General features: G+C 36.8%; 58 protein-coding genes, 3 long non-coding RNA genes and 5 other non-coding genes across 105 annotated transcripts; 33 read left to right on the forward strand and 33 right to left on the reverse strand.

The window, feature by feature from the left end:
• Nucleotides 1-522: 522 nt before the first annotated feature.
• Nucleotides 523-49898, reverse strand: LOC132196830 (5-hydroxytryptamine receptor-like). Its single transcript, XM_059619739.1, has 3 exons — nucleotides 49528-49898; nucleotides 6290-6533; nucleotides 523-3184 (listed from the first exon to the last, which is right to left on the reverse strand). Exons 1-3 carry the CDS (start codon nucleotides 49709-49711, stop codon nucleotides 2344-2346), a joined length of 1269 nt encoding a protein of 422 aa, XP_059475722.1. The 5' UTR covers nucleotides 49712-49898; the 3' UTR covers nucleotides 523-2343.
• A 2719-nt stretch (nucleotides 49899-52617) lies between these two features.
• On the forward strand, nucleotides 52618-53823 carry LOC132197007 (methyltransferase-like 26). 2 transcript variants are annotated; one of them, XM_059620014.1, is made up of 3 exons: nucleotides 52618-52699; nucleotides 52804-53001; nucleotides 53063-53823. In XM_059620014.1, exons 2-3 carry the CDS (start codon nucleotides 52967-52969, stop codon nucleotides 53685-53687), a joined length of 660 nt encoding a protein of 219 aa, XP_059475997.1. In that variant the 5' UTR covers nucleotides 52618-52699; nucleotides 52804-52966; the 3' UTR covers nucleotides 53688-53823. The 2 variants fall into 2 exon arrangements, with proteins under 2 accessions (XP_059475997.1, XP_059475999.1); XM_059620016.1 differs by having other exon boundaries at nucleotides 52647-52680.
• On the reverse strand, nucleotides 53822-56754 carry LOC132196327 (uncharacterized). The gene is made up of 10 exons (XM_059618890.1): nucleotides 56651-56754; nucleotides 56393-56595; nucleotides 56102-56279; nucleotides 55855-56045; nucleotides 55625-55805; nucleotides 55187-55511; nucleotides 54970-55130; nucleotides 54770-54915; nucleotides 54558-54706; nucleotides 53822-54314 (listed from the first exon to the last, which is right to left on the reverse strand). Exons 1-10 carry the CDS (start codon nucleotides 56697-56699, stop codon nucleotides 53822-53824), a joined length of 2076 nt encoding a protein of 691 aa, XP_059474873.1. The 5' UTR covers nucleotides 56700-56754.
• Nucleotides 56755-57194: 440 nt separating this feature from the next.
• On the forward strand, nucleotides 57195-63482 carry LOC132198181 (claspin-like). Its single transcript, XM_059622042.1, has 15 exons — nucleotides 57195-57823; nucleotides 57879-58031; nucleotides 58087-58292; nucleotides 58600-59696; nucleotides 59763-60137; nucleotides 60192-60256; nucleotides 60315-60468; nucleotides 60523-61111; nucleotides 61167-61297; nucleotides 61348-61645; nucleotides 61701-61822; nucleotides 61875-62002; nucleotides 62057-62245; nucleotides 62304-62513; nucleotides 62575-63482. Exons 1-15 carry the CDS (start codon nucleotides 57356-57358, stop codon nucleotides 62662-62664), a joined length of 4275 nt encoding a protein of 1424 aa, XP_059478025.1. The 5' UTR covers nucleotides 57195-57355; the 3' UTR covers nucleotides 62665-63482.
• A 251-nt stretch (nucleotides 63483-63733) lies between these two features.
• On the reverse strand, nucleotides 63734-268589 carry LOC132198179 (rho GTPase-activating protein 20-like). 5 transcript variants are annotated; one of them, XM_059622038.1, is made up of 16 exons: nucleotides 268136-268589; nucleotides 254781-255036; nucleotides 253794-253987; nucleotides 249978-250023; nucleotides 241111-241180; nucleotides 229324-229426; nucleotides 84155-84265; nucleotides 79942-80040; nucleotides 76471-76638; nucleotides 75549-75763; nucleotides 70509-70635; nucleotides 67578-67858; nucleotides 67271-67493; nucleotides 66893-67176; nucleotides 66466-66779; nucleotides 63734-66234 (listed from the first exon to the last, which is right to left on the reverse strand). In XM_059622038.1, the coding sequence occupies exons 1-16, from the start codon at nucleotides 268373-268375 to the stop codon at nucleotides 64406-64408; spliced, it is 4560 nt and encodes a 1519-aa protein (XP_059478021.1). In that variant the 5' UTR covers nucleotides 268376-268589; the 3' UTR covers nucleotides 63734-64405. The 5 variants fall into 5 exon arrangements, with proteins under 5 accessions (XP_059478021.1, XP_059478020.1, XP_059478022.1 ...); XM_059622037.1 differs by having other exon boundaries at nucleotides 63734-66237; nucleotides 268136-268588; XM_059622039.1 differs by lacking the exons at nucleotides 229324-229426; nucleotides 241111-241180; nucleotides 249978-250023; ... (1 more) ...; nucleotides 254781-255036; nucleotides 268136-268589 and adding an exon at nucleotides 196454-197253 and having other exon boundaries at nucleotides 63734-66237.
• A 399-nt stretch (nucleotides 268590-268988) lies between these two features.
• LOC132196570 (CCAAT/enhancer-binding protein zeta) lies at nucleotides 268989-272087 on the reverse strand. Its single transcript, XM_059619321.1, has 7 exons — nucleotides 271986-272087; nucleotides 271709-271896; nucleotides 271154-271571; nucleotides 270773-271096; nucleotides 270251-270719; nucleotides 269712-270183; nucleotides 268989-269657 (listed from the first exon to the last, which is right to left on the reverse strand). The coding sequence occupies exons 2-7, from the start codon at nucleotides 271876-271878 to the stop codon at nucleotides 269084-269086; spliced, it is 2427 nt and encodes an 808-aa protein (XP_059475304.1). The 5' UTR covers nucleotides 271879-271896; nucleotides 271986-272087; the 3' UTR covers nucleotides 268989-269083.
• A 188-nt stretch (nucleotides 272088-272275) lies between these two features.
• On the forward strand, nucleotides 272276-274059 carry LOC132196285 (uncharacterized). Its single transcript, XM_059618825.1, has 6 exons — nucleotides 272276-272413; nucleotides 272674-273029; nucleotides 273091-273304; nucleotides 273372-273644; nucleotides 273693-273768; nucleotides 273820-274059. The coding sequence occupies exons 2-6, from the start codon at nucleotides 272680-272682 to the stop codon at nucleotides 273978-273980; spliced, it is 1074 nt and encodes a 357-aa protein (XP_059474808.1). The 5' UTR covers nucleotides 272276-272413; nucleotides 272674-272679; the 3' UTR covers nucleotides 273981-274059.
• A 1064-nt stretch (nucleotides 274060-275123) lies between these two features.
• LOC132196284 (serine/threonine-protein kinase VRK1-like) lies at nucleotides 275124-278847 on the reverse strand. The gene is made up of 12 exons (XM_059618824.1): nucleotides 278688-278847; nucleotides 278325-278498; nucleotides 278077-278126; nucleotides 277945-278014; nucleotides 277699-277892; nucleotides 277362-277581; nucleotides 277113-277307; nucleotides 276794-277054; nucleotides 276478-276573; nucleotides 276317-276424; nucleotides 276120-276263; nucleotides 275124-276065 (listed from the first exon to the last, which is right to left on the reverse strand). The coding sequence occupies exons 2-12, from the start codon at nucleotides 278491-278493 to the stop codon at nucleotides 275941-275943; spliced, it is 1632 nt and encodes a 543-aa protein (XP_059474807.1). The 5' UTR covers nucleotides 278494-278498; nucleotides 278688-278847; the 3' UTR covers nucleotides 275124-275940.
• Nucleotides 278848-280120: 1273 nt separating this feature from the next.
• LOC132196287 (protein canopy homolog 3) lies at nucleotides 280121-281425 on the forward strand. Its single transcript, XM_059618830.1, has 5 exons — nucleotides 280121-280336; nucleotides 280411-280531; nucleotides 280597-280731; nucleotides 280838-280922; nucleotides 280983-281425. Exons 1-5 carry the CDS (start codon nucleotides 280237-280239, stop codon nucleotides 281169-281171), a joined length of 630 nt encoding a protein of 209 aa, XP_059474813.1. The 5' UTR covers nucleotides 280121-280236; the 3' UTR covers nucleotides 281172-281425.
• A 295-nt stretch (nucleotides 281426-281720) lies between these two features.
• On the reverse strand, nucleotides 281721-311322 carry LOC132196286 (uncharacterized). 3 transcript variants are annotated; one of them, XM_059618827.1, is made up of 9 exons: nucleotides 310762-311321; nucleotides 308330-308438; nucleotides 286966-287106; nucleotides 285484-285558; nucleotides 285295-285411; nucleotides 284946-285062; nucleotides 284668-284825; nucleotides 284344-284593; nucleotides 281721-283908 (listed from the first exon to the last, which is right to left on the reverse strand). In XM_059618827.1, exons 1-9 carry the CDS (start codon nucleotides 311166-311168, stop codon nucleotides 283639-283641), a joined length of 1644 nt encoding a protein of 547 aa, XP_059474810.1. In that variant the 5' UTR covers nucleotides 311169-311321; the 3' UTR covers nucleotides 281721-283638. The 3 variants fall into 3 exon arrangements, with proteins under 3 accessions (XP_059474810.1, XP_059474809.1, XP_059474812.1); XM_059618826.1 differs by having other exon boundaries at nucleotides 285295-285558; nucleotides 310762-311320; XM_059618829.1 differs by having other exon boundaries at nucleotides 283677-283908; nucleotides 284315-284593; nucleotides 285295-285558; nucleotides 310762-311322.
• A 3668-nt stretch (nucleotides 311323-314990) lies between these two features.
• On the forward strand, nucleotides 314991-326330 carry LOC132198351 (uncharacterized). Its single transcript, XR_009441975.1, has 5 exons — nucleotides 314991-315293; nucleotides 315372-315537; nucleotides 316295-316367; nucleotides 323013-323733; nucleotides 323794-326330. It is a non-coding gene; the product is annotated as an uncharacterized LOC132198351 (long non-coding RNA).
• LOC132198347 (uncharacterized) lies at nucleotides 317466-320415 on the reverse strand. The gene is made up of 11 exons (XM_059622338.1): nucleotides 320196-320415; nucleotides 319926-320133; nucleotides 319688-319873; nucleotides 319494-319629; nucleotides 319274-319439; nucleotides 318766-318936; nucleotides 318618-318705; nucleotides 318505-318554; nucleotides 318343-318447; nucleotides 318161-318286; nucleotides 317466-318020 (listed from the first exon to the last, which is right to left on the reverse strand). The coding sequence occupies exons 1-11, from the start codon at nucleotides 320319-320321 to the stop codon at nucleotides 317739-317741; spliced, it is 1644 nt and encodes a 547-aa protein (XP_059478321.1). The 5' UTR covers nucleotides 320322-320415; the 3' UTR covers nucleotides 317466-317738.
• Nucleotides 321261-324277, reverse strand: LOC132198350 (uncharacterized). Its single transcript, XM_059622341.1, has 11 exons — nucleotides 324046-324277; nucleotides 323774-323981; nucleotides 323537-323722; nucleotides 323343-323475; nucleotides 323123-323288; nucleotides 322594-322764; nucleotides 322446-322533; nucleotides 322333-322382; nucleotides 322174-322278; nucleotides 321990-322115; nucleotides 321261-321821 (listed from the first exon to the last, which is right to left on the reverse strand). The coding sequence occupies exons 1-11, from the start codon at nucleotides 324169-324171 to the stop codon at nucleotides 321540-321542; spliced, it is 1641 nt and encodes a 546-aa protein (XP_059478324.1). The 5' UTR covers nucleotides 324172-324277; the 3' UTR covers nucleotides 321261-321539.
• LOC132198348 (uncharacterized) lies at nucleotides 324440-327847 on the reverse strand. The gene is made up of 11 exons (XM_059622339.1): nucleotides 327325-327847; nucleotides 327056-327263; nucleotides 326817-326999; nucleotides 326627-326759; nucleotides 326403-326568; nucleotides 326142-326312; nucleotides 325996-326083; nucleotides 325892-325941; nucleotides 325730-325834; nucleotides 325529-325654; nucleotides 324440-325383 (listed from the first exon to the last, which is right to left on the reverse strand). Exons 1-11 carry the CDS (start codon nucleotides 327448-327450, stop codon nucleotides 325096-325098), a joined length of 1644 nt encoding a protein of 547 aa, XP_059478322.1. The 5' UTR covers nucleotides 327451-327847; the 3' UTR covers nucleotides 324440-325095.
• Nucleotides 327848-327981: 134 nt separating this feature from the next.
• On the reverse strand, nucleotides 327982-331143 carry LOC132198349 (uncharacterized). Its single transcript, XM_059622340.1, has 11 exons — nucleotides 330982-331143; nucleotides 330668-330875; nucleotides 330425-330607; nucleotides 330237-330369; nucleotides 330003-330168; nucleotides 329667-329837; nucleotides 329532-329613; nucleotides 329423-329472; nucleotides 329265-329369; nucleotides 329088-329213; nucleotides 327982-328576 (listed from the first exon to the last, which is right to left on the reverse strand). The coding sequence occupies exons 1-11, from the start codon at nucleotides 331108-331110 to the stop codon at nucleotides 328289-328291; spliced, it is 1641 nt and encodes a 546-aa protein (XP_059478323.1). The 5' UTR covers nucleotides 331111-331143; the 3' UTR covers nucleotides 327982-328288.
• Nucleotides 331144-332827: 1684 nt separating this feature from the next.
• On the reverse strand, nucleotides 332828-428561 carry LOC132198346 (low-density lipoprotein receptor-like). 7 transcript variants are annotated; one of them, XM_059622330.1, is made up of 14 exons: nucleotides 428217-428561; nucleotides 406797-406916; nucleotides 356636-356758; nucleotides 353199-353321; nucleotides 347367-347593; nucleotides 343671-343944; nucleotides 343133-343402; nucleotides 342423-342723; nucleotides 338230-338803; nucleotides 337799-337997; nucleotides 337539-337607; nucleotides 336062-336192; nucleotides 335134-335292; nucleotides 332828-333705 (listed from the first exon to the last, which is right to left on the reverse strand). In XM_059622330.1, exons 1-14 carry the CDS (start codon nucleotides 428401-428403, stop codon nucleotides 333649-333651), a joined length of 2814 nt encoding a protein of 937 aa, XP_059478313.1. In that variant the 5' UTR covers nucleotides 428404-428561; the 3' UTR covers nucleotides 332828-333648. The 7 variants fall into 7 exon arrangements, with proteins under 7 accessions (XP_059478313.1, XP_059478314.1, XP_059478315.1 ...); XM_059622331.1 differs by lacking the exon at nucleotides 353199-353321 and adding an exon at nucleotides 353423-353539; XM_059622332.1 differs by having other exon boundaries at nucleotides 332828-333693; nucleotides 428217-428560.
• Nucleotides 428562-456048: 27487 nt separating this feature from the next.
• On the reverse strand, nucleotides 456049-457856 carry LOC132196329 (centrosomal protein of 63 kDa-like). The gene is made up of 6 exons (XM_059618891.1): nucleotides 457620-457856; nucleotides 457271-457563; nucleotides 457012-457215; nucleotides 456616-456901; nucleotides 456379-456554; nucleotides 456049-456319 (listed from the first exon to the last, which is right to left on the reverse strand). Exons 1-6 carry the CDS (start codon nucleotides 457854-457856, stop codon nucleotides 456049-456051), a joined length of 1467 nt encoding a protein of 488 aa, XP_059474874.1.
• Nucleotides 457857-461230: 3374 nt separating this feature from the next.
• On the reverse strand, nucleotides 461231-512754 carry LOC132197235 (uncharacterized). Of its 3 annotated transcripts, none has more exons than XM_059620382.1 (11): nucleotides 512597-512754; nucleotides 494165-494223; nucleotides 470507-470881; nucleotides 467897-468197; nucleotides 466851-467238; nucleotides 466543-466798; nucleotides 465320-465949; nucleotides 463833-464929; nucleotides 462896-463020; nucleotides 462595-462824; nucleotides 461231-462216 (listed from the first exon to the last, which is right to left on the reverse strand). In XM_059620382.1, the coding sequence occupies exons 3-11, from the start codon at nucleotides 470822-470824 to the stop codon at nucleotides 462034-462036; spliced, it is 3528 nt and encodes a 1175-aa protein (XP_059476365.1). In that variant the 5' UTR covers nucleotides 470825-470881; nucleotides 494165-494223; nucleotides 512597-512754; the 3' UTR covers nucleotides 461231-462033. The 3 variants fall into 3 exon arrangements, with proteins under 3 accessions (XP_059476365.1, XP_059476366.1, XP_059476364.1); XM_059620383.1 differs by having other exon boundaries at nucleotides 462604-462824; nucleotides 462896-463023; XM_059620381.1 differs by having other exon boundaries at nucleotides 462896-463023.
• On the reverse strand, nucleotides 470025-470096 carry Trnam-cau (transfer RNA methionine (anticodon CAU)). The gene has a single exon. It is a non-coding gene; the product is annotated as a tRNA-Met (tRNA).
• On the forward strand, nucleotides 482779-484956 carry LOC132197663 (macrophage mannose receptor 1-like). The gene is made up of 12 exons (XM_059621078.1): nucleotides 482779-482840; nucleotides 482900-483095; nucleotides 483146-483255; nucleotides 483358-483690; nucleotides 483748-483779; nucleotides 483841-483949; nucleotides 484000-484144; nucleotides 484207-484310; nucleotides 484365-484396; nucleotides 484447-484555; nucleotides 484609-484756; nucleotides 484810-484956. Exons 4-12 carry the CDS (start codon nucleotides 483360-483362, stop codon nucleotides 484877-484879), a joined length of 1080 nt encoding a protein of 359 aa, XP_059477061.1. The 5' UTR covers nucleotides 482779-482840; nucleotides 482900-483095; nucleotides 483146-483255; nucleotides 483358-483359; the 3' UTR covers nucleotides 484880-484956.
• On the forward strand, nucleotides 506124-507301 carry LOC132197512 (uncharacterized). 2 transcript variants are annotated; one of them, XM_059620849.1, is made up of 4 exons: nucleotides 506124-506318; nucleotides 506489-506831; nucleotides 506917-507102; nucleotides 507156-507299. In XM_059620849.1, exons 1-4 carry the CDS (start codon nucleotides 506262-506264, stop codon nucleotides 507194-507196), a joined length of 627 nt encoding a protein of 208 aa, XP_059476832.1. In that variant the 5' UTR covers nucleotides 506124-506261; the 3' UTR covers nucleotides 507197-507299. The 2 variants fall into 2 exon arrangements, with proteins under 2 accessions (XP_059476832.1, XP_059476831.1); XM_059620848.1 differs by having other exon boundaries at nucleotides 506125-506318; nucleotides 507153-507301.
• A 2530-nt stretch (nucleotides 512755-515284) lies between the features above and the next one.
• Nucleotides 515285-517135, forward strand: LOC132197540 (uncharacterized). Of its 2 annotated transcripts, XM_059620883.1 has the most exons (7): nucleotides 515285-515687; nucleotides 515750-515902; nucleotides 515980-516030; nucleotides 516084-516114; nucleotides 516209-516270; nucleotides 516325-516439; nucleotides 516502-517135. In XM_059620883.1, exons 1-7 carry the CDS (start codon nucleotides 515634-515636, stop codon nucleotides 516813-516815), a joined length of 780 nt encoding a protein of 259 aa, XP_059476866.1. In that variant the 5' UTR covers nucleotides 515285-515633; the 3' UTR covers nucleotides 516816-517135. The 2 variants fall into 2 exon arrangements, with proteins under 2 accessions (XP_059476866.1, XP_059476867.1); XM_059620884.1 differs by lacking the exon at nucleotides 515980-516030 and having other exon boundaries at nucleotides 515750-515896.
• A 595-nt stretch (nucleotides 517136-517730) lies between these two features.
• Nucleotides 517731-519147, forward strand: LOC132196330 (uncharacterized). Its single transcript, XM_059618892.1, has 6 exons — nucleotides 517731-517917; nucleotides 517994-518044; nucleotides 518338-518368; nucleotides 518536-518594; nucleotides 518664-518778; nucleotides 518837-519147. Exons 1-6 carry the CDS (start codon nucleotides 517813-517815, stop codon nucleotides 519145-519147), a joined length of 672 nt encoding a protein of 223 aa, XP_059474875.1. The 5' UTR covers nucleotides 517731-517812.
• A 13423-nt stretch (nucleotides 519148-532570) lies between these two features.
• Nucleotides 532571-543514, reverse strand: LOC132197248 (ADP-ribosylation factor 6). The gene is made up of 5 exons (XM_059620401.1): nucleotides 543423-543514; nucleotides 535499-535625; nucleotides 534932-535035; nucleotides 534668-534866; nucleotides 532571-534119 (listed from the first exon to the last, which is right to left on the reverse strand). Exons 2-5 carry the CDS (start codon nucleotides 535578-535580, stop codon nucleotides 533977-533979), a joined length of 528 nt encoding a protein of 175 aa, XP_059476384.1. The 5' UTR covers nucleotides 535581-535625; nucleotides 543423-543514; the 3' UTR covers nucleotides 532571-533976.
• Nucleotides 543515-544329: 815 nt separating this feature from the next.
• LOC132197247 (uncharacterized) lies at nucleotides 544330-547277 on the forward strand. The gene is made up of 6 exons (XM_059620399.1): nucleotides 544330-544704; nucleotides 544779-544987; nucleotides 545047-545157; nucleotides 546283-546386; nucleotides 546446-546592; nucleotides 546809-547277. The coding sequence occupies exons 1-6, from the start codon at nucleotides 544590-544592 to the stop codon at nucleotides 547107-547109; spliced, it is 987 nt and encodes a 328-aa protein (XP_059476382.1). The 5' UTR covers nucleotides 544330-544589; the 3' UTR covers nucleotides 547110-547277.
• Nucleotides 547278-553781: 6504 nt separating this feature from the next.
• On the forward strand, nucleotides 553782-564011 carry LOC132198211 (mucin-2-like). The gene is made up of 4 exons (XM_059622095.1): nucleotides 553782-553919; nucleotides 556205-556603; nucleotides 560611-563003; nucleotides 563157-564011. The coding sequence occupies exons 1-4, from the start codon at nucleotides 553889-553891 to the stop codon at nucleotides 563382-563384; spliced, it is 3051 nt and encodes a 1016-aa protein (XP_059478078.1). The 5' UTR covers nucleotides 553782-553888; the 3' UTR covers nucleotides 563385-564011.
• LOC132198212 (cullin-3) lies at nucleotides 563837-568248 on the reverse strand. Its single transcript, XM_059622096.1, has 14 exons — nucleotides 568038-568248; nucleotides 567411-567515; nucleotides 567157-567354; nucleotides 566919-567104; nucleotides 566548-566751; nucleotides 566318-566497; nucleotides 565855-566262; nucleotides 565629-565799; nucleotides 565469-565576; nucleotides 565287-565414; nucleotides 564925-565201; nucleotides 564701-564870; nucleotides 564319-564585; nucleotides 563837-564253 (listed from the first exon to the last, which is right to left on the reverse strand). Exons 2-14 carry the CDS (start codon nucleotides 567468-567470, stop codon nucleotides 564229-564231), a joined length of 2382 nt encoding a protein of 793 aa, XP_059478079.1. The 5' UTR covers nucleotides 567471-567515; nucleotides 568038-568248; the 3' UTR covers nucleotides 563837-564228.
• Nucleotides 568249-568512: 264 nt separating this feature from the next.
• On the forward strand, nucleotides 568513-569898 carry LOC132198214 (translationally-controlled tumor protein homolog). The gene is made up of 4 exons (XM_059622099.1): nucleotides 568513-568667; nucleotides 568817-568887; nucleotides 568950-569137; nucleotides 569353-569898. The coding sequence occupies exons 1-4, from the start codon at nucleotides 568640-568642 to the stop codon at nucleotides 569585-569587; spliced, it is 522 nt and encodes a 173-aa protein (XP_059478082.1). The 5' UTR covers nucleotides 568513-568639; the 3' UTR covers nucleotides 569588-569898.
• Nucleotides 569576-578372, reverse strand: LOC132198213 (thyroid receptor-interacting protein 11-like). Of its 2 annotated transcripts, XM_059622097.1 has the most exons (14): nucleotides 578259-578372; nucleotides 577711-577833; nucleotides 577262-577338; nucleotides 576641-576727; nucleotides 573807-573909; nucleotides 573241-573588; nucleotides 572655-573142; nucleotides 572383-572576; nucleotides 572150-572313; nucleotides 571897-572100; nucleotides 570522-570603; nucleotides 570313-570466; nucleotides 570158-570253; nucleotides 569576-570106 (listed from the first exon to the last, which is right to left on the reverse strand). In XM_059622097.1, the coding sequence occupies exons 2-14, from the start codon at nucleotides 577826-577828 to the stop codon at nucleotides 570017-570019; spliced, it is 2205 nt and encodes a 734-aa protein (XP_059478080.1). In that variant the 5' UTR covers nucleotides 577829-577833; nucleotides 578259-578372; the 3' UTR covers nucleotides 569576-570016. The 2 variants fall into 2 exon arrangements, with proteins under 2 accessions (XP_059478080.1, XP_059478081.1); XM_059622098.1 differs by lacking the exon at nucleotides 577262-577338.
• Nucleotides 578373-578450: 78 nt separating this feature from the next.
• LOC132198428 (structural maintenance of chromosomes protein 1A) lies at nucleotides 578451-583799 on the forward strand. The gene is made up of 21 exons (XM_059622476.1): nucleotides 578451-578614; nucleotides 578768-578912; nucleotides 578974-579194; nucleotides 579257-579405; nucleotides 579462-579630; nucleotides 579682-579894; nucleotides 579952-580174; nucleotides 580239-580696; nucleotides 580749-580960; nucleotides 581014-581146; nucleotides 581209-581499; nucleotides 581556-581621; nucleotides 581677-581834; nucleotides 581914-582011; nucleotides 582065-582369; nucleotides 582423-582556; nucleotides 582659-582803; nucleotides 582865-583044; nucleotides 583100-583278; nucleotides 583334-583511; nucleotides 583562-583799. Exons 2-21 carry the CDS (start codon nucleotides 578801-578803, stop codon nucleotides 583634-583636), a joined length of 3699 nt encoding a protein of 1232 aa, XP_059478459.1. The 5' UTR covers nucleotides 578451-578614; nucleotides 578768-578800; the 3' UTR covers nucleotides 583637-583799.
• A 209-nt stretch (nucleotides 583800-584008) lies between these two features.
• LOC132198429 (putative polypeptide N-acetylgalactosaminyltransferase 9) lies at nucleotides 584009-589693 on the reverse strand. Its single transcript, XM_059622477.1, has 12 exons — nucleotides 589313-589693; nucleotides 587513-587823; nucleotides 586808-587054; nucleotides 586581-586750; nucleotides 586357-586521; nucleotides 586152-586300; nucleotides 585914-586096; nucleotides 585675-585860; nucleotides 585412-585540; nucleotides 585248-585352; nucleotides 585059-585187; nucleotides 584009-584994 (listed from the first exon to the last, which is right to left on the reverse strand). Exons 2-12 carry the CDS (start codon nucleotides 587775-587777, stop codon nucleotides 584833-584835), a joined length of 1890 nt encoding a protein of 629 aa, XP_059478460.1. The 5' UTR covers nucleotides 587778-587823; nucleotides 589313-589693; the 3' UTR covers nucleotides 584009-584832.
• A 2343-nt stretch (nucleotides 589694-592036) lies between these two features.
• On the forward strand, nucleotides 592037-596463 carry LOC132198430 (carboxypeptidase B-like). The gene is made up of 6 exons (XM_059622478.1): nucleotides 592037-592234; nucleotides 593853-594056; nucleotides 594838-595041; nucleotides 595434-595795; nucleotides 595859-596042; nucleotides 596161-596463. The coding sequence occupies exons 1-6, from the start codon at nucleotides 592051-592053 to the stop codon at nucleotides 596334-596336; spliced, it is 1314 nt and encodes a 437-aa protein (XP_059478461.1). The 5' UTR covers nucleotides 592037-592050; the 3' UTR covers nucleotides 596337-596463.
• Nucleotides 596464-596892: 429 nt separating this feature from the next.
• LOC132196987 (F-box only protein 9) lies at nucleotides 596893-598596 on the forward strand. Its single transcript, XM_059619982.1, has 6 exons — nucleotides 596893-597084; nucleotides 597194-597329; nucleotides 597394-597539; nucleotides 597600-597886; nucleotides 597939-598230; nucleotides 598285-598596. Exons 1-6 carry the CDS (start codon nucleotides 597040-597042, stop codon nucleotides 598456-598458), a joined length of 1080 nt encoding a protein of 359 aa, XP_059475965.1. The 5' UTR covers nucleotides 596893-597039; the 3' UTR covers nucleotides 598459-598596.
• Nucleotides 598597-598733: 137 nt separating this feature from the next.
• LOC132197241 (PI-PLC X domain-containing protein 3) lies at nucleotides 598734-602582 on the forward strand. The gene is made up of 3 exons (XM_059620392.1): nucleotides 598734-598874; nucleotides 599654-600117; nucleotides 600787-602582. Exons 1-3 carry the CDS (start codon nucleotides 598802-598804, stop codon nucleotides 601198-601200), a joined length of 951 nt encoding a protein of 316 aa, XP_059476375.1. The 5' UTR covers nucleotides 598734-598801; the 3' UTR covers nucleotides 601201-602582.
• An 854-nt stretch (nucleotides 602583-603436) lies between these two features.
• On the forward strand, nucleotides 603437-607549 carry LOC132196687 (uncharacterized). 6 transcript variants are annotated; one of them, XM_059619493.1, is made up of 8 exons: nucleotides 603437-603586; nucleotides 604422-604583; nucleotides 604705-604798; nucleotides 604947-604998; nucleotides 605065-605270; nucleotides 605578-605629; nucleotides 605706-606180; nucleotides 606244-607549. In XM_059619493.1, exons 1-8 carry the CDS (start codon nucleotides 603579-603581, stop codon nucleotides 606716-606718), a joined length of 1524 nt encoding a protein of 507 aa, XP_059475476.1. In that variant the 5' UTR covers nucleotides 603437-603578; the 3' UTR covers nucleotides 606719-607549. The 6 variants fall into 6 exon arrangements, with proteins under 6 accessions (XP_059475476.1, XP_059475478.1, XP_059475479.1 ...); XM_059619495.1 differs by having other exon boundaries at nucleotides 603541-603684; XM_059619496.1 differs by lacking the exon at nucleotides 603437-603586 and adding an exon at nucleotides 603591-603705.
• A 324-nt stretch (nucleotides 607550-607873) lies between these two features.
• On the forward strand, nucleotides 607874-609857 carry LOC132196507 (protein YIPF6). Its single transcript, XM_059619212.1, has 8 exons — nucleotides 607874-607991; nucleotides 608073-608210; nucleotides 608284-608412; nucleotides 608470-608551; nucleotides 608608-608650; nucleotides 608938-609066; nucleotides 609126-609283; nucleotides 609345-609857. The coding sequence occupies exons 2-8, from the start codon at nucleotides 608190-608192 to the stop codon at nucleotides 609458-609460; spliced, it is 678 nt and encodes a 225-aa protein (XP_059475195.1). The 5' UTR covers nucleotides 607874-607991; nucleotides 608073-608189; the 3' UTR covers nucleotides 609461-609857.
• LOC132196505 (extracellular tyrosine-protein kinase PKDCC-like) lies at nucleotides 609801-627165 on the reverse strand. The gene is made up of 6 exons (XM_059619211.1): nucleotides 626640-627165; nucleotides 611045-611158; nucleotides 610851-610986; nucleotides 610392-610742; nucleotides 610154-610330; nucleotides 609801-610067 (listed from the first exon to the last, which is right to left on the reverse strand). Exons 1-6 carry the CDS (start codon nucleotides 627060-627062, stop codon nucleotides 609976-609978), a joined length of 1293 nt encoding a protein of 430 aa, XP_059475194.1. The 5' UTR covers nucleotides 627063-627165; the 3' UTR covers nucleotides 609801-609975.
• Nucleotides 627166-628610: 1445 nt separating this feature from the next.
• LOC132197090 (uncharacterized) lies at nucleotides 628611-634904 on the reverse strand. Of its 4 annotated transcripts, none has more exons than XR_009441820.1 (6): nucleotides 632811-634904; nucleotides 632526-632752; nucleotides 632212-632463; nucleotides 631946-632149; nucleotides 631720-631875; nucleotides 628611-631504 (listed from the first exon to the last, which is right to left on the reverse strand). It is a non-coding gene; the product is annotated as an uncharacterized LOC132197090 (long non-coding RNA). The 4 variants fall into 4 exon arrangements; XR_009441818.1 differs by having other exon boundaries at nucleotides 631942-632152; XR_009441819.1 differs by having other exon boundaries at nucleotides 628613-631504; nucleotides 631942-632149; nucleotides 632530-632752.
• Nucleotides 634905-635066: 162 nt separating this feature from the next.
• LOC132196731 (tRNA N(3)-methylcytidine methyltransferase METTL6) lies at nucleotides 635067-638387 on the forward strand. Its single transcript, XM_059619564.1, has 11 exons — nucleotides 635067-635209; nucleotides 635454-635870; nucleotides 635929-636179; nucleotides 636234-636432; nucleotides 636626-636680; nucleotides 636869-636951; nucleotides 637126-637212; nucleotides 637320-637446; nucleotides 637623-637719; nucleotides 637888-637940; nucleotides 638127-638387. Exons 2-4 carry the CDS (start codon nucleotides 635475-635477, stop codon nucleotides 636412-636414), a joined length of 828 nt encoding a protein of 275 aa, XP_059475547.1. The 5' UTR covers nucleotides 635067-635209; nucleotides 635454-635474; the 3' UTR covers nucleotides 636415-636432; nucleotides 636626-636680; nucleotides 636869-636951; nucleotides 637126-637212; nucleotides 637320-637446; nucleotides 637623-637719; nucleotides 637888-637940; nucleotides 638127-638387.
• LOC132198488 (small nucleolar RNA snR60/Z15/Z230/Z193/J17) lies at nucleotides 636467-636552 on the forward strand. The gene has a single exon (XR_009441985.1). It is a non-coding gene; the product is annotated as a small nucleolar RNA snR60/Z15/Z230/Z193/J17 (small nucleolar RNA).
• LOC132198489 (small nucleolar RNA snR60/Z15/Z230/Z193/J17) lies at nucleotides 636722-636806 on the forward strand. The gene has a single exon (XR_009441986.1). It is a non-coding gene; the product is annotated as a small nucleolar RNA snR60/Z15/Z230/Z193/J17 (small nucleolar RNA).
• LOC132198487 (small nucleolar RNA snR60/Z15/Z230/Z193/J17) lies at nucleotides 636981-637069 on the forward strand. Its single transcript, XR_009441984.1, has one exon. It is a non-coding gene; the product is annotated as a small nucleolar RNA snR60/Z15/Z230/Z193/J17 (small nucleolar RNA).
• A 16796-nt stretch (nucleotides 638388-655183) lies between the features above and the next one.
• On the reverse strand, nucleotides 655184-827534 carry LOC132196997 (uncharacterized). 2 transcript variants are annotated; one of them, XM_059620002.1, is made up of 6 exons: nucleotides 827364-827534; nucleotides 682398-682603; nucleotides 681566-681701; nucleotides 667032-667165; nucleotides 660764-661100; nucleotides 655184-656957 (listed from the first exon to the last, which is right to left on the reverse strand). In XM_059620002.1, exons 1-6 carry the CDS (start codon nucleotides 827392-827394, stop codon nucleotides 656881-656883), a joined length of 921 nt encoding a protein of 306 aa, XP_059475985.1. In that variant the 5' UTR covers nucleotides 827395-827534; the 3' UTR covers nucleotides 655184-656880. The 2 variants fall into 2 exon arrangements, with proteins under 2 accessions (XP_059475985.1, XP_059475984.1); XM_059620001.1 differs by lacking the exon at nucleotides 827364-827534 and adding an exon at nucleotides 797700-797833.
• LOC132197554 (uncharacterized) lies at nucleotides 790770-792204 on the forward strand. The gene is made up of 3 exons (XR_009441869.1): nucleotides 790770-790987; nucleotides 791057-791737; nucleotides 791802-792204. It is a non-coding gene; the product is annotated as an uncharacterized LOC132197554 (long non-coding RNA).
• Nucleotides 822938-825076, forward strand: LOC132198273 (CD209 antigen-like). Its single transcript, XM_059622209.1, has 12 exons — nucleotides 822938-823020; nucleotides 823075-823163; nucleotides 823219-823312; nucleotides 823373-823567; nucleotides 823628-823747; nucleotides 823795-823935; nucleotides 823991-824110; nucleotides 824170-824313; nucleotides 824440-824476; nucleotides 824533-824588; nucleotides 824644-824755; nucleotides 824817-825076. The coding sequence occupies exons 1-12, from the start codon at nucleotides 822952-822954 to the stop codon at nucleotides 825074-825076; spliced, it is 1437 nt and encodes a 478-aa protein (XP_059478192.1). The 5' UTR covers nucleotides 822938-822951.
• A 2702-nt stretch (nucleotides 827535-830236) lies between the features above and the next one.
• On the forward strand, nucleotides 830237-834624 carry LOC132196501 (cullin-3-B-like). The gene is made up of 14 exons (XM_059619206.1): nucleotides 830237-830432; nucleotides 831305-831509; nucleotides 831571-831756; nucleotides 831829-832032; nucleotides 832126-832305; nucleotides 832369-832608; nucleotides 832716-832892; nucleotides 832946-833116; nucleotides 833172-833288; nucleotides 833349-833467; nucleotides 833523-833706; nucleotides 833866-834035; nucleotides 834088-834354; nucleotides 834406-834624. The coding sequence occupies exons 2-14, from the start codon at nucleotides 831312-831314 to the stop codon at nucleotides 834428-834430; spliced, it is 2238 nt and encodes a 745-aa protein (XP_059475189.1). The 5' UTR covers nucleotides 830237-830432; nucleotides 831305-831311; the 3' UTR covers nucleotides 834431-834624.
• Nucleotides 834625-835049: 425 nt separating this feature from the next.
• Nucleotides 835050-839428, forward strand: LOC132196502 (proton-coupled amino acid transporter-like protein CG1139). The gene is made up of 9 exons (XM_059619207.1): nucleotides 835050-835225; nucleotides 836071-836174; nucleotides 836237-836386; nucleotides 836578-836728; nucleotides 836804-836925; nucleotides 836987-837344; nucleotides 837448-837629; nucleotides 837679-837851; nucleotides 837907-839428. Exons 2-9 carry the CDS (start codon nucleotides 836107-836109, stop codon nucleotides 838146-838148), a joined length of 1446 nt encoding a protein of 481 aa, XP_059475190.1. The 5' UTR covers nucleotides 835050-835225; nucleotides 836071-836106; the 3' UTR covers nucleotides 838149-839428.
• On the reverse strand, nucleotides 839418-844104 carry LOC132196500 (WD repeat-containing and planar cell polarity effector protein fritz homolog). The gene is made up of 14 exons (XM_059619205.1): nucleotides 843714-844104; nucleotides 843305-843437; nucleotides 843064-843244; nucleotides 842717-843008; nucleotides 842547-842661; nucleotides 842289-842492; nucleotides 842072-842235; nucleotides 841911-842012; nucleotides 841630-841859; nucleotides 841455-841578; nucleotides 841229-841398; nucleotides 841042-841178; nucleotides 840492-840911; nucleotides 839418-840431 (listed from the first exon to the last, which is right to left on the reverse strand). The coding sequence occupies exons 1-14, from the start codon at nucleotides 843791-843793 to the stop codon at nucleotides 840015-840017; spliced, it is 2769 nt and encodes a 922-aa protein (XP_059475188.1). The 5' UTR covers nucleotides 843794-844104; the 3' UTR covers nucleotides 839418-840014.
• Nucleotides 844105-844440: 336 nt separating this feature from the next.
• On the forward strand, nucleotides 844441-847211 carry LOC132197224 (COP9 signalosome complex subunit 1). Of its 2 annotated transcripts, XM_059620370.1 has the most exons (11): nucleotides 844441-844683; nucleotides 844749-844844; nucleotides 844919-845100; nucleotides 845152-845257; nucleotides 845308-845505; nucleotides 845692-845769; nucleotides 845818-846047; nucleotides 846108-846213; nucleotides 846268-846486; nucleotides 846539-846673; nucleotides 847019-847210. In XM_059620370.1, the coding sequence occupies exons 1-11, from the start codon at nucleotides 844675-844677 to the stop codon at nucleotides 847121-847123; spliced, it is 1464 nt and encodes a 487-aa protein (XP_059476353.1). In that variant the 5' UTR covers nucleotides 844441-844674; the 3' UTR covers nucleotides 847124-847210. The 2 variants fall into 2 exon arrangements, with proteins under 2 accessions (XP_059476353.1, XP_059476352.1); XM_059620369.1 differs by having other exon boundaries at nucleotides 845692-846047; nucleotides 847019-847211.
• LOC132197225 (syntaxin-8) lies at nucleotides 847202-848800 on the reverse strand. The gene is made up of 7 exons (XM_059620371.1): nucleotides 848617-848800; nucleotides 848224-848409; nucleotides 848077-848163; nucleotides 847896-848011; nucleotides 847747-847839; nucleotides 847585-847686; nucleotides 847202-847535 (listed from the first exon to the last, which is right to left on the reverse strand). Exons 1-7 carry the CDS (start codon nucleotides 848646-848648, stop codon nucleotides 847477-847479), a joined length of 675 nt encoding a protein of 224 aa, XP_059476354.1. The 5' UTR covers nucleotides 848649-848800; the 3' UTR covers nucleotides 847202-847476.
• A 190-nt stretch (nucleotides 848801-848990) lies between these two features.
• LOC132197222 (trafficking protein particle complex subunit 8) lies at nucleotides 848991-855023 on the forward strand. 2 transcript variants are annotated; one of them, XM_059620360.1, is made up of 25 exons: nucleotides 848991-849150; nucleotides 849348-849534; nucleotides 849593-849760; nucleotides 849819-850113; nucleotides 850238-850391; nucleotides 850453-850563; nucleotides 850620-850924; nucleotides 850978-851238; nucleotides 851297-851438; nucleotides 851492-851632; nucleotides 851689-851874; nucleotides 851936-852111; nucleotides 852175-852302; nucleotides 852362-852670; nucleotides 852738-852847; nucleotides 852902-853107; nucleotides 853162-853335; nucleotides 853389-853545; nucleotides 853601-853706; nucleotides 853851-853916; nucleotides 854020-854183; nucleotides 854238-854340; nucleotides 854401-854509; nucleotides 854562-854648; nucleotides 854706-855022. In XM_059620360.1, the coding sequence occupies exons 2-25, from the start codon at nucleotides 849378-849380 to the stop codon at nucleotides 854962-854964; spliced, it is 4074 nt and encodes a 1357-aa protein (XP_059476343.1). In that variant the 5' UTR covers nucleotides 848991-849150; nucleotides 849348-849377; the 3' UTR covers nucleotides 854965-855022. The 2 variants fall into 2 exon arrangements, with proteins under 2 accessions (XP_059476343.1, XP_059476344.1); XM_059620361.1 differs by having other exon boundaries at nucleotides 849083-849228; nucleotides 854706-855023.
• A 168-nt stretch (nucleotides 855024-855191) lies between these two features.
• LOC132197220 (chromodomain-helicase-DNA-binding protein Mi-2 homolog) lies at nucleotides 855192-882154 on the reverse strand. Of its 4 annotated transcripts, none has more exons than XM_059620358.1 (15): nucleotides 882040-882154; nucleotides 864092-864445; nucleotides 863888-864036; nucleotides 862467-863822; nucleotides 861431-862348; nucleotides 860900-861210; nucleotides 860238-860847; nucleotides 859761-860183; nucleotides 859300-859391; nucleotides 858587-859253; nucleotides 858201-858400; nucleotides 857983-858148; nucleotides 857732-857926; nucleotides 857112-857469; nucleotides 855192-856615 (listed from the first exon to the last, which is right to left on the reverse strand). In XM_059620358.1, the coding sequence occupies exons 1-15, from the start codon at nucleotides 882053-882055 to the stop codon at nucleotides 856536-856538; spliced, it is 5895 nt and encodes a 1964-aa protein (XP_059476341.1). In that variant the 5' UTR covers nucleotides 882056-882154; the 3' UTR covers nucleotides 855192-856535. The 4 variants fall into 4 exon arrangements, with proteins under 4 accessions (XP_059476341.1, XP_059476340.1, XP_059476339.1 ...); XM_059620357.1 differs by lacking the exon at nucleotides 882040-882154 and adding an exon at nucleotides 866214-866407 and having other exon boundaries at nucleotides 858587-859244; XM_059620356.1 differs by lacking the exon at nucleotides 882040-882154 and adding an exon at nucleotides 866214-866407.
• LOC132196628 (neprilysin-1-like) lies at nucleotides 868868-877044 on the forward strand. The gene is made up of 12 exons (XM_059619412.1): nucleotides 868868-869538; nucleotides 870399-870440; nucleotides 871427-871588; nucleotides 872226-872309; nucleotides 872372-872577; nucleotides 872906-873085; nucleotides 873406-873834; nucleotides 874166-874348; nucleotides 874488-874650; nucleotides 875148-875267; nucleotides 875317-875513; nucleotides 875575-877044. The coding sequence occupies exons 1-12, from the start codon at nucleotides 869241-869243 to the stop codon at nucleotides 875845-875847; spliced, it is 2337 nt and encodes a 778-aa protein (XP_059475395.1). The 5' UTR covers nucleotides 868868-869240; the 3' UTR covers nucleotides 875848-877044.
• LOC132197223 (heme transporter FLVCR1) lies at nucleotides 877498-887967 on the forward strand. Of its 6 annotated transcripts, none has more exons than XM_059620362.1 (10): nucleotides 882400-882767; nucleotides 882847-882994; nucleotides 883062-883188; nucleotides 883798-884122; nucleotides 884189-884413; nucleotides 884469-884610; nucleotides 884664-884878; nucleotides 884984-885087; nucleotides 885140-885250; nucleotides 885531-887967. In XM_059620362.1, exons 2-10 carry the CDS (start codon nucleotides 882943-882945, stop codon nucleotides 885811-885813), a joined length of 1584 nt encoding a protein of 527 aa, XP_059476345.1. In that variant the 5' UTR covers nucleotides 882400-882767; nucleotides 882847-882942; the 3' UTR covers nucleotides 885814-887967. The 6 variants fall into 6 exon arrangements, with proteins under 6 accessions (XP_059476349.1, XP_059476350.1, XP_059476345.1 ...); XM_059620365.1 differs by having other exon boundaries at nucleotides 883062-883183; XM_059620364.1 differs by lacking the exon at nucleotides 882400-882767 and having other exon boundaries at nucleotides 882789-882994.
• Nucleotides 887968-888385: 418 nt separating this feature from the next.
• Nucleotides 888386-946181, reverse strand: LOC132197348 (netrin-3). Its single transcript, XM_059620594.1, has 9 exons — nucleotides 945877-946181; nucleotides 940687-941191; nucleotides 938855-939215; nucleotides 907570-907758; nucleotides 896687-896836; nucleotides 895895-895975; nucleotides 893187-893255; nucleotides 891079-891268; nucleotides 888386-890664 (listed from the first exon to the last, which is right to left on the reverse strand). The coding sequence occupies exons 1-9, from the start codon at nucleotides 946092-946094 to the stop codon at nucleotides 890517-890519; spliced, it is 1911 nt and encodes a 636-aa protein (XP_059476577.1). The 5' UTR covers nucleotides 946095-946181; the 3' UTR covers nucleotides 888386-890516.
• Nucleotides 946182-954103: 7922 nt separating this feature from the next.
• On the forward strand, nucleotides 954104-956334 carry LOC132196455 (cytochrome b-c1 complex subunit 2, mitochondrial). Its single transcript, XM_059619124.1, has 8 exons — nucleotides 954104-954231; nucleotides 954432-954580; nucleotides 954727-954918; nucleotides 954973-955087; nucleotides 955142-955458; nucleotides 955513-955738; nucleotides 955808-956029; nucleotides 956088-956334. Exons 1-8 carry the CDS (start codon nucleotides 954196-954198, stop codon nucleotides 956172-956174), a joined length of 1344 nt encoding a protein of 447 aa, XP_059475107.1. The 5' UTR covers nucleotides 954104-954195; the 3' UTR covers nucleotides 956175-956334.
• A 17-nt stretch (nucleotides 956335-956351) lies between these two features.
• Nucleotides 956352-962905, reverse strand: LOC132196453 (DNA-directed RNA polymerase III subunit RPC1). The gene is made up of 24 exons (XM_059619121.1): nucleotides 962723-962905; nucleotides 961711-961843; nucleotides 961507-961656; nucleotides 961194-961449; nucleotides 960724-961142; nucleotides 960529-960666; nucleotides 960273-960467; nucleotides 960054-960178; nucleotides 959888-959999; nucleotides 959635-959832; nucleotides 959436-959574; nucleotides 959137-959386; nucleotides 958882-959081; nucleotides 958709-958822; nucleotides 958497-958654; nucleotides 958336-958444; nucleotides 957928-958278; nucleotides 957754-957871; nucleotides 957443-957697; nucleotides 957237-957390; nucleotides 957053-957183; nucleotides 956781-957000; nucleotides 956591-956726; nucleotides 956352-956502 (listed from the first exon to the last, which is right to left on the reverse strand). Exons 1-24 carry the CDS (start codon nucleotides 962779-962781, stop codon nucleotides 956435-956437), a joined length of 4188 nt encoding a protein of 1395 aa, XP_059475104.1. The 5' UTR covers nucleotides 962782-962905; the 3' UTR covers nucleotides 956352-956434.
• Nucleotides 962906-963253: 348 nt separating this feature from the next.
• On the reverse strand, nucleotides 963254-967365 carry LOC132196454 (integrator complex subunit 7). Of its 2 annotated transcripts, none has more exons than XM_059619123.1 (19): nucleotides 967281-967365; nucleotides 967104-967225; nucleotides 966923-967052; nucleotides 966739-966862; nucleotides 966519-966679; nucleotides 966327-966456; nucleotides 966153-966269; nucleotides 965839-966088; nucleotides 965684-965783; nucleotides 965409-965626; nucleotides 965227-965348; nucleotides 965026-965174; nucleotides 964723-964969; nucleotides 964380-964675; nucleotides 964204-964290; nucleotides 964030-964141; nucleotides 963874-963972; nucleotides 963636-963821; nucleotides 963254-963584 (listed from the first exon to the last, which is right to left on the reverse strand). In XM_059619123.1, exons 2-19 carry the CDS (start codon nucleotides 967192-967194, stop codon nucleotides 963303-963305), a joined length of 2901 nt encoding a protein of 966 aa, XP_059475106.1. In that variant the 5' UTR covers nucleotides 967195-967225; nucleotides 967281-967365; the 3' UTR covers nucleotides 963254-963302. The 2 variants fall into 2 exon arrangements, with proteins under 2 accessions (XP_059475106.1, XP_059475105.1); XM_059619122.1 differs by having other exon boundaries at nucleotides 967323-967364.
• A 215-nt stretch (nucleotides 967366-967580) lies between these two features.
• On the reverse strand, nucleotides 967581-971470 carry LOC132196549 (inner nuclear membrane protein Man1-like). Of its 2 annotated transcripts, none has more exons than XM_059619288.1 (12): nucleotides 971301-971470; nucleotides 970674-970968; nucleotides 970229-970590; nucleotides 970012-970177; nucleotides 969911-969951; nucleotides 969594-969779; nucleotides 969359-969536; nucleotides 969112-969306; nucleotides 968876-969060; nucleotides 968675-968820; nucleotides 968439-968614; nucleotides 967581-968384 (listed from the first exon to the last, which is right to left on the reverse strand). In XM_059619288.1, the coding sequence occupies exons 2-12, from the start codon at nucleotides 970960-970962 to the stop codon at nucleotides 968239-968241; spliced, it is 2070 nt and encodes a 689-aa protein (XP_059475271.1). In that variant the 5' UTR covers nucleotides 970963-970968; nucleotides 971301-971470; the 3' UTR covers nucleotides 967581-968238. The 2 variants fall into 2 exon arrangements, with proteins under 2 accessions (XP_059475271.1, XP_059475270.1); XM_059619287.1 differs by having other exon boundaries at nucleotides 969588-969779.
• Nucleotides 971471-972195: 725 nt separating this feature from the next.
• On the reverse strand, nucleotides 972196-973967 carry LOC132196901 (peflin). The gene is made up of 5 exons (XM_059619839.1): nucleotides 973719-973967; nucleotides 972956-973340; nucleotides 972717-972860; nucleotides 972529-972663; nucleotides 972196-972457 (listed from the first exon to the last, which is right to left on the reverse strand). Exons 1-5 carry the CDS (start codon nucleotides 973740-973742, stop codon nucleotides 972366-972368), a joined length of 780 nt encoding a protein of 259 aa, XP_059475822.1. The 5' UTR covers nucleotides 973743-973967; the 3' UTR covers nucleotides 972196-972365.
• A 669-nt stretch (nucleotides 973968-974636) lies between these two features.
• Nucleotides 974637-995785, reverse strand: LOC132197413 (juvenile hormone acid O-methyltransferase). The gene is made up of 7 exons (XM_059620693.1): nucleotides 995694-995785; nucleotides 987561-987631; nucleotides 976629-977111; nucleotides 975705-976084; nucleotides 975470-975602; nucleotides 975190-975337; nucleotides 974637-974897 (listed from the first exon to the last, which is right to left on the reverse strand). Exons 4-7 carry the CDS (start codon nucleotides 976067-976069, stop codon nucleotides 974728-974730), a joined length of 816 nt encoding a protein of 271 aa, XP_059476676.1. The 5' UTR covers nucleotides 976070-976084; nucleotides 976629-977111; nucleotides 987561-987631; nucleotides 995694-995785; the 3' UTR covers nucleotides 974637-974727.
• Trnaa-cgc (transfer RNA alanine (anticodon CGC)) lies at nucleotides 975039-975110 on the forward strand. Its single transcript has one exon. It is a non-coding gene; the product is annotated as a tRNA-Ala (tRNA).
• A 3095-nt stretch (nucleotides 995786-998880) lies between the features above and the next one.
• On the forward strand, nucleotides 998881-1000871 carry LOC132196335 (lactosylceramide 4-alpha-galactosyltransferase-like). Its single transcript, XM_059618899.1, has 2 exons — nucleotides 998881-999279; nucleotides 1000278-1000871. Exons 1-2 carry the CDS (start codon nucleotides 998881-998883, stop codon nucleotides 1000869-1000871), a joined length of 993 nt encoding a protein of 330 aa, XP_059474882.1.
• Nucleotides 1000872-1017276: 16405 nt separating this feature from the next.
• Nucleotides 1017277-1019010, reverse strand: LOC132197735 (macrophage mannose receptor 1-like). The gene is made up of 9 exons (XM_059621244.1): nucleotides 1018536-1019010; nucleotides 1018466-1018488; nucleotides 1018295-1018403; nucleotides 1018098-1018242; nucleotides 1017946-1018043; nucleotides 1017859-1017890; nucleotides 1017694-1017808; nucleotides 1017488-1017635; nucleotides 1017277-1017394 (listed from the first exon to the last, which is right to left on the reverse strand). The coding sequence occupies exons 1-7, from the start codon at nucleotides 1018948-1018950 to the stop codon at nucleotides 1017803-1017805; spliced, it is 828 nt and encodes a 275-aa protein (XP_059477227.1). The 5' UTR covers nucleotides 1018951-1019010; the 3' UTR covers nucleotides 1017277-1017394; nucleotides 1017488-1017635; nucleotides 1017694-1017802.
• Nucleotides 1019011-1020593: 1583 nt separating this feature from the next.
• Nucleotides 1020594-1023128, reverse strand: LOC132197524 (macrophage mannose receptor 1-like). Its single transcript, XM_059620866.1, has 13 exons — nucleotides 1023085-1023128; nucleotides 1022934-1023000; nucleotides 1022632-1022872; nucleotides 1022404-1022582; nucleotides 1022072-1022191; nucleotides 1021995-1022017; nucleotides 1021827-1021935; nucleotides 1021635-1021779; nucleotides 1021480-1021577; nucleotides 1021393-1021424; nucleotides 1021221-1021330; nucleotides 1021016-1021162; nucleotides 1020594-1020951 (listed from the first exon to the last, which is right to left on the reverse strand). The coding sequence occupies exons 1-13, from the start codon at nucleotides 1023109-1023111 to the stop codon at nucleotides 1020882-1020884; spliced, it is 1368 nt and encodes a 455-aa protein (XP_059476849.1). The 5' UTR covers nucleotides 1023112-1023128; the 3' UTR covers nucleotides 1020594-1020881.
• Nucleotides 1023129-1035484: 12356 nt separating this feature from the next.
• Nucleotides 1035485-1038317, reverse strand: LOC132197541 (serine-rich adhesin for platelets-like). Its single transcript, XM_059620885.1, has 14 exons — nucleotides 1038279-1038317; nucleotides 1037647-1037698; nucleotides 1037292-1037577; nucleotides 1037201-1037229; nucleotides 1037070-1037144; nucleotides 1036670-1037011; nucleotides 1036591-1036613; nucleotides 1036428-1036536; nucleotides 1036234-1036378; nucleotides 1036083-1036180; nucleotides 1036002-1036033; nucleotides 1035845-1035953; nucleotides 1035631-1035778; nucleotides 1035485-1035580 (listed from the first exon to the last, which is right to left on the reverse strand). Exons 1-14 carry the CDS (start codon nucleotides 1038300-1038302, stop codon nucleotides 1035508-1035510), a joined length of 1545 nt encoding a protein of 514 aa, XP_059476868.1. The 5' UTR covers nucleotides 1038303-1038317; the 3' UTR covers nucleotides 1035485-1035507.
• Nucleotides 1038318-1056664: the final 18347 nt, after the last annotated feature.

Consider the following 1056664-nt stretch of genomic DNA (forward strand, 5'->3'; position numbering starts at 1 on the left):
TGAGAATAATTTTAAGAATTAAAACTCAAGAATATCAGAGAATATTTAAAAAATCAATTTAAAAAACCCAATTAATATTAATGCTGAATTCAAGTAGTATGTTTTATATTAATGCATTCTTAATAAAGTTTAACGGATCCAATGAGATGAAAATAATTTGGTACTATAATTTAGGCAGTTGAAATTTATCATGATAAATAATAATTAAATATCTACCTTCAGCAAATTAAACCCTTTGAGAACTACTTAAAGGAGACTGAAAAAATTTGGCATAATTCAAAAATATATCTTAATAATATTTCATCCGTGTGTTAAACAAACCTATTTCAGATTTCAGATAAATTCTTCATGCACCTATACTAGTGCATGAGAAGCAACACTTGCAACATGATCACGGCGAATCCAATATGTCATAGTTGGCATGCGTATCGGGTTCCATCTGCACGCTGAAATTCCTTGTTCAGAAAACTAATTTTGCTGCTGCGGGTGTGTGTTTTGCATGAAAACGAGAACATGAGCAATAATCTTATGAGACATTTATTAAACACGACAGCTCTCATTTCCGCCTCCATCTTCATTTATAATGCTTTGCGACACGTTTCAACATTGATATATAATTTAATAGTTTAGTTTTCATTGGCCTGCAATTTGGAATTTTAAAATACACATTTTATTCAATCATTTGTGATCAACACCTGAGATAAATTTTGCTTTATATTTGCTATTTTTAATATTATAGAATTATGTACATTACACGGTATGTATGCGTTTTTTTTTTTGGCATTCAGGCTCAGTTCAACATTGAATTAGATGCATTTATTTATTATACGTACAACACGCAACAGTCAGGGTTTTATGTATGTATATTTTTCCCTAAAATCTAGTTTGGTTTTCCACAGGGAAGTCCATTCTCACTAATATCACCAGATCTCCAGCTGATAAAAATATAACACACTGGTTTCTCTTTTTCTCGCCTTCTTCATTATTAATTAATACCGGTGATTAATTTTTTGCCCGTATCTGCACTGCCTTGGGGCTCAAAACAAAGCGTTGCAGATCGGCCAAAAACTCTTTCTCAAAAGTCGCCGTAATTGCATATTCGTGTGCGGGGGTGGAAAACAGAGTGCCAGGCGTAACGACGTCGTTATTCTCAGGTCGGTGCTGAGTTGATACTTTTTTTTATAAAAATATAATATACTCTAGTATATAAAAATGCAAGGGAAATTAATGATACATGGTGAAGAGCAGCCCTGCGCGTGGCGTGAGAGAAGGGCTGAGTGTTCCTCTGCGATAGACGACATTGATGAGTTTACAATGGGCTGCAGAGAGGGCTGCAGAGAGTGCTGGAGAAGTTCTTGATTTACATAACTACACACATTTTCTCGAAGCGAGAGAGTCGCAAAAAGCCCTGGGGAAGCCGCGAGGGCGCTTAACTGCCTTTTGTTCTTGAAAGCGGATCAAGTTTTCGCATTTGGAATGCTTCATGTCCTCATCGATTTGCATAAACTGGACCTAATTATATAGAGAGAGGTAACGATTTATATGAAATTTTGTTAATTAAATATTCATTTTTTTAAATATTATGAAAGAATGGTTATATAGAAAATAACTGAACAATAACTGAATTTTTATTTAAACTTTTGATTAAATTGACAAAAACTTTCCACGTAAAAGTAAATTTTACTAATAATTGAATGTCAAATTTAAAAATTTATTTAATATTAATAATATTATATAGTTTATTTGTAATTTTAATACATTATCAAAGAAAATTAGATTGTTTTATTTAAATGTAAATATTTAAAAATCTTATTTGTTGATAAATGTTCACTTGCAGAGCACTCTTAAATCATTTGATTGTCAAATTGTTGCAATAAATGATTATTGAGAGTGATTTGAGTTTCAATTTGATTTATATCAGGAAATCAGAGTATGTTGCAACCAAAAAAAATTAATTAAAAAAAAATATAAACATATAAATTTTTGAAACATTTAGCAATTTTACCTGACCAATTTTACGCATTGATATTTTATTAAGGGGAAATGGAATCTATTTTTATCCAGACAAGATTTGATTTTGAAATTTTCAATTTTTATAAAAATAATTTAATAATTTGAAGTCCAGTTGCTGCTTGTAGACATGAGCCTATAGTAAAAACGTTTAAAAATGGTTGACCCTCTTTCGCAAGACGGCTTTCCTTTCTCATTCCACTCTTTCCACAACACTACTTATCAAGTTTACAGTTGACACAACAAACGTGCATTGTTAGAAAACTGCTAAAATTCAGTTTCGGCGGCGGGTCGGCTGCCAGCAGCACTTTCACCGCCCATCTGCTCACGCTATCATTGCATGTATCTGACGTGGTGGCGGCTGCGGTGATAACGTTTGCCGCACAGCAGTCTTTTGAACGCCTGACGGAACTCGGGGCTGAAAATGGTGTAGATGATGGGGTTGAGGGTGGAGTTGAAGTAGCCGAGCCACAGGAAGAAGGACACCATGTACTTGTTGAACTCGCAGTACTCGGGCGGACACAGCGGCATCAGCAGCGCCATGATGAAGAAGGGCAGCCAGCAGACCACGAAGGCCCCGGTGATGATGGCCAGCGTCTTGGCCGCCTTTCGCTCCCGCTTCGAGTCGGCCGCGGCCGCCTTGGCCTTGCGTTTCGCGTTGTTGTGGTGCGGCTGCGGCGAAACGCCGCTCAGCCCGTCCATGGTGGGTGGGTCCGGCGCCAAACCGTTGGTTGCCGACGTCTTTTCGGGACTGGTGTTGGTCGACGACACCGTCGTGAAGGCCGTCGTCTCCGACACGGTCGGCGGCGGCCGACACATGACGCCGGCGCCCATGCCGGCGCTCATGGCGGCCGCGGCCGCCGCCGTTTTCATGCCCACGTTTCGGCGCCGGATTCGCTTTCGGGCCGTCTGGAAGATGCGCCAGTAGAGGATGAGGATGACCAGCAGCGGCACGTAGAACGACGACATGGTCGCGAAGATCTGGTAACTCACGTCCTGCGACACCATGCACATGCTGTCGTGCGTCACCCGGTCATGCCAGCCGGGGTCCTTCCAGCCCAGCAGCGGCGCCACCGACACCAGGCACGCCATCGTCCACACAATCAGGATCATGCAGCCGATGCGGCTAGGGTTGCGGTGATGGATGTAGTCGATGTCCGTCACAGCCCAATACCTGGAATCACAACCGGCAAATTGCGTTAGCCTCTTGGTTAATAGCTTTGAGGTGGGGTCTGGTCCTCCAGTCAGGGGTAATTTGCACGCGGGAGATGGATGACGAGTCCCAAATTAGTTTATATACCTCTTTTATGAATTAGATTATGAGTTATGGAGGGAGATGTATAATATAATTTACAAAGTGATTAATCACCAACGCTAATGCATATTTAGGGTTCCAGCACAAAACTTTTGAGCATCAGATTAAAATATTCCCAAAATAAAAAATATTTAATTTTATAACGAGTGGTTTTCCATCCATGTAAATAAATATGAAATATTAAAAATGTTTTGTACTCAATACAAAAGGAATGAATTGTTACGTTTGAACAATACCGGAACATACATTTTATTTAACTGAGGCTTAAACATTATTTAAAAATAAACCTATTTTAATAATTTTGTATAAAATTTAAATATTATTTGTTATAAATCTTTTTATTTATTTTATTATTTTATTTTATTGTGAATTTTTTTTATATAATTAAAGAATAATTCTTTTTATTACAAATAAAAGTTACTTTAATAAAATTAAATATTTTACAAAAATATAATATTTTTAAAATATTTATATGTTATACATTTTTGTATACTAAGGCAATATTTGTTAAGTTGGAAAACTATTGAAGATGGATTGGTGATGGATGGTTTATATTTTAAATATAAGTTATAATGCAATTGCAGTTCATTTAATGTAGAACAGGCATAATTATTTAAAATGCTAAATTATCAAAGCATTAATATTTAAATCATAATATATATTAATGATCAACTTCATGATTAATGAATAATGAATCTTTTAATTTATTAAAAACTGCGCCATAGGAATCTTTTCTCATTAAAATGGAACAGGTCAGATGATGGAAGTCTCACAGTAGAATTTGTTGAACGTGCTTCTAAAATTTTCCATTACAATTATCTCCAAGTTTTCTGCAGTTCTCGTCATTAAAATTCTTATTTCATCCAAACGCGGTGCCAATTAGAGGGAATATGCATTAACACTCCAATCTTTCCCACATCATAAAGCTATAGCCGTGTACGCACACCACATTTTATCATCTTTCCTTCGTATCTGATCGCATCACCAAACGCCCCAATCTGGCCCCAATGCAACTAAATATTTTCCGGTTTGGCTCTTGAATACAAGGCAATTTTTAAAACGATCAAGACGCGCTTGTTCTACTGTAAAATATAAAATGGTTCCTAAATTCGCGAGCAATTTTCTGAAAGTAACAAGATCACTTCTAGCTATATTTTTTTTTCCAAAGGCAGAGCACGTATGTATGCTTACTTTTAGCAGGAAAAAAGTAAGTGACTATAAAAAATTCATCTCTTATCAAAAATGCAATTTCGAACCATTGTGTAAACATCTCTTGTACTAATATTAACATTGTGAGATGACGGAAATAGTAACTTCCTTACGAATGTGATCTGCGTCACGAAAAAAAAATCATATTTAGATTTATGTGAAAACAAAAGGATTGTTTATCATTCATAATTTCTTTTAAATATTTTTAATTAAGGATTTAAAAAAGCAGCTATTTATATTTAGAGTACAAATAATGATCAATAGCTTTTTCTTCTTCTTTTGTTATTTTTAACTCCTAAATGTTACCTTTAGTGATTTGTTCAACCTCAAAAAGCCTTTGAACAAATCACCGCAAGCAACAGCACCACTCCGAGTGAACAAGCAAAATTATTATCGACCATTCTCCGCTCGAGTTGGCTGATTTGCAGACCCATTTCTTTTTTGCGAACGAGATGCTGTCTCTAATGAGCGGGTCGTTTCTGATTTTTATACTGATATGAAATCGTTCCATTCCTCTTTGGCCAAGTTTTTGGACGCCGTCCAAACATCTGGCCGGCGCTTCGTTCCCAGTCAATGGAGCCAAATTTTGGTCGGATTGGCAGACGTGCGGAAAGAGCAGCCCCGAGTCGCAGGCAGTCAGCCGAAAAATTCGATTTCCCCTTTATTGGCGCAGCGAATTTTCCAGTCCAGAATTTGGCACTAATTTAAATAGCGATGCTCAGCACGCGCTGCCGGCAATCGGATTAAACCCTCGCGGAACAGTGTGTTTGTGTCATTTAGTCTAATCGCTTGGTTGCTTGCGAGGCAATTTTTTGCCAAAATAATCTCGTTTGCTGGGTTTTCTGAAATGAGCCCCTCCGGGAATGGGAAGACGAAGGAAACGGTGCATGAATTATTGGTGGAATAAAATGTTGAATTTGATTGCAGATGATAATAAATATGGATTCATGATGAACAGAAAATAAGCCTGGAAATTTTTTAGAAAAGTATTATTCTGGGTGCTCTTTTTGTAAATCAACTTTCCACTCACTTCCATTGATTTAAAAAAACCTATAAAATTTTGAAACCAAAGTTAAACTTATTAGTCCATTTCGATAAACAAAAATACAATTGAAATATTTAAAAAAAATTACAGAATCTATATAAAAAATAAATAATTGTTAAATTCTCACACTTTGAAAAGAATAGAATCAATTAAATTTTAAAGCAAGGCACAATTTAAAATAGAAAATATCAGTCTTAAATTTTAAAACGAAGTCTCTAGAGATTTGTATGACTTTACAAACCCTTTAATTTATTAACTTGATTAATTAAGCCACAGCAAAGTTCGTAAAAAAAGAAAAAAATAAACCACCCGCGTGACGAGCCTCAAACTTTTCCATCCATCGATGTCTAAGTATATTTAAAGCCCCCAACGTCTGCTGCTGATCGTCTCTTGGTGAAACGTGTATCGCCAAGTGGAAAGTTGGCGAATTGAGTAGATGAGACTGATCAAAGGGAAATAATACAAAATTGAATTATAAACCAGCAGCGCACCAACGGCAACCGTCTGAGCAAGCGACGACGAGATCAATTTACACTGTTAATGGACAAGTTATGTCCGCTCTGTTGAGTCGAACAATCCCGAGTTTGCCAACACACTGCAGAACGTTTGTATAATTTTTGCACTAGAAAAGCTCAAAATTTGCGAGGTTGGATTGCTTTGGGCATTTTTCCCTTTGATTATCAATCATGTGTAAAAAAGGGGTGCGTCACCTGTCAACCGCAATTGCGACCAAATGGAGGATGGACGCGGTGCAGCAAAGCACGTCGCTCGAGGTCCACATGTCGCAGAGCTCAGGGCCGAGCGTCCACTGCTGCGAGACCTCGTATACGGCACCCAAGGGCATGACCAGGCAAGCGACCAGCAGGTCGGCCACCGCCAATGACAAAATCAAGTAGTTGGCCACGTTCTGAAGGTGTCGCTCCAGCAGGATGGCCGCTATCACGAAAACGTTGCCTGTGAACAAAAAGTGAATATTTCTTATCAGTTATGAAACCTTTTTAAGTTTATTATTTTCATATTCTCTAATCGAGTAAAAAAAAACTTATAGTAATTTCTATGTTTGAAGATACGGCTTGGGAAATTTAGAAAAAGAATGTTTACAAATGCAAACTCACAACGGGGGCAGAAATTAGGTAAAAAGTGTAGTATAAATCAGTATATCTATAATTTTAATATGAAATCATCAAATATTTTTCACCACAATTTTAATAATGGTATGTAATGTAAGATTTAAGCGCCGTAGGTAAAACATTCAATTATTGTATAGAACTGGACTGCCTGGCTTTTAAGTCTTGCTCTCCAGTCACAAAAGCCCCGATCGATAGATAACTCCGCTCGAAGTTGGGTGGACTTGTAATTTATGTATAACAAAAATACTTTATTTAAAAAAAAGTGAAATATATAATATAATTAGATAAGAGATTATTTTTATTTTTATTTTTTATTTTTGACAATATTTTTATATTTAATATTTTATTTTAAATTTGAATTATATAAAAATTAGCTTAATTTTTATTAAAATATGTCAACATTACATAAATATAATGAAAATCATTATAACAAAGTTTACCTAATAATTTATATTTAAAAGCAATAGTCACAATGCTAACAATGTTTGACTAACAATGTAAAATTATTCCTTCTCTCTCTCGCTTTGTAGGTGCAGTTGTATATTTAATAATTATTCTATATTATTTAAATTACTCCAGTGCAATTCAAATTCATTAATCCGATCATCCATGACTCTTATGTATAACTAAAAAATGTAACTTTTTTAAGGCTCGAATTTGTAAACTTGAATTATAAATCCTGAAACTGTCTGAATTCATAAATTTAAAAACAATATAAAATGGGAATTCCTCTTTGCAGTTTTATACACCTATAATATTTTCCAATAAAGATGCAACTCTCAGCATTCACTGAAATCAGTTTTTATTCTATTTAGGTGCAAATTGTGTTTATTGATCTATCACAAAGGCAATTGCTGCCCATAATGGGATACATCTTTATTCGATTAAATTTATACATTCAAAATTATACGCGCATAATTTTGAATGTATGAATTTGTAAATTCAATACAATTGAGAGAAAAGATGAGAATTTTGCAAACAAAATTTTGCAAATAAATTTTCAAATTATGAAACATCTAGAAAGTTTTGTTGTAGCATTTCACGGTAGAGGATTTATTAAATAAATTACTCGGAAATCCCATCAAGGAGATGCCGACTTCAAATTCAACTCACGATAATCACCATCCACAAAGTTATTGCTTTAGGAGTAGTTTTGTTCAATAAATTCACCTGCTAATTACTTCATTTTTATTTTATCATTTTCAATCTTTAAATACTAATAAAAAAATTCTCCTTTAAGGAGCAATGTAATATCATCTCATCGAGTCAAAGCGAGGGTTCTCTATGAAAATAAAATAATACGATCTAATTTAAAAAAACTTTATCTCCTACTATAGCGAGTGCCTTTCTTTCAATCACTAATTCCCCTTTTCTTGTTTTCCCCCCAGAGAAATAAAGTGGATGTCTTTTCACCCGCAGGAAAAAAGATGCATGCAATTTCTTTGAAAGCCTCTAGATCTTTCCATCAATTTTCGCCAACTGTCACATTGTTTCAAAAATATTCACATTTTTTCCACGTATGGCCATCGTTGGAATTTATATACATCCCAACCACAAACAAAATTCAAATTCGAGTGTATAATCAGGTTTTTCATCCTCTCTGTATATTGTAGTGAATAAATCCACAAACAGCGGTCCCGCGGGTACGACTGCACTCTCCGAGCTGGAATGGAAATTATTTATGGTAATCTATTTCCAACAGCTCTGGGCTCCATAATTTTCGCATATCGACTGGGACACACGCGCGAACTAAACAACACCGAAACAAGGACGGACAGTTAATTAAGGCGCATTTATGCTCACGAGTGAACGAACGGCTCTGATTGATAGATGACGCAATAGGTTGTGTCTCTAGGTTTTGTCAGGTGATAAGCGCTAATCCCGGTCATTTAATAATGAACACATTTCCATGCGACGCGGGCCGAGTTTAATGAAGCCCGCGGGGAGTGTCCCGAGTATCGCAAACACAACTAGCTCGGCTAACTCTGTGCAGCGAGGGAGTTTTCAGTCGCAATAAAATGTTTTAAATGGTACGCAAAGATTACGCTGTGCGAGGCAACCAGATTTAGAATGCAATTTTACGGCCCGAAAGCCAATTTTCATTTGCATAAATCAGAACTAATGATCAAACATTTGAGACCAACAAGAGCGAAATTAAGATTTTATTCGACCCGAGGGTTTTTCCCAGTTTCAAGTTCAATCCCACATTCAGCCAGTTTTATGAGGGGCTTCACGGTGGTTGTGTGTATTGAAAATTGACATTTGCAAAGTGTTTTTTTTTTTTTTATTGTGAGATTTTATTCTATGCCAATTATTTATATTATAAAGAGGATCAAAAAATGAGATATTTTCCCAAACAAACATATTATCTGTCTCATGCAGCAGGGAAAGTTCAAATTGGAAGCTTTTTCTTCAGGCATTAAATGATAAACATATTTCCGAAATTCCAAGTAATTGCCCCTTGAAACAACTTTTTTTTTAGTACTTTGAATTCAAATTAAATGGGAATAATTCCCAAATGAGAAGCATAAAATAATTTAAAATTTTATTACTAAATCAAGTTCCTTCGTTCCCACAACTCCCTAAACAATGGCCCACTGTTGAAATGAGGCGCAGGTTATTATCAAATTTCGAACGTATTTCCAAGTGAGTCAATAGCGAGCGTCAATGCTTGCAGTAATCAACGCGTCGAAACAATCGGGCGCCTAACTAGGCAAGGCTTAATTAGTGCAGCAGATGCGGTATGTGTGTATGTAATTTATGCGAGTGACAGCTGCTTCTTGTTTATCTGGTCCATGAATGGGCGACGATACAAATTGCTGCCGCTAGTAAATTGCAGAAGCGTCCTTTCGAAGTGAAATTTAGTTATAGACCACAAAAGTAAGTGCAATGGATTCAATCTTGAATGTTTTGTCGAGAAAACTGTGCGTGGCACATGTTAAAAATTTAAAAAGGAAAAATTTCATTTTAATGAAATTAAAACTCAAAATAAACCATGATGCGAACGATGAAAATTACATTACATTTAATTGAAGAGAAGAGAAAGGAAAAAATGTAAACAACTTCTATTGCGATTAAAAATTGTTTTATTAATATTCTACATAACCAACTTTTCAAATCTAAACAACGTTATTTTTTGTTATACGAGTTGCTGGAATTCGCATTTTTTCACCTACCGCAGTGAATACTTTATTACTGCAAAATCTCATTAATGAAACTCGCGTTGAGTTTCATCGCCGTAAAAGTACATGATGTATATTTCCGTTGGCATCATTACAAGAATGCAACTCTGGAGTGCATAATTATCTCGCGAGCGGTTGGTGCAAGCGTGATTAAAATTGCATCCTGCGCCAGTGGGAAAGAAAGCAGTTTTACCGCTCACCTCAAACCTCGCGCCAGATCGTGCCCACAATGCAAATTTCCATGCAGAGACGTGTGTCAACGCGAAAGCACTTAGGATGATTATTTAGTCTGCTCGCGCGACAAACAAGGGGTTGGAGGGCGAAGAGGGATGCTTCTTAAGGAGCAAATCTGTCGTTGGTGCAGCCCCGAGTGTTACGGGGCGGACTGGTTAATTTAATTCGGGGCCGATCCACCTTGTCTGAGCTTATTCCCTGCGGTGCGGGCACAATAAGATGATTAAAGGCCGCCGCCGGGCGTTGCAAATTAAAAAGATCCGAGACTAATCTGGCGCGGGCTCCGCTCCAGCCAGGGCAGTGAAATGACACAAAGGTGTGCTCGCTAAACTCGCAGGCTTAATGAAAGATGTTTGGCATTTTTTCGCGTTGGAAAATTATTCCTCGCCGCCGGGCAACAATTTTCTCTCTCCGGGGAAATTAAAAAACAGCAACTCTCTAATCTCTGGATTTGGTAAAGCCGCCGCCGCTTGAAATTACGCCAGCCCGTCGCTGATGTTTCGAGAGCTTTTTAATGAAGGCAGGATGGTAAAAAAGTTATTTTAAAATGCCCTGCCATTTGGACGAAAGTTTTTGTCAGCGAGGGATTTGGAAATTTTTTAATATAGAAAGCTGATGTTTGATAAAAAAAAAAGATATAGAACACTCTAATGACTGGATATTTAAAATGATCTAGATTAATGAAATGACATCTAACAATCAATTCAATTAGCATGCAAGTTAAATATCAATTCAGGCTATATTTTATTACAAATGAATCAAATGATCATGATTACAACTGTGGAAAACCGCTTAAAAATGGTTTATGAACAATTTAATACTAAAAATTTTTCTTTTGGTAAAATTATATAAATTATTTTAAATTTATTTCATTTCTATTTTATTAAAAACAGAAAACATTTAAATAAAAAATCTTAAAATCATATCAAATTATCAAAAAGTTAAATAAAATAAAATAAATAAATATTTTGCATGCAAGAGATAAAAGACAAACGAAATAAAATTACATAAATTTATTTTTTAATTTATTGCACAATTTGCTTTTAAAGCTGCACCCTTAAATTGTCAAGCATATAAAGCTCTGCGATGACTGTGGCAGTGGCCGCGCGCGACTCGGAGAGTCATAATAGTCCCAAGGTCTCCGAAGGGTTGCGAGAGAGCAGCGCAAACCGTCACTCATTTTGCACACTCACTAATTTAATTAGCTGGAAATGATCCGGCACATTTTACGCCCGCACTCTGCGCGCCCCCGAGATTTCTCCCCTGGAGTGGCGCAGCTGGAATTACCAGCACAGGTGTAAAAGCCAGGGCGCGGCGACCGAACATAATTTGCATTTTATTTCACGCAGCTTTTAATAGCACTTTCAAAAGGGGTAGTCGTGAGTAATGCGTATAGTTCATACAGAGCTGCGAATCTTTGCGTGCTAACCTACATTTTGCTTGATGTGCTTAGGCTTTTTTTCTTTTTTTTCCTGCTCTTTGTTGTGCATTCACTCTATAACTTCTCGCATGAGTTTTGCGGTAAATTAGATTCAGCGTTTGCCGCATGGTTATCTACCAACAAGAGCCACTTCTATTTGCATGTTTATTTCTATGAAATTTACAACTCAACTTTTCATTTTATTTGACAGCTTCTTCAGGATCGTTTCCATGCTTTTTCACTCTTGTTTAAGGGCTCCTTATTGATATACAAGGAGGCTCTAGCAATTTTTCCATAAGAGTAATGTTAGGATATGATTATTTTTTATGTCCATGAACACCCAAATTTTATCTTGTAGTTTTGTTCAGCAGTATTTAAAATGTAAATTGTAAAATTTTGAGCAAACAATTTCGGGCCGATTTTTTTTAAATTGGGAAAACGTAAAAATTCCCATAAGACGCAATGTTACATTTCAAAAAATCAAATCTTCTGATTAATCCCATGGACCCTATATTTTCTATCATATGGAATCACTTTCTTTTGTGGCCATGCATCCATAAAAAAATCGCGGTTGAAAAATTTCGGGCCGAAATTTATCAATAAGGAGTCGTTAAAAATATCTGAAAATAAGGCCAAAACACGCAAGAAAACGTGTGAACCAAAAATCTTTTTGCAATAAACATATGATAATATTTTTTTTAGATTCTCTGCAGAAAGTTATTTTATTCCTACTTGGAAATGATAATTTTTTTAAGTCAATTTTTTTCTGTTGTTATGAATAAGAGCTGGGGAGGAGAAATAATGAAAATATAGAGATCGCATCTTCTCTTTTGATTCTAGGTAAAGGAAAGCTCTACCAGCGCTGCACCGACAGTACATTTTTATTTTATACTTTTATATTGCCAAGCTTTACTTAATCTCATACCATGCAGGCTCTAGAAAATATCGCGGTGCAGTAGAATAAATCAATTGGGGTATAAATATAACTTGAGAACGTCGGCAAATAGAGCGAGTCAGCTGCATAAATTACACTCAGAATTTAATCAAGCTCTTATTCAAATAGTTCTGAAAAAAATTCGCTTCTCAGAATTCCACTTTTATCAACTCCGCGTGGACAAAAGCAGCCCTTTTAGAATAATTAAAACTTGTGTCTCGTCTGGCAAGCAATTAACGTCAACAGCAGACGCATAATAATTTCCATTCTTTCCAGAGAAAGAAACTTTTCCTAGAGCAACACATTAAATCCCATTCCGTATTCATATTTCCCCTCGGCACCGGATGCTTTTTATTTGAATAAAAAAATTATACACGCGACCTGCACACATTTAAATATGAAAAAAAATTCACCTCGGATAAACATTCGCATCACGGAACGCACCCGTGGCCGCACCCTTGACCTTAGGGCGGGAAAAATGGACGAGCAGTGTTGAGTTTGCGTTTATTTTGCCAAGGGCAAACACACTAGCTTTTAATGTCAGGCCGGAAGGACGAAAGCGGCGTCGCTTGCGTGACTGAAATTAAGGGCCTGAGATGAACCGACCAGTCAGCCTTAGCATGCAATGTGTCCCCTAATATCCGGCAAACTTTTGCCTCGCCGGTCAATGATGCTACTTGATCCTTTCTCCGAGTCGCACTTCATGAGCTTCCGGTCCATCGCCATGTCTGGCCGTTTAAAGAAACTTAAAGCCGGCCACTTTTGTGTTCAATGCGCTTCAAGTAAAAGGCAAACTTGACCGTTAAGAAGCTTAAGAAATTTCTTGTTGGGTAAAATTTTAATTTAGAAGTTAGCTAAGAGAAAGAAAAAATCAATTTGTAATACAATTTTGCGTTTTACTATGTATTACCTACTTCTATTTTTAACAGACTTTTAATAGAGAAAGCAAATTTTGTTTCTCCATTAAATTTTTTATTAAAATCTTCTAGTTGTCTTTTCATATTTTCATTTTGTATGCCAGATTAAATTTTTTTGACAAAATCTTTCTTAACTGTCTACAATATAAGCTTTGAGAGTAAACTAATTGTTTTAATAAATTAGTGTTCAACTAATTTTTTGTAATCAATTGATAATGTAAGTTTCTCTCTCCAAGCTAATGGTTATTGTAAAACTTTCTTGATATGTCAAAGAATGGGGTATAGTTACCCTACTGAGACATCAATAAACACCTTTTTTGCAACTAAATTCTGTTTCATTAGCTATTTTGTTTTTAGTATGGAAAAATTAATCATTTTAATAGCAATATGTATCTGGACCACTATTAATTATAGATTTTTCGTCAGCGGACACAATGTCCGATATAACAATTAAAATTAGACTGTATAAACTAATCTAAACAACGTACATTCAGACTTGTAATCAGGTGCTGACAGAGTCATGGTATTCGAGTAAGGGGCATTAATTAATTAGCGTCGAGGAGAGTTGCAGGCAACTATAGCTGCACCACTGTGCATATTGGATTTCATTTCAAGTAACACGCAATTAGCGCTGCCTCCAGGGAGCGTCTGCGGTGTGTCAATTAGAAGCAACAGATCAGAGAAGAGGCTCCACTGCTACTGGAACAACGTGTTGCACTTGAAAAAGGGATTAGACTCATGCCCTTGGAGCAGCGCAGATGCAATTTAACACCAGCAAGCAACGCAAAAGGGCTGCGGGGACATCCTGTCACCGCGAAATTGGAGGGAAATTCTCAGGGGAGGACAAAGGAAGGACGGCGGACGGCGAGGAAATTTTCACCGCCACTGACATTGCATGGTTGGTCTACAAATGGCGAGACCGTTCAGTGTTTTGAATGAATTGCTAAATGAAACTTTTCCTCTTCAATATTGTGTATAGCCAGCTGTGGGAGAGAGTTGGTGACTCCACCAAATTGAAATTAAAATATTTGGAATCTTAAATAAAATTAATATTTCATCTTCTTTTGATTACACAGACAGTGAGGAAATTTTACCTTTTAAATAATGCTGATAATTTAAGTTATACACACATATATTTATCTTGAAATTATCTACCTGCATTGAAAATTATAAATTCCGAAAATCAAGTAGCTCATAGCAAAAGTGTAAAGGAAATGAAAAAAATTTAATATAATAAGTGAAAAATGCTGACTTGCGGTGCGGTATTTTTGAATTACATCTGTTTTCATTTCTACTTGATATTGGAAAAATCAGGAAAAAATAGCATACGTGAAGTAAATATGTTGATATGATTTGATCAATATTCCAAAACTAAAGATCACTAAAGATATCTGTTTCGCAGAAAGTTTTCGAGTTTGGTTCACAAAAAAAGCACATTTTATTGCTGTACTTCAACGTTGCGATCACGTAAGTTTGCGTAACTTCAAACATTATCAATGGAGAATCTCCGCTGCAAGCGATTTCTACATCTCGATGGACGTGTTAGGGGGCTAAAGAATTATTTCCCTCTAGAGCACCTTTGCGCGTTGGAGTGTAGATTCGGGGAGATATTGAAGGCAAAGAGCAGTAACATTTCTTTTTAAAGCCGAAACTTTGACTCGGAGCGAAACGAAATATCTCAAGAGCAGGATCATTTGTATGCAATCGCATTTGGCTGGGAAATGAAACTTCCGGAAGATCTCGTTTCGCATGTGCAGCACTTTGAATAAATCACGGCGTTCATTTCTGCCAATCATAAGTTAGTGTGCACAACGGGCATAAACAACGACATATTTGTTTTGCACCGGCAGCAAATAAATTGGAGCGCGTCTCCAAAGCTGACTCGTCAATAAATGTACGCCAGCACCGCATGCATTAATGTGTCTCCATCCTTTTCTCTCTCTCTGGAGCGAGTATCGCACCCCTTTCGCGTCACTGCACCCTTACACTCCTTGTTTGCTGTCTTTCGCTCGACGCCGAGGCCCTTCTGTGAGACACTTGGAGTAGCATTAAGATTGGAAGTGCGATCTCCAAGGCGGGCGGGCGAGCGACTTTCCATCAGCGCCTTTTCATCCGACGCCTTGCACTTTAATGGCGTCGCAACGAATGTGTTTTACACGCAGTTATTCACCAACTCATTTCAAGCGGAAAAGTGTAAAAACTCGGTGAGGAAAATTCGATAAGCTTTCGCGCCGCTTTCAAAAGGGTTTTGAATAATTCATGGCCTGCTTGTATTTTTGGCAAATGAAATTTGCATGACGCTCTGGCTAGTCTCTTTTTATGCATTAATAAAAGGCCTAAAGTTGGAGCCGCTAAAAGATTGTCTTTTTGTCTTATGTTAAAAATAACAATCATTCTTGAGTGCATCACCAAGTTAAGTTCCAATACGTCTCATAAAAATGCATTTTTTTACTATTTCCTTCCAACAAATTTTTCTTCTGCCACTTTTTTTTGTTACCATAGGCAATGGGCATATTTTTAATGTAAATTGATTTTTAAGCAGAAAAAAATATTTTTAAATTTATTAAAAAAAAATAGTAACAAAATTACAATTTTAATTTATTTGTGTTTATAATTATGTTAACAGTTTTTATAAATATAATATTTCTTGCAAATTAATTTATATTTATTTATTAAAAATTTTTATTCTTATGCTTCTTGGAAAATTGTTAAAATTTTAAAATTGCGTTTTTTTTAACTTAATAACAAAAATACTTAAAATTATAATAACATAAGTCAAATGGAAAATGAATAAATAAAAGCACTACTGTACCTCTCTTGAGAAAATTAAGGCGATATATACATATATGCAATAAATTCATTAAGTTAAGTACAAGATGCAGAAAACAGTACAATGATCCAACAAATTAAACTTCATTAACCTAATTTAACATTATAACCCATTCATTAAGCGGTGCGCAACAGCCATGATAATAAAATATCTGATCAACGGCAGGCTCTTTGTCTTTTCAATATATTCCCATTTTAATAATACTATAACTTCCCTGGCATAAAAAAAAATGGGAGTTTTTTTATATTAATTTTTTTGCACCTCATTCAAACACTCTTCTTTCACTATAGCAAAAATCGATCGCTATAATTGCAAGTTCTTGTTTCGCAATTGATCAGACTCCATCGTTTGCCGTGGCAGCTTTCCACGAGAAAAGCTTTGATCGGCCCTCCGCAACTTTTCTCCCCAGGCCGCCTTCATTGTCGGGATTTATTATTGTTTGCGTGGAGTTTGATTGGTTGTAATCCAGAAATGAGTCTGCCTCCTGCAAATACTGCTTTCCGGACGGCGGTGATTTATCGTCAGCCAACTTTGGCCCTGCAGATCCTGGGGACATGGAATTCCAGGCAGCCTTGCAAGCGGCAACGATTGATTTCACACGCCAGGCACAATTGCTCACCAGACGCATGTGATGCATTGCTTGATGAAAAATGAAAACAACTTTGAGTGCTAATTTTTTATTAAATCGATGCGTCTCTACTAAAAGCCTTGGTAGTTCTTTTAATTTCACTCTCGTTACTTATGTTAGATTTTTGTTAATCTTCATAATTATATAAAATTATTTGCTCAGATTAGTTATTATTTTTTGAATTGGAAAATTTGTATCAATTTCAGGCTTAATTTAATTGTCTCTGCCACTTCCAAACTTTTATATGCTGCAGTTGCATTCTATGATGGCGAGCTGTGAAAAGCCACCAATGTTCAACGCACACTTTCCTATTTCCTCATCTCACGAACAGCTCCAGTTGAAGTGAGAGCCCAAATGAATTGCGGTTCTCCCTCATGGGTGGTAAGTGAAATTCAATGGAAAAGCCGACCGAGTTATTCACGAGCCAGTGGACACTGGATGCGAGTGAGCACCACGCAGCAACTAAGCCAATCGTCACACGAGCTGAACGGAACACTCTAGCGAGACGGCGAGGAGAGAATGAAATTTACACTAGCCATTGGATTTATTTCTGCGCCTCAATAGTATTGCTAATCTATGTCCTTGGTTGAAATGATGCGATTAATATTACAAAGCTGCACACATTTGGAATTTTTTGAAGAATATACTATAAATATGTCTCGCGTGTTACTGAAAAGGTCTCTACAGTTCTCAGAACTCCAGTTTTTATGCAGAGTGACATTTATATATTAAATTAAAATAGTTATCCCTGATCTTCCACAGAATTATGCAATTTTATAATAAGCATAATAAGCATCGCGGCTCTCAAGCGAATTAAATTTTGAGCGACTGAAACTTTGCTCTTGCCGGTTAAAGGTCTGGGATTTCTATTGGGTGGTATTTTCAAAGGTGAGTTTGTTAACAAAGGAATTCTTCCGTGCAAAGGGAGGAAAGCGCGTTGCAGAGGAATAAATTCCAGTTTGAATTCTTTTCCAAATTGTATTGAGTAATGGCTGAAACTTTGGCAAGAGCACATTTCTTTGGTTTAACTGAGAGTATTAAATTGATTATTCTTTACAGAAATATGCCATGTACCCGGGGGAGTGCGAATTTGAATGCCTCTTTTCTTGAGTTGAATTCAGTACAAGGATAGTAACATGCAAAATGATCCAAAAATTCGTTTTGTCTTTGACAAAGATTAATAAAAATTACTTAAAAAACCGAATTAATGTAATGAATAAAATTAAAATTTCCTGTGGATGGTGAGAAATTTATATAACATTAAAGGACCACTCTACGAAAACAAAGTATATGACTTTTCAACTATATGACTGTAATCTAATTTCTAATAACAATTCTTTGTGTTAATTCAACTACTTATTAATCACAATTTTAAAAATTATTAGGAATTTCAAAAAAATCTTGTCTTATATTGTTTATTTTTGTTGTAAAGATAATATTTGTGGTAAAAGTTTAAAATAAAAAATAAAACCAAAAATTTATTTCTTTTATATATTGATAAAATAGTGTTTTTAAATTGTTGAATAAAAATTATATTTATTTGTTCTTAAAGTTAAAAAATAAATTAATTATATGAATCGAATCATCGTGCTGAAGTTGTTGACAGCCCATTTAACAAGAAATGTTAATATTTAATAGAAATATGATAGACATATATGGAAAATTATGGAAAGCAATCATGTACTCTAAACTTCATGCTTGCGTCCAGATAAACATATTTCATAAGCCGAAATTACTTCTTTGCCACCATTAAATTAATCACTACATTGGTTGCTTTCAGGTATTTCTGAAGGCCAAAAATCTTCACCATTATTACCGATATAGTGCACACTCAAAGTGGTGCATTTATTAAGAGAGAAAGTGGGTCAGTGGCCATTCAGCCCAAGCCCAGTGCTAGGCTCTCATTAAAGCAGCAGCTTAGCAAAAAGCATCAGGTAGAGAGAGTAATCTAGTTACAACACACCTACTGTTCTCTCCCTTGGTTTTATCTGTGCAATTCTGCCTCATGCATAATATAAAAGAAGGCTCAAGTGCAACGCACCAATTATTATACATCTGAGCAAAACAAACTACATAATTTGCATGGCACTCCACAATCGAGGCAGCAGCCTGAACAAGTGCTCAAGGCTGCATTCGTGCAGAGTAGCAGACGAGTGCAGTGGGATAATTCATGACGACGATTTCAACGAGCAATAGCAATTCAAAATTTCTGTTGGTGCCTTCATGTGAGAATTTCGAAATTTAATTTTCATTTTATTTTATAAATTTTATAAACATAAAAAGTCGATTTTCAAATTGAGACTCAATTTATGTTTATTTCATTGAGAATATAAGTTGAAAGAAGCTTTAAAATCTTAAATAGATTTATCATTTATCTCCAAAAATAATGCGTTTAGTATTTTTACACCGTTCAAAATTGATAAATAAATATATAATATCATACTATAGATAGTTGTTAAAAAAGAAAACACAATGAGGGTGATCCAAAAGGTTAACTTGGCCCAGGCTAAATAAACCTGGCCCGAGCTAATTTAACCCACCATTCAATTTTGCTGGTGGACCAAGTTAGCCCGGGGCTAAGTCAAGTTAGCTTTGGCCAGGTTAGGCTTTTGGATCGCCCTCAATATGTAAAATGATATGCAACACAAACAACTCGGCAACCACGCAAATCGTGTAAAAGTGAAATAAAACAAAAATTTAAGAGTGGAAAACATGAAAATGGCTGTATAATAGTTGCAAGCGATTAGGATATGTGAAGCGCAAAATCCAAAAGAAGAAGCAAGAACATGAAGTTCCAACCGTTATTTGCATTGCGTCAAAAATACTCATATTGAAAATTCATCCGGGCTCCAATACATGAAGATTCCGCTTCAGACTACCAATATCAGCACAGGTATGCAATGCCGAGTGATATGCCACTTCACCTTTGACGCAAAACTGCGTTTCATCAAACACCCAAAATACACGCACGGATGGAACTAAAAAGGGAGATAAATAAAATAAATACTCTCGTTGGTAAATATTGAAATTGAGCCTATAAATAATATTGACCCGAGTGACGCGTTGAGTAGCAAAAAAAAAAAAAAAATAACATTCAGCAAAATTTATCACGTTTTGTTTACAAAATCTCATTTTGGAGAAAAACGTTTTTGTGTCGTAAAAGGAATAAATTGCCGCACGTCAAAAGTAGTCGTCTGGCAGATAAAAATTCGCAACACACGTGTACGTTTTTACGATTACGTCGGTACGCGGCTGCGAGGGAGACCATTTAATCTCGCTGCTCTCGTACGGAAAATGTCAAAAGCCAAGACAAAATAAAAAACTTAAAGATGACTTATTTTTCGGCTGAAAGCTGCTCTCTGGCCGATATGTGGATAATCCATCCTAATGATCTTATTAATGGTGGGCTCGACCGGCGAGTTATTAGTTTGAAGACGCGGCTGGTCGGTCGGCCCTTCCGTCCAATCTCGGAGAGCATTAAGGAGATTGAGTAGAGCTTTTAGGTCTCTACTTTGAATGATGCACTTTTACGACAGGCATAAAAATGACTGCGCAGGAAATTAGATTGAAATTCAATAGACTCGTTTGGTCGGGCGAACCACATCCACCTGCACCACCCCTTTCCCCACCCTTGACCCGAGGGCGCCTCCTGCTTGGGAATTGCCTTTTACGCATACCATATTAACGATTCGATCCTCAGGCCAGAATACTTTGCTGCCTCCCGCATTTTCCTGCCGCTCGCAAAAAAGTATCAAAGGGGACGTGCGTCCGTTTTATTGGTGCGTTGCGCCCGCACAAATATTTTTACCGTGAAATTGGCCACTGCCGCTTCTACATGGCATTTAATTTGCTATGGTCTATACACATATTACAAAGAATGCCAAACGATGACCGGAATTTCTGAGCTTCGGCCATGGCCCCTGTAAGCTTTGCAAGAGGGAAGTCAGGAATTTATAATTTTTTCTACCTAGAAAATAATAAGTAGGGTATTAATTACATTTTATTTTTCTTCAGGTTTTTTAATTGCAGACACACTTACAAATTTATTTATTTGATAAGATGCTATAGATATTAAATATAAAAAAATATGGCAACTAGCATTATTGAAAATTAAATCTAAAAACTTATTATTAAATTGAAATCAATCTACGGCTTGCTATTATTTTAGCTCTCAAGCAGTTTATTTGAGCCCATGTAACTAGAAAAAAATTTAATGCGTTGAAAAATGTGCCCTGAACGGAGCTTTAAACATAAATAGCGAGAGTAACTTTTGATTGGCCCTGTCAAAGTGCGTGAAGAGCTGACTGGTGAGAGTAAACTCCATTTGCAAGTCACTAATCATAACACTCCATGGCAGAGTTTGTCACGATCCGCATCGATGGATCTGGAGGGCCAGATTAGTGTCGGTGGACGCAAATATTTGACAAAGCTGCAAGTACGCCAATCAATATGCAAATATTTCGATTCGCGAGTCCTCGAGAAGCGATGACGCGAAAGGAGCGGCCGCTTGAAGGGCTGCGAGAGTCACAAGTGTTGCAGGGGCGTCGATAGGCCACCGGTGCGACACAGCAAACAGACCGGTTGCATACTCGAGAAAGTTGGACTTTGATAGACTGCCCGTAGTTGCGAGTTGAGTGCCGGCGATTGCCTTTTGAACGATTCAATTACATCAATGAAGAAAAGTTTTCATTTTCTTTTGAATCTCTTGAGTCGAGAGCCACCAGAGGAGAAGTAGTGGAGTAAAAACTAAGCATCTCGCAGTTCCCGATGTATTTAGTATGTTTCCGTTGTACTTATTTTGATGGCCACGGTAAAAGAAAAAAGTTTCTACAAGTAATAAAATTGAAGAAACGTCTGAGATGAAATCTGTTCCTGTAAATTAAAAACAAATACAGGCGGTATAAAAAAGGTAAAATAAATTAATTTTTTTTTTTTTTAATAAACACATTTTAAAGTGCAACCAAATTACTTACTATTATTATCATATTTTTTTGGTAACTTTGAATGAAATTAATTTGCAACTACTTATTATTACATGAAATATTGCCAAATATTCTCTCGGAAACAAAAATTGTAGATTGACATCCATAAACATTTGGTGTGCTTTTATGGAGGTTCTCTGTTCTATACTCATTTATTTCTATTTTGGTTCCATTCTGGAGGCAGGGAGGAGCTCAAATGAAAAATTTACTGGCAACAGCAAAAAATGTTCCCCAGGCTAATAGAAAAGAATGGTGCTGCGCCATATGTGTGACGCAAAAGATGGCACCCTGGCGCTGAGGTAAGATAAATGATTAAGATTTTTCCAGCAATAGCGTCACACGTCGTGACGTCTGGAAAAACCACGTCCATCTTGTGGCAAGTAGGTCCGCGTGTGAAAAATTGACTTTGGGGTTTCTCTTTTTCTTTTTTGACTTTTCTTTTGGCACACGCGAGCAGCCTCTTGCACGCAGGCAAATATTAAGTTAATAATTCACCGCCGCCGGGAACGGTGGCAAGCGAGGCAGTAAATTTTCATCAGTCTCTCGTGCATGATTAAACGGCCACGAAAAGAAGTACTTCCATCTTGCGCGAAATAAATTCACTCACTGATTCTTTTCGTTGAAAGCAGCACGAAATCGGTTCAAGGCCGTGCAATTTGCTTATCGGGGCGTGCGTAACGGGAAAGAAAATTCCATCGAGATAGGACTAATCATGCATGCAGAAAGCGGTGAAATGAAATGGGGTGGTCGCCGAGAGCAGCATTAATTAGCGCCGACTTTCTCGCGTCGTAAGCACTTTACGAGTTATCCCTCGCTTGATGCGAGTTTGCCTTTCAAATAATCTCGTCTCGTTTCACAATTCAATTTTCGGTCCTCGCATTAGCCAGAGGATTGGAATTTGCTGCTGAGGCGTGTGCAATTTAATCACGAAACCGCACTCTGATATACACACTCTGCCTGTTTGTGGAACTAAGTTCTTGATTCTCGTAGGCTGGTATTAACAAATTCAAGACCTCGGTTTCTCTCGTCGTTCACAAACTGCCGAATTGCAAACGAGTCTCATTTCACACTCCAGTGACTCAGGGGCTTCTACAAATGGCAAAATTAATTGATTACGAGTGCAAATTTTGTCAGGGGATATAAAATTTGAAGTATCAAACATCAAATTGACGCAAACATGCTTAATTTTGAAATTAATTGAAATATAATTAATCACATTTTTAATCAATTTAAATTTATTATATTATAATAATTTTTAATATTGAATTTATGTTGCAAAATATATTTGTCATTTTATCATTTTCTTTTCTTATTTATTTTGTTTGAACTTATAGCTTGAGCCTAAAATAGCACAATTTAATAAAATAAAAAGAATAATAACTTTTTAAATAAATTTATAGCTAACTCTATCACAACTTTAAATTCTTTCACAATTTAAAATATAGGCAGAAGAAGATTTTTTGCTATTAAACTTAAAATTTGATCTTTTAACGACATGTTACTATTTTTAGATTAGGGATATTGAGCGCGCCTTTTTCGGCCCAATCTTATGGAAGTTCCAAAAGCTCCATATTTTATACTTTGCTGAGCATAGTTTACTAACTCCACTTATCATATCATATGTATAACTGAATCGACGTATAATTAGATAAAACAATTTAACTAAGTTTTGAAATATTCATGTTAATATAAGACCAACGGCAATACTGTGAATATGAGCAAAAGGGCCGCTTCCAGAGGACACGACTAGCAAACATAAGCAGTTTTATATGCGTCGTTCAGCACGCAAATGCTGCACTAAAAGCTTCTCTCTTTCTGCCCTGCGTAAACCAAAATTGTTCGTGACGAGGGCAAAACATTAGTCGTCCCACGGCGGCAACATTAGGTGAGCAATAAGTTATTGTGTAAAAAGTAAAAACGTCTAACTGGAACAAATGACGCGTTCGTTTGCACAAAAAGGCATTCATACCAGCACAAACAAACACAGCGAATGAATGGACGACTCGCATGTGTTTTGTCGTGTACGCTTCGTGAATAATTGGCTCAATTGGCTGCGCACCGTTCGCTTAAAAGCCTCGCAACACCAAATTCACCGTGTGTGCCAATTTCAACAAAGCCGAAGGCTCTCAGCAAAACCACATGTGGAATATTAAATTTTCAGGCTGAATATCCATTAAAAATAATAGGCGCTCTTCTAGAATTCTGATTTTAACTCTACATCAGAATACAGAAAATGAATCTATTTTTCTAATGTTAGTAATGTTGCTTCTGCCATGAAAAGTAGGAAAAGTATAAATTATGAGCTAACGCTTGGCGTGGCTTTATATTATTATCAGTGTCCATTCTAATGTTTAAGATTGCTTGTTTTTAGATCAATTGTAATTGAAAAAATTTTTTGCTTTAATTATTTTATAAGGTAAGAGAGCATTACTTTTTGATGTTTAAAGTTTAAATAAAAAAAAGCAACAAAAAAATTAATTTCGTAACTTTCGGTTTCATATTTAAAAATGGTTTCAATATATGAAATATGAATTACTAGGTGCAAGATGATGCATGACCCCTAACTTTTTTCATTCCCTTCCGTGTAAAACTTTTACTTTATATAGAACCGCGTCTTGCGAATTCCAGCTGGCAATAAATCTTCGCCTTGCGTCTCAAAAATTCATTAAGGCGCGAAATTACTCTTGATCTGACGTCTCCACAGCGAAATATCATCCCTGCGGCACTTGGCCTAAGCTCTTTTTTTAACACTTTGTCTTTGTATGAGAGATAAGAGGGATCGTGGTGTCGCTCCCTTTTTTACTACGGCACGTGTGTGACACAACAATTTTTCCACCGCGCTCAATTACTTAGACTTTATATCTCTTCAAAGAAGAAGTGCCACGCTAGAGGAAAAAATAAAAATCAAATAAAAACAAGTTAATAGAGCACACGGAGCGTGATTGAAAAAGAAAAACAAAACGTGCACTGATAATAAACCAAAGTTGCACAACAAGTGAGACTTCCAAACTCTTGTCCTTCTCAAAATTACAGCAGTTTTTGGAAATTTAGATTATTTGAGGAAATTTGTCGTTTTGTTTTTGGATATGTTATTATTCTTGCAAAGAGCAAGTTGATCCTTTTTTGGGGGATCAGATAATGAAATGTAGCCGGGATTCTTCTTGCGGCAGTCAATAAGGAATCGTCCTACGGCTCTTTTGTGTGTGTGACGTCAATTGGCCCTCTCGTCGTCGTTCCTGCGCCAGATAATATCGCGTAATATCATTGCTTTTTACAGTCGGCGAGCCGTCGCTGCAACTGGTGAACGCCATTACGTACGCCGGTCTTTTTACCAGGTCGCTGTTTAAATAAAATCAAATGTACGCCCGCCGAACAAGATTATAGGAAAATATATTTGTGGCCTCTGGCTAGGGGCCCTTTTTTCGTCTGGGCGCGGAAAGTTTGCTCGACCGAAAGTTGGCCTGGGAGAAGAAGTTTCTTGAATGAAATTGCTATTTGTCTTCGCAGACTTTTCTTTTAATGCTCGGTCTCATATGAATGGCCTCTCTCCCAGTAAACACTAACGCATTATTCATCCAGAAGGTCAAACCCATGATACGTCTTATGAAACTTGAAACTGTTTTAGCTTGGCAATCTCCCTTTATATGGAAGACTGTTCAGAATCGCATTGCTTTGACTTTATGCAATAATTTATTGCAGTTGGTTCATTCTGTGATGTGGGAGATTTTTTATTTTACAGTACATTTTTGAGGAAAAAAAGAGGTTTGACATTTTGTATACATGCCTAATTATTTCTGCTATAGCATTTAATTTAAATTTTCAAATCCACACCGAAAAATATAAATCTACTTGTTAACAAAGAAAAACTTTAAAACCTAGCTTCTAATTAATAGCAGGAACTGGAAAACACTAAAGCCAATATTAAAATATATTCCATTAATAGTGTGATATAAGAATTCAGTTTTCATCAATATTTCTCCAATTAATTATAGCACACTTAATACATATAGACCGAGTGATTTAAAAATTTATCTTTGAACATAAGGCACAAGCTATTATGCATTGTTTAAATTTTTTTTTTTTAAATAAATATTTTAAAAAAAATTGAATAATCTGTCAGATAAGATTAACAGGGTTTGTTATCAAAATATTTCCATAATAATAATTAAATATCATAAATATTAAATTATGTTAAAAAAATTATAAATTATATTTTTATGTTGCTAACTAGTTCAAAATATTTTTTATAACATTTTTTAATAAAATTGTTAAATTTATTTCTGATAAGAAGAAAAAGAAAATTTACTGTAGCAATTCATCACTAAAGAAGCAAAGAAAGCTACAAAAATATCAAAGTCAATCTGGTATAACAAAATAAGAACATTTTTGCTATCCCCTTTGAAAGAAAGATTTAGTGAAGGAGCAAAGCCCGCAAGCATTAAAAGTCACTTCATTGCAGCTGCAGTGATTTCTTTAGCGATTGAAGACGTGTCTGTCTGACACGTGCAAGAATGTCCGGGCACCTTCTTATTGTTAGCTCTTTATTTTGCATGGCGAGCAGAAAGAAGGGCCACGTCGTAAAATCGGATTCGCCTCTCACTCAGAGCAGCGAGCGAGAATGGGTCCCATATGGCCCACCCTTGCAGAGCCTAAGAAGATTTGTTCGCCAAAGTAGATTTCTCTCTCTCTCTCATGGCGAAAACATCACCCGGCATCACCGTATGCCCGAGGTTGGGTGGAGTGCGAATTCGCAGATAACAAGGGATTTAAATTCGTACAACCTGCCACAAGAGTGGAGCGCCAGGAATGCGACCAAGTCGGCGTTTGTTGGTTCACTGTGAGCTCTTTATATTTCGTCTGAGCGCTTCTCCCACTGTGCATCATTTATATCGTTTGCGCCTCAAACAGATTAAATTTCCAATTTCGCGCCCCGATAGCGACCAAGTTAGTGGATGTGCTAATAGGTGTACACGCCGGTGAACAAGCTGCTTTGACAAGATTCTGAGAAGCTTGTGCCGCTGAATGCCAGGAGTTTATCATTAATGGATTTCTCCGACAGTCTGACACTCAATAGACGGATTGAAACGCGTCTACATTGTTGCTATTTTTGGCTTGCCGTGAGTAAATTTTCCTCGAAATGGCAGATTTAGTAAATACTTTCATTTTCCCGGAACAGCAAACTTTAGCTCAAATGAATACCACTGAAATTAATAAAATAGGAAGACGTTCTCAAAAATAAACCTTATTTTCCTGCACAAAGGTGTATCTTAGAATTTTCTTTATTTTGATGGACTAGAATTCAAAATAATTGCTTGTTTCATTTTGAAGCATCAGTAACCTTAAAAATTTTGTAGCTTTTTTTAGCTCAAATTCTAGAATTAAAATATGGGATTTAATTAAAAGCCCAAAATAAAGAAGGACCAATTAATTTTATTTTTATACTTTTATAATTAATAAATACATATTGTTGAGTTTCAAATTTTGCATGGCTACTATGTGGAATAAAATTGAATGAACAAAATTATTTATTGTATCTATTATACTGTACAAAGACTAATAAAATGCAGAAAGTGGAAATAACTTTTCTAAAAAATATTGCTGAAAAATAATAATTTGTACCACTTGTTTGAATGTAGTAAAAATAAAATAAGCCTCTTAGAAGTTGCTCGGAAAAATTATAAAAAGTAAACATTGTAAATTGTAATACCATTTTTGTATGTTGTACACACATGTGTTTAGTAAATATTTTGATTTTGATGATTTAAAAAAATAATTTTTTAAATAAATATTAATTTTGATAAGTCCTAAATTAATTAGCTATTTCGATACAACATTTTGAAAGCCTCTATTTTATACTTCATTTTCGAACCTACTGAAACCCAGCTGGAACCTTTGTAAAATGTATTTCATCACTCAATTCAAAAACCAATTACCATGACCACACATACACACAAATTTTGTTGCTCTTCCAGTATTCAAATGCTGGCACCTTTCCAACAATTTCAATATCAATTTTACACTGCTTTAATAATAATTTGTAGCTAAATAATTTTACTCTGGCCACTCTTGACATTTTATTAATTGCATACACCATTACATGCTCTCTATGTATATTTGTGGTGCTTTCCAATTGGATTTAAATTGAGTTTTTTTCGCAACCTTCGTGGCAAGTGGCGTTCCAGAAAAGAATATTATGAAATTTTAGCACATATGTGAGTGACGTTGCACCAAAATACACGGCCCGTTGCGATAAAAAACAGGAAAAGGTGGATCAACGGACAAATTTATAGATATTTTACAGCGCATTATGGCCAGGCCGGCAGCTTTCGGCCGGCGGGAAGTCTTCCAAAAAATGGAGCTCGTAAATTTTATGAGAAAAGGCAGCCACGCGGCTCACAAAAACAACTCGTCCTCTCGGCGCGCGTAAACGACACTGCGTTATATATTTTTGGAAAAATTACTTCAAAGCTCAATGGCACGGTCATAAATTCCGGGGGAACAACACACCGTCATGGGACACAAGACGTTGGCCCACCGCCTTGTGGTGTGTGATAAATGGCTGAAGATTTCGCAATTTCCACCCAGTTGATACGTGTTATTAAACTGCGCCGGCATGTTTAATCATTCTGAGGGAAATTAACTACCACTTGGAGCTGAATAAATAATCGTGTTCGTGGAACTGCGAGGAGAAAAGAGAAGCGAAGGAAACGAAGATGTGGTTTTTTTTACCCTTTTTGGCTCGGCCAGATGTGTGCGTTTTTGTCATAAATCTTTGAGAATCATATTCATAAAATCCATTAATAAGCGCAACGTCATCCAAAGCTTTTCCTCTGAAGCTTCCTGTGAACCACTTTATAAGGAAGATTAATAATTGTCAACCAGAATATTAAAAATTTAAAACTCTTTTTAAATACTCTGAAATATAATATGAAATTAGCCCAGTTGATCAAGAAATACATTAACATTTTGATATTTAACTTATTATTGACAAGTTTAAAATAATTATCATATCTGCAAGCTGTCCCCCTCATGTTGAATTTTATACAATATATTATTTTCCAATTCATACTGTAAATTTACAAAAATTACTAAATACGATATAACAAATTTCCAAATAAAAAATAATTAAGAATTTATGAAACATAAAATATGATATTATTTCAATTATTCTAACGTGTAAAAATTTAACAATTCAAAATAAATAAATAATAAACTGTATTTGGTGCCTATTCTTATTTATTTTTAAAAATATCCAATAGTTCAGAAACCTACATCCGTCAGCATTCCAAAATGAAACATGAAAAATATCTGCTTCTCTTTTCTCTTTAGAAAACGATATCCTTAGCTTTTCAAGAAAAAAAAAATGCCACAAGCTTTTCGGATTCAGCCCTATCGCACAATTTTCTCTCCCACACTGAAAAAGCTGAATGTCTGTTCAAATTTTCTGTACACTTCACATCCAAGCAGCTGCGTTTTTTCATCCAATTTGGCCCTTTGTATTTTCCGTTGCTGGTGCAGGTGAGCAGCGGGCGAAAAGCTCTGCACTTCTTTCCTCTCGCCTTTCTTGAGCAACCGACTGAAAGTTTCTTTTCGGGCGCAAATGGCGCTGCCTTTTAGACTCTGCGAAGTCAGAGCGGGTAAGATTGAGCCCTTTAATTTCACACCCCGGCTGCCCTTTGACGTCACATAACAATTTTCCATTCTTCAACCCCAGCAAGTGGTCCACTGGTGTCAATTAAGGGTGACGCGCGCACCGTGGATATTATATATGTCAAAGTCCATTCGCCCGACCGCCCGCCGCGGCAAATGCGCGTTTCTCCGAATTAATTTCTGTCGTCGCGGGCGACGTGTCATTGTCTCTGCGTCGAAACGCAGTGCAGCCTTATGGCTAATTTCAATTTGGCCGAGCCCAACTTGATTATTAAAACGTGCATGGTGACGCAAACTGTGCGCGCCTAATTGACTTTGATCCGGTCTAGCTCCAGCTCTATGTCGCCCGGATCAATTACTTGCACTTTGGCACATTGCACGATCCAGTGTCATTAATAGGATTTTATTTTTTTCTAAATTCAACACACGCTACTTAATTTGTAGGGCGGTGAAACTTATTATACTTTTCTAATGATACTTAATTTAAAAAAAAAAAAATATTCCAACTGTCAGTATTAAAAAGAAATACTATGAAAATATATTTAAAAAAAAAAAAAACATTTTATCTTTAAAAGAGTTAAAGTTTTAAAATTTATTGAAATTACATGTACAATTATGATAATTTTTAACTGATCAACTTAACATCCTAGGTTTATTTGATAAGTGATTTGCATTTGCTGGTGGTAACTTATTGTTAGCATGACTAAAAAAATGCTTTTAAAAAAAAAAAAAAATCTTAAATTAACCCAGGCTAATTTCAAAGAAAATACCATTATTTTTACTTCACTATCAACCTTGTTCTGTAGATCAACAATTAATCTTATTATTAAAATAAGTGATTTAAATTTGAATTTTTGATTCACCAACAAAAAAATATTAATTCAAAATCCCTGGATGCTTTATAGTTAATTAATTAGCAAAAGTCCATGTTAACTGACTGCTCAAGTTCACATCTATAACCAGAAGAAACTTTTCCATGGAAGACCCAACAAGTTCTGAAACTTAGAGCCCAAGTAATTTCGCTGCGCTTGATTCGGTGCGGCCTGAATTAATCATCACGTCAATCAAAGAAGCACGCGATTCTTCTGGCAGCGGCTTTTCTGAGAAACAAATTAGCGCCCGACTAAACAAATGGTTAAGCGTGAATATATGAACGATACATTTTGCGCGTTGTTAACAAGTCATAATGAATTGCCGTCTCTTGTAAATTATAACATAACGTGGTGTGATTAGCGGAGACAAATTTTCTAGACCTCTCGGCGAACAAGGTCCGCTTTATTCTGACGCCAATTAAGCTCCCTTCGAAGCGTGCAGATTTTGTCGGCAGAACTTGAAGAGTTGCCAAATTTCGCAGACGCTTCTGTGAGGGCATGAAATGAATCGATCATCAGAACGTGCGAGTTCTCTTTTTTTCATGTGCACAAAAAGAGGGTCTTGTTGGTATTTGACGCAAATCGCAGCTACAAATCGTGCACTTTTTCTCGCCGCGGATGTGCGTGTGTCAGCTCTTCAGTGAAGCACTAGTGTGGCTTTGATAAAGCCGAGAGTAACTTTTTTCGAGGGTTAATGTACCGACAGAGCCTAAAATTTTATCTGTTGCTTCAGAGAGTAGTGAGTCGGAGGCGGTTTTGTATTTTTTGCTGTCGCATTAGCTGCAAGAGCCTTTTAGATTATTTACCAAGTTAACTGCTGCAAAATAAAATTTGCCCACAACTCTCTCCAAATGACCCAAACTCATCGCATAAAAAAGCTTTTAGCCAGGAATTAATATGTGTTCCAATATGCCTTTGCTCACTAATGGATTGTGTATGGAGTTGCGAAAGCATGATCAATCAACTGGAATTAGCAGCCAATTTAATGTTGTGGGGGTTATTAATACATAAAATTGCAATTTCTAGAATTTGTTTTCCTACTCCTACTATCGTGAAGACGTTCAATAAATAAATTAGCAAAAAAATCAATATTTTTTTTTTTTTCAAATAAAAAAACGCCCATCAAACATCAAGCACATTACGTCTTTGTGATCTGTATGTACTTATTAGGCTGTGTTGTGCAATTGATCATTTTATGAATTTTAATTCAATAATATAGCATTTACATGAAAATGAATTACAAAACAGGAACCATTGCTACGTTTTTGTATTAATAAATTTTCGCTAACGAAACGCAAATACTGATTTGAAAGAATAATTAGTTCAAACTATTATTGCTTTTGTAACTCTTTTATAATAATGTTAATTAATTCTTATTCTATAATAGTAGCTTATTATTTTAAGGGTCATTTTTATTATAATATAATATATTATCATAAATCAATACTATTTATTTTTATTTTTTTAATGTCATTGAATATCTAGAAATTTAATAATTTATGTATATATTTTTTTAACAAATAATTTTATTACATAGCTATATATTTTTGTTTAAAAATATATTTAATGAGTGCAATAGCAATATTTATTACACTTTTAAGTCTTCAAAGATTCTGAAGAGTATTTGAGTAATTTCTCGGGTTGAGGTTGAAGTATATCATCCTTTATAAATATACAAATCATCAGGAAAATAAAACATTGCAAAATTTGCCATATGTATAAACATAGTTGTAAAGAATAAACAATAATAATAAAGTTTTAGATAAAAAATTTCATCTTTTACTTCAAGTACTTATTTAATTTATCATCAGATTCATCAGTTGTTTTTTCGACTGATAAAATGCGTGTCATACAAAATATTTTGTTTGATGATCAAGTGAACAAAAATATTAACGAGGTTTTCTGTCACTCTTCATAAGGCAATTTAATTTGTTTATGCTAATTGTAAAGAAACCCGAAAAATAAAACTCAATTAACTTACTTCAATTTATTCTTCCTTGTACCGCGGAAGCCATAGCAACGTGCAATTATCTACTCTTAAAAACTTTTAACGAAGCGCATTTCTTGTGCAGCCACTAATTGCGTCTTACCACATTTTGCTCACCCAATCTGTGTCTTCGCGATGCAATTAATGACCGCCATTACGCAAATTACGCTTCCCTGCTTCAATCAAATTCTTGGTTTGCAAAACAGCAATTTCCCACTCTCTTTTGCTGACAATGAGACGAGGCTTCATTAGAGCTACACATAAAATCCTCCCCAGCGAGAAACTCAAATGTTTTTTCGCAAACAAACTTGGCTTTTTGCAAATTCGTTTTTGCATCATCCCATGCGTGCAACTTTCAACGATCCCTTTTAACACACTCGGCGCACTCGGTGCCAGCACAAGAACGAGGAAAAACGTCTAATTAAAACAACCCGCGTGTATAAAAGTTTAAAAGGCTTTTTATTCAGATTCATGCGCTCGCTCGCGTTTCCTTGTTACCTCACCTCGTTGCAGTTGCGAGAGTGAAGGCTTTTCAAAGCTGCGGATAATTAACGAGAGCTGCTGTGGCGAAGATGAACGCAAAATTTCGCATCAGAATGACGGCTGCTGGTTGGATAAATGGCACGTTGAATATTCATCAGCTGCACACATTATGGATTTTTCAGCAGGGTTCAGCACCCGTGTAATTGCTCGTCGACCGCTCTTACAAAAAAGCTCAGCCCATTAAAATCAATCACCCCATCTTCCTTCCGTACATATTATTTGGTAAAAATGCCTTTCCTTTCTACATTTTTACGCTTGGACAATATCGAATTCTGATACATTCATTGGATGTGAAGTGCATTCATCGAAAATCGTTAGTAGCTTTGTGAAACAGGAAAAAATGGCACACGGAAATGATTCAGAAATAATTCAGGAGTATCTTCCGTCAAAAAATAATATAAGGACAGGGAGTTGACAATTAAAATATAATATATTTTATATTTTTATTATCAAGATTTTTTATCTTATGATCTACAAAGAATTTTGGCCATCAAATATTTATCAAACTTTCATAAGACCTCTAGATTTATATAAAATTTTGTGATTTTTTGTGTTGAATAGGAAGGAATAGCCAACAAAACCCTACAATTTTTTATTAATTAAAATTCACCCTTTATCAATATAAAATTTAATTTTAAGGCCCCTTCATTCACATAATTATTCTGTAGTGTAAAAAATTTACAACTGATTGCAAATAACGGAAATTTAAATTTTAAGTTTTTCTAATTTTTATTGAAACACTTTTTAGAGGAATTGTATATTTTGCTCATTATTTCTCCATGTATTTTTAGCAAGTTGATTGTTTTTATTGACTGACTCTTGACTCATAACATACAAAATAACTCAATAAATTGCTCACAAAACTCTTTCGGGAAAACTGCTTTTCATTTCTAAAAAAATCTCTTTTACGTCAATTCGTCATTAATGTATACGGAATTCAGCAACAATTTTTTTTAATCCGCTTTTCGTTTTTCTATCTCCTAAATGTAGGTTTTATCACATAATAACTCACGCACTTTCATAACTTTATACAGGCTAACAGGAGTATGCCAATTAAAAATATGAAAATAACACAGCGTGCGTGTAAAATGAAAAAAAAAAACACAGAACAAAGCCTGGGCCAATCAATCGATCGGTAAACAAAATCCGATAATTTTATGTCCACATTCCTCAGCCTGTTAAATCCCTCGTTGCCTGAGGCGAGCAATTTATTTTGGCCTGGTCCTGTGGAAAATTCGCTCATCCAGAGAGAGGTTTTGCAAAAGCGGATCACGCACGCCGCAGTGCGAAACACAATCGCATTACGTGTTGTGTTGTGACGCGAAAAATGCAGCTTAATTGGAGACGATGGATGCTGTGCCTGTGGCGTGCGACAAAGACTAAAAGCTTTGCCATTTCGCGAACGCTGCATAATTAACTCAATAACGACGAGACATTGGCGCAGCCGGCGCCCTATTAAAATTTTCCGCAGATGCGAAGCGCGTCGTCATTAACAGGCCACTGGCGTTTTTGTTTGTTTTCCTTGGCCGCGCGTGGTGACAAGCCCGAAATAAAGTGTTTGCTTGGGAAAGCACGTGCGGGCAGGTGAGGCGAGACTGCGTGATTGCAGACTATTTACTTAAGCTTTCAAATCGACTAAGTGCTGACGGGTTTGATTTATAGGTTTATTATACAAGACATGGGTTATAAATCCGTCAATTACTGCGTTTTGAGTGCTCGAAGCTTATCCGAAGAAAGAAACCTCTGGATTCTGTTAAGTCAAACGTCTTAATTCATAAAATAAAAATATCACAAATATTCTTATTTGCAAAAAGTTCGTTAAAAATTAGGAGGATAACCTGCAGAAAAATCCCTTAATCAATGAATTTTGTCGCAAATAACTTTTTAGTTTGGTATAAAATTAAATATTAATAATAATTTAATAATAATAATAATAATAACAACAACAATAATTATAATTATAATTATAATAATTTAAGCTGGAATCACTAAATTAAATAAAAATTTGACAACTCACAATATATTTTGCATGGAAGTCTCCTTAGTTTATTCATATTATAAAATTATTTTTATATGCATTTAAGTAAATTTTTTGGAAATAGTTATTTTGCTTGACAACAAAAAGTCAAAGTAATAAATTTTATTCCCAACCACATAAATAAACGATTCAACGTTCCCGTGCGCAAATCAGAGGGACAGACTTTCAGACCAAACACGCTGCAAACTCGTTTGAAAAGATTTACACCCGCGTCGTTATCATTACCCTTGCCCGAGCAGAGCAAGCTCTCGAACGCACACATTTACATTCCCGGCCATTCCCAGAATCCTACTCGCGTCGTGCGCGTTGCCTAACGTCACAGGCGCTCATTCCGAATTGTAAAATCTTTTACTGCCGCTCGCAAGCACAATAACTCACCGGGCTACAAAACTATATAGAAAGATCCAGAGAGCGTCCCTTGCTTGTTTGTTGGCAATTAATTTATTTCAAGAAGACTAAATTAGGGCCCACGACCGCAGTCACGTGTTTTTTTTTTTCACTCTTCACCCAGGGCAGATCAACAAAGTTGGTGGAGATTAAACCCACAAAGTGATCCATCTTTTCCGCTTTTTGCGCCGCTGGCAACCGCCAATTTCCGAACGAGGTGGAAAGTTTTAAGCAAAAACAAACCGCAGGCGTGTGTGCAGTGCTGCGGCATAATACAGATGATCGAGTTTCCAGACTAATTACAGACTGCAAGCAAGACGACGTGCGTGCATGCAAATTAAACGAAACAGTCTGCAGACGATGCTAAATCCATCTTCCCCCGCCACCACTAACTTTACAAAGGTTAACGGTTTGCGGTGCTCCTGAAATTGTATTAAAACTCTCGCAGTAAGCTGCGGTGGAGCAATAAAGGATCTGTTATTAAAGAAGTTCCAGGAGTTGAATTTCATTTTAATCGCTCCCTACGCCAAGCCTTAATTACTCCTATGAGAGCAGAAAGAGCAGCTTTTTGATTTAATTGATTAATATTTAAATTTTAATACCTGATATAATTTAATTTATCTATCATTATCTTTTAGGTTTTTAAAAGGTAAACTATGCTGATAAAAATGAACTTTTCTGTTTTTTAACCAAATTTAATAAATAAAAAATGTTTAATATTACTATACACTATATATATATATATATATATTAATTTTTAAAACAAAAGTGTTATTTATTTATTTCTTAAAATATAATTTATGCTATATTATTATAAATAATTTATTTGTTTATTTATTATTTTTAATTTTATTTCTTTAACTAAATAAATTTGTACTTGCTCTCTTATACGTTGTCAACTTTTTTACTTAAGGTAGTTTAAATTTATATATTATTTTGCGTAATTCAAATTAAATAATGGGTTCAAACCAAATTCATTATGGGCATACATTTGGGTCGTATCTTAAAAAAATCAACCTACTATATTTATGATTATTACTAAGATTGTTAAGAAAAATATTTCCTACAGTAGTATTTTCCAATCCATGTCGCGTGTAGGTTGGTTGAATTAACTTGCGAGATTCTGAAATGTAGCATCCGCAATTAAAGCACTTAGAACGCGATAGATAACCTCGCTCTTCTCAGTTTGATCCCGGGTCATTGACGTTGTTTCCATTATCGAAAAAAGAGGCGACAGGTGCGTGCATGTCACTGAGCACCTGACAGCACAGGCGACAGGCACCGTGTCACTGCCGCGTGTTTCACATACTTGACAAGGGTCCAATAAGTTTTGGAAGAAAATAAATGAAGAATGCGTGTTTGCCTCCGCACGTTAATATATTACAAGTGAAAATTCGCCGCCTTAGTGCAAAGTGGAAGAACAAAATGCGTCTGTAAAACTTTACAACTCTTTTGAAGGAATATTCGCGTGAGACCATAAAATTTCCGCCTAAACTTTTTGCATTCCATTTAACACACTCTAGAGATTCACTTTAGGCACTATGATAATAAAAATGAAAAAATAAATTAGTCATGTTCCTGGGCGGTACGATAGAGCTCTGAAAATTTACGTCATTTAAAATGACCTCTCTATTATTTATACTCGAGATCAATTTCATTTCAAAGAATAGAGAAAAATGTCTCTATGTTTCAAATTGAAAGTGTATTTTCTTGTTAATTTCCACTGCTTTAATTTTTCTGCTATAAATTATATGGCATACTTATACGTAAATAAAAATCTTATTCTTACAAACCATTGCTGCAATTTTTAATCATTATCCATTTGTGTAGTTTTAAAAAAATCTCTGCCGGGAAGTGCGTGGCTGAGCCAAAAATAAATTGTCCGCAATTTTGCGTGCTCTGAAAATACACAAGTCCAATCTTCTTGGTACCCCCACTTTCTCATCAACGGCATCTCGCCTTTCATCTCCAGAAATCTATTTCCAGAACTCATCCATGTACTTTAAATACGGAACAATCCTCGCTCTCGCACTCTCTATGAGCAGCCGAGCTCCGTGATTACGGTTTGTTTTTACATGTCAAACAATGACTGCCTCTCCGACTCTTAATCGTCTCATCCTGTTGATTAAAAGGCGCGTACGGATTCGCACTGCGTCTGCCAGAAGCTACGGGAGTTTGCATCTAGACTGTGTAACTTTACATTTTGCGCAAATTATTCTCCGGAGGAGATAAAAAATTCCAATTTTTAAGAACAGAAATGAGATACCAGACCACGGCTGCTCCACGCAGTGGCCTGAAAAGTTCTCTATGCTGTTTAAGTAAAATTCTGAAATGAAATGCCGAGTAAGAGTAAGACTTAAAATGTGAGAAATTTTTTTTTCCAAAATGGTTTTCCTCAAGCAGGATAATTTGCCTAAAAATTTTCAGATTCTTTTTTTCTAATAAATATAAGGATTTTTAAATGCTTAATATTAAAATTTATTTTCATTCACCAATTTCAACCAACTTTGCAATCTCCATTTATCAGCAGATTTTTAATGTACCGTGACAATTCTCAAACTAAGAATATTCTTCTTTTGTTAAAGTCCTTTATCGTTTTTTAAAACTGGAGCTTTATTTAAACTTTTAGTTATTCTTCAAGAAGCTTATTTTCGGCAACAAATCGACTCATGCAGGGGATAAAATTTTGCTGCAGTTAAAGTTAATTAATTTACAAACAGCGATTTCAAAGCTCTTGATATGGCTTCATTGCTTGGTGAAAAATTTCAAGTAATAACATAATTCACAAATTCTTTCACATGACAAAGTCATCAACTTTCGACTGCTAAATTTGGGGGAGTCGGCGCACGAGGAATTTAATTTTGATGTCGGTGACAGATGTGCAACTGTGACTGCCGCTGCTGGGAATTGTTAGCTAACTTTTTAGGGTCCTGCTCGTCGGTAAACAGCGAGCAACAAAGGGAGCAGCCTTAAAGAGCGCACATGCCACCAAGTCTATGAAGACGCGACACACCCGATGGCTGTAAAAATTGGCGTAAAAGCGAGCGAGAGTGGCAATTTATTGAGCACCAGACACGCGCCCGCCGACATATAAAACAAATTCGGCTGCCGACTTCACCCTTTGAGGGCCATGAAAATATTTATTTCGCGAGATCGTGTGTTATTGCGACTGTGCTTTTAGCACACAGTGCTGGGAGGAGTGAAATACGACTTTTCATAATTTACTCCTCACTCGTCCTGCAGCTGGAACGAAATGAGAGCCAGAATACATTTATTTCAAACTTTTCTTGAGACCGATTTTTCAAAATATACTCTGTGTAAAGAGACCCAATTTAGAACAACTTATGTCAAGAATTTGTTCATTTCTTCCTTCGTGCTTGTATGAGACAAACTATTCCACCTTTGACAGAGGCACTTGAACATAAATATCAATTTCCGCAACAAAAGCAATTTCAATAAAGAATTCAAATAGAACTTTTCCTGAAGAATTTTCTGGAATAAACAATCTACCTTGAATGCTTCTGCGTTTGCCATTATATAAAATCTATACACACTGCACAATCATTTAAAGACCTTCTCAAGCGTGGCACAACTTTGCCCATTATACTTTGAGTTTGAAAGCTAACAAAGTTTGTCTTTAGTCTCGGTGCATGCAAAAGTAATGAAAGCAGATGGACTACTTAAAGAAAAAAATGTATCTGATCAACTAAAGTAGTTGAAAGCTTACTTCATTTTAAATCATAAAACAAAGATTTTTAAATTTTTTTTAAATAATAATTGATGGGATGGAGTTGAATAAATTTCTTACAATTAGCAAAATAACATACAAAATAGAATGAAAAATAAAAAAAAATTAAAATAATTATATATATTTAAATATCAGAATCTAGTTAAGATATTTTTTTAAACATACATAAAAAATATGTCTCATATGCGCTGGCCAATAACGCTGCTTGAAGTGTTTACTAGACATGTATTTTTAAATTTTTTAGTGATGATCATAAAAAATATATTTTTAAAACCTTATAAATTGTATCTATGATATTTTTATTCAAAAAGCAAGTAGCAAGAAAATTGGTATTTGAGCAAGTTTGTAATTTTTGTAGGATTATTTAATTCAAATTTTTTTTTTAATCAAATACTCATTAAGGGTCAAAGCTGTTCAAAATTCAGATGGAGTTTAAAAAAGATCATTTACTTCTGTTTCTTCTAAAACATCTCTATGTGGAAACGTTCCTGTGCACTCTCATCAATCAACAAAGGCGAGCACTTTTTTTCCAAACAAGCGCACGGTTGAACGCATTGAAATAAAAGGCGCTTGGAAATGACCGTTTTGAAAGGCATCCGGAGCAAGGAGCGGATACAGTGGAAATGAGCACTGTCATTGGGAAAAAAGTCGAAAAGCTTTTCTGCGAACCCTTAGGGCGGCGGTCGGCGCGCCCGCGAGAGGCATCGGGAATGGATTGCTCCGCTCGTCGGCTGGCGAACGAACAAAACATGTGCACATACAACACATGAACGAGGAAAGCGGCCGAGCCGTATGTACACTCGCCAAAAGTACAATCAAGCCCGTGACGTCATTCCCATTTCTTTGCCTGGTGATAGCATCTTGGCAAGGGCAGGAAGCTGGAGAGAGCCGCTCGACGCCCGGCAGGCAACGCTTTTGAGAAAAAAGGTCAGACGCAAAAAGCGGCAGGGCGGTAATGACGGCGAAAAATTTTAACGAAGTGAGGGAAACGCCGTTCGGCGTGCTGATGTTTTTGTCGGGAGATATTGAAGGGAGATACGAGCTACAGCCCACACAATGCTCTAAAAAGATACGTGATCTGCATGGTCAAGTTATAAAAAAAAAAAAAATTTGTTTAAATAATGTCCATCATTGTGCATCTCATTAACTGAAGTTAGCTACCAATTTCTTCTTATAATAGTTTTTAGCTCTATTAAATATACATCAATTGATATAAATAATCCTCCAAAATTCAGTCGGTTGGATTTTAAACTGTTTTTGACATGAATTGCACAGCTTTAAATTATATTTAAAACAAGCTATTTACATGACGAAATTATCAAATTTCATTTGATGTCAGAAATTCAAATTAATGTATAAATCCAATTTTATAACAAGTCCAAAGTTTGTATTATATATTTAGTTGGCTTTCAGCGGATGAGCGAAAATTTTCAGATTCATTTCCAATTTCCAATTTTGCAGGTTTTGCTAATACAATTTTAACGCATCCAAATAGTTAACACAAATTGGTAAAAAAATGAAATGGTTTATTTATCATTAGTTGAGATTAAAATTGGGCTTTCTGATTGCAAATGAAATTGCTTACATGGTTCTTTTTTTGCTTTTAGTCTTCTAAATTTTTAATAAATGATTTTATTGATTGGAAAATTCAGATATACCTTCTGTCAGCCTTCTTTATTCAATTTTTTAAATAAAATAGTGCCTTGCGCATCTCCTTTAAAAATTTCTAGTTTTTTTTTTATATACTGGCATACGGCGGCGGCGCTCCAATTACCGGAGTCAATATTGGCGCACGCATAGTTATTGAGATGCTGCTGCGTGTGTCGCGCTGCTTTCGAAATTGGTTTGAGCGGTGGCCCTCTCTCGACGAAGGGCTGTAAGTGGAGCGGCACTTAATCTCCGACCCACCAGACTATTTACTGTTTGCACAATTTCTCAATAAATTCAGGCCCAGGCATTGTATTCTATCCTTGGTAATGCCTCGCTAGTCACGTAAAACGACTCGGGGCGCATCCACCCTCACGCGGCTCACGCTGCTTGTCAATATTTTTGTGCGCCGGCTTACGCTGTCCGTCCATCCCTTCGGCCGTCTGTCCGTAGGGGATCACTCGACGCCACCACCTTTTGCGAAATTGCGCCCGGGGGATTAATATTTGTAATTAACGTCGCGCTTCGACACGCAATTATTTACGCCTACCCAAGCACCATTGCCATTATGCGAGTGACGTCAAGATGAAAATATAGTATTGCCGCAAAACAAAAGGGTTTCCGGGAGCTTTGACACGAAGATACAATCATTGTTTATAAAAATCCATATCAAGGAGATTTGAATGGTTAAGCAATTTAATTATAAGTGGTTTTATCACATAGGCATAATTAATTATGGCAATAATAATACAATTGAGAGTAAAGATGAGAATTGTACAAAGTTTTGCATTTACTCAATTAATTTTAATCAAATTTTTGTGCAGTAAAAATAGTTCATTTGTCAGTATTGGTTGAGATTTTTCTGAATACTGGAATTAAATTCCAAACTTCTTAATATAAAGAAAATTACAATATAAAAAAATAAATATAAAATGTAGAATTAAGATGATAATCGTTAAATATGATGATTTTTATTGTTGTTTATTTGTCCACATCTGCCATTGTTTAAAAAATTACCTTAAATTTTGTAAAATAAAAAACTAATAGCATAATGCTCTAATTAAATTTCAAAATTTCTGTTCTTGAATAGATATCGTTGAACAGTTGAACTTTATTTATTAATTACTTCAAACTTCCAGTCTAGTAGTGTTAAACTTTCCGCATAATAATACTCTCCTTGAGCAAAAAGTAGTGCACACAGAACTTAAGCTGTGCCATTTTCCATTGTGAATTATTGCTCGGGAAGCGTGAAATTGATTAATTGGTGCGGAAGGCAAGTTGTGTGCCTCTCATCCACTCCGCATACTATACTGTGTATTACTTGGAGCAGCGATGTGATCGTTAGAAAAGTTGAAGAGGCGACCTCGGAGAATTTATTTCCGCTCCATCTTCTACGGCAAAATTACTCGCAAGATGGAGAAAGAGAAAAGAATCTGCGGCACTCGGCCTCCATCAACATGCTCGCCATTGTCACTTACTGCGAAAATACTTGCGCTCATCGCACACGAGCGTCGCCGGCTGCATGAATAAATAAAGGCATCCCCGCAGAAAAGTCACCAACAAAAGGCACCATCTTGCCGCTCGCAGGCTTCAGGGCCGGTTATATGCATATCATTTTTTTTAGCTCAACAAAAGTGTCTCGGGTTGAGCGGCGAGAGTGAGCTACCGAGAGCAATACACGGGAAACGACGATGATGATGGTGCTGCGACTCAGTCGGGTCTCTTTTTTTATTATTTTACATGTGTAACACGCGCGCTCGCATGACGCCACTTTTTGTTCCTGTCACTGAATGGGTGAACAAATGGGGAAGGTGGAATTCGGAGAGGAGCAATTTGTAACACCTTAACTTGCCTTCATTCTGCAAAAGTGTTGGTTAAATATGAAAAGGGGTGAAAGAGTTTTTATGCTGGCAGAATTTTAAACGACCAAAATATGCGTATTCATGTCTTCCGTTAATTTTTCAGTGACGACAAAACGTATCTAAAAAATTTGGTTTTCAACGTCTACATATAAAAAAAAAATTAAAATAAAAATGTTGGAAGTAAGTAATTGTTAGGTTAGCAAAAACAATTTTGATTCTTATTGATTTCCAACTGTTATAACTCGAAACTTTGAAGATTTGTCAAAGTAATGAAATATGACAATAAATTCCCTTCAACGTCAAATAGTGACATAAATCTTCTCTGCATAAGGGATGAAAGCGCTCAAAAGTTGGCACCTTCTGCCGTCACCATAGCTCTCCCAGTATCACTTGCCTGGCAATCCAGAATGAGAAAGAGATGCCTGCCGAGCATTACAATAACTTTGGGCCGCGCATCCGAAATTTATACATTCACCACCGCATTTCCAATAGAGACCAACTTCGTTGGTTGGCATGTTTTCTGCCGAGGGGTCTGTTGGGAAATGATTTTGCAACACATGTGACGTCGACGACGCCCAAATCTCTGTCCGGGCTGTTGGACACGGAATGGGAAAAAGTGCTTGCAAAACATCAGTCCCGGAAACATGCATGCACACGTGAAATATCCGCACAAACAGACTTTCTGAATAAAAGCTGCATATATGGTAATGCGTAGCCTTCGGTGAGGCAACTCTATCTTGCCCACGTCACATTTTGTGATAAGGGTTGCGAATTTGTATTTTTCCCAAAGAGGTCGCGTACGTGCACAGCATAAAATTTTATGGCGTTGCCACTCGATTAGAATTAAAAATTCTATTAACTTTAGAACAGTTTGCTAGGATGTCACCATTACGCGCGAAGTTAAGAGCTTGCCGTGTGATAGCCTTGCTATTGTAGCACCACCACCAAGGCACAACCTTAATTAAAAGCTCTGTTGTTTTCCTCTTGCTGGAGTTCTCGGAATTGCTCACTGGCTCGCTAATCTTGGCAATTAACGGCGTGCGGGCTTCCAGGCACAGTATCGATGGCGGAATAAAAACTTTTGATGATATCGTTTCTGAGAAAGTGCACGGTGCTTGCGGCATCTTCTTGATTGAAAGAGAAATTAGTTTTCTTTTATCCAAAGCAAGGTTATCTTTTCCAATGATAATTGAATATTCCATTATTGAGCTAACTATGATACACAAATTTTTTATTTCCTTATGAACTACGCTTTATGCATGAATCAATATGCAACTTGCTTGACACGTATGTCAAGCAGGTTGCATTGCCTGCAAAGTTATGACGGAAGCATTCGTAAAAATAAACGAAATTGTCTGGGTGGTTAAATAACTTATTTGCTTTTTTGAAAAAGACGCCAAAAGTGGCGTACGCTCCTATGTCGTGAGAAACGTGGCAAACTTTGAGCTAATTATGCCCCGAAACTACGATGCGATGCAAAAATAATTGGCATTTAGCTTCTCCTTTTGTAACCCCTCTAGCAATGAGCTTTCACAAAGGATATATCAGCTTGCAGAGAGCACAGCTCTTTGTGCTGCTAAAACTATAATATAGTTGAATGAAAACGCTCAACTAAACCCACGGTAATTCTCACAGGTGTTTACTTTTACGAACGAAAGCAACAGAGTGAGCCTGGAATTTAGCACAACAAAGTGAATGTGGTTTAATTAATTATTCATAGCAGAGTTTCAGCGTAATTCAAGGAAAATCCAAAGCTTCTGAAAGAGCACATTCCACACTTTTGTCTGTACTCCTAGAAACTAGTAAAAGTGTATTTTAACGTAATTCCCTTTAATTTCTGTAACAAAAAAAAACGCAATTTACCTGCAATTTATTTTGACTTTATTATGGTGAGACCCTGAAAAAAACAGGGAGCTCATTTGCTGCATAGGTTACCCAGTCTTTACGCTACAAATTTCACACATGCCAGTCCATTGTGATTTTTTTATGTGGCAGGAAAGAGTTTTAAAACAGCACGACGTGGCGCTCATATTGTTAGCGGGGAGTAACACAAGAGCGCGAACAAACATTTTTTCAGCCACAAAGCAAACCTAAAGCACGAAATATCATCTGCTCCTCTTTCAAAGGCGCTAACACATTATGCACGCCGCTGGAGCAACATTTTTTGGACCACCTCAAACAACCCCGCATTTGTTTTCATTCAAAAAGCTGCAGGAGCCGTTCTTTGTTCAGGCGCTTATCTGGCGCAAGCAGGAAAAATTAAGGCCGTTTTCTTCTCGCCACCAGACAAATTTGGTGCGTCGAGTGAAAAAGAAGCGCGAGTGTAAACGGCGTGGGCTATATTGGCGGAACTTTTTATCTTCGCCATGCAGACACCCAACAAGCATCATCAAGATTTCCTCGCCACTTTATTAAATATGAATGGGAGCCAAATTCTATTTATAGGAAGAGCGAGTGGTCGGCGTGCATTCGGCCAGCAGTGCTGTTTGTGTTCCGAGTGAAATGCTCGTGAAAGACATTTCCAGCGTGTTTATTCAGCTCCGAGGCGTACAGTGGTAGTGAACGGGAAGACGCACTTACACACCAGCAGAGTGATGGAAATTCGCCCGCCGCCGCCGCCGACTCGCTCCACAGCCGCGCTTCAAATGACAAGCTTTTTATTTTAGCCAGGCCCACTTCGCTCTGTTTCTGCCTCTCCAATGACTCTGATACTCCCGACATGTACAAAAGCAGAACACGTTCCCTTATCGCGACGGCTGAGCTGCGTATGATTGATGGCATTTTGATTGCAAATCAGCCAAACGGCCCAGGCAAGTGGAAGAAGCAATTAATTTTGTTATGAGATAACGATGAACATTTGGAGAGCGTGTTATGAAATTTTTCGAAAAAGCCACTCAACTCAATTGCTCCAAATAGAGAAAACATTTTATCAAAATTTTATTTTTGGTTCGTTAATTTGAAAACAAACCAATCGCTAAAATTAGAAAGTTTAACTTAACGTCTTTGGTCGCTGCGGATTAACATAATTTCATATTACCATCAATTACCATATGTCGAGTATATTTTAGCGAACAAGTATTATAGATCATGAATAAAGTAAAAACTATTTTAATTATTTATTTCTTTTAAAAAAAAAATCATGTAATAAACTTATAAAAAATTTGAAATAAATTAAATTTGTTAAAAAAAATTTAATATAATAAAATTTGAAATTTAACATTTACTTTTAAATTTTTTAATTGATTGTAATTTGTTTTGTAAAATATTATAAAACATCTTTCTTACGCATATTATGCTACATCTATAGAAGCAAAAAAAAACTTAGTGTTTCATTCCATCCCATCAGTGGCAAAACAAACACGTCGGCGCTGTAATAATTCCAGGCTTTTGCGTCCGACTAGACCAGTGCGGACTCACACACAAACTCATCGTTCGTTCGCTATCTGTAAAAATAAAGAAGTTTATCCCCCGTAGGACAGCTTATTGGCCTGGGCCGAGGAGGACGACCGTCAAGCTTCTTTTTCGCAACTTAGAAATCCACGGTCTAACTTTGGAAATTGCGACTTGCACGTTCCTTCCGATTGTCACACTGAACTTTTATGTATTTAACCCAACAACTTCCCTATACGCACGAGCAAGGTGTTTTTTTCAATTCAAACTAAATCGCTGTTTCCCACCAACTTTTCGCTAGATAAAGCAGCTCGCGTTCCCAAGAATTTGTTTTCGTCTGCAGGGCTTTACTTTGAGCGTGAAAACCGCCGAAATGTTTGCACGAATTGCCTTCCTCCCCACTAAACCGTTACTCCGGCAAAGCAATAAACGCGTTATTAATGCTCCATTGAGCCAAATTATATAACGCACAACAGCCACACACGTCGGAATTCAATAGGAAATCGACACGCGCGTTTTGCATATTATTTTTCATCGCAGGCAATAGACTGCGTGCTAATTACAATTAATCTGTTTGCTACGGGTGTGCGTCGCGTAATTGCAATGAATTATTCAGGCTGCGGTCGGCTCGATGTCGATTATTTGTGTTATGTGTATAGTACAGCTAAATTTAACACATAGCCGCGAAAGTGCTATACCGCGGCGATTACATGCGGAGAAACAGACGCACACCTGCCGTCAGCCTTCAAATATTAAAGTGAAAGGGGGTGCGTGAAAGGACTCTTGCTGAATAATGAACGCAGTGGCTGCTTCTTTTAAATAATTTGGTCATTGTTTGCCGTGTTTTATGTTTCCCTGCTGGTGAGAACTGAGAGGAATTTCATTAAAATGTAATTTAATCGATTAGACGGTAATCAATGAGATGAATAGAGCTTTTCATTTTGATTATCGGGATGTCTCATCCCATTGAGTGGAATAATTTTGTTTTAATTAAATTCCAATAAGGGCAATAAGATAAATGAATATCTCAAAATCATATTATACGAAATTAATTTTAATGTTCAATAAATTTGAGATTTCTCAATTTCAAGCTTAAATGGGCCAACTTTGTAAATTTCAACTTACAAAGGAAAAACCTACAATTATATTTTCAGAACTTCAGTAGATTTGAATCAATATTAAGTCGCTAATTTCTAAATTTGATCTCCATTTTATCATTTGATTTTCTAAGTAAAAACCCTCATTGCTTTAAATATATAAATAAATCACGCTTGCCTCCATACAATGGAAAGTAAATAATTTATATTTAAAATTATTTGTAACATTTTCCTATCATTTTAAAGTGATTTTGTCTTTTTTATGCAAATACTGCGGACTCCAGTGAGATATTGCCAAGGGATATAGATATAATGGTACGCAAAACACGCTCGGATGATTCTTTTTCTGGACCATACAGAAAACTAAGTAGATGTATCAATATTTGAGCCAACTCGGATACGCTTTTTCTGCCCGCCTAGAAAAAGGCAACCGCAAGAAGAAAGTAAACAAAAGTGGAGCTTCACATCCTTGCAAGTTGATAAAACTGGTGCGCTGCAGGCCATGTGTATCCACAGTGGCCTTGCACTGTTACATGATGTGCATGCAAGTGTGCATGCAGATGCCAACTTGGTATCTATCTATCAGCGTCGTCCTTTCTTAGTGGCTAAACGCGGCGCACAGGAACCTCCGACCAACAATAGAGCCGCGGTGTATGGAACTAGGAGTGCTCCGGATAAGAATCGCGAATTTGAGGCTTGATGGCCATTCACGTCGGCCTGAAATGAAGACTGACGATGCAACCGCACAATGCCAACAACACCGAGCTCTGTGTTGTGTGCTGCAATAATGGAGCACTACTGCAGCGAACGGTCCAATAGAGATGCATTTGTGTATGGCACGGCGTAATCCGACGCGTCTTTCTATATTATGCAATAATAACCCAGCTCGGCTTTTGTTTGCCTGGCGTGCATAGTCCTGCCTGTAATTAATTGTGCCCAGCGTAAATCGCGTGCATTGCCCCAGAGTGGAGAGCAGCCCTAGAAAGGCTGGGAAAATATTAATTGTATAAATTTCAGCAAAGGTCGCATGTTGCGCTCATTACCGTGCTGCTCATTACAGGCAATTTGAGCCCTCCTTGGCTTCTTGTTCATCAACATAGAAACTAGCTTAATTTGAAATTCATGGTAGCTTATTACAGTTTGTTATACACAATTAATGGATCTACAACCGAAAAACCTAAACCCATTATTTACGAAAAATACACATTAAAAAATGAAATTCTGCTTTCTAGAGCTACGACAAAATATAACAAATAAAGATACTGGCAATGACTCATACATGATTAGCTGATAATTAGTATGCACATTTATAAGATGCATAAAAAGTTTAATTTGCTATGTACTTAAAATAATCTACTCCAATTTTTTTAATTAAAATTTTTAGTTGCTTATGAAAATGCTAATTAATGAATGATTATTATCATACTCAAATTAATGCAAATGTAAAATGTCATTATTTGCTAGGTACATTTATAATAAAAAGCCTTTGCAGCCCCCGAAGCTTCTATATCAACGTGTAGTCATATATCTTTCACCACATTTTGTATTTTGACAGCGCATGAAGTAAATGCCATTAATCAAAACAGCTCCTCATGATCTGCTGCGTTACAGTTTTTATTCCGCGGTCGAGAGCACGCTTAATATCTTTCAATACACAATAATAATGCACGGCTCACTAATGTGGACATCTATTCCAATCTACTTAGCAAAATTGTGTTATACTCTTTTTTCTAGAATGCAATATTGTATTTTCTTGCTGGGAAAGAAATAAGAAAAAATTGCTTTTGCTGTGCTTATTTGCTGCTTCTCGGGTCCGTAAATTCGCAATTTCAAGAAATGAAATAAAAGAATAACACACTATTTTAGGATGTAATTTTGGCCCCCAACCCCCACTTTTAACAATAAATGAATTCTCTTATGAATTCAAGATGAATATCCAAAACAATTCTGATAAACACAATTTTCCTCAAAGTGCATAAATCGACTTAATCTTATTAACTTTAATTCAGATCATTCAAGACAGCATCAAATGATAATTAATCAAAGTAAATCACAATACTTAAAAGTGAAACAATTAATTTATCTTTAACAAAACACTTAGTGGTATTCTGAAATTATTGTATGACAAAAGACATCCATTTATAACCCCATATCAACCGGATAGAAAAATCTATTAATTTCTTATATTCTTATAAAAGAATCATAAATGGCAAAATTGTAAAATAAATTGATTTGTTTTACCTTAATTTTTTGGTAAAACCACAAAAAATGCTGTAATATTTTTGAATGCACGCAAAATGAAGAATTTGTAACCTTAAAAACACTTAAAAATATACAAAATTTAGCTCTAATTAATTTTATAAAATAAACTGAACAATAAAAAAAACTAAAAAAAAATTAGCACACATGACCTTAATCCAAAACATAACAAAAAAATTCACATTTTCAAAAAATAAGATTTCAGACTCACCAATAATAGTGGCAAGGATGACAAGGCCAAGAACGACGGCCGTAGACACCATGGTGATGATCTGCACCTCATGGGGCGACAGAAAGTGTCCATCGCGCGTGCCATTGTCAGCACCTGCACTGCTGCCATTGTCCCACGCACCTCCAGTTGAAAAGTTGGTCACAAAGAACGAGCCGTTTTCCATGTCACTTGGCCTGGTCCATGACAAACAAATCTCTCAAATCGCCCGCAACAAAACTGATCAATCTGCCAGCACTTCAGTTGACCCCGCGTGCAGGTCAAGTGATAAAACCCGGGGCATGACCGGCTGTGAAAGTAGCTGCTGATTTGGTTGTTGTCGGCGCCGGCCAGAGACCAACCTGCTGCTCGGCGGCGAGTGGTCTGTTGACTGCCGCTCGGGCAGCTTTGGCTTCGCGGGCCACTTTTTACTACGACGAGCCGCGCACTCGCCCGCCCGCCCGCTCGCTACCCTTGCAGCAGAGCATGCGTCCCCCGTTACACTGCGCTTGGTGGCCTTGGTGCGCCGAGGGTGCACACTAAAAGCCTTTCTCTTCCCTGATATCCCCCAAAAAAAACTCATTCCTCAGGGAGTTTTCTATCATTTGCTGGCGAAAGTTTTTATATTGCGACAGGAGACCCTTGCTTTAGCGCAATTTGAATAATTAATTAAAATGGACATTAAGATTTAATTGCTTTATTCCATCAGTGAAAGTTCTACAAAAAAGAAAAAAAAATGATAATCTGGAGACTAGAATTTATTTTTTAATAGATTATTTACCGAAAAATCAAATTTTTGCTATGATATAACAAAAAGTAAAATTATTTGAATGAATTACCCATTTAAACTTTTTTATGTTTAGACAACTTTATTTAACCATTCATTTAATATTAATATTTTTTTTTACTAAATATCAAGATATGGTTAGAAAGACAGAACACTGGGTGACAATTCTGATTCGTGGTCTTTATTTTGACATTGACGTCGTTTTTAAATTTCAAGATTTCGCTTTTTTCCGCGACTTGTGATGGCGAGGTTAAAGCTTAGCGCTCGCATCAAGTCGGCAGCGGGTGCGGATTTTCAGAGCAGAAACTTTGACTTCTACAAAGTCTCCAATAATATTCTCGCATCGTGAAAGGATCAGAAGGAATTCTCATATTCTTTTTTCTCCTGTTTCCACGGGATGAAACAGATGGAAAGAAACATGCACTTTCCTTTCTTCTGCTTATCCAAAAGAGATCAAGGAAAATGCTTCTTTCTGTTCTAGCAGAGGTGATACCTCCAAAAAACACGGTTGCTCCTGTTGTTTACAAGGAAAAGATTTGTAGAATCTTATGGATAAGTTGCTCAGTTGGTTAGTCCCAGGTTAGTCCAAAATTTAAATAAAAAATGCTTTGTTTTTCATTTTTCTGTTTACCTATTCTCATTTAATTTTGGGCTATTAACAACTAAAAAAATTTCAAGTTTGTTTTTTAACACCTATAAACATGCGCATAAACAATAAATTTAACATTTTTTAATTGTAGTTTCTTGTGTTACATATTTTCTATAATAACAAATATAATAATTAAATTTTGATTATAAAAAAACAAATTAAATAAATAAATAAAGCGTAATTTTTTTTTGACCTACGAATTTTTAATCTACAATAAAAAACAACACAATTTTAAATTTCCTAATGACCAATAGCATGGACTTATATAATTTACTGGATAATGGATCATAAACAAATATTCATGTATATATATTTTATATTTTCACTGCAAAATTTTACAAAATGGCGTTATACCAAAAGCGGGTCCGTTGTGCAAACGAAACTGAATGATGGATGATCATATTCTGGTAATTGACAATGGCGTGTGTGTACCATAAATACACACTACTCTATACGATCTGATATCCTCCCACTGAAATTGATTAATATGCACGCTATTGCAATAATAACTAATTAATATTCAAATCATTTATACATGAGAAGATAGTTTGTGTCATCGTCGTCATTCAAATATTGAATGCATGATGATGCGGCATTGACGAGTTTATAGGTATTTAGTTAATTGAATAAATTAGAAAAATCCTTGTAGAAAAATAAATGAACAAAAAAATATCCACTTTGTGAATAACTTAACATCCTGTAAATTATTTTCTTATCAAAATTTCAAACCAGGTGTACCTTTAGTTGCATAAAGTATAAATATATACCTTTTCGTTTATTTTGGTAGAAAAAACTATGTTGTTATTCAATTTTCATAAAAATATTGTATAACATTATCGTAATGCACGGGGTAAAATTGATAAAAATGTAGTAAACCCCTTTGTACCATCTCATTCTCTTCAACAGGTGAGAAAAAAATTGAAAAAAGTGCAATTTTGTGGAGGATCATCCGGAGTGAAATGGGACCAAAAAGTAAAAAAAAAATACATATACAATATGATATTATGCTATCATGCAATACGCGATCGTTGAATTTGAAATCATGCGTTTTATTTTCCTCGTCTTTCACTGTCTGTGGTCTGTGTTGTTTCGCCGGATGCGCTCGAGGAATTGCTTTTCTGTCAGCATTTCGCGAAATCTGCCAAGAGGATAAAGGAAAAGTGATGGATTGCTTACTGCCTCTCAATTTGGATTTTTATTATTTTTCTTTGTCTGCACCCGTTGCATAAAATGCGAACCTGATGCGAAAAAATCGATCGCCGAGTATAAAGAAATGTAGGTGATGTCGGTTGTATTTAAAACTAATCAGAATTCATAATGCACATAACATAAAAATCGATAAAAATATTTTTAATAATTATTTTTTTCTAGTGAATAAATTAATTAAAATTATTTTAAATTGTATGTTATATTGCAAAAATTTAAACCGCTTTATTTGAGTATTAAAGCTTAAAGCTATACTATTTTTTACTTTTTAGAATATCATCATAAAAATTAAGGTGGAAAAAGCATCTTATAAACGTTATAAACATAGAGAGAGGTACAATTTATAATATAATTATGTATGTAGATTGTAGACCCTCATGCTCTCCGAGCATTGCACGGCACTAATACATAGAAGTCGCAGGCGAAGAATGAAACCACCTTGCGGCAGAAAGCGGAATCAGTGTTCAAAACTTCAAAACAAAACACAAAACTTTTCTCTCAACTCTGTTCAGCTGTATGTGGTTTCAGAAAATGTAAAATTCAATTTTACAACAAATTTTATTATGTTTTTATGTTTATAATAATTTTACTTTATTACTTTATCAGAAGTTTATATTTACATGCTTTTAACTTTCAGAGATAGAAGCCGGCAGAAGAGGCTGTGATAACATTCGTCTTGTTATCAACATCAACACAGGATTTTTAGCCCTGTGTAGCTTTGTAGAGGTCTCACGTCTCACGTTGAACCAAAAATTAAACTGAAGAGAATTCGATTTCATTTGGAGAACATCTTTAGCAAAATGAAAGGAATTTACAACTATGAGAGACGAGATAGGTAAATAAAGCAAATGATCTCATAATTGTTTACATTTTTTTAATTAAAATTTGTAATTTAGTGTGCCGCAAAAATTATGTGCTCCAGCAGCCGAAAGAAACAAGCAGGCCATTCTAGAAGTGCTGCAGCAGTACGTCCCTCAGATGGTAGCTAAAAAGACGCCTATTCAGTGCTTAGAGGTGGCCTCTGGTACTGGACAACATGTGGCTCACTTTGCCCATAACCTGCCAGGTACGCAGTGGCAGCCGGCCGAGTTTGACACCAACGATTTTCCCTCGATTCAAGCCTATGCATCAGAACTGCCCAATATCTCCGAACCAGTTTTCATCGACGCCTCCCAGAGTCCTGACCAGTGGCCTCTGCAGGGAAGAGCCTTTGATTTGGTCTACTGTGCCAACATGATTCACATCTCACCAAAGGCCTGCACCCCCGGACTGTTCACCGGAGCTGCAGCTTTTCTTATTAAAGGAGGAATTCTGGTCACCTATGGACCTTATGCTTATGGAGGAACCATTACTCCCGAGAGCAACCAGCGATTCGACGAGTCGCTCAGGTCTCGGGACAGTGAATGGGGGCTCCGAGACATTGACGATTTGCAGAAAATTGCTGGAAACGTTGGTCTGGCCCTTGAGAAAATCGTTGACATGCCTGCCAATAACAAGACTTTGATTTGGAGGAAGGTCTGAAAATTTTCATTTTATTTACACAACTAAGAAAAAGTCATATTGTTTACCAGCATTTAGTTTATTCTGAGGGTTTGTGGTAATGTTAATTAGATTAAAAACACAGATTTTAATATTCTTATACCAAGTTTTTTTTCTCAGTTTATCAAAAACTCATCCCTCAAATCGGCTAGATGCGGCTCGAAGCTACGCTGCGCAGTGTCCTGCGGACTCTGTTTGCTCTTCCTAGTTGTTTCAACCTGCTGGGGACACTGCCAGTAGAAAATAGAGCCATCAGAGCTGACTGACAGAATGTAGCTGTTGTCGTTGCTCATTGCAATGCCAGTCACTTCGGCTCCGTGTCCTATTCCGCAATAGATGTCTTCACCCTTGAGCAGACTCCAGACCTTAATGGTCCCGTCCTCGAATCCGGTGACAAAGAGGTCACCTTTGCGAGGCACAAAGAGCCTCGTTATGGCGCAGTGGGTTTCCAAATCTCGGACGGCCGTACCAGTGGCCGTGTCCCAACAGGTCACCTTTCGGTCCATCCCTGTTGTCAGCAAAAGGGTACCCTCTCCTGGGAAGAAGGAGACACCAGTCAGTTTCGAGCTGGTTTGCAGGGTGATTTTGCAACTAGGGTCTTCTCCTGGCCTGAAATTTATAATCTACTCGTTAATTATTTTGTAATCATATTCAACTTGGATTAAGAAATTTCAATATCCTAATGCATCAAGAATATTATTTATGTTTAACGACATTAATAATTATTATATTACTTACTTAGTTTATTCCAATATTGAAAAAATGGCAAAAGTTTCCCCGAGTTTACATTTAAATTTTTAAGCAGCATTTTAAGACATGATGTTTAATTTTATAGTGATACTCTATACTCACGGTATTTTCCACACATAGCAACTTCCATCCTCGCACACTGACGCTGCTTCATTGTTGTTCTCCTTGATTGCCACCTCTTTGATCACTCCTCTTTGTTCTCCGAACACTTTGGTCAGACACCATGATTTGGTCTTGTCCCAAACCCTCACCTGTTTTAAGTTCAAATTTTGCTTTACAAAAATTTTTTACCTTGACTAAATAATTAAGCGTGCCTGTCCACTTTGACCTCCACTAATGATCCTGAGGCTGTTTATCGTAATTGCCAGTGCTGACACTTTTGAGTGGTGGGCTCCTTGAATTTCGTGGATCAACTTTCCACTTTGAGGAGCATGAAACCTGATGCACCCATCATCCCATGCTAAAATATTTTTCACTTTTTATCTTTCCAACTAATCAAACTTGCTAATTTAACCTGAAATCAAACAGGAGCCATCTTGACTCACAACCACGCAATGGCAAGTTAAGCCAGGTTGGAGAATGCGACTCGCCTCTTGGATTTTGTTGCCCTTCTTTTTTATTGTCCACAGTCTTATGTCTCCATAGCCGCAAGTCACAAAAACCTCATTGGTCACTCTATAATTATTATTATTATTTTAAATTAAAAATTGACAACTTAATTGCTGATTTACTTTGGAACAGCAATGCTTGTGATGCAGCTTGGATGGCTGGTGGAGTTGAGAACAAGGTCTTTGAAATTGGCTAGGGACAAGGTGTAAATGTCGCCACCCTTTGTGCCCAGGAGCAGTGTGTTTTTTCGAAACTTTGTCAAAGATGTAACTCGAGATTTGAGCAGGCAAGATTTGAGTTTCCTCAATGCGTGGGAAGTAGGACATTTCTGTCCAGCCTCAACTTTTTTTGTCTTGTCTATCGGAAGTTCTTCAACTAGGTCGACAGTGCCGTCGCCAGCAGCAATTATCATATCCTTCGGGCCTACCCTGACAATAGCTCGCACACCTAAAAATTTACCAAAAAAATTACTTATTTTAACTTAATTTAATTTGGTATTATTTTTGATATTTTTATTATCAGCGTTTAATTTTCATGCCAAAACTAATAAATTTTATTACCATGGGCATAGTTGCCGTTTGTAAGGCTCGGCATCATGCCGTCCCTTTTTATTTTTGGAGGTGGCTTTGACAGACAAGACATCATTACTGGATGGGGTGGCGCAGGGACCAGATTCAGACGAACTTTCACTATATCCCCTGTAGTCGAGCCGCAGTATGCGCAAGAGTCGTCGTCATCCACCTGTTGATTTTTTTTTAAATTTTTTTTTCAAAATGCTAAAATTAATTACCATAATAAAGTTGATCATGCGTTTCAGCTTGCCCAAATTAACTGTTGTAAAGGAGAGCTGGAACTTCTTCAAATCCATCTCCCAAACTTTAATTCCCTCCTCCGAGCTAGTGATGATAAAATTAGGGCAAACTTTGGCTGTGGCTATCGCCATGCCCTCGGAAGTCTGGAGGGCTTTGGGCAGCCTCTTACCTAAAACAATTAGCAAATTGTTAATCTCCTTTGGCAAGCTAATTTAAGCCTCTCACAGCTAATAACTAAATCTTGCTCAAAACTCCAAACTACGAGACAGTGATCTTCGAGTCCGCCTATGGAGTAAAGGAATTTTGAGTCGCACGAGAACGCCAAGCCGCAAACTGTGCTTCTGTGAACTTCGTATTTGTTTGAGGCAACTCGGCCTTTGAAGTCCCACAAGATTACACTAGCCTGTATAGAATTAATTATTATTAGAAAATTTTTTAATTACAATTTTTTTTCTTAAATGGATCCAGTTTATTTTTATTTTATAATATTGTTTTTTTTTTTTTTTAATTTTTAACCTTATGGTAAGGAGGTCGCAGCCGCTGCCCTGAAGCAATGAACTTTCCACAAGAGGAAATCGCGACCGACGAAATGCTGCTTGTGTGCCCTTCGAGAAGCGCCTGCTCTCCTGTATCCCAATTCTGTAGAACGAGTTTGGCTCCCATCGGATAAATTATGTGAACTCCATCAGGATGAGCCACCAAACCTCCAGCAACAGCACCTGCATTAAGTGTAAATTTTAAAAAATTTCAAATTAAAGTTATTAGTTTTTTTACCTTCAAATCCTACCACTGCGTTGGCAGTAAGATGCGCAATTTCAGCCATTTCCTGATGGCACGTTACCAGATAGTTTAAACGCGGGTAGATCGATCTAGATGAGTTTGCTAAATTATGCTTGAAATTATAGAGAATTTTCTCAGAGAGAATTTGAATTTCTTTTCTTCAACAATTGAAATTTTCAATTCAAAAATTCTGAATGAAAATGATTTAATCGTATTGTTTTGGATCTGATTTGTTTATAAATAAAAGTTGATATCCGTGTGGTCACCATGACAACAAAAATAATTTAATATATTGATCAAATTATCATACAAGTAATTACATTGGCTACGTAATTGAGAAAAATTATGAATATTCAGTGGCAGTGCAGACATATATGCATTTTTATATTCCATTAATTATGCGATACTAAAAAACGTAAAAATAATCGAATTTATCTTTTCCATGGATGCATGCATACCCAATAGACAGAATGCTATTCTCGCGCTCAAATCATTCAAATAATGCTGCCTCCTGGCGGACAGCTCGAATTGCTCGAAAGAAATCTTCAGCTGTGAGGGAAAATTTGGCGGGCACCGAGAGTTAGAAGACAGAAGTCGGAGATTTTCAGCGCTTCCAATTTCGGAAACCTGAAAGGAACCAGCCTGGAAAGATCACGAACTAGGCGTATGACCTTGTGAGGTAAAATTTTGATAAGTACCATGGCCACGGAATTGGCCTCTGGGCTCGAGAGCGGCATCTCGCTAACAACAGTGCCGATGGCCGACAGTTCCGAGGACGACGACATTCTCACACCAAAGGCAAAGAAAAATTCCCTGAAGAAGAAGCGAATTTTTAGCGACGACGACGATAGCAAGTCGGAAAAGTCTGAAACCGAGGGAAATGCCGCGTCCGAGAGTGACAAGGAGGAAGAGGAGGAGCAAGTTGGACAAAAACAAAGGCGCAGTCGACTCGTCAGGGCCGATTCGTCAAGCGAAGACGATGACGTGCTGCCTGCTCAAAAACCCGATTCAAAGAAGGACTTTGGATTGAGGAAATTGGAGAAGAAAAGTTTTGACAAGCTCAAGAAGAAAAATAAAGTTTCACTTAACAGTTCTGACGATGACTCGGGAAAAGAGGAAAAGTCTGATCATGATCAAGAAGTTGATGAGCAACACCAAAAGAAAATAGTATTTTTTAATTAAAATTTGTTTAAACTGATGATTTAATTAATTCAAATTTTAGCTTGATAAATTAAGAGCAGACTTTGGAAACGATAGCTCTGAGGAAGAGGATAGAAATGGCCGGGCCTCTGGCATGTCCAACAAATCAAGCAAGTCTGCCGACAGTGATGGAGATCGCAAATCAAAAAAGAAGCAATCGGCACCTAAAAGAAAGGTACTGTTTTGAAGTCAATAAGTAAAATGATTGTTTATGAAAAATCAAATTTTAGTCTGCAGTGGCGTGCAGAGCAGCCATGGAGAAAGAGAAGCTGAAGATGATCAGTGAGAAACAAAGGATGGATCGAGAGTCGATGGTCTCCCTGCCATACCACAAGCCAAAGCAGAGGTCCTTGAAGGAATTTCTGTCTGCTCGTCCTTCTGTTAGTCTTGAGTTGAGGGGAGCCAAACCATCCAACGTTGACATCACTCTGATTGGGTAATTTATTTATATTGAATAATTCTATACACGGCTCTGGTAGAAAAATAATTCTACACTCGGCTCTGTAGAAATATTTTTATATTTTGGAAATATGCAGATTTATTAAAAGATTAAAACTAAAAGAAGTAGCCAAATTCCGCAGTATTGGTCCTCCCACTTAATTTGAAAGAAGTTTTTAAAGATATTTATTTTTAGAAAAACAAGCTTCATCATTTAAGTAATTATAATTATTATGTATAAATTTATTAAAAGCACTTTTTATAAAATTACTAGAAATGATAATGTTTGTTAATCTTTATTATAGAAAAGAGTTGGAAGACACGGAGAAATTGGCTGAGGAATTTTACAAGTCTGAAGAAGAGGAAGAAGAGCGTTTCACTCCAACACCACCTCCTAATAATGAAGTGAATGAGAAAAACATTCATGACAAAGTTTGTTCAGTGGATAATGAAGAACCAATTAGAGCAGTTGACAGTGTCAAAAAGGCAATTGATTTTGAAGAGTTGCAAGAAAAAATTGAAGAAATGAAAGAAACAGAAGAAATTTCCAGCAACCCTCGAGAAACTCCAGTTGACACAGAAGTTGCTACTGTGGAAAAAGCAGTCCAACCCATGGAGACTGAAAACATCAATCAAGAAAACTCTGAGATAACTTTGGCAGAAGCAGAAAAAGAGGAGAAATTATTGGAGGTACCTATGCAGAAAGAAGATATTGCTGCTGAAGTATTTGGAATCGCCTGCTTGACTCCCAGTGAAGCCATTGAAGAAAAAATATTTGCTGTTCCTGAACCGCCAAAAGAAAAGTGTGAAACAGTTGAAGATTCACTGGAAGATGAAATGCATCTCTATCTCGAGGACAGTGAGGAAATTCTGGACGATAGAGAAAGTCAGGCAGCAGAAAATCAAGTAGACCAAGCGTTTGACCTGCAAAAATTGTATGAAAATCAAATTAGCAGTGACGAAGAGGATTCAAAAATTAAGTCACCCATCAAGGTGAAGAAATCTCCATTGAAAGGCATTCTTAGTCGAGCCCAGCTGATTGAAAGACTAAAAAATTCAAAGCCTGTAAAGCTGTCTGGCAGCTCTAGTGATTACATTGACCTTACGCCCGAGACGTCAAGACAAATTGGGGTGAGCGAACTGAAGGAGCGATTCCTTAGGCATGCAAGTGCTGGAAAGAAGAAGAGTTTGGACCCAAAGCAGGATGGGTTTTTGACACTTATTAAGTCTGGGGAGAATATCGACGAAGTTGTCGACCTGAACTCTAAGCCTGGGGCCAAGATGTGTCAGCTCAAGTCGGAACTGCAGGAGTCGATTGCTAAGCAGCGTGTTGCGGATTTCAAGCAACGGCAAAATGAGTACAAGATGTATGAGGATGAAACTGACGAGCTTCTAGGAAATGGTAATTGTGAAAATTTTGCTAAAATCTAATTGTAAATTTTTTATTTTTTTAATTCATTTTGTTTAGATTTTGAAGACAATGAAAAGGAAGAGAAAAATTTTGATGATTTTGACCCTCATCTTGCAAACGAAACAGAATCTGAGCCTGAAACAGAACCTGAAATGGACGAGGAGACAGAGGAGGCAAGGAAACCTCGTGTCAAGTCTGCCTTTGTAGACGAAGAAGCCGAAGAGGAAGGAGACGAAGATGTTCCTTTGAAAGAGAACGAAGAAGAGGAGGAGCAGGAAGACTGCGATGGTGATGACGAGGAAGACTGTGATGAGGAAAGTGATGAAGAATATGATGAAGTTGATCTCAAAGCTTCAACTCCAGCTTGCAAAAAGCCCTTTTCAAGGATCATAAGGGTTGAGGATTCCGATGATGAAGCTGAAACAAATTGTGGTAAGAGATGCAGTTTTGATCTGCAGTTCAAAATTTAGTTTCTTCACTTTTAAGGCAAAGGAGTTAAACCTGAAGAAGGTGCAGATGACAGCAAACTATTGGATGAAAATGACAAAACGGTTTGCCTTAATTTTACTTTCAACTTATATCTATTAAATTAATTTTGATCATCTGCAGGACTCTTCATTTTTATCAAATATGAACACCTCTGTCAACATATCTTTTTTAAATTCCCCTCAGTCAACTGGAATTACAAATCCCCTCTATAGTAATTCAAATTACATAAAAAGGAGGGGAGACTTAAATGCAACACAACCAGATAAAAAGAAAGGTAAATAATAAACCCTCATATTTCAGTTTTTAAACCATCTATGTATGTATTCAGGGTCAGTCTCCAATGGAATAACTCAAATGTTAGAGGAGCTGCATGGTGAAGCAATGTCCACAAGTTTCACGGAAGCCATGAACGAGAGTTTGCTAGAAGCCAATATTTCGGAGCCAAAAGACCTGGATAAATTGAACTTTGACAAAGACACTCAATGCACCAGTTTGATGGATCTGTGCTCGGGCCAGTTTTTAACTGTACCTGACACCCTGCCTGAAGCTCAACCGGCCGTGTCAGGCTTGAAAGACTTGGTCTCTGGAGACACATCACAACCCACGGACTTGGCGGATTTGTGCTCAGGACAGTTTGTTACGCAAGCAAAGCCGAAAACTGGGGCAATCAACAAGTTATTTGGAACTGCTGTTGATGAGACACAAAATCTTGAGGAGCTTTGTTCTGGACAGTTTGTCACTCAAGCAAAGACCAGCGAGGAGCAAACTGACTTCAATAAGCTTTTGGGACAAAAATGGGAAACACAAACGCAAGACTTAGCAGCCCTTTGCTCAGGAAACTTTGTCACCCAATCGGATTTAAAAGGAGGACGTGAACCAAGTCCCACAAAGGCTGATCGGTTGCTTGAAGTGCCAATGTAATTTAAAAATTAATGCATTGTAACATAGAAATAATTTATTTATTTTTTAAAGGTCTCCTACAGTTAATGATAAACCACTTAAACTAGTAATTTCTTCTGATGAGGACGAAAATACCATAGATGTTCCAAAAAGCACGGAGAAGAAAAAGAGAAAGAAGAAGAAAAGGAAACTTGACTTTTCTGGTACTGAACATCTTTAGAATGAAATAATTCAGCTCATTTAATTGTTTCAGATGATGAGGACGAAGAAAATGAGGATCAAGAAGAAGAGGCTGAGGAGAGTGGGGCAGAAGAGGGGGCTGACTACAGTCTAGTAGACTATGACTCAGAAGAGAATGAGGTTGTGGTCAAGACAGGAGAAGCAAGAAGCAAGGCGGCTCGGTTCTTTGAGGCGGAAGCTGAACTTAGTGGCTCCGACTGGGAAAGTGCAGATGAAGATGAACGAGGTCTTGATTACATGGATGAAGAGCTCGGAGACAAAGAGCAGATTGATGAGGACGACATGAAGGAACAACTAGGAAAAATTCATGCGTATGTTAAATTGATATTTGTGTCATAAAAAAGTGATTTTATATTTAAAATACAGCCGCCGACTCCTTGATGAGGACAAGCGTGACATCCGACTCTTCCAAGAGGCCTTCCTTGAGGATGGAGATTTGCATGCTGAAGGGGGAGGACGGCAAAGACTGTTTCGCTGGAAAAATACAGGTGAGTTATTTCCTTTTTGTGTTTAGATTTTTTCTATTAGTTTTCATTCCAGATGATGGAGATTGGCAGGGAGGCTGCAATCCAAATTTATCTGGCGATGAGGGATTGGAGGATGATGATGAAGATGATGCATCTTGGAGAACACTACGGCTGGAAAGAGAAAACTGGCTAAAAGAGAAAGTAAAATTTCTGATTTATGTTAAGCTAATCTTTCTAATTCAATTTTTTTTTTAGAGCACTAATGAAACGCCTTTGGATGCAAATGATGAAAACAGTCAGTTTCTTAGACACGGAAAAAATTTGCTAGCTAAAATCAATGGTGCAAAACTAAAGCCTCAAGCAGAACCAAAGGATGTGGCAAAGAAACGGATTCAGCCCATGTTGGTCAAGTCGCCTGGCAAAGCCATTTTGCAGAGACTTCAGGTATTTATTGCAAGCTGTATTTTTTTAACAACGTTAAACTTAAATATCCTTCTTGCAGGGAAAGAGTGGTTCTTTCTTCTCCAGAACCAAGATGTCTCTGACCAAAGTTGTCCAGATTGCAGGAAATGACAACGACGGAATTGTGTCCAATACCAGTAAAGGAAATTTTGTTTTCTCTACCATTAGTCCATCGAGTATCAAGGGACCTGCTGCTGAGCTGGCTAACAATTCATTTGAAGAGGATTCTCCACAGCCAGTAAAAGCAAAGGTTTGAATAACAGTTTTTGGCTTAAAGGCATTATTTTTCATTATTATTATTATTTTTTCAGAAAAGACAGGCTGCTGCCAGCACAACTTCCAAAGCCAAAGCCCAGGCAAAAAAACACAAAGTATCAAACAGCATCTTCAAGCTAATGTAATTATTTGGGAATTAATGCTGGTGGGATAAAACTTTCCATATTCTTTTGTAACATATAATTTTAAATTTTGACAAAAGCATATTTATTCGAATAAAAGTATTTAAATAAAGAAAAGTTTATAATAAAACCAAATTGCTTGAAATTTTCCTACGACTAAACTTCTCAATTTTATGAAATACGACGAACATATAATGTTAATAATAAAAAATATTTAAAATTTTTTTAATTGTTTGCATAAAAATAATTACAGAAAATGGAATTAGATGAATGAGAGTTCGCACAAGTATTTTTAACACATGCGGGCCTAATCAAGAATCACTTTATTTTATCTTATGAGTAACTTCTTTTCACACGGCCTAAGAGTTAGTAGCCCTTAAAATAATTGGCCTTTGTTTCTAGAAGTTGATCAAACAACCTTGGTTTTAATTTGTCAGGAAGCAATGATGGTAAAATGTTTAACTATTTATTATGTATAAGTTATTTATTTTGATATGGAGTTTAGAATACAGTCAGCTTGGTTCTCTATGAAAAAAATATTTTTTGCTTTACAATATCGGCTTTTAAGATAAAATATTTTTGTTTGAAAACTGGATTTGTGGATTTTTTTTAAATTTAGAATTTTTTTCCTCCTCGATATACTGCATCTAAAATTATTGGAGGAATAAATCCTGTTGCCTTTCTCTCAGCCCAACAAAATTGATTGTATTTTTCTTTTTGCTATTTTTCTTTTAATAAAGATTGCATCTATTAAAATTAGCCAAACTTCTTTGCTGAGTGGGTGCAGATGAGCAAAATTAAGTTTGTTAAATTATGTTTTATCTCTTGAGGCGTCATCCTTGAAATGAAATCTCATATCTTATTAGCAAGTATAGTGATCGGTGTTTGTCTTGCTTGCTTAAATTAAGAAAATTTGTAAAATCTTATTTCCTTCATAATTGCCCAATAATGATTATAGTGTAAAATGTATTTTAGTTTAGTAAATAATTTATAAGAACATATCAAAAAGCAAAAAATTATGTGTCATGATTATTCATAGATAAATAATGCAATAAGTTTATTTTATAGATGATAATTATTTTTATTGTACATAAAGATATAAAAAGTATAGCGCACTTGTTCATATCAATTGCAACAAATTTACATCCAAGTTGGTGGTTCAATCGCTTGATTACACTTTGTTCAATAACAATAAAAACAATCTAACCAGTCGCAAACCTTCATTGTCTGCCTTACGCTGCTATATGCTACACTCTGCAATGACAGGTTTCTTGTTAGTAGACTGAAACAATTTTTAACCCTAAATTGCTGATGGTAACTGGACGTCAACGATGGGAGATAAAATGGTTAATTGCTCAAAAACTAAATGTACAATACAGCGCTTAGTAATATTATGGCCCTGAGATAAATGCATTATTACTGATGCAGCAATGCGTGTGTGTATCAATCAACTCTGCACACAGACGGCGTTGATTCTCTAAATTAATAAATTGTATGCATAAATAATTCATTTCGCAATTCATGTACAATGAATGAAAAACTGTCTCGGTCGGTCGACTCCAGAGGCGAACAGCACGAGTTTGGCAAATAAATGCACGTGGGATTATTTTAAAGAGGATAAATTTTGATGAAACATCACTTTTGCTCTCTCTCTCTCTCTCTTTCAGAATATGGCAGTTGTACTTGATGACTCACTTTCTTCACATACGACAGTTACTCTTAACAGTTCCTCACAAGAATTTAATCAGACGTACGACTCCTCCTCAGACGTGCTGTCCGCAGAGTTCGCCCTGACCACCTTCTTCTGCAGCTGTTGGCTCTGTTGCTGCTGCTGCTGTCTTCTCCTGTCCAGCAGCCGCGCCACCTGGAACTCGGACTTGCTGTTGCCCAAGTGGAAGGCCGTGATGGGTGCTCGGTGACTGGGAATGGGGGCGGCCACACGCGGGGGCGGCCTGTATGGAGGCGGCCTGGTGTCTCCAAAGAGCGACCGCAACTGGGAAACGCTCCAACTGATCTCGCCATTGTGGATCGGGGAAGAGTCTCGCCTGAAGTCACCGTTGGTCTTGTTGAGTCTGGATGGCTCGTCCTCCTCTGTCTTTTCAGCTGGAGGCAGAGACTTAGACCTTTGACACGCACCAACGTCTCTCCTCCTCAGTCTACCTCTTCTCTCAGGGCTTTTCTGTACCGGCTGCTCCTCCTCTTCGTGGGCAGCCTCGAGGACAGACGGGCGTCTGGTCCGCGGCGACTGGTACAGAGGCTCGTCCCCCGGATGGTAAGAGGCGGGCCTCGTCTTCTTTCCAGCAGCCTCCACCTTCACATGTACGGGCGGCAGGTGACGCAGTTTGGTATCTGTAGGGGAGCGTCTCTGCTTTGGAGGCAGCGGGGGCACGCCCTCGTGGTCGCTGTCTGTGGCCATCACTGGAGCAGCTCGGACGACCATGTCCGATGGCCTTCGGATGCTACCGTTGGACGAGGTGGACATGCTCAGACCAATGTCATACCCAGAGGGGATGGTGAAGCTATTTTCCCAGGCAGAGGGACAGTCTTTGCCGCGCGAGTTGGACCTGGACACGTGAGGAGTAGAGTCGTCGTCCGAGAGTGTGCTCGAGTCGTACGACCGCTCCATTTCGTCCATGGTTGCCGCAATGTGGGGTGTCGACTGCGACCTTGTCCAGTCTACGACGGCCTCGGGCTGAGGCTGACTGGTTTTTCTGGCCGCGGTCTTTGGGGTGGAGGTGCAGTGGGTGACGTTGGTGGGGAAAGACTGACTCATTGGGTCCATCTGCTGCTCCTCGGGAGAGCACAGGTGGTGGGCTGACTTAGATCTGGAGAGTGCGTAGTGTGGGTTGAACCTCTGCTGCTGCTGTTGGATCTTCCTTCTGCTCGGTGGGGTGCTTGTGGGTGGAGGGGGTGCGCGACCTTTGCTGTGCAGCGCCGGACGCTTGCTGGTGCCTCCGTTGGCGTACGAGTTGAGCAACGACTCCTCAGAGGCGCTCCTGCGCAGCTCTTGGCCGCAGCCGCCGCCGCCACTCGAGCTGGACGACGAGCTGCTTGAACTAGAAGAATTCTGACTACCCTGCTTGGAGCCGCTGTTGAGCCTCTTGAGGTGCGACCGCTGCCTGAACCAGTCCTGCCGCTGGAAGTTGGGGTTGTTGGGCTGCTTGGTGCGACCGTAGATGCTCTGGTCATCGGCGGTCATGCGAATTCGGTCCTCGTAACCTTCGTAGACGCGCACGTAGTTGACAGGAGCCACCTGCTGCTGGGGGTGTGAGAAGGTGGCGGTCAGCTTGGCGTGTTCGTAGCGGGTCTGACTGGTGTTGGGGGTGGCGTTCTGCGGCTGGGGCGGACGGTAGATTCCACCGCGAGGAACGGGCACTCCCTTGGTCTCGCCGCTCATGCCTGAGCTGGTAGAGCCGGACTCTTCCTCGTCAGGTGTGTACAACTGCGAGTCGGACATGGTGAGACCAGAGTCCCTGCTGAGGGACATCTTGTCCTTGCGAGGAGGAGGGCAGGGGCCAAGAAGCTCTTCGCGCTCCAGACTGTCGATTGACGAGTCATCCCTCCGCATTCCACCTGCTGGGAAGAATAAATATAAATTACAATCATAACTGATAATGAATTCAAAGCTATTTATTTTATTTGCTTCTGTTTATATTTATTTTGTGTATTTCAACAGTGGAACACCTAATGGTAGCTCTCCATCCATCGAAATTTAAATTTAATGCAATTTAAATCCTCTTTTAGAATGGAAAATATTTTTAAGAGTTAAAAAGTAAAATTATAGAAATCATCGTCTCAACTTACAGTGCAAACTGTCGGACTCTTCAGCACCACTGTCCTGCCTTGTAGGGTCCCTTTCTGGGGCCTCGCCCATCAGCTTGGTTACCCCAACGCCCATTAGGGTGTCGCATCTTGAAATCAACATCTCGACGAGAGCTGGTATGGCACGGGATGCAGCAGGGGTTGGCGAAGGACCCCACAGCAAACTTGGTCCGACGCACACGGCCAGGTTGGTGGGGTTCATCAGGTTCTGACTGGAGCGGCGGGCTATGTGGTGCAGCACACAAATGAAGTGGGCCAATAAGCACTGGCTGACGGGCGCAAGTCGTTCCAAAACACTGAAAGAAAAAAAAATTATTTATTAATTAAATGATAAATCAATGAAATGAATTAAATAGGATAATTAACATTTATTCCTTTTAAATGTACGGTTAAAATTAACAGAGCCTACCTCTTGACCCTGACTAATTTGTCAGCCTCAGGTTCATCCGGATGTCCGTCGACGGCGTCAAGCCAGTCCTTGTAGAGCGAAGCGGCCAACAGGGGCTCTGGCAGAGAACGGAAGAAATCCTTGAGCAGACCTGCTGTCGCGAGGACTGGCAGGTGCTCGAGAACCGCTGGTGACGTTCCAGCGTCCAACTGCTCCCTCGTTTCCCTCACTATCCTAGCATTGGCCGACTTGCGGAAGATGCCCTGCGTGAAGGGTCCCTTGAGGAAAACCTGTTGCAGCATGGCCTGCGGACACAAGGAAATAAAAACACATCAAAAATTTTATTCAATTTGCTTAATCATTCAATAGAATCCTTAAAAGGCAGAAAAGAAAACTCACCATGACTGCCATGGGCGGGCTTCCGTCAGCGGTGCACACTCTGGACAGGGGAAGACCAAAAAGTGCTCCAGGCGCTGGGGAACAGCTGTCAGTGCTGTCCTCGCCGCCCTTGGAGCGGCGGAAGACCTGGCGAATCTTCATGGGAGACTTTCTGTTTTTCTTTGACTTATTCTTGTTATCACAAGCGTTGTTTGAAGCAAAGTCCATTGGCTTTCGAATATTTCTGGAATTAAAAATAAATTATTATTTTTCGGCCTTTAAATTTATTCATTTTTAAAGAAATCGTTAAATCTGCTTTCTAACTCACCTAAGGATGAACTGGCACTTGGTAAGGGGGTCAGTTCCGTAAATGTTGTTGCAGTGGTCCAGGTCAAATCCTTCCTCGGTGCTCAGTCCGTCCCTGAGGCAGCTGAGCTTGATGGCGAACGGCCGCTCGTGGCCAATCAGGGGGTAGGGGGCCTCGTCGCGGCCCGTGCGGGCCCACAGCTGAAACTGCGTGGGGTCCAGGCCGCGCATCTCCAGGTGCTCGAGGGCCAGTCTGATGCAGCAGCGCGCCGTTTCGTTAGGCGTCACGCTGAACGTCTTGCACTGCAACAAATAGCACAATAATTTGTCAGTGTAATCCTTTTTTCCTGGTAAAAGCTCAATTTAGAGGGAAAATATTCATTCAAAAGACGCACGCACCCGCAACAGGTGTTTTACTACGCGCGCGAATGAATGCAAGTTAATCCAAGGGCAGGCACACCGCGGCACGAAATGCTGACTTTTGAGACGCGGCCCGGATTTAATTTCCCCGGTTGTAAAAACACGTCCCATTCACGACTTCAGGTGAAATTTTTACAAGTCTCATTCAAATTACGAATAATTGATGGACAGGCGATGTTCGGTTTACTTCTTTCAGGCTTTTGAAAATGGAAAAAAAATTGTAAATGGATGTTCGGTTTTCGCTGATCTTTTTTAAAGCAGCAATGTTAATGAGAGGCATTTTTTTCTTTTGAAAAATATTTAAGGAAAATGGAAATAAATCCATTTTAAAATAAAATTATTATTGTGTTCTAGCAGTAATTAATTAAAATTTAATGCAAATAATAATGATTCCGTTCTGGGCTTCCAAAGTCACCTTGTGAGCGAAAATAATACAAATTCTGAGGAACAGTTCGACCGTTTGCACGCTCCGTTAATTTATTTGAATTAGACTCCACTGCTTGGAAATGATTTTGAAAAGTCTTTTTCACTTCTGATTATAATTGAAATCTGAAGTAGAGGTTGTTAAAGAAACTCGATCGCGTCCAACATCAATCGATTTTTAATGGCTCCAAGGGTCTGTCGGTTTACCCAAAAGTGAAATCTACTTTTAACCAAATATTGAATTTCCATGTAAAACGGACACAATGGTTAATGGACTTCTAAAGGTGGCGCGACGAATTGCTGGCACCGCCGCACCCGTCAATTCATTCCAGCCGCGACTAAAATTTCATATATTTCCTGCCCGTGCCTTTTTCTGCAGAACAATGCGTCTCTCTTCTGAAGAAATGGGAAAACGATCGGCCGCGCACTTTCGGCTGACCCAAGCATGTTTCACGCTGGGCAGGAAGTGAAGTGAGTGATTCTCGCTTGGAGAAAGAATACTGAAGAGTTTTGAGATCCTTCAAATTTTTTCCCGCGGCACTTCAAAAATGGCACCACAGGGCGGATTAGTCTATAGAGACTGCGTTTTTATTTTTTCCCACGTGTCTCGAATTTCACGGATTTTTGCCTATTTGAATAGATAGAATAAAAGTGTAACGAACTTTCCAGGATTTGAATCGGCGCGAGTCGAGGTGCAAATGCAAGGATTATCGGGTGGGCGTGCGGAAGGTCATTTACATAGAGAGGACGAAACGAGTCGTTGCTCCAAGAGGACAGTGTTCTATAATAGCCGCGTAGAGATAATTTCTATATAGGTGCGCGGGTTCTCTTTCTGCCACTCACCGTTCGTGGAAAATGGGCATTGAAAACGGTGGCGCTTTATTTCTGGCCGCGAACGAGAATTTCGATTATTTAATCACCGCGGCCTGCTTAATTAATTCCCTTAAGTGAATTCGTCGCGTATAAGGCTGCTGTCGCGCCACTCTGATGACTCATCCAACCATTCAGGCGCCGCTGAAAGTAAAGTGCGCCTATGCATTCGCAACGGTTCACTTTAATTGCAATTCAATTACCGAAGTAATTATGTAGTTGAGACAGAACTAATTGAGAGGAAAATAGATTTGGCTTAACGATTTAGAATTTCAGAATTATTCAAACTGGAAAAAAGGCGCAGGTTGATTTCGCGCGTCTGACCCACTTGCGAATCGGCAGTGGGCGCCGAAATTAGCCTCATTGTTCGCATGCAACGATCGAGGATTCAATTAGGCGCGAGAGGCCGCGACCCGTGATCTGCGCGTCGGGATTTATGACACCCACGCTAGTTAGTTGTCAATCATCAAATTTGCATTCTGGAAATTAACGGCGTTGCTCATTCATCTCACGTGTGCCGCCAGAGAAACTCCCTTTGATGTTGCATGCAAATATTTTGGCATTAATGGCCGCGACTTATGAGTCAGTGAACTCGTATAGACTCGCGGTCAGTTGAAAAGAGTAATGAAAATTAGCTGTAATTAATAGCTAGATAAATATGAAATATTTGACGTTGGGAGATGATTTGTAAAAAAAAAAATAGCTATTTTAATCTGTGATATCGTTTTTAGAAATTAAAATTGTTTTTTTTTTTTAAAGTAAATCAGCGAATAAAGCCGAGATTGACAGATCCATCATTCTTCTACTATGTATTAATGTTTCAATTTTTTTATTTGACTAAAGAGAAAAGGTGAAAACTATGAATCTTGTTTTTTTTATGCAATGATATCAACATGATTTTAATTTAATAATAATTAAACGAATGTAGGAATAAGGCAGATCCAAAAACATACTGCGAAAATGGAAAGAAGAAAGAGTAATGTTTACTTAAGTACTGATTGCAGATCAAGACATCACGTCATATAATATACAAATTAAATTACGTATTTTTAAAATTATCGAAATAATGTTTTTTTATAAAAGTGTTAAATTCAATAAAATTTTACAAGATCAAATATTAAATTAATAAATTTTATAATAATATTAGATATTAAATTTTTAAATTAAAAATAAAAAAAATAAACTCAGCTAGTTAAATAAAAAATTAAAAATAATAATATACAAATTAATGATTACTTACGTATTCAATATTGGTTGCGTTGTCATAGAAGACGACCTGAATGTTGGTGGTGCGCGGCTCCTTGTCCCTCTCGGCGGCGATGACCTCGCTCAACTTGCTGAGCCAAAGGTCGCGGGCCGCCTGGGTTCTGTGGACATCGAGATCGGCAGGCTTGTTAGAGAAGCAGCCCAAGTACGAGTTGCGATTCGGCGGCGAGTCGAAACCGAGTCGGGCCCACTTGGAGAGGCGGCACGCGTCGGCGGCGCCGCCGTCCAGTTTGGGCAGCACACTCGTGCTCGAGAGTCCCAGGCGCCGCATCAGACTTTTGCCGAAAAAACCGGCGGCCGATTCCGCTGGCGAATCGTCCAGCACGGTCATTGAAAATAAAAACTAACTAAATGTCAATTCCAGAAATCACTATACACGGCACACACGTTCGAAGGGACGACTGGCTTGCGACTGGAGGAGGGAGAAAAATAACGCAGCAGACCCGCGATTGCTGAGAAGAAGAAGGAAGAAAGGGAAGGAGGGGAAGCGACGCACAAAGGGAGGATTGCGTGCACCTGAGGCGGACCGGCAGACCTGGGAGCCCCTATTTGCGCCTAAAAACAGTTCCCTTAAATGTTTCAGAATTTATTATTTCCCCTAAAATACTTGCTGTAAAATCTTATTCCCATTTCACTTAAAATTCCTTTATTCTAAATTAAGAGCAGATGTCTGTCAATCCAAGTGAACTTTGGCAGGGTCAACCGATCATTACCAAATTTTACAGGGTGATAGACCATATTAAGAGGTTTCCAAACATATATAGGTTTACCCCAATATCTCAAAATTTCCGGGTTTTACGGGCCATTCAAATTTGGATTTTGAAAATTTTTAAACGTCTGTATCTCGGCTTCCCGTGGTCGTAGAACAAAAAACTTGGGTGATTTGGAATCCTCTTATTGCCCTCTACAACTTTGCTTTGAAGTGCAAAATAGTAGGTCACAGGTCAAGGTCACTTCCGGTGACCTCGTGACCTTTGACCTCAAATTTAAGGTTGAGCCGTCACTTTTTTCAAAATTCTGAGATAGCCATTTTGTAGATCGCTAAATTTTACGTTGTATAAGAGAATAAAAAAAATGGGACCCCTCTTAGTTTTTTTAATTAAAAAATAAAACCAATAAAAAACGTGGTTTTCCGAGCTCTGAACTTGGAAAAATAACTTTGAAGCTCTGTAACTTTTTATGTGTTAGAGATAGGTAAATTGTTCCAATGACAAAAAGTGTTTATTTTTAGACGGGCAATCCAACCATGTAACACACATACTGATCAGGTCACAAAAGGTCATTGACCCTGGTGACCTGTGACCTTGAAATTATTTTTTATGCCAGTATGATACATCGTTAGAAAGAGGACATTAAGAGGATCATTTTGGTACCCGGAATTATGTAGTAGCTCAAATAGGAACGGAGTTATTGCAGTTTTTTTAAATTAAAAACTAAAAATATTAATTATGGATAGCATTTAAACGTTAATAACTTCGTTCCTCTTTGAGCTACTACATAATTCCGGGTACCAAAATGATCCTCTTAATGTCCTCGTTCCAACGATGTATCATACTGGCATAAAAAATAATTTCAAGGTCACAGGTCACCAGGGTCAATGACCTTTTGTGACCTGATCAGTATGTGTGTTACATGGTTGGATTGCCCGTCTAAAAATAAACACTTTTTGTCATTGGAACAATTTACCTATCTCTAACACATAAAAAGTTACAGAGCTTCAAAGTTATTTTTCCAAGTTCAGAGCTCGGAAAACCACGTTTTTTATTGGTTTTATTTTTTAATTAAAAAAACTAAGAGGGGTCCCATTTTTTTTATTCTCTTATACAACGTAAAATTTAGCGATCTACAAAATGGCTATCTCAGAATTTTGAAAAAAGTGACGGCTCAACCTTAAATTTGAGGTCAAAGGTCACGAGGTCACCGGAAGTGACCTTGACCTGTGACCTACTATTTTGCACTTCAAAGCAAAGTTGTAGAGGGCAATAAGAGGATTCCAAATCACCCAAGTTTTTTGTTCTACGACCACGGGAAGCCGAGATACAGACGTTTAAAAATTTTCAAAATCCAAATTTGAATGGCCCGTAAAACCCGGAAATTTTGAGATATTGGGGTAAACCTATATATGTTTGGAAACCTCTTAATATGGTCTATCACCCTGTAAAATTTGGTAATGATCGGTTGACCCTGCCAAAGTTCACTTGGATTGACAGACATCTGCTCTAAAATTTTCTCTAAAAATTTTGCATTCAAATTATGCTGTTCCAAAAAGCAAGCAAAGTTGACTCTTTGATCTCGAAATTAGCAAATTGGATCAAAAAACGTCCCACCCAACACTATTTTTAGGGGAATAAAAAAAACTTACAGAAAATCATTCATGATTTTCATGAACTGACAATTAGAGGAAATAATGAAGAAAATGGTCTTAGCGGAAATAAATTTAGGGATAAAAACGGCGGCTCGCCGACCTACCTAAGAACTCATTATTCTCGACTACCTCCCTAAAAAGCTCCTCTTCCACCCCCCTATCCTAATTGAGGATCCATGCCGTAGTCACCTGCCGCCGGCCGTGTGGGAATTTTTTCATTTTCGGTTTTCCCTGACCTGGCCACTTCAATCCCACACATTATAGCCGGCTGGCTCCAGCCTCCAGCAGCGAGAGATGAGCCGCTTTTCACAAAAATTCCTTGTGTGCGGCTCTCCTTTGTGCGTAAAAAAAAAATCATCAAGGCCCACTGACAGGGTGTTGCGCGAAATTGAAAGAAAAACATCACCACGTGGCCGGCAGGCGCAGAGGGATCTTCCCTTTCGTTATTTATGGCCTCGTTTGCTATCATTAAAAAACCTGAGATGCAATTTTATTTGATGGAAATGCTGACTGACGATATTTTGACTTGGTTGGGTTTGCTTTCAGAAATCATATTATTTATTTCGAGGAAAAAATCCAAATAATTATGGTTTTTAAATTATATTAATTACTTCGATTTATTTGAAAGAGGGGTGCTTTATAACTTTTAAGTCACAATTTAGGCAGAGAAAAGAATAAATTAACGGTATTTAAATTTATTATATTAAAATTTAGCACTGATGCAAAAAAATTGGAATTGAATTTAAGTTTATATATTTAAAAAAAATCTTGGTGGAAGTACCGGATGAAATCTTTTTTCTAGTTGAAAGAACTGGAACAAAAATACACGTTTTTAGAATCACAACGGCAAAATCAACACAGTAGCACTTCCATGCTTGATGAATTTGCGATCTACTCAAGTGCAAAATTTCGCAACTCCAAGAAGAGGAAAATTTCCCAAGCCTACATGTGATTCGAGATGGTCATTTAAAATTTCACACCTGCGTGCATAAAATGTGATACAATAACATGAACAGGGAGTGCAGGGGAGTGTTGGGCAAACAATGCTTGTCGTTGCCTGACATGAGACGTACGACGGGGCAGCGCGGATTACAAAACTGGCAAGTGCAGCGAAAGAAAATATTTTTGAGAGAAAAAGGGGTGCGAGCAGCAAATGTGCGAGACAATATCTCGCTGACTTATCTCGGGGTGAAGAATCTGGAAGAATTGAAGACGCAAATAATCCGTTTAAAGAGATATGAAGAGACGACTTAAATATAATATAAAAGGGAGCTGTCAAAAATACAGGGAAAAATAAACGCACCGTCTTTTATTCGACAGAAAACAATTATGTCTATAGTGAGGATGCACGTGCTTAATCAAAGCAAATTCTCTGGAGCGAAAAAAACAAAAATTTCACTCCCGGGTTTCTTGATCATGTAATATTAATTAAAAATTTACTCAAATGAAAAAAATTAAAAAATTTGAATAAAAAAATAAAACTGAAACATTTTTATGGCCAGCAAAAATTATTAAAATTGTGCGCATTCCTTTTGGCAACGGTTTGGAATGCAGACACTATACCTGATGGATGCACTTTGCACTCGCATTCATTAGTCTGGCTGTCAGTGGCCTTGAGGGTGGACACATGATTGATATGAGAAGAGAATGCTTTCCTTACAAATTTTAAAAACAATTCCCAATCCAATGTGCGTCGGTTTGAAAGAAGTTTTGATAAAAAAAAAATATAAATTGCATATATTATTTTCATACTTGGAGTTTGCACTTGAACTTGAAGAACTGAACATCCTGGAGGAAAGGCAACCAGACAACTCGCGTCAGAGACAAAATGACTAAATCACGATTTTTCAGCCACGGTGCATTTTATTCCACGTGTGGGCGGTTGAATGTAGGTGAGCAGACGTGAGCGAGCCCGACTACTAAAGCTCACACAGAACAAAATCAAGTGTAACAAGTGAATCACGAGAGTGACTCTCGGGATGATTGCATAGAGGCGAGATAGAGAGAGAGAGACGCTTTTGTGAGATGCTCACTCTCGTTTTCAGTGTGTTTTGGCTTTTTTACGACGTGATAATAAAAAAGCCCGTCGCACCGCCGACGTCGGGAAGAAGAAGACTTGGAGTTCCGCGCGGCTGATTGCCATAATTGTGCGTGTCTACCACGTTTTTGTGGGTGGATTGACGCGGTCGGATGCTGCACGCGGGTGTGAGAATCGTCCGCGGCCACAGAGAAAAGGGTGTTCTCATTACCGCAGGGCTCGTTAGTCGTTGCCATCATTACTATTTGTTTCATAGACTCGTGTGAGAGCATGAAAATGCGTTTTCACCAAAAGAAGGGCAGCTGCCCTCAGAAACATGCCTTCATCACATTTTCATTAAGTGCGTCCAGCGAAGAAAAAAAAAACAGCCGGGAACAGAGGATGGACCTTTGGGTGCCTTGAAATGGATTCTTCCCCTTTACCCAACTGACGACAATTCACTTCCTCTAAAAAGTCTGATGCATTAAACTGAGCTGATGGACATTTGATGTTGGTTTCGACTCACTGCGGAATTGCAACTAAAAATAGTTATCAAAATCAACCCTTAAATAAAATTTAGGGTTCAGTACAATTGAAAATAGAAAAAATATTTATCATAAATTCAGACTTACCCAAATGTGGCGACAACATTGGTGGTGGGCCACCCTAGCACGAGGGAGGTCTCCTGCGACCTCTGCACCTCGATGACGTCGTCAATGCAGCGAGCGAGCCACATTTCGGAAACGCGCACCTTTTCCTTCAGCTTGAAGTTGCCTCCAGACCGGGCTTTGGCCACCAGAAGCATGTCGTTGAATAAAAACAAGTGCCTCTCTTGACTTTGCATCCCCTGTTGGACAAATATTTAGCTATCATATTGTAAATTATATTTAATAAAATAAAAATTGATTGAAAATTATAATTAATTGCAATATTTTGAGATTGATTTTCTTGATTTTCTTTTATTATTTTATGAATTTTTGATTATTTTATTTTCTATTTCATTTAAAAATTGAACTCTTGGAAAAGAGTTTTGTTTTGCCTGTTGTGAAATCCTTCGGTTTGAGCGCAATTTTCTAACAGAGTTTTGTCACCATTGGCAGGTTCAATTGCGCGCTATGGTCACTGTCAACGTTTCTCAACACATTATTTGTGTGAGCTGCCCGGTACGTGCCATCAGGCGAGATCCTGATGGTCGGTCGGACGCACGTATGTGCAGCTCGCGCGTCTAAATATGGGTCCGGACGGCCATAAAAAGTGCTATGCGTGTCGCCAAGGCACCGTATACGCAACATTAACGCATGCAAAACGAGCAGTGACGCACTCTCAGCTTTTTCAAGAGGCGTAATGTAATCTTTGGATGGCATACGAGCCGTAGTGTATAAACACAGGGGCGTATTTCACGCCGGGTATGCTTCAAAGTAAAACAAATAAATGACAAATCCTCGCGGCCAAGTGTTGTAGTGCGATTCGAGCTAGAAAAGTGCTGAGAGGCGCGTCTCCTTTCTTTTGGCTTTAATTTTTTATTTTAGCGCTGACGAGGGAAAATTCACTTACGGTCGTAAACTGGACGGCCGTTTCCATGAGGAACTGCCGCTTTTCGGGCCTCGAGTTGGCCTCCTCTCTGGCAGTCGACTCATCCTTGTTGTTGCCGTTCTTGGTGGAGAGCGCTCGCTGGAGACGGGCAGCAGTCGTTGACCGCTTTCGAATCAGCCCCTTCATCTTCTGCAAAAATAAAATTAGATCAAATAAGCATATAATGCAATTATACACAGTTAACAGCATAAAATATAAAAATCTAAATTAATTGGAGAAAATTAAAGAAATCGGGGAAATATTTTATGTAAATTAATAAATGTTTAAATATGTCAAGAGCGGAAATTCATCTTTGATTCATGTTGATTAAAATTTATTTATGGATGATTTTTTGTCACGGTATAGGTTTTTAAATAAAATTTTATTAATTAAAATATATAACAACAACAACAAAATTACAATGAAGGTCAGTGTGCTTCATTTTCCTTCTAGCATTTTGTATATTTTAGTACTGTGGGCATAAATAAATTGAGATTTTTCAGCTAAGCAAGTGCCGTTTATATTTTTCCTTGAGTTTGATGAGCACGTCAGACTTGACCTTTTAGCACACATTCTTCTAAAATCCACAAAGAACGGCCAAAATTAATTTTCAACAACATTTATCAGAGGCAGGAACCTTTCAATTGGTCCAATTCAGCCTTCAAATCTCTCTGAAACATAAACGAGCACCTTGCGGCCACATCTCTCTTCATCTGCGTTGCCAGTGTAATAAAATTGAATTTGGAAATAAACCCCCTAGTTTATTCCCCAATCCCCGCGAGTTATTTATATCAGGCAATAAAATCATAACAAAAAAACGCCGCCAAAATTCGCACCACGTGTGTTTATTATAATCATCAGAACGAGAGCATTTCGCGCTGAGCGGCAAAAACAACGCCATATACGGAAAATGCAAAGCACCAAGAGAGTTAATTTGCTCATTTTATAACCCCAATTACGCTTGCCGGAGCATCAGCATGCATGGCAATTTGCGCCAGGAATGAGATCATACTCGAGGCGCACCACACACGTCCGAAATTTCGCGCGGATAACGGGACCAACCCACTAGGCGCCACTTTCCTCCTCCCAAAACAGTTTCCATGCCTCTCAAAAATTGTTTCACCGTCGTATGCATTTTTGCAGATTTTTTCCCAAGCTACGGCGATTATCATTCATAATATTTAATTTTTTCCCGTCGCCGAGTTAAAGGTCCCGAAATTTTTATTATTCTCTTGCGTAATAATACAAAAACGATGAAGAGCGAAACAGAGGTGTTTATAATTTGATTACAATGCAGCTTTGGCGAGTTATTTTCGAGCCGCTGGGTATACTGTTATAATTTCACAAAATGTTTTGCTCCCATCATTCGCCGCATGCTCGCCGCTGACGGACAGGTACGTGTTATTATTAAAAATTTTCAGCCTTTTTACTCATTCAGCTTTTGCTCTCGTGTGTATAATAATATTAACAACAGGTTACAGCACGCGGAAGTCTTTCTTAATGCGGCCGCTTTTTTCTTTTCTCGGCGAGCAGCGACTCTCTTTAAGCCCTCGATTATATGGCGGCGTGTGTAAAACTATTGCGAGTTTTTTCCAGCAACAGCAGAAACGATTGAATAATACGCTCCTTCAAGCACCGCAGTCCGCAATCTAATGACTTTTGCCGCCCTAAAAGGATTTGCAGAGCGGCTTTTTCTGCCGCTCGCGAATTTATTAGCAAGTCTGCACGAGCGTGTCTCTTTGAATGCATGCAGTAATTTATTTGCGAAAAGAAAAAAAAGCGCAAAAACGTGCTCCTCTGTAAATGTGCATTGTGTCTGAAGAAGCTTTTCAGTGCAAAAAATACAGACTGCTTGTTTGGTTTGTTTGATCTTTCGCTAGTGGAATTAGATTTTTTTTGTGAATTCTTTTAAAAAAGCTTTTTTTTTTTTAAATATTTTCAAAAACTTTTCATGCATTAAAGAAGTTTGATTATTATGTAAATTAAAATTTTGACTCTAAATTACAAAATTAATTTATTTATTACTTTTGCAGCAGCCATCCTACGCGTCTCACATTCATGTGGAAATTTATGTTTATGAAGAAAAACTTATTATTTGTTGGGAAACGTTTAATATTAAACTATATGAATACCATTACGTTTATTACATCTTTGTTTAGCAAGTCGATTTTACAGTTGAGTTAACAATTCATGCCTTTTAACTCGCATATTATTCCTCACGTCAGTGTGTCAGCTTAGTTTTAACCCCATTTATTTTCAATTTTTTATTTTGTTTCCTTAGCAGAGATAAAATCTCCCTGTCCAGACTTCTTCCTACGCCGTTGGAAATCTGATTGGCGGCTCGAAATTACTCATTGCGTAAAAATACATTACTTTAATTAATCGAGCTTTATTATGAGTTGCTCCATTGGCGAGCAGCTCCTATCGATTCATGGGGCACCATCAAGAAAAGTGAAACTCTTTTATTACCGAACAGAGACAATCTCTCACATTTCAATGAGCCAATGACATAATACCTGCATCAGATAATTGCATTCACACGTATATATCGAGGTCATTGATTCAAATTATTATATCATTTGATTGCCCTCTGCTTGCTCTGCCGAAGACGAATCGAACTCTGCGCACTTTCTCATCTCAATTATTGCTTTTCGTCAATCTTTTTTTACTGCGCAACGGCACGGCACGCTCATCTGGTAAAATTATGGAAATTCGATCGACCCCACCTGTATCATTATCTCTCAGCGCTTATTTACTATTTTTTATTATATAACTCTCGCGCATTTAATTAAGGCCCGGCTCGCATTCCCGAGAGAAAGTTGCCAGCAAGATGCAGCTTTTTTGTTTTTCTATATTTATTTATTCACTGGGAAGTTGCCGGTTTCAAAATTCTCGCGTTTTTTCATGACGTAAAATTTTTCATTTAATTTTCGAAACGAAACGTGATCGGAATGCATGCAGCGGCTTGATTGAGGCGCATCTCATTTTCCTCTCCGTAATAAAAAAAAATAAACACAAGCGGATGAAAATTCATCACACTCCTCGACGGTGATTAGATTTGCATCAGCGTAGCAGTCAATATCCTTTTGGCTATTCATATTCGGCGATGGCGTGAGGGAGAAAAAAATTGAGCTGCAACCTGTTAGTAATTTTTACGCGTCAAATTTGACAGCACTAAAGAGCAAAGTCGTGCTGCTGCTGCGAGATGCAGGAAAGGAAATGTGAGATCTTCGTGCACGGTTTGTGTGTGAAAAAAAAATTAAAAAGAAAAACAACGAAGGCACCTTTTGCACTCGGATTTATTTTTTATGTCAGACCAAGATGTTTTTCTAGAGTGCTTAAAAATATAAAAATGTACAGTGGGGTTATAGATAGGGGAACGTATAACTTATAACAGGAAGCTCTAAAATGTTTGGCTGTAAATAAAGTGCTGCAGGAAATAATCTTTCTTACCATTGTGATGGCATCTTTTTCGTATAGGCACAGGGAATCATTGGGGAAAAGGTCCTGAATCCTTTCCAAATCGCTTTCCTCCTGCGTCCGTTTGACAGCCTGGAATCACAAAAGATAAAAAAAATCAGTGACATAAACGGTAAAATTTAAAGTGTCATATTTCATGTGTCTAACTAATTTGATTTCAAAATGAAATTTTTTAAATAACAATCTCAAGTCGAGGGTCCCACGTGGATTTATTTTGCTAACTTGGCATCACTTTGCATGGGGCGATAAAGGGATATTTTGAACCAGTACATCTTGATCAATTATTTAAAATTTTTCTTTTAATTGCATCTGCTCATTTCAGTTCTGCTTCATCTTTCAAAAAACAGCAAATAAAAAAATACATCATTGCCAATTTTTTTTTTTTTTAAACAGAGGTTGCGAGATGAAAAAAGTTCGATCACAATTCTTTTTTCTAATCGGATTATCTGCGACTTGGTTGAATGTTGAATGTCACGGGCAGATTCAAGGCTTCTGATGGAATTCAATTTCGTTGGTGTGGCCACGCACCAAAATCCGCACTGCTACCCTATATTTTGCGGCTGCCCATTATGATAAAAAACTTTTGTCTATTTCCAATTTCGCAGCAGCCAATCGATTCTATATTAAAAATGTAATGGGGCAAAAAATGAGACACTCAATTTTCTCTGTCAAGGCCGCGGCGGTGTGCTCAGGGAGCATCTTCGAGACATAGTTGTGCGCGCTTCTTCTGTTGCCGTGTGTTCGCTGCCATAACCTGAGGAGATGCATATTATACACGGGCTGGCCTTGGAATTATGATGGGGCTCATCTTTTACTCTCGGCGAGAAAACAAAACACGCGCTCACAGGGGCAGCTCGCCAAAATATCCCGCAGCCGCGCGCTGAGGAAAATAAATTCCGTTGGCGAAAAAAAAGAGAGAGGATTTGGTGAGAGAGACGCTCCTTCAACGGCCACATCCGTTTTTGTTTGTCTGCTAATTTTTAATTAATGGACCTTTTGACTAAGTATGAGGCTTGCAATTAGAAACAACTCATTTTTTTTTTTCAAATGGATTCGTTGCGCCTTTTGAATGAACCATAATTTTGCACTCGGATTGATTTACTCTGGCCCCTTAGTGACCTTTAGTAATTTAGGCCAAATTAATAAATTTTCTGACTGACAAGATCCGAGAGGAAACATTTTAATTAAATTTGTTAAAAGGCAAATCCAAGAGGTGAAAATAAATGGTTTACGAATAGCAATAGTACTTCCGACCATGAAAAAATTTACTTCATTTCTGGAATTTTCAAATTAAAATATCCCTTCGTTACAAAATTGTTTAAAAAAAATATCAGGAATTAATCTGGCTTTTTAATTCTCCGGACTATATACTTATTATGTTATTTTGTAATATCTTTCAGTCTGCCAAAAATAATTTTAACTTGATGGTCAGACCAGTTTATGAAATTTCAGGTCTAATCAAAGAGAAAAAAGTCGCGTTTTTCTCGTTCAAACAAAAATTACAGGTAATTTGCTAATTTAATTATACCTAGTAGTACCATAAAGACAAGCGCCATGCATCCCAAAATTGGGCTGGTGCGGTTTCCTCCAAAGGTGTTTCGCCGAAAAAGGTACGACTGTGACCCAATCATCATCTGCAAGTTTAAGAGCTGCGTCACTTCTCGACAGTTTTAACAGACTTGATGCTCCCGAGCGCCTTGAACTGACTGACAGACTTTGCGACACACCAGGGCAAAGTTGAAAAATTATGCTAGTCGCCGACTTAACGCAGGCAGGTATGGAATTCTGAGAATGTGAACTCTGCGATTCGTGGAAAGTGGATGTCTCACCGAAGCCGACACGCAGAAAAGTAATACGAATAATGAAACTCGATGCAAAAAATAAATATATACATGAGGGAGAAAATAATTTTATTAGCGTGCGTCGCGTATATGGAGATTTCTCTCTCAACAGGAATTTAAATTGAATCAGAGAGATGAACACAATGGTGAAACACAATTGGATAAAGGCAATAAATATTAGCAATAAATCTGCCCACTAGATTATCTTCTACGCAGCTTTTCTTATCGGTAGGATGACGCAACTTTTGGGCGTTTTCCTTTTGTCATATATTCGTAGTTGAAATTAATATCTATTTCGTTTTTCGCGACACGATGTAAATGTTTTTAACTTCGGTAAAAAAATAAATAAAAACACTTTAATTATAAATTTTTTACCAGTCGACCTCTTTGCATCATAATAAAAAGCGCGGCTAATTTGAACAGGATGTTAATTAAAGTATACCTTCATCAAGGTGTAATATTTTACTTGCACTAAAATAAACATCAAATTCAAGGGCAAGATGCAGGTCGTAAAAATTAAAAAAAAAATCTCCTTTCTATATTAAAGTTCTGGTCGTGAATTAGCTTGGTCAAGGGATGATGTCATAATAAAAAGTGCGCTCATTAAGCTTGAATTTGGCATTAAAGAAGTTTTAATTTATATAATTATGGCCGTGGGTGTTCGTCTGATTTTTTTACTTCTCGTTTTTAATTTATGGGTGCTCGCTTAATTGACATGCAATTGAATCAAAGTCATTGCAGACACACTTTAACGAGCGGTTGAAGGTGCTTCCCTGCACTAAAACTTTATCTCTCTCTTTGTACGCAAAGCATATTATTGAAGGAGATTTAATTATAGTGTGAAGGAGCCTTCATCGTTCTAAGTTCGCGTGGATAGGTTTCAATGACGGAGTTAATTTTTATTCCCATTGTGTGCGAAAGTAGAAGCGTTTGAATGCCGCTGGAAATAGCATAAACGTTTCCCATACAAAATTACCCTCTTCATAGAGGAATGCAACAAGCATGATTGGGCAATTGCTGCTGCCAACAGGTGTTTGAAGCTTCTAAGCTGTAATATAGTAAATTTTTGGAATTTACTGTGTGGGATAAGTTACTAATTTGTAATAATTCGTAAAATTATCGATTTTTCATAAAAAAAAAATGCATTAAATATTTAATTTTTTCTTTAAATTTTGACTTGATCTTTAAGTTTAATTATATTAAATTCTCTTAAATCTAAATTTAAAATAAAATATCTTAGTTACACACTTTTAAGCTTTTAGTTTGATTGCCTTTTGAAAAGGAATTTTGCTACCAAAAATTATGAAACTCTTCAAAGAATTTCTCCTATTCGTTTCAATAACATTTTATGACCAAACTGTGATATAACTTGCACGAGATAAATCTCAGCTGATGATAAGAACCTTTTTTGCGATAATAGCGCCCAATCAGGAGCAATAAAGCGCGCAGGGCGTTCTCCTCCTAGTTTTATGCCACCAAGCAATGGCTGTCAGCAACGCACTTAACTCTCTTTATCCGGTCTCCGTGTGCTATAGTTTTGTGCGGCGCAGTTCCATTGTTCACATTTGCGAATTAGTTAATGCGCGTATCCCTTTCCTGGCGAAAAATTTCCACGCCGGACAAACACGAATGCGACGCACAGGGCAGTGACATCTTGGTTAATTTTATAACCAAGGGAAAATTTGCAAAGGGACGTTTGCGAAATTGCAGCGCACGCGAAGGAATCTCTGGCGTCTTCCTTTTCCACGTGCACAATCTGATAAGCTTGCAAATTGCATGTCCATGTATGCTAATTAAAGTGCTTTGTTGCATTTATAGCGCAGAGTGGGGAAGGAAGCAAAAAACAAATACGTAAATTTTGCGTAATTTTCAGCGCGCGCGTCACCTTCAGAGAACTTTCATGGTCATGAGAGATGTTTCTTTTGCGCCTCAACAATCATGGGAATATTTCGTTGGCCCAACAAAACGAAATAATATTTCTCCTGTCCGCGCGCGGCCTGTGCGGTTACTCAATTTCGACCGTTTTCCTCTATGAAATTTTCTCAAGTCCCTGCTCTTTCTTGCTCAATTGGAATGTTATACATTTGGCATTTATAATAACACAACAACTCACTTCATTTTTTACCTCCAAGCCTAAACGGATTTCTCTATCTAATTATTACAAATAAGTCAGTAATTTTTTTTTTTTTAGAAATGAGTAATCTTTTAAATTAGACTTTTCTGTCAAAAATTAGTTTACATGCTTGAAAGGAAAGTGTACGAGAATTTCCCGTGTGCTAATTAACTCTCCGCACATCTATACGATTAAATTTTGCGACGGGTCAACAGGTCAATGGGTAATTTACCTGCTTGGCCTTGGCCGAAGCTCGATTCAGGTCCTCGAAGTCCGGGTGCTCATGGCGAGTGGCTCCCAGGGCTGCCTCAAAGTAGCTCTCGTACTGGGCTAATCGTTGAACCTGCAACACAAATCAAAATACATTAGAATTTCAGAATTAAAAAAAAGTAATTTATCTGCAAATAAAAAAAAAAATATGGAATAAATAACAGTGCTTATTTTGTAACTAGCATTTATTTTCGCTCTTGACAAAGAAAAAGCAGCATTGCCAATTTGAAACTCAGGCCGGGCAATAATAATTGCAGGTATTGGAAGATTAATAAGAGCAGCCAGAAGGTGTATATGCAAATTTGGTAGCCCGAGCGAGTTTCTCAATTTGCTCCCACACGCGCTCGTTAATTCTCTGCGTGGAATTCCTTTCGGCCCAGCCTGCGTTTTTCTCTCGTTTTGTCATTGTGCCGGACGATAATTACGAATGTGGCCAATTAATAACCACCCACCGGGTTGCGTTTCGTAATTAGAAAAGGGGGCACCCTTGGATTTTTAAATATTTATCTTCGGCCGCGGATCTGCCTGGCAACGAGAATGAAGTCGCTTGATCTCATTGTGTCGTCTGAAATCCGTGTTGGCCGCCGCATAAATATATTTTATCGCAGCTCGATCGCCGATCGGAATTGCTATATTTTTTTTTATTCAAAAGCATTGTTACACGTTCACCGAGAGAGACGCACAAAGGCGAAACACATCGCGATAAGCATCTGTCGCGCGCCATAAATATGCCTAATGAGAAATTACGGTTCGATATTCGCGACGGCTAATTGCCTAATAAATTGCACCGAATTAGCATAGGAGCGAGCAACGCCCTGTTGGAACGAAACGCATCTGGCCGCGGTGATTTCAACGGGTGCAATTAAGCCGATTTTAATTACAGAGTTTAATTGATTTCGACTCGAGTGGGCTTTGAGGCTACTGCATGGCGGAGGATGTTTTATCGAATCATGTATATGCGATTGATTAAATGACGGCTGGCCTTTTGCAAGGAGATTTTTTTAAAAATATTTCTAAGAAAATTAGACAACTAACTATATTTATTTAACAATGTGTGCCAGTGAGGATAAAAAGAAATCCATTAAGTGTGTTTATTAATATTAATTGTCGCTCATCAATCATCAATATTTCAGAACTACATGGTTCAATCACAGACCAAGCTACGTTAAAGCAACATCCATATTTCATTTTCATCTATTCAAATTGACCAATTCTAACCGTTTTACAAATTATTAATTAGAAAAATTAAAATCAATTATAACAAATTTTTTTTTAAACGTGTAAAGCAAAAATTTCATTAAAAAAAAAAATCAAAAATATTGAATAAAAATACAATATTAAAATTATAAATAATAAAATAATTCTTTAAATTAAAAAAAAATTTATATTAGGACCCTTTTATTAAGAAACATTTAATATATTAAATTAAATAAAGCTATTGTTATTTACATATCTTTAACTTTAACCAATAATATATAAATGCAGGTTGAATTAACATCTAAATACATAGTTTCTACTGATAGTGAGTTGCTAAATTACAAATTACTGCACTCCCATCACTGCCAAGGTTGATTTCATCGCCGCCGCCGCCACATCCGCGTACGGTTCCACCGATCGATTGCATTACTGGCCGCTGAATTATTTATGCCCCCGTTGCATTTTGATGCTGTGAAAATTCACACTTGACCGTGTCGTAAAAAAATACGGAATTTTCGCAACTCACGCCGGCGAATCGACGGCCAAAACCATAAAAACCGTTCGTCGCCGCTCGATTTCGCCAATGTCTCTCAACTTTTTAAAAAGCGTTTTGCCTCCGGCGCCCATCGCCATTTGACTTTTTCTCATATATAACGAATCGTGTTGGGACGATAGACCATGAAAATTTATCCATCGGATTTGAGAGGCGGATATTCATCTTTATTTTTTTTTTCAAACGTCCCGAAGATATTATACAGACGCGAATATTGCGAAATGGAATTCCGCCCACGCCACTTCATATGCAGTCGACGGCCGTTTTCGATATTTATAATATTGGCACGTCATAATATTATTAATGAACGATCCTCCTGTCTCGAGAGACGGTTACAAAAGAGCGTGTATGGAAAAAATATGCATGAATACAAAACGATTCAACATCTCTCTGCACCGATGTTATATTGTAAAAATATTAATAAAAATAAATGTATGCATAAATGTGTACGTGTGGCATCCAACAGGCGCAGCAACTTTATGTGGTGTTTGCAGTTGGCGAGTCGCTGCGTGAATATTGATGGCGACGTTTTGAAATTTGAAATGAGACAATAATGTAAATTACAATATATATATACATTAATAAAAGATGAAAAAAAGATCTTAATTTCCACGAGCTTGAATGATTGATTGCAAATTTTGGTATAAAAAACTTTTGGTATAAATTTTTTGATACATTATAATAATAATTAAAAAATTTTGTTGTAAATATTGTTGTTTATTGAGATAATTTCAAATAATAATAGTAACAGTCTTGATTGTCACTTGAGGCCAGTAAAAGTGTGCACCATACGTGCATTGCACCTAAAGGGCGTGCTGAATGTCTTGGCTGCACTTTCCGATTCAACGCCCGCGTCAATTCTCTCCGTTGCATCACACGCGAGATAAATTTATTCTGCAGATATGTGTGTGTATATAAAATTATGTCCTCACGATTCCATCCTGCTGCAGGTGGTATTTTAAAGTGACATCACTGTAGCTGCGATGAGCATCACCTTCAACTGCGCCGTAATCACAGCATCATTATCACGGAGGAGCGCGCAACGCTTCAAGTGTTGAGCAACAATAATCAGGCGCCCATCTCAGCCCGACGGTTTTCGCGATATTAAAAAATCTTTGTCCCGGTTGAGCAGCAGTAAAGCGAGAAGCGTCTAATTAAATTCACTCTCTCGACAATAATAAAACGGTGGTTTGATGACAGCAAAAAATCATCGGTTTATTTATTTACATGTTGTGTTGCGTTATTTAATAAAAGATTCCTAAGTGTGACTGACTGGGAGTTAGGTGTGGTCGAAAAATGAGCAGCACTTGATGTTTTATGGTCCAGTGGAACCTGTTGCACCGCATATGAAGGTAAAGAAAATAAAAACCGTGCACTTGTAGCCTTTAGATATTTCTTTTCAGTTCGATTAATTAAAACAAACTTGACGTTTATTAAAATAATAAGAATAATGATAATGACATTGCTTCAATATGTAAAAATAAAATTATTATTGATAATGATTGCTAATGGAAACAAACGATTGCAAAAAATTATAATAATTGTAAATTACCATTTTTTTTTATATAATTTAATTTTATGTTTTTTGTTAATGTTGATTGAAGGAAATATGTGTGTGAATTTAATTATTGATCAAGAAAAGAAAATAATTTACATCAAAACTTTCATGTTTTATGGGAGAATTAAATTGAATTTGCAATTGAGCTCATGTAAATTTCTAAATTTAATTATTCAAGCTTTTCAATCAACAATGTAATTTAATTTTGATGCGTTGCTCCACGGTTACATGTGCATGGCTTTATAATAAATTGATGCAAAACACTAATACAGCAGGCAAGATTGCATGTGTGCTGCACGCCAGAGTTGAGTGTGCCTCCAGATAATTATTATGTTGGAATTTTTAAGTGAATAATATTAACAATAAGCAGCGGCTCGTTCATGCAAGGTCATTGAATTTACATGCAAATGCGCTATTCTTACACAGCACTTTTATATAAATACTAACTCCGGTCATAAATCTTGAGACTGAAAGTCGAGGAGCTGCCGAGTCTTCTAGGAATTAACCTGCGCGCGGGCAATTAAGGACGGAGATAAATGTTGTCCAGCAAATTTGAGAAGAAGAATTTCGCGAGCACCACTCTCGGCGTGGGGGGCCATAAAAGAGCGAAAAATCCACTTTCGGCGCGTGTAATTACATCGGGCAATATAAAGAGCGTGCCTTTTAATTTTAATAATCTCGTCTGTTACTTATCACTGTGCAAATGTAATTTGCAGACTGAAAGAGAGACCACCTATGCGTCTCGCGAGCGCAAACACCGTGGTAATTTTCTCCGCCTGCTGCTCCTGCTTTATTGCCCCCCGCGCACAATAGAGTTGTACATTCCCTATACACATTGCATGATCGAGAGCGGATTGCACGATTTTCGCTCCATTCAATTTGGCTAAGTCTCCGGGAATCGGCGTGAGCAGCCAACTAACGAAAGCAACAGACACAACAATGCCACACATGTGTTTTGGGAGATGCAAGTCATCTGACTTGATCTGCACTCTGGCTGCACTGATGCGAACCGTGCAGAAATCGCCGTCTGACACCAGTCGAGAGTAAAAGTAACGTTTCCAGACACGCCTGTCTGTAAAATTCAAGGCTGGAGGTGTGTCATTTCTCTCAGCAATTCAATTCGTTTTTTTTCAAGCAAAAAAAGTTGGACAAAAAGTAATTGATTCTACGGAGAACCTACTTCAATGTTTGGGTTGATGACTTTTCAAGAGAGGGCAATTCAAACAGAAACTCACAAATTTTTCAATTTTTTTTTATAGTAATAATCTTGCTATAAAACTCATAAAGTCTTGATTAAATAATATATTAAAATAGTTATTGAAAAAAAATTGGGAATCATGAATAATCTTAATTTTTTTTTTTTTTTAAATAAATATTATGACTATTATGAGCTTGTGATGTGAGCCAAACTTTTACAATTGCAAATGATGTCGTTGAAGAGCTGCCGCTGGGCCTTGCCAATCCTACTGCAAATTTAAACAATCATCACCTCAGATCTGAATTCGGCGACTGCCGTGTCAAATTCCAACGGTGTCATTAAACGCGTTGACGACTCCATCAATTCGGGCTGTCCATCTCCCAATTAGGCTCCTCGCGCGCATATGTTAAGTCTCAAGTTTCGTGGGCAGCGCATGCGAGTTTTAAAATAAAAGAATGGAGCAGCAGATGCTCTGCTTATTTTTATTAGAGAGCGAAATCGCCTTCTCGCTGTACCCACACGACGAGGCCATTCAACTCCTAATGTAATAACATATACACGCTATTCTCGTTGGTTAAATTATCATTTCTGCCTCCTCACCGCTCAGAGAACAAAAACCGCGCCACTCGGTTTTGCAATTTAATGCGATGATTTATGGCAATGCTCAAAGCTGGTTTTTTGTACGTACCGCCGCCGCCGCCTCTTTAATTATTTTAATTTAGCCATCAGTCGTTGGCGACGACAACGGTGAGGCGCGGATCAATCACATGTTTTATTTCAACCGCAGTAAATAGTGGAGAAGAGACGCTTTTTGCCTCAAGACTGCAGGTAATTAATTTGCCGGCTACAGAATGGCATGTTTTATTAGTGCAATCATTAAACACGGCCATCGCAATAATGATGTGCGATGCATTGAACTTGGCTTCTACAAGCATGTTCTTCAGCTTCATAATCAATATGAAAATATAACAACTTTTTATTTATGTATCTTCGCGGGAGGAATAAATTTTTTTAATGATTTTAATTGCCTTCTAATTATCTTCATGTTTTAGTTATTTAGGAATTATGTTACTTGTGCGTGAAAGTCAATAAAATAATTTTTCTTAAAGAAACTTTCTCTGTTTCAAATTGGAGTTATTGGAGACATACATTGGATCACAAGTAAGAACAAATATTTTTTATAAACAGAAAAATATCATAACTTTTCAGCTAGATTTTGTATATTCTGAAATATCTTTCTTTAACGGCTTTGATTTTTTTTTATCAATTGAAGTTCTTTAAATTTTGAATTATTTCTTTAGTAAGAAATGAAACGCCGAGTTATTTGAATTGAGTTCTACAATTAAAGAATGAGATCCGCTTGTGTTCCTTTTCACAATAGGCTGCACGTCAATCAGTTTTCACCTTGCCACACAAAACAAAAACAGACCTTTTAACCCGTTCGATCTTTGTCCCGGCGCGTGAAATACCTCTTCAGCCTGACAGCCGCAAACAAAACAAATTCCCCGAGCGGCAGACCGACCGACCGACACTTTGAATAATCGGACTAATTGAGCAAAAATTATTGCAGGCACCGATCGGTTGCAGCTCGACTGGTTTGGCAATCAGCTCGCAGAGATCGGCGCATTCCGCGAGCGTCCGAGCGCAAAATTATCGATGTGCCGCAGTAATAACACTCCTGCAGCTTTTGCGGTCGGCCGGTCTCTCTCTCTTTATATTCTCGGGCATAAATCATATGCAAAAGACACGCGGAGGGCGTCAATTTGCCAGCCAGCATTATTTTAATAGCACACGTGGATTCTGAGGCGCTGATAATTCGCGCACGTACCGAGATCGGTACAGTGTAATGATCTTCTCTTCTTGCTTGCCGACGGAGCGAGTTGAGGAAGGTCAGCGAGGATAAATGAGTTGCAAGTCACGTGACCGTGGATTCGGATTTTTGCTGCAATTTGGGACGAAAAAACGTTTTCCAGCGAGAACAAAAAGCGCATTCGGCCCTGAGAGAGGAATTTCCCCTTGTATAAAATTGCGACATAGATGGGAAGTGAATTGAAATAATATATGGACGCGGATATATGGTTGTCCGAGACTGATTGGCCGGCGGGGTGCATCTCGGGTTGCACACCGCAGTGACCTTTGGTGCAAGCGGCGTTCTCCGCTTTGATGTTGCTACGACGAAGGGCAACGCATAATTTGTGCTGCTACATCTTTTTACTTTAATTAAAAAATTAATAATCAACATTTAATTTAAATAAAATTTAAATATTACAGATTGTAAGCTTATAATTTAAGCTTCAAATATTTCAGTATAAAAGTAATGTAATATTTTTTTTTAAATAATTTATAAATAAATAAATTTAAATTCTGAAGTATTTAAAAAAAATTAAACCACTAAGTTCAGAATTTTTTATTTTATGGTACCCTGAATATTAACGCTAACTTTCAAATTTCTAAATTTAGAAGGTCTCAAAAATGAAAAGTGCACAGCACAGTCTGAAATTTTTGCACCAAGGTTGATGTAAATCAAAAGTGACGCTAATTAATTGAGCAGGATCATTAATTTCACAGCCGGCTGAACCTTTTGTGCAACAATTAGTACAACTTTTTGCGTCCCCAAGCGTACTCGCAGCAAATCACACAAAGTGTGTCACACGTTGCTTTTTGTAATATCAAATAAATAAATAATGTTCCTACATACATTCGAGTTCACATTCCTGCCAGCCCTAGAGCGGCGCTCGGCAGCTCTATCTATCGCGCACATTAAAAAAAACATTCTTTCTTTTTTAATTCTTGTGCCAGAGCTGGCACACAGCACTCTCCTTGTTTCATATTATTACATCATGACCGCGACACAATATCACCTGCGATCGCGGTGCGTGCGCGAGCATGTCATAATTAATTGTCTTTGTGTGTATAAATAAATCGACTGTGTGTTCTTTTTTAACCCACGAAGCTTGAAAAATAAATATATCGAGAGAAGTAGCATTTTATATAACAGGTACACATACATATATGTAAAAATTTCCTTGTATTTTCTTGGCATGCTTTCACAAGGTCAGCCAGTTTGTTTCAATATTTAACTTGCGCATTTATTTACATCGCGCGGCATCTGCGCGACGATTGGAATTCCATCTCGCCGCTCTTTTGGTAGGGACTTTTATAATTACCAGCATTGTATTGGCTGTGGCGGAACAACGCCTCTCGCTGGACGCTTGAAAACAGCATAAATCAAAAAGCAAAAGCGTGCGGCTATTTTTTTCCCATGCGAATTTTCCCTCCAATGTAATTAAAAAATTTCTGCATATCAAATTAATTTTATATGGCAAATAATAATCGACAGATTTATGACATTTTGTCTTCAGGGCAAACGTGCTACGCTTTATAATATTATTGTTGTTTATATGTCCGGAGGTGATTACAATTTTTTTCCTCCGTGCCATACATGGTTGGAGATAAGAAAAAGATATGCCGATGTATAACAGGAAAACAGATTTGCCGAGGAAGTGAATTATATCCAAGGTCACCTTATTACCGGTTTTCTCGCGATCAGCTGCAATTAAATTAATTGGGTTAAAAATGAACTAAAAATAAGGCGAGATAATATTTTTGTGGTATTTTTTTTACATCGACTTAGATTTGTTCCACTTCAGTAAGCGACTGAGAACTATCTCAGATTTCATACCAACTTTGGAGTCAAAAACTCACAGAGGAGGACCGATTGTGGATAATGTATGTAGTTTTCCCACCGGTGTCGATTTCCTCCACGTATTTTATCAAAGCACTTCCATCTCGGCGTGTATTAGGACGTCAGAGATGAGTGAATTAAAACTGACCGCACGGATAATCTGAATCAACTCTTGATCAAAACCAGCTTCCTCTCCTCCTCCTTTTTTTTTGCCAGCAGCTTGTCCGACACCGTATGAAATTTATTCAAAATAAAACACACGCGCAGCAGCTTTAATATTTTAACACACATTGTGAGTGTTTTTGCCCATCTCAACGCCGTGACATCCGAGAAGCTTGCCGGCGATCGAGTGTCACTCATTCGATGTTGTAGTAGTAAAATATTGAACAATTGCTCGGCGTACACAAGCCGCAATACACACACTTTTTTTCGTCATGAGCTCGTTATGTGTTTGATGAATGGATGAATCAAATGGAAAAGAAATTAAGGAGCGGCCTCCGGAGAGAAATTTTAATACCGCTCGTTGAATATTAATCCTATTGTTTTTGCATTACGGCGCCGGGAAAGGTTGCGAAAATTCGCTGACGCATGCAAGTCTCGAGGCTCTCGGTATAATTTTTGACGACGAGAAATAATGTATGGAGGCGAGAGAGAGGAGACGAGGAAATATTTCTGTGTCAAGACCTGACTGACTGAATGAAGTTTGCAAACTGCGAGTTATATAGTGAATGAGTCACAGGTAGATCCGTTACTGATATCACGAGGATCATCAAATTATGATTTTACTGCTCGCAAATTGTTTCTCGGAAAATGTGCGGTTTCACCTTCTATGAGAGTGTGAATATTGGCATGAGATTTGAAAGTATCTTTGCAATATAATTTAACTGCTTCCAAATAATTAACCTTTTACTTGAAAAATTGAATATTTTTATATTGCAGAAAAAATTGTGCAGAAAAGAAAATATATATTATTGAAACATAATTTTTATTTTATTTAGCTTCATTTAAAGAATCAAGTTAAATCTGCAACAAAATTTCATCCAGCCATGGATTTCAAATCAATGGAATCAAAATTAGGAAGTTATTTATTTTGGTTTTCTGAATTATTAAATATTTTGGAAATCTTAATTTGTTGTATAATTCCATCATCATGTTCCACCAATGTGTGCATTTAGCGTCAGAGAATATCAAGTTGTAAAACAACCCAAGTTCGTGTCGTGATCTTGGCGCAGATTTTCACAACTCGCTGCGGCGCGCGGCTGGCGGGTTGCATAATAATAACAGGTGGGTTGTTTATTTAGCAGACAGCGCGAGCAGCGCCGCTCCTTTGCCGAGTGAGTTTGTAACAATAGCACTTGTTAAGTCGTGTCATACTCGCCTGCCTGCGTGCAACAATCTCTTACTCGTGAATAGCCGCCGTTTAATTCTATTTACCATTAAACGTTATCATAACAATACCTGGCATTTTATTTTATTGTTGAATGAAATTAAATCCGCACGAGAATCTGTTTTTTCCGCACCGTCTGCTGCGAGCTGTAAATTTCGGAATTAAAGAGCGTGCCGGTCAAGAACCCGGCTCATTACTATTCACCGGCAATAAATCGGAAAATTATATTCCTCAATGAATTTCCCGCCGTTGTTGCAAATGGGTGTGTCGGCCGTAAAAAGCAAGAGTTATGGGCAAACGCCCGTGGGGAGAGATGCGCGGAGTGTTTTGAATGAAAAAAAAATGTATATAAATTTACGCCATCAAGTCCCGCAAATGCTCAACTTTCGGACACAGCAGTGAGCGGAGTAGAAAAATTTATATTTCAGCAGCACCGGGTTTTATCTTTATTAATCAAACGGTCGGGTTTCATCACCGTCTCGCTTCGAGGAATCATTTAATTCTGAATGCAACGGCTTCATTTTTTTTTTAAATTATATATATCATTCGTGTCAATCTGATTGGTCCTCTTTGATATTAATGAAGAAGGATATTATTAAATTATCCAATTTTTTTGGCTGGCCTGGCGTTTAGTTGATTTATTTCCAATTATTTCCAAATCTATTAGTGTCATTTTCCGTGTCATTTCCAATTAAGATTCTCACCTACGGAATTAGGGAATTACAACACTGATTTCAAGCGAAAGCAAATTACGTCACATTTTCTATAGCACGCGATCTACCGGGATTAATAAAAACTCATAACAAGTTTAGGTAAATTAATTGATCAACCGACGACTTATGTCAACTTTCGAGATCATTTCCGAAATTCCACCTGTGGTGCTAATCGTTCAAGTTTTATACAACCGGTCGGGATTTTCTAACGTTTGAAGCGAAATGGAAAGTGGTATTTTGCCCAGAGGTCGAAATTTTTTGATCTAGGGCGAGAAAGTTTGTTTGTTGCAAAGTTTTTTATGCGAGGAATTTGTGCAGCGGCCGCTATATTTTAGATACTAAAGTGTCGAGACGCTCGCGGGGCCGTTGATCTCCGCTCTGCTGCTTATTGCTTCACAGACATGATATTTGAAAGGTTGAATAATATTATGGCCGTTCTTTGCACACCAGCCGAGGATATAAAAATATAAAGTGCATGAGCGCGAGTGAGACTCTCATCGTCAGCCGGGTTTTATATATTCACTCGGCGTGATTGAGATCATCTTTTTCTCATTACTTTCGATTGCAAGTTCACGGTCGAAATCCTCATCCAATAAAAATTACTCTCTCGTGATCCTTTTAAACACAGCAAAACGAGGCCAGGATTGGAAAGACGGCCAATAAAATTCATGTCTCTCGTTCTCTGTTTCTTTGGTTTTTATGGACATTTTTTCGGTTTCAATTTCTACAAATAAAAATGATTTCGGCTCTATACTATATCATTTTTTTATTAATGTAATGTTACTACATTGAGCACAATTGAATGGCATTTACAGTATTATCTTATTTAAAGACGCAATATAATTTCAGAACGTGCAAAACAATGTCATCACTGTCATCAGTATCCTTTAGGAAACACAAAATTGATTCGTGTAACCATCAGAGCACCATAAGTATATATCCTATATATAATACTTTTTTTCTACACATTTTTTTTAAAATTTGTTAAATTAATAAAATGCATAAAATAATCACAAATATTAACGGAAATAAATACATTAAATAAAATTTTTTGATTAAAATTAAAAAATATAATTCTAATTTTTACTTATTTTTTATAAAAAAATCAACAATGATTTATTTTTTAAACAAAATGGTAATAATTATAATAAAAAAAAATAAACAAATTATAGAGACGGCAGAGCGCGTCGAAATTTCAATAAATAATGGACCAATTTTATTGCACAGTTACGTTCGAAGCCCTCTTTACGACTTCCTCTTTCGAGAAGAAAAGAGACATGACAATAACGAATTTCACTCTCGTGTGGGCATCACCGGTGAATCATTAATATTCAATTTCACAGGATGAGCTGCTCCTCTCGCGCGCAGTGAAAGCATCCCATTTTGTCAGCAGCCAACAATAATGCTGCGTTTTAATTCATTTGCATCGCCTCGGGTCACCTTTTGAGATTCCGAACGACCTTTTCACGATGATCAGCCTTTCGTCAGAATAAATTGATGCTACTCACTCCAATACAAAAACGTACAATGCAAATGAATGCAGATTTTTCGTGCGGGGGTCATTCAACCGAATACAGGTGCAATTTATTTATCTTCTTTTTTATATAGATGGGGCCGAGCATGTGTGTGGTTTGGAAACAGTACACAATGCACGTTCGCAAATATCAGAGGCAATAAAAAAGTACGATTTCACTTTTTTCCGGTCACGATTTTTACATAACGCAAAAAAATCGCACGTAGTCACACACGTGGAGCCCAAATAAATCGCCGGACTTGGACGATTTACTTTAATATTTATGCGATTTAAACTGGTGACGTCAACTGCGAATACGCCTTTTAAAACGAGGAGAATTTCCTTGAGCCGTTGGCATGAATGGAAATGCCCCGGGATTAATTTTATCGCAAAGTTTTCCTCGGTCGAGCAAGGTGATTCAGTGAGCGCGAATTATTTTCCAAGAAGGGTTAGCCTTTTAAAAATGGCCGATAACGAGAGACGCGCAATTATTTTCCAGAGCGTGTGCTGTAATTTCGGCCGAAATCAATCGAACCAGCCGCGTAATTACACAGCTCGACGCGCGAATTTCGCGTTTTCAATCTAGCGCAATTTTTGCCACCGAGCTGCCGCCGCCGTCCTTGAAACGTGACGACCCGAGTGAAAATCGAAGAGGAGCAAACAAAAATCCGAGTGAGGCACGTACGCCTATCCAGAAGGAAAAGAAAACCTTAGAAGAATGGTCATTACTCGCCGTAATCGAAATCGTGCGTGGGTTGAAGGAGCTCTTCAGCACCACTTGCTAATTTCCCCAGCAGGTGAAAGAAAATTGCCAAAATTTACTTTATAATTTCTGCGTTTATTGGCGTGGGAACTTTCAATAAAAAAAAGATAGATAAACATCCGGCTGAATTCCGAAAATCTCTTCCGTCATTTTCTTCGCTCTCTCATTATATAAAAAAAAAATTGGCCGGCGGTCAATTTGTAGCGATGAGACGGCGCGGCAGCTCCCAAATTTGGTCCTTGTCGGAATTGAAAAATGAAAGTTGATGTATGCATAATTCGGCGTGATGACTTTTTCGGCGCGTGGTGTCGGATTGAAAAGCAGCATCTCATCTTTTCATAGGAGGGGATCAGTGACCGGCCGGCCGGTCGCGGCTGCTGCCGAGAGGAAAAAATCGCCCGAGGGGCACGCCCATGCTGCTGCTTTTTCGGCGTCGCGGAATGTTAATCTCACTTTTATAAAATGTGTACTAATGACGAGCGAGTGGCGAGAGCTCATTGCTTTCGCACATGATCATCATTTTCTGCGAGCCTTTTCAAAGCGGCCACTTTTGCGCCGACTTAATCTCCAGTGGTTATATTATCTGATTTTTTTTACTCGCAATTTTTTTATTGCCGCCGTCTGCGATCTGACAAAGTGATGACGGCTATAATAAAAACGGCTGCTTTTCAAATATTTTATACGTTTTCAAATCGCAGTACATACAAAGTGTATTGACACGTGACGTGCTCGGAAGCCGCAGCTTTTTTGAACGGGTTGAAACACACAGAGTGCAATTGGCGTGCGGTTTCTTGGCCTGCAATTTGGCCAATTTTCCCATACCAAATGATTCACTCACACCGCTCCGAAAGCACACCACTTTCGGCCAAATTGAATTTTTGCTGTGCGGTTTCGAAATGGCTTACGCAAGTTGAGAGACTTGCATATATGTTTGCAAAGAATTAACAGCATTCTATACTTGTATTGAAGAAGAAAAAAAGCAGAATTTGCGAAACGTTTGTGTTTACTCTTTTAATTTTTCTTAAAAGCTTTTCGCGCTCGTCTTTGTTTGTCCTTCCCGGCGCCTCATCAATCGACTCGAGAAAAACGCCAAGTACAAATATAAAGAAAAAAATATATTTCCCAAGCATTGCGTCTCAGAAAGGAACAACCTTGACGAAGAGCTGCAAACAAATTAAGTTTCCTGTCCGAAATGCACGTCGTCGATGAATTAAATTAATCGAAAATTCCCGCAACCGGTTATTAAAATGCACACGGAGTTAATTACCTGTGGAAAATCAACAACAGTGTATTTTCATTATATTATAAAATATCGCACCGGCTGCATTTTATTTCGAAAACTCACGATTCTCGCGAATAAATTATTCGGAGGCATATCAAAATGAGGAGGCTCTTCCTGTTACAATTACTATCGGAGGCCATGCTCCGTCGAATCTGGACCAAGGAAATCTTTGTATCCTTGCTGAGGAGAACAGCTCGGGGCGCTTCACGTTCCAACATATGGGTAATAAAAGGGGCGATGACAAATATTCGTAGGAGGTCGATTCACTCACGGAGAAACAATTGACTTTCGCGATGACAAATAATAAAATGCGGGATTTAATAAGAGAAAGCATCCGATAATTATATATTCGAGTCGCTCATTATAAGTACGGGCGGAACCGAATGAACATTTTATACTATTTTTTTGTCGCATCTCTCAAGAGTCGATGACACACGTGCAGGGCAAGCAAGTTGAAAGCAAGAGTGAGCTTTTGATCAAGTACAAAAAGAAAGAATGAATGAATTAGAAAATTTTATAATGATCACACAGCTGCGCTCATTCTGGGAACGGACACGCCTTATTTCTGACACAAAAAGTGCGCATACACGAGGAAAAATTCCTGGAAAATTACTACCTTTGAATTAAAATAAAATTATATGATAATTTTTTAATATGTAAATCGTTACATCAACGCCAATTCCGCGAAGGAAAAATTTTTATTAGTTGCAGTGTGCCATATTTTTTGTTTCAGCGTCCCATTGTTCGGAAAGAGGCGCAGGAGCAGATTCTCATCGGCCGTCTGTATGTAATTAGAGAACTGCCGCGACTATAATTATGTAATTTCGGGCGCGCTAATCTTTTTTCTAGCCTCGAAGATGCTGGAACGAAAAATTCCAGAGCTTCGCTGCAGAAAAAAATTTGTAAAACAAGCAAATTGGCGAATTGAGGCCAATTTTCAGTAGTCAGTTTTTCTCAAACTGTTTTGTTTATTATTGTTTGGCAGTTAAATTTAATCAGCAAAAGACCTTAGGAAGGTCGCTCTCGATCAATCTATTAATGGGCTGCGGCTGCCAATGCGTGTTATTGTGACAACACCTCAGGGATATTTCCAGCACCTGCACCGCCGTGACGCCACATAATGTTTTTGCGCAACACTTGGTTGTGCGTCGACCATATTACAATGCTGGCTGTGTGAGAGTGCATTTGATTTTATTGAATTTTTATGTTCGCGGAACGTTGAGAGGAAAACGTTCGCGTACAATTTGACAAATGTGAAATGACGATCAGATAAGGAAAGGACATTTTTGCATGCTTTTGTAATTCTTGAGAAACACATACTTGCACCTGCTGGTTTGGTTTTTCGCCAAGAGCAGAGAAAGAATTCACGGGCTGGAGGGTTTTTGCATCACACTCGACGCCGAATTCAAGAGGAATTATTATGGCCGCGCGGCATTTTCAAAACCGCATACATTCGCGATTGTTACAGCACCTGATTATGATAATCTTTCTTTACAAGTGGGAAAGAAAGTGAGAGCGCCCCGCGGGTCGTCGCGTTTGATAAGATTGTTGCATCACGGATATGAATACGTCGCTTTTTATGAACCAAAAAAAAAATCCAATCCAATTTTGATTAAAGAAATTTATAAAAATTGAATGTCATATAAATTTATTAAGTTATTAAATATGATATCATAAATCAACACTGAAAGTTATAACTAGAGGAAAATAATGAAACTCATAAAAGATTTAAAATTCCTTTCAAATTACGTTGATTTTTTTTTCTTCGAACTCAAATGAGCAATTTGGTATGTGTGTAAATCCAGGACAGAAAAATAAAATTTAATCATCATGGTCACTTTTTGCCAAACATTTATAAATAGTTTATTAAGGAAATTTTCCAGGAATTACCTGAAGGCCGAAGCTAGAGCCTTGTTTATACATGAGTTGTTTGAAAGGGAATTGGAACAAGCGGAGATGATGAGGAGTCTATTAGATAATCGCGATTAAATGCTCCAGTGGCTCAAAACAACGCACCGTTTGAGTGGCGCGAAAATCGTGCACGTGACGCTATAGCAGAAATAAGTATAAGCCCATAAAATTGTGGGACGTTTCGTTAGAGGACGCGTAGGGGACGAAATGCGCGAAATTTCAAGAATTTTCTGACACCCATAGGCGGCCCGAGTCAAGGCGAGCCACTCTTGATTATAATAATAAACAACATCTCTTTCTTGCTAATAAACGAAAAGCAAAGCTGACCCATCCGCGTTTCATTCCGCACAATTTTTCTTCGCCAATACGCGGTTTGAAGTAAAAGGAAACCTGTTCCCTGCATACATTTGATTAATTAAAAAATTCTCTTCGGACGAGCAGCTTTCTCAAAATTACGCTAGTTTTGTGAAAAAATCTTACTGTTTGATGCCAAGGACGAAATTTGCAGCTTACCTAAAACAGAGAGAGAAAAAAATTCGGGTTACTAAGGTGTGTTGGATCGAATGGCTAGGCATAAATTTGACCTCTGACAAAGTCACGTAAAAAAAAATAATAATTCGCCTAGTCCATAGCTAAGGAATCTCATCTGCTAAGCGTCTCGTCATCATCGCCATAAAAGCAATTATACCTATTGGCTGTGGCCAAACACACAAAAAGGTCCGCGCCTGGTGACCTTGCAGGCTGAAGGAGATTGCGTCACTGATCAAACCACTCGGCTCGCTTGATCTCCTCCGCACCAGTAAAAATTAAAAGAAAAAAAATATGAAATAAAATGCACTCCAGCATTTAAATAAAGAGAAAAATTTATACTTGTCGATTGAATTAAATTTTGTGGCGCAAAAAGTGCGCACGTGCGACTCGATTTTCGCAGCGATCTTATTCAAAGAGAACAACTCCCATTCACGGGCGCACCTTTCGCCCAAATAATATTTGTCCAGCGTGAGCGGTGGAGTAAAAGAAAGAGGAGGAAAATGCGGAGAAAGAAACTGCGCAGTTTCCAAAAGGACATAATTTTTACTTCACTCTCGGCTTGTTTGTGTAAAATATTGTATTATTGTCAAGAAAGACAAGGTACAAGGTATTGTTTTTTTTTCCGAACAAGATGACAAGAAAATCGATTGCTCAAGATTTGCACTAGCGGTTAATACAGGTCGCGCATAAAAGAGTGGACGCGTGCGAGTTACACGCACCGCTTATATGGTCATAGTTCCTCTCGCACACTTCGTTATCGCGAGAGTACGCGAGTGTAAATAAATAATACAAGCACGTGTGGGCTCCGCTTATCACTGGGAGGCGAGGATGCGTTTCCTTGTGTAATTCATTGCGATGGTGAATTCGAATTAGGAAGTTGCTGCATTTTTCTGGCCGCCTAATAATGGACAGGTGACTCAGAGTGGCTCTAATTTTGGAGCACATTTCTTTCCGGCAAACAATTGAAGAAATCGTCTTTTTTTACTGTGACAATAGTTGTATTAAAGTTGCTATTTGAATAGTTATTAGTTTTAGCTAAATGTCATTTTTCAACTGAAGAACACATCTTTAAGAAAATAAAATGAAAACTGTATTACTATACATTTATAATATACAAATAATGTTTAATAGTTTTATCATTCATTTAATTACAATTTTAAATTTTATTTTATTTAAATTTTATTAATTAATTGTTTTAATTAAATATTATATTTTAAATATGAGCACATCAATAACTAATTCATTAAAGTTTTATATTTTACAGAAAATAACTAATAAATTAGTATGCTACCCCATATAAATTATTAATTTAACACCAATAGATAATATTTATGGTTAGCTTGCTCATTCTCTTTTTATAATTTTCAAATTGATTTTGTAGATATTAAGATCATATCTAAGAAAGTAGAGAAAAATATATTTCATGTACAGCATTGAGCAAAATTATTATGCAACAAAATATTCATTTATAATATTTTGGAATCAAATATATTCTTTATTCAAAATATAATTAAAGATTTCAGAAGAGCGTCTCTTTAATTTTAAGTTATTGGCAACGTTTGCAGCTTGCAATAATCAAGGCCACCTGTCCCAGTAAGGCAAGGATTTATTAATTATTCCTATTGATGCCCTGCGTGCCAAGACCTAGAGACCAGCTACCATAAGGTCGCAAGTCGTCACTTGTGAGCTATTTTAAATTCAATCAGAGTTCTAATTGCTTTGCAAAACCAAAACAAGGCAGTTTCATTGTCAGTGCATTGAATTTCTAAAGACCACGGCCGTATTTAGGACGCTACGGTGCATTGCATTGCATATGTGATAATCACGCATATGATTTAAATTCCTCCATTTTTTATAAATCAAATTAAAAAGATTTTTAGATATATTATGCTGTTAAATAAAATTGATTTTCCTGAATGAATGACCCAAATCAATGCGTGAATGTTTTAATTAAAAAATTTCCTTGTACCTGTTCGGGCATGTGCGGGCTCCTGGTGGCCAGGACGAGTCTCTGCTCGAGTCCAGGGTAGGGAATGGCCGACGTATCCCTGAAGCCCTTTTCCTCAGCCCCTCCGTACTTGGTCGGCGGCATGTTTTTTTGGCACCCAAATCACAACACAGCGTAATCCAGCATTTCAGAGAAAATCCACGGCCAACTTAATGCAGGTTAAGGACGCGTGCACTGATTTTGATATGCAAAATTAACCAAAGCACACACGGCGGGCACTCGCGGCACGATTATTGCGAGCGGCGACTGCGGACTGACGCGATTCGCACGAGCAATCTCTCGGCAATGATTCAACACACAAGTGAGTGAGTGTGTCTTTCTCGCGAGGCCTACACACGCTCTCAACCTACTCCAGTGTGCATAAATGCCGCCTTCACCATCACTCCGCGCGGAGCGTACGCGGGAGGTGGAACCGCGGCGGCGGATTATGGCGTCATCACCCACACACTCATCCTGCGCAAGAATCCGACAAGTGCCTAGTTCTCTTTCCCGGCAATTCTTTTATTTTTATCTCGGGCGAATTATTTTTGCAAACACGGGCGACGCTTTTATGGCGGCGATTTTTTTGCCACACGGTTTTATGGCCGCCCAGCTAGAGATAGATAGACTAGCGCGGCCGCGGTAATTTATTCATGCGCGGCTTAGGTGTGGCCCGCGAGTTGGTCCAGCGCGAAACGACCAGTGTTTGGCGAAACTGCGCGCCTCCCTATCTTTTTAATTTGCTGGAATGTGTGGCTTGTGTAATTGATACACACGCACTTTTGAGATTTGGCCAGAGATTTTCTCTTCCCGCATAGGTGTGAAAATAAAACGCAGAAATATAATTCCTTTCTACATAATTTTACGAAAGGAGTCTAAAGCGGTTTTTCCTCTCCATATTAAATGATTTCTATATAAAATTGCATCTAAAAATAATTTAAAATTCCAAACTTTTGTTATGATAACTTTGATATTTTTTACAGATCAGTGAATTTCACGATAAATAAAATTCTAATTTATTTACATTTTTTCAGTAAAATTCTTGTGGAAATTTTTTTATTAATAATTTGTGCGCATTGACTTGATTTAATTTTAAGAGGCTGTGAATTTCTTTTTATTTGAATAGATAAATAAATAAATATTTTAATGTTGTTAATACTTAAAAAGTTTAATAATTTTAAAATAAAATCTATTGATCCAAAAGTATCTTCAAGGTCGAATCGAATATAATCTAGGAACTCCTCAACTTAATTTATAAATTATTTATGCTAATTCCCTGATATTTTTAACGTTATATTATTATTCTTCTTCCTATAGCGCTAGATTATACAGAACCTTGTGTCATATTGTAAAAGGCATCATCAGATTTCAAAACCACAACATGGCAGACTGATTGAAAATTCTAATCCAATTACGGGCAGCATTCATTCATCAAAAGTTCCGATTATTCATTTGACGCTCGCCGACCAAAGCCATCACGAATAAATAAATAATCTTTTTTTCCGATCTCGCGCAGGGCAGCTTGTTATTTTTTTTTTCGATCATGCAGCTGAGAGACCTTGGTGCTCGCGCATTAGGCAAATTGCGCTCGATGCTGGAAATAATTTGTCACGATATCGCGGTGATGAGCATCATGCCTTTTTTTTTTAAATAAAAATGCACTTCCAAGCAAATATATAATTTTCCAATTTCCAATTCGATGCGTATCAACGGTGCAAGATTCGCAGGTTGGCACCTGAGAACTCTCAAGATTATTATTTGTTATTTCATCCGACTTATTGGTAATGACAGAGTATAGTGTGCGGAAAGGTCAGGGCTTTTCCTCACCAGCAGGCAACCTGATCTGCCAAGGTTTTATTCTCTTCTGCGGCAATTTGCCACCGAAGCAGTGTCCTTTGTTTTGACTATTTCTGCTGCTGGACAAAGGAGCAGCACACGTTTGTGGAGAGGAGCCTTGAAAAGAGCCATTTATAAAAAAAATACAGCATAATGTGCCATTTATAGTTTATAGGAAGCAGAGTGCATAGTAAAAAATGATTTCCTTCCTTTTCTGCCAGCTTTTGTCAGAACGTAAATAATCAAATAAAGAAATGTTCACACATAGCTGAGTAGCGTCAGCTGAAAACAAAAGTGCCTTGTGGAATATAATTGAGATAGCAAAGGAAGTGCATAAAGGATGAGCAGCAATAAAACGTATTTTTTTTTAGTATCGCGTTGACACGCCAGCTATTTTGAGGTAATTAACTCGCTCTTTGTTTACGCCCACGGAATTTTTTTATTTCTCTTTTAATGGACAAATCCACTTTCATTTTAATCTCGACGAGTTATTTTTTGATAAAACAAATTCAGTCGTTTATATTCCTGAGTATACATACGGAGGAATGCGTTTTGAATTTCAAAAGGCTGCTGACAAAAAGCTCTTCTCTCGATACAATACAAACTGGTTTCGTCCTTAGAGAGAGGCGAATTTTACAAAGAAGAAGGAGTTTGAAGAGGAAAAAAATTATCGCGTATATTATACGCCGCAGGAGAGAAATATAAATGCAAATTTCGTGCGGCTTGTGAATGAGAAATATATGTTCTTTGGATTTTGCGAATACTATCAGGGAATAAAGGCTTGGTCCTTTTTAATTCCTCTTCGCTGCGGAGATAAAAACACTCGCATCCGCCCCTTTATCCCTTGTTAGTCCGTTGTGCGAAACATATTCGCGAGAGAGTCTTGTCCGCTTTTGACCATTTTATATCGCTGCCCAGCTGGGGTTTCGTGTAAAAACATAAATTTTGCCTTTCGCAGAGAGAGTGAAAAATAAACAGCATCTTCAAAAATGTATAAATAAACGACGGTGCTTTTGGACTGATGAATATTTAAACATAAGAGATGCACGCACGCATTCTCTGAAAAAGGTGTATTTTGTAGCCGTCGTAATTTTACTGCCCGTTTTATACCTTTGGAACGAAATTCCTAATTAGTGCTGAGAAAAAGCGCAGGGGGCAGCGAATCGGCTATTTTATATGATCCGAGCAGCTTCTGTTTGAAAATAAAAATCGACAACTCTTTTTACAACCGCGGCACATTGAACCCCTGAAGAAGAAAATAAAATATTTTATTAGAATAAAGAAATGAATAATTACATGACCAATGAATTCTGACCAAGACGAATTGCTCAAATGCACATTTTTACTGTACAATCAGGGAGATGTGTAATTAATCTGACCTCTAATTGCAATTAAGTGCTATTCGATAATGAAACTTGGTTTTGTTCGATACGAATAATTACCCTTGATTTATCGCTCTTCAATTCTCTCCGCATGTGCAATACCCCGTCGGCTGATTGCACCGGCAGAGTACGTACCCGTATATAACAATTGCAGGAATGAATGAAGAAATAAAATTTTCCCGACACGGCCGTTACATTCAATTAACCACTGTAATGAGCGGCGAATAAATATATAAAATATACCGTGAGGAAACCTTCTTTGCACGGCGCAGGGACCTTTTTACAACCCACAAAGGTTAGGCCACCTTCGTAATTAGCGCCGGGTATAAATCAGGCCAAAAATGCAGTTAATTACGAATTTAACAAGTCACTTGCGGTTTCGCGCGCGGACAATCAAGGTTGAGCGCGACGATTTCTGCGGCTAATAACTCATTCGGCATTGGCCGGTCATAAACAATTTATATCATAGCAGGGGACACGACCTCATTTTACTTATAAAAAAATTGAGCCGAAACGAAAACGAAATCCATTCGGCCAGCAGGAATGTGTCTTGGGTCTTGGCTCGCACAAGAATTAATTTTCTCCGTCTGCAAGCGAGGTTAACGATCCTTTGCTTCTTCAGCAGCCTCTCTTTAAATTGAACCAATTTATTTTGTACGTGTATGTACATAGACCGATACAAATCCACGCACACCGTGTCGCTCTCTCGCATTCATGTGGTTTGTTTTAAGCTGCGAGAAAGATGCTGCTTGTTTTTTTCTCTCTCTCTCGTTTCGTGCCTCGGCCGGCACAAATAATAAAATAAGGAAGTTATGCGCGGCGATAAAAGTTGACAACGCCGAGTGCCGAAAAGATTTCAATCGCCAGTTGTAAATTCTGCGTGTGAATGTATAAAATAAAAGCAGTGCGTATCGCAATGAACTTCAATAACTTTCGCTTGCTGACGAGGAATTGAAAAAAAAACTCTTTCTTGACCACAATTTTCGCTTGGTTAGCTTCCAAAGTGTAATTAATTAGGAAATAATTGCGGTTTTCGGTAATTTCAGAATAAAATATCCCAACGAGCCGTATAAGACAATTTAGAAGTTTTGAAAGAAAGCGTTTGATGAGCTTGAAACGCACTCGCCCTTGAAATGAAGTTCTAGAAATAGAAATAATGCAGCCACTTTTATTACTTCTCCAGACCAAAAGTTTTTCCACTCGAGTCCAACTGAAGTATTTGAAACTGTTAACAAGGAATAGAGCCAGGACCAAATGCTCCCAAACGGTTCATGTTTAAAAAAGCTCTTCAGAAAATATAAATAATTTATTTTACATAATGTAAGCACTAAGGCCGTCTCTTAATTCTGTCGGGCTTGCTTTTGGTTTTATGAAAATAAATTATTTCGAGATAAAAACGAAGCGCCGCGTGTCTATCTGGCGTGCACTCTCCTTAGGAAAATCGACCGGACACTTTATTTTTTTAATCCGAGTTCGGGCGCGAGGTGTGCTTTTAATGTATAATAACAGCATCGGTGAAGATGAGAGAGAATAAGGCGACACATCGAGCACCTGTGTGACCTTTTCTCACTTAAACTTGGGCAGAGAAGTACGCGTTGCTGGAGGTCACTTGGTGGACAAACATGGGCGTGCATCTTTTTCCTTTGATGGGAAATATGGAATTAAAACTGGACGTGAGTGACTTTGAGCAGCGTGCTAGGAAAATTCCTTATTCAAAGAGCAATCTGTGTATTTGTGATTGAACGGCACGATATTTCCAACCAAGGATTCCCAGCGAGATCGCGAGTGTTGATTTACAGGAAACTGAAATTCGTTCCATTTATTGTGGAAAATCGTATAAAAATGATTCAAAGAACAAATTTTGTACTTTATTTGTCTGCCCTCCATTGTCAGGCGAATCCTTGACTTTTTATGTTCCGAGCATGTCACTCAAAAATAAGTTGTTGACTTTATGCATTTTCCTCCCGAAATCGTAGCCAGACTGCCGCAAAAATGAATGGGTGTCTGGGAACCTCTGGCAACAATGCGCATTCTGAGGTGACAGGGAATAAAATATAATAGTTTCATATTATAGGATATATTTGCCATCGCTTTAGTGACTGGTCTATTATTCACCTAAATAGAAGAAATTAGTCACGGAATCCGCTTCACCTGCCTGACAGTCAAGGTGACTCAGGCGCGAGAGAGGAAGATGAGCGGCGGCGGCGGAATTTCGTTTAAAGAGCTCCAGCGTGAGTCAAGCAAGCCGGGTACAAAAATAATTTCGTTGTTGTCGCGGCTATTTTTGGTTAATCAACATTCCTTAATTGAAAACGAAATTAAAATGCTCTGGTGAGAATAGAAAGAGCTATTTTCTAGTCAGGGTGGAGTCTAAATTTTTTAAGACTTTTTTTCCTTAGTGAAATGTTTTAAACAAGATTGAGTTCTGAATGTTGGTAAGTTCTTATTTTATTTTAAGAAATTAATATTTTTATCCAAGGCTGAGACCCTGATTTTCAGATTTGTGTATCAAATGCCACTGTCGTGACTCTGAAATAAAAATTTGAGTCACTTTACTGGGGATTTTGAGCAAAATTTTAATTTCCTCATTGCTTTAGTTCACAGTGCGATTCAAATCTGTGAACTGGCTGCTAAAATGTGTATCCAATTTAAGTGGGAAGTGATACATGCGCCGCACTTCATAAATTCCGGCGCAAATTATCGTTTACAAGCGGCGAAGAGCAAGTGCTGCAGCCAATATAGATAAATTCCAATATTTCCAAGAAAGCCAACAATCGTGCCTCTCTCTTATTTCACGTGCTGTTTTTATTGGCGAGTTTTCTTTCCACAACCGGCAGCATCAAGATCTGCATGCGCGAGTAATTAGAATTACACTTGTTTCGTATTATGCATATTATTGCGCGCTGCCGGGTCATTCCTCCGTGCCGCAGCCAGGAAGAAGAAGAAGTCTTGAGCTGGCGAACGATACTTTTATTTATGTTGAAGAAATGCAAAGTCTTTGCAAAGAGAGCAAGTTGCTGCGCTGCTCTGATGCGATTATCGGAGCGTGCGAATGGAAAAATAAACTGAAAATATCAAAAGCCTTCAAGCTCATTGACACGCAAATTTGAACTATAATCGAGTGTTGGCTAAGGTTGAATGCATAAAATCCTCCATATTTGGACGTCAATAGTTAGTTAAAATAATTACACGCTGCAACAGTTTATCATTTTTATAAATTTCATGGACACATATCAAGGCATTTTATAGTTTATTTAAACTTTGTTTATTAATTTTTTAAAGAATTTGAAAGAATTAAGATAAAAATTTAAAATATAGAGAGAGCATGTTCTGGAAAATTAATTGTTACAGTCAAGAATGCGTTCTTAATGAAACATTGTGTTTAAATTTTCCCTGCCCGAGGTGAGCTCTATATTTTAATTATTGCTCTCTTGCCAAAGAGATTAATTGCACATACAAAGAGACCTTCGCGTGTGGATTTTGCTCATAGGCAGAGACAAATGAATTAAAAAATCTGCTGTGAAATCTCGCCTTTAATTAATTAGTGTCATTACCCCTGGTGTTGCTTTTGCTATATAACTTGCCTGTGGAATCACGCGATTCGAGTTTGTATGTGTGTGTGTGAGTCTGCGACACGAATTTCCCAGCGGAAACCTCGCTCTCGGAGGAAACTCGAGCTCGTTCTTGAGAGGCGTGTATTACGCCTCATATGTGTTTTTTAAGTAAATAAAACGCACGGCGGCAGATACGACGACGAGAGGCAGTGTGTGTATTTTTTCCATTATTTGAACGCAGCTTTTTCTCTCTCATCTGCTCTCGTTCTTTCTTATCTTGGTTCCCTTATTCTTTACAAAAATATACACACCAGCGCGGCACTTTTTTGTATACGAGAGCCGGCCGGCGTCTCTGTCTCTTGGAACTGCGCCGACGAGATGCTTCAATTCTTTTTATCCACGGCCGCCGCTGGTGGTCTCGGATTATTTCAATTTTTTGCCCCGTTCATTACTCATTCTAATTACTCTCTATTGCTTAATCTTGTTTGTGATATTAAATTTCGTGCACATTAAAAAGGTGATTAAGATTGAATCTCGAGCATATTAAGAGTCTGAAGATTAATGCACGCTCTTTGTGCCTGGGCATTAGCATAATTTTCAAATTAAAATGTCGATTAATTGCCATTGATTAAGGCAATGTGGTTCAGTTTGAAACAAATTTTATTTGTTTTAAAGAAAAAAAATCTGCACTGGGAGCGGTGATGGTTGATAATGCAGGAGCAGATCAGCAGAGAGTCCCTTTCTGATTTTTACTGTTTTCTTTTTTACTCCAGGGATTTTTTTAATTTATTTTTTTTTAATATCAATAATATTAAAGCATTTTTTTCTGAAAACATACACATAAAATAGAACAAGCTGATTGATATTTATGAAATTGGTATCGAAAAAGTATATCAATCAAATTTAAATATTAAAAGTTTCTTCTGGAAGAATAACAAAAATATCAAATTACCTTGTCACCAGCAGTGCAAACCCAAACGAACTGTGCCAACGGTGCCGAAAAACTGCTGACAAAATCCACGGCAAACTGGGCTGTCCGCTTTTTTTTTGTTGTTGCGTAAACTGTACTTTGTTCTCCGCAAGCAAATTAAATTTCTAAATAATCACTGCTGCCTCTTCTGAATGCAAATGACGACGCGAAGAAGAAGAAGTGTCACTGCGAGCACAATAAAACAAAACAGAAATCCTGCACGTTTCTGGGCCGAGTTAATTGAAAGGATTGTCTCTTTCCTCGCGTAAAGATTATCCCGATGCTGCAACCGGCGACGCACAAACACACTTGTTCTCCGGCGAGAGTTGATACCGAAACTGAATTGTTCAGGCGCGCCGTTGGATTTCAAACGCGCATCACACTCTCCTCTCTCGAAATATGCCGGCTCGCCGCGTAGTGGCCGCGCCGCGAACTTCTTTTCACTCTCTCTGCCCGCCGAAAGATGTATGATTTTGGGCTCGGAGCTCCGAAAGCCATCATATTTTATATCCGTGGTGGTATGGGCGCTTTTTAGTTGGAATCTATTCGAGATAAAATGTCTATAAAAACGACACCGGGAGCGAAAAGCATTAAAACGTGCGTGCTGATTTATATTATGCAGGAAACGAGTCGATGGAGTTTTTCGGTAGTTTTTATCTGCGAAAGGTTTTTGCACTTCTTGATGTCAGTCAGTCTGTCTTTCGGCAGTGAAAGTTAATCAATATTCATTAACAAGACGTTGACCCGCGAGGATCATTTTTGAACTTTCAGTAAAAAGGATTTATTAAATAAAATGAAAAATTTTGAGTGTTCATTTAGTTTCTGAATAAAATTTACCAAAAGCTGTGTTCGTGTTGCCAAATAAGAATTTAAGAGCTTCTTTTTATATTCCCATTGGATGACTTAAATACTATAAAATTAACAAAAATTTATTTAATAATAGTTTTTTACATCTTAAAATTAAGGATTTGAAAATAAAAATTTATTAATAAATTTAAAAAATTCCAATTGACATGTTAAATTGACTTTTTACAAAGAATTTGAGGAATTTCATTTGTTAAAAAGTTTATAGCCACGACATTTCGTCCCTATCTAATGCATTAAATGGAGCATTTTACTGCTTTGGAGGAAGAATGCACGTCACTGAGTTTCGGCTCGTTGGGTTTTTGAATAGTAAAATTCCTTTTATCAGGCTGAATTTTTCCCTCTCCTATATGCGACGTGAAGGGGGCGAATAGGCAAGGAGATCACAAGTAGGAAAGGTTATTTCTATTTGTAGTCGAACGGCCTCAACTTTTATAGCCGCAGCTGCGATATCAAAATAAAGTGCAAAGCTCCTTTAAACCGGGCCATTAAGTCTCTAACAAAGTGAGAGCTGAGAGAAAAAAAAATGCAGAACAGGAAGAATTCGTTTTTTTTTTTAATCATGCCGGTAGATGAAATTTGACCCCAGGATAAAGTCTGTAAAAGATTTTTCATCTTTGAGCTTCATTTCCTGACGGCATTCCGCTCTCGTTTGAAACAAAAGAGCCGCTTGTTCGCTGCTTTTTTGGTGCTCGGAGGAATCTGCTGGTCTTTTTGCGTGCGAGCACATTAGACAAAAGCGGCGGGTAATAAAGGAGATACACTTTCTCGTGCAAATTACACGTTTGCCCGCAGCGGCTAGTTCGTTTAACTAGCCAAAAAATGACGAAGCATGATTTTATTTGGGATATATAACTGGATCAATTTAACGAGAGTGGCAAACTGGACTCTCAATTATTAAAAAAAAAATATCTGCTTAAGATAATAATGTGATGTAAAAAAAAAAAATAATAAGCAATAAAACCACCGTTTTCACTGTAACTTCCGCAATTTGCAATTTTTTTCTTCTTTGCTTTTCACACTTCACATTTTATTTTTAAATTTTGTTCTTTTTGGCCTCAAGACATGATTCTTTAAGTTAAAATTTAAGGGAAAAAATCGAAAAAATTATTGTCAAAACGTTGATGTTATTTTTTCAAGAAGAAAATAATAAAAATACAATTGACAATATATTTTTGACACACAAATAAGAGCAGATTAGTTGAAATTTCCGCGTGCTTGCTCTGCTCACGTCGCCAGAAACATCCTCGGGTGATGTAGTGAGACATGTACTCACCCCTTAACGCAGGGTGATGTAGTGAGACATGTACTCACCCCTTAACGCACCTTACTATGTTCGAGACACTTGTCATGTTCGTCTGGCAGACGGTGGCGTCGACATTATTATTGGGGCCAGACGCCTGGCGTGCATCATATCAGCGAAAAGCAGCGTGTTGCACCACTCGAGGGACGAAAAAAAAATACGCTCGGGGTGCACAGACCCAAAACAAGCGGGCGCCTCTAAGCTGCAGCCACGCTTTCCACTTAAATTTATAACACCCCTGCTGGCCCCGGCTGGGAAAGGTCAAAATAATAGAAAAATTCTCTAGATTTATGAGGATGGCCACGGTTTCTGATTTCCATACCAAGCTGGAATCCCGCCGGTTCCTTATTGAATTTTTTTTCTTCCATTTATATTTAATTTAACTCGGCGTGTAATTGAATTTCCAGATCGTGTGTGGGAGTCGACAGAGGAAGTGAGATGTTTCTCTCGTTTTCTGCTTTCTGTGGACCCGAAATTAGAATGCTCGTTTTTTTATTTATTTACATAAAAGGAGTCAGCACCCCATACGAGCTGCTCGTTTGTTTGTGAGGAGTGTTAATTTGGGCAACAAACCATACACAAAACTCTCGCTCGGCAACTGCCATTCTAAAAGCCACTTATTTTTATGGCATCCCCCTGGGAAGTCTTTTTCAGATAAAAACGCTCCTTCCCGACTGTGCTGGATGCAAAGTTTATGACCGTATTTGGGCAGCAAATATTTAGATTGATAAACCTTTTTAACCCTTCCCGAGAGACAAAAGAGATGGGGTCCCTCACATATAAGAAGAAAAAGAACAGGTCTAAAATTGTAATGCCTCTCCAGCAAGAGAGTATTATGGAAATTTCAATTTTGGTTAAATGACCAAACAGGTTTTGGAGAAAATGCAAATTTATTTCCTCTAGAAAATGAAAGGAATATATTTTTTTTAATACTAGCCCCCGTCATCGGCACCTTGAACCTCTTGATGAATTTATGTCCGCGATGATCGCGATCTTAAATTTTAATAATAATTCGTCTTTCTAGGAACGATATAAATCACTTCACCAGCTGCGTAATCTCTGCACGTTTGCGAATTCAAAAGAGTCAATTACCTCTCTTTGTGAGAGCGACCCGTCTCCTCCCTGCGTGCAGCGTTGCATCACCGCGGCATCAAAATAATACAATAATAATTCTGTGTATAGTGAATCGAAATTCGTTAATTTTTGCTCGCAGCGTCAGCCGAGAGAGCAGGGACCGATCTGATTCTCACTCGCGCAGCTTTACGGGTGATTTATTAGCGGTGACCTTGCGCCTCCCATTTGTCACCGTGACAGGGTGGAGTCTGCATAGCATTTTTTGTTCGCTGATCTGTGGCGATGCGCAGGCATTGTTAACCTTACGATTCGCCATTAGCCATCAAAGGGGTGTAACAAAGGGAAACGCCCCCGGCTCGTTCGAATTATAATTTCGCATGCAAACAATAATGACGGCTTAACTTTGTCCTCCTTTGAGCAAATTATTATTTTTATTATTATTACATGTTCACAACCGAAACAAAAATAAGGATGCCAGACGAATTGCATAACTGTTTATTATTTATTTGACCTTTCAAGTGCAGCACGTTTCAATGTATACTTTGCGAAAATCACGAATTTTTTTTATTATTTTTATTTTTGTCTTGCCGTGTGACACTTTGAACCCTCGTCGGTATGATGCTGATTTACATAAAATGGAAATAAGATTTAATCTGTCGAAACAATGGGCCGCATGCAGCTATGGCGCGGATAAAAAATTCGACGAGTGTGATTCGAGTGACAGCGGCTGCTCGTCCCTAAAATTTATAATACGTGTTGTAGGTGTGCTGTGTCGGTGTTTCTGGTATAAATGCATTCCGCGTGATGGTTCCTGGCCGACGGCGTGTTTATTTTAAACATTTGTGTGCGGTGGAAAAGCATTATTTCCAGTCTCGTAATGGAGGGGTCACATTACGGTTTCCTGATCAACGTGAGCCGGCATTTGACAACTTGTCATCGATTCTTCCAACGCATAATTTGAAGAATTTATTGACACTGTGACATTCACTTTTTTAACCAAAATCCTTCATTTATATAAACATATAGCCGAAAAGTCTTTAGATCATTTCCCACCAGACAAAATTATTTTTTATAGTTAATTTTTATTTTTAACTAAAAATAATTTTCAGAATCAACCATATAATTTTAAACAATCATTTCAAATTTTAAGATTTATTATAAATTTATTTTTTATCTCCAAAATTACAAATTTCGAGTGCTAAAATTAATTTATTTTGAAATAAAAAATTTGAATATTAATAAAATATTTATAAATTTTGATAAGCAATCTGCTTGCTTTATCAGTAGATTCTGACTCTGCTTTGGTCTCTTTTGCTCAAATTCACTCGCATCAAATCAACAAGAAAGCACAAATTAGGCAAGATAAGAAAAGAAACACCCCAAATCTTGAAATGCTAATTCTCCGTCTGATATCCTTTTCCCAGCACGCAGCACCAAAAGACCAAAAAACACATTTCGGCGCCTTCAGGTCGTGTGAGAGAGCATTTTTTTATTTTTCGATTTCCAGCAGCGTCTCTTTCTCACACTGGTGCTGCAAAGAAGCAGAGCACAAAAGAATCTCAACTCGTAAGGTCAAGGCGGCGAACGCATATGTGCACTTGACGCCGAAAGTTTTTTACTCCATTGACGGGCGCCAGTCTTTTATTCTTTTAACCCTTTTGTGATCGCGAAATCCCTTTGTCTTTGGCGGGCCGCTGCGGAGCCGTATTGTCCTGCCTGGCAAAAAATCTGGAGCATGGTCAACATTCCAAAAGGGAAACGCTTATAAATATTAATCAGGCTTCGATTTCGAGAGAGGTGTTTTATTTTATTAATATTTGTTTGTGATTGCGGCCGGTGGATTTAATTTATCATCATTGGGCGCGAGTGTACAGTCGCCACAGCAGATCGGAGAGAATTATTAATGGACGCACAAGGTGTGACCATGTCGAATTGGTAAATTAATTAAGTGGGCCTGCGCGCTGTTTTGAAGTACACGGGACGCTTTTTGTTTTTCTTGAACTGCTAAGCTGGCTCGGCCAAACAGGTGAATGGCCCTCGGTGAGACGAGCGTTGCCTAATGACTATCGCGCGGTACAAGTCAATAAATTAAGGCGGCGATTCAACCCTGCCCAAAATTAGAGCTGCTGACGATGATTATCGTCTGCTAGAGAGTGAGAGAGTGGGTTATAATGTTTGGCGTCTCTTTTATGGTCATTTGAATCGGATCGCGAATAAATCAAATGGGACAATCAAGGATTCCAATCGAAATTCACATGACTTTCCTAATTGCTCATTCTCAGCATCAAAACCTTAGAAATGGAAACCGTTATTTGAGATTTTTAAATAGAATACTTTTGCCTTTAATATAATGGCTTAATTAATAAAAATTACAAAAAAAATTATAATTAGTTCTGCTTCATTTAATTATTCATTTGACAATATTAGCCTATGAATATTAAAATAAAAGAGCAATAGTTAGTTTTCTTTCCAATACTAACCAAATTTTTCAAAGTAAAAATTAGTTTTAATTTTAAAGTTAAATTTTGCAAATTGGGCAAATATCAATTTTGTTATATAAAACTCATTTGACAAGTTTTGTTTTATTCAAGATATATTTTTTCTTTTTGGTTTTTGTGCACTTTGATAAATTCTTTTTACGAATCCTGAAGCTCCATATCAATTTGGGACGTGACATCATCTTTTGCCAGAGCAAATAAATAATCCTGGGCGTGCGAAATTGATTCATCATTCCGCAGCACACCGCCGGCAGCGCAGTAATATAATAATGCGATTTCCCGCGCTTGCTTTTGTCGACCGGAGAAAGAGATAAAAATGCAGAGACACGCGAGATGCAGCCCAGCAAACAACGCGACAATAACGAGAAAAATCATAATTCGGATTATAATGGTGCGTGGAATTTCTGGCTGCATATTTATTATTTACGCCCGAACGAAACGTGTTCCAGGAATCGCAGCATCGCTCTCGCTCGTATTATTTATTTTTAAGCAGCTTTTCATAGCCGTCGCATGTCAACCTTCGTCATTAGCGCGATGAGAGCTGCGGAGGCATTCGTGAAATTACAATAATAATGCATCTGGGCTGCAGTGTTAAAAGGATTACACAAGCGCAGCGTGATTCCGGCCGGGATCAACCATTGTTTCAGATTGCTGCGGATCGTGTTAAAAGTCTACACGGCGCGGTTGACATTGCACCGAGAGCGTGCATGTCACTTTCAATTTTCACGCTTGCGTGTTCGCCAATGAGCACCGGGTTCTCTAATTGCTTGCATGTCGCAGATCGTGTCTCCCTCACCGAATCCTGTTAAATTGTGACCGATTTTTATTATATGGAATAATCTCGATTGCAGAAATTCAGTTAAAAATTTTATTTCAAGAAATCAATATTATTTTTAATCTTTGAATGTAATATTTTTAAATCAAAGATATTTTCAACTTTCGGTATTGATTGCTCTTTTTTCTGGTTCTTTGCAATTCTAAAATTAAAATATCTTAAAAATCTTTGGTTTTTGATGGAAAAACGTTTTGGTTTATTATAACAAATAGAAATGCACTGCACATTTTATTCTCATTTTAAAAACTTTCTTTCTGAGATGATCTTATACCCTGGTTGTGCGTGGAACCTTGAACTTGTCCAGCGCTTGTATAGAAACCGTTTTTGTTTGTGCTCGCATCGTGTGTTTGTAATGTAATTTATGACGTAATTGAGACCAAAGAGGTAATTTGTGTCACACAAACACACATCCACCAATTGTTCTCTCGGAGCTAGGAAAATTTCTCCGAATCCAAGCGCAATAACACGTACGACGAGAGCTGATATTTATTATCGATCATCGAAGCGGCGGCATCGAGCGCGACAGAGAAAGAAAAACACAAGGAGAGAAAAAGGGCAACAGCGGGTGTGGTTTGGCTCTTTCTCATTTTCCTCTGCGTGCTGTGTTATTTCTTCATCGGACAAATAAGAGATCGAGTTTCATATTCTATTCTTATGCTAGAGAACCCTTGCAGCAGATCGATTATGATTCCCCGTAGGTGTCAAAGCGACGTGCCAAGTCTTAAAGACAGAATATTAAATTTTCATTCTATTTCTGCACTTTAATATTATGCATGGATTATTTGTTCAGTGCAAACGTGTCTGGAAAACCGGAAAACTGCAAAAGACTATTAATCATTGATCAAAATGGTCCTCAATATGGGAGTCATGAGAGGGTGCAGTGGCTTTTTAGCAAGTATAGAGTAAGGAATAATTTCAATGACCTGGCTATTGATGTTACTCTTGAACTAGATATATCTTTGAAGTTTGAAACTATCTTTTGTTATTACTGAATAATTACAATCAAAATTGATAATTCTGAATTTTTGGCGAATTTGCTACCTTCAATTCCAGCCATCATATTGTGTTAACATGAATATTAAACATCTGTGATGACCACACTTGTTAATTTAAAGGAATTTAAAGTTTCATTTTTTTTTTTTATAAAACTATTAAACTCAATTTAACAGAAACATAACACGATATTTTACCAAAAATTTAATAATAAAAAATTGTTAAAAATAATTAATAAAATAATAAATAATATAATAGTCAAATATAAATAATATAAAAACTTATCAAGAAAATCTTGATAATTATTAATATAATAATTAATTAATTGTTATAACAACTTCAAAATTGCTATATTTTTTAAAAGTGAGCGCTTTATTATATATAACTCAATAAATAGCATAGGCCGGCCATTCGTTCTGACGCACGAAAAAACTTCATTCTATGTTTGTACTTAAGTTAGACATCGTGAATCAACGTCAGCTATGGAAGACAAGTAATTTTCCCTCGGCCCCGCGCGGTCAGAAGTTTTGTAGATGATACGATGTGCAAGTTCATTCCACTTACCTGAAACAATAGAAAGGGAACAATTAAATCACAAGGTCGAATCTCAGCGACTATAACATTTTTATGTAACGCGCAGAGACACCGCGAGAGAGTGATAAATTTCAGTGATTGCAGGATAAGAAAGGAAGAAAATTAAAAATTATTCGAAGAGGATCGCAGCAGGCAGCGATCATAAATTTTTCGGATCACTTTCTCCGCGGCATCCAAAACTGACCAGGCACTTTTCAGCCTTTTCGTGCGACGACACTTGAAGTAACCTGATCTTCAAGCTCGTCGTCTTCATCAGTTGGAGAAGGACAAGATAAAAAAATTAACGGGTTCGAGAAATAAATATATAAATCGAGTCACTTTCTCTGGCGGTTCTTATTCGAGAGCGAATCTGCTCGCGAATTAAGCAGCACGCGTCTCATTATAATTTTAAAGTGCCTTCCTTTCCCTTCACTTATTATCGGCCGGGCAAAAAAAATCGGCGGATGAATGAAGGAAGGAGGTTTGCTTGTTGAAACCGAGAGTGAGGATTTTTTCCTCAGCCGGACCCGCATGCTGCGGAGTTAGATGTAGGAGTGCCGCGCTCTGGCGAACGACGCGATTATAAAAATAAATCTCCTTTCATGGTTAAAACAACAAAACTCACTTATGGAAATTACGGCAGTTTCAGGCAAATTATTTGCTCTGTCAAGGCCAGGCTGCCGTTTCCAGCTCGTAAATATTTTGACATCTTAATTGCTTTCCTTCTCGCGAGCCGCCGAAGCACGAAACGCGGCGAAAGAACACGTGTTCCCGTTTCGCGACTTTTCAATTATTATTTATATACGGCCGCGGAATGTATTTTTTAACTTTATTTTTCCAGCTTCTGGGAGCGGCTCGCTTCTCGAAGCATCTCCCGAGTGTTATAATAATTTAATGATCGGTCGCACGGGATGCAGCATCTGGTGCTGTGGCCAATTTCCATGATACCTGCTGCTGCCAAAAGATAAATTTCTTCGCGAACCTGCCCGCTTTCAGAGGCAAACTCTGACACGATAATTTATGTTTCCCTGCTGCCAACGTGATGGGTTAATGATATCTTGTTTAAATTAATTTCGAAATAAAAAAAAATAGGAGCAGAGAGAGAGGAATAATATACACTTTTGGGAATAGATTAGCAGAGCACTCTATAGCTCAGCTTCTCCCAGCTTTTATAATTTTTTTTCTCTCTGGTGCTGGATATTCTTAAAGGGCCCAGCAGCAGGTTGTGAAAGATTTTCGGTCGTGCCTACAAGTCACCAACTGATTATTCCAGAGCAGATGCTGCAACGCATACAGACTCTGCTGCCGGATCATTTCTATGCTACGTGATTTACCAAATTTGGCGATAACTACACTCGTGCGGCGTGCCAGAGCGCAAAAGTCGGTGCTCCAAATTTTAAAAGTCTATACGTGCACCGAATAATAATAATAAACATACTTTACAAAAAAAAAAAAAATGCTTTTTAGTTGACAGAGCGTTTGAAAGAAATTGGCTGAATTAAAAATTTTGGGAAAATTTTAAATTTATTAATTTAATTCAAAACTCGTGTTATAAAATTTATTGAAGGAATTTGTATTCAGAACTTTTATATCTGTCCATTTAAGGATTATCCTAGACCTAAATCAGTAAGCTATTTTATTTAACGACCTCGGCATTAATTAGGAAAATTAGCCATTTGATAATAATATGGATTTTCAACAGATCAATCGAAAAGGCTATTTTATATCTGTTTTGATGCGGAGGTTGATCAAAGCTATAAAATTTAAGCTGAATTTTATGCAAACTGCATTTCGTTGGCGAAAATCAATCAGCTCAGGCCATTTTGCTAATATCCACCTTTTAAACTGTGAATTATATGAAAATCCCACTCAAGAATTTTGACTTTATTTGCATAATGAACAACTCCAGTGGCACCTCCAAACCGGAACGGGACCTCTGGTTTTTTTATAACCCGCTTCAAAATAAAGTCAATTTACGATCGCCTCTCAAACAATAAAACTGGTCAAAATCAACAGAAAAGTGAAATTTCAAAGCACGTGAGGACAAATTTCGCCCCGAGAGTGCAGCGTAATAAAATTTCAATACCAACACTGCTTGACTTTTATATACGACGTTTGAATTTACGATTCGAGCTGAAAGGAAAAATAAGAAATTTCTGGGCAATAAAAGCGCATTTGAATACACACCGAAATTTTATTGCTTGATAAAAATAAGAATTAAAGCAACGCGGAGACGAAATCACTTTTGCTTTCTCACCATAATTAAGTTGGGTGTGTTCGGTACGGGCCCTTCCTTTGGGAGCAAAGGTGCAAAAGATCAGCCCTTGGGGTGCTTTAATTCTCATCGTCAGATCAATCAGCAGCAGCGGGAGAGATGTGAATAATAATGAATCGCTCTCTCAACGCATGCTCCTTTTTAATGAGCACTTTTATCTCCGAAGAGCAGCCAGACCGTTGACCTCGTGCGTCGAAATCTCTCATATACAAGTTTTGTGTTTGGCGTTGACTTTTGATTTCACTTTCGTCGAAGTGTTGCGTGGAAAGGCGAGATTGCGAGCCGATTATTTCAGCACTGCTAAGAAAAAGACATACAAGGCGTTGCTAATGCACCTGCGATTGAGCCGATTGATAAATTCGACTCTTGAGATCCACGTGTTGCCCAACTTCTATACAACAAGTGTGTGTACAAAGTATTGCACGTTTTTCTCAAGCACATTGTCGGTCGGTCGGTAGACGGCTTGTGTTATCGCCGAGGCTTTTAAAATACGCCACGTAGACGTGAGAATTTTTCGCGAATAATGAGGTGATTGTGCTCCAGTATGTACACGACAGAGAGGGATGTGAATTAAACACGTGTCTGCTGTTCTCGTGTGACAAAACTGGTAGTTGCAACATTAAATTTATATTTAATATTTTTAACAAAATTTTTTTTTGCAACTTTAAGAAATACAAAATTAATATCTTAAACGTTGTTGTCAAGTTGTGGAATTTAAGTAAATAAATTAGCTGCAAATTTATAATTGTCTTTTCCTTGATGAGTTTTGTGAGTTGTTTGTTGTTTAAGAAAAAAAAATCCTAATCACAAAACCCATTGAGGTAAAGCTGATTTAAAATTAAAATTACTTTGAATCAATCCTCTAACGTAAAATTTTTTAATAAAAATACAAAATTATAGTTTACAATTTACATATTATTACTAAGAAATTAAACTTACTATTATTTATTATATTGTTTTAAATTATTTAAAATTTATTATTAAAAATAAATATTTTTAAATTTTTATTTTAGTTAAGCTTATTAATATTTTTATTCTTTCAAGCAAATCCAAATTCATTTGTGTATATACAAATTATTTTGTTATATTAATTTGAATAGAGCACTAAAATATTAATATATTGTATAATCTAAATATGAATTAGTAATGGCCTGCATTGTTTAATGATTTCATAAATTTCATTAATCATATAATAAATCGAGAAATTAAACCAAACAAATATTAATGATTCCGATGGGCTTCAATTAACAACTATCATTTATAGTTATAAAGGTTTCATTGGAGTTCAAAGTTACAACAAAATTGCTTTTTACGTTTATGTTACACATACACTTCTTCTCTTAAAAAAACCATAGGGGAAACAAATTATATTACGCGGTAGCAAAAAGCATCAGAGAGCAGCTAGCACATTAAAACGCATTTATTCGAATAAAACAAAGCAGTTCATTGTGAATATTAGAGCAACAGCCAATTGTCCCGACACAGCAGCGCACTCACTCAGGTGGTTTGCTATGCTATTTTTTGCTGCGCGTCCTGCGAGCACATTTACGATTGCTGGCCTTTGGATGCTAATATTTCATCATCACCACCTGTTTTTTGCGAGAGAGGCCCCGGCGAGTATGTATTTTATTGTTTGACCCGCCCAAATTCCATTATGTGCCGCCGAATATAATAATTCATTCCCCCCTCACCATATAATAACCAACGAAGCATCTTTCTCTCTCTCTCTCTCGCACTGCAGCACGCTGAATAAATTACTAACCTATATTACCCGACGTAATGAGCAAGACCCGAGAGTGCAATAACTGCCGAGATTTATTAACAACGGACACATTCAGAGTGTAATCGTTGCCCAACCGCGGCGAGCGAGAAAAAATATCATCAGTGGACTCCTTTAATGTTTCCCGCGCCGAGACTTGTAATTTGGAAAAAAAAAATCAAAAATCAAATGGAACAGAGGAAAATTTTTCTGATTTTACGAGCGTATCGAAAATTATTAAGATGCCTGATGTTAAAAGGTGCCAAACGCTTTTAAAGTTTCCTTCTTCCCTAAATGGCGCGATAGCAAAGGTCCTTGAAAACGATCGTAAAACTTTAGATCCTGGATTCTTCTTAAATTTTCTGCAATTGAAATGTTATAAAATTCCTCGGGCCAATATTTATTTTTTATTGCACAACGTTGTCTCAAAAGTGAGACAATTTTTCAATTACTCGCCTCCATTGTTTGCCTTTGTTTCGCAATTCACCTCACACGGATGTGGTTAAAATAAGGCACGCTTTTACACCTGTGCAGGACCTATCTGCAGGTAATGTTACGACTTTTCACGCCCGCTGGAGCACGGCGCCGAAAAATGGCACACATGTAATCAGCGGGCACTTGTCTTGCTTGCACTCTCGCTGCGATTTGGCCCGATCCAGTCGAATCAAATCATTTGCCTCGCACGTTCGCGTCCGGCATTCCTGCACGGCGGCGGAGGAGGATGAAGAAATATATACGAGGCCCCTGGCTACTTAGGCAGACTGGCAACGCGTGGGCGTGAAACGTGTTGCACAGGTGGAGTGCTGAAATGCATTGTCGGCATTCAAATTAGCCAGACAGACTTGAGAAAAGAGCAGCCGCGCACATATAATCAACAGATCAACACCATACAGTCAGAGATTCCCGATTGCGATTGGTTATTTAGTTATTTTATAGTTAAATTAATTTTAATGTTTCAAATTTTTATGTAGCTTTATTTAAATTTTTTAAGTATTTCTTTTACAAGTAAAAGATAGCTTAAAATTCCACTGTTTGTAATTTATGTATTCATTGTTAATATTATATGACATTATTTTTATTTCAATTGATTCAAATGAAATAAAAGTATATTTTTTTTATTATATTTAAAAAAAAAAAAAATTCTGTAATACGGTCATTTAAAAGTTAGAAAGACAGTTGGGAAAGTGAAATAATGCTTAGACTATCAAGATGAAGTCGTTTTCTACGTGCTAATTACAACTTTGGATTTTCAAATGGATTTATTACACACAAAAATATGAATAAATTTTATCACACCACAAAAGGCACGAAATTCACAAGTTCTTTGCTAGTCTGGCTACTATTTTTTTTTTTTTTTTAATCAAAAGCTGAAGTTTGCATTGGAAAAGTTGATTATTTTTTTTAATGTCTGCCAATGAAATATTCAAAATTAATTCCAAACTCCAAACAATATAACAAAATTGCACTTTGTATAATTCTCCGTCAAGATTCAAGGACACTGGTTGGGGCGTTCTTTCGCTAATCAGATCAGCCGGCACTCAATGTGAAAATTATAAAAGCGTATTGATTATTGATTCCCAACAAGCGAGCGAGCGAGTGGCAAGGCCGGATTTGCATAAAGCGCGGTGCACCAAGGCGACGATCAAAGGAGAACGTCCATTTGGAAAAAAAGGAAAATAATAAGAGCAGTTGGTTGCCACAGGTGTGAATTCACATAACGAATATTATTAGGTGTCATGTCAGTCATAACAATGTTCAGTGAACTTGAATTTATTCCGCAGACAAAAGCTTCAAAGGTGTGGCCCCTCTTACGGAGAGCGAGAGAGAAAAAGGTGCCAAACACTCACGCACACACACTGCACGTAATATATAATCGCATTTTATTATTTACATAAATAGGTATAGTGCCAATGTAGTACTTAACACAGAGGCAATATTGGCACGGACAAGAGGCGCGAGGGGAGCACACAAAAAATGTTAAGACCACACATCGAACCTGACGTGTATAGAAAAAAAAAACAGCACGCAATCGGTTGTGTTACATTAATGGGATAATATGTGCCAGTAGATCGAGTTACCTGATTAAACGCGCGGCGTGATTTCATTCGGTAACTTGATTTTTATTTTGTGGCCACAGCGGATTATTGTGTCAAGAGCGAGAAGGACGCTCATTCGTTTTGTGCAACGGATTTGTATGGATTGTGATGCGTCATTTCGAATTTGCATCGCATTGTGTCTCCTCTCTTCAGCAGGTTTTGTTATTCCGACGTCTTGATTTTTCTTTCTTTTTTCTCATTCGCCGTCTCTTTCATTCCATTTCGGAATCGCATGCATGCGGATGAAAAGGAAAATCAGTCACCGAGAGAATGGGAATTGGCCAATTTTAATTATGGTCAAGGTTGGCGCTGACAATTAGCCAATCAAAGGATCTTTTGTGTCGCGATCAGTGATTTGACTCAAATTGTTTGATGAAACTGCAAATGCATTATTTTATTAAAGAGCCACATAGTTGCGGATGCATGCGTAAAACTTGCTTTCAAATTCGAATTATTTTGCGTACATAATTTAAGAGAAACTTAAGCGTTTTTATATTATTGAATATATGTAAAAATACCACTTTATTTGTTTAATCCCCCTGAAAGTAGCTTTGAAAAATCTAATGTTAATTTAATGCAATATTGCACTAAATGAAATGATGAAATAATAAAAATGTGTTAAATATTTCACGTCATATAACCAATTGTTTTCAGTATTATATAAAATAAAGGTAACAGATAAAAACTTATCGAAGAATGTTTTAAGTGCTGTATTAACTTAATAGTCATCGTTATTCAATTCTGCTGGTAAGGACATTTTTATATAATATTAAAAAAAACATTAAATATTTACCACAATATAAGTGAAATCTAATTCATGTTTTAAGATTGTAAAATTATTTAAATTAAATAATAAAAACTTTAAATTGATAAAATACTTGATATACATACATAAAACGCTTTGATAAAATTAAAATTTAATATTTATTAAATTTAAAAGAAAAGTTGAAGATAAAATTTTAAGTTTTGTTTTAGCAGTACAAAATTATTAGCAAATAAAATATTGATTGATATGTTCGGAAAAAAATTCTTAGCTTCTATTCATTTGGGCGAAGACCGTCAAGGCAGACAAGAGCGCATTAATTGAGCCCAAATTAGTAAAATCCAATCAAAGGCTTCAACATCCATTGATTTCGCAGTCAAAGACTCATCATCAAAATAAATATAATAAACCGATTCATCATCTCTCACACCGCTGCAATAAATATTATCAGACTGTAATTAGCGCGTCAACTCTTTGATTGCGAATCACGTAACGCAATCAGCCAGCCAAATCAAAAGGGAATAAATCACGGAGAGAAGCTGCAGTTCATTTGATGCTGCAACTTTCACAACTCATCTCTCGTCCCGCATAGTCAGCCGGCCATTGTGTTCGAATTATACAACTCTCATCATCCCAGCAGCAATTAACCTGCTGTTGGTTTATTGTTGTTGGTTTTGTATGAAGAGGGGTCACCGCTAATGACGGACCTGATTAAATTTTCAGCTTATTTCTTATACATCCAGTGCTCTTTGAACTCTTCATGAATGAGGCAATAAAATTTTTACATCCAAATTAACAAAATACATATCTAATTAACCTATTTTATTATTGAGTGCCCCTTTTATCTAATTAGGTTAATTAATTATTTCCAGATATTTATTTTTTATAATAATTATACATAATAATTGATAAATAAATAATATATTTTATTTTCAAAATATTTAAACTGCGAAGGACTACAAGTTTTCATTGCATGCTAATGCAAAATTTATTTCCAGCTCTGTCGACAATTACATTAATGCCTGGAGATTACGCAAATCAAAACGTATTATATACCCCGACATCAAGGCTCTTTTGCTCTTTGCCTGCTTTGTTTGAATTTGCAATGCTTCGATTCAAAAGCAGACGTGCCTGTGGATGAGTGGGAAAATCTGCTCGCGGCGGCGGAAAGCCAGCTGCGGAGGAAAAGCATTGACGGGGTTTCGGCTTTGCATGACTGCCGCACTCCACTGTGCCGTCGACGGTGCTTTTTTAGCGCACTTGCATTGCATATGGGGGTACAGCACGCTTACTTGCGCGCAGGGGCTTCTTCACTTACTCTCAGCAGCCCAGCCGCTCCTAAAATACGACGGGGTTTTCACACTTGGTTTAGCAAATGTACAGAATAAGTATGCCCCACAGTAGGCATTATATTAAGCCTCTTTCGCTTTCTCCATTGGTTTGCAGACTTGAAATTTGGAGCTCAAAATTTTCTTTTTCAATCAAATAATAATTAAATTTAAAAATAAAATCACTCATTGAATTTTGGATCTCACATTCTTTTTTTTCAGTCTAAAATATTAATTCAATTTAAAAATAAAATCACCCTCAAATTTTAATTTTTTAAACATTAAATTAAATTTTTTTTAATATAATTTATTCAGTATTTAATTTTTCATCTCAAAATAATATTTTGCCAATATAGACCTAAGGGCGTCTTAATCAAGCTGCCTTTTTTTTTCTATCATTTTTCTGCGTCTGCAAGTGGGCTGGTCTGCAACCCACTTGCAAAGGGCATTATATGTTTTTTCAGTGCTGTAAAAATACTCATGATTTGTGCCGAGCCTTTGTTTTATTGTTTGCCGAATGCTTTCAGCACTGCGCAATCTCATTAGCATAGCCACATTTGTTAATTGTGCTCGCATCGTCCAGAGGATTCTCATTTTGACAAATTTACGGCGGTTTTTTAAATTCAAGGCTGTGTCAATTCCATCTCGAGAGGTGCGTTCAAAAATAAATAGAATCCTCTTCATTCATTCAATCCCACACACATACACTCTCTATCGACATTTTCCTTGTAAACCTCTGCGTGCAGCCACGAACTCGAATTTCACCACTAAATTCGAGAAAACTCACGCTTATCGCGACACGTGCTCTGAATGAGGCATCGATTCGCTCTTCGGCGGCGATTCGAATCTCGTATGAAAATATCACTGCCAGGGCACGATTTGCGTTTTAAATTATTCATGGGCAGAAGCCCATTCCTGTGTGTGCGCTGAATGCATCAGAGGCGACCTGTCTCTGATCCGAGAAAGAAAAAGAAACACAGAATGACACTGAGATCCGGCCAAATTAAAATTTTATATAAATTTCAATTTCTGCTGACAGCCACTGCTGGTATATCCAAAACTGGTCTGCAACAAATTGCCGGTCAACAGCACTTGGGCTTGAAGGGCAATTAAGTCGTCTCGCAATTTATGCGGAGGATGAATCTGTTTTTCGCCGAATTCCACTCCTGTACCAGTGTGTAAAAATTTCTTTAAGCCTTTCGCTTTCAACTCCAGCAATCGACCTCCCGCGGTCAAATTTGAATAATTTCACGCGTCCAAAGCACGTGATATATTTTGGCCAATTAATCCAACGAGGAATTTCCACGGTCCACTCTGGTGTTTTATATGGAAATTTCCCCACCAGTTGAAAGATAAAATATTAAATATTTTGCCTGCTGTGATATCAGACTTCACTTTTAGTTTCATCTCGCCGACGTATATAATTTATAGGGTATAATATTTTATGCACGAACGAGAGTGTTAACATTTTTCTACGGCCAGATATATTAGAACGGCCATCATTAATTTTGAATTTTGCGCATTGGTTATTTCCAAACGAACGTGCGTGATCAAAATCGATCGATCAAAATCGCCTGGAACTAAAGTGGACGTGTTTATTTACACGTCTCTTGGTAGACAGATCTAGACAGACAACAGTTTTTGAGGGATAAAAATATAAAAATATATGTACCTGCCCTTATTGCCCGTCTCGAGACGGGTTGTAAAAAGGTCATGCAACCTGAGGGGCTTCGAAGGTTGGACCTATCTCGGCGATCTGCTTGGCGTCAACAACTATTATAAACACCCGATCTGTTTACGTGAAGAGGGAAAATTTAGTTGTGACATTTCGCGATCTGAGCCACTCACGGTAGTAAAAAAGTCACGACAAGGTTTCCAAATCCGAGCAACAAAAAGAGATGGACCTGTCAGGTAGATGGATATGTTGGGTAAGGTCGAGGCGCCACCACCTTTTGTTAGGAAAATGTGCACGGCTGGCTGATTTTTTCGACCTCACTGCTCAAATTTCTTGCTGATGCATCTCTCCGTGGCTTTGGGAGATTATTTGAGAAGCTCCTACCTGAACTGATCTGATTGCGATCAGACCGTTAAAAGCGTCAAATGGAACACAAGAACGGGGCTTGGGTCGGATTTATTTTCAAAGTGGTGTTATAAAAAGGATATGTTATTTGTTTTGTTTCTCATATCAAATTCGCTGGAAAAATGAAAATGATGTATTTTATGAATAATTAAGATAAAATAATATGTATTTCTACAAGAAGAAAAAAGTAATAAAAAATAGTGAAAACTTGCAAAGTTAAAAAATACTTAACAGTTTTGCAAAAAATATAAGGAAACCCTTACAGTATTTTAATAATAAACGTTTTAAATATAACTAAAAAGTAAACACGCTTTTTATAATAACTAGTAATTTATAGTACAAGATAAAAAATATTAAATTACAATTATATTAAATAATTAATTTATTTTGTGTATTATAGTTAATTTTTTAATAAAAAAAATCACTTTACAGCTCTTTGTTCTTAATTTGCACAGTTAGTTAATGTTGTGACATGATGTATAGATCCAAAATATTATAAAATTTTATATTATATTTTTACCTAGTCCAATATTGACATAACCATTAATCTATTAACAAAAACTGTTACGACGGCTAAATCTGTTTCAAACTTACCATTATAATTTCATGCATAAACATAATTAATAACAATTAAATGAGGCTAATATACGTTAAGTTTTAATAATGTAATTTAAGTCTTCTTCCCCTTTGCAGTCTAATAAATATATTTCTACTCCATGTTACCTTTTCTATCGCGAATTGTCAGATCAAAAGCCTCAACCTTATACAAGCCTTTCATTATTTGCTCCCCTAAGCCCGTTCTATATTGAAGTGAGTACTTTTTTGCAGCATACAAAAATGTTCCTCGCATATGTATAATATATAACAAAAGGCAAGCCATTTTCGATAGCAACGCACCTTAATTTGGGTGGATGCTGTACTTGCTCAAGTTGCTGCAGGTGTGCTGCTGCCATAATGTAATCAAGCCCGGCATGTGTATAAAATCACGACCTACACTTGAGCCAGCGAGGAATGTTTCGAATAGAGATCTCTCCGCTTTGATCATCCCTTTGTGCGTTGACTGATGCTGCGCCCCATTTATGATAATGTTATATAAAAGAAGGGGGCCTATTTTCACTTTCTATACGGCTCCCGCGGAACGAACACGGTTTGACGGAACAATCGAGTTGGGCCCGGAATTTTATCAGCGGCGATCGCTCGGTGGAACTCGAGTCACTTTTTGGCGGGACTCTTGATATAGGGCACGAGTTTTTAGAAAGAATTTGAATTATTCTTGGTAGACCTTTCAAAACTTTATTGTGCGCATTATAATTTTTAATAGGAGATTTTGATTATTAAACTGTAATTTCCTGAGCTTAATTCACATAAAAGCTTCAAGTTTTATTAGAAGTTGAATTAAAGGATATAAAATTACATGTTAGAGCAACAGAGACATTAAATTCTTTATTGCAGCAGTGCGTGTGTTTGGAGCCAAAAGACACGCGAGTCGCCATAAAAAAAAATTATTTTTACACCGCGCGCGAGAGGTGCGGACCCGCGTCGCCATTAAACGGAGTACTTCAGCAAGTGCGCATATCAAAGGAATCTAAGCCTTTAAGAGTTATATTTTATTATATTATACACCTTTACAAAAGAGGCCTGCGTTTTCGACTTCACGTTGAGGTGAGGCTTGGCTTGTGTCCGAGCACATTATTTAATATTCAGATTCGAGCCGCGCGAATGGGTTGGCCTTCGGGAAAATTCTTGAGAACCTTTGAAAGATTCACGTTATTTATTTTGCAATTTAAAGAGTGTGCGGCCAGCATGGGTGGGCAGTAATTTGTCACCTGTTCTTGAACAAAAATTAGCATGGAGCTCTTTTTGCGCAGGAGAAAATGTTTGAAATTAGCGAAAGAGAAACTGTAGACGGAAAGTTGCTAGAAATTTTGATTCGCAAAGAGAGATTAAAAAACAGGCGAAACTAGTTGACAATGTCGTGGGTTTCGCGTGCCAAAAATTATTGGTTTGGCAAAGCTGGCGCGCGTTATTTCCTAATAGAAATTAACCAGAGGCGCGAATTAAATCGCCCAACATTTAATAATAATACACAAACCGGTCGCACACATAATTACTACAACAAATAACACATTCAAGGTTTTTGACACCCAGCAGCAGCAGGTTGATCGGCGACTGACTTTCCCTCGTCGCCAGATAGTCCATTCATGATGCGTAATTGTATGAATATTTGCGTGAGCGCGCGATACGCTCCATTCAGTAAATGGATGCGTGTGCATTTTCCTTTACTACTTCCTCGTTCTCAATGCATGCATCAAGTAAAAATAATGCAGCTGCCGCGGATGAAACAGCAGCTCCATTGACGAGGAAACTTTCCAATGCTTGATTTTGTAAAATAAATGAGCAGTGAAAGTGGTGCCGCCTCGAGAAAAATTACGCGTCGTCTGCGCGCGCTCAAGTGCGTTGCTCTTTGCGAATGAATGAAACACACTTGCGCTTGTGTTTTGCAACCGGTAAAGGTCATATCTTGGGTGGATAAAGGCAACTCTCAATAAGAGAGGTTAAATCTTGGTGTTCAAACTGTGTGCTTGTGATGCAAAGTGACTTGGCTGCTGTTAAAAGTGTTTTTTGTGATACTGCTTGCTATAGAGAGGTGCTAAAATAAGTGAAATCGTTTAACAAGCTTTTTACCGTTCCCAGAATTTGAAACTTAATGAATTGGTTAAATTTGTATTTAAAAAATATTAAAAAGTTTCAACCAATACACCGTTGTAAAATGTTAAACTTTAATACATTTAAAAAAAAGTATCAAAAAATAAATTTGTGAAAATAATTGAAAATTTTCAGAATGTACTAATTTGAGAATTAGATTTATAAGTATTTGATTTTTTATAAAGAAGTTTTATTATAAAATTTCATAAAATTATTTTAATTGTAAGCACAATTAATTTGTAAAAATTTGTTTCACAAAATTTAAGAATTTCTAATTTAGGAATTTATTTAATTATTTACTAAGTATTCAGCATGCTGGAAAAATTCCCATTATTTAATGTGCAAAAATTAATGTGAGAAGTTATAAATTTATCTAAAATTTTAGACATTTATAAGTAGTTCTTTGAGTTAAGGACTGGAATATTTTTTTGCGCCTCTCTTCTTGGCTTCAATTTAAACTGGCAGCTCACTTCTCAGATCAAAGAACAATCGACAGTGCTCTTGCTCAAGTAGTGCTCTTTGTGTCTAGTGTATAACTCGACAAAATAAATAACTCTAAAAGCCCGCCGAGACACTCAAATTTAACCTAAATTGCGTTCGGCGGGGAATAAAACGTGGCGGCGAGACACCTGTTCACTCTTGGAAAACTTTTAAAGTGTCCATCGGCGGCAGAAAGCTGCGGCGGCTTATAAAACCAATAACTATCAAGGTCTACTGGTACGGCATTCCTTATATACAAAATATGATAAACAAGAATTTATTATTTTACAGTGTTATGATGATGATGATCATCAACAACACCGACCAAAGCTGCATGCGTTCCCGAGACGCACTTCTGTTTAGCCAAAGGAGCTCCCGATGCTCCGTTTTATAACTGCGAGACGCGGTGTCAAATAATCAGACTTTTAGATTGATCACGCCAAGCGGCGATGGAGAGAATCATTAGTCACACCGCGCATCCAATCGTCTGGAAAATTATTTATATTGCGCGAGAGACCCCGACAGCTTTTGATGCATTTTCAATCACACGTCGTTATTTATATATCTGCGGCCATTAGGTGATACCTCGAATATAACATGCCGCCTCTTGATTTCCTTGATGGGAATGATATTATCGAAGCTGTAGGCCCATCAGGAAGTTATTTGTTTCCATTGGAGTCGGACAAGAATATAATGGAATTGTCGTAAATCAACGGAATTAATTTTTGATGGGGTTCCCGTGAAAAAAATTACCGAAAATAATTTTATAAAAAAAATTACTGCGTATATGTATGTATAGATCGCACGTTTTCAGATCACCCATACAAATGCACTTTTCTTTTACAAGTTCATTGCCCCCTTTTCGTTTCTGTCTCATTGCTCATTGTGGTTGCAAGTGCACACATGCACACATAATGAATAAGGAGAGAGTAAATACGTAAGTCCTGAAACCTTACATACATGATTCTCGCTTACGGCCATGCTCATTTATCGCAAACGACTAATTTTTCAAGAAATTTATGGCAAGTTTGCTCAACATTGAATCACAATGTATATACGTGTTTGCAGCCAAGGGACAGCAAATCAATTATTATTATTATTACTTATATATTTCCCTTGGTATGGCGGCTCTCGATTTGCATATAATGAGAGAGGCTGATAACACACACGGCTGATTTGTTAGGCAATGAATTCGAATTTATGCAGCAGCCAGCCAGAGAGTCGCGTTATTGAACACAAAAGAAGCAGACGGTGATTTATTTCTGAATTGTTAATGGACAATTTTATTACGAGAAACGCCGGCAAAGTCCAATGCCAAGCAGGTTTTCAAACTGAAAATTCAAACGCGAGTTATACCACATGACAGCCAAAAACAAGAGGCAATCTGAGATTAGAATGAAATGCTTAATGTATATGTTTTTTTGAAATAAATAAAAGCTAGTAAAACAATTCTCATTATTATATTTTATAGGAAAAGTGTAAAATTTATATTACGTTTTATTTGTCTCTTCATTTAAATTTATTTTTATTTCATTGCTGTTTAATTAATTTTTAAACTTTGAAATTATGGCTGGTTTCCAATTCGCCATTACGTTATTCGTTTACGCATTACGTTGTTCGTTTTGCCAAGGAAATCGTATAAGCCGTTTCCAATTCACCAAAACGATACACGTAAACGGAATCCGAGTACAGCAAAACGTATAAGCGGTTTCCGATTCGCCAAAACGTACTCCGTAAACGTATTATGAGTGCCGACAGTGGTTTCCAATTCGCCAAAACGGACTCCGTAAACGTATTACGAGTGCCGACAGTGGTTTCCAATTCTCCAAAACGTAGTACGTTTACGTGCAACTCATTACGAGCACCAAACGTGCTTCATACGTGATACGTACGTCGTTTTAATAAAAGTGCAATTCTGAATAATTATAATTGGTGCTTGTAATGAATTCTTAATTATATCAATCATTTGAGCATTAAGTCCTTCAATTAGAGTTAATTTTCCACCAATTAAGTTAATTCGGTTATGGGGGTGAGCAGGGGTGAGTTGAAGGAAATTAGTTTTATGTCAAGTGCGTAACATGATTATAGGCTAAAATTTTGTGAGAAAATCAATGGTGTATATGATTTTAATGAGAAATGTTAATTTCAACCCTTAATTAGCAATTAACTCGAATACAAACAAATTGAAGTGCAATACATGACTTTAGGGTGAAATTTGAAGCCCAAGCGATTGCCAGCATAAATTTTGCGCTATCAATTTAATTTCATCCCCTAAATTGAAATATAATGATGTCCACACAAATTTTAGAGCGAGACATGTTTAAATGGTAAAATTTGACGCCAGATCGTTTGCCAGAAGTGATTTTGCTCTACAAATTTAATTTCAACCCCTAATTTGAAATTAAGTGAAATTAACAACAATTTCAGAGCGAGATATGTTTGAGTGGTTAAATTTGACGCCAGATCGTTTGCTAGAAGTGATTTTGCTCTAAAAATTTAATTTCAACCCCTAATTTGAAATTACTCAAAATTAACAACAATTTCAGAGAGAGACATGTTAAAGTGGTAAAATTTGACGCCATATTGTTTGCGAGAAGTGATTTTGCTCTAAAAATTTAATTTCAACCCCTAATTTGAAATTACTCAAAATTAACAACAATTTCAGAGAGAGACATGTTAAAGTGGTAAAATTTGACGCCATATTGTTTGCGAGAAGTTATTTTGCTCTAAAAATTTAATATCAACCCCTATTTGAAATTATATGAAATTAACAACAATTTAAGAGCGAGACTTGATGATATGAGTATTATGAGTTGAATTTAGCGAATTTAGAATTTAGAGCCACATTGATTGCCATACTTAACTAAAAAATTCAAACATTAGTTAATAAATAAGGAAATCAGGGGTTGAAATTGAAATTAAGCAAATTAAGTGCAAAATAACATTTGAAAATCAATCTAGCATTAAAATTACATACATAAAACAACTATCGCTCTTAAATTGTTGTTAATTCCATAAAATTACGAATTAGGGGTTGAAAATTAATTAAATAAATAGTATTTTCCAAATTTTCCCTGGCAATCGGCCTGGCTTTGAAATCTACCAATAAAAAATGTCTCGCTCTCAAATTGTTGTTAATTTCACGTAATTTCAAATTAGGGGTTGAAATTAAATTTTAAGAGCAAAATCACTTCTGGTAAACGATCTGGCGTCAAATTTTACCATTTAAACATGTCTCGCTCTGAAATTGTTGTTAATTTTGAGTAATTTCAAATTAGGGGTTGAAATTAAATTTTTAGTGCAAAATCACTTCTTGCAAACGATCTGGCGTCAAATTTAACCACTCAAACATATCTCGCTCTGAAATTGTTGTTAATTTCACTTAATTTCAAATTAGGGGTTGAAATTAAATTTGTAGAGCAAAATCACTTCTGGCAAACGATCTGGCGTCAAATTTTACCATTTAAACATGTCTCGCTCTAAAATTTGTGTGGACATCATTATATTTCAATTTAGGGGATGAAATTAAATTGATAGCGCAAAATTTATGCTGGCAATCGCTTGGGCTTCAAATTTCACCCTAAAGTCATGTATTGCACTTCAATTTGTTTGTATTCGAGTTAATTGCTAATTAAGGGTTGAAATTAACATTTCTCATTAAAATCATATACACCATTGATTTCCTCACAAAATTTTAGCCTATAATCATGTTACGCACTTGACATAAAACTAATTTCCTTCAACTCACCCCTGCTCACCCCCATAACCGAATTAACTTAATTGGTGGAAAATTAACTCTAATTGAAGGACTTAATGCTCAAATGGATGATATAATTAAGAATTCATTACAAGCACCAATTATAATTATTCAGAATTGCACTTTTATTAAAACGACGTACGTATCACGTATGAAGCACGTTTGGTGCTCGTAATGAGTTGCACGTAAACGTACTACGTTTTGGAGAATTGGAAACCACTGTCGGCACTCGTAATACGTTTACGGAGTCCGTTTTGGCGAATTGGAAACCACTGTCGGCACTCGTAATACGTTTACGGAGTACGTTTTGGCGAATCGGAAACCGCTTATACGTTTTGCTGTACTCGGATTCCGTTTACGTGTATCGTTTTGGTGAATTGGAAACGGCTTATACGATTTCCTTGGCAAAACGAACAACGTAATGCGTAAACGAATAACGTAATGGCGAATTGGAAACCAGCCTATTTTGCTTGTCTTTTGGGGCAAAATTAATTTAACTCACAAAGGTCAGAAATTATTTTTTATAAATATTTATTCCAAAGCCACATAGTCAAGATTGAGGCTAATCTTATCTTAATACGGAAGTTCCAACTGGGGTCATATTCTGTTTTAATTGGTCAGAAAAAAGAAATAAATAAGCATAGCAAGTGCATTTGGAATAAAATCTAACAGTACCGGACACTTTTTGTAAATGCTTCCTTTGGAACTCCGAAGCGACCGCTGCTGTGTACAAGCCTGGATACAGTTTCCACAGGAAAATAAAATCGGGGATTTACGCGTCATATATTAAGATAATGATAATGTATCATCAACACTCTTGTTGTGCGCCTCTTTTTGTGGATCACATGCACGCCTTTGATCCTCTTCTTTATCGCACCTCAATTCAAACGCCCAACCAACTAACGAACCAAAAAAAGCTGAAGAAAAAATTTATTTATATACACGGGTAAAAATGCATCCACTGAAGCAGCAGAAATTATTATGGTTTTAGCCGCGAGATTTTTTTATATTTATAATCTCTTTTCAAGAGGGTTTAGATTTCGAGACTGACAACGGGGAAATAATGCAAGAGACACACCAGCTCCTTTTTTATGTATGCCATCGCACATAATGCAGCTCCCCCTTTTTATGAACGTGCATCAAACTTTTTTCTTTTGTGCTATTACGGCGATCTTTCTTTATATGTTACGGCGAAGGTGGAATTCCTGTGCAGAGAGACCTACTGCTGCTTTTTCGGTGTCACCTGTTCTGAATTAATATCAAAACTCGCAGCAGGTATATTTATTTTCAGCCCCCAGAGCTGCCTGGCGTTTTGACAACGAGGGTGCAGCTAAATTAAGGATAAACTGACGGCGAACCCCCATGTGGAAGTTGATAAATTGAATTTGCAAATGAATATCTCTAAAAAACATACTAAGACAGTAAATTATCATCGTTGTTTATTAATTATATTAATTAAAAAAAAACTAAAATTTTTTTCATTATTTTGTAAGAAAAATCAACATTATTATTATTATTATTTTAATTTCTATTTGGTAACAAGTGACATAAAAAGTCAATTGATATTTTGAATAAGCTAAAACTGCGTCATTTTTGTCAACTTCCTCCGTTTGATAAATCAAGTTCGCCTAACCAAATCAGAGTTTTTTTTTTAATAGATCCTAGATCCACATTTAATCAATAGACTGTGATCCCTGCTGAGGATATCAACGCTGGAGAAACTAAATTGTATGTTATTCTTTCCCAAGATCCTTGATGAAGCTGCGAATGAGATCATTTGGCAACAGCTCGGAATTCACCAGTGATATTTCGAAACCAAATTTATTTATAAGATGCTGCGAAAAACGCCTCAGCGGGCGCCAATATTCCAAGAACTTGTAAAACCTCCAGCGTCGTTTCTCGCACGCATAATCTGACTTTTAAAGTTTTATTTCAATCACCAGAAAGGAATTCAAAAGAAGATCCACTGCTTTTGTATCATTTTATCTCTCTCGTTCTCATAATGCATGACTCCATTTTCATTCGTTTTATTTCCAGTAACCCGAATTTTATTAAAGAAATAAGAATAAAACTCAATGCCAACTATTCAGCCCCATGGGAATTTTATCTGCGGAATTGATAAGGCGGTTTCGTGATTCGCTTAAGAACGCGCGCGGTGTGGTACACATTTTAATTCAGCAGCCGTACACATTTTCAGGCATTCCTTCGCTCGTTTTTCGAATGGGCGAGATAGCGAGTGAGCACCAAGAGCAGCAGCTCATCTTCCTCGTGCACACGCGGGAATTCTACTCACGAATTTCCTTGTGCGTCTCTTAACGTTTTTACATTTCAAGGTTAAGCGGGGCTCATTTGTTTCAGCAGCAGCATTATTTCTCAGGAGAGGAAAGAGTTGACGTTTGTCAATTCGAAATAATATTTATTTATTTGACACAATTGCCGCTTTTTTTTTAAATTTTGGCCTAAGCAGAGAATTGAAGTAAATACTTGAAAAATTTTCCTTTAAGATATGTATAAATATGTTCTGGGTTCTTTCTTTAAAAGTTTAGAATATTCTGGAGCGATTATTTTTATTAAATTTATCATAGTAAAATGGATGCAGATGAAATTTTAATTTTAAAGTAAAATAATAAAAGCACTGCAAAATTTAAGCATTGATTTGTATTTTTTGCTCGTTTAAACTGAGCTGTAGTTAAGAGTAAAAAATTATTTCAATAAGTATCAATGAAAAATGTCAATATCAGGTCAATATATTACAATTTCACGTCAATTTTGTGCACATTTGTGAAAACAAAATTTTTCTTCGGCGAGAAATCAGCAACGAGTAATTTTATTCAACCAATTTTTTTTTAAACATTGCAAAATTATTTTCTAATTTTGTAAATAACAGCAGGCTTACATTTCTTGCATCCTAATTTTCAATTTCCATCTTCTGAGAAGCCCCCAATTTTCTTTGATACAAAAAGCAAAAGTTCCCACACAGCCTCTTATTACAGCTGCAATTATCGTTTAATATAAATGAAATACGACACACACGCAGTCGCACAAGGTCTCTCATGTGAGTTAAATAATCCATTATCTCTGATGCACACACAATATGTAATTTTTTTCATGGAGATAAATACAAAATGCTCTTACGCTGCGGCAGAGAAAGCGTTTTGAGTTTGCTCTCTGAGGGGGGTAATGTTCTAACATTTGTATAAGCGCCCGGCTCATTATGCGGCCGGATTACTCTCCTATGCCCCTTGTTGGGCCCAAGACGAATTACACGCTGTAAAATTGTAATTTCCAGCAAGAGCCGCCGCCGGATAATGCCAACTAACGAGTGTGTGACCAACTTTCTTCCAGCAAGAAAAAATAAAGGACTCACTGCACACTTTCTTTCTTTTCTTTCTTTCTATCAGGAGATCCGATAATTTCGTGTGTGCATGTTACGTGATCATGAAAATCCATTCATCACTGCGTGGAGTATTTCGTCCAAGGTCTCACTTTGGTATATATTTACTTACTCGCTTCGAAGAGAAATTCTATATTATCACTTCCAATATTTTTTTTCGGAACTCACCTGAAACAAAAGAGAAAAGAGAACGGTTAGAATAATGTGCAATCGAGAGTGAGCTTTTTTCGGAATAAATCATTCAAAAGTGGAGGAATGAATAAATCAGTGTGTGGTGCACGTCAGCACTTATATTACGAACGAGCCTTTTATTTATGATCTGCTGGCGCGAGTGAAGAATCGCTTTTTGTTATTTGCGGCCGGCGTGGAAGAGGAAAACGAGAATCCTCTCTATAAACTCCTGGAACGAGAAACAAAGAGCAGCGAGAAAAACGGCAGCTTTTGTTGGAGAGCGCGTGCATAAATTTCGATTTGAGTAATGGCCTGTGGAATAACAGGTGTGAAATTATGTGTTTTCTCGTTCCGTGAATTGTGTCCAAGCCGCAAAGTGTATAGAACACAAGCAATTTGTCAAATCCACGCAGACGGGATTCTTCGAAGTGCATATTTTCAAATATCGTTTCTCCCTTGAGAGAAGCAATTATTTTTCATTTCATTTTAGGTGACGGCAATAATGTTCTAAGAGATGAACTTATCTTTATCGAGAAAATGTTTGCATTTAAATTCTTTCCAACTATCTTTCCCAGTGTACTTGTCTATGGAATTAAAATAAATATTTGCGGCTAAATATGAATCCTTCTGTAAATATCATTTATTTTGACACAGACTTTACTTTTATTTATAAAAATCAGATTCCCTATTGGAACCAATGGGAGTTAAAGATTTTAATTTAGTTTTTTTTTTTCAATTCAGTTCAATTCCCTTGACAGATAAGAAGTCTCGGAGTATTAATTTTTTTATTAACATTTCTATTTAATTTAAAATTTAAAAGACTTATGACAAGCAGTCATGAGCGAAGTATTAATAACTTACATCTTGAATATAAGCACCTTTGTGGATTACAGGTTGTATTTATTAAATAAATAATTGATTTAAACTAAACTAAAATATTTTTAAACGCTTTTAATGCAAATAGAGTTTTAAAACAAGTAAAAATGTAACAAAATTAGCATAATAAATTATATTAAAATGAAATATTAAAGATAATGCGCAGTTAATAATAATAAACAAGATTATATAAATGAAGATATTTAAAACGAAAATTTTATAAATTGTTAATTAACACAAGTTTACATTAAAAGCGCCAACAATCATTTCAGCAGCGAGAAGTTGAGTTTTTAGTTCACATTTAAAATCAAAGTATAAGAGGCGAATATTTAAAAACATCAATTTTATTTGCACTTGATGCTAATATTAAAGTGCTAACCAGACCAGTTGAGTTTGACTTCACTTAACGATGCAATTACACGCCGACGAGAAAACCGAGCATATAATCAATTTAATAGCAGTGGAAAAATAATATAAAGTGTCCCAAGAAAAAAAGACCATCTGGCTCTCTGCTCGACTGCGCGACCAACGCTCAAACAATGGACGGGAGCGCTAATTAATTCTCTGGCCGAAGCCTCCACTCTGCGCTCGCAAATTATGACACCTGTTGTGCATCTCTTTCTTTTTCCAGCAATTTCTGGACCGCGGCCAACAGGCTTTTTACGTATGCATCTGCGTCGCATGCAAGTTGCGGAGAAAAAAAATTAACCCTGCGTGAGGAACGGAGAAGAGCAAAAGGAATGCGCTCGGCACCTGATTTGTGAGTGATATGTCTTACAAATGACCTTGCTCTTGCTACATTATGTCCATTTCCAGATGCCACCATCGTGCCCTTGATGTCACAACTCGCCGAGATTCAAATGTGGATCGAGCTGCCACGAGTTTGAACAATTTATAAGGGAAATTAATATGTATGCTTGGGCTGGTGCCAAAAATATTTGCGGACCTTTCCTTTGTTTCATATTATGCTGATTTCTTGGTTGTCAAAAATTAAAAGCCATACTTCTGCATTAATTATAAAGTCCCAAGGCCAATTTTGCTTGTCTTTATAGGTGTGGACATTTATTAGCAACAAAAATATCTTGCAAGGTATTTTTAAAAGCTGCACCCTGTAATTTTGTTATGAGAAATTTATTTTGGGAAAGACTCGAAAGACCCAAATATTTTGGCACTTTTGTCGGACTTTCATTTAAAAACATTAAAGACACAATATAAAATTAATCCATATTTAATTTGTTGGATGAGTTTCAAGCAGGCAAAATCAAGTCGAGCTTGTGTTTGCGAACTTTTGCATGATTTTTTTTTATTAATTATATTTTAATGTATTTGTTTTAAATAAATCAATAATCTGATCAAGTTGAAATAATGTTTAAATTCCTTAACAATTAAAGACGGCTAATTTAATAATGGGTACTGTGAACCGCTACTCAAAAGTTCCAAAAGTGCTCTTGAGCGATTAGAGTCGGCGTCTCTTTCCCCGTGATTAAATAGGCGGCTCTTCATTTTCAATTCAAACGCCGGCACCTCTTACGAAAGAAACGCTGACCGCTTGAGGAACAATTAAAACACCTTGTTAGGCTCGATTATTGACGCGGAGTTGCCTTCCTTGTGATTATACACCGAAGAGGAGAAAAAGTCGGCCATTAAAAATGTGTTAAAAAAAAGAGAACAAAACGCGCGTGCGGAGAGATGCGTTGCACAAGAGGATGAGGAATGCATTTCATTAAATGAACATCACTCCGAGAGTGATGTTTTGTTTTTCAGACTTTTTTCTCTCGGTCGTTGAAGGTGAGAGAAAAAAATTCAAAAAGTGAACCAAAGCAGAAAAGCCGCTCAGACGAAAAGGTAAATCGGGTAATGAATAAATAAGGATTAAAACCTCTTTACACTAATTGCGCCGCCTTTATTTATTACCATTCATTAGCGGCTAATACCAATAAGTGGCTGTTATTAATAAAGCGACGGCTTGTTTATTGATGGGCGCGAAGCGGCTCTCGATTGCCAGGCGGGTCTAAAAGTGTTCACTCTGGAAAACTGTTATTCTAATGAACAGGAACAAGAGGCGCGGGGAGGGAGATTTTGAAATCGATTTGAGACGCATTAGAAAGGCACGACAACAATTCATCAGCAGCGGAGAGTGAATTATTATATGCAAATATATGCGATGATTACAAACTAGAATGGAATTTTATTTTTATTTCAATTAACAAGAAATGAGTGTTTATCAATGGGAAAACTGCTCGTTACATCAATAAGGATGCAATACTCATCACACTGGTATTCATCAGTTAATTGATTTTTTTTCCTAGATTTTACTACTTCTAGCTAATTGTTAATTTGCTCTCAAAATTTCCATTCAAATATCCGTATAAATTATATTTTAACTAAAATAATCACTGCCATATCTAATTATTTATTTATTAATTTGTGACTTTAATAAAAACTTTTTGGAGATATTATTAAATGTATAAAATATGAAAATTATCTATTTTGAAAAAAATTTGTATAAATAAAAAACATATCAGTTCAAACAAGACTATTTTTGTTGCAAGAACCATAGTAAAATTTTTTGCCTCCAAATAAATGTAATTTTTTTTCTAGCGTACAACCTATGAGGTCAGCCAATCGATGATGAAAAATTAGACTAATGGCGTTTCTAATCAATAACCTGGATCGATTCATTCGTCCCTGGCTGCTTTCAATTTATCAATTTGCATTCGTGTGGTGCACAACCGGTCAGTCTGCGCGCCACATTCCCGCGTGTCCCGAGTGACAAGTGCGGCAGCAAAGTGAAACACGCCGTTTGTTGCTGCAAATAAATATTTTGGGTCCGACTCCTTGTGATTCTCGATTGAACGAGATTGTGAGTAATGGACGTCGAAGGTATCGATCAACTTTAATATACTTTAAAGAGAGGATGATTAATCGTCTGGACGGTTTACATGGAATAATTAAATATGAACGTACATTATATAGTACACATCGCTCTCGTTATTTATCGCAGCCTTCACTTTTAATATGTGGCACAAAAGTAGCTGTTCATATCACATTTATTCGTTCGGGTTTGCTACACGCATTTTCAATTAGAGTGGCCAACCGCGTCGTGACACCGCCAGGGAACCCGCTCGCTCCAAGAAGCTTCCTTTGATCTCTGTCAACTTATATATCCTTTTTGATACAAAGCGACGACCAGCAAAATAAACGAGAAAGTAAGAGTCTACGTTGATGCTTCGTGAAAATTTAAAACCGAGAATCCAGCTGATTTAGTACAAATAAATAAATATAAAGAAGTAAAATTCTGTTGTTACTCGTTTTGTCACTGCCAGAGGGAAACTTTTTAAGTTGTATAAGTTGAAGTGGAAACCACATTCCAGACACTTCGGTGAAATTAGTGTTCACCAAATTGTTATCTTTTCGCACTCTACTTGAAAGTGTATAAAAAAATTTTTTAAATAAAGTAGGCTTGCTAAAATCTAAAAATAAAACTTGGTAATAAAAAAATTCTGCCTCTGATAGAAATTTTAAATTTAACTAGCACCGTGGGAAAAGAAAATACCCTCGGCAAGACCCTCTCATTTTTAACACAAGTGTCATTTCTGGGATTAAAGTGGACCGAAAAAAGGAATTTCCATTTTATCTTGCCGGGCGTAACAAAATTACCTCTGAAAATTCCGTGTATGGGAGAAGCTTATGCAAATAAAGTATCGCTGAATTTACTCACCAGCTTGAAACGATTTTTCATAGACGGCCAAGCTATTTATTAGCAAGTCGCAAGAGATAATGTACAACGTGAAGGCTTAATAACTTACAAGAGTATGAATTCTAATTAATCAACACGCAGACATGCTGTAAAAAGTTTTTTGAATCCTCTTTTTACTTCTCACGTGCAGACCTTTTTTATTTGCAAAACTTTCTTGCTCGACGGCTTGTAATGAGATTTAATGCTCTGGTCTTTGCAAGATCATTAAAAGCCATCACGCGGGAGAGAGAGAAGAGTGTGAAAAATTTTATTTAGATCGCGAGCGAGCGTCATTAGCATTTAGATTGCGCGTAATTCATTCATATTGCGCATTAAAGCAGGGAGGAGCGCAATTTCGCATTCCTACACCTCGGCCGGGAAATTAATTCGCCATAGAAAATTCGTAATTACAAAGTGTGTAAGCATTGTGCCCACCGCGAGAGGCACCCAAGCTCTTTTAATTAAAATACACATTTTCCTCGTCACTAGCTATTGATTTATTTAATTACATGTGCCGCACAACACGCTGCTTTGCGAAATGAATTTCGCAATTTTTTTGTACCTTCGGTTTATATATAAATTATAATGTACTACGTGTTTCGTCACCTATTCTCCAAGTGTTGCATTATTTTAAATACTCTCTGCCCTTTAATTGCATAATGACGCGTGTAAATTATTGCGAATTAATTTTCACGCTGCTTATTCTTTGCGACGGTTTCTAAATAACGTTTCTTCTGCAAGATGAGCAGAGATTGGAAAGGATTATTTTGCCTTAATGATACATAAAATCCTCCCACGTTCATAAATCTTGACGGGTTTACGAATCAATCATTTACGCAATTTTCATTCTGCCATTTATCCCAAGGTGGTCTCGCTTCTTTCGGCCGTCAATTTAATGATGTACTGGAGAATTTATTTCTTTTTTTCAGGGAATTTTATTTCTGTGAGAGGTTGTTATACAAAAAGCATCCTCAGAAGAAGAGAGTAGGCATTGCAAAATGAAATTTATATTGCTGATCGAATTCAGTTAATAATGTCAGGCCTAGTAATTGAAACCTTATGTACTACTCGCTTCGAATGGCCTTAGTTTTTTTTTTCTTATTTTTACAGAAAGAAGCTCCAGCAGTAAAGGGCGAGTTCTCGATACTTCAATAAATTGCGACGAGTGTCTATCAATATAAATCCACTATTTAACTTTCTAGAAATCGTTTTAAGCAGTTTTAAGCAGCTTTAAGCAGGTGCTTTAGGAATACGAAAGTTCTTTTCCTTCTTTTATTTATAAATCTTTCTAGTTAAAATTGTTTGTATTTAAATAACAAGTTTAATAGTTTAAAATAACAAACTATTTATGGCTTTATCATCAATCAAATATATTGTACTCTTCAAATTAATTGGAAATAATAAATAATTTCCCACCAATTTGTGAAATATTGGTTTACTGTTAAAATTAAAAAAAAAAAATCAAATGGGTTGATTAATTGCAACATTTTAATGTCACTTTTGCGAACCTTAGTTTCTCCGTTGTTCAAGTGGAGCACCATGAGGGGCAGACTGGAGGCACTCCTGGCCCTGTGCATGCCCGGCTCCTTCTTCTCGCGCACCAGTCGGGTGCACCTGGTGGGCGACATGAGGGCGTGGGTGGTGCCCTGGTGCGGCAGGGCCACCGTGCTCGTCGAGAAGCGACGCATTTGCCCTCCGAAGTCACTGGGCGCCCGCACCCTGAGGGGGGTGGCCCCTCTCAGGTCATAATGGTTCTTATGACGGGGGTAGTCGGCGGCGGCGCCGGGGTAGAACTGCGCCGGCGAGCCCACCGAGAAGGTCACTGACGACGCTCGCATGGTTTTGCGATTCACTCAAAGAACCATTCCATTATTTGCACTGATGCGTTCGCCACTGATTGTCAAAAAAACAGAAGAACCACGTGTTTATGCGGAGAGTGCGGCTGCCACTGTGGCAATGTGTGTTGTGCCGCGCGAGAGACGGCGCCGAGTCACGCTATTCGGGAAGCCGAATAAGCGTTTTCCGTTACATGCACCCCACCTTTAATGTGTCGCTCAAGTTGCTAAACTTTGCTATTAATGGTGGGTGACTTACTCGCCGTGCGGTAGTATTAATTCTAGCGCAGGGCACGCGGATTGATTAGTTTTTAAAGAGTAATGAAAGGTTGGGATTGAAAATTTGTTCTTTCTAGATGTTTTTTTTTTTTAATGATTTTTATATTCCAGTTGCGTCGCAAAAAAATGTATCCTGATTTTGAAGGATAGATTTTCTTTTGTAACCTTACTAAGCCTGCGATGGAAAATATGACAATATGAAATTTTTGCTTTTACGTCAACCCATACGTTATCAGTTTCCTATCCCCGCTTATTTTAATTTATTTTGTTTCATTATTTTTTAAAGAAAAGCTTATTGCATGTTTAATATTTCAATCAAACGAACGATGTATTAATGCGTATGTTACACAATTGAAATAATTATATTATATTTCCCTTGTAAAAATATATTTATATATTTAAATAATTAAAATTTATAATAATTTGTTTAAATAGCTTTAACACACAAAAAACGAGCATAAAGGTCTGATAACATTTTATTAAATATCACAAAAATTAAAAAATAGCAAAAAAATTAATATAATAACAAATTAATAACATATAAAACAAAACACAAAGAAAAACACATTTTATTTGTTTTTTTACTACTGTTAATAATTTATAAAAAGATTTAATTTATTCCTGTAGTAAAGTACAGCAAAGTATTTAAAATGGAACCAAACTGAAAATAGAGAGCACTAATTTTTTTTTTTTTTTTTTTTTTTGCGTCTCGTGGCACCCACATGTATTATTTACGCCCTTACAGCAACCCAGTATGTATTTATAAGTACGCAGTTATAGTCTTTTGCACGTGAACGTGTCTCGTGCTTCGTCGACCCCTTCTTTTTGCCGTTCCTCCTTCAAGCACAGCGAGCAAAACTAGCTAACAGGATTAGAAATAAACCAAACGCAGACAGATTCGGGCGTCACTCACTCACTCACCACAACAAACAAATAATAATAATAAAAAATGCAGCCAAGGAGAAAAGGCACAAAGCAGACGTTATTAGCCAAGAGAGAGAAAAAATTCTATTTAGCGGTGGAAATTGCGTTTCGTCGGCGAACAAGCACCTCATTTGTATGCAGAGAGGAAATCGCCACACCTCGAGAGAGTTACGAAATTCGGCTGTCAAAGGCGCTAACTCATCTCCAGACCGCGGCTGTTTTATCACCTGGAGTGCTAATCGGGTCAGAGGGCACCGCCGGGGTCACGCCTCGCGCGTTGTGCGTTGCGTCAGGCGTTTTTTAATCTTTTTTTCCACAAAGAGTTGCGCTATGCAAAAGTCAAGGCCGCTCAGATTGGACAACGGCGATGAGCTCGCAGGTGTCCCGGCCGGGGCGGGCCCTACTTTTGAAAAATCGGTTCTCGTGGCTCGGATTTTTGGTGTCGGTGATAAACGGTAATGGCCCGTGCGCCGAAGAGCAGCAAAGGGCCGCTCGCGGGACAATCCCATTTGCGTGATAAATTCGCAGTCGTTTAAACTCATGCGACGCACGAGGCTTTTGAACTCGAATGGGAAAGATTTTTACCTCGCGATTGCTATAATGGGACCTTTTGCGGAGATCATGGGATCGCACGCAAAGAGATTGCCCACTATCGTCAATGACAATCTGGGGGTAATTTGAATAATGTTTTAATACATAATTAAGTATTTTAATAAAATATTTTTTAAATATTATTTTAATTATATGTTTATTAATTTAAGTGCAATTAATTTTCATTAAATTAATATAACTTATTTTACATTATTAAATAATATTAAAAATTGTCAACATTTAAGATTTCTTTTCTTTATGATTGAGCTATAATTTTAATCATATCTTGCACATTAAAAAATTATTAAAATAAAAATTTTTATGTGCCAGTAAATTAAAACAGTTAAGCAACTTATATTTCCTGGAGGCAGTGGAGGCATTTAGTTATTCTTATGCATTAATAGAAGTTATCATTATCAAATGAGATGTACATCAACAAATTTATAATTCTTAAAAAAAAACATACCCTCTTAATTTCAATGTTGCTTCTAAAAAATATTTAAATGTTCCCCACCATATGATACTTGTCTGTTTTCTAACAAATCTCTTGCATTAGAAATTCAGATAATTTATATATTTTTCAAAATTCTGTGCTAACTCTTTACAACTTTTAATTATTTTATTCACCGGAAAGGATGCCACGTTTAAAGTCGGCACTTAATTAGTCCTCAACGGCTCATTAAAAAGCCTCGAGCACAATTTCTCATTGTTCCCCTTTGCCGGCAGAAATATCTGATTGACTAATCATTAATCAATTAGTATTCCGGTGCGAAATCAGCGGAATGTCTGTCCGTGTCGCTTAAATGGCAACCGCGCGCGTCCTTTGCTTTTCTTCCATCAATTTGCATTCAGACAAACGCTCGGCTCATTACATCAGGCGGCCGAATTATTCGAATGGGCCCTCGAGACGGCGAAATAATGTTTATGGGCCCAGCGGGAGTTGTTTCTGCACCTCGGCCGGCAAACCGACAATTAAGTCATTAGCCGAATGTTTGTGCTGAGAGATAGCAATCGGTATTTCGGACGAGTTTTTTTATTCTTCTCCTCAAGACCTCAAACAAAAAAGTAATTATGCTGGAGCTTATATTTGCCAATTATTGTTCTCGAGCCGTATGGGAAATTGCTGAAGGTGCGGCGCACTGTTTGCAGATAAAATACCTCTCTTTTATTGCAAGAGATTGATAATTTTCAGATGTGTCAAGAGTTTATCGAAATTAAAGGTGGGGCGCTAGTGGACGTTTGGCCCAGTTCTTAAAACAACAATTTATTCTAGATAAGAACAGGATGGATGAGTTGAAATTTTGAAAGCAAGACGACAAGAAAAGTCTGTTTGTAAATAGACTTGGCAAGCAAAATCTTCACTGTTAAATTGAATGGTAACACTCGAGGTGGATTTCATGAAAAATTGAAACCGGGCGAACCTCGTTGCAAAGAAAAAATGAAAAAATTAAAGGACAACTGACCCCAAAGGCGACCTGCGGTCTGCTGGTACTTTAAACATTGCCCTGGAAATTTCTGCCAAAATCACAGTATGAAGCTGTTGACTGACTCCTTTGCTTAATTCATTTCTGCAATTTTTGTTTATTAAAATTAAATTCTCCCAATTTTATTTTTAAATTTTTTATTAATTCCTCCCACTTAGTTTTAGTTGGACACAAGAAACCCTAGGTTTTAAAGTACCAGCAGACCGCAGGTCGCCTTTGGGGTCAGTTGTCCTTTAATTTTTTCATTTTTTCTTTGCAACGAGGTTCGCCCGGTTTCAATTTTTCATGAAATCCACCTCGAGTGTTACCATTCAATTTAAATCTGCGGGACGGGCCCGCAAATTAACGCACACTTTGTGCTTTTTAATTTAAAACGCAGAAAATTCTAGAGCAATCGAGTCAGCCAATCAGCGCGCCAGGGGGCGGTGCGAGCGGCCTCGCTCGGGTATAAAACCCCGCAGCAGCCACCGTTCAGCATCAGTCTCTCGGACTTCTCCGAAAGGAGAGGACCGGCACTCAGGTTAGCTGATGAGGCCTGGATTGGCCGAAACAGCTGTCCTAACCAGTAGTGCGGAAGATTACTGTGATTTCGCCAGAAAAGTCTTTGGGTTCATTGCCCTGGAAATTTCTGCCAAAATCACAGTATGAAGCTGTTGACTGACTCCTTTGCTTAATTCATTTCTGCAATTTTTGTTTATTAAAATTAAATTCTCCCAATTTTATTTTTAAATTTTTTATTAATTCCTCCCACTTAGTTTTAGTTGGACACAAGAAACCCTAGTACCAGCAGACCGCAGGTCGCCTTTGGGGTAAGTTGTCCTTTAATTTTTTCATTTTTTCTTTGCAACGAGGTTCGCCCGGTTTCAATTCTTCACTGTTAGTTATGCAAACTGCTCCGTCGCGTCGTCGAGCGGGTTGCCTACTCTTGAAACGCATTTTCAACCGCATTTCTTTGGGCACAGCGCAAGGAAATTAATAAATGTTAGAATTGAATTTTGCATATTCATAAAATATCCCACTTCTTCTTTGCTACTCTGAAAATTTAGTTAGAATAATTATTTCGTCTCCGAAGCCCTGATTTCAGCCGTGTAATCGAACAGGTGTTTTTAACACTTGCAGCTCCGAGATTGCTGCGCCCACTGGAGGCCGCCGCGCGACCCAAGTGTCCCCTTTTAGTGCTGGGCTGACCGCACAGGTGTCACGCTTGCTAAATGCACGTGCCGATGATAGGCCCTTCCTTGTGCTTAATAATTCGCCTAGCAGAATTTACTAACAAACGATCTCGCGGCCTGGCTCGCCCCGCATACATGCACACAGCAATAATCTTATTTATCATTTCTGATCTGCTTAACAACATTCAAAGCCAAGGTTCTTTGGATCACGACCGACGCCTGCTGCTGGAATGAGTGGTGCAAAAACCGTCTCAACATTCCACACTCGCTCTCTTTTGCGCACGCAGCATAATTAATAATTTATTTTGGAATGATTTATTATTTTTGGAATAAGAGGAATCACGAAACTGACAGCCCTAAATATAAAACCTGATTGATTGTGACTTTTTCACTGCAGGTTTTAATGTTATGCTATGCAATATCCACGATTGAAATTATATTCAGTGTGATTTTTTTTTAGCAAATAGGATTTACTATTAGATTTTAAAATGATTTTTTTTTATTAAACGGAACAGCAAATTCATTTAAAAAAAAAAAATGACAAGACTTCTGTTAAAAATCTTGTTTTTTTTAAGGTACATAGGCACACGTGCTGAAATTCTCGAGGCATGCAAATTTGAAGGCCACTATCTTCATAATTTTCTCTAATGAGGCGCAGCTGGAGAACAATGGCCCCGTGAACACCTGATTTGAGCTCAAAGCGAGCCGATTTTGATCAAAATTCGGTGCAAGAGGAAAAAAGAATTCAAGAGTGAGTCATGAGTGACCGTGACCCTGCCCGTGCCGACCAGACTGGGCAACTTTTCTTCTTCTTCTTCCCCCGAGAGCAATTTCGGGCCGGCGGCTTTTGCGCGACTCGTTTTCTCTCTCGTCGGAGAGAAGATGCGATTGTTGGATGCTCACTCATTAAATAATTGCGACCGGAATCTGCGGAATGCCAAGAAAGCACAAGTGCGTTTTTTGTCCCCGAGAGAGCGGCCTGATGGCACACAGCGAAAGAATCAGATTTCTCCCGACGCAATGCGAAATATTTTTTATTCCTGGTACTTAGGCCGTTAGCTTTTGCCACCGTTTATCTCGTAATTTTGCTTATTTCACCAGATTTAAGAGGAAATATTGTTCGCGTCTCTTTGTGGAAAAGTGCTCGTCACTCTCGCGCGTCTCCTGCCACTACTGACCCTTTTATAATCTCATGAGAAAATTCCTCTCTCGTCCTTTTCTGACCGCCGTCGTATTTCTTTCTCTCTCTCTCTCTTTCTCGCAAGTAATTATTTTTTACGTCCTCCCTGGCCTGCCTGTGTGGTGGAAACACGTTTCGCGGCGGGGCCATTAAATTGGTATAATGCGCCGCGGCTGCCGCGCGCCTCGCTGATTGCGAAACGAGCGCATTTTATTGCAATAATAAAGCGTCTGGATTTGCGGCATTAAAAAAAGGCCGGCGAAATGAATGTGTGCATGTCGAGCGGAGAACACGACGCGACGCTCTTGTTGCTCGCAAATAATGTCTCCAATGTCAAATGTGGTGCGCCAACAAGGATCCCAGATGGTCGAAATTATGATGGCAAAACACTGCGAGATTGTTTCCAAGATCTTAAATGTTTCCTGAAATTGATACAATCTTCTGGCCATGGTAAATTACAAGGATATTGTTCAATGTCTTAATTAATATGTTCAATTATATATTCATTCACATACAACACTCTAATACCATCAGAATTGTAATAACACATCAACAATGATATAGATGCACATCGAGATTATATTTGTTTTCTATCGTTATATTGCTAAAAAAAATGAAAGAATCCTCTGAGAAACATTTAATTGCAGTCAACAAATCAAATTAATAAAAAATGTCATAAATTTATATTTTATTCTAATAATTTTAATTTACGCTTATTATTAATAATAGGGAAAATTAAAATAAGAATTACTTAATTATATAATTTTTTTTAATTGTAAGTTAGACAATTACTAAATGAACTATAAATAATTTAAACTTAAAACATTTTTTTTATTTATTATGGCCATGCAATTCATGCTCGGCGGCTAACTGTTAAAGAGATTAAGAATGTTCAGGAAACAATAAAAAGAAGTATTTTGCGCGCATAATTGCCTCCTACGTGCAACACACAACACATTTACGGCGTGTGCATTAATTAAAGCGGCGTGACATCGTAATACACTTATTCAAATGAAGACGAGCCACAAATTTCATCTCTCGTCAGCGTGTAAAATCAAAACAAAGCGCTGTTGTAATTTCATAAAATAAAGAGGCGTGGGAATTGCGTCACGAACGAGAAAGAAAAGAACCAACTACCTGCTCGCTGATCAAGCTCGTCCTTTTACAACCTCGGTGTGGCAAGACAAAATAATCTGGACCACGCAGGAGTATAAAAAGAACCCGCGCCCAGTGAAAATTTTCTGAAGAATTATCTATTTTTTGAAAAGATAAATGGGTGTTAATTTGCTCTAGTTTCACAATTTCCTGCCCGATTTTCACACTCGAACGTCAAATACTGGGTCAACGACTTGTGACTAGAGAGAAAAAGAACAAACCTTTCGACAGAGACGTATTATACGAATCAATGGAAAGTGAACCTGCTGCCTGTCAAACACAACGAGTGGCGCCGCGGCATTAAAATAATAATAGGGGCACATTGCATTAAGTAATTAAAAAATCCTTTCGTTATCTGCTGGCGGTAATCTACATTCTATTTCTCTTAAGGTCGTCCTTTGAGAAGAATTAACGTTCACGTTTTTATTGTCTGGCCGACAGGTTTTGTTCGTAATCGATGCAAAAACTCACCTGCTGCAATCGGCATTTAGGTCAGACGCGGCGCTTTGAATTAATGTTTAAAAAACACACAAAACCCGCCGATGGAAATCGGAATGATCGCGCACAAATCGGTGAGAAAACGCGCGTAACCGGCTTCGCGCCGCGTCTCATCCGATTCAACTTTCTCGGCGCGCTCTTTTCGTTGGAAATTTAAATATTAAATAAGTCGCCCGGAGCACTCATGCTTTAAGTGTGACCATTTTCTCGAGCACGCCGGATAAATAAATGAAAGTTGCCGCTGATATATGCCTGCGATTTTTTTTCTGTAGTTATTTGTGAATATTCAAGAGCCGACGCATTTTTCGAGCGTGAAAGTGTATTTATTCGTAACTGCCGGTTTCAAAAAGGTGATCGGCGCGTCTAATTTGGCGTTTTCTTTCCAATAGGCGGTGCAGTTATTTTACACCGCAATGTTTTGGTGAATGCTGTTTTGCGCCACGATTGAAAGAAAAACGCTTTCTCACCTCACAGACCAACAGGAGAGGCGGAAAGCACACAAACGCAAAAACTGTATTTGAGATCTCTTTTACAATTTCAATACATCTTAGGCGTCTGAAAACTATAAGCATTAGAAATAAATATTAAATAACCTTGACCACTAGTTTTATATCGAATACATCGAGTAGCATAAATAATAATAATTATGTTATCATTCCATGGTTCCACGGTTCCCGATGCAGAGAAGAATTACTTCTAATTAATCAAGGTAACTTGTATTGCTTTCCCATGTAATAAGTATTTTATAAATTTATTACAAAGCCGTTTATAAATCATGCATGTATAAGTTCTTATTATCTATTTATTTCATAGAAATTAAAATATATAAAATATAAATAATAAATTAAAAATTTAAAAACATCTTCTAAATTGTAATTTTGAGGCAAAATAAAAATAACTAAATATTAATTAACATTAAATTTCTAACAGTATAATTATTATCGTATTTTTGCACATACATAAAAGGAGCGTGCTTTGGTCGTGGCATTAATTATTCAAATGCTGCCTGAGGACTGCCTCAAAGGAGGATGACTTTATTTATTTATGATTCAACTTTGTTGCGGCGTCGTGATTGCATTATGTGCGTGACCTTTGCCTCCAGAGTAGTCACAGCGGCCGGATCACAATGAACACGAGAAACAATGTTGCCTCAGCCGGGAATGAGAAAAAACGGGATTCAAGCCAAATATTTTGCATGTCTATGAAAATCTGGCGCGGCCCAAAATATTCGCGCCGCTTTCCGGGTGGCTCTCCTACAGATTTATGGCAGCTCTCGCGGCCAACGGGGCTTTGTTCACCTCAGGTCGGAAAAGGCCAACATTGTATTCGGGCACAGACGACCCAAACAAAAGAGATGGAAACATGCAACATCTGATGATAACAATCAAAAGAATCTGAATTTAAATTTAAAGGATAAACAAAAATTGATTCGACGTTACATACAAAAATGTTAGATCATATACTTTAGTTTCTCATCTGAAAACTGGGAAAAATAGGATCATTTAAGGAATTTTCATTGATTTTTGTTAATTTTAAGCTTTTTCTTCAAATAATAACTCAAAAAAGCATATTTTTACATCTATTTAGTCCAATTAAAATCAATACCGTAGGAGGAAGAAGAAAGAAAATTTGACAAGTTGTCTGAATTTTTTTTAACTTAATGATACAATCTGTATCGCTTATAAATACATTTGTCTTCTTTTTTTGCTTTTAATAGATGGGATGAGTAATTAGTGCCTTAAAAATTATCTCCACTTGCAAATTTAAAAAAAAACCAAACATGTTTGCTTTTAAGTTCAACGTCCCAGACACTCAGCAGATTCATTCTAGGCAAAGTGAAGTCGTGATTTGAAGTGACTGCCAGACAGAATGCGCTCATCTCCCCGGAGCAAAAAGCGACGCGCGATAAAAGGAAAAAAAATATCTCACCAGGCAGAGCAGAGCGAGTGCGCACCCTTTGATGGTTTCCATTCAGGCAGTATCATGGTCAACAAGTGTGAATAATTGATCCACCCGGCGGGACCGACGGCGGCTCTCACTCGGCCAGAGAGCAAGACCTCGAGTGAGCCGAGTGTCAACACCAGCACTTTCCGAGAGGTTAGGTCAAAAATACATCACCGAGCTGCATATCCGAGAGACAGAAATGGAGGTGCTTGAACTTTCAACTTAATGGCGCGCACTTAGCTGCAGTTAATAGATAACGCACCGTCCGTCTCGTTCTAATGGAAGAAACACCCCGAGAATAATTTCACATTTCATATCTTCCCGTCTGCGTGTTTGTCGAAAAATATTATTTTCAGGATGTGACTAGACAAAATAGGTCACGTCTTTCCAAACACGCGGTTGTTGCCCTATGACGACCCTTAAGCAAACACGACCCCAATTAGGTTGTTGCTTCACTCATTACCAGACGCGTTACCGCAAGGCGGGCCGCCGAATTTCACGTACCACGCCTGCGGGAACCAGTTTGCAATAGAAATAAATAAATAAATATTCCAATTAAAACAGTTTGTGCGAATCCATCATGCCCGTCGGTCCCACTCGCAGTGTCGCCGCCGCCGCAGAAATGTTGGAATTGTGAAATTGAAGGTCGAACGGGTGGAATGGACTGGAGGAAAGAAAAGAACAGCTCTTTGCATTCCGATTGTCAGACAGCCTGGAGGTAGGCAATGTGCTCGACGCGCCTTACCGACGGGATTGCATACCTTGCAGGAAAGTCTCAGCTTGATTTTCAAGGATAAAATTTATCATTTTTCATAATTTTTATTCAGTTTTACTTATTTTTCTATTGTAAATTTCTTTGCAAAACTGCAATTTTAGCAAGTCATGACTTTTTACAATTTTTGTTAACGCAAAACTTTAATTTTGTAATAAATGAATGCAAAAAGTTAAAAGGATTGTTTTTTCAACAAAACTATTTTTTAAAGTATTAATGGTACTCCTATAATATTAGAGTGAAAATGATGGATATTTTCTACAATTACTTAAAAATGAGCTAATAAAAGGCTCAATTAGGTCTTCAGGTCAAATTGTGTCTATCAAAATCCTCCCTTTACAAACAATTCAAAGTGTTAATTTTCAAATCAAAATTGAGTTGAAGATTAAAATATTTTTATCTCACATTCTGATGAATCAAATAATCTTTTTTTTTATTTTATCAAAAAATAAATTAATTTTAAGTTGAAAAATCTGCAATCCAATCTGTTAGTCGCTTTGGCTGCATTTTCTCATACCTTTGGCGGTGCCTCAATTGAGGCATCAAATCACGCAGACATTGGATATCATTTGCAGAGCGCCGGAAAACAAAAGTGAATACACACAACAAGCATCGAATGCACCCAGCCGCGCGTGGTCACGACCAAACAAGCCGTGCACATTGTTCGCGTCTCGTCTCGCGATTATTCCGAGCAGATTCGAGGAACTCTCATTTTCGACATCATCACCGCACGTCAACGACAAACCGCACACAGAGAAAGAGACGCGGAATGGAGTTTCAACGCAGCGCAGACGGCGTTTGCATTTTGTTTCATCCGAGATGCCCCCGCAAATGTAAAGTTATCCTCGTTTCATTCCGCGCCACTGGCATTTCCTCTGATGAGCGACGTCACTTTTATTCAGATCTCGTTGTGTGTGTGGCGAGGAAAGGAATTTAAAATTTTACTTGGTCGCGATCCCGCAGGCCGGCGAGCTTCGGAGAAAAATCGTGAATGCGTCGACGAGAAATAGGCGAACGCAGCTATAAAATTATATTTTATAGGGCCCTCATAGATTCTAGAGTTAAGAAGCCTCTAAAACTCTTAATTAACTTAGCACTTCTTTTAAGCCTCCTTTCGGGAGCGAACATTTTTGCTCAAAAAAGGTCCCGAGCCTAATTAATGGAGTGCTGTTTATTAAGAGAATACCGCTAATTGGTGAACACGATTTTCAAATTTTCCGTGGCGGCAGATCGATACGTGATGGGCATTTACAGTTGCTTTGCAGTTTAATCGCTGGTAATCCGATTAAATTAACGAACCGGACCTATTATTCTTGGTTCTACCGTGCAGCTCGGGTATTTTGAGACAAATTTGAAACTTGACCTGACCGCCAGTTTACGCAATTCCTTCCAAAATTTCCATGCAATCTGATATTTTTGTTTGCCCTGAAACTGAGCTCTTCGTATATAAAATTCGTTTCTCTCTCGCTCCGTGGCAATATTAAATCACAAATATCACAAGATATTTAGCGAAAAATCCAGAGCTGATCCCGTTTCGACACTTTCTCGGGCTGGAAATTGTTCCGCCTCCGACCGACTACTGCGTCGCGCGGATGGCCTCTGACTCTTTTAGCAGGTGATTTATCCGCGCACCTTTATAGTCAACGACCTTTCAACAATGGACCCGCCGTGGAAATAAAAAACGAAAATACACACCGGCGATCGAAATAAAGGGGGAATTATATACAATGTTTGTATGTGAACGTTGTAGGCGGACGAGCGTTTGCATCGAGAGCTCCATCTCGCTTGATGCATTCAATTTGGTTTCCTCGCTAATAAGGGCAACGCGGCTACATGGTTTTAGCTCCTCGTCTTCGTATCTGATCGCTCCTTTGTGCTCACTTTGCCTTTGGGGGTTCACAATATTGTAATGTCTTAAAAAATTAAATATTTCATTTTAATAAAGAAATGAAACTGTGATATTGTTATGCAGTAAAGAGTAGCAAATAGTTTAGAGTATATAAAATTTAATTGTAATATTTATAGTATGTTAAAATCAGTTTTTAAATCAAATTATAAAAATCCACACTTTAAATCAACACAATTCTTTGTCAGAGGAATTAATTCTACATATAAAGAGCATGCCGCTGTATCTATTTAAAAATTAAATGATAGTATGTACATGATGTAAACAAAATTAAATTTATTTTATTTGAAAATTAAAATTTATATAAAAAAAAAACAATATGAATAAAAATAATTTAAAATACATTTATAAATAACAAAATCAAATTGTTAAAATATTGTTGTTATTTTTAAATGAAAACAAATTATGCATTAAACAAATAATTTAAAAATTACAACAGTCTATATACAGCAAAATAATTATTAAATTATATTTTGCTAAAGAATTGCGTAGAGAACTGATCAATTTTAATGGAAAAAAATTACTTGGCAATGTAAAATAGGATTAATTTTTTTAAGGTGGGCCCCCAAAATTTTTGCTTCCCAGGCGGAGCACTCTCTTTTCTCCATTTTCTGATGCCTTATTATGATTATAATGTATTCACTAATACAAGCATAATAACATGTAAATTAATTGGAGAATCGTGAGTTGGTCGTCATTTGAACATGCAATAATAACGCAACTTCGGTCTCTCTCAAGTCCCATTTGAACAGCGTCCAAAAACGCCACGTTGTGTTACAACGGTCGAGATGAACTATCTCTCGAGAGAGCACTGCTGCCTGCGCTTTATATTATGTTTACATTAAAAAACGATGCACTTCTTGTGAGTGTGTGTGTGTGAGTGAGTGCGCCTCCAATAAAAACACAATCATGCCCTCACACAGGAGAGCACAAAATAATAATATAACACAACAACAATAATAGCGCGCGGCGAGAGAGCGCGATGAGGAGCGGTGATAAAAATTATTAGAGAATAACTCGGAAATTGCTGTTGTGCATGCATGAATTCTTAATATACACAATCTTTCTTTCGTTCAGCTTTTCCCTTTGTGTATAATTTTATGGCTTCCTAATGGACCGTAAGCTACGTGTAGGTGCAGCCGCTCTCGGTGCACAAAATGGAAATAATTCAGCCTGCCTTCGGTATGCACTCGTTATTTTTCAATTGCACAACGGCTCTGAATAATTTATTAATGGTAAATAATTCAGCAGTAAAAGAGTTTGGTGGAATGAAGTGGCACTAAACTTGCGTTACGCGGCCTGCCGGGGTCAACGAATTGAGATGCGATTCGACGCACGATTTATTTGGAAATCGCGCACCTGCATCTCAATTATTAAACAACTACAGTTGCTTTCTAATCAACCAAGAGAAGGAGCAGCAATTCATTTCAAAATGCTAAATTTATGCAATAAATTTGCATTTAATACAAATCATTTCGCGATGAAATTGTTCATTCATGCGACTGAAATTGCATAAATATTTGGAGATTTCAGATTGATTTTTTTATTTTTCATTCCTTTTATTTTCCCATTGTATGATTAATTTATTTTTCCTATAAAATGAAGAAAGTTAAAAAATATTCAATAATTTTCAATCTGATTTTGATCTCCCCAAATGAAAAATTGATGGAATGTGTAAAATGTAGCATAATTAACTAAACTTACTTTGGATTCCTTTCTTTAGCTCGTCTCGCCATTTTTTAATGATAAGTTTCCCTAAGTTTCCCAATCGCTCAATGAGTTGTACAATTGCTTACCTGCAACAAAAAAGAAGTACAAAGATCAGTGAAAATAATTTCCGTTGCCTAATCAACCGCGGCTAAGTGCTTAGGCGGGCAAAGGCTCATGTTGCAAATATTCAATAATTCACGCGGTGTGCGATTTCCAGCGGCTATCAATCATTTTCCGTCAGACGCCTGCATTATTATTACTGATTGCATCACCCAAAAATTATTTTAACCTGGCTGCTTAAGCACGGGAAGAATTATATTCTTAAGGATCGAATCACTCTCTCCACGGCGTGGCTGATAATTTCGCGAGGTGTGCTGCGGCGAATTCAGCGCAATAAATCGAATGATCCAACTACATCCTTGGCCTCTCACCTTTCCGAATTAACATTATTTTATGTACGGGAGATTTAGAGAAAGAATCTGGCGCCTGATTTTTGCGCCTGGCCGTTTTTCACGTCTTTTAAGTTGGCCAGTTGATATGCCTTTTTAATTTATTTCTAATAACCCGGCTTGGCTTTGGAAAATTTATCGTCGGTCCGACTCTAAAAGCAAAAGGTCATCTGGCAAGCGCGTGATTTGTTGCTTTGGTAAACTCGGTACCCTGTTTGCCAGCCCATTGGTCTCAATAAGATTTCTCGGCCGCGGCGTAATTGCTTTATTGTTAGGAAAATTAACTAATTTCAAAAGGGAGCGGCCTCCTTGTGCACGCAATACATTGTAATTGTTCTTCGAGCGGCGGCTCAGCAAGGGGCTGGACCAGAATTTGCATATTTCGATCACGCCAAGCAGCCAATATAAAATTTGATTGCCTAGTTTACTTGCAGGCCATTTGCATTTCCGTGACAATCAAAGGAAAAAATATCAAAGATTGTTTTAAATAAACTTTCATTTTGTTACAAAATTTGCGACTTAAAAAATATTGAAAAATATATACAAATAATACAAATACCAGTTATAACTGACTTTAGAGTTAAATAAAATTAATATTTAAAAATAATTGTTTTAGTGAAATTGTTTATAAAATATTCTAACATTTTCTAAAAATTAGATTTGTATTACTGTTTAAAAATATTAATAGTATTTAAAATGCTATTTAAAATTTTGCTAAAAACCAATTTGAAATGAAGCTTGTCTTTTAATAAAATACATATTCAAATTTATAATAAATACCTGATTTTATAAAAGCTCACGCCAATGTGAAAGAAATAAAAGGACTGATTAATACAGGTCAAATGTAAAATAATTCAACCAGCTATTCACCAAGCAGTGATGCAATTTCACTTAAAAATTTCATTAAAAATGGGCGTGGTGGAATAAAAGGGTAAAGTTGCCATACTTTTGCAGCTAGGATGAATTAATAAATGGTGCAGTCGTGACGGCGGTCTGTTTATTTTTTAAAACGAAAATCATGTGCCCATGTCATAACAACTTTGAATCTAAAAATTTAATTGCCTACACGGATCCGGAATGAAATGGGAAAAGTGAGGGCAATTATTTTGATCTAGTAATCTCGGCCAAATCCCACATTTATCCTGGCCCTTGGCACTTGGTCCTCATCAATCAAGCCGCAGAAAAAATCTATCTGGTCGCCACATCGCAAAATTATTATTTTTCTGGGCGCTACCTTATTTTTTTTTTTACCTCTCTCCTTTTCTAATTGCAATCGCATCCTCGATCAAAACTGCGGCCGTCGGTTCGAAATGCGATAGAAACGAGATTAAGAGAAGAAAATTGTTACAAGACGTGGAGGGATCTGCGGCTGTGCAGGTGGCCCGAGGGCGCTGCGTATTTCATAATGACAAAAGAAAAGAAGCAGCAGTGCCGGTCCACCTTTGGTGCTGATGATGATTAGCCAAGGCTTACGGTATCTGCGGAGCAACTCTCCAAACCGAGTGACACATGGGTCAAATGAATAAATGTGTGCCTTTTTTACGCTGGACCGTTTCTTGCGTAACCAAATTCAGGTCCTTCTATTTTTTACCACGCTCGAAAACGCCAACGGATTAATTAAAACTGATTGATTCCTATCATTAAAGTTCCTGAATATTCAAATCGGCTTGTGTTTTCCTAATTTTTTTCTCTCTCTGGCGCCAAGAGAGCAGCGTGATCATCGCTTCGAAAATTATATTCTTCTCTCTTTCGCCACGCAACGCCGCGAGAGTCAGTTTTTTTCCTCCACAAGGTAGCTCCTTGTTATCTTTCATTAAAATATTTATGCAAAGCTCACGTAGTCTTGTGAAAATGACATCATTTGGTGCTGTTTAAACACACAGCTCTCCTCCTTACAGAGAATGCCATTTGACTGACAAAGCGATGCACATGCGAGAATGTGCGTGACTTTTCTCCTGAGTCACCTTCTTCTGTTGAGCGCCTTTACCGCGCTTGTTTGCCATCTTCGGTGAAAATTGTCGAGAGAGAAAATTTTAGAAAATTTTGTGCACAATGCTGCTGCTTGTAAATGTACGATTTGGTTAACCGTTTCCAGGACATGGCCACTTATCCGGTGAAAATTTGTCACTACGAAGAAAATTGGTGTCCCAAGGGCAAAAAAATTAGTTTAATTTTTTTGTTATGAGGTCTTATTTAGGACCTTTTGTATTTCAAATGTGCATTAGATGTTTAAAATTGTTTGTTCGAGCACTTTTACATTACAAATTTCAAGTACAAAAGATAAAAGTAGTAATTGATAAATTTATTGAAAACAAATTTTTGGCAAATTAAAAACTTAAAGAGCAATGGTCTATATCAATAAGAAAAAATTAACTTGTTATATACATTTCTATGATTAAATTACTTAGCGTCTCAACTGCCTTTATAATTTTAAAAAGCACCTTCAATTTAAAGAATTTTTGACAAAAAAATTGTCAGTGTGGGCTGTTTGAAAAGAGAACGACGCACAAGTTGGCCATTATTAAAATGGCAGCCGCGTTTTGCCGACCAATTCGTATTTCAATCATATAATTTTTGCCTTATTAGTCATTTTCTTCAGGTGGCAATCACAATTGCTAATAGGCACGGGCGCGGCCGATTGATATTCGTGAAGGGCAGCAACCAACTCCTCCGCACTGGCACGGGCAGCAGCTCCTGAATGCCTGCATGAGCTGTGCTTATTTTACGACTGTTTGCAGACATGCCTGCAGGAAACCAACCGCGGCACAGTCGAGGTTTAGAAATGCGTTGGAATGAAAATCAGACGCGGTGGCCGCAATTACAATAATATTTTCCTTGTCCCCACTGGAAGTGTTCCAAAGCAAGCATACTAAAGCCATTTATTTAGTGTGATTGTGGCTGAAAATTTTGTTAATTCTCAATCTCAATAATGTATACAATTGTCATTAATATTATTATTTTTATTAATATTTTTATATCATAATTTATAGTTCATTTATGCACACCTGATATGATTCAAGATCCACACCAACCTATGTACTTGACTTGCTTTGTACCAGATAATAATTGTTAGAATGTAATATTTGTAAAGTACTTGCAAAGTAAAATTATATATACTTTTTTTCTGTATAAATTATTGTGAAAAAATTAATCATTAAATTAAAAATATTATTATAAAAATCAAATAAATACTTAAAATTTAATTATTTAAAAAATCTATTAATGAAAAAGTTTTTGTAATTAATTGCTCTTTTGTATTTTAAAAAAAAATTAAAAATATAATAATTAAATTTTTATTTATTTAACTTTACTTAAAATTAAAGTATACAATTTAATTCCCGACAAAAGCTTTCCAATTTTTCTGTAGATTGAATATACTGGAGCAAATTTAAGAGGATCCCCTAAGCTGGGCGCCAAATTACCAAGGCCTTGAGAATATTTTACTGCCAACAGGGCAAGGGGTTTCTTTATTTTGCCGAGGACGAGTCATAAATGATGCTGTTTAATGATAATGACGGTCTAGACGCTCGGCAGAATTTCCTGCTGCTGCTCTCCAACAGCCAGCCGAGAATACACAATATTCGTATAAGATGTAATGTGTGCTTTGCGTGTACCGAGCTAACAAATATCGCAATAAAACTGAATGGACCCTTTTCATCCGCCAGCAGAGAAAGAGAGGATGGGATCTTTCTTTTCGGCTCATGAATGGACGCTCTCAATAAAACACATTATGCACGACGGAGACCCTTCAGGTGTGTGTTATGCAGATCGTTTGTAGCGTTTTATTGCTGTTGGGCGTTGGATTAATTCAATTGAAGTACCACCGGGAGCTCACTCGACGAGCAGGGTGGGTCTTTGAATTATTAATTCACTGGCCACTCCACGCGATACAATATTATAATATAAAAGAGGTGCAACAACAATGGCCACGTCTATTCGCACGGCTTTTTCACTCTCCGTTTGGACGTGTAAATAAATAACAAATTTGTCGAAATTATGCATATAATTAAGAATTTTTTCCAATACACGAACAAAAATTAGAAATCATAATTAATTCATCAGTGTTTTCTTACCAACTATCTTGATTTCAATATTTTTATAAGTACATACATAATATATAATGTATTTATGTACACATCTCATTAAAAGTTTTATATTTTTTTTTTAATGAAAGATAAATATTTGTTAATTCATTTAAATTTAACATCAACACAAAGCAACTTTACCAATGAAGGATATTCATACATTAACAATTTAAAATTTAATGCTGCATTTTTACAGTCAATTTATAATCGTAGAACAATTATTTATTTATCAATATATTTAGTAAAATTTTACACAAATCATTAACATAATTATATAAACAAAAAAAAAACATTTCTAAATACATAAAATTGAAATTAATTATTTTTATAATATTATAATACATGAATAAATTGACAAAACTGCTAAAATGTATTTTTTTTAAATAAGTTTTATTAAACTTTATTTAATTAGGCAAACAAAAATTTAAAAATATTTTTTCCGCAGCTCCTAAGACATAAAAATAAAAACTACTTTTATGCCAGGAAAAAATTAATCATCATTAATTTCATATTGTGGTGGCCGGGTGTTTATAAAGGTGATGCAGCACACAATATAATAAAGAGGCACAGAATCCAGCGCACAGGTGTGGCCAGGCTTGAGCGAAAATCTTCGAGGGCGTGCCTGCGTGGCCTGCCTGCCTAACTAACTCGCGAGATGATCACCTTTTCTCCAAGGTCTCGCTGCGGTTCGGCCAAATTATGTATATATTATACATACTCATTCGTTTTCGCGTGCGGCGGAAACGCACATATCGCGCCCAGGAATGAAAATGATACACACACTCATGACTAGCAGACGCTCGAGGGAATTTCATTCCGGACAGGCCCGCCGGCGTTGTGTGATCACGTCACTCTCCACAGTTTCTGATTACCACTTGGATCAGATTAAAATTAAGATATTCTCATAAATGGCATGGGAAAAAAATTAAAAAAATAAATCCTGAAAAGGAGAGTATTTTGATGAAATGTTTTTCAAATATTATTCAGCTAAAAAATATGAAATAATTGGTTACATTTGGTTTTCGTTTTTCTAAAACCATTAGAAAAATTAATTTTTTATCTTTTTGTTTTCAGCAGTAAGAGTATATTAATATGAATATCTGTTTGTTTATTTTGAGCACTTTCAACATTGTCCCAGCTCATTAATTCTCATTATAAAAAAATAATAAATAAAAAAAGTCGATTTGATAAGCTCGTTCCGTCTGAATGGTCCCCTTGGCGATCAAATAAGTGACAAAAAGAACCATAACTTGACAGCCACCAAGGCCAACACATAATTTTGACCTGTGGAAGAGAGTTTGAGCCCGGAATGTGTTGAGTAAACGCTGCACCAATTTTCCAAATTGATAAATTCCACCGGCGGCCGCGTTATTAATTTAAATGCATCAGCTCCCACCGCGATAATCATCTTTCCCGATAAATGCATGAATAATCAAAGCAGCAGCGAGTGTTGCTTAGGCCATAGAATAATAGTCAGCTTTAGAACAAGATTCCGTCAAAAAGGATCTCCTTTGAATAAATGAAGTGTTTATCAGATGGGGTGGGCCGATTTTTTCAACGTACCCTTTGGCAAGGTCTGCCCAAGGTGCTGCTAGTTTGGGCCAGGTATTCATATTTTTCTTCAATATAGAGCAGAATAAAAATATTTAATAACAAAAAGTCCTTAAAAATCGTTTTGAATTATTGTCTGAAGCATGTCTTGCTTGAAAGTATCATTTGACTAAAACATATTGTTATTTCATTTTTTTAAATTATTTATTATCTTTTTCTTTAACAAATAACTTTAAAAAGGTAACCAAGACATTTTTAATTATTAATATTGTCGCAATAATAATGGAAAGACGTTTTAGTAACAAAAACTTAAATTTTTAATGACTATTGATTTCAGCAAGTCAGTTTTCTGTTTGTTGTGATTGTTGAGGAACCACTTAATATTTAATTCCTATTAGTATATTAAAATTAATTATGAAAGGTGGATCATTCGGTCAAGGTTACACCTCATTTGCAAAATGGCAGGCTTCTGGATCACACTGTGGCCTCAGTTGCTGGTTTTCAAACTGTGCGGTGTCTTGCCAGTTAAATACAACCATCACAGAAGAGAATTTGCGGTCTCGAAAATCGCTCAGCGCGCAAGTTTGGCAGTAATTTTCGCGCTTGTGATCCTTAACTTTTGGCCCTCAATTCAGTATATATTCATGCGCAGAATAAGACCCACCGATATTATTCAGATCGTCGGATTTATTTTTAACACTTTTAATCAAATTTTGACAATATACAAACTTTTCTTTGAAACAGAAACAATCGTTCGCATCCTTAATCATCTGGAATTAATAAGCATAAATTTAAAATACGATTGTATGACCTCGGTGAAGATGAAGTTGCGGATCATGTTCATCATTGCTTACATTGTGCCAATAGGAACTCGATTGTATTCCAATCTGAAAGATGTATTGATTATAATCTCTGGAGATTGCAAGTATAGCTCTGAAAATTGGAACTGTATTCACAATTTATTTCTTGATATTGTATTTGCGATCAGCACCATCATTTTAAACTATCCAATTAATTTATTCTATGCAATTTCAATGGTGGGTGCAAATTATCTACATGCGATGAGCTTGGAGATCAATGAAATGACAAACAACAAAAGAGGGGCAAAAAAATCGGGAAAAAATAGAAATGATACTAGACTAACACTTTTGCACCAAAGATATTTAAAATTTCTCTCTGTTTCTGCTGACATTAGCAAATACTTTGGAACTTTCTTACTCTTTGGCATGCTTGTTTCCAACTTGTATCTTCAGTGGGCCACGATCGAATTGATTAGAGAAGAACTTGTGTCTGGATCTCTATTCAGGGTCGTGCAAAGACTTTCCAGAATGTTAGTCTATCTAGGTTCAGATATCTTGAAACTTCTGATGTGTTTCACAGCTAGCTATTCGATTACGCAACAGGTGGGTTTAAAAAATATCCCTATTTGTTTATAAGGTCAGTAAATTTCAGTATGATAAGCTCCGAGCGTCCATTAATAAATTATTGAATTCTGAAGCTCAAGACTCGGTATTCAGAGATAAGGTAAATATTATTAAGAGGAATTATTACCAATTTTCAAGAATTTAAACTTGCTTTGCAGGTTCATGAATTTCTTAAAGATCTAGCAAGTGAGAGGATAGTTTTAACTGCAACTGGAGTTTTTAAAATTGACAGGGAGTTGCTCTTAGCGGTAAATTTAATTTATTTATTTGTTACTGAGAGTCAAAACTTATTTTTAATTCTTTCAGTCAATTTCATCAGCCACAATTAACTTTGCCATTTTTGTGCAGTCTCACATCAACTACATGAAGGCAGAATAAAAAAATCAAACTATCATATTAATTTTTTCAGGACTAATTGAATTATATTCAAATAAAATTTAATAAAATCGATACGAGTTAACTTGTTTTTGACAACACCTTGTAGTAAGAAATTAACTATCATTATTATTATTTATTTTAATAGTTGAAAGAAAAATCAATAAAAAAATGCTTAATATTATGCTTCATTATTCATAATATTTTTGGACATCGCTTTCAAAATAGTTCAGCATTTATCTGATTAGAAAAGCATTAAACTAATTTGATGAGAAATTTTTAATGCAATATTGAACTATGTTGTTGCTGATAAATGAAAGCGTTCAAGCAAGCCACATCAAATTCCAACGTGAAAAACAGTTATCAGTAATATTAATATTGATCTTTTGCAGTTGAACATGTCAACGGTTAGGAAGGTGCTGGCTCCGTCAATTTTCTTAACCATAATATTTGGCACATTTCCATATAATCTGAAGCTGACTAAAAGTTATCTTGCTTTGATTTTTGGTGTTGTGATAAATGTGGCCACAACAGGGTGTCGGCTGAATGAACTGATGCCAAAAATGCACCTTTTATCGATCATGACCGGAGAAGATGTGCTATATCAAGCAGTTCGCTTTTTGTGCGTGCTTTCCAGTTTAACAAATATATTTTTCATTATAAAACGTGCTCAAGTTTTCATTGAAGTTCTATTGAAGCTGGAAGATATGCACGAAAAACTTGCTGCAAACTCGGAAATAATGCAAGTGGGATTAATTTTATCTTTTTTGAATCTATCAATGTTTGGAATTTCTTGGTTAAATCTCATTCTATATTTCATGTGGATTGTTAAAGAGTTAAGCATTTACGAATTGATTTCAAAAACGCTGGCAAAATTTTCCATCACTTCAATGCATATGATCGGGATTCAGTTTTTGTCCTTCTGCATCATTATAAAATGTTTTTTATTTAAAATAAGGAGACAATTAAGGCATTTGATGAGTGACTCCTCAGCTAGTGATTTTGAACATCATGCTATTGAAATAGAGAAATTACGAATGTGCCATTACGACCTCTGTGAAATTGCAACGCTAGTGAATAGATCTTATGGCATCTACTTGTTCATTCCACTTTTGTTCAATGGCCTATATCTTCAAAAAGACGTGTTTGTTCTGACCAAGAAAATTTTCGACTACGCTTTGGGATTGAATAATTCAAATTTCAATGAAGATGATTCATATTACTACTCCTACGCAATGGCTGATGCTATCAAAATTAGCGCATATTTCATAATTACATTGCAAATCTACAAAGAGGTAATTAAACTTAAAAAAAAAAAATGACATTCGTTAATTTTAGTTTTGTACAACAAATGGTTTAGTACACATGTGACCAGTACAAGCATAAAATTTTATCAAAATTAAGGCGATCTTGAGAATATACTATAAATAAATGAGAGTTGTTTATATTTTTTCAGCAAGCAAAGCTGGGACCTGTAATAGTTAAATTCATCAACATTTTGCCTGAATGTAAACTTCGCGAAACAGTTGGTTATTTTTATTATTATATCGGCACCATTAAAAAATTTGTTTTTTAGCTTCATTTTTTCTGCATCGACTTGGCCACCAAGAAAATAAAGTTCAGTGTTGCTGGGCTTTTTTATTTGGATCTGCGGCTAATTTTTACGGTATGAATAGTTTGTAATTTATATCCACGTTTAAACCTAACAAAATTTTATTTTAGACTTTTGCCTCAATGATCATCAACATATCAATATTGATGCAGACGCACATAAATTCTATTAGCACACTGGGTGCTTAGTCAAATCGTTTAAAAAAACTACCTTATCTGGCATTCATTGGAATTTTTTTCTAAAACATCAGAGGATCGCCAATTTGAAAGCAGGACGAAAGAAATAATGATTTTTTTTAAATATTCAATTTTTTCTAGCAATTCATATTAATTATAAATACTTTCGATTTAAGAAAAAAATGTTTGAGTTTCCAATTTTCATTTTAATAAAATATTGGTAAGCTTTATGAAAACATATTATTATTAATTAAATATATTGATTTCTTCCGCTCAATAATCACCAATAACGCTTTGTACGGATGTCAACGGCAATTCAAAAAAGAAAAAAAAAATCAATAAATTGCATTGGCTTTTGTGAAATATATCAAACTCTGTCACAAGCAGCATGAAAACTTTGTGGGATACACTTTGGCCTCAGTTGTTAATTTTCAAGCTCGTTGGTGTCTTGCCAGTTAAATACAATTCTAGAAGTAGAGTTTTTTCTGTCTCACGAATTGCCCAGTGTGCAAGTTTGGGAGTGATTATGCTGGTTGTAACAGCATATTCTTGGCACTGCTTTCAAATCGCAATGGAAAAGCCCCGATTGATCCCTGCGGATTTCATTCAAATAATTGGTTTTTTATTTATAATATCCATTGAAATTTTAACATTGTACAAAAACAGTTGTGAAACAGACAAGTTAATTCGGATTCTTACTGATATAGAATTCATAAACAGGCATTTAAGGTCAGACCCTTCGCGACTGAAGTTGTTGTTTTTCTTCTTAATTGGGTTTGTTTTGCCTGTACTTCCTCAAATTATAAGCAACTTGAATTGCATTTGGGAAATAATTTTCGGACCATGTCAGAGTAATCAGAATTGCTTTTATAATTTATTTGTAGATTTTCTTTTCACTGTACGTGTCATAGTAGGAAACTATCCGATTAATTTCTTCTTTGCGCTTTCAACGGTGGGTGGAAGCTTTTTAGAAGCAATACGCATTGAGATAGATCAAATGGAATTTAACAAATGTGATGCAAATAAAGAACGACTTAGAGTAAAGGAAATTAGGCTTGAGCGTTTGTACCAGTGCTACACAAAATTTGTTTCTGTAACATCTGACATGACCAGTTACTTTGGAACCTTCATTCTGCTTGTCATGCTTGTTTCAAACCTGTACTTGCAATCGAGTGCAATTCTATTAGTTAAAGAACAATTTGAATCTGGGTCTATATTGTCGGTCCTTCAAAAATTCTCTCAAATTAGTATCTTCCTCGGAGCCGAAACAATTAAAATTTTGACATGCTTCACTTCAAGCCACTTGATAACAACGCAGGTTCAATAAAAAAAAATGAAAAATGACAATAAAAAATTTATTTTAATATTAAATTTACAGCACCTAAAACTAAGAGCTTCAGTGAATAAATTAATGAATTCTGAAGCTGAAGACTCAAAATTCAGAGATAAGGTAATATGGTTGAATAATTTGAGTAATTCCGAAGAATTAAATTAAATTTTCCGTAGGTTCACAAATTCCTCAAAGATATTGCAAGTGAAAAGATGGTTGTAACTGCGCATGAGATTTTTAAAATTGATAGAGAGTTAATGCTGATGGTAAATCTTTTTCATTGATCAATATAAGGCTGTAAAATTACCTTTTATTGTTTCAGTCCATTTCATCAGCAATTACAAATCTAGCGATTGTAATTCAATCTTTCACAAGTGAATTAAAAGCAGCATCTTAATTATTCTCTGCAATTGATTTTAAAATTTTGTTAGAAAATTAACATTTCCTCAATATCAAATTGATTAAAAAAGTTTTGTATTATTTTGCAATCATCATAACAATATTCATAGCGAAACAACATTGATCAACATCATTTATTTATAATTCTGTATAATTTAAAAATCAATAATTTTCTCTTTCAAATGATGATTAGTTTTTAAATAAATTAAGAAGCAATTTGCCTTTATGTAGATGAAGTTAAGTGCGACAAGTATTGTAAATTACGTTATGTGGCAATCAGGAAATCAAATAAATGTAAAATTGCTAAGACAATATTCTTGAGTGATATATATTATAAATTGATTGAGAGGCAACAATGTTCATTGAACATGGCCACGGTTAGGAAGTTGCTGATGCCTACAATTTTCTTGTCAATTATTCTAGGTACATTGCCGTACAATTCAAGACTCGCTAAAAGTTATCTTGTTGTGATTTTTGCTGTTACGATAACTGGGGTCACAGCTTTATGTCGCGCATATGAACTGATACTTTACACACAATATCTGGGATTCATGAGAGGTGAAGATGTGATTTATCAAGCGATCCGTGTTGTGTGCGTGTTTTCAAGCATATGCAACATTTTTTTCATCACAAATCGTGCCAAGATATTTGTGCAAGTACTGCTGAAGTTGGAAGAATTAAATACAAGACTGTCAGCTCAACCAGCCCTGAAAAAAGCGGAAAGAACACTGTTGGTTTTGTTTCTTGTTATGTATGGAATTTCTTGGATCAATCTAATTTTGGAAATCTGGTCAGGGAAATGGAAATTTGTTGAATTTTTATTCATTACACTGAAACAAGTAGGAAACACCTCAATACACATGATTGGAGCGCAGTTTTTGTCCTTTTGCATCGTTATTAAATTTTTATTGTTACAAATGAGGACAAAAATCGAAAAAATAATGACCAAGTTCACAAAGGGCGAGTATCAGCAAAGAATTGAATTTGAAATAGAGAATTTACGTAGGATACATAGCAATATTTGTGAACTTGCAACTGTATTAAATAGCGCCTACGGAATCTATTTGGCTTTTCCACTTATGTTCAGCGGTCTGTTTCTTCAGAGAGACGTTTTTACGCAGATCAAGAAAATTTTGGACATTTATTTTAGAAACAATAGTTCTAATTTTGATATAGGAGATTTTTCCGACTTTCTCTGGGCAGCTGTTGATGTTTCTAAGCTCAGCGTGTATTTCATAATTACACTTCAAATCTATCAGGAGGTAATTGGTTCATTTTATTAAATTTACCCTGTTCACCTTATTTCAGCTGCGGTTGCCACAAGAGTACGATAATAAATGAGTGAAAGGCGGCGGAGATAATTAAAATTTATAAATATATTAATACACAAATTTATCTATATATGTGTTTGTAGCAATCCAAGCTGGGTTTAATATTAGTGAAGTTCATCAATATTTTGCCCCAGAATACACTTAGGGAATCGGTGAGTACTGAACTATTCAATTTTTTTTATTCACGAGTAAATTTTTTCAGCTCCATTTTCTCTCCATCGACGTAGCCACGAGGAAAATTAAATTTAGTGTTGCTGACATATTTAATTTGGATCTAAAAATGATATTTGCGGTATTAATTTTAATATTTGAGTTCCTGACAAGGTTCTAAATAAAAATCTTTATTTTAAAGACACTTGGCACAATGACAATCAACATATCAATTTTGATGCAGTCACATATAAATTTGATACCAACATTGGACACCTAAAATTCAATCTGCATAAAAATTATCCATAAAAAAATTAAAAAGCAAATATTTTATCCTCTTCTGTGCTGATTAATGATTATGAGTGTGCAGCTGGTGCAAAATCTTATAATCTCAAAATATATTTTTTTAACTGTAAACTGAAAAATTAGTAAGCAAATTAATGTTTTAATAAATCTTCTAATTTAAAAAACTTCAATTTTATCAATTTACTGATTTTTAGAAATTAATTCCTTTTTAAAAGACATTGCATCGAGTATGATCAGCTGAATTCTTTAAACTTCTTTATTTTTTTTTTTGTAGAGCCTAAAGTTTTATATGCAAATGCTGAACATTTTTCCCCAAAAGAAATAATGCGAAGTAATCTTCAGAGCCTGGCCATAAACCAACAAATTCATTGGAGCTTAGGAATATTTATTTTATTGATTTCAATTCCATACTCTTGCAATTAGAGTAGCCAGTCAGTTGCAGTACAACATGGCCACGGTTAGGAGGGTGGTTTTACCGGCAATTATTCTATGTAATTTGTTGGGGACGCTACCGTACAATTCAAAATTGCATAAATCTTATGTATTACTGGTTTTTGGTGTTGTAATCAACATTGCAACGGCTTCAAGTCGGTTGATAGAGCTGATGAATCGCATACAGTTTTTACCGATTATGAGTGGTGAAGAAATAATATATCAAGTAGTGTGTGTTTTATGTGTTTTGTCAAGTCTTTCCAATATAATTTTTATCATCAAGAAGGCTAAATACTTTGTAACAGTATTGCAACGTTTTGAAGACGTGAATCAAAAACTTTCAGCACACACAGAATTGCAAAGAGCTAACAAATCTTTGAAAATTTTATGTATTCTGATTTATGGCGTTTCTTGGGCCGCCCACGTTTTGCATAACTGGCTTGATGGAAGGTTTAGCTATTATGACATTTTTTATCACACCCTGATTCAAATTGGAAGCACGATAATGCACATGATTGGAACCCAGTTTTTGTCATTCTGCATTTTAATAAAGTGCTTTTTGTTAAAAATAAGAAGGAAAATTGAGCAAATAATGAAAGAATGCTCCACAGGCAATTCCTGTCCAAACATTGTTATTGAAATCGAAAATTTGAGAAATTGTCACAATGATATATGCGACATTGCGACGCAAGTGAACAGCTTGTATGGTCTTTTTTTGTGTATTCCTCTTTTGTACAGCAGTCTTTATCTTCAAGCAGACGTTTTTACGGTGATTAGGAAAATTTTCAACGATGCTCTGGGATTAGAAAACTCAAGTTTTGAAAATGGAGAGTTATTTTTTGTTGTTTGGGCGATTGTCGATGCAATGAAAGTCAGCACCTATTTTGTTATAACGTTGCTCGTCTATCAAGAGGTATAATTTAATACTTTTTTTCTTATTGAAGTGTAGCTTTATTTTCAGCAATCCAAGTTGGGACCAATATTAGTGAAATTTATTAACATCTTACCCAAATGCACAATTCGAGAATCGGTGGGAGAAAATTCGCTAATTGATTATTTCATTCCATTCAATAAATTCCTGTTGCAGCTCCACTTTTTCTCGATCGACGTAGCCAACAAGAAAATTAAGTTTAGCGTCGCTGGCTTCTTTAATTTGGAACCCCAACTCATTTTCACGGTATAAATATTGTATATAAAGGTCAATAACTTCTAATGCGTCTCAAAATACAGACTCTTGCGTCATTGGCCATCAACATATCAATATTGATGCAGTCACACATCATTCATTCAATAAGCATAATGGACACCTCTAAAATTCGATAAAAGAAGAATTCACTATCACTGCATTCTCTCTTGAAAGAGAAAAATTATAATTTTTGTTTTTTCATGAAAGTTCATAGAAATATAAATTAGGCATTATTTCATTTTTATTTAAAACATTTGGACTTTGATGTACTAATATTTTATACTGTAAACTTTAACGTAGAGTAACTGATTGTGAGTCGATAACAAATAATTGTTACATAAAATAGAATTGAATCATGATATTATTATCCATTTAGAATTTTCCATTTTTATTTATGATATTTTCAGGGAGTGCAAAAAAACTTTAATTTAATTTTCATACCTATAATAATCTTCCAATTGATTTCTCATTCATCAAAGCGCTTCGTTGGTATTTTTTAACGATAAGGTCAATTTGATCAGCTTTTAATAGTCAATATTGAGCCTGAGTGGATCGAATATATGGCTTGTATGCGTCACAACAACTTCAGAAGTAAACAAATTAATTTAATTTGTCCATGTTTATTAGATTTAAAGGCAGCTGAGTTGCATTTGAGAATGGCCTCGGTCAGGAGAGTTTTGTTTCCAACAATTCTCTTGTCTGCATTACTGGGGATTTTTCCATTCAATTTAAGATTATCCAAAAGTTATCTCGCTCTGTTTTTTGGTGTTTTCCTCAACGTAGCTACGGCATGTTGCCGAATAAGAGAACTGGTACCTAATTTGCAGAATCTGCCAATTATGACGGGCGATGAAGTGATTTACGAAGCAGTGTGTTTTTTATGCATCTTTTCAAGTGCATCCAATATATTTTTTATTGTCAAACGTGCAACAGTTTTCTTGGAAGTATTGCAAAAATTTGATGGTGTGAATCAGAAACTTTCCGTGCACTCGGAACTGGAAAAAGCTGGAAAAATGTTGAGAATTTTGTGTCTTGCAATTTACGGCATTTCTTGGCTCAATCATTTTTTTCACAATTGGTTTCATCAAAAATTGACCATATATCAAATTTTCTCCAACACAATGTCTCAAATCGGGAGCACCTCAATGCACATGATTGGAACCCAGTTTTTGTCATTTTGCATTTTGATAGAAATCTTTTTATTGAAAATAAGAAAAAATATTGCACTCAAGATGAATGAACATTTGACTGGAAAATTCAATCCCAAAACGGTTACTGAAATAGAAAAATTGCGAAACTGCCACAGTGATATTTGTGACATTGCAACGCAAGTGAACAACGCATATGGTTTTTTCTTGTTTGTTCCACTTTTATACAGCAGTTTATTCCTTCAAACAGACGTGTTTACGGTGATAAAGAAAATTTTTAACAGCACTATGGGAAAATACCAATCAAATTTTGAAAACGAAGATTTACATTTCTTAGTCTGGGCTTTAGTAGACGCAATCAAAATCAGCGTGTATTTTGTTGTCACGTTTCAGGTCTATCGAGAGGTAATGCTAATATTGTATTTTATCATATTTCTCACTAACTTTTTTGCAGCAATACAAGTTAGGTCCATTGTTGATCAAGTTTATTAACAACTTACCAAAATGTACTCTTCGAGAATCAGTAAGTAAAGTATTCATGAAATATTTTATTTAATTAATCAAATCCTCTGTTTCAGCTTCATATTTTCTCCGTTGACGTGGCTAACAAGAAAATCATGTTCAGTGTTGGTGGTCTATTTAATTTGGATCTTCAACTAATTTTTACGGTAAAAAATTCAAATTGTCAATGTCAAAATTTCTTACGCCTCCAAATTTAGACTCTTGCGTCAATGACCATCAACATATCAATACTGATGCAATCACACGTAAATTCAATTGGCATGTCGGATAATGTAAATAAAAAATAAAAGTTAAAAATGTTCATTTTAGTTTAACCCTTTATGTTGGTAAAAAAAAGTAAAAAAAATTAAATTATTCTATTGAAATTTTATGAATGTGTGAAACGAAGTTTTACAAATCCCGCACCTGCAGCAGGTATGAAATCCGCTGCAAACTAGATCATCTCGGCGAGCGATCTTGTGAGAAAATCACATCGGAGATGAAAACAGAATTACGTGCCTCGGCTGATGGTTCCCATTTCGCTGTGTATATTTATTTTGAGATGTGTTCATGCGATGCAGTGTGCGACTCACGCGATTCGAGCTGAGCACACACACAAGATAGAATAAGAGGAAAAATTGCCACAGGCCAAACACGTCCATCCAACCAACAGAAGGAGCAGCACATACCACAGGGTAATTATATTGACTCCGAGCAGCAGCAACGCCAATGACACTAAAATACGCAATTATAGAACGACCTGGGCGCTGTAATTTTGGACTGTGCTTTAATTTCGGTCGTTAAAGTGGAGCGAAATTAATTTTACTGCTGATTGCATTGCTTTGTTTCCTAGTGAGCTAAATTTTTGCCGGATTTCTTGCTCGCTTCCTTTTCTATCAACCTTGGAAAGTGTTTGGTATATTTAGCGGTTTCGGTCCAGTTTTTTTTCTTTACGTTTACTTATTTAAAAAGCAAAATAGCATAAAGCTTTCGAAGATCGCAATTTATAAATTTTATTTTTCTATCAGTATTTTCAACTTTAATTTATTTTTCCCATTTTTCTGCATCCACCAATATTTTTCCAACTTATTAGTTGAGAATTTGAGCATATTTAAGCAAACACATAACTAATTTCATCCTGAAAAAATTACTCAATTTACTCTAATTATTAGCGTAGGCTAATTATGTCTAATTATCACTAACAGTTTAAATTTTGAGAACGCATAATTATGAAAATAAGTCTCTTGCGAAGATGTCGTGGGACGGGTGCGAGGCCCAAGGTCCTCTTTAATTTTGCACCATTAACCTTGATTCGGCTTCTGGACGGCGTATTCAGATGGGCTGTGACTAACGCGCCGTTTAATAATCAGCCAAGTGTTTTCCGCGCCGGGCACAATGCAGCTCGCGAGGGACAGCAGCCGCTTCTGCTTGGCAAATAATTTCATCACAGCCTGCCTCTTTTTTCCACACATCACATTGCGCCCAATCTGGACCACCATTGACGTTTTTCTGCTTGTTCATGCTTTACAATGATTAATTCCGAGCGCGGCAACCTTGAGTCGCGCAGGCAAATTAATTTAATTTTGAACCTTGAGTGCCGCGGCTGCTGCTGGATATATTTCGGCCAAAGACGAAAAAATAAAAATCTCATTACGCTTCTTCTTACTCTTTGGCAAGCAAACAACCAGGATTGCTTAATTCACTTAATTGTGGCAAAAAAGAGGTAAATTACTCCGATTGGCATTCTGTGTTATTATTTCTCTCTCTCCTCAAAACACGTGCAAAAAGCTTCCGAGAATGCGTTCCTAAGTGTGATAAAAAAGAAATTTTTCATCGGCGAAAATTACATCACACTCAAGCAATTACAATGAAAGCCAAGTGGTTTTTGTTCGTGCAAGAATTAAGGAAATTCGCTGCAGAAAAAATTAATTGTGGAAACCGTTTTTACCATTTTATGGAAAATTCATATATGTTGTTAACTAACTTCAGGTTCACAGCAAAGTTCAGCCAAAAGGGGGGAGATGTGCTCTCGGTGCGGCGAGCAGGAAGTGCGTTTCTATAATGGCGTATGTAAATATACGGCCTTTTCAAACAAGGGAAATTTATTCCGGAGGTGACATTTTTCTCCTGCGAGAGCCGAAGATATTCCCGTTAACGAAAATCAACAACAAGTGGTGAGCGAGTGCATTGCATTGTTTGCAGGAGAATCACTTGCACTGTGCCGAGAAAGAGACTTGCTTGCATCCAACGAATGTGGTGTGTGCCCTCATAAATAAACAGGCAGGGCAAACAAGTGCCGCAGAGCGGTTTATTTGGCTTGAGACAGTGTTAAGAAAGTGTAAATGCACCATCGAGCATGCATACAAAGACTTGCACCAGACACTTGCTATTTATCACAAGCTCGGTTTCTTCCTCATTTGAAATTTAAGACATCCTATTAATCAGAACTGAATAATTACAAGAAATTTGGTAATAATCCGTGAAAATGCCAACGCAAAATACATAATTGCACTTCTAATTTACTCTTACTACATTTTACTTTTCCAAAATGCACTATCGTTTATTTTTTTTCTTTTCATGGAAATAGTTCATAATTTTCTGTTTGAGTGTCAAAAAATGTTCTATTTTAAACTGTAATTGAGTGGGAAACTTGGCCTCGCTAGAGGAAATGAGAGTTGCAATAAGAATTTAATTTTAAATTGAGAATTTTTTGATAATAATTTGTTTTAATACAATAAAAATTATTATAATTGGAATTATTATTGCCATTTTGATGTTGCTATATTTATGTACATTTAAAGATATTTTTCAAATCGATAGAATCAAACTTTTCTTAAAATGTATATCATTTAATTATTTTTGAAGGTGTTCCTTAAAACATTTACTGCCGAAAATTTCTACAAAATTTTTCCTTCTCATTTAAGGGCGTAGCCATCAAACAGAATCGTTGAATTAATGGCTAGGGTAATTGCAAAACCACGCGTTGGGCAACCGCCGATTCAAATCTCGCTCTTCGTACGCCTCATTTTCCTCATTTCAATTAAAATTCCTGGAAGAGCGCCTCCGTCGTCGGTCCAAGTCGACCAAACTCGCAGCTTTGACGAGGCGCGCAACAAGCAATAAATATAAACTTTCGTGTCAAGTGTGCCACGACCCGGCCAGCCGAGAGTAGAAAAAAATAATAATCCCCGCAGAAGGCACGAAATTTGGCACCTAATTACAAGAGAGTGTGCCACCGCCGCCGCTGCTGCGAACAGGGCAGAGAATTTGCGGCACGATTTCCAGATTAAAAAAGGTCGGGAGGTTAGACAAATCACAAACGGCAACGCACAAAAGCCAACCCGAACGAAAAAAAAATGCTGTTATTTTCTTTCTTTCAATTATTATATGGGCGCCGTGTTGCAATTTCGCTTCTCGGCGCACGCGATTTACTTGGGAAATTCGCTGCTTTGTGTTTTATGGGCACACTCACGTACGTACTCGGTCAATCAGCGTGCGTCCCAAAATTACACTCACCCATATAGGCAGGCATTCCCTGGCGCACGGAAACTCAATTCGTGATGAAAGTGAGTATGTTTGAGGAGGACACGTAGAAATGATCAAGCAAGTGAACCAAGCCAAATCTGACTTACCTGAAACAGAGAGAGACAAAGATTTTATTAAAACAAAATTAATACATAAACATGCTTTTCAGAATTATATAATGGTCTTAATTGAAAACTCAATCGAGTATAACTTTCAACTTACATCTTAAAAGGGTTAAATTAAGATTTAAATATTATTTTTCAGTTTTCCTGACGGTGTTTTTATAGTTTTTCACTCATTTTTAGAATAGTCATTACATTAATGCTAAGCACTCGGTTTTTAAATCGGCAAAATGAAATTGAGTGCATTTCTTTCCGCGCAGCAAACTCTCAAACCATTAATTCAGATTTAATTTATAAGATTAACATTATCTCGTAGGACCATTCAATCCATCATTTAATTTCTAATCAGTAATGAAAAAGTTTGTCCAATAAATATTTTATTTATTTTATATTAATAATTTTGTAGGTAATTATATTTTAGGATTTATTTGGTAAGCTAACTTATTTGCAACAAGCAACATAAAAATTAATGTATTTTTTTTAAACATTAAAATTTATAATAATCTAATTTAACCAAAAAATTAAATTATTAATAAATATTGAAAATAATTTGTAAAATAAAAAATAAATTATAATTAATTTTGTTATAATTTTTTCAATTTAACAATTTATTGCATTGCTTTATGTACTTTTTTAACAAGCAATGAAAGCAGCTTTAATGTTCTATTTATAATCACAAGTCCTTCTCGCTCGTTCTGAGAGAGCAGGGCGAGAAAGTGTCAATTCCTCGTATCTGCTGTCACAAGAGCGCAGCTTCCAAGCAAATGCAACTCACAACTTCCCTAGCTCTTTATCTGGGCGCGCGTGAATGTGAATGATTTATGCCCACGAGGAGCACCGTTAGTCGCGCACAATCTGGCAGCGGCAGTCATCACCTCTGTCACCACGACTAGATACACAAAGCCCACACGTGACGTCACTCGGCGCAGGATTCATTATTATGCACACACATAATAATCAGACAGGCGCATTATATTTTGTGAGCGAGTGCAGCGCAGGGAAATAGACAGCCGAGGCAGACACTCCCGCACCCACGCCTTGATCAAAAAGAATGAACCTTGATAAGGCACAATAAATGACATAACTGCAGTTGGATTTGTGGCAGCAACACCTTTGTGCGGAATAGATCTTTGTGCATTTTTGGGTCACACATTTAGTAAATCACCAAGCCTATTTGTGTAGCGAAAATTAAGGTCAATTATTGAATTGAAGCCCTTTTAAATTGTACAAATAGCGTTGAACCCAAATGATCCGATCTAGATTTTATTGTGAGCTACAAAGAAATTCCAAAAGATAAGGAATAGGCCACAAAAATAATGAGAGCCAAATTTAAAATTTTCTTATCATAAAAATAAAAATTATAAATATTTTTAAGGAGACAAAATATAGAAATATTCAATCTGTATAATTTTTCTGCCACATTTTGACCTTTTAGTGGTTTTAAATGAGACACGTGGAAGATGACAACATATCCAAACGGTATCGATTTTCTTCTATAGTTTTTTCCCCTTTTTTTTAGCTAAAAAGATAAAATAGAGAGGCCTTCCAAAACCAACAAGCCAGTGGTCCGTTCTCGCTTGCTTGTCTTACGAATACGCCGTTTGGAAACTTCTCAAAATGAAGCAGAAGTGTTGTATTACAATCCTGTTCCAAAATTTGGCAGTCAAGCCTGTGATAATGACTAAATTGGCTGCACGTAATGTATAATGATGAGAGCATAAATACGCGCGGCGCAAAAAGTTGCAAGAGGGACGAGACAGCTATATGGCTACTTGCGTGTTGTTTTCGCCATTATTTGCTGCCAAACCGCAAAACCAAGGGCCGCAAGCGGAGCAGCACAAGAGTTTGGTGACGTGCATGCACTTGTGTACACCAAGACAGCACGCAATCGATGAAAAAGAAAATTATTTTAAATATTGATTAAATAAAAAAAAATTGATAACCTTCACAGGCGGGATACTTTTTGGAAAATTAAATTTTACATTGTTAGTTGATCTAATTTATTTCATTATTCATTTCCAGTTTGAATATTTTTAATAATATCCCAAATATGCAGATGTAGGTGCAATATTAAAAAAAAAATTAAAAACAAAATAATTATATACTATTTTTCAGCTAACTTAATCACCAAATTAAAGAAAAAAAAATTTCCCCCTATTAGATCGTAACGCACAAAAATAAATTTATTTTTCAAAATCTTTGCAACAACGTTAAATAAGCGCAATAAAAGCATTGAGGTCATTTAGCGAAATAATTATAACATTTCCGCAAACTTTGCTCTTATTATAATTTTTTTGTAATTTTCTAGTTCTGGCTAGAGTGCCGTTTGAAAAATCGCCGAGCCGCCGAGCCGTGAAAGAGAGCAATTAAGCGCCTTTTAAGCGTTTCCTTATGACCCCAAATTTCGGGTGGAGCTCATTTTAGAGCAATTAATTTTGGAGCAAAACCTCACAGGACGCAGGTAAATAAATCATTGCCAAAAAATTTCACCCACGCGAAAACCAAAGGACTATTTTTGGGTACGCTGCGGAGATTTATAATTTATCTACGATTCCAACATCTCAAGTGAAACCCTAGCCGAATTTATTCAATACAAAAATCCGTCCGAAAAATGAGCAGACAAGTTTTCATTTTGGATATGGTGTGTGTTTTTGGAATGATGTACGGACTTGTTGAAACTCGATACCAGGCCCCATTAATAATAATCTCCTCGGCCGTATTATATATAAAATAATGCAACGCAGAAGCAGCAGCAGGTCGGCTGCTCGTCTCATTACGACCGGCGCATTCTGGTTTGTTTGTAAACCACCTTGTTTGGGACTCCCACACACGCAGAATATCAACCACGTCAACTTTGTATATTGCTGCTGTGTCGCGCGCGAGCGAGAAAGAGAGAAAGATGCATTATCTCATTAATTATTCGCACCGCCTCATCTCGTTTGCGCTAACGGGTTCCCAGACAAATTTGACTTTGAAATGTGGAATCTGCTTTGAATTTCAATTTAGCAATTATTTTAAATCTTAAATGATTTCTGTCATTTAAATAAAAAAATTTAAAACTATGGTAAGATTTTTTTACTAATTTTTTAAGTGCTATTTATGCGTTAAAAAGGTTTTTTAACTTCTTTAATTTATCTCAAAACATTCATGAGCGTTTTAATAAAATAAAATTTTTTGAATAAAATTTATTGAGATTGTTATCTAAACTATTTCCAGGGAAATATTTGAAGTTTAAGAGGGAGGATAAGTCAATATTAATTTTTAATGATTGTATACTTAGGTTCAGCTTAAAAAAATAATTTTTAGAGCTAAATGCTTCAAATGGAACAAGCATTTCTCTTAATTACATGGATACGTAAGAGTTGAAAATGTAATTAATTCTACGTATAATTTTAATTAGCTACTTCCATGTCACCATCAGATGTTTGCATGAATGTTTGTTGTTTGCGTGGTGCAGAACAATTCATTCAGCGGCGAGCAGCAAATTGGCCAGCGACGGAAACTAGGGTGGCTGGTCAGTGGTGCGTACATAAGCGGAAACAAAGGGTCACAAGCCTTGCCCTTTCCACCGCCCACATCAAAGGGTGCGGTGGACCAGAGTGCGTCGATTGCGATGCGACCGGAAACTCAGCGAGGGCCACACGCTTTTTCGAATCAAAGTCTGTATCATATTTTATTCATAAAACGAAAAATTAGGTGAGTGCCGACAGTGGAAATTATTGGAGCGAAAATTGAAAAAGGTTCGAGAGGAGATTTAGTTGTGGATGTGCCATTTTCTCGCTCGCGTTGTTATCACTGCAAGAGTGCATCGGCGGGATTTAATCTACTGGACACCGTTAGCTCCGTCGGATAGAAGTGAAATTGTGGAATAATATATAATGCAACCGCAAAACGCTGGAAACACAGAGATGGGGAATGTCCGACTGCGTGTGGCGGCGGATGGAGTTCGGATGCTGCTGCACTGCCAGAAAACAATAAACGTGGCACTGCCCAGCAGAGCTCAGAATTGATTTTGTTAAAAAAAAAATCAAGGATGTAGCTGTCAAAATAAAACCTGGTCGCTGGTAATGGTTCCTGCTCTTTAAAAACTATTTTTTTTTTTTTGGAAAAAAGGAGACCATAAAACGTTTTCACAATGCATTTAACAACGTTTTAAGCACAGTTCTCAAGTGTGCTTGATTTGTTAAAAACCGTTTGTAGTTTCCTTTTCTTAAAACGAATTAAATAACACAAATATATCAAAAAAGCCTAAAAATTGTAAGCATTAATTTTTTTAAATTGCAATCGAAGAAATATTTTGTAAACAATCAATTTTAAAATTATGATTAAAATTAATAATAAAAAGAAGAGATTAAAAATGTATTCGGAAAATTCTTTCTCTTTTTAACTAACCATATTTTTTTAAACAGTAAAAAGTTGAACAAATTGAAATTGATTAAGACATGCAATTAACTGCCAAATTTTTAGGTCGGTGCAGAGAAAAGTGCTCCTCCCAGCCAATTTCGTATATTGCAACTGGTGTGTTGCGCAACACGTGACAGCAGGGGAGCAATTATGATTCCATTGGTACGAGAGAGAAGCCGTCAGAATCGACTAATCACTCGGCGCATTAGGCACCATTATCCGCCCCAGATAATATGCAGCAGCGCGGAATTAAAGCAGCGCGAGGGGTCACACGCGGTGAGGCAATGTTGCCGGAAAGATACACAACCGCCTTTCATTCAAACCGAATTCCTCGGCGAAAATCTCCCACGCGCCGCGGCGCAACGAGAAGAAAAATCCCACTCGGGCGTGTCTGTGCTTTATTATATTTGTGAATAAAAAAATTCTGGTCCATACTCTTTTAGAAATCTTTCGTGCTCTATGATGCAAAATAAAATAATGGCAGTGCCGAGCACTTTTTGGGAATGGCGTGCGGTGTCAAAATAATTTGATATACACATCGATGAAAAGAGCATAAGAGAAAGTCCTCGCAAATTTCTTCGGCGTGCAAAAATCAGATCAGTCGTCAGGAAATGAGCGACTGTTGCAATAACCTTCAAGTGGATAATCGTTCGAATTAAGTAAAACCTTGGAACCAATATTTTGAAAATCAGATAAATGTGCAAATTATTTTTGTTTTGATATAATAATATATTAAATATTATTACTACATTTTATTTTTGATTAACTTAAAATTACTCGTTTTTTTTTTGTTTTATTATTTTTCATTTATTTTTTTGTAATATTTATTATTTTAATTTTAAAAATTTCTTGCCCAAAGTTTCAAATTTTAATTACGGAAAATTCTAGTTTGCAAATATACAATTAAATTTTTAAAAACGGTGCCAACCTTAATTAAGTAGATAATTTTATTCTGAAAAATAATTACAAAATCTTGTTATGTAGTCTTTATGAAAGACTGCATGTAGTATCATTTTAAACAAATTTTAATGTGTATTGAAATATAGTAAAAAATTTAAAATTATTGAAAGTTTCAATCAAACATTGCAGCAATTACAATCAATGAAACCAGAAAAAGTATAGTTCCAGTTATAATACCAAACGACTGGTTGCATTATATGCCATACCTTCATTTTTTGCCAATGAAATTTTCAACATTTTTATCTGCAAATAGCCGGAGCTTGTTTTTTTTTTTAGAGGTGCAAACGTTTTCCACAAACTATCAGCCGTCACTTGCCAGCAAGAAAGAATTTCACACGCAAATATTGGCACAGAGGACGAAAAACCCTTTCTTATCTCTCGCGGCGAAAACTTTTAGCACGCATACATTTGGATATTTTTTCAACACCGACACTGGGCGCTGCAAATGGGAAAGGCAAATCCTGACAAGTCGTAATCCGCAAATTAGCGAGTTGCGCCGCGATTTCGCAACACACTCGCGTGTAACGGCGATTATTCCCTGGCGCGCACAAAAGCTCTCGGCGGCTTATCTTTGGCCCGTAGCTGACCAACCGGCCAACAACAACAAAACTCCGCCGCTTCTTTAATAACCGCTGAGAGCAAATTCATCCAAAACCGTAAACTGTATAATTATTATCACAAGGACACGATGAATTTTTTGTATCCATTTTCGGAGATATTTTTATTTTTTATGCTCCAGTCGTAATAATTACTGTCGTCAAATTCACCATGTACTCTTTTGGTACATGATGCTGGTGCGTCCGAGATGATGCAATGAGATATGAGCAGGTCAGTAAGCGGTAAAGCCACCAGGCCGGCAATATTATTATGATTATTATCCGCAGCCAGGCCGTCGGCGCCGGAGGCGACTGCGAATTTAATCGGAACCCTCTCGCGGGGATTATTCCAGTGAAAATAGTATCATTTCAAAAGAATTGCATTATTATTATAAATAAAGGGGTGTGTTCGCTAACGGGCCAAAATTCTAGCTCTATTATAATTTAGGGCGGTGGCGAGAACGAGATTTGAAACAAACTTGGCGTGACAGAGAGAGACGCGAATTCCGTCGACACATTCATGCATAATCTGATTCTTTCATCTGCAGATCGAGTGCCGCGTCACGCAGAGAGCATCTTGTTATTATGATGTTGTTTGCGGCACATTGCCTCACTTTTTTCCGCCGCGTTACATCATCTCAAAATTGTTGTATCAATTCGAAGGTAGGTGAACCTGAACGCAACGCCGGCTTTGAAATTTTGTTAATTTGGACGGCTGAAAGGTTATTGTTGCAAAATGATATAAAAAAAAAAAAATGAAGAAGTTTTGGATAAACTATAGGATTTGATTATTCAACATCTTGAGAATTTTCCAGTGTAATCAATCAATGATGTAATTACAGTTATTAATTTCTTAGATGCCAGTTAATTCAAACAAAAATTAATTTTCCAAGATATATTTCTACATTGCACTCCGCTATCTAATATGATTTGATTGAGACATATTTAATTTTCAAAAAATACCCCATTTTTTCAATTACTCAACCTGTTGCATATAATAATTAATTTTTGAGTATTGTATTTAACAAATTATTTCAAAACAATTTAAAGCAAAAATAAATCAATAAATATAAAAATATAAACAAATATAATTAAAAAGTATACACAAATCATTTACTATAATTTAAAAATATTCAAATTTAATTAACACTTAATTAATTAATACGGTTTTTCAAAATATTTATATTTAAATGTTTTTAAAAATTTACTATTTAAACAAAAACATTACTCTACGTACGGCTTTTTGCCCATCAAAACGTCAACAATGATTTAGTTCCAAACTGACTGAGCAGCGGAACGGAGCAGTAATTAAACGGCTTAAAAATGGGTCAATTACTCAAGAGGCAGCAGTAAAAAAGTCACAGGTCGAGTGACCGAAATTGAGAATTTTTCACTAAAAAAATTCTGATTGTGCAGGAAATAATCCAAGCGATTTGATTAACAAGGAAAATGCTCCAGCGTGATTATCCTCTATCTCGGATATAATTCTTCCTCAATTATGTAATTAGGAAGGTTGAAAATTGACTCAAAATAAATGATCGGAAGGGCTAGCCAGACGGGCTGGTCGCCGCCGCCGCCGCCGCTGACTGATCGAACGGTGCACTAGCCTATAGCCATGGGCGCATTTGGCAGTGGCGGCTTTGGTGTCCCAGCGGAGGCCTTGCAGCCTCAAACTCGGCGTCCTTCGGATCATTTGTTGAGGCGAAGCTGCTCTACGCCGAAATAATAATGTGTCGCTGCTGATGAGGCCCGCCTTAAATATCAGGTGCTCCGAGAAGAAAATTACGTCATTCATTTGCATGCGCCCAGCAAATGTACCAAGAAATGTTTTATTTAAATCCGAGATGCTATCGTCCGTACTGCTCATTTTAATTTAACTCTAATTTCGCGTAATGGCGCTTGGGGTTCGCCTAATTAAATGGCAAAGCTCTGCTCACCTTCGCGGTCCCAGGACATGAAATGCAAATTTTATTAGAGCCGGTGCTGAAGGTTTCGCACCTGTTTTACTAAACACTTTTAATCCTCAGATATTTATTTACAAAGTTGTTTCTCAAAACACAAAAGAAAAACCATGATAAATATAAATAACTTAGAAGAATTCAAACAAGATTTATTGTATCAGTGCATTTTTTTAAACATATTGCCGTACGACTGCAAATCCAATGAATTTTAATTAAATCACTCAACTTGTTTGAAATGAAAGAGATAAATATTGAATATTAAATGACTACATCGTTAATAATTTACGTCCGATGTTCTGATAAAAACAATAAAATGTGGGATCGACGAGTCATTGTTTCACGCGGTGCTCAAACTCGTCGCATATCATCGCCATATTTATTATTGTCACCTGCCAGATCACCTTGATACAAATGTACATACACGTATGGTTATGGTATGTAAACGGCTAAACCATCCGTCCATATGCAGAGTTGAATGCATTGTTTGCCGAACAGAAGTCAAAGAGGAATGATCTGAAAATATCCATCATCACACGCGACCACATTCTACCGCTCTCCGCATCGAGATGTCACCGCGTGCAGAGCTCAATAATAATCTTGGACATGCGATCGTGCATGAACTACACAGAGTATAGTTTTCCATGTCCACAGAGAGCTTAATTAGCCGGCCGAGTGCAAATCCGATGACATATCATTCTTCTGCAGCGAACGAGCAGCACGATTTACAGCAGTTTATTTGTCAGTGGAATATATAAAAATGAAAGAAAAGTTTAGTTTAATTTATTATATTTTAATATAAAATTCAAGAGCAGCTCCAATTAATTTTGTAATTCTTTTCTGAGGCAAGTTTAAATAAATATAATTTGATTTTATGCAACCCGTCCAGCATCGATCATTTTCCATAATTTGCCCAGAGTTTTCTTGATCATTAATTATGGCTAAAATATTGATGAGCCTAAATAATTCAGCCGTATCTAATTCCAGGAATAAAAGAGTTGTAACAATCAGTATTATTACTATTATTAATACATCATTATTTATACAATTTGGAATAAAATTAGATCCTCGTTAATTTTTTTAAATTTTTAAAATGCCTAAGTTCTAGACACCTCCTGTGATCATAGATTATATCTCATGGGGCAAAAAAAAATCCGCGAAAATAAATAAATAAATACAATAACAGAGATATTATAGTATTTTTTTTTTAAATTTAATATAAATTTATACCATCAGCATGACAATGATTGTCCTTATTTCTTTCTCACTCTGGCAACTTTATCACCATAACATTGACAACAACAGAGAGTTCAACGTATGCACAATGCAGCGAAACCATCGCGAGTTGGAATCAGTTCCGAGTTGGCTTTGCGTCTTATTTATTTGATGTGTTTCCCTAGCTTGGCTCTCGATTTAATTGGCAACGGTCTCAGCTGAAATAAATTTATTTTCTTCCATCGGCGGCCCTAATAACTTTTTTTTCAACTCGCTGCCAATTACAGTACATTGCAGGATGCATCGTGAATTTCACACAATTACCTATGCAGTGCACGATTTGGGAGCATCGCAGAGAGAGAAAAGTACATTTTCTCCGGCTGATCACCGATCTTTTCCAATTGTTTCTCTCTCACACATAATTTCTTTCTTTCATCAGCCAAAAGCGTCGAGCGGTCATGCACGCGGGAGAAAAGGAGAGAAAGAAAAAGAAAGAGAGATGCCTTTGGTTTGCAGCTCACGTCTGAACTCTCTCATAATATGGTCAAGAAGTGGACCACACATACCTGCGAAAGGCAAAAAGTAGCTTTATATATATTCGTCTCTCTCTCTTTACCGTATGCCGGGGACGGGCACTTTTTTGGCCCCGAAATGACATACAGCACCGCGTGCAAAACCGCAGCCAGCAGAGGTTGTTGTGACCAAAAATTGCTTCATTTCGTGTGAGAATCGCCTGGCCGGCGACGCCAATTGCACTCGGAATTACGCTCCAGCGTTTTGTGGGAACTTTTTAAATTGTCCAAACTGCAGTTAGATTATATCACAAAAATTTGTGTTCTGGAAATTTCAGAAAAGTCTTTGACCTCTGTGTGTACCGAGATAAATGAGCCTGAAAGGGAAAAAGTAATGAGGTGCTGCTGGGCCAATCTATTTTCGAGTTTCCTTTCATATTAATTAAATTTAATTGGTCAATCTCTAGTGGAGTGGTACGCGGACTGGTATATTATAATAATCTCCCTTTCGATCAAATTAAATGCATATTATGAGAGTCTGAATGAGATTTATTTTTTGAATTGGCTGATTTGCCGCCGCCGCCGAAGCTGCTGCTGGGCCACGAATTTAAAAGAGAAAGTCACGCGTGCTTTGTGCCGAGTGCGATATAAAATAATCACGTATTAGTTGTTGAGGATACTATCCGCGTCTGGTGCGGTCGCCGGGGAAAATAGAACACACCTTTTTATATGTGTGTATCATTACCAGATCTCATTAACCAAAACTATGCAGCTCTCCCATTTTTATTCCGAGGAAAGCAATTAACGAGGAGCGGAGGAAAAAATTCCTTTCTCCCGCATGCCGGCACATACAAAGCTCACACACACTTCTTTTCACCTGAGAGATGTTTTTTTATATAAAGTGTTGTGCTGGGCGAGTGTTGGTGACAGAAATAATGTAACACGGCGACCCGAGGAGCAGGCTATGCACGCTAATAAGAGGGTTGCTCACAGCGGACAGAAACACGAGAAACAAGATTCTTTTGTCTCTGCGCATTGAGAATACAACGCCCAAAATTTCTAGCTTTTTTTTCTTTTGAGAAGAAACAGGCTCCAAAATTTTTACTGTTTCCAATTTGATAACTCCTAAAAGACAGTCAAGATTACTAATTCCATTTTGCTTGTGAATTAAGAATTTATTGAAAATTCATGTAGGCACTTCATTGAAAGTTGAATAAAAACCGAAATTTAATTTTATTTTCGACATTATTTTTTTTAACTATTAATAATAAACTTCACTCTCCAAATTAAAGAAGCCAAAAAAATAAGCTAATTATTTGACTTACAAAGTTGCATTAATTTTAATGGAATTGAAAATGAGAATAAATAAATAAATATATAATAATTTTTATACTAAAAAAAACGGTAGGCTAAATTCAAAACATTATATGCCATAAAACGATCCGCGCTTATGGGAGTACGAGAGACTTGAAATGTGCATAAGTTATTATTATTTATATTTTGTAAAAAATTTAAATGTAACGGAGCAATATAATTTAAAGTTTTTGAATAATCTGTTTTGAATAGTGAAATAAGGAACAAAAATCCACACAACCCTATTCACATCACGGCCGTCGGCATCTGATAACAATGAAAAACAAACTCAAAAGGGCACAAAAATGTAAAAATAGGCCTTGGAGGAAGGATCGTTCTTTTCATAAAAAGATCCACTTTCCACCCTGTTGCTGCCGCTGGACGTCACCTTTATTCCCTTCCCCTCGGCTAGATTGATGGAGAGGGAAGAGCAGCAGGTGAGATGCTCCATCACGTGCAGCCCAGGGTAACGTGGGGCCAGAGAGCTTATTTTTATACCACGCAACGGCAGGTTGTTGGAAATTAAGGAAAAAAATCATCGGACGCATATCAGCTGCGTATAGAAAGAAAGAAAGAGAGAAAGATCGTCCAACTGGCGCGGGCTTTTATACGCACATATAAATATGAGATGGATGCCGTGACCTGAGCGAGAGAGCGAAGTAGCGACCGCAAGGAGACTCATCTCGCAACACAGAGGCGGCATTGGCAGGCGAACGGTTCTTTTTTTCTTCTCGCGCATTTATTTACAAGCACACATTCCGCGCGATAATAATGAGCAGCCGAAATCCACTCGGCGCACAATTCAATCAAGACATTAGCAAACAAAATCGCGCAGCCGCCGAGGAGAATTTTTTTCGTTCGACTCGTTTTTGCTGCACTACGCCATCGCGCACAATTATCCGCATTATGCCCCCGCCGCGTTTGATTAAATGCTAATTACGGCGCCGGCCGAGAAATTAGATCCGCCGCCGGTAATTTGATTCAATTTGTTGAGCGGCCGAGCAGTTTCTTTAGCCAGCGGGTTTGCACAAAAGTGAGATGCACGGCGAGAGATGCTTTTTAGCGCCGCGTGTCTTTGTCCGCGCCAATTGTTGAGGATGAGAGAGCAAAAGGTTTATTTTTAAAAAATAGTTTGTGGAATACTGAATGAGAAATGATATCTTTTGTTTGTTGATCTTTATTTGTTGGAATAAGAAAAGAAAATTAAACTTTCATCTCTAGCAGCTTATCAACAATTTGGAATTATTAATCAAAATATGAAAATAATGATTGATTCACATTAAAATTAAGAATATTTATAAGTTGCCCGAACAGAATTAATTATTATTGTGATACATCTTGTACGGAACATTTGGTTCTATATTAAGTATAAAATTTAATTTAATACAGAAATTTCAATTTGGAATTCAAACTCAAAAATTTCATGTTCTTCTTTGGGCAGTTTTAATGCAACATCTGATTTTGAGCATTAATTAAAATTTCTTTAAATATTAATATTTTAATTTCAATTTCATACATTTTTCACTCTGCAGTTAACATGATGAATAAATAAATAAAAATTTTATTAAGAAGTGCTCATTCCCTGCTTTCCACGCCCCATTGGCATTGGATTAACGCATTGAAACCAATTTAATACTCATAGTGAGACTATAAATCCACAACAAATGAAGTAACTCTACCGTGTGCTCCCTGATTTTGTGCAAATTCCCATTATGAAATACGATCTGTCAAGCGGCCCACCAGCCGCATCGCGCAGTCCATAAAACATTCCCCATTTTTCGGGCGGACGCACAACATAGCAAAGCAGCAGGTGCCTGTGGCGGATAAAAATGTGCCATTAAATAACGACCATTATAAAAAAATCGGCCCCGCGCGCGATATTTTATTCTTTTTTACCCTGACTCGGCGCTCCGGAGAGGTCTATAAATAATTTTGAAGAAGCATGAAATTTTCGGTGTGAGCTGCAGCAGCCGGAAAACGCCGGCTAGAGGTGGTCTCGAGGTGCCGCACCATCTCATCAGGCTGTGTTGTTTTGACGATGATAATAGGGGCGAGTGTGGTGCATCCATATCCACACTGCTGGGCATTAAAAACTCATAAAGCCGCTTGCTCTGTATACTGGAATGCGATAAACGTTTTCCACGTATATCATTATTTGAACAACGCTCTGCGTTTCCTTGCTTTTTGATATCACGCGGGATTAGACGAAAAACCACTTCGTCGTGCCCGGGATAATCACATCACGTACTTTTGTACATTAAACTCCCAAGGAAGGATTTTTCTTCGTGTATATCAAAGAGAGTTCAATACACACAGATTTTTATATGGCGGCCGCGGTTGCCGTCACTGCCAGGGAAATTTGCTCTCTGTGGGAGATTTAGTTTTTTTCGGCTCCAATGTTTGACAATAAAATCGAGCGGCTGCGGAGATATGGGAAAAAGCGAGGAGTTGACCGCGTCGGTTGTTGGTTTTCACTTTTTTTTATTCATAGATTTTATTTTCTGTCAAAAAATTATAAGCGGACGTTGACTTTAAAATAAAAAATATGAATTATATAACAGAATATAATTTTGTGGTGAAAAAAGTCTCTCAAAAAATCTATAGGGTTAATTCTAAATATTTCAGTGAAGAATAAATTTTTTAAGTATTATTAAAAATTAAAATTAATAATGGCAGTTAATTTACTGATTTAGAGATTCCTGTTTTTAATTGAAAAATTAACGCATCAAAGGCTCTGTTTAGCCTCATTCATAATCAATAATTTACAATATTTGCAATGAATAAAAAACAGTGCTCTAAAAATTAGTTGTTTGTTTAAAATCCGCGTAATTTTCAAATAATTGTGAAAAATGTATGCATAAAATTACCGTCGAAATCATTGTTCATTTTATTTATTAATAACATATATTTTTAAACATTAAATCAAAATTTTCATCAATTTTCTGGGGAGTAAATTCCAGCTCTTTTTTAATTATTTGAAAAACCTTCGAGTGCGGTCAATTGTTCCTTTTTTCCCTTTGCTATCTCCAACATAAAACTGGGTGACAAATCGGCCGTAAAATGTCCTTTTCTGGTGTACACACAACTCCACTCAAGCGGTGGCACTAAAATGCAAATGACCAAAAACGGTGAAAGTGCAGTCGACCTTGCACTTTTCCACCGCATTGGGTTGCTTTTTTTTATTTATCTCTTGGTGTCGTCGAGGCACCTGCGCGAAATTTCATTGCCAAGTTGTGACCGCGTCGATTGCGCGATTTGAAAAAAAATATCAGCGATGGAATTTCATACACATTCGAGATAAATCGCGCGTTGCAGAATAGCTTTTCAGTGTCCCTCACATACTTTCCGAACTGCGCGCGATAAAACCCGCGACACCAGCAGCGGCAGCAGCGACGCGCGCAATTTCCACGCCGGACGAGCGTGCATGACCTTAATACGCGCCATTTGCGCGCGCACACATCACGTATGTACCTGTACAGAGCGAGTGTATTTATGTTTATGAACCTGCTGCCCCGCGGATGAGTGACACAGTCTTGGCGAGCACAACTTGTTGCCCAGCATCTCTCCTTATTATTATTCAGTATATAGAAAAAAATTACACGAGGGTCTTATTTAATACAAAAGTTAAAATCCAGCTCTGATTTTTGTTTGCTAATTTTACAAAACAATGATAACATAGAGTGTGCTACATTTTTTCCCCAGTTTTATTGACATGGACCAATAAAAGTAATAAAAATAGTTTCTAATTGATTCTCAGCAAAGTGTGTCAGTTTCAAGTATTTGTTTTCTGAAATATTATAATTTTGTATGCGTGTAAAAATATCGTCTTGTACTTGTATTGTAAATTTTCCCTTGAGTTACTTAAAACTCAATAGATTTTATCTTCAAATCTAAGATGATTGAATAAATATAATTAAAAAAAAAAAATGTAGATTATTCGCTCAATGATTTTATGTTTCAACAAAGACAGAATGTGTATGGTGGACATCCCTTTTGGGGCTTCTTTATATTGGAATGATGTATGTATGAATACCTCATTAATAATTAATATAATTTAAAAAAATTACATTGAATTTATGACTGCTGTATTATAAAACCAAATCTTTTAATAGTACATTTAAATTTAAAAAACTTAATTAAAAAAAATTGCAAAATAATATAAATTAAGAAATACACTCAAAAAATAATAAATGTCAAACCATAAAAAATAAATTAAAATATATTTATTAATTTATTTTTATAAAAGTATTGTGTTTACTTTGAAATATTAATCAATGCACCGCGTTGTGGGCAAGTGATGGTCTATGTGATATCTATTATTTACATAATTATAAATTTTTTTTCTGAAAAAGAAGCAAGCCTGATCAAATGTAATAATTAGCACACGCTCCGCAAACAAACTCACGGCAAGGTCGCTTTCAAAAATTAGAGCCTCCTTTTGGCTTTCTATTGGATATAATTTTTAATTTTCAAAAAGCTCCTTGTGAAAGAAGCGGCCTACGGATGAAAAATAATAATTTGCCTTGGCGCATTCATGCCCGCGGGTCTCGTATTTCTTTTTGATATGCGACCGAATTGATTATATATGCACACAAAGGCAACGCTTGATTGATTGATTTGATTACGCAAGAAAAACTGAAAGGCTGCTGCTGGACGAATAAACAAAAAAGAGATGCTGCGTGGGACTTTGATTTTTCCACAACTCTTCGAGCATGAATTTGTCGGTTGGTTGATAAGTTAATAGGAGTTTTCAAATTAATCCCTTAAATATTTTATAACTGAGCTACCTGCGCCTTTTATCAGCCGTGGGAGCAAATTGAATAGTCAGCAACACGCAGCATTCCACACACTCGCGGTTGCTCTTTCGCAATGCGGACCAATAATGCCGAAAACAAAAAGCTCACAATCAGACTGCTTTCTCACACAGACACACATTGGAGTGATAAATTTAATTTCGTTTCGCGGCTGCTGGATTAATTTTGCCGCTCACCGTTTGGCAATCAGCGCGAAATTGATCCGGGCACCAACAAACGCACCTCATTAATCTCCAACGACTGCATTGTGTGTGCGGCTCGTATTTTTTTTTTTTTATTTATTTATTTACAAATCAATTTGTTCTCACCAGTTGCGCAACGCTCGTTTCGTGATTTTTCTCATTCTCCGACCGGTGCTCGTTAGCGGTGCATTCTCGAGCTATAGTCAAATTACTGCGCGCTCCGAAAATTCATTATTATGCGCCTGTTTAACCTACATTCGCCAAAGCTTTGTCCATTTGGGTGCACGGTGGCTGCCTTTTGATTTGCCGAATTTTCCGCTTCGTCTGGGCAATGTGATTAGAATTTATTATTTGTGTGCAGCACGACCACGTGACTTCAATTTGATGTATTTGCGGAAGACAAATAATGCAATGAAATATATCTTGAAATTTCTTCCTGTTTATGAATTAAATTAAGGAAATAGCAAAAAACCCACAAAGGATAAATATAATACTTGTATCCATTAATAACAATAAAACAGTTGTGATCAGTATAAAATTTGTAAAATAGATAAGAAGTACCAAAAAAGATGATTTAAGCCTTCTACAAGATTATTAAGGAGAAAATGTCAAATAAAATTATATTAAAAAAGAAATAATATTGTTTAAAGTATAAATTGTTAAAAATTATAAGAAATCTTGAAAATTATAAATTTACGCTTCTTAAATAAACACAAATTATATTTTTATAAAATAATTTGATAATTGCATACTTCAATATTTTGTAAATCTGATGTTAAAAATATCAAATGAAATTATGTATTACTTTTTCTACGCGTCTTTGTAACATTAGTATAACATTGACAGTACAAATAATTCCTTGGCTGCAAAATTTGTATGTTGACATAGCAAAACTTTATTGAGGAACATTGGATAATATTTTTTATTTTAAGGTCTAATTTTAATGTTAAATTATTCGCTATTGAATTAAAAAAACAAATGAGTACGAGATTGGTTATAATGCAGACTCTTAAAATCTTGCTTTCTTTTAAAAAAATATTTCTTCACTTTCGTGTTCCAGTTCTAGCTTTAATGCAATTAATGAATGAATTATTTTAAAAGCGTATAGAAATTTCATAAATTTCAACTGACCTCTTTCATTCCATCCAGCCTGCCGAGGGACTTGGATCCATGCAGGGGTGCGAATCCCGGCGCATTCTGTTGCTGAGGTTGCTGAGGCGCGTTGTGCTGTTGCGGGGCCCTTTGCGGCTGCACCCTGACCGCCTGGTAAATGGGCTGCTGCTTAGCGTTGGGCAGCCCCACAGGCTGGCCGTGCTGATGGGGTCGGGGCTGCGTGACCCCGTAAGGGTTGAAAACGACCTGCACGTTATTGTTCTGCCGTCCTTGCATGGTGTAGTGCGAAATGTCCCTGGAGGAGCTGACCAGGGTGGGCGGGCCGATGGACATGCGGTGGTTGTTCCTCTTCTTGGACTTCTCCTTGCCCTTGGGCGTCTCGTCGAACTCGGGCTCGGACTGCACCTCGCGGTACTCCTCGCGGGCCTGCTGGCGGCGCCATCGCGGCCCGCCGAATTTTCGACGCGCTTTTGGCGAACTCACTGGGCTCTGGACGGGCGAGCCGATCGGACTGAGGGTCTGCAGTTTTTGCACCAGGCTGCCGAACATGTTGTCAAGCGTTCAAGTCTCCGGGCTAGGCACGTAAACATTGGCACATGGCCGCGCGGTCCTGCTTCTTCTTCTTCTCCTCGTTCGAATTTGGCACTTTAACTTGGTCTGTCGACGCCACTGAACAATTAATATTTTTTTCCGTCGGTCGAATTGCACAAAACTGACTCGGCGAAAGAATAAAATCCGAACGCTGCGTTGAAGAGCAACAAAGGGGCACCCACACTGCACCGCTGTGTATCCTCAGCCGGCTGCTTGGCCACTGACGGCTGCAGCAAAACCTGTTGTTGTGCTGGTCCCTGCCATTAGCCTACCACGCCGCCTCGCGCACGCCGCTTTCGTTCGCTCACTCTCCAAAGCGGGCGCTCCGAACCGCGCGAGCATCCTCTCCAGAGTGGCCGCTGGCGGTCCTTTGTCAGAAATGTCCAAGTGTAAAAGGCGCAGCGTGAGTTTTCACCTGTGTACAATTCAGAAAGCCAACTTTGGCTCCGGCTGCTGGGTGAAATCGGCAAGTGCATACCAAGACAAGCAGCAAAAAATAAGCCCCGGTCAAAAATTTAAATTTAATTTAATAATATTTAAATTAATATTGATTGAATTGTTATGGAAATTGTGGGAAATTGGTGCTTATTACTAAATACGAGTTTGCGGGTCTTCTGGAATGCAAATTTTTTACAGTTTTTCTTATCAAAATAATAATTAAGTTCATCATGCTGTCCCCCAGTTTTGGGTTTAAATTATTGCATTTTTGCTGTTTATTTCCGAAGACATTTAGCAAGTAAGAAGTATATCGCATAATTATAATTAATTAACTCGCTGGAATAGATGAGATATCTGAAGCAGTCTCTAAACTTTGCCAAATATACTTTGAAAGCACTTACAATTTTTTAAGTAAAAATACTAATCTACGAAACTAACAACAAAAGTTGCGATGCGTTCACAAGTTAAGATTGAATGTTGCATGGTTTTACTTTAAATTATATAGAAATATTTATAATTTATTTTATTACTTAATATTGATTAAAAAGGTTGTTAAAACAATAAAATAAGAAAATTTAACTGTTTATTTAGAATAAATAAACTTCAAAAATGTTTTACTATCATATACAACAAAGTAACCTATTGAAAATGTTTGAAACGAGATCTTTGGCTTTACCAAGGAAACTGGGCCGTCCACTTTGATTAGCCCAAACCACTTATTAGAAATGCTGCTGAGGAAGCCGAATAACTTCACACTAATTAACGCCAACCCCGACAGACAGGTCGACACACAAGCACGTAATAGTCGCCCCTCGATCGTGAATAAATCCATAAAATCAACTGCAACGATGATGGAAAATGATTTTGTTAGTCTCGGCGGCGCGAGGGACTTCTCGTCTATACCTGCTCCCAGATTTATATTTCATCGGCTTGGCCACTTGCTTTCCGAAGCAGCGGGGGGCAAGGGTTGATCTCCATTCACGCGTCGCTCTATTGTTAATGGTTTTCCACGGGCAGCAGCTGTTTGCCCTACTGTGTTGCAGAGCGGCCGACAAAAAAAAAATCAAACTATAAAAAATAAAAGAAGCCACACGAAAAGTCTTTCGATAACGACGCCAACCACTTTCATCCATTACGACGCATTTAGACAATCGTGTTTTGCTTTCTGGAGTGGAAAAAATGCTTTTATAAGGGTGGATAATAAAAATTTTGAGGGTTATTATTGAAAATCGAGACTCACGGAGCAGCTTTCAGAGCGGTGGAATTTCAAAGAAAAATCCTTTTAATCGTTCCATTATTTTTAATTCTCAATTTCACGCACAGTCTGCTGGTGCTATTTAATTTCAAATCAGTCCAACTTCCTGCAGCCGTCAAATGAAAGTATGTACGCGATTGTCATTTTACTACACACCGGTCTTTTGTAGACAGAAAATTCAATGAAAGCAATCTATTTTCCCTTTCTTTCCGAGATAGCATTGGAATTTCTCGAATCCGACTGCACGTGAATTTAAAATATGACATCAAAAGGTTTCTCCGAGCGGATAAAAGCGACCGCTCACACAAATTACAAGGTAGCAGTTTTCAACAATGCATGCGGAGAAAAAAATTAGAAGCTACAGAGGAAATCCCACGCAGAAAATTAGAGCACCACAGTAGCCGGAGCAGCTTTTCGTAGAGCTATTTAACAAATATAAATTAACTTTTGGTAGCGGACGTTTTTTGTATTTTTTTGTTTATGCATGTGAAACAGAAACCAGGTTAGCGAGCCGCGGGTCTGCTGCTCTTATTCTTTGCTAAGACAATGCAGTGTGGGCCAAAAACGCGGTTTACAATGTGAAATTTCATCGCGTTCCGAATTGTGTGTCCTGGAGCGAGTGCACTTTTGGAGACGCCACGTGCATTCAAATGCACAATTAGCCTCTCTTTTGAATTTTTGTGAAAAAGAAAAAAAATGTGTCGCCGAAACAAAGGAGGCTTATTATATTACAGCGACCAAAACATTCGTCTCTCTCTTTTAGAGGCATAGGCAAATTTAGACAAAATAGACATGCCCAGCTCGGGTTGAGAAATCTTTTGAAATTGGTCCGACATAAAAGATTCTGCTGAGGCATGCATAAAAAAGCCGCCGCCAGACAAAGAGATATAAAAAAGCGACGACGACAACTTTTATTTTTGTATATATATTTTTTTTTCGTTCTGATGACAAAAGCGTATTTTGTATCGATTCTCCGAATGCAAATGGGTGAGTCATCAAGAATCGCTGCTTTTTTCCCAGTTGGAGAATTTTCGTTTATCGCAAAGAGGAGCGTTGCACGCTGTTTTCACTTTCTTTCAATTTTTGCGGCAACGTGACGCAAAAGAATATTTATGTTTACTCGTGCGAGGAGTTGAAAAATGCAGTTGCCTAACATTTTGAAGATTGGCATATCGACATCGAGAGTTATTTCAAACGAACATATATAATAACACATGCAACGTGTAAAATTTTTTGAAGTAAAAAATTTGAGACCGGTGCACAGCTGTTTACTTTTGCCACCTAAATAAATTTGGTGTTCACCGAGCGTGTAAAAGAGGTTCCACTACGTTGAACGAAAATTAGCCAAGAATTATGATGGAAGTTTAAGAACCTTTGTTGATAAATTACTGTTAAATTACTCTAAAGCTATATTGTGCTTTTTATATTAATTATTGAAACTGACTATTAGTTTCTAATCTGCTGTATAACTTTCTCTCATTGTTTTCATTTTCAATATTTTTTTTTGTTGATTTCATAATTATACCATCAGATTGAAGAAAATAATGTGATTTGCTAAATAGAAATATCTGTAGAATAATAATATAATTTTAAATAAATTGAAATTAAAAAAAAAACGTTTTAGTATGATTAATTATTTTGCAGAAAAATAATTAATTTTGATTTCTCTAATTTGAATATTCTATAATTCCCTCAACTATTTTAAGAAAAAAATTAAAATTAATATGCTGATCTCTCGAATAAAGAATATATTTTGCATTCGCAATTTTCCTTTCTTAACAGAGAAGATAATCAATGAAGAGGCGTGGTATGATGTGTGCGGCAAGTTGGCATATAATTCAAAGAGACGCGCTCGTACTGTTATGTTGAATGCACGCGATTATAATAATTTATGCACGTACAAACATTTCTCTGCTCGAAAGAAAGCTCGGCTTGGCGAATAAATACATTATTTCTCGTTGCCCATTTGAGATTTATCGAGTGCAACTATAGCTAGGGAGCGCTCTCGGCATGCCTTCCTTAAAAACAGCGTTTATTTAAATTTGCATATGAAAATACATACACATGACGTCCGGCGTCCTTACGCTTATTCTCACGATGGAGAACAGGAAGACTAATCCCTTTTTAATTCGACGAGAGTCTACCGCTGATCTCGTTTACGTGAAATGGACGAGAAATATAAAGAGCAGCCGGTCCTCATTCATCGCAAGCTCATTGACACACATTTTATTTCCTTTGCAGGAAAAAAGAAGCCACCGACTGAGTGTCACATTAAATTGCAGAGCTTTTTTGCTATAGGAGAGTATATGAGAAAAATAATCGATCACTGAACTAGTTCACCTATAAAATGTAATTATTCAAGAATTAGATCTGAAAAAAATAGCAACAATATAATGTGTTACTATTAAATCACAAAATATTTATTTGCTGATTTTTGTGAATTTAATTCTGCACTATTTCATTTAAGTTATGTTGCAAAAGTTTGAGAAACAAAATAGAAATATTAAATTATGTGGAATAATTTTTCATATTTAAATGAAAAAAATAATCTATAGCCCCGCTACTTTCAAATCTGCATTATTTTGTCTCTCTCTTTATAAAATTTTTTGAATAATATTTACATACATAATAACATTTATTTCCACCTATAAAATTAAGAAGAAAAACTGATCCACAAGAGCCGTCGCTTTACAAAGAAAAAAAAATGAATTTACCATTATATCCATTTCAGAAGAGTATTTACTTTTAACAGCCTCAAAATTCGTAAGGATAGTAATCAATTTGGGAATATAGAACTCCTATAAGCATATACAATATTGCTTTAAAAATAGCCAAAAAAGAATGCTTGACCAGAGAAACATTTTAATAAAGCGAAATCTCATGTTCTCAGCATCTCATCTCAATAATAAACACAGGGTTCATCATTTTTAACTCTAAGCTTTCCATTCCCTTTTTCGCCAATAATTTATTTTGCCCCGCAGTCATCATTCTGTTTTCTCTTTCACGTTCGCTAACGATATATTAAAGAACGCAGCGCATCAGCTTGTTCCTCTTTCAAATTATTATATATATTCCCTCTCCATCTCTCACCTATGCTGGGCAGGAAAACGAAAGCAGACGCCGAAACTTTTACTTCCACACAGAGTGAGGAGCATCTGCTTTGACCGCATACAATTTAACTGGGACCAGCATGTGCTGATTCTGGATTATTATAAAATATATGAAGCGACTACACAACTGCCGGCTGAACAGTTTCCTTTCTGAAAAGCAACGCGTGAAACATAAGAGAGAAATGGCTGTCTTATTTTATGTGAAACAGGTGCAAAATTTATTTGCGAAAGGTGCTCCTTAAAAGGAAGCTTCACTTTTTAAGGCTCAATAATATATTAACAAATTATCTTTGTGAATGTTTCATTTTAGCCATTATTGCTTTGTTGGTATTGAATTTCTCCAATTAAAAGATACAAACAGTCCAATTATTGGATTTGTAAAAATAGATTTCTGTCGGTAATTAAAACAAGTTGAAATAATTGTGAAAGTTAATGGAAAATTTGCAAAAAATCACAACTCTGAAAGTATGGGAATTCGTGAAATTACACCATCAGCAGAAATTATCGATCATATAAATAATTAGAAAAGGTCATTTGCAGCAATTCAATCCGAGATAAAATCTGCACACTTTTTCTGGAAATATAATCCTGCAGTTGATTGCAACTTAATGGTTAATGGTGTTGTGTACAAGCAATTAAAAATTGCCATAAACGGAGCCTGACTCTGCTTCAATCTAGTGTGTGATGAGGTCGCTCTCCTCCAACTATACAGCTAGAATTTTAATTTTCCACCTGAACGCCCATTCCGTAATGGCTATACTCTATAATACGTATGTACGTATACCGCATCCACGTGTAATGCTCGATCGAAATCTGCCGCTTCCAAGCATCAGGTATTTAATTTCGAGCGGCCGATTTTTTTTTCCGCGCGTGCAAACAACAAATGCAGCTCTGCCGTATACTTGCACCATAACGGGTCGTGTACAGAGTTATTTTAGGTGAAAATATTAAACAGGCAATAAAGTAACAGGTATTTGTATAAAATGCTTGGTATGGAGCGGCACTTTTCTTTTACAGAGAAAGGGCGGTGAAAAGGTCCTGTTAAATTGCCGTCCAGCGGTTTAGCTTTTTGCAAGCATTCCGCAAATAATTTGGTGCTTACTCATATTTCAGCTGTCACGCGTTTTGCGGGGTTCACAAATTTCTTCCAAGCAAAATTCGTGGCCTTGTGTTAAATAAGGTATCAAAAAATATGAATCGGAATTTATTTATTTGGTTAAACCGTTTGTTCAAGTGTGGGCAAGCTACGAATTTAGAAAATAAATTTTAAATAAATTAAATCACCATGTGAACAAAAATTAGTTCCTCAAAACGTTAATTCTTGTTGAAACTGCCTTGTGCGCTTATAAAAATAATTCATTTCAATAATTAAAAGTATCAATAAATAACTGTTATATAAAAATTAAAATTATTTTCAAAGCACGTTTACAGTATATTCATTTTCTTTCTTAAAATATTTTTATAACATATACAATTTGTTTTATTTGATAATTATGAGTGTTTTTGTTCTGTTCGTATCTACTTTCAAAATCTTTAAAATTATTTTTCACATAATTATCATTGATTAAAATATTAAAAAATTAAACAGTGTTTCTTCTTAGAAAAGAATATAATACAAATATTTGTTCGTTTTGGGAGGTTTTACTTACAATATCAATTCATTTAAAATTCACAATTAATTTGGGAACTTATTCATACAGAAGTGCAAAAATATTGAAGACTGTTTCATGATGATGGACCATAATGCAAAAATCAACAAAAAAGCTCGTTTAAAACAATAAACGCCTACCATCTGCTTTCTTTTTTTAATTGTTTTTTGCTCCTTCCGTATCGCACTAAAATTTGGAACCAAAAGGAATTTTTAACTTATTGTTTAAAGTTGTGGTTTAAAATTCACAATTTTCACTGAATTTGCAAATTTAACTCCCGACTGGCCTAGTGCCCAGCATGACTATTTCTTCATGTAACTGAATTTTCAGAGACGCAGCCAACAAACAAAGTACCTCTATATTTGCGAGGCAAAACGCAAAAAGAGCCAACTCCTGGCTGATTTCGTAGAAGAGATCTGATCGCACCGAGAAAAGACACCCACACGACATAGAGTGCTCATCCGCAAATCGCGGAGGGAAAACGGTAAATCGGCACGGGTTGAGATGTTTAAACACACACTTATTATTCGCGGGCATAAAAAGCGAGGAGACCCGTCATGTAGCATTCCTGCTGCAGACAGCCAGGATGTACTCGAAGAGGAACTCGCGTCTGCCACATGCGGCATGAATTTTCAGGCATGCACGATCGTTATTGGCCAGCTCACTTAATTTAATTGGCAACACCCATGCCAACAACCTATTTTATCCAAAATAACGCATACGAGTCAAAGTACCAATTTATCAAGCGAGCGATTGAAGCTCTTTGTCGTGAGAACAAATGTTTTTTGCACTCATGCATGGTCCGAACTAGACGCGGAGTACATTTATTCGAAGAATGGAATGTGTTTAAAACCTATGTCTTTTGGTACTCGGTGGGATTTCGTTTCGTTTTGACGGGCGTACATAATGCCCACAAAGTTATGTGCACCTGTAAATGTGTTTTTAATAACTCGAGGCGGGGCACCGACCAGCAGAGATGAAAAATTACACTTTGAGAGAGACGACGGACTTTTTGTTCCGGAGGCATTTTCTACCAGAGCAATTGTTTCCATATTAAGCGACCAAAACGCCAAATAAATAACAGTGCGCGGCTCTTTCTTTAGATTTTATTTTCTTTCTCCTCGCGGTGAAAATGATCCGGCGCGGGAAGAAAGAGAGGCGCATCTTTCTCAAACCCGCGCCGTCTCGCTGAACGAGCGGTACATTCGAAAAAGAAGTGATGTTTCCTGGACCTGCCCAATGTAATTTGATTTTGGCCGCCTGCATGCGTCAATTATTCCGTCTGGAGAAAGGCGGACGAATATAACGTGCATGCAACCTCTTTGGTGCCCGGCGCGTAAATACACCTGCCCTTTTTTTTCGCAAACTCGTAGATCGAGAGATAAAATCACGAGGATTTGAGAGAGAAAGACTGACGTGAAAGACGAAGCAACGTGAAATACCCTTCCAAATCGGCTTTATTAATAATCCACGTGGAGCAGAGACGCGCCGGGCTTTTGTTCTAGCATGTAAAATTCCGGGAAGTAACTGTTTGCGGTCTCCCTTTGCCGATGAGAAGAAAAACGCCAATTAGAGAGGACTATGGACGGAAAAATTTTAAAGCACACCACACATACTTATTATTATTATTTCTTTTTCAATTTGATCCAAGTTCAATTAGAGCTAGTGCGACGAAGAGATTCTTCCACTGAAAAATTAATGGAACATGACTCCTTTATATGCGAGAGCCTAATTAATCGAATGTCACTCAAGCTGGCCAGGATGTGCATGAATGCAAGTGAGCATCCAGCTCATTCCATCGCGCATATCCTGTTACTTTGACGTTATACCAGCTTGCTCCTCATTTAATGATAAATTATCAGCTCACACCCGCGATGACTTTGGACTTTGGCTTGCTTGCATGGCATTTAAATTTTTACTTATTAAGTGCGTTCACACAAGTAGCTGCGGCGGTCAGGTCAAAGAGAATTAGGTCAAGATGTCATTATTAAAACTTAAAAGCTAAATTATAATTATTATAATGATCCTGTAAAAGTCACAATGTAAATAAATTCTCTAATTTAAAGTTCATATCTAAATTTTGAATTGGTATAAATTATTTTCATGACAACCTAAAAAATTTCTTCAGTCTCTGCTGTTTAATTTTTTTCTGATGTTAATAGAAAACTCCATTTGAAAATTTTCTTCCCTTTCTAATTAATTATATTTATTTTCACTGTCCACCAAAGCCTAATTCAATGCATTTGGTATTAACTCTTTGAAAAGAAATTCCTGAGAAATTTCATTAGTCTGGTGACTAAGAAGATTTCAAGGATAATAAATTACACACACAGGAAGGATGAGTAGTGCTGCTATAGGACGCGTCTCAATTCAAAACGTCCACCCTTCCTGAATACAAATTACCACCATTATCATAGTGACCCATTTATGAATCCGAAACACTCAGCTCGAGCATTTCTCTATATATTATTAATTCAATGCCAGGGATAGAGAAATGTGTTTTAATTCAATACACACAAGCAATTTGAAAAACAACCGGCCGTGCATTGTCTTGCCTCTCTTCGAAGAAATGACCATCAAGAGAAACTCGATTTACATTTAATCTAAAGGAGATTTAATTGGATTAGAAAACCTTTGGCGCATCCTCTCATGGCGGATTGACTTGTCAAAAATCTGCGATAGACCGAGGCAGATTTTTATACAATAAGATGCACATTCATTTTTCACGCGAAAAACACAATGCATTGCGGGCCGTGTTATTGTGCATGCCTGGCCAGGTAAAAACGTAATACTCTGGATATAATGCACCTTTTGGTCGGAGGAAAACCGTTACCGCAGCAAATCGGGCGAATTTTAGAAAAGCTGGCTGCTGGCGAACGAATTTTCATAATTAAACTCGCGCGCCGACCTGTTTGCCAAAATGCAGAACTGGTTCCGTTACCGCCAGCAAATTAACTTTGGGTGGTTTGAAAAAAAAAAATATATATAAACATACGTGCAAAAAGATCGAGCCGAGATCAAAATTTATTTCAATGAAATGTGAAAAATTGCGAGTGCCTTTTATGCATCCTACATTTTTTCAGGTGCACTCTCAAAAACCTTTCAAATTAGGCCTTGAAATTGAAATGAAATGTAGCAGATCACTTTTTGCAACTTCATAAAGTCGTGCTTCTCTGTACGTTATGACATTATTTATTGAATGTAACCAAGGCGCTGCAGCTCTTCGAAATATGGAAAAATAACACGCCCGCCGTCGCCGTGCGTTATTTATCCTCGCGTTGGTTTCGCAACTCGGAGCTTTTTGTTCCTGGGCAGACTCCCTTCGCACACCACACCACTCACTCACATTAACTTTGTATACGTATTCCAACAGGTGTGCCGCACCAAGAATGCACACGGCATGTACAGATCGTCGAGAGTGCGCGGCATTTAATAATGGCAATGTACAATCTCTTTTGAATGGCTCTCTCTCATCATTGTATAATTATACATATATGATCCCCGGCAAAAAGCAGCGAGAGAGACGCGATTCCGAACCGCAAGACAGAATTGCGCAATAAATTTTAATACTGCTAGTAAACATTTTTATGGACCCCTATGAACTCTATGACGCGCCGCAGTTCATAACCACTTGCCTTGTACAAAGCAGTCTTGATAGATGAGGAGGTATTCGAATTTTTTTATTATTCAAGGCAGTTAGCTCCAAAGAACGGATTAAAAAAAATATATCTGAACAAGCCGTTTCAAAATAGCAAAAATGTTTGGAGAAGAGATATTGAAGGGAGATACGCATTCAAGCCAGTATAATTTTCATCGATTATTTTTTTTTTGTCTGGAATAATAAAAAGATCTGTTTCAATTCCATCTTTTTGGTAAAAATAAATAAATAAATAGTGAAGAGATCTTTCAAATTACATTTGGGAAGTTTAAAGATAAAAAATTTATTCGTTTTGAGTTTTGATCCACTGAATTGATTCCATGGGTAAAAGTGAACTCAGATTCATCGTTGGCCGCCCCTGTAAGCAACACAATAAAATTGTTTGGTGCATAATATCCGTGCTTTTAGATTCAAAAACAGCTTTAAAGTCAGCGTCAACACATGATAGCATAATCAATAAACAATAAATTATGATTATCTCAGGTCAGTAAGGCCCACAAATTAATTCCAATAATGAATTTCGTTAATTTCAATTTGTTATCTGTTCTTAAAATTTAATATAACAAATCACTAAATTCTGAAAAAAAGGGAAATTTTATTTATAATTTGGACTTAAGATTAAAAACCTTTTTTTTTAGTTTTTATAAATTAAAACAATAATTTAGAATTTTATCTGCAATAGTCAAGTTTTCCAAATGGAATAGTTTTTAAATATTAGAGTAAATATTCCAGTCTCTACAGCTTTGAGTCTTTACTAAAATGTGCAGATCTCCCTTAAAGATCTCTGTTGTACTGAGTCGCGCAGGGGTTACGCAGAAGAGTTATTATTGCGTATTCACGAGCGAGAGAAAAATGTAATTCAGCGTCAGTCGGCAGCATGTATTATGGGCTAATCGCTTAACTGTATTGCTGAAGAACACATTAGCCTTTTTCGGGGCGTGGTGCCTGTTTTATGCAAAGAGCGCCCCTCGCTGGCTGCCGCTGCGTTGTGCTCTGCCAATACACCTCGCACACATTGTAATAAATTATATCTCGTGCCACACACAGAAACGCTTTTCACGCAAGGAATACCAGTGGCCACCGAGACGTAATCTGTGCTCTGTGCTGCACAATAATCGCAACGCCTGCTCGCCTGATAAGATCGGCGCGCGCGGCAATGAGCTGCGGAGGATTAGCGCTGAATTTATTAGGTCTGCTGGCGGAAACTCGCGTCTTGTTCGTGAACTTTGCTATGTGAAAGGTGCACACGAGAATTTAGTGCCGTGTTCCAAGTTGAAACTCTGAATCTATTTGCTAATCAGCAGTTACTTATAAATCCTATAACAGAGAACGGTTATTTTCCTCAAATGGAATCATGAATTGAGCCTCTCTTCGGTTAAATAGAATTGCATTTTATGATTTTATAAATGTAATTTTACTGAAATTTAAATTTTACATTATGCTTCAAGGGATAAATGAAAACAGATAAATAAAATCTTGCAGATGATGTAAAATAAATAGCTATTATATTATCCAGTGTTTTCTTTAAGTTGTTTTTTATTCATTTTTTCTTCATTGACATGCAAATTCACTTGGAAAAAATAAAATTTAAGATAATTCGCAAATTCCGTTTGTAAATTTGAATTATTCCTTAATTCATACTAAGAGTTGTAATTAATTTTTTTTACTGCAGTTTTTATAACGATTTATTTATGTCTTTCACAGTCTCACTTTAACAATTATTTTTAAATTTAATTTTATAAGAGATGTATAGGCATGTAAGTCCTGAATATTGAACATAAATCAAATTAAAGGAGACATCATACAATTTGAAAGTTGAATTATCGGTCTTTTAATTACGATTGCAGCAGCACCGCTATACATTACATTTTAAATAGTATTCTATGCAAAAGCCGCGTGACGAAACACCTGCCGCTTTATCAAAGAATTTGCAGGCAATTCAATTTAACAAAGTGTACTTTTGCCAGGCATCAAAGGTCAAGAGTCGCCCAGTGGAAACAAGGCTAAATGAAATTACCCGACACATATTTGACTTTCTACAAAAACCTATATCTTGCTGTGCGAGAGTTATTTGCCTCGCAAATAGCGTTTCGTAAATAAATTATTATCCTCCGTCCATGCACATACCCGCATTGTGTGATTGATAAAGATAAATCTCGCGCGAAATCCCATTTGTATAGTGCATTCGTTCTCCTCTCTCTCTATCTCTCCTTTGGTGGATTAAACACTTACGTTTGACCCAAATTCCTGTGTGTCCACTTATTATTTTGTAAAATCTGCTGAACCCATAAATATAAATTTAAGATTTGACCTTTTGAAATATAATTGCAAACACCGGCGGGCATTGCTCTTTTGTGTGTGCGCATAGAAAGTTAAATCAAATCGCTAATTACCATAAAGAATGCAAAAGCGAGCGAAAACAAATACTTTCATTATTCAGAAGCCGCTTTGTTGTTGCAAGGGTCTGCTTAAATATTTATGCGATGCAATGCGCGCTTTCGATAAACAATAACGCGCGCGCGCATAAAATTAATGTGAAAGGGCACATTGAAGAGCGGTGTGATCATGATGAATGGTGAATCGAAGGCGTTGAGGCCGCGAAGGAGCACGCAGACAGATTTATAAAATGAATGCACGGCAAAACAAAACGGAGAGCACAGGATTTTTACGCGCCACTGCACCTGCTTCACATCAGCAGCCACTCTCGAAAGATTCATAACTTAGGTCAGAGCTCTATTCTTGATTCTGACAATGAGAGAGATCAGAAATGTTTGTTTTGAAAGGAAGGAAAGTCCAAATATATTGAGATTGCTTGTTTTTATATTATCGTTTCAACTGAGAATTGTGTTTATAGTGTAAAAATCAAATTTATCCCATCATTTTCTGCTCCTAACATTGAATAATAATAAATAAATAAATGATGTATCATTTGAATATTTGATCTTGTTCCAATTTATAAGACAAAAAGTGACCAGTTTTTAATTTTTAAATTGGGATTTAAAGGTTAAAATAAATATTTTAATTTATTGAATTTTTTTAAGATCAACTTTATGGAAAATCTGCTTGATACAAAAACAATGTCATCATTTTTCATCTCTTCTTTTTAAATTAATCAACAAAATAGTTTAAATTTATGTAAAATAATATAATAATATAGATTTAGTTGCAAATTTAATTAGAAAATTATAAATCAGAAAAAAATGAATTTTTAGCTTTTTAATTTTAAACCCACCAATATATACAAAAAATTTAATAGACTTCAATGACACTGCCCTGTTATTTAAAAAAAAAAGCATATCAATGTTGGTAAAATTATTATATAAGAGATTATAATTAGCGCTGACGTTGATTTAAATCTGATTTAAATAAGCTCCACTATAAAGTTGGGCGTGCGAGATCTCTCTTTGGCATGCTCAGGATATACGACCGAGCATTCCGCCAAGATTTATGTGCGTCTTTTTGCTATCCCATTCCGGTAGCACGAAAGCAGTTTGAAAAATCTGGAAGTGAATTCAACGACTGCAATAAGAAGTGCTTCCTTATTTCTCACACATACGCTGCAATGAATGAATTACTTCATCTCGCTCATTATCTAACCCCGGCGGCGGCGGCTTTTCGATTTGACTCTGTATAGGTTCTTATGCCGGCGTTTTCATACTTTCATTTTCCCATGCATGGATGCAGTGCGAGATATTAATCAGCTCATTGAGTCTTCGATGCAGAAATAACCTCTGAGAGAGATCGATTTATTTATTTATTGATTCAAAATTCTTTCTGCTCTTTGCCTCGAGTGCACTGCGGCGTGAAAAGTCCATTCTCGGCGGCGGCCAAACAATGAATGTCTATTAACGTATGCAAATTGAAAGCGCTGGTGGAAGTGATGTGGCACAATGTGATGTCTATTTGATCAAAAGCAAAGTTCAAAATCTGCGCTTTGACCTGTAGGTGCGCATGAAGCAATATCGCGCGGCGGGATATATTGATTTTCCCTTCAAATTATGCCAGATCTAAAAGTTCTATTGTGTGATGTGCCGGGCTTCAAAAGCTAAACTTTTTTACCCTCCGCTAATTGACCTATGCATTTGGTTGATTGCAAAAATATAAAAACATGTGAAAATTTTTTAAGAAATACTTCAACAAAAATTAAAATTCATAATACAAAACATTTTGAAAATAATTAATCAAAAATTAAAATAAGATTACAAGAAAAATATGTCAGTGGTTTGACAGTGTTTAGATTCAAATTTTGCTTCCCTAGATAGGTTGTTTTTGAGTCTCTATTTGGGCTATGTGAGCAGAATTTCAATTCAGACGCCATAATAAATATATTCAGTATTCTCAATCGCCGCGAAAATCTTCTACAAATTTCCAGTTGTTATATATTATGTATAAGTGAACATGATAAAATATAATAATTCTTTACATCATATCATATAAGGAGAATAGGCAGATTTAATCATCATCAATAAAAGCTAAGTTTAAAATTAATAATTGAAAATTTTGGCATGATAGCTAAGCACTGATGTGGATCGAATCAGATTGGAGTCGGATAATATATTGTAAAATAGGAATAATGTTCTTAGATGACACTTGTAAGTATTTGTAAATTTCGAGTTAAAAAGTAAATCGATTACTCAATAATAACATTACAAAAGATATCACGTCTTTTGCAAGTTATAAAAAAATTCTTTAAATTAGAATAAATATTTAAAACGATTTAAATGTATATAATAACAAAATTAGAAACCAAATTTTTGAAGCATAATATATTTTTTAACTTACTAAAACATAGTTAATCATATTTAAATGTATTATCTAAAATTTTTTAGTAAAATTCCGTCTTCGTAGGAACTTTGAAAAAAATGCTAACCGCTGCGAGTCACGGCGGTGTAATAAGTGCGTGTTATTTTTCTCTGCATCATCAACGCGCGCGGCACCGGCCATCCCTCAAGGGTTAACGCGTCGGAATAAAAAAGGCACAACTTTGTGCGCCAGCAGCAGCATCGCATGCAGCTTGAGAGATGGACCGTCGCTGCCGTGATTATTATTATGATTGGCCCAAGGTACAAGTGAGAACAAGAATTCGAGCCAGCTCTTGTTTCTCCCGCGCACTTTTCTTGCCACCGAGCGCGAGCTCCAAGTTTTATGAATTATATCCGAGAAAATAAATAAAGCGAAAGGCAGATGCGCGCTTCAATACCGATAAATCATCTCAAAACTCACCGTCGGAGCTTAATGAGAAAAGTCAGCAAAAGTTGATGGTCTTATCCTTACCTGCAACAAAGAAATGAAAATGGTTAGTTCAGTTTTGATTCAATAGATTTGCAATAAATAAAAATTTGTGAAAATATATTCTGTATAAAATATTATTTGTGCTGAATGTGAAAATTCTAGGTCCCTAAATATTTAGCAAATCAAAAAATAAATTTATAGTCCGAATTCCAATTATGTGATGTGCATCAAAAATATTTTTATCATTTCTTTCAGAAAGAATCTTTCTTTAATATTGATTTTCATTTTTTGAGGTTTTTATTGAAATTGACACAAGCCTGCTGTGAAAACACAATTTATTCCCCATATTTTTGTTGACTCAACGGCACACTATAACTTTTAGGGGGTTCTGTTTGTCCGTAAAGGTATAACGACGTTTCATTCCTTCAGGTTGGATAATAAAATGACGTGGTGTGATGCAGGTGCGCTACCCTCTGGAATAATAATGCCAAGGTGGATGATGTATGGAGTAAAAAATTCGTGCGCAGCGCAACAATAATCAACTCGGTGGTGCATGGGCGTCTTTGTTGTATGTGTTCGAAGGCTGTGGTATACAATTTACACAGATAGTTAGCTCCCACAGTCGAATTCGTGGGAAGAGAGACAGCTTGAGAGGAGTTGACAGATCAAAATCACCACAAGTGTACCGGAAATCTTGATGGGAAGCTTACCCGTGGTAATCTTCACGCATTATTGATGCGGGAAATTGTGACGAAAATATTTATTTTGGGGCGTGCTTTGGTTTATAAAAACCGTAACAAAAAATAGTACCATAAATGTGAGAAAAAATATTTATGAGCAGCGGTCACTCATTTTAATTTTTGCAATATTGAAGATTACGAATTTTTAAAATTCAACTTTAGAATTAAATTTGAATTTTGCTGCAGAAAAATATAATATCAAGTTCTTTGAGAAAACCTTAATAATAAAGCAATTTTTGTAGCTCAAATTCCAGACTCTTATATTAAGTGACTGCGGCCAAGAAAAAATGTGAAAATGAAAATACAACGATCCTCTCTCTTGAAAATAAGAAAAATTGAAGCAATGACAAGTCAAGATGGCACACAAGAGCAATTTAAATCTCGTTAGCAGCTACCCGGTGATTTTTCTCCCAAAAAGGCAATAACGCAGAGGCTACTTTTGTTCACCGTAGGGGTCGAATAACAAACACCGCTCAAAAATAGTATCCATCCAAGTGCCCCGTGCGAGAGTGTCTGGCAGACGCCGCTGTCAGCCCGCGAGGTGCGCAACAAAAACTGAGGAATGCTCGTCTCTCTCTCTCGCTCGTTGAGGGCGGACGCCGGGGCTAATTTGGTACTCAAAAAAGCAAAGGGCCTCCAGAAATAATTGGTCTCAAAAAGTCAATACAAGAAATGGGCAAAAAACTCCAAGGCCAAGTTCACCATGCAGTGAGAAAAGACAGTGGAAAGAAAAAAAAAAGAACGAGATTGTTGCTCTCTCGGACAATTTCCATCTTTTTGCCGCTGCTGGCTAGCGTGCGGAGAGCGCCATAAATTTTACAGCAATGCAATTTTCCCATCGCTGCACAGCCGCCGATGATATGTCCGTAATTACATTGAGGTTGGTCAGGTATGGAAGTACAAAAGGTGCATTTTTCCGCCTCGTTTTTGTATTTTTATGGAGTGTGCAGCGCTGCTTTCGGGTGAATTATTGCGGTTGGTGCGTTTGTTGCGCGCCGTTAATTATTTGGCCGCCTCATCTATATAGATTTTTTTTTCACTCCTCGCAGGTAAAGAAGAGGCGGCAGGGTTTTCTGTTTGGGTGGAAACACGTGTTGCTCGCTGCCGCGTCTGCAATTCAACAAATGAGCCTCGGAAAAGAAACAAGGTTGTAAAAATTATATGAAGATGGAGGTGCGACGACGTAATTCCAAGGCCGGCCTAGACGAGGCGCGATAAAAAGTTTAACTTCTTTTTCTACACACGTATGTATAAATTCACACAACCATGCCCAACGAGAGGCCGAGTGGAGACGCGTTAAATGGGAAACAATGAACAGGCGAAAGGGTTCAGATTCTTCGAAACGCGTGCAGTGCTTTTGAGAAAGAGAAAAAACTTCACTTTTTCCCATCTGTGTGTGGAGAAGTCGCTAGACTAGATACTGAAAATTCATGTAAAATTCTGGATGCATAAAGATATGAAACTCCGTTAAGTGTGAGAAGCAAAGTCCTTTGCGACTAATGAGTATGTTTTAAAAGACTCAAATTTTTTAAAATTTAATTCAGTACATTCAAACAATAAACTAATATTTACGGTTAATTTTTTTCTAATTAATACCAAAAATAAAATTAGTTCAACCTTGTTGTTTAAAAAATAATTAGCTGAAGAGTTTTAAAGTAAAGTAAGAACATTTTTGCTTTCAAATTTTTGTAATAATTATATTATCTTACAATACTATCATTAACACAATCTTGTTCTGAAAATTTCCACAGTTTCAGTTTTTGTTACACTATTTGTAAAAATAAGGAAGTTTCAAGTTATCCACATTATTTTACAGCACATTTTTTTCCTTCGAGAATGTTCAATTTAAATATAAATTTAATCCATCTTCTCAGGAGAGTGATGATAATGCCCTTTCGTAATCCACCTCTCGTTAGCGATTCTTTATAATGTAAAATCCGTATAATAAATTTTGGCGTCTTTTAATTATAAAAAGGCGCAGGTGACTGTTGAACATGTCATTGCAATTAAAGCCATATTGATAAGACAGGGCGCCTGTAATAAAATCAGTTGAATTCACCTGGCGAAAAATAAGCCCACATGCATGCAAATGAGCGAGACGTGCGCGATTCTGGCAGCAGCTCTCCGTGGCCAGTCGCAAAAAAAAAATATAAGTGAGTCCGCTTTAATTACCGCGGCACACATAACGGTGAATAAAAATTCGCGACGTCAAAGTGTCGCGTTAAGCGCGAGAATTATTGCCCAATCATCGCTTAATTACCTTCTCGGAAAATCAGTGCAAAATTAATTAGTCGCGGCGAAATATTCCGCCAAATTCGACCCCGAGGTCAGCCGGGCGAAAGGTCGGCGTTCCTTCTCTCCACAGACATAGAGCGCAGAATTCCAGCCAGACACATAAAGAGTTTTCCTTTTGCATATATATAGACTTTTCTTATTTTATTTATCCTCCCTAGCGGCCGTGAATAATGTAGAGGTGTAAATTATCGCTGACCTTGAACCTGATGTTGTATTCTCGGCGGCGAGATGCAGATCTTTTTATTTTTTACACAAATAAAAAGATGCAACTTACTTTAAGTGCATCAGGTTATTCCAGTCCTTCTTCGCTCGCTCTCTCGCGCTCGGCAGTGAAAACGTGCGCTGGTCAGAAAAGCACATACATAGCGTCTCTCTTTCTCTCTTCGCGTTGTTATTCGTTTTGCACGGCATATTACTCTCATTATTTATTGACCAGAGCAGCCTATTTATTTTGCCGCGCGCTGCAAGGACTGCACAGCGCCGGATAATTGTTCTGCGCCGCGCGATGCTGTGCCCAAGATTAATTATTCAGTGGAATGTGGACGCTTATTGAAAGCAACAAAGCCGAGTGCTTGACAAAATGCAAATTTTTGTGCAGTTCTCATTTGAAAATAATATACACCTCTATCACAAACATTTAATTTTGCATGACAACAAAAGTGGTTGCATAATGAATGAGAATTTTAGCTCCACTTCAAAAGCAATAAATATGATTTTAAATAAATTCAAAAAAAAAACTTTCATTTTTGGAGGGAGAGAAAACGTAATAAGCAATCAGTTAAATTTGTAATATTTGATTTAAAAAAATTTAAAAATAAAAATATTAACCATATAAATACAAAAATGAATGATGCAACCGAACAAAACCAAACAAAAGAAAGTAAAATATATGAACTTAATTTTTATGATAAATATTTTTTAAATATACTGTATAAAAATAAATTATCATGGATTTCAATTCCTATGTGTGTATTCTAAAAACTAAAATATAAATTTTAGAGGCGATTTTAAATTAATTTATTTTATTCATCAGGACAAAAAATAATATAATTCATATACAAAAATTATTTTCTTTCAAGCTTTTTAGTTTAAATAAAACTAATTTAAATTGATGGAAGTGATATATAATGATGTTATGGTGCATTCAAATCTTAAATTGTGTTTAGAGCTTCTATCTCTTGCACACATTCAAGGTGCTCGATCAGTATGTCGCACGCAGCGACTGATGCAGCTGAAAAAATGGAGTTTGCATATTAACGAGCTGCGAGAAAAGGAACAACAAGGCTTATGCTGAAGAAGAGAAGAGCTGTCTGTAGTTTTTCTTTCTTTATGTTGACAGTTTCTCTCTCAATGAGTCACGTCACGTCGTTGTTCATACATTGTTCGCTCATTTCCTGCGCTCGGATACACCCTTAAATCCAACAGCTCGAGGAATTTTAAACAGCCTAAGAAGAACAATCAGAGCCGAATAATGCCAAGCGAGCGACGGAAGATTAAAATTATCCTCAGAGCAATATGTCACTCTCATTTTCCTCGAAGCAACGAGTGTGAAATCTATCAACCTCTCGTCAGTCAGCGCAAAGGTCGACGAACCTGCAGCTGTCTAATTAAAACTCCATTCAGCGCCGAAAGCCTAATTATTTACAGATTTTCCATGCTTTTAGCCTGGAGAATCAACTAATTTATGTGCGGCGGTAATTTGTTATTCTGACAACTCGGAAAACGTTGAGCATCAATTTGGACCTTGAATAAAATAAATTTCTTTTTCTCCAGCAAAGTGCAGCAATGCACTTCACCTTATAGCCTTTGAGAAATAATGGCCAGTAAATTTCAGGTACACGTTGGATTAGGAACAGACAAAAAAAAACACGAATGGGTCCCTGGAAGAAAATAGTGCCGTTAACCGTCATCCGATTATGATCAAACGCTGCGTGTCGATTGTTGTCATTTATTATTTCGAGTGCGCGCGCTCACGACGGGGCGTCAGAAATGAATTTCCGACCTTGACCCGCAGCCGATAAGTAATTTGTCACAAAACCAATGGCCAGTCGAAACATTTGAATCAAGCCCCGGTATATAATTGAGGTTGATCCCTCGTCAGGATTATTCTCCTGAAGTATGTAACATTTGAACTATCAGGAATTTTTATTCACAAAAGCAGCAGTTGTTTCGATTAAATTTTTTGTGATTACCGGCTGCGCACACTGATGGGGGATTAACATTTTTTTCTTTTGAAATCGACAGCAAGTTTTGATGGAATAATATACAAGCCAGATGTAAAGAAATAAAGGTGGATTACAATTGTGGATAAAGAATAAAATTTATGCTTACATTGTTTCCTCGATTGACCATATCGGTGACGCAGTGTTACTTTTAACAAATTCAAACTATAAAGAACTTAAATAATGAAAACTTTTATCAAAACTAAATTTAGATAGAAAAAACCATAATTCATTTTACATAGAATTTGTCGCAACAGTTTTGTAAAAAAGATGTGAACCATAAAACTTTTGAAGGATCTAGTAAAGCTATTTAAAAATACACATACGTGCAGAAGATTAAAATATTATGAAAAGAAAAAATATTACATAATATTATCAAATCTGATTAATCGTTTTGAATTCTTCCAAAAATTTACTTTGCTAAATGAATTAATTTTTTATTTAAATATTTTTCAAAATAACTAGAAATTTAACTTCAATAATTGATAACATTTTTTTATAATAATGATAAATAAAGTAAAATTGTGAGCGTAAAATTGCCTGCAAAATTATGAAACTCGGGAGTGCTTGACTGCAAGACAGGTTGCCTAACCTTCTCTTTTGAAGAAGATTTATGACGCCCTCTCGTGTATGAGTACATTCGTTTGCCAACTTGGTTTTTTCTACTTCTGCAGCCGCTGTTGGCGTGTAGCATTTAAAAAAGCGGCACATGTTTAAATTATCCATCGCGGCGTGCGCAACACCCTTTGATATATAAAGTTTGTAATGTACTCGCCGGCCCAATTTCCGAATCGCCCATTATCAGTGGGAAGAGCTGCTGTCGTAACGCGTCCCACGTCGCTGCTTATCCCGCGCCAACTTCAGCCCCGGGAAAGAAAACAAGAAAGACAAAGACATCGCCTCGCATTGTTATCGACAGGCCCTGCAATAATATAATAATTTTTGTATACGCGGAGGCGCACGACGTTTTCATTATTTGCTCGCCGTGGCTTTTCCCCGCGCAAATTATTAATTATCCTCTCATGCTCTTTTTTTCCTTCACCGAGAGAGATGCCATTGTGTTGTGCAATTATTTTTTTCCGTACCCGGCAGGGTGACTCAATAACATCGCAATTATTATTATATTGTGTTGTTGTAATGTACCTGCAGCAAGAGAGATGTGTGCCCTCTGTGTTGGATCCGGCACACATATAGGCGGAGCACCACACGAGTATGTAAAAGCAGTTTTATTGTGCCGCTGCCAGAGATAAATAAATTCGCGTTTCGAAGAGGAGCAATTATGCTTGTTTTGAATACACGTTATTTATGGCACCCACGAATTTTTATATAGAAAGTCCCCGCGAGAGCAGGGCAATTAAGCTCTGCATCGCAGCACAGGTCCTTTGTACTTTTTAACATGCACAGAGGCGTTTACACTTTTTCTCGCCCGGCGCATTTTGTTCCATCTCTCGTTGCGAAAGTTTCGTGGGATCCCAGTGCATTAAGATTATTATCTAAATTAGTGGCGAATTGGAGGTCCCTAAAACATGAAAATTAATTTGGATTGCATCATTTGAATGGAGTTTTATAAATTTGCATTGAAATCTACTAAATGAAGAAAAAATAAATAAAAATTGAGTAGTTTTTACAAAAAATAATATAAAATTAAATTTCGCATCTCAAAGTCAAGTCATTTGTCATCTTTTCAGTATTAATGCAATGAGAGAAAGTTTTGTTTTAGATATCTTAAATAATGGAACCTTAAAATTTTATCCACGTGTAAATGTAGTAAATGTCAAACTATTCCAATGCGTTTTTTCTGCAATTTTTTATGGTCTTCAAAACTTTCACGCCAGTGAATATTCAAAAATAATTCAATAGCAAGAAAAAAATCAGGGGAAATCATTCCATTTTATATAAAAAAAAAATACTAAACAAATAATTTAACTATTACTTACATTACTTAAAAAAATCTTGTTTGCATTGAGGGTCAATTTTTTTGCAGGTCTGTTGGCCTATTCTGAGAAGCCCAAATGTGTATTTGAAAAAATAAATAAGAGCTTCCTTTTGTGATCTACTTCTTCATTTTTTAATAGAGCTCACCATTGCACCTCTTTGATTTTCTTTTGCTGCTGGTATACCCGGCCGAGAAGTGATTGATTTGATATGGGGGCATCAGAGATTATGGCAGCAATTCTTACTCAAGTTGAAATATGCATGGCTTAATTCTTCGTTAGTAATCCTGTTAAAAATATATCCCATTAACATTTGGCTGCTCATTTTTTAACTCTCCCTGGTTTGTAAGTTGAAACGGACCGCGAATTTCAGTCACAATTAATCGATGTAGAGTGAAGTTGATACCCTTCAGCCGTGTCCAACATACAAGAGAGAAAGAGACCCAGTGCGAGTATTTTTATATTTATGGGGGCCACAAAAAATAATGGAGTGTGTGTTTTTTTTATATTTAATGTGTCTCGTCCGATATAATGCGAGGGGATCATGCTGGTACCGATATGCTAATTTGCATGACGAATGGCTGCAGTTTCGGTGCGCGGCCCGATGATCATTAGTCATTGATCTTGCAACCGGACCGCAATTTATCACATAATTCAGTCTGTAGAAAGCCTTTCAGGTGGTCCGTAAAGCAAGCAAAGGGGTTTTATATCATTTTTGCCATTTTAGCAATGAAAAATGTGTTTTGGAGCATAAATATGGGCAAAGTTTATAATGGGCATGAATATTATTTCTTGAAAAAAAAATAAAAAATATATTTTAAGAAAGTTTCATGATAATTTATAATCACATTTTTAAATAATTTTTCTTTATAATTCTAATAAAAACAAAAAAAATAATGATAATTCAAATTGTAATTTTCAAACTAATTAAATGAAACAGGTTTGGTCCATCGCAATTCAACTGCAATTTCCATAATTAATTCAATTACTCCTGTAGGAGGCGTGATAGAATCGTTAATGAAGACGAGATTTATTACCAAATCATATAATAAAGTAACAAGCCCCGTTAGGAATGCGCCTTGGTCGCGCCACCAGAGTGTGATCTTTGCTCGCCCAGTCTCTTTGTTCCTTATTTAACTCGCAATTAAATAAGACCTTCGCTATATTTACAATAAAAATGCACAAACTTCATCGCGCGACTCTGCATATAAAGCGAATAAATATACATGAACGCGGAAACTTCTCAAGGATAATTATATTTCAAAATGATAATAGTGCCTTGGTCTTCTGCTCGGCTTGTTCTGTATCATTTCAGAGCTAGAGAAAGAAGAAACGCGCGCGCATATCTCGGAGAAAAGCCGCGCATCACTTGCTTTACAATGCAAGGAGAGATGTTTAGTATAAAGTACGAGCCAAACTGCGCTCTGGGAATTTATATTATAGAAATAAGACGACCGGAGCTATATAATTGTACACCGCGTGTGCTCTCTGTGGACGGATACCAAGAAAGAAACCCCAGTCATAAAGTGCTCATTAATTCTGGAAAAATACAAACAAGAACATGCTTCAATGAAATTCAATTCACATAAATGTGTTGCGCCTTGGAATTTATTAGCAGGTTATTTGAATAAAAATATCTGTATGAAAAAAACCCAACTTGGACAGAATTAAATTAAATTACGGGCATAGTAATTTAATTGTAACGCACTGCAGCCATAAATTTCAATTTTATTGGTATGCTTTTATCTAACAAAATCCAATAAAAATTTATAACATTTCTTCCGTAGAAACAATTAATATCATTATGAGATTGGTTATAAAATTATTAAGAAAAAATAATTGTTGATAAATAACTAACCAAAAATTTATATCGATTTCTGAACTCCTGAGGTAAAAATATAAATAATAAAAAAATAACATCAAGTATATTGTTGACTAGAATCCCAAAAGACGAGCTAGAAATTTCGATCTGCACCTTATGCAACCAGCTTTTTTAACCCCACAAATCAGAGAACGTTTATCTGCCCGAATCGAAACCGACGAAGTGTAATTGTGATAAATTTGATAAATGGAGCTCGTTGCAGTGCAAGTCATTACCATTACGTAATCTATAATTAGACAAAGGAATAAATAGCTCGCAGCACACAATCAAACCGAAAATAAACGCTCCAATCCGGGCAGCCTATTATAAATTAGATAAATTACAAAGCTTGTGTAGTTTTCACGTCGACAATGAAGGAAGAACGAAGAGGGAATCAGTTTGTGGGGCACGAGTATAATTATAAATAGACGTGGTGAAAAAAAAAAAAAAATTTTGACCGGAGCAGCAGTGCGTGGTTAGCGCCCTGTAATTATACGTAAACAGACGTCCGACGAAGCAGCAACCTGTTGCCTCTCACAAAAGCAAAAAAGTGGCTGAAAAGGGAAGGCGGGAAAGGGTTGGGCCCTTGACTTTTGATTTTTTTTCTTGCACTTGTGCTGTACAATGCGTGTGCAACCGGTAGCAGGTATCGTGGCGGACAACCCTAGAGGATCATTTCGAGGATGCTAATTATTCTGATTTGATCTTGGAGGGAAATTTTGGTGTTGAAGGGGGAAGGAGACGAGGAGAGGAACCACTGTTTGCTTTTTTAAATTGAAAAAAATGTAATAATTTATTTTATCACTGATGTTTAATCTATGATGAAATTTTTTGAAAGACAACTTTTTTTAAACTGACCAGTCTACTTTCATTTTTGTAATTAATTACAATTGTTTATTACGCACCATAATAAGAAAATTATAAAAATCAGAAAATGAAGCTTTTTTATGCAGCAACTTTTGTGATGTGAAAATTATATTATAGGAAATAAAGATCAAAATTATTGCGATCGGTTGCGGCAACGTGCGCGGTGGTGTTTCTTGCGAAATGCATTATCAGCACGAAGCAATTTCGAGCGGTCGTGTTCAGACAGACTCTGCAATAACGATAACAAGCACAATTGCTCTTCTCGTCCGGCGGTTGTGCGCGCGTAATTAAATTAATAATGCGCTCCCGACCTAGGTTCACTTCTCTTTTACACTGCACGTCGGGAAAGAAGTGGAAGAGGAAAAGCATAGTCGCGGCGGGCGGTGAACAGGGTGTTACATGTGCATTTCATCACAAAACATGCCTGGATACACACGAGTGGGCTCTGCAATGCGTGCGGCCGTCTAGTGCAATCTGTACCACAGGAACTTGTTTAATTAATTTTACAAAACTGTTTTAATTTTTAGTAAATAATGTAATATTGTTAGCTTTTATATATTTTGATGTTTTAATTATAAAATATAAATAATTATTTTTTAATTTTGAAATAAATTAGAATATTTTCAGTGCTTTGTTTAATCTTTTAAGTGAGGGAGTTTTAATTTCTTTTTAAAATTAAGAATATAAATTAAAATTTACTGTCAATGATGACACTCGTCTTAACGTCTAAACTAAATTTTAAATTAAAAATTAGAAGTGCATTTAATTCATGTTATAATGCTTAAAGTGATTAAAAATTTTAGACAAGTCGACAATTATTGAAAGTTAGACCCGATTAACTATAATATTCAAGCCACATGAAAGGTTTTAATTTAATGTATAAAACATTTGAAAGTTAACACTCAAAACGACCCTTTATGGTCAACTGCCTTTTTTCAACAAGGTTAAAGCCTGGTCAAATATGTTATCTTAATTTTTTATTGAAATCGGAGAATACACACTAATAATAATCTACTTTATAGAATTCAATTTGAGTGTTCAAGGAGGAATATCTTTAACGCATTATGTCACTCTTTTGCTCTTTGATTAAACTCACGCATCAATCGTGGGTGCATTTGCAATTTAATAATATTAAACATCGCAATCGCTGGCTACATCCAAGACCTTTTACTTTCAGTTTGCACGCAATTATGGTCAATCAAGCACCGCTCTCTAGACAAGTGTCCGAGACCAGCGACATGATGGTGGAAAAAATGTACGTATGTTATCTAGGCAGCAAGAAACGCTATACAATGTATTTGTAACAATGTGGACAAATAAACAACAATAATAATAATAATAATAATTTCCCTGCTCATATCCATTCCCATAGTAAATAAAATTGCGACACCGTAAATAACTGGGCAGTGAGGGACCGATTTAATTGATTGCACATGCAGACACCGTGATGCAGATCGTCGCGCGTTTTTATTGTAAAAAAAAGCGAGCAGTTTTGCAACGAGAGGTTGATTTGTGATTTCTTTCAGCTCACATTTCCATAAGGCAAGAGATAACACTGGACGTGTGGCATAAATTAATAAATAATACTATTTATTTATGCGTTCTGCACCATGTGAGCGGTATGCATGTGTTTATGAGTTTCTTATGTGAATGACAAACTATATAGTTTTTTTTTCTTGTCGTTTCATGCAATCAATTTGTCTTTCTCGCCTTTATCTGATTCAGAAAACCGCAGCGCACACATCAAGGCGCCAGGTAAATACAAAAAAATGCAACAAGAGTTTCAGTAAATAGAAATAAAGTTGATATCAATGAAGGATATCCATTTTTTTACTTCATTTGCAACTATGCAATAAGGAAAAATAGATTTTATTGAATAAAAAATTTAAATATTTTATTTTCCTAAAATCATCTGTGAGTTTATTTCCTCTAATAGTCTAGAAAATTTATGTTCATAAAAAGAGAATTTCCAAATGGGGGTTGCCGTTTATTTAAAACGGTTAAATTTAATGTTAGAGTATTAAATAATCATTATTATGGAAAAAATTTAATGTTATATCTATAAATTAATTTAAAAATATAAACTATTTCATTAAAACTTTAGACACTGATTCAGTACAGTTTATTTTATATTGCAAGGAAAAGTGTTGCAAAATCGAGGTTGGAAGTCGGCTGAAGCAGCATCAGACGCTTGAGAGAGGAAAACAGCATTCTCTGCTCTCATCATTGACAAGACGCAATTGAAACAATAGGTCACTGCTTCCACGACGCGTCGAACTCAATTGTCTGGCAGCTAAAAGGTATGCAATTAGCAGTCTCGCAACATCAGCTGACGCAAACGAAATGAAAATCGCTGCTTGCTTCGATTGAAAAACAGGTAAAAATAAAACGAGAGCGCATCTTCGTTTGTCAAGAAGTGGTTATTCTGACCGAGCTTTCACTTATGTGGAACAATAATTAATTTGCCGCGAAGCCGCAGCGGTCACTCGAGATCGCACCTTTCCTCCTTGATTATTCTCGACTGACAAGTAGAGGAGGCGGTCATGCAGCAGCGCGACAGTTATTGACCGGCAAAAAGTTTTAACGACGACGGGAAATTATCCCGTGCCTTTATTGTGCCAACTTCACGCCGCTCGAGTACTGTGAAATGACTCTTCTCGGACGTGACATTAGACGGCGCGAGCAGGACAATCCCTCCGTTTCTCGGTGCACCTTTTGTTTCCTCACAGACAAATTTCGAGAGCGATACATTGTTGCGGCCGGAATGCGACCTGCGACTCGCAAAAAGTGGTCAAAGCGGTCCTTTTTTCTCTGTGCTTGGGTTCTCTCGGTTTTAATTAGAAAAAGTTCGCCACATACACGGCTGCGTTGACGCTGGACTTTCTAAAAAGGCTCTTCTAATGAAACTAGGCAAAAAAAGTTTTGCCGCAATTAATGACTAGCTTTTCCCAGAAATATATATATTTTTTTCAAACCGCTGAGATTATAATATTTTTATTTTTGCACACATGAGTGCACCAATCTGGGCTGACAACAATCTATAATTAAAATAAAAGGCGCCATTCAAAATTATCCATAGAACGCTCACACCAATTAAGCCTTCACTTTTAAAAAAAATCAATCGCCCGGATCGCTGCGCTCGGCGGCGAACGAGGTGTTTGCATTTGTTTCGCAATAGGCAGTCATTATTTCCGCTGCAATTTGACGAATCAATCGCTTATGACCGCTGCAAATATGTACTTATACTCCAAAAAAAATCTTTGCGGTTCAGAGGAAAAGCCTCAGACTTCATGCACTGATAAAATGCGACGAAGAGGAAAACATCATTATGAAGCAGGTGACTCACCTTTCAATATACGTTTTGGTGTCAAAAAGAAGAATCAACGCTGATAAGTTGAATGAAAATTTGCACAAAGGGAAGAGCGTGGGCAACTTCCTGCATTTTTGCTTCTTCAGTTTCTTCCTTAAATTTGTAATTTAATTTTTTACCGGTGGGCTTGTACTATTAGGAAAAAAAGTTATTTAATTCATTCATCATATTTGCTGAACCTCCACAAGAAATGAAAAGGCTTATAATATTATCTAACATTAAACGCTTCTATGTTCATAGATTAGTTATTTAATTTTAATCATAATGTTACTGAATAATAGCAATTTAAATTTATAGGTATAATCAAAGTTAAGTCAAATGTAAATAACAAACTGAATTCTTCATCTATAATTAATAAATCAAAACCTCCCAACAATGATTCAGCAATTTAGGACATATTAATGATATATCAAAATATAAAATTAGCTAATATACAAGAATAAATACAATCTCTCGTTCATAAATTTTTAAAATATCATCTGATGGTCTTCTATCATTGTTCGTAATTAATTATATTATTTTATGTAGATTTAATAGAATAATTTTTAAATTTGAGTATGTATGTGAATAAAAATATTGTTAAAATCACCAAAATTATAATTTGAAATATAGAAAAATAATTGTTTAATAATGTTTAAAAAAAAATTACTCTTTACCTAAATACATTTCATAATTTTGTACTCTAAAGGAAAAATACACTTGATAATGAAAATTATTAAAAGTACATTTTTATTAAGAATTGTAACGATTATATATCAAACAATGCTTCAATGCCTTTATCAGAATAAATAATTAATCAGATATGTATCGTTTTCAATTTTTCCATCATAATTATTGGACCTGGCAGGTGCACTACCTTCGCGCTCCATCTCTCGGAGTTCCTATCAACCTTACACTGGCTGAATACGACTTCGAGCAGAAAAACTGCAATGATTTTTTTTTTTATAAATTGTTTTGTTTATCCACGCAGCTTTTTAAAATATGAAACGCTTTTCATATTTATCTCCGTGGCTCTTTTAATATGACGCAGGACGCAGGTAGCTGCTGAGTATCTTTGCGTGTGAATATCACTTAAATAAATTGTTCGCTGCCACTTTTATGAATTGATAAAATATGTGGATTTATGGTTCTGAAAGGCAGACAAACTACTTTCTTTGCACCTCACTTTGAGGAGAAGAAGATGAAATACGACGAGTCTGCTGAACAAGCAGCTCATCAGTTCGAGTTTCATTGCTGCGAGGCAAATTTCTTGCAAGATGATTTGCATGAACGCCAATAAAATTCTATGAATTCTTTAATTTCCATTAAACGATAAAAATATAATAACAAACAATAGGGTTTAAATGCAAAAATTTGATCTCTAAACCCTCTAAACCAATTTTATTATAAGATTTTTATAAAATATAAAAATAATATAAAGGCCGGGGGCAAATATTAAAAATCTAAAATCTGGCTGTCAATTTCTCTCTCATTTTGTTTTCAGTTGTGAATAATGATTTGATGAAACTATTTAGGTCAGAGCGCAATTCTTAAATTCTTTTTTTCTATTACTACCAAATCGATGTACTTGTGTGTGGTTTCTAAATGCAGTGACCGCAACGCATGGGACTGCTAACAATGTTGAATGGCGAACACGATCGAGATGCATCAGGGACATTAATAATAGCAACAGCAGAAAGTGCATCTCAGGTGCGCGCCTACGTCTGCTGAGGGAACTTGATAAGAATCAAATATCCACAACTGCTGCATCCGCGCGCCTTTCATAATGACCATAATAACGAAAATGCAACTTGCTACTGTGCGCCGCCTAAGAGGGCAACAAATTGGCAGGGCAGTGCAAGAATGGCTTCTGTAATGTGCGTTGCAAAATCATCTGGGAATTTCTCCAAGTGATGTTAATTTTTGCCACGAATGATTGCTTCTGATCAGAATGTTTTATTGATATTATAATAATTGTGCCCTGAACCCTTTGATTTACAGCATGTAACTCCTTTTTTTTAATTCAACGCAATCAAGATAAAATTTATTATCTATTAAGAGATTGATTAAATATTTTAAAAATACCGGTTTTTTAATACTAAAATTATATACAGTATGTTTTGAATTTATGTTGAATATTATTTATATTATTAATGCAAAAAATTTTGCACTTCCCTCCCATTTTAAGCCTAGGGCGCGTCACGAATGCATGCAAACAGGAGTAAAACGTCAGCTAAAGCAGATTTTCAAGCAATGTCGGTGTTTTGCGTGCAACAAAGAAAGAAAACGCAAAGAGATGCACTTTTCCTTGGGCACGATATACGAGTCGATTTGCTTGTTGCGAGGGAGAAAGAGAAACCGGTAAAAATAAAATGAAAAAAGTATACAAAAAGATGCGATTTTCACGTTTCGCATAAGAGAAGCAGCTCGGCAATATCGTGTCTCGATCAGAGTGTGTTTTAAAAATAACATCTACGTGCAAGTACACTCTTGAGTGATTGCTTGTCATGGAAAATGCTTTGAGCCTAAAATATACCTCGCTTGAACAGCGTCGAGATCGAACATCAAAAGGACGGTCGAGAAAGAGAGGAAGATTGCAATCAGCACGGGCAGAAAAGATGAGCGGCGAACGCATCCCGTGTGTGCAATTTGGAGTCAATTTATTTTGCACCTCCTGATTTCGATCAGAGGTTGATAAAAATGACTTACGTAATGATCGAATGATGGTGAAATTGCAGGTTATAAAAAAGCAAGCTTTTTACTGCAACATGTTTTGGACAACTTGCAAAGAATGATTTGGTGCTTTGCACTACAATTAACAAATTTAAGGGGCAAAATATTCATTTGCTATGGTGCATTTTCTATCGTTACCCGAAGTATTTATATTGGGGGGAGGGGGTGTACATGAACTATATAATTAAATTTAAGACACACATTTCATGCTGCATTTAGAACGACTATAATATATTTCTGGTTGAGAGATAAAGGACAACTTAAGTGTTAAAATTTATAAATTTGGGAAAATTAAAAACATGAAGGGGAAAAATAAAAATAAAAGTAGGGATTTTAACGGAATAAATAGAAAAGTTGGCAAATATAGGGTCAAAAACATAAACATAAATAAACAATAAAAAGTTACTAAAATATTAAAAAAATATTAATATTAAGTTTTTTGAAATGGATTTTTTATATAATTCTTGTTATAAAATACTTTACCAATTTTTCTGGAAACAATTTTCAATATTTTTTATGGGGTTAACACATCATTATAGTCAATTATAGTCAAATTAAGCTACGCAGTTTTTTTTAAATATCATTTAATATTAAAATTTTAAAAGCAATTATTTGTTTTTGGTAATCCTCTTTATAAATTATTAATAAAAATAAAATGCTTGATACTAATATATAATAAAATATTAATCACTGCTAGACTTACTCAATATACCATCATCATTAAATTTAACATCTATCAAGTAAATAAATCTAATAAAATAAGTTTTTTATAATTAAATTAACCATTAGCCAAGATCACTGAGTTCTGCCACTTTTTTTAAAGTGGCTTTTCTGAACGTGGCCCCAATCGCAACTCAGCGTTGGCTGCTTTCATTTTCAGTTTGGGAGTTTAATGCACGAAAGTTGTCAGGACGAGGAAGAAAGGCTGCGAAGAGAACAAACACCGCCACTTACCGGTAAATCGAGAAGCGCCTGCAGCGAGTGGAGAGCAGCCCCCTGCCGAAGCTTGCAGAACTCGACGAACTCCTCGTCGTTGCTCTTCTTGTCCCTGATGACTCTGCAATCACAAAAATTTTGCATATCATCATTTGTCAGGCCGGTCATTAGCGATTTGTTTTAATAATCGCGTTCGGGTCGGTGACCGAATGCGGATGGATTTAATTTTTTATGATTCGCGCAGACCGCTGCCAGACTCTTGGCGTTGCGCCCAAATATTTTCGCCTCGGCAATAAAGCACGTCTCTCTGCGCGTATATAATAAAAAGCACACCTCGTCGGTCTCAATTATTGACCCCTCGGGACACGAGCGCGCCTCGTTTGTTCGCAATTTCCAGCACCATCAATATGGGCGTCATAAAAGTAAATTCATTTTTGCCCTAACAAGGTGGCTCAAAACGGTGATGTATTATTTATTATTCACGCGGCCGGCGAGACGTAATTATCGAGGTTTTCACTTTCGCGGCTGTTTTCGGTGCCACGGGCAGACAATATTGTGTTAAAAGTGAGGCGAGGTAATTTAAGCACGCAGCCGTGTGCTAAAAACGTCAATTCTCGCAGCTTCCAAATTAAAAAATATACAAGTCTCTTTATGCGCGCGGAAGGCGTTTTCGTGTTTGAATTTAATTTTCGAGTTAGTGTGTTCGTTAGAGAGAGAGAGAAAGAAAACGGCTTCGGGGTGGGCTGAAGCTTTCGGTTTTATGTAGAAATGGAAAGGACAGTCAAATTACACACCAGAGTTATATTTTCGTTTTCATCTCCATGTTTCTCGTGAATATAATTTTTCATGGTCAGCGTGTATAGAGAAAGAAAGGTACGCACGCTTTTTACTCCTCTCTCATTCACAGTGTATATCTTTTGGTGCATGCCGTGCTGGCGTGGAAGTAGGTTATTAAAACCCTTCTATTTATGAGAAGGTATATACGTGCATGAAAATTTGAATAGACCTTTTTAACCTCTTTTACAAGAAAACAGATTAAATGATGGTCTATTATTAGTGGAGAGCATCAATGTAATTGCATATTGCTTCGAATTAAATTTATTTGAGCATATACACACCCCATACCACTGTAATTGTTTACTGAAGTATACATAGAGATTAAAAAAAAAAAAATCTTAAAAAACCGAAAATTATTGAAATTCTTCCCCTTTTCAACTTCCATATCAAATGTATAAGTTAATTTTGTGAATAAACACAAGTCAAAACTGCGATACAATATATTACTCTCAAGAATCTCTACAAATGCATGCACTAATCAGTATATATATTATAAACAAAGCGTAAAAACTTTATAAAAATTTATATCAACATTTAGCGTGATGACAAATTTTTCTTCATGGTTATCTCTCAAGTGCTAATATAAAATTAATTTGATAAAATGCAATTAATGTTTTATTACAGTTATGTTTTACTAAATTTTTATCAATTAATTAACTTTTAACATTCATTAAATAAAATACGTTTAAAAATTTAAACTTAATTTTCCAAAGTTTGAGGAAATAGTTTTCGTATGATTCTTAATTTTATTCACTTGTTACTGCTACATCATAAAGTTATAGAAACGATGCATAGGAAAAAGTGGTTGGCTATGATTCAGCTTTGCTTCCAGCAAGATAAAAATTAACACAATATATAGAGTTTTGAACAAATGTATTGTTAAATTTGTAACATAAATTTATAAAAATTTTCATTTTTACTTAACCTTCAATAGGTTAGAGTGTGAATGTTCAAGTCCTTAACCTAGAGGCACAATTCACGACTCAAGAGGTAAATTAAATAAAAAAAAATCCCATTGAAATTTGACGTTGGCCGAACAAGCAATAAAATAAAAACGAGAAGGATGATGCGCGCTTTGTCGGCTCCATAAACTCGTCTGCTGGTGCGTCAGATATGGATTTGGAGAAATCGGACCATTTGGGTCAGCACGGCATTAGCACTTCTTCTCTTATTCTTCTTCCAAAAGAGATGCACCAACATTTATTTGGATAGCACATGAGGAGGCTTCATTGTTCGCCGCACGAGACTAAGGCATTATGCTCGAAGGTAAAAAAGGAGCTGAGAAAATAATAAAACACGCCTCGGCAGTAAGTTATTCTCAGTATTTTCCTTGCATGGATAGATAAAAAAAAATTAAGACAAATTACCCGAAACTGAATGGGAAATTATCCCGGCGGGACCCAACAAGTTGAAAATTCCTTTTAATTTCATGCTTTTTTAATTAAAAGGAAAATTGTTTTCTGAAAGTGCCGCCACTATAGGCGAGGTGTATGATTGAAGATTACGAGCGTGACCCAGGGCGTGAAGGGTTATCAATGGAAAATAACTCTCTCTCCGTTCTCTCTTTGCTGACTTTGTCTTCGGAATGCATCTTGCCATATGTGTGTATTACTCCCGTGCGTGTTGGAGCACCCAGATCTTGGCGAGAGATAAGGAAGCTCTCTTTGGTGCGAATTTTGTGTCATTTGCGTTGACATTCAAACATAGGTCACCATCTAATAGAACACTCAAAATCTCTTGCCCATTTTTTTAACTGCTTCTACACCTTCATGGAGAGTCCTTTTTTCTCGCTCTTTTGGGGCGAGAAAATCTCAGAGGGAGAAAATATGACCTGTGACAATTAATGCTAAAATCTCACCCTTGCCGCCCGCCACCTCCGAGGCCCTGGTCCAGTGAATCCAGTTTCCGCGGTTTTACCGTCGATTTCCGCGATTTCCGCCGACTTTTTATGGTACGTAATCATTCCACAACACTTTTGATACACGTGAAAATCCACCTTTACAAATGTTAATGGGAAGAAAATTGCGTTAAATTGGCATGAGACAAAACGAACACGTGTTTTCACGATTTGGCTTGATGAAGGCCATTGGTTGACCAATCACGTGACTTTTACCACTTCAATCACCTGTTAATTTCTGGTGGGAAAAATCATGTGGCGGCGGGAAGGGTGCATGTTTTTGTCAACAAACGTAAAAAAAAATATTTCGTTTTGGGAAAAATTTAAACAGACACAAAAATTTATATTTTGGATTTTTTTTAAATGTTTTTAAAAGTAAAGCAAAGATTAATTTTTCTATTGAAATATTTACTCTAAAGAATTTTAACCAACAAAGTCGACACTAACAATGAGGGAAAGTTTGCTTGCGATTTATTCCAAAAAAGTCAATTGAAGGATTCTAGGTTAGTTTTGTAATGAGAAAGTGCATTTTTATCCCGCCACAACTTCCTCTCGGCAGAGATCCATCATTCAATCGCTGATATGCTTCTCTCGGCCAAACCGCGATCGCGAAAACACAATGGGCCAAACATCAATTTCCCGCGTCCGTTTTCAATGGCAAAATAAATTGTGAATCGATACGCCGCTCGCAACAATAACAACAAACCGGCGGCGGTACTTAAAAGTGGCACGCAAGCAAGTCTTTTTCTCTCTTCCTCTCTTTCAAGCATCTATTACATTCGTGTCTCTGAGATCTCGTTGTATGTCACAGTTTGCAAAGTGATAATAAATTTACTGCCACATTAGAGAAACTCTCAAGAGCGAATGCGTGTTTTTATTTTTTAACAACAGGTTGCTGCCATATTTCATTGACGAGCCAAATAAATTCCTTTATGGCCATTCAAGGTGCGAGAGTTGGCACGACGATAACGCAGCAAAAGTGTTTTCCTGCATCTCTGCCACTTAGAATTCTTCCTTTTTATTTATCATTTCCAGCGTGAGAAACAATCCCATCACAGTGTCAATGGGATCAAACTTTCGGCCAAATCATTGCTGCTAATGAAACACGGATTTCACTTTTATTTTTCTAAATTAGCGTTGTCACTTTTACAGAAAAATTTAATGATATAATTTTCTTTTGTGTTTACAAAAATTCGCTCGGGTGCATTTTCGAGAAGGGAAAAACGCTGATTACATTTTTTTATCCCGATGCATTCTTTCGTTGCTGACCCAATTCTCAAAACTCGGTGAGCCTTAATAGGATTAGGGGAGATTACGCTTTGTTAGTAGCAATAAAATGCCTCTAGAATTATGTACTTTTGGAATCTGATGCTATAGTATAGTCATTAAACTAAAACCACAAGTGAGCGATGACAATATCTCTAATGGAACTTCTGGCCTAGTTTGGAACTCTCCAGCTCTTTTGGTACTTTGCGAGAGAGCTTAAAAAATTTCGTTCAACCGCACTGGCCGGCCAGTCGGTGACTTTCGCTCTCCGGAGAGGAAATTAATGAAGTATGAAATGAGAGAATGATACTCCCAACGCAGCAGCAGGCCATTTTAATTACGGCACAAGATAATATAACGAGTTCGTTCGCCGCTGCGCTGATCGGACAATGCGCCACTTTCGTTTCGACTCCATTAATTTTGTACATATACACGCGGGAAGTGTGTGTAATTGCATTTCGCCGCTTGGCGTGTGAACGTGTTTATTTGAATGTAATTTAGCTTGTACTTACAAATGATATTTCAGTTGCCGCCGGACTGTACTAATTAGGTTGCAGGCGTGATTCTGGACCGTAAAGGTAAAAGTTAAAAGATTGCAACACGGCACGCAAATTTTATTTAAAATGTGCAATTTGAAAGAAGTTCCAATATAATGACTAAACAAGATTAATCTAAGTGTTATAATTCTCTTTCAATGTGTGTTTCACTGTTAAGATTGATGGATAAGGCAAAAAAATATTGGTTTTATATTACTGTATAATATAAAAAATTTTCAAAGTAGTTTTAAGAACAAAATTGACAAGCATAACAAAACATTTAAAAAATAATTTAAAAATGTAAAAAAAATAAATTTGTGTATGTCACAATAATTTTCTTAGAGTCAAAATATCATAAAAAATGGCAATTATAGTTATTTGTTATTTTTTTTTTTTTTAAATAAAAATAAAATGTAAATAGTGCTGAAAAATACGACAAATATATTGCTATCGTAACTACCACATATAATATATTAGTAAAATAAAAATAATAATAAATCACATATTATAGTGAAATAAAAAAAGAATACATAAATAAATCCCTAAAATACCATATTAGTAAGCATAAAAGTTGGATGCGCGTGAGATAAATATGCTTGTACAAGCATCAAAGAGTACAAAGAGCTGCGCGCGCTGTACAACAATGATTATGTACAATAATTTCACATTTCCATTCCGCGCTCCGGGCGAGTTCACGACATAAAAAAGTGAAATTGGTTCTAAAAATGAGAATGCACAGACGTCTCTCGTCTTGATAATTACACTGGCCGGCATTGTCTTGCCGCGCGCGGATATCTCTTTCAAGTCGAGCGTCCAATTCCTCGCTCAAGCGAGAGATTTATAGCCTCTTATTCTCCTCTTCACAATATATATGAAAATTAGCCGCCTCGCTCGCCGTCTAATTCGATAATCTTTTTATTGCCTCCGAGAGATGCACTTCGATTATTGTAGCACAACGTGCGTCTTCTATATACATCGCTGGCGCAGAAACGTAACGTGAAAGTTTTGACCACAAAGGTTAAATGCGTTTTAATGAGATGCGAATCAGATCCATCAGATTGATAGACCGTATAAGCGTTATAATTTTGTCGTTCATTATTCATTCATTCGTATTTTAATATGGCCGCCGCGAGTTTTCTCGATTCTCTCCGGTCAAACTACTTTCGCTTCTGCTACATTTCGGCGTCACCGGATATTTATAATTAAATTATACACCCGAGGTATGGCAGGGCGAATTTGTAGCAATAAATGCATAAAATATCGAAAAGTGGAACGTGTGCACTTTTTGGCAAGGTGCCCTGGGCGCTGGCCAATAAGGAGCGGACGAACGTAATTACTGATTGGAAATGCCCCGGCAGTAAAGTGATTTGGAAGATATATTTTCACAATGAGGGGCGCGCACATTCTTGACCTCGCGGCCCCGCGACGTGCTGCGGAGCATGTAGATCGTTTGCGCATAATTTTACGTCTTACTATTACTTTCCGATCCGTGAATTTCTTACGGCTGTAAATTTTATGGTCCACTTGTTTTTCTCCTTATATGGAAATTCGCCTGATTTGCAAGTGACGTAGAACCCGCGAGAGCGTCAAAAAGCAAGACTTTATTTCTGCTGTGAAATACAATTAAAATTCCTTACAACTCGGATTAAATTCTTCTGCTCTGTACCAGAATCTCTCACCACGAGCAATCGAGCAATTATTTTTTCACGTTGCTTATAAAGGCGCTTAATAATAATGCATCGAGGCAAGTAAGGGGAATGCAACCCGCAAGACGTATATGACGAGAATTTGCCTAAATACATGTAACCTCTCACTCACAATCAGAAATATTATGTGTTTATAACATTCTCATTGAAAAAACGAACAATGAAAATTGACTTTTCCTTATTATTTTTATATAAAAATCAATTCATGTGGAGCTTTCATTAAAATATTTCAGTTGTTCAGATATTCTCGGATATTTTTAAAGGGTTTGAAACTTTGACCTGTTCCCATTAGCAACCATTTTCACTGACGGAATTTGTACGTCTGGCACCGCCCAACAGCAATGCAACCGTTTTCCAATGATGAATTTGTTCCGAATTTGTTTGTAAGTGGGACGACAGACAGTCCAATGCATGACTATTAAGCAGAACATGTTCATTTCGATGCATCTGCCGCGATTGATTGACAGGCAACATCATTCCGCAGCATCCGACGACAATGGTTCAATGACAAGCCAAACAAAACACCACTATGTCTTCTTCTCGCCGCGTTCTCCTTTTCCAACTCCGAATTTCCCATTTGCAAAGTGAGTAAAAAACACACTTCTGTCTTACAAGAAGAAGCGCGCGCTTTCACGCTGCAGCCAAAGGAAGTTAGAAAGATTTTTGATCGGCGCTCTTGTGCCAAATAAGGAGAGAGAATCGTAAACAATATGGAGCTATTTGTATGCAAGTTCAATGTCAGTCAGCGTCGTTGTGTACAAACACACATAAAGCAAGCGGCGGCGGCTCCTTTGTCTGCGGCTGAGCGGCGATTCTCCTCTCAAGATCGTAGGAGTCGATGAGATTATAACATGCTGGACTGGAACAGAAAAATTTTCACCCAAGATGCCAAGTCCGTTAAGAAAACAGGCTAAACAGATAAAGCATGAAAATTGCAGTTAAAATTTTTAAGAACGTAATTTTAATAAATTTAATAATTAAAATTAAGTCTATTTCACTTATTTATTTTTTATTTATTTTTCTTTATTTGTAAATATTAATTTTTTTAATTTTACGCCCACTTGCTTATAATTACTTAAATTTGTAATATTACTTCAAAAATATTAATAATATATCAAATTAACTCTGAATTTTGTTTTTTCCCCAATTTTTAATATTTCTACTTGGCATTGATGGAAAATTATAGAATTCTAAATTCAACAGGATCTATTTCCACGCTGCTAGGGAGCACAATATTATTTAGCAATGATTGATTAAGTTGAGTATATTATAATGAAATTACTGATCACCAATTAAATTAATGTAGTTGCTTTGAATCACGGGATTCTTAAAACAATCTGATATAATTCGCTGCCAAATTATGCAACTCTTTTTTTTAATTATTTTGGTATAGCGCCGAAAGTGCAACGGCCGCGCCCAGAGACGACGACGGAATGCCATCGCGGGCATTCATTTAACTACACCCACACTGCATAAATTGTAAACGTCATCGTGTCCAAATACGTTGGAATCGGGTGCGGCTATTTGGGCTTGCACTACGAAGCGAGAAATAAAGAAGACTTTCTTCGCAGCCTCCGGCGGCGTCTGTGTTAAACGAAACAAGGTGATTAAATTTTAATGCCACGCAGAGAGATGCACCTCTGCAACTTTCTTCTCGATGCACAATGCACAAAATTATTTGGTTTGCTATTTGAATATCTTCGCTTTTGTGAAGGGAATAAGTTTTAATTAAAAAATATAAAAAAGAGTGAAAATCGCCAGCTGGACTTTTGAGTGACTTGCTCCTCCTTTGCAATTATTTTTCCTGCGGCGCTAAATGAATTGAGGTTTCCTTTTGTTGTAATGTAGTGCATTTGCAGAGAGGAAGTGGCGAACACTTATTGATCTTAAACGGTTGCTCTACTCTCGCTTCGAATTAATAGGCAATGCCTCATTTTATTACAAACGCGGGCATACCGAAAACGCTCCTTTTCCTTTGCCATCGTAAATTTTATTGGGAGTGCGAGCAAGTTTCACTTTGATTTATGATTTGTTGGTACTACTGAGCGCACGACGGCTCAAATAAACGGAGATCACTTGGGAACGAGCTATTAAATTCACGGAAAAATTAGTTTGGCAAAGGTCAAGTAGAAACTTGTCCAATCAACCGATTTATGACAGCGCGAGAGGTAGCAGCATTCAGAACGTGATCGCAGCGACCCCAAAATTGCCTGAGCTTGCAAATTGGGTTTGTATTTCAGCACATTTCAAAGCGAAAGAGTGGATTAAAAATATACAGTGAATGTTTAAATTTTGAAAAGAAATACTGTAGAAAGATAAAATTATTTAATAGTAATTTCAGAAAAAAAAATCTTACCGCAAGATATATGAAGTTGATTTAGTATAGCCAATTTAGTTTTTAATCATGAAAAATAGCGTAATTAGTGGAAAATTATTCATTTCTTTATTTGTATGAGTTGCAATTCAAATAGATTTATATTTTCAATACAAATGCAATTTTTAGCAAATTATAGAAATGATCATTATAATTATTTTTATTATGATTACCATCAGTTTAACTAAATATCAATCTTTCTAAAAATTGAATTGTGTTTTGGCTTTTATAATTATACAAATTGAACTGTGCTAGAAATGAAACTGGCTGAAATTTAAGATAAAAAAAACTACAATTATGTATTATATGATTGTGCATGACTTACTTATCTTGCATCAAAATTAATTTCGCATGGAATGACTAAAAAAATTAATAAGGTCGAGGATGACATCGTAAATGGCACAACGATTATAAATTTAAGCTGTTTACATGCACAAAGCTGTACTTTCATCCATTATCATGATCAAGTTTGTAGGACTTTCCTCAAGAACACACAAAAGCTCGGAAAGACTGAAAAGAGTCAAAAGCTCGCGATTCTTCTCACGTCTCTCGTTGGCAAAATGATGAAGCACCGGCAACACAATTAAATTTTTATTTATTGCCTCTCTCCGTGTGGAAAGGCGGACAAAACACGCGCAATTTCCGAGGATAATTCACCGCACGGCGGATAGTCGTCTGTCATCGCGCGCCGCTTTGTCCACACGCATTTATCTCTTTCGCCCACGAAAACAAATTTATCACACGTCCTGGAAATAAAATGCCGATGCACATGCCGGCGGGAGGAAAGAAAGTGCTTTTGTGTGTTTGTGTGACTGATGTAGGCTACTAGGGCCTTTTTGTTGGCGGCCAAAGTGAATTCGCTCTCTTCTTTTACCACACCGCGAGAGAGGTTGTAATTTAACAAGCGGGCTCTTTTTCACTCAACGGATCACCTGCTCGCCAAATTGGCTTGGCCGCCGAACTTTTTGCTCGGCCAATTTTCTTTGTCCCGCGAGTCAAGAGCGCAGAACTGGATTAAAGAGCGGAAATTACGGTGCACCTTGTCAATTGTCTCTCCTCTCTCTTCTTGTAAGTGGATTTTATGTAAAAAATTGTACAACAGTAAAAAATATTTTTAAGTAGGAAATCTAGAAGTTGCAAAAAAATTAAGATTTTTTTTAAAGGGTTTGGATTGAATTAGTTCAGATAGGGATTAATCAATAGATATTAATGATGAAGTTGCCCACTAGCATGCATCGTCGACTTGCCTTTTAAGTTCATTTTTAATTGGGAATATTACAAAGTTTCAAAATGAAGAAATAAAAATATATTTTAAGGAAACAAATTATGGTTTAGTATGATTTTTTTTTTTAATTTTTCGTTATATTTAAAAAAAAAACGGTATTTCCTCTATTGGTTTTGTTTTAAACAGGAAAGGATTTATGTGTTTTGGTTCATTTGAACAATTTCATACAGAGAGGTCAAACCACGCATGCAATCTCTTGTACGCCTGACCCACGTTTTGTGGATTTTTATGCACTCTAAAAAGCACCTGTGAATAAAACTGTACATGGAATGAACCTGTGCTGCTTCAATTCACCCCCATGATAGTTTATTGTTTGAAATAAAAATTAAGTCCTTGAGACAATTTTTGGACTGCAAATTGAAAAAAAAAAATTTTATAAGTTTGAATGTACGTACATTTTTTTTAATGTGTACACCAGCATGGGAAAGTTTATGTATTATTATATTCCTTTTTTATGGTGATCAAGCGCCAGGTGAGCGTAAAAAATTATTCTCAGCGGTGCTCACTTATTAAGCACTTCATTACCGGCCGAGGTTATTATTATCAGGAATTCTCATTAGCTTTGGTGTGTGTAGTGTTTGGGTGCTGAGCTTGTGCGCAAAGCACAAGAAAATCATATTTATATCGCTGTGCGCTTTCATGCCACAGCACGCTTGTAATTATTATACGCGCCTTGCTACTCGACAAGAGTAATGTCTTCTGGAGAACACCGTGATCATCAAATATTTATTTATTTTGCTCGCGCCCGCTTTCTGCTCAATCATTAACTCGTCAACTTGCGCAAATGTGTTCAATATTAAAAGCCTTGATTTATTGTTTGTTTTCAGCGTTTTTAAAAAGTTTTTCAATAAAAAAACATTTTGATTTATTTTGTTGTGTATAAAATTTAGTTTTATACTTTATTTAATCAAATATTTTAAATAAAAATATTTTTTCTTATTTCGTTTATTTAATAAACATTATTTAGATAGGCTTGTTATATTCAAATTTTTAAAACCTCCAGATAAAGCTATTATGTAAAACATAAGAAATTTAAAATTATATTAATATATACTAGCCACTACAATTGAAGTATTTTAAATCTTAAAGAAATTTAAATGGGTCCTCCGTTTTCGAACTTGAGAGTAAAAAAATTAATTTTAAATGAGAGTGATGTTAAGTGATAAATACAAAATTTACTGGAATGGAATAATTAGTATATTATAAATATTAATTTAAAGTATGTCAAAACAGACTTTAGACACAATATGCTTGCATTAACACAAGAGATGAAAATACTTTAAATGTTTTGAATGAAGAATACTTTACTTTCGGATTTTGATATACTGCTTTTTTACATATTAGAATGTAAAAAATTGTTTCCAAGAATTTGCAAAATGAAAGCAAACAATGCACACTCTCACTGACTTTTAATAAATGAAAAAGCTCAATCTCAAAAACTAAATCCCACATTTATCTATCAGCTGCGATTACTCAGCACTAAATAATTGGCGGGCGACTTCAGAGCTGTGTGTCTATTGTTTTTAAAGCAGTCGCTGCGCGATGAAATGAAAAAAGTGCCACAATGCGTAATTAACAAGAAGGTTTTTTGTTTTGTTTATTTGCCGTCGAGAAATAAAGGTTATAGCTGTGCTGGCTAAATGTCAACGTGCTGGATGAGTGAATTAAGAAATAATAATCAGCGAAGGTGAAAGCCCTCGGAAAAGAAAAATAAGCGCAGACTTTCCACGAGAGGGAGACAAAATACCACACAACAGTAAAGTTTTTGTGCGGCATAGGAACAATGACTTGATACATTGCGCTTGCTGTAATTAATTGAATTACATCGAGCGCATCGGTGAGAACGAATAACGAGAGGAAATTAATTAGTTAATTAACTGGTTGTTTGCTCTCTCGGTACTCACTCTTTCATCTTGCGGTAGACATCCTGGTATTCGTCCTGCTGCAGCCAGAACTGTTTCGAAAACAAGTGACCTGTAAACAAAGAGATTTCTTGCTTAAGTAAGGGCATTGCACACATCAGGAACTAAATATGAAAAAATTGACGTGCGGGAATCCCTCGACGAACCATGAATAATTAAATTTTTCACTGAATTTCTCAACAGATCTTAAGAAGAAAACATAAATGCGATGCAATCATGTTTAAAGCTACATCTCTAGACCGTTTTTTGGATTACCTAAATAACTAAAATGTAGAAAAATTCATTTTTTATTATTCACTAAAATATTGAGCAGCGCAAATAGCGTTCCATGGATAATAATAAATATAATTTTCAAAAATATTTGTGTATAAAAATTATTTTTATTTAAAATTTAAAACAACATCTTCGCAAAATTAAGTTACTTCCCATATTTTCCGATATTGTCATACAGTAGTCTTTAAAAAAATTATCCTTCACTAAATTCCTCTGAAATTAAATGTGTGCAACCTGCAACACTAGTCACATAAAAAGTCTTGCTTAAAAGTATTTATCTAATTAAATTTTGAGCCAACACAAAATAAGATACATTGCTTATGTAAATAAAATCGTCAAAATCAAAGGAACGCACTCAATGTATCAATTTTAATTGAATTTTTACTAAAAAAAGTGATGTTAAATTTAATCAAAATTTTAGTTTGAAAATAGTGTTTATTAAGTTACACCAGGCATTCTCTGCTCAAATACATCATACATAAATTCACTTTAAAAAGTCTGAAAAAGTCAACATCAATTTTAAGATCACCAATCTGCAAAGTTATAAAGCTAAAATCTCCGTTTTTTTTAATCCTCCCTATTACAATTTTACTGAAATAACATATTTATTTGCTTTTATCTTAACAATTAAATTAATGTAAGGTTTTAATGCAATTCAAGATTGCTCTCGCGGATTTTACCGCCTTGGTGTGCTAGACTCACCAATTGGCATGCACGCCATGTTCAAAGCTCAATCAGCAGTCTCATCAAAGCGCGCGATCGGCAGACGCGATATTCGCGCGTTCAGATCACCGCTCGCAGCGAGTGGCTCTTATCAATCAATCGCCGGCCAGCACGAACCGAAGCACACGCACAAGCACAACACCGAGTGTCAATCAAGCGGCAATCGTCCGGACGAGTTAATTATCAGCACACGTGCGGCAGAGAAGTAAAGAGAGAGATAGTGAAATGACGGCGGCCGCGTCATGAATGGTGCGAAGCGTTTTTCGTCCAGGCCACAGCCTCCCTAATCCTTTCCTTCTCTTTTCCTTTCTCCAATCAGCTGGGTGCTCCATGAAGAGCCCCGCGGTCTTCTTCACTTTTGTTCTCCTTATCCTTCCTCTCGCCTACTTCCATCTGCGATCGATTTTCATTTCTGCCGCTTGATTCGCGAATCACGACGATTTTCGAACAATGCTCCGAGCCGAAATTTTGCACGCTTACTTTTGCACGGCTGGTAGCTGAATGTGTGTCAGACTGCGCCTTGTGGGTGGCTCGTTTTATTAGGTTAATCACTTTTGATTTTGGCGCCGCTCGTGCGTGTGACGTATCGATTTTGAGTCTCCGGGCGAAACCACTTGTTGAGTTTTTATGGGCTTCCTTTTGCTCTAATTCTGGGCAGAGAAATTATTCATTGGTGTATGTGCAAACGATCTCCAATGCAGATTTCATATACAAATTGCTTGTTATTTTTTTAGTTTTTTTCGTTTCAGCGATATATTAAAAAAATTATAAATAAAAAGATAATAAAACATAACAAATAGAGAACCGTTACATGTAATCAGAAATTGTTCAGACATTTTTTCATTAAAAAATTTTGAAAATAAATAATTTAAATTTATTATCATTATCAGCATAAATTGTTTTAATATTGAGCGTTTATGAACTCTAGAAAATTAAAATAAATTAACTCTATTCAACTTATTTTTTCATTATATTAAAAAGAAACACTTTTTGCTTACTGGCTATGTAAGTATGAAGGATGAAATAATAATAATAATATTTTTGCAGTTCAATAAACTCTAAAATATTGGACGACAGTGCAAACTTTAAATCCGATTACAAGTCGTTGTTCATATTTTGTAAGTAAAAATTTGACTGTTGACTACTCTGTTGAGAGTGAGAATCGCAATTCATAAAGGGAATTCCGCTGAATTAAATGAACAAATTTTGGCATGCTCACACTTAACATCAGAGCATCTGTGATATAATCTGAAACTTAAATTCTGGCAATAATCATAAACCAATTTATATTCAACTCCAAAATCTTATTTCATATTCACTGATATGGAGCGAAATTCTTATAAAGCGAAAAAAATTTGCTCGGGAGAGAGCGAAATTATGAGAAAACGAGAGACTCCCTCTTGAGCGTTGATCGTTTTGCATTACAAAAATTTAAGTGGTCCGACTGGTTTTGCATGCGAAAATATTTGTTGGTAGGTGTATTTAAGTACGCTGAAGTGAACTTATTCCTGAGAATCCAGGGGCCAATGTCACTCGACGGAGCACAAAATGTTCGTGTCCGCGTGGGCAACTCAGCAGAAGGGCTCTTTCCAATCTCGAGCACGTAATTTTTGCACACTCGTATGTACAAACACAAACACACACTCCTCTTACCACCTGCGATTCAAGCAGTTCATTGTAATTCACGCCAGTTCCGCTTACACGAAATCGTACAACGTGAGAAGTGCGAATTTTACTTGTCTCCTCCACTGCGGTACACATGGAAAATTAAAGGCTGAGCTCTTATATAAACGTTGTTTTCATTTTATTTTAAGTGTCATGCGAAATCCAAGGGGTAATTATTTTTAAAGAATAAAAATAATTGTTGCTTTATGGAAAATTTAATCTAATTTTAAAATTCAAAGTAAATGTTCTTCTTATATTTCCGTCAAAATTTAGCTGAACGTAGAGTTAGAATTATGAGATCTATTGCAATCATACTATTCAATATTGTTGAATATTTAAATAAGTTGTGACAATTAAAATCTTTTGATTGAATATAATTTACGAAAATACAATAAAATTTAAGTTCAGCTCCCAATTTAAAATACTTCAAGTCTAACCCTAGCATTTCAAAGATGACATATTTTGATTCATTCAACTATTATAAATATAATTAAGCTAATTTAACAACGGAAATATATCCAGGTCACTAAATTATAGGAAGCTAAAAGTATTGGCTAACATAACTATAATAATATAAAATAAAAAAATTAATTTAAAAATAATCAATTAATAATCAATTAATATAAATAAATCGTTAAAAATTGTGAACAAATTATTTTTTTTATATTATTTGCTTGTATTTTTAAATAAATTTAAATGTACTTTTGTGGCATGCAAAAACTTGGATCAAATTTCTGTCAGACAGAGATGGATGCTGGCAATTTAGCAGCGCATACTCTATTGAAAAGACCGACCGATTGCTAATTAATAGCCTTCTGTCTGGCAAATTAATTGCCGCCGCGGTTCACTTCATGTATATCTAACTGGATGCAATTGCTTTTATTCAGTGGAAGAGAAACGTCTCGTTGCGAATGGTGTGTAATTATTAAAATGGACGCGCTCTGCAGCCGCTGGTCAAGTGAGGCAAAAAGTCGCCTACTTGCACAGTGATCTTATTTTAACCCATCTCCAGTAAAGAGCTAATCTTTTCGCCAGGTTTACCCCGGATTGTTGCAAAAATATAAAGCTGGGGGTATTCGGGAATGACGTTTACAAAAAATACGAGATCAACGTCCGCTGAAATTGACATGAAATGCCAAATTTATTTTTAACCTCTTGAAAAATATGTAAATTAATGATTTACTGATATTTTTTCATTACTCACAGCAAATGAAGGAAATTAATTTCTGAAACAAATGTACACATCAATTAAAAATAAAATTAATTTTTGAAAGTATTTTCCAACGTCATATAAGTCATGTATGAGGTTGAATAAATTCTAGGCAGATCTAATTTTTGCAGTTATTATGTTTTTCTTATAATTTAGTTCAAAAAGATAACAGAATAATATATCAAGAAAATATTACTAAAAAATTGATTTGCCCAATCTATGAAAAAGCAGTTTTTAAACTGATTTATGAAAATGAAATTATGGAAGGGAAAAATATTGAGAAACATTAGGGATCGAGAAGACTTCACAGCGCGTTTCAGAGTGAAAATATCGTTAAAAAAGATGAAAAAGCAGCACGCAGTGGAGAATGATGGCAATTTCCACCAGAACGAATTCCCTGCGTGCCAACTCCATTCAGTGTCCCAGTATGGCGCCGCGGCGAGCACAAAACGGGCAGATTTCGCTCGCTCATGTGGTTTATGCAAATGCCCATCTCCGTGCCGCAATCTGCTGGAAAAGGAAGCAGTCGCGGTTTTTCATCTCACGGAAAGAAATTGAGAGAATGCGCGCGGCGGCGGGTTAATGATCGAAAGGTCAAGATTCGATTTGCCACGGCGTTTACACGCGGTAATTGATGCAGCCTCATGCTAGGAGTTGGTGCAGAGCAGAAAAAACACTTCCAAACTGCGCTCGACAGCATGATAAGCAATAGTTGATAATTAATTTCAAAGAGAGGTGCCCGAAATGAGATCAGAGATTTTAATTCGGCGTGGCGAGAAAGTGAACGCATAAAGAATGATTTGTCTATGAAAGCAGTATGGGCGTTTAGTTTAGGCGTCCAGAACGTCAAAAGAACGATTTACCAAAATGCAGACGCCCAATGTTTCTGACAGTGATTGTGGTCAAATCTTAGAACTTCAGATAAACTTTTACACGTTGTCAATCAAATGCAGGTTTAGAATCAATTTAATAATTCAAGCTAAGAAATTATTAAAAATCACTGACATATTTCTTATTTCAACTTGCACAAATTTAATATAAAGAGTGAGGGTAAATTGAACAAAAAATGTGCAGTTTTACAAAATTCGAGTAAATTCCCTTTTTGTCAATTTTTGTATAAAAGAAAAAATCCTTTGCTTTATTTTATCCTTGCTCTATTTTAATAACAGCAAATTAATTATGCAAGTTTAAATATTTCAGCGGACTCTTAACCGTGGCATTGAATCATTAATTTTTTAATTCAATTTCACTGTAGATCAATGTAAAAAATAAGAGGCTGAATCTGCTTAAAAAAAAATATCTTCAGGCTAAAAAAAGTAAATGCTTTTTGGAGCAACTAAGTTGTTTAGTCAAAATATAATTTCGCCGCACGTTCGAAAAGCAGAACTCGCATTATAGTTTATGGCGGTGAAAACACGAAGTATTTTTGCAAAGATACAGATCTAAAAGAACATGCGGCTTTTTTGATAATTAATAACGCGCGCGGTTCACTTGGTGGTCCATTGCAGCCACCAGCAAAACGGGACCAAAGGGGAATGTTGAGAGCTACACGAAGGCGATGTTTTTGTTTTCAAGGCGAGAAAGTGGTCTGGAATGCGCAGATTTAGTGATTTACAGCCGTGTTGTGTTCGCATTGTTGGATGGGCTGTAATTAAAGACAGAACTTGCGAGCTAAGGGCAGTGATAGAAAATGGTCCAGATAGATCTTTCTGATCTGATAATAAACATTGTGCCATGTCCCGTTCATCTATGCTCAAAGTATTGATTTTCCTTGTAATTAATTATCTCCAATTAAGATGATGATGATAAGATAATCGGTCCAGAGCTACTGACCGAGGGTAAATTTATCTGTTCCGATTCCAACGATTCCCTATTGTCAATTAAGTTTTCTCCTATTCGCGGATAAGGTTAGGAATGATCAATGCACAGCTCTAATTAAAGTAATATTTGCATTGAATTGAATTATTGAAAAATAAATAATCAAGAGTAAAAGCCAGATGATTTGTAAACTGTAGGAAGTCAATTTTTGCAATTTTATTTTGTTACGTATAATATATGAACTTAGTTACTGAAGTTAAAAGGTTTGAGGATAATGACGAGTAAAAAATGTAGTCTTTTCACTCCATTTAAATGCTTAAAAACATAAAAGAAAAAATTATAATAAATAAAAAATAAACAATTAAGTAGATAAAAATGTGAATCTCTCATTTATTGGGAGAGAAACATTTTTTAAATTCCGATTTGTATGTTTTTCCTCGCACTGCCCTGTAACACAAAAATCGCAAAACGATCTTGAAAAATCGGACGCGTTCCTGCGCACAGGTAATAAACGTCAAAACGGTATGTACCGCGAGTGACCCCTGCGGATAGTAGGTCGAGCGACTCCTTGAATGTGTAGTACACAACATGCAACTCTGCAGGTACACGCTGGCTCAAGAGTGAATGACTACCGCTCGCTAGATGGACTCTTGGACTATGTTGCGCTTCAACAGATCTCGCTTTCATCGCCCTCAGCAAGCGCACGATTTTGCCCGCGGACACTTGGCCAGAGGTCACGGGGTCGATTTAATATGGAAATAACTCGCACGCAGCCTTTTAATATTTTAATCAATGCCAAATGATAAGTTAATTCTTTGTTTCGGGGCTCATCTCTCTCCTGCTGCTGACTCACCTTTGGCTCATTAAACTTGTGGAAGAGTGTATAATTTTGTAGCCTTTTCGGAGAGAATTAATCTTGTTTTTTCATCGCACTTTCATTTTATATTTTTCTCGCGCGACTTTCTTCGTAAGACATTGCAGAAATTTAAGATATCAATTAAATATAAATAAAAATATTGCTGGATTTGTGCTTTTTATTAATTTATTCTTTCTTAATTCCTCTTGAATATCAACTATGAAAAGAAAATTTGGTTATTTTGACATGTTTATTTTTAATAATTATACAGCTCTCATCTTCAATAATATGAAGTATTTTAATAAAAAAAAATTGCCTAAACAATAACCATGCAAAATTGAAAGTTGAAGGATAAGTCTTTTTCAAACGTAACGTTATTTTGATTCGTTAATACGGTGCTGAAGAGAAATTAAAGTTAATTAAGAGTAATGCTCAGAGGGTCATTAGCTAAACAAAGGCTCTCTCTTGGATAAAAAATAATCTAGGCCAAAGGGACTCGACACAAAACCTAGGGAGCACCAGAGGTCGCGTCACTTTCATCGCAAGAAGCCGTGCGCGCAATTAAGCGCCGGTCACGTGATGCACTTCAAGAAGGAAGAAAAAGACAAGGAAATTTCATTTGTCCGCAGACACCCTGGATAATCGTAAAGCACGAGTTCTGGGTCTCGACGCAGAGAAATGAGGACCTCTCTCTGGACGTGTGACCCCTCGCGATGTGCAGGGAGTCGTGGATCCATCAAAAGCGCGTGACTTCTGATATTGAAAAGACTTGAGTGCGCAAACGTGCAAATCAATCGCCTAATGGATTTTGCGTTAATGGACCAACGGCGAGAGAGAGAGAACAGCAGAGTAAAAAATAATTATTTAATTGGTGCTCTTCTGAAAACCGAATCCGTTGACATCTAATAGGAGGATCAGTAAATTAAATTTAAAAGAAAATATTGAAAAAATAATTTAATTGCTTTTTATGATTGATAATCTTACTCACTTTTTACTTCACACTAATTACTGTGTGAAGTGCTTCTGAGGCATCAAGTTATAATTTAAATCCAATAACTTGATGAAAAAATACAATATTTTCATACGACAAGAAAATTCCTCTCTACAATTATTGTACTTAAATTTTGCAACTTCCTACAGATCCATTGCAGAGATGAATGGAAATGGTCCTGCAGATTCCCAATTTGCGCATGCAATTTTAACTTTCCCTCTGTCACTGCAAACTTGCTGAGTGAGAGTGCATTGCGCAGTGTAATCGTGGTGGTCCTCAAGCTGGTCGCTTCCTGGCCACTCATAACAGTTGTTACAACAAGAAGGCGTGTTAAATTACAGAGTAAAAGGGAAACGTCTCGGAAATAAGTGCCGCGTGAGACATGAAAATTTGAACCGAAATTCGCTCAACAATCAAATGACTAAAAACTAATTATTTTATGCTTTCTAAAAACAATTTAATAACATGCAAACAAAAATTAAATAAAAACATAATTTAAGAAGTTGTTGATTAATATAAACAAAATTCTTTGCCATATATGTCTCGTAATTTTAAGTAAATATGGCCCTTTTCCGATTAATATGCATTTTAACTTATGCACAGCCCTTTTTAATGTCTACTCTGATGCTTAAATTCTAAATTCATAATAAAAAATTATGATTAATTGAAACTTGCATTTTAATTGTGTTTGTTTTCTGCACAATTTTCAAACAAAAATCAAGTATTTTTTTTATTATTGTTTACTATTATTTCCTAAAATCTAAAATAAATCATCACTTATAGCATTTCATAAATTATTTCTTCATTTGAATATTAAAATTGACAATTGATCTTTTTTTCTAATTTTCAATCTGAAATATCTATGGTACCACTTCATTCGAGGACACTTCGTCTTATTCGGCTAAAAAAAACAAATTCCAATGTCTCAATCGATCATGTGGACGGCGTACGATACCAATCGAGGGACCATTGTCGTCTCCCTCACATCAGAAGCGGCGTGACTGGTCTCGAAAGTGGATCGTTCCAGATCGCTTTCGATGGAGCGGGGGCGGTCCTTTAAACATCTTGAAAAGTTACCCTGAGGTCGTTTTTGCCAGGATGAGACGGCGGCGGCTGCAAAGCGATGGACCAACCGACCGACCACTTTCACGTTCAAGGCCACGGTCAAAATATTATTTTGTGCCCGTCGGTCGCTCCGACGGAGCGCTACAATCTGCGCGATCGATCGCATAAATTTATCCTGATGGCCCATATGCCGAAATTCGACACCGCTATAGAAGTGAAAAAACGAACTAAGAAATTTTTGAACTCACCAAAGGTAGTTTTGTCTGGATTCCAGGACTTGAGGCACTGCTCCAGCTGAAACAAGGTGGCAATTTGTTATTGGAACAAATCACGAGGTTTCATCAGAAAGAGAAATTGGGACTTGGTGCAAAATTATATGATGCGTAAAAAAGAAAATGCTAATTTTGGGTTGACTCTGGCGCACGCTGCGTTTATAGCCCGATAGGCAAAAGAGTTTCTATACCGCTGCTGGAACAGTATAAAATGGTATGACAAGCATTTTTGAAAGTTGTCCGCTGATTTACTGCATGTACAATGAATAAAAAAAATTACTCAAACATGGTGGCGGAAAAAGAAGGATGCAAAACTGAGTGATTTTAATTTACACTAAATGTTTCCTCTAAACACTTTAGGTACTATAGGCTACACACTAATTAAATATTAACTTGAAGCAGAATTAAAAATGCAGATCGGAAAAGACATTCGTTTGAAAAAAAATGTGCAAGAAATTTTATGCAATCACATTTCTCTGTTCTTTTTGGATGTTAAATTGCATCAAACGTGCAGAACTGCAGGGAGATTATATTTTACTCGTAAAATGAAACTAATGCCTTATTAAAGAAAAAATTTCAATAGCAAAAGATAATCACAGAGATAATCAGATCAATTGGATAAGTGTATCTTTTAACAAATCAAATTTTTTGTTTCTCACAGGTTCTTGGAAAATCCGCCAAAAAATTTTGATCACCATTTTCAACGATCTGACATCTTGTAAAGAATTAATTTTTTGCATGCCATTAAAAAAAATATTGTTTTTATTTTCTTTCTCTTATGAAAGGATGTTCCAAAACAAGAATGTCATTCAATTAAACACAACCCAAATTGCGAGACGGGCGTTGAGAATCGGCAAGCGTGAAAAGGCGAAAAACAGGAATGTCACTTTGGCGCCCAGCCGCCGCACACAATGAGAAATTCGGAAAAAAGAGGTGCGAAATTAAGTGGAATTATCAGGTTGTTAAATGCAGCGTGTCCGAACGAATTCGGTGCAATTGCCGGCGTTTTATTTTATTACCGAGTTGTGTTGGCCGCCGTTAATGACATTGCGGGAGTTGGCGTGCTCTGCTTTTTCAGAGCGTGACCATCACGATCTCCCATCTCAGCAGTGGACCTTTTTGCTCTGCCCATTATACTATGCGCTGACCAGCCGCACACATTCTGACAGCCAGTTTTCATTCTTGTTTTTTCGCGCAGGGATGCTCTTTCACATTATTGCAGCCGTGTTTCCCGTTCTTTTCCCGCGAAACTATGTAGCATGTATAGATATAGCAGTGTGACTCATTTGCTAGTGCAGCAGATGGACCAAAAGTTAATATTTTGCTCTTTCGTTCTTGCAGCTGGAGAAAGCCATTATTAATTAACTACATTATATTTAAATTAACTGAATTTTATTTTTGCCTGCAATATAAGCTGAACTTGACCTGTTTTCTGCTTTTTTTTAATAGTCATATTGTTCTTAATTCAATAAATTTTAACCTTTTATAGTGAAAGTACAACGAAATGAAAAAGTGAACGCGAACGATATCAAAATACCAATTTTCTTTAGCTATGGAGTTAATTTGAAATTTATCAAAACATATAAAAAAAATTAGTTAATATATATTGCTATATTTCTTTTTGTATTATTTTTAAGGCCATTCTCAAATTCTCATACAAATTTATACTTCTGTATAAACTTTTCAATAATATACTTTTTCTTGAGCTATGCCTGCTTGTGCAGCAACGGTTCTATCATTTCGTTCAATCAACTGTCTATAGGAAGCAATCACTCACATTGATAAGTTTTAGTGAACCAGAAAAAGGTCTACCGCCGGGCGTCTGTCAACAGATATAAATCACCCGTTCTCCAAATATGGGATGCATAGGTCGTGTTTAAAAGAAATGAAAGATTTCAATCTTAGAAACTAAGGAATGCTCCTATGGTCTCCACTTTGCTAATGGTGCACATAAGAAATAAAAACAGGCAATTTGCGAATGTTTTCATTCGGAATGGGGAGGCGCGAAAATTCATAACTGTTTTATTAGAGTTATTTATTGTTGACCGTGATGGGAATGCCACACAATGCGATTATTTATTTGCGCTGCGCCTTTATTTAATTAACAGTCCATTTAGTTCAAGACATGCCTGTTATTAATTTAAACAGCTAGCTACGCCTCGACGATCTCTGCACTCGCGCGCGCAAAACAATCGAAGAAAAAAGAATCTCAAACGCTTTGTGCTCGGAAATGAAATATCAAAAATGATTTAACGGTGGTGCCAGCGTGAACAAGAAAAATTCCTTCTTTTATTTTCTCTCCGTCCTTTTCTACAATAGCAAAACGCGTAAAATCTCCCTCATTCTCTTGCATGGTAATTGCGTCAAAATTCGTTTCATTGCAGGGAGTTGTTATTTTTGCAAACGGACTGACTGAATCAATAAATTTAAGAAAACAACCGTCCTAATGTGCCCTGTGCGCATGTAGCAATTTGCACGACGAAAAAAGCCAAGTCATCCATCTGCTGCTTCTGGGATGTCCCATGCTGCGATGGAATTACTCTGCTCATGTCGAGACGTTTTAACTCAAAGCGTTTTTCCCGTGCTTGAATGTGAAGAAGCTGTAAATTTAATTGTTGCGCAAAATGATTTATGTTGCTTCAGACTGCACATATTTTTGCAACTTGCTCCGCACCGCAATTATAATTCTCTTGCGAGACTTTTTGTTGAGTGCAACACTGTGTTTATTGAAAAAGCACTCAAATTTGTACAGGAAGGTTCAGCGACTCGAGTAAATAGCGTTCAAATAATAAAAAGTGTGTAAATTACGGTAATCATTTGTCGTCTCACCAAACACGACTAGCAAATCCAAAGCTTAAATGCAAAATTTGCATGTAAAAAATAATCTGAGTGAAGAACTTGATGAAACGTTCATAAAAGTGAAAAAAAAACGAAATCGATCTTTTTTTTACTACAGATACTTTTTTACAAAAAAATTAAAAAAAAGTTATATAAGAGAAAAATCCCTATGTTTTCACTTCAATTTTATATGTAACTGATTTTGCATGAAATTTTTTGTTTCATTAAATTTTATTCCAATGATGATAACTATTCAATCTTTTTGGAATCAAATTTGAGAAATTAATTTAAACAACAAAATTTCATATGACTTTCAATGGAAAGACTAACATAATTGAGATCTTAATGTTAAACAGATAGCCGTGAACTCACTCTAAACAAAAATAATAGGCAATGGTTTTTCCTGTTATAAATTGCGATTAAACTTTTTTTCATAGTTATTCACCATTTAAACAATTTGAACAATATTTAAAATATAAATACGCATCATTATTAAAAAACGTACTTTAAAATGTACTTATTTTCCACGTAGGGGGCAGCACCGCAAAGGTAAAAATTATCGCTTCAGCCTGCTTGATATGCAACCTGCGTGACAGCAACACCTGCTGCTCGTATACCGTGTGTGTAAATTTAAAATAACGACGCTCGACGTTTAGAGGCCTTTGCTAATTATCGAGCAGATCAAGTGTCCGCCGCATTTTGAGCAGGGTAACTATGCTTATAGTGACAAAATGCGGGCCGCGTGTAATAAATCTGGTCGTGTGTTAGTATAGATCGCAATCTGCGGGCTGATTGTGCTACAGAGACGAAGGAGATTTTGTGTCACCAGCAGCATGCTCACGCAAGGTGAATAACAATGAGCATGCTGGTGGCCTCGATGCGCGATTAAGAAAAGAAAGATATATATGCACAGTATCTGTATGGGTAGGGGGCAAGGTGGAAATGGTTGCCTACCTCCAGGCACCTCTGCCAGGTTTCCCTCTGGAAATCGACAAGGGTGCCGAAAATCATGTCCTGCTCAAAAGCGTTCAGGCACCCCAGACGCTGCAAGGGCTTGCCGTAAAGTTCGTTCGCAGATGCCAGGGCTTCGCAGTGCTCTTTTTCACTCCAGTACAGCTCCTCCGCCAAATATAGCCGTGGGTCAAGTCCTACAATTATTCAAGTTATTTGAATTTGTTATACTTTTTCTTTTTAATCATAATAATATTTTTAAGTAATTTTACTATTGCAAATTATTTTTATTATTATATAAATAGTTTTTAAACTGTATTTAAAATATTTTCTGATTATTTTTTTTTTAAATATCTAGTTGTTCAGATTGTTGAGCAGCTTTCTCTGTTAGCTCTCTGTCAAAGTTGATTGTTTTGTATAAAAATCTTTTAAACAAACAAGAAAATTATATTTAAAAAGACAAACACCTGTTTATCTTATGGAACACATTATATCTAATCCTCTATCGGCAAGTTGAGATGGCCTATATGCATAGTGATTTTAATTTCAACTCATTTGAGTATATCTTTCAACATAGATAAAAATTTTCACAGAAACAATTAATATACTTTGCGACAAGGTTTTCAAAGTCTTTTCACTTATTTTTAGAATGGTCATTAATACATAGAACTCGGTTTTTGCACCTGGCCAGATGATATTGGGTGCATTTTTCACCACATAGCAAACACAGCATGAATCACTGTTGTCGCTCCTAATTATTGCTACAGATTTGGTTGTGGAAACTGTGCATGGCATATCAACAAAATATAAGGCTCAGCTTATAGTGGCTTACATCAAATCACAAAACTTTTTTATGTTGAAGTGAAATCAGTAGAAAATTTTGAATAATTATAGCTTTTAACTGTCAAGATCTAATATAATAAATGTGCTTGACTATAAAATAGAACAATTGCAAAATAGATTAATTGCATAATATGAAAATTAAATTACCTGCTTTCGTAGAATGGCCCTGTTTTGTTTCAACCAGCAGAATGTCACCCTCGAGCGAGGCAACGTCAGCCTTCTCGTCGACCAACGCTCTCGACCCTGCCAGCAAAAGGACGTACCCGGTGCCCACAGGGACACCGTTCGGGTGGTCAGGACTTCTCTCATAGGGCGCTGGACCATTCAGGTCCGCCACAAGTTGAAACTCGTCGAGGATCGGCGAGACCAAGTTGTGTATCGTGTCGCCGCTACGGGCCGCCACCTGAAAGAAAGAGCAAACGGAGAACGCTTTAGTGTGCTGATTTAGCCAAGCGTGACTTTTAAGGTAAAACTTGTGGCAATAAAATATGTGGCTATTTTAAGCTTATAGTATTTACTGCGTCGTATGATGTAACTTTTCCTTGGCAAATAAAATTGTCTATGTTAAAAAAATTAAAGTAATTGGGTGTGTATTTTTGGTACTTTCGCAAGACAGCTACATGAGTTAAAAAAAAAAACTATTTTTATCATTTGTTGAATGAAATTATATTAATTAAATTCATTTTAATATCAAAATTTATCCGCCTTGGTTCAAATCAAAGCAAATCTCCAATAATAAAAAAAGGGCAGTACATGAGTGCACTCAGGATAAACAATTTTCAGAGGTGAGTACATAACGAGGTCAATTGTATATTTTGTTAGCAATTGACTTTAATTGTTCTTTCTGATGGGCGGGCCAGTTTAATGCAATTATGCACCCGACGGAAGTCGCATGTCACGGGCTTGAGATCATAAACCAACTTTTTGGTACCCGGCTTAAGGGTGTGCCTGTGATTCGCCATCACACACGTCTTGTAATTATGCACAACGATTTTTTTTTACAAAACAAATTCAAGCATGGGTGCGAAAGAGGAGAAAACGCCTCGTCTGAAGAGGAAGGAGTTTTGCGGAAAGGGCGCTGTTTGGTTTCAGATGGAAACTTGCATACTCTAATTAAGTGTGATATTATTATTCAGGAAAAAGAATTTTAATTTTTTAAGGTAAATTTTTTAAATAAATTGTTTTCAACAATTGACAGATGAATAAAGAGACTCTAGCAAAGGCTGAATAATTTGCAATAACATTCTAAGGTCAAGGAGTGGAAATTTTTAACTTTTATTCTACTTTAATTTGTACGGTTAAACATGTTTGCTTATAATAAATACGATAAATACCTTTTGGCCAGTAGAAAAAAATTCTACCAAAAAATTTATGGGACACTTCAGAGAAATTATTTGCAATAGAAGGTTTGATGTGTGTTTGTAATTTATTTTTAACTTCTGTTAATATATTGCAAAAAAAAATAAAATAAAGCCATTCATAATTATATTGTCATTTTTTTTTTAATAAACCAATTATGATAGTTTAAATTTTAACTTAACATCTGGCGATCCACAAAAATGAAATTTCAAATTATTTCTTGTCTGTAGAGACATTGGCTCAACGTCCCTCCATAACTTTTCAAGAACAAAGGACACTGGTTTATGCATTTAGAATGAGTAAAAAGAGGCAACACATCATAAAATACTTGAGTGTCTATTTTCCATCGACACATAATATTTTACATCTCGTCGGCAGCCTCTTGAGTACCCCGCGCGCGAGGAAACTTGTATAAAAAAGTATCAGGTTTCGCTGCATAGTTTTAAATAGGATTCGTTCCGAGTAATCTTTCATATTTGTGGCGGCTTTGTCGGACGGTTCCGTTGGCTGCGGAGAGAAATTCGCGTGCTGAGCCAGTGGAAGAAACAAAAGCGAGTGAGAGAAGAAATTAGAGTGTACAAAATAAATATCATCAAGCAGCCGGTTTTCGGCTTCTCTATTTTTCGTTAGCGCGACGAGGGTCAGTGAGCAATATGAGCGCGTTTCGGTGTGGGTGCCATGCAAGCGTGAGCACCGCCGACAAGCAAACCGGCCCGTTATTCCCTTCTCTCACTTCTTCGCATTTCGCACCTCATCAAAATATCATTGCTTCGCATGCAGATTGTAGCAACTCGAGAAGGTGTACATGCGGCAAGCTGCACTCGTTACACTCCAACACTTTATACTCTTGGCGATTTTCTCACAGCTCGTTTCTGGATGCTGGAGGGGACAAATATATCATTATTCGCCACTTCAGTAATTAAATTTTCCTGTATCAGGGCAATTTTTGTGACAGCTAAACTATTTGTAAAGAAAGAAATATTTTAATAAAGTTTGAAGAGAAAATCTTAATTGCCAGTATCTAAATTACTTTATTTTTCTTCTTGTGTCTTCAGCAAGGAATTTCAAGGTGTGTGGTTTACCAATGATTGAATGCACTTGTTTGTAACCAATTGTGTAAGCAATGTGACGAAAAAGTACAAGGAAGCTACCACTATACCATTATCAAGAACCATTCAACTCTGAAATTGAACTTGGAGGCGATCATGGTGACGAGAGAGTGCCAAGCATAAATTGTGACCAGCAATTTAATCATACGTGTTTTGAACCGTGTGCAAGTGAAATCGCGCAAATGAGAGACAGAATTGTCTTCCTATAATTTTATGTGTACACAAAATTAAAACCTTTTTGAATTTTCAAGTTGCATTAATTTATCACCACGAGTTATAAAAAATACGAAACCTATTTATCATATTTAATTAAATTTCAATAATATCATTAAGTGCAATAATATTTGTTGTGAATTCAATTTTTTTAGAACTACTTAATTTGTTTCAGTTAATTTTTCTTTAGATACCAAGATTTCTGAAATTTAATTTTTTTGACAGGAAACAATAGCTGCTTTTTAATTAAAGGATTTTAACTCTGCCTTTGCCTGGAGACAGCAAAAGATGAATGGAATTTTATCAGCTGGCCCAAGAATCACAATGTAAAGCTCGGCACCCTCGATGTTGCCCTTCCTGCTTAAAGCGGAGAGATAAACTTTTATGACAACACATTATACATCCCAGCAGTTTATTATTTTTTTTTTAAACGAAGAAACAAGTGTGAGGAGGACCAACAAAGCCCTTTATTCTTGCGCAATTTCATTTCCTCTCCGCGCTCACTTCACTTGGTACAAAGTTGACGCCAGATCGAACGTCGGAACAAGAACAAATAATTACAAGGGGCAGTTCTTTTTTTTTGTCATTGTTTTGTTTCTTTCCTTTCTTCTTGCCGGTGCACAGATACAGTTAGACACTTCACCATTATCAGGGTGGGTCATAAGTCACGCTACACTACCTGCTCATTACGCGTGTTTCACTTTATTGCAGCTCGCCACTAAACGCCCTGATGAACATGCAGCTCACAAACAAAAAATAATGCACTTATGCTCCGCTTCTTTTCGCACCCGAGCTGCAGCTGGCAGCTCTCTATTTCCTTCTGAAAGAAAAGAACCCATGGCTCACCGCAAAAATGTAAGAAAAGCTGGACAAAGACCGGTACATCAATTCACACCGAAACGTAATCTCTTAAAAAATATTTGCCGAAGAAGATACAATATATATAATTGTTTTTTCATTTTGCGGCTAATAGATTCGGTCAACCAAACTACCATGGTTTTTAGGTACTGTGAGAAAAATGCGTGGTTTTCTGTTTGAATGTGTGTGGACAGCTATGAATTAAAAAAATGCATGCGGTGCAACACATTATTAACCAGTAAACTGCATGGCTCATAAATCAGCGTAATGTAACTGTCTGCATGCAGGTGTTTTTATTCCACACTCAATAAAAACGTGGGATGAGAGATTACCCTGTAATTTATAGCACAAAATAAAAAAATCTAAAGGATAGTTTCAAGGTGATTAAAAGAAAATTTTTATTTTTTAAAAATATAAATAAACCCTTGATACTTTAACTAATTAAAATACCAAATTCTATGAAAAAGGGGGATTTTGATTTAAAAAACAATACTTTGCATTTTTATTCATGCAAATTGCCATTGCCAAAATTACTCAAGCGCTCAAACAAAAGAAATAAAACAATATATTACATCCAGCATTTCCTCCTGTGAGAGATGAAAAGTTCCGATGCAGTCTAGCGATCCTTGAGAGACCATCGAAATGCACCCGAGTTGAGATTTTTTTTTAATTATTATTGTTGTGCAGCACAATAAAGTTTTGTGTAATTAAACCATTCATGAAGAGAATCGCCCTTGAGTGAAGGCCAAAATCCTGAACAATATCTCCCTCACATCGCTACTGCACCGGAAACTGTCGCCGGCAAAAGAGCTTTAGGCCTCTAATATGTGAGAACTGGCTGTGCAAAAATAAAAACTGCAGTCGGCCGGCAACGCAATTTAGTTTGGAAATTTTCACATAGGTACGCATTCACTCTCATATATTATTATGATTGTTTGGAAATGACGTAAGAAAGTGGCGCCGGTTCATGCGCGCATAATTTTCAGCCTGTGTTAACGCGAACAAGTGCATACGAGTGCGCCACAGAGATGAATGAAAACACAATGAACTTTTATGTGTGCCGCGCGCATTCTCTTTCACTCGCCGCTTTAATTTAAGAAGCAATGAATTAATTGCATAACGTGGTGCTTGTTATTGGAGAGAAGAATCTCGCAGTGAACGATGACGGCAGCTGGTTAGCCGAACGATTATTTGTTACGAAAGGGTTAATTAATTTTAAAAGCTCTGGCTGGTCTTTGGAAATCTGATTTACATGTTCAACATCCATTGTCAGATTAAGATCACTTAAATAAATAAAATTTATTAACTTAAATTAAATTTGATAAACAAAATGGAAAATAAAAGTGTTTGTCAGCTGACAATTTTTTAATTAAAAATATAATAATAATAATAATCAAATCTATGACCTGAACTTGTGTTTCAGAAAATTATAAATTATAATGCATGAATTTTTGCAACTTAGAACTATTATTGAGGGTTTATATCAAACAAAAGTTCAAATAAAATTATGGAATTAAAATTAACAAATTTAAAAGAGCATCATAGTGAAAGTTTTTTAATAATTCAATAACTGCCACAATTATGCAGTGAAAATATCTGCTTCTCATAAACAATGTAAAGGTAAAATGGTTTCCCCCTTCAAATTGCTACTTATATTGTCGCCAAATTACTGATTATGTTAATTTTCTGATCAAATTTAATTTTAAATAAACCAAATATTACTAGCATGAAAAAATATGATTAAAAATCTGACTTTCATGTGATACAGATCAAACTGAGAGAGTAGAAGGAACCAATTATTTATAAATTCAGAAGAAAAAACCGTTCCAGCAAGGCCAGAAAGAAAATCCTCTTCGCGGTTCCTAGATATAAAGAATGGACTAATTCTCTATGATACTAATTTGAATACAGTTTGACTGAGATGCGTGCAGTGTTACAGTTTCTCAATAGAACTGCTTTGTGCCTACGCATACGTGTTGATGGACCTGGCGATAAACAGTCCAATTAACATGCTGCTAATTACAATAATGGGAGCGAATTAATCACAGCAGTAGTGACTGGCAGCAACGAAAGTCGAAAGCGACGCGGCCAATCAAAGAAAAAGCAAAACACAATTGGCGTGGAGTGCGTGCGCACTAACTCACGATGTAAATACTCTCATGCATCTTCTAGGTAACTGTAACGTTTTGCCGAAAGAGCGATTATTACTAATTAGCTTATACGATTAGAACTTCCAAATTTGCTTACAGTGTTTGAAAAGTAGATCAACTTCATCTCAAAAATTTTTTTAATAAAATTACCCATTTTACTGTTGAAATAACTAATTGTTGTATAATTCAGGTGTACGCAAATCACCAATGATTAATAAAATAATTATCAAAGTTACAAATATTAGAAATCTCTTGGAAGAATTTGTTTTTAAAATTTTATATCAATATCAATCACGAGTCCTTTTAATTCTTTTCTTACTTTCAAAATTCTCCTTTGAAACTTTTATGTTTATCTTACATATACAGAATGAAATTAAAATTTAGACTTTGCACAGGGGTTATGTAACGCAAACAAAAAATTGCGTAGTGTGTGGGCGGTTCTCAGCAACAACGCCTGATTGATTTTCTATACTCTTAACAAGGAAACTGTTTTTACCATAAAGCAGCTTCGGCCGACAAAACGAAAAGGCAGTGAAAGTGTTGACAATCGGCGGCCTAGTTGTATGCAAAGTGCACTTAATTGCTGCAAAAACGAGAGTTTACATGTATCGAGCCCAAAACAAAAAGTGGCATCCGATTGCAATCTGTGGGAATATAATGTTTATACTAATGCGCGGATTTCAAGTCGTGAGCAGAGTAGCCAGATTTCACTCCACCCTTTTGCTTCCGGCGAAAAGATTATATATGACAACGGTAATCATTCCAGATGGAACGTCAATAAATATACACAGTACTTCATTTGATATCAGACCACAGTTTCATCTTTCCGATCGAACGAAAAGAAAGCTGTCAGGTTTCGTTTTCAGTACAAGACGTTTCGCGACTTCTGCACAAGAGAAAATGCAAACACCAACAACTATCTTTTGACAGCTCTTATTTAGTTAAAGCTTACTTCGTAGTTTAAATCAATGAGAACAGAGCACGTTCTTTGTGTTTAAAAATAGTATGGAGGAGACGATAATTATGTCTGACGCAGTCAAGTTCGTATTAAATTCCAGCAATTCAATCGCCACTACGCCACGGGTCACAAGATTAATTTTGAATTGTCTGCGTTGCCTCTCATATCACTTTCATCGTAACTTGATTTAGACTTTAGTTTCCGATTCCGAATGCTGTTGATGGTTTACTCCCACAAAGCGAGCTTTTTATTTGGTTTATTTTTAATTATTGCCTTCAAGCAAAAATTGGAAAAAAAATACTCAATGTATCATTTGGAAAAGAAGAATGCACAATGAGCTACACTTAAAGCACTTAAAGTGCAGCATATATTTTTTTTTATGTGAATACGAAAATAATAAACTTTTTCAAAATATTATAATGTATTACAATCAAAATGAGAATTTTTATTTAAATATTGATAATTTAGGCCATTAATGTCTTTATTATTTTTGAGTAATGTCTACTGATAAATTATAAATAAAATAAAATATTTGCTAATATTTGTCATAAACTATTGTAACTGGTGCAGAAAGCACGGAAAGCAGGCGTCAAGCAATTTCAATGCCGCTCAATTGTAATGATTATAATTTTAAAATTATCTATCTATTAATACAAAATTTTGATCTACCGCTATAGGAATGAGTGGAAATGAGCGTGCAACGAAAATACAGAAAGTGTGAATTAGATTTAATTATTTAAAAAACACAAGATCATTGTTTGAGAGCAAATAATATATATCATCAGCAGAACAAATAAATTTTAGTCGTAGACATGTCCTTCTTACCAAGAGTTTGGACTTTGTTTATATTCAGCGATGCGCTTTATCTATTTGAGTACATATTATGCTTGTACAATTGGAGCGAAAAAGAGTTTCTGCCACGCCGGCGTGTGAGAAAGTCGCGGCTGACAAAGTTGAAAAACGTTGCTATTACATAATGCGAATGGGCAACAAACCCATTAAATTAAAATAATATTTCAACTTTTCACACCGCACTGCTCCATTTGTGTTAATAAACACGTCAAGTGCATGCGGCACTCGCGCGCGCCACTTTCACTGTGCCACGCTGTGCAAAGTGTGTGTTTTAACATCTGGCTCTCGTCTGTCGTGCGCCAGTTCATTGAGTCATTTGGCATGTTCTGTCAATGACTCCCAACGCGTTGGACACTTTCTTTCGACAAACTTGGCCAATTGTTTAAAAGGAAATCAATCGCGTTGAAAATCCAACAGATTTCCATCGATGCTATTTGCGGTTTCCGCGGCACGAATTTATTTTTCACTTGCCGAAAGCGCGGTGCAATCATCTGCGAACAATTAGCCGGTAGAAAACTAGCAAACATTATTGCCCTGATAAAGCAGGAAGGAGTCTTAAACACTTTGCAATTAATTTCTTTGAGCGAAGTATGAAAAGATTTTCTCCTCAAAATGAGGATTGCACTAAAAGTTTCACAACAAAATTGATGCTGCCAAATATAGACTTTTGCGACTTGTACAAGTTTGGCGCGACATGGCATTTTGTCAGGGCCTGAATACTTCGCTAATGACTGACTGCACACCATATGCGCGCTGTTTCATATCAGTGCCTTCCGAAAATGCTGCGTATTGTGTGAAAAAATATAATTTTTGTCCTCGAACCGCAGTGTCAAAAAGCAGAGCATAAAGGGCGATCATTCGTCCGAGAGATCAAATATAATAAATCGAACTAGTTTTCTTATTTCTTTCACTCCTGACTGACAAATCAGAAATCTATAAATGTTGGCTCACAACAATGGGTGAACAAATTGTTATACCAAGAGAAAACCTCAATAATTCTTTCAACACTTGTTTTACAGAGACTGATTGATTGTTTCCGTTGTGGTAGATGGAGGTGTAATAAATAATTCTGAAATGCGCTCAATAACTCGTGGTTATTTTGGCGCGTGCAAGAGTTTATTGCGATAAGTTTGTTGAGAAATCAAATTATATTGCTTGAAAGATGATTGCGCAGAATTAACTTGGAAGAATGCATTACAATTAAATCGATTGCATACGGTAATTAACACTGATGGCAACATTTTGTTATTAATTACGTGGTGTAACTTTAGTTCAATATTAGACGTTAAATTTTTAATTACTTTTTTTTTGACATTAATATTAAAAAGTTCTGGCCAAACATGGTTCCACCTAATTATGCCATAACTTTTACTCTATTTTTGTCTATGGACTTTATTCGCATCGCTTTACAGATAAAAACTAAATTATTGAACCTGCAAATCGATTCTCAGAAAAGAATCGTCAATTAGATTAAGCAAAATTTCTCAAATTTCTCTTGATTTGTGTGAACAATTACCAATCCAAGATCCAAGTGCTGATTTTGAGATTTTTAGTTTCTTATGCAAAACTAACAAACAATTAAGTAAAAATAAATCACTTTTGCACTAAATACTCTGAAATAGAACGCGAAGCTTGAATGAAAAATTCATGAGTATAACTTAATTAATTTACGGCATGAGTCACAAATAATCAATAAGAATTAAATTGAAAAGTTGGCCGCCTTGGGTCCGGCTGCCGACGATTAGGCCGCGAGCAGGGACCTTGCCATGTGGCCAAATGATCTCCTGGTTAACGGTCAAAAGTTGCTGGCGGCAGTTGCATCACTTCTTAGGTACGATATTTGGACTAGTCTGCCTGCGCCGAGAACGAAGCTTTATTGACCCATCTAATTTATAATAACCAACCGACGATGTGCCACCTTTATTCAGGTGGAATGATAATAATTTGCCGCGCGGCTAAACTGGATCACCAGTCTGGCCGTTCCACTCCGCTCTGCAATTATCAAGCGGCTGTTATATCAAAAGGCGTCTACTCGGAATATCCAAAAATTTGGAACAATTTGATACAAACATACAATTAGTTTATATAATTGACTAAACTACTCGTACGTGATTAAGTTGCTAATTTTTTGTTTGTAAAAATTAAAAATTATTAATTTTAATTAATCAAAAGTGTGCTAACAAAAAGTAGTCCACTTCAAATTTTTTACAAGACTTGAGTTGAATATTTATAAAAAAAATAAATATACACAGAAGAAAGAAAATCCTTAACAAATTATTTTTCTACAAGATGAAGAATTATTTCTTTGTGTCATAAGTCAAAACAGCCAAAACTTCGGTGTGTATGTATATTATTGGTAGACCTATAACGGTAAAATATTTATTTTTGAACTTTTCCTGCTAACCCAGCCTTAAACTTGAGGACCGTGGTGTATCCTGTTTGTTTTGCGGATGAGGGTCGCGTGTAAGGAGCTTCTCATTAATTTGTATTGTTTTCCTTCCAGGGCAAAGATCAGCTAACAGGAGCACACAAATTGTAACGCAGTAATTACGCCACCGCTGCCACTTTATTGCTCGTTAACTTGGAACGAAATCACCGCCCAATAAAAATATTTGTGGCACCGCAAAGAGCACACAAAAGGAAGCGCACTTTTCCTCATCACATAAGTTCAATCAAACTTTCTAAACTTGTGGGTTGACACAAAATTCGTTCAAGAATTTTCGATTTGAAGAGAAAAGAAGAGGAAGGTAATAAAGTAATCAAGTAAAAGAGGAACAGACACTAATTTTATTAAGTAAAAAGTAAACGTTAAGTATTATATTATCTATCGAAGAATTCGAAGGAAATAAAAATGTTGGTTTTGTTCAGGCAAAAAAATTTATTATGATGGATTTTTGTTATCGAACATAGTTAAGAAAAAAACTTATGAAACATTTCTTCACCATAATTATTTTAAATTAAATTTAAACATTTTATTCTAAAGACTTTTGAAACAAGTGTTTTTTTTTAATTTTAGAATTCAAAAATAGTTTTGATGTTGAAATTAATTTTTGTATTTTAAAATGATTAGATATCAGATTTTTTGCTAAAAAATTGTCGTCGTTTCATCTCGCAGACCACATGGCAGACCCTGGAGCTCTTGCAAGTATGGTATGACTTTGACATTCAGCACGCAAGAAGGCTCGGCACTGGACGATTTTTTTATTTTTAATTTGCTTCATGTTTCGTCAGTGGCTGGTCGGTTCGCTAGAAACGGCACCCGAGGCTTGTGTCCAGCCGTTTGAGAGGCCTTTGCATGACCATGTGCGAGCAAAAAGATTCTAGGTCAGTGACTGACTGGCTGCTGTGTCTCCTTTGCCTGCTGTATTTAGCGCCGTGAATTAGCGAGAACGTGTGCATAAATCAAAACGCACCGCACACGCCAACTAGGACTGCCGGAGAAAAATTCCAAGAAGTTTACTGTTACGGAGAGACGCAATCATTTGCCTAATTATTTCGGCGGTCCCTCGCAATTAGGCTCATCTGCTGTGTGTTTCTCCTCCTAATCCATACATGGAAGCAATCTACGGATGTGAAGTGTCACAGTTTCGAGTCACAACGTGATTAGTTCGTTCTTTTTCGGTCGCGGGAAATCAATCCAAACGACAAGTGACACTTTATACCCACATTATTTTCTCTTCTGGAACAATGACAACGAACGCATTAATATATCCATGAAAATAAAAAGTGGACTCGAAAACATGAAATTGATACGTCCACCAGTTCTGAATATTATGTAATAGACAGTCTCTGTTATTCTGCGCCTTTTGCACAGTTATTGAGAACTTTTATGACACAGCAGTAAAATTGGCGTTGTCCTCAACCAATAGATTGATTGGTTGTCAGCTTTGACTTTGTTTTCCTTCAACTTACTTTGACATGCAAGCTGCAAATTAGATCCAAGGGTGAAATAAAAACTTATTTGATTTGGCTCATTTTTATGAATAATTAGAATTCTTTTCTTGGTAAATAAAATAAAATATTAAATACAATTATTAAATAATAAAAGGGTTTAACTAATTAGTATTACAATCTATATTCATTGATATTTAGCCAGAAAATATGTGTTTGTCAATATTTGAATTATTTTATAAAAATGTTAGTAATTCTTTTAAATACATTATTAAATTCAAACAAATTAACCTCTGTTATTGAAATTATTCGTCCATTTTATTGAATTATTTATTGGCTTAATGAGCATTGAACATTAATTAAATAATTATTAATATTAAATAAAAATATCTTTCAAAATTATTTATTAACTTTGTCTTTCTATCACTTTTCTAATTAAAAAAAAAGTGTTATAAGTTTGGCGAGTATTAGAGTTTAAAAAATTATTGATCCTCAATAGATAAACCGGATTATTTGACTTACAATTAGAATTGTGTTCACATCAAGCTTGAGAATTTGCAAAATTCAAGTGCAGAGTTGCGTGTAAGCATTCAAGGCATGGCGATCTGGTCAAATCAATTTACTACAATACAATCAAATTTCCCAAAGTCAGTCAGTCCAGCGTACACTAATTCAGCTGGAAAAATTGATTTCGCCTCAGCGGACGGTCGGTTGTCTCTCAATCAGTTATGGTAACTTGAAGTACGGCAAGTGCATCTCTCTCTCGAAATGCACTCTAGAGAACTAATACAGTAAGTCGCGCGGACGTGCAGTGAATTAGGAATCTTGGCTGCTCGCTGCATATCCGCCCGCGGCCGGCCGCGAATGAATGGCAAAAAAAAGTACATAGCTGGTAAATAAACGTGTTGTTGTTGGACAAGAACGATCGATCGACGATAGTCTGGTGATGAGAGAAAGAGAGACGCGGAATCCCAAATGAGATCGCAAAGAGCACGTGAATCAGCGCGCTCTTTGTTGACAATCGGCTAATATGGCCATTGAAAAGTTCAACTTTCTGAACACAAATTAGTCCGACTTCGGCGCGATCAGAGAGACAATGCTGACGATTTCTTGCGAGTACAAAGGGGAAATTTTGTTTAACTCTGCCCTCAGGCTTCTATTCTCCAGACAAATAATGTGTTGTTGACTTTTTAGAATTCATCACTTTGCAATTTGCATCAATTGCGTTGAAGGAAACACATAAAATCATTTTTGCTCAAACGGTCTGCGCAGATTCATATTGTTCGAATGACATCCCGAATGAAAGTAATAGTAAGTGGCAGATAAATAGTAATTTTTTTGGGAAAAGAGATGAAACGTTTTTACCTATGGAATATTAAATAATTGTTTTTATGCGTTTAAATTAAACAGTATAATTTTCCTCATGTACCTCCGATATATTAAATTTTAAGGTTTTTAAAGTTCTTCGTCTTGTTGAAATTTTTCTTTTCATTCAAATATTTTTAATTTTTAGCTCATTCTCATAGCATAGTATTTTGGAATTATCTAAAGATAATTATTCTTATGAAAAAAATTATAAAAAGAAATCTGTGGTTTTTTCAAATTTTCTAACTCTAGAAATATGAGCGTGATAAAAACTGGTTATTTTTATAATTGAGTGTGTTTATACAAAATATAATGTGAAAAAGACACCAAAGTTTCATCACACAAATAAGTCAATATTTGTTCTTCATCATAAAAAAATTTCAAAATAAGACAATTTTGTTTTGTTCAAATTTATGTGAATGAATCAACGCTTCAGAGTAATTTTATGCATATTTATAGGAATTAGGAGTGTTTGATTGGCCGCCCTCTTGACTTTTAAAACGGAGCCCCCCAAAAATTCTTCATTTTTCAATAAATCATTTCTTACTTTTTCGTTTAATTGACTCATTCAAGCATTGCCCGCTTATTTTTGTTTTTTGAAATCAATTAATTAAAAATAATATAAATAATTTGATATTATTATTTTTAATAAAAATTATATTTTTCAGTCAATAAATTAAAAAGCATGATTTCTCTAAAAAAAAGCCACGTGATTAAAAATATTTTCTAGTCTTCATGGAAACTCACCAATCTCTGCGTCTTGTCTGGAGCAATAATGGTAATCTCAAAATTGCGTGGCACGTGCCGCACACTGTGGCTCCTCGACGACCTGCTGCCATGTTGCTGCGGACTGTCACTGGTGCGGAATTTTGTCTGTATCAAAGACGGCACCTTAGCCACCATGGACAGCCGTCGGGACAACTTTCGTCCGATTTTGGAGCGCTTGGACGCCCTGCCGACGGCGACGATTGCGCTCCCCAAATCCATTGTTTTGAGTCCTGTTTTGTCCGAATATCGTCGGTCACTTAAATATCACTGAGTGTCTGATTGCACTGAATAATGCATGGCCAGATTCTGACTGGACAGCACCACTTGTGTACGTAAAGAAACAGATCGAAACACAAAAAATCACACCGGCGAGAAGAGCACACTGAAAAACGCGCACCAATATACTGCTACTTCAACAGCGCACTGAATGAGCCGCCGAGGTTTCATCTCTCATGCTGCCTGCCAAGTGCCAGTCATAATAAATAGCATGGTGGGGATGAGCGGCGCGGCTGAAGCTGCTCGACCAAAACCCGTGCTCAAAATTAGCATTGAAAATTACTCAAAATTCATGTGTCTTATTCTCATTACATTATCATTTCTTTTAAATCCATAGAAAAGAAATGATATGTTAAATATTAAATTTTGTTTTTCTTGAATTAATTATTGAACAATTACATTTTCAGAGTGCAGCTTTATTTAAATTTAAGTAAAATATGAATTGATTTCCAGTCAGGGCTGTGGTGTATTAGTCTCAGAGTTTTATATAAACAATCACGAAATAAAGATTATTTATATTTATAATCAATCTCCTCACTTCACTTTGGGTTAAAAATCTTATACCAAAATTTTTTGAGTTAATTGTTAATTAAAATTTTATTTTCTTTCGAGTGAGTAAACCTAAAAATTACATTGCATCAAAAATCATTTTCATTTTGTTCTCTTTTTCTTTCCTTTGATAATGTTGGGCCGGCCTTTTTGTTTCCACTTTTGACCAGCGCCTCTAAAACGTTTCTCTCTGTCTTGCTCCCATCGAAGTTGCTTCACATGTGAATTATCAGCATTTCTGACAGCAGAGGAACCCGCCATGTCCACGTCCTCAATACCCGCATTCTGCAGCATTTCAGCAAACTGGTCAGCTGTGGCAAAGTCACTGGGCAATCCGCCCTCGTCACTCATATCATCATCCATGTCGTCTTCGGTCAGCTGCCTCTTTTTCTTCTTCTTAGTGCCCTTGTTCTTTTTCTCAGCCTCTTCTACTTCCTGTTCAAAATCAATCAATCCAGCGTCTTGCTCCTCGTCCTCCTCATCTTCATCCGAATCATCATCCTTTCTATTGCCGAAGAGCATTTTTTCAAACTCTTCACTGTTCACACTCTCATTGTCACTTTCTTCTTCTCCTTCCGCTTCCTTTTTCTCAGAGAGTGACTGCATTTTCTTCTGCATGTACTGGTATAAGAACAGATCTTCCTTCGGAATTTGGTCCTCTGCCATGTTCAGATATCTAAAAATGGGAGAGATTTAGTAGCGAATTAAAAAAAAGTAAATAATAATTCACCTTGTACTGTTAACTCTCAAAGACCTTATACCCTTAGGCTGGTATTGGCTAGTTCGGGAGAAAATGTGTTCTTTCAACGACTCCTTCTTGGGGTTCTTGAAACAGAATCTGTCAAGAAACCTTGTAGCAGAAAAATCAACAAGCATGTCTCCAGAGTAACGAATATTTTCCCCGTTGAGAATATTTTGTGCAAACAAAGCAACCGTTGGGTGGTGGTGATTGGCCAAAAGGGACAATTCTCGCAGGCCAACTTTCTCTGCGCGGGCAAACGTTGGGTTTCTGGTGAACGGCTGGTAATCTGTCTGATCACTTTTTGACTTCTGCCCCTTGTTTTCTGCAACCCATGACCATGATCCTGAAGGTTTTGGCAAAGGATTTTCTGATTGTTTTTCCTCGTCATCTAATTTAACGTCCACGTATTTTTCTTCGTCATCTTCATCATCATCATCAAACTTGGCTCTCTCTTCTCCAGCTACAAATAATAAAATTTTAATTATTTTCTTCTTAAGTTTATAAATATATATAATTATGAATCACACTTTTGGTTTCCAAGGTGATCAAGTCCTTCCTCTTGCTAACCAGCTGCGATATCAGGTAGAGCAGTGAGCTGGCCAAATTGCATGGGGCTGAAAGTGCCAACTGGAGAAGCCTCTTGATGAATGCTTGGGCCCTCGGAATTTGGGTGTCTTTATTGACGGATTTATACACAATATTGAGGAAAAGAGCGTGGTGCTTTGTCTTGATGACCTCAGGGTCGAGCAACTTCTTGTACAGGGAACTATAGAATCTGTCCTCAATCAAGCTGGAGGCCTGTGCCACTTGGTAAAGAAGACAAAGAGCGTGCAGGGCAATGCCAAAAGATGACACATGAATCAATTTGTGCAGGGTGTCCAAGTGGTCAGCAAGTGTGCCGACGAATGAGTCTTTTGCATATGGGAACGCTCGTTTTACACCGTTCAAAAGGATTTGTAACAATTTTGACTCAAGTTCCCCTTTATTTATACAGACCTGTTGATAAAATCCATGTTAGAGAAAATGTTGCAATTAAAAAAGTTACTCACTTTGAAGAGGCAGAAGTACAAATTGATCATGGCCGTTGCCAATTTCTTATCCTCGTGACTCAAGTGGAATTGTACCAAGAAACAAACTGCATAGTACTGGGCTTTGCTTTGAATGTTCGGCCTGAAAATCATTCTCTCGACCTCCTCGAGCACCACTGGCTGCATATTTGGGTGTTTCCGCAGAACTTGTTGTAAGTCATGCATTGTTTTACTGGCAATGGCCTGTTGAGGGTCTCCCAATTTGTTCACAAGCTGGGACAGGATCAGCTGTTCCTGCTCAGGGTTGGCTGTGAGCAACTGACTCAGACAGCTTATTGCTTTGCTCTGCAATAGAATTTAGTTAGAAACAATTTGCTCCTTAATTAATTAATGCAATATTACTTTAATGCTATCGACGGAATCTTTAGAAATCTGGTCCAATGCCTTTACAAAGTTGGTGTACTGATCCTTCAACTTTCCCTCAAACCACCAGTACAATAAGCACTTGGCACTCTGGGTTTGGTCAAGTTTCTCTAAGGCAGCCAAAGGCCTTGCATTAAATGGAATCAGTTTAGTGTCCGGCCTTAGTAAGTCATTCAGCCAGAGCTCGACTAAATTTTCCATCACTTGCAGGCTCTCCTTTTTCTTGCCAACTTTAACCATTCCAATAAGGCTACTAAGTGCAGACAAAGAATGCAGAGGAGAGTTCTGAACTTGGACGATTTGGGCAGCAACTTTATCCCCAAGTGTGCCTTTGCTCATGATAGTTTGCATCCAGTTGTTTTGGTACCGGTTTTTGCCTAGCTGTTTGTTGTTAAACCTAGAATCAGTTAAAGTTTTGAGACCACACACAGTGTTAGTGAACTTTTCGTCAGAATATGTAGCTATTTAGGTTATTAAATGATAATATTGTGTATGTAACATACATAATGTAATCTGTATGTTTTTAAGTCATACCTTAAGACTTCCTCAGCAAATAGATTTTCTGCCAGCTTCGTGTATTTAAAAATTAGATTTTGATCGTCTTCAGTTTTAGCTTCTTTACAATCAATCTTCGGCTCGTTTTGGTACCATTTCGGAGGCGCTTCTCCAGCGAGATCGCCCTCCAAGAAATGGTTCGACTTCATTTTGGAGTAAAACACGGTCTGGATAGTAATTGAAAACATTGAAATTATGTAATGTGTATGTTAAGAAATAAAAAATTATTTATCTGCAAAACTTTTTTAAGACATACCAGCTCGCTGTGCAATGTATTTTCAGTCTCAGAGGAAAAATAAAAACAAGATCCCGAACACACGTGGATTTTAATTCAGCGTGTGCCACTGTGCCGTGTTTGTTGACAAAAAGAATTCAATACTCAAGGCAGCCACTATAATGAGAACCCTGGAAATATGACTTTATGCACTATGCACGTACAAAAAATTATGTAGTGTCAGTCAATTTTTTTTAAATTGCAAGCTTTAGTGACAGTATGTATCATATTTAAAAACTTCATCACCATGCATTTTATAAATTCAAAAGTATTGTCAATTTTGATAAGTTTTGCATACTTCATTGTTTGCGTGGGCGTGGCATCTGGCGTCAGTCAAAAAACATTCAAAATTCATTCAAAACTCAAATCAAAACAGCAACAGTTGAAGGAACTGAATTATACATAATTATGTAAGTAAAAAGCAATACAAATTGCGCTCGCAATTTTTTTTCTTATATAATATATACATGTCATACAATATATTTTTTCATAGTACATAAATCAAGCAACCTATGTATTACATAGGTTGTTTCAATCAAGGTATGCACATAACTAATATGTATGGATCCTCCAGTATTTTTGCTGCATTAATTAATGCATTATAATGAACAATAAACATAAATAATTATTCTTGTCATTAACTAAAGAAGTTCCAAAATCAACTTTACAGAGCAATATGCCGCCAAAGAAGAAACAAGCTGGACTTGGACGTGCCAAAAAAGCAGTTTCAAGCAAAGCAGGCTCTTCTGTTAAAAAACAAAAGAAGAAAGTAGCTGTTGCTCAACCTGCTCCTACTCGACCTGCTCCTTCTTCTTCAGATGATGAGCGTGAGCGTGCTAGAAATGCAGAACAGAAAAGGAATGAAGAAAAGGAAAGGAATGCGCTTCTGGATAACATTAGAGAGGAGGAGCAGATGATCCAGAGTTTGAAAGAAATGATCGAGAGCAAAAGATTTGAAATGCTCCAAGCCAGCGAAACTCCTGCTGCGCCATATACTCTCAGGGATGCCCAAAATAGTGTTCGCAGGTTTGTTAACTTGTCATTTTGAATTGTCTTACAATATTTTTACTTTTGCATTTTTACCTAGACCTATCTATGCCCACATCAAATCTTTGAAATCTGATGGTAACAAATACGAAGAAATGCTAAAAGAGACTGAATTCTCCAGTATGGTGCTTGGTGCAAAAATTATAAAGGCAAAGAGCTCATACGAGGAGAAAGAAAGGAGAACCAATTATGATCTGACAATGAGACTACTACATGAAGAGAACGCTCCTGATTTTACCATTTCATTTTCTGAGGTATAGGTTTTGTCTTTCATTAATTAAAATTTGATTATTTTACTAACATAATGATTTCTCTCAAAAGAGGGATAAAATTTCTAAGTTGAACTGCCAACTCTTAAATGAAGACAAGTCTCAGGCCCTCAAAGACTGCTTTGCACTGTGTTCAAAGCGGAAGAATCTTGCCCTGGTAGTACAGCTCATGAAGACGTACCAAAATGTTTGCAACAATCGATTTGACGTTTGCTTCACACTGCAAAAGAAATTTGGAAACGAATTTGTGGGTGTCAAACTGAAGAAAGAGTCTAACAAGATAGTTTTCAAAGTTGCAGCTACATCTAAGATTGTACCTATTTTGGTAGGAACCACTAATTAAAGGCTTAAAAAATACTAATGATTGTTTTAGATTACCTGGGAATTTGAGTTTATAGAGGTTACTTTCACAAATGCTATTGTTGTCGAGATTCTTTCCCCAGAATTGAGTAAGGAACACCATGATTTATATTGTATTAGTTGATAAATTCTTTTTTCAGGCGAACTAGATTTCATCAAAAATGAATGTGGTCCTCTGATCAAAGTTTTGACAAAATCAAAAGTGACAACAGAAGATATGGTTGCATCATTTACAGAGCTCTTAAAGTGCCTGAAGAAAAATGAAAAGAGATTGAAAAGAAGGGTGTCTTCCGATATCTAAATTTAAATGTCTAAGTGTAAATTACTTTCCATTGTTTCTCAGTTGGTAATTTTTTTTTAATTATAAAGCATGATTTCAAACATAACGTTCTTCATTTATTTATGAGCAATCACCATACTCAACCTCAAAAGTCTTTTCCCAAGGGTACACGGCGTTGATGAAGTCTGCGTACTTCCAAGTCTCATGTTCAACTTCCTCAGCAGGCAAGCCTATAGCTACGTTGTCCAGTCTCTTATCAATCAAGCCCTCCTGCTCCAAAATCCAATGATATGTGAGCTTTTTCCCTTGGATGACATCTTGGTCTTCGTCCTGGTGATTGGACTGGAAAATCTCCCTCAGCTTGCTTGCATTCCATCTGGAGGTGCCAATGCTAGGTATCAAGCTGCCCTTCTTGAGTTCCTTGACCTTCAGTTGGGCCTCTGAGATGGCTGTCTTGTGCGTCTGGAACCAACGCTCGTACAAACTCTTTTTGGACCTTATTTCTTCCAGGCAATCCTCTTTCACAGCTGGCTCTTGAGCCTTTCCACCAATCCTTCTATGGGTCACCTCAAACGAGTTGGATGAAAAGTGTGAGGGCCACGAGCCTCCCTCTGCCCATTTTCCTTGGTTTGAATAGATGGTACTTGTATCAGAATATTTCAAAAATTTGTTTTGCTCTTGAGCCTCTTGCACGTCACCACCAACCATCCAGTTCTGGACATCTCTTGTAGTCTTGTTGTGAAACATCTTTTGCTTCTGCAATTGGTTGTACTGAGTTTTTGCTCGTGGGAGGTTTTTATGATCTTCAGGATCAGCTCCTCCTTTCTGAGTAATGTTTTGGTCTTTCTCATGTTTGAACGACTTTTTGGCATTTTTCAGTCCACTCAAAAACAGGTCCCAATTCTTCGACTTTTTGCCAACTCCCGTTGACTCAGTTGGGGGCTTCAGCTTGAGTTTCTGCATTCTCTCGTTCTTGATTTTCTGGGCCTCCGCAACTTTAGCCTTTCCTCTCTTCTGGTACCACCGCTCATAAATGTTTGCCTTTGCCAAACTCGTGTGGGAATCCATTTCTGCGGAATCAACTAACAAGACAAAAATGTTTGTGTGCAACAATGCTCAACTTCAACAATAGGAAAGTTGAATAATATACACCTGTACAACATATGGATATTTTTGGTTGGAAATTTATTTATATTCTAGAGAATCTTCATGAAAATAACAGTTTAAATTAAATACACGGCATGTAAAACTTCTAATTACCTGGGAAATTAGCAACTGAGTGTGTGTTATAATTATACTTAATTCTCAATATTCATAAAATAAGCAATTCAAAGAAAATTAGTCAGGGAAATGCAATGGATAATTAATGAAAAAATTGCAATGAAGTTAAATCATTACACAATTCACGATATCTCCAAACTGGTAAGCGCTCACTTCCATTAGCTGCACCAATGGCATACCGCCTAGTATACTAATACTGGACTCAATCCATTCCGCTCTTTTTTATACAAGAAAACAATATCATATGCTTTTATGCGATGGGAAAATGATTAACAAGTGAAATGCACTGACCACCAATAATTTCACCTCTAAACCAGCTGTTTGCATTGCTATGTACTTGATTATATTATGCTACTGCTTTCAAGCTATGGGACAGTTTTAAATGTAAAATTGTGATGTTTCTATAAGGGATTCATTGCAACTATTGTAGATAACAATATAATATTATTTTCAAAGTGAAGCATGTGCGATTTAAGGGCAAATAATTGTCCCAAGTAGAGTATGTGGGGATCAGAAAAATTAATTAAATGAAGAATTAATGGCAGATGGGTTTGCAGCTAATTTTTCACATGCTTTCCAGTGTTAATATTTATATTTCAGTCCGTTTAAAGTCACTTGTTTTAGGATAAATTTTGAGTCTTTTGGAATGACAGTGGGGAGACCCCAAACTGTTGAAATTCAATATCACTCATCATAATCTTCACTTCTTCTTATTCCTACTCGGGGCGTTGGCTGGAGGGCTGTAAGTTCCAGGCGTCTCCACATTGCTGTTCATAACTGTTGGGCAGAGTTTCCAGATCCCTGTTCCTTTATTTTTTTCGGCACCTAGGTTAAAATTTTTGTTGAATAAGCTAATAGATTAACCCTCCATAGGTTTACCCTTCTTTTTCTTGGTTTTCTTCTCAGGGGTGGTATCACTGTCCTTGCTTGAGGATGACGAATTTCCATTCAGATGTGCAGTTCCGTTTTTCTGTGCTGCAGCAGCTGCCTTCTCAGCCTCCATCTTAGCAAGCACAGACCTCCCTGTGTGACAAGCCAATATTAAGTTGGTCTCTTTGCTGCTTTCATTATTATACCCAATCTCCTAGGCCTAGGATTCTCCGGCTTGACGCCTTCTACAAGGTTTTCTTCTTCCGAACTCATGCTCTGCCTAGCTTTCCTGCCCTTTGGAGTTTTCTCAGACTCTGAAATTTGTCTCACATGGTTAAGATGCCAACAATCAATTCAGCTTGCACACTTTTTAACAACTTGGCTAAATCATTGCTGTCACTCTCTTTAGCTTGGCTCGCCAAACCACGACTGCGGCCTCTGGGTGCTTTTTCAGGAGTGACTTCTAAAATAATAGGTTTGGTAAAAAATTAAAATAATATGTAACAAGTTGGCATCTTATGTGACAAAAGTAATAATTAAAATCTAATGATGAGTGTTGATGGATAATGAAAAAGGTTAGTGACAATTTTATTGCCAAATGAATGGAAGCGGAATGCACACTTTATTACAAAAGCAAAACCAGAATAAATGCAAAATGTTAAAAAGCTACTTTTTACGCTTACTTTCAGCTGTTTTGCCCTTCTTCTTGGGAGGAACTAATTCTTCTTCAACCTCGTCTTCAGACTCTTGCACTGCCCTCTTAGCCGAGCGAGCTTTTGATACACCTCGAGGAGATGTTTTCGTAGCAGAGAAATTCAGAGGTCCGGTCTCTTTGAACCCAGTAACGTGCAAGGCGTCGGAAATCATCTTGTTCAGCGTCTTGTAATCAGGCTTATCCAAGTGGCCCATGCTTTTTACTTTCTCCAAAAACTTCTTCAAGAATGCTGCAGTGAAGATAATTGAAGTAGATTTAAATTTTGAACAATTTGAAGGAAAAAATACCTTTCTCTGCCTGAGCTATTTTCAGCTCACTCAAGCTCTCCGAGATATTTTCCATGAACTTAATTTTCATCTCCTCAACAGTCTTTTCCTTTCCTTTCTTATCCATAGCAATCACTTGTTCCCAAGGCAAGGTGGAACACAGCCAGTGAATCATGTTAAAGGCCAAAACCTCCAAGTCACCTCTCTTCGTCACAACTGCAGAGAATGGGAGTAAATATTTATTAAAACGGAACAAAATTCTGCAAGTACCTCCTCTATGGGCATCTCTGCTTAGATATTCGATTGTTCCATTATTTGATTTTCTAGCGTCCTCGGTGTAAACAGCATCAGAAGTGCATCGTGATGCAAGGCCAAAATCAACCAAGTAAACCCTGTTTTTAGTGCTGGATGTGTTCCCAATTAGCAAGTTGGCACCCTTAACATCACAATGGGCATAGTCTTTGCTGTGTATGTACTCAAGAACTTGCAACTGCAACAGAGAAGCAAAAAAAATTAATTACGAATGTAATTTTTTTTTAAACTGCTTTTGTAATTATGTTCTTTAAATTATTTCAAATTAAAAAATGGATAATACTGGGAAACTTACGGTTTGCTGAGCTATACGCAAGATGGTGCCAAACGGGAACTTCTTGTGAAGTTTGAAAATGGACCACAGGTCTTCTCCAAACTTGTTGGTCACTACAAATCTGTGCTTCATGCCCTTGATTTCATGAGATCCAGATCCAAGATACTGGGGGAGATTCAAGTGTGGCAGTTTCTTCTGCTTCAAGTACTCTTCGACTGAAAATAAAAAAATATAATTTTCTTCCCAACAAAAAACCACTTTGTTTACTTTGTTCTGGTTTGCCGCATTTCATGTAAAAATGCATCTCAACAAACAACGGTCCATTTTCATGTGGCTCCTGGAATTTACGAAAGTGCCGAGCATAAATTTATACCTCACTTTTGTTTAGAGAAAACTTACAATCTTCACTACAAAAGGATAATCCTTTGGATTGCCACACTCCTCTCGAGCTGAAAATTCAAGGCCAAATGAGACTTTCTTAGATGAGGCATTTAAATTCGCTTGACTTCCGGCGAATAAACCAGGAAGACAATTTGTAAACACGGCAAGGTCACGCACTTGCCAAAGTGAAAGGACTGACGCCGATGTCGCCGACCTCATTACATTATCAAGAAAAATTTGTAGAATTTTTGTAAAATTGGTCTAACCTGAGTAGATGGTGCCGAAACCACCCTGACCGATGGGTGGGCCGACGACCCACTTCTTCTTAGCGACGTCCGTGAGCACTTCTCCCAGGGGCACTTTCAATGCCATCACAAAACCATTGGCAGCTCGTTTCAACTTCGGCTTTGCCTTGTTATCGTCTTTTTTCGGCATTTTGGCTGAAATTTGTAACTCAACTTTAGTTGATAAATCGCTTACGGAGGCTTCCAGGGGATTAAAATCCAAATAACTTGAACGCAAAAGTATGAACATGTCATTAACACGAAAGCCATTCGGCCGAACTTTGAGTGACATTTTGAACGAAATCCCGAACTATTCGCCATTGGCTCGCGTAAATTGACGCTTACCGTTTTCCAGAGATGTCCCTGAGAAAGATCAAAACGCCCTGGAACGGGATATGAAAGTCTAATAAGATGGAAAGTCTTCAGTTGACGTGCATCGATGTCAACTTTGTGTTTTCACTTTAACGGCTTACGAATTGGCGCCTGCAATTCGAACCCTGCAGACGGCAGCCATATTGTTAAATACCTCGATGCGACTTTGTTTATTTTTTAGTCGAAAAGCGCGGCGTGTCTAGCGCGCACCGCCTGCAAGCTTTCAGCTTTCGTAAAAAACAAAACAACACACAGCTCAAGCAATATCATAAAACTAATTTGGTGATGGTGATACGAATAAAAGGTAATAATATCGCAAATATATCTAAAAGCTTAATTTGTTAAAAAATTGAATACTTAATTTTATCTTACTTCATTACCATGGGTCCATGATCTGCATATTACTGCATTTGTAGGAATTGTAGTTATTTTGATTCCATTGGATTTTTTTCTTCAAATAATCAACTCCTGGAAAGTGCAAGTGATATATTTATTGATAACAGCTTACAATTTACCTAAAATTTTTTAATCAAATAACCATAATGAATAGAAAATAGAAAATAAACTAGATCTATTTTAGCAAAATAAAATAAGCTAAAATTAACTACATACTTCTTGCGCAGGAAAGGAGTGTGGTTCTTTCTTCTCCAGAACCAAGCAAGATATTCGCTGACCAAAGTTGCCCAGATTTTCTTTTGTACCCCCCATCGTGGATTTACTGAAACTGTGCGAGAAACACTTGGCTTTAAATAATGGCATACAAACCAAAATTTTGGCGTTTAATTGATAAATTAATATTTAAAATGGCTCAAAAATTTACATTTTCAGTAAATCCACGTAAAACCTCTTAAAAATTGACCCCTGAAACTGCTTTACACTATACAACACAAACAAAACACTCTACTCTACATTAATAAGAACAAAAAAAAATCACACACACGTACACTAAAAATTATCTGAGAATAAAAAATAAATAATTATGGTGATTTGAATTTAAAATCGGCTTTTCCTCGATGGGTTTTTGTGAGTTGTTTATTGTTTCAGAAAAAACAATATCCTGCTCTACAGCATGTTTCGGCTGCGGGCTGCAGCCATAATTCATGAGCTGCGAAAACATTTTGACAAAAATTAGTACAAAAATAAATCTTTTTTCAAAAAAATTTTTTTTTCTCAAACAATAAACAACTCACAAAAACCCATCGAGGAAAAGCCGATTTTAAATTCAAATCACCATGAATCAACCCTCGATCGTGAAATTCTACCACAAAAATAAATAATTATGTTGTTTTTTACCACGTTTTTGACCGAAAGTGCAATTTATTGGCGCCAATTGCAGCAAATTCTCAAAAACCTGGGCTGCACAGCCAATCCGCAGCCTGCTCGTGGTATCCGTGGTGGGGTGGACTCGATCAGCTGGATATGTATTGTTGTTTTTTGTTGGTATGGCAAATTTGTTGCCGTTGTATTTGACTTTGTGATATTTTAATGAACGAGTGATTTAAGATTTTTCCGTAAAATAAACATGGATTTCTTAACCATTGCAACCCTTTTTTATTCGGTATCTTTGGCAATTAGTGGCCAAGAGGAGAGCGAGGGCGTTAAATATGCAAGCAAATGCGAAGGTTTGATCATACGTTCTCTGAACTATCTATATGTACAACAGTTTAATGGTTTTTAATATCTGAAAATTTTCCAGTGTGCAAAATTCTATCGACTGAGCTTGAAGGGCGTCTGGAGGAGACAAGCAAAACCAGCGAAGTTATTGAGACTGGCTATTCAATAGAGAAGTCCAAAAAGAAGACGCAATACACAAAATCGTAATAGAAAAAATTTACCTTATTAATAATCAATGAACTCATTATTAAACGTTGATCGTTTTCAGGGAGCTCAGACTAGTTGAGTCTTTGGAGGGTCTGTGCGAACGGGTGCTGGATTACAATCTGCACAAGGAAAGGGAGGACAGCACCAGGTTTGCCAAAGGGATGAGCCAAACCTTCAAAACTCTGCATGGGCTTGTGTGAGCTATTTTTTAGTCTTATTTATTTTTTATCTGTGGGGAAATAAACAAAAACTTAAAATAAGTTAGATTTATAATCAATTGATTTAACCATTTTTTTTTTTAGTGACAAGGGAGTCAAAGTCGAGCTTGGTATACCGTACGAACTTTGGGACAAACCTCCAGCAGAAGTTACTAACATGAAAACCCAGGTGAATATATCTGATGCTTCTTTTCAAAAAATAGATTTTTATATTTAATCTTTCTTTTAGTGCGAGACGCTGCTGGAGCAAAACGAAGAAGCAATTGAGGAGTGGTACTTCAACCATCAAGGCGAAGTGCCGCTGCAAACCTACCTCTGTTCGGAGAGAGCCCTGAAAGGAGATGACGACTCTTGCCTGCTGGAGCAGCCCTCCGATGACTCAGTGGTCAAAGAGAAAAGTGATAAAACAGAGCTCTGATTTGGCTGGTGATTTCTCTTCATTCCATTCATTTTCAAGCAGCATAGAGATCTCCACCAGATTTTATTGATTGAGATCAATAAAACTTGATAAAAATTCACCACATTCTTGATACATTTGTAATTTATAACTTAAAATTTCTACCAAATTTTGTTACAATGCTTATTGTCACAAAGAACTTTTTTCGTTTAAATAATGATTAATATGTTTATATGTAGCACTTGTTTTTGCATTAAATTTGGCTAATTAATCATGAAAAATTTTGATGGAGCAAGTTTTATTTCAGATAATTCTGACTTCTGACATTCGAAAATTTAAAAAAGTCCCTTTTGAAAATAGTCAAGGTCCGCTCGTCAGAAAATTTTGATTGTTGTCGAGCTCTCTGATTGGGTACAATTTTACTTGTACCCAATCAGAGAGCTCAAACAACAATCAAATCATTTTTCATTGTTGCTGACGCGCGGACCTTGAAAATAGTAAAAAAAAAAACAGTCAACACTTACAAGTGTGGGGTGTCAATAGAATAACTGAAAACTCTTGTTATTGCAATGTTATTATACTTGCAGTTTTTATTTCTTTCAATATTTACAAAAGGTTTCAAATCCAGACATTGAACAGGCAATTTAAACTATGCATTAAAATCCAAATTTTCAAGTTTACCCTGTCCAATGGGAACCCACTAAATATTTCTTTTCATTATATTGCACCACTCTACAAAATATTTTCAAGTTTAATATCATCTCTTTTAAATTTTCTCATTTATCTTGATACCCTAACAAACTGAACTACATGGTGTGTTATTGCCATTATCAAGAAAAAAATCAAATCACAATTAACTGTGTAAAAAAACAAAAGTTAGATTGGATCAGCATTTTGGGGATGTTTGGCTCAAAAGAAAAAGACGCTATTGGTTCGCAGATTTGATCAAAATGAAATAATGAGACATGACAAAAGTTTTTCCCTTCTGGATTCACAGTCAGCTTTGCAAGTATTAAATAGTGTTTGATTTCAATGGGGAATTCAAAACTATTTGTTGCCTCAAAGAATGCTCCCACTTCGTTTTTTAAATTAAAACTGTTCTCTGAAAATTCTCAACCAGTTGAGAATCTCCGAGGGTTAAAAATCATTTTATTCAGACTAAAATTTCGGCAACCTTCCGAATCGTGCCAATCGAAAAACAACCAACCCCATTCTCCAAAGCAGTTGGAGACCAAACAGTTTTGAGTCCAGAAAAACTATTGGAATGTGTGGCATGAATGAGAATAATACTTGAAAGCTTTCAATAAAACATTTTTACAATTATAGCAGCAGAAAAATCAGGCAGAACTTGAGTCTCGTGATCAGAATTCACGTTGCATTTGATTACTTTTGCTCTCAGCCTTTTGAAAAGGCGAGAACTAAAAATTGCAACAAAAAGAGGTAATCATAGATCAATCATGTCTTTTTTTTAATTTGCAAAGGCGTGACGACGTTGACATCTGAAAGCAAAATCAAACATCAATCAACAGAACGCGCGCCACTTAATTAATTGGCAGAAGCAGCATAACCATGGACACAAAGCCTGCTCACAGTTTGTCAAGAAAAGTATCGGTCCGAAACCAGGCGCTTTTAATTTATCATAGCAAAGGCACCCGCAAGCCTCTTGATCGTAGAGCGATAGTCGCAACAGAGGAAAGACGATCAGCTTGCGCCATCACTTACTAGGAATATTTCCACCATGTCTGGATAAAGAACTCTTCGTTAAAACTCATCCTCCCTCTCCTTAATGGCACCACATTATTCAATAGCTTAAGTACATTCTAAGTAAGTGCATAACATTTGATCCGATGATGCAACAACAGCGTGACAGCATTTTTCTTTTTAAACTCTTGTCTCTGTTTTCTAAATGCATTTGTACAGTGGTCACTTAAAAGACTGCTGACAGTTAAGTATGTAATGGAGAATGTGCAGTTCAATGAGAGTAAAAGGGTAACAGCAGTCCATGGCAAGACAACAGAGAAAGAGAGCTTGAATACAATTTTGCGGCTTCTTCATAGATTAAAAATACCAGGGCCAAGTAGCTTTGGGAGCAAAATGCAAATGTGGCTAATCTAAGAGAGAAAGATGACAGCGCCTGCCAAAATTTCATTTACTGTTATTAAATTATTTAAGTACGTGAAACTGAGTAGTGAATAATACTGAGGTTATAAAAAGTAAGTTGAACTAATTTTGCAGCGTTAAAAAATATTTTACAATAAAAGCTAATGCTAAACAAACTTTTGAGCCCTGGTTCTATTTGTTTTCTGTTGCTGTACCAAAATACTGAACAGAAGTTGCAACAAGTGCCGAGTCTCAAGAGGATGAAACACAGGCCCAGAGAAGATGAAATCATTCAAAATTCTAAACAGCAAGTCAAGGTTTGAGCCCCGTATTCCGCATTGAATAACCGCAGTCAAAGTATATTTACATCCGTGTTCTAGGCTCTTTTTTACCTCTTGGAGACTCTGTGGATCAACTTCCTGAACGAAGCTGTCCACTTGGACCTGTTGAGGGCTGTTTTGGGAGGGGGAGACGGAGTGGCTTCGCCCATTCCCGCTGTCTTTGAGTCACACAGCTCAGACGAGAAGCCAGAGTCGGAGGAAAAGGCCCGTGCGGCAGTCGAGTTGGAGGTCAATGAGACGTCGGTGGGCAAAGATGAGACAGCCAACTCTTGCTCCTCTTCATCTTCTTCTTCTTCGTCGTAGCTTGTTGTACTAACCTAAAACCAAAAGTCAACGTTAGTCACCTGGGTTTATCACTTTTTTCCTATTAAGAGAAGGGTTAACAACAAAAGCAAATAATGGCAAAACTGTTTACATCAGGCTGTACTTTTTGATAGTGCAGGATGGTTAGAAATTAAATTGAATAAGTGATCTGAAGATTTGTACAAATCGCAAGCTACATTCTAGCGAGCTTTATACTCAGTCAGGGATAAGTTAATAACTTTTGATTACTGCAAAAGCCTAGCTTGTTACTTGGTCAGCATTACATGGAAGAAAAATAATAGTAAATCATTTCAACTCTCATGTTATCGGACGGACAAAGTGTGTGAGGTTTGCAGTAGAATGCAAAGTTCCAAAAAGGGTTACACACTGAATAGTGAGCGTAACGAAAAAGTTATTTGCCATTTTCTGCTTGCACTTGTGTCGAGTACCTCTTCGTCTTCTGCTTCGCTGCTCTCACTACTCTCGTCACTGTCAATGTAGGACAGACCAGAGGGTCCGGACACTGCGGGTGCCCTGGTTGGCGACGAGTGCAGCAAGTCTTCATGATCCAAAGAACAGCCTGCCTCCTCGGACTCGTTTTGGCTGCCAGACAAAGAGTGCTTGTCCATGGAGGACGACGGCCGGATCCACTGCCGCAAATCCTCCAGAGGTGCTTGAATGCAGGAAAAGAGTTTTCGCCTGGGCACAAAATTAAGCGATTTAGATTCAAAAATTACTAAAATAAAAGTGAGGCTGCGGAGTATAAAACTCACTGGTGCCTGAAGCGGTCAGCATAATCTCCGAATGTGGCCTTGGTGTAGCTGCAAACAGAGCACTTTTTCCTCTTGCAAGTGGCCAGGTGCTTCATTGCCTTTTTAAACTGACTATTGAGCATGGCAGTTTGTTGTGAAGAAACTTGAAGTTCAGAGAGCTGCAAAATTAGATTTATATATTATAATTTGGAAAGTTTTAAAAAATTTATTAAAAAATACTAATTTATCTTTGATTCAAATTTAAGTGATTTTAAATTATGTGTTGTGTGTTTTTATACCTCTTTTTCGAGGACAGCAACACTTTGGCTGGCCCGGCTTTTCTGCTCGGACAAATCTTCCAGGAAATTTCCAATGCCCTGTCTTTCCTCCTCCAACTCTCGCCGGAGACGTTCATTCTGGAATGAAGAATCAAAGTATCAATATCACACTCTCGAATTGCACTTGATCAGAAATATGCGAACAGCGGTGACATTAATACTGTGTGTGTTACCTGATATCCATGTGCAAGTGAAAAACAAGACACATATAAAATTTGCATTGTGTGTTAGGTTAGTAAATAACAAGAGTGTCCGGTGAAGGGTGTGATTTCAAGTGAATCGTCCGAACGTGAGAATGAAAAACGCTCACCTCTTTTTCGAGCATGTTCTTCTCGGCAGAGATCAGGGTGGCCTGGTGAATTGCGTCAAAACGAGCCCGCTCCAGGTTTCTCCGCTGGAACTCGGACTGGCCAGCCTGAGCTCTCATCTGCCATAAAAGGGCCGGGTCAGGAAGGGGCGGTCTTTCTATGGGGGGCTCTTGAATTTCGCATGACTGTACCTGTCGCAGGGCGGCATCCCTTTCCGCCTGTAGCTTCTGTTGCAAATCCAAAAACCGTTCCTTCTCGGCGCGCAGCTGAAACCAAATTTCATTAAGAAAAAAGTCAAAAATTCAGATCATTCAAAGGAAACGAGGTGATTTAAATTGTAAGCGGAAGGTCTCCCTCTCACTAAATTCGCAAGAAAGTAAAAGTATGTGTTCATGACGATGTGGATTATTCAACTATGACGTTCATTTTAAAAGTCTGTTGCCAAAAGTAAGCCCCGGAAGAAATCATCTGTCATATAACCATCTATAAATCAAAGCTTTCTTTACTTTTCTTTCTCTTAAAAGTTTAATTAATAAACTTCTTGACACTAACGGTGCTCCGATTTTTAGTCGGGATATTTTCCACTACTTGCACAGCTTGATTTCTTAACATGGAACTAATTGCTAATTTGGAATTTGGAAGCCATAATCATATTCGTAAAATTTTACAGCCTAAGCAATAAAACGGTGAGCATAATTTTCTGGAGCCCACGTAGAAATAAATCAAACATATTCCGTAAATCACCTGCCGCCCATGTTAAAAAGTACCGGCGGCTTCTGTTTGCATTTCTTAACAAGCTAGATGGGCAAAGAAAGGTCTTCATTAAAACGGCCTCCAATAAAACACGTCCCGCCTCCGTGCAATTAAACAATAATTTTAATTTCTCGGCGCGTCTCTGCAGCTGCAAACGTCAGATGAAAAAAAAAGAAAACATTTCCTTTTCACGTTAAAAAATATGACGCCAATTATAGTCTTATCAACCCAAAGAAGGTCAGTCCCATCAACAATGGGATAGAGTTCTCGCGCCGTTTGAGACCTTGGCTTTGAGAAAGGGGGAATAATTTCGTCCTGGAGGCGCTGAATTATTTAAACCACTCCATCCCGTGCAAGTTATTATGAATTTAATGCGAAGAAGACTCGACCCGTGATGCATTGTGCTAATTAAATCTCCACGCCGGCTCTAATTAGAGGACCAAACTAAATGTGGTGCGCAGCGGGAATCGCGGAAATTAATTTTATAACCGTGCTTGCGCTGAAGAGGAATTCGAATATGTGTGAAAATTAGCGTGAAGGCTGGATTTTAGCGGAGGAACCAGAAAACGTCAAGATTGGTTGAAATATTATGATTGCGAACCGAGCGAGTGTCATTTATTTCTGAGGCGCATATTCAGATCGCGTGACTTCGAGCAACTAGCAAAAGCTCTTGTATGGCATTAAACGTCAAATTATATGCCTCGCAAATTTTCAAGAGAAAAAAAACTAGAAAATCAAAATTTTAGACTTACTAAACAAATATCTCACAAAATAAAATAGTTGATTAAATAAACTAGAATAAATAATTTTAGGATTCCTATTCAGAATATTTTCCGTTTTCATTTATTATATTTCCATACTGTGTGGTTGAAAAATTTAGGAATTGATCAAACTCATGTGTAGATATTTAAATTACATACCTTGTCACACTCCTCTTCCAAACGCACGACTTTCTCAAGCTGCAGAAAGAGCTCCTCGTCCTTGTCCAGCAGCTGGGCATCCCTCTGTTCGACCCTCCGTTCCAGCTCCTCTCGCGCCTTGGCCAACTCGTCGCGTTCACCCTGCAACACACCATCACCCCTGAGGTCAGCACATATTCCACTAATTCAATCAAGATAATCTAATCTACAGAAACTACCCAAGCGAAGGGTTGAATTGGAATGAGAAAAAAAGGAAAGGGAAGAAGTGCTGGTTGCCTACTTTCTGGAGAGCCCGGCTAATACGCACGTGGGTCTCCTTTTCTTGCAGGTACGAGTAGACAAGTTCGCACTTGTACTCCCCCATGGACTGTTAATGTGCGAATGAATACGCGCAGTGTGAAGAGCAAAAGAATTGGATTAATCTGCGTGAGAGAGCAGCCGTGCCTGGGAAAAGGCTCGCGACCGACTGGCGAACAAGTCGAGCCAAAGGCGAGAAGCAGCAGCATAAAAAGATGCTCGTCGCGCGTTTATGTTGCTCTTGGTCTGTTATTGAGACAAGTGGTTGGTGCCGAGCAGGGCACGCCCTATTCTCTTTGACACTTTCAACGAGGTGGACTTGCTCGCCGCGGGCGTTATGAATTTTAATTGTTGCTCTGCTCTTTGATTATGCAAATTTCTAATTTTGCAAACGCCGTTTGTTCTCCTCTATGATGAATCCTTTTTTGACAAGAAAAGTAATACGGCAAAATATAAACTTAATGAAAACTTAGTTAAAATGCATAATCATGCTTTTCAAGATAAAATCTGGTTAATTCTATATTAGTAGATCTTAGATTGAATTATTTTTCTTGGAGTCTCTATTCGTCTTGAGATGTTTGAAATTGAGAAAGTTAATTTAGATTTTACGAGGCAGCCTCTTCCGCATCCCCTCGTTTTCGAACAAAAATTCATTATTATGGGTAAGAGGCGCTTCACAAACAAACCGCCTGCCATCCGCGTGTACGCTGAAAAGAGCCACGTTGTTATGTTAACAACTCTCATCAACAACTCCATTATCCACCAAGGCAAACATTCAGCCAAAAGAAGAAGGAATGAACTTCCTCCCGAAACAGAATTTCCATTCAAGAGTTATCAAAACAAACCGTGGCCACCACGACGTCGGAATAGCAAAAAGGCTGCACGAAAGTAGAAAATGCAGACAAACCCAGTTCAATGACTTTTTTATAAATGGCAAAATTTTTATTTTAATATTGCTTTGCAAATGTAAAAGCAATCAATAATAATTTTCTATCAAATAACCATTTAAGAAGAGTTTGCAGAAGAAATTTTTCTAATCTTAATTTTCTTTAATTACCACTTATTAAATTAAAATGATAAATGTAATCTTATCGTCTGAAGGGACTTTGGCCACCGATTGTCGGGAACTGAGCAAAAATAAGTTTCCATTCACAAAAAATCGTCTGATTTTTTTGCACATGGGGGCGAGATGCAGGCCCGGTGCCAAAGTGGGTGGCAGGATGAGAAATTGGGAGGAAGGAACGGGAGCTAGACGGTCGTAGAGACGCGGCGGTGCCATTCGTAATACTTCGCATGTCGGCAATTGAAAAGTAGCGACGGCCTGAACTACTTTCGTTTCGAACGTCGCTGCTGTTATGATTATTCAACGAGTCGATTTATGTAACCAGTGTGCCGTGGCGCGTAGGGCACACAAAGATCATTCTAGGAAGCCCTTTCTACGAGAAAATAATCGCTAGTTAGCACGATCAATGCCAAATTGATAGCCAAAGGACAAAATAATGTTTATTATAATTTGTTTTCAACAATATGCAAAAAAATATGTTTGTTTTGTTTGCAACGTTCCTAATTTGACCTTGGCAATTAAAATTTAATCCGATAGATTATTTTTCCACAAATAAAAACGGCAGAACTTACAACACGAATTAATTGGTGAAAACTTAAGCTCATTAATTATTGATTCGAGCTGCACGATTTGGCACGATTCTCTACCACAGAGTTGCTAAACAGCAAAACCGTAATTTCACACAGAGTTCAACTATTGTGATCCCAATTGAGTTTCTCCAAACTTCCGTCTGCCCGTGGGTGAAATATATATTTCATCCAGAGTGAGAGCCATCTCGATTGAAACCGCAATAATTGATAATTGTACCAATTCGCATCGCCTCTCAAAAAGCGACTCCCACCGAATTATTAATTGAGTTGCGTAACGTGACGAACGATGGAATTCATCCTTCTTCATTAGAGCCGCCACCAGCTACCAGCATCTTTACAACTGCAGCAGCTGTTGTTGGTTTTCGCATTGTTGAAGAGGCCAGTGGGCGATTTGGTGCAAAGTGACGACGACGACAGGAGGAAATAATGTGCCGTAAGAAAGTGGCCAGAGGCCGTGGCGGAGAAAGTGCTTCCTGCTAGGCGGATTACCGCGCGCATGACGCTCAATAAGAAACAAACAGCGTAACAGTGCTCTTGATTTTGAATTAAATGAGTCGTGAACTAAATTATTTTACGGTGTACTTGCATTTGAACGGGCCAGTAATGAATAATGAAATTACACCTTACTGCGGTTTAAAGAAAGTTACTTTTGCCATTACGTTGCTGCCTTGATAAATTTTATATATCTTAATAAAAGGCTTGAGATATAAACTGTTAGAATTCGATTTTTAAAAAATCTCTGCTCTCACAAAATTAATTCCTTTGTCTCAAGAAACTTGCAAGTCAAGTTTTTGCATTCGCTACGAGTTGAAACTTTTGTCCGCAAAGTTTGCAGACAAGAGAATTTTTCCAGAAGCATCAAAATACCAAGAAGTCGCCGGCGGCACTCGTCATTTTCTTTTCAGAGCGAATAAACAAAGCCCACATTTTTCTCCGCTCTGCTCGAGAAAATAAAAAGTCAGATGGACGTATCCTTTAATTAAATATTAATCGTCACACGCATCGTGTCACCCTGTAGAATGCAAGGTGGGCGGCTGGCAATCATAAGTAGATTTATTTTTTCCCCGGCTGTTGAAATTCCACAATTATTTATAATTATAGCTTGGCGTGCATCTCTTCACGACCTGATTTATTAATATTATTATTTTTTACCTCCAGCGACTAGACAAGTTAATTTTATTCACCGATTTGCATTTCAGCAGAAATTCTACGTAACTTGAATTAGCGGCATTAGAATTGCAAATGGTGCGCGACGACGGCGGGGAGCTTTGGTTTTTGCGCAACGGAATTTGAAGAGTTTGCGGAGATCACGCTCGGTGCACGGGAACAAACGATTCCGGGAAACAAAGGCCAATTATTATGATTATTTGTACGTGCCGAGACTGCTGCTGAGCAAGGGTTGATAAATGATTTGCATGTCGGTAGCAGCGCAGACGGGCAGGTGGGTACATAAATAAAAAGGGCGCGGTGCTCGTTTCGGTACACACTACACGCGGACAAAACGGCGGGTCGCTTTTGTTCTGCTCCGAGAGACAGGAATAAATGATAGGGGGCAGTTGTAATTTCAGAGTTATTGCAGATTACGTTTGCTCCCCTCTGTAATGTGCATTTTACAGGATGTATTCTATTCTAATCTTTTTTTAATTCCAGGATTAAACCATGGTTATATTTACATTAATTTGGATTGATATTTTAGCATTTAATTTTTGATCTAAATATTTGAAGCTTCCCTTGCGTTATACATTTCAAATCCTTGCATAATATAAAATGATGAAATCACAAAAAAAATTATCTTTTTCATCGCAAATTTCACTGCTTTAAATCTTGATGGCAGTTCAGGAAATTTGCATCGATGCATCTTGCTAGAAAAGAAAGTAAACTTTTGGTTTGATCTGTGCGGGGTGAGCGAATCTTGAAAGTAAAAAGGCGTTTTCACGGTCACTGGTTGCGATCAAGGAAGTTTGGGCGCCAGAAGATCGCAGGGTGCTCATTGCCACGGACGGCAGATGGGGAAAATTTTAACACGCTATATTCATCGGCAGTCCCATGCTAGGCGCAAAATGGTACCGCGAGACTTGGCTCGGATTTGGCTTTGGAAACAAAAAGCAACAATGAAAAAATATGGCGAACGCTCATTTCAGCTGTAGGCAGTGTGGCCGAGTTCCAACCCAAGCAAATTTAGCATATGAAAAAAAGCACCAGACTGTCTCTTTTAAAATAAGTGAAAAGGAATAAATTTGTCCAGCAAGAAATAATAATTTGACACGAACGAATTGAATAAAATTATTTACTGTAGATTTTTGTTAAGTATGAAAAATACAATTTCTGCTCAATTACGCAAGTGTTTCATAAAAAGTTGGACGGATTCTGTAGCGGTTAAATTTGCAAAATTCTTTACGTTAGGCTAATGACTTCCTGACGACCGCTTGAGCAATCAATGTTCCCTCTAACCCAGAACGCCAAAATGACATAATGGATTTTAAATTTATTTTCTAAAGACCAGCGTATCTTCTAAACGAGAGGTTCTAAGAAAGAGTTTTGTAATTCATAATTTTGTTTTGTTTATTTTTTTCTTCATCGTACTTTAGAAATAACAATGAGTGTGTAATTATTCTCCTGAAGGATTGTGACAAAAAAATTGTCGCAAGTGCAGGTGATTCCGAGAAAGAAAACCTACGGAAACGACTCACGTTTTGAGGGAATCTATACGGATCTGCCATTGTTCTTTTTATCTGGCGAGGCTCAAACTCACCGTAGCCAAGATCCTGAACACAAACACTGAAGGCAGCGGACCATGAGGTGCACCCACGGGACGGCATATTTATTTCATTTAATCCACTCTTCCAGAGCCCTGTTTTTAATTACGCAGTCGGCTTTCTACTCGTGAATTCCACCGGCGACTTGCTTGCTGACCTCTCGCGTTTCCCATGACGATTGTAATTACAGGCACAAGTATCGCGGCTCCGGTAACATTGGTGGCTGAAATTCAACTTGTTCAAAGGGGCTTGTGTGGTGAAAGGCTGCTGCAAATGTAGCCGATCAGAGATTCGCTCCCTCTGGGAATGAAACCCGGCGCAATGAAATCCAAACGAATTTCGCACCGGTATCATTGATTGCACGCGCCGGGTTCACTGCCTGTTCATGCTTTGGTGCTTCGTGCTGGGCGCAAAAAGAGCAGTATACGTCGTCGAGTGCATTTATTTGCAAAATCCGTCGCTTGTTTGCAAAGTAAGGCTTCTTGTGAATTATATTATTACTTACTTTCAAAGTGTTGAAGCTGTGAAACCGTGAAAGTTCAGTTTTAAATAGTTTTCGCGTTTTTCGTATGCAAGCGCAATAATAAACGTCAGAATATTTTTTTTCATAGAAAATATCAGCAGCAAAAAGAAAAATATCAGTAATAGTAAAAACATTCATTTTTTGTTGTTGTAAAAAAATTAGGAAAATAATATGTTAGTATTTTTTCTTACAATATTTTTTAGAAATTTCAGAGTTGCAAATCCGACTTCCGGCAATTGACACAGTTTGCAACAGTTGTTAACATTTAATTTTAAATTTATTTTGAAATTAAAAATTTAGAAAACTTCCAAGTTTTTCCTAAATTTATTTTAAATTTCAATAAATTACAGAATTTTTCCTGTCCCTTGTGCCTGAAACCAAAATTTTTTTATTTTGATGGCAACTTATCTCCCTACTTTAAATAAATAAATTCGTGTTGAATGAGATACAGGCTCAAAATTAATAAGGACTCTCTATTCACAAAAGTAATAGTAAATGTGAAGGCGATAAATTATAAAATGCGAGTTTTATCTTTTGACAAACAAACTGTGAAGATAAAAAGCATTATCAACTTTGCGGGTTTGAATACTAATAGTTAATAGTGTGCTCGTGGCTAGTACGTTTCTTATGTCTGACGCTATTTCGTTCGTTTTCGTTCACTTTCTAATTCTAAATTTGCGATAAAACACTAGTTTAACATATGAGAAAACATAGAAATCGGAAAAGTAGAACTCCATATTTCCGATTTGACGTCAGAGCGCGAGACTGTTCGCGTTGCCAATCGATAAACCGGGAGCAATAATAGCTTCTCTATGATAATAAAACTGCTGCATCTCTCAATCGCGAGACTATAAAATAAAATTATGCAATAAAAAGAGCAAAACAATAATCCAAAAAGTTAATTCGCTCGCTGTCTACGTGTTAAAATCTTTCCAAGGGCGTTCGAAAAAAAAATACTGCGAGTAATTCCGGCGGTGCTTGGCGGTATCGCCATTCGCAGTGGCCAATTGAATTATCTCTCGGCGGGCTTATCTTGCTTGAATTCTCGCACCGGCGGCTCGTTTTGTTTCACTGATAAACACACACGAGAGCGAGAGATCAATACAGTGCCGGTCTCCAGCTGGCACGCGCCCCTTAATTTCCACCCACCACCCCTCGGATGCGGTGCAGAGGCGCAACCTACCCCTCTGACCCTGGCGTTGGCAAGGGTTGGCCTAATTAAACCGATGAGAACGGGCCGTGTGCGCCGAGAGCGATTAGAAAGAGGGAAAAAATGAAACTTGCCAACTTCGCACACATCATCGAAAAACTGGGTTGCCCATGAACCAGTCCATTCAATTTGACGGCTGTGCGACACAAAAGCTCAACAAATGAGCAATTTGCTCCCACTGCGCCAACTGCTCGATTGAATTACGCCGCCTTTGTGTACACAAGTGCATTTTTTCATTTCATTTTGCATTGTCTGATTGACAGCGAGAACAAAAGAAAGAATTTTTAGCATTCAAAGAATTCAATCGACCTTCACTTTTTTAATTCACATTATCTTAATTTCTCCTTGTAATTACATGAAAACACACCATTTTTGCAGTACTTAGAGCTAATTACCAAGGTCCATAAAATGATTAATTTTATTTCTCGCAGATGTTGTTTTTATCTCAAAGAAAACCGTTTTTACTTCTATAATACAGATGCAAAATAGATTTAGATTGGAAACTCTTTATAAATTGAGCTTTAGACTTCAAGATCAACAAAAATGTAAACTTCAAATTTTAATAACAAAAAAGTACAGCACAGTCAAAATTTGCAATTTCACTTTTTTTTTAAGCACGATGCAAATTGCTTTTAGTTGATTAAATCACAAATTCTGAAGCATCAAGCAGTGAGAATAAATTGGCAAAGTTTCTTGTTTCCAATTGAAAGACTTCATATAAACATTTAAGAGTCAATCTTAAGTCCCATTCCCGCTCATTTAAATAAAACGCAGCCCAAATGAAACAACCTTACGGAGTGGCATATATTACGAGATGAATAGCAGTTTTCCCTTCAATCAGATAATTTCTCGCCTAAATCCTGAATCGCTTGCACGAAACGCCAAGAACAGGGGGCGATAAAGTCTCAAATTGCTCCGCGCGCCCCAACTGTTCCGGAATGGTTTCGCGTGACCTCAGGACATTCCGAGGCGGCGTTTGTGAAGGGGAAATTTGCATCACATGGCAATGGCCTCTGGCAAATGCTTATAACTTATAAACAGCAGCCAGCAGCATTTCCAGCCAAACTCGGCAAATTGTTTCATGAATTTTTTCGCACTCGGCAGAATTATTGATCAGAGCTGGGAATTGCACACGTGCCGCCGTGCCGCGAGATTCGAGGTTTAATTAGTTGTCAGCAGCAGCATGAATTCAAATGAAAAACTTCTTTCCAAGGCTGCCTTTTTGCTATTCATCACCGGTGCACTAAACCATGATGGAACGTTTAAAGTTGAATGAGTTGCACATGCACGGAGCGAGGCGAAATTACAGCAAGTTGAGACGGTCCCTCTGGGGGTTGTGCGAGTGACGTTGAGTGTCTCGCCGGTGCATCATTTCATGCGGCAAATTTTAATGAGACGAAAATTTTACATCAGAAGAAACTGACATGGCACAGCGACAGGTGTGCTTGCAGCGGCTAAGGGACAAAATTTACTCACAAAATCAGAATCTTTTTTTGAATTTAGAAAATAATTGAGGTGGTTTCGATTAATATTTTTTAGTCTCAAAGAAAAACTTTCTAATTTAGGAGGTCTTTCATTGAATGTTACATTATTTTAATTTTGTTATTTTAATTCCACGCGAAATTTTCAAGACAATTATTTGTAAAAGATTAAAACCGGCATTACACTTGACAAAGCAAACACAAGCACGTCTTAATTTCTTTGCCATTATTCAATTTGTCCTTTCAAATGGCAAATATTGTGATTCATTGAAATATCTAGGACGCGGTCGATGGACTCGTCCAAATGATTGTCTGTCCTTGAAACGTGACAGCGAAAGAAGAAAACAATAACAATAATATGCCGAACCGCACTAAAGGTAATGCGCTGAGTTATAAATAATATCGACTAAGCGAAAGCTGAATTTCCAAGGGTCTTGAAGTTCTGCTTCGCCTTGCAAGAACACAATTTCGGCCGGATATTTTATAAACAACCAACGGACACGCCCAAGATGTGCCTGTGGGTTTTTCGGGTAATGCACTCGCCATGATACATGGGTGGATGAAAAATTGCTGGCGTATAAAACTCCATGTCAAGTAAAAATCCATCTCCCCTCCTTACAAAAACTCTATAAATATCAACAACGGAGAGAGAGGTAATTGATATTAATTATCGACGCGACTTCGATCCAGTGCGGGAACAGCATACCGTCTACTATATATTATAATGCGGAGCTGAAAATGGCCTAGACCTGCTTATCTAACACAACCTGATGTAAACGTAAACGCAATCACGTAATTGAAATCACCGAGCGATCACGCCAGAAAAATTTAGTTCTGATTAATTGCAGCCATTGCAGGGAAATATCAGAAGCAGAAATCAACAGTAAACTAGCTGAATAGCAAAAATTGCAATAATGCTCCCTTTAGTTTTTCATTGGCAAAACAACCAAAAGCACCAGGGCTATCAATGTTTATATTTGTTTAAAATTATTTAAAAATTCTTGAAATAATTTGATGTTAATATAATTATTTAATATAAAAATAGATAACTCACTTTCTGATATATCATATTATTTTTTTCATCATTATAAGTAGAGAAGAAATTCATAAAATTTATTGTGAAATTATATCCAGGAAACTTTGAATCATTGCAAAAATACTAGGATACAATTTAATATTATAATTTATAATTAAGACGAACTTTTAAACTAGATTCTAATTTTCACTGTTACTTCTTTCCTAACTTGATTCACGGTCAATTGAGCATAGCGAATGGCCCTAATTATTTGCACAAACTCTATCGGCTGAGCAATAAAAGCGATCGTTGAGCCGTTGAAGAACAACAAAAGCGGCCTGCTTTAAAAATTGCGCTCGAGGCGAGTGAGATCATAGTTGTTGGATAACATTCAGCGTGCCCTGTGTACAAATATTGGGCGCAATGAACGCAGCGACTTTCACTTGATGCAGGTCGAATCTTTTTTTTTTGCGGCGACGAGAATAATTATTTATTATAATGGGGGAGCGAACGCAGTCGATGCACTGCTGTGCAGCACAAATACGAGTCTGGTTACAGAATAAACATGAGATGCGACCAACATGAATTAATGTGGTTGGCAGGTGACACGAAGAGGATTGAATTATCGAACTGAACACATAAAATGAGACCTGTAAAGTATTAAATTTGAAAAAAAAAATCAATATTATTTTCAGAAAAAATTTAGATTGCTTTAAATAAACCGGTTACTAATTTTTTCTCATACGACATCATAATTCAAAATTAATTTTGTGTTCTAATTGGACAACTAAGTAAACAACAATAAAAATGATTAAAAAAAATAGACCAGGTAAAATAGATTGTGTTACTTTAAATTTCTGCAAAATTTAATTTTTAACTACTATGCAATAATATTAAAAATCAAATTTAAAAAAGCAATTAAATTTTATAATTTGGCTTGCATTTGTTCAGACCTCAAGGGCAGGTGCTTATAGAGACACCCTTGGGAGCAGGTGTGCTTAATATCTGTTTGATCTAAGTCTTATAGGGAAATGAGGTTTGGACGTATGGGAAATTTTAATATCCGGTGGCGAAAATCCGTCTCTCGGGATTCCGACATCGATTTGCGTGCCGGCATGCGATTTAACAACCTGTGAGAAACGCTCTCCCACCGTTCCAAAAATGATTTGCATTACAAATTAGCACGGCAGTAATTTCCAAATTTGTTTTCACCATCACGGGTTGTCAGTCAAAGAGAGGCTCTGTATAGTTTTATGGCAAAACGAGCGGGGATAACAAAAAGAAAATTGAGACATAAAACAGATGAGCAACGAAGAGGAAAGTCTCTGAAGTGTTGGCTAATTGTTTTGTTGCCCAAGCACGAGGAAAACTTCGCGACGCATACAGGCCAAGAAGTGCTGTTGATTAAGAACAGCTATGTGAATTGTGTGAAAAAGAAATGATAATTTTAAACTGACAAATTGCTTCCTCGTGGGATAATTTGTCAGAAATTAAGATAATTTTCTGTACACTAAACAAAAACTGTTTTCAACTAGCAGCACAAGAAATTGCTGCAAATAATAATTTACAGGATAAAAATAAAATTTAAAGTGATGTGAAAAATTTTCCTTTTGAAATAATAGATTATATTGAGTAATTCTTGAAGGATTTTCAATTTTCATTGTCCTTCAGTAAATGAAACTGACCAAAAACCTAGTATGTTTTAATAAATAAATTGAAATTAAATTAGTATCATTATGGCAATATTTAAATAATTATACATTTCTGTTCTTTGTAAACTTCAATTTTTTACCTTTTGAGCTACTTTTTCCAATAAAAATTCGTGAAAATATATTATTTGGATCAGTGAAAATCGTGAAAATGTTGGGTGGTTAAAATGATGGTTCAATGACCTCCATTAGCAGGAACCCTTCCCAAAATAAATTTATGGAATAGGAAATTCCGGACCACGAAATGTGCTTCAAATCCCGAAAAGCCATTCCTGGGGATTCCCTCGACCATAATTCTCACGATCGCAGACCATATCTCTGGCAATTTTCAGGCTCTGGCCCTTTATTATGGAATATATGTGCATTATTCAAGGGGCGCGTGCAAGAGCTGCGTCTGGTGCACATCGCAGGGCGTATACAAACAGGGCGCGCAATGCAAGCACTCGGCAGCGGCAGCTCGCGCTGGGAATCAATAACGTTATCAACCGCCATGCAGCCCAGCCTCCGAGCTGGAGAACGCGCCCTCGGTGCTCTCGTCGCTCCACGCAGGCAGCGCTCGTAAAAAATTTATCGCCGCTGAAATTACGTGACTTTATTTTTCACCAGGGAGTTGTTTAAAATTCAAATATCAGCCGAACTTGAACCACTTTTTTGTTGTTGTCCATTCCGCATCAAAATTCAGAATCGACCGGCGGCGATGGAATTACATGCTGTAAATCAGAACAATCTCGTTTTATTTGATGAGGGTCGCCCACGTCAAGTTTGGCCAATTAGGCTGTTTGTATCCGAGATCTATGGCTTTATTATAATTTCGAAAGGATTCGCGCGCTGGGTGCTTGTAGGGACTTTTATTGGCACCCTGATTCTTTCAGACCCTAAATATAAATATTCATTAATTTAGTTTTACGACGTCCTTTTTTAGAAGTTCCAACACTGAATTAATCCCCTGAACATAAATTTACATGTTGCTCAATGTAAATAACGTAGAATAAAAAATATATTATTATATTAATATTTTTCCGAAAAATTAATTAGAAATTTCCAACTTTGATAGCGAATTGCTTTGAAATTGGAATCATCTATAGATTCCCAAATAAATTGATACTAATTCTATCAAATTAATTTGAAATTCAAACAAAACAGTCAGGCTCAAAAACACAATTAGCTTACTAAGTTTAATTAGTTTAAGACTGTTGATATAATTTAAATCCATATGATTGGCTTATCATCAGGAAAATTAATTATCTAAAATTCATAAACAAAGAAAATTTAAGCAAAAAAATATTGCCTTGTGTTGGCTGATACTGAAGGGAATTAAATGACCCGAGAGCTAATAAAGCATCCGTCGTTTCGTCTGGCTATGCAACTAGCACTGTTTAGAGTGCCGAATGGAGGAATTAATAATGAATGCTAATGCCGGCTGAATAAATCGAGCTTCATTAATGCAATGCAGTCAGTTGCGTTTATACAGTTTGTATTATGTACATTCTCGTTGCGAGCGGTTTCTCTCGGTGTCAATCAGCCGATCGCTCGGACGGAACCGAAAAGTGCAGCGCCGACAAAAAGCTTCTCTCTTGAACGCAGCCAGCCGATTTTTCAACCATACATAAAAGATGCACCGCGCTTTTTTTTATCACTGAACTCGGTGACCTACAAAAACCAAAGCGGCGTTTGCCATGATAAAATGCCATGAAATCAACGGCCGAAGCGTGCATCACGAATTTAAATTATAAAAATGCGAGTTATATTGTGTTCAGGGGAAGGAAAAAAGAGGTTTTGTTCAAATTTATTTATTGCACGTCTTGCCTGTTGGAAGAAGTTATAGAGAGAGTTTCCCTCAACGTGCTTTCACACACGTTGCAATTACGTTGATGGGCATGAGTAATGAGGGAAATGAGCGTTGCTCATTGCGTGCAGCTAAAATTTTGCATGAACTTGCCTTAGATTATGAATTTTATTGTAGCAGAATAAAATCAATTTCTTTTTTAATAATTTTGACTGATAATTTGCTCAGCCTTTAAAAAATTAATCTCTCTAATGACGAGCTGGGACTGCTCCAAACTGTCTGAGTATCAAAGAAATTGCGCTATAAATAAATCCTAGCTGCCAGCGTAATTAAAGGCAAAGCGGTCCAACATGAAAAGTCGTGCACTGTAGTGATGAAAGCTGTGCCGCCGCTTGATTTTCAGATTCAACTCAAAATCACACAGCAAATTACACTCTCAGGATCAAGCAACCCGAGATGATTCGTGTAATTTTACGCCAAGAAATAAATAATCCGAAATGATCAAACACCGGTGAAAATTTTCGGCATCAATTCAGTTGGAAAGCCAGAGTTGGTTGAACGCAAAATGAAAAAATAAAAAATGCGGTTCCGTGGAAGATGGTCGGCAGAGCGTGCAACTCGCGACGGGGCCACACCTACAGAGCATTTTCCTGCCACGGGAGGACCTACCTACACCCTAGCTAAAACATCAGCCGCTCGGGACAATAAACACTTAATGTATGCATGCCGTGCGGAAGTTCGCTGCTAATTAACAAATCCAGGGCCTCATTTGGCTCGATGCTTAATTGGGACGGAAATTTTGCGCCTACAACCCCATTTGAAACGCATAACAGTTATTGATTAGTAAAGACTTGAGGAATTTATAAATGATTGAGATCAACTTGGGAGTTCTTAAATTAAATAAAACGAATGAACTGAGAAATGCTTAATTAAGAAATCTAACAAATTTAAAATAATAAAGAATCAATACAAAAGTTCTTTATGATAAATTGAGCCATATTTTTTTTACAGAAGTGTTTCTTTTTGTATTTTTGCAAAAATTATGCAAAGGATTAAATTAAATTTTTATACTGCTAAGCAAGATATATTTATTAATAAGCTTTAGTACATAATAATCCCACGAATGAATTGTCTTTATTACGGCGCAGAATGTATTTTCACCTCACAGTTTGTTTACAGTTATAGATTAACACACGGCGAAACGATCCACTCTGCTCTTCAAAGAGCAATAAAATGATCCATCTGCCCGCGTGTAATATGTAATATGCACGGTATACTATTATTATCATTATTCGCGATGTTTTTATTCAGTGTACTGGGTTGGTCATGCAACCCTCATCAGGGACACGCGAAGGATGAGCTGGACGCTTCTGTGTAAATATAATGTGAGGCCTGCTTTTGAATTTTATTGCGCTCCATTAACGCGTTAATTTTCATTGTTGCGTCAAGAGACGTGGGGAAAAAACTATACTAGTCGTAAAAGAAAATCTTCTCAGCGAGACCAGATTACATTAAATGCTTCACAAGATTATAGAATAAGGACTTGCTGGAATTTGTTTGGCTGTAAAAGCTGTTTTGATTTTTTAGAAGAAGGCGAATTGTAAAACTGTGGCAATAAAAGGATTCGAGATAGCACGCATGTTTGCCTTCCTCTCTAGTTTTGGCGTGTTGCGCGAAAGGATTATGATTTGGCGCTTTTTATGGCACCACCGCGTCTGCAAGTGTCGGCAGCGACCTGAGGTGGCATAGCTTGTCGGTTCGTTTATGGCCCTCTTGTGTTTATAAAGTAATTAAAGGGCTCAAAATGAGCGACGCCCATTTGAATACCTTGGATTGTATTCAAATTTGGACCAGAAGCACAACCTCGCTCTAAATTATAGAAAAAAAATTGTAAAAAATTCAACAAGGGTTTTTTTTCTATTACATATAAATTGATTGAAGTTGACCTGCAGTAAAATAATTAATATCAAGCATAACCGGATCGAGTTATTTTTCTAATATTGAGCGGAAAAATAAATACTGCAGTTGTTGCAACGTTGCGGCAAATTAATGGGATAATTGCAGGGGAATTATCAGAATATTTGCAGTGAAACTCTCATGCAGCAAAAGGTTTATTTCATATGAAGGACGAGAGTGCTCTGCCACTCTGTCCGATGGGAAATGAAATACACAAACGAAAATTGTGCCTCATCATTTCGCTGCATGCAGTAATGAATGTGAGCTGCAGCGCCGCGGCAGCACAATGGAGCATTTAAAGAGTGCTCTTGCGGCAGGAAATGCATTAAACGTCGCGTTCTTCGGAAATAATCAAAAGGCAGCTCGCGCAATCGGCGTCATTTTCTTGGTTCGGCTGAGCCGGTTTCTAGAGGCAGTGCTACTACTATTGTCACTGGGAAATAGGTCGACGTGTTTGAAGAAGGCAGGGAATTATTTACGCCTCGAAGAAAGGAAGAAAAAGGCACACAAACGACAGATAACAAAAGAGGTGAATGATTTTTTGATCAACTTCTTGATCTTTAAAGACAATTTTCTTCGGCAAAAGATCAGAGGTTATGCTTTATGACGAGACGTGACTTTAAAAATTCTGACACACCACGATGTTTATCACAATGTATTTTTCCTAAATAAATTTATATTATGAAGAAAAATGAGCGCATTGAATTATAACATTAATTTGAACTACTTTTCATTTTTTTTATTCAATATTTCAGTAACTATAATTTCGCAATTTTTAAATTTTTCCTCATTTATTCGTTCATTCCACATATAAACGTTTGCCATTACAGGATTTTGTTGCATGGAGTTCCGACTGGACATTTACAACCATATTGCAATAATAGAGATAACCACGCCAGTAATGAAATTTCTTTGTATTTGTATTGGACTTCCCATATAAATTATCTCCGCCGGCAATGATGGATTACATTCTTGGAGCAAGCTGAGCACCAATTCTGCAGTGCGAGCACAAGAACGAAACTTTAGCAATCGGTGAAGTTTCCTAACCAAGTTTGCTCGCATCTTGCAGCGATTAATTGCTGGAAAGGGCATCAACTTGGGCCATAAAAAGGTATGAGCTAATCAGCTTTATCTCTGCGGCCGATCCACCGAGCGAACGAATGCATTGAATAATTTATCAAGCAAGTGCTTTTATTGCACGGGGGCGGCTTAGATACTCAAGATGCTCTCTCTGTATACGTCCGCAGCACAATGAGTCAAAAGTCGAGGGTGCCATTAAGTCCTCGAGAGATCTCCTCCCGGTGTGAGGCACCCCTGCGCGAGCCACGCATATGTTGGGTAATAAATGCGCCCCCAGACTTCTTTATTTCTTCCAATTCAATTTCTCTGACAGCAGGCAGGCTCCTCGACAGACACATCACAAAAAGTTTCAGTTTTGCCGCTCCATTAATCAAATTAATTGCACCGAAAAAGATAAATCAAGAAGGCGTTTCCTCGTGACAACGGTTGGTGCGTTATTCTAATTTTAATCCAGCTCTTGGAGTTTGTAGGAAACGTGCACGCGATGCGTTGTATTTTTGAAAAGGCAGAAAACTCATTAACCTGCATTTTTATTCTCGGAGCCTAAGTGGCTGGTAATTAAAGAGAATAATGTCCGCTCGTTTCATGGAGACAAAAGCGCATTCCCGGCGAGAAGAGCAGCTGTCGAAAAATCCCTCTGGACCGATCGCATCGGTTTGACACCCGAGAATTCTCCAACTACAAATTTGTTTTGTTCTACACCAGATTTTTGGACTTTGGCCACAGAAACTAACTTAAAGACGCGTCTGTTTTTATTTTCGTTTTCACGGCAAGAGCGACGCTTTTACACTAATGGTCAGCGACGGCAATGCCAAATCAATCTGCTAATTGCTTTTCTTGGTTAATTAGAAAAAGTGTTTGTCTCTGTTCGAACTGATTAGGCAGCTGTGGTTTGGAAAACGCGACGAATGCGTGTAAATAATTAGAAAGACTTTGGTTGACCAACTCGAGATTAAGTAAAAAAAAGAGCAGCTTCACAATACAATGCACTTTTTCAAACACCGCCCACGTGTGTTGAAAGCTGCGCCTTTTCTTCTCTCATTTTTTCGCTCTGCTCTGGAGCAACCCTCTCTTTTGCTTCTTAGCACACAGCGAAGAATTTTTTTCTGCTCTATAAATCTGAATGCTTGTTTGCCAGTCATGCCCAATGAATTCCCACGAAGGTTTCATTTCACCCCTTCGCCCGGCTGAAAGAAAATATCTCGCAATGAGATACATTTGATAATCATGACATTAAGAAATATTAAATGTACACGAGAGGCCAAAAGGGAGCGCATTTTGGTTTTTCCTGCTCAAGGGCACAATGCAATTCAACACCGCAAATTTTGTTTTTTGTTTCCCTAGCATATGCGACCAAATAATCCTTTGCTTTGGTTTCAGCTTCTTTTTGTATAAAAAAGACAATACGGAGGTTTTTACTGAAAGTTTATTTTACTAAAGAACGGAATGCCATGCTAAAATTTAGGATTATAAATAATTATGTAAGCAATCACAATTAAATGTAAAAATTTAGGTATTTAGTTTATTTTCAAATATTTTATACAAAAGTTTCAATGAAAAAATATTTCCCTTTTCAAATAGATTGTGTTCATAACAGCACATTAAATTAAATGATTTTAATATTTCTTGTACACATTCTATTCAGCTTTGTTGTGAGGGGCACAGAACTCGAGAACAGCCAGGAGAGCAATTTCAAAAAGACATTAGAGCCGATTGTTGGTTTTAGCCCAAGAAGCGTCGCTTTTGATGAGCCAGAACGGTGAGAACACCGTAATGGGGGTTGAACTTGAACCCCCACATCCTGCCCGTCTTAAGGGAGGCTCGAGTGTGAGTTTATTTATACGCCGAGTGCTCTCACAAATCCGCCTTTGCTTTCGAGTTAATGCACTTTTAACCGCTGCTCACCATGGCTTCAATTATATCGCGTGTTTTTTTTTCTGCACCGGAGTCAAGAAGTTTGTTTGTCGCAAGCAAACACGGCGTGCATTTAAATGACAGGGCAAAGGAGCACAAACCGCCGCGAAAAGTCATCCGTGTGAGCGAGCAAACATGCAGAGATGAAAAGCAAAAGAAAATCCACGCATATACAAAACACGTGCACATTTCCATACACACACGGCGGCCATTTATACCGAGCGAAGCCACAAACGCGAAAATTGTTTTGTATACTTGAAAAGGCCCTTTGTGCTTCGTCGTGGCCGCGTGAAATTCTATTCTCGCGACAGATCATCCGCGTCGACCTCATTGAGCAAATTTGTGACCATGTTGAAAAAAATCGGCCGCCGAGACTTGCTCGCTGGCGTTCAAAGGCTTCCTCGCCTCAAGCCAGAAAATCAATTTTGCCGTGAGTCTCCGATCACGGGGTCTGTCTAATTATTGGGGGAAACGTCTCGTCTCAAGTCGTCTGCCCTCTTTGAGCTCGGCCGCCGTCTCGCAAGTTATGCAGATCAACCTCATTTGCGGCCTCTTGGGCTTGTCATCGTGGGCAAGTCAGTTCTGCGGTGAATGTGCGGATTGACGACGTCAGCAATTAATTCTAACACGCTCTGTTCCTGAATCGTACCACAGATATGATTTTCTATGAGCAGATTTCTACTTTCAAATAGGAAAAAAATACACGCATGACTCATGCTTAAACTTCAATTTTTTTCCAATTATCTCAAGAAACCGAAAATAAATTGTATTATCAGCGAGTTATAATTTAAATTCGAAATGAGAGCCAAACAAATACAAGCTAACCGGGGTGCGGCTTTAAACCTAAGGTTTGTATAAATATAAGTTAAATAAAGGGTTCTTTTGCAACTGGAAAGTGCCGTTTTTGGCCCCAGTTTTAATTTCAGTTGGAAATACCAAATTTTAAAACCCGTTTTGAGTTTTGTGGTCATGAAATTGTCTCATGTTCCCTTTTACCGTATGATTCATTTGATCCCATGGTATTCAAATATATACAATATGAGACGGTAAAAAATTTAGCACTTGAACTTTTACTGTCACGCTTTGTTTTAAAACACAAAATGAACGGAGTGTTTAATTAAAGTTTTTGTGCAACGCCAAAGTGATTTGTTTCAATATCAGTTCAAGAGCTGTCTCGTTTTGGAGTGAGTAATTGTTGTTTTACACAAAAAGGCTTTTTACAAGAGGCTGCCAAGTGGGGCGACAAAGTACTGCCAAATGGTTTCGTAATTCGCCAACTCGGAGGCTAACGACGTTTTCCTTTGCGTTGACAATCGGCGGCATTGCTCCGCTTGCGTCACGTTCGCCTTTCCGCTTTTTCGCCAGTACTGACTGCATTTTCGCGGCGGTACAAATTTACACTCGGCCGCCGGTGAAATCCTCAAGGTCGTCCAGGTAGAGCCGATCTGCGCATCGCGCGAAAGGGAACATCACACCATCAACTGGCGCTCGCCTACTTTGCTTCATCATCGACTGAAATGAGGCTTAGCCAGGGCTTTGCTTGTGTTTACTTTTCTTCGCTTAACAATACGCCTAATTGCAAATAAATTTGTTAGAATTTGCGAGCAAAAAAATTCACATTTGATTTGAAAATGATGATTGAGTGAGGAAAAATTAATGTGAATTTAATATATATATTTTTTTTTTATTAAAAATTTGATGGTGAATATTTAAATCTCATGAAATGCTTCTTTGTGGATTTAACCATGGTGCAGAGAGATTGATGGATATTCTCAAAATCACCAAAAATTCACGCGCCGGAAACGGAAGTAAACACATTTTTAGTAAAACAGTCCACTCCAGAACTTTTGATAACATTTACAATATAATAAATTATTTTAAACAATTGCCCTTCCAATATGGATTATCAGACTTTCTCAAATCTGATCCTTATTCTAAGCAAAAGATTAACGCATGAAACCAAATCAGGGTTTAATTTCTTTTGTCTGTTCCGGTGGGGGCCAAACTTCTACTTTTAGTTGGGTGGTAACTTTATCCACGCAGGTGTGTGTATTAAATTTGAGACGCGATTTGAAAAAAGTTTCAAAAGTCGTCACACAGGACTATAGTAATTCCCAGCAGCAGCATTTAAAGTCACGAAGCGTGAATTTCTTCTCACCGCAGCTGCACGACAGATTCGTTTTTTTTTCATGTGATTTGTTCCTTCACCGACGGATGCGCGCACAAGTCTCGGATATTCAACTTATTCCGGTGCCACGTTAATAATTAAGCGCTTTGGGAGTTATTTTTCAATAAATTAATTATGTGCGGCACGAGTGGGTAGAGGTTGTATTTTGAGATCGTGAGAAGTTGATACTGAAATCGGAGGCGTCTCGCATTTTAATGAGAGGCGAGCAGCAAAATTCGCTACTTCACGGAGAAAGTCTCGATCTTCACAAATTTTCTCCGAAAACGTGCAAACTTTGCGGTCGCGAAGAGCAAATAATTACACGCCTTTCGGGTCAAAACGGCCGCATCCTCGGCAGATATCGACGGAGATAATGACGGGCTGCAGACGAATGTACCGTTTCGCCTTCAGACAAGTTGAACTTGAGACGTACGTGACAATTATTATTTCTATGATTCCGACGTTGAATTGAAGCGCATTTATTAACGCAAGTGTTACGCAGAACGGTAATAAAACCTGTCCATTGTTTTGTTTGAATAAAAATGCAGAGCACAAGTGCGGCAATGTGTCACTGGATCGATCGGTGCCAAATGCTGAGCGATCTGGCACCGACTTTTCTTTCCGTTTTAACCGTAATGAAATTTTATAAATTTTATTAACTCAGTCTGCAAATGGACCCGATCTGAAGCTGTTTAGAAACTATTGTACTTTATATTATTGAACGCACAGTTTAGAGACAATTGAGAGATGAGGCAATAATACGCCTTGCGGGAATCGCAGTTTGCGGCAAGAGAAAATTGGATGGTGATGTCAGCCACCGACTGATTTGCATGGGCGGCAACAACAGCTACAGTCCGAGAGGTCCATTATGCATCCAGGTCGGTTGGCGCGCGCGTTGGTGTGGCCCTTCCTCTCTGTTTACAATGGCCATTTAAAGCACCATTACACTCAGACCGGCCCAATGGAAATTTCGTTCAATTGGTCCGGGTTCGAATGCATTCTTGTTTTATAAGGCACATAATTATAAATCGTGGTTCGGTGCCGAGTGCAAGTAATATTTCCAGACAAATAATTAATGCACTTTCGCAGTTTTCAGTTTCTCGGTTGGTTTGCTTGGCATCTTCTCAACAAGTAAAAGTAATTGAAAGGTTAAGTAATTTTTTAAACCACATTCAAAATTATCTTTGTACTTTTTGCATTTTTCAATAGAGCTTAGGATCAGTTTATGTAAAATTTCAACATTTTAAAAATTGAATTTTCTTATTTTTTCTTTTGAAGCATTGTTTCATTGACATTTTTAGTGATGAATCTGGTATTCCTTAAAAATTTAGAAATATTAAGCCGAGATTAATATTTTATTTTTCTTTACTTCGCTGTGGAAATTTTCTTCACCTTTATTTCCTCTTTCCTACCACGAAATTATTGTATAACTGTTACGCCTGAGCATTCACTTTTTGCCGCATCACATACGTCTTCATAAGAACAAGTTGCACCGGCTGATGGAACAATTTCCTCCTCTCTTTCCAATAAAACCATCAAAGCGATCGAGTCGGCGGACCACCGCACCGAGAAGATTTTTTGTGCACCAATGATGAGATTAATCTTATCTGGCTGCCGCACTGCCGGAATGGATCCTTGGCAGGTGAGGGGAATGACCTTGTCATCGTCCTTGGTTCGAGTGATTCCCTTGCTCGACAAAAACCCCGAAGCGGCATGAATAGCAGCAGCCGGTGTCCGCCGTGCGTGATGTAAAAAAGCGAAAAAAGAAAGGGATAGATGGAAGAGGAAGAAGAAGAGAACATGCTATGCGGTCCTACCTTTATCTCGTGGTATTTCTCCTCGAGGTAGTAGGCGATGTTTCGGGCCTCCTCGTATTTCTGCGACAGCCGCAGATACTTGTCGTAGTGCCTCTTGAAGAGCACAAACCTGAAAAAGATGCAAATTAGAATAAAAATAATAATTAAATACGTTATTCATTAAAAACAATTTTTTTTATTTGAAAGTAATTTTGGGAATTTTTTTTATATAGTTTGGCCAATAAATTTTACTTTTTCATATAATAGACCCTAATTATTAACTTTTACGATTTCTTATACAGCATAAACTGAGTATTAAATAACTTTTAAATATATAATAATTATTTTATATTATGCCAAAAGTTTTGTTACTGTCCCTAGATTTTGCAATTTTAATTTATTAATTATTACATTATATCTCAGTTTTATGTGAGACTGCGGAATCAATTGTTTTTAATTTTTTTTTTTTATTAAATTAATTTGCACTTCATTAATATATCATCTGTTTGGAGTTGGCGGGCGTAACTGAATATATACTTAATTACTTAAGAAATAAATCAATAGCATTTTCTTAGAGTTAAAAATTTAAATTACTAAGTAATCAAAATTGTTGGAACTTCATATTTTATCAATTGTAATTATGTTATGTAGAAATTTTCAGATAATTATTTTATCTCCATCTCAACTCATATAATTATGATCAAAATGTAAGAAGTCGCTTTTTTTAATCTTACTTTTCAAATCCGCTCCTGCCGAGCACTTCCGGCAGGTCGTCCGAATGTTTCCCCTCGGCCAACATCCCTTGAAAATCACTTCGCGCCTACATTCCTAGACCCTTTGCGAGAGCCACCCTTGAGCAGCGCATCCGTCGGCCGAGCCGGTGCATGTGTGCCTCGGAGCAAGACCGCGACAGTCGTAGGGAAATGTGAGCGGTATTGTTTTTGCCCAGCAACGCCGACTTGCTCAATCCCAAGAGATGGTTTTTCTTTTTATTTTAGTGCGTAACCGACACCCAAGACGCACCGATGAGAACAATCGAATAACGCACGCATTGTCTTTCTCTTTCCCAGATCCAAAGATATAAACTACAAGAGCATTATTTTATTCTCAGAAAAGCTAGCAAAATAATTTATGCATCAAAAGGAATAAGCAAAGTATTAACACAAGAAAAAATTAATTAAAAGATTATGATTATTTTATTTTCTTTTTTTCTTCGCAATGAGTTTTGCCCGGTTTCATTTTTTTTACTAACGAAGAGTTAAACATTTAATCATGAATGTATTAAATTATTGGATTTTGAATTAAATTTATCTTACAATTTATCAAAAGAAGGAGACTACGTTATTTTTTTATATCCATGGTCCATAAAAAATTTTGAGCTCACGTTAAAATTGACTTTCAATGCGAGGCGATGGAAAATTTCCCGGAAATTCGAAATAAAAATAATTGAATGAATTAAATAATATTGTCACAATTCTCGTCTCGTCTTGTTTCTTTTCTTTGAACTTTCAATAAAGTTACTGATGAAAGGTCAATCTGCAAAGATCTACTTCGTTTGACGTTCTGTGACTTGTGCTTGTGCTGAATTGTTGACTTGGCGTTGCAAACAATAGAATAAAAAACAGAATCATCTGATCGCTTGTTTTCGTGTCAGACGAAATTTGCGTGTGGCACGTGTTTGCAAACGCGCTACGAGTGCAGCATCGATTTTTTCATTGAATTTATGACGCCACACACATGAGCAGTTCAGGAATTAATAAGTGTTCAATTTCTGGTCACTTTTCCCTTTAGTGACTTTAATAACATAATCATGAAAACGATTTTCGTTTTAAAATCTCTTTAGTATTATTTTTTGAACAATTCAAGACAGTCAGGAGTAAATACGTTTGTCGATGCCATTGCTGAAGATGTGGATCTTGAATTTTATGTTATGGCTGTTATCTGCGAAGATAACTCTAACGTAAGCCTGATTCTTTTTGATTGATAGATGTGGGTGAAAATAGTGTTGTAGTAGATAAACCCGGATAGTATTGCGTTGTAATTAATTCAACATGATAAAGAATGCAAAATACTATTGTACATAGAGTGAAGTAACAAAACAAGAAGTTAATAAAATTAATAAAAATGAAAGTCAATTCGTTTAAAATAAAAAATTCAATTTAAATAATTTTTAAATGTAGTAAAATTAAATTGATGCATACATAGGAAATTACAAATAATAATAAACAATTCAGAATTAAATAAAGTCGTCAATATTTTTGATATTCATCAATTTCTTATTTTCTTTTAGAATCACTTTCTAAATAAAAGATCAAATTATCACAATATTTATTAATTTAAATACTGTAAATTTAATAAGAGAACAACATACAAAAAATGTATTGAGAAGCAAACTAATTTCAAGTAAAAATAATCACAAAAACATAACTGCAATTTTTGAAAGTTAAACTTGCCTGTAAAAGTCATTCTCAGAGACCATGTCCCTGATGCTGTCCTCAGGGTCGACCCTGTCGCAGAGCAGCCGTGACGGGCCCTGGTGATGGTTTTGCTGGGCGACGCACTGCTCGAATTTGTGCGGCGTGTTGGCCTGTTTGTCGGCGCCGACGTTCAGGTACTGCGTGACGAGGGCGGGCGACGTCAGGCCCAGGATGTTGTCCTCGCTCTTGCGGGCGGCCGCGGCGCCGGCCTGGTAGAACTTGGCCGCCGGCTGGTTGGTGGTGGCCGCCGGTGCGTCGACGGTCGTGTCCAGCGAGTCGAGCGACTTGTTGTACCTGGGCCGGTAGCCGTCGGCCATCAGCAGGGCGCTGCCGCGAGGGAACGACTCGTGCGTCGGCGACGGCATCAGCAGCTCGGACGCCATCCTGCTGCAAAATCCAAAGGGTTCCTTCTCACAGCATCGGCCGCTCTTCCAAAATTAAGTCTTCGAACGCGGAGGCGAGGAACAACCACTCGCGCTCGCTCAGCTCAACTCTTTGACAGCAATTTCTTGGCGGCGAATTTTTCTCTCACCTTTGTTTACAAATGAGACGCCTCACACCCCATCTGGCGGACTCGACACCAAACACGGTTTTTGCACAACGCAGGATGACGTGACTGTCATCTGCCCCCTAGCCGCAAGTCTTGGTACTAAACTTTGTATGGAAATGGAAAGGGAAAACCACAGAGTTGTATATACAGAGAGAGCATCCCTGTTAAATCCCCTATACCCGAGTGTCTCTTGCCTCTTCTACACTGCACTTAAGATAGCTATCTTAAGACAAAAATTGGCTTGAGACACCTGTGGAGAGTGAAGTATGGTTTGCTGAGACAGCAAACTCCCTCAGCGAGCTCGCGAGCTGTCTTGGCAGCACTTTTTGCTTAGCACATGCGCACTTGGAGGGACGAGTTGTAAACAAATCCAAGTTTTTCTTACGGGTGGTGTCCAAAAATTAGTGTTTTTCTGACAAATTACTGACCTTTTGCACAAAAAAATTAAGAAGATAAACATCTCAAACTAAAGAGATATTAGATTAACATGGAGGCCATCACTACAACCTATTTCAAGCAGTGAAAATAATTTTTTACTTCACCAACATGGAATTTTTAAATTTTTTTTTTAAAATTAATAAATCTTTTGTTAATTATTAAAAATTAAATAAAAAATTATATTCCAAACGCAACAAATATATTCTAAATGAATTTTCCCCCTAAAATCATTTTGTCTTTTAAAATTAAAATTTTTTCAATTATTTAATTCCATTCATTTAAAACTTGGAAAATAAAAATTAAAATTACAATAAAACTCTTTGACAGGTGATGTTGTGGATCATTAAAATAAGTTTATAATACAGATCGTGATCCTGAAATAATTTTATTATTAGATTTTATCAGATTTTATAATGTAACTTACATATTATATGGTGAAGTGAAATTATTGCTATTTATAAATTGATTACACTGTTTTTAATTTTCAAGATTTTTTCATCAAATGTGCAATTAGCAAATTTAAATTGGAAATTAATATTTAAAAAAGAATGACAGAGCAGAAATAAGAAAGCGCTAGATATTTTAATTGTTTTGCGTCAAAAAATTAATCTATACGTTAGTCAATTATAATTATATTTTAATTTAAGTCTTAATAAAAATTTTTCATAGTAAATATTGCAAAATATGAAAATTTTATATTTTTAATAAAGTTTTCTGGTCGAGTGATTGGCTGGTCTGACCGCAAAAATAATTGGCGCTTCGATCGATTTAAGTGCAGTGTAAAATGCAGTAATTTTGGCTTAGCATGCCCTAAGACAGCAATTGCTCAGCACTATCTTAAGTGAGCGTTTGATGTAGAGCCAGCATCTGCCTCTGGTAACTGACGGTAACTGACTATGGGGGAGGTAGAGCAGGAGCTGCAACTGAGCAACCGAGGGGCTGCTATTGTTAACAGATTATTCCACTCTGATGATTTTTTTTCTTTCCTCTTCAAGACCTTTTTCTCCTTTTCTAATATTGGAGATATATTTCCTTCTCGGCCGCTTCTTCAGGTTCTCAGCTTCATGCGCCGCGCCCGGCCCAGTAAAATATCAATTTCTCAGTTTCTAATGTTTCTAAAGGACAATTTTTGAAATTAAAAAAAAAAATATTTCTATAATGTGCTACATAATTTAAAGATAAGTGAAGTGTGTTTTATTATGTTAATTTTGAAAAAGCATAAATTGTGCAAATTTTAGAAAATCATACATTTTTTCTTTTTTAATACAATTTTAATTTATCAATTAAATTTTCTCTTGTTTTCGCGATTTTTCATTTTACACCTTTTTTTAGTTCAAAATCTGATCAGCCACCGTTTTGAAGATTTTTGCCTTTGAAATTAAATTTTTGCCATTTACTCCTTGAAACAGCTAACTGACAGAATTGAAAAAGTTAAATTGTTGACTATGCAATTTATAATGACAGTGAATAATATAAATTTGGTTAGCCCCTAGCCTGGAAGCTGGAAGCAGAAAATAAATTTAATTAATAGAATTACGAAAACGGAAAATCAATAAAAAATAATGAGGGCGATCCAAAAGGCTAACTTGACCCAGGCTAAATTAACCTGTCCTGGGCTAATTTAACCCGCCATTCAATTTTGCTGGTGGGCTTAGTTAGCCCAGGGTTAAGTCAAGTTAGCCTGGGCCAGGTTAGGCTTTTGGATCGCCCTCAATATATGTAGTTATTTAGATATGTCAGTCGCCGCGAGCCGCGCAAGTTTGTACGCGCGGCTGCGATATTGTTGCTGAGAAATAAAAAAATCACAATAAAAATTTTACTTTCATAAGCAAAATTATGTGCGCAGTATCCAGTTGTGCACCCTATAGACAATTCTTTACATATCAAAAACGTCTCTTTTCTCGTTTAATTGATAAAAGGGCAGTTAAGGCAGTTTCTTGATGATACCGAATGAGACTATGCGCGAGTCTTGATTTAAGAAAAATCGTTCTACATGTTTCAAATCACGCGTTTCACTATATCATACACGGTGAAAGTGGTGAAACCAACTCGTTTTTAAATTGGTTAGAAAAGGGATAACAAATATTAAGCAATTAGCAATTTTATTTTCGCACTGGAAAATTTAAAAGACAATAGGCAAAATTGAAAAAATTATTATATCATGTTTTTTTTTTCATGAAAAAAAAAAAACAATATTCCGCAATATTCTGCTCTACGTGTTTCAGCTGTGGGTTGCAGTCATATAATTCATGAGCTGTGAAATCATTTCAACAAGAATTATTAGCAAAAAAATTGAACTTTTACAATAAACAACTCACAAACCCCATTGAGGAAAAGTTGACGTTAAATTCGTTAAATACAAAAATATTTATTTGGGAAAAAGGAATATACATTGTGCATTAATTGTTCTTTTCTTTATTTCGCTATTTAGTAATATGTTGTGGCCATGAGCGTTGAAAATTGTAAATTTTTGACTACGAAAAATGTAGGATCTGATTTATCTACATCAACAAATTTTCTATTTTACTCTTTTCATCAATTTTGCAGCGAGTATTTTGATAAACTTAATTATTAATTGTTAATCTAATTTAATCTTAATTTGTGAACACAACCCGCAATATAAAAGACAAAGCGTATACAGTATTTAAACTATTTAAAGTGAAAGCCAGTAAAAGCAAGGGCATTAAATTTTTTAACAAGGATGGACAAAATCGCAAAAGCGATCTGCGATCCGCGATTGCGATCGCGATCTGATCGCAATCGCACCAATTTTTGAAAAGATGATCACGATCGCAATCGCAATAGGTGGTTGATCGCAGGCGATCATTTGCGATCTTTTTGCGATCGAGGAAAGCAATTTTTATGTTTAATTTGGGCGAATTTAATGCTAAATCTGGAAGAAAAAATGTCAATTTCAGGTAATTTGACAGAAAAATTTCTTAAACTAAGGCTTTTTATTTATGGAGTTCATTTTTTTTTCGGACTCCTCGTTCTGAAACCAGAATTGATAAGAAACCGTTCGGAAATGTGTTTTTCAAAAATATATTTGATCGCAAATGATCGTAACGTTTTTGATCGCGATCGCAATCGCACGATTTTTCAATTTCAAGATCGCTTTTATTTTTTACCAGTTTGAAAATATTTGTATGAACTTTAATTTAAAAGACATTTAATTTAATCATACGGAATTTGCAATAGGAAGAAAAATAAAAAATTTAAATCGTCGAGAAAATTCCTGCATAATTTATTTGGCTGCATGGCTTAAAGGGTTCATTCTGCTCGCCACAACAATGCTCGCAGCCCTCGCAGGTACATTTCCTTTAATCCTTACCGCCTCGACGTCCCCGACCCCCGATTACTCACGAAAGAGCCATGTGACATCACGATTTTACCCGATCGTACCCGATCGTACCCAGCGCCTCTACTGGCAAAACGCTGAACTCTGATTTTTCGCTCTCCCATAAGAGACAAAATTTAACCAAGGATGCTCTCTCTGTTTATTCAACTCTGTGGGGAAAACGTATGTAATACAGTCATGTATTTTTAGAAGGAAGTGCGAATGCGAACAAGAAAAGTCTAAGTACAACAGAAAAATTAGTCTTAGGGCAAGAAGTCTATGAATACTTGGGAATATAAGTCAACCCTTTTGAGCTCAGATGCGTAGATATAACCCGCAGTCTGTCATCAGTTGGTCAGCGAAATTACCGGCCTCAAATCTCAAATAGTTGCTTCAAAAATAGGAGGTTCATCAAAAGGGACTAAAGGTATGTATTTGCAAAGAGTCTTTATTGGTTTATCAGAAGGCAATTACTGCCCAGGTACATCGTACAAACATTCAAAAAATTATCAATTTAAAAGAGAGGAAAATGATCTTAAAATCACATTAATCAAAATTATTACATATATCAATTGCATAATATTTAAAAATGAAAATAAAAGGTGTTTTGAAGAAATGGAATTAGGTAATGTAGTATATTATATTGTAATAAAAATCAATCTATTGCATGTGGTGCATTATTATATATTTGATAGTTGGAAATAATAGGTTTTTATTAACTATTGTTAGAGCCTTCAAACCATGATGTGTATTGTGTTCTTAAAAACGTACACATAAGTTTTATTATTGTAATTTAGTTTTTATAGTAATTTATTATAATATAATATGCATTTTTGTAATTAATAAATTTTGTTTATTTCACATTTAAATTAATATTTTACTTCCAATATTAAAAACAAAATTATAATTTTTTTTTTAATATATATATATGTGAATTTATTGTACTTATTCGAGTTAAATACAAATTATTATACTACAAATCAAATACGTCGGACATTATAATAATACAACAATTATCCAATCAATGCTGTCATTTGGTAAATCTCTTTTATAATATATCAGTTATGAATTTAATTGTTCTCTCAAAAATTATTGTATTAAATCTTGATGTTGTATTGAAAATTATCTTATTGATTTGATTCTCTTGTGCATTTTAAATAATGAGATGTCCGATTCTGTTTTAGATTTTGCTATGAATTCCAACAAAATGCAAGAAATTGATTCCACAGCGCCTTTTATCTTCCGTATGGAATCAAGGTAGGAAAAATTATTTGATATTAAATTATGATTTGTTCTTCAAAACTTTCTATAATTATGTATTTAAATTTAATTAACGTATTTTGCCACAGATATTTTAATGAAATCCCTTCATCCTAATTAAAACGGTTCAGAATTAAAAGATAAATATTTTGTAGTTGCAGCACATTTTTGATATTGTATTTATTTTGTTACATATTTACTATTGACGAATTACATAAATCAAAACCACGTCTTTGAGTGTTACAATTTTTTATTAATGTTATTTTTATTTATTTTGTTACATATATTTTTCAGCGCTTACAATCAGAGATTTAATATTATTAGTATTATACTTCTTAGAATAATCAAAATCTACATCTAAAATATCTCCCTCTAAACAAACTTTTGCAAAGCAGGAACGTGTATTTTCCGTGATAAAATCTAATTCAGTCTAACCTTATAATCTTGAAAATTAATTCCTTGATCAGTTACTGCTTCGCCATCGTGTAAAAAGCAAAGCTGTCATCAGGCTGATAACAATTTTTCCTTCTTGGTTAATACGAAAATTTTGAATTTTAAAAAGAGAGAAGTGAGGGTTTACTAGCAGAAACGCCCAACATCGATAGAGACTCAGTCGCCGCGGTAAGGCTGTGAATTCGTTATATCTGGGTTGTTTCGGCGAAATCACATTATATTAATTTAACTAATAAACAATTAAATTAATTACAGTGAATGATTTTACATGCAGAACAATTGATGAAATGCCAAACGTCCTCGGGATTCTCAATCGTTGAACATTTTCTTTATAACAGCTCGAGGCAATATGTACTAAAGTTACTTAACTGTGTTTTCTCGAAGTAGGCTTGACTGCATGAGAGCAGTCCAGTACCGCAAACGTTTTTAAATTTTTAGCTCGGTGGTCTCAAGTCTCAAAAGTGTAACCAATTTTAATCTCTCTACCATGTTGCGTTAAGATTAACCATTTCCTGGGTCAAATCTCCCATGCTATTTCCTTGTGTATATTTTATTATTTGATAGCTACGATAATAAAGTTTTTCTACCTCGATAGGATTTTTGAACGTACGGGGTATTTTATTAAAAAAAGACCATTATGTATTGAACTTAATGTATATAGTTGAGATTTAATTTAAATTTACAACTGGATGTTACTATTATTCTCTTTTATTATGTTATTATTTTTATGACCTGAAATTAAACATGCAAACACAAATATATTTGAAATTAAAATTTTTGAAGCAATTAAAATGTTTCCAAAACCATTTGTGCAAAATAAAAATCAATATTGGAACAATTAATCTAGATTTATTTTTTTAATGCATGTTTCGAACGTAAAAAAAATGAAATCTTAAAAATCAATCATTTCACTTCTTACGTGGAGTACATTTTCATGATCGCCGTGCGATCCAATTTTCTGCCTTTGTTTTCTGGCAGCGACTCGACAAATTGCAGACCACCGTGCAGATGTTTATAGAATGGTAACTTGCTGGAAACGAGTGCAAGTAATTCATGCTCTGTGGTAGCTTCTCCACTTTTCAAAACGACCAAGCCCTTTGCAAGATTTGTTGTTTCCTTGTTTGGCACACCAATCACACAGGCCATTTGGACGGCCTGATGTTCGCGGAGGACTGCTTCTATTTCTGATGGGTTCACCTCAAAATTTAAATTCAAATTTAATAATTTCTTACAGTATAGAAATATAACTGGCAAAAAAAATTGAATCTAATTAATTAAAATGTGAATAAGCTTCTTATTATGATCAAAGTTAAACGTTCTTTAGTGAGAAAACTTACAAAGTGCATGTAATATTTGAACATGAATGAAATTCTCTCCCTCACAAAGAGCTGCCCTGTGGCATCAAAAAATGCAGCGTCGCCTGTATCAAACCATCCTTCTTCGTCAAAGCAAGACCTGTCAGGCTGGTTGATTTTATTAAGCGTGTCTTGCAATAAAAATTTATTAAATCTTCCCTCACCTCCTTGCCCTTTCTCAAGTAGCCTTTTGTAAGTTGTATGCTGCGTACCCAAAGCCTCCCTGATTGATTTTGTCGCAGTAATTCTCCTGTTTGCAAATCAATGATCTTTTTTTTTTACAAATAATTAAAATTAGGTTTGCCATTTTTATTTTTATTTCAGACCTTAGCCTCCATCAAAGGAAATAAAACGCCTGAAGAAACCATTCTTTCACCTATGGAAGATTAAAAAAGTTAAAGTTAGAGCCTTTATATATTTTTTTTTTGTATTTTCATACCATCTGGTGATGTTCCATAAAGAGGTAGTTTGAACTTGCTACTGTTTAGAGTTATTGAAACCCCTAAAGTTTCGGTGGACGCATACACCTGTAAAATAAAAATTGCTTTTATCTTTATAATATTAATTTTCTAACATCAATTTCAAACTATATTGCAATCTGCATGTGGGAATTTCTTCTCCAACAAATCCAGTGTTGTTGGGTCCACAACAGATCCACCAAGACTGATGCCCTTCAAAAAACTGAAATCGTGTTTGTCCAATTCTGGTGATTTTGCAAGCCAGCTCATAACATAAGGGTAGAGGAATACTTTCCTTGGCTATAATATCAATAATTAATATTATTAAATAGCATCAAAGGGTTAAAATTATTAAAAAATTAATCAAGAATTATGCTTCTAAACAGATATGTAAATAAAATTCATAATATTAAAATTAAGTTAATATACAATTAATAACTGGATTTGAATACAATTTTCTTTTTAGGTTATTTTAAAGGATCATTTATACACTTTTTATTGATAAAATTATAATACATGTAATTTTTCAATAAAATTATTTGCTTTGCAATGTAATGCATTAAATTTTTATATTCTATTAAGGCTATTAAGCACAACTGAAGATAAAACGTATAATATATAAATTTAATATTTTCACCTTAAATTTCAAGAGATGACCTAGAAACTCTTCATTCCGGTACCTGCTGATGCAATACATGGTGTTGCCAGTGGCAAGGTTAACACATGTGGTCCACGTGCTGGAAACGGCAAAGTTGCTCGCCGTTATCATGATGCTGTCCTCAAAGCTCTCGGCCAAAATTCCCCTAATTAAAATTTACTTTAAACAAAAAAAATTTCAAGTAACAATCACAACGGACTCAAAACATGCCAAGACACTGACGGTATTTTTGTGGGTGTGAATCACACCTTTTGGAACACCCGTACTGCCACTTGTATTGCAGATCAACAATATGTCCTTATCCGGGTCTATTTTTTGCGTTTCAGCGACGTATGCTTAAAATTTGAAATCAAGTTTTTAAAACTGGATATTTTAGGTGTGTTCAATTTTTACCTGTTCTGTCGTCTTGAGCCAATTCCGAAAAACTGACGACACCTTCAATGGATGTGTCACCAACATTTATAATATTGCAATTGTCCAATTTAGCAATGATGATGGCTTGTTTGATTGAATCAAACGTGAGTGAATCAACCGCTACAAATTTGCAGTCAATTTCTTGCATCTGCCTTGCAAATTCCTCTATTAAAATAGGTAAAAATTATGCAATTAAAATATATTTGTTAAAAATTGCCTGGTTCCTCGATTTGAAAGCTGCCTCTGGTCGCTCCTCCCAAAAGCCAAACGGCCAACTGCAGGACGCTCAAGTCCACTATATCGTAGGACACGAAGTACAAAATGTCGCCCTTTGAGAAGCCCCTCTTGGCCAAAGCGCTCGCCACTTTCTTCGACCGCTCCTCCACTTGGCCGAATAAAACTTCCTTTCCCGTACACACATCGAGCTTGACAAAGAGAAAATAATGATACAAAAAATGATCTTAACAAACCTCTAAAACTTTTTCACCAGCCAAGGCTTCTCAGCAACGGCGTGCAGATTTTTTCTCGCGTGCTTAAACAGATAATCTGTGAAGGAGCAATTGGGAATCTTGCTCGTATCATATGGCATAGGTGATTTGAAAATCTCTCCCATCGTGAGGGAGCTGACGTGTGCACTCTCTCAGGTGCGCCGCTATCGAATGTGCTCTTTCTGTATATGGCGTAGATTAGTTTGATGTGACGAGATGTCTGGCGTGGGGCGTCTGTGTTTGGAGTTAATTAATCATCCAAGGTCACCATGAGTTGAATATTTCCATACACTTATAGAGGAGGGGGACGAGTATAAAAACTTATTTCAACAATTCAAGCCATGAATATTGGCCGCAACTCTGCACCAGGAGAGAGTGGCGAAATATTTCGTTTATTCTTTTAAACACAATTAATGAAAAATTAGTAACATTTATTTTTCTTATCACAATTTTTTCTGAAACTATATAAATGCAATTTTTCAAGGGTGTTACGTAATGTTTTTATTGCATGCAGCTTTCTGATCAACGGGGTGAGACACCTGAGACGCTAAGAAATTCGCCACAAAATGGAAACCACAATTTCTTACCTGTTGCTAAACACAATTCAAAAAGTTTAATTAATTATTTTCGTTATTTTCACAGCCGAAGTTTAGGTGCCATAGTTTTTTCTAAAATAAGTAGGTGTTTGAATAATTATAGATAATGTTTGTTGCGTTATATTTAATTGCATAATTTTCTAACAATGATAATTCAAAATAAAAAGTAAATAAAAATTGCAAGAAATTATTAACTTGGCAAGGAACATAAAAATGAGTAAATAATATATAGCTGACACACGGGGCAAAAGGGTGTATGTACACACTGCACTTCATACCAGCGTCATACAAATAATCATATCAAAACAATAATATGCACTCTTATCAGTTGCCGATTCATTCCATCTCGACCATGCATATCACGATAATTTATTAATCACATGACTATATAGCCAACCACCACTGATGTATACTAAAAAATAAGCCAACTATTGCACTCTGGCCGGTTATAAAATCATCTACATGATGCGAGTTTAATTGGTTTAATTTATTAAAAAATTATTTCCATTGTTGATCTGCTTTTTCCATAATTCTAAATATTAATACTTGATATTACTTTTTACTTTGCCCTGAATGTCCGAAATTCTTAAAATTTTGCTCCGTTAAGTTTCATAATCTGTTTTTGCTAAATGAAATCAAAAGTAATCTAGATTTATTTTTTTTATACGTGTTTTCATTGCTATTTATTCCCATTGGGGAATTTCCCAACATAAAAAAATGAAACCATAAAAAAGTTTATGCCACTTCTCACGTGGAATACATTTTCATGATCGCCGTGCGATCATATTTTCTGCCTTTGTTTTCTGGTAGTGACTCTACAAATTGCAGACCACCGTGCAGATGCTTATAGAATGGTAACTTGCTGGAAACAAGTGCAAGTAATTCATCCTCTGTGGTAGCTTCTCCACTTTTCAAAACGACCAAGCCCTTTGCAAGATTTGTTGTTTCCTTGTTTGGCACACCAATCACACAGGCCATTTGGACGGTCTGATGTTCGCGGAGGACTGCTTCTATTTCTGATGGGTTCACCTCAAAATTTAAATTCAAATTTAAACAATATATAACAGAAAAAAGGCAAATTAATGGCATCTAAATAATAAATATTATATGTGGATTTCCATATTTTTCGGAACCAAAATTAGTTAGTCCTATTAATTATATGATCCAGATTGAATGTTATTTAGTAAAAATACTTACGAAGTGCATGTAATATTTGAACATGAATGAAATTCTCTCCCTCACAAAAAGCTGCCCTGTGGCATCAAAAAATGCTGCGTCGCCTGTATCAAACCATCCTTCTTCATCAAAGCAAGACCTGTCAGGCTGGTTGATTTTATAATAAGCGTCTTTTGCAGTAAAATTTTATTACATTTTTCTTTACCTCGTTTCCTTTTCTCAAGTAGCCTTTTGTGAGTTGTGAGCTGCGTATCAAAAGCCTCCCTGATTGATTTTTTCGTAGTACTTCTCCTGTTTGCAAATCTATGATCTATTTTAAAAATAATTTATATTAGGTGTTGCAATTTTTATTTTCATTTTGGACCTTAGCCTCGATCAAGGGTAATAAAACGCCCGAAGAAACCATTCTTTCGCCTATGGAAGATTAAAAAAGTTATAGTTCCAGCTTATATATAATTTTATTTTGTATTTTTATACCATCTGGTGATTTTCCATAAAGAGGTAGTTTGAATTTGCTACTGTTCAGAGTAATTGAAACCCCTAAAGTTTCAGTGGACGCATAGACCTTTAAAATAAAAATTTGTTTTAATATTTTGATTTTAGTTTTTGAGAATCAATTTCAAACTATATTGCAATATGCATTTGGGAATTTCTTCTCCAACAACTCCAATGTTGTTGGGTCCACAACAGATCCACCAAGACTGATGCCCTTCAAAAAACTGAAATCGTGTTTGTCCAATTCTGGTGATTTTGCAAGCCAGCTCATAACATAAGGGTAGAGTAACACTTGCCTTGGCTAAAAGTTAATCGAATGTTAAAAGATGTGCAAAATAATAAATCCTATGAAAGAGCGTGTCAAAGGGCTTGAGTAAAAAATATCAAGTTATTCCTTTGAAATATTGTGAACAAAATCCATAATGTGTATTAAACTAAAAATGATTATAATACATAAATGAATTTGGAACACAATTTTTTTTATTAACAGTTGTAAGGAATTATTAAATCGCGCATTCTTTGATAAATTTTTAATGAAATTACTTATAGGTAAATTTATTGTTTCCCGCTATAATGCCTTAAATTGATGTAAAAGCATAATGGAAAAGTTAAAGTATATTTAATAATATACAAAAATTGATTGGTTATTAATATTATACCTTAAATTTCAAGAGATGACCAAGAAACTCTTCATTCCGGAATCTGCTCATGCAATACATGGTGCTGCCGGTGGCAAGGTTAGTACACGTGGTCCATATGCTGGAAACGGCATAGTTATTCGACGTTACCATGATGCTGTCCTCAAAACTCTCCACCAACATTCCTCTATTAAAAAATTACTTTTAACAAAAATATTTTTAATCAACAGACACAACAGACTCAAAAGATGCAAAGACACTGACGACATTTTTGTGGGTGTGAATCACACCTTTTGGTATACCCGTACTACCACTTGTATTGCAGATAAACAAGACGTCCTTATCCGGGTCAATGTGCGTTTCAGCCACGTATGCTTAAAATTTTAGATCATTTTTTTTTTAATTGGATTTTTTTGAGGCGAGTCATATTTTTACCCATCCCATCGTCTAGAGCCAATTCCGAAAAACTGACAACACCTTCAATGGATGTGTCACCAACATTTATAATATTGCAATTGTCCAATTTAGCAATGATGATGGCTTGTTTGATTGAATCAAACGTGAGTGAATCAACCGCTACAAATTTGCAGTCAATTTCTTGCATCAGCCTTGCAAATTCCTCTATTAAAAAGGTAAAAATTATGCAATTAAAATATATTTGATAAAAATTGCCTGGTTCCTCGATTTGAAAGCTGCCTCTGGTCGCTCCTCCCAAAAGCCAAACGGCCAACTGCAGGACGCTCAAGTCCACTATATCGTAGGACACGAAGTACAAAACGTCGCCCTTTGAGAAGCCCCTCTTGGCCAAAGCGCTCGCCACTTTCTTCGACCGCTCCTCCACTTCACCAAATAAAACTTCCTTTCCCGTACACACATCGAGCTTCATAAAAAGAGAAAATAAAATTTTAAAAAATGATCTCAACAAACCTTTAAAACTTTTTCACCAGCCAAGGCTTCTCAGCAACGGCGTGCAGATTTTTTCTCGCGCGCTTAAACAGATAATCTGTTAAGGAGCAATTGGGAATCTTGCTCGCATCATATGACACAGGTGATTTGAAAATCTCTCCCATCGCGAAGGAGCTGACGTGTGCACTCTCAGGTGCGCCGCTATCAAATATCGAATGTGCTCCTTCTGTGTATGTCGCAGATTAATTTGATGTAATGAGATGTCTTGCGTCTTATTTTGCAGTTAAATAATTAACCAAGGTCACCATGAGTTTAATCTTTTAAGGCACTGATATAGGGGGTCGAAATATTTCTTTTATTCTTTTAAACTTGGAATAATTGAAAATTGGTAAAATTTAATTTTTCTTTCTGGAATTGATACTGAAACTAAATAAAAATTTCAAGGGTGTTACGTAAAAGTTTTGATTGCATAGCAGCTTTCTGATAAACGGGGTGAGACCTGAGACGCTAAGAAAATTGCAACAAAATACAAACCACAATTTCTTACTTGTTGCTAAGCAAGCACAATTCAAAAAGTTTTATTCATTATTTTTTTAGAGAAAGTTTGGGTGCCATTTTTTTTCTAAAATAAGTAGGTGTTGAAATATAGAATAATATTTGATATTTATTTGCATAATTTTCTAACAATATAAAATAAAAAGTAAATAAAAATTGCGTGAAATTCTTAACTTGGCAAGGGACATAAATATGAGTACATATCAATAGCTCCATTAGCTGTGAAGGGGCACAATGGCGTACTCGTCTGCACTTCATACAAATAATCATATCACCTCAAAACAATAATATTCTCTCTTATCAGTTGCTGACTCATTCCATCACAATAATTTATTAATCACATGACTATTGCCAACCACCACTGATAAATACTAACTAATAAGCCAACTATTGCACTCTGGCCAGTTATAAAACCATCTACGCTGCGTGTTTAATTGATTTAAAAAAAATCATTTCTATTGTTGATCTGCTTTTTCCACTTGATTCATAATACTGCTCTTACTATTATAGTTTGCGCTGAATGTCCAAAATTCTTACAATTTTGCTCCGTAAAGTTTCATAATCGCCAATCGGTCCAATTTTCTGGTCTTGTTTTCTGGAAATGAATCGACAAATTGTAGACCTCCATGCAAATGCTTATAGAATGGCATCTTGCTGGACACAAGCGTGAGCAATTCTTCCTCTGTTGCAGTTTTTCCTTCTTTCAAAACAACCAAACCTTTGGCCAGATTAGTAGTTTCGTTGTTCGGCACCCCAATCACGCAGGCCATTTCAACAGCAGGGTGCTCTTGGAGCACTGCTTCAATTTCTGTTGGATTTACCTTTAAATTTAAAATGAAAATTATTCAAAATAATCATTAAAATTAAAAAAAAAAAATCGTATTGATCATAAAAGTTGGAAAATTCAGTCGATTTAATGTCTAACATAATGCGAATGCGACATTATAAAATAATTGAAAAACTTACAAAATGCATGTAATATTTAAAAGTGAAGGAGACTCTCTCCCTGACAAAGAGTTGGCCTAAAGCGTCAAAAAATACTACGTCTCCTGTATTGTACCATCCTTCTTCATCAAAGCAAGACACGTCTGGCTGTGTGTATTATTTTATTTTTACATAATATTATAAATTTAAAGCGTCGATCTCATTAATTATTTTTTGTATCACCTCTTTATCTTTTCTCAAGTAGCCTTTTGCCATATGCTTGCTGCGCACCCATAGTCTCCCTACTTGATTTCGTCCAAGTAGCTCTCCATTTTTCAAGTCGGTGACCTTTGAATGTAATTTTGCTCACTTTATAAACAGATATTTTTTTTTAATTATCTATACCTTAGCTTCGACAAAGGGAATTAAAACGCCTGAAGACACCATTCTCTCACCTTGTTGCAAAAATCAAATAGATACTTTCATAAGATTAAATCTTTTTATTTTACCGTCTGGCGATGTTCCGTACAGTGGCAATTTCATTTTTTCACTGTTCACAGTTGCTGACAACGTCAAAGTTTCGGTGGAACCGTATGACTATAAATCGATTTATGATTTCATTATTTAATAATTTTCTTGTGTAATATTTACAAACATTATTGCAACACGCGCTGGGGAATTTTTTCTCCAGCAATTCCAACGTCGTGGGGTCCACGACGGAGCCACCAAGATAAACGCGTTTCAGAAAACTGAAATCGTGTTTTTCCAATTCATCACATTTTGCAAGCCAGCTCATGATGTACGGGTAGAGAAAAAGTTTCATCGGCTAATAACCATTTTTATGTTAAACAAAAATCATATATTCTCATATTTTCCATCATAATTTTTTACTTAAAAAAAGTAAATCAAACCTCACCTTATATTTCAATAGGTGACCAAGGAACTCTTCTTTCTGGTACCTGCTAATGAAGTATATAGTAGTGCCAGAAGCAAAACTGGTTGTCATCATCATCACGGTGGAAATGAGGAAGTTGCTCACCGATACCATAGTGCTTTCCTCAAAGCTCTCAACCAACTTGCCCCTTTTCATTGATATTTTATTGTTAATAGCAGTTTTTTTCAAACAAAGAAATAACAAACTCAAAGAAAGCCAGCAGATTGACAAAATTTTTGTGGGTGTGAATGACACCTTTCGGCACACCGGTGCTTCCACTGGTGTTGCAAAACAGCAAAATGTCTTTATCCGGATCGATTTTGACATCAGAGGGGCAAGCTTTGTTCCGGAATATTTTTACTAAAATGAACGGATAATTTTTATTTCTCTATCTACCTGCCCCGTCATCCCGAGCCAATTCCGAAAAACTGATGATATCCTCCAAGTCTTCGTCACCAACATTGATAATTTGGCAATCAATTTTAGCAAAGTTTATAGCCTTTTTGATCGCTTCCACCGTGTGCGAATCGACTGCCACAAATTTGCATTTCACTTCTTGCATCTGCCTCGCAAATTCCTCTATAACATGAAATATAATTTAAATTGCAAAAATTAAGTTTGCGGTATAAAGTTGCCTGGGTCTTCTATTTGAAAGCTGCCTCTGGTCGCTCCACCCAGAAGCCAAACGGCCAACTGCAAAACGCCGATGTCGACTATGTCGTACGACACAAAGTACAAAACGTCGCCCTTTGCGAAACCTCTCCTGGTCAATGCGCTCGCCACTTTTCTCGACCGCTCCTCCACTTCACCAAATAAAACCTTCTTCCCAGTACAGGCATCAAGCTTTTTTCAAAAAGATGAAATATTTGTAAAAAAATCACGCGTTAAAAGAAATTTTTCTCACCAGCCAAGGTTTTTCAGCGACATATGGCAAATTTTGCTTCAGGTGCTTGAAAAGGTAGTCAGGAATAGAGCAATTGGGAAGTTTGCTCTCATCATACGGAATATGTGATTTGAAAATCTCGCCCATTGCAATAGAATGTGCACTCAGAACTGGGACGCGTGCCAAATTCTAATGTGCTCCACATGTCGCAAGGAAGTGATATAAAATACCGAGATAAGAGATGTGACGTGTGATGTTAGGAAATGGTCTTGAAAATTCAAGGTCCAATGTCTAATTCTTAATTGCATTTTTTTGTATACGCTCCTTCAGAAGGAGAATCTCTAAATCAATCAAAACTTTGTAATCAGTTTTTTATGTGTTCCCTTGTCTTTTAAAATTATTCTGACAGAAAGTAAAAATCAAAATTATTCATTTGTGAACGCAGTACTAAAAAAAAAATTAAAATGATTTTAAATGCTTTTTTTCGACCTGTGTTTTTCTCACAATCAGTACACAATATTTTCATGTATATTATTTTGACTCCCCTTTGTTAATAATTATCGCCTTGAATCTAAATTTGTCAGGAAATTTAAATTAGATTAGATTTTAACGTTATTTTATTCTTTGTTTACTAAGTAAGAATCAAAATTAATAAGGGAAAAAATAAAATGCATAGAGTTGGGAAAACTTATTACCATATTAAATTGTTGTTTTATTATTCAATTTAAACATTTTTTTCTATCTAATTAAATTTCATTGTAAGGAGGGTAAAAAATAATTTTTCGAATGATATTATGCCAATTTAATTTCATACACTAAAAATTATAAAAATTAAATACTTTAAAAGAAGATCTTATTCAGAATAAATTAATAAGTTTTCTGATTTAAACATTTTAGTAAATACCCCATAGGACATACTTTAGATTAACTGTCAAAACCATTGATTGCCTGCAGACGCTTTAAAATCATAGTGAAATTATTACATCTATAAATGTGAGATGTATTGTTTGATGATCGCCATGCGATCCAATTTTCTACCTTTGTTTTCTGGCAGCGACTCGACAAACTGCAGACCACCGTGCAAATGCTTGTGGAGAGGCAGCTTCCTGGCCACAAGCGCAAGCAATTCTTCTTCTGTTGTATTTTCTCCGTTTTTCAAAACGACCAGTCCCCTTGCAAGATTTGTTGTTTCCATGTTTGGCACTGCAATCACACAAGCCAGCTGAACGGCCGAATGTTCCTGAAGCACTGCTTCTATTTCAGATGGGATCACCTTAAAGGTTTTATTTTATTATTAAAAAACATATGTTTTTTAATTATATATAATTCGAAATGTATTATTTTTTCCATTTCCTTTTATAAATAGCTTTCAAGCCAAGCTATTGCGTATTTATTATGGATAGTAAAATTACTGTTGTACACCTACGGTGTTTATTATAAACAGTCCATTTCCATTGTGTTAAACATTAAATTTTTTCAGACAAACTTTCAAAGATCAAAACTCCTAGCTCCAGGGAAATTAATCAATTAATTAATTTTATTATTATCGTCACGGGGGTTTATCATTGCAAGTAATCAGTGTGATAAAAAATATTCTAATTTCACTTAAGGTTTCAATTTTTATTTGATATTCAAGGTTCCTCGTGTTCCTCGGATCATAGCAGTTTTTTAACGTCTAACAATGTGTCACGCAAATTGGCTTCAAAATTGGGGAATAATATTTTTTACTTTCTTATATTTAGCCTTTTATCTATGGGAAAGAATTAAATTTTGTATGAACTTACAAAATGCATGTAATATTTGAACATGAAGGAAACTCTCTCCCTCACAAATAATTGTCCAGTGGTGTCAAAAAATGCAATGTCACCTGTATCAAACCACCCTTCGCAGTCAAAGCAAGACCGGTCTGGCTGTAATATTGAGATTAGATAAGCAAAATTATTTTACATAATTCAACAAACCTCGCTGTCTTTCACCAAATACCCTTTTGTGAGCTGCAAACTGCGCACGAATAGAAGTCCCAACTTATTTTTTCCAAGCAAATCCCCTGTTTCCAAATCAATGATCTATTAAAAAAAATTATACTTGTTGTGTCTAAATTTTGTTTAAAATTTTTGACCTTGGCTTCCACTAAGGGAAATAAAAACCCTGAAGTAACCATTCTCTCACCTATTATGTGGTATATTATTATTAATGCCTTTTCCTAATTAAGTTAATTAAATAATTACCATCTGGTGAAGTTCCAAAGAGTGACAGATTGATATTGTTTGGAGTGGTTGCAACTCCCAAACATTCAGTGGTTGCATACGTCTTTCAAAATCGCGGATTTTATTGACTGAGATTGTGATTAATTATTTCGATACCAAATTGAAATTAGCTTTGGGGAATTTTTTCTGCAACAACTCCAATGTTGTTGGGTCCACAACGGAGCCACCTAGACTGATATTCTTTAAAAAACCGAAATCGTGTTTATCCAGTTCAGGTCTTCTTGCAAACCAGCTCATGATGTACGGGTACAAAAATATTTTCCATGGCTTTAAACAAAGGAAGAAAAATTATGACAAAACTGGAAAACATAATATCAAAAATATTATTCTAATTTTATTATTTACTTTTAAATCATGATTATTAATATTTAAAATTTGTCTCAAAATTTTCAAAAAAATGGAGCGAATAATATTAACTAAAAAATTTCAAACCTTGTATTTCAATACATGGCCAAGGAACTCTTCCTTCCTATATCTGCTCATGCAGAACATTGTGTTGCCTGTGGCGAGAGTGAGTGTCATTGTCCACGCGTTGAAAATAGAAAAATTACTAGCAGTTAGCATGATACTTTCGTCAAAGTTCTCGGCCATCAATTCCCTATTCAACACGCATTGTTTTTTTTATTAAATATTAAAGGACGCTTCTCGTGAATTATTATAACAAACTTGAAGCATGACAAGACACTGAGGAAGTTTTTGTGGGTGTGAATGACACCTTTGGGCTCGCCGGTGCTGCCGCTTGTGTTACAAATCAAGAAAACGTCCTTATCAGAGTCGATTTGCACTTTAGGCAATAATGCTTTGATAATAAAAATAATCATGATTTGAAAAATTAAAAGTATGATCGTTTTTACTTGCGTTATCGTCTTGAGTCAATTCCATAAAACTGAGGACACCGTTAATGGCCTCATCACCAACATTAATAATATCGCAATCCATATTCCCAATTTTGATAGCCTGTTTGATCGTCTCCACGGTGTGTGAATCAACCGCCACAAATTTGCATTTCGCTTCTTGCATTTGCCGTGCATATTCCTCTATAATTAATATTTTTTAAGCTAATTTTATGGCTGATGTAATTTGAATAAAAAAATTGCCTGGCTTTGAAATTTGATAACTGCCTCTGGTCGCTCCTCCTAAAAGCCAAACGGCCAACTGCAGAACGCCGATGTCCACTATATCGTAGGACACGAAGTACAAAACGTCGCCCTTTGCAAAACCTCTCCTGGCCAAAGCTTTCGCCACATTCCGCGATCGCTCCTCCACTTGGCCAAACAAAATTTTCTTTTCCGTGCAAACATCAATCTTTGCAAAATATCCAAAAAATGATAATTAAAAAATATGAAAAAAAAAATATAATGAAAACATTAAATTATAAATATATTGGGACTAAACTTAAAAATTTTCTCACCAGCCAAGGCTTCTGAGCAACAATATGCAGATTTTGCCTCAGGTACTTAAAAAGGCAGTTGGTCAAGGAGCAATTGGGAATGTTGCTCACGTTGATTGGCACAGAAGATCTGAAAATCTCGCCCATCATGAAACGATTGATGCGCACTCGGAGCGGACCCTGTTTATATCTCAAACGAGCTTCACATGGTAACAACGGATAAATATATTTATCACTTTCAGATCTGACGTTAAAAATTCGTGTAGGTATAGTTTAATTATAAAGTATGTCGTAAGTTAATTCAGTTCTGTTTAAGAAGGGTAGGAATTCTAATTAAGGGATTAATACAAAAAAATACGCCTTATATAAAAATATATCAAAATTATCTCTGTATTTTTAGTAATATAATTTTTCTTCCATTTATCACGCAATGGCTTTCCTTTCCTACACAACAATTATTGCAAAATTCAGTATATAAATACAATTTTAGTGAAAAATATTACGCGAGTAAAAAAAATTTCCTTTGTAAGTTTATCTAGTTAAAAAAATAACTTGCTGTATAAAAAAAGCACTGCCTTCAATTATCAAAGCACAAATATTAATTTTGACTTAGTTGTGTTTATTCCAATTAAAACTATTTTGGTTTAATGGCAGCCGTTATTAGTCATAGATATAAATATAAAACAGGCATTTAAATTTAAAATATATAATGTATTTTACATTAAAATTAATGCAATTATAAAAAATTTAAAATATTTTTTTTAACACAAAACAGTAATCTAATTTTGCATTATTACTCAAATTTAAAGATTTTTTAAATTATACTGTATGATAAACAATGAAAAATTAAATTAATAAAACAGGTATTATTATTATAAATTAATATAAGGGCCTAATTTAATATTATTTCACCTGGCAACCGCCGCGGATATCATAAAGCGTTCAATGATCTATTTTTAGAGCTTATCATTAAGTGACCTCGATCTGATAAATTGCATTCTCTGCGCAAATATTATTTATTTTTTTTTTTGAGGAGCTTATCAGCATGATAAAAATCAAGAATTGAAATCAAGATGTCGATGTTAGAAGCAAGAAGCGTTGTAGCCAGAAGCGAGTAGATTCACTTTTTGCCAAATAAAAACTAGAGAAGAAGAAAAGCGTTGAAGGTTGCTGTAATAGAAAAAACTTGTGCATGATCATGGAAATCCAAAAGAGGAGGAAACATCCCACAGTGCTACTTATTATATGTTTACAAAAGAAAATAAGGATCCAGCCGTATACAGCACTCTTGCTTGTGACATTTAATTGCACCTCTAAGTAGACTGATGCTAATTAATACTACCGGACCCAATTACCCTATTTATTCATTGGGAAAAATTGATATTTGTGTTATTTCATGCAGTATAACTTTTTAAGGAGTTATAGATGCTTTGCATAGGGCATAAATATGACAATTATCCTTTTCTTATTGTTATGTTGAAATCATCAGTGCATATGACATGAGAGAGTAGTTTTTGCATTTCAGTATAAGATAACCAATTTGCAAAATACAACTGATTTATTTTATCATCAATTTAAAAAAAAAAAAATAATATCTGTTTTAAAGATGAAGTAAATTGCTTGCTATTCTTATGCAGCATATTTAATGCTATTTTATATAGTGAAATAAAATAATTCAGTGAAGCTTACATATATGTACATAATATTTTTGCTCACTGCAATGCTTTGCGCTGGTTTGTTTTTTGAATATTTGTATAGCTTTTACAAGAAATTAAGCAAAGGTGTTTTACATAAATTTAACCCAATATTATTATTATGCAGATAAAAGAAGTTGATGAAGGAATTATTGATTGAAAATACCATTGGCTATTCTTAATAACAGCATCCACTCTTTTATTGCTTGCACTCGCGAGTTGTTGGCATAAACATTTTGCAGCATTGTAACATTTAAAACAAAAAAATTCATTCAGTGGTTTGTTTAATTGATGTTTTGAGAGTCACATCGAGTAAAGACAAATCAAAGTTACCTAATATTACTCTATTTAGCGAAAAATCATAATTTCTCACTTTACAAACTCCTGTAGACATTTATGATGAAATGTTTTTCTATGAATCTTGAGCAACCATAAAGCTCTCTTGAGTAGGAATGTACATTGATCAAAATACTTCAATTACAAAAAGTTCTCCAATCAACTTCAAGAAGACTTTGGTTCTTGACTTCATTATTAAAATTTTGAGATTTGTTTAATTTTATTTTTTTTTTCAAACAAACATCCAGACTACCTGCACTTTTACACTCGCACATAAATAGTCTTACATACTTATGGCCTCTTGACAACGATCGTTTGACATCATTTGACAAAAATAATTATTCCGCTTAAAATATTTACAACATACACTTTTTGGTTTATCTTGAAGGCTAGCTAAAATGTATAGTAATATACCTTTTTAAAAATTAAACAAATATTCGACTTAAAAACTAGCGCTCATTTTAAAACTGACATTATTATCATCCACGGTGTGAAATATTTTAAAACATATGTTGATCTCCAGCTTCCCGTCCGAAATTTTGGTTTGTGAAAAATTACCTCAGACATCAAACTTATTCAGAGAATGAAAAAGTCCTGCTCTCTAAACAAGAAAAAATATCACATTTTTGTCTTCTTCTCTCCTCTTAGAGATTCTCTTCTACACAAACTCGTTGGTGCCAGGGGTGGTCAGAGGTTCCTCGGCCTGAAATGCAGACTGAAATTACTCAAATTGCACTTACAACACAACAACTAAAATACAAGTTAGGGGAGTTTTGTAGCTTTGTCTGTACTCACCACCAATCCAGATTAATTAAGTGTGCGTTAATAGTGGGAGACATTGATTGTTAGTGAAATAGCAGGTGAGTTACAAGTAAAAAGCTGTCGTTTTATTTGAACTTTGTCATAGAAAGCAATCGTTACATCTTTTGGTTGAAATGAGCAAAATCAAATCATTTTCCTACAACTCCATTCACAAAATACAAAGTTTGCCGAACATTAATTGAAACATCAAATTATCACGATGCTCAATTGACGACAAGAACAATTTTTACCAATATAATGGGAATGGCTGCAAATCAAGGGAGCACCGAGAAATCAGTGGTTAAAAAATTTGGCACAACAGATTGACTGATCAACAGTCTTTTGGTTGTAAATTGGAAATATATTTTTTAAGAGCTGAATGGAAAGCTGTGACGAAAGCTACCAGGAAACTAATTAGATCTATGAGATGACAAGTAATGATGTGTGTGTTTTGTGTGTTTTAGTTGTAATTATTCAAACCTAAAATTACATGCGTTTTGTATTTTTATCATCACATTTCTTTCGTACATATCCACGAAGATTCTTTCCTCTCACTCGTCACATGGCACGGTTACTGAATATGGCCTTTTTAAATTCCCTCTTTTTTTTTTAAAACAACAATTTCTCTCCGGTTAGTGCTAAGTACAAATATGACTAGATTTATACAATTTGCTGTACACGAATCGGTCTTAACATTTTTAATTTTTTACAAGCATCTCACAAGCCAACAACTTCACTTTTTAAACTGGAATTTACTTTCAATTAACTTTGCAAATTTCCTTAATTGGCTTGTGATGTTTTGCGTGCTGAGAAAAGAATGCACCAGCAAATCTTCTTTACTTATTAGATAATAAAATATAATTATTACATTATTATGACACATGTATGTCCCTCACAAATGTACACTTGCACTCATGCACTCAAAATGAAAATTTTCATTCTAATCAAACCGTAGTATACGTAGAAGCCCTCCATTTAGCTCAAAATTCGAAAACGCCGCTCGCACAAGGAAATAAAACCCACCGGTCATTCAATTATTCTTCTCCACACACGCGAATGATAAAGAGCTTTGATAAAGTCTGTGTTGGATTAATTTTCTCTCATAGCCAACCACTTCACCTTGAGCTTTACATGCTATGGATGGATCGAGCCTCTGCTGCGCCCGTATATGCGACAGACACACACGTTATTTTTTTAAACAAGAATGGTTCTGGCCAAATAAGGATTAGTTTCGGAAGGAGGGTGTGTGTGTTAGTAGGGCTGGTTTGTGTGAGTGTGTGTGTGTGCGAGTGCCGCCACCGCCTTATCTCAGCGGGCACGTCTCCATGGCCAGGGCTCTTACCTCTTCGCCCACCGTCGACGGGTATATTCTGCCGTTCGGGTGGTACTGGTTCTTCTCCAACGAGAACGAGTCTTCGGTAGTCTTGCGGTACACGGGGTTGTCGAAGTTCATGCTGGTGACGTTGCGGTGCAAATAGTGTCTGTACACCACAAATGCAACCTGAAAGTTGGAAAATGGTCAGATTCATGTTGGAAACTTTGAACTTGGGATTTTAATTAATTAGAATTAAAATATTTACATTGGTAGCTGCAAATATAAACTTGAATTAATTTATTTCATCTGTATTGTGACAAAAGGACATTACTATTGCTTCGATAATTTTCTTTTGAAAAACCTAATTTTATATTTTTAAACTGATGTGCAATGCTTCAAAATATATATATATTAGAAATTAATTATTTTTATGGTGCATTAATTGAACTATAGTTTATTTAAGTTTAAAATAAATTAATAAATATGTTTTATTACAAATAAAAAGCAAAATAACTTTTATTAAATTTTAATTGAAAATATTTTAAAGCATAAAAGTATTGTTTATCTATGAAAAAATAATTAACCAAACAAAAAATTGTATTGATTTTTGATTGTTTGCAAATTTACTACTATGATTTTTTAAATCTTTTTCCCCTAAATAGCCCTGAATATTTTTTTTTATGATCTACATACGGCTAAAAAATTTATATTAAAATTAAATTCAAAAGAATTTTTTTTTCATAATGCTTTTATAATTTTATATACCAAATTGCGAGTCTAAAAATAAATATTTTGTGTGGCAAAGAAATACAATAAAGAAGGGTAAGTTGGTTTTCAAATAAGTGACGGAATGTTTCAAGTTTCAATGTAGTATTATTAAAAAAAGATAATATGCGTGTTGGTCATTAAGCTACTGCGCAAAATGTGGCGCCAAGATGGCCAAATTGGTATTTACCAGAGCGGCGACAATGAGGACGATGGTGACAACCGCGATCACGATTCCAGCAACCATTCCTGAGTCGGTCAACTCGTCGCTCTGTCCCGACGAGGCCTTGTCTGAGCTGGAGCCGTTGTGTTTTGGTATACCTGCGAGCAGCACAAACACACACACAAGGCGATTAGCAAACGGCGCTTGCGAAAATAGGTGTCACGTGTGCGGGGGATTGCGGACGCTGCCAAAAGTATATATAGTGGAAACGTGCACGTTCACATATATACGCACGCACCAAACACAGACACACGGCAGAATATAGACAAAGAGACAGATTGAGAGAGGAGTTGGAAACGACGACAGACCCAAGTGAATATTTATATAAATGGACACACACACCACACATAGGTGTGTGTTGAGTGCACGTCAAAGTTAGCCAACCTTGGCCGCCGACCAAAAATTCTGGCGGAGGTCTGTTGGGTTTGGCGCGAATCGAAACGGGGCTCTTAGGGGCTTAGCACATGCATGCATGCAAACTAACGAAGCAGTAATTTGTTGCGAAACGCGATATCAAAGGCAGACAAAGGGATGCGAGAACTAATGAAGCAGCGTCTCTCAGCCCATCGAAAATAAATAAAGCTTTCTGTGGATGCGAATTTGATCACTCCGGGGAGTAATGAGCGCAGCTCCGGCGGCGGCGCCTTATCAAAGCGAGTCAACAGTTCCCGGCCGTGTTGCCGAGGATTGGATCCGTGATGGATGGGAAGTAAATAGCCTATTACGTTCGCCCGGCGAAAGAGAAAGAGAGAGAGATCGGAAAATTGGCTCTTGCCGGAAGGAAAAGAGGCGTTTTTGTTTCGCGGAGGAAAATGAGTTTCACTGCTCAGAGTGTTAGAAACTCGTTTTCGGCTCTCACCGGGGGTGAAAATTACGCATCCAACGAATTTGTGAATTTGTTTACAAATATAAATATCTACACTTTGAAACAGGAAAAAGGGTGGTGCACGGTGAGAACAAAAATAATACACAGCTTTCAGAAGGAGCCTCCACCATCAGCAATCAAGAGCTGGTTGTCTGGAATGCAGAGTGTGAACAATCTAGCCAGCAGCAAGCCTCTCATGAAATATTCACAATTGCATCTTCATTAACAGCCTTCTTTTTGAAGTGCAAAAAGGAGGAAGCGTGGTGCATCATCAGCGAGAACAAAAGGGCAGAAATCTTTGTGAGGGTGCGGAAATATCTTGCGCCCGTCGTGAAACAAAATTACTGAGTTGACGAGGCCGTTTACCTGTTGCAATAAAAAAAGAAAAGCACGCTATGCAAATTGCGTGGTTAAATATTTAAGCTTTTACAGCGTGAAACCCCGGAGGCGGGAAAAAAGTACGTTTTTACTTTGGTGGAAAAAGAAATTACAAGTTGCGAGTTGTGACAAACGAAAGTTTTGCTGCTGGCTCGGACTGTTATGTCCACTCTTTTTGTGTAACTTTTTACGTCTACTCACTGGGATGCAAAGAATGAGTTGAGCCGCCGGAAGGTGATCCAGACGTAGCAGGAGAATCAGTGCTGTTTGCTAAAATTGGACGAGAACACAAAGACATTAAATTCATGCAACACAAAAATGAGAACATCGTTAAAAATCAAAATGAAAATCATGAGAGAGCACATAAAACATACTCATGCTCTAAACGGTCTATTGCGCATCCGAAAACATTTATCTAAAAATGAACTGAGAATGTGGTTGATTCGCAAAAAGGGACTCACTCATTTCGACACACATCAGTCTGTCCTCGATGAGGGTGAGGCCATCGGGACAGGCACAGGAGATCTTTGGTGAGTTAGCGTTGATAATAGGAGCTGGCAGGCAGAGGTGGGAGCAATGTCCGTTCACTGCCTGGCAGTGGTTGGGGCCATCAGGCTGGCGGTAAGGATGGTACACATGCACCACCATAGGAAACTGAACCTGTTTAGAAAAATCAAAAACACTATTAAGAAAGGAAAATACTTAGCATAATCATTATTTTGTTGTGCAATTTTGTTTTAAAATTGATTCAAATTGAATCAAGAAATAAAAATCAGATCTATTTACTTGATATGTGTTGGTTTTTCAGGCAATTTTAGCAGTTAATTAAGGGGAAATATTGAAATTCTTAACTAATTCATTCACTTTTTCAAACCAAATTCATCTCACTCACCATGTGGGTAGCAGTGACAGGAGTAACATCCTTTCCATTGAACTTGTTGGCCTTGAAGAGGGCCTGCTTGTCCCAGTCGGACCAGTACACCCAGTCCTCGAAGGTGGTGATGGAGAACGGGTGCTGCAGCACGTCCGGTGAGTACAGGATGACCCGTCTGTTCTTGCCGTCGTAGTCGCAAGATGAAATGGTGTTCAGCTTGGCGTCCACCCAGTACACCTGACGCTTGACCAGGTCCAGGGTCAGCCCGTTGGGCCACTTGACCTCGTAGTTGACGATGGTCTGGCGGTGGGAGCCGTCCATGCCGGCGCGCTCGATCTTGGGCTCGGTGCCCCAGTCGGTCCAGTACATCCAGCCTTCCACAGGGTTCAGGGCGATGGCGCGAGGCTCCTCCAGGTCGTCCTTGATCAGCGTTTTGCGCATGCTGCCGTCAAAGTTGGCCAACTCAATTGTGTTCTTGCCAGTGTCCGTCCAGTAGATGTGGTTGTAAATCCAGTCCACAGCCAGGCCGTCCGAAGTTGTGATCTCGTTCCTAATCACCACCACTTTGTCCTTGCCCTCGTCAATGGGTGCCCTAAATTGATAAAAAAAAAAAAATTAATCGAAATTGCAACAAATGTTAATATTAATAAACAAGTTCATCTAATTAAAAAAAATTAAAATACTAACATTTTTTAAATGAGCTGAGCGTAAAAATACCAGAAAATTAAATTTTATAAACTTGGTTTTCTTAACAAGCAAATTATTATATAAAATCCAGGTTTAGGCTTCTCCTTCTTAAGCCCGAAAACAAAGCAGTTTAGGACTAAATCCGTAAAGATAATTATTTTATGCAATTTCAAGTTTATAAAATGGCGTTTCCACTTTTTATCACTCCAGAACTGAGGCCGTCAGCAAGCTAGGCAATTTTGAACGACCCAAATTTTAATTTTTGCGGATCGCGTCGCCGCGGCTCGCGACGAGGATAAAATATTCATGAGCCTCGCCGCCAAGACTGTAAGCCTTTTATTCAGAGAGGCGTGAAATCCTCCTCTCTCGCGCGCATATAGGAAGTGCAATATTTCCCTCGCTCTCGTCAGGAATGATGAGGGATGACTGAAAAACGCCTGTGTGAATAATGATAGATGGATCCTCGATACGGCACGCCTGCTGCCGCTATGCACGCATTTGAACTTTTTGTCTGTGTATATATTAAAAATTCCCTTTTCCTCTTTGTCTCCGGTTTTTCTTCGCGTTCCCTGCGGGCATTATTATTGGTTCGCCGAATACGGCGACGTGTTTGCCTCGGAAAAACCGCCGGAACATTTGCAAGTCAAACTAGAATCAAGATAGATAGATCTCTCTTTGGCGAATTTTTCCGACGCACGTCTTCAACCAAATTCGACCGCCTGCTGTACTCTGCACTGCGGAGAATTCATTGAAATTGTAGCAAAAAAATTGAAGGAATTTTGAGATGGGGAAAGGTTTGCAGAGAAAAGGATGCGTATCATTTGAATGTACCATTTTTTGCTCGTACAAAGGGTTTGTATTTATTTAAACAGTCAACTCACAATCAGAGCATATTTAAATTGGTAAAGATTTTTTAGAGATTGATTTTTAGAAAGAAGAAAAATGAAGAAATTCTTGTTGTTCATTTTTAAAATTTCTGCATAATTTAAAAGAATTCTTAAAAATTACATTCTACTTATTTAATAAATTTATTCAAATTCCGGATCTCGGCTCTTTGAAGAAGTTCCCTTTGTCGTGAAAAAAGTAAAAAAGCTGACGCCGGGAGTTTTTCACTGAATAATGAATTCACAGGTTGCTCGCGCCGGCCCAGTGCCAGAGATATGAAAATTTTCATGAGCCAACCGACCGACGAACACGCGCGCGTGGCCTCCACGGAGTTGTACATTATCAGTCAAAACGGAATAAATTTCGCAGTAAAAGAGCGGCGGTGGAAGCTGCACAGAGCAGAGAAATGAGAACGGCGAATAAAATACTCGGGGCTTCTCTCTCTGTTATTTCGCGATGTCGTATATTTTCCATTTGGCGCGCGCTCTTTTAACACGCCCGCCGCACCACGGGGCATCGTAATTTTTCAGAGCTGTGGTGCAAAAATAAAAAAAATCCGCCCAGAATTTTCATCACGCTTCAGCAGGGAACGTTGAGTCGACGCGTACGGCGTGGGAAATGGGTTGAATAATAACTCGGCCTGAATATTATGCACACTTAACCTGATTAAAGTTGCCCAACCTTGACGAAGAAAACGGAATTCGAGCTGGTGTGGCAAACATAAAAATTACAAAATTTCCAACTGGAGAAATTAAATTATTTAAAGCAAAGGGTTGAAATATTTAACTACTATCTTGACTGAAACCTGACTTCTTTCATCGCGAATTTCCAGGTAGTCACTTTTCTGCTCTCGGAAACCGCAAAACGCGCATGGCGCCCGGAAGATCAAAGCAGCAGAAATTTTGAACAACGACCGCGCCTTCGTGCTTTGCTCGGTTCCCAAGGGAAGCAAGTTGTCTCCCTCTCGAAAATACGAAAACATCAAGAGGGCTGCTCCGTCAGATATATACGTGAGCAGATAGGCAGGAAACATTAATTGGGCTAATTGATAAATTTCCAAGAACATGTAACGCTAAAAATCTGAGCTTTCACTATCAGAGATCGGAGACGTATTTTTTTTCAAACAAAAACAGAGAAAATATATCTAGAGATATTTTCAGGGTGATTTGAATTCTAACACACAAGATATTTTTAACCCCATTCTAGCAGCCGAACTTACTAGTTGCAGAAATTTGATAGTGGTTGAAAGAATAATAATTCAAGGCATCTAATAAATAAGTTTTTGTAAATTTAAAGTTGATATGAGACATGTTTATTTGCCATAAGACATAAGATCTACAAAATCGCCGAATATTTAATTAATTTTATCATTTTAATATTTTATAATGATAAATTAATTATTATTATTTATTTCCTTTGAAAAAATTACAATTCATATTTTCACTTCCTTTGGTATTATGAACAAAAATATTTTCACAAATGAAGATTTAACACATATTATGAGGTATCTTCCCTCATCTTACGCACGTGTCGTCTTTAATGAGACAAGTTAGTTGTTCCCCTGCTTGTTGAAATTCTTCTCCGACGGCCCCTTGTGATTTATGCACTGGCAGTGCAGACGCGGAATTGAGCCATTATCGTTGCTGGAGCACACACGGCGGGGGCAGATGCTGAATAATTAGTGCGTGATGTTGTGTGCCTGCCCCGACTAAATATGCGGCGTGCCGATTCATTATTCAAACAATGCCGGGGCGGCCGTAATGAATAAACGAGACGGGACTGCGCCTAACCTTCCCACCGACCCCCGCCCCGGAGACCAAGTAACAGCCCTCGAGCCGATTTGGCCATTTTTTCTCAAGTTAACTTGAGCGACCCCTCTATGCAGGGTTTAAGTGGTGGCGCGGTCGGGTTTCGTCCCAAGTTTGTTTTACGATGGTAAAACGGCACGCCTCTGTGTGATTAAAAAGCTTGGCCTCTCAAAAGTTAATTTGACCCCGATGAAAACGAAAGAAGAGTGCTATATGCCAGAAATTGGCGATCGCCGACAAGTTTGCTATAAAAAAGAGAGCGTCCCGGTGGAGTCTTGCTTGGCTATTAAGCCGCGGCAATTTCAGCTGCTGCGGAAATGTCCCCAAAAGTTTGAGAGTGCGGGCGGAAAATGGCTCTTTCCCGGAGTTTCCTATCAACTTTTCTGCTGGGAGCGAAACCGGGCCGTCTCACTTGGGAAAATTAAAGGTTAGGCTCTTGGGGAAAAAAACAATCGACATTTCAACATCTAGATAAAAGCTTCTGCACAGAGTCAGGGTTTTGAATTTAAATGAAGTTAATGAGAATAAAATTTCTTGGATTCATCCTATTTAATTTTAGGCACTCAATAGCTAAATGAATAATTATTATATTCAAAATTGGTAATATTCAGAAAAATAGGACGTTAGAAATTTATGCAAACAATTGTTTTAGATTGTATTTTTTTTTTTTCTTCTTTTTTTGCTGCCATGTTTGAGTATTTTTTTTTAAATTCCTTAATACAATAATTTTCACCACCCTGTTAAAACATTTAAGTCCCTATTATTTGCAAAATTAAAATTTGGTTGTCTGTTAATAATACAAAATATTAAATAATTCAAAATTGCACTTACTTGTAGATCTTCTGGTCGCTGACGTCACTCCAGAAAATCATGCCAGTTCTGAAAACAAAGTCCAGCGCGGTGGCACTCTTGGTCTCGTTGACAATGGCCGTCATCTCGTGATGGTCTAGCGAGATTTTCCTGATGTCGTGTCTCCTGGCGAACAGCAGAGAGGCGTGACCCTCGGTGGCCTTGCACCTGGTGTGGTCGCGCGGCTCTTTCTGGTACTCTTCCAGACATTGGCACTTGAAAGAACCTTTTTCGTTGATGCACACTTGCGAACAGGTACCAGGTGTGTCACACTCGTTGATATCTGAAGCACAAATACGCCCCGACTGCTTAGTATGACAAATAAATTTGGGGATTGTTTTCGGTTGTTGGGGGGATTATTCTTGGGATTTTGAGAGGCGGCCATGTTTGCGACAGATAAGCGCAGATTTATTTTATTTGTTTCAGAGGCAAGATAACCCCAACATTTGCAAATGTCAAATTTGTTAAATCCTCTACAAAAAAAGCTTAAAAAATTATGGCTGGAATAAGCACAAATTTTAGTTTCTAAATTGAAACTCGGGAAATATTTTGTTATTAAACAAATAAAATGCCACTTGAATAGGCATTTTATCACTTAAAACAGCAAATTTTGTGTAATTAGATCAATTGGGAATAATTATTCAATTAATATAAGAGTCCATAATAAAATTTTGAAGCATTTTCACGCGTACCTTCACAGGTTCTATTGTCCACCAGCTGGAAACCAGGCAAGCAATCGCAGTAATATCCCGCAGGAGTGTCAACGCACTTTTGCGAGCAGCCGCCGTTGTTGTCGAGACACTCATTCCTGCCGCACTTCTCACCAGGCTCGTCCTCCCAGTTGGGGCAGTCGGGCTTCTTGTCGCAAACTTTGCTCAGAGGAATGCAAATGCCTGACGCCGCACCGGTCGCCAAACCACAGTCGAACTCCGTGTGTGGGTCGCACTTGGGCGCAGGCGACGCTGTGAACGTCAAAGTTGGAAATGAGAAAAGGTAGCTTAATTGAAAAGTTGTGATGGAAATGACAGAAAACTCCATTAAAGTTCTTCTTTATATGGCTCCAAATAATAGAGAAATATGTATGAAATTTAAAGTTTTTTGTTCAGAATAAATAAATGTTATGTTTTAAATTTGAAATAAAATTTATATTGATTAATTTTTCTAATTTGAATCCGAAACATAATAAACACAAACAAAAAATTTTCTTAAAAGCATTGAAATGAAACTCACTGCAGTTGAGTTCGTCACTGTTGTCGGAGCACTCCGGAGTGCCGCTGCAGTGCAAGTGTCCAGGAATGCAGTGGCCAGAGTTGCAGCGGAATTGGTCAGGTCTGCAAGTGCCGACGACGCAGTTGGGTGCCTCTTCGTCCGAGCCGTCAGGACAATCGCGGTCGCCGTCGCACAGCCAAGCCTGGTGGATGCAACTCATGCGGTCCATGCACTCAAACTCCCGAGCGCTGCAGTGCGAGTGGTGCGGCTTTGGTGTGGGGAAACCAGTGCAGTTCTGTGCAGAATAGAAATTTTAATTAGGATTATTCTGATTTAATTTCAAAATATAGTATTTTATTTCAATAAGTCTTTTTAAATAATTAGGAATGATCTTTGTGGAAAATAAAAGAAAGTTAACTCTGAAAATGTGTAGACGCCGAATTTTTCGCTAATTATTTCACGCAGGATTTGATTTTCTAAAAGGAAGATTCATTTTTGCATAAAAAGCTTTTAGCTCCGCGTGATTTTATTACGCACAAGAGACTTTCAACAAAAGGTCTTTAATTTTTACGCGCTTGGAAGGGCTTTTTGCCGCGAAATTCTTACTGCTCGATCTCTCGTCATCGCGCAGTCAGCGGGAAGAAGATAAAAGTAGTGTAATTACGCGTTTGCACAAAGAGGCTGGTTGCACACCCACGCGACCGCATGAAATGCAGAAAATGCTTCGCGAATTTTGTTGGCGAAAGGAGAAAGCGCGTTTGCCGGAGGTGCTCATCAAGAGTTGCCCACCCACCCCTTTGAAGTGCCGCGAGTGAGCACGAATGGGCCAAATAGCGAACGTGTACCGGCTTTATTTCGAGGCCATTTTGCTTTGGCTGTAAAACACGGCTCGTGTCCTGTCTTTATGTGAGGCTCTCTCTTGCTGGTCTAGAGAGAGAATTCGCAGTTCTAGTTAGCATGTTTTGCGAAGTCGACGCCGTGGGCTGCACCGAGCTCACGTCTCTGCATTATTTTACGGCAGCGGAATTATTAGGAGCCCCGAGCCTCACTTCATGACAGACACGTTGCTCGCTTCAAGAAGCTGCAGTGCTAATTCGCCCAGCCCGCGTTCGCCCCCGTGGCGAGAAATTCTGCTCCGATGCACGATCAAAAATCTCGTTGCGGAAACAAGGCGAACCGCCGCCGCGGCTTTTTATTGCACGACGCGCCCGTAAATCTTAATTAATGGGGCGCCGGTGTCTGACGGAGATAAAGCTGCCGTCATTTGACCAATTGGAGAAATAAGTTAGTGTAGAGGATGAACGATTGAACAAGAAAATTTAAGATTATTTAGAGATGTGGATCTAATATTGAATATTAGGAATATTAATAAAATTGAATTTTATTCTTAAAGAGAAAGATCTAACCCAGAGGGAAGTAAGTTTTCCTTGTAGAAATTTAAAATTTTACATGACTCGGAATTATTTATATCTTTGATAATCCGAATATTGTTTAACATAAAGACACCATCTGGATACCCCAAGATTATTTAAATCCAAATTGTAATGAAAATAAAATGAAATTTATTATTATAATATGTAATAAAAGAACAATATATTATAATAAACTAGACCTTTAAAAACTACAAATAATATGTTTTAAATGTAAATTCAATTAAATTTTACTTTATATTTATAAATATATGCGACAGAACTAATTTAAAGCAATTATTTTCCCTCACCAGATTTAACAAATTTTACATGTAATGAAATATTTTAACTGTTTCCTCTTTTCTCCTTTCTAGATTAATTCAGGGCCATGAAGGTCGGCTGGATTTTATTAAGGAAAACCGAGACAATTGGTGTTTGTTGGAAGAGATGCAAAAGTGAAATATCCTCTCTTCCTCCCTAGAGAGTGCAGGGAGACGCAAGTGGTTGACGACCCTGAAAATACAAAGGACCAAATTGGATTTACTTCGCAGAACCGCCGACGCTGTAAATAGACTCTGACGGGCACTGGGAGAAAAATGCGCCATCATTTCCACCCAGCCTTTCCGCCTCTCTCCTCTTGGTAATATTAGCGAGCGACGGTGGAGCGACCGTTCCGCTGCGACTGACTGACTCGGAGTGAGCACAGAAAGACCGACGCACACAAAAGAGCGAGATTAAAAAAGTTGCCCGCAAAAGCAGTGACATAATAATTTTTCCGCGCCTTCCTCTTTCAAAATTGCGACGAGTGCCACTATCTCTTCTCATATCCGTGCCAACTTTTCAATTAAAAAACTTGCACCACCAAATCCACCGGCTGAGGGAGATAGAAGATGAAAGGGGTGCTCTAGCAATGCTAGTTCCGCCTCCGCGGTCGCGAGAGTAATTTACAAATGTGTCAAGACGCACAATGGCGGCGATAGCTCTTCATACGCTCGGCTGGGGTTGCAATGTGATTATCCCGGACGCGGCGGCGACAGTTGTTGTTCTGGGTGGGGATCTTTAAGGGAGATGTGTGTGCTAAATTTTCAAAGCAATTTTCTTTCACTTTCAGCGGAATTGGGGGGAATTTAAAAATTCAGCGAATTTACTTAAGTTAAAAATAAATAAAACAAATTTATATGGTGGTGTATAAAATTTTCCTGCTATCAACAATTGCTTTTCTTTCATTGTGAAATTTTTTAAAAGAGAGGACAAATGAACTACAGTTACAAGAAAACGATGTATCTAGAAATTTAAATTAGACGGAAAAAATACAATTTTACTTGGCTCGGTCTCTTTGGCTGCTGTTTACATTGAAGAACTAATGAGATTCAAACTTTCTTGTAATTTCTTGATTTTCACCTCTCATATATTTAAATTTTAATTTCACATTCACAGACAAAAAAAAATATGAAAATTAAATAAATTATTCAAAATTAGTTTTTGCTCTTTTGCTTGAGATCAATGGTCATCGTTTTGTTTCAAAATTTGTTTAATTCTGAGTGTAATTATCTTTCATTTGAATTTCAGACAAAAAGACTATTAATTTTGCGCATCTCCCTTTAACACCTCCAGTTCTAAACTGAAAACAACCGTACATACGTTCAGCGTCAACCCACAATGCTTGCTAATTTTCCAAGGCCGGAGGCGCGCGAAATTGCGCTCTGCATTGTGTCAAGTTAGCACTGCGTCTGAATGTGTCTGTCGAGTCATCAAATTTAGCGTCGCAGGAATTTGAGCATGCGACGCCGAGGCTCAGCCAATTGAGACCCGCCGTCGTGTGCTGATTGCCAAACGAAAACGCTCCGTTGGTTCAATTAGAGTTTCACTCCAATTAAACTGTCATACATGAAGAGCGCACAATATGCTAAATTTATGTAGAAATATTGATTCTGGAATGAAGCCCGTGACGGTTCTCAAATTCTCAGTATCGGCTGAAGTTTGTACACATAAGCCGAGGATGTAATGATTTTGCCAACGGGCTTATTTACAGACGAAAAAGCTGTCAAGTGGATTTATAAGTTTGATTAAATTTCCACGTACGCTTAGAAACTCTTGTACGAGATCTAAATTTTGTATACAAAACATCAAATGCAGAGTTTACAACGTTTCATAACTAAATGAAAGTTGATTTTGGACTTTTGTAGGGATGTATTGTAAGATTAAAGCCAATTTAGAGATTAGAGATAAAACTCTAGAATAAAATTAATTTAAAAGTTAGAATTTCAGTTTCAAATTGAAATTTTTTACTATAATTGAAAATAATTACCTGCTCATCAATGCCGTCCGGGCAGTCTGGGTCTCCGTCGCAACGCCATCGGAGGGTGATGCAGTGGTTGATGCCGCACGCAAACTCGGTGTCTTCGGAGCACTTGGTTTTGGGGCAGTTGTGCTCGTCAGAGCCGTCACCGCAGTCGTCGTCGCGATCGCACACCCAGCGCTGCTGAATGCACTTTCCGTTGCCGCAAGTGAACTCGTCGGAGCGACACGTTTCATCTGGGGAAATCAAACAAGGCAACAATGCATCGGATCCTTTCGCTTCCGAATCAAAATCAACCCCCCGATTCGACTGACTGACTGTGATCTCTTTCATGTGACGTTTGTTTGAACAAAGGGGAGCGCCTGCGATCGGCGGCGTATGCAACCCGCGCGAGTGGAAAGACGTGCGGGCTGCATACACCTGATGTTGAGATTTTGCTGGCGAAAAAGAACAGGTTTAACTCAAAGTTCTTTTGACGCGGAATCCAATATTTAATAGTCGGCGGGCCTCAAAGGCGGCAGACGTTGTGAAAAGTCAAAATTCTGCTGCACCAGCATAAAAGAAACATGAAAGAGATGCCAGCCACTACAGAGAAATGCAGAGAGAGAGAGGAGAAAAGAGATCTCGACTCTATCTAAAATTAACATACTAGCACAATAAAAAATACATAACAAAGGGTGGTATTATGGCAGAGGAATTTGCACAAGAGGAAAGAAAGAGAGTTATAAAGAGGTGCTGGATGGAGAAGGGAGCAGAGAAAGAAAATGCACAACGAAATCAACGCTGCAGCGGGGCTCTACTTTCTACTTAGGAGCGGAGCAAGAAGTTTCTTTCACACTGCAAAAGAAGAACAGAAAAGTGGTGTGTTAATTTATGGAGCCGTGGCTGCACCGGGAAAGATACGAAGAGGGACGAGCTCTGCGAGTGAAGCGTCGTCTTTCATAAGCCGATTTGCAATTTTTTTTTTTTTTTTTTTTTTAAATAAGATGAGCCACGGCCCCCGTACCTTTTTCCTCGTTGGACGGAAACTCTTCCATCGGTCCGCATCAACCTTCCCAACGACCTCTCTTTCAAAAGCAGAAATAATCCTTTTTATAAAAAATTGTTTATAATATTTTCGTCACCGTCATAGTGAGCGAAGGAAGCGAGCGGATGTTTGACGGCATTTCCTGCGCGACCAAAACTGAATTACAAGCGGCTGATGTGTAAAGCTATCTCAAAAATGCAGCAGTCGCTTTTTAATAAAACACAAGGACGCTCCACATTTTATGACTAGCACACTGGAAATTTCCAGTCGAGCGTTTCCCTCCTGTTTTTCAGGATGCAAATTTTATTTGCTCTCATTCTTCTTCGTCAGGGAATGCAATTAAAATGCAAATGATTCCAATTTTCCTTGAATGCTCGGCAGTGAGCACGATTCTACAAATCCAACATTACTCTCATCCAATCAGAGAGAGAATGTTATGAAATCAAATACTCCGGTTAAATACTGTATTAAATTCAAGATTGCCTTGTGGTACAAAAATAAACTTCATTTGCAACTAAATTCAATCATTTTATTTTCAACTGAGCCAAAGTTTTCCTCAAAATTTCAAAGGCTGTGGTAAAAATGAATATAAAAAAATTGCATAAAAAGTAATAGAGAAATATAAAATTATACTTTTTTTTAAATTAGATTTCCTCAATGTGGTTGCCAACAAAAAATGTGCTGCAGTTTATTTTTATATTTATTTTTTTGCACTCGGGGAAACTTTTGCCGGCTTATGAGCCTCAATTTCCTCTCGCGCGCCCTAATTTGTATTCCCCCCGAGTAATTACGCCGGGAGCAAGCAAAACACCTGGCCGAGCGAAAATAGGTTCAACATCGAGCCGGCCAGAAATTTTATGCGCCCTGCGAGCGCCATCAATAGCCGAGCGGCAGCTTTTTTTGCGAGATGACCTGGCAGCAGTACTTTTATTATCACGACTCAAGCGCCTGTGTGCCGAACGGACGCGGATATCCTTTTAAGATTATCTGAGCGCCTTTTAAAAACGTCCGCCCGTCCGAGGGGGAGAACCAACCACCGAGGGGCAGGCAATATGGAAATGGTGGAAAAACTCGCTCGAGAATTGCTTGCCCACCATTTTAGAAGAAGTTTATCGCCCAGTTCCAAGGGGAGTTTTATTTTCGGGCCGAATTGCTATTGCCACGGTTTACGATCATGCTAGCTGTGCTGACAATGAGGTTGATCAGTTGATGCGCCTGGGGAAGTTTGTTCACGACAAAACGACTTCACTGTCTCTTGATAGTTGAAAGGCAACGGTATGAATAACTACAGGCTCTATAAAAATAACGATCTGAGGAGAGGAGATAAATTTCATCTCAAATTTAAAAATTTAAAAAAAAATGTGAGGGCTGATGTAGAAAGATTTGAGACTGAATTTTTTAACTTAAAAAAATAGAAGATAAAATACTTCTTTATAATGATATTTTAAATGCCACTATAGATTTTCAGCACGCAATCTCTGTTTTTTAATTGAAATTTAAATAAGCAAAATGTTTTTACAAATTAGTTATGCTATTTGTTACATTGCAAAAGTCTATAAATTATTCAGAAAAAAAAAATAATAATTAAGCTTGTTGTTAAATTATGTTCACATTTACGTATCAATAATTTTTCACGGCTGTTGACAATAAAATGATTGATTTTGCAGCTTTAATAATTTAAACTTTCCAATTAAGTTTTTAAACCTTGTAATCTAACATGTGAGCCGTTTCAATGCGGCCAGGGACAATCGTAAAATTGAATCAATTACACGAAAATCCAATCTGCAGCAGTCTCAATCTGCATGTGGCTCATTCCAATCTGCCTCGGCATTTAATTTAATTGGAGCGGCAACATCAGCTAATCCCACTCGATCGCGCAGTAATACCGACACTATAATGGCCGACTTGAAGTACCATTGGCTTGGATTAAACGTCCTGTATCGTTTCATGGAGCTCTGACCTCTCAACGGGTGTTATGGAACCATCGACTCTTGGCAACACTCGAGATGATTCTCTGAAATAACCCCTGATGAGCGTTTGTCTGATTAAGCTTAGAGTGGGACTAATGAGATGTGGAATATCAGTATATGGAGTTTCTCTAGTCTTGTTGAAATTACATGGCATCAATAAAAAAAAAATACAAATATTTTTATATTTTACTGTTGGAACAAAACGCGATATGAATCACCCTAAATTTATTTAAATTTAAAAATTTAGCACAAGCACTTGATCCTTTTGAGGAATTAAAATCATTAAAATCATTTTTGCCTTATTTTTGTAGTCATTTTTTTTTTTATAATTTAATCATCACTGCAACACTAAAAATGGATGTGAAATGCTCAAACCTGGTATTCAAGGAATTTTGAACTTTGGGATATAAATTCAAGATAACAGGTTTGTCTATTTTCCTTAATGTGTGGGTCAAATTTTATCTCCGCCCATAAACGTTGTATTTAGGAGAAAACACAAATTATGTTCCAAACTGTTGGCATTCGCTACATTTTCCGCGCGGGAAAGTTAAGGGTCTCCGTCAAGTGCTGTCAGCAAAGCGCTGAACTTGTTTTGCGCATTCGACTTACTTAGCAACAACGTCAGTCCGACTTAGATAGCCATTAAAAAGCTGTCTGCGCTCGGCGTGTTGTGATAGCGGCTTAAGAGGTCACGCGGCGTTGTTTGAGCTGGTCAGTCTGCACTCTGTACCATCAAGATTTAATGCAAAAGTTTATGCTTGCCGCAAGTATGCCGACCATTGTGTACGATAATCATACAAACTCGTCGCTCGCTGCCTTCGCTTTTCAGAGACGTTGTCTTGTTTTGATTGTCGACGCAAAAGTTAAGGAGGGACGATTATTGGCTGTTTTAATCAAAGACTTTTCAAAACTTTATAGTATATTTCATACATTTTTGTCTGGCACAAGATATATTTTAGCGTTCCAAATTTGGACACTAATTAAATTTATTTTCCTCCTCATGCAAATAATGAAATAAAATAAAATGATTGATATTTTTGAATAGAGGTGGAAAATCAATTGAAAATTTTGAACAGTCAAATATTCAAATTCACCCGCCCTGGGAATAAAAAATCTGATTTTAAATTTCCAGTCGATTAATTTTAGACATGGAAAATAATCAAATAATATGAAAACATCATTGCAAATAATCATCGTCTCTTTTAGAGCGTGTTTGTACGACCCAAGTATTCAATTTAGAGGGATTCATAAATTAAGAACATGGTCACAAGCACTTAATTTATGTAATTTAAAGGGAATAATAATTATAAAGCTTGAGAGCCTTTTTTATCAGCCATCCCTCCTTATCGTGTACTTTTCAGCTTCCCAAGCGACTCCAACCGAAGCATAAATATTCCCAAAAATTACCCAAGAGGCACTTACCTTTTGATAAACATTTGGCCGAGGCTAACATCGTTTTTATCAGAACGCACAGCACAAAAAGGAACTCATTTGCATAATTTAATTTTTGCGTGACACCCACGCATGTCGGGAATAAATTAAGTCTAAAATGGATAATAAAGTCTGCTTTTTATATTAAAAAAAGGCAAAACCAAAGCTCTTGGCACTGTTTACTTGAATTTTGACAGAGACTTGCACGAAACGCCACTCGCGTGTTGAAATGATATTCAGGTAAAGTGTCATATTTTTTTCCTACATTGAGCAAACTTTCGAAATTTCTGCTTGAAACGGAATAAAAGCAATATTCGCAGACGGCAACTGAAAGTGTTCTCCGGCAGTAAATCACTTTAAAACTTGGAGGCAGACGTGGATCAGAACAGTGAGTTTTGGTGATTTGCATAAAACGCTGATAATATGCAAACAAGGCCGGCATCACTTTCGCTCTCGTGTACACATAGGAATCGAGTCGGAAAAGCGTCGCGTTCTGATAAAACAATATTTTGCCTCCAGTGTAATCCAGGTGGATCATTGTCATGCAAATATATGTGCACCGGCAGCTGTGTGTGAAGCTCTTTTCCGATATTGAAACAAGTGACACTGGTGAATAAAATTTATGGATGAGCTCGCGTCTGTCGCTTGAATTATGAGCTAAAGTTATATCTCTAAAGAGAGGATGAGATGTTTAAGTTGAGAATAGTTTTCCCTGCAGCAATAAAAGAAGAGCGGATATAGAGTTCCATAGTAGATTGAGCACGAAAGGGCGTTAAACTGGATGATTTATTGTAAAATTGCCATAAATTTTGGTTTTACAACTCAATTTAAAATCAGTGCTGTAAACTTTATTGGAGGAAATTTAGATTTGGGGTCATATCACATAAATAATAAAATAAATTCGAGGAGAAGAAAAAAATATTAAAGCTATTAAAATCGTAAAAATAATATAATTCAATGTCTTTGACTATTTTTTGAATTTATTTTTGTAAGTAATTTTGGTTCTTGTGAATCGCGATTTCTTTTAAATTATTCATTGCGTTGAAAATAAGATTTCATTCAAAAATTGTAGAAGTAAATTATATTTTATTAAAAATAACCTGCTTGAAGGGAAAATTAAAATGGAACTTATTTCAAAATTATGTAATTTTTTTTAAAAATGAGAAACAGTCGGAAATATATTCATCAGTCAACTTTTCATCATTTTTTTCAGTTAGACAGTTATGAAAAATGCTCTTAAGTAAAAAATAAAAACAACTATTGGAAAAGAGCTTCAATAAAACTGCTTAGTTGAACTCGTGACTGAGATTTGCATAGAGGGTGCAAAACAAATAAATTAGTGCAAGCATAAAAATAGGTTATTGAAAATCATTTCAAAGCAAACAAGAAAACATGCAGGTTTTGTAATCTTACTGCAAGACTTCTCGTCGGAGCCGTCGGTGCAGTCTGCGTTGTCGTCGCACATCCAGGACAGGGGGATGCACTCGCCGGGGCGGCTGCGACACGTGAACTCCTCGCTGGTGCATTTCTTTACATCTGTTTTGGGTCGGGATAAGGTGAGGGAAAGGTCGGGTGAGGGAGAACAGAGAGAGAAAAGAGCCGCATGAGAACCAGCGAAATGACAGAAGGACACTTACGACAGTCGCGCTCATCGGCGCCATCAATGCAATCCATTTGGCCGTCACAGTGCCACGCTTGGGAGATGCAAATCCCATGGGAGCACTCGAACTGGCCGCGGGCACACTTTCCCGTGCCTGAATTCGGACAATGCGCCAAGTGACGCGCTTAATTTTTGCACGGGAGAATAGGGTCTTGTGGAGGGCGCAAATTGGTCTCGCTTGTTGCTTGAGTAGAAAATTTTGACTCATTTTGAGGACTTTGGAATTTTAATCATATTTTTTTATTTTAATACAGTTGAAATTTTGAATTTTTCTAGGCTAGAATTTACTTATAAAAAAATATTTAAATTTGGAATTATTAAGAACGAAACCTCAGATGTTTGCACATATTTTTGTTTAAATTGAAATGAATAATATATATATATTTGAACCCGACCTCCGGAAATTTTATGTTATTAATATAAAAGCAAGTAATCATAATTATTTTTTTAACGATTAATTTATTTTTATTTTTGCGCCTTTTAAATTAGTTTAGCAGTTCTATGTAGCAGTATTTTCAATTTGTATTAGTCCGCAATTTTAAGTTTAAATTATAATTACATGTACCAATAATAAACCAATCTAGTGGCTGACGTTGTCAAAACATCAATTTTCGGCGAATTCTATTGAGGTTTAGCGTTCTGTACAGAGCAATTATTTGCATCATTCATCACCGCCAGGTTAATTAAAATCAAAACCAACACACAGAGAGACGAACCGCCCATGTAACTCGCGCATATTTGATGATACGCAGCAATCGAATCAAACTAATCCAGGGATGCATAATCAAACCACCGTTATTAACAATTTGGTCGAATCAATCGCAAATCAAATAATTAGACGCTGCTCGCCCAGGCAACCAATTAAAATAATTGCATCGCCGAGGCAGGTTGCGCGACCACATCAATTTCAAATATTGAACAGACAAACCCACCCTTCCACGTAACTAAATAGAGTAGGGCGCACACGCTGCGACAATTGTGTGTCAATTCCATTAATTTAGGCAGGCAAGGCCCACCCCGGGCGCAAACAATGAGCTGCCCGAAATTCTGTGCACTGACCAAACAGGGGGCTTTCAAATGTCGGGAACAATTGCGTCCAAACAATGCGTTGTCAAATGAAAGGTAAACAAATTGCTGAATTTTTAATTTGGTATTATTAAATAACATTTTCCTGAGATTTACAGAGAAGACTTTGAGAACTATGTTTGCATATTTATTTGGTTAAAATTGAAACAATTTATATTTTGTTCCGGTTAATTTTTCTTTAAAAGCAATTAATCATATTTTTTTTTAATTAATTTTTCAACGCTTCAATTTATTTTTATATTAAAAAGATGAATTAAATTTTATTTTCAAAGGATATAAATTGCTATTTAAGTACAGGACATCAGAATCTGTCGATAGCAAATTTTAGCTTGGGGTCGAATTGAGAGATATATAGATGGTAGAAATTCGCCTAACCATAAGAGAGCTCGCGTGGTGAGATAAATTCCGTCCTAGTCGCGTGATTCGTGATCGTGTCTTCGTCGGGCGCCCACAAACGTAAATCTTCGCGACTTTGTCTATTTATTGCTCGGCCGGAATGATAAACGAGACGTGACTTTAGAATTCGTCGACCGAAATAGTGAGGCACCCCGCTTGTTAGATCCCATCTTCATCCGCTCATAAAACGTGTGATTTACGGCGCTTTCCTTCATCCGAATTAAAATAGGAACCTTAAAGCATAAAAACCAAAAAAATACAGCTTTTGATATTGTAAAAGTCGTTGAATTTTGCGGAGATTTTTGTGAGCAAATTTTTCCATTTCACTTAGAAGCACCGCTTCCATCCTGATAGCTTTGAGGGAGAAAAAAGTTCACAACTTCCAGGTTTACTTTTTAACAAAGTTTGATTCGACCGAGGCTTCGGAGGACATTTTATTTGGAAAAGTAAATTGCTTAAAAGTCTCTGGGGCCTGGCAAAATCTACCGACCCCAAGGCAAAGCTTTCGGATGCGTGTGTGCGTCAGTCAGATGCACGTGCTGGCGTCTCGTCTGCTGCCGATAAAAAGAAAAGAGCAACAGCAACCGAGGCACCAAAACCTTTTAAAGATTTGCATAATTTAGTTTGGACTTTTCCGATACAAAAGACGGTCGGGCGGGCGACCGTATTAAGCTGAACCGACGGCGAAGTCTGCGAAAATCTCATAAATAATGTATCAAGTCGCTTGGTCGAAGTTGAACGCAAATACATATATAAAAAGTCAAGGAAATTTCTTAAAGTCGAAGTTGTCATGACAACGAAATTATTCTGCAATGTTAATTTGTATGTAAAACGAATCAATTGAAATTTTGATTAACCTAAACCTGTTTTTTACTTTTAATTGTTGATATGAATTATTTTTTCATGAATTTTAAAACATAAAAACCTATCAGGATTTTTATAAAAAAAAATTGCAGCCATTTTAGCTATTTAATTTTTTCTCCAAGATTTGATCTAGTGAAATACAAATGTCCACGAATTAACACATGAATTAAATTTAACGGTTTTGCAGAGCAAGTTCGCAGATTGGCGAAGACAGTCATCAGGGACGTGAAGCGCTTTCGTGCGTACTCAAGTCGAGACGCGGTCATTAATCCAATTAAAGTGCGACGCAGAAGAGAAATAACATTTGCCCGACGCTCTATTATTATTACTGCTTGCCCTGCAGTACTCGCGAGCATTGGCTAATGATCGAGTGCGTTCAATTTTGCTGATTGCCACGGACTCTTAATAAGTGGGTGCCACTCGAGACTGGAAAATAATAATAATTGCCCGCTTGTGCATTTTCGCGCGCACTTGAAACAACCTCGATTGTCGCAATTTTCTACCAACAAGCAACGCATTTTCATAACGAGGCCAAAACACGTTTACAGGGTTGTTAAAAATTTTAATTGGGATGTTGAAAAATCTGTTGTAATATTGAATTTAATGGGATTTTAATTTTAAAAGTATGACTTGGGATTGTGCGGAAGAAGTCTTAATGAAATCCAGATTCAAAATTTAATAAAAACTTTACAAAATTTTACAGGTCTGTTTTGCAATGCCTGTAGGAATGAATGAAATTCATAAAAAAATCTTTTAAATTTATCTTCTACTAATTTCTACATCCAGATTTCATTAAGACAATTTGGAGCAAAATAATTATATCAAATTAGAAATTTTGTCTTACGGCATTCTTCGGCGTCTTCGTCGCTGTTGTCCTGACAGTCGTTTTCACTGTCGCACTGCCAGTGGTCGGGGATGCAGCGGCCGTTTTTGCATCGGAATTCGGTGCTCGAGCAGGTCTTGTTGTCTGTAGAGAGAAATCACAAAACACGCCATATTTAAACAAAGTCCGAATCTCGCGCTAAAATAGGCATCAAAGGCCGCCAAGATGAAAACCAGTTCCGACTAAAACTTCCATATTATAAAAAGAAGAAAAAAAAACGAGGAAAGCTCACACATGTGTTACATTGTAGCACTTTCTCTATGTAAGTACACGCGTCGCCTTTGCACTCGCCGTGATTACATTTACAATGCATCTGGAGCGGACAAAGAAACTCCATTAGGGCATAATTTCATAAGGTCGTAGCGCAAGGGCGGTTTAATTACCGTTGGCAACTTGGGGACGTCAAGGCACGTGCCGAAATTCGCCTTATAAACGACTCAGTTTAAATTTGGAAGTCAAAGGGCGCTGACAAGATTGATTTCGCGCGCGCATTAATAAAGAAACGCATTATGTTGCTACCATTAATTGGGTCAGAGAATCAGAGAGATAAAAGTTCAATTAAGATAAAGATTGACATGCGTTTAAAATTATTTAATTATATATATCAATGCTCATGAAAAAGGAGCGCAAAGGTCAAAGTAAAGAAAAAATTATGGTGTGGTTATTAAAAACTGTAAAAATAGTTTCATCTCAAAACAAAAAAATCATGAACCGGTGAAAAATGAATTAAATTTTAAAAGGCGGAAACTATTTTACTGAATTATTAATCATAAAATAATTTTAATTTCAATTGAATCAATAAAATTTTATCCTCAGTCATAAATACGAAATTGATTGATTCAGTGTTTTTAATTGATCAATTAAACATACATAAACTCACGTGTAAAGATTTTTATGGGTTTGTAACTGCTTTGCAGAATTATGGGCAGTTTGTTATGTCGCGGGAATTACAAAATAAACACGTCATGAATTGAGCTGATCAAAAATAACATTGGAGTAAACGATGTTGCGAAATGACCAGCGTTTAGTCTCCAAGTGCAAATTGTGCGACTCTGATTAAGTCGTCAGGGCAGAAATAATTGATCTCGGCAATTACGTAAATCAAGAGCATGGAAGTTTCGTCGCAACAAGCAATCATCGCGGCAACCTTACTTCTAATTTCGGACTTTGTTTCCTCGAAAAGTAAACATATGCATGGCTTCAATGATGTTTTTAATTGCACAGAGCAAATCAACCAGGTTACTTTCCTTGAGCGAAGGCAATTTTGCATTTTCGCCTCAAGCCGCGTATTTTCTCTGCGAAAAGTGCAATAAAAATTCGAAATGGTGACCTAGTTGCTGCGTACGGAGCGCGTCGGCCGCGGAAACTCGTTTTGAATTAAAAATTCCGCAAAAAAAAGCGGTCGTGGCAGACTGTGTTTGACCACTTGTTTACAACGACGGCGGCAAAAAGAAAAAACATATAACGACCTCGATAAATTACACGAAATCTGTCTGGAAAAGTGTCATTAGAGGTCAGTAATAATATAGTTGGTGGAACCGGCGAGCGAAATTAACAACAGGACGAGAGCTGAAAAGCAAAACCTACCCCCTGGGGGTGGGAGGAGACCACAATTTTATATCATCCCTGCTGAGATTATTTTTGATGTTGGCAATAAATACCGTTTGATTGGACAATGGTGACTTTCGGAGTGGTTGAAGTGACCGCCACCAGGGTGGTGTTCGGTGTCACAACAATTCTCGCAGGGGTGGTCGTGGTAGTGGGGGTTGTGGCTGTGGTGGCCGCGGGGGTGGTCGTGTTTTCGGCGGCGACCAGCCCGGCAAGGATCGCCAGGAAGAGGAACGCGTGTCGCATTTTGTGCACCAGATATTCCTTTAGTTCTTCAACACTTGCGCGCAAATGAAAAATAAATCAAAGTCGCAGTATTTGCTGGATCAAAGGTTCACGCCAGAGAGGAGAGAGGAGGCTGCTTCTGATACAACGGACGTCAAGCGGCTATCTGACCAGTTTGTGTGTCAGAAACCGAGGCAAAACATTCAAGCGTGTGTGTGTAGTGTATGTTTGTAAACTAATTCGCGTGTTGCGTCAGAAAACGCGATCTGATTGGTCGTGGAGGGGAAATCTCGCGTGTACCTTGAGTACCAAACAAGTGGATAATTCATAAATTGCGACGGATCTTTTTCGGAGAGTGTTATTGCCGGCATAAAAGTTATTATAAGTAAGAGTAAATTTTCTCGGAAGTGTTTACGATCGTTTAATTAGCAGCTTCCTCTTTAAAAGTGTTAGGTAAAAATTTAGATTTATTTAAGGATTTTTTATTTTATTTTAGAAATTAAAATTTCTTCGTTTACGATTATTCAATTTGTAAATAATTAGTTAAGGCGATGGAGTTGGAAAAACTCTGAATTCAAAATCAGAATTTGTATTATTAAAGTATTGGTTTGGTTTTATGAAAGTTTATTTATTTCAAAAACTAATACATTTACATTTATTTTATAGAAAATTCAAATCACGTATAAGAATAATTATAAAAACATGCATTATTTATTATTCATCACTATAATTTGCAATTTTTTTTCTCTTGTTAATTATTATAAGTAAGATGTACTATTTTTGCACAAATTTCCATAATTAAATTTTGACAACTTTCATAATAAATAATATTTTGCTTTAAATTTCCAAATATTTAATTGATTAGACTATTTAAAAAAAAATAACTGCACTTAATATTTTTTTCTTCTTCATTAAAAGTAAATCATATGATTGAGATCAATTAATCGTAAAAGCACTTTCAATGCCAAAGGTTGTTTCCAAGTTCTTGGAATGAAGAAATCGAACACACCCAGGTTATGAAAAAGGAAAGACACTTGCTAATTATCGCCTCCCAACAGCTCCATGTTTGTTGAGCCCGCGAGAAAAATGCGTAGTTAAATTCCTTACTTTGTAACATTTGGCGTTGAATACCGCAATTATCCGCTTGTAAAGAAATGAAGCGATCGTTTAAAAAGTTTACAACGGTTCTCGCCGGCCGTTCAGTGTTTAGCCGCTTTGACGGTTGTTTTAATAAAACTTTCGGGTCCTCCTTCATTTTTCTGCTCCACCTCTTGTTCGACAGCCACTAATAAAAAAGCCACGAAAAAAGTTTTAATCATCCTTTGGTGAGAAACTTCGCCACCAGAGAAAATGGGCGAGATCATTATTGGCGCCGTCATCAAACCATATTACGCCCGGGCCGCCGATGAAAACTTGCAGACCTTCGATTATTTTCAGCGCGGCTTGTAATATAACGTTGAGAAAACACAGCAGCGGCTTCTTTTCGCTTTCGACGATGGGAACTTTTGGACCTGCAGACTGAAAAAGCAATTGCTTTCTTTCAGGCGGAATTATTTTTCTTCCGGGCGAAACTACGGGCAATTAATTTGCCTCAAAAGCGTGTGAATTGAGTTTTGGACGACTGGTTTTAGGCGCGTACATGAAGTCCCGCCGGCAATGTGTTAGAGTGAGGGACGCTTTTATTATTAATTCAGGCAGCGCACTAAAGCCTTTCACTTAAATTGTCATCAATTGGGTCTTTTGCAACTAGTAATTACACCTGCTCCGCACAGGTGAGCACTGGCGCCTGCTGCTGACCCAAGCGACAATTTGTTACTATTAGAGTCAAAATGGCAAGGCAGGCACACCCTATTTGTTCATTTTAGAAGGTAGTTGAACAAGCTAATGAAACTACTAAAGTTTAACTTAAAAAGTTAACAGTTTGAAACAGAAATTAGCTTCGAGAAAAAAATTTTATAAATGGAATAATTTTGACCTTAGCACACCCAAAATAAAGAAAGAAAAGGAACGAAATAGAAAAAAAAGTTGAATTATCAACGAAGTGTCTTTTTTTTAATTAAAACGTAAAATGATTTATATGATTTACACTTTTAAACTTTGAGATTTTTTGATATTTTTTTATGATTGCAGATTAAAATAAATAAAATAGAATGGACTTGCCTTTTCCATTGCATTATATTTTTTATTATGACTTTTTATGTCATTCTTGAGCAAACAAGAAAGTCCTTCGTCCGTGGACCTTGAGTTGAACGCAAAAAACCGAAGCAGGCTGGGTTGATTACGTGAGTTCAAGGCGGGGCGCAGAGGAGCACGTGGCCGGCAATGTTTTGACTGCCGAGGACACAAATCTCTGCTGCGAGACGAAAAGAGGGCAACAGAGTCACGTGGCTGCTCTTTGGTCCATGAATGATAATTGCACGTCTCCGTGCACCGGCAGCGAGTGAGCAACCTTTAGCGCATAATTATCGGTCGCTGACGGGCGCAATTTGCTTCAAAACCTCAAAGATTCCGGCTCGGCAAAGATGATAATATCGAGTTTGCTGCGCATTTCGCGGTGCGAAAGTTTAGTCGTTGGTCTCGGCAACGACTGAGAGAACCGAGAAGCCTCGCGGCTGCAGAGGCCGACATTTAATGAAAGGGTTTGTTGCGGCAAAAGATGGAGTGGGATGGAAAAGAGCAGAGCCAAATCAAATAATTTTAAATATAAACGCAATCTCTGCTTGAGGTTTACACCGAGTACATACTAATTCTTTCAAGTTACTTCCTCAATTAAAATTTCAATTAAGTATTTAAATTTTAAATTCTTATTATTTTTAGGTTTGTGTCAAGGAAGATAGATTTGTAAATAAATAAAATTTAGAAATAGATTGAGAATTTTATTTCATTTTGGACATTTTAAAACAAAAAATTTTATATCTCATTTTAATTTTACAGTACATAAGATATTTTTTTTTTCATTTTTTTTTTCATCAAAACATTTTAAATTTGAAGTAGCGATTTTTCCATCAATTTAGCTGATTGTTGTTAATTTGGTAAAGAGCTGGGAATTTTGTGTTGTTTAACAGAAAACGAATTGTGAGAGTGGGTTGATGTAAAAAGATGCGAATCTGGGTCACTTGGGTCCAAATGGTTGATGGATGTTCTGTGTGCGCGATACACAATGGAGAGCGGGTTGTCCCCACGGAGAAGCGTTAGTCGCACAGATAAGCGAGGCATTCTCTCTCTCTCATCCTTGACCTAAACACCAATAAATCAATTCAATGGAGAAAAAGAGACCCTGCGCACCGAAATAAAGTCTGCAATTTGCAGCACAGTGAGCAGAGAAAAAAAATGGAATTTTCAAATTAATTTGCACTCAAGACCAGGCAACGGCTGCACTCTCGTCTCAGCAAGAGCTTAATAAAGTTCAAAGCCTCAGCGTAATTATTTCAACGGGGGAAGCAACTTCAAACGATAATCTACCCACTTCCCACGCAGTTCCGCCGACATGCGCCTCACCCTATATTCGAAGGATGTGGTGTTTTCCGAACGGCAAACCGGAGAGAGTTTGGTACAGTTTAATGAGAGTTTTAGGCAGACGCTATTGTGCGTGGAAGACAAAGGGGCAATCGGCAAAATGCACCCTTCTCATTGTTTTCAATTGTGCGGAGAGAATTGAATCGTGCAAATCCCATCATTTGAATATTCTGCTTAAAATGACAAAAAAAAATAATATCTGTTAAAAATCAATAAAAAATGTTAATTATTTTTTTTATAATAAACTTAAAATACGGAAAATAAAGATTTAAAACTGACTTTTTATATTTTTTTCAAGAAAATTCTGTCTCCTCCTCCTCCTTTTTGGTAAACTATTTGAGAGTTAACTGCGATTTTAAGAGGCTAAAAAGGGAGCATTTATTTTGTGACTGTCGTTTCCAGAGTTTAGAGCACCACTGCCTTTTAATTAATTGCACTGAAACGTACTCTGGGCAAACAATAAAACGGATGATTTAGTCCATTTGGGCGCAGAGGGTTAAGCTGGCGCCGGAATTTAAAGTCAATTTCACTGCGAGCAGAGAAAGGGTGGCCGCGATTGGCCAAATAAATAAATCACTTAGCAAATCCATGCTCCTTTATTGCGCACATTTATTTATTATCCAGCGTGGAAGCAATAAACCGGCGGTGGCCGGGGCTATAAATAAATTCGCGGACGAGCCCGAGCGGCGGCAGCTTTTCCAATACGCGAGCGCACCGGAAACCCTCTTTTCATCCTGGCGGACGGGATTTCGCAGATATGAATTTGTTTTAAAGAATAATTGCAGCTCGTCGTCCCCGAGGGTCGTTCCAACGCCGATTGCGAAAGTTGGGCGAGAAGATGAGAGACATGCTTTGTGTCACTTTGTTTGTATGGAAGAGAAAAGCCTACTTTTTGTTTTATGTTTGCTGCAGGAAAATTACTTGCAGGTCTGTTGGGAAATACATATAATCTAGGCTTGACTCAAAAGAGCCGTTGGAAATACATATTTAAAAAATGCAAAAAGGTGGCAGCTTTTGTGACAATTATTGACAAAGCCGTCCTATTTTTGTGATGAAAAATTCTCATTTTCCTCTCTAAATTTTGCAAAAGGTCAAGGATTTTGCAAGCCTTCTTGAGAACGACAATGGAACTTCAAGAGTTCATCGATGGGAATAAATATTGTTGAATTACAAACAGATTCAAATGTAGATCTGAATAATTATTAATTAATCTCATGTAACTCTAAGATTTAAAAAAAGAAATGAAAAATTAATAATAGTTTCATCTTCCAAAAAAAAGAGAGTGTAAAAGACACAAGAATTTATCAATTTTAATTTTGTAAAAGCTCAATCGATGAAGAAAGACAAAGATTTTTTTGTATCTTTTGCATTACTTTTGTGTCGACGAGAAAGCACATCAACAAAGTCAAATAACTCTTTATATTCACAAAATGCGACTCTGCACTTTTCCATGTCCCGCAGCAAAATCTTAATCTTTAATCCGCAGCACAAACCAAAACGCGAGCAGGTCAACCACCCACGTTATCGACTGCAATAGACAAAAAGTTCCAAATCCCATCGCAATCAGCGAGGTGAGCCCATCCAATTCTGCCAAATCTCTGGATTTGCTGTTGAAATAGAAACGTAGAAACGAGAGTGATCTTTTTGTTCGTGCCGCGAAAAAGAAAGGGCCCTCGACAGACCCATTCAAAAGGTGGCGCCGCTTTTCTTGTTCGGAAACGAAAAAGATAAGGCGAAGGTGCTATACTGGTGAGAGCACTCGCCGGCTCGAGTAACGACAACACCATACTCTTTCAGAGTAATGGAGTCTGACCCTCGCCATCAGAAAGCACACAGAAAGGGCGAAATCCAAACCGAGTTTATATCTCACCTCGCTCTCTCTCAAACGCACCAATTTTAATGCATCTCCCTTTCCATTTATTCAGATCGATTTGCACTTATATTGGGGCTGCAGCCTTTTGTTGCTTTTCACTCGCTGTTTTTCCTGCCGCAGCGGCGAACATGCAAATTCACTTCTTCTTTTTTTTGTTTCCTCACGCAGTTCAGAGACGCGGCGGCAGTTGAGTGGCGCGTTGGAATTGTTCCCGCCGCCTCTAAATAAACACGTTATATTTTCGCAGCCGAAACATGGCAGGTGTCTTGTTTACATACATTTTATATTCTGCGTGCGTCTAGTTTTCCCCAATGATATATACCACGCATGCACGTGAATATTTATTTGTGTCTGGAACCACCGAGATCTGTATTTTCAATTTGGAATTTACACCCTTTTGTTCTGGTTTCCCGTATTTTGGGCTAACTGAAAAATTGTCAGCTTGTGTTTAGTTCCATTGAGTATTTAATTACCTCTGACCCAAATATTTGTGTTATCTCTCGACTAAAATTTAATTTTTTTGCCAGAATTTTATTTTCATTTCCTTGTTTTATCCAAATTGCCTTCAGTAAAAATGAAGCTGCTTTTAAAAATATTATTATTTGGAATTTTCATAATTAAATTAATATCTAAAAAGGATTTCACGCTCGCACTGCGCTTTTTTGTTGGCAAAAATATTGAAAGTCCAACAAAATGTACAGTATGCGGTGCTGGGCCTAATTTGATGATGGATGACGTGTCATCAGTCATGATATTTCTAAAGAGCAGCCCGCCTGCCTGCAAACACATAGCACAGCACGTCCACCAAATGATATTTTAATATTTTCGCAAGCAAAAATGAGGCGAGATGCTGCATCGACTTGCCAAAATAAAAAACGTATACAGTAAAAAGAGCAACAAAAATGCAAGTATAAAAATACCGGTAGGGTGGTGTATTTCGAGGCCGAAAATGATTGAGGTCGTACTAGCTTCCTGGCCGAGAACATGCAATTTTCATAATAAAATAGTATGGTGCGCCACTGTAATTACTAGAGCACATTTAATTATTTTAAATTCAAACTGGTTTGAGGGCCTATCTGTTAAGATCCATATTTAGGCCGCGGTTTAATTACATTTCTAATAATCAAATTAAATGTTGAAAAATTGATAGAATAAATATTTTTTCTTACTAATTTAAAAAAAATCAGTATGTATGAACTTATTTACAATAGTATTTTATAAAAATAAATTTAAATATTATTAAAATTGAAATAAAAAATTAATTTTCTCTCAATATTTTCAATTACTTTTTCCCAATAGGAAATGATGTTACAATTTTTCCATTATATTTTGCTGAATATTTTTTTCACAAAGGCTGCTCTGCTACTTATAAGGGTAGCCAATATCCACAACCCTGTCGGGCACCGGCTGCGTGTGCCTTGCTTTGTGAAAGAGCTTCGATATGAAATACTCCTGTCCGCCACCACCGTAAAAGGGAAAGAAATTCATGAGGAAAATAATTGATGGCGTTTCATCAGCCTGCCAGCTGAGCGAGCGAGTGTTCGTTCCATAAATGAAACTGGCCGTTCAAAGGCCGTCTGCGGACTGCACCAACCGCAAGGAGTCAATGGCTCTCTGCGATCTGGCAAGGTGAGTTGGACCAGTTTTTGCCGGTCGCGCCAGACAACAATGAGAAAAAGACCGACTATAGATTGCTGCGCAGTTCAAAACGAGGTTATTCCTCCTCTCGAATTCCGTCAATAAAGCGGCGCGGTATAAACACACTTGAAATTACACACCTTGCAGATCTCTGTGTAGGTAAAGTGAGCATGCCAGACACTCCTGATGCACGTGATCGCTCGCTCGAGACACCGGCGGCTGTTTTCAAATTATTGGCAGAAGCAGGAGAACGGAAATGCCTTTGGGGCGTTTCTCATTCTTGGAAAAAGCAAGTATTAAAATGCGAAATTGATGGTTAGGCCTCAAAGCAAGGTGTTCTTGTCTTTTCCTATTAAAATTCGTATAAATAAAATTATCATGAATTAAATATTGCTTTAATTGATAATACAATATCCGTATGAACCACGGAGAAATTGTTGGTTACAACTAAATATGAGAACATAGTTGACATGATGAAACTTATAATATTTATTGATTTTAAATAAAAAATTTTTGTGAAACTATTTACAAAAAATTAATAATAAATAGGGAAATAATCATAATATGTTTAATATTTATAATGAAAATTAAAATAAATATTATAATATATATTTATAATATAAAATATTATATAATTATAATAATATTATAAATATTATAATATACAAATTATTGTTTTCTAAAATAAGAAAAGATTTAATCAAAGTGAACAAAATTGAATTTTGAGCCGCATTGCTTAAACGTTAACGATCGATGCATCAAACCCGTGGGACTAGAAAAATTCTCGGCAACAAAATAATTCTCCAGTGCATAAATTATGCAGATCAGGCGCATTTCACTTTTAAATTGTCAGCGGGGACGCGCTATTGTTCAGATGTATGAATTTCAATGAGCGGAAAAGTGATATGTGGAGCTGCGCATTGTCACGGCGGGCAAAAGTTATTTTTCACTCATTAGCGTTTGATTGTGCGGCCGGCCAGTTTCCAATTACCATTTGGCGAGTGATCAATACTCATCAGTGGACTGGACGAAAATATATTTTAATTCGAAAATTGTTTCTCTGATTGGTACGCATTTAAATTGGAAAATCTGGCCTGGAGAAGAATTTTGCACTAATTGATTTCTGCGGCTGTGATCGAAATCCAGACCCGATCGCTGAAACAACACGGCCGCCCGAGGACGAACTTTATAATAAATGCAATTATATGTGTACCCGAGAGAGGAGGAGGAGTGTTCTGGCAATTTGCTCTGCTTTCTCGGCCGACGAGAGTATAATTACGACGCAGGAGAGGCGCCCTTTCCTTCCATTCGAGCCGCCCCGGTCGTGCGCAATTTGAATAAGTACAGAGAGTAATGAGTCCGGCTTGGAGAGATAAATTGGCTCTGGCGAATAACAGCAATTAATTCGTTGCTCACTAAACGACACTTGACGCGAAAAATCGCCTGGCTTTGTGTGGCGACGAGCAAAAACTCCTAGCGGGCTTTCAAAAGCGCGTGCATAGAAAGAAAGTTAAGTCGGTTGGGCACACTCTGTACCAGCTCTGTACGTATATTTAATTCAACGATTAAACTTGTTATGTTAATGAGAACTAAAAATAGCTTTTTAATCGCATTGGATCTGCTCGGCTGTAAAACTGTTGTGACGTAAATGTGTATGACCAGCTTTGCTTGACACTCATAAATAATCAAAATGGGCGATTCTTTAACTATAAAATTAATTTTATGATATAGACTATCTACAAAAATAGTTTTACAGAGATTGCAAGTTGCAAACTGTCGTAAATTATATTATTAAAGTATTCTGAATTCAATTTACAATAATTTAAATTTATATTTCTTTTTATTTTTTATTTTTGGATATACAGAGATGAAGTGCCTGAAAGTATACTTTGTAATGGTTGGTTTTTAATAATAAAGTATCACAATCATAATAATTTACTTGAAAATGAAAAACTGCGCGTTTTTAAATATCCACTATATAATTTCAATTATTTTGTTACCCCAACACATTTTTCAAATATTTTACCTTATCCAGAGCATAAATTATATTCCAATTAATTTAAAAAAAAAGGAAAATGTGAAATAACTCTGGCAAAACTGTACAAATTAAACAACCTTTGCTGAAATTCCCATATTACATTTTTTCCTCCTCCGCCTATGCCAAACCAAACAAATCGGTCAGGCGTAAAAATCTTTCCGATTCATTATAAAAGCAGAGAGGCACGTACGGCTCCATCCGAACTTTCTGATTTGCCAGAGAGCTTGACGACATATCCGTAGGTAAGCAAGCAGGGCACACACGAGGTTTTCCTGCCGCTGATGTTCATTTTCAATACTCGAGGCAAACGCGCCGATTCGATTCGCGCTCAGGAAAAGCTCCGCCGTGTAGTTACTCATGCAAAAAGTTCCGCACACCGGCAGCAGCGGCACTCGCATTGATAATGTTTATTTATTTATTCAAAAAGAGGAAAGAGAGAAAGAGGAAAAAGATTTTCCGTCGGCCGGGCGAAGTTTGCTGCCGCGATTTGGCTCCCGGGCGGGTGAGACGTGTTCATATTTTTTTACGAGAAGCAACTCAAAAAGGCACCAGAGAGAGAAAGAAAATTTGCACAAATAATCAATGGTGTATAGGCGCATGAAAAATTCATGAGTTTCTTCTTTGGCGACCGAATTCTGCGAAATGGTGATAAATAATTTTTATATTTTAGAGTGCAAACTCTTTGGCTTCAACGGAAGCAAAAATTGTAAAAATTAATGAAACATAATTAGCATCGTTGTGCTCAGATTAAAAATCGTAATTATGAAAATGGAAAAAAATGTTAGATGGAAATTTTTTATTTCAAAATTCCTTTATAAAACTCTGGAGTGAAAAATGAGGATTGAAAACCTGAAAATTTTATCACAAAATTCATTTATTATGCTTTGTAACAAAGTGAAGTGTCAGAATAATCAATTTGGCCTTATTGTGAGAGGAAAGGATGAAAAATACGGCACGGCAATCGCTCGGAGAAAGAGGAAAACGACGGTACTGCTGACGGGGCAGATGTTAATGGGCGAGAAAAAGAGAGAAATGGATCGACGGATGCTTTCTCCAAGATGCGCTCGCACGTCCAAAGCGAATAACAAATGGTTTGTGTGTTGCAGTCGAATACCAAACGACACGACACACAGACGAGAGCTTGTTTTCCCAGCCATGTACAGTGCAATGTATGTACATACATGATTGTAGCTACGTGAGCATTGTTAAAAATGACAAATGTCCCTGCAGAGCGACTCAATTTCCCTGCGAGTGAGGATAAAAAAAAATTCATTTCTGCGGACGGTGGCAATTTCTAGAAGTTGTTGACGAAAACATGCGTCTCTTTCCTGTAATATCCGGCAGGCTTTTATTTGCAACGTCAAAAATTATTATTTTATTATTTTAATTATTAAACACCACGGTGGAAAAGGTTTTTATTATGAAGCAATAGTTTGAAGGGAAGTAAATAATTTTTTTTAAAGATAATTTAAAAAATATTGATTTCAATACAAATTGACACGGAATAAAATCAATGATTTATCTAATTGTCTTTGAAATATTTCTTTTTTAATATTTCTATGAAAAAGGTTATTATCAAAATCTGTCATAAATAAAGTATAATAAAATAAAATCAATTAAATACTATTATTTATATAACTTGATATTGTGAGAATCAAGTTTCAGCCAAATTTTTAAGAAATTCATACTTTCTCTTCTGTTGACGCTCAACATCTCATGATTTATTTTACTTTTTTCCTTGCTTGAATTTATATTCCGAACCATGAAAGTGCGACGAAAGTAATTGGCACCCCTTTCCCTTGACAAAGTGTCTCGCGTTTGACATGACCGAGCCCATTTCGCAGGCACGTGCAGCGCCGTCGAAAGAAATTTTCACCGAGTTTGAGTTATCACCAAAACGCCTGGCTCGAGGAGTCACTCGGCGGGCGAAGAAAAATCGGTTATGCTGCGAAATTACCCTCGTGCGTCTTTTCAGGGATGAAATTACGCGTGAACTTAAAGAGCAACTTCCTCCCGCTTCTTTTCGAATGACAGAGCGACGGCCATGCATCTCTGCCATGAGAGCAACAAGAAAAAAAATTCGGCGTATTTTCGGGATTTGCATGTCGCGGCGGAACAGAAACGCTCCGCATCCACCACACGCCATTAACTTGAATAAACGACCCTTTGCGAAATTCAATATTTATCTTTCCGCGGCTGCCAAAGACGAATAATAGAGCGTATATTGCGAATCAATAAACGACCGGTTGCAGCATCTTCTCTTCTCTCTCTCCATTCATTTTTGCTGTGCATCGGAATGAAAGAGGACGCAGACGCTCGTTTCTCAGCGAGTCAGATTTGTAAACAAAATAGGTCACAGCGGAGCAAATAATGCAATAACATAAAAAAAAAAAAAAACCACCGCAGATACTAAATTGCGGTGCGTTGGTTGACACTGCCCTCGCAAGCGATAAGCAAATATTTGTGCGATGTATCGAATGGATCAAAGATTACGAAACGGATTTTTTGCAATCTTTTATTTAACTGCGTCTTTAACCGATGTTTGCGTAGCATTCTATAAGATGTTATGCAAAGTGTGTATCAATAATACTAATGAATGGGTAGTTAAAAAAATTATATAAACAAACATTACATTTGAATCTACAAAATAAATACAGCAAGTTTCAATTTTTAAAAATTGTCTTCAATTACTTTTACGATTTTTTTTTCTTTTCAAATTTTATTAATGATGACTTTAAAATTTTCTAATTTATTATAATAAGAAAAATTTAGCGCTTTTTAGAGTAACATTAATTTGCCAAAAGCAGTTTATGGAGGGTAAATTTTTATTCGGCTTATTTAACAATAATCTCAAAAGCAAACATTAAAAAATTACTCAAAATATTTTGCAGCAAAAATTAATTTGTAATCGACAATATCAGCATTTGGCAATTTGAATGAGTGTGAATGTGAGAGTGGAGAGCAAATTTGTTTGAACTCATCCAAATCAATCAAAAATTTAATCATCCAGCCAAAATTGTGGAAGCGAAAGCAGCAAATTTACGCCTTTGTAAATACGGGAAACGCAAAATTTAAATTTGAAAGGCCCGCGGAGCAGAAAGGCGCGTCAAGAGCAGACGAACTTGGTGGAACAGTTATTATTCAGTCATCTGAGCCGACGTCGCAAATCCAATAATTCGAATTACAAGAGCAGCAGCAGCAGCGTACAAAATAAACGCGCAAAGCAAAACAGCCCGAGGGCGTTTTGCCGAGGCACCGTTTTAATGCGCAATAAATAGCGAGAGCATAAATTTCCGCCGGGGCTCCATGAAGATATTCCGGCAGTGAAAATTATGAATTATCATCTCTCGGTGTGAAAAGAGAGGCGCGTGCTCGCCGCGATAAGGCAGGAGGACTTTCATTGTATCGAATTTCGGCGATGATAAATCTGCGCGCGAGGGCTTTGTTTCTTTTTCGACTTCATCAGAGGGCGGCGTGACGTCAGCCCAGGTTTAAGTGTTGACTAACCGCCGGCAGAGTAATATGTATACGGGGGATAAATTTATCGCGTGTGCAGCCCCGACCGCACTGGGTGTTAACGTTTCGCCGGCTCTTGAATTATGAGCCGAGCTGCAACGAAGAGCGGAATGAAATTCGCCTTAAATGTGATGTACGGAGGGAGCGTGCGGAATCGGGTGGCAGGTGCTGCGCCAAGGTGAGAGACTACTTTTCATCTTTCCCAGCATCCGTTCAGATCCCATTCTCCGAGTAAGTCTGCAGCAGCCGAGTGACGGTCTATCAAAACGAGTTGCGCGCTCGGCGTAATGCATTCAGACGCCCTTTCTCCCCGGGGTTGAACGTGCTGACTGGATTATTAGGTGCGATTTGACTTCAATTTCCACACAGCAATTTTCACTTTCTATTCAATACGAATGAATTTTCACGAGAAGTGACCCCATCTGAAAACGTCAAATTTTATTCAATGCGGCATTAAAAGATAAATTTTGCAACTTCTCATCTCCAAAAATAAAGCAATAAAATATATCAAATTATTTATATTATGCAATGAATTTGCTTAACAAATTTGAGGAGTTATAAATTAATATTCTGTGCATTATTGAAATAAAATAAATTAATGATATTTAGTAACAAAAAATGACCTAGTCAATTTTTGCGACTGAATGGTTGAACTTTGTCCTTCAGATCATTAGAACGCAGCATGTTGGCACATTTAAAAATATCTAAAAGTTTCATCAGCTTTCCTTGTTGTAATTAAAGTTACAAAACTTTCTATTTTTCCAACTCTCAAATTTTCCATGCGTATAATTCTTCTGCCTTTTATTTTAGGTCATCGTTAAAATTTGTGATAGGAGAGCATCGCTCACGGCATTTTATTTCACCGATCTGCTGGATTAAAAACAACTCGGAGAAATTTACTCCTACCTTGTAAAAACACTCGACTTGCAAAAGCAAACACCGAGCAAAAACGGTAATAACACGCACAAAAAAAAATACACTTCCAGCTTTTCCAGTTTTGTACTCGTAGGCGTGAGTGAACATCAGGGCAGTGTTGAGTGCAGCAAAGCAAACAACACTTGACACTTGCCGGTGGAAAACTGATAGCCTAGAGGGAATGGTCATAGTAATAATGATCGAACTGGACGGTGACAAAGTGGAATGCACCGTCGAAACACGGTAACATTACCGACTGGCAGCTGCTGTAATTAATGGCCCGAGACTGTGGCGGAACGCCGGGCATTATCTTTCTGCTGCATTACGCGACGGGCCCATTGTAAAATTTCATCTTCCCGAATGAATACCGGGTGGTTGTTGGCGTCGCAAATGCGGAATTCAACATGGTAACTTTGTTGCTTTTTGCGACGTGGCGGTGCAAGGGATTGTGGCTGAGAAGACGTGCGCTTGACAAATGCGTTTCTGCGATGCAGATTTCTGAGAATGGTGCTGAGTGACGCAGACCATTAGCCGCCTTAGATAATGATTGATGTTTGTTTGGTCCGTTACACAGCTTTATACACGTATTTAAATAAAAATGACGAAATATTACTAAAAAAGAAAAACTGATTGGTTTATATGACACAGATTCATTTATATTGCATTTTTTTTTTTTAAATTTGATTTAAGATATCGACAATGTGTATTTGTAATTTCAATTAAAAACTGATTATATTTTTAACAATAAAATATTCTGAAATTAAAAAAATGTGTCTTTTTAGCAAATGCCTGACTAATTAATTTTAAATCAATGCTGTCGGATGCATACAATTGTATACTATTTATTTTCATTGTCTATTATGAGGTTTTCTACGGTGATTATATTTGCTTTTGCCATAAAAAATTTGTATGAATATAGGAAAAACACAAGAGTTCCAGTTCAATACATTGCAGCTGAAAACGATAAATGCAAATTTAATCTAGCTATTGGTTTTCCCGGGGAAAAACTCTTGCCTCTCTCTTCAATAGAAAAAAGGCAAATGCACGTTTTCATTTCGCCCCGTCGCGAAAATAGCTGCAGGTGCTTTACAAGTTTAATATATGAAACGGCGGCGGGACCGCAATATTGAATTGGCCAATGTTCACGGCAAGCGAATTCACATTATTTGCTTTGCTCCTCGGCCGGCCATATTGAACCGCGCGTTTCACGCCCGCCGGCAATTCAAAAATCAATCGATGGAAATGTGACCGAGTTTAACGGAGTGTTTAAGGAGCGCTGGAAAAACGGCGTGTGCCAAAATTTCGACGCTTCCCTCGTGCATACGTCAGCGGTTAATTGGACGCGTGCTGCGCGTATATGTATATTTATTCTGCACAAAGTTGACTGCCTGTGGCGGTGAGTTCCGCGCACAAAGGACATACACGCTGCAGGGAATCGACAGTCAAAGCAAGAGAGTCTCTCTTTTCTCTCTCTCCCCGTTTGAAATTATAATATCCAACATACGCCAGCGGCGATTTTTATTTTTGCCTTTCGGTGAAATTTTTCTACAGTAAAAATGTATGAAAATATCAAAAGCGCCCAAGTGAAGCACGAAACATTTAAAAGCACCTAGGTTTTATTGTCATGCAGGAAAGGTAAAAAAATATGATCAATTTAATGCAAAGTAAAAAAAATTCAGTTTTTAACTCTCCAAAAAGGAAAATTTCCAAAACCTCTTATATAATACAATATTTGAGGAGAAAATGTCCTAAAACTTCCTTGTTAAGCATGAAATGTTCCTACTGACAATCAGTTTGAATTTGACTTTGCTTCCGCCTTTACAACAAAGGACAAAACATTAATCTTTGAGGCCGTATCAAAAGTTGTGCAGCGTTTTCATTTGCATTTGAAGCGGCCGGAATCAGCATGCGCGCGGGCCATTATAGTAATCACGGCGCCGCTCGCAAGCTGGCAGAAATTGTCATTTGCACTTGGTCCTCTCTTATTCTCTTTCTTTTGTGCGGCTGCCGCGCTGCTGAATTCTGGGGCGCAAATTAATTCGCGTCACAGAAGCGACGCTTTTCCCGTAAATGGAACCCGTTTCGTCGATTGTCTCTGCTCCGCAAGAGAGAGAAGGAAGGAGCGAGTTTTGTTTGTTATTCACTATTTGTGAAGACATCACTCTTGGTCGGTGGCTAATGATGACGTCAAGTGCCAGTGGAAATAAGACCGGAGATTCGAGCACTGCACTTGCCACTGATTAATGGTGCGCTGTCTGGTCCAGTGAAGAAGAGTTAAATAATGCCCCGCTGCTTCCGTTCGTCCCTCGTTTCGCGTCCCTTGATGTCTTCGGGAATGAGCGTTAATGACAATATTTAGGACCCCAAAGGATCGATCAGTTGCAGAGTATTTCATGTGGCAAAAACCTAAAGACTAATTATTTCTCTTCATACAAAAGAATCCCAATAAAAATGAAATTTTATTAATTTTTCCTCAATAAATCTTTATATTGAACTAATCAATATTTATTCTAAATAAAATTTCTTTATTTTGATTCGTACTAAACTATTATAAAAATTTCTCTCACAACTCAATTGTTTCGTATTTATTACTACAAAATGTAAATTTATTTAATTCTAATCCTTTATTAAATTTTTATCTAAATCAAGCCTCACCATTTTGAGCTCGCCTTTTTATTTAGCTCAAAGATATAAATTACCAGCGAGAAAAAAGTAGCAATTGGTTCAAAACTTTTTGTTAGTGCGCCAATTTGCGCGGCTTGTGGTCGCAATTGCTGTTGTAAGTGTGACACTAATGTGCGTTTAAAACTCGTTTTTCAGCGGAACGACAGGCGCACGTTTGGTGCTTTTTAATCTTCTAAATGTGTTTGAAACTTTGAGCCACGGAAATCAAAACTGCGCTCCGAGATGTGACTAACGATAGAATAACAGTTTTACATTGTAACAAAACGCCACTCGCTTTTTCTACACCCGCTGCAGAGAGAAAAGTTTTTGTGCCATTCGTGAAACCGGAGCCAAATTTTGAGCACCAGCAGTGGTGCCCATAAATTTCCGCCTTGTTTCTGATGTGTGCGTGCGGTGCTTCTTCATATTTCTCGAGCGCAAAAAAAGGAACGGCGTATTGCTCGATGAAAAGTCACACGAGCCGACGGAGCGATTTTGATTTGTCATTTTGCTGCAGCTGGAAATCTCATTTCGCCGACACAAAGCGCGTCTCCGCCGCGAATATTGGAGCTTGGCGTCGCCTGCTCGATTCAGTGATAAAAAAGAACGAGGCGGCCAACTTTTTTGTTATTTCATTTTGACGGAAGGCGCCTTTATTTCCAAACACCAAGAGAGAAAATTGATACACGCGTCCCTCCAGTGCCTCGCGAAAAGTAATAATTTATCAGACGATTTTCCAATTATTGGTTTCAAACCGGTTTTTGCTTAAAATCAAACGAAACCTTGTTATTATTGCAACATGATCATTATTGGCCCTCTGGAGGTAAAAAAAACCCAGAATTTCGCGCGCCATTAATTTGATTATTGATAACGGGGTGATTTACGGCCGCGAACTGGAAGGGTTAAGGGTGATACCGCGTGTATCTGGAAATGACTGCCGCCGCCTGCCGAGCGATAAATTTCTGCCACGCCCGCACATAATGGAAAAGCAGGCAGCGTTTTTGCCTTTCATTGTGTGTCTTGCTGCTCCCCCGGATTCGCACCTTTTCTTGCCGCGACCACCCTTTCTTTCAGGGGCGAAAGAGCGGCGGTTGGGGTTGACTAAGTAAACACTCACTGAAAATGGAAAAGGAAGCAAACGGTGCATATTTGACGCCTGGATGAGAGAATGGCCCGCGACAGTGGAGTTGAGCAAAAGAAGATGAAGAAGAAGAGTGCTTTATTTAATTATCAAGTAATTACTTTCAGACGGGTGGGCGAAGCGAGGGGGAGAGAGAGTATTAAAATGACAATGCGGCGAAAGGGAGCTCGACAATAAATGAAGTTGAGCTTTGATTCTATACCGAGTTGTGTTCCGCGAAGTCAGTTTAAAGGATGGAGCTTTCGAGTGTAGGCGAAAATTGGTTCTGCTCTTTGTTGCATAATGAAAGGCGAAACTGTGAGACGCTCCTCTGTATTAATTAACGTTTGAAAGGTGTGTATTGTATCGTCCTTTGAGATGCTTCCTCAAAAGATTTCAAAGAATCATTAAAATTTCATTGCTTCTCTTGAGGAAAAAAATGTTTTGAGTGGTTATCTTGTTCAATATTATTTTTTGAAGCACCGCAACTTGCTTTATCCACACGAACGGTTATCAATTTTATGTAAAAAAATTTAAAATAATTGCAACCATTGAAGCAGGAAAGATCAGAAAAATAAAATTATTGCAAATCACTCGAATAATGATTTAACATGTAATTAAATTTATTCTTAGAATTTTCTTCTCTAAAATTGTCATTTGAATTGATAAATTGAAATCCAAAATTGATATAAAAATACTAATAGAAAGTTTAATACATTATGTAAAAACTTTTAAATTGTAGTTTTAATTATTAATAATTGTTTGACTCTTGATGAGTGTTGGGGCTGGGGAAGAAACTTTTCTCTTCAACTTCATTTGTTTTTCGATTGACTCATTGTAAGTCAAATTAATTAAGTTTTGCTTGTTCTCTCGTTTGTACTTGCAGACTAATTTAAATTCAGTGAAGCCCGACAAAGAAATAAACAGTGCACGCAACCGGCAGAGCAGCGGCGAAGAGCGAGTTGCATACGCGAGGACCCGCAGGCGTTTGGTTTCGCTGCAGGAATGTTGGCTGGATAATTACACGCCAAAATGGGTCATCCGCAGGAAGCAGCGCCTCGGGGGCGGAATTCTAAAGAGCTGAATTCGCCCCCGACCGTCCGGCAATTGAAAGCCAGCGCACAATTAGGCCAAAGTTGCCAGCCGAGCCAAAGTTTCGCGGCGAACAACAACAACTCAATTAGCGTGCAGCTACTCGAGCCGGCACAATTGCCTTTAATAATTCGCGAGAACGGCGGCGGCGGCGGAAAGTGGCGAATCGTCGGCGAACTAATTCGCCTCCGGTTGCACATGTGTTTGCGGTTTCAATTTATCCGGCAGCCGGCGGCGGAGTGCGAGCTTCGTCTTTTGAATTAAAAAAGGTCTGCCGACCGAGGAGCTGCACAGACGACGGGCGGGTGGCATTTTTCATGGCTCGTCCGTCCGTCGCCATGGAAACTGGCTCTGGGACGGTGGGCCTGCTGATCACAATCAGCTCCGTTTGGGGTGCACTTGCGACACCGAAACGCGGCCAACTTGGTTTTCGCCCTAATTTCCTGAATGGTATATTGTAAATTTTTGATAAATATATTTAATATCCTTGCTCTTATAGTCTACAGCAGCTCCAAAAATTATTGTTAATGAATGCAATTAGAATCATTTAGCAATAAATTCAGATTAATATAATTTAAACTGTGGATAATTTATTATGACATGCAACAAAGCCGCTCGTATGTTTTTAATAGCAGCTATGCAACATACACTGCATAAATATGAAGTCCTTGATTCATTATAATTATATTCACTTATTTCTTCTTTTCTTTAGTTAATGAAAATAATGCATTTAATTTGATAAACTTTTAGATGATTTTAAAACAAAGAATTAAAATTTAATTGCATAATTTTTCATTTAATATGTGAAATATAATTTTTTTTACTTAATTCATGCTTCAGTTTAGTAGTAAATAAAATATTTAATATTTATTTAATTAAAAAAATATTTAACTCTTTACGTTTTAATTTATTGTCTGTAGCATATTGTTGAACAATTAGTTCAATATTTTAAATTCATAATGAAATTTTGAAATTATAAGATCAAGCACTTATATAGTATTGAGAAAAAATTAGATTTTCTGGCGCATGTATAAAGAACTAGGACGACGTACATAATAATTAACATTATAATTTTGTATATCTGCTGAGCAAAGTTTATGGCAGAGTAGAACTTCATCATATTGTCATTGTAATAATCGGTAATGCAACGCTCTAAATTTAGAATTTGAATTATTTCATCGCAATTTTTGGCGATTGAAAATGCATAAAATTAATTACAAAAAATAAAAAGTTCGCAGAGAAATTAAATACACGTTTTCCAACCAACTAATCTCATCGAACCGCAGCGCAAACGCGACACGGGCTAATTAATTAAGAATCAGCGTTGCCTAGAGTGATTATTTCCTCATCAATTATGAAGGGTTGTTTCCGAGATCGACGTGCACGGGGCGCGCATTAGCCGTCAAACGATCGGTGCATGCTGGATCAGCAGCCAGTTGAGCGCATTTCAATGGAGCACTCAAGCGCTCGTGGTTTATGCAAGTGGGTCGAGTGCACCGGCGCAGCTCAACTGGAAAAATGGCAAATTTGAGCTGAAAAAAAAAACTGAAGTATTTTGAATATATTTCAATTGAATGCTAATTAATTAAAACGTGTGCACGCGTGGATGCGAATTGAAAAGCTTTCTCTAGAGGTTGTCACAAGTGCAATTTCCTGCAATGCACACGATAAAAAAAGAGAAGCATCCTGAATTCAATACCTGCGTCGCTCGTAAACGGGAAAAGCTGCAATGCTGGTTCAGCTCCATTTTACGTCCAGAGCACATAAAAACGCAATAAATCCGTTTTCTCGCAATTCCAGCCATTTAATATTATTTGTTTTTGTACAAATGGCGAGTTTTGTGTTTTTCCCCCCGTATGGATTATTCGTTGTGGCAGAGGCGGCTCTCGCCAGAGGCATTATTTTCAACCACATGCAAAACAAACGCAATTTAGAGAGGGAAAAAGATTTTCCATTTGCGCGCCCGAGCAAAAGAGACGTCAGTCAATCAATCAAGCTGCGCCCCCAACTCTCCTCGGCGACCGGTCTATAAATCCACTAATCGCTTTTCCGCATCTACCTCCCTCAAAAATGTTTTCATGATGTATCCACCGCCGATCGTTCACTCCAGATGATACCACTCTCGTTTTTATATGTTTTCCTCTCCAAACGCTCATCCGTTTTCGTATCAAAATGACTCATTTCTTTGACAGAAGATTATGGCGAGGGGGCAATCAACCTGAACCTGCTTTGGCATATTTCATTTCTTCTAATCACAATCCTAAAAAGAATTTCCATTTATGATGACATGATGCTTTTCCATCAAATGATATGAATTTTGAGAGGTTTCATTTGAAATTTTGTATTACGCAATTGGGGTCGCGATTGAAGGAGCTGGCATTTTTTCTCTGATTTGGGAAATTTAATAAGTCGGCTATTAAATTTAAATACAAAATGACATTTTTAATAACATTCGCAGAACTCATTAATTGATCACAATTTAAGAATCTAAATGAAGAAATTTTAAATCATCAAAGAACCTAAAAAAATAATAATCTGTTTACATACATATTTTTTCCTTTTTATTAAAATTGCATCTGCGCACTAAAATTTGGAGGGGAAATTTAGAAATTTTTATCTAGACATTAAGTTATAAGTTCTGCATCCCAAGAGTGCTTGGAAGTCAACCGAGTGAGAGAAGAAATGAAGCCTGCAAGCAGAAGCAAAGCTCTTATCAAAATAGTGCAGCTCCACCGGAGTGAACAACGAAGGGCGCAAAATGATAAACGCACGCCGAGCCAGCCAGATTTTATTTCTCGTGCAATCTTTCCACTCATCTGCACTCGCGAGAGCACATAAACCAAAATGATGATATCTCCGCGCTCCAGGCTAATACTTTTTTGCCTCTATGCGTGAGATTTTTAATTTCCGTCCGGATTAATTTTGTTTGATCTTTGGTGTGTAAACAACAAAAATTTCCGCTGGCAACAAACACCGGGGCGTAATTAATTTTAGGACCAAGTGAGGCGGAAAACAAAAGGAACGAAAAATCGCGCTCTTCGTTTTGTCCCCAGAATCCGCCGGGCTCAGCCAATTCCATCTCTGAGCACTGATTGAAAATTCAATTAGTGCCGTGTATAGAAAGGAGAGAGGCGATCCCCTGGAAATTTGGGAAAAACGTGGGAAATGGACTGGTGGGGCAGCAGCGGCACAAAGGCGATCAACACCGCTGCCGTCGACCGGTTTATTTTAAGCCGGCATTTGTTTATGCGCTCCATAAAAAAAGAGCGAGAGAGGAATAGAATGGGTTTGTGCAGAATTGATCTGCGGAGAGAACGGCAGGAGCAATCGGCTCGCTATCAATGGCCAGCGCTTAATCCGTTTATTCAACTGCGCCAGAACCTCAACGCTTGGCAACATCTGCTCGATTTTTCTCGGAAAATGGCAGCGCGTGACGATATGAACTTTTTCTCCACCTGCTATGAAAAAGGAAATAAAGGTTTCTCTATGAAGAAAGAATCTATCTTTTCGCCATACCGAGAGTCTCTCGTGTCACTTGATTTTTGCAGGTGATATCTGATGACAGCCGTTCAACAGAAGCGATCGTTTGGAGAAAAATATTATTACTTTGTGTTGATGATGAAACTTCTTGCCTTTTCTGTGCGGTATTTTGACAGGCTCAGGTTGCAACTTTTCTAGACTGTGGAAAATTCCTAAAAGAGTTGTAACGAAATAAATATCACGTTTCTTTAAAACATCTTTTCATACATTCCTCTAATTTGGAAGTGATTTATTATTAATTTTGAGGTTCGTTATATCACTTAGATTTACTTTATATTTAATTATTACTCAAGTTTTATCAATAAATTATTGTATATGTAATTGTGAATTTTAAAGCTGAGCTTGCTACATGAGATGTAGTTTTAAATACAAAGACAAAGATAAAAGAGATTTTTATGCATCTTATTGCAGCCTTTCATCCCCTAGAACTTTAATTTGTTACAAAATATATCCAGTTGCTTTTTTCTTCCAAGAATGTCCCTTGAAGAAGTTTGCAACGAGTTTTAACAAACTCATCTGAAATAAATTCACCCTCGGCACTGAGGCACTTTCGAACGCTGTAAAGAACTTTTTACGCTCACCCTTGCCATGTTGGTGGTTTATGTCTAATTAAAACCGTTCGCCTTTTACGGTTTCGGCTGGTGAACGATATAGACCAGCAACTTTTTAATGTCCTTTCCTTCGCCTAATAAAAGCGGCAGTTTTTCGCCTGCGCGGTTAATTTTCCGGCCGTTTCCCTCGTCCACAAAGGGGTGCGAGTGAGAGACAGTCATTGTACGACTGTGCCTTTGCGCCAGGCACAAAAGGTGCCGCCTTCACTTTCTCAGTCAGACGCCTTTGCAGTGTAGCTGCAGACAAACAACTCAAAAATAAGAACCGACGCTCGAAATCCCTGCTCTCTGTGCAGACTGCTCTTCAGACTGGTGCTGCCGAGATATGATTCTCAACTCGGAATGTCACTCAGGCCCAAAGTGAGCTCTTATTTTCAATATCATTGCAGCGCACGCCAAATTCTGCCTCTTTATGGAGGCACAAGTGCCGACTGACTGACTCAGTTAGCTCGCTCAAAATTGCTTCCTCCTCCAACTGAGATTATTATTGTGGAAATCATATACACGTTTTCGCCAAACATTTCTTGTGAAATTGAAATGGGAATTCTAACACGCGCAGAATTGAATGGAAATCGATCGGTTCGTACTTCAAATTTGCGCCGCATTAACAGTAAGATCAAAGTTTTTCAGCTTCCTGAAATAGCCTCCAAGGAGAGCGCCAAAATTAAAATTCTAAAAGAAATTCCACAGGTAGTTTTTTATTATTTAATTTTAACTGTTTAAAAATAATTTTCACAACAAAATGTCAAGGGAATCTGCTAAATCGCAATTTTGTATAAATATAATTTAAGTTATTCTCTATTTATTAATTTTATTTCTGACTAATCAGTTATTATTTTTCTTAAGTGGATTTAAGATCATCAACACCAACGAGCACATCTAAAAATAAAACCTTGATGATGAGCTCGAATGGCAACACCCACTCTCGTCTTTTAACGCCAGCCAGTATCTTTTTTGCTTTGACTCGCCCACGCTGCACCAGCAGGCTTTCTTCATTCTCGGTTTGCAAAAAGTTTTTGCACGTGAAGGAAATTTCATGTAATTTGGCCTAATGGAATGATGCATGAAGACAGATCAAGAAAGAGCGAAACAATCACACAATGAAACTACGGCTCATGTCGCGCCAGGTTTCGCAGCGATGGCCCAGAAAAGTTTTGACAGCGTCGCGTGTGCTGCTATCCGGGGTGTCAAGACAAGGTGCCGCACGAAATAATGCCGAGGGGGCGAGAAAAGGGCCATGTGTTGAAAAAGAAAGACGGCGGCGGCGGTACATGCTTCATTGTACGGGCGAATCAATGAGAAAGACCCATTTTCATGCGAGAAAATGAGCGGCCAAATTGACAATTAGTCGTAATGACCGACGAGCACCGACTAAGCCCGTAATAATTTTCAATAGGCGCTCCCCGCAAAGGACTGCCAAATTGTAATCCCTTAAAACGCATTCCGGGCCGAAATCGTTAATAGCGGCAGCGCTCGTTATAACAACAGCGAATGGACCGCCCGCTGTTAAGGCTGCCCATTAGTCCTGTTCGCATAGGAAGGCAACCTGCAAAGCACGCGTGACCGCCGGTGTGCCTACCCCGAACACTCCTCTTCGGATAATGTGCACATTCCTTTGGTTCACGTCTGACCAGCAGGCATTTCGGGGCTTTACAACGGCGATTGCGGTCCCCTTTGGATTTTGAGTTATAGTCGAAACGGTATCTGAATTTTGCTATTAAATCAATGGCGATCGGGTCTGGTCTCGAAACACAGAGGAATGCTTGCTCAAAGTTTTAGCTTCAAACAACAGTTTTGTATCTAAATTTGTGTTGTAAATGAATTGAAAAGTTTTTTGTGTGGTAACAATTTTTAAATTAAGAATCGTTAATTACATATGGTATATTCATCAAAATTGAGATAAATTCAAAGAAATTATTCTCATTATTATTATAATTTAAAATCTATTTTTTTTTTAAACTTTAACTAGAATTTAAAATTTAATTTATTTATTTATTCTCCCATTTGATACAGTCATGAATTATTAAATTATCAAATCATATTAAAAATAGCACGGTAATTAACTAAATCTATTTCAAGTTCCCATTCTTGCCAAGTAATAAAGTGTTATGGCGCATGTTATGATGCAGGGCGAAAATTAGCATCGCTATCAAAGCCGCAGGAATTTTCAGGGCAATGAAACCAAAAGCCGTTTTAAATGCATTATAAAGAGCAGCCGTTAAAAGTTGAAAATTACGAGTTTGCCAGAATAATAATTGCACACCATTTGGCGAACTGCACTTGGTCCGGCACGCCTCATAATCGCCGTTTTTCACGCGGACAAAATCACGTGCCAACTTTCCAACTTTTACTGGTGGTGGCAAACAATAAAGTACGCCGAGTGATTAAAAAGTTGAGCCGCACACATATATACGTAATTAACGCCAACGACACAAACACACGGTCAAACTTTGGCCAAAAAAGCGACACTGCGCGCAGACGGAATGAACCCGGGGGAGCAAAAATTTACGATGATGAAGAGAAAGGGGGTGCGTCGGCGGCGCGGACCAACTTTATCCACGGTATTCATCAGACAGTCAATATTAGCTGAAGTAATAAAAGAACATCAACGCCGGTGCACCTGTTACCACCACCGAGTGCGTAATTTCGCTCCCCTTTGAAATTTTACTCCGAAAACAAGCGCAGCCTTTCATTGTGCTTGCGTTTAATTAGTTAGTTGTTTGCCCGTTTATAATTATATATATTTTGTCCCATTGTTTGTCACCGTACACACCTTTCCCATTTAATATTAATTGCCGTTTGTCCGACAGCGTTGATTTTGAATGCATTGTGGCGACAGTGTGTGTTTGGATGAAACTGTTATTTTTGCGAAGTTGCTTTTGTTATGCAAATCACTCCCAAGCTCAAATGGTTGGTTTGTAAATATATCTGAAAATTTAGTATGCTTTAATTTCAGACAACAGTGGCGGAAACAAACAAACTTCCCTTTCCATTGATTGGAGCTAATTTTGAACAGGAAAATTGTTCGTTTATGTTTTAAAGCTCATTTTCAAAAACAAAACATCAAAGGAAAAAAATCGTTGCTTTAAATTGTGGGTTCCGTGGGAGAAATTAAATATTTACTTATCAGCAAAAGTAGGTTCCCTTTATAAAAAAATTTAATAAAAATAATTTTCATCAATAAATTTTTTCAAACTTAAATGCAAACTAAAATTTAATTTCAGTCTAAATTTTCCTCTTACAATGCTACTTTTTATAATCGTTTTCTATTTAGTAGGGTAAAATAATTATTGTTAAAATTTTCTAAAATTCCTTTAGCTTTTTTTAAAAATTTTGCTGAAAATTAAATTAACGGTGCTTGTTTATTAGTTTTGTGCTCGTGCTTTCATGTCAGCTTCTCACCATTTTTGCCATTGCGTGGGAAACGACACAACAACGGCTGCAGGGTGCTGCTAATCTAATCACCGATTCATTGTGAGCCGTTTCGCCTGCCAGAGCGCGCGCCGTGAGGAAAAATAATCTTATTCTGACTCGCTCTCGGAATGCGAAATTAAATTTGCCTCTCTGCAATAAAAAGCAAGCGGGCGGCGGAGCAAAATACGCACGCATGCACAAGTCCCTGTGCCGTCTGTCCGTTGTTGGCGAAAAATTGCGAATTACGCCGACAAAAACACCCGCACACTCACTCTCCTCCTCGCGGTGCGTTAAAGTCGTGCGCAATATATAACTTGACGTTGATTGTTCTCCGGCTGACTGCCTGGCTGACTGAGAGGAAATTTAATTCGCGTTTCAAAACGAACGGAACGAGTGGCAAAATAAAAATGTTATTACCAGTTGGTGCGTGATGAATGCGGCGGAGAGGGCTTGTGAAATGTTATTCAGTAATTCTCTTGATGAGACGCAAACAGGAAAAGTTGCGATGCACAAAGGCAAATCAGCAGGGAGATATTTTTGCTACAATTTGATACTGTTACGAGGCAAAAATTCAGTATTGATCTGTCTCGTTCAAGGAAAAGAGCTGCGCAAGTGGGCGATTACCATTTGTTAAAAACGTAAAAGGGCCATTACGAACAGAGGATGGAATCAGACACAAAGTTAAATAGTTTTAATTATTTAGAATTGCATTTGTTATCTTGATTAGAAAAATGCTCAAATTTTATTTTGAAATGTTTTCATTATTTACTATTTTCAATATTTTCATTACAACTGAAAAATAATGCTAATGAAATATCATTGTATATCCTTCTTTACTATTGAAATGCATTATTAAATTTATTTTATTATTAAAAAAAAAATATTTATTACAAAGTTTAGAAAAAAAGTAGTTTTCATTACAGTAAACTTTTAACTTCCTTTAATTTTATTGAGGGCATTTAAATATTTATAATTATTAGCTTCTGTTGTTGAAGTTAAATGTTTAATTAAAAATAGTTACACATCTTTAGAATATTGTAATTATATGATGACTGATGTGTTTTTATTTTCATTAATTATGTAACATAATTTTTTTCACAAAATATCCATATTTTCGTCAGCTTTACTAGAATGAACTCTTTAGTTATAACATGCTATAATAATCAGGTCGGTACAAATGAAGTCGCAAGTGGTGCCGTCGAGGCAATTTGCCAAAAGATCAGATAACCACATTAAATATGGCGATCGCCGGGCCGACGGCGCAATTCCGGCTGAACTAATTGAGTTAGAAAAGCGCCTTTGTTGCGAGCCCCGGAGAGAACTTTGATCGGCGTCACAGGTCCTTAGCTCGGCATCTCATCAGGAATGCCAGTCTCATCAGCCGCAGACCCTTGCTTAATAACGAGATTTCAACTTTGACGCTGCCGGCCAGCAGCAGCCGTACTGAATCCTGGGCCGCTCCGATTCGACCATTTCGCCTTTTCTTCGCGCGGCACGTTCAGTCCATTTTCCGCCGCTTTTCAGAGGCCTTATCTTATCAGCAGCAGTGACTGCACTGCCACCGTCCCTTATCTTAATTTAGAGCCCACAATAAACTGCTCCTCCTCCTCCTCGCACTGCACACTCGGTCTGGCCCTTGATGGAAATTAAAGCTCGGCCATTAGTTCCGAATTGCCTGTTTCGCCGGCGGCGGTGCCGAATTCAATTTCGCATCGAGGCAAACCGGCCGGTGGGCTGGCGACTGCTGCGCCGCTTAAGAGCCACTCACTGCTCGGCACTTTTATGCCGTCGATGGATAATGTGGCTCGAGACGCGACCGGTCCAAGTGGAGGGTGTCTCAAGATATATTTTCAGACCAAGAAATAAACAGATATTGACCGAGGAAGATTTCCTTTTTTTTCTGCCAAACCCTCTTTTTGAAGTAACCGATGTGCATCGGAAATGTAAAAACTTCATGAGGTTTTTAGCCAATATAATTTATTCTTTTAAGTTTGAAAGAAATATTTAGGAAAAAAAAACTCACTGCGGCGGTTGGGGTCTTTTTTATCTCGGAAGTTTTAGCAAAATTCCTGCCATTTTGTTCAAAAATAAATTGTTGTAAACAATATATTTGCAACACTGTGGAAAAATAAACAACGATAACGCTTAAGTAAAAGCAAAAAAAAAATTAATTATTCTTATACTAAAAGTTGCTAAAATATAATAAAAATATTTAAAAAAAAATTGTACTACTTAAAAATTAAAAGTGGTAAGTCCTTCTTAAGACACTTAAATATTAATAAACTAGAAGTAAAATTTGCACAAGAATCACTTTGTTTTAATTATTTTCACTTAAAAAATAATCACATAATAATAAAAATAAATAAATGCATCAGATTTTTATGTAATTGAACTTCTTGGAAATAGGTCAAAGAAAAATATCAATGTGAAATTCAAGAAAATAAAACTTTATATTTCTTGTAGTTTCAAGAGCAATTTCTCTGTCTCAGCTAGATGTAATATGGCGATTGCATTCAACCGCTCGTCGCATTTTTTCCAATTTTCCCTCTGACACAAAACACCATCTCGAGTCAATTAGAGCAAACGAGGTCAGCCGCACAAAACATGTCAATCGCATTCCAATGGCCGTTGGATTTCGCTGTTGCTGCACCAGCACTGAGAATGCGAGAAAAGCCCTCTCAATTTATCGAGGCGGCTTTTCCTGCTCGAATTGCTCGCAAAATCGGCCGATTTTAAAACAAACTTCGCGTATATGCGTACGGGTGTGCAAAAAGTAGAAAGGAAAGTTAAGGAGCTTTTCGGTGGCGTTGTAATGTATAATACAAGGCGGGCAGGATCTTTGGTGCTCTCTGGTGCTCGCTGGCTGCCGCTAGCATGGCGTTATTCCAAGCACGTGAGACCTTTAAACGGATCGATATGACATCTCTGCGCAAAGTCCGTATGAATAGAGCTGCCGGTCCAGATCTCGACGCCACGCGAGGGCGCAGCGCAGACCGACACACTTTTCAACAGCGAAAATAGTCATTGAGTTTTATTATCGCCTCCGTCCTTGTTCTCTCTCCACTCTCATTTTCCGCCAGCCAGAGAGACAACGACGACCAAGTGACGGCCAAAACCAATGGCCTGCGGAGAAGGTCAAGCTAGGCGCGATTCAAAGCGCGTGCAGCAACAAACAACTTCACTGCTACAGTTAAATTTTAATCAGCAGTCGCAAAAGGAAATGTTTGTGCGCCTTTGTTGCCATTGAGCTTTTGTGCCAGCGAATTTATCGGCACCGGGGGAATGGAAAGTAATTCCATTGAATTGGAAATTTCCAGGCTCGCAGAAAAGAAATTTAGTGGAAGAAGTTGCCAATTTGATCTAATTTTTTCTTTCATCTGAAAGTTTTCACCAGATAAAATGCTTGTGGGTTTAGTAAGTGCTAAAGATGGATATTTCAAATTTACAGCAATTTTAAAAGGAAAAAATTAAAGATTTTTTAAAATATTTTGAAAAATTCAGCACGTTTCAGTCTTATAATGTTGATCAGTACTTGATTGATAATTTTTAGGCTGCATAAATAAAATTCAGCCATGCAATTTTTGAATTTTTAATAAAGATTGTTTATAATTTTTCAGTATGATTAATAGTTCAGATTTCATTCATTTTTTATTTTGACACCCTATCATAAGTAGTGTTAAGTAATGACGTCTCTTAATTTATTTTTAAGGAAAAAGAGTTATGAAATTTGATCGATTGATGTAAGAGATTGAGAAGGAAAGAACCTTTTACACTATCCGGTGATTAATGAAAGTTGAAAGGAGCGTTGATGTTGTTAGCCTCTTTTACGACTTGTTTTAGCCACTCAAGCGTTGAAACCAACGATGAGCTCCAAAGAGGGGTTAATTAATAATATAATTGCTCGAATGCAATCGACTCACTGCCGCCCCATTGCGGTTAATTAAGCGCCAAATCACGTGAGCCATGAAATATGCGCTCAATAACGTTTAGTATAGACACCGTCTGAATCCATTAATTTCAACCGCTGCGTTAAAAATGGATGGAGCGTCAATCGACTCGTTGTTGACGATAAATCAAAAGCACACAGCCCTACAAAGAGCAAAAGAGCATCGAGGAGGGAGGAATGAAAGAAAGGAATAAGGCCCGAGTGTGTTTGAGGGAGAAGAGAAGCAAAGTAGTGCCACTCGAGGAGTCGGGCAAAAAGCTTCTATTTATAAGCCGGAGAACCGCAAGCGTGCATCAGCGTTTTGTAGCAAAATGAAAGATGGAGAAACTCCATTTCGGATACGCAAGGAGAGAGAGAGAGAAATGGCTCTTTTTAAAACCCGATGGAGCTAAAATAATGGCCCGAGTGGTAAAAACCACAGTCTCGGCACGCAGTTAACTCAATTTGGCGCGACAGGCGGATGGATGCTGACGATGACAACACGCTAAAAGCTTTTTACCGCAATTCGGTTGTATGCAAATTGGCGTCTGCGAGAAAAAATACGCCGAGAAATTATTCAAAGGAGGCACTCACGCAGTCTGCTTCGTTTTGTGCGCTAATTGGAGATCGGCAGCCCGGTGAACGCTCGCGTCGTGCCAGTTGCCTAGCGTGCGAATCGACAGGCGTTCTCTTCTTTTCTACTCTCAGCGCCGAGGGAGAATGAAATTTTCATCTCTCTCTTTGTCTTGACAGGCTCTTATTCTCAAATGTGTTGTTCCTCTCGCTGCGTATGCTTTGAAAAGGCAGGCAGCTCGCGGATGTTTGACTTGACACGCCAGACGAGATACATTTTTATTAACAGCAACGTGTGTATAGTGTAGAGTGAGGTGCGCACTTTGCTTATCAAACGTCAACTTTGCCTGAATCTTCTCTAGCCTGCTGTCACTCTTCATTTGCTAGTTTTTAAGACGCAAAGTTGTAGGAAAAATTAAAAATTATTTTAAATATATTACAACATTTGATAAGGTATACAAGATTTTATTTAATATTTAGAATAAGGTTTATTTATGGTTAATAATTTATGAAATTTTGAGCTTTTTGCAATTTTAGAAAATTTTTAATGCTGCTCAAAATTAAATTTGGCTGCATTTTTTTTAAATTTCTTTTATTTTTAATTTATATTTCCTCTCTTTCCATTATTAGAAGTTTTTATATCAAATAAAATTATAATTATAATTTTTTTTTAAGAATATTTGGGAGATTTATTTTGACTTTAAGTACACCTGTAAATTAAAATTGCAGCCATGGTGGAAGAATCTCAAAATTGTTTAATACTTTATGCTCTAATGGAATTAATTCGTATTTTGGGCTAGTTAAATTTTATTTTTTGGATATTTTTGTGAGTCTTACGAAATGTAAATTGAACAGAAACCCCATTGTTGTTGTTGTTGCTTTTTTGTTGAAGAGAAATTTTGGCATTCTCGTAATTTCTTTAACTGGAAGGCAGCCCGCATGCTTCCTCTGGCAGCCTATAAACTTTTTGTATTGATCAATAAACGCGGCGCTTGCTAGGTCTCCACTGGCATCGGTCCCGCGCCGCAAAATCCAATTTCAAAACAAATATCTTTGCTCCTGCGTGCGTTCACGTACACCACGTATCGTAGGGCGCGAAAGGGGTGATAAATTTTTTTACCTGTCATTGGCACAAAACTACTTTCGGCTGCCGTTTGCAACCGGCAGTGAAGCTGAAGGTGCGTGCTGATATAATAACTGTTGAACGACTGTTTGACTTGCAGCGGCAAAAATCCACTTAATAACTCTCTTTCATCCTTTCTTTGCCTCCCTCTTTAGCTTCGATTGCGAGAGAAAAGGACCCCTTCTTGCACTCGAAGCAAAACTTCTTAAAAGCTGTGATTATTGTTTTATTAGATTGCCACTCGTAAAACACGCGCGCCGCCAGCCGAGGGAATTCATTCATGAATTTTAATTATCTTCTTGCTCAGCCGGCGCAAAAACGGCTGTTGAACGCCGAGCCGAGGCCGCCCCGTTAAATTGGCCCAAGTGTTATTTTATGTGTGTTGCGCATTATGGGCAGAAAGAAGCGCCGAGGAGCTGCAAAGAGAAGCGGCTAATTTGTTTGGGAACAGTTTGAGCTTGAAATTGGATCGGTTTTGTTATTTGCTGAACGCTCCGCCTGCGAGCTATTGTGCTTTTAGTTGCGTAAACAGGACCAAGTTTTGCGGATTGGAATTGCAAAATTTTGGTGTTTACGCCGTGTAGCCTGTTATTTTAGGTGGGCAGTAATTAATTTTAATTGTGACGTCAACTGTGTAATATACTGATTATCAAACTGTTATAATTTGAATCATATGTGGTAGAAAAGGATTCCCATTAAATAAAAAATAAACTGATTGAAAACGTCAAAATAATATACAGTTAATTCATCATTAAAATATTTTTTTAAGAAAATAATCATTAAATTGCGGGATTTTTTTTACCAAGATTAAATTATTTTAATTTATAAATAAATGTTCATTACTAGAATTCAGCCCAAACATTTTACTTTATAGCCTCATTATAAATTCCACTGTAAACAGGACTCAAAATCTGTGTGGGCTTTAGAATTAATCCTCTCCTTGTTTACTTGTTTGCCATGTCTTGTCACTTTTCAATGACGGTGGCTCAATTCCGTGTCGCGTGAATGTAATCAGGAAAAGGCAGGAATTTTTAATAAAGTGGCAAATCCATTGAACAAAGGCAAGTTTAATTAAGTCGCGTGCTCTCGCTCCGGTTCTCCTTTCTTGGGCCGCTCCTATTCACACTCTCGCGGCCGCACGCCTTCTCTTATTCTTCTCCATCTTCCTCCGTCGTCATCTCGGGTGCTAGCGTTTTAATTAAAAATGATGGATCATTATCATAGCAGACGCAGGGGGAGACACGCAGCGTTCCCTGCCTACCGAGAGGGCACGGCCGCCTCTTGACCTCAGCCAGCCAGCCGGACGGGTCAACCACTTGAGGCCGAACTTGACCCCGCATATAAAAGCGATGAATTTTATTCTGTGATTTCGGGCCCGCCTTTAACCCTTATGCAAATTCCATCCTTGGAACAAAAAGCATCGAACTGCCGATCTGCTGACTCAATCAATTAGAAACTTATTCAGGACAATCAATTAGTGCCTCAATTGTGGTCAGGCAAACGCAGACGAGAATCTGACTAGAGAGAGTACCATCAAATTGACCCTTTTGATTTTCAGAGTGAAAATTAGGAATGATCTACTAATTTTAAGACGTAGATAAATTCTGCAACATTGTTAATTCCAATAGAAATTGATTGAAATTAAAATCAATTTTTGAAGCGGCAATATTTTTAAAGTTATTTGCTGTTGTCGCAGTTGAATTACAAAAAGCTGAATAAAATTCCGATTATTCGAATAAAAATGAACGCCAGTTTTATTCATTTAATTTTTCTGATTTAAAATTTAAAAAATACGGAAAATCCCATCTCCCTTTAGTGTATAAATTCGTTATTTTTACTATAAAATTTTGGCAATGAAACGCATTTTGTCCTTTTAAATGCTCAATTATAATCAAATTACATGGAGCTTTCAAATAAAAAATTCTTACCAAAGTAATGGAGCATAAATCCAGAAATAAATTTAATTTTACATCACTCCAAATTCTCCTTTTGATGTCCAATTTGTTTATTTTTTGGTCGGTCTGTGATGCAAAATTTATGCATGAATGACATGGTCGATATTAATGGCTCTCAAACGATTATATACCAGCGTCTGCTTGTAAAAAAATATCAGCCATAAAACATGATGAGCCGATAAAAAATGTGATTTGCACACTCAATCTAGCAGCCGCACTCGAGTGCGATAATTTACATACCGGATGTTACACAGCCGACCGAACAGAAGTAAAAAAAGGACTATTCCATGGCGGCTGGCGAAGCTCGACGCTATTTTGCGTCTGCGAATTACATTTTGATGGCACAACAGAGCCCCTCTATACTCCCTGATATCATCTCGCTCTATCTCTCCTCGGTGCCGGTAATTAGACCTGCAATTATTGTCCTCACGCTTCATTGAGCCAAAATGAAAGAGCCGGTGCAAAACCGTCAGCGGCCATAAAGTTCGACACCCACCGCCGCTGAAAAAGTTCTCTGGCAGAGTTCGATTGAGTTTCTTCTATAAAAATGGGAGAGAGAGAGAAACGGAGATAAAAAGTTGAAGTAGCTGCCAGAGGTGTAATTAAAGTGGCCACGCGGCAACTTTTGCAGTGCGTTTCGAAATTAACGCCCAGAGCGAGAGAAACACGCGCGGTTTTGATTCGCAGAAACGCGATCTCCGGCGGAAGAAACTAAACGCCGTGACCAGATGGAATTGTATGAACTCGCGTGTTTCAGTTTCGAAATCGCCCGGAGGATCTTATGAACAGTACAAAGGGAAATGGTTGTGCTTCCCTTTTGATTTTACTTTCCACATTATTACTTACAACTTTTTAAGTGAAATCAAATTTATTATTTTATTAAAAAAAGCACCAATTGTTAAAATAATTAACAAAAAGTTGTTTTTAACACTTTTCAAATCTCTTTCAAAATCCACTTTCATCGTGGATTTTTAAATTCAAGGAGTATAAAATTAACGATTTTTCATGGTAATTTAAAATGAAAAATAATTTGACCGTCAATAATTTAACAGTTTAATCAAAACAATTTCCAATACAAATGTTTACGCTTGGTTTTAATTGGAAAATTTGGGTGCATCTTATTTTGTAACTTTCTTCATATTAAAAATTATGTTTATGAAAAATTTTTATAATTTTTTTTCACTCTAATTGTAATTACTTAAATGTCGAAGCCATGAGTTTGAACATCAATAAAATTTTGAAACTTTTTACTTTTGTACAATGACTGCTTCATTTTGTTACTCGAACTTAAATGCACAGTGACCAAAGTAAACTCCACAACTTGCTCGGGCATCAAGGATATAATGCACTACTTGCTTAACTTGCACTTCCACTCTCAACACGAGAGATGCATTACCAAGTTTTCCATGCAACTGCACTCCAAACTTTTACTTCTTCCAGTGCGGAGCGATTTTGCGGCATTATTTGTTTCGATCTGCTAGGAAAAAAGCTGCTCAGCTCTTGAATGTGTAACGTATAATACGGGGCGGCTTAAAACCCGGCGCTCGCTACTCCGACTGCCACACTGCTGAATATTGCATTGCATTTTAATACGGCCGGCTCAAAATATATACAGCTCGGCTCGGAGCGCGCGCTCTATAAAAAGCTACGAGCTTAGCTCTCCAGCAGCTCTCTAATGCAAAATTAATCGCGCTTACACACAAAAGTTTGCGGCGTCAATGCTAACAGTGCACGAGCCGCGGCAGAAGCCATCAATATGCACCACACTAGGATTTTGCTCCAACGCTCCTCGTTATTCACAGCCTTTCTATGAATATCCAATTGCAAACTTTGCCATTCATCACGTTGTCAGCAGTTGCACGGATTGACTCTTTGTGTACAATAGTTTTTACTTTGTTTCTACACTATTAAATAAAAGGACATAAAAGGATAACGAGCATTCAAATCGTGGAGATTATGAGGGATAAAAAAAATGTGTGGAAAGTAAGGGAGTCTCAAATTAAAATATAATTTTTTTTACTGTTTCATTTTTGAAGAACAATATCTTATTTGGTTTATCCATTTTTCGCCAAGATGATCACAGCAATATTTTCCATATTATTTGTTAATTTTGAAATACCTTTGTTCAGATAGTGTTTCATTTTAATAATGTTTTTTTTTTACTTTTTGACAGTTTAATTAGTGTTAAGTGTTTTTGTGTTCTTTTAATTAATCCCTTGCAAATTTTTTTCTGTTCGAAGGTAAAAAGGCAGGTCGTAACATGTGGGATAAAAGCCAGCAGAGGTCTAGCATGGCTGCGGCAATTTTGGAAAGAGAGCGGAAAGCCTCGTTTTTGCCAATGAGACGTCAGACAGGGTGTTCGAGGATGAGTGGCTCATGTGCGGTGGCGACAGGCAGCAATCATTGTCGTGCTCGGCGTGGTTTTTCGCACAGCCAACACAACACACACCGCACTTTGGGGATCACGTTTCCTCATTAGGCCGTGCGAAAAAGGCCAAAAAGGCGGCGAACAACTTTTTTCCGGCAGAGCCTCTGGGTAAATCAAGCCGAGCTCTCTTTAAAGAGATCGATTGAGCCTCGCACGCTGCCGTTTGCTGCGAAAAAAAATTATCGCGCCTCCGGCGATCTAATTAATGCCTCCGTGTCAATCTGACGCCGCGCCGGAGGAGGGAAGCCCTCTTGATAATGATGTCACTTTTTATCTTTGGATGATGCAACGCCCGTCTCCAGACGATTATCCCCCTAACAAAATTTAATTACTGCTCCACTTGATCGTCTCTGCTGCTGGCGTCGGCGGTTCTTGGAATCTTTTTCCAAGTTGTATTGTTTGTCATCAGGGAGACGATGATCGATTATTGACACTTTTTTACGTTCTGCGTCATTCTGTTCGCCTAAAATTTGCATTAATCATTTTGAAACATGTTAAAGAAAAAAATTGCTTACACATAAGCACAAATTATTAAAAAAAAAAAAAAAAATGTTGCACTTGATGAAAATAATGAAAAGTAATTTTGTGGTAGAATTTCACAATCGAGGGTTGATTCATGGTGATTTGAATTTAAAATCGGCTTTTCCTCGATGGGTTTTTGTGAGTAGTTTATTGTTTAAGAAAAAACAATATCCTGCTCTACATGTTTCGGCTGCGGGCTGCAGCCATAATTCATGAGCTGCGAAAACATTTTGACAAAAATTAGTACAAAATTAAATCTTTTCAAAAATTATTTTTCTTTCAAAAATTACTATAAGAAAATTCATGTTTAAAAAAATATTTTTAATTAAATGTCAAATTTTATGTTAAAAATTATTTTGTGAAGAAAAATGTTAATTTAAATAATTTTTCATGAAAATTTTCAATTTGAAAGAAAAATAATTTTTGAAAAGATTTAATTTTGTACTAATTTTTGTCAAAATGTTTTCGCAGCTCATGAATTATGGCTGCAGCCCGCAGCCGAAACATGTAGAGCAGGATATTGTTTTTTCTTAAACAATAAACAACTCACAAAAACCCATTGAGGAAAAGCCGATTTTAAATTCAAATCACCATGAAAAGTAATTTGTTCAAACACGCCTGAATAAGGTTCTCAATGGACAATAATTATAATTTAGAACCATTCGACACGCATAAATAATTATGTTATAAATTAAACTATCCATAAAAAAAATAAAAACAAAATAAATTTAAGGATAGAATTAAAATAAAAATATATCAAATAATATTTTAAATTAGTAATTTAATATACTACTTTTGTAATACGTATTAATTTAATATTGAACGCTAGCACCAGAGGTGGATTTCATGTACTTAATACTTGTCAACTTCTTGCACCTTTAACTTTACATTACACCTTCCAACTTTGCTCCCGATAAATCCGTCATAAAGTTTTACATTCGATTTAATGGTCACCTTTGCAGTTGGCATTCGTTTACTATATATTATCAAACGGGTGCAAGAAATGGGCAGCGCGGGAAATAGGGCACCATACTTTCTTTCTTGGTGTGATAAATATTCATATACACGCTTGCCTGGTGTCGGTGCTCAGTATTATCATTCATAATTATTATGCAAGCTACACCAATGCACTTGAAAACCCACGTAGTGCATGCAAATTGCATTAAGCATGAGCAAGTTTTGTGAATGAATCACCTTTGATTAGTAAAATAAAGTGTTCTTTTTATTATTCTTTTTGAAGTTTTATATGACAAATGAATAATTTTTAAAAGTTTTTAACTCGAAATAGCAGAGTGCCAAGTCCTTTTTAACTTTCAGAAATTACCCAGACATGCACTGCGGCAATTAATTTCAAACACACAAGCGAGTTCTTCACTTGTTCTCAACTAATTCAAGTTGCTTGGCAAAATTCTCGCGTCTTCTGCTGTGGCGAATAACATCTCTACTTTCTAGCGTCTCGCGCAAATTGTACAAATATAACTCGGCAATTTAAATTTAACACGACTGCGCAAAAGTTGACGGCGAACGAACGTTGATGTAAGCGGGCTTTGTTTGACAATATATAAATGCGCAAACGCCTGCGGAGCAGAAGCTTCTCGGTGGGGAGAGAACTAAATTTCGAATTGTAATTATCCCCGGGTGTACTAATGCACTTCTGCACTGCCGGGAGCTTATATGAATTGTCTTTGAGAGGGATTCCATGGGGAATTACAAAGAGCTCGCATAAAACCGTGCGAAAGTCTGGATTAAAATTCAAAGTTCTCAAATTACTGCTGAGAGCGTTCAAAGGGGCACATATCAACAATTGTATTGTTTTATTTTTTATTCGGTATATAGACGCTAAAAGTCGAGGGGATATTTTTTGTTTTAAATTGAAACTGACTAAATAAATAAGCATCATTATTGAATTATTTTTTTCTGCTAGAGTTGAGAGTGAAAGCAAAAGATATTGCCAATGCGGCTGCTGATATAATTATTGAACCCTCCTTTTTGATCTCATTATAATTTTAAATTTTTGCCTGAAAAAATATATTATTTATTATTATTAAAATATCAAAGTTATATAACCTGGCTGATAAAATTTAATTAATTTTTCTTTTTCATCATGAGGTTATTAAGTACGTCAACGATATCGTTTAACAGTAGTAAAATGCTAATCATTGAGACATATAAGTAGGGAGATTAAAAATAATACTGCCAAAATGTGACCTCCATATTAAAAAATACAAACAACGCATTTTTTGTTTTTATCCGCAAGTGGTGTGGCACGGCGACGGTGCTATTAAATTTTAATCTATAGCTGCCGGCGCCAACGTTAAAACCCAAATATCGCAACGCATGCTGTGTTTGCAAACTGATACGGAGTGACGCGCCAAGCATGCAATCACGGTGTCATTGTTGAGGCTCGTCGTCGGAGTCGCGGATCCGCATTCGCCTGCTGCACCACGTGGTAGTGGTGTGAGTGCAGCGGCCAATCGGCGTGCACGGCCAGGCAGGTGAGTTTGTACGTGCGTGCGGATGCACCTAGGCCTTCTCCGCGCTAATAGAGACGCGCGAGAGGGGGTCGAGGGGCGCGATTTGGAGTCAAAAAATTATTTCAAGGAGAGCCTCAGCGATTTTGTTGCATGACTAACTTCCGTTCTGATTTGCTGCCAGTTGGGACGCATGGTTGGGTTGGCGCCAGTTTTTGAAACGCTTGAATAATTTGGCAGTCGAATGAGCCTTGTGTTTGATTTTGTTTTGAATAATTACTGTTGGCCGAGTATATTTTTATTTTTAAAATTAAATGATTAATTACAATAAAGATTGCAAGTTATAATGAAATTCATGTTCACTAATTAAAACTGAGAATAGATGTGTTGTTTATTGTTATTGTTAAATTCTTTTTAAATTTCTCCCTATATCTGAGATCGCATTATAATGCATTTTGCATGATGCTTGTATTTTCAATAAATTAATTTCAAGATTTGTGGAGAGTGCAATTAATACCATTACTTTATTATTATCCGTGTTATTATTTGCTAGCTATGAATCCGGACTCCTTCTTCCAGCTAGTGCACTTGGCGTGGAATGCATAGCACAAGCACAAATAATAGGAAGGAGAGCCTCGCTCACGCAGTGTGTTCTTCGAGAGGGGAAATAATTATGGCGCAGCAAAAAACTACATTTTTTATAACAAAAGAAGCCTCGTCGTCACCGTCTCTGGCCTGGGATCTTGGGAAGCCTACTTATGATTTTGATTGGGAAAATATAGATAATTAGGTTCATTTTCCTTTGAATGCTGCGAGGAGCTTGCGGCAAGAAATGCAAATTTGATAGATGATTGACAAACTGCGTTGGAGGAGTATCATGTTTATGAATTCAAAGGAGCTTCTTCTTTGCAGTCGTAGTAATCATACTAATTGAATATTTCAACCTTCACAAAGTTCAATTACTGGCAGATCAAACCCTGCTCATCAGCTCTGTTATGTTGGCCAAAAAAAAGATGTCTACCTCCCAGAGCCATAAGGCCCCATGGCTCTGACGGCAGCAGTGTACCAACATAATTTCGGGACGAGCAGGGTTTGTGGCAGATGACAATTGATCATTTTATAATGTTCTGTGATAGGCCGTAAAAAGCACGTCTATAGGCATTGCAGTTTTTTCTCATCGTCAATTGAAAGGATGCTCTTTCCAGTCCCACCACAACACGCTTCTTTTTGCATCGTTGGAAATTTCCAATTCCTGTTCGATATCATTACCCTTGACGCGCACCAGCATCGGATCCGACGCGCAACTTTTCTTCTCTATTTGCCCACATCCAAGAGAGTTAGCCTCGGTTTTTTGCTCTTATTCCTTCGTTTGGCTTCGCAAAAAGAGAGGCTGCTGGCTGTCTTAATACCACTTTCCTTTTTCTATCTATCTCTCCCTGCTCGTTTTAGCCCGCTGCTGGAAAAGTCACTTCAATCAGGCGAAAACGTCAGGCTCTGAGAAGAGCAGAGAAAGAGGTGGGTCTGCAATAGGCTGCAGTGCATCCCCTAAAAGCGTTAGCGCTGACCCTGTTTTACAAGCGGCAGAAATCCGAGTCGAGAATCGTGGCCAATTTGAGTGGCATGCAAATAAACTCGAAACTTTCGGCTTGCCTCAGCAGCAAAAATGCCAGAGGCGAGAGGGCAATGTGAAACATGCAAATGCGATTTTCATGCGTGCCAACTTTTTGAAACAAATTTACATTTTTATCCTCAATTTAAATGCGACTAAAAATGCTTTATTTTCGTGTTAATTACTTTTTTTCAAATTTATTTTGGTTCGTTAAAGAGCGTGTGCGTCACGACGCAAAACATGACTGTATGATTTTTGCAGTTGTCAGAAGAAGCCGTCAAGCATTTTTTGCATTACCAAAACTCCAGACAATGCAGCACAACTTGCGCGGCCGCAAGGCTTAAGCGACAAAGGAGCTCAGCCGCAAAACGACTTTGTAGCAGTTTGCACAAAAAATTCAGACGTCACGCGGCCATGTGCTGCAATGTGTTGTCTTTGATGTGCAACAAAAAAGCGTTAGCGGCTTTGTTGCGTTTTGTGAGAGAGGTGATGATGCGCACGCAAACATATGTATTTTGAGAAGGCCAAGTTCATTACAAAATTATTCGAATGCAAATATTTGTTCAGGTATGTGTTTGCGGTTTGAGCTTCGAACAGAACGATACGCGTGTCCCCCTGGCTGTTTCACTTTCGTTCAAGATAAGAAACTTTTAATTGCCCATTTCGTCCTGCGCGCCAGGACCGTTTAATTGTATAATGGTCGCGGAACGTGATATTCCATTTGCACTTATCTCGGAATGGAAATGTACACGGCATACCTAAAATGTTGTGTCGTTTTACGAGCGAAACTCCAGAGCAATTAAGCAAAAAGTCCCTCTAAATGAGTAAGAAAGAAAAATCTCGCAGCAAAAATTAGAAGAAAAGAAGCACATTACATTTAATTTATTGTATCATTCCGTAAATAAATTGTTCACAGGGCAGGCTTTGCTATCAGGCGAGACTTATACTTTTGATGAAGTTATTCCATTAATGCCCTCTCTGGACAAAACGGCAATAAAGCACCATGCACGCGTGGCGTGTTCCACAGCAATCATTGATGCGTATAATATGCTCTCTTTATTGAATGGCCGGCAATTGCGCGCATGATAATCTATATAAATACATTCACCTACGTGTATACGTTATTACTACAATGAAATGACCGTTGCGTGCAAGCAATTGTGTCTGCCGATCTCTCGGCGGACGATAAATTTAGCGCCTGTTCGTTTTAAATTACAACACTTGCAGTGCAGCTTATGGGTCGTCGTTATCGACAAAGGATAGCACGCCCGACAAACCCTTTCAATTGGCACGCAGATCAACAAATGGGCAGCAATTTGTAAATTAACTCCAATTACTTAGGGTTAATGGCGCAAATAAAAGTTCGTAACAAGCAGTACAATTCCATGAATGTAATCCGCAATACTGCGTCGTAAAAATTTATTTCAATTTGTTAACTCTGGGTTGGAAATTTCATTCAATCAAGCATAGCAAAATAATATTAAATAATGCCACTTGAATAAATGAATTAAAATAATCTCATTGGGTGTTATATAATTTTAATTACAATAAAAAAACTTTTTATCTTTATTAACAATAGTGAAAAAATAAGATTACAGAGTAAATCCTTTGTGTGTCTTTTAGGTGAAAACTTTTGCTTGTGGAGACTAATGAGCCTCTGGGAAATAGCACTACATGCAGCGATTATTTTTTTCCACCTGCAGGCAGCGCAACCAATTGGCCGGCTCGTCGTTTTGCAGTCTGTGCACCATCTGGCTTTTACGTGACCCGCTCGCTGGTCACAATTCATGCCCCGGGGAGCGCCGGCCGGCAAATGGCATTAGCGTGACCAGGCCGAGTTTGCCCTCTTGTTAGTCGGGGAGGTGCACCGGTGCGATTTTTCTGGGATGTGCTCTCGGCAACTCGCACGTTATTAAAATGCAGCGATGCTCGCCGATTTGCAGCAGTTTTCTGATCAAGTGCAGCTCTGGAGAGTGAACTTTAATAAGGAAAAAGTGCTGAGGACATCAGAGTAAAAATGCATGTGTAACGTATTTTTTATTCCCTGACCAATCAGAGTGACTGTCACGCTCTGATGGAAAAATAATATAAAGTGTGTCACATCATGCGAGTCAGCAGAAATGGGTATTGAAATTTAATCATCCGTTTGCAATTTGCGTTTTTTTCTCTTGAAATCGTAAACCAATTAAATTTTATGAACGATTGACGGATTTAATGTGAAATATAATATTATTTGTATTCCTTTTTTATTTGAAAAGCTCAGCAGTAGATATTCCGCAGCACGCTGTTCTGTCAGATCACTGAAAGGAAACTTATTCTCCAACCATCATTTTTTTTCTTCTACAAGTCATACAAATACAGTAAAAAGCTCTCCGTGAGCTGGGCGCCCTCAAAAGAAAAAATAAATTACAATCTTGGCTGCAGATTTATCGAAGTGGCGCGGCAGGCAGGGCCTGTTCGAGGGAAGCGGCGTCGAGTGGCTATTGCGCTGCTTTTTGTGTAAAAATCAACAAGCTCTGCGGTGATAGATGCGATACACGGTCTCTTGAACTCGTTCGCGTCACCACCACCTTGGTCGGTGGGCGCTCACCCTCGCCGGGGTCGCACACTCGCCGCTGTGTATATAAAATAAAAAGCGATAAATTATTCTGTCTGTGCCAGGAAAAGCTCTAATGCATAGCTCTTTAATATTTTATTGCGCCGCCACGTCCTGTATCAGAAAAGTTTTGATTTGGGCATCACCGGCCACTATTGAGTTATGCATGGGTGCGATCAGTAGCAAGGATTTCTGCTTGTTATTTGAAATTAACAGCTTCTTTTTCTGATTTTTGATAACTCAGTGTTGAGAAATATTTTATCTTCATATTTATAAAAATAAGTGAAAAGACTTTTACAGCCCCGTCGCAATTTAATCAAAATTGAAAGTAGCACCAATTTGAGTTTTCAATAAAACAATAAATATGTATGTAAACCGTTAATGAAAAAGGCACAAAGATGTATGCTATTTTTATTGATCTCACAAAAGCATTTGACTTGTCAAATAGAAAAATACTGCTGCAAAAAATTATAAATCAAAAGAAATTGTCCAAAACGGAATTGAGTTTACTGGCCGAATTTTTAGACTTAGATTTTATTAGTATTAATGATGGAATATCTCAATCTGAGCCTTTTGTTGAGTCAAATGGATTCAAGCAAGGAATGAATTCGAGTCCCCTCCTCTTTAACATATATATCTATGATATTGTGAAAATATTTCAAGCAATCGAAGGAGTAGACTTTTATTTCTATGCAGATGACATGGTGTTTATTAGTAACGATGTTAAGAAAATTGAAGCAGTCATGAACAAATTTGTAGAATATGCTAAAGAAAACTATTTGAAACCTAACTATTCAAAAACAAAAATGATGAAATTCACAACAGGAGGAAAGGGGAAATATGCAAAGGACGATAAAATAGTGATTGACGGCCATGAAATAGAATATGTAAAAAACTTCCCATACTTAGGAATTTACTTCCAAAGATCAGGTAGAGATTTCACTGAACATATTGCACGGAGAAAGGAAAATGCGCTAACTGCGATGAATATGTATGGAGATTTGAGAAAATTGTCTATTGATTGTGCGAAAAAATTGTTTAATTTGAAATTTGCCCCGATGGCCTCTTACGGTATTGAAATTATTTGGCGACATCTCAGTGAAAAAGATTTTGAAGAACTAGAAAAAGTGAAATCTCGATATTTTAAGATAGTAATGGGAGTTTCAAAATACAACAAAAACACCTATGTGTACAAATTAGTCGATGAGAAATTGTTTGTTACCGATTTGAAAGAAAAATACGATCTCCCGGAGACGGGTAATTATGTCAAGTTCCTTGAGAGCTATAATTCTGAACATGAAAATAGGTTTAATGTGAAATTCAATGACACGCCGGCAATGAGAAATGATGTATGGAAACAACCCTTGTTTGATAAAAGACATGTGTTTTGTCGCTTTGCCATGCACGGCTTTCATAATCAAATCTGTAGCAATAGTTCCGAGCGCCAACAGTGTTTCGAGGAAAGTGATTCATGCGTGTGTTTGCTATGCGGTGAGAAATGCACCCAATATCATCTGGCCGAGTGTAAACACCGAGTGCTTAGCATTAATGACTATTCTAAAAATAAGTGAAAAACTTTGGAAACCCTGTCGCGCAAACTGATAAAATAAATTGTGAATCTTAATTTTAACCTTCTAAGATGTAAGTTGAAAGTTGTACTCAATTGAGTTTTCAATAAAGACCATACATATGTATGTATTTTCATGTTCTTTTAAATCATACGGAGAAAATGTTGCTGGGCTCCAAGTTTCACTGAATTAAATATCATCTCATTTCGCTTCATCTGATAAAAGAGGTCCACGTATTTTTTTCTCCAAACCAATCTCCGGAGATAGGAAAGGAAGGACCTGAATTAATTTTTTTCCCTCTGCCTTCAACCCAATAGCAGAAACGATACCTTTTGAGGAGGAGATCCGCAGTGACCACTTTTTATTAAGTTACTGATAAATGTATCTCAAGACGCGAGGCACGTTTTAGAGGTTTTTTGGGTGGCAGCGAGAACGTCAAAAGGAGTCGAGGGCTGCGGTTTCAATATATAAAATCAGCGAGACACGGAGCTACGGTGTTTCATCTGTGTTGAGAAGAAGCTCCTTCACCACAAGGAAGAGAGGCAGCAGCTAAGACGACGGATGGATGGGAGTTTGACTGAGGCATGTAATTTGCCTTCGGGATCGGAAACTTTGGGGGTTGGTTGGAAATCGAGCCGGGCGCGCGCAGCATATCGAACGCGAACATTAATTACTCACAGCCTGATTTACTCTCTCTCGACGAAGCTGTGTGTCTTCTTCCTCCACGACCAAACTTGTTTAGCGGCAGTCTTTATGCTCTCAACGCCGGCAGACTTAATAATGCGCCCCGAGTTAATATAAAACGCACTCACTCGCTCTCCCTCGCTCACTGTATATTTATAGGCGTTTATTCATATTTCCTCCCTGGCACATTGTGATATCGGCCTCCGTCACACTCGCTGATCCGGCTTTTGAATTAGCTGCGGAGAAAATCTGATACCGAGGAAAGTCGAGGAGGGAAATTGTTTTTGAGATTGTTGCCAAACAGGGAGGATTCAAAGTTTTGCTTCGAAATAATTGATTTTCCATGTCATTTGGGACCGAAAGTTTTTGACACAGCAGGTGGAGGAATCTCTTGTCTCAAATTGGCTATGGTTGGTGAAAAAGACTGAAGTGGCCCAGAAACGGGTTATGCGGGGCTTGGCTTTGGAGAATACGACGGAATTAAATTTTCGGTACAAAACCAGAGAGAGAATAAACGGTGAAGGGGGAAAAGAAAGGGAAGAAAGAAAGAGTTTTTGCTTGCTTATGCTTCGCTCTCGGTTTCATTCCCTCTATTTATACACATTTAATATCTCGGGGGAAATGAATACGCCGGAAAAAGCGGCAACGCGAGCGTTGCAGAGAAAGAAAGAAAAACAACACGCAAAATACAGATCTGAGGGAGGCGAACTTCATGGAAAATCTGCAACATGGACAAAGCCCACGCTCTCCGTCAGAGTCTGCGCAGTGATCCGTCATTAAACACATATTAACCCAATTATGATTTCTGTAAGAGGATTACAGCGCCGGCGGAGGAGTGATTCCAAAAGGTAATTCCATCGCCATTGTGCTCGAGGCGCAATTCTTCACTCTGGCAAAAGAGGTTCTTTTGAATGCTGCTGCTGGTGCAAACGTCTTTGCCGTACTTTATTTTTCATCCTCTTTGAACTGATTTGTCAATAGAATTTGAAACAAAAGGCGAAATGTGAAAGGTTTTTAAGCACCGAAATGGATTTTAATATTCTTATAAAGATTCACATCATCCGGTTTTACTTTTTGGATGTGAAAAACTGTTTTTCTTGGATTCTGCCATTTAGCTTTCTCAAATTTCTTTCTTGATAGAGATAATTAAGTACTGAAATTTTAGTACGACTTGATGGTTGTGAGCTTCAGTTTGCGGGGCAAATTAAATATTATCAACATTCACTGACGTCAAAAAATTCCAGTCGGGGATATAATGTTGCAAAATCAATACGGAACGCAAATGCCAATACGCTGACAAATTGGTGGCTGTCTGTGTTTATTTGGACGATGGTGCTCGCAGAGTGGCGACATGTGCAGTCGACGGCGGCAAACAAAATTGGACTCCGCGGAGAGACGAAATTTAATTACTTCCTGAAAAAATACACACACAAAAAACTGCACTGTGTTGATGTTCAGCTCTCGTTACGTTTCAGACCGCTCGCGTGTTGCTGTTCATTTGTCCTCCCGTCATCATCAGCACCTTTGGTGAAAAAATATTCGAGGGCCGCTGAAGGGCGGAGTGTTGTTTTTGGAAATTTACACCCGGGATTAAAATTAACGCTCGGCTGATAAGTGTTTCAAAACAATCCGCAGTGTCCGGTTCACCCCATTTTTTTTAACCGCCGCATCTTTTCCAGCAGCGAGACTTTTATCTATCAATCGTGGAGCTCTGCGAGTGACACTCAACAACGAGAACGGCGAGCAGGGCGGACTAATTGGATTGCGGCCCCTTCGACATCATAAAACTGGTGTGCGACCGCTCTCATCTATATTGTGCGGTTTCGCCGGCGCCGTCGGTTTGGTGAGTTTAACTTTTGAATCGTGCGTGGTCGCAAATAACTGGCGACGTAAGGTAGGCCAACGGGGGGTTTACTTTACCGAAATTTGCAAATGAACTGGCACTTTGCAGTTTTATTGTTTAATTAGCCTAAATCCATGCAATGAAACTAATTGGTTGCGGTCGAATATTCATGTGCTAACTTAAACAGTTAAAATAAGCAGATAAATTCAAATATCAATATAATTTTGGGATTGATAACATTTTGACACTTGTGTGAATGTTTAAAACATACAAAATTAATTAAATTTAATCATTCATTGATGTAATAATATGCTAAATCGAACAAAATATCGGCTGAATTAACCAAATAAAAAATTTTATTCGTATTGCATCATGAAAATAAATTGCAACATCAGATATTATGAAAGACTTCTCAGCTGTCTCATTAATACAGGAGATGTATGTCGGGTTAAAATTTATTTCAACAAGCAAAAATAGTGTCCCAGCTTGATTATTTGCATCCCACTCAAGTGTCATTCCAACGAAGAGCACAAAAGAATCGCATTCAAAAGCGGCCCTTCAGTGTGCTCCAATAATTACACCGGTGTTATCATGTGCAAAGGAAAAACATACATTCACAATGAGTGATGAGCCAGCCTCCCGTTCCATTGGAATGAAACTGTTGGCTGCTCTCGTCAGTCAAAGGGAAAAATATTTGACTTTCTATACTTCGCTATACATACATGAAAAGGCCGACTATGAATATGCAGCTTCCATTTAATAATTTACAAAATTGAAAAAAAGTATATCGCAATGGTTATCAGGTCGATTGAATAAAAATTTAAATTTCCGCGTATTACATTCGACAGAGTGTATTATTTTTATATATGTTTCAATAAACCGCAAGAATATTATCGTTTAAATATGCGTAATTTCACGTAAATCTATTTTCATTTAATCAAACGAGTTTTAGTTCCAGATGAAACAAGAAATTCATTGAAGCCATTTTTATTTTTCGAGGAAACAAAAGTCCGATTTAAAATTTTAATTAAATTTCAGAGTAATAAGGTACTCACCAGGGCACTGCTCTGGAGACTCATCAGACCCATCGCCGCAATCATCCTCACCCTCGCAGGTCCAGGAAAAGGGGATGCAGCGACCGTTGTTGCATCGAAATTGACGTAGAGAGCATGCGCCTGGAAAACAAAAAGAACAATTGTTAGTAAAAATTTCAAATTTTATATAGACATTAAAAATCTATGAACCGAGCCTCACTGCGGCGGATGGGGTCTTTTTTATCTAGGAAGTAGCAAAATTCTTTCTAGTGGTGGTGCAATTTTTTCCAACAATCCATTTTTCTCAAACAAATTGCTTTCAAAAATTGAATGTATTACAATGTATTTGTAACAATGTGGACTTAACAACAACAATTATGAAATCTTCTATCAGATAAATATTTTAAAGTTAAGAAAAGTCTCTGATTTATAAGGCAATTTAACTCTTGATTTGATGAAATTTAAAAAAAAAATACCTAACTATTTATTGCAATTATTAAGTGCTGATGTTGCCATTTTCAATTATTGTTACTTTTCAAGCCTGCACTGTTAAAAGTAAAAATCAACAATTTTATGCGTTAAAATTACGAAACACCCCTACAATTGCATAAACAAAGTTTTATTAATATTTAATTTTGACATGCAAGACATAAAACAATTTAAATAAAAAAGACTTAATAGTTTGAAAACCCACCTTTGGTGAAAAAAACTTCTTTGTAGGAGAAAAATAATCAATTAAATAATTAAATAATATAATTTAATGCGAGATGAGCACTTCATGTTTTTGTCAATTTATGCGACCGGTTCCATTGCGATTCCCCTGGTCAATCAATTATTCCCAGCGGCCCCTACGAGAGTCGCTCTTTGATTCCCTGTTTGTGCAAATGCGTGAGTGTGCCAAAGAAGATAAGCGTTAATGCGATTGATCATAGCTCTGCGTTTTTGCTCTATTTCCAATCAGGCCCCCGCAGCGAGCGAGCGGACGCAGCGAATTCCTTTCCGCCCCGCAGCATCGATGAGTCCATCAGTCACAAATGGAGAGATAACTCCTCTCTCACACCCCCTCGAGCTCGCTAACTAACTTGGAGAGCAGCACAATTCTGGCTGCGATTTAATATAATAAATCTCCGAGCTGCGCACTTTCGCAGAGATAAACGTTAAAAATGGCACGCGTCGACGAGGGCGAATTTTTTCAGCGCCACCTCCCAATCGATAAAATAACTTTTTCATTGGGGATATAAATTTTTTTATTCATCTGTATGCCTTTGCTGTGTTTTATACGTCTGGCGGCCGGAGCAAATTGGGAACATGTCAAAGCCAAATATTTGTCCTGCCACATTGTTCAGTGCTACACCATATATGTGCGCAGTGCACACACGAATTCTTTTTACAGCAGCAAATTCATCAAATTGACTCCGCGGTTCTAATACCAGAACGTCACCGGGCGAGCTCTTCAGTTCGCTTTTTCTGCCCGGGGCAGGGCAATTTGCCACGAAAAAACTTCAAAGGCAAAATTCTACGCCAGCGTGTTTGTCGTTTGTGTAGAAAAAATTATTTTCCGGCACCGCAGGCGCGGCTTAAAAATGAAACCGCTCGGAAAAATTATCGCCTCCGCAATGGGAAATTGCAAGTTTTTTTTTATATCATATAAGAATTTATTTTTATTTTGTCGCGTGCGTTAGATTAAATACAAAGCAAGCATTGAAAATGGCAAATCCACTCGGCGGTCTCTCCGCAAAACAGTAAATTTAAAAAGCGGCCTCTGAACAAAATATAAAAAAGGGACGTGAAACCACTCTGCGGCTCTTCTTTTAGTTCCTTCTGTTTGTTTGTTCCGCGAGTAACTCTGCCGCCACTGCGACGACCATTTTTTATTCCTTTTCCAATTAGTTTCTTTTTCCCTTCTAATGCGAAAGTTGGATGAGGTGTTGCCCCTCGCGAGAGAAATAAATGCAAATGAAGCCAGTCGGAGGGCAATTCCCTGCCTGACAGGCAGGGCAGCGCCGCCGCAGACAGGTCGCAAATTTTCCAAGGAAAGTAATCTACTTGGATTTTATAGAAGAGCCGGAGGAAATGGGAAAACTCGGCTCGTTTTCTGCTGCACTTTTCTTTTAGTCTTTCCCTGCGGCACGCAGCAATCAATACGAGCGACAATCGCGACCGCCAGCCTTTGGCGCGCAGCATTGTTTTTCCATCTGCACGGCGGCCGGAAAATCCTATACAGGGGTCGGGGTAAAAGAACGGAGCAACACCCCAGCAGCCCATGCGACAATTTATTGTGCCGTAACATCTTGGAGGGTTTTATTTATACCAAATGCGTTTTCGGCCGCGAGCAGTAAAAATGACAAAAGTTGTTATTGCTCCCTAGTTTATTATTACATATCGCGATGTTTGAATTTTCTGTCTGGGCTTTTTAATTCAATTGCACCACTTTAAAAATTTAAACAAAGATCCAGGCAATACTTATTGGAAAGGATTTTTTTTTTAAATTTGCAAATTAAAAAAAAAAGTTTTTCAATTAAAATTTGGAATTTTAATTTGTTTTCTCGGTATTAATTTTCTCGCTCACTTTCTGATTCCACTTGAAATATTTCTTTTGCTACATTTTTTTTTTTAATTTTTGTTGTAAATTGACGAGTGAGTCCAGTTCATTTCAATGAGACTTGAAATTCTGTACAATTTTTCCTTTATTAAGTAAGCTTCAAAAGGGTATTATAATATTATTTTGCGGCCGTATACGAGAAATCTTTTGGATAAAGGACGTGGCGAGCGGCAAACGTGAAGGGTCTGCACAGTGGAATTTCCACGCTGGGGCTATTTCATACTTCATCATAAAATGGTCACTTTTCTCCCGTCTCGAAAGGGCGGCCGGCTGACTTCCCTACATTGTCGAGACTCACCCTCGCATGAAAAAGAATATATAGAGGCGGTCGAGGGTTGGAGAAGAATTATTTGCGCTATCTTATGACCTCAGAGAATAAATCTCTCGGCCATTGGACGAGCAGCAGGAAATGCACTAATGCGAAAAGAAACAAAATCCGCCGCTATTCCAGTCCCTCTCCAGCACCGGGAAAAGCCTCAGTAAATTACATTAAAACGGCGAGTCTTATGCGCAGGATTCGAATTTCTCTGTCGCTGACTGATCGTGAGTGGGAATTAATTAGATTCCTGCATTTAAGCTTAATGGCTCAAAATCGAATGCGTTTAAACAACCCTCTATACGCGAGGAGCAAATTGCTTTCTGATGCGCGAAAAGCAACACGCAAAGCGCCTCGCTCGAAATTAATGGCAGATTGTTTGCGAATCGGAATTTCATTAAAATTCTTCCCGGCTAAGGTATTCGGACAAAAGTTTCACAGAGAGCAGCAGATTAGAGAGGAGCCTTCGGAATTGATGTCAGCAGAGCCCGACGAGAAGCATCTCCAATTGATCTCGTCTGGGCACAGACCGTGTAAATAGTACACCAAACACAATATACATCCATTGTCCTTGGCAGCACTGATTGATTATTTTCCATCGGCACCTCTGCTGATTCTGGTGATACAAATGGCCAGATGCACTCTCCAGGAAGAATCGAATCCGTTTTCCCCGGCAGCACCACTTTATATAAGAAAAGAAACGGCATTTTCTCTCGGGTGCCGATATTTGTTTGCCGGTGCTGTCTATCGATTCGGATGAAAAAGAAGTTTAATTGGCTCTTGAGAGGCGCCGGGATTTATCTCACGTGTCCTGCAGCAACGTGCGCTCAGCCTATTTATCATCAGGCAGCATCTCTTTAATAAGGTTGCCGCCCTCGAGGCGCACGAAAGGGTAGTTTCGTCATTAACTTTTATGATGGAGCGAGGCTCCTCGGCAGAGAATGGAAAAATTCGTCCATTCTTAAAATGAACGATTATTATGCACGGAATGAGGGCCCTAATTTGCAATTACTACAAAGAGGAGTTGGACTTTTATTCCTTCAATTCTGACAGAGTGCCCAATTAAAAGTTGGAAAAACGACCTTTGTCTCAAACTTATGGTGATATTTGCCTGTGGGAGTGTAAACAAAATCTAAAAGAATGAACACAACCTTTAGCCAGCTTATAAAAGCTTACAGATTTTTTAAAAATCTATTTCTGTTGATCGAGAACTTAAAGCAAAATCAATAAAAAGTAACGGTAGTTTTTTTATGATTTATAAAAAAAAAAATGAAAACGTGAGAATTAATTTGGCCTAAAACGCAATTCAGGTTGAATCCCACGCCTAACTAATGTTTGCATGTTAGTCCTGGGCGGTTAAAATAACAAACTGAACCATTTAACATACCTCTGCACAAACAAATTAAATTATTACTCAGTCATCCATTCGGAGCTCACCAAAAGATTTATACATATTAAGCAGCCTCACTCAGACACAAAACTTTGAGCTAAGCAAGATAAAGCAGCTTTGCACCTTGGAGCGCCGGGCACAAAAAGAGAAGAACGCTTTGTACACGCCGAGCCAGCGGCGGATAATTTATTCCAGGAGGATGCAGGGCAGGAGAAAAAGGATGCGCGCACGCCTCAAGTTGCACGCCGGCGGAACTCGGTCGGGTGAGTTGGGAAAGAAAAATAATAAAGCGCCGGTGCGAGGAAATTCATTTCAAATGCACCAGCCGACAATGGTAGAGAACGCAGGGACAAGGCTCTGAGAAGAAAGCGCGCGAGTTATTTGCATGCCCACTCTCACCCTTCCTCCCTCGCTAGTTGCAGAGAGATATTATTTTTGAACGCTTCGGGGGTTGCATGCAAAAAAGGTTCTTTCTCTCGCAAAGGGATTGTGAAAAGCGATGAGGAAATAACAATCGAAATAAATTTCGCAACGCAACGATTGTACGAGCAAAAAGAGCCTCTCTGCCTAATACAATTTGTCAAATAAATATTCCCTGGTGCAGCCGCGCCGCGTTATTATGCCGGCAGCGTGAATGTGTTTTCCACTTTCCGTCCATATATACACAGTGTGGAATTGCACTCGCAATTGCTGCGAAAGAGAAGGAACGGCGGGCGAACGTCCCTTGTGTTTTCACTCTTTTAGCCTTAACTAAATTTCGCGCGACGCTCTTCTGGGAGACAAAACTTCTTGTAAAACTGTTTCCGCTGCTTGCGAAACTTGTTAAGAGAACCTCTCAAGAGTGCACCAGGCCCTATCGTTCCCAAGTGCGGCGATTAATTTGAATATCGAGCAATCAATTGTGTACCAAGTGGCTGTAAATTAGCATTTTGCATCGAAATGCTGCTACTTATTGATAGAAAATTGATTTGTATAGTATTATATTTTATTTCACTCTTCCTTTGAGCACATATTATAATAGTGTCAACTTTTAACAATTAAATTAAATAAAATAAAATTATAATTCGCTACCATAGTATTATTTTATTTATTTCTTATTTTTTTTAATAATCTATTTAATAATAATATTTGTTTTACAGTTGTCTCATTTTTCTGTGTTATTACTTTTTTATCAGAAAATATTAATTAAAAACGGCAGCAGGAAAATTTCCTTAAAATAATTTCTAGTTCACAGCCTTTGATTTATAGAATTTAGATTATTGAAAACCAATTATATCAATCCCCCCCTTATTAAATTGCTTACCATGGTTTCATTGCTGTTAACAAAAATATTATGATCATTTAATCTGATATAATGTGCAAATATAATTTAAAAAATTTTATCTTTAATATCAAACATCTGTACTATATATGACCTAATTAGGTATTGAGGAACAACCAGAATATCAAAGAATAAATGTGATATATTGTAAAATGATGTATCTGAATATGGGCAGGGAATGCCTTGTGGTACACCAATGAACTAAATTTTCAAATAAAAATTCAGAGCTAATGGCAAGGTTAAGTCAATCCAATATTTAATCAGCAACGAAAGCGCCGGCAGTGCAGTATAATGGAAAAGCGGAATATTGTTCCAATGAAGTAAACGGCTGCTCTCTCATCACACACACGAACATCATCGCTTGGGCAAACACATTACTCAGCAGATGAGCACCATATTTGCCGTGCCCTTATTAAAATTTGTCGGCAGCCGTTGATCCACTCCATTGGCCCTCGATGGGCGGCAGGGCAAACAATCAACTCCGAACACGTGCCTTTAATTTTATTTCAACACATTTCCATCTTGCGCTTCAATTTCTGCACTGGCTATATCATCGACAAACTGAGCGCCGAGGTGAAAGAAATTGAGCTAATATTTAATTAAGTTCGTCCGACGACAAGATGCAGCTGGAGAGTGAGTTGCGGTCTTGTCGTAGATAATGTATTGGGGTTGTCGGCGGCGTGACATGCAAGTTAGGGTGTTCGACATGAGACAAGAAAAGGGCGGGCCGACGAAAAAAGTGAGCGTAGTTGTAAGGGACACTCTCGGCGCCCTATCTGATGATGATGATGGCGTTTCGATGGATACAAAAAAAAAATATCAAGGCATGGCTCTGATATCAGGCAGCATTGTATCGGTCTTGAGTATATCGGCCGAGGGAGCAGTAAAAGCAGCCGGGGGACATTAAGAGCGAACTTGATTTCTTGCGAGGCTCCAAAAATCTTGCCAAAAAAAGAATTGCGATCTGGAGAGCATAAAAATTTTGCAGAGACTTCCTTAAAAATACGACTGAGTTCTCATTCAGCCAACAAGTTTTTGCTTTTTCCTAGTAAGGATCAATTCTTTGCATCAAACTAGCAATTAAATAAACTGTAACTTTTTAAAATTTATATAAAAAAAATCTCTTTTTAAATTTATGTACAAAAATTTAATCAAATAATTAATAATAAAAAATGTCAAAATTATTTAAACTGAATTAAACTTTTGCTCATAAAATGAAGCACCGCTCTAAAAAAAAATTGAGAAGTAATTCTAGATTTTCGTAAATTGATTATTTAAACAACAATTAAAACGCACAGTGGACTATTCTATTTGATTTACACTGCATGTAATCGATATTTTGTGGTTAATATACGCTTGAACAAATAAATAAAATAATATAAATTTTTTTTATTTTTTTTTTTAATAAAATAAATTAGTAATATTAATTTATTATTTATATGGTTCTTCTAAAATTTTAATAAAAACTAATTTATTAAAAATACTAAAAATGTTTTTTTTATCGCTATGTTAAAATAACTATTTATCAATAAATTCAATATAAATAACTAGAATTTTTATACATTTTTAATATATTAAACAACAATTCACCTTAAAATAAAGAATCTATAAATGAGAAAAATAGTGTTTTTAAAATTAAACAAAATAAGCAATTTTATTACGCTGGACTTCAATGCACTCGGAAAAGTTTAAAATAAAACAACATTACAAAAGATAATTTTTTCCTCCTCTTCGGGGCAATCAAGTTCTGGCTGTGATATGGTGCAGAGCACAGGGCAATTTGTTGCAGGCAGGTGATTAAAACAATAACTCAATATTGCCTGGATGCGGGTGGGACGGTACGATGCATGTATTAATAACGCGCGCGCGCGGCCTGATTGCTTGCTAATTCGCAACAACACGCGCTCCGACGTTAATTGCACGTAAATTCTCATCACTTATTTACACGCTCCAAGAGTATAAGCAAGGCAGGCTGCAGAATTAAAGCCGCGCACCGAACACCAGTTCCGTTCCATTAGAATTCAGCCGGGGCTGCTCGGGACGCAAATTTATGCACAAGCTACGTACACTACATGCAGCAACGACGAGTGCTGTCGCTGTGTGTGTTTTAGGGTTGCTTTGTAGTTTCAGTTTGCGAGAGCGAGACGCGTGTGGACTTTGCTGTCGAGGCGTATTATTCAAAAGCTCAGCGGCAATCTGCTGGCTGCGAGTGGCGCGGAAAGGATTAACTCCGGGGAACGGTTGTGAGAACAGGGCACCTTTTCGTTTTCACTTCAATCGGTCAAAAGTTGCAAAAAAGAAAAAGAAATATGCTACCTTTTGATCCCCCATTTTATCCAGGATTTCAAACTTAAGTATGAATTTTATAGTTTTTTGTGAGTATTAAAGTTTTTTGTTAATTTAATTTGCTTTTTAAGTTTGTACGTTTTTTAGAATATTTTTTATAATAACTTGTTTTTATCCGAATGATAAATATACAAAATTTTGAGATCAGAATTGCAGATTCATTAAATTTTGTGTTATTTGAGTAAGATTTGTAGCGGAGAAATTTGTGTTAAAAATCATTATTTGATTGAATAATCGTTAACTACCATTAAAATTAATTACACATCTATATATAGAAACATCACATTTATTAGGATTTGAATCTGATTAATGTGCCCAGCAACAAAAGACAAGTCAATAAAAGAAGCCGATCAAATTTCATGGTGTTATTTCTTCCTCTCTAAAATTTCTCCATCCAAGTTGCGTCCTGGATATGCCAGTCCGTCACTCTGATCAAACGGAAACTTTATATTCTCACAAACGGTATTTAAACGCTTGCTTTATTTGGACCTCCCAGCTCATTCTTCCGATGACCAACATTCTTCCTCTTTTTTTTTTAGGCGTGGTCGCCGCACAAGTTTGGTTAAGATAAAAATCTTGCCCAATCGAGACGAAATGTGTGCGCGATTGAAGGCACGATGAGCTCACTCACGCGCGAGGAAAGCGCCTCACGTGACTCTTTAGCCGTGAATGGATGACATAAATTGTGAGGAAGTCGGAATATTACGCGGTGCGGTTTGACGTCTGGTGCGAGTCACCACTCGCAATCAGCGCGGTGTGCACCAAGTGGTGGCGTGATTTCGCAGCAAACTTGTTGTTTCTTTCCCCATTGACTTGCCATTCTTATTAATAGACTCGAGCACGGAGACACTTAATATGCTTCTTGTCGTTTTGCATTGCCTCGGTGGTGTTGCGCTTTTGTGGGGATTCGATGATTTAATTAATACAGTGAACGAGATCTTACGTTTTTCAAGCTTCACACTTCTTAGAAATTGTAGCACGCAATTAGTACGACAATGCCATAGAAATTTTACATTTTAATTTATTCAATTTTTTTATTTCTACGCTAAGAATAATTAATTGTCAAAGTGGCAAACTGAATTGAAAGCAACTTAATAATTTAATTTTCAAATTTATAAAGGCCATAATTTCCCACTTTTAAAAATTTATCAGATCATGCTTTGTCTTGATTATTAAACAAACAAAAATTTAAGACATTCTAAAACAAATATATTTTTTATTTATACCATTTATCGTCTTAAAAGCTCTGGTGCTTTTGCTCCATCGCAGTATAATTATTTTATAAAAAAATTTAACATTCTACTGCATTGTACTAATACATAATATAATCTCTATAATTAATACATTTAAAATATTGTGCATATTCATCAGATAAAACATGAAAATTGAGTTGAGAAGATTCTTCATGAGATACCATCAGGCAATTACTGCCCGAATACATCTTACGTTGAATAAAAAATATTACCAATTTTAATATTTTCAATCATAAAAAATAAAATGTAAAAATTTTCAGAATAAAGCATAAATATTAATTAATTTATTAATGATTCATTTTTATCAACTCTTAAAATATGACATCAACTATTTAAAATAACATTATGATTCAATTGTGAATCATGTTGTTTTCAAATTCATGTTTTATGCAAAACACTGCGTGCTGCTGGCACCCCGTTTGAGTTTAAATTTAAAAGCACGCAGCTTTAATTGCTCGACGTAACACAGACGCACACAGTCACGTTTTCGAATTCGTGCCACGTCTCTGTCGAGTGACTTTTTCAACAATGCACATATACTCGCAGGTATACATAATGAGCAGAAGAGGGGACACTCTGACGTTGGCCGAGGATTTTAGCGCACCAACGCTGATTACCTGAAGGCACCATTCCGGCACGTGCTTATATCATTGACGGACACTGGTATTTTACAATCGGCCCCAGAAAATATACACTTCCTTTGACCGACAAAGGCAGCCTAAAATTGAAATGGAATCGCGTCGTTTTCAATTTGGGTCACGACCAGCGAGACCGAAATAGGTCGCTCGCGCATTAGCAAACGCGAGAGGGAAGAGACAAAGCCGCGGAGCGAGAGAAATAATTCAATCGGTTTTCAACTTTTTAATTAACTGCTGTTGGATATTCTCCGGGGACAAAAGGACAACTTTTTTAATAATGGCACGCCTCGAATGATTGCATTTTTAATTGCAAAAAGGGTTTTTTGAAAAAGCCCTTTATGGTTCAACGCAGCTGAAAATTATTTACGGCGAAGGCTCAGTACGTTGTTCCGCGCAAAGCTCCGCGCACATAAAATGCAACTTTTGAATAAACGGAATTTATTGCTGCTCTCGCGCAGAACGACTTTTTATTTCGCGCCGTTGCTGGTAAAGTGTCTAAAAAGTTTACGCCACGTTATTATTATGCGGAGAAATTCAAAAGACCTGCTGTTGTCGGGGTCTAATTTCGTGGGACGCCTTTTCCGTGCGGCAAAATTACGTTGCACATTAAAAATGGAGCCAGACAAAAGTATAAGCGCTTAAGCACCTGCCCAAACAGCGAAAGCCGCAGAACTTTCCAACTCCCTTTTTTGAGGTTGTAATAAAAAATTGTAAATTATTTATGCAAACAAAGACGTAGGAAAAGGGCAGGACAAGCTGGCGCGCCTGCTGTTCTCAGAAGAAGGGAAATCTTCGCACAATTGGCTGGCGTAAAAAAATAAAATATTAATTGAAAGTCAGCAGCTCGGATTGCATTACTGAGCAGCCTAGGCCTGAATATTAAATGACTGACTTGATCTCAGATCTGGTGAGTCAGACGATGGACGTGTCAGGTGGGCAATAAATTAAATTTGCTGAGTGCAAGTGCAGACGAGAGGGTGTCAAGGAACTCAAGCGTTGAGATAAATTGAAGAAGTGGTATAGTAGTTTTCTTGCAGTGACGTAAATAGAAAAGTTGTGAGCCGCATTCAATAATTATGGGAGTTTTTTTAACTTCTTGATAAAGTGAACCATATAAAATTTTCAATTAAAAATAATTTAAATGCACCTTAAACACACAAATTTAGGCGCAGTCAGTTTGGCTTCTATTATTATTTGATGTTTTTTTTAAACTAATTTAGTGTCTTTTAGTACTTTGCAACTTAATGTGTAAATCTAAAATTTAAATTAATTATAATATATTTTAAACTTAAGAAAAGAAACGAAGTTGATTTTCAAATAAATGTCTCGTCTCAAGCAATTTTACCCATTATATTAGAAAAAAAATATTTAAAAACCAGGCTATACTAAAAACAGGATTTTGAACATTTTGGCTGCTTTCAATTCATTTCCTTTTGTTTTATGCAATGATAATTTTATTATCTGATACTGTAGAAAAATTAGGAAGGTGTAAGTTTTTGAGCATCAAATAACAAAAGCATTTGTTATAGCAGCATTCTAGGCACATTTCAATAAAAAATATTAAATTACTTTCACTCCCTCTCACTAACAAATGAACGAGACAAGACAGGAGGCAAACAAGTTGGTGCAAGTAAGACGCGCCAATAAACGCGACCCCTCCTACGATATCAAATTATTGTATCCGAAATGCGAGACAAAACACAATGTACGTTTGTCAAAGCCCCACACCAGCTCAAATTGCCTCAGCAGGTCCTGACACCGAGGAGGCACAAAAGATGATTACATACGCGTCTCAGAACAGAAGCAAAACACCGTTCATTACAGACGACGGGATCCCTGGCACGGCAACAAACATTTGTCACTTTGCGTTAATAGCATTAATTCTGGAGCGACAGCAGAGCAAATTTCGGCATGATTAAAAGCTGCCTTGACACTATCGGCCCGTTCTGCTCCTGGCAAGCCGTCCGAAGGTTAATGTGTTTCCGCAGCAGCATCTCGGCGCGGGTATTGATCCCTCGCTCGCGAAAAATATATACAGAAGTTCATTCTAGGCGATTGTTTTGCACTGGCGACTGTCGGCTGCCTTTTTTCAACCCATATCTGCAGCACACCCATTTCGATGTCGGACGAAAATTTCGCAAAATAAATTGGTGGGCTCGTAAATTAGAGCTTGGTATAGGAATGTGCAAGTGTCTGCCGGCTTATCTTTTCTTCAGTTCCGTGGCAATGCAGTACTTTCGTCAGGGAAGTGATACAATCAATTTAATAACGTTATTGTTAAGTACTCATTAAATTTTATGATTTGAATAAAATATATAAAAAGTGTATTTGTAAGCAATTATTTTAAAGTCATTTATAAACAGAACATTATATATATAATAAAGAATTATATTGTGTTATTAATTAAAATTTTTTTAATTAAATATTATTTTGGACATTATTGCAGTTCATGCTGCATTTTGATAAACATTAAGTTTTTACTTGCCTTTTTTTAATCTTCATTTTTTTATTCCCATGGCGTTTTAAATATATTGAAGTGAATCGCTCCACCAAAAAATAATAAAATTAAAATCAACTTTCATCATGTAGTCTTTCCGTCACTCTTTTACGTAAATCTGATTTAGAAATTGAATGGTATACTTATTTTCAATTAATGAATCTTGGATATTGTTTACAATCTCCAGACCCAGCCATCTGTTTGCCTCTTGAATGTTCACTCGCATTCATTCCATTTCTGTCAAAAATGTGAAATTGAAAAGTATGGCTGGCTGTCACAGTAAATCATTGCCGAGTGCGCTGGATAATTTCAAAACTCCATATCAAAAGAGTCCTTTGTGTGAAAGTTTTTAGATCTCCAAACTCAGTCATTTCTCATTTCACTCACTGCCCCTTTTTATCCAAACAGATTACGATTCAGCGCAAAAAGGCTGCGAGTGTATATCCTCGGCTATGCTGGAACACACACACAATGTTTGTGTTCTGAATGGAACTCCCTTATGTAATATTGCTGCTGCTGGTGCTCTCGCGATCTCATAAATTTTGTTCACCAGCAGCGAGTTATCAAGAGCCAAGTGAGTAAGTCTAATAGCACTAAGCACGCCTTTTGCAGAGCGCTTGTAAATAAATACACGTGCACTTTGTTAGTCCCCTCTGCACTATACAGGAGTTGGAAGGCGGCTCAGCTCTCTACTCTTCTTGATGTAAACACGCCGAGTATGTAAATTTTCAGTCGCGAATTCTTTGCACCCCCGCGGGAGAGCGTTTCAAATTAAAATAAAACGCATTTCACGTCCGAATCCCCGTTAAACCTCAGCTGAATGGCGAGTAATCTCTCTTGCTGCTCCCCCACATTCAAAGTTGCCGAAAACGAGAGGGTGCAGCGGGGAAAATTGTCTCTCTCGAAAAATGCATTCAAATCACACAACAAGCAGCGGCCCGAGGGGCCGCAATAAAAGAATCATCCCATGCTAAATTAAACCTAAATCCATTTATTTCAAGTAACCAAAAAAACGGGGTTCCTTTTCTTTTTTTTTTCTCCAAAAAAGAAGCGGGCAACAAGGCAAGAAAACACGGTTCAATGGATTATCTATCGACACACATGCCGAAAATCTCTTCTTCCGGCCCGACGAGAAACGAGATAAATTTCCCAATATGGTGCACATCAATTTTATCGCCTTTTTTGCGTGGAAAAATGACGATATTCCCGACGTTTATTACGGGCGGTTTTCGATTTTTCCATTCAGAGAGGCGGCGAGAGCGAGGCGCGGGATTTCCTCAGATCGCCGCGCGCCCAGCATGCATATGGGGGCTTTCAAAGAGTGATGGAGCAAAACGCTGCTCGGAAAAAAATACGCGAGGGCGACACGAAGGAAAAATGGAAAAGTCGCGCAAAATGATGGAGCAAACCAAAGATGAAAAAAGCATAGCACAGGGAACGTGTTGAAAAAGAACATTTCACGAGCAGTGCGTTGTGATGATTATGAAAAAACGTGCTTCAGTATCAAAAAGCTCAATGTCAATGCTTTTCAATGAAAAAAAAATTTTTTTCTATACCAAAGGGCTTTCGAAATTTAAATGGGAAGGATTGCATATGCAAAACAAAATGATTAGAAGAATTTATACCGATTTTCAGTAAAATATGTCCAAAACATTGTTCTTATTTTAGAAGACTGCCTTTCAAAAATTATGACGGATTCATTAAATAAATTTGTTGAATTTCCTTTTATTATGAGCAGAGAATTAAAATTTAGTGCTTTCGTCTTGTTTCGTATTACAACCGCCTAGGAAAAATTGAAAAAATTATGTTTTCTCATGTTATTTATTTATAATTATTTTCCCTTTTATCTCAAATATTTATCATTAGTGTTATTCCTTTTTTTCTTACTAATTTAACCAACAATCTCGCTGCAATGACCCCATGAGTGACGGAAAACTTTCACATCACGCCTGAGCCTTTTTATCGCAGGGATTACGCGTCAATTCCAAAAAATAAAATCGGGTTTACGCATCCGAAACGCGTTTACGAGCGTTGCATTAAAAGGGCGGCCGCGTGAGAAAAGTAAAAAGGTCCGTAAAAAAGAAAAAGCTGCACCTTGTTTTATGCGTTTAATTATTGCTTCGGAGTGGAAATAATAAAAAAAGGCCCCGGAGGAGCCAAGGTGAGGAGATTGGTGCTGAGGAAAAAGTAGCTTTCCGGACGACGTCCAAGTATACACTTTTGGGCACCCATCCCTAGAGAGCAGTAACCCGGTGCTCCATTGTGAGAGAGAGTGACGCAATCTCGCACCGCCGAGGGAAGGTAACCCTAAACCAACCCTCAGGAGCGGCGAGCGCCCTTCAAGTGCGTTATTTAGCGCGAAAACTTTTAAAGGATCCGCCTTTGATGAGATCGAGCGGGTTTGTGTGCACAAATGGCACCTCCGAGTAAGCAAAACTCTGATTGCCCTTTCCTAAACAAACCGGCTGGAAAGGGAGGAAAAAAATTCAGGGGTGCGTCGGCAATTTCAAAAACGAGGCCTCATTCTTGGTCGGTGTGATCTTTGGCGCAAAATGCAGCGAGCGGCACCTGCCTATGCCCGGCCGCCTTTTTCACGGGAAGTTTTTATCCCTCCACCCTCTCGGCCTCAATTTGCTAAAAAGTACAAGCGGGCCCTGCTCGTCCAAATCAGCTTAGGCCGGTGGTGCACGATCTGATAGCAGAAAATGGATTGGTGCGCTCTTCTTTGGCCAATTTTGGGCCACGTCAAAGTTTCGCTCGCGGCCGAAAGCGGCAGAACTTTGTTTAAAAGCTTTTATTTCGCTCTCTTCTCTGCAAAACGGATTAATTTCTGTATCACTTTGAGCGTGCATCATTTCTATAATATTCCGTAATATTCATTTTCAGCCATTGTATTAATCGCTTTGAAAAAGCAATTATTTTTAATTAGCTTCAATTTTATCCGTTGTTATGTTACTCTAATTAATAATTATGTTGAATTAAGTATATGCTGTACAAGAATTACTCGACCGAGGGTTGATTCATTGGTGAAACGACTGGAAAAAAGCCGAAATTAAATTATAATGCAAAATTTTTGTATTGACCGAGAAGAATAAATAATAATAAAAATTGATTATTTGCAACATCGCTTCGCATCAACTTGCAATCAGACCAGCTTCATGTTAGGCAGATTTTTTAATGCTAATGAGATGAAAAATTTGCTTGAGACATTGATATCTGAAATTATTTGCATTTTGATTTTTGACTGAAGAAATATTTTTGAAAATGACTATTTATGAATTTATTATTACACTGGTTTCTCTGCATCTTAAAATTGATAATTGTTTTATTAGCAAATTACTAGTACATCACTTATTGCCTTTGAAGTATTAAGTTAATTACATCAGTTGTTTCTAAAAAAATTAATACTTATTTGATATATTTTAATATCTATCCTTGATAAAAAAAAATATACTTCTTTGCTAAATTATAAAAATAATCAAATAAACTAAATCAATAAAAATTCGATAAAATTAAAAATAACAGAAAAATAAATGTAAATTATATAAATCAATTATATTTTTAATATTAATAATTGGAATATTTGATTTTTATTTATGATATTCAATGATATTTTGTTTAGCTCATTCGCCTGAAAAATATTTCCTGACCAGAAACCAAAAGACCATCATCACCCTGCGCAGCGAATGTCATAAAAGCAGATGGATAAAGATCGGAACAAATTTTTACGTTCAGCAGCGGTGTGGCCGTAAATCTGCGCCCGCTTCTCTTTGGTGATAATAAATTATGCGTGCCAGCATGAAAGGGCATTTGGTGTGTCCGGAGCGGTGATAAGCGCGGCGGCTCTCGGCAGGGTTCCTGCATTGTCCCTTATCTCGGGGGTAGCGGCTCGTCGTCGTGGGTGGAGGCAAATTCAATTTATTGGCCACTTTCCGCGTCTTTCCTCTCGCCCGAGTCGCCGATAGCAAGTCCGTGGCCCGCATTTTATGCAAATCACGGCGACGCTCGACGCAAAATATTTTCTCATAATGCATAGTCAATTAGGGTTAGAGAGAGAGAGCTTCGGAGCTGCACACCTACATTAGTGTAACTCGGTTTAATATGTATTTATGTGCGCACGTAATAGAGGATGACGTGCAGCCAGGCCGAGGGCAAAAAGCTATGCAGCTTTTTCGCTCCGCAGTCGGTTGATTATAGCTAGGAGGTGCGGATCTGCTCAGTCAGACAGACATGACGCGCTAATGAAATTCTGCATGTACATCGTACGCAATTACTTTTTTTGTCGGTGCTATCTGATATGATGAATTTTGCAGTGTTATGTTTATTGAAGGCTGCAAAAATTATCCTGAGACGTAGACTGAGATGATTTGACTTTTAAATCCTGAGTTTATTAAAGGAATTATGGCACGTACAATAGGTCTGTACACGGAACAATAGTTTTTGTGCCTTTCTTCTTGAAGGTAGCTTGCAAATACGATGTTCATTGCAAGGCCAAGCTACCTCAACAAAAATTTAATAATAATAATAATAAAATTGAATAATCTGATAAAATTATGACAAATGATAATGTTTAAAGTTTTTATCTTAATTAATAAATAGATCTATTTAAATTTGAACTATACATATAAGTTTAACTATCGTATTATGAATGACTCATCATCCAGTTAAATTTTAGGTTGGAACTTTTTTAATTTTTTTGATCATAAAAAGTATGAATGATTTCACTCGTGTCTCTGCTTACAGAGCACATGTATTACGTCAGGGCTCATTGTGGTTCAATTTTTTTATGCTTTGCATTTTATACAAGCATGCAAAGAATGTGCGTGGCGAGGCGTTTTTCTTCTTTCATAACATGCAGAGGAGCCCATTGTTTCGTGTTTTTACGCTCCAAGGCGACTTTTGTGAATGAATTTTGTGCGCAACAAAGGGTGATGATGCTTGACCCAAAATAATGAATTTAACAGCAGCCGCCTGATGCGCATTTTGTATTCAGCAGTCAAATGGCCATGAACACTCCTCGCTCGAGAATGAAGGCGCGAGTGCAGTGAAATTTCACACCTTCCTTATGGGGTGGAACAAATCAGGGCACTAATTAATGCATGCGCGAATGATTGGCTCGACTTTGTCAGTAGATCAGCTTAAGCTGGCGACATTCGAAAACAAAACAAAAAAGAGGAGAAATAATACAATTATAATATTATAAACTTCCATTGTAATGCCAGCAATTACAATCAATAATTGGAAGAAACAAAAATACATTTTAAATGAAGCATTTTTTTCAATTATTTGTGTCCAAAAATAAATTTTTCTCAACATTTTTTGTGAAGTAATGATTAATACTAGTAATCTGTGCTTTTATAAACATTAAAAATACCCCAATCAAAAATGGTATATATTGAATTTTTTTACACTACGGTTCATTAGGTAAAAATAAATGGTGTGTCACACTGACAAAAATCCCCGTTTTTATATTAATTTTCCTCGTATGCATTGATACCATAGCAATGCCCGCCTCTACACTTCACACAATATACTCCAGCACACAAATCACACCTCGATTTTCCTCTATTTTTTTTTAAAGCAGCTGCAGATTTTTTTCCACTTGCATTCATTTATTTGACCACACAAGTATTTCCGTTTCCGCAAGTCGCAATTTAGCAGCGTTTGCTGTTCTCCGTTGAACGCGAGTCAAGGAACTCGCGGTGCCAGAGCGACACATTATAATTTATGCACACGTATGTGTGTGTGTGTTTAAGTACATAGTATGTCAGCTGCACACAGGTGCTTGTGTGTGTGTGTGTGTTTGCTGAGCGCAGGCGGTTCGAGAGTGTGCTTAAATTAGCACACTGCAGCTATCAATGAAAGCAAAATCAGCGAGTCGACGACTTCAACAATGTGCGACGGAGAAGCGATGCGTCATTTAAATCTCGTTCCGGAAATTTCTACAGTACCACTTTGAACCTCAGAGTGAAGGGCAACTGATGACTAATACAGGGCAATCAACCGTGCTCCACAGGGATTTTCCATCTTGCACCATTTTTCTATTAAACTTGATTTTATTGATCCTTGGGCATCTCCCTGAGGTCAGAATAAGAGAATCGGAGAAAGGAACTAAAGTAACTTTATATAATACACGGCGAATGATTATAATTATATTATGTAAAATGTAAATTCTTAAAAAAAAAATAGATTTTCATTAATAGTAAATTTTAGCACCATTCCATAAATAATAATTTCAGACGTGAAGTGAAGAATAAGATCATTTTTTAGCGTTAACATCAATGTGAGTATTGCTATGGAGCATAGTTTCACAATGTTAATGTAATAATCATATTATTGCAAAAAAAAAAAATTACTGAAAAGTTATAATTTTTTTTAATTGCTTTTACAAATAATTTATTCCAAATCGTGTAAGTGGCAAAATTAATTATGACATTTAAATTTTTTTATTTTATTGATCAAAACAAAACAAAAATAATTAATATCCAAATCTGAAATTTTTAAATGCATCAAATTATTACCATTCCTTTAAAAACACCGTTGAGTTTAAAAAACTTAATAAGAAAAACTTGGCACGTCCTCCTAGTAAATATAAATTCTAGGAAATTCCATTGAACTTTCACATAAAGAGTCAAAGCAGACAGAATCTTCGCGAATTATCTCGATTTGATCTGGGTCAAGCCTGGTTAACTTTCTTATCTCTCCTCACCCGCTTCTTTTTGGCAAGATCAATAATTTCAAAAAGTGTAACACCCCGTTTCGAAAAGAGAGATAACAGATAATATTATAATGTTACGCGTATAGAGTGCGCGCGCCATAAAATGATTAATGAAGAGGCTCGGCTGCTCGATTTTCAGCATACGCGAGAGGCGCGGTGCGCGCGGAGAAAGTGCATAATCAGAGGCCTTCTCGTGTTTACAAACACGCCGAGCTTTCTTTCAATCGAACGCCGGGCTAAACTTCATCGTCAAGAGCGAGCTGTCAATGCGCAAAATAATAAATCCTTACGAGGAGAAAAGTTGCGCAAGAAGTGGAACAAAAGATGTGATGATGCGAAATGATCAACCTTGCGTCGGCCGAGAGCTAAATGCATTTTTATTTGCGTGTTGTGACTGTGCAGTGCAATTAACGCCGCGACTTAGACCAGTCAACTCGCAGCATCCGACGAAATGACCTTTGCAGAGAGAGACGTGGAGTGGAAACTGATCGCTTTAACTGTCGTCTAGCGCAAACTCAAATGAGCAAGGTTGTGGCCACAAGAATGTCTTGCAATTCTTCAAGGAGGAAGTTTCAGTAACAACTGCATTCGCGATTTTGTCATTTTAATTATTACATATTATCTTTAATTAATTGCAAAGTATTTATTTTCTTAAATTCATGTCATTAAATAACTGCTTTTGATTACGTCACTCATTACTGTAAGAAGTAATAATTAATTTTTAAATGGATGCTTAGTAAGAATTATTATTTTAATTAGAAGATTAATTGAATGTTACTAACGTTGAATCATGAAAATTATTGGTAATTATTTTATTGCTGATAATGCGCCATTTTTTAGTTGACTGCGGTGGTTATCTTTGTAATTGCTTAAAATTTGCAGAGTGGCGGCAAAAAGAAAAGGTTTATCCAAGCACCATATTTTTTTTACCAACAAATTATCAAAATCGTCTATTGTCAATTTAAAGAAAGTTTGCATTCAAAGTTGAATAATGAAATATATTAGCAAAATTTATAATTATGTTTTACGGCTTAAAATTTAAATAAGAATTGAAGCCATAAAATACCACATGATATCATTAAAAATATAAAAATACATGATTATATTCCATTCTAATTTTTTTTTAATTATGTCAATAACCTATTTTCGTGGATTCATATTTCTAGCTATTATGAGGAACTGGAACTTTACTGATGTAATAAACTGCTTTTATAATTGTATTGATGATCGCAATATTTTTCAAGGGCAGATTCAAGCGAGCAATTTTTTTTCTTGCGCAGTAAATTTTTAATTCGACATCCGCAAGTTAAATAAAATTATTCAGGTATTCATCAAGCCCATACGCATTCCGCGCATGATCGGTTTATTTAATTTGCTCATTCCTGGTGTTTCGAACTGAATAGGCAAGCAAGCGACTGCTTGAATAAGCAGCGCTCGGAATGGAAGCAGAAGAAATCCAGCCTATCTTTATAGTTATGTAACAAACTCGTTCAAGCAAAAAGCACGCAGATCCGCACCATGGCAAATAATACGAATTGTGGGATTTTTCGCGATCTCACAGGTAGGCCGCTGGCAGGGAGGGGGAAAAACAACAATTCTAGGGAGAAAAGTGAAGGTCGCGAATGAGAAAAATGCGCAAAGGCGGCGGCCGGCCGGACGAGATCGAGCAGCCAACGGGACTCAAATCATGGAGGATGCACAAGCACGTGGTCGCGAGAGAGCAACAACGCACCTCGCCGACGTCGCGTTCTCGAGCCACCTGGAATGCGAGTGAGTTCGCGGCCACGACTTCCGATAACGTGTTAAAATGGGGGTGCCGCGACCCTCTATCGCCTGTATCGGCGCCCAGGCCGGCGCCTCGCTTGTTTTTCGCACGAGAACAGCAAACTTTGAAGTAAATTTTAATTAATGGGAAAACCTAGAAAGACTCTACTGTAAAAAAATTATAAAACTCTTTAATGAATGAAAAAAAAATTAAATTAAAAAAATCAATGGAGTGTTATTTTGAAGAAAAGAAAAATGTAATTTTAGACAACAACAAAATTAATGAAATACTTGCAATGTACAATTTTGATATTAAGCATTGCATCTTATTTAAAAAATGTCAACTAAATATTATTTTTAATCATAACTATAAATAAAATTTGTCACTTTGAAGAGTTAATTATTTACAATTTATATTTTTGTATTAAATCAAATTAGTTTATAAGATTATAAACTAAAATATTATCACAATTATGTTAATAATAAGGGTTATTTTTGCTATGGAGGATTCATTATTTTGTCACAACCCCTTTTTCGGCAGTGAAGGGTTGTTTGTTTGTGCTAGAAATAGAGGAAAATTAAAAAATTATACTCACTACTTTCGACGGCAATTTCAACGGTGTGCGAGGGTGTCGGGGTCGTCTGCGGGACTGCGGTGGTGGTGACGGCGACCGGGGTGGTCGGGCTGTCGGTGCACGACACAGGGTGGACTCGCGAGAGACAAAGGACGAGGGCTGCACAGCAAGTGACGATTGTTTGCATCCTCAGCGCACCATTTGCCATATCGGGCTTTCGGGCGCCCTCACTGCACGCGGGGTTGGGCCGGCGAACAAGGGTGGTTTTCGGCACTGTGAACTTTGGCGGGGGTTTGTTTGTGTCTGTCTCGACCGACACGGCAGCTGCGAGCGTTTGCTTGCGTGCCTGGCTGCGACTGAGGAGAGCGCCGAGAACAGGTAAAAACCCGGTTGTTTCGCTCGCTCGGCAGGCCAGTGAGCGCGCGCCGCGTGAGAGGGGCGCCAGGGGAAGGCCTTGCCTTGCTTTGGGCCCGGGGTGGGGGTACATCGTACGATGTGGCCCGCAGGAGCGGTGGGGCTACGTCTGCGCGCCTTTTCGCTCGCTTTGATCCTGCCGAGAGTGCTGCTGCACAACAATGCAAAAAAGCAGCGACCCCGTCTTTCTCTCCGAAGGGAGGGTTGTGCTCGGCCCATTGTTGGCCACAGCTGTAAAAATAATTATTCATCTTTACTTTTCTTCCGACTAAAGCTGACAGAAAAAAATAGTTTTATAAAGACCGGAATGAATTGGAAATTTTAGGGCAGATTTAAAATATTGGAAAAAACAAATCGTCTTAAATTAAAAAAAAAAAACAATTTTGTCAACGAGGAAAAGAGCCCGATGTAATGTAAATGTAACTTCAATGTGATTACACAATATTATAATTTTGATTGCTTAAGAATTTATTGAATATCGTTTAATGAATGAGCACACGTTGAGAAGTATATTCTGTATTTTTAATCTCGGCAAAATTTGCGTACAACATAAATATGAAGATTCCTTCCTTTTTTTATGGTCTCTGCAGATAAGCTTATTGTTTTTTTTTTATAAAGTTCACAGATCAAAGTAAATTACAAAAAGTTTCAAACAAATTTAAAAAAAAAAAATTATAGAAATGGTGCACACTAAAACAAATCTTATCCCACATTCAGAGTCCTTAGATGCGCTTGAATTAAATACACAAGCAAATTATATAATGTCTCGCAGAGAAATTGTGGCCGTGCGTCCTTTTGCAAAGCATGTCTTTTTTATTGAACTGATTGCGCGCTACAACTGCAAGTAAAATCTAGACGTTTTTGCGTGGCAGCCTCTCCCGAGTACAAATTAATTTGCAAGCGGCAGAGATTTGCGCGACCGAACGCAGAAAAACTAAATTAATTTCTCCAGGGAAATTCACAATCAAGAAGAATTTCCTTTCCAGGCTCATTTTCCTGTAGAAAATTATTCTCTTTGAACTCCGCGCACGCAGCGACTACTGTCTGCGATTTCAATTTTAGTTGATTTCAATCTGAGCCTTACATAAATCTCATTTTAAAAATAAAACAAAATTGGAAAAAAATTATGAACAAGTAGGGTTTGTTCTGAAAATTATTACATTTTTTTATTCTAGAATAAATGATCATTAGTATTCAACTCTCATTAGTAACATTTTACATTATAATTTTAACCATAATAAAAATAATTTTAGTCACACTTTATATATTATGCTCATCTGCTCAAATTTGTTTTTATTTAGTGTACTTACAGAAATATTAAGTATTCTGAAAACTCCACTAATCTTGTACATTTTTTCTAAATATTTTACAATTTAGTACAATTGCACATTTAAAAACATCTAGATGTTTTCTATATATGTTGCTATAAAAACAATTTTTTAATGCATTTCTTTCTATAAAATAAAAGTATGTATTTTAATATGAAGAATAATTGGCGCTTGAGGAGAAGATTATGGAAGTGAGGCTCGTCCTTCTAATATGTATATTTAGTGATTTTTATTTAATTTATTTTTAAGATTGAGACAAACCAAGAAAGTTGAATTGCTTAGAGATTCTTTCAAAGGAATAGATTAATATTGATTCATTGACGTAAAATTTTTGAGCCAATAAAATTTATTTTTAATACTCGAGGAAATTTTTTGTTACTTTTTTTTACTACAAAATTTTTTTGCATGCGAGACAAACAAAATAAATATTATTGGGGCGCAATGATCGTATGAGGATAGCAAATTTTCATGCAGTGAAAACATTTAACACAACGTGGCAAGGGCAATTCCACGTCCGCAGTTATTGAAAACTGCTGGTGCCTATTTGACGCGTTTGATCGGAGATGTCCACGCTGCCATTATAGGCAATATTCAAATGAGATCGGAATTGGCTTTGCAGTGAGGTCAAGAAAAGGGTTAACGCGGAGTATATTTTACAATAGCCGCTCCCAACTCGAATCCCACGACCTCGCTAAAATAAAGTCACTATGGTGCGGCCACATGCGTTTCACGATCAGCCTCACTACTTGCCACCGCACCGACAGACACATTTTCCAGCAATGTATATTTATTGCTTATTCGTGTACGCCATCGGAATACAAATAAAGCTCGCCCCTATTCTCTTTTGAAGAGAACATCTTCTTTTCTAGACGAAAACAAATTTATTTAATTTTCTGTATCAAATTAAATATTGCGAAAGGGGACTTGTAAATACATATTAATTGAATACTGAGCAATACAAATAAAAATTAATCAATTTTCAATTAAATTTACAACTAACTTCAAAGAAATAAAAGTTTCTCATTTATTAATGTAAATAAATTATTTTTAAATTGACAATCACCAAAGAAAAGGGATTGTCTCATCGTCCATCTGCCGTTGACCAATGATCATCCTGTCTTGGCAAATGTACATAACAGACGATTTGTTTGTTATAGACTGGGTTATGTAGTGACGCCGTTCTCGCTTTAATTGCTTCTCCGGTCCCATGCCAAATCAGCTGCTCGCGAATTGGCGTGAATAATGCGTCGGGCCCTCTTTGTTTGAGTTTATTTTCGGCGCGCGTGTCAAGGAGCTTCGGTCGAATCTCTTACTCCCAATAAATCACGTGTCTCATATTGGCAAAGCCAAATATTTGTTTCTGCAATGACAAATATGGTATGAGAAAAGACTAGAGAGCTTATTGGGTCTTTGACCAAAATACACAGAAAAAAATGCAAGCCAGCAATGGAAATTATAAGGAACAAGTACAGGTACAAAATGGACCAAATCTAAGAATAAAAATTTCAGAAATTGTTTCTACATAAAAAAGCTATTATCTGGATTTAAACTTGTAAAATTAATTACTTTCACAATTCATTAGAATAGCTGCGGATAGTTTTATCTGATTTCAATTTTAATTAATGCTAATATGATTAAAAATCAAATCACATATTCTACTTTAGCTTAAATTCTTCAATCTTAAAACTTAAATTATAGCCTATCATTTTAATTGTCTGACACATATGAAAGTGGAATTCAAATATTGAAAGATTGCCAATTATTTTAATTTTTGATTTCATTACACTGCAGACTTTATTTAACTTTAATATATATTGTATTTATCAAGACAATTTGCTGTGTATCAGACTTAATTTTTTTTTCATTTTGTCTTTCAAAAACTTTTTTACTGCTCCAAAAATTGAGTGCAATTAAAACTGGCTGAAGTGTGTGACGATTGAAGCTCAACTATTAATCCCTGCAATAAGAGAACATCTTTCCCTCCGCAAAGAGCAAGATTGGCTGCGAAAGGCAGCTCAGGGAAAATTGGAAGCAATCTCGCGTGACTGTCGGGAATACGAGTCCTGGCTGGTATCTCGGCTTGGCATTAATTGCAAGTAATGGTAATTAGAACTGCTGACGCAGGTCTTGGTCCGCAGGAGACGCGCGGCCAGCAGATGATTTTGAAGCCCCTAACACGGCGGCAAGCGCGAGACCAGCAGTCGTGTAACACCAACTTGGCACAGCACCAATCTAATACTTTGAGAGCGTCCGTATTATACATGGTGTATGCATTGAAATGGTAGTCGCCGGCATCGCACTGCATAAAATAATACCGCGTCAAATTGAGCTCAGCCTGTGATGCAGCTCCAACACATCCATCGGTCGCTCCACAGCTTCTGTACTGTCGCCACCAAGATCATTTGCATCTATATAGAAGAGAGAAGGGCGTATAAATAAAAATGTTTACTGTTAACAGTGCTGTGAATTTGAATTAAAATAATACTCTCAAGAGAGCGTTCATTTCGCAAAACTAATAAGAAATAAAATTATCTGGCAGCCGGAAGGATCTTCAACATACTTTTTATTGCTGGTGTTTCAGATTTTTTGATAAAAATGAAAAGCTAAATAATTTTTATTATTGGGCTTATATTTTATCAAGGTGCGAACAAGTAAAATATCTTTTTGTTTTAGCCTGTAAAAATCAAAGAATTGAAAGTGAACAAATGGTATCAAGTTGAAATTTTTACCTTATTGTAAGTAAATAAAATGTAAAAACTCTTGATCTTAATTAAACTTGAAGCTTCTTAAAAGTTTTGCAATTTTCCCTATTCGAGTTTATTCTTTCATTTTCCTTTTTTCTATTTAGTACCATTTCACATCTGCTGCAAATATTGATTTCGATTTCAATCCCGTCGTGTTTACAAAGCCGGCGCTAAACAAAAACTTTCTTGCTTTTTATGACCAACAAAGCAGAAATCAAACATTCAGATTAAGCCGAGTGTGAGAGCGCAGACCAAGCGAAGGGCTAAATGTGTCGCAGTATAATAGAGGCGGCAGGAAACAGCTGATGCACCAGCAGTGTTAAATTTAGCAACCAGTGTGCCAGAAGAGAAGCAAGAGCGATTCTCTCTCTCACTCACAACAAAGGACACGGAGCGCTTTTCAAATGCACGTACAGTGCAGCAGGCCGGTCGTCAGCACTGCGATTACGTCGCTCTTGAATTGCAGCTCTATGGTCGAAAATAATTTAATGGATGGGGCGACTCTCGGACGGTCCAATCAATGAGGCGTCAGGTGACCTCGTGTGATCCGGCTCGATCGTTTGCCAAGTGCATACTCGTTGTTTTCAATGGTTCGCTCAAATCTCAGTCACAAGGGGTACCAAATTTAACTGCCCCTCCGTTGCGGATAAGGGAGTTGCTTCTAGAGAGAATTGCACGTCAAGTTTTCGCCGTTTTCGGCAGGGCAGTCAAGCGCAGTCACGCGTGAAATTGATTCGCAAATTTTTTGCCTCCGAAAAATAAAAATTTAGTCTTTTTTACTCTGACGAAAAGAGGAACCTTTATACAGTATCCAAAATAGTTGATAATTACACTTGAAATTCTCCGGAACACATTTTAAGATATATTTTTTGCCCTCATTAAATTTGAAAAAAAAAGTATTTTCCTTGTTTTTAAGAAAATTGTGTCTTGTGTGCCTTAATTTTTGAGTGAAGTATTTTAGTGTATCAGGAAATTAGGCAAATATATTGTGTTAAGTTAGCCAGTAGTCATTACTCAAACTTTTGCAATTTGAAACCACATCCGAGAAATGACACTCCCCCAAGCGGATTTTGCGGTTCTTCCATGTACTGCGCTGTGTCAGGTCTCAGAAATTTCACACCCTTTAGCTGACACACGTCTCTTGCAATAAACAACAGGGAACGCAATGCATTGGGGTGTGCATCTTGATTGCATAATCAAAGGGTTAGGTGCTGAAACAGAACCGTCTAATTTTGGAGCCTGATCTACAAAGATCATTAAATTTCACAAGGATTTTCTTCACTCAATATTTGCGTACGATTGCCTGTAATATTATTTATCTGGCAAAATCTGATGGTGCCAAAATAAATTGTATGCAGAAATATGCAAAAATATTGCCATGTATTTGTTTTAATTATTTAGAGAGATTCAAAGCATTGTTTATCAGAATATACCAATGCTTTTTCTTTACAAAATATCTTTTTTATTTTTTATAATTGAAATTAAATTTAACTATAAATATAACAATAAATGTACAAAAATTAGTAAATTTTATTGTTTTTACTGTGTTAATTCTAGTTTAATTATAATTATATTATTTTATTAAATTTTATAATATTAAATTTTTAAAGTATTTTTGAATTTGTAAAATTCTAACAGCTGCAACATGTCACAATATCCACTTTTGATTAAAACTTTTAAAAAGAAATTATTAATAATTTAGCATGATCATTAAAAATGTGTGTCATATATAATTATGTTTAACTACTAGAAATTTTTAGGACATTTATAAAAGTTTTCAAGTGAACTTGAAAAAAAATAAAACGTTAATTAATGATATTTACTTGGTTAAACTAAAAAATATTTCCGCATTAGTCTGCATATCAAATCATGCAGTTTAAAATATATTAATTTTTTCGCCATAAAATAAAATCTTTGCAGCACTATAAACTAGACGGTCCAGGCCACACCTCTGAACGACCATAATATCCATATACCTGCTGCTCGAAACTCATTTGCAGAGGGTTGCGCTGACAAAGTGCAGAGGTATGTTTCCACTTTGACGCCACAGGAAATGCAATATTCGCCACCACCACACAAAGCGGCCGCGGCACCCCTTGCTTCCCCCTGCAACATACTCTGGCACTCCCTGTTGAAAAAGAGCTGCAGATTACAAAACCCAGCGGTCGGCGGGTGATGGAGAGAGAGGCGCCTCTGATTTGGTCTTTTCGGAAAGTCAGTCAGGACGAATAATGTTATGTGAGCGAGCGAGAGAGAGAGAGATGGCTTCTTCATTCCATCTGGTGCTCGGCGCCAGACAAGGCAGTGCATAAATTTATTCCGAGCAAAGTGCACAAGAGGCGAGTTATGCTATCCGCTGCCTTTCGTCATAATCAGCATCATCCTCGCTCCCCAAGTCGGCCGATCAAGAATTCAGCGCACGCCACCCCAGCCAGCTCTTCTTGCGGCCTCCCTGCGGATGCTGCAAACTAGTCTTGGCCCCAGCGAGCGACCGTGTTGCCGAAACTGCGTCGCGCCCCGATGACAGCACCGACGGACAATAAAAACTTTCTGCCCAGAGAAAGACGGAAGATGGCAAATAAATTAATTTTTCATGGGACGTACAATGCTTTGAATTATGACACCCTAAGTGTCGCCACCCCCCTTGTCTGTGAGATGCATATGGAATTAAGACCGTGCCTAATAATTTAAAAATGAAATTTTTAATATTTTTGTGGAAACCAACATCTTTTTTTCAAATTCAGTTCTACAGGTGAAGTATCATAAATTATCAATTATAGAACTGGAATAATAATGACTCATTGGAGAAAAAGCAACTTGATATTAGGTATTCTTGCCCACTGTTGAAATGCGAATATCAAAATTTCATCTTAAAAGATTTTTAATGACGATTATAAATTAGGACACAAATGTAAATGGCAAAAGATTCCTGATTTTACGAATTATGACAATTGTGTACTAGAAATAGTTTCATATCAAGTCGTTATCAGCCCTTCCACTTTAATTTGACATTATATTATGTAAATTATTTCAGAATTACTCATGTTACTCAATGATTAATCTTATAATCATGATCATACACCAGAATTTTCATTTTCAATTTACAAATCAATGAAACAAATTATGGATGCTTAAATTTGTTTGTAAACTATCTTTACATTAAAATTATTTTCCTTAACATAAAAAAAATTTCAAACGTGTGATCAACTTAAAATTCGTTTCCCATTTTTAAGGAAAAGATTTTGATTTTTATGTCAATTTATGGTAATATTGATTTGTTTTATCTTTTCTTTGGAGGTTTCCTTCATCCAGGCAGTGAGCAACAGTCTCATTCTCTTCCTTCTCAAGTGACTCACGTCTTCGCCATAATGTGAGGGCATTGAAGAGCACATCAGACAAAGGCTGTCTCATTTCTTCTGGTTCGCGCCATTGGTCAGCTGCAGGCTAAGATGAGGGTGCGAGAGTCCGGTCATGCATGCCAATGATCCATCATCGTATCAAGGAGAAATTGGTCTTGCAATCTGGATGCGATCGCCCTTAGGAGGAGCGCAGGTACTTCAGCCGGGGTGCAACAGAGGAAATATATGTGTGTTCCTCGCGCGATAATCGCTCACGTGTGAATTGCGCTGCTGAGGAGATTTATTGCTCACAAAGCCATCGATGTGTGCAGAAAATGTATAAGAAAAATGTATGTGAGCGCCACAAATAATATACCTGCTGCTGCTGTGGGCGGCGCTTCCATTTCCGAGGCTCTTGGTAATAAAATGCCATTTTTCATATCGTCTTTTCAGCGAATGTCGTGGGCAGAATAAGAAAGACGCACCGAATTCAGAAAAGCTGCTGCGTAATTTTCTTCGGCGACAAAAAAATTAAATTCCGTGAATCACAAAAGCGTCTGTTAAAAATAATTAATGCGGTGAAAATGTTTGTAATAATCTTCAATTTAAATTCACCCTCAATATTGAGGCTATTCCAAGAAATTCCCTTTTGTTTTGTCTCCAGAAACCGTAAAGGAATTTTTAATATATTCCAGTCTTCGCAACGCAGACTCGCCAAATACCTGCGGGATGAAATTCCTTGAATGTAACTGCACGGAAGGAGGTCGATGTGATCTTGCTCTGCGGCAACTGGCGCGATGTGCGAGTCGAGCAGGTTGCCTATCGACTCTTTCCACAGGCTGAAAGAACACGAATGTAATATTTTTTGTCTTTTAGATGGAGCCCACATAACTTCGTTGCGAATTTTTCCTCTCTCTTTTACATTAAAAAAAAAAAAAAAAAATACGTCTACAGGCTGAACGTTGAATGTTAGCCAAATTTAAGGAAATTAGATTTCTTAATGGAAGAGCGGCGGCCTGACTTGCGGTCGCGGCGGAATGTATCTTTCTTCTTTTCTTATCTCCAGCCCAGCTGGTGCAGCGAGTCGCAAATTTAATTTGCGCCGGAACAAGGAAGGCTAACAAGGCAGGGGCTGCGCCAGAAACTAATTAGCGCAACTCTTTATTCAGTAATTAAGGCAAATTTAGTAATTGCTTTCGCGTGCCCCACTTCTGCTCAGAATAAGAATACATAATATAAAATGCATTGTGCACAAGAGAATTTTACAAAGCGCGCCTCGGCGAGGGCAATTAGTCATGAAATGCGGCCGACCAGCAGCGTTGTGTTTTACACTCGTTTTCGCTCCATCCTTCAAATGAGTGAGTGGAACATCGGCTCTTGCCAGTTGTGAAGCGCACACGCTTCATTGTTTGCTTTTGAATAAATTTATCAGAACATTCTACGGTTGGAGCAATTAAAAGTTTATATTTGCCAATAGGATTGAAAAAAAATCATAGTTTTGAGCTAAAATATTATTATTCAATAATTGCCAAGACGGTTTCAAATGAGCGAAATCAGGTAGGCTCAGAATATTTGATGCAACAACACCCCAGCTTGTGTGACGAACGATGAAAATTTATGGAACAGAGGAAGCGGAAATATGAGGGGGGCAAAAAAGAAAATATAAGAAAATAGAGAGAAGGCAAACTTTTGTGTATCACGACCTTCTCGCCAACTTTTCCGGTTTCTCACACCACCTGAAATTTTTCTCTTTTATTATGCATGGATGTTCGCGTCGGTGTATGATGGGGGCGCGGTCTCGCTTCATTTGTCTAATTCATTTTGTCGCACCCGCCGTTGCTGAGCGTTGAAATTCGCTCCAAGGGCAGCCACCGGCAGACAGAGCCTGTGTGTTATTTTAATATTTTACAAGAGTTAGAACCGTGACTTCTCATTACAAGTCTGCTCGGTACTCACGGTCCTCGAGACACTCCTGCTCTTTCGCTTCCTCGTTATATTGTTATTCCCTCTCAGCATTGAAGAGGAAAATAACAAAACTAGCTAACGTTTATGAAGCAACTTTGTGAAGGACAATTTGCTTTTATAAAGATGATGTTGAAAATACAAAATATTTCACAAGAGAATGTGAAAGATTTTTATAAAAAAGTAATAAATTATGTTTTACTATTTCATTTCTTTATAAAAGCTCCGACTTCATTTCATTGAAGTTGGAGACCAATTACTAAAAATTGTGGAATGAAATCATAAGCGAGTGGCTTGAGTTTTTCTCATTTGTATGATTATATTAAAAAAGTGTTATTGCTGAACATTTTCCAATAATAATTTCCTTCCGCCTTCATCCCTTCTTAATTCTTGTTCCGCCTTCAAGTCTCTCATTTTTATGGGTGGAATGGAGCGACTCGCTGGGGGTGGGCGGAATTTTTCATCACATTTTTATGCAGTAGATAAAATTGTCGTAAAGCACATTTTCCTTGTGGAACTGGATGGAATGCATAAAGCAAAAAGCAATGGCTGCTAGGCAGAGAGCGCAGGAGATTTTCTCGCGTTTTATGCTCTGAAATATGGTTGCTTGTAAAAAAAACTCCTTTTTTACATTTGTCCCAAAAGTTTCTCTCGCTCAGTCGTGTTTGATGAGGGGAACGGTCTTAAATCTGCGAACCAAGATGAGAATCTCTCATATCTTTAGGAAGGATAGAAATATATTATATAAAAAAAATATGCGCGTTATGATTATAATTGTTGATTTTAAAAAATGATGCATTTAATTTATTTGCAGTGAGACAAAAATTTTAGTTTTATTTTAATTATATTTTGATGTTTTAAATTGATGTAAGATGTGGTTATTTCAATATTTGAGTTAACGCTAAATAATTAAAAAGAGAAACGAGTACGTTTAATTTCATTCCCTCCATTAATCACAATAGTCAGGCAGCCGGTAGCACCTGAAGCTCAACACGACGTCTTTCACTATGCTCTTTTTCTCAATTTTGCAGCAAACAGAATCGTAAAGAAATGCCTTTGCATATCATTTAATCTTCTTCTTTCTCTTTGTCTCCAGGGTGAAGTGGAAAAATAAGCAAGGAAGACGATCTGGACGAGTATGGGGAGTAGAAACAAAGAACGAGAGATTCTCCTTTGCAATATTAAAAAGGTATCCAAAGCTGACGGATTATTGTTCATTCTATTGTGATCCTCCGAAAGAGAGAGAAGGATGTAATTTCAAAACAGAGAGAAAAGAAAATTGGAAATGGATGCGGAGATGCGAGGGAGATTATTATTCAAGAGGAGAGAGAAAGAGAGAGACGCATTAGTGCGCACTGCTGACATAATCATCCCCACGTTTCTTTTTCAATCTCAAAACGAGGAGATTAAAGTGTGTGAGCGAGAAACGAATGTTTGGCCAAGGCAGGAGTGAAAAGTTTCCGAGTCGACGCGACACACAAAGCATAGGGGACGGAAAGAAGAGCGGCGCCGTAGAATTCATTGCAAATTAATAACTGCCACGAGCTAGGGTTGCGTCTCATCAGCAAGAAAGTCATTAATTAGTGCGCCATTACGCAAATAAGCTGTACACTCTTGAGCGTTAATTACTCAACATTAAAACGGGAGTGCCTCGTCGGTTCAGCTCTCAATAGGTAGCGCACGAGGCAGTGACCTGGGAAAACGCGAGGCGGAACAAAAGAGGAATGCGAAACGCGACCTCAGGGAAAATGGGGAAATCATGCAGCGGATGACAATGCTCGTGCCTGCTTGCTTTTCCGGAATGGGAATTGACATTTTACAGGGAAGAGGAGCAGCTCGTTAAATTACAGTACGTGAGAATTTATGATTCAAAAGGAGTTTTCAAAGAATGTTTTAAATTTTTTTTATAATATATAGTAATAATTAAAAAAAAATTTAGTATCATTAATAATTTTAACACAACTGTTTTTTCTTTCTTTTTTATTTTATAATTTTTGTTATATTAAAACTAGCATTTTATTATCGAAGTCTATTGAATCTTAAAGCAAAGTTTTTCATTTCAAATTTTAATCAGTCAAAGTATAATTGTATTACATTGTACACATTGAATTTAAATTTTATTATAAGTAGTGTGGTACTTTTACATAATTAAGAATTTGATTTTCTTTATAACAAAAAAAACTCTTAATCTCTATTCGGAAATGTTTTACTGACACAAATCACAATGAAGATTTAAGATGATTACATAAAGTCGTGATCAACCAGATTCATGTAACTATTATTCAATTATATTAATTCCAAAACCAAAGTTATTGCGAGCCCCTGTGAGTTATGGCTGTTAACTTTGGCGCGCATGCACACACGTATTGGTGGTTTTCCCCTGTTAATTTTGGCCCGAAATGGATGGTGGTCGGTTTCGGCTGATGCTGCTTTATATTCACGCACACCTGCAAACAAGACAGCGCGGTGCAGAGTAGAATGGTAACAAGCAACAGCGAGCGAGCAGGCAGGGTATTCACTCGAGTGTCCGGGGCTATTCTCCCGGGATGTGCGCCAAGGCACACATACACACTTGCCGGCCTGTTTGCAAACTTCAGGATGAGGCGGAAAAAGCTGACAGCTGAGCGCGAGCTTGGAAACGAGATAAAATTCCTTTGGAAAGGAAGGGTTAGGTGCCACTTCGTTCTGCAAAAGAATTTGGCCATTTGCCAAATTAATTCGCTGGTGAAATGTAAGGAAGCAGGGGATTCGTTTCATCAGGCTATTTTTCAAACAATTTTTTTTTAAATTTTCTAGTCAAATGCAGTCATTGGGTTCAAACTAGACTTGTTAGATACATACAAGGTTCTAAGAAGTTCAAATTAGTCTAAGTAAAATTGGCAACCTATAGGAATTTTCTTAAAAAAATCACACTCAGTTTATACTTTAACAATTTGTCACTTTTCATACATTCTTTACTATAATATGTAGTTAGGCTGCTTATTAGAGAAAATAGTTTTATATTTTTCAATATTCTTCTGTTATTCTCTGAATTCAATTAGATAAAATTTAATATTAATTAACATTTAAGTATAGCCAACGATAAACAACAAATCGTTTTGTTTTTAGTAAATTTGCAATCAAAAAAATTGAAAAAAAATGACGTATTTAAGTTTAAATATCATTAAGTAACTTGAAATTCGAAAGTCTTTTGCTTTATATATCTGTAAATATTCATAGGGCCTAAAATGTGAATAAATGAAATGAGATAATTAAAAAAAATATTTATCAACTTCTTCCTCTCAAGTAAGTCTGAAAAGAGCTCCTTTTATTTCTCTTTATTGTTCTCAAAGTAGCTAAAAAGCGAGCGAGCGAGGGTTTGTTTTTGTTGTTTTACGGCAAAAATGAGCCTTGCGGCTCAAGTCAAGGGTGCACGAGTTGCGCTGCCGATTTCGCTTCACGGCGGCAGCAACAAGCCGGGATAAGTGTAGCGCAAACACGGCTAGAGGAAGAAGAAAAAACGCCACAACGCCCAACGCAGACTTATTCTAAATAGTCCTGCTGCCTGCGCTGGAGCACTTTGCTCCATTTTGCTTGGAGTGCGTTTTGCAAGAAATAGGACAAATCCGCAACTCCCGCTTTACATACGTATGACGTTGTGCGACGGCCTTTACTCCGCAGAGGAAGGAAAGTATGGAGGCCGGAAAAGCCGATGACACACTTGTGTGTGTCAGAGCGTTGCGCCATGAGTGGTGAAGTCAACCACTGAACTTTTTATTTACGCTTTATAGGGTTATCTTGAGTGGAAAATATAATTGAAAATGTGACCTACTTTTGTGGAAAGTTTCACTTTATTGCATGGTATAAAATGTTAAATCAAATATACCTCTTGCATATGAAAAAATTTACATTTTTATTATTGTGATCTGGTTTTTTTTATTGTCTACATAAATGATTAACTCCGCGTATTTTCTGGCTTTTTTATGATGATACTTTCTTAATAAATACCAATGCTTAATTTCCGATTTTTTGTTTTTACAGTTTACTTTTTACTGCCAAATGGATGGTGAATTAAAAAGAATCATTTATTTTGATCGAAATAATAATTATATATGATTATATAATTAACAAATTAAGTACTGATTGTTCATTTTAATTAGAAACAACCCTGCACTCTGTATCAAATTACACTATAAATTGATTAAGAAATGTAGACTAACAAATGAGTGTAAGAAATATTTTTGATGAATTTATAACTTCGGAATTGTAAACTATGAGCTGAGTGAAACGCTGCATTAAATTTCATTGCTTTAAAGGAAATAAATTTCCTGCAATTTATTTATTCATTTATTCTTCATTCATGGTAAATATTACTTCGCAAAAAAAGTACTTAATAAAACAGCGGAATCATGCATAAAATAGAACAAACATAAAAAAATCGGGAAAATAAAAGAGTCGATAGTTTATGTAAAATTATGAAAAAAATACATAAAAAATAATGAATATAATGATTAATACTCAAGAATAAAAAAAGGAAAAATAGCAGAAAAACTAAACTAAAAAAACGTCAAATTTTTAAAATATATCAAATGATTGTTGCCTATTATATTAGGGAAAAGAAATATTTGGGGGAAAGCAGGGGAAAGGAAAGAATTTTGTTGGTGTAAGCACAAGAAAAAAAAATTATATTTATATGTGTACACAAAAGACACCTTTTTTATGTAATGAAGTTTTTTTTTAAATAAAAATTTTGAGAGAACGAAAAAATTCTGGCTGCCTTTTGCAGGTTAAAAAGGTTTTTGCACAGCCCTTAAATCGCCCAAATCCATTTAGAGCGACACGCGCGCGCTACGGTGTGGTTTGACGCGAGCAGGAAAAAAGATTAGAAAGAACGTGTGTGTGCATGACGGAACTGCCGTCACTCGCATATCAAAATAAAAAAAAGCTGATATAGTTCACGGCGAGATCAGCGCCAGGCTTCTGGGAACACGAGGGAAATTCACCTACTCTTTCAAGTGCGATTCACATTTTATGCAAAGGCGGGCATTGAAGAGCTCATTAGCATTCAGGGCGTGTTTGCACCAGCCTTCATCTCCCAAAATAAAAAACGCTTTGAATTACAAAATTTTACTGAAGGATTTAAAAAAATATATAATATTGGACCACATACAATTTAAAATGCAAGTCCGATGATTTCTATGAACTTGAGGCGGCAGGTGGGTAAAATATTCGCAATTTGAAATTTACAAAATAAAGTCATACTAATATAGTAGCTCTTGTGATTTTGACTTGGTTTTAAAAATTTCATGGTTTGTAAGAAAGTTATATTTCCGTATAATTTAGGAATCAGGAGTCAGGTTCTAAATTAAATATTTTCTAGAGGTAATAATATCGTTATGATCGTGGAAAGCAAATCTATCAAGAAGAATAAAGTTACACTACTGTCTATTCAATTTTATCACACTACTACTTCAATCATCAATTTTATATAAAACAAAATGAATTTTAAAATTGCATCACATTTTGTGTTACTAGAAATAAATTTTGAAATTTAAGGCGTAAAAGGGTTTTAATAATTAAAAAATAATAATTATAATAAGTAATAAAAAATAAAACTTCATGTTCATACAATTAAATTTTTTCATTAAAAAAATAATTACATTTACAAATTTTAACTTTATTTATAACTGTATATTTTTTTTTTTTTACATGAGTTGAAAAAAACTTTTCTGGATCTGTAAGACACGTGGATGGAAAAAGCTCAAATGCAAAAAATTATTGAGGGGATCCGCCATGAAATGCAAACTCATGTTATTTTTGCGAAATGCTCTACTATGGTATACCTGCTCTGCTCTCTGTCTTGCTCTCATGCACACAGACAATGCATTTGAATATATTATTTCCACCTCTGAGTGCCTCCGCATAGAAATTGACGGTAGAGCGAGGGATAAATTAAATTAAAACCCGCGACTCTCTTTTCTTTGGAGGTGAAATAAAAAGCAGGAAAAATTCCCCGGCGAGCGAGAACAATGATAAGAATTCCTCTCAAGTAGCTGATGCTTGCGAAAGGAGGCACCTTCTGCTTTTTGATGGCCGTAATCAAGTCTCTGGTGAAACTAATTAAAAAAGCCAGAGTCGTAATTCTCCCTCGTCGCCACCGCGCGCCGACTTACGACAGTGTGTCTCTCATTCCCCGAGCAAATTCTCGACAAGTCAGCACCCCCGCCGAAATGAGCATCATCATCACAAATCAACCCTGCTCGTCTCGCAATACGAATTGTCTACACTTTATCTAGAAAGAAAGGGGAATAATTGCAGCGGTTTTGCCAGTGCTATCATTTTGCGGCCGGGAAGGAATTTCCGAACGGGATCGCAATTGAGCAAGCGATGGCTGCCGAGCTTCTTGGAAATTGGAACTATGCCGTAGTTGATTGGAATGGGAGCCGCCGCACAAAAAACGTCTGCAGCATTTGCATGTTATTTGCATCCCACATGCAGCATCCAATTCCCATTGTCAGTTCGAGGAAAATATATTGTTTGCCTTTAAATGGAAGCTGTGGAATCAAATCAATGTAATTCAGAAAATAGCACATTTTGATCAAAAATGAGATCTATTTGAATAATGGTATGTTTTACATTATATTCAATATGCATGAGCTTCATAAAGTTTTGAAATAGTTATTCATGCTAAGCACAATTGTTTGCTAGTTGCGTGCGCACATTTAAATCATTCTTTGTCATTAATTTTAGCACTATAAAAATAGTATTTTCCAAAATGAATAGCAGAAAATTTATAAAAATTCAGACGCCCGTTTAATTGTAATATATGCAACCTGCCAGAAACTTGTAAGGTGTTTGCTTAGCTCGCAGGAATTTTTATTTTTTTATTTTTTATTTTTGTGAAAATTTCAACATCTTGCTACATTTGCTACTGCTTTTTACACTTCTGAGAAAATTTATGGTTGAAAGTCAGCAGTCTAAAGTAATAAAAATTATTAACGTCAAATGATGATACTAAATTTTTTTATTAACAGATATTTTTGAATTCCCAAAAGCTCAATTACGAACAAAATTCCACCAAGAAGGAAAGATGATTATATAAAAAAAAAAATTAAGTAAACATCGGAATAGCATTTCCTAGAGTACCTTTATCGCTATTGATAGGCGAGCCAAAAAGAGAAGTCGTGCATTGATTGCGATAGGGAGAATAACGTCCGCTAAGCAAATTGAACAGACTCGGATTAGCCGGCAAATTTAGCGAGAGCACCACATTCGACGTCCAGGTGCATTAAGCGAGCTCGTCCGGTCTCTCTCACTCTCTGGGCTATCGATTCGCACCGCCAGCCTGTTTATTTAAGTGTGTGTGTTGGTCACAAACATTGTGCCCACCGTGCCATATGCGGCGAGCAAATGCAGCGTGTGTGCGATGGAAACATCAGTTGGTGGCAAATAGCGCTCAAAAAGCGTCGAGAGTGACCTTTAGCACAACAGCAAACAGCATGCGCCAGGCAAAATGATTAATTTCGCATGGCACGGATGAATTTTTAATTAACCGCCATGCGCGAAGCTAATCTCTTTTTAATTATGGAGGAAAACATAATGACGAAAAGGCACTTTGTTTTAAAAGCCAAGCGGTGAAATCGTTTTTCCAGTTGCCGCTGTTTCATAGTTCGTGTTTTTAATTTTAACCCTATTTTAATTATTTTTGCAAGCCTTATTAGGTATAAAACAATAAAAAAATTTATTTACAGTCAACACATTTTATAACTCCACAAAGGTTCAAGAGAGAAAATAAATTAGAAAATTTAAAATATTAACTATTGATGATAACCTAGAAGTTTTCAACATTAAAAAAAAATTAAAACATTTGGCCAAATAAAAATCAGAATTGCCTCACTCAGTAATAGGAAAAAACAAATATAAAAAACCTAATTATGTTAGTTAAATTAATTAATTTTATCTTCTTTGGTTATATACAATTTTAAATTTTGAGTGGTTAAATTAGATGAAATAGTTTAGAATTTTTGTTTAAAATCCGCCGTAATAAAATTTAATTAGATTTAACTAAACAGATTACTACTAACGGCAAGTGCAAATAGTAGCTTAAATATTAAAAATCTAAACGCGGTAACTTTCTACTTTTTTTTTTCGTAATATTTCATATAAAAGAAGAAAGTCAAAATCGGTACTTCTAAATTTTTTTGTCCCTAATTGCAAAAAATAGTATTCATTTTCAATTAAATACACTCACTTTAAAAATGCTGCGTTTATCACTCGATATTATTCAATTGTTATAAAATGATATTTTCTATATTTTTTAATTTGTATTTATACTTTTTATATGCTTGAACTACTTGCTAAAAATACAAAAAAAGGAACATGCCCTGACCGTTAAATCCATTAAAAAACTTAAGTTTTCTAATATATAAATTTTGGGGACAAGCTAATATTCAAAATTTGGGCTTTGCTCCCTTTGTTTCATCTCTGGTGAACTCTATTATTTATGTTTCATAATCCATTCATCTCGCACAAAGGAATTTAGCAGTTCAGAGCAAAAGTTTAGTGCTCGCCCTTCTGCCGCTCGTCAACCCCCAAGAATCAGCCCCCACGCTGCACTGGAAGCGCTTCTCGGCGGCGGCGGGCGAGAGACGATGTCGTTATAATTAATTAATTCAGTCCCGTGACGCAAATATATTTCAAGGCGCGCAGCAACAGCACGTGTATGTATATGTAAATGCAAAGAACAAACTTTCCATCACGCTCGAGAGGAGCTTGGCAGAGAAATTCGCTCTCTCTTGGGCGACGCATAAAACCCGTCAAAGGATTATCCGGCGGCGTGCAAGTGGCTCCAAGAGGGTGAAAATACGCACGGCCGTCGACCGCATCTTGATTATTATTTTGGCCTCGAGTGCTTTGCCATCGCCAATCACAAAGCTGGCTGGCTCGTTGTCTCTCTGTTATTGCGCCCTGTCCCAATATAGTTGACGTCATGCAGCGCACCCACCCTGTTTTAATGTCGACTCCAAAAGTGGGCGCTTCTGCTTTCCAAGTGGGTTGGTTCCGATTTCACTTCAGTTGGAATTACTAAATAAGTTCAACGAGGCAAAATTAGCAGCTTTTGGCGGAGTGCAAATATTTGCTTTTTATCAATGATTTCTTCAATAAAAATTGAAATTCGTGGAAAAAATAAGATGCTTAATTATTCAGGCAAAATTAAATTAGTTGCAATGCAAATATTAAAAATAAAATGGACAATTGAATTGACCTCCTTGGAAGTTGATATTTATTAAATCAGAAAACTTAGAAAAAAAACATGCCACTTAATAAAATGCAATACTTGAGAACAAGAATGGGAGGTTTTTCATTTTAAAACTAGAAAAAAATTAATTTCAGCCCCTAAATAATTATTCTTGAAGTATCGATAAATGTGTTTTTTCCCCTTCAGAAATACAGTTTTTCTAATACATGATTTTTTTTTCCAGAATATAGAAAGCTTTTTCAAATAATGTGTGTAATTGTACGTTTTTTTTTATTCTAAAATTTCATAGATTTTTCGTCTATCATTTTAGAATATTTTGCTTTGTATCACAATTTGGCCAGAAATTGCCATACGGAATATGGTACATCAATAAACTTAAATTGCGACTAACTTATATATTTTCTTGAGGTTAATCTCAAAGGATATTTTTTTTTGTATTACATATTATTATTTTTGAAATTAATATAGATAATAGAGAGCTTTTGACAAGATAATTTAATAGAATTTTACGATAACACCAAAATTAAGCGTAGAGGGATTTTAATTTTTTTTTTTACTGCTATTATTGTGCTGCAGGTTGCCATTGGCCATTGTCTATAGTTCAATTGTTGTGAATCTGCATAAACAAGTTTTTTATTATCAGCTTCTTTGTTTGCCCTAAATTGACGAATAAATATTATTTTAATATCCAGGAGAACGCAGTGTAAAAAATTAAAATATTTCATGAATTAAATCTCATCTCTTTCTTGTGAGCACATTTTGATACATTTTTGAAGAGACAGTTTCCGAGTTGTTTCTGTGATGTCATTTATTTTAGATGGGCCCAAATTCAGAGGACATAGATGGAATATTGCGGTTGGGAGCAGTGAGCGATAACCCGCCAGATTCCTATACACATGCTTATGCGCGGTGCTGTGGGGGTTATTCTAATGCTGTGCGGCCACACGGCCTGTTTGTTGATGTCTCTCGGCCCCAGCTAGCTCCACTTCAGAGCCCACACAAATATTTTCCTTCGGCTGCATGACAAATTCCGACCTTATGTGTTGGCATATTATATCAAGGGATTATGCGGAAAAGTGGATCACATGCAAATGCGACGTGGGCGGTTGCCGAGATTAATTCTGCGGACGTGCGCCATCAATGGAACGGCAAGTTGAAATTTATTTTGCTCGCAGATTACAGCTATTTTCGTAAATTAACGGGTATTTTCGTTTCTCACTGAAACTTTTGGAATTACTGGAAATAGATGTTGGATCTGATAATAGGCTGTTTTCCAAGAGGGTCGGAATTTACGAGAGGACCCAGCAGTGTAGGGAACAAAGAGATTGCCGTGGCTAAAAACAGCGCGAGTCATTAATAAAAAGAAGCCTCGCCGCCAGCTGGATAAGAGTTTTCTTTTGACTAAGGGAAAACGCTGGAAAAATATAAGGGTGGGTCGACCTTTCGCTTTGATGTTTAAATAAAAACGCCACCGCTGCCGCCGAGCCCTGCAAGCAACGCACACAAGTGCACTCTTGTGCGTCTTTTTGATTTATTTCGAAAGCCGCAGCAAGAAAGGGTTATGACTTTTCCTCCTCGCTCTTTCCTCTCAACGGAGAGCGAATTCAAAGTGCAATTTTTGGGATGCCATGATTAATTTGCCATGAGATGAAATTTAAATGAAAACATGGACGTATAAATTTTTAGATGGTAAATATCAAAGAATTTAATCTCTTTAGTCATTATTTTTATCTTCATTAGTTTTGAGAATATAATATCAAAAAGTTTCAACTTTCAACATAATTTATGGCAATATGCTTCCATTTCTCTAGTACACAAATTGGAATTTTGGATTTTTCAATCCTTCACGCAGGATTGCTACTGTGCATAATATTCCCTCCCCAGTCGCCACGAACAATCTCATTACCGAGGCTTTTCCACGAGTCACACGGTGTGCATTATAATAGCAATAATTACTTCTCGGAACGGATTCATCTGTTGGATTTGCGCTGAAGCTTTCCTCTCACTAATGGTAGTTTCCTCGGCTCTTTGTAAAAGCGGACTGAGATATTGCGCCGCATTGTGAAGGATCATCCAGTGAGGCAACGCCAGCCGTAATTATTCTCACGCGCCGCTGCGAAACTAGGCGACTCTCATTAGAATAATTGCAATTAAATTGCCTTATTTCTCGCGAGGCATGCACGGTTAAGCTTATATGCAACCGGTGCAGCGTCCGAGTCGTGCCGGGTGCCTGACTTTCAAAAATAAGCAGCTCGAAAATCGGGAATAAAATTGTTATGTTGTCACGTAAAATATTAAGATTCGCCACAGCTGTGAGTTCTTTCCGGGGGGCTTTTGCACTGCTCGCGAGTACAGAGAGTGTCTTTAATGCGTTTGTTTGTTTGCTTTGGTGCTGGCAGCCGGTGGCCGGGAAATGGAGAGCAAAGGCCGGGCTCAGCTGGGAGCCTCGAACGCACGGCGTGAAATGTAATCTTAATGGCAGCGCTCTGCTTTTTGCTTTTTACGCTGGGTCTGTTGTGTTTTGTGCGCCGGCTGCCTGCCTAAAAGTGGATTAAAATTCCACTGTCGGGTCCGAACGGTCTTTGATGTGTCCTGCAGGCAGATTAGCACGTGACCAGCACCAGGATTTTGTTTCCAGCCAAATGTTTGTAATCCGCTTCGTGCGGTGAAATTATTTCAGTATCCTTAAATTATTTGGATGTTTCCGACTAATGCTTCGTTTGCCGTTTGGCCAAGGATAGATTGACAAACCACGGCAGTCCCTATCTAATGTATTAATTGAATAGATGAACAAAGGTAAATGTTGAGAAAACTTCAAATTCAGAATTAGTCACTAGTGCACATTGTTTGAATTTATTGATACAAAATATTGCTCAATATTTGAAATGAAGAATGAAAATATAATATTTAATACTACATTATAAGATAAATTACATATAAATACTAATTAAAATACATTTTATAAATTGGAATAAATTTTTAATGATAAAATATTTAGAATAAATGCTTGTAAAAACAAAAATACTTCCTGCAAACTGTATATTTAAATAAAAAAATTATTTTTTTTAAATTTTTTTAAAAAGCTTACCAACACATGTAAGCAATTTCTTCTTTCCAATTAATGTAGTTTTCTTTCTATATTTGATAACATTGATAAAAATTTTTTTTTATCTATCTTGCAGTTGGATTGCATGTAAATTAATCAATAAGAATAGAATCAACCCTCATCTGAAATATATAACAATATTACATTTATTTTTATTCTGCAAAATTAAATTAAATTTTGCATCAATAATTTTTAACTCAACAGTATGATTACGATACAAGCACCTGGTTGTTTTTAATTATTTTTAATTTACGATTTACTCCCAAAATAAGAGGAAATCATCAATAGAGATTTAAAATCTGATACCAACAGATTCAATTTCAATTTACAGTTAAATTTTGAAATTTGATCAATATTTGCACCCTCCTTTCCTCCGTTGTTTTGCGGTAAACAATGGATGTTTCCTTTTCGCCAAAATATAATTTGAAACCATTAATTAGGTTGGCGCAGCTCGTTGCTCATCCAGAATCCACACAATGGTGTGGAATTGCCGGCTGCTGGCAACGTCGCCGCCGGCAGACAGAATGCGGTGAAATTTTAACAAGTAATTATTCAGGCTAACCCTCGTAGTCGCGACATAACGCGCTCGCGTGATGGGTGCTGTAAATCACACGTGAGGTGTACGTGTCGCGCTACCCATTCATCTTTTGTCACGCAGCGTAAAAAACGCAAAACACGACGACGATTATCTCTTGTGTACTTGCAGGGTAATTTATGATGCGGCGAAATTGTGTCTAAGCTTTTTATGAGTTACGATCATTTGTCAAAATGGAAATTTGAAAAAAAAAAAATTAAATTGCCATCTAAACCTTCCAAATGCCAAAGTTTAGTTTAATTAAAATATGCGAAATTATTGAACTCTCATTAATTAGATTTTAATCCTTTTCATGTAAAATCAAAGAGATGTCATACAACAAAAAATCATAAAAAGTTGCCGAGCAGTCCCAAATATTTATGTCATTACTTTAACTTTAAATGTTTTATTTATAAAAAAAAATCAGATTCAATTTTCATGAGCTTTTTTCGTTTGATTGTAAAAATGTTGCTTTATTTAGGGAATCAAATTCTAATCTGGTTTCACCTTCCGACAAAATTTTGGGTAGTCCGGACCGGGACTTAATTATAGCAACACATCAAACGACATTTAAAATTAAGGGTGGGAGGTAAATATACTACTTTAGTTCTCATGGGAGCATCCGGATGATAAATAATATACATGACAAGAGGTTTTTTTTGCATACACAGAGTGAAAGAGAAATCGCGGCAATAATAAAATGACAAAGGGCACCATGAGCACAAGCTCAAAAATTTTGAATTACTTTATAACGCTCTGCGACAAAAAACAAATTGTAAATTATGATGTTGAATAAAATATAATGACATGTTAAGAATTAAGTTTGAAAACAAATGAAAATTTTGTTTAATTGAAAAGTTGTTTAATAAGATGAGTTGCAAAAAGTTCAATATGAATCTGTCAAACTGAGATTAATTTTTGTCCACGAAAATGATTTAAAGAAAAAGTGCAACGAGATTTTAATTGAAATGAAAATTAAATTTAAGATAATTAGGAAATTTGCAGCCACAACAATATAATAATCAACTTTCCTGCCCTAGGTTGCAGAAAAATATTAAAATATTGGTAAGTATGTAAATTATGTTAATTATTTCGCTTGAAATGCTTACAATTTTTCTCTCTCAATTTTAGCTCTAAAAATGTATTGCACTGGAATCGTGAAATCAAATTGTTTGTGAAAGAAAAATAATTTGCGAATAGAAAAAAAAAAATGCAAAATCCAAACAACATTAAATCAGCATTAAAATGATATATGTGAAAATGATTTTGGCATGCATTATATTTACATAAATGTACTTACACCAGAACTTTTAAATTTTGTAGTCATACTTCCAGTTTAAGGCAAAATTCACTGTTTCAATGTTTTATGCATTATTCTTTTAGTTACAGGGTAGCGACCGAAAATTTGTGGTACTCGCCAAGGTTTATTTGCCTCACGCAAGGCACGGGCAGAAATAAAGCCCGGCTGATAAATTTAATTTTGCAAAATTCACGTGTGGCAAATAGTGCAACATCACCCCAGCGGCCTCCGCATAATGCCAACGTAAAATAGTAAATTAGCAGAAAATACACACATGCACGTGGCATTCATTTCGCAGCAAAGCCGACCTCATATGCCCGACAGTTTTGTTAAATTCTCCTGTGCACAGCAGCAGTGCAATATATGGTACTTTTATTATTTACACTCGGACGGTGCCGCTTCGATCCCTCGGATGAAAGGCGGTTTGCTCGAGAGAGAGAGAGAGAGTTTTGCACTCGCCCGACAAAAAGGGCACACACGGAATGGAATACACAGCAGTGCCGCGCTGCGTTTCTTGCACAATTTATCGTTATTGTTGCTCAGCTGCCCTGCCATGGAAAACGACAAAATGTGGAATGGAAAATAAACAGCAGAGCGATGAGAATTAATGAAATTTGGCACGGAAGTGTAATTTGATGTCTTTTTTTATTAACGTATTAAAATATTTTATGTCTTCAATTATTGTAAATATATAGAAAAAATTAATTAAGCATGAAATTTTTACTTAATACTTGTTCTGAAATAATCAACTTGCTGATTATTTTCTAAACTTTTCACTCTTTTCAGCACATAAGTTATTTAGAATAACAATCATGAATGCTATAATTTTTTTAATTGGTTCCTTATAGATTATACAAAAAGTTAAATTCTCAACATATATATCATACATAGCTAAATTAATTACAAAATTAAAAAAATATTTAAAATGTATTTCAAATATTAAATGGAACGGAAGGCTAGTTATAAGTAGGAAGTATAAATATGAACCTAACGCAAAATTCATTTCTTTCCTTCACATTTCCTATCTAAATTATTCATAATTATAGTTCGGCCTAGACACTTTTAATGGATCAATTGCAATTTTCGGTAAGTGATATTTTAGATATTTTTTGCAAAAAATTTATCTAATACTTAGCACAGCCTACTCCGTCTGTTCTTAAAAAAATTTACCTAAGGAATCTTGAAACAAAACTCTTCATTTTTTTTCATACTTGTATTGATTTCTGCAATAAAGATGGGGTGCATTTGATCTCGCAGTTTCTATGAATCAAACGACTGGAGCTATAGGAAATAAAGCATCAAGGCATCCTTTGAGTTTTTGTCTTCGGCACTTTTGTGATTTATGTCGAAGTGCGCTCCCCCTCTGCGAATTAATTAAAAAGCTGGAGCTCAACGCCAAAAATCGAGAATCCTTGCGTTCCTTCCCGTCAATCTGCTGATTGAAAAGCAGTATTTTTTTACTCTTCGATCTCCGCTCCGCGCCAAAGTAACGAATTAATTTCATTCGCGCTCCCTCACCGTCAAGATGAATTTCGGAGGCTAATTCTAGCAGCGCAGTGGGAAAAATCGGCTTCTTTCACGTCGTCAGCGTTTCGCCCATTCATTTCTGTCTCTTTTCAAAAAGCTCAGTGCGCGAGAGCAACATTAGAGTGTCGTTGAAAGGGAAATTCATCGCGCGCCGCAGAGAGAAAAAGGGCGGCTGGCACATCAAGGCCTTATCTTGCCAGATAATCAGTCGACACAGAAGATCATTAAAATTTGCTGGCGTGTGTCAATTCGCCTCTCTATCCACTGGGGGCGTGAATAAATTTGCATTTCTCTCGACCGTTGGCAGTGCGAAATTCAACTTTTTAACGCGGCGATAAAGGACTGCGGGAGGAAAATTTTGGCATGAAAGTGCAAAATGATGAAGAGGACATGCCTCCTGTTCCAGCCCTAAATGAATTTTCTGTGTCATAAATTCTAGCCTCTGAAGTTGAGATGTCAAAATTTATGAAATTAAATTATGTTAACTTCGAAGGAAAAAACCACTGTGTTTTATTATTTTGTTTTTCCAACTGCAAGAATTATTTACTCGGAATTTGAAAATTTTGAATATACGCAACTTAAAAATTTAAAAATTGGTAATTAGATATAAAATACGAATTTTTGAAATTTTTTAAGATTTACAAAATATTTGAAGGGAACATCAACATGGAAGATGAAAAGACTAGCAAACCGAGGTAAAAATACTGAAAATCAATTGAAAAAAAAAAAACACGAAGATCAGTTTGAAATTATTCAAACGGAGAAATTAAGAATTAAAATTATTAATTATTTTGCAAATTCCAATTATAATAGCACCAAATGGGCTTTCTGAGAAGTCAAAATATAATTGAAATATTTATAGACCAGAGAGGGTTCAATTCTTCTTCAATACTCGTCATTTGCTGAAGCTTTTAAAATAATATCGATGAAGCTAGGCAAGTAAAAAGATTTTTACTGCTTATTAAAAAAAAATCTTTATCGTCGTTTTATTTGGCGTATTAATTTTTTTAATGATATAAAAAATGCAGGAAAAATTGGCTGCTTCCATTTTTCTCACCATGCATATTATTTCGTCAGGTATTTTCACAATGAATCATTACAATACGTTATAGCCAGAAAACTCGTACAGAAAGTAGAAAATTATAGTAAATGCTAATATTCAAAAGGATTTTATTACAGCTGGACTGGGGTTGGCACAGCATTAAGAATCACTTCTTTTTTCCATATTTCAGTCCTTTCCCAATTTTTAAACTCCATAGCGCTTTATAGTGAAATGAAGCAGATGTGGAAATGCAATTACCCGCTTTAGCATAAGCACTGCAAGCGAGTGAATTTAATACGTCGACGGGACTGAACTAACAACGTGCTGACTTTTGATAAAGAAACAACAGCAAGAAGTGCAAACAAGTAAAGGCGAACAAACACGTGCGAGCTACTACATATGCATCCGCCGCACTCGCCGGCACTTTGTCTCGGCCCGGCTTTGAACCCAACACACACATTCACGTTGGTATAGCCCTGGTCATTACTTCAACGGCAAACACGGGCGGATTTGCAGATAACCGCAGCAGCTAGGCCTTGCCAAGATAAAGACTCCTTGAATGCAAATTTATGTCGTCGTGCCCACAAGCACACAGAGTTATCGCACTCGGCGTTAATTAAACGCTTTTTCTCTGCGGGCAATAGAAGCGGGCCCTTTTCACGCGGCAGCACGCGTGGTTTTGTGCTGGCGCCGAATGAATGGCGCGTTATTTCTGCGCTCTTTGCGAAATTCTCCCTTTGTTGCTCAATGGCCTCGATTTTCCGCCTCCGTGTCGACGGTTTCACAAAAAAGGCGGAGACACTTGAAAATTCAACGAAACTGCTAACAATAAGGTGGAATATAAAATAAGTTTTTTAATCAAATAATGTAAGCTAGGGCAATTGAGAAGTTTTTTTATATAATAGGTATTTTAGATTAATTAGAAGCATTCGATTAAATGAGGAAATATACTATTTTCTATTATAAATACTATTGATTTAAGTTACAGATTCCAGAATGTTTAGTTTAAACACAAATTTACTGCAATATCTTCTTATTGTATTTTTTTTTAAAGGAACAAATATTATGCCAAGACAGAAGAGCATTAAAAACTGAATTGTAAAATAAATTGATTGCAGTAATACAAAAAAATTACCCTTTGCTTCATCTTAATTTGAGCAATTTGATAAATTGGAATTATATCAAATGGCGCTGTACTCCTCAATCATTGACTAATTAATAATATTTAATTTTCCATTACAGCAACAATATTTTTTCATTTTAAAACTCAGTATTAAATTCTATTGGTCCAGCGTCCTTCGGAGATGTAAAGTTTCAGCAGCCCTTTCTTTGCGGGCAGCCACCAACTGATAACATGTAGAATCCAAACTCTCTAATTCTCCCTGCATCTGATAAATTTTGGATGATTCATTATGGGCTGCTCCGAGTTCCTCATCCTTTTTCTCCTCCAATTTCTCGAGTTCCTCGTCCAATATTCGGACTTCGCTTAGGAGATGCTTGTGCTCGGCAGCTCGGCTTTCCAATCTTTGCAGCACACTCAAGACTTGTGCGCTGAAATTTGAAATTTCCAATTAAATTTTTGTAGCCATTTAAAAATAAAAAAATGAAACCTTAAAACTTCAAAATCTCTGGATTTTTGCTTGGTCTGCACCGAGATCTCCTTCTCGGTGTTGCTTAGTGAATGCAACTCTTGCTGCAGATCCTTCTTGGCGGATCGCAAAGTCTGCAAAACATCTGCAGTGGACTGTGCAGTTGCTTCCAGCTCCTTCTTCTGGGCGATCAAATCCTGGAGTATAAAGAGTTTGGGAAGAAAAAAAATTATTAACAAAATTATTAAATAGACATACCATCAGCTTATTCTTTTCCGTCATAAGCCTCATTTTGCACTCTTCGATGTCGGCCAGTCTCTCTGTGCCCCTGCCCAGCTCCCGCTCCAAATCGGCCAGTTCTCTTTTGCATAGCTCCATGCGTGTGGCGAGAGCTGGGGAGCCCTTGTCACTAAGAGTTTGCAGCATCAGCTTCAATTTTTCCAAAATTTCAGCCTGCTCGAAATCAATTTCAATCATTTTCTGCATTCTCTGCTGCAACTCCTCCGAGTCCAGCTCCATCTCTTGCAGTATAATATTGTCATCGCTGAAAATTTATTTAACAATTTTTCAAGCGTATTCTTAAAATTAAAATTTAAATACTTGAGGTCGCAAATCAAATTTTCCATTTTCACTATTTCCTCGTGTGCCTCAAACTTCACCGAGTCAATTTCAAAAAGGTCAACGTCCCTCTCTTCGCTTTCCTTGGCTCGTTTCTTCAGTTTTTTCTTCAAGTCCCGTATGTTGCTCGCCAAATATTCAGTTTCCTCAGACACGTCGTCCATTTCTTTTTCTGCTGGTTCCGTTTCGCTTAAGTCCTGGGTCAGGCTGCGAGCTTCCTCAAAATTCACATTCTTGTACCTAAAAAAGAAATTGATTATAAAAATTATAACTCCATCTTGATCTTCATTTATACTTCATCAAGAGATGCTCCAATTTGAGCAGTTCCATTCTTTCCAATCGCAGTCTCTCTTTTGCGTACTTTGGGAACATCTCAGGTCGCGTAAAGAGGAACTGCGTTTCGGCGAGTTTCAGACACAACTGTCTTCGACTCAGCCGAATGATTTGCTTGCGCAAACTTTCTTTGTGCTCTTGTTCAATCCTGGCCTGTCCTTTGAGGAATTTGAGCTTCAATTTGTCCAGCATCTTTCCTTCCACAGTTGCCGCTTCTGCTTCGAAGTTTGCTTCTGCAGCACGCAATTGCTGCTCCTGAAATTTTCAAAAATATAAAAATTGTCTAATTCTAGAAAAACAAAAATTATTACTTTGATGCAGGTCTCCTTTTGAGCCAAACTCTGTTCCAGTTCTCGTATTCTGGTTCTGACGTTTTCCAATTGCAGCACAGTCTCGTCGACAGGGTCAGTGTTAGATTTCAAGATAGAGATCTGCTTGCACTCTAGCTTGGTGATGTCCGAAAGCAAATCTCTAATATGCCGCAACTCCAGGAGGTTCATGCTCTGAAGGGCCTCAGGTTCCGCTGCATGTTGCCCTTTTGGTTTCATTTTCACCAGCAAAAACTTTACGAGAACTTTTCAAAACCTCTAAAAATCCCCTCAACAATCAAATAACGAATCAAAACGATACAATCTTCCATTATTGAGGTAAGGATGACAAATTTCTAGATCCAACAATAGATCTTTCAAGCGCCATTGTAACAATGTATTTTACTTACAAAGAATTAATTTTAAACAATTAATTTTTTCTTTTATCGCTGCTTGAATAAATAAATAATTAGATTAAAAAATCAGATATTTTATAAAAATTGTACGTAATAAAAATTTTCCAAAATTTCTTAAAACTTTGATAAAAAAAAATTAGAACAAATTATTACTCATGATATTTTATGAAACTAATTAATTGATGTTCATGTATTAATTAATTTTAAAAAAAACAATCAAGCCAGTTTTTTTCCAATTTTAAAACTGTTGGAATATGATAGAATAATAGGATTAGAACAGAACTTGCAATTTGATGTTGAAAATTTAATATAATTAAAAATATAAATTTCTTCTTGGTAATTCATAATCTTCATTGTATTAATTTTGCCAAAATATAGTAGTGGGAGCAAGAAATTCTCAGCATTGTCTGCTGCACGTCGTCATGAAAGGCCTCCTGTCACCATTAATCCGGCAGCAAAATCAATTTAATTAAAATGGGAAAATTCATCTTGAGCCCGACGGCGACGAAGACGCCAGCTGCGCTTGTTTGCTCTTGTACTTGCTTGGCAGCACCGCCGACGTAGGCAAACAAACTCTAAGTACCGCTCACAAATTTATTTCGCGGGCTATATGGCTACACTCTGAAAAAACTTTCCACCTTGGTGCCCGCACGCGCGAGAAATTAATAAGAGCAAGCAAGGGTCTGCAAAATTTCCGCGGCATTGAGTTTTAAAAGCGGCCCAAGAGAGGAAGTGTGAGAGGTGAAACGCATTGAAACCAACGCGGTGCTATTTATTTTCGGAGCGAAAAAATATAATAAAAATTCCAAACACACCGTTCCGGTGGAGAGAAAATTTACGAGCAACATTTTCCTCCTCCGGTGACAGCGCAATTCTCAAAAGTTTGCCCTGCACGCGCTGTCGTTGGCGGGAAAAAATAAAGCTCATTAACGCAAACTAATTATTTTATACTCGCTTGTATTTAGGTCCAAGTTGCGCAAGAGTGCCTTGAATCGGCCCTTTTTGTTTACTCTCGGCAGCGTTAATTGCGAAAAAGCTGCTCTCTTCATTTCGCTTGCCTTTGAGCTCTGGTGCTTGGCAAACGGAATGTGAAATAATTTTTGTAATTCAACAAATTTGTTTTGCGTAAATTTTGCCTGGCAACATACAAACGAGCAAATTTCTTCTCTAAAAGAATAATTTATAGTTTAATTTATAGTTTTGAAGATAGAAAAATTTGCTTTTTAATAAGTTTTCGTGATTAATTTTACTGGATATTTTTCCTCTAAAAATTAAAAATTTTCTTACATAGGGAGTTCATGAAATACAACCTTTAAATTATAAAAGTTAGGAATAGAGAACTGCACAAATATAATTTTACTAGAAGTATCAAACTATGCAACCCGCTCTATTGTTGAGTTGCATTTTTTTACAAAATTAACTTTGTATACAAAATTAAAAGTAAATGCCAGAATTTTTAGCTTTGCTCTTGCCCGCGCCGATCCTTTATTTAAGGAAAAATTGTGAAAATATTCAAGGCAACTGCTTAAATATCTGAAAAAATGAGGAAAATTAGATGAAAGAGCTGCCTTAACACTTTAATTTTTGAAACGCAAGGTGAGTAATATTACTCATTGTCAGCTTTTAATTAAATAAATAATTCGTATTATTTTTTAATAATTTATAAAAAAATTGTTTTTTTTTACAATAGTTGCGCTTTTCTTTGAAAATATAAAAAACAAAATTGTAGCTTATGTTGATCATGATATATTTTAATTGCCCAATGATTCAAAGAAGAACTAGGCATCCTTTGTTTTTTCTACGACTCGCATTTTTTTGCTGTAAGACTTTACTGAAACTTAAGTGTAAATTAAGTATTTCAATCTAAAATAACACGAAAATTTACATTCCTTGGAAAAAATCTTACAACTTCAACTCATACGCGATGCCTGAAAATTCCCAGAGTTGAGATTCAAAATGATTAGAAATTCACACCGCGACGCCAGAGGATCATTTCCATGCTCGCCGCGGCCGCCGATGGATGTGGGCCAAAGTAGGTAAAGCACGCATGATATAAAATTCAATTTCAAGAATCATTAGAGCCAGATAAGCCGACGGCGGGCGCACGTTGGTAATTTCCTGCAGCAGCCGCACTTGGGCCTGGAAGAAACTAAACGACGTCGAGGCAGCCGCCGCTCTCTCGGGCCATTCTGGCATCATTACCAGATGAAATGAGACGTGAATCATGCCGTGCTAGATCTTTCTTAAGTCGTTGGACCGTCGGGTGGTGCTCACCCTTTCCAAATGGACGACGCGACACCATGAAAGGGAAATGAAATCGAGCTGGGCCGTCGCAGGAGCAAGAGAGTAATTACCACTGCAGAAGGACCAAAGTCGTGTGTCACCTCGGCCCTGCTTGCAACACGGTCTCGTCCGTTGGGAGCACAGATTCGCACTTTTTTGCTCCAGGAGTGACAGCTTAAACAGAAAGTCGGCTCAAATCTTTCGCGAAAGTCACAGAAGACTGGCAACTTGATTACGCTCAGGCCAATGCATGCGTTTCGTACCAAATCTACTTTAATTTGTTTTAAAAATAATATTTAAAATTAATTTTTATAAAAAAGTACAAACAAAAAATAGTTAATGTTGCTTAGGGGAATCTAAGGAATCGTAAATATCAAAACGGAGCTCATGATAATAATAATTGTTTTCCTATTTATAAAAAAAATACATTAAATTTTTTTAATTGCAGACATGAATTTAATTATGTACATATTTTAAGTGCGAATTAATCTGTGAAATATTAGATTTACCTAATGGACGAATCTGCATAAAAAAATTCCTTATGGTTAGATTTCTTTGAAAATATTTTTTTTAAGTACAATTGTCTTCCTTCATAATTGAAATTTATCGGAATATTAATGAAATAACATATTATTTTTCATTTTTCTTTAAAATTCATTTTATTTATTACCACTTGTAACTTCCAGTATAGCAAAATTTTAGAGCACAAATCACATTTCCACTTGGTTAGTATTGGACTTCCTTGCCGACATAGTAAAATACATTAATTCGACTATCTGCAACGCATCCAATAATAAAATATAATAAAAATTTGTAACTCTCGTTGCCATTCCAACAAATCAATACGGAGCGCCTCTCCCGTGCGTAACAGTAAAATCGTCGTAAATAAAATATAAAAATTGTTGTCATAAAATATTATAAGCGAAGACATATTGTTTCTTGACTATTATCACGAGGTTTGGGGGTTATTATTTATTTATTTCTTATGCATTAAATTATATCTTCATATATATGCTGTAGCGATTATTCATCATTTGATTGAAAAGTAAAACGATCGATGTTGTAATGTTGGGCGGACTGCTGTAAAATCTATATTTTACTAGTAGGTGTGTTGAGCAAATCGCGTTTCAAGTCCATTAATAGGGTGATGATTATTGCTACAATGGAGGCCTGGTATATTTATATAAATGTATGTTAAAGTAAATGAGAGACGATATTTGCATATAATACAGGGTAAATATAAGGGATGATTACACACTCGAATAATATTACATTGCACTGGAAATCCCGTTTACTGAATGTGTTTGTTCCACACACATCTCACTCTCTCGCCAAACGATAAATTAATTTCGCCATTCCGGCGCCTGATAATGCCAAGTTAAATTGAATTAGCCGCTCCACGGCGGCTTCTGCATCGATAACAATGTGCATACAAAGTGTACATTCGAACAGATGAGCAAATTAACAGGCCTGTGTGTATGGTACACAGAGTAATTAAACATTCAAGAGATGCAGCAGAGAAATGAGGATATATATGTACAAAAGCTCATTGTTTGGTTGGCGGCGGTGCATAATTTCACAGCAGGATTTAGCACATTTTGATGATATTAACCGGAGGCGTTAATCAAAACTTTGCAACACATGCAATCAAGCATATCATTAAGTGGAATCTGATCTCGTCGACAAACAAACTAACATGCACTCCGTGGTGTGTCCGCTCAGCTGACTGCCTGAATGACTTTGGCTTTGGCGCCCGCCGCCGGCGACGCGCCACTCGAGGGTGCTTTGAATCCGATTGGACGGTAGCCTTTCGACTTGGCGGCATTGAAGGGTTGCAGCGCTGGCACTTTGCTAGCAGTCGATTTGGATGCACCACTCGACGAAGAGCTACTGCTCGCCAACTGCAAAACAAAATCAATATTCATAGAGATTCTGTTGTCAGCAGTTTTGAATTTTATATTTAACCACCTCTTTGAAAAGAAACAAAAAATAATGGACGTTCTCTATCTAACAAAGTTCAATAAATTGAAAATTAAAAAATTCAAATAAATAATAAAATAAATATTATATTTTTTTCTTTTATAAAGAAGAAATTTCCGTAAACAAAAGAAAAATTAATTTTGCAACTTAGATAAAAAAAAAAAATTAGAGGTAATAAATAATAATGAAACTGATATTGCGAGGATATAATTTTTGAAACTTTTTCCCAGACTTTTTTTGTTTTTGTTTTTTTATTTCTTTACTTTAATTTATAACAGAATTAAATATATTTATATTACATATCTGACCTGTTGAGGCGGAAGGGAGGCAAATCCGTTGTACTGCGAGTGTCCGCGAGAGGCGCCACCATCCTGCTGCTCCTTTGGGGATGGTGAGGGTGACAGTCTGGCTCGGGGCACCCTCGACGCTGCCGAGGTGCCGCCGCCGTTTACCGCTCCCTTGGCGAATTCGCGCCGGTAATTGTGTGACTCGGGAACAATTTTCAAGTCACTCTCCGCAAAAATTGGACCTGTTTGTGTAAATTTCCGCATTTTTAATTGTTTTTATGAAATGCAAGGAGTGCAAAAAATTTTAAATTACCTAAGTAAGCCTGGGAGGTTTTAGGAATATCACATACGATGGCTGGGTGGGTCACGTTTCTGCGGGTGTTGCTGCTGGCACTACTGCTGGACGGCGATGGGGAGGCGCGTTCGCCACTCGGGTACCTGCTAATGGTGTGATAAATCATTCAAAAAATGCTTAAATTCACTTTTATATTAGGCTTAGAAAAATCTCATTGTTTAGCGCTACTTTAAATAGTCATAATTTAGTAATTCCTTAATTTGAGAATATGAATACAAAATGAATTTTTGAATGTTGTTTTAAAAATTTCCAAGATCAAATGTTTTAATTTCTAAAAAATAATTTAAAAATTTCTAATTTAAAATTCATTATTAGGTCTTAGAAAAATAGCTATAAATTAAAAAGAAATAAATAAAAATATGTATTACATAATTTCTTTTTATGACTGTTTATTGTACTTACAATTAAATCATTACGCATTGCAAGGTTGTTCTCACAGTTTTGTTAGTAATTATTTTTGATAATATTTTAATCGAAAGAGATAATATTTTTTCCAAGCCTAATAAAACTGTTAAGTGATAATATAAGATTGAAAATGCAGAGCTTTTATTACTCACAGTTTAACAGGCGTTGAAGTGACTGTTAAAATTGGCAAATGAGAGTGGGTGCAAAATGAGTGTTAGAATAGCACATACATACATATATAGAAAGGTAAAGCGAATTACACAAGTCTGTGGGCCAAAAGTAATGCTGCACGGAATGCAAACATTGTCCCGCAGCAGCTCTCGAATACATAGAAATTTAATTAAAGCAAAGGGTACATAGCAAGAGAGAAAGACCGCCTCGGGTCGTCCGTGTAGCCAAGGAAATTCGCTGCGAATGCAAATAACAAAAACCATCAAGCCCCACATCCAAATGTGCTGACAAGAGAGAAGCGAAGAGCAAACATACAAACCTATTAATTTTGGCCGGATTCGCGATGTAGTCTTTGTATTCTCTCGGCTCGGCCGATTTCGCCTGCCTGATCGACGCCGACTCGTCCTCCTGGATGCTTTGCGCGATCTGCTTGTAGATGGACTTCTTCGGCGCCACCCTGGTGGCCGCCTGGCCTTCAGGTTCGGCCCTGACGGGCTTTGACCTCTGCACCACCCTCTCGTCGAGGGAGATGGCGGGCAGAGACTGCGGCCCGTCGCTGTCCTGCAGACTGAAGAGGCGCAGCTGCTCCTTCAGGGTGGCCTTTTCCCTGGCCCGCTTGCGCTGAAACTCCTCCTCCACCTTCTTCATGGCCTCCGCCTCCTGCCTCCGCTGCTTTTCGCGCATTTCCGCCTCTTTCGACAGCCGGTCCGCCACTCGCCGCCTTTCGATCTGCCTGATCGTTGACTGGAAAGTGAATTTCTTGCCCGGTTTGTTGGTCAACTTCGACCTGATGGCCTTGACCGCCTGCTCGTCCTCGCTGTGCACCTGCGGCACCTCCCACGGCGACTCAGGTCGCAGCTCGCGCATCTCTTCGGGCCGCTCGTTCAGGTGGTTGTTCCTGACGATGAGCAGACTATTGTTGTTTCGCGCTCCCTGCTCCTCCCTTTCTTTGTTGTGCAGTTGCGTCAAAACGTCCACACTCAGTGACCTCTGACCTGCGTGCAGGTTTCGCGACTTGACCCTGGGGACGATGCACCTTCGAGAGTCGTACTCGGGCAGGTACATGATGTGGCTGCCGGAGGCGATGTGGGACAGAGGCTTTTTGCCGGTGATTTGTATTATTTCCTCCACCTCCTCCTCTTCATACTGGTCGGGACTGCTCGATTCGTTGGGCGAACGCCAGCAGACGCCCTCGTCAGACTGGATCGGCGTCCGCTGCCAGTTGGGGCCTTCGCCGGTGCTGTCCAGGGAGTTGGGGGCGCTGCGACTCAAGTACCAGTTTTCGTCAAGGGAAAGTTGCTGCTGCGAATGGTACTTGTTTTGAAAAGCTGACCCAAGAGCACCGGACACAGATTTTTTGAACTTTTTCAGGCTGTGGAATGTGGTGATGTTTTCATCGGGACTTTCCAGCGGCGACTGAGAAATTAACAAAAGTAAATAATAAAAATGCAATGGACCTTAAATTTAAAGTAGAAAATAGGATGGAAATTAAATTAAATTATTAAAAGTTTCAATTTTTCAGGATAATATTAGCTTGTATTACAAATTCATATTTAGTAAGAAAATAAAAATGTTACTCTTAAAGCTGTAAATTTAAGCTTGAATCCGTCAGGAATAAAATTTTATAAATAAATAATATACAAATCCAGGTAAAGTTTAAAAAATATTTTAAAAAAAACTTCATATGATCTGCTGTTTTTATTCTTTGAACAAAAATTGCAATAGTTAAATTCTAAATATTTCAATGCTCAATAGATATAATATTTACAATAAAAAATTTATATTTTATTAAAAAATAATACTCACATCTATTTCTTCTGGGCCTTTGTTAGCCGCCAACTGTAGCTGGTCTGGTCTTGGCAGCGACAAGGAGAACATGTGCGACCTTCTCGTAAATTTCGGTGGCGTGACCCTTCCACTTGACCTGCCCCTTTCTCCTTTCAAAACCTCGGGCGGGCGTTCTTCTGAAACGGCCCTTCTCGACGGCGGGCTTCTCGCCGCCTTGACGGGGTCCTCGTCTGAACTCGAGTCGTCCAAATCCTGTTCGGGCGTCCATTGTCTCGCGACCGGCGAGTGGTTTTTGCGGAGTCGGATGGGAGCTGCGGGCGCTGGGTCAGGCGAATCTAGCATGTTTTGTCCCGGTCCCGGACTGGCGTCCCCGGAAATTCCCGAGTCACCGGACTTTTCCTGCGTGGCCACGCTCCCGCGCACCAGCAGAGGGGCTCGCTGCGAATAGCACTGGACGATTCGCTCCTCCAACAAGGCGGCGGTGCCACTGGTTTCTCTTAAAATTGGTGAAATAGACCGATTCCTCCGCCTCCCTCTTGGGTCGTCTTCAGGTTCGTCAGGGAGGTCACCAACCAGGAGCTGCCGCCAAGCAGCGGTGGGTGAAAAACGGGGGATGTCGGGGGTCTTTTTTGGCAGCACTGGTCGCAGCTATAAAACAAATAATAAGCAATTATTTAGATTTCTTATTTATTAAAATCGAAAATGTCATTATTTGGAATCTCATCGGTTGAAACCACACAAAAAACTATTGCAACTAAATTTTCAACAAGAATAACTGAAGATTTTGCAAATTTATATTCTAGAATGAACAGAAATTTATTCATTTAGAACAATCCAACAGATGTATTTAGAAAAAAAAAAAACTGCAAAAAAACTGTTATTAGTCAATTAGTGTAATTTTACAACTTTTGCTTACATTAAACGTATTTAAATAAATATATTTTTTATAATTAAACATTAAATTGAGTTATTTTCCTTTTAATTTTTGGCAAAAATATAATGAACAACTTTTAATTTCAAATTTTAGCAGGCTTTCTGGATAAATTATTTTTATTCTCTGCCTGAGAACTATGCATATAGGATCAAAATTAATTCGTTTTTCTCAGCATAAATGGTTGTACATTTCTTTAATTTCCCGTGGATTAAAAACAAATTTCATATGCCATAAATTAAAACTGTTTCACAATTATTCAAAAATATTGTTAAAATCAATATTTTGTAAGGTTTATCTGTTTTGTTACCTGCAAATTGATGTCGCCGTTGTTCAGTGGCATTTCATCTTCTGTGTAACTTTCGCCCGAGCCGGACGACGACCTCTTCCTCCGCAGGACGGGATTCCTCATGCGGGCTGCAAACCTATCAACCTCGTCTTCGTCAGCGGCGGCCACTCCGCCACCCACGTCCATTCCGAAGTAGAAGGTTTTCGGCGGCTGTGAATTCACGAGAGGTTGTTTTTTGGCACTTTGTTCGACCGCCGGGGACCTCGCTCTGGTCGGCCTGCAAAAAGTTTTGTTACAATTTACTTGAGAATAATAATTCCACCTCCTACCTGTGGTTTTCTTTGACTTCGCGATGGTCGTTGGACGACTCGCGGCCAACTGGTGCGTGTCGCGGGCCCGAAGGTGTGGGCGACCCTTTGTTTTGCGGTTGTGCGGTGGCCGCCACTTTTTGAGCTTCTGGCGCCACATGCTTTTTGGCCAGTCGCTCTTTGTGCTTCTGCTGGGCCGCCTTGACCAGCTCCTGTTGGAATTCAGGCGAGGAAACGCTTCGCTTGGCCAAGAACGCGGACGCAGCCGCGTTGATTGGCGCCCGTGATTGTTTGTTATTTTCCTCGCTTTTCCGCGCCTCGCTCGACGGCGCCGGACTGTTTGACGTTTGTGCTCTGGTTTTGAACAGCCGCGTCTTCTTTGGCGCCGCTGAACCCGTATCCTCCCAACCTGAAAATCAATGCCACCGCGATTAAAAAAAAATATTCACATAATATGAGGATTTTTCAATCTGATTATTTGATTTCAAAATAATACATTTTTTAAATCTGCAAATCTTTTCTGTGTTCAAAAGAATTTTTATTAACTTATGTAATGAAACTAAGTATTTTGCTATTTTTTATTTTAAAGCTTTAACTTTTCTTTTAAATTCTCGTTTGATCCAGTGCCATATTTGTTTTGTTTTCTGCATAATAACTTTCAAAAAATGGAAAACATTAAATAAAAAGTATCCAAATTTCACTGCAAAAAAGTCTCAATTTCTAATGCATTAAATAATAAATTCAAGAGAAACATGTATTTTATTTTATTGAATTAAAATTTGTGATATTATATAATATAACTAATTCCAGACAATTTTGAATAGAAAAAAATGTAAATTTCAAAATCTGTTTCTAGAGGAAATAAATTTGGTTAATGTCCAGCATCATTATGCATGAATATTTATGAGTCCAAAATTTGTTCTTTTTATTTTATTTTTTTGTAACTTTCTCAAGATTTTTTTTCTCCAGTCTTTCAAATTATTGGCAAGACAGTTAATATTTCGAATTGATTCAATATTGATTGATCCTGAAGGCAAACACAATTAAAGCGAAAATTGAAAACTGACCGCTGGTGTCGCTTGGCGACTCCGACTCCTGCTTCTGCGGGGGTGGCGGCGCTTTATACTTCTTTTTGTTCGCTGCGGCGGCGGCGGCGGCGGCAGCCGCCGCTGAAGCTGCGTTGGCGTTGGTCCGGACGACCATTGGCTTTTGCTGATTGACCATCATTAAAGGCGCCGGGGCGGCTCTGAAATTAGAGGGAGCCCGCAGATCTGGCTCGCTGCCTCCAAATCTGTTTGCGCTCAATCTGCCGCCGGGCGACCCTCTGCTCACTTTCGCCTTGTAAGCTTTCACGGGCGCCACGTTTTGCTGAAACAAACAATTTCAAATTAGTTTAGCAGCGTTTGTAACCAAATTAATCGTACAAGTTGACTATTTCAATTTTATCGCAGCGAATCAATATGCATTTCTGGGCTTATTGTTTATTGTTTGCCCCGGGAAAGTGCAGTTGTGAATGCAATCTCCTGGGAAGACTTTGAAGGAAGCACGTAGTGCCACGGAGGTGCTTAATTAACTAATCAATTATGCCGGCACAGCGGCTCTGGAGGTGAGCGAACCACGGAGGAATTGTGCTGCTTTGGCTGCGTGCTAATGTTTATTTATGCCTTGCACGGTTCGCGGCGTATGCAACCAGCAACGCTAGCAGTAAATTGCAATTATATGTACCTGACGCGCATCCTTCTGAGCATTGAGCTTTTTTAATTTAAAGTTGCTCATTTCATTACAATCACCAAGTTAACTTTCATAGAGGGTATACAGTAAACTCCATAGAAAATATTCAAAAAATTTTGACAGCCTAAGCATTACTTTTAAAAATAAAAAAATAAATAATATAAAATTTTTCGAGATTCAAGTTAATTTGCGTATAATAATCATAATTATTGACACCTTCATGAAATTACAATCCAAAATGGGATGATTTATAATATTTATATTCAGTATTTAATGATTCCACGGTTCCCAAGTTTAATTTTATAAATATAATATATTTCATTTATATTTAAACAATTATATTAAATGTACCAAAAAATGTTCATTAGGGCAAAACTTAAATATAATTAAAAAATGAAATAAAAAATAATATTTTATCATAATAATAATTCGAATTAGTTTGATTTATTTATACAAAATCAAGTTTTATTTGTTTTATAAATAATTTAAACTAGTATGTTGGTTTTTTATTTGTGGATTGTGCTATTTACAAAATCTGGCAATGCTTTCCAACCAGTTCGTTTTATTTGAAAGTGACACCTGTAAATTCATGAATGGTCAGTAGTTTGCGGCACTGCGGAACCACAGATCGCTTCCCTGAAGCGGAACTTTCTCACAATATACCGCAAATTTTGATGCGTTTACGCGAAATGAAATTATTATTGACCCAAATTATCGGCGTGGTTCTCACACGAAATTGGGCAACACCGTTACTTCTGTAAGGCTGCACTGCGACGAATTGCGTGCAATACAAAAAGGTGAAGACGTGAATATTTTGTTTGTCTCTTCCGTCACTTTTGTCAAGGAAAAACCGAGCTACAATTTTGCCGCCGCTAATGTTCATTACGCTCACGTGAATTCCATTTTATTTTCGCATTTGATTTAATCCTAGATTTGCGCCGCCAGACATATATTAATCCCATTGAAATCTGACGCTTCCGATTGATTGATGAGATGATTTTCAAACGCAGAGTGACATTACGTGGCCGCAAAATAGGTGCTGCTGCTATTTACTAGGTGAATTCAAGCTCTCTGTGAGTTGATTGACAGTTTAATTACATTGCCTAGCATTGGTTGCTTTCAAATCAGGTCCAGAGAATAATATTGACGAACAGTAAAAACTTGATTATTTAAAAATTAAAATAAAATTAATTGAACGCAGAAAAAATTTAGCGAATTAAAATTATTGAATTTAAATTTTACGTTCAGACGAAGTAAATAAATGAAAAGAGTGTTAAAAATTATTAATTTTAAACTAAACGTCATAAATTTTTCGTGATTCAATTTTAATTTTTGTTTTGAAACGTGTGAAATAAATTGAATTTGAGTGATAAAAATTTCTAGAAAGAAATAATTTTTTAGAAAAAATCATACCTTCCACAAAACCACTTTGCAAAGATATTAATTATTATTATTAAAAGAATATAGCAGAGCGTGGTTTCGATCCACGGACCTCTGGGTTATGGGCCCAGCACGCTTCCACTGCGCCACTCTGCTTCATACGAACTCTAGTCACGGCTAAATTATTTTCATAGAACCAGCAGCTTAAGAAAATCAATAATTGAAAATACCTTCAAAAATTAACATTTAATTGTAAGTAAGGAAAGAAACAAGTCCCTGTTTTTAATATATCCTAATGCTAATATTTTATAAATTTTTTTTGCACAAAAATATAAAAATTACAATTTTCGATGCAAAACGAGGCCATTATGTATATATTATTTTCCTGGTATCTATCATTATTTTTTCTCTAATTAACTTGGAGACAAACCAAAAGAGAAAATAATTGCGTCTTATCGATCTTTCTATTTCTAGACAATTTTCAGTTTCACAGAAGTGCAAAAGAGCGTAACCTAGAGTGTCACGTCACATAATCAAACAAGCCAGCACAAAACAAGATCTCTCACCTGCGCTATTTTCCTTCCGCTGATGGTGCCACCCTGGTGCAGGATGGCGCCGTTGTTGGTGGCGCGCAGTTTGGGCGGCGGCCCCAGTACCTTGGGCAGCACCTTGTTCTCAGGAACCAGTTCGGGGTTGCGGCCCGGCGGACCTCGGCGGTGCATGTCCCGCGGGAAGGAGTGGACGTTCCATCGGGGGTCATCTGGAGGGTAGGCGATCTCGCCAGGATGCTGGTGGTGGTGGAAGGGCCGCGGGTAGCCGCGGTGGTGCGGGTCGTGCGGGTGGCCATGGTGGAAACTGTGCTGCGCCGAATGTGAGTTGCCCATTTTGCCTCAGTCCGTGCTCAGCAGGTCACCATTTCCATGCAATTCTCATCAACCGAGCTGTAATCAGAGAAAAATGCAATTTTATAGAGGATTGCTGTTGATGAGAGACAAACAAGTCAGGGTGATCTCAATTTCATAATAAGTCATGGAAACAAAATTAGATAAACTTTTTTTAACAACAATATGTAAAAAAAACGTAATGTATAAAAAACAAAAAAATCTATAAATTTATTAACTAACTAAACAATATTTTTGTTTTAATTTTTATTATTTCATTAAATATTTATAATTTATAATAGTAAAATATATTTATACCTATGTTTTTTTAATTTTATCAAAATGACGTTCACATTTTTAAATCTATTGCAAAATATTAATTTTATTTATTTAATAATTAAATAATATATAATAAATTATAGTTCAGTATGCAATAATAATGAATTTATAAAAATTATCACTGGAGTGTATCAAAGGGTTTTATTTTATATAATTATTAATTGTATTAATTTTATTGATCACAAATACCTTATATCATTTGCACTGTCCCTCCCCACATATTATTAAATATTGAAAGAAAATATTAAACAAATTTTAAAAACGCACATCTTTTGATATCTCTTCATTATAATTAAAATAGCGCATCCATGTTTGAAAACCTCTCGAGTTTGTTGGAAAATCGAGTTTTGAATCCAATTTTAATATAATTGCATCATTGCACACTGCGATATGTGTGTAATGTTATACCTGGCGAGATGTAGGTGTGCCTGTTTCGCCGCGGCGTGACCAGTAATTGATATTTTTCAATTACTCTTATTATCGAAGCACACAGCCATTCGATACAGTAATCCAATCGAACGGATCTGTATAAAATGCTATCGCCTTTCATGAGCAGCTTGATTTTCTTTTTTAAAGAAAAATAAAGGTCCTTTCTTTCTTTCTTTCCAACGAGCGGTGCCAATTCTCACGTTCCGCTATGTTGGCGCCGCCTTTTGTTTCGTCATGTTTTAATTTGGACGAAAATATGTGTCTGCATTTTGTCCAGCCAAGGACAAGAAGGTGTAATTTGAGCTGCTCGGCGCGCGATTCTCACACGAATTTTTGTGTTGTTGAAGAGACCGTGCAAATACAAGTTTTCTTTTTTCAACTCTGCACGTTTATTTTTCTTGTCCAGTGTTTCGGGTTACATATCGATGTTAGTGAAATTAAATAAACCCGGCCGCGAGCATACATTGCAAAAAAAAAAAAAAAATGACTGTTCGCAAATGGAGAGCCTGGGAAAAAAAGTAAAATTCTGCGGTTGATACTTTTAGTATTTGAAATCGACAGATCATATTCTTCCCTTGCGAAATAAGAAAAGAGTTTCTTATAGAAAGTTGGCCACCGCCTACAACGAAATGACCGCTTTTAGGCAAATATAGAAATTTGCAAAGCAACCCAAAATTGGCTCATTAAGCATCCTAATTGCGGCTCCTCCCCCGTGCGGTCGGCCGGTCCGAGCCAAAAACAAATCTCCTAATTAGTTCCAGCCTGAATATGCACCATAATGACGATTATTAAACCTCCCGTTTCCTCTTTCTCGGAAGATGCGCCACAATCTAATGTACTTCTCGCAACAAAAGCAAAAAATATAGGTTGCTTTGCGAAGGAAACGCTCGTTTGACAGAATCGTTACGGCGTGGACAGTAAATTAATTGTGTAAAGAAGGTGCAACAAGTAAAGCAAGTAGTATAGTTAGAAGTATGTAGGGTAAAGCGGAACAATCCCCTGGCATTGGTGCGATCGGACAAGAGATGCATTCAATTTATCTCAATGCGCATACAATGGCGTCATTGGGCGGAGAACAAATTGCACCGACCTGAATCGTGAGTTTTTATCCCACGCATCTCAACATTTAATCAAGCAACAATAATTGGAAATTAAGAATACTTATGTAATTGAAGATTTAATGTTGATTTACCCAATTTACCAATGCAGGATAAGCATCTCACGCAATTATATTTCTATAAATTGTAATTATTTGCCTTAAAGGATTGAATAATGCTCCTTAATATAAAATATTTTAGATATACTTTTGTGTCAAATATGTATCTTAAACTTGTTTAAAAAAAATAGTTTAAAATTTTTGGTAACGGTTTTTTATTTATAATAATTATATCAAAAATTAACAAATTATTAATTTATTAACAATATCAATAAAAAAAAGCATATATAATTAAAATAAAGTTTATTAAAATATATTTTTTTGTTTAGACATTGTTTGTATTTTAATTCCATTGCTAAAATAAACCCATCTTTAGACAGCAAGTTCCTATTTCTGCCAATATCCAATCTTTTTGCACATTTTCAAGGCACAAAACAATTTAATGTTTTCCAACTAACGTGATACACATGGGAGAAAAGAGAATAATTGCCGTTTATTTTCCTGCTATTTATGCTGCTATAATGGAACTATTTTATTACCCTAATAAAAGCCAGTGAGGCAATAAAGTGTGCGAGAAATCATTGTTATTTGACTCTAATTGTTAGAGGAAAATTTATCAAAACTTAATGAATTGGATTATATAGAGCAACCTCGTAAAATAGTATTAACAATTTATAAACAAGCGCAACTCCAAATTAAGCTGTAAACCTATCTGATAACCTATAAAATTCGCATTTAACAAAATCTAGAAATTAAATTCTAGAAAGCTTTTTATACATACAATCCGGTTCAAATACAAATCAAAGCCTTGCTTGTACTATCAGCGCCTGAAAATCTGCAAACATTTTTTATAACATCCGATGTGGGTTGATTGATGAGGCGCTAATCTTCCTAGCAGAATTATTTCGCCGCTTAGGTTTCTCAGGATGAACCAGTTCCTTTCTGCCTACGACACTGTAACCTCTTGGACAGCCATTCAAATTAAAATCACAAGTAGTCTAAATTTTCGCAGGCACATCAAAAACCCACGTTCCCAGAACACGCGTGTACAGTTACAGTGCGTGCTTGGGAAACCGCGTAACTAAAATTCTACTAAAATTATTTCGTAAATTCCAAGGATTTTTACGACTAAGACGTAAAAATTACTTTCAATTGGCTGTGTAATGTATTCGGTAAGATTTTAATAACGATTCCGCACCCAGGTACTAAAATGACACACCTGGTCGCTCGTACCAGGTTCGTACATAAAACTTTTACCCGGCGCAGCAGGCCTATAAAATAATCGTAAATTAACCGGCAATGAAAGTCCACAATGCGTTTTACTTAATGGTATGCAAGCGGAGCGTCGATAGATTCGAAGCAGAAAGTGAAAAAGAATCGTTCCCACCTTTTTACCGAACTCTCCCTTGACCCTGAGGAGCGCACTGCGTGACCTCATTTTATCTTGCGTTTTAAAAGTTGCAAAGGAAGTTGTTGAACTCGCGCAGGACATTAATTAACCAGCCTTTTGGTTTCTCTTCATGCTGAATTGATATAAAATAATTTCGTTCTCGCCAATTGACCCGCGGCGGTGACCACTCTGATATACCCGCTTGCCTGCGTGCGATATAAAAACGGCTTTTATTCGCGCACGCCGGCCGGACTATCTCAACTTTCGCCAGACTACTTTCGTTTGCTTCCTTTGTGTAGTTTATCTCGCGGCAGAAAGATCATTTATTTCCAAGCGTGTGTGTGTTTCTTTCTTTCTTTTGATGACAGGTTTGCGAAAACAAAAGTAGTTTTTGAGAGCGAGTCACGAGTCTGTGCGTTTATTTGGTTGCAGGCTAAACGGTGATAATTCCGGCGATAAACTGATGGGAAATCGATTGTGCTCGAACTTGATGGCATAATTACATACACACAACTCTTGTGTGAGATTTCGTTCGGGAATCACAGAGATAGCAATCCAGATTTCCTTTTTTAGAATGGTGCGGTTTGGCTCTAGGTCAGAAATAAAAATGATTCGCGACCCTGAACACGAAATCGCTTCCTTTTGTGTTTTTCTGCAGTCCCTTTCATTTCGTTTCTTTGTCCCCCTAATCAGACATAACTAGAATTGAGACACAAAATCTTTTCCTGCTTATAAGTGTTAATTTCGTTAGAGTGAGAGTTTGGAAAAGTTAAAAGAATTGAAAAAAAAAACAATATTTGAATAATTTTACTTTTAATCTTTTATTATAAATGAATAATGATGAAGAACTTCATTTCTTCCACAAACGTTATGTAATTTTATGAATGAAAATAACAATTTTTAAATCATCAAGGCTATTCTATCAAAATATGTATTTTGCAACGTATTAAACCATACACCGACTCATTAACACCTTGATAATTTATTTTTTATATAATATGATATAGTTAATAAAATTTGTATATATATATTCATAACATTGCTAAAAGGAAGTTTAAAAAAAAAATATGGTTTAATTGAGGAATTAAATAGAAAATATATTAATTGTTATCCATACCAGAATTTAAAAATTATCAATTAAAAAAAATAATCAAGTTACGTAGAAATAATAATGTTTTTTACAATAGATTGTTCAAATTTAACATAATTTAATATTATATTTAAATATTTATGCGAAGAAATTAATTATTTCTACCTTTTCCAACTTTGATCAGCTCCTTTTCCCTATATTGACATTTTTTATTTTATATTTGTGTGTGTCTTTTTGGTGCCAGGACCAACAGGGACAAATTTACAATTTACATTTTCTTATCAAACACTTTTTAACGAGCACTTAAAGAAATACTTTCACTTTAGGGAATCGTTTCACACGCCATTTGCATTTATCATTGAAAAACGAGCGTGTTTACGTGGAACGATTTGACAAACCGGTTCCACTCCAGATTTCGCCTCTCCGTACGTACGAATGCGAACGAACATCCGGCCAGTCTCGAAATGATTGTGATCCACGCGCATACAGCTGAGCGATAATTGACAATGATCGGCGGAGAAATTCGTGTGCGCTAATTTGCGTGTCTCCCAAGCTTATTTGTGTCAAAGACCAGAGACGCAAAAAAAAGTGCACGCAAAGGTTAAATTGAGCGAGAAATGTTCGGCAACACCTACGAATCTTCTGTTCCCACTTGCTAGGTAGAAGCGTTTGTGTTTTATTTTTTTTCGCCAAGGTTGGCAAGGGTATGTAGGCTAATTAAAAATGACACTAATGATGGGAAAAATATTAATAGATGCGATGAATGCGAAGAAAGTAGTGCGGCGTGTGAGTTTTTTGCTTGCGCTCTCTTTTGTGCCGAAGCGCCGAATACACTTTTTCTTCTCTCTCCGTGGATTTAATTTGAAATTCTATCTGCCTGTAATTATTATTTACATACCAAACGCCTCTTTTGTGTATCGGTTTTGTAGAAAGCCAATCTCTTTTGTCCATGATTAATTTTTTGTCGGCTCGTTTGGCCAAAGAAAACGCGATTGGAAATCGATAAGGCTGCGTTGTTTTGAATGAAATTCGCTGTTGTACATAGGAAAGGAGGGAATTTCGAATGCACGCAAATCGCGCAAAGTCATCTCTCGCTTTTTCAACGCCATTGATACACTTGCACTGCCTGGGAGTAGTACAATGACTCACTATGTGCTGTGCACCGAGGAAATTCCTACGTTTTATCAGACGAAATCTGAAACTTTCTAACTTGTAAATAATGAAGGCCTTGCTCGCTTGCAATTAAAATTGTGCCGTCGACCTTTAAGTGCCTGCGGATGCACAAACTCCATGCACTCGATTTAATTTTAAATAATTGATGATTTATAATAAAGCTGCGGGAGAATGTCTTTCTCTTATCTGTTGCTTATGTTATAAACCAATGCTTTATTTATATTCTCATTGTCAGAGATAGATAGTGTCTTTTAAGTAAACGGTAAAATTAGCCACAACTAATGGCAACGTTTTTGAGCTAAATTTTATTATACACAAAAAAATTAAAGGCAAATTGAAAATTCTCAAAAGATGAATTTTTTTACTGTTCTGAAGCAGTTTTTGTCTCCAAGAAGTTCATTTTTGAAAAATAATATTTAGATTTTTGGTGAAAATCTGTGTGACACAACTAACTTTTCAGAATAACTAGTAAAGCATTTATATCAGCGTTACTACAATATTTAAAATTAAACTTACATGGAGGCGTCAGTGGAGGGAATTAATGGTTAATTGGTAATTTTAATGTATATTCTATTTTCTATTTACTGAAACCTTTAGTTAAAGTTTATAATAGAATAGCATAATCGTGAAATATTTATCTTTTTGTTGCTATCTTGCATAATTGATTTTTTTAACTCCATCCAATATTTCTCGCAAGAAGCATTCCAAACAGGTTTTACGCCCACTCGCGATTTTCCACAAAGTTTTTCCTCCCCGAAGAAGCGTAAAGGGAGTTTGGAAAACTCTTCATGCTCTTGTATGCAAAACCACCAACGACCTTTCCCTGTTTCGACAGGTGCCACTCATGAGAAGCGCCGAGGGTGTTGCCGTAGAAAATGTTTGCACAGCCATTAAAGTATGAAAGAAAAAGACCGCTCTTGCGCAAAAAAAAAAAATGCCCCGCGGCTTCATCGCCACGCACCGGGCTGCAAACGCGTCTTGCACACGAACCCATTTCCATTCCGTTTACTTTGGCACCTTGAGAAAACACTGCGTGCGTGAGCATTTCCAATTTCTTTACTTTCGTCCGACGACGGATGCAGCTGTGGAATCTCTAAGGTCTTTCGTCATCTCTCTTGTGACCCGATTTCAGAAAAATGCATCGGACAGAAATGGTCGGTTCGTGTTAATTACGACCAGAGATGCGCATAGAGAAGCTCTCGAAATAAATTTATTCCAGTCAGGAACTGCCGAAGTACAAAAAATTCCATCAAATTTTATTGGCAAGAGGTTTTGCCATTCGTCTTCATTAAAACATCGTAAAATTCCTGTCCATCTCTTAATGGAATTTTTCAAAAGAAAAAACCTGGTTCGAGGCAAATTCACTTATGAGGTAGATGTTGTAACTCTTTCTCTCTCTCTGATCTCTGGAAATATTGCTTGCTCTCTCGCTAAAAGCATTTAATTTAAACGACGGCGGAGCGCAGCTGCGCCTCAACATGAATGGAAATAAGTGCTGCGCGTCTCTTTAAACCCGGTGCACTTTATCAATTAATTAGATGCAGAGTTGGTAAGCGGCAATAATTCAACATTGGCTGCAGAGCTGGAATTCAATTTCTTCTCTGTCGATCTCGGAACACGGAATGCAGTTAGCGCATTTCGTAATGCTAATTACGCTCTTCTCCGAGCATCAAAAGGGAGGAATTTCTTCTGGAAATCTCTGGTCTGGTATGTTTTTCATTTTAATGTAATGTTTTATTCAACGAGAAACGGTTGTCATAACAAAAATGCAAGGATTGATCTACAGGTGAAAAATTTCTTTTAAAATAGATGCAACAGGGAAGAGAAATATTGAATTTTAAAGAATTACTATTAGATTTTATTATTTCTTATTCCATTATTTAAATGACTTGATTGTTCTTTATAAATTTTACTCCCGAATAATTAAATATTAAATTATATGATCAGGTGTTCAAAAAATTAATTATTGTTCTTCAATTTTTTTCTTTTACCCAAAGAATTTATTTTATGCAAGGTGATTATTTTAAATTTTATAAGACAAAAGTGTTTTTCTAAATTTTGTTAAGAACATGAAAAAATTAGAGATTTTTTTTAAACCTTTAATTTTTAAATTTCTTTATTCGGGTTGGAACTTTTTCTTTTTTGAACTTTCAACCTTTGCTAACATTAATTCTGCCATTTATATTTCATGTTAATTATTTTCATTTATAAAAGTAAAATAGAGTTCAAAGAACAGACAACAAAGGGAAAAAATTGTAATTTCAAATCAAACTGATGTATATCGTCAGCGCAATTTTGTTCAATTTAGAACACGCCCTTTTTGAATGACAGAAAAAGTGAAACATGGCCTGTTCTTTTCTGGATCGCGACACGTACGCGCTTTTGTACAGAGCACTTGTGTCACTTTGCGCTACACGATATCTCTGCTCCTATAAATAACCCCTTTTCTTTTGTTGTCGCATCAATTTCCAATTTTCTCCACAATGTAACAATCACTCGTCACTTGCTAGCACATCGCGCAATATTGTCTCACAGTCTGGCGAGTACATTCGCTTTTCTCTTTGTACTCTCTCGCGAACGGCGACACTTCAAACGCCGAGTGACTTTTCAATAGGGAGGCTCGCGGAGAGAGTGCGTGTGTGCTGTGCAGAGTCGAGTTTCATTATTTATCGCGCGCACGTGTTGCAAGTTTTACAACTTGTCATCTGCATCCAAATCATTCGCACCTGCGATATTTAACAAAAAGCACACAGAAATATAGTATTAAATTGTGTGTAGCAACCATAAATCGCCAGGATTAAATTGAATTCCCAGTTGCGAAGCTCTTTGTGTTGAGCAGGTTGCATAACTCTCCGCCTTTTCATTTGCAGAATTGAATCATGAGCAAAAATGTTGATTGGATTGAATGATTTGTTGATTTTGAAAATACTGTATTTTTATTATTTTAGAAACTTCAAATTTTAGTAAATCCAGTTCAATAGTGAAGTTAAGGGGGGGAAAAATAAAGAAAAATTTATAATGCAATTGACTCCGTGAAATTTTTTATCAAAAATATTCCAAATCAATTGAATCACATCATATTATTTTGAGATTATGTTTACTTAAAATATAAAAAATTCTGATAAATAATTTCGTTAAGTAATTAATGCAAAAAAAATTCTTAGCAATCCTAAAAATTTCCATGTTTATATTATAGCTTCTCCGTTTTACCTCTTTGCTCTGCGTCCAGTTCGCAGAACCTGCATCCCGTTTTGCACAAGTGCTCGGCGGGCAGGCATTGAACCAAACTACCTACCGGAGAATATATTTTCATTAGTGCATTCATTATTTGCTCAAGTGTGGGTGTTTTGCTCTCCTGGCGTTGCTCTGCGCGAGCCGAACTAGCCGCGGAGTGATGCGGGTTCTTGCACTCGGCGTTTTTTCTTCTTTCTTTTGTGTACCTCGACCGCGGTTTGCAAAGTGAGCAGAGAAAGAGGAAGGGAAAAAAGAGTTGCTTGGCCTGGACGCGTCTGAAAGCATCGATCCAGCAATTTAACAAAAGCTAGGGACGCAATCATATTTTTCGATGCATGCGCAAACACATAAATCATTCACGGCTACTGAACCCTGGCAGACTCTTCGAGCGCCGTGGATTCTCAACGCTCTCTGGACGGCCAGGGCAGTGTTCTGACATCCAACCGTAGTCAAAATAAAAGGAAAAATATTAGCCTTTACTACAATATTAATATAAAAAAATTAATAATAATCATTAATTTTTTCAGCATTTTATTCAATCTTTTATAAATGGTCACAGCATTACCATAAAAATATAAAATCGCAACAGAAGAAATTTCGGAACTCATCTATTTGGATGGTTGTAGTTATGAGTAATAATAGATTATGCATTTAAAATACTTTTTGGACTAAAAAAAAAAAAAAATAATATATTATTGTTCAGAGGAAATTCTTTAATTAAATGTTAGTTTTATGCGATATTCTGAAACAATTATAGTTGGATTTTAAGAATTTATTAACATTTTATTGTTTTATAATTTAAAAACCGCGAAAAGTTTTAATATATCAATGCCAAATTACTTTGAAAAGTAAAATAAGAAGTAGTCATTTATTATCTCTTTAATATGTTCTAACAATGAATAAAATTAATTTTCTAATTTCATGCTCTTTTTACCTTTACAATGTTTTAAATCTTGCTTTCTTTGGTGTTTCACTGCCCGTCTGAATCGTGCCGGACGCTTCCAAACAAACGTTCCTCGCGCAGTCGTGATGTGAGCGAATTTGTTTTCGCCGATTTTAAGCACTGCGCGATTTACCAGCGTCTCGGCCAAGTAATGAGTGACGCGGAGGTGCAATTATTATTCAAATTGCCGGGGCTAAACGCGCAGAATTTCTCACACGTGCATTTTTAATATACTGAAGTCATTCAGACGTCTCCCTACAGGGGTCTGATTCCTTTGCATGCCAAACTACGGTGATGACCTTTCACTGGTATGTGCCCGGAGAGATGATTGTGAAAAAGGGAGAGCGAGCAGCGCATCTTCATTCTTTCCTTGTCATTTTGCAAGCCGGCTCTAAAATCGAATAAGCAATTAGCCTATTTTTTGGCTGATTTGAAAAGCGCTTCTTCCATAATGAGCGTGGCTTGCACTATGAGCTAATAAAATTCGCTTTCGTGCGATGATAGCATCTGACGTAATGGAACTCAGAAGCTATTAAAATTTGCTCACTTAAAATTAAAAGATTTCACTGTTTAACTTCGATCTGCGGGAGCCCCAAAAATTTAGCAATGAGAATAAAGGGAGTTTTGAAGGAAAGGAATTGGGATAAGGTATAACTGGTGACCAATTTTTGACTGACACTAGTGCCCCAAGCATGCTTGATTATAGTGATTTTAATCTTTATCAAGTTCTTTGACGCTTTTTCTTTAAGAGCGCATCTAATAATGTCAATCATTTGTTTAGGACTTGGTCTCCGCAATCCTCTGTTCTTTGTTTTTTTTTATTCCATTTATATTTGATTATTATTATTATTATTATTTTTTATTCTTTTTAATATGTACTCAACTCAAAATATATTAAGAGCATTTGTACAGCTTTTAATTATGCATTAATTAATCACACCAAAAAGAGTTATGGAAGTTTATTTTTCTACATATTCTGAAAACATTCAGAGATAATAAAAAAAACCTTCTCTAGCAAAAACGAGAATATGAATAAACAGTTATACCGGTTTTAACAAAATCATCAATGTTGACAAATTAACAAAAATAATAATTTCACGTCAAAATGCTCAAAGCCACGCTTAATCCATCCATCTATATCTGCTTCTGCACGGTGAACAAGCAATACAAGCAAATTTATCGTGATTAAATTAGTGTGTGTAATAATAATCACAGACTGTACAGATGCTCTCTCACTTGGTGCACATCAAACAAACAGCGTCATCGGCAATCAGCCCGGCAACCATAATGAGTGTCACATGCAGTCGCCGCAGCCATCAGATGATTAAAGCGAGTGGTCGCATCTCAGCGGCGGCGAATCCGAATCATTGTTGCCGCAAAGCCTTTGAGCCGACAACTGATGCACAGGCCGTGTTCTAATTGGAACATAATTTCCAGATATCGAGCCGTAATGGCACTGCTTAAACTGCTGCCCGTCCATTATTATTAGAGAGAGCGAGAACACTCGAATCCGGCAGCAGCGCCAGAGAAATATGGCACGCTAATTGTGCTCCGGCGCCGCACTCATTGCGGTTGATCCGCCTATTGGTAATTGCGCGGCGCAGTTAAGGATTACAGTGCGTAATTTTAACCTGCTGTGCCACTGAGAATTTGGAGAACAGACATAAATTTCTTAATTCAATATTATGAAATAATGCTGTAGTAAATGTCAATTTGTACTTCTTTGATTACGCAAAGTTCAAAATATTTTACAACATTGTTAAAATGGAAAGGTTTCATGAGCTTATTTCTTTTAATTTAGATAAATTATAATATTTATGTTATTATTTTTGAACACTTTTAGTAAGTTCGATTTGATAAAATCAAATAAATTATTCTTCCCTGATTCTTCCCAGACACTTCATTTGTACATTTTTGTGATTACATAACAAAATATTTGACATCCAATTTTTGTGCAATAGAGAAAAATTTATGGAGATTTCCACAACTGACTCGTCCTGTTAATTTGTGCGAGGTATATGTTGCTTCCGGATGTGAATCTGTGATAGCTGATGCGCATCAAAAATCGCTAAATTTCACAAAACAGTAAAGTTGTAAACTAGTGTGATGGCAGTATGGCACGAATAGCACTCACTAATTTGGTGTGTTGTGTTTTCGAATTTTGCAAATTAAACCACTGCATTTATTTTTTGTTGCAGGTCACTTTCATAACACTCTTTATACTGTCCGATTTATCAGCTAATTCTGACACACTCAACCATAGTAGTAAAATTTCAAATTGGATTGATTCTCTTCAATTTTTGTAAATATTCATTTCCGAACAGAAGGAATCCAAACTAGAGTGCTGTCTTCAGTTGGGCGAAAATCAAAAGTTGTTGTAAAATTTTCAAATACAAGAAAATTAACTCGATTGAGGATTATAAAATGCTGTGGCCACCGAAACTGCAGCACTTCTACACTATTAAAAACTACTGAAAGTCTAAAAACGGTTGAAGAAAAATCTACAGATCAACCAACAACGTAATATTATAATCAATGAAATCCACATAATATTAATTCAATGTACAAAGAAATACACCTGCTACTTCAGAAGGAACCACACACTTTGAAGAGTCGACCACACTTGAAGATGTAACAACTTTTATTATTTCGACAGAATTGACTACACCTCTAACAAATGGTAGAAAATATAATTATTGAATTATAGAAAAAGTTATAATTATCTCTTCCAAATCAATTAAATAAAAATTATTTGAAGTTTTGTCTAAAATATTATAACTAGATATGATAGTGGATGAGAGCACAAGCACATCTTCATCTGCCACGACTACCCTGACAACTTTAACCACGACAGATACTACCCCAATATCTTCAATCGCGACAGAAATTATCTCAATCACTTCAACCACGACCACAACTACCCCAATAACGTCAACCACGACTTCAACTATCCCAACAACTTCAACTACCCCAACAACTTCAACTACCCCAACAACTTCTACTACCCCAACAACTTCTACTACCCCAACAACTTCAACGACTACAACCACAAGCACTACTTCAACAACGACGAGTACAACAACTACCACTATAACGACCACAACGCCTTGTCCAAGTAAAAAATAATTTATTTTTCCTTATTTTTTACGGATATGTACTTGAAAATTTTTAGATTTTAATATATTTAATATTTCAATGGTTTATGTAAGAGAATCGTTTTAATGCTAATTCAGTTAATTGCATCGATTTATCATTTTTTGATCAGACTACTTGGGAAAGTGCCCGATTGGATTGTAACAGAATTGGAATGGACCTGGCCGTTATTGATTCTCAGTCAAAAGAAAATTGTTTTTCTGCTTACTTGAAAAATCAAAGTAATTGCATTTGTTTTTATTTAACGCGCTGTTAAAATTATAAAGTGTAGGTCGATTTCAGGACACGTTTTGGATTGGCCTTAGTTCCATTGGGCAGAGTTCATTTAAGTGGGTGAATAAAAACAATCTGTCATATGTGCAGTGGGAAAATGGATATCCGACCTCCTTAGCAAAGCAGTTCTGCGTCTCGTCGTCGTAATTTTCAATATTAATTTTGATCTTTCTATCATGTAAACCACTGCATTTCATAATTAAAGGGGTGGCAAGTGGAAAAATCAATTGTGCACCGACATCAACTTTTTTGCTTGCGAACCGTCAAAAAATATATCCAGCCCAGCAGCCTCAATAGGCTGTCCAGCAAGTGATTTTTTTTAATTAATTGTTTTTTCACATTTATTTAATTAATTTCTTCAAGCTTCTTCGCGTTATTCGCTTACTCAAGACAAAGTAAATAAATAGCTATTTATTTATTTATTATTGCTGATGACTGGTTATAGAAATCTTGGGCTGCAGCACGATTGGAGTGTGGAAAAAGTGGAATGGATCTTGCAACTGCGGAAACACCAGAGGAAGACAAGTGCATTCGCTCATTCATATATAATACAGGTAACTCATATGAAAAATATTAAAAAAAAAATTCTAACACAATGAATTGTTAGGCCTGGAACCGCAGTATGTGTGGATGTCTTTGAATTGCATAAATGAGACGTATTACGACCATTGGGCCAACGGAGCAAATGTAACTTATCGGACGTGGGGTCCAGGGGAACCCGCACAACTTCCACTAGAAAGATGTCTAATTTACTTGTAAATATTAAATTTTGGCATTTAAAAAAACATAATATTTGCATAAATGACAGCAAAAACGCATGGTATGACTTGATTTGTACGTATGCAACCTACTATGTGTGCGAAGGGTCCACAATCTGAAGAATCTTAAAGAAGAGTAACGATTTAAAAAAATAGATTCGAGGGCAAAGGATAAATTTAAATCAAGTAATAATGAAACTTGCAAGGCTTTCTATATTATGCGAAAGTGTTCTACAAAAAATGTGTATAGCATTAAAAATAAATTTTGATAAATCTGGAAGTATTGCAGTCGGTGTATCATTTGTGTAATTATATAGTGTGGACAAAATATTGAAAATTTTTTCAAATATCTTTATTATTTTTTATTGTTGCCACGGAAGAAAGTGTGAATTTTAAGCGGTTGAATTTTTCTCGTGAGAGTAAGTGCTCGTTACTTTTGTTTAATTGTTCGCCAACTCGGCGATTTTCAGGTTCACGGGCAAATTGTAACTCGACGAAAGTCTCTCCACCACGTTTTCTCGCGGTGATCAAGATTTTCGCGTCGAATTAGCAGGCATCGCGGCGGAACATCTGCACGAGTCGCGCGAATAACCTACGACACGGCAGACGGCACCGACGATTTCCAACAATAGTTGAGCACCGAAAATGGGAATGACCTGCGCGTGACGTCACAGTGTGGCACCCGCGGCCGCGCGGTGCCACATGACAAAACACGCCGAAAACGTAGAGGCGAAAATTACACACTGAAGGCAGAGCGCCCAGGTGGAAAAGGCATAACGGCGTCTCACATGCAGCACAATGGGAATGCACGCCGCGAGAGAGCATCTTTATAAAATATTTAAAATAAAAAAAAAGGAGCTCGGTAATATAGCTGTCAGGAGGAAAGTGAATTTTACACGCTCGTCCGCCGCCGCCGCCGCATTCGGAATGTACAAACATGCACAAATGTGAAAATAAACAACGTTGATTGTCAGACGAGCTGCTGATATTTTATTTATTCGAAATTCAATTTTTCCATTCTCGTTCGTGACTTGCGTATGCCTCCTGTGGATTTCGTTTATTGCCGCTCTTCCAGCCGCAGACCATCTCCTCGCGCTACCCTTTGTTTCCTGAAAAAAAAGAGGAGCTGCGCTGGCTGCGGCTTAATTTCATGCGCGAATTTTTGGTGAGAAAATTTCCATCGCGGAGAAAATTGAATTTATGGAGCAGCCGAGCGTGCGTTGCCGCAAAATGTGTGTGATTTATTTTGGAGAGAACTTTAAACGTAAATCACGCAAAAGTCAAATCTAAAGTTTTCCACCAAGAGAGTTGTTTGTACAACAATTAATTTAAAGCAGTTTGAAATAACTGTACATATTATCTCGAGCTATGGACTTATGAGTTCTGCTATAATGATACATATTTGAACAATAATCTTATCACTTTATTTTGTTTTTAATAATAATATAATTTTGGATTCCAGTACATATTATGCATTAATTATCACCATTTGCAACTATCAGCGTGCCTTTTCATTAAAAAGATAGAGATATTTTTAAAATAAAATTGCTATTAAGCAACAAAATATTTTCAATTAATATATTAACATTATTAAATTTGCAATTTTTTCATTCATTTATCAAGTAATTTTTAACATTTAATTATAAAATTTTATTATTTATAATTAGATATTTTTAAAATTTTTTATTCTTTAATTCCTTGCAAACTTTTCTCTGTGATGTAATAAATATCAATTAGTAATTCTTTACCTAATAATAATTAAAGATCATAACCAGCATAAATTTATCTCAACTAGATAGAAATGTATCAATTTGTCACATGCGAGGAAGTATTTTTAATCAGTATTTTTAATCATTTTAATGTAATTAATTCATCGTAAATATTACATCTTACAAACTTAAATTGCAAAAAACACGGAAACCATGAATTGAGTTGAATTTTCAGGAAATTTATGATATCTACCCTTGAATCTTCTGCTTTAAATAATATTTATTTAATTATAATTATTATAACTAAAAAGTTTTATAAAAAAAATCCCAGAAGGGTAGAAGGTGTCTTTGGCTCCCTCCCGTAAATGGTCCCTGTCATCACCAAAGATAGAGCACCTTTCAATCCTCCTCTCTTTGGACTTCTCTGCGAGTTCGTCAGAAAGCAAGAAAGCGCGCGCCATACTCGAGCAAATCCGATAAGAATCGCGTTTTAATAAGCATCAGGCAGCGGGACGAGAAAGAAAACTGATCCCGTTAACTTCCTAAAACAAAATTTTGCGTCTAAAATGCTTTGTTTAATTGCCATTGTCAAAGAGTGCTGCTGGTTCTTTGCACCCGCGCGCGCGCCTCTGAGCTGCGAGGCGTGAATTTTTTCATCGCCCATTGTTCCCCACGAGCTGCACCAGATCCATATGCAACCGACATAAACAGTCTCTGGCGTGCACTTTATTTACGGATATAATATGGGTACGCTGCTCAACAATGTGTGCGGTTTTAATTTGCAGCGCAATGAATTTTCATTTCGGCCTGTGCAGCGCGCAGTTAGGTCGGAGCAGCACCGACGAGCAAACAGGCCACTAACAGAACTGATCTGCCCCGCCGATAATTAGCTCTTTAATTAATGACTCGCGCGCCCGTCGTTAGATATTATACACAGCGCGTCAACACTTCATGCTGCAGTATCGATCCTGCATTTTGATTACGAAGGACCACTAGGGGACGCTGAAATTTTTAGCCACTTAGCAATTCCATCATGGCACGTGAAAATCATGGGAAGTGTCCACGTTTTGAATTAAGTATAAATTTAATTTCAGAATCAAAAATTTGTGATTTTTTTTTATTTAATTATATTTCAATTTTCATTATGTGATTTTAGGCAAATAAAGCAAAATAGAAGTGGAAATTGATAAATATACAGTATTTTTTTTTTACTTAAAATATATTTAAATTTTTTAAATAGAAAATTTTTGTGAAAAATTAAATGGCTTATTTTTTTTCAAATAGGTAATTCTTGGCGATTCTAAATAGTTGACTTTTGACATAAAAATTAGATAATTGGTCTTTTAATATTAATTAAGTTTATTTCCAACAAATTAGCGGATCACTTAATTTTCTCATCCCTTATGTACATTGTACAGTTATGAAATTTTAACAATGAAATTCTTTTACATCCAAGACAAAAATAATCTTATTTAGCTCCATTTACTATTTAAAAATAAAATTTTCCATCTTTTTCAAGCCAGTAGTTTGATTTATTTTTAGAGTTACTCTTTCTATATCCGTAGTATCCGTACCATGTTATAACAAATAATAAAAACACCGTGTGTAAATGAATAATTGCATTTGAAAAGTAGGGTGAGTATGACAGCATGAAAAGTCATTACTCATTACGATCGCTGCTTTCTTTCATTTGCAGTGCACTCATTCATGATTATCGTAATGAGCATAAAACTTTATTATCCTCATCTCTGAGCTCCGCACTCAAGGATCGTAATTTCAATATTATATTGTGTGTTGCTTTATTGCAGTGCCAGTTAGTCTCCTTGTTATAAGAAGTATTCGTTCGCACTCTCGTAATATAATAAAGCGGCGGCGCGGTCTATTTACGCAGCCACTCTGATGCAAATCACCTTTGTTAATTAAGCTGCTCTCCTAATTCTAAATTTGAATGCAACTCCTTTCCAGGTTTACAACTTTGGCCCAATTCGTTTAATTAGACAATCAAAACGGAATTAAAAACTTTTCCCGGTTGTTTTCTCTCCTTTCAAAAGGCCTCCCCGTTCGAGCAGGCTGGTCACTCGCTGTGAATGAGAGAAGTCACCGCCGTTGCAGCTTTTTGTTTTTCAAATAATAATGGATCACGTTGAACGTGCAGCATCAGGAAGAGGAGCGTTTTCTGATATTATTATGACGAGCCGAAGATTTCTTTCGCTGGCCAAGAGCAATAGGCGCTTATCTCCCATTATAAAGAGAGACTCCTTTGGTGCGCACTTCCTCCGTGTCACGCCGAACACTCTCACTGCTCCTCTAATATGATTAGCGGTCGCTGAGTGCTTTGTTTTGTCCACCGACGCGACGACTTTTTCCTTCGCCGCCTCTGTGCAGTTGTGTACGGGTGCGCACTTGTTTTTCATGTGGCGCCCTGCGGTTCTATACTCTTGCGAAAAACTTGCAAATTTCAAGGTCTGCTGATTTTAAATATAAATTAACATACAATCGTCTCTTTTTTACTTCACAAAAAAAATTTAATTGTTATTATTGGCATTAAAAATGTATCATTAATTTTTTTAAAGTTTTTATAATAAGTTTTTCTATCAAATAAATTAAGCAGTAACTGGGATATTTCTGGTATAAATAAAATTATTTGCATATTTTATAACTATCAACTTTCAGGATAATATTTAGCCCAGTACAATTAAAAATAATTACAAGGTAGATTAGAAGCACAATTTGAGTTTTTGTTAGAACTTTCGATAATTATAAACCTGTAGAAATCGTATTTATTTTATTACTTCTTTATCATGCAGCGAATAGTTATAAATATTAAGAATGAAAATTTTTAATATTTTATAATTTATTGTGTTTTAAATCTCCAAAATTCAATAAACTTTTTTTTAAATTTAAATAATATAAAATTTTATATAAAAAATTATTAAATATTCAAATTTAGAAAATTATTATGGGAATAATTAATTTGTGGTATTGTAGGTCTTGAGCAAATTTTTTATTTTGAGTAATATTGACATTAAGGAAATATAAAGTTAACCGCACTATTAGCCAGTTGGACAAAATTTATAATTCAGGATTAAAATTTTGTTACTTAGCTATATTATTTGTGTGCAGTCAACTGAATTTGCGTTTTGTTACAGCGTGATTAAAAGTTATGCGCTGAATGTTGAAAAATGAACGCCAGCACGTGCCATTGAATTTTGCAACAATCCATGTGAATTGGCGCATAAAGTAATTGGCCGGTATCATAAAAACCTCTTTCAGGCTTTTAAAAAAAAATATATAATGTTTTACGTTCAATCGCCTATTAACAATACACAAGGCTCCGAATTCACTTCCTCTTGCTCTCTCCTCGCTCTGAAAATTTGTGAGAGGGGCCTTCGATTCTACGCACTTTTTAACTTGGACACTTAGGCAAATTAAGAGGCCATTAGCATCCTGCCAAGTGGTTTGTCCCTCGGTTTTCAGTTGAGTAACAGTTGCTCAAGCACGCAGATATTTGTATTCTCTCTCAGTCGGCTCTTGTTTGGCAGAACAATTAGCGGCTTCGCCAATCAGCGGAATTGCACAATCGGAGCTGCACACCACCAGCTGCGAACCTCTCCATCCCGTTTTTAGCGCGATCGAACAAAGGCCGGCTGCGCGACAGTTTGGTTCTTTTGTCCCAAAGGTGGCTGCTGTGCTTTATCGGCGATTTTTTGCCTCAATTCCAAAATCCCACAGCCTTTGAACCGTGAAGCGAGCGATTGACGAACAGTAAAATCCGAGCTTCCTCATTGCCCGAGAAAATTTAAAAAGGAATTTTTATCTCTTTTATTGCAGTCATTAAACTTCGCACTTTCGATTTCCACTCTAACAACGTGCTTTTTTCCTCTCAGGAGAGGATTTACGTTGAAAAAAAAGGTTCATTAATTATTCATTAGAGCACTCCGTCGTAAAAGTTGCCAGCCGCGGTTGTTTGTACACTCGCTCGCTTCCTCTCGGCTTGATTTGAATAAACGCTCTTTTCGAATTAATATTCGCGGCGCAGCAGCCGCGTCGGCCAAACCACCCACACCTTTCTCTTTTTTTTGTCCTGCGGGCTGCGGAATCGAGCGAGAGGGCAATAAAACCATTGTTGCAACGAAAGGAGCGAAAGAAAATTCCATTGATTCTTTTTTTCGGATGAAAGGAGAAAAGCACTCTAAAGAGGAGGACAAATTGGGACATGTTGTTTTACAAGCAAACATACACCAGTGAAAATAAGCATGACTTGACCGTTTTGTACGGCGGCGAAAAGAGGAAAAATTGTTTATGCACACACGGGGAGAGAAAGCAGCGATGATACGCTCAATAAAGGGCCTGAGGCCGGCAAGATGAGCCGTGCACGCAGTAGTGTGTGTCGCAAATAATGAATCGGTTCTCAAGAGATGCTCCTTGTGACCTGCCAACAACTGATCGTGACTTTACGCGCGTCAATAATAGAAAAGTGCGCGCACAACAACAACAACAGTGTACAAAAATAGAGGACGACCAGAGAGATGTGTTTTATTTTTCGAAAGGGACGCGAAACAATACCCTGGAAAGTAGCGAAAGAGAAACAGGTGTTTGCCATATTTGGGGGAAAAGTGGCCACGATGGCTTTCAAACTGATCTCTATGAAAGAAAGAGAGAGGTCACAAACCTCGAGGTTTGTTTACAAGCTTAATTAGGAAGTGCAAAATTAATGGTAGAGCATTAATTCTGGACCGGCTGAGAGGAAAATATTTTTTGAAAGGATTAGCTTTTCTTCTTCTGTCATAAAAAGTCACTCTCCTCGAATGATTTGGGGCCAACGAGTTTCAAAATTTGTTTGCTTGTTAAATTAAGTTGCTGACTATTAGTGCAGCAAACACCTTATATAGAATAGGTCAGCTTGCTCATTACATTAGCAACCCATCCTTTCCTTGAATTTCAATTATAACATTATAAGCAAAAATGATATTCAAAGAAATTCAAAAGAAATTTAGTTCATAGAACTAGACAATCCTGTAATTTACGAGACCTGAGTCAGAAATTTCAACTTTATTTCCTAATTTGGATTTAATGGTGCATTATGGAAAAATATCTCAAATTTATATCCATCACTTAAAAATAAGTTAGGGATTGGTGTTCAAATCAAGAATTATAAATTTATTATTTTAAACTTCTTGGTTGAAGTGCATTTTCATAAATATTAAATTAAATTTTAAAAGATTTGCTTTTTAACCTTTTTTTTTTTAATAATTTAATATTTTATTTTTCTAAAGATGTATTTCATTGCGGTTCTTCCTCTAATCCTATCCTACTTTTTAGCACGGCACGAATAAATGACAAAGAATTTCCCACTTTCCGCGAATTACTCATGCACCTATATGATCATAATAGCGAGGCACGGTGAATTAGTCAGCTAGTTTGTCGCAGCTTCAGCAGCAGACGGTGACGAAACTCGAATCCAAAGCCGACTTGACGCGATGCACTGCTCGCTGCTATTGTTGCAAAGAGAAATGCGTCTAGCTTCTTTCTCTCTCTCTCTCTCGGACGGCTGACCTGGTTACTCTGGCAGCCATGTGGTTCCCACACTTATATCGCCGCTTGCCTGTGTATGTAATGTCTCTTATTATCACATGCCATAGCGACTGATTATTGCTTTGTGTATGTATCTCTCTCTCTCTCTCTCCGTACGGCCAAACAGACACTGTAATTATTCAGCATCCTACCACAACACACCGAGTTGCTCCACCAGTGAAATTTCATCTGCCCGCTCGTGAGCGCAGTTTAATAGGAAAAGTCAATAATCGTATAATAATAACGATTATTGTTATATGGTTCGATCGCAGCCTAACAATTTTACGATTGGAAAGGAAGAGCTCTTTTCACAGAATTTCTCCATTTTATTTCCCACTTGTTAAAATGGTTCATTCAAATCACTTTTTTCAAAAGGGAAACGATTGTGGAAGATTTCCGGCTTTTTTCACTATTTATTTCCATTTGAAAGAAATGTAGCAAGTTAAGGAGTTAAAAAAATCTGAACGTGCCATCAAACTTCATTTACATGCAATCTTGCCTCCCTGCATTCAATCTGCCTTACAGGCCGCGTCTAAAAAAATAATAACAACAAAGGATCGTATTATATCAACGTGGACCGCCTGAGATCGCATGCATGGCCACCGGCGGGCGAGCGTATCCATCTCGTGCATGTCCACTCTACGCAAAACACAATGCGAACAAAACCGCAAGTCGTTCACGTGTGCATGCTTTCCAAAGCAATTATGTTATTTATGTTCGAAAAGCGAAAAGCGAAGGCGTCTTCTCATTGGTTTTGAGCTCGGAAAAAAATGAGGTGATATCTGATGGTGATGGCCTTCAGCAGTCACTTTTTTAATGAAAACATAATCGAAAACACAAAATTTCAAATGATTGAAAAAAAAATGTGCGGGAAACGTCAGAAGTATTTATTATTTGCAATTAAAATAGCAATTAACAAGGATTTAATCTCTTTTAGATAATTTATTGTTAGAATCACATGAATTTTCAGTAATTATTTATTTAGTCTTCTTAAAGTTTTTTTTTTTTTTTAAATTTTAGAGATATTTCACATTTTAAGCTTTGCTAAAGGTAGGGTATTTTGGTTGCGAATATAGAATTTTGTTTTCTCATAAATCTAAAAGTTTTATTTTTCTACATCAGTTTGAAGAGTATATGAGCTTGCTTACTTCATAAATGGAAAAAAGTTAGAAAAATTTTCATCATATTTCATACGCTTGAAATCTGAATGCGAAATTGGTTCCTCCTTTGAGCGATAACAAGCTAATTATTTTTGGCAACACTTCTTCGCCTCCTCCTTTGTGCCTCTCTTTTGTATATTTCGCTCGTTTGGCCCAAGATAACTGGCTGAATTCAACGTCGTGCCCTGCTGCGCCTTTTGTAGAATCGGAAAACGATGCCTTGCCACAATTTTGAACACACAAGAAGCTAGCGGCGCTGTTATAATTTTATTCTGCACGCCAATATCGAAATTCGCAGCTTAGCGAGAACAAGCGTTTTTCCTTCACGGCCGTGTGCGTTCTTTCTTTCTGTCGGCTGATGGGTAATAACAGTGCCTGTTTTAATTGCCGGTGCAAAAGCCATTCGAGCAAATGAAATGTGTGGCATAATCGATCGCTTGCTCAGCGAATAGGAAGAAAAAAAAAGAATCCGACACACAATAATATAACGGCGGCTAGAAAATGCGCGCCACATCTGGCGCATACCGGTGAAGGAGAGAGACGATGAGAAAATCTCAGGCCGGTAATTAAATCGGGCGAAAAACTATCTTTAATTGGAAGCGTCTGATTAATATCTGTGTGAATTCCAACGCCAGCCAAACGAGCAGCAAAAGAACAGAATTCACGTGCAATTAATTTCGCTGAAAAAAACCTAACGCACTGTTTTTAACAGTAAAGAGTCTCCAAGGCTTTTACGAATTTTATGAGATAATGAAAAATATAAAATTTTATGTTTATGGTTTTCATCCCGGCGCGAAAAATCTTCATCATTAATTATTTTACATTGTGACCTCCACACATTGATTTCCGATTTCCGCTTGTTTTAATGGAATTTAACTTCTAACCTTGGCATTTTATCACCAGAATGTTGTGTTGAGATATTTCGCAGATTTTTACAAAGTGCACAAGTAAATTTGACTTACCTAAAATCTCCACGAAGCTTAATTAGAAATGCTCATTCCTGGGAAGGTCAATCTCCAATCTAAAACAAATGATAAATAATTTTTAGTCAAATATAAAATATTAAAAGAAAGGAAAAATAATAATTTAATTTGTGTGTTTTCCTGGAGTATGAATAAATAAATAAATATTAAATTGGCACAAGGCTGATGTTTTTAAAGTGCAGAGAAAACAATTCGTTTTAGTTCTCATTCATCTTGCAGAGGAATTTTCGCCCGAAAGACCCCCAAAGTCAACAAGCGGAGCAGAAAGGTCGACCGCAGACGCCGGTCGTTGTTTTTAAAGGGTCTTGTGAGGCTTCAGATGTTTGTGTTGCATTCTCGCTTCTCTGTCAAGTGTGTCGTCATTGCGATTATGATAATGACGGGAGAGGCGGATTGAGGCGCGAAACCTCTGAAAGGAGCACATTCTCCATCCCAAAATGACTCACAATCAACACACAAAGTCACAGCCGTGCACTCTGAACGCGTGCACACACCTCTCAACGGGCCTTCTGCAATACTGTTATCCCAACACACACGAATAAATGTGCCGTCGTCACCGCTGGAAACCTAAAAATTCATTATGAGCCCGTGTTGGTATTTGCATAATAACGCAGAATTGCGAAAAATTGTACACAACGGTAAATTAGAGGGTGCGCCGGAAATATTATTTATGTTAACATGATGATGATGCTAATTATTTTATTTTTCACAGAAGTTTAAACAACAGTTTCGCTTTTGCGTAGAATTGGAAAATTCAGTTTTGTGAAAAAGAAATATTAAAATTAGTATTAATTAACATGTAAAAAAGTTGGTCAAAATTCTTAACTAACTTTTAGGCTCACTGTAGTGGATGGGATCTTTTTTATCTCAAAAGTTTTAGCAAAATTATTTCTAGTGGTGGTGCCGATTTGTACAACGATTCCTTTTCTTTAAAAATAAAAAATATTTTTAAACAATGTGATATAACAATTTGGACACATAAACAACAATAATAAGTATAATAACTAATTATAATTCGAATAATTTATTACTTTTTTGGCAAATGCCAGCAATTTTTCAGCTTTACGATTTTTTTTATTATCTCGCCAAAATTTTGGTCTTTTTTAAGTTTCATTTAATATGTTTTCCTCTCTCACTTTGTGTGATGGTGCGGATTAGAATAGAAGTATTTTTTTTTTCGGAACAATGGCTGGGGCGATGTTGGCTGCAGGTCGCGAGTGTTTCGGCATTGTGTTTTAATTTAGAAACAATAAAACACTGCACGCACAATGAACGTACGGGATGCTTCTGCTGGTAAAACACGATCTAGGTGTTCCTTTTGTGCGCGGCAATCGCGCCGTTTTTCTTTCTCTCTCCCGCTTATCTTCCCATCGCCGGACAATGGTGCATTCAAATTAGCAGTTCCATAATGTTCTCTTTCTCTGCGCGTTATATTGTGTTCTGCTCTTGTTCTGAAGTGAGGGAAAGAGGAAGAGTGATGATGAAATGCGTGGCTCAACTACTATGGGCTCACAATATAAAGAGCAAAAAGGACAATGAGTTAAAAAAATCCATTAATTTAACAATTCAGTTAAAATAATTTTGAATTTTAAGGTACAACTCAAAAGGTTTAAGCAAAATTAAAATTTTGTAGCCAAGCATATTTAGCTCAAGAATGATTTAAAATTTAAAAAAAAAAACTCAATTCAAGGTAAAATATTTTAAATATTTACTGAAGAATTTTGATAATTTTGTGAATTTTAGGGAATGACGATGATTTAGTTGATGATTTAAGGTGACGATGAAAAAATTTTCTTCCATTCCTTGTGTAATGTTGAACAGAGATGAACAAATAAAAACAATTATAAAAGAATGCAAAGGATTCTGCAAAAATATTTCTTCTTTCGCAAAAGGATAAAAACTGCTCGTAGATGAGGTTGCGCAGAATTCCAGAGAAATTTTTGCTGTTAATTAAAAAAAAAGAGCAGAAGGCCGCTTGCATGCAAGCTGGATGCGCCGTTGTTTCTTAACAGCGGAAAAAACACAGGAACGACACGTCATTATCTCTTGTAATCACGCCGGTCCCGTAAGTCGCGAATTATGAGACCTGCCTGCACTGGTGGGCGCAAAATAAAATGTGGCGGCTGCGTCTCGTGTCAAATAAAATTATACGAGCGTCACTTTACGAGAAGGTGCAGCAGCGTCATAAAAGCAATGAGGCATGTCAGGTGTATAACTCGGAGCGCAATTTACGCTACAGGTATAGCCGCCGCATATACATAAAACACGACAAGCGACGAAGCGCTCATTTCCCTTTCCATGCCCGCGCGATAAGCAACATACACACAAAGTATTCCATTTCGCTGCAGCGCAACCGGCCGATCTTGTTTCATGGAATAATTGGCTCGCGAGAAGAGACTCGATGTTCCAGATAAATAAAACACACACTCCACACACCGTTCTAATTAAACAGAGAGTCTTCGACTTTGAGGAGTTGAGAACAGACTTGATTGAATCTACTCGCCTCTCAGGGTTAATGTATGGAAACAGATTTTTTTAACGTTTATTCCTCAATTTTTTTTACAGGGGCAAAATAATAAAAGCATTAAATTGATTTTGCATGTATTCTGTGTCATTTTATAATTTTTAGACAAGATAGATCTTTCTGATTTTTAATTGGGAATGATATAATTTTCACAATAAAACCACACTAAAATATTTTTCCCCTCTGACAAAATTTCAACACTGATTATTGTAAAATCAATTATCAACATCAAAAATTTATAACAATGTTTTTTTTTTCAAAAATTTGAGCGTTTCAATAATTTATTTATTGTATTGACTGTATTTCAATGAAGAATAAATAAATAAATAAACAAATAAATAATTAAATTTTAAGTAAATAAATAAAATAAGGTTAGATTCTGCAAATATCCATTTCAACATTAAATTAAATAAAAGTTCAAAGCTATTTAAAAGTACTTTAAACTTTAAATCTAAATTTCCAATTTTTCATTTATAATCAAGAATACAATATTTGAAGACTTCTTCATCATGTAAATTTATGGTACCATGCATAAGGTCATAACTCGTGAATGATTTACACACCGCATCAAAAGAAAGCGATTCTCTCCGCTTTTACTGATGCATGCGTGATATGCAAATATTTATATTTCTCTTATTTCATATTATATGTGCGCGAACAAGTGTCTGTGACCCCTTGACTCCAATTACGCGAGTCAGCTCATGAAATATTGTGTACTTCTCTCCTAACCTTTGCGATGATGAATCTCGACTTTTCAGAAGTGGCGGCCAGTTTGGAAAGTGAAATTGTGAAGAGGAGAAAAGGATGAGCTGAGATCGTTTGTTTGTTTGACAGGGAAATTTTTCATGCACGCCTTTTTTATAATTGTTGTATTTCTAAAACGGCCACTTTTGTTTTAGCTACGAGCGATAATAGTGAAATCAAAAGTTTTGAGAGTGTGCATGTTTTCTTGATTGCCGGGCCGGTGAGACGTGGAGAGTTTCTTTTATTGATCCGCGTGTGATTACGACAACATCTGCCGGGCAGACAGCAAGAAGGTTTATTGATTAATAACAATTATTTTAAATGCCGCATTTAAAGATTTTCGCAAGTGAAAGTGATGTTTGGATCTTCTATCTCCGGAATTTTTACTGTCATCTAAATTTTCTTTTGCCCCGTCGATTGACATTAATAAACTCATTGATTGATTAAATTTTTCTTGTTATTGGATTGTGCAGGGAGGAATAGACAAAATTAAATTACACTGCACGTTTTATTGCGCTAATACAATTATTTTTGGAAAATTATGGTTGTTTGTAAAGAAAAATTAAAACAATTACTTATAATTGAAATTTCACTTTGCAGCTAGTAAAAAACTAGTCTAGTAAAAAAATGCTGTTAATTTCCAATCTTTATCTATATGACTAGCTAAGCAAAAAGTAGATTTTGGTGCTTTTCAAATAATCAAATGCTTTAATTACACGGCGACTGGTATACTCCACTTTCATTAATGATAAGCCATAAATATCGCACATTTTAGCAGTGATACATAATTTAAAAGCGGAGAGAGAGTAAGTTTGATTTTCATCCACGGCTGCACGCGCGAATTTGACGGCGGACGTCGCCTTTTTCTTTCGCGCACAAGTAGGATAAGAGGAAACGCAACGCTCTATTAACTCGTCATATAAGCGGCCAGTATCCTTATCATCTTTGCAAAAAAGTAATTACATCGCGCACTGCTTTTAATTCGCGTGGAGAGGAACAAAAGCGCAAAGAAGAAGGAAAAGGAATGCAACCTTGGCTCCGATGATCTTCAAGGTCCATCAGCACCTATACATTTATAATGAGTCGATGATTTTCACAAAGGGACCATATAATATGTAATAGAGTAATGATTTATCATGCGGACGGGCGCGATCATCGCATTTAATTACGAAATCGCTGCGCGCGAATAATTGCCGTGCCCGATGGAATTTCGCAGCACCTCCCCATCAGAGAGATTGTAAACGTTCACCTGCTGCGCCCGGTGTCAAACGGTCAAGGATTTTAGCTCTTTTCGTCTCTCACTTCGTCCGTCCGTGTGTATGTTTATTATTATAATGTTCCGCGTGCTAAAGGATTAATGCCTGTTTAAACCCGGATCCAGCAGCAATTTGTTTTATGGAAGTCCGTGTGGGGGTTGGTTGGTCTTTGCGTGAGCCGCAATGATAATTTGCACAGGGCATATGCGAATGGATTTATTGCAAGCAATTTCAAAATTGGCTCTCATGTACGAAATTGCTAAATAACATGGGAGCAGGAAGATCATAAGGATGTTCCTACAAAGCAAACTATGCAAATAAGTATAAATATCTACTATTACATATTTTATTAGTATGTAACCCTTGGGCTGTTTTTATTGCCTGGGAAATACCTTAAAAAGATTATTTTTTTAACAATAAAAATGGAAATTGTTAAATAAAATTATTTTATATGATAACTTTAAAAGTGATAATCAAATTTAGTTTATTTATTAGATTTTTGTAATTGTAAATAAAAAAAAACGGTATCACTTGGAATAATTAAATAAATGTATAATTGTACAAAATATTAATATAAATAACTATACATGTTAAATCAAAACATAATGTGGTATGCAAGAGCATAAATAAGATATATTCCTGACACTTCATTACATAGACAATTAATTAACATTATAATACAAAATGCAAAAAAGAAATTATGTGGAATGAATCATAGGTTGGAATATCAATTGAGATAAAATATACCAATTTCTTAGTGCGTTTTGTCTTCCCTTTTAATAAATCAAGGACGTGGTTGGCAAGTGGCTAATTAAATTTGTGCAACCAATGCAAATGGCTTATGAATTTTAGCAAGAGATTTTATATATTATTTGGCCAACCATGTGAATTTCTCACACCAGCGTCCAAATCCTGACCTTCAGCGGCACTAGGCGACGATATTAAGCAAACAGAAAATTTCATATTTATACACAAAAATACAAACTCGCCAAAATTGTTGAGACAACTGATTGTGTCTCTCATGTTAGTTAGCTTTTCACAATTTGCTATTCGTCTGCTTTATGGAAAATTCACATTTATTTGTCGTGAAGGCAGTCTGAAGACCTTGTTTTGTTCGTGTGTGTGTATTTGAACGAGCCGCTCCTCTCTTGAAACAAAAAACAAACAGCGGAGAGATGAAAATGCAAAGCCATTGTCGTATTTACAAACTGCATCGAAGCAAAAGTAGGCCTGGAGCTCAATGCACAGAGATCTGTGTAATGCAGCAATGCATGCACTTCTCCGCACTCGGTACACTTCAAATACGAGCAATTGTAAATAACTGCGGCTTTTGCTAAACCACCACGCTCGGCAAAATACTTTCAAATCCTCTCCAGAGTCAACTGTGTTAAACATTAAACATCCGGCTAGAGTTATAAAAGTAAACAAAGATTTTTTTATTTTTTTTTTTTTTTTTTTTTTGAAATTCTGGAGTGTTAAAAATCAAAAAGTTTTTAGTTTTTTGTTAATTTGATTTAATAAAATTCAATTAGAATTAGGTAATTGCATTTTATATGAAAAAATGTGATAACATAAATAATTTTTTTTAATTATATTATTTCATAAATTGTTTACTTTTTTCATTAATTAAAATTTAAAGATACCTGTTTTACTCAACAATAAAAAAATTTGGCTAATGCCAATAACGAGAATTATCTCTCCTTTTCCAAATTGATTAATTTAGCCAAAGATTGAGAGCAAAAATGATGAGTGAAAGATTTATCTCCGGCGCATTTATATTTTTAAGTAACGCAGGCAAACAATCGCCGGTCTGGTTAACTGCGAGCAATTCGAGCGGGAAATGCGCTCTCATACTTCACGCTGGAGCCCGCATGAGGATAGGATAAGTGGCCTTCATCATCAGAGAAACTGGAGCACTGAGAGATGCATGCATCTCTCGACGTTGACATCTCTCGGCGTGCAAAACGGATCGCAATTATTGGCGTCAACCAACTCGACACGTCACGCGCACCGCGATGTGTACTTTTTTCCACAACAGCAATGCGGCCGCGGCCGGCGCGAATCGATTTTGCTCTGCCGAGCTATTTTCCTTTTCGTCGTGTGTGTATTTCAAGCCTCTGCACATACTTTGTTGCGGTGAGGATAACAGCCGGAAACCCAATCAACCTGGTGATCCATATTTTGCTCAGTGCGTTTACGCAATCAACGCGCGATAATTGCACAACCGCTTGCCCGAGTAATAAGGGAACTAATGACTGCGTGTTGCAAACAACGCACATATGGGCTGCCGGCGAGTGATTCGGATTTTTAATTAGACGGGCGAATTAATGGCGCAGTGAATCGCACGTCATAACAACTCAACGCACGTGCAATGCTCGGCAAATTTTGTTGGCCAATATGCCCACACCTTTGAAGCAGAAGTACAAAAATTAATTGTAAAAGTTTTAAATGTTTCATTTTTAAGCAGCAGAAAAGTCTATGATTTTCTTTATAATGTTTATATTATGCTCAAAATTTTAAATTGTGAGCTTTTTTAAATTAAGGCTAGCACGGAAATAATTTAGGATAATCACATTACTTACCAAAATAAAAATTCAAATTTTTACATGTAAATATTTTGCATTTACTTAGACGAAAGGCCATTTGCTTTTATTTTATCAAAAATCTGATGGTTTTGAATTATGGAATGGACGTAAAGGATTTCACAGCTCTCGACCACACCTTAATTTTTGTTTTCCTTTCAACAATTTCTGGTCTGGCACAAAACGTAGATGAAGATAGGCGAAAAGCATTTGGTTTGCTCTCTGCCAACAGCTTCCAATTTCGTGTCTCTATCAAAACCGCATCAAACGACCAACTAACGAGCAATAGCGAAGGTGAAAAGACCATCATCTCCCATGAGAGAGGAAAACGTCGGCGGTTTACGTTTTTATCTCTGGTCGATCGGCAGCCAAAATGAGCGCCCAATAAACTAATCGTTCTGTCCCAATTGGGTGGCGCGGCCAAATTACACTTGTTCTCTCTCATTGCTGGAAATATTTTCTCTCTCTCTCTCTCTCTTGTCGATTCGCCGACCGTATCGATTCCCACTCGCATAAGCTCGCTGCCAGCGCATAAAATTAGAAAGTGATAAAAACCTGACACTCTCCTCACATATCCACGTGCGGCCAAGCACTTCATAATAAATGCAATCAGTGATTAATTTTATATGTATTTTATTGTTCCACTTTTATCTGCCGGCAGCAACGGGAGCAACGGTCTGCGTTTGTTGCCAAACATTCGGCGCAAAAATTTATTCAAGCAGCAGCAGCAGGTGTTACTTGGCCGCGTGTGTGCTATAATTATCGGTTGCATGCGTGCTGATTGAAAATCAGATCGCCCTTGAGGCTTTCCTTTTAGCGAGAAACGCGAGTGGAATTTTGTCAATGGGCAGAGTGAGTGAGAAGAATCAGACCAGTGATTTTTTTTCGCACGCTTCGGAATTTGATTGGGTTGCTTGCTGAATTAGACGGACAGGTTGATTGGGCGGAAATTTTAGAGAGAGAGAAAAGTCTTCTTCAAAGTTAAAAGAACCAAATTGATTTAAAAAATTTAACCATCTTTGAGGTAATTTTTCGATTCATAATTAATTAAATTCAGGAATAAATATGTGATTATATAAATGACTTGATTAAAGCGTTATAGCAATGTTTTAAATATTTGCATTTTGCAACAATTATGACAAAAGAGAGAGGGAGCGTAAGTAATGCACTTTTTTCTTAGAGATTACAATATTTAAGAATACAAAATAATGTTCACATTTATTTTGCACAAACAGAAATAATTATAATTTGTTTTTGCAAAACTTTGAATAAATTGGTTTTTTTTAAATATTATTTTTATGTCATTATAATAACTGCATTAAATTTTGTGCCATGTAAAAGTTTTATTCAATTAAAAACAATATTTTATTAAATGCATAATTTAGTATTATTTTTTAATTCTTTAAAATTCTTTAATTTCAAGATCTGAAATTTATTGATTCCAAATCCATTTAAGAAATATTATTGCACTTTCTTAAATTTTTATTTCCAGCTCCATTGCAGCACAAACTGCACAGCAACAATATAAACATCTGCTGATAATTGCTGCAAGATTTTTAATTATTTATTCTGTTGATAATATTGCTTATATTATGATGATAATCATTAAATTTGTAAATGGTAAAACGTGGTAATAGCTTTATAAATAATACTTAAAGCATTCCCATCCAAACTCCAAATAATTAATATTCTTAAATAATACTTGAAATTTTGCAACTCAATTTAAATTCTGGCTCACAATCGAAGGAAGTGAAATTTAAATTTATTGGATTCAGTCAAAATCGAGATAATTGAGCGCCAGGTTGATTATAGCCAGTTATGGCAAGAGTTAATTTTTTCACTTGGTGACAACTTGTGTGGTGTGACAGAGCCGTGAGCAGGCAAGATCATCTCGTGCATTATTTCTTGTCACGACCGAAAGACAGGTGAAGCGTGTAAGAAGTGATCAGGGCGAATGATTTTGTGCACAGATGCATGCAGAGAGGCAAATTGCCTGCAACACCCGAGACTGCAAACTCGGCAACGAGATTCACACTTCGCAAGACCCAGACGACGCGTACGTGTCGTCAATTTTTTGTTCTAAAAGAGATATGGAAATAAATTTATATATAATTCTCCTTGCGAAAATGTTTTGCTCCAGACTGTCAATTTTTTGAAAGACACCTTTTGGCTTTCGGCCATCTGGACTGGATTGACACCGAAAGTAGAATTAAAATTCAATCAACGCGCTCGCTGCACTCTGAGAAATTGATTTAATTGGCTCGAAATCGAGCTTTTTCTAGCCAGCCAAAGAAAGGCAGACACACTCACACGCGGATAATTAAGGGCACCCGACCAGAGTAATAAAGCTGAAAACTCGCACACGCTTGATAATTAGAGGGCTTTTATGGCGAGGCCGAATAGCAAGATCGACGCATAAAAATGAATTTCTCGTCACCGACTTTTGACTTGTTAATATTGGAAACACGAAAGTGCCCTTTTAATTGCCCGTCAAATCCTGTTCAGATTCGAATCGGGGCACAACAAGGATTTATTAACTCATGGTTTTATTTAATTTCTGCATGAGACAAAAATCATCATTTTATTTAAATTATAAGTTTTAATAAATTTGGCATTTTAAAATTTTATCCCATTTTTCTTTAATTTCATATTTCGCACTTGGCAGTCACATTTCATAGCTTTGTAATTATAATTAATTTGAAATTGCGAGAGAAAGAACTACATCCTTGCATCTTTTGATGCATCGTCGAGTAGTCTTTTCCTTTTCTCACTCTCCTGCTGCTGTGTGCAACACAGTTTCTTTCAGCAAACAATTATGAGAGGCGTGCGAGTGCATCAAGCTCGTCAAGAAGATGCACGCGTGATGGTCACAGCGGAGATTCAAATTGTCTCGAGTGTCTTGTTTCTCCGGCAGACGCTCGAGAGAGGATGTGAATCGGTGACCTGCTTTCTCAAGAGCATCTCTTCCTTCCTTTCTTGTTGTCGAGTGCGCCGAGCTGCACGCGCTTTGGGATGCTGTGCAGATTGATGAAACCCAGCAACAGTTTATTGCTTTGTTTTTTCTGTGTGATTTATTGCGAGAGACGCCTTTACGCACTTGTGAGCACCACAGCTGGAGGCAGAGAGCGCAGGGGAGACCGCGAGAGCTCTTTCTCAATTATTGTCGGTCGGCGATTGTTATTGATACTTTGCTCTACGAACACAATCCGAGCTAGGAGGAAGTCTCTTTCGCGGCGTGCCTGGTATCTGATAAAGAAAGAGCCTCTGCTGGAGAGGAACTCACTCTGAGCCACTTGTGAGCACTCTAATTGCGCCTTTCCTGCTGACTGACTTTGTAATTAGACCCTTTTGTTTCCCCAAATAATTCGACATTTTGTGAAAGTGGACTTAACTGATTTGTATTTAAAAAATTTCTAGATACTAATAAGAAATTTTTGTGGCCAATTTTTCAAGATACAGCAAAAAAATCAGATTTTTTATATAAATATACATAAAAACTTATTATGGCAGAACTTGTCAGCAAATTATACATTTTAACGAAAGGCTTTATTTTTATTGTCATTTTCTCTAAATTAGCATTAGTTTATATTTATTTAATTTCAAAGGAGACGTTAGAAGAAAACTAGAATTCATTGTGAGAATTGAATGTTTGAAAATTTACATTATTTTATTAGAATTTTCTGAAATAACAAATTTTCTCAAAATTGGTCCGATTAAAATAAAATTTTCGCAAAAACACGTCCATATCACCACCAATTAGGTCATAAATATCTAAATTTTAAAATTTACATTATTTATCTTATGACAACTTGCTCAGTGTTCCAACATAATTTTTTTCTACTTTTTGTTTAAAAATAAATATTCAATCTTTGCCACTTATTTAATTTTTCTATGAACAAATCTTACATATTAATTTATTGAACACGATTTCCAGAAATATTGAATTAATTCAATCTGCAATTTTACATATTATGAAAAAAAAAAAACAAAAAAAAACCAAAAAAAGCAAGTTGATCAAGATCGGCAATTTGCCACTATCAACGCAACAGTTGCAAAAACCAACCAACGCGGTCTCTGATTGATCGTAGGCTCTCTTAATTTTCGCCGAAACATTCATCATCATCAAGCTGCAGCCTAAGATCAATCATTCAAGTCTCCGCAAACATTAAAAGCAACAATCGCACACTTTTTATAGTTTATAGATGCAGAGATATGGAGAGGGCAGCAACCTGCCGTTTCGGAATTTCAAAACCATTTTGCCGGCGGCGATACATTGATCTGGAGCTCAACTACTATGTACGTATTTCCTTAATGGAGACCGCGCACCAGACCAACAAATTGTGTTTTTATCGAAAATGCCGATCGGAAATTGAATTGCAACACACGGCACGCTGAAAAGTATCTAAAATCCACGCGTTCTCGTCTAGATTGATTGATTGTTGCGAGCTCCCATCGGGAACAAAGGCGATCACGATCATAACGTGAAAACCCAATGAAGAAAGTTAAAAGATCATTACCATTCGCATGCTCCTCAGAAATTGCGTGTTGCAAACAAACGGAGGCTGTACAAGCCGCCGTATAAGTAAAGATTTCGCTTCCTCTCAGACGTTTATTACTTGTTCTTTTAACTGATTGCGATTGAAATAGTTTACTTCATATTGAAATTTAATTATCTCATATTTAATTATTTAATTTAAGTCACTTTATTTCAATTTCAGCTGAAAAACACGCTGGAAAGTATTCATCATAGGCCTGTCAAATGAGATTCAACCGTTTTCACAGGAAATACGTCACGGAAATGTCCGAGGTTGAAACGTCGCCATTTCTAGGGACGGGAAACGCGAACCTTGCACGCAAAAGCAGGAAAAATGGAAAAGCATTTCCAGCCATGACATCGTTTTGAGCAGCGCCCATTAATTCTGGTTACCAAATCGAAGCATCGTCATTTCTGTGCAAAAATTCAATCGGGGATGAAGCTCCTCGCCTTTATTTACATCTTGTGTTTCTTGATTCAACTCTGCTTTACGGTAATATATAATGGAATTTATTTTACAAAGAATTTATATTTTGCTATAAATTATTGAATTACTACCTGAAAGGAAAGACACCAAATAATAATTCATAATTTTTTTGCAATAAAAATAAAAAATATTTTTTCAAAAACGGATAGTATAATTTTCATTCTATCGAATTTTAGCAAGATTATCCGGAAGAACCTGCAGTGGGTGATGATCCACCAGCACCATTAGCTGATGCCCCAGTGGATTCTCCCACACCTGAAGGTGAAGGACCCCCTCTTCCTGCAGATGACGGGGGTAGTGAAGCAGGGGGTGAAGCCCCTATCGCTGATGGCCCTGGGGGTGAAGTCCCTGGCGGAGGCGATCAGCCTGAGAGTGACGATGGAGTAAAAACAAGGGACGGTGTGCCTGTTGCATCCCCTATTGCCGCGTTAGGAAATGCTGCCCCGAGTGGTGCATCAAGTGAGCCACCGCAAAAAAGCATGGAAATTTTAAAACAACCGAGAAAAACCTTTTTCAAAGGTCAGACAAGTAAATAGATAATTATTAGTATAATTTTAATTTTATCTTAACAAATGCCATTCTCTCAAAACTTTATAAATTTCAGATTATTGGAAACAGAAGTCGACGGCGAAGCCAAAAGCCAACAAAAGCAGGCAAAAAGCTAACATAAAGAACAATAAAATCAACCCCTTTTCTGGCCTGAAGAACAACAAGCAAATTCAGGTGAAACACAACCAGCCAAAATCAAAGGGTGGGAAGCCTAAAAACGGACAGAGGAAGAAAACAAGCAGTAATGAATTCATTTCACAAATTAAATAAAAGTACTTATTTATTCTATAGCAGCAGATGACTCCAATAGCCGTAAAAACTCAACCATGGTCTGATTTTTTTTAAAGAATAAATTTTGTACGATTGATTCTAACCTAAGTAATAATTATAAATTGGCTTTTCATTTTGGCTTTTATTCGGAAATTGGCGTGAGTTTTAGTCTCTCCTTTTCTATCCACTTTCCATGCTGGCTGATTTTCTGCATCCAAAGCATAATTACAGGCCGAGTGAGTGAGTGTGAGGATAATATCAGGGCACAGGCATCTTTCTTAATGGACCAGCGCAGGAGAATCCAAGGCTCGCGCGCATTACAACCGCAGAGAGTGAAGCTCTCTGGAAACGGTACTCACTCTCGGTTCTCATAGCTGCGCTGCAGTAACGACTTTTTGATATTGCTGCTGTGTAGCTGCTCGTAAAAATCTTTCTGGAGCGCTGACTAATCTTAAAAACGCTGCAGACGCTAATTTACACTTATACATTTTTCGATCGCGCTCTGCTTGAGCGCAATTCCATTTCTCACGCTTGAAATTCGCTCGGGTGCTTTTTGAAAGCTTTTCGGCCTCGTGTGTGTGTGCCTAAGAAATAATTGAACATAATATTATGTGCGTTGGTCTGACTGAGTGGCTGCATTTATTGTTAGCCGCACACTCGTTGCCTAACTTTTGTTCGAAGGCCGCGCCGGATCAAATATGCGGTTGTAAAATTGGACTGGAATGTATATGAAAATCGTGTGTTCGGCATAAAAATAAAGCACACACACGCGCATTCAGAGATCAAGCGCCAGTGAAAGTAAAATTCGTTTGGAATTGCTGCGAGCGGAGATAAGACATATGGAACTGGCTCACATACGAGAGCCGTGCGAGAGCAGTAGAAGGTGAACAACCTTTTTGTTTTTATGCTATGGCCCCCGGTGTTTGGGGAAAATCGCTACTTTTAATTGAATTGCTTTCCAGGAATTGTGAATATTTGGTGAAATTCCAGCTCAATTAATGGTTTATGCTCTAATAATTTTCAAAAACGGGGATTAAAAGTTCCAAAATATAGTTTTTTTGGTCAACTATAATTTGCATTTTCTACAGCTTGATCAGACATAATTTAAATGGACTTATTGATCAATTTTTAATGCAAATAAATTAGTTAACATATAGTTATTTTTATCCTTTTAACCTGATTAATTTAGAATATTTCAAAAAGCTTATGTTCCTTTAAAAGGGGAGAATTTCTTTCTAGATATTTATTAAAAATTAAAAATTTTATATCCTATAAATGGTTGAAACCAGAGAAGAAATGTCAAATTGCAAGGATTGAAATCTCCACTATTAAGACAGTATAAAATGTATGGGAAAATTATTGTAAAAGTAAAAAATGCCTTCCCATATTTGAAACTTTTTTAGGAATGTTTAATTCTTCAAAGAATATCAAATTTCTCTCGAAGACATTTTTATGGTCACTTTTGTACATCAAGCATAAAAATGTATAATTCCCCATATAAAAAATCCGAGCGTTGAAATTCCTCATGACGAAGCACATCCCCCGAAATACCAAAGCAAATCTCTTTATTCTCTGGCCGAATGCATTAGCAGGATTATCTCCTTTTTATTGCCCCAGCTCTGTCTGGAAATGAATTGACACGACCGTGTGGTGCTCCTTTGACTTGAACTGGACCCGACTTATGTATGTATGCGGCGTATCAAATTTAAATGTCCGCGCTTCATATCCACACACCTGTTTTAAATTCCTCCAACCTTGGTGTCCTCGACTCCGTTTCTCTCCTTCCATATATTTATGTTCATGTTCTTTTGTCGCAGGTGGGTTTGCCTTGTCGTAGGTTGGTAAGAAATAAACATATATGGACGTGCACCTCTAACAGGCCTATTTGAAATTTTCTGACGGGCGGAACAATTTGGGTGTAATTAAGAGGTGGAATTTTTATTCGAATGAATTCGTCCGCTCGTTAAGTCATATACACGTATGAGAATTAAGCAGGCAGGAAACACGATGATTTTTTCTTTTGTGATTCGACGATGGATGGATGGCCCACAGGAAAATGCTCCGGAGTCATTTGGCTCTGCTTTTTTGTGTGTATTTATAAAAGACGTCCGGCGGACAAAAGCATCCCGTGCGTGTAATAAATATATCCGCCCCCAGCCACACAATTTTTTTAGATATAGAAATGAGTTGAGAAGCCAAAGGGAGGCCGCGCATTATTTTCTTTCCTCTCCAGTGATAATCAGGCGAGTTATGCGTCACAGGTGTTGATTAATGCTGGTCATCCATTTATTTTTCTTTACATATAATACAGCAAGGAAAGTCTAGGATAATTTTAAGATTATTTCTCAGGAAATACAATATCCATTCCGTCTGCTCTCTTTTTTGCCGATGGAAAGAATCCGAAGGCAAAAAGCCGCGTAATAACTTGGCTAGGCTTTTGGCAGAAACGAATTCCTGAGGCGCCAAAAAGCCTGTAAATATGCTTTGGATATAGAATTCCATCTAGACAGCGGCGGCGGCTTCTCTTTGAGTCCGAAATAACCTTGCTCGAAAGTATATCGTCAAAAGGTGTGCAGTCAAAGTCATTACAGGTGGTCCCTCTCATCATCAACGGCAGCAGCTCGTGCTCACCCCAAGCGCGTCGCAGCAGGGTTTTGATATTAAAAGTACAGCCGCGGCCACGACTAAAGCAGCCGACCCTCGATACATGTATTCCTTTGAAATAAACAAAACGCACCAATTTGCCCAGCAGCGCACAGAGGCGAGAGAATAACTCTTTTTTATCCAAGTCATAATTTTACAAAACCTTTTCACCAATTTTTTTACAGGGCCGTCATCAATCACCGAGTTTAACCGGGGTGTTATTTTGTTGTAATTAATGGAGGGACCGTTTTAGAATCGGAATGTAAATAAAATTAATGAATAATGGGTTCAATGAAAGCCCAGCGTGTGAAAAGGGCTTGGCACCTTCGTGCTCCGGAATGCTTGAGAGTTAATGCACCTGATTTTCTTTCTTTCTTTCTTTCTTTCTCCCGAGTGACTCTCGAGTTACCGGCAAGTGCACTCTCGGCAGCATTTTTAATTAGCAAATAAATAGTCTCACGTCCAGCTGGAAATAAATCTCATTCTCCGCTTTTTGCCTATTGCTTATGCAACGCCGGCCATGCACGGACAGAGCCGAGAAAAGTCAGTTGCCTTTTTGCTCATTGCGCCGAGTGAGATTAGTGCACCAGCAGCTGTCGTTTTGAAACGGGTTATTTACTTTTTTTTCTTCGTCCACCAGCATGAAGGAGTGTAATATTTAATGCTAAATAGTTTCTGCATGTAAATCCAGCGAATCCAATATTAAATTTATTTGAAAGCGTGTGTTGCAATAGACGTGCACGCTGCTGAAAAATGAGCTGTCAGGAGAGAAAGGAAGCCTTTAAAGTTCTGTCCGAGGCTGCTTCTTCCCTGCCGTTTGCAAATGAGAGAGGCGGAAATTTTGTCAGATTTGATGGAGATGATTCAAGGCTCATATCATTTTATTATGATGAGCTCGCAAATTATCATAAATTAAGACTGAAAATTAATGCATAATAAAATAACAAATTTTCATTCCTAGTCTAACTGTGAAGGGTATTTTATTTCATTTCAAGCTCAATGCTAAATTTAAAATGTTCAAAAAATCTACAGAATTATTATGATTTTTTTTAATCAAGAAATCAGCTCAAAAGTTAATGCGAAAAATGTCACTTTTCTTAATTGAATCACAGCACAAAGTATAATTTTTTTTAGCTTAAACATTGTTTCCGCGTGTTTCACAAGCTTTAATTTTGCCGTTTAATCCTCTCAATGAATTAAAATTCCATGGGAAAAGTTTAAAGTAGGCAAATCTCTACAAAGATGACAAATTTTTGGATACCAAAAATCCATTATTGAAATTGGCAGACCCTTGAAAAATCATTGTTTGTTTTCTTGAATAGTAATTTAACACATATTTTTTGAATAATTAGACCTTCAAGTTGAAATTAAAATTATACAAAAATAAGAAAAAATTCCAAAACAATGACAACTTCCCTGTGGCATTCATATTAATTTCTCATTAATTCACAACTTCTCAGCAACACAATGCAAAAAACCTCAACCCAATTGGCGGCAAAAGTAAATACACAAAGCTTGCAAAACACTCGCCATTCACTGTGCACGCATGTAATTGCCATTCAAGAGCCTTTGTCTGCCCTCGCATGCATTTTAATTTCTGCCGGCCGCTTTCGTGTCGGGAAAACAGGTGCATATATAAACATTTTTGAAATTGATATACTCGCCAGGTGACACAAATTCATAAAGAGAGAGACGAGTTTCACGCGACACATTAAAAATGAAAACAAATAATGCACCGTCCCATTTAAATTAACGTGCATCCCGCTTGCTCGCGATACGAAGAGAAAAAGGAAATTTATTTTTTGGTCGCCCGCGTATTTTTCGTGCGCCCGGCGGTCGGGCCCGTAGTCGCATCACACAACAGCTGGTGCAATGAACCAAAAATATAAAAAAGCAGCGTGAAAGAGAAAAGCCGTTGAGAGGCTTCGGAGTGCGGCTGCATATCATTTTTGAACGCTGCCGGTGTCACTCGCCTCTAGCTCGATCCGCTATATAAACTTAATCAGCTCTTAAGTCGTTTGCATAATGCCTCGTTAATATAAATGTCACTGCACGATTACGACTAATTCACACGTACTGTGATGGATTGTTATGAGAGTGAAGAACACGCACGTGTGAGCCTTATGTGTGATCTGTAGATTTATAATATACTGAAAATTTTGTTCTTCTTTTCAAAAACTGATCACAAAATAAATCATAGCATTATTGTCCTTACTAAAGAAGAATACAATAAATATTTTTAATATTTAAATATCACTAACCCTTGGGTCATTTAAAGAAAATTTCTATTTTTATACCTTGTAAACATGTGAACGACAATCTATATATTTTCTGTGAAAAAGATTTGTTTCTAAATTATAATGGACGAGGCTTTATATAAATTTATAAAACAAATTCTAAAAAATTTATAAATAAATAAATTTAAATTACAATAATAAATAATGCTGAATTATTTTCAATTATTGAAAGAAAAATTATATTTTTTTTTTTAATTTTGTTAAGCATAATTTTTAAAATTAAGCTTTGTTTACGTATTTTTTCTGAAGTTTTAAATCATTAATTGTAGTTTGTTTAGTAAATTCAGTGTTTGAGTTAGCTTAGAACGTATTGAAATACTGCATTCTACCCAAACTTGATCGGTTACATCCTAAACACACGTCAATGACAAAGGTGACGCCTACTGCGTGCTCTTTTCAAAATTCAGGCCGTCAACCGAGGACGTCCGGTGGTGCCGAAGTCACCAGACGTTGCGAGAAACAACAAAAAACATTTTGATTTTACGTCGGCCGTGGTCTTTCACAGGTAAATGAAACTGCACTCACCAGGGTTGTGGTGGCGAAATCCCAGTGCCGGACACAGAAGGAAAAAGTCCCACTGACAGAAGCACCTGTCCAAACACAAACAACACAAGGAACACTGAGTCAGTAAGTGCACTCTGCTCGGAGGCGAGCTCGTGAATAAAAACAGCGCGGTCTCTCTCCGCAGCAGGCTGGCGGTACCTTCTCAAGGTGGAGAAGAAATCGCAGGTACACACCTGCGCGTGGCGCTTCTGCGCAGCCGGCAGACCTTTGACGTGCCTCCGATCGAGCCATAATGAAAGTGTATTATAAAATGTATAATACATATCGCGACTGCTTTGTTGCGTTTAGCCTTTCCCCGTGTATAAACTTATGTGTTTTTTACAGACTTTTTTCGAGTTGCATGCTGCACACCATGCACACCTTTTATTATAATTGAACGTTTATGGGAGGAATGCAACAAACCACTGTCGTTTTTTGTTCACGATTTTTTTATATATAAAAAAAAATGTGTTTTCCGACAAAGGTGCTGCTGCTGGACATTATTTCCAGCTTCCATCCATCTCGAGTGTACCCGCGAGCACTTCTAGGAAATTTCATGGTTTTATAATAAATTTTTATTCTTTATATAGAGATGAGAGCCATTAAGGAAGATTTTTGGCTGCAGGTGCAAGGGACACTTCACTTTGAAGGTTTTGTTTACGCAGAAATCCCAAGTTAAGAGCCGGTATTTTTTAATTCACTCTTTCGGACCAACATGACTTGGGAGCAGAGAGAAGAGTAAACAAGAGATTTTTCACATTTTTCTCTCCTTGCAATTAGACGATAAGTCTATTTATCAATATAAATTCTCCAGCAAACCATACGTTCTTCGTCAGCTCAAATAATTATCTTACGGCTGTTTATAAATAATTTTTTAGCGTATCTGAGCCACCTGCATTTAATATTTTTATTTCTTATCACTTCAAATGGCGATTTATAAGAAATGCTTTCTTTTTTAAATAACATAATAATATAAAAATAAACAACAAAAAAACAATTATTCAAGTTAAATAAGTTTAAATTCCATTGCCGCCGAGAACTTTAATTCAACCAACTAACAAAGAAGCATCTCTTCTACTCTTCATTAAAACGTCAATATCCTAAGAATAGCATTAAATTTTTTCACCACTCGTATTTTCCTGTGCAAAATCAACAACACGATTGCACTTTTCCGCTTGTGCAAAAGTGTTTTTGTAGTCATTTCTGCGCGCCTCTCTTTTGTGTTCTTGCGTGCGCCACGTTTGACATTGAGCGCGTTGCGTCATTTTAACAGCACACAATCATTACGAGCATACAAAGGAGCCTTTTGTGCGTTTTGCAGATGAATAGGACTAATTTTGCCACCGGTGTGTTTGTTTGGGCGGCAGTGCTGACTCAAAAAAGGTGATAATTCAATTCGGCTCGGAGTTCTCGCGCGGCCATTATTGCTGCTTGATGGGTGATTGGCTCGATCTTTTTTTGTCCACATCAGCTTTGGTAAATAACTCAAATTTATATTTTTATTAATCTTGCGGCCTTTTTCAAAGTGCAGACAAAAACAACAAGACCGTCCATAAAATAGTTTTGAAAAGCCCTTAACCATAAAACATATTAGTTTACGACTCGCTGAAAAGTACCTCTCAACTAGAAGGGTAAATAAACATTTATTTTTTTCTGACTGACTGCGTATGAGCATGGAGAAAAATAAATATACCTGCCAACCCTCTCATTAAACCGAGTAAATTAATTACAAAGGTAAAGATGATGTATAATTAGTTTTCAATTTTGAGCAAAGTTTTCTATAAACTAGAGTTAATATTTCCAACGTTGAGTCTGCATGGGAAGGACCGAAGCTGGATTTTTTTGTGCTTTGAGTGCAAGGATGATGAATGGGTGACAAGCAAGAAATGATATCACACGGCCGGCCGGTGCATGATGGAGCAGCAAAACAAATTACAGACAGCCCCGCCGGACCTCCCTGATCGTTCGAATTCTCAACGTGTTAACGCATGAGAGTTGAAGCTGCAGCTCCAGTGCACAAATGATCATTTTCTCAGAGACCGCGCTCTCTAATTATCCCGGATTCCGAGATGCACTTTTCAAAAGCGAGGAGATTTATTCCTTCTCTCTCGGCTGGGAGGAGATGAAAATAAAAAATGCAGTGCCGCACACAGATGCGTGCACCTCTCGATCTTGCATATAGGGGAGGAGAGAAAGGCAATAAATAATTTGCCCTAGAAATAATTGGACAGAAAATGATATAGGCGGCAATAAAGTCCCGGCCCGAAGAGGTACAACACACAGACACTTGTTAAGATATTGCCGCCGCTGCAGAAGCTTATTGTATAGTCTTCTTGTTAGATGCTAAATCACCCGCCAGCAACACACCAAGAATAAATTTTACCAGAATTAATTATTGAGCGAGCCACGGGAAGTTTTGTATAAATGCTGCAAGTCTCTCTCTCGTGTTTTCTCTCTTACGTAAAATGAAATCAAATGTTTAGTTTTGAAATGACACATTGCCGCTCACAATCCAATTAAAAATCTAAAATAATGCGTACTTCGTGACAATGCTTTTTGTTTTTAAAGTTCAAAGGAATCGATGCAAAGTCCGATACATAAAACTTTTGTTCTGAAAGCATTTAATTCATTTATTCGTGATTATGATAAAAATTCTTGCCGTGGGAAAATTACAAAATTAGAAAATTTTAATTAAAACTTTAGTTTAAAAAAAATTTCATTTTTATTCAATGAAACTTTTCAATTTATTTTATTTAAAAAAAAATGACGTTTGAACCACATACTGTGGTTTGAACAATGAATTTTTCAAATCATCCAGCATACTTTGAAACTTACTTGCGTCAGCATATCAGCATCCGTTGTGTCTGGCCATACAATTTATAATAATTGTGGAAAAATCATCTCTCTTGCGCATGTTTTGGCATATAGAGTGTATTCCCGCTATGTAAAATTTTATTTTCAATCTACCTGACTAGTGCACTCGCAAACAGTGGCACGCAAATAATTTTAAAATGCTATCATGAATTCCAGCTTTGGCATGACACTAGTACTGGCTCTTGCCATCAGCATGGCTGTAAGTGATATTTTGTATTATTTTATTTCCGTAAACATAATATATGTGTTTATTCTGAGCAGGAGAGGACAATTTCAATTGTTACAAAGTGTAATGCTAATAGTTCGCCATTCATCCATGCATACACATCTACCTGCATATCCAAGTGTTTGGGCTTGGTGGATGAAATCAACCTAATTAAATGCCAGTTCAATCGCAATGACGGCCAGGTAGTGGTGCGTTATTCATTGTAGATTAAAACAGGAAGATAATTATTTTAAATAACACATGGGCCGTTTGGAATCACATTTAGGCAAAAAACTGCTCCAAATGTCCTCGATTCCCAGAAGTTGAAACACCCAGGGTTCAATCAAACAATATTTAACTTAGATTTTTTTTTAATATTTTTGCAAATAGTTGAAACTCATAAGGACATTTTGCACAAGCTGTAAGTTCTCTTCAGGATATACATGAAAGCACATTAAAATCAAAGGAGAGGATAATGTAAAATAAATTATGCTTAATTTGCAATTAACGAACAGCGCTGCCGAAAATCGTTTTAATATGTGGCAAGAGAATGACAATAGGATTAACTGCAGAAGGAGTAATATTTTCATATTTAATTTTGATATTTATTATTAAATCTAAATTTAATAAGGATGAGTCAGATTTCTTCTTCTTCCCATCTCTCGTCCTTTACAAACCGGATGTTCGCATGTGGGAGCCAAAAGGTATTGATGAGATCAAGTGTATCCTTGAGGAAGGACTGACACGTAAAAAATATACTTTTCACTGCATATACAGTAAACCTCAATGAGCCAATTTATATTTGAAGCCAAACAATTAACTGCAGGGCGTGTGTGGATCGCTGGCTATAAACCTGCGTGCAGAAATGCACCCAACATGACTTATGAGCTAAACTTTTGCTCTCAAAAATTCTCAAAGCCATTCGTCAACAACTTACTGCCGTGGGCACCACCGACCACCAACCTGACCGACAAAAACGTCTGCGTAAATTTGGTGTTCAGATACAACATTACTACTAAGTCTACCTCAGAATACGCTTACCGCGAGGTGGACTGTGACAATTTAAAGGCAACCATTGTGCATGAATATCTAAGGGCTGTATACAGACCACCATTGCAATGATATTCTCTTGATGAAAAAGATTGTATCTTAATTATTTATTTGTACATAATTTTTTTTTCTTTTTTTAATTATTGAGTGCAATCCATCAGCATAACCTCTGGCTCAATCTGGCTAAAGTTTTAGGAACGCTCTCATCATACTTCTGGTTGTCGCAGGGTTGTCAGTTTTTCTAGGTTTTAAGCATTATAAATTTTCTCTTCGTTCATATTTAATGTAAATAAACTCTCTTAGTATAGCAAATTGATGTTTTAGTTATTGAACAAAGTACAATTAATTCAATTTTGCATTATTATTTTGTTATTCACAATTAACATATTGTCAATGATGAAATATGTGCTCAACATTTTCAATTTAATAGATAAAATTGAACCCAACAGTGGACTTGTAATAAAGTATTTCGCTTGAAATAAAATGTTTAATTTTTACTATTATTGTAAACACTACGTACTGAAAACGTTAAATTTGTTTATCTCTTTGATATAAATTTTGCACGAAGTCCCTTAAAGAAAAGCTAAATACAGACATTATATTTCTAAATGTTAATATCAAATAATTTTATTTCAACTGACGTTCTTCAAAGTCAAAATCAAGTAAATAAAATTTTTTAAATAATTTTAAACACTTTTTTAACAACTAGTCCACGTCAGCAACTAACGTGGACATGCACATCCTTTTCATGAATACTCGGATTTTTCATGGAAACATAAACTTCCTTGTTGTTATAAACATTTGATGGAAATAACGTTTCCTGCAATATTTGACTGCGCAGCTCAATCTGCCAACGCAATTTCTAGGACTCGAATCATATATATGTTTGGCTTTATTAATGTATTCCAGTGTAACTCCCCAATTGATCTTCTTGTCAACTATACTAGCTGCAAGTGAAATTTGGGTGTACGTGTTCCATAGAAAATTATATTTTTTTTCTCATCAGTTTGGGACTGGTGCGTTTTTTTCTGGAAAAATATCGGACGAATGCAGTGCTGATGTCAATTCAATGCTAAAGATATACACCTCTGCCTGCATATCCGAGTGTTTGGACTTGATGGATGAAATCAACCCCTTGAAGTGCCATTACAATCGTATTGACGGACAGGTTGTGGTGAGTTTTATTTAAAATAAATCTTTTTTGGAAGAAAAAATATATATTCCTATACATTGCTAATCATGTCACAAAGGCAAAAAACTGTTCCAAGTGTCCTATGTTTCCAGCTACTGAAACTCGAAGGGTATGAAATATTTGTTTGAAGAAGTTGACACTCGAGGAGATGATCATGGAAATGAAGAGATCGGGCTTTTCCTCGTTGCAGAAAAATTGTTTTTATTCAAAAACAAATGGCTCTACCAGTTTCGGTCACGGTCTGCGACCCTATTTCATGTGACCAAAACTGGTAGAGCCATTTGTTTTTGAATAAAAACAATTTTTCTGCAACGAGGAAAAGCCCGATCTCTTCATTTCCACGGTATGAAATATAATCCAATATTATCACACAACAAATTATAATATTTTAAATGTTCATAGCTTAGGTATGTAAGAGCAGTTTGCGCAAGCAGTAAGTACTTAAATAATAAATCAATTATAAATAAAACTATTAATTCACAACTCAAATGATGGCAACTCTTTTGAGGTGTCTTTTTCAATTATGAAATTATTCATTTTATTTTCAAATGAATTAAGGATTCCTTTTTAATTTTTTTTTTATTTTTTTTCTCACGACAGTTATTCCGACTCTCGTGTCAATATGTGGGAAACGGATGATAATTGGAGTAGGAGATAATGTATTATTTAAAAAAAAAATATCTTTATGTATTATTTAACTTCCTTCAAATATTCTTTTAATAACCTAGGATGAATCAGACTTTTTCTTCTACCCAGCCCTTGTCCTTAATAAAGGTGATTTACGCATGTGGGAGCCGAAAGACGTCGAGGAGATCAAGTGTGTCCTAGAGCAAGGACTGACAAGTCTAATTGATACTTTTGTTCCAAAACAAAATCTCACGAAACACATGAAAATTTGCAGCCAAACAATTAATATCAAAGCGCGTGTGGATTTCAGCTTACAAACCTGCATGCAGAAATGCACCTAAAATGACGTACGACCTTACCTTTTGCTCACAAAAATTCTCGAAACCTTTCGACAGCGATTTACTTCCGTGGGCCCCAGCAACCACCGACCTGACTGGCAAGAACGCCTGCGTGGTCTTGCAGTTCAAATTCAACACCACCAACAAATCCACATCGGAATACGCTTATCGCGAGGTAGATTGTGATACCGAAACTGCTGTCATAGTTCAAGAATATCTTAGAATGAATTACAGACCTTTTCAGTGAAAAGGTTTAGAGAAAAAATAAATAAAAACCATGATATGAGATCAATGATCAATCTGATTATAATCCACTTAATTATTTTATTTATTATCTAAAAAATAACTGCGAATTTTTTATTATTGCAATTTATTATTTTAAAATCGAAAGTAACTTGATTAGAGTGCAATCAAATTTCACCGCTCCCATCGGGCGTCAGAATTTAATTCTTTCGCTCGTCGTCATTTCACCAAAGGGCGATCAGCAGTGCAGGCAATCAAGTGAAACCCGTTCACACACAATGCTTAAATGGAGACGAGACAAACACTCGCGGGGTTACACACAAAGTTTGATGCGCTCTCGGCGGCGCTGCGGCAATTAATCATTTCGCATTCACTGATTTCCTCTGCGGCTCTGATGATGGGTGGCGCGATCAAATGATTCTCCGCTCTCAACAATCGGACCAAGACATTAGCCCATAGGTTTGTTGAACCCTCTGCTCGCAGCCGCTAATCAAGACGCGACGGCGAGAGTGAAAGAAAATTAAAAAGTAAATTGTCATCGCGGCGCTGCGTGCGAAAGAACACAGAATTATATTCTTTGTCAATTTTCCGCGTTCAAGGCTGCGTCTGGTGAGTGAGGGAGAACATTCACATGTGAATTGAATTGTGTATATTATTGAAATTGTTTGTGCGAGTGCAATTTAATGCCACATTATTGCCTCGGGAGGTGGACTATAAGCACGAAACCGTGGCGAAAATTAAATAATTAACAATCGTAAAGTTTTCAAGATGGTTTTGATTAAATTTGAGCAAAAACCAATTGATTTATTAGATTGTGCATGCTGTACTTAAAATAAGTAAATGGAAAAATTTTATAAGCATAAAAAAGCTCTATGTTGGTAACAATGAAAAATTAAAGAATGAAATAATTCTTTTATTTAAATATTTAATATTTTAATTTTTTTTTTCAAATTTTTCAATTTCTTGTAATAGTGGACTAAAATCATTAATTTTATCAATTGAGGATGGATGGGGAATCTGTTTAAATATTTATTTAGAAAAAAATATGAATCATCACATTGGAGAATCTTTTGTATAATAATTGATTTTTAATACGTGTTTCTAAATTTTAATTCAAGCTTATAATTTATAACCTTCTTCCCTCAATAACATTGTTATTGTTACACTTGAATAACGTTTGGAAATTAAGTTTCTACATTTTAACACCAGAAAAGACTAATGCCGAGCTGGTCAAACGAAGTGAATGCAGGAATTCAAATTTCCTGCACGATTTTTCCAAGGTCTTATATGTTTTTAGTAGACAAATAAACAGAGCGCTCGTGAAATTTAATGCGTGTTTAGAAGGTTGAGGTCCCGGATAGGGTGTCCTGCTGGATATAGATATAAATTTTTGCTTCAAATCGTTTACCCCGGCGGGCTTTGTAAAATTGGAATTGCAGTCCGGCCGAGAGAGAACACAAAAGGTCGTCGCCGAAATTAAAATCCAGCACGGACTCATTTTTCTCACATTTAGCGGACATTTAGTGTTGCAACAATGAGTGAGTTAGTGACTGACTTAACCTTGGTGCATACCGAGCCCATTCTTTCAGCCCAGCGTGAGGTTCATCTCCGCTCTCGCGTTTACACGCCAAGTTCGCCGGCGGGCAACGAAAATTTGAATATGGGCACCACTCCTAACAGGGGGCACCGTCGGTGTCAGGTGAATGCAAATTAAATGCTATCTCGCAGCGCAATCTCAATGGGTGTGCGAAATTTGAATGTTGTTTTTTTTTCTAGAGAGAATTCAAGAGATGTTTTGTTTCTTCTTCAAACGTATCTCATAAACAAAACGCGGTGAGCTGGAATTTTGAATTGAGAAAGACTTCCTCTCAACACGAAAATGCCCTTTGTTTTTGCTCTGAATCAGTGGTTTTCGCCCCCCAAATCATGCAGAAGTGTTGAAAGGTGCCATACGGAAAGTGGCTTAGTGGAATAAATTACAAAGAAACAAAGGAAACCATTTGCAGGATTATAAAATAAAATTGTAATATTAAATTAAGAGCAATGAACGCAAACTTATAATTTGCTTTGATTTAATTTGAAACTAAATTAATGAAATAATAATAAATAATTTGAACTGTCATTATCTCTAATTTGAACAACGCACTAATTAGTGTATTAAGGCATGTTCATGACTATTATTTAATTAAAACAAATTTAATCTAAATCCTTGAATTAGTAAGATTATTAAATTTCATAAACTGATCTTTCAAAGAAAAGTAAGTAATTATGTAATTCATTTTCAAATATCATATTTCCTGTTACAGAAGCCAAAGATACATTTTTAATTTACATATATCTAATTTTTAAAATACATTTGTTGGAAAAACAGTTAAATATATAAAAATAATTATTTATAGCTAATAGTACAAAATATTATTTACTTACCTATTAATTACTTATTTTTAAAATTAAAAAGAATTGTTTTTCAAGTATGCATAATTAAAAATCTTAAAATAAAATTATATTATCATCTCTAATATCAGTTTTAAAGTTGGAAATTCTAATTTAATAAAAAGGAACACTTAAATAATTGATTTTAATGTCATATTTGTTTTTACTCACTAACTTATTGATCATAATCTAAAATTTTGCGTTATTCAGTTTCCGTTTTAAACAAGAATAGATGACGGGAGATGCACATCAGCAGTTGTATTTCTCAATTTGCCCTGAAAACAACAAGCTTCGCTTTGAAACCCTTTGCACAAAAGAAGAGAACAATGAAAAGAAGCCGTGGAATCCATTAAATCTCGTGTGTGCTTTTCCTTCTTATTTATATCCGCGCCTTGCGTCCAGAACTCATTATCAAAAGCAAACAACGAGAGAGGAATTTGTGTGTGTAAAAGACGCGCGGCGGTGAGCATCTGCGCTCTGCTGAGATTGCTCTCACGCAACAATTAAAACTCGCGCGGCGAGCACCACAGATTTACAAAATCAAGGTGCCCTTCATTCCCACGGCAATATGAAGGGAGAAGCGCCGATTACGATCTGCGGTGTGCGGAAAAGAGGAAAATTATCTCACCAGTTTGTGACAAAAATAAAACAATCTCAAGGGATTGCGTGAGAGGCACTAATGATTTTGCGGCTTGACTTTTAAATTGACATATTGTTTCTTAAAAAAGACTGCGGTTTGTCAATAATTGTTCTGCCAAAAGAATAAACATTTAATTATTAAATTATTTATAAATTTTTAATTTTCATAGTGAAAATTTCATTTTTTGCTGAATAAAGTAAACGGCTCAGGTTGGAAACGTTTTTGAACAATATGGGTTTGCTTCAACCTAATTTTAACTGAATTTCATATGGTTATTTTTAATCATTTTTAAAGTTTCAGCCATCTCAATTTTAACCAAACTATTTAATGTTCTGGATCCTAATTACAAAACATCAATTTTAATCGAACTTAATAAATCTCTCTTTTTCAATTTATGTAAAATAAAATTTGAAAAAAAAAACAGCAATTTTTTTAGTCAAAACCGAGCAAAATATGATAATATAAGAAAAGAGGAGAAAGATAATTGTTTATCTTTTTTATGCAGATTTTCCCTAGTTTTAATTAAATTTAAAACCTTTCATTCACTGTAAGACTATCCTAAAATTTTGTTGGGTTATCAAATTTCCTCATTATTTCAGCTTTCTTTCAGGCAAAGTCGGTAAACCCAGACAGTAATCACCGAGGGCGATAATTAGTCGGAGAGGAATTAATCGGTTTTTTAATGATATAAAAAAATTAGCCCTGCGGATTTCTCTGAACTGCAAATGAAGGAGCAGCAGAGAAATTCAGAGTTCGCTGGCCTCAGCCGCTGGAATGAAAGAAAAAGTTGATAATTAAATTTCGTTTTCGTTCTACGAGACACTGCAGGGGTATACAGGTGTGCGTTAGCATAGTAAATGAAGGTCAACACCTGTCCACGCCCCGCGCAACTAAATAACTTTCTTTCTTTCTTTTGCAGATGCTGCTAAGCTGCTGGACGCGAAAGATGAACCCCCTGCGGCCGTTTTACTCTCGCCGGTGCTTTTTCGGTCTGAATGACTGATTATCAAAAAGGGAAAGGAGCAGCAAAAAAAATGAGCCGCTTTTACGAGGCGATTTATTCCAACTGCGTGCTTGGCTTTTAGACAGTGGCACGTAGAGGTCGATTTTTTTAAGTTGTTTGCCTGTTCAACTACACATACGTATAACAGAGAAAGAGATGGCCATCTTCTCTTGTTCTTCTGCAACTTTTACTTTTGATCGGAGACAGCACTGACACGGCTTTAAACGCATTCACAGAAGTCAATCTGGCTTATTAATAACTTCGTGTATGGCCGCTGGAAAATTATCTTTCACGACGATTGTTTACATATTAAGCAGAAAGATGTTATTATAAAACGTGAGCTGGATTTTGAATATTTAAGCAGCTTGTTCTCCGAATGCGGCGCGCTATTGTAGAAAGTTTTATTCTCGAAATGCTTCTTTCCAGATTGACATCTGCATTGTATGGCAAACGTGTGCGCGCTCTTTTTCCTTTTGAGGAATCCAACAGATTACGTAATAATCTCTGTGTAAACGTAAATTACAAGGTGTGTGTAACTTTGGCAGCTAAATTCTAAGATTTCTGGAATTAAAGATAAGGCCTGGTCACTAATTTTTTACAGTAAAATGCTGTTTTTTTTTTATTTTAATTTATTTATTTTATGATTTAATTTAAAAGTTTTTTCTACTATTTTATTTTTCCAGTATAGTCTAATTTTTTATTAAAACAATTTTTTTACATAAAAATTATTACGAATTTATAATGTAGGAAACAAAACAGATTAATTGCACTTTATAAAAAGTAATAAAATATTATTGTACATTGAAAAGATAATACAAAAAATTTATTTTTGGTGTGTAGGCTATGTTTGAGTAAAATATTTTAACAGAATATAACACAAATTGTATTGACGGAAAGTGATTACATGATGATGAAACTAAGTAAGATAATTCTTATGCATTACGAAAAGTAATTACAAGTAATTATTTAAGTTAACATTCATTCTTCCTTATTCAGAATGAGGATTTTACGCTCTTTATTTTCCATGTTATTTTTGCAGTGAAGGTTTAATTATAGCAAAGCACTAACGATAGCTCCCTAATTTTTAGCAACCGCAACACGGCAACTTTAATTCCATAAATACTAATTTCCCAATTAAGATAATGCGCGTGCTTTTCCTCAACAGGAAAGTCAACCAAAGTCAACAAGCAGTAAAATCATTTTCGATCTGGTGCACGTTGGACCAATTTGAAAATATCGCCACTCTCTGTTTCAGGGATTTTTTCTGGAGGCTTTTGTTTTTTGTGTATTTGCGCTCCTAGAGTTTGCGTGCGGCCACAGGATGCTTCCACTTATGTAGGTGGAGTTTTTGTCGCTGAAAGCGAGATGTGCAAGGTGGAAAAAAACACATATCGCGAGAGAAGCTGATGAGAGGGAACGACGCGCGGTGTCTGATAATTTGTCATTCAACCGCAAATGCCCAATTGCCTGTCATTAGCCGCACCAACCGCTGCTGGTTATTCCAGTTTCGCCATCAAAACAAAGAAATAGAATTGGGAGGAGGAAAGAAATTGTGAAAAACGAAACAATATAGTATACTATATTTTTCAACAAATTCATCATTTACGTAATCTTTGTAATTAATTTTAATAAACACAATTAAGGCAAGCAAATGCAGACTGGGCGCGTATGGATTGCAGGCTATAAGCCTAGTTGCCGAAATGCGGCCAAGATGAAGTTCAACATGACTTTCTGCTCGCAAAAATTTCCCAAACCGTTTGTCAGCGACCCTCTGCCGTGGGCACCGCCGACCACCAACCTGGCGGGCAAAAACGTCTGCGTAATCTTGCAGTTTCAGTACAATAATGCAAACAAGACAACCTCGGAGTACGCTTACCGCAAAATGGACTGTGAGACTACGACGGCCGTAATTCTAAACGAATTTCTAAAAGTGTCATGGCGACCTGCAAATTAAAGATAGATTATACTTTAAATATGAAGAATTTTTAAATTAATGTTTAGAAAAATGCGTTTTAATTATTAAACCAAAAAGAAGTGAATCGAAAAATATGAAATAATTTAATTTCAGTTATAATTTTTTTTAGATTAAAGAAGATAAATATTTAATAAATTAATATTGCATTAAAATATTCCATTCTTTCCCGATATAACAATATCTAATGAAAAATGAAATGTGTTTTTTTTTACACAAATGAAAAACAAAAACTACAAAAAAGGCTATTTAAATATTAATACCCAAAAATATCGATGAAATATGCTTTTGCCTTAATATAATTATGTATAAGTAACTTTATATAAAATTTCTTTCTTTTTATATCAATATTAAGAAAGAAATTAGGATTAGATTAACAATTAATTTTTTTTGTTATTCGTTATGGACTAATTAATTTTAATTGGATGTGTTGTTTTGTGCTACAATCGCAGTTGATTGTACTGCATAATTAACTCTCAATTATGTTTATGCCTTGGCCGTAATATTATCTATTGACATGCGTAATTTTCTCCTGTTGATTCACTGCAGCTCTTTCGCATTTTACGTACACATGGTGAGTGAGATGCATACTGATGCTGCATGGCGCGTCTGTGTGAAAGATGCATTCGCGCACAAATGAACAGACAAGCATGGCGGTCGCATTATCATTCGCAGCAGGTCTTGCGATGCAGCTAGGGGCATTGCAGATATGATAATTGCAACTCGTGCATGCGCAAGACACAAGGAATGCCGTCAGAAAGATGATGGGACTGGGTAACACCCAGGGCAGTGTAAAAGTTTATTATCTTTGGGAGAAAACGCAGTTTTAATTTGTTTGCATTTTTAAAAACTTTTTTAATCTTGATATTTTCCATAAAAATTATACTTGGATTATTTTATAAAATTTTCTAATAATATGTACTTGAAATATGTTAAATGTAAACTCGGATCATAGTGTGATTATGATTAGAAATAAATTTCTGAGCCTGCTCATAGTAAAGAGATTTTTTTGTAAATAATATGATTTTAGGTTTTTGAGCATTATAATACAAAATTACATCTTTAATTAATTATTTCTTAGACAATATAAATGAATTGCAATTTTTTTATTAGATAAAAAAAGCCTAAAAGACGAAAATAAAAAAAGAAAAGAAACTTGATGAAAATTTCTTTCAAAACTACATTATTTCATTCGGAACATAATGTCAGTAAAACGTAAGTGACATTGTGCTCTGCCCTTAGTAAGGCTGTCTGCAATGAGATCAAGATTACCATCGCCTTTTGATGACCCAGCATCATCAATAAGCACCTGCGATGGCCACACACTTGTATGGAATGTGCCTCACTATTAGCTATATTTGCAGCTTCGCGTGCGTCGAGAGATGTTTTTTTCTCTTTCGTAGAACAACTCGTCGCTTTGTTCATTGACATTTTATTGCATCTAGTTGCACTTGAGATCGCGGACTCACGGTCCATTGAGCTGCGGTGCTTATAGTGTCTTTGTTACATTTTCCAACGACCATCACATTCGCGCCCTCGGAGAATGGCACGCCATTTATTGTAAAATAATTTAATTCTGAATAAATTAAATTTTACTTTTTTTAAACATTAAAGTCACGTAAATGCATCATCATCAAGCCGCGTAACCCAACATTTGATTTTCATGGCTGTTTGATTGAATTTTTAACTATAGAAACAATAATTATAAAGTTAAGTGATAATAATAATTATATTTTATTTATTTATTTCTATTCCTTCAAAATCTTTAAAGGTCTTATCAACTTAAAATCCAATCACTTATTATGACAAAACATTGTTCCACACCACAAGTGATTTTAAAAGCGTGAAAGACAGATCGAATGAGAAAAAAGAAATAACATTCATTTTTTTCCTGAAGGAACAAAAATAAATCTAGCAATAGAAAAGTTACTCAAAGGATTAAGATTTTTGTGGGAAATTTTTATTAAAAAAAAAAAAAAAAAAAAAAAAAAAAATCATAAATTGTTTGACATTATTTGGATGAGTTCATGTATGTATATAGTTGCCCTCATTTGAGCCCAATAAACATTCATTTGAAACTAAAATGTTATTCCTATATTTCCTTATATTTCCTGCACACGTGCCAAGTTGCCATCGTCTGATCTTACACCAGATTTTTTGCAGTTTGCATTCAGTGATTCTTCATCATTTTGTTCATTTTGCTCGCACGGCGAATACAAAAGTCGCTGCAAAAAATCGTCTGCTGTGCTCTCTGCCGTCACTGCAGAATTTCGATTTTTCATTTCGCAAACCGGGCCTCACAATCGTCCACGCACAATTGACCAAGTGTAACAATATTTTGTCAGAGTGTTGACAAAAAAGAAAAAATATACCAAAATTTAATATGTCTTCTCAAGGACGTGCCAAATCGCGAAACAAGAAGAAAGACGAGAGCTGGAAATTGAGATAGGAACGAATCACCCACGTATATCTTGGGAAAATAATGCGTGTTGTTTGCTGATTCGCTTCGCACCTCTAACGCATATTTTTTGAACAGTTTTAGAGGTTCAGAGATCAGTTGCATGGATACCTTTGTTAAAGACCTGTGGGTAAACTGTGAACTGGCTGGAGTAACTGGACCATAAACATGGAATGGAAGAAATGTTGTATTTTTATAATTATGGAATTTTAACAGTATTAGATATGAATAAAAATATTCTCAAATTTTTTATGATAAGTCTTTTTTCGTTGTAAAACAGAGAATTCATTTATGAAAATCAGAAAATTGTCTAAGAATCGAACAAAATTTAATTTATTAAAAATAAAAGTAAATAGCTGTATAAATTTTAAGAATATAATATTTTAAAGTAATTTGAAAATAATTATATTTAATAACATAGTAAAAACTCTTAGCAGGGCAAAATAAAAATTTTTGCTTTTATTTATTCATTTTTTTCAACGCACATGCCAACAAGTGAGAGTTTTACAACGTTGCGATTCTTGAAAGACAAACCGTTTGTTAGGTCTGCCTGCGTCGTGCATTCCCATGCGATCTGCGAGATTATTGGCATTAATCGGCGGGGCGGCGAGGCAAAAAATAATTTGCATACCGCGTTCACAGGAAAAAGAGCGTTTATACTTTTATCGTCTCTGCCGACGAGGATTGAAAAGTCCCATGATTTCTCCTCTGCTTTTTTTCTTTCTCTCGATACAGCATTTTTCAATCAACTGCTTTGCATAATACGCCGCGCGCGTTCAAGAGTGAGAGTTGTCGCGAAACAGAACACCTTTTGCTACTTCTACTTTTTTGCGAAAAGATGACAGTTTTGGGCCATCCATCTCTCTTCGGTTTTTAATTAGTTTGCAAGAAAGAGGGCTGACAAATGTTCTTGTATTTTAGAGAGTGGTCAAGTCTGCAAAAAATGATATATTCTTTTCTCTTTTACCGTTCGATAAAATAAATACTAATACAAATAGGCGGAGAAAATAAATAAATTTTTTGCTTTTCTTTATTTCATATTAAGATTGTATTAACAACGCGTTTTCTTAATATGTTTTGTGATGTTTTGAAATGGTTTGGTTTAATTTCAATAATAACATCAAATTTATGATCAAATTGATCAATACGATACTAACGTTAATTTCATTTCCGCTGAAATTTTACACGGCACAATCCTCTTTGATGTAAGTGAAGTTTCAGAAGTAAGATTTTAAAAATAATCATAACTGTACTTTAAATTAGCTCGTTACATTCCTGTATGAGTTTTTGGATTTCTTCTTCTTTAACAGTAAGCAGGTCATAAGTCAAGTGAAGCAATTTCCGAGCAAATCGCCGCCGCCAATTAACGAGCACTTAAGCAGCAATAAAAGCGCAACTTCGATGGTTCAAAAATAAAATACAGGCAGACAAAGTAGCCGCGCGCGGTGTGAGAAGAAATTAAAGGCACCGGCTTAAAAAAATTCACAGATCCATCCAGACGGCCCGCAGCTTGGAAACCGACTGCGAGTGAACTTGGCAGTGAAAGTCGTCGAATGAAAGTGGGCGTCTCGAATGAATAAAATTTATGTGCTAATGAGAGTGAGTGATCCAGCTGCGAGCGAGAAGAAAAAACTGCGTGGCCCTAGGTTGCGAGAGTGACCTTCGATCAAACAGTCTCTCTCGATCGCGAGAAACGTGTAAGCGATAAATTATAATTATTGCGGGAGGCAGGTCTCAAATTTATTGCGCTGTTCATCTGTAACTTCAAATGCAGTGGTGCCCGGATGCCCCTGTAAATTAGGCTTCAACATTGTGCCAGAGTTAAGAAATTTATTTTTTTAATCACTTATGCTATCGTCCAACTAGCCAAATCGAAAATCCGTATATTGCCAAATAATTTAAAGCAACTTATACTGGATCTCAATTTTTGGTGCTACTTTATATTCATGGTATTGATAAAGAGTAAGAACTCTCATGACAGCAGGGCCAGAGCAGGACAAGGAAAATCACAGACTTATTATCCCTGTTGAAAAAGGGCGAACACAAGTTATATAGCTTTCTGGAAGATACATCCCTCTAATGTGCATATTTTCACTTTAATTTATTTGCGTAAGGTTTCTTTCTGCGTGTGGGAGTTTTTGCAGCTGTAGAGAGGAATTTCGTTTGCACTGCAAACGCGTGAATTGGTTAGTGCAGGAGGACGTTGCCCTTGATGTAGTTATTTTGCAAACGTGTTTGTTTTGACGCGCGGCGCTGAGATTTTGCACTTGTTTGACAGCTGAAAAAATGATATTATTTTAACTAAAATACATAAATACAACATTTTAATAGCAATAAAATTTCCTATCGTTATTATTATTTAGAATATAAAAACATTTTATGCTTTATTATTCATAATCATTTTTTTTTTTGTTACTATCGCTTATATTTTTTATTGAATTTATTAAACAGCACCATACATATACAAGAGCGACGTTACATATATTGATAAGGAGATCATTTCTTGACGCGCTTTTTTATTGTAACAATTATTTATTCTAATTTTAATTAAATATCTCTACTGTTATTGTATTTTTTCTTAAATCTTTCAAGTTGTTTCAAGTTTTAAAATTTTTCACATTATATAAATGTATAAATAATAAATTAATGAGTTTTGTACTGTTACACGCTATACAAATATAAAAATTATAATAGTACTATGAAGACTATGTCTGTCTGTTTTATTAGTACCTAATTGGTCCTATCAATTAATATATTTTATTATTAATTAGAACTTTTTTATCTTCCAATAAAAAAAACTACCAACCATAAATAAAAAGAAATTTAAATTCCCTATTCGTATATAAAAGTTATTTATTTTGTGTTGGTTCGGTTCAGTTCGGTTCGATTGTAAAAATATGAAAACGTGAAAAATCATCTGTCCGCAATAAGGTTAATAATTTGGAAGAGAGATTTAAGTTTTGTGTTTATATTCATGAAGTTCTGTTTTATATCCTATTATTCACTACTATTGTGATTCGAAGAATTACTTTTTGAAGGTGTTTGATGATGCAGACTGAGAAAATATTTTAGAACTGAAAAAATCTAGTCAAAAAATAAAGCAAAGCAATCTCTCTTTTACTCCCATTTTCGTGTTGCTGGTCAAGCAAGATCCCCTTGGACATAAAAAACCCTTCAACGAATCCCACTCTCATCCGCCAACATTTTTTACCGCTCATTAGCCGCTGCTAAATAATGGAATGACTTTCGCGTCATGCTGATTAATTGAGTGACCCCAAAATTGAGCTGGAGCGCCAAAAGATGAGAAAGAAAATCGACAGAGCGCGCGCGTGAAAAGGAGGAAACTTGCCGCAGGACGAGATCAACACTTCTTTTGACTTTTGAAAAGCCAAATAACGTGCGATGGTTCGCGCAGTCAAATTAGGTAATCGAATTTCACGCGAGTCAATTTGTGCGTTGCATCTGCGGCGCGATTAGTGGAAGAACACTGCACGCTTGAGCGCTTGATTTGCGTGAGACCGTCGAGCAGCTTTTTTATTGCATTGATCGTTGCATTTAACCGAACATTTTTCTGCACAAGAAAACCAGCAGATTTTTAGGTGCTGCGGCCAACAAACGTGACCCCGCGCCGTTAATTTGTTCTCTCTCTCTGAATTTCCACACCTGCGATGACTGCGAATATCCTTGCAAAGAGCGATTTCGCAATTTCTACTGTTGTGTGCCGGTTCGCCTGTTAAGGGTCACCGGGATTAAGTGGTTGATTGAAAATCGAAACCCGCGAGTTGGTGATTTTTAATCAGCGACCAACCAATCTTCTCACGCCAATGATTCATGACATAAAAACGTTTGCGAAAAAATACAGAGCTAAATAGCTAATAATTAAAGGGTGAGAGATACAAAAAAATTTTTTGGTACATTATTTTTATCAGTTTTTTTAAGCAATATCTGACGTAAAACGCTTCATTATTTTTCCTTATTAAAAGAACTTTTTTAATCTAAAGTATGATAAATCATTATATATATATAAAAAAAAATTAATTTGAACTATTTTATTTATTTATTTAAATATTGCATGCATCATTTTGTTTTATGCAATCTATTTCTTCACTTCTAAATTATTTAATAAATTTGATACTTTTCGCATTTTTTAAAATTCTGTGTTGTTAAAAATGGCCTATATTGGCTTTTAAAAGCGAATAAAAAAAAAATAAAAATAATTTAAACTAACAATTATAAATATTGAAAATTTACTTATTCTGCCAATATCGAAATTACTTGGAAGCACACAGGTGCTTTGCAAATCGCTTTCTAATCTATTGCTGGCTGACTCATCTCCTCACCCATCTCTTTCATTCCGTGTATTTTGGTGCCATTCGCCCATTGAGAAAGCTCCCAAGTGAGTGCGAGAGATGCGCTGCGTCAGAATCAAAAGAGAGCGAGCGATGGTCCATCGAACAACAGATTTTATTCAATTCTTCCGTGCCTGTTGCCACAGGGCGTTTGCGAAAATAAATCTCACTTGTGCGCAGCCAACAATGCAGTCGCTGGTGCCAAATATTTGCCTCGCAACTTTTACTTTGCATCTGATTGAGAAAGCACACACACGGGAGATTTTATTATTCTCAGTTTGATTCGATTCAGAAAATAAAAGTGGAGGCCCCCCAGCAAGTGATCCCAATTTCTCAACTCGCTCTTCGCACGCACAGATTATCCAATTAATTACCGGCGGCGCTAAAAGTGACAGTGGAAATCTCCATAGCTTGTTTTGAGGCTAATTGGCTTTTGGGAACTTTCATTGGGGAAATGGAGAAACAAACATGAACGAAATTATTGAAATTAAGAACCTCGAGGAACAATTAAATTGCCATAAACAAATTGAGGATGAATGGATTTTTTAATGAAATCACTACAAACATTCGAATTCATTAAAAAATGAAATATTGTTTATTGTTATGTTTCTTTTTTTATAAATATGTCAATTGGAATAGCGAACCCTTGAAGGTTGTTTGAGTTCGAAACCTTTCAACAACAATGTTTAACCAAACAAGTATAATAATTTCAATAGGCCAAGAAAAAACTACCATAGAGACACTCATTTACTCGTCCACTGCAGTGCCCAAATGAGAGCTGTGCAAATAAAAATGATAGCCAGAGAGACTGGAAACAATGTGAAGAGAATTCTCATACACTTGAGTAAGCTTGCTTAGCAGAAATTTTGCACTATTTCCAAAATTTATCTATTTTTGTCATATTGCCACAATTTACTTTTTTTAAATTCTTTGCAGCTTAAGTTAAATCATTGCTTTAGGCAATCACATATTTTATTCTTTTTGTCCCCGTGCACAATTTGCATCAATTAGTTAATTAGTATGAAGCATTTAATTAGTTACACCATGGCGTACGAGTTTCTTTTTTCCAAAGCTACTGCTCTTTCTTTCTTTCTTATTTCGGTCACATTAATTATATTTTAGCTATCACATCATTAGCAATGGAAAGTAACAAGTTTCTTTCAATAGGCTTTTCTCAACAATACAGGTGACACAATCATTTCAAAAAATTATGTTTCATTTTTCATACTTTGGAATTAGAGCAATAATCAGGGCTGAGGATCTGCGGGCTGTAATTCAATTATTAAATTTCCTATGTCAAAAAGGAAGTTATGAGACGGAAAAATCTTTGCAGTCTATTGACACTTTTAACAACACGGCCAGTTTCAAAATGCGAGGTACAAGCTGAACTGGCCCAGACACAATGAGTAATTTCCGCAGCCCGTCGATATCAGCTTTTGGCAATGTCACTAAAGCTGCATAATTATTTCTAATTTTGCATTCTCTTTTTTTCTCTCACAACTCTAGAATGTGAAATCTATAGTTATGTTTGCTAATGCATTTTTTTAGCAGAATTTGTTAACTAAGAAGCTAACAAAAGTGTCGCGCTTGCTGTTGTGTAATAATAATAATGTACAGCACATTATCCAGAGTAAAACTAGTAATTAAACTGTACAATTTTATGCATCCATCTAATTATAATATGTAGTAGTTACATGATTCATTAAAATCTCACTGAAAGCATCCACACAATTTTTTACACGCTACCACGCACACAGAGTACAAGTTCTGGACATCTCGCACAGGAGTCTCTCTCTTTCAATTTTGCAGACTTTTCGGACTGGAGCCTCTTAATCCCCACTTGCAGGTGTCATCACGGTCTCTCGACAGCTTGTCAATGCTGGAAGAGAGCTGGCTGGCAGGCAGACCAAGGCCGAGAGGCGACGACAACACCCAGTGCGTGTGTGTCTCCTTACTCAAGTGGGGATTAGGTCCCTTCTCATAATTTGTGGTTCGACGTAAGCCACGTGAGGCCCTCGTAAAGTCCATCACCAGTGGTGGCACACGATGGCTGCACATACCAATTTCGGTCACGTATCCTCGTCAAACCAAGTTTCTCCTGGATTTCATACGGTTTCATGGCTGCAAAACAATACATTTGTAAAAAAATAAAACACAAAAAAAAAATACAAAAAAAATATCACCAATATTCAAATTGAATAGCAATTTAAAAAAGCCCTCAAAGGATACACAGCAGATAGAAAAGTGAGAAGAAAAATTGAGTTGAAAGAGCTGCAGTTATTTAATTATTAAGAAGATAAAATTTCTCTTCAATGCTCTTTAGCTTGAAAGCTTTTTGTTTTTTGTAGCTTCGAGTGGAGGAAAATTGGATTCTTATCAAACTGGAGGTCAAGGATTTTATTAGGAAATTCTTATTTGCTCTTTACAAACTCAATGTCATTTTGTGATATTAGATAAAAAAAAACATTAAAGAAGGAAAAAACTTAGTGATGAGCAATCACTTTCAATCGTGTGAAATTTAAAAAAAAAACTTGTTTATATTTCATTTACAGACACAAGGATTTCTTTTATATGAAATAAAATGGGGGAATTTTTTTTAACGTGAGGCAGCAAATTTCTAAAGATTGATGTTTTAATCCCAAGAAATGCAACTGGACTAGATAACGCACCATCTGGTAGGTCTTGTTTGTTGGCAAATATTAGAATGATGGCATCTCTCATTTCCCTGTCATTGATGATCCTGTGCAGCTCTTGCCTGGCTTCGTCGATGCGATCTCTGTCCGCACAGTCGACTACGAAAATGAGCCCCTGCGTTCCCGTGTAGTAGTGGCGCCACAGAGGTCGGATTTTATCTTGCCCACCCACGTCCTGCAATAAAAGAAATGTTACACAAAAAAGTCTTGTTAAGTTTAGCCAAGTGAATGAATTCTCACCCAAACATTGAATTTGACGTTTTTATAAGTGACTGTCTCAACGTTGAACCCAACAGTGGGTATCGTCGTCACGGACTGGCCCAGCTTCAATTTGTACAAAATAGCTGATTTGCAGGTCAAGGAAGATAATTACAAAAAACTAGTGACATTTTATCAGTAAATCAAATAAGGGTGTTGGCCAATCGAAAATTGCAGCGGTTGATTAATGGACAGACTGTCAGTCAGGAAATTAGAACTTATTGAGGTCACATGAAATTTCATTATCATTATGCACTTCATGAGTTAATCACCAGGGGGTCAATCAACTCGAATGTAGCACCAACTGGCTGATATAGCTCAGCACTAGAAAGTAAAAATACAAAATCAGAAAAATTATAGGCAGAGAAAAAATAAAAGTGACAAGGAGAATGTAAATTTCAGCCTTAAAAGAAAAAAATAGTTTTAATGTGTTGAAATAGAAAAATTTAAGCTTTAACTGTCCATCCTTGGAATGCAAAAGCAAATATCTGTGATAACATTTAGGTGCACTGATGGTTTCGACGAAAGCGTTGTTTTGGAAAAGGATACTGGTTTTGCCGGCAGCGTCGAGGCCGAGCATGAGAATTCGCATCTCTTTGTTGCCGAAGATCTTGGAAAGCAGCTTGCCCATAGCTGCGGAGTGTTAGTGGCAGCCCAGTGATACCAACAACAGCCCCTGCGAACAACAATCAAGACATCATCAGTATGGCGTCACACACTCTGCTATTTTACTATTTATTTGGCCCGTTATCTTATCACGCCTGCCCGCCGCGTCGCTCGATTCCGGCTCGCTGGCAAAATTCAAAAGACCGCAGAAGGGAGCCGGCTTAATTCGCGATCGCCCATCGAGTACTAAATGCCACTTAAACCGAGAGTCACGCAACTCCTCCTGACTAACTAAGCCTTTGATCAACATTGAACGAGCAGCAGACTTGAATTAGCCTCGCCACAAAAGGAAAGAAAATAAGGCCGAATGAATGAAACCGGACTTGTCAAGATCAACTTGCACAAGCTAAAGCTGATTTTCATTTAATTACATTTGAATAAAACCTTAATCAATTAATTAATATTATTAATTAGAAGATTCTTGGCACGTTATTCAAAAAAACTAAAACCATTTTAAGTTTTCATTAAGTTAAACCTCTAAACATTCTAAATAGAAATCAAGCAGAAAGCCAATCATATTTTTATGCTTATTTTTTATTTTTGAAATCAATCTTTAGAGTTAGTACATTCAATATAATTGTTTAATTTGAAATAAAAAAAATTTTTTACACCAAATTTGATACCAACGCCCAACTTAAGTTTTCCTCGACATTAAACGAAATAAATTAAAAGAATTTTCCTGTATTTTTCTACAAAACGAGTTACTTCGCAGGTTAAAATCAAACCTCCCAAGCGGAACAAGGCAAATAACATGCGATTTACCACCTTGAAGGTTCAGAGCAAAGGGTTTATTTTGTTAGCGTAATGAGGTTGAGTGCAGAAGAGTTTCGACACCGTAAATCAAACATCCGAGGTTAAATGTCAAACATTTCATCTCGTCGCGTTTAACCCCTGCTCAGTGTTGCCGCCGACACGGCGACGGGTAAATAGACTCTGACGTCACTTCACTCGGAAGTTCCAATTCCGGCGACTTGAGCATAAATTTCAAATTAAGGCGTCGCAGTGAAAAAAGCAATTTGGCTGATTTGGTTGTTTGAGTCGAGCCAACAAATTATTCAGAACGCAGGTCAGTTCCTCTCACCATCGCCCTTGAGATGAACACGGCTGGCCGACAATGGAAACATTCAAGTCTTGCCCACCGAGGTGGAAATAAAACTGTATTTCACGTTCTTTTGGAATGAGGTATGCATGCTAAATAAGAAACTTTCACGCTTATTGATCAATAATTGTTCTAGATGTGATTATTTTTGCTTCTTATGAAAAAATTTATAAAATTCTCTATACTTAATTGAAAATTAAAAAAAAAATGTACATGATAAAGGTTTGCCCCTTTTTTAAATTTATGGTTTGGGCAGATTTGGGATTGAATAAAAAATAATTTGTAAAAGCTTGTGAAAAAAATTGCGCTAAAATTCAATTATTATTTTTTAACAATTGTTTTTTTACAAAGGATCTTGGTTTTAAATATTATAGAAGTAAAGATGGTAAAATACTTTCCAAACTCGTCAATAACATTTGAAATTCATTAAAAATATGCCCAAAAATTCATTGCAAAAGATGATACCAATTATTCATTTGTAAAAATTTTAAGTTATGAACAAATTTGTAAGTAAAATTCAGATTTTTTCCTTTTTTCCAGTGTTCTTTGTTTGGAATTTAAAGCCAGGCAATTCAAATTCCCTCTGGTCAATGACACCGTTTGCTGAAATTGCACCTGACCGGCGCATCGTAATTACGTTGAATGGTGGTGGCACTGAGTGGCCTCGGGGCCAAAGTCCGAAATACCGTAATGGCAATTTCTTTGCTCTGCTACTGGCTGTCGGGCTCAAAACTGTTTCAACTTTAGAAAAGAAATTCTTGCGGCGAGGAAATTCAATTGCAAAGCCGGCTCGGTTCTCTCTTGAAAAGCCCAAGAAAATGTAAAAATAAAAAATAAAAACGAGTGCGTGAGCGGAGCAGGTGAAGAGCTCTTGGAATTTTTAACAAAAAGGGCTGTGTTGAGTTTGCGTGTAATAATTAATGCAGCGTGTATGTTGTAATGTTGGCGTGCGACAAGACGTTTTACGTATGCACACCCACATCCATCCGCCACGCTGACGAGCCCGAGTGAGTCATCGACCGGCGGATAAAATTGATACCAGCATCCAAGGACTGCGAAAAAAACTCTGTTCAGCAGTGCTGGAAATAATTAGACGCGACGGAGACGACGGGCTTATCGCGAATCAAGAAGTGTCGAATGACGGCAACGAAAATACGCAAATCTCTACAGAGAAAAAGATGACTTGTATTCTTTGGAAAAATGTAAATCATGAACGAAAATAGTGATATCAGAATGACGTAAGAAAAAATAAACCTAGATTTAAAAAAAAACAATCTGATTTTTATATAAACTCTGTTCTAATATTATTCGAATATTTTTCCCATATCTACATTTTATTTTTTTTTAATTATAATTTTATTTAATAGGAATAACCAGTAAAATTAATACTAACAATAATTGGGAATGGAGTGATTCTATCAATTTAAATTAATAAATGATAATAAAAAATTGTGCTAGAGGTTTCAATCTAAACTCAGTTTCTTTAGATCTCGCTTTCAAGGGAAAAACAAATCAGAGTTTCTACTGGAACAAAAGAGAGAAGCAAAGTTGTGTCCTTTCTGAGCTCTTAAAATTGCACTCTTTCTTTGCCGTGACACTGGTAATGGATTTTTCGTGTAGACCAAATTTACTCATCGTCAGACGAGGGGAGGCTCGGCAAGGTGTCTTATAAATTTTCTGTTTGCGCTTCCTTTGCGTGTTTGTCTCGAGTTGGTTGCATCAAACGCCATTCGTCTACAATCGTACTTGCATTCATATGCAAATGCAGCATGCAATATGGAGAATTGCACGCAAAACGTGTCCCGATTTCCATCTACAACGAATCGACCTTTAAAAAATGTTCTTTATTCTCGTCGCGAGGTGCGAAACGGTTTTGCCGGCAGTTGTCACTTTTCACGCCGCAATAATTGTTTAACACGTTGAAACGGAGAATGCACTTACACGCGGTTGTACTGCTTCTGATCCCGACAGAAATTTCAGGCAAAAAAAGTTTTCACGAGAAAATAAGCACCCCTGCTATTGGCATGGAAAAAATTACAAAAGAAATTTCTCCTTTGAACTTCATTCGTGCGGAAGTTGGGCTCCAGCGACAAGCCAAATTATTTTTGGAACAACAATTTTAAGAGAACAAAAAATACAGAATGGTTGTATGAAAATATTACACTATTTTTTTTTTTTTAATTATTCAACTAAAACCATTTAACATTTTTAATTTATAAATACATATATTTCCTTATTAAGCTATAATTTCTATACAAAATTATCTTGCAGGAAATAAGAAAAATGTATTTCACCAGTATTTCAGTTTTCCTAACATTGTAAAAGATAAATTTTAATAAAAAAAAAATAATAATAATTGGCGAAATTTGACGATAAGTTAAATTATAAATTTAATATTACTTGAAAAAAATTATTAAATTAATTATGAATCTTTTTATTCATGACCAGGTCAACAGAACAACTTCTCACATTTCATTCATTCGAGTGAGAGCAAAATTGCATATTTTCAAATTTTATTTTTCAAGGTGCTGATGCAGAGTCAGGTCAGCAAAACTACCTAGAAAAAAACTGGCAAACAACACTAACTGTGGCTTCGAGAGTCGATTTCGGAAATTAACCTGATTAAAAAGTGGAAATTTCGTTGAATTTTCTTAACAGTCTGTGGGTCGGGACACCGCATACAATGGCCTCTCGTGAGAATGGGACCCGCTCTTTATTGCTAGGACGACGGTGTGTGAGAACAGGAGACACACACACAGGCAGCGGTTCTGTTGTGATCTGGCTGCGGGTGGATGCGTCGCTTGTGCATTCCTCGAATGCTTCCACAGACAGCGCGATCCTAATTTTTCATAGCTTGTTTACCGAACTGACAATAAAGGAGCGGCAGAACTTCTCGAAATATCACATGAACGAATTATTTAAATTTCGTCCTTGAATTAAATTTAATAAAAATTATTTAAATATTGTTGATTTTTTTTAATAAAATTTCCGGTTCATTCTAGAAGATTAATGCGGGTTTTTACAGAGCTCAGTTTTGTCGCAAAATGGCCCACATGAGTCTCAAAAGTGCCTCTTTCTCTTTTTTCCTCCAAATAAATAATTCATGACGGAGCCTGTGCCTGTCCAACGCAGCGGAAAATTCAATTCCCGGTGATGACGGACAGAAAAAAGGGAAAAGAGCCCGGTTGAGAATTGACTTTTGATGGGGCGAATGAGAAAGACTCGAACGAACAATCAAGTGCAGATGAGTAAATTTATTTTCGATTTTGGCAGACTTCCGAGAATGGCGGCAGTGAAATTTTTTATTTCTTGGAGAGCGAGAGAGAAAAAGTCTCTGTGCGCGCGGTTTAAGCTGTTTTGCATTGAATCTTTCAGCAGCGGAGAAAAAGCTGCCTGGTGGAGAGAAAGGGCGACAGGAATGCGGTTTGCACACTTAAATCACTCGCCCGCGTTGATTTGTGCGCGCCCCAGCTTTGTGTCGCGAAAAATGAGCGAAAATTCAATTTTCCGCTCTCGCCTCGCTTGAATCTTGATTTATGAATTGCTGGCGAAAAGTCAAGGGGGAAAATATGTGCACGTGTGTTTTCTGCGTGTCACCAAAAGGTATGTAATGTGCACTTTCTACGCAACCGGTTTCAAAAGGAAAGATAATAAAATAAATCAAAATTTCGACCTGCATTTAAACTTAACTCTCTGAAATTTTAAAAGAGGAGATTTGCATACAGTCAATTTGTTTTAGTTTCTTTTAATTTAAGTATAGTAAATTTGTATAATTAAATTTGAATTTATATTATTCTGGATGGACACGAAAATTTAAATTCTAAAAATTAATGATTTTGTTATCTTCTCGAATAACTGCAAAATACTTTTTAAAGATCTTGAAACTTGGCTTAAATGAAGAAAATGTATTTTATTTTGTGCTTTTTTCCATTTTCATTTAGTATTTCTGATCGGGGTGGAGAATGAAGTTATGAAACAAGAGCTAGGGCTAAATAATTCACGACGGTCGCATTGTTTCGCTTCTTTTTCGCATGAAAATTTTATTGCGGCACTGGCGCCGGGCCAGACTAGACCCCTAGAGCAACAGCCCCATGCAAATCGCCGCACACCAAATGCAAATGCCACACGATTATGGAGATCCAATAAGCAGATGCCGGAAAATTTACATTTATTCATAGCTAGGACATCAATTCGTATGTCTGCACAATAATTTTTTGCAAATATAACAATTATCAGTTTTGGCAACGTCTTAAAATTTTTTTATTTAAAATTAAATTATTTGCATTGAATATCAAACAGAATTTAATTAAATGAGACCCACAGAACTTGATATATAGAAATGTCAAATTCCTTGAATTTAAAATTTGCAAGAAAAAAATAAGAGGGTAAATAAATATATTTGGTAAAAGGAAGTTACGGTCAAGTGGTTAATGCAGAAGTGGTCGACAGAAGGGCTCTTTGCAAATTCAGCGACGGCGGCGGCGAGACGGAAAATCGCAGAGTCAATAAATCGCGAGCCAGACGGGGTCGGTGGGAAAAGCCCTCGCCTAATTGAAGTAATGAGGCGCCATTAACCAGCACCCCTGCGTTTCGGCCCGAAAAGTGATTGAATTTAGCGAGGACAAAAGCAGATGCGTCGAATTTGCAGGAAATTAAGTTGATGAAACCAAATTAGACCCGGGGAGGGAGGGAGGGAGGGAAGGGCGTGAGACACCGGCCGGCGAGGCTGAAATTGATATTTTTTGCACCACTTGATATGCGCGCCGACCCAGCGACATCTTCGGTTTCAAGCGCCGGACCTCTTTTGCATTTTGACTCTACCAAGTGTTTTTTGCGATTCACAACAACAACAACGGGTCAGAATTAAACTAAATTTCAAGAGAGATGTAATTAATTTTTATCTAATTGAAAAAATACGTTTTCAATTTAACGTTCATAATTATAAAATTTTCAATTTCAAAATTCAAGCTCATTAGCTTTTCACAATTCAGATGTTAAGAAAGCCCAAGTTGCAATGGTACGTTTGGTATCAAAACAAATCAAATTAAACTTCTTAAAGCCAATTGACCACACAAAAATTTGCGAGCGAATTTCAAAATTTAAATTGTGTTAAAACTTCAACTGACTTCAACATTAAACTGCTGATTACTAATTTTTCGTTAAAAATTCTTACATAAAAACTTTCTCTCATTTTAATTTGCTATCGACATAAATGTAAAAAAAAAATTATAAATTATTTTAATTCAGCAGACGTTATTTTCATTCAACATTTCCTAGTTCCAAAAATAATATGATTTATACTTATGAAGGGTACGGAACTAACAAATCAAGAACAAAGTTATCAGCAAAAAAAAAATGAGGGAAAAAATATTTAAAATACAACATAAAGGAATTTTCTTTATCCACTTGAAAATATCATTTTATTAGAAAATTTTAAATGATTTGATTTTAGGTTTGAGCATAAACACATTAATAGGTAAATTGAGTGGGGGAAATCAATTTTAAAATGCAAAATAAATGTATTCTAGATTTTAAATTGTTTATCTATATCTAATTTTGTCATTACTGAAATTAAGCATATAAATTTAAACGTAAAACAAAAAATCTTAAATTTATAAAACGAATAAAAATAGAATAATGTCAATTAATGACGTGAATCACTCAAACAATTTTAATCTACTACTGCCTCTTATCTTATATAAATGTGTGGCAAAGATCCCTTGTGGTGTCATTTGAAATAGCTTTTACAGCTTAAGCAAAATAATAATAATAAAAAAACTAATGCGAAATTGACTTGAAGTGCTCAAACTCACGCCACCCTCGTAAAAGCAACTGCAATATCCGCTTGAAAATCGCGACTTGCAAAGCTCTGTGTGGCACGTGACAGATGTGTACCGAAGTACCAAGTCGTTAGTCTTTATTTCTCTCATTAGCTTATTTGGCGGTGGAAAGGCCGCTGCCGAGCCAACAAAAGTGAACAAAGGGGGAAGAGCTCACTGAGTTTAGTGGCAAGACCAGTTTCGGGCGCGAAAAAATAGGGCGTGCAGCTGTGATGCTTTTTACCGTGACGTCACCTCCCGTGCCACTCAAAACTGTAACTCAAGTGTCAATTCAATAAGAAATTCCAATTAAATTTCATAATTACACCAAAGGTGAAGAAATTATAATAATAATAATAATATTAATATAAATTTGTTCTTTTTTTTAAACAATTTGTTAAAATTCCTCTTTTGAATTCTAAAGAAAGTTTTAAGTATTTATTGAAAAGGACAAAATTTGGCACGGTTCGTATAAATAAATGAATTTTTTATGAATTATCCGGCCTGCGAGTGGCGACCAAAACGATCAAATTCCAGGAAGCGAGCGAGGGCGGTGCACGTTCGCGCAGTTCCCTGTGCGACCGTTTTGATTTCCGTCGGCGCCGCGACCCGCCGATACGCGGCGCCTCAAGTGACAGCAGAGACACGTCGGCGCCGATCGTGCCGACGCAGTCGTGCATCGGCAATAAAACGGCTCAAAACACTGCACGGTGCAGGTTGTCGTCGACGTGAAACTCGGTTCATCATGGCCGTCTCATCTGGGCTTAACGGAAGGTCGGCGGCGATCGGGGCCGCGGCCGGCGCCCCCCGGCCCGCCGACCGCGCCCCCGCTTGCCAGCGACGCCGGACACCGTCCGGTCGGCCCGTGGGCCGCCTTTGATCCGCTTACCTCTCAACATTGACAATTAAAACCGGATTTTTGTCGGACACCACCACATCACACTCACTGCACTGCCAACTGCCTATTTTGACTGACACATGCTGCCCTCTGCCGGTGGCCGCCAAAATAGTCACTGCAAGAATTTTAGTTCCCAACATCGCCTGCAAAGGGCGCGTTTGGCAGGGTAAATGAATTAAAAATGAAACTTTTCTTGCGCTAGAGTCTAGAGATGCTCAGAAAAATATTCTCTAACAGAGATTATATTTTTTACATTACCTTTTCCAAGGCGACAAAGGCTGGAAAATTAAATTAGGAATTTCATAATAGAACAAAATTAAAAATTATTTTATTTCTCAATTGAAGAAGGAAAATAGGGAAAATAGTAAATAGTAATTAAAAAAAATATATGTATATTATATTATTTTTTGTAGTAGAATTTTAATAATTTTAGGATTGAGGGTTGATTCGTGGTGATTTTAATTTAAATTCGACTTTTCCTTGATGGGTTGTGCGAGTTGTTTATTTTTTTGAGCAGGATATTGTCCTTCTTAATAAATAAACAACTCACTAAATCCATCGAGGAAAAGCCGACTTTAAATTAAAAACACCATTTATATTATAATTAATATTTTTTTGAAATTAATTTAAAAAAATATATCACGAAAGCATTACTGTGAGCAGCGAGTAATTCTCCCGGTCGTCTCTGCTTAAATACTACATACACATTTGATGGCAAAAGGATGACGTGTAAAATACTTTTTTTGTTGTTTTAATTGTTGTTTATTTGTCCAATTGATTATCTTAATTGTTTCTTCTGCTCAATTAAAACAAAATATTGAAAATTAAAAATAAAGCTTAATAATGGGTGCATTAAAAATGAGCAGAGGTCTACTAATTGTACCGCCGGCATCATAAATATATCTAAGGAAATAATACAATATAAATATTAAATCATGGTCAAAAAACAAAATCAGCAAGAATTAAATTTTTTCCAACAGGCTAAATGGTTAAAAAAAAAATTACAAGAATTTTAATGACTACATTGTTGCAAGTCATATAAGATATCATTGTTGCTTGTTGATCCCAGTTGCAGCTTTTCGACGTTCAATCCAATCCGTTTTATTTTCTTTTTAATTTTGGAGGAAAAGTAAACTCAAAGTAATATTACTTATTTATATGACGGAACAAAACATGCGTGGAGCTGAAGGCGTGCAACAATTAGAAGATCTAACTGCGGCCCTCCTGGATATCCGTTCTCAGCAAATTGAATCTTGCTCGAGTAATCTGGCAAGTAAAATTTTGAAAGAAGTTTTAATTATTTTAAAACCGCAGTTTCTCTAATAATATCTCTTATTCAAAAGGAAGCCCAGAAACTCCTCGTGGCCAAGTGGGACTGCGCATTGCTCGACCTGAAGAAATCGCTAGAAGCGTGTTGCTCGCAAATTATCAATGTGATAATCAGGCCCAAAACCGCGGACGCTTATTGCCAATATACGGAGAGCCCAGATTTTAAGGACGAGCAGGAGCTTTACGAGGAGAGAATAACAGTGAAAACGAAATCTCATTCACAAAAGGTTTTGAAATTTTTGCCAACCAAATAATTCTAAAATTTTCAAGATTAAAATTTTCGCAGAAAAAACTTTCTCCGATCCCTGAGGTTGAAAGACTTGAAAGCGCCGAAGTGGTTGACGGTGGTTTGCCCCAAAGTAGTTGGCAGAAAAAGTGGAGTGAGCATCAGACTCGGGTAATAATACAATTGATTTTTAATATTAATTCTCAAATTGAAGCACGTGTGCGCGTGGAAATGTTAGAAATGGGAAAAAACCTTGATTTAAATCAGAGTTAAAGTGGCAAAACCTTCTGAGAATGACAATTATGGCAACAGGTGCCTCGTAAAGTTCTGCTGGGGTTTGTTATTTAAATGTCAAACTGCGAGACGGCGCATCATCACCTCTCTTTAACACGCGAGTAATAAGCAGAGCGTGCCCTTGGTGCTCACTCGCGTTTCCGCATTATTCATAGCAAAACAAGGTGATTTACCCGCAAATTGAAAAGATCGCATCTACACGCTTTTTGTCCTTTTTCGAGATTGAATAAATTTTAAAAATTCATGGGAGCATTATGCGGCGAATACTTCCTATGTGGGAAATTTAATGAATCAGCAAGCAGAAACGAAATGAGGATGAGCGACTTTTAATGAAACCTTCTATTGTAGAAGGTCATAAAAGGATGATTTTCTACTTCCAAGAATATGATTTGATTAAAACGTAAAAAATTATCATGGTGAACTTCATCATACGCAATTTGTCCATCATACAGATACAAGCTTTTTATTAAAGCGCTCTATGAAGGATTTATTTCAGTTATTTAACTTTATCATTGTACGCTTTAGCATATAAAAAATATTATGCCTGACATAAATCATAAAATTTTATTTTTATGACATTGTTGAATTAAATATTAATAAATTAATATAAACATATATTTTTATTTTAAAATTATTGTTTATTTTGTTATGTTATCCATTAATCAATTTTTGTGTAACAAATCAGAGTTTCATTATTTTTTATTACTTTTAAATGAAAAAAATTAATAATATAACGCAAAATTTCATGTTATTCATTGTTACGAAACTTACAGTTAAATATCACACTGCGGAAGTTAAGTTGGTGCTAAATTTAAAAAAAAAAACACTTTTTTATATCAATTTAGTTATCGAGTTTAGTTTCCAACACTCAAATACCTCAAGGAAAATATTTATATATTTTTTTAAAGAGGAAATAAGATTTTTCTAACATTGCATTAATTGCTTGAATAGAAATATTTTAAATGATATATTAAACTTTAAAATTCTTTATTTCATAATTAGGAGGCATCTACGCAAGTGACTCCGCCAGCTACGCCAAGCAGACTGAGGATAGACTTGTCCAAAGTTCAGTCCAGTGATAGTTCGCAAAACAACTTGATGGATAGGTTTGGGCGTTCAGGAAAAATTGCGACGTTCCCGTTTTTTGACGGTAATATTTTTTCAGAGGCAGGCAGTTTACTCAAACCCAGCGTGAGGCTCCACGCAAGGCCTGTGCCCGGCCCAGCAGCATCCCTGGTGCTATTAATGAAGATCCACCGAGACGATTAAGAAATCTCTCCAAAAAGAAAGTGCGTCCAGAATCGCCTTGTGGGTGAGCAGAAGCGTTCTTTATTTGCCAAAAGTTAATTATGGGTTTGAAAATTGGCTTTTAGTAATTGTCTGGAGAGCGGAAGAAATAATAGAGCGGTGCTCCAAAATTATTAATCTAATTCACCACGCTCACGATTTAATTTAGTATCACATCCGTTGTTTTGCTTCTGTTTTGTAAACTTGGCGGTTTAAAACTAATTGTGCCCAATTTTAATAGTGACCAGAGTAGCAGTCTGAAAAGCACATCCTCTGAAGACGTTGGCGGAATGGTCCAATTTCACCCTTCCACCCCTTCTAAAAAGAAAGGGTATTGGAGAAGTCCGATGGCCAAGGGTCCGTTCTGGGCTGTCACCAGATGCACCCCAAGGGCACAACCCAGAAAGGGAGAAAAGTGGATCGACATCGCATTTGTGAGAGTGGACAGGAGCTGTCCCTGCGAAGTCAGCGAATACCCAGTGGGTGGAGTTCTGACCGTTGCCACTGATGTCTTCAAGGAAGGATACGGTAGTCAGCGATGAAATCGTACAAGCAGAGCTTGTCAGATTATTTTGTAATACATTCATTTTTACTTTTCTTTTTTTAATGCTTCAACAGCCATGTTAGTATAAGATGTTCTTTCTCACCCTTTTATTTAATACAAAATTGTTAAAGTTTTTGTCGCAGCTATGTGTTAAAATATACTAGCATATTTTAACTTATAACTTAAAAGGTGAAATAAAGTCATTTAGCCGAGCTAATCATTTAAAAATTTTTGAGTTTCATTAGTTGTTCGAAGATTATTTGCATTTTAATTGTATAAAATCTTAGCATGTTTATAAACTTAAAACACGCATCTTAAAGAATAACTTTAAAAGTTCAAATTAATTAGCCGGAAATCCCTGTATAATTACAAACGTCAAAAGAGAGCAGCGCAATAGCCAGTGAAATTGACACTTGTTACGCTTATATAAAGGCTTCCTGGGATCGAGCAATTTAAAGAAAGTAATCAAGCTCGTTTTCTCTAATTAAATGCGAAATATCACTTTCATTTCAAGTTAATCTGATTTATGCAAATTATTGGCAAAAATTCACGACTTTCGGCTTAATGAAGCCGATTAACTACATTTTCGCAATCGACGGAGCTCATCAGATTTGACGACCTGCTCAAAAAAGGTCCGTTCTAAAAATTTGCCTCAATTGCTCAAGAAAAAGAGGTGGGTCTCCTCTCTCGTTTCTTTCTTTTTTTAATCCAGTCCGGGGTCGAATTGCACCGAGCGCGACAAGACTCTTGTCGGCATTTATGTCAACATCGTAATTGAGCGCTAAATCTTTCTATGTATGTAATTGATGGGCCGAGCAGTATTTTTATAAATTTCGAAGAGTGACGCGTCGGTCTGGTCGTTGTGCGCGAGGACCATGGTCATTAGGTAACAACGGGGCCAGTTTTTACGTGCTTTCTCAGCAATTCGAGAGCAGCATCATCCACGCCAACTGACGAAAGGTCAGTCCGCCGAGATTGTCGTAATATTGGTCAGCTATTCATTACCGCCGACATCTCGCGAGTGGGGATTTGTATTTTTTTTTTCTCTGCAGCTCTTCTTAAGGTCGCACACGGCAGCATCTCTTTGCGCTCTTCATCACGCGGCAGTGAAAGTGCAGAGGACACACACGCGCTCGCCGTCAGACTTGTATAAAAAAATTGTTACTGCCGAAACACGTAGCGGATTAAAAGAAAAATACAATTTATTAAATTCAAATCTGATGTTTATTTAGCGGAATATTATCGCCCGTGTTCTGCGAGAGAGTTAGCGAGACACTCTCTTTTTCTTTCTTTATTGCTGCAGCGCCTCTCATCTTTGGCATTTTTCCACGTCTGCATTTTATATTAAAGAGGAAGTGTTTCTCGAAAGATGTCAAACGCAACAAATGTGCGATTCCCATAAACCATAGCGCACCAAAACTGGTTTTAGAATCAAAGACAGAAGAAAAGTTTCACTCTCTCGGAGCGGCTTCTGCTTTTTTGACTTTTGAATATTGACAACGACGGATTTCCCTTTGATTAAGTTATAAAACGACTCTCCTTGATTGATAATCACCTGGGAGAGCCGCATACCGACAACGTCCTAAAATTTGTCATTGCACATATTTTCGTTTTTTTATGAGCTTGTTGTCTTTTGCCTTTCATTTTTTCTTATGCAGTCTTGAGCGGCCTTTGCGAAATACTTGTGTGTCTGATTAAACGAGGTGCAGGAATGCAACTCATTCAAAAAAATCACTTCTCACTCGTAAAAATATTATTTGAAGAGCTAAATTTGCTTGTTGTGAAGTAAGAAAGAAATGCCAATTAAGAAGGAAAATGCGTAACTTGAAACCTCTAAACCCAATTTTAATTAAGAAAGCATACTCTTCATTAAAAATAAAAATAGTACTAATCGTGAAAGACATTTTTATAGACCGCTGCGCTCGTTATACAATAAAGCAATTCACGTTACTGACAGCTCATTACTGTCATAAACGCTTTTTCATCTAAGGAGGATCCTATGGCGCAGAGATGAGCACGCGTGAGTTTCACAATATCTTGATGGTGCATCTCCCTGCACGTTAAGATGGAATCCTGAGTATTTACTTTGAGTTAATCAATAAAACCACGTCACACATCTCCGCTTCATTTGGTGGAATGAAATTTTCCTGCTCCGGAGAAAAAAATCTTGCGAGGAAAGAAGATGACTTCACTAATTTCGCCTATGTAAATTTGCATATATCCCTCTCAAGTGATATTTTTTCCATCCAAAGGGAAATTAAAAAGTAGCTCTGCCGCAAAAAAATGGCAAGTTTGATTTGAGTCGTTTAGCAATTTTTCGATAGCGATGGTTCACTTATTGAAATCGTGTGTGGTGCGATGGCGGCGGGAAAGATGCGCGTTTCCATTAAGTGCTCAGCCTCACCTCTCAATCTCGCGTTTCAAAACGTGCAATTATGTAAATGCGCTGTTTACACACTCGCCATTGTGCTTTTCTGCATAACTAATTTAGCTTGAAGTGTTGCCCACTTTTCACAATTTTATATCTCAAGCGCAGGTGTCTTGATCAATCGAGTTTTAAATTGAAAGGGAGAAGAGACAAGATTCGTTTAGCTGAATAAGGGGGATAAATGAATGACGACCACTCTTGAGACATGCTGCAAATTAATCGTTGCAACTTTTCAAGATAAACTTGGGTAGCATCTCGCTTATTTTATTGTACAATCGGAATTCAATGACACTCGGTAGCTTTATTAATGGTTCGGATAATGGAATCTGAACACACTAAACGCTTTAGCAGCGCTTAAAAGCTTATGAGTATTAAACTCTTGATCTCACATGTCACGCGAGAAGATAGTTCATAAGCTGCATTCATATTAGAATTCAACAAAAATACTTATTGTAATTAAAAATTTGGGATTAAGTGCATGGGATAATTTAAATCAATTCGTATAAAATTTAAACACAAATGAAATAATCCTGGTAGAACAATTTAAATAACTTTAGGCTTCCTTATCTTTATTAATTTATCTAGCTGTTCAACATTGAGCACCGTATTAGCGATTCAAAGACTTGAAAACGCATATGAAGTATTTATTCACAGTGGAGAGCTGTTTCCTGTTGTTTTAATTGGAAAATGACACTTCCTTGCTGGTTTTTGTGAGTCGCACTGATTCTTTGTCAAAAACAGTCAAAAATAAGAGCAGAATATTTTTTTCCTATGAAAAAATAAGCGACTTGCAAAACCCAAGAAGAGCTGCCATTTTTCAATATAAAAGGGGGAAAAATTAAAAATTTATTGAACCAAAAATTAAATAATAATTATTAACTATAGCCATAGGTAACCGTGAGTATGTGCAGATGTAGAAGGATAATCTGAATATAATAAAGTGTAAATATGCATATTGAATGCAAATATTTAAATGAACTTAAAATTCATAACCCGATCTCGATTAATATGCTATATTACGAGGACAAATTATTGTGAGAGAGATCATTGAATGCTTTCCAACTGAGCCATTCTAATGTGCAGTCCAGTTAGGTATCATCTGCTCTCTTCACTTTCAAGATCTCAATATATGGTCTTGCCACTTACGCAATTTTAAGACGGGAGCATAAAGGCGCACATAATTTTGTTGCGCTGCTGCAGGCTTTTGTTAGAGGTACACAAAAAATTCAGACTCTATTGGAGGACGTAAAATGTTGTGAAATTTGCCATCACTCTAGTAATGGACGTGAATCTCTCACCTTCGTTATTCCGTGTATTGATTGGGTCTCGCGATCAAAATATTTTCAAATGGTGACTAGGCGTCTTTTGCTTGCAGTCGGATGATCAGGAAAAATTGAATTGCACCAATATGTGTTAATCGTTATTGCGTTTAGATAATAGAGGAAAGTTTTTCTTTCTTTGGTAATTAGCATAGTATTTTGGCCATTGCAAGGTTAAGTAATGAGCTGTCAACACTATGTGGAAGAAAGTTATGAACATACCGAGTTTTTTTTATGAATGAAAGAGGAGATTTGCTGATTGTTATAATCGTTTGTTTCCATTATGCGTTAGTCTTTGCCTTTATTTTTAATGATGCAAATTGTTCTCATGTTTTATATTGTTCATTAGTGGAATTACATCAACAAGCGGTAATCACGCAGCCTCTGCACGTTACATAATAGGTAACAACTCATGCTATGCAAATTGCACGATAATTATTATTGCATTTTATACCATGCAAGCAGGAAATTTTGTGATTTTGTTAATTTTTTTCATTTATCCAGTATCAATTAATATCAATACCATTTTTTTATATTTAATGATGAAGATGAACAATTTAATATCTGAAATACTAGTGTTAATTATTAATTTGAGCCGCACCAACATTAAAATGTAGAAAGGTGTAACGATCAAATTTTATATTTTTAGGCATTGACAAGTTTTAAGTTCCACGTATTTTTTTCGCTCGTTAACAAAATTTGAATTTACAGAGTTGATTTTGATATTATTATCATGAATTGCCAGAACCGTGCATGCCGTGCAGCATTACCAAAAAATTACCCACAGGCGTATTCAAAAAGATCATATTATATTAATAAATTGTTGGAGGCGAAGATTTCTATCTAGACCACTTTTTCTCTATTAAACTTTATGGAACAAAATATCTTGTTTGCATGCATGCAGATAATTGAGAGAGAAGTAGAGATGCGCGGCTCCGAAGAAAGGTTAATGTTGGTTATGGTTGAAAATCTCTCTCGAGAAAATTCCCGCCTTCTTTGATTTATTTGCCGCATCTTTCTAGATTTATGGCTATCAAATTCCTCACACGGTGCATTTTAATAAGAAGATAAATACATTATCAAAAGAAGTTTTTTGTCGCCTCTATTTTTGGGGAAAGTGCGGCTTACGTGATGTTATGCAGAAATTCGAGATGTTCCTTTGCGAGTTTGTGAAGAAATGTGATAAAAAAAATCTGCTGGTGGCGGCCGTTCTTTAAATCGTCAACTTTATTGTCTTTTATGCGTCTTGAGAAATCACGCGTGATCCGCGAGTTTTTTTTTTTATATACCATTTTATAAAGTTTGAAAAGTTTTTGTTGATTTCATTTCGCAACTCCGCAGACGTGTTTTGGAGTCGGACGATTTGCCTTGGGTAGAGGTGTGAATTCCACACCTATTGCGTGCGATCTGTCAGAGTGTGCGACGGGTTATTATTGCGTGTGCGTAGATCGAGTAATGACTGCCCTGTGGTCCCCGCAAGTCGTGACCCTTTTATCACTCCAAAATTCTAAATCGGTGGGAAATTTGGAGTTGTGTCTCTCATTGTGAAATTTAAGTAATACTCACTCTCTTCCGCCAAAAGGTGAAATTTCGTTGATACAAAACCAGTTTCCAGGAAACAAATTGATGACACACGATTCAGGAAAAGTCCTCTTATAAAAGTTTGAGAAATGTTTAAGAAGCAAAAAAAAAATATATGTCTAGCAAGAAACCTCTTCAGATGTGTGCAACAAGTCAATATTTTGGCAAAAGTACATAATTTATTATGCTTTAAATCTCAATCATTTGCCAAATTGATTAATTGTTACGGCAAGGTGAGTGCAATTTGATATTTGATTACAAAAATTTCCATAAAGTCAATATTTACGACAGTGATAAGTTAATGAGAAGGATTAATTTCCAAATTTGAATTTAAAATTTTACGAAACTTGGTTTCAATTTTAGAAAAAAAAATGTCAATATATTTTTATTAAATTTTGCTGGCGCTTTTTGACATATAAATGTGCTTGGTGAAATTAAATTTGAAGGTTGTTAAATTTGATAGCTAAATATAATATAAATTTATAAAATAATATGACGCTTTAAAATTTTTTAGTAAAAACAAATACTCTAATTTCTGACCTTATAATCTTATCAATTTTTAATAAAAATTAAAAAAAGGATTAGGCATAACAATTTAAATATTCTCAGCTACAAAACTATTTTTATCGAGCAACAATATGTTACTTTAAAAAGTCTGGTACAAATGACGTTATTATCAAGTTCATAGGGCATCTCATAGAAGCATTAAACAAACTGTGCCGCGCGTTGGCCGAGTAGGAGTAAAGGTTACAGGATGATAATGGAGGTGAGATGCTATAATTACAAGTGCCTGTTAATGAAGGGTTCCGACTGCATAATACACACCAGCAGCGAGCTTCTTCAAGTGCAGCGGGATTTCTGCGAGTAATAATAATAATGAGCGGATAATCACACACTCGAGCCAGAAGCACCTTGGCTTTTAAAAACATTAAGACGAACCACTACAAAATTAACTAAAAATACACCTGACGTCTCTTTAATAAATAAGAGTTTCGATTTCATTCTCGCATCCTATAATTAAACTTTTCATCTGACGGTCGCCGATGACCGTATCTAAACAGCCTCAGCCCAAATTGTTTTCGATAATTTATTCATACCAACTCTGGGCATCTTACGAAACGCTTGAATTCCATCGGTCACTTTGATGACATCCAGTCAGGGTCAAGCCTGAAACCGATCTTCATGATTTGAGATCATCTGTCAGGTGCTGGTTATGCAATATGTTCGGCATCCCCAGAAGCCGCAGATGGACTTGTCGGAGAGTAAGAAGAGAGGGAGGTGCCGCTGCTGCTGCTGCTTCTGCCCGGCGCTCTCCACGAAGTATAAAAGGTGGATCTGCCACCGTAGGCGAGTTTTTTCCCATATCGCACGCGCAAGAAGTCGCAATGTCTTTGTGAACGTCCAGCTGCAAAGAACTGTGCGTTATTTCGTTAGTGATCGCCGCCCAAAATGTGGAATACTAGATTAGCAGTTGTTTATGGCAAGTACTTTTTTGTGCATTATGTATTACATAGTTCATTTCTAACTCTCTGAGCAATTTGCCTCTTTATGTATGAATTTCATAATTGTGTTTAAGCATAAATGCTTAATAAAATTTTCAGAAAAAATATTTCTTTTGTAAAAGGAATTCTCAAAATTATAATTTGGCAATTATTGCAGAACGAAGATAAAATAATTTTAATGTGCGTCTTAATTTTTTTTGCAAATCAATGAGACAGTACAATATTGATAAAGATAATAACTTTTAGTCTTTTGCTGCAAATTTTAATTTATTACAATATTTCGTTAGTGTTGTGAAATTTTTATTTCTTATTTATGTCACTTTTCATTGTTCTTCATTAATTCAATGACATTAAAAATTTGCATTTTTTTTTTTACTTTTCAATTTTGTAACCAAAAGCATCAATAGGATAGTCAAGGAGAGTCCGAATAAATTTTTCTAACAGTAGGTGACTTTTTTTCATTGTTGGATCTTGTATCATGGACACCACTGACGTTAAAAATTTATTTAAAACTTTTGTTTACATTAACCATTGAAAGATCAAATTATTGAAAATATGAGAACACACAAAAATATAAAAATACTTAATTAAGCTTTCTTTTTTTCTAATTCATTTTCATGTCAAGATTAGAACGGTTCTTGAATCTGAATTAGCTTAAATTGAGGATGAGCACCGAAAGTGAATATAATTATTATTAAGCCGTGTGCAGGAGCTTGGCATCATTACATTTTTCTCAACTCGCTCATTAGTTTTGTGGATGTGTGCTTGCGAGGTAAGTGCACGATTTTGTTTGCTCATCCCGTGAAATTGAGGAAACGCAGCATAAAATTTCGGCCGAGCTCTTTCACCCGCGCCACCCACAAATCCATCATCTCGCCGTTCTTCTCTCTTTTAAAAAGTAACACGCGTGTTTCATTAATTAAGTCTCGTATTTTTCAAACATAATCACGGTGGGCAGTTTGTAAGAAGAGGGAAAAATAATTTCTCATTGACAAGCGCAAAGGAAGTTTTATGGTTGGCCATAATGTATAGGCTTAATACAACATAAATCTTTCCACTGTTCCCATTGCATAATGTGAAACATCACGGCCTAGATGATGTTTCAGCGCGGGAAGAAAGGAAAGCATAATAAATAACAAGGAAGCTTTTGGGTTTTATTAACATTTTTCATAGATTAGACGAAGTGAAGAAGATAAAAGTGCGTGCCGAGAGAGGAAAGTCTTTCATCCTCGGCGACACTGTACATTTTTATAAGCAACAAATTCAAAATACTATTTTGCTGACGGTGTGTGTTTTATGAAATAATGTCTGTGGGAGTTTGAATTGTAAAAGGGTTATCACAAGCTTTCTTCATCGCGTCTCATAATACATAATTTCACGCAGATAAGTTTGTCGCTCGGAAAACGCTGCGCCGTCTCTCATTTAAATACAATCCTGCGACGTGTGCCGCGATTTTCTCACGCCAACCCCTTTCGTTGCGCGGTCGCGTGCTAACCAAAAATCATAATTGCAATTAGCTTTTTGCTGTGCTGGTGGCTCCAGAGATCAACTGCCTTCACAGAAACAACAAAGCGTTAGAAAAAAATAATTATAAATATGGCAATGTGCCGCAGAGCATGGTCATTGCTGCATTCACAGAAACAAAGTGAAATAACGTGAACTTTGCAATTATGACCTTGTTACAATTCACAAAGTCGCATAAGGGACGTAATTTTATTCTTATTTTACTTTCAATTTTGTTTCTGTTTGCTTATATTAAATTGACTCCAAATCAACGGCCTTTTTCACTTTGAATAATTAAAAATTATTGAATCCAAAAGTCTATATAATTATATTTAATTTTTTTTGTATACAAATTTTTTATCAGTTTTAAAGTTGTGTTAATAAGTTTATTAAATTAATAAATTATAAAATATAATGAATTTTTATTTTTTTTTGTATTTTAAAATTTTCTCAGCTTTTAAAAATGAACACAAATAATTATTATGTCAATTTATTTAATATATTAAAAATTTAAAAAATAATTTTTTGTCAGCATATATGATTTTAAAGTATGGATTGACAAAGATTCAAATATTAAAGTTGTTGAAAGTAAACAGTATGATTAATATTCAGCAAATTAATCCCATGGGAATAAACATATACGCTTTTTTTATATAATGAGAACTGAATTTTTGTGCTGATGCTGATACCATTTTTACTTTTACTTTCCTTGTTCGTTATTCTTCAATTAAATTTTCTGCTTTTATTTTTCCACTTGCAGGTCTTCTGGCCTTTGCACTTATCGCCAAAGGTCAGCAGAACGCGAACTACAATTACCAGCCACCCCAGCAATCTCGGGGCAGCTCTCAATACCTGCCCCCTGATAACCAGTACCTTCCCTCTGACCCTGCTCTTGAGGCTAGTCAGGGCCCTTCCAATCAATACCTCTCACCTGAGGAGGACCGCAATCTGCTTTCGGACGCCAACGAAGGATCGCAGCAGATCATAGGCCTTGAACAGCCTCACCAGGACAAAGGTGGAGAACACCACGGAGGAGACCACCACGACCATCACGAGCACTGGGACCTGAGAGAGTCGATCCCTGGAGAACCGGGAGAAGACTACCCACTGCACCACACACCTCCCGAAACAGGATTTTCCTGTCAGGGTAGAATAGTTGGTACGTAACTTTAACATTACATCATAACAAATAACTTATTTTGTTTATAATTATTACAACATTAACATTCAACCAATTTATTTTACTCCGTTTACAAGATAAAAATACTTAGCTCCTGGTTAAAAGCATAATTGTTTATCATATATTTATGTATAATTTGTTAATAGTGAAATTAAAATAATGAGAGTCCAGCTTTATAGTTGAATTTTCAGGATTTTAACTTAAGTGCAGTTAAAAGTTCTTGGTGGGTAGAAATTTTTTGACAAAGGAATAAAATTTATTTTCGCTGTATATTCTAAAGATTTTTCAAAACATTTTTATTAAATAACGATGATGATTCAATTTTTATACATGCATCTGACATGCATCTTATTTTTTGAGTGCATACATTTATTGAGTGCCAAAAATCAAAGAAAAGTTATGTTAAATGTACAGTGATATAAATATAAACAGGTGGAATTTTTTAGAAATCTGCAAGAAGTTTCTATTTGCATTTCAATTGTTCAAGTGTTTGATGAAAAGAAGTTAGCTGCAGTACGGAGACTACGGAGTTTAATGTTTTCTTTTGAATAAATGATATTTTTTATAAATATATATACTCTCCTCTCGAAAAAAAATATTGTCCGAAGGCAAGGAATGTTCCTGGGCTCTTAGATCATACAGAGAGAGAAAGTGATACATTTGCAAACAATCGTGTATTTTCTCGGCTTCTTTAAAAATATTATATGGAAGAGCATTCGCGCTGCGGTGAGCGCTGACTACATGCGAATTTTAAGAGATAACCTCCTGAAGTGGAAGGTCAAAACGGAGGCGAGATTTCATCTAAAAATAAAAAAAAATGCTTCCAGCAGATTAAAAATCACCAGCACCTGTTGAATTTAATTCGATGCAAAATTAGAAGATGATCTCCATACAGAGAAAAAAAATGCATAAATAAAATGTTGCTGGCTTGTACGTTTAGTTTGAAGCGTATAATTAGTTGTAGGTCAAACTAGCACTGCGGGCGGTCGGGGAGAAATTCAGCACATTTTGACATTTTCGATTTGGATCTGACGCTTTGGGTCAGGTTGAGCTCATCTCAATACTTTTTTCTTGCCTTATGAAGAACATTGCTCAAGTCAATCACAGAGCATCATTACGTGTCAAAGTAAAATTTATGTGCTGCCGGGCAAGACTAATTTGGTCAAGACTTATGAAAGTTTTTGTTTTATCTATGAAACAACAGGTGCGCACATTCAGTCTTTTAGCAGATTTGATTGTTTCGAGAAAAATTTGCAATTTAAATAAAAATAAATAACTTATTAATTTTACAAATAAAAATTTCAGCATTTAATTTGAACATTTAATTGGAAATTGAAAAGTTTATTTTTAATCAAAATTTTTATGATACTAAACGATTTATTTTACTTCATTCCAATTATTGATGTTAAATTATCAATTTTAACTCCTTTAATTTTATCATTATTGACATTGTTTAATAGATTTTTCTCCCAATTTTGGGTTGGTCCTGCTAAATATAGGTGTCAAAACAAGAGTTAAATTTCGCCGTGTGCGTGGATGCCGCACAAGATGTTAGAAAGTATATACAAGTGTGCGCCCACTCCCTGATTCCGGCTTGCGTGCGTGACCTTTGACACCTGACGAGCTGAGCAGAGAGAAAAAGCGCCTTAATGGTAACGCCGTACCAAATTGCAAATGCCGCTTGCCGGCCAACTTTTTCTCGCTAGTTTACACCTTTCTGCATTTGATCGGCACTTGAAAGATAAATCTGTCGCCGTACTTTTATTGCGCCGCGTAAATGTCAAAGTCAAAACACTTCTTCAAGAGGCACTAAAATTTAATTTTGGCCCTCGCAAGTAAATTTGCATTTTTGTTGAAGAGAATGCATTCAAAATTATATATCGCGAGAAGAATACATTGGCGTATAAATCTGCTATATCTGCGAATGGCTCTTTTCGTCATTGACAAGTCAATAAACACGTGATGCATCCATTCACTAATTTTCTTGTGAAATAAGTGCTTTGCCAACTCACTTAGGACAGAGTAGCGTATGACCATCGAGAGTCAACTTACAAATCGTAAAAAAATTCAAGTGCAAATTAAAAAACAATTTCGTTGGCATCATATTAAAATTCCATTAACAGTTTAAACCTTTCGCAACATGTAACAAGTTCATTTTTTTTTGCTCAAATCGCCTTGAGCATATAAAAAGGAAAATTGGACAAAAAGATCTGACCGTCGCAATCGGGAGCTGCAGATTTTCCCACGTCGAAAAACGTTCAATGGCGAAAGCTGATCGTAAAAAAAGTCCTTGCCTTGTTATTATACATAAATAACGATGAAACGAGCAGATTGTATCATCGCGATGTTTTTCCCTTCGCCATAGCGCGTGTGTGTAATTTTCCTTCTGTCACAGTCGGTCGGTATGTTTCTTTTGACTCTGGAGGATGCGAGTGGTCCGTAGGTTATCCTGATGGACCATAAAGCAAGGCCGTCTGGCCGCCGAGCGAGCGAGCGCGCGTGCATAAGTGAAAGTGGTCGCGATGAAGAAGACAACTGGTTCGCCCTCGCCTATACAGATCTTCTTCGGCCGCCTCTTCTTATAAGGCAGACACTTTGCTTTCTCCATATCGACCGACGAGTGGGACACAAAAAATTCTTACATCGGCAGGATCATAAATTACGCGAGGTCTTCGTTAATTGACTTACGCAACCAGCTAATTAAGTCAGCCAGGCTACTGATACTATTTTTCTCTTTAAGAAGTTCGCTTCTTTGTCAACATTATTGTGATTAAGATTTTTTATAAGCCAGCAGACTGGATGAGTTTTAAGGTGCGCAAGCAAAGTAAATTTTTTTATTAATGCACAATTACATATTCTTTTTTTCTTACATAATTGTATGTATTTTAAATTAATTGACCGTACAGTACATCAGTTATAAAATAATTAATTATACGTATTTTTCTTTTTTACATTCTTGCTCCATTCTATTAAAAGGAATTTTGAAGTAATGCTCATTCACAATCAATATGCATAAAAAAAATGATTGATTATAAAAATGATTTACACTGATTGCTGCTTTGAAAATTGAGTGGAGTAAAAAGCACTCAGGGAAAGCAAGCAATTTGAATAAATTGATTCTGAGTGCGTCAATTTGATGTGCTTTTTCAGTCTGCAAACTACTGCCGTAAAGCTGAAAAGTATTCAACAAATACATCTCTGATCAAATGAGCTCTAATCATTTCAGTCCATCAATTAGGATAGTGACACGGGTTAAAATTAAATTAACAAAATGGATATAAGTCAAATAAAATTAAACGACTTCCTGATCGCAGCAATCGCGGGCGCTTCTTGTGTGTTACCGTTGAATCGCATTCTGCTGAGGAAAGTATGAATTGACCCGCCGTAACCTCGTGAAAACATTTTCTAATTAAGTTGAGTAAAAAACGTGAGCTCGTAAGTTTGTGGGCTGATCGTAAAAGGAGCAATAAATCATTGACGGGTTTTATAAAGAGTAAATTTGCCAACTGGCCTAATCAATATAAAATCAAACGGATATGTTTTTATTATAGATTGATTAATTTGATTTTTCCTATCCTGTTTTATGTTTTAAATATTTCAACTGGAGTAAAAAATATCGATTTTATTATATGCAGAGATAAGGTCGATAAGGAATGCGGATATATCACTGAATGCTTGATTCGTTGATGAATGACAATAAGCTGTCAGACAAGCTCGACGCGACTGTTTTAGCATCATTTCTATAGCTTGGCCGGTGTAAAGACAAGCTGGCAGCCGCTGGGCGTCATATTTACTTTGCTAATAACTCACTTTGGCTGAAGATTTTACGAGCGTAGAAAATTTTCCTCAGCAAACTTTCTCTGCGCGTTTTTCTCTTTATTAATTATAAGAATAATTATATGCAAATTTATTATAAGTCAATATAAAAGCTCACCGCGTTTTAATTTTTATTAACTTTAAAACTAATTTTTATATTTTACTTTTAGGTTACTATGCAGACATTCAGGCTGGCTGCCAAGCATTCCACGTTTGCACCGGAGACGATTCGTCACCGCAGTCCTTCCTTTGTCCGAACGGGACGATTTTCAACCAAGAGGTTTTCGCGTGCGAGTGGTGGAACAACGTCGACTGCGCCGCTTCTGAGACCCACTATGCGAAAAATAGCGAAATAGGTGTGGTAATTCCTTACAAGGGCGAGCGCATTCCCGTGGTGCGAACCCAAAGCAACCCTCAAATCAACTCCGAAAACGACATCAACTTCCAACCAGCGTCAAGTAACGAGGACGAGAGCCGTCTTTACTTGCCTCCAACCGATGCACCTCCTCCGACCACAACTCGCAGACCAGTCACTCAGCCTCCCAGCACTTACCTTCCACCTCAAAGGGTGACGCGCCCTCCTCCACCGCCGCCAGCTCCCTCGACGCCCCGACCAACCTTCCGTCCCATAGTTGTTGCTGAAATTCCCACGAACCAAATCCAACAGCAATCTAATTTTAATAATAATTTCCAAGGCTACGACTATCCCAAACCGACCACCACGCAGCGTCCCATTGCGGCCGGCCCTTCCAATAACCTCCCTTCGTTCAGTGAAACTGACGGGTACAGCTACCCCAAACCTGAAGTTGGTCTGCCTGACCCCACCCGTCGGCCGGTTACAACCACAACGCGCCGTCCTGTGCCAACTACGACCACCACCAGAAGGCCCATTGTGACAACAACCACGACTAGGAGGCCAATCGTAACCACAACTACCACTAGAAGACCTATCGATGCAGGTCAGTCAAACCAGTTGCCGTCCTTCAGCGAGGCTGATGGATACAGCTACCCTAAGCCCTCTGTTGGCCTTCCTATTCCAACCACGACCCGCAGACCTGTCACCACCACTCGTCGTCCGATTGTGACCACAACCACAACCCGCCGTCCTATTATTGTCACGACCACTACCACTCGCCGACCGGTCATCCAAACCACTCAGAGACCTATTTCCGCTGGACCCTCAAATGAACTCCCCTCTTTTAGTGAAGCCGATGGCTACAATTACCCTAAACCCTCTGTAGGACTGCCCATTCCAACTACCACAAGGCGCCCTGTTACCACAACAAGGCGTCCAATCACCACTACAAGGCGCCCTGTAACCACCACGCAGAGGCCAATTGCCTCTGGTCCCTCAAACCAACTACCCTCCTTCAGCCAAACCGATGGTTACAGCTATCCGAAGCCTTCGGTTGGCCTTCCCATACCCACAACCACCAGGCAACCCATTACCACCAGGGCGCCAACAACCACTCGACAGCCAGTATACACCACCACCTTGAGGCCCAACGATTTTGGTTCCTCCAACCAGAACCCCTCTGTTGAAGGGTACAACTACCCCAAACCCTCTGTCGCCTTCCCCCTCCCAACTACCACTAGGCAGCCCATAACCACGACAACCCGAAGACCTGTGACCACGACCTTCAGGCCTGTGACCACGACTTACAGGCCAGTAACTACCCAGAGACCTGCCGCTTCAGATGTAAATGAGGAGTCTGGCTACAACTACCCAAAGCCCTCTGTCGCCTTCCCACTGCCAACCACCACTAGAACACCTATTACCACCACCCGAAGACCTGTGACTACAACATTTAGGCCGGTCACCACCACTTTCCAACCGGTCACCACCCAAAGACCTGCCGCCTCAGGTGTCAATGAGGAGTCTGGTTACACCTATCCAAAACCCTCGGTGCCCTTCTTTCTTCCCTCTACCACTCAGGAGCCTGTTTTTATCCAAACCACTCAGGGTGCCCAATTTGGTGCCGGCTCAGACGATTCGTCTTTTGTCACCTCTTCTGCTGCCAGCACCAGCGGCTACAACTATCCAAAACCAAACATTCCTTTTGAGCTCCCTCAAAGACCGCAACCCTCACCAGCCCCTTCAGATAATGAGGGATACAGCTACCCCACCCCTGGATCACCCTTCAGCGTTTACCAGCGCAATCAGCAGTCGCTGGCTAGCAACGCAAACCTAATCAATCAGGCGTACCAAAGCGCTCCTCCCTGCATCCATACCCAGCAAAGCGCTGCATTAACAAGCGCCTCTGCTCACGAGTCTGAATCATTAACTATAACTCAACAATTCCTCCCTCCTGTAGGAATCAAGAGCGACGACTCTGGTGTTATAGTTCAGGCGCCCACCATTGGTGACCTGGACGGCTACGACTTCCCCAAGCCGAGTATTGGTTTTGTAACAGGAAAGAAAAAGCCCCTCAAAAATGAGGTGCTGGCACCGTTCAACCCTGAGGAAGCCACCCAAGACATTGGGGGACAACAGATCCAACAAAATAGCGGCCAGTTCCAGCAAGCTTTTATCGACGGCTTCAACTTAGCACAGCAAGGCAATGTAAGTTTTGCAACGTAAATTTGTGATCACTTAAAATAAGTTGGTTATGCAACCTGCGTGACATACTTGTCAAGCTGGTTGCATACCATGTTATATTTTATTTATTATCAATTTATAATTAACTATTGATGAGATATATTATTTAAATTACAGAGTGCCACTTACAGTCGACAGCAGTCTGCCCTATCAAGTTATAGCCACTCTGGCAGTTTTGTGGAGAGCCAAAAAAGTCAGCAGATAGCAAATCACGTTTTGGAAATCATCCCGTCCATTTCTTATTCCTATCAGCTCGAAAACAAGCAAGAAGATCCACTTCAAGGTTTTCAGCGAGCCGCTGCTCCTTCAGCTTTCAAAAGATCGAAAAACCACGCCATTTATTAAAATTGTAGAGTGTTTTCAATTTTGTGATCATTAATGACTTTTGTCTGCTGCTCTTAATTTTGATATTGAAGATATTTGCTGCTATTTCAATATCAGCTAGTTAATATGTCATATTTTTATAGTAATTTAATTTATCAATAAGTGACCATGAATGCCATCTGTAAAATGATTTTTGGAGAGTGCGCTATAAATATAATTGATAAATTGGGCTCATAGGGTTGTGTTTGAGGAAATACGTTAAGGCGCTCTGAAGCTATTAGAGCCTGAATGTCTTGTGCAACTGGGTACAAAATAAACATTTTTACACATAACCTATCTTTGAAAAAAATATTATTTTTGACTCCTGTCCAATCAAGACTATCATATAACGAACAAGATGAAAATTGGAAAGTGCAAACAATTTGTTACAATTATATTATTTAATTCACAATTATAATTAAAATGTTGTGAAAATTTTTAAGTGGTTTTTTTTATATCTTATTTTATATAAAATCAAAAATCAACTTTGGTCTGGTTTTAAATAGCAATGCTTAGTTTTGTTCAGCGCTGCAGCAGATTTGCAATAAAAATGTCTTAGGGCTTTGATATTTTGACAATATATTAAATTTTTACTAAAATTGTTCATTTTATCTCTTAATTTTATTGTTCGCAAACCTTAGATTTTATTTATACTTATATCAATTGAATTTTACAATCATTCACATTCCTCAAAAGACGCTGCACTGAATAGTTTCACCATGATTCAACCAGCATTAACTGCACAATTTTGAACACACCGAACATTCACTCATGACTTAAAATCATGCTTTTCACTTTTTGCCAGCTGCTATTCAAACTTGAATTCTTAAGCAACATATGTATAAACTTTTCTGTAAATACAAGAGAAAACCATGTTAGCACTATTCAGTATTTCTTAATGTCGAAAATAAATTACCTGTCCTCGGGAGTTCTGGCTAGATATTCTCTCTCAATTAGACCTTCAATCCTCTTCTTGATCACCATTGGATGCGGCAAGAAACGAGCCTTCAGCTGTTGTGTGACTTCAGCCACAAGCGAGTTGTGCTGCATTCTCTTTCTTGCCTTCATCACACGCACGATGGCTGCCTCGATCTCATGCTTGCGATCTTCGTCCACCTTCGTTCTTGTCTCCTTTCGCTCAGGCTCTGTCTCTCCACGAGAAGCCACTGTCTGGATTTTAACTCTGTGGGCAAGATTAATTGTGTTAGTAAAAATGTTTGCAAGCACGTTTTAATTTAAGACCTTTAAAAAAATTTAATGGTCAGTCTACTTGCTATCAATGATAAAATAAAATTCACCTGTGGAGTTTGGAGTAGAAGTTGTCATTAACACAGAAAATGTTGCTGGGCTCGATTTCTTTTGTCTTCGGATGTTTGAGTAGAACTCGTTGGCTTGACTTACCCATGGCCAGGGACTGAAGAGCCCTGATGAGGTCTCGCTCAGGAATATCAGTCTCACTTAAAATCTCCTGTACATATATTTTTTTGTCATTTTCATTGATTACAAAAGGGATAATACTAGCCTCGTAAGTAAGTCGCTCTCGATTGTTGAAAAGCATAAGGACGCACATCTGGTAGGTAGAGACCTGTATGATGTGTTTCCTTGGCTGCTTGCTGCCCCCACTGCTGGTTGGGAACGGACAGGAAGATGTGGCTGCAAGTTCGATGCCACCACCGGCAGGACCATCATCGGTTTTTCCAGAGGGCCGCAGAGAACCGTAGAAATAGGCATTGAGGTCAGCTGAACCCAGCTGCGCTTGCAAGGTCAATTGCCGACCACTGTGCTTGCTCAGATAAAACCTGTGAAATATGTTTAACATTTAAAACTCAACTTCTTGATAAATTTGTTTAAATTAAGCAATATAAATTTCAATATTTTTTTTACCTTCTGAAAGCTTCAAATGCTTCTCTTGGAGCTGCTGGAATACTGCATTTGGGTACCACAGTTTGCGTCGGCCAAAATCCGGTGGTAAGAACTCGCACATTCAGATCGACTCCACCGATGCAAGTTTGCTAATTTCCAATTGATAAAATTCCACTTTTGGATACTTGTTTGTAACACCTTACCCCTGTTGTTGACAGATGTTCCTTCATATCTTCCATGTAGCTGTTGGAAATAGTCATATCCTTGAACATACCTTCCAGCTTTGACGTGAATTGGCAGCCACATTCCGTCTGTGAAAGAATTTAATGAACACCTTTTATTTGAGCACTCCCTTTTACTAACCTTGAGTTTAGAAATCATGTTCTTTTCGCAGTCATCACTAACGGACTTGTTCAACAAAAGACGCTTCGCCAGGTGCTGTTTGTAATAACGCTCGAACACGTCCTTTTCCTGGAGGAATCTGAACATGACCATTGCTTTGTCTAGAACCGCCTCGATTTCTTGCTCCGACATCTACATACAAAATCATAAGGCTTGCAGGACAAAAGAAAGTCTGAACACTACATACCCCTCGAACTCCCTTCTTGAGCTTGTCGTCGATGAAAAGTGACAAATATTCCGGAGATTTAGGATTTAGGTTTAGGAAAAACTCAAAGTCGGCAGCAATCATCTGCTTGAATATTCTGTCGTTGTTGAAGGAATTCTTCAGGAAATGGTCGAATCTGTCCTTCAGGTCCAGCAGTTTCTGAACAAAAGTGATGGCGTTTGTGCCTCCGGTGCAGGCCATTGCGGGGTCGTGCGGCTTCGAGTCTTCCTCTTCCTGAACAAGACCCTTGCCTTGCTCACGAAGGTACTTGCTTACACAGTCCGAAATCGTTTTCAAGCCGTCCCGCAATCGACTGAAGAGTTTATACATGCACGCAAGGTCCTCGGTTTTCTGATTAATGAGCATGTGAACGACACCACTATTCTCCATCTATGAAGTTGAATAATTATGAATAATGCCATTTTTACATTCCATGTCCACCTACCTCAACAATAGTTCTCATATGTTTCTTAATCAACTCCGTCTCAACAACGTCCACAATTCTAGGCTCGGTTGACTGGTCCAAATAGTGCTGGGCCCGATCAATTTCCTCTTGGATTCTAGCCTCAACCTTTTTAATATACACAGAGGCACTGTTCTCTGCCAAAAACTTTTGGCTTTCCAACTGCAAAACTTTATAAGAGACTGGTACAAAATATTTAGAATCCACCAAACCTTATAAAATTCAGCTGATTGTTGCAAGAACGGCCGCTCGAAATCTTCCTCATACACACACCGTGCATCAATGCCCAGAATCATCAACATGCTACAAGCATTCCTAATGGCAATTCTGTCGACGACCTCTCCTCTTCTTTCTCTAGCAACTAGCTCCAGCAGGGTGGTTCTTAGGGAATCTCCAATAACAGGATATCTCACCACCTAAAGACAAAAATTCCAATTAATTCTAATTTTTGTCAAAAATCTGTATACCGAAGCTCTAATAAAAAATATTATCTAAATTACATTTAATCAAACTCCATATTATTAATAAATTATTATTTACCATCAAAGTGTATCAGATCATAAAATATACTTTTCATTCTCACCTGGTCCCTAAATATGGACAGCCCCAGATTGTAAACGTTATCAACGTCATTCTGCTGGACATAAACTCGGTCCATGTACATGAGGATATCTCTTATCATGACCATGGAGGTTTGGTGGTCGTTCCAAGCCATATTCAGCGTGGACAAGAAGTTGTTGTTCAATGCTTGTAAAACGTCTTGCCGAACCTAAAATTTGTGAAATGAGGACAAACTAATAGAAAAAAGTTTCTGCAAATACTTTGTTCTCCAAATGACTGGTCACCACTTCTTTGAGACCAGTGTAAAGACGTTCTCCTCGCTTGTGCAGAACCATTGTGTAGGCGTTTCTGTACAGCTCTTCAAAACTAAGTCCAGAGTTGTTTTTCTTCTGAATTTCTTGAATAGCGTTTTTTAATAAGGACCAAATTGTGTCCACGTATTTTTCGTCCATATTGGCCTGAAAAAGTTATGCCGTTAATGACTAAAAAATTAAACTTTGATTTGTTAACTTACAGGAAATGCTCTTATTCGCATTTTGCCTTCACGTTTTGGAGGCCCACTTCCCTTCATCATTTTATATATTTTTATTTACGGAGCACTTCAATGTATGAATCAACTCTGCAAAAGACAAATATTTTAAAAATAAATTTTCAATCTCAATAACTGAAACAAAAATTTCCAAAAAAAATTATAATTATAACCAATTTAAATTTTGCTCTAATGATTGATCCAAATTTAAAACTACAAAATAAGTCTAAATCATCGAAAAATCTCCACGGTGAAATCATTTGATGGATCACGAACATTAAATTACGTAAAAGATAAAAAAGTGACTTTGAATAATATACATATTGACAATTATTTATGTTTACACTTTGAAAATCAATTCTGTAGTTAGCAAAGGCTGTATATTTAGCATGTTAAATGAAAACAAAAGAAGTTAAACCGTGGCGATTTGTCGATCTTTGTCAATCTCGGTGTAAATATTCTTAATTGCTGCGATGGAAGTGCCGAGAGATCTTCAAGAACCTTGAAAAGCACTTTCCCGCAGCAGCAATCTGGGCCAAAATAGGTCCTTCACAGAAACCTTCCAGGTGAAACAGAGGCCCCTTTCCCACGGTCGTATCCACCTATACGCACCTTTGACGGGCACGGGCGAGTGTTAAGTCTCGTGAAAACCGGACATTCTTTGTCCGGATGAGCGGTGAGGGGCCAATTTAGATGTGAGCTCGCTAATTTCAGGTTCAAAGTTTGGACAGCAACAGCAATCCAACAATGGTTTCTTGCGCGGATCTGATCCTGATTCACTTGCGCAGCTGGGAATAGGGCTGTCAAGTGAAGTGAATCGAAAGAGCAGGTGCTGCCAACTCTTGAAACTTACATTCCTCCTCGGCCCGATTTACGTTTGCTGCAAAAATTATAAGCGAAACATTCATACCAACATGATTAAATCCAAATTTATTAATAATTTACGATAAATTCAAGCAAAACTGTGACAATAGTTGTTAAAAAAGTTATTTTCTCTAATGGAGAGGCATGGTATATCAAATCACCTTTCTGGGCTCGTAAATATAGAGTTCAATGAACTCACAAATTATAATGGTCGACGTAGCAGCCACGCCCCCCAGCTTGACCGAGGAGGTTTGGTGAACGCATGAAAACACCCTTTTCGATCTGTAGCTGTCAGAAGCCATCGGCGGAATTTTGCAGACCTCCAGCAAAATCCCTTATAATCAACCAAAATGAGGATCTACAAGGATATTTTCACCGGTAAGGTTCCTCAGGACATTATTATCCATCAAAAGGCGAGCATCGACCTAAAATTCGCCTGTTATTTTGCTCGATAATGTGAGCCGAAAAACTCGCAATCGTAGCTTGCATGGCAGAAGCATGTTATGACGTTTATTTACTTGTTGCAGGGGATGAAATGTTTTCTGACACCTACAAGATGAAGCTCGTGGATGAGGTCGTGTACGAGGTGACCGGAAAAGTGAGTGGAAAATAACCTTCACCTTTTAGTTGACCGATGAGTCATTGACCCTTTTCCGTTAGCTTGTAACGAGAAAGCAAGGAGACGTCCAGCTGGATGGCGCCAACCCCTCGGCCGAGGAAGCCGACGAAGGCACCGTTGAAGGTGTGGAGTCGGGCGTCGACGTTGTCCTCAACCACAGACTGATGGAAACCTTTGCCTTCCCCGACAAGAAAAGTTACACTGCGTATCTTAAGGACTACATGAAGAAGTATGCATCACAACAGTTATTTAATTTTCTTAATTTAAATAGACAATTAGCAATGATGCTTTATCATTAGGTACTACTGACGGTGCAAAAAATGTGTTCTCTGCACTTGGTTGATTAATCATTTAAATCTGAGCTTAATATTAATATGCAACTGAATTATTGATGCTTTTGAATTTTCAAGTTGCTAATGTACAAAAATTCTTTTTTCCCCCTAGGTTAGTTGAGAAGCTAAATGAATCACAGCCCGACCAGGTTGACGTTTTCAAAAACAACATGAACAAAGTGATGAAGGATGTCCTCGGAAGATTCAAGGACCTGCAGTTCTTTGTCGGCGAGTCACAGGAAATTGAGGGCATGGTTGCCTTGATGGAGTACCGTGATCAGCCCGATGGCTCGCAGATTCCAGTGCTTATATTCTTCAAGCACGGCCTTTTGGAGGAGAAATTCTGAACAATTCAACTCAGATGCGCCATTTATTTATGCTTGGCCTTGGTTTCTTGCCAGGCTGTTTCAAAGACTCCTGCGTTTTTTAATCTGGAAGAATTGCCACACCGACCGACGATTTCGTTCGAAATAAAAAGCCACCACGAGATGCAAAGTATAAAAAAAATGCTGAAAAATTACTTTCAATCATTCAATAGCAAAATGCTTATATTTTACAAACAAATTCTTTTATTGATTAAGAGGTGAAATTTATTGAATTAATTCAATTTAAATTAACCGCCTCCAATAAATAGAGACTTTTGATAACATTAATTAAATCGACTTTTTATTTTCTAATTTTAGTAAACAAGAAAAATTAACATTTTACTTATATTTTTTTATTAAATACCAATAAAACTTCGATAACGAAACAAAAGGAATGTAAAAAACAAATCGTCACTGATCTGTAGGCTTCAGCACATCTTTTAGAACGCTGCCAGAATTGCTTGAGGTTACAGGAGTCATTTCGGTTGCCATAGGTACTTCCTAAAGTCGAAAATACATAATTCAATGCAAAAGCTAATATAACAGACTTACTTTATACTGCTCTTGAAGCACTTTGTGAATAGGCCCTCCCTGGACTACTTTTGACTCTTTCTCTAGGAATTTGACAAAGGCCTCAGTCAAGGATTCCTGCAACGTTATATTTAAAATTATGCCATACAACTAATTGCCAATTATTTGAAGATCACCTGAGGCCCCGACTTCTTTGGTCCTTTTTGCATCCCTAATTTGACTCTATCATCCTCTGAGAAGTCCAAGAAAGTGGCAACAATTTTCAATGCTTCCATTTTACTGTTAGGAGGTGCCATCAAAAAACTCACTATCAAGTTTTTAACTAGATTTCTGTAAAAATTAATCAGTAAGAAACGCCTTATATGAAAATTAATATTTATTTTACTTTTCTATGTGTCCCGCAGATATTTTTTGGCTCTGCGTTGCAACTTCTTGAGCGTCCTTCAGATGTTGATTTAGTTGTGCAACTAAAAAGTTTTTTGAATTAGTAATTTTAATTTTTCTATCCAAATCTGTTTGCTTTTTATTGGACTCATGATATCATGAGGTAAAAATAGAAGAAAAGAATGTCCAAAAAAAAAATGGAATGCTCTTCAAAGGACAAGTATGACACAGGTACCGGTAGTTGAGAGAGCACCAGTACCTGGTGTAATACTCAGCCCTGGAAGAACCCTACTGGTTATTTCAGTGCTTCGATCTACAGGTGCCACAAATTGCGGTGGTGAAGTGAAGCTGCGAGACTGCACGGTGGAATCCCAAATGGAAATATGAGCAAATCTTAATGTAACTCACAAATACCAAATGAGATTACAAAGCTACCAGCCTCATACTAAAGTGCACTTGCTTATGTAACTCAGGCTTTCTACTAATTAAAATCAATTTGTGCAACAATAATTACAATAGAATGCAGATAATAAAATTTAAATTTTGAATGGTTGCATAATGTATAATTAAAAGTATAATTTTTCCATTTTATAAATCAAAATCTAACAATTTCAACAAATTAATATTTTCCAAAATATTTTCATACATTTTTTTTTTTAAATAGACTCATCTCAAGTACAAAACCAATAATACAATTATCATACATGATCATACACATGCAAAAATAAAAATTAATTACAAACTTGAATGCAGATCTTGCTAGTTGAGTTGCCTTTCTAGCCAAAGATTTAATATCAGCATGCAACCTGGTCAACTTAAATTCCCCAGCTTTACCAGCTGATATTAGAACTTCAACCAGCAGTCAAGAAGATAATAATATACCTTATATTTTTACGTCATGCAGGACAATGCAGGATTTAAACAGTTTTTTTTTACCAAATGCAGACATTATTGTCTTGTTCTTGTGTCTGCCGTTTTCATTTAATATTATTCAAAACAATTGATATGCGAATTATAATGCATCTAATAAATTAAAATAAAGTTTGGGAAAGGTGGGGATGCCATATTATAATATGACAAAATAATCAAAAATAATTATGTTAAAAAGACCAACCCATGATGCCACACCAAGCTCGATACTGTTTACTGTGAATATTGAGTATTAGCAATAAAAATTGCCTTTCACCAAACCTTACTTTTTTAATAAATCTATGTGCAGATTTTACTTAAACATGCTAGTAACTTCGGTAAACAATTACAAAATTAAACTATAATATGATACAACAGTTCTTGTGGGTACATGCTATATTTTATAAAAAACTACACCAAAATAATTGGAAAATATTTTAAATAGAATTTTTTGAATTCAATTTTACCTTCGCTTTGAAGATTTTCAATTTGCGTAGTTTTCAAATCGATTTGCGTCGTCAACCTAGCTGCTGCTTTCAAACTGGACTTTGCCTCCACAAGCTGTCCCAGCAAAGTTTGCTTCTCCTTTTCAAGAGTTTGGATGCTGACGGAGTACTTCTTCACTTCTTCCTCCAGTTGATGAGTGCGGCAATCTATGGCCTTGTCCCTGTCTATGAAAAAAAAATATAAAATGTATATTTTACATATTTGTCTACTAACCTAATTGGAGCTGTTCAATGACTGCTTGAAGATTTTGGGACCCCGCATCTTGCCTTTGAATCTCCGATTCCATCTCACGCAGTTTAGCCAAAGCATCGTCTCTCTGCATTATGGCCATCTGGTATGTTTTCTTAAACTGGTCCAATTGGTTTTCACTTACGTCCCTGATAAATAAAATATTTGATCAGTATCAAAACAAATTGGATAAATAAGTCAATATTAAAAAATAATACCTCCGCTGATTTAAGGACGTCACAGTTTCCGAGTATCTCTCCTCTAAATTCGAGTATCTGGACTGCAACTCTTGCAACTCGTTGGTTCTAATTAAAGCCTCCTGAGTATACTCCTCCTCTACTTCAATCATGTGTTGTCTCAGTCTTTTAAGCTCCTCTTGCATCAACTCACTTTTAATACCCAGGCTTTTAATCTGTGAAAAGAAAAATAATCAATAACTAGAAATATTGTTTTCAATACAAACTAAAAGAATTAGAAATTAAATTAATACCTTTTCTGCCTGGCAAGCATTATCTCTTTGAAGAGAAGTGCATTGCTCCACCAGAGCTTCATTTTGACTTGTCAGAATCTGCAGAGACTTGGTGGATTTCTCCTCTTCCTCTTCACTCTTCATTTGGCCAGTTAGCCTCAGGTACTCCAGATCCTCAGCCAAGTTGTCGCAAGCAACGCTAAGAGCTGGTGGCCCTTCGGATTGGGTGGCTTCTGATGCAGTCGCCAGCGCCTCACTCTGAGTTGCCCCATCCTGAAGTTTCTTTGTCTCGGCTGGCTCAGATTGTGTGAATTTTTCAAGTGCAGATTTTTTTACTTCATCTTTCAAAACAGCTTGAGTGCTCTGGTGAACCTGATCAATTTTTTTGGCTGGAATTATATTGCACTGCGTTGTTTGGGAAGACGTCAAAAGCACAGGTTTGGTTAAAATTGGGTCAAGTTCAACCAGTTTTATCTCCTCAATGTCTTCTTTCTCTTCTTTGCAAGAACCTAAAAATTGTGGCATAAATAAAAATTTTAAATACTTAGTAAAAAATTATACGAAATTTATAAAATAAAACTCAGTCAAAGGAAAATTTAAAAAATACCTGAAGTCCCAATAGTCATAGATTTTTCTTTCCATTCTGTGATGTTATTCTTTAAGGTCTTGAGGAACTTTCTGTCAACCTCTTCGCTACTAAGGTTGCAGTCAGATTCAGCTCGAAGCTTGCTGATTTCGGTCTCAAGGTAGGAGAGAAACTCAAAAATCTCTTCGTTGCACAAAGCATCTGGCTTTTGTCTGGATGTGTCCAGGTCCCCACCCAAACTGGTGCTCCTCCTCAGAGCGCTCGCTTCTGCTGAGCAAACATCCCTGGTCTGTGTTTGCTGATCTCGGTGCACGATTTTCTTCACCTCTGTTGCTGACTCTAGCGTTGTCTCCTCCTTTTTAGGAACATCTAACAACAGAAAGAGAATGGAACCGTTTCACAAAAAAAATATATATATATATATTTCTTAGGTGAACAATAGAAATTGGAAAAAAAATCGTATAGGTTTTTTAATTATAAAGTAGATATGGTAATAATAAGAAAAATTTATTTCAAATGCCAATTCCTTTAAAATAATTTGAAATAATTTTAAAAAGCAAATGGAAAGAAAATGATAAGTGCCGTACCTCCAAAGGGATTTTGAATCACCTCTTCGGTAAGGAAGGGTGATGAACTGACGCCTTGTTGAGTAGGGGTAACAAAGTCGATGCTGTGAATCTCATATTTTCCCTGCAAGCAAATAAAAACTAAAGTCATAACATAATTTTGGTAAATGTGGTTCCGTGGGCAAATATCTGAGTTTGATATATAATTATCATTTCAGAGGTAACAGGAAAGGTGGTTCGGTATTGATTGGTTTTTTTTATCTTATCTCCGTATACATTGTTTCCAACGAGATAAAACTATAAACTGGCCACATTTAGAGCTTTGCCGTAGAATTCGTAGAAATTATTTCCCTCTCTTTAGGCGTCAATATAATTATTGGTGTACTCAATTATGTCGTTATTTTGACGTGATGCGGCGCGAGAATCGAGTGCTATTATTAGCTGCAATCACATTAAATGAATTTCATCACGGTTCGCCTTCAATTTTACACTTCACACACTGGTGTGTTCAGTCAGAGCAAATAAATACAAACAAATGAAATGACTAATGTGTGTATGGTGCTGGTTCAAGGTGAAAAGATCGTGTTAATCACCAGCAGTCAGCAATGCGAGTCAGGAGAGAACATTTTTTTCTCGCGTGTGTATGTGAAACTGAAAACTAGGAACACTGAAAATCCAGGGGCTTTCAATACTGACTGCAAAAAAAAATAGCGGAAAATAATAGTAATTATAATGTGGAATATTCACAATAATTATAATGTTATAAGCTAAATAAGCGCACGTGCATCTCATCTCAAATATGTAAATATAAATCATCAAAAGAAGAATGGAGCTCGACAGTAGGAAAAAATGTTATTATTGATTTTATCTTCATATTTCTCAATTTTTAAATTTTTCTCCTCTACAGGTTTTAACAATGTTCATACGATTTTCGATTGAAAGAAATTAGAAAACAGAATCAAATGGATAAAAATTATTTGACACAACTGTTAAAAATAAAATAGGCTTAATCCAGAAGATGTGCAAATTCGGTATTAAAAATTAAACTTTCAGTCTTATTTCCACGATTTATGGTATTATTGAAAAAAAAAAAAAATTTCTCTTTAATGGCTAGAATTATAAAAAAGTAACCTGAGAATATTCACAAATAAAAAGCTAATATTTACCAAAAAAGGCTACTTCCTGTAAATGACTTGTGCCTTTTTGGCGCGCCTCACTCGCTTGATTTTAGGTCAAAAGTCTCTAAAGAATTCAGCCACACGCCTACAGGAAAAGTCGTCAGCAGAAAAAACCGACGCTCCGTAGGGGCAAACATGTGGGGTTAACCGAGTTTCGAGATAAATTTCCAAGTTGCTAGCGTTTGTGTGTATGACTGTGAAACGCGCCTTGGTGATGATCAAATAGTCAGGCGGCGCGCGAGAGGCGACGTCGACACACACACTGCATGCATCTACCCACTCTCTTATCTCGGCCAGAAAAGGGCGTCTATTTACATAACGCACGGGATGAGAAAGCTTAAATTTTATCTTAAAACAAATATGAAACACCATTCCTTGCGTAAACCGGCCGAGCGGAGCACGAGTTTGAATTGCCGGGCGATTAAAAGCGCAATTTGAGGATAACACGAGCGCCCCAAAAATTTAGGCCCGCCATAAAACTTATAGTACTTGTAGCAAACACAGAGCTACACAACGAATTTCAGCGCAAAAATTATCTTCAACTTAAGTGCCTAATTATTAATATAAAAAAATAATGAAAAATGGTTACGGAAAATTGAACAGATTAACAGGGAAACTTTTTCAGACCTGTGTTGATCACGTTGAAAGCAAAGCCTCGAGTCGCTGATGGGGCTTTAGGGAGGACTTCAAAGCAGGGACGGACAGGACCCTTCGAAGGACCTGCCAGCAACGAAGCCCTGCTCTGACTAACCCACCGCATCTCCCACCTCAGTAAAACTTCCAAACGCTTTGTTGTCTCAAAACTAAATCAACAAAGGAGGGGAGTGAAAAAGCGCTGATAAGTGCGATAATTCTGGGCTGGTAGGTGCGGAGTAAGGACTCTATGGATAAGCGGAAGTCTTTCCTGCTGATATATGCGCCAACCGCCAAGGGCCTGGGCAAAACCAACGATCGTTTCAAAACTCTCCTCGGCCAGATCAAATTCTGCGAAATGCGATTATGACTTGGTCTCCCGAGACTGATTACAGATTTCCCGCTCACCGACATTGACTGTTAATTTTGAGTAATTCGGAGTTTTTGATACATAGTTTTATTAGAGTCATTTTATAAAATAATATAGAATAGCCGTTCAGTTGAAAAATAAAATTTTTAAGCCACAAAAATCTGGTTCACCTTAGTTTAATTTACAAGGCGTAAGAAATATAAGGGGTAAAGAGAATTTCAAGTCTTAAAACTCACACACACTTTTAAATGCTGTAGATTTTTTCAGTTTTCAATGCAATTAGAAAGTATTACTTTTTTTATTTTTAGTGAACTTCATCTAGAATTCAATAAGTATAATAAATTTTCTCTGCTGGCGCAGCTCTAGTACACGGATTGCATTATTGGCATTATTTAGGTTTCAAAAGGGTTTTATAATAGATTATTTTTAAATATCACTCTTGATTATTCGCAATAATTTTTCTTTTTGCTTAGATATTAATTTGATATTAATTTTTTATGTTTTAAATAATATTTGAAAGACAATTTTTCTTAATTTTATAGTTATTTACAGGCTAATTTATTCTTTTAAAAATTTCTTCTTAAGTTTAAAATTTTAAACAGACGCCTTAAGATAAACGTTATGTTTTAGTTTCAGTCGAGGCATGAATTCTTATCAAAAGTGCATTCACTCACAGAAAGCGTTCTCTGGTGTGTTTTCTCCTTGTCCTTCGGTTGTGCTGCAAGCTCAAGTTCTCGGATGCGAGATTGTAATTCAAGAATCTGAAACAAGCAAGAATTTACTCAAATAGCCATTCGTATCTCCTATTCCCTTGGGAACAGACTTAAAAATGCGTTTCCTTCTGTGTCTCACTAAAAAATCAACTGTGGTGACTTTGCTTCATCGCGGCCATTTTTCAATAGGGGTTGGTGTCTGAGTCATTTATTTTATCATTCCCACGAAATTTGCCCACTGTGTTTATGATTGATAAGCCCAATAAATTGGAATCAGTCGTGGAAGGTTGAGAGCAGAGCAAACATGGGAGGTGACAGCCCATATGCCGTTTATTGCTACTCAGCCCCAAAAAACAGCCAGATGTTTCAGATAACCTCCTATCAGCTCCGATAAACCTCCATAAAATCCTACCGACGTCAAGCCGCACAGAAAAACCAAGCAGTTTGTTAGAGGAAATTTCCCCAAATTAACAGACTTAAAAAATTACATTTTATTTCAAAGATAAAAATTCTAACTTAAAATTTTAGATTTCCTAAATAAGAAAAATAATTATATTAGAAGGAATTTATTTTTTTTCTCACCTGGCAGTCCTTGGCAACTAGGCTTGATTGTAGCTCTTCTATAACTGCTTTAGAATCATGATCACTCGAAGGGTTTTCTAAAATTTCAATGCAAATTTCTGTCAAATTAATATTTCTATGTTAAATTGATAGTTTATTTATTTTTTTTTTTTTTTTTTTACTAAAAACATTTTTGAGACCATAATTTAAAATGTTATTGATTTTCTAAAATTTTGCAAAGAGCATGTAAAACAAATTTTAAATTTTTTCGCGTAGTTCAGGCTGCAGTGCGGCGAGTAGTCGGGTATTTATCGCCTCTTGGTAATATACTCGGCTACGAGTTTCAGTGAGTTGTTCACTCTGGTGTGCCTATTTTTCTCCCAACAAAATATTTTCACAATTGATTGTTCTGACTTGTTTGGAGAAAAATAAATAATTGAATTGAATTTTTAAAGAAAATCTTATTATACCTGTCTCAGTGATCGACCGTGAATGCCCCTCAACAACATCCTCGACAACTTCCCTGGTCAGTGAGCTGATCTGACCTGTGATGGTGGACAAGCTTTGTCCAAGCCAGGAAATATCCATCTTGCCTTTAGAAAATCAGAACTTTTATTAAAAAAATTGTAAGGAAAGGAAATCATGAGCTTAAGTGCTAATCAGAGATAAAAAAAACATGATTTGAATCTATAATTGTTAAAATGTTGCCAAAACCTAGAGGAATAAATTGCAAAGAACTGTTCCTACAAGTATTATTGAGTGCAGAGACTGTCAACTCATCAAGTTAATTTTAATTCACGTACCTTTAACGTTCATTTTAATTACCTGGCAAGGTAAAATTTAGAATTTTGGAATTTTAATATTACTATTTTGCAAATTACGTGGCAAAAAAAGAAGAGACAACCAAAAAAGGAAGAAGATTCAACTAAAAAATGATGATCAAACTAGCTGATGATTAATTATATTAGGAGTATAAATGTATGATAAACAATTTACGCTTGTAAAATCAACAAATTACCAGTTCAGGCGGTCATCACGGACATAAGTTGTCGTCGAAAATTAGCCGAAACGCAATGTTTATTTACTCATGTGTTGATGTGTTTTCGAATTGCAGTTCTTCGACCAATCACAGCGCGCGATTTCATTTTCCCGCTTCCAAAAGCAATGAGCAGCGGCGCCCTCCGTCAATTTTGCGGAATTTAATAGAAGTTCCAGACTAGAAGCGTCGATCGAGAAAGAACACGAAAATTTGTAAACAGTGCAGAAATTTTAGACGATTTGCGCTTAATCTGCTCGCTGTGGGCTTTCAATCGCCATCCTAAAATCTCCTTCATCCTATAGCAACTATTGGAAAACAACGGTTGAGCGTTTTTGGTGAGAATCTTTAAAAATTTAATAAATGGAAATTTTGCCGCGAAATCACGGGAAAATTCAATGTTTCGGCTCATCGGAAAAAATAGTTTTTCTTCTTCTTGAAAATCACTGTTTGATTATTATTTTGACTTCTAAATTTCCTCAAAATTTCAGGTTACTGCGATTTATTCATCAAATAGCCCAAATATGCCGGCTTTCTTGAAGTACATCGCAGTGGACAACTTCAAATCCTATCGGGGCTACCAGAAAATCGGCCCTTTGAAGCCTTTCACGGCAGTCATTGGGCCCAATGGATCAGGTATGTACATAGATTTTGATAACGAAACCTTTACAAAAATTATCATCATAAATATTTTCAGGCAAATCAAATTTCATGGACGCTATCAGTTTCGTCATGGGAGAGAAAACGTCAAGTCTCCGTGTGAAAAGATTGAACGAGTTGATCCACGGAGCTTCTGTGGGCAAACCAGTGTCTAGATCTGCTTCAGTGACGGCAATTTTTGAGCTAGAAGATGGCACTGAGAAAAGCTTCACCAGAATTGTGCTTGGTTCTTCATCTGAACATCGTATTAATGAAGAAGTATTAATCAAATATATATGCCTAACCGAGTGTGTAACAATTGTATTCAATTTTCTTTTCAGACCGTTAGTAGTCAGAACTACCTTGCTGAACTTGAGAGACTGGGAATCAATACCAAGGCAAAGAATTTCTTGGTATTCCAGGGTGCTGTTGAGTCGATTGCCATGAAAAATCCTAAGGAGCGAACTGCCCTGTTTGAAGAAATCAGCGGGTATTAATTTTAAAAATTAATTATTTTCAATTTAACTCTCTATTTTGCAATGTCAGTTCTGGAGCTTTGAAAGAAGAGTACGATCGTTTGAAAATTGAAGTATCCCAAGCCGAAGCTGACACCCAACACACGTACAACAAGAAGCGAAATATTGCCATGGAGAGAAAAGAGGCCAAGATGGAAAAGGAAGAAGCTGAGAAATATCAGCGCCTCAAGGATGAATTGGTAAAGTGTAAAAAATTTACATTTTATTCAAGAATCTAATTACCTATGCAGGCTGAGAAACAAGTTGAGTTGGCCCTGTTTCGTCTCTACCACAATGAAAAGGACATTGGCGAAATAACTGGTGATCTTGAAAGTCAACAGCAAGTTGTGCAGAGAATAGAACAGTCAAAGGAGTCGAAGGAAGAAGAGCTGAAAGAAAAGAAAAAGGAACAAGGCAAAATTGGCCGTGAGATGGCCAAAATTGAACAGGAGATCAGAGAGATTGTATAGTGTTTCGCATGATATAGAACTTTTTGTGTTTATTAACATAACAATTTACAGGAAACTGAGATAAACAAAAAGAGGCCAACCTTCATCAAAGCCAAGGAAAAAGTTGCTCACCACCAAAAGAAATTGGAAACGGCTCGCAAGTCAATGGCACAAGCTAAGAAAGCCTATGATGCCCACATGGAGGACATTGCAGAGCTCGAACGAGAGTTAGCCGAGGTGGAGAAGAAGAGGCTCGACTATGAAGAGACTATAGCTGGAGAGTCTCAGCAGCAAGGTAGGATCAGATGACTCTTGAGTGTTTCAATATATAAAGTTCAAATGAAAAATCTTTTTCCTAGGCAAAGAGCTGAATTTGGAGGATGAGCAAATGAATCAGTACCACCGACTGAAAGAGGAGGCAGGAAGACAGTCAGCTTTGCACCTCCAGGAATTGGACTCGGTCAACAGGGAGCAGAAGTCTGACCAGGACAGGTTGGACAACGAGTACAGACGCAAGACGGAAATCGAAAACCGTCTCAAGCAAAAGGGCCACGAGAAAGAGGAAGCACAAAAGCGAATTGAAAAACTGGGCGAGCACATTCGGTCCAGCGAATCTGCCCTTGAGGAGCAACGACGCCTGCGAAGAGAACTGGAAAGTGATGTTGGATCAAGCAAAGACAAGGTCACCAATTTGCAGAAGGAGCTGGAAAATGTGGCTGAGCAACTCGGAGATGCGCGAGTGGACAAACACGAGGAGGCCAGACGTAAAAAGAAACAGGAAATTGTCGAGAACTTCAAGCGTCTTTACCCAGGAGTGGTAAATTTGCTGTTCAAAAATTATTTGTTCAGTTTTCAAAATATTTTTTTAGTTTGACCGCATGATCAACATGTGCCAGCCCATACACAAAAGGTACAATATGTGTGTGACCAAGGTCCTGGGCAAGTTTATGGAGGCCATTGTTGTCGACACAGAAAATACTGCCAGACAGTGCATTCAATACCTCAAAGAGCAAATGCTGGAGCCTGAAACTTTCCTTCCCCTTGACTACATCCAGGCTAAAAGCTTGAAGGAAAGACTGAGGTGAAGATTGCATTGATTATATTGGAGCAAATTTTCATTTTGTTTTATTGCAGGAATATTCGAGAGCCAAAAAATGTCAAACTGCTTTATGATGTCCTTCAGTACGACCCTCCTGACATTAAGCGAGCAGTTCTCTTTGCCACTAACAATGCTCTGGTTTGTGAATCCCCAGAAGACGCCATGAAGGTTTGTTTGAATTTTGAAACACTAGATTTACTTGCAATATATTATATCAATTTTCAAAATAGGTTGCCTATGAAATGCAAGATAGTCAGAGATATGACGCTGTTGCTCTTGATGGTACTTTTTACCAGAAGTCAGGCATCATTAGTGGAGGTTCTTTGGACTTGGCAAGGAAGGCCAAGCGGTGGGATGAGAAGCACTTGTCCAACCTGAAGTCGCAGAAGGAGCAACTCACAGAAGAGCTGAGAGAAGCCATGAAGAAGTCTAGAAAGGAGAGTGAATTGAATACGGTTGAGTCTCAGATCAAGGGTCTTGAAACGCGCTTGAAATACTCTAAGAACGATTTGGATAATACTGTAGGTTTCATTAAAATTAGACAAAAGTGTAAAATTTTAATCCGCGTTAATTTCAGACAAGACAAATCCAAGTGGTGCAGCAAGAGGTCAAGCAGCTAAAGCAGACTTTGAATGACTTTGAGGTAAATATTGCTTAAAGGAATCAATACTTGAAAGCTAAATTTCTTTTATTTGCAGCCAAACATCACCAGCATCGAGGACAGAATGCGTAAAAGAGACGCTGAGATTGAGAAGATCAAAGAGAACATGAACAATGTTGAGGATGTTGTCTTCAGGGAATTCTGTGTGCAGATTGGTGTCAAGAATATTCGCCAGTATGAAGAAAGGGAACTGAGGTTTGTCATCTTTTATATATAAAACAAAATATCAATTCTTTCATTATTTTCAATCTCTAAAGTAATCTGCTTTTTCCAGAACTCAGCAGGAGCGTGCAAAGAAACGCCTTGAGTTTGAGAATCAGAAAAACAGAATCCAAAACCAGCTTGCATTTGAAAGGACAAGGGAAACTGAAAGTAATTATTTATTTTATAATTTAAATTCAATATTAATCTGCTTTTTTAACTAGACAACATGCGGCGCTGGGAAAGAGCTGTCCAAGATGATGAAGATGCACTTGAAAAAGCACGCAGAGCAGAAAGCCTTCAACTCGCTGAGATAGACAAGGACATGAAGGAGATGGACAAACTGAAGAATGAAAGGCTTAACAAGAAAGTTGAGTATGATCGTCTTGAAGAAGAGATTGGAAAGATGCGGCGAGAAGTTGGATCTGTTGCAAAAGAAATTCTTGCCGCCCAGAAACAGTGTTCCATTCTCGAGTCAAAGATTGAGCAAAAGAAAGGCGAGCGTCACAGCATCCTTACCCAGTGCAAGGTTTGCAGCACTGAAATGATTTATTTGGAACATTTTATTTATCTTATTTTCAGATGGAGGATATATTGATACCAATGCTGAGAGGAAACATGGAGGACATAGGAGGGCCTGAGGCTTCAGGATCACAGGACGATGGCCAAGGAGATGGTCCCTCGACCTCTCAACAATCATATGACAGAGAAAGCAGGTTTGTCTATTTAATTCAAGGTTATTTTTCTAAAAATTGGGATCTATTGCTAAGCTTTATTTAATTTATTAAAGAAAAACATTAAACCAATTCTTGCCTTAGGATAAGAATTGATTATGAATCGCTGAGATCTCAATTAAAGGACCTGGATGACCCTGACGACAAAAAGAAAATTGAAAGCAATTTGAGCAAGAAGCTCAATGAGTGCATTTCCAACATCCAGAAAATCAATGCTCCCAACCTGAAGGTGACAATTAATTTTGAAAAAGAAAATCACTAATTGCTGATTATGTGTGAAATTTAATTAGGCAATGCAAAAGCTCGATATGGCCAGAGAAAAGTTGCAAGAAACGGATAAAGAGTTTGAAAATGTGCGCAAGAAGGCACGTAAAACTAAGCAGACATTTGAGAGGGTCAAAGCCGAACGTTACAAACGCTTCATGGACTGCTTCCAGCTTGTGTCCGACAGGATTGATGGCATTTACAAGGTAAATGAATTTCATCCATCCTTTAAGACCAATCGTAAGTTTTTTTTCATTGCAGAGCTTGGCTCAGAACCAGTCGGCCCAGGCATTCTTAGGACCAGAAAACCCTGAAGAGCCCTACCTTGATGGCATCAACTACAATTGTGTGGCACCTGGCAAAAGATTCCAGCCCATGTCTAACCTGAGTGGTGGTGAAAAAACTGTTGCGGCGTTGGCCCTCCTTTTTGCCATCCACAGGTACGAAGCTTCATTTTTTTTAATTTGGCCAATAAATTATACTTGTCAAATTTAGCTATCAGCCTGCCCCATTCTTTGTTCTGGACGAGATTGACGCTGCCCTGGATAACACCAACATCTCCAAAGTAGCTACGTACATTGTTGAAAAGACCAATTCTCTGCAAACAATCGTCATTTCTTTGAAAGAAGAGTTTTACTCCCATGCCAATGCCCTAATTGGAATCTGCCCTGACGTAAGTTTGCTCAAAAGAAAGTAACAAGAAATTATAATGTCTCTTTGCAGATTGACGACGGTGTGTTGGTGAGTCAAGTGCTGACTTTAGACCTAACAGAGTACTATGAGCACAAGGAGATGTAAAGATAAAACACCGAGAAACAACAGAGAATTCTTTAGATATATAAAATTTTATCCTTTTATAGTTTGTGTTCTAAAATTGACTTCAATTACCTAGATTCTTTTATTCATTGTAATACATTGGTCTTATTGTAATAATAAATAATGGTATACTATTATAAGCAGACTTAAAGAAATCTTATTTAATGAAAACCTAATAATAAATTTTTATATTTTGCATAAAATGACAAGATTGAGCTACTCTCAGAAATGAATATATTTTGAAACTGCCACTAACAATCATATAAATTGTGAACATTGAATTAAAGTTCAAAGTCATTTAGCTACTTGCTAAATATGAAAAAAGAATTGGAAGCTAATAAATAAAACTAGCCATTTTATATAATGTGTTGTATTTCAATTATTTCTTAGTCATATATGCAAAACAAACAGTTGTGGAGGTTATTACGGCACTCGAGAAAAGACCTGCAACAATTTGAGCATGGAATAATACTCCAGCATATTGCACTAAATATCACAAATTATAATTGTAAGATAAAAATTCCAAATCAGATATTGCGGAATGTTCTTTTAAATACAGACAATTTTCCATATTGGATATGCAAGTTACACGATTGATATCAAGTGCCTTGTAATTTTTATTAAAAGGACTCTTTCCTTTACAATTTTACCTAATCAACTCTTACGAGTAATTTCCAAACAAAATGTTCAATTATCCAAAAATAAATAAAATTTTTGTGCAAAATAATAAAAAAAAATTGCTCACCTCTCAAAGGAGTTTTGCTAACAGAGAAAAGTAAGTACAAATATGAGCACCAGCCTTGCACACAAAAATTGATGACAATTTTAAAGCATTATTAAATTGCTACAAATAATCATTATGGAGCAGGTATTAAATAACAATTTACAAACATTATAAGATATAAAAAGATAAAATCCTGTAGCAACGGAATGCCCAGATGAGTAAAATCTAAAATCACTCTCACGTAACACAAAGCACACTGGAATGTCTCAACAGAGAAGTTCAACAAGATCACACTGGTTGACTGATAAAGTGCTTGCCTATTTGGCCCATACATAATAGAACAATTTCAATACTTCAAACTTATTATTCAAATTTACTCTAATATTTTTACTGATATGCCCATGATTTAAAAATGCAAAATTTTCAGTTGGCCTTGCGACTAATGATATTTTTTCTATTTTGATGGCTCATCGTGACTAAGTTTGGACGGATCAAAATTCTCAAAAAGCCAATGCTGGTTGCTATTTTGCTGATTGCAGTCCTGCATTACTAATTTCTTTTTACTCTCGTTCACTCCAAGGCACTTTTTGCTGCTCCCGTGACGCACCAGCTTGGACTGAAATAATAAATCACATGATGTTGATTTAAAATCATGGTAAAATTCCTAAAATTGTACGTACTGCTTGATTGTACTCCCAAAACTGGTTGCCTTTGGAGCCATGGCAAGGGTAGAGAATCACTTCCTGACCTGCATAGTCAATACAAGTCTCATCCCTTCTGATTTCTCCTGTTTTGCTTAGCATCCAATACTGTCACAAGAAACAAGTAAATATAAACAATGCCAAATTTTATTCAATTAATAATCGTACCTGGTTGCCACCTTGTTTATGGCAAGGCCACAAACCAACTGGTTTGTGATGGTCTTCTGGTTTGCAGGCAGAATCAATGCATTGACCAGACCAAGTATTTCGGATCTGTCAAAAAATAGCGATTCAAATATTTCTGTTTGAATTAAAATATATAATTAATTAACCTCGCCTGAGGCAGCAGCGTCTCCAGGTACAAAGAGTTCAGGATATATGTTGTCCAAGTACCACTTGAAGGAATTGCATTTCAATTCCTGACGCAATTTCTTTCTGGGAGACACGTCACCAAAATCTCCCTGCAATCACGGCCATAAGGAAATGCATTTCATAACAAATCGTCGGACAAATGGAAACAATTTTTCAAAATAAAAAAGCTTTGTTGTGTGTGGCCAGTTGTCTGCGTAGCTGACAAAATGTGCAACATTCTTACCAAGTCATTTCCTATGCGTTGATAGTAATACTTCGAGTAGTCATCAAGCCAGACCTCAGCCAGACGGATTGAGTTTTTCTTCAGGACGTTGACACCAGTTCTCCACTTATAGGGAGAGCGTTTACGAAAGATGTGGCCCACATGTGAGCACGGAACTATTTCAAGTGTACCACCACACATCCAAGTCTAACGGAAATAGGATTTTTGGTCAATTTTCTCAAATTCACAATTTCCTTTACCTTAAATGAAAGCTCTAAGTTTTCTCCTCCCCAAATGTCAAAACCATTATCATAGGTGCCAAGTTTCTCGAAAAACTCTCTATCAATACTAAATAGGCCGCCCGCCATTGTTGGGCTCCACACTGGCTCGGCAGAATTGGAGTGTCTTTTGCGCTCCCTCTCAGGTACAGAATGCCAGTTAAACTAAAATTAGAATAAGTTACTCTTTAAAATAATTAATGAAAGGAGCAAAAAATACCTGCAAATTCCAGTCAAAACCACCAACATTAACTCCACCCGAGTCTCTATAGTGATACTCAAGAGTGGTGTCATCAATGACATCAATAACTGGGCAAACAACAGTTGTCGAATTCCTAGCAATTCTGTCCAACAGAGGTTCCAGCCAGCCTGAAACAAAATTGAGCTCTAAAATTCCAGATTTTGTTTTTAATTGAAGTGCCAACCTGTGGTGCATTCACAATGTGAATCAAGGTAGGTAAGTACTTTGCCTGTGGCTCTGGCAGCGCCCAAAAGGCGGGCTCTGATCAGCCCTTCCCGCTTTTTGGCGCGGACTATTTTTACTTTAGGGTATTTCTTAAAATAATTTTCTAGCCGATCCTTCACATGCTCTGAAAAATTGAAAAAATTATAAGATATAAAAACATATATTCTAAAACTTTTGCAGTACCCATATCTGAAAAATCGTCCACGAGTAGGATCTCGTGGATCAAATGTGCTGGAGATCTGTCTAATACTGAGTGTACTGTGCGGAGCAAAACTGACCAAGCTTCATTATGGAAGCAAATAATGACTGAAGTTGAAGGCAGGGTGGCCAAGTAGCGATCTTCCTTCTTACACCTGACGGAATATAATAAGTTAAAAATTGGATATTGAATTTAATAAAATAACGCTAACCACTCGTCTCGAGGGTCAGGAAGATTGCGCCTGACTGAAATGAGGTCACTAACATACTGGTTGAAAGCATTTTTCTGCCAGCCCTCGTCAACCAGCTTCTTCATTCCCGCTGACATGTTGCTTGGCAGCACAACAGGCTTGCCCATTTCTCCATATTTGGTGTTGCCGTTCGGCAGAGGCAGCACACCAGCACCTGGGGCTCCTTCTTTTTTGTTATCCTCTATTTCATTCTCATGTTCAGACATTCCTGCACAATAATATATATGCCTCTTGATTATTTAGAAATTGCTTATTTTACATTTGAAAGTAGGCCAGAAGTGGTGACATAAGTGTGAATTTAAATATTTAACCACTGACCACATCCAAAATAAAGTTTATACTTTTTATTAACAAATAATTTTCAGGCCAAGGCAATAAGAACTTAAATACTCAAATACTTCTTTGGCATGTTTAAGATATAAATATTCATGGCCAAGTTTTTGATAGTAATTCAGGGTGACGGATGTGGTACTCAACGGAAGCTGATAGTGATATTTATTTTGATGGCAGTCCATGCTGAGCGCAATTCAAAGACTTATTTTTGATCATTTGTAATATAGAATCACTGAATGTAAACTTTTAATTGGGAAAAAACTAAAAATTTAAAATTTAATCTAATAATTAAGTTAAAATGCAATTATGAAATTTAAAAACAAACAAAAATACCATCTTCGGGCGGCTCTTCAACTTCTGGCGGTTCCGCCGGCTCGACCCTTGAAATCTTCTCTTTTTTAATAACCGGTCTGGGTGGCGGCCGGTGTGGCTCCTCTTGGTGCTGGGCAGCCAATTCTGGTGGCAAGTCGGCAGGGTGTGGAGGAGCATGTGACTTGTCCGAGGAGGAGGAAGAGTAAATGACAGTCACGAAGAACCAGATGACTGGCACTGCCAGCACAGCCTTGAGCAGCAACGATCGCCTCCTGAGAAATACCATGTTGACCCGAGGACTCAACTCAACTGCCCATCCTCTGCCCTCACATCTGAAAATAAAAGAGAAAATAATAATTTTTACTTCCTGTTGCCTCGTAGAAGACAATTTAAGGCAGAGAAATAAAAAATAGTTGTCGTAGCCACACTTAAAATTTTGTACACCATTTTTAAATATTTTCATTGGACATTACTTTTTGGATCTCCAAAAACTTCCACGACGTACAAAAAAAGAATTATAATTATAAGAAAGGGAAAGCCAATTATTGTGGTTTCAGACAGGTATAATTACTGACGATAAGAATTTGATAAGATAACTGTTGAAAAATTTACGCCAATTAAAATTTGTTGTTTACTTAAATTTTCATAAATATATTCATTGCAAACAATTTTTAAAATACATAAAAGAAACAAAACAAGAAAGATGATCATTTCTAATGATTTTAGATGATTGACATGTCTCAAGTCTGCCTCTAGTGATAATTTATTTCAGCTAGCTTTTCCATATCTTCAAAGACGGCGATCGTTTGCGACCGAGTGCGTGTCACTGCGCGAACTAGCGCATTTTTAACACCTTGGCGATAATTTTAAATTCCAAGAGAGCTTTGACGTCAAATCTCAAAGATAACGAGCAATTTTGCAGCTCCTGGAGTCACTAACATAGAACACACAACCAAATAATACGTCTTTTTATCTCTAGAACGAACTTAGCGACAAATTTATCAACATTAATTTTGTCCCAATTATGTTAGGCAAATATTGAAACCATCGAAACAATAAACTCTTGCGCAATATAAAATAGTAGTGAGTTAATAATAAATAAAGCGCAATAATTTATTTCAATTTGCAATAGAAGCAGCTCGAATAAAAGTTTTTTAATTTTTTTTTTAAATTTCATAATAAAAATCAATTAAAAAATTAATAAAATTAAAATCTATATCATTTGGAAAACATTTTCACCAACATTAAATGAAATTGTTAAACATATTATAAAATATTTAACCAATTTAAACAAACAAAATAAGACACAAGGAAAATTTTTAATTCAAAAGCTTTACTTGTACTGCGCCTTGCAGAATAATTATTATGTTTCCTTGCCAACATTTTCGCACAGCGTATGCAAGTCATTAAAAAAATTGATATGAAAAAAATATCACCAAAAGAGATAAAATTTTAGTGCAACGTCAAATTTTCGTCGTCACAGCGCACCCAACAAATTAAATTAGAGTAATCTCTCTCTAGCAATTAAGTAATAATAGCTAATTGTTAAAATTATCAGTGCTCATATTGATAAAATTGGGACACAATCGAGTCGCAAAGGCGAGTCCGAAGCGGAACAAAAGATAGCCTGAGGCCGGGTATACACCTGCCGAGACGCCAGGTCAGGTTTAAAAACAATTCCCGTACAAACCCATGAAGAAGAAATTTCTCCGACTGATCCGTGATTTTGAACCGGAAAAGTGCACGCACTGGATGCTGGCTGTGTGGCAGCGACACGTCGGCTAATTAAGGGCACGGGTACGGGAGGTTTGGGATACGAACCAGCTTGGACCCGACGAGTTCGCTCTGGGAAAGTGCTAGGTCGAGTGACGCAGGCACATATTGTCCTCCTCGCTTGCAGCTCGTTCACTCACGCGATTGCCCGCCCGCTCGCGAATTCACTTTCTCAGGCAAAGGTCGGAGAAATGTGGCTGGGCGCCGACAATCGGGTCATCCAGCCAAAGGTCGAAGACCCCCTTCTCTTCTCTGCCCTGAGGCGCGCGAGCAGGACTCGTCTTCTTTCGAGCTTGGGCTGCTGTTGTTGACGGCAATGCCTCGTGTTTCGCGAATCGCCGCCAGGAGCGCTGTCGTCGCCTCTGCAACCTGCTCTTTCCGCACACGTCTGGCTGGGTTGACCGCGCCAACCTGTCAGGCCGAAGCTCTAAAAACCTTGCCGCTTCTCTCTGCGAGATAAAAAAAAAAAAAATAAGTGCGATTGTAAATTAGCTGGAAAGGGGAAAAATAAACTCGTTTGCTAATTAAAGTTGCACGGCGTCGCGTTGTTGGCGCCCACGTCATATCTCATAATTTTTTCTCATTATGTGGCAGCATCACCACGATCACAGTGCACTAGAAATTATAACCAGATTTATAGCATGAACCGGCGTTTGGCATACAATATAATTTATGTGGTGGTAATACCGGGTAAATACTATAAATATAATTAGTCATACAATATTTTAACAAAATCCTAATTGAATGAACATTACAAATTTCCTATAGTTGTAGATTTCACTACTTGAGACTTTGCATAATATGAATACGATAAAACGCAATTAAAGGCGAGACAACACAAAATATTTAATTTCGCGTTTTCATTTAACTAACTTTTGAATGTTACAGCCTTTCAATTATTCCCTTACATTAGATCCAAAATATTTTCAGCATTTTGGGATTTTGGGGTGAAGCAGTTAAGAAACCGCCCAACCCGGAAGTGGACCTGAATGCACACTAAGCGGGAATAAACGAATATATTAAATAAAAATGTTCTGAACAAATACAAATTTCTGTGTTGCGCGGGTTGCGTATTGCGCGTGTAGGCAATTTTACAGGAAAGTAGAGCACAGACAATTTAAAACAATATTTTAAAGCAGTCGGTTGCCTCCTGCTTGCATAATATATCCATAATACTTTTCATTGCAGCGTCTATCTTAAATTGTTGCAAAACTGAAAATATTTTATTAACATAACTTGTCCTTTTTTTAGAAAATGTGCATTTTTAATTAAAAATGTACCTCGAAGAATTTATTAAATTCCATAATGGCAACAAAAAAGGAATTTTAATTTCTGCAAAACAAGCCTAATATTTTTTATGATCCCTCCATAGTATGCTTAATAAGTATTATGAGCCTTAAAGCCACTTGAATAATGCAGCTTAATGCGGCCTCTGCAATTTATTATTAATTATTACCAAAGTTTATTCTATGCAAGTCAAAAAGGAGAAAATGAATGAAGTTACAGTATCAAGAAACGGTAACATCTTATGATAGCCCAGTTGCCAAAACTTGGGGACAAAAGAAAGTCCGCCGCGCTGAGGTGGGCCGCAAAATGAATATCAACATTTGTATGTGCGAAGGAGAAAAATAATCACAATAATTAAACGTTTTTAAATGTAAAGACGATCTCGAGAGGCCTCAGAAGGCCATAATTAAAATTTTAAATTATTCGCAATTTAAGTTGCTACTATTATGTAATAGATATTAAAGAGAATAAGTTGTTTTAATTAAAATGATAACAATAGTCAATAGTCAACTAGTTGATGTCATTTTGCATGTTGGTGGTGCAGTCTTGGTGTAAAAAATGTTTTTAAATGTTACGTTCCTCAATTTTTATCCCGCTTTTATTCAATTCTGGAACACCTAATATGATAATAATTTAATGTATATAGTATCAAACTTTAACAAATTAAAAGCATAAAAAGCACATAAAATACGTTTTTGTGCCCTGCTCAATAATTTTATTTTAGTCAAAGCTAAGGCCTCTTAATTAACCTGCTCAAAGCAATTAAGAATTAATATCTCACAAATGTATGAAAGGTAAAATTTGCCAATATAAATAAAATTTGAAACCCTTTTTTTAAATTGTAATTTATATAAGTAACATTATTATCAAATTATTTTCTATTTCAAAAAAATGAGTTGTTAAAAGTCCAATTTTTACTATTCAGTTTAAAATTTACATTCTCGATTTCTTAGTTTTTTCCGAAAAGCTTTTTCAGTATATAATATTATGTGACTCTTCTCTCCAATTGAATTGTTGTGGTTTATCTTTTAATTATAACTTTTGAATGTTTGTATTATTTTGTATGATGTATTTCGATTTGGGCAGAGATTGTCTTCATGCCTTGTGGTGCACCAATAAATTTAATTTGCAACTAAAATTTTTCTTTTGAACTAATCATTTAAAAAAAAGCTCCTAATTTTGAACTTATATAACGTAATTATTAGGTCATCCAGTTTGTTGGTGGCAGGTCATACTATAATTCTGAACGTAGAGACGCGTCTTGAATTTTGCTATTCAAAATCAGTGTGCCAAAAAAGCGACACACACAACTTTGACGTCTAAGCTTCTTCTTTTATTTTATTGCCAGAACAGGCAGTGAATTTTAAATTTTGAAATTGTAGATCGTCACTCCGATATTTATATATGCGATCAGTTGAATCTATCACACGCACCTGAGGTGGGAGGCGTCCAGGTATATAAAACGCGGCAGAGGCTCAGCGCGTGTTCAGTCGGCCAGAATGCTGCCTAGGTTGCTGATTTTGACCCTGGCCGCCGCCCTGGCCCGAGCGGCGCCGCAAAATGCAGGCGAGCTGCGGGACATCCAGGACGCACAGGAGTTGTACAAGGGTGCGCAAGTGCTCAGGGTTGAGGCTGTGTCGGAGCACCAGAAGGAAGTTTTGAGGAAGATGCAAGAAGAACAGAGTAAGAATTGATTAAATTTAATTATAATTACTTTTCTGAATTAATTAAATATTTTTGGGGGATCACAATAAAAAAAATTAATGAACACTAAACTTTACATAAATGCTGATAATAAGTCACTGGCCTGACTAATAAGGTAAAAAAAGTTCTCTTTACTTTAACATGCAAACGTTATTGAAAACAAATAACACAAAGAAAAAGTTTTTATTAGGAAGAAGAAGTAGCCACTAGGAAAATAGATCAGGAAAGAAACCAGATTTTTTTCATTTAAATTGTTCACTTTACATGAAGTTAAATTTTAAAAGGTCACATTTTCAGTTGCTAAAACAATGAAAAGAAAGAAAGAAGCAACCAAGGTGTGAAGTGTCTATTTCAAATTTTAATCGTCGTTTTATATCTATACTGCCATATTTCATCTTGTATGTTATTTTCCTTATAAAGATTCCAATATTTCTTGATTTCTAATGAGAGCTAATAAAAAGCTTGCTTGACAAGAAAATTAAATTAAACAAATTCTGACCGTTACGATGAAAATTTATGAATAATAATAAATTAACGTGGAAACAATTAGAGATATTAAGTAAAGAAAAAATTCATACAATTGAAAAAACAGGTTGAGCATTGCCTTTTTTTACTGATTTTCGTTTCTTCATCAACATAAATTATTTGAGTGGCAAGTGGCGTGGCACTTTGCAAATGCTGCAATGGGAGGGAGTTTTGTAAATTAAAAATCAGATCAATCAATGCAACAAATTTAGAGCGTTGACCTGATGATATTCGAATGAAAATTTATGCTAATCGAACGGACAGTTATCTTGCACATTAGTTTTCCTCCTTTGATAAGTCTTTATTGACAACAAATATATTAGAATAGCCACGACGAAGAACTGCTTCTACTGCCCACCCAACAAACGAGAAAAGAATGCGGCATGCATAAGTAATGAGAGATCGCGCGTAGGTCAGCCAACAGAACCTTGCACTCCAAGGCGCCGCGTGGCCGAGCGTCAACGGTTGCGGTACAGTTATCACATCTCGGCTTCATCTGTTAAGTTTATTCTTGAACTTCTGCGCGATGATGGGACAGAAAGAAAAAACCAGTTCTCTCTCCTCTCACATGAGACTCACGCTGATTTTGGCATCTGATTGATAGGTCACGAAAGTAAAGAACGAAATTGCAAGCACCGTTATTACACGTCTGAACTTAAAGTAGCTCGCGCCCCGTCGAATTTTAACCAAGAAATTTTTCTCAACATCAAACGACTTGGATTTTACTTTGGTAGAAATCATAAATAATTTACTTTTGATGTTCTGAATTTTTTGAATGCAATAATTCATTATATTTATAGTGAAAAATTAAATGAATAAATTGTAAAAATCTGCATTTAACTTTTTGTACCATGAAAATGTGTCTCAAAATTTTTAAATTACTTCAACCTCAATATTTTTTACATTAAAGAAGATCGGCGACTTTAGAAAGAGATTTACTTGCTTTTTGCTAGAACTTCAAATTAGCTAGAACAAACAATATTAAATTGTTTTCAGTAATAAAAATGAATATGAATTTTTAATGATCTGATCAAAAGATAATAATCATTATAATAATATTTTCTGGTTCTAGAGTTGGACACGTGGTTGAATCCCGCAGCCGGACGAACTCACGTCGACATCATGGTGCCCGCACCAGCTTTGGATGTGGTCAAGGACCAACTAAGAAACGTCAGCGCGACCTTCAGGGTCATGATATCTGACGTAGAAACAGCAATTAAGGACGAAAATCCTAGCCTATCCGAGGAAGAGGAGGAAGAACTTGCGGGCAGACAAGGTAAGCCTTGGAAATAGCATCAATTTATTAAAAAATTATTGCCTTTTCAATTTGTCATTTTTCGCTTTACTATACACAAAAGACACGTCAATTTCAGTGTTTTACTCCGTGTGGCAAAAAAACTTTTGTTTCCTCTTGCAGCTCAACTGCAATTGTCGCGTGAGCAGCCGATTTGACTCGATTTGCGTTATGAATTGCAGTCGGCAAGGGCGTTAGGGCAGCGCCTGTTTTTCAGTGGAGGCGCAGGACGACGCATTATGTATCGCCTTATAACGAATTGTTTTGCTGCAAAAAGCGCGGTGAGATGACCAGGGCAGGAAATCTTTTTGTTGTCAGCTCACAAAACAAATTTGCAAGAACAAACTAACAACTGCATTTGCACTATTTTTTTATTAATAACATGAATTTTATATGTTTTGTGGGTGTCAATTAAAACTGAAGAAAAACATACACAAATGTAAAAAAGAGGTGCGACCAGCACGTGCCTGAATTAAATGTATATTCCCGAGGATGGAAAGAAATGTAAATATTTTCCAACAGATAAACAAAATGAGGCCTTTAATGGGCCCTTAAACAAAAATGTAAATAAGCAAAGCTTCCTTTCTCTCCGCGCACATAAATTACCTCGCAATTCTGTGTGTTGCATTTATTTGTATATCTTTTGTGTTTCATTGGCAGGCATGAATTAATCATTTTTGTTTGGCACCATGTCTTGCATTTTAATTTATCGCCGCAAAAGTAGACAACTGGTCTGATTTCGCTCATTGCGATTTTGTTTCAGGTCATCGTTTCACCTTGCAGAGCTACCATAGGGTCGCCGATATTCACGGTTATTTGGACTACTTGGCACAGACGTATCCTGATATTTGTTCAGTCCAAACTATTGGATCGTCCGTTGAGGGCAGGCCGATAAAAATGATCAAAATTTCTTCTTCAAAAAGCAGAAGCGAGAGAGCAACTAAACCTGCATTTTATATTGATGGAGGCAAGTAGCGCAATTGACGTACTACGAAAAGCGAATCAATTTTATTTCTCAAATATACAGTTGATCATGCGCATTTATTTTTTTTATAGTTTTTTAATGAAGTGAAGAAAATAGTGCTTTGTCCCTTTTTGAAACTTCTGTTCATTTAAAAACAAACTGCAAATCTACTCTTTTAAATGGAAATTGAGTAAGTGGTTAACATATTCATAGTCAGCACGTTAAACTTGAAAAACCTATAGCTTAGCTCAATATTTATATCAACTAGCAGTATCAGAAGATATAAAAAAAAAACCAGTCTGTGGCGGAAAATAAAAAATTTGAGAAAATTTATAGGAATTTAGAGTTAGAGAAGTTGCATTTATAAATCATATTTCTTTTGTTTCCATTTTCAGGTATTCATGCTCGGGAGTGGATCTCGCCAGCCTCTGTGGGCTACATCATAAAAGAGTTGACAGAAAATCGGGACAGCAACACTTTTGCCGACAAAGTCGACTTTTACATCGTCCCAGTTGTGAACCCTGATGGTTACGAGCACACGCACAACGGCGTGCGGTTGTGGCGCAAAAACAGGAAGGACGCCAGCAAGGGTAGATGCGCCGGCACTGACCTGAACAGGAATTTTGGCTACAAGTGGGGTGGTGCGGGATCGAGTCACGACCCCTGTCAGGAAATCTACGCCGGAAGCGCTCCCTTCTCTGAGCCCGAGACACAGGCCATCAGGAATTTTGTTTCCAACTTAGGCACCAGCGTCAGGGTAGGCAGTGTTTAAAAAAGTAATAAATTTGAATTAAAACGCATTCATCTTATTTTTCGTTAGGCTTATGTGACGTTCCACAGTTACGGACAGTACATTCTGTACCCATGGGGTTATGACAAAAAAGTTCCCCCCGATTACGCTGATTTGGACAGGGTGGGCAAGAAGGCAGCTCAGAATATGAGACAAGTTGGTGGCGCCTCTTATACGGTTGGAAACTCTGCAAGCCTTTTGTATGCCGCTTCAGGTATGTAATAGATTTTTATTATTAATTTAATTTGTATTCAATCCAAACAATGGTTGATTTTTTTTTACTATTTAAAATTAAATTTTTGAATATTGTAAAATTAAATTATTTATTTAAGGAGGTGCCGATGATTGGGCTAAGGGAGGCCCTAGGGTCAAGTACACTTACACAATTGAGCTGAGAGACAGAGGTCGTTTTGGATTCCTGCTGCCAGCGCAGTACATTCAGCCAACTGGTAGAGAGGCATTTGCAGCTATTAAAACTATTTCCGAGGAAATTACAACTTCTGGCTGATCTCAATTTTCATCCCTCTGATGAACAAATGCGATAAAATACAAAGTTTAGGAGAAGTTTTTTAATGTACTGGCCACAAATGGTTTTTATTTATTTAAATAAAAAGCAAAATGCTACAAAAAAAAATAATAAATGTGCTTTTGTTTTGACTCCTTTTTTCTGTTTTATGTTATATTAGTATTGATTTGTATAGTAAAACAAATCTAGATTTTATTGGATAACTAATAAAACACCATTACAACCTCATCTGACTGAATGAGACAAGATGTTGATAAATAAAATTGTCATGATCATTGGAGTGCCATCTTTTTTTGTTTACTAATTAAATTAGAAGGCACATTGGCAATGCAGGAGATTTAATGACAATATATTATTTCATATCAGACAAATTAGGAATTCAGCTCAATTTCTAAAAAATTCATAAATGACTTTTTAATTTTTTCTTTTACAATTGCAATTGCACACAACACACCTCTTTGCACATAGCGGTGTCGTGTGGCTTTTTGATTTGGTCCATCCCGCTAAATCCATAGAAATATTACTACCAGAAGGGACTCAAAGCTGGCAGCACTGGCAACAATAACAAAAATAATGGCATCCAGATTTATCAGCCTCAAGAGAAATTAATATAATTCTCTCAGTTTAATTCGATAAAATGTTTTAATTCAGGAGGAGTGCCTAATTTTGTGAAACGATAAAGGCAATGGACGCGGGAGTCAGTGAAGAGTTGGCCGCTGACCTTACGAGGGTGTGTATTCAGAAAAATTATACAATATTGCGGATGATAACAACTCAATATTTTAAATTAGAGCATTATTACATAATCCTATATAAATAATTTTCAATAATTCTCTTAGGCAATGCGGCTGTTTTTAAAGGGTTCTGCCCTTGAGGAGGAAGGACAGTTGAGGGACGCAGTCATTTTTTACCGCAAAGCTGTGCAGCTTGTCCCTGACGTGGAACAACGTGTTCATGAACTGTCCCAAAAAACAGGTATATTATTGTTACAAAAATTCATTATTAATACTTATTAAAATTTTAAATTGTTTTTCTACAGTGACAACCACAAACAGAAAGGAAAAAGGAGTTGATGACAATGCAAATAAGCAAGCCGAGGAGGTCGTATTTGAAGATTTGCCTGCAAAATTTTCCCAAATAATTTCCCAGCAAGGAACAGTCGCCCTTCCCAACACAAATCCAGAGGTTATTCAAGTTTTTCAATAGCTTCTTGTTAAATATTTAAAAAAATAATATGTATTTCAGGGCACCCATATAAGTCGGTTGCCTCCTGAACTTATCCTGCTTTTGCTCCGATGGATTGTGTCATCGGAACTTGACTTTCGCTCCTGGGCCCGATTTTCCGAAGTTTGCCGTGGATTTTACTTGGCCGCTCATGACAATGAGTTGTGGCGCCTTATTTGCAAGAGACAGTGGGGATGTGCCGTAGAGGGTCGAAGAAAATGGCGTGTTGAGTTTGACCGCCGGCCCAGGGTCAGGGTCGACGGCTGCTATATTGCCCGAGTTACTTATGCGCGACCTGGAGAGTTGAGGTAATTTTTCTAAGAAAGTTTTAAATTTGAATAGCTGAGTAAAAATTTTCAGTTTCCAAACCTCGGAATACCTGCCTTGGCACACAGTGCAGTATTTCAGACTGGTCAGGTTTTTCACTGGTGGTCTTGCCTTCATGCTCACTTCGGCAGAGTTGCCCAAAGTGAGTGTGGGCTATCTGAGAACAAGACGAGTGGCTCATCCCCAGGTTTTGAGAGGACACTACAAAGTAAATGGCACAAGATTGACCGCAGAACTAACTGAGGCGCCCCGTCTTAAGCCGAGGGTGGAAATCAGAAGACGAGGGCCTCCACCGCATGATTCGGGATTCAGAAAATACTTATTGGTATAACTTATGACAGATTTTTTATGAATTTTTGATAAAACATTTTTTCCTCAGGAATTGGAAATTGCCGGTCAAAAACTGATATGGTCACGTTATAGCATTGAGACAACATATCTCTCAGGGCAGAAATCGGTGTGCGAGCTTGACTTAAACCAAAATCAGTTTCCTGCGTTCAATTTCGCTCGAGTGCGTAGCTACGTGCAAATGCCTTCCCAGGAGATGCTGTGATAAATATAACAATTCAAATTTTTCATGTAGAGAACTAGTTCAATTAGAACCGTAATATTAATATTGTTATTTTTTTATTAATAAGGTGATTATGCTGTTCTGTGAATTAAAATAAATTTCCAAGTTTATAAAAGTTCTAGAAAATCTTTCTAGCCTTATTTGGTAAAACATCATATAATTTGCGGTACATACACATCAAATTAGATTAGCACACACGCAGCTGTTGGCCCTACTGTGCCGTCTTGCACACCCTCGTCGAAGGGGCGTATAATATTTTTAGTTATCTAGCTAGCATCGTCCTCAAGGACGCACTTCTTCAACTCGGCCTGAGGAAGCCGTGACTATGGCTGGGGAATGGATGGGTCGACTTCCTGATAAGGCCAAAGATGTGCCCTTTTTTAGGCTCGCAATTCCAGGTAATTTAATAAAATCTACCAACTATAAAATGTAGATTAGATTTAACACACCGGATGTGATTTTACCCCAAGCTATACTAAATGAGCCCTGTCTTAAACCGAAGTCCTAGACTAATCAGCTGATAAGTGCTTTGAGATTAGTACTTTTGAGACTCAACAATAAAATAAATATTTGTTAAAACTGATCTTATTTCATTATATGAAAAAATTGAACAATAATTTAAAACATTGCCAACTTAGGCGTTTTTCATGCAGAATATTCCAGACGAGTTAAATTGGTACAATAAAATTTTAATTTAGCATTATTAATAATAAATTTATTATTATTTAAGTAAAACTGCTATTCCTCCTCATTGTTGCTGTAATTTAAAAACAAATCTGTTGAAATATATATTTAAAATCATGTGCAGAAAAGCTTTTCAAGGGTTTTGAGTAATTTTCTAAATTTTACAGAAGAAAGTTTTTTTTTTTAATATTCTCAAAATATTTAAAGTATATCAAGCCTTATAATTCCAACGGTTAATATTAAAATGGGCTATATTTTTCATTATTAATTTAATTAATTATGGAATGAGGGTTAAATTTTTAATTCTTATTGTTCCATATAAGATTTGAGATTTTTTTAGCCTCGATTATTTCAAAATTTGCTGGAAAAAATACTTTTATATTAGGCCAAAGTACCATAATTTTAAGTAAAAAATCCAATCTTCTCTTAGAATAATTTAAAAAAATTACAAAACCGAAATAATTTTAGTCATTTTGCTCATCCTTTTTCGCAGGCACCCACGACTCTCTGAGTTACACGATAAGCGCCAGCGCCCCATTGGCGCCGGACTGTCCGACAGCCGTGCGAAAGATGGAGAAAATGTTCGGCGCGGTGACGCGGTCCATCCTCTACAACTGGAGTGTAACGCAGCGATTGAAAATCAGCGATCAATTGCGTCACGGCATTCGCTACCTGGACCTGAGAGTGGCCATGCCCGTGGACGGCAGAGACAGAAACTCGCAACCGCTGGTCGTTCACCACCTTTGCGGAACCGAAATCGGCCCCCTCTTGGCAGAGGTGGACGCATTTCTCAGCGCGTTCGACCAAGAGGTCGTCGTCTTAGATTTCCAGCACTTTTACAATTTCACCTCGGACGATCATACTCAATTTATTAAGCACATGCAAGGGCTCTTTGGCTCGCGCCTCTGCCCATACTGGCCCGGCGCCCCTGAAGAAATTACTCTTCGATGGATGCAGGTATTAAAAAATAGCTGCAAAATAATAGTAGTTTTCATTTATATTGGACTTGCTGGACTTCAAAAATAAAAATAGCATTGATAAAAATCACTTTTACATCATCAAATTATTAAAAAAGTAATTATGAGACTTAAATGAAGCAAAAGTTAATTTTACAGTTTAATCAAATTTTTAGTCGTAATTGAGGTGGAAGCATTTTAATATTTTTTTTTAAACATCTGAAATAAATTGATGTATGTTATAGTGTATTCATCACACCTTTCGTATTTCAATAGTAGTTTATGATAAATATAGTTTTTCAATTAATATGGGCTATACCGCCTATAACAAATCAATGTCAATTTGAGGGAAGCTTTTGTGCTTTTGTTTTTCATGTAAAATTCAAATATGCTTCTTGTTTCCTTTTCTTGTTCCATTTTCAAACTTTTTTCTTTAGTCAGAAGAATAATTATATAATAATTATAAATTGCATTTATTATAAAAATTATAAAAATAATAAAAATAATAAAACAATAATTTAAAGTGGTTTATTGGGGAAAAAAACGCTTCTCAATTTTATCAATCAAATTTTCAAACCGACAGTGAAAAGTATAGCAAAATCAAAACTTGATCATTATTTTGACTTTAGAAATTTCTTTAATTTAGACATGCAAAATCTTTCCTTTTCAGGCGCTTGGCCATCAAATAGTGCTTGTGTACCGAACGGACGACTTCCAAGGCGCCCCTGGTTTGTGGCCTGGCGAAGCCCTGCCTTCGCCATGGCCCAACGTTCGCGAGCCCCGCGCCCTCATCGGCTTTCTGGAACGCGGGCTGGTCGCGCGCGACAAGCGTCGGGGTCACGTTTCCCAGTGCGTGTTGACCCCGCGCACCACCACCGTCGTTCCCGCCGGCATGTGCTCGAATCTGCGCAGGGGTCTCGTCCGAAAGTGCAACCAGGCCGTCGTCCCATGGCTCGGACGGCAATCGGCTGGCACTGGAGGGATCAACGTTGCGATCGCTGATTTTGTCGGAGTTGACGGATGCGCTTTTGTTGAAACGATTGTCCAACTCAATTTCAAAAAGTTCTCAGAGAAATCACGTTGAAAATTAGACAACTATTATGTATATCGACGATGATCCCTTCCCGTCCGAGTTGTATTTAATAACCCTTTTGTGATGAAAAAAGTCGTGCTTAGCAACGTTAAAAACGTTCCCATAGCCAAATCTTATAGAATTATAAGGAAAATGTGGTGAAAAATTCATATCTCAAGTAATTTTGTCACAAAAAGGAATGAAACCTCCGCGCATAATAATTTCATTTTTCTAATTTATATGTAATTTCCCAGCAAAGGGGTATGTCCTGGGAAATTTTAGAGACATGTGCTTTACAAACTATAACACAAAACAGCCTGATAGTCTATAGGGAAAAAATATACTTTTGGAAAATATCGAAAATATAGATGAATTATGAAATTGGTCCATTAAAAGTATGGATTGCATGGCGACCAAGATTTACAATACATGATAAACTAGTCCACATGAAACATTTCCCACAGCAATTAAATTAATTGGAATGACCCATGCAGGTTAAAAATTTTGATGTTGAACGGTTAAACTGCTATTTAAAAAGAACCTTCCATTAAGCAACAAATTACAAAAAAGTAAATAAATGAAAAGTCGTCCATGGCCCCTATTTTTGTGAGCCCATTTTCCTCTACATGATAAAAAAACTGATCTCTCTGATATTAGTCCCTTTTGGGATAAATTAAACTAGTCAAATGATTAAGAAAAAATAATAATAATCTGATTCTGCAGAGAATTGCTCCACTTTTCCATAATAATTACGCCGTTGGACTTAAGAATGTGCCAATTGAACCCACATTCATGCTCAGAACTACTCGGAAAGAAATTTTTAAATTTTAATTTTATTAAATAATTGTTGTGATACTTTCATTATTATAATATCTTTTATTTAACTTATATATATGGATAATAATTATTTTCTTCTACTTGTAATTTTATTAAAAAATGTTGAAGTGGTTTTTACTCTCATTATCATTATGCACAACTTGTAAAACAAATTGACCTATATAGTACTTTTTTTCTGTTTTTGTAACGCGTAATTCAACTGTGGAAGAAATTTAAATGTGTGCATTGCAAAATAAGTATTCAATAAAATATTATCAGGATTTTATTATTATTCCGTCAATAAATTTTAAGTTAAAAAAAATACATGTTTGCGGCGTTTGTGCAATAATATTGTACTGCTTCTAAAATTACTTGGTATAGTTGTTATGCAGATGCAAAAAAAAAACATTCCAAATAAATATAATATTGTATTGTCCAGGTACTGTCTTGGTATAATTATGCGTTCAGTGTTTTTCATGTGCAATGCGCATTGCATACATGCAGTATTTTGCAGTACTAGTAATTTATAGCTTAATTGTGTTGTGATTATCGGTGATTTCTATGTAAAACTAGTTGAATAATATATTGTACTATTTATATTGTAATTTTAACTTGTTTGATTCTAAAATATCAACCTATCTTCTATTCTAAATAAATTTTTTGTAATTAAGAATATTTTGTCACTTACTATTAGTTGAGTCAGTTGGCGAAAGTTTCTGCGGTTCTGGTCTTGTTTACTTTCTTTCGCGACTTTAGTCACGAACTGCCAAAATGCGAAGGAGAATGTCTTGTAGAAACGGCTGGGCGAGCTTAAAAATAGAAAGATACAAATGAATAAATATATTATCAGGGGCTATAAAAAAGATTGCATAAAAACATGAAGAATAAATAAATTTTTACTTTTTATGAGGTTTTTACAAAGACACTACTCTACACTAATCAGAACAGAAAAACACACGCATCTTAACAATTATGTACTTATGTACATATCTGAGAAATAAATTTACGTTTGTCTTTGGCTCTTCTTTGTTCCCTTCTCTCCTTTGCCAGGCTAGGCTGACTCAGAGTGACTGCAGGTTCGTGCTTGTCGTTTGTCTGAGCTTGTCTTCATCTGTCGGCCCGCGGCCGTCAGACATTGTCCGTGACGTCTGTATTCTGTATTTGTCTCTGTTTCGTGCACTTTTTCTACCCCCGCATTCACAAATTGAGTAAATAAGAGGTTGTTAAAAGAAAACAAGTACATACTTGGCTGAACTGCAACTGCAGCGCCTGACGGCCTTGACAAGTCTTAGCTTGGGTGAGGGGATGGATGGGATTTTGCAGCAGCGGGGTGATTGGCTGGTTTCTGCTTCTGGTGCCGCATTCCGTCTTCTGGTGGACGCTTGTGGAATTTGAGAATACTTTTTCCTTTCGTTCATTTATACTGGAAAGCTGGCAACAAGCGTCAGCAATCGCAGCAAGCCGAACAACCAATAACAGCAAAAATTCGAAATCTCTCTCTGGTTGCCTCTGTTTCTTGCGCAGAGACGAGCAGGACCTTCTCTCACTCAGGTTTCTTACTTCTGCGGATTTGGATGAGATAGTGAGTCGGTCGCAATTGTCGATTGTAGCATTAGTTGCTAGTCGCGTGACGCGTCAGGTCAGTCATTCAAGAGCTAGTAACAGCGCGAACTGAATTTTGTAAGCGTTTTTTTGCGTACAGTGAGTGACTGATCTTTCCCTTTGCATGATTTTGATTATGTACTTAATACATTACATATTTATGCTATGTCTTTTTTCCCCTGAATATTGCTGAATATTGATGTATTATTTTGTACATAAATCTGTAAATCGTTGAACAGCCGTTTGCAGTGTTTGCACTTGAAATATTTTGTAAACGTTTTGTTTATTACAGTTATTACACACATCAATAATTATGCATTTTGCGGCATTTTGCATTTTATGCTCTCATTTATGATGGGTATTGCACAAGGATTGATTGGACGCACATCAAAATTTACATACATAATTGATTCTGTTTTGTTTGCATAAACGTGATGTACATTTTCATCATGTTTTGTAGTTTTTACAGTATTATCGATAATCTGTGATGTATAATTCCGTGTTAATGCAAAAAATATATATTATGTAGCATGAGAAGCAGAAAGAAATAAGCTTTCGTAAATGGAATCTAAATATCTTCAACTTGATCCGATACTATTTTTGCATTATTTTTAACATTTTAAAATATAAAATGTGTAACTAAAATGAGTATGACACGTTGGACCACAGCTGTAAATTATGTATGATTGACCAAGCATTTTCCCCCCATTTTAAAACTTACCATCACTGCAAATTCTATTTTGATTTCAATCATAGCATAATTTTATAATAATATATAATGTATTTCTACACTATTTTTTTTTTCATTTTCACAGCGTTTCCTTGGTGGAAATGGATTTGGGTGTTGAACTGATTGAGTTGCCTGCAAAGAGGCGACGAGAAATATCTCCTCAAAAGCAGGTGCAAAATGAGCAGCTTGTGCACAAAATTGAGGTAGATGAAAAAATGGCCAAGTTTGAAGATGACGTCATGAGCAGGTATTTACAATTATGTCATAATTATTCAGTTATTTTAATTTAAAATGTGCATCTTGCTAACTCATGCACCAAAAAGTCTTACCAAAATTAAAATTATTGCATTTGGTTGTTCATTTTTCAGCAATCAGGAAAATATTGCAGTGGGAGGAGAGCAGCCTGCAAAATTGATTGCTTTAGGGACTTCCTCAACCCCAAAGAGAGCTTCAGGCCATCTGGTAATAATTATATTGTTCTTGAATGTCTCTTTTGTTATCGCCGTGTATGGTATAATTTTAAAGACGCGAAGCTGAATTTATGCACAATTTTTGATGTCACTAAAAAATCGTACGTGCACATTTAATTAATTCATATTTAAAATTTCAGGCTGCAGTGCCCAACTTCTCAGAGTATCTGAATCAGCAGATGTTCCAAAAAGGTTTTTTTACTTAGCAACCATATTTCAGTTATTATCTCTCTAATTTTAACATATATTAATCTGCAGGAGAGATTCAAGATAGAAAGTCTCGCCCTCGTCAACGAGGATCTGGCCACTGCAGGTGCTGCACTTGCACCCATTCTCAGTCCCCATCGCCAATCAGGCGTCGTCGCTCGTTGACACCCAAACAAACCAGTGGGAATTTACAGGTTGGCAATGATGACACTCCTTTTTTGTCACCTCAAAATGCTGAGGATGCCGAGATTGAAGTGGTTAGTATTAATGATTTGAAATATTTTCATTTATTTATATTAATTTAACTACACTTTACTCCCAGAAACGTAACTAATATTAGTCTGATATTATCAACCTAATTAAACTATAGTTTATTGTGTAAAACTCCCCTGATGAAGAAAGTTATATTCTATTGACCCATATTATTTTTCCAATAAACAATATACATTATCATTTACACTTTGGAGAAAATGTGTTTTAATGATGCTGCGGATACTGTAGAATAATTTTTATTTTGCAATGGCATACCTAGCATTTAAAACTTTCCCTTTATCTGCATTTTAGGTGCATCTCAAAACAGGCCAGCCTGCTCAAAAGAAATCATTCAAATCAGAAGGTAATAATATTTATCATGCAATATGAGAAATTTTTGAAGGATAATTCAAAATAATATATTATATTTCTCTCATAAGTGGAATTTACAGGCAAATCAAAAATGCAAATTCCTGAGGACCAAGTGTCTGCCTATGACTACAAAGGACCTGTCAAGGTGCTGTGCAGCCAAGTCTTGGGCAAAGAACGTCGCAAAGACTACTGCCTGTTCTGCAAGAAGCTAACCGCCAACTATAAGAGGCACTACATGGAAGAACACATCAAAGAGGAAGAAGTGCAGCTGGCTTCTGAAATGGAAACAAATGGAGTTTTCTCTGCTTGGAAATATTTGCAGCACAAAGGCAACGATGTGCACAACAACTTGCCAGTCCTGCACTCACAATCAGGATACATCATTCCTGGGAGATTGTCTTTCGGAGGGCAGAATTTGGTTCAATTGGTACGATGCAAGGATTGTCGAATGGTGCTCTGCAAATCCTCCCTGAGCTCACACAGAAAGCTCACTTGCATAGGCATCAAATGGCAGGCGTATTTGAACACAAGAAAGCAGAAAAGGTATCTTTTAATTATGGTTATGAAAAAAAAATATGTATGTATTAATATTTTCGTTGGATTCAGGGCTCAAAAAGAAAACCTGATAAGGATCCTCCAGCAGAATCAGCTTTCTAAGGGTCAGATGGACTTCTTGATGAGAGATGAATTGACTGAGGATTTCCTTACAACCATGCTGACGAATAATCCAAATAAGTCGGAGAAAGACATGGCTGAAACCGCCATGCAATTGGCCAATTTTTTTGCCTTGGTGAAGACTCTTCGGCCTGACATCACCAACTACATGCAGCTTCTGTCAATTGCCAACACCCAACTGCTGGCTGAAACCATTCGGCGTCGATGCTTCACCTACTCGGGTGGGATTGAGCTGCACCCTGGTCTGATGAAGTTCCTGCGTACAACTGTGTTCAACCTGAGCTTGCACGCTATGGAGTACAAGATAAACAAGCGGTTCCCGCTTGAGGAAGTGAATTCGTCCAGGGAGCTCACTCACTACTTGCTGTCTAACTCCTGGAATGAGATGTTGAAAGAAAACAACTAGAGGTAGATACTATAGAAAAGAGGTTGATTCACAGATGAGGAAACATTTTGATACATCTTTGGATTCACCAATAGGAAGGATATATATTTAAAACAACACATGCACATAAGCTAACTTTTTTTTAGAACACATGCAGATTAAAAATACTAATTCCATTTAGTATTAAAATCCAATTGCACAAATTTCTCTTTACTGGTTTCTAGATAAATTCAAAGCTTTATGCAATTATACTGTCTTAGTAAGGTCAGGGTAAGGTCATCGCTATGATGAAATTTAATGAAGAATACACCTTGCACCTTGTGTGTTTTTCTGATTTATACTTGCCAAAAATTTAAATATTTATTTTAATATAACATACATTTTCTATGTTGAAATACAAAGTTATTAAAAATTGTTTAATAATTTTTCCTGTTAAGGATAGCAAATTCCTATTTATGAGATTTAAGAATCTGAATTTAATTTTCATTATAAATTAATCTTATATTTGAAAAAATACTTGACATAAAATGTAAGGTGTACTCTTTAAAATGATGGGATTGTAAAGCAAAAAATGCCACAAATATTTATGGATTGTACTGTGTGTTGATTGATATACGGTATTATACACTACATCACTCTTCATTAGACTAGACTGCAGCAGCAAAATTAAATATATTTCGATATATTTATTCATTTATTACTTGCAGTACGATTAATTATTGCACTTTGATACTTTCTTGTGTACACTAAATACCTATTCAGTTATTCACTACTTTGTCAGATAATTGTAAAATCATTTTGTTTTGCACTAGAAAAATAAAATTACAAATGCAAAACTGATATGTAGTTGTATGATTATATGTATTCTAACGCGTTGTGATTAAAGAATAATACGGAATAATAATTATTAGTATACAACGTTCATAATTTTGTTTCCTGTACTATACACAGAAGCGTTTAACATACATTTTTCAATATTTGTCGCTCTTTTGCTCTTGAGTTTGGGCTTTAATATTATGCCAGAGCTGATAAATTGTTAGTCATTTTTTTTTTGTGTTTGATGACTTAATTAATTGTGAAGAAAAGTCTTCACTGTACTGTAATCACTACTGTCGTCTCGTCAGCAATCGCAAGATGCAGAGCACTCGTACTGCACAACACATTTTGCCGCGTCCACGAAAAGACACTGCTCAGCAAGAAGTATAGTATTGCCCCCTTGTGGCCAACGCTGGAAGCTGAAATAACAACACAAGTCGTCATCTGGTCGTCATCAGCAATTTTTGTTCTCCTAATTGTAAGTCCCAAATAAAAAAGTTTTAGCTATTGAAAAGGCAAGGACTGCGATTTAATGCAAGTGTAACTTTGTGGAATCAAGAAAACATCAGCTCTGCCTCAGCTATAACTTGAGTTCGGCTCTTTTCAACATACTGTACAGGCTTAATACACAGTCTGATTCCTCGTCCTTTTGTGACAGTTCTTCGTTATCAACACCATGAACAGCACCACCCTTGACGTAAGCATTTAAGAAAATTTATTCACAGAACCGAATTTTTGTAATATTTACACTAAATTAATTCTTTTTGCAGTTGTACAGTGATGAGGAGCGATTGCCAGATACGCTCGAGGGTGACATGAGTGTGCCCAACGCAGGCACCGGTCGGGCCGAGGGCAAACTGGAATTCAACACTTTAGACGAGCCCATCAAGACCACAGTGGCACGTCAAAAAAACGCGCAACAAGTTATTTTTTATCATAAAGAAATACATTTTCAGATGAGAGACTTGAAAGCAGTGGGTGTCAAATTCCAAAGTGTGCTGTACCCAAAAGAGAAGAAAAGTAGTCTCTTGAAAGATTGTGAGAACAATTTATTTGTCCCAAGTTTTAATTTGTAACTTGCTTTATTTAAATAGGGGACCTTTGGGGGCCATTGCTGCTTTGTACTTTCATGGCCATGTAAGTTTTGATATCACATAGGTTAATAATTTCTTTAATTATTTTATTTATGTATTAAATTTATTTTATTTTGTTTACTAAGAGGACAAACTAGGTACGTTCGTTCATACTGTATGAAATTAGAAATACCTACAGATTTTATCTTGGCTATTAACAAAGTCGTATTTAAGTGTAGCATATTTTTATCTACTTTTATTATATTAGATAGTTTAAATTATTATTATATATAATTTGTTTTCTATAATCTCTGCCTCTTCAATTAATTGTGATTAAATCACAATTTCCAGGGTTCTGCAAGGCTCAGCAGATGATGTTGTGGAAAGCGATGGAGGACCAGAATTTGCGGAGGTGTTTGTCATTGTGTGGATAGGAGCTATGGTCGTTACTCTTAACTCAAAACTGCTCGGAGGAAATATGTAATTCTATGCAAAAAATTTAATTCGATCAAACTTAAAATCTTAATTCATCTTTTCAGTTCCTTCTTTCAAAGTGTCTGTGTGCTTGGTTACTGTTTGCTTCCAACTGCACTTGCCTTGATAGTCTGTCGAATCATTCTATTGGCAACTCAAACAACTCTACTGTTTGTTTTGCGATTGTTTGCCACTCTTGCAGGATTTGGATGGGCAACTTACGGTAATTTTTATTTTTAACCATATTATTCTTTCTAATTTCATCGTAAATTTAATATTTGCAGCCTCCATTGTTTTCCTCGGTGATAGTCAACCTGGTGACAGGAAAGCGCTGGCCGTCTACCCTATTTTCTTGTTTTACGCATTCATCTCTTGGTTGGTGATATCGCACACAGCTTGAGTTTGCCACCTAGGAGAGACACCACAGCCTACTTGGTTTTACTGTGATACGAGACTGCCGATGACGAGTGTAGAAATAGTGAAAACATGTTTTGTGCCCATTCGGGATCCGACTCTACTGATAGATTTAAGTGTATACCGAGAAGCACAAGTCACTGCGTTTCCTTTTAGTTTTGTTATTTTCCAGTATACACCATGTATGAAAGAGTAAATAATCATTTTTAATGTAACATTCCTAATTCAGTGGTTCATATTTGAAGAAAATGTTTTAAAAAAATGAGAAACCGTGCTTTTCACTAAAAAATAAATGCGTTTACGGATAAATAACAAAAGCTGATGTCATTATTTGCAAAGGATGTTAATTTCCTTGCCGAATGTTTATTATCAATAAATTAAATCTTATAATTAAGCAACATCAATTTTCAATTTAAATATAAATTAAAGTCTTTGGTCCTCAACGAGAAATTAAAATGAACAAATCACAGCCAGGCGTGGAAAGGAGACTAAAAAGGGTTTTCAATGCAGACCATCTCGTCTGAATATCAGCTTGTGACCTCTGGTTGGCGTTGGTGGTCCAACTCCTGACTTAAAGATGGCCAATACTCTGCCTGAAAATTAAATAGTAATAAGTAAATTGTCTATTTAGAGAATTTAAAAGTCGTATCACAAATTGAAAAATGACAAAAATTCACACCTGTCCAGGTTCTTGCATGGCCAATCACAAAAGCTTTGCATTTATAGTCAGCTGAACACAAGTCGGCTGCCTCTTGGAGGCTGTGCACCGAGCGAATGCAGTTGACGGCAGATCGCGACTCCGGACAGGGGTAGTCAAATTGGCCAGGGAGGTCCTTCCCTTCTAAAATTGTAAAGCCTGAAAACGATAGTAGGATTATTAAAAAAATTAGTTACTAAGTGTTTTGATAAATTTTTACCTGGCAGAGAATTTATGTCCATGTTGACGACCTCGTTTGACTCAAGATACTGTCCTGATGAGAAAATGTGGACGAGGCTCTCGGTCTCAGAGAGGATTTTTGCAGAGCTCCACGACGCTTCACGGTAGCCCTTGAGAAGGCCGAGGATGAGCGGCCGCAGTCCGGCCGGAGCGCCTAGCGGCAGGAACTGGTGGATGAAGTGTTTGCCAGCGCGCCAAATGTTGAGGCGCTCATTGTGGCCGACACAGCGCTTGGTCTCTGGTGAGCACCATGTCTCTGATGTGTTGCGCAGCTGCAGTGGCAGCACTTGGATGCAGTCTGTGCGCGTCTCACACGATGGCTCCTCCAGACCTGATTAATTAAAATTTCAAAATAAATTTTAGTAAAAATTATAAAAAAATCAATCATTTATTTGAAGAACTTTCAAATTTTTAAAAAAGAAAAAGAAAACATTGTTACCTATGTCATCTACATCTGAGAGTTTGAGGATACCGTCCACTATCACAAATTGCTGTCGACGAAAGTCGTTCATAGCTAGAGATCCAAGAGGAGAGTGGGCGAGGAGGTGTAGAATTTTGGCCATGCCAAGCACCAACTGAAAAATGTTTATTATTTTTTTTTCTCTTAACAAAAGTTTTTCATTTAAAATTTACCCTCAATCTGTCCTCCCACGCAAGCTGCAGGAGACGAACAGTGTCCAGAGGCTCGCCCAGCTCAGTGACCATGGCAACTGGACCACTCGTCTGAGGAATACACGAACCCAAAACCTGGAAAATCAAAAGAAAAATATTTAAAATTTCATCTCAACTAGGATATAAAATAAATAATCAATCATGAGTTTCAGTTTGGTTCTTTTTTTTAGCAAATTCTAATCAATCGGCCAAAATCCTGTCGACGCGTGACATAGGGCGTTTGAATATAATTAACTTTCGTCTGAAAGCGCCTGTCAAGAGTTTAATTTAACAGCAATCATCTCCTCCTCTAGCACAGCTCATTCGTTTTCTTTCCCGTCTCTCTCTCCTGTTCACAATCACAGCCAAGTGCTGACTGAGATGCTGTTTTTCATTCCGTTTAACCTTGGCCGCACAGGGTAAGAATACAATAAGAAAAAGGAACACAATCAAACGCTCAGATCGTTGTTGTTACTTTTAATGGCACATTCAATATTGTGACATCCTCCTCTTACTTAGTTAGACCCAACTAGGCAAGACGGATCTCACGAAAAATATTGCTTTAGTTAATAGAAATTTTATTTAAAAAAATTTAATTTTTTATTTTAATATTTGTTCTGTTTGTTCGTGCAAGTAAAATTTCACTGTCAATCTGCATAAAATTTATTTAGAATTATTCAAATGAGGCGATTGTTTTTGCTTGCGCATAAATTCATTTGGAGTAAAATATTGTGTCGGCTACGAGTTGTCAGCTTGTTAACATAAATTATGAGGATCGAGACGTGGGCCAATAGGCACGCAGCCTTATTTCTCGACTGATAAACGAAGCCTTTGAAGTTGCCCGACGACTTGGTTCATTCTTTTTCTCTGTATGTGTTCGCGGCCGCCAATGGAGCCGGGCATTATATTCAAATGGGCCAAATTAAAAATGCAAGCCGGCCTCAGCAACTTCTGTTTTCGGAGGAAAAGAGAAAGAAAGAGACGACTGCTGAGGAGAGCTGCAGGAAAGGCGTTCGTTTTGCATACAATGACAACGACCGACAAAGAGCAACCAGCGAAACCGAATGGGGCTTCTGTGAATAAAGCTATTTAATTGCGATAATTTATAGGCGTGTCAAAAAGAATAAGAAAAAACTTAAATACTTTGAATCTTTAGTAATTTCTTGAAAATTTTCTGAAGAAAGGATTACAGATAAATGTTTAAATCGAATCATTTTGCAAGACACTGTTTTGAAAAATGATCAGGAAATTAGGATTTTAATAAAAATTATAGCTGAAGACGTTTTGCCATTTCCGGTTATTTCTATTACCGCCATGACTGCTACATATTTTTTTTTTTAATATTAATAAAATTCCCTACCACTGCAATAAAGATTATTACTTTTGTCAACATTTTTCAGAAAAATTCTGACGCCTCAAGACCTGATAATCGGTTGTTTAATTACAAACTGCTTGGTGCTTCTTTATGAGCAATCCGTTTTGTTATCAGCAGTTGTCGCGCAGTAATTGTGCTACTGAAGAGAAGAGTACACAGCGCCGGGTGCCGTTTTTTCTGCCCCTGATAACAACTGGCGCGGCAGCAACATCTCGCATGATAAGCTGCTGATAATAAATTCGGCTCGTCTGCATCAACAACGAAGCTCCCACAATATTCGGCAGCAAAAGGGAACTCTCTCTCATCACACGTGTGGAAGACACAGGATGCTATGGGGGTGCGGGATGGAAAAAAATATCAAACTCGCAACTATGAAAATTAAAATATAAACTTTAATCATGCAATTAGATAATTTATAATTTCAATTTTTAAATAAAAATTCTGTCAACATTTGTATTCATATAAGTTACGAGGAAAAGCAAAACTTCAATTTTAATATTTAAAGATTTTAAAGATTAAGAATTTAATTGTATTTTTAAAGAATAAAAAGTTCACGGGGAAGTGGCACTATCAAAATTTTGAAGTAATATCAACTCGACACAAGACAAAAAGCCTGCATATTTTGTCAAGAAAACATGAGCCACATCCGCTTGTATGAAAAATTGAAGAAGCGCGGCGGCAGATCCGGCGGCGGTACAGCCTGCGCGAGGATTTTATTTCGTTGTAATTTATGGCCTACGATTTGACAGAGCATCTGTGTGCGAAATGTGCAGCTAGTTAAAAATATAAATGCCGCTGCCAGGTCGATAATTCATGCGAGAGCGGCGGCAGAAAACGAACGAGCTGCGACGACGCTTTTTGCTCGAGCGAGACTCAACTTGGAGAGTGCCGAGCGTTTCTAATTAACTGAATTAAATTAAATTTGAGAGAAACGAGAATTGAAATATAAATAAAAACAGGAAACTGTTTCCAGCGATAAGCTTGTTTTTCCTGTTTGCGAATTGCAATAAAAAAATTTAAAAATATAAGTTTTGAACGTTGTGTTTGAGGGCTAAAAATTTCAAAATAAGAAATAATATAGCGTTTCTTTATTTTACAGCGCCATAAAATCAGACGATAAGGACGTAAAAAAGTTGCTGAATTTTTTTAACCCGGGCACATGTATTAAAATTTAACTGGGCTATAAATTCGGCGCAAGTCAGTATCAAGTGGCTCAGTTCTTTAATTAGTCGCCGAGCGAGGTGACATTTACGGTGTATATTTTCGCCTAATTAATTGAATCCGGCGCAAAAATCTTGGAGAGAAACAGCAAGACGGGTGAGTTTGCAACAAGTCTGCTGGGCACCTTGAAAAAGAAAGAAAAATAATTTCCTCGGCGGAGCTGAGAGAAGAGAGAGAGTATCCTTGACTTGTCTTCCAATTTAGCGATTTTATCATTTTATTAAAATTTATTAACTTGTTTCGTTCCACGACTACAACATGCAGCGTGCAGGAGATTTTGGCGCAAAACACACAGCCCTCCAGATGAAGTACCTTAAATTGCTGTTGGTTAACGAGACCTGATTTAACGGCCGGCGAAGCTCATAAGTTGTTTCTGGGAGAGACGCTCAATTACAAAATGAAATTGCCAGGCCCAGCGTAATTATTATTTGAAAATATGTACCAGCGATTCACGGAAAAGATAAAGTAATTTGTTATTTTTATCCCATTTGTTGTGTTTGATAGACAAATAATTTTAAAATATGTATCAAAAAATTAATATAAAAATTATAGTCACAATTTATTTGCAAATAGACCAGAAAGCAGAGAACAAAATAAGTTAAATTATTAATTCCGACAAAATTGGAAAAAAAAATCTGAGGCAACGTTTGCAGGAAAATTTAATTTTGCACGCCAAGCCGCAGGCAGATCAAGGGTCAAACTTATGAAGTCCACGCCCTGAATTAACCTCAATAACAAATGGGCAGAAATTAGCGGCGAGGAGAGACTGCAGAGGAAATATAAAAAGGCGCTTATAGAATGGATCGCCAGGGGCTGTTCATTGTGTGTTTTGGTCTGCTTAGATTGTTGATTGACTGCTAAAAAAACGGGCCCTGCTTAATTTGACGGCGAGAATGCGATGCTTGGGCGAGCGAGCGAACGAGTGAGTCAGGCCTGGGCAGATAATCATTTTTTGTCTTGTGTGTTTCTATAAAGGTAAATTATATTATGCTGAGCTCGTCACGTGATGTTATTGAAGGGTGCATTTTTATCTCAGGCAGACAATCAGACGTAATATTTTAAGAGCCATGGATTTTTACTTCAATGGACAGAAAAATTTTTGTATTCAATTAGATTTTTATAATAAAAATATTGTATTAAATCAAACAATTTAGAAAAAAATATTTTTTTTCTCAAGTGAGGCTACTTTTAGGAGAGGGAGCAAAGAGCAGAAGGGCGAAGAGCAATTTAGAAACAAAACAGAAGATAAATTATCTTAATGAGCGGTTGTCCGCCACGCTTTAAACGAATAAGAAAGGGCTGTCATCGGACGTAAAAAATAGTCCGGCAGCTGCGCCGCCCGGTATTTTACTCGTCGACACTTAATTCTCGTTTCCTTTGCTTGATTTTCGCATTTCAATCGAGTGAGTCGAAGCGACAAAAGCAACGCAGCGAGATCGACCTAATGAAATCATTAGAGAGCCTGTATTTTTTTTTTTTTTTTTTAATCGGCACATCGCGAATAAATTTTTGTGAGAGGTATTGTCTCTGAAGACTGCCAATAAGTGTTACGTGCGCTTCAAGCAAGACAAAGTTATAACGAGGAAAAAAGAAACACGTGGAGCGTGCAAAATTGAGTTCTGTACGTGAGTTGACTGCTGGGGATGAGTTTAGCAACTGAAACCATTACATTAATAACTCGTAATTTTTTTAATGCAACATTCGAAATTAATAAAATGCGAGAAAAAATTCAATTAAAATTAATAAATTGAATTGAAAAGAAATGTTGCAGAAATTGTAATCTTTTAAGTAAATCAGTAAGATTTAAAATATTTTTGAAAAAAAGAAAACAAGTTTATATAAATAAAAACACATTTGTTAAATGTTTTGTTTAATGAATATTTAATTCATTTTCATGTATGCCAATCAAAACGCCAATAAAGCATTCAACTTTTTTAAAGATTTTTCTCAGGCATGCGACAGGAAGCACAAATCCATGGGAGGTGTCGCCGGTCGTTTTTGAGTGACAGCTAAATTTACGAGTGGCCATAAAGTTTGGTGCCTCTGCGTGCATTTTAAGCGCTGATAAGGAGATATATCCTGCCCGCGCTGGCAATATAAAATAATCTCTGGCTCTGCCTGCTCCCTCGAATAAAAATGTGTACGTAAACATACACTCTGCTGGCAGAAGCACCAGCCACATACAAAATGCATCTGGCACCACCAAGAAAATTTAAGACACGCAATTAATTTCAAATTCTCGCCGGCACTTGCCGATGCTAATGAGTGTGTGTGCGTGGAATTAAAAATGCGCGCAGCGTGATTGGCGCTAACAATGCGCCATAAAATCTTGTTTTACAGCGCCTTGTGTCATCATTCGAAACAAAATAAACACAAAAAATCTTTGCCTTTAAAAAATTTCATTTTTTCCCTGGGCAAGAACAATGAAAGCATTGTTTTACTGAATTCCTAGGAATAAAAATAAATTCAAACCGCATTGTTAATTTTGATTTATTGTTTGCAACACGCAGTTTTCCCTCGGTTTAATTTGCTATTCCTCTTTTTTTTGCTGCTCTTTTGTAATAAGAAGTGAGGCGTGAAGTGCAACAACACCCAGTCAGGATCAATACCAGTGTAAGCCTTGGAAGGGACGCGAACAGAATGCTGTGCCGCCAAAAAGGAGGAGAAGGAAGCCCGAGGCCACTATTATCGGCGTCTGCCAATAAAATTCTGCACGACTTGGGTCGAGAGCAACGAGCAACACACACTGACTCGGACATTTCATCAGATAATAATACACAACACGTCTCGGGGTGTGTAATAACTTTTGCTCGGCTTAAGGCTTAAATTACACAAGTCATACTCGTTGTTTTTCTCTTCTCCTTGAGCCAGCGGTAATCCGATTTGGAGTATGGTAATCAGAGCGGGGAGTGCTGCGGGTGTTCACCTGCTGCTGCAGGGACGCAAATCCCTTAAGTAGGATCTGATATAAACCGTCGACTGTCTTTTTTCTTCTGCTGCTTTCCAAGCCCCACCCGAATTCTTGGATTTAATTAAAAATCACTTGAAGCAATAAACAGGTTTTAGCTTTGGTTTGAGATTGTTTGTTTAAAATCTTAAATTTTATATTGAAAATCTATTGATTTAGTAATAACTTGATCAACATTTTGAAGAGGATAATTTGGTTGAATTTATACCTGAAAATTCCACAAATTTCATACTCAAAAGTTTTGATTTTAGATTTCAGCTAAATTAAATATGTTATTAGAACCAATTTAGACATTAGTGATTCATTTTACTTTATAAGCAGTACTTTCAAATGGAAAACATTTTAAAGCACATCTTGAAATAAAAAATTATTATTATGAACGATTATGATTATTGTGAACTTTGCAATTTCAACGTTTAAATGATTTTTTTTGTTATTCTATTCAGTTTAATAGCGGTGTCAGTCGGAAACATGCAGATTCGGCCAAGTGCGTGTGAGGCACACACTAGGACGGAACACAGACGTCATCAGAATGGGAGCCTATTTGTTTGGCGATTTGCTACATCTCCTCGAAGAAATTACCACGCCGTTTAGAGGAGGCAGGCGCGTCCCTCCTTTTCATCAGCAGCTGCCAAACAGGCAAGAAAAATAACCAAGTCCGTGCTGGTAGTAGGTAGGTGAATAAACACAGGCGGGCAGCAAAGGTAAACAGAGAGAGAGAGAGAGATGCCCGTGTGCGCCTCGCGAGCCAGAAGACGAAAATCAGTCAGGGAATCATCTTTCTCTCTCCTCCTGATGCTGCCCCTCCCCAGCCTTGTTGTAACTAACATCATAAATCAGAGCCTTGTTTCCGAACACACACACGGAATTTGTATTATAAATATGCATAATGGTTTGTTCTCGGCTGGCTGAACCCCTGCTCGGTCCTGCAGACTCGGATGGTAAAACAAGAGGGCCGATGCATCTCGCGGCCTGCCCCCTGGCTCGCAGTAAAAAATCTATCATTGTTGACATTGCTTAATTGGTTAGGAAAATATACGCGCGCACGATTTATGGGTGTGCGCACGGCCAACATTTATTTTTCCTCGTATACAGACCCAAAATCTCGGCTCACAAAATATTTGGTTTTCTCTTCGACTGAGATTTTCCACACAAGATCGGACATTGTTCAAAACATAAAAGATTTTTTTTATGAATTGTAACTAATTTTTCATTTGACCTGATTCGACCGTAATTTTATATATGTAGTAAAATTGGTTATCATAATTATTATTTTTTTTTTTAAATTTTGAATCTTGTGGTTTAATTTTAAAAAAAAACTTGTTAGAAGTGATTTTAACAGCGCTAATAACTGGGTTTATTATCGAAAGTTATAATTAATTTATGCTGACAATTTTATCAGCTCTTCGGAAATTAAATTTGTTTTGAGTGATCGCACTGTGGGTTTTTTTCATGTTGTTTGGAGAGTCAAGCGAGATGTTATCGGTTGGGGCCGAGGAATGTCAGAGCCTTGGAGGGTCAATTGGAAATAATAATAAAGTTTTCTCGGCCTCCTACTGCGAACATTTTTCATGCCAGGGTAACGAGACGATCACGATTATCTGCTCATGTGCAGGTCGTAAAATCCCTGCCAGTCAGCGTTCGTTTTATTTTATATACTTTTTGCCCTTCCCTTCGCTCAGCAAGACCCGACGTGCCCGCCTGGCGCAGTTAAGCTGTTCGTTTTGCAACATTTTGCAGGCGCAAAAAAACGTCTGCCGCGAATTAAATAATGAATTTGTCGTCGGCGCGAGAAACTGAAAATAAATAAATATACGAGGGCAGTACTAGGATGGCGTGTGATGTGGAAACTGTGACTGGAATGTAATTGCAGAGTGACTGTGTGCTTTTCAAGCACTCCATCAGAAGCGTGAAACATGATTATCGCTTTTTTCTCTCTCGATTCTTTTACGCCTCTCGCTGTATAAATAAGAATGAAATTGCATTTTTCATGTTACTTGTCAGCCTGAAATTTCTTGTTATTTATTTAACCGGGTACCAAAGGGTTTCTTCGCTCTCTGCCTTTTTCTTTCTTTTTCCTAACAAGGCTGCCTGCACGGTCATTGTAAACAAGGCTGCTGGACGCTGCTGCGGTCCGAATGGGAAATAATGGTATAAAAAGAGTTGAGTCGCTTCGCATGGGAGTTTCTTCCTTTCTAACGTGTTGTGGGAAGAAAAAATCCTCAGCACAGAACTGACAGTTCAGGGAAAATGAAATTTACAAATAAATAAATGCACCTCGTCGAGTTAGCGAGGAGAGCGCACAAAGCATTTCAACACAGGTGCTGGAAAAATGTCAGCCAGCGTGCATTGTCGTCGTTGGTAATCCGCTCAACCTGATGCTGGCAAAATGGAATTTTGACACTTTGCATGTCACACGGCTGTCTGCCTGCGGGTTGAAATCACACGCTCGTGGTTTGCGGCGTTGGAATTTCATTTCATTATGTTATTTATTTTGAACGCGTCACTTTCTGTCAACGCTGAAAAAAAATCATTTGTGCGGTTTCATGGGCTGACAGATATATAGAAGCAAAAAATTCACAACCTCAATACATCTGGAAAGTTTTTGGTTTCATCTGCTGACAAGTCTGATAATAAGCCACATAAAAAAAAATAGAATTCGTGAAAGGAACAGCAAAAAAGTATATCAAAAACAAGTCTGATATTTTGTTTTTTTAGTAGTTGGAAATGCACAATCAGGTAGCAGGTATTTTTTATTTTAATTGACCATTATTTAATTTTGCCATCTACAAAATAAACGCACTAAAAAATCTATTGATTTTTTACTTCGTTATTTTTAAAGCCTTTTTGCAAAAGCCATGAAATTGAGAGACAAACAGCCGTTGCTGCAATGAAGAGTACAGCTGCGTGGCTCAGGGCCAAAAGTCAATTCGAAATTATTCGGCTGGGCAGCGAGCAAGTCTAGTTAAAAGTTGGGCAGCAAATAAACAAGGAGGAGTTGGGCAGCGAACAAGCGAATAATAAAAAGCAGCCGAGACGCCAATGGTCTGACACGTCCTTATTTATACTGTGTGTTATTATCCAGCTAGCCAATGTTGGCAATAATAAGGAGGCACATGTATCGTTTGATTTATAGAGCGATGATAAAGTCTCTACGCCCAACGTTGTGTACGTATGCATGGTACCCAGAGAGAGAGCCGGTTGTTGGCCTTGGAAATATACAAAATCAGAAGCTCCCTCCTCCTCCCTGTTATAAAATGAAATTTATTCCAACCGGCCGTCCAGCCAGCCAGCATGCTGATTTTATATTCAAATGAGCAGAGACATTGCCTCCTCCGAGGAGACAATCCCGATCGTCTTGCCCGATTACAATGCCCGGCAATAATTCTTCTGCTTGTTGAACCGCAAATCGGCCTCACCGCGCCGCGTCCTGTAGTTCGCTCTTTTTATCTTGTGCTTCTCAGCTTTTTATCGTGCAGGCAAAGATTCATTTGAAATTCTGCCACTTTAATTGGATTTCTTGTAACAGGCGGATAATCCGGTGCGCGCGTTGCCTTGAAAAATGAAATGTCAATGTCATCGTTCAGCAAAGGAGTTAACAATAAAAATTAAAATTATTTACACTGGATAATGTTTTGGGTTTTAAATTTTTTTTAGTAATTATTTAATGCTATTTTTTTTCTTGAGGATTTTGTAATGTAAAATGCACAAATTTAAAAAATCGGATACAAAATAACTATGTTTTTTAAGAAAAAAAAATGAAAGTTTTTATTTTTAATTTTTCTCGTTATTTTACTCTATTAAAATTCTTTTGAAATAAGAGAGGAAGCCAAATGTCAATTTCGACGCATTGCTCAGATTTTTCAAAACCATTTGAGTCAGCTCGGATATTTTTATTTTTGTTATTTTTCAGTCCGCTCCGGCGCGTCTAAATTCTTGTCCGTCACACCCCTCGTTAAGCGTGCGCAATTAATGAATTAACGAGCGCGGCGAGAAATTTTCCCGCTCATTAAAGCTCTGCTGCGCGATTCCTTCACGCATTCACATTCATAAATTTTTATTCCGGCGCGCGGAACACCACCATTCAAACCAATTAGACACTCGGGCGGTGGAATTTAATCAACTTATTTGCAATACTCAAAAATTACTAAAAATTAAATATCCTTCATAAGAATCTATTCAAAAATGTTATTTAGCATCATTTTCCTTTAGGACTTTTGCATTAAATTTAGATGTTAATTTTTTGCAAACTTTTTGCAGTGACAGAAAATGACTCGTTTCCGCAGCCCCTCAATTACGGCCGTAGAGGAGAACAAAAAACGGTTGCGAACATAATTCACAAGCACTCACTCACTTTTTGTCGAGAGCATGTTCGCTCATTAAATTGTGTGACATGTGTGTACATAATAGAGTCGAGTTTTGATATCAATAGGGAAGCATAACGCTGCTGCCGAGAGTTGGAAATGAAAAAAATCTCCTGCTGGAAACTGTGAGTGGTGCTGCTGCTGCGTTTTACTCTCTCGCCCCAGCCGTTTGTGTGTGTATTTAAAAAGGCGTCGAATAAAACAAGCTGTGAGGAGTGAAATAAAAAAGCGTTGACGCGTCTCGCTGCTGCTTCACGGCTGCCAGTCTCGGCCGGGCAGCCAGCTAAAATCTGAGTAAATATTTGTGGTAAAACAATTTTACACACAGCGCACACACACACACATCTCGCTCGCCGCGAGGAAGCTGCAACAGGCGCGCACTTTGTTTATTTGAACCAACTATAATATTTAGAGAGTGGCCCGCCGAGATGTTCTCCAGCGGCGCAGCAGCAGCCCCTGCGGCCCAAGACAGCTCGTTTGCACCCTGCAGACGAGGCCAGCATGGACATTTTGTGCTGGCCCTAAAAATTAATCGGTCCGAACGAAAGTGTAAAGACAAAAGAGACAAGTTGCAGCCTCGAAAACTAAACTTGTCTTTAAGTGAGTGATCAAAACCGTTTGGCAAAGAAGTGTTCTCCAGAAAAATTTAATCCGTTTTTTTCAGTATTGATTCAATCTATTTTAAAGTTACTGAGGATTTGTTTTTAAATAATGTATTATTGGAATTTCTATATTAAAAAATGTAGAAAAATGAATAGAAAGAATGAATATTTATGAAAAATAATATAAATTAATTTTTGTTCCACAAGTTTAAACCCCTTAAGCATCCTCTATCCTTTTTAGTTTCTAATTTGTGAATTATATTATTTATAGCCTAAAGAGCTCTGCTTGATATATTTGGCCTTATGAAAAGGTTATCTTGACTTGACAATCTTTGTATATCTAACTCGAGAAATATCAAAATGCTAATCCAATTTGACTTGGAGCGCACAAACACGAAGAGGAAACCTTTCAAAACAGTCTCCAAATAGTGGCCTTTGATCTCTTATGGAAATTAAAATAATCCAACTCTCGGCGAGAAGATCAACGGAGGACAAGTTTCGCCTGCCCAACGCGCACATAATGAATAAAAAAAACCAACAAACATGACAAGCGACTGGACGTCACTTCGAATTAAATCACTGCGCGCGGCACAAACTCGCTGCGGCCGCTTCAAAATTTTAACAGATAGAATTACAAAAAGCGAATAAAAAAATAATATGAGGAAAAACGCAACACAGGGTTGGAAACCGAAGACCGAAAAAACGAAAATTATTTACACATTTTGCGGCTGCGTGTGGAGGAGGTAAAAATAAAACCGAGTGCGCCACAGATGGTAGGTGTAAAGCAGGGTTTCGGAGCGGTGTTTTTTGAAACGCTCCTTGGCGCCGAACGCGCCGCGCCTTTTCTTAGGACCGCTCCATCGCGCCAAGGAGCGGAGCGCTCCATGATCAAAGCGCGCCTCGGCGCCAAGGCGCGGCGCCTTTTCGGAAGGAACGCTCTTTCGCTCCAAGGCGCGGAGCGGAGCGCTTTATACTGGCGCCGCTCCAAGGCGCGGCGCGTGTTTTACTTGCGCCGCTCCAAAATGCGGCGTGCTTTTAGAGATGCGTTTTATTTACATAAAATTATTAAAATTGGGAATTAAATTATAACAATTATTTTTAATCAATTAAATGGATCAACAAATTATTCTGACAACCTCTTTTAATCATTCTTTGATAATAGTTAAAGCTTTTAAATTCAAATCATCAAAATTAAATTTCAGCACAAAATCTTCAATCTCCTATTAATTGACACACCACTATACTATCAAATTATTATTCAACCCACTAGAAGCTTCAAATTAAAAAAAAAAATTAAATAATATTGACGGATAACGAATTCTCATATTAATCCAAACAGAAGGCCAAATAATATACATGACATATATAGAAGTGAATAAAATCAGGCTGGTAGCTGTGTCTAGAAATATTGATTTTCTAATATAAAAAATTATATAAATTCATCAATGACAAAACCCAGTTCTTTTCTTACTTTTACGAACGTCTCATTAAGTGCCAATTTCTTCTCAGAAATAAATTTAAAAGAGGCAGTTCAGTGGCTATTCACTTTTGTGTACATAAGAGAACAACAGGGGGAAGCACATGAGTAAATAAAATAGGCCAGATCGCATTCAAAGAGAATAATATAATCCAATTGCTACCCTGGAGCGGCGCGGAAGGAGCGGCGCCGAGCACGGCGCGCCTCATCAGAGCGCTCCTTTGCGAAAGGCGCGCCTTGCTCCTGAGCTAGGTCGCGCCTTGGCGCTTGGCGCGCCGCAGTGCCCACATAGAGCGCTCCTTTGGCGCCAGGCGCGGCGCGTTTTTTTGGCAACCGCTCCTTGTATAAAAAGCGCTCCTCGCGCCTTCATACGACCGCTCCTCGCTCCAAAACGCGCTTTGGAGCGATTTGGAGCGCCAAAACGCGCCCGCTCCGAAACCCTGGTGTAAAGAGAGCCCACGGATTGAAAGTTGATCCCTGAGAGCAGCAGGGCCTCCCCCTCGCCGCAATAATTTTTCTTCTCGGCGTGACACATTCTTCTGGTCTCAAGCAAAGCGACATGTATGCATGAGGGTTGCTTTTTTCACGCGGGCAGCGAAATAAAGCGCCTTCACACTCGGCGTTTTGTGACGTCACGCCCCTGCGGCTGCTGCAGCAAATCTTTGACGCTCAATTGAGAAAAATCGCGCGCGGCTCGTGGCCCTTTTTGTCCTCGGAGGAAATTATTTATTGAAAAGAAAACGCTCTCGTCGACCTTTGTGAACGCGATTTCTTTATGCGACGCAGCTGCCCCTCTTTTCACAACGATTTGATTGAGGAATTGCTCGCTCGAGATTTTTCTTCTTCGGTGTGATTATCGCACCTTCGCAGCCAGACATGCACACAGCACAAGCTCTCCCATTCTGTGGGGGACGCCGGTCGTCCCAAGTGCGCATGCAGTTTGCGGAGCAAATTTTGTTTGCGTCTGAAGAGAGGCGAGACGCGCCTCGAGTTCTATTCAATTGCCCGTAACGAACAAAATATACTTCTTGCCAATAGTGAAATGTTTGATATTTTGTTGCGCGTGAAAATTAAAGAATGTCCATCGCAATTTATTCAAAACAGTATGTTTTTTGCTGTTTAATTTTTATTTTATCATTCTTAATTGTTGTTTCATAATATTAAATAATTGAAATAGATGCATTATACAAATAATAAATTATCAATTATCATTAAGCTTGTGCATTTTATATAGTTGACCTAATATTTTTAGTGCGACACTGAGATCCTTCCTTCTGAAAATGCAGCCCAAATTCAAAATTAACTAAAAACGGCGATTTCTTCAGTTTCTGACAGAATAAATATTCCGAGCTTATATATTTATGTATACAAATTTAGGAACAAAATTTTTGTCCCACACATAAGACTCATTTAAACAAACTGTCAATTTCTAATATCAAAATTCTATTGAACGATAGTTCACCAAAAATTAAATTGTACCTCTTTATCACAGATTATTTTGGAATCACATATAATTTAGAATTTATGGCTAGGAAATAAAAAAATTATGAAAATTCAATAATAAAACCTTTCCTTCCGAACGAAAAGAATGATGAAAAATATTTGGGGAAAAATCGGTTGAAATAACATTTTAATTTGAAATCTCAGTATATAAAAGAATCAACAAAAATGTACTATTTTGGCAATTCACCACAGAAAATTGACTGAAATGCACGAGACTAATTTTCAAATGAAGTAAATAATTTGGAATTGAAAATAATCAATACAATTTAGCTATTCATATTTTTAATGGCGACAAAACATAATCAAATTAAAAAATCTGCGCGTTAAATCGATAATCTCCGAGATTTTCATTCCAGAAAATATTTTTTAAATAGCTTCTCTCAAAATAAAGCACTTTTATAAATGATCCTGTTTGTATTATGTATAGAGAGAGGCTCACTGGCGTCGCATTTATATTTTTATAATAACGGACGGATGGCAGCAATTTTTCAGAAGTAATGTTCTCCGGTGACGGCTGCACACATTATTCGTCTAATTTATGTGTGCGCTGCCTCCACGAATAAAAACATACACACGCGAGACGTGCATTGGACGGACGGGCGCGAGAAAACTAAAGAGCTACATTTCTTTCGCCCACGTTTGAAAATCGGCTGCTGGCCGTCGGCCAAGAAAAATCAAAACTGCTCGCGGGCAACAGTCAATTTGACTCTGCGCGACGGATGAACGGGTGAGATGTTTTATGTTTGTGCACCTGTGTTTGCTTTCCCTTGTAATTGACCGCTTAAAATAACTTTGATTTAGAAAAAAGGGTTCAAATTTTTGAGAATTTATCCCTTCGCTATGAATGTATGCCTAAATGTGAACAAAATTCTAATTTTTAGATCAAATTAAATTAAGTTTTAATCTCAATTATCTATATTTTGAATAGATAACTAATCATTTGCATTAGATTATTCAATTTGTTATCGTTAAGTTTTTAAGTTAAGAAAATAAATGAAAGAAACGGTTTCATAGGAAAATAATATATGGTAATTTCAATATGAAGAGTAAAAAATAAAAACATATTTTTCAATATTTTTGTTAACAAAATTTTGAAGAATTGGAAAGTAAGAAACAAACAAAATTATTCTTTGGTTTATTGTGTGTCACCTCCAGGCATTTCTTTTTAAAAAGCAGAGAAAATTCTAAACAAACTGCATTCAAATGTCAAATTCTATTCATTTCAAAATGTTTCAAAAGAGGCAAAAAGTAGCGTTATGCGTTTTCCACCCCCGCGCATAGACAACTCAATCTATAAAGCTCGCGGGTCAAAACTCTTTCACGCCACAAGCTTGACACCACAAAAAGGCCCAGCTCGATATTTAGGCATTATAAAAAAGCGCACGCTCTGAGAGACGTGAGTGATTTACGACTTCCCTGCCCGCGCACAATAAAATAATGCAACTCCGATTTCGAGACTTGTTTATTGGGGGTCGTAAATGTGTTCAGGAAAATTGACTCTGGCAGGTCAACTCACTGTCTGACCATTCACGGGGCGCAACAATGAGGACTTTCGAGGGCCCCGGGGGCGTCGATGACAGCCAAATTACAGGGTTCACCCTGGCCAGTTTGTTTCTCGCCAGCGCTTCTAATTTCGATTATTATTTTCCAGCGTCACGGACGCCCATAAATTACTACTATTCAAAGTATATAAGCGTTTCAAATTGCTTTTAAGCCTGCTTTTTGTTGGCTAAATAAACAGTAAAGTGGGCAAGAAAGTCACTAACGGCAAGAGAAAGAAAGAAAGAAAAAAAAACATAATATATTTTTAAATTTTATAGAAGATCAGGAGTCAATAATAATAATACTTTAATAATAATTAATTTTCACAATACAAAAAAAATAGAATTGTTTAATTTCACTTATTTTCAGCAATCAATAAATTATAAAACTTAAACCGTCTAAAAATTTCATCTTCAAAGATATAGTTATTTAAGAACCAAACTCAAACCTAATGAGTAAATTTATAAATAATTTGCAAAGAATTTAATTTAAATAATAATTATATATGATAAATTTTATATTTACCTTAACGATGTTATCGTGGACGAGCTCCCTGAGGAGAAGCATCTCCTTGACGATTTTAGCCGCAGCCCGGTTATAACAGTGACTTATGTTGTGTCCCTTGTCCTGGCACTCCTTCAGGCTGTGCCCGTCCAGGTTGACCGTCTTGACAGCCACCGGAGTGCCGAGGAATCGGCCCTTGTACACCGCCTTGGTCCATCCGCCGGCCAAGAACTGCAGCTCCGTGATGTTCTTGAGCGACTCGCAGTCGATCTCGGTACTCAGCAGGGCTGCGTGTCCACCCTGTCCAGCGCCATCCGGCACCAGGACTGTCCTGGGGAAGATGCCAGGGCCGAAGAGCAGCACCCCGGCGATGGCGAAGAGACTCACGTACGCTGCCACGAACAGATACAGCCCGGACAGGCTGTTGGTGCCGTCCTGCTTCATGTCTGTCCGAAGCACATGCCCGTGCGCGTTGCAGCTGAACTCGTACACGTTCGATCGTGGCCACTGCTACACGGACACTCGCCGAATAAGTCGTACACGCCTCGCCCGCGCTCCCCCCGTCCTAGCAAAATCGAGCCGGCGGCCCGAGCGGTGGAAGGGGAAATTTGACAGTGCTAACAAGGCCATGGAAGCTCAAGAAAGGATCTCTCGCCTAATCAATATGACTGTTAAAGTTTAAAATTAGCAGAATACTACTTATATATTCAATTAAAAATGAAATTTAAATTAAATTTAAAAATAAAATTTTCAACTTGATGAGGGAAAAAACTCGATAAATTAACTCTTATTTTGTCCGATTGTGGGCTGCCATGGAGCGGCAGAAACATGGCCGAAGTGGGGACAAAGCAAGTGGGTGGTGGGAAACGGAGCTGCACGAGGAGTATGTTGAGGAGGCGGAGGGTGTGAGGAGGAGCAGCACCACAATAATGAGATGCTGCGGCCAAACAAGAAGAGAAAATAAAAACCTACCTGCCGAGTGTCAAGTTAACCCACGGACCTTTTTTATATTTATTATATTGGACATTATTTTCTACTTCTCTTGACACGTCTGTTAAAAAATCTCGCGGGGCCGCATTCCAACCACAGAAAAACAAACACAAAAGATTTTCAAATTTCCTAGCGTATTGAAGTGAGATGGTCACTGTGATTAATAAATAGAGAATCAATACGGCTTGTTTTTTTTTGTCAAGGGGGGAAAAGTGTGAAATTGTAAATATTTTAGCACATAGATAATTAATTTAATTAATTAAACATGATAAAACCCTAAATAATATTTGGAACAATGATGATGATGATAATATGGATAATATACATGGTAGTTTTTTTTAAATTTATTTATTTATTTTTCACCAATATTTCGTATTAATTATTCTTCTGTCTTGAAATTAATTAAGTAATATCCTGTTTCTTTAAAACTGCAAGAAAATATACAAAAATAAATTTTTTTATTTTCGATATGATTATTTTACATTATTATAAATTATAAGGACAAAAATAGCCACGTGAAAAGCCTTTTTGTAATTCTTTATTAATTTTGTCACCTGCAACTTTTCAAGGAATAATCGTCAAAATTAAGGACTCTCTGTTGTGACCATAGTCAAATCAAGTCTTTACAACAATAGAAGCCATCTTTTTGCAATTATTGGAAATTTAAAAACCATTGTTGTAAAGACTTGATTTGACTATGTCAATAACGAGTCGTTAAACACGCGCGGTCGTTAAACAAAATAAGAAAGTTCTCAACAATCAAAAATTGCAACCGATATAGGAACTATAACCGACGTTAGAACTTTTGTTTCTTTTGACTGTTCGGAAATTTTAAACGTCGACGACAGATCAGAATCTTCATCGGCAATTTAAAGTTCCTTTAATTCAAAAGTCTTCTGCTCTGAGACACAAATGGCTGCTAATAACATCGTCATTGGAGACCAGGCGGTAATTTAAGAAGTTTGATTAAATCTTTATTTCAACCACCAACTGAAGAGCGAATTTTTAAAAAAATTCACAGTATAAATGTTCTTCTCTATTTTTGTTTCGCAGCGCCTTGTCACTACAGGCCTCGAAGACCGAAGTGTGGAAGTTCTTAGAACTCAGCCGGCGCCTACTTTGCAAGCCTTGGTGGCCCTGCCCAAGCTGCAACTTCAGAACGCACTGCAGGTGAATCTTCAGCGAGTACGCCTGTCCTGGGGTGAGTAAAATTGTATTCTGCAAAGAAATTACGTTCCTCCGATTGCCAAAAAAGACTTTAGTGCGCAACCCCTAAGTCAACTGAAACTTTCCCGATATCATTTAAATGTAACATACATTTATGAATCGACGAATCACAATATTATTGGTGTCGTTGCATGTTAATGCATGAATCATGAATCCTCATTTTTTGTCACAGACAAGAACCAGCTGGCCGAGAAACTTCTCGAATTTGTGATCATGCTTCGCCAACACAGAGTCTGAGCTTCCATTCCGGGTGAAGAGTTTGAGGTGCAGGATGTACCCAGTCACAAGGATGCTTGAGCAGCACAAAGTTGTTAATATGAGTTTATATTAGAAATAAGCAATTTTGGTTAAAGGCGGTCAACATTAGTAAATAGGCTTGTTTCGTTATTATGAGTTAAAAATTTAAACTATTCGTTAACCTTCTAAAACAATAAACCATTATTAATACACAGAAGTTTTCAAATAAATGCATATATACCTAAAATAATAAATGCTATTTTGAATACAAAATTATTTACTTAAATACTACAAAAAATTTACTTTTATCAACAAGGTCTCATCACAGGAGCAGTAGCCCTTCTGTGTATTGGTGTGTAGCATGTTTTCCATTATCAGGGAATAATCATGTCATAGATTTTCATTGTTTTGGTGCAAACCCGGTACGACAAGATTCAACTTTGATTTTGGCACTGCCTTTTACCTAATTCAGGTCGAATTCTACTGCTGCTGGCAAACTTCAGTCATGTGTCTCAGGTTGGCCGTAGAGGGTTTCAAACCTCAATGTTGGAGCAAAATAAAATGGGACAGTAAAATTACAGACTGGTGTGGAATAATTATTTTATTCCTCTCTTAATTTGTTTGTTTTGACTGTGGCTGTGTCATCGGAGAACTTCATTGTTTTTTGTTATTATTATTTTTCAATTAATTTTCGGCTTACAATTAAATTCATTTTTTAAGGGCTTTCTTTTTAATTATTCTTTTTTAATTTCTGGCAATTGTTTTAAGTTGAATTCTTACAAATAAATCTTGCATTTATTTTAAATTTAAAGTAGCTTTAAATTTACAAATAATTATTATAAATTCAATTGGAATTAGCTTGTACAATTCATGGGATTCCAATTCACTTCAAGGGAATTTATAAAGGCATTTTAGAATTCAACTGCAGATTCACAGAACTTTCTAGATGCATCTAGAAAGTTCTCAATGTAAATCAAATGGGTGGGTGGGTTTTGCACGACCCTCCCAGGGCTGCTGCCCGCGCTATAAAAGGCGCTCCGTCCGCTGGCTCGATGCAGAAGGCTGACAGACCTCAGAGAAATCCGAGGTAAAGCTCCGACACTCGAGCCAGCTGACGGAGAGCATTCAACCCTTTGCTCTTTGTTCGCAGGACACCTGGACTTCCAGTGCAGTTTCGGACACCCGTCCGAACCCTTCGCACTCGTCCGAGCCGTCCCAAGGCCCCGACCGCTGTCTTGTCCCGACGCTGTCTCGTCCGAGGACAGCCGGAAGGCCGACCGCGTCCCGAGCCCCTCGAGCGGCACGCCTGTGTCCATCGTACTGTCCGGGGTGTGGCCGAGCCGTCCGAAGCCGTACGGAGCAGTTTTGCCAGGTAAGAGAAATTACAATTGTTTCTCCCTGAGGCCTTCTTTTGGCCAAAAGGTCAAACCACTACGTGAGACGGAAGTACAGCCGAGTGACCCATTGTTTTTGTCCCCAGCTCCTTCCTGTCCGAGGAATCGGGCGCCGACGTGGCACGCCGCCAGCGAGCGCTCGGACGAAGGCGTCCGAACGTCCGCCGCCAGAGACCCGCACGCCGTGGGCCCCGGCCGCGCCGAGAGCCGCCGCCGACCTGCAGGGAGCCGTCCGGGTTCCCAGCAAGGACGTTTCCAGGGCAGCCTGCCGGCCTACCCAGGGAACACCGCTCCCATTTGTTGATTTTTAAGTGACACTATACGGACAATTTCGAGCCAGTGAATTTACCCTATCCAGCCAGAATTGTTGTGAATACAATAAAGCCCGTGTGTAAGCCAACTTGCATTGTTTTAAACAATTACAAATTAATCATAATAATTTACACAATAGAAATTACTGAACAATTACCCATTAATAATTTATTAAGCAATTAAATAATCAGTCAGTATAATCATATGCAAACCCCTTACTTGCAACTTCTTATTATCATTTTGGTTTGCAATAAACTAAATTTGTAATACCAATTGGCGATCCTGGCACTCCTGGGGATTATACTGACAAACACAATAAACAAATTACAATTTACACAATTTTTACAACTTTATTTTGTTAAAACACAATGGCAGCCAAAGAACAACTGTCTCCTTTATTTTTAAATCAAATTCATTTTGGACCCCTGGCTGCTGAGCAGACAACAACGGGGTGTGACCCTGGAGGGTGTGACCCTGGAAAGACTCTACAGCTGTACAAGTCGGACGACAACGATCCAATTGCACAACTTTCCCTCCCACTTCAACAACAACAAACACTTCTTTCTTGCCAATACCAGCAGTACACTCAGGTGGATGTCCTGCACCCTCAGGAGCACCTCCTCCCCTTGGACGGCGCATCACAGGTTGGCCAACTGCTGCCTGAACACCCAGTGTCCCACATCAATCATGACGAGGCGCCAAAACCAGATGTACTCACAGAGAGACCTGAAAAGAAAACTGGTCAGCAAATATTTTATGGCAAATTACACAAACAAACAGAAAACAGGGCAACATCACTACACACTACACAATTGTCCAACCAGACACAAAATGGGCAATATTTTCAACCCAAGTTGGACTTGACATTAATCCCTGTATTCTCTGGAGACAAAATATTGCTGGAGGATTTTCTTATCAGCATTGCTGGATTTTTCACCTACCAACAACTGCAGCCAAAAGATGTGTGGTGGTTGTTACTTTTCCGCACTTCTGGACGAGCAAGGGAGTTTGTTAAGCGTCTTGACGAGGCCACCATCAGCAACTTCTCCTCACTCCAGAAAGTTTTTCAAGACGAATTTGAGCCGCCAGTAAGCACCCTGCAATTGCACAGAAAATTTGTAAAAGCCTGTCAGCTTGAGGGGGAAAGTTCAGAGGAATTTTACCTACGATTGAGAGGGCTGGCAGACAAATTGTGGCACCATGAGCAATTAATTGTTGGATTAAGTTTAAAACAAAACTTCGAGGTCAGAGAAGAGGAGTTTCTGCGCATTTTCATCCGTGGCCTACGAGTCGACTTTTATTGGCAGGTGTACATCCGGCAGCCAAAATCAATTCTTGAGGCACGCAAAATCGCCATTCTCGTTGAGGAAACTGCTAACAGCATTAAGGAAAGATTAGATGAAGACTTCAAGCAGGCAAACGAACCAACTCACCAATACCGTCCTCCAACCCAACGAAGAGCAGTAAACCTTCCTCAATTTTATGCTTCCCAGAACCACTCCCCAACAAGCCAGAGCTGGCCAGGACCATCGGCTTCTGCTCCAAATTTGCATTACTCTTCGGCAATCCTTCCTCCAGTCGGTCTCTTTGACTTCCAGCATTGGCCACCTGCGGCAGTGCTTCCACCACTTCCGTCAAATTTCCACGAGAAGGCAGAATTCAGTTCATCCAGAATACCTTCTCACCTGAGGGGGAGCGAGGAAAATGTAAATGAAAGTGACGCAAATTTTGCAGAGAATTTATTTACCAACCATACTTGCAACTCCAATTCTCGCCCTCACTTCTCCACACACTCAGACAAGACGGATATTGTCCATGCCCACCGACCATCCGCCAGCAACAACCACGTCCCTTCTGCGACTCGTAGAGAGAAACGTCGACGGAAAAGACGGTTCAAGCGACGACAACAAAGGGCTTCTAAAGCGATCTTGCCGTGTCGCACAGCGTCCAACAAAATTGGCGAAGGCAAAATTTCTGCAAATGAAGAGCAAATCTTGAGTGCATTGGGCCGGTTAATACTGCCAAAACTTACCCCACCTGCCGACCACATCGCCCAGCGTGCATTTACTCGCCGACGGCGCCGCCGACAACGCCGACAACCGACAGATAAGGCCGAATTTGCCATTAAAACTCCCACACAAAAACCCACAACGTGTGCGGCAAATAAACAGCGTGGGCCAGCTGTTATCTGTGGCGGCCAAAAAGTCAATGAACTTTTCACAAGGGGGGGAAGAAAAATCAGCAGGAGAGAGATGAAAGTGGCGCCACAACCAAGTTCGCCATCAAGCCAGGAGAGGGAGAAGGAAAAATCAGCGCACAAAGAACCAAGACCTCGCCCTCGCCGCATGCGAACAACAACAACAAGGCCGGATTCACGCTCGATTATGGTGCCCACGACGTTTTTCCTTGAGGGCAGCGCCAGCTCAGGATCTGAACAGTCTACGTGCAGTACGTCGTCCTGGCAATCGTCCTGGAAATCATCCAGTCACAGCTGACCACAGCCGCCAGTCAAAAGAGGGGGATTTGGTGTGGAATAATTATTTTATTCCTCTCTTAATTTGTTTGTTTTGACTGTGGCTGTGTCATCGGAGAACTTCATTGTTTTTTGTTATTATTATTTTTCAATTAATTTTCGGCTTACAATTAAATTCATTTTTTAAGGGCTTTCTTTTTAATTATTCTTTTTTAATTTCTGGCAATTGTTTTAAGTTGAATTCTTACAAATAAATCTTGCATTTATTTTAAATTTAAAGTAGCTTTAAATTTACAAATAATTATTATAAATTCAATTGGAATTAGCTTGTACAATTCATGGGATTCCAATTCACTTCAAGGGAATTTATAAAGGCATTTTAGAATTCAACTGCAGATTCACAGAACTTTCTAGATGCATCTAGAAAGTTCTCAATGTAAATCAAATGGGTGGGTGGGTTTTGCACGACCCTCCCAGGGCTGCTGCCCGCGCTATAAAAGGCGCTCCGTCCGCTGGCTCGATGCAGAAGGCTGACAGACCTCAGAGAAATCCGAGGTAAAGCTCCGACACTCGAGCCAGCTGACGGAGAGCATTCAACCCTTTGCTCTTTGTTCGCAGGACACCTGGACTTCCAGTGCAGTTTCGGACACCCGTCCGAACCCTTCGCACTCGTCCGAGCCGTCCCAAGGCCCCGACCGCTGTCTTGTCCCGACGCTGTCTCGTCCGAGGACAGCCGGAAGGCCGACCGCGTCCCGAGCCCCTCGAGCGGCACGCCTGTGTCCATCGTACTGTCCGGGGTGTGGCCGAGCCGTCCGAAGCCGTACGGAGCAGTTTTGCCAGGTAAGAGAAATTACAATTGTTTCTCCCTGAGGCCTTCTTTTGGCCAAAAGGTCAAACCACTACGTGAGACGGAAGTACAGCCGAGTGACCCATTGTTTTTGTCCCCAGCTCCTTCCTGTCCGAGGAATCGGGCGCCGACGTGGCACGCCGCCAGCGAGCGCTCGGACGAAGGCGTCCGAACGTCCGCCGCCAGAGACCCGCACGCCGTGGGCCCCGGCCGCGCCGAGAGCCGCCGCCGACCTGCAGGGAGCCGTCCGGGTTCCCAGCAAGGACGTTTCCAGGGCAGCCTGCCGGCCTACCCAGGGAACACCGCTCCCATTTGTTGATTTTTAAGTGACACTATACGGACAATTTCGAGCCAGTGAATTTACCCTATCCAGCCAGAATTGTTGTGAATACAATAAAGCCCGTGTGTAAGCCAACTTGCATTGTTTTAAACAATTACAAATTAATCATAATAATTTACACAATAGAAATTACTGAACAATTACCCATTAATAATTTATTAAGCAATTAAATAATCAGTCAGTATAATCATATGCAAACCCCTTACTTGCAACTTCTTATTATCATTTTGGTTTGCAATAAACTAAATTTGTAATACCAAGACCTCATTTTTGATAAGGAACTTTTTGCTTGACGAGTAGCAAAAAAGTGTCATAAAATAGGACAGTAAATGTGCTGAAATCAAAGGCAATCTTCTAAAACAAAAGCCGAGAAATACAAAGTAACACAGCCCAGAAAAGGATCTTTTAGAAGATCGAAAAGATATTATCATTGACGCAACCTGCAACCTGCATACACAACGCAGCCTTCATGTTTACATTACAATTTTTTTGTCTCTCAGCTCTCAGTCTCTACTTCTTCACGTGCTCGCGAGGTCGCGCGCCACACCAGCTCTAATTTTCTCCAACGAGCGGAAACGCCATCTAGGAAACGTAGTAAGAACTCGATGGCGAGAGGTCAGAGGACGTTGATGAGCTCTGTTATTTTTTAGTTTACGTGAAACGTGTGGCATGGCGGCATGAGTATGAATGTGAATTTTTTAGTCAAATGTACGTAGCAAATGTTTTATCCCTTTCAATCAACGTGATCCTTCAGTATAAAACACTTTAGAGGTAAGTTGACATTTTTGCGCAAATGAAAAAAGACTATTTCCTAAATATTTATATTCCTAACCGCCTAGATAAATTTATAAACTAATCTTAAATTCTTCCACACTTCCATATTACTTTCTTGCCGGTCCCATTCAGTCCCATTGAAACGACTGAAACGAGCTATTAAATCATATTATTGGAATTATTTATTAGAAATGATTGCTTCCTCCAATTAAAAAATACATAATTATTATATTATTTCCAGTGATCTTTGCTAATTTGAAAAATGGAGGAAGACGAAGAGTCGACTAGCAGCGTGACCAAGTCGCTGACTGCCGACGAAGAAGCGATTCTCGGCAAGCAGGACAGCCGCCTCGTGTCCGCATTCCAGGCCTTGAAACTGGAGAAAGACGCCAAGAAAAACTGGGACTTATTTTACAAGCGCAACGAAACTCGTTTTTTCAAGGACCGACACTGGACCACGCGCGAGTTCGAAGCGTTGGTTGCTGGCAGTGAGGAGAAGGTCCTGTTTGAAGTTGGTTGCGGCGTGGGCAACTTTTTCTTCCCTTTGCTGGAGGAGAGCAAGAAGCTCTTTGTCTATGCCTGCGATTTTTCTGACCGAGCCATCGAGTTTGTTAAAAATGACTCGAGATTCGACTCAAGCAAAATTATTGCTTTTCGGGTAAAATAGTTAACTCAAGGCCTATACTTGCAATTAATTATATCCTTATTTTATTCAGGCAGACATTACAACTGACGATTTGTCCATAAATGTTCCAGAAGGGTCGGTGGACATAGTGACCCTCATATTTGTTCTGTCGGCCATTCACCCAGAGAAGTTTGTTCAGTCTGTTAAAAACATTCATAAGGTTTTGAAACCTGGTGGTTTGGTGCTGTTCCGAGACTACGGTCTACACGATATGGCTCAGCTGAGATTCAAACCAGGCCATAAAATTGCTGACAATTTCTACATGCGACAGGATGGAACAAGGTAGGGAAATTATTTGTGATGGGAACTTTTGGTCATAAAAATTTTCTACTTTAGGAGTTACTACTTTACCACCGACGAAATTGAGCACATGTTTTCCAAGGCTGGTTTTGACAAGAAGTCTCTGAGCTATGTCCACCGCAGGACGGTTAATAAAAAAGAACAAATCGATGTGCCTAGGATCTTTGTTCAAGCAGAATTTGTTAAAAATCTGACTAACAAAGCATTGTGCGTTTGAATTTGGGACGCAATGAAGGTAATTCTTTATGAATTTTATTTTATGATATGTCCAAGCATTCTGATGATTTCATAGTTCAATTGAATTACTATGATGAAATTGATAGCATTTGTCTTTCGCTCCTATCTGACTTGCAATTGGAGTTGTTATAAATATTAACTGAAGATCACTTTGACTTTTATGTAACACCAAAATTGCTATTTTTTTGCAGATATATTGCGACATGGATAATTCAAATTAGGATGGTGATGTGGCATAATGAACAGGTAATTTTTAGCATTGGCTATTTAAAATCAATGATAAATTTATATCTCAATGATGATTTCATAGTTCAGTTGAAATACTGTGATGAAACTAAGCATTTTGTCTTTCGCTCCTATCTGATGCAATGTTTTTTTTTATCATTACCCTTGACTGGAACGACGTTAATATAATTACGTTGTTACTTTTGCAGATGTCGGCAGCATCCTTATTATTATTGAAGTGATTAAGGCAAATGAGCAAAAGGTTCTGTCAAGTGCGCCATACGGGTTTCAGGTAATCAATTAATCTTATTGTAATAATCAATTTTTCAGTATGATGATTTCATAGTTCAGTTGACAAACTATGATGAAACTAATAGCAATTTGTCTTTCGCTCCTATCTGATGGATAATTTTCTGTCATTATTCCATAATTTTTTAGCCGAATCTAATTTATCCCACATCCATAGATATCTCGCAACTTGGAGGATATAATTGACAAAGATGTGCATAGAGGAACCATATAGAATCTTTCAGAGGGAAACCGCTCTTGAGAGGTTTGTTTTTGTTTATTCTTTAAATAATGAACTGCAATTTCAATTGATAATTGGTGATTGAGAAACAAAAATGTCTTCTCATGCTAATTTTTAAATTTATATTACAGATTTGCAGAGCCGGCTTGGTTTTTTTTATTGAAAGGAAAACCAATGTTTCGAGGTTTGCAGTAAATCCTACGGCCTTACTCTACATAACAGAAATGTAAAGACCTTTACTGTCTGTGCATAATGCAGGTAATTTTCTCATATATTGTATCAAAATGAAATATTCTTATAATGATGACAAACTATAATTGTATTTGATTCTCTGTGATTGATAACAAATAGTCAACACTTCTGAATTTTTCATGATTTTGATGAAAAAAAAAAAAAAATCAGTTCCATTGTTTATTAATGATTTATGTTAATAGATTTGCCTGACAAATTTCTGCTTATATAAAAGAAGATGGGTCAGATTCGTGGAACATTCCTTGGGTGTTCATTTTCTACGTCTACACTACACTGCAGGTATTTTCCATTATTTTGTCTTATTAAAATAATCTTCATAGTGATGATCAACTATTTGTGTTTGATAATTAGTGATTTATAATACACAGTCAACAATACTGAATTGTAATCAGATTATGTAAAGACAAGAACTAAATTTTTGTGCATACTAATGCAGAATGTTAACAGATTTCTCGAGTACTCAATTTCTGCCTTACAAGGAGGATGTTCGTATTATGCAGGTATTACGATAGCTACAATTGGTTAAATAATTCAATATCTTTTATGATGAAGAAATATTTCAATTGATAATCTATAATTGAAATCTTAAACACACACCTTCACTTATTTCTGAAATCCTTATAATTGTAGTTCATAAATCAAATATTTTTCATCATTTTTGGTAAATCATGTATTTTACATTTTAGACTTCTTCGGATGAAACATTGTTGGTTGTGCGATCAGATGCTATTATTGATGAGAAATGAACAAAGGGAATTTATTGCTGTCTTAATTTAATTTCAAATGATGCATTAGAAAAATGAAACGCATGGTAATTTTTTATAAATGAAAATATTAGTAAAAACCATTGAAACTGGGAATATTACTATAAATATTTTTCCAATTTAATTATCTTTTTGATGTCGTACTTTATAAAATAGTTGACAAATAAAATATTTTGGATTGTATTTTTTGGCTCTTTTCTTTTCTTAAAACTTGAATCACTGTCAATGTACTCAATTTTAGAAGTTTTCAAATAATTTGAGATTAAAAAGATTTGTGGTAGTTTTAAAAGGAACTCAGATGAGCCTAATAGAATTGTGATGTATGTATGGTGGGCGTTCGCCAGTGTAGAAGCGGCGCCTAACACAAAGCGTCAGAGAGCGGATGCTACATTTGAATAGCTTGCGACGACATTCATATATTAGAATCAAACACTTTCTTTGAGCTGATAAATCCAGCGCCTTGCTACCATCCGCTGCTTCCTTATTATCTGCCGGAATGAAACGTACTCTATTTGCAAAGAACATGTTCGTATCAGAGTCGGCAATTCCTCTCCAATTTGGGCGTCTTGCTTGCTTTCGTGACAATCGAGCCGAGACAAAAGCGATTCTCTCCGCATGTGACGTCCTTTCTCTCGCAAATAGATTTGAAGAGAAAACGCCTGGTGGTAGTCTAGGTATGCAACCTGCTTGTCAGCCGTGACGCGCGGCTGGCATAACCAACTTCCGACACAGCCAATCAAACTACGATTCCGCTCCGATTTCAGTTCCCAGAAGTGTGTATTCTATTTGCCTCAACGCCGCTTAATCAACGGGCATTATTTGATTGGTGCAGCGACATTCAATCTACAAAAAATACCAAAATCGATTATATAGTTTTATATGGAGTTAGTGTGTTTTGATTGCCAAAAGTGTTTTCTGTCTAATTCAACAATAAGGCTGATCCCATATTCCTAAGCTCACTTAAATTATCATCTAAAATCTAAATCAAAACAAATTTACTTTCAAAATTTTTAATCTTTAGGTATGCGGATCATAGATATAAATTATTATACTGAGACAGGACATAACAGAGATTAATTTTAATTTTTGGACAATTGATTTGAGTGGATTAAAAATTTGAAATATTTATAAATTTTACATGCAAATGCAACTAAAGACTGCAATTTATATTGCATTAAAAAAAACTCATCTATTTATTATCTATCTATTTATTTTTCAAATAAGAAAATTGTAAATAATTTATTTTCTAAAACACCAAAAGCCTTGCGGAAAATGATTTATAAAAGAGAAAAAATTCGCTTCTTTAAAAGTTCTGAGATAGAGCCTGCCATAAAAATGACTTTGGCGCAGGTTTAGGTTTGATGGTGTCTTTGGGAGTTAGCACTGGTGCCGCCCTGACGTGCGAACGCGAGAAGGGCAAAGTGCCAGTGCGCTTTGTCAGCAGGGGCGCGCGTATCATTACGCGACCATAATGGCAGCCGCTTGTCATTTTAACGCATTCACGAGGCGTCTGCGGGGGCAGCTGCCGTAATATTATGGCGGCAGGCAATATAAATTTAAACACATTTACCTCGGTGTTGTTGAGCATACATTATCCCATTCGCATTATTGTAATAACACCTTCCAATATTGGCGCGTAATGGAATTTCCTGTGCGCGCTGTGTTGTCACACGCGCGACTCGCTTCCGTCCCTTTACTTTTTTTGCTGTTTTTTCTTTATTATTTTCCCCTTTCTCTCACGTCAGCGATACTCGCGTCAAGTTCTTCAATTTCCTATTTCGCGCCAAACTTGTTCTTTTCGGGGCCAAAAGAATACTCTGCCGGCTGATCGAGCCGATCAAAACTTCACGGTGCGGATCGAGCAAGCGGAATATTGACAACTTTTCAGCCACCAGAATAAATAATGGCGAGATGAGAAAACTTTTCCTCAGCTGAAACCTATTTTCCTTTTTTTTATGCCAAGCAAGCAACAGTCAAGTTTTGCACCATAGCAAGAAGAATATACTGGAAAAAATAAAAGAAAAAATGAGGTTTTTCTCATGGTTCCATTTTATTTTATTTTTATAAGAGACAAAATTAACTAGTAATTAAGACTGAATATTTTTTTGATTCCTTTCTTTCGTCTTTTTTCTTTTTCATGAACAATAATTTTATTGTAAGTTGATAATGTTTTTGGAAGTGATCAAAGCTTTGAGGCTGCCAATATAATATAATCCTGCGTGTAAACTACTAAAGTTTCATTCCACCCTAACCAAATTGATAACTTTGCTTTAAAAAACTCAAATACCAACATTCTGTGTGGGGAAACTTGAGAACTAAAAGCATCTGCTGCGGCGCAGGCCGAGGCTAGTATTATTAACTATTTTACGAGCAGCTCTTTGAGGGCAACTTGGTCGCCAAAGAGATATGGCAAGTGACCGGCCGCAGTTTTAGCCCCCTTCTTGAAACCCAAAAAGCTGACAAGTTGCAAAGCCGAAACGAAAATACACGGTCGGCCTTTTCATCAAATTAGGAGTTTTCTTGCGGTCCAAAAAGGAGTACTCGGCTCGAGGAGACGGCTGAGATTGTGGAATGTGACGAAAGTTTTCCACTACTTATGACGATTGATTCGCAGCAACACGTGCGCCACATAGTATGTAATATAAGGGGTGCTCCACATCTGTGGCACATCCCATTGATCCAATCTATACTGTAGTGTTCTAGGAGTAATAGAAAACATTGATCTCACCCACATTCAGCCCACATCAATTCGAAAAATATAGGTTTGAATAATGTTTAAAGATAAACATTTATGTCACAGAATTGAAACAGACTAATAAAATTAAAATTTTATTTTATAAACTATAATTTCCATATTGAAGTTCATTCCCTATTCATTCTCAGACAAATTGATAGAAAATTAGTTTTTAAATATAGTGGTAAATTTTTTGTTCTAATTTTAAATCGTCGTTTAGAGTAACTGACAAGAAATTACATTTTCCCCTTTTCTTCGGCTTTAAAAATTCGTACGCAATATATTGACGATGTGGAAAATTAGATTATTAAAATTACAAATTGAAATTATAAAATTGCCACATTTAGACTCGTTTTATCATATTAATATGAACAATCGCGAGTGCAAACCATGAAAAAGTTAAAACGTAAGAGAGAAATTGCTATTGCACTTATCGCTGGAATTGTCATTCAAATTACCAGCACAAAATTGCTGTATATTTGACGAGAGAGTTCGCCAATGGAGGGGGTGGAGTGCGGCGTTGGGCGCAGCAATCTCGTCAGGAAGTGGACTTTAGTAGTCGCCCTTGCGAGGTATAAATTAGTTATATTGCAGCAGGCGCGAGCAGAGGAGCTGGGTGCCGAGAGATAAGATAGAGCGGCTTCCCATTCATTAATATATTACGTTCACGCACGTCTCTCGCTCTTTCTCTCTCTCCTGGGTGTTCACAGCGGGCGGTACAACTTTTAGTTTCGCAAGTGGCAACAGCTTCTGTTTATATTCGCACCCAGCGCGCCCCGCACATAATTCAAATCGCAAAGTTTTAATCGCGTCGCATCTCCGCGTGCAATGTTAATCGCGGTAGGATTTCCCTCCCGCTCTCACCGCTATTGGAAAGTCATTTGTGCTCTGCTGGGTTCGTTTGAGAGGTGTGAAAATAATGAGCCTGGTTGAGTACGAGAGGGCGCGGCCCAGAGAGAAACTAAGTTTTCGCAAACTCAAACAATGGCAAATCCCCGTTTCTAATTCCGAGTGTCGCGCGTGGCGCGAGTTCGACCTTAAGTAAAAGATCTTGTCTCGCCAGATAAGCAGCTCAAGTGTCAATGTAGCGAGTCTTTTCTTCCCGGCGAAGAGGAAAGTTTCAGCCCCACTCGCAAGATTTATGTGCGCGAGCGCCAGATAATAACTAACTTGTCTTATCTGTCCAGCCGGCTCGATCCCCTGCCTTCTCCAGTGGCTTTAATTAATTAGCACCATTTTTGCAGCCAGCAAAACTTTGCTTTTGAAGATCTTTGCTTGCTTGTGAACTAAAGTAATTAATAAGTTTATTTCATGTTCAAATTATTTCAGAGTCGCTATACTTCTTCACTTCATACTCTAGTATTAAAAAGGTCGTCACACCATAAAAATAAATTTGCCACCATCATTTGATTTTATGATTGCAAATATTTGAATCAATTTCCATGGTTTCATCCTTTGTAATTTATGTTATTACTTAGATTTTATATTTAAAATATTATATTTCCACAGTTTTGTGTTAGCAATTTAACTAACTAGGAATTTACCAGTTATAATTTTCCTGCGAAATTTAGTTGCAAATATTATTTAATTTCATTAAATAAATAATTTATTATTTAATTCAATTTTTATCAGAAAATGTATGTGTTCAGTCTTGATTGGGTCATATCAGTGTCGTGCACCAAAGTGGCTCTTAGAGTGTTCTAGTTCGCTTGCTTGTGTGTTCAGATTACGTTTATTTCGTGCCATCCGCGCAATTTATGCTGCAGATGCAAATCCGCCGAGATTCGCATTTTAATTCTGCCGGTCGGATCAGCTAGGAGGAGATTTTCCACTCGGCGTGCCGCTCATCGGCCTTTCCAGTCACGCGGCGTGGCTTTTATTAAAAGTACACGCGGATGATCCCGGCGCTCGATCGCACACACGTCTCAATAGCCCTATCGTATAGCTACTGCATTATTACCTCCTCGCTTTGTGCTACAACAAGGCCCTACCGATATCTCCGACTTTGCACAGTGAAAGGCTGGCCCTAAATTGTCCCTGCGAACGAACAATGAAATGACCAGGCCAGCAAAAGTAAGCGCTGGTCGATTTTCATTTCGAGCGTCCGTGCTCCGCATCAGAGCGTCGTTTGCTGTTTTTATGCGCGAGCACTCCAGCTTGCTAGTTTCTATCTTGTGTGCTTGCGGCACCATTGATAAAGACCAATGAACACAAAAGTATGCAAAAACCCATTTATAAGGCTAAAAAATGTTGGAAAATTTATTTTGTAATTTGAATTTTTTTTAATTTTTATGCATTGATGGGCCCTGAAATGCATTATATTATCCATATTTTATTTTATCGTGATGCAAAAAGTTTGCAACGCGTTAAATTTCCTTTAACCAAATATTGAAATTTTTTAAGATTTCAATCGTTGTTATTAATTTAAAATTTAACATTCAACCATATACAGTACAATACCCTTACTGAAACATGGAAACTACACTGTACTATAGAGTACACAAAACACTTGGTTCTTCTATTCTAATAAAAAAATTTGATTTTAGCGGATTTTGGAATGAAATTTTTTCCAATTAATGTTAATTTATTAAATTAATTAATTTAGCAACATCTAAGTACATATCAGTGTATTATTGAGTCATCGTCATGAAAAAGAGTTGTTTGAATTTAATTTAAAGAAAAATTAAATTAAGTTTTATACATTATATCATCTAACATTTACATGTATATCGATTTTAATTTTTTACTTCAAAGACTAACCGAGACTACCAAACTTCATTTTATATTTTTCTTCCTTGGAGTAGTGTCAATCACAAATTTCTCTGTAGTTTGGTGTCCAAGCAATTTTCCCACCTGATGTCGTGAATACCCTTTTCATTGTGACTACCCTTCGAATTCGCAGCGCGTGAAAATTGCTCCCATGAATTGGACATGTACTCGAAACGAAATAAAGTGTCAGCCAACGAACCAGGCAAAGGCACGCGATCAATGTGAGCAAATAGGAGGCCCAGCCATGCGCCCAACACTGCACAGCGAAAGAAATCTTTTTGCACATCATTCACGTTTCTCTGGTGAATTGGAACTTTTTGCGTCTGTCCACCTTTGGGGAATTTTTTCCCTCCATTCCTCCGTCCGCGAATTTACAATATTTCTGTCCGTAATACAAAAGTTTGCTCGCCGTTATTTGACAGTGCGTCTGTCTTTCTCAACGGCATTCTTATTGTAGTGTTTGTTGTTTGTTTGTTTGTTTGTCTCGTTGGTGCATGCGTTTCTCTTTCCATATTTACAGAGGGCTCGCACAATTTCTCCCTTTTTTCCGCTGCCCACCAGCACCACGAAAGGTGCAATTGATTCTCTTTTCTGCGATGCCGGAAAGAAAACGGGTGGTGGTGCCTTCAAGTTTATTTCTCATTATTTTGCCGGGAAATCGTCGACGACCAACGAATCCACAAGTTAACCGCAAAATAAACTTGCAAATGCAATTACAACTCAAGCCAATGTAGGTCGCAATTCTCAACTTTCTTCCCCTGTTGGCAACCGTTCTTCTCTTGCTGGACTCGTTGTTCAAACAATAATTACTCAGCCTCTCTTGTGTGCTAGTTAAATATTGAACTATCTTTGCAGAAAACGCGAATAATTTGTTCCAATAAACAGAGATTGAAACAGCCATGGAAAATTTTAGATTTTAATGAGGCATCAACCATATCATCCTCTTTTCGTAAACGCTTGGTATCTGAAATTAAGTAATGACTGCCGTTTCCTAATTTTGATAAAAACCTTCATTTTTCATGCTTCATACACTCAGACTTATATTGTTAGTTCCTAGATTTTTTTTTTTAATTATTTTCATAGCCACCAAATTTTTAAAATTTAATTTTGAATGAACCTCAATTTAAAATTTAACATGAATGTAAATTTGGCGTTCTTATAAATTTTTTTTAATCTCCTCCAAGGTTGTGACACAAGACGTACTCGAGAAGTGCGATAAAATCAGGCCGTGAAAAAGAATTATGATATAAAGCCGAAAAGTGACTGCTTTTGCCAAACCGAAAGCCGCTTTGCACGAATAAATCCAATCTGCGCGCATATTGAAAAACATCCATCTCTCCCTGCCGAAAAATTGCCGCTGATATTTTGGGCTTGTCGCTTCGATGTAAACAGCGAATACGCGCATAAAAACAATAAAAAATCATGCCAGCTCGAGAGGGAAAAAGAACAGCTGCATTTTGGCGTTTTTACACAACGCGATTTGGGATTTAGCCAACAGGTAAATAAGCAGCCAGAAAACTCTCGCGCCCTGAATTAATGCGGCCGCGCTTTATCTTCCGCATGCCGCAAAGGTTGAAAGTTGAGCCAAAGTGCTCCAAAGCACTGCAGCCGTGCAATAAATTATGAGCGACCGTTAAGAATCACATTGCAAATGTGTGTGGTTTCCGAAAACAGAGTTTATGAACCTCTTTCATGGAAGAGTAATAATATTAATATAAATATTATTAAAAAAAAAGAATATTTTGATTATGTCTTTCAATAAAAAAAATTATGCGTTTAAAACTTATCAATCTTCAAACTTCTGATTTAAAATTAATTAACATTTATTTCCTATAGTTGCATTTTTAATTTAATGAAAATTTAATTTTACAACAATACGAGATGTTAAAAACTTTAGAAATATGTTTAGATACAATAGATATTTTACTTCTTCAAAAATTAATCGATTTTAATTTTAACCTTTGTGTAATTTTCTGTGAAAATTTTTGCAGAGAGCTCCTCATTATAGATGATTCGCTGCCCTAAATTTCATATTACATCAACGTGACGACGTACCGCGGCACCAAAATCAGAAATCCAAGGGAGAAAAACTTTGTCTGTGCCATGTGGGCGCTCATCAAGGGGTGGCAACAGCTTAATTTCACACCCAAGCATCTCTGAAACAGTTAGTTGCTAAAGTTATGCGGTTGAGACGTCGCTTTTTATTCCACGAGTGCTAATTATATAAGGGGTGGATCGAGCCAGCGGGACCTGCCGTGCACCCAGCCACCTACCCATCCCTAGCTGCGCTTTGGCGCCGGGCGTCAGCAGGTGACGCCGCCACCGCCGCGAATTTGCTCTCTGCCGCCGCTGGCTGCGAGCTCAAATCCAGCCCGAGCAGCGAGAGCAACATTTGGGATTAACGATAATGCTGGCAAAACAAACACACCCCCAAATAAACCGAACACGCTTGCTTGCTCGCTCCCGATTTATGCACAAAGCTTCTATTTATGCACGTGCGCCTTCTTCCTGTGCTTCTTAACTCAGGGCTGGGTTGTTTTCGCTCATGGTAGATTATTTGCTCCTTTACTCCGCATAATTTTCTCTGCTATGGTACATCTGAGGGTTGTTTAATATTAAATATATTAAGTAATAAGAATTATTGTATGAGATAAAAATTAGAAAATTTTCCATCAGCTCGTCATTTTATAATTTAAAACTTTTATGTTAAGGTCTGTTGGTAAAAGTATGGAGTTAAATTTGTTACTTAAATAATCTGGAATAAAATTTTGTAAAGTAGATAACCACTTAATGGCCTCTAATGCAATGTGGGTTAACTCTGTTCTCGTATTTGAATTCAAACATGTATGTTCACAGCAAGAGGCAATAATTGGAGCATGAAGAGAGCAGTGAAAAATAACGCAGTTCACTCTCTGCCTAACTAAAACGGACTTTTGACAAGTGCTTCGTATCTCAGTATGTGTGTATTATGTGAGTGCAGATTCTCGGGAAAAGCAGCTCGGCGCATAAAGCGGCGGGTTAATTGAAATCTGCAGCTCCATTATGCGATGTCTTGCGCTGGTTTTATCGCCGTTGGTACTCTTGCTGCTTCGCTGGCGCACTTTTAGCAGCAAGAGCAATCATGAAACTAAATTACTACATGTACATTCTCATGCAAGCTCAAATGCGAGCGTCTGTCATGAACAGGGAAATTTAATTGCCTTCTATCCATTTCTGATGTTGCCAAGTGTGCCATGAAAAATTCGGCTTTGCAAACTTGCAAGGTATGCCTCAGAAGTGTGGTTATGATGAGTTCTAAATAGTAGTTTGATCCTGATAATACCACATGTCTTTTGTTAAGATTATGGGAAAAGAAATACATAATATTTGTCCCTGAAAGCTCTACTGCGTAAAGAAAAATGGAATTTAGGCCGTCTCATTTAAAAAAATCTCTTTTAGCAAGCTTATGTAGATCAAAAGATAATGCTGGGTTGGGAAAGGAAAATTCTGCGGAGAATTAATGCAAATCCAGAGGCCAGAACAAAGATTTCTTTTTTTCAGCCCACTATATCTGCTTTTTATTGAATGTTTTGATTCCTCTCTGGAAAGGTTCTGGACCGTTGAACTTTTTCCGTTGTGTGCGGAAGAATAATATGAAAATGCATACATACATTCAACATTTCTCTCGCACATTTCCCTTCAGCAGAAACGCTTGCTCTAAAAGCGCGGCCTCTAATGAAAACACAATTCCGGCGTGGCTCAGCAATTTATTTCTACTCATCGAACAGAAAAGACCCAAAAGCTGCGACAAAAATCGATGATAATCCATCATATTTCAGCAAGTATGCGCCTTCATTTTAAGTCACCGACCGCACTAATGGCCCTGCGGTTCGAAAGCACTCTCTGTGCACATATTCTACTGCTTTATATGTATTTGCATGTGCTCGAGCTCGCTGCTATCCAGTTTCGCAAATTGATCTGTGCAAGACTGCTGGGCGAAAAATTTACATTCTGCAACCGAAAAACCCTCTTGATCAGACGTAAGATGAAAAGAAGTTTTCTGCCTTTCATCTTTCTCAAAATTAATTATCGTGGAGAAAATCTCAAAACTTGACCCTTTGTTTTAATTCCGAGAAAGGTTGCGATTTCCTCCTGCACCGAACAAAACGTACAATTAAAAAAGTTGGCCAAGTCGGATTTATTCACCTGGCGAGGACGGAATTAAATTACTAGAGCGTTAAGTGCAATAAATTTTTCCCTTGGCTCAATAAAAGAAAGTTTTTCACTCTTTCTTTCTTTCTCCGTCTCGTTCTTCCGCCTCCTTCTTCCGGCCTGCTCCTTTTTTTAAAGTTGCTGCCGCCTCTCTGAGCGAGTCAATATCTCTGAAAAGCCGCCCATCTCGCTCTCTTCTCGTGTGCCATCATTCATTCTGCCGGGCGTCATAGCGGCCTTTAAAAGCACATTTACACCCTTGTCTTAGTGAATAAGGGTGAAACTTGCGCCTCCGCTAGCTGCGCTCCCTCCTATTTTGGGCAAAATCGTCAGCTCGCCAAACACTTTTGAATTAACTGGCGGAAACTCCAACTGCGAGAGCGAAAGAGAGAGTGGCATGGGTAAGAAATTATGCGTCAAGAAAAACTCATTAACGAGACCATGGCAAAATTTAAAGACGCCAGTATTTCAAACTTTCCTTTTTATTTTAATTCCAACGCTCTTAATATAATATATAATTTGATAGAATTATTAAAAAAGAAAGAAAGACCCACATAAATATGTGTATTAAAATTTAATTTTACTTAAAATTCATGTCACAAGTCTCACGATCGTGTAACACACAAATTTAATCTTGAAATAGCGGGTTATAAATTTGTCAAAATACTTGAAATAAAATTCCACCACAGGAATTGAATTCGTTAAGTTTCTCTTCTACTTGCTTATAAATAAGAAATATGTCACTGCTATTTCAGTGCACTGTGATGGGAATCATTAGGAATGCTCGTATTCATTTTTCACTTTGCCGGTGTGTCCATGTGTTGCAGATGTGGACTTACTGGAAGTCCGCTCATATCTCAAGAAAAGCAGACGTTGGCCAGAGAAAAATCCTAATGGGCTCATCTTCCGTGACGCAGGCAGCTTAGAAAAAGCTCTTAACACCCATACCATAGCAGCGTGCGAGAAAAGACAAGAACAAAGTACTCCAGCCGTTAGTATATTGCTTTCAAGGCGCAAATCGGCCACTGTCCGCCGCATCCTTTCTGTCGCAGCCCATTTGAAACTGGATTCTGAAGGGTGTGCATCCCTGTCCTCGTTGGCCGTAAAGAGGGAAAAATACTAGAGTAGCTTGCGTGCAGAGGATATACGACACAAACAGCCCTGTAAGACCTTTGGCATGGTCACTCGAGGGGTAAATATTTTGAAATTTCATAAGGAAATGGATTCATAAATTAAAGTATTTTAATTGTGATAAAACAAAAGATTTGATAAACATGATCTATTATTATATACTGTTGAAATTTAGTCCAGCTAGTTATTATTTTCTTCTTCTTTTTACAAAGTTAGTACATAATTATGCATGACGATTTCATTACATGAATCATTTACCCGGGTGAAAAAAATACACTTTCTCTTAAACTTTTCATCTGTTGAACATTCACAATTAAACGGTTTGTTTTCTGAGATAAAAATTTTAGCAAGAAACTTGAGGCGGATACAAATTTAAAGTTTGATTTTTAGAAAATGTTTACAAATATTTAATTAAACCTCTCAGATCTTGCTTGTTATATTATGTAAACCAGAAACATCTTTCGTTTCAGCTTATATATAAGGTTAATTTTAAAGTGCAGAAAAATATTAATTTATTGTTCTTTACAGGTCGAAACCGGAACCAGCAGATGATACCATCTGGAGGCAAGAATCCCAAGAATATATTTCATGCTTGTGACAGCTCTGTGAAATGGTTTCGGTTGCAGATTTATGAGGGCCGACAAGCGGAGGAGCAGCTGATTTTGAGAAAGGGCACATCACCCGCGTCATTGGACGATAAAAATTACTCGAGCCGTCATTAGAACGTCGGCGAGGCGAATCCATCTGTTACCCGTATACGTACAGGGCACGTCGGCCTGGGAAAAGAAGCAGCCTCGTCGGGCGGCGGCGGCGGCGGTCACTCTCGATCCGCAGGCAGTGAAATCCAATTCAGCACAATGCACCGCCCCCTGTAAAGTATACAGCCCGCAGAGCGATTGTTATTTTTTCGAGCGAGCAAAGGCTGCCGGCGAAATATTGCCGGATTGAAAGGAGTCGCTCGGCCGGAAACTTGACAAGAGCTACTCTCGATCCCTCTTTGGCAAATGGGTGCCGAATGCACGACGCTGCTCTGTAATTAAATTTTGAACCTCGACTTTCGCCAAAGTTGATTTTGTACTTTATACCAGAGAAAGGCTTATGTTCAATGTTTGCTTTTGTATGTGATCCAAATTTCCCCACTCAACCAAAAGTAAAGTTATGGGAATAGTTCAAATTTATTCCTGGAATTACTACATTAAATCAAAACTAATTTTTTTGTATGTTCTCAAGAAACAAAAAAATCTTATATCAATTTTTATACCCCCCTGCTGCACCTAGGAACTTCAACTTTGGCTGAAATTATAAACAATGAAGTGCACAAGCCTAAAAGTTCAGAGTATATAAGTTTTTTTTAATGCAATTAAAGTGTTTTTGTCTTAAAAGGTGTAAAAGGCTGCGCCCATTTCCTGCACTTGTTTGATTTATTTTTATAATATTTTATATTTTAAATTTAATCCATTATGAATTTTTTGTAAATTATTTTCGGATATTATAAATATGCAAAATAAATATTCGTCAAAAGAGTAGAAAATGTAGCGAGATGTAAACAAAAAGTTTAACAAATATGTAACTTTAACATTGTTGTCGAGGCTTGATATGATTGAGAGCTGTGTAGTCGCTCGTCGTCATTCGCCGCGCACGCATTGTTGTAAAAGCGCATGAGAGCGTAAGAGTTGTTGATATTTACGGCACAATGCTGCTTGACAAGAGGCAAAATCCGCGAGACGGACAACACAAAAGGCCTGCGTGCACTTCCATAAGTCGACGCAAAAACTCTGAAGGGCCGCGGAAGCCGCTTTTTTCGCTCCTAGTGCTCACCGCCTGCTCGCCGACTTCAGTAAAAATAACTGGAAACATCCAGTCGGAGAGCGAGCACGCGTCTACCAAAGGATTGAGAAAAGATCTTTCACGAGACCCGCACGTGAACTTTTCGTGACAGCGGCTTTTTCATTCAAGCTGTATTTTGTTCTTCCTATTATTCGTAATAAAATAGGGATTTGTGGAGGGGGAAAATAGGAACATTGTTTATCAATTGGGAATGTTAATCGATCATATTTATATGGTCATATAGTTTCGTGTGGAACAATCTGTAAATAGGCAAAATCAGGCAAAATAATATTGTAATTTTTAAAATTTTATTCGACAAATATTAGCTTAATATAATGGTGGAATTTGCATTAAAAAAACTGTTTTGCATATTTTAATGTTTGAAATTAAAATATTTTTTAAACTATAGATTGCACAAGCCTAAAATAATAATTTACAAAGAAAAACGTGTTTTTAACAATTTCACACACTACAGGCAGAGTTCTAACGGAGCTGGAACGTTGTGGATAATTTTCGCGCTTGTGAGAGAGCAAATAAAATTTACACAGTGCATTCGTACTGCCAACGTTCCGTTCCAACTAATTGCGGCCCCATTCAAATGCGATGTGTGTGTACCTTTGGAGTCGAGATAATTAAAGTGTCACTCTGAACACGGCCGGCCCGCTTTCGCTCGGCAGTTAGATTAATGAACGAGTCGGCCATTAAGACAACCGAAAGTTGAGATGATGCTCGCCAATTTACTGCCCTGCCACTCTCTCCTCCGCCTTTAATAGTTCTTGCTCCACTTCGCACCCTTTCCAGCAAATCTCCAACGCAAACTTGGCAGAGAAACATATTTCCATACCATATTTGCAAAAGTGGCAATAAATGCCGGTCGAAAGGAATTTCCTTAATTATACTAATGAATAGAGAAAAATCCACAAACCATTTTCGCCTAGTCGTAATCAGCCAACAAAACGACCGCAGCCGAGTTCAAAAGGCCCTTCGCAATTTTCTTTTGGCACGAGGCAAAGGGGCAATTAAAGAGATAATTGCCGTCGACTCCAGACTCTGCGGGTGCCGAAACAATTTCAGGTGCCGCAATTTGCGCATATACATTCAAGAAGTGCTAATTGCGTCATTTACGAATGGGGAGGAGACATTATTACTTTCTCAGGCGGCTTCTTGATTAGCAATCAAAAGCGCTGCCGGGGATTAGCATATTCCATTAGCCGCCTCCTTCGAGCAGGTGAGAGAGAGAAAACGTGTACATACATTTAAATTTATATGCTGTGTGGCGGGGCGCAGCGCAGCATGATTATTTCATGCATACAAATGGCGCATTATCGGCAGCGAAAACAGCAAATCGCCTGATTTGCATTTAGCTGCCTGCATCTTGCTGATAAAGTCAATCAAACTCGAGCCGTCTAGTTTTACACTGCATAGTGATTTTGCTGCCGCAGAAAAAAGATGCAACTGAATTCTCATTTAAAGCGAAAAATAACTTCATGAGTGTTAGAAAATAATCGCAAAAAAATGAAAACCATGCTTGTTTTTAGTTAATTTTAGAAATTTTTTACCCTGTAGAATAAAACGAAAATGTGTAATTTATATGATTGTGTAATTTGATGACGCAAGGCTACACAAAAACTTAATGGAAAATAAGCGTTTTAAACAAATTAACTTTTTACTTTGCTCTAGGCGTCCTTGCGTGACAGAACATAATTTTTCACAGCAGAGCATTCGTTTGAAGTTTCATTCTCAAAAAGATTTTTGATTTAAATAAAAAATATATTCAATTTATTCTACGAAAACCCATAAGCCATTATGATTTTTGTAAAAAGGAAAATTTCGTAGTGATTAAAGACAACCTTATTTGAATTAATTAGGATACTTAAATTCTAATGGATTTTCGGCATGGAAATTCGCCGAGTGCGCATCACACTTGTCATGCAGGTTGCATACCCTCACCAGAGCCTTTTAATTTCATTAGCCTCGTTTTGCGGCTGGGAAGGGAAATAGAATCGCAGGTGGTCCCAATTACACTGGATTGAGGATAAATTTTCTGCGAAATAGTTATCATCCATTTGTTTTATTACTAAGCAGTGGTCTTTTATTTCACGATTAATTTTCTACTCTCTGATTTCAGAGCCGTTCACGCGAACAATTCACAGCGCAAATCCCACACGGCGAATTAATCTGCCCCGGCGCCAAAGCAATATAAAGCCCGAAAAATGAAATAGCACGAAAGTTACTTTGCGCACAGCGGGCGGACAAGCGCGTAAGAAGTGGAAGTAGAAAAAAGACGAATGCACTGCAGATAGATTTAGTTGATTTAGTGCGCGCGGATACGAGCAATTACAACATGTTGGGAGCGGTAATTGCCGCCCGGGCTGGAAGAAAGAAGGACTTGCTTGAAAATGGCGACACACACCCCGGCAATAAATTATATTTATCGTCGTCATCCACACACACAAATACGCGCGCGGAGAATAAAAGAAAAGAAAGAATGAAACTTGGATGGAGCAGCAACTCGAGTTGCTCCAACCAGTATTTTTTTTCGCAATTTCCGGCGATATTTCCTGAAAATTGGCGCGTGCTGCTTTCTCGCGGCGGCAGCGAGGCAGTTGATTAAATTTTTTCTCGCCGCTTTTTCTCTCTCCACCTAATAATAAAAAGGACGAAACAATAAAATGGAATGTTTTTCTATTTACCAGCATTGTTTCGTTACGGCGGCGGGCAAAAGGAAGAAGCACCGCGTGCTGCCGGGCGATATTGTGCTCGCTCGGCGCAATGAAGTCGTCGCTCTCATCCTCCCTGTACTCGAGAGAAAGCAAAAAACACACGCCAGCCACTTCACTCACACATGCTCACTCGAATGATTCAATAAAAATCCAATTTTTGCATGTTATTGTTATTCACACGGAGCTTCTGCACGTCTAATACATATATTATTCCAGTATGCACTTTGTCGCTGCGTTGCACAAAGTGGCTGCGCTTGGCCTGTCAAGTGAAATTGTAAATATAAAATTTATTCAAAGCCACACTTGCATGAAATTATAAATCACAACTTAATTCTATTGCTTTATTTATTTTATTAAACAAACCTTATTGACATAGTCAAAAATGGTGGCTTCAACTTCCAATTGTTTTCCAATAATTGCTAACAATTGCTCCTATTGTTCTAAGACTTAATTTGCCTCTGCCCGTAAGAATTCCTTAATTTCCAGTTTTCTTTTTTTTTATCACAATTTTCTTTTAAATATAAAATCATAATCTTTATAAAACTACATAGATGATATTTGTCTTCTTAGTCACTCATGTTTTAAATAATATAAAAGGATGATGTCAGATTCAGTTAGTAACATAATTAATTGAAGTAATAAAATAAATGTCATAAAACATTGATGGTAGTTATAGTATTTTTATCCGTTTATTATAAATTAAAAAACAAAATTTTCATCCTTTTATTACTTTGCCGTTAAGAATTTGTATTAATTCTTTACGTTAAGAAAACTTGATTAATATAATAAAAGAGTGTTATTTATTCACTCCTGCTATAAAAACTTGTACATTTTCAGTCATGTCCGACGTAGCAGAACCATAAAAATGCTCCAAATGAAAACGCACTTACTTTGCGCTGCATTACTTTCCCGGCGAATTTTATCATCTGGATTAGGAGGAGGAGTTCAAGGGGGTGAGTGATGCTCGGTGTTTTCATCACACGCCATAAAAGTCGTCGGCTCATGGCATCGGAAAAGGCCTCAACCTTTCCTAATTACATTTTCTCGGCTGCTGGCGCGGGTGTGCGAGCCAGATTTTATTTTCCATCTCATTTGCACCGCACGCTTTATTACCTCGCCGCCGACAGCACACGCTATTTTAAGATGGAGTGCTAATGATAAATTTCTTTTAATTTCCTCCTCCGACGAACACGTCAGAAGAGCCAAAGTGCCTATTCTAGATGCGACTTGCGAACTTTGCTCGTCTATTTTATTTGTATCAAATTGAGCAGAAGGATGGAAGCGCCTCGCGAATTTAACTGTTGAAACTTTGTGAATGGCTTCAATAATTGACAATGGAGTCTGCTCACGATTAATTTAAAACTGAAATAATTATTTGAGTCGTGTGAAGGAAATTTTCTTACATATTATTAAAGAATTTACGAGAAAGATGCCATTAAAAATATCACACGAATAATTTTTTTAAATGAAGCTTTCAGTAATTTGAAAAAAAAGTTTTAATTTTTTTTTTTACAATGTTGTATTTTATTTAACGTAATATTTTATGAAATGAAAATAATCAAAATGATATAGGTTGGTTGAAATCAGAAATCATTTTTATTTTTCACACATAAATTTATTTTCATACATTTTGTATCACGTTTATTTGATCTTTTTACCAAAGGGAAATGAAAACAGTGATTCAACAATGCGATTTATTGATAAAATGATAAAATTTGTCGCTCGTAGAATGAAACTCGCGTTTGAGGGTTAAAAGGGTTGTCGATGAAAAGGTCGAATGCGTCACAATAGGAGTTGAAAACCGCCCTTGCACCGTGTTCCTCTCGCGGTAGCACCTGAGTGTCTTCTTAACTTTTCTTTCCTCTCACTGTTCACAATGTTACAAGATTCAGGGTTCTCGATATACAAAAATCACATTATTTACAAAATTCTCTGGAAGTATCTTTAATAAGTTCTAATTCCAGCGCCAGCACCACCTGCCAGTTTTTTCGTTTGTTCAACTTCTGACGAAGGTAGTTAAGTTTCCGAAGTAAAGAGTAAGAGCCAATTATCGGTTGAATTATTGTTGCAAGGCCGACGGCGCCTTTCAGCTCCGGCTGCAAAGTGCATCCGCGTCTCTCTCTTTTGTTTGGATGGTGCTCGCGCTCATTAAACATTACGTCTCACAACACAGAGATGCTGCGGTAATTACATTAATCCTGGATTCTAGGATGAAAACACAATCCCGAGCAGACTTCTTAATGCAGTTAACAACAATGAAACTTCGCGTACAACAATCGTCCCTCGACTCGCTGTGGATGCACGTGGAATGAGGAAACATGACTAATTATTCTAATTACTTCTCCATGCCTCAGATCTTCCTCAAGATCTAATTTTCCAGAAAGCGCTCATGGAAAATAAACTAATAATAAGGCTCGCGAAAATATTATTTGCTGTCTTTGGTCAGAACGTTTTGTAAATTAATTATTATGTAAAAAAATTGATTTATAATTTATAAAATATAAGCAGAGTTTATCAGGAGTTCCTGTTATACATAAAAGGTAAAATATGTTTCAAATTTTTGGAATCATTTTTATATTTTATATCAACGATAAAAAATAATTTCAAAAATTTTTTTTTAAGAGTTTGTAATTCAATTTTTGTCTTTTGCTTACTGAAGAAAATATTTAAACCATTATTTAGTAATAATATACAAGTTTTTTCTAAATTAAATTAAAGAAAAAAACAGTAAAAATAAAAAATAAATCATGGATATCATGGAACATAATCAAATTAATTGTTAGAATATGATAAAAACAATTAAACCTCGTCTATTATATTTTTTTTTTATCAAGGAAACATTATGGATATCATTGTCCAGTTAATAGTGATGAGAAAAATTTGTTTCCTTTGCTAGTGTTCAAATAATACACCATTCATCATTTCATAATCATTCAATAAAACATCAAACTCCTCATTCTCGCGTGCAACCACTTTATCAAAGCCGTCTAGCTTGTTCCGGAACCAATTTTTACGGCACTCGTAAAAAGCTGCGTGTCTGCATGGTTAGGTCGGCGGATCACTGACATAGCCGGCTCATTGCTCCCTCTGCTGATAATTATCAGTGACGCAGACAGCAAAGAGACAGACACACCGATAAAACACGGAGCTCCTTCATTTACGAGGCCTCAGACGAAGAAAACCAAAGCGTCTTTCGCTGCACACTTGTTTCCGCACCCAACTCAACAATATGCACCGGTCAGTCACTCACTGTCCTTGTGTTCAGTTTTTAAAAGTCAGTCCACGGTACCTGGCTAGACCGCTAGCTCTGGAGACGCAACACCCTGGGTCCTGCCATCAGGAAGAGCAATGTCAGAGCCGAGCTTTGCAACGTTGCACCTGAAATTAGAAAATGATTTTTATTTTAAACATGTGAACAACAAAATAAAATTAAAAAAATCAAGGAAATTAGAAATATTATGAAGAGCTTAATTGACTTCATTTTGTTTGCGCTGGCCATGAAAAAAGAACACAATTAATTAATTTCTGGTTGCATTCTTAAAAATATATTTCAGATTTAGAATTTTTTCTCCAAGCACTTCTTTTTAGAATTTGAATTAATTTATAATTTTTATTTAATAACTGATTATTATCGTAGAATTCTTACATTGACCTTTTGATCTCAAAACCAAATCTTAAATATCGGTTCCAGCTGTAACGAATACATAAATAAATAAAAATCATGAGTGTACTTTTTATCAATAATAAAAGTAAGCTTGAAATAATTTTTAAAGTGGAGGCAGTAAAAATGTGTCTAATTGTACTGCTTAAGTGCACTCATTAATTTTCAATTGTTATTTTTCCATCCAGCACATCAGTAAACTGCAATAATCACCCCCAGCGTCTGCATGCACTGGTGACCATCGGGGTGATTGCGACAAAGAGACCGTGTTATTATTTTTATTATTTTCGCTGCGCGCGGTAACGAGAGAGCGCCTTGCCCGGTCGGCGATGGGACGCAATTACCATAAAAATTGCACCACAACAGCACCGCTAATGCGATTTTTATTTTGCAAATCCAGGCCAACGCATAATTATTGCGGCTTTATGAAGTCTTTCTCTTTTTGCAGTTAAATTATATTTATCAAAAAGCGGCCTGATGGCCCCATTAAAGCAACGCAAGAATGTGTTTTCGCTGATGGGATAATTCGCCCCACGATCAAAAACGGCGCGGATTCCATTTGGACGTTCATAATGTGCATGCATGAGCGGATCGAGGCCGCGCCGACGAGCACCCGAGGCTCCAAACGGTTATGACGCGGCGTCACGTTCCAGGCCGAGGTCCCTGATCAGCAAAATGGGCTTTATCCGGCCTTAAAATTTGCAATCAAATTTTGTATGATGGTTATGTCTGTTTGACATCATCGATTTGTGGAATATAATTTTAATTTTTGCACTTTTCCAGTGTATTGAATTGACTTTAAAATTGTTGATTTTTTTTTATCAAAACCTAATTAAAAGTCGAACACGGAACCCAGCTAATGAGGCTAATCAAGCGATTGGTATGTTGTGTGGTCTGCATTCCTTGCAAATTAGCCCCACGAGCAAATTTGCTCAAAGGGCGTCTAGAGTCGTGTGTCGTCAGCCCCAACTGCGGAGGGGAAATTCGTCATTTGCAACTTGCAGGGACGACTAATTAGAGGACTGACCTCTTGGCACAAAGGGCCAACAGGCGTTTTGCGGTCGGTTGCATCAATTGACTCGCCTTCGCCACACGCGTATGCATTTGCATGCACACAAAGCTCAATAATTGCTGCGTGCCTCCGGCTCTCTGCACGACTTCAAACAAACAAACAAACAAACGGCAGCAATTGATTCTCGCTTGATGATTAGAAACATAGTGTTGCGGTTGTCCATCGAACCATGTTTTGACTCAGCTGCAACGTTTTAAGAAGTGTAAATTGCTTTAAGTAAGAACTAAAATAAAATTGGTAAAATAAAATTAATAATTAACTGTAATATTAAATACTATTTATTTAAAAGTCACAAACATATTTTAAAAATCATTTTATTTAATTTTTTCTACAGATATTTTAATTTAAAAATATTAAAATTTGAATTAAAAAAATATTTTTTATATGAATTTAATGCAAACGCTATGTTTGGTTTGCTTAAAATTACCATTCTTTTATTATAAAGTTTTGTTAAATATATGAAATATATTTCAGTGGCAAAGATTGTTTTTCACAATTCATGAATTACTATAATTTGACTTTATCTGCTAACTGATTTACTCTGTATTAATGAGAGAATATAATAAATTGGCGTAGAGACTCAGATTTAGCAAGGATAATTGAGTTGAAGCTATAAAATAAGATTCTTACCAAAACAAATAAAATATATTGGCATAAGTGTTAATTTAGGTTGACTTTTTCAGGTATATTATTGGAATTAAATTGTCTTTGAAGCTACCAAAGATGTAGAAACGAGCTTATGCACACACAAGGAAAAGTGCACGTCGGAAAATTTTTCGCAGCTAACGATTCACGCGAATTAGCTTTCGCCGTCATCATTAAAGCGGCAAGTCCCTTTCAATTTCTTCACCGAGCAGGAAAAAACCAGCAGCGCCTGTTTGAAGCACCAGAGATTCTCCTTTGATCTTTTGGCGTCGCTTTTGATCAATCGAGATTGATGAATTTGCTTCCTTTCTGAGAAAGACCATAAAAAAGACTCCTTTGCATTCGACAAACGAGTGGCGAAAAAAAAATATATTCGCTTCTTTACACAGCTGCTTTGTTAAGGGAAAAAGCAAGAGTGTTTAACGTCTGTTGAAGGAAAACGGAGGAGGCACTAAATCATCGAGTTAGTGCAGAGGAAATTTGCATGCTGCCAACCACTCAGTTTAGAGCACAGACTCGAACGATTGCGAAAAAAATTCGGATTGAGTCGTCTGAAAAACTGAGCCGTGCAAGTCCACTGGGCTAGAAAATTCCATTACTGCTTTGTTCGTGACATTCAAAGATCCCATGTTCTTGTTCCGCCAAAGTTTTTTGCCTCACGAAATGATTTGATTCAACACTAAATAAGAGACTTTTGACTAAAGCCGCTCTTCAAGAGACGTGTTCGTTATTAAATGTCGCCCAGACGGTCTCCTGTTTTTATCAGCACCGATCGATTCGTGAACGTGACTCACCTGTGGCCTCTGTTTTACACGAGCTTTTTTTAATTTCCTGCCTCACCTATAGAAGAACCTTTTTACTACGAGTAAATTTCGCCGGCCGATAGTTCCACTGTGTAAACTTTTTCGCCACCGTAATTAGCCGTAAAATTGATCGGTTAGATTAATATTTGGCGCACGAGCTCCCCTGGGACGGGATGAAATTGTATCTGGCGTGTTTGAACCCTTTCGCCCGGCACGTTTGAACAAACACTAGCCCAGACCGGCGCTCTACTCTTCTGTGTGGCGAAGGATTTGGTACAGCAAATCGTTGCTCGCAGAAAATTATTTTGCCTGGACGCCCGGATTTTGTGTGTTGTTGAAGGGAAATCGTGCGGGGATTTTATATGCAGGGACGTATAAAAATATCAACAAGAATTGGCAAGGAAGGCCAATTGTTTAAATTGCAATTTTTTTCCAAATTTTATTGTTCTTCTCATTTATTTTGTCAGAATATCATTTAGAAAAAAATATTAATCGTCCTGTCCAAGGAATAATTATGATATAATATATTAAGTGACTGAATATTTTGTTTTTTTTAGCACGGAAAATAAATTAACCACAAGACTACATTTTTTAGGTCGGTTTAGGTGTGGATCTTGTCTCATTCCACATTATTAATTTAAAAGAGAGCCATTAAAAATGATCGATTATTCTTATTTTACAATCAATTAATAAATATTTTAAGCTCAACAGTTTGTTGGAAGTTATTATGGAGTCTACCAATAAGAATTTTACTACATTAAATGCTACGAATCATAGGCTTTTCGTTATCAGCTTTCAAATAATTTTTTGTTTCCAAATCCAGTCTTTTCCTCCGACATGTTAAGTTCAGAAATTTTCAAAAATAGTGGAAACATGTTAAATCATGTTAAATTTTGATTTTAAAATTAATGTCGAAAAAGCAGCTTTTTTCCATTACATTTAAAGTTTAATTAAAAAAGTAATAAAAACGCTATAATCATCAAATATTAAAATAGTTACTCACCTCGACTAGCAGCTGCAACAGGGGGTGAGGGGGGCGAAGGGTGGCTCTCCCGAGTTCCGAGAACCGAAGCCAGTCGCGGCCGCTCCTCGTCCAACTGCACCTCCGCAGCATCCCTCGCCGCTCCGAACAAATTAGCCTCACACCTCAGATGCAATTTTCCGTCCCTGAAGCTCGACAGTCCGAGTTCGACCTCCAGGTGCGACCTGACAGCGCCCCTAGGAAAAGCCGGTGCTTTTGACTCGTCTCTGAGCAGAGGCGGCGCTGACTTGGAGTCGGAGGGCTCGTTCGGTATCACCTTCTTGTCTGGTGTGAACGCCTTCGCCCAAGACTCGTTTACCTGCAAATTTGGAAAAGAGAAAATTGAGAGTGGAAAAAATTTGTTTCCTCTCGAAATCGCATTGCCTTGACTTTTTCGGAACCGTTTGACTTTTATCTGCCTTTTATGGATTTCATCCGCTCGTAAAAGGACGTGTCAATCTGCCAATAAAATTTTCATACCTCGCTCGCCCCCTAATAAGACGGCGACTCGCAATAAAAATGCCTTCCTCCGTATCACGGCAGGGTTTGTCTTGCTGCGGCCCTAATCAAGCACATTTTCCCTTTTCCCCAGGGCTTGAAACCGGAGCGCGGTGTCTTTTTCTCTCGATTGTTGAAATAAAAAAAGCGCGTCTGTCCTTCCTTCCTGGTCTTTATTGTGTTTCGGCTCTTTTTCTCTTTTTCTCGCTTGTTGATATTCAGGACCCGAGAGTCTGCTCTCTTTTATTGCTATAGGTATCGCAGAAAAGCAGACTGTCTGTCTTTTAATTCACTCGCTTATTCCGAGTTGGTCTCTTCGCAATCGAATAAATATTTAATCCAACTCGCGTGCCCTTTCTCCGCCGCGCATTCTCCCTTTCTTTGTCTTGTCCCCTGCTTTTTCCGCTTATTTTCCGCCTCGAGGATTTGCATGTTATTACTCTCCGACATTGAGAGAGTGAGCAAGAAGTTTGTAATCTATTTTTGGCCTCGAGTAACGTCTTCATTCCAGTCGTTGACAGAAAAGAAAAGAGTTAAGTCTAAATTATTTATAAAAAAATGTAATAAAACATTTTGTATTGTGTATAATACAAGCTTAAAAGGAGCAATGCAGGAAACTAAATTTATAATTAATTCATTTGGTACAAATTTAGTTTTGCAGCAAGAAAATACTTTGTAATGATATTCATCAATAAACTTTAAAAACAAATTAAAGTTACTTGAATTGGATCCTCCTGACATAATCAATTTAAATAATTTTTAATTATTAATTCATTAAAAGTGTTATAAATAAAAACTTAAAAAATCATGAGCATAAAAAGAAAATTATTTAATCCTCTTTTCTGCTGCTTCATATCAAGTAGATAATAATTTGTTTATTACCAGCTTGAGGCCTATTTAAAAAATAATATTTTCAAACAGCAACGCTTTTCCCTGCAGACGAATGCAATTTGATTGCCTTTTTACTGTGTTATAAGCAAACGAAACGTAATTTTCCTGCGCTCCCAGGCAGGAAATTTCTGCAGTTTATGATCCATCCTAGCAATAGTACCGCTCCTAACATATATTATATTATAACTTTTCTCCGAGTCAAAAGCTCAAAAGCAGATGCCCTCCGGTTTGATATATTTTTCATATATCTACGGATGTTTCATAAAAGCCAGTCCGGCAAATAAAACGCAATCGATCTGGAACATCAAAGGGCAGAAATTGAAAACGGGGCGCAGCAGGACGCTCAAATTTAATCGCATAGCTCGGTCATTTTTTTTCTCTCTACAGGAGGGGATAAGATTTCCGCAGCGGCGTTTCCTTCCTTTTTATGTTTTTCGCAACAGAGGGAGCGAAATGCGCTCGCGAGATAAAGGATGATTTTTAAATTCCAAACAGGTAGCCAGGCCGAGGCTCTTCTTTAGAACATTCGGGCGTATCTTTCGCGCGATACGAATCTTTTTATTTCTGCCGGTCGTGTATATATTTCTTACCTGGCGCACGTAGCTGCATGCAAAATTTAGAATAATGGAGCCGCGGGCGAGCGAGCGAGCGCATTTGAGATTTTCCGAAAGATTTGCTTGTGTTTTTAGCGCAGAACAAACCCCTGCTCTTTCTTTTCTTCTGCGGAAGAAGGGAAAAGAAAGCACGCGGCGTGTTTATTTTCCTCCGACTCATTCCTCTTCCCAATGAATTATTACTCGCGGAAATCTGTCTCTACCCTGGAAACCCCCTTTACGTGTTTTGAATGCACAAACGCGTCCTACACTCTTTTGCCAGCCGGGCCAGAAAAAACAACACAGAAAACACAAAGTGAAACACACAAAGGCGCGGCTCGCTTCCATCTCTAAAAGGTCTGCATGAAATTGCGCCCACCCACCCTGTTTGTGCACGAATTCGTCGCGGTTTCTCCGTCGGTTGCCTCCGGAATTATCATGGAAATAATGAGGACGGAAAAATCGCACACATTTCAGCCCTCGGCCGACGGCGGGCGAAACAGAACGCGATAATGTGCTGGCCGGGAGAGCACCAAAAAATAATTCTCAACCCCTCTGCTATCCAACACATTTTTAATTCAAAAAGGGGGAAACGTGTTAATTTTTTTTTTATCCTAACCATGAATGTGGCGGATTTTAATATTTGCGTAAAACCTCTGCGGAATACATGATTTTTTTTTCTAAATTTGTGTTTTTTCCTTCCTCTCTAACATGAATTAGGGTTAAGTTCAAAAATCAACTCTGATTTCAAAATGAACACAAAACGTGAAAATCGAAAATTGGAAAAATGAAGTCTTTGTTAATGAGATTGCATAGCTTAATATTTGAGCTAGCCACCTAAAAATTAATAAACAAATCAATATAAAATTAATTTAAATTAAAGTGAGCTTGCATGTAACACATTTTAATGATCAATAATATTTATAATTTGCAGCTCAAATACTTTTTTAGTAAGCAGACAGAAAATGCATTTTTAAACTTTTTCGAATATTTTTCAGGGTAACGTAGGGATTGAGGGGGAAATGGAATTATGCCATGCGGTGTATGTTGAATTTGCATTTTTACTCAATTAGCACTTTTGGGGGAGCTAACGTGCTTTTTTTGCTCTTGCTGGCAGCTCAGCAGAAAAAGGGTCGTTTAAAACATTAGAGTCAACAGAGATTGTTTCAAACAGCATTTTTATTCAAATAAAATGTAAATACTCCCAAAAAATGTAAGCCATTTTTTTGCACAGATATAATGAAAAATAATAAAAGCAGCTGTTATTGCTATTTAGTGAAAAATATAGTTTCAATGTTGATTTAAAGTGACACTGATAATTTCAGTATATTTTACAGAACTCAGTGGCCTAGCGCAACAATTGAATTTTAAGAGTTTGAACTGTTTAAATTTCCAGAAGGCGACATATTGGCAATTTGTTTGGAAAGGGTGATTGTGAAGGACTCCTTTTGCCCTCCTATTGCAGTTTGATTAGTTTCTTTTGGGGTTAAGAAAAGGCAAGGTTGTGTTAGATTTTATGCTTTTTTAAAGATTTGGCCAAAGGAATAATGATGGAGGGTTGTGAGACTTTCTCACATTTTTGACACTTGGTTTAAGTGCAATAAAAAAATTCCAAAACAAAGAAATTTAGCAAGAAACAAATGAAGGATTAAAATCAATATTTTTTCCACCATTAACTTTGTTTTACGCCGTTAGTCGTATTTTGAGTCAAGAAAAGTGTGCTCTTTGTGCCAGTCGCCTTTCCCGAAGCTGTTGATCGATTGGCCTAGCTGCATGGGATTTGAATATTTATGACGAAAGTGGCGAAATTTGACAAGAAAAGCAGCAGCAGCCGTCGCTGGTGGCGGCAGAGAATAGAAAAGAATCGATTGATTCGAGCGGGGGCCTTTCTCGGTGCCGCCTTTCCCTGTTTCAGGCGGTGACAGATGACATTTATGACCGCACGGGTGTGGAAATTATTATGAGCCGCCGGCACCTCAAGCGAAGCAGCGGCGCCTAGCTGATGAAGAATGTGTCACTCAAGTCTGTCTTTTTCAATAAGAAGGAAAGCGAAATCAATCTCACCCGGCTGCTGATTGCGAATTAAAGAGGCATCGCAAGGGGTGCAGAGAGGAAGTTGGCGCGGGGGTAGCAAATTGACGCCGGCACACGCGGCAGGTGCAACAGGAAATTAAAATTTTAACTGCGCGGCGGCTTCATTAAATTTGAGGGCACTTTTGCGGCGGGCGAAAAACACACACCAGCAGCGCTCTACAATTTGGAATTATGAATTATGACGCAGAAAGAGATAGAGAGAAAGGGAGACTCGCCCTCACCGCCCCTTGGGGATGGAATTTCATTAAATTCCGCCCGACGAGTTTTTTGGTTCCTTCATTAGCGCCTGCGAAAGGCAGAGGTGAAAAATGCTCAGGTTTTGTCTTTTTATTATGCTGTCTTAATTTGCCGGAGTGGAGGGTGAAAAGGAGCGACGCGTATACAAGTGAGCAGTTCTTAACAAAATTTGCTGCTGAGCTCAATTTTCATTTTCAAGGAAAAACCCAGCGTTAACTGAAAGAACGAGGTTGACTGACCTTCCATGATGGAAAAAAAGGGAGCTGTTTTGCGCGAAATTTTTAATTAAGGGAGCTTAAAATTAAATGAAAACGTTTTTAAAAGCTTGCTCAAAGGCAAAATAATTGCCCTGGGCATTTTTATTTTAGTAGGTTGAGTTTATGAGAAGAGTCGAATTTATATTTCATAAATTTAGCTCTCAAAAAGAAAAAGTATGATTTGTTTATTTTTTGCTATAAATTTTCTAAAACTGTACTTTTTATTTCAAAAAAATCCAATAAACGCCAAATATTCCATGTTAAAGAGTCTAAAATTGGGATAATTTATATTATTCATTTTCATACAAACAGAATTAGAAAAAAAGGATTATGCGTTTATAACGTTCAGTACCAAAGTATTAGTGAAAACAATTTCTTTCTTGCTGAGCCCATTTTATTAAATTTGGAACAAGCAAATAAAAATTTGACGATGCTCTGGAAAGTACATATTTTCATTGCGTCATTTTTCCACTCCACTGCGAATTGGAGTGAATTTTCATAATGCCGAAACGAGCTATGGTGAGCGCTGACCGACCTCGCCACCTCTCGCTCTAGAGTGGAGGGCACTTTAGTGACCTGCTCCGGTCGGGAGCCATTACGCACTTTTCGCATATGTACACGTTGTGCCAAGAAAAACGCTTCCGGCCCTGCCCCGTCGACACCAAGGGAAAAAGCTACAAATGTCAAGATTTTCATATGTTCGGGGACAGGCCTCACAGCGCGATTTTCTCTTTTATTTCGGCACATAAAAAGTTTGGGTGATGAAAAAAAGGAACGGATTCGCCCTGCAGTCGGTGGGGCTTTTTGCGAGGCAGTATTAACTTGTCAGACGCCAGCAGTGGTGGAACAACTTTTGTCACGAGTTTTGATTGATCCGAAACAAGGCTGGATGCTCAGTCGGACGGATTTGTTTTTTTATTTATTCACGGAGCGTTGGCCGTGGGTGATTAATGTGTCGACGTCAACGCTGATTGACACAAACAGTGCCCAATGCGAAAGTTATCAGCATACCCATCAAACACTTCAAACTTGATGGCGAGGAAAAATGCTATTTTTCGAATTATTGTGCGCGCAGTTGCCGGCCAAACGATTGGTCAAAAAGGATCGGTCCTGAATATAGTGTGATAAATATTCCGATTACTGCTTTTGAAATTATAATATTAGGGCGTTTTTCGCGGGAAAACGAAATTTGATGCTCATGAGCGGAGACGGAAAAACTAGTACCGTTTTTTAAGCCATGGAAGTATGACTTAAATGATTCTTTCCAGATGTAAAACTTCAGTGAAATATTAATTTTGAAAAATATAAATATTTTTTCTAACAATAATGCGTATTGCACTTTTTCTTGTAGCACGACTATTCCTTTTTTGCAAGTAAATAATGCAAAATTTATTCTTCATTTATTTCTCGTTTCATTCATCAATTTTGGGAAAGTGGAGATTTAACCTTAAAAACGTTAATTTTTTTCTACAAATAAAAGTTTAAAAACAAGTATTGCTTTGGCAAAAATAAATTTTTTTTATCAAAGAATCAACTGGGATAAAAACCATATATAGAAATTTTCTTTTGTGACTGAAGTTGAAGCCAGAAAGGATCAGATAATCGCTGAAACGATTCCGAGACAAGAATGCTTTTGAAGTTATCTTTTTTACTTGCAAATAAAAAACACACTGAACTCACCCTCTGACCGTTGAGCCACCAGGTAACATTGGCTGGTGGCGTGGAAGGGGTGCTGGTGCAGTTGGCCCTCAACACCTCGCCGACCGCGTAGCGCTTCTTCTCTGGATTCAGCTCGGGCCGACCCTCGGGAAACTCTGCAACCAGCACAACAAAACAAGTCAAACCCACGTCAAACGCTTGATTAGCCGCAAGTACGCAGACCTAAGCACCCTTGGCCGCAAAACAAGGCCAGCCCGAAAACCTCAAAACGCAATCTTCAAACAATACGGTTGTTTTTGTTATCTGTGGCGTTGGGGACGATTTTCAATACCACATAAACACGCAATCAGATTTAATCTTCTCTAAATTGGATTGTTGCATGGTTATATTAAACATTAATTGCATAATGCCTGATGGTAAATCAGTAAATAAAGTATTGGAACTTCATTATTATTAATTATTATTAACTCAAAATTAGCAAATACAAGAGACCATTGTCAATAAATTAAAATTATTATGCTCGAGGTTGACTAGGAATTGGATAAAAACTTTAAAGATTTCTAAAAATTGAAATTATGAAAAATTAGCTTGTCAATAAAAAAATTGTGTATGTTGAAGTTTTTATACTGTAAATTTGTGTTTTCTAGCAATTAAGGAAGTGCACTAAATTCATTCAATTATAGCTTTCTACAATTAAAAACGCAATTTTGTGTATCAAATTTATTTATAATGTTTATTAATTTAAATTTCATAACTGTAAAACTCTTGATAAGTAAATGTCTGCAAAAAAAATATACTTTGACATAAATTTTAATTAATTAAATTAAATAAACTTTTAATATAATTTTTTTTTCACTCGGTGATGTTAAATAAATGCTCTTAAAACAAACAGAAAATTCAAAATGGAAATAATATATTTTAATATGTCTGTATTATTTTTCAAAACAATAAAAAAATCCAGCAAGGAATTCCAAGGCATCAATTACGCCAGCCTGTCAAGTGCAAACCGTGACCAATATTCAAATTGGCATTCATAATTTTTTCAGTCCCATCGGCCACAAAACAAACGCGCGTTTCCAATGCCGTCGACGGCTGGATGATGAAATAAATATTTGGCGCAAATATGAAAAAAAAGAAGGAGGAACGCCCGAGGGTTCGGAGAAAAATGTTGCTTGTCAACGCGGCCGCACATTTGGGCCTGCAAAAAAGAACGCACGCTCGCTGGCGCGACCAGCCAGAAAATATTTCACGCGTAAACCAATTTGCGAAAATTGGATTGGCCCTCGATATATATCACTCGGCCGATTCAGCCGGCAAACAAATTAGAAGCCCTTGCCACTCTTGGCTCGCGGACGCAACACCCTTTTTTGTTCTTCAGTCTTCACCCTCGGTGAAATCCGATTAAAAAAAATATATTAATATGAAAAGCAGAAAAATTTCATTTCTTTGGCTCTGACAATGGAAGAAACGAGGAGGAAAAGTTAACCTGTTGTAATGAATCTCGGCAGTTCGCGAAGTAAACTTGTGAAATACGGTTTTCATTTGCTAATCGTGTTTTGCGTTGCAAACGCCTTCTTTTCCTTCGCAAAGCGTGGCAGCGAGAATTTATGGGTTTGTGATGAATTCGAACACACGAGAGGGAGAAAAGAATTCAGTTGAGCTCCAGTGCGATGGCAATACTCAAGATTGTAATACCTCAAGGATATTATTGGCTTTGCGACGTACAATGAATACAAATACATTATATCACGAGAGCTAATAAATATGCGCTTCAGAGGCCATCCAAGAGGCACACACACATCATACAACCCTTGAAGTGGCTATGGGGAATAGACGGAATAGTACGTGTTTCACTGCAAATTCCCTTGTATGTTTGTGTAACAAATTTAATAATGTTTTACTTCTGATATTACTATTGTTTCTGAGTGATGTAATAAGGAATGAAAATTACTTTGCGTAAAGAAAAATAATGAGAAAAAAATAGTGAATAAAATAATTCAAGAAATTAGCTGATTTTTTTCATATCGCAATATTATAGTGGTTACATATTTTGTTATTATTTTAAAGTATGGAAATGAAGATTCGGGCTTTTCCTCGTTGCAAAAAATTGTTTTTTATTCAAAAACAAACGGCTCCTTTTGAAGCTTTTGAATAAAAAACAATTTTTTGCAACGAGGAAAAGCCCGAATCTTCATTTCCATGATCATCTCCTTGAGTGTCAACTTCTTCAAACATATTTTAAAGTAGATATTTAGAAATTAAAAAATCTCAAAGCTATTTTATTCCATAGGAATTTTTTGATCATTTTTTCCTAACTTTTATAATTTAAAACTTATTATCTCTTGTACTTGTAATGGAATTTACATTATGACCCTTTTTCATCAAAGTACAGCAATATTATAACTGATCGCGAGCAAAATGTAAACCACATAAAGATGTTTAATATACTTTTGTCCTCTAAGGAGAAACAAGCACAGCAACAGTGTACCACATTGAAAAGCCTTCAGTTTGTGGGATGCATAATTTATTCACCCACGCAGCGCACTTGCCAGCAGCCTTTCAAACTCTTGTGCCGCTACAACTCCGCCGGCGAAACAATTTTGTTTATTTGCATGGCAGCAGCAGATGGAGAACAATTAGAATTATTTATTATGCGCGCGAGCGGAGTGCAAAAACGTATTCGAGCGGACGCGGAATAGAGTGCATTTCTCTGTGACAAAACGAGTAAACTGCTCAAGAGAGTGATGCAATGCAATGCAAAAGCATCTTCTGAAGTTGAATGTTCTCTTTTGCAACTAATCCGTCCCTGTTCAGTATGCAAATGTTTATGCGTTGAAGAAGTGCTTCCCGCTTTCAGTATTAAAAAATAAACAATTTTTGCAGTAACCAGGTCAAAAAATTTAGAAATATAATAAAAAAAATGGAGAGTGATTCTTTAACATTCTTTAATAATCTTCTTCATTTCTTTCATTGAACAAAATTAAAGATATAATTAAACATTTAGTTCTTAAAAAAAATTAAAATCAAGCATCGTATTGAAATTTCAATTTTTAATCCGTGAATAGACTGACATTTTTAATTCAAAACGAAAGACATATTGAAATGTTGATTATTGCATTTTTTTATTCAGCAACAAAACTAATATTTTTGTAAATTATTGTTTCACTTTATGTCATAAATGCAAAAAATATACTAATAAACTTAAAAAAGGAGACTAATATTTCAGTGGAAGTGCATGTAAAACCCAGCAAGCGTACCCTGAATAACAAAATAAAAAAGGTCCTCAACGTGCATCTATCTCGTGTGTTGCATTTTTATGGTTTTCGTCGGCGCGTCATGTCGTTGGCGATGCAGAGGAGCGTGCAAGTATAAAATAAAGCCAAGCGCAGAGGAATGTGTTCGTTTTTTTTTACCGAGCTGCGGCCGTGTCTGCGAATCTCCTCGGAAATGTCTCTCTCTGAACATGCATGAGTGCATTTTATGTCCCCGTCTCGCAATAAACCATGCATCATGGATTGGCACGCGCAAAGTACACTGCGAGCACCCCCGCTACGAGATTTAGGTCTCAGGCGTCTGCTTCCTGCGAAATGATTTAATTTTAACTTTATTTAATATTATAAATTTTTTTACTTTCAATCAATGGGAGAGAAGAATAATTTGTTGGATATTAATATCCTTGAGAACTGTTTGAAAAGTTGCAACTGAAAGGTTTCAAGAAAGGGAAGCTCCTATGTTAAACTTCAACTAGATCTCTACAACTTTAATTTAATGGGATAAAGCCTATAAAAGCAATACTTGGTGAAAATATCCTCCAGTTAATATTTTGGATAGCTTTTACTGCCAAATTAAATGGATTTTTTTCCACCAAAGATAATTAAAAAAAAAACAATTAATTAAATTACTAATTTTTCTTTGGTTAGGCCCTGGTCCCGGCCGCCAATACAGGGTCTTGTCTGTCTATGGCCCTCATGGTACAAGATGCGATATCCATATTTCATTATTTTCAATCTTAAATTTTCATTCAATCTTTTTATTTATATTCAATCTTTTTTTGCTGTTGATTTTCAGCCTTAAATATTATCCTGTTAACTTAACTTTTAATTGATTAATTTAATTGAGGAATTTGAATTTCTATGGGGGAAAATCGCACATTTTCCCAATCCAACTCGTCATTATCTCTAAACAAGAGCCTTTTCACTCTGATAAAACTGAGCCGAGTCCATTACACTGGGCAATTTCCGCCCTGACTGAACATTTTGAATAATATACCAATAATAAAAATATTGCCCTCTCATGCAACCAGAAAGGTTGAGCTGTATAAAATGGAAATATTTCCTTGAAATGTCTTTGATTCTTAACCTATTCCATTTGAATAAAAGGGAATAAAGGTAAGAATTCCATTTTAACAGCGCCGGTTGGCGTGCGAAGTGTTAATTTTATAGGGCACATTCACCGTTTGGCATCAAAATTACCCCCGATTCGGACGAAAACAATTATCGCAAAACGAGGCCTTTCAATTATTATTTCGCGCACACGACGGGCCAAATTGACAGAGTCGCCTCTGATAAAAGCAAATGAACTGGGTGTTCTCGTCACGCGGAGGGGAAAGAGAGACTTTTTTTATTTTACGACTATACGCTCGCCAAATAATCTGCCGCGTTTTATTTGCTTTTAAAAATGTGGCAGCTCCACTGGTAGCATTTTGGACGCGAAATGCAGCTCTTTTGCGGCACGCAGTCTGTTTTATGACAGCCGCTATTTTTTATCCGGCCCGTTTGCCCGGCGCGTGTATAGCCGCGAATTTTTCTCGCCGGGTGACACTTTTGGCGGCGATATCACTCATATTGTGTTCGCCGCTCTCACCATAATGGAGCGGCAGCCCGAAAAATATAACACACCGATACACGCATTCGTAACGTTGCAACTTCGTGACAGCGAAAATAATGTCCCGATGCAGACACTGTTTGTTTCCGCGCTCGTCCTCAATTTATACGTTTTTGTTTTCAGCCAACTGTTTGAATACTTTTCACTTTCCATTAATTAAACCCCAGAGCAAACTCAAATATCAAAAATTGGTGAAGTAAAATAATGCGATTGTTTACGAAGGTCAAACCAGTTAATCTACCAGTGAAAGTTATTTTTGAGAGCAAGGTTAAATCGCAATGATTATAAATGCATGCGGTCAATGTAAAAAGTGTAAAACAAAGTAAGCTAAGAAGAAGTTACAATATCATACAGCAATTTAAGTCAATTTAAAGTAATAAAAAAAGACAATAATTATAAAAAATATATATTACTCTGTATTTAACAAATATTATGTGTCAATTTTGTTTAAAAATAAAACATTTTCCATTAATTTTATTTTAATTTTTTTCAAAATTAAATTTTTCAAGCTTCTTAAAAATTCAATTGCTTCAAAAAAACTGAATTCTTTCTTCTCTAAAAATACCCATCATTTTTTTTAAATAAAAAATATTTTGTTTCTCTGATAAGTATGAATGATATATGTATACTCTTATTAATTATAAAATATGTTGAATGTTAAGAAGCATTTTGCATTCTGAAATAGAAGTTCGAACTGAATTTACGGCTAAAATTAATTAACAAATGATAAATGAACGAGAGAAAGATTGAAAAACTTTGAACATGGACAAAAGTGCATGTAATCACTAATCATGTATTCAAGTGCTTGACTACAGCAAGATACCAACCCAATAGCCAAACGCAAAAAAAATTGTTGACTCCCCCAGTTACCATTCTTTTACTTCCACAAACTAACATTTTGTTCTAAAATTTTATTCGCTGCCATGAATGGTTCAAATTTTGGTCAGTTTTTGATTCAGGCTTATTCACTTTTTGGAAATTTATTTTGAGAAACAAAATTGAAAATTTTTCCTTTTCCAAAACTAGTGCCAAAAATTACCGAAAATGCAGATATTGCGCAGCTAGAAGAATCCTGCTCTCCCTGGAGACAAATATTAAAGTTGCACGCCACATAATTGTGCACAAAAGAAAGTTCGAGGGCGGACGTCGCGGCGAGTAACTCTAATTTTCATACATTATTATTTCCGCCGGTGCAACGTCTCTTTTCAGAACAAAGCGACAAATTTATCCTTCTCGGAATTCCCCGCGCACGCCGAGCAACTTTTATATTTATTAGGCGAATCTTTGCGAGCAAGTGCGTCGGAAGTGTCTCTGCGAAAAATAATAGCGAGAGGGTCATATTATTTTGGTGGGCGCGTCTAGACGACTGGCTGGGGCGCGATCAAAACGATTCGCATTTCTGTTTGTTCCCCCAGAGAAAGGCCCCTGCTTTTTATTTGTCTGCCCGTTTGAATCACTTTTCGATTAACCGCAACGGACGATCAGGGCGACCGGTCGAAAGGTGCGGCCTCAAGACATGTGGAAACAACACAAGTAACTTGATCCCGGTAGCTTTTCGAAGAGGCCGACTTTTTATTTTGTTTTCTGCGAAAGGAGCAAAAAAGAAAGACGTTGATGTTTCTTTGGGAAAAAAGTAAAATATACGGCAGGCACAGCGTCGGTTTGATCATCATTTTATGGAAGTGGTAAAAGAAACTTTTGGCCCCCTCTAAAAAAGTTTTTCATCTCAAATAACAAATTCAATATTCGTTACAGAGCGAGCGAATTTTATATTTTGTGGTAAAATAAAACCCAACTTTTATTTCTTTACAAATTTCCGTATCTCAAATAAATAAGCACAAACTTTTCAAAGCTATAAATTATTTTTTGGAATATGAACTGAAAAAAAAACAATTTTATTTTGAAAGCAGTTTCCAATTTTTAATTTATTAAAACATACTCTTCAGCTCAACGTGTTTATTGGCAGTTCAATATGTCAGGGTATTTTGTACACGTGAATTGATTTTTTTTTAACTAAAATAAAATTAAAATACTAAAAATACCTAGAATAATTTGCAAAAGTTAAAACAACTCTTTGACTCTCGAATAAGACCAGGTTTGTTTTGCAAATAAATCAGGTCTCGTTTGGATTGAGTCTGAATTGAACCTTGTCTAGTTCAAAGAGCAGGCCAAATGTTCTTGCTGATTAATTTGAGTCCAGATATTTGATATTATTATAATAAAACTATATAATCGTTTTCACATGAAAAGTCCGAAAAAAAAAACTAATTCAAAAACCACTGGCAACTTATTCCATTATTTAAATTGAACTTTGAGCTTAAAATTTTGTAATTTCCATTCCAGGAAATTTTGAACTCGGCATAAAACCCGGAAAGAAATTAAAAGAGCAAAAATTTTTTGAAACACATGTTTTTAAGAGGCAATCTTTTCACTGCCTGGTTGGGCGACTGCTTTCAAAAATTTTTCAACATCACTCGGTCAGAAAGCACTAAAAAACAGGTCTGACCACGAGGCATACATACGAGTCCGCTGGGGTGAATTTACATTCGTAAAATATTTTATCAAGGAAATACACGAGAGTTCGCCAAAATAATAATTGCTCTCTGGCAACTCCTCAATGTCCGTGTGCATCTCGCGCGCACTCACTTGGTCTGTTTTTCCGCCGCAGCTTTTACAGCCGCTGAACATCGATTCCGCAGATTTTTCCAGCGCGTGAGTTGCGCTTGTGTGAACGCGGCGGTCCAAATACGCACATACACAATGAACACGCCGGTGGCAGAGTCAATACGCGCGCAAAACACACCTGCGGGAAAAGTGGATTTTCAAAAGCGGTCGCCAAAATTCTGGCAGAGAGAGTGGAATGAAAAACCATCCACATTTTCACTGTGGGCGCGCAGAGAGCTGTTGAAATATTAAAACGATCGAGTTTCACTTTTCGAGGTATATTCATTTTTGCAGCCATCGATCGCGTCACTCTGTGCGAAGTGACGAAGATTCCTGCATAACAAATTTTAGTGGGATTTTTAATCGCTCGATTCCAACGAGCTGGAAAAATGAATTCGTAAATAATATTTTAATATATCCAGCATTCATAGAAAAGATAAGTGTTTTGTAAAAATAAATTGTAAAAGGAGATGAATAAACTTGAATTATTATTAACTTTTGCAAAATTTAATTCTTGTTAATATTTTTTGGCAACTAGAAAATAAAACCATATTTTATGTAGATAATTTTATTTTTAGGTTGATTATGCTCAATCATGTTTTTGGTATGTGAATAAAATCAAAATAATATTAGGATGTAAATTTATGTATTCTCATGAATGTTTAGGCAATTAGCATAGTATGATTATGTAAAAAAAATTTTAATTTAATTTTTCAATCATAACATTTATTGTGCTTTATTGGAGTTCAAAATCGGCTTTCCCTAGATGGTTTTTGAGAGTTATTTTATTGTTTAAGTATAAACAACACACATTTCTCTACATTTTCTGACTGCAGCCCTAAATCATGAGGCTGTGAAATCATTATTTGGGCAAGAATTATTACAGAAATCAATAATGAAAATTATATTTTAATAGTACTACACTTAATGGTGTAATAGTGTACAAGTGGTGTACAATAAACTCTCCATCCTTAAAAAACAGCTCGGATTTGATTAAAAAACCATAATTATAATTTGATGACTCATGTCTGTATAAATTTCACTGTCATTTTTAAATCGTGTAAAATAAATCATTTTAGTACCAAAATTAATGCAACTTGAAAAGGTTCTTTGTCACCATTTACTGAAATTCGATCAACACTTGTAGGTTTGAGAAGTTCAATTTGAGGATTTAATTAACACGTTTTCATATTATACGGCTTCAGGGAAAATCCGTTGGAATTCTCCGCATGTTGCGGATTTTGGTTTAATTTCCTTTACAATTGAACATTTGATGTTAGAATTAAAACAAGCTTACACGACTTCCGTTCAAGTTCAATATTATTTCCAGGAATTTAAACGGGTGCGAACGAGAGCGATCGTGTTGGTTTCAAAGCCTTATTACAAATTGCAAGCATGGCAGAGGCATTTTTGGCGAACCGGCGCTTTGAACGTGCGGCGTGCATCCTTTGATGGATGGTCGGCGGTCTAACTCGCATATGCCGCCGAGGAAATTGGCAAAAGAAGAAGAATGAAATATATTCTCGACGCACAAAGGCTAGCAAATGCGGGCAGGCAGGCGGGGCACATGTAAATAAAATTTCGCCACCGCCGCTTCCAGTGCTGCTTGTGGCGTGTTTCAAATTGAATTTTCGAAAGCGGGAAAGGGGCCACGTGTATTATGCTGGGGGCGCGAGAAAGAAAAAAGGAAGACGAAAAAAATATGTGCATTTGGAATTTATTTATTCGACACACACGCCGAGTCTATTTGTGCGCGATCGAGAAACAATTTTTCACTTGAAACGCGCTGTGACAGCCGGTCCTTTGAATGCCTTCCCGGCAACTAAAAGGCAAAAAATGCAGCGACGGAAACTTTTCGGTAAAAGCAGTCTGGAGTAAAAAAAAACTCTTTCTCACTGGTAAGTAGATTAACGACCGAGATTACGGGGGTCGCGTTTAATTTTTCACGAGGCCTAATTGAAGGAGCTCCGTCTCGGCCGTTGGCTCCATTTCCTTCCGCACGGCGCGCACCATCAAAGGAGAGAAAGATCATCTTGGAGGTGCAGCAGTTTAGCCTCGTTGAACAGGCGGCAGACGAGTCTCAAGCACCCCTCAGCATCTTGCGCGATGCAGTCGGCGCCGCAATTAGGTGTCGCAGTTTGAAATCAAAGTCGTGTCAGCCGGTGTGGGTGCCAATTAGCCGCACACTTGACTCTCGTTGGGTGCGCCATAATTCAGCCTTGCAGACACATCCACGTCTGCCGACCTCGGGGGCATGTTGGGATTTAATGCAGACAAAAGGGAAGGGGAAAATTCATTAGAAATCAGAATTTGTTAGCTCGATTTAAGAAAATAGGTCGGTTTTAACACATAGGAACTTAAACAAATCATATAGTATATAATATTTGTTTTTTAAATTTAATATTTATATAAGTATAAATTCATAAAAAATAAATTTATAATAGTTTTTAAAACATTGTATCTTTATCATAACATTTTTAAATTTTTTTTATAATTTTACATTAAAAAGTTTATCTGGTTTATTTACTTTTATAATCATTAATAAATTTTAATGCCTCAAAAGTATATTTAATACAAAATTAAAAAAAAAAATAATGATTTAAGTTTTATCGTTCCCAACATTTTGATTAACATACAGAAAAATGACAGAAAAATGAACAACGTTTAAATTCATCAGTACTATGCTAATTTCTCTATAGTTATTAAATTGATTTAAAAGTATAATTACTAAAAGAAAAAAAATATAATTTAAATTTGGAATAAATAAATAAAATTTGATTTTTTATATTATACACTGAGTGACATATGCATATTTTTAAACCTCAACAAATTAAAATACAAATTATGCTAGTCAATTGGGAAAAAAGAAAATCAAATGAAATTTTGAGAACAAAATTAGGTATTGAACCTCATGCCAAAAATATAATGTTACAGAATGGTATTCTTTAGCATTTTAAATTTACTAAATTTTAATTAAATTTCAAAATCCATAAAATCAAAATTTAAGCTATAAAAATTGAGTTGAAGATTCTACAAATTTCAAGTCACAATATTATATTTGGCGAAATTATTTGATAATTTGACAAACAATAGCTTTCTCCTGAGCATTCCTAAACAAGGAGTACGATACTGAATCCTTTGTCACGGCTCATCGGCGTTCCTTCCCTTTTGTGTGTCACTTGCCCATTCTCGCCACGCAGCAGTTCCCTGTCCAAACTCTCCTCCCAACGGAGTCCCGGATTCCCCTGCATAGAAATGTGTCGCGGCGCAGTACACACGCTTGAGCGTATGCATAAAAGAGTCGTTAACAGTGCATGCGGCCCATCCAACTCCCCAGATGATTTCAATTCAGCAGCAGTCAGTCAGCGAGAAGTAGTGCAACAGAATGGTTGACACACCGAGAAGAGGGAGGAAGGGTTGAGAGGCGTCGCGAATTCCGATGCCTGTTGATTGGCGTGTGTCCCACTTTCGCGACACCCCAGGCATGTTGATGGAAACGAATTCCAAAATGTTAAATTTGCGGCCGTCTACATTCAACCCAGATAGATTTTGATTTTTCCAATAAAGCGGGAAGAATTTTATTTGATTTTCCTCTCGTTTGTTGTTTTTGCTTATGCAAACGGAAAGAGAGGATGAAAAAATTTGTAGTGGAAAAAATGGACTTGGCAGGTTTGTCTATCAGAGCACTTCAATTAACAAAACGGTTGTCAAATTTGACAATCACTGAAGCGAGTGTTTGACAGGAAGGATTGATTAATAAAGCAATTATGAAAATTAGCAAATTCGTGGTGCGGCAAAACATGCAGGCAATCAGGGAAATGGGCTGCCAATCGACAAATTTGACGCATCAAAGAGCAGCAGTCTTTAAGCCAGCATCTAGAAGTGAGAGAACGTAGGCGATATAACCGGGCGTTTGAAGTGGCGCCGTTCTAATCTGCGTCGTCGTTTCCACTTTAATCTTGAGGTCCTTTAAAATTCAACAGTTTCTTTGTGCGGCCCTCGGGCTGCACGCTTTGGAAATTCAATTTGGTCGAATATAATTGAATTTCTAGGCGCGATTCCGGCCCCGTGTGTCGTAGATCGCTCTGCAAACAGCCCGCCTCTATTTTCATCACAAAGGAACACACTTTGGTGTGCCAAAACAGATCCTGCTGCTGCAGCCGGTCGGTGGAGGAAAAATGCTCTCTTCTCGAATCCTACCCTCTCGAGTTGAAACCCTTTCGCAGACTAATTCTCCGAAGTGGGGCGAACGAATTTTATCATTATGTGTGGCTCGCGTGCAGACGTGGAACTCGCATTTGAAATGAATTTCTCTCGCCATTGTTGCCACTCGCACATCTCGCTGACGCGTTTTTTACTCGGGGGTCTCTTTCGAGAAAGGGCTTTATGCTAAATCTGGTAAGAGAGCATTATGAAGCAACATCTTTTCCTCGTCCGCTCAAACTGCTGCTTCAGTCAGAATATTCCATTTTGAATTACAAGAATACGAAAGAATTTCATCTTGTGCCGTTTCTCTTGAAGTGACTAACAAGATTTATCTTACATGATGAGATACGGATATTTAATTCATTTCAATAAATATTTAATTATATAATTTTGAAATAATTAACATTTCAAAGAATTTCTTAAAAAGTAATTTGGGAAATGTTTGAATTACTATTTTAGCTTAACTTTTGATATTTGATTGCAAATGATCTATTTAAAATAAGTTTATTTTTTGAAATTATGCCAAATTTTAGTAAATCGAGTAAATAATATTTATGTCGGTATAATTTGTTCAAGAAACCCAATGATTCTAAGTATGTACCTGTTCTGTACCTAAAAATTATTTAGAAGTTAATCGTGTGTGGATCATAATTATTTTGGCTAAAGAGACTTTGAGGATAAATTAAGATAAGAAAATAGCAAGGGATTTTTTGTTAAAAAAAAAAAAAATTCAAACCTGATGACAATTAAAAAAAAACTGATGAATAAGAGTTCATTTTTTTATGGAAAGTTTTTCCCCAATGCGAATTTATTATCCTGGACTTAAATTATTTCCGTCAAAGAATAAAATACAATGAAAATTCAAGAGCTTTATAGAGACTACTTTGCTTGAAATGTTGACGAGGCGTCTGGTGCGGAGCTCTCAACTGTAGAGTTTGGAGAATCTGCTTAAAAGCATCTTTTCGCAGGCACTCAGAATTATCGCAAGCAAATTTTGCTGCCATGTGGCGCGAATGAGCCGTCGTAACTTGCGACGGCGTCATGAGCAGCGGTGCCTCGCACTTTTCGAAACGCAGACCGGATGCTGTTTGATTAGCTGGCTGGAAAGGGAAAGCAGCTGCCTAATAAAATATTTTCGCGCTCACGCCAAATGAGAGCTCGAAATGAAATGCAACTCTCTTTCTCTCTCACTCGCAGATGTGCCGTGCGCGAACAAATGAAAAATATCTCTCTCGTGCCAAAGCCGCAGGCGCGAGGAAATTTTCTTTCTGCTCCGCCGCCTGGGGACCAGGGCGAATACGTCTTGATTAAAATGCATAAATCTCGGCCGTCGGTGGTGCCGTGAATGCCAAATGCCCTCTCGCCCCTCTCCGACTGACCCCCTAATCATGCAATATTTATGAGCTCGCACACCTTGAAGGCGAACGTTTGCGAATATAGAAAGAATCACAGGGATCATCGCCTCTCCCCTTTTTTTTCTTCCTCACAATTTTTTCCATCCTCCCACGGTGTCAATTTCTCCGCTCCAACCCTTTCTTGCCGAGGTATGACGAGAATAGTGATACTTTCTCATTCCAAACCCTCTGCTGATAAAAATAGAGAGGCGCCTCTTTCGCCTCATCGTATATTAATGACGCCGGCGGCAACCCGGCGCCTCCGTCGGAAGTTGCCTTGCATTTCCGAGGTAGGCCACCCGCTGAGCCGGCGAGTCCGGCAGGTTGCATATCACGATTTTTGTCATAAAAATAGGTAAATTAGTCTCGATCAAGGTTTTTCACGACCGAGGGTTCATTCATATTGATTTAATTGAAAATCTACAGTTTCTTGATGTGCTGATCAATAAAATCAACAAAAATTTGATGCTACATTTTTGTAGAAGAACTACTGTTTTAGAAGAAAAATATCATTTAAATACATTTTGCTTTAACATTTTTAGATAAAATGATTACTATTATTTATAATGTTTTATTTATTTATTATAAATTCATGTTATTTTAAAAAAAAATTTATATAATAACCCTATATTTAAATTAAAATTAATTCAATTTATTTTTCATCATTAAATATAATAAAATAAGGAAAGCCTTTATTTAATCTTAGTCTGTATATGTGATATGTGTAAATATGTTTAGACACAATTAATTAATAGCGAAAATATTTAAAATTAACGGATTAAATGAAGGGAATAATTGATAATAATAATTTTAAACAAAATAATTTCATCATTTAAGATGTACATTGTACTCCATTGGACAGTCATATTAATGAATTAATCAAGGACTAGACTAATATGTAGAAATCAGCATGATTATGAGTTAAGCAAAAAATTTAAATAGCTAACGGGAAACTTGTAAACCAAAATTGTCATAACCCTTTTGAGAACCGAGCTACTGTCTTAATGTATGTACTAAAAAAATTAAAAGAGCAAAAATACGATATGATCCTTCTTAAGATGAGTGTCAACTTCTCACTTCTCTTCAGTCGACCAACTTTCACTGGAAATTTGTATTGTTCCCAAGTTCAGCAATCTAAGTTACCCATTAATTTGAAATCTTCGCGCATCGCCCCGAGAAGTACACGCCGCCGAACTTTGCCCTTTCACCCGCGACCACATTCGTCGTTCGAAGGACTCCAATTAATTAACAAAAGGCAAGGAGCGCGCTGTTCTGTATGTAGGTCTGATTCTCGAGTTTCGCGTTGCGTGTCGGCCAAGTTTGTTTGGTGCGCGATTAACGGAGCGTGTAAGTGAGATTTGGCCCGTTCGTGAGTCGGGACGAGGGAGGAATGTTGTGCTCACTCACCCACGACGTGCATCCATCTGGCCACCATGGCCGTGTGGAAGGTGGGCGCGTCGGCGGACACCTCACACCTGTAGCGACCGCTCATCTCGAGTGTGACCGAGCGCAGGACGACCAAGTGCGTGTCGGATTTGTCCATCTGTAAGAAAGCAGAACGTTGCTTGAATCAGAAACAAAGAAAGGCTGGAGTTAAAGACTTGGTGACTCGCAAGATCTGATCGAGAGACTTTTTTCAGTGAGAATGTGAAACAATTTGTTTTTTCATTTATAAAATTTAAAAATTAATTCAAAAACTAGAAGCATAAACTATTTTTTTTCTTACAATATTAAAAAGCTTAAAGGATGAATATTTGTTTTTGTATATTTTTAAACAGCTCTCTGATTGTGAGGTGCTAATCAAATTTGATGAAAAAATTAATCACAGAAGGCATAAATTTTGTTCAAATAATTCTAGACCTTATAGATTTGTTCTCAAAACATATTCAAACGCGATGCAATAAAAAAATCTTTAACATGGAAACAAGATATCACTCTTTACTTGCACAAATTTTATTTACCAGGATAATGCGACCCACTTGCTAGCATTTTATATCTATTCAAATAAATTCTTGGAAGTAGTAAAAAATTTAATTTTCATTCCATTCACTAAGCAGGAAAAGTGTCACGCAAAAACACACGGTCTAGTACTTTACATTAAAAAGAGCACGTGCGAGTGCCTGCCAGCGCTCGGCTGTGACAAGCAAAAATTTCCAATTGAATTTATCCGAGATTAAAGTTTCCACGAAGGGAAATGCATTGGTGGAAAAAATTCAAAAATGCGGAAAAGAAAACTCACGTCCACGTTGAATCCGGGCAAGGGAAAGACGCGGGTGGGAGGCAGTTCTTTTGGGACGAATCTGTAAAACTCCTCCTTGCCGCAGTACCACTTGAGCATGTAGAGGTTGTCGCCCTCGAGGTCGTAGAGGCAACGCAGGTAGACGTCCGTGCCCACGCTCACCGTCGGAGGCACCTGGATCGACACGTCCTTTATGCATAACGCCCCTGCAACAAAAAAGCAGACGATTTGTTTCAAAATGCGATGCGAACTTCACAGTTAAGTATTCTGCGACAAAAATATTCCCATAAATAAAGTCTATCTTTGTTCATTCAGTTTTCAGTAGATTTGAATGATTACAAAAACTTTTTGTCCTGTGTACGCAATGAAATTAATTATTAATCTTTTTATATCTAAATAAATAAATACAATTAATTAATTTTGACGTTTGTAGACTTGATTAATTGCCCTTTCAGACCTCTCTAAAATTAATATATATAAGTTTAGTTGATCAACAAAGACAAATAACTTTTTAATGAAGAATAATGATATTCTAAGTATTTCATCAAACGCGTTGGGAATTTCAATACAAGAGAAGCTTTTGTTTTTAGCAAACATATATTTTAGGACTCTGCTCTGCTCCGTTTGACGTCACATTTGGAGTTTGAAACCCGATTCTGTGGTGTGTACATGACATATAGAATATACATAGTGAAACTCATTATTGAGAGCGACATTGCTCTTTGTTAAATAACAGTTATCACAACCTGAAGGGTTGAGTTGTGAATATCTATTAGGAAATATACATTTATTGAGATGAGGAGATATATTGTACCATTTAAATTTAATTCATGGTTTTTAATTGTTCAATTGAACCATCTTAAAATGAAAGAAACCGGATTTTTAAATACAAACCAAAAACAAATCGTTTAAAACTTGAAATATCTTAACTTCGTTGATATTTTGTAGAAAATATTTTTATTTTTAAGCTGCATATATTGCAGATTTATATAAAAGTCAATACTAAATAAATCTAAAAACGTAACAGAGGGGAATAAATGAATTTTTAACAAAAAATTTTTGCCCTGTCCATGAACCCAATAAAATTTCATTTGCAACTAAATTTTTAGTTGCAAATTGAATTTTTTTTTGTGATTAAGCTTTTTTCTTAGATTTTTATACTTCAAGAATATGCAACGAAGAATAATTATTAGAAAGAAAAATCAAATTTTTCAATCATATTATTAAGCATGTTAATTGATTAAAATAATGGCTTCAAACTATTAACATAATTATCATTATAGTAATGGACCTGTTTAAAATTTTTAGGAATAAACTCCAAGAATTAATTTTCCTGGGGCTGCCATGAAGAGATAACGGTGGGTAATTAAATTATCAATCAGCCAACAAGTGTCAAACGCATTTTTAATTATTAATAAAGTTGTGAAGGCACCAGGCTGGAAGAAACTGAGGGCGAAGATTCAAAGCAGCGCCTTCTAATGAAAGGCTTAAAAAGACGGCGGGGTGCCTCAAGGGTAATTTTGCCTGTATTGATTAACAGATAAGAAAATAAATACACAGGCAGCCTCTCGCGGGTTGCACGAGGCTATGTTTTATCTCTTCTCTCTCGCGACGTCGTCCAGGGAAAACACACGCCTCCGCTCCATAACGAAATTAAAGATTTCGGAGAGGGCCCGAGATGAACCTCGTCGTCTGCTTAATCACTCTTGAAACAGTCCGTGTGCCTGCTTACTTAGGGATTAAGCCGAGCACTTGAACTAGATCCCCAATCAAGGGAAATTTATTTGCAGCTCCAGCGAGCAAGCGAGCGCAGCCATTTCGAAAGGCACTGCTTTTAATCTTGCAAAGAGTTTCTGGTCAGTGTCGTTTCGCTCGAAATATTCATGATCCGAAAACTTTCTGCTAACAATAGAAAAGCTGACGGGGGCAATTATAGATCTCAAAATGTTCTGAGCAATTAAAATATGCCAAATTTGTGAGAGAAAAATTTATTGAATTAGTATAATTATAAAAGTGTTTTACCTGTGAAAAGTTTTATTTTTTAAATCTTGCTATCAGTTTTCTACAATGATATAAAAAAATTAATATCTCATGGGAAAAATTAGGAACTGATGATAAAAAAAATTATGATAAATGCCACGCACTTTTTTGTGTGCTTGTAATTTATAATTATTGTAAATGTACATTCATCACAATGGATGGAACTGTGATCCTTTGAATGATTTTTCTATAATAACTATTCAATATTTAATGCCCTAAAATATAAGGAAGTGTATTTTTTTCAATTCAAGCTAAATTCATTAATGTTAATAATAATAATAATAATAAAAAATGTTTAAGGAATGTTCATTTAACTGACCTTTGTTGAGCCTCATTATACATTAAATAAGAAATTGAATTAATATATTGAAGTAAATTAAAAAATTTCATAAATAGTAGCAAATTTGCACTGCACGTTTTGTTTTTGGTTTTTTAGCACCGGAAAATCCAATTACGTTGTACTTGAGCTTAAGTACTTTTCATTACGTATGATATATTAACACGACACTTTTTCTGTTGGCACAAGGTATGTAGGCTGCGATATTATATTGCAAAAGATTTGGAATCGAGTGCTGCGAAGGCAGAACACGCACATTTTTACACCCATCGCCGGAGTTAATATCGTAAAACGCACTCGGCAGTCGTGATTAAAGCGTGAGTCGGCAGACTTTGCCGCCATAAACCCACATACATATATATCCGTGAAGGATAAAGCTAAATTAATAACGCAATGAGCGAGTGTATGTTGTCCGGGAGCACTTCATAAAATAATAATAATTTTTGTAGCGAGACAGAGGGAGATAAAATGCTTTTAAATTTTACTGCGGGCTGAATTAGCATAGTTAACGAGCTATGAAATATCCGCGTGCAGATAAAACAAATGATACAGGATGAGACGGTCGGAATTCGGCGCGCTCAGAATTAATGCCGAGAGGCGCTCCATTATTGCCAGCGGGCGCTTTGTTGCGCTGAAGAGGGCCTGCCCATAAACACGACTGTTAATGCTGCCTTTATGGCCTCAAATTCAACTTGATGTGGCCCTTTTATTCGCTAGAATTAGCATTAAGCCGACGCCTCGCGTCCTCAAATGTGCCTATTTTTGAAGACGCCGCCATAGCTGCGATGTAATTTGAAAAAGCTCATTACCTTTTGCAAAAATTGGCGAGGAGAATGTTTTTTACCAGGAGATTTGAAGATGATGTTTCAATTTTAAATAACAGGAAAATTTTGAGAATGTCGTCGTTTAAGAATTATTCTATATTTTATTAAATTTTTTTCTTTGTGGAGATGAATTTTTCTGTCTCTAGGCTCAATTTTAAATCGAATTCGTTCATTGGGAATCAATAGATAGTCATTCTCGTGAGTGATTGATAATTTATTAAATTATTAGATCATGTGAAATTCTATTGAAGGTGTGAATATATTATAAAATCAAGATTTATTTACAATAACAATGGAAACAAGCAGATTTTTTTTTTTTAAATTAGAGAGGCATAACTTTTGTCAAAGTGTACAACACAAAAAATTTAATTATTATTTAAGAAAAAAAAAATTCAAACAGATAAATATTTTTTAAAAGAATAAAAAATATTGTAATTTATTAGGCTTGTTAAGTATTTAAATTTAAATTTTTTTAATTTTATGTTCACAAATCAAAATAATGCACATGCATGTCTTAACCAAGCTCAGAGGCTGATTTTTCAGGAAGACGGTAATTGATCGCAATTAACAAAAGCTCTCCTGATGGAAAAACAATTTGATGGATGGCTTCCCCTGTTCCCTCCAACCAAAGTTTGATCGCAAATCCAATCAAAAGTATCTAAATCTGAACCAAAAAACAGGAAGGACGGCTGTCTGTCTTGGAAGAAGCGGAGGCGGAGGAAGAAGAGCCTCTCTCTCTCTTCTCTTTTTTGCTTTTCTCGGGGATGAATTAGCCATCGCCGATAAAGTAAATGTATGCACTTGGCACATCAATATCTTTTTCGTTCTCAGCAGGTAGAGAGCAAAAGCGCGCCGGGCGCGAGAGAGCTCCATTTATCTTCCTTTCTATTTCCTCTTTTAAACGCCCTCTCGGCAGCGTGTGCTCTCTTAGTTCAATTCCATTAGGGTAACAAGCGAGCGAGCGAAAAAGGAGCAGGATAAGAGAATGAAACGCATACGCAATCACTCAAACGGCGTCGCTCGCCGGAGACCCCTCTTGTTTCACCGCCGTGTTCCTCATTGAAAATTAATGAACGAACGCCCGCCGAAGGAAGTGCGCACCGTCGAAAACACGGCCCGGATCATAATTTAGTAGCCGATAATGAAACGACCCCTGGCACGCATGCAACCGGTGTCTCGGGCGCCTTGGGCCCATTTGCATTCGACTCGATTTCAACACCATTCTTCTCATCCTCTCCACCGTGCTCATCTTGATAAAAGACAATAGAGTAAAACATCAAACACTCACTTAACCTATAATCAGCTCTTCAGTTTATTTGCATTTTTTATTATTATTATTATTTTTGAACATTTTTTTATGCATAAAATTTTTTTTAACTGCTGTTAAATCTGAGGTCGTTGATCATTCTATCCGTGAGATGTGAAAATAAATTGAAAATTATATTATAAGATGGAGAAATTAGTGCATTGCCATGGGTTTTCTCAAATTCTATTTAATGTGCAATGAAATTTTTAGTCAAGTTTTGAGGTTTCATAAATTTTCATGCTCAATTGTCTATGAAAAATGGAATGCAAATTAATCTAATGATTTGTTGAAAAACAAATTTTTTGTGTGAAACCACTAAAATTTGTCATTCACTAAAAAATACCACTTTTTAATGAATTTGACGGAATTTGAACCAATTTTTAAATTGAATTTTTCGTTTATCTTTAATAATTTTTTTTATAAACATCTTACTTTTTAAAGCCTTTTTCACTCATTTCCGTCATTGTATTCTATAATAATCTTTTTGATTTCAAATCTCTAGCAAAAAATTACGCTAAAACAAAAAAAGCTCTGCATACAAATTTAATTGCCTGAAAAACATTATTTTATTTTTTTTATCACAGACAAGCCATTGTGAAACTTTTTTCGTTAAGAAAAATAGGAGGCAAATATTCTTTAGGTCCGCCAACCCACCTCACGGATTTTCCTGCCCAGAGAGAAAACATTCAGGTGGATTGTTTGTTTGTAAAGCTCGTTATAGGAACAAAAAGTTTTTTTTTTAGTTCGTCGGACGTAAAACAAGTCAAAGGGGTTGGAGTTAAAGCCAAGGGATTTCGCGGCACAACAATAAACAATTAGTCGATGGGGCTGAACGCTTTTTAATTCGCGACCGGCTCTACTAACTTTTCGCTCTCGCAAAGTTGGTTTGCTCAGCGGGCAAAAAGCGGTGGCGAGCGCAATAAAATTAATGGTCCTAATCCTTTCGTCTCGCTGAGAGCGGCCGTTTTTGTTGGCATCGGCGAGATAAACTGCAGCAGCAAACAAAAAGAGCTAAGCTTATTGATTGGCTTCGATACAATGTCAATTACTCTTCCATCCGCCGACCCTGAGTTATGGCTCCACGTGGTGTTCGTCGGAGTGAAAGAAGCATGGCTACGGTCCTAATACCAGCTCAATAAGAAGATCAAAGTGGATTTCCACTGACACACGTGGCATTCGGCGAAAAACAATTTTGAATTTTCACCCCACTTCCTGAATTGCCTTCTTTTATCTCCGGTGGATTGTTATTTTCCCTGGGGCACGAAAAAGGAGAGCTAACTTTAATGATCTAGCTCGACAACAACAAACGGCCATTCAGCCGCCGAGGTTGCTCATTAGCCTCATTATTTCGCACTCTCGACAGTGCTTTTCTCGCCTCGGGGCTTGATTTCTTTTTTCGCAGGGGCACTTTCGGCCGGAGAATCTCAAGAATAAATTATGAGGCGAAATTACTCGCAATTTGGCTTTTATTGCGAGTGGAGGGAGACAGAAAACGTGCTTTTCCCGTCTGACAAGAGCGTATTCCAGCCATGAAAGATGTAATTTTTGTAAAAAAAATGTTTCTCTTGAGGCAGCAATTTGAGCAGTCTGGGCGAAAGACGCGTCAAGTGCTGAGAAGATTTCCTTCTAACGTTAAAAGCAGGTTTCAAGGAAAATTTTTAAGCGCTTTCCTCTTCTGATATAAACAACAAATAATGTAAATTTAAAATGAATAATGATAAAATTAAAAAAAGAAATTCTGCGCACTTTCAGGGATTCAGTTTTGCAAAATTTTATGATCAATTATTGCTAAATTCAAGTTCTTTATATAGCATGAATTACTAATTTATTCATTAAAATATAAATGCAAGCTTCTTAAAATGAAACAAGAAGAAAATTTAAAAAATAAAACATGCTTTATGTGCAATCAAATAAATAATTAAAGTAGCAAGTTTTTTTATAGAATTTAAATAAATATTGTTGTGTATTTTTAAATTGAAAAAAGTGTGCCAACTTCTTCGAATTGAATTGTTTAATTCAATATTTTTTTAACATCTTAAAAATTCTAATTTATAACTCAAATTTACTTTCATATAAATTGATGATTTATTGCGTCTGGACTCGGAGAGAAAATAGAATCTTTCAAATTCTTTCCCTCATATTGGCGAAAATCAATCCATCCAAGCAGTAAAAGTTTTTTGTGCTTCAAATTCCAAAAAATTCCTCTCTGGAAATAAGCATTTGTCGAGCCTCTTTAACATTCCTATCATTATTCTCAATATACGAGCTAGAGCCTTTCCTTCAAACGAGGACAAAAACGCGAATTCCCGGCAGCTTGGAGAGGCGTTATCCGGGCTGTATGTGTACATTCATTTCAAAAGCAGCAGTGGCTGTTCGGAGCTTCACGGAACAAGAGGGAAAATGATTTGTTGACTTTTTAGCAGCGCAAACAACAAACAGACATTCATTTCAGTGGCGCTGAATCTGTTTGCGCGATAAGAATTATGAATTGCAATTGCATTCTGAAGCGAGAGTCGGTGCTGGTGGTGACGGACAGGGTGTTGTGCGTTTCCATCCCGACACAGCAGATAGGTCTGTGAGTGATGCGCCGACACAACCAGTGCACGCCACTTCATTATTGTACATATACGAATTAAACGCCGTTTATCACGAGTTGGAGCACAACAAACAACTCTTCACCTGTGCGTGGCACTGCACCCTTGATAATTGTTGCCTGCCACTGAGGCTTTCCCCGGAAAAAAAGGAACACACATCGTGACTCTCGCAATCGGCGCAAATTTATGCATGGCTTGCTCGTCCCTGCATAGAGAGCCTGTTTTGCAATTCATATCTGGAAAACAACAAAACAAAACGATGTGAGTGTGGTGTTGAAATTTTCAAAATAAAACTGGCTTAAATTGCAGCGACCAAAATATTTAAACTAGAGTCGATAAAAAGCTGATTTAAAAAGGTGATTTACTTGCTAAAGAGTTATTTAATGCCAATATTCTTACAAAATTGATTGCTTTTTTGAAAAATTGTCAGTTTATTAAAATATTTATTTAGATTAAATAAAAAAATTAAAAAAAAAATTATAAATGAACATAAATAAAACATTCATCCTCACAGCCTAATTTGATATTTATAGACCATGAAATAGGTGCAATTAAGAATAATAATTAATAATACCTTAATAACTCTTTTGGTAATTAAGAAAAATTATATTTAAAAGACCATTTATCTCACAACCTTCAAAAGAAAAATAAATAAAATAGAAGTTGATTTGAAAATAATAGGCTTTATGACAATTGCTTTTCAATTGACATTTCTTAAAATAAAAACTTGGATTGAATTATTCCCAGACGACGATAAAACAATGGAGCCAAACTATATAAATCATGAAAACGGCCTAATCTGCTGCTGCAAAGAACGCCTCTAGAGTTGCCAACGTAATGTTCTCGAGAATTATGTGCCGCTGGAGAATTGATTATTGAAACTTTTTGGACGCACATAACTCAAAAAAGTGTCTGGCAATACGCATTAATTCCAAACTCGATATTTTTTCTCGCCCTCTATGAAAATCCGGCTTTACATATATCCGACAAAAAGCCTTCTGGCTTCAATTTGTGCTTTTGGATTTACCTGATACATTCACCGTTTCGTCAAAGCTCTACACGCATCGCCGATCGACATCCCAAGGCAGCGAGCGAATTTCAAAGTGCCGCTCGCTATTTTCAAGCTCCATTCGTCATTTTGTTTGATCTCTTTCAGCGAAACGGTCGCAATTATGCGTATCTTCCTCTTCTGGGCATGACGTGAGCGAGCTTTATTTAAATATTCGCAAGTCACCCTGAGGGGCTGATGGGAGCTGCATTAATTCCGACCCAAGCAGGGATCAATTCGGCTGGTTTTGTGTGTGCGGTTCTGAAACGCAGACGTTCGCTCCCTCGCATATCTGCGTGTTGGAGCGTCCTCCAGGGGCGAATTAAACTGGCAAGTGGCTGAGGGTGTGGAGAGAGAGGTGCTCCACGTACAACATCATTTCATCGGCCGGCCTTTCGATAATTATCGACCACCCACTGATTTGATCGCTTTCACCGGCGAACGTGCTCCGTTGGCCGGTTTTCGAGGAATTCCGATGCCTGCCGAGAGTGGTCAGGGCTTAATTGTGGGTACCTTTGGCCGGCTATGCAGCTTTGAACTTTCGCAGACACATAGCTTTGTGCTGACAGGTGAGGCTGCTCGTGCCTTTAACAAAGCTGGTTAAGGTGCTTGGTATATCTATGGTGCGGTCAGTTTCCATGTCATGCCTCTCAAAAGCACTGCAAAGGTCATCTCACCTATGAACTTTTTACTTGGCAAATTTTATTTTCTCAAATTTACAAATTTTTATACTAAAAACTTCTCCCAATCAAATAAAAACTTCATTGTATCACACGAGAAATTTTATTAAGAGTAAAAAATGAATCATTAGCAGCGGGAAGAAATTAAAAACTAATTTCATTTCCCAATTTTTAAATTACAAAAAGTTAAAAAAAATTGAAATCGCTTTCTCTGAATAGATGGAAATTAATATCAGTCCCTTGCAATATTTACAACTAGATAAAAAAAGATTATACATGTATTTTTTTTCTAGATGCTGATGGGAATTTAAAATTCAGGCTTTGCACAAAAACAACGACGAACCAGGCCAGCAGCTGCGAAATATCCAGGCTGAATTAAAGCCGAAGTGCCGTTCCGCAGCGTCATCTGACTGTTCATCTCGATTTCAGGCTTGGAATTTTCTCCACGAGCTTTAATAATCATACTCACACACACAACCAGGCTTTCGCCAAGGATTTTTTTTTGGCTCGGAAAATAATAACGCCTAGCTGAAGGCGGCGCTTTGATGTTTTTGCGAGTAACTCGATAATGTTGTGTCTGTGTTTTATGTTGCTGTTTTTGCGCAGCTCAAAGGATTCTTGAAGATTATGTTCAGCACTCTGTGTGTGCTTCTTTGGCCCCAGAAACCGGAGCAGAAGACTGCGAACATAACGGCCAGGAGAACACGAGAGAAAGGTACTCTCTCGATGGTAATTAAATTAAGAGCATCCATAGTCCTTGATCCCTGTGCTTTTAGCTCAGCAACTAACTCAACAGTTTCTTTACATATAAACATGGTTAAAGTATTAAAAATTATCTATTTTATTGTATAAAATGAAAATCAATATTCATATTGTATTATATTTCTATGTGTTACTTGAATTGTTTTATTATAACATATTTATAACAAATTAATTGTGAATAAACATTTTTCTATTTTTGACAATTTACAAAATACATATAATCTTTTCATAATTATTCTCAATCTTTTTAATGATTTATTTCAATTTATATATTTTCCTTTCATCGCATTGTGTCATATTGGTAGATATACTGGTCAACGAATTGAGCATGATGATATGCACTTGCCCTAGCAGGGCACGATATTTTGTAGTAATGATATTCATATTTAAATTAACCTAATTTGTACAATTTATAACCAACAATCATAACAACTGTACATATTTATTTAGTAAAAAAATCATATTAATAGTACATTGAAAAAATATTAAATATCGCATTTAAATTGTAAAATTTAGTTAATTTACTATTAATTACTTTTCAGAGTAAAAATACAGTAAAATTATTGCTGTAACTATCTTATTTAAAAAGTCATTCAGTTAAATAATTTTAATTAAATTGAAAGTAACAACCTGGGACACAATACAAACCGTTGTAAAAAATTGCAGAGGCACCCAATATTGTCTCTTTCTGCATATTTTGTGTGCATTCCGTCAACGCTAGCGGCGCACCGAACACGAAAGAGAAATTTTGAATTCTGAAAAATATCGGCAAACGTGATGATTGTCTTGTCGCTGTCACAGCTAGCGCAACGTTTCCCCAATTTGCAAATCGACTTTATTTAAAACAAAAATCATTACATGAGAAAGCTGCAAATGTAAAATTAGAGACAACTATTTTACCATTGACATCCGTCTCATTTATCTGATCTGAATTAAATTAATAGCAACTGTAATTGTAAGTGATTTTTGAAGAGGATTAAAGATAAGAGATTTTATGAGATTATACCTGACTTGATACTAAAATTATCAATTACTTATACAGCAGATTTTTGTCAGTGAAGCAAAAATATTTAGCCTGATTAAAATCTATCACAAAACTACCTTAAACATTTTCACAAAAATTTGCTTTAATTGCTTGGTTGCATTCATAAATTGCGGGAATAAATAGCCGGGTGCCGCCCGCTTGGATTCGATTCCGCCATTGCTCCATTTTGCTTACATAATATGCAAATTTTAATTACGCCACGGCCGTCGTTTCGAGGACGGCGGAATGGATCTTTTGAACGCACACCTCTCTGCCTCTTTTCCCCGTCGGCGCTGTTTTTAATAAGCGCCTAATCCTGTTTTCAAGTTTGTAAACATTTCGACGAATCTCGTTCTCCTTCGCACATCTTTGCGGCGGCGAGATCTAATTTTGAAGAAAAGAGGACGGCGCGCTGCGTGTAAGCTGCTTAAAAATTACTTCAATGCGCAAATCACCTCCACGCTCGTAAAAATGGGGTGCTGGAATTTAGTAAAAAATTAATTTAAAGATATCATAAAAGAAAAAAAATTTTAATAGGAAAAAAATATTATCATCTTTTACATTAGGGAAAAAGAGCTTAAAATATATTGAATGAGAATAAAAATTTAATATTAATTTTTTCTTTCTAAATTTTGATTCCACAACCCTGAAGACGGACAGCCTGAATTCCTCAGGAGCATCTTCTCATCAAAACTCCATTATTCCCAGCTTAATAACGCACCGGAGGGTTCGGAAGAGAGACAACTGCAGCCGAGCTTAATCCCTCAATTTCGTTTTGTCAACGCACCTCACGTAGGGAATCACTGCTGCTGCTCGGCCAACATCTGTAATTGGCAAACTCATCTACAGACGCAATTACAACTTTGCATCCCCACCGCCTGCGGACGACGCCCTTTGTATTTATTTGCGGCGCTGAAAGTAATTAAACAAACGCCATGTAGCCTCGGATTAAGTAAGGAAACGCCGAGATGGTGTTGGCGACATTGGCGGAATTGTTAAGGGGCGCGAGATCTGTCACCACACCCGCGCCGACCGCAAAACGTGGCATGGCAGTGATACCAAGAAACGCACGAAATTTAATCAACTGGAGAGATTATTGTCAGCTACATAAATTTTTCTTTTTAGACATGTGATTAAAAAAAAAAATTGGAAATTTATTCTATTAATTTGCATTTCATAAAAAAATCAATCTAAATTTTTTTCCAAGCTAAATTAAAACAAACCCTTTCAATGCAAACAAATATAGAGGGTTAGCATAGAATAATCTAAAATTTTTATATTTATTTTTTTTTCATTTGTCTACATATTTAAAATACATTGTGTACATTCAATCATTGAAAACGATTTTTTTGAAGAAAAAAGGAATTTTTGGTCAAAACGGCACAACCATAAGCAAAAATTTTGATAAAACTTTCGAGATCAATACAAGCATCCGCGGTCCGCGGCAGTGGGCCTGAGTTTTATTTTAATTTCTTTAGTTTTCGCATTCAATATATGGAACTGACAATCATCATAAATAATGTATTCACTATATAGATTACGAAAACACATTCCCAAGGATCATCTATGATTTAATATTATAAGAATAGAATAAGCGTTGCCACAGGAAAATTAAATTTTTAGTACTAGCGAGTATTAGTGAATTGATTAAAACAAGTGACACTGAAGAATTAATAATTAAATCATACAATAAATAAAATAAATAAATAAATTTAAAAATATTAATATATAAATTAATATTAATGCAGATAGAGTAAGAAAGTATAAAAATTTTACATAAAAATGAGAATAAATATTTTTTAGGCTCTGTTTACAAGTATTTTTCTCTAAATCTCACAATCAGACGATGACAGTAAATAAAATTGTTTTCAAGTCATCTATTTTAAATTAAAAATATAATATCGTTTGGTATTTACGGAATGAAATTTGACATCCTCTCAGCATGAATTTTCTTGCTTAAATTTCATAAATTGAAATGCGGCCGATTTCCGTGCGTGGAATAAGCACTCATGAACTTTGTGATGTGTCGTCGGACGGTTTTAATATTAAAAAGAAAAAGGCAGCGCGCAAGAAACGGGGCCCTACCGATTTATGACACGTAAAATTTCGGCTCGTAAACTGCACCGTCACTCTCCGCAGGCAGATTTTTACGGGGCGCACACTTTTAGTGCGGGGATAATTTACGTGCGACCAGTTGATATTGAGAGAGGCAAAGACTATGGTATTTATTGCCTGCCGTGTGAGCCAAAGTTTCTGAAATTGCCACGGTGCGTGGTTTTTGCGGCCTCGGTCGGTCGGTCCGAGCAAATAATCGCAGCTCGGCTGCTGTGAACTTCTTGGCCCGCCGACGAGATTCGATTCGTGATTCGCATCGCCGGATTAACATCGTTATCAGTGGATAGCAGCCCTATTACGTGCGCCCTAATGGGTCTATTCTTTTGTTTGGAACGAAGTTTCCGCTGCTATTACCAAGTCTGTTCAGGGGCTAAAAATAGAATAATAGCACCCAAAAAAATCAGCGAAAAACTTTGAAGTGGCACATTTATCCAGCAGTCTTTTCTCAAGGAATTTTTCATTGGTTTGCGTGCACGGTAATTGATATTTTATCCAGCTTAAATTTTTCGTTTTTTTCTTTTTATTATGTAAAATCATAAATTAATTTTCTTTTAAAAATTCCAATCAGTTTTTAAACAAAATTGAATTTTCTAATTTAAAAAAAGTAAAAACTAAGTGAGTAAAATTTAACCAACTCATTTTTCAATTTTTGATTTCTTGAAAATAGTCAAGTCGATGGAGTATCAAGCGAGTCCTACAACTTTCCTGGTTGAATAAAAAAGAGTTCGAAGTTACATCTAATCGGAAGTTTCCATCAAAAGCCGCACGTTAAGAAAAACATAATTAAGTGGTAATGGTAACTCTTCATCCCTGATTTTTTATTGATTTATATCAGAAGCAAAAACACTCTCGGGCTCTCAAGATATAAAAATAAATACAGCCGAGATTACATCTAACTAAATTACTTTCCTTTTTATCTCGAGCGAATTTAATTAAAACCCAACATAACACGGGAAGAAACGCTTTACGACTTGAAAAGCGGCGGCAGACAACTCGCTGAACGTAATTAAAAATTAATTTGTTTCTTGACGAGAGCAGAATATCTCTCTGTGCACTTCAAATTTGATGGCACTTGAGCCCATCTTCCGCCCATCTCGCGAAAATTTAGGCACGCCGGGTTCAATTGGATCTCTTTCGTGTTTATCTCTCTCTCTCTTTCAAACGAATTTCCGCACTGGAATAGTCGCGTGTGTGTGTCTCTTCACAATTTCACGCCTGGTGAGTCTACTTAATTTTGCACCTAAATGGCGCCGCAGCCACTATATACCTGCAGCAGAATAACCACCTCTCGCCCGACGGCGTCTCTGAATTCAATTTCAGCTGCTATTGATACGCTCTTCATAGAACCGACGGAAAATTTGCTCCAGTTCGAATCTGCTACAAGATGGGCACTGTTACTGTCTCTCTCAAGGGAAGATATTATTTGGACTACAGATGTTCACTGGAAATTGCTTTCAAAGGAGCAGGTTTGAATTCCACTTTCGAGGAATAAGTACGTGTCATATCAAATATCTAAATTGTGTTCATAAATTTAGTTCAAACACTTCAAACCTTGCTAAAAAAATTCAATCTGCCGCATTATATGGTTAGGGCAGCGGTTTCGATTCTTTACTATGACCACAGCTCACCTCTGATGCTGACAAGAATGAAAATTAATTAAGATGTATGTATTTTATAAGGAGCATCAAAACGGAAATCTCTAAGTTAAATTACAAAAGTATCAATTTTCTAAGAAAATTCACACTTTATTTCTGTTTATTTATTTACTTTTAACCTTCTCCATATCTTTTTGAAATTTAATATGAAAATTATAAACAATTTTTCATTCACGTTTAAAAAAGATAGGAAATTAAAAATTTACAAGACCAATTGTTATGCTCATCTGGCAATATTTAAGATTTTCCTTTACAGCACATTTAGGAAAACAACCCTAACACATAAATTGTTTTTTGGTTTTGTATAACATTTTAAATTGTAAGATTTTATTTCTCTCTCACACAATTTGAATTACTTTGGAAAAAATATCTGCGCTGAATTTCACTGCGATGAGAATGGCAAAATGCGATTGGCTGCAATAAAGGCTTCCGATAATCCGCTTTGCTTCCTTTATTCGCTGTATCATTTTCCTTCCTTCTTTCCTCTTCCTATATACCTGGTGTTCGACCCACTTTTTACGGCTTATTAGAGACCGTGAATTGCTTGCTATATTCATATTCGTCTTGTTCGTCAGGGAAAAAAACGAGGCAGGGAAATCGGCGAGATGCACGTTCGAGGCAGAGCTAGGGAGGCTCGCGAAATTGCTTCTATAAATAAACAAACAAGCGTGTTTGCTCTCGAACGACGTACATTTATTTTTCAGTCCGAAATAATGGTACGGAGCGCGCAGAGAGCGCCGATGTAATTTTCCCAGCAGAACGGAAAAATTGTATGCCCGTCCGCTTTTTTCGCCGCAACATGCGGCGAATAAAAATTTATGCGCTCGCTGGATCCATTTTTATTGCAAAAATCACATGCTTTTTGTGTGCGTGTGGGACAAGTGGTCGTCGCGTCGTCATTGGCAGGCGATCAATGCTGCAGGGCACAAGGCGTCGCGAATCTTCCGATCCGTCGTCAAATATTAAAGGGTTGCAGAAAAAAACTAGACAGGGTCACAAAGTACTTGTTTGCAATGGAAGCATTCAAACCGGTTTAATAAAATAATTCATTTTTTTTTTGTTATTAAAAGGATTATTGCTAGTGACACATCAGCAGCAAAAATTGTTTCCTCAACAAATTATTTAATTTCATGCATTGATTGAGTAATTTGAGGTTGAATGTTGAAATTCATCAAGAAACTTTGGACTCGTTCCTTAGCTATTGAAGAACAAATTAATATTAAGTCGGAGGCCAATTTATTAAATGCCTGGGTGAAAGTGGCTAGAAATAGATAAATATAATGTAAATCCTGAATTTTTTTCTTTTAATAAATAAATTGATTTAATTTTTATATTCTGTAAAAGGTCTATGGTTTGAGCTGCCATTCCGCACTTATTCACGCAGACCTTATTGCTAGATGAAGATGAGCTTGTGGCTCTTGTCAGTGGCTGACCCTTGAAGAAAAGGTTTTCCTTACCTTAAAAAATTATTTTTTTTAGGATTCATGTATCATAAAATGAGTTTGTTTGTTTTAAAAATTACAATTACGTTTATTATCTTGCATTGTGCAGGCAATTGAAGTACATGCATCACTTTGTAATGTATCAAATTTTTCAACTAAAATATATTTTATCCTGCTTCTGGCAACTGTAATTTGTAGCATTCTGCAGCAAATTCAAGTAAATACACCATTGTGATGTTGTAATTTTTTGCTTTTGGCAACTGTAATTTGTTGTTTTACGCACTAACGCAGAAGGTTTACTTTTGTGGATGGTCTCACCGAGGTGAAATTAATTGGAAAAACGCTGCGAAGACAAACGACGGTGGAGTATAGTGGAGGGCTGCAATAATTCGTTTTTGCTCCAGCAGGTCTCAACAAACGACCTCTCGGTAAAACACGTTCTCATCTCACCGAGCAAAGAGATGGATTTTTTCGTAGTTCACGTGCCTTCTCAGAAAACGTGTGTAATGCCGAGATACGGGATTGGGAGAGCTGCTGGTCTCCCGCGAGCTTTGATTTTTACGCACCACTTTCCACTTTTCACCGGCAGACTGCAATAAAGAGCAGTTTTATTTCTGGGCACACAGCCAGTACACGTGGTTTTCATTGAATAGGCGTGGGTCGGAGCGAAATCGTGAAGCATGATCACGCATTTTTTTCCTCTCCACTTCAACAGCTCTTTTTCATGTACACCTCGTTGAAAAAGGGGAAAACGGTCGACACGGTTCCTATAATTTTTGGTAAATATTACTTTGGGAAGTCTGCTCTGGAAGTTGGAGATAAAAAACTATTTTATGGAATTTTTCTAAATTACATTCATTCATATACATAAATCAAGCACAAAAACATGATAAGGACGTGAAACACAATAATTTAAGGAAATAAATTAATCTTGCCAGTTCTATAATAGAAAATCTTGGTTCCGCATTCATATGGCAAGGGTAAATGGACGATCTACTAGACTATAGTCTATAATATTTTCATATTTTAAAATGAATAATATTTACAAATTTAGTGACTTAATTAAAAAGTATATTCAGTTTTGAGCTTTATTTGTAACGCTTAATTAAATTATCATAACACTCATTTGTTATTCATTAGAATGGAAATAGAAACCATTGAAAAACCATTTGCAGGAAAACCAAAATGGTATTGATTTAAATATTTTCAAGTATACAGTCTTAAGTGCAATAATTAATCTATATAATGGCCTCCACTTCAAGGATTGACTGAAGCAACAGTAGCTCACAAATAAATCTTAGAACCATACAATAATGAAATCTGCTGGGAGGATGTTAATATAAATGTGCAAATACAGCAAAATTAAAATGAATGACCGTTTTGTTGTGTGTATACAACAATATTTCATGAATATAAAGGTTTAATAAACAATTGAAAAAAAATGATAAATTTATTTAATTATAAGAGAAAATAATTTTTATTCATCTTTATTATTTAAACATTTATTTAAATTGCACTTGTTAATTAATTGACTTTAATTTTAAGCTATACTTTAAAAACATGAATCATGTTTCAGTGGTTATTTTATGGATATTGCTTCAAGACTGACGAGAGGGAAAATCCTACTTTTCGGGTCGGCGCCGGATGACGTAGGGGAGATTTTATTAATTGAAAGTTTGCTCTGTGCGCTCTCGCTACTTTCGCTAAATGCACCAGAGTTTGTGAGCTCCTGAAAGGCCCCGGGGGCTTCAGTAAGCGAACTCCCTCTTGCGCGCGTCTCATTATATACCCACGGAGATTTTTAATTAAGTTCGCTCAGCGCACGCTCGCACACGCAGCGATATTTTAATAACCATTATCCAATTTCAGCCCCGATAGAATTTTCCATTTTCCAGCTCACTCAAGTCGTTTTCGGTCCCGGTGGGAAACTCAAAAGGAGTTCGGCTCATTTCGCTCATTCGATTTCCTTATCGTCAGAGGAGATTGAAATGCGGTTTGAAACAAGAGACGGGGAAAATAAGCCTCTATTATCGGCGGCGTTTTGAATTAAAATTTAATTTCAGTGGGCGCGAGCAATTATTGCGAGCTTTTTACTGCGCTCGGTGGGATTAAAATTTTCGGGTGCACGCGAGCAAAAAGTGGAAAATATCAACAGCGCCCGGCGTGTTTGCGTTCCATCATCATCGCACAGTGAAACGCTTTTGTATTCAATTATCTAAGCAGAACGACGCGCGGCAATCAGCTCGACATGCCAACTTTGAGGTCAACCTTTATTATCGCAGCCAGGGGAAAACGCGCAAATATGAAAAACCCTCTCTGAGCACACACACGCATGTATGCAGAGGTCTGTGTGCTGTACCGTCGAACGAAAAATGATCGCCCAAATTACGGTGCCAGAGGGCATTTTAAATTACGCTGATTGTGTTTTTATCGTAGCCACCCATCACGAATCAATACCAACTCGTTTAGGTTGCCGCGGGGCCGTAAAAATTCAAATGAAAGGAATTGTCCTTTTGTGGTTTTTTCTGTGCGTGGTAACAATTTCAATAAAAAAGGACAATAAGTTTGGAAAGAATTTTTCAATTATTTACAGAATAATGAAATTTTTCGGGTAGGCCCGAGGTGTTAAAATGTTATTTATTACAATCGATCTACCACAAATATGGCTGATCCACTCTTCAGTTATTAATTGCTTTTGTGAAAATGTATAGGCCGAAGGGAGAAATAAATATATAGCAAAAATGAGATATACTTCTGGAATAAATTTAATAAACGGGCAACTGAATTGATTGCTTCCCAAGAACTTTAAAAAAAAAAAAAAAAATAGAATAAAATATCGTGATTTTAGAATGTAGAACAATTAGTTTCTTTTTTAATGATGATCTAGATTATCAATTAAAATTTGGAAATTGGTTGTCATATTATAGTAATTAATATTTTGTCCTTTTTCCAATTAACTTTATTTAGATGAACATGTAAGTTTTTTTTATAAACATGCTGCTGAAAATATCAAAATGATTAACAGTTAATTAACTTAATTAAAAGGTGCTTTTCAAATAAAATCCAATAAACTTTACAGCTATACTTTCCCGAGAATAGACGGAGCAACATCAATCTGGATATAATGCAGGAAAATGAGCTTAAAAAACTTAAGCTATGAAGAATATTTTTTTCTGCAAAAATTGTAATGAATGACGCTATTTTATTTCAGAAAATTGTAATACCAAACTTTCCACTTAATTTCCGAGGCAACCCTTTTAGAAATTCATTTTTGGACAAAATGTGGTCTGCACTCGAGATGAAGAGAGGCAGAGAAATTTGCTCTGCAAATTAATTCCTCCCCGAGCACCAGATGTTCCGCTTTTTGCTGGAGGAATTTCTCCTCGAGCAGCACTTTGGGAAGCGTCGCCAAATTTTGAAAACTTCAAAGCTGCGCGTTTATTTCACGCCAATTAGTGGCTCAGCCCCGCATCGACGGCACGCACCATAGACCGTCCTGTTCAAATGAATGAATGAGAGGCTTGGCACAATTGCATAATCCGGCGCCACGATAAACAACCGGCCTTTGTTCCGCGACGGGGGCTGAAACATGCATTAAAAGCAGCCATGGCCGGCTCGTTTCCCCACGCCACGTTCACTACGTGTGCATTTGTATTATTGTTGCTCGGCCATTCCGACACGGCCTATAAACTTATTCAATCCGATGCACGGAGTTAGTGACTTTAAATTAACTCCATCTAACAACTGCTTTGTCGGTCACTAAGTTAGGTAGATAAACGGCGAATAAGCTGAGAAGGACTTGAATGTTCAGATTAAGTAGAGGTTAACCCTGGAGCCTCTGATTCAAATTGAATTTCCAATTATTGAATTACACAAATAAGCAACAAGGACAGTTTTGCTTACAATCAATTGGAATGTCATGTGTGAATTATTGGGAAAATAAGCAGAAATTAATATTATCATTTTTTTTTACATTCATAAAGGAATAGTTCTGTTAAATTATGAAGAAAGTAATTTAAAACTATTAAATTTATTCTTTACATTAATAAAGCAACAAATCAATAATAATAAAATGCTATGTTGTCAATGTTGATAATATAACTAGTTAAAAATAAATGAGATAATATTAATAAATTTAAGATTCGTAATTTTAGGTTGCATAATTGCTTGACCATAACATTTAATTAATGAAGTACTAAACGATCCTTTAATGTAGCATGAAGTGGAAATACCTAGATATATATGTTTATAGGAATATATATTCAAAGATTTTTGCTGCAGAATTTAAATTGATTATAAAAATGCTATAATATTTAATTAAAAATGATTTTAATAGAAATAAAAATAATAACATGGCTCAAAGTAATATTGAATTTGTGTCTAAATTAAAAAAATTTATAAATATTAAATTTACAAAAAAAAATTATAGTAAAATACATAAATTTACCAGTATTGATTTACCATAAAATTTTGCTTAAGTTTAAAATATAATAATAGATGTTATTTTTAATGCAATAAAAAATAGAGAATAAAAAATATTTTACCGCTGACCGCATATCTAGCGAGTCGGCATGATTGGCGTGCCCTAATAAAATTGTTGCGATCAGCAATAAGTGAATGAATGCACATTGCAGATGTTGGATTATGCCGTTTTCATAAACGAATATGGTTGGCCGTATCTGCATGAGCGGTGTGTGCAGTCAGTGGGTTTGATCGCTTCGGCCGTGAGCGGCGTAACCGCATCATCCACTTGCCACTCATTGGGCCATCGAGTTGCGATTGCATTAACGAAGGAACTGTAAAATGTTTTATGTCGGCCCTTTGAAATGGATATTTATACGTAGGCAGAACTGTCGATGCAATAAATTCCGTTTCCGAGCATGTGCTCGTCGATTGTAATTTATAATGCGGTGGATCGCACAGACGGAGTGTAATGTAAATTCGTTCGCTCCCTCTGAATCCAGCTGGCTGCCGCTCGACGCTGAATTAGTCCATATTCATAAAGAACTATACTCTATATAAAAGGACAATTTATTAATCGCGGCGCCGAGCAAGCGTTTTAATAGGTGAATAACTCAACCAGCACATGAGTATGGCCGTTGTGCTTTTTAACATTCTGGATTACCTCTTTTGTGAGCTCTGAATGGGGCACTGGATCAATTTAACATTCTCCAGCAACAAAGAGCTACAGATCAAAGCATCTCTATAATTTTCAAACTTTTTTGAAAATATTCATAGATATTTAAATAGAAATAGGTGCAATTCAAAATGTTTCAAAAACTATTAGCTCCTTTAACTTCAAGCTTATGCAACCTGCTCGTCAGGACTGTTGTCCAGGGTTGCATACAACCGTAATTACCACAATGTATATAATTGTGGTATAACCGTTTTATAGTTAAATTCTGGTTTAATTGTAAGATAATAATCCAGAAATTAGCAACGCCAGAAATAATTTTTTTTCTTCAAATAATCGCTGATCTTTGAAATCTTGCCAGCCCCATTTTTCTAGGGCTAAAATTTAAACTCTAATTATGAAAAAAATAATACTTGACTTTTACTCACTAACATTTTTGGTTTTTCACCAGTCTTTCTTTTAATCTGGTATTTTAATACAAATTATTACAACAAAAATTTATAATTTTTTCTTTGTCCATTTGAACTTCCTGTGTATCTCTTATGCAAACGTTCTACACCGCCATATATGCAAATAATATAGAAAGCATTCCTTTTTTGCGTCTGCCTGCAAGAATAGTTTTCGATTTTCGCCATTTTTTGCCAAAAAGACATTTTCAATTTTAGCCGGCTTCGCCGTAAAAGGCTTTCACGTGCCAACTGGCAGCACGAACACGTTTTTCGCATAACGACACATCTCGGCTACAATCGCTTCAAAAATAGCGCATTGAAATCCGGAGCCTTTTGTGCCGGGCGTGTCGCGCTCAAAGTGCTTCTCGCCGCGTTTGTTATCATCAGCGAAGCCGCGTCACTCGCTAGAGGCACGTACTTGACGCAATAAATCAATTACACTCTACATTGGGACATAAGCAAATTGATTTTCTTTCATGCACGACTCCGACTTAACGTCTTTATGAATGCAAATTGCAAAATTATTGTCATGAAAAAAAAGCTTATATTCACCTTAAAAAGCAGTTTTTTCTGCTCAAAACCGTTTCATAGCGAAATCCGATTTTTACCTAAAGTCATTTTTTTTCTATTTTAAATACAATATTAAAATGATCAAAACAACTACTATAGAAAATTTATGACAAATGAAAGATTTCTTATTTACATAGTCTTTGTTACAGCAACAGTGATTAAAATTTCCAATTAATTGCCTACCAATAATTGCCAAAAACTTTCTTGTGTTGTTGTAAAGACTTTATTTGCCTGTGCCAATGTGGATTCTAAAACACTATTTTTCTTAAAAATTCATGTTTAAAAAAAAATATAATAAAAAACAATCTTTGTAACACCAAACATTAAATGAAGGATATCCGGTTCCTAAGGCTTTAAATGACCCACAAACCAACGTTTTTCAACGTCTTTCGGTTTCCCCGAGTGTTGATTGTGGCCGACGTTTGCTTTGGCCGCCGAACGCAATGTAACGTAATTCACTCATCGCACGCGCAGGGGTGAGTTCGGTCGACTGGGCGGTCGGTTGGTCGGGGTCGTCTGGCTGGCAAAAGAGCTTGTTTGCATGTTTGGCTAGGGTAATGGAATTTCAAATGGCCAGCAAGCGAGCGAGGCAGCAGCCACTGCACTCAGCAGGCCATTATTCAAATGAAGCGCGGCGAGATGTGCATCAGCGAAAGGGTCTCGAGTCGCACGAGATCGACGAGACTTTGCTGCCCGGCCGCCCGGCCGGCATCCAATTGTTGCGTGTCCGCAAACATCTGCGTCGGGCCCGCCAGAAGTTGCAACTTTCGGCAAGAATTTGCATATCGCTGCCGGCAATATGACCGAATGTCTATCTTTATTCCATCCGGGCCGCCTGCTGTGCAAATACTCTCGAATACAAGTGCGTTTGCTTCTCTCTTATGGCGAGGCACTTTCAAGATCGTATCAGTTTACTCTTATTCCAGAGTAGCGGAATCTCTTAAGTGAAGCAAACACTAGAAAAGTAGGCTGATATAAAAGTCTCGTAAGATTCAAATGAGAGATAAATTCAATTTTCTATGCATTAAAATTATGAAGCTTTTTTTTCAGTTACTTGACATATTTCCTTTTTGATAGGACAAACCGAAAACAAACTATTAATTTGAAAGTGCAAGCAGCAGCAAGTGAGAAAACAAGCTCGGCTGAATATCTCAAACAATTAATAACAATTTAATAATATATTTATTTTATTAATAATTTAATGTTATGAACCTAATTCATGTATATAATAATTATATTTTTGAACATTAGCTTTTTTTTCTTAAGTTGAAAAAATTGCTAGAAATGTGAAAAATGTTTTAGATAGAGGATTATTTTACCGGGGTATAATTAAAAAAAATTGAATTATATATTTTAATTTGTTTGAAGAAGTTGACGCTCGAGGAGATGATCATGGAAATGAAGAGATCGGGCTTTTCCTCGTTGCAGAAAAATTGTTTTTTATTCAAAAACGAGGAAAAACAATTTTTCTGCAACGAGGAAAAGCCCGATCTCTTCATTTCTATTATATTTTAAATTTTTATTTTATTCAATAAAATTTAAAATCAGACTAATAGCTATGGAATAATTAAAGTTTCTAAAGAGACATAATTTCCTTCAAAGTTTTGTCATTGCCAATCCCAATAAAGCTTCAGATTTATTTTCTGCATTTCAACACATTTGTCTAGCCAGTCTTGAAAGTACAACGCAATTCCTTTTAGTGCAATTGCACACATAAATTGGCGATCAAAATAAAAGCACCCCTCGGGAGAGGCGCTAGTTGCGTCATAAAAAGCCACTTAATTTTTGCCACAGTAGTGTCTGGGCGCCAAGTTTTTGTTCTCTTTTTGTTTTGGGCCGAGTGTCACTCGATCCGGCATTTATTGGTCGGCGCTATTAAAGCGGTCGCTTTTATGCTTTTGACAGACGAAAGTGTGCGTTCGAGCGAACGAACCCTGGCCGGTCTCTTGACGCGGCCAAACGACAAACAGGGATGTTCAGTCAAAGCACCTCTCGATACAAAACCAGTCGATGGACGGATGCGCATTAGATAAAGGACGCACCTTTTGATTAAATTTGTTTGCAATATCAACGAGGATTCGCCAGGCTGGTCTTTTATCACGGACGGGACAGTATTTCATGCATTATGCGGTCTGCAGGGAGTCATAAAGTATAAATGCACGTAATGTGTGTGTGCGGTCGTGATACAGGCTCTGCCTCTGATCACTGAAAGCTCGTGGAAATTAGTTGTTGAGTTCAATACAGAAAAGTAGACTTTAATTTTAATTAGCTTAATATTTCACATAATATGTATGTATCTTACACAAAATTATCTATAAATAAAAATATGCTAATTATTATTTGATTTAATAATTTTTTATCATTTTAATTTATCTATTTTTAATTATTTTTATTTTTTTATTTTAATTTACTTTGAGCTACATTTTATGACCAATTTTATATCAAATATGATATTTTCTATGAATATACAGTATATATATGTTGTTTTAAAATACAATTACTTGTGTATATCTCTTTCAGGGTACCATCTCAGATCCAATAATAATGATTAAAATCAAATCGAATTCTTTGCTGGTTGACTTTATTATCTTCTATTGGTATAACGCATAAATATAAATTTGAATAAATAATGATCTAACTTGCTTGATCGAATTATCAACCAGTTCTACCGTTTCGCAACTGAAATTCCTAACCCCCTGATAATTAATCATGTAGTTGAGGGAGAAACTCCTGGATTCCAGAAGTGGAAATGAGTTTGAAAATTTTATCTCTTATTATCAGCTGATTTCTAATTTTGTTAATTGTTCAAAACGCCATTATTTAAAGAATGAGTGATCTTTAAAAAAATATCATTTGTTTCTAAGAAAAAATATTTACAACTCTTAGGTTTTGATACATTTTATTTAGTAAAAAAGTTAATATTGAAAATGATTTTCTTACTACAATTGTTGTTAAACCATCGCTAATTTTTAAAATTTGCAGATGCATACCGCTGTGAAAACTTGAAAAATTTAGGAAATTATAAATAGAAATAAATGAACTTCACCAATTGTCCATGACGACTAAATGTGATACTATTTATAAAATACATCCATGAGCGTACAGCTGTCAACAAGCTCAAGCTCTTTCACGATTCACTCGGATTATTACTCGGCGGGTGACGTCATCCGATTGATGACAGAATAAAAGGCGCACTGATTAATGTCCGATACACATATAGGACACATATAGGACATATATACATATCCGACGCCGAGCTATCTCATCTTTATGTGTGTTATTACTGGAGGCCCGTTCTATGTATTATGTTCCAGCAAATCAATAGCCGCATTTTTATTGGTCGTGGCAGCGCCGTTGGCGGCGGCTCCGTGTCAAGTTAATTAAAAGCAAATAGCTGGCTGCCTGCTCATTCGGCGATCATTGTTGTAATTATTGGTTGTTGCGAAACTCGGCCTCGTATAATATGGCGAACGAATCATCTGGTGTTTGGTCCTCTTTGGCGCTAATTAAATGTAGTTTAACTGCCCGCAGCGTTTCAGATCATTAAAACCAACTGTAATTGAAATGTTTTACCTAGAAGTAGATCCATTTCAAACGTTTTTGCTTCCATCGAAAATAACTTCCAGGCAATGCAAACATTAATTAAATGAGGAGAAAAAACAGTTTTTCAATACAGAGCTCATAGCAAATGGATGTTATGTTTTCTTCTTCTTTTTTGTAGCTAGGATGACTCTATCGCAGGCAAAAATAGATGGATATGAACAGTCTTTGCTGCGTTTAAAATATTCAAAGGACTTTTCTCCATTGGTAACATACCAAGATCTATCTGCTTACAACTTATTTGCGTAGAAACATATTTTTTTTTTAAAGGCAGGTAGTAAGTAGGCTGGAAGTGTAACGAACGGAGATGCCAAGACGAGGAAAATACGTAATCGCTAGAGACTCCAGGCCTTTTCTTAAGTTCAAATACAATTTCTTAAAACCTCAAGAGAATTAAAAGCCTCTGTAAGTAAATCTCACAATAAGAAAAAATTTATATCTTGTTAAAGAAGAAATTCTTTTCAAGTAAGAATTTTTTATAGGATTAACATAATTATATAATTCAACAACGAATTGTAGGATGTAGTAATAATAATGAAAATAATTTAATCAAAAATTGAGCTTGTCCTTTTACCTGGTTGTAAAATTTTAAGTAACAGACTGAAAATCTTTTTTGGTTTTGAAAAAAAGCATGTTGACGATTCTTATTTTCTTTTTAAATATACATTAAAAGAAGAAATTTATGAAATCGTGACATCAACAGGATGTAAGTGAAAACGGGATCTTGTAAGAAAGAAAAACAAGAAATTTTGGAATGGATATATATTTCTTTTAATGAGTAGAAAAGACTGTAAGATATAAATCGCAAACGGCGTTCACCGCACTTCCATTAAATACGTTTTGCTGGAGGCCTGGTAATTTCAAACAGGAAAAGGTATCGATCAAAGGAAATCAGCAGTAAAAGCCTTTTGCTGACGCGGAGAAAAGAAGCGAAATTACCCGTTTTTTGTTGCAGCGTGAAGCAAAAACCGCGGTCGCAAAGAGAGAAAGAGCCAATCTGGGCTCCGCACCGAGAGTAGCCGCAATAATGGTTGAAATAATTATTCGCAGCCCGCATTCTACACTGTTGGGCGTCGACAATGCGAGTAATATCTCGCCGAGGCTGCTTTGTCGGGCAAAAGGGATGAAAGAGTGCGCGTGTTTTACGAGAGCGAGCCGCGACCAACAATAAACTCGCTGGATAAAAAAAAGGAAATTATATTCCAACATCCGACGAGCGCATTATCCGACCACTTTTATTTGCCAAACTGCTATTGTGAGCGAACGCGCTGTGAGCTGAATTTACATATCAGCGGCTCGCGCTCATTTCGCTCTTTCTATCTCTCTCTTTGCCGGTCTTTGAAGTTGGCCGGCGCAAAAACGTATCACAGGAAAACTAACCTGGAGTAGCAAAAAGTGCTCACGGCAGAGGTAATTCATAATCAGCTAAACGTTTTAGAAACACGAGTCTGAATTTTCTAGGTTTTTGCCCGACGCACAAAATCCAGCACACACGAAAAGCAGATTTGGTTTATATTTTGAATGTAAAAAATTTACAGCGTATGTTTTAGTTTGTTATGCAAACAAAGTTTAAATTTAAAAAGCACAAAAAACATTTAAATAGCTACTCACATTTAGTTTAATGTTTAATCTCTTCAAACTTTCAAAATTTTTTTTTTTAAATCATTTTTTCTTTTTACCGTTTTTTTGCATTGTGGTTATGATCAGGTTATGATGTGCAGCTTATACTTAAATAATATATTAAAAAAATAATCAAAACACTAGCCTGCACTATTCTGTCAAGCTTTGTAATTTAAATACTGACGAATCAATGTCTTATAATGCAGATTTTGCCACGTCACTTTTGAATTCAATAATATTTTATTACTCCCTGATCCAAACACTGTATTCAGTGGTTTAATTCTTAACCCAATAAATCATTTGTTCTCTTCTCCATTATATTAAGTAAAAGGACATAATTCTCAGAGGATGACTCAAAAGACACTGTATTGGTTTCTAAAACTTACTCGGTGAAATATAAACATTTGGTTTTCCACCTAAATTTAAATGAAAAATTTCAGAAAAAATTGATCATCCGGTGTAATTTCTTTTGATCTTAAAGGAAAATAAAACTAGAACAGTCGAAGGAAAAATCTGATGTCTAAGGCAGCAACTTTCCGACCGTTCCGCATGAATAATCGTCATCGACTGTGCCGGCTACAGAGCCAATTTAATCGCAAAGGGAAAGCCACATTTTGCGCAAGTTCGAAGCTTTGCCCGAGGCGTACATACACAGCTCTATATACTTAGCCGACCATCAAATTGGACGTTTCAGAAACAGACGCGCTACATAGTGGACCATAAAACGGAAAGGTCGGTGGGCGAGGAGTGAGTGAAATTTTCATTTGATGGCGGTGGCCGGCAGCTTATCAAGCCTCGCTCGCTCATTTTGATAAAAGGCCCGTCTATTGGATTGAGCACTCGCCGTCCGTGTCTGTTTATCTGCCGAGCTTGTTGTTTTATTTGCACCTCGGCGGCACAATAAAAGCCGGTGCGCCACCCTGCTTTTCCTCCTCCGTTTGCGTGCGACGGACCTTTTGCGTGAGTGGTGCAAAAATGCAAATCGGCTTTCTTGTTTGCCGCCACTTAGCTGTGCACTCGCCATCAATAATTCATCAGTCGTTATTCTTTGCATGAATTTCAAGCACTCTCTCAAGTTGCAGCGCTGCACATTATGTCGCCCTCGGGGCCTGCTTAATATACACGGGGCACGGGTAATCGCGTCCAATTTGACTAACAATGCATGTACTCGGTTAGCCGAATTCAAATTGCATAATCACATGTGCACCCAGGTGGACGGCATAATTAATTTCGAGCAGCCTTCCATTGTTTGCTGCACGTGAATGAGTGAGCGAGTGCGCCCTCTTCTATGTATAATTATATGAAAATTTGCAGGCATGAATTCCAATCGAATCTCTAACGAAGCAACGATCAACTTTATTAAAACATGAGCAAAATTAATACTTTTCAGTTTCAGTAAATTTGGCTTCGGGCGCTGTAAAAAGATTTGTGATTTATAATAGCGAAGGTAAATAAAAATACTTGACATTTTATTTCAACTTCTTTTATTGTTTTATTAAAATTGGAATATTTTTTTATAAAATAATGTTTTTTTTATTCACTGATGTCTATAATATTAATTTTTTAATTATAACTTCCATTAAATTTATAAAAAAAATATTTTTTTTTAAATTTTTATTTTTGAAGCTAAATAATAATGCTTACTTTAAAGGTTTAAGAAAAAGATATTGTGTCATATTATATTTATTTAAATAAATATACACAAATAATAACGTTGGAATAAGTCAATTTGTATGATTACAAGAAATTCCAATAGGTAGCTTTAAACGAGATGCACAATTTAATATACGAATTATGATTCTGTAATTAATTCAGTATACATATTCAATAATTAATATAATAATAATTACATCAAAATTAGATGCATACAAAGAACAGGGTAATAATTAAGAGTTATGACGCAGTTAGCACATAATGTATGTATGATGATTTAAAATAATGTAGACTGAATTTTTGGAGGAATGATCTTGTATAATTTCAAATCAGGCCTTTGCTTGATTTTTCCACTTCTGTTGAAAACAAGACAGTAAAAATGGGCCAAAGAGGGCCATTCCTTCGTACCTTTTTGTCAAAATTTTGTAACAATTTGGATTGTTTTGAAAATAATTTTCATCAACAAAGAAAACATTTTCAAATATTTTAATTAAAAATAAGCAATAATAGCAATCAGATGACTATATCAATGAAACGGTTTTATTACAATTTTTTATTTAATTTTATGCAGTACCAGGAAGATTTAATAAAAAAAAAATTAGACATGTTAGGCTTTTGAAATATTTTTTTCTGCATCGTGACCGTGGCATCTCATTTTTCTGGCAAACATAACAAAGCATTTATAAAATTGCTTCCAGTCCGGCGAGTCGATCTCACGCCCAAGAATTAAAACTTTTCAGACACATTCATAATTCACGGGCGACGTTAATTCCGGGCGGCGCGCATAATTTATTTCTCGTTTGCAGCGTCTCCATTAAATTTCATTTACGGCCTCACTCAGTCCGTCAGTGCGAGGAGAAAAATCTCCTCGCTCGCCAATCAGTGCCGCCGAAATAATGGCAGCAAAAACAAACACGGCACGTTTCACTGGATAGATAAATCCGCAGGCAAAATTGCCGTGCGACCCGGTTAAATCGAAGGCCTCTCTTCACGAATGATTGCGTTTCAATGACCCTTTTGTCCACGCTCGGGCGTGATACTAATGTGTCGTTGCCCATTACTCGCAAAATAAATCTCCCGCGAGCTCCATCGGCAAAACAATGCGGTCGGATTTGCACTTTTGCAAACACACGGCCCGGTCAGACAGGGTTATTTACTCACTTGTCACGCACGCCGGAATTAATTTTTCGCTGATTAATTGGCGCAATCAGGTGCTGGCCGGACTTGTCGGGAATAACAAAACCGGACGCTCTCGGTGCAAAATCAATTTTGTATGTTATTGTTTGGCACATTCTCGTTGTGTGCGGTTGAATTGATTAGCCGGCTGATCGAATTGGTCACGGCAGGCCATCCATAGTTGGATATTTCCGGCTACATCGGTCCGGGATTTAATTTAGACTTTGCTTTTACAATTCCCTGATGATCCCGTTGTGACCGATACACCCAAAATCCGTTGCAATCGATCAGAGATTACTTCGACGCCGATTGTGGAAATTGGCGTAAAAATGAGAGATAAACATTATATCTTAATATTATCCTTTTTTTAAGTTTTAGATTAAATTGATTGTTTTCTAAATATAATATTATTATGTTAGTCTAAAATTATTTTATGTTTAAAATAATTTTTTTTATTTTCATATATTTTAATAGAAACAGATCTTAAAGCTACGTGCAATAATAAGACCTTTAAATAGTTCTAAATAGCTAATCAAAATTATTAAAAAATAAGTATGTAAATAACTGTGGTCAGCATAATTTTATTTTACAACCGATGTGAAAACAAATTTTCATATGTCAAATGACACGATTTTTACATATAAATTCTGAGCAGAGGATTTTAAGCCCTTCCGGAGTAGGGTTGGATTATAATAATTAAGTAGGACTTTAAGCCGCCCAAAAGTGCATTAAATTTGGCAATTTACACCATCAGCAATTATCGCGTAACGCTCAAGGTGCAGAGCAGGCAATTTTGGTGCCGAAGTTGGTTCGCCCAACCCTCTCTCTATCCGGCTTAATTAAGACAAGGAACATTCAAACGCAGAAATTCGCCCAAGCTAACTAATCTGGCGGCACCTGCGAAGTGCCTGCGAGAGAGATAGAGCTTCAGACAAGTGCTCGGCGGGAGTGTCAAGTCGCGGTCAGATTAAAGCGCGCTCATCCCTTATCAAGCGACCACCCCCGTATCTGCTTAATTGCAACCCCAGTCCGAATACCCGCGGGCAATTACCGAACATGAATTATGCACGCACATGTGCGAGCGCAACAAATAATAATAAAACTTTCGGGCGCAGATGCTGTGGCGCGGACGTCAGCGTTTTGTCAAGAGGGAAACCTTTCAGCCGATTTCACCTCGCGTGTGGTTGGAAAGTTAACTAAAAAAAAAACAGTGAGTAGGCGAAAAAATTTGTTTAATCAAAATTCAATCACCACAAAAATCAGCTTTTAAGGGAAATTTGTGTTTATGGTATTTTGTTGTAAATCAGCGTATAACACTTTGTTATTTTGGCGGAATTAGAAGGCTATTGAATGATAAAATATGGATGTGATGAACCCGAATCGATTTGGAATAAACCGACCCGTGTTTTTATCTGTTGACAATTTGAATTGCATGATGTGATTATATTTCCAATGCAAAGGTACATTATCACCGGAATTGTTTTGTATGAAAATAAATCAAATTAACCCTGCAGCGTATATTTAGTGAAAAGCACTACCATAAAAAGTTGGTCGTTATTTTGTCCGAGATTGTGACGATTATTATCATTTTCGGGGCATCAACGAATAAATAAAACAGAATGATGTTAAAATATATTCAATTTCCGTTTTTATAAAAAACTTCCACCTATTCTGCCTTTCAAAAATTCTTTTTGATAAAAAAAAAATATCCATCGGATTGAATTCGATCCAAGCCGCATGTGTAAATTTCCACACAGATAAAAAGTAACGGAACTTGTGCTTTTAAGGGGATTGCTCTCGCTGAGTGTACAACACGGTCAGCAACTGTGCACTTGCCAACTCATGCAAATGCATTTGCAATATCCTAAGTACCTCTTAAGAGCAGCACACGGCTCGAATCAGTCAGCGACTAGAAACGTGATATGTCAGAAGTCAGATTAGGGGAAAGTGCACGAAGGCGGCGCCCCTCTCGGAATTTGCGCTTGTAATTATTGTCGTCGCGTAATTATCATTTGGTGCACGACGTTGGGCTGAAATATAATTACGCTTGAGTTTCTCGAGCAACCCATCCTTGGCTCGGAATTTGTTGGCGACGCGGAGCTGTTGCTCGAACCAAGTGACACACGACGCTCAGCACATACTTTTCTTCCTGGGAACAACAAACGTCGTCGTCGACCTTAATTAGCAAGAGCTTCAAGTTGCCTTCCTTTTTCACATTAGTCATTTAACACTCGCGTTTTTTTTTCTCAGGAAGGTAGTGATACGAATGTCTCCGCGGAATATTTACTCCTTGTTGTCGGGACTTGAACAGCTTGACAAAAAAAAGGGGAAAAAACATCCACATTTTACTTAGCATGTGTCCTGAGAGGAATTGATCGTTTCAGTTGATGAATTTACACCTCTTTATTTGTGGAAAATTTGGTTGATTTTTTTCTACATGTGATTATTTTATAGTACATGATATTGGTTTTTCTTACTTATTTATTTATTTATTCTCCATTCGATTTTCGAAATGGGTTTAAAGTTAAAATTGTTGAAGAAGCCATTGTTCAGCACAATATCAATTCGTCTCATTAATTAATTATTAAGAGATTTTTTATGCTATATTATTCAAAATTAATCAATTAATTAAAGATACAATACTTGGATGATACTTTCAGTTCCGATGAAACTTTGATTTATCACACCTTTAAAATAACATTGATGTGTATAATATATAATATATTTTAATTGAAAAAAAAGCATTATTAAAACCAAAATTTAATTTTTGAAAAATCTATTGAGTTTACTTAAAAAACAAAAAGAAACAGTAATTTAAGAACAAAATAAGATAACAACAAAAATAACGTAAATTATTTACAAATAAAATAATAATATTTATAGTTTTAATCTAATTAAATTTTTATTTTACTCTTAATTTTGTTAGATAAATATTCTAATGTAATTTAAAAAAGCAAAATATAAAATATTGAATTAGAAAATGAATTTTTATGTGCTCAAAGAAAAATTGCACCAGCGTTCTATTGTAAACCAATTTTTAACTGTACATACAACCATTGTGAGATGGTTGCTTTTTAATTTTGTTTAATGTTTGAAAAAAATTAATAATAACAAAATATGTATGGAGGATCGTATTGAAAAAATAGCAGCTAAGCGGTGGAAGGAAATAACCAGTCGTTCACGAGCACTCAAACAGCTCCGCTGACAATGGCAAAAGCCCATTTTTATATTAAAATTTCGGCACTTCCGCCAGCAACGCTGCAGCATCGACGACCGCCGCTTGCCCGACCACAAATCACGCGGCATTTTTCATCCGCCACCGAAATTCTCATGTGTGCTCTTACGAGAGCAGGGTGGAAAAAATGCAATCCACCCTTTCTCTGTGGAAAAAAGCGGCTCGTGTTCGCTCCTCTCCTCGAGATAAAAGCGAGCAGACTAGCGCCTTTTTTGCCCGCGACAAAGAGATTCTTGCAAATTAATGGCCGAACAAATTACCCCCGATGACTGTTTTAAGCCGGGACAATGGCGTGCGATATCCTCGCGCGCTGCTCGCAGCAGTTATTTTAATGAGCGCCACCAGTGCAATTGTATTAATCTGGCATGCACACATAGCTGAGCACCACTTTTATGCTCCATCATTGTAAGATAAGACCATTACGCACTCGAGAGCAGGAGAAGGCCCGGCCAAATCGGCCCCGGGGACTTTTCCGCAGATTATCCTCGAGAATAATAATGCGTGGCCGGCCGAGAGGGATTCGGAAAGGGATTTGCCCAGCAGCCAGTCGCTCGCTCACCCTCGCTCACTCTGACTTCCCGAACAGTGTGTCTTTGGAATTCGCCCGCTCACTAACTGTTGCCGAACAAGGGAAGTCCTCGACGACTTTTTAACGTTCCTTGTCGCTTTGTTCCTTGTTGGAAGAGGACAAATAGTTTTCTTAGAGATGGAGGAAATTTTGGCTAGCCAAAATCCCTTTTAGATGCCTTTCTTTTGATCCATAACTTGATTGAAAATTTTCTTCAAAAATGATTTTACACTGTATTTATTAAAAATACTTGGAAACCAATAAAAAATATTATTTTCTAATTTTTTACTAACATAAATTTTATATTAAATTTAAAATAAAACTAAATTTTTTAAATGTTGCAAACCTTTACGCTTTAATTTTTTGTTTGTTTTTAATACTTTTTTTTTAAATTTATTTGTTTTGTTTAAATTCTTATTTGAAATAAACTCTTTGTAACAAAATTACAACCATTTTAGAAAACTTTTAAATCTAAAATTAATTTATATAATTATTTATATAAAAGCTGGTTTTTTTAAGTATCGCCTAACATATTTGAACATTAATTGATCATTCATAGCACAGTGGTACATTTTTAATTTTATCATTATATTCTTCTTAAATTTTCATCAGTTATAAAAATGAGGTTGCGTTGATTCACCTCGGTGAAGGGATGGCGGGAGAAAAAATTCTGAGAAAATATAATTTGTTATGCAAATAATTTAATCTCTCGAGCAAGTTCCTGCAAGCTTTTAAACCATCTTACTTAATTTCTATTGAAAATGCCAGGATAACGATGATGGAAGCTTAACAAATTTCAGCAACACAAAGCGGCATAATATATTTTCAAAAAAAGACAACTTTACGCTTCATCGGAAATTTTCAACAAGCAGATCATTAAAAAGATCAAAGCCGACTGAGATTCAATCAAGGAAGATTCGCGTTGGAGGTGTCCCCTTAAGCTTTCACTCCGTCTTCGCTTCTTCCTTTTTTTGGCCCGCCGCCGCTGGAGAAATTCAATTTGGTAATTGTGAGAAACTGAGAGAGGCGAATGCTGGGAGAGGCGGCGGCGTTTCTCAGCTGCAGCCTTGCACAAGAAAAAGTGAAAACTCGCTCTCTCGCGCAAACTGCCTAAGCCACTAGCATTAAAGGTCTTGAATTATCCTTCCGGCGCGTTCGTCCGGAAAAATTTTTCGCTGAAAATAACACTTGTGAGAGCTTGCGGATATGCGAGAGTTCGAAAAATTTCAGAGCTGAAAACCTTTTTAGCCCATAATGCGGAACAAAAAGAGTAAAAAACAGGAATAAAATACTACCATTCAAAAGCTTTTTAAGCCAGAGTAGAGTAAAAAAAAACGTTGACTTTTTCCCAGCAGCTAATGATCGCATTTTCGTCAACGTTGCGGATTAAAAAATTTTCTGCGATCTAGAGCCTCTAATTGGCCACTCACTCGCTTTATTTTATACCAATTTTCGCTCCAGCAGTTTTGAAGTACTCAGTATTTATCCACGTGATCATTAGGGCTACAGACATTGATTTTCCGACGAAAGATTCAAGCCAAGGCCGCAAATGTCCTTTCAGAGTAAAAGAAAGAAAGAGCGGAGGGAAATCTGTGCCGTGCATTCGAGAGTTTGTGTTTGCTTTCTCAAGTAGAGGATGGAATTGTATGACTCGGGCTTATCTGATGCCGCTGTTTGCTCCGAAAGCAAAAGCCAAAATGTGATGTATTGATGTCATAAGGGAGCCGAGGCGAAAGCATATTTACTCTTATTGCCTTCAGAATGACTGCCAGATTTATCGCGGGCCAATCAAATTTATTTCCCAGAGCTGACTTGACGTGGATGGATTCGCGATGGAGAGCGACGTGCAAGTAAGGCGCGCACTCGCCGCCTATAATGCAGACCCATTGCAGCGGCTCAGCACTGGCCATCAATTTTATGCTTCGCCTTCACTGAAATGAGATACGGACAAGCAACAGAAGGAAGCAATAATTCGGCTTTACAATTTGATTCTTGTACGGATCAGACCATCTTAATGTTATGTATAAAAATATACATATACTCGTGAATTCAAGGTTTAAAGTTTTTTTTTTGAATACAACTTTTTGAAATCAATTAAAGTTTTAAAATTTAATTAAAAACATTTACATTTTATTGGATTTATTTTTAATTTGTATTTATATTAAATCCAATGTTTTGTATAATAAACAAAATATAAAAAATTTGTCTGCTAATTGACTTTTATAATATTTTAAGGTAAAGAACAATTCATATTTATTTCACAAAAACTATAATAATGTAAATAAATAACTCTTGAAATATAATATTTCAATCAATTCACAAGAATGATTTATCTGTCACAGACTCTGGTAAAATTTACATAGATATGATTGTTGGGAAACATTATTCAATAAGTATATTGTTTGAAAATTTAAAAAAGGATTTTTAACATCATAATTTATTAAAATATTAAATTTTGGCCTGAATTGAACAAAATAGTTAAAAGAAATAATAACTAAATACAAATAATAATAAAAAAGCGTAACTATTTGATTAATTTAAATTAGTGTAAAAATGCATAGATGGTAACTTGCAATTTCCATTTAATATTTATTCTCACCATCTGCTGAGTGCAAACCGAACAAGTAATGCAATCCGTGAGGAATGAAAAATCACCGGTAGCACACTATTGCGCTCTTGTGTGCATTCAATTTACGGCGGACAACATGCAAAGCAGAAGTTGAATGTAATAATAATGTATAGTTGTTGGGCTGCGCAATACCCCAGCACCCTAGACGTGCCAGTCAAGAGAGAGGAGCAGCCACGCTCAAGGAAAAAGGAAATGTAATTGTGATTTATCGGACGGCGAGGCCGTTCACATATTTCAGCAGAAAGATGTTAATTTAGAAAATGGCGACGGGCTGCTTCTTGCATCTGAGTTGTAATCATAAATAATGCACTCGTTTTAATCAGCGGCGCGAAAGGGAGAGGAATGCGGTGGCGACTCTCCTCTTAAGAGCCATTAGCACCGTATTATTCCGCAGCTCCCATGCATCATGATTTGGATTGTGAAGAAAAAGCCTCCTCTCTCCACCGCACACAAAACCCTTTTCTTACTTAGGCAGATTAAAGTTGCGCGGCTCATTAGTGGGGCTTAAGCGTTCCCTTTGAAGACGAGCTCTGTCGAAACACACTCGGATCCTGACAAATGAAAAACAAAGAAAATAGTTCTTCTTCAAATCAAACACGAGCTGGAATTAATTAAAAGCTTCATCTCTCTCTCTCTGGCGCAGTCAGATTGAAAGTTGGATTAAGTACTAAGACTTGACCCAATATGGGCTTTTTGTCTCGGCCTTGGCGGCGTGTGTGCCTAATCTCGAAGGGCGCCCTTTCGCTCGCCCGGTTGAGTCATAATAATCATTTGCACGGCCCGGGGGCGCAAAAGGGTTACTCGGCCGCGCCAGATCAATGACGGAGGGTCCCAATCGGCGGCTCCGTTAATTAGGCCGGCTGCCTGGCGTATCTCCCCGAGCGGAAACACTGCGTTTGCCCATAAGACGTTAAGATCCTTCCTCAACGTCTCGGGCATGAAGGTCATAAATTACATTAATATAGTATTGACCTGGTAAGGACCATCAGTTTAGAGGTTTTTATTTTTAATAATTTGAATTTGACGATTTGTATTAACGTGGACAAGCTGAATCACTTCAGTTATACGCGGAGGAAAATAAAGATTTTTTTTATTAATGATTAAATTTGTAGTTGAAATTAATATCCTTATTTAAATCCAATTGTTATTATTCCATTTATGAATTTAAAAGTATTACAGAACATTAAATTGAAATAATTTAAATAGTCTCCCGATTTAAAAAAAAAATCGTTAAAAGTGTTGTCCGGAGTTTGTTCCATTTTTCTGCAAACTTAAAACTCTTAGTTCTAAGAATTTTCATTAATGAAAATAAAATCCTTTTAAAAATTTGTCACTATGGACATTCCTGGAATTTCCCAATTAATTCGTAGCCGATGTTGAAGACCCCTTGTTTGTCTTTTGTTATATCTTATCATATCATCATTGCATTTTGTCTGCAATTTTCTTGCGCTGCACCAAACTCTGACGATAATTTGCATACTAAATAAATTTAATAACTAATTCATCCCAGGGTTAGTTAGTCTCTTGGAAGAAGTGTCTGGTTGGCTGGTGCACGTGCAGCTCGACAAAGGTAAAAAGCAAAGTTGCCGTGTATAATGGATGAGAGCGGCGGCGCAACTCCTTATTTCGTTGTTAAATAATGCACCCCGTTCGCCGCGCGCTTGCTTGTTTCCGCCGAGTTGGGTATTAGCCCGAATTATTTATGAGCTAACCCGTCGATATTTGACGAGCAAACATTTTCTGATGATTTGTGCCCGCTATTGTGTGCGCAGACGGTTTTATTCGTCCTCTTTTCAACCATGGACGCATTCTCGGTTCAATGGCGCTGACTGAGTTTTTGAAAAATAATGATGCGGGGAAAACTGATTTGAATAATGAAGCTTATTTTTATGTGAAAAAAAAAAAACATTTTGTTGGGGAAAACTTTTTTGTCTGCATTTTTTTTTTTAACTGTTCTTTGTGTAATCAATCAAAAACAATATTTAATAATACATTATTTTTGCAAACTTTATCGTTTATTTTTATTTTACCTTTTTCTGAAATATCTAGATAATTTTCAAAACCAAATCTTTTAGATCTAGATATTTTAAATTTAAAAAAAATTATATTCATATTATTATTGAAGAAAGTTAAATTTCATGTTGCTAAATATCGGAAGATCTTAAATATTAAATAATTATTTGTTTTAAATGAATTTTATTTAGAATTAAATCACAAGTCAGAATTTTCAAATTCCAAACATCATGCATATAGTGGAGAAGGGAATATGTATTTCGATTATTGACTCCTGGTGCGCTCACTCAGATCGAGAATATTTTCCCTGCACGGAGCATTTCCACCACTGGCATTAATTTTTCACCGGTCGCGTTGTTGAACATGCACAATATAAACGGGGACGGCTGCAAAAACAGCAATAAATAAAACGCGACGACGGCGAGTGATGGAGCTGCCGGCTTTTTATCTTGGACTGCGATAACATGACCCCGTTTGTCGACATCTCTCCCTCTCCACCGCAGAAATCAACCCTCACCTAGCGAGCGTTAATATGTCCCGGATAGATGCGAGCAAAAAATGCACAGTAATCATTATGCACGGCAGCGGATCGGCCGCCGGGTTGGCGCCCGCGAGCTTGCAAATCTAATCTTCGCAGCTGCTGCGCTAACTGGGAAAAAGACCCGCCGCCGACAAATTCAGCACAGATGTCTTGTCACACAGACGGCCACGGTTATTTATATAGTAATAGAATCCGCGGATTGTTTTTATTTGCAAATGTTGGATTTCGTCCAACTCAATTTTCATGCAGAGTGAAAGGTCACAAGCTTTTTACGAGAGGAGGTTTAATTAAAATGTTAGCAAAATATAGGCCAGGCAATTATTCAAGTAATTTGAAAAGCGGAAATTGTGTACAGCTGCGAGCTGAAAGGGAAGTAATCTCTGTGTTTGATTGCGATTGAAAATTGATGCAAATGGCAGAAAATCAGAGAAGGTATAATTATTGAGGGAAATGTTGGAATTTAAATGAAAAATAAATAAATGTGTTAAATATTTGTCAGAATACAAATTCATTTAATATTTTGATTTATTTTTAATTTTTTGAAACAGTTCAAAATTCCTGCAGCTAAATTTTATCTGGCCAGAGTATTAGAAATGTGACTTCATTATTACTTTTTAAGAAAATGTGGCAAGCAATGAACGTTTTAGCAGGAAATAAGACTTAGCATTTTATCCTCTTATAATTCAATTGAAAAAATAGAGAGACATATTTTGTGTTTGGCAACTTAAACATCTCTCTGTTCAATTAAAACAAAAACATTAATTTACCCGGGTGGCAAGAAATTGAATTTCCTTATTTGAAATTTTCTCTAAATTCATTTTGTTGATTAAATAACTAATTTAATGACGAAAGTGTTTTTGCTTTCAAATATTTAACCAACTATTTATACAAAATTTCCGTATCCTTTGTTCCTGAATATTTCATTGCAAAACTTTTTGTGAATTTACCCTTGCATCAACGTCGGATTTTGAGACACACAAAAAAATGATAAACCCCGATGAAAGAAAATGTCGTCACTTTGAAAGAGAAAAAAGTGCACGTACAAAATGAAACATTTAGATTTTTCTTCATTTCGCCACCTTTTTGCTTCTCTACCCGTCTAAATCGATTCAGACCGCAAGAAGGTGCAAAAACGCTTGGCTCTTCTTCTTCTTCCTTTTACCAAGCATTCGAATAAATAAGGCTGGGTGCGCGTAATGAGACAGTTTACAGGTCTTGCCAGCTCTTCGCGAGCCATCCATCTTGCGCGCGAGTGTTCCGCGGTATAAAATCTTGGCCAGCAGTTCTCGTACTTACAAACCAAGGGCGCGAATTTGCACGTGACGATCACACCAGGGCAATTAAGGAAGCGAGAAGACTCACCTGCAACATAAAAGAGGGAAACAAAATATCAGCGTTGAAATGGAACGCCGAGTGCATCCTAATGAGTCAAATAAACGCCTGGCATTCGAGACGCCGGGCAACCCGCGCGGTGCAAATGTGTTGCAGATTGCATAACTTCTAAAGCGCTCTCTGCAGTTCGCGACGTGAAAGGCAATTTACTTGGTCGGAATGAAATTTAATATCCCGCTTGGGAAGTTGGTTGACGCTTTTCCAAAAGTTTAAACTTCTTCTTATTAAGTCATTGAATCAGAAGTTGGGCGGTTTCAGCGTCAACTAGCAAAACGAAGAAAATTAATTTTGAGATAAACTTCTCTTAAAATTATAATTATCCGCCAGTAGTATAGGAAAAAAAAACATTAATACCCAATAAAATTATCCACTTCTTGAGGCCGACCACTAAGAACGTTAAGGAAGCAACCAATCAACTGTAAGAAACACACCTACAAACAGTCATATTGATAAACAATAGTAAAACCGCTCAAATATACCGGTAAAAACCAGTAGTCACCAACCAGTGCATATGCAGTACTGCCAACCCAAAAAACGTAGCCTGGAATATTCTAAATAACTTATGATGTTACCACGATCCAATTGTTTAGATTGTATTTAAAAGGAATTTTAATTAACTAATCATATGTACAGTATTTTTAATTTCATATTTATTTATTTCTTTATTTGTTTATAATTATTTATTATAATTTGTATTGTTTATTCCTATAATGTTCTATTGAAATTATATCATGACAAGCTCATCTTGCTGCCGGTAACAATAATTTTTATTTATTTAATCAAACAATTGTGGATCTCATTTTTAAAACTGATTTTAAGCTATTTCTAATATATAAATAATATTATTGATCAAACTAACGGAAACACACGTCAAATTAAATTAAAATTTTAATTTGCGAACACCATATCAAATGTTGTGAACATTGACAAGCTGATTTTGTAAGTTAATACTTATCGCCCAAATCATTTGATTGTTCTGAATAAATAAGATAAAAAGGAAATTACCATAATATATTTATTCCCAGTGTAGCAAATGTAGAACGACAGATTGAGTTGTCTAGTTGGCGTGCTTTGAATATTTATCAGATCCAATCACAGTTCTCTAATATGTCGCCATACCACATTATGGTACGTGTTATCACGAATATCAGATAGTGAACAATCGAACGACCGTCTCAACCGGTGAACGAAATGATCTGAATCGTATGAATTTTTCTTGTAAATTTTGCGTTTTGTATATTAATGTTTCATAGACTCATTAGACTGATTGTGAGATGGATAGAATCCCTAAACTTTAACAGTTTTATGATTATGTTTAAAGAGAGAACGTTGAGTTTTAGATATTTATTTCAAAGAAGATTAGATTATGAGAAAATGTTGAGCACTCAAAACTAATAATATTTATTTAATATATTTGAATGAAAATTTGGTATTTACCACCAGTAGGGTCATTAAAAACCAAGTTGAACAAAAATCAATTAAATTTCTTCCTTGCAAGTATTATATTTGAAAAAGAGTAAAATTTAACCAAACTATGAAGATAATCATAAAAAGTTATCCAGAAGCTTACAGGACTGGAAGAAGCCGGGGATAATAGACTATACGTATATTTTTGACTTCTTAAAAAATTATGAAAGCCGAAATTTCAAAGGACCGTCTGTTGCAGAGCATTGATCAAAAAGTGCGGGCTATTGAAAGTCTTTGCCGATACGCTAGTGTATGCCTCGGAGGGTTCTACCGCAAAAATGGGAGCCGCCTCGTCACAATGAGACTCCGATAAAAAAAGTGACAAAGCGCTCTGATTTCGAGGCGGCAATGAATGGCTTCACTCTGTGGGCGGCGAAAATGGCCGGTGTGCACTCGAGCGAGGGGACTTTAAAAGTGCTGGCAAGAAAGACATTTAATTAATCAGTTGGACCGCCAGGGTTAATTATTATTCAGACGAACGAAGACTCTCTCCGCGATGAATTTTTAATCTCGTCGGGCTTTTTGCCTTTTCGCGGTGGAATAATGAACGAGCCAATTTGCGGTGTCTCACGCCATTGTCTTGCCGGCAGGATAGCGCCGCGCTCAGAATAATGGAATTAATTCGCCATTGAAGACGGAACGCGACGACCGAAATCGAGGCTGACGCTATAGGTTTATCGCTTTTCAAATGCATTCTCAGGCAAGAGTGTGGCGCCAGCCAGATTCAATACAAAGCACCGGATACGAAAAGAGAGAAGTTCGCTCTCATAGTGAGAATATTGGTTGGTGAAGACGCTTTATCTAGCATTAAAATTTTTTGAACTGGCAATATAGGGAAGAGCTACGAATAAAGACAGATTTTTCATTTTTTTTTATATAACTTAAAGTTCACTTGATGCATATTTTATTTACCTACAATAAAAACTTGGAAAGTGTATCATTTCAAAATGATAATTATTTGAATATTAAAAGATTGAAGATTGTCAATTGAGCGTAAAAGTATTCATGATATTCGTTATATTTAAAAAAAATTTAAATTCATCTTTCTTATAAATAATAATTACAATTACAGCAAAAGTTAAAAAATTTTGGTGAAAGAATGCATGCTTAATATTCAACTTTTTATTTTGCAATAATATTATTTTCTTTAAAATTTTAAATTATTTTATTTAGTTTCTTTTTTTCTACAAAAATAACCTCTCATTAATTAAATCAATAATAAAAAGTAAAGCTAGTTAATTTAATTTATTAGTGAGTTCAAAAACCCACAATTAATTGCAAAATTTTCATGCGGCATAATGTTTTTTATTTAATATCGTTTTCCGCGGTTTTCCGCTGAGCCGATAGATACTTTTAATTAGCAGTTCAGTGGGCTCTGCTAATGAACGCTTATTTGTTTATTATTAATGCGGTACTAGTTGAAACAGATTTCAACGTCAGCGAGGTTAATTCATTCGCAGAATATAAAACAGTTGTTTTGCGTAGTCCTGCTTTTTCCGCATTAATCTAGCTGGAAACAAGTCAACTAGCACGGCGATAATTAATTTTAATAATAAATCACCCGGTGCATTGATGGCACTCGAAATAAAAAGTGTTATCAATTACCATCATCACCATCAGCACGAACAGGGACGGATGATGAACTCAATCCATTTACATTAATCAGCAGGCGCGCGAGAGCAACAAAGCGAACGCAAAAATTTATCAAGGGTGCTCGACGACTCTCGAGGAGAATGACGTGAAAAAGCGGGGCCCGTCAAGCGCGAATTGTTGTGTGCGTTCCAAATGCGGCGTGCGCGACGATTTTTCTCTCCCGGCATCGCGTACTCTGTGGCCGTAAATTATTTATTTTCGCTGTTTTCGCCGCTTTTTATAATTTATTTTCGCACTTTTTGCTGCTCATAACATCAAAGGTCGTCATGTTTGTTTTTTAGGACGCGCCTGGAAACAATTTCCGGAACGTTGTATATTCAAGGTGGATATTTTGAGGGTTTTTTTGTGTGCCAGCGTGTGTGCTTTGCATATCTCTTTGGCATGAGCGTTCAAATAAAGTCCTTGTGCATTTCTGACGAGTATTTTTAATTCACTCCGCTTTTGAGTTCAAAGCACGTATTTAGGAGTTATTAAAATTAGGATGAAAAACTGAAAAGAAAATTAAAAGCTAATTAAAAAAAAAAAATGTAAAAAAAATGTGCATTATCCAGTTTAGTTTCTCACTTTAATTGTATTAGTGGTTGCGTGTCCAGATTTTACGATGCGCTAACTAACATGCAAATGTACCCAGGTTTCCAACTGACACAGCTGCGAGAGGGTGAGTAAAGACTAATTGAAGGGCGCGCGTGGTTTTTGTGCTCGCTCGTTCGCGTGCTGGTCCTTGGGTGTAATTACTGCAAAGCTCACATGCAGCTACCAGCATTTCATCAAAGAGCGAATATGGCGCTAAGTGAATTCTTATGCACTCCGCCTGCATGGCACAGACCATTCAAAAGTTCACATACTAAACTTATTGTTAATGTAAGAGCAACATCATCTATTATGAAAATCAATATAATTGAAATAAGTAAAAAACGCATTTTTTTTTGTAGGAACATTTTCACGCCACATCAAAGAACTTAGAAAGTAAATCATAATAATATGTACAAAAGATCAATTCTATACTATTATCATGTTTTAAAATAAATTTATAATTTTCATAAATTTTTTAAATGTTGTAAGGAAACAAAACAATTAATTATAACATTAATTAATACAGTTTTTTGTTCAGAAAATAAAAATAACATTTTTTTATTGCATCAACTTAATTGTTAAACCCTTAATAATTTTTAATAATTTTATTTTATTAACTGAATATTTTCTGTAATATATTATAATAAAACTGATTTGATATTATTTGACAAGGTTCTTCGTATGATATAATTTTATAATATCGTATTCAAAGTATTATATTGTAATTCATTGATCAACGGCAGCACATATTTCAAAGTTTAAAAACAAATAGTTTAAGGTTATGTAACCAGGCTCACAATCAGACTCATTAGATATAATAATTACCAACAATAAATTGAAAATTGGCCGATTGGTAACCTGATAAAAGCTACAAAGAGAGATAAATAAAGATAATGAAATTTGAGTTTTCCCCTAATACAATTTCTGCAATAAAACCGAATAAAACTAATTTTGTCAAATATTTTAGTGAATATTTATAATCTAAAAGATTATAAATATTCACTAAAATATTATTATATTAGATTTGTAAAATATATTTTAAACTGCAGGGATGGAATCAATACCGATGAGAGGTTCATTAGCGAAGTTGTTATTTCGAGAGAGGCGCGCGTTCATTGTGAGTCAGTCAGGGTAGATAGAGGAGATGCCGCAATAAGCAGATGGCGGCTGCTTTAATTGAAACTCGAGCGAGATGTGCCATTATTAGGGCTTATCAAGTTATCAGCAAGGGATATTATGACTCAATGGTTTCGCGACGACTTTCTAAAGGTTCCGTCTGTGCGGTTTTGACGCGGGTGCTCATTATACGGAACGATGCCAATCATTGTGCCGCTTCGGAGCTTACAAGTTTAATACCCCCTAAAAATGGGACACATTCCTCAAATTCGTGGTTTTCCGGTAAAAGTAACTCTCGAAATTTTGATCCTGTTCCAAGTTGCGCGCACTTTAATTATTCCAAAATCCAGGCCTTGCCGAGGTCTGTTTCATTTCGCTCAAACCAAATCCCCTTTGCTTACTCGGGACGATCAAATTCATAATTGAAGCCGACATGATATAATTACACGACGGTCAGCAGCCCGAATCCGGCAGCGGGCGAAATTTAATGAAAGGAGAGCGAGCGAGCGGGATTTGTCGGTGGAATTTTAATTGCTCGTCTGCTGCGGGCAGCTTCATAATTGCGGTCGAGGTGCGCAAGATTGGAGGGCGAGTAATTGGGGACGGGCGACGGCAGTCACGTCTCGGTCATCCATCTTGAGGCGACGCACTGCCCTCGCCATGTCCGTGTCACGTAGTCGGCCGTGCGATGAGCGTCCATACTGATTGGCCTGCTGAAAAATTGCACACGATCATCCGCGTCATTTGCTCCTTTTTGCATTCCACCCTCCGCGCGAATCGACATAAAAAGCACCGACCGACCCAAGGACGGACACATGAATCTTGAATTCAATTTGGAACCTGCCAATCCATTTTTGCATTTAGATTGGCCAGCATTTCAGATCCGATCTACAACATAGTTTTCTATTAAAGTCGGTGATGGAAAAAATTCTAATTTGCCAAGAGATAAAATATTGTGCACTCATTAGTCTCCTCAAAAAGGGGACGAGGACAAGGAACGAGCAAAAAACATTTTTTTTTTCTTTGCTGAAACCATCAATAATGCACAAATTTTTAGCAACCCTCAAAGGAAGTATGCCACAAATTTTTCATAAATCGTGCAATATCATTTAAATTCAGGCAAATTCTCTATTATTCTTACTGCTGGTTAATTTTTTTGTCCAAATTTTTCTCTAGGCCTGCTCTAGGCTATATGGCTATAATAGTACTAGATTGGCTAATATGCATTGGCTGCCAGTTCACTAGACTGTGCAGAAAATGATTTTTTTTTTTAATAAATAGAGCAACAATATAAAGCAATAATTATTATCTGATACATTGGCAAAATAATTTTAATATTTTATTTAAAATGAGATGCGGAAAAATTTGAGATAGACAAGCAACCATCTTAAAAAAAATAGCACAAACAATTTAATTGTAAAAGTTATCAGAGATAAGATTTTCTCATTTAATTTGGAAATCTGATGCTTCTATGATATTTTTTAGCTCCATCCCGAACCCTCCACACTGGGTGAGTTCAATTTCATGGTGTCGTTGATTTTGGATTGACTTAATTAACTCGGTGCGGAATTAGCTTGCGCGCGAGAAAAAACGATTTTGTGGATTTCGCCTCAAAGGGCTGAACGAAAAAAATGGTGCTGATCGAGGGGAAAACGCTTTTGGCCCACATCAGCGGGCGAGTGAGTGAGTGGCAGGCGGGGGGAAAGCGATCGAACGGCGACGGAATTTCGATGCATTGCAAATGAGATAGCGAACGGTCATTGGAAACTTTTGATCTGCATTACACAGAATGAGAAAGCAGCGAGTTGCTTCTTGTTGGCCGGAGCGGGAGAAGAAAAGAGAGGGCTGGCGGGAGAAATAGCTTTTTGTCAGAAATCCCGACTTGCAAACAGCTGAAAGGGCGAAGCTCGTTTAATTTGGCCCTTATCGCCTGCAGACTTGTTATTCCCCAAAATGGAGTAGCGCAGAGGAGTCCTCTTCAGCCCTGCCTGCTAGTTAAATAACCAACTTTCAAATATGCCGACGTCAAGAACATTAAGCAGGCCATAAAACGTAATTTATACTTGTATTGGCGACGCACGCAGAGAATATGGCATGTAATGTTCGTATAAGAGTCCTTTTACTTGCAATGAGACCAAACTTTCATCTCCTTTGTATCGTTCACTGTTTTGAATTTAATGTGTCTATCAAGGAATAATTTTTGAGACAAGAGAAATGGGACGATATGACAAAAGTAATTTTCGTCTCAAATAATTGATAAGAATTTACATTGATTTTTATAAAAAAATTTAATTAAAAATTTACTACTTTCAATAAGGATTTTAATTACTAGACACATCAATAATCAAAGCTTTAGTAGGTGTAGATCTTTATGTTTAATAAATGTCTCACCATGATGTCAATAGGATTATTTATTTATTTACATAAAAAAATCTAATTAAAAATTATTATCAACAATTAAAACTTCTATTATATAAAAAAAATTTTAATTAACCTTAGAAATTGATAAATGTAAAAGATTAAATAATAAAAATAAATAATTTTTAAATAATGTTTTGTTGTTGAATATTTTTAAATAAATTTTTATTTCTAAAAACTATATTATTGTTAAAATTTAAAAAGTTTTTAAGTGCAAATTTTTTTTCTCTGAAACAATGTGTCTCATAAATCAATTGATGAAAACTGAGTTTTAATAAATACGCCACCAACCCTTTATTTAAGGTTTTATAATTTTTAATCGAGATCAAGTTGATTAATCATTTTCCCAATTTAAAGTGGTGCAAATGAGCGGAAAGGAGAGTGTTTATTTTTACTCCAACTCTTCTTTTCGCAAGCTCGGACGAAATTGACGCCCTCCATCAACTTTAACAATCCGCAGAGCGAAAATAAGAAACTGCTGCATGCGCCCAAACATTTTCTCTCTGCGGCGCGAACTCCTCCGCTCGAAAACGAAGCAAGCACGCACAAAGACAGACACACCAACCCTCACATTGTCAATACACACCCCAGTGTGAGCGAGAGAGAGGTTCAATTTTGTGTAAAAAAGTAGTGCTCTCGATCTTCCCTTTGTTTTCAAATACAGCGAGACGAGAAGGAGAAAAGTATTGGCAGCCAGTCAAGCGTGCACGAGAATAAAACGAATTGATAAACGTTAAAGCCCATATATCTGTAATAAATCGTACCGATTGGAACTCAAATCAGGTCGTGCAATTTTCTGCATTCGGTGACTGATGAGCCAGTATTTTTTTTCGATTGTGCGTCAGCGAGTCTAAATAATACGAAACTGGCCCCGCAGTCTTTCGCTTCCTATTTCTTTCTCTCGCTATTTTTCCATTTCATTGGTTTCTGGCTGTGTGTGTGCCCCTGGCTTTTTCTCTTTCAATACACTTCACGTGCAGTTTTTCACAGGCCTCCGCCCACCCACCCGCCCACTCGCCCGATTTAGCCATTTTCCAGCAGTGGGAAATCTTGTTAGCCCCCTTCTTTGCGAGCCCATCCTATTAGCCGCGGCCTCCTTTGAACTTGACTTTTTGTGACTGCTGCCGTTTCTCGCCTGGAAAACACGCGATTTCGGCCCACCTTGACTTTTTTGCCTCGACGAGCGGTGACTCGAGTGTGAAAAATCAAGGTGCTTCCTGTTTATTCCAATGATTTTTTGTCTATCCACAGTTATATTTTCAAATTTGAAAAATTTATTCAACCTCTTATTTTATAATTTAGATAAGTTTTGTGTTGGAAGCAAAACTTTGAAATTTAAATGTATTTTTTTCCATACAAAAATATTTTACGTGGCGTAAACAAATCATGGATTTTGTCCATTTTTGTAGGCAGTGAAAAGCAGGATTAAAATCACAATGGTGAAGTAGCAATACGGGCTGGAAACTGGAAATGATTTTTGTTTGAAAGGAATTTGAAATAATCGCGTGGGATATTTCTTTTTTTATAATTTTTATCCAACGCACAGATATCAAAGGGCTTTTTAAAACAAGCTGAAAAGAGAAAAGGGATAGGTGACAGATACGAAGCCAAAGAAGGATCATGTGTACATGAAACGAGTTAATCAGAAAAACAGCGTTTTGCATTATACACCGAATTTTAAAGTGAAGTCTGCGCTGTTTTCGCCGCTCAGAATCTCGTTCGCGTGACAAAGGGAATAAAAAATCTCATTAAACAAGGCGAGCTGGCGCTGGAGAGAGAAAAAATTGAATCCCCCGGGGCGCAAACAAAGTGTTTTGTTCCAGCAACGCGAAAAAGAGAAAGCAACACCTTGCTCGCCGTTTTTGAGCGAAATAAAGGAAAAAGGCTCACGCACCGAGTAGTGCTGAAAAATGCAGGCCTCAATTCCATATAAACACGTGCGCGCCTGCAGAGCGAGCATTAAATCTTGGAAAGGGTCGCCTACAGTAATTGCAGGGGGTGCGCGAGCTACAGTTTCAGTGTTTTTCACCCTGGCATATATTTCATTTGAATTTCGGGTGCGATGCACTTGCGTGGGTGGCGGGGCGAAATTGTCTCCCTCTTTGCAGCCACAGTCGTTGGGATAAAAGCATGAAACAAAACGCTCGCCGCAGCTTCCCTTTATTTCTCTCCAGGGTGGAATATGGCGAAATTTCTCCAATTCATTCTTTCCGCCGCCGAGAGTCGAGGTCGGCGCGTCACTTTTTCCCCCGACTCTTTTCTCCGAGCCGCAGACTTTGCCAAAAGTTGCTGGTAGGCGAGCGAGCGAGCAAAAGAGCGAACAAAACAATTTTTTGCGCCGCGAGGAAACATTATTTCATTTGGAAATGAAACAACAAGCTAACTTTCGCCAACTCGCTCGCTGTGTTCGCCATGTATGTATGCTTAATTTCGTCGGGCTATACTTTTAACGGCGTGTTTTCCTCCAAGCTTTTTGGCCAAGGGAATATTTATGGACTCTCTGCTCCATCGCTTGCAAACAAAGGGCGGTGCAATTAAGTTTCTCGCCGAGCTTGGAACACTTTAGAAAGAAGAAAAAATTTTGCTTTGAAGAAATAATATTGAAAAGAAAGTTGTCTAAGTTTTTGATTAATAATTTTTGCGAGATCAAACAATTAAGAGGTAACTTTAGGGGATAAAATTTTCAAATGAACTGAGTCCTGACATACATCTCTAGTTTATTTTTTTTATGAAATCAAATTTGAACATATACTTATCAAGGCCACAGACAAAGAGTGTGGTAATTAAAGGACATTTATGAAGTAACTTAGTTAAAAATGGTGAAGAGACGTATAAATAAAATCCCACAAATGTTTTCATATAATCTTGATCATTTGGAAAAACCAAAATAATAAGATATGAAAGAATAATGGCAATTGCTAAAAGAAACGATAAAATCATAATTATGTGTTAAAAATTAAAAATAATGTTTAAATAACAACTTTAAAATAAATTAACTGAAAATCAATTTCATGATTTTAAATTAAAATTAAATTTTGATAATCTTTATATTTGGTACGTTTGCAGATCTTTAACAGATATCCAAGTGTGGATTCGGTTTATGTGCATAGACGTTTCAAGGATCTCACGCTATAATCCCACCTTCTATATATTTCCTGCAAATTGAGCCCTGTGGACCTAAAAGCACCAAAATATATAACATGAAAATATATAACATGACAAGAGACGATCAAAGTTGGCATTCCAATCGCACAATGATAAGCACAGCTAATTAGTCGCGTCGCCTAATCCGCCTTTAGTGTGGGAAAAGCAAGCGTCATTTTCCAGCAGCTACTAATTGAATTGTTTTGCAGCGCGCAGAGATATAGTCGCGAAATTGGTGCCGTTACTATTAATGCGTTCAGCGCGGTTTAATCTATGCTGGCTGGACAACAAATCCCATTAGTTTCCCGTAAGCTCTCGAATTATGCGCCCGCGTCCCGTTTGCTCCGGTTAATGAGGCTGCGAAGAGTATGGTAATGTGCAACATGTGCCGCCGCCGTTTTTAGTCCAAAAAGCAGACTGCTCAATAATTTAAAGCGGGAAAATTGGCAGTTTTAATTTTATCGCCGCTCCAAAACCTGCTGTGCATTATTTAGCACCAATGGAGCGGAAAATTGCCCAAGTTTGGTCCTTCCAATTTTATGTGCATCTTTAGTAACTCAATGAATTACATAAAATTAGTTAAAAATTTATTAATAAGTACTAATTTTTTTTTTTTTTTAAATTAATCTTATAATGCTTTAAAATTGAGTTTAATAAACCTGTGTAGGGAAAAAATCAGCAAAATTAAATTAAATTTTAACATTTTAAGTTTGAGAATTAAAATTAAATGGCTTGATTTATTTTTTGTAAATAAATGATTGGAAATTTGGCAGTTGAGACGAACCATGGGAAATATAGTAGTTCTACGTGGAAAAATAAATTCTGATGTATATATGTTTTTTGAGAGAAGAGATGCCATTGAGGCTTGTACATACTCGTAAAAATTTATGATATTGAAAACACTAACGGTTCTGCCAGATTGGTCTGCAGCCCTTTTCATGTGATCGTTGTGAACAAAAATATACAGATATTTGCAAATTCAAGCAAAATACACAAAAGCGTGTAAGAAAATATTGCAAAAAATGGCCAGGGAAAATGAAGAGTTGTTGATTTTAAATTTTATTTTTTGAAATCGGTCCGCAGACTAACAATACGAGCAAATATTGATTTTCCTTTGACATATAAAAATTAAAACCCTCTTTTTTCAGATTCCTTTCAATTAAAACTTTAAAAAATTTCTTCCAAATTTACAACAGCATTATGTCAGTTTGTATGTACCAGGTGAAGCTATTAGGAGGCGCCGTAAAATTTGAAAGCGGTGCAACCTGTGAAGCTTAAATGTGTTGTGCGCGACATTTATATAGAAGTCGGGTGTGTAACGCGTGTGCATTAGAGCGCCCGAAATATCGATTTCCTCTCCATACAGAGTCTAGCGTTCAACTTGCAACGGACTTTGTTGGCGGCGACGAACAAAGAAGAAAACTAACTAAGTTGAGCCAACAAGTAAATTGCAATGGAATCTTCCGTTTCAGATTTATCAGCTGGTTTTATCAATAAGACGCGCGAGCAATCCATCAACACCCGCTTGCGGCACACCTAATACAGTAAGAGTCTAATAAATAATCCTGCGGAACCGCGATAATATCAAATGATGGAATTGAGCTTTAGATTTGCACGCTCAGGTGGAATATCGTCTCTGCGCCGCTTTGCAAATCCGCACCGAGTTCATTAATCATGAGCAAACGGCATTTATTATTCAGAGTGCAATTGCAAAACGCACAGAGCAGCACGCCAAGTGCTCGATCGACGGATTGATTGCTGGGCGGGTAATCTATTTTACAGGCGAGCATATCTTCTCATGTCTCTTCACCCGCACTCGGCTGCATTTTCTGCTGCAAATAATAGACCATTGCTCTGGGAGCTCCTCTGGCATGCTGTTTTTTCCAATCCCGGGAGGTGCTTCTACAGCTGTGTAATTACTTTTTCGCTTCACGCGAGAAAAACACACACACGCTGCAAATATACTGTGCGAGCAAATTTTCCAGCAGTCTCTGCACCATGTGTTTATTTTGTTGTACAAAAGCAACCGCCGACGTTTGCTGTGCTACAGATTTTAAAGTAAAATTGGAAGTGCCGATTGATTAATTTGTTAGCACCATTAATGAGATTTTCCTGATGCAACATAAAAATATAAAAAACACAAAAGGAAAATATTCGTTTGGAAAATTTAAAAATACTAAATCATAAATCCTTGCATATTATTTTTTGAAATTATATTACAATTTTAAGAGATGCTTAATGATGCAAATTAAGAAAAATTATTCTATATTTCCCTAGTTTAAGTGTCCTAGTCCTTTAATATTTATTTTTTTTATTTACTTGTTAATATAAAATCAAAAAATCTGCTAATTTTTTCCTATACATAACAAAATTTAAAAAAAATTCATTACATAAATTATTTACATAAATCTCAAAAGTTTTTGGGTACCTAAGATGCAATTAAAATTATCATATAAATCTTATTTTTAAATTATCTATTTTTTCTAAATTTCCAACTTGCAAACGGCTAAATAAATTTTATACGTGCACCTGCAGATTAATTGAATGCAAAGCCTGAGTTGCAAACTCGGTAAACAACGGAAGCCAGACTGCAGCTCCGAATCCACGTAGAACACTTCCGTCGCCACGTGGGACGACTTCCGATGCAGAACTGCATTACAGTCATTTATTCATCGCAGCATTATCCGCCGAGAACACGGCCACTGCAACTTTGCTGATTCTAAAATAAACAGAGCTGCACTTTTCGCCGCGCCGGAGGCGTTTTAAAAAGCTACACCGCACGAGCAAAAGAGACGGAAAGTTGCAGAGAGGGAAAGATCGCGGCTAACTAGTCGAGGCCGTGGGCAAAAGTTCAATCTTTATTTTGCACACTGCACTTTAAAGTAAGTAAAATACACTGCGGCAAGTTTTTCATCCACTTTGCGCGCGCACAGAGAGGGCGCAACGTGCTGTGAATATGCCACGCTAATTTTTCTTTGGCTCGCTCGCTCGCGCAGGGCAAATTATGTCACTGAGCCTTGGCAAAAGAGAAATATTAGGCGTCTCTGAGGAGAGGAGAAAAAGTGTAACCGTAAGAAGACTCGTTTATCAACTGTTAACAATGCAAAATTATTATTTGATAAAAGGTAGATGTATGAGAAATTTTATTTGGTAGCTAATAAGCTATTTTCTATTTATTTACAAATTTAGTCGGTTTTTCAGTCAAAATATTCATTTCAATTTATTTATTTATATTTTTTCCCGTCCTCTTTGACAGACATCAGGGAGCAGTTTTTGGTGTTTTATCACAAATAAATTTCCAGTGATTAAAAAACCGTGATTATTATATCAATCTTTTTCCTTGTAATTTCGGACATTTATCTCAAAATAGTATTCAAGTAAATTTTTTCGAGTACATGGTTGCATATTTGATTCACTGAAATATATGTGTACATTACTAGAATTTCGTAAAATCACAATTTGTCAGTCGATGAAATCCAGGCTTTGTGCAAACAAACCCATTTCAATTCACCAGTTTCCGCAATGAAGTCAATGGAAAGTGCGCGCCAATAAATTTTTCCAGCAAAATCACAGCTTCATATTCGCAGCCGCACTACTTCATGCTGCGCTCGTTATCCGAATAATTACGCGTCCGCCCCCGCAGGATTGGGTAATGGACGAGCCACACGTACACGCCAGCTTTTATTATTTCATTTCGGCTTTTGTTGGGCGCTGCGAGAGGCTTCGGCAAAGTTTGCGGCGAATCGTGTGCTCGTTAGGCGCAAAAATAATAATAACAACGCCACCCATCCGCCGACCGAACAAAACTCCATTCCGGCGATAAATTATAATTCAATAAAGCGTGCTCGCTCGCAGATTAGATTGAGGGAAATTGAATTTGGGCGCGAATTGAAACAAAAGGATGGGAGAAAGGGCGCAGCCGTGGCAAACTCGACACTCGCTCCTTAATATTCATCATTCCCGAGAGGAGGAGATGCGGGGGTGGCGACTAAATTATATCAGAATAAATTATTGCGACTCGTAAATCCCGACGAGGAGGAGACGGGAGTGGAAAGTGGGAATTTTTTCTCAGCCCAACTTTTTGGCCAACTTTTTATTTCGGCGACGAGCTCATAAAGCTTGTCAAACGAAAAAGTTAAATTTGCACTCAGATTTTGGGCAAACTGTTGGTACAAGAGGAGCGTCCATGTTGGCCGCAATAATCTCTGAACGAGGAAATCCAAAGAGAGAAGTAGGTATAATCTTGTTTGAGTCCCAAAAGAGCTCGACCACACACGTTTTGCATCTGCTGCCAGAGGGAAAAATATTCCGTTCTCTCTCTCGACCGACCGTCTGCTTTTTGCTTCGGAATAATCATCTTTTCATCTCGGGCGCGGTCGGCCATTATTTAAACAGCGCACTTTTTGTTTTCGCGTTGAAAGAGAAAGTGGAAAGCGGCGAGAACGTCTAATGAATGCGAGTGCCCACTTCATCATGCGCCCGAAGCTGCTCTGCTTGGTCATTTATCTGTCACGGCCAGCAACAGACACACACATATGCGCATGTAAAAGAAGAAAATTCATCGCGAAAATAGGGAAAATCGTGTTTCTGTCGTCGCGTTTTTGATAAATGAGAGCGAAAGCGGCCTCTCGAGGAGAAGCTTTGCAAAATAAATATAACCTTATTTGCAAGCCGAGAGCGAAAAGTGGGGCGCACAGCTTTTTACTTTCACGGCAGCTGTTGCTGAAATATGAGAGAGACAGCCTCTTTCTTTTTTAATTAAGAAATGGTAATAAATTCGCTAATAAAGGAGCCAAATAAAATTGTTCTAATTTGCATGGCAAACAGAGTTTCATTGATTTTCCAGCCAGCCAACCCACCGTCATGCTGGCGTGGTGGGTCGACAACGTTTTATTTTTCATATTGTTAGTTGTGGACAAGACGCCACTTGTAGTAATTTGATTTTTTCATGAAAACATTATGATAAAATTTTGAAATCTTATAAAAAGCGTCTAATTATATGACAATCAACGTACTTACTTAACATGCACATGAGATTAACTCTACTTCCAACAGTAGAGGGTAAATCCGTTAACGAATATTTATTTATTAATTATATTGTAATTAAATTGTTTAATTTGTTTTAATAATAGTACCACCATGTAATTTAACATTAAATAGATCATCAAATTAAAAAAAAGTTGTAATTTATTAATTTAATCAAGTTAATAAAATATTATGCTAAACTGGTTAAATTTAACTTAATTAATACCTTTTTAAATATGCATGACTTTATAATAAATTAAATTAATTTATTATATGTATAGCTGTAAATTGATTGAAATTATTTATTAAAAAATTTTAACCTGAAACATTTTAAAAATTAAATGCAGTATTTCATATTTCTTTGCAAGAACAGTGCTGAAGATGGCTTCTTGCCCACAACGTATCACACCGGCAGGATAACAGTACTGACTTTTACTTTTACGCCCACTGAAAGCAGCAGTAAAAGTACGAAATATCACGTTTAATTAAATCTTTGCGCGTAAAAACGAGTGTGTCGGCTTTGCATTTCCATAATAATGGTCGCCGTAAAAAGTAGGATGGAAGTTGCTGAAATTTTCCTTTTTCTCTGAGCCCCATACACGGTCATTATGAGCATCTAGGGGCAATAAAAGTAGACTCGGTGGGCAATCCAATATTTGGACAGCCCGGGGCTGAGCTGAAGAAAAGCGGCCGCGGAGATCACCAGCGCGGAATTGGCTCGGAAATTGAGAAGAGACGCCGCCGCTTTTATGTGCGGCTTTTCGGCCCCGGCCAGCTTTACATGGTCTGGTTCGCAGGAAAATGTACCCGACATCAGTCTTATTATTTTTATATGTGTAGCACACTGCAGTGCGTAATCTGGCAATAAAGAGGGCTCTTTGAATTTGTTAATCGAGTAGAAAGCACAGGGCGGCGGGGACTTCGAGGCGCGTTGTTCCCACCATTGTATCACACACACGCAAGCAACCCCTTTTAACACAGAGCTCGAGCAACAATTTGTGAAAATGCTAATTTTTAAGTTTTTTTAGTAAAAAAAAAACTTTGAAAAGTTTTGTATTAGACAAAAAAAACGTACTGCAATTTTTACAAATAAGATGGAAAAAATAACCGTGGCAAAATAATAAAATAAATTAAATAGAAAAAAGCTATAAAATAATTATTTATGGACTTTGATAGTAAAAAACTATAAAATAAAACTAAATTAAACCAACAATTAAAAATTTTTTTGAAAGTTTTCGTTATATTTTGCTTCAAATAACCTTTTATTTTTGCAATGCTCTCGTTTTGAATTAATTTGCCAACAAATATTAAGAAAAGCCTTAAAATATATAAAATAAGAAACCTGATTTTCATTCAAGGATACATTTTATCTCGGTCATTTTGAACGACTTGAGTGTTCGAAATTATTTCAATATCTCGCACAATTTATTGTTATCAGAGTTGCAAGGAGTGCTGAAATCAAATTTATGGCCGCCTACTTTTGCACTTCTTCATGGCTCGCCACCAGCAGCGAGGCAAAAGTTCGAAGGCAGTGATAGAAACAAATGTGCCGCCCGGTTCTTTACTGCTCGCAACGCAGCGCAGATTTCACAATAAAAATGGAATATCATAAAGTCGAAAGCGCGGGCAGGTAGAGAAAGAAAGAAGTTTGCCGGGGGTTTTTTTCTGCGGTCAGGCGACGTCATTAATGAAACAGCGGCTGCGGTCGGGCCGTCACATCTGTACAACTGGTTGCGTGCTTCATAAAAAGCAGCAGGCTTAAGCTGCCGAGCCAATGGAAATTGTGGCGTTTTTCTCGCTTTCCCGGCCAGCGAACAAACAAAAACTTTCTCTCCCCACACAAAACGATTCGGAAGAAAATTCGCCGGCGAAAGTTTTGCTTTTACATCTCTTTCCGCAAAACTCGTCGGACATAATTCTCCCTCTAATTAATTTATGCCGGCTCAGAGTCTAATGAACTTTTGCATCTAATTACAAATACGCCGTGTAGTTTGGGCACGAGCAGCCGCCGCATATTTAATTTTAACAAACTGCTTTTCATTATTTCGCGCGCCTACTTGGGCTCGGCGACCCCTGTTGTTTGTGAGCTTGCCAAGTTTATGAACTCGCGCGTCGCAAATTCCGCACGTTGTTTCCTCCCCCGACAATATATGCAAACAAACTTTTCTTTCCTACTTTTTCGCCGCTTCCTCGTGACTTAAAACTTCATTAATTTTAATTTGGGGCTGCGCACCTGAATGAAAAGTTTGTGCCAGTTTTCGCGTTTACTTGTTGCACAACAACCAACAACATGGCGGCTGAATATTAATAAAAATGTAAGCATTCAAAGCAATATTTTCCTCCTTCAGGCAGTGTGTGGTAATTTTTTCAACATCAATTTAAAAAAAAAATTTATAATGCTTCCAGCTATTGGGAAATGGGAAATGGTGTGTGTGCAACATCTTTTGCAAAAGATAATAGAAAAATAATAAGATAAAATAATGATGAAATGTGTTGCTTTTTCTAATTTAAAAAGAAAAAAAAAACTATTATTATAGCTGGAGAGTATAGAATCAAAAAGCATAATTGAGACGTTGAAAGTTTTTTTTTTAAATTCTTTTAGTGTTGATAAATATAATAAAAATACAACAAATTATATTTTGAAAATGAAGAAGTCGGGCTTGTCCTCGTTGTAAAAAAAATTGTTTTTATTCAAAAACAAGACGGCTCTGTTTAGTTTTTGAATAAAAACAATTTTTTACAACGAGAACAAGCCCGTCTTCTTAATTTCCATGATCATGGAGAATAAATAAATAAATAAATCATCTCCTCGAGTGTCAACTTCTTCAAACAAAATTATATTATGTCTACAAATTAGAATTACAATTGTTGAGAAAAAACATAGCGACGTGATTGTATACAAATATAATAAAAAAAAAAATTATTGAATTATATTATTTTTTTTCTTTTAGTTGAAAAACTGACTTACATTAATGGAATAAAATTTAAATTATTCCAAGATGTTGGGCTTGTATTTAAATTAAATTTTCAAAGCAGAATTTTTATAAGAGGGTTTTTAAGCCGAAAACCTCTCAGCCATCAGAGAAGGAGTTGGATAATTGAAAAAAGGAGAGCGCGAAATTTATTACAAATTTGACTGCGGCAATAATAGTGGGTGCGGGACGATAGAAACTTTTCCGTCAAATGAGTCGGATCGTAAATCCTTGAATTTGGCCTATAAAAGTGCCGTTTCTGACGTGGCCGTGATATCGCCATAAATGTAATTTTCGAAGAGCAAGCACTTAAACCGGTGATTCCGCAGTCGAAATCGCGCGCTGCTCACGGGAAACGGCGGCGTAAAATATCGGAAAAGTGCAAAGTCAAGCGCAATAAGAGGGCAGAGCAGTTGGAGCGGAAACAATCTCGGCGATGGCGGGTCCCACGCGAGGCAATTAATCCAGACGGGGTCGTCACTTTCACATGAGAATCCGACATCGCACTCGCTCGGTCGCCCCGACTCGTTTCGAATTTGTGTCGTCGGTCGCTGGGGATCGGTCCAAATTAAAGCAGCTCAAATCACCCGTGTCACTCGCACAACCGTCACGCCCGTGTCATAATTTACCATTTTTTTTTAAAACAATTTTGTATGTTTCTACGGTAAAAATGCAATAATATAATATGGGCCTTATTGGGTCTAATGAATGAAAAATAAATGAAAAAATAAGTTCAGTATGTGCGATGGGGAGACTGCTCCTAATTTTATGTATCCTAAAAGTTTTGAAAAGTATTTGTTCAAGAATATTTTTTGGATTTTTTGGAATATGAATTAAGGAACATTAACGGAAAACAAATTTAATTAATCTTTTCCCATATAATCGCTAAGACCGGTGTGAATTTTTATGTCCACCCACTTGCTGATTTTAGATTCTACTATTCATAATAATTTTCCTATTGTATAATCAACTAAATCAAATAATTCCATTCATTACATCTATAGAACATCCAGATTTAGAATTAAGAATTAGATTTCACGGATTATCCAATCATAGAGCTGAATTGATTTAATAAATATAATATTTATTTTAAAAAACAACAGAATTGAAAAGAAATACTCCACGATAATGAAATCTGAAAAAAGTTTAAAGTTTAAATGTTTGTAAGTAAAAAAATAAATATAAATAATAATGTATAACGTTGCATTTATTTAAATTATTAAAAAAAAATATATTTACATAAATTTGCTTGTTATAGTCTTTAAAATATTTTACCAGTAAAAAAATCGCTTTTTCATTTTTAAAAAACCAAATGCTGAAACGTCTGCCTTGATTTTGAGTTGAAGGACGGCCCTCATAGCATAATAGACGCATTAAGGAGTCGCGAGCTAATCCGCAGCTAAACGCGCGCTTCATCAACGTTTTATATCTCTTAGAGTGCAAAATCTCGAGCCCTCTCTCTCATCCCCTCTGTGCGTACATACTAGGGCATTACGTATATCTTAGTATGCATGTATGCAAGTATGTGTGTGAGCAGAGCACGCATGAAGAGCTGCAAAACTAATTCGCATGATGACTACCCCGAGAACAAGGCGAGGAATTTTCCGGCAGCATTTGCATGCGCTCTCTCAGCCGCTATTTTCCATATCACAACACAGGCTGTCGCTCTCTTTGTGCACGTGCTCGGCTCCCTCTCTCCTCGCCAGTCCTCGGTCCTCAAACACCAGCGCTCTTCATTTCGCCGGCAAAATACACTTGTTCTGAACTTGTTCTTACGAAATAAGTTCTTTAAGAGAAAGACAGACGCATAGTGCACAAGATACTTTTGGGCACAAAGGCGGAAAAGTGGGAGAAAATTTAATTCCCACCACCCTCTCACCAACCGCAGAAAAGTGTATTTTCTCGCACCACAAGTGAATGTTAAAAATGGAGGACAAAGACTCCTTCTTTGTCTTCAAAAGTTTCTGTATTTCACTGAATGGTCTGTGCCCCAGCTTCATACTCGTAGCCTAAATTATTTTAACTTGTATGAATTTTAATTAATTTTTTTTTTGGTATTAAATTTGTGATCTAATTATCTTAAATTCAATTAGAACAATTAAATGCAATTGAAAATAAATTAAAAATATATTACATACATAATAGACCAATCCTTAATCTTTCTGCAACTTCAACGGGTCGACAAGTAGATAATTTTACTTTTTCAATTTTTCGCCTACTTCTTAAGCATGCAGATTGTTTCGAGACTGCTAAACGAATGGTTGGCTCTCTTTTGTGCTTTTTATAGTTTTGGCCTCTCCTTTCTGGGCAGCAGGTATTGCGTGAGTTATTTCCATAATGTTTGCTCTTGCGGCGGTAGGCAAACTTTTCTCTCGTCGCTTTTTCCCTTCTCAGAAGGGAATCATATTTTGCCGTTCGCCAACTATACTGTTCTTTTATCTGCTTCCAAATACTTAACCTTGAACTCCGTTTTTTATTGGGGAGTTTCACCGTTAAAACTTTCCCAGCGTGCTGCCAATCTGATGATTACGAAAAGTACTTTTGTTGATTTTAATTTTTTGCTATAAATTTAAAGCGCATCAGAATGATGAAAGTGATAAATTAAAATTAAAAGAATTATCAAAAAACGTTAAAATCGAATTTCAATTGGAAGAACGTTTTAGGCAAGTTTATTCTAATACAAAAATTTAAATTTTAAGTGCAGAATTTTGTTTCCGCTATTTTGTGCGAGCTCAACATTTTCTGGCTGGTTTGCCTTCTGGCTGAGGAATTTCATGCACCCGCTACTCTGGAAACAAAACAAAGGTTCACCACCATGGTTTGTGCTACACGCTATTCTTTTTGCAGCCGGGGCACGGCGCTCTTCAGAGAGATGGAGAGAGCCTCATTCTCTTTGTCGGAGCAAGGAGGCAAAAAATTAAAGAAGGAGGTCAGCTGGGTGTGAGAAGCTGATTACAGCATTTAGAGAGGGAAAATAAATGTACACGAGCAGCGGAAACCGAGCAGCCGGCTAGCCAGCCCGCTGTGTCTCATAAAGTGGTAATTTCCCCGGAGATTAGGGAAAAGGAGCGAAAGTCATCCTCGACTCAAATTTCAGGCGCGAGCGAGCGAATCTGTCGGGGAAAGTCGAGGGTGTGGTTGGTGCAGAACGGCGGTGACCAGTCCAAATGGTAAATTTATTTTAAAGTACGAATTAGTACTAAAAATAAAAAATTATCTAACATCATTTTTGCTTGTGCTAGCTTAAGTTTTAATTTTAATAATAATATATTAATTATATCGCAATATTTTATTTTTTCATTTAAATCAGTTTAATCAATTAAGTATTTTTTTTAAACATTTATTTCCAAATTGACAACATTATAGAACACTAACCAAACGTTTTATGTAATTAAAAAAAAAAATTATAATAAATTCTTGCTGAATTAACATTAAATTATAAATAGAGAAGTAACTTTTAATTTCTGCATATGATTTGTCGGTATGCAATTAATGAGATTGTTACCAATATGGGAAAATAATAATAATTATGGTGTAAAATAAATCCATTTATAAATTGTGTATAGTGCTATTGTCTATAAACAATTGTTACATCCAATTCTAAATGTATGATTTAATGGTTTTATATAAGATCATTTTTAAAAAGAAACACAACCCAATTATTTAAATTAAAAGACAAAAAAGACTCAATTTACTTAGTAAAACGCAGCAAGGAAGATGCTATTAACTTTTTGTTCCAGCTCTAAAAGACAACCATTAAAAGCACCAGTACTTGACGTGAAAGTAGCACAGATTGCAAGATTACAATGCAAACTTTGAAGCACTCGCAGTGTGGCAACATCAGCAAAATCTTTCAACAAAAAAATCTTTTGTCATAAAAACTTAACGGACGCTGTTTTCTCTCTTTCCGAAAGTTCCGATTCCATTTATAAAAATGGCTTTTAATCTATTATTTGTCTTTCGAAACACAATTAAGTGCTCCACTATATTGAGAGTCAACATTTTTCCCTTGACATCGGTTTCCCATTTCTTACTAGTGCGCTACTCACTTAGTACACGACAAGAGCAGCCCCTCTCGAGAAATAATTGGCTTTTTCACTCACCTGGAACAAAAAGCAGACACAAGATTAATGAAAAGCAACGGCAGGACTGATTGCAGTGAAATATGATCTGTTGTAATAAATAGAAAATTGTTGCCAACAACCGTACATATGGCAGCGAGATGCAATGAATCGCGCGAATGAAAACGGACGGCTGGAAATATAAATTTGTCTCTCTCGTCGGCAGAGAAGAAAAAACAGACACGCGGAAATAAATAAATGTTACGGGCCGAGGCGGATACAAAAGGAGTTCGCCCTCGGCAGCTAATCAAAACTATTTCAATTTTTCATTCCTCGCCATTGCCCACCGAGAATAACGGCGACAAAACACACAGCAGGATTCAATTCCCTCTCGATGTTTCACATATTTCAATCTGGGCGGAATATGTCAAGAGAGATTATTAACACTCGGCTGCGTGCTTTTTCCAGAGAACGACTGCAATTTTTCCACCTGAGCTGCTGGAAAAGGGAGGAGGAATGTCTTTCTTCTTATTTTTCTCATATTCTATACTTTCTTGCGCTTTCTTCATTTCGGCAGCTGGAACTTGTTGTTTAGCATATCAATCAAGGCACGCGCGAGATAAAGTGGTGCTCACTCTTTTATTACCAAGTGAGGCTTCATCAATCCCCGACGGGCCGTAAAATATGTGCGGAAAATCGAATAAATTCTTCGTACTCCCCCCACCCTCTCGGCTCTTTACGCCCAGCAATATAATTAACAATTTTATGATTCGAGTTTTGTCATTAAACGCGAACTAATTATCTTTATTACCTACAGATTTTTTACTGCCTTCGATACTAAAAAGATCAACGAGTTACGACGCATCAGACTATTTTTTTTTCGTTCAGTACCTACATTGGCGAGAGAAAATCTTTACGTCAGTGGGAGTAACGTGCAATATTGTTCTTCACTTCTCCAGTCGATGAATCAAACTATGATATATACAATCATATTAGAAAATGTGATTAAAATTATATTAATTGATGATGATAATTTTTATCTCACAATTAGGCTCACTGTTTAGGAAAATTCTTGCTAGTGGTGGTGCACAGTTTTGTCCACAATTCTTTTTTTTCCAAATAATTTTTTCCAACAATTAAATTTAAACAATGCGATGTAACAATTCAGACAAATAAACAACACTAATAATCTTTTACATCTTATGTTGCACGAAAGTAACAATAAATATTTATGTAACACGCCTTTAAAATACATAGACTACAAAATAAAATATTAATTAAGTCAAATTTAATACTTATTAGTTTGAAGGGAAAAAAAATATAATATTAATTAATTAAAAAAAACTAATAATTGGCTCAATTCGTTCATTAAGAGAATAATAAACGCAATTTAATAAAGCATGTCCTTCTTATAAAACCAAGCGCGTAATAACTTTGTTTTTAAAAACAATTTTACTCTCCAAAATTGTTGTCTGAAATGACTGGCAAGATGCCCCTTAGCCATTGTAAAAGATGAATACTAGACACCGAACTAACGTTAAATTTAATTTACCTCATGAATACAAATTATTTAAAATACATAAATAAATCATCTACATGTTTCCTTATTTTTTTTTCTACTCCTTACAGTTTTTAATAAACATTCACCTCTCTTGAGAATAAAAATTTCCAATTATATAGAGCCTTGATGTGGACAATATAATTTTAATCATAATGATTAAGATATATTACAATTCACAAATATCTGCAAAAGAAATATATTACACAGCTTTATAGCCACCACAGAGATTTGCGCTGCCCAAATCCTCCTCTCTGCTTGTTCTAAGAATCGATCAAGAGGAGCTTTTGCCCTCCTCTCCCTATTTATATTTTCTCACTGCAAAATATTAATTGCCAGCGAGCAATAAACGAAAATCCGCTTGGGGTCAGCAGGGCCGTTGTCGAAGGAGTTCATTTATTTCTGAGAGCGGCCTTTTGACCGGAAATTGCGATTTTATCTCGCACGCTTAGTTTTTGCGCGCTACTTATCGCGATGTTTGTTGACACGCTGCTCTCTCTCTCTCTTTTTCGCTCAAACGGAATGTCGCTTGTGTCAAATTTCGCAGCCCGGCGTGCGCCGTTGTTCGCCAACGAGCGAAATGACAGTCCTTCCTTATCAAGATCCGCTCGGTGCCGCCGCCGCTGTCTGTCCGCACCATTGTGCCTGCAGCCGACCGGCCGTGCCGAGAGAGATGAATTATTGTGCTTGAATTGTCACTTTTTACAGCCACTGTGACAGATAATATGCACCACTGCTGCGCCAGATATTCGTAAATCAGCGTCGTAACCTTTACTTGAGTGACGACATTTAAATTACGCGTAAATAAAGATGGGGAGAAGATTGATTATGTTGGGCGAATTTTTGCCGACTGAAATTTCATCTGTAAATAAAATAGTTTGAATCTTGATAATTTACAAAACTTGCATTAAAATGAATTGTAAAGTTGTAATTTTTATGTTGGAACTGGTATAGCAAATAAAGCTTTCATGGAAAAATATTAAAAATCTTCTGCAAAGGGAACATTTAATAAATGATTCTAGCAAACTCTACTCGTTTTAATTAAAATTTTAAATTTAAAAATATATTTAACTCTTATCCTAGATTTATTTTTGCTTCTATTTCTTGATTTTAAATGTTTTTTTTATTAAATTAATTTAACACAATTGTTTAGAGTTGGTTGATAAACGGATCTGTTGATTATAAATTATAACTGATTTTATTATTTCTTGTTTGTTCCTACACAAAAATAAATATAGCTCTGTGAATGAACTAGTAAGCAATATTTGATAAATTCATTTAATGGTGAATGTTAATAGATGTGTGCCTATCAGCGAATTAAATTAAAATTTAGGAAAAAGTATTATCTAAAAGTGAGTGAAATAATACAAAATTTATATTAATGCTATTGATGATGATGACATAGCCGCAAAATGTACTAAAAACGATGAATTATTTTTGTGGAAAAATGTTGATGAAAAAGGGCTGTGAATTATGATTTCACTCAGGTTAAAGAGGATGGAACCACCTCAGTGCAGCAATATAAACTATTTATTCCAAAAGATTATTGGCTTTAAATTATATTTTTAACAAGAAAAGTTGACGTCACCCCGTAAAATTTTGAGAATTTTTGATTCAAAAATTGCCCAAAATTGCCTCTCACGGAATGGCGAATTTCGTCGCATGTAGCAGTTGAGCAGACAAGGTTACTTAACGTAGCGTACGCGTCTTTGGCATTGGAAAGCAGCCCATCAGCTGATAGATTGGAGCATACTGGTCGCAAAAGGGGATTAAAATCCGGAGTCACCGCGTAATTTTTGAAGAACTTTTGATCGACAACTTTTCACCCGTCTTTTTGAATTTCGCGCCACCCCCAAGCGACAACACTGCGGCCGCAGCTCTTGACACTTCTCTTGTGCCCCTGACCAAGAGAAGGAGCAAAACGAAAACAACAATGGCGCTTGTCGGCTTTAAGTTCTGCTCTGTTTATAATTAAATCGCGATAGGCACTGGATTTATAAGGGAAAACGGGAAGTTTACATTACATTTATTAAAGAACCTCGTACTTTGTTAATTTATTTTATATTTAGCAGGCTCCAGGAACTTATAGCCTGGAAAACTGATGCTCCAAAACATTCTTGCTGCTCTGTTTACGTAAGTTGATCCATATTATTATTTGAATCGCACTTTTTTTATTTAAACATACCTAGCTGGTTTTAAATTAAAAGTAAGAAATTTAATAATAAGTTAACCCTGGATTATATAGAGTTTAGCTTGTATAATTTATTTATGGGAATATTTAGAATCAATCCAAAACTTTAGTAATGGCTGAGAGAATTTCTTTTGTGAAGTTGAGTCCTTTTTCTCCGAAAGACCTCTCTTTTACTGCTTTTTTCAGTCCAGTAATGTCAAAAGTTTCTGCCAGGATGAACAACTGCATATTCTTAACACCAATATTTAGAAGTTGTTGCATTCCTGTGAAATAAAAAAATAATCAATAATGACAATATAATTGGGCTTAACCTTTCCTCTGTTTATATATACCTTTTGCTCTGCTGATACGCTCCTTGAATGTGATGTAATCAGCAAGCAAAAAGGAAAATGCTTCATAATCAACAATTTCTCCCATGCATTTGAAAATTTGCTCCAAAGCTGCAACATCAGCCGATGCGTCATGGAGATTTATTAAAACCTCTCCAAAAAAGAATTTCAGAAGTGATTCTAATTTGTGATTAACAGGTCCTAATGGAGTCACTGGAAGGAGGGTCTTAGCAGCATCAAGTGTGTCGATGAATCCAACAACCAGGTCCAAGAATTTGTCTACGAGGACGGTTTTTTGCAAAGCTTCAAAAAGAAAGGCAATGTCAAATCGTGCGTTGTGTGCCACTAACACCACAGGGCCTTCAAGCGAACCGCAGAAGTCTACAAAGGCTGTCATGGTTTGCAGTAGACTGTGCGCCTGAACTTCAAGTCCCCTGTGGAGCATTTTGCCTCGTACTACAGAAATTCCAGTGAGGTCTGTAATTTCTTTGGAAATATTTGATCGGGGCTTGACATAGTAATTCCAGGTTTCCGAGTTGGTTTTAGCAGACAGCTGAATGATCTCTGAAGTGCCTACCCGGAACCCAGTGGTCTCAATGTCAAAGAATACTTGGACTGAGTTGAGGATTTTATCCAGAGGCAACGTGTGGACGAACTTTCGCATTGTTGGAGGAGTGAAGGTTTTTGTCCTCTTCCCTGCTGCAAAAGACATCTTCACAGTTGCTGCTGAGTCTCCAAACTCTAAACCTGGAGGTTAGTTAAAAGAGAATTAATTTCAGTTAAAAGATTTGTATTAAATTCGATGAAATTATTAAATACCATTAATTTATTAAAATTTAATTAATTTATCATAATGGAAAACAATCTTATAAAATTGAAATAAGGAATTTGGAGAGAAATAAAATGAAAACGATCTGAAAGTGGATTGAGAATTTTCAGAATCTAAAATCAATTTGATGAGCTATGTGAATATAATTTTTAATTTGAATTTAGCATTTAAATTCACCATGTTTGTACGTGACTCCTTCCTTTGACTCTTTACGGGACGTTTTATTTTTCTTCGCCGTGTGCAACTGCCTCCTTCTCCTTTTGAAAACAATTGTTTTCTTCAGATCACCAGACTTTTTCCTTTCTAAAGCCAACTTTTGCTTGTACTCAAGAGTCCACTTTCCAGGAGACAATTTGTTTTTTCGACGGAGCTCGGCTGTGTACGCGGGTCCCTCGTTCTTCTGCAACACTGCAGCTGCAGATCTGTAGCGGACGGCGTGAGAGCTGGCAAAATTTACTCGCTTTGGAGCTTTGGAGGCCACAATGGCATTCAGTGATTCGTTTTGTTGAGTTGAACCATTCGGAGCAAGTTGCTCTGCTTTTTGAGCCAGTTTTTCAAATGAGTTTTGCACTGCCCTCAGATTTGAATCAAATGTTTGACTGCCCTCAAGGTCGATTGGTTCTTTGATGTGCTTGGATTTATCTTTATTGCACCACTCGGGTGGACACCTCTCATGTTGACCAAATGCGTGGCTTGGGATTGCAATGAGGTTCATTCGGATTGCTTCAGGGTCATCTTTATGGCATTTGATTGCAAAAGCGGCCATCCTCTTCAGGTAATCGATTGAATCAGGAGTAATCTGTTTGTTTCTTACAGCGTACAGGTTTGAGGAGAGGTGCTTCAAAGCATGTGTGACGTCAGCCAAGCGTTTGATGGCTCCGTCACTAGACTCCCGGATGACTGCGCCGACAGCAGAGTCTCCATCGCAGACGATGCCTGAGAAGGTCACGCCGCAGTCCTTCAGGTATGGCACCTCACATGTCATCTCCACGACAGAACCCGCCTCCATGCTCTTTGCTGAGCCTTGCCAGTTCTTGCAGCACTTCGGGTTCTGGCAAGACTTTCCTGTTTTGGAACATTTTGGGCAGAAATTTTGTTTCACCCTGTAGTCAAGAACTTTTCCAGATTTCTGGCCCATCAGAGAAGTGAACCCAGCATGTGAATCATAAGTAAAGCCATTTCCACGTTTGAACCAGAATCCATCAACGCTGCCGAAAATTCCCACCTCATTGATTGCAGATCTTAAAATTTTTGAAAGTTTTGTTATTTGCATAAAATTTTATTTAATTATTATAATTTTTACTTTTCATTGGTAAACTTCGCTTCCTTCATATTTGCAGAGCATTCTAAGAGGTGAACGAGCGTGTGTTTGATCAGTGATTCTAGGCTGTGGAAGCTTTTGTCGCAAGTAAAGCAAATCCTAGAATTTGAATTATTTTCAAATTTAATTATAATATTTTCCTTGCAAATACATACAATTTTTCTTGAGCAGAACAATGACCTTGAACATGCTCAGGAAAATTGTCTGCAGTGAAGGCCTTGTTGCAAATCCCACAAAATTCTGTTAACAAAAGGGACCTATCGAGGAATGCATTATTTGAATAATTAATAATTTAAGTTTCAAAATTTGGTAATTTTTACTCAAATGTTTTGATGTGGTCTATCATGTGGTCTTCTAATTTTGATTTTGAGTCATATAGCAGAGCACACAGGTGGCACTCCAATAGATTTAGATCTCTATACAAAAAATTGTTTCATATTAGTTTAATTAATCCTTGAAAAATTACTTGATAGTGAGCTCCTTTTCTTCTCTCACTGCTGCTTGGCAGGAACTTTTGGCCTCGCTGATGGTAATCGGGCCGACCTTTCTTTCGATATTCATAAAACTTTTTCTACTCAAAGTTGGCATATTAATTGTTGAAAGCAGTGAACTCATTTGAGTGGGGCCGACACCGCTGTCGTGTGCGCCTATTTTTTTTTTTAGAATATTAAAGACAACAGTTGCATTTGCGTTTATAAAATTGTACCAATCACTGCTGAAACATTTGCATTGTAGGCACCGGAGCTTGACATTTTGGAGGTATGCACTTTACTTGCGGAGTGACATTTTTTGCATGTAACTGTGAATACTGATGCCAAACCACAAACTTTTTCTTGGAGAATGTCTTTCAAGCTAAGGTCACTGAAACATTTCTTGCAAGACAGCTGCTTTTGAAGGTGTCCGATGTCAATGATTCGAGACCCTTCGATCAACGTAGCCGGAAGTCGACCACTAGAAACAGGGTTTTTTCTCTGTCTTGGTTTGGGACGTTTCTTGAACTGGCCAAATTTGTCTCTGGAAGTATTTGCCTGCCCTCCAAAACTGTTACCGGCTCCCCCAAAGCCCAACTTGGGAAAATGGATTTTACCCTCATCGGTCTGCTCCATTTTCCCTTTCAAACAAATAATACATCTGTTTCCCTCCCAATTTATTGTAATTTTGTATTAAAATACATCAAATTGAGTTTAAAGAATTTTCAAAGCTTATATTTTTTACTGTAAATAATTTGTGCATTTCTCAGATATATTTTTTTATTTAGCTATTTTCTTTATTTATCTTATTTTTTTTCATTTTTGATATTTTTCATAATTATTAAAAAAAAAATCCTTTCAGCTTGACCCTTTTCCAATGCATTTTATTTTTAAATATATTATGAATAAGTAATTCATTAATGATGATATAGATATTTCCAGCAGAAATACCATATTGTTTCATGTCTATTTATTTATCTGCATAAATTGGCATCTATTTTCTTTTCATTCTTTAGCATTCATTACATCTCATTAAAAATTACAGAATTATTGATTTTCCTGAATAATAAAAAAAAGATCATAAAAAATAATGCTTTTCAATGTTTGTATCACGTACACCAAATAAATAAAAATATCAGGTCATACATTTATAACTTAGCTCGTACGAATAATTTTAATTTCTGTAGCGTTGTGTTGAGTCGTCCAGCGGAAACATGTTTGATTCGAAGGAATACAATAGCATTTAAATATTTATTGAAACTTTACGATAAAATTGACAAGATCCGAGGGAGGACAATTATTATTTTTATGTAGGGCAGATATACATAAAAATCCTTTGGGGGAAGGGGGAATTACAAGGACATTTCCATTAGCACGGTCTACTGTCATTGAATTACAACTCTTGCGATAAGTTCGATCATCTCCTGAAGTAAGAATAACGAGAAGAACGGCACTCAAACTCAAAACATGTGATCTATGTATAATAATATTAGATTGTTGTTTTGGTTCTGATTGACCACGCCCTCTTCAGCTCGCGGCCTGTGACCGAGTGGCAGCGTTGCCAGGTTGCTGTTTACAATATTTTAAAAACTAATTTAACGTAGTTTAAAATAAAATCTAGTACGCAATGTCATTTAAATAAATTAATTTATCCATTTACTGTTTATATTTGTAATAATAACAGGTGGTTCCATCTACTTTAAATAATTTATGTGTTAGAATTTTAAAAATAAGATATTTCGCTTGATTTTCTTAAACATAAAAATTTGATTCAAAATGGAAAAATTCCATTTTGAGAAGAGAAGAAAAAGGTTTGTTGGGAGCGAATTCGGAGGGGGAATTTTTTTAATCAACTAAAAGTGTTCAAATGAAGCAGTGTAGAAAAAAATTTGAGTTCTGCAGGTGACAAAAACATATGTGTTGGATTTTGAAGGGTACGTGCGTGCGTATACATTTCAGTCGGAAATATAATGTGCAGCTGGGACTGAATTCTCCAGTTTCCTAACAAAGTACATTCCATCCGAAGCGGCACTTTTGGAGAAAAACGCATACTTTTGATATATATTTGTGTAGCCGCGCGCTCGCGCCAAAACATATTTTGCGCTCTCGCATTTTCATATCGCATTACGGCGCAAAAGAGTCTGCCTGCGAGATAGCGAGGGCTTTTACGGCCGAAAGCGGCATTTCTCAAATAATAATTTTTATTCGCATAATGGGACTAAAAAGGTGCACGCGCGCGTGCTCTTTTTATCCGCGCGGCAAATGTGCGCGCGTTATTTCTCCTCACGAGTGCTTCGTTCGCATCGCACACTTACTCAACGCACAACAACTTTCGTAACACAAAGACTCATTCGTTCTTGCCGAATGGCGCATTTGCGGAAAAGTGCCTCGTTTTTTGTACAAGCCAACTCTTGGTATTTGTACTGAGCATAAATCCTTTCGGTTGACTCGACCGTAATCTTGATCTTTGAAGATCTTATTTAATCTATTTAGAGGTTTCCTAAAACATTATACAAAATTTAGCTCATGGTCACTTTTATATTGCGTAACAAGCCATTACCAAAAGAGATTTATGCCACCATTTTAATTTTACCATGACGATTTTGAACATTATTTATAATTTTCTAATCAAGACCCTTCACTTTAGATCCTTAAAAATTGCCATCAACAGTTGCAGTTAATATTATTTAAGTTTTCTTGATTCTCAAAATCGATACAATTTATATTATTATCTATTACAATTTTTTTTTTTTAATTAAACATAAAGTATGTATGTATTATAAACTGCTGGTGTAGTCTTGTTTGATAGTAAAACATTGATTAAAAATATTAATAATGAAAAAATAAAAATAAAAATTATTTTATACTAAAAACAAAAATTGAACGCATATAAATATTTTGTAAAATTAAAAAATTTGTTGTTTTGTTTATAGAAATCAACACACAAGGAGATAATCATAAAAGTGAAGAGATCAGGCTATTTCTTGTAAAAATGTTTTCATTTGAAAATAAACATAAAAAATTAAATAAAAAAACGGCCATTTGGAGGAAAAGCCCAATCTCTTCACTTCCATATATTTTAAAATTCCCATTCGGTCAATGTCTATCGGATGCATTTGGTCCATAATGTGTTCCCGAAAAATAAATAAACTTTTGTGACCAGACAAAAAGCAAGAAATATTCAGATTGAGATTCTTGCCACTTCAATTTGGGCCATTCTCATTTCCACTTACACAGAATCGATTCGCTTTCACGGAAATGTTTGAAAACGCAAACGTTTTGTTTCAGCAACGGGGAGGAGGTGCGCGACGAAATGAATAGCAATTCAATGCCCACGTTTCCTCTCATGCACGCTTTGCATGTTTCGCATAACAGCAGCGCAGTGGGTTCGAGGTGCTGAAGTCGCCGTTATTGGATTTCAGCAGCCAGACCGAAAAGTATATTGCTGGCCGGGGTGAGCTTAAAAATTGCAACAAAAAAACTAAATCGCAGACGTCAGGCGAAAATTCAATCGTCACGCAGGCTCGCAGGCTGAGCTACTTTTCCGCTCTCTCAGGGCTTTGGCGCACACAAGTGGATGGCGGTTGCTTTTATACTGCCTTTTTATAAAATGAGTAACAATAAAACAGCACGCCCAGTTGTAAAAAATGCGCCATAACGGCCGCCCGATGTCGAAAACGCGAGCGCCACCATAGCATCTACTTTTACGAGAAGAGAGAGGGCCATGCAGAATCCTCTCTCTCCATTTATCCTCCTAATAATAATGCACTTAAAACTTGCCCCTGGCCTCTCTCGCTTTCTCTTTTTCATCCTCCCTAATGGCATTGGTGTTAAAAACGAGAGACTTTGCTTGTCTTAACTGCAGCGTTCGAGCGGCTCCTGCGAAACAGTTGTAAAACAGCGCCGTAATGAATGTAATGAGAATTAAAGAGTTCCTCCTCTTCGCTCTCTCCTTAACTATATCTTTCTCTTTTTGGCGAAGAAAGTCTTCGAGTACACAGAATAATGGTGCGGAGAAATTCGACGCGTGGCGTGAATTAAATAAATAAAAACACTCACGACGAGGTCACACTCTGGGCCAGACTAATTTACAAAACGCAATCAGCGAGACAATTAAGTCGCACGCCCATAGAGGGTTGGATGGCGACGGCGCTTTTTGCCAAAGTGGGAAAGAACTAAAAGGAGACGCTTGTTTGTCTGCGACTTGGCGCAGACATGGAATAATATTATCATGTTTAAGTAAAGACAAAGAAAAATTCAAGCAGGTACTTTTTATTGCCATTAAAAAATAAAATCAAAACATAATAAACATTGAAAAAATTCAATTTAATCTTGATTGAATTATTTTTGATAATTAATTGGACTATAAAAAAATCTGAATGAAAGTTAAACAACAATTATTCAAAAATTGGTAATTTTTAAAGTCATTTGAAACTTCAGAACATATTATAATTATAACATTATTTTGTATATTTACATTTACGCAAAACAACTAAATCGATTAAAACAAAGCAGTTTCATTTCTGGGTATTGAAAAACAATCGTTCCCGCAATTCAATCACTCTTCCTTCCTTTCTAGGTGCATCGAATTTCATTGTTTTACCCAGTCGTGGAGAGGGTGTCGTATAAGTTTGCGTGCAGGGGTTGCTCTCTTCCATTTGCGCGATGATTGATGCTGTTTGCAGGGCATTCGGCGGCGTCTCTCGTTTTATTTTTTTTTTCGCCGCAGTGCCACAAGAGGCTTTTAATTGTAACCCGGCGGGCCGGACGAGATCCAGAGCAGAGTATACCTGCTTGCTTGAAATTACGGCTGCGACGGATGAGGTTTTGTTTACCCAACGATTCATCTTAGTCAGCGCGCGCGCCGTGACACTTTGCTAAATTAAGTCCCCGGCCAAAAATGCGAGGGCTTAAATTGCAGCTCGAGACTTGATTACCACGGTGCCGCCGCCGCCAATTACAGGAAATGTCAACGTAAAATACGTCTCGCCGGAAAAGTTGCTCCTTTAGTACACAAGAATTTTCATTAGAAAGTAAGTAATTAAATAATTTAAATAATAAACAAAAAGGTATGAGAGTATTTGAAGGACAAAAGTGAAAAGTATTTTTACAATGTTAATGTCATAAATTCACTTAAAATAAAATGCTATAATTACTAATTACCTTTAATGCTTGCTTCATTTTTTTTTCTTTAAGCAAAGAAGATAAATTGAAGGTTTCATCAAAAATAAAAATTTAGTTTTGCGACCTGAATAATTCCTGAATTAAGGAACAGACGTACATTAATAAATTTTGACGTTGTTATGTATTCCCAGATTGTTCTTATTTTATCTGGTAAATTTTGGGAAACAAAATTTTATTACATTGTCGAAAATTCAAAATATGATAATTGAATACTTTTAATATTTAAGGAAAAATTTACTTCTAAAACTGTATAATTTAATTATTAAGTGTCTTGTTTAAAAAAGAATTACTTGAACATTCCTCAGTTCTTTCTCTTCACATTCATGACAATTCATTTCAGCTTCTCTTCTTCTCCTATCATCTTCTGCTTTTATACTGAGCAGAAGCGACCGAATAAAGTGAGCTCAATTTGGTTGACGACCGTTGTCAGGGCTAATTCCTCCTCGGCTGGTTCAATTTCATCTCGTCGTGCGCCATTTTTCAGCCGCTTCTTGCCCCCAGGGACTGGCGCGAGCGCGGCATTCTCTAATTTCCTGCTGCACGATGAGAAATATCGGCTCGGATTTTTCATTCTAGCTCTGTGTGATTATCAGACCGAGAAAAAGAAAAGACGTCGCTTCTCACTTAACGGCAGCATCTCTCGCCAAGTTGAGACAAACAGCCGAGAAAAGCTGTTCGCAGCACAATAAAAAAAGGAGGAAAGAAAGCACTGCCGCCCCCGTGGGGAAATTTTCCTCGGCACGCTAACAACATAATTTCCGCAGGAATTATCGCGAGTTGCCGGTTTGTTTTCGCCTCCGAGGGACAATAAGACTGGCCCTTTGCCTTACCAAATTCCTCCACCGCATCATGTGCCACCAAAGAGCAGCGTTGGGGACGCAGATTTCAGTAGACACTGTTGTTTGTTTGCCGACTGCGGACTTTTCGTTTGTTTGCAACAAACTTGTTCCAAAAGTCTGGACTGAAAGTTTTAAGTGTCTTTTCTTGTGGAAACTTAAAAAATGTAAAATTTCACACTGCAGTAAAATATAAAATCATTATAATCATAACATGGACTTTTCACTCAAAAATCTCCTACATAAAAATTTAAACTAAATCTAACTCAAAAGTTTGGAACTAAATATTTTTTAATTTTTTCTTTTTATTATTATTATAAGTCTCTCTGAAAGTAATTTAGTCTGTCTAGATAGAAATATTTTCAAAAATTTCAAAATGTTCTTCAAATTTAGATCTCTAGTGTGGAAAAAATACTTTCTACAAAGCCAAACAACAGTATTATCAGCTCAAGTATCCAAACTCAGACCCTTTCAACTATCCGAATAAACCCTGTTTTTTTTTTATCTCTGAAAGTTTCATGACGCCGGGCAAGCGAACAAGGAAAAACAGCAACTTGTTGTGTTTCAAGCGGATTTCTAATGTTGGAAAAGGGGGAGTAGTGCACACATTAGCAGAATCATGCAAAATGCATCGAGCGAAGAGCAACTTTTGCGCTGAATGTGTGGGCTGTAAAATGTCGGGGAGGAACAAACGGCCAGCGAGTTGCGAAAAACAGCTAAATAATTCATTCATTCAGTCCGGCCGGCCGGTCGGGTTTGGCCCCGAGCGATAAGGGGCGAATCCACAGAACAAAGCTCGCGGAAAAAGAGAAACGTATAATGGAGTCGCTGGCCGCGTGAAATCGCGGCTGCGACAAAAGCTGGCCCGACTAAAAAAGAAAGGCACTTCCGTGCTGCTGAAATCACTTTTCCTTTATTAAAAACAAACTCTCCAGGCCATTCTGACGGAATATACAGCGGTTCTGTTTTTTTAATTAATTATAAAAAAGGTCAGACGACGCCCTTGACAACTTTTCTCGTCTGGAAAATAAGAGAAAAACGCTTCGTCGTTTACTAGCCGAGCGAAAAATTTCCGCAGAAAAAGAGGCTCGCTCTTTGCGTCTCGGGTTTGTTGTTTTTAATTGGCCCTCGACGCGGACCATTGATTTTGAAACGCCGGCCGTCGCAGCGGCACTGAATTTTTTGCGCCAAACCCTAGCTCTGCGCTCAAAAGTGTGCTGCGGACTTTGTCGTAACGCCGCCGCCCAGTGCTCCACTTTGGCAATTTTACGTGTAATTGGCAGCTACGAGCAAAAGGTCGCGGCTCAACCATCGAACTTCACCCTGCGATAATACCCGCTTGACTTTCAAGATATCGAAATTTATCGGAGCAGAGAGAAAAATAGAGATTAAACGCGGTAAACATATTGAATTATTCACATTTTAAGCATTAATTTTGTTAATAAAAATATATTAGCAAATTATTTCTTTGGCTTTGCATCAGTGAAAAAGAGTTAGAAAAATTTAGTGCCAAAATCTATTTTTAAAATTAATTATGTTATGCCTAATTATCATATAAGAATTTGTTATTCAATACAAAAAATTGTTTAAAAAATTCCTAGGTAAAGGCTGTTCCATATTTCCTTTGAATAAAAATTTATAAAAAAAAATGTCATGCATGGTGTTTGGATTAAAACTTACAACTCACATTTTCCTCAATGGGTTTTTTTAGTCTTTTATTAATTTTTTTTTCCTCTAAAAAACAGTTATTGGCTCAAATGAACCATCAATGAAAAGTTAATTTTTATATTCAAACAACAAAAACTGTATCGTTCATATTTACGTAAATCTTTATTCTTATTTCCCTGTTATTGTGATTAAAACTGCTGAATTCTTTAGCTCATTTTCAGTAACGAATTAAAAAAATCTTCCAAACATTTACTTCTTTTTTTGTTCATCTTTCCCGTTATGAAATCGCTATCAATAATCAAAATTTATTTATTATCACCGCATAACATAAATACTTGAAGCTTTGCGTCTACAACTCCCTGATCGCAGGTTAATTTGCGTTGGGAATGGAGCTCAATTACTCGGTGCATATTCACTCGCGATCATTGTCTAGTGTGCACACAGACGCGAACGAGCGTAATTTGCTCCGTTTCCTTGTGAGCTGCGCACACATACAGACACATTATTAAACCAGAGACGCTCATTAGAATTAATCAGATTGCACAGCGAATTATGGTGCGCCGTGCTGCACAAATGCACTTGTTGAGAAACAGCAGGAGGCATCGCCTTGGCATGCAAATTCGGAATCTTGTTAGGCGTTGCATCTCTGGGAAGTTGAGGCGCAAATAATACCGTCGGAGGGAACTCCAACATCTCACAATGCAGACGGAATAAAGATATTAATGGTTTACATTTCTGGTAAAAAAAAAATAATGCATGTTTTATAAAAAAAATTATTTTTACGTCTTTAAATTTAATAATTGATTTTTTAAGTTTAATAAATATAATGCATATTTTATAAAACTTATATTTTCATATGATGCATAATTTGAAGGAATTATATTCAAAATTTCTCGATTCTTCTCTTTTCAGTAGAAATAATTGAAACAAAATTCTTATTATAAATATATAACTTTTATTACTGTAGACAATTAGAGTAAATTATTAACATGCGTATAATTATTAAGTGCAGCTTACCTTTTTATTTATAATTTAAGCATGAATTGAAATATATATTATTTAAATACATAATGTTAATGTGGTAATATTAGGTAAAAGATATAAGATATGTGAATTCAATTTTGTGTATTATAATTAAATGCGATTTTCAAGAATGCCAATGAGATAATTATGCGCAAAATTTTTATTAATAATTATCAATTACTGCGGGTGTGTATCCAAAGTTTTTAACAACGAACAAAGAGTTACTCCATTAAAACAATATCAACAAAAGTGAAATATTAAATAATAAATTTAAGACCACTCAATCTGTGTTAAGAAAATGCAAATGAGTCTTTCCCTATCTCTGACGATTATTCAACGAAGCCTTTCATGCATCGCTGTACCAAGAATGCATTGTGCAGTCAAGACAAATTGCAGTTGAGCGATCAGGTGCACCTTCTCGCGTAGGAGGCATTGCGAGCGGATATTACGGCGAGCTTTGGAGGAAATAATAATTGTCTGTTGGCTTTGTGCCGCGCACCTGGCTGGAAGTCAGTTCATTTTTCCAACTGTCTGCCGAGCACAAAGGGTGAGGCTCCTTTTGTCGGCGTCATAAAATTGTTGGATCCCGGCGCGAAAGGGTTAATTAAATTCGCTGTTTGATATTGATCAAAACGCGGCGGGCGATCTCTTGCTCGCTCACTCGCTCCGACGGCCACAACACGCGCGGCGCGGCGACCCTTTTCCAACAGCATGCGCCGACGCTGGCACAAGTTAAACTTTGGGGCAAAATAGTTCGGCACCGCGAATTTTCCCTGCGCTGCTTCAAATTGCGATGCTTTGCATAATAGCTATAAGGGACGAGAACTTTGTCTTCTTCGCGAAAACCCTGATAGGTTTCCATGATGTTCAATAAAGTGGTTTTCAAGAAAAGTATTCAATTTCCTGATGAAGTGAGCATAAAAATACTAATAAATTTCTTGATCAATAAATTTAAAAAAAAATTATAAACTTGAGTGAATGGTTTCTACGTTATTAAATTATACAAATGATTAAATAAGTGGATCAACTCAACTAAAACGGTTTTGATAATTTAACTAAAAACGAGGGCGTACATAAGAAGCATTAAAAAAGGAGACTTGCAATTGATGCGAAAACTGTATATATTTTGCTGGCTATAATTGGAAAAAGTAAATTTTGAGTTTTACTTCTTTGTTTGCTTGTTTTACATTTTAATAAATTGTTAAAAAGTGGAAATAATTAATTTAAATTGCATAAAGAAAATTCAAGGCAAAGAAAAATATTTGGAATAATAAAATACCATAAGCTTCAAAGTTTTAACTAATTTATAAAAAAAAAAAATTAAAATAACAAGTTTTAATAAATCTGGTGAATTTAGGTAGATTTTCACACACAAAATTCACTTATTAGACTCTATGTGGAAGAAGAGAAAACGCAAACTTGATAAAAAAAAAAAAAATGTTTCCACAATTCCCCCAACTGGTCCATCCACACTCTACCTCTCATGGTCTAACAATTGCAGACATATCCGTTTCGGTGTCTGGAAGCTGAGCAAAGTGGCGATCTCTCCGTCTCGTCATAATCAAAATCGCATCACAAACAAAACAGCCCTAAGTCAACACAAGCGGAGGCCACGCGCAACTGAGAATTCGTATAATTGGCAGTAATCTCTGCCGGGCCGGCGAGCAGGTGTTTGTCTTGCGTCTCTATTTGTTCACGAGTTCGCCGCTTGCTGAGCAACAAAGACGGGGTTGTGCATGTTTGCAGCAGACGCCGCCCCCGGTGTTTGATCCTTAATTATCTCGTCATGTAACTTTGGATACAAGGAAATTAGCGCACGCTGAACGAGTCGGCGTGTTCAGGACAAACAATGAATGGACGGAGAACAATGCGCTGTAGCTGCAGAATCTGCTTTGCTAATTGGAACTTTTCGATAAGAATGAGATCGGCTTGTTTACTCAACCTTCTACGCATTAAGAAAAACAATACAAGTGAATAATTTCCTCAAGCTAAAATAGGTACATGGGAATAAATTACCAGCTTTTAGGAGAAGCCTCTAAAAAAATCAAACTTTTCAATTATCAACAAAAATTAATAATGTTATTGATCGCTATAGAGACATTTTTAAGAAAAAATTCATTGTAAATACATTATGTATGCGCTGATATATAAAGTTTTGTTTTGAAATTTGATCTTGAAATTCTATATTGCGTTTTAATAATACTCATGCACCTTAAGCCTTATACAATATAATGCATTCCACCAAAGGTTTTGGTGGACACACAGCTTGTACAATTATGATAAAATCAATGATTGATTATATGAGGATAAAAAAGTTGTTTGTGGTGTATGTTAAGATATTTCAAAATCTATCATTTCAGTCATTAAGATCTATTTATATAATTAGAATTAAGGAAAAAGCTATAAATATATTTAAAAACTGGAATTTCATCATATAAATAAATTAAAAAAATATAAAATTGCTGTAAATAAATAAATAGAAAATTAGTTATTTTTACTGTCAAATTAATTCCTTTTATTCATAATATAGCTTGTTAAATTTGAATGTATAAACTTCTTTTAATAATATGATGTACTTTATTTACTATTAGCTACCATAATTACATTATACTTGCAAAAGCATTCCATCGTTTCTAGTGCCGTCTGGACCTTTTTTTAAGGAAGTTTAAGCTTGGCCAAATGAATTATTTATTCAATCTCGCTAATGCCACCACACACATGGCCTCTTGATTTCAAAACAGGCCAACCGACCACAATGCCGTCCGTTTTTGCGAGATTTTTGGAGAGCTCTTTTTGCTGTTGAGTAACTTGAGACTTCAAAGTAAATTTGTTTTGGGGCCTCTTATCCTCCAGTGCTATTTTGCACAAGTAACGCTTTGATCCGACGTCCACCCACCGTATTATGAAAATTGCAGGAATTTCTAATTAAGAGAATCGTTGGGTGAAATAAACCTTGATTTATTAAAATTTCTCGCAAGAAATTCCAGCGAATATATGAATGAGCCTAAAATAAAACTCAATACTGGAGATGAATGATATTAAAAGTCAAAGTTTGCTGGTGAGAGGTAAAGACTCGGAGCTGGCATTCAGAGTGATTTTATGAGGCAGTGATGACTTTGCCTTTTCCTTTGAGTGATTTCGCAGTGTCATCACCCCCTGCTCGTCAAGAGAATGCCTTTTTGTTCTTCGGTATCAATTCAAATTCCAATTTAGCACCGCTCTTCTTTGTAACCGTTTTCCAAGGAATGATTTTCAATCAAGCCCACGCGAGAGTCGCATTACGTCCTGCCTCCGGTCATGTCTGAATTTCAGAAGCTCAAAAATCTAATTCGCCAAACTGGTTTATTACATTACTTATTTCTGGTGAAATTGATCTGGTGTAAGTCGCACGCTGAAGATTATATTACTTGGAATTTTTCATTCTCTCGAACACCTCAAGTTCAAAAATAGAATGTTTTTGAAAAAATGAAATCATGGAATAAGAATTTAATAATACTATCAGTATGGATCAAATTTTTTGTTATTTTTGTTACGAAAATAACTTCAAAATAAAATTTAAACGTAAACCACAAAAAAATCTGTATCAAATTTTTTCATTTTCCAGCCGGTATCGATATTGATCTAATTTTTGTTCTTTAAAAACAATATTATTATCTATTCAATATAATATTCTCTGTATGGAAGTTATTACTGCTGTTAAAATATTCATCTTATTTAGTCTGGTAGAATTGAAAGCTGCTCATATTTTTTCGATAGACGGATCTGTATGATTATCAACTTTTTATACCCATTCAGAAATGTGTAATGAAAGGCAAATGAAAACCCATCGCAAAACAAAAGGTCTCGGAGGCGATATTGAAATTATGTGGCAGCATAAAATCCGAGTTATGCAACCGGCGGGACAGACGGGCAGGGCGTATTGCCTACCAAGACCAAACATTAAAACTCCTCGTCGCAGCATAATTATTTCGCTTGGTTCCGAATATAAAACGGCGCTCGTTAGTTATGCGGCCGTGCGGTCGGTTGTTTAAACGGGCGGTGGCGCAAAATGAGCCAATTAATTAGGCCCGGGTGCAAATTAATTTCTAATTAACTGACCGTGACGCCATGAATATGCGTGCCGCATCGATTTCAGCTTTCAGCCGAGGAAAGAACTCGGCTTTGTTTTCCGCGCCGCCGGAAAACCAGGCTTGCAGGATTGCGCGGCGACCGTCGCTTTTTCGCGCATGAATATGCAAATGCGGAGGTTTTTGTCCGTACTTTTCTGCACACGAGCCGCCGCGTGCATGTGACACCGCCGAGGAAACGCGACTGAACAAAGGCTTCGTGAAGCGGCCGCCGGTTCACATTTCGCTCGGGGCAAAAATAGAGAATGGGTGACGCGGACGTGTTGCGAACAGCAAAAAGGAGACTTTCTACTAATTTTACAGGATGAATTATTCCTGGAATTTTGTTTCTTCGTGCTTGGCTGGTTTTTGTGTGAGTGGATTAAATAAAATGATATTTTTCCACGGGAAAAAAGGGTTCAAAGGGAGCTCTTCCATCTCTCGTTTGATTGATATCATAATAAAATCGTAAAAATAATAAAATAAATAAATCGCAGCTGATAAAAAAAGTAAAAATCCTTACTAAAAAATTTTGGTACTGTTTGCATTTTAAATTAAAATTTTAGATCTCATCAATTCTTAAGTTGACGTGATGAATTATGAATTTAGTGCTTATGGTAAAAAAATACATTAAAATTGGTCAATTTCTGAGATTTTTTTTCCATGCAATAATAAATATCCTAAAAGACCATTTCAGATTTCCACTACCCTTGAACTCTCTGAAATATCTTCTTACGATTTTTTTTCCAGAATAATCATCATCTTTTTCTGCTTGAATTGATAGAAAATTGCCTGGTCTCTTTAACATTTTATGAATGGAAATTTTAATGACCTCCCAGCATTGCACTCAATTTCCCGTCATCTCTGAATGCACCATACATGTGAAAAAGGAAGAAATTTCTTCTCCTAACGAGACACCCACTGGCGCATACATTTGCCGGGAAATTTGCAATTTAACTCCGTTATGAAAAGTCTGCTTTCCATATATACTTACGAGCGGCGGTCTTATGAAATGTGAAATGCTCACTCACCTGCAACACATGAAAAATGAATTTAAAAATCTTGTTAGAGGGAAGGCAATCTGTGCCCGATCGTGCACAGTCGACGAAAGGCAGCAGTTTTCTCGCCGAGTTTATCAGATTTCACGTTCGAGTTGCGTTTCATCCGTGACCGATCTCGGGTGCTGATCTCTGCTTGTGCCAACAATGCCACGGGCCCTTTCATTGTTACCAATCGCGTGTGTACCTGTTAATAAGGATGCGAGCGAGTTGGTGCGACAAAATACCGATTTCCCGATATCATGTTCATATTAGCAGGGCGGCTTTATTCGGAGGCGTCGAAACAGCCATTTGGCACACGAACACGCCCCAATTACAATCAGATTAGATCTTTGTGCGCCGCTCGCTCTCAGACTGCTCCACACGTGCACCATTGTGGAATTATTCCGCACATCTACCTGCTTAATTAAGGCCCCGTGGTGTTATTGTTGGTACCGCCGGAGACTGCTTACGAATCGGCGAACCGTTCTCTCGGTAATTATTGTCATAATATGCACGTTACGCTCAAGCTGCCGGGGATTTTTCGTTATTAATTCCGATGTCTGCTCGGTAGGATATTGGAGGCAAGTTATTCCGATGTTAAGAACCGTGTTTATGTCTGTGTTCATTACTGCACCTGAGCATAAGTAATTAGGTCTGCGCGTGGAATTGAGACGATTGAAGCAAATAAATGCTTCTCTCCAGCATAAATAATTCGTGTAGATTACATTTAAAATTGAAATACAACCAATGGGATCTATTTATTGTGCTAAGCTTATTAGGGAGCATTGTTTTTAATTAATTAATGAATTATTAAGAGATAAATTTATTGTTGTACATGATTATATAAAAAATTTCATTTGTCATTTGCAAACATACAATTATTTTTTTAACCAAATTTCAAAAAATGTAAACTTTTTGACAAGGTTTATACTATTTTAATTTAAAAATAAAAAAAATTGAAATTAAAAAAAAATGAATAGTAACCACATATTTTCTCAAAATATATTTTTAAAATAAACCATTTTTCATGAAAATTTAAAAAGTATTATAAACGTGAATAATAAATACAATGCCTATTTTTTGTTGTAAAATGTAAATAAAATACCGCAATTTATTACAAGGAATTAATTTCTTCCGCTTGCTTCAAGAAAAAAAAACAAACACTGTCAAATTTAATTAAAAAGATGATGCCTATGATCCACGAGCTGATTCGTGAGCAGCCTTTCTAGCGTCGTGAGACACGTTTAATTTCGCGGTTATTAGCACCCGTTGCAAAACCGCTTTTTATTCGTGATGAATGTGGGAAGCGAAGGGGTGCTGCCAGCGTGCCTGCTTTCTTGACTGGTGCGAAAGAATCAGTCGTGATAAATGACTTAATAACACGCGAGCGAGCGAGCGAACGAGCGAGCAGGCGAGAAAGAGAATGAGAGAAACAGAGAGCAGCATACTCGTTCGAGCTCATTTTTCCATTCCCATTGTGCGAACGGCAGTCATCAGCATCGCGAAAAATAGCTTTCGACCCACCGCAGAATCTGCCGCTTCACGGACTTAATGAGCTTTTTATTGCGTTACTTACGCAATCATTACCGCGAGTCTGCTCTTCTCTTTTTTTAATAATATTGGACGGAAAAAACGGTCCGTGGGCGGAATAATTTAGCTGAATTTTTCTTTTCATTCATTTACAAAAGTTTTCCCAGAAATTTAGCTAAATATAATTTCTCTTCAATCTATTTGCCTCTTCCTTATTATAAAAGAATCGCTTACACCAAATTTCAGTGATTTATTATTTTATTCTCATTCTATCCGTGCAAAATGGCGCATGAACTTCATCATCATTCCTATCTGGAAAAAAACAAAAAGCATTCTTATATGAAATCAGTTTTCTGTGCCGTCAGTAGTGTTCATTTGGTATTTGCCGGAGATATTAGATGATATCTGCAGCAGGGAGAGCGCTGATTGATAAATTCAAGTCGGTCGGTCTCTCTCATTGTGGTCGGTGGCGGAGCCCACTGATGGCTCACAGCCTGGATTGCTTCATAAAAGCGATAGAAAAAGCGTGCGCCGGGTGGGCACACCAGCCCGCTCTCACTCAGCTCGAGCCACGCAGAAAGCATTACTTTTTATTGCGACCGTTTGCTGCGAGTGCGATTTTATCATTCCAGAAAATGGCGCGGGCAGGTAATGGAAGAGTGATGTATTTGCTGATGAGAATATTAGCCTGCAGAATGTAAAACGACTTAATGCGCGTCAACTCCCTGTTTAAGAAGATATTTTCCACCGTAATAAACAAAGTTATCAAAAATTAGCAATAAAAACTTTAGATTTTAATTTAATAATAGAGCTCAATTTTCCTTTCAAATAATTTTTTGTGGCATCAAAAAAAATGAAATCAGGATATGTCAAAGTTTAAATTATTTTCAGATCAAATTTAGCTTAATTTTATATAAATAATAATGAAAAATAAACAAATATTGTTAATGATATATAAAAATAATATATTAATTAAATAAGAAATTACATCAATTTAAAATAATCAGTAAAATAGCAAAACGTGCTTAAATTTATTAATTTTTAAATATAGCAAATAAACAATTAATTTTTGATAATTTTAAATAAAGTTAAATTTTGCAAACTTTCTGATATAGCTTAAAAAAAATACATGCTGTGAGTAATTTTTTTTATATATAAAATAATTAATGGATGAAAACTCCTCCTTGAAACATAAAATTAATATTTTGCAAACGTGTAGCTTGACCTTCAGGTTAAATTTTTCCAATTTTTATCACCTTATTTCAAATTAAGACGATCTCTTTCAAAATTCCTGCTAATTAACCAGGTCTTTTAATTCATATGAAGGAAGAGCATAAAGCTAACATGAATATTTGATTAGAGGAACATAGAATTGAAAAGAAAGAGTATATAGACAGTACATTCGGCGCGTCTCGTCTTTCTTTCAAGACATGAAATCTTGAACAAAGCCGGTCTACCCGCTTTCGCCCGTCTTGACTCGCATTCAGAGCCGCAGTGCAAATGAAACGAATTTGTTGAATTGGCGCGCTGCACAAAACATTCGGTCGTGAAAGAGGTATATCATCCGACTGCTCCTCAAAGAATTGATTTTCCGCGGAACAATGCCCACAAGAGGGGGGTGGAGGAGCATGTCCTGAATGAGAGAAAGAGACCATTCGTTCGCCACACTCACATATATTCGTTCAAGACGGGGTTTAAAAAGACACTCTGCCGAAACGCACACCCCAATCTGCCTCTTTTTTCTGGCTTTGCCGCTGCTTGCTGGTGTGTGTGGACCAGACTATAACATGCGAATAATCCGCTTTCACGAATCACACCCTACAGCGAGAAAGATAGATTCTAGGCGACGAGTGCATTTTCCACCCTAGTTTCTCTCAACCAACTCGGAGCGATCGCTTCTCCAGCAGCACCTAATCTACAGCTTTTATCCCGCGAAGAAGCCATCCTACACACTGTACATGCTTTTCGAATTTTCCATCTGATTTGCAATCTTGAATACTCTGTTTGGTGCGCGAGAATATCTTTTTGCACTCTAGAAGAGTCAAACACAAAGAGAATTGTAAATGGAAAATATTTCATTTAAAATCCAGACGTGCGATGCTGTGGTAGCAAACCGACTCAGATAAATAAATTGGATGGATTAAAAATACTACTTAATGTTATTTATGATATAAATAATGACACATTTCGTCATGAAGGTATTTCTTTACCTCATAAGAAAAGAATTCATATAACGACCTTTTAAACTCTTCAAATTTTTAAATTTTTAGAAAATTTTCTTTAAGTAACATTCTGACTGAGACCTATTTCAATTAATTAATTACCCTATATTGAGTTGAGCACCAGTCTAAAGTATATATTTTATTGCTGTTTCCCATCTTTGTCTTCTTTTTCTTTTTATTGTGTCTCTCTATCCAACAAAATATAATGAGGTTAATTTCATATAATAAAAATATTATTGAATTATAAAATTAATATTAAGAAAATAATAAAAGAAAAAAATTGCTAGGTGATACTTAAACAAACATTATTTAAAACTAAAAATTATTAAGTTAAAAATTTAGATGCAAAAACTGATTATTTTTAATGTTAACGTGTGATAAAGGATTCCGAAAAATAAGTTTTTATTTTTTATTTTGCAGACAAATTTCTTTCACTCAAATTTAAAGTTACTAACAGCCTAATCAAAGTGTTACATTGTCCAGTTCCAAACTCGTTTGAAGTGGGAAAAATGCTGCAAACGTCAGCGCATTTCCGTTTGCTTCAAGCCAACTTCTTTAACTTAATGGAAAACCAAAACCACTGATTAATTTGTTCGGGCGAACGACTGACCGATAATTAATTTCATCTGGACCCCTTTCGCAAGCTGACGTCGTACAAACACCTACATAGCTCTTTGTCGAGTTGCGAATCGAATTAGACCTCCACGCAGAGAGAAAGTTCTAGCTTGATAAGCCGGCGTGCTAGCCTGCGGACGACTTAATGAAATGTGCAGCAAAGCCCGGCAAGACCCGGATTTTGCCAGCGGAGAGTCCGGGGCGCGTCAACAATGAACGACGTGTCCGTCTGACGTGAGGCCACTTCCTGCAGATTCGATTTGAGCCGCAAGACGGCGAGCGAGGAAGGTTTTCTGACAGCCTCGGCGGGCAATCGATGCCGGACGTCGGCGAAAGGCGAACCCTTGAGCCATAAATTCATGCACGTTGAGCAAACACACGAGACAATACATCACCTGCAGCACAACAAAGCAAGTCGGCTGAGTGCACGCAATAAATCTATTTTGATGTGCTTACACAAAGTGTAATGGTGTTGGCGTTTCAATTATGAATCACCTGCACCATCATCAACAGTCGTAAATGCTGCCGTTAGGATTAAACCCACGCGCGACTTTTCGATTCGCGGAACTGCTTTTTGAGCTTTGCACGACGCTTTTTTACTTTTGTTTCCCGGGTAGAAAAGCAGCAGCGGCGACCGAATGGGGCGCGCTAATTCAATTGGGAGCGAACACGGTCGCGAATTATTTATTATAATCACTTTTTGCGGCCCGGGAGCCATTTTTACTCTCACCCGAGTAATTTTTTGCCGGCACCACTAATAACAACGAAAGCTTTTGCGAATTCAATTTGCCGACGATGTCGCCCTGCCTGCCGGCAGAAAAACTGTATATTTCGTTAATTGAGTTTTATCGGCCGGCAAACAACTTTTGCATTAAATTAATGGATTCGCGCAAGCAACAGCAAGAGTAACACGAAAACTTTCTGTCGATTCCTTTCACTTGAAGACTTGCCCCAGCATTAGTGAATTTCACGAAATGCACGCAGACGAAACTAATTCTCTTCTCGTCCACAAACTTTTATTCGCACCAAACTCGTAAGGAACAAATAATAATAAAAAAGTAGAATGAATTGTGAATACAAACAATAGGCGCCGCGGCCACTTCCTTCCCAGCAAAGTGCCCAACTTTTTAAGAAAATTTCTGCAAAGGTCTGACAATGAGAAGAAAATGACCTTTTTTTGTGTACAAGCCAGAATGCGTCGACTCCACAAACAAAAAGCAGTTCTTGATGGGTACCTGCATCTGAACTTTTCAGACGGAGGAACTGATAAATTTTTATGTCCAGCACCTGAGTAAAAAAAAAATCCCATGCATTTCTTGATAAATTATTTGAATAAAAAAGTAAAAATTCAGAAATTAGATGATTGTTAAAAATTGAATTTTATTAACAAACGTGCAGGATATTTGTTGTAAAATGAATTATTCTTTAAGAGTTTACAATCCTCTTTTGTAATGGATGTACATAGTTTTCAATCTCACCACTCTGCAGATAAAATCAACCTTACAGATATGTAAAGAAATTTCTAGCCCACTGCATCATCCCACTCTCATACCCTTGGCCGTGTCAAGACCAAGGAAATTCGCCATCTGAGCAAACAATTTGGTTTGGGCGGTGCGAGTGCCTGTTTATTTAGAAGCGAGTTCTCATAATTAAATATTAATTAGGGGTCGTGGGTTTCTTTGTTGTTCAGACGAAGATAAGAATGGCTCGGCGTGCCAGAACAAATAGGGGTAGTCGGAAAAGCAAACAGTCCCGTTTCCAACCTGTTCTGTTTGCCTTCTTTGTTTCCTCCACTCAACCAACTTACTTATATACTTGAGGCACTCGGCATTTGGCGCAATTAGGGCTCGCGGAAACTTTAGCAGGAGTTTTGGGTTTTAATGACGATCGCATTTCGCAAATTGTGTGGAAATTCAACAGCGTGTTAAATTCGCGGACCAAAAATGCTTTTAAGTGACGCTCTCCAGAGGGATTTCACCGGCAATAATGATCGCTTATGAAAATGAAAATAACGGACAAAAAGCAATTGGTGTTTTTGAGCGCGGTTTAATCATTTATTACGGCAGCCATAAAATTTGAGTACACACACGTGTGTGTGTGTGTATTTGCGCCAGAATTAATAACAAAACGGCGCAGCCTCGACGGCAAAGCATACAGAGACAGACGTGAATTATTTATGAGGCTTACCGATGCAAATACGCGCCGAGTGCAGTGCGCCGCTAAAATATCAAGCCTAATTTGTTTACAATATGCTTTTAAATAAATACGGTTGGCGCCGAGTCTCGCTCCGGACGCGCACAATCGATGGTGCAGCAAGTTAGATGGGATGGAATTATTATCACCGCTAACAAAGGCAGTTGACATGTTATGGTGCGATAATTTATGAATTCTGTAGAGCTCAACGCAGAGCATGACGATGTTTTACGTTTACACGGTTTTTTAAATCAGTCATCAGTATAGCAGATCAGATACTTATTAAAAAATTTAAAATAATAAAATTCACCGTAGAAAACGTTGCATGGTAACCTCTATTTCAATTAATATTAAATTTATAAATAAAATTATTGCTGCTTACAAATGCGTATATCTATTTTTTTAACCAGGAGCGTTTTATTCACAATAATTTTATGCAATAAATACGCAGTTATTTAATTATTAGCAAATAGAGACACTGCAGGTCAACATCAAATTAGTTCAAATGTTGACATTCCGAGTATCCAATCCGCTGTATGTATTCATTTCTCTTCCCTGTCAAATTTCCAATTAGACTAAAAAGATATCAGTTTCAGCAAAGTCGGTCTGTGTTCCGCTTTTTTATAAATAGACATTTCGAAGCGACGATGTCTTATTTACTTGTTTACTGATGAATCAAATATCAGCAGTAATTTTAGCACCGCATCTCTGAAATGACAGAATATAGCTCTGAGAAGCCGCATGGTTTGGATTCCACAAGGAAACGATATAATTAATTAACTCATTCAATTTAATGATATTGGATATATACTAGATTGATTTCCTGGCTCGAAAGGCACGCAGAATAATACTTCGTCCCACTTAATTAGTGGTTCACTGTTATATTTTCCAACTCAACCTATAGTTTATTGTGTTGATAAGCTAAATCATTTTAAGCATTGATATTTTTAATTGACGAAAAACAATTGCTAAATTTACTGACCTACATTTTAGAAATTAATTGAAAAATAAGAGAAAAAAATAATTTTATCAATTATATTTCCTCAAAAGATGAGTGTCATAAATTTATAAAAATTTGCTTTTGTGTTTTATGCTTCATAAAAAAATGCATTACATTATAAACTGGAAAAATTTTCTGTTCTTTGTACTGTGATGAATGAAAATAATGTTACTTTTTAAATATCGAAAATCACATTGCACTTAATGGTAAAAATGTTTAAAAAATTTATATTTCACCCAGGATACTCGTTTAGTAATTAATTGAGCGTTTCCAAGATTGTAAAGCATATTGTTATAAGAAGCGCATGCCTGCGCACAAAATACGCAGCTTTAAATTTCGTTGCAAAAAAGTGCCCTCATAAATCCACAGCTCTCTCGCAGCAGTTTTTTATATTCATATACGAGAGCAAAAACGCTGGCACATTGATTTTCGTCGGTTTGAATGCTTGGTGTATGCGAAGAGAATTTCTGATCGGCAAAAACGAAATGTTCCACACTAAAAAAACACAAACAAACAAACAAATCCAAGGCAGAGCGAGCCAGCGGCAACGAAATTGGCGACTCGTGAAATTTCTCTGGTTGTCTCGTGAGTGCACAATTAAGTGCTCTCGTGCGATTCGCCCCGGCTGTGAGTTGTTTATATTCTATGTTATGCATCCACATTTCACTGGCTTGACAAGTTAATTGTTCGCCATTACTGTAATGGATCTTGTGTGGCTAGCGAGAGGGCAAAACATTCAATTTCTAGAGTGCGTGCAAAAAGCACACAGGACCCCTGAAAGCAGCCGCCCGCCGAAATGGAGATATTATGCAAACACGAAGCGATTCGCTCACACAGAATCTATATTAATATGTACCTCTGCCATTTAATCATGCGCGGCATCTTTGTTCACGCAACTTCGGAGAGTGCGAAAGTTTGCTCAATCGATAAGTGGCAAAAAGTAAGACGTTATTACATGAACAACAAACCTCTCCTGCGAAAAGTGCAAATAAAGTAAAATCAATTTGAAGATTCGGAATTAAAAAACGAAATAAAAAATGAATCTGAACTGAAAAATATTTTGAAAAAAATATATTTATTGAAAATCTGAATAAGATTCTCTTTGGTCGTTTGAATATAAAAACCGAGTTGATCACTTGAAAATATTTTGGATTGCAGAAAATTATTGCTATTTTGAAATTAAATAATTATAATCACATTGATTGTCACAAAATTTTGTATAATTACGAATATTTAAGATTTCAATTTTTAAAAAACTTACAGCCTATAATAAAACTTTTCTCTAGATTGTACTGACGTAATTAATAATGGCTCTTTTAAATATTTTTTGTTCCTATAATTTTTTTTTTTAATTTTATGTCCAATTTGGTTTAATTCTGTCAAAAAGAATCAAGTAAGTGTCTTTCCTTATTTATTTGTTTGGTTCTTAGAATTAAATAATATATCATCGTTTTACTGTATAGTAAAGATTCAAAGCCAATTTCTCTTCCGTGACGTTTTTTTTTTGCATTCCGGAAAGGCCTCGGTGCAAATTCAGTGTCATGGGAATCAATATTTAAAAGCTGGCAAGCGGACGTGTGCAGCGAACCGTTGAATTTGTTTCCAGAGAGTGTACTCTCGATAGAGGAATAACGTGTCGGTGCAATTGGCACTGCAAGTGAGACCGTCCGACTGCCAGCAGGCAATCCTCGTCGCGTGCATCTCGTTTATTTACCGCGTTATTTATGCACACAAGTATCGCTTACTGCATTATTTCCTGAACGATTCAGGAGAAGAAAAAAGTGCTGCCCCGTATTTAATTCACTTTATGCCCCGGACCGGAGACGAGGGGCCATAAATATTTATTGCTTATTACGTGCATAAAGATTTTTACGCCTCATATAATTTTCAATATTTCACCCGCGACCTTTTTGCGCGAAAGATGAGCCATTTCTGCGCGAGAGCAAGAAGGGCTTCGCTCCAAGTTTTAATGCGAGCGGCGGCTTTATTGAAAGGAAAAGCGCTGGAATTTTCATCTCGAGCGCCTGCTGAATCTTTTTGACCTTGGCTGCGGCAATAACTTTTTCAGTATATTGATAATCCGTCAGCTATTGAAAATAAATATTGGAGAACCGCTTTTTCAATCTTCACATAGCTTTCTAGAAAATTCGTCAACAAATTTTGCATGCCGGGAGGAAAACTTTTTATTTCCCATAAAAAATCTTTTTGCGTCTGTCTTAAAGTGATGGAATTTTTTTTTTTAGTTAAAAGGCTAATCCAATAATGGCAATAATAAATTAACATTGTTTACTCTAGCACATTTTACTTACAAAAAAAAATCATCATGATTTTTATATTAATGATCATAGAACTTATATTCCAAAATATTTATAAAAAAAAGTTAATATTTTTTATAGAAATCTTTTTTACATTTTTTAGATTAAGAATATGAATATGTTTTATATGTATCTAAAGTAATTTGATTTGAATGAAATTAATATATTTATTTTGGCAGTGGTCAAAGGAATGATATAAGGACAATTAATCAACATAACATATTATTTGTCGCAGCTTGAGGTTGGTTAAAATGATCAAATTTAATTATTACAACTGGGGATTTATTTTTTCGTAACAGAGGGAGGACATACGCATTATTGAAATTGTGAGGAGTTTTACAATCGATGAAAAAGACAGAATAAAGCAGAAAAGTCAAGGCAATAATAATAATGCATGAGACAAAATGCATAGATAAATAGTTTAATTTGATTATCAACCTGAGAGCAAAAAGCCCAATGTGAATTGTGTGCAAGGTTAATTTTGCAAAGAAAGCTTCATTTCCAAGTTGCATTGATCAAGTGCTCAGTAAATTAAATTTTATTGTATCTCGATATGGGCAGTCACTGCCTCTCTATGAAGTAAATCAATAAACATTAAATTAAATTTTTGCCTCCGCTAAAACATGAGCAATCTAAAAATATGACACCTTTAAATTCAGAGTTAGCAATTTAGTAATCCTAATTAAATTTCAACTAATCACAATTGTGTAGTGTTGTAGAGATTAAATTATATTTTGATGAAATCCAGCCAGAAAATATTTAAAAGGGATTTGTGATTTATTAGATTATTTATTTATTTGTGATTAATTTCTACGTTTTACAAAATGCTAAAAATAACATTTAGTAATTGTAATTGAGGATTCAATTAGATTAAAATCAACAGGAAAAACCATGGGAAGAAAATACAGGAAAAAGAACTAATTTTAAATGTCACCATACGCGCCCACTATCTGATGTTTTAAGCTCGAAACAAACTCCTCTCGCTTTTTGGATTTCGGCGCAAAACTTTGCCTGCTGGCAGAGAGAAGTCGCTAATGCGAAAAACCAAACAAGGGCTGGAATTGCTTTGCGATGGCGGCTTCACCCTTTCCTCATTCGCCGCCGCGTGTGTTTGACATGCGAATTAAGTAAATAAGCGTGGGCATCACCCAATTTTCGTCGCGTTTCGACTCCACGCTGCGGCGTAAAAAAAACACTCCCAGATCCGAAGGCACGAAAGAAACCAAGGGTGTGTTTTGCGAGTTAGGAAATAATAGCGCGGCTGATTGCGCATTCAGAGCGGCAGCGTGATGCACTGCATCTGAATGGCCCGATTGATATACACCGAGTCATACGGGGGTGCTGCTCTGCTCTTTCTCTCGTTCAACCCTTTGTCATTTTCCGGCGGCGCACGTCCTGCACGTTCAGCCGTGCAGCCAGATGGCTGTGTGTGCCATGAAGTGCCGCTTCTTTCCCGAGCCGATCCGGATTGATGTCAAAACTAGTCGCTGCTTTTGTGATGCACGTCAAACCCTCCGCCCCGTGCAACTCGTCTACCTGATGCGCATAACAAATGACATGGCAAACACGTACTTGTCTAATTAATCTGGTGCTACTAGTGGTTTCAAAGTTAACAGGAAAAATCTGCCATAAAAGGGAGATACGTTTACTGTTAAGTGGAATTTATTCTTCCGTAGAATCGAGTACAATTATAAAGTTTGGTTTAAAGTCCAGAAAAATGAAATTTAAGTCAAAAAGGAATTCATAGGGAGTTGTGATTTTTATGTCTCCGGAACACCAAATCTGAAATAATCCATTTTGAATATTCATTAAATTAAAAAAAAAAATAACACAATAGAACTTGTTTTTTTTCTTTTTCACACAAAATTTACATTCAAAATAAAAAATACAGCTACTTTAAATTTTTAAATAGAATTTTACTACATATCAGTTGCTACTCGTTCAGTTGTGGTGGAGAAAACTTAAAACTAAAAAAAGAACCTGTATATTCAATATTCACAAATGCTACAGCAACTAATTCAAGTTTTCTGATGTTTTTTGTTGATGAGTTGAAAATTGATTTTTGCCCCACAATCTTGAACAGTTTTGTAAAAAGAAACCAATTTTTCGGAGTGGTGAGTGTGAGAGCCGCATATTCTTGCATTAATCAAGCGGTGCCCGTGAGTAATTTATCGATTTTGGCAAAATCCAGGTGGTGCGAATAAAGAAGAGCCGCAGGCGGGTGGGGCTGCAGGCGCGACGCAAGACGCAGCAAACAAAATCGTTCGCAGATTGTTGTCTTCTCTCGGTGTTTGCCAAAGTTTTGGAGAGAGAGCGAAAAGCGCGAGATACTGAAAACGCTCTCCTCTCGGGGCAATAAATCACCTGAGGTGAAAATACAGCGAACTCTCTTCTCTCTGCAGTCTCATCATCATAATACGCCTTTGGAACGAGAAATATTATCGCTGGGTGGGATGTGGAATTAATTAAACCGGCGCATATCTCGATCGCATGTAAGCACTCGATTTCTGTCACGGACGGAATTTGTACAAACACTCGAAACCTAATGAATTCAATGGCGCGGAAGTCGAGCGAGATTCTTATCAGGTTGTTTGTCATTGCGCTTTGCATCATAATTAAATACTTTGGCCGCCGCGAGTTGGTGATTAATTGGCCGCACAACTCGACAACCACGCGCACCGCCACTCGATTTAATTAACAGATTAATCATTCGGTCCCTTCTAATCTGCGCTGTGGCTGCAATGGTGATGTTGAAATGCAATTTGTTGCGACAAGTGACAAGGAATGCAGGATTAATTCGATTTATTTTAAATTCCTCCGAAAACAGGGACATGAAAAACTGAAGATTAAACCAACGTAATTTTTAAACATATTTAATTTTAAATAAAATTGTAAACTTTAACTCTAGGTCTCTTTGTGGTGGATGACAAATTCAAATATGCGCAGATTTAATTAAAAGCATTAACCACGAAAATAAATTTTCAAAATGCAAAAAAATTGACAGAAATTCAATTAATGTTAGTTATAATTAATAAGAGTGAATCAAACAATTATTATGTAAATTTTAAATTTGTAAAAAAAATTTCAACCTTGAAAACATCGGAAAACATTTAATACAAATATTAGTAGTAAGAACCTATAAGCTAGTTTGGCATATACTTTTTTAATTAAAATAATTGTATTTAATTTAATAAAATACAATAAAATTTTAAAAGAAAATTTGAAAATAATTAATTTTAACATTTCATATTCATTTGTAAAAGTAAAATAAATGACAATTCGTCTCCACAAATATAAATAAGAATTTATATTATCCAATTTCGTGTTAAATGCCCATTAAAACAATTCACTTTGTTTACTCTTCGGGTCAATACAAGTCAGAATTCCACCTAATGACCATCGTAATCTAAATTCTTCCTCCAAAGAATTCTCCCTTGGCAACGATTGCGCTAAATTATCACTTTCAATTTTCCCTGGTAAGTAAATTTTCTCCTCGCAGCAGTTTCGCCGCGGAGAAAAGTGCGGCCTTGGGCGCGATAGACCGCTCCATTTTACTATAATAATACTTTAACTCGTATCAGCATGCAGCCGAGAAAGCCATTATCGCAAATCTTTATTTACAGAAAACCGCATTGTTGATAAAAAGTTGTGTGTGTGAAAGGAGACGACGACGCTGGTGAATCGATGTGCCGCTCGCTGCCATTAGATTGTGTTCAAAATGTGTGCCTATGGCTGCCGCCGCACATCCATCCTAAGCTCACTCACAAATGCTTTTTATGCATGCACAGCTATGTCTCTATAGTTATTCCAAATAAATCGAGCGCCAAAACATTTTCCTCTCTCGCTCACCAGTGCCAGTTTCCTGCCGTTCCACATTGCCAGCGCAGCCGAGGGGTATTTGTACGCGATTTCACTGCTGGGTTTGTATTTTTTCAGCAGTTGTACAGCTGATGTTTTTACTAGATTAATTCCCAGCTGGTATTCATGATTGGAAAATGCACACTGTGGCACTTTAAATTGGACGGAATTGAACAATGTACAAACTCGATTGCAGCGCCTGCCATTTTAATTTCATTTTCTAAAGCATTTTCCGACTGTTTCGTCTTTTTTTATTGCATTTTAGATTGAATATTTCTCTTTACCAGAGTAAAAAATTTTGTGGAGTAACAATATTTTTCTCTTCATAAAAATCCTCATTATGAAAATAAATTAATTTTTTATTTTCAGTTCTTGCATTTTCTAAAATAATCAATTGTAAAAATGGCAGCTTAAAATCCTTAAAAGTGACTTATTGCATCACTTAATGTTGTAATTAAAAGTGAAAAGCAAGAAAATTCTGAATTTGTGATGCTTTTTTGCACTATAAGTTCATAATTTCACTTCACACACTTCAAAGGATAAATCTGAATGAGATAAAAGCATTGTTTCGTGCGTGTTTACCTTTTATTATAAAATTCTTTTATTCCGTGTTCCTCGTGAATTTTGGTTTCTATTAAAAGCAATGTTGCACAATTTTACAGTAATTTTTATCCAGAATTGGTTTTAAAAACATACCATGTCAGATTAATACATTTTTTGCCCCCTGAAAACTATTTCCTTTTTTTTTGTCAAGTTCAAATCAACATGTTTTCACTGCGAGTCGGTTTTTAGATCGTTTTTATCCATTCTTGACCATAATTATGTTCTAGTAATTACACAACTGTGCAAAGCAAACATTTGGCATAATTGAAAATTTTAATTACGCCAAAATTAATTACTCCGCGAAATCACGTTATATTTTTTGTCCAACGAAATTCCTCTCAGGGCTAAATGCCAAAACAAGCGAGCGCCCACACGGCGCAAATCAGTTCTTTTGGGCGCCACCAAATTCCAAACCACGCAGCCGAGCAAAGAGATCGAACGGGGTGGAGAGCCGATAATATTAGCCATTCAGCATTCCAACCCTCCATTATGATGTCGAGCGGCCGACGCAGGAGATTCTTTTTTACTGCCTGTGAGAGAATTCCCTTGACCTTCTTGCGAGGTGGAAACTTTTCCCCGGAAAGCATGACAATAAAAGAGGGAAAAGTTGGAGCGGCGTCTGCAAGAAAAATTGATTTAATGCTCCACTTTGGCCGAAGGAGCTTAGGCGGTGCAAAAAACCAATAGTCGGTCAATATGGCCGAATGTGGGACGCGTGAAAAACACCTCACGCATGCAGATTTATACATTCGCGGTGCGTGTTGCCGCCGAACATCGCTCCGCCATTAGAATAATGCTGCCATAAAATTACGCAGCCCTCGCGGCAAAAGTAATTAAATCGAAAATCGCGCACAAACAAACTCTGTAATTGAAAAATTCGCCGGCCGCCGGAAAATGCGGAGAGACGACTTGATTTTATGGGGTCATGAATGGGGTTTATATGAACAGAGCATGATGCTGCCTAGTTTCGGTTGGCCGCTTGTTTGGACGCTAGTTTTATTATCATGCCCACACTAAAGTTTCGCCTCGGTCATGACGCATTTTCGTACTCAAAACTTTGCTTGCCTCGAGTAAAAATTTGCCCAAATTCTCAAACTATGTCGCTGCGTTTATGGAGAGTGGTTGATGTCTGGAAAAGCTTCCAGCAACTTTCCAAGAATTCGTCTTGTGATCTTTATGTACAAGCTCAGTGTAGTGCCTTTATTTTTATCGCAGTAAAATCCAGTACGTTAACGCAGAACGGTTTATGACGACTTTTGCTCTACTTAACTTGATCAATTATAATTTCTTCTATAAAAATTTGCATTAAAATATGAGATAGAGACGTATGGGGTTCTTTAACGTGCCCTAGATATTAATTTACTTTATTCTTACTTTTCCTCTTAAATAATTAATGATTTATTAAACAGCTAAGAGATGTGCGGTTGTTCAAAAATGAATTGCCTAGACCAAAAATTATTTTTAATTTTAAATTAAAGTATTTATAATGTTTATTAAATTTAACTAAAAAACAAGTTATATTGTACGTATTTCTATTATGTCTATAAAAATCTATTTTTACCAAACTTTATACATTTTAAGACAATTTATATAAATATTTTTTAAAATGAATAACTTCCGGGGTCAAAAAACATATATTATTGATTTTTAACCACAAAAGTTTTCTTGTAGATGATTTTCCTATAAAAATATACACATTTCGAACTAGTAATATGTATAACATAATATGAAAATTGATGACAGAGTACTGATTAATAAAAAAATAGGATGATCAAGAAGGTTAAATATCCCAAGAATGACAAAAATTATAACAAAATCATTCGCTTGAATCCATCTAATCATAACGCGAGCATCATAAATTTTCAATTCGCTCCTCCCTTTGACTTAACTTCCAACTTTAATGCATAATGTTTTGCAGAACTCGGGCTCAGCAATATGAAGAAAAGTGTGCAATCTGGTGCTCTGAGAAAGTTTCAACGCCTCTGATTGTCAGCGTGCTGACACGCTGCAAAAGATAATGGGTGGTGAAAATTATGATTAGAAAGCTTTCATCTAGTTTGCCGCTCTGTGTAACTCGGCTTTTGCAATTTATGCGGCGCCAACTTTACGAGCTAGCTAACTTTAATTAAATAAAAGTCTCCGGTTAAGCGCAAATTTACCTTGCAAAAGAGTTTAACCCGCCGAGCAATGCAAATTTATTTACTCGGCAACTTTCCGCCCAAGATACAAAATAATTCATTTAATTAAAAGCGTGCGGCAATTGGAAATAATTTTATGAAAGCAACACAGTGTCAAAAAGTTTCCTAATAATCCCCTAAGGTGGAAAAGTTTTTACTCGGTTTTTATCGATTGGGGAAAATCCAGTTTGTTTGCGGCGAGATAAACTTGAAAGAACCTTCGAGTCGGACAGCCATAGAGCTCAGGATTCCCTTTGAGGGCGGAAGTGAAATCGCATCCCCTAAGAAATTTGCATCTACGCGACTGGAATAAATTCTTATCACCGCTCCCACAAGGTGGAAATCAGACGCCGTCCTCTTTAGGTGCGCATCTATTAAAAATTGAAAACGTCTCTCGGCCTTTTCCGTCAGCACAGATTTGAGGCGAAAATTGACATCCTGTCTGTCTGTCAGTGAAGCTGTTGAGCACCTCCCCTGTCGCACATCAGAGAGAAAGTCTTGCGAAAATCGACAAAAGGAAAAGAGGACGAGAGAGCCGAGCCTCGTCTCACTCTGCATCATTGATGAAGGCAGTGCGTAAATATTTAATTAAATATCAGCACAGCTCTCGGGTCTCCGAGTGTGTCGACATTTATTTCAATCAGCGCTTCGGAATTCTGAATGCCGCCAGATAAACTCCTCTTGGCCCTTCTCTTCCTTTCTCTCTGTCGATCGAACTAATTAATTCAGTTTGTGTGTGTGTGCGAGTTGAGCGCCGTCGGCGAAGGCACGCTCCCGAGATTCAACCCTCAAAAGACGCGCAAATCCGTCCCATTTAAACACCGTAGAGAGAGAGAAAGACGAAAACGAAGAGTGATTGCCTCCGTTAATGAGCCTGGCATTGAACTCTAATGGTCGATGCAAACGATTAGCAAGCGAATGAAATGATGGTGACTGATTAAGCTTACTTAATGCAAGTTTCGGAGAAGGAAGCTCAAGTTTGCTTGGATTTAAACTATATCCCAGCGATAATTTATTTCATTTCTCTAGGGAAACAGAAAACTTGCGGTTCTTAAAACACTTTTTTTATTATTTTATTTTATTTTTTCCAATTGAACCAAAAGTTCACATAATTTACGTCAATTATGCTTTCATTTAAAACTTTTACTGCAGCCGATACTTAATTTGTAAAATTAAAATCAAACGTTCGCTATAATAATAAAAATGGATTAATTACAAATCACTTGTCAGAATAAAACTCAATTTACGCTTTTTATTTAGTAAAAACCCTCAACAGCTTATGGTGATCAATTTTCATTTTTTTTATTTTTTTTTTTATTTTTTTTTTTTTGAAAGTTATTTGTCAAAGCGTAAGTGTTGTCTTGTTGTGAACTCGTCTAAAATTTTCAAACTACGCTACCAATCAAAAAAGACTCCTTTAAAATTAAAAATGGAACTTGCTAACTTCCTCGCATCAGTATAAACTGTATGTATTCTGTTTGCTTTACACTTAAAACGCAAAGTTTAAATTTATTCTGGTCTCTGCAGCATCATAGGATTCAGAATGCAAATAGCAGGAAATATTATGAATCTCCGCTAAATGCAAATGTGTGAAATTAAAGGCGTTCAGTACTGGAGTTGCATAAAACCTTAAAATTAAAGTTTTGCTTTTCTTCGCAGCAATCTGCAGCAATAATTAAAAGAGCTGCCGCCGTAATTATGCATCGGCCGCGTTGCGCATTATTTTAATGTGGAATCTCAGATGAGGCATTTGAAGCATTTTAATGAAATTCATCAGCGGCGAGCACAGCCGCCGAGGCCGAGAGAGAAATGTCAGAGGAGTGCAGCCATTTAAATTAGAAAATTAAAATTTATGCCATGGATTACAGATGATGAATAAGCATCTGCTGGGAATTCGCTGGGACGCTGGTCGTAACTCACCGGCGGAATTAAAGTAATGCAGGTCACGGCGCATAAATTAATTTTGTGCGAGCGTCGATTTTCCATCTTGAACACGCCCACCACCGAGTCCTCTGCTGCTCATTCAATTTTTAGCTGAAACTTTTTTAATTTTGGCAAATAAGGACAAAATGAGTCTTTGTGAAAACAAATCAAGTTTTGATTAACTTTTGTCTAATTAACTTTGAGAAGCAAGAGCGTGTCTTCGCGGCTTCAAAAGCATCCCCTGCCGAAAAATGACATTATTATTTTGCTTTTGATCACTCTGGTGAACGTTTTTAGTTGCAAATTGTGTTTATTGATATATCACAAAGGCAATTGCTGCCCATAACGGGATACATCATTCATACATTCAAAATTATACAAATTCAATACAATTGAGAGAAAAGATGAGAGTTTTACAAACAAAGTTTTACATGCGAAATTTCTCAAACAAAATTTTCAATTACAAAATATAAACACAAGAAAAATAACAGTAGTCAAGTTCTTTGGACATTTTTCTTTTTCTTTTTCTGGATGCTGAAAGCTTGCATTTAAATGACTGCCTGATACTTCCAAATGCCGCTTTCTTTGTTCTTTTTTTGCTCTTACTCCTGGCAAAAAACTGCAGCTCAAATTATGTTTAGTAAACAGGCTTTTTCGTCTTTGATTTGAGCCTCGCAATTCAGCTTTTATTATTCCAGATCAGTCCTTATTCAGTTTTTTATTTATTTTTTATTTTTTTTTTAATATGTGATTTCATTCATTCAGCTTATACTGGTTCAAATATTGCTGCAATAATTTATTTTTTAAAGAGTTAATATTTTCATTTAAACACCAACTTTGCGGCAGTGCATTCCAAAGGCGATAGCTTGTCATTCTGAAAGAGTCATCATTGCAATCAAAAGGCGGAAGGAGAAACAATCTGTGTGTTCTAGCAGCTCTGACTTGATAGTCATCGCGCAGCAATAATAATTTCCTTAAATAGGGGGGGCTGTTTTCATATAATATTTTGTGTGTCATCAACAGAGTGTTCAGCTTCATTCGCTCCTCAACTTTCAAAATACCTGCTTTAGCATAAAAAGGGGTTATGTGCTCACCGAAATTTATATCATAGACATATCTCAAACAATTATTTAATGCCACATCTATCCTTTTAAGTCGCTCCTTTCTCACGTCGCAATAAATTATGCTGCAATAATCAACATGGGGCAGAATTAAACTTTTTAAAAGTTGTAGCCTAATTTTTTCAGGGGTTAAAGCACGAAATTTATTAAGATTGTTCAATGTCCCATACACCTTCTGGCAAACTGAAGAAATCTGTTTGTCCCAACGAAATTCATTATCAAAAAACACTCCCAAATTTTTAAAAGTTTCAACAAATTCGACTTCAGAGTTACCCAAAAACAGCTTTGGCAGGTTGCTAAAATTAATTTTTTGTTTCATGCGAGGCGAATGAATTAACATAGCTTTGGTCTTGCTTGGATTTAAGCGCAGCCCGTGTTTTTCAGACCATTTCAAAACATCCTGTAATATTAAATTCATTATTCCAAAAGCATCGTTCAGCTCACCTACTCCGCACTCAATATATAACTGAACATCATCTGCATAAATATGATATTTGCATCTGTTTTTGAAAATCCTATTAATATCAATCATATAAAGAGAAAACAAAAGCGGGCCAAGAACAGATCCTTGTGGCACACCACAATGTAATTCATTCCATTTAGAGAAACCACCATTCTGGTCTCTCACAGCCTGAGTTCTTCCTGAAAGATAACTTGCAAACCATTTCATTACAGGGGGAGATAAATTAAGCTGAGACAATTTTCTTTTCAAAAGGTCATGATCAACTGTGTCGAACGCCTTAGAGTAGTCTAAAAATACCATTAAAACAACTTTTTTCTGAAAAAGAGCAACACGAATGTCTTCAGAAATTTTAAGCAGCGCCGAAGTGGTGCTAAACAGCCTTCTATATGCGGATTGAAATTCATCTAAAAAATCCAGCTTTTTGAGGTAAACTAAAACCTGTTCATAAACAATTTTTTCTAAAATTTTTGATAAAGTACTGAGCAAACTAATAGGCCGAAAGTCCTTGGGCTCGACGGGATTCCGCACCTTGGGAATTGGGAGTTTTTAATTGACTCTCTTTCCATCAAAGACTTTTATTTTCGTCTTTCCTCATTTTTTGTCATTCCTCTTGTACTTTTTCTACAAAACAACTTTCACTTATTTTCTACAATGAAAAAGCACCACTTGAACCGAGGAATCAAAGAAAGTTCAAAGACAAAATAAACAAAGCACTACTTTCCATCAATGATCGCCTCACTGGAGGCACGATTTTTTTCCCCTTTGTTGACGGAATGCAAATCAACGAGCAAACATTTTCCTCCTTTTGCAGTTGATTTTGTGCTCAAAATTTCGATGTGGGCAGCGTCTGGGTGTTGTGGGGACGTTCGCTCCTCGACGTCAGCTGCAGGCGCGCCGTAAAACAAAGCCAAATCATAAATTGATATGAAACGCCAACGCGCACAACCGCACCAGTCATGACGGACGGACATTAATGGGCGCTCGTATGGGGTACACGGCGTTTGTTTTTACGCGTGTGCTCCTTTTTCAGCGGCCAAATGATGAATTAGATGCTATCAGCCAAGCGTTTTGGGGCGACAGAACCTAGTCGTGTATTCGAATTATGGGCCATATGAATTTTACCACGTGATCTTTGCTATAAAAGCGGCACAGCGTTTTTGTATCGCCAACTGAAGATGAAATATATCAATAGCTGTCTCTTTTAAAGTACAATATTAATTTTTATTTATAACTATATATTTTTTCCATGTGTTTATATTAAAAATAATCTTGCTTTCATTAAAATCGCGTAAATATTCAAATAAATACTGAATTTTTTTTAAACATAAAATAAATATGAGAGAATTATAAATATAGTTCTAACTTCCAGTGCAATTCGTCGTTTAATTCGGTGGCCAATCTACGTCAAAATATTCCATCGTCCAAAAACCAAAACTGGCCAGCCCGTTGTCAGATTAATATTGCCAACCCCGTCAAATGATGAATTAGATACTATCTGCATTCGCTGGCGAGTGTGATGTTTGTGTGTGCGAGAGAGCGTTTTTGGTAAAATATGTGCGTTCGTGCCCGCTCTGTTTACAGCTCGTTTTTCTGTCATTATTTTTGTTTAAGCCACGCACTCTTTTGGATTTATGGTGTGATCAATACCGCAGCCCAGCGCGCATTTCCTCGTCGCTCTCACTATACCAACGTAGTTTCCTCAACGAGCTTTTGAAAAAAAAATGTGGATGGCCGGGAAATTAAAGCGGAAAAAAACAAAAGCGTACTGTACTCAACGCAATCAGTTCTAGAACTTTAAAATTATTTTATAGCGTAATCTGAATTAAAATAATTTTTGGTTAGCAGCTCTTTAAACTGCTTTCAACAAATTCTCCATTATGATTGAACCATCCAAGTCAAAAGTTTTAGAGATTTTTTAATAGATCTGGGTTGTATTTAATAAAAATAAAAAAATCGAAAAATTATTTACGTAAATTAGTTACATTAACTATAATATAAAAAAGCATCAATAGCTTAAGAATTTGAGCAAGAAAAAAAAAACGAAAAAATTGAAACTTTTTGCATGGAAGGGAAAAATCTCTTATACATAAAGATTGTCTGTGTGATTGATCAATTTTTTCTAGTCAAACATATAGATATTTTTTTAGAATCAGTTTTGATATGTGAATAATTATTTAACTTATAAATTTAATGGTTGTGGTATTTGAAATTTGTATGTTTGCGTGAAAATTTGAAAAGAGAAGTATGTTAAATTTAAGCAAAGTACATGAATGTTTCTTTCTGGAAAGAGTTTCAGTTCCGAGTGCTCTAAAAAGCCGACGAAAAACTTCTCTCTCCTCTGCAGTTATGTCTTCATTTCCTTACTTTCACTTTATTCCGTCTTGAGAGGAGTAGTACCAGTTTATTTAAGATCTTGTCTTTGCAAGACGAATATGGTTTCATTTCTATAAAAAAGGACTACTTCTGGAGGGTCTACTCCGTCCGCTCGGTGCTCTTTCGCGCACGCATCCCGCGATGAAATATAAATATGGAGCAAAATAAGCATCACAGACTGCGAGTGAACATCCAGCCAGACGAGAAAATTTCGTCTATAGTTTTGAGCTTTCCGCACGCTGCAAGGGAAAGACGAGCGAGCGCGCCTTATTAAATTTCCCAGCGCCAAGCCAACGTGTGTTTGTGCATTATGTAAAATATAATACTGGAAGCATTCGGAACGCAAAACAACATTCACAAATTTCATGTACAAACACACACACACATACGTACACACCTTTCTCTCCTTACGCTCTCTTTGTGCGAGTGCGAAGAGAGGGTATGTTAGCCGAGTTAAAATGGGGTGGAGGATTCTAATCGACTTAAGAAGTTGTGCCGCCGCACTTAACTGCTTTACTAATGAAGGAGTTTCTCACCTCCACATGCCTATAGAATTGACGTTAAACGTGACTCCTTCTCTCCTTATTATTTGTATAGCATTTGTTTTTGTTTATTTTTTTTATAACTTTTCCTTTTGGAAACAATTACAAACAAATTATTTAAAAATTAAAAACAGAAATTGTTTAATCACGTTATAGAATCTTGAATTTTAAGACAAACAAGATGTAAATTATTATCTATTTACTTAACAAACAGTTTGTTCTAGCATTAAAATTTTGTTAAAACAATATTAATTACAAATTTTATGTTTCTTTTGGTTATTAAATTTAATGAGATTATTTATAAAAAAAGGACAATGTAGAAATTAAAGAAATTTTGTTTACTAGATAAATACTTTAATTTTTTTTATGTTATTTAATATATTATAGAGTTACATGATTGAGAAATTGTAAGAATTTACAATAATGCTTAATTTCAATGATCCAAAACAATTGACATAATTAAGGTAATTTTCATTCAAAAAAATATAATAAATAAATGCCAGCCAATGAGGAATTAAGTTGAGTTGTTGTTAAAATTCAAATACTAGCCTTCAAATTCCGTATAATTATATTAAGAGTGAAATAATACCATAATTTTAATAATTATAACAAGTTCTAAATTTAAAAATTTATATAGAATTAATTTTGCATTTTCGAAGCAGAAGACAGGATATGTATCATCAATCTGTCTGTTCGCACTCAAAATTATCAATCATGTACACAGTACGTTAGCTTAGAAGATTTGATTAGCATACGTGAATATCCCCCATTGATAATAACAGAAATAATTTAAGTACGGAATTAAATTTATTCCATCCTTGCGGTAAATTATCAGCGACAGAAAACAGTGAGAGTTGTTGCCGCGAGTGGAATTGTTTAAATAAACAGCGAGCGGAGATTCAGCAGCTTGTGTTGCTTGTAAATTCAGCATCAGCCAAAAGGCCGTTGGTGCAGTATTAAATTTGTGAATGAGGATGATGTGTACATACGTGTGTGCCGTGTACGTTGTATTCCATTTGGCTTCCAATTCGTTTCAACTTCATCCTGCTTTGAATTAATTCGTAATGCGCCACAGCTGGCTGACTTGCTGCCGCGTGCTTGGCAGTTTGTAAATCCAAAACGGAATAATTACTTTGACGCGTGTGTGTGTGCGTGTGTTTACGGTGGCAGATAAGCATCTTGAAATTATTTACCATTGCCCGCGAAGCAGGTTTGAAATTTGTCAGCATTGCGAGCAAGCAGCGGATTTCGTGCGGAAATTGGTTTAGCACTACGTTTTATATATAATTATTATTGTTGTTGTTTATAAGCTTCCAATAACTTCACTAACTATTAAGGTATTCTTTGCCGTGGTAATAACGGCATTCTTATTGTCATGTACTTAAGATTAAATTTATTAGTGCAGAAAAAACTGTTATATTTCTTATTAATTGGCCTTTAAATTACATAACTATTTATATTATATGTTTATGCTTTATTTTTCAGGACACATCCCATTAAAATAAATGCAACCCAGAAATATTTAGCTATATTATTGCAATTATTATATTTTTCGTTTATTGTAGTAATATTGAAGCGTGACTTCGTTTAAATGTTTTTTTAATTAAGCATACAAAAATCACTTTTTATGCTACAAATGCACCATTTAGGTACTTCAAATGACACAAAAATCCTATTTATAAAATAAGAAAAGTACTATTATTAATTAAAATAATATTTGAGTGAATAAAGACGGCGTTCAAAGAAGTGAAGAAAAAAGCTTTACCCTTGCTAAAATAATTTCATTGTATTAAAACAATTCGAATGGAACTTATTACCTTTACTTTTTCGTAATATACTATATTTAAAAAAAAAATAATATTAATGAAACCCATGAAAACCTAATAATATAAACAACCGGACGTATGTAAGCTTTGAAAATAGAAAAAAAAATATGAATTATTTCTACATTAGAGGAAATTGCGGTTCTCGAGTATGAGATAAAAGTGAAAGAGGATGTTGGATTATGTCACTTATTTTAAAAAGTATTAGAATTTCGCCGACATTTACTTCATTCAATGTCATTATTCACTAATTGTAAGATGTCAGACGCTAGAATTAAGAAGTTTATTCTCTTTGTCGCATTTGGTGATTTGACAATCTGCAACGCTAGAAGAGACTTACGGATGCGAAGTCTTGCCGCTACTTTCAAACAAATCCAACAGGAAAACGTGATAAATAATGAAGCCCAGACAGCCGGTCAGCCTCAACCACGAACGGATGAAGTAAGAATACATAAATAATGACACCAAAAATCGGTTCATAACAAATATTTTCAATTCCTGAATTTTCAGGCTACCACGTTAACAGTGGCGACGAGTGAAGAAATGAAAAAAAGTCTAGTGGTGGATGCACCAGTGAAAAATTAAGAATTTTAAATTAAGTGTTTAGAATGTTTAATTTTATTGTGATGTGTTGATTTAATGTAAGAAGTATTTTATGGAGAGCAAATAATTTTGAAATAATTGATGGGGTTTTTTTAAATGAAGCTATCGTTTCTATTTCTGAATAATATATTGTGCGAGTCTAGATTGTTTAAAAACAGGATGATTTAATCAAACCACTTATTTTTAAGCACTTTTTTTTGTATAAAATTTCCTATTTTTAGGAAGCACTTGTTATGACATGTGGTTTAAACTTGATTTGTTTCTTATCGCAATGAAAGTCAGAGAGGTCAGGTGATCCTTGGCATTTATAAAAGGCTAGCGCGCAAACACCCTCGAGATATTTTGTAAGTGAACTTCCTCTCGGCAACATGCTGCCCTGCAAAGTTTGGTTGCTCTTTGTGGCATCACTGGCCTGGTCTTCTAACATGGCAAAGGCCAATCTTGAGCCCCAAGATGAGGAAAATGAAATAGATCAGGATCAGCCATTATATACAGTTTCAAATTGGCTAGACTACGACATTCAACCAATGCCTTCCTATGACGAGGAGCCTACTATTGAAGAGCTGACCACGATGCAACCAACACCGGGTAAAATTTTCGCTTTTTGTAACATATCTTTGGTAAAAAAAATTATACAAAATTTTTTTTTTAGATTCAACTACTAATTCATCGATTTGGAAGTCTTTCCTTCTTGGTTTTTTGAATTCCGCTAAAAGGTTGCTAAATGATAGGATCAAGGATAGAGCTGCATTGAGATTTGCAAGGTATCTCTACCGCGCCGGCAAGAAGCTGGGTTCTCGTAGCAACGGTAAAAGTGAATGGAGACCAAATCAGCTGCATGAGAAAAAGTACTGAAAGGCTCTCTAAAGTTTTTCTAGACGTTTTTACTAAAAATAACCTTCCAAAACAATGTTCCAATAGTTATTTAATTCCATCAATTTTATTTTTCACTCAATAAACCTGGTCATTTTTCGTGGAAAAGGTTTTGTTTCTTTGATTGATTTCATCATTATTCATTAAAAGGCTACATAAATTTCAACTGTTTATAATACAGAGAATAAACCGAGACATATTAATTTGTATTGAAAATTAATATACTCAATAAAGTATTAAATACTAATTCAGTATTATTCAGTATTTTCCAATTGCTACACCACATTGTTTACCTTAAACTTCTTTTAAAAATGTCACTAAATTTACTGGTTTTGATTATTGCTAGAAACGTTTAGCTGAATATTTTCCATCACATTTTTACAAACTTTATTCAATTCCACCTTGCATTTTTTGGTGTGTGAGCAGACTCACATGCGAAAATAACGCACACGCGAAAATTCAAATGGAAAGTGCGCAGAAATCCTCCATAACTTTGGCAACACGCTAGCGGTTTATACTTTAAAATCAGTTTCTTGCTGCGAATGTGCCATCCATTTTTCAACCCCGCCACTCCCCGCCAGCTCCTCCATCAGTCGCGCTTTTTCGCACGTGCACTCTCACAAAAAAAATTGGGTCTCCTCGAGAATATCATTAATGACGAAAACACATGATAAATAACGCTTTCCGAGACCATGATGGATTTCGATCCACATAATCTGCCACTTTTCTCCCAGCGCAATATCGAATTAAGAATATAAGCGCTTCTCAAAATTTTCAGGAAGTCCCGGCGAAATTCCTGCAACTCGAATCCACTTTCCGTTCCTCCGAGCGGAAAAACGAAATTCAAGCTTCGCAGGTCGCGCACCCCTTAACTCGCAGCGAGAGTGAGGAGGAGCGATGTGTGCTGCTTAAGAGTATTATTCAAATCTTCTTTGTCCAAAATGAAATTATCTGATGAGACGAAGGCGTTGCCGGCGCTGTCTAAAAGTTTTCGCCGTTTGTTTCGGGCGCCGTTTGCTAATCTTATGCTAATTTGTAATGCCATGAAATGTGTCAAAAATGCGCGTCGGCGAAGAAACTTTAAGAACGCTAACGAGATAAGTTAATTTCGCCGCTGCAGAGAGCAGAGTTAGCTGCTCCCGCTCGCGCTCCTTTGCTGCCGAGTATGAGGATGACGATGAGAATTTGGGCAAATAATTTACATCTCAAAGTGTGTTTGTGTATGAAATTTAGAGGGATAAAGTAGTTAAGCAGTTCATCTCTTTAGCCGAGAGCCAATCTGTTGAAATAAAATTACGTCAAAATTCGTCAAAGATTTAATTTTTGATGATTAAGTTTCATGAAAATTTCAACTCCATTTCCAGTTAAAGAGCTGCGGGAGGATGAATTCAAATTGATTGTCCTCCTATTTCAGAGCAAACCTATCACCGGCCTCAATAACATTTAAACTTTGATAGCTTCATCAACGGTTTGTTTATTCCTCCGGGGATAATTTCACTACCGGCTGGTTGCCCTCACTCGCTCTGTTTCATTGTGCAGTCATAGTTTCGACTGCCAAATTCGTTAACTGCACAAATAAACAACATAATACATGGTGAAATATCGTCCGATAGCAAATAAACATCACATTGTTTAACATAATTATAAAACGTAAAATTCCAAAATAGACACAAATAATAATGATGTGAATTGGCATATATTTTGTTCCAAATACTACAGATCTGTTTGTAAAATAAATATTGTTATTTTTTATAATAATAAAAATAATTATAATTAATAATAATGAAAGACTTTAGAAGTGAATAGAAGTGAGACAATAATCAATTTCTAAATCAATAATTCTCACAATACAAGATTATTTATCTTTTTAGGTGGCAATCTTATAAAAATTGTTATTTCAAAATTTCAGCCAAAACGGAACGGAAGGATTGCAATAAAATTGTCTAATTTGATTTACTTAATTAATCATTTGGTACTGTTTCGCTTAACCCTTCCCCATTGAGTTAATCGGAGATCGACTGTTTCAAAAGTTTTCTTAATTGATACAAAACGTCTCCAACTCTGCCCCACTAGCGAAGCAGGTTATAATAATCCAAGCTGCAAGGCTTGCATTTAGTTTTGATTGAAAGTTTGCTCCAAAGCAAATTGTCCGGGCTACGAAGACGCCATAACAGTCCAAGAGTGCAATAATAATGCGAGCTGCGCTGCGGGATAAGGTGGCGGACAAGGCGACTATGGCGCACTTATTCTCAAGTGGTTATTGCAGTGTTACAACTTTGGCCATTTGGAGTCGACGTTAGACCGGGGCCAAGCACACACCCACTTTCAAATTGTAATTCGTGCAGCTCGCAGGGTCAAGTTTGCAATTTGCATAGAGTAATTAACGAAATTACCCGGCGCGCAAACAAGGATCAATGCCGCCTGCGAGTTGGCTGCGGTTAAATTATAATTTAAGAGCAAAGTTGTCTCTTTCTTAAGAAGAGAGCGCACGGGAGGACAAGTTCGGCGAAGGAATCATCAAACGCAAAGTTTACGGCCAAGTCGGTCGCTCCGTGGACACTCTCTTAAGCTGCTGCCTGCTGTGTACCAGCATGGCGCTCTCTCTTATTATGGTACCGAGGCCAGTTTTGCAGAGCACTTGGAGACGCGATTTATGGCGCCAGGCAAACACTTTTCTTATTGGTGCCAATGCTGCACAAACTTTGGCTCCAAGTCTCGATTTTTCGCATTAGACCGTCGCACACGGTGTGTTTCACATTAGAAATTATTACTCCAAATTTGTTCGAGACATTTTAAAACGCTCATGTGGCGTTGCTTCAAATGTTTATGGTATTTAATTGCTAAATTCAGTGAGATTTCATTCAATACCGGCTATTTTTTATCATTATAAACAGGATTCATAACTCAGTGAACTAAAATTTTTTGAATCGAAATGTTTAATTACATTAATAAAATATACCGTATCAACTGATTGTTTAATTTGATACTAAATTTAAATTTATCTAAATTGTGATGAGGTAAAACAAACCGAATGCTATGTAAATAATATTTTCATAGCATTTTATCAAACATATTATTAGTCTATTATTTCAGGTTTGATCCAATAAAAGAAAAATATAGTAACATATTGCACTGTTAAAAAAAATTTGATTAAATAAAATATTAATTTATTGATTTATATAAAAATGATAATTGCTGCAAAAATATTTATAATATTTTACTGTTTAAATTTTAGTTCACATTATTTACGTTTTTTTTATTACAAAAATAAAATTAGCGTACGCTTAATTAATAATAGACTTTGGTCAAATCGGCTTTACAATGACCATAAGAAGACGCTTCTTCCAAAGCAACGCAAACAACATCCGTAGGAAAATTTTGCCTCAATGAAACGCGGATTTAATAACAAAATGAAAAGTCAAAAGTATTTATAACTTTCAAGATTTAATTTCCTAGGTTTTTATGCCTCGTTATGAAAAGAATTCAAACTAAAATTGTGCGTTCCATATTTAATGCATCTCGTTTGATTTTAAAAGTTCGGGGGCAAAAACATGGCATGTGTAAACAAAATTCTCCTTATCTCACGTTTGTTCCACCGAACAACGGGGAATTGGAAAAAAAATCGCCGTCAGCAGGCAACCACCCCGCGGGCTAAAGGGAGAAGCACCCACTTTTGGTGTTCGCATAAACGCGGGTCGAAATTTGTTGCGCCTCTTTTGCGTGAGTGTGTGCGTACAAAATTCCATCATTCCATTTGCAAAAAGAAAAAGCACCCAGGCGTCTCAAGGCACTTGCACCGAGCGAACTGTCGTGAGAACATTACCCGAACAAGCCCCGAGAAATATTTCAACCCTTGCATTCGCACTCATTTCGCAGACGGAAAGAGCACAAATTTTTACACGTCGTGTATTTTCCAACCCACTCCGTCATTTCCATTCTCTTTTTTTATCTTTTCTTCCTTCTCTGCCGAAGGTTGCAGAGGAATTATTTATGATTCGCGAGTTTCACGACGAGACACAATAATAATATGCAGAGCTCTTTCAAAAGTCTGAAACACTCGAGAGGAGGAAACTTTTCCAGCTCTCTCGCCGAAGCCAACCCAATACATTTTGCTGAGCAGAGCTATCATTATTCTCTCCAAGACGACCACTTTCATTCTTTCTTATTTGAAGAAAGTAAATACCGGATTTTGAAGCCTTTTGTCGAGCAACTACGTTTCTCGCCCATCATCACAGGCTTCCCAAAGTGTTGCTTTTTTACTTGAAGAGGCCGTATTTCCTAAGCTGCCTCACCAAAATATCATTAACATGTTCTTCCAGAGCTGATCTCATAGGAGGTCAAACACAGAAGCCACCAAAGTATGGGGCATCAAATTTTACTGCGACCTTTCAGGTGAGCAGAACCAATTTGTAAATTATGTTATGACATTGAGTAGAGTACAAAAGCTGTTGGCAAATGCTATATAATCAAATTAAGAGATTAATTAATTTCTTATAAATATTTTAAATTTTTTATGCACCGATTTTATTAGTTATTAACAGAAGCAGATGTTTGGCGATTCACGTACGTATAAATCTCATTGCTCATATCTAAATTTGTGGAAAAATTATGAAGCCTCTCTGTCAATCAATAACTGTTTTAATTCAAAAACTAGAGGTTTAAAATTTTTAATGTTTATTGAGAAAAAAAATGAGTGAATAGCTTCATTGAATGGGAACAATGAAGAATAAATTAATCTTTTCTAAATCAAAACAGTTTAAAAAAACGGAGAATCAACTTAAATTAAACTTGGAAGTGTGTATGTTGGTATTAGTTTAAATGCTAATCCCGCATATATGACGACGCGAGAGCCGCTAACTCCATAACATCACAAATGCTTTAGTTGAGGCTGTCGTCGGCCGTGCATGTTGATGACGGCGGTTTTTGACTTTGCTGCTCTGCGGTCGCATCACATACACAGGCTAATTGAATGCGTTTGTTGCTTGTGCATTAGTAATTTTATACACCATAGCATCGCACCCATTAAAGCGACGCACTTTGAACACAGAATAATTTTATTTTGTTAATTACGCGTTCGAACTGCAAAATCATTCGATGCTCATTCGAACGTTGAATACACATGATTAATTAGCATGCTGGCGCAGGTCAAAGGCACCGGGAAATATCAAAATGACGAATGATCAGCAAAAAGCAATCAGTTGGATAGTTGACAACTCAGTGAAGTCCATAATTATGACTTTGTTTGATAATATTCTAAATGTTGAAATTTCACAAATTTCACAATATTTTTCGCAATCGTTTTAATAAACAAAATAATGAGAAATGAAAGATATTTAAAAAAAAAATAATAATAATAATAATAAAATTGTTACTAAAATTCATTAGTAAAAAACACTATCAAAATTTTTTTCTACTGAAATCTGGCTAAATCTTCAAATAAATTACACAAATTTGCAACAAAGTAAACCGCAAGTAAAACTTTCTCTAATGTAATGGCTCCACAGCTGTAACTATTTCCAACCGAAAAAGTCCCATTATGTGTGGGAAGAGGGACAAATGGAGCAAAATAGCTGGTGGAAAGTAACGTGAAAAAGCGCACAGGTCCTTCCTTTCCATCAGGTACGGCGCGCGCGAGTAATTTTACGGCCTGCAGCTGGGCGGCAAACTTTGCACTCACCATTGAGGAGGATGGCGACGAGCAGCAGTGTAGACAGCATGCTGGGCGAAAGGGTCACTCACTCTTCATGGCACCACTCGCGAAAGCACCACCCACGAGGGGCTGCAAGAACGGCACTCTCCGGCCGCCACGACACACCGACAGTCACTGACGCGACTCACCCTCGGCCGACGGGGGCGGCACTCTGGTGGGCCTGCGCGGCCCCCACCGCCCTTTCTCCGCCGCCAGGCGCTCTCAACGCCCGCAACTCACCTTTCACTCGAGCATCTCTGGTTTTTATCTAAAACACCCTTTCTTCGCCAATATTTACTTTTAATTTGCTCAACTGTTTAAATGAAAATATCGAAAGCATATCAATATTTTGTTTGCACGCGAACTGTCAACAAATTCAAAGTTTGTTAACTGCTGTATTAACATAAAACAAAATTAATGATTATTTAAAAAGAATTAAATAATGAGATGGCATTTTAAATCACAAATTGTGGATTTCTGGTAGAAAAATTTCATATGTGTTAATTCAAAATCAAACCTTTTTGGTAGTTTCTATACATATTTGGTAGTTTCGCTTTCAAATTGGTTAAGAAATTTAAATATAAAAAATAATTTTGGAATTTTAATAGAAGTATACAATTCATTTAAAGAAATGTTTAATTATGATCCTTATCCTTAAGACATATTAATTAATGAAGGTTTCATGTGTAAGGATTTCCAAATTTTTTTGTATCAAAATTTAAGCAACTCTACTTATTTCTGCTTTTTTCTAATTTAAGTATAATTTTTATTTCATCAAAAAAGGATTATCTGTTGGATGGTAAAAAAAATTCAAATTAAACTATTTAATAGACAAATTTTTTCAGCCCTAAAATAAGAGTAAATTAATTATTTAAAAAGGATTATTTTTAAAAGTATTTTAGGAAATTGATGTAATGTCATGAAAACAACCTTTTGTTTATCCCTCTGTTGCACCCTACGAGCCTTTTAACCAAATCAAAATAAGATTTAGGAGCTTAGTTCTCTATTAATTTTTGCTGCTGCGTAAACCAATTTAGTGAGTGAAGGAAATGGACGCACACATAATTCAGCGTTCCTCTGCCATTCGTTTTTTGAATGTCCGCCAGCCTACAAGATTAACTCGCAATGTCACCCTCGAGATAATCGCCCTAAGTGGAACTGTGCAAAAACTGCGCGAGCCAAGAGAGGAAAAGCCACTGAATTTTCCGCCACAATGGCCGTGGACAAAAAAAGAGGGCAAAGAAAAAGAGGCTGTCGCGGCCGAGACGAAATGATAGGTCCGAATGAATCAGGTCTTTCACGGATGAATGTGTGTTTTATGCGCGACACCGCCTTGGCTCCGCAGTGCCAGTTAAAATGCGAGGCATCGATCACCGTTGGAGGGTTTGCATCGGCCGACCAGCCCTCTTCACGCCAAGGAGAGTGTGAAAAATGCGTCTTGCTGACAGAATAAGAGTGTTTGGGATCGCTATCTTCCCTTCTCCTTTACGCTGTCTCCGAAAACAATTTGAAACGAAATTGAGACACCCTCATAAAATTGATATTGATTAGACTTATTTCATACACATCAAATGACTTAATAAGTTCATGTTCTAGCTAGCACTAGGTCTGTATATTACTAGCAACACTTGAACTTCTGCTTCAGCTTAAAATAAGAAATGCAAAGAAATCAATAAATCCAACCAAAATTAAAAAAAAATCTTGAAGAAAAATCAAATTCTTGGAAATACCCAGAAATACCTTACTTTGATTTGTATGGTACTCTATGCATTTGTTTAAATTTTATAAACAAATTTTTTCAATGACTACGTGCGCTAACAATATTTAATATTATGGAATTAAAATATCTGTAAGATCATTGCCAACTTTTATATAGTAATAATGATTTTGATCTTCAGCTTAGTTTGCAGGTTTCGGTCTTTTCGCAGACGTGGAATTTGGAATTTCCAAGCAATTGACCATGCAATATGGTCCTCGTTTAGAACAAGGTCATGAGCATGATGGGAATGGCATTATGGTAATTGAACGGCCGGCGGACGAAATTATCCTCCTTGGGCATTGAGCGCCGAGAATGGCTCAACAGGCAAAGTGCAGCCCCATCAAACCCAATGTACGTAATAAGCACAGCGAAATAAAAGAAGTAGCAGCAGCAGGGCGGAAAATCATAATACGCGACGCCAGAGCAGAGCAAAAGTTATTCAAACTGCACACGCGTCACAACGTTTTATTAATGATCGACGCTATTTTCCACCTCCCGCGCCCAAAGTGTGTGATGAGCACAATGGCCTTCTGCTGTTGCTTGAGAACAATTTTTTTCATGCTGAAGAATAAAAAAAGATATCAGATCAATAAAAAATAAAAAAAACATTTCAATAAAAAAAAAAATAAACCAGGGAGTCTCTTGTCACAAGTGTTATACAGGCAGTTCAACGAATTGATTAAGTATTTAAAAAAAAAACACTTACATTAATTTCTTAACATTTTACAGTCCATTTAAAAAATATATATTTTTTTTTCATTTGTTATAATATACAAAAATCTAAATTTTAATATTTTCTAGGATTTATTAAATTGCTGCATTATGCATATATTTTTTTTCCATTTTTTAGACACCTTCAATAAGTTTAAAATGTTTTATGTTTCCATAATTTTATTTTTGTTATGGTTTTATGACTATTTTACTTAATTATTAAGCCAGCTGGAAATGAATTTGATGAATTAATGCTTGATTCATAAACAGGTGTTTAATCTATATTTTATGTAAAATATTATCTGAAATCTTGATTTGGAACATTCAAATTAACAACATAATTTAAAATGTGTGAACATACTTCCAAGAGTCTCTCTCCGTCTAGTTTATCCTAGCTTTTATTATTTACGAACCAAGAATTTTTTGCAGCTCACCCCTTTTACTTTAATACAAAACACTTCGGGTCTAACTTCCTTTAGTTCTTGCCTGGCAGACCGCGTTTTATTGTCGAGGAAAACTAGCTGCGTGCGCGCTGGGGTGGATTAAAAAGCATTTTTGTTTATGATAAGAAAAGAATATACGTAAGGGCATAACGAGGCAGATGAACGCCTCATTTAGCGCCAGAGGGACGACTCCCCAGATGACCATTACGGAGTGCTGAAAAATAACGCCCCCGAGAGGCAGCAAGGCAGAGGCCGCAGCCGCGGAAAAGCTGCAAAATATAAACGGACGCACCGACACGCCGCACGCAGATTCAATTTTTGATAATTTGATATTCACCGTGTTTGGTCGAGGGAAGCAGAGAGCATTTTCGACACTTGCCGATGGAAAAATTCCAAAAGGGAAACTGAAAGGGCGAGCGTTTGGCGATGCACAGCATACATATTTTAATTAAAAATATTATATCAGACTTTTAAAAAACAACAAATTTCACTTTTTAGCACTTTAAAAATATTCAGAAAATTATTAATGGTTTCTATTTAGTGAATTTAAATCCATATTACTGGCAAGCAACACTAAATTTTTGTATTTTTACTCCGGATTTCGTAACAGTTTTTAGTCGCGAGAAATTGGCCTCACCATTAAAATAATTTTCTTCTTTTGTATTAAATTATTTCTAAATGAGGAAGATTTTCAGTCCATTGTATTACTGATGAGAACATCACAAAGAAAATTTTGTCAAAGAGGACGAACATACAATTTGTGAATTATCGTGGAAAAGCTTCTTGTAATCGGTGTTCTTTGGTATACAAAGTCTGCATAACTTTGTGAGGATGCTCATAAATTAAACACGCATTCACAACCGGTGCGATTGTGTGTTCACGTGTTGCATAATTTGTCGCGCAGAAACGCCACAAAGGATGAGAAACACACTCCGCTAGCTCTTTGTTAGGCGCAGCAATCAAGACGCGCACACATACACATGACGTGAAGAAAAAAATATAAACGCGTGTACTCGCTCCCTTTTTGATTTATAAATAAATGGCGTTCCTTTGCAAACAACTCAAGCACTAAAGATTTACTCCGTCAAGGAGAAGCTGCAGCTTCTCTTCGGGAGCGGAAGTTCAACGGCGTTTTTACTGCCAGCCCAAAAGCTTCCGTCTCTCTTTCTTTTCATCTCCTTTGTGCGCCTCAATATTTCAAAATGGGAAAGCTTCAAAGACAGATTTTTCGGGTGGTCTCCTGTTGAGCTCAAGTTTTACTTAACTTTGGAAAGTTCCAATTTTTTATCAGAAAATAGAGACTTCTTGTAACTGCTGAGCAATACAATGTTTTTTTATGAAGTATTTATTGACTTGACTAGATATATTTAAGAAAAGAAAACAGGTCTTGTTTCAAGCATAAAAGTAACAATGATTTTATTTTCATAAAAAAATGATTATTTAGATGATTCTGTTTAGTTTTTCTGTACAACACTATCCAGCACAAGCAAATTTTTAAATGTTTCATTCAATACAGGCTCTCATTACAATAAATGACCATTATAATACCAGTATTAATGATTGAACAATTCGTTGTTTTTCCATTGTCTGGAAATGTTTGAATGCATATATTGTTTTAAGTAAAACAGGAATCAAATTTAGTTCTTAAAATAAATTTAATATTAATCTTCTCTGTTAAAAATAAGTATTTCATCTTTTTTTAAATACATTTTTATATCACTTCATCACTGAAGAATCTTGAAAATTGATATTCTTGAAGAAATTAACTTGTATTTCCGCCCCCCTTTCTCCTTGCAACATCCTGGGTTCGACACATCCTCAGGCGGGTGTGTTCAACAAAAGAGAAACACACCAAGAAGAATGTATGCCTAGCCTCATTAAAAACGTGGCGCCGAGTGAAAAGTAAACGCGCAAAGCGCTGTATTTTTGCAAATTGCTACACATCAAAGCTCAAACAAATTGCTCCGAAGACATGCTGCCGCCTTGAGTACCGGCAGCACATTATTTCCTCCGACAGAAAGGAACGGAGAACACTTCAAATGCGATCTTTTCTCGCGGCGCCGTAAATCATGGGTCGCTTGCTCTCGTTGAACAAATCTGTCTACTGCATACATTTCAGCCTCCCTTATTTTGCAAAAGACGCAGTATGAAACCTATGGAGAGCGAATTGTATCAAAATCTCCTTATTTGTTTGCATATGTTTTGCGCCGGCTTTAATTTGAAATTAAAATGTCCTCCGACCCTTCTGCGAGCTGCTTAGTGGAATTTCTTATGCAAATTGCTGTGCATTGTGTCCGGGCGAGAGTGAGTCGTGCGGAGTTCAAATTAATTAATTTTGAATGAGCACCGCTAGTTTTGCTCTGCCGACTGGACGTCTTAACTAATGCACACTTAATCCCAGGGAAAATGCGGTTGCAAATGAAACTTTGGCCGGAACATGTCCAGCATTGCAAACTAAAACGCTATTTGCATAGACAAACACGCTTTTGCAGAGAGAACACAAATTTCAGAGCAAAATCTATTAAATATTTTAAATCTAATAAATCTAATAGCAATATAAAATAAATATCATAAAAAACCGAAACTTTCTTTTTAAAGCCTTGAATTCCGTCCCCCTAATTTCATCCCAAATCTTATATCTATTCTCTATTCGATCTATTTTCTTATAAACAATAAATATAAATTATGGTATGATTTAATTTACAATAATTATTTAGCAGGAAGTTTTGACAGTTTACACTTGGCCGATGTAAAAAAATAGCTTTACAATCGCTTGATGTAAATAAATAAGTTAAGTTAACACTCTGCAAATGTAAAGAAATAAATTTACATTTGTCCAATGTAAATAAATACATAATAATATACATGTATTTTCATAACAATTTAATGTTAATTTTTAAAATCTTAATTTTAGTTATTTGATTTTATAATTATTTTTATTTTATTACTTTTGGCAATGTTTAATGTTTTATAACAAAATTATTTTTAGCTGATTTATGAAGGGAAAAAACATAAGTTTGATGCATCATAAAATTATTTTTTATGCTCGTACATACAAGCATTACTTAATAAAGAGTAAAAAATTATTTTATAATGGACTAATAATTCTTTGAGAAGTTTGAGATTAGAATAGTTGGATAAAATCATAAAATGATTATGGTGAAAATTCAGAACATTTATTACAAAAATTAAATTCAATGTAGCTCATACACTTCTTTCAAATATTGACCTTCTGAACATTTTATTACATATCATAACAAGCAAAACCATATAATTACTGTCCAGCTTATCATTACCAGCTATTCCAAAAAAAAACAACAACAACAAAACATAAATTTTACTTTATCCGCGAGAACTTCCTCAATAATTTCATCAACAGATATATGCAAAGCTCTTTGATCCCAAAGCCAGGTTTGCTGTCGATTCTGCGGAACAAATAGCGCCTGACGGAAATTGGCTAATGGCAGTTTCCGTCGAGACTCGAAATAAGTGCACTTTGACAGACTGGAAAATCATCAACCCGCTCTTCAGCACCGTTTACATGCGCCGGTGCTCGTCATTTTATTGTGGCCACTTTGAGCACGTTCGCTCGTCTTGTTGCGAAAACGGCGGTCAAAATGCGCTTTGATAGCAAAACAGCTTTCAGCGGCCTCTCGTGCTTAATTATTCAGCTCGCAATTACTCCCTGCGACGATGTGCCTGCCTTTTGCTCGGGTTTTGTGGGTTATTATATGATACATTATACCTTTAGAGTCGGGTTGGAAAGCAAGAAAAATTTCTGCTAGTTTTCAACGGCTTTCAAAACAGTTACTCCGTGGAAATGCAAATCTGTTATTATTTTTATTTTTCCAGTGTAAATTTTTTATTGCATTCAATTTTACTCTGTTAACTGATCAAGTGCTCTGAAATTTGTAATCAAGATTCCGTTCTTTTTTACTAAAATTCTTACCGACAGCATTTATTTTTTTCTTGTGGATTTTCATTAATCAGCGCTGTTTGTGGTTGCACGTGGAATTTCAGGCTCACACCTGCATTGTTGAAATATTCACGCCAACCAAGTGCGTGCAACCGAAATGCATTGTGCGGCTCCAGGTGCTTAAATTATGCACTCGACAGAAGGCTCAAGCTGCAGACGTAAATCTAGAATGCGCGAGTTGCATTTGAAAGAGCCCCACGGAATTGGAAATTAAAAATGCTGCTAGGCATCACATCTTTTCCATTATGCATTAGGAAATAATGCAGCGCGTTCCTTTCTTGCAATTCCAACACTTTTTTTTTTAATTCTAGCAAAAACTCCGGCACACTTGGATGAAAAGTCGTGATTTCCTACATGGATCCCGGCCTTCCCTTTAGCATTTTGGAATAATTAAATATGGAATTGTTACTATTTAAGTGTAAAATATTTTACTTAAAAACTGTTAGTATTATAATTGAATAATTTCAATGGCACAGATGTTTTTTTTTTTAATTGTTTTTAATTACATGCATCCTTGTTTTTAAATTCAGTTTAGACAGTAGCATTTTTTGTTTTTACTTTCCGAATTTTTTTAAAAATTAAAAAAAAAAATATAATAAATTTCTATTTAAATCGTAATTGTTTTTGAGCTAAGGAATAAAAATAATAAATTAATCACTACATAATCTAGCCACGCTATGTACTATTTGATTTATATGAGGTTGATTTCTGTTTATCTTTTGTAGCGTTCATTTTAATTGCAGTAGTGTTAGAAAGATTTTTTGGGGCTTAGCTTTGAAGCAAACACATTAAAACAGCAAGACCCCAAATTTACTCCAGAGCCACTCCAGTCCACAAGAATGAAGCTACTCGCGGCAAGTCCAATTACTCGAACTTTTTGGTGTGCAGCTTTATTTTTTTGCTTTTCTCGCTCCAGCTCATCTCGTCTTGAGACTCATCTGGCGACTTTTGCGAAAGCTAGCGTCGGGTCGATTCCCTAATTCCAGGCCCAATACGAGTGCAATTTGGCCAGAAAAGCGGCGGCTTGCGCTTCATTTGGGCCAAATTGGGGCTCCATAAAATAAGCAGGCTTTATTATCTCGACTTTTTTCTTTCTCTTTGTCAGATGATCTGGTCGTTTCACCCTCTCTCCGGCATTGTGTGAGGCTCGTCGTCGAGCAAAAGACTTTTTCCACCTGGTGGAAACATATTCAAGAGCCGGATCAATTCCAATTAGCTTCAAGCCGGCGTATAATTTTATTATTTCAAGAAAGCCTTAATCAGAATTCTGCAGCCGGGCAAATCAAAAAGCGTCGTCCTAATTAACAAACCCTAATTGCTTTCGTTTCAAGCGCCGAATTCATTAGCATATTACATAGAGGCCAAGGAAATTCGCTCCGAATACCTGCAGCGCCGCTGGTAATTTTAGACTTGCTGCTCGACGCCGACGTTAGGCGCGTTGCCTAATTTACTACGACCCTTTCATAACGGCAACTTGAGACTATGGTGGAACCGTTCTTGGTAATTCGCATTTAATAGTGCCTCCTAGACCTGCGTTACTATAATATCGCTTACATAATTACAAACGTTTCTAGTTTCCTTGGCTATAATATCTTAATAATTTGAGGTATGAACCGAACATACAAAGGCAATTGTGCATAAATATATGGATTTTTCTACTATCATTTTAAATGGTGATGATCGATCAAATGTGAACCACAATCATTTGTTGAGCAACAGCTTTGAAAAATTTAAACATGTATAAGCCAATCAGAGCAAAGGAAGTTATTAATTTCTTTTTGGGCAGATTTTTCCTTATTTTTTGTTTTACCTGAGGCTGATAATAAAATCAAAAGAGGACTCTGCATACAATTATATTTCTTGTTTTAAATTTAACGAGACCATACACTTGTTTACAGTGGAGACGAAATTTATTTCTGAAGGAGCTGTGAAGGAGATTGGTAGTTTGTAAGTCTTGTCGCTTCACGCACAATCAATTGCAATGTGTTCACGTCAGGAAATTTCACGATATATCCTGCTCGATAAAAAATTGTGTAAAGGGATCGCTCATCCTTTCAAAAGGTGCGTTAATCTGCTGTTTTCGAGCGCCACTCGAGCTAATCCAGGAAGCCTCAATTTTTCCGGCTGCCAGTGCTGCTTTTGCTATTATTTTGCGAGGCGGTTCATCCGCGAAAAGAAAAGCGATGAATCACCTCCCGAAGGCGCGCATATCCATTCTGTCACAAGTGCGCGATATTAATAGCGCGGCCACTACGACTGACATTTATCAGGATTACTGACTGAGCGCGTGTCCTTGTCGAGGTCAATATCCGTGACAGGAAATCGCCCAACACAAATGCCCCTGTGCTGGAAAGCTGGAAAACATGCAGTATTATACAGAATTAGTGTTCGCGCACGTCAGTTACCGCGTCTTAATTAATCTGATAATCGCCCTTTATTAGGATTAATTTTTCTCCAAAGGGCAGGTGACACGTTTCTGGTTTTACTCTAACAGCCTTAAAACCGCCTTCCAACATGTTTTTACGTACGTGAAACTTAATATCTACCAAATATACTTCCTTATAAATAATATTTTTTTTATTTTGTCCCTTTTTTCCCTTGCTTGCAGTCAAAACACGCGGAGCAGAAAATTGTTTTATGTCCGGAAGCAACAAAACACGGCGAAAATTTTAATCCAGATTTTCATTCTGTTCTCATTAAATTTAATCTTTTATTTCAATTTTCTAAAGAAAAAATGTAAGCGATAAAATTGTGTTCAAAAAATATTAAATTTTTTTCCAATTTTTTTATTGGTGATCTAGAACAACATTAATCCTCTCAGTAAGTAAAAAAAAAATCATAATTAACTGCTCTTCATTACTTCACAATGCAAAAAGTATTATTATTTAACGTGATTAAACAAATCTATGAATTTCAATTTTCAATATAATAAATTTTTGGGTGCCTGCTGGGGTTTTCAGAACATTGTTGGATTAAAATTTATTCATAGCGTTTGCTTTGATTTGAATTGTCAGTTTAACGCAGGGTCCATCTGCACTGCACCCGCGGCAACAATTACCAAATAAGTTGTACGTGCGGCTTCATAATAATTTCGCCAACGCTCTGGCTCAAACAGAGGGGAACGTGTGGTTTGGAACGAGAGAGATGAGACCTGTTATCGCGCGCGGCGGCTGGATGGGATGGAAGTGCCGAAAGCAACTTTTGCGCCGTCTTTATTGTTCACCTGCAACGGCCGCAAAATGAGCCGGCGCCATCCTGGCTCTGGATCTCTTCATTAACTCTTGAGGGCCGCGGGTTGCGATGCGTATAAATGCGGGCATTACGGATTTAATAATTTTTCGTAATACCTCCATATCATACAGAGGCGCGCACCTGCATTTACCAACTGCAAAACTAATATTGAACACAAGCAAACGCTTAGCAACTCTGGAATGAGGTCGAAATTTTGTTAAACAAAAGTAAGCAATTGACTGCAAAAGAAAATAATTTTCAAATATATCGAAATGTCTGCTTTAATCAATTTAAAATAATTTGATACGTTTTTTTTCTTGGTTAAATCATTAATCTGATATTGAACCCCATTGTAAATATTTTCAAAAATTCTAATTTATTTCATTTTAAATTATGTTATCGTCTATATCATTTTTTCTCTAAAAACCGTGTTAATAAATTTGCTCTAAAATATCCAAACACGTAAAAAGACGTAACAAAACATTTTCACAATCAAATTTTAATGAGGAATCATGCGTGTGCGAGATTTTCAGTACAAAATAAAACATTTTTTTTTTAATTCAGACGATTTGTTCTTTGTGAAAGGTTTTTGGTGGCCAAAAAGCCATTCACTCCATAAAGTGATCAAGAGAGGCTTACTTTGCCTGGTTGGAAGCCTCGGACGCAGTTTTGTTATATTTACTGCAAACCTTTAGAGAAGCAAAATAAATTCGGCTCTCTGCCACACAGAAGTCGTGACATTTTTCAACGGTCCGCAAAGCTCTACAAATATTTTGCGGTAAAACTCTCCTTAATTTAGTGAATTTAGTGTTTTTGGTACCTAATAATTCCAGCTCTGATATTTCCTCCATCAAACAATTTTAGCTCATGTTAAATCTGTATTGAGTTTATTGAATGAGAAATCCAATAAGGGTAATTAATAGCATTTTAATTGAAATTAATTCAAATCTGGATATTTATCTTTGACAATATTACATAATAATTTCAATTAAAAAGTATTTGAATTTACAAAGTTTGTTCAGGTTAGTTTGTATTGATTTTTCATTAATTTTTTCCAGTCTGTTTTCACTAGCTGACATGGCCGCTTTTAAATCGGTAGAAGCAAATGCGTGTATTTATTTTTGGTGGCTGCCAACTTTTGCCGGCAGCAGGAAAATGAAATGCTTTGCATTTTCTCGGAAAGCGCGCTGCCCTTGGGGGCACGAAATATTATTTAACGCGCCGCTTTTGCGGTCTTATTAGAGAGAACGCGTCGCCGTCAGGTCCCCGGGGTCGGCATCGCTGTCACTCTGCTCCTCTGGCTCGGCCGTTCCGGTGATAAATTACTCGGCGGGGTCGAAATCCAGAAAAATTTCCGCCTCCCACCGCCAGTTTAAGTATAGGGTTCACATACCCTTTTTGTCTGGATTGGGTGCGCACAAGCACCAGCTGCTTTTCAAATGTAAATATTTGACTGCGCCCTTTTGTTGCGGCCTACCGGAGTCACGCGGTTTTAATTTTTAAACTGGTTTGTTCACTGGATTCTCGGGGCAAATTCATTTTTCATCCAGTCGCAGAGCAACAATGCACGCTGCTATTCAAATATTAATTATTTTGTTCTCTATTTTGAGTTTATAAAATAGACGAGTTGAAAAATAAAATATAAACAAACAAGATACATTAATTCGCCTTTAAAACGCCTGTTAAAACTTAATGCCCACGAGACAACCTACGCTTCAAGGAAGCAAAAATTTCTCTTCGCGCAGCTTTCAGAAAAACAAAAGATTTTGTTTTTGGTGACGAGGAAATCTTTTGTTCTCGACGAAAGAGCGAGTTTGCTTCCTGTCTCGTCTCGCTGCTGGTTGTCAACTAAATTTCCCTTGTGGAGTGTCGCTCTCTGTGTGCTCTCCTTGCGTTTTTTTGTTTTCACGAGGCACTCGTAAACGTGCAATTTGGCAAAATGAAAAGTAGGTCTGGAATGCGCATTATCTCGCGAAGTAATGAGCTTACACAATGGCAGCTATAGTGCGTTCTTTTGTAAACAAGGATTAAAGGATTATGATTTACTCGGCGCCTCACGAGCAGCTCCAATTGTGTGACCTTTTGCCCTAGACGAGCAGAACCAGACACATTGGGATAAAAAACGTTACGTGTAGCAAAATGGAATCAATGTGAATAAGGAGAAATTAAAAATTGTCTTTACGTGGAGTCTGAAAAAATATTTCTATTAATAACCATTTTTTATTAAAAGGAAAAATAAAATTAAGTGAATTTATGATTAGGAACAATTTTAATTAATATTAATTTTCATTGAAATTTTCAACTATCAATTTTGTTAACAAATTTAATTTATTTATCATTTTTATTGTTTTTGAAAAGGAAAAAATTAAATAACATAAATTTAAAAAAAATAATAATAAATTAAATTTCACTCTTACAAAATGTTTTAAAATCTGTTCAAATTTCACTGTTACATAATAATACTTATCCTAGCTTATCAAGAAATTCGAATTTTTGTCACGGTCTGAATCTAAGCATCCTTGTCTTCTCTAATGAAGATAGCAAATCATGAATCAAAAATTTTCCGCATTGCTGCATTTGAGGGAATGAGGTATCACATGATCTTCCGGTGAGCCTGCGAGGTCAAAGTTTGGAGTGAGCATTCGGAGCGAAAGAAAAAGGTGCTGAATCTTCTTTTGAGAATTCTCTAGATAAAATCACTTTGGTTAAAGCATAAAATATGCCCAAAACTTGGGTTTGGCTGGCGGTGAAACTCCGTCGTTCATTCTTTCAGTCGGAAGAAATCGATTTACGAGCGCGAAACATTACTTTTGACGCGTCGACTGGCAGAGCTACGGAATTTTCGCTCATATTCCTGCCAAAAAGCTGATGCAGTATATTTTAAGGTCTCTCTTTGTGCCCGCTTTTTTCGAAACAAAAAATGCTTTTAGACCAGTAGACTGAGATTTAGTTTAACGTAAAATTCCATATTCCGTATATTTCACTTCTCTCTGTGGCTTTACTTTGTGGCATTACTGAAATCATGGTTAGAATTTTCTTCTGTTCTCTCAGACTAAAAGTGAGTTTTTTTTTCATATTACTGTACTCTTGAACTTATTTAAAGTTCACAATAATTTCTATAATTAAAAAAGAAAAATGATTTCTTTAGAGGGTTTGTGAAAATTTACCTATTTATTTAAATTTCCTTTTTAAGATACGAAAAATAATAAGTTAATTTTTGTACAACAATGAAGGTCCACAATATATCTTAATTATATAATACCAACAACAAATTTGGGGGTGTTAAACCGGATTTGTGGAAGCCGTAGGAAATTTGGAGATTCCTTGCATTGCAGGGAACGCATTGTGGCGCGAAACCAGCATATTAAGATATGCGTGTGTTAGTTTGTTGGGCTATAGTTGCATTGCTGGTGCTATTGCGGGGTCAAGTGGGGGCCAGAGAGGCCAACAAACCGCACCACTGCTCGAAAGCGACCACTCGTGTCCATCTGGCGGCGGTCGGATATTTGCAGGCCTGCATTATGTTTCCCAAAGCTGCTGCTGTTTAATTCAAGCTGGTATTTGAGGTCTCATCGCACACGGGGGAGCGGGGCGGACAGGGTGCGAGGGTAAACTTTGGCGCACTTACCGCAAGATGTTGGTTGCTTGCTCCGCTCGTTGCATATCAAGCAGGATTTTGCAGATTTTGATGCACACGCCGTCCACCTCATTTCGTTTTCCTGGTTAATATAATGTTTGCACTGATTAATTACCATTAACCAGGGTTCCTTTTCAGACACGCAGTGGGGCAGAAAAGGCCATTGAAAATTTTACCCTTAACACGTGCAAGGAATTCCAAATTCCATGCAAATCTTTTTTAGTGCACACAATTTCGTTTTAAAATGCTCGCATGAATATTGTTTAAAATAATAAATATATTTGAAAGGCAAATAAATTTTGAGCTATTATGTTCATTTTTGAAGAAATTGAGCTAATTTTAACAATTAAGAATAGGGACACCATGTGCGTTTAGCAATTTATAACAAAAGCACTCTGAAGTCTTGAAATTTAGATCCAGAAATTTTTAATTTTATAATTTGATCCCCAAGAGGTATTTTTGTTCTTTTTTTTTTCTCTCTTTAAAAATATATTATGTGAAAATTGTGTGAAAAAAAATTTCAGAGAATCAATTTTTGTGCTTAATGTAGGATGGAAAGTTTCCAAAATGCAATCACGCCGATTATTCTCCCAACCGCAAAAGTTGCAATATGCAGATTCCCCTCATTTACATCGTTAACGTCATTCGCATCCGAGATTCTCACCGCGCAGCAATTTTTCGCTCTTTTCCTCTATTTCTTTCTCTTTTAGCTCGATGTGATGATAAAGAAAAGTTATTTAGCCACTGGCTGGAAAAAGCGTTCTCCCTCTTTTCCTTGTTTTGCACTAGAGGGCTGCGGAGTAAATCAGTCGGCTGCCCGAGGCTCGAATTTTCCAACATGTTATCGCAACAAAAACATCTTATGTAAAGGCTGCAAGGCCGTGTGAATTAGACCAGTGGCAGCTAGATAGCGCGGGCCGAAACTGCGCCAGTTTCCCCTAACTCACTTTGGCCCGTTCGCCTAGATAGGTACATTGATAAATAGATGGAGAGAGAAAAGCAGAGTGGCTGCAGGGAAAGTGCACAACTGCATAAAAATATCTCAATCTGCAAAAACGTTATTCAGAAATGATTGAATTTTTCAATTTTGTGCGAATTCAAACATTATTCATGGCGAGCTACACCTTTGAACTATCCATCAAGTATTAAATCAAAATAATGTTATAGTGTTCCCCGTTTCTTCAATGCCGTTTAAGTTTAAGTGAACATTTAGAGCAGATTTAGAGTAAAAAAAATCATAAAATATATTATATTTAATTTTTTCAACCGTGATTTTTTTTATAACAAAATGTACAGTGTATTTTTTTTCATTGTAATTTTATTTTTAATTATTAATATAAACAAAAAAATGTGAGTGGTAGAAAATCTTAAAAAGAAGATTTAGGTCTGATTAATTTAAATTAATTTATTATTTAATTACACACCAATTTTAGAATCAAATTTCCGTCCGCCTACCTTTCAAAGAATCTTCATTTAGAAAGTGGCACTTCCTCATTAGGCTGTGGGCGTTCGCAAGACGCGTGTCTTTGATGTCAAGGAAGAAATAATTAATCTTGCAAAATCAAAAAGCCACCTGAACGCGAGCGCTAATTGCAAGGTGTGCGCGCAGCGAGTGTGCGATTAATTGTGTCAGCAGAGAAGTGGATGGAGTATGTATCGCGCGCTCTCTGTAATTTAACCCTTCCGTTGGCATTTTGGAAGGTTGCTGTTGCACACACGTATGCCTTTGGGGGGTGAGAGAGAACGAAAGCATTGTGGTGTGGCGGAGTGGTGAAAATAAATGCCTGTCGTTGCAAGGCTAATAAAAGGGCTGCCTGCATTATGCTTGCTTATTGGAGCAGATTTTGATTAAGGTGCTTGTGCAAATAAATGTAATGAGTTTTTAGCCGCCGTCTCGGCAGCCCCATTCAACGCGCGCCAGAGAGAAAACACACACACCAGCCAGCAGCAGCTCGGAAAGCGAGTATGAGAGAGAGAAGAGACGAAACTGGTGCGCAATAATAATGATTGTGTTGAGCCAGTGAAAGGGCCTTTTGATGCTCTCTCCATCCCTCGTTCTCGCGCAAGACACAGCGTAGAAAGTCTAAATAACAGGCGTGATCAAGGGTTGGCGGGTAACTCGATTTTAGTCTCAGGGAGCAAAAATTAAAATATTTGTGTGGAATATGAAAAGCGTCGGTTATTTAACTAAACGAATATATTGAGGGTTAGTCATTAGAACTTTGACCAGTATGCAATTGATTCATCAAATTTACCTCATATATAGACTTGATATAATTCAAATAAATTTCATTGCATAAATAAATTTTTTCGAAATAAGTTGCCATGGTAATATATTGTGGAAAAATTAAATCTAATTTTAATCTTTTTAATACATAAACTGCATAAAATTTTTATTTAAATTGCATTAAACTTTTGCCGTTTTGTCCAACAATTCCCTTTTTTTAAATTAAATTCAACAATTTGTTGTAAATAATTATTTGTAACAATGAGGACAAATAAACAACAACAATTTTTTAATAAAAAAAAGCTCCCTTACATAAGTAATAATAATTAATGAAAAATTTAGAATTTTTAGAATTTTTAATCATGAAATGCATATAGAGTCCATATCTGCTCTCCAGAAGCAATTTTGTTCCACAAAACAACAAATTCTTGTGTTAATTTTTCCACTTTTAGTTATGGAAAGGATCGATGGTTTAGATTCCTCTACCCTGCACTTTGAGCGACTTTCCAGCCCCTTTGGAAAACAGAGAAATAGACAGCAGTGCTCCCCGTAATGGCGGTGAATACATTAGAACGCACAGCGAAATGTGTACGATATGTACCCTAGTGCCGCACGAGGTATAGCAAAGGCTGGCCGACATTCACATGAGATGGTGTGCATCTGGTGCACTTGGAACAAAAGGCCACGCGGCCCATTACTGCGAACGAGGGCGAGTGAGTCGCCTTTTGAACCGACCGACGCAGCACACCGACCCTGGAATTAATTTCGAAATAGGAATCTACGCCTCGCATGGCTCGATGATTTTCCTCGTATTGTGAAAATATTTCCAGTTGTGCAATTTATTTTGATGGCAAACCAGACGTGAATATTCCACTGTTTTATCCGTGTTATCCAATTGTTCCGCAGAGCCGTTTAGAATTTCATTCAAATTTTCTGTTTGAACAGTGGAATGACCGGCCATTTGAAATATTTAAAGCGAACCGCGGCTATTTAAATCACATCAAAAGCGACGGAAAGTACATAAACGGGCATTCGCGAGCTGTTTCGTAATAATGATCTTATCTGGGTGCATAAAACGCGATATGAAAACGCTCGTCTTTTATTGAAAAGAGACTCTTCCACATAGGCATTCATTATGCATGCACAAAAGCGACTCTGCACGTTATTTGTGCAATAAAATCGCTCAAACATGCCAGCGTTTAATTGAGTAGCCTGATAAAATCGCGAGTAACCTTGCGTTCGCAGGCGCATCTCGCTCGCCGACTAAATGCAATATCGCAGCCTTTCTCGATGGCTGTTCAAACAGCTCGTAGTCATGCAATATGCATTCATTTTATTTCATATACCTACGTTTGAATGTTTGTGTCTGTGGCTCAGGGCCATATATATTTATATTTTCCCCCAGTATTTGAATTGGCGAGAGTGGCGACAAACTAGCTGCACATATATAGGAGAGTAGCACATTACACTAGACCCGTCGAAAGCGACAATTATTATTCCGCCCTTGTTGCTGTTATTGTTATTATCGAGTCGCGTCTGACTGAGCACTGAATCGTGTTTCATCATCTCTCTTTGACCGAGGCCATCAGCACTAATTTGTGCTCCTCTGCACGGCGGAGCAGCCGCAGCTGCTGGATCATATATGCAGGGAAAACGAGACTTAAATGAGGTCAGTTCGAAATGATGAACTACGGGTACGGGAAAAGTCCGAGGTAATTAATTCAGCGTGATAATTTTAATGATTTCCCGAGGGCAGTTGCGAGCAATGGAGATTCTGCAATTAATTGAGAAATTCTTCTTGCAACTTGCCTCTCAAGATACCGAGTGCTATTTCTGCTCAACTCTCGTGGCAATCCATTTAAAGAATTCTCATCCCTCTTGAGAAACGATAATTACTCGGTATAATCAAAGGCGGGGGGTGAATGGTCGACCCTGTGGAGTTTTGCGAGCGCATATAGTAGACTTTGTAGACTTGACTTACAATTACAAGTTAGAGCAACAGATGCATAATTTGTATTTAATTTCGCTCTGGGGTGATAACTAACCAAGTTACCAAGAATGTTACAAGCTTATCAATGAACTTCGACCTGGCTTGTTTCTTCTACATAAATAATTTATGTCTATTTCATGAGTTAAGTTAATGGTAATATTTTTTTTTTAATAATGATATAAAACAAGTAATCAAAAAATTGGATGACGGTTCAAAAACGTTATAGCAGTATAATGCTATTAAAAAAATACGTTAAATCTAAATTAATTGAATATTATGTTAAATATGATTATACTTACATATTAATAAGTTATAGATAATTTATTATATTAGTGATTAGCTTGTGCTCTGTTTACTGTAATATTTTTTAATTGTGTTGTTTCCTAAAGATGACGGTAGTGTTTTGAATATAATTGCAGTAAATTATGATTAACTTGTAGTTTTTTTTTTCATAAGATTTATTATTTTAATTTGAAAAGCTCTAACTGACCTACAAATTTAATCAAATCAGATAAAAATTTCCAATGCGCTTATTTGTTAAGACCTAGATGAATATTTTATTAATTTTATATTTTTGCTCAGAGCCGAGAGGCAGCGCGCACACTCGCGTCAGTATTCAATTATGCAGACCGATGGATGGGATGGGCACAGAGCGAATCTTTTTGTTTGCCTTGTGACAGCGGGTTGTCTAATAAAAAATAATAACGCCGAACATAAAGAGCGGCGCAGCAGCGAAATAAAGACAGCATCACAGCAGCAACACGCCCTGATTTAATATGAAACCGATCCGCCTACGAAAAAGGAGCACGGCATTTCGCAGTCATCACATAGAGACGGCGCGGCGAAAAGCAGGCTGCTGCTACTTTTTTTTGTCTTTTTATATGCGTGCGCGATATGATGGCCCGTCAGTCTTTCGCCCTCCGTTTATGGTCCATTTTGCAGACAACGCCAGACATTGGCTTGATGAAACCCGGGCGAGAGGACTCGGAGGACGAAATTTTGAAATGGAGAACAATGCAAATAGTGTTTTATGATTTCAGGCATAATAGCAAACTATGATATCCAAGATTTCAAAAGTATTTCCAATGAAGTGAAACAATATAATTCTACATTAAAAAGACAACAATTACAAAGATCACATTTCTGTTGTATTATATTGAGTAATAAGTGTAGCTAAATATTTTCATATTATTTTATCAAATTGTTTAATTGAAAAAAAAAATACCAAAAATTCCAAACTTCAGGCCAATACTATCTCAAATGTCTGATCTCGAGTATCATTTGTAAATCACATTACCATAGCCAAAGGATTCAGTTCCAGTTCAACCTAAAGTTTGATACAACCATGAGCCGACGAGTCGCAAGCAATTAGCAAACAAATCACAACAGTGGAGAGGGTGTTATTGAATTATTCAGGACAGGCGAATATTTATTTATGGCTGCACCCTATTTTTATTGCCAGCGTTGTGACTGTGAAAAATGGACGCGATATCAGATTGATCGATTGGCTCTGCATTACACAATTCCATTACGAGTGATCAATACTTTTACCCTTATGATTTTTTTTAGCAGTTGTGCAACACATAAAAGTAATAACATTCATTAAAAGTGACCTCATTTGCAAACAACAATAAAATTGATTGATTTTTCCAGTTCAATAAAATTATTTTGGTACATTAATAAAAAAAAGGTTGAACTTGTATTACTCACAATATTATAGTAATACAGTAATACTAACAAAAATTTCTTTTTTTATGAAAACCTTTAAAAGTTACCCATGTTTTTTTTTTTTTTTTTTTGTAATATATTGAATTATTTTGGTCTAAATAAATTACTCACATTTATATATTTTCTTTTTATATTTCCTTGCATAATTCCCAATAATTTTAATTTAAAAAATAATTTTATATTCAATTAAAATAAACTGTCTCTAATTTTTACTAGATCTCCTTACAGTTTCTTTGCAAAATTCACCTTATTAAAATTATATTATAATTTCAATCTCAATGGCATTGATAAATCACCTATCATTTTCAAATAATTTGTTTCCCATTTCTAAATATAAAGATTAAATATTAAATTTATACCAAATCTATAATGGTCACAAGTTCACAGATTTTGGCGCATTTGACAGGTTTCAAGGTGTGTTTTTAGCAAGCGCTTTACTATATAGGTTGGCTTTCGCTCACGGCGAGGTGGTTGATGCTCGCAAATGCACGTAATGTGGGTGGTACACGTAATAGCTGCTAAAGCACCGTATGCAGCTGAGCAGGAAGCGATTTTCGCCAGGCTAAATAAGGGCTAGGGGGTGGCTTACTGTTTGTGACATGCACAGATCCGGACTAACCTCTATTTATTACCTGTGATTCTCTCTCTCTGTGCAAGGGCCGGAAAGAGACCGTTGTTATAATAAATAAATACGCCCCGACTATAGTAGACTGTGTAAGATACAAGACCTGGGGATGCTTTTGTCGGGACGCGGAGAGAGGCTGCTGTTGGCGTGGCTTTGGGTCTCTTTGTTCTCGGGCCGGGTATTGAAGTTTCAGCTTGAATGCATTTTACCTGCTGCCGAGGCATGCGACAATCGCTAAGCGGGATTATTAATTAATTGCTTGATGCTGCAAAGCCTCGTTTTCAACGCCACCTGCCACGACATGCTACCTCAGGTTTGATAGCAGCCACATATGAACAAGGAATACCGAAGGTTGCAGCAATATAATTGCATTTTAATAGATTAATAAATGAAATTAACAAATTTAATATATGTCAATTGAATTTGCTCAAACTGCAATCTCAATTTTTTAAATTATGAACTTCATTTACATTTCATTAACAACAAGACCAAAAAATTTCTCAAAACATTAATTAAATAATATAGATGAAAAATTTATTTTACTTCCTACAATCGACTATAGCAAATATGTACTTATTTATTGTTAAAAAAAATTTAAGATAGCAGTAAAAACCTCAAAATTTAACAATGCAAATTTAGCAGCACAAATGATTTAAAAACATTGCATGACATTATTTTCCCTGTATTCAAAAACTGTTCTAGTAGGAATATTTAATCTCATTTAGAATAATTACTTTATTTCAACTTGCTAGTCAATAAGTTGTAGGCTATTTTTGAGAAATAATTAACTTCTCTTTCACATAAGGATAAGAAATCAATTTATCAAAAATATAGGTCCTGATCCTAGGGATCTATAAGAGACAAATTGCGGTTCGTTTTTCATCAGACCTCAACATTCTGAATGCAGTTGAGCAGCCCGACAGCCAGAGGCCACTTTGAATGGCACACGCGATCATTCTTATTAATCCAGTGATTGAATAGTGACGCACGGATCGAGGCACGTCGAGCACATCTGCATTTCTTGTGCTGCGCTGGCAGTAAATCGACTGACATCAATAATTTTCCATGCGAGTACACACTCTATTGCACGAGTATGTGCTGAAGCCGCAAGTAGGTATGTACGTTGCACCCAATCGGATGATCGATTCCCGAGCACGGTCAACCGGCCACAGCGAGCACTTTCACAGTTTTAAAACTTGAATATAAATGAAAGGCGTGTGTAAATGAAAATAAGAACATTATTATTTTTTACTCCTCGTCGTTTTCAACCGCTTTTGAAATAATATTAATGCCCTTTGAGAGCGAGCAGGAAAGCTTTTCCTCTCGCACCAGCGGTGGCCGTGGGCGAGAAGTTTACCCTTCAGAGCATCCCACTCCCATTGGCTACAAAAGCGACCAGCAGGAGGATGGAAAATCCACAAAGGAGCATAAATCAAAGAACGGTGGCGTGATTAGTCTGGTGTTATCGCAGCCATTGTTATCAGCCAGGCCAACAATGAACTCGTCTCTTTTCCGCCCTGACTGCGAACCAAGATAAAGCAAAGCATGAAGCATTACCTGCAACAGGAAAAACTGACTATCTCGTGATGAAAGACCTTTCAGCGGCACCAGTGTGAGGCGAGCGTGCACGTACGTGTTGGCCAGCTCCCTGTGCTGTGCATCAAACTTCATCATGGACTCCTTAAGCACGTTGTTTGTGGCAAATTTATCTTTTCACATTCAGTATCAAATTATTAAAAAGAAAAACCAGCATGTGGTTTTTACATTATCAATAATTTTCTGGTCAGTAAACCAGATTTTTAAAAGTCCAAAATTAGAGAAAAAAGAAATATAATTATTAATAATAATTAAAATTAATAATTTTTAGCTTTCAATTTTTACTTTTTCATTTCTATTCCTCTTGAGAATGGCACCAGCGGTAGCAGGCAAGTCTGCTAAATCCATGGACCGATAAAACTAATGGATTATGAAGTTTATTTGTTATGAAACTAATTTTGAAAGAAATTACGGTCGTATTTCGAGCAAAAAATGCAATGCTCTAAAAAAATCTGGCGAACATGGAACATCGAAAATTGCGGCTCCCTCTTTATTTTCTAATTAGAAAATAAGCGTACCAGTGCGCAATGAAAAAAGTCACAAGCTGACGCACGCTTCGTTTTTTACCAAAAGCATCTTGCTTCCCTTGTGAGCCAACAACGGGATTAAAAGCTAAATAACTACTGATACCATCGATCGCAAGAGGCGGCGGCTTCCTTTTTATCGCCAGGCCTATTTGCCGGAACGACTTTTCCCTGATAAAATCGCACTTCTCTCTCATCAGAGGGAAAAAGTGCCTGTAGCTTTGCGCAAACCAAGTTGTAACCAAGTTGTATTATAGACAAACTTCTTCTGGCACAAAACAAAAGTTTGATTCATTCACGAAGAATCTTAATTTATGAATTAAGGTTTTAACTTTTTATCGGAGAGAGGGTTGGAGAAGAGACGTGTGCGTGCGCAAAAGGAAGAGAGAAAGTCGTTAAAGTGCTCACTCCATAAATATCATTGCGAATTCAATAGTTTTGACATTCAATTAGTACTTGCAGGAGAGTTATGAGGTCGGATGCGAACCTCAGACCTGAAAGCATCCACCGACGCTCTTTCTCTAGCCAGCCAGCATCAGCCGCCTTAAATCTCCCGAGAGCAATAAACAACCGACCTCTCTCCAGCCTTATCTATACAAAGAGCCGGCGAGCCCTGCACGGGATTGCATTTCAATAAGGCGGCCCCTTTCTTTTTTATGGCCTTTATAGGCAGCCGCCTCTTACTTTAGTAGTGAGGAAAACGGCGAGAAAATGATATATTGAGTGGGCGAGCGAGCGAGCGCCTTCAGTATTAGGTGCCACGCAACCCGCACAACGCGCTGCCCATCCAGGTAGCCTAATCTACTTAGGCCAGGCGAAAAAAAGACGTGGAGCTCTTCCATTTCATTCTAAATGGATTTTCTACGTCTTGAAATTGTGTTTTCAGTCTGATTCATTTCAGCTTTTTTCATCGCTGCAATTTTATCAACGGTCAAGAGAATTTCCCCCCTAGAATTATTGCAAGGCCATTCAATAAAATACTTTCGGAATCAAATTAAACTGCAACATTTATGGTACTCTAACCTACTTTGAGACATATTGATGTTGTGAAAGTCTGGAATAGTAAAAAGTATTTTAAAAGAAATCTGTTGAAAAAAAAAATTGAAATTTCCACACACCCTATATAAACAATGATTGTGACAATATTGACAAATAAACAACAACAATAACAATAAAACAAAACAAAAATTTTCGGAGAACTAAATTTGATTATCCTCACCGTAATAATCGAATATTAAGGACATTTCACATTACAAAAATTGCAAAGGTATCTTTAAAATAAATACGATTCTCCAAAGCTTGAACCAGCAACGCAGACTCTGAATTAAAAGAAATAAAACGCTAAGGGAGGCTATCTCTCTTTTTCTTTCCTATTTTCTTTCCACCTAGATGTGGGGAGGCCAATAAAAGACTGATTCCCTCCGCATTTTACGACCAGGATTTGTAGCTTGTTTGGAAAATCCGACGCCATTTTCAGGTAACGAGAACGAGCAAATTGGAAATTCTTCCTTTTTTCCCACGGCACCAATCGTAATCGCCGCAGTTTTGGTGGGAAAAACGTGGGTTGCTGGTTTATCCACGCAGAAATTGATGCAACCAATCTGCTGGAATATCAATTAAATGCCGTGAAATACCAACGGAGCAGGAAGAAAGCAAATGTGGGGCAAAAACAAGCTAGATTTATCGCTGTTTGCTCCACTAATTGGCGTTTTAGGGTGTTTCAATCTTGTGCCTTTATACATAAAGACATTTGCGCTGAAGATAAATCTTCAACTCTCAAGAATTTACTGATCTCTTTTTTCTTCTCTAAGCCTTCATCAAAAACGATTTTTAGTGTTTTCCTGATTTTCGGAATGCGATATAATTAGATAGATTAAAAGTATCTAGACAAAATTACTTTATTTTATGCAGAATATTTTAATTTTTGTGCTACAAAACCCTTTAATAATGCATATGAAATAGCAAATGATATCAGCACAATTTCACACGCTCTCGTGTTTTCCATTTCAACCAAAAACTCGCAACTTCATTTTGTAAAATGTGGAAAGTGAGTGTGTCGCTCTACATTTATCATGCAAAACAAAACTGGGGCTTACAGCTGGTAATTTTGTCGCAATTTATTAGCTCACGTGCCGCCGCTGCGCAAAATTACGGCCGGCAACAATAAGTGCCTCTGCGAATTCATTACTTGCACAAGCGCTACTCACTCAGCCGGATTCATTACGGCATAAATGTTCGGCCGAAAACTAACAGGGCTGACTGACAATCAATTTTAATTAATTCCACGCAAGTCCACACACAAACTTTTTGAAAATCACAAACTCGTCGCCAATGCTGGGAATTTTTTAACATTGTTCAAAAACATTTTACTTGCTGCGTTTTAGTTATTTCTAACAATTAAAAGCCGTGACCAAATATTTAATATTGGGGCCAAGAGTAGGTGAAAGAAGAGGACATAAAAGTAAAACTGCTAGAACAGAGGCAGGAGACTGAACTACTTTTTGTATAACAAATGGTAGAAAACGTTGCATACTTTTCAAACACGACAACTTCGCGAACGATGACACTGAGCTCTAATTTGACACCAGAGACCGCGAATGCAGCTAAAAGCCAGCTTTCCGTCGCATAAAAATAACGACACACATCTGGAAGGCTTGGGTCAAGAACAAAATAATGCTTTCTTTTGCTTTTTATTAAGTTACGAATGAGCTGGCAGCGCACGACCAGCCGGAGTAAAAAGCGCTTCGCGGTTCTGCAAGAGCCAGTTTGATTGTGCCCGTTAGAAGAGAAACTATGGAGACTAAACGAGCGATATTTTTTGTACTCCTGTGTCTACAGGCTTTCGAATATTCCAAAGCCAGAGTAATTATTTCCTCTTATCCTTTAAGGAGTATATTTTAAGTTGGTTTTTATTAGAAATGTTTGAGCTCTCGGGAGCAAGCAGGTGACTTGTGCTCCGCGAATATGGAGTTTTTGAAGACAGAAATCGACAAAGCGACACAGGAGTAAGTTTTCATCATTGGGAGGTAAGAAAAAAGTGACATTTTTCAATTTTTCCAGATACAAAAACACTTTGGAGATGAAAGTTGACGAAATTGCCAATATTTTGAGGCATATCAACAACGACAACGGTGCCAGAAGTATTGATATGCCAGTAAATAGCTGTTTTTTATTTTTTATTTTCGTCGAGTTTACTTTCAATTTAACTTTTAAGATTGAAGATCACGGTTCCAATTGCACACTATCTAATCTGAGCTCAAAACTGGCCAATTTCGAAAGTGAACTTACTGCAACTTTGAAAGAAATTCCAAATCGGATAAACAGGGCTGACGTGAAATACGAGATGACGATGAAAAAGTTTGAGCAAGACAAACTCTCTACTATGAAATATTTGGACGTGAGGCTAGGCGTAAGTAGCTTTTAAACTGAAATAATACTATTTAACCGTTAAATCAATTTTCTCTTGAAGGAGCTTAAAACGTCTATCTTGACTGAAGTTTACGCCAAAATTGCCGACGTCATTCGCAGCAATGAAAAGCTCACTATCGGCCAGCAACAAAGCGTCCAAGGATTGGAAAGCAGAATTTCGGTATTTCAATATGCAAAATTAATTATCATTGTAACAATCAAATTAAGTTGAGATTGGAGCCTTTGATGGGAAATGTGGAGCAAAAGATAATTGAATTCTTAGATGCTTTGAATAATACTGAAGGAACGCGATTTTCTCCAAATGTGCATTCTGTGACGAATTCCACTAACGCTGAAGATGTATTTGACGTAAGAACACTTAATTTAAATCTATTTTGTAATTTCATTATTTCTTTTCATTTAGTCTATGAACTCGACAGTTCTTTCTCTTTTGAGCAAGCACTTTGCAGATGTAGAAACGAAGCAGAGTGAGCGAGACCGCCGTGTTGAGGAATCGATTGAAAATTTGGATGAAAAGATAACTGTAAGAGACACTAAGAGAATTATCCGTAAGAGAATTTACTGATAATTTAGTTTTTGCAGACTCTTGTGACGCCTATAGCACAAGACGTCAAAACAAACGCTCTTAGAATAAGCAGACAAATCGAGCAGATGGACCAAGAGTGGAAGGAGAGGGGGCAAGAAATGGAAAATTTGCTTCGCAGCACATCCGAGTCCCTAAAAAAGGTTTTACATCTTCAAAATAAAGTTGAGAAATGGTTCTTCAATTCACATGACATGTTGCTGAAGAATTAATTTAATCATTGTCCTGTTTGTAAATTATAAAAGTAAACAAAAAATTGTCCGTTTCAGATGGAAATGAAGCTATTGTCTGATTGCTCCAAGTCTGGTAGATAAAAAAGCATTTTAAAGAAAAATTAATTAAAATTAATTTCCAAAATTTAGGCCGCTTGAATTTGACAACTCTGGACACAGGAAAATATTACTTTAGCACTGTTGAGGTAAAAAAAAAAAATATTCCACATTATTTTTTAAATGAATTTCCTTACTTGACAGGTGAGCTGGTTCAGGGCTAAAGATTTTTGTCAACGATTCGGAATGCATCTGGCCACTATCGAGACAGACGAGGAGAGAAAGGCAATTCATGCCGCAGCACCCATCAGAAATGGTTGGTTCAAGGAAATTAACGCATCAATTTTTATAATTTTTCCGTCTTTGATTTTCAACAGACTACTTCTGGCTGTCGGGAAGTGACATTGGAAACTTGCCTGGCCACTTCAACTGGGTGACGGAGGAGCAGGTTGATGACACTTGGTGGGCGAGCGGCCAGCCCAACGACTTTGGCGAGGACAAGGAGACATGCATTGAACTTTTCACCAACAATGGCCTTCTCATAGACTACAAGTGCAGCGACGACGACTATTTCGTCTGCGAACTTGACCCAGAATGTGAAGGCTATGATGTTCAGCTGCCTTCTAATGCTCATTAGTTTGTTTAAATACTCTTTGGTTTTAGTCATTTTCTAGATTTAAAGTTATCATTTAAGTGCATGGAAAGCTTGGTGAAAAGTAAAAAAAAATATATAATTTAAAACGCACCTACTCGAAAGTCTTTGTTTCTTTATAATTCCTGAGGAAAGTTTCATATTTTCGCGTGTCGAAGATTAAAATTTTTGACGCTCTGCAGATGCGGGAAAGCTATTCCGGCAATAAAGGACGGGAAATAAAACGTTAGTATTTCTGCCGCCCGTGCTGTGCTTTATGCCCATCCATATACTTTATTTGTTAAAATAAAAACATTCGCCAGTTGTTACACATTCGCGTCCTGAGGCGTAATATAACGGCCTGCTTTTGGGGCATATATATGAAGCACGGCTCAATATTTGAAATGCAGACCATAAGCAAGGGCAATTTAGTTGAAAAACGGTGGCACTAAAAGTTGTATTGGAGGTGCGAAAATCGTATTATACTGCGACCATGGCGTGCCTTTGCGGCTCTGCGCACATCTCCAGCTTCCACTTATACAGAATTTTTTCTGCAAAATGAAACGGTCGGGGCCAGCCATTAAAACACGGAGCTATTTTATTGCTTTTTCTTACTAAAAGCTCTTTGTGAGAGCAGAGGAAACTATGAAAGTTTTTATAAAATATAAAATTGTATTTTTCCTGGCTTTTTTATAACCTTTTTTGTGTTAATATATTTTAAGTGGAATATGGTTCGTGGCCGTCGTGGGAGGAGACAGAAAATAAAGTAGGGCTCACAATTATAAAAAAAGAGTAAGTTAATTCTAGTGAATTTTAAATTTAATTTCTAGATAATAAAATGCAAACTATTCTAAAACTTTTGATAAGAAAAACATACACCAAAATGTATAATTATTGAAAAACAAGAAAAAAATGCCATTTTAACAAAATATAAAATAAAATGGTGTCAAATTTTCACAAGAAAAAATTAACCCGGATATCATTGAAAATTATTAAAATGTGATTAAATTGACTTTGAAATTTGCATCAGACAGAATACTACATATTCATGGTTCAATCGTAAAATTTGAACTATAATAATATGCATAGCAAATTTGCATTCGGATCAATATTAATCAGCTGAGATGCATAAGCCATGCAGAGACAATTCAATAAAGTCAATTGATTGACAGCTGAATATCGCACTTTGAGAATTTCCAATATCTAATTAATCAAATATATTATACTGATTGTGAGAGGTATTTCGCGATGCCGAATGTATGCAACGCGAGTCCCCGCGAGCCTCTAATTATATCTCACCCTGCTTTGCAAACTCAACTGCTCTCAACCTGCCTATACACTTTACATCCCTCTGGCCTAATCCATCTATTTGCGCTTAATACACTTGGCTGTCAACAAACGAGTCTCGCGACCACCGAGTCCAACCTTAATGAATGCTGCTTGTTGCGGTCACTTTTGTCCAGCATTACGTTGTTATTATGCAGCCCGCGCACTTGCGCTTCATTATTCTAATTATGTGCTGAATAATTGGTATGAAGGCGAAGCACTCTCATTTAGTGAAGCAGCATTGTCATCACAATATAAAAAAATGGACAAATTAAGCCCTGCTACCGTTCCAACTTGCATCAACATTTGCGCAGTGGTTTGAGAAAATATAGAAAATTTTCAAAAATAACAAAAGAAATTTTCAATCATTAGAACGAAATAATCTTTAGACTTTGCATTTGCATTTCACATATTGCATTGCAAATAAAAACATAAATATTTATGTAAAAAAAATAATAACTTAAAAATGTATTATTTTTCTACATATTAAAACAATATTTTTAAATTACAATTAAAATGTTTAAATTCCGGTGTGGAAAAACGGTTTCGTAGAGGTTTATTTTAAAGTTAACTTTGTCAATCTATTTCCTATCTACACCAATTTTTGCCAAATTCTTCCATTCAGATTAAGTGTTAAAAGGGCCCCGTGATCACACTTTTTTATAGGTTATGAATTTGAACGTGTTAATTGTTAAAGCAGTCGGAGCAACGCAAATTGTCGGGTGACGGACAATTCGGAAACTGAAAAAAAATCGGCGTTTGACTTTCTCTTTGCTTTCGCCAATTTTGGCAAATTTGAACCAAAGAAACGCAATCTCCCTATAGGCGTCACGGCAGGCAGACGCGCGTACGCGAGAGAAGAGGGGCCACGTGTGCCAGCAGGCCGATGTGGCCGATGCGACACGGCGAAGGGCGAAGCAAAGAAATAAGCGCGTTTAATAAAATTATATTCGCGGTTTGATCCTACCTTGGGGGCACGGCGATAGTCCCTGATCCATTTGAGGTCCTCGGCAGGTCAGCGAAATCCTCCGTCGGCGCAAATTCGGCAAGATGAGGGCCGCAGAGGTACCGAGAGGCGAATTTTGTTATCGTCCTCGCAAGTTCACAATTTCACATTCGAGTCCGTGCACAACATCAAACTCACTCCACAATCCACAATCACTCAAATCGCTCTCACTCTCCCTCAGCCTCCAATCCTGCTGGCGGTGGCTACTGCTGCTTGAAGACCAGGGAACAAGTTAGGACGGGATTGAGAAGAGAAAAAACCGCATGCAATTTACTGTTCAAGGCATGCGGCATGGTGTGTACTAAAGCGTTTATGTTGAAGCCGCTAAATTGTTGTTTTGACTGCGAAATATTTAATCTTTAAATATTCTTAATTCAATTATATGAACGAAATTTACGTGACTAGACTTGATGTTTAGTTAAATCAATTAAATTTTTATTGAAATTAAAAATCATTTTCGAGATTTTGTAGTTAAAAATATAAATGATTTTGGTGTTTTTGGATTTCAAGTCACAACTAACAATTAGATTTCAAAGTAAAAAGGATGCGCTCGAGGCAGCATCTTTTCTGGTCTTTTCCATCTGCACGTGAGTTTTGTTGATTCCCTGAGGGACGGCAGCGGTTGGTTGCTCGGTTCAAGAGAGTGTGACATATTTTTCTGTCACACCATTCTCGCGTTGATTGATTCAGAACTGCCACTTTGGTCCCGACAGAGTTGGCGCCGCCGACTTTCTTCTGCTTTCTCGTTCCCGTAAGAGTTGCGTGCTGCAAATATTACAAACTTTGGAGCGCGTCAAAATAAGTTTGCCGGCAGCGAGATAAACCTCATGTTTTGCCATTGGTCTCTGCTTGAAATGCAAACTTTTTATTCAGCGACGATCACAAATTTCGCTGAGCAGAAAACGCTAGGAAGCTGACTTTTAACACAGGGAGCAACACACCACGTCCCGGCGTAAAATTTCTTGATAATAGTGAAGTGCCTGTGTGTCAAATCAGAAAAGTTTCAGCTCTGCAAGTGCAAACCGAGTGATGCCTTTCAGAATTTACTACGCAACGGAAAATGTGAAAAGTCTTTTTTTTTTAAAGTTCATGCAAATGAAGCAAAAAAGGGTAAAGTTTCTTTTTTAATCTCCAAATCATGCCTATTTTTAAAATTTATAAATGATCAGATCATAGAAGTAATAAATTTTAATGGTTTGATTCAGTGCATTTAATGAATGAAACAAATACTTTGCACATTATATATTTTCGAATATAACATTTAAATTTATTTCTTGTTATTTTATTTTTGAAATTTACAAAGTTTTTTTACAATTTTTGTTCTTGCATTTTCTAAATTTTGCTGCCAAAATATTGATTTAATGTGTGTAATAGAGATTGCATGATTTGTCCAATAAGTATGCCAATTTTGCTCGTGTATTAAAATTCCATAATCATCTCATCTCGCAGTGCCTTGCCTACTTGACTATTGTGTTTTAGATTGAATCCACGAGTTAAATTAATGTCAAAAGCACACGTAAAATCAAAATCAAAACCAGTTATAGGCCTGGCCTAGTCAGCCTCATACAAATGGAGGAGCAAAAGCAGATTTGCCGTCAGCATAATATGTATTATATAGGCGCGTGTATGAACAGTATGCTAATGAATTTGGCTTTGAATGCGTGTTGTACATACTAGGGCACAAAACATAGGCCCATTAGTAAATCGGCGTTAGACGCAGCGGAGCGCCATAAATCTGCGCGCGTTTGGCGGCGCTGGCTGAAGGGACTATAAAATTATGTTTTGTACGTTTGTCGGCGCCGCATTAGTCGCATGGGTGTTTTGCTCTCGAGCGCAGCATCAATCACGACAGCGCCGCGCCGATTCACTTTATATTATGCGCAAGTAAATTAATTGCCAGCGGACACCTGGTCATACCCCTCAGGGGTGTCTCAAATTGATTCATAAAATTGCAAGGCACCACTATTTTGGTAAAGCATTGTGAGGGAGGAAATTTTGGTTTTCAGTTGTCAAAAAAAAAAAAATGTATTACATAATAATTATGATAATTATTAAAAATTGCAACATTTAACATAAAAATATTTTTTTTATTTAATTACCTCGCCCTCTTCATGATTTTTTTAATTATGAAATGCGCTAGCTGGTGCTAGCAATGCATTTTTTTTTTATTACTTTTAGTTTAGTTTCAGAATTTTGTTTATTGGGTTCAAAACTGAGGGCAACTTTGCCCCATACATGAACTCATCCAAATTAATGACAAAATAAAAATTTAAAAATTTAGTTTACGCTGCATTGTATTATTCATATTTTTGTAAAGATTTGTTTTTTGATGTCCTGGATTTTTATAATTATAAATTATAGTTTCGACTATATTTAAGTAATGATGACGCAAAATATATTTAACTAACAATACAATTTTCCGAAATTTTAATTGATTTTGTTATTATTAAAATGATGTTATAATTATTTCAGTAAAAAAATAAATATTATGTATAACATCTTTCTATAACTTAATTAAATTAAATTAAAGCTCTAGAAAAAACCGGAAAAAACATTCATACACACTAGCGGTGGGAAACAGAATCATACATACATTGGGACTTGGGACTGAATTTAATTTTGAAATACATACAACAGATAATTACAAAATGTTAAAGCTCCAACAATTTAGTAAGAAAAATACAATGTATCAAAAATTATAAAAAGTGGTATATGCATTTTTAAGTTCCCGCTTCTTGTTCTCCCCGCGGCTGTGGGGGGCGTGACTATTTTTGACCAAGAAGCAAGAAGTTTGATGCAAGGAGGTTTGATGTTTGTTGACTTTCGATTTTGTATTGCGGCTTGCTGCTTGCTTGTCAGCTAGTCACTGTGCCCGCTGTTCGTCTGTTGTGTTGTTATTTGTTCATTTTTTACTGCAATTCTGCTGGGAATGCAACGCCGCCAACAATAATCCACACATTTTCAATTAAAATCTTTTATTTACGACGGAATAAACCTTGCTTTTTATACAGGAATGGCCCATGAATGAAAGTAAGTCTGTCCCTATCGATCCCAATCAAAAACCTTTTTAAAACGCGTCAGAAAATTGCATTATGCATGTTTCATGTCGCATTTTGCTGATATTCATGCCATGGGTGGGTGGTTTTCTCCAGTTTTTATGGTAATTTTTTTTTAATTATTTATTGTGCATGTTTGTAATTTAGTTTTTAATCAAACATAAATTTTTAGTTTTATTTTGTTACAAGTAATAAGAACTTAATTAAGTGCAAATCTATAATATTATCGCCATTATTTATCGGAGATAATTGTTTGAATCTGATCATTGAATTTTTGCAAAATGTTTTTCTTTTTGAAATTCATGGTCATGACCATTATAACATACATACATAGATGATACGGCGTCTCTGAGCAAGTCATGGCCAATAGCTGATAACAAATTTTTGCATCTTTCTCAATTTTGTGCCATTACTATTGACAATTTGGGGGTGCAACCTCAAGGAAAAGTTGTTTAAAATAAAAATCTGCTTCGATTGGTATATAGAAATTCTCCGAAATCTCAAAATCGTCTCAGAAAAATGCTAAATACGTATCAGGCGACCAAAAACCGATCATCTTATCTGATCTTATCATATGAAAAAGAAGAAACATAAGAAACTTAAAAATAAAAACCTTTTTATGTGTACAACAGAGCGCAAGATCACTCACGAACTCATGAGATTTTAATTCAATTCACTTCTTTGCTTATCCCAGCTTTATATCTCACCAATTTAATTTGTTTCAAAGGAAAAATTCTTGATAAAAATCTAACAATTTAAAACTATGTCTCAGATTTTTCTATTTTAAATTTTTCATGCCGTGAATTTTTTTACATGCATAAATTAATGATCGTCTTTTATTTTTAGGGTCAAAATGATTGACGACCAAGTTGCTGATCAATTGTGGTTGGTCTTGGAGAAGGCTTTCAAGGCAATCCAGAGCAAATGCAAAACCGAGAATCTCAGTTTTGTCGAGCTGTACAAAAATGCATATGAGTTAATCATCAACCAAAGGAGCAGCAATCTATATTTCCAGTTGAAACATGTAGTGGAGGAGCATTTATCAACAACTGTAATGGCCACATTTAATTATGGAAAAGACCAGAAATTTAATATTTGCATTTACCTCTCAGGTCAGAACGAGAATCATGAACTCCATGGATGGAAATTTCTTGGCAACTTTGGCTCAGGAGTGGAGTGACCACGAGGTGGCAATGCGTATGATAAGAGACATTGTCATGTACCTTGAATTGGCCTACACTGATAATCATGACATGGACAATGTGTTCAATCTTGGAATGATCTGCCTTAGAGAGCAGGTAATGCATTCTTTACTATTATCTGAAGTAGGAGGACAAAAAAAAATATTGTAATTGTTTTATATAATACAGTTAGTCAATTTCCCTGCTATCAAAGAAATGCTTGTATCGAACCTTCTGGAACTGATTGCTAAGGAAAGAGCAGGAGAGGTGATTGACCGAATGGCCATGAAAAACACGCTGAACATGCTGATCATTCTGGGAATCTCGTCCAATGATTACTACACATTGACCTTTGAAAATGATTTCATCAGGAAGTCGATTTCATTTTACCAGGTAATGTAATCTCATAAATTATGAAAAAAACAAAAAACAAATACATAATATCTGTGAGTTTGGCCATATATTATTTTTTTAAATGCTGAATAGATGGAAGCGTCAAAGTTCATTAAGAACAACAAGCTGTCCGACTATCTTGCAATGACAAAGAAGCGGATGGATGAGGAGAAGGATAGAAACCAGCATTACCTTCCCAGATCCACTCACGAGAGAATTATCTCAGTGGTCGAGAACGAACTGGTGAAGAGGCGCATGAAACAGATTCTTGAGGTTCTTGATTTTGCGATGGTTTATCTTGTTTGTATATTAACTTGATTTTATCCTCACTTAAAGATTGGCAACGGTGAAGTGCGCAGAGCAATCGTAGCAGAGCAAATTTCAGTTCTTAAAAACCTCTACACTATTTTCAAGAAACATGAAGGTGGCACTGACCTTATTCTGGAACAGTTTCTTAAGACACTAACAGAGCAGTGTACTGCTATCCAACAAGAGGAGCAAGCTGGGAATGCAGCAGCAGCAGCTGGTCCATCTCGAGACAATAGTCCGACAACGGCAGCCATCAATATGGTCCAGGTACAGAAGTCGAGTTAAATCGGAAGGCAAATTTTTTATTTAATCTGCTATTTTCACTTATGCATTGCATTTTATTATTTGCTAACTTGAACCAATTTTTTTTATAGAACCTCATTGAAATCAGAATCAAATTCAACAAGATTGTGGATGAAGCCTTTGAAAAGGATGCAACTTTTGCTGATAAACTTGACACAGCATACAAGAACTTTGTCAAAGAAAAAATTAATGTTGCAGAGTCACTTTCTCTACACATAAACAACTTCCTAAAAAAGGGAGACAAGAATGTAAGAAAATTATTTTTTATTCTGATATCATTTGATTTTTTAATTCAATCCAGATATCTGATGAAGAACTTGAAGTCAAGATGGATGGTTCCATGTTCATCGTGAAGTGCTTGCGAGATATGGATGCATTTGAACAATATTACCGCAAACATTTTTCTCTTCGGATTTTGGAGGATAAATCTATTGGCGATGATATTGAGAGAGCTATGGTCGGAAGATTGAAGGTTAATTTTTTTTATTGATACACATCACTAGCGAGTTAATTAAATATTATTATAGGCATTATGTGGATGGCAAACCACACATCATCTGGAACAAATGTTCAAAGACATTCAAATGTCGTCAGATTTCTCCGACGAATTCAAGAGGATGCTAAACGAGAATGAGCATTTGAGGGTAATCAATTATTTTAAGTGAATTTTATAGGTTGTAATTGTTTTTTGCAAATAATTTTAGAAAACAGAGACTGATCTGCAAATCAAAGTTGTCCGAGAGGGGGTTTGGCTCACAAGACCACTGGATTCGACCATTGTAATTCATCCTGATGCAGTCTCCTCGTACGAGCTTTTCCAGCTGTAAGTACACTAACCAGTAACATATAACCGTCTGTTTAATACATGCTTATTTAAGGTTCTATTTGAAAAAATTTGAACACAAAAAGATCCGACTTCACCCCTCTTTTGGAAATGCAGACTTGAAAGCAAGATTTTTTGATGCCAATGGAAAAATAGTCAGAACTCAGATTATTAATGTTCCTACTTTGATGATGTTTGTTCTTCTGCTGTTCAACGATAATGAAGTGCTCACATTGGAAGCAAGTATTTTTTTATTATTTATTTTTTAGGATATTAGGATATTTTTTTTCCAACAAAGTAATCAACTCAAAATATCCGTCCAGGAAAAGCCAAAATTTCAAAAACTTTTATTTAATGAGTAGCTTGCATATTACTATGAAAATTTATGCTTCTCCTAGGAAATCAAATCTGCTACTAGCATGCCTGAAAATCAGGTGCGCATCATATTAAATCGCTTGACGTTTGGTCCAGTCAACATCAGGATCCTGAAAAAGAGCACCCAGCCAAGAGAAATCACAGCTAGTGACACCTTCACCATCAACAATGACTTTAAATCCAAGCGTCACAAGTAAAAATAAAATATTTTTTAAACCTCATCATATGTATGCATTGCATTGCAGAGTCCGAATCCAAGCGGATGACGCAGAAAAGGAGACGCCGGCTGAACGTCAAGAAACAGACGACATCCTCCTCAAACAACGCAAAGTTGAAATTTCTGCAGCCATTGTGCGTGTGATGAAAACGCGCCGAACATTGGGACACAACCAACTATTGACTGAAGTGTATGACCAGGTCAAGCACAGATTCACTCCTGAACCTTCCAAGATCAAAACTGTCATTGGAGAACTTATCGAAAAAGAATACATTGCCAGAGCACCAGACGCAATGTAAGTTAATTTTTTATTTCTTTGGCATATTTTAACCGCTGCATTTTTTAGTGATACATACACATACATTGCTTAAAGTGAACAACATCAGTCGAAAGGAAACGCCTATCTTCATCAGCCTACATTTATATTATAAATCATCGACTCATATCATGTCTTTTCCAATGGTGTAAAATATCAGTCAATTAAAAGGTTTCACCTAGCATTAAACATATGTACAACATATTGGTAATATTGCAAATAAAATAAAATTGTTTGATATCTGTGTAAATTTTTAGTAATATTTTCACTTTTCACTGTAAGATTCGTAAGATTTTTACTCCCTCATTACCCCCAAGAACCCTGATCAGAATGACCAATCTGGATATATGTATATGATAATAAATATTATAAATTCTGTAATTTCAAAATAATTGAAAAATTATGTGCAAGTAGCAAGTGTCTACCTATAGAAGTAGATCTCGACATTTAAATATAGAAATTAGACACCCATTGCCCATAATACCTCATTTTTTTTATTATAAATATGCGTGGCAGAAAATAAGTGGGGTGTTTATGAAGTAGTAGTCGACTTCAAGTTGACTTCAAGATTTGCGAGCAACAGTTCTGCAAAGTCTCACATGAGGGCTTGCGCAGAAAAGTACGGCGCACTGCGTCTCCGTCATTACACTCCCTTTCCCTTCTGGTCCAGCTGGCTTGAAAAAAAAAATCGAGCGCAAGTCACGGGATAATGAAGTTGTGACTCCGCTCTTGTGTTATTTTATTCACTTTTTCGTCCAACGTTGAAGAAAACACGAAAGTCTATGATCTCATTCTGTTTGACGCGATGAAACATCAGCTCTCTGCCTTGATTCATTGGAACTGATTTGAGGTTTGTGTTTCGCCATCATTTTTCACCTTGAGGGTGCAAACGACAGGAGAATGGATCTGTCACTGATCGAAAGAGCACAGCCACAATGTTTTGCAATTTTAACGTTGAAGAAATCAAGATTCGAGATACGCGGGGTTTTATTTTTGCATGGGTCATTTTCTTCGCATTTTTATTGATTTTTATTAAATATCCTATACTCAGACCACATGAATGTACATATGTTATGTATTTTAAATTTTATTTAGCAGAAATTCTAATTCTGTATGCGAATTGCAAAATATATAATATACATAATGTAAATATTTTAAGTTAATTTCAATTTAGTTTTTCTTCACTGTGTTCAGTATAATTATGTAGAATGTAATTCTTCTTAATAAGTTTATCCAAAAAGTAATCAAAATTAACTTATAAAAAAATGCAGTAGCCAGAGAGGGGAAATTGGATTTTTAAATTTATTTTTGAAGAAAAATGTTCCTAAAAACTGCATTTCAATAATAAATTTAATATATTTTTTATTAATTAAAAATTAAATTGGAAATTTTTACTTCTTTGACAGCGCATTTGACAGTAGTTACTGATAATTTAACGCGCTCTTCCCAAATTGCATTTAATTTAAAATAATTATCAAAAAACATATCCTTTCTTCGGAGATAAGTATTTATTTTGCACCTTTTTTATAATTAATCGTCACATTATGATTTTCATTTTTCAGCCATCGATAACTTTATTTATATATTTTTCATCTGCGATGAGCACTTTAAGTTGCAAACTTGAATACATGGGAAAAAAAATTTTATTTTCAGAACAAAAGACTTAATTGCTTATAATAATTTTTCTCACTATAGGTTACTGACACTGACATTGCTATAATCTAAACAACAATGCCAAAGAAGGACGAGTCACAGCCCCTGCTGGTCGGTGGCCCCGCAGACAATGATCTCGCAGAGAGGTTTGTTAGAAGAGATATCACCATAAATTCAAATTTAATTTAATGCGACATTTACATTTTAGGGGCACCGCTCCACCAGCATTGCAAGGTGCAGGTTCATCGACATCACCTGTGCACCCTAACGATTGCAGTAGCATTAGTACAAGCAAGAGCGAGCAGTCGCTGATGGACTATGACCCAATGATGAACAGGGACCTTGACCACCCAACATCGTGAGTTTATTTTATTTCCTGGTGTTACATAAAGTTAATTTTTTGATAAAATTTTTATTATGAAGTAAACATTATGGTTAGTTTGCTTAAACTTGCCCCGTTTTGTAAAATACACAATATGTGACACTCGTGTAAGAATTATTAATTTTAAATTACATAAAATCATCAACTTAAACATTATTATTTTCCAGTAATTGCGACACACTGATTCATCTATTGAAGGGAAATGTTGGAACTGGAATTTTAGCGATGCCTGATGCTTTCCACAATGCCGGCCTTGTTCTTGGCACATTCGGTACTCTTGTGATGGGATTCATCTGCACCCACTGCATGCACATGCTGGTACTTTTATTTGATCACTTCCCCTTTTATCCCGATAATAAAAATAATAATACTTGACTCATGCTTCTCGTTTAGGTGAGATGTGCTCATGAGTTATGCAGGAGGGTGCAAGTTCCCTCTCTGGGCTTTTCAGAAGTTTGTGAAGCTGCGTTCAAAACGGGTCCAGTCCCCCTTCAGAAATATCACAAGTTTGTCAAGTATGATTAATTTCTGTTACTGTGACAAAAGATCGCTGATTCCTTATTGTTACTCCTCTAGGAATCTGATAAACGTCTTTTTGTGCATCACACAGCTTGGCTTTTGCTGTGTGTATTTTGTGTTTGTGTCAACCAACCTTCAAGAGGTGATCAGCCATTACCTGGTGCGCCTCGACATCAGGGTCTACTTGGTGTTGCTCCTGCTTCCTATGATCGTACTGAATTGGGTCAAGAGCTTGAAGTATCTGACGCCTGTGTCTCTATTTGCATCCATCCTCACCGTTGTTGGACTCGGAATCATATTCTTTTACATGCTGCAGGATTTGCCACCGGCTTCTTCACGACCCGCAGTTGCATCGTGGAAACAACTGCCACTGTTCTTTGGCACTGCAATTTATGCATTTGAAGGCATAGGAGTGGTAAATAATAATTTCTCTATTTGGAATTGAAAATTCATTATTACCTTAAGTTAAATACATCTGACTATATTTAAACATTTTTAATAATTTAACGATCATTTAGATTTTGCCCCTGGAGAACAACATGCAAACTCCGCAGGATTTTGGAGGCTGGACAGGTGTTTTAAACACTGGAATGGTGATTGTGGCTGCTCTTTACACTTCTGTTGGATTTTTCGGCTATCTGAAGTATGGAGAGGCAGTGGTTGTTGGCAGCATTACTCTGAATTTACCATCAAGTGACTTGTAATGTTACACATTGAAAAATTTCCCTTGGCTAATTTGCGCTTTTTAGTTTGGCACAGTCTGTGCGGTTAATGATGGCTTTGGCAATTTTCTTGTCTTACGGACTACAGTTTTACGTGCCAATGCGCATCATGTGGCCCCCACTTAAAAGACGGCTTCAGACGGAGAAAGCACAACGCATAGGAGAATATTCCATGAGAACGTTTCTTGTCCTTTTCACCTGTAATTAATTCACTTTCAATTGCTTGATAGTTGATTTATAATTTTTTACTTGCAGTTTTCCTTGCCTCGGCTGTTCCTAACTTAGGTGCCGTGATCTCGCTGGTTGGTGCTGTGAGTAGTTCCACATTGGCCCTAATCTTTCCACCCATCATTGAGCTGATAACTTTTTGGCCTACTGAACCAGGGCAGAAAATCTGTCCGTGGATGGTGACCAAAGATTTGACGATCATGATTTTTGGCATTCTGGGATTCGGCTTCGGAACTTATACTAGCATTGTCAATATCATCCATTCTTAATGGCTGCATATATTGCAGTGATTAATGGCCATAAATTAATATATTTATACATGTCTTGTTGGACAGGATCAAAAATGTTCAGGAAAACTGCCCTAAGAGAGTGTATTGTTTCAAGGCTGGAATTATATTATTTATAGATATATTTTTAAATTTATCCCCAAATGTAATGACATCGTGCTACTTATTGAGTAAATTCCAGCCCAGAATACAACACACGACTGAACCCATTGCATGCAGGATGTCTTTGAATGTTCACTATTGACAATATTTGTTGCATGATTTTATAACCTCTGATTTAACATGACTCCCTAATCTGTTTATTTTTGTATGCGCTTGTAATTTACTTTGACGAGCGAACTGTGATGCACAATTATATAATTATGAAATTTATCAAATTATACTTATCATGACCAACTCTATTGTAATTTTATTATTCAAATTAGGAAATTTTATAGATTTCAAGGGTTTTATGATGTATACATTGCAAAATTTGGTAGTCTTTTATAATTTTTATATCGCTCATATGACTTGTCTAACATCACTATATCAACAACAATTTATCAAACCCTTACATTCCACTGTTAAACGATCTTCAACATCTCATCTATCAACAATTGCACAAAACTTCACGCTTCACACACATTTTTTTTACCATGCTTCATTATGATTATTTTAAAAAATGTAGTCAAAATTGCAGAATAGAAATTGTCTGCAATATTTTGTCTCAATTTTTACTGAAACTGCGAGTTGTTATAAATATCCAAATGAAATGCATTTTATGCTAGTCCTCCATAATGCTGGACATTAAATATATTTTTGTGCAGATTATTATTTAATAATTTGCAGCCTATATATGTGTAAATTATAGTATATTTGCAGGTTCAAATAGTTGACTTTAACTGAATTAATCTGGACTAGATTATCCACTGCTTTAATGCCTATATGATCATATATTTATAATTTTCTTATCTTGTGAACTCTCAATGTTTTGTCTATTATATTATAATGAATTTGTTAAAAGATGATCCAAATTATATAGATGTTAGAAAGCAAAAAATTCCATTATATGTTACAACAAAATATATTGTGTAAAATGTAAAAGCAAAATATTGAGTGTATTATAACATTGTCACCCATCATCCGTGTGTGATATTATAATGAAAGGACTAAAATATATGTTAACGCAAGAATAAATTACTTGAATCTTATCTTCCCTCGAATCCTCAATAAATGATTCAGATCTGATTATTTAACAAGGCAAACAAAGAAATGAAAGTATTTATTGTGACGTATACCGTTTTGAATTTTTTAATACTTAAAAATGTATAAAAACATAAATATCAGATTCTCACTGTATTCGTAAAAAATAGATATATAAACGAATGCATAAATACTAATACTTCAGAATAACATTTCTAAATTTTAGTTCCTATATAACAATTGGCTGAACAAGCTTGTTTCATTATTTATAAGATTTATAACATAATGTCAAAATTATTCCTGCACAATGCCATGCTTCCATTTTAAATATCACATATTTTTATTAAGAATTCAAGGTTCATTTTTAACATTTTACAAGTGACTTCCCAAGGCACTCCCAATATTTACATTAACATAATACTTCAAATTTGAGTTAGCTCCACTAGATTTTGAAAATTAGTTGGGACTATTTCTTCCAAGAATAATTAACCTCACCAGTGTTTCAAACAAAATAAAAATTTTATCTAAAAATCGTCTTAAAACAATGATGTAAACATTAGAAAATTATTTGATATAAAATATATCAATGTCAGAGGTAGAAATTTGGGCTTGGAGTAAATGTCAGAAATTAAATAACTAATATTGTTTACATATTCACTTGTTATGTTAAACATCCACAGGTTCACTGAAGACCGCTTTAAAGTTTCTTAAGGGTAGACCAATTTCATTTTTACTTTGGCTTGTGAATGTCGGCCTGCTATTCACTTTTCGTCCATTTTGTCTTTGCTTTTCATCAACACTTTGACTGATGCCACTTCTTGCTGTTGCGTCGGAGACCAAAGGACTGACAACATGACCATTTGCAAGAGATGCTGGTGCAGTTCGATCCTCAGACTCAGATGGGACCGCATGAGAAACTGCCTTGACAGAGGGCTTTGTGAGCATGCCTAAACTTTTGATTTGGGATAAGGCAGGTCCCTTCGCAGGCTGCTGGCGTGCAGCTACGGCAAAGTCTTCTGGTCGTACTTTGCTCATATCTATGCTTGCCTGAGGCATCAAGAGTGTCTCAAATGCTTCACTCACCTATAAATGTAATAAAAGTCAGTACAAATAATATATGCTACTAATTGTAAAATTGAAAACCTGAGTGATTGAGGTTCTTGTTCTTGGATCAGTTAGGGTAGTCACACTTTTCCACGCAATGTGGACGTTTAGCGCGGAATCGTCAGTCTCTGGATTGTATGATGTTGCATCTCTAAGTGAATGACTTGAGTGGCTCATCCACAGAGGGGGCCTGTAAGAGGCGCCCTGAAAAGTTTGGGACCTCTCACCCCTCAGGTAAACAGGGTGCTTTCCTGGTACTGCTCTTAAAGCTGCAGGGTCAATAACAGGCAGTCCAGAAACATTCGGACTAGGCGGGATGTGCATCATTTTAGACGAACTGGGGTATTGCATGCCAAAGCTTGGAGGTGGGCCAACCTTTAGAGAGGGATTTATCAAAGGTCTTGCAGCAGCACCCTCTTCACTACTATCGTCGTCCTCTTGTACATTACCGTTGAAAGGCTGAAACAATAATGATAATAATTCCCTCAATATATAGGTCAATTTGTTTATTATAGCCTAAGTTTATAATAACATTTTAATAATTATGCATGAAATGAAAAGATTTAATTTAAAAAAAAAAAATGCGTACCACAATATGAGTGACTGTTTCTGCAAAGGTTACTTTTGGGTTTTTTGCAACTGTCAACTCTAAGTGCTTGACTTCTGTTTCAGTGTGCTCTTCACTGTCGCATTGTGAGCAAGATGATCTTGAACAATGTGACGATGCTGCAGAAAAAAATCAAAGTTTGAACCAATCCATTAATAAATTTACTTACTCGAAGAAGAATCGTCATTGCTCTCTGCCTTAAGCTGGTCAGCATAATCAACAGCAGCTCTAACTAAATCAAGATTATTGGATGCATTAGCTCGATTCTCAATTGCCAAGAACAAATCTCTGTCTCCGATGTCTATCGCCAAACGAAATGCAAGATCAAAACGCTCAAATCTAATGAAAAAATTTGCTGAGTATTTTCAAGAAGTATTTAAATTTATAAAATTTACCTTAATATATGAAAGAAGAACCGTCTAGCTAAACTGTGAATTACATGGCCATATTTCTTTTCCGATGATTTGTTGAGAGGAACAGTAGGAGACATAAAAACTCCTAGGGCTGCCTCCAATTGTACTACAATGTTTAATTTAGTTACATTAAAAAAGCCTGTAAAATATCAAATACCTTCTATGCGAGGTGTCAGTCTTTTAGAAAGCAAGTAATTGATGATTTGGTGCAACGAAGAGATGCATGACGTGCCCTGGTTGTCCCAACTGAGACAGCGAAGCAAGTTGATGGCACATTCAACCAAGTTTGACTTCAAATACATGCAAACTAGTCTCTCTGGCGTTAAGCTGGAATCGCCAGTACCAAGCCCACAGCCGATGATAACTCTGAGAGCAACGCATGGGCCCCTACAATTAAGATGTGAAAATTAATGTAGTAACAATGGATACCAAAACTACCGTGAAAACATCATAAACACTAAACCATCAGATGTTGATGCATACTGGTGATCTACATCCCATTTTTTATTCCAACACATACTAGACAAATGAGGTTGCCCTCTGAAAATTTAGAGACATAAATCAGTAACTTATTCTACAAAATGTGCTGTTATCAATACTTAAAGTAGGGAGAAAGGTCCAAGAAATTGCAGCTTTGAGGGGTTTCGCTTGTGATTTGAAAATTTACAGGAGTGAGTGCGAGATCATAGCACCGTGTCTGCCCTTTTTCGTTGGCAGCAAGTAAAAGAGTTCCGTCAGGATGCCAAGAAAGGTGATATGGAATCTGGAAGCCTTAAAGATATAGACATCCTATCATATTAGATAAAACGTTCTTACAAATAGTGACTTGACAAGAATAGATGCACTACTAGAATGGAGAAGCACGGAGCCGTCGATACATCCTAGGGCTAAAACATTTTCTGATGGGCTTTGAGCCACACTACAAACTTCTGTTTTGAGCTGAATGACATCCACAGGACTTGCTCTTGATATGCTGGACTTCCCTGTTTCAAAATAGCTACTCTCCACATTCACATCTCCCTGTGTAAAATTTAAAAGTAAATTCAATAAATGAATTGTAAACTATGTTCTTACATTTAAAGCAACTTTTTGTTCCACGACGAAAATTCGATTTGGGTGCAATTTGCTGAAATTAATGAGCAAAGGGTCTGCTTCCGTTTTGTAAAAGCATTGCAGTTCCAGTCTTGACCTGGAAAAAGATTACAATTATTATTTGATCAACATAAAAAATATCCTAGTTTTACTCTGATATTTTGTAGATAAGCAAATTTGCACGGTCGCAGTCCTTGGTCATTGGGCTCCACGGGTAGAGTTCATTTTGTGAGTAACGCCACCAGACCAAGACCAAATTGTGCTCAGGGTTGAGGGATAGTTTCCTTTCCAGCCGTCTGCCACTGGGACCACCAAGTTCAAATGTACTGTAGTGAGGATCCTGTCGACTCAGTTTTTCTAAATGCTTTGAAGGTTTGTGTAAACTTATCAATGAGATAACGTTGCTGCTGTATGTGACTGTTAAATTATCTTTCGAGCTGGCCACTGCAACATATAATTTAATTTAGGAATATATTTTCACCAAAAATTAATATTTTACCATCAGTAATGCATTCTGCAGCCAGTTTACCCAAAAGATATCTATCAAACGTAATTTTTTCGATTTCTCCTTTCAGAGGATGCACCCTGATGTAGGCAAATATGCCTGACGAAAACAAAATTTGTAAAACCGAGTGGCTCTGCCACCAGCTTTTCACAACTCTTTGCTGGGCAATCAATTCCTAGAAACAATATGACAAATTAATTCAACTTATTAAAACTTTTTAATTATTGGTGTAAACCTCTAGTTCCTTCAAGCTGTCCCTCTTTACAGGGCTGGTACTTTTCTGGCCCGAGTTGTCCCGCAAAAAGACTCTTGATGCGGTGTAGGACTTTTTGGCTTCATACCGAAGGGAGCCTTTTTTGTCATGACACCTGAATGGAGAATGTGAAAGATAAAAATTTATTATAAAATAGGAAACATATTAATTCACAATTATTGTGAGGAAAGAGTTTAATTTTGTTTTTAAATGTCATTAAGTATAAATTGTATTGCATTGTTATTATAAAATGCATGCAATGTAATTAAGTCACTAACATTTTATTTTTTTTACCATTAATACCTTTTCTAAAAAAAAGTAAAATAAACAAAACACGCTGATCAAATAAATTGTCGAAAAAATAAAAATTGAATTTTTTACATAAATGTACCTGAAAGCCCCATAATCAGTGTCTGGAATGACAACAGAGTCATCCCTCGTTGTCCAAAAGTGCGCCTCGCCCAGAAGCATTATAATCTTCTGAGATTAAAATTCTTGGAATGCGTCCAACCAAAAGGCTACGCCGTCAGGGTCATGCAATCAGCCAATTTCAACGCAGTCGGCTACATAATAACGATAGCCAAACAGCATCTTTTTTCCAAATGCAACACAAACATGCAAAACAAACAAGAGTTCACGACGTGCGGCACATGGTAATGGAAATTTGCATTTCTTCTGAGCACCGCCGCTACAGGTGTCCGACCTCTTGCCTTGCGTCACTTCTTGGTGATCAATCAACAAATCCACGCACACCGATCGAGAATCCAGTTATTTTTGCAGCTTTTGAAATTGCTCGCCAGGTGGCTTGAAATCGCTTAAAAGAGGCGAGTCCTTAATTAAAATCAGACTTGTAACCCTTCGAAGAAATGTACAATCATATTGATTTAATTTATTATTTCGTATAAAAGACAAAAAATTTGTAACTTAAATTTTATTATTATCAACTTCTGATAAGAGAAATATTCTGGATGTTACAAAAGTCAATTTTCAATCATTCAAAATTTTTTACAATAAAATCCATCAAGTTGGTAATCAAGTTGGCTGACTGTGGCTGTTTGCAGAAAATGCAAAAAAATAAACAAAATAAATCATAAATCAGAGAACCGACAAAGGTGGATAAAGGCAACGCAAAAGAAACAAAAACATCCTGACATTTGAGTTCTTTTCAGCCCACGCAGGTTTTCGACGCGCTGCTCAGCTCAGGTGGTGAATTCAACTAGAATTAGATCAGTATCCTATCCTGAAATCAGTGAAATCCCAGCTTGAGCTGCACATTTTCTGAAGCTCTTGCAACTCAGCCGGCCAGGTTGTATTTTGATCTTGGAAAACGCATTTCGACCAACAAACTCGCAATGCTAGGCGTAAGAAAAATTCCTATGCTTGAAAATTTTCAAGTGTATTAATATTAATTTTCTTGGTTTCGTAGCCGCCTGTTGAACCGATGCAGGTTGACATTCAGCCTGAAAATAACGAAAACACTGAAGATGAGACGGAACCATTCATCGTGGAAAACCCGACTCTGGTTAGTTAAAATTTTGTCATTTTGTCTCACTGAACAAAAAAGGTACAACGTTTTGCTAATATATTTTTTGACAGGATCTTGAGTCGTACGCAGCCAATTATTCAGGACTTGCCAAGCTCCACAGGCTGATTTTCATTGCCGACCACTGTCCTTCGCTGAAAGTCGAGGCCTTGAAAATGGCCATCTCTCACGTGAACACAACATACAACGTGAGCTTGTACCAAGCTTTGCATCGAAAGCTCATGGTTGCTCTGGGGTATTATTAAATCTTCAACCTGTAGACTTTGTTTAATCTAATTTCTTGCAGAGGAGCTGCTCGCCTCCCTGACGTAGCAGGTGGTGGTAGCAGCAAAGATTTTCCACCCATTGATAATCAATGGATTGAAGTTAGGTCAAAAAAAGCTGCGTTGAAGGTAAACCAACTAAAATCCAACAATAAATTCATATTGTGTTGTTTAATTAGTTGGAGAAACTGGATACTGATCTCAAGAACTACAAGAGCAATTCCATTAAGGAGAGCATCAGACGTGGACACGATGATCTTGGCGATCACTACCTAGATTGTGGAGACCTAAGCAATGCGCTGAAGTGCTATTCCAAGGCCCGTGATTACTGCACAAGTGGAAAGCACGTTGTCCAAATGTGCTTGAACGTCATCAAGGTTTGCCTCCTAATGATTTTAATTATTCAATTTTAAAAAAATGGTGTGGAAACTTGTCGGACGTGAGACTCATCAAGACTGGTTGAGACCCACTGATACCAATGGTCTCAACTGGTCTCGATGGTTCTCACGTCCGACAAGGAATGTTCAATATATTTTATTTTTTCATCAATAAAATGCCAACAGGTTAGCATTTACCTGCAGAACTGGGCCCATGTTGTAAGCTATGTGAGCAAGGCAGAGACAACCCCTGACTTCTCAGAGGTATGTTTGATTTTTCAAAATATGAATTTGGTAAATTCGGTTTTAAAGGGCAAGGAAAGCAACCAGACTGTGCTGACAAAGTTGAGATGTTCATCTGGTTTAGCTGAGCTGGCAGGCAGGAAGTACAAGTCTGCAGCCAGACATTTTCTCCAGGCCAACTTCGATCATTGTGATTTTCCTGAAATTTTGTCCCCAAGCAATGTTGCTGTTTATGGTGGCCTCTGCGCCCTGGCAACCTTTGACAGGCAGGAACTACAGAAGAATGTCATCTTCAGCAGGCAAGAATTTCAAAACTTGATCTTTGCTGAGATTTTTTGTTATAATTGTGTTCATTTCAGTTCTTTTAAACTCTTTCTTGAGTTGGAGCCTCAGTTACGAGATATCATTTTCAAATTCTATCAATCTAAATATGCTTCTTGTCTCCAACTGCTGGATGAAATCAAGGTAGAAATTTGTTATTTCTAATGTGCAAATAAAACCATTCATATCGAATTTCAGGATAACTTGTTGCTGGACATGTACATTGCTCCACACGTCAATACTCTGTACAGCCAGATCAGGAACAGAGCTCTGATTCAGTACTTCAGCCCCTATATGTCGGCCGACATGAGAAGGATGGCCGAGGCTTTCAACACGACTGTTCCGGCTCTGGAAGACGAGCTGATGCAGCTGATTCTCGATGGTCAGATCCAAGCTCGAATTGACTCCCACAATAAGGTTGGTTGTTTATTTTGAGATTGGATAAATAAATAAATATGAAATCCATAAGGTGCTGTTCGCCAAAGATGTGGATCAACGTTGCACTACGTTTGAGCGGTCGTTGACTATTGGCCAAGAGTACCAGAGGAGGACCCGGATGCTCATTCTGCGCTCTGTCATGTTGCGACACAACATTCACGTCAAGGTGCGCAGCAAATCGGGAGCCACTGTTGGTAGGCCAGGCCTGGATATTGCTTAGCTTAGTGTTTTTGTTGGCATGTGGCCCCACAAATAAGGTATGAGACTAAGAATAATAACAAATTCACACTTTAACCTCAACTTCACAAGAAGAAATTTTCACGCTTTTAATTTTTTTTTTTTTGGTTACTCCTTTGCTTTTGTGTTGCTTAATTTCTGATAACTTATCTCAGTCGCGCGTGGAATTTGCTTATGTTTGCAATGCATATAACTGCGGTTTGCAACGATCTTTATGTTGCTTTTGCTTACAACTTGAAATTTTCTTTATTCCTAATATTTTGGGGCTTTTTAGAGCCCACAGAGGGATTTGAACCAGGGGAATGAGATGCTCTCCACCTCAGGAAATATGGTCAACATACGGCCGCCTGTTCACCAAAACTTTTCAGATAAGCTTTAAAGGATTTCCCGGAATTTTCCATGTCAACGTGTAATGAAGTGTATGTCAGAAAAATGATATAATAATAAAAGACATCACTAGATCTTGAATGAAATTTATCTTTATTTATAAACATTAAGACATAATTTGGCTAAATTCTTTATATACAGAAATTTACTCCAGCATAAATAGTGCAAAATGATGTTAAATAATTTAAAAAAAAAACTGTTTTATTATAAAAATTACAATTACTAGGCCTTTACCGCAAATTTGTGGACTATATAAAGAACCGCAAATAGCACGTTTTCTTCTTCTTAATTAATAAATAAATTTAAGCGTATTTTCTTAGTTAGACCTATAGATTATAAAAATATTTAAATTACCCAGACAACAATAATTGCAATAAGTAGCAAAATAATGATGACCCAGTATCCTAAATAAAAAAGGATGAGAAAAATTTGTACCACTTCTGTGTAACTTACCACAGGTAGCATCTTTCCTGTCGATTATCGCAACATGACGAGTTTCTGTCACTAAATTGGTATCTGTGCTGTCGATTCTCACAGCCAGGTCATCCAAAATTTCTGAAAAATAGTATATTAATTTTGATCATAATTCTTAACACATATATTTTAAAAATTCACCGTTCTGGGTTTCAACCTCGCCTCCTATAGTTTCAGCTATTTGCTTTTGACGAGATACAATTTTTGACAAAGCCTCCAGTCCTTTATCTTGTTCTGGTAAGGATATATAAAAAGTGAAGAAATTTTGATAGTCTATATTTTAGTTTTACCTTCTTCCAAGGTCTTCATCTGACCCTTTATCTCTATGGCCCCGGAAGCTTCACCAAAAGGTCTTTGAATAGAGGAACTTTGTTCTGCATATTCAGGAATTCTTGGATGGTTCACTCTGAGAAAAATAATTAAAAAAAAATTAATACATATTAAAGAAAATAAAGTAAGATTAATAAATACCTGTCTTCAAATTGATTTTGGAGTCTAACTAGTCGACTTTTCAAAGTCTCGACCTCTCGCATTCTCCTCTCCCTCTCTTCTCCAGTACTTCAATTGTAAAATAATTCATTAAATCTATTTATGTAAACGGGGCTCTCAAATTAGTACATAAGCCTAGGCAATGGACCATTTTCCAGCTGCTGAATCTGCACAGAAAATTGCTTCAGCCGGACTCGGATGTTGGTCGACAGTCTTGCATAGTTATCTGTTGTCCTATTCGGCTCTCTGCTTCTGGTAGACAAAAACTCCGTAATCTCATATGAAAGATTTTCGCATCCCCGGAGCTCTGATTGCCTGAAATATTTATGTTTTGAATCATAAAAAAATTAATTATGGCTTGGCGACTATATTTAAAGTTAGAGTTTATTCTCGTTATACGCACAAAATTTGGAATCAAAAATTAATTTTCATATATCTACATGAAAAAAAAAACAGAAAAAAATATTGGTTAATTTTGTGTTTTTACAAATCCAGTGTTCAATGTTTTTTAATTTTCCTTACCAAGGATCTGAATCAACGTCAATAAGTGCCATTGCACATAAAAGTACTTATAAAAATCAAGCAATTATTTCCACTTGATGAAAAATATTTGCGAACCAAGAGAAATTATATTTTGCTCTGACACAAAAATATTTATATAATTTTCACTCTCTTCATTCGCCTCTTGTTTCATGTGACTTTTCGGTAGTGGGGAGATGGATCAGATGGATGAGCCACCTTGCGGATTCCGCCGACTCGAATTTATGCACAATGTCTCAATTTCCCCTCCAAGAAGTGATTGTTCGCTTACCCCCTTCTTGGATTACGAAGGACGACATTGGTCAGAACTCCCCTCTCTGGCTTTTGGTCACGTAAAAATATTCTCACGTTCTCCGTCGTAAACAACAAACCCCAAAGAGAGGCGTGTCTGTTCTGTTTTCCTTTTATGTGGTCATTTAGGCCAGATTAGGAGTGTTCACGCAAAAGATTCTGTCATATTATTAGTTGCCGACTTTGTCCATTTTCTAATCCAATAGTTTTTCTTCTGTCTGCTGCGTAAGAAACTGCCTGAAAATTTGAAAGTTGATTCATTTCGTTATAAAAGTCTGAGATAAAATCTCATATAATAAAAATGTATGCATGTATTAATGGGAGCATTGCGTGAAGTTTTTGTTAAAAATTTTACCAACACCCTCATTGATTTTTTTAACTGTATTCGGCTTGATATTTATGTGTTGGATTTTAATTTCCAGAGGCAATGATAAAATTTTCTGGCCTGGAAAATGGCAGCTTCGAAGCAAAATGTCTCGGAATTGATTCAGTCGGCTTTTCCACCTATGATCGCTGCCCTTGTTACTCCCTTGGCAGAAGATGCTTGCAGGAAAAACAACCTGAATTTTGTGGAGATGCTGCAGCCGTTTTGTTCACTACCAAATGATGGTTTGCAACATTTATTTTTTTCTTAATTTATAAAATGAAGACCATTATTTATTTGCAGCCCACATTCGTGATCCGTCGGGGTTGGTCCTATCCATCAGACCTGGCTTGAGAGTAAGCCTTCAATATGCCACCTGGGAACCTCCAGCGCCTCCTCAGGCACGCAAGTGGCTCAATGAAGCAGCTAGTCTACCTGCAAATCCATCAGATTCACTCGCCGTCGAAGTTGGTATGATAATGCCCATTTATTTTTACTCAAAATCAGCATGTTTAATGTTTTACTGAAGGTGGACGTCAAGTGGAGATGCCGTCAAAAACTCCATGGTTTGAGGCGTGGCGGAACGTTTTCCTACAAGTCCAGTATCCTTCGGACCACGAATTTTTAAAGCACTATTTGGCCTGTGTGATTGTGGTCAGCTCCGAGGACCCTGATCCAGTGGCCTCTGTTCAATCTCTTTGGTCGGCTTGCTGTGCTAATGTAGGGAGCAATCCCAACCAGTTGCCAAAATGGTTCTTCAGCCCTGCTCTTCAATATCACGTTCTTTTGCACGATGCTTCGTCTCCAAATGCTGACACTTCAAGGTCATCATCTTATCTTTTTTTAATGATTTGTTAAAATTTAAAGTTGCTGGGATTAAATTATACATATTTTGAGGGGAAAAATGATGCATTTGGCAAAATTTTTATTCTGTTTAATTTTGTTCAGAGCTGAGCAGCAGTTTGCTAGACTGAAAGCTCAGTTTGGAGAGTCGTATTGCACATTACTGCCAATTAACACGGAGTCCAACTTATCAGAGGGTGCCAGCCCCCCTGCGGATCCCTGGGTACAATATTTGATGGCATCTGCGAGTCGTCCTCAAGTAATGCAAAAGCAAAACAATACAAAAAGAAATAAGCCATCAATTATTCACAATTTTGCAGCCTGCTGGTGCACTAAATAGTCCTGGGGCAAAAACACCAAACGCTTTAGAAGAAGCACAAGAAGTAAGGGAAGAAACCATTCCCCATCCGCTGAGCCCAGATGCACCTGGAGTAATTTTCTACTTAATTAACTGATGCTAGAAGTTTAAATCTCCTTTTTAATTTAGTCTCCAGGATTTGCCCCAATAATAAGGGATATTTCATCTTTGACTGGACAGGAAGTTGTCCCTGGTTGCAGAGGAAAGTATCTGAGTGCTGAGGACAGAGAGAAACTTCGGCAGCTCATCCCTGAATTTGCAGTCAAAGTTCTTCTACCATATGCTGAAAAGCAAATTCACACTTTGACCGAATTGGTAATAGCCCGCAAGGGACTCAGTCGGTCCCTTTTCTCAGCAACAAAACGATGGTTTGGCTCAAGTAGCAAGCCAGGGTCAACGGCCTCGTCACCTCAGTCAAGTCCAGCTTCCCAAGGGTATGTTTTTCCAAATTTTAGTTTCATATAAAATTCATATGTTTATTTACTAGCTACTCTGCCGACTCAGCAGAACGTGGTTTGCGGAGACTCGGCGACTTGAGTTTTCTCCTTGGACTGCCGCAACTCTCATTTCCAGCATATCATGCATTGAAACGAGACCTGGCTGCAGACCAGGCTTGGCTCATGCTAGCAGGTGCTCTTGAAATGGCCGCACTGAGCGCCTTTCTTTTGACTGAACAACCCCCGACTTCCCCCAAAAGAGCCCAGGAGTACATGGAAGAAGCAATTAACACTTATCTGAATTTATGCAAGTGAGGCACATACTTGATTTTAATTTAATCATATCATATTATATTTTGTTTTTCAAAGACTACCACAATTTGCAACAAGAGCGGCTTTATTGAGCTCAGAAATTCTCAAATCCAGAGGACTCATGGGCGAAGCAGCTCAGCAGCTTATTCGGCTGACGAGTGAAGATTCTGATCTGAGAAGTGCACTTCTTTTGGAACAAGTAAACAGTCCAATGACCTTTGTTCTTTGCTAAATTTTACATTTTTGTGATAGGCTGCATACTGCTTTCTTGGCACTCATAAAGTTCAAAAGCTTGGAAGGAAATACGGATTTCATATGGTGCTAGCAGGGCATAGATTCAATAAGGCAGGACTTCGTCCACATGCCCTCCGCTGCTACCTGCAAGCTTTGCAGGTGGGGTTACATAGACAATCCAACATTGTTTTTAATAATGGAGTGATTTTTTTAAGATTTTTGAAGGAAAGCACTGGGGCTTAGCAGAAGATCACATTTTGTTCACCGTAGGAAGGCAGTCGGCTTTTTTGAGAAAACTCCCAGAGGCTAGAGATTCGTTTGCAAAACTTCTTTGTTCCGGTAGTCAACAGGCCTCGTCCCAGCAGTCGGTTTTCTTAAGAGAATATCTTCAAACCCTGCAGGTAAAATTTTTAAGGCAATTTTTAGTCATTAATAATTACAAACTATTCACATATTCCATAGGGCATACTTGAAGGTGGTTCAGAGAATGGAATACCTATCATGCCAATTCCGTACGTAGACTGCAAAAATATACAAACACTGTTGGGTATTCCTTCAGAAGTTCAGTCTCAAGGTGACGTTGTTTACGTATCTGGCACCTCTTTTGAAACAAAACTCGACGGGGAAGAGAAGGCTGTGTAAGATATTCATCAAAGATTACACAGATTTTATTTTAATAAAACAAATTTTGATTGTTCCAGGTGGGATAAGTTGGAGGAACAGCTTTTGACTGAGGCTCACGGGCAGACTCCCATGGTTTTCAAACCGTTGCTCCAACTTTTCACTCCAAAGACAAATAATTCAAGCAAGCCTAATGCAGTAATAAATGGTTCGTTTTGTTGTAATTTTCAATTACCCCAAAAACTTAACATTACGCATTTTTTATAGAACAATTGACTGTCCAGCTGACTGTAAAAAATCCCCTGCAAATTCCTCTTGTTTTTACAAGTATTCGCCTTCTCTGGAACTTCACTCCTGAAGGCTCAGATTCTGTGATTACAAATGAAAATGGCGCTGGACAGGATGCCATCGACACGCAGCTCATGCACCTGTTGACCCTGGCTGCAGGTGCCAGCCAGAAAATTGCGCTCGGGTTGATTCCGAGGCAGACGGGGGAGGTGAACATAATTGCGGTAGCCTTCGAGTTATGTGGGCCAGCGCCTGTCAGCGCTGACCAACAGCCTATAGCTGTAACTGGTATGCCCTATTTTTTTTATTAGTTTTAATGAAATAATAACTTTCTTATTTCAATAAACTCATTCAGGCAAATTACCTTTGAGTGTGCGAGGCCCTCGATTGAAAGGCAAAGAAGATGGTTTTGCTCCGGACTACAGACTTACTGTTGTGATCAAACCACCCCTGCCTTTGCTCCAGGTAATTATATTTAAGAATCTGATGATCGATTCCAATACGATAAAAAAAAAACAGGCAAGATTGGAGGGTCTAGGAAACAAAATGATGTGTGGTGAGACAAGGAGAATAGGTGCTCTGCTGCGAAACGCTGGTCCACTGCCTTTGAAAAATTTATTTGTAAGCATTTCTCCATCAGACGTTGATTGCTTAGCTTTGCCTGTCGGCAGTAAGCCTCCGCAGTCACCTCTGAGCAACCTTGGTCCTCCACAACAAGGTTACAGGTATTAAGCCATTTTGTTAAGTAGACCAGATGATCAATACAATCATATTATCAGAGTTGGTTCCCTGACGGTATCAGCCGAGTCCAAAGTCTTAAAAATCCCTTTGCCGGGAGAAGTGTTGGGATCAAATCAAGAGGCCAGTATTGACCTGTGGATCAAAGCGCCGATGAAACAAGGCTCTCTCAAGCTTCATCTCATGATGTTTTATGAAGGAGTTGAAGACAAAAGGTTTGTGTATGAAAAAAATTAAAATTGTAAATTTTAACATTTTTTTTAAATAGGTATAGAACACTGCAACACTCGTGGAGAGTGGCGCTAAGCAATCCCGTCTCAATTACTGCTCAGGTTATCAGAAGTTCATGTCCAAGTATCAATGGAAAGCAAGCTACAACAGAATCCTTAAATTTAGCTCTTCAAATTTTACACGTACCAAATTCTGTGAGTATTTTTGCATTTTTCACGGAACTTTTTCACTGACATGTTTTATCTTTAGGAGCCACAGAATGAAAGTGATGAGACAAAGGACTCTCTCTCAATTCAACAAATTGCAATAGTTAGCAAACATTGGCATTTAGCGCAGTTGGTCATATCACCTAAAGGTACTTACTGAAATTTTTTAGTTTCAGAAATTTGTTTATTGGGTTCAAAACTGAGGGCAACTATGCCCCATACATGAACTCATCCATAATAATGACTAAATAAAAAAATTTTTTATTGTTCATCTAACACAAATTTGATTTCAGATTGCAAGCTGAAGCCAAAAGAGGCATGTCATTTGCTCTTTAAGATTCTGCGCTCTATGGATAAATGTAATTTTTTCATTACACTTCAATGATATTTTTCGGTTTTTCATTAACTTTGAAAACCCTGCAAAACATAAGCAGTTTTTTAAATGATTGATCAAATTTCTAGGTGCTGCAGATAAGTATATTTATTCCCACTCAGGTGTTGGATCTAGTCTTAACAGCCAGCTTACATCGTGGCCTATGCTGAACTTCTTAATTAAAGAATTTTTATCTACAAAGACAAATAATGCCAATTCCATATTAGACATCACCCTGCTATTAAAATGGAGGGTCAGTTAATCAATATTTCCCAAAATAAAATAAAGCAATTGTATTTGACCTCAGGTATTCACTGGTAAAGAGATTCACGAAGGTCAGCATCAGCTCTCTCTTGTTAATTTGGGAACAACAAGAATGGCACCACAGCTAGAAGATGTTCCACTCCCTGGTAATTTTCTAGATTAGTTGCCAATTATTAAGTAACTTTTCAATAAAATATTTCTCTCAGCTTTAAGGCCACCCCCTGAAATATCACCTGAACTTGCAACTGCGCAAAGTTTGGTTACTTACAGTTTACAACATGCAACTTTTATGATGCATGACTTTAAAGAAGAAAGGTACGATTTTAAGAATCAATAAGAGTTGCTTTTTATTATGCTGTTGTTGCAGTTTTTGCATTGTGCCTGTGAAAGTTCATCTGCAGAATTGCTCAGACTCAAGTTTGCGTGTGATAGTAAGCGCTAATGAGACCCCTAGGTAAATATATAAAAAAAAAATTGTTAACTTGTGTTAATAATTCAAACGTTTAAAAAGTGGAGGCATCTTGAGAAGTACGCAGTTGTATTCTCCTCTGGCAAGCGCAGTGATGTGTTTCATTGGTCCATCCCGAAAAGTCATTACTTTAGCCCCGAGAGCTTCGGACAGTGTTTGCCTGAAGGCTGGTATACCAAGACCAGGCACCTATGATGTTTCGAGACGGCTTGCGGTGATATGCGGAGAACTTGGTAAAAAGGAAACCTCATTGCAGACGTGGAAGTGCCCATCTCCACTTATTGTCAGTCAAAAATCTTGAAACATTCCCTTGTGTCATTAACAACGTTCAATTGTTAGAAAAAAATGATTTTTTTTTCAACAGAATCCCTCTGCCTCATTAAGTGTATTTCACTGTAGAGTGGCAAAATTAATTTTGACTCTAAATTTGGTTATTAATTTTCAAATTATGCCAATCAAGATGAAGATTTCTATAGAAAAAAATTAGCTAAATAAGGACTATAGGGATAATATTTATTGACAGCCAGATTGGTGGTTTTCTTACTTTATTTTGCCGTTTAAAAATTAATACAGACGTGTGCCACGATTCAGCCAGACGTTTGCATCATGTTGCAATATTATTTATTAATAGAAAAACTGCTCTTACGTTCCAAAAATTCAATTTTCTTACACTACATCATGAGAACAATAATTAACCCCCTAATGTGAATTATTACAAGTACAACCTCTGTTTAAGGTCAATTTCTTTATCAGTTTTGACATAAAATATAATTGAAGTGGTATATGGTATGATCAAAAGAAAAAAAATGACCAAACACTGTTTGCATGGCATATAAATTTTGAGTTAGAAACCAATGGTGGAATTTACACCAAACTGAAAAAAAAAATTTTAGCGTCCAATTTGCACTGGCAAAAGATAAAAGATCTCATTAGCTTATATGTGCAAAATTTTTTGTCTTTCATAAACCCAAAGAAAATCTAAAAGCCATATGGTTCCAATGTTCATTCATTGTACTGCGCCTCCTTATCTATCCACTAAATTCAGAATTAACAGCTTCATTTTTAAGCATACTTGATTGGTGTCTGATAATTTGCTCTGAATGAAAGTTAATTGCAGAGTTCATCTAGACAGAAATTTTTCAAACAGACACCTCAGCTGATCAAAGCTCATCTGAGCAAAATGCAAAATTAATACAAGGTATCGCATCTTCAATGGTTGTTAAATTTAATTATTGGACTTTTTCATTTTGAGTCTGCTTTAAATTTAATTTACCCCCAATCGTTAAGTATTTTTTGTGTTACTTGGCCAATTTGAAAGAAACACCCTCCTTTTATAGTAATAACAATAGTCAACAAAATCGATCGTACAATCACAAATATCTTGAAAATAATTTTTATATTGATAATGCATGAATTATTTAAGTGACAAAAGACTTGACAGTAACTGGTCAATATGCAATTTTATCGTTCACACTTGTTTTCTAGACACAAATTCATACACAGGGCATCATCCAAGAAGTGGGAAAGAAGAGGAATGTCTCGCGACACAATCACCGACTGCCTTTATCAAGATGTAAATTCATAACTTGCAAAAAATCTTAGCTACCAGACACCGCCTCAGGGTGGGGATTAAGTCAAATTTGGGTGCCGGTTTGTTCAAGAGCAGTAATTTATTATTTCAAAATTCCCAAATCGAATAGCAAAAAATCTATTGCACTAAACAAAGATAACCGCGCTGTGCGAATCCAAAAATAAATAATACGTATTCTTATAAGCAATAAAAATGAATCAAATGGATACAACTAATGCAACTGAAGATGAGAATTAGACGAAATGCTGACAGGAAAGAAGGTGCGTGTGAGCTCAGGCTGCTCAGTCGTCGATAAGTATCAGATTCTTGTCGCCACCGCCGCTTGTTCGAGTCCTGCTGTCATCAGAGCGACCAGAGGTCCCTGCGAATCATTTATTTTTGCCTGCATGAATGGTAAATCAAGCTGCTCATGTTGTGTTTGGCTTATTAGTTGCTCAGACATAAAAAACGAGTTCATAATACGAACTCAAGATAAAATAAAAAGCATCATCACTGCAACTGGACAAACAATAATAATAACAATCAAGCATAACCTGATTTCGATTTTTCCTCTTACCAGCTTTGAGGATAATTAAAGTGGTAATAATCTGCAAGATTTATTGTTCCCATTAAACTTTTCTAAATTCACACAAAAAGCATGCAATAAAATTCAACATAAATGTAGAAAAACAAACAAAAACGGATATTTCACATAAGCTGGATGCTTAAAGAACTCTAGGTGTTTCAATTTTTTTTTTCTATTAATTCAAAAAAGAATGGTATAAATTTTGACACCTATTTTTCTCTTTTGGAATGGAATTCAACTTTAGACACACTAGACCCAAACTCAAGCTTTGCAAATGGTCAGCATTACTCACCAGAGTAGTTTCCAGAAGAGGACTGAGGCTGTCCAGGAACAGAGTACTGGGGCCTGAAGTTGGCAAAGTTAGCGGCGCTGAAGGAGCCGGGCAGTTGCCCAGTGGGGAACCCTGGTGGGAACTGGCCAAGGAGGCCAGCAGCCTGGGCAGCCGCAACAGCTGCGGCAGCAGCGCTTGACTGAGAGCTGCTGCCTCCACTTCCACTAGGCACGCCTCCAGGCGAGGCTAGTCTGGAGAGGATGGAGCGCTCAGACATTTGTAGGCGTTGAGCCACGGGAGGGATGCGGGCCAAGGTAGCAGGCAAACGACTCACGTCAGACTTCATGTCAGAGAGAAGTTCCTCCAACTGGTTGAGCACCTGGAAAACAATCGAGGGATTTTTTGAGCAATGAGGATGAAAATTGTAGAAGTTTTGAATGTTATTTAAAAATCAGCTCAGAAAATACCATGTTTTCGTCAATTCTGCGTTCAACTTGAAATTAAGTCTCAAGATTAGCAGAACAATCTTAAAACCAATCCAATTGAGACATGATAAGAAATTGGAACAAAACATCATAGCACTGTCTGCTGATATTTAACAACATTTTTTTTCTAGCATTTGTAAAACTGATTTTCTTTACCTTATGGAGGACAGCATTAGCTGGTTTGTTTCCAGCCAACGACTCCTTTGAGAGATGCTGATGGGATTCAGCCAAGCACTCAACCTCCGCGAATCTAGCATTGAGGCTCATTGCTGGATGATTAGGATCCTGAGTGAGATTCAGGTAGGCAGCACGCCTCAGCTGCTCCTCAATCACCAATGCTTGCTCCAAGAGCTGAAAGTGGTTTAATTTTTTAGATTTGGTTTATTTAAAACTTGTTTAATATTTACCTTGAATCTGCGCGCAAGGAATTTATTCTTGATTTCCAGAAAGTTGCCCTTTCCAACATCCATCTTGAAGGGCTCGTTGATGATTGCAAAACGGATATCATTCTGGATGTCTTGCCATCTGCCGTACCCGTGAGTAACAATTCCAGCAAGCAGCCAATAGTCATGTCTATGTTGAGAGTTGAGATAATTCATTCAAATTATAAAATTGAAATATTTACCTGCGGTGCCAGATTTCGTACTCTCTACCAGGTACTGCAGCCTTCTCTTCATTCTGCCAAAGAGTGTGGAGTTCGGTGAAACCACCATCAGCAATGTTGAACATAAAGCGGCGCTTGGTCTTATCCTCATCCGTTTTAGATTCCTCTTCTGTTTTATCGTCCTTCTTATCTTCCTCCTTGATATCATCTTTCTTGGTTTCCTAAAAAAAAAAGAGACCCATCATGTAAGAAAAATTGCTCCTCAGGTACATACAATTTTCTGGCTAAGATATGCTCAGATAGAGAGTTCAAGAGTAAAAATTATCATTTCTACATTAAATATTCAGAGGGATAAATCATCATTGCAAAAAAAAAAAAAAACATTTAACTTTTTAAATTTTTTTTACCTCTTTTTTGGTCTCGTCCTTCTCATCAGTTTTTCCGTCAACTTTGTCGGCTTCCTCAGGTTTCTTCTCCTTTTCCTCCTCTTCCTTACTGGGTTCTTTCTTTTCTTCTTCTGGTTTTTCCTCAACCTTCTCTTCCTCCGATTTGTCCTTCTTAGGAGATGTGTCTACTTCCATTGCCTCTTCTTTCTTTTCAGGCGACTCCTTAGGTGCCTCCTCCGAGACAGCCTCGTCCTTTTCAGTCTTTTCCTTTTCTACCTCCTTTGCAGCAGCAGCCTCCCCCTCTTTGGCAGCTGCTGGTGCGTCCTTATTCTCCTCATCTTTCATTGGCAAGGGACTGGCAGCAGCACTTGTAGCTGGTGTAGCACTGTTGCTGGTTGCAGTGCTTGGCACCTCTGGATTCTCGGTCTTCGTCTGCCTCTTCACAATTTCAGGCATACTGTAGTATCCATTGATGTGCTCAAACTCCTGCACCTTCTTCCTAATAAGCGACATTACACCAATTCGAGTCAAGACATGTTGACGGCTGAGGCCCTCACGAGGTACTCCATCAGCAAAAGTTTCTGCATTGTCGGCGCCAGGCTCACAGAGATGGCGCATGAAAAGCGACACATACGACTTGAAATTGCGTTCTGACTTGCCACGAAGATCACGTACCAACCTATAGAAACTGTGAGCTTTATAAAATAATCATATGTTTATTCTGGTTAGCATACCATTGAGAGTTGAAAGAGTCTTGCGGAGGCATTCCGTAACGCATGATGGCATTGAGGAAAGCCTTTCTCTGGCGTGCGTTGAAGCCAAGAACCTGCCAAGGTGAAATATATTTTAGAAGTGGATAGTGATAAGGTAATGGCATTAAATTGAATACAAAATATAAGTGTGCTGGAAGGCCTTTAATAACAATTTTTTAACTGTAGAAACATTATTCTATAACTTCCAGCTAGGCCAGAGGCCTTTGCTTTGCCGAGACACAAGTCAGCATTCATAATTGGAATGAAAATGCATTGATGGTGTCATGTCTCGGTCTATGATTTTATAAAATACGTTATTCACATACACCCAAAACTCTCAGGCTAGTTGCTGCACTATTGCACTTGCAACTCTGCAGTAGAGCAGCAATGAACATAAGCGTTCTGGACAGTTGAATAAACGATTAGGTAAATCAAAATCTTACCTCGATATTTCCACCAACACGAGCAAGAAGCGGTGGCAGAGGCCTGTCCTTTTCATCCCTCCTTTCCATTCCTCTTCTTCTTCCACTCCTTCTACCAGCTTCATTTCCATCACCCTTTTCATCAAAGTCATCATCCTCTTTATCATCGTCAGATGGAGCAGAAAATTCAGAGTTGTAGTCTGAGAGGTTGTCTTGCCAGGTGGTGTCATCTCTTCCGTCAGCAGCATCATTGTAGTTGACCTGTTTGCGGACACGTTTGCCCTTGCCAAGGGTGCGGGCTAGGTCTTCTTGCTGCTGCTCGTAATGGTGGCGAAGCAGTTTCACCCAGTACGCAGGGTCTGTGTTCTCTGCCTCTTGCTTGATAATTTCTGTAGCCGCTTCCTCCTCCTCATCATCGCCTTCCTTGGTCACGTAACTTGCCACCTGTCAGCAGTGTAACAATAAGTTCATGCTAAGAAAAAAGGCTAGATTTTTTACCTTGAATGATGAGAGATATTCGTTGGCCCAGTTCTCCTTCTGCTCAATGCCCTCCTTGGTTCTGTCCAAAAGATCTGAGATGGCCTTGTCATCATAATGAATAGCTTCTTCTTCTTTCCCTTCTTCTTCCTTGAACAATTCCTCGGTACCAAACCTCAGGATGTCGTCCAGTTCCTGCTTGGTGAAGTTAGTGCTCTTGCCACCCATTCCAGGGCGCACAACCAAGTGTGTGAGCATCATTTTACGTTTTGCAACTTGTGTGACCCTCTCTTCTACAGAGTTACGAGTCACAAACCGGTAGATCATGACCTTGTTAGCCTGGCCGATACGATGGGCTCGAGAGAAGGCTTGGATATCGTTGTGGGGGTTCCAGTCAGAGTCGTAGATGATGACAGTGTCGGCTGTGGCCAAGTTGATGCCCAAACCTCCAGACCTTGTAGAAAGAAGGAAAACAAACTGCTGAGCACCTGGCGCATTGAATCTGTCAATGGCCTCTTGTCTCATTGTGCCAGTGATACTGCCATCAATTCGCTCGTATTTGTATCCTTCACCCTCAAGGTAATCCTCTAGGATGTCCAACATTTTGGTCATCTGAGAGAAGATCAGCACTCTACAAAGAAAATTGTTAGCTGCTATTATTGAATTTTTAAATTTTGAAATACCTGTGGCCAGACTCCTTTAGAATGTGAAGCATTTTGTAAAGCAGTACCAGCTTTCCTGATGCCTTTACCAAAGCTTGGAGTTCATAAGTGCCATTTGGAGCCACAGGGGCCTCCATTGACGCAGCAGGAAACAAGTAGGGGTGGTTGCAGCACTTCTTCAGATCCATCATTATGTTAAGCAAAGACACTTGCTGACCACCACCCTTTGCATTCAGAGCCTCATAGTTCCTTGTAAGAATGTATTTGTAGTATTTCTTCTGCATCGGAGACAGCTCAACTCGGACAATGAATTCCGATTTAGTGGGCATGTTCTGAAATAATACAAACATAAGTTTTTAATGCATAGAATATAAAATTATAAAACAAAAATTTAGTAGCGCGTGGTTGCAAAATGCTCAGAAAGAGAGTTCAAGAGTAAAATTATCATTTCAACATGATTTTCAGAGTTGATAAATCGTCATTGCATTAACTTCACCTATTTTATTTTTGTCCTAGCATTCTATAATACTTATTATTAGCTGTAATACTAACCTTGAGCACATCAGCTTTAAGACGACGCAGCATGTGAGGTCCCAGCATGTCATGCAATTTCTGGACTTGCTCTTCCTTTGAAATATCGGCAAACTCGTTTTGGAACTCTGTAAGGTCATTGAACTTGTCTTTCTCCAAGAAGTTCAGCAAATGGAACAACTCCTCTAAGTTGTTTTGTAGAGGCGTTCCAGTAAGGAGCAGCTTGTAATTTATTCGGTATCCATTCAGCAGACGGAAGAACTTGGACTGGTTGTTTTTCAATCTGTGAGCTTCATCAACTACCAAGCAGGCCCAATCAATTGATCCCAGGCAGGCGGCGTCAATACAAACTAACTCGTAACTTGTGAGTAGGACGTGGAACTTGACGTTACTTGATCTCATTTTGGATACCCTAGTGCCTCCCCTGACAGCATTTTCGTCAAAGGACAGCTCATGTTCTCGAATGACCATGCGAGAGTCCTTGTCGCCCACGTATGTGACGCAATAGAAATCGGGAGCCCAGGTTTCAAATTCACGCTCCCAGTTAATGATGGTTGAGAGAGGGGCACTGACTAGGAAGGGTCCCTTGCAATGACCTTCCTTGTACAATGAGTACAAAAACACAATGGTCTGGATGGTTTTTCCGAGACCCATTTCATCAGCTAAAATAGTGTTTATGCCCTGGCCCCAGCTGTAACGCAACCAGTTGAGACCCTCCAGCTGATATGGATGAAGTTGCATGTTGGTTTGTTCAATGTAATCGGGTTGCTTCTCATACTTCTTACTCAGGTTTGTAACTGGCCTCTCTGGGGGTGGAGTGTAACGACGAGGTGCTCTTTCTTCATCCTCCTGTAGCTCTCTTGTTTTGGATTTTTTTCCCTTGCCTTTTTTGCCCTTCTTACTGCTATTACCATCGGCATTCAAAGACGTGCGAAGATCCTGTAAGTTACAAATAAGTTTTAAATATTAAGATTCTGAATGGAATTTTTAGATTCATTACTAGTTTTAGAAGAGTTAAAAAAAGTTTTTCATGCAAGGACAAAGGAAATTATTTTACCTGGTAATAATCAACAGCTAAGTGCAATCCATGTATGGTGCCATCATCAAACTCCCAAGTTGTTTGGTCATATCCCAAATCTCTCCACTTAACCAAATACATACAGGACCCGTCTCGCAGTTGCTTATGGTTGATGACGCGGTGAACGATGAGCCACTCAGGCTTGACTCCATATCTGTAGAACTTCTCTTCAAACTCGACACCATCGACGCCTGCTTCCTTCAGTCTCTTCATCCTGTTATCCATCTCATCGAGTGACTCGTCCAGCTTGGGAGGCTCATCCATGTCGTACTTCCTGCAATAGCAACGGAACATAGCCGGATGGAAAACATCCATTTGAAGCTCTGTGATCCAAGAGCAGTGCCAGTAAGATTTGTCTGCCCACTTGACAAAGAATTCTCTCTGTCTCTTAGCATTTCGTTTTTTCACTGTTTGCTCTTCATTCTTTTTATCTTCAACATCTTTCTTCTCCACCCATCGCCATGTAAGAATCTTGCTGACCTTGCCAGGAAGTTGCTCGGCTGAACATCTGGGACATTTCCAATCACCGTCCGGAATTTCTGTCAGCGGTGGATTGAGGCAGAATGTGTGATAGGCGGACGGACACTGGTCACAACACAGCAGCTCGCCGCCATCCTTGCAAACTCGGCAGAATTCCATGTGCTCGTCCTCCTCTTGCTCCTGCACTCCTTCACCTTCGCAGTGAGGACAAGACCACTTGCCTTCTGGAGCCTCCTCAAGCTCTGGCTCCAAACATACCAAGTGATAAGCTCGTGGGCAAGTATCGCAAAGGATAATTTCTCCACCCTGCTGACAAACTTCGCAATAGTCTTGGTGGTCAGTCACTTCAAACCCTTCTTCTCCTTCACCCAAGGGGAATTTGCTGGTAGTCTTGGTCTTCTTTTTCTTTTTGGTTTTGTTACCAATTTTGGTCTTCGCCTTCCTCCTCACAGGCGGTTCAACAACTTCAGCCTCAACTTCCTCCGGCTTGGCAGCTTCTTCAGCCTCTTGAAGCATTTGCTCGAATTCAGCATCCGAGTCGCGGTCAGTGACGCTCTTTTCTTCGTCAGAACTGCCTCTCTTGCGCTTGCCCAATTTAATCTTGAGGGTGGGAACTTTGCCTCCGCTCTTCTTGCCACCCTTCTTGCGACCTCGCTTCCTTTTGCTCCTGTCTTCCTCTTCATCGTCTATCTCTTCCTCCTCTTCCTGAGCAGCAGGCGTTGCTGAGGCGCGAGATCTGCTAGGCTTAGGAGTGTACTCCGACTCTAATGATTCCTCTTGTTGCATGTGAGGGTTTTCAGCAGCAAACTTTCTCCATTTGGCTGCCACAAGCATCATAAGTTTTGATATAGCAACCTAATTTGAACAAATAAAATAATTTAATTTAATACGATTCTCAATATCTGACAGCAAAATTATACCTTTGGATTTTCCTTGGCCAAGAGAGGCCTAATGTGTGCCATGTATTGCTTATATGTGATCAAATTGGCAAGTTCTTCATCTGTATAGTCGATGTCTACGTCTGTAAGGCTGAACGTCTTGCAAACTTCGTCAATGCTGGGCATATCAGCTTTTTGCAGAGGAAATTTAGACTAAAATTTAAATAAACTTTGATTGTAACTTACAGACAGAGGCATCAGCAGAAGCAGCGGCACTGCTGCTTGCGGCAGGGGTTGAGGTTTTCTGGCCCCGAGAGCGGCGGCCCTTCTTGCTACCGTGGTCCGAGTCTCCAGCCTCTTCCTCTGCATTCTCACTCTCCTCAGAGTCATTCTTCTTCTTCTTTTTCTTCTTCTTTCCCTTTTTTTCTTCTCCTCGAGCTTTCCGCTTCTTCCCTTTTTTGCGCTTTTTGGAATCACCAGGCTCATAATCATCATCTTCCTCCTGTTGTCCAGCTGGTGCGGCGCCCTCAGAGTCGTTCTCTTCCTTCCCTTCTCCTGCGACCTCTTCCTCTCCACCCTCTACTTCTTCATCTTCCTCACCTGAAATCAAATTTATAATACATGATTAAATTAAAAGTTCTGAATAAAGAAAAAAAAAAATACTACAACCGACTAAAACAATGAAATTTATTGTCGATTTATATGAGTTTTAATTGTAAGATGCATATTGCAGAAATTAATAAGATTGAAAAATTATAATTTAATGGTAAGTTCTAAACTAAAAAGTAATAATAATAAATATCTTCATTTTGTTTATTGATTTAAAATAGAGCTGTATCTATTTCTACACTAAGAATCATTTTAAGCCTAAACAATCCAATAAGTATTAATTTTTCATATTTTCTATTAATATAGGACATTTATCATTGTTAAATGATTCGCCGAGAGGATTTTATAAACGCTCGTGCTGTGCCGTCAAATTTCGTGTGTTTCGTTGCGTCTTCGTAAATTGCGGTTCAATGTCCCTGCAGCTTCGCTTGTCCGCTACGCCTCCGCTTGGCGTATCTGAATGCAAGCCCAAACAAATTGAGCAATTTGCTGGACAAATAAACTGAAGTTGGCCAAGTTGCAACAAATTTCAAGAAACAATTTATTCTAGTAATGCTTTTAATATTCACCAAAATTATTTTCTATACTCCAATTAAAATTTCTGATTTGATTATTATTATTATTGTTGTTTTTTTGTCCAAATTGTTACAAATACATTGTTTGCATTCAAATTTTGAAAACAATTATTTAGAAAGACAAAAAAAGGACAAAAAGGCATCACCACTAGCAAAAATTTTGCTAAAACTTCCAAGATCAAAAAGACCCCATCCGCCGCAGTGGCGCAGTGGGCCTCGGTTCTTATCACTTTATCACAAATTTTTGCCTGCAAATGTTTCCTTCCTACTTATGAACTTTTGGCAAAAAAAACTTAAAGCATGTCTGTAATAAGAAAAAAAAAATGATTCAAATAGTTTCAAATTTAAAACTGTGTTCTTTTGATTTTATTTTATAAGTAAATTTTGTTTTATTTTATTTATGATACTCACAACAGGAAGAATACATGTGAATCATTAATATAAATGTTTAAAAAAAATCTTTTACAAATAAAACTATTTATCCAAGTCCCTAGAAACTCTGTCCTCCGCTTATTGCACCATGCGTCATTCAGAACGAAAGGGTTAACATGGTTTTTCTTGACATCTCGAGTGTCAACATTGTAAATTAAGAACAATTTAAAATTTTTGTTGTTCTCAATCCATCATTTTAATTATTGTAACAGCATTCGCAGCCATTGATTCAGTTTGACCTGATAAATCTTTTCTCCGGTAGGGGGAGCGTGGCGAATTTCGGCATTTTTTCGGCCGGCCTTGCCATGCCCGAGATGAATACAAAATGCTCGTGGTCAAGCAAAAGTGCCGCGTCGAAATAGTCCGAAAAGGACGCCGAGAGAATTCATCCACAAAGGGCAGTCAGGCCGACGATTTCGGCAACCAAGTGCATTCGGCAAATTTTAGCGTCGGCTTTGGCACGTCAATGTCTTTGTTAGATGGCCTCCATTTTGTGGAGGGGTCGCGGGAGTCGAGGCAGCGGCCCGCGCTGTCGCGAACTTCTTCTTAATCACCCTTCAATTCGTTCACCCGGGTGCGGAAACCACCCCCGCAACCTTCAGCAAGGGTGTAAATTACACCGGTCGACGCCCAGACAATTCCCGAAGGGTATCGGCCACTTGCGGCGCCGGCAACCCGAGTCGGCGTCCGAAGTTTGGACCGATCGGTAATTAATCAAATAGGCCGAGTCGCGGTGCATGCGGACCACTTACCGGCGAAAGTTTCTTCCTCAGGATCGTCGGAGGCCATCGTGTCGGCAAAAGTGAAGATGAGTGTGCGTACGGTGCCCTCGGTCTGGGGAATTTGGCCGAATTTACTGCGAGTCGGCGACGGAAATCATCACCCGAATTCAGGAGACGATTCTTTCTCCACCGCAGTTTTTTCGTTTTCGCCAATTGCCGCTAGAGCGCCTGCGCGTTGATTGTTGATCGCGATTCGGCGTGACGTCACCGCGACCCGCTAAATATTGTCTTCAATTCCACGCGATGTCTTTTTTTATTATTTTTTTTAGGTGCAAAGTTTGGTATAATTTTTTAATATTAGCTGGAATTTATGTTGCAAAGAATAAATGTACAATAACTATAAAAATTATTTCAAATATTTCAAATATCCTCAGTCATTAAAATCGGACAGACGAGATAATATATAATATATGTAATAATGGAAAAGCAAGAAAATTAACTTCAAAATTTCAGACTCTCTGCTCCGCTCTGCTCTGCTCATTAATTATACTTTTTGACGGGTCATATATTTCATTAAAATTTTGTTACCACTTGTGACGAACTGTTTGAAATTATCAAAATTACTCTCTAAAAAGTGGTATAAATAATAAATATGAGAAAAGTTCACTCCCAGTAATAAAAGCGTAAGCGTTCACTAAAATAGGGAATACATAATCGGGGATATTTACAAGAAAAGTTATATTATGGGAATTATTGCAAGTACCAGGCAGGTACTAACTTATAATGTGAATATCCCTCAATCTATAATTTGTCGAAATAAATAAACTTTTAGTCACAATATTAAATCTTAAACTATATTTTAATGTTTATACGGTAAGCCATGTGGAAACAAGAAAAATAAAAGAAAAATTTGAGAGCTTCCCTCTTATCTTATAAATAAAATGCTATGCAAAAAAGATGGTTATAATGGTCAGTTATTAACAAAGAAAAAGGCAATTTTAAAGATTTTTAAACTACGTACTTCTAAAATATTAAAATATAATATTTGAAATCGCGAAAAAAACATAACTGGAACAAGTTTATTAATTAAATTTTTATATATATAGATTTTTCTAAATTTTAAAAATCATACTTTTGGGATCTTTACAATTTGGATACTTATATTTTTATTGCATATTTTTGTATCTTATCATTTAAATTTATTTGACTACCTACAACAACGTGAGGAAAAATATTTCTTTTAATTTCTTTTTACTATGTTCTGTTGAACTTGTAGCCTGAATTACAAGAAGCGTGCAAAACTTTTTCTCATGTACTTTAGCTCCATCTAAGTGAAGGCTGCGACAACTAGCTTATATTTTATCCAACAAGTTTATGTCCTTCGGCAAAACGAGTACGGACGAGGGTGGTAGACAGGGAAATGAGAAAAGCTTGCTCAGCCCCTCAAGCGCGTGAGAGAGGAAAAGAGCAGAAAAAGAAGGAGGCTATAAACGACCCTCGTAGCCTAGCTAAAAGCAATGTCTTGCTCTGCGACAAACGTATTTCATTTGCCGCTAAGCAGAAAATTGCAATTGTAGGTTGTGCGTTAAATTTTACTTGGCAGCCATTAGTAGTGGAGTCGACCTGCACCACTGGCCGCAAAGTGGCAGTAAATAAAATTATTAATAAAAATATTAATTATTTTGTTAGAAAAAAAATTATTGGAAAAATTGTTTATAGAATTGTGGTAATAATAAAATAATTAAATAAAAGATCAACCAAGCTTAAATAACTGAGCTTCTTAAATTATAAAGTGTGAAAAAGAGCTGATCATTTTTGAAGATTCTCTTTTACCAACGACCAAGCCCATTTTTTTAACTTTAAGATTGTCTCCTCAAGAGCTCACTACTTCGACAAAGGTAAAAATACTAAAAATTTTAACGCTATCCTCGTATAAAATTAATAGACATTGAAAAGAATAGCTGCTATAAAAATAAGGCAGCAATAAAAAATAAATTCTTGCTTTGGTCAGTGGATTCTGTTTGAATATTTTTTAGGGTCAAGCTAAGACAAAGTCACGTTGGCCTGTGCCTTTTACTAGTGGTGCGGGTGTAAACGGCACCAATATATTTTATTTTGAAATTTTTGGTTCAAATTTGATTAAATAACTGGCAAAATCCTTATTTTCTACTAACAAAGCTGAATATATCATTAAAAAATTAATTATTGATTGGAATAAATAAATATTGATTCCTTGAATATCTAATTCATAGTAATTAATTATTTAATAAGGATTTTTTTTTTAAAAAATCACATATTTCGCAACACTTTCAGCAGGTATGTTTTTGCAACAGAATTTCACACTGAAGGTGGATTTCTCTTTCAACTCAATGTGTTGCCTTTGCCTCTGCGGTTTGGGGTTAGTTCTGGTTGCATTTACGTCCTTATAAAAATACAAAAGGCTGCTTTATTTTCACACGGTTACTTGATTTCAATTTTTAACAGCGATTCGCACATCTTCATTAAATCCATAACAACCCATATATAAAAAATTCATATAATTATGAATCCAAGCATTGCGCTCTTGAAATTCTCTGGAACACAAAGGTTATCGCCGACGGAGATAACCAGATTTTTTTGAGCAATTGACGTGGGTGAAGCACGCAAGCAGCAGCAGCAGCAGGTCTTTTACGAATTCATCTGCGTCGTCTTTCGAGCAGGATTTTGTATTCGGCTAGGGTTACAAAGGCCCTCGTTGAATAAGAAATTTGGAAACGCACGGGCAGCGTCGAGGGGGCTTTTGTGTTGAGCGTCGGGGACCCCAGGCGAGGAGCGGAGCACGTTAAAATATTTATAAATTAAAAAGCGCACTGGCTGGCGTACGCGAGAGAGATGAGAGAGAGGAAAAGAGAGAGATGCTGTTTGACGGCAAGGGCGCGCGCGTGTGATCGATCTCGGGGGCCGCGAGAGAGGCTGCGCGGACCGAGGAGGCGGCCTCCGCCACATTAAAAATCTTTTGCTGGTCAGCGGCCGTCAGCATCCAGTGCGACGGGAGATGTCGAAGTGGACACTGTAGGCATGGCCGAGCATCGCGACAAGGCCCAGCAGAGCCTCCTGAGCAACGGCTTTTTGCCCGCAGCCGCCCCCGCCGCCTCCGCCGAAGACACCCTCGCGCCCACCGAGCTTCTGATGCTGCGGCAGGAGGAAGGCTCCACCTCGGTGGTGGTCATCCATTCCCGGCAGCCCAGCCTCCAGCCCCCAAACCCCCGCAAAAGCTGCCCGCTCTCGTTGGTGGCCGCGTCCATACTTTTGGCCTGCTTGGCCACCTTTTCCATCACCATGCTGCTCCTGCTGAGGCTGCCCGCCCGCACTCTCGGTGAGCATCGCAAGGGTTTTTTTCTACCTGTTGTTTATTTTCGGGCACACACGTGGTACCATTTAGGGTCCTTGTCGGCTGTGATGAATTGCCGAAAAGGGTTCACAAAGAAAATAATGCTTTATGGCTTTTCTGCCCAGTGTGGTCTTTGCACACTCACGCCTCTCAAGCTGAAACAAAGGAGCTTGACAATGAGTGACGTGAACCACCTGTTAATTGCTTCGGATGCCTTTGTTCAAGTAATCACCTGCATGTGTTTGAGCATGACAAATAATACCTCTCCTGCGAAAAAAAATCACAAAATTTCAATTTGTTTTCCAAAATTGAATAAATTTATACCAAATTTATGCTAACAAATCATAAATCAGCAACAATAATTTTTAACTGACTAGTTGGTTTTTGAAGAGAAAAGATAAATAATTATTTCATGTTCACTTCATTCAAGGTTAATTAATTGGCCAGTTAATGTTGTAGATTTTCATAGAGGTATTTTTTTTGTAATATTGGCCCACAGAAATACTATGGATAATGTTAACTTAATACAGAGACACCATTCCATGGCAAAGGAAAATTTTTATTACGCGATATCCTTGATTCCTTCAAGTAGGTTGTAAACAGTAATCTGAGAAAATAAGATTGCAAACCTCAAAAATTCCCCACGGTTAGTTCCTACTTCTTTATTCTGAAACCCAAGTCGTACTCCAGCGCAGTGATACTTAATAGCTTTGCACGTAAAAAGATCCCTTTCAATTTAATAATAACATAAAGAATATTCGCATGATGTAAGGTAATAATAATTGTATATAATCCAATCATAAATTTTTGTTAATATCTAAATTGTACATTTCTTTCGCTTTCAGACACCTCCGATATCTGCCTCAGTGAAGAGTGTGTCAGGACAGGTAAGCCGGTTTTTGCTGCCACAAAAAAATTAACAGCTTTATATCCCTTGAATTTTTTTGCTTAATGTGTGAAGATCTCAAGGACATAAAAATCAATATTTTTGGTGCGATTAATTGGGATTAAAAATAAATATAATACAGATTTGTGGCGATTCATTTTTCTGACGTTATTAATTGAAGTTTTGACAAAAACGCATAATTAAATAAGGCTGGCCTTTAAATTATTATTCTAGAGTGTCTCCCAATTTAACGCCATATTAGTTTAGGGTCTCTCCTCAGCGTAAGTTTATGCGTAGGTTTTTGGTTTGCTGGGGGACCTCAAGTAGCCCCCAATTAGTATATCGTTATTTGAGAGACGAAGTTTTATACTTCAAAGATCCGGGTATCAAATTGACACGCGTGACATTAGGGAACGTTAGCTACGAATAATTTAAAAATTTCCTTCTTCCGACCCTGTCATTTGATGCGTTCTTGGAATTAGATCCAATTGCAAAACACTTTTGATCCATATTGCGCCGTGCGTCCAGGCACTACGGGCGGTGAAAGTTGATAACAGGGGGAAAATGCAACCTGCTGGACAGTGGAGTAGGTCAAATTGCATAACGCTGCATAATTATATTATTTTGCGAGAAAAAAAAAACAAAAAAAGGATGATGTAGATGTCTGACTGTGGTAGGATGTGACCTTATGAATTTTTAACCCGAATTGCCTTGGGAGATTTTATGCGCCGCTAAATTTATAAACAATGTGTGAATGGGCTTTTGAAAGCGCGCCGGTCACCACCAAAGTGTTTTGTAAAATGTAAGCGGCTATAGCAATTTGATTATGCAAATAGATTCAAGGTCCTTTGCTTGATTTGAGCTCCTTGCATTGAAATTATATTTGACTATCTTTTGTTGAGAATTTGAGATAATTAGTAATTTATTAAAATTTCACAATTAGGAGACTAAAGAATAAGATAATGTATAGAGGAACTTTGATTTCAGCGGCGTCTTTGCTATCAGCAATTGACTCAACGGCAGATCCGTGTCAAAACTTCTTTCAATATGCCTGTGGCTCGTGGAATAAGAAGCATGTTATTCCAGAAGACCGCAGCTCAGTCAGCACATTTGAAGTGATGGCTGACCAGCTTCAGGTCGTCCTTAAAGGTTAGTTTTTGGCTTTTTATTCTTTAGCACGCAACTAGGTGATGGGTGACAATTTTAGCCCATCAATTGGAGTTTTATCATTTGGATTTCAAATTTAAAGCTAAGCTTTTTTTTTTAAAGTCGTAGAGCTTCAAATAGCTTATTTTAGATCCCCTGCTATAAAATAGCTCAGCTTTAAGCTCTGTTACTTGCGAGAACCCTTCTCCTTGAGAATAATTGTCTACAAAATAGAAACTGAGCGGGAAATGGAGTCGGAAATTGCTCTCCACCAACATGCTCGAGGCACAAGGCTACTTTTCACGCGACGCAACGTCTCTCTCGTTTGATAGCAGAGCTTGAAGGCACTAGAGAGACTTTCCCAAATGATTAGAATCCTGATTTAGAATCTCGTTCTCTGTAATAGCTAAAAAATATTATTATTAATTTTACATAAATTACTAAATTACTAGAATTATACAAGTTTTTCATAAATTTTATTAAAAGTACTTTTAAAATATTTTATTTTTTACTATGATCAATACGTTAAATCTGGTAGAAGCATGAGAAATGAATTTTTTAACGTAAATTCAAGCAAAATTGAATTTAAAATGATGGTAAGACTTGCATTAAAATAAGGCACGCGTTGATGAAATTTCAGGTCTTTTAGAGGAGCCTCTCAATGAGCACGACAATGACGCAACCAAGAAGGCGAAGCTATTTTACAAGTCATGCATGGACATTCGTAAGATGGTTTGATCTCTACGAAGGAAAATTATTGATAATTTTTTTCTTGCTTATAAATAGCAAAAATAAGAAAACTGGGTGACAAGCCCCTTCGTCAGGCAATGACCACATTGGGAGGATGGCCGGTGGCCTCGGACAATTGGAAACCACCAGCGTTTTCAATTGAAGCTTTGCTGGGGCGGCTGCGAGGCGAGTACAATGAGAGGGTGCTCATCGAGCAATGGGTTGGACCTGACGATAAAAACTCGTCAGTGAACATCCTGCAGGTGCGGCCCAAGTAAGAAAATTACGTCCCACCCTTCTGTCTCTCCCTGTTAAAAGTAGCATGTATCTACTAAGTCCTTCAGATGGTAGTGTGATACAAAAAGAACTCGAAACTTCAAAATTGGCTAAGTATTCAACAATCCTTAGTTTCTTGATTCCCAAAAATTGTACAGTTGAATTTTGATTTTAAAATAACCCTTATTGTCAGCATGTCTCGAGCAAATTTCGAGGTGCTCCTAAAAATTTTCCAGGATCTTATAGGGTATAACTTAACCCCTTTTCTGCTGAGCTTAGAAGACGTGAAAATAAAAATTGAGAAAAAAATTCTAGCTGGATCAAATGGAGCTAGCTTTACCTGGCCGTGATTACTACTTGAAGAAGAGTTCCGAAAATGAAATTAAGGCATACCATAAATATATGATTGAGGTGGCTCAACTTTTGGGAGCAAAAACGGAAACTGCCTCAGACGAGCTGTTGAAAGTGTTGCAGTTGGAAAGGCGGCTTGCAAATGTGAGTTTTCAATTTTAAATACAAATGAGATAAATTATTAAAATTAAAATCTGAGCAATAGTTACTTGATTTTTTAGACGTTTCAGATCCATTTCTTTTTCATTTGCAAAAAAAAATAGTTTTATTAAAGACTCCTTATTGACATAGTCAAATCAAGTCTTTACAACAATGGTGATTAAAATGTCCAACAATTGCAAAAATCTTTTTTTATTGTTGTAAGGACTTGATTTGACTATGTCAATAAGAAGTCCTTAATTCATGCTTATTGAAAATAAAAAGATGATGAAATGAACACGAAACAAAATTTTATTTGTTTAAAGGCGTCTCTGCCAGAAGCAGATAGGCACGACACAAGCAACATATATCGCAAACTGACGCTTAAGCAGCTGCAAATTGAGGTACCGCAGGTCAACTGGCTCGAATACTTGAACGCCTTTCTTCACACCAAGGTAAAAGAAGACGAGCCTGTCGTGACCTACGCGCTGCCCTATTTCAAGGAAATGGGACGCATTCTGCAAGACACAGACCGGCGGGTCATCCACAATTATATTATGTGGCGCATGGTCATGAACATCATGCCTCACATGATCGACGATTACCAACAAAAAAGGGTCGAGTTTCGCAAAATTCTTCTTGGCATTTTGGCGGAGCGAAATCGGTGGAGCCAATGCGTCGACTGGACCAACAAGAAAATGGGCATGGCCGTTGGAGCCCTGTTCATCAGGGACAACTTCAATCTGGAGAGCAAGGTTTATTTTTTTTATTACAAAATCAGATATTTATTGGGCTTTACCTTATTTTACTATAATTTTAAATTGTGGACTTAAAAGGTTGTGTGCTTGGTAAAGCTTTCTTGAAGTTCAAATTTTTATAATTTTCTCAAACTTCCTTAAATGAACAAATCTCATTTCCATTTTTATGACTTACTGGTGTTGGGTGAACCCAGATAAACCACGATTTTACTGAAGTTAATTTCAAATAATTTTTTGCTTCAAGAAGTATTAAGTTGTAGGTTGTAGTGCAGAGTTAACGGTGATTGCCTAATAGACACCCTATTTAATTGCTACTGCAATTCTGCAGGAAACGGCCCTTGAAATGATTCACACGATTAGAGAAGCGTTTAACGAGCTATTAGCTGAAAATGATTGGATGGATAACGAAACCCGAGCGGTGGCCAAGGAAAAGGCTGATCAGATGAATGAGCGAATTGGCTATCCTGAACTTCTGACCGACCCCAAAGAGCTCAGCAATGAGTATGCAATGGTGCGTAATAAATATTATTATATATATTATTATTAAATTTCAATTGAAGCCCCTTTGAATAATTAAAAATAACTTTTCTTTAAATCATGAAATCAATTCATTCATTAAAAAATCATATAAAGATTATAAATTTTTGCAGCTTAACATCACAGAGCACGAGTTCCTTGAAAATATTTTTGGTGTGCTACGCTACGACGCCTATCACAATTTGCAAAAGCTGCGACAGCCAGTCAACAAGGACAAGTGGTCCACCGACCCTGCCGTTGTCAACGCGTTTTACAACCCTAATAAAAATGACATTGGTGAGTATACTAATATCTCTAGCTTACAGATAACGTTCTTGAGTTTCTGCTGTTATATGATAGCACATATAAGCTTATTTGTGACCTCTTCAGTTTTAATTCCTTTATTCATCAAAATGAACGAAAAAATGGACCTTTAATGCATCTGATGAACTCTTACGTAACATAAATTTGTCTTTGTTCGTTTTTGGTTTCCTTTAAAAGATGTAGCGCTAGTGAAAAATTAAGGTCCCCTGTTTCCAATGAGTATTCTATTATTAGTTTAAAACAATGAAATCAATTTTACACTTTTCATCTTGCAGACTCTTTTGATGGAGCTATTTCCAAAATCAAATCGCCAATTTGCATTTTGTGTTTGCTTAAATTTTTGTCATTTATAAATTGAAAATGATTTGTTTTTTCTTTCTTTGATAAAAAAAAAAAAAAAAAAATTAGATGAGTTAGAATAGTTGGTTCTTTAAATTCATTGAAAATGCTGTATTTTTATCTGCTTTTAGTTTTTCCTGCTGGAATTCTGCAGCCTCTTTTCTACAGTCAACACTTTCCAAAATCCCTAAACTATGGGGGGATTGGGGTGGTGATTGGCCACGAGATAACCCATGGCTTCGATGATAAAGGTAATTTTTTAGCAAATCAGCATATTAAATAATGCCAAATTAACAACAGGTCGCCAATTTGACAAGGATGGGAATCTAATGCAGTGGTGGAACAACGCCACCATCAAAGCCTTCCGCGAGCGGGCCCAATGCATCATTGATCAGTATTCAAAATACAAGTTAGATGACATTGACCATTTTGTCAATGGAAGAATGACCCAAGGCGAGAATATTGCTGATAATGGGGGTCTGAAGCAATCATACAGGGTAATTTTTTTTCTCCGCAATCAAATTACGTTCAATTCATTAATGTCATACTTGAATGCAGGCCTACAAAAAGTGGGTGGCCAAGTACGGCGAGGAGCCGCGTTTGCCCGGAATCTCTCTAACGCACGATCAGCTCTTTTTCCTCAACTATGCACAAATTTGGTGCGGCCTGATGCGCCCCGAGGATGCCCTCACCAAGATACGATCTTCAGTCCACTCGCCCGGGCCAATTAGGGTGCTCGGGCCACTCTCTAATTCTAACGACTTCTCCAAGGCCTTTAACTGTCCCCTCGGATCGCCAATGAATCCTGTTAGGAAATGTTCGGTATGGTAAAAGCAAATCGCCAGTCCCACTTAACGCACAAATCGCACTTTACCTGACCTGGACTATATTATATTGTGTAAGACTTGAATAATATCAAAATTTATGGCGCATTAAAATATTGAAACCGGAAATCCCACTAACCATTATATACTTAAATAAATTACGCAAATTACTAGCATTTTAATAATCTTGCATGCAGATTTTAGAGGCAACTTTTCGCTCTGATCCTAATGACATACAAGAAGTGCTCCTTCAGGGAGATGAACCCCTTTCATGTGATTTCTTGTGAATTTAAAATATCAAAATATTACAAAGATGTATAATATAAGAAAATGGCTTTTTGTATTATTCTGCTTACATTTTCTAGTGTCTTCTGTTTAAGCTTACACACATCTTAAAACATTAAAAATTGAGGTATACATAGCAAATATGCGCAAGTTAGAAATTGATAAAAGAATTTCTTGATTTATGTAAGAAATATCCAAACGGTATACTACAATTTTAGAGAGCAAAAGAAACAGTCAGTACAAGATTTTTAAGTTATTAATTTCAAACTGCATCTTACTGATTTTGACTGCATCTGGAATACCTCAGCTAACACGCAGCCATAGCACAATTTGTTTTCAATTTATTATTTATTTGCAAAAGCTCGTGTTTAAATGGCGATACATAAAATAGTTGAATAATAATAAATAAACAGATAAAAAAACTTAGTGAATATTTAAATTTTTTAATATTTAAATATTATAATAAACTTCGGCCGCTTTTGAAAAACTGGCATTTCTATTAATGTAATTACACGATGTATAATTAGTATCTCATTAGGTGAAGATTATAATTTAGCGCTGGTAATATGCATTCCAGAAATATTTAAAAAAAAATACTTCTGTATTAAATTTATAACAATTTAATTTTTAGTTTTAAAAATCCAAAAGCAAATGTATACTGAATAATGGACAGAAAACCTTTAAATGTGAGACTATAATATCAAAACGCAAACTAATTTTTAGAAAGCTTTTTTTAGTCATATTTAAACTTAATGGTAGCATTAAAATACAGCTGCTTTTGTATAATTATTTTATATTATGTTCATATGCACGTTTGTAGCATTTCATTGCTGTATTTTGTGCGTGTTTTTTTTAATAAAGATTAACAATTGTTTCCTAAAAATAGCTTCAAGAAGAGCAACATGTGAATATAACTTTCAAAAATAAACTTTATTTTTCATTTGAATCAGATCTAGATTTTTGTGTGCTACACTTTAATCCTTTTGAATTTTCCAAACGAGCTAATTTTGTAATTTTTATTCCGAGCAACATTTCGTGAACGCAGATGTAATCAAACAATTTGTGATGTTCGAGAATGTTTTTATTTTTCAGTATCTCATTTCTGCATCCAGACATTCCAAAATCGAAAGACCCATTGTCAAAGATTATTATTGCAGATTAAAATTTATCTTGATATTGATAATTGTGAACAATTAAATTAACAATTAATTAAACCAGGGGAGATTAGTTAAGTGGCGGAAGCACGTGCCCCTGGGCTTTTCAATGAAAAATTCAATTTGAGCAAGGCATGAAGTGATGGACCGGCGACGCCGCGCGCTTATCGACCGCATTTTATCAACTCTTTCGCGGTGCTGAGCTGCTTTCTCGCTTGTCGTGGGAAATGTACAAAACGCATGCGTTGGACACGTGCCAGAGATCGAGATACATCCCGGAGCAGTCTCTGTTGAGGGGCCATGTGATTTAAACCTTGTTTTCAACCTGGATCCGCCGCGTCTTCCTCCGGATCACTCGCAATTCAACGTCCCGACCGCGCCAACATCACCGACCTGAGGTACGTACTTGCTCCCCAGGGCTCACCCTTCCCAGTGTGCAATTTTGCTTTTTACTTTACTGCCTGACACTTCAAAGCCCCAGCTCCGCAGTGTGCAGCTGAATGGAAGATGTCAAAATGCACGAGCACCGGAATTGAGCCGAAATGAATCTTATCAGTTTTTCCGAGCGATTTACGCCTTTCAAAAAAAATTATTTTCCAATATTCCAACACGCAATTTACGCCTTACTTCAATAAACCGCAACGCAAACGTGATCGCTTTTATACACACCGTTTGGCTTATTCGCAAAGATTAGCAATCGCTAACGAGGTTTTTCCGCAAGGATAATTTTTCCGCAAACGACAAAAGGGCATTTCCGCAATAACATTTAATTTGCACCACCAATTCAAGGTAGAATTTATTAAAATGAATAAATATTAGCAATAGCATTTGGATGATTAAGCTCATTTTCAGACTTCATAGTTATATTAATGAGTTTGCATTTTATCTTGTTATGACTCTAAACATAGAAATCAAAAATTATTTCTAATGCTATTTTACCGAATTTGTAAATCTAAATAATAATACTAATATTGAAAAAAAAATCTGGAGTTATATCGTTCAATAATTATAGAAAATAATATTAGAGACTCCCTCTTGACGTTTTGAATATTATGCAGGAAATTTCAAATTATATCATTATATTGTTAAGATTGTTAGATTATTTCTCATTATTGTACTCTTACAAAAATGAATAACTATCGCCAAAACTGCACTTCAATCAGTCAAAAAGAGCAGTCAACCCTTTTCTCTTCACATATTTTTTTCACGTTTTTTTAGCAGATTGTTTGCAATTTTACGCAAAAGGCCATGATTTTTAGCAGTGGACTTAACAGAATATAATAAGAGAAGACAAATTGTTGGACAAAAAATTACCTACAATGGCAATAAGAATTTTGCAAAAACAGTTAAAATTAAACAAAATCTTCTGCCCGAGCGAGCCTTGTCCATGACGGAAAAGTGTCTCGATTCTCGGTATAAAAACTTAAGGATTTTTTCCTCTTGAAAAATTATTCATGAATAATATGACTACAAAAGCAGCTTCTCTTATTTGAATTTGTTCCGGCTGAAGCATACTTGCAAAAAATATTCAGCGCGTTGGAATGGAAATTACGACACCCCTGAATTTAACCGGGCAAATTCCAGAGGTTGGCCGGGCACATTGTGCAACTGATGCTTTTTTATCTCTTCCGCTCTCTCCGCTTACTCGGATCGTTGCCAGCAGTTGATTATCCTAATTTGAGTTGTGCACAACGGCATACGCGAGAAAAAGTGCCATTTCCCATCAAGATAAAACTTTTCCAACAGCAGCGCTGCATGCTGGGAAAATATAAATTGAAAGAGTTTGCTGAAAAATAATAATCCACGTCACATCTCTGGTGGTTTGTTAGCCGGTCTTTGTTTAGTTCTGCTGATGATCCAGTTCAAAATTTTAGCTTCTTTCTCTTCTCATTCACTGCACTCGCATTGTGAAGAAATATGAACTTATCGACCCCAGCTGGTGCGAAACAATACCAAGTGCTTAACAAAAGAAGCACAACCAACACCTTTGTCATTTTCAAGATGTGCGCTTGACAGAGTTTTATGTTTTATTACAACAATTCTGATTCCGCCATTCTTTTGTTGCGTGAGCGCAAGGCAAGAAAAAAATAACGCATTAATATTATTATTTTTAATAAACAATGTAACGCAGAAAGACATTTCAATCAAAGTTTATAAATCATAACTTTTCTGATATGTTAATTAATTGAAAAAATAATAAATTATTTAATATCTAAAGTTGAAATCTCTAATTTCCACTCACTCCCAACTCGTTGTCAGTCAGATTGACAAACAATTATTGTTGCACAATCAATTAACTTTCATAGGGAAGCAAACTGATTAAAAACAGATGCAGCGTAATTGTATCGAAGAAACGTTATCAGCGCATTAAACCTCTTAGTAACTACTATTTATTTAGGATTGATTATTATGATATATTCAATTCATAAATTTTTTCAGCATACTTTTCCTTATTTTTATTTTACATTGGAAAGAAAACTTTTAATTTATAATTTTCATATCAAGAAAGCCAGCAAGAAAAATTTAATTTCTAAAAATAGTCTTATTTTCGTTATATTTTAATTCTTTTGTTACCTAACAAGAAGATTTTTTTATCTAAAAATGTAATTGGCAAATATTGAAGCAAGGCAAATCGTTTAACAATGAAAGTTATCATGTATGTATAAAGCTGGAAATAAACAAGCTTTCTCCCCAACTTTCCACTTCTATTTTTGGAATTCTTTTTTTTTAAATAACTAGCTTTTTTTCTAAATTTTCTAATATTTGAATAACCATCAAATTATTCAGGTTACTTTGATTTAAATGTGTGCCTGCATTTTTGAACCAATTTTGAATTTAATAATTCTGAGAACAGAGAGCCTTTTTGAAAATAATCTAATTTTATTTCGTTCTCCATCTCTTTTTTACTCAACTTTGACCCAAATAGAGAATTTTGTGACTCCCTCTGCTTACATAGTTGAATTGAAAATAGTTAAGCATTAATTTTTATGCTGACCAATTGTGCGTGACTTTCAAAAACTTTTATTTCAAAACATTTGTTCTGTTGAACTTTGACCTTTGGTGCCATTCATGCTAACATAGATGAAATAATTGGAATTGAATGGGGCACAAAAATTACCCCATCAAGTCATCAAGTTCCCATGCCGACCGGCACTTGCATCGCACATTAATTGTTGTATCCGGTACCGCGCTTGGGCGTCCTTGTGGCCCTTGCGGGCTCTGCAACTCGCGCGCGCAGCAAAGATCGGACAGCTCACTTCAGCCTGATTGCCAGTGGGGCTGCTCTGGCGTGGTGACACTAGCCAATCGTAGTGATCTGATTTGATAATGTGGGGCGAGTTTTAATATACACCGCTGCACTTCAGTCGGCAAAGTGCTCGGCGCAGGCACGGACTCCGCTGCGTTTCGATTAGGCCTTGTTGAAACCCTACTCGTCTCGACGACACAGGTGCGACCAACGCTTATTAATTCTCATTTAGCAAACGATTTTGTCCCAAAAAATTACAGCAAAATTTTTATTCTCACGATTTTTGTGCTGATTAAAAAATGGAGAGTCAATTAATTTTTAATTTAGTTTTTTATTAAAGATTTTGATTTTTTTTTTATGATTATGCAGATTAGACAATCTTTTGGTTTTATAAAAACCACTTAATAGAATTAAATTTATAACAATATTTAGTTAATTATAGGAGATCCCTGATGTTTTTCTTCGAAGTAAAAATTTTAGTTTTTGTAAAGTAACTAAAACTTCAAATCAGATTGATGCTTAGGAAATTATTATGTAATCTTTACTTATTAAAAGCACGATATTTGAGTTCTTATTTTAAGTATCATAGGAATTTATTAGGAACCAATATAGATTATTTAATTTTATTAAATTCTTTTTTTTACTTTTTTTTATGACTATGACAAGAGGCCTGATAAGCTAAAAAGGGGGCCATAAGCAAAAAAATAAAAATCGTATTTATGAAAACTTGTGAAAACTGATGAAAACCATTCTAAATAAATAAGATTTATGATTTTATTTTACTATTTATTAACTGCAAAAATGATTTTTAATTAGATTCAGTGTTAAATATTTTAATTTTAATTCTACAAAAATATGGTGATCTTACAAAATGGCAAGAAATTTAATTACATTAAGCATTAAAAAATAAATTTAATACAATTCTTAATTGAAAAAAAATTATCTCGATGATTCTCATTGTCATTATATTATTGTTATTTTTACGTTGATTAACATCTCGTTTATTTTATGGTAGAATTTGACGATCGAGGGTTGATTCATGTTGATTTGAATATAAAATCGGGTTTTCCTCGATGGGTTTTGTGAGTTGTTTAAAGAAGCAGGATATTTTGTTTTATCTTAAAAAACAAACAACTCAAAGAACCCATGGAGAAAAAGCCGATTTTAAATTAAAATCATCAACTATTGTAATTTTGGTGTAAAAATTTGTCACCAAAAATTTAACTTTAACATAATATTAACTCTTCACTCTCAAAATGTCAGTTGCTTTCGTTCATAGGAAAAAGCAACTTTTAAATCAATTTAAATTTTGCAGCTGTCAAAAGCTAGCAAGCTTAGTTTTTGCTTTCCAAAAACAACAGAGGGAATCATCTAGAGAGCCCTCGCGAGGTTCTCTTATCCGTCAGGCCAAACGCAAAAAGCCGACTGCGGTCGCAATTATAAGAGTCCACTCTGCTTTCATTGATTGGTTTTGATCGATTCGTCAGAAAATAGATGTCGACAAAGCACTTACCTTGCAAAAAACGCATCTTCCTCGTCAAATCCAACTCCAACACGTGAAACTCATGCCGTCAGCGATCGCTTTCTGTCAACAAACACTTTTGGATAAAAAGCCGAGGAGGGCGAAGGGGGCGAGAGAGTGCATGAGAACAGGGTTTTAGGAAGGAGATAAGGTGAAATGTTATTAAAACCCTGATATTAAATAGTTTAAGTGATTTTATTGATTTTAATGCATATAAATTGTATTAAATGATTGTGAAATTTTCATTTAAAAAATTAAATTGCAGCATACCCTTGAGTTATTAGAATTTTAAAGCACAACATATAACTCCTCTTATAAGCCACAGGTAATCATTAATCATTTTGCCACATTTTGCTAGTCTGCTGGAAAAACACATGTTTTTGTTTACATTTTTGCTGCTCAAGAGATGAACTAGATTTTTCCATCTCGCTTTTAATTTACCTGATTTGTACTTAAATTTTTCTTTGGAGTAATATGCAGACGTATTACTCCAATCGACGCTTTTTTCTCCGTCGTTATTTAATGCGCGTTATGTAGCACAACCACTTTTTTGTGGAATCGCACCTCGTCTCTGTCGATGCACTTCAAATTTTATGATATATTAATATTTTTACTACATAATTATGTGATTGGATTGTATTGAGAATTTTGAAGCGCGGCTAATGTACTTAATTGCTTTTATGCAACCCGTCAATGTGAAAAAAAACGAGGACAAAAAGGTATAAAATTTCTTTACATACATACCTATGAGTCATAACTTAACTCAAGCCAACCATTGTACTTAAATTTTTACTCCAGGTTCTATACTTATTAAGTGGTTGCCTCTTTTGAGAACAATTTTTTTCATATTGAAAAAAAAATACTTTCTTACGAGGCTACTAAAAGAGCAAAAATATGAGCAAAGTCATACCAAGTTGCAACAAGATGTATTCGTCTTATACAGACGGTAAATGACGCAAGAAAATCTCATTTTTTTAAGGTTTTAAAATAACAAGAGAATATAAAAATTCCAGAAAAAATCTCCATCCAAGAAGAAGCGGCAAACAGCGATGACGATTTCAGTGAGCGCAAACGTTTTCTTGACCCTTGCCAGTCGCAAGGGCGTCTCACAAAGGGCAAGACTAATGAAAAGAGAGTTAGGTATAATTTCGCAAGAAAATAGGTACCAATCCTCAAAGCAGGATAATTCGTTAGGGCCAGTGAATAGTAATGAATTTTTGGTGCAAATTATTTAAATAATATTCCCTTTTCAATATGTGTACAAGAGAAGGCAAAATATATGAATCACATTTTTTTTTTGTGGTTTTTGTCTGTCCTTTTTTAAGGCTTTTATCAACTTGGATTTCCCAGCATTACTAAATTACTATAATAAATTTTGCTTGATTATCTTTATTGTTTATTGGCTTAAACAGCGACGCTGATCCATATTACAAGAGAAAGGATTGGCAGGCTGATGCTTTAAACTTTTTTAGTCTGGTCTTGTAACTTGGCCAAGAACTTTTCTGAATTCAGTAGAGTTTAAATAATTCAACTTAATTTACTGAATTAAATAATTATTAAAAAGACAAATTTAATTTCTCTACTTTTACTAAACCAAATTTATTCTTGAAAGTCTTTAAATCACTTCAAATATTAAAGTAATTTTTTTGCTAAAAACAATTTCCTAATTAAAAATTAAAATGCTGCTATTAAAACTTTTTGCGAATGCTGTAAGGATTTTTTTTACAAAAAATTTATTTTCTTTTACAGAATGCCGGAGGAAAACTCGAAGGGCGTTTTGCCGATCGAGAGCGACCTGGGGTCACCAATGGCTGTCTCAACACCTGATCCGCTGGTGGTCAAAGACATGCCCCAGGACGAGTACAAGGTTTACAAACGACGATGGCTGGTGTTGGCCCTCTTCGTGCTCTACTCGGCTTCCAACTCCATGCAGTGGATCCAGTACTCCATCATTGCCGACGTCATCAACAGGTACTACGGAGTCAGCTTCCTGACCATCGACTGGACATCGATGATTTACATGATCACATACATCCCTCTTATTTTTCCAGCATCCTGGATTTTGACCAAAAAGGTATTTCATATTTAAAATCGTAAAAAAAGAAAACTTCAATTTTTATTAATATTTTTTTTAATCTAGGGGCTGAGATTTACAACCCTGGTTGGCTCTCTGGGCACATGTGTTGGTGCCTGGATTAAAGTGCTTTCAGTGGCCCCTGACCGCTTTTGGGTTTCATTTGTTGGTCAAACTATTGTGGCCGTTTCTCAAGTTTTCATTCTCTCAGTACCTTCCCGCTTAGCTGCTGTCTGGTTTGGTCCAAAACAAGTGTCATCTGCTTGTGCAATTGGAGTTTTTGGCAATCAGGTAAACACGCGAAAATTTCAAGTGAATTCTAAATTTATTCAAAAACTCATTTCAGCTTGGAGTGGCAACCGGATTTTTGCTGCCTCCTCTTTTAGTAAAGAACCAAGAAGCAATCGAAAATATCGGGCAGGATTTGTCTGTCATGTTTTACGGCGTTGCAATTTTCACCACCATTCTCTTTGCATTTCTTGTCATTTGTAAGTACAACTTGACACTGATATCCTCTTTTTTCTAAATATTCTTTCTGCAGTCTTTAAAGCAGAGCCGCCAACTGCTCCAAGCGCTGCCATGGCTAACAGGAACAATGAAGGCAGTGAGGAAAGTCCTCGTGAATTTATCCAGACTCTCGGAAGGTTGTTTAAGAATTGGGGCTACATTTTACTCTTACTCAGCTACGGAATTAACGTCGGCGTCTTTTATGCTCTCTCAACCCTGCTCAATCAAGTTGTACTTGCTCACTTTGAGGTAGGTTTGATTTAAAGAGTTAAATTTTACTTTTAAAGGGGTTATGACTTTACTAAATTGCAAGAGACACTTAATTGTTTATGTATTTTTTTTATTCCATTTCAGGGTGCAGGATCTGACGCAGGTAATATTGGGGTCAGCATCGTTATTGCAGGAATGCTGGGATCACTTGTGTGTGGCATCGTTCTTGACAAAACTCACAAATTCAAGTATAAAGTTTTTTACTTGTGTTGGATATTTTATAATAATGATTTTTTTCAGGGAAACGACTCTACTAGTGTATGTGTTCTCACTGCTGGGAATGATTGTATACTCGGCAACTCTTGGTGCTGGTCACATTGCCATAGTCTACGTTACAGCTGCCGCACTCGGGTATGTGCCATAAAATATTTGCAGACGCTCTTAATGATTTACTTTACTGTTTTGGGGGAGTTTCTTAAGTTATTATCTTTTGATTGACCTTCATTGCCATTGTTCTCTAGACACAGACAAACAAGATAACAATTTACAGTTTTGTCTGATATGCTGTCATTAATTCATTATATAAGATCACAAGATCCACGTGCAAACTGGAGGTGTAGAATATTCCATATCCATTACAAGAAATTTTTCAGTGAAACCTCTCTTACATAATATAACTAATGTGCCCTAGGTTTTTCATGACCGGATATTTGCCTGTCGGATTCGAATTTGGAGCTGAGCTGACCTATCCTGAAGCCGAAGGAACGTCTGCTGGAATTCTCAACGCATTTGCCCAGATCTTTGGTGTTGTTTTCACAATTATTTATGGGCAGTTGTTTGGTGAGTGGGGTGATATATCAGCAAATATTTTTGCTTGTGTGGCACTTCTCATTGGAGTGGTGCTCACAGCTCTGATCAAGTCAGATTTGCGTCGTCAAAATGCAACAAATGCTCGACCAACCGAAGCTATTTAATTTTCAAACTGCAATCAAATTGTGACAATAATGAAGAAGAAGTAATGCTAACTTCAAGAAAATTGCTACGCCGAATTTGCGCATGTTAAACTTTCTGTCTTTAGCACATCATGTGTTCTATTTTCTAGCAACTTTTGTGATCAAAATGCGCAACATTATTTTTGAACCTTAATTCTTAAGTAGCAAACCAAACAAGTTGTGGGTGATTTCAAATTATTGTTATGTAGATGCGTACTCCTGTATGGCATAGTGCTGATTTTATGGTAGGAGACCTCAATTTCTCATTTATTCTAACTTAAATAATGACATTATTTTGCATTCCATATTAATTCTGACCTTGTGCCATTTTTATTCCAGTTATCATTTAATATATAATTTTTTACTATGCTGTGCTTGTGTGCTTGATCATTCATAAATTCATCAAGCATCATAAAAGCTTTTACAAATTAACTTAAATCATTTAATATTTTGTGATTCAGCATTGCCAACAGGTAGCCAAAAGTTTGAGCTAACTTAAGCTGACAGTTCATTATAGTCAGCCACAAGCCTTCTGTGAGATGAATTTATAAAAAGGATCTCATTGTCAGTTAGGCTTGTGATCAATAAGCCTATTTTTATCTTATATGTGCAACATTACTACAGGAAACATTGTTTGAGGGAATTTTCCTTTCAGAAAATCAGTAGTTCAATTATAATGAAATTTTTAGATGATTTTTAGGACTTGTGAAACAATAATGTCTATTTAGAGCAGTCAAATTTCTCATTAGGAGAAGCGTGAAAATAAGCTGTGCGTTGTCCAAGTTGAAATGCGCTACTAACAGGGGTATTGGCTGATCAAAATCAAAATTTTTATTATATACCGTTGTTTTAACCTCGGCTATGCCATATATATTCGCTCTTGCGAGTTGCATTTCAGACTTGGTATTTGCTTTTAGTGTTTACCAAAAGCGTTTATGTAAAATAAAGATAAATGGGTAGCCAAAAGACGATGACAATAAGAAAGTGCACCGTCTAATGTTTTAGATTACACGGTTTGATAAGAAAGAGAAAATCTGGCATGAATATATATACATAAAAATATGATAAAATAATTGGTGATTGTAAATGCTAAAATTCTTCAAAAATTATACTAGTCTTTTCTGCAGGTAGTTTTACGGAAAAGACAATATATTTAATTCTCCCATTCTATTCACCCAGCCTCTGGCTGCAATGTAATTTAATATGTGCTGTTGACATTTTTGAGGGATATTTAGTACAAACTTTGCGTATACTTAGGAATTTATCGTAAAATTATCCACTTATCATGTTTCTGATCGCACATTAACAAAAATTATTCTGTGATCATTTTTAAGCAATCCAATTTTGACAAAAATGCACTATGGAGTGAAACATCAAAATGTAGCGTGCAAAATGCATTTGATTTACAATTTCGTAAAAAGTCGCAGATTTTTGCCCATTTTTAGCATTTTTACTGCTGGACCTTTTGGTCTTCTTTTAAAACTTTTCATTAGGCTTGCCAATTTTGAATGAAGTGAATGCAATGATCGGTGGGAAAGATAATAGTTTTTTTTTAATTTAACCAAAGTTGAGTGTTTCAATATTGTTCATTACAGAATTTTACAGGTTTAAAAAAATATATTCATTGAAAGAAGAGTTTTTTTTTTAAATATCAATTTTTCTTTTAATTAGGCCTTCTTACTGATTTTAATTGTTTTTTTACGTTTAAAAAAAATGCGAAGATCAAGCCTCTCTTGATTTTTGAAACCTGTCCAGCCAGTAGGCAAATTTTCGACAGGATGATAGTATAGCACATTGTATTTCTTTCCTAACTATGATTTTTCCATTGAAATGTATGATATAGATAGACTACTTACAAATGACAATACTTGTGCTGTTTAGGTGATTAACCAACATAGTTGTAGATAAAAAATAATGTAATTGTGAGTATTACCTGGTATGGTGTTAGTGATTATAAATAATCAAATATTGTTATATTTAAGCATACTTGACAATAAAGAACAAGCACTTTTTGAAAGCATTTTTATAGATGATAGTAAGATGTCAAAAAATTTATTGAAGTAATTTTGATGTTTAGATCAATGTCGAGAATGGAAGTCAATAAAAAAATAAAAATAATTGTTCATTTAGCGAAAATATTGTTTCCTTAAAAATAACTAAAATGTCCTCTTAAAAATTGTGTATATTTATGATTTATAAAATTCACTCTTTAAAAAAAAACCATTTAATAGATATTTTGATGATGATGATAAAAATAACATTAAATTAAATTATATTTTTAGGTTTCAGCGATGAAAAAAGTTAGCAATTAAAAAATAATTTCCATGTGCGCCTTCCACAACGAGAAGACCTGCGCCGCAAAACAGGTCAGCAACGCGGGTTGCAGAAGCACTGCATTTACTCATTTCATTGGAGACGCGGAGCAGTTAAATTGATATTTTATGCTGAAAATATGTTATTGCAATTTAAAAAAAATGACATTCAAAAATTTAATCTTACAGGCTAATATAAAATTCATCAATTTTTATATTGGAAAAGTAAGCAAACAATATCATGGTCTTAGATTTTGATGTATTTATTTTATCAAGTTTGTATAACTGATCCTGACACATTAATATAATAACCGTGGGAAATCCAACAGTTTTCCAGCGAGTAATTTATGGACAGGCAAGCTATTTTCAAAGCGGAGATGGTGGGAAGGAATAAATAAAATTTGCACCTGATCCTCTTGTGCTTAAAATAAAGAAATGCGACGGAAGTTTTGAAACACAATATATATAATAACAGATAAACGTATAAGAAGCAGCGGTCACTAAAGATTTAGTATGATAAAATTCACAAATTCTTACAAAATTGATTTTGTATATTACATTTTACAACAGGAGTATATAGAGATATATTATTTTGCTTGATGTAAATCGCGGCTTCAATAGTTTTATTCAATTAGGCGTTCCCTTTGATTAATCAGGGCGTTTCTGTCTACAGGCAACTATATTAGTTAGGTAATTAGAACTAAGCGCATGCAATTTTTAAGACATACATGATTTTTCCATCTAGTTGCTGATGCTTATTTTTGGCACAATTAATTAAGTAATACTTTCGACAAAGATAACTTGCGCATCTACAAAAAGCACATTCAGATTTTTTTTCAATTTAATTTAAACATTACATGGATTTTTCTTGCACCTGTCACTTTTAATTAATAACACACAACGCATTTAGAATATGACAGTGAACATGAGACGGACAACATAATAATTTCATTTTTTGTTTCAACTTTTCATTGTATTTCTTCTGCATGGCGGTCCATAATAAAAAAAATGGCAGCAAAAATTTAGACAAAGATTTTTTAACCTCTTCCGTTTGTGCCCACTTTACCAGTGTGACAATGAGATTTAAGCTTATATTCCATTTAAAACTAAATAGACACCAGCACACCGATTTTCACATTTACACAATTTAATTTTAGGTGGTACCGAGGTAGAATTTTGAAACTAAATTATTTCTTTTTATCAAAATAATAAAAAAAGTGACAAGCTATGATCATTGGCTTGTCTAGGAAATAAAATTTAAATTTATACAATTCTTTTGTGTATATGATTTTCTTCTTAAAACAAAGTCTCAAACTCACAGTGCTCCATATATGAACATATTGACATAGGCATAATTATAGGCAATCTCCAAAAAAAGACTAATAAATTAATTTTTATCATCATAAAATACTATTTTCTTTTTATATAATTCCCTGCAAGAGCTGTGATCAGATTGAGAATTTGCGATATGTAGAAGCAGTGCGTTTTTTCATAACTGGGAAGCATTTGCGAAACGTTTTGCATTTCCTAACTTTTGCAAGGAGGTGTCTACTTTGTAAGAAATTAAAAGAGTGATATTTTTGGATGCAACTCTTGCAGCAGATTTTTTTCGATGAATTTCTCCCTATTTAGCAGTCACTTACACACTTACTAAATTAATACTCACAGAAAAAATTTAGATCCGCATCGTGTTTACTTTTGCGATACTTCAGCTATACTTTTGCTATTCACTTGCTTTACTTTTTAAAAACTGTATACCTGTTTAACACGGGCCTTATGAGGGAGGGTTTTTATACCTGCTCGTCAAACTATTGTGTTTTGTAAAGAAAGGAGGGGGAGGGATGCAAACGCATGTATTTTAGAGCGCGGCCGGCAAGGGTCGCGCAGCAGGCGAGCTGTCAAAAGTAAACCTAGAGTATTGCAAATGTATGCGTGCGGGACCGAAAAATAAGCGTTTTAGACCGCGAGACGTGATGAATACTAAAAGTATACTAGAAGTATCGCAATTGTAAACACGATGGGTACCTAACCGATTTCTGTGAGTACAAAGAAGCAATCGTCTCGTTCAGAGTGGTCTTTTGGGAAAATGCTGACTGCTGACGTGCGGCCACCAACTAAAAATGAACCTGCCGCCCCGCACAGCCATGAGTTCAGACCACCCTAGTTAATTTTTACACTATATAATTTTATTCCTCTCTTTGTTAAATTTAACATGGAAACATTTCGATCGAGTATTATGAGAAAAAATTCATCTCTTAACAGCTAAAGCCGCCATGTAATAAATTATCCTTATTTATGCAAAGTATGTGTGTGAGTGTGTGGAATCATGTGTTTCGTTATTCCTCCCATTCAGACTTTGCCGCGCCCTGCGTTTCAGCGGCATTCGCGGGCCCGTCTTTGGAAGCGGCGCATCCTCGAGTGCCACTCGTCCCGCCACTCAATCACTATTGACCGTCGGGACACTTCGATGCCAGGCCGTCCCGGTACACTGCTCTCGCGGTCACCAACTATCAAGTACAATCTAAAACAAAGGAACAATTTTTATTTGAAATATTGAAAAAAAAATATCATTTTAATTTCCTGATTAAGTTTTGTAATATTTTGTTTTAATTTTCAAATTTGAACCAATTTATTTATTTATTTATTTATTAATGATTTCATGTTATAATAATTCTAATTTATGTAGAAAAAGTAAAACATATTTTTCTTTATTTATTGCTGATTAGTAATATATTCGTTCCAAGAATAATTTTAAAGTGAACAATTAATAAATCCAAACATGAAAACTTAATTTATCAGTCTGTTGTCTAATCTTCTTGATTAAAATAATTTATGATAGCAATTAAACATGTAATTGATAATTTTGAAGTGTTTTTTGGGCTTTACCTGTTTAAAGTTTAATTCAAAATTATTGAATTTTAGATTTATTACTCACTTGTTGGTTTTGACTTTTGGACACTTGCAGTTGAGGTCGGAGGCGAGCATCCACACATATGTGGGTCCCTTCCGCAGGAACGCAGGGTTAGCTCCGTTGTTCCTCGGCTTCTTGTAGAGCGCGTCGACGAGCACCGTGAAACGAACCCATTCGTCCACCATCTCGCGGCCCGTCACCTTCACAAGGACCGCTGCAAAACAAATAATGCCAACCAATTAGCACCTAAACCGCTCATTTCCGACCCGCCACCCCAAGCATTAATCTCTATAGCTGACACGCAGACGGCCCCAAACCACACAAACCCCAACCGGAGAGAAGTTTCTCGAGCCTAACGAGGGGATTTTCAAAAAGTTGTGGAGTGTAGTTAGGTGCCAGCATTTTCAAAATAAACAAATTTTAATATATTAATTCAATGAAAGTTTAACAACGCTTTGATGTTTTGCCGGCAAAACAGATTGATTCCGAATCTTAATCTTGCAGAGTGTTTGACTAGTTGGAAAACAAGCTGTGTGTCGTGGAATCAATCACTGTCTGATCATTGATGCTCGAACACTTATTTCCATGCGCCTAATTGAATAATCAATCGCCTGTCCTGCGACTAGCCAAAGCATCATACTCTTAACGATTTTGATCACAACTTGAATAAATTTAAAGATGTGCGTAGGAATGAATTTTCAATTCTTTTGAAATAAAATTAATAGATTTAATATTGTCTTCAATTAATATATAATTATAATTATATTATAAGTAATATTTTTATTCCAGTTAAAAAAAATTACCAAAATATTAATGAAAAGCAAAATAAAATTAATATGAAAAAAACCTAATTTAAATTTTCAAATGTTTTCATAATTTAATCTTTACAAATATATACTTGTCTTTTAATAATAGTGTAGAGTAAAATCTATGATGCAATTTTTTCTAGAAATTTATAAGAATAATGTTTCTGCTAGACTCAGCACGTTTCGTCTGGAGAAAGACTCCGGAAAGTTGCTTTCCCTGAAGTTTACTCCACCCGCACGTCAGCCGAGAGAAAAATGAAACATTTAGTTAACTCGGTGGCTTTTTGGCATCGCTTTTTTCTCGGCAGCCAACTTTCCGACCGTTTTTCTTCTCTTATTAGGGCCGTAAATCATGCAACTCTCTATTTTGCTTATTTCTCTCTCGGCGCGGCGGGGCTGCCGTTTTTTCGGGGGAACAATTTCGGTGCGCGTATGTATATAAAATGAGGCTTTACTCAATAATTCATTGTGAGAGACAGGCCTAATCCCGGCAGACTTACAACGCGCATTACAGAAACAAATGGAACTTTTATCTCGAGTCGAAAGCGCATAAAAAAAGTAGCGGCAGCAACGAAGGAGGAACGGCACTTTTGCAATCGCCAAATCTGTTAATAAATTTGATCGCGCTGTGTAGGGGAGAGTAAAAGCGGTGAACCTGCGCAAGATTTAAAAGATTTAGCAACCCTCCTGCAAATCTCGCGCCAGTCTTCGAGAAAATCTCAACAAAATGCATTTGTTACGTCGGCAGGTGGGATTGTGTCGCGAGGTGGTAAAATCTTATTCTGGCAAACGCTTTTTGCCGTGCTTTGTTTGCCAAATCAGATGTAGCTCACGCAAAAATTGCAATTTTCTCTATATTAATAAATAAGCAAATTGACAAAATAAATCTTTCAAATTATGTAAGTTGAAGACTGAAAACAATATTAATTTATATTTGCATAAATAAACGAGCTTTTTATATCTTTATTTTGGAATTCTACTTCTTGATATTACTTCTTATCAATTATAATAAAATTTGATAAATTTTTAGATAAATTACAATAATTAAACCCATTAATGCAAAAAGATAAAAATGGTCTTAGGCTGCTTACAATAAATTTTAATTTTTTGCCAAAACAATAGTTTAAAAAAATTAATGCCATAATATTTTGAACTTCCAGACGTCCAGAATGCCTTCAAAAAATTCCGTTATGAAAATTAGATAGAATTGACTCATTTCGCCGCGGGTAAGTAAAGGAGTTTGAATAATAGCCCGCGTCATGTATTTGCAAAATTGATTGATTAATTTGCATAAAAAGAGTGTCAGGTCAAATTACAAAAACCTACCGAAATCTTTGCGGCAATACTTGTTCATGTTGAGCCTCTTGGTGGCCGCAGGGCAGGTCCCACACTGATCTGAAAGCAGAGATTAAAAAATTAGATGCAAAGGTCTTATTTTACAAGGCAGGCCGAGAAAGCTGATTTGCATGCGTTCACTTCACCCGTGCGTCTTAATGAGTGAGTGGTTAGAAGAAGTTATTAAAAAAATATTCATAGGCCGCGCAACCGCGAGTGATTAATTGTTCTTGCATATGGCCAGCTAGAAATACATAGGTATACAATTTCTCCTCAAAAGCAGAGATAAAGTATCTCTTTCCCGTTTGGCCCACGCGGCTCTGCTTTTTCTAATTTCCACGTCTGTGGTTCGAGTGGGCGGACGAAAAGAAGTGAGATTTCCACCGGCGGATCTGTGTTATTTTTTGAGCTGAACAACAACGGACACGCAAGCTTTGTACGTAAAAAGTCCCTACAGCAGAGAAGAAAAAATTAATTTGACCAGTCACACATGAAGGGGCAAAGTAAATCGCCGCTCCGATGGGGACGTTTTGAGTTATTGCACGCTTGTACCGTAATATGTAAATAAATCTTGAGCAATTTAACACGCACTCTGATCAAATATTGGACCGACTCAATTAAAATAAGCCATTCATTTTTCCAAGCGGGATACGAATTAATCGCTTGTCAGAAGAATTACGTGTGGCACAGGCGCCGTAAATCCTGAAGAATAACTCACAGATTTCAAGGCTTAATTCTGTCTAATATTTTTAGAGAAATTTAAAAACTAAACTGCATAAAAAAGAAATGATATTCTATTATTAAACTAACAATTAACAATAAGATAAAATTAATAATTTAACAGTTATCAACTTTTTAATTAAATTTTAAAAATAAATGAAAGTTTTCAAATTTTTGTGTTTGTAAAAAAAAGTAATGGCTGCAGGCATCCTCAAACCTACCCCTCTTCTGTATAGCAATCTCATTTTTTGGCCTCTCTCTTGAGCCATTTTTGTATCCTGCGGCAAAATACATTCTCGAGAAATTTCCCATCTCAAATTAACTGGCGAACGCAGGCACCTGAGTGAATTTGCGGCGAGGGCATGTATGTATGAATCTGTGTTTTGTTGTGGGGTATACAGATCAATTTCAGAGCCGACCCACTCTCGGCCAAGCACAGACAAAACCAACTTCTCTTTCGGCGCCGCCTTGATTATGCTAAATTTAGTTAGCGATTGGTCTCTGTGTGGCAAAAGGCAAAACAGGCAAACTAGGTGCGGTGTTGGAAGAGCGAGTTGGAAGGCCGAGACTGCTGCTCACTGGCACTCATTTAATTAAATACCTGAGGGCGCCGTGGGAGATAGAGAGTCCATGCACACTCTCTCATCCCCTTGGTAGCGGAATTTTCACCTGCATTCGGCGCCACCCTTGTAGCATCAAAATATATTTTGAATGCGAGTGAAATTCAGGTTTAAAATTTCAAAAATAATTATTTTCCCTCTTTTGTGTACAACTGTTTTCTTCTATCTAGAATATCTACATATTTAAAATTTTCAATTCAATTTTGCCATTATAGCAAATTCAAGCCAATTGAAATTGTTTACGAAATATTCTGCTCGCTATATTAGAACCATTGGTCATTTTTATTAAAGAATACTAAGGGAAACTCACAACGAAATTTAAATTTCAAGCATATTTTTTTAATCATATTTAATTTAATTTACCTTCTGTTGCAATAATCTATAAAAAGTGAGAGAAATTATGAAAACTAAATACGCCCATAATTGTGCTAAACGTGTCTGGCGTATAGAAATTTCTGGACTTGAAAAAAGAAAACAAGTGAAATTGGCGCGATGATGGCGTTTGTGTCGTTTTTGCAGGGTTAGACGGTGTACTGAGGGTGCACGGCAGTTGCTAATTAGTTAGCCTGAGGCGGTACATCCATCTGCCAGGCGGAGCAAAATAAATGAAAAGCGCCTAAACACCAAAATGCAATTATATTAATACCGAGGAGATATAAATCCTTCAGGTTGCCTGCGCTGCTCCTTGTAATATTTCGATGCTCCAGCGACAAAAATTCCTCTCACCCGCGTACGGTGCTTCAAAAATACATCCCGCACCCTCCGACCGAATTTATTTCCCTTCTGCTTTTTATTCGCGCTACCACCGCGGGGTAGTTTCGATAAAAATTGTTACCGAGAGGAACGTGCAGGAGAGATTTCTCTGCCCTTTTTTCCAGAAACACCGCGTCGTTTCTCTTATAATTTAAATCCACTCGTTCCGTACTTGAGCCCGGAGAGATTGTGCCCGAAAGAATCAAGCAAACGTAAAAGAAAAGTATAAGAGAGAGCGGATTGCAGATTGCGACTGGAAAAGCTCTGGTATTATTCTTCCTTTTCCTGCTATTTAAATATTATAACGAAGAGCGGAATGGGCGGAAAAAAGTCAGAAATTCAAAGCACACACACACTTTTGTAAACGTGCTTCTTTCTCGTCGGATTTTATACAAAAAATCCGGCAGCCGTGTGTGACACAAAAAAGCTTTTGCGTTGCACTGCAGGTTAAAAGAGCGCGTGGGGCGCTTTTAATTACAGACGGCGGGCGGCTTCGTTTGTGGATAATTAAGTGCGCGCAGGTACTACACTTGTTCTGGCGTCGCTTGTGTCGACGGAATCCGCGTCATATATTAACACAAAATGCATTTAATGCTCAAAACTCACCTTTGGCAGAAGCGGCTGCTGACGTGCCCGTCCCCGTGTCCGCCTGGCTGCCAGCATCGATTCCACCAATTTTCGGCATTCCTGAAAATAGTTTTATTTAATAAATTATGAAAACTTTAACTGTTGCATGAATTAGCAAAGTTATTTGATGAAATAACATTTTGCTGTTTGGGCATATTTAATTGATGATAATATATTTCATATTATTAATGTTCTCATTGGATAATAAATTAATTTAGCCAATAATTTATAGCACTATAAAATTAATTTAAAAAGAAGATCATTTACAAGACGGAAATTTTAAATTTATTATTAGATTTTTTTGCAAACCAAAATCAAAATAATATCAGCTATGATCACTCTGACAAGTCTCACTATAATTTTTGGTTAGAAAAGAAATTAAATGAAAATAAAAAAAGTTTTTTTTTAACTAATGATTTTGCTCTTTTAATATATTTATATTTTTAAAAAGTAATTAAGCATTCAATTTTAATCTCTACGTCGTATAATTTGATATAAAACTAGTACAATAACCGCTACTATTTTTGCATTGTGAAAATAAAAGAAATAGAGCAAATATTTTTAGACTATAATAGATACTCAAATGTATAAATAAATGTGCTGCATTCTAAATCCGCAACACTTGAATAACCATGCTACAATTGTGTCTGATGTGGGTGGCGTGGGCTCCCTTGCTGCTATTTTTGTTATTTTTTTACTGTTCACCCAGTTGCGATCCGCGAGGGTGAGCCGATTTTTGTAATGAAAGTGGAAACACAAAACTGTACTCACTGATGCAGGGAGCGATGTGTGACCTGCTCTGCTGGTAGCCTTTGGCGCAGCGGTTGCAGGTGGTGCCGGTGACACCATCCTTGCATGGGCACTGCCCACTCGTCTGGTTGCATGTCTTGCCCGAGGCGCCGATCGGATGACAGTCGCACGCTGAAACACACGCATAAAGGCGCACACGCCACATTAAACTAGTTAATTAAATTGTTTGCGGGGGGAGGGGATGGCACAAAGGGTTTAATTTACCTCATTTGTAAAAGCAAACTCGATTAATAATCGTCATTTTTTTGGCAGTTAGAAATCAAATGGCTTATTAACTCTTCGAGAGTAAGATATTTTGTTGCTGTGTAAAAATCTTATTGGCTATAGTTATTTGTCATAAAAGTTATGTAAGTTGAATAAAGGTAATATTATAGTCTAACTGATTTTTGATTCCACTTACTTATTCATTGATTAATGTTTAAGTATAACAGAGTCCTGGTTTGCAATATTTATTACATAAAAATATAGCATAATTATTTTATATAATTTCCAGTTACAATTAAAAATAGAAAGATAAAATTTCAGCTATAAACATATTTGCTAAAATTGTATTTATATTTTAAGAAGTAAAATACAATTTAATTAATTAAACAAGGAATAAATGTAATCTTTAAAAAATAAATAATTAACAATTTTTAATTTATCTTAAAAATAAAGAAACATGCAAGATCTGTATCTGCACATGGATACCACTTTCGTGTCAAAAAAAGAAAAGGAAGGCACCGGGCAGTTTAAAAGTAATCAAAACGTGCTCGGAAATCTCATCGGCCGGACGCCTTGGGCGGTCAATTGGTCGGCGGAGCGCGCAGCGAAAATGGCGAACCCCTGAGGATGCAAAAAAGCAGGTATTTCGGACACGCACGCCGCGCGGTGACAGATGAAGTGGCGAGGTGTCGAAAAAAACGCTCTCGTGGGAGGTGCACCTAATCAGTGGTGCCGAGGACGTGCTCTGCAAATGCGATCGACTGCCCCCGGGGGCGGCTCGTCGAGATGAGGAAGCTCGAATGTAAGGGGAAGATTCTTCTCTTTGCGCTGCCTCCACGTTTCATTTTATTTACCCTTGGTGGGCCATTTCCACACTGGCCACTTCCAGCAGCAGCCGATTGCGCTCGCGAGCGAGAAAATGAAAAAAGGCCGCGATAGTCTGGAAAACGTGTGAATGCGATCAGATTATCTGAGTCAGGGGCGGAACTTACAAGTAGAAACTGTAACAGATTCACGAATAAACAAAATTATCAAAATCTGAGGTAAACATAAATTTATGGACTCCTTCAACTTATTGACATAGTCAAATCAAGTAAATTAATATAACTATGTTGGTTAAAATTTCTAATTGTTTTCCTATAATTCCCAAAATGGTTCTTCTTTTGTATAAAATAAGGAGTCCGTATAATTAATGATAAAAATTTTTGAATTCAGAATGATTAAATTTACCAATATTGTTTCATAAAATTTAATTAAAGCAATTCATGTTAAACATAATGAAACTCTATTGTTCAACTTAACATAAGCTTAAAAATTGAAAGTGTGAAGTGTCGCATCCGCTCCGTTCCGCCCCTAAACTATCTCAGGAATGAGAATTTGCTTTTTACAACTTTATTTTACGGCATCTCTATGAAGTGTCGACCGACCCATTCTTTCCTTCTTTTCCTTCCTTCCGAGTCCAACCCAATTAGCAGACGAGCACCGTCGGCACTTCGTATGCCCATTGCTCTGCGGTCCAAACGACTGGCTCGGATGAACACCAAGTCAAATTGTTTTCCCGCCGCCACCGCCGTTGTCGACCCTTTTCTTCCGGCCTGAACGGAAAAGTAGCGGCAGGGGTGCGAGTGGGAAAATTGCATGCTCTGCTCTTGACTCATGTAACGACTTGTATACCTACCACTAAGCAACTAGTCCGAAAAACAAACTTCCAACCAAAGTCAATAACAAAATAGTTTTGAGCGAGTTTTTAAATGAAACCTCCTCAATGTGATTGAAAATTGAAATATGGAAGAATTATTTTAAAATATATTATTTTCTATAATTTTTTAAATTTTTCCTGCATAATAATTTTTTAATATAACTAATTTTTATAAAAATTTGTACAAAATTACAAAGACAATAAATTATTTCATTGTTGAAACTGATTTTTTTTACATAATAGTTATTGCTGATCAATTTTCCTGTCAAAGTTTGATTGGAAGTTTTATTTTAATCACTGGGAATGGATGATGCAGAGAAATATATTGGCTAAAAGTAATTAATTCTCTCTACGCTTTTCTCAACCCTTTGTAGTTTGTATAATCTAGAAGTTGATTCAGAGTCGTAAAGTCTCATTGTTTACACAAGAAATGTGATTGGAAAGGACTCTTTTTGCACAATCTGCACACTTCGGAGAGCGGCCTGAGCACCGGTCCAATTTTTGTTCTTGCCCCCTGGAGTCTATTTTTTGTGCTATCATATTGAATTTTACGAGAGAGCTTACTGATGCAAGAATCCAATATTCCCGAAGAAAATTAGATCTGAGTTGTTCCCTGCTGCCGTTCTATATAATAACATCACAGCCAAGAAGTCGCTCCATTATTATTATACGCGGGGCTGCTGCTGGAAATTACCGGGGCAAGGAGCAGAGTAGTGCGGCACAGGCTAATGCGATTTTTTCAATCTGCGCCGTTGATCCCCGAGATGCGGAGCAGTCCAAGTACAGGGAAACGCGAGAAGCCGCTCTTCGGCGGCTCGCCTCAAACTCAAGGTGACACCGGCTGTTCCACCTTTCATCTCCACTTCATTTTAACCTTGTTAGCGCTGCGATTTTGCATATTATCTTGATCGCGTTAGTCGCTATCTCTGAAATTCTAAGCTCAACATTTTCCCATTTAAGAATATAAGTGAGCCAATAAAACATCTTCAGAGACTTTTTGCAGCACTTTAAATTGTGATCATTGCATATATTTAAGTTTTGATGTTACGTTTTTAATGGTTTTTAACTTATTTGTATTAATTTGCCAAATTTTTTAATTTAGTAAGAAAATTTAATATAAAATAAAATAAATATTTCAAATAATTTACTTCGGTAAAAGATAAAGGAAAAGGAAACATCTCCTTGATGATTATTTTATTAATTAACATTCTTTGTAATACTATTTTGAAACCTAAATGATTGAAAATTATATAATTAACAATGGCCTGTCTAGTAAATTTTTAACAAAATAATTCAAATAATTTTGGAAATTTGGAAATTGGCGATCACGCTAAAGTAAAAAAATTAACTGTTGGAAAATTTATTTTTATGTATACATTTGAGTAGAGATAGAAAATTAAAACTCACTGGCCAATACTAACGGTAATTATAATTTACCATTAATACTTTTATTATTTACTTGATCCCTAACAATAAAAGAAGGGGGAAGCCTAGAAAGATTATAATTATTAATAGTGGCATTTTTATTTTCCAGAAATTTTCATGCCCTTTGTAACCTCATCTCTTTCATTTTTTTTTATCTACTTTTAACTTTTAACTACAAGAGAATGATGTGGGAAATTTCTAAATCAAGAGTGCGTATCTCTCAAAAACGTATACAGACAGATCATCGAATTCCAAAGCAGATTAATTCGTAAAGGAACACGCTCTTTTTCGAACAATGATAAGCACCTCAAGACCTTTTCCTCCCTTTCTTCTGCTCCTTCCTTTCTCTCTGTGCTCCGGAAAGTGCTGGTGGCTAATCAGTGAGCTGTCCTCCGCCGAATTATCCCCTTTAGCGCATCAACTCGATCCTCCTCCTAATGTGTCTCCGACGAAATCCCGGCTCTGCTATCTCTGCGAATCGCGCACAAAGAGGCCCTCCGTCTTTACCAGCAACTTACTATGTAGTTTGTACGTGCTGCTGTTAACTACACTAAAAGCCCTTTCAAGCTTAAGGGAAAAAATATTGCACACGCCTCCTCTTTCGCAACTTTCACTCTCGCAATTAGTTAGCTGAAAATAATTGCGTCACATTTTTCCGCTTGTAAAATGTCGCACCGAGTGACACCTCAATAATTCAGCACGGCCCGTTTATTCAAATGAAGTTATTAAATTTTATCTCTGCTTTTTATGGCCCATTCATCATGTTGGAGAGAAAGAACAGGCAGGCTTATGCTGCGAACAGCTTGACTCGATTTGTCCCATCACGTTGCATTAACTTAATTAAATCTTTCCTTTAGAGTGACTTTAAAACTTCCTGGAGCAAATTGGAATAATTAATATTAAGATGCAAGTGTTTTGGTTGGGGAAAAAATGTTTAAAGGCGTTAAACTGCTATAAATACAGGAATACAGCGATGTTTTTATCATTTCACAGTATTATTTTTTATAAATAATAATTAAGTAAAATTCTTTACCAAATGACCCATGCTAATTATACTAAAATGCCTAAAAATTGATCTTTTGTTATGCAAATTAAAATTTTATATTGTATTAGAAATAATAAATTCATCACAAATTACTTTCAAAGAGAAATAAATTCATTTTCTGACAAAATATCTTCTCCTTTTTTTCATATATGCTTTATCTCCTGTCTAAAATCAATTAAACAAAATTAGCTATTCCTTTCAAGAATTTAAGTGACAAAAAGCAATAACTTTGCCTTTTGAAACGCACGAACTGCAATGAAAGGTGCTCAGGTTTGAGTGTGGCGAATATGCAGACAAATGATAAGAGTCAAAGGGGAAATAAATTTTCATTAGTGCGATTGCAGAGTAAATCTGCTTTTGCGTTTATATACGTTTTATTTTCACATCCAAGCTCCCAATTTATGCTGATAGTCCCAATCCTATAGAGATAATTCCGGACTGCTAATAAAAGCCGGACTAACTCTGCGACCTCGCGGTGGTTATGCGTATTTACGAGCACCGGCAGACGCATTTTTGATCATGTGCGAACGAAAACTCGGCGCATAAATAAAACAAAGAGCGAAATGAGCTTTTTTATCTTGGCGCGCGCCCTCGCGGCTCGTTTTTCGGTTTATCAGAGCGGCTCTATCACTCCTCGGGGAGGCACAAATATAAAAGCGACGGACGTACGTACGGACGGACCCGCTCTGCCTCTTCAGCGTTTCAGTCGCCGCCGCCGACCGCCCTCGGCACGGCACTCAAATTAATTTTCGCGCCGCATTTTCACATCACTTCTCTCTGCTCGCGTCAAGCAGAGCGCCGCCATTTATTTTGTGTCTCTCGCTGATTACCTGACCCGCATGAGGTGCGCCCTCAATCGAAATTACACGCAATTTCGAAAGAGCACGTTTTACATTCAAGTGTGAGAGTTTCATAATATATTGATATTTTTTTTTTTCAAAAATTTCATCATAATTAGCATAAAAAATAATAATAGTCTTGTATTTAAATCCGGTCACAGCTGTAATGATGTCTAAAAAATTCTGAAATTGCTATTAAATTTATGATATCTTTGTTAAATTTTCAACTTGTTGAATTTGAATGATTTATGATTTATTAATAATCAAGACTATGTACTTATTGAGTCGTGTTAAATTACAGAGGTAAAAAAAACACAAACACATTATAAGTATGTGTTTATAACGATAATGAATTTATATGATAAATAAAAGTCACTGCCAACAGCTAAGGACAAAAAATTGAATAAAAGGTTTGTGACATTTTAAAAAATGATTTACGTATGGATCTACAAATACATTGCATTAAGAACTCTTTTATTGCGCTTTTTGAATTTTATTTGCAAATAGAATTGTATACGTGGTATAAGAAGACGTGTTGGAAATAAAATCGTGCAATGCAAATCGTCATTCGTGTCTGCTCTGTGCTTTTTAACCCAAGCAGCCGGCGCGTCGCCTCAAGTGACTTAGGAGCACATATAAAAAAAAATGCGCAAAAAGAGTCTGTCACTGTGCATTAGCGAAATAATTGATTTGGCTGTCAAATGAGAGGAGATCGTATTGTGTTTGGCAAGAGAGAGCGAGCGAGCGAGGAGACGGCGGCTGCAAAAGTAATCAAGTAGCACTTGATAGGGCATGATCGTCGCAGCCCTATCAAAAAGAGATCATTCAATCGAGCGCGCGCGCGAGGCACCATAAGAGAAAATCGAACCTGCTTTTTCTCGTGGTGCGGCATCGGAACTGCAGAGAGGATCAAAACAAACTAAATAAGAAAAGTTAGAAGTCTCTTGTCTTTCCACAATATTACTTGAAGCAGTCAAACTGACTCCATCGTAATAATGTTTTTATGGGAAGGGAATTGATAAGGGAACGTTTCGTCTTGGAAAATTAACTGAAGCTCAATTCAAACCTCCAGTGAGGCTAGAGTCAACTAGTAGGGATTTGGGGAGTCGATTCATTTGACATTTAGAAACAATACATGTTTTGAATTATGAATCCGGGAGCAAATTTTTATCTTTGACGAAATCTAATTGAGAACTACTTTAAGAGGTTTTAAAAAAATCAGATTTAAATTGTGAAATAAAATCGCTCTTTTTCTGAAATCTATCATTTAACAAGAAGAAAGACCTAGATCATGAATCATGAGATCTAATTAAAACGATTTTGTTAAGAGGGTCACATTATTAATTAATGCTTCTTTTTTACATATTATTACTGAAACTAAAGATTTTGCTCTTTTAAACCTGTTTTATCAACATAAAAACGGTAAATCGTAAATACTTTTTATTTTATATAAATTTATATGAATATTTTTTTAAATAATTTAATACCAAAATAATGTTTCACTAATTTAAAATAAAATTTGTAAACTTTAATTATTAATTAAACTTTTAAATTGTTGTGTCAGCATTCACTGTTGCCGTCAGATCCAAGTGAAAAATGACTGAAGTTGCGCAGAGCTGCTGAAAATTCTACGCGAGTGTATCAGACGCTCGCTCGTCTCGGACTTTTCTCTCCGCAGAGAATTACTCAAGGAAGCAGAGGTGTCGGATGGTAGTTCAAAAATTTGACAGCTCCACTTTTCTCTTTTCCTCTCTCGCTCTCTATCTTTCTTTATGAAATTTTTCACGGGGCTGACGGTTACAAATTAGGCAGCAGCAATCTTTGTTGGGACCATATCCGCCGGGGGCAAACGCAAAAACAATTCGGAGGCGGTGGTGGACGTGCCGCGTGAATGGAGGCCCCGGATTATCCGTCATCAGTATTCCGAGGGGGCCTCGCAGCCGCGCGCTAAAGCAGACTTAGCATGCACCACCACGAGCCAGCCGCTGGCCCACCACCCTAATTGACGCGCCCTGCCTGCCCGCCGCCGCCGCCGCCGCCGAGTTACCTCAACACGTCGAATTACGCCAAATTGAATCATGCTGCCAATTAATCTGCCCAGCAAGCCCAACCGACCAGCATTGCCCAACTTGCGACCCAACTGTTAACTACCTGTGAGCGCTTCTTCCTGTCTGCTCTTGATTAAAGACACCCTAGTAACCAGAGAAGAATTCTAATTTCATGCAACTTCAATTTGAAATCGGAAAAAATTGTAGTGTGCATGAAATTAAACTGTTGAAAATGACTTACGAATAATGTTTCCAGTAATTTGTTTAAATAATTGAAATCCAAAAGTCATTAATTAATACAAAAAAATAACATGAAATACCTCCTGTAAACAAAATGAAATTCACAGTAAGTCACAATGGTTATTTCTTTAAAAATAAATAAAATTTAAATATGTATGACAAAAATCTCTTTGTTTCCTATAATCATAGCTTTTGTTCTTGGAATGGTGATTTCTGATTTGTTCAAAAAATTTGAGGATAGGATATACTGACAGCTAAAATTGGATTTCGCCTTCATAAAGAATTAAAAGTTTACTTTTTTTATGAAATACATTGATTCTTATTTAACGCGAGCTACTTACATACACAGCCAACTTTTTTGTGTCATTTTTAAACTAATAATGCCATTAAATTTTAATGGCAAAATATATCAAAAGCATATTTTCTTACTTTTAAAAGTTTTAAATCTAAATCTTCCATTATTTACTAATTATAGAGGGAATTTTCTGAGCGCGCTTTATTAATAAATAAATAAAAATATTAACGCTCATGCCAGATTACTTTCATCTTTATTGGGTCAAATTTCAACTGCAAGGAAAAGTATTCGCGAAGATCTAGAAAATAAGTTTTGTCTAGAAAATAATTAAATAAATAATTTGTCTAAACAAAAAAGTTTAAATGTGTTGTTTTTTTTATCTGAAGATTTTTATGACTTTTATTTGTAACGGGGCAGGCGTGTAGTATTATAAATTTAACACACCGCTGAGTCTATACCTGCTAGAGACAAAACAAAAATCTCATTCCTGCGTGCGGCGGAGGCGTGTTTTCCCATTTCACACTAAAAATAGTGGCGCGTTCCCAGCGGACCAGTAGCTTTTTGTTTTCTTTGCCCTCAGTAGCAGCTCGTTTTCGCTGCTCCTCTCGGTTTTCAATCCAGCCCCTGCTTGATAATCCACCCTTTACTGCTCAGACTTCTGTTACGAGGGTCGGCGAGGTTTAACCCGGCAATTATCGCTCTAATTAACTGGCTAGCTCGCCGGCCAGGGCAATTATTTTGGCAAATCTCGAAACTGTGCGCAGCAGAAGCAGGAGGAAACTTTCGCCAATAATCAATATTATACTTTTGTTATCTCTAATGGTAAAGTTTTATTTAAATAAATAGTAAATTTTAAAGCGAAAGTTGCAAAATACAACGAAATAAATCAGAATTAAGAAGAAAGGAAAATTCTTTTAGCAAAACTGTCCTGCTAGATAAGAGACTCTATTCAAGGTGTAAATTCTTCTCTCACCGGCCCGGAACAGGTCACCACAAAGAAGAACAACAACAATGGACCTTTTCTCAGAAGACGCGAATTTCTCTCTCTTCATCCAGCATAAACACACTTCAGGAAAATTTACTCCATTCTCATTGGTTTCATTATATGTGCGCGCCCGTTTTCTTTTTCTTCTTTTGATTATGAAGAAGAGGGAAGAATATACGCGTGATGTAAAAAAGGAAAAATTTATAGTTGCACACCCGTGCAGATAAAAGAGACCAAGCAGGTGGGCCAAAAATAATGGGCCGCGCCTCCTTTCTTTGTCGACCACATTCAAATTTTGAGTCAAAAAGTTAAAAACGTTGCCTCTCGCCTCCTTTTTCAGCCAGCAAACTCGCAATTACTTGGAGCGAGCACCACGCTCTTTTAATCAGAAAGACGAACCAAGGGAGGAAGGAAAATCATCCCCTGCTTTTCGGGATTCGGTTACTCTCTCCAGTTTTCAGGATGCTTGTTTCCCTTCGCACGAGAATCCAGCGCAAATTAAAACGGGGCCAAGGGTTGCTGCGCTCCATGAAAAAAAATCAAAGAGTTGCTGCAAAAATCCAGCCAGAATTTTGAAGATGGTGCAAGGTGGAAGAGAAGCTTTGAAGCTTTTAATTTCAATACGAACAAAATTACAAAGATATGTTTTTTATTTTATTAAATACTGGATTTCAATTTAATTAGGTGATCTGTTTTTATGGCTATAAATTCTGAAAGCAAATATTTATTACTTCTTCTTTGCCAAAGTTAAAAAAAGTAAATTTTAAAAGTAAAAAGGGGTACTGCTGACACTTTTATTAGCAAAACAAACTTAACTTTTATAGTAAAGGGCGTTTGAACCGACTTATACGCTGCTGGAATATGAAGCATCATAAAGACATAAAGAGAAGGATATCTCATTTCGCACGCACGGCGATAAAAGGAAGAAAAATTTCTGAATGGGAACCCGCGTCCCAAGGGCGCTGTTTGATATTTCCACACTCCGGCGAGGTCCATTCTGTGTGCCAAGACCTTATTCTCAGACCGTTTTCCCAAACATCAAGACGCTTTTTGCTTTTCCGACGAGAGGAAAATAAGACTTGGAGCAGAAGACGTCCGAGGGAAAATAGTGTGGAAGGGTGCCAGGAAGGCGTGTTTGCATTTCGCGGAAATGTATCGGGCCTTTTATCAGTGTTTTTCCAGCATGCAAATTCTCGTCTCGCGAATACAAAAGGAGCACCAAGAAGAAGAAGAAAAAATGCACGGCCGTTTTATGGCCCCGCAAGCCGCTTCAATTGACTTGTAAAATGTGATTATAATGCGGGCGGCTCTTTTTAGGCGCGCACAATGTGCAACAGCCAACAGACTTGGTTAAGAGAAGGGGATGAAAAAGATTTTCGCTCCATTGAATTTGATCTGGAAAAGACGTCGGGCCCCATTTTGGGAATTTAGAGCTTATATTAATTGGCATTTAAATTTTACTTAAAAGGGAAAAGACATTGCTCGGAACATAGATTGTGAAGTAAAAATACACCATATGATTTAATTTTGTAAAACTGTAATGAAATAATTCATGAAAGTGACAAAATAAATATTCATATATAATTTATAAAATGTATTTTTCAAATAATAAAAATATTTTGAGCAATTCAGCCATTTCAATAATTGTTTTTAATGCTTATCAAGCTCTCAAGAGATAATAATTGTTAAAACAATATCAGTAAACAGTAACAATTAATTAATTGCAATAAATAAATTCGTAATTAACTAACCAGCAGTAAATGAATAAATCTATTAAGAATCCTGAAATTGTATTTCGGATAAACTGGAAAGGCACTACTTCATTTTTTATTTTTACTTTGTTATATTTTGCACCTGTCAGTTGCAATTTTTTCCCAATTGATGGCAAACCCGAGCATAATTATTCAAACGTATAGTTCAAACAGAGGTTGCAAAAATACGGGAGAGAGGGAAGCCTCTGTGTTGGCACCGCGCAATAAATAATTCAAAGGTCATGCGTATCGGAAAGGCTGGAGTGGGGCTCGCGGGGGGTGGATTTGGCAGACGATTTGCGGCATTACTCACGTTTGCAGGCCTTGCGGTGCGTGATGGACTTGGTGGCGTCGCGGTAGTAGCCCTCGCGGCAGTAGTGGCAGTGGCGTCCGGCGGTGAAGTGCCGGCATTTGAGGCACACGCCGCCCGACTCGCGGCCCGACAGTTTGTACAGCTCCATGTTGAAGCGGCAGCCGCGGGCGTGATTGTTGCAGTTGCACGCTGAAACACAATCAACGGTCCCGTTAATTAATCATGCGCGTCTCGCTCATCTCATCATCATCAGCACAGCGCAGCGTCCCCCGACACACAACCCCTTTTATATTCACAACCGCCGCTGCTGGCTATGCCAGAGCCAGAGAGGCCCCGCCGTAATTACGCGTCCTGTGATTAAAACGCTGTGGCGATGCTGCTTTTTGTTTTCCAGTTCATTCTCTGCGCCTTCATAAACGTTTAATTGTGCCAATTTGAAGCTCTCTCGAAGCGAAATTTCTTACGGAAAACGCTAAAAGTTTGAAGAGGCGTCTAATTACTTTTGAAAGTTTCTTCAGAATTATAAAGGATCTGAACTAATTACAAATTTTCACACGGATTTTCGTAATTTGTGGTTTCTTTGTTAAAGTTTTAATTTTAAAAGGCGCATCATAGGAAGCTTATGAAGTTATTATTTTTTAATCAAATAATTAATCATGATTGAATATAAAACGGATTAATTTATTCCAAGTGGTTACATTTCCTATAATGTAATTCTTATGGTCAACTTTTAAGATGATCAGAACTGTGATGAATAAGCACAATGAAACAAATGAACAAAAAATACCCCTTATTTCCTACATAGGCAGCCGTGTGAACTCTGGAGACTTGCAAGTTGCCTACCTTTTTAAATTAAGATAATGGTGAAGTAAGATTGAAGGTAGATTCTGGAATAAAAATGAAATACTAGCAATCATTAGCAAAATGGTTTCGTTCGTGTGTCTTAACAAATTTATTTAATGAATTATACGAGTTTTGAAAATTTAATTAAAATAATAAGTGTGTAACAATGGATAATATTTACCTTTAGAAAATTTAAAATCACTAGATACTTTCCTTGCCCTAACCCTATCTGTTTCACGATAATAGAACAAAATATAATAAAACTATAAAGATTTAAAACAAAATGTAATATTTATTGTTATGGAAGAATATTTTTAATCATTTTTTACTATTTTAATTGATAATTTTTTAAATATGGTACTAATTAATGTTTTTTATTTTCCTGGAGAAAACATATGAAAATTTTTACATTAAACTTGAAGTTCACAATGGTCCCATTTTTTGGTTTTTGTTTTGTGTGATTTTGATTATAAATATAACGTTTTTAAGTTGCTCTCACCGTCAATGTTATTTTCATTGAGAATAATCTACATCACTAAAGTTTTTCAAAATTTTCAAATGAATGACGGCGCATATATAAAATTGTAATAAATAAGATGTTAACATATAATAGTCGTGGATTAATTAAATTATCAATGAATGTCTCACTATTTGTTGTTTTTTAGTTTTTACATTTTCATATTACAAATAAAATATTGAGGTTTAGTTAATTTATTGTGGTTTTAAAAATTGCAAGTTACGCAGACAAACAAATTTAATTCAAACAAATTCTGAATCAAAATTTTAAAAGTCCCGTCATTATCAGTATTATCACGCCTCTTTGCCGCCATAACAAGTTGACGTAAGTCAAGTCAGAGAGCAAGCAGTGTTTTGGTTCTGCCGCTCGTCAAAATCAATCTCCGAATAGCTCTCGAGAGAGACGGAATTGTCTGCGAGCCGATCGGCGAGACGAGGAGCAGAACTGCTGCTGTATAATTAATGGGCCGCCGTGCACTTGTTGGCTTAATTTCACATCACACGCAGGCAGAGAAAGATAATTATTCAAGGAGTATAGTAGTGATCCAATTAGCATGTGACGCAGCACTTTCCTCTCCTGGAATTTCTCTCTGATCTTTTGTTTCGATCTCATGCTGATAGTGCAATTTTCATTACACACGTGTGCACTTGCCGCCGCCGCCGCTTCGAAAACTAATAAGCACGGCGTGCCGGCAATTTCCTCAAAATTAATGCCGCCGACCGCACGCATTTCGCGTTGAATATTATCGCAGGGAGCGGCGCATTCCGAGGGAGGAAGCGTTCGCGGCGCCAAGCTTGGCAAAACGCTTGATCCGCAATTTCGAAAACACCTCTGATTTAGTTTCTAATAACAGGGAGACTACAGTACACCGCCATTTATGAGAAGAAACTTTACACATGTACTGAAGTTCAGTTTCCATGCAGTCTGTAATTACTTAAGTAATTATACAGATAGGGGTGTGAAGTACTTCAATAAATTGCTTCGTTTTCTCACATGCTGAAAGCATTTTGCTTCAAACGTATTTCTCGGTTTGGGGAAGAGGAGTTTTATAGTTTTACCAACTGGGGGTGAAAATGGTACAAATTTCTCCCTCTGTAAATTTGTTTTCAACATGATATATGATTTATTCGAAATATAATAATAATTTTCGTGGAAAAAATTAATTCTTACAAATTAGTTTCAAAAGGAGAATCTTTCATTGGGTTCAAAATAAGGGCAATAATTAATATCTAATATTTATTTTTTGAAAAGAAAAAGTTTTCAGATATGTAATATTTTGTTTCAAATTGCTACAGAATATGATTAAATTCAAATAGCTGGTCATAATAATTAATTGTGTTTTAAAAAAATGCAATTTGTATGACTCTCAGGCACTTGACTGTTTCAAATAAAACTAATTCAAAGCGTCTGCTGCGACTGCGAAAAAGAAATTCTTTGTAGAATTAGCATAAAATATGAATTAGTTATACATAAGATATTCTGCAATAATAATAAAACTTTACCAGACTTGTTTTTCTTGCAATAAATTCTGCTTGCAATTACTTTAAAATCCTTCCTTCAAGCAGGATACAATTTGTTGTAATATTCATTACTCTGGGAAAGGCGCGGGTTATGAATTTTCATATCCACTTCCACCTCACTAATTATACAAGATAAAATTTCTCGTCCTTATTTTTAATATTCAAGCTTCAAGTGTATTTATAAAGCATCAGAAGAGCCTCGAGAGACTGGAATATAATTCAATAAATAAGGTAAAAATAAACAACCGATGGCAATATGTGGAAGATGAAAACCGATAGATCTAATCAAGATGTTGGTCTACGTTGTGTATGATTAAGTTTATATCCAACATGCGTGGAAGTCGCATTGATTTATTTGCTTTCTTAATGAGTATCCATGTTCCGAGTCGAAAATCTCGGCAGCTTCTTTCGTCGCCCGGAGACATTTGCCGAACGAGAGTAGCAAAGGGCCTCTCTCGCCTGCCTCTCGAGATGAAAGCAAACACCAGACACGCACTCGCGTTATTTGCGCAAACATCAATTAACCAAATCGTAAATGAATGAAAGTGAGTGGCGCGCTTGTAAATAAATACGCAAATTAGTATGAGGCGTTCAGAGACTTTTCAGGAAGGAGACAGAATTTAAAGTGAATGGAAATTTCCCGCGGCCGCGAACATATAAACTTCTCCTTTTTCGCGACTTGAGAGGAGCCGCTGGAGGCGCGAACAACAAAAATACATATACAAATTTGCATCTCATCCTCAAGCTGTTGGGAACAAACTTTGCTATTATAGTTATTGGCTCAAATTGCGCGCGTTCGTTTATGCCTCTGAACAAGTTTTATTGCTGCCGGCGTTTTTTCTCAGAAAATTGAAATAACTCATGATTAAAAAGAAACTGCAGTGTTTTTGTTTATTTGAGCAGCTGCAGTTGATATTGAATTGTATAAATGAATGTAGTCTTGGGAAAAGCATTCCTTGAATTTCCATTCAAAATTTACAATACTATTCCTATTTCAATACCTCCAGCATTTAATTTTCAAATTGATATGCTGTATTTGTGCAATTCAAAAATTTCAAAATAATTATTGATTTCATTGTCTTCCCGACAAAGAGAGATCATCTATAAATTTACTAAATAATAATTTTTTTAATATCCTGTAAAAAATAAAAAAAAGTATGAACATAAAACATAAGGCACTTTTTGTCAAAGAGACGATATAACATTAAAATTATTTTCCTTTGTTAAATAATAAAAATAACAATAAATTTGTACATAAATATTTACAGTTTTTGATCCATTTATTACTGGTAAATACTCTTTCTTATTTAATAATTTTAGCTACTATTATTATGATCAGTAAAGTTCATATTTTCAATTATAATAATACAAATATGCGTGCATTGCCACACATTTGGATCAAAAATTCTGTAGAAGTTTCTACTTATGAATATCGCACTTGTCTAAATTTTGAATTTCACAATGAAATGCTAGAAAAATGGTTTACTGCTGCGTCAGGACGTTAGGGTTGTGCACGTCGGGTTAAATCTCTGCACTTGGCCCAGCGGCGGAGTAATGGAGTTTCACAACTAACTTTGGCAACCAAACGACTCGTCGGGAAATTTAGGAGGCCCGGAAATCTCCGCTTTGCAGCAGCGAGCCGACGAGGATTCGCAAAATTAATGTCGGCCCAGATTTAATCGCTCTGCTGTTATTTGTGCCCAACTCTCTCTGTATAAATTTACCTCCTCTTTCGGCGTCGTTTCTTCTCAACTTATACCACCAGCAGCATATACAGCAGAGGAAAGACGAATTTGATCTGCGCCGGGGGCGGTTTGGGAGCGGGGGCGGCACAGAGATGAGACTAATGTGCCGCCCCCGGCTGCGCTTCCAAGATACATGGCTATGACATTAGCAGGGCCCCCTCGGGCCCCTGGTGCCCCCCACCCCTGACGAGCACAAAGAAAAGCCAGGCAAGCCGCCGCCGCCGCCGCTTTTCCGCCGATTTGCTGCCGCTGCAAATAATGAACTTTTGCCCCTCGTAACTTTTGCCTTTTTATTTTCTGCTGCTGTGGTTCTTGCTCCTCCGCACACACACGGTCCGATGTACATATACAAGCAGCAACTCTTCCCAACTTCAAAGGGGAATCAATTGCCACCGAATCTTTTGTTTGAGAGAGAATTTTTTTGACAGGGGACAAATTCAGGTTTTGATCTTTGATGGATTGCTCTGTTTGTCTGTCGGCTTATGCCGTTTTATTTTCGCTTTCGCAGCTCCTCTGTTTTCAATGTTGCGTCACTCCCCTCCGTTTTGGAATCAGCTGCATTCGCGCGCTGAACATTGCGGGTGTAAATTGCTTTTTTATTACAGTTTTTTTCTATAGGGGAGTAAAAATGGCAAAAATTATAAAGCAACATTATTTTTTTTTTGTTCTCTGCGGTTAATTATTTCATAACAAAGTAGCATAGCATAAAATTTTCTATATGTTTAACTCTTATTGTGTCTCGTACTTTAGCCAATAACAAAAAAAGTTAGATTAAGGTTTATTTTTCACAATAAAATGGTTCAAAATAAAAATTATTAAATGCATTGTAATATAAATTTTACAATCTAGTTATCTCAATATTCTGTTTTGTGCAGCTTTTTGTGAATGGCCGATTTGTAACAATTTATGCTGACATCGATTTATTTAATACTGTGTGTAGTTTCTGAGGTGGTAAGAAAAATCGCATTAAATCAACAACATTATTGCGGACAGTAAATCTGATCCGAGACTTAAATTTCATGCTCCCACTCAATAAAAGTCCCACACAAGTGGCCCAAACCAAGTTGTCCTCGGCGCGAAGCGAAAATTCCGAGACAGCACGTTTACATTTATATACAATTAAAATGTGCAGGTGACATTGCTCTTCAGAAATTTGTATTATAACGTTATCTTTTTTAATAAGCGCGAGGCGTGTCGCAAATTAGTTCGGCGGCGGCGGCAATTCGTCCAGGTAAAATAACGCTGCCGTACACTCGCAGTCAGATTAAATTATATTAGAGGGGCATATTTGCATGAGAAAACAGCGCCTCCGCTTTATTAGGCGCAGATTTCGCGCTCCGATATGCAAAAGTGCGAGCAAGAGAGAGATACAAAGTGATTTGGCAATCTCCCTCTCGCACTGCGGCTGCCACTTTAATTAAACCGGCCCCCTTATTATTGTTGTTATTACCAAAGTCCACGCCGCGTCAAGTGCGAAAGAGCAAGAGCGGGCTGTCAAGAAATACGAAGTTGGGGCGTCAAATTTAATTTCGCATTTTAATTAAGCCGATGATAATCTCGACTTTAGTTTTATTAATTGGTGTCTACAGGGCCGAGATAAAAAGTTTCCCATTTTGGAAAACTGGTTCCAGGCCCTCCACCTAAACAAATTGTATAAAATAACAGTCAAAATTGTATTTGAGTGGGAGACTTAATTATTATGATTCTTGTAAATTATTATTAATAATTTTAATTAGATTATTTTTTAATTTTGACAAATTGGTTTCTATTTTAAAACATACCAATTTTTTTTACATTTTTTTTATTCAAATTTATTTGTGTTACTCAAGTGAGTTGCATGGCTAAGGCATGGCTAAGGCATGGCGTGGCCATGGCATGGCTATGTCGTGGCCATGGCATGGCTATGGCGTGGCCATGGCATGGCTATGGCGTGGCCATGGCATGGCTATGTCGTGGCCATGGCATGGCTATGGCGTGGCCATGGCATGGCTATGTCGTGGCCATGGCATGGCTATGACTCGCCCGACGCGCGCGACTCGCGCAACGAAATTTTCAAATTTTTGACGCCAGATTTGACAGAAGTTTCGTTCAAAAGTTGTTGGAAACAATTTTATTCAATGCAACAATGCAAATAAAAGCATTAAAAGCACAAAGAAGTGCAATAATTGAAAACTTGCTGCAATTTTAATCTTTTGAAAAATGAATAAAAAACAAATTTCACTAAATAACTTTGGATGGCTATGAATGTAAAATAATTTTCAATGCTCGCAATACTTGCCCAGCTCGCACAGCTCGCGCAACTCGCGAGATTTGTATCAGTATCTCAACGTGGATATTTGGAATACATTTTGCTTTAATTTGATTTTTTGTAACACACTTCATAATTATTTTATAAATTTTATTAATCAAATGAACAAAATTTAAATAACTGCACTAAAAGCCTTGGGATTCGTCATTAAAATATACCGCAAAGAAAAATTCAACCAAATTTGTAGCATAAACATTTTCTTAAAGAACAAATATAAGATTTCGGAACAACGCAGATTACAAAAAAAACTTTTGCCACATTTTTGCGAGATCGCACACGGAAAAACCTGCTTTGCAAGCAAATTTAACTTTCCCCATGAATTCGCAAGCAGCGGCAGGTGCAATAAAAGTAAATCACAAAACAAGTTTCGCGTCGGCCACTCTTGATAACTTTTCTTTCTTGCTGCTCGCTGAGCACCGAGTGACTCTGGGCCGCCGCAAACTAAATGCAATAACAATATTTGCACGGCGGCGACTGCGAAAAGCTGCTGCGGTGGCGAGAGTGTCTTCCGAAAATAATGTATACGTGTATAAAAGTTTGTGCGTCTCGGTCAGCTCCACGCTTTTTCTCATCCTTGAGCAGTTTGATCTGACAATCAGAGAGAATTGCTGCTGCTTGAATAATAATTTTTTGTTTGAATCGCCTCGCGCACCTCTCTCGAGAGAGAGCCGGCCGGCTCCAAAGAGTTCTTCGGTGTTCCGCTCCTCTCTCTCGTTTTTCTTGTTCTTTTTCTCGGGCAGCGGCACAATAGCCGAAATAAACGGCGCACTCATTGTTATAATACCCGCCACATATTATATATTGTATAAAAAACCGAATATATATACGAACGGGCAAGCGGGCGACGCCATATATCAAGATCAGAAATCTACATTCCTTGTCGAAAGAGCGAGAGACTAGATAGCTTGCCGCTGCACCTACCCACATCATGCACACGCACGAGAACACCTCACGGTGCTGAATGAGTTTCATCTATTGCCGACTAAGCCCGGGGGCAAATGGCAAAATACATCATAGATTATAATTAGCAAAACATTTGATTATATATACAAATACTTTTTATACTCATTACTGTTTTTTATTCACAAGTTGAAATTTTCTTAAAATAATTATTTTTATAATTTTTATTAATTTTATGAATTCAGAATCGTATGAAAATTTGTTTATTCTCTATTAATTTTATTTATAATATGCTAGTCAATGGAGAATACAAAATTATCTATTTTTTTTATTAAAACTCGAGTGCCAGCCATATTCTTCGATATTTGTGAGAACAAATTAAGAATGAGTTGAGAGAGTCATTGAGACCTTACAAGGCAATTTTATATTACAATCACTATCAATTTTTTACACTATAAACAACGGCAGAAATCAAATCAAACATTTTCGGTTTTACTGAAATGAGCTTCAATTGATGATGTCATATGACAATTTACATGCGTTGGAAATATTCAAAACCAATTGAAATGACTGAGAAAACTTTAAAATATTGTTTGTTAAGATTGTACTTTTCAGAAAAATCAAATATTTAATAATTAAAAAAAAAATTAAATTGAAAATTTTCATTGATTAATTTTTACTTCACAAACTTAAACAGCCAATGATTGAGAGAAATTTCCCACTCCATCTTGTCAATCCGAAATAAATCACACTTTCTTAGCTCGACATGATTAAATTTGATTGGGTCAATCGTCGTTTTATCACCATTCAGAGCTGCTCCTCTCTACTCCCATACATCCGATGAGATGGTCCTCCAGATTTGTCTTCAACACGCATCGAATAATAAATTACACCCAAAGAAAGTTCCATTAAATTGTGTTGCTCTTGCACTGTTCAGATCCATGTACGGCTCGTGTCGAGTCTTGAGAGATATGATATTTATTTAATATCCTCTCCACCTAGCTCGACACGGCTCTCTCACACACAACAAAAAAAGGGCCTAGACACCTCAGTTAGTTAGAATTCCGCTCGCTTACTTGCTGGTGGATCAGAAAAATGATGATTTAATTCGAGAAACGTTCTTCTCGCCAAGCTGCTCGTTAGAGATACAAAGTGGAGCTGTCAAGATTAAATAACTCAGTTTTCACTTTATAATTAGGAGCGATTTAAATGAAAAATGGTGCCGGGCAGAAACAAAAAGAACCCCACTATAATCTGCTCCAAAGTTTTCCTGATATCCGCAGGCTTTTGCAACCAAGCGGCTAATTAAGCCTTAACAAGATTAAACAAAGCAGAGTTATGCATAAGAAAAATTTGCGCATCGTAGAATCGTGCAAGACTATTATCAGCCCACTCTTGAAAAGATCGCGAATCTTCCGTATTTTATAAAAAACCGACAGTTTAAGAAGTTGGATGAGTGAGCCGAGCAGAATGGAAGTTGGCAGAAATTGCGAGTCTCGGGGGAAATAAGTGAAATTGCGATGCAGGTTGGTGGTATTATTGTTATTACCGCATCGTGATGGATCGCCCTGGAAGTGCGTGGATCTTTATCCAAATTGCGTCTGCCTAGTTTTGGAGGAGGATATAAAAAAAGCTTGAGGCGTCGTAAAATAATCGAGGGAACACCACCAAGTATATTCGATATGCAACTTTTGTGGAATTAAATACGGCTAAATTACTGGCAAAAGAAAATAATCATTTCAAACTCTCCACCGAAAAAGTATTTTTCTTCTTTTATAGAATTAATATTTAAGTTATTAAATTAATTAATATTGGTAGTACCAATATGCCATAAAAACAATCATAAAATCATAATTTTTTAAATTAAAATGATAGTAATGATCAAGAGAGAAATTATATAATTTGTTTGCAATTTTAGAAATCTATTGTTATTAAAAATAAAATAAGACTGTAATTGAAAATAAAATAAATTAAACCAATTTTATATTAACATTATTGCTTAACTTGAATATTAAGTTGTATTTATTTATTTGAAAAAATTGAAAATAAATTAAACATAGTTAAAATAATATTATTATTAATGAAATTTAAATTTGACAATATTAATAAAAAATCTGTTATAATCGTTTTGGCACAATTTCATTGTTGGTTTCCCCCAAGAGTGGAGCAAGAAATGAGGAGCAGATCAAGAGTATCAGCCTGTAGGTGTAAAAACGGCTTGGCCGGATTGCTTTTTTACACCTCTCTCGGCATCTCTCAAAAATTGGCGTGTCCGGCATTTCCTCATCGCCAATTGACCGCACCGACCGCAAAACAGTTCATCCGAAGCTCAACCCCTACACGCATTTGCCCGCTGACCACTTTTATGTTGTTTTCTCAGCCTCCTTTTCTCTGCGCCAAAAGCCACAAAAACTTATTTCCACTTTCGTCTTGAAAGACTTCTTATACTTTACACAGATCTTGCAGGCAACGAATTGGATATATTAGCATAGCGCTCGTTGTGTGTGTTAAATTAGCTGCTTCATTTGCATAAAAAGAAAGAATCAAAACTGGTTGCGCGCATTTTGATATTTGAGCTCGATTGTGCGCTGGAAAGCGTTCAACTGCGAGAGTATCGTTCTCGGAACTCCACCTCAAAGTATAATTAATTTGAATTTGAGACTTATATAATTATATGCTAGTTTCATATGTTACAGAGGCTAAACCATTAGTTGAGCTTGTAGGCAGCTCTTTATTGTTTAGATTTTTCACAATTAACTTGTCAATTTCACTGCGTTTAGAAAAATGAGGCCACACCAAACACCTAATAATTAAAAATTTTTTCGCTGTTATTATTAATAATTAGGTATTTACTCACTCAGTATTAAAAACAAAAAAATTGAGATGCAAAAAATGCAATAAATTCAGTTTCATTAACTGGAGAAATAATTTTTATGCATGGGAACAGAAAAATAGTCAATAGTTTTGAAGTCTTTTAACATCATCAAGGTAAAACTTTAAATTATTGTGTATAAATTTATGTTAAAAATGTGTTCTCACTCAGTTTTAAGTTCTTCAGCTTAATTGACGTGCATTAAAGTGAGTGCCGCATCAAGAGCTTCTTCGTAACACGTACATGCGATATTTTAAAGTTGCTCTCTGAAAGGCCCTGATAATGAACGCGCAAAAAGCCTTTCCTTCTCTTCAGCACTCGCCACACATAAACATTGCACCGGCGGCTTTTAAGTCTCACTCTTCTCGCAGCCGCTTTACTAATCTCAAAATCTCTCTCTTTTGTGAAATATGGTTTGACGCAAATTTCTGGCAACGCCTATTTGAATCTGCCTGCCAGTAAATACACAAAATTTTCACGCTTCATAATCAAAAGGAGCGGAGGTAAAACGGTTGCCGCCCGCGGAAGAAAAGAACAAGACTCCGTTCATACAAAATGCAAATGTTTGCAAAAGATTTTATTTATCTACAAAATTTAAATTTTTCCATAAGAATGAGCAAAAAATATGAAATCAAAAATTTCTCCTAAGTCAATAAAGAACAGCGAATACAGACATTATTTTTCTGCCCAAAATTGATAGTCGTGCGAAATCAGTGGAAGACCAGCAGGAGCGCGCAGAAACAAACAAACCGCGCTTAATTATTTTGATTGACTCATTATGCTAAACGGCGGTGCCAATTTGTCTGCCGGAGAGGAGGACGGTCAGGTCAATAATTAATGATTATGAGCTTGTGAGCCGTAAAGCGGCCCAACCCCGCCGCGTGAAAAAGGTACCTGGCGAGAAAACATCTTTTCTGCTCGTTAGCCGCGTCGTTTATTGGATTTCAAAAAGAGCGAGCCCAGGCCGTGTTAAACATTGTGTGAGCTCGCAGGTAGACCCTGGGCGCACACACGGGTGGTGGGACGAGGAGGAGGAGGAGGAATGTTCGCCAGGTACTCGTCAGGTACGTCACCTCGAACCCCGCAGTAGCTGAAGAGATATCCAGGGCAGTGAAAAAAGGTGGTTTTATGAGAACTTCAAATTTTTTTATCCGTTTTATATCTCAAAATTTACCATTTTTCATTATTTATTCTAAAACAAATATTGCTACCATTAGAAACAAAAAACCCTCACTTTCTTCAAACTTGAATATGATTTTTTTTGGTATAATTATGAAAATGTTATTAATAAATAAATATCATTAAAACATAAATAGTTAATTGATTTGCCCACAAAAAATTATTTCGTAAAATTTTTATTGATATGTGGAAACAGATAGAATTATCTTATTCAAATTTTAACTCAAACTATTATTTACTTGATCCTAAAATTAAATTGAAATATTTAGTTTGAAAATATAAACAAAATTTTAATTGAAGATTTTATTTCTCAATGCAACTCTTTTGTGGAATTATTGAAGGAATTGATTCTTTTTATTTCTCACAGTATGCAATCGTCTGGCTTCCAAAAGGAAAATATTTTATCTCCTGACGCTGCCCTGATGATCGGAGGCGGATTCCTCGCACACCTGAACCTTCGAGCCGGTCTATCGCTGCTTCATTGTCGTCGCGGCAACAAAGCAGTGACCTCCCGTTGATCGGATAATCAGGTGCGGGGGGCGCATCAAAAGTCTGTTTCGCCTCTTTTGAAGAGAAAGTGTGAAAACACCGCGCGGCGAACTAAAAGCTCTTGGGATTTATTCTTGCGCGGCGGAGGAGAGAGATCTTTATCCACTGTGTGTCTCTCTTCAATGGTCGATTTACGCTTTTTAAAAGCAGACCTTTCGGTGTGTGTGGCCGTGATTTGTGCAGGTGCAAAATTGCACGTCGGTGGATTTCGTGGGAATTTGGCCCTGGTGAATACGGCAGCTTTTGTCGTTGTTCCCGTTAGATTTCTTTTCCATTCTTACTCAAACGCTAATAAATTTTGATCTTAAACGGCTGAACCAATTATTCATCCGCCCAAGAGAGATTTCTTTGAGATGCATATTATTATTTTACACTATATGTGAGATGAGATTTACGACCGCTACAATATTTATGACGCGAACCAACGGATACGCAGTGTCAGGTCGGTTTTGAGAGCAGTTAAAAAAATCAGAGGCGTTTCGGTGTCTAATTTTATTATTTCATATCAAGATTATGAGATTATTCAATAACATGTATGGGTGTTAATGCAGTTTACTACGACCTCAAATGGAATTTCATTTTTTGGAGTATCTTTTTTTAAAGGCCTTATAAAGAGCGAACTATATACAGATGAAGTAATCTTGAATAAATTTTGTATTATTTTTTTATTTTATAAATTCAATTCAAAGAATAATTTCATTAAGGAAGTCTTAGTTAGTATTATCTAGGTATTTTTTTTATAAATGTGGAAATAAAATTATTAAGAAAATTAAAATTAAAATGAATTGAAAAATATAATTTGAAGAAAAGAGGAAAAAATACAGAAATTTATTGAGCAGGGGAGTTCATGAAAAAGTTACCAAATTTTCCTGTTACTCTCTTTTCTCTTTTAAGCTGAATGGTTTTCACAAAGCAAACAAACGGCTTCTTCCAAGTATATTTGCAGACGCAGTTTTTCCTGCAAAAGCCACACGAGATAATCTGCATAGCGGAATTTGGAAATAGGTGGCGAAAGGCTGTTGGATCGAGTGAGTGTGTTTCCTCTCGCAAAAGTGGCAGCAATTGTGCCGGTGCTCGCTGCAATAATATTTGCTTTGGAGCGGCCAAAAATAACAGAGGTGTTTCGCCCGCCTTGTTTAGCCCTCGCAGGTAGTAGCTCTTTATGTGTATCTCTGGCGGCGTTTATTTGCCCAGTGTATCAACTGCTCTCTGCGTGTGCAAAACACAAAGGGTGGGTGAGTCAACCTTCCAGCAGCCGCCTCGCGACGAACAAAAAAAACTTTTTGTGTATACGCAAATTGCTAACTCTGCGCGAACAACTCGCAGCAGAGCCGTTCTGTCAAAAACACGCGGCGGCCTCCGCGGGCGAAAACATGCCATGCAGATTTGGGTTTCGGATTATGAATTTATGGGATTAGGCACGCTTCGGATGACTTGGATGGATCAGTTTCAGTTAAGATTTTGAAGCTACGAAAAAAGAGGCTCCCGAGGTATTTAAATGAAAAGGGAGAGAGTTCTTGAAGGCACAGCATTAATGAAAGAGTGGAGCCAATTAAAGGTTTTAATTTAAGGTATCAAATAAATAATGTGACTTTAATTTCTATTATTTTTGTTATTTATTTTTTTCCACATTGTTTATATTCAATTGTTGAAAAAATTAATTTAATTAAAGGAATTGTTGGTCAAAACGGCACCACCACTTAGCTAAAACGTCCAAGATCAAACAGACAACAGACCCCATCCGCTTCAGTGAGTCTTGGTTGACAAAGTTTTTTTTATCAACTTAAATTATCAAAACCGATCGTTTATCTGATTAATCATAGCAAAATCTATCGCGTTTTTATCCATTCAGAGACAATATGAAAAGACATAAGATATTTAAATAATTGAAAAAGATTGACAGCCGATCGATGAAGCTGCAGAATTGCACATTCATTAATGTGTATATTGCGGTTTCAATTAAATAAATATATTGATTTTATGTTTTTTATAATTTCAATACTTAACCAGTAAAAAAATAAATAACTGTTTAAAGTATTTATAAAAATCTTATATAAAATAATTTAAAAAAATAAAAATTAAAATAATTAACCAATATTAAATTAAAATTTAAAATGATAAAAAATATAACAATAAATTATGTATTTAAAAATATAATAACAATTTATTTGTGTTGCACAAACCTTTAAATGTCAGTATCCATATTTAATTTATTTCATTAAACCATATTCATTTCTCAAATAATAATCATCTCCTTAAAACACTTTGCCTACAACCCAAATAGCTCTTACATCATTATGATTCTATAAAATATAAAAACAAACTTCAAAATATAACCCTGTTTAATCTCTTGATCGTAATATTTAGTGTTTGTTCGCAATTAGATTAAAAATATGCCAGCACTGATGTTATTCTTGCTAAAATAGTGCAATTTCAAATGCGTGGCCCGCAAGCCATGAATGGGAAAACAAAGCGGCTGAGCTGGACCTGCTCTCCATTTCATTTATTCGCTGCTAAACTGGTCTCCTCATTCGGCCTCGGGCGATCGAATCTTGCAACAAGCTGCGGAATAAATACCTATCACGAATAATAAGCTGCTCTCTCTTGCGATTTGTGTTTTTCATCCGACCGCCTCCTCTTTACTGCCCGCGAATGTGAATAAAAATCACGGGGCGATAATAATTTTGTATCATTCGCCTCTCAAGAGCAGCCTCTCGTTTAAAGACTATGCGTGCGAGGTGTTTTGCGCCCTTTTTTGCGCTCTGCACAAACACCTTGCGAGCACCTGCGCGATCGCCTCTTCGATATATTCCAGTCGGAGAGAAAGAAAGAGCCAGAGAGAAGTTCTCTTGCGGTATGTACATATTAAGCCTACACATGAAATATGTAGGTACATTCCGCACAAGTAATGTGCACACATACATCGCTGGATAAATAAATGGCCCTGTGTGTGTTTCCACCTGTTTTATGGCGGCGGACCTGCCCGTGTGCAGAGGAATTTCGTATGGTTTTTGCCACAGAGAGCTCTTGTGAACCATTTTATAGGCCCTTGTGTTGTTTGCAAAAAGGAAGGTCAACAATTTTTATGATTCGGTTAGAATTTTATTTTAATTGACTGACCAGGAAGGTGAATCATATGAAAAAACAAAAAAAAAAGTGTTGTGAGATTATGACTATCAACAAGTGAGCAAAAATTAAAGCTAAAATTAGCATGAGATTTAAGAATTAATTAATTTAGGATATACTCCTTATATTCACCCACATTTATATAAATCGTACAATTGATTTTATGGTTTGAATAATTTCAAAAAATGACAAAATGAAAGAAAAAATATTTAGATAAATTGCTTTTCTCTCCGCGGGAGCCATGCCATAATTATATTATTATGCTATTATGCAAGCTGTTCTTTTTAAAAATTATATTACATTAAATGTATAAAATAGCAGATTTTTATTTAAAAAATATTAAAATAATACTATTGGATAAAAAATTTCATCTATTGAAAGCTGTAAAATTTTAATTTAGATTTTTAGCCATATTGGAGAGTTTTCTTTCTTGTGAATTGTTGCGAAGCTTTAAAGGTACTTTCATCATAAGTTTGTCCCCAATCGGCAAATGGTGAATAATTTAACCAAAAACGAACATTTGAGAGGGCATTTATACTTTTATTCCAACGCAACTCTCGCGATGAAAATGAATGAAAGTACACAACATTTTTTTATGAATCATAAAAGTAACACCTCCTGGCGACACATAAACTCGCGGCCTTTGTGTTGTTTAAAATTCAATTCACATACACATGCACAAGGCGAGAAAAGTTTATTGAAATGTTAGCACCTGCACAAGCCCCTGCGCTTTTCAAACGAAAAACTTCATATGTATAAAGATCCAGTCAATAACTCGAGATGATAACGAAAGGTTAATCGATCCGGCGAAACAGATGGCATAAATTTACTCCTTCTTTTGTGTGTGCAGAGACACTTTGACAATCGAACGACAGTTGCAAAAGATATACACAATATTTCAAACGAGAGACTTTCGCTATATCTCTCGAGATGCATGAAGAGAATTAAATTACGGCGTTACTCATTGGCGGCGCAGATTGTTATCAGCTGCTCGAAATTCAACCTTATGGCCACTGACAGCCGCGCGTGTTGATTTGTATGCAAAATAAGGCGATTCGATTCGACTTCAATTATATTCGCGGCAGATTGAAATAAATCGATTAACTTGTCAGCACGACGATCGACGTGGTTTATTTATTGCGCCGTCGATCAATTCTGCAGCCCAGATGATGTTTCAATTTCTCAAAAATGCAGGCTTCCATCAGCCCTCTTATTTCTGATTTGAATATTCTTTTCCATTATTTTTTTTGCTCATCTCCGCCGAATTTCAATAGAGATGCGGTGCGTGCGAGTGACATTTTTTTTCGTTACGCATAAAAGGAGGCCTGATTTTTAAAAATTTTACTTGGAAATGTGTTGGCGGCATCTGCAAAGAAAAGGTCGAAAGAGTAGCGGTTTCCAATAACTTATTATTCAAAAGGGCTGTCGCGTTAGATCAGGCCGAAGAAAAGCTGTCGCGAAGAATCTAAAAAAAAGACTCCCTAACTTGTTTGCCGGTTCTCTTTTATTGTTTTAATTAAAAAACCACTGCTGCCGAATTGAAATATTCACGGAGAGAAATCTGGCGTTTTGGAAACTTATTGCAAAAGGAGAAGTTTGGCCGGCTGTGTATAAATTACCGTGGAGTAGCAGGAGATTTCTTTGATCCTTGGGACTTGAATCAAGCGAAAACCGATGCAAACTTGGTTCGATAAATTTCAGATGATGAATCACCTTAATTCTGATTCTACTTTTTTGAACGTGAAATTTAGGCTAACTATATATAATATGAAACAGAAACTTCAATCAATTGCAATCAAATAACGAGAATAAGGCATTAATTAAATCATCAGTTCATTAAATTTTAATTTAAATTAGAACCAAGAGAAACATTGAATTTATCAACAACTCAAGTTGTGGAACATATGAAGTTTATTGATAATTTGTTGCATGATTAATTATTAAATCTAAATGTATACATTGAAAATTTATTTGAGCTAAATTACAACTAAAATTTTAGATTAATGGTTATATAAATAATAAATTAAATGAATAATCAAAATATAATATAATAAAAAATATCTTTTTTTAAGTTTAAGCTATAATATTAATAACAAAATAATTCATAATATTCTTAATATAACTATAAATGAAACAAAAATATTGAAATTTAATTTTTTCTTCTAGTTCCTGAACTTATTTTAAGATTATTTTCGTGGGAAAGCATAAAATTAAGTATTTCATTTTTTATGATTCAGAAAAAAATAAAAACAAATTAATTTTAAATCAAGGGTTTGGCCAGTTATCCACCTTCTTTCCCCAAAGGCCCGGTTTGCGTATCAAATTTATGGAGTGTGTCCAATTTTCCCCTGAAGATTATCAGTTTGCTCAACAAGGGTTTTGATGTTCCGTGTTAATATTATTTCCGAGAGCATCAGAGCGCAAGATCTCCACCGGCCGATAACGAGCGAATGATGCTCTGGAGCTGTTGTGGGAGTGAAAAAGACCCTTTTTATTTATTCCTGGCTGCTCGGCGCCTGAAATCCACACCCGACCTGATATTAAGATTTTTCTCCGAAATAAATATCTCCACACGAAAACGGAATCCCTCCTAGGGAAATCGTGGCCCAAACGGAATGTAAGCGCCGTAAGTTAAAGTTGCAGGAGAAAATTTTCAAAACTTGTTACCGCGCGGCGCTTTGCATGTTTGCCGCGAAATGTGTCAATTTGGAGCGCAAATTGTTTAACAACCGGCGTCAAGTCATGCGAATATATTGAATTTAAACACTTTACAATGTGGGAAATTCGCGTGAAATTTAATATAAAACGTAATACTTTTCAATTGGAAATGAATGTCTATGGTTTTATTATTACACAAACGTGATTAAATTCTCAAGCAGGGAAATACTTTATGTACCTGTGACGACTCACTCTGGAAACAATAAATTAAACCGCTCGCAATGGATAAATTGCTCGCATAATTAAATTGAAGCTGCAGTGCCGAGCGCGGCGAAACTTGCGCAGCGCATTTGTTTTTGGAGCAGCTCTAAATGATAAATTAGTTTTGAATGAGCCTCGAATTCCAGCCACGTCCTCCCTTTTACCAGCGCGCGGCACGTTTTATAATAAATTTGAATTATACATTTGATAACGTGTATGTGAAATGCAGCGCAATTTGTAACTTTCATCATGTTCCAGCCGACCGGAGCGGGCGGAGAGACGCACAAGTTGATGTGGGCGAGGGGAACTTTTATAATGCAACATCAAACACACATTTATTGTGGTTTCAAAACACGTGAATAAGAGTCTGCGCCGCGGTCGGATATGCACGCGGTTATTAAATTTGATATATATGAACGTCGATATATGAGATGCTTTACTAATTTTGACTCTGAGCCACTTTGTATTGTATGTAGTGTTCGATCTTAAGAAATATTTGAATAAGACTCTGAAAATTTTATCGCATTTCTTTAATTTATTCTTAAATAAAATGCCCTCAACAAACTATTTCAAAAGTAAAAAATCGAGCCTAACAATTATGCTTGTTAAGTAATCTGAAAAATAAAATAATTTAGCAAAGTTCATGTTATGTTCCTATGTTGATCATGTCATTTTCAGACTTCAGATGTTTTATTTCACAGAGTCCACAAATCCTAATATCTTAGTTTCAATTACTGAAAGTAGAATCTCTTGATTAATGTATCTTTCTTATCATTTCTTATATAGTAATAAAATTAACACAATACTAACAATTAACAATACGACAATAATGTTTCCTGTTCATGTCCATTGCTGTGATATAATCGTGGCAATGAGACAATAAATCTATATGTATATAAAATTAAAATAATTAAAAACAATGTAAATTTAGCGACATTCTGATTAATAAAATGTCACCGCTATATCATTTTAATAAAATAGCTTAAATTAAAATTTAGCAAAAACATTAAAATAATCATCTAAATTAAGTATTAAAATAAATAAAAATTTAATGATATTACAACTTATATGTAACTTCCAGTATTAACAATGAATATAAAACATCTTGTTGTTTAATTTTTTTAATCATTTTCGTGCTAAATAATATTAAATTGACACTTTCAAATTTCGGCAAACGAAATAAAATCAAACATTGTGTCTTTCAGTCTTAACATTAATATTCTCCAAGTGAGCATCATCATCAAACGATGGTGCGACTAATAACGCAATGGCTTTGTCTGACATCATCGCGTGAAAATCCTCTAAACCTTTGACTCGGCGAGATATTATAATAAGCTGTAAATTGGCCGAAGGCCTGAGAAAATCCTGTCGGTTTATCAAAAAAATAGCTTCTGCTGCTGTTCCCTCTTCGAAAGCACCTGAATCGGAAGAAAATAATAAAACACCATTAAGAAGAGATTACTGTGAGTTTTGCTCAGCCTGATGACATCGTTTTCAGACGCACATTAAAAATATAAATTTCGTGCATTGTGTGCTTGAGAGCGAAATGAGACGAGCAGGGAGAGAATATACCACTTGTCAAATTGCCTGGTCTGCGCCAACAAAGGCGGCCAAATCCGTCTGAATGAGACTTTTTTTCTTTTTAATTCTTTAAACGAAGCTGATTGCGAGCGGCACTTCAGTTGTAAAATAACAAGTGCCGCGTTTAAACTGCTGTCCTCGCCAAGCGGACCTAAATTCTCAGGGTAGTGGAACAAAATTGCACTTGAGTTGAAAAATACAAAGTAAAAGAAAAAACGATTTTCTCTTAGTTCGTATCGATCAGTTTTTCCTCCACAAAAGCTTCTTATTTTACTAACAATGATATCTTTTAGATGTACATTTTCTGCGATAATTTTTTGTAAAATTTTGTGATTGTGAAAGACCTTTCTAGTTAATATTGGTAGATTAAAAACTGAAAAAATCATAATTTAACATAATATATTATTATTTTTATCTTATAATGATTAAACAATAAAAAATAGAAGCTCATATGAAAGATTCTAGCGAATATTAAATCAGATTTTATTGAATATCCATCAAAAATACAAGTTCAATAATTTTAAATTAGGCTAATTAAGCTATTACTGTTCAACTTTCAAGAAATTAATTGCTTATTATTAGATTCCGTTGTATAAAGTGACATGAATTGAACTAAATCCCACTTACACAGCGAATAATTATGGGCATGTTGCAGCTTCTCGTGTATTTCAGACCCGTAAATGGCCACAACGAGAGTTCAGATTCCGCAGCCCGATATCGCGTCTCAATTAAGTCGACAATCACGAGCGGTGTCAAAAGTCTCTTTTCCACACGGCAATGAATAGCACGGCCCATAAATGGATAATAAAAAGGTACGCGCTGTCCACACTCGATGATTTATGTCCGGCGATGTCTTTTTTAACTTTCGTGGCCGCTGCAGCTTTTTATTGCGAGCCAAATTCACGCGCGTCTCCAATTAGTCTTGCGGAGCCGAGGTTTATATAATGTTATCTCCGCTGGATTACAATTCCGCCTACTTGCCACTGCAGCCTTCTTTTGCCACCGCCAGTTTCTGAGTTAATGGTCCCGCCGTGTTTAGGCGTAGGTGTTATTATTTATAACAATAAAATCGGCCCGGATCGTGCGATTTTTATACTCTCGAGGCCCCGCCAAAAATAGAGCTTGAACAAACTGCACGGGAATTTCGGTGAAAAATAAGCAAATGACTAACCTCTCTTTTTCCAAGTAAAATTTTTACAACACTTTTAAGCCCTCTTAAAATGGTGAAAATAAATATTTGTCTCTTTCCATCAATTTTATTTAACATTTCAAGAGAGATGAATCAAACAAGCCAAAACTGTTTCGTGTGGTTTGAAACGCTCTATATTTATTCGAAATCAACTTGTATATAAAAGTTCCGTTCAACTGCGATGTGTTTTGTCCTCACTCGTGCAGCTTATTTTCGCTTCGATCTCTCGGTGGTGCGGCCAAATATGGATCTCAGGAGGCGGCTCGTGTTCCTATGCCACAGAATTTTTCACCAAGACTTCGAAGAGAACACGCAAAAATCGTTGGCTCTCTGGCTAGCCGCGCCGACACTAAAAACGTAAAAAGTCGCGGACAAGGTGGTATTTGGTTACACGCGACTCGACCGCAAAGTACACGCGCAGAATAACATGCGCCTGGACAAATTAATGAAATTGTGCAAACAGCACTTTTCCATTAAGAAGTATTTACAGGCGGATGCAGAATATACTCTACGTAAAATCAATCTATTAAATAAAAGTAATGTAAATGTTGAGATTTTGTTGTTGCTATTTTTAAAATTCATTTTATAATAAGACTTCATTAGTTCAAAATAAAATTATGTACATGGAAAAGTATATTTCTCCTTTTTCCGTGACTGTTCTATAGACTGATTTAAGATTTTTAGGTTTCTTGAATAAAATGATAAAAGGCGCATGATGTCACAATTTTCCATCAATACTTGATTTTGACAAAGAAAGCGAAATTTCAAACTTTTCTTCTTTTAATTTTTGCAAAGAAAAATTAAAAATTAATTTATTCTTTAAAATAATTATATTTGAAAGGATTAAGTTAACAAAATAATGTTTCCAAAATTGAATTAATGCAATAAAATTTGCTAATTTTAGGTGATTAGATCTTTAAATGGAATTCACAGATATCAATAATAAGCCGAAGTGTTGTGTATTTTATTAAACTCTGAATAAGAAAGCTACTCGTGATAAAGCAATTTGAAAATAGGACTGGAGCATTTTGCCAACATCACATACAAGTCCGCTTTTTGGGTCTCACAAAAGATTACACGAGTGCGGGCAGCAAAATAAATTTCCACTCAAGGGCGCGGCGTTAAAAATCGGTGTAATTCCAGCAAGGCTGTGCAAAAAGCGCTCTCATTGTCAGCGCGGTGCTCAATTTCTCTTGACAGAGACAAAAATGCGCGGCGGAATATCTGCGTGGCAAAAACGGGCGACGATTCAGGGGGACAAATTGGCCAAGTCGGATCGGGTCGGGGCGCATTAATTACGCTCGGCGAGGCCAATTAGACGATGCCTGCGTGCACTCTGGCTGCTGCCACGGGGAATATAATAATAAACACAGACGACAAAAGTTTGTTTCCAGGGTCGCAGATTTGACTCTGGCAGCGCGCGTTTAGTGTTTGTTTCCGGTGCACCTGGCCGATTTTTACACTTTGTTGGCAAGAATTCGGCGTCCATTGTCGATCTATCATTTCAAATGCCGGCTAGATTGTGAATGGCAGCAGCATTTTTCTGTTTGCCCTCGCTCGTCGGGTGCTGCTTTGTGCCCGCGCAGAAATGCGCTTTCATGCATGAAATCCCCACGGCAGACGCGCAGCATCCCCCGAATGCAACCCCCGCGAGAAGTTTGCGTCCATCCGAGTGTACGCGCGGTTGTGCTGGGGCGTGGATGAAAACAAATAAATGAATGGAAACACGCGTGTTAAACGGGCGTAAGTAGCTCGATTCTTCTCGCGCGCAGGTCCATGCAGGACATGCAAAACAGATGTTCGGACATAATTGGATTTTTGACAAATGGAAATGTTTCTCTGCCGAGCAGAGCAGGGTGGGGCCGAGTTTCAACTCTTGCTGTCTGCATTTGTCAGGGATGAATGGACCGTTTTTTTCACCAAGGAGAATGACGAATTTGTTTTGACGTTTTCACTTTTCTGACGTGCGAAGCTTCCTTTTTAGAAAAATATACAGCATACGAAGGAGCTTTTACACAAAATCGTGGGCAAATGATCACGAGCTATTTTAAAACCTGAATAAATAAATTGTGTTTAAAATAGCATTTAAAATATATTTTCAACGAAAGCAGTTTCGCTATTTTGCTAGATTTTAATTTTTGTCAAATCTTACTCACAATTGGTTATAATTTTGTTTTTGAAAAATGAAAAGAGTTAAAATGATTTTTACAAAAATAACACAAGCTTAACAATTAAGAAAGATTTAATGTAGAAAAATTAGAATAAATAAGTATATTATTCTCTTTAATTAATTCTTCAATTCATTTATATTGATTATTGTTATTGATAAACTGTCAAAATATTTTAATATATTTATTTTCTACTCTCAATTTTCTAAATTGTATTCAAACTTTACCTAACCTAGACATGTTCAAAACTTGAAGAAGGGAGAATGAATATCATAATCGATTGATCGCCTTTGATATTGATCATTTTAAAGTCAGTCGAAAAATATGATTTTTCTAAGTCTTATTAAAATTATAAATTAAGCTCAAATTGAACAATCACCTTTTTCAAAATTGGCTTCTTAGTTTGGAAAGCAAAAGATCTTGTAGATGTAAAATGCTTTAAATTATATCTTGATTTCTACAATCACAACTACTTTACATAAACAAGAGCAGATTAACGTTGCGGAGAGCAATCAAGGTTTTTGCGCAAGAATTCGCGGCGGCCAGTATAAAATATGCATAAAATTATTTTCAAACAAATTCCAGACCGGCTCCGTCGGACATTTCCCCTGGCAATAAAAATTTAACAAGAGCATAAAGGCTCGTTCGCAATATGTGCATGCAAATTATTAGCGGCGCACATGAGAGCGCATGAGACGTGCCTTCATGAATGGAATGAAACACACAGCGCACAACACAAATGATAATAAAATATTTTGCGCTTTACTGCTGCTGCTACACATGCGGCTATAGCTATACTAAATTTTTCCCAGTACAAAAGGCGCCGTCAGCGTCGCGGATATCCTGCGCCAGCACGGCGGCGGGAAATAATTTTGCGTTAATTTGCGGAATTTGAGGTGGAGATTCAATTTAATGCAAAAAGAGAGAACTTCACCTTATCCTCGTTGAGAATTTTTAAATGGCGGAGGAAAAAATTCGATCTCGTATTTAACAATTCCTTATCCAATTAAAATTGTTATAGTTACATCAAGTTACATGTTATTACATTACATGATTTTTTACATAATTTGTTTTTATTTCACTTGATATGAAATAATTCAACTTCAAGCAAAATTATTGAGCTCGATTTTGGAATAATAAAAGTCGACAAATGAAACAGTCAATTAAAATTTAATAACTGGATAAAAAGGGCGGTAAATATTATTTTAAGGCTTTTAAAATTTAAATTTCAAGCGCTGGAGTAAATTTGCACCGGCATCTCCACTGACCTGACGGTTTTCAAGGTCACCGCATTGAATTCAAATATATGATAATATCAAAATAGCTGCTAAAACAAGTTTTTGCTGCGATTTGACGCGCGCAACAAGGCGTGCAATGTCTCTGCCGGCTAATTGGAGTTGTCAGTCGAACCGGCGGTGTCGGTGCGTCGCACAGCAAAAGCAAAAAAAAAGAGTCTCTGGCAATAGTGATCGCGAGACGTGCTCACTCTTTGAACGGGATATATAAAATAAAATAATAAAGCTAACACGGCAAACGACAACAAAGAAAGCGGCGCTGAAAATTTAATCATGCGCAAAAATTTGATCCTCTTTGACAGAGAGCCTAAAAGCAGCTTCTTCCTCTCACGTGGAGCACAAAATCGGTCTCCTTTGCCCTCTGAATTTCCGTATAATGTATTCAGCCGCACTTGTACGCGTATATCATTATATGTATGACGCTATTTTTATTCGGAACAGCGCCTTTTCCCATACAAAAAGAGACGGCGAGACGAGGTGCTCCATCGCCTTTATTTCAGGCGCCTCCATTCAACCTTTTTCCGATAAAGGAAAAAAGACCAACAAGTGCCCTCTTTCGATTCTCCATTGTCTCTCTGCCCGAGTATATCGAAGCAGATCAAATTCATCGCTTTGATAGTCTTCTGATGGATTTGTTATCTCGTACAAAAGTTTGCTGCTCTGAAGCGAGAGAAGAGCTTCAGCTCAAAGTTAATTGGTTTGGTGCAGATTTTTTTGCACTGCTGCTGGGTTGAAATAAAAATTCTGCTCACAGTCATCAAAGCAGCCATAATTCCCATACCAATTTGTAGGGTAGAGGTCAATATGGAAATACAATTCTGGATCCTTCTAGATTTGTTTGCCAAAAAAAAATATATATTTTTTAAATTAAATAAAATAAAATTGCGTCTTAATATTTATAATTTACAATTATGGACTGCTATTTTTATAATTAAAAAAAAAAAAATTGGCAGGAAATTTAATTGCTGTAGCGAATGTAATTTATTTATGAATCACAATTAGTGCTACAAATTGCTAGAAAAAGAGCAATAATTAAAGGGAGGAAAATTAAAATTATACAGAATCAATTTATCAGGTTAGAAGCTCAAAATTACGTAGTTAAATTACATCTAGTTTTTTTATGTTAATGAATTGAATTTTATGGGAAGTACATAAACCTAAATGTTTTTTGTTTATTTCTTATTAATATAATGCAATTCTATAAAAATTAGAAAAAAAAATATCCGAATTATGTGAAAATTTATCATAAATTTGTATTATAGATTAGGTTTCAAGCAATGTGAAGTGATTAATAATCGATGGCATATGAACTAAATATTAATATCAATTTTGATCATAAAATAAAATTTTAAAATCCTTTTTTAAAAGTCTCGCATTTCCTCACATGGACCACAAATTTGTCTGCGGGCAATCAAGAAATTATAAATGAAGCGAGCGTGCAGCCGAGAAATTCAACCTGACTTGTCGGGAGACGTCTCGAGATGAAGATTGTTATTACATCTCCTTTGATGGCGCACGCAGCGTCTTAAAATTCTCTCTCTCACATCGCCGGCAAACAGGCTAATTTATCAAACAGAATTAATTCAAGTAATGAAGTAACGGGTTGAGCGCTGCGAGCTGAAGATGCACGGCTCATTCATCATATTTTGGGGCCTCGCGGACCATTTTGTGCGCCAAACTTTGCTAATAAGTCTCCGACGCCCGCAGGCAAACGCCGCACCCGCGATCATATTATAAGACGCGCGTAAGCGAAACCGGCAACTATATTATTGTTATTACAGCGCCGGCATCTTGTCCCAACTATTCGAGCTTCATTAATTCGGCGGAATCCGCATGACGACGCGCCATAGAGTTTCCGACCCTAAAAGTTTTGCGGACGCCAAAGAGAGGAGAGAAGTATTCGCTTAGATTTCAATTTAATAAAGGGAGCACCTTCATCGTCATCTAACTGAGTGACGGCCATCAAGGCAAAGTTACATTATAATGTAAAATAAATTTAAAAATGAACGTAGCAGGTTGTGCAATTTAAAATCATTAAATATACAGAAGTTTAAAGTAAAGTTAATTAATGTTGTTGGAATTACTTTTTTTTGTAAATTTATTAATGAAGACATATTTTGTTTTTAAAACTTTAAAAAATATTTTAAATTTAATATATTTTATATTTTTTGTTGATATTTAGCATTAGAAATATAATTGTTGATATAAGATGAATTTGTAAATAAATTTTATATTATCAAAAAGAAAACTTTAAATAGTTCTTTGCTTGCAACATTATCTTGTAATGTGAAAATTACGCAAATTGTAATTATTGTTCTAGCATATGTTCTATTCGAAATGTATATTATTTAATTATTTCAATTACATTATTGCATCTAATTCTTAGAAAACATTCTATAGTCGCTATAATCATCACACAAACTTTTTGTTGCATATCAACATTATCAAGCACCACAATATCATAATATAAAATCACTTGGATGATTTTATTTTCAATAAAAAAAATTACGCACATAACAAACGCACAAAATTGCGGAAAATTAAACATTTTCATTTATAAACTCTCTATCAATCTATATTAAACAATGTAATAAATTAGAAAGAATGTACATAAAATAATTGAATAATTAAGAATAATAACCGTAAAAAGCGAGACAGATTTTTTTTCAGCCTATAAGCCAGCATTATGCAGCACAAAGCAAATATTTGGAACGGCGTTTCATTATTTTGATCATTAACGTGCAGATTTGAGCCGAAAATTTGCCGCCAGAATGGCAAATATGTGCGAAAAAATTCGCGAGAGACGGGTGAGAGAAAGAGGGAAATAGCAGCGCGCACACAGGTATTTATTTAAATGCCGCACCGCGGGAGAGAGACGGCGAGCCGAGTGCTGTTTTCACATTTTTGCGTGCGGCAGCAGCTCTTGACGAGCCAAAACATCAAAGCCGAATCCCCAGCTCGCGCTTCTATTCAGCAGAAATTTTATTTCCACGCTGCGTTCGCAGCCCCTGTGCGTTTGGGTGACAAATCCATTTAGGCGCTCAGACCCTGTCTCCACCTTTTTCAGCACCAAACGCAACGTTTACTTTTGCAATCATCAACTATTCAGCTTGAAAATTTGGCAGCTAAAATTTAAAGCGAAGTGTCACGAGAATTTGTCTAAATTTTTTGGTTCGATACAGAGAATTTGATTTAAAAATATTTATCAAATTTTTATCCGATGTATATAAGCAAATTATAATTAACAAAATTTATAACACATGAAATTTTCAATGAAAAAATAAAATTTAAGTTTCTAAAAAATACAGGAAAAATGCTAACACATCAACGGCTAAGATCTAATTGATTGTTTCATAAATTCAAAAATTGTTATTAGATTACTGTAAAATTAATTGGCAATTAAAATGTTGAAAACTTTTCAACTATTCTTCGCTACGAAAATAATTAATTTGATATGAGTTATTAAATTAAATTTTATTATACTGTAGAAGTAGAAAATAGCGCGGCAGAAATGCGAATCTAAAAATAGTGTATAATTATCATTTAAATTTCTTTATAAAGTTCAACATAGAACAGGCTTTTGCCTGATTTATCTTTCAATATCTACGTTTTTCGTGAAATTTAATGGAAATCTTTGTCATCAGTCATTTTATATTTCAAAAAGAATTCTTGCTCAAGGGGCTCATGACTCTAAAATTTCCAGCCATTTTTCCTTTGCCGTGGTTTGCTTTTTATGCAAACTGTATCCTTTTGCGCGAGTCAAAGCAGCGTGAAATGTCATTACAGGCTCGTGTTGACGATTTGAATGACGCCGCCGCCAACGACTCTCATGTGCTTTCTGCACACTCGCATGAGAAAATGCTCCTCTCGACGAGAGTGAAAGAAAAGCAGAAGCCGCTTTTCCTCCCAGCAGCGTCGCCGACCACGACAAGCCAAACAAAACTTGTGGTGTGCGCCGCGCGTCTGTCTGTCTCTCTTTATTTCCCTTTCGCTGTCAAGGGACTGTGAGTGAATCTGGGAATCTGCGTGCCACGCACTTGCTGGCCAACCAAATCCTTAAATCCGCCTTTCAAGCACACAGACACTGACGTTTTTAACTCAAAATTTTTTTAACATTCAAATTTTGTATAGGATTTTTATAAGAATGCTGGCTGGCCATGGGCACATCTGGTTTGAAGATTCAGAACTTGTCCATTAATCCATGCATGTTTTTTTTTTTTTTATCATTATTCTGAATGAGTAAAAAATATTTTTTGAGAAAGCCTCCAAACAAATGCATGATGTTGAACACATGAAAATTATTTTTTCTATTTTAACAATCGTTGCTGGAAATATCAACTAAATGCTCAAAATTGGATTCATCCCTTACATCACTATCCAGTTTAAATATTTGCAAAGAGCGCATGGAAGTATTATTTTGCTCTATGTAGACTTAGATGTACATTACCAAAATCAATTTCTGATCTCAACTTTTGCTTTTTATTCTACATCTTTCAATTCAATTCTGATTTATACATATATTCTGCTATATATTATCACGCAATAACACGGATGGTCAGATAACCAGAGAATTTGCATTTATGGATCTACTCTATGTTGAGAGGTCATAATTTATAAAAAAAATTATATGTAGCAAACAAAATTGACAAAATTTAAATTTCAATGAAACTTCTTTCTAGAACTTTATATTAATAAAAAAATATTATAAATAAAAACAATTATTTTTAATTTATATATAAAATGGTATTATTACTTTAAATTAAATAACAAACAAAAAGTTTAATGTCAAAATTAGATGTAATCTTTTTTAATTAAATTTTAGTATTATTTACTAAATAATATTAACTAAAATTTTCACTTCAATCTGTTGATATTTATGGCATTTTTATCACCTTTCAGACTAGGGACAATCAGCCTAAGAGCGTGCAGGTTGTCGGCTGTGAGAAGCCACGCATCGCCGCCGAGTGATAAATTGACCGTGAAAATTATGTCTGCCGGCAGGACAAACTGAAAGGGCAGCGCCGTTTTGCACGGTTTACGACGCGGACGAGTCGGGCTTTTGCTTTCGGTATATTACGGCAATAATATTCAGGTGCAGCATAATTATCTGATGGAGAGAGGAGGGAGGCCTCATTAGGGTGCGTTATCATTAGACCGACGAGCCATGAGTTTCTCTCTTCCAGGTGCATAATTTTGATCAAAGCGCGCGACTCCTTTTGAGCATCCGTTCGGAATTAAGGGCTTTATTGATAAAAGCGGTGGCGGCGGCGGCGGGCGTGCGAATCGGGCGAGCAGTTATAATTAATGAGATTCCTGGCGCGGCACAAACCCACCCCTCGGGCCTGAAATATTAATTAACCCTCGCGATAACATATTACACACGCAGTTATTTGCTCCGCCGACCAAATTGATTCGGATTCCCGAGTTTGGACGTGCTGCTCGTTTGTTCACACTTCGCCTCAATTAGTGAGTTGTGAGATACGAAAAATAGCAGCCAGTTTATATGGGCGTGAAAAACGCCGTGTTGTTCCTCCTCGCCGCCTTTAATTGAGAGGAATGTCGGCCCGGCACGGCTGCCCCTTTGGCTTTATTATTACTATTATTTTGTGAGAAACTGTTGAAAACGCGCGCTTGAAATATTTATTGAGCACCTGACGACGCGCCGCTGCCGAGAGCGCGAGGGGAGGTTTTTTCCACCGCGCGAGAGCGTTTATCTCTGTGGTATAAAATATACGTGTTCGCGGCGGCGATGTACACACATAAAGTGGATGTATCATGCAAACACACTCGTGAGAAAAAAAAGGAAAATTCGAGGATGGTTGTTTGTAGCAGATATGTCTAATCAAACAATACAAATTGTTAAAAAAAAAAAAATACAATTCAATGATTGTGAAATTACTTTTGTGTTTAGATGACAATAAGTCGAGATAATTTTTGAGCATCTCATGGAAATTAGAATAATAAAATCGGCTTTTCCTTGATGGTTTTTGTTTATTGTTTACGAGAAAAACAAAAACCTGCTCTGGCTTCCTCTTAAAAAATTAAACAACTCTAAAAACCAATCACGGAAAAGCAGCGGAATCAAAATTTATATCACCCTGATCCAGCCCTCGACAGGGTTATTTCACCCCAAAAACAAAAATTTATTATTTATTAATATCTTATCATCAGCAATAAAAGAATGGCATAAAATATTTAGTTCATATTAATTTTTCAATTGGGACTATTAAGCCTGCACATTGTTTGTGACACAAACAATTTATAACAGAAATTGTTTGAAATAAATCATGTCTAAATCTAAGTCAGTGATATAAACTAGGAAAATACTTTAAAATTATAATTGTTTTATATCATAATTTTATAATAAAAATAAAATTTTAAAATGTTTTAATATTTTTGTTTATAAAAACTTTAAACTTTTAGAATCAAGAAAAAAAATATATAAGTTATTTAAATAAAAAAAACCTTGTATAAAAATATTAACATTTTTCTTTAGACTTATTTTATATTCTTCTTTTGCACCCTACAAAACAATCACGATGTTCATAAAAGCACAAACAAAAATGGTACTCACCCCTGCACTCGTTGGCGTCCTTCAGGGTGGCCCTTCCCCAGGGTCGGTCGAAGTGGAACGGCTTGCACTTCTCGCAGTCGCGTCCGGCCGTGTTGTGTCTGCAGTCGCAAACGAGCTGGCCGTTGTCCCTGGCCGAGGGCATGCACTTGGACGCGTGGCCGTTGCATTTGCAGCGGCCACCGACGGCCAGATCGGACACGGCGTAGTGGTAGTTGAAGTGCTCGATGCCGGTCTGCTCGGTTTCATTCAGCGGGGTGAGCAGGTTGGTGCTCAGAGCTTCGTCGGGGGTGGGTTCGGGGGCGGCTTGCGGGGGATGCAGCCGGTTGAACACCACTTTGATGTCCGTTGCTGTTACCCAGTCCTTGAATTTTAATGCAAATGTTAAAAAGTGGCGAAAAAATCAAAGGTAAAAATTCTTCCTTGGGTCTATCCGCTTATAGCTCTGCTATTAAAACTTAATTTATCACGCTTTAATTTTGTCTCGTAAAACTTATCTCCTCTCAAGCCGGCTTTTCCTCCGCAATAAATCTCATAATCTAGTCATTACTATTTTCACGCGCCACGCAAAGATGGCACAATGCACGCACGGATTATAGGCTGCAAATTTTGAGCCCTTTGTGACCCGAACTCCTTTTTTGGAGAGCTCCGGAGCCGGCTCGAAGCCATATGGAGATGCTGCCGGGCCATAAAGATCGAGTCGAGCGAGAGAGAAGACCTGCTTGCGCGCGTAAAACAGACTTTCAGATACCATGCACAGAGCGGCAGGATTTGCTTTCGCAGCCAGCATATGTTTAAACGATGTAACTTGGAGATGTTATCGCGAATTTATCTTGGTGTGTACGTGGAAAATTGTCAAGATGCGTGTTTATGGGAAAGCGCCTAGGGGAAAGTAGAGAAGTTTATACTCGAGCTGCTGACGAAATTGATTATAAAACTGGAAAGTCTGTTTTGAATTTGTCATTTTTTTCTAGAGGCAATGTTAATTTAACTGTTTGTTTTGTAGCTGGATAGCTGGAGGAAGATGCAGTAATAATTTTTAATAATTAAAATGCAATGAATTTTGTAGCATAAAACATTGTTTTGTAACTGGCAAAAATATTAAAAATTTCCTAAACAGGGATCATCCACCGTCTTCATATTCATTATTTGATTTGAATTAAGCACACAGCATCTTTGGAAATTTACTTCAGACAGTTTGCATTAGTGGTTCATTTCAATATAATAGCAGATTTCCCCGACTGGATAATAGACCCTTGGCAAAGTTTGCTCATTAGGAGTTAATAAACGCAAATGTAGCCATAAACCGAAAGTGGAATTAGAGATCTTGACGGGAGATGCGCATTCAAAGAAGTTCATCAATACAGAATATCAAATGAATCCTTTTGGAATAAATTCAATTACTCAACATGTAACTTGAAAGGTCAAATTTATCACATGTTAGAAGGCCTCTCCTTTTTTAATAATTGAAATAGACAATTTTTCTTAAATATTTTTGTTGCACATAGAGTTTCTCGACTTATTTCTGCCGTATTACATTAAACAAATCGAAGAAATTTATAAAAAAAAAGAGAGCGGAAATCAATAAAGAAGAAATTCATACCATGCTGTTTTTGCCACACATTTCCAAATCATAACTAATGTATCCGCAAATTTACATTAAAGTTAGCTAAAAAAAGTGGCTGAGTCATAAAATAGTTGGAAATTCTTTTCAATTGAATTAAATTGCTGCGCTTCTCCCTTCAAATCTCTGACCAAATGGAATGACAGAAACAAATCCAATTAGAAATCCTCGCGTTTAAATGTAAAGACCACCCAACTTGAACACTACTGACCTGCAAAACGGGACTGCTGTCGAAGTCAGCCGCACTCGGGCGTCCCTCGAGGGTGCTGAAGGCGATCCTGGCGCCGATGTTGTTGGTGCCGAGGTCGCCGCGGTGCGCGTCCATGCACAGGGCCTCCTGCTCGTTGGCCTTGGTGATGGTGGCGCGCGGGGGTTTGCCGTAGTCCTTGCGACACGACGACGAGTAGAACTGGAAGGCCTGCCACGTGTTGCCGTAGTCGACGCTCTTGTAAATGGCCATCGAGTCGGGCTTGAAGCGGCGCGAGCAGAACTGCAGACTGATGTACGTCAGCTCGTACGTCTTTTCCAGCGACAGGACCAGGGTCACGTTGTCCTGGTAGCCCTGAGGGTGCGGCTGCATCGGCTCCGAGCGCCAGCACGTCAGGTTGTTGGGGTTGTTCAGGTCGGTCAGGTAGTAGGGCGGGTGTGCCAGCTTGGGCTGACTCCCGTCGCAAATGTGGCAGCCTTCGTTTTTACCACCTGACGGCTCGCAGTACCTGCGGGCAAAACGAGCCAGCGTTTTATTGGGGTTGATTATGGGTTAGGTAAAATTGCTTTTTGTGATCAGCATAACACGCAGAGCAAGAAAGTTAAACTGGTGCACTTTTTCTATTAGATGAAACACTGAAAAATATTGTTGAAATTATAAAGATAAATCAGGATAAATTTTAATTTATTTTTCAACTTGAAGCTTTAGTTAACATGTCAATTCTCTTGCCAAGATTTTGGCATTATTTATAATGTTAAAATGTTTGCAGTATCCAAAAATAAGCAAAATTTTTCTAAATAATAATTAAAAGACGTCTAAAATTTGATATAAATCAGTTGTTTCAAAATATTGGGAAAAATGAGCAAGATTGGGAATTTGGAAATTATAATATGCTTAGTGTTTTTACTTTGCTTTGCTATATTCTTGTTTGTATATCAATGAATTATGTGAATTATATTCTCATGATAACGAAAATACATAAATATTTTTTCTTCCTTGTTAATCTTGTTTTAAATTTTAACATGCAGCATAAAATTCATTAACAACAACTGAAAATGACTACCCCTAACCCTAAAATTAATTATTCTAAAATAAATTAGCTTTAAGTTGTAACATGAACTCTTTTTTTTAAATTAAAAATACAAATTTATTATTGAAATGGTATTTAACGCTCAGTTGTTCAATAAAACAAGTAAAGTAAATAAATAATTAATCATTTTATTTTTAAATAAATTTTAAAATTAATTTATTGTTAGTATTACATCAAAAATTAAAAAGAGTATTAAATGCATAATTTTTAATAATTTAAATTTATTAACCGTTGCACCCAGATGAAGCATAAAACATTATAACTCATTAATCCCTTGTTTACTATACCAGTGAAAAGACCTTGGATAAATGAACCTGTTTGTTGTGTTATTGAGTTTTGTCGTAACTGAAATAACAGTCAGAATTTCTGAAGTTTCCGCCGTATAAAATTTGTTGTTTGGGCTAGACTTGTCGGATAAATTGCAAAGTCTGAAAGACTCGGCGCAACCACAGCAACTTATACACTGTGGCATAGAAACTTGCGAATCGCAAACAGTCTGCAGCCTTTTGCTTAGTCTGCCGGAGTACGACCCACGACCAAGTAGATTGGCGGCTTATTTATTTGATTTTCAGTCCCACAAGTCTGCAGCTCGCTAGATCTCCCTTTGTACACATTCATCCAGCTTCTGCGCGAACAGCATTTATTTGAAAGGATCAAGGAAAATAGAAGTAAATTAATGTGGCATGACAGGAATATGCAATAAAAATTTACTTTGCCCTCGGTCCGAACACAAACACGTACAGCAGGGAGTAAATGGCCCATAAATTGGGATTAGACCGCGTAAATACATCTGCCATAGCAAAGAGCTAGGGCGCCATATATTTTATACAGTTTTATATAAATAATACACCGAAAAGTGTTTGACTTTCGATGATGCTTTGTAGCTTCATTATTTTCCAGATAATGCTCTTTCCCCAGCTTATTTTTCGGAGAGTTTTTGGAGAGAGAGCGGTCCCTATCAATTAATTGGCATTAGTTCACATGAAAGAGCACGTCGCGTTGAATCAAGCATAAAGTTGCGCCGGGGCGTGTTTTCTCGCAGAAATTGCTATCGATCGCAAGTTTTTATGGCATTTTTTTCTCTTGTAACAATCGAAAAGCTTTAGGGCCTGAAATTTCCTATTTATACTTCCAGACTGAAATTGAGGCGGATTTCTTCGTCTCGAGACTCGCGAGCGCAGTTTCCACTTCTCGATTGTCGACTGTACAGAGGTCAGTCAATCTTGATTTCCCTCGGGATATAAAAGTGAAAATGTAACACACGCAGTAGCAGCAACACATACAAAGCCGCAGATACAAATTTTTTTCTTTTCAGTCAGTGAGACGTGCGCATAGTAATTTGTCAAGGTGGTAAACATCTGTTGGGTTTGCATTATTTGATTGCGTATAATGGTGAACCAATTTGAATAAAGCAATTTACTTTCAATCTAATTGTAAATAATGCATTGTTTTATTTTCATTGAAGAAAATGGAATTAAATTTTAAATTAAAAAAACCAATTACCTCAACAATTTTAACAACTGAGTCAATTTGAGTTAACAAAATATAGTTTATATGAAAAAAATTGAAACGTGCTTTTTTTTCTCACTCCACTTTTGGCTTTGGCTCGCTACTTTCAATTTGCAAAATTGCTGGAGAACCAGTCCGTGTCACACGGTTTGTTGAAGTGGCCTATATTTCTTACGTCTTCTTGCTTGCTCTCAGCATCAAGCATCAAAAGCGGAATGTCTGCTCAAAAGGGAATAAAACACAAGAGGGATTGTACCAATTCCGGCTGGAAAAAAAGGGAAGAGCGGCGCGTCTCTCTCACGTTTTACGGCCGCTGTTCCATTTTATTTGCCGGCTCGCGTCTTTCTTTCCGAATTGCAGGCACATGATCGATTCGCGTGACATCTCCGCAAGAAAATCCATCTATATACTTTTCCGGGTTATGCCGAGTGCGAGTATGGAGAGCCGGCGCTACACTAGCTTAGATTCTTCCTTCTTTTATTGACAGTAATCTAGAATTGATTTTTGTCCCCGGGGAGCGCCGGCAAATCCGAAATTTATTGGCCCGGAAAAGTGAGAGCCGGGAATTTATTCAAACGAGCGAACTTTTTTCTATAAATCGTCCGGAAAATAGGAAGTTTACGTTCGTATAAAAAAAATCGAGAGCAGGCAGAGCGAGGAGCGACGCCAAGAGATCAAGTTGACTCGTCCGTACGTGATTTAAATGTCAACAAGGGGACCAAAAATATAATGATTAAAAAAAGGGAAAATAAAGGACTGGGAATGCGCTCTCGTTCGAATCAACTTCTTATACTTTTTTCCTCCTTTGTATATTTGGTTTCGACTCTTTCGGAATATAAATAAAGCTGAATGCAGTTCGCCCTGTTTATATATTGAGCAAAATTATTTCGTATTTGTTATTCGCCGATTTCCCCGCCCCTCAAATCAACTGATCAAACAGTTTTCTCTCCGTCGGTAGGAAAAACGCCGCGCTACTTCCTGGGGGCAAAACGAAACAAAAGCATCTGCAGAAGTAATGCAATTTGCCCGGTGCTTCATTTCATTTTTTCTCGGTTCTTTTTTGTTCCCCGCACTATACAACAAACAAATAATAAATCTATAAGATATTCTGTCTGCTCCGTTTTCCAGCTCCTATACTGTAATTATATTGTTCTGCTTGGAATGCGCGTAATTTATATTATACGCGCGCGGCGCTCAACTCAACACACGCACGCTCGCTGAAATTCAATACGCGCAATTGCTGTTATACAATCAGCGCGCACACACACACAATTATTATTGTGTTGAATATCGAAGGAATCGGCCAAGTGGAAAACAACAAAACTTTTGCTCACCCAGCTGTTATGGGTTTTTGTAACTGCGGTTGAACGCAGGGCGGAAAATTGCATCGCCCGCGGTAAATGGACAATTGGAAATTATCCCATCGGCTTCCGTGTAAACCAAAGTGTATTGTTTGCAGCCTGTTTCATTGAATTCAAATTAATTCCATATGAGGTTCTCTCCTGCTGTTAATCACTTTTAATTAAATGAAAATATTCAATCAATTGAGACTATTTTGATAGATATATAAATATTAATTTCTAAAATTACTACCAAAATATTTCATCAATTTTTTTCAAATTAGCGCATTTACGAGTAAATTGGGTTGAACTTCAAATCGTTTATTTTAAAATGGATAGCAATATCCATATATAGTATATGTTTTTAAGGTTTTAAATTATAATGAAGTCAGTTCAGCTTTCAAAATTTTCACGGATCATTCAACACATTAATGTGAAACATAACCACAAAGCACAATAAAATAAATTTTCAAACCTTAAAATGATTACTTCTTTCAGTTTGGGGATTTTATAAATAAGTTTCAAATTGTAATATATTATTTAAAAAATTATTTTGGCATAGCAAAACTAAAGATAATTCAATGATAATTAGCAAACCAGGATTACCAAAAACTCAATATGCATATTAAAGGAATAAATATATTTTAAAATTAATATTAAGTATTAAAAAAATTATCTGAAATATATTAAATTTACTTTAAATTCAATTAAATTATTAAGTTAACTTTTTTTTACAAGAAATACTAACAATAAGAAGAAAATACTTCCATTTAATTTATATTAAACTTCAATTTTGGACTTCACTATTTACAGCAGTTTGCAGCGCTTCATTAAATTAAGCAAAAAACATAAAGATGTACATTAATTTAATTCGACTTAATTTTAAGCACATTTATTCAAAAAATTGTCTTCAAATGCACTACTCTCTATACTCGTTTCATTAAAAAAAAATGGTGTGAATACAAATAATTTATAATTTTTTTGCAATGTGTATATATATAGTGATTAGCCTTCCAGGTATTTATTTTTAACCTGCTTCTGTGTTCTCAACAATTTAAAATTAATAGGAATTTTAATTAAGTTGACAGAATGAATGTAATATAATGATTACATTCAATTTGGGAATCGTAAAAAATAATGATGAAGGTGCATTTTACATGGTAAACTGCAATATTATGAACTATCAGTACATTAAATAAGGTGATATAATCGAGAGCATAATCTGTAAATGTTGGACTGCGAGGATGGCCTTACCTGGTGGGCTGGAGGCCGCAGGTGCTGGAGGCGAGTACGTTGCGTCGGAAGGCGGCATTGACGAAGTCCGGAATGCATCTCTTGGGCCGGAGTTGGGCATTGTCCTCGTAGCAGGGGTCGGCAGGGCCGTCCTGGAACAGCTTGGAGAGGTACGAGTCGGAGGCAGCCGAGGAGGCCGTCGCGGAGGCGGCCAGCAACAGCAGTAGCAAAGCTCGCATGGTGCTCACTCGGGCATCACACGCACACGTGAGCGACGCACTCCGCGTCCCAACACTCACTGACTGACGACGACTGCTGCCTTTGGACCGCGCGCGGAGAGGCACAATCCACGCGGGGTCTGCGCGCCGCGCTCTCGATCCGCCGGCGGACCCTCCCGCGACCCACCGCAGGCTCCTCCTCCTCGGCCTCCGCCGCCGCCGAATTTCCGATTCACGAGACTCGCACCCTGATAAGGAAAATAATATAATTGAATAAAAAAAAGATACAGAGCACACCTGCTCCAAGGTTGACTACAATGAGATAAATGAAAAAATTTATCGCTTATCGAGTATGATTGGAATGCGGGAATACTTCTTCAGTTAAAAACTTCTTGATGGAACAATGATTTGTCACAAAACTGACTTAACAACGCGACAGCTTGTAAAAATTTATAAGTATTGCCATTTTCTTCAGACAACAATTTTCCACATTTTGCAGTTTTTTCTTTTAATTATTTTATGTTATTTTACAAAAGCAAATAAAATTTCATGTCATACAACAAAAGTTAAAAATTTAAAAATTAATTATTGATAACATTAAATTTTTTATAATATATTTATTATTTCTGGCTAGAGATCTCTTTTAAATTCAGCTCATGATATGATCTTGTTATAAAGTTATTTTAATTTGCTGAGCACTTAACAAATAACCATGAGTTAAAATTGCCCTCATTTTATTCACTTATTTCATCATCTGCATTTATGTAAAGAAAAAGTGGCCGAGCTGTGGTGAAGTTACAACCTGAGAGTTAACGCTCATCTCTACGTGGAATCCTTTAAGAAAGCTCGCGGCTGAATACAAAAATATAAAACACGCGCACTGCGAGCAAATTTGTGCCGTAATTAATTAGAAGCGATGCTCTAAATAAGGAGGCACATTGAAAACGCGCAGCACACTTCGTGACTTCCTCGGTCGCGTACAATCAGAGTCTGCTGAGATATATATTTATTGCTTCACCAGAAAACACCACCGCAGACCGCATAGTTGTTGATGTGTTTTTTGCAGAAATCCTTGCCGCCGCGACATGATTAATATTATACTCGGCAGCACAAACAGGTGGGTTCCCATGCGATACATTTTCGCCGCGTCTCCAAAACCAGTCTCTTTGCTGCTCCGATTAAATTCCGTGGGTTAATCTGTATCGGAGCCAATGAGCTGGAAAATTAATTAGAATGTTTAATTAAAAATTTATAAATAAAGACACCAGATTAAAAGAAGCGCTCTCATGTCAAAGAGTTTCGTAGAAATAATGTTTTCATTAGCATAAAAAACACAATGTAGCGGTAAGAGACAAGGGACACTAAAACCTCTGAATCAAGTTATATCTCGTGTTTTTTTTAGTCTCTGTCTCATTTTTTACACGGAGCTTTTCTTTTGTACAAAAGTTTAGAGATGAGATTTTTCTAAGGCGGCAGCGAGAAAAGAGGCGCAGGATTTTCGCTCGGGGGCAATCATGGAAATTGAACTGCCTATTGTCTTAAACATGCCGCATAGCCCCTCAGGAAGTAAAAACTTGACCCATAATTTTGTCAGGCTGTCAAAATTTTACACCCAGAGAGTCCTTAAACATTAAAAGTTATAATGACGCTTCAACTTTTGAAAGCATTTTAATTCCACATAATTCACAAGAAAATCCCAACGAATGTTTTATTTTCTTGCGGAGAGTTATATGAATGAAAGAAGCGATAAGCAATAATTTTCCGTGAACCTCCGCAATATGCAAATGATCTGTTATTAGTGCCATTCGGAAATCAGAAATCACCGGCAGTTACTTAAAAAAAAACAGCTGCACTGATTTATTGTTCAAGAACATCTCTTTCGATTTTGCTTGGGAAATATTTTTTTGTAAAAACAAAAATGCCCAGCTGCTCCTTTTGGCTCTTGAATTGAAAGAAAGGGAGACTTTTATTTTATTCCGTGTAATCGTTTGGAGCCGAGGAGTGAAAAGAGCATCTCTCAGCAGCGATTGGTGGCGCGAGAGGTGACTTTTGAATCCGAAAGTAGCCGCATCTGACATGCAGCGCACACGTAATACAAATTCAGTGCACATCCATTCATATATTTATCTGGCGGGGCTCACGTCTCTAACCCTTTTCCATTCAAAGGGCGCAGCAGCAGCAGCTAAAAAACGCCACAGAGAGAGATAAAAGACTGCTCGGGTGCGAGATAAAAGACGGCGACGCGAGATCGATATTTTAGCCACGTTGCTCGCAGGCAGGAATAAGTCACCTCATGCACAGACCGCAGCAATTGCCACGTTTTATTTCGACTCTCTTTGCACTCCGGCAGCAGCACACAAACGTGCAGCAGCAAATCGCAAGGGAAAGAGCAAAGAAGAATGCAATTCCGGTCTGCTGGCTCGGTGTTAACTCGACGCCCGCCGCCTCTCTCGCGCAACTTGGCAAAAATTTATTTCTCTCTGTGCAGTAAAGAGACAAGATGTTTTATTGCCTTATTCAATGCAAAGGCTTTGCCAATTAATTTACTTACAAACAAATTGAATAAATTTAAAGTGATTCATTTGCATTTTTTATTTATAATGATTGATAAAAGTGCTCTTATATATTTTTTTTTATTTAACAACAATTAATATTTTTGCTAATTTATTAAATTAATATATTTTTAAAAACTTAATTGTATAGAATTACGTATTATAAATTTTTTTTTAATATTCTAGGACAAAGGTAATATATATAGAGGTGCATATTTTCCAACAAATTTGTAAAATAGTCGATTTTTCTCTTCAAAATTTAATAATGAATTGATTTTTTTCATGATCAATTCCAAACTCTGTATGTATAGACTGAGATAATTCTGCAAGTATTTGAAATTAATGTGTAATTAATTATTTCAAATTTGACAATTTTCAAAGAAGCTGCTGAGCGTTCATTCTGCTTAATTGTGAAATGACTCTGCTTGAAGGTCAAGCGGAAAACCTGTACGTCGAAGTGTCCGGCGCAGCTCCTGCAGGTAACAATTAAGTGAAAAATTACACCCTGGCTCTCATCTCTGCGAGTTAATTTATTTGCATATTTTATGGCAAAAAGTGCTCCGCTCACATCAGACAAGCCTCGTTTCGTTTTTTTTTCTGTCAGCGGATTTCGAGAGCCAGCAACAAGAAACACAATTTTTTTTGCAGAGCTGTAGAGAAATAAATTAGAAAAAGTTTGACACAACTAGATTGCAATTAATTCGTCAAAAGAGACGCAGACTTTTTGTGTCTGAGAAAAGACAAATGAGACGTTCCATTTGTGTGGTGATTTATTGCAAAAGCACTTCAGTCATAGTTGTACTCCCCCATATGGTATTAGAGAAACTTCTGATTGTAGAAATAATTTTCCTTCACTTGGAACTGTGCCGAGGTGATTTGCAACTTGCAACAAAACATTTATTTATTTGTTTTTGCTTTTTTTTATTAAATGTAGGTTTTATTATTGGATGATTACACATACACATTTATTAAAATTATGGCAATACTGCAGGCAACAAATAATGCATAATATATATTTTGTCCAATGCTATAAACGCAGTGGGTGCGATAATAGGATTTTTCACATTAACAATGCAGCTCTGTCCACGCGGTGAGATAAAAAACTGCATTGACTGGTTTATTATTTGGCTAATCCGGAACATTAGTGGTTCAGTGTGTGCAAGGTGTTGATAAAAATGCAAAATAATGCAGCGTTTCACATTAGCGTCGCACTGCGGCTAAACGGCCTGGATTAAAATGCAACACTTTGTCCACGTTAAAATCTGCTTATGCAAAACAATTAAAAGATAAAAACGACACTGCAGAGTAAAAATGACTTGAGAGTTCGTTAGAATTAATACATTTAACATAAAAGCGACTAGTGATCATTAAAAATGATGCAATTTTGGCGTTTCACTGGCGAAAATTATAACAAAACAGGTTGAGCCACTGAATTCAGTGAGATAACATTCTGGACGCGCCTGTTATAAATTCTCCGCCACAAGTAGCAATTTTAGCACCAATGGTAGGAAAATAAAGCTAGAGGCGAGAGCTGGCGGTCGTAAAATTATTACTTATAGGGTCGTGACTAATTTGCTGTTTGATCAAGCGATTAACAGCGAAAGTGTGAGAGAGCTTTTGTAAATTTGGCACATCTCCTCCGCGGCGTCAATTGAGCTTGTTTGCCCTCTCAATTAGCCTCGGCGCGCCAAAATTTTCTCTCTTCGTAGAATATACAATTTAAGTCTACTATGACTCTGGGGCCACCTCTGTGTACAGAGGGCTGCCGCTTTTCGCAGTCAGCGGCGCCCCCATGAAGGCCAGGTTGACCAGGACGGAGTCTTCTGGACAGTAGACGGACGCAAACCGCTTCGGGTCGCACGCAATTAACTCGCGCAGGCGCTTGTTCTCATTGCGAAGCCGCTGCAGCGTTTCGACGGCGCGCATGTGACGAACTGGATTCTCGACTTGCTGGACGGGCACCATTGTGGAGTGAGCAATTTAATCTGAAAAATAATTCAGTAAATTAATGATATGAAAGTTTATATCATTATATAAAGTTAGAAAAAAGAGTAGATAATAAGCTACAAGAAAAAGTAAATAATTGCAGGGATATCTTCTTATTCAAAGTTAATCATACTTGTAAAGAAGTAAAGACCATTAATAAAAAACACATCCTTTTCATCCTTTCTATTTCCGAAGATACTTTTATTCAGCCTTCAGCCTTTACTGCCTTTTATTAACGCATACAAAAAAATAAAAAAATCATAACAATTTTAAATAAATATTTATTTGAATTATCAAAAGTTTTTTTTTGCTCAACTTCAAAAATCATATCTTGAAGTATAATAAATTAATAAAAATAAGAAAATCATATGAATAAGTACCTAAATATAACTTAAGATTAATTTAAAATAATTAAATGTTGTCAATAGGGAACCAATAAAAAAAGACTTTTCTTAAATATTTGGATTTATAAATCAAAATTGATTTTTATGTAAAAGTAATTTTGATTTTAAAGCAGTGCAAATATGGTTAACAATTTTTAAATCTATCATTCTATAATTGCATCTTTGTAAACTCGTTATTTATGCAACCTGCGTAACGCTTGATAGAAGCGGGTTGCATAATCTGTATTTATATCATAAAACTAAACGCTTTCACTAAAATTTGCGTATTTTGTGATTTAAATTATTTCAAAGAAGTTTTCAATGCTACAAAATTGATAGAGAATTTACAATTGTGCGATATGCATTGAATTGTGTGTATCAAAAAAAGACATTCATAATCACGATATTGGATTTTTATTTATTATTTTTGTGTGTGTGCCGCAGAGAGCCTATCATCCCTATTAATACATGGGCTGACAGTTATCGCGCTTATTGAGAAAAGAGCAAAAATTCACACCGAATATATAAGCTTGAAGAATTTGAACTTGACAAGCTGTCGGATACTTCGACAAAACACAAATAGCAGACGAGAAAAAAAAATAAATTCTTCCAGAAATCTTTTGGCTTCTTGCGATTGCAAGAGGGAAATGCGTGGCATCCGGTCAGATTTTAGTGTATTGAGTTTTTATCAGCGAGTGCGGTCGGCTTGTGCGATAAAATACACCCCGCGCATACAACACAATAGAAACGCAGCCTGTGACCGACGACTCTGAGCCGCTGGCAGAGCGCGGTAGCAGGGAATTATGAAAAGCCAGCTGTGCCGGGGCCCGCTGCTGATCGCATTTGTAAACCATCTCGAGCTACGAGCAAAGCTGCCTCCGTAAATAAATGCGGATAAATGCAGGACGACCGCTCCTGACGTGCGAGAGAGACTCGGTGGCTTATTAAGTTCGCCTCGCACAAAAGGCGCTGAATAAATTCCAACATTACAAACTGTTCAGCTATTCATGTCATTAAGGGAAACGCAAATTATTCACATCAAGTTTCAAGTAAAATTAAGACTGCATTGAATTTGGTAGAATTAATTTTGATGCCGAAAGCTGAAATTAATTTATCGCAGCTTCAGCCGACGATTTTAAGGAATGTCTTTTATTTATTCAATATTTAAATTAACTTCAGGACTGAGACAATATTTTTTTACATAATCAAGTTTTAAATTGTTCACGAGAGAAAGGCTGAATAAAAGAGAAAATGATTTTTTTTTTTACATTTTTAGGTAAACAAAATACATCTGTAATATAGAATATTATATAATTTAAAATTCAATAGTTTTTTAACAAACAAATTTTAATAAAAATGTGTAGCATAACAAAATCATACCTTATTCAAAAGTGACAGTTTTCAGCTTTTAATCAGTGTCTGATCTGACTGATCCTTTCCCTGGGACGTGAACGATCCAGAGCACCAGTTCTAATCGACCCTAGTCACCTCACAGTTGCGAGGTCGATCCAGGAAAGGCTTCAATTCCGACCTTTCTTCTCTCAGCGCCCAGTCTCTGTGATTATGTTTTATCACATGTGTGCGTTCTGTCAATTTTTGTATGGTTGCTGTTGGCTGTGCTGCCTATCTCTCGCTCGCGCACGCGTCCGCGTCGTCGACCGCGAGGGGGTGAATTAATTAAAATAGCATATGCATGGGGGAGAACGTTTTTGCTGTTGGTGGTGCTGCACGAGCGGTCACATGACCCTCTCCGTCTGATCGGCAGCTGCTGCCGAGTTGGCGGAGAGTCGAGTAGTGAGGAGGAGGCTCCGACGGTTCAAAATTTGATATGTACTGCAATGCCGGAAATTTGACTGCGGTACTAAATAAAATCATATATACAACTACAACGATACTTGATATTTATATCATCACTTTGGTCTGGACTCTGGGATCACTGACTTTGAGCTTAACCTTTCAAAAAATATAATACATAGATCTAAGATTAAAAAATTAGCAATTAGATTGTGTTTCAAAAATTATAAATAATAAAGATTAGGATATTTATATATCATATCTATTGATCACTCAATAGGTGTACAACAGGAACGTTCATTATAATGGCATAAAATATATAAATATAATAATAATAGCTATTAGCATAATCCTATATTATTACAACGACTGTCCTTAAATATAAGTATTAAAATCGTTGATGGGCCGCTTCACTGAGACTCATTTTTGCTTGTCATTGTACGGATATCACTATTTGTTTTGTGAAAATAAAAAGTTCCGCACTGAAGCTATGGATGAATAAATAATAAATATTTTTTAATTAGTATTAAACGCAACATCAAAAATATAAAAAGAAAAATAAGTTTATACATATTAGTTCCAATTATTCTCTCCAAAAGTAAAATATTTATGCTCGATAGAGAAAAATGTAGCAACCAGAAATACTATTTGATTTTTACGGACCAGACAATTATAGTAATGAGAATCCAATTTCATAAAATTTCAGCAAACCTTTTAATTGGAATGCACATTATGAAACCTAACTTGTGTAGTTTTAACGAATATGAGATTTGAGCGTATCAATAATTATTATTTATATTAAAATATTGACTACATCAGGATTACTTAGCGGTAAGTGGCAATATTTAAAAAATTATTAAATGAATTTTTAAGTAATTACTTACAAATACAAATTATTTTATTAGACTGCCGCATTAAAGAACTTTAATCGAACACGCTCGCCAAACCGTGCCAATATTAAAAGATACCTCACGTTCAAGAAATATGAGTAAAACTATGGAAATTATAAATTATGTGCTGTTTTGGGCTTTCAATAATTTTAAGTGACATTTTTTCCATTTTTGGTCATATAATTCGTGTTCATGCCATAAATTTGGAGGATCATCACGGAAACTAAGCTCACCTTGCCGTAAACTGCATGTTTGCCTTCCAGTTGAGCATGAATTTGTTGAAAGAATGCTTATCATCATCCCAATTTTCTTATTTTTTGTATTATTCGTAATAATCTATTTTTGCATGTTCCATTGCGAGCGACCACGTGCCATGCATTTTCGCGCTGTCTGAAGTGGGCGTGGCCACGTGACCGATTTCAGGTGTTCCTTTTCGCTTCGAAAAAGTGTGATCTTCGGACATATTGGAGGTCGACACTCTGGTCGAAAAAGGTTGAATTTCTCGTTGCTTGCACCGATGGCTTCGAAAACGCCTCTGCTGCGAGCAATCGCGGTAAGTCCTTGTCAGCGGAGATTAAATTCTGCCACAGTGGCCCCAAAAATTTGGTGCCGAACGGGCTTGGAAAAATCGAGGTCCCGGCGATCTTTTGCAAAGATCAAACTCCAGATTTTATTATACCAGCCGTTTCGTTGCAAAGATTTTACAGTTCTATTTAAGAAAATTTCAAGATATTAATTGCATCATTATTTCAGCAACGGCACTATGCTGCTGGACAAGCAGCTGCCAAGCCTCTGCAGTCGGCGGCCTCGCAGGACGTCAAGTCCACTGTCTTGCCCAACAAGCTCATCGTTACTTCTGTAGACAACAATTCGCCTCTCTCCAGAGTGTCAATCTTCTTCCGGTAATATCCAGTCGTGACTTGACTGAATTTTACGATAGCTAATTAATTATTTTGAGAAGTGGCTAATTTATTTTACTTTTATTTAAATTAAAAATGAATTACTTGAGGCCTCTTTGTAATGACATATTCTATTTTGGTATTTTCAGAGCCGGTTCTCGGTACGAGACTGCTGAGAACTTGGGAGCAGCCCACTTTTTGAGGATCATCGCTGGTTTGACCACGAAGGGTGCAAGCCACTTTTCCATCACAAGGAACCTGCAGCAATATGGTGCCAACCTCACGTGCCAGGTTGGCCGAGAGCATATTTCCTACACACTGGAGGCCACCAACGATTCCATGTTTGATTTAAATGTTCAAGTTTTATAACATTTTCTCACAAATACTATTTTTAGCGAGCCCACCGTGCAGTACTTATTGGAAATCGCCTCTAAGCAGGCCTTCAAGCCCTGGGAACTTGCAGATGCCGTGCCCAGACTAAAATACGAACTTGCTGGACTCTCTGCACCTGTAATTTTAGTTTTGTTTTTTCTGAAACAAAATAATAATAAATAAAAAAACTAGGCTCGTGGAATTGACCTTCTGCACAAGGCCGCCTACCGCACCGGTCTTGGCAACAGCCTGTATGTCGCCAGTCACAACGTTGGCAAAATTAGCTCCGAGACATTGCAGCACTACGTAAACCAGACCTTCACCACCACCAGGGGCGCCGTGGTTGGTATTGGTGTTGGCCAGGACTTGTTGGTGCCAGCAGCCCAGTCTCTGGCTCTCGACTCCAACAACGGACCTGCTGCCTCCAAACCCACTTTCAACGCCGGTGAAATCAGACAGGAGGGTGGTTCGAGTTCGGCCTTCATTGCCATCGCCACCGAAGGAGCCAGGTTTGTTAGATTTTGATAGCGTCTTCGTTTTTATATATGAAAAATTTTTCACAGCGTTTCCAACGCCAAGGATGCTATTGTTTACGCTCTCCTGCACCGGGTTGCCGGTGCTGGTCCTTCAGTCAAATGGAGCAATGGTGCCTCAACCTCCCCTATCGCCAAGGCCGCTTGTGCTGCTGCTGAAAATGAAATTGTCGCTGCCTCTGGATTCAATGTCAGCTACTCTGACAGTGGTCTCTTTGGTGCTGTGGTCGCAGCCCCTGGCAATGTTGCCGGAAAGGTAAAATATAGCTTCTCTTGTCTTACTAGAAAAACAAATTTTAATTTTTTTTTATAAATTATTTTTCAGGCTCTTGAAGCTGTTGTCCGCAGTCTTAAGTCTCTGTCCGTGTCGGACGCTGACGTGAAGCGCGCCAAAGCCCAGCTGAAGGCCCAGATTTTGCAGGAAAGTGAGACCGGCAGTGGTCTTTCTGAGTCCATTGGCCTTGAGGCTGTCCTCAGAGGGTCTGTTGCTTCTGCCTCCCAAGTAGTTTCCCTTGTCGATGGAGTTTCCACAAGCGACGTTGCTGCTGTGAGTTTGGCTTTTCATCCGCTGGCTTCTTTATTATTGCTAATTTACTTGTTTACAGGCTGCCAAGAAGGTTGCCGGTGGCAAGTTTGCCCTGGCTGCTTTGGGCAACATTAGCGGAGTCCCCTATCTCGACCAACTGAAGTAAATTGAAGGCATTTCCCCCTTAAAACACAGATATAGATTGCAACAAAAGAAATCATCATTCTGTCTGTCGTAGGTGATGTTTGGTCTTCAGAAAAATTCAGACATTCACAAACTGCTGTAAATTATTTACTGTTAACGATTAATAAATGACAAACACTGTTTTTGATGCTTTCTTATTTAAATTTTGAAAGAAAATCTGGTTTTATAAAAGCAATTTTATTAGCAGAAAAATACAGTCCATTCAGCACATGAGTTACTGCGTTAAACCTGTTCAAGTAGTGAGGCAAGCAGAGGTGTTTTAACTTTTGGTGGTTCTTCTTCCTGTGGAGATGTGCAGTAGAGAGTCAAGGAAAACATCAATTACCAAAAACGTATTAACACAAATAATTCAACTACATATAAATGATTGAAAAGGATATTTGTAAAGCAGTTTGCAAAGTCCAGTTCCCATATCCATTGGATTGCCAATTATTATGCTTTCACTAACACCACTCAGAGAATCTCTTTGGCCATAAAGGGCTGCCTCAAACAAATGATCACTTGTCCTTTCAAACTGAAAAAAGTAAAAAAGAATCAAATAAAGCAGTACTAGTAACTTGAAACTTACCGATGCTAGCATCAAAACAGATTCTTTCATCTTCTCCAATCCAAATCTAGTCATTCCATGCATGTCTCCCACAGAGGTCATTAGGTCCGCTAGCAACATGAGGTGTCGCACGTCAAGGGTGATTCCGTAATCCCTCATTGTAAATCTAATTTCCTCAATGATAGTTGCTCTTGCAGCCTCAATTCCAAGTACATTCTTGACCTCCAAAATATTGTTGCACCTGTAATTATTGTAAAAAATGATCAAAATTCAAAAAGTTTACTAAACTGAACCTTGTGTGCCTCCAGTCAATGCCAGGTGTGGCCAACACATCTCTCAGTCCTGATCCTTCAATAACCAGCTGAAGCTTGCTATTGTCCTTTTCATCGTGGCTAATTACAGCACGGCTCACAGTTGAAATTCCCTGCAATAATTCTTTGTTTTAGAGAAAGAAAAAAACTACAGGTCTAAGCGCACTGAAATGGTGACTTGCGGAAGGAGTGTTGCAAGTTCTTGAAGGACTTCCTGCGGATCTCTTTTCTCCTTGTCCATTCTAGGTACAACTTTTAACACAGACACACTCATCACTTCTACATTGGCTTTGATTTTTGGCTTGCTGCTCACATCGATCCTGGAAAATAAATACATCTAAAACTATCCAACGCTACAGATCGCAATGTTACATGTAGGCAATTATGGCAGCATTGAGTTCCAATTTAAGCAGTTTAATTCTTGCAATATCCACACGGACGATTATGAAAAATTCGTCGGGAAGAACTACTTCCTCCAGGTATCGACACACCTCTCCAAGTGTCGTTTTCTCAATCCTGCCCTTGATTCTCCTGGCCTCGCCTTCCTCAAACTGGCCCTTTCCGTCAAGTTTGGCAGTAATCAGGGGAGTGCTCATAGTTTTGGCAGCATTCATAATCTCAAGGATTCTGAAATAGGAAAAAAAGTTGCAAACAATAACTAAATAAATCCTAGTCGTTTATACCGAGGAACACCCAGTGTGATATTCATTGATGCAACACCAGCAAAATGGAAAGTTTTCAGTGTCATTTGTGTTCCCGGTTCTCCAATTGACTGTCCAGCAAGCGCACCAACAGCAGTTCCTGAATTTTAATATTAACTTGAATTTAATCCTAATTTAATTAAAACGATAATTTACCTGGCTCAATCTTAGCTTGGATAAATTTTTCTCGGCACGTCTCAAAGAATTCTACTAACTGACTCAGTGTCAGCCTTTCCAGTTCCAGTTCTACCTTAGTTGGTTTTCTGCCTTTACTCACACCCTGAATTTCTCTAATCTCATTGACGCGGGCTGCAACTGCGTCCATGTATTGACGAATGGAGTTTTTGAACTGATCAGCAGTTTCTCCACACTTCTCCATTTCATGCTCTAGCATTTGCTCAGTGTACTGACAAATTTTTACACCCTCCAGTCCGTCTTCACTGCGGAATGGTGATTTGGCTTTTACGTGCTCCAGTATACGTTCAAACTCAACAGGTTGGTCTTTTCCTGATGATTTAAAAAAAAATGAGAAAATTTTAATCACGCAGATTAATATTTACTAACCTTCCATATAAGTTGGATCCAGTCCATCTTCTCCGTAGCAAAACTGAATGACCATATTGTTGCAATTTCGCACCGTATCGTCATATTGCACGCACAAGTCTTCCAAACCCTGAAAATTCAATTAATGAGAACATTATATACACCAAAAGTGCATACCTCACCTTCATCAGTCTCCTTTGCATGTAACCAGTCTCTGCGGTTTTGACAGCCGTGTCCACAAGACCCTCACGGCCAGCCATAGTGTGGAAGAAAAATTCAGTAGGAGTAAGTCCCGAGAAGAAACTATTTTCCACGAAGCCTTTTGCGGCTGGTTCACGAGCTATGATGTTTGAGAATGTTATTTTCATGTTAAAAAGCAGTAACAAATACTTACAGAAATGTGGGAAGTGAGGAAGGGCCCTGTTCTCAAAACCGTCCGGCACTCTTTTGCCCCCAATAGCTTGCTGGCCCACACAAGCAATCATTTGGCAGATATTAATAATGGAACCTGTAAATTTAATATTCAATTTACTTCATACGCAATTGTATAAGTAGTGATTTGCATACCTTTTGAACCACACAACGCCATTGTCATAGGACTGTTGTATCTTGGCAGACTTCTCAAACAAGCCATTCCAGCCTTTTCTCGGATGTCTGATAAAGTTCCAAGCAGCTTCGCCTCCAAAGTTGTGTCCAAAGAGCAGCCAGGTAAGCACTGAAGTGTATTATTTTTGTGCTGGGCAATCAGTTCATCACAAATCTGGTACCTAGATATTTTTGTTAATAAAATAGGATCATCGAAAAGAGTCACATTGAAATTACTTCTCTCTGACAAGCGACTTTTTAGTGGCAATCAGATTTTCGTCAGGCATGACATCTTCAATGCCAATGGAAAATCCTCTGTTCATCAAGAAGTTTGATGTCAGACGAGCCAATCTAGCCATAGCTTTTATGGAGACGTTTTCACCCCAGTCTCGTAGGAGCACATAGAAAATGTTGCCTTTGCCACCAGAGCCCAGCAAACTCTTGTCCAGCGCTCCAGCAAGCAGTTCAGAATTTCTAATCACAACAACTACGGGAAAAAAAAATCATTGTGAAAATTTTAATTAACGATTGGTTACATGAATCATCGGCAGTCAGCTCTTCGTCGTTTCCTTTATAGGGTTTGGTTTTTGCTCTAAGATTGCACTTGACGGGACACTTTTTATTTGGCTTCAGAATCATACTAAACAGCTGCTTGCCAGTCCACAGTTCCAACGGCTACATATTTTAAGATATAATATTATCATATTTATTTAAAATTTTTAGTCAATTTATTACTTTGATAATTGCTGGCTTTGGAATGTCCACTCTCATTGCAGCATCCTCATCTACCAGGAACGAATTAATGAGCTGGCAAAACTTGTCTCTCGTCAAGAAGTGGTCTTTCTGAGTGATCAAAAAAGCACCAGTGAGGAAATCCTGGGTTGCTCCAATCATCAATTCACCACTCCTTGGAGTGACCAGGTTTGATTTGCTCTAAAATATTTAAATGATAAAATTTAAAAATAAAATTTAAGGAACTTAATCTTACTCCCATGAGAATAAGAGCTTCGGCCCTGGCTTCTTCTGTCTGTGGAACGTGCAGATTCATTTCGTCTCCATCAAAGTCCGCATTGTAAGGCGTGCAGACACATTCATTAAAACTTTAAAAAAATTCAATGTAAGCATTTGCATAAAAAATTTAATCGATCATTCACCTAAACGTCCTTGTGTTTTGAACCTTTACTCTGTGCGACATGATACTCAATTTGTGCAAGCTGGGCTGCCGATTGAAAAGCACAATGTCACCGTCCTGAAGGTGTCTCTCAACAACGTCACCTGGCTGGATAAGATAAGGAATTGTTTAGATTTTGCAATGCTGGATTTTATTTAATAGATCTTCTTTGAACCATATTATAATTTCACATTTTCCTCACCCGGAGTTTTTGAGCAACTATTTTAGTGTCTCCGTAGCCAAGATCTTTCCTGCTGAAGCCTAGCCTATTGAAGTAGTTTGCCCCTGGGTGTTTGTTAGAGCCAGCAGATACAAGTTTCTGCAGATAGGCAATATTGTTGTTGTTCACCCTCTCGGGGTAGGTTAACGTCATAGCCACATGTCGAGGGACTCCAACCTTTTAATGTTCAAGAAGCTTAATAACATGGTCGCGCATTATTTCAAAGATACTTACTTACCTCATCAATTTTGAGGTATGGATTTGGGCTGATCACAGTTCTGCCAGAAAAGTCTACTCTTTTTCCCGACAGGTTCCCTCTGAAGCGCCCTTCCTTTCCTTTCAGTCTTTGGACAAATCCTCTTTTAGTCTTGTGTTGCTAAAAATAAAATGATAAATAGTTGTTTGACAAAGTAAAATTTAATAAAAAGCCAACCTGCATTTCAAACGGCGCTCTAACGTCACCATTGATCAGACGAGCACATTTTATTTGCAGGTACTCCCAGTCCACAAATATCATATCAGGCTTTGCATTGTTTGCTTGATGTTTTTTGATGACCTCGTTGATGAAAGCAATCTCATTGATGGTCATCGTGATGTCGTCTTCAGTGGATCCAGCCTTCAAGTCATTTTTCACTGACGGGCGGATTACAATGGGTGGCACAGGGATTGCAGTAACAATGAGATCGTGTGGTCTCTGAATGGAGTACAGAGACATCCCAAGCAGAGGCACATCACACTCGGGGATGCGTTTGAACAGATAATACACATCCCTCGGATTGAGATTGTGGACAAAGGTGGAAGGGGCAATTCTCTCAGCTTCGGCACTGTCACCAAGAATATTTGTCCACTCGGCTGAATAAAAAAATTAGAGGGAATAGTTAGGTTGCTAATATTTTGCGTTACCGATTCGTTCCTGCAGTATGTCCTCCTTTTTCTTCTTTGGGCAGTTTCTTATCTGGTCGTGGATGATTTTCATCAAACCAACACCTTTCTTTACAATTCCATTCATTGCAGTGCAGTTTGGGCAAACAGTGGTCTTTTTGGCAAGCACCTGGATTTCCTTCCTGTGCTTCTTTTTGCTGACGTATGACAGCTTTGAGTTCATGATGTTCATGTACTTTTGCTTCACCTGCCCAGTAAGAAGCACATGCGAGCATTCCTGTGAATGTACAAAAGTTAGAGCCGATTTTCTTCTTCAGATATTTGAATTCAGTGCCTTGCAAATGGTCTGCAGAATGTTGATGACTTGGCCAAAGTAGCCTATGTGGAACACTGGCAACTCCAGGGTCATAAACCCCCAGTGCCCAGGGCAATCCAAAACACCTTGTCCACATGTCTCACACTTGTTGTCTTTGCTGCTCGTGCCCTAAATAAAATCATTATTAGGTTCTTAACTGATCAAAATCTTTTTCAAGCTAACCAGACGCCTATCTAGCGCAGAGTAAAATTCAGGGTTTCTTTGCTCATCTCTGAAGAGCTGAGTGGCAAAGATCTGAATATGGGACTGCTGCTCAATATGTTCCCTCTTCACAAGCTCAAAATTGAGTCCGGATCTGTAAAATATTATAAATTTTATAATTTTTTTCCTAAAATGTAAAAGTGAAAACTTCTTTTTAAATTTTTGAAGGGAATTTTCAATATGTACTTACGCTTTTTGCACAAAATTGGACGAGCGATATTGTTGCTTGACCATTTTATCTTAAAATTGGTTTAAGTTTTTGACGATTTTGTGAATGTGAAAAACATGAAAACTAGAGAGAGTGCAAAAAAAATACGTAAGAACCTCTTATTCAATATAGAATTCAGATTCAGTGCAAATTTTGCATTTTTGCACTGCGGTTGTACATAGATTTGTTTACGTTTACACATACGTGCAGCATGGGATTTTATGTTTTTGTTGATTTGTGGGCGTGGCTAATATATCGGTTTGTTTACAAAATTTAAAACCGGTTTAATTGATTAAAGATAACGCTTTTAAATCACCCTTATTGTGACGAAAGCAGAAAAAATGCATTTTTGTAGCTTAAATGTATAAAAACTGTACGTTCAATAATCATTAAGAGTAAGCTAACTAATAATCGCAAAATATTTTGATTTTATTAACTGAAAATCGGTTACATTTTTTTATTTTAAGCGCACGCCATCTATTGACTGAATGAACAAAGTGGAAAATATTTGAATATAAATCCGCGAAAAATGAGAAAAGATGAGACATTCTCAGTCATGATACATGATTTAAATTATAAATTGAAAATTAAAGACAATGACGGTCTGTAGAAAATGTAGACATTAAAGCATGAAATGATCCTGACTACAAATTAAATCCAATGAGGCATTTTAAACAAAAATATTCAATGGAGAACACGCTATCAGCCACATGGGGTGCTCATTTGGTCTCATGAAAAAATGGGATTATACAGTCAATTACGTACGCTTGAAGTGCGCTGTTAGTTTCCCGGTACTGCTTCTTTCCTCCGGAATGACTGCTCATTTTTTTGGATGACTTTCCGGTCTTTCCAGATTACAAATTATTTCATTTAGGCAGAATATTTTGAGGCTCAAAAAGTCAGACAATCTCAACACGTGTGGCGAAATGCTGATGACAGCAGAACCAGTGCAGTCATCTGTTAGTTACGTCACTACTATCGCCCCCCTTGAATGAACTTTATATCACAAAAAATTGGCGGGGCATTCATAAAATCCGTGATGTTCATATTATTTTTATTTCTGCATATTTTTACTCATTAAATTTATATTCAAATAAAATTTAAAGGGAAGCACAATTATGTGCACATATTTATATTTTTTTTAATGATAAAACATTCAATGAAAATGATAGAGCTAGTAAAAAACTAATTTTACCATATTTCAATTTGTATCCCATATCCCCCTAAATAATGTTATTTAAAAAAAATTAATGTTAGGAATTTTTGCGATTCATTTGACATTTGTCATAAATAATTACCAATATTATGAATAAGTTTTTTTATCCTTCAAATTTATTGCAAAAGTTTAAAATCTTGGTGCTCTCATACCAACATTTCCACCCCCAGATTCAGAAAATCCCTTGTTTAGAGCTTGAATGGAGCCGGAAGATCCACCTGCACCTGGTTCGTCGTAAACTTTTACCACCAAATAAGATTTTGGACCACTGCGCCACACAAGGCCTTCTTCGTCCACAATAGACGCTGTTATGCAAATTTGATATTGGCCTCCTTGAGGGAATGACAACAGGAACTGCGCCGAGAAGAAATCGTGATGAGGATTCACCACTTGGTTCATGCTTCCCACCTCCTAAAAATTTATAATTAATGCCGGTTCCCTGTACAAAAAAAAATTTACTACTTTGTTTGAATCAGGGCCCCGAGAGGATTGGAATGTGTTGGTGAGCACAAGGTCAATGCCCTTTATGCTTCTAAACAGGCCTGGAGTTCCAAGGTGCTGACAGACTCCTTCGATGTGTACCACCATTTGAGTGTTGGCAGGGACTGTGATTTCTCCAACGAGTCGAGCTTGTGGGGTGATTGAAAGCTGCAAATTGTTGAAAATCAAGTAAAAAGTTGTCTCAATTTATGCATGTTACCTTAACAGAGGTGCACTGCAATGTTTGGAAGAAGTATCTAGGAAGACATAAAGGAGACACAGTGACGATCTTAACTTGGCGAAGTAATGCATTTGTGTGCTAAAATAATAATAATTAATGATAAATATTTCCCGTTTTTTTCTTCTTCTAAATTACCTTGCTTGTAATAGGTTTTGAATTAGTATCATTTTTAAGGTCTTCAATGATTTGCATAGCTCTCTTACTGCTAGTCACCAAGTGATGAAGTTCTGGACAATCCTTTGTAGACCTATTGAGATTTAAGAATTATAATGGAAGTAAATTAAAATTTATAATTTTATTAAATTATACCCAAAATCTACTAGGTCTTTGTCCTGATGGTTTGTAAATACCAAGCATTCTATACTCTGGGCCATCATCAAACAAATGTTTTTGAGTCTAATGAAGAAAGTTAAGGATTTAAAATATTTATCGAGGTTTACAATTAAATTTCTATGAGACAAAATATAAGAATTTTGAAAGGATACACTTTGACGTTTGCCAATGATTTCGGATCAGCATCGAAAGCACACTGAGCCAGTTTGTGGTAGTTGTCGGCTATTGTGCGGAACTCTGTGGCACATTTTCTAAGTTGTGTTGTCGTCCGACCGTGTCTCAAGAATTCATCGTTGCAGACTTGCGCCTGATTCATGGCAATAGCAGGTGGTGGGTGGTAGAGAGAATTGCAGGACTGCACAAGCTGGGACATGCACTGCAGGAAGTCTAGCCGCAGACGCAAATAGTCCGCAGCAAACTGAAGTGACTGATGAGAAGAACCTGCAGCCTAACCTCAGATTTATTAATACTGCAAACAATACAGCAGAGCTTTACCTTTATTGCTGCGATTGCTTTCGAGTAGTGAATTGAAGCAGACGACAGGCTTTCCAATAAACCGGGCTGTTTCTCCCTTGACAAAGACAAATGACCACCATCGGAGTTCACAGGCTTTTCGTTCATCAGGGCACACTCAGCCAAACTGACGTCTTTTAGACAACTCAGCCAGAAATGGAGAGATTCAGAGCTGACATAGTGTATCAGGCGGGAAATTGATGGAACTGCAAACATGTGCTGGCCAAATCTGTGACATAATATCAAATTGACATTGATGTAAACTGATGAGGAATATTAACTAACCTCATTGATGCTCTAGTTAATTTGTAGCACTCCCAAACTTGACACTTTTGCGAGTAATCATACAAACACTTTTGAACGTCCTGAGGTATGCTGTAGCCTTGACATGTCTGAAGCACCAGAGTGCACAACAAAGATCCCCGTTTTTCATCCTACAATTTTTTTATACATAAAAATTGCATCATTTTCAATGGAAATATTTACTTTTGAAAAGCCTTCGATCAGTCTTGATATGTCAGGCAAAATTCCAAGCAGGAGGGGCTTTTCATTGACGATTGGAGCACAGCAGGCCATTGCAGCCAAAGTTTCAACCAATAAAAACAGTGCTAGATTTTAAAAAAAAAATTAAAATCTATGAAATAGTTTGATGAACATGTAAATCATACTGTTCCCCTTTTTGCAAAGTATCTGTTCGGAAATCAATTCCACAAAGAAATGACACCGATGTGGACAAGCTTCACAGAGCTGGACCATACATTTTAAGCATGTTTTCAGTTGCGGCAAAAATTTTTCATTGTCTTGGATCATCAAAAACATCATGAAAGACTCTAATGCCAGCTCGAGGGCGTCATCATTTGGAAGCTGTGGAAGTCCTGCGTTATAACTGAATAAAGAAATTAATTTTAAGATATAGCTTTAAAAAAGTTTATATTTTAATTACCAATGACAGTTGATATTTGTGAGAATGGTGAGTGCTTTGCTGACAATTTGTGGCTCAAGAGCACTTGAACTCTGAATGCACAGATCAATCAAACCAGATTCTAAGAGCAAAATCGTTAGGATGCTTATAAATTTCTTACAAGTTTTAAAAATTACCAGGGTGCATTTGTTCATGGCAGGTAGATGCAGATTGTGAAAGAACCACAAGAGCATCTAGAGCAGCAACCAAGAGCCGCTTTCTGTTAGGATTGGAGAGATACGTCTGAGCTTTAGCCACTAAAGCAGCAACAGAGGCTGCTGTCCAATGCGTTGCTCCTTCTTTTGCAAGTATTTTCAGCTCCCAGAAAATGTGTTTCTGAACAGCTACCCTTGGCTCTCCCTCTAGACTGTACAGAAGTAAGGACACCTGGAGAATTGAGTCAGTAAAAAGATTTGCATTTGAAAAGCATTTGAAAGGTAAAAAAAAATACCTGATGAGGAATGTCCACTAGTGCTTCTTTTGCCAATTTTGTAAGAGTGTCTAAGGACGTTAAGAGAAATTCATTTGCTGGGTAGCTTTGGAGCAGCTCACCACCCAACTCACGAACCTTATAATTAAAATTAAAATTACAAAAAATAAAAAATAAAACTCATTAAATTATTACCATAGCTGCAGTTGAGGTTGAATAGTGCATGTGCTGCAAAACAGGGATCAACCTTAGTTTAAGCTCAGCAGGGGTATCAAGTCCCTTGATCATTCCTGCAATTTTGTTGCACATGCTCACAGCAAACGTCCTAAAACGAACATATTAGGGCTAAAATTCCAAAACAAAAATCGACTGTATTTTTATTCATACCTGCTATGTGCTGCAAACTTTGAGGCAGCATAAACTGCTGCTAGAACTTCAACAGTGTCATGAGAATCAAGACTGTTTCGAATGCTGTGATGCACTTGTTCTCGCTCCGGAATTATGCTAGCCACACTGCCCATTACATGCAGAGTTAATGCCCTGGCTATCTGTTTGAATTATAAAGGATTTGAGAATAAGCTGAGGAAGACAAGCACAAAATATTTACAGGATCGTTTGAATGAATTACTCCAAAAATTCGTCTCACAAAATCATCAATGCTAAGGATTTTGTCCAAATGCTTTTCACTTTGCTGGCATACTCGGAGCACCCACACTCTCATGAAATTGTTTCTACAAGGATATTCAATGATTTTTCCCAATTCTAAAACACCGAGTTTGTTTTTTGCTTACCCAACTCGAAAAACATCAGCCAGTTTCAAGAAGGAAGAGTTGATCAAAATGGGAAATGGATATTTTTCAAAAAGCCTAGGAAATTTAACGATTGCCTCACATTGCTCGCCCACGTTTCCAGATCTAAGACCTATTAAATAAATATATTTAATCCATTTATATTTTGCATAAATATGGATACCTTTGTCTAAATCCGTGAGAGCTGAATTTGCGTCTTGCTCTGGCTCTCCTAAACTAGCATCGCCTGCGCTTATAATTCTGTTTGAAGCCATTGATCCGCTACTCGTTAGAACATTTCTTGGACTGAAAAGCATTATTATGAATTAAATGACATTGGCTTAAAGTGGTTTGCAAATACATTATTTATAAAAATTGCGAAAAATTGAAACAAACTCCTCACTTCTGTCTTGTTTGCTTAACGCGTTTTACAAACGAAAACAAATAATGAACCACGCCCACTTTTTGATGTGGGAGGGAAAGATATAGGCGGGTTGCAGACTTCTTGGGTTGCGGTTTGCCAAAAATAAAATAATCAAGCTATTGTAATAATCAGCATTGCTTGTAAGTTAAAAAAATTTTCATAGCTTCCAAAAGGGATTTTATTACATATCATTAATAATTATAACAAGAAAAATGTTTTAAAATAAAATTTCATAAATTTAGCAGTCTTCGTCGCTTTATTCAGAATACAAGTTTTTGAGAACAAAAATTAGTCATTAGTTGAAAAAGTATTAATATACATAATCTTGACATCATTGGAAGTTACTTAAATAAAAATTACAAGCAAGAAAGTGTAAGAATAATATTTATAATGGGATTCAAATAATATGATAAATGAGCCATCAATTTATATCATTGAACTAAAATTACATCTGTATCAATTTTTTAGAGCCGACGTTAAATCTAAAAACAATTCATTTTGACAATTTCATTAAGAACATTAACTTCTACTGTGCTATACAACTCATTTCAAATTATGGAGCGTTAAATTCTAAATTGGCATGGGCCATACACCCTACGTAAAACACCCTCATCTTCACATTTCCACGGATATGGAAAACTTAAATATTTTACATAATTATAAAGTTTCAGCAGTATGGGTGGTCAACTTTCAAGATCAATTTTATTTAACTTATGATACTTTTATGATAATTCAATGTTGAACTTTACCCAGTGCGCCAAATATTCATTTTCTTTTTTTCAAGGAGCACTTTCAATTCCAAATGAAGTTTCTATTTAGCTTCTTTCTAGTCTCAAGATGCTAATTCTGTTAAAATTGGTGAGTCTTAAGGTTAAAATGAGTGAATTTTCCCGCATCAGTTTGATCTGTCCTCCCAGAGTTTGCCTTGTAGAGAGCGCTTCAGATTGTTGGACGGGCGAAGAGGGATGCAAGCATTGATGGCCTCTGGGAATCTCTCGTGATAGCGCTCAAGACGCAAGAACTTTACGGTGACCAAGTTTCCTGATTCATAATGCTTTTTAGGAAAAATTCTTCCATGCAGATTAGATGGCATACCATCAAACCACCATCCGTGCAAGGCTCGGAAAGCTCGTCCAGCATCGGCTTGGCTTGCAGTTTTCATATAGACGCAGCAGTCATTTGCAGTAGAGTCCAACTTGATGTGCAGAATGTTAACGTTCTGCCCACACTTTTCCAAAATGGCATCAACAACTCCTTCAGAACCAGCAGGTCTAGATTTTAAGAAATATTTTAATATTTTGGTAAACCAATTTTGATTTGAAAAAACTCACTTATCAGGGACGAACATGTGTCGAATCTTCAGGCACTGAGTAGGGCACACAGGTGGAGAGTTGAACGACCCCTCAACATTTTCAAAGGCTTGTCCCTGCCAAACTTTGCTCATGTTATCTTTCGACATCTGGGATGCACTTTCGGCCTGCATGATGAAAGCAAGTTTTTACATTTGCAAGTGGAAAAATTGTAATAATTACATTTTCTCTTTGTTGTGCCGCATCATCTTGAAAATTCTGATAGGTTCTGTTTCCTGGAGGAGACCTGGAGTGAATCCATACAAGGCAATCAGTCTCTTCACCTCCAATTCTCTTTGTCTCCAGCCTGATTTGTGGGTCGTACTTCAAAACGCTAGCCAAAGCCTCTTCCCAGATGTTTTTCATAGCTATTAAAGAAATAATTAACAATCAAGATAAACAAAAATTAAATAACACACATTTGATGTTGTTGGCTCCAAGCAGCTCATCTCTCAGCTGGTCGATGGGAACATCAAAAGGCCCGTTTGCTAGTTCTGTGCTTTCCATGCGATCTCTGATTCTATTGATCAGCGCCTCCTTCCGAGCCTTATCCTTCAGAGCCCTGTCCACAAAGAATTTGTGCACACCCTTAATGGCCAACAGCAATGCAAGCGCTGAGAGTTAAAATTAGTTAATTTAAATATCTCTTTTTAATTTAAAACTAACCAGCACACACAGCAATGATGGTATTCATAAACCCTGCAATCTTCAGCTTGAAGGAGCACAGGGTTGGCAGGCATGCTTCAGTCAAAGTAATGGCTTTGCCTTGATTGGTGATCTCCAAGCCCCACTTAGGATTGTGACGCACCATCACTCGAATGTTGTTCATGACAGTCTCGGAATCCTAAAGAATAGACATATTATTGAAGTGGAAGCTATTTTACCAACAATTTACATTTACCGAAACTCCTCGGACATCTAGCTCGTAGCCCAGGTCAGAAATAGGGTAAGCTTCAGCAAACTCGACTCCTTCTTGTTCACCAGTAGGGTAGCAAATGGCGTCAACATATTTCTTTTTAATTTTTGGAGCCAAGAATCGAAGGTGTTCCATGGTAGGAAGAGCATCATTATACATAATGCAGTTGATCTGAAAATTGGACATCATGGAAAAATTATTTTAACTTTCTACAATGAAACCTTAAAAATAAAAAAAAATTGCTAGCATCCTAAAATTTAACAGTAGTAAAAGTTTGATACTCTAAGTATGAAAATACTTACTCCCTGTACTTGTGTGTCTTTGCAAACTGGAATCACGGTATCTGTTGGAAAATGGTTGAAATATTAAAACCAGAATAAGAAAACCAACCATTTTAAGTTACCAGGTCTCATTTCCAGGTTCTTGAAATAGGGGTCAATTTTCTCAGCAATGTCCCGAGGGGCAGCAGGCATTCCATTGTAGCGAAAAATCAGGAAAGCAAAAAAGCCAACCAACAGGACAGGGAACACCAGAGTGAAGAATTTGTGACTCCACGAAGGTCCAATGCTCTAAATTTTAGAAATGAACGAAAATGAAAATTTCCAATAAAAACTGTATACCTCGTGAGCAGAAGTAGGCATTCTCTGGGGGCCAAGATCCGTTCTGGTGGAGTGGCCATTGAAGGTATTGAGACTGAGCCTCTTGCCAAAATCAGACACAAATGGAGAGTTTCCAGGAGCAGTCGTTGAGCTGCTCGGAGTCACCGTGGTTTGTCTCCAGTAAGAGTGTGTGGACCTGCGGGTCTCCTTAGGTTGCTCAACAGGCACATCACTGTCAGATCCTGTGTCGTAAGAGATTGGAGTAGCTGGCTTCACAGGCTTCGTCTTGATTATTTTGGCTGCAGACCTTTTCCTGGTCACTGAGCTTTCAGGGGTGCTCACTTGAGGTGTGATGACTGGAGTTTGAGGACTTTGAGGTAGGACTATAACAAAATTGTTGGAATTCAAGGTCAATTGTATGAAAATTTAAAATTAATTGGGAATTAAGTGCGATAATTATACAGACCAGACTTTCTCTTTGGCGGAGTGGCTTGCCGTCTCGACACCACTGGAACCATCGGTTCCTCGTCCTCTTCCTCCGAGCTCACTGCTGCCAAGCTCTGCTTCTTTGGAGTGCTCTTCCTAGGGGTGGTGGTCTTCTTTGGGGTTCCAAAGCCCATAATTGAGGCTAATTTGTTCTGATAGGCTTTACGGGTTGTGTCCGTGACTGGTCCAACCGGCTGACCTCTTTCCATAAAGGCAGCTCGAAGTTGTTCGTCCGACAGACGGGAAATCTCTACCGGAATATTCGACATCTCTTTCTGAAAACAATAAAAGTTCATGGGTTTCTTGCCGAGGTCAAAATGAAATTTTACAAAATAATGATCCAGTCGTAAAACTAAAAACTATCAATTTGCGAGAGGCAAATAAATGAGCCCCGCAACTCGTCACAGCAAGGAATTCGTTTCAAGGCACTGCTGTTAAAAATTAAAAGAATTTTCCAAATTTTCAAGAAAATTCGCGTTCCTTTACACTCAGCGATGTTCAAATATTTCAACAATGCAACGGTCAACAGTCGGCGAACAACAAATCGTTCAATAATGGTGTTGACACTTTTCAAGAATTTTCGCCTTAAGTTAATAGATTTTCTCACCGGTCTTGAGATCAGTCGCCAGATAATGAGTTCTCAGCTAAAATAAGCAGGAGAAAAAAGGCAGTTTCGTCTCAAATTACTCAATATAGAGAAAGATTCAAGCCAAAAAACGCATCTTTGCCTTGCAAAACAACGTGCGGCAGGCGGGTCCGGAGACGCGGGTCCTTCTAGTCTAGCTAGTGCGGTCTTTGCTCGCTGTGGCGTGAGAATCAAACCAATGAAAATTTGGCGCGAAGTGACCAAAAAATAACGCGCTTAAAAAAATTCCTAACATAAAATTCAAAATTATTATAATTAAAGAGGGATTTATAATTATGATTGCAACTTTTCCCAATATTTACACTATAAATTCTTACATAATCCGTCACTCGACACTCTCTTCCTAAGTTTCTATAATTCAAGTGTTAGTGAATGGAGAAAGCAATAACATCAATATTTTAATATTTTTGAACAATGACATAACAATAAAATTCAAAAATATCAATAGGGCAAGCCCCATTAAAAATTAATATCATCATTATTATCTATAATTCTCGGTCAGCACAAAAATTTTAATTATTTTGGAACAAAAGAGAAGAAAGGATTTAAAATTGTCTGCAAAGCGTCCAACTCGACTGCCGCGGTTAAGTTGATCCAATATATAAAATAAACAACGAAAAGAACAAAATGTATTTATGTCACAAACATTGCATTAATTACTCCTTTTTTATAATAAATCGACATAAAAATCAAATAGATTACTTGTACCAATTTTTTTTTGTAATACTTTTACAATTTAATTGATTGAATGTTACCCTTCATTTTAAATAACTTTTACAAGGAATTGTAAGAAATACACCAACATTTAAGTTTCATAGAACATAAGATATATTTCATGAAATTAAATTAATCCAATTCAGACGGCAGGAAGCTCTAAAAATGCAATATATAATTTTATTGGAAGTAAGGTGCTTGCTAAAAGCAACAATAGCAATGAGCACAAAATTTTGCCACTTATAAATTGCTGTATCTTATAAGAAATGCTTGTGTATATGAGGCCAATTGATTAGCAGGGAATGTGCAGATTTACACTGAGGAGCCAAGCGAAATTGTAAGGAAATCCTCATAACCGATTGTTATCACTCCTTTCATCTCTTGATCTCGACCCTTGAACGCCTCTGAAAAATTAAATTAATTATAATAATTAATACAAGCCAAGCCAACAACACAATTTAACAACAATTTTTACCTGTAAATCGCTGGACTTGAACGCAAATGACGATGAACTGGTCCACTGTGATTTTGGATTTTGTTGCAGGGTCACTCTTTGCGACCACAAATTTCACAAAGTTTGGTGAGAAACGGTATCCCATTTGCTGGAATGCTGCATTTACATAATATTAATATTTTGTGTAGGAGAATAAAACAGATTATTACCTTGTGTCAGCTCATTTTCGTCAATGGAGCCTGATCCATCTCTGTCATAGGATTTGAAAGCAGAAAGCCATTGGTTGATGTAATTGTAGAGTTGCTGGAACTCCATCATGTCGATCGTTCCACTTTGGTCTTTGTCGAACATGCCTAAAAATATGATGTTGCATTATCCAAAATTGCAATGACTAGATTTATTCATAATTTAAGCAAAATTATTATTTATAATTTATTTTATTAATTACCAATCATCAAGGAACATGCAGTGTCACTGAAGGTTTTGCCTTGTCCGTTGACCAGGGCCGCTTGCAGCTCCTTCGCAGAAATTTTACCGGATCTATCGACATCCACGGCTTGGAACCAGCCCTGAATTTCGGGACTGACCCCTGGGTAGCCTCCTCCGGGATAACCTGCTCCACCTGGATAACCTCCCGGGCCACCGGGAGGTGCTGAGCCGGGATAGCCTCCTGGAGCACCAGGATAACCTCCTGGAGGGGGTGCTGAGCCAGGGTAGCCTCCTGCACTACCAGGGTGTTGCCCTGGATAACCACCTGGTTGTTGACCAGGGTATCCACCTCCAGGTGGTTGCTGGCCAGGGTAGCCACCTCCATATCCACCTGGATAACCACCCTAAAATTAAATTCCAAGATTAATTAGGCTTAAGAATAATAATTATAAACGATCGACAGTTGACTTTGTAAAAATTTAAGCTATATATAATTGTCTCCTCATAAAGGGTGGCAGTATTCTTTGAGAGGAAGCTTCCAGCAGCCAAAGCATACACATTTTTTTAAACAGATTATTAAAAACGTCGTGGAATAGACCATCAAGAAAAGCCCCAAATTTTTCGTTAAATTATTATTCTTGTAATACAAATAAACATTTTTCAAATGATTTAGAACAACTCTAGAAACAAAATGGAGCAATTTAATTCCTTTGATAACTTAGAGTACATAGCTCAGTTTAAAGTTCAAAATTATTAATAATTTAATCACAACTAATACTAACCGGTGCTCCTCCAGGATATGCCATTTTTCAGCAACTTAGGACTTTGAAATGGAGTCGCAATGTGTCGCGGCAAGCAAAGATTGCTTGATTATATCAATAATATATTATCTAAGATAATTGTTCAGTGGTTAAAACCGGCAAAGGTTGACGTCAAAATTGTCTTTATCTCCTTTCTAGCGTTGAGGTTCAGTTGTGTTAGGATGTTTTCCGTTTTCCTACCAAACTCATGCACAACCGGTTACCGGTAATTTCCGCAATGGAACTTTTTTAGCATTGATAGCTCAACGAAATTTTAATTTAAAAACCGGTATTCTAAAGTAGAATGACAAAAACCGGTAGAAAAGGATATTTGTAAACAATGACGTCATCAAAATGCCAAAATTACTAGCCGCACGCTGATTAGCCGAACAAGACAAGATTAGTCAAAAGTGGCTGTCGTGGTTGAACACTGTATGGTGCCGTGTGCGTCAGACTGTTGTTGCATCGTTCATATGTCCAGAGTGCAAAAATAAATAAAATTGCTTCTGGGTGCCCTGCAGGCGCCCGCATTGCTCATCGGGTGTGGTTCCTCATCGCGTCATTCTTATGTACATATGTAGTACATAATACATGAGTGTGAATTGTACTAAAAAGTACAAAAAACTTCAAAAATAATTGTATAGTAAAAGGAGGGGAAAAAAACCCATGCCTCGATCAGGTGGCTTTAAATAATTTATATTTTGTTTAATAAATATTTTGTTCTTCTATTTATCACTTTTTATAGTACTTAAAAATCCAATTATATATTTTATAATTAAATATTATATAAGCATAAAATTTAATAAAATATTTAACACGTTATTGCGAAAGAAAACAAACAAAATTTTGAAATATTTTTGAAATTTACTTCTTTTATTATAAATTTGTGAGCTTAAAGTTTAGTGCAAACTTCTATCTTATATTTAAAGATTAAATCTTGAACATACAAAAAATAAATTACAAGCAGTTTTTCGGCCTCTTATGATGTTATTCATTTTGATTTTTTGGCAAAAGCAACCAAAAGTCTGTAATCAGCAGACACTGTGCCGTCATCATTGACGCATCCCATGTCATTAAACTCATCGATACAGTCGTTTAGGTAGTCTTCGTGCATTTCTTTTGGTATCCGATCAATAAACGGGTTGACAGCTTTAATTGCGCCTGAAAAGAAAAATTAAAGCAAAATTAAAATTTTTTCGCGCCAGTTTAGGATTTTTGGCACGATGCGTTAGTTCTATTTTCTGCCGCGCGGAGAACGCTGTCTGACTTTATAAAGCATTGAGAGGCCTCCACTGGATCACCGGGGATGTAACTCAGTGGTAGAGTGTCTGCTTCGCATGCAGAAAGTCCTGGGTTCGAACCCCAGCATCTCCAGCCCACTTTTTGAATAAATTTCTTTTGCCCGTCACGCGACGAAAATTGAACCCTTATAATTTATTTTAATAAAACTTACTTTTAAGTGCGTTTACGGATGGAAACGCAAAATGTTGTAGAAGGCAGTTGCAATCCTTAATTGTGAAACCGGACATGTCCAAATGATCACGGAGATCGTCGTCTGGGCGGTCAGAATGTTGGTACGGTGAAACAAATTTTGATGCATCCTGAAATTAAAAGAAAAAATTTAAAGAAAACTTACACCAAAGAGAAATTTGTATTTGCTTATAATTTCAATAAATGTGCAAAATAACGTAGAACAGTTTCAAACTGAAACATTAATTAATAATTATTCTCACCTTCATATAGCGAGACCAATTGGAATCTTGAGATAGTCTTTCATAAACGGTGAAAATTGGATTGCTTGCTAAGAAAACAACGAGCAGCTCACCACCAGGAAGAAGTAAATCAAACATGTTGGAGAATGCTTGTCTGGAAAAAATAAAAAATAAAATTAACATACAAAGAATTAAAATTTCAGGCACATTATTACGAAATTATTTAAAATTAGATTAAAAATAATAATTATCTTACCTCTGGTTGCTAATCCAGTGGAGACAGTAAAAGGAGAAAATTTTGTGGAAGCCAGTGGGAAAAATTGCGCGCGGTCGGAGGTCGGGGGCGACGATGTCCAGGCAGCGGAAATTCAAATTAGGGTGCTGATGTTTGGAGGCGGCGAATTTGACCATTGAGGGTGAGACGTCGACGGCGGTAACGGTGCTGCACCGTTTGAGAGCTGGCAGGAGCAGTTTACTGGTCACATCGCCGCTGCCACAACCCACGTCCAGGACGAAACACTCCTCAGGCCAGGACATGACGTCGCAGTACAGGGACAATGCCGCTGCTGCGTCCCGTGTTTGCAGTGCGTTTGCGGACGAGTACAATTGCGCTCGGTTCATCTTAAAATTTTCCGTCTGAAATAAATGAACGAAATAATTATTTAATAAATTATTTTAATAAATGCCTGAAACAGATTCCCTGCTTATCAAAAAAGTGCACACAAAAGCACGTGTTTATAATGATCATTTTTTTCATTATTATTTGTTTAATAAAACCAGTTATTAATTTAATAATTTTAGAAATTTCATAGAATTGTTCTCAAATCTTTTCCAGAGTTTAAAAATTCAAAGTAAATGTAACCATGAACTTATATAATAAATCATTGAATAAAATAATTATGTTATCAAAATTCCCATATCTCTAAATTTGAACATAAACATATTTTTTTAGTGAAATAAAATTAATTACAAATAACCAAATTAAAACTTTTTTATTCCAATTTACAGTGTCAAAATTAATTTATAGAGTATGCACAAAATTAATTTAACCCAAATTTTCTTAATGAAGGGATCAGGATGTTAGATTTTAAAAAGTAGTAAGAAATTTAGTGAGATGTATACTAATTGTGTTACTATAATGTCAGATTTTGACGTTGGAAATTAATTAAAATTCACTTACGTTTTTGAAGGAAAAGTATTTCTTCCAAACTGAATTGCTTAAAATATAAGCGCGGGAATAAAGTATCCCCAAAGTTGCAGTAGCGTTAGGGTCACTTGATGATATGTTGTCTAAGGGCTACTCCTGCAGCGTTTTGAGCTGTTGATGAGCGTAGCTCAAAAAGTTGACGAATGACTAGTTGGTGGTCAGCGAAACAGATTTTTATATACCGGTTTAATGACAAAAAGCCAAGAACTGACTCCTCCTCCCATTTACCTCTCTTCTGATAACCATTTACTGACCCAGTCAACATTTTGACACAACAATCTAGACTTCTAGTTCTTCTGCTCAAATGCAAATGAGGAGACGCGAGGAAAAAGAGTGTGGTGGATCTCTTTTGTAGGTGAGGTGACCCCCCTCGTTTTAGGTGAAGGACTATCTCTCTCTTCCTCCGAGTTGTTTCTCATTTCATCCATTCACATTCACAACCACCTATTTCGTAACCTACAAGAAGTGTGTTAGTGGACGTTATGTCCAGATACCATCTTCACGTAATGGTGTGTTTGTGTTAGTTATGCCATTGATTTGCATTTAAAAAGATACCTTGCTAACACGTAGGAGTCACTTGTAAACATTAAATAATAAATTATTATAATGCAAAATATTGCACATTTTGCCACGCTTTTAAGTTTACAAATCTCTAGTCGCAAATAAAAGAATTATTAAAATCTTATAAATAAATTTCTTCAAACAAATTTTCCGCGGTTTTTTTTTATTTCACTGTTATTTTTTCATAATAGAAATAAATATCTTTGATTTATTTTTTTTTTTTAAGTCCATGAAATTGTGAGCAAAAAAAATTAATTAATTCAAAATAATTGAAATAAGATTATTGATTTCATTATCTTATATTTGATCTACAGCAAATTAAAAAATGTTTTATTTCTACATTTTTAGGCTTACTAAAGAGAAAATTAAAACGCGATGACTTGAGGCTAACATGGTTGAATATTAATGGAATAGAAAATTACGCAAATTAATCAATACATTGAGGAAGAGGGCCAGTGAAAAATACTTCTCAACATTTTGTTGAGTGGCGGAAGGTAACATACTATGGCATTCATCATACTCAACTGCAGCGCTGTCAACTGCCAACAAAAGTACCGGTAATCAATAAACTTTAAGTTAACACGCCCAAATGGATGTTTGTCGCTTCTGTTGTTATGCAAATGTCGTACAAGTAGTCCTAGATTTTCGAATAGGAATAAATTAGAGAAGCCTATATGTTTAAAGTGAAAACACGAAATAAGTTTTGAACAGATGAAATTTCTTCATCCTTGAAATTAACATTAAAAATTTTCCTTGATTATTTCAAAGAAGATAATCAACAGCTTCCTTGAATATTTTTGGCTAAAACGACCGAAGGCAACTTTTTACAGGTTATTCACTCCAACAGAAAATAATCAACAGTTTCCTAGAATCTTTTGGGTTGAGTGACGAGCGAAGCCAAAATTTTACAGGTCATTCACTCCAACCAAAAAGAAATTGTAAATATAGTCGTATGTCGTATATTATATTAATTTTTTATTGGAGGATGATCATTTTGAGAACAAAAACGACACATATTCATTAAGGCGAAGAAATTGAAGAAACATTAAATTATTTTTTATTTTTAAAGAAGATATTATATTCGCATTTTAAGTCGCAGAAAGCTGCTAACTTATTAGATGACATCGCAGAGATTAGGAAAAAAGGCTCGCCCGTCAATGCGCAACGGATGTTTTGGTCATTCATTCACAACGCCTGGCATTGAAAAAATAAAAATGCAAAACGGCGAAAGCCTACAGTGAAATGGACCCGGCGAGACGAAATTTTCGGCAGTTAGCATTTTGATTGTGCTTCCTCAGTCAGATGCAAATGGCTCAAAACGGAGCATTATTCAAGAAAGCAGCTCCACCGCCGGGCCACGAAATAATAATTTGCTCATTTGCATACTCGGCGGCGCGGCTATTTTAATGCAATCTACTCATCTTTGAGCAGGTTCCGGTTTTCGGCGTGGCTACGTGCGCAAGCAGCTTCCCGCACTACACACGTCAAGCTTAGCGATGCATTCCGGCTGCTTTTTCAACCCTCCGCCGCTCAAAATCCACCCCTTTACCGTTGCCGATCGAGAGATGAAGACGCAACTTGTCTTCTGCAATTTCACTCTGTACATATTTCATGTGTATATGGATGTGTGCGAGGTATGTCGAGGAGCCGAGATGCGCATTTTGTGTGTGTTATATCATATTGACGAATTCCAACTTTAGCTCTCGCTCTGTCTTAAGCACACGTACCGCCTGCCTAACCACCCCATCAGCCGCACCCCCGCCGGTCGTCTTTTGCTCCTTTTACCCTTGTTTGGTAAATAATTTGTTGTGATGCGCGTGTGGGGAGAGAATCTTCGTTAAGACGGATGCATAAAATTAAATTTTGAACCGGCAAGTATTGCGCGATAAATATTATAAGATGAGCCGCCGGATCAATATTTTGCAGAAAGCTTAAAAGAGCTTAATTTTAAAGGTTTTGCATCAGATGGCATACATTATTACTATCAGCAATTAATAATTTATTTAAATAACAAAAAAAGCTTTATATTTAATGAATTAATAATAAGCGGCTTCTGTAAATTTTAATTATTGTTAGTTTGGCTGGAGGCTAAATATTTTATTAATTATTACACAAACCTCTAAAGTGGAGATTTTTAATTTTTTGGAAATATATTAAACTGTTTCAAAGCAATTAAATTGATAAATTGCAAATTAGCAAAATGTTCCTGCAATCCTACAATTTACCAACGACATGGTCCGACTTATTTTGTTTTTCTTAATTATTACGAGGTGCTGTTACTACAGGAAATCATAGTCAAAAGAGAGGTATTTAGTATACCAAGAAATATTTGCGTGTTGTTAGAGTTTAAAAGTAGAGCATGGGAAGGCTGCTGTTTTGTGTTTTCCATCACAGCAACACCTCTGTAGCTGGAAGTATGCAGCACGCATGACCTCTAATGCTAAACTGTTGCATTCATTACAAGGATGTGGTTTTCTTCGCTTGTCGACAGCCACTGAGTTGGTCTGGAGTTTTGAAGCGGAGAACGTTTTGTGAAAAAGGAAAATGAACTTTGATGAAGACCGGCAGGGGCAAATTCATTCTTGTACTTTGAAAGTCCAAAAATAAGCCAAATTGGCAAAAAATTAGAGAAAACTTAGTAAAAATTGTATTTTTATTCTTTTGACATGAAAGGGATCTGTAAAAAAAAAAATCATCAAGGTGTGTATAATCTATAGCGCCATCAGTTATATGGTCACCATATTTAAAGAAAAATTGATAGTGGGAAAATTTTGAAATTTCAAATTTGAAGCAACTTGTAAAAAAAGAATTAAAAAAATAAAATTGTAATAAAAAATAAATTAAAACTTTCCCTGAGGGTTTAAAATTTGCGGAAATTTTGTTATTTATGTCGGTAGCCTAAACAATAATGACCTTTACTTATATTTTCTGTCTTTCTAGTGCCACAGAACTGCCACATTATTGTTAATTGAATTTCCACTCAATTAACAATTATTTAGCAATAATAATGAGGTTTGTTCAAGTGGTACCTTTGCTGTTGATTAATTCGACAGCGACGCAGAAAAAGAGCGAATGGTGCAAATAATTGAAACTTTTAAAATAAGTTCTTTTTTCAATCACTTTACCAAAACTGTATTTTAGTTTTTCCATGAAATTAGATCGACTATTGCTGAAGAAATGTGCCATTTAATTTAAGACCAGTATGGTGGTCAGTTGGGCTTCTGCTGAGGAAAATAATCTTTCTGCTCTGCGCTTCTGCAGAGATATCGCGCAGAGACCACAGCAGGTGCTGCCGCTGCAGCAGATGAATTGCCGGAGCCAAACCCAACTCTCCGGCATTCAAACTCAGCGGTATCGACCCATTTTTGTGTCCTTTTGTCAATTCCGTTTCATTCTCCTCGCGCGCACCAGCACCAAGTGAGTCACACTAACGTTCTCCAATCATATTTTTCGTTCTCCTCTTTTGCTTCCTGCTGGTGATTGGAGGTTCAAAGCTATAATTCTCGCCAATGCTGCATTAATTTTGAGTCAAATATTTGTAATTTTTCTTACTGCCACTCGAAAACAGTTTTATTAAATTTAGCTAATAATATGTAAAAAATGTCCATTTAATTAAAAATTCCTTGAATTGAATCGGAGTAATAAAAAATGTAGCAAAATAATTGTGCATCTTTTTATTGTATATTAATTTGTTTACTCAGCAAATATAAGAAAAGTTTAATTTGTTGGCTATCGCAGCAAGACTACGTGGAGATAGGGAGGGAGAGAGCAAACTGAAGTCGTCTTCACGCAGGTCCGTATTGATTGGCACTCGGCCTCGGCACCAGCATTATATTATTGTTTTTCTTGTGACCTGAGAAGCTGTGGAAGACGGTCGTGGACGTGGAGCGGTAGCTCCACTTTAAAAGCACCGCACCAACCTTCAATAAATCAAATATTGGCGAGCTCTGATCAAAGAAGGGAAATCTTTGAAATATTAGAAAATTTCCATGAATTGCTTGACAAACTTTCAAGTCCCGTTATGCAATAAACGCTCAATATTAATTAAATCTTGGGGGTGTAAAAAATGGAACCCAGGGGCAGCAAAAACGCTGGAGCAGCAGTAGGGGCAGAAAAGCACATCAGGGGCAGCTGCTGGAAAAGCAGCGGCTGCAGGAGAAGGAAGGCAATCTGAAATGATTCCGTTTGTGGGGGTTGAAGTGGCGCCGATTTCTGCAGAGCGAGAGCAGCGAACCAACCCCTCCCTCACCTCGCCCGGGCAAAGATACAGAGAGAAAAGAGAGTCAGCTCCGCCTGCGAGTATTGCAAGTTTGTATGTCTCCGAGCGAGCCCCGGGAATTATTCTCGTCGGTTGGGCTCTGCATTTGTCTGAATGGGTGTGGCGCGGGTTGCAGCGCCAGCGCTCGCAGGCGCACTCACAGTCGCACAAAACAATTCTACAGTCGGATTGGCAATGGAAATGGAAATGTGCGCGCCCCATTTGATTGCGTCATTGGCGAACCGGCCTCGCTAGGGGCAGGGCCAACGACGGCAAATAGAATTTATTTTATTCAACTCGGAATTGGTGCCGTTTCAAATGTGTCGCCAATGGCGGCGCGCCCTTTTCGCCACGCGTTCTCCAATCCCCTTTCCGGGCTGTTGCCCTGGCAAAAGTCGGGAAAGTGGTCGTTGCCTCGTAAAAATTCGTTTGTTGTGCCAAAAAGGGGTTTGCGAGCTGCAGATGGAGAACTATTGATTTTTTGCAGAGATACGCACCCTTTTCTAATGGCTATTGCTTCCTCCACGCACCGCCACATTCAAAATTATTTTTCCTTCTATATATCAGTCTATATCTTTATTTTGAAGAGGTTTTACAATTTTATGTACAAAATTAAGTTTTAAGCTTTTTAGGGACAATTGATAAGTTTTTTTTTCAGGATTTCTTATATCGTTGTCATTGCGTTTTTTTAAATATTGTTTTTTTTTCTTTTTTGTCAGTTTCATACTTCATAAATTACTCAAACATTTTGATAATCCAACACAAATTATGTGAAAGGAATGTGAAGGTTAAAATTAAATTAATAATATAGTTTTATTTAACCATGCCAATAACAAATTTTGTGAATCATTTAGTTTTATGAGTCTACTCTAATTACAGTGTCATAACATAAAAATAGCTTTAACATAATAATAATAATAGACAATTTATAATGAACGCTATGAATTTTGAATTTTTTATTTTGTTAAGTAAATATCCAGTTTTTTGTAGATGACATTTTAACAGAATGGACGGAATGGGAGCAGCGAGCGGGTCGCAGCGATAAAATGGAACAAGGGCCAGGTTTGAGTGTTCCCTGATGAGGCGCGAGCTGTGCAAATTGGCGAGAGCAAATCTCCCCGGCCCGAATTCCATCCGAGATAATGCGAAAAAGAAAATCAAAAGGCGTAAAGCGCACGTTACGACACTCCCAAGGCCATTAGGGACTTTTCCTGATAAGCAGACGACCTTTTTTCTCTGCGCTCTCACACATATTGCTCTGGTGTGGTATCTCGTTACTTAGCCGAGCAAATATTAGAGACCATTCAGTCGTCATTATGAGTGCACTCTCTGTGCCGACTCATCATCTTTCGTCGTCGCCGCGGATCAATTCATATTTGCTCGGCAGTGTGCGAGTATGGGCGAGCACCCCTCCTTGTTTGAACAGATCTTTATCGCCTCCTTACACATATGCAACCACCCTGCTTTAGCCACGCGCAAAGTTGGAACCTAATTCCATTCAATTTCGGAGGTGCTGCCGAAGCCTTCTCTCGCCAAGCTTCGTTTATTCCGCGTAAATTACTCACGTCTTATCTCAAAACTTTTCAAATTACTTATAAATCGCATTTTCTCCATTATTTAAATAAACACAATTATCGCAAAATATTAAAATTGAGGGAAAATTCTATAGCAATTCCTATCTAAAAAAATCATATCTTGGTTTCTCATTCACTAGCTTTTTGGAGCGCGTAGATATTTTTAAATGAAAAATGAATGAAATCTTCATTATACAGACTATTTAATAAGTGCAACAGAAAGTGGGCAAGTTAGGCAACTTGCTACACACCACTGGCATGCATGTTGCATAAGCAGTATTTTCGCAGGCGTTGATGAAATATAAAGCTGAGTTATTATTATTTTCGAGCAAGAATTATGATTCTTCAAGGTAAGTTTTATTTCAGAAAAGCAAACAGTATTTTCATAGAAACTTTCCCTCAATTTTTGCCGCTTTGCTCTAAGTTTGTTTTATGTAAAAAGCTTCTTCGAGAAGAGACTGGTGTGTTTTATTGTTGCAGTGGTGGCTGCTGGTCGCATAATTTTAATGCTATCTCCCGAGGGAGGCCTCTTCGGAGCCAAGGAGGAGGAAGAAGAAGAAGGGATTGTATCTTAATGGCCACGTCTCTCTCGCAAAAGCCGCGTCTAATTTATTTCTCAATATTGCTTTCCAATAGTATCGACAAAGAGCACCAGCGGCAAGAAAGATGGAGCTCAAATGCGAAATTGCTTATCAGCCAGTCGCAGAGCCCGATAGATATTTATTCCCCCGTCGACCCCTTCAGGCCCCCTCTCTGGCTGCAACGCCCAACCCCCACGCCGGTGCGTTTGTTATTAATATAAAAATGACTTGGCCGCGCCACGCAAAACAATAGCAGAATATAAATTATGCCGCGATCGATTCGCAGCTGCCACTTTCAATTCCCACCCGCTCTCCCGCCCGTCCTGCCTCTCTCTTCTGCTCTCTCTGCGGCTTTTATTGTTTCTCTTGGAGCTTATCTGCCAAGCACAGGCGCACCTTTTTGCCTTTTATTTCTTCCAAAACTGGTGGAAATTATAATCATGATGTGGCCACAGAAATAAATCAATTTTTTTAGGAAGTTATTATTTTAAAATCAATTGAATACCATGTTGGTCTTGAAAATAAAATTTTCTAAAATTAACTGTGGGTTAATTTTTAATTTTCTGTGGATATTTTTAACTTTTGTTCGCTGGATTAAATGGAGTGTACTAATTGAAATTGTGGTGATAGCGAGTTTAGTTAGGTTGGTTTGGGGTACACATAGGTTGTTTCCGAGTAGGCCCACGTTACCGTTTTTCCTGTGTGATGAGCACACACAGAGAATAATTCAAGCCTAAGTGAGCACCAAGCAAGCTCAATTGAGTGATCAGATTATTCCTTTTGCGCTTACGTGTGTGTTGTCCGGTCAATCAATCGATTTGGTAGGTTGCCGGCTTTTTGGCGATTGTGTTCGCCAGGTATGAAATTATTTACTCTCGCTGGCCAGCGGGCGGCTTTTTGCACTGTTGTGCACCCACCGCCTCTGCTGCACACAAAGAGTGCTACGCATGAGCATACATTTTAATTTGCGCACTCAACGGTTAGAAAGGGGGAATGTGAAGAGAGAGGATTTCGCACTTTGCCAAAATTACTTGATGATGGAGGAAAATTATAATAGACTTCGAACATTTTGTTACTTTTGAACTTTCAATCGAAGGTGGCTTGCTCCAATAAATAATATTTTTCTGAAAAAAACTTTCCTTTTTGATTATTCTAATTAATTTTGTTTTAATTTATAATAAAAATTAATTTGTTTTAAAGATTGATTTCCTCTCATGTATGATTTAAATCAATAATTTCTGCGATGTACGATGCATTTGAGCAGTAATTTCATGAATTTGGAATCTCATGATATATCAATTACACTTTTCATATTACGAAAATTTTGGATATGAAATAAGGCTTTTTTTTATTAAATTTTTGTCAATATGTAATTGACTCAAAATTTTCAGCTGCCCAGCGTCAACCTGAAAACAGCAGGTTGCGGTAGAAATCAATGTGCACTTTGAGCAGGCAGCAAAATTCTCACTCCAGTTGTGTTTTCGTTCCTGTGTTTGCTCAAGTAATGGATCGACAGGGTGCAGGTACTCTGTGCGTTTTAAACGCAAAAGAAAGAGGTTTTTGTTTGCGCTGCCAATGGGTGTTATTGTTTCGTGTTTATTGCGAGGAGCGCGCCTGCTGAGCCGCAGCTTCAAACCTATTGATTTCGCCCCCTTTACTTCTTCTCACCCTCTCTTCTGCGAAACGCAATGTTCCTCTGAATTGGGCAAACATCAAGCAACTGTCCGTAAACAATAAATTCGCGAATTAATAAAATATCTTGCTGGTCTTAAAATAAATTAGCACAAAGGCAGTCAAAAACTCAGGAACAGAAATTCCTCTGAGAAACTTTGCAGTAAACTGCGAAGAAGTAAAAAACTGAAGTTTGTGCCATTTATATTTCACAAGGGCAGCTTCCCCTAATTCCCAACACGCGAAAGTGGGGAGAAAAGCCAGATGCGGCGGCACAGCCCGATGGTTGTGCGCCTTTTACGCGGCCGTAAAAATATTCTAGGGCAAATTGAAAATAATAAAATTGAAACTACCTGCGTGGCCATTTTGGTGCCGCGGCGGTTTTATGGGGGTTGCGGAGCAGAGGGGGCGAGAGAGATGAGTGAGGACAGTGAGGAAGGAGCAGACTCCAAGTATCGATCTGCTGAAAGGTTCAAAGTGCTCGAGATGCTCAGTCTGAATTCAAAACGTCCACTGCACACTACCCAACCAATCACTTCTTGGCTTGATATTAAAGAGAAAGAACTAAATTGAAATAAATGAATATAATTTATTATAAAATCTAATATTTTACTTGTATAAAAATTTGATGCTAAATGGATATGACACGGAAAATAAAACAAATTATTGAAGGCAAATAGTACTTTTTGAATAAAAGGAAACACCTCTAGCAAAACAGTAAAAAAATATGCATGAAAACAATCTTCCACAGAGAGCCTCAGATAAATTAAATTTAAAATAAAAGATTTATTAAATAATTTCAAAGTTCAAAAATAATGTGGCTCATAAAAAACCGTTTTTTTCTATAAATTATTGCCCCACTTTCTGAAAAGTAAGGACACACAAGACTGCAGGGATGAGGATATTTTATCTGATTAATTATGAAGCATCTTGAGAATTCAGTGCAGCATTCTTATCGTGTTGTTCTGCACGCTGGGAGATAAATCTTTGACTGCGCGGAGCTTAAGCATGGCGAGCAAAAAGAGGAACGCTGTCAGATGGAGAGTGAGGGTGGGAGGGATGCCGGAGCAAAAAAGGGTGCTGTGCGCCTCGGCAAATAGTGGTGCTCGAGGCTGGTGCTCACTCACCCGCTCAAATCCAGCTGGCGGCCAATGGAATGACGAATGCAGAGACACTCCAGAATTAGCATGCCATTTGAATACACATAAAATGCAATGGGAGTGTGTTTCTCGAGGAAACTGGTGGGAGTTGTGCAAATTGCCATTGGCTACGAGAGGACCAAAGGGTTAACTCTCTCACACCTCCTCCCGAGATGGCTTGCTGTCCGCACCTGCTGCGGTCCTGGCATGCCACCTGTCTTTGCAACCCTTAACCATCAACCCTCACCAGCACTGGACTCAATACACTGAACCTTTCAGAATTTCATAAAATTAATAATACTGTACTTAACTGAATTCATTCATAAAATAAATAAAATTACACAATTACTCAGCATGAAAAGTTTCATTAAATTTTTGCTAAAAATTGATAACAACAAAATCTGCAATACATTTATTTTTTTGATCAATAAATTTTCATCTTAATAAACTAGCGTTTGAATGATTTACTCAGGAATGGACAAACTTTAATTTTCAAAGATATAAATCAGGAAAAGAAGAAAATTAAAAAAGAATCCTTTCTAACGACAATATTTTTCTAGCCCATAAGTAATGTGTTAATACAAATTGAGACCGGCTTGCGAGTGGGGCATGTTTTTTTAAATTAAATTGCGCATGGACCGCAGCCTGAGTCCACAGGGACGCGAGGCAGAAGAAATTTTAATTCCACTTTGTAATATCAAATTACGCCGTAGCTCGCTATGCACAACTCTTTTCCATATTTTTCATTTGGCCAACTTTTATTACGCGCCAAGAGAGGAAAAGAGAGAGATAGAGAGAGCGCCAGCAGACCCACATTTAATAATTTAACCTTTCATCTGCATAATAAATATAAAAATAAGGCGTGCCCCCATTGGGTTGCGGATTCAAGCCAACACAAGCTTAATGCTGGGTCGAAAATATTAAGTGAAAAAGTAAGCGATCAACAATTTAATCTTATTTACGGCTACTTTCTTGAGAAGATCTTAAATTATTTGATATTTCTAGGTTCACACAAAGTTTAAACCGCATCAGAGGAAATTATGAATTAATTAATAAAAATATACAATGAGGTATATTTTTCTGAAATTTTTTTATATAATATTAAAGAGACGATTACTTACCATTAAGTGACTTTGGCGAGGAATATCCATCATAAAATACAGCATATTTTAGCGCTTTGAATTCAGATGCCCTAAAAAAGAAGTAAAAAATAGATATTAACTTAATATTGAAAAAGTAAGAAAATATTAAATTTTTAATTGCACAGCTTCTTTTTCAATTTGGATTTAAAAAATATTAAAAAAATTAAATTCCGTAACCCTCAAAAAGCACTACTTGGCATTTTGGCTTCAAAGCACTCAAATTCTCCATAGTCCAACATTTTCGTCCACTGAAAAATTACTTTTTTACAACTTAAAATTGGGCTTGATTAACCCTTTGGGTGCTCCCCGCGGACTGTTTGCTTATTCATGCGCCGCTTGTTCTCTCCCTCTACGTTTTAGTTCTTCTTCGTCTTGTTCTACCGGCCAGAGATGTTATTATTTTGGAATATTAATGTGCGCGCCGCAAATTGGCGAATTTGTTTGCGGCCCCACGTCTTGCAAGGCGGAGAGTTCCGTCGCCACCCCCTCCTCCCTTAATTGCCATCGCATGCCACCATAGGCTATACACGCTCCGCACTTAAACTTTTGTGGACACAGAATACTGAATAATAAAATGTAATTTTAATTTTCAAGACAATAATTTATCAAAATAAAAAATTAAGTACTTCGAGGGATACATGGAAAACACTTTCTTTTGTACGTCCTGATATAAAAACTTAATGCATAAACTATTACATTTTTTATTTTTTAATATTGATTTTTTTTTAATTTTTTTCTTTAGGTATATATTTTTTTCAACACAAACTTTAAATTAGAATGTTGCCTTTTTAATTATCTGTATAAATTATTGTTTTTTTTTAAAAAAAAATCAGATTTCATTATCATAATCATTAGTTTACACACTACACAGCATATTTTTAAAACAAAATTTAAATAGAGCGACTTAACAATATTCCTATTTTAGTGATTATCATCCCTCTAATAACTGAAAATTTCTTGTGTGTCCACTATAATGGCGAAAGCTTGTTGAGAAGCACAGATTTTTAAGTCGTCTCTCGTCTCATCTTTCAAGGGATTCAAGTTGTAAAGTAGAAGCCTGCTCGTGGGCACGTTATACGCGTGTTGAAACAAGAGCCGTGGGGTGGTTCGGGGGGGCGGATTCCTGCATGGGATGAGAAGGACCACCGCAGAATGTAAGAAAGAACAAAGGTGAGCATGGCCACGGGCCAGCCAAAGATGCTGGCTGTTCACTTGTAGTGTTTCTGTTGCTGAAACTCAACTCTCTCTCTAGCTCACTAGAAAGCCTCTCGCTCACTGCGCAGAGAGGATCAAACTATCTTGCCAAAGAAGAAATTTCTGTCCGACCTTTGAGCAGCGGTGGCGGCAAATATTTGAGGGAACGAAAGCCTCTTTATGGCGCTCGCTTTTCAAACATCAAAGCAAGTACACTATTTTTGTCATTTCTGTGTTCGCAGCAAAGCAAATTCACGAATTCTCAAGAATTTCCAGTGCCAAAGGCGAACAACAACGGAATTCTAGCTGTTCTTGATAGAGCGCAGGAATCGCAGGTTTTCAAGTAAACATCAAGGGTATAGAGAATTATCTTAATTTGCGTCCTTGGTCTAGTCTTTTAAATATTATTTGGTTTGAAACTAAAATAATCAAACACAAGTAAAAATTATTTTTTGCATTGCTTATAATAATTTGAATTATTGTACCTTTAAAAAATAAATATTTTAAATTCAATTTCGTTTGCTTCTAAAAATTTTGAGCAACTATCTTTCTTGTTTTTTAAATTAATTTTTAAATTAGAACTAAAGAAAAAAAGAATAAGAATTTTAAGGAAATCAGTTATTGCATAATCTTGTAATAATCCATTAATTGTAGAAATCTATTAAAGTAGGCAACTTGCCCGACTCTCACGTCAATCAAGTTGCATAAGTTTGCATGGAAGTAAATAAAAATTATTTAAATTACACCAGAATTACACGTGCTTTGAATTAGAGGATTCTTATCAACATAAATTAAAACACTTAAGAGCTTAGGCGAAAAATTATTTTCAGCTCTTTTTTAATTGTAAAGAAAAGAATTTATTTGTAGTTCAAGGTATATAATAATTGGCGTATCCTCCGCAATATTTTGTATTTATTTTTAAAAAACTCGTCGCGTCCCATGTGCTGCTTACTAAATCACTTTACACATGCAAATTTATCTTGATTTGAAGATGCCCCGCACGCAATATATGTAAACAACAAATTACTAATGTGATTTTTTACGCGTGGCGGCTATAGGCGCCCACGCGCGCGCGACTTTCATTTTAATATCATCTTTTCGCGGGCGGTCGGGCGTTTTATCACTTTTTTCCCGAGAAGAAATGCAAAACTCCGCCCTCGCCAAATAAAAAAGTTGGTTGGCGCGCGGATGGCAAAAATAACGATTTTTCATCTTTCGCTCTCTCGTGAAATGTTTATTAAAAGAACATGAAAAGCGCGGCCATTAGGAGGAAAGAGAGCGCGCGGCGGCGCGCACAAAGAGCTCTGCTGGGCGAGTCGGTTTAATTTCAGCAGAATACCAATCAACTTTCTTTCCAGCTTTTCTGCGGAGAAAAAAAATGAGAAAAAAGAAAACGTATAAAAGCGCTCTCGAGAAGAATCTTGTAGCGAAAAAAGTTAGTTAGAAGCTGCTGCAATAAACATATTTCCCAAGAATTTTTCTTTTTCCGCTTGGCGCGCTTTTAATCAAAACTTTATGAATGCATTAAAAGAAGAGGTGGCGGCGAGAGTCGGCGCTTAATTAAAATTCATGTGAGCTTGGAATTCGTCACGTGTGGCTCATCTACAAGAGGAAGAAGGAGGATGAAAGGCAATTTTGTAGCAATATCTTTGCTCCAATGAACTTTCAAGCGAAAGAATAAAAATACTTGAAGCCCTGGCAATAAACCAATAAATAAAATATGTTTTCATATCTAAAGAAAATAATTAAACTAAAAAAGATTAATATTTAATTAATCAGTCATTCCTATGATTTATAACACGATAACATGCCCAGAAAATTCCCATCAAATTCCAGCTACGCCCGAAATTGATCAGTTGCCAAATTTAATCAATATAAGAAGCGACGGCGGATGGAGTCGAGAGTTGTTTGTTAAATTGAAAATACATTAAAATATCGACTTGGGCTGGGTGGCATAATCTGTTTTTCTTCCACTACACTTGCTCTCGCGCGCGTAATTAATGGAAGGGTGGGTGGAACCGTCGAGGGGGTGCATTTCTCATTAATTCACGTCGGAAAGAAAGGATTCGATCCGAGTGTGTTTTCCCACTTGCAAAACTGCTAGCTGCGTACATATATACACGGACGGACGGGAAATCACAAAATCAGCCACCGCGTGCGCTCATCATTGCCTCATTTTTCAATATGTCTCGCGCCGCCTCATCTTCCAATCATTATTTCTGCCGCGCACCCTCTTGTAATTTAATTTGCTTGAGCGATGGATTCCCCAGAGTGGTGCTTTTTATCGCGGCAGTTTGTATTATTTCTTGAATTTACTCAAGAGGAAGAAATAAAATTTTCAACAACATCTCGGCCGAAATGGATTTTGAATGTTCTTAATCGATGCACCTCGCTCGTCTCAGGTTGTTTTCCGCGTCAAATCGAATCAAACCATCGAGGCGACCGCAGGGCGCCGTGTGGCATTTCGCCGGTATGTAATTATGCAACTCTGATTAATATGCAAATGAGTGGGGCGCTATGTGTTTGTGTGAATGCCAATCATCTCTTCGCTTCGCTCTCTTGTTGGTATGCATAAATCGAGTGCCCTTTGCATTTTCCAACTTCCCTTTGATGACTGCACTGTGAACGTGGTGGCTTATATTTGGATTTGCTCTTGCAACGGCAGCATATTTTACTTTCTAATAGCCACAGGAATGATTGCTTTGTAATTGGCAATTTGAATGATAAACGATTATTGCGTGGGCCGAATTTTACCATGTGATTCAAAAGAATTGTACAAATTACTTAAGATAAGAATTTCCATTTTGAATTTTAATACGAGAAAATAATTTTTTAGCAATATTTATTATTTATACTAATTTTATAAGGTAATTTAGATGTAATTCAATTATAAATGTAATGCTTATTAATATCACAGAATACCAATTCATTTTTCTTATATTATACCATTATTTTTTTGAGTTAAATAATCATTAATATTAATTAATGGGGATTTTTCATGATATTTTAAATTAAAATCAATTTTTAAAACATGATGAAATAACGATTTAAAAAATTTGTCTAAATTCTCTTAATTTTTCTTCAATTTAATTGATGGATCATTGATTCCGCTAAAATTTTCTGTTTAATTGATATTTAAATTAAAGGATGATACGTTTACATCAGTATTTATGATTTCCTCAATTCTTGTTAAGGAATAGTAAGTAATATGCGCATTTTTGTGATATATTTTTTATTAATGCAGATCAAGGAAAATTGAGCATTTAAATATTTATATATATATATATATAAAAAAAATGCATTTCAAATTATTCAAACTTCTTGCAAAATATAAATTTTTCTCAAAAAAAGAGGGGTTTTAAGGTTGAAACTTCATTGAATTTTAAAATGTAAACGAAAATCTAATAATTCTTAGTTAGCTCTCCCTTTAAACTCGGCTTCCGTCGGTCGAGTTTTTCTGTCTGAAATTTTTCCCTCTGCAGCAATGCGACGGCGGCGGTTGCATTAAACGACGTTTTAATGACAAAATCACATTTTCCGCGGAAAACGAAAAAGCTTTCACTGGTGCCTGCGGAAAAGAGGAAAAGCCAAATTGGCCGCGAAACAGCCCAAGCAGCTTTTATATTATACACTTTTTCTCTCTCGCGCGCCCCTCGCTGGTGCTCACGTTAAAAATAAGCGGCGGCGCGAAAGCTGCTGCCGGCGGAATTTCATCGCATTATTATTCCGCGGCGAGAGAAAAAAACCAAAGTTGCTGTGTGCCGATCGAATCCTTTCAATATGTCAGAGTGGAAAGTTTCTAATGCTAATGCAATTTGCAGCAAAAAATATATAAAGTTGGCCTGCCGGGGGAGGAGGAGTAGCGGAAGAAAGAGAGCATGCAGCGAAAAAAGTCGGCGGCGTGATAATATAATATTTGAGGCATTTTCAATCATCGCCGGCGAAAATCATCTATCACGGGCGAGAGCAACAACAACAGGCGCCAGAATGATGGATGTAATGCAAATGAGAGAGAAAACCAAACCCACCCGCTCGAATCAAATATTTGTCTGCTTGAAAAACGCGCACCATGGAAAACAGAAATTTTGCTGGCAGAAAATTTGAAAGAGAGAGAAAGAGACTAGAGCGGCTGTTTTTTGCTTCACGAGATGGATTATAAATGCGCGAAAGAGCAGCAGGTATGGCTGCTGGGAATGAGGGCCTGAAAAGAAGGAAGGGAGCTAAAGCGATGAGTGATGTTCGCACAGGGGGTGTGTCAGCACCATAATAATATTATTATTATTCATGCAAACTCACTCAATTGATGAAATCCTCACGGTTTAAGCCAATGGATGCGTTTCATCATTGGGAGACCAGATTTGTAGAGAAAGATAGCTAAAATTAATTTATAAAAAGCAAGATAGGCAAAAAAAATTAAAAACAACCCTTTTTGATAAATTTTTGAATGTTTATTTAGAATTTAAGGGAAGGCAATTATTTTTATGCGGTATTTTATTAACACGATTTTTTTTCAACTTAAACATTTGTAAATATACTAAATTACAAACCTTGCATTGTTTGTGGTGAAGTTCAAATAAATTGAAAGGAAAGTTTAAAAAAATTGCCTAATTATTTTAATGAATTTAAAAATTTTATGCAAAGAGTCAATCAAAAGCTTTAGATTTTTTGCCCAATTTTTTAAAAAGTTGAATTTTTTTTTTATAAATAAGTAATCCAACGCTCAAAACATTTTCTGCCATAAATCCAGTCTCAATTGCTAATTCTCGAAGCATGACAGTACAAAATTCGCGCAATACGAGAACCAGCCAGCAGCAATTCACTCACTCAATCTTCATTCTGCGGCAGCTTTTTTATTTCACTGCTGCATGCTTTTCCCTATTGTGTCTGTTTTCGTTTTCCTCCTCCCCGCGCTGCTTTCTTTTTTAGTTTTTCCGCCCGGCCGGCGCGTGTGTTATTCGAGACCATCATTTATTTTATTTGGCGAAAACGCAAAGTCACCCAACTCGCTTTTGCAAAAGTTGTGTTCGCTCTCGAGCGAGCTGCAGCCCGCTTGACTGGCTGGGGCGGACCTTTCTTTGCCGCAGTCACTTTGTCAGAGAGTCAAAACCGACTTTGCTTCCATGGCACAGCAGCCAGCCCAGCCACCGCAGCAAAGCTTTGTTTCGTATCGCCGCCCCGACTTGACCAAGATTGAATAAAATGAAATCTAAATCTACAGCCACGGGAAATTCACAGATTTTTCATGTAATTTTTAATGAAACTTTTTTAAGCTACAAAAAATTTAAATTTTTAATATATAATGATTATTTATTTTTAATATAAAATATTTTAATTAATGGTTATTAATTATATTCATTCATGACGCAAAAAGGCACAAAATTCCAGCTTTTCTGTAAAAAAATTCTTCATTTTAATAACATAGCCTGATGCTCTCATTTATTTAAATAAATTGTTGTTATTTTTTTTTCTTTTAAAATCTTTTAATAATTTTTAATATAATCAACTTTGTTCATAAAGATGTTATAAAAAAATTATAAATTATAAAAAAAATCAACATTAAACGTAAATAACATAAATTACTGAATTAAAAAAATTTATAACATAGTAATGATTAATAGTTTTATTTACATTTTTTTACTACTATTTTTATCGAGCTGAAGTGTTTTGATGAGTCGTAGTTGCCTGAAAATTAGTGAGAACATAATAAACCTTTTTTTAAACTAAATTAGCAAGTTAAATTCAATGTAAACTTTGATATTTTTAACTCACAACTTCTAATTTGATATTATTTAAAATTTTTAAGTGAATTGAAAGGAAGACATTATAAGAAAAATGCAATTTTAAACTTTCAAATTTTAAAATAATACTAGCGAAATTTCCGCAGCATGGTGCAGAGCGCTGCGTTGTGTCACTGGCGCTCGTCAGATTGCGCGATAAATACGTTTGGAGACAAAGCGTTGTGCAGTGTCATTGTGCAATGTCATGCACCGCTCCGGATAAGAGTTGCGCCTGCCATATTATATCATACAACGAACGCGTCGGAGTGGCGAGAGAGTTTTATTGCTAAAAAAGCGACACTCGCGAACGAGCCAAATAATTATTCGGCGGCGCCATTGTTAATGATTGCGGCACGCATTGTGTGTGTAATACTCGGAATAAAACACATTATGTCGCGCGATATTTAATTAATAAAGCCATTAATCAATTATTTTGGAGAGCGTGTCACTCTCGGAAACCACTCTCACGATCCGGGTGGCCCTGGATTTGAAAGGCAGCCAAACAACGACCGCGACTTCGGCACATACACACACGTGACGACACTCATTCTCATGACTGATTAGCGTCTCTCTCATTTTATTTGACTACGGGGACGGAATAAATTAATCATCGGCTTCTTATGCTCGGCGAAATTTATTTTCTGTCCATCCCGTCATTCCAGTTTAGGACCAGCGCAAAATAAAAATTTGTAACAAGAAAACCATGGAAAAGTTTTTGTACGTGTTTGAAATTTAACATGAATGGAGAAATAAATGGAGATTCAGATCAAATATGTTTTTGCTGTAATTTTTTAAAGCAAATTCTTCATTTGCAAAATAAAACTGTGAGTGGAAATAAGCTCCTATAGTCCTATCGTAAGGGATTAGGGATGAAGAGGCAAAATAATTTTTATTGCTGTGAATATTGAAACTTTTCATGTCTGATTTTGACGCAAGATTCAACAGCAATTATTTTACCGAGCCCACACCATATTAGTTTTCATTAAAATATGTATATTTATAAAATATCCAATCATACACATACGCAGTTAAATTTGTTGAGCTAATTTTTTATCTCCTTTTTCCATCTCTTCTTGTTAAATCTAAAATTGTTTATCGACAAATCAGTAGTGTAAAATTTTTAGGAAAAATCGTAACTTACTTGAAATCTGAAACTTCGCCTCAAAATCCTCCATCTGTTCTGAAGTTACAGTGAAGAACTGAAGACCGTGATTTAAGTGATTGTACTGCCCCTCCCACCTTCGTTCACGGCATGCAAATGTGGCAACCATGCCGATAACATAACAGCTGAGAATTCCCGCCAAAACAACACGAGACAAGTGTTTTCGAAAATCAGTCCGCGATTTCTTTAGTGATTAGTGTCCGTGTATGGATGGATTGTGCGAAGACTGCGAAGCGAGTAACCATTAACCACGTCATAGAAGGTAAAAATCTATGAAATTGGTCTAGAATGCAATTTAAAATACTTTTTTTTGTCTTTCAGGTAAGAATCCCGTTTGAAATCTCAATCTTTCTTTATCAACACAAACGTAAGTTGCTATATTATATCGTTATTGTAATTTAAACACTGTTTAAAATTGATTTCTATCAATTATATGCTTCAAAATAATTAAAAAGACGAATCTAAACTTATATATTTTTATTGCTCTTAATTAACAATTAATTTTGTTTTAGATTAAAACGAATATTACATCCTTTCCCATCATTGACAATACGTAGAAAAAATATAGCTTTTAACATGTTAAAGCTTTTAAGGCCGAAATTTTAAGAAAAAATTCAGTTGCGAAAAGGTTCGGAAGAAAACCGAATAACAAATAATTCAAGGAAAAGCTTCGCAGAAAAGATTTCCGTAAATCCTTTTAGCAGAGCTGCCATTTTGGCCCAGCTTTTTATTGATCAAGCAAAAAGCTGGCTTCTCTTTCTCGGCGAGCACTCACTCCATGAAAGAGCATTCTCTGTCGCTTTCGCATTTATTTAGTCGGAAAAGCAGAGCGGCGGCGGCAGCGGCAATTTTTATCTGGCTGAAATGTGTGGAGCTGCTGCTGCTGGGGCGGTTTTTCCGACCGCGCCCTAGATATGCCATCGCAGGATGGCCGTCATTTTTCAATTCTTAACCCAACAACACACGACTGTGCCAAAATACCACCACCGTGCAGCACACCAGCAGCAGCAGCGGCACCACCCCCGTAAATGTACTTAGCGAGAAAACTTTGTGCCAAAATGCGCTCAGCAGGCAAGCGAATTCTCATCCATCCCTGTCGCGAGCAGCAAAGCTGGAAAATAAATTTCCCGCCGTGAAAGGAAAGTAGAACCAGATGCACACGCTATATTATGCTTTGTAGGTTTAAAATATGAACTGTTTGAGGCGCAAACTGTGAATAATATCAAAACAGATCAGCGATGGGTAATTTTTTGAAGCTAATTTGCTAAAATTTTACTCAAATTAATTGCAAAAAATTATTTAAGGAGTATGTTATTTCAAAAGTACTTTATTATAATATATTTTTAAGCTACAATGTGTATTAAACCATTTGAAAGCCACATTCATTTTATGAGTGATTTAGTTTTTTTTTTTTTTTTTTTTACTTTTTAAAACTCTTAAATCTTTTAATGAAATCATAGTTTTGGTAGGAATTTCATGATGTTTTTAATTTAATAATTGGTTCATGCCTCCTGTGATGGACATCAGGTTTCAAATGGGATAGTTGCATTGCTTGAGCTCTCTCTCCTGCTTCCATTTTTAATTATTAATTTTCTAATATATCCAAATTTATGCTGAAAAAAATTATGATTAATCTCATATTTCTTAAATATAGCATCTGATCAACAGTTATTAAGTTGATGATATAAAGCAGAAAAACAATGAATGTAGCATTTCCGTCATCCCCAATTTAGTTTTTTTTCCCAGATCTTGTTTCTCCCTTGAAATAGGTGTGGGCAGTCGGCTCACTGTTCCCCCGGCAGAGAATTCCCCGGTTGAACTTTCCAATCTAAAAGCTCTCCCGGGACCGATTTCGAACAATCATTTTTCCTGCTTTTCGCCGCTGCACACACGGAAACGCGCGTCTTTCCGTTTTATCAGCGCAGCCTGACCCGCAGCTATTTTTCTTTTGCTCGGACGCGCGCGTCTGCCGAATGAGTAATGCGAAATTTATTGAAATAAAAGCGGCGGCCGGTCTCTTTGGAAAACGAGGTGCTTTCCCAGGGGTGCACTGATGTTCTCTCGTTTTTTTCTTCTGCTGGCCGCCATTCAATATCGGCGCCGAATCTTAAATGCCACATAAAAAGTGCATTTATATCTGGGTGGACCGGCGCAATAATGGACTGCGCGGTAAATAATAAAAATCGACGCTTTTACAGCCCATAAAAAACGTAAAATGAGAAACGACTTCCAGAGTTTTCCTCCAAAAAGAAAGAATAAGAAAGTGGCTCTTGCGACAAGCACTTCGGTGCGAAATTTATTCACTGAATAAAAAGATGAATTTTTTGCTGCCACAAGAGTCGTTTCTAATTTTCTATCCGGCCGAGGGGCGCTGAAGAAAATGATTTGAATTTAAAATGGGCCGACGTGAGTGTCGCGAAGTCTGATTATGCGGAGTGAGTGAGCGCGGGCGAAGCCCAAAGTTCAAACGCAAAGTCTGACAATGGAGATGAGTCGCTCCTCTCTTTTGTGTAATAATAATACTGTCTCTCGGCTGCCAATATCACGCAGCAGCCGGCAATATCATCAATTTGCAATGGAGAGAGATTATCTAGACATCTGCATGGTAATAGAGAGAACGCGCCGAATCATAATATGTACATATAGAACGTCCTGATGCGACACACACACAGGACTGTTCCCGGCGCTCGCCAGCAAGGCTTTTGCAGAGTGCTTCGATTAGATTAGATTTTCCCGGCAGTGAATTATAAACTGTCTGTGACCGTCAGCCCTGTCAGGAAAGGGGATTTGCGAGACATTATTGACTTACCAATCACAATATTCTGCATAATTGAAGAATATAGTATTAATCCTAGACTATTCTTTAACATTGTATGAATTATTTGTTCAGAAATTTTTTACATAGTAAATTAATCTCTGATGTTATAAGTAAAAAAAATAATGAAAAATATGAAAAAATTTAACTTTCGGTGAAAAAATGTGAGATATTTATATTTGTTTCCGCTGGGTCTGGGAAATAAAATTTTCAAACCTCTTATCACGGTTCCATTTAATTTTTGAACCTGTGAAGGTATGGGGGAGCTTATCAGTTTTTTTTTTTTTATCAAAAGCCACTGTTGGAAAGCTGTTTTTCCCCCGGACAGTTCAAGTAATTATGTGGCGCAGAATGTGGCGGTGGCCGTTGTTGATCGGTGCGACGCTGCTGCTAATTGCGCGCAAGCGACCTTCGTGCCCTGAGGAAGGTCTGCAGCTGCGTGACCTGACGCCGCTGTTGCATGACTCGGCCACCTTCCGCCGCATTTTCGGTCCCAGGACGATTTTCTTCGTTGAGACGTCAGGTCGCGCCGTTTTAAGTCCTCGCCAGGTGTGCACACTTGAATCGTTCGCCCGCCTCAACCCTGAGTTCAACCTGCTGATGGTTTTCTTAAAACCGGCCGTGCGATTCCGTGAGCAGGAAAACGAAGCCCTGGCCGCTGTTCTTCCCCACCACACAAACATCCACCTCACCACCATAGACGCCAAGACGGCAATGGATACGTCAGGGTTCCCTGAGATGCACCACCTGGTCAGTAAAATTCTTGGAAATAACTGCTAAATTCAGGTCGACTCTCAGATAGGGAAGAAAAAGAGAATATTTTTTGTATGCAATTTTTTATCCTACCCTGCTGTACCCTTTGCCAGGTTGCATTGTATGAGCACCATCAAATAGTAGAATATTTAGCTTTAATGATATTTTAGCTAACAATAAGATATCTTGAAAGAGGTAAAACAATAAATTTTGAATTTTACTATAATTTAAACAATTACAAATTCTTGGTGGCTAAACTGAAAGTAAACTAACTGAAGATACCTTTGATTTGAGGTTAAGTTAATTAAATTTCCTTTTTTTTATTGATTTAAGTAAGATTGAAGCCTAAAATAATTTAAATAATAATAAATTATAAAATGCAGGTTCAATAGCGTTACAAAGTTTTTACTCTAAAATGTTTTCCAAGAGTTCAAACATCGATTAAATTGATTTTTTTTACCTTTTGATTATTAAAATTTCAAAATTATGGTGTGTCTAAACCAGTAAGTAAACTAATTAAAGATATTTTTTGATGAAATAAAATCCAGCTTCCTCGGTGAAGATAAGCAACTTTATTGTTTCTGCATATGATACAGAAAATCCCTGCTCTACTAGTTTCGGTGCTTGGAAATTAAAATTTAATTAATTCCAATATTTTGTATAAAAAAATGGAGTAGAAAAATTGTTATTTATTTTTAAAATTTTTTGAATTAATACTTTTTGCATAATTCTTAATTTTACAAAATGCAAATTTGTTAGTGTCAGCTTATTTCATTTCAACAGCTCATGAATTAGGGTCGCAACCCGCAACCGAAACTAGTAGAGCAGGGATTTTCTGTACCATGCTGAAACAATTAAGTTGCTCATCTTCACGGAGGAAGCTTTTTAAAGTGACTTTTCAATCTAAGCTGAAGGGGACTTTGGAGTATATATGTATATTTTTTCAGGAATTTTTCCTGTTGCTAGTCAATGAGATTTTAAAAAAATGACCGCAGGTATCGCAGAGCGGCGACTACCTTCGCCACCTGAGTAACTGCGTGCGCCTGGTGCTCATTTGGAGGTTCGGGGGCGCCTACCTGGACCTTGACGTCATCAGCTTCAAGTCCCTGTCACCTGAGCTGCTGCAAAATCCAAACCTGGTGGCGCCTATGAACTCAGAAAGACTCAATAATGCCTTCCTGCAGTTCCGGCAGGGTCATCCTTTGGTCGAAGGGTTCATCAAGCGACTAAGGGTGACCTACAACGTGTCTCAAAGGTCAGAAGCGTCTCGATCCCTGGAGCAGGTGCTGCTTAATGCGTCCGGTCTCAGTGCGGTGCATCAGCTGATCACTCAGGGCCACGTTAGGGACGTCGTCCTGCCAGACTTCAGGTTGATCAGCTCCGCCCACCCTAGGGACTTTGGCCTCTTCTTCCACCCCACCAGAGGGCACGAACTGCTGCCCCAAATCGCCGCCAGCAAGGCCATCCACCTGTACAGCTACAAGAGCCACGGCATGCTCACCCCTCTCGAATCGTCCTCCATCATCGCCAATCTCTCCCGCCGCGTCTGTCCCAGGGCCTTCTGGAGCTGTTCAAACTTTTTCTATTAGTGAGCAATCAAAGATAATTAATGCTTATCAATGCATTGGATCAGTCATTTAGAAAATTTATAGTTGAACCCATAAAATCAAAATAAAAAAAATTGTTAGAATTATATGATTTAAAGTTAATGAAGAACTAAGATATTTTTTCTCAACTTTTGTTTTTGTTAATTAAAAAATGATTGCAATTAATTCATATTATTTTATGGTATTTCCATATCTTTCTAAATGCAGCAATACTAACATCACTTCTCTCTGGTACTTTAAAACTGACACAGCGTTAATGGAATTGTCCCACGTAGAGCTGGCGAAAATTAGATGGCATGTATACTGACTTACAACATTGTGAGCAGGCGGTTGCGACTCGATTTTATGTCTCTGACATTCCATCCCAGGCAGCCAAAGAAAGGGTTGCGTGTGTGTGATGCATGCGAACGTACCTTCGAGCGCGGTTATTGCGCCTGATATGCAATTAGACCTCCTTTTAAGTGCTATTTCATATGTCGTGCAGATGTGCTTGTTCGCTTTGATCTCGACTGATTGGAATTTTCGCTCGCCCTCTCACTGCGACAATCGAATCTGTGCGCGCGTGTTATTTGGCAGACGAATTTGTAGCAGCTAAGATCGATGAGCGGGATCATAAAAAATACAAGGATCTTCGTATTTTTAATATAATTGAATGATATTACCTGAAAATGGACATATTTTAATGCAAATTAATTGAAATTTAACTAAAACTTTAACATAATTTTAAATAATTACCATCAGCAAACAGTTGAGAATCTCAAGAAGATGCAAAACTAGTAACTAGAAATTAATACATAAATAAAAATCCTCTCCGAACTTTGGCGTACTGAAAATCTGGCCAGCGGCAAAAGAGTTGAAATCGGTTATTGCGCAGACACTTTTCGCGCGCACGATTTTCGCTAATAAAACGGGCAGACCAATAAATTAGTCTGGTAACTTGGTAAGTAAAGCGTAAGGAAAAAGTGTAGCTCGTCGCGGGGTGGAATCTAAAAAATCTGCTAATTAAAAAGTATTCGGCGAAAGAGCGGCGGTGGCGGCTCCGGAGGGAGTTTATTAAAAAGAGTGCCCTGAGGAATTTTTCGGCAGCCAGTGCGGAGAAGCGCGAGTTAATTAATCAATCGATTCAACTCTCGGCGGCCATAATTCGCTCTCGGTACATTAATTAAACGCATTGTTGGCGCAAATGAAACAATCGTGCGGCGCCGCACAAAGAGGATCTGAAACACAAAGAGCCGCGCGCCTTTTTGTTAATTATTGTTGAGAGGGAGATGATTCCGCCCCACCTTTGGCGGTCAGAAAACTTGATTTGTTTTCATTCTTCAAACGGGCTCTGATTGATCTTTGAAGTGCCGCAGCCGAAGCTTCGTATAGCAATAAAATCATTGACTTTAATTCTGCTCCTGGTTAAAATAAGGATTTAAGACCTTTTTCAAAGGCAATAAATTTTTTTTAAACCGTTATTGATTCAGATTAAAAAAAAACTGTAGTTTTTTTTTTTAAATTCAATTTTTTTACGGAAATCAAATAAAATGCAGGAAAGATTCACAATTTTTAAAGAAGATAAATCTATAAATTTAAAGTTTAGACATAACCCAAGAAGCAAAATAAAAAATAGTATACTGCGGATAGCAAGTTCCTAGTATTTTATAAAAATGAAAATTGTAACGTTAATATGGAAGTAAGAAGAATTTTCATTAAAGATAGGCTAAAAAAAAATGTCATTATGATTATTTTTTGTTCCTAAAAATTGTATCCAAAAGTTTAGGCGCAAGTTCTTAATCTTGACACGTTTTGGTGCGCGAAGAATTTCACAGTTGAGTGATTTCGCAGGCAGGCGCTGAGTGCTCAGGGACACTGGACTCATTAAAAATGTTGCAACATCAAAGCAATTAAAAGTGCAGAGGGTGCTTAGCGAGAGAGAAGGCACCGGAAGGGGTGAGAAGAGTCCACCCCCGGCGCTCCTCTCTCACTCTTCGGGTGGAAAAAAAAGTAGAAGGCGAGCGGCGGCAATTAAGTGAGTGGCGAGATTTTCTCTGCACTGCACACAACTCATTAACAATTACTGCATTAATGAAGCGCCGGGCGCAATCTGCAACTTTTTTATGGTGTGTTTGCTCATTTGCAGGCTGGGCTGGAAAAAAATAATGTGCACATGGAGTGAGGGAGCTGGTGATAATTAATAAATAACAAAGGTGCACTGGTAAAATTTTTATAGCGGAAGGGTTGCCAGTTTTTGTTTGGGTTAACAATTATTTATTTTTGTATATATACACAATTGCGTAGGTGAAATATTTTATTTGCAGATATTTTAGATACTAAAATTGGAACTTTTTTTTGTATATTATCAGTTTTCATGCTTTCACAATAATGATTTTCATAAAAATTGTGAAATAAAATCTGACCTTCTTAGGATTTGTCAATTAATAGGCTTTTTAATGTTTTACTGCCATATTTAGTTAAAAATTTACAAAAAACTAATTAAATCAGGATTCTTGCTTCAAATTTAGCCTCTGTAATTTCATAGCCGGATATATTCGTCTCCTGCCGTTTTGCTTTGGTGTGAATTACTGGCAACAAGTTTGAACGCGGTGCTCAAATTGGCGATGAAATCATCATCAGAGGGTGGGTTGATCTCTCATGAATGGAACCGCAATAGACACTCTCTCACGCGAGAGTTCTGGCCAATTTAACTGTCCATTTGTGGGGGTGCGGCTGCGGCGGAATTAATTAGCGCGTCCGGCACTCACTCGGTGCCAATAATCGGAATGTTTTGATTGCCTCTCAGCTGCTGGTCGGGACAAGGTGAATTAGCGGCCAACACAGCGTGGCCGCATACATATTTATGACAAATGCGCTCGCACTTCAAAGGGAATCGCCGATCACAAATTCACTTGTGTGTGTGTTTGCATTTAACGGCTGCTAAATGCTCTAGCTAATTGCTGAATTAGCCGCAAATGGCTCGTTCTCTCTGTCACAGTTGCCGCACCAAAAGGGAGAGTGGAAGTGCTGATAAAAAATTTTAACACTTAAAAAAAACCTAATTGCTTTTTAAAAATTTCACTAACTCGCTAGAGCAACGCAGAGAGTGCTACATATTTTGAGCGCTTTTTAAATTATTTAAAATTTGAAAATAATTTTGTAGTCTCACTAATAAATAAAAATATATCCTATAATTAAAGAAAAAAACACAATAATCCCAGAATTTTAATAACACAACAAAAATTAAGCTGAAATAAAATAAATTTTGAGAAAAATCACTTCCTCAGTGCATGCGATTTCAATAAGTTCCAATTACGTTGTATAGACTAATTTTATGAAATTGAAACTAAAAATTTATGGTGGCCCAAAAGCCTGGTTAGACTCCAGTCATTAGATAATGCAACAGAAAAAATTATTTCATCAAAAATATCGAAATTGATATTAAATATTCTCATTTTTGAAGAATTTAGAGACGAATGAAAAAAATTATTGTTCGGCATTTTGCTTTCCGTGCAGAGAGGGTTGGAAATGATATTTGTTGGGCAGAGTCAAACATAGAAACGTGAGCGTTTGATAGGCCGAACACAAAGAAACGTTCTCCGCAGGAGACAATCATCCTCTCTGAAGCTCTCGGCGTGCTTAATTTATTGTTATTATTAAGCACGTTCTCTTTTTTATTTCTCTTTGTGTGCTCGCGGCGGCGGCGGAGCCTTTTGCTCCGACCAATGGCATCTGTGCCGAGTTTCGTTCATCAGTTTTTTTGCCACGCACGGAAAATTACATTCGGAATGAGAAGGCCGGCCCTCTCTGTATGAACACGCACGGCTTGTTATTATTCGAATCAGAAATTTTCATCACGTATGATCGTTTTTGTAATTGGTAATATGGCTGCAGCTTTTCGGCCGAGGAGAAACTATAATAATATGCCTGACTGCCGAGAGAGGAAACCAATCACAGTAGCGCCCAAAATCGTCTCTCTCCATTCCATTCTTTTCGTTTAATAATCATCTCCGACTCTCGATTCTCATAACCTTGGGACCAAAGGCGGATAATGATTTTTCGTTACGTTAATATACACGGACGCGCCGCCGACCTTTCCAATAATATACACAATGCACGCTTGGTCCGAAAATTTCTTGAGGCCGTCGAGATCCGAAGATTCAAAATGATGTCAAATTGAAGAAAAAACAAGTTAACAAATAAAGCAATAATAAATTGTTTATTTATTTAAATTTATTGTGTTATTTTCATATTTACCTTTTAAAATAATAAATAAATTTTGTCTTTTTTTAATACAATTATTATTATTTTCAAGATCTGTCTCCACTCTCTAGTATTGATCATTGGGGTTTTTTCAAAAAGTATAATTCTAAAATGTTATCTAGATTTTGATTTCATTTATGTATTTATTTATTTAACACTTTAACACTCAGTTAGGGGATGTAATTTGTTTACAAATTTGATACTAAACTCAAGAGCAATATTTATTTAATGCTAATTTCATTGGTGAAAAAGTGTTTTTAAATGGCGGATTTGGCGGAAAACAAAAGTGATGCTTTTCGTTAACATAGATTTTTATTCATTCAGTTAAGATGTTTTTTTAGATTAATAAGCTAAAATATTATCTATTTGTTGAACTTGTTGGTCAGTAAAATTTGAAGCAATAAGCAATTTAAATTTTTCTTTTCTATCTCGATTTTTAATTTCCACGCTCCACACATTTATTAATATTTTTTTTCCGATAACTTCATGTATTATGCTATTCTATGAACCAATTCTTGGGGAATTTAAATTGTTAACGCCATACTTTAGGATAGAATGACAAGTATATGAAAAGCATGTTTGCTGGTTGCATAATCAGGCTTTGATAGTTTCATAATAATTATGCTGCCCAATGCAACCTATGCAAATCTCAAATAGAGCGCACACTGATAATACACATTCGGCCATTGTTTCACTCGCGCCGCGATAATGAGATTTCCGTGTACAGCGCGGCACAATGGACCGCGGGAATTAATTTCTGCAAGAAGTAAAAACTCTTCATTGATCGGCGGGCGAGCGGAGCACACACATTATGATTGCCCATTATAGTTATTAGCGATGCCGGCGAGACGCAGGAAAAGAAAGGCTGGTTGGTTTTCTGATGTGAGCCGAGGAAAATTCAAAATTTATTCAGCCGAGAGGCAATTTAACGCTCATTTTCTCGATTGCCGAACACCGCGCGAAGAAGCGCAACAGTCTGTTTTGTGCCATTCAATGAATTTTCACGTCCAAGGTCATGCATGTTATATTTGAGTGAAGATCAATCAATTCTTTGGATTTTTTGTGTCCCTCTAGATTTAATGATTTCTTTTAAAATTACTTTCGGACCTCCATTACTATGCTTGCCCATCCCTGTTTTTCATCCTTTGGGGAGCCTCCGCGGAAGCAAATCAAATCAAGTGTAATTATAATGGCAGATCAATTTTTATGATTCAACACAGAGATAATAACAAAATTACTTATACAAAGAGGAGAGCCCAAGAGAGAGAGACAACCCAACCGGTTGAAGCCATTAAATTGTGCTGCTTGAATTAAAGATTTAAATTTAATAACATGTCTCGGTGGCAGAACGAAATCGTCTTCTCTCACTGTATTTTCTATATAATAAATAATTTCCCTGCCCGAGCGTCGAACAGACGGAATCATCGCATTCCATTCTCAAGAAGCAGCAGCCTGCGTGAAAAAGGTGCTCATCAGAATGAAATTAGACATTGAATGCACTAACAGTTTTTCCCATAGACTTTTAACAGTGGAAAATAAAAATTCTCTTGTGACTGTAACCATTAAGTATTTTTATAAAAAAAAAAAAATGTAAGTTTTCCCCCAGAATTTTTGAAAAATTTATAATGATGTTACAATTTATTTTGTTAAAAATGAGATATTTGATAAAAAGATAAGATGAAATTATTCTGCAAGAAATAAACAAAGAAAATTATTAAAAATGCCACAAATTTTGCAAAAAATTATTAGTTACAAGGGTTCAAAAAGTTAGCAATTTCTGTTTTTTTCTTACATCTGATTTACATAATCAAATTTGATTAACCAGATTTACAAAGTAAATAATTCCACATTTTTAATAAGCTTATATTTTTTTTTTATATTTAAATACAAAGTATTTTTGTAGTTGATTTTATACTTTTCATTGGACGACAATAGATAGAATAGAATCGCAAATTTAGCTCATTACCCAAACTTCCAAAGTGCAAATAACGTTTATGTCTGGACACAAATGAGCTGCTAAATTAACTTTGCTAATTAAAAACGATTCTTTCGCGGCTCGATTAATCATTTTCCCAGCCCTCTATGCATAATTCTGTTGAACGTCCAAGAGAGAGCAAAAGTGCGAAACTCGCCGCGAATCCTCAGGAGGGACGAGCCGGCCGCAGCTCTCGTATCTTGGCCTGAGCAAAAGTGATGGCAAGAGCGCGACCTCTTCTGCAAACATTCATCCGTCATGCGGATCTTATTCTCGCGTTTGCCGGTCCAGCCGAGAGAGATTAATGTGCAAGATACGTTCGCAAAAAGGATATTACGTGAGCAGGGAAAATTCGTGCGCAGGAAATTGAGCATGATATTTGATTCGGTGAACGCCATTCTTTTTTAACTTACACGCATTTGAAAGTTTTCTTAGTCACTAATTAAATTAATGGAAAAATTGAATTAATGTTAAATTGTGTGTTATTTAATTGGAAAGTTTTTTATACTCGTAATTATATTACTAAAAAATACTTGCACATAATTTTAAAATTTGCTAATAAGAAATCAAAATTTATACGTTTTAATTTTGCCAGTTCCACATGTTTTTAACTTGTTTCTGCGATAGTCAAACTTCCTTTAGATTACTTAATTAAACTGAAGTATCTTTTTAACAACAATTAAAATATTCTAATATAATTCATTGGATGTCCGTTTCTGAAATAAATTTAAACATTCCTGTGCTTAGTGTAAACAAACGAAACATTTTATTAAAAAAATTAATGTATACCTATATGATCAGCGTCTTTTTGGCTTTACCATTAAACCTTATTTGTTATGTTTCAATCCCACAACGGTTGCGTGATATAGAGAATGACCTTTGGCAGATTGCGCGGTCATCACGTTAATGACCAAAACAGGAGGCATTGTTAGCTGAAGAATAAACCAACAGGCAGAGAGAGAGCATGAAAAGCAATTTAACCGAAAGCAGAATAGAGAGAAAAGAGCGGCACCAAATTACTATTGGCTGCGGCCAACAACAATGATGATGAGTGATTCCTTCTCTCTTCTTTTTCATCAGACAAAGTTTGTGTGTGGCATCTCATCGAATTTTGCTCCGCGCGGCTCACATACAAAACGAATACGCACTCACGCCCAGATAAAAAAAAACAACACAGGGAAAGAAAAGCTTTTTTAATGGGTTATTTTGCATTGCTGCTTAAAAAAAAGCAAGCGTGTGAGCTGTAAAATAATTTCTTTTTATGGGAAACATTTATGCTCTGTGGTTTTATGATTTTTGTTGGTCAAAATAAAAGGAAAAAATCCCACAGTTTTTACCATCAGTTTGACGTGGAATAAAAAAGTATATGCATGCTTTTTCTTACTAAGTATGAGTAGATTTTGAAGCTAATAAATTTAAAGAACTTACCAATTCAACTCTTTATTTTTCATATTGTTAAAAATTTGTTTCAATTTTGCCAATTTATTAAAACAAAATTTGGAAATTTTCTTTAAAATTTATTTTACAATGATACCTTTTTTTTTTCATGTTGAAGGTTTCTTTTTATTGATTTGAAGTGTAAATTTACATTAAATTTACGAAACAAGTAATTTCGTCTTTGTCCTGTGAATTTGAAATTGTAATGAAAGTTCTAATTTACGAGATGTGTGTTTGTGGTCGCAAAGCACAGTTTGTTGGGCCAATAATGAACGGTAGAGAGGGAAGAGAAAGGAGGGTTGAGAGCATCCGAACGCGAATTTCTCGGTGGAAAATGAGTGGCAATGGAGTAAGTAAGTTGGACTGACTGCGGCAGCAGCGGCATATGTATGCATGAGAGCAATATTAGCTGCTTAATAATTCACGCGGCTGTCGGCTGGGGGTGGATGTTCCTGCTTCTTATGCAACCCCCATTACACGCCCTTATTATTATTGCATGCGGCCGCCCTAAGAAACTAACTCGTCGAAAATTGCAGTTGTTGCTTTGATATTTCTTTGCCATTTCCAGCTGCCAAAGGGGTTAATCCTCCCCATTTGCATTTTAATGCGTGACGGGCTCTTTTGCTCTCTCTCTCTCGCTCTGGCCAAATCCATTTCCAATGGTTAAAAGCTTCACTCTCGCCACTGCTGTTTTTGCTCCGCCAAAGACCAAAGAGAGAAAAGCTGGGAAAGGGGTGCATTTAGATGATTTATTACTGGAGAGTGTCGAAGCTGCAAATTTGATTCAGAGTTTAATAGTTCTATTTTCTTTTGAACTGAAATTGCACAAAATGAATGTAAAATATTCCTTTTTTAAACTTATTTAGTTTAATTTGAAAAACATAAAAGTATTGTTTTTAAACTTTTTATCCTTTTGCAAATTTGAATACGGTAGAAATTACGAGCTGCTGTGATGAAGAGTTTCGTTTTGTACAAGCTAGGAGAGGGTCTTTGTTCTCCCAACCTTTAAATATTAAAAAAGCGCCCGACCTATAGGCAAAATGCTCGACTTTCACGTGTGGCGGCACAGCGTCGAGCGCGCTTGCTAGGCGAACACGTCGTTCTTTTGGCTGCGATGTTTGTGCGTGGGAGAGAATGTGTGGTGGGCGACCGCAAGGTCGGTGGTCAGCGGTCCTGCCCGCCTGCATCCCGGTGACCTGCAAATAATGGCCCCTGCCACAACGCAACCCGCACCGCCTCTGCCTTTGTATAGTTATTCAGGAGCGGAATGAATCCCTAACATGCTGGTGGATTATCTTATGATTTTTGCAATGAATCCGCAAAACATTAAAGCGTCTCAAATGTTGATCGTAAAGCTAAGATGAGTAACAAAAAAAAGCAATTATGAGGGTAGATTTACAATTCAAAATATCTCAATTAAAATTTAAAATGCAATGTTTTAAAATTGTTTTTTTTTTACATCTATTATTTTACTTCTTGGGACTGCATAAAACTAATTGTAAGAGATGTTTTGTTTATTGCAATTTTATTTTCTTCAAAATCCTAAATAATAATAATTTTGCGCTCAGGGAGTAAAAATTAGATATCATTGTTTTATGTTGTTAATTTGATAAGTTCTTCTTCAAAAATAAAAAATAAAGCAGTCTCCGTTTTTATTTGAATTTGGAATTCCAATTAGAGGCAAACCGAATAATGTCCCTTACTTGGTTTCAACCCTTGCCTCTGCGGACTTCCGCAGCACTCAGAGGATGCAAAATAAGAAACGCAAACCAACAAGAAAGATAATTAGCGGGCAGCCCAGGGGTCCCAGAGCGGCCAAAAAGCCGCACCGACCGCAAACCATCCAGCAGCTGAAATAATAATCACCGATTCGGATGAATATTTCAGCAGTTGTTCAGGCATTTTCGGCGGCAGTGGCGCGAATAATTTAATAACGCGGGATGATTTAATGGCAAGTGCGTGCGTATTTAAAATGAAAGCGGCGGCGGCGGCGACGGAGCTGCTGCGGATTTAATACAGGCTAAAAACAAACACGAGCTGGTGATGGAGCGCGAGTGATAATAACTTTAGTGCGGGGGGTCCGACTCATTAATCTTCATTTCAATGCAACCATCTTCCATATTACTTCTTGAGCGCAACCACACAATGCGCGCCGCGCGCGCCGCCGCTCCAAATTTATTTTATTACCAACGCGCAGGCACTAAATTATATTGTCTGCGTATACGTATGTTGTGTCTTGGTGTTGCTCTTATTGGATGCGTTGGGGATTATTTAGTATGTGTGCGCGCGTGTCGTCAAATTTATCTCTTTTTACCAACATTTTTTACTTTCTCAATTTTGCGTACAGAATACAGAAAATGAACATTTTTTAAATAAAATGCATATTCCAGTTTTATTCCATTTTTTTTTTTTGCCAAATGAAATACTATAAAATCATTTAGGGAAAGCAGAATTTAAATCCAGGCAACAATTTTTTTCAATTAAAACGTTTTAAACTAGAAAATAAAATATAAATTGAGGAACGTAAGACATAAATATCCTTTTTAATTTTTAGTGATCGAATTAAGAATCAAGCAAGTAATTTATTGATGGTCAAAAGTCCACAAAATAAAGAAAGTTTAATCAACACTATTAATTAGTCATATTTTCAGATTGTGGATCCTTCGCACACATAATATTGTGCACTGGAGCATCCCAAATCATACCATGCGTTGAGCCTTCCAGTTAAATTTTTTTAATATAAATCGTATAGATTTAAAAGTGCAATTTACCAATAGATCAAGCATCTCTCTGCTGGATATTGCGAAGGTTGCGTTGGTCCCCACGTGTTATAAGAAACGTTAGCTCCGCTCACCCAATGATCATAAAACGTCTCATTTTGGCAATTCAAAGACATCCAAACCCAACGTGACTCTAAGCCTGGAAGTTCATGAAACACTAGCTTAGAGTTTGGTTCCACACATAAATCAATTCAATTGCCATTCATATTGAGCATCTTGCGAATGCAAAAGTCCTCTTCTGGTGTTTCAGCACTAACAAGATCCATCCCCTGGTTTAAACAATCCTGCCGCGCTGCATACCAAGATTTCTTGAAAAGGAGAAACGATAAATAAATAACAGAATATTGCTAACTTCGTGGGTTTACTGAGACTTGGAATATTGGATAACGTGAAGATGCTTGAATTAATAAATTTAATGAATAAATTTCATTTTTGTTAATTTAAATTATCACTTGCTGGGCAGGTTTTTGAGGAAGTGTTGATAATTTTCGACTCCTCACATGCAAAAAAGTTGACATCTGTGCATATTTGATTTTTCCACCTCCCACCACTTAAAAGAAATATGTTCAAATATGAAATAATTATATGACACCTTGAAGTAAATAATAAGTAAAGTAAAATAATTACGAAGCTGACACGCAGAACTCTTTTGCTAAGGAGGATGGAAAGCCACTTGCCCATTTTATGTATGAAAGAGCGTTTTTATTCACCCATGTAAATGAACTCTGCGCAATCGAACTAATGCCAATCCAAAACGTATCCTGGGCTCTACCTACATTTGAAATTTGATAAGTTTAATGTTGATTAGAAATAACGAATAAATACCTTGATTTTGCAAATAAGTTGAAAAGCACGCATCTTTTGACTGAGAATCAATAACGACTAGATCCATTCCCATTCTATTGCAATCCAACCGGGCACTTTCCCAGGTAGTCTGGTCAATTTAAAATGCCAAGTTAATGAAGTAAATTAGAAGTGAATCGATTCTCTTACATAAACATTGGGAATATTATAAGCTAAAAGTTTCCATAATTATAATTGTAAAATTATAAAACAAATTATTTCTTACTTGGACAAGGTGTTGTAGTGGTTGTTGTTGTCGTCGTCGTCATCGTAGTTGTACTTGTTGTTGATGTTGTGGAAGTGCTGGTTGTTGATGTTGTGGTGGTGCTGGTTGTGGTACTTGTGGTTGATGTTGAAGTGGTCGTCTCTGGGGTTGTGCTCGTGCTCTCTTTAATTTAGAATTTAGTTAATTTCCATATATCTATTATTTGGTATAATTGTTAATTTATTCCAGCTCTTTCGTTATATAAAAAAATTAGCCTGAATTAAAAGTTCCATCAAGCATAATTTTTATTTCAAACCCACAAATTTTCAATCGATTTTTCAAATATTTTAAGTCATTTTGAGCTGCTTACATGTGTATATATTTATTTCATCTTATACCTGTAGTTGAAGGGTTTGTGATCTCTGTAATTTTATACGTAGTAGACGTAATTTCAGTTTGCGCTTCAGTGGCTAGTGAGATAGGATCTGTTGGAACACTTGTATCAATATTTGTGGTCACCTCTTCACTCAAAGTAGTTTGAGGTTCTTGTGTCGTTAGTTCCTCAATTTTTGTAGTCATCTCAGGATTCCTACTTGTTTTGTAAAATTTTGGTTTTCAAATTAAAAAAAAAGTTACGTCGATGGCTCATTTGTAGATTCTAACTGTCCAGTTACCACTTCAACTATAGTCAAATTTTTAACAGCAGATTTAAATGGCGTTGTTGTCGTTGACATCCGCTTGCCCCCTACGCATTTATTTCGACCACAGCATTTAATAATTTCTAATCGTTGCTGCTTTCTTGAAAATTTTATGATCAATTTTGTATACGGCTTTACTCTATATAGCGCTTTGGATTGGGTTTCTTCTCCTGTGTTAATTTTAATGCTTAAATTATTGAAATTTGAACAGAAAAATGAAGTTTTTTTTCACCATTGTTATTCAATGTGTCGCAATCGTCAAACAAAATAGACAGTACATAGAGTGTTATGAAAATAGCCTGCCAAGAGAAAAATATTGTTTTTGGAATTAAATTTTCAATTTTAGAAAAAAATAATAAGCTTTTTCAAAATTTAACTCACGAAATAAGCGAGCCTTATTTGTGCCATCAAAACGGTGTCATGATATGGGAGTTTAGTTTTCAACTGTTGATAGGAAAGCGCTTCCGATTGGCAAGTTTTAGGCGCACTTGTTTATATTTTGATCACGTCCGTCAGCAACAGAATATTATTCTGTCATCCTCATACCCCGTTAATTTCTAAATGATTAAGAAAACAGACATTGAGCCTGAAATATCTAATCTAAATGCATGATAATTGAGGTATTTTTAATACTTATGCCTATTTGCATTGTTTTGCATTATATTTTATTTCTATTTCTGGGGGAAGCAAATTACTGTGATCTTCGAGAAGTTAGTAAATTAAAATTTTATTTATCTAATATTTAATCAAGAAGATGCTGTTCATAATAATTATTTATTACATTATTTTTTGCTTAAATCTCAAACAATAGATTTTAAAGCAGACACTGCCAGAGTTTTGTCAAAATTTGTGAATTTCAATATTTTTGTTTCCGTTGTGATCTCTAGAGAGAATTTCATGTCATTTGATTTCCTGTGAAAAAGGTGGGCTGATGTTACTATGGATCGCGTGACATAAAGCGTCATTTGGGATTTTTCAAACTTTCAGTGCCATTAATCAAATTCCAAATTCATAGTTTTACTAATTGTTAGTCCATCATAATATTTTTTACTTTCTTATTATTTTGTAATGAGAATTTAGCTTGTACACAAAATATTGAGTCATAATTTTTACAAAAAGACAATAACTAGGTCATTATACAAATATCAGAAGAATATTACTCTGTGAAAAATCATCCAGAAATTTCCACTCGTGGAATTAATGCTGAAGTTTCAAAGGTATTATTGATTGCTCTCATTAGAAAGGACACCTTTCCATGCTGCACGTCCAGTAAAATTAAGCGGCATCGATAATAACGTAGTGGACACTCATTACAGCTGCAGTTATTTTTAGTCCTGCATTCATACGCGCGGATTGTGCATGCTCATTAGTTTGCCTGTCATCTCGAGGTAACAGCTCAATTATCGATCAATCCCTTGGCCATTCTGCACCTGCAGAATCATAATTTATGGTGCATTCGCCTACTTATTAGTTCCATTTGCAACTTGAAAATGCATATTCACTTGACGTTGATAAATTGGGAACTGCTGAGAGAGTGCAGAAATAAATAATTTATGGGAAATGCCTTAGCTGATTCTTTTTGCAATAGCTAAAAGTCATTAAAAGTAATATATAAAACTAAGCTCATGGTTATCTACAAATTAAATTAAAGGGAAATTTTTTAATTTATTTTAACATTTTTTTATTTTTCTTAAATTTATTGCGCCAGCTGCTGATTGCAGAACCTCATCTGGGATATATTGTGCGAAAGTGAGAGAGTGATGACGTAAACTGGCAAACTGGCAAAACTTGAGAAGCATCATTCTCTCGCACATGCAGGGCTCTCTCTCTCTCTCTCTCTCTCTCTCTCTCTCTCTCTCTCGCGTGGAGCAACAACAACAAAAGCAACATCATTACAACACATCCTTCCTGCCGTATTCCATTTAAACTTTTTGGATATGGCTGCTGTTGGTGGTGGGTCGACGCCGTCGTCTTCGTCTTCGTCTTCTTCTCTTCTCCAAGAAGTGAGTGCGCCAACAACAACTTTGCCTGCCCCGCTGTCTTCAAGATGGCCTGTAATAATAATGATGTTAAAACTGTAAACACCATTAGACCAAACAAAACCCTTTTCAGGCTCGCAATAATGCTGTGTTGGTGCCGGAGCCGCCGCTGGGCGAGGGGACGCCTGTCTGCGTATGCAACCTCCAAAACTGCGGCCCGCCACCCCTTCCTCGCCCACCCACTCGCCTTACTCAAATGTGCCAAAAACAGAAGTAGTGGTTTGTAATGAAATTTCTGTGTGATTTTTTTCCGAATCTATTTTTTACAATAAACGAAACCCTGAAATTGTTACGTCATGAAAACTCCAAAATTAAAGTGTAACTAATTTATCAATTTATTTTGTATAATAAATCAAAATAATTTAATATCTAATATTAAAATTTTCAATGACACGAGCTCGCAACCTCAACTTTTGTTGAGTGCTGCTTTTGTAAATTTGCTGAATTAACGTAATATTTCAAATGAAACTGGTTAAAAAGTTATTTCCCCTTGGCGGCGTGTCTCACAAGAAATAATAAAACGCCACAAAGAGCCGTAAAGTAATTGAATGAGGCGCGCTCACTCTTTAAGAAGAAGTTACGAAATTATTTTCGGCGCCGCGAGAAAGAGGAGGGTTGGTCGGGGGCGCGAGGGCGGAATTTCGCATGCACACTCACATATTTTAATTGTGTCTGCAGCTCCACCTGCGTGCCTGATAAATCCTCCATTTTTTGCCCCGGGGCGGAGTTCAAGGCTTTCGCAGCCGAGAGAACAAAAGTGAAAAAGCAGCAGCGCCGCCAGTTAAAGCAACCGAGCTCTTTCCCGCGCCAACTTTTTGCCGTGCAATTACAATGTAATTAATTATGCAACTCGGCTGCTTTTGTGCGGCAGCGAGTCGAGCGCGAACGCGGCAAGAAGCGAGAGTGTGCACAAAAGAAGAGCAGCAGCCAAAGTTGTGAACTTGCGTCGTCACACCCGCAAAAGTATTCCGGGCCCTACATACATGCGCACCCACCTCGCCTTATTATTATTCTGAATAATCAAGCTCGCGAATTGTGAGCGTGAAAAGGCACTCGCAAAACTCGTTAAATAGGGTAAAAAGAGGTGACAATATAAGGAGTTAAAAACCTCAAAACTTTTGTACCAAATAATAATTAGTTCAGAAATAATGAAAAATTTATGGTTTTTGATTGTTCTAATTTAGTTGCATTTTTAATTCCGAAAATTTAAATAACGTGACTGACTTAAAATGCAATCTTTGTAGTAATTTGCAAATCATTGGCAAGCGTGATAAGCGGTTAATTTTTTTGTAACATTATTCATCTGCATTATTGATGACCAATTTTAATGCTTTTCCAAATTTAAGAAACATGTTAATTTTTTTTTGGAGGACGAGGTTTTGCCAAAATATTTTGTTATTATTATACAATTTAATTTTATGAACATCATTTTGTTTTAGCTCGGATAAATACAACGATAGTTTCAAGATATATTGCTATTTCTCTTTAATTTAAATTAGTTTTGATGTTTATTGAAGGTTTTCTTTCTTTGCGGTTGCTAAGTACGCACGTGCTATAGAAGATTTTTTTTGTAACAGAGTACATTATATTTGTCCTGCGGAGTTGTCTCTCGCGTGAGTTGGTGTCTGGTGGTGTGTGCGCAAGCAGAAAGAGGTCTTGTTGGGACGCAATGAGGCGAACGGCGCGGCCCACGAGTGAGTTGATTTGGCCACTCAACCAGCCACTCGATCGCCACTCAGCCACATACGCGCACTTTATGCTTGCAAATTTTATTTATGCTACTCGCTGGACGCTTCGGAGCTCGTGGCGATTTGCGAACCGTCATGCGGAATAATGCGACCACACAACCGGCACACATATCGCGCCGCGCACAGTCTCGATGCTCCCAAAAAACGCATTAGTCTGATTTTCCGTAATTATCAATTGTATCCAACTTTGAAACTGTTTAATTTGATTTCAAATCTTTGTCTTGAAAATTACCGTTTATAATATTATAATGAGACAACGATTTATATGTACCAATTATAATGATCAATTATCCATTTTTTTTTTTTTTATAAACACAATTTAATCTACAAATTTTTTTAAGTATTTGTTTAATAGCATTTTGATATTAATCTTTACAGAGAGAATGTCATGCAAATTTTATGTTAAAATCATTTTTACGAGTCAGTCACTTATTCCAATTGAATAATTGGGAAAATTTTTGTTGATTAAATGAACGACGATCCTTCGCAAACGTAGTAAGTTGCTGCTGTGCAAGGTAGATCAAACCAAGCATTTTGCCTGTGAAATATCAATGGCATCAATTTAATGGATATAATATTGTTTTGATAAAAAAAAATTAATAAAAAAAATCAGTGCAATGATTTAACTCACCATATAATACCACATCGCTCACTAGGGTATTGCGCAGGCTCTCTTGGTGCCCATGACTTGTAAGTTGAATTTGCACCATTGGCCCAGTGGTCATAAAAAGTTTCGTTTATGCAGTTGAGTGACATCCACACATAGTTTCCTTGAAGACCTTTGGGTGAAAGCTTCATTATTAAATTAAAATAAAATCAAAATTTTATTATTCTTACCTGCTGCAGCGACGAGTGCACGGACGCAAGCATCTTCCTCTGGAGTTTCCAAGCTGACAAGTTGCATTCCAAACTTATCACATTCGTCTCTAGCGCCTTGCCATGTTTTCTATTTCTTTATTTGTTACCGTTTTGTATTATATGTATTTAATAATTCTAAAATACTATATCTTTAGTCAGCATGTAAGTTGAACTCGCTGTGGAATTTTAGGCAAAAGAAGTAAAAGGAAATGAAAACTGTTGGGTAATTACTTGCTGGACAACTCTTGGATGTCGTGTTTATGGTGGTAGAATTCTCGCAGGCAAAATAGCTGAGGTCGGTGCATCTCTTGTTTTGCCACTTTCCATTTCTAAAACACTAAAAGTAAAGAAAGGAGTCAAAATATTAAGCCCCTTTTACATACACCATTTGAACACAGTATTCCTGCGCGCCTCCTCCAGGAAAGTCCTGGTCCCATGAAGTGAATCCTGGATCTTGATCATTGGTCCACTGAAAGCTCGTTTTCCTGATTGCGTTCAAGCCAATCCAGAATCTGTCTCCAATCCTGCCTTGATAGTGCAACATGATTTTTTGATGCAACGTATTTGTGCTCAGAAATACTTTGATTTCGCACATATTCCAAAAAACACTGCTCTTCTGCCTGTGTTTCAAGGTTGACCAAATCCTTCCCCATCCTGTTGCAATCAAGCCTTGCACTTTCCCACGTGGTCTATTTTTTATATGATAATTGATAATTTATAGCTAGTTTTCCAACTTATGTTATTGAATTACCAAAGATTTAGAAATTGTGTATGCTGAAAAAGAAAGTTAAAGAAGAAAAAAATGTTTAAAAATATTTTACCACCACTCGCACAAGTAGGTGGAGTTGTGGTTGTGGTTGTTGTGGTGGTAGTTGAGGTTGACGTTGTGGAAGAACTGGAAAATGTGGTAGTTGAAACTCCTGGGGAAGTAGCGCCAGCAACCAGATTATTTGAAGAAGAACTCCCAGTGGTCACTCCTCCCGTTATTGGCCCAGAAGATGTTCCGATGTTACTTTGAATCCCATTTACTGCCGAGGAAGTTTGTCCCGGACTTCCCAATAGAATCTGTGAGTTAACTGCAGCAGTCGCGGTGTTCAATAAACTATCTATCAGTGATGTGGCTAATGGAGAATATTCCTGTCCGGCAGGTAATGTAGCTGTAGATGCTCCATTAGAACTCGCTGCAAAGTTCTGATTTGTGACAGATTGTGAGCTGGAGCTATTGGTATCTATCATAGACTTGACTGAACCATTGTCTGTGGTGCTTGTAAAACTGATTGATTCTGATGACGAGCTATTTGCTACAAATTTTAATAATAATTTTTATTGATCAATAGAAAACAGAAATTTTACCATCAGCGCTTAGATATTATTGGAAATTTTAGGTAATCAATTTTTTGTTCATTTAGTAAGGTGCAGCTTACGGATTTTGGGTGCTGCCTAATATATCGGTGCTAGATTGCTCATTTGGTATATTAGTTCCTGTTTCAAAATTTCCACCACTTGATATAGTTTTTGATTGCACAGTTATTGATATTGATGCTTCTAGATTACTCTGGTTGCTTGGTTTCATCGATTTTGATGTTACGGGATCACAAGAGTGTCGTCCACAACATTTTATAATTCTTGATCTCCAACTTTTTAAATGAATTCTATATGCGAAAATGGAGTTTGTAAGAACCATCTTTGTTTTTGGAGCACCATCGGAAGACGCCAGTACAATGGTATCTGACATTTCTAAAATAGTAATAACAAAAACAATTTAATTGGGCAGCTTTTACCCTTTTGCTGAAGACCGTTTAAATTTTCAACCAAAGCCAATAACGTGCTCAGCCTGATGAAACAAATCTGTAAGAATTTCATATAATCTCATGAGAATAAAAATTTAATTCAATTTTTTTACCCACACGGTTGGCTGTAGCAGCATTTTGCTGCTGCTGGCTCTGGCTTCTCTGTATTGGGATTTTTGGCGTATATTTGTTATTTGTCAAAATTCAAGCGTGGATTCCCACCAGAAGTCAAATAAAACGTCACAAGGTCGTGCGGTTATACACATAATCAGCACATAAATTTTTAGTAATAAGAACTATGCCTATTAGAAACAGTGGAAATCGCAGCAGATGAAAACTAACAATAAAATTGTAAAAATTATTATTTATATTATTTTTTATAAATTTTTATATTTATAAATATCAATTAAACAAAAAAAAAAAGGATAAAATGTAAAAATCAACCTTTATTTTATTGAAATTTATAGATTTCCGTGTGTTTTGCAGTGTTTTGTGTGTTCCATCCATATGAACTTTAGTGGCCCTATTTAAAAATAAATGACAATTATATGTATATATAAAATAACACTCATTGATCATTATAAGTAAAAAAAGCTTTCACCGTAAAATAAACAATTAAACCATATTGGTTGTAAATATTTGACACACAATGCAAATAAATAGTAAAATATAATTATAAATAAAAATATGGCTCAGGATTATACACGCGTGCGTCCGACACGCTGGTGCCAGACCAGTTACAGCAGGTGAAACGGGAAGTGCCGACTAGGTATAAGTTGATCCTTTTCTCTCTCATCGACGGACCCTTCAATTATATTATTCGCATAGTGAAATTACTCTCCCAGCAGCTTTTCCGTGGTGCGTGCATATTATACACTGGGTCGTCTCAGTCAGGGGCTGTCAGGGCTTGATTTATGGCCGGCGCTGCGAACGCCCTTATTAAATGTCATTTCGCCAAATTCAGACGTAGTAATTTGCCAAGCTCGTAACTCACCTCAGGCTCGCGGTCAGTCCGTGCGCCCTGCTTTAAATACATACGTCAGCGGCAAGCGCGCCCGACCGCCTCAAGGAAGGTCATTTTGCCCGGCGCCCTCAAAGTGAGTTACGACCCTCGTTGCCCGCCAATCATCGAAAGGTGCTGCTATTTTCCCACAATTAGGGATGCTGCATCCCTTGTTCCTGATAACTGACCTTCTTGAATCCCAGAATATCCTGATGACACATTATATTGTTAAGCTTTACGCTTCTAGTTGCAAATTGGGTTTTTTGATTGAAGATTAATTAAATAAATCTCATATTTTTTTAAATACATATTAGCATCTATTTTTACAAATTATAGACAAAATCCTCACTGCAACAACTTTTTATCATTTAAATTCAAATAGTGGACCCTTCGCACACATAAAAGGTTTCAGACAGACAAGGCAAGTCGTACCATCCGTTGAGCCTTTAAGTTTTTGCATTTTAACAAATAATTAACTTGATCGTGAAGATGGAAAAAATATATTTACCAATAAATCGCACATCTCTCTGTTGGATATTGCGCGGGCTCTCCCGGTTTCCATGACCGATAAGAAACGTTTACTCCGTTCGCCCAGTGGTCATAAAACGTCTCATTTTGGCAATTCAATGACATCCAAACATAATGCGATTCAAGACCTGGAAGTTAATTAAACGTTAAATTGCAATTATGACCATATATATTTAAACAAATTTCCTTGGCCATTGATCATCATGCGAAGACAAAAGTCCTCTTCTGGCGTTTCAGCACTTGTAAGATCCATACCCTGGCTTAAACAATCCTGGCGGGCAGCAAACCAAGTTTTCTTCAAAAAAGGAAAGGAAAGAAATAAGAAATATGATTATAGAAAAAAAATTAGGGATATACTGCGACTTGATATAGGATGTATTTTGAAGTGGCTTGAATTAATGAATTTAATGAATATATCTCATATTTCTTCATTTAATCTATCACTTGCTGGGCAGGTTTTTGAGGAAGTGGTGATAGTTTTCGACTCCTCACATGCAAAAAAGTTGATATTTGTGCATATTTGATTTTTCCACTTCCCACCACTGTAAAGAAAAATGAAATAAACCACACGTTGAATTAAAAGTTGTATAAATAATTACGAAGCTGACACGCAGAATTCTTTTGTTAAGGAGGTCGGATAGCCACTTGCCCACTGTATGTACGATAGAGCGTTTTTATTCACCCACGTGAATGAACTCTGCGCAATGGAACTAATGCCAATCCAAAACGTGTCCTGGGCTCTACCTAAATTTGAAAATTCAATAAGTTTTATAGAAATAAAGATTAACTACCTTGATTTTGCAAATAAGTTGAAAAACACGCGTCTTTTGACTGAGAATCAATAACGACTAAATCCATTCCCATTCTATTACAATCCAACCGGGCACTTTCCCAGGTAGTCTGGTCAATTAAATATGCCAAGTTAATGAAGTAAATTAGAAGTGAATCGATTCACTTACATAAACATTGGAAATATTAAAAGCTAAAAATTTACATGTAATTTTAAAATTATAAAGCTTCAATTATTTCCTCTTACTTGGACAAGGTGTTGTAGTGGTTGTAGTTGTCGTCGTGGTTGTACTGGTTGTTGATGTTGTGGTCGTGGTACTTGTGGTAGATGTTGAAGTGGTTGTCTCTGGGGTTGTGCTTGTGCTCTCTTTAATTTAGAATTCAGTTCATTGCGATATTATATTTTTCATAATTCTTAGGCCAGTTACAGAACTTGCATTAATAAATTCACCAAAAAAAGATTTATTAATTCCATAATATATAAAATTTCCTTTAGATTTTAACTCAAACCAATTTATTTTAAATCAAATAAACCTTTTATAAGTTATTTTGTTGCAAACCTATTTCATATCATATTACCTGTAGTTTGAGGTGTCGTTTCAGCAGACGTGGATATAATTTCAGTTTGAACTTCAGTGGTTAATGCGACGGGGTCTGTTGGAACACTTGTATCAATAATTGTTGATATCTCTTCACTCAAGGTAGTTGCAGGTTCTTGTGTCGTTGGTTCCTCAGTATTTGTAGTCGTCCCAGGATCCCTATTTGTTTGGTCAAATTTTAAAGTAATTATTATTAAATTACAAATACGTCGATGGCTCATTTGTAGATTCTAACTGTCCAGTTACCACTTTTACTGTAGTCGGATTTTTAACAGAAGTTTTAAATGGCGTAGTTGATGGTGACTTCCGCTTGCGACCTACGCTGCAGCTATTATGGCCACAGCATTTGATAATTTCCCGTCGTCGATGCACCTTTGAAAATTTTAAAACCAATTTTCCATATCGCTTTACTCTAAACAACTCCCTAGACTGACTCTCTTCTCCAGTTTCTATAAATGGATTGGTTTTTAAAAGGGAAAGAAAAATAAACTTTAAATTAAATTTTATTACCATTGCCATTTACAGTGTCACAATCACCAACCGAAATGGTCAGTGTATAAAATGCTATGAAAATAACCTGTCAAGAGAAAAAGATGTTTTTTTTTTTATTATTATTTCTTCAAATTAAGGAAAATATTGAGCTTTTTTGAATGGAACTTACAAAATAAGCAAGACTTATTTGTGCCATCGAAACGTTGTTATCCATTCGAGTTTAATTTTCAACTGTTGACGTGCAAGCACTTCCGAATAAGCTCCCATAACTTGCTCACATGATCACATCCGTTTACAACGCAATAATACTGGTTCAGCCTCATTCCGTGCTAACTTTTAAGTTCATACTTTGATTACCTTATTAAGAGTAAAATATTTTTGAAAAATTCTGCCCTGAACGTATCAAATGCGGAATAATTTATATATTTTGTTTTTAAATTTTAAATCATGAACAAGAAATTATTTTGAGTTATATAAACTTATTCATATTTTATTATTTTAAACATTTCAAATTATATGGTTGGCTGCGTTTGAACGGGAAATGACAAACGACTTTGACTTATGAAAATTCGTCAGCTCGGAACAATCAATTTTGATTACAGAGACTTATTGCCGGCTTGTTTTGCTTGGTTTTGACGCGAGATTCACTACAAGATGATGGCACGGGCAAGGGTTGCGCGCGTTATTAAGGCGAACCTCTCGACCCGCCGCCACAACGGGCTTTGTGTGGATTTATTATTCGACTCGGCACAGGCAGGTGAAAAAGACGAACGGGGGCAGATGATGTTAATTTAAATAATGACTTTTCACTCACCTAATAATGATGAATCAACATCTTTCAACAACCCTTTACATTAATAGACTACCACGAACGCGAAGCTTAATATGCATCAAGCCACGGCGATGAAGTGAGTGAGCGAGATAAACTTGACTAAATGGAGATAAATGTAAACAGCGAGAGAGCGCTGACACAAGCGCCAAACTAAATTAAGAACAACGACATTTGGTGAATATTTTTAAATCTGTGTTCTTTGAAAAAACAAAATAAAGCAACAACTTAATTTAATATGAATTATTATCTTAAACAAAATGTAATTCAAATTATTTTTCTAATTTACAAAATGAGAATGAAAGTAAATAATTTATTCCTGTTACTCTTGAAAGTTTATGTTTGAAAGGGGTAGCAAAGATTTGCGGGGGATTTCTGCCACTCGCAAATGGGGAAAATTATTTAAGCTGATTATTCGGAGAGTGAATTTGAATGTGCGAGTCCACCCCTTCAGCTACTGAACGATTTGAATATTAAGTCAAATTCTGCATTAATGCTTTTAGCGGGAGAAGATTCTCTCCATCTCGTCAGTTTTGGTTTCTTAAAACTGAAAACGTGCTAATGGAAGCGGAGAAGAATGCAAAAAGGAAAGATAATATTGCGTATTCATTTTTAATTCACGGTGATTTTAATACTTTGGTGCCGGAGTTTTTAAATTGTCAACCAGGCAGAGAAATATGAGGGCGTAATTGAAGAGTAATTGCCGCCTAAGTGGAACAGAAGTTCCAAGAAAAGCGCTTTTTCAGCGGAACCTGAACAGCTCGAAGCTTGTTAAATTTATATCTGCTAACAGCCAGCGTTTTATTAACGTTGTGTGGCGCCTAAAGGCGTGGGAAATGTGAGGTAAATCACGAGAGGAAGAATTAAATCGAGGCTGCTGCTCCTGAGCGCCTATCACAACGCAAATTCCTCTCCATATAAAGCTAAAGCTTCTGCTGCGGAGACACGACCACTGATAAAAAGCCCCTCTGCTCTGATAATGAGGCTCGAAGACAAAAGAGCAGCTCTGTAGTATAAAAAAACATGCTAGAAAATCAGTTTTACTTTTTAATAATAACTTATTTGTGTTTTTTAATACACAAATAAAAATAAGTTCCTGCGCAACTCAAAGTGGGAATAAGTCCGTGGAGCTTTGCTTTGGCTGCCGTGCCGTTGACTTAATTCAATTGCTCAGCTCATCTCGCAACTTTTAACTCGATTAGTTTGGCAACAAGGTTATCGGAATGCTGAAAAGCTCGGCTTGGTTGTTCGCATCTACAAAAGCTCTTAAAACTTGACGTCACTCAACTCGCTCGCCAATCAAATTCCAAATCTTATTTGTAACACTGTGTTAGATTCTAATGAATCTCAACGCACCATTGTCACCGTGGAAAAATTTCTAAAAATTTTCTTGCCAAAATATAAATATAGCCATTATTAAAAAAAATTGACAACTTCCGAAGCAAATAGGAATCAGTAAGACTTAATCAAACAGGAACTTGAATATTGCATGTGTATTAGTAAGGTCATTTTTTTAATGTAATTAATTAGGTCAAAAGTTATTAATTTGGTAAAAAGAGCTATATTAAAAATTAAATTTCATAACATAAAATTAAATAAATGTAAATCATAACACTGTAAAAATTATTTTGATCATTAGAGTAATTTTAGTCAACGTAACATTCTATTAATGAATAAATGATTCTGAAGAGTTCAAATGAGGCCAAAAGCTGGCTACCGAAAATTTTAAATGTAAAATTTCTATGATAATAACACACACGGATTGTCTGGACGTTTTGAATTACGAGCGACAGGCGCTACGAGATGACTTACTGGTCTTGATTTGCATATAATTAGACGGACAGATCGATTGTGTGCGCGCATTTCACGGCGAAGAGCTCAAAAGTATTTCAATATATAAATTTTCTTGTCGCCGTATGCAGCAAAGCGATATCCCCGGCACAGCGTTTGACATTAAAATATCATAGTATAATAATAATTCCACGTCGGGCTCGGGGATAATTTATTGCGTTCTTATCGTGCTCGGAGCGGAAAATGATAATTTCGCCGGCTCGCTGCTTCATTTCGTCGGAATCAGAGAATGAATACCGGAGCAGCTCTCTTGTAATTCAAAGCAATTTGTTTTTATTACATAAAATATAATATAACAGCGGTTAATTCAGCAGTAGCGCATTTTTTGTTTTGCTAGGCCATCTCAAGCGGGAGCTGTGGTGAAGGTTAAAAAACGTTTAGCAGACCTTTATTTAAGGAGGCAACCTTTTTTTGTAATAATCTCAGGCAATTTAGAGGAGAGAAGGAAAAAACGTGAAAAGGTGCTGCAACTCGGTCCTTACGTTATTCAGCACTACTTGCAAGTGGATAGAATTGAGCGGCAGCAATCAATCAAAAGTGGGAAAAATTTATTTTGTGTAAAGGGTCCATTATTGTTTTCTTCTCTCGATTTAATCAACTGAGCGGGAGAGGATTTCTTATTAGGTAAATTATATATACAGGTATACGGAAGGGATTGGAAATATTTTTCTCCAATCTTATCCAATCCAACTGCTTATGAAAAAAATTTTATATATAATTTTGAGCCTCTTCTAACATTTTATTTATGATAAAGCTTCCACTTCCGCTCCAATCTTCTCAAGAAATTATATATTTTTACATTAAATTTTTTTTAACATTCGGTGAAAAAGTTACCAATTTAATTTAAAAAGAAAATAAATTTCTTTCTCCGTAGATTCTCCTGAGCCGCTCGCAATGGTCATGTTTTTCATGCGGGCAACACGCGGCTTTGTGATAAAGCAATTTAAACACGCCTGTTTACGAGGTGTTGATAACGGAGGTGGAGCCCTGTTGCCCCAGAACAGCAGCAGTCCCGCCGTTTAGAAATAGGAACGAAATGCAACTCGAAGGTTGATAGGCCGATAATTCCGAGACGTGCTCTGTTTTTTGGCATGATTCACGGGCGCGAGTCACGAGCCACGGTTTCACAGCCTAATCGACAAATTGGCCACTCGATAACAACTAATCTAATTAGCTATGCACCAAAAAAGCGTCCGACTTCTAAAACGGTTTGTTTAATTCACAACACAAACATATTTGTTATAATTTTAAGAATTTAAAAAATGTGATCACCTAGATCATAAATTAATTAAGAAGGGAAATCAGTCAAATAATTGTACATTTATTAAATAAAATAATGAAGTTGAAGTTGCATTTTTTAAAAGTTACATTGTATATTTACTTATACATGCCAAATTTACATTGCCATTGAATTAAAAATTTAATTATTACCAATTAAATATATTGATAAAATAATATTTTTTTTTTTTTATTGAAAATAAATTACTTTGAAACATTTTAAAATTTAATTTACAATTAATTATTTTAGTTTTCAAATTTTTCAATCTTTATTTATCCATGCATTATTCTGAGTAAAAATTTAGTTTTTTTTAACAGTTCTAACTAAAAAAATTAAATATTTTATAGTAAAAACTATTTTTGGACTACCAAAAGTTAATCAATTAATCAAAATTGGTAATGAAATCAAGATAATTTCAGATGAATTTATTTTTCAAATATATACCCAGTATGTGGAGAATTACAGAAAAAATTTAATAGTGTGCGCAAATTCCGGTTTTACATTGGGAAGCCTTTTTGCACTAGCAAGTACCAGGTGCTCCAGTAAAATTTATTGACACTCGAATCGTCTGACGTGGAAATTTGTACAATTTATTGCCTCTTCCTTTTGCGATCATCCTGCGGTCGGATAATAATTATACAAGAGAAATAAAGAGCAGGGCCAATTTTTGTGTTTCTCCCCGAACGGCAACTTCCTTTCCTTACAATGAACTGCAGATGCTTTTTTTTTATTTCGCTCTCAATAAGAAGTTACTCAAAAGCATTAATCTTTTAATTTCAAGGCGTCGGCCATATTCCGCGATAAAATTGAAAGATTTATTATTGGCGCGGCGCGTATTGAATGAGGAGAATCATCAAATTGGTAGCATCACTAATCGCAACATTCTTTTCTTCTCATTTTTTCCCATTAACTCGGAATAATGGAAAGACGCTGTGTTTGATTTTTTTCTCCTAGGTGGCCTGTGCAAAACACACACAAAGAAATCGAAAAATTGGAACTTCCTTTTTTATCCGGTGGGCAATTTTGTTGTGAAGACGGACATGTTATATTTTTCAAATGGCGTGTCTCGGATCGGTGTTGGCCGATTACAAGTGGCGAATAAAATGTTGGCGCTGTCAACAATTTGAATTCTCGACTGAGCGTGAGATAACCTTTCAAATGTTTCATTTTGCGTGCGTGCTCGAATTGGTCCGAGATAAAAATCAAGCGGAGAGAGCAATTAGCCTGACAGAGGTCTATTATTTCCCGTCTAATCCGGCAGCCAGTGACATTCGGCATACATAAAAACAGAAGCACTTTATAGGGTATGTCGGCCTGCCATAAATTATGCATTCACGTTCATACACCTGTGTAATTTTGTATATTCTGCATGCCTAATGAGCAGAGCGCCTCCATTACTTTTGGCCAGTCTGTAATTAATTCTGCACTTCATCAAACCGACGGGAAGTAACTGGAGATTAATTAATTTAGATTTTATCAAATTCAAAAATATTTGTATTTGAAAAAATTGGGTGAAAGTAGATTTTTATAATTTATTATTTATTTTTTATGTTATTGTTCGGAGCAGGAAACGGACGCGGTGGAGCAAAATTCGATCTCATATTTTGGGGAAGTCTGTCAACAGTGATTAATTATCAAGTACAGAGAGCGGCAAAAAATGAGCGAGGCCTGTTTTGATGGAATGGAAATAGAGAGGCGGTGCCTTCCTTTTCGATGCGATCGGCAAACACCAAAAGATTTAGACAAGTTTACAACATTTCAGTTGAGTCATTTGGAACTAATTCAAGGTGTCTTTTGTTGGGGAAATTAGTTTAGGAGATGGAATATGACTTGTGCTGGTGCCGTGTGCGAGCTGGAGCGCAGACGATCGAGTATTCACTTTTGCTTATTAATAAAAATCTATCTTGCGAGCTTGGTCTTTTTTATTACTTCAAGTAGAGAGACCGATCGAGGCAGACAGCAGTGAAGGTTAAGGCAAGTACGCGAGGAGGGATTATTATTAAAAATGGAATTAAAATACTGAAATCAATTACCACGGACTAACCAAATATTTTTTCTATTGATTTACTTTTGCTTAATTAATATGCAAACTTCTATTAATTGAAATTTTTTGAGAGAATATTGTTACATAATTAGCTTTATAGAAATACATGTGACAAAAATTAAAATTGCACACAATCTTTTAGCTATCTAAAAATTAAAATAAAAGCTACACAGGAATTACAAGACCTCAATAAACTTGACGCTGCTTTAGAAGGAAGAAACAAAATAATACATTTTTACCAATTAAGAAAAATGCAAAAGTTACGGCAAACAAGCTCAAAATTAGTTAAATTTTGATATTTCTATGAAATGATTAATTGCATGAGAAGGAGCAAGATAAATATTTATTTGGAATTAATGATATTTATATTGGAGCGGGTGTGCGTTTAGGTACATCAGAAGGAGTTTTTTCTGGAGCCGCGGGAGACCATTTGTAGCTTTTCACAGCTGATTACACGCACTTTACCCATTGTCAGAGACACTTACACAGAAGATACAGAACCTTTTTTTATTCTCTCCCCGCTCGGTCCCTCTTTCCTTGAATGTATTTAACTCGTGTTCTCGAGCCACTGGTGAGAAAGGTAAAAAATTAAGAGAGCGAAATGACTGTGCACTTTGTGGGAAATGAGCAATAATAGATGGATCCATTTCAAAAGCCTTGATGGTGCCGCCTGCAAGGAAAATAACGTCGTATTTCAACAAACACTTCTGGATATATTCAGACGGGTTCACCTTATCAGAAAATAAAATCGCGAAAGGCAAATAGAAATCAAATTAATAAAAATAGTTTGGTTGGTGAAAAATTTCTGAAACGCAAAGTTGATGAATGAAAGAATGTTTTTTTTTTTTAATTAGTTAAAAAAAGATTATTTTTGCCGAGTTTGGAAATTTCTCAAAATTTTTAAATAAGTAAAGTTTATTAAAATGTCAACAATTTTTTATTTAAAACAAAATTTGTCAGTGGAGATTTAAAATAGAATCCTCTCTCTCGAGGGCATGTGAATTTTGAATTTCTCCCTCATTTAGATACCGTGAAGTTTCCTCCCCTAACGAGCATTGATGTTTAGAATTAAAAGCAGGGCGGCTCTGTGTCTTTCTCTCTCGCCAAAAGAAGCCGCCTCCGCACGTAAGATGGCCCAAAATGAGATTTGACTCTCACTTTGCTAATGTTTCAATTTCGTGATCTCGCACAAGAACCGACTTAAAGCGAGTTGAACGCGCCCGAGAGTCAAAAACAGTCAAATTTAATCCGGCCGGGGGCGATGTCTCTGAATCAATTATTGCAAATCCAATTGCAACTCGTGCGCCACCCCCGCTTTTCGCACCCTTTAAAATAAACACCGGCACAACCCCTTGAGCGGAGGAGCGGAGAAAATAACACGCTTCTCGTCTCTCGCAAATAACCAAGAAGGAAGAGATTTGAAACGAGAAAAGGAGAAGAAGGAGATGCTCAGGAGGGTCAAAATGGTAATTGTAGCTTTTGATTCGAGGCGCGTTTGTTTTATTCTCGTGAGTTCTGATAAAATCACACCCAAATAAATGCTGGGGCCGAAAACTGACGAAACAATTCTCTCTACTCGGATGACTGACTGCGCCTCAATCATGACTGACTCATATTCTCGTCTGCTGTCGGAGCCTTGCTATGTTTTGAACATAATTATTTTATATTCTCAATCACGTATTTCGCTTTTGGAGGTTAAAGGGGCTCAATCTAGGTTCAAACAAATACGTTGTTTAAAGCCTTTTTTATTATCTTTTATATTGAACTTAACATAAAACTTTAATGATTTAATTTGAGAAGAAAATGATAAATTTTTATTATTATTTTCATACATTTGAAATTTAATATAATATTTTATTAAATACATTATTTAACAATTAATGCGGTTAATGCCTATGTTTTTATTGTATTTTATATTTTACAGTTTGTTTTATTTTTATACATAATGATCAATACATATTATTAATAAATCGGCATGGTGCTTAACAATGTTTTAGTGAACTTACAATTAGAAGTTAGTCGTATGATAGAGGTAGTTGTGTGAAATTAAATTTTCATTGTTTTAAAAAAGAAAAATAAAAAAATACTCTTTTCATGTAGATTGAGATGAGAATAAAAGTACAATCTACATTTTTCTCTTTTGAATACTTTAATTGTTAATTTATAAAGCTTCTCTATAGGCAAATAATGGTATTTGAAAAGAGATAAAATTTGAGAAAACTATCTGAAACCAACGGAATTGAGTATAGATTGGAAAATTAAGTCAAACTGGTAATGAATAAAAATAATAATGCTGCGAGATAGTTTTTATATTTCTGATGATCAGGCTTGATTGGATATGCGCTAAAAAATTTGTCTCGCTTGAGCGATTTTCCATATTTTTTTTTGTTCGTCAGCAGGCGTTTGATTGGCACCTAATAAATTCAACCCCATCCAAAACCGGCGGGACAATATGTTACACACGTAGTTCGTTTATCAGCAAATGTTTTGCGTAATATTTGCGCAAACGGTTGCATTAATGTCATCACTCTCTCCTGCTCGATTTATCTGGGGCGTTATCTTGTAATAAAGGCCGCTTTGCACAGCAGCCGCAGCAGCTGAAAAGAAGCAAGGGTTCGGCGGCGGCGGCGGGCGCGTCCACCGACCATGCAGAATATGCAATTACAGCTTCTCTCTCTCTCATTCATTCGCCACGTATGTATATTAACGGCGGCGTGCGCCGTTCGTTCGATGGATGCGATGATCGAGAGTGCGATATATATTCCAGCAGCAGCGGGCACACATTCATCAAGTCATACTTCACTGCCTGCCCACACGTGCATTAATGGCTAAATCGCTTTTGAACTCTCCTCAACATGCACAATATCGTGCCACTAAATAGGCTGCAAAATAATGTGGTTGGTCAGAGAATCAAAATTATTATGACAATTGTAAAATAATTAAAAATTTGTGTTTAGAAACTTACAAATAATAAACACAGAAATGCTTTTTGTTACAATTTCTCTCCGCTCAATTTTATTTTATTTTTATTGAGTCCATTTTAAAAATCAATTTAAACTGTCAATTGCCACAAGGGAAATGTTCTGCGTCAGCTCTTTGCATCATTTTTTATTTTATCGATGATGGAAAAATAAATAAAAAACGGCATTCAATTCATTCAAATGAAGCGTGTGCCCTTCGACAACGAGGGTGGAGCCTCGCTTGTCAGATGCAAACCTGCTGCCGGCTGCGCGGTGCTGCGATGCACAAAATGAAATGCACGCGAAACAAATTTATCTTTATTTTAAATGCAAAATACGCGACTCAATTTTATTTTTCGTTCAGCGCCACCGCTTGTTGGATTTGCGGCTGCTGATCGAAATGTCATGAATATTAAATAGGCCGACCGCTTTTGAAGCGGGCACAATTTTTATGTGTTTTGCATTTTGCTCTCCCTCCGTCTCCCTTTCGCGTCAAATGCGTTTTAAAGCTAATAATTCCGGCACCGACAGCCGAACACAATAATAAGTCAACATATACTGGACACCAAGCTGACAACTTTTTTAAATGACCTGTTCAGCGGTTGGCAGGTATTTTGAATATACACTTCAGGGTTGTTTATCTGAAATCGCGAATTAGAATTTTCAAATGACAAATAATAGAATGAACCAAATACTCAATTTTTATGCGATCTAAACATAAATAATATTGGAAATTTAAAATTGAGTATGATTTATATTTTTTAACTTTTTAGATTTTATATTTGTTAGGGATTTTGTGTATCCACCTGATCAAGCAAGAGAAGATTTAAATTTCGCAAATCAAAATCCACCACCCTCATTATTTACACGCGTGTTGAATGCAAATGATTTTGTGGAAGCAAGGGCAAATATCCAATCCGTGTGTATGTGATGTATCAACTGCGTGACCCCTGCTTGCCCAGTTTGTAGACTTTGCAAATTGAGGTTTGCGCAAATATGTCGCGCGTATCAACGACAGTCAACTTTCCACCTGATGCTGTAACTAATTATTGCATGCACGAGCAAAAATAAATTTATTCTGAAAGAGAAAGATATGTGAAAAATGGAAGCGATAATGGACATTTGATAATACAATGTCTCGCTATTATTTTCTGGTACTGTTTTCTTTAATTTTACAATCAAGACAGGTCTTCATCGCCCTTTGAATTAAAGTATTATTATTATTTAAAAAAATATATAACCAATTAATTGCGAAATATTGTGTTTGAATTAAAATAGCACTGAACAAATGTTAAAAATTGTGGACTATAAGCAATAACAATAATAATTAAATATTATTAATTTAAAAAAAAGATTTTAAGGTCACAAAAATTGTTATCTTCAAAGCAAAGAAAAGATAAAAAAATTTTCTTATAAAATAATAATAATTTGGAAACATTTTTTTTTCTTAATTTTGACAATTAAAATTTCATACTTCAACCAAGTTATTTGCTTGACCTTACATTATAGGTTCACCATTCTTTAGTGAAGAGTTAGTGCTAATCTTTTTGCTTATTGTTAGATTAAACACAGCAAAAACATTGCAGCTCTCATCAGCTTGTTGTTTGTTTGATGCAGAGTTAAACGTTTGCACTCATTAAACGCTGTGCAAGTAATTTTGATGCATACATCACTGAAATAATGAAGTAATAATCCGCCCATTGCTGAGAACCCCTGGCCGGAGAACAATAATTATCACCACATAAAACAAACGGCCAGCTCTTCTGCCAACAGACTCACGTACGTAGCCATTCTTAAATTACTCGTCGCTCGGAACAATCATGTATAAAGAGTGTCGATTGGCAATTTCGCTTGATTGCGGCCTCGGCAGTACATAATGGGCAGAAGAAAAATACATCTCTCCTCTCTCGCAAAAGGCAGAGAGGAAATATGTATGTAATGGGAAAAGCAGCAGGTATTGCACAAAGGGCCGCGCGTGATTTCCAGCAATTTAGCCATGGAGTTACGTAAACGAGACGAGCCAGACTTTTCCCATTTAATAGAAAGATAATTCCGCGGTAATTTGTCTTCAGAGCAATCTCGAGCGCGCAATCTGCAAAGTGTGCGGAATGAAAGCATTTTTATTTTTTGTTGTTTGTTTTATGCTTTTGTACCACGTAGATTCTTCTAACAGCAAAAGAAGGAGAAAAGATGCTGGGTGGGAAGGAGTAAAAAAACCAGTGATACTTTTGCAAGATAAATTCGGCCCACCCAACTTGAACCTCCTGATATTGACTCTGACTAATGGCAAACTCTTGAGCTAATTCTGAGAATAAATATGGTGTTGGTGTTTAAAATATGATATAGAAAACGATCTTCAATTTTTTAGAACTATTGTTATCATACTATACTTTTAATATAATTTTTATCTTGTAATTCACCCCCTAGATTTGTTACGAAATATAAAAAATAATTTTATATCAAGTCTGAAATATTGAAAGAGAAAGTACTAAATGAATGAAGCAAAAATTAAATGACCCATTTATCAGTAAATTAAATAAAGTTTTGCAAATTTCAACTATAATTAAGCCCACTTACATATATAAAATTTGTAAAATTTGATGTAGGTTTTAATCACATTTAAAATTAGCCGAAAATTAAATTTGTTTAGGATGACAGAAATATTTTTGGCGAGTGCCAGAGTTGGAATTCATCCCGCTCTTTCATATCTGCCAATGCAACAAATAACAGCCGAATTTCAAACGCACGCGGAAAATCAGGTAATAACAATTCGCCAGTGGGGCATTCAGCATACTCACTCAATTCGCAGCAACTGCGTTGCAAATGAAAGCAAAGGCATTCCTTGCATTCCTGCTTCGGCAATAAATCATCATCAAATGATAAACTCTCACTTGCATGACTCATTTGCATGCCGAAAGGGTGGTTTGCATTGCGTTGTGATATATATTTCCAGCCGGGAGCTAAAAGTTTCGATTGTGGGACGCGTGCGCATTCCTAATGACAAAAAAAAAATTAATGGTTCTTAAAATATGTATAATGATTAAAATAAATTATATCGCTTTAGCAAACAAAAAACTTGATTAGTTTGGTTTGCACGACATCATTTTTGGAACAGAAAGGAAAGGGAGAACGAACGAGGGGCAATAAAAATTCATGAGTCTCATCAAGTAAAAAATGGTCGAACTTTTTTAACCGCTTTTTGATTCTGTCCTTTTGTTTTTTCTTCTACGACTCTCTGCTCCTCTTTTTCATATTAGCATTCAGATGAGGTTTGCCAGAGAGCGACGACAAATGAATAGGAAAAATGTGATTTCCATACCACCAAGCAGAAAAGTCTCTCGAAATTGCTCTGCTATCGTCTTTAACGAAATAAATGTCATCGCATCGCTGAATAAGGGGAAAGAAAAATGTAAAAGTTGACACCTCTCGTTTAATGGTTTTAGTGAAAGATCAATAATTTATAGGCTTCTAGCACAAAAGTTTCAAATATGAAAAACGTAATTTAATGTTGTCCTGTTAAATTATTTATTATAAAATGAATCTCGCAATGAAAAATTCAGAAGTACTACCAGAATCTAATTTTTTATTGTATTTTCTTTTTTCAGGCTTTTAAATTTTTTGTAGCCTTATCAATTAAATGAAGATCCTTCACACACGTAGTAGGCTTTATTTCCACATGACAAATCATACCAAGCATTTTTCCTGTGAATATCCTGTAAAATAATATCATGCTTTCAAAATAAATTTCTTACAAATATATTCCGCAGCGCTCTCTAGGGTATTGCGATGGTTGTCCACTTCCCCAACCTTTGTAGCTCACGTTTACCCCGTTGCCCCAATGGTCATAAAATTTTTCATTTATGCAGTTGAGAGACATCCATACGTAGCTTGGTTCAAGACCTAAAATATAAAATTAATAAACCTTATTGTACTGAGGACATTCAAAATAAATTTGAAATTTCGCACCCGATTTTTTAATTAATGCCCTCACACAAGCATCTTCCTCAGGTGTTTCAGAGCTGACGAGTTCCATTCCAAGTTTATTACATTCCGCAATCGCACCTTGCCTTGTTTGCTAATAAATTTTTTTATATTCTGGAATAAAAAAAAAAAAATTATTTACCACATCTTTTGTTAGTCTGTAAGTGGAACTTGCTAAATTTGAGCATTAAAAATAATTGATGCATCTATTTTTAAGCTTTACTAGCAGGACAGCTTTTGGACGTAGTTGTAATAGTGGTTGAAGTTTCGCATGCAAAATATCTTACGTCGGTGCATCTTTTATTCTGCCACTTTCCAGTACTTAACACGTCAACGTTAATAAACAATGTTTGATAAAAAAAAAACTTAATTACGCCATTAAGACGCAATATTCCTTTGAAGCTCCACTGGGGTAGCTCTTGTCCCACGAAGTGTAGCTCGGGGCCACATCATTGACCCATTTGAATTCCGTTTTGTTGATCGAATTCAAACCAATCCAGAATTGGTGCTCCAACCTGTCTATTTTTTTTAAATCTCTTTTTTATCTATAGGCAAGATTGAAAAATACTTTGACTTCGCACACATGCCATAAAACGATCGTAGTCTGACTGGGTTTTCAGAACAACCAAATCTTGGCCCATCCTGTTGCAGTCAAGTCTTGCACTTTCCCACGTTGTCTTATCATAAGAAAATTAGACTCGCTTGTGTATAAAACAAAAAGAAATTCATACCAGCGCCGTTGATAATTTGTAAACTGAAAATAATGAAATCGAATTATATGGCAATGCGGTGTTTTTTGCAATTTTATACCCCCATTAGGACAAGTAGGTGCAACTGTGGTTGTAGTTGCGGAAGTACTTTTGGAAGTTGAGATTGTGGTTGTTGTAGAAGTGGTGGATGCAGGTTTCACCATGGTTGCAGACGTACTTTGGGAGGTAGAAGTGGTGGATAAAGTAGAAGTAGCAGATGAATTTGAAGTTTCCAAAGCCAAAGTGGTGGAAATAGGTGCACTAGATGAACTTTCAATAGTGCTTGATTTTGATCCTGATTGCGAAACCGTGGTGGTGTCAACAGCTAGTGAAGTGGTGGCTGCAGTAGTACTTTCTGTTGTCACTGCAGGAGTTTGTCCGAAGCTTCCAGAAGAAGTTTGAGCTGTACATTATAGGGCTATTTGTAATAAAAAACATTCCGAGTTCTTCACCAAATTTACTATTTCCTAATGAAGTATCGACTGAAGTTGATCCTTTTTCACTACTGGAGCTTATTGAACTTGTTTCAGTTAGGCCTTATGAAATGTTTTTTATGCTATTTGGTCTGAAATTTAATTATAAATTTACAAACCTGTTGCCGTATCATAAGAAATTCCGGTGCTATTTATTATATTTTTTTAAATCATCAATTCAAGCATTATTAGTTATTGCGTTCAACTTACGAACTTTCGGTGCTTCCAATAACTTCACTATTAGTTGATGCGTCTGTCAATAATTGTGTGTTTGCCACTAAGCTTTGACTACTTGAAGCATTTTGCGTGGTTCCAGTCGTGGCCTCCACGCCAGTCAATTCGGTTACAAAGCTTGTTATTGAGGCGGCGGCAGTGTGAGTATTTTGTTCAGCACAATATTTAATAATTCTTGATCTGCGCCTTACTATACTGAGCACATAAGCAGAGTTGTATTTCTTCAAAATAACGTTGCTCTTCTGAGCAACAACAGATTGAGCTTCAGTGACAGCATGAAAAAATGGATTTAATTTTATTATAAGATAAATAAGAAAAAGCTGATGTAAACCATGAAAGTCTCCCACGAACTCTGACAAGGCACATAGCACGACAACAGTAAACTGCATTTTAAATATATTATATAATTATTTAAAATTTAAATGTTAAAAGATTATTCCTTTTAAAAGAGGTGACATTTTAGTCTGAACTTTTAGTTGAAAAAGCTCCAAGAAAATTGTCTTTAGCAAAAAACCACGTTTCAATGAAAAAATTTGGTTTCAACTTGAAAAACTTAAAATAAAATTAATATGGATGATAATTGATATTTATTTGATTTCTGTTTTAAAATTTACAATGGGACTGATTTTGACACCCAAATCAACTAAAAATTATATGCTTGCCAAACTTTATTGAAATGTTTGAAAATTTTCCAAAACTATCGTCAAAATGTTTCAATGGTGAAAATTTAAATTTATTTAAAAATTATATTTTATGTAATCTAGTCCATAAAAAAGTTGCAAAGTGGTCCAGAAAAGTACCAAAATAGTACGATTAATTGAAAGAAATTATTAGCTTCACATAGAATCATGAAAGATCTACTTTCCTCATTGTTATTAAAGTTTCAAAGCAAAGTTAATAAAAACTTATTCAACTTTTTCATCACTTTTCTAGTTTAGCTAACAAATTCTATTATTTTCTCACCCATTGCGCTGAAAAAATTATCATTCCGTCACTGTTCAATGTGCTGTGAATCAGGGCTTTTCTGATAGAAAGTACTCTAAAAATTCTTTGAGGATTCCCACCAGAAGTGACGTCTATCATTAGTGCATGACGTGCGAGCATAATAAATGCACTTCACAATGAAGGGACTCGATGATTTTTTAATACATCAGATATAATGATTTTGCAGCAAATTGCAAGGGGGAAACCACCTTTTTTATTCATGATGTCCATACTGAATTTTGTATATTTTTTATAAAATGATTATATTTTTGCTCTGTGTTAATACATAATTTGTCCATACCAAATTTTCATCTATTGTTCTATTTTTGAACTAAATTAGATTAATTTTTTTCGATATTTGTTCAAATGAAAAGAAATGTTTAAGTTCAATCTTTCATGGAACAATTAATTACCTTTCTTTTAATAATTAAATATTTAAGAATATTATTTTTGAAATCTGAAGAATATCTGTTTAATTCTCTTAAGCATAATCATAACGAATATTTAAAATAAAGACTGAGTAGCGCTTCAAAATCAATGAGGCGATTGCTGGTGGTGTCGCATGAGTGTTTTTTTCCAGTGGGAAAGCGGTCGGGAGGGATATTTCGGCTTTTTGCCTGCTATAATATTGACAAAGGGTGCTGTTGTGATTACAATCCATAATATTATCATCAGAGAGAGTTGGTTCGGTTGCAGTTATCCTTCTATAAAAATGAAAAGCTCCCGAAAAATTGCCTTTCTCTCTTTTATGCCGCGCCACTCACCCCACACACGCGTTTTTTATGAATACAATTTTTTTGGTTAGATTCTTTTTATGATTTCTTTTTCATGTGCCGCCACCGCTCGCTCTTTTTATGCAGCGAACAAGCGATATTGCCGTTGCCGAATTTCGTACGGGGGTGAAGCGAGAGAGAGAGAGAGAGCATGGGAAATCATATTGCCTCTGTAATGATGATACACAATGAAATAACTTTCAGCACACAAAGATATTGCACATGTGAGCAAGGGGAGGACGCGCGCTCTCTCTTTTTTATTTTCTGAATTTCATGCCGGGAATGAACACACAATAATTTCAGATTATAAAATGCCGCGACGCGCATCACCCACACACACACACACACACTCACATGCACACGGTTCGGGAGCAGGAAATAAGGGTTGACCAAATTCTTTGCGCTTCTCCCTTGCTGAAATTAAATGTACACGGGAAATATAAATTTTCATTTTGCCACTCTTTTCATCAATGATGACAGCCGCTGAGGGGATCAGTAGATAATAAATAATATTGGCATGTGCCAGCCAATACCTTAAATATTTAATTTCCAGGATTTAATTAAAAATTACTCCGTCCATTGCAACAATTTTTATTATTTAATGAAGATTTAACTTTTTTCAAATCCAGGAAATTTTGTATACTTTAGGGATTGTTAAAATAAACAAGATAACCAATAGAAATAGATTAAAGAGATGCTTAATTAATTTAGCAACATAAGAGTCTTCGAGTTGCAATGTGACAGGTGTGGCCCAGGTCATGGTTTTGTGGCTGGAAAGAAGAGAAAAAGCGGCGGCGGCTCGATTTTCGTCCACCAGATGTGAGAGACCCAACCTTAATAAAATTACCTTCCTGCTCGTCTCATTATCGTCGGCTCTGATATCGCCTCCTATAATTTGTGGCAGTGCTCGCTGCTTTGAAAATATTTATTATAATTCTGGGGCACGCAGCGTAGAACAAGAAGAAGAAGCAGCAAGCATTTAGCTTTTTTTATTCTCGTTTTAATAATAATATTATAAATAAAGTTCTATACCTGCTGCTCTCTCGGGAGAGGGAAATTTATATTTTCGTGTCGATTAAATGTTTCTTCGGCTGCCGAGAGATAATCTTTCTGGCCGCACATTTGAAATGCAAAATGGTCGGTCTCTGATATTTATAATAATACGAAATAACGACTCAAATTATCATTCTGGCGGCTGGTTTTTTCCTCACCGCCTCCAGACGTGTGTGAATAAATATTATCCTCTCCGGTTTATAATAATATTTTCGTCCGGGCCCTGTCATTATGTATTCCAAACGGCGATTAGTGCCATTTTTTTCTGCGTTTTGGCTCGAGATCAGCGCGCGACATTTACTATAACAATTGCGCCGATTTCTCTCGGCAAGTTGTTTTTTCTCATTGTTTTTGGCACACCTTCCTTCGATTGTAATTTTCCTCCCATGGGGTGGTGGCTTGCAAGCAATTTGAATATTTGATCGCACAGAGATATTGGACCCATTCGACTGTGAGATTTGTCTCTCCGAGTGACGTCTACATGCAGCACCTCTCTCGATTTAAATTTTGGAATTGCGAAATTTCCAATATGTCTCTGCAAACGTAGGTAGAAAGGGCGAGGAGAACTTGACTCGGGGCGAGCGGCGCTGCATAACTAACAGGAGTTCGCCGGTGTTTCGTCGGGCATGAAAAACGAACGCAAAGAGGCAACCGTGCCGGCCCTCGAGGAGTGAATTCGAGTGCAAATTGTCGTCGTCGGGTTGAGCATGTGTGACTGCTCGAGTAGCTTTCGAATTGTTTCTCGGGGCTGCTTTTTGCGGCGGCACGCGTGAATGCTCGAGTTGACTCTGCAAAGCACCCCTTCGGATGCACGCACCGCGAGTAATTATTCTCTGCGGTGCGACGGGAGCAAATTGACCGACAATTTCATCTCACCTCCCATCAACAAACGCCACCACCAAAAGCTGCAAAACTTCTCTAATGACACGAAGAAAAAAAAGACACCCTTATTTTAGCGTCATCTGAAAGGATTTTATTTATTTTGTATCTTTTCCATTAATTACACACTCAGGTGCAAAAGTAAATAGGGGTGGTGTTTTTCGACACGGTTGTCACCAGGGCCGTGACAAAGTACAACTGATAGTACAAATGGAGGCACTCGAAGTGCATCTGTCCCGAGATTAGCGCAGGTGAACCTGACGCCTGTTTTTTTATCAATTGGTTCGGTCAATATAAATTCACACCCTCGTCTGATAATAACTAATTGTGGCCTTACACACACCCCTTGCTGCTTCCTGGAATAAGTCAATCGCTAATTTTAATAATTCTCTTTTATTTGCCATAGTAATAACAATAATAATAATAATAATGCATGTTCTGCAATATTATTGCTTCTGCAATATTATTGCAGTGAAGAGATTCAGGTATTTCCGCAAACATAGAATCAAGAATTCTTTTTGCAAAAACTAAAAATTTAATGTAAGAAAAAATTATTTTACATGAGAGGCTTTGTTGTTATATTATTGCTTCTTGGATTATTTTATAAAATATTTAAAAACATTTTATATACAAGTTTATAAATTATCCAAGAAGGTAAAATTAAAGCAAGTAAAAATTACAAACAAAATTTTTAATTTTATGAATTCATTATTGTTTTAATTGCAATAAAAATAATAAATATACATATTTTTTTATTGTGATGTAAAACCCTTTGGATCGGCCTGAATGATTTTTTTTTCTTCCTTCTTATTCTAGCATATTTTAGAACAAAATGTGAAATAGATTATCTAAAAAAAGATAAGTAGAACCAAAATATGCTACAAGTAAATTTCCAGACAAGAATAAATAATGTTCATTGAGGAGTTATTATTTTTGAAGAAAATTGCGTCTTAAATTGAGTGCCTATTTCTGATGTAAATTTTAATGGTCCGAATCTACACGCACGTACGTATGTGAAGACAGCTCCGTCAAAATTACTCTGCTCACAGCAATTGGGAGATATTTCAAAAAGGGGATCGCGAGGAGCGGCCTAATTAGCAATTTGACGTGCAATTACGATTGGCGCGTATTCAATTTGCTCGGTCGGCTGCTGCGACGCCGACGAGGTACGATTTGATATTGGCTGCTGCTCGGCAATAATTTGCAAGTTATAATGAAGCAGGTCTTATTACCGTGCACGTCGGCAAATTATGCATACGGCACATCACACGAGAACGGATTCGAGTATGGATGAGCTTCTCTCTGCTCTCGATCTGCGCGCGTCTTCCAATAATCTGGGAGCGAACAGAGCGAGCCGGAGCGGCTGATTACAATTATAATCCCATTTCCCGATATTATTCAATCACCCCCGGAACAAGCCCCTTATCTAATCGGGCAAAAGGCATCGCAGGCCCAAATTAAAACAGTAGTGCCAGAAACAGATTGGAGCAGATTTTCATATCGCGTCGGAAAATCCATTTTCTCATTTCTGCAGGCACGCGGTGGTAATTAGATTTTTTACGATGCCCTCGGAGACGGCTCGCGAAAGCCGGGCGAATTCATGCACACGTCGTCGGCGAGTGTGTTTTATAGAAGGAACAAAGCCCCGGCCGGCATCAGATGGAGAATATGATTAAAATTCGAAATTCCATCAGCAGTGCGAGAGGGAATATGTAAGCGAGCGAGAGACATTAGAGTGGAACCTATAATTTGAAGCCATTTCATTTATAATAAAAATAAAGCAGCCAGCCTCTCTAATAAAATAACCCTGCTTTAGCGTATGGCTGCTTGTGTGTGTGTTTGAGCAATATTATTATTTCTTGTTCCTCTCTTCTCTCGTCGAGCCACGATAATCATCTTTTTTACTCGGCTCGATTCAGTCACTCACAAAGTCAATCTGGACGATTTTAACATAATATAAAAATTAACCGACGAAAACAGCCAGCAGACGTCTGGGAATTTAATCAATCAGAGATAAACTTCAAATTGCTGAAATCCTTGAATCTTATTATTTTGCCTTTCCAAATATCTCAAGATTTTTATTTTGATCAAAATTTCAAATTTTTCTGATTAGAATAATTAAATTAAATGATTTTCATTTTTTTTTTTTTTTTTTTAAATTTTATGATATTTTGTAACTCTGTTTGATCTTCCTGATCACTTTCCAGATGGGTGTCAACTAATTTGAATTAGGATCGGCCAATGATAGTCTTTATCGGCCTCGCCAGTTCGACATCATCACAATAATTCCAGAGCATTAGCCGTGTAGCGCCCTCGGCACTCTCTTGGCCCTTTTTTCCTCCCATATTTTCATATTATTCTTCTCGAAAAGGCAGCGCAGAGGAAAAGGGATTGCACCTTCGAGGAATGCAAATGGTTTATGCTAACCCTTATAAAAAAATCGCTCTCGCGTCTCAAAACTCATAAATGCCAAATTACACGTTTCAACTCTTCTCTCGGAATGGTTTGAATTCTTTAGTTTGTGGTGCGCTCGGCGCTGCCTTCAGTTTGTTTTGGCTTTTAATGTTTGCAGTTTGCACTTTTCATATTATAGACAATAATTATAAAATTCCATCACCGATCACCGATACGATTTTAAAGTGAAGATTTCTCCAATTGATATTGATTACCTTAATTTGCTGCTTTATTATTATTTTTAATTAATTATAATAATATCTGCTTCATATTTAAAAAAAATTGATTTGTGCCTTTTCATTTATAATAATTCCAGTAACTTCTAGCAGTAAAAAAATAAAAAATATTAAAAATTTTAAACTTAAAATAAATTAAAAAAATTTTAATATCTACACAGAATTTAAATGTGTTACATTTGCCTAGCGTTAACATGAAGCAAAGAAATATTTTTAAAAAAATTTTTAAAAGCTTGTTGATAACTTGTAAATATAATAATAATGTTTCAATCAAAAGTTGATATCAAGACGGAGTAAGTGTTTTGCTTTAGTGCATTTGAACTAAAATGAAGTAGCGATGAAATGTAGAAGTGTTTTTGTCCTCTCTCCTTTGTTCAGAATGCGAGAAAGCTATTTTGCAAGCACTCATTTGAAATAATTTAACGTTTTAATTTTTTTGTCGGCTGCCCGCGAAAATTGCTGGGCCCAATTATGAAAAACATCACCCCTCGCCGCAGCGTGTGTACGATTCCGCCCAGGCATTTATACACGCGGCGGGAAAAAAAGTAGAAGAGCGAGAGACGATTAAATCTGCGCAGTGCGAAATTAGAACTCTTTAAATGTAATTCCCAGGCGTCCATTTTTTGTAATTCCGCGGTCACGCTCGCACAGAGACGAAGAATATGTGCACGAAACGAAAAAAGGCAGCAGAGAGAGTATTTAACGAAAATTAAAAGAAGGCAGCCCCGGCCGCACAAAATGATCATAATAACACAACGCCAAGGCTGTTATTTTGCCATTGTTTTCTCTCGGATCTTTTTATACATTTAATGCTGTGTTATTATATTAAATTATTTTTCATCTCTTTCAACTCCGGCGTGCTTTCAGGTTGAATACGATTTAATAAAAAAATATACAATCCCGCGGATAGAAAGAACCATCCCAACCTTCGCGGCGTGATCTCGCTGCAGCGAACAATTGTATAAAAGTGATATTATGTGTGAGTGTGTGCGCCGAGTATAATATTTCCATCTCGGCGCGCACATATAAAAATAATAATCGAGCAACACGGCAATTTAGTCGTTCTCAACCTGTAATTATGGTAAACGCTCTGGTCCTTTTATAGGAATATGTCAATGATGTGCCACTAACTCTCTCGTGCGCGCAAACCATAAACGAGTTTCGCAATTTTTAATTGAACACAGTCCAAGAACTGCGCGAGGGAGACGGGAAATTGTTATTTTGTTTCATTTGCATGTTCAATCTTATGACTTTTAGCACGACAAGAAAAATTGCTGGGGCTCAATTAAAATTTCAATGCAGACAGATATGTGTTTTTATTAATTACTTAAAACTACAAACCTGAAACCATTAAATTGTTTGGCACTTCTGTGCAGCGGGGTGAGAGTTCATTGTCCTGGCAGGATTTTAGCAAATCAATTATAGTAAAAAAATATAGTTTCAAGGAAAAAATCACTAACATGCCTATATCAATAAAATAATCACATCTTCTGCTATTTTATTTAAAAAGAAATTGACTGAAAGTTTTTTTATAAAAGTAATTATTAAATTTAAGCTTGGTTCAGCATTTAACTTATTTAAATTTTTTAAAAATTACATGGTTGCCAAAATTAACAAACAAAATTTCCCTCTCAATCTCTCAAGAATTCTCATACTAAAAATGGGACACTTTACAACACCATAAAAATCGATGGTGAAATGCTCTGATGCTCCTCAGAAAATATTTATTTGGCCAATTTGCTTCCCCCTTCAACCGTAATGTGTCCCTCCGTTCAGAGGAGCAAAAGTCAAAGAATTGTAGCCGCAAAAATTTCATTTCGCCGAGCATTCAGCTACTTGAGGACAAAGTTTGGCCTCCGGCGAACCATAAGAGCAGAAAAGGAAGAGAGAGAGAGAGAGAGGAAGCAGTGGAGGAGAATTTGATAGAGACACACAAAGTTTGTGAGACAAGAAGAAACTGCTTGCAAAATAATTTTGTATTTTCATTAAATTTTTAGGAGATTAATAGCTTGTGAGTAAAATATAGAATTAACCGAATAGGAAAAAAAAATAAAGCAAGCCATAGAATGATAAAAGTAATTTTATTTTGTAATTTGAGATATATTTGTAAATTAACTTTCAAGGCATTCCATTCCATATATTTTTTTATAGCCAAGCTTGCGGAGCAGCTCAAATATAGTCATGGTTGGCCGTACGTGATTTCGATCAGCACCGAACAATAAAATGAGACAAAACAGTAGTCCTGAGGGCGACATGAGCCTGCTCTTCAGCCTCGAATTACACCACCTTTAGCATAATGAAAGCGAGCGAGAGATGAGTATCATCTCCTCTTCTCATCATCTGCTGTCGCGCATCTTTTATTATTCGTATCTCTCACTCTTTTGTGTTCCTCTCTCGAAAAACATCCTGCATCTTCTATTCTCTTTCTTTCGACGAAACACACGCTGATTAAATACATATTAAAATTTTCTCTCTCGTGTCTCGCGGTGGAGCGAAACTGAGAACGAAAAAGAGTCGCTCCGTGGTGGCGGCCGCCGCCATGATCTTTGTTCTCGGGTGCCCTTTTGTGTGATATTTTGCATTGTTCCCCAAAGACCCGGCCCACATTAAAAGAATATCTCTTAAATACCTTCTTGGGAGATGATCAGCCAGCCAAGTTAGTCGCGGGGAGAAAGAACACCGGCGTGCCACCAGCGATTATACATAATGCACACAATGAGGAAAGAAGCGGCGGCTTTTAGCTTTTCATCCGGAAATGCTCGCGGGCATAATTTCGACGCAAAAATGACAAGAAAGATACTCTCGAATTTTAACGAAAAAATGTATTCAACCCCTCACCGAGGACAACACATTACTAATTAAAAAAATTGTCTCCTTGATATTTTTTCAAGAGCATAAATTTAATTGGATGGTTATGCAAATTGGATGATTGGCAAAAGTAATTTATATTTCTACTCTCCATTTTTTTTTTTAAAAAATTAAATTTTTTAAAAGGAATTATGTTTCCTTCAGTGTTAAATTAAATTTTTATAACTTTTGACATAAATATGTAAATAACATGGTATGAATAAATTATTATAAAACTTAACTTTTGTTTTGAACCTACATAAATGCCTTAAATTAATATAATATAATTTTTTTAACTTTTGATGCGTTTGTTAGTTTTGAGGTGTTCACACGAGAAGAGAAAAAAGGCATATATACTTAACGATAAACTGGCGATATCTTACTAGTGGCTCCATCAAATTTGCAAACATCTTGTTAGCAAGGGTTGCGGATTATCCGTTCAGTGATGCGTACAACTAGATACGCTTGCAGAAAAAAAGATTGCGAGCAGCAGTCAGGTGGTCTTTGAGCGCAAGATCAAATTACCGTCTGCTTCTATCCAAGCCAGTAAAATTATTATTGCGTCTCGAGACGCGTCTGTTTGGCGGACGTAAGCGTAGCAGACCATCAAACACCCTCTCATTTTCTCGATTTCACGTGCGTGGAGGTGCGGAAAGGAAATACTATAAAAACGCGGAGAGCAATAAAAATCTGAACTGGAATATGGCACGTTCAGATTGTTTACCGCTCTCAAGAGCAAATTTTGTTCTAAGAAACTCGTCCAATTAATTATGAACGTGTTCGCATCCAGCGGAAATGTGCAGTGTAAGGTTTCATGAAGTGCATGGTGCTTCAAATAATGAAACGTGCATGATGAATATCTGATCACCTACTTTCGATTATCATCAAGGCGCGTAATGCATATAAATAAGCTAATATTTTGAATGAAACATTATGGATTAAAATTATATTTTATATTTTAACATTTATTGATTAGTATTTGGCCAAAAAAAATCTATTTTGAAACTAGTTTTTAACTATTCCAGATCTCTATCTCTATTAGAGCCTCTTCTATACTTATTTATATTTTTACACACGAAATAAATTAGTAACAAGTGCATAAAATTAAAAAATCAGTTTGTAAGCTATAAAATGGATTGTATTTTGTGAATGTTTAATAATAATAAAATTACACCAATTATATTTTAAATTAAAGAAAATTTAAAAAAGAAATAAATTTTTAGAAAAAAATTTAATATTGGCTATCAACTTAAATATATTTTTAACTGTGTTTTTGCTACAAATTTAGAGATGTAGAAGAGAACGTTTCCGCTTAAGTTCGACGCGTGCAATACAAAGTTAACTAAAAAATCATAAGTTTCATCCTTTGCTCTCTTGTATGTCCAATTTTAGAAAAATTTTACTGTCACAATACTTATAACGTTAATTTTGCAGGTTCCAACATTATTTTATCATCTCTTAAATATTTTCAGTCAGTTTATTGCGGTATAATCATGATCCGATTTTCCCATAGAATGACGTTGATGTATTTTATTAACAAGCAACAATTATCAACAAAAAACTCAAAATTCTCACATTTACGCAAAATCTTTTTGTGGTTGAATGAATGCACGAAATTTCTTTTGATTTTTCCATGTGATATTACACACTCCGTCAATTTGTGGCGTAGAATGCTCGTAATAAGATAAATTTGCCAAGTTCGTGAATTTTCAGCGCACACGAATTCTCTTCTCAATTCGCAAAATCATCAGCTTCCATCAAATTTGAGCCGCGCATTCGTCGCTGTGTACAGTAAAGTACAGCCCTTTTTGTCTGAGCCACGCTGAGCAAATCACATCGTGCCTGAGTGAGAGATAAAAAATAGCACGGGATCATCGAAATATAAGATTCCACTTGAAAATATCACAAGCAAGGCAGCGGCTGCCGCCCTAGTCTGTGTGTGAGAGAGAGAACAATATCTCCTTGAAATTGCTATTCGCGAAAGAGATATTTCAGCTAAAGAGAAAAAGACTCATCCCAGATGCAGTCATTCTGTTTAGGGTTGTGGACTTTAATCAGTGTACTATACAATTACAAGTATTATTTTTATCAATTGCGCGATTTATTTAATAATGTATTAAAAAACATTTTTGCCGTCACTACAAATTAAAAATATTGAGTGATTAAAAATTGTTAAAGAGCTTCAAATTATTTATTTTTATAAATTTGTATTATTTGACGTAGTAAATATCTTAATTAACGCTTTGATCATCACGGCTTGTTAATTAATAAATTATTATTTTTTTAATGCTGATATTTCATAGATGTTAATTATTTCTTCATTACAAAGGTACTATTTTATTGTCAAAGTCGGTGAAAGTTTGTTTGAGAAATAATTAACAAGTTTCACATTTTATTTACATGAAGGGTTAATAAGCAGGGTTGATTGAATTCCCAAACATTAAGTGGAAAGGCGCGAGGAAAATAAGCTTTTCAGCAGCATTGCGCGCATTGCTCTTTCAATTTAATTTATCATAGTGAACATGAAGTGGAAAACCACATTTGTCACAAATTTTTCATGATATATGTAATTTTAACGACCAAGAGTTTTTTAAAAATAACGATTAAATCGTAATAACCTTCTTTGCCATTTTTGTGGATATAATTTTGTTTGCCTTTATTTTTGGAATCAATTTTGCTGCTGCTTTGTTCCGTTTGCATAATACTTATTTCTTATTTTTTACTAATCGTTTTTAAACATTTTTTTTAATTATAAACCTGCACAATATCTTTATACATTTTAATTGCTGCCTCATTTACACCACCCTGGAAAGGTTGGTGAGATTCTGCTGGCGCACTTCAATTAGAGTGTATGTGCGCGGTGATTGTCAAGTGCAGGGCGTATTGTGGCTCACGGGCCTATCAGCACGTATCTGCCCACCATCCATCCATCCAGATGCTGACGCCAGCACAATAATAATTCGCGCGCGCTCACTCTCGCTCACCGTTGCGCGCGATAATATTCGGCGTCGTTTTTTTTTTCGCTAGCACATACACTAATTCCGGCAAGCACCGCAAAAAGCGGCAGCAACTCATCTCCGTGGCTCGTGACTCCGGCGTCGCCATCACGGCCCAAAAAGTAACCACTCGGCAGCGAGATGTAGTGCCGAGATAATTGTAAATTCTCCACTGCTGCTGCGATGCTCACGACGCGATGTTTCGAAAAGAGAAAAACGCAGCTATGAATTTTCACGCTTGAAACCTTGCTTTTAATCAGGATTTTCCTCTTCAACTGTTCATTTTGGCCCTCAAATTGCTTTCACCAAATAATTATATTGATGAAAAAATTATGTTCAAAGAATTAATTATTTATTTACCTTAAAAATGATTAAATTTGATATGTTATCGTAGTTTAGGAATATTTTTTCTAAACTTAACAGGTGAAGCAAATTTAAAATTTTGATTTATCAATTTTTGGTATGAGAGATGGTACCAGGATTTTTTTAATTAATTCATTTTTAAGAGAAATTATTTCTGATTCTGAATCATCTTAATTAATTTAACTATCCAAAACGGTAAAAATATCTGCAATTGAGAAAAATATTGTTTTAGTGTACATGATTTTTATAAGAAAGAAGAAAAAAAATTGGAAATCGATTTTCAGTCTGCCAGAAAGAAAAGCTACACTCGGTTCTCGCGGAGGAGCACTTTTTGCAGGCGGGAGACTCGAGTATTGGCATTGGGGAGTAGCCATCATTACGGCTGATATCTTTACTTGGGTGACATGCAGCTTCCTGGAAACATTAGATCTGCTGCTGCTGCTGCTCGCCTTATGATGTTTTCCTCTCGTGGCTTTTCACTTTTGAATGCTCCCGAAAAGGAGGAATCCCTGATGATCACCGTGAGCGGCCCAACAATGCGTTCGTGTTATTCTCCAAAGTCATCTTTCGCAGTAGTGGCACCGCGCTAGCGACGCATTTACCCTTTCCGCGTGTGGGGGCGTCGTCATTCTCTTCTCCAACCGACATTTGATATGCAACACTGCAAACGCGTTCTCCATCCAAAATGCCATTTTGCATCGACTTGTACACAATAGATCAGAATTCCTTATTGGCACAATAATAATAATAATTATATTATGTATTCCTATACCAATTTTATGGACTCTAGACTCTTTTAAATTAAAATGATGATTTGTACTCTTTTCCAAATTAACTTTAAACTGTATTTTGAAGATAAATTTATTTATTTTTCTTTTTAAATGTTTCACTAATTAAATTATTTAATAACTATATTTTAATAAACATTATCTCATTAATTACAATACATTTAAATCTTTTTGTTTCTCAGCTAATTAATTAATTCTAAAAGATACAAGTGAATTCAAAACTAAAATTTATTTTTTAAACGAGCAGCTCATATCAAGTTCTTGCTTTTTAGGATAAATTCATTTAAAATTCTTTGATCAGACTAATAGTATTAGTTCAATTAATTTTTTAGTAAATGAGATCACTGAACATAAATACTTCTCAATATTTTAATGAATTTGACGAGTTTAAGTGTATTATATCTGATAGATATTAATAATATAGCTAATAATGGCTTATTTTTCAGCTTTAAGTAAGCATGGATTATTTATAAAACGCTTTTGCCTTACAGTAAATAACAAAATTATGAAGATCAGCAATCCTCAATTAATTTTTACTCTTCAAAAAATTGTTAGTAAAATTTGTATTAAAAAAAAAATCAATTTGATGCGATTCCAATTAGCTCATCTATCTCTAAATTAAATAAAAAATACTACAGTGTGATTAAATTCAATTTTTTTATTCTCTCACATCAAATCAATGAAATACATGTGTGCTGCAGGTTGCATAATTCCCAAACTTCCAGTTACCAAAAAATGAAATATGCGCATTTTGTGAACTACGAGGCGACAATCTTTTTTTAACCCCAGCGTGTCCATGTTTTATAATTATTAGCGTATTGCACTTTTTTCACTGCAGATAATCGTTTTGGTAAATCAGGAGGTGTGAAATTCCAGGCGTGCTTTTGTTGCTCGATTGGCGGCAATCGAAGTCGAAGGCAATTTGCCGCGGCTTAATTAAGCGTCGGTGTACTTGCTGGGCATACAATATATAACAAAATGAGCAAATGTCATTGTGTGTTGAATCGCGGGAGGAGAGAGGTGGTATTATTTGTGACACTGGAGGCGCGGCGGCGAAAAAGCGAGCGTGTCCAAAGGATAATGCCGCCGCCACGATCGGGCGGGACTAGGAAAATAAAATGCGACTCGCGTGTAATTGGGCGACAGGAACTCTACAATTTACACCTCTCGACCGACGAAAAACCAGAGGCCATCACACCAAATTCGATTGTACCCTTTGCTCGGCAAAAAATTCCGACGTATATTATTATTTTGATGCAACTGCAGTCAAGGCGGAAAGGAAAAAAGTCAGATCGCTTCTGACACAACAATGCTGGCCGAGAAATGAGCAGCCCATCTCTCTTTCTCATTCTGCCGCCGCCGCCGCCGCCGCCGCTTTTCCAATTCCTATTCACCGCCTTAATTTGGTTTCAGACCAATGAATTTGACAACAAAAGGTGTGGATAATTTTCTGTGTACTAGTGAAACATCTGTTGCCAACATTATTCGAATATTCAATTTGTTTTGAGAAATTTAGGAGGAAAAGAAAAAAAGTTACTTCCTTTTAATTATTTTACGTATATTACAATTTAGAGTGAAGGTTTAATTAATGGAATAAAATTGGACATAGAAAGTAAAGTGAATACGGATGATGGTGTAAATAATATGATAGATTCCTTTTAATTCTTTTATCAAAGACATAATTTATATATTTAATTGAGACAATGATGGAAAAAAATACAATACCGTATAATTTGAATCTTGGTAAAAATAATTACCATATTGCTAGTTTTTAGGATGAAAAAATATAAATAAAATTTTGAGGTATATATCAAAGTAATAGTTTAAAACCTATAAATTAAATATGTTATTGTGTAATAATAAATTTGTAACTAACACATAAATTTAAATTTTTTTAACGCACTTTACAGGTTCCTTAAGCACTACTTATTTTACTTCTAACGTCTTTAAAAAAAGCTATACCGTATAAGGATCGAAGGCCTACACATCTTTTATTCCGTTGAGGCAAATGCAATATCAAGCCCTGTTTCAAATGAGTGCAATCTAACTTACCCGTATGCATGCGCGACAATAACGAAGACAAGACATAAAACTTTGAGGCATCTCACTTGCATGCCGTTCATTTATTTTATATTCGCCCCCGCACACTTATTTTTTTCCTGCTCATATGCATTAAATGTATGTGTCCCGTATGCGAGTGTGTGTTTCTTTATGTGGGTGCGCGACGCGATGCGGGGATTTTATTTCATGCATAAAGCAGAGCAAAGATAATCGAGAAAAAGAGAGTGCCAGAGCGAGAGAGCTGCCGCTGAAAAAAAGGAACAGCAGCCGCAGAGCAGCTTTTTCCGCGCTCTCTTTGCATACTATTATTATTATTATCATAAGCGAAGCAAAAGCCATTTGTTCCAACCAACTCGCGCACACATTTTCCACAAGTAATAATCCGCAGGCAGTGGCAATTTCGTTTTTTGACTCTCTCAACATGCAAATTGGCCGATGATTCACCCCATTCGTGGCGGCAAAAATTGTGCTAAGCCGTTCTCAGAGCGAGACGATAATAAAACAGACACGGATATAACTGATCTGATTTTCAAACATAATTTCTCCCCTTTCATTTTATTTCCTTAATGTGAAAAATGTTAAACCAGAAAAATCCTAAAACTTTTGAATTGTTGTTATTTTTTTATGCACACAAAGCGTAGGACAACCACATTAAAGTTAACCAATTGTCTTTTTTTGATGTAAATTCATCGTTTTATAATATTTTAATAATTTAAAAAAAAATATTATTCATCTTCTTATTTCTTTTAGAAGATAATAATATTCTTATGCTAATTTTTTATTGTTGTTCATTGCGCAAATTGTTACATTACATTGTTTACATTTAATTGTTGAAAATAATTTATCCAAAAAAGGAATTGATGGACAAAAGGGATTCGCCACTAACAAGGATTTCGCTAAAACTTTGGATTAAATGCATTTTTACTGAAAGGATGAGATATTAAAAATTTTCAAATTATCATCATTTTAAAGCAGTTTTAGTATTATTTTTTTATATATGAAAATCAAGAATTATTAAATAAATTGATCAAGACACTCCAATCTTTTGGTTAAAATATAATTATATATTTTTTTACAACATTTGAATAAAGCAGAAAATTGTTATTTAAAATAAAAAAGATCCATCCTTTGTAATCAAATTCAAATTATTTTATCTGCAATCTGATGCACATTTTGCCATTTGGCATTTTAATCTCATAAAATTTAACGCATGCATGAATTTGAAACGAGCATCCTCCTCGGGTTGTAAGTAATATTGGAATGAGGGTACGCAGGGGGTGGAATTTCATCACATTTATTGCCCTCTTTATCTGCGTGCAAAAATAAGCATCTGCAAAGAGACAATGCTATATTACACGAGACAAAATCAAAAGCATAGTCTGCTCATTTTAATATTTGCCAGAGCGGAAAGACAAACACGAATTTATAATGGAACGAGAGAAAAACCTTGCGACTCCACGTGTGCGCACATAATAATTCGATATTCATAAAAAGGCGCTCGCTACAGCTTTTGTGTCGAAGGCAGAAAAGATAAGTGCGTGTAAGTGGGTGGAAGAAAACGCGAGCGGCGGGTAATGCAGTTAAGTCACAATTTCCCCTGTCGCGTCTAATTTTATTTCGACGTGTACGAGAAAGAAAGAGCGCAAGGCATATTTTATATACACATATTAAAGTGACGAGTCTTCATTTGCATCGAAATGTGCGTGTTTTTTTCTCTCTCCCTCCGAATGCAAATGCAAACGTTCACTTGTATTGCAGAACAAGAGGAGAGGGCCAGAAAAAAAAATGCTTACTTCTGATTCGGAGCGAAGCGCGCGATTTGCATTTATTTTATGCCGAGGCACAACCTTGTGCTCTTTTTTGATTGCGAAATAATGACTCTTGACTTCTTGTACCGCTTGCAAATTGCAACTCCTGCTTGCTAGGGAGAAACTAAGAGGAATGAAAAAAATGGTGAAATGAAAGAAAATAATTATGAAAAAAAAACTCCGAATCAGATCGTCATGAAAATTCAAACCTGGAAAGATGAATAAAACATTTTTGCCGTCTGTGGTGAATATTTTATTTTTTATCTTGTCTTTTCTTATAAAATGTGGATATAAAAAAATGAAGAAAAAAATAAAAAAATCTAATTTTTAAGAACATAGGATTTGTGTGCTTTATCAGAGATTATTAGCCACTCTAAAACGCATTATTAATAAAAGAAGAGGGGCAATGAAATACCTGAAGACCACCTACCTCAGTTTTATCGGGATGCAGTTTTTGCTCAAACGGTTTTATCCCCAATAATGTGTGAATTTTTTTCTACATACAACAAACTTACAAAAACAGGCAGAACATTTATTTGGAAAATCTTTCCCATCACAGAAAAAATAGGTCATGGTCTTTAGCCTCCCCATATAACAGTAAGAAGTGCCGCCAAAGCAGGCGCACATATATGCAATTCGCTGGAAATTCCTCTGGGGCCTCAAAACGCATCCCTTGTCAGTCGCTTGTTCAATAAAAGGCAAAAAAGAGCGGCATTCGCGCAGTCAAAAGCGAACAGTTTCCTGCACAAAGCTGGCGAGAAATTTATTCAGGGTAGGGCAATAAAACAAGAAAAGGAGCTTTGCGTGGTGCCGCCGCCGGGAAATTTAATGGGTCAAATATTTCGAGGGAAATTGCAGCTCGGGTTTGCTTTGAGGAGCCTGTGCGTCTTGCAGGCGAGATTTTATGCGTCGTCTGGACCGCTGGCCGAGAGATAGGACACGTTGCAGTGCAATTACAGGCCATTTGCTCTCTGCCTTTTGGCTTCATTCGCTCGCGGGACACGGCTAGCTTCCTCTCAACGTAATAAAATTAATGCGCAAACGTGCAAACATGTGTGGACAAAAGCAGAGCCGGGCAATAAAATTGTACACCCCTTTTGCTTTCACTGCAATAAGTACGTTTCAGATCTTGTAAAATAATTAACTATTGTTTTGAGGGGAGTTTTACATGGATAATTGCGCAATCTTTTAGACACATCATATTTTCAAAAGTATGATGTATTGAAAATCATTATGTTAAAAATGAATTAATAAAAAATGCTATTGGAGGCTCGCGACTTAGTTTTTAAGCTAGAATATAAATTTGTTTTGTTGTTTTTTTAATTAAATTTTAATTACCACTTTTTCACGTTAATCAATGAACTTTTTAATCCTTTTTGTTCAATATTATTTATTTACAATATTTTTGTTTCTTCCATTGAGTAAAAATTAATTTTTATTGAATTATTTTTATAAATATACATTTACTAATAATATCTTTAAATATATTTTTATATAATTTATAAATTTAAAGCACTAGCAGATAACAATTTCTATTGAAAAGTGTTGACTGACACATGTGTGCTTTCGCAGATCAGCATTTATTTTTTACTTCGATTATAAAAATAATTAAATAATTATTGAAACACAATATTATCATAAATATTTTTACCTTTAATATGTAAACCTCATCAATTATTTAATGCTTCTAGTCAAATAATTGTTGCCACAGATGCAGCAGCTATTTTTTAAATTAATGTAACTTTGATCGATTTTTGTAAATCCGTTTGCATATTCGCGGAGTGGGTGCCCTTGCCCTTGACTTTCCCTTTCGACGATTCCCATGGGTTTTGAGTGACTAGCTGCTGCTGCTGCCGAGCGACGAGATGACGTAACCGATTCAGCCATTAAAACTCGACAACAGCTGACGTCACTCATTTGATATAAAATTATAATACATTTCCGAACCCCACTCTTCAACAACCATCGAGAGGAAAAAAGCAAATGGAAATCAGCTGGCCGTGATGCGTTTTAGATCGGCCGAAAAATAAAAGATAGACAAAAGCATCGACGCGGCGTATGCATGTTTGTATATGGGGAAGGGTGAAAGGGGATATGTGGCCGGCGG

The sequence above is a fragment of the Neocloeon triangulifer genome, unplaced genomic scaffold (assembly GCF_031216515.1).
Source record: "Neocloeon triangulifer isolate White Clay Creek 2 clone unplaced genomic scaffold, ASM3121651v1 ptg000012l, whole genome shotgun sequence".
NCBI classification, from domain to species: domain Eukaryota; kingdom Metazoa; phylum Arthropoda; class Insecta; order Ephemeroptera; family Baetidae; genus Neocloeon; species Neocloeon triangulifer.

Coding starts and splice junctions, on each gene's coding strand:
- LOC132198429 (XM_059622477.1), bottom strand. CDS start 587,777: ATGGTATTTCTCAGGAGGCGATCGTTGCTGCTCAAGGCTGTGCTGGCA. Junction 585,541..585,674: donor AACGCATAGGAAATGACTTG/GTAAGAATGTTG, acceptor CCGTGATTGCAG/GGAGATTTTGGTGACGTGTC. Junction 585,188..585,247: donor ATAAACAAGGTGGCAACCAG/GTACGATTATTA, acceptor TTCTTGTGACAG/TATTGGATGCTAAGCAAAAC.
- LOC132198428 (XM_059622476.1), top strand. CDS start 578,801: ATGCCGGCTTTCTTGAAGTACATCGCAGTGGACAACTTCAAATCCTAT. Junction 580,697..580,748: donor AGCGTCTTTACCCAGGAGTG/GTAAATTTGCTG, acceptor ATATTTTTTTAG/TTTGACCGCATGATCAACAT. Junction 581,147..581,208: donor CCCCAGAAGACGCCATGAAG/GTTTGTTTGAAT, acceptor TTTTCAAAATAG/GTTGCCTATGAAATGCAAGA.
- LOC132197512 (XM_059620848.1), top strand. CDS start 506,262: ATGAAGCTCCTCGCCTTTATTTACATCTTGTGTTTCTTGATTCAACTC. Junction 506,319..506,488: donor TGATTCAACTCTGCTTTACG/GTAATATATAAT, acceptor ATCGAATTTTAG/CAAGATTATCCGGAAGAACC. Junction 506,832..506,916: donor GAGAAAAACCTTTTTCAAAG/GTCAGACAAGTA, acceptor TATAAATTTCAG/ATTATTGGAAACAGAAGTCG.
- LOC132198348 (XM_059622339.1), bottom strand. CDS start 327,450: ATGGGCGAGATTTTCAAATCACATATTCCGTATGATGAGAGCAAACTT. Junction 326,760..326,816: donor GGCTCGGGATGACGGGGCAG/GTAGATAGAGAA, acceptor TCCGGAACAAAG/CTTGCCCCTCTGATGTCAAA. Junction 326,084..326,141: donor CCAGCGCGTGTTGCAATAAT/GTTTGTAAATAT, acceptor ATCGATTTATAG/TCATACGGTTCCACCGAAAC.
- LOC132197235 (XM_059620381.1), bottom strand. CDS start 470,824: ATGGGCAACTCACATTCGGCGCAGCACAGTTTCCACCATGGCCACCCG. Junction 467,239..467,896: donor GTCGCCAAGCGACACCAGCG/GTCAGTTTTCAA, acceptor ATTGATTTTCAG/GTTGGGAGGATACGGGTTCA. Junction 463,024..463,832: donor AATCCGGCCAAAATTAATAG/GTTTGTATGTTT, acceptor TCACACCATTAG/CAGGTACCCGAGTGGCGAAC.
- LOC132196335 (XM_059618899.1), top strand. CDS start 998,881: ATGTGGCGGTGGCCGTTGTTGATCGGTGCGACGCTGCTGCTAATTGCG. Junction 999,280..1,000,277: donor TCCCTGAGATGCACCACCTG/GTCAGTAAAATT, acceptor AAATGACCGCAG/GTATCGCAGAGCGGCGACTA.
- LOC132196628 (XM_059619412.1), top strand. CDS start 869,241: ATGGCCGAGCATCGCGACAAGGCCCAGCAGAGCCTCCTGAGCAACGGC. Junction 871,589..872,225: donor GCTTCAGGTCGTCCTTAAAG/GTTAGTTTTTGG, acceptor ATGAAATTTCAG/GTCTTTTAGAGGAGCCTCTC. Junction 872,578..872,905: donor CGTCAGTGAACATCCTGCAG/GTGCGGCCCAAG, acceptor AAAAAATTCTAG/CTGGATCAAATGGAGCTAGC.
- LOC132196330 (XM_059618892.1), top strand. CDS start 517,813: ATGCTAAAGATATACACCTCTGCCTGCATATCCGAGTGTTTGGACTTG. Junction 518,595..518,663: donor TAATTGGAGTAGGAGATAAT/GTATTATTTAAA, acceptor TTAATAACCTAG/GATGAATCAGACTTTTTCTT. Junction 518,779..518,836: donor CCTAGAGCAAGGACTGACAA/GTCTAATTGATA, acceptor GAAAATTTGCAG/CCAAACAATTAATATCAAAG.
- LOC132198273 (XM_059622209.1), top strand. CDS start 822,952: ATGGAGACTAAACGAGCGATATTTTTTGTACTCCTGTGTCTACAGGCT. Junction 823,936..823,990: donor ACGCTGAAGATGTATTTGAC/GTAAGAACACTT, acceptor CTTTTCATTTAG/TCTATGAACTCGACAGTTCT. Junction 824,756..824,816: donor CGCAGCACCCATCAGAAATG/GTTGGTTCAAGG, acceptor GATTTTCAACAG/ACTACTTCTGGCTGTCGGGA.
- LOC132196549 (XM_059619287.1), bottom strand. CDS start 970,962: ATGTCGAATATTCCGGTAGAGATTTCCCGTCTGTCGGACGAACAACTT. Junction 969,537..969,587: donor TCCGAGGAGTTTCGGTAAAT/GTAAATTGTTGG, acceptor TCTATTCTTTAG/GATTCCGAGACTGTCATGAA. Junction 968,615..968,674: donor CACATGTTCGTCCCTGATAA/GTGAGTTTTTTC, acceptor CTTAAAATCTAG/ACCTGCTGGTTCTGAAGGAG.
- LOC132196687 (XM_059619492.1), top strand. Junction 604,999..605,064: donor TCAGCAGATGTTCCAAAAAG/GTTTTTTTACTT, acceptor ATTAATCTGCAG/GAGAGATTCAAGATAGAAAG. Junction 606,181..606,243: donor AACACAAGAAAGCAGAAAAG/GTATCTTTTAAT, acceptor CGTTGGATTCAG/GGCTCAAAAAGAAAACCTGA.
- LOC132197222 (XM_059620360.1), top strand. CDS start 849,378: ATGGCAGCTTCGAAGCAAAATGTCTCGGAATTGATTCAGTCGGCTTTT. Junction 850,564..850,619: donor TGAGCCCAGATGCACCTGGA/GTAATTTTCTAC, acceptor TTTTTAATTTAG/TCTCCAGGATTTGCCCCAAT. Junction 852,112..852,174: donor GACGGGGAAGAGAAGGCTGT/GTAAGATATTCA, acceptor TGATTGTTCCAG/GTGGGATAAGTTGGAGGAAC.
- LOC132196453 (XM_059619121.1), bottom strand. CDS start 962,781: ATGAGCAGTCATTCCGGAGGAAAGAAGCAGTACCGGGAAACTAACAGC. Junction 959,575..959,634: donor CAAAGCCAGCAATTATCAAA/GTAATAAATTGA, acceptor TAAAATATGTAG/CCGTTGGAACTGTGGACTGG. Junction 956,503..956,590: donor TTGCAAACTGCTTTACAAAT/ATCCTTTTCAAT, acceptor TCTACTGCACAT/CTCCACAGGAAGAAGAACCA.
- LOC132198181 (XM_059622042.1), top strand. CDS start 57,356: ATGGCCACGGAATTGGCCTCTGGGCTCGAGAGCGGCATCTCGCTAACA. Junction 59,697..59,762: donor TGACGAGCTTCTAGGAAATG/GTAATTGTGAAA, acceptor CATTTTGTTTAG/ATTTTGAAGACAATGAAAAG. Junction 61,823..61,874: donor GTTTCGCTGGAAAAATACAG/GTGAGTTATTTC, acceptor TTTTCATTCCAG/ATGATGGAGATTGGCAGGGA.
- LOC132198347 (XM_059622338.1), bottom strand. CDS start 320,321: ATGGGAGAGATTTTCAAATCACCTATGCCATATGATACGAGCAAGATT. Junction 319,440..319,493: donor AGTGTCTTGGCATGTTTTGA/GTCCGTTGTGAT, acceptor AATTTTAATTAG/GGGAATTTTGGCCGAGAGCT. Junction 318,706..318,765: donor CACATGCAGATTGCAATATA/GTTTGAAATTGA, acceptor TTTATTTTACAG/GTGTATGCGTCCACCGAAAC.
- LOC132196502 (XM_059619207.1), top strand. CDS start 836,107: ATGCCAAAGAAGGACGAGTCACAGCCCCTGCTGGTCGGTGGCCCCGCA. Junction 836,387..836,577: donor GACCTTGACCACCCAACATC/GTGAGTTTATTT, acceptor ATTATTTTCCAG/TAATTGCGACACACTGATTC. Junction 837,630..837,678: donor AATTTACCATCAAGTGACTT/GTAATGTTACAC, acceptor TGCGCTTTTTAG/TTTGGCACAGTCTGTGCGGT.
- LOC132196285 (XM_059618825.1), top strand. CDS start 272,680: ATGCCGCCAAAGAAGAAACAAGCTGGACTTGGACGTGCCAAAAAAGCA. Junction 273,030..273,090: donor GCCCAAAATAGTGTTCGCAG/GTTTGTTAACTT, acceptor ATTTTTACCTAG/ACCTATCTATGCCCACATCA. Junction 273,305..273,371: donor TTACCATTTCATTTTCTGAG/GTATAGGTTTTG, acceptor TTCTCTCAAAAG/AGGGATAAAATTTCTAAGTT.
- LOC132197348 (XM_059620594.1), bottom strand. CDS start 946,094: ATGCGAGCTTTGCTACTGCTGTTGCTGGCCGCCTCCGCGACGGCCTCC. Junction 896,837..907,569: donor GCACCGCAAGGCCTGCAAAC/GTGAGTAATGCC, acceptor CGTGTGTTTCAG/CGTGCGACTGTCATCCGATC. Junction 893,256..895,894: donor AGCAGCCGCTTCTGCCAAAG/GTGAGTTTTGAG, acceptor CTCTGCTTTCAG/ATCAGTGTGGGACCTGCCCT.
- LOC132197224 (XM_059620369.1), top strand. Junction 846,048..846,107: donor AAGAATGTCATCTTCAGCAG/GCAAGAATTTCA, acceptor TGTTCATTTCAG/TTCTTTTAAACTCTTTCTTG. Junction 846,674..847,018: donor GACACAACATTCACGTCAAG/GTGCGCAGCAAA, acceptor GGGGCTTTTTAG/AGCCCACAGAGGGATTTGAA.
- LOC132197241 (XM_059620392.1), top strand. CDS start 598,802: ATGGCTGGGGAATGGATGGGTCGACTTCCTGATAAGGCCAAAGATGTG. Junction 598,875..599,653: donor TTTTAGGCTCGCAATTCCAG/GTAATTTAATAA, acceptor CCTTTTTCGCAG/GCACCCACGACTCTCTGAGT. Junction 600,118..600,786: donor TTACTCTTCGATGGATGCAG/GTATTAAAAAAT, acceptor TTTCCTTTTCAG/GCGCTTGGCCATCAAATAGT.
- LOC132196287 (XM_059618830.1), top strand. CDS start 280,237: ATGGATTTCTTAACCATTGCAACCCTTTTTTATTCGGTATCTTTGGCA. Junction 280,337..280,410: donor ATATGCAAGCAAATGCGAAG/GTTTGATCATAC, acceptor AAAATTTTCCAG/TGTGCAAAATTCTATCGACT. Junction 280,923..280,982: donor TTACTAACATGAAAACCCAG/GTGAATATATCT, acceptor TCTTTCTTTTAG/TGCGAGACGCTGCTGGAGCA.
- LOC132198349 (XM_059622340.1), bottom strand. CDS start 331,110: ATGATGGGCGAGATTTTCAGATCTTCTGTGCCAATCAACGTGAGCAAC. Junction 329,614..329,666: donor CCAAAGCTAATTTCAATTTG/GTATCGAAATAA, acceptor CGATTTTGAAAG/ACGTATGCAACCACTGAATG. Junction 328,577..329,087: donor TCAAATATTACATGCATTTT/GTAAGTTCATAC, acceptor AAAACCTTTAAG/GTGATCCCATCTGAAATAGA.
- LOC132197541 (XM_059620885.1), bottom strand. CDS start 1,038,302: ATGATAATTTTTTCAGCGCAATGG. Junction 1,037,578..1,037,646: donor GTTCGTGGGAGACTTTCATG/GTTTACATCAGC, acceptor CTGTCACTGAAG/CTCAATCTGTTGTTGCTCAG. Junction 1,037,145..1,037,200: donor TTCTTATGATACGGCAACAG/GTTTGTAAATTT, acceptor ACATTTCATAAG/GCCTAACTGAAACAAGTTCA.
- LOC132197524 (XM_059620866.1), bottom strand. CDS start 1,023,111: ATGGCACAAATAAGTCTTGCTTATTTT. Junction 1,022,192..1,022,403: donor AACGACACCTCAAACTACAG/GTAATATGATAT, acceptor TCTAAATTAAAG/AGAGCACAAGCACAACCCCA. Junction 1,021,163..1,021,220: donor ATGATGATCAATGGCCAAGG/AAATTTGTTTAA, acceptor TTAACTTCCAGG/TCTTGAATCGCATTATGTTT.
- LOC132198212 (XM_059622096.1), bottom strand. CDS start 567,470: ATGATGAAGGGAAGTGGGCCTCCAAAACGTGAAGGCAAAATGCGAATA. Junction 567,355..567,410: donor TGCGAATAAGAGCATTTCCT/GTAAGTTAACAA, acceptor TAACTTTTTCAG/GCCAATATGGACGAAAAATA. Junction 565,415..565,468: donor AACATCTGTCAACAACAGGG/GTAAGGTGTTAC, acceptor ATTGGAAATTAG/CAAACTTGCATCGGTGGAGT.
- LOC132197540 (XM_059620883.1), top strand. CDS start 515,634: ATGAATTCCAGCTTTGGCATGACACTAGTACTGGCTCTTGCCATCAGC. Junction 516,031..516,083: donor CAGAAGTTGAAACACCCAGG/GTTCAATCAAAC, acceptor TTTTGCAAATAG/TTGAAACTCATAAGGACATT. Junction 516,440..516,501: donor CCTTGAGGAAGGACTGACAC/GTAAAAAATATA, acceptor TTATATTTGAAG/CCAAACAATTAACTGCAGGG.
- LOC132198430 (XM_059622478.1), top strand. CDS start 592,051: ATGCTGCCTAGGTTGCTGATTTTGACCCTGGCCGCCGCCCTGGCCCGA. Junction 592,235..593,852: donor GAAGATGCAAGAAGAACAGA/GTAAGAATTGAT, acceptor TTCTGGTTCTAG/AGTTGGACACGTGGTTGAAT. Junction 596,043..596,160: donor CCTTTTGTATGCCGCTTCAG/GTATGTAATAGA, acceptor TATTTATTTAAG/GAGGTGCCGATGATTGGGCT.
- LOC132196327 (XM_059618890.1), bottom strand. CDS start 56,699: ATGGCTGAAATTGCGCATCTTACTGCCAACGCAGTGGTAGGATTTGAA. Junction 56,280..56,392: donor TGCGACCTCCTTACCATAAG/GTTAAAAATTAA, acceptor AATTCTATACAG/GCTAGTGTAATCTTGTGGGA. Junction 56,046..56,101: donor GCAAGATTTAGTTATTAGCT/GTGAGAGGCTTA, acceptor TAATTGTTTTAG/GTAAGAGGCTGCCCAAAGCC.
- LOC132197248 (XM_059620401.1), bottom strand. CDS start 535,580: ATGGGCAAGCTGCTTTCCAAGATCTTCGGCAACAAAGAGATGCGAATT. Junction 534,867..534,931: donor ACGTCAAATTCAATGTTTGG/GTGAGAATTCAT, acceptor CTTTTATTGCAG/GACGTGGGTGGGCAAGATAA. Junction 534,120..534,667: donor CAAACAAGACCTACCAGATG/GTGCGTTATCTA, acceptor ATTGTTTTGCAG/CCATGAAACCGTATGAAATC.
- LOC132198211 (XM_059622095.1), top strand. CDS start 553,889: ATGTGGAATACTAGATTAGCAGTTGTTTATG. Junction 556,604..560,610: donor CTGTCAGGGTAGAATAGTTG/GTACGTAACTTT, acceptor TTTTACTTTTAG/GTTACTATGCAGACATTCAG. Junction 563,004..563,156: donor ACTTAGCACAGCAAGGCAAT/GTAAGTTTTGCA, acceptor TTTAAATTACAG/AGTGCCACTTACAGTCGACA.
- LOC132197663 (XM_059621078.1), top strand. CDS start 483,360: ATGATAGTGGATGAGAGCACAAGCACATCTTCATCTGCCACGACTACC. Junction 483,950..483,999: donor TGCTTACTTGAAAAATCAAA/GTAATTGCATTT, acceptor TATAAAGTGTAG/GTCGATTTCAGGACACGTTT. Junction 484,145..484,206: donor CAGTTCTGCGTCTCGTCGTC/GTAATTTTCAAT, acceptor TCATAATTAAAG/GGGTGGCAAGTGGAAAAATC.
- LOC132196454 (XM_059619123.1), bottom strand. CDS start 967,194: ATGGCTTCAAACAGAATTATAAGCGCAGGCGATGCTAGTTTAGGAGAG. Junction 965,349..965,408: donor ACTTTGCAAAAAGGGGAACA/GTATGATTTACA, acceptor TTTAAAATCTAG/CACTGTTTTTATTGGTTGAA. Junction 964,291..964,379: donor TCATTGGCAAACGTCAAAGT/GTATCCTTTCAA, acceptor TTTCTTCATTAG/ACTCAAAAACATTTGTTTGA.
- LOC132196731 (XM_059619564.1), top strand. CDS start 635,475: ATGGAGGAAGACGAAGAGTCGACTAGCAGCGTGACCAAGTCGCTGACT. Junction 635,871..635,928: donor GCAAAATTATTGCTTTTCGG/GTAAAATAGTTA, acceptor TATTTTATTCAG/GCAGACATTACAACTGACGA. Junction 636,180..636,233: donor ATGCGACAGGATGGAACAAG/GTAGGGAAATTA, acceptor TTTCTACTTTAG/GAGTTACTACTTTACCACCG.
- LOC132198213 (XM_059622097.1), bottom strand. CDS start 577,828: ATGGATATTTCCTGGCTTGGACAAAGCTTGTCCACCATCACAGGTCAG. Junction 573,589..573,806: donor GATTCAAAATCCCTTTGGAG/GTACGGCACTTA, acceptor TTCTGTTGTTAG/ATGTTCCTAAAAAGGAGGAG. Junction 572,577..572,654: donor ATGCTTGCCAGGCAGAAAAG/GTATTAATTTAA, acceptor TTCTTTTCACAG/ATTAAAAGCCTGGGTATTAA.
- LOC132196500 (XM_059619205.1), bottom strand. CDS start 843,793: ATGCTTCTGGGCGAGGCGCACTTTTGGACAACGAGGGATGACTCTGTT. Junction 841,860..841,910: donor GTGTTTATGATGTTTTCACG/GTAGTTTTGGTA, acceptor TCTTAATTGTAG/GGGCCCATGCGTTGCTCTCA. Junction 841,179..841,228: donor CAATGACGATTCTTCTTCGA/GTAAGTAAATTT, acceptor TTTTTTCTGCAG/CATCGTCACATTGTTCAAGA.
- LOC132197413 (XM_059620693.1), bottom strand. CDS start 976,069: ATGAACCGAGCGCAATTGTACTCGTCCGCAAACGCACTGCAAACACGG. Junction 975,338..975,469: donor ATTGGTCTCGCTATATGAAG/GTGAGAATAATT, acceptor TTTTAATTTCAG/GATGCATCAAAATTTGTTTC. Junction 974,898..975,189: donor ATCCGTAAACGCACTTAAAA/GTAAGTTTTATT, acceptor TTTTCTTTTCAG/GCGCAATTAAAGCTGTCAAC.
- LOC132196507 (XM_059619212.1), top strand. CDS start 608,190: ATGAACAGCACCACCCTTGAC. Junction 608,413..608,469: donor AGCCCATCAAGACCACAGTG/GCACGTCAAAAA, acceptor ATACATTTTCAG/ATGAGAGACTTGAAAGCAGT. Junction 609,067..609,125: donor AAACTGCTCGGAGGAAATAT/GTAATTCTATGC, acceptor TCATCTTTTCAG/TTCCTTCTTTCAAAGTGTCT.
- LOC132196286 (XM_059618826.1), bottom strand. CDS start 311,168: ATGGCGTCCGAGCTGCTGATGCCGTCGCCGACGCACGAGTCGTTCCCT. Junction 308,439..310,761: donor TCTGAGAATGACTTTTACAG/GCAAGTTTAACT, acceptor CATCTTTTTCAG/GTTTGTGCTCTTCAAGAGGC. Junction 287,107..308,329: donor AGAAATACCACGAGATAAAG/GTAGGACCGCAT, acceptor GGTGTGTTGCAG/GGTGAACGCGACGAGTTGGC.
- LOC132196570 (XM_059619321.1), bottom strand. CDS start 271,878: ATGAAGTCGAACCATTTCTTGGAGGGCGATCTCGCTGGAGAAGCGCCT. Junction 271,572..271,708: donor TTTGCTGAGGAAGTCTTAAG/GTATGACTTAAA, acceptor AACTGATTCTAG/GTTTAACAACAAACAGCTAG. Junction 271,097..271,153: donor ATTCCGTCGATAGCATTAAA/GTAATATTGCAT, acceptor ATTCTATTGCAG/AGCAAAGCAATAAGCTGTCT.
- LOC132197007 (XM_059620014.1), top strand. CDS start 52,967: ATGAAAGGAATTTACAACTATGAGAGACGAGATAG. Junction 53,002..53,062: donor AACTATGAGAGACGAGATAG/GTAAATAAAGCA, acceptor TTTGTAATTTAG/TGTGCCGCAAAAATTATGTG.
- LOC132197220 (XM_059620356.1), bottom strand. CDS start 866,250: ATGGCCTCCGACGATCCTGAGGAAGAAACTTTCGCCG. Junction 864,446..866,213: donor TGAGGAAGAAACTTTCGCCG/GTAAGTGGTCCG, acceptor ATTTGATTTCAG/GTGAGGAAGATGAAGAAGTA. Junction 863,823..863,887: donor TGGCCAAGGAAAATCCAAAG/GTATAATTTTGC, acceptor TGTTCAAATTAG/GTTGCTATATCAAAACTTAT.
- LOC132197223 (XM_059620362.1), top strand. CDS start 882,943: ATGAGCAAAGTCATACCAAGTTGCAACAAGATGTATTCGTCTTATACA. Junction 884,123..884,188: donor CCTGGATTTTGACCAAAAAG/GTATTTCATATT, acceptor TTTTTAATCTAG/GGGCTGAGATTTACAACCCT. Junction 884,414..884,468: donor TTGGAGTTTTTGGCAATCAG/GTAAACACGCGA, acceptor AACTCATTTCAG/CTTGGAGTGGCAACCGGATT.
- LOC132196997 (XM_059620001.1), bottom strand. CDS start 797,739: ATGCTGTCTACACTGCTGCTCGTCGCCATCCTCCTCAATG. Junction 682,604..797,699: donor CGTCGCCATCCTCCTCAATG/GTGAGTGCAAAG, acceptor TTTTTGTTGCAG/GGGCGTTATGCATAAAGGAC. Junction 681,702..682,397: donor TGCCCGGATTCAACGTGGAC/GTGAGTTTTCTT, acceptor GCTTTCTTACAG/ATGGACAAATCCGACACGCA.
- LOC132196284 (XM_059618824.1), bottom strand. CDS start 278,493: ATGCCGAAAAAAGACGATAACAAGGCAAAGCCGAAGTTGAAACGAGCT. Junction 277,893..277,944: donor ATGCGGCAAACCAGAACAAA/GTAAACAAAGTG, acceptor TTTTATTTTCAG/TCGAAGAGTACTTGAAGCAG. Junction 277,055..277,112: donor AATAGCTCAGGCAGAGAAAG/GTATTTTTTCCT, acceptor TCTTCACTGCAG/CATTCTTGAAGAAGTTTTTG.
- LOC132197225 (XM_059620371.1), bottom strand. CDS start 848,648: ATGGCACTTATTGACGTTGATTCAGATCCTTG. Junction 848,164..848,223: donor GGTCCATTGCCTAGGCTTAT/GTACTAATTTGA, acceptor TTACAATTGAAG/TACTGGAGAAGAGAGGGAGA. Junction 847,536..847,584: donor CAGGAAAGATGCTACCTGTG/GTAAGTTACACA, acceptor TTTTTTATTTAG/GATACTGGGTCATCATTATT.
- LOC132198346 (XM_059622330.1), bottom strand. CDS start 428,403: ATGGCAAATGGTGCGCTGAGGATGCAAACAATCGTCACTTGCTGTGCA. Junction 337,608..337,798: donor ACTGATGTGTGTCGAAATGA/GTGAGTCCCTTT, acceptor GTCCAATTTTAG/CAAACAGCACTGATTCTCCT. Junction 335,293..336,061: donor TCCTCATTGTCGCCGCTCTG/GTAAATACCAAT, acceptor TCCAACTTTCAG/GTTGCATTTGTGGTGTACAG.
- LOC132198179 (XM_059622037.1), bottom strand. CDS start 268,375: ATGGATTTGGGGAGCGCAATCGTCGCCGTCGGCAGGGCGTCCAAGCGC. Junction 84,266..229,323: donor AGGCGCTTCTCGATTTACCG/GTAAGTGGCGGT, acceptor TTTGTGTTGCAG/GTTCAACGATTAGCCCAGTA. Junction 76,639..79,941: donor AAAAAGATGCCATCACAATG/GTAAGAAAGATT, acceptor TTATTTTTGCAG/AAGATGAAGGGGCTGATTCG.
- LOC132196505 (XM_059619211.1), bottom strand. CDS start 627,062: ATGAAGCAGGACGGCACCAACAGCCTGTCCGGGCTGTATCTGTTCGTG. Junction 610,987..611,044: donor CGTGGGAGGACAGATTGAGG/GTAAATTTTAAA, acceptor AACATTTTTCAG/TTGGTGCTTGGCATGGCCAA. Junction 610,743..610,850: donor CTCAGATGTAGATGACATAG/GTAACAATGTTT, acceptor TTAATTAATCAG/GTCTGGAGGAGCCATCGTGT.
- LOC132196830 (XM_059619739.1), bottom strand. CDS start 49,711: ATGGAAAACGGCTCGTTCTTTGTGACCAACTTTTCAACTGGAGGTGCG. Junction 6,534..49,527: donor CATCCTTGCCACTATTATTG/GTGAGTCTGAAA, acceptor TTTTGTTCACAG/GCAACGTTTTCGTGATAGCG. Junction 3,185..6,289: donor GTCGCAATTGCGGTTGACAG/GTGACGCACCCC, acceptor TTGTGATTCCAG/GTATTGGGCTGTGACGGACA.
- LOC132196501 (XM_059619206.1), top strand. CDS start 831,312: ATGATTGACGACCAAGTTGCTGATCAATTGTGGTTGGTCTTGGAGAAG. Junction 833,289..833,348: donor ACGAGAATGAGCATTTGAGG/GTAATCAATTAT, acceptor AAATAATTTTAG/AAAACAGAGACTGATCTGCA. Junction 833,707..833,865: donor ATGAAGTGCTCACATTGGAA/GCAAGTATTTTT, acceptor TGCTTCTCCTAG/GAAATCAAATCTGCTACTAG.
- LOC132197247 (XM_059620399.1), top strand. CDS start 544,590: ATGACGGAACAAAACATGCGTGGAGCTGAAGGCGTGCAACAATTAGAA. Junction 544,988..545,046: donor CGAAATCTCATTCACAAAAG/GTTTTGAAATTT, acceptor AAATTTTCGCAG/AAAAAACTTTCTCCGATCCC. Junction 546,593..546,808: donor CGTCCAGAATCGCCTTGTGG/GTGAGCAGAAGC, acceptor CAATTTTAATAG/TGACCAGAGTAGCAGTCTGA.
- LOC132198350 (XM_059622341.1), bottom strand. CDS start 324,171: ATGGGAGAGATTTTCAAATCACCTGTGTCATATGATGCGAGCAAGATT. Junction 322,765..323,122: donor GTCATCTCTTGAAATTTAAG/GTATAATATTAA, acceptor ATTAACTTTTAG/CCAAGGCAAGTGTTACTCTA. Junction 322,279..322,332: donor TACCCTTGATCGAGGCTAAG/GTCCAAAATGAA, acceptor TTTTTAAAATAG/ATCATAGATTTGCAAACAGG.
- LOC132198214 (XM_059622099.1), top strand. CDS start 568,640: ATGAGGATCTACAAGGATATTTTCACCG. Junction 568,668..568,816: donor CTACAAGGATATTTTCACCG/GTAAGGTTCCTC, acceptor TACTTGTTGCAG/GGGATGAAATGTTTTCTGAC. Junction 568,888..568,949: donor TGTACGAGGTGACCGGAAAA/GTGAGTGGAAAA, acceptor CTTTTCCGTTAG/CTTGTAACGAGAAAGCAAGG.
- LOC132196329 (XM_059618891.1), bottom strand. CDS start 457,856: ATGAAACCAAAAGGGCAACATGCAGCGGAACCTGAGGCCCTTCAGAGC. Junction 457,216..457,270: donor TTGGAGCATCTCTTGATGAA/GTATAAATGAAG, acceptor TTTCTTTTTTAG/GTACAAGAATGTGAATTTTG. Junction 456,902..457,011: donor TTTGAAATTGACTCGGTGAA/GTTTGAGGCACA, acceptor ATAAATTTTCAG/CGATGACAATATTATACTGC.
- LOC132196901 (XM_059619839.1), bottom strand. CDS start 973,742: ATGGCATATCCTGGAGGAGCACCG. Junction 973,341..973,718: donor CATATCCTGGAGGAGCACCG/GTTAGTATTAGT, acceptor ATTTAATTTTAG/GGTGGTTATCCAGGTGGATA. Junction 972,458..972,528: donor TCAAGTCCAGCGATTTACAG/GTAAAAATTGTT, acceptor TTAATTTTTCAG/AGGCGTTCAAGGGTCGAGAT.
- LOC132196455 (XM_059619124.1), top strand. CDS start 954,196: ATGGCTTCGAAAACGCCTCTGCTGCGAGCAATCGCG. Junction 954,581..954,726: donor AGAGTGTCAATCTTCTTCCG/GTAATATCCAGT, acceptor TGGTATTTTCAG/AGCCGGTTCTCGGTACGAGA. Junction 955,739..955,807: donor CTGGCAATGTTGCCGGAAAG/GTAAAATATAGC, acceptor ATTATTTTTCAG/GCTCTTGAAGCTGTTGTCCG.
- LOC132196987 (XM_059619982.1), top strand. CDS start 597,040: ATGGACGCGGGAGTCAGTGAAGAGTTGGCCGCTGACCTTACGAGG. Junction 597,085..597,193: donor TGGCCGCTGACCTTACGAGG/GTGTGTATTCAG, acceptor TAATTCTCTTAG/GCAATGCGGCTGTTTTTAAA. Junction 597,887..597,938: donor GCGCGACCTGGAGAGTTGAG/GTAATTTTTCTA, acceptor AAAAATTTTCAG/TTTCCAAACCTCGGAATACC.
- LOC132197735 (XM_059621244.1), bottom strand. CDS start 1,018,950: ATGATAGATACCAATAGCTCCAGCTCACAATCTGTCACAAATCAGAAC. Junction 1,018,404..1,018,465: donor ACACAATTTCTAAATCTTTG/GTAATTCAATAA, acceptor TATAAAAAATAG/ACCACGTGGGAAAGTGCAAG. Junction 1,018,243..1,018,294: donor GGAATATGTGCGAAATCAAA/GTATTTCTGAGC, acceptor TGCACTATCAAG/GCAGGATTGGAGACAGATTC.